The sequence below is a fragment of the Dromiciops gliroides genome, chromosome 1 (genome assembly GCF_019393635.1).
Source record: "Dromiciops gliroides isolate mDroGli1 chromosome 1, mDroGli1.pri, whole genome shotgun sequence".
In the NCBI taxonomy this organism is placed as follows: Eukaryota; Metazoa; Chordata; class Mammalia; order Microbiotheria; family Microbiotheriidae; genus Dromiciops; species Dromiciops gliroides.
In genome coordinates this window covers 315,673,164-316,704,023 of record NC_057861.1, presented here as the reverse complement: position 1 = coordinate 316,704,023, position 1,030,860 = coordinate 315,673,164, and the positions used below count along the sequence as shown (strand labels likewise).

Below are 1,030,860 nucleotides of genomic sequence, written 5' to 3'. Positions count from 1 at the left end.
AATTTCTTCCACTTCTCAATCCTCGGATCTGAGGATCCTATAATTCCTCTTGCAATGTGACTCTGCCCTTCAAGTATGTGAAAATAGTTTTCATGCCTCGTTGCTTGTCTGGCCCCTGCCTCAAGTCTTCTTTTTTGTAGACTAAATGTCCGTACTTCCTTTAGCCAAGCCTCTTATGATATGGTCATCCTGCCATCCTGGATCCACTCCAGTCAATCAATGTCCTTCCAAAAATATGGGACTCAGATGTGGTCTGATACGGGCCAAGGACAGCATGACTCTCTCCTCCTTCTTTGTGGTGGTTCTGTCTGGGATCACAAAGCTTGTTTAATGACAGAGACAGCACTAGGACCCAGGTCTTCTCTCTCCTAGGCCGAGGACCCTTTCCATCATCCCTAACTCGTCCCCTCTGGATGAGGCTCACGTCCAGCAACCACAGGCCCAGGGAAATGCCAGCTCTCTCACTTTCACAGTGGTTGAAGCCTGGCATCCTTCTGACCTGTGTCTGTCCCTCTGCTGCTCAGATCAAAGGAAGGCCTGAGAGAGGAGCAGGCTGTTTTGAAGAGGAAGGCAGAACAGCAAGTGTTTACAGGGATTTACCTCCAGACATGGAGACAATGACCAATAATAGCCAAGGAGTAAACTGCAGGGCAGTGTAGAGAGTGAGCACTAAGGTAACAGGGACATGGGCCACAGCTTCCTGGACGTCCCAGATGTGGTACCAGAGGGCCAAGGAGGGATTGCAGAATGTGACCGGGTAGTACAGGGGAAAGGACACTGGACTGGGAATTAGAGGGTAGTTTTAGTCTTTTTTTCAATTGTGTTGGACTCTTCATGACCCCACTTGGGGTTTTCTTGGGAAAAATCCTGAAGCAATTTGCCATCTCCATCTCCATCTTGTTTTACAGGTGAGGAAACTAAGGCAAACAGGGTGAAGTGACTTGCCCAGGGTCACACAGCTTATAAGTGTCTGAGGTCAGATTTGAACTCAAGTGTTCCTGATTCCCAGCTCATCTAACTGTCAATGGAAGACCTAGGTCCAAATCTCAGCTCAGCCACTTGAGATCTTGGGAAAATCATTTCCCTTTACTGAAGTTATTTCTTCTTATGCAACATGGAGATAGGACAGAGTGGGGTTAGACTGCATGATTTCTAAAATCCCTTCCAGATCTAAATCTTATTAAATGATTAAACGAAAAGTCTAAGCACTTCCAAATAAAATGCTCTTTTTACCATGTGGGGACAAGGAGAAGATACAATCCCAGCCTCTTTGTGGCTTACAGCCTCCTGGAGGAGACATAGCATAACATGTAGAACCTATCACCATCTCAGGGAGGGGAGAGAGAGGAAGGAAGGGAATTGGGAACTCAAATTTTTTTTTAAATGAATGTTAAAAATTGTTTTTACATGCAATTGGGGAAAAAGTAAAATATTCTTCAAGAAGAAGGAGGAGGAGGAGGAGGAAGAGGAGGAGGAGGAGGAGGAGGAGGAGGAGGAGGAGGAGAAGGAGGAGGAGGAGGAGAAGAAGAAGAAGAAGAAGAAGAAGAAGAAGAAGAAGAAGAAGAAGAAGAAGAAGAAGGAGGAGGAGGAGGAGGAGGAGGAGGAGGAAGAGGAGGAGGAGGAGAAGAAGAAGAAGAAGAAGAAGAAGAAGAAGAAGAAGAAGAAGAAGGAGGAGGAGGAGGAGGAGGAGGAGGAGGAGGAGGAGGAGGAGGAGGAGGAGGAGGAGGAGGAGGAGGAGGAGAAGAAGAAGAAGAAGAAGAAGAAGAAGAAGAAGAAGAAGAAGAAGAAGAAGAAGAAGAAGAAGGAGGAGGAGGAGGAGGAGGAGGAGGAGAAGAAGGAGGAGGAGAAGAAGAAGGAGAAGAAGAAGAAGAAGAAGAAGAAGAAGAAGAAGAAGAAGAAGAAGAAGAAGAAGAAGAAGAAGAAGAAGAAGAAGAAGAAGAAGAAGAAGAAGAAGAAGAAGAAGAAGAAGAAGAAGAAGAAGAAGGAGGAGGAGGAGGAGGAGGAGGAGGAGAAGAAGAAGAAGGAGAAGAAGAAGAAGAAGAAGAAGAAGAAGAAGAAAGAGAAGAAGAAGGAGAAGAAGAAAAGACACAATCTAGACATAATAGCAAGTAATACAGGGGTAATTCAGTGCTGTGGGGAAGACTCTCAAGACTTAAAGAGATCAGAGAAAGAGAGCAATAAAGGCTGGAACAGCCCAAGAAGGTTTCATGAAGGAAGTAGTGAAAATCTTCTTGGAGAACCCCCTTTTCATGGCCACTTGTGAATACAGAAGTATAATGTTTTGTTAAAGAAAATGCTTTTGGAAACACGAATAAGATTTAAAAGGGGGCAGGGGGAAGCAAGCAAAGCCATGGAGATGGGAATGTGCTTGGTATAGGTGGAGGAAAGTGGGGACATCAGCACAACTTCAGTAAATGTTTAAACGTTTAATAATAAAATATAAATGGATTTACATTTACAAGAGAGTGATGGGCAATACTATGGCTAGATAAAAGGCAGGGCAGTCAAGTAGATAAAGAGCCCATCTTAGAGTCAGGAAGACCTGGGTTCTGTCCTGCCTATGACTAGCTGTGTGGCCATGGACACGTCACTTAACCTCTGAGTGTTGCAAGCAGCTCCAGGATGAGTTATCTGTCCACATAGGCACCTTATCTCAGGCATGAGGCAGTTTCCATACAGAGAGTTCCTTACACTAATGAATCATAGGTGTGTCTGATCAAAAAAGATAAGGTGGAGACAGAGTTCAGAGACAAGTACAGGAGAGCTTAGGTTTGTTTGATGGGGAAAGCACTAGCCACGGAGACCTTTGAGCAAGAGAACAAGGATAAGTCGCCCTTCCTGGTCCTCCCTCCTACTTGTCTGGCCACTCCCTCAGGATTTCCTTCACTAGCTCCTCTTCCTCCTCCCATCCTCTAAGTAGGACTGTTTCCCAAGGCTCCTTCCTCTGCCCTCTTTTCTCTCTAGAATCTCTGGGATAGAAAGCTCACCCACCCCCATTTGTTCAATTATCATTTCGATTCAAATAACTCCAGATCTAGAGTTCAGAGAAAAGGGATTAGAATTTCTGCCCTGAGGCTTGACTGTGTGACTTTGACACAAGTCACCCCACTTCCCTGGACCTCAATTTCCTTATCTATAAAAATGGGGAGAGGGGGACAGGATAGCCTCGGATATCTCCCAGCTCAACATCTGTGATTCTATGATCATACTTGACTCTTCCCTCTCCTGCATCCCCTGCACATCCAAATGAGTTGTCAAGTCCTACCCCTTCGCTATCTCCCACATCCAACCACTCCTTTCCATTCACCTAGATACCACTCTGGCCAGCTGCTGTGATCTCCTAGCTGGTCTCTAGCTTCTCCACTTTCCCTTTAGTCCTTTATATAGCTGTCAAAATAATGATTATACAACCATGTCACCACCTGATCAAAAATGGTCAGTCCTCCCACCCCACTCCCATCACCTGTTGGGTAACAGTTTGGGAGGACAATGTCACAAAATGGGGCACTGACAGAGTTTAGCCATCTGTCCACAAGCCCCAAGCTGCTCTTCTCTTTCTACTTTAAGACAAAGGATCAGTGTGTCTGCAGCCCATTTGGGGGGAAAGTCAATGAACCAAAGGGTAGTAGAAAGATCACTGAACTGGGTTCTCAGTTTTGCCACTAACTTGTCACATGACTTCGAGCAAATCACTTTCTGTGAATCTCTACAATCCCTCCCAGCCTTAATATTCTATGGTTCTACAGTAAAGTCTTCAGGAAATGTTAAAAATGAAAGCAAAACCTGACTAGGTTCTCATCAGCTCTGTGCTACCCAAGAATCCACTACCCAGTCTGTTTCTCTCATCTATTCCATTTGAAATCCTTTGGATACACATACATCCCCATCTCCACATCCAGATGAAATGAAGACTTCTCACAATGGCTTTCAAATGCCAAGAAACTGTAGCATGCCCAGCAGCCACGCCACAGTAAACCATCTTAACAGATAATGTAAACCAGGTTGAGGATAATTAAAAGGCCTCAAACTCATACATGAGTTAGGGGAATGTCTACTTCAAACTTGTGAAGACTTCCCCCAGAGGAACGGATGGATGAGAAGACTTTGTTCCAATGGCCAACTGAAGTAGGTGCTGTGGAGTGCTTAGAGCCTGCTTAGGCAGTGAAGATGCCAATGTCATCTATTGCAGAGAAGTCCTGACTTTTGTCTTGCTCCTGGGCTTCAATGAAGAGAGAGTGAAGATGACAACTTTGTGCAGCTCTACCTCACTTCAATCCAGTTCAGACCCTGCAATGTCATTGGCCTTGTGATGATCGACTGTTATACACTTGGCTCTTCTCAGCAATGCAATGATCCAAGACAGTTTCAAAGAACTCATGATGGAAAGTGTTCTCCACATCCAGAAAAAAGAACTGTGGATTCTGAATGCAGACTAAACCATACTGTTTCTACTGGTTTTTTTTTCTTTTTTGAGGTTTTTCCCTTTTGTTTTGATTCTTCTTTCACAACATGACTAAGGCAGAAATATGTTTAATGTGATTGTACATATATAACCTATATCAGATTGCTTTCTGTCTTGGGGAGGGAGGGAGAAAAATTTGGAACTAAAAATCTTATGAGGGGCAGCTAGGTGGCGCAGTGGATAGAGCACTGGCCCTGTAGTCAGGAGTACCTGAGTTCAAATCTGGCCTCAGACACTTAACACTTACTAGCTGTGTGACCCTGGGCAAGTCACTTAACCCCAATTGCCTCACTAAAAACAAAAACAAACAAACAAACAAAATCTTATGAAAACAAATATTGAAAACTATCTTTACATGTAACTGGAAAATAATAAAGTACTTTTATAATTTAAAAAAAGAAAATGAATGATCAACAACAACTAAAGGAGTCGTGAAAATATACTTTGGTTACATATTTTAAAAGATACCAGGTAGGGGCAGCTAGGTGGCGCAGTGGATAGAGCACCGGCCCTGGATTCAGGAGGACCTGAGTTCAAATCCGACCTCAGACACTTAACACTTACCAGCTGTGTGACCCTGGGCAAGTCACTTAACCCCAATTGCCTCACCAAAAAAAAAAAAAAAAAGATACCAGGTAATAAGGAAAAAAGGAGTTAAAATGTTCATGCCCACTGACCCAGGTATCCCATAACCACAGAAAGAACAGCCCATAAAATATTCATCATTATAGCACGTTTTGAGGTAGGGAAATAAAGGAAAGGGAAACAAGGTAGATGTCTATCTATTGGAGAATGGTGAAACATATTGTGGCACTAGAATGTTATTACATTATGAGGGACAATGAGTCACTTAACCCCAATTGCCTCAAAAAAAAAAAAAGAGTAAAAAACAAAACAAAACAAACATTATAAGGGACAGTGAATAGGAAGAATTCAGAGAAGCATGGAAAGATGTTCATGAACTGAGTCTCAGAATGGCAGAACTCTAGAGCCGAAGGGACCTCAAGAGAATAACCAACCCAAACAGAAAATGAATCATCATCAGAGCATACCCTGAAGTGGTCAGCAAACCCCTCCTTGAAGACCTCCAAGGGAAGGGATTCCACTCCTCCCAAAGAAGCCCGTTCTACATTTGCACTTCTCTGATGATTAGGAAGTCTTTCCTAACATCTAGCCTAGATTTGTTTCTTTGCAACTTCCACCCAGTTATTCTTGTTCTACCCTCTGTGCACAAATAGAAAGAACCTAATCCCTCCTCGTGACAATCCTTCACATACTTTCCTTCTCTCCAAGATAACCAACCCCAATTCCTTCAACCTGTCCTCATATAGTCTCAAGACTTATCTCAAGGCTTATCAACATCCTGGGCGAGGCCTGGATTCAGGAAGACCTTAATTAAAACCTGACCTCAGCCATTTACTAGCTGTGTGACCCTGGCCAAGTCACCTAACCCTGTTGGCCTCAGTTTCCTCATCTGTAAAATGAGCTGGTGAAGAAAATGGCAAACCACTCTAGGATCTTTGCCAGGAAAACCCCAAATGAGGTCACAAAGAGTCAGACACAACTGAACAAAAACAACAAAGTTACCCTCCTCTAGGCACTTTCCAGTTTATTAATATCTTTCTCCAACTGTGGTGCCCAGAACTGAACACAGTAGTCTGCCCAGAGCAAAGAACAAAAGGACTATCACTTCTGTATTCCTGAGAACCATGCTTTCAATGGAGCCCAAGATATAATAGCTTTTTTTGGCTGGCTGGCACATCACACTGCTAATTTTTGTCAAACTTGTAATCCACTAAAACCCCAAGATCTTTTTCAGAACAACTGCTGTCTTACTATGCCTGTTTTGTAACCTAATCATAAGACTTTATGTATAAAATTACTGGGTTTTATCTTATTAGATTTAACCCAATGCTCTGACCTCTCAACATCTTTTTTGATACCAACTCTGACATTTAATCTTTCAGCTTTTTTTTCATTTGCACATGTAAAGAATTTGCCTTCTGGGGGGCAGCTAGGTGGCGCAATGGATAGAGCACCGGCCCTGGAGTCAGGAGGACCTGAGTTCAAATCCGACCTCAGACACTTAACACTTACTAGCTGTGGGACCCTGGGCAAGTCACTTAAACCCCAATTGCCTCACCAAAAACAAAACAAAACAAAACAAAAACCCTAAGAATTTGCCTTCTAAGCTTTTGTCCAAGTCATTAATAAAAATGTCAAACAGCACAGGGCCAGGCACAGATCCCTGGGCACTTCACTAGAGATACCAGGCTGAGCTAACATTGAACCATTAACAAATGACTCTCTGAATACAACCATTCAATCAGTTCTGACTGTATTTAATTGAATTATGGTCTCATCCACATTTCTCCACCATTTCCACAAGAATAGAATGAGATACGTTATCAGATTCTTTGCTAAAATCTAGATAAAAACTGACAAAATAGGAATCAGATTAATCTAACATGACATGTTGGCTTGCCGTACTCCATTGCTTTCTTTTGCTAGAGGTCCCCTAACCATTTAAAAAAAATTCATTCTGGAATGTTCCCCAACCACTGAGATCAAGTTTACTGGTCTAGAGTTTGCAGACTATTCTCTTTTCCCCCTTTTACCTTTTCTTTTCTTTTTTTTCATATCAGCACATTTGCCCTTCTCCCATCCTTCAGTACCTCATATGCTTTCCATAATCTTTGAAATCAAGACACTAGTTCAGCCATCACAGCTGCCAGTTCTTTAAGGACCCAAGGATGTAATTCGTTTGGCTCAGGTGACTTTAATTTATCAAAGGCAACAAGGTGCACTCTTACTATTTCCTTATTTATCTTAGTTGTCAACTCTGTTAGCCATTTTTGTTTTTCATTGCTAGGACAAAAACTCATTCTTTACAAAAACAACAATATAAAAAATACTGATGCATACTGGCAGATCCAGGAAAATTATAGAGATAAAGAGATATAAATACAAACGCACATACACACACATAATGTCTACAACAATGTAAATGGGAAAATGAAACTGAATGGTATATAATTATAATGACCAAGGTCCATATCAAGAAGAGATAAGAAAATTAACACCCTCCCCTTTTGTTGAAGAGTAGGGAACTATATATGTGGATTATTGCATATGCCCTAAGATAGAGCTGGTGACATCATTTGTGTTTTTTTTTAATTAGAAAAAAAAGACCCTTTATTGCAAATGAAGGCTTATTGAGTAGGGAAAAAGGCAAAGGTATCTTTGAACTTGGGGGGGGGGGGGGGGCAATGAGGGTTAAGTGATTTGTCCAGGGTCACACAGCTAGTAAGTGTCAAGGATCTGAGGCCGGATTTGAACTCAGGTCCTCCTGAATCCGGGGCCAGTACGTTATCCACTGTGCTACCTACCTGACCCCTGTATCACATTCATTTTCTTTTCCTTTTTTTTTTTTTAGTGAGGCAATTGGGGTTAAGTGACTTGCCCAGGGTCACACAGCTAGTAAGTGTCAAGTGTCTGAGGCCGGATTTGAACCCAGGTCCTCCTGACTCCAGAGCCGGTGCTTTATCCACTGCGCCACCTAGCTGCCCCCACAAAGCTATCTTTGAAAATGAATGTGGGCGGCTAGGTGGCGCAGTGGATAGAGCACCGGCCCTGGAGTCAGGAGGACCTGGGTTCAAATCCGGCCTCAGACACTTGACACTTACTAGCTGTGTGACCCTGGGCAAGTCATTTAACCCTCACTGCCCTGCAAAAATATAAATAAATAAAAAATAAAGGTCTCATTTTCAAGCTTTATAGGGAATTGACTGAAATGTATAAGAGCCATTACCCAATTAATAAATGATCAAAAGATATGAACAGGCAATTTTCAGAAGAAATCTAATCTATCAATAACATATTTTAAAATGCTCCATAATATTAATAATTAGAGAAGTAGAGATCAAAGCAACTCTGAGATTCCACCATATATTCATCAGATTAGCAAAGTTGACAAAGAAATGAAAATAACAAATATTGTCAGAAAACAAGTATATTAATGTAGCATTGGTAGAACTGTGAACTGGTCTAGCCATTCTGGAACTTGAAACTATGCCAATTTAGTAACCTGTGCATATATATACTCTTTGTCTCAACAGGACCATTATTAGGTCTACCCCAAAGTGATCAAAGAGGTAAAGGATTCATATGTACAAACATATTTATAGCAGTTGGTTTTTTTTTAGAAACTGAGTTCCCCATCAATTGTGGGATAACTGAACAAATTGTGGTATGTGAATATAAATGAATATTATTGTGCTGCAAAAAAAAAAAAAAGGAAATTATTTCAGAGAAACCTGAGAAGGTTTGTATGAACTGATGCAGAGCAAAATGAACTGGACCAGGGGAAAAGCTTACATAATAGCAATATTTTAAAGATAACTTTGAATGACTCAGGAACTCTGATCAAAGTAATGATCAACCATGTTTCCATCCAGTGAAGAGACTTAGCATTTATCTAGTATTAACTATGCACCAGGCATTGTGCTAAGCACTTTACAAATATTATTTCATTTGATCCTCACAACAACCCTGAGAGGGAGGTGCTGTTATTATTGCCATTTTACATTCAAGAGAACTGAAGCAAACAAAAGTTAAGTGATTTGTCCAGTCATACAGAAAGTCTTTGAGACTAGATTTGAACTCAGGTCTTTCTGACTCCAGGCCAAGCTCTCTGTGGATTGTGCCTTCACCTAACTGTCTCTAAAGCTGCCTTAAAGAACTCAAGATGAAACAGGAAGGAAGGAAGGAAAGAAGGAAGGAAGGAAGAAAGGAAGGAAGGAAGGAAGGAAGGAAGGAAGGAAGGAAGGAAGGAAGGAAGGAAGGAAGGAAGGAAGGAAGGAAGGAAGGAAGGAAGGAAGGAAGGAAGGAAGGAAGGAAGGAAGGAAGGAAGGAAGGAGGAAACAGAATTAGCCTTCGAGTCATAAGACCTAGGTGTGAGTTCCATATCACATCATATCACCCAAAAACTTCTTGTAACTTCCCATTGCCTATCAAATGTAATATAAACTCCTGGTCCTGGAGTTCAAAACCCTCTACAATCTGGCTCTAACTGGCCTTTCTTGCCTATGTATTCTACATCTAGATAAGCTGAATTGCTCTCTATCTCATGTTCTGACTCTTCTCAATTATGGACCTGGTGGGGCGGCTAGGTGGCACAGTGGATAGAGCACTGGCCCAGAAGTCAGGAGGACCTGAGTTCAAATCCAGCCTCAGACACTTGACACTTACTAGCTGTGTGACCCTGGGCAAGTCACTTAACCCCAATTGCCTCACACACACAAAAATTATGGACCTGGATCACATGATCTAAAATGTCCACTCTCCACCTGCTAAAGTTCCTCCCTTTCTTCAAAGCCAGGTGCTACTATGTTCTAGCTGAAGCCTATTTAGCTAGGTGGTGCAGTAGGCAAAGCATAAGACCTAGAGTCAAGAAGATCCATCTTCCTGAGTTCAAATCCAACCTCAGACACTTTGCTAGCTATGTGACCTGCAGAAGTCACTAGCCATGTTTGCCTCACTTTCCTCATCTGTAAAACCAGCTGGAGAAGGAAATGGCAAACTGCTCTAATAGCTTTGCTAAGAAAACCTCAAATGAGGTCATGATGAATCAGACATAACTGAAAGGATTGAACAACAAATTTGGTAACTCGGAGTTGCAGGAAATTTTAGAACCCATTGCTGAACAAGAATCCCCTTCACAAGCATAACCGACTTCTTGCTTTCTTCCTTACTCTCTTACTTCTTTATTTTCTGCTTTTCTTCCTTATTTCCTGCCTCCCTCTCTTCCTTCCTTCCTTCTTTGCTTTTTTAAGACAGGATCTAGGCAGCTAGGTGGTGCAGTGGATAGAGCACCGGTCCTGGAGTCAGGAGGACCCAAGTTCAAATCCAGCCTCAGACACTTAACACTTACTAGCTGTGTGACCCTGGGCAAGTCACTTAACCCCAACTGCCTCACCAAAAAAAAAACAAAAAAAAAGACAGGGTCCCTAGAGTGGTAGATAAGAAAAATTTGCATATGATACAAAACTAAGAGAAATAGCTTATATTAGTGGTTCCCATTAAGTGGTTCAAGAACCCTTGGAAGGTTTGGGACAATAGTCCAAAGAGTTTGTGCTAAAAATTATTTAATAATGCCTAAAGCAATAAATAATTGATCAATTATGTAACAAATACATATGTTTTCCCTCTATAACAACAAGCATGTGCACTGTGGAAGAATCATAGGTTTGTTTCTACAGCAATTCAAATCTGTCATGATCATGTGCACAACGATTTGGTGTTTGTTCAGTGATTACATCAGACTCTGACTGTTTCTAAGTGCAATGTTTTTATGCAATTTCTCAACCTGTAATCAAATTGTTTCCAAAATGCCACAGGGGTCTGACATTCAAGTGCAAACTGATTCTCTGTGGATGCTCAGATGCATATGTAGACTCTCAGTTTCATTCTGTACACTGCACTGGAATAGCTCCTTCATTCCCTTCTGCTGCTCTGTAATTGTACCTCATCAACTGTGTGATCACATGATCAATACATTCCAAACATTTACATTCTTATAGCACAAACGTCAGGCTATTTGAAGACCATAATCACTGTGCAGGTATATTTTATGCCATTTTGAAACCATCGGGACCATAACAAACAACCCTTTTGCAGAAACAAGCCTGAGATTGGCTCTCATTGCAGTTTTAAGGCTCTTTTTTTGATGTAAACTTATCCTTCACTTAAGTATTAAGTGAATTTTCAAATGAACTGGTTAGTTCTTCAGTATAGTTTCTGTGAAAATATAGCCAGAATATAGTGGTAGAAGAAGTGAAGGTCATATCTAGAAGATTCTTTCCTTACAAAGTTTAGTTAATATATAAATATCACTAAAAACAAAAACAAAACAATACATGCAATTGAATATTAAGAACATTTATTATTTAATACAGTACTTGTCATTACTCAGTAGATAAGTAAGTATTTTATGTTGTAACTAGGTATTCATTCTTTTCAATTAGTTAAGTCACTAAAAATTTTTAAAATTGAATTTCCAGGGGGCAGCTAGATGGCACAGTGGCTAGCGCATTGGCCCTGGATTCAGGAGGACCTGAGTTCAAATCCAGCCTCAGACACTTGACACTTGCTAGCTGTGAGACCCTGGGCAAGTCACTTAACTCTCATTGCCCTGAAAAAAAAAATTGAATTTCCATCTCTCAATAAGAGAGCCTATAAAATTCTCCTACCATTTTCTAGCACATATTTGTATGAGCAAGCATTTTCATTTTATCCTTGTTTTAAATCAAAATACAAAAATAAACTTAAAGCTGAACCAAACTGAAGCCAAACATTACAAATCTTTGTCCAATAAAAAGGCACAACACTCAATTTATTGTACTCTCCCTTGTGTGATACAATTATTTATATGTGTCTCCCTCAATTAGTTAGTAATCTTTCTGAGAGCTAAGTCGGTGCCATATAGATATTTGTATCCACACAACCCTTACATAGAGCACAAATTTGTACATTTGTGGAAGGAAGAAATATATAAATGACTAGTCATGTGATCCTGTTAAAGTCACTCAACCTCTCCCAGTCTCTAGTTCTTCTTTTATAAAGTAAGAATGACAATATGTAGACTGTTTACTTCACAAGGTTGCTATGAAAATATTACCATGCAAAATGCTATACAAATATGAGTTACTGTTACTATTTATCACCAAGATCAAAAACAGGAGCCAAGAAAGTAAACGAAGATGCATGACCTTGACTCAGGTTGCAGGGGGTTGATCCTTAGATAACAACAGGGGTCTAAGTTTCACAAAGGGTTCCGTCACTTTGCCACACTCAGCTTTTTAAAAAAATTTATGCCATACAAGATTAACCCAATTTTTTTCTTTCTTTTTCTTGTTTTGTGTGTGTGTGTGTGTGTGAGGCAATTGGGGTTAAGTGACTTGCCTAGGGTCACACAACTAGTAAGTGTTAAGTGTCTGAGGCCGAATTTGAACTCAGGTCCTCCTGACTCCAGGGCCAGTGCTCTATCCACTGCGCCACCTAGCTGCCCCTTAACCCAATTTCTAACTCTCTCTATACATTGCTACTGGTGATAGCTCCCACTGTAGAACCCTACATAATTCCACACGGAAATGGTCCTTTTTAAGTAGTGGGAAATAGTAGAGGGATCAGTAGAAAGGTCAATGAGGATGATATGGCTGAGTAGTATTTCTTTGGATAATTGGGGGTGAGATGCAGGTGGGAATGTCAATTTGGAATAATTCTCTCAGAGGTTGGCCTGGTGACAGAAACCTTTAGTTTTTTCCTGGCAGAGAGGATGCCTGCCAAGGAAGGATTATTGGTGCAAGATATGGAGGAAGAGCCAATTATTCATGGTAGCCTTCAACAAATAAGCACTCAGCACTGTTTTCTGAGCAAAGAGGATTTTTGATGAGTTCTTACATCCACAATCTGTAATTTTTGTCTTCTCTATCACTGTCAGGAGTCAATTCCCTCTATTGCTAGAGTGTCTGCCTCTAAGAACTCAATACCATCTTTGCATCTCCCATTTCTAATATGTTAAGTCTTTGTTAACTAGATAGCTGAGCTTGCTAGAAGTATGATTAATATAAAAAAGCAATAGGCTGGGAGCAGCTAGGTGGGTCAGTGGATAAAGCACCGGCCCTGGATTCAGGAGGACCTGAGTTCAAATCTGACCTCAGACACTTGACACTTACTAGCTGTGTGACCATGGGCAAGTCACTTAATCCTCATTGCTCTACTTAAAAAAAAAATTTTTTTTAAAGCAATAGGCTGCGAAAGAGGGCCTGAGGAGCTCACCCATGAGTGAGTGATTGGACACCCAGGACCAAATCAGGAAGGTGCTAATTTGTCTCTGAAGCCTCTTTGCCTTCTTCCTTTTTGAGCCTCTTCTCTCCAATCTAACTCCTCATGCTGCTTACTTCAAGTCAAACAAGCATTTTTAAACCACTTAACATGTGCCAGGCATAGGGAATTAAAAGAAAATCAAAAGCATCTCCTCCCCTCAAGGACCTTACATTCTATTTGAAGAGAAAATGTGTAGATAAGGACAAGATATATACAGAGATGATGGAAGGCATTCTGAGAGGAAAAGAATTCAAGAATGAAGGATAGTAGAGAGTTGAGTAGTTTCACTGAAGAAGAGGTTGAGATTGGGAAGGAAAGAGGAGGTTGCCAATGTAAGGTTGATGGTCTGGGAAAGAATTGAGGGAATGGAGATCACAGAGTTAGAGGTTGTAAGTCAAAGGGAAAGATGGAAGGATAAAAGATTGGGGTCAGATAAAGAAATTTCAGAATCTGTGAACGTGGAAGTCATGGATAATGGCAAAGTTGAGGGCATAATCATCTCTGTCTAGAAGATGTGGAATGGTGAAATAAGTTATGAGAACTGAGTAGATTAAGGAATTAAGAAGTTAGGAATGGGGCAGCTAGATGGCGCAGTGGATAGAGCACCGGCCCTGGAGTCAGGAGTACCTGAGTTCAAATCCGACCTCAGACACTTAACACTTACTGGCTGTGTGACCCTGGGCAAGTCACTTAACCCCAATTGGCTCACCAAAAAAAAAAAGAAGAAGTTAGGAACACATAGGTTGAAGAGTCCCACTATGAGGATAGATGAGAAGGAGAGAACGACGGTGATCCAAGGATTGAAATCACTAAAAAGGGAGGCTATCCTGAGGGTTAAAACATAACAGCCACCAGGATCTGGAGAAGGTGATAAATATAGAGTCCAAACCTCAAAGGTGGAGAGATGGCTTAGTGAAGGTGGTAGAGGGAGAATCTGGAAGTGGCAAAGGGGAGAAAGGAGAGACCAGTGAGTTGAGAGATGAGAGAAAAGAGGAGCCAGTACTAGGAGGGAAGTGGTGGGAGTCAAGTCTCAGTGAGACCTAGAAGATGGGAGAAGTAATGGCAGGAAGTTTGTTCAGTAACGGAACAGTCATTCTAAACAACACAGTAGAAAGATGGGCAGGTATTAAGAGGGATCTTGGGAGGTGGATAGGTCTGAGGGAGCAACTAATTGAAGAAGAGGAGCAAGGTTTATTTACAGGAAGGCAGGGATTCAGAATCCTGGGCATGGGAAATATAGCAACCATTAAGGAGGGGGTCTAAGCAGAGTATCAGCGGTTAGATGGAAAGAAGTCAGTTGAGGGAGGAAGGAAATGAAAGAGTATAACTCCTCCCTTGAGATTCAATATGGTGGCAGGTGGTGATACTTTGTCCTATGCAGGCTCAAAAGGCCTGAATCAGAGCAGGCAGGAGGAGACAAAGGTATGAAAACCCACTCAGGATGCCAGAATTTCCTGCTTATCCTGAAGAAGGCGTGGGGGTGGGAGGAGAAAAGAAAGAACCAGTTTTATCCCTGGATAATGTCTTGGTTCTGGACACTGGACAGGGCGCCAATAAAATGGCAGACAGGCGGCTAGCTGTGATGAAGAAGGAGCTGATAGGAAGCCTGTTCTGTTAGAAACAAAGCATCTGACCAATCACCGACTCTTTAGTATGTATTAGTTCAGTGTGATTCCCCTCTAGGGATATTTGCATTTTACAAGAGAAATCTAGAGAAGGAGGCAGATTCTGGCTCAACATATGGAAAAATTTCCTACCAATTATAGTGGCCCCCAAAATGGAATGGGCTGCCCCCTGAGATAATGATCCCCCTGTGATTGAAGGGCTGCTTTAAGAGAAGGCAACAGATGACCCCTCATTAGGGATGTTGCAGAGATGCTCCTATTCAGGTATGAATTGATTGGGCTAGATGCTCTCTGGGGTGCCTTCCAATGCTGAATTGCTCTAATGTTTAATCTGAAGGACTCATGCTATCATTGTGGGATTTTAGGCCCTTTGAAGAGATTTTTCCCCCTTTTCTTTTGAGTAAGGGGAATTTCTCATATCCCTTCAAATCACACGATATAGATGTGAACACTGTTTTTACCCCTGTAGGCCAGTCTTGCAGTCACCCCACCTCCCATGCATCCAGGTTTCCCAGGAGCAGAAACAGGTGTTCTGTGTGCATGGGGCGAGGGGGGGGGGGCAGAGGGGAGAGTTGGTTTGTTTTTTTAGTTCCTCTAAGAAAGCCCTGCTCTTGCTCAGCCAAAGCCCCTTCAGCAGTTTGCCCAGAACTTCAGCCATTGCGTTTCTGAAGTGATTCAGTGGGGCCAGGGGGATTGATCTTGGACGCTTTCCTTGGTTGCTGCAGTATCGATTCTTTCAGTCTCTTTTTTGCTAGGGATATCAGCCTAGTGTGTTCCTGGGATTACTGCATTTTAACCTCTCACCCTAGTCTAGACGCACTGCAGTTTCCGCTGTCCCTTTGAAAGGAGAAGATGGAGCCCCCTGTGGTCCCCTGGAGCCGGCCAGATTTCCAGGAACAGATGGTGGGATCGCCTGGCGGCTCCAGCACCGCCAACCTGCCTCCCACCAAACCCGGCTGAGTGAATTATTAAAGAGGCAATTTCCTTTCGGCTTTCCAGTAAAATCTCTCCATGCACTGAGATCCCCTGCATTCCTGTCATCGCCCAGGGCAGGGGCAACCACATGGCCCTCAATATAACCCTGCCCTGCCTGGCCCCTAGCACGGAGAAGAGCACTCTGCAGAAGGCTGGATGCTCCTGCACCTGTGGGAGGAGAGACAAGCACCACCTGAGAGGATCAGAGAGTCCCAGGAATCTCCAAGGGAGGGATGTGGGTGAAGGTGTTGGGAGAATGTTAGAAATGGAAAAAGTTTGAGGAGTCATCTGGTCTCGCCCTCCCACTTTGCAGACAGGGAAACTGAGGCCCAGAGAGTTAAGGTTGCACTAGAAGGTTTCTAAGTGTGGTACAGCAGAAAGAGGACTGGATTTGGAATTAAAATACCTGACTAGTTGTAGGACTTGGACAAGTTACAACCTCCCTGTGCCTCAGTTGCTTCATCTGTAAAATGATGAGATTGGACTAAATGATCTCTCAGGTTCCTTGCAGCTCTACCAGTCTGTGATTATCCAATGACACAGAGCCAGGAAGAGCAGGACTGTGCTCTGGACCCCAAAGCCAGCATTCTTTCCACTATGCCACATTTGCTGCAACTTGAGTGATTTCAGTCTTTATTTACAATCTACTATGAGCCATGCATTCTGCTAAAGATGAAATAATTCAGCTTTTGCCTTTGAGGGGTTTACAATGCAGGAGGAGGATGAGACATATACATACAGATATACTTTGTTATTGTTCTTCTGGTCATGTCCAATTCTTCATGACCCCATTTGGGTTTTTCTTGGCAAAGACACCAGACTGGTTTTCCAGCTCATTTTACAGATGAGGAAACTGAGGCAAACAGGGTTAAATGACTCAGCCAGGGTCATACAACTAGGAAGTGTCTGAGGCCAGATTTGAGCTCAGGAAGATGAGTCTTCTTGACTCCAGGCCCAGCGCTCTATCCACTGCGCCACCTAAGCTTCCCCAGAGATAGTCTAACTTGTATTATATTTGAGTGCACAATCAAGGCCCTGAAGTAGAATGGAATGCATGATGTACACAACTGGGAAAATAGGGAAGGCTTCATGGAGAAATTGGCAATGTTCCTTCTAGGGACAGTTAATGGGTCTGCCACTGCATCCGGGGCCATCTCAAGTCCTCCTGATGTATATCTTGCCACCAGGCTCAGATGGCTCTTGAGGAGAGAGTGAGGCTGGTGACCTTGCACAGCCCTTCCTCACTTCAATCCAATTCATTGCAAAGTCATAGCATCACCCCAATGTCATGGTCCTCTTCCAGAACAAAGGACAAACAACAAGCAGTGGTGAAAGCATCGGATCTGGGGTCAGGAGGCCTGGAGTTGCCTCTACTTCTTAGGAGTTACGTGACCTCAGACAAATCCTTTCTTGGAGCCCCAATAATAATGCCTGTTCCACCTACCTCACTTCATAGGCTCATAAGAGCAGTAGAAGTAGATTTGAAAGGAACTTCAAAGGCTCTCAAGACCAACCTCCGCATTTTACTAATGGGACAATCGAGGCTCAGAAAAGTCAAGTGATACCTCCGGGGATAATGAGAATCCAATGAGAGAACTACATCAAGCGCTTCATATAAAGCCTTATAGAGTTCCCAATGCTGGCTAGAACTCCTCATGCTGTCTCCAGTGTTTCAAATAAAATGCCATTTTCTTCAGGGCCCCTCATCTCCCCCCACCCTTCCCCACCCCTGCCCCCACCCCCACCCCCTCAGAATGCCTGCCCCTCAGAAGCCTCTTTGAGAAAAACATTATACCAATGGACAGTGACATGAGTCAAATTCCTCATCTAATTGATTAGGTTTTTGAATGCAATTTATAGTCATTGCATTTTATTTGCCATCCAGTACCTCCTCTTGCTTCACCCAATTTAGGTCATTGTAAAACCATTATAATTACTGCCCTCTGTTTGAGATTTGATGCTTCTTTTTAAAAAAAATAATCATTTAATATTTTATTTTTCCCCAATTACATATAAAAACAATTTTTAACATTCATTTTTTTCAAAATTTTGAATTCCAAATTCTCTCCCTCCTTCCCTGACCCACTCCCACATTGAGAAGGCAAGCAATTTGATAGAGGTAATGCATATGATGCCTCTTTTAAAAATATTTATTAATACTTTAATATTTTTGAAATTTACTGCTGGCTAATATTTACTGTGGCCCTGGGCTCCCAATTTACCCTCCCTGAGTCAGCTTGGCCCCTCATTCAAAACCTTCTTCCATGCTCGCTCCCTCCAGGGTACCTTTCTTGAATAAGCCCATGCAGCTCTAACATGCCTCAGTCCTCATGAAGTGGCAAAATGTTAATGAGTCCTAGATTCAGAGCTTAAAAGGGATCCTAGAGAATAAATGCTTGTTGACTGACTGGTCCAACCCTCACTTTACAAGGAAAGAAATTGAAACCTAGAGGTCTCACAACTGTTTGTTGTTGTTGTTCAGTCATTTCAGTCACGTTTGACTCTTCATGACAAAGATATTAGAATGGTTTGCCGTTTCCTTCTCCAGCTCATTTTAGAGATGAGGAAACTGAGGCCAACAGGGTTAAGTGACTTGCCCAGGGTCACACAGATAGGAAGTATCTGAGACTGGATTTGAACTCAGGTCTTCCTGACTCCAGGCCTGGTGCTCTATGCACTCTGGAGCCACCTAGCTCAAAGAAGCTCACACAATTTACACAAAGAAGCTAACACAACTCAAAGAAGCCTCTTTGATAAAAACATTGCACCAATGAACAGTGACATGGGTCAAATTCCTCATCCAATTGCTTAGGTGTTTGAATGCAATTTATAGTCATTACATTTTATTCATCATCTGGTATCTCCTCTTGCTTCACTGGGTTTAGGTGAAAGGTGAAATCATAATTATTACCGCCCTCTGTAAAACGACAGAATCAGGACCTGAATCCAGGTCCTATGACTCCAACTCTAAAGTTCTCATTGCCCGCAAGGGGATTGAACTAAACGATCTCTAAGATCCTTTCCAGTTCTAATAGTTTATGCTGCTAGCCATGACTTGGAGGCACAGAATCTGACTCCATAATCTAGCCCTGCCACTCACTGCCTACATGACATTGAGCAAGCTGCTTAACCTTTCTGGGCCTCGGTTTCTTCCTGTATATACAAAGTGTTTAGACTCCACAGTCTCTAAAGTCCTTCCTAGCTCAAATGGACAATCCCGATTGCAGAAAATGCAGAATTTTTTTTTTTTTTGCACAAACAAAACCAATAGAGTTAAAATTAAAAGAGATGGGGCAGCTAGGTGATGCGGTGGATAGAACACTGGCCCTGGATTCAGGAGGACCTGAGTTCAAATCTGACCTCAGACCCTTGACACTTACTAGCTGTGTGGCCCTGGGCAAGTCACTTAACCCTCATTGCCCCGCCCCCCCCCAAATAAAATTAAAGAGAAACAAGTATATGGGAGGGTAAAATCTTTGCAGAAAGTTTTCTTATAAACGTTCAATTTCTAAGATACATAGAGAACTAGTTAAAATGTATTAAGAATAAAAGCCATTCCTCAATTGATAAATGGTCAAAGGATAAGAACTAGTAGTTTTCAGAGGAAGAACTCTAAGCTATCAAAAGTCAGGACAACTAGACGGTGCAGTGGATAGAGCACCGGCCCTGGAGTCAAGAATACCTGAGTTCAAATCCAGCCTCAGACACTTATGACTTACTAGCTGTGTGACCCTGGGCAAGTCACTTAATCCCAATTGCCTCGCCCCCCAAAAAAAAAAATTTACAGGAAGCTATCAAAAGTCATATTTTTTAAATGCTCTAAATCATTAATCATTAGAAAAATACACATTAAAATAAGTCAGAGGTTCCACCTCACATCAATCAGATTGCCAAAGTTGATGAAAAGGAAAACGACAGATGCTGAAGGGGCTACATTTGGCCGGATTTGGACCTTGGTACACTCTCCTTGAGAGAGCAGTTAGTATTCTTTCCACTGGGTAATGCCACTGTTTTAAGTATTTTGAGGGTAGAAGACATAATGCAAACTCCTTGGAGGAGGAAAAAACATCATGGGGCATTTGGGGGTCACTCTGCTGTTTGTGGAGCTGTGAACTGGTCTATTTATTCTATCAAGCAATTTGGGAACCTAACCCAAAAGTTATTAAACTATATATTTCCTTTGGCCCAGTGATACTACTGTTTAGTTTATACACTTAAAGAAATCAAAGAAAGAGGGAAAGGCACTATAGGTACAAAAATATTTATAGCAGCTTTCTTTGTAATGGCAAAAAACCTGGAAATTGAAAAGGGTCTAGCAATTGGGGAAGGGCTGAATAAGTTATGGTATGTGAATGTGATGGAATACTATTATCCTTTAAGAAACAATGAGGGGCGGCTAGGTGGCGCAGTGGATAAAGCACCGGCCCTGGAGTCAGGAGGACCTGAGTTCAAATGCGGCCTCAGACACTTAAAACTTACTAGCTGTGTGACCCTGGGCAAGTCACTTAACCCCAATTGCCTCACTAAAAAAAAAAAAAAAAGGAAAGAAACAATGAAGAGGGAGCAGCTAGGTGGTACAGTGGATAGAGCATCGCCCCGGGAGTAAGGAAGACCTGAGTTCAAATTTGGCCTCAGACACTTGAGACTTACTAGCTGTGTGACCCTGGGCAAGTCACTTAACCCCAATTGCCTCACCCAAAATTAAAAAAAAAAACAGAAAAAGAAAGAAAGAAAGAAAGAGGCACATTTATAACCCATATCTGATTACTTACTGCCTCAGGGAGGGGAGAGGGGATGGAGTGAAGGAAGGATAGAATTTGGAACTCAAAACTTTAAGTTAAAAAAAAATTTTTTTTAAAGAAACAATAAAGGGGATGGTGTCAGAGAAAACTGGGACAACTTGTATGAAGTGAAGTTGGTAGAACCAGGAAAACAATTTCTACAATAACAACTTTGTAAAGACAAACAACTTTGAAAAATTGAAGACTCTTCACCAACACAATCACTAACCATAACTCTAGAAAACTCATGATGAAACATCCTAACCATTTCCTGACAGAGAGGTGATAGACTGAGGGTGTATGTGTGTATACATATATGTTTATACATATATATACATGTGTATGTATACGCACATACACATATATGTACAGGTATATATGTTGTACATGATTACTGAGTGTATTGCTTAATCATACATGTTTGTAATATGGGGTTTTCTTTCTCATGGACACAGGAGGGAGAGGAGAGGGAGAGAAGAGTTTGTTTAATTGAAAAAAAAATTAATTTGTAAACATCCTATTCTTTGAGCAGCTAGGTGAAGTTAGGGCTGGCTCAGCAGTCAGTAAGGAAGCAAGGCTTTCTTGAAATTGTATCTGGGGGGCAGCTAGGTGGCACAGTGGATAGAGCACCGGCCCTGGATTCAGGAGGACCTGAGTTCAAATCCAGCCTCAGACACTTGACACTTACAAGCTGTGTGACCCTGGGCAAGTCACTTAACCCCAATTGCCTCAACAACAAAATGAAAAAAAGAGAGGGGGGGGGGAATTGTATCTGGAACTTTCTGAAGACAAAAAAGATACCTAACAGAACAAATATAAGTTAGCCTGTGGAAGACATAAAAACTCATTACTGTCTTTCTTCTATTTGTTCTTTTCCCCCATTTCCTTTAACTATACCATTCACCTCTTAATCGATCAACAAACATTTATCAGGCACCTACTATGTGCCCAGCACTGGACTAGGCCCTGGGATACAATGAAATAGTCTCTGCTCTAGGGTAGTTTGCATTCTACTAGAAGACAAAGCATGGACACATATAAGTAAATATATGTTAACAGATAGTATAGATGTATATGTATATGTATACATATAAGGATATATAAATGCAAAGTATTGGGCAGGGTGGAAGGGCTCAGGAAATGTCTCATGGAGAAGGTGGCATTAACTCAAGTTAGCTTGCAAAATGCTTTAAATACATTATCTCATTTGATCCATCTCTGGGAGGCGAATGCTATCTTCATCTTCCTTTTATAAATGAGGGACCTGAGAAAACTCTGAGAAGTTAAATTACTTCAACCATGGTCACATAGTCAGTAAGCATCATGTGATAAAATAATGGGATTTAGCAGATATTCAAAGGCCCACCTAGAGATTACTCTAAACTGATTGAATTAAGTGAGAGTGATTGACTGCTGATTAGCCTACTTCAAGTTAACTAGATTGTAAGCACTGGACAGTCCTTAAGAAGGTATTGTTCGGGGCAGCTAGGTGGCGCAGTTGATAGAGCACCGGCCCTGGAGTCAGCAGTACCTGGGTTCAAATCCGGCCTCAGACACTTAACACTTACTAGCTGTGTGACCCTGGGCAAGTCACTTAATCCCAATTGCCTCACTAAAAACAAAAAAAAAAGAAGGTATTGTTCTCAGAAGCTAAGAACTTTGTACTCAACAAGAGACCACCTTCAAGTCCAGTGAACCAATGGATTTGGATGATGCTAAACAATCAGCTTGAAGCAGTGTGTAAGGACCATCCATGCTCCGGGCCTATAAAAAGCTTTCACACTCAGTTTGAGAGGAGTTCATGATTGAAGCAGGCTTGTGGCAGAGGACTTGAGGAAGAACCAAACCAGGCTGGAACTCTAGGCTAGATAGGCCTTTTCTTAACTTAATGAACTCCACTTGAATACCTGGTTTGCTTTAATAAATGCTTAATGCCCAAAGACTGGTGCTAAAGCTTCTAATTTAAGTCGACCATACATTTAGATTTTAAACATCACAATCAGAAGAAGGATTTGAACCCAGGTCTTCTTGACTCCAAGTTCAGCACTTCATTACTCCCCATGCATCCTCTCTTCCCTGGGAGTACCAGCTCCAGCTAAGCCTGGTGGCTAGGGGGCTCCTGCCTCTACCACCCTACCCCCATGCCATCCTCCCTCCAAACACCGGCTATGTCTTGTGGGGTTCCCCTAATTACCAGATAAGAATTTCCCCTAAATAGGAGGAAATTAGCAGAATAATCTCCTTGAAGGCAAACATGGTTTCATTTTTTGGCATTGTAGCCCCCTACTAAGTTCCAAACACTTCATAAATGTCTCTGAAATTGAAGTGAGTGTAGGGTTGGGTCTTTTCTGTGTCCTTCAGAGCCCTGGGACATCAGCTTCTCCATTCTGGTCACTGGAAGCCTTCCCGGCCCAGCCCAGTCTAGCATGCTCTGGCCTTCCTCCCAGGACTTAGCAAAGGGTTGGAAATATGGTAGGTATTCCATAAATACTTGTTGCTTGGTGTTTGATTGAGAGTCATGCAGGCTGTTGTTTGAGGATGAGGAGGAGGATTGATGATGATTGATGATGACAATGAAAAAACGTGTGGTACTTACTTTGCTGGGCTTTTGTGAAGAAAATCCTTTGTCAGATATAAGGTACTATATAAATGTTATCTATTACTGTTGTCGCAATAATCAACCTCATGAGTTTATTGTAAGGAAATCTCTCTTTAAAGTACTATATAAATGTAGTTTACTATTAAAAAAATGATGACCAGGATGCTATCAGAAAAACCTGGAAAGATCTACATGAGCTAATGCAAAGTGAAATGTACTGTATACAAAATAACAGCAATACTGTAAGATGATCTGCTGTGAATGACTCACTTGTTTTCAGCAATGCAATGATCCAAGACAACTCTGAAGGTCTTATGAAAAATGCAGTCCATCTACAGAGAGAACTGATGGTGTCTGAATACAGACTGAAGTATAATTTTTTTTTGTTAGTTCCTTTATCTGAAGTTTTGTTTTCATGTTTTCTTTCACAACCTGGCTAATGTGGAAATGTTTTGCATGACTGCTCATGTATAGCTTATATTGAATTGCTTGAGTTCTTGGTGGGGGAGGGAGGGAGGAAGAAACTTTGGAACACAAAGTTTTAAAAAATTGATGTCGCACAGTGAATAGAACACCAGCCCTGGATTCAGGAGGACCTGAGTTCAAATCCAGCCTCAGATACTTGACACTTACTAGCTGTGTGACCCTGGGCAAGTCACTTAACCCTCATTGCCCCACCCCCCAAAAAATTGATGTCAAAATTTGTATTTACATGTAATTTGGGAAAAATAAAATTCTAAATATAAAAATTTTTTTTAAAAAGAAAGTTATGCAGGCTGGAACACAGAAGACTCTAACCTAACACAATGGCATCTGACCCCTACATCATTGATCTCACTCTGAGAGCTGGCCACAAAGGTGCTTATAGGATGGAACTTGGCCTCTAGACAAAGACTAAAGAAACCCTGTGTATTTCTGCATCTGTAAAATGTGAATAGGAACAAAACAAGCAAACCCTGGGAGCAGCTTCATATAATACTTCTTGAGCATCGGGACTTCACAATGCGGGTTCTCTCTCGCTCACTCAGGGCAGATGGAAACCCCTGCCATGCTTTGGCAGGCCTCCATTAGTTCCTGACACCAAAAAAGAAATTCATATCATGGCATTCAGCTCTCCGGAGATGGGTTTCTCTACCCTTAACAGGACAGGGCCCCAGAAGAGGGGCCTATGGTTCCCTGGTGTCCCCTAAGCAGTCATTCCACCTGGGAAGGACCTGCTAGAGCTTGATTCCACTGATGCTCCCACACTTTGATGAGACATCAGAGAAGGGCTTTGGGGAAGGATGGTGCCCTATATAATATAATAACATTATATATTTATATATTATATTATTATATAACATTATATGATGTATTCATATTATATATATGTGTGTATATATATATATATATATATATATATATGGAGAGAGAGAGAGTGAGTGTATAAAGGGTGGGAGAGGCAGCCTAAGGTAGTGGTAGAGAAACATCTCTCAAAGGAATGAAGGAAAGTTCGAGTCTTACCTAGAACATAAACTAGTTAAGTGACCCTGGGCAAGTCACTTAATTCCTCAGTGCCTCAAGGCACTCTTGTAAGTTGCAGAGCAGGTCCTGTAGTTTCTATGCAGAATTCCCTATTCCAATAAAATCACAGGTCTTATAAAAATAAATAAATAAATAAATTATATACAAGCATGCCGTGGAGATACTGCAGGTTCAGTTCTAGACCTCTGCAATAAAGTGAATATTGCAATAAAGTGAGTCATGAATTTTTTGGTTTCCTAGTGCATATAAAAGTTATGTTTATGCTATACTATGGTCAATAAAACTATTGAGTGTGCAATAGTTTTGTGTCCAAAAACAATGCACTTACCTTAATTTAAAAATGCTTTATTGCTAAAAAAAAAAAAATGCTAACCATCATGAGCCTTCAGTGAGTCATAATCTTTTTGCTGGTGGAGGGTCTTGCCTCAGTGTTGATGGCTGCTGACTGATCAGGGAGGGGTGGTTGCTGAAGGTTGGGGTGGCTGTGGCAGTTTCTTAAAATAAGAACAACAATGAAGTTTGCCTTATGGGTTGGCTCTTCCTTTCATTTGAACACTTAGAGGCCATCATAAGGTTTTTAATTGGCCTAATTTCAGTATTGTTGTGTCTCAGGGAATAGGGAGGAGAGGGAGAGAAAGACCAAATGGCTGGTAAGTGGAACAGACAGAACACATACAACATTTACTGATCGTTTGTTGCCTTATATGAGTACAGCTTGTCGTGCCCCAAAACAATTACAATAGTAACATCAAAGGTCACTGATCACAGATCATCATAATAGACATAATGATAATGAAAAAGTTTGAAATATTGCAAGAATTACCAAAATGTGACACAGAGGCATGATATGAGCACACGACATGAGCACATTGGAAAAATGGTGCTGTTCAACTTGCTCAATGTAGGGTTGCCACAAATCTTCAATTTATTAAAAAACAAAAACAAAAATGCAGTGTCTGTGATGCACAATTAAGCAAAGCAACAATAAAACAAGGTATGCCAGTCTGTGTGTAGGTGGTATGCCCGAGAGAAGGTTAGGCAAGGGTAACAAGGTTAGAGATCTTTATTCTGGCACTGAACTCCACAAGATATAAACTTGGGGGGCAGCTAGGTGGTGCAGTGGATAAAGCACTGGCCCTGGATTCAGGAGGACCTGAGTTCAAATCCGGCCTCAGACACTTGACACTTGTTAGCTGTGTGACCCTGGGCAAGTCACTTAACCCCAATTGCCTCACCAAAAAAAAAAAAAATATATATATATATATATATATATATATATATATATATATATATATATATAAACTTCAGTTCAATTCAACATTAATACCTATTAGGTGCCACAGAGTATGCTAGGCCTGCAGAGGCAAAGATGAACACTAAAGAGGTCCTGTCCTTGAGAAGTTTACACTTAGACTTTACAGGGTGAAGACTTGAATTTAGATAAACAGATACAAAATAAATAGAAAGTAATCTGGGGAACAAATTGATGCCACATTTGAGACTTCTTTCTGTCATTGGTGATAAATCCTAGACAATAAGTGATGTCTTTCTGAATTGGCTATTCATAGGCCCATGGCTACCACATTAAAGACCACTGATTGAGATGCCTCCATGGAACCAAGTGTCACCCACACATATATACCCAGAAAGAGGAAGCACATGACCCCAGGAAAGGAGGAAACCAGGTGGCCCCACAAATAACAGCAGCTGGGACAGGGGCAGGGGGGCGTCCATGGGGAACTTAGAACCAAGTGTCCTTCATAAAGAAGGAGTTCCTGGACAATATTGAGTTCCTTAGACCAAACATGAGTTGGAACAATCAAGCAACAAGGAAAACGTTAGCCATGGTAGGAAGGAGTAAAGCAAACTTAACCTTGCTTCTCACCCCAACTCTGAATTATGCAGAATGTGAAGGAATCATGGAAATGGGATTGACTCTAGAAGCCCTTAGTTCTTTCCCCTGGTTGAGGGTGGAGAGAACTTCAATTCTATCATTGCACCCTTCCTGGGCACACCCTCTATAAGTGGATACAAATAACTTAAAATCCACATAGCATAAGAAATCATGAGCGGTAGCAATACAATGATCTAAGACAATGCCAAAAGACTCATGATGGAAAATGCTCTCCATAGCCAGAAAAAGAGTCCGAATGTAGATCGAAGCATACTATTTTTTCCTGGTTTTTTTACCCCTTTTTGTCCATTTCTCCTTTTATAACATGACTAACATAGAAATGTATTTTACATGATTGCACATAAATAACCTATACCAAATCCCTTACTGTCTTAGGGAGGGGAGAAAGGAAGGAGGGAGAAAAATGTGGAATGTTTATAGATAGTTATCACAGATGTAAGATTGAGAGAGAGAGAGAGAGAGAGAGAGAGAGAGAGAGAGAGAGAGAGAGAGAGAGAGAGAGAGAGAGAGAGTCTTGATCCAGGGGGCAAGATCTTAGAGAAGATGGGAGGGGAAGGGATCAAGAATACCTGGAGGAAAGAAAAAAACCACAACCATGGAGAAGGCTTGGCCCTAACAAGCAGGCTTCCTCAGAGACCAAAGCAAAAAAGAAAAGAATGGAGACTCATTCATACTCTTCCCTTGCCCCCAACCTCAATCAAGGAAAAACAAGGACATGTTACAAGTACTGACAGATTTACCATTTCCTTGAATTAACCCAACACACAGGTCACCTCCAAAGTTCATGAAAGAAAATCTCATTCCTCATGATATCTTCATGAAGTGGGCGAAGAGTCACTTTTATATGGGATGAATTTAAGAGAAATAATGCTGACATTAATTTCTGCCCAACACAGTTGAGTCTCATGAGGTCCTTGATTGATGAGAGTAAGGCTAATGTGTAGGGCTCCCTAATTAGGACATCAGAGCTGGAAAAGATGTTAGAGACCATCAGAAGTGCCCAATGTGTCCTCATTTTACACTGCAGTCTAGAGGTGAAGGGACTTGTCAGCCGGCCAACAGAGCAGACTCTCAGCTCCAGTCTCTGTAGGCTACCAATTCTAAAAGAAAAATTATTGTTATTCATGTTATTAATACCTTATAGTAGTATCCAATTGCCATTTTCAAAGAGCACCTATCCTGAAGAGCACCCTATGAGGATAGACAAGGCATATATATATATATATATGTGTGTGTGTTTTGTGCTTTTTTTTACAATTTACAGGTGGGGAAAATGGGGCTAAAAAAGTTAAGAGACTTGCAAAGGGTCACATGGTAAGTAAATAGGAAGAATTCATAGGATCATAAACTTAGAACTAAAAGATTTTAGAGGTCATTGAGTCCAACACCATCCTTTTACAAATTAGTTAACTGAATCTCAGAGAGGTTAAGTGACTTGTCCAAAGTCACACAGGCAATAAGTAGCAGAGCCCATTCCACTGTCCCAGCTTCCTTCAAGTCCTAGCTAAAATTTCACATTCTACAGAAAGCTTCTCCTGACCTCTTTTAATTCTAGTCCCTTCCCCCTGTTGATTATTTCCTATTTATCCTGTATGTAGCTTATTTGTATGTAGTTATTTACATAGTTTCTCTCCAATTACATTGTGAGTTTCTTGAGAACAGGCAATGTCCTTTGCCTTTCTTTGTATCCTCAATATTTAGCACAAAGCCTGGTGTGTAATAAGTGTTTAATAAATGCTTATTGACTGACTGCCAGGTAAACAACCAAAGATGGATGAGCAGCCCTGAAAAGGGCTCAGCAAACCCTCACACCATAGTTACTGGTCCTTCTTGAACACCCCATATACCTCAACTCCCACCTGTGGCCCTAAGAAACTATAGCATGTACAGCAGTCATGCCCCAGTAAAACTATCTTGGCAGATAGGCTAATCCAGGTTGAGGGTAGTTGACAAGTCAGAAACCCCTTGGTGAGTTAGGGAAATTCTGATGCCTACCCTAAGTATGTGAAGAATTCCCCCAGTGGAATGGGTGGATGAGAATAATTTGTTCCAACAGCCATGAAGGGGGCTGAAGCAGGCACTGTGGAGCACTTAAAAAGCTTGATCGGACATCAAAGGTCATCCACTACACCCTGGGCCATAACCAGTCACCTTGACTTTTGTCTTGCCACTGGACTTCAATGACTCTGGAAGAGAAAGTGAAGCTGATGACATCGTGCAACCCTGACTCATTTAAATTCAATTCATGCATGAATTAAGAAATCACCTTATGCTGTTATTGGTCCTTTTCAAAAAGGAAGGAGAAATAACTGACTGATGAACCAACTGTCTCCCAGAAGTTAGGGTGATTGTCAATATTGACTGTTTTCTCCAAAGAATTTCCATTTGGTCGCAGTTTAGTCTCAGAGTACTAAGCTACTTGGGAACAAGACCTCTCTGTTTTCATTTCTCCATCAGGAAAAAAAAAAAAAGACTGGTTCCTACTTCTTCCCAGCCTAAAGAGTCTAGGTTGAGCCACTGGATATGACACTGATGCTCTAAACTAACAACATGGAGTCAATGAGAGGACTTAATCAATGTCAAAGTCACACAATTGATTGTTTTTCCTTGCCGTTTGGTCCAAACCAATTTGTGGTTCCACAACAGTAACAAAACATTCCCCAGGTGTGGTGGCAAGTTATTGAGCATTTTAACCCTCTGTCCCCCAACAGACTCCCCCCTCCCCACCCCATCCCACAGCCTATGCTGTGTTTTGGGAAAAGAGGAGAAATTGTAGAGTAGGATATTTCATCTTCTTTCTCAATCTTTTCTCCCCCAGATAATCCAGATGCCAAGGGAGCAAAGCACCTCAGGGCATGGTGGGTTCAGGACAGCCCCAGGGTTTCCTCCATCCCAAAAGATACCTTAAGGGCCAAAAGAAAGATGTGTAGTAAGATGGTGAAGTCACAGGGAGAAAGAGGGGAATGTCTTAGGGACTGAGACACAGCATTTTCCCATAATTCTAATAATTCCAAGAAAGAAGCAAACCAATTCACCTTCTTTCCTTCCCCCAAACACACTCGCCAGAACACTATCTCCAATTCAGATAGCATTTTTTTTTTTTTTAGTGAGGCAATTGGGGTTAAGTGACTTGCCCAGGGTCACACAGCTAGTAAGTGTTAAGTGTCTGAGGCTGGATTTGAACTCAGGTACTCCTGACTCCAGGGCCGGTGCTCTATCCACTGCGCCACCTAGCTGCCCCCAGATAGCATTTTAATGTTAATAAAGTTGTTTCTAGTTCCCTTATATTTGTTGTTTCCTTGTCTTCCTTGCTTCTCTTTGTATCTCTTAGAGCTTAGCCCAGTGTCTGACAAATAGTAATTAATAAATCTTTTATCTTATCTAGATATCTGTCTATGTATGTCTATATCTACTTCCCTATTAATCTATCATCTAGCAGTCACCTAACATGTACCCCCTATTTATCTACCTGCCTATCATCTATCTGCCTATCTTCCTATTAATCTATCATCTATCTACCTATGTGTCATCTATCATCTATCATCTATCACCTATCTATCTATCTATCTATCTATCTATCTATCCATCTATCTATCTATCTATCTATCTATCTATCTTACAATAGCCCTGTAACACTGGTAATGCAAGCATCACTAGCCCATTTTTCAGAAAAGGAAACCAAAGCTCAGAGATATTAAGTATATTTCACTTCAATATTTACATCCCTATCTCTGCAAATTATTTGCTTTGTGACTTCGGGCAGGTGATTTCACTTTCCTGGACTTCTGGTTTCTAATATGTAAAATGATGGGGCTGGAATAGATTATCTCTTGGGTTCTTTATAGCTATAAACCTTCTGACATGCCTTGTCATCCAGTTTGTTAGAGGCAGGACCTGGAGATGACACCAGGTCTTTCTGACTCCAGGTCTAGTGTTCTTCTCATTGCACCACCCTGCCCCATGACTCACAAGGCCTCCCTTCTCATCATTCATGGGCATAACCCCTAACCTGCCTGGATAAATGTCATTTGGCAATAAGGGCATTGACCCATCATCTCCCAAGCTCTCCCTTAAAAGCCCTTTAGTGCTTCAATGTAAAATCATTAGACAAGTCTCCCATTTACAACACTCTGTAAAACAAACTTCCTGAAATGTTCTTTTTTCCTAACACTGTGTATTTATGAACAATTTTAGGCAAGGTTCCTGCCTGGTTATGTGTTGTTATCTGTTTCATGTGTTTTTGTCAAAAGCAGGGGGTCAAATTGCTGACTTCTGTTTTTGTGATGCGGACTACAGAGTAAAAACAAGAGACCCTTGAAGTTTCTGATCGATCACAATAATGCACCCCCCTTCCCACCCACCCCCAAGTGTCACCAACAGAAAAAACTTTGGGGCTAACAGATTCCTCTTATAAAATACAAATGTCCCTCTCAAAAGTCATTCACAGCTTAGTATGAATTACTCTAATCAGCTAATCATAGTTTTCTTTTCAATAGTCATTGAGTGGAAAGGTACTGTTTACCTAGAAAAGAGATGGAAAAAAAGGATTTTAACCTTTTTTTAGATAATAGATCCCTTTGGAAGTCTGATGAAACTTATAGAACTCTTCTTAGAATAATGTCTTTAAATGTATAACATACACTACATAGTATTAAGAAGGAAACCAATTATATTGTAATATAGTTATCAAAATATTTTTTAAGTTTACAGACACCAAGTAAAGAACCTCTAATCTAAAGTAAGATCCATAAGATGGTGAAAAGACTCAAAATTACACCATAAGAAGATTCTTTGAAGGAACTAAGGATCTTTAGCCCAGAAAAGAGAAAAGACCAAAACAGACTAAATCAGACTTAGGAAAGATGTGATCATTGTCTTTAAGTATTTGAAGAATTGCTTGGCCCCCAAGGGCAGAAGTAGGAGCAATGGTCAGTTACCAGAGGGTAGATTTTAGCTCGATGTAAGGACAAAATTCCTAATAGTTAGATCAATAGGGGGTTCAAACCTAAAATGTATACAGTGTTTGAAGGTTTATAAAGATTTTGCACGTATTGTTTTTTCTCCAATATAAACAAGGCTTCCTGGAGAGACCAATGTGTTCTATCCTCTGTGCCATAGCTACCTCCATGCGAATGAATGAAATGAAACACATAGGTTTGCAGTAGATAAAATAAACACAATGGGGCAGCTAGGTGGCACAGTGGATAAAGAACCGGCCCTGGATGCAGGAGGACCTAAGTTCAAATCCAGCCTCAGACGCTTACTAGCTGTGTGACCTTGGGCAAGTCACTTAACACTCGTTGCCCCACAAAAACAAAACAAAATAAAATAAATCCAGAATCCTGGAGGATAGTTTCCTAACTTGTGTTTTCCCAATATTGTTCCCCTTTCTCATCAACCCTGACAAACTCATTTTCTTTGTAAAGCACTGGTGACATTGCTAGAATCCATTAATCAACCAATATTTGCCAGGTTCACCCCTGAGCGCAGGATGCTGTGCAAGGAGACCCAGTGTGAATACTTTATACTAACGAAGGAGATACTTGGGTTAGGTTTTTATAAAGGGGAAGGGGATGTTAGATGAGGCTGAGAGTCAGGGTAAGGGGTGTTACCATACCATATCCTTTCCCTCCATATGTGTTGGAAGGCAGAAAGGGCCCAAGTGGTCAAAAGGGAAATGCTGATTTGGGGCATCAGGGTCCTGGGCTGAACCTAGAAGGAGTGTCAGATTGCCACCCACAGAGAGAGGGTGTGCGTGGGCAAGCTGAGCACAAAGTTAGAAGGGAGTGTTCCCCAGGAGAGTGGAGGGTGTGAAGGCGCCAGACAGATTCAATGTATGGCTCTGAGCTGAGATGGGGAGAGCTCTGACAAAAAAACACAAGTGAGGAGAGACAGACATTCCGGGAGATGAGGACAGCAGGAAGGAGGGGGGAGGTCTGGCAAGCAGAAGAAAAAGTGAGATGGACAGACAAGCTCATGATCTATTTATGGGGGAAGGGAGAAATCTTTGAAAAAGATAGGAGGAAGAGTAATTTCTGTCCCTTCTGGGCAAATGATCTCGCATTCTTCCACTCTTTTTGGATCTAAAGCCCTCTCCCTCGCCCTCCAGGGTTTGACCATGTGTTCCCCTTCCCTGCAAACTTTCCCTCATCCTCTCTTCTCCAGTCTAAATTTCCTCAGTTCCTTCAACAAATCCCATGCTTCCTAACTTCACACCCTCTTCCTCCTTGCTTTCAAAACTGGTCCTTCTATCTACCATTCTTTGAGAGCCATGCTATTTGCATGACAATAAGTGGTAAGATGTGAATCAGATAATAAATCCTAGAATCTCCGAGTAAGATGAGACCATCTACTCCAATCTGGTGCTATGTTGTTGTTTGTCCTTCATTTTTTTTTTTTTTTAGGTGAGGCAATTGGGGTTAAGTGACTTGCCCAGGGTCACACAGCTAGTAAGTGTTAAGTGTCTGAGGTCGGATTTGAACTCAGGTACTCCTGACTCCAAAGCCGGTGCTTTATCCACTGCGCCACCTAGCCGCCCCTAAAAATATGGAACGCTTCACGAATTTGCGTGTCATCCTTGCGCAGGGGCCATGCTAATCTTCTCTGTATCGTTCCAATTTTAGTATATGTGCTGCCGAAGCGAGCACTTGTCCTTCATTTTTAAAGAGGACCATGACATCGGGAGGTAAAGTCATGACTTGCAGTAAATTGGATTTAAGTGAGGAAGAGCTGTGCAAAGTCACCAACTTCACTCTCTCCCCCAGAGCCATCTGGGTCCTGGGTCAAGATATACCTCTGGACGACTGGAGATGGCTTGGAATATTTAAAGCATTTGGGGTTAAGTGACTTGCCCATGGTCACACAACTAGCAAGTGTCTGAGGTGAGATCTGAACTCAGGTCCTCCTGACTCCAGGGCCAGTGAGACAGGTGCTATAAGGAATGGCATAAGCCATTCCCAGTGAGGAAACTCCCTCTACCAAAGTCAATTCACAAAGAGTTGCCTAAGGCACTAAGAGGTTAAATATCTTGCCAGTAGTCACATAATGTCAGATTTTGTTCAGTTGTATCTGACTCTTTGTGATCCCATTTGAGGTTTTCCTGGTGTGCCATTTCCTTCTGCCGCTTATTTTACAGATGAGGAAACTGAGGCAAACAGGGTTAAGTGACTTGCCTAGGGTCACACAGCTATTAAGTGTCTGAGGCCAGATTTGAACTCAGGTAGATGAGTCTTCCCGACTCCAAGCCGGGTGCTCTATCCAGTGAACCCCTTATGTGTCAGAAGCAGGACTTAAACCCACTTCTTCCTGACTCTGAGGAGGTTCTCTACCTTCAATGTCGTGTTGCCTCCCACCATATGAGTCACCATAAACACAGGGAAAATGCATCTGGCCGGATCTTTAAGGAGTCCACCTGACAAGGGAAATTGTAAGTCCTTGGGGAAGTGTTTTAAAGCAAACAGTGGCTGCTCAAATCCCATAGGAACCAGTATTAGGCTCAGGGAGCCACCCCTAATGCTTATATATCTAAAAGGACAGAGCTGCAGCTGCCCTGGGGCTGATTCTTTAGTAAAGCTTCTCCCTCTTTCCATTCTCTCCACAGCCGTCACCCAGCCCTGCTGTGCACCCTCTGAGACTAGAGGAACCAGGGGAGGGCTAGTGGCAAGGGGTAACTGGCTTGTGCCTGACTTGGATGAGAAAGAGGAAATGCTTAAGAAACGAAGAAAACCAGAGAGAAAATAGTACCTGGGGTGGCCGCAGGGTGAGCCAAGGCCTTTCAGTTGGGGTAGGGGGTGGGGAATGCCATAGAAGCAGGTGCAAGACCCAAACCGTTGAGCTGAAGCACCAGAATGGGCTGACTGACAGATGAGTTGAGAGTTCACAGAATCAACTCCTAGAAATCCTTGAATTCCCCCTCCCCCTTTCATTTTACAGAGGCACAGAAAGTGCAGTAACTTCCCATCATCCCACAGGTGGTAGAACCGGACCAGAACCCTGGTCACTGGCTCCCAGTCTGGCAATCTTTCTACCTCGACCCATGTCCCACCTCAAAGGAGGGGGTGCAGAGCCTTATACTGCAGCATGGGGAGGAGGAACTAGGTAGGAGACTGGCTCCAGAGGGAGCCCTGGCACCTTCCCATGGAAGATGATTTGGCTTTTAGCCAACTGGCTGAGTTGGAGGTCCCACAAAGACTTTGTAAGACCAAAGGCTACAGAGAAATGTTTGCCATTTCATTATTCATAAGACAGGATTCAGGAATCATTCAAATCTATTCTATTCCATTCAATTCGCCATATGTGAGCCAATCACTTCCTTTCCTGTGGCCTTGAGGTCCCCCCCCCTTTTTTTTTGAGATAATCGGCTAAGTGACTTGCCCAGGGTCACATAGCTAGAGTCTAAGGCTAGATTTGAACTCGGGTCCTCCTGACTGCCAGGGCAGGTACTCTAGCCACCGTGCCACCTAGCTGCCCCTTTGGTTTCTTCTTCAATGCATGCTTCAAGGGAGTGGAAGGGAGTACCTACCATGTAAGATGGGGATAATGATATCTGCACAAGCTACCTCACTACCATGCTGTGAGACCAAGTATACTGTAAACTGTAAAGTGCTACATAAATGCTAGCTATTATTATTATTATTTAATAATAATTATCAAGGCACTATGCTCAGGGCTGCTGCTACAAAGATATGACACAGGCTTTGTTTACAAGACATTTATGATCTAGGGGGGCATAGGACAAGTACACAAATAACCACGATATATTTTTGTTCATTGATAATAAAGAAATATATCTATATAGGCAGCATATCATAGCACATAAAGGGCCAGCCTTGACTTTAAGAAGAAATGGGTCCGAGGCCTGCCTCAGACATTTATTTATTTACTGTGTGACCATGGACAAGCCTTCTTCTCTGAGTTTTAGGCAACTCTCTGAGACTGTAAGTTATAAATGAGTAGCAATCTGAGTCAGCGGTGGAAGTTTTGACACTGGGACTTTCCACATATATTAAAGTCACCGATTCTTGACATACTGAAGGGTGTGTGTGTGTGTGTGTGTGTGTGTGTGTGTGTGAGAGAGAGAGAGAGAGAGATTTCTAGCTACCCAATAACTATTCATCTTTCATTGACTAGTTAAAAATCCCCACCCCTCTATAAAGAATTCCCAGACTTTCACTTCTTTTTTCCTCAATCTACAAGTATCTCTCCTTTCCTGATATTATCTGTAATCTCCATTTGATATTTATTACATAATGAATGCTATTATTCAACTTTCTATATGTGTGAATGGTACATGAGACATCAAGAACATGTGTGAGTAGCAGAGGAGGTTGGACAAGAATGAAGTTAACAGACAGATAGCCCCAGTGTTGTTCTGGTACCCAGGGGATCCCAAAAGAAGGAAAGAAAGTTCTCTAGTGCACTGGATACATGGAAAGCCATTGACAAGAATCACACAGTATGAGAAGGTATAGCTGGATTGTGAGAACTAAACTCATGAAGGAAGGACCCATACAAGCATAAATAACTTAGTGGGTCACAACCTCCTTGGGGACATAGATGGAGGCTTCTACTTCTTTATTCACACACACACACACACACACACACACACTCACACACACACATACACACACACACACACACACACACACACACACACATACACACACACACTGGGCAGCAGTCTATTCCCACCCCCAATCAATCACCAAAAGCCTGTTATCTAGATTCAATCAATCAATCGATCAAAAATATACTATATATGAATAAGTTCTTAATCAGTTTGAAAGAATCATAGGAGCTTTGGGTCTTGAATAAAAAGAGATGGTACCACACAGAAAATAGCTTGTGATTATTTGAAGATCAAGCCACACTTCTTGGGAAAGCTAATTAACAACAAGCTAGTTTGGAACCAATTAGTCCATTGAAAAAGGACTCCAAATTTGGGGAGATGAAGAGTCCAAGGTGCCCCCCACACCCCCTAGAGCCCCTCCCCTTTCACCAAGGAATTTCCTTTGGGGGGGAGGATACTATGCTTCCTTCTCTCCTGTCTTCTCTTCCTCATTAACCATGGTACTAGGGGTGTATGGGGTGCTCAAGGAAGACTAACACCTCTTGTATGAAGGCTTGTTAATCCTTTTTCAAGGCCACTCATCTACCTTTGGTGTACACCTGGCACTCACCTCTCCCCTGTGACTCCAAAAAGCTCTAGTATGTGCAGGCCATACCCCAATAAACTATCTTGGCAGACGGGCTAAACCAGGTTGAGGGTAACTGACAGGCCTCAAACCCATTAGTGACTTAGAGGGATGCCTACCCCTAGCATGAGAAGACTTCCAATGGTCATGAAGGTGGCTGGAGCAGGCTCTGTGGAACACTCAGAGCTTACTCGGGCATCAAGGATGCCAAGGTCACCCACTGCGACCTGGGCCATTGCCAGTCATCTTGACTTTTGTCCTGCCACTGGACTTCCATGGCTCTGGAAGAGAGTGAGGCTAATGACTTTGTGCAACTGGCTCACTTAAATCCAATTCACTTGAGAGTCCAGATATGACCCTATGATGTCATTGGCCCTCTTCGAAAACAGATAAACAACAACCAGAGAGATTGGACTGGTAAGAAATAACACATCCATATGGGAAGAGAAAGAAACAAACTGAAGGCAAACAGGTCTGAGTATCTAGACACAGAATGATGGAGTGGCGACCTTGTGTACCTGGAAAGATCAGAACACCTGGAGGTCCCTTCAGTAGCAGTGTCCGCTAGAGCTACTAGCAGTGTTCCCAGAACAACAGGGAGCATCCAATAACAGCAGCTGCATCATCATCATTCATCAGTGGCTGAGAGTCATCCCAAGGACCAGCTAAACACACTAAGGAAAGGCAGTTTCAGAACTCTGCAAGGGCTTTAACCCACAAAGCCCAACAATCCAATTCAATACACATTTATTAAGTACCTACTATGTTCCAGGCACCGTGCTAAGCCCTGGAAATACATAGAAGAACAAGAAAAACAGTCCCTGCCCTTAAGGAGCTTACAATTTAATGAAAGAAGACAACGCATACAATAAAGCTAGAAAGTGGGGAGAGGGGACAGCAGAGGGCATCTTGTTCAGTTAAGTTCAAATCAAGCAGAGCTGCAGATGAAAAGTGAAGAAGGAGCTGGAAAGTCCAGGGGAACTTTGTAAGGATTCCATAAAAGGACTTCAGGAATGAGGAGTTGTACCGTATTCCTATGGCACATAGATTCCTTATACTTGTGCCTCACTATCATTTTGTTTGTGTGTTTGTTTGGTTTTGCAGGGCAAAGAGGGTTAAGTGACTTGCCCAGGGTCACACAGCTAGTGAGTGTCAAGTGTCTGAGGCCGCATTTGAACTCAGGTCCTCCTGAATCCAGGGCTGGTGCTTTATACACTGTGCCACCTAGCTGCCCCCTCACTTCTTTGTACTATAACTTTGAGTCCACTCTCCCTAGAGACTTTGTATGTACCTGACAAGTGAAAAGTTTGTCCCCATTGGGGGAAGGATATTTCAGTAACAACTGTCCTCATGATGCCTTCTTTAAAATATCCTTTTAACAGCTAATTAAATCCAATTAATAATCAAAGGGAAACACGCTAGTAGGGGCTCATGAATGACAACACTAGAAACTTCAGTGACCCTCAGAGTTATCTCCAGAATTCTGACATAGAGAATCAATACTTGCCCTTTGGGCACCAGACCCACCGATACAAGTAGGAGCTGAAGAAGTGGCTCTGGAGAGGTTGCTACATACAATATCTCTGGAAGGCTTCATGGATGAGATCAGGCTAGATGGGGAAAGCTGAAGGTCAAATAGGATGACCAAGGCAATGAAAATCAGAGAGATCACTGCAGGAAGGTGACAACGGTATGAACAAAGCTATAGAGGTGAGGTTAAGGATACCGCATTTGTGAAATGCAGAAGAAACTTGCCTGAGTAAAGTTGAATCTGTATTGAAGAATAGAGAAAGGTCCGTTTCCTTCCTTTCCTGAATTTATGGGTCAGGAGGACACTAATTCTTGGCAGCTGCAAACTCTGATGTCTGTCTGTCTGAAAACCACTGCAAACACTGAAGAAAATCCACATTTTATCCAGTTACTGAATACTCCTCAGCTAACTTATTCTGTTAGACTCTACACTCCCATCCCCCTATCAAAGAGCCAGAAAATAGCCCATTAGTCCCTAATGTTGAAGAAAAGCAACATGCTTGGATAATAAACTTTTAAGTAATCGAAATTGGGGGTCAATTTTTTTCTGAATCTGCTAATTAAGATAAGGAATGGAGAGGGAATCAAAAAAGATGAATAACTTCTACTTGGAAATCTTTCAGGTGTGACTCCAGAGCAGGCTTTCTCAATCTGTTTGACCCCTTTGGCAATCTGGTGAAACCTAGAGACCTCTTCTTAGGAAGTTTTAAATGAATAAAATAAAACACATAGGATGGGGGACAGCTAGGTGGAGCAGTGGATAAAGCTCTGGCCCTGGATGCAGGAGGACCTGAGTTCAAATCCAGCCTCAGACTATTGACACTTACTAGCTATGTGACCTTGGCCAAGTCACTTAACCCTCCCTGCCCCGCAAAACAAAACCTAGGATGACAAAGGAAACCAATTATATTGAAATACAATTATAAGAAATATTTTGCAAACAAGTTCATGCCCCCTTGCCCTAGAGGACTCTTGTTTACATATGACTCTTTATAGTCATCACTTGCATGCAGATTAAGTTGGCAAATCATATTAATTTATACCTGCTAAACTATTGCTCAATAAATATGTTTTTCCCAAATAGATAAATTTGTTTTTCATTTTCTCCCCCATATGCATGTCCCATCTTCTCAGCAAGACTAGAAGTACCTGGAAGTCAGTGACTCTCCTCTTTCCTATGTATCATTAACCCTACCTCTTTGAAACCCATCCCCTTCCTTCCTCCCAGTCTCACCACAAGCTTTTGTCTAGCACCACAGTGTTTCTCAGTTCTCTCAAGAGGCTATCAACCAATCAACCAAGGGGCTAATCAACCAAGATCAATCAACCAATAAATAAACATTTATGAACAGCCTACCATGTGCCAGGCATTGTGCAAAATGTAGGAGATACAAAACGAGGCAAAAAACCGTCCTAGTCCTCAAGGAATGTATAATCTAATGGGAGTATGGGCATGAAGCAACCAGAAAAACCCATCTTATGCAAACGACTTATATTGTGAAACCATATTTGTAAATTAATTACCAAATGTTCTCTACTTCAATGCTCTGTAAACCATTCTCCAGTAACTAATAACTGCAGTTTTAAATATCAACAATGTGAACAAGTCCAGCCACTCCTCACCCTGCTGGGTTTCTCTGTAGCCTCCAGCCACCTAGCTCATTTCTGTAGCTGGAAGGAGAGAGATTCTGCATCTCTAGGGAACCCTGAGCACCTTCTGGAGCTAAATCAGAACCAGGTCCCATCAGGGACTTTCTCCTCCAATAAGGGAAGCAGTCAAAACCTCCTCACTTGGTGGTACACAAGTACACTCAGGAACCAATCAAAAGTGAGGAGGTGGAGAAAGTGAGGAAACAGATACAGAAGGGACAAAGCAATCCTGCTTGTTAAAACAGCCTAGTTTGTCTTCCCTTAACTTGCCCAACTTGTATCAGTTACACAAAACAATGACATTATGTAAGCAATATTTCAGGGGGACAGCTAGTTCCACAAGAACAATGTTTAAAATAGGAGGTGCTTGACCCAGAGATCCAGATATGAAGTATATATTCCTAAGGAGACCATAAAGAAAAGTCCCCTTTACACCAAAATATCACAATAGTCTTTTTTATATTTAAAAAAAAGGAAACAAAGAAGATATCTACCCATCAGGCAGAGAATAGCTAATCATACTATGGAAAATAAATGTTAATAGAATATTACCATTCAGTAAGAAACAATAAATATAAGGAATTCAGAGAAACTTGGGAAGATTTATACTAATTGATACAACATGAAGTAAGCAGAACCAGGAAAAATGTCTGCCATGACATTTGGAAATGTCATAGGAAAGGAAAGAATGAAAAAAAATGGGAATTAAAAAAAAAGAAACCAAATATTGTAACACTATAATGACTAAGTTTGCCCCCCCCCAAATAAAGTGTACTCTGTCTTTTTTCTTTGCATAGGTAGGTATTATGAGTATGGAAAACTACATGTGTGCCAAACTGGGTTTTGCCAAATTGCCTTTTCTTCCCTTTTACTTTTTAATTCTTTGTTGCAAGGAATAATTTGGATAGGGGGAATTAGAAAATGAAAATTATATAGAAACAAGAGATTATCTATTTTTAAAAAAAATATTTCTTTAAAGATGAAATACATTTTTGGTGACCAAGATTTGGACTATAAAAGATGAAAATAATTCCCTACAGAGGCCTTAACAGAGATGCAGGATTGAACTGAGCTGATAGGGAGTCTCTTCTCTAGCAATTGGACAAAGGATGTTACAGTGTGGTTTCTCAATGTTTCAGTGGGGATTGGTTAGAATGTATGAAAGATGATGTTGTGAAACAACAGGGATTGGAGCAATAGGATGCAGGACACACCTGTATCAGAGATATGTGATCCTGGTTCATGTTCAATAACCTTGGCCTTGACCAGAGCAGCCTGGAAGTCAGACAGTGGCTTCTCCTAAGCATCTTCTATGAGGCCCTTCACATTTCACTTAGTGCCTGGGGAAACTCGGGCTGGACCAGTTCCAGAGGGAGACCTCAGAGTCATCTTCATTTCTTCCTTCTCCTTCATCCCCTTCATCCACCAATCACTTGCCAAATCCTGTTGGCCATACTCCATGATACCTCTCCACTTAGTTTCTCCTCACCCTAGCAATAGGAAGACATGAAAGTGAATTAAGTAAAACAACACACACACAATGACTGCAAACATGCAAATCAACACCAAGGGGAAGTAAAATAAAGATCAAGGGTAACAGACACTGTTAGTTCCAGAGGTAAGAAGATGAAACATACCTCTCTCCTCAGAGAGATAGAGCAGGACAGGTACCCGAAGTTATGTATCCTGACAAACACAGTCACTGTGTCACTTGCTTTTGCTTGATTGCTTTTCTTAGTGAGAAAGGAGGGTTCTACTGCCATTGGCCTGGTCCCCTCCCCCACCCTCAGCACCCCCCACAATGTTACAGTTCTATGGGGATGGAAGGAATATTGGCAAAGGTGTAGGAAAGGAATCAATACAACTTGAAAAAAGAAAAAGAAGTAGTTCAATGAGATTGTCTCCAAGGTCCCTTCAAGCTCTAACATCCTAAGCTTCTAAAGGAAAACTTTCATCAGGGTGGAGTTTTTAATTACTGGGTGACTGAAGGAAGTATTTTTAAAACCAATGGAGATTTTCCTCTGGTCTCAGGAGATGGTAGTAGCACAAGCTTGCCTGGAGACGCGGAGCTAGACAAAATGACCTCTGATTCATTTTCCCCCATCTCCCCCACCAGATATCATTCTGACCTCCACTCCTTCCTCCTCCCACACAACTGGGCCTGGGAATTACCTGAGGGGAACAGAGGAGCAGGACTGGCTACAAGACAAATATGTGGCTTGTCCAGTGGGGCCACTTTCCCAGAGGGAGTCAGTCATTATTTTAAAACTCCTCTTTAAGGGCTACCATTAAGATGGATTATAGGGGGGCAACTAGGTGGCACAGTGGATAGAGCACTGGCCCTGGATTCAGGAGGACCTGAGTTCAAATCCAGCCTTAGACACTTGACACTTACTAGCTGTGTGACCCTGGGCAAGTCACTTAACCCCAATTGCCTCACCAAAAAAAAAAAGATAAAGATTGGTTACAGGGCCAAGGAGCCCCTCTGTAGCTCTAGAAGGCCCTGTTCTGGAGCCCAGCCACTAGGCCCAGGAGGAGGTCAAGCTCCACCATGATATTCCAAGACATTCTTCCCCAACCAGCCTCCTTCCCTCTACCACCATCCATCTTTTTTTTTTTTGCTGTTTTATTTTTTATTTTTTTAATTAATAAACATTTTTATTTATAGTTTTGAGTTCCAATTTTTATCCCTCCTTCCCTTCCTCCCCTCCCCACTCCCTGAGGTGGCAAGCAATCAGATATGGGTTATACATGTGCAATTAAGTAAAACATTACCATGGGGCAGCTAGGTGGCACAGTAGATAAAGCACCAGCCCTGGATTCAGGAGGACCTGAGTTCAAATCTGGCCTCAGACACTTAACATTTACTAGCTGTGTGATCTTGTGCAAGTCACTTAACCCTCATTGCCCCACCCAAAAAAAACAAAACACTGTTACCATATTAGTCATTTTGTGCAAGAAAACTTGAATAAAAGGGAAAAAAATGAAAGAAAGTGAAAACCAGCATGCTTCAGTCTATGTTCCATCAATATCAATTCTTTCTTTGGAGGTGGATAGTATGTTTCATCACTAGTCCTTTGGAATTGGATCATTGTATTGTTGAGAATAGTCAAGTCATTCACAGTTCTTCGTCCAACAATATTGCTGTCTCTGCTCACGTCCGTCTTTTTAAAAATGATTAATCAATAGAAATTTGTAGCGTTTCGGAGCTTGTTCTATCTAGTAAAGGAATACAACTATTCGTATCTCTGATGGAAAAATGTCATTCCTTTATCTGGGCTCTTTGGGAGGGACTCACATGGATCGGTGAAAGAGGAAGCCTGATCGTCTGAATCAAGGTTAATGATCAGTGGGGTGCTAAGAGTCACAATCAGGGCGGCTAGGTGGCGCAGTGGATAAAGCACCGGCCCTGGATTCAGGAGGACCTGAGTTCGGGTCCGGCCTCAGACATTTGACACTTACTAGCAGTGTGACCCTGGGCAAGTCACTTAACCCCCATTGCCCCGCAAAAAAAAAAAAAAAAAAAAAAAGAGTCACAATCAAATTGGCTTCACATGATTATGAGGCATAGTGAATGGGGAGTCTCAATTCCCCCTGTGTAAAAAAGCAGGGGGGGGGACTAATTTAAATGATTTCCAAGTCTCTTCCAACTCTAAATTCAATGAGCTTATGAAAGATCATTGTAGGCTGGAGCAACCAGGGAGGGAGCCACAGAGGAGGTAGGTCCTAAAATGTTCTTTGAAGAATGGGTAGATGGGATGGAATAGGGAGATAGAGGGAGAGAGGAAGGGAAAGGCACAGCAGACAAGAAAAATGAGTCAATATGTTCAATGAATTTATCTCATGTCTATGGTACAGCAAATAGACCGGCCTGGTGGAGTTTTTGTGAGGACAGAGTGGGAGATAAATCCAGAAAGAAGCCCTTTTAGGGGCGAGGAGAAGGAGGGAAGAATGAGAGATTAGGAAGGGGAAGTGACAACCGGGGAATGGGCTAGCTCCATCCCAGTGAAGTCATGGGGAGTTCTCAAAAACCCAACCCCAGGCCCCTTGTCCCCCAGCCCAGCCCCACAGGCTTCTGAAGCTCCCCACCCTGGGTGGTACCCAGCCCCAACAGGACAGGGCCAGAGGTCTTCGTTCTACTTTGTGAGCTCTGCTCTCCTTGCTTTCATCAAAGGCTCTTGAAGCCCTCTGCAAACACTAATTAGGCTGCCAGTTCCCTCCTGGGATAATTACAGGCCCCGTGCAGAAGTGAGCTGCAGCACCAGCACAGGGGAGGAGTGGCTTAGATCCAAGATCTGGCCTCTCAGAAGGAGGTGGAGGGAAGGCCTTCCTACTCTGGAGAATTACCCTGAAGACAGAAGAGGCCCAAGCCACTTGGGAGCAATTGAGAGAGGCAGGGGCTCGTTTTGGTTTTGACTGAGAGAGAAGGGTGGTGTCAGGCAGGGTCCCAACACAGGAAGCAGCACCTTCTGGTTTGGGTGTTTGGTTTGGTTTAAATTTTTTTTTTTACACAAAAAATTATTTTCTCTTACTCCCACTTCCCCTCCATTAAAAAATAAAAACAAAACCCTTGTTAACAGATACACAGTTGAGTAAATCTGATTCCCACATTAGCCAAGTCCAAAAATGTATATCTTATCCTGTAGCCTGAGTCTGTCTTCTTTCTGTTGGGAGGTGAGTAGCATGCCTCATTTGCCTGAGGCAGTTAGGTAGTACATTCAACAGAGTGATGGGCCTGCAATTAAGAACACTAGAGTTAAAATTTTTCCTCACCCTTAACTAGCTGTGTGATCCTGAGCAAGTCATTTAACCTTTGCCTTAGTTTTCTCATTTGTAAAACAGAGATAATAATATGCCTTCCCTCCCAGGGTTGTTATAAGGATCAAAGGAGAGAATAATTGTAAAGCGCTTAGCACAGTGGCTGGCACATAGTAAGGGTTATATAAATATAGTTATTATAAAACATAAAATATATTATTATTATCCTCTGGAGTCATGTTTGGTCATTGCATTGATCAGAGGTCTTGAGGCTTTCAAAGTTGTTTGCCTTTACATTGTTGTTGTTATTGTACAAATTGTTCTGCTCGTTTCACATGCATCAGTTAATACAAATAAATCCTCCCAGGTTTCTCTGGAATTGTTCCTTTCATCATTTCTTATGGCCCAATAGTATTTCATTATATTCACATACCACGATGTGTTCAGTAATTTCCCAAAGGATGGGCATCCCCTTGGTTTTCAGTTCTTTGCCACAATGAAGAGAGACATTATCAATAGTTTTGTGTGTCTAACGTCCTTTGGAATACCTAGTACTTACCTCCTCTGACCCAGTGTTCTTTATTTCAGGCATGAGGCAGGCCAGCTGGGCCTCAGGGCCAAGGGTTCTTCTTCCCTTCATCCTTCACATTTCTACTACATAGCTGGCTTCAGGGTATATAGGTGTGAGACTAATGTGAGAAGAGTGAAGTACAGAGATTGCCCAGAGGCTGGACCGATGCCCCTATAGCAGCAGCATCCAGGGAGGGGAGTTTTGAGCCAGCTGCACACATCTGGAAGGGGATCCACAGCATAGCAGACAGGATACACCGCTTCAGAGTCAGAATACTTTATTGAGCACCATCTCTGCCACATGTGAGTTGTATGACCTCAGGCAACCCACTGATGCCCTTGATTCTCAGTTTCCTAACTTGCAAAATGGAGACCCTGTCAACTTCACACAGTAGGATGGTTGTGAAGATGAAATGAGATGAAAAGATGTGCTTGACGATACTTTGTAAACTACATGATACAAGTGTAAAATAAAATTATCATCATCATCATCATAATTCAGGGGCATCACAGCACTTCATCTTTTAAGTGGAAGTTCAGGCCCCTTTAAGGAAAATTCTGGAGCTTCCAAGGGCCTCCTGCCCACCACCTTCTTCCTGTTTCTATCTGCTTGAGAGGCATCTGGATCCAGAAACAATCAGAAATACTTTTGTTGTTGTTGAGTTGTTCCAGTTGTGTCCAACTCTCCAGGACCCCATTTGCGTTTTCTTGGCAAAGATACTGGAATGCTTTGCCATTTCCTTCTCCAGCTCATTTTACAGATGAGGAAACTGAGGCAAACAGAGGTTAAGTGATTTGTCCAGGGTCACACAGCTAGTAAGTGTCTGAGTCCAAATTTGAACTCAGGTCTTCCTGACTCCAGGGCCACCACTCTATCCACTGGGCAAGAGAGGTAGTTGTCTACAGACTAAATGGTGGAGGACAAAAAAAGGAGACATGAGGGGGGAAGTTTTTTAAATCCTGACAAGGACACACAAATGGTTCATCCAGTCTTCGCTTTAAGACTCTCTAAGGAGAGAAGTCTGGGAAACAATTCCAGATGCAGCTACCTTCTTGGGAGGTGGGGGAGTACTTATGTAATCTGGGAGTCTCCAAAAGAGACTCTTCCCTCTTCTGCACCTCAGTTTCCTCATCTGTAAAATAATGGTGTTGAGGGGGCATCTAGGTGGTGCAGTGGATAAAGCATAGACCCTGGATTCAGGAGTACCTGAGTTCGAATCCAGTCTCAGACACTTGACACTAGCTGTGTGACCCTGGGCAAGTCACTTAACCCCCATTGCCCAGCAACAAACAAACAAAAATAATGGTGTTGAACTAGATAATCCCAAAAGTTTTTCTAGTGTTAAATTGTATGTTGGTAAAGAGGACAGTGCATCCTGAAGCAGATGAAGCATTTATCTGGGACTACCATGGAACAGGAAACCCTCACACCTACCCCAACATGAAGTAGTGAGCCACTGGCTAAAGGTGCTGGGTAGGAGCAATATCTCCCACCTAGACTACCACATTAAGCTCTTAATTAATCATTTTACTTCGAGTTTCTCCCTTTCTAATCCATCCTCCAAATAGCCACCACTTAGAGGCTGAACGACCTGACCAAACACCTATTCCTAAGGCACAGGCCTGGCCCCATCACTCCTTAGCTCCTAAAGCTCTATTGGTGGGGGCAGCTAGGTGTCAAAGTGGATAAAGCACCGGCCCTGGATTCAGGAGGACCTGAGTTCAAATCCGACCTAAGACACTTGACACTTACTAGCTGTGTGACTCTGGGCAAGTCACTTAACCCCAATTATCTCACCAAAAAAAAAACCCCCAAAAAACAAAGTTCTATTGGCTACCTACCTATTGGCTCTATTGGCTATCCATTATCTTTATTTCCTCCAGGAAGCCTTCCATAACCTGGTCTCAGACTCAGACTTATTCCATGTTATTCCCTTTCAGAGAATACATGGTGGAGGCATACTAGCTTCCTATTATCCCACACATAACATTCCATCTCAGGCTCCCATGCCTGAAACGCATCCCCTCCTCACCTTTGCCCTTTAGAATCAGCTCAGGCCCTCTGAAGTATTCTTCAGTGTGTATGAGTTTATCAGATCCCTACTCTCAGAAGGTCCCCATGACTATGAAAGCACTATCCCCGAACCCAGAGAAGGAGAGGGCAAAGGAATAGGAAACAGAGGGTTGTCTTCTACTCTGTCAACATCATGATTCAGCAGAAGGCCCATATTTAGAAGGTATTTGTGTAATCTAGTTAGTTCTGTGTTGGGGAGGTCTCTGGTTGAGGGATGAGAGCAAAAGATAGGTCCTTCCAACAGCTACACTCCCTCAGTGAAAACTGTCTGGTATTGCTACAAGTCAACTATGTTCTACCCTCTACTGCTGTTCCTGTGTGGAGATTCTTTACCTTCACAGTTTCTGCAACACCCTGCACCTCAAACACCGACTTCCTGTCTGTCTGGCATAGACTCCCTGTAATTCAAGGACCAGCAACCAAAGTGATTTTCCTAAAACACAGGTCTGACCATGTTATTCCTCACTCCTCAGGAAACTCCAGGGGCTCCCAATGGCCTCCAGGCCCAAATGCAAAATTCTCTGTATGGTATTCAAAGCCCTTCATAACCTACCACCCTCCCCACTACTTTCCTAGTCTTCTTATAGCTTATTCCCCACCATATGCTCTTTGATCCAGTGACACTGGCCTCCTTGTGACAGCTAGGTAGCACTGGATAAAGCACTGGCTGTGGATTCAGGAGGACCTGAGTTCAAATATGGCCTCAGATGCTTGACACTTACTAGCTGTGTGACCCTGGGCAAGTCACTTAACCCTCATTGCCCCGCAAAAAAAAAAAAAAGACACTGGCTTCCTTGATCAAATTTAATCTATTAGCTCTGGGCATTTTCTTTGGTTGTCCCCCATGCCTGGAATGTTCTTCCTCCCTCCTCATCTCTACCTACTGGCTTCCCTGGCTTCCTCTAAATCCCATCTTCTACAGGCAGCCTTTCCTAATCCCTGTTAATTCTACTGCCTCTACTCTCTTAATTATTCCTTATTTTTTCTGTATATAGCTTGACTGGATATATTTATTTGCTTGTTGTCTCCCCCATTAGATTGCAAGGTCCTTGAGGGCAGGGACTATCTTTTTTTTTATGCTTCCTCTCCCCACAATGCTTAGCACAGTCCCTGGCACATAGTAGGTACTTAATAAATGTTAATTGATTGACTGATAGTTGTGAGGAGTAAGATCCCAGACACTAATCAAGAACCAGCTGCTTTCGGTGTCACTGTCCCTCACCCCATTGCTCCTTTCCTTCTCTCACCTGCCACCCATCCTAAGTAGGACCTGGAGGCCCTACTTTGATAATCCCTTTTCCTCTAAGAATCCCTCCTAGATGAATAAGAACTCATTTCTATAACGCTTAAAGCTTTAAAAGTAGAATAAAAGCATCTGGAAAGCAGAAGCTACTTACTCTTTGTATTCCCATTCCCAGAGCCTAGCATGAAATCTGACACATAGTAGGTATTTAATAGATATTACTAGATTCATGATTTGATTTATTGATTAAAAAGACTTTTCTTCTTATAGATCTCAGGAAGTAGGAGTGCTTATGTTATTATCTCCAGATCCCCTACAGATGAGGAAGTTAAGTGAATATTTTGAAGTTCACATAATGTCACAAAACAGACATCAAATCCCAGAACCCAAGCCCAACCACCCTTCCATTATATCATACTGCCTTTCCAAGTATGATGACTAACTTCCTTTCCCTTTCTCAACTTCCATAGACCAGCTGCTGGCCACCATTTTGCTTAGCACCACAAAAATTGTCAAGGAACTCACTACCTTGAAAGGAAATAGCTTAGGGAGCCCAACAGGTTTTTGCTTTTTTTGTTTGGTTTGGTTTGGTTTGGTGAGGCAATTGGGGTTAAGTGGCTTGCCTAGGGTTACACAGCTAGTAAGTGTTAAGTGTCTGAGGCCGGATTTGAACTCAGGTACTCCTGACTCCAGGGCTGGTGCTCTATCCACTGTGCCACCTAGCTGCCCCCAATAGTTATTTTGTACCCAATAACAACAGTAAAGATATCCAGGACATCTGAGGTCCCTCCTAGATTTAGGCCTATGAAACTAGGATGCTGTTTTATCTTATGCCATGTTCCCTTGCTTATACCCAACCTTGATATGTTTATAGAACAAAAGTTGCCTTTAAAATATCCACTGTATAACTACCTATCATAGTTAGTTGGCACTATACTTTTATTCTTCTTTTAAAAATAACATTTTATTTTCCCTGATTACATATAAACACAATTTTAAGACTGATTTAAAATTTTTTTCAAGTTGGGGGCTGCTAGATGGCACAGTGGATAAAGCACCGGGCCTGGATTCAGGAGGACCTGAGTTCAAATTCGATTTCAGCCACTTGACACTTACTAGCTGTGTGACCCTGGGTAAGTCACTTAACCCTCAATGCTCCACAAAAAAAGGAAAAAAATTTTTTTAAGTTTCAAATTTCCCCTCTCCCTCCCTCTTCTCCAACCCCCCCCACTAAGACAGTAAGCAATTTGATATAGATTAAACAGGTTCAATCATGTAAAATATATTACTGTATTAGTCATGTTGAGAAAGAAGACACAGATCCAAAGGAGAAAAAAATACATACACACACACACGTACACATATAGAAAGTGAAAAATAGTATGCTTCAGTCTGCATTCAGACTCTATAAGTTCTTTCTCTGGAGGCGTATTAGCATTTTTCTTCATGAATCCTTTGAAATTGTCATGAATCATTCATAGCTGATCATGGTACAATGTTGCTGTTGCTGTTGCTGTTCTCCTGGTTCTGCTCACTTCACTTTGCATCGGTTCATATAGGTCTTTCCAGGTTTTCCCAAAATCTGCCTGTTCATCATTTATTATAGCACAGTAATATTTTGGGACTATACTTCTTATACTAACCCACCATCCGTCTGGGAGCTGCTCTTCTGAAGAAGGAAATGGGAATTGTTTGGAGAACCTTCTCATGATCTTCAAATATTTGTCACAAAGGCCAATATTGAGGCAGCTAGGTGGTGCAGTGGATAAAGCAACAGCCCTGGATTCAGAAGGACCTGAGTTCAAATCCGGCCTCAGACACTTGACACTTACTAGCTGTGTGACCCTGGGCAAGTCACTTAACCCTCATTACCCCCACCAAAAAAAACCCAACACCCACAAACAAAGGCCAATATCATAGAATCTAAGAATGGTAGAAGTGAAGATGAAGGTGCCTTCATCTAGTCCAATGAAGAAACCGAAGCCCAGAGGATAAGAGCAGCCCACCTAGGATCCCACAGTGGTAGAGCCAGGACTCTGAACCCATGTCTCCTTATTCCCTGACCTGGGCTCTTTCACTTACTACCCAACCTTCTCTTTCCCTTTCCCATTCCAGAAGCTTCAAGGGGACCTTCTTTGTCCTCTCTCTGGGGGATGCTAGGGTCAGGTAAAGCTAAGAATGACTGCACTTTCTGACTCACCCACCTCCAAGATGACACCCCTCCTTCCCAAGAATACCAGCTCCCTTTAATGCATGACTGTCCTTGTTAAAGGAATAAAATTAGCATTTATAGGGAGAAGCCACCGATCAGCCAAGGAAGCTGACTTCAAGCCAGCAACACCATAGCAACCCTTGTCCATGCAGCGAATACCAGTAAATCCTTGGGGACCTTGATCCTGATAACTTTTTCAGCATGTCCTTTTCACCTAACTATTTTGCTCCAGTCTGCTTTGAAGCATTCCTTGCCTTCCCATGCCTTAGTTTCACAATGATACACTAAAGGGCAAAATGATAAACAAAAGCAAGGCACAGTCTTGGATTCTTGGATTCTTAGTCAAGAATGCTAAGACTCAAAACAAGCTAAGGCTTTAGCAGAATGCTGATAACAAAAAATGGCAGTTATATTACGGGTGGGGAGGCAAGAAGACCAAAGAAGGCATAGGACTGCTGGTTGGGCTATGAGGATGGAGAAGATCGAGTTTGAGCTAGAGAGGACTTGAGGGGCTATCTGGTCTCGCCTCCTCATTTTGTGAATGAGGAAACTAAGCCCAGAGAGGAAAAGTAACCACCCGAAGTCAAACCATTCAATCCAGCATTCTTTCCACTGTGCCATGCTGCCTCCACTCTTGGAAATGATAATAGCAGATTAAGGAGAAGAGACAGAATGACTCAACTCTTATTTTGCTTCTGGGTCTTTTAAAATTTTGTTTTCACTGCCTGGGACTGGAAAGGAGATAACAAAAACCGAAGAGATGATTGCTGAGCCAGTGCTGATGAGCCTCGAAAGACTGTGGATAGGGGGCAGCTAGGTAGCACAGTGGATAAAGCACTGGCCTTGGATTCAGGAGGACCTGAGTTCAAATCCGGCCTCAGACACTTAATACGTACTAGCTGTGTGACCCTGGGCAAGTCACTTAACCCTCATTGCCCTGCAAAAAAAAGAAGAAAAAGAGAAAGAAAGAAAGACAGACTATGGATGTTAGGAGAGGGGCTGTAGGAGGACAAATGTTGACTTGGTTTTCAAAAGAGGAATGAGAGAGAAATCTATAAACCACTGATTGTTGAGCTTGACTTTTTAGCTGACTTATCCGATACCACTTTTGATTCTTCCTACCTTCACAACCTTGGGGTAATTGCTCTACACCTCTGGGCTTCAATGACCTCATCTGCAAAATGCAGGGGTTGGACTAGATAGTCTCCCAGGTCCTTCCCAACTCTAGAGTCACCATCCTATAGAGCTCTGAGAAGTTAGTTGACTTCTCCTAGGCCACACAGCAAACAAATAAATAGCAAGGTCTGTACTAGAAATTTAGGTCTTCTACCCTTCACTAGCCCTTTCCACTTGTTAATTTTATAGTATGATTAGAAGGGCAGCAAGAATATTCTCGCCTCTACCCTCCAATGACTCCCCCCTCCCACCTAACCCTCCCCCTTAGCTTGTCATGGATGTCTGGAATTTATTCCTTTGGGCTAAGATTTTGCTCCCTGTTAAAGTATAAATATTCCCCACAGGAAACAACACACTTGGCTTCCACCAATCATTAACATCTTAGCATAAATTAATATATTAGAGCTTTTCCAATGTTTTGAGTGCAAGTTTTTTGTTTCTTTTTTTTTAAAGGGAGAACTAGGGGGCAGCTAGGTGGTGCAGTAGATAAAGCAGTGGCCCTGGATTCAGGAGGACCAGAGTTCACATCCAGCCTAAGACCCTTGACACTAGCTGTGTGACCTTGGGCAAGTCACTTAGCCCTCATTGCCCCAAACAAACAAATAAACAAAAGGGAGGACTAGAGAGATAGATACAAACCATGGGAGATTGCATGGAAGGGGCAGACAGGTGTGGGAGGCCCTAGACGGTCAAGGCACAGAAGCTAGGGAGCATTGCATTTGGGCTGGTGGGGAGACGAGGAAGAGGAAGCAGGGGGAGCCGAAAGGCTGGTGGGGGAAGAGGTGCTAAAGGCAAAATTTGCTCTTGTTTTGTTGAGAAATGTCAGCAAGCCCTGATGTCAGTATAAATGTTTCTATCCTAGAGTAGAAATGCAAAGAGGGGAAGGGCTGAGTCAACATTGAGTAAGAGAAAAAGGTAAGATTTGCCAGCACCCTAGATTCTCAGAAGGAAGGATAGCAACTCATCACAACTTTCCCCGAAATGTCTTGCTACTTCAGTCAGGAGGCAAACCCCTTCCGGGGTGCCAGAACCCATTGTGGGATTTACAAAGATCTGCCAAACATCAATCATCAATTGATTAATAGGGAATCCTCTTTATTGCTCAGCAACCCTTTGACTCCTGCCTCTCCATTATCTCCCACATCCAATCAAGTGTCGAGTCCTGTTAATTCGACTTTCTCTGTCCCTCTTTTCTACTTAGCCACCCTAGTTCAGGCCCCACAAGCCAACACTGCTGTCACAGGCAGACCCCTTGGCCCTAGTATCTCCTCTCTCCAGTCCATACTTCACACGGCTTTGAAAAGAAATCTTCTTGCCTTACAGTAGTCGGTCCCATCGTGCCATTTTCCTGCTGAGAAACCTTCCCATAATTCCCTACGGATCAAACATAAACACCTTAAATTGGCATTTAACACCCCCCACCCCCAAGTTGGCCAAGTTATCCCTTTTCTAGTCTTATTTCACTCTACTCCTTGCTACTGATCCCTGGCTTGGGGGGGGGGGGCAATGGGAGTTAAGTGACTTGCCCAGGGTCACACAGCTAGTGTCAAGTGTCTGAGGCCAGATTTGAACTCAGGTACTCCTGAATCCAGGGCCGGTGCTTTATCCACTGCGCCACCTAGCTGCCCCGATCCCTGGCTTTCTAACTCAACTATCCTCCTAGATTCTTTGCCCCACATTGAATTCTCCTTTTTCAAGCAGGAAGGAAGTCTCCCCTTCTTCATTTCTTCTTGTTAGAATCTTCTTCCTTCACACTCCAAACTACGTATCATCTCCTACATGAAGCCTTCCCTCATCCCCCCCCACCTGAAAGCGATCTCTCCTTTGTATTTTTTTTTTGTTTTTATTTTTGTTTTTGTTTTTGTGGGGCAATGAAGGTTAAGTGATTTGTCCAGGGTCACACAGCTAGTGTCAAGTGTCTAAAGCCGGGTTTGAACTCGGGTCCTCCTGAATCCAGAGCAACTAGGTGGCACAGTGGATAAAGCACTGGCCTTAGATTCAGGAGGACCTGAGTTCAAATCCGGTCTTAGACACTTGACACTAGCTGTGTGACCCTGGGCAAGTCATTTAACCCCAATTGCCCCCAAAACAAACAAACAAACAAACAAAAACAACAACAAACTTTGTTCAGATCTCTCCTCTGCTCTTACCCCATTCTACCTTGTAGCCTATTTCTATGCCTACAGCAGTGGTTTCAAAGGAAGTGAGTAGGGAATTGCTGACAATTACATGACACTCCCCCTTGTAATCACAGGCATGCTAGTCTTTCAGTGCTCCTGTATGGACTCTGATTCTTCACAGCAAAGAATAATGTTATTCCCTGAATCAAAAATGTTTGAGAACCACTGGTGGACACTGAACCCTTTTTAGTCAGTCAGTCAGTTAATAAACGTTTGTTAAACTTCTACGACGTGCTAAGCTCTGGGATACAAATATGAAAAAGAAATTCTGCCCTCAAGGGGCTTACAATCTAATGGGTAAAGGAAAACACCAAAGAAAAGCTGAAACACAGGGGAAGGAAGGAAATTGGTGGGAAACGAAGAGATGGAGGCTTTTAGAGAAGCTCTTGACTCTTTTCTAGTCCTCTAATGGGAAGAGCAGAGGAGACTGACAATACTGATGAGGTATGGGTACCAAAGCTGACCCAGGTCTCTAAGGATGACTTTTCTGGGATCTCCTCAAACTATAAGGTCTCTGAGAACAGGAACTATACTGGTTTTCATCCTATAGGCTCAAAGATTCGGAGCTGGAATGGACCCTACAGGTCATTGAGAACAACTTCCTCATTTTCCTGGAGCTGTCTAGGAAGGACTGTGAAGACCTGAACCTGAGTATGAGAAAGCCAAAGCTGGTCTAAGAAAGCTCGGGGTGGTTCCAAGGGCAGAGTCCAGTTTTCCATTGGGGAGGAAGTGGAGATGACGGCCCGGGGAACCACGGCATGGTTTGAGGGATCAGGAAAGTGACTTGTTTAGTATCACACTGCTAGGGAGCATCTGAAGCCATCCCCAAACCCTGGTCTTTCTAACTCTAAGGCCAGCATCCTGTCTGCTGCACCATGCTGACTGTCTTCTCATGTGTCTCTTGACCGACTGGCTGATTGATTATAACCAATATCCAGTCCTGGTTTTAGCAGATGCTTATGGCAAATAGGTTGAATTTTAAAAAAAAATAAGCCCACAGGGGGCAGCTGGGGGTGAAGTGGATAAAGCACCGGCCCCTGGATTCAGGAGGACCTGAGTTCAAATAAGACCTCAGACACTTGACACTTACTAGCTGTGTGACCCTGGGCAAGTCACTTAACCCTCATTGCCCTGCAAAAAGGAAAAAAAAAAATTAAAACACAAATAAGTCCACATTTGGAGTTTACAAAGTACTCTTCTCACAACAAATCTATGAGAATAAAAATGCAATTTTTATTACATTCATTGACAGATGGGGAAACAGACTCAAAGAGATTAAGTGAGTGATCACAAAGCTACAGAAGAAAGTCCCAGGGTGAGGATTCAGGCCTTTTGACTCCAGAATCATTGCTGTCTCCACTAAGAAAATTGTTTCTACCAAGCTGCCTAGTCTTGGGGAAAGGAAGGAATGTTTTTCCTAACACTAATAATTAAGGGGGTTTTTTTTGGTGGTGGTGGTTTTCTTCTGCCTGTAAGTCTGTGTAAGCATTATAGTCTGGTTGTTCTTCAGATAGCTAACTCAGAGCAGATGGGATTGTTTAGAAAGCCCCACCTCCAGCCAGGGCGCCATGCACCATAGGCAGCAGCCCCAAGAGCTCAGGACCCACCCAAAGCTGGAGAGAGAAAAGAGGACATGTATCTGCCAGAATGGCTGCCTTTAGAGAAAGGTCCTGGGACCCTGGGTGTGGGGTCTGGGGAACAGAAAGAGAGCTGACTGGGGGCAGGGGGAGATGGGAAAGCTGCTAGGGAAATTAGAGCATGAACTTTAATTCTAAGATCTGATGATCACTGAATTGAACTGAATTGGATTGCCATTCAAACCCTCTTTAGGGAGGTTCTACATAGGAATCCCAAGACCTAGAGCAAATGCAGCTGGGGGGGGGGGGAAGTGGTTAGCACAGTGCCTGGTACATAGTAGGTGTCTAATAAATGTTTATTGACTAACCAATGTTGGTGCTCAGAGCATCTGATTTAAGGCCATTCCTGTACATGGCTGAATTCATAGTCGGGAAAGAGGTTAAGGAAGTGGGAAGCCAGGAAGATCAAAAATGGGGGATGGAGATTTCAAAAAAAGAAAAAAAAATACTATTTGTACAAAAACATTTATAGCAGCTCTTTTTGTGGCAGCTAAGAATTGGGAATCAAAGGAATGCCCATCGATTGGGGAATGGCTAAACAAACTGTGGTATATGATAGTAATGGAATATTATCATGCTATAAGAAATGACAAGGGGGCAGCTAGGTGGCACAGTGGATAGAGCACCGGCCCTAGATTCAAGAGGACCTGAGTTCAAATCCAGCCTCAAACACTTAACACTTACTAGCTGTGTGACCCTGGGCAAGTCATTTAACCCCAATTGCCTCACCAAAAAAAAAAAAAAAAAAAAAAGAAATGACAAGAAGGATGATTTCAAAAAGGTCTGGAAAGACTTGTATGAACTGATGTATAGTGAAGTGAATAGAACCAAGAGAACATTGTGCACAGAGACAGCAATATTGTTTGATGAAGAACTATGAATGATTTAACTATTCTCAGCAATACGATGTTCTAAGACAATCTCAAAGGACTATGATGAAGCATACTATCCACCTCCAATAGAAAGAACTTATATCGACGGGACACAGACTGAAGCATGCATTTGTACTTTCTTTCATTTTTTTCTTTTATTCAAGTTTTCTTATATAAACTGACTAATATGGTAATGTTCTACATAGAACATAATCATGCATGTATAACCCATATCTGATTGCTTATTGCCTCAGGAAGCAGGGAGGGGAGGAAGGAAAGGAGGGATAAAAATTGTAACTCAAAACTATAAATAAAAATGTTTATTACTTTTTTTTTTTGGTGAGGCAATTGGGGTTAACTGACTTGCCCAGGGTTACACAGCTAGTAAGTGTGTAAAGTGTCTGAGGCCGGATTTGAACTCAAGTCCTCCTGAATCCAGGGCTGGTGCTCTATCCACTACACCACCTGGCTGCCCCTGTTTATTACTTTTTTAAAAGGGGGGAGGTGAGGGGACAACAACAGAGAAGAAGATCGTATGGCACAGTGGAAAGAACAATGTCTCTGAAGTCAGACAACTTGGATTCAAATCTCATCTCTTATGCATGTGATTTTGGGCAAGTCACTCCATCTACAGGCCTCAGATTCCTCAACTATAAAATTAAGATGTTGGACTAGATGGTCCCTTTCAGTACTAGATCTATGAGCCCAGTATTGAAGTTATTGAGGAGGAGGGACAGTGACTCAGAAGTCCATAAGACAGCAACAAAGGCTGGATAGATCAGAATGAACTTCAAGGGAAGAAAAGTAGTTGCTGACCCATGGCGGCCAAGAATGGGTCTGTCAGTGAGCCCACTGGGGTGCTTGGGTATTCAAGGAGGATCAGTACCACTGGTGTGAGGGCTTTCCAAGTCGTTTCCAGGGCCACTCATCTGTCTTTGGTGTCTACCTGGCTCTCAGTTCTCACCTGTGGCTCCAAGAAGTTGTAACATGCGCAGTGGCCACATCCCGGTAAACAATCTTGGCAGATGGGTTAAACCAGATTGAGGGTAACTGACAGGCCTCAAACTTCTTGGTGACTTAGCGGGGTGTCTTCTCCAAGCATGTGAAGACTTTCCTCTGCAGAAAGGGCAGGTGAGAACAATTTGTTCCAATAGCCATGAAGGTGGCTGAAGTAGGCGCTGCTAACATTGTCAGACATTGAAGAGGCCAAAATCACCCACTGCATCCTGGGCCACCACCAGTGGTCCTGACTTTTGTCTTGCGACTGGACTTCTATGACTCTGGAAGAGGGAGTGAGGCTTATGACTGTGCAACCCTGCCTGTTGAGACATCTGCCCATGATGTCATTAGTCCTCTTTGAAACAAAGGACAAACAACAATAATCGAACCCGGAGGGGGCCAACTCTTCCTCCTGTGGAAGAAGGAGCGGCTTGCTTGGATCCCAGAACCTGCCAAGAGATATAGTATCTTCAAGGGAAAGTGGGTTTTAATGAGCAGCAAAAGATGAAAGAAGTGTAAGAGGCAGAGATCTGGGAACACATACTCCTAGATAAAGAGTGGGAAGAGACCTTGTAGGTCATCTAATCCAACCTCCTCATATCCTAGATAGGGAACCTTGAGGTCAAGGCCATATAGCTAGTAAACAGAAGAGCCAATATTCACACTCAGGACCTCTCACAATTTTCACTGAAACACAACAGAGAAGGGTTCCAGAAGGTCCAATGGGAAGGGAGGGTTACAGGAGGAAGGGCTAGGACTGACTTACCATAAGGGTGGCAGTTCCAGATGGCTCAGATCTCTAGGCTGAGGGCTATATAAGGGGCCCGTGGTGCCCATTCTGTGTAAGTGTGGACCCTGAGAAGTAGCAGCTTCAAAGTCTTTCAAAGGAGGGGGGGCTGATCAAGTGGTCAGCAGTGGTTGGGGCGGGGGAGGTGAGTCTGGGAGAAGGAAAAGCAAAAAGTGGTCCCCAGAGAAGGAATTCCCCCTCCTCACCTTGGGATCGCTATTCATCTTTTTACTAATTAGGTCACCTCAACAACCTAGTGAGGCAAATAGAAAAGTTATTTCCATTTTATAGCTAGGGAAACTGATGCTCAGGGTGATGAAGCTACTTGTCCAAGTCCCCACAGGTCAGCAGAAACCGAGCTGGAATTGTAAATCATGTCTTCAAACTTGAAGACCTGTGATCTTTCCTACTACCTCAAGCTAAGAGATTCTATGCCCCCTCTCTCCATGGGTGGCCTCCTATTTCCCCTGACCATCTGCCTAGTCCCTTGTGGTTATGAGATTCTGATCTTTCCCTGACATAAAGGCATGTATACTTTCATTCACTGGACAAAAGTCATTAACTGCCCTTTTCATGGGTCATCATCAAAGACTGCCACCTGAGACAGGAGGACACTGCTTAGGGCTTTTGCCTAAATCCCTCTCACATATGGAAGGGGGAAGGAGGAAGGAGAAGATAAAGAGTTTCCTTGGGACATCTGTTCTAGCATCTGCCCCTATTTGATCAAGAAACTGATGCTTTCTTCTCCTTGATCAAACCACAAACACACCTTTTGGACTGGCAGGAATGACATTCAGACTTCTTTCCAGGGGCCTGGAGAGAGGGCAGGGAGGAGTGAGAATGGTGCCCTTTTTCCATCTATCTGAGGCAGAGGAAGAAGTAGAAGCTAAGTGGCCTGATACCTTGGAAATTCTGCCCAGAGGCATCCTGAGAACTGGCCTGGACCATTCTGGAAGGGACATCTATTCCTCCTAATTGGCTGTTTCCAATCCAGAAGTCTGGATTATTGGCTTCTCTAAGCAATGGTCAATTTAGAGAGAGGGCGGTTGAGAAGACTAACCTAGGAGGAAAGGAGACCTAAAAATATCTGGGGTTCCTCCCTTTGGAGGTCAATTGTCTACTTTGTTTAAGACCCAAGCCCATATTTTAGCTTGGGAAAGACTGATTCTATCTGTACAATGGGGGGGGGGTGTTAACCACTAATGTTACCATCAATACACTGAATGGGGGGGGGGGTGATGAGGGTTAAATGACTTGCCCAGGGTCATACAGCTAGTAAGTATCAAGTGTCTGGATTTGAACTCAGGTCCTCCTAAATCCAGGGCCAGTGCTTTATCCACTGTGCCACCTAGCTGGCCTTCAACACACTGAATTTTATGGCCAGCCACCAGTCTTTTTTTTTTCCCAGTCAGGGCCTCTCTGCCCCCTTAGAATACCCTCTCTGCCCTTTTTGTCTCTCCAAATCCTCCCCCAGCCTTCCCAGCCCCCCTGACTTCCTCCCTCCTCTATGACACCTTTCCAGGGTAATCTGACCCACATTGACCCCCCCCTTTTATTCATTCCTACTGTTTAATAAAGTATAAGAGAATACAATGAACAAAAATAATTAGCCCAGCATATAAACCCTCACCTTCCTCCCTTACACAGACATCATGTCCAGACACTTTCTTCCTTAGTCACCTCCCACTGATCCATAGAGACAGTAGCTGCCCATCAGTGTTCATTTGAACTAGATTTGGCCAGCATCAAATGTTTAAGGTGGGGCAGAGGGAGGGAGAAGACCTTCACATTGTGTGATTTCCTCTGAACTAGAGAGGGATGGCCTTGAAGAAGGATTTTGGCAGGGCCATCTGAAAGATGAGGGGGCTGGGCTAGATGATGGTTAAGGTCCCTTTCAGCTGTAAGTTTGTTATTCCAGAGCAGAAGTGTAAAACACACCTCGGTGGGCCTCATGGCACCTGGAACCAGATTAAAATGTAATTGGAAAAGATTTCACAAAATAAATTAAAATACAATTAAAATACCAAAAAATTAAAAATACAAACAACTAAAAATATGATAAAAATTAACATTACATTTTAAAACTAAGACAACATGTGGTCCACAGGGATTCTTATGTACTTGGCCCCCATTTCTATTTGAATTTGACATGACCATTCTAGAGACAAATGTAAGTGGGATTGATCAGAAGAGGTATGTCAGGAAAAAGCTTTGGTGGGGAGAGAAGCAGGGGAGAGGGGGTCAAGATTAGACCTAGGTTCTAGTTCCAGCTCCAAAGGTGATTTTGGCAAACTTGCTTTACCTTCCAACTGGGTCTCAGTTCATTTGTCAGCAAAAGTAATAATAATAATAAATTATTTTATCCCCTTGTGCACAATAAATATAAAAGATTATTAGTAAGATAAAGACTTGTGATCTTTTTATATTCAAAAAAGACTCTTTAAAGAGAGAAGTAGGGGGCAGCTAGGTGGCACAGTGAATAAAGCACTGGCCCTGGATTCAGGAGGACCTGAGTTCAAATCTGACCTCAGACACTTGTCACTTACTAGCTGTGTAATCCTGGGCAAGTCACTTAACCCTCATTGCCTCCCCAGAGAGAGAGAGAGAGAAGTATAAGGTAATAAAAAGGAGAGCATAGTAATTCCTATTCACATAGTGCTTTAAGGGTTTACAAGATATTTTATATAAATTATCCAATTTATTCTGATTCTCACGATAACCCTGAGAGGTAGGAGCTATTATTGTCCCCATTTTACAGATAAGGAAAGTAAGACCCAGACAGGTTAAGTGACTTTCCAAGAGTCACAAGGTACTAGTTGACTGAAGTAGGATTTGAACTCACATCTTCCTGACCAAAAATCCAATACTCTATCTACTAGGAACATGAATGGGTTGCAAAGAGATCATTGTTATATATAATTTTATTATATGATATATATATATATATATATTATACATATACCACATTATATATACATTATATAATTATATTTATTATAACATGTTAAATGTATTCTATCGTAATATGATATATTTAAATCATATTATATAGTATATTGTATTATTTTATTACAGAGTATATTTTATTGTATATTTGCATATAGAGCATATCTTTTATTTTATTATATAGTTATATATTATGTGTATTTGTTTAGAAAGACCCTGTATACACCAAAATATTGATAGCAACAATGTTTGTAGTAACAAAGTCCTGGAAACAAAGTAGATGCCCCCCATACACACACACACACACACCACCACCACCACCATCATCACTTAATTCCTCAATTGCTGCCTCTCAACTCCCTCAATTTCTTTGTCTGTAAGATACTTGTATTACCTATGTGACAGGGTAGTTGTACAATATATATACATATATGGTTGTGTGTGTGTTTTTTAACTGTATGCTGTATACAGTTTTTTGTGTTTATATTTCTTTCATTTTAGACAGGACTGTATCATATCCTAAGTTGTCCACACGCCAGGGACCATCTTGTTACCTTGCACTGCACTAGAGTCATAGGTGAATAGCTGCTTAATATTTGGTGATGTATGTATTAGAGCAAGTTCTTACTCTCTAACACAGAGGTTCTAAATGTGGGATCCGCAGGCCCCCATGGAGGTCCAGGCAGAGATAACAGGGGGTCTCTGAACTTGAATGGGGAAACATTACATCTTTATTTTCACTAACCTTTGGTTCACTTTATAATCCTATGTATTTTATTTTTTGCATCTAAAAGCATGATTTTGAGAAGAGGTCCATAGACTTCACCAGTGTCTATCAAAGAGGTTTATGACACAAGAAAAAATAAGAACCTCTGTTCCAACCATTATGCAAAGCTACCTTTACCTAATGCAATTTTTTATGGCTCAGTAAACCAAACCAATGCAACAAGCATTTATTACATGCCTATTGTGTACAAATCAATGTTCTAGGTGCTGGGGAGAAAATGGCAAAATGAATAACAGTTTCTGTCTTCAAAAAGCTTACATTCTACTGGGGTGGAGGATGGATATCAAATGGAAACAGATATAATGTAAATACAGCATGATTTGAAGACAGAATGTTAACAATTTGGGGAAGCAGGAAAGGCTTCCCAAACAAAGTTGCATAGGAACTGAGCCTTGACCGAAGTCAAAGATTCTAAGAGTCTGTGGTGAAAAGGAACTAAGTTCCAGAGATTGGCGGCAGCCTATGCAGAGGCAGAGAGAAAGGGAGACAGAATGCTGAGTGGTAGGAACAGCAAAGAGGCCAGTTTAGCTGTAATATAGAATTCATAAACAGAAGCAAGCCTCAAAAATAGGTCGGACATGGCTTTGTGAAGGGATTTAAAAGCCAAAGTGAGGAGTGTGTTATCTCAGAAGCAATGGAGAGCCACTGAAAGTTCTTGAGGAGTGTAGTGACATGCTCAGATGTGCTTAAGGAAGATTATTTTAATAGCTGTTTGAAGAATAGTTTGGAGAGGGGAATATCAAGAATGAGTCATTAGGAGAAAGGTGATAATCTTGAACCAGGGTGGTAGCTCTGTGATGACAGAGAAAAGGACAGACTGAGAGATAGATGTCTTGAAGGTTGAATTGACAAGACTTAGTAACTGAGTGTTTATGGAAGCCTCCCTCATCCCTCAGCCTAGCAGTGGGTGTTTAATAAACATTCTGGTATTGTTTGCATTGTATTGCATTATCTAGTACTGCCTTGGCCCTCCATACAGGGGTAATCTGCTCAAAATGTTTAAGGATAAGAAGCAAGGAAGAGCTGAGAGAACAGAAGCTAATAAGCCAATTTGCATTTCAGAGAGCAGTGATAACATACTGATTAATAACTACTCTGCAGTCGAGAGGAAAAGTGAACGATGACATAAGAAGTTACTCCCAATAATGTACATCTAAGAATCAACTGAGAAGTGGCTAGACAAATATGGGGGGGGGGGGGCGGGGGAGCAGTTCCTCAGAATTAGGGCAGTCTAAAAAGTCTAAAAAGCACTTCTGGTTTTCGAGAAGACTTTAAAAGACCACTTGTCAGGAATGTTGTGAAGGGTACTCCAAACCACACAGGGCTGACTAGGGCTCTGAGACTTTGCGCTATTAAAACCTGTGTGAACTTGGGTGAGCCCCTCTTCAGGTGTCAATTTCTTCATCTTCAAAATGAGGGGGTTGGATTAGATGATCTTTACAGTCTCTCTGTGCATAGATGGTGAGAAGCAGTATGACTAAGTGGATAGAGACTTGGCCACGTAGTCAGGAAGACCTGGGTTCAAGTCCTAGAATGACACGATACACACTGTCTGTGTGACCCCGGGCAAGTTGTTTATCACCTATCAGTGGCCGCGGCAACTCTTTAAGACTATTAAATTGCTAGAAAAGGTGCAGTCAGGAATCTCCTCAACTGGGAGATTTTATCCGTATGAAAAGATGACTTTGCAAAGCTGGGAGACCCTGAATAAATTATTCCCCCCCCCCAGCCATCCCTCAGGTCAGTGAAGGCTCTGCCCAGGGTGGGATGCATGTGGAGGTGGTCTAGGATTTGCTTGGATAGCGGGTAGTAGAGGAGTCCTGCCCATCCTTCCTTGGTTCTCAGCCCAGGACTCTGGGCACACTCTAAGTGCCTGGTCAGTGCTTTGAGAGCCGACCCACCTAGCGGCTGGGGATTGGCAGGGGCCTAGCTGAGGCCGCCAGCCATCTGACCTGCCACCTTCGGCTCCTGGTTGGCGCGTCCTGTCCGGGCGTCGGTTCCCAGACAAGCCTCCGGGCTCCTGGCAGGCTGCAGCCATCCATCCATCACCGCCAGACACTGGCTGCGCGCGCGGGGACGCGCGCCCCTCTCTCTACGGCACCCCCACCATTTCCCCTCCCTCCCCTCCCCCCTCCCCCTCCCCAGGAGCTCGAACACGATCCCGGGGCTTGGACTTGCTCAGCCCAGACGCACTATCTTTCCTCCCGCCGCAGGGAAGCCCGGCTCAGCCTGTCACATAGATCACCCCAGGAACGCGACGCCAGACCCGTCCAGAAAGAGGCCAGAGTGGAACAAAATGTACAATTTTTTTTCCTCTCCTATTCCCCTAGGGGGAGGGGGAGGGGAAGGATTAGGCCTGATGCCTAGTGGGGGGGGGGGGGAACACGCAGAGGAAAGGGATGCTAGCTACCGTATTTACCGGTATACGCGGCGCAGCTCCATTTATCCTCCCCACCCCCCTTTTCTGTCCTCCAATGAAATACTGAATTAGAACCGTGGCATTCATTTAATGACCCAGCCCCGTCCTAGAGTAAAAATGTCTGAAAAGATCGTTTTTTTCCCTCTGCAAAATAAACAGAAACCCAGGAGTTTGTCTTAGAAACGACCTCCAAGATCCCTTCTAGCTACGAATCCCGTGAATCTATGGGTATAGTAGATTAGGACACCGACTAGTTTTGAGACCTCGGGTAAGTCACTTGACCTCTGTAGTATTTAGAGCTGAATGAAAGAGACCTTGAAGATCATTAACCACCTCCACCACCTCTACTTAGAGGATGAGCAAATCAAAGGACAGAAAGAGGGATTAAACTCTTCGACCAAAATCACGTAGGTAGTAGCAGAGGATTTGGGTTAGAAGGCACCTGAGATCTGAAGCAGTGGCTTGAGCAAGACAAGGGGCAGCTAGGTGGTGAAGTGGATAAAGCATCGGCCCTGGATTCAGGAGGACCTGAGTTCAAATTCGGCCTCAGACATTTGATACTTACTAGCTGTGTGACCCTGGGCAGGTTACTTAACCTTCATTGCCCTGCAAAGAGAGAGAGAGACAGAGAGATAGACAGAGACAGAGACAAGGCTTGGAACCCAGATCTTATGTCTCCAATTTAAATGTTCTTTCCACCACACCGACTCCCTATCCTGGAGTGAAAAGAGAACTTGGAGGCCAGTCTGGGAGGCTCCAAGCCTGTGGGCTATTTTATCAATCAGATAAGAAGCCCCTCAACATAGTAGATTCCAATCTTTTCTTGAAGACTTCTAGTGAGGTGGGTTCTCCCTACCTCTTGGGGTGGATAATCCACTTTAAGATTGCTCTGGTAGGAACTTTTTACTTCTGTGGACCCTAAATAGTCAGTCTTCTTTACAATTTCCTCCCACTGGCTGTTCTGCCCTCTGGGACCAAGTAGCAAGTAATTTAATCCCTTTACCCCATGACAGCTTGGAGGTTTTAGTGGACTGAAAATGCAATCAATATCTGTCAATGAATCAATCCACAGGCATTTAGTAAGCTCTTACTATGTGCTAGGCACTCTGATAGGCAATGGGCACAAAAATGAACATGTTCTTGCAGAACCTCAAGAAGCTTACAGTCCATTGAAGGAAAGATATACATGTAAATACACACACACACACACACACACACACATATATAAAGTCTGGCAGCTAGGTGGTGAAGTGGATAGGGCACCCTGCCTGGTGTCAGGAAGACCTGGGTTCAAATTCAGCCTCAGACATTTACTGGCTGTGTGATCCTGGGCAAGTCACTTAAGCTGCCTTTCCCACATTATACTTTTGAAACTAACTTTTTTTAAAAATTCAAGTGTAAGAGTTTACATTCATTCTAGTCCCTATACTAAATTCTAGTCTCACCTCAGATACTTACTATCCATGTGACCCTTGGCAAGACTTGAAAATAGAAAAAAAAAATTAAACATTTGTGTAAATGTTTAAAAAAAGACTTGAAAATAGGTATCTTGTCCCCTAACCTCATCTCAGTCCTTTCCTCCAGGCTAAACATTCCCTTTTTCTTCAACTCTTCTTCATATGGCATGAACTCTAAGGTTCTCAATGACCTTGGATGCCCTCTAGCATATTAATGCCCTTCCTAAAATATGGCATCCAGAATTGACCACCAAAATATTCCAAATAATGCTGGAGAGGGTCCGGCATTATTATCACACATCCCAGCCTGGCCACCATGCCTCTCTTCCTGAATGCAGCCTAGTATTGCATTAGCTTTCTTGGCTCCCATATCACACTGTGGCTCCCTATTGCCTCTAGAAGGAAAACTCCTCTGGCATTGAAAGCTCTTCCCCACCTGGCTCTGGTCTATTTCTCTGGGCTGATTGCACATCCCTCCCCTCTATAGCCTAAGCAAAGGGGACTGCCTGCTCTTCCTGGTAAACAACATTCTGTCTTCTGTGTTTGTGCATTTTCACAGACTGTCCTCCAAGCCTGAAATATTCTCTTTCCTCATCTCGGATTCCTAGAATCCCTAGAATCCCTAGCTCCAGTAACCTTTAAGGCTCAGCTTCAGGGCCACTTCATAAAAGAGGCCTTTCCTACTTGTGCTCCTCCTCCCTAAGACTTTATATTTACTTTCTACTGTTGCTCAGTCATGTCTGATTCTTTGTGGCCCCTCTTTGGGGGGAGTTTTCTTGGCAAAGATATTGGAGTGATTTGTCATTTCCTTCTCTTCATTTTACAGATGAGGAAACAGAGGCCAAAAGGGTTAAGTGACTTGCCTAGGGTCACACAGCTAGTAAATGTCTGAGGCTGAATTTGAACCCAGGTCTTTCTGACACCAGGCAGGGTGCCCTATCCACTTCACCACCTAGCTTCCACACTTCATATATATATATATACATATATATATATATATATATATATATGTATATGTGTGTATGTATATGTATATAATTCATTTGCATGTATATGTCTTTCCTTCAATAGAATGTAAACTTCTTGAGATTCCACAAGAACATGTTCATTTTTGTCTTTTTGTGCCCACTGCCTTCCACAGTGTTTCACTTACTAAATGCTTTTGGATTGATTAATTGACAGTCCACTAAAACCCCTGGTCTTTATATTTATTTTTATTTATTTTTTGTTTGTTTTGTTTTGTTTTTTTCAGGGCAATGAAGGTTAAGTGATTTGCCCAGGGTCACACAGCTAGTTAAGTGTCAAGTGTCTGAGGCTGGATTTGAACTCAGGTCCTCCTGAATCCAAGGTCAGTGCTTTATCCACTGCACCACCTAGCTGCCCCCCTAATCTTTTTTAGACACATTACTTACTGCCTAGTTATGCCTTTCCCACATTATACTTTTAAACTGACTTGCTTTTAAACTCAAGTATAAGACTTTACATTTATCCTAGTCCCTATCCTAAACTTCATCAGTTTCAATTTAGTCCATTGTTCTGGCCTGTTTGCTGCTAAGTGGTGAAGTGGATAGAGCCCCCGGCCTGGAGTCAGGAAGACTCATGTCCTCTAGTTCAAATATCACCTCAGACACTTCCTAGCCGTGGGACCCTGGGCAAGTCACTTTAACCCTGTTTGTCTCAGTTTCCTCATCTGTAAAATGAGCTGAAGAAGGAAATGACAAACCACTGAGTATCTTTGCCAAGAAAACCCCAAATGGGGTTATGAAGAGTCAGACACAACTCTAAATCTTATGAAAATGAATGTTGAAAACTACCCTTACATGTAAATGGAAAATAAAAAAATAAATGTTTGTTGAAAGAGTCAGACACAACTTAACAACAACAATCTCGCTTGTGAAGGTCTTTTTGAAGGTGGACTGCAGAGAGGCAGTGAGATAACTTTGGAAAGAAAGATGAATTTAGAGTTAGAGGACTTGAATCCCAGCTCTGCTACTTGTTCCCTTTGTGATCTTGGGCAAATTACCACTCTGGGCCTCAGTTCTCATCTAAATAATGAGGGGGTTGGACCAGATGGTCTCTTCAAGCCCTTCTGGCTCTAAATCAATAATCCTATGATTTGTCATCCAATGTATTAGATATCCCTCTCAGCTTTGTGTTGTCTACAGATTGGATAAGCATATCATCTATTTTTTATCCAGTGAATTAATAAAAAGAAAAAGTTAACCCAGGGCCACAGATCCCTGTGGTCCTTCACTGAAGACTTCCTTCTCAGTGGATATCAAACCACTGTCATCTGTTCCAGCTCTAAAATTCTATCTTTCCAGGTTGGAGGTTGTTCTTTTAAATTGCAAATAGCCACTTGGAGATGTTGTCAGTTATTACTCTTTTTAATGATCATCTGAATTCATTTATCAGGTCCTTTCATCCAAAGAGGATGGGGCCATCTCAGCAAAAGGGCTTTTGTTGCCTTTTGGTATAAAGACCCTCACCCAAGACCAATGTGTGATTTCTACTATTAGAAATTAAAGTGGATAAAGCACTGGCCCTGGATTCAGGAGTACCTGAGTTCAAATCTGGCCTCAGACACTTAACACTTACTAGCTGTGTGACCCTAAGGCAAGTCACTTAACCCCAATTGCCTCACCAAAAAAATTAAATTTTTTTTTAAAAAGAAATTAAATTGGCTGTGAGACCCTGGGCAAGTCAGTTATCCCTCAAAAAAGAGGGAGGGAAGGAAGGAAGGAAGGAAGGAAGGAAGGAAGGAAGGAAGGAAGGAAGGAAGGAAGGAAGGAAGGAAGGAAGGAAGGAAGGAAGGAAGGAAGGAAATTGGAACTAAGAGAACAATTCATACAATACTGCAAAGGAAAACAACATTTAAAATGACTTCAGATTTCTGATCAATCCAGGGTCCAGTCAAGACTTAGAGGGCATCATCTCAGGAGAGGAGTAGAGAACTAGAACATCTATGGACTGAGGGAGGCTGAAGAAAACCTAAGAATGTGCTATGATTTCAGTTCAGGAGAGCCTGGACAGCAACAAATGACAGTGTGGTCCTTGAGTTTATTATCTATAATTGCAGCAAGATGACAGTTTTGCTGAGAAACCTTAGTGTTCAGGGAATGTAACCCATCGAGACCATTTGTTGCCCACCGGAATTACTGGGACTCCCTGATTAGCAGGAGAAAAGAAAGAATGGGCATTTATAAAGCTAAGCAGGCTTTGTGGATGAGAGAATGACCAACAACGGTAGAAAGCCAGAGCCACAGAAGGACTCAGATAGTGATCTTCCCCTGAAAAAAAAGACACTATGTTACTGAAACCCAATAAACTTGGCTAGGACTGAAGGGCATGCCAATTCAGGAAAAGAGGAAAAGCTGGACCCAGAAGCAATGCCTTTACTACCTAGAACTTAGCAGTAGAGACCCCAAGGCTACAGAACCAATCCATAGAGCTTAGAAATTCCAACAGAGGTACAAATTCTCAGACATGGCCATTGTGGTGATTTATTTTACTTCACTGCACATTTTTTATGAAAGGATTCAATTTGGGGTTTTCAGGGAAGTCATCTGTGACAAGTGTAAAAAAAAGCATCATTTTAAAAAAGCATTTATTAAAAATATAATCAACTTTCAAGCTGTGGGACTTTTATTAAAAAATTTATTTTTAAAATTCCGAGCTTAACAAGAATCAATTAAAATGAGCATTTCCAGATACAAAGTAGAACAGAAAAATACAATTGTACTTGAAACTGTGAATCTCTATTACGTACAACTCACTTTTCCTCTTAAGTTAATAATAAATTAATTTAAGTTTATAATAAATTCAACATGTAACTTTTGAAAGCTGTCCAATTCGAATTTCTATTCTAACCTTCCTTCTGTTCTCTGTTGTGCATTTTAAAAAAATCTTTCAATGGCCCTCCATTTCTTTTTTTTTCTTCTTATTTTAAGGAGTTAAAAATACCCCCTCTTCCTCTCACCTCATCTCCTCAATTAAAAAAGAAATAAGAACAAAACCCTCATAACAGATTTGCAAACATGCATTGTCTGTCAATAAAAATTCCCACATTCTCCATGTCCAAAAACATATGTGTAGTGCACTTTAAGCCCATCATGACCTTTCCATCAGGAAATGCTTCCTCCTGTCTGACAGATTCATGATGGGTCATTTCATTGATCAGAATTCTTAAGTCTTTCCAAGTCATTTTTCTTTAAAATGTTGTGATTATATGAATTGTTCTTATGATTCTGCTCATTTTGTTTTTTGCTCATCAGTCTTTGAAGGTTTTTTCAGAATCCATACCTTCTCTCATTTCGTACAGTGCAATAAAACATTCCATTATATTCATGCACGGTAATTTGTTTGACCATTCCTGAATTTATGGGCACCACCTTCATTTTCAGTTCTTTGTCAACAAGAAAAATAACTGCTCAAAATATGCTTGTCCATATGGCTCCTTTGCCTTTTTTATGATTTATTTGAAGTAAAGGCCTATGAATCAATCAATCAATAAGTATTTATTAAGCTCCTGCTGTGTACAAAGCACTGTGCTAGGTCTTGAGGATACAAGTCCAAAGAATGGCATAGTCTCTATCTGCAAGAAACTTACATTTTAAAGGAAGAAACAATATGTACATATAAAAGCATAAATAGAAGGTAGGGGGCAGCGGGGTGGTACAGTAGATAAAGCACCAGCCCTGGATTCAGGGACCTGAGTTCAAATCTGGCCTCAGACACTTACTAGTTGTGTGACCCTGGACAAATCACTTAACCCTCATTGCCCCACAAATAAACAAATAAATAAGTGAATGGATGGATGGATGAATAGATAGATAGATAGATAGATAGATAGATAGATGATAGATAGATAGATAGATAGATAGATAGATAGATAGATAGATAGATAGATAGATAGATAGATAGATGAATAAATAAATGAATGAATGAATAAATAGAAGGCAAATAAATACATATATACACTCATTTTCTGTCCCCCATACCTGGAACACCCTCCCTCCTCTTCTCTGACTCCTGACCTCTCTGGCTTCCTATAAGTCCTAACTAAAATCCCACCTTCTACAACAAATCCTCCTCCCCCCTTAATTCCAGTGCCTTCCCTCTGTTATTTCCTATTGATCCTATACATAGCTAGTTTTGTATGTATTTGTATTGTTTGCATGCTCCCCCATTAGATTGTAAACTCCTTGAGGGCAGAGACTATCTTTTGCCTCTTTTTGTATCCCTTGCACTTAGCACGTACCTGACACATAGCAGGTGGCTAATAAATATTTATGGAATTGGATTGAATTGAAATGAATTGGGGCAGCTAGGTGGCTCAATGTGTAGAGCAGTGGCCCTAGAATCAGGAGGACCTGAGTTCAAAATTCACATCAGACACTTACTTACTAGCTGTTTGACCCTGGGTAAGTCACAACCCCAATTGCCTTGAAAAAGAAGAAAGAATTGAATTGGATTAGAAATTATCTCCAAGGGGCGTCTAGGTGGCACAGTGGATAAAGCACCGGCCCTGGATTCAGGAGTACCTGAGTTCAAATGCAGCTTCAGACACTTGACACTTACTAGCTGTGTGACCCTGGGCAAGTCACTTAACCCCCATTGCCCTGCAAAAAAAAAAAGAAAAAGAAAAAAAAAGAAATGATCTCCAAGGGAGGCAGCTAGTTGGCACAGTGGATAAAGTACCAGCCCTGGATTCAGGAGGACCTGAGTTCAAATCTGGCCTCAGACACTTGACACTTAATAGCTGTGTGACCCTAGGCAAGTCACTTAACCCTTATTACCCCACAAAAAATTTAAAAAGCAATAAAAGAAAAGAAAGAAAGAAAGAAATTATCTCCAAGGTCCAGTTCCAAAATTCTATATATCTGTATGCACATGGATGACAGCCATTAAGCTCCTTGAGGGGAATGATTTCACCTTTCTTTAAAAAATAAAAGTATTTTATTATTTTCCAGTTACATGTAGAGATAGTTTTCAACATTTGTTTATATAAGATTTCAAATTTCAAATTTTTCTCCCTCCCCCCTCCCCAGACAGCAGGTAATCTGATATAGGTATGTGTATATATATATATATATGTGTGTGTGTGTGTGTATGTATATGTATATATATATATATAAAATAACATCAAACATTAATGCATTAGTCATGTTATAAGAGAAGAATCAGAGCAAAAAGGAAAAACCTCAAAAAAGAAAAACAACAGCACCAAAACCAAAAGAAATAGTATGGTCCAATCAGCATCCATATTCCACAGTTCCTTTTTATTTCTGGTTTGGAGAGCATTTTCCATCATGAGTCCTTTGGAACTTTCTTGTACCATTGGATTGGTGAGAAGAATCTAGTCTAGAGTGATTTCATCTTACACCTTATTATCTCTCCATCAGCACCTAGAATAATATCTTGTAGGAACAACTTCTACCTGGAGTTCAGACAGTGACTTATCAATTGATTCTCCTTACCTACCATACCTGTAGTTCAGGCACCTACTACCAGATGAATGGTAGCATTTTGGAGACTAGCTTGCCTGAAGTTTCTCCAGTCTCTAACTCCCTCATTTTTTTCACAATAACTTACATTTATTTTGATGTGTAAATGGCAGATATTAACATTTTTGTCCAGAATAGAGTTTGCTAGGATTGTGCAGACAAGAGACAAGAGGCCACTAGGGAGATGCTCTGGAGAGGAGAGAGGGTGTCATGTAAAGAAAAAATGCAGAAAGGGGAAGCTAGTTACCTCTCCCACTTCTTTCCCAAGACAAATTCTTCTGGTTTCCCAGTTTTGCTGTGGGCCTTTGAGGCATAAGCAGACCATGGATAAGGTATCTTCTGTAATCTCTCAGGGACAATTCTAGTGCTTTCTTCAGTGCCTTGCTAAAATCAAGATCATCTTTCTGCCCCTACAATAACCGTCCATATCACCTCCTCATTCCTGGGTGTCATTGTGTCTACCTCACACTCAAACAAGTAGTTACTTTATGTCCCACTGGGGCATAAAGGCTGATTAAGTGGAACTATGTGGCATGGTGGGAAGAGCACTGAATCTTGGATCACTAAGATCTGGGTTCAGATCCTGAATCTGCTCTTTGCTACCTGTGTGAATTTGAGAAATTATTTCACTTTTCTAGGCCTTAGTTTATTTCTATATCAAGTGAAGGTATTGGACTAGATAACCCCTAAGGACCTCTTCTAGGTCTAGATGTAGAACCCTATAATCTGAAAGGTCCTTTCCATGCCCTCAGTCCTGGTATGATAGAGTCAGAAGCACAGGTCTGAGGCCCTGGCAGGCTAGCTGGCTGTACTCTGTCACAAAGCTGCAGACTGTACCCTACCTCTAGCCAGTTATCTCACGTGCATATGCCCTTGCCAGTGTAGGAATTTATTTTGCCCAACTTTGTGTATTTGTTTCAAAGGCATTGTTTTTCCTTTCTTTTCTTCCCCCCCCCCCCGCAGTGATTGGGAGGGTGGAGGGAGAGAAAAACGATTTTTGTTAATGTGTGCCCTTGGAGATGGTAGAAGGTCTACTTGGCCTTCCTATTAGTTCAAGGATAAGAGGGTGGAGACAGATGGGGCCCTTGCAGACTGCCAATTGCTAGGTAGACAAGAAAAATACAGCCACCATGCAGAGTGAGCACTGATCATAGGCGAGGGAAACATTCCTGGGCCTTTTCTGCCCAGTGGAAACCCAGCTTCTGCCCCCTCCCAAACCTGGGCAAGAAGCCATCTTAGTGAAATGAGGGCTAGGATGGTGTAGACTAGCTCAGTGAAAACTCACCTTCACTTCTGGGGGCACAAATCCAAGCTCGTGCCTTACTGATGAGGCTCAGTACTGCCATTGTTTACATCCGCATGATGGGATTTTCAGTATTAATACAACAGTTAAATTATTATTATTAATTAAATTATTAATTATTAAATTATTAATACAACGGTATTAAAACAACAATTCATTATCGGCCCCCTTGGCAGTGGAAGGAGTTATGGGTAGGTATGAGTTTAGCTTTCATATTTAAAAAGAAAAGTCTTCTTGGCTTCCCCAGGGTGAAAGGTAGTATATGGTGCAGTTCAGGCTCAGCTGCAGGCAAGTGTAATTTGAGTCATCATTTCCATCCTGGAGCATAGACCTAGAGCTGGAAGTCATTTCAAAGACCATTTTACAGATGTAGAAACTGAGGCCTAGAGAGAAATTAGAGAATGTTAGAGTGAAGGGACCTCAGAGGTCATCTCATTCAACACCTTCAGTTTAGAGGTGAGAAAATTAAGGCCCAGAAAGGTTGTGACTTGCAAAAGGTCACACTGATAGTAAGCATAAAAAAACAAGATTTGAACCCAAATTCTCTGATTCAAATGCTCTTTGTCTCATACCATGGCATCCCCTCTTTGTCTTTTTATCCTCATTGCCTAGCACAGTCCATGGAAAATAGTGGGTGTTGAAGAATAATAATTGTTATAACTAACATTTGACATATGACCTCATTTGAGCCTTAGAGCCCTTTGAGATAGGTGCTGTTTGGCAGATGAGGAAACTAAAGCAAACAGAGGTTAAATGACTGGCCTAAGAGCAAGTAGTTTGCAAGTGTGTGAGGCAGGATTTGAACTCATGTCTTCCTGACTCCAGGGTAGATTGATGTTCTCTCTATATACCAAGCTGTCTCCACACAGCAGTGAGCCAGACTCTGTGCTAGGAACTAGGGAAATACCAGACAGGACAGTCTCTTTCCTTTCTTTCTTTCTTTTCTTTTCTTTTCTTTTTTTTTTGGGGGGGGGGGCAATGAGGGTTAAGTGACTTGCCCAGGGTCACACAGCTAGTAAGTGTCAAGTATCTGAGCCCGAATTTGAACTCAGGTCCTGAATCCAGGGACAGTGCTTTATCCACTGTGCCACCTAGCTGCCCCTCAGACAGGACAGTCTCAAGGATCCTCAAGTCTAACAAGGCACACTAGTACAGAAATCAGCATAATACAAAGTAGCCCTTTAGACAAAGTGCTCTAAGAAAATTTAAGGAGAGAGTGAGGAGGAGGAAAAGGAGGAGGAAGAGAATAACAGCAACATTTACAATCATGCTTTAAGTTTTACAAAGCTGTTTACATGCTCTCTCATGGGATCTTCATAACAAGACTAGGAGGTAGGTGTTATTATTCTCTCCATTTTGCAGATGAGAAAATTGAGGCTGAAGAAAGTTAAGTCACTTGCCCAAAGAGCTAAGGAAGTGTCTGAGGCAGAATTCACACTCAGGTCCTGCTGATTCCATCATTCTAACCTCTTCAACACCCAGTTAGTTGCCCCTTTCAGCAGGAGTTAATCCAAATTATTTTTATTAGTTTCAGGTGTTGAGGAGGAGGAAAAGGGAGACAGATTGATTTTTTTCTGCCCTTAATATAGTTTAATATTAGTTTAGATTTGCATTCTCTTTGTTTCTCCTGATGGGGAATAGTGGGGGGGGGGCCAGAGGTGGGGGGGGGCGGAGGAAGGAGCCAGCTCTGGGTTCAGAAGGCAGTAGGACTGAAGAAAATTTCTATTTTGCCAAGGTTAATACCCAAGAAAAAGAAACTAACAAAACCCAGAAACCTGTAACAGAGAATCAGAGGCAGAATGGTGTGCTGGAAAAGAGACCTAGGCAGTTCCCTGCTCTTAGCTTTATCCCTCCCTCCCTGTTCAAACTTGGGTGAATGACTACCCCTCTCTGGGCCTCAGCCTTTTCCTCTCTAAGAAGAGGGAATTGGACTTAGGTGAATGTCAAGGCCTCTTCCGAGGCTAATAAGCTTGGGTTCTGAGAAAGACCTTTAACTGTGCTTGCAGAGTCTCCCTGGGGCCTCCCACCCTAGATCCCAAGCTGTGCTTGGGTCTCCTCCCTGGGACCCAGGCTGACCTCCTTTGCCCTTCTGAAAGGAGAGGAGGTGGAGGTGGCCTTGTCAGCAGCAGCAGCAACAGAAACAACTTTCTGGGAAGTACCCCCCACCCCCGGAACTGAGCCCCAGCAGGCTGAGGAGGCCCCGTCTCCAGCCCATTTCCCTTGAACTGAAGCCAAACAGTCCTTGTGCATTACTCACTGGCGAGGCGGCCCTGGCTGGAAGCCAAGGCAAATATACCCTCCAGCCTGCCATTCAAGCTGGTCACTGACTGAATGCAGGTGAAGAAGACATCTCTGGGTCTCAATGACACACCTCCCCAGTCCATGCACCCTTATCCGGGCAACACTCCCCTCCTAGCCAAAGGCAACATCCAAGTTCAGGGAATAATTCCCCCCATCCAGACAACTGAGGCCTAACTCCAGGTCTAGGAGGAGCAGCTGGCATGAGCTGCTGAAGCCCCAAATGTCTTCATCCTGCCACTGCCCCTCCCATAAGAATACACTTACAGACCTGGAATGTGAGTTGCTAGGGCAAAGCCAACATTGGTAATTCCCCTCATGGGCTCCCTGCCAGGCAAAAAGCAATGTTTCCTGCCTGGGACCTTTGAAAGCTCATTTCAATCCACTTTGAGGAGTCTTTATTAAGAGCCTACTGGATGCGCAATCTTGGGTACTATGTAGAGATCACCTCTTGGGGTGGGAGGATCATCTCCATCTGGTTGGACCAGATACCACCATGCTCTTTGATGTAGGCATCTCCTCTATAGCATCTCTTCTGGAGAGAACATCATCCACCCTCCACCCAAATATTCCTAGCCATGAGGTTAGGAGAGAGTGAACTCTGGGTTACTGGAAATGCTCAAGCAGAGTCTGGGTAGATGATCATTGGGTGGAGAGGCTACAGCAAGGACCAATCAACTGATTTTCTAAAATATTAAGCACCTACTATCTGCCTGTCACTGTGCTAGGCATTAAAGACTCAAATACCCAAAAAGGACCCTTCCTACTTTTTCTGGGAGTTTCGTCCAGATAGCATACTGTACTCTAAGAATCTATGGTGGAGGGGTGGCTAGATAGCACAGTGGATAGAGCACCGGCCCTGGATTCAGGAGGACCTGAGTTCAAATGTGGCCTCGGACACTTGACACTTACTAGCTGTGTGACCTTGGGCAAGTCACTTAACCCCCATTGCCCCGCAAAAAAAAAGAATCTATGGTGGGGTGGATAGAGCACTGGCCCTGGATTCAAGGAGTACCTGAGTTCAGGTCCAGCCTCAGACACTTAACACTTACTAGCTGTGTGACCCTGGGCAAGTCACTTAACCCCAACTGCCTCACCAAAAAAAAAAAAGAATCTGGGGGGGGGCAGCTAGATGGTGCAGTAGATAGAGCACCGGCCCTGGATTCAGGAGGACCTGAGTTCAAATTTGGCCTCAGACACTTGACACTAGCTGTGTGACCCTGGGCAAGTCACTTAACCCCAATTGCCTCACACACACACACACACACACACACAAAATTTCTTCAAAGAATCTATGATAGGATACTCTTTGATCTTCCCTTCCCTATTTAACTGTGTTTATCCCCACCTCTGTTTAAGTGTAGGGGCTCTGGATTCAGTTGGTCATCCACCTTGCTCATGGGCTTCCTTGGGGGTTTTTCCATTTGCCATGGTCTTGGCCCAGTGCCTCCACCAAAGGTGCCCTGCTCTTGCTCCCAGAGGACTAGACTTTGAGGATGCACTAGGGGTGGAATATCTTCTATAGGGCCTACAAAGCCCAGGATCCTTCTAACCTGGATCTGAGGTCTGAAGCCTTTACTTTTATACTCAGAAGAGTCTCTGAGCAAAGAAGATGAAAGCCAAGCTCTGACTTCTGAGGGGCCCAAGCCAAGGAAGAAAAAGAAATGAAAGAAAGGAAGCTTATTGAAACATGTTTTTGAAATGCACAGAAGAGAACAGAAGAAGGGCCAGAGGGAATCAGGCAGGCAGGCCGGTTTTGAAAGCAGCACGTTGGGTTTATCCTATATGTACTTTAAAAGGAGAGTCAACCCTACACAATAGAGATTAGCAATCTCATACAATCCTCTCTGTCGTGCTGTTCAGAATTTTTTAATGGGAAATTTTAAAAATAATTCTTGAAAAGAAGAGTCTGGGAGCAGCTAGGTGGCACAGTGGATAAAGCACTGGCCCTAGATTTGGGAGGACCTGAGTTCAAATCTGGCCTCAGACACTTGACACTTACTAGCTGTGTGACCCTAGGAAAGTCATTTAACCCCAATTGCCTCACCAAAAAAAAAAAAAAGAAGAAGAAGAGTCTGAGGGGCAGCTAGGTGGCGCAGTGGATAAAGCACCAGCCCTGGATTCAGGAGGACCTGAGTTCAAATCCAGCCTCAGACACTTGACACTTACTAGCTGTGTGACCCTGGGCAAGTCACTTAACCCTCATTGCCCTGCCAAAAAAAAAAAAAGAAAAGAAAAGAAGAGTCTGAGTCTTAGAACAGGCCTGAAGAACTATCCTGGCAGGGATGGCCTTTCACAGGCCACAGGTTGGCCAGAGGCTCCATCAGCACAACTCATTACTCTGGAGGAGCTCTCCGTGGCTGCTCCTCAGCACAGGGTACCATTGGCATTCCTGCAGCTTTGGGGCTCTGATCCCCACCTCTCCTCAATGATCACTCTTCTGTCTGCTTCGATGGTCACTCACTTGCTCCACTGGCCTACACCATTAACGCTCATGCCCCTGACTTGCCTTGCCTTCCTACAGGTTCAAACTCCTATGACAACCACATCCAACATCACCAGGTGTCCTTGAATGACCGGCCTCAGACAAATTGCTCTCTGTCTTGGTTTGTCATTTGCGTACTGAATACTCCCACATAGCAATCTGATCCTTTGGTAGTCAAGTCTCAAGGTCTCTGCCTTGTTGGTCCTTGACCAAGGTGGCTCTTGATTCTTTTTTTAGGGATGGTTTTACAGGTACCTGACTCCTCCCCTTTTCACTCCCCCTTTCTTTCTAGTAGACTCATAACTATGTCGAGGTTCATGTAGGTCTTTGATTAGATCATACAACACCCACTTTCCCATCCAAACACAAACAAACAAACAAACCCAGCTGTGGAGGAGTAGATATGGAAAAGGTCAAGAAAGGCAATTGGGAGGCCTCCCTCATAAGACCTAACATTTATATATCACTTTGGGGTTTTCCAAGTGTTTTACATTACATATGTTATCTCAATGGATCATTTTAACCTTGTGAGATAAGTGCCATGAAAAGAGCTACTTAGTATCTGAGACAGGATTTGAATCCGGATCTTCCTGACTTCAATCCAGTACTCTCCCTACTATGCCATTTACTTCTTAGTGACTTACACCTTTTGTAGTCTGTCTGGAGGTTTCTTATTTCATTTGATTACTTCCTACCAAGACTGTCTCACATCCTACCCCAGACCCTCCTCATTACCACCTCCATCTCAGTCCTGTCCATTACCTGTCTAACATCTGCTCAGGATAAATTAAGCAGCTGGTGGCATAGTGAATAGAGCACTGGACCTGGAGTCAGGAAGTTCTGAGTTCAAATCTGTCCTCAGATACTTATTGTCTATGTGATCCTGGGCAAGTCATGTAATCTCTGCTTCAGTTTCCTCAACTGTCAAATGAGGATAGTAACAGCACCTAACTCCCAGGGCGGTTGTGAGGTTCAAATGAGATATTTGCACAAGCACTTAGCACAGTAACCGGCACATAGTAGGTACTAGATAAATGCACATTCCCTTCCCTTCCCCTATTTGTCTCATTTCCCCACTCTTGTCTGAATATTTTCCTAGAGAAGACAACCAATTCTGTTCTGGGGGTTGCAATAAGTACAACAGGAGATGTGAGCTACAGAAGAAATTGCATCAGCCTTGAAGTCAGAAGAATTGGGGTCCATATTCTATCACTTATGGTGACCGTGGATACTCAGGTTCATCTCTGAATCTTAGATTCCTCATCTGTAAATGAAATCAAACTCAGTAATGGACATGAAAGCTCTTTGTAACTCTGAAGCCTAGAGAAATACGATTTGTTCTAGTGCAAGGTCACACAGATAATTAATGGGAGAGCCATTAATGAACTTTTGGCCTGAGAATAAATGAGTGTTTGGCTCTGTTGCAATCTTGTGGGACAGCTTTACAAAGTGGAGCCCTCCCTCAAGAACTATTTGTCCTCTGTAGCTCACCCTGAAGGAGACAGTGTCTCCTGGGGTCTCAGGACCTGGGTTCAGATCCTGACGCTGATAATTGCTGCCAGTGTGGTCCAGTGAAGAAGGTCACTAACCCTCCCTTGGACCTGGATCCCTCCTCTATGAAGTAAGGGGATTGGAATAGATGAACTCCAAGATCCTTTCCATTTCTAACCCTATAATCTGCAGTGTATATATACTAATCTGTCTTTCCAAGGATATAGAAAGCCCATGGGAGTAGGGACTCTGTATTTTACTTCTTTGTATCCCACCAAATCATAGGGCTGGGTACAGAGAAGGCACTGAGTTGGACAGTTAGTGAATGAATGGATGAACAAATGAATGAATGACTATATGATTTAGCAGAATCCCACTCACAGCATTTCCTCTGATTCATCCTCTGGCCCTGGGCAAATTGCTCCACCTCAGTCTTCCCAGCTGGGAAATGGGGACAGTCCCCAGTCCCACCTGACCGCAGGAGGACCCTCCCCAGGTGTAATTAGATGTTGTATTCTCTTCACTTTGAACTTCAGGGAAGACAGGCCACTTAGTGGGTAGAAAGAACAACAACACAACACCCCATCTTATAATAAAGTTAACACCCAGTATGACAACCCCACAAACAATAACATTAGGCTGAGTCTCCAGTACCTCTCCTGGCCAAAAGTAAAAAAAAAAAAAAAGTCACCAAAAGGAAACATTAAACCAACATTAGACCTGAGTGATGTCAGCCTGGGAGACCTTGTAACATGCAAACGCCCCTTATTGATTCTCTACCCACCTCTTTCCCTGATCCTGGGTGTCCATAGTCTTTCCTTTGTGAGCTGGGGCTTGGCAGCTATACAAGAGCTTAGCAACCACACCCATGGTGTTGTCAAGCAGCAGAGTACCCAAAGGTGCCTGGAGGGTCCCCACAAAGGGGAAGCCAGAGGTTGGCATGCTGGGGAACAAGCACACCCGAGGAGCTCTCCCATGACAGGGTGGGTCCTAGAGCTTCTAGAACCCCACAGGAAGTTCTGTGTTGGCTCCTGAGTCCATATCATTTTACTAACTCCCTATTGATCTAACCGCCCCTAACAAGGGATAAGCAGTTACTTAAAGCTGGAGTCTGGGTGGCAGAGGATGGCTTGAAAATATAGTATCATAAAAAGCCAGAAAGGACCTTAGAGGTCATCAAATTCAATGGTTTATCTTATAAATAAGGCATAAAGAAATGCAATTGGTTGTACAAGGTCACAAAGCCGGTTGTCAGGCTGATAGTAAAACTTGTACCCAAACCCAGAAATTCTTACTCTAGGCCCAGTTCTTATTCTAGGTTTTTCTTTAAAAAAAAAAAAAATTAATAGGGCAGCTAGGTGTCGCAGTGGATAAAGCACCGGCCCTGGATTCAGAAGGACCTGAATTCAAATCCAGCCTCAGACACCTGACACTTACTAGCTGTGTGACCTTGGGCAAGTCACTTAACCCTCATTGCCTCACCCCCCCCCAAAAAAAAGATATCAATAAAAAAATTAATGTATTTCATTAAATATTTTCCAATTACATTAAAATTTTTAAAAAACATTTGTTTTTAGGGGGAGGCAGTTGGATTTAAGTGACTTGCCCAAGGTCACACAATTAGTGTCTGAGGCAGGTTTTGAACTCAGATCCTTCTGACTCAAGGGCTAGTGCTCTATCTCCTGCACCACCTAGTTGCCCCTTAACATTCATTTTTTTTTAATTTTGATTTTCAAATTCCTCCCCACCCCTTGAGAAGGCAAGAAATACGATAGCAATTATACATGTGAAATCATGCAAAACATACTTCCATATTAGCCACATTGCAAAAGAAAACACATACAAAAAAAAAATAAAATGAAAAAAATGTGCTTCAATCTGCACTCAGAAGTCATCAGTTCTCTTGGATCATTGTCTTGATCAGAGTAACTAAGTCTTTCGCAGTTGATCATCGTTATTGCTATTACTGTGTACAATATTCTCCTGGTTCTGCTCATTTCACTCTGCATCAGTTCATGTAAATCTTCTCAGGTTTTTCTGATAACATCCCCTCATCATATTCTAACACAAACATGTACCACAACTTGTTCAGCCATTCCCCAATTGAGAGCATCCTTTCAATGCCAATACTCTTCCCATTTGGAGAATGTAGCCCCTTTGTTTATGATGCTTTTTAAATGCCAAATGCAATTCAGAAAACCAGAAAGACCTGTTTCCCAGGAGCCAAACAATGGCAAATATTGAGTCTAGAATAGTATCTAGTTCTAATAGTATTTAGATACTAATAGTTCTAGACTACTATCTCCTGACCTTTTCCTTCTATCAGTTTTAGACGGCAGCTAGGTGGCACAATGGATAAAGCACTGGCCCTGGATTCAGGAAGACCTGAGTTCAAATGTGGCCTTAAACACTTGATACTTACTAGCTGTGTGACCCTGGGCAAGTCACTTAACCCTCATTGCCCCGCAAAAAAACAACAACAACAATACCAAAATAAAATAAAATCGTGCTCCCATCTTCAGATAAAGATACAATGAACTCAGGGTGCAAAATGAGACTTATATTTTTTAGATATGCCCAATGTGGAAATTAATTTTGTTTGACTATGCATATTTGTTACAATATTTTTCTTTTTGTTAATTCAAAAAAGAAATTTAATTTAAAAAAGAAAAGTCAATTCCAATTGATCGACGTAAAAGGGATAGAAAATAGATTTTTGTTCATTAAAAATTTTTTAAATTTTAAAAGAAAAAAATAATACTTTACTACCTATCTTATGAAGTTGTGGTGAAGAAAGTGCTTTGAAAACCTTCAAAGGCTATATATGTGAATTGTATTTCTATGATGTAAGTCATTTTTGTGTTAAGCAGAAAATGCTATGGTACCTCAGGAATGATGTAGTTCTCTCTAGTAAATCTTAAAACAAGACAGCATATAAACGGGAATTATGATTACTCTTGTATTAAGAGAAAAACACCCAGAGAGTCTATAATAAAATTAATATTCGTATTTCTATAGTGTTTTCAGTTTTACAAACTGCTTTCTTTATAACCAACCTATGAAGTAGTTAATGTATTATTATTGCACTTTTACAGATAAAGAAATAGTTCCAGAGAAGTCTGGTGACTTTTCTATAGCCACACAGCTAGTGAGGATTAATATATACACCTGCACACATTCACAAATACTCAAATATATACAGAGAGACGCACAGGGACACATATATAAATATACAGAAACCCACACATCAGAAAACACACAGACCCAGACACACTGTCCCATCCTCACATAAATGACCACAGACACACATAGATCCCTCACATATCCAAACCCAGCCACCTTCTCCAAATACAAGTCCCATTAATATTATCCCACAGGAGGGCCAATGTGTCAGAAAGGAATATATATTATTTATCATCATCATCATTATTAGAAAAGTTAGGACTTTGTACCAAATAACATCAAACATGGGGCAGCACCCTTTGATAGCAGGTGATGGGGCATTGTGGTGCCCTTCCAGTGCAAACCTGCCTTCCTTTTTGCTAAAACGACTTATTAATCTGCTATTGAAACTGTAATTATGCCATCACCTTGCAGAACCTTGTCAACAAGTTGGAACATGGAGAGGGCTTGCAGGGATGTTTGAAATGTACGCTAACCCTTCCCCATGACCACAAGGCATGTCCCCCATTCCATCATGGTGAGGGGAATGGGGGAAGACTTGTGGCTTCCCCTTCTCATATAGGTCCCAATCTTCTCTTTGTCTCTGTCTCACTGTCTCTCTTTCTCTCCCCTTTTTCTTACTCTTTCTCCCTTTCTCTTTCAAGCTATAGTCTCTATTTCCTCCTTTTGTAAGGGAGAGCCATCCTTGAAGCAAAATACAGAGCCCTCATCATGGAGGCCCTATGAATAAAGGGCCCAATTGCCAACAAAGAGTATTCGTCAGATAAACTACATCCATCATTAAGCAGTCACACGACACCCACCCCCCACCCCCAAGGCATCACCCCAGAGTCAAAGGCAGCAGGGTAGCCTTTATAGCTAAGGGAGCCGCTAACTTGGATGGGAAAAAGCTTTTCTGTGCTCCTTCTCCAGCCTTCCTTTTATGCTGCTTGTTCCCAGCTCTCAAGAGACACAAATAAAACCATCAGAAGCTCAACCATATTATGAAAAATGACAGATGTGAAGAATTCAAAGAACTTGGGAAGCCCAGGAAGAAGTAACAAGAGGTGAACAAAGCTGGCCCAAAGGATCACTGTACACAATGGCGGTGACTACAAAAACGAGACCGCTTTAGGCAGCAAGCAAACACAGAACAAAACATTGGACAATACTAGGACTAACTTATAGAGCCCACATCCGTCTCTTCTATTAACATATGGGTAACTACTAATATGCTTGTACCATCAGTCACAACTCGATCTTGAGTGACTGCTTTATTCTTTTCAGAGATTATATGAATGTACGCGGTTTAGCTGGGAATCCGTGTGATCTTGTATGATGTTGAAATAAAAAAATTACCAATAAAAACAAAGGTTTGCTTACTTTTGAAAGAAGCCTCACTTGAGTGGGGGTAGTGGGAAGAGTAGTGTCACCAGATCAGTTTGTGGAAAGTGGTTGTCTTCCCTGACCGGGCTTTATCTCTTTCTATTGTTCCATTAATATTCTCTCCAGTACAGCCAAACTGGACCCTAGACTGTTTCCTGAACACACCCTTCTTCCTGTTCTCATCTTTGAGGTTTTGTTCCCATTATTCATTCTTCTCTGGATGTCCCAAACCCTTCTCTCCATTTATCATAATCCTGCCCATTCAAGTCTCACCTCCACTTCCCCTAAACCCAAGCCCATAACTGTCTGGGGCTCTCCCATGTCTGTCAGCTTATACTGTGTAGTTAGATATTTGTGAGCATCCATTCCTCTTTCCCAACTAGAAATAAGTTCTTTGGGTGCAGAGACCCTGCCTTAACATTCTTGTATCTCCCACAGAGCTTACTTACTATGAATAGCTTCCATAGAATGTCAGTTTTACATACACAATAGCTATATTACATGTAAGCTACTTAGTATAAGCAATTTACATGCAATATCAATATATAGAATATCAATATTACATGTAAGTTACTTAATGTAAGTGGCTTATATATGATATCAATAGATATTGAATGAATGAAAAAATGAATGAATTCTATTCATGGGATCATAGAGAGCCTTAGAGGTCTTCTTGTTCAATTCTCTTATCTTGCAGATGAAGAAACTGAGGCTTGCCCAACCCAAATACTCAAACTTTCTTCAATAACTAGTTACAGAACCATGGACCATGAAGTTATTATTAGTGTTTCTGAGTTGACAGAGAAGGCAGAAGGAATAAAATGGTGGCCAGAGATGATACTAAGAAATCTTCCAGACTCAGGCATTCCCCTTTCCTAGTCAGGCTCTCTTCTCTCTCTTCTCTGAGATAGGAGAAAAAACACTGATGCTAGAGCCAGAGGACCTGGGTCAAATGTCAACTCTGCTACTACCTAAATGTGAACTTAAGCAAAGGTCCCCAGGTGAAATCATTTGCCTAAAGTCACACAGGTAGTAAACATCAGAGCTGGGATTTGAACTCAAGTCCTCTGACTCTAGAGTGTTTTTTACACTCTTAGAGTAAATGGCCTCTGAGATCCCATCTACATCTATGATTGTATGATTCCCTCTTCCCTCAGTCTCACCTGCTTGTTCAGAAGACATGTCTGGGACTGAAAGTGACCTCAAAGGCCATCTAAAATAATCCCCTCCTTCACAGATGAGCAAACAAAGCCCAGAGAGAGTTGAAGAAATTTACTCAAGAATATATAAGTTGTCACTGGAAAAGCTAGGATTTAAATTCAGTTTCTCTGATTCCTGATCCCTGCTTCATTCCACTGAATCACCATTTAGCTAGGTTTCAAATCAAGTAAATCTGATAAATAATTGAGGCTGCTAGTGACAGGGATAACTGATTCTAATCCTGTTCAGTATGGAGAAAGGAGAGGGAGGAGGAAGGAGAGGGAATGAGGGATGAAGAAAACATTGTTGACTTCCTAGAATTAAAAGGCAGGTGACAAACCCCAACTGCAGCCTTCCCTTTGTATCCTGAGCACAAGCAAATTGAGGATAACAAAAAGATGTTCCGTTGTACTAAAGGTTTTCTTTCAACACCCAGATTCCCTGTTTCATTTCAACTAGCATTCCACTAGGGAGACAAAGGAGAATAAAGGAATATAGTGGAAAGGAATTGGCCAAAAGAAATAATAATAAAAAGAAAAAAGAAAGGGGATTGGCCTCAGAGTCACAAAAGCCTGGGGTCATATCCTGATTTGGAAATTTACTAGCTATTTGACCTTGGGCAATCATGGTCTACAAGGGGCATTGAGGAGTATCTCTTTTAGGGCAACTAGGTGGCAGAGTGGATAGAGTTCCAGGCCTGTAGTCAGGAAAATTTATCTTCCTAAGTTCAAATATGACCTCAGACACTTTCTGGTGTGACCCTGGGCAAGTCACTTCACCCTCTTTGCCTCAGTTTCCTCATCTATAAAATGAGTTGGAGAAGGAAGTGACAAACCACTCCAGTATACCCAAAACAAAACTCATTATTCTTCTCTTTATATCCTCAGTGTTTCTAAATTTCCCTATTACTATAGAGGGCACTGCCATCCTCTTCATTACCCAGGAGCATAGCTCAGTGCCATCCTCACCCTCACTTACCCTACACATCCAGTCCATTGTCAAGTCTTCTCATTTATACCTCTCATATGTCTCCTCTCCATTCACAAAGCCATCACCCCTGGTTTCAGAAAAACCTAAAAAAAACTTATGTGAATTGATCCAAGTGAAATGAGCAGAACCAGAACATCATACACAGTAACAACAGTATTATACTGATGAGCAACTGTGAAAGACTGTGATCAATATAATGATCCAAGACAATTCCAGAGGACTTGTCATGAAAAATGCTTTCCACCACCCTCAGAAAGAGAACTGATGAACTCTGGGTGCAGATTGAAGCATATTCATTTTCACTTTCTTTATTTTTCTTGCTTTTTTTGCAATATGGCTAATGTAATGTGGAAATAGTTTGCATGACTTCACATGTATAAGTATCATATTGTTTGCCTTTTCAATGGAAGGAGAGGCTGGAGGGAGGGAGAGAATTCGGAACTCAAAACAAATTTTAATTAATGTCATAAATAAATAAATAGCCTGCAGAAAGAACAAAAGGCCATCTCCCTGTCACCCTAGATCAGGCCCTCTATCTATCTCTCTTGGGGACTATTGCAATAGCCTTCTAAAAAGTCTCCTTTCCTCAAGTCTCTCCCAACTCCAATCCATCCTCTGTTCAAGTGCCAAAGTCACTTACTAGCTGTGTGACCCTGGGCAAGTCACTTAACCCCAATTGCCTCACTTTAAAAAAAAAAAAAAAGAATATAAGACGCACTGGAGAAGGGGAAAGAGTAGGCATCCAGAAGATACCACATGCAAACTGTCCAACAATTTTGCCTGGGGCAGACTAGTAAGCAGCTAATCCAGTAAGTACAAATTCTCATTTGCAATAAAAACTAGTCTTCCCTTATAACCAGAAGGTCCCAGATAGATCATTAACATGGTACAATTTCAGGGGCAGCTAGGTAGTGCAGTGGATAGAGTACCAGCCCTGGATTCAGGAGGACCTGAGTTCAAATTTGACCTCAGACACTTGACACTTACTAGCTGTGTGACCCTGGGCAAGTCACTTAACCCCAATTGTCTCACCAAAAAAATAAAATTAAATTAAAATTAAAAAAAACATGGTACAACTTCACCACTGCAGATATTCTCACCACCAAGACCACCAAGTCTGATCTGGCTTTTGTCTTCTGCAGTCAGCCTTTGGGTGCAAGAAGGGCCTGTAAAATGCTGTTCCAATAACATCTTTAGGACTCCCCTAATAACAAATGGGCAGGTAATCTACTCCTTCATTTTTGCAGAACTGATGAATTAGTTCATACAATACTCCAGGGAAGTGTGGGGAAACCAAGAGAGAATGAAGGGAATTTCATGTATGGCCTCAGGTCACAGGAAAAATACAGTGTAAAGATGAAGCCTGTTCCTGAGTTGTTCCCAGGATTTCAGCAATGAAGTTAATCTTAATCCAACCAGCCTTGAAATGTCCATTGGAGTGACTCAGCCAACTCTCCCCACTACTTTTCCCACTCTACCACCAGCCCCAACCCACACACTTAATTATAACACTCATTCCTCTGTCCCAGGTTCAGGCTTTGGACAAATTTTTTAAGTAGGTGGATTTTTTTCTTTCAGTCCCAGTCTCCTAGCTCTGGGCCCATTTTCCATGCTCCCTACAAATCAATGTCCAGTGAGTTCTCTGTCTCTCTGTCTCTGTCTCTCTCTCTGTCTCTCTCTCTCTCATTCTTTCTCTCCTCTTTCTTCTCTCAGTTCTATTCACACTGAAAGGTACCACTGGGGCAGTGAGGTGGCACAGTGGATATAGCACTGGCCCTGGATTCGGGAGGACCTGAATTCAAATCCAGTCTCAGACACTTGACACTTACTACCTGTGTGACCTTGGGCAAGTCACTTAACCCTCATTACCTTGCAAAAAAGAGAGAGAGAGAGAGAAGAAGAAGAAGAAGAAGAAGAAGAAGAAGAAGAAGAAGAAGAAGAAGAAGAAGAAGGAGAAAGAAAGAAAGAAAGAAAGAAAGAAAGAAAGAAAGAAAGAAAGAAAGAAAGAAAGAAAGAAAGAAAGAAAGAAAGAAAGAAAGAAAGGAAGGTACTACTCTCAAGGGTCAAAGCAATGAAAGGGGAGCAGGACCATCCTTAGAGGGTCCAAAAGCCAAACTGTCCAACATTCTTATCCAGGTGAAATCAGATAAAAAAATAAATGTCAAGGGTAACATAGTGATTGGAAAAGGTAATTCCACTCTTTTACCTGAGTGATTTAATTGATATGGGGTGAGGAGGGAATTACTTTATAAATTTAGATGCTCTGTCATTTGGGAGATATATATATATTTCATGATAATATTGCTTCATCATCTAGTGTGTTTAAGCCTAATGCAGTTTCCCTGTTTAACTCTCTTTACATTATTTTGTTGTTGTTGTTGAAATTTTGTTGTCTGAAATCATGACTGGAAGTCCCAGAATTGTCTAATGTATGGCAAATTTTTGTTCCATTCCTTTATTTTAAATTTTTATACATCTTTATTGTTAAAATGTATTTCTTGTATGCAGCAAATGCTAGTGTTTGTTTTCTTATTGATTCTGCCTATTTTCTTTTACTTAGGAGTTTAGTCATATCTGATGTTATATTGTTAGGTTTGTGTTTTCCTCCATTTAATTTTTTTTAATTCATCCACCCTTCTTATTTCATCTGTCCTTTATCCTTGTGATCAATTATGCTTACATTAATTTGATCCCAGTTTTCTCTTCTCCCATGAATCCCCCTCCCTACCTCTATTTTCTCTATCTTATTCCAAATTCCTTATTTCAATTAAATTATTAATTTCCTTTCTTTTAATTTATTTTTCTTTTTAATCTTTCCCTCTCCCTGCCTAAAAAAAGAGCATAGTTGAGAGTCCCACATTCATCCATGTTCTTAACATAGGTAACATTTATTTATGGTCCCGTTGTTTAGAACTTCCAGGGTGGAGCCAAGATGGCGGAGGAAAGGCAGTGAGCTCTCAAACTCATGACATGATCGCTCCAAAAAACATCCAAAGAAAGCCATAGGACAATTCCTGGAGCCGTAAAATTCATAGAAGAACGTGCTGAAATCATCTTCCAACCAAGGACGGCTTGGAAGGTCAGAAGGAGGGAGCTGCTGTGCTAAGACAGGTGTGGAGCCCAACCCCACAGTCACCTTGACACAGATCCAGTCCCAGGAAGGCCTCACCAGAGAAGGAGACCCCCAGAGCCTCTGAATCAGCTGAAGCGCCAGTGTTGTCTGGAACTAAGCTCATAGTCTGGTGAGAGGGCTGAGCCCTCGGCAGGGGGGAAACTACAGGGGCCTATGCTGGTGCTGAGGCAGAACTTGGGTTTTTCACCCCTGCTGGGAACCTGGAGGTAGGCTTGAGTAGCAGTGGCTCAGGTGGGGGAGGGGCACAGGCTGGCAGAGCTAACAACCACAACACACAAAGCTGGTTGATTAGCAAGTTGGTCTGGGGTCATCTATGGACCAGGAAACAGGTCAGGTGAGTGAAGAACCTTTTCCTCCTCAAATCATACCACCTGGGACCTTCTGAAGCTTGGGATACTGCAGCCTGGAAACAGTGCCTCACTTTAGGGAGCTAAAAGTCCAGTAAAAGAAAGGCAAGATGAGCAGACAGAGAAAGGTGAGGACCATAGAAAGTTTCTTCAGTAACAAGGAAGACCAAGGGGCACCCTCAGAGGAAGATGTCAACATCAGGGCCCCTATATCTAAAGCTTCCAAGAAAAATATGAATTGGTCTCAGGCCATAAGGTGCTCAAAAAGGACTTTGAAGATAAAGTTAAAGAGGTAGAGGAAAAAATGGAAAGAGAAATGAGGGTGATGCAGGAAAGACATGAGAAAAAAGTCAACAGCTTGAAAAGCCAAATTGGTCAAATGGAAAAGGTGGTACAAAAGCTCTCTGACAAAAAATAATTGCCTAAGAATTAGGATTGAACAAACGGTCCTGTTGTTTAGAAATGTTTATTTACCTAATATCCTCCTTATTTGTTTTCCTATATAGACTATTCTGAACCCTGTCTTCCATTCATGGCATAAATCCTCACATATTCTTTCTCATTCTAAGTCCCTCATTAAAAAGTAGGGCTTCCAGAAGACAAAAGATTTGCTTCTTTTCTCTATTCCATATTAGCAATTGCAAGGTTTTCAGGGGCAGAGCTAAGATGGTAGAGGAAAGACATTAAACACACAGAGCTCCTGATACAATTACCCCTAAAACAGCAATAAAAGAACCCCTGGAGGGGCAGCTAGGTGGAGCAGTGGATAAAGCACTGGCCCTGGATTCAGGAGTACCTGAGTTCAAATCTGGCCTCAGACACTTTACACTTACTAGCTGTGTGACCCTGGGCAAGTCACTTAACCCTCATTGCCCCACAAAAAAAAAAAACAACAAACCCCTGGAACAGAAAAACCCACAAAAATACGGGCTTAGATTATTTGCCAGCCATAGTCAGATTAAAGGGGGTCGTGCTGGGCTGCAAGTAAAGTCCAACCTCTCGATTGCACTGAGAGAGACCCCAGGCATGCTATACCAGAGGAACTTAACCCTAAGCCTCTGAATCAACGTGCAAGATACTACAGCATCAGTATCTTCTGGAAATGAGCTTGTGGTTGGGAGAGAGGGCCAAACAGCTGGACAGGGAGAAAGCACAGGGGTGTCAGCAGGACCTAGGGAGGAATTGGGCTATCCCACCCCAGCAGGGAACCAGGAAGAAATCCTGATTGGCAAGAGGCCCAAGTGGGGGAGGGGCACAGGCTAAGAACCACAGCACAGAAAGCTTTGCTGGTTGGTTATTTAGTAAGTTGGCTTGAGGTTATCTTCTGACCAGAGAACAAGCCAGGTGAAAGAGAAACTTGCCCTCCCTCAAACCAAAACACCTGGGACCCTCTGAAGCTGGGGACAGTGGTGTAGCCTAGAAGCAGGGCCCCCCAGTAGGGAGTTAAAAGTCAAGTAAAAGACAGCAAAATGAGCAAGCAAAGAAAGTTGAGAATTATAGAAAGTTTCTTCAGCAACAAGGAAGATCAAGGTGCACCCTCAGAAGAGGGTAACAACTTCAGGGCCCCTACATCCATATTAGCAATTACAGGTCTCACCTACCCCTTTCTTCCCCATCTTTTGGTTTGTTTTGTTTTCTTTTGTTCTGAAGGGATCCTAGTCTGTAAGCCTTTATTTTAGAAATATCCATTCATGAAATAAGTGGTATAGTATGATAGAAATAAGTTGCTTTATATCCTAAGTCAAGGGACTGGGTCCTACTACCTGAGGGGGATGCTAACCTACCCAATAGGAGCAACCATTCCCTTCTTCCCAGCCCCTCTCCCACCTCCCAAGTCATAACCCTGTCACCAAAAACAAGAAAATGGGAAATTCCTCCTTATCCAAAGACTGAGCAGTCAGGAGCATGAGGCAGACAATCACTTAGGACTCTTCCAGGATATTTGCATTTAAAAAAACATTTCTGCTTGAAACTAAAAGGATAAAATGGTGACATTTCTAGTGTTAACCTGGGAATAGAATAGACAGGAGATGAATCTTAGAGCTAGAAGGGACCTGAGAAGCCATCTAGCTAAACCCCTTCACTTTATAGGTAAGAAAACTGAGGCCCAAAGAAGTTAGGCCACTTACCCAAGATCCTATGGTAGTAAGTGAAAGGGGCAGGATTCTCTGCCACTGAGCCCATGTTCTTTCTGCTGTATGGACTGGAGTTCAGGATCTTCTGAGTGCCCCAAAATCATACTCCAGAGGCACATAAGCTAGACAAGGTAAGTTTCTTCTGTCCTTCATTTAATTCTGTTCAAGTTAGTCATTTAGCACCAACCATGCCAGGTGTCAACAATGCAGATGACACAAGACAGCACCTGCCTTTTGGAGTCTATAACCTAGGAGAAAGGATGAGACAGGTGCACAGAGAACTGAGACACACATTTAGATATGATGAAAAGATGTGGGTTCACATACTATTTCTTTTGTTTTGGGTGCTGTTGTTTTTTTTCTATTTTGAGGTTTTGCATTACTGCTCTGATTTTTTCTCTTATAACAGGATTAATGCAGAAATAGGATTAATGTTATTATGGGTATATATATGTGTGTGTATATATATATATATATACATCTATATGTATATGTATATAGATATATAGATATAACCTATATCAGATTACCTGCTGTCTAGGGGAGGGAGGAGGGAGGGGAGGGAGGGAGAAAAATCTGAAATTGTAAAGCTTGTATAAACAAAAGTTGAGAACTATCTTTACATGTAACGGAAAAAATAAAATACCTTATATGTAAAAAAAAAAAAGATGTGGGTTCAAATCCTGCTTATACTACCTTTGGCAAGTGAATTTCCTCTTCTAGGCCTCAGTTCTTTTGAGTGTAAAATGAAGGGTTTGAGAACAATATTATAGGGGGCAGCTAGGTGGCACAGTGAATAAAGTTCTGGCCTTGGATTCAGGAGGACCTGAGTTCAAATCCAGCCTCAAACACTTGACACTTACTAGCTGTGTGACCCTGGACAAGTCACTTAACCCTCATTGCCCTGCAAAAAAACAAAAAACAATATTATAGACAGTCATTATAACCATGCACATGTAAAGATCATGAAAAAGCAATCTGAGTACCAGAAAAACCAATAATGATTCTGGAGAAGAGAAAATAAGACAAACATTTCCCCCTTCCTGGGAGAGGCCATTCTATCGGGATATTCCATTGGAGTTCTGCTAGGATAGAATGGTGCATGCCACGTGCTGTCAGACCACACATGACTGCCTGCGTTCTTTTCCTTTAACTGCTTTTCTTTGTTACCAGGGAGGGTTCAAGGGAGGGAAGGAGTGGGATATCTAGAAATGAGCGTGTTGTAAAAACAAAAAGCATCAATAAAAACTTTTTTAAAAATTTAAATGAACAAGTCGAAGCTTGTCTCCACAGAAGAGTTGAAAAAATGCACCTCCCTCCTTTCATAGGTGGGGGCTATGGGTGTGGAATGTTACATATACTGTGAGACACATTGATGATGCTTGGGTTGGTTTTGCTGAACTGGTTTCTTTATATTTTCTTAAATCTTCATTACAAGTTTCCATGGCAGGGAAAAAATATATTCAGAAATGAGGATGATACATGTATAACCTATATCAGATTTCTTTCCATCTTGGGAAGGGGGAAGGGGAAAGAGGGAGAGAGAAAAAACTGAAACTCAAAATCTTATTTAAAAAATGAATGTTGAAAATTGTCTTTACATTTAATTGGAAAAAGTACTATTTATATTTTTGAAAAATTTTTGAAAAAAGAAACAAGGGTGATAGAAAAATTAAAATCATCTATTAATTTTTTAAAAATTTAAGTGAGGGGGCAGCTAGATGGTGCAATGGATAGAGCACCGGCCCTGGAGTCAGCGGTACCTGAGTTCAAATCCGGGCTCAGACATTTAACACTTACTAGCTGTGTGACCCTGGGCAAGTCACTTAACCCCAATTGCCTCGCTAAAAAGAAAAGAAAAATTTAAGTGAGAGGGTTAGAATAGACAGTCTCTAAAGTCTATTCCTATTCTAAATCCTATGACCCTTGAATACAGAGAATCCAAGCAGAGTAGCCTGAAAGATTGGAGGAGGCAGGATTTATCCAGTCTCTTTCAGGGGCTAAGGAAGAAGTCCCTTTCCTTCTGAGCATCCACAGTTGTGAATAAAGACCACTGATTTTAATTCAGCCATCAGTTTGAGTTTTTCTTATTCGTGACTTTGAAGAAAAAAAAAAGGTTATTCGTTGGCCTCTATTTTATTACATCCTCCACAGCAGGGTGTCACTAGAAGGTTTAGAGAATATGGGAGTCCCCAACAAAACAAAGATTACAGGTCGCAACAGGAAAAGGTGATATGATGCTGCTTTCCGGGAGAGCCATGAGACAGTCCTTTGACTCAGGAATGTTGGGACTCCCAGGGGCTCTGACCTTACCTCCTCCGGTCCTCTGCTGGTCTATTCCCTTCATTTCCCAGAAGACCAGAGTGCAACAAATACCCATCTGCAGGACTATTGCTGTTTTAAATATTTGTAATGGGAGTTCCAGATTTCTCAGTTGATAGCTGATTAAATAGAGTGGAAGAAATAATCATGGAACCCTAGAGTTGGAAAAGACCCTTGAATTTCAATCTACTTATTGTACAGATAGGGAAACTGGGACTTAGACCAGAGAAGTAACTTGTCACTACTTTTATTTATTGTAGCTCTAGGGCTTAAACTAGATTTCCTGACTCCCAACCTTTCACTATAGATGGGAACAAAAGCAATGAGGTAATAAGAAGCAGTCACAATTATATGATATCAAAGGAGCTCACTAAGGACCAGGCAGAAAGATCGTATGTCTAGGTTTAAGAAGACTAGAGAAATAAGTCTGATAGGCTCCATGGAGTGTCTTTGAGGATGCTAGATATTAGAATAGTATAACTTCTCTTTTCCTACCTGTCTTAAAAAAAAAAGCATCAATATCCAAGAGAGAGAGGGGAAAAAAAGAAAGGAAGGAAGGAGGGAAAGAAGGAAGAGGGGAAAAGAAAAAGAAAGGATGAAAGGAAAGAGAAAGAGAGAAATAGGAAAAGAGAAAGGAGAGGAAAGGGAGAAGGAAAGACAAGAAAGAAAAAGAAAGAAAGCAGGTGCTAATCCCTGGAAACTACCCAGAACTACTTGTGAGAGATTTCCACAGAATTTGGGCTCCTTGAGTGAAAGGCTTTTTTTCATTTTGTCTTTGTAACCCCAATACCAGCACAGGGCCTATCTTATGGTAGGCATATAGTAAATGTTTGATGAATGAATACTGGTCTGCTTGTGGGTCACAGGCTCCTCCAGAGTGGGCATCCTTGAATAGTTTTGTTACAAAATCGATAATAATCATTCACACGTGCATAGCATTTCAAGTTTCGAAGCATTCCAGTAACACTTATGAAGCAAACTATACAACTGTTGCTACCCCTGCTTTGTGATGGTGACAATGATGATGATTTGTTTAGAGAGAGCATTTTAGGTCTTATCAAGCAGAGTGAAATGATGGAAAGAACGATGGATTTGGAGTCAGAAGACTTGTGTTTGAATTGTGGCTTTGTTGATCACTATCTGTGTGGCCTTGGGTAAATCACTTCCCTTCTCTGGGTTTCAGTTTGTATAATGGGAAGGTTGGCTGATATGATCTCTTGATCCTCTTCACTCTCTAAATTCTATATCTAAGGAGTTTTGGGGCATCTTGATAACCCCATTTTACAGAGGAGGAAACTAAGATTTGAGTGATCAAATAACTGAGCTGGGATTCACCAGTCCTCTTCTTCCAGCTCTCAGTAGGGAAACTTTCCTTTCCCAGAAGCACAAAAGAGTACGCATCGAGGGGACAGAACAGGCCGGGGAGTGGTGGGGAGCAAAGGTAACAAAAGAGCCTTGAGTTGTAAAGGGCTCAGAACTTCCCAGCCTTGCCCCACCCCCACCTCCATCCTACCCAGTGCCCAGTGGAGTCCTCTGTCCCCAGGCAGTCAGGCTCCAGCACATTCTGGAAGCTGTCTTCTCACCCCTGGGGCAGCCTCCTGGAGGAAGACACGCCTACGTCGGGGCTGGGGAAGGCCTGCTCAGCAGTACCGACTGGCAGGTCGAGACAGGAAGTGAACAATGCCACATTCAGTCAGCAGTCGCTGAAGGAATCTAGGCAGGGCCCACAGCAATTACCCGAGTAGGACTCTGGCCAAGCCCAGGGGGCTCCCGCCCTGTGTCCGGGGCCCCCCCCCCCCCCCCCCCCCCCCCCCCCCCCCCCCCGCTTGGGATGCCGATGGGGTTTTCCCAAGGGACCTCTCTGGTTCAGAGGATTCCCAAAGGAAGGCTGGAGCCCCAGCCAATTCCTCAAGGGTGACTTGCTCTTCAACTCTGACATCTAGAGACACCTAATGCAATTCAATCCCATTCCATTTAATTAATCTCAACCCACTTCCATCTAATTTAATCCAAGTATTTGGAAAGAGTACTCACTGGAGTGAGAATCCCACCATTGAACTTTAGGATCATAAATAAAGAGCTGGGATGGACTTTAAATTCATAGGATCATAGATCTAGGGTGGATCTTTGAGGTCATCTAGCATAACACCCCTCTTTTTATAGGTAGGGAAACTGAACCCCAAGGGAAGCTAGGTGGCACAGTGGATAGAGTGCCCTCTTCCCGAGTTCAAACCCAGCTCAGACACTAGCTGTGTGACCCTGGGCAAGTCACCTCACCTTGTTTGCCTCAGTTTCCTTGTCTATATAATGAGCTGGAGAAGGAGATGGCAAACCACTTCAGTATCTTTGCCAAGAAAACCTCAAATAGGGTCATGCAAAATCAGACACAACTGGAAAAAGGTGACTGAACAACAAACTGGAACCCCAGGAAGGTAAGTGAATTTTCCCAAGTCACAAGCAAGATTCGAACCCTGGTCCTCTAACTCCAAGCTTTCTATACTTAATACACAGCCATTCACTGCCTCAGAGTTTGATCTCCATCTTTCCTTTTGCCTCTCCTGGCTTCAGTTTCTTCTGTAAAAGGAGGGGATTAGATGAGATAGTTTCCAAAGGTCCTCCTGGGTCTAAATGTTATAAATGAAATGTCATCCCACTTCTGAAGTCCTTTCCAGTCCTCAGACTCAGTGATTCTGATTCTTGTGGGGCATCTCCTCGCTGTCTGCACAGTCCTCTGTTAAGGGCACTGCAGGCAACAAGAGAGGGGTTAACAAGACTTAAACTCATGGAACAAAGAACAATATAAGACAGGATGTAACCAAGTGACAAAATGTGCAGGACAGATAATAATGACTGTGGGAGGGTCAGGATGGGAACCATCAGTGTGGGCTGGAACTCTCTTCATGTGAAGGAGGACTTGAGCCAGTGGCAAGAGTTAGAAGAAATGGGTGGAGGTTATAAGAGGGCAGATATCTGGGATAAAGGAAGAATCTTCCTAATAATCAGAGCTATCCAGAAGTGAAAATAAATGGCCTCATTAAGGCACTGTGCTCTTGATTGCTGATGGTCATCAAGAAGACTAAATAACCACTTTCTGGGGTGTCATAGAATGGATTCCTGTTAAGGTAACGATTGGAATGGATGACCTGATATCCTTTCCAATTTTTAGCTTCTATTATTCTATCGAGGAAGAGACCTCATGGAGGAGTTGGGAATTGAGATGAGCCTGGATATAGGCAAATGGTGTTATGTGGGGAAAGTACTCTTCACATTAGAACACATTAGGTCACAGAGCACTTTGGATAAAAGATCTGGCAGGACAGTCAACACAATTACTTCATTGTTCACACACACACACACACACACACACAGAAAAAATAACTGGTCAATGTTTTTGACTCAAAAAAAGAAAAAGATACTAGTGAGGTACTCCTGTGAATAACATTGTACGAAGAATAGAAAACAAACAAACAAAAAATAAATAAACAACAACAACAACAAAACCTAGGTTCCTCAGTCCTCAGGTGCTGGGATAAAGACTCACTATTTAACAAATCCTTCAGGGAAAACTGGCAGAAATAGGTATAGATCAGCACTTCACACCATATATCAAAACTCCAAATGGATACATGACCTACATATAAAGAGTGACATCATAAGCAAATTAGAGGAACAAGGAAGATCTTTGCATAGGGGGAAAGATCATGACCAGACAAGAGATAGAGAAGATCAAGTAAATAATTGTGATTACACAAAATTAAAAAGGTTTTACACAAACAAATCCAATGTAGCTAGAATCAGAAAAGAAACAGATTAACCAGGGTGGGGTGGGGAATCTTTGTAGTAAATTCCTCTGACAAGATTTTCATTTCCAAGATGAGATTGGTAAAGTTAACCAAAGGAAAAAAAAGAAGTGGAGAGAGAGAGAGATGCTGGAAGGGTCAAGGCAAGAGGCCCTTTGATGCATTATTGGTGGCACTATGAATTGGTCACACCATTCTGGAAAACAATTTGTAACTATGTCCCCAAAGCCATTAAGCTATGGATTTCTTTTGACCCAGATAGAGCACCACTACACCTATATCCCAAAGGGATCAAAGAAAGAGTAAAAGACCCTATATTTACAAAAATATTTATAGCAGTCTTTTTTGTGGTGGCAAAGAACTAGAAGATAAGGGGATGTTACATCAATTGGAGAATGGCTAAACAAATTGTGAATATAAATATATTATATGCTATATAGTACAAATATATAATAAATATATAAAACAGAAATATAATCTTTTGTGCTGTGAGAAATTATGAGAGGTTCAGAGAAACCTAGGAAGGCCTGTATGAACCAATGAAGAACAGCTCAGTGATCAGAACCAGGAGAAAAATATATACTATGGCAACAATGGAAATAGAAACAATTTTGACAGACTTAAGAACTCTGATCAGCATAATGATTAACCAAGATTCTAGAGGACCATTGATGAAGAATGCTTCCCAACTCCTAACAAAGTACATATAGAAAATAAGACACACATTTTCAGATATGGCCAATATGGAAATTTGTTTTGCTTGACAATGCATATTTGGTTTCTTTTTCCCCATTGGAAAGGTTAAAAGAGAGAAAATAAAAGCTTGTTAATTGAAAAAAAAATTAATTAGCAAAAAAGACCAACTCAGGATTCTACTTCTGGTTTTTCTAATAATAATAATGATAATAGCTAGCATTTATATAGCACCTACTATATACTAAGCACCTTTAAAATATCTCATTTGATCCTGTTAGCTGTGTGACTATAATCAGTTGGCATCCTGTGAATCCATGACCTCTCTGTCAGGAAATAGGTAACATGTTTCATCACTAATCTTTTGGAAATTCCTTGCCATACTCCTCTGCTTGTATATTCCTCCTTCCTTCCATCTTGTTCCTCCCTCCTCCTCCCTTTCCAACTCTAGCTCTGAGAACAATAATCAAATTAGTCAATTGCCTTGTGATTCCACTGAGTATCCCAGATAACTTCCCTGTCCAAAATAGCACTTCCTGGCCACAACCCCCCTCTTTATGTTGTCTTCCCCTATGAAAATATAAACTATTTAAGGGACAGATCTGCCTGCTTTTTGTATATGTATTCCCCAGTGCTTAGCATTCTATCTGGCACACGGTAAGTACTTAATAAATGTTATTATTATTATTATTAATTAAGAAACTGAAGGAGAGGGCATTGCATGACTGAGGTCAAAGAGAGCTAGCAAGTGGCAGAGCTGGAATTCCAACTCAAATCTTCTGACTCTAAGTCCAAATGTACCGGACCAATAATGTAAACTGAATTTTTATCAATCAATCAACAAATACTTAACTGAATATTTATTATGAGCCAGTGACTTGTACTAGTTGCTGTGAAAGATACAAAGTTGGCAGTGGGATAAGCTCATGCCAGAAGGAATGAAGGAGGACCAATTACCAAAACAATCCACCACAATCTGCTGAGGTTCAAATCCAAATAGTAATATTAAGATTATTATTGTTATTATTATTACTATTATTATTTAATGAATCAGGGTCAGCTAGGTGGTACAGTAGATAGAGTGCTAGCCCTAGAGTCAAGAGGACCTGAGTTCAAGTTTCACCACAGACACTAGCTGTGTAACCCTGGGCAAGTCACTAAATCATAGCCTTAAAGTTGATGTATGTAGATAGACAGATAGATAGATAGATAGACAGATAGATAGATAGATAGATAGATAGATAGATAGATAGATAGATAGATAGATAGATAGATAGATAGATAGATAGATAGATAGATAGATAGATAGATAGATAGATAGATAGATAGATAGATAGATAGATAGATATGACATAGTAGAAGAAACATGTTTAAAGTGCTGATAGCATATAGAGCATTGCCATTGAGATAAGACATGATCCCTGCCCTAATGATGCTAACAATCCAGTTGGGGTGACAGATGGTCAGGGAATGAGCACTGGAATGGGAGTCAGGAAACCAAGAATTTAGTCCAGACTGTGCCACTTAATCTCATTATATAACCTTAGGTCAATCACTTCCCCTCTCCAAGCTTTATTTCACTCTTCTGTAAAAAAGAAGGGGTCAATCTCTATAACTTCTTTTTTTTTTAAATAGTATTTTATTTTATTCCAGTTACATGTGAAGATAATTTTCAACATTCAATTTTGTAAAATTTTGAGTTCCAAATTTTCCCCCTCCCTCCCTTCCCTCTCCTTCCTAAAGCCAGCAAGCAATCTGATATAGGTTATACGTTACGATCATGTTAAACATATTTCCACATTAGTCATGTTGTTAGAAGAATCAGAACAAAAGGGAAAAACCACAAGAAAGAAGGAAAAAAACCCAACAACAACAAAAGTGAAAATAGTATGCTTTGATCCATATTCAGACTCCACAGTTCTTTCTCTGAATGTGGAGAGTATTTTTCATCCATGAGTCCTTTGGAATTATCTTGGATCATTGTATTGCTGAGAAGAGCTAAGTCTATCACAGCTGATCATTATACAATGTTGCTGTTACTGTGTACAATGTTCTCTTGGTTCTGCTCACTTCACTCAGCATCAGTTCATGTAAGTCCAGGTTTTTCTGAAATCTGCCTATTCATCATTTCTTATAGCACAATGGTGTTCAATCACATTCATATACCACAATTTGTCCTGCTATTCCCTAATTAATGGGCATCCCCTCAGTTTCCAATTCTTTTCCACCACAAGAAGGGCAGCTATAAATATTTTTGTATATGTAGGTCCTTTCCCCCTTTTTAATGATCTCTTTGGGATATAGACCTAGTAGTGGCATAACTTCTAATATTTTCTGATTCTGTGAAAGTCATGAGAGGCAGTATGAGATAGTGGGATAGAGAACCAGCATTGGAGCCAAAAAGACCTGGGTTCAAGTCCAGCTTCTGGCACATGCTGGTTATGTGACCCCAGGGAAGTCATTTAACTTCTCAGGGGTCTTGGCCAGTGGTATCCAACTCAAATAGAAACTGAAGGTCACTAAGCCATACATAAGGATCAGTGTGGACTGCATATTGACTTAGTTTTAAGATGTGATATTATCTATGTTTTATTGTATTTTTATTTATTTTGTTAAGTGGTTCTCAATTACATTTTAATCTGGTTCAGGCAGCACTTACGAGTGTTATGGGCCACATGTGGCCAGCAGCTGGTGTGTCTGACACCTCTGCTTAGGCAACTCTCTAAGACTGGAGGTTGAAGAGAAGATACCCACCTGCATAGGTATATGGAAGTTTGTTTATCCAGGAATTCCCTATAATAATGAAATCACAGATGCAGTCCTTATCCCTATTGAAGGTCTCAAATAATATACTGCTATAACATACTCCTATTATAAATGCAATAGATAAACTGATTATTTAAGGGAACCTTGAAGTGAAACTTCTCTTAAAGAAATGTTTACAGAGTAAATCGGTACCTCTTAATTCAACTGTTTTGTAGGGGAAGGATCATCATATAGTGGAAAGTGCACCACATTCAAAGTCAGGAGACCTAAGTCAACCAACCCCCAGCTCAACTAATAATTTTCTTTGTGATAAGCCAGCAACAAGCCGGTTGCTTCTCTGGTCCTCAGTCTCCTCAGCTGTAAAATTCAAGAGCTGGATTCGATGATCTCTAAAGGTACTTCCAGATGTGAATGCTCGGAGTCTTGGTATGTCCAGATGTTCATATTTTGAATTTGCTTAAAGAGAGGCACACTTGGCTGTGCGAATGTATGGTCTATGAGTACTAGCCTTAGTCTGATCTGACTGCCTCTAATTAGACTGCAATTTTCTGCACAGTAGAGCCCTGTTTCCCCCTTGTTCTATAGTCCCACTCACCCAATTCAAGGGTCACCCCTAACCCCTGCTGATGGTTGTCAGCACATATTCACTGAATTAATCAGAGTGTCTACTCTAGTCCTAACTGGTGTGGGGCTTCCTCCAGTGACCAATTTGTTTTAGGTGAATTAATTACAGCATTGGGCAGGGGGGAAAAATCAATTTTTAGAAAATCATTACTTTCAAGAGGGGGCTCTTTGGCTTGGAGGTAAATTGCTGAGCTGGCATCTCCAGCTGTCTCTAACCCAGTGAGGAAGCTCTGCAGTAAATTAGTCTTCCTCATCTTGGACAACAGGTTCCCCTCCCTCTGTTAGGACTATAGGGCAGGGCTGTTAGGAGCATTATTTCACAGCTCTCTCTCTCTCTCTCTCTCTCTCTCTCTCTCTCTCTCTCTCTCTCTCTCTCTCGCTCGCTCGCTCTTTCTCTTTCTCTCTCACTCTCTCTCTCTCTTTCTCTCTCCCCCTCTCTTTCTCTCTCTTTCTCTCTCTCTTCTCTCTCTCTGTCTCTCTCTGTCTCTCTGTCTCTGTCTCTCTCTCCTCTCTTTTCTCTCTCTCTCTGTTTTATATACACACACACACCACCTCCTTGGCCCAGGTTCCTCCAGAGTAAAGTGTCTGATAAATTCATTCATACCACACTAAAGTGTTAGAAACTTAATATACTCCTCGTGGGAGATTTGTATTCTCAAAGGGAAAAAAACACCCTAAACTACACAGAAGGCAATGCTGGAACCCAAAGGAATGAATCATAAAGGCAGGAAGACTTTCCTATGTCTGTCAAATCATACCATGTAGGCAGCTGCCTACTCCATCTATGTGTAAAGCTGAGCATGCCCATGGTATATCTATATTTATGTGATGAGGGGAGCTGCCATATTCCAGAACTGTTGCTTGATCAGTCAATCATCAAATATTTTTGAGCACATACCATATGCTCTATTATTAACCCCTACAGATGGGAGGTGAATAAGAGGCAGGGGAGTGTCAGACAGCTTGCCTGTGTCAAGAAAGCTGGTTTGACACCTTCCTAAACATAGCTTGCCCTCTCTCTGCCCCACTGGGAACTCACTATATGCCAGCCAATGGCAGCCATCCTTTTGGGAAAAATATAATATGTACACACACATATATACACATACATATATGTGCATATATACATAGCCTTGTACACGTGTACATATACACATGTGTGTATATACATATATATGCGTGTTCTTTTTATTATGAACTTAACAATCATCAACAAGTACAAATATTTCAATATATTTCTTTCAAGCCCACAAACCCACAAACTTCTCTTAGGTATGGTTTGTACAAATAGGTCTTTTTCTCTTTTTGGGGATGCCTTTGGGGTATAAACCTAGCAGTGGTATAGCTGGATCAAAAGGTATATACAGTTCTATAGCCCTTTGGGTATAACAACTTTTCTTTTAATTATAACTTACTCAGAGGGAAAGATAAATTCCTGAGCTCAACTCAAGAACATGGGAAGGTAACTTTAGGAATAAAAATAGTATTAATTTAATTTTCTTCAACATAAAGTCAAATTTGCATAATGTAAAATTTACATAAAGCAAGAATTATCTGTATATAGATTTGGGGATAATGGACTGGATCATCCATCTGGAGCTGGAGGGAACCTTGGAGATCATCTAATCCAAATTGTATTAAACATGGGATCGACACTCCCCAATGTAGCAGAGCCAGATCAAAGTGTAACTGGGAAAAATATAATTGAACATAGATAAAGTTAAGATGTGGTTTTCTTGGTCATTAGCGACCTCAAGGATCCTTATTATGGTTTAGTGTCCCCATTTCTACTTGAGTTGGACACCACTGATCTACTCTGAAGCCCTTATTTTATAGATGTGACAACAGAAGCCTAAGGAGAGAATGGGAAAGAAAGGTTGCCCAAAGTTACATGAGTAATAAGGAGCAAAACAGCTTCAAACCCAGATCTGAATCCAATAATACTTAATTTTCATTTGACTGTATGCCCCCTTCCAAAGCCCCTCTTAGCTCAGTTGCTGACACATAATAATTACTTAATAAATACTTGTTGATGGACTGATCAGGTAGTTGTGAAAAGTGGTCATCTACCTTTTCCTAAAAGACTTCCAATAAAGAGGAATCTGATATACCCCATTTTCTACTTTGTGTTTGTGTATCTTTTTTATCACAGATACTTCCAACCCCCCTCCAGACCAAATCTTCCCTCATGACAAATTTTTTTTAATTAAGCAAAACAGTAAAATAGCAATAATAATAGTACCTAGGTTTATATCCCAGAGACATACCCCAAAAGAGAAAAAGACCTATTTGTACAAAAATATTTATCACAGCTCTTTTTGTAATAGCTAAGAATTGGAAATCAAAAGAATGCCCATCAATTGGGGAATGGCTAAACAAGCTGTGGTATATGATGGTGATGAAATATTGTGCTATAAGAAATGATAAGCAGGATTTCAGAAAGGTCTGGAAAGACTTGTATGAACTGATGTATAGTGAAGTCAGAAGAACCAAGAAAATATTGTGCACAGAGACAGCAATATTGTTTGATGAAGAACTGTGAATGACTTAACTATTTTCAGCAATACAGTGGTCCAAGACAATCCCAAAGGACTAATGGTGAAGCATACTATCCACTTCCAAAGAAAGAACTGATATTGATTGAACACAGACTGAAGCGTGCTATTTTCACGTTCTTTCATTTTTTTCTTTTATTCAAGTTTTCTTGTACAAAATGACTAATATGTAATGTTTTACATAATTGTACATGTATAAACCACATCTAATTGCTTAATACCTTGAGGGGGAGGGGAGGGAAGGAAGGAAGAATAAAATTTTGAACTCAAAATTATAAATAAAAATGTTTATTATTAGAAAAAATAATAATAGCACCTACCTCTCAGGGTTTTTGTGAAGATCAAAAGAGATAATGTTTGTAAAGTGCTTAGCATAGTACCTGGCATGTAATAGGCACTATATAAATATTGTTGTTGTTGTCTCCATAGTCCTGGATTCCATGCCTTCTCTTCGTGAAGCCTAAAATTACATTAAACATGTCTGACATGGGAGGCCGTTGATTCAAGTTAAACTTCTAGTCCAGAAAAATGCCCATATCTTTTCCCATACAAACTGTGAGGCAGGGTAGTGTTGATGCTATAATGCTAATTTAAAACAGATTTATTAAAAATTCAAGCTGCATGCAATATTCATGGTCTCATATCCAGTCTCCTTTGTAGAAATGTATGCATTTGTTAAGTTCATAATAAAAGGAAGGAAAATTGAAAAATAAAGTACTTTGAGAAAGTTTTTAAAAACCACCTTTTATCTAATGACATCTCCTATTATTTGTTGAAATTGATGTTTTAAAAATCAAAGTCTCTACTAAATGTCAACTTATTAGAACAATGTTCTAGGTTGTCAAGGTCTTCTTGAATTCTGACTACAAGCCATCCCTCCCGGCATGCTATCTGCAAATGTGACCAGCATGCTGTCTGCTCCTTCATCATCCATCACTAGTTTTTTAAAAAAATGTTGAACAGTCCAAGGCCAAGGACAAAATTCTAGGACATTCCATTTCCCTACATCAGCCCATTAATGATGATTTTTTTGTTGTTGATTCATGCAACCTAATCTTTATTCACCCAACTGTACTACCATCTAAGTCATATTTCTCCAACTTATCCACAAATGCATAAATATTAGTAACAAAGCAAAGTAAAATTAAGATTCTAATACATTTGAAGGGGGCAGCTAGGTAACTTAGTGGATAGAGCACTGGGCATGGAGTCAGGGAGACCTGAGTTCGAATCCAACCCCAGACACTTATTAGCTGTGTGGTGCTGGGCAAGTCAATTAACTTCTGTTTGCCTTAATCTGCTGGAGAAGGAAATGGCAAGCCACTACAGTATCTTAGACAAGAAAACCCCATATTGGGTCAGGAAGAGTCAGACACAACTGAATGACTAAACCACTCTGCTATGGTTCAAAAATTCAAATCCCATTCTCTCTTTTTTTTTTTTAAGTGAGGCAATTGAGGTTAAGTGACTTGCCCAGGGTCACACAGCTAGTAAGTGTTAAGTGTCTGAGGCGGGATTTAAACTCAGGTACTCCTGAATCCAGGGCCAGTGCTCTATCCACTGTGCCACCTAGCCGCCCTCAAATCCCATTCTCAAACAACTGCTTCTGAATTAGATACTCACTTCCTAAATCTGTCTTTTTTTTTTCTAAAGTCTCTCTATCCAATCAGCAGCAAAGATAAAAACATTATTCTCAATTTTTAACCCAATCCTTCCTAAGCCCTTCCAAAAGTATTCTTTATCTCCATAACAATCACTAGCAGTGGGTAGTGGTCAGCAGGTCTGACAATCTTTGGGAGGCTTTCCTTCACCCCCTCACCCCTTATATACATGCCCTGAGAAGACAGCCGACCTGTATTTATGTTAGGAAGACAAACATCAGCCTGAGTAACCTTTTGCAAATAGACATCAGCCATCACTACTCTCTTCTCCATATGATCTTCAACATCTCCAAGATAGTGTCTTTCTGAATGGCATCTCTGTCTGTATTCACATCATCACTCTTCAAAACATAATGGGCAAGGAACAACTAGGTAGTGCAGTGGATAGAGCACTGGCCCTGAAGTCAGGAGGACCTGAGTTCAAATTTGGCCTCAGACACTTGACACATACTAGGTGTGTGACCCTGGGCAAGTCACTTAACCCCAACTGTCTCACTCCAAAAAAGCAAATAAAAACATAATGGATTGTTCCCTCCTGAGGGAGCCCAGACCCCCCTTCTATGAGAAGACTCTCATATCCATGGCCTCCAAATGTTCAGTGATTATTTTTTTTCTCTTCCTTTAGATAACTATCTGTGTGACCCTGGACAAGTCATGTAACCTATCTGGGTCTCATTTTTCTCATCTGTAAAATGAGGGAATTGGACTCAATGGCTGTTAAGGTCTCTTCCAGCTCTAACACCATCTGTAATCATAGTCTCTATGTCTCTTTTTCCACCCTTCAACCTTCTAAAACAAGTTAGGATTGTTTGTCTTTTCAGATCCTTTTTCTTTTCTTTTCTTCTTAATTTAAAAAAAAAATTTTTTTTAAGCAGGACAATGGGGGTTAAGTGACTTGCCCAGGGTCACACAGCTAGTAAGTGTCAAGTGTCTGAGGCCGAATTTGAACTCAGGTACTCCTGAATCCAGGGCTGGTGCTTTATCCACTGCGCCCCCTAGCTGCCCCCTTTTCTTTTCTTCTTAAAGCATTTCCTTCATTCTTTCAAGGAACACTTCATTCTGTCTAATAACCTACAAAAGAAAAAGGCCTTTCAGCATCTTCTCTAGGAGGAAGAACAGTCTATTCCTTGTGCATACTACTTGGTACTTGGTACTGACAGAAACACAAATACATTGTACTTTTCTGCAGATCACTGCAAAATTCTCCTTGCCCTCCATACTTGTAGTAACCAAGAACCCCAGAGCTCTTCAATTTATATGGATAGTTCCCTTGGCTGAATTGCCTATTCCCTTATGAATGCTAGTTTGCTCAGCTGCCTTTGATTAACAATTAATAGATTCCTATAAAGCCCTACTGCAGACAAAATTGGCCTCTGCTTTGCCTCCTCTATGAGGTGGTCTTGAGCAGAAATACAATGGCCTAGGAGGATTTAGCCAGTTAGTCTAATTACTTGCCTCTTTTCTCCTCTTCCTGATGCTCAACATTAATTATCTATGACCCTAGTGACAGCAATTTTAACCCAGATCTCTCCCCTCCAAATCTAGCACTCTTTCCAATATACAAGGAGAGTAAAGAAATGAGTACAACTAAACAAGGAAAGATGCCTTTCTTTGAAGAATGTTTTCCTTCAGCTATCTTTAGCATCTGGGTAAAACTACAGGGCCCAATTTTTTTTTTTGCAGGGGCAATGAGGGTTAAGTGACTTGCCCAGGGTCACACAGCTAGTAAGTATCAAGCGTCTGAGGCAGGGTTTGAACTCAGGTCCTCCTGAATCCAAGGTCAGTGCTTTATCCACTGCACCACCTAGCTGCCCCCCAGGGCCCAATTAAAAAAAAAAATAAGTTTGATAAATTTTGTTCAAATGTGCAAAGCATCCAAATCCTCATGATTAAACTCCCCACAGTGTGAAATTCTCAAAACAGTTACTTTTACCAGCATAAAAGAGTGACTTGGAGCTATAATATATTCATGGCATGGTAGGAAGAGTACTATATTTTGGGTCAGGTGACCTGAATTTGGCAGCTGATTATCACTCACTACCATTGGTAGTGAGAACTTGCTTATCACAGTACCTGGCACATAGTAGGCACTTAATAAATGCTTGTTGATTTAATTTGCTTAACTTCCAGGAGTCTCAGATTGCTCAGACATCAAATTAAGGGGTTGGACATTTGAGGTCCCGTCCAAAGGGTGAGACCAGCTCTAAATCAAGGAAGGACAGGAAGAAGTCATTCAAATGGTCCATCACATTTGACCCAGCCACACCACTACTGAGTACTTATGGAAGTCAAAGATAGAAACAAAGGTCTAATCTATATCAAAATATTCATAGCAGTTCTCTAAGGGTAGAAAGAAATAGAAACAATGTAGGTGCTCACTGATTAAGAAACAGCTGGAAAAAATATGCAATATGAATGTTGTTGTTGTTTTTTTTTGCGGGGCAATGGGGGTTAAGTGACTTGCCCAGGGTCACACAGCTAGTAAGTGTTAAGTGTCTGAGGCTGGATTTGAACTCAGGTACTCCTGACTCCAGGGCCAACGCTTTAACCACTGCACCATCTAGCTGCCCCTGCAATATGAATGTAATGGAGTTTTATTGTATGGTAAGAAATGATGACAGGAATTCAGAGAAACATGGGGAGATTTATATGAACTGATACAAAGCAAAGTATGCAGAAACAAAAAAACAGTATACACAATGTCTATAAACATATAATCAGGAAAAAAAAATTCTCTGGAAATCCCAGAGAAGGAAAAATGAAACCTACTTCCTTTTTTATATTGAAGAAGTGGGGTTGGGAGGCTACTAGAACAGAATATTACATATATTGTAAGGCAAGGTTTCTGTTTGTGATGTTTTGGGCTGAATTGCTTTCCTTAGTTTAAAGGGAGGGTTCAATCAGGTTTGGGGAAATTGGACAAAGTTCATGATATAAAGATAGAAGACTTCAATAAGATGTGATTACGGGGGCAGCTAGGTGGTGCAGTGGATAAAGCACTGGCCCCTGATTCGGGAGGACCTGAGTTCAAATCCAGCCTCAGACACTTGATGCTTACTAGCTGTGTGACCCTGGGCAAGTCACTTAACCCTAATTGCCATACCCCCTCCCAAAAAAAAGATATGATTTGGGGCTTTTTAAATTTTAAAATCTTCTTAAAATTCTGAACTTAAATACAAAAAAGTACACAGCAGAACATAGGAGAGAATTCAGCATGAAACAAATTTCCATTTCAAGAAAACCTATATAATAAATACAATACATTGTTTTTAAATCTGCCCAGCTTTTCTTTTTTTTTTTTTTATGGCAGGGCAATGAGGGTTAAGTGACTTGCCCAGAGTCACACAGCTAGTAAGTGTTAAGTGTCTGAGGTCGAATTTGAACTCAGGTCCTCCTGAATCCAGGGCCCGTGTTCTATCCACTGCGCCACCTAGCAGCCCCGTGCCCAGCTTTTCTTTGCTTCCTTAATGGTTTTCTTTTGCTCTCTGCTGTGTACTTTTTACTTTATTATTTTTCTCCCTCCCCAGAAAACTAAAATTAAGTGTGGATAGATAGGTAGGTAGGTAGGTAGGTAGGTAGGTAGGTAGGTAGGTAGGTAGGTAGGTAGGTAGGTAGGTAGGTAGGTAGGTAGGTAGATAGATAGATAGATAGATAGATAGATAGATAGATAGATAGATAGATAGATAGATAGATAGATAGATAGATAGGCACATAGACACATACATAGATATCTATACATATACACATATATGTAAGACTGTACTATGTTTATTTCCAAGCATTGTCTGTTTCTCTGACGTGGATAGCATTTTCCTTGACAAGTGCAAGTCTTTCCATGCCTTTCCTAGTCAACCAGCTTATCATCTCTTACACCACAAAAATATTCCATCCTAACCACATCCTATCTGAGAGATTGTCCATGGAAGTTCCCCCCAATTTTCTGCATTCCCTCTATTCTTGGCTACATAGGTTTTATTAATACAAGAAAAATTCAATCTAAAATAATCAAAATTACCCATTTTGTACTTCAACAATGCCCTTACCTTATAATATAGTTTAAAGTCTGATACTGTTGAAACTATTTCCTTTGCATCTTTTTTCCTGGTTTCTTTGAAGCTCCTGACCTTTTGTTCCTCCAAATGAACTTTGTTATTATTTTTTTCTAACTCAGTAAATTAATTTTTAGTAATTTGATTGGGATGGCATTAAGTGCATAGATTAGTTAGGTAAAATTGTCATTTAAAAAATTATATTGGCTTTACCTACTACCCATCAACAATAAATATTACTTCAATTATTTGGATCTGAGTTTATTTGTATAAAAAGTATTTTATGTTTATCTTCAAATGCGTCTGTTTTGGCAGGTATATGCTCAGGTATTTTATACTATCTAGTTATTTTAAATGGTCTAAAACAATATTGAATACTATTGCTGACACATAATGTAGTTTATTTTTCTCTTTTGATTAAATCTATTTTAACTTTAACTTTGTCTGAGATCATGATTACTATCCCTGTATTTTTACATAATAAATTCTACTCCTGCCCTTTATTTTATCTTTGTGTATTTCTCTTTTTTATAACGTTTCCTGAAAGCAATATTTTTTAATTCAAATTTTTATTCTGCTATCCATTTCTGTTTTATGGGTAAATTCATCCCATTTCCCAGTCTAAGCTACAATTACCTGTGTATTTTCCTCCTTCCTATTTTTCCTCACTATCCTTCTTACCCTATTGACCCTATCCCTCCTTACTCCTCTGCTTTACTTCTACCTGTTATCTTGTCCTCCTCCTCCTTACCCTTCCCACACCTATAAGAGTCCCTCTCTTATCCTCTCCCCTTTCCCTATTCCCTTATAACCCATTCAAGATGAGAGTTAGGTTCGGCTCCATCACAACCTGCCCTCCCTGCTCCTAGCTTCTTCTATCGATTTTTCCTTTTGCGCCTCATTTGTATGAGATAATTACTCCTTTTTATCTCTCCCTACAGAGTTTTGTTTTTTTTTAGAATCACTCCCATCATCCTCAGGTCAGTCCAAGTCTTTCTTTGAAACTACCCAGATAATAATGACAGTCATAAAGGTACTGCTAATATTTTCACATATAAGAAGTAAACACTTTGTCCTTATTGAGTAAGAAGATGCGTTTTAAAAAAACATTTCCTGGAGGAAAAATAAAATAAAAGAAAGAGTGGGTATGTGCCTTTGAAGTTAATACTAATGTGGTTTTTTAAATCTATTTGGTTGCCATTTAAAGTTATTTTCATTTATATAGTTGCTGTAATTATGTAAATTGTTCTTTTGGTTCCACTTTGCTTACCCTACCTCTATTCAAATGCATATTCATTTGCATGTTCCCACATTTCTTTGAATTCTTTATATTCAGTGTTTGTCATGGCACAATAATATAGTATTTCTTTCATATACCACAATTTGGTCAGCCATTCTCTTTTATACATCTTTTCTTTCAAACTTCTAGCTGTTACAAATAGTGCTGCTATAAATGTTTTCATAAAATATGCTTCTTGTTGTCATTTATCTCCTTAATGAAGAAAGCCAATATTGGGATTACAAGGTAAAAAAGCACAAACAATTTTTGACACCCATGCAATCGTGTGTCTATTTTGCCATATTAAAAGTTTTTCCATCTTCAACAATTTGATGAGTGTAAAGTGATACTTCAGAATTATTTTCATTTGCATTTCTCTGATAATTAGCAATTTGGAGTACTCTTTAAGATGGCTGTTAAAAGTACATGTTTTTTTCTTTTGATAAATGTTAATTCATATCATTTGAATACTTATCTATTGGATAATGGGTCTTAATCTTATAAATGTATGTCATTTCCCTATAGATTTTGAATGTCAGATATCAATAGAGATAGCTCATGCAGTCATTTTTCCTCTTTCCTCTTTTCTTCATATTCTAACTGTATCTGTGCGAATGGTTTTTGTTTTTGTTTTTAATGATAGCAATCAGTTTTGTCTTTTATAATATTCTTCATGTCATGAATGGTAACAAATTCATCTTCTATTTATAGTTATGAGAATTATAGAATTTCATTCTCTTCTAAGTTTTTCATAGCAGAACTTTTCATATGTTTTATTTAAGTATTGTATTGTACATATTTGTATTGTATCCTAAGTATTTCCCATTGAACTTGTTTAAGTATTTGGCATTTATTATCATGGCACATGATAGAGATAAACTGCCGGTTTAAATTTATTTTCTGTCAAACTGCAATCCAGGTTCCTTAGCATTTTTTTTTTATGGTGAGGCAATTGGGGTTAGGTGACTTGCCCAGGGTCACACAACTAGTAAGTGTCAAGTGTCTGAGGCCAGATTTGAACTCAGGTCCTCCTGAATCCAGGGCCAGTGTTCTATCCACTGCGCCACCTAGCTGCCCCCAAATAACTGTATAATCCAAATGCAGATTTAACTATACTATTTCTACTTTTGGTTTTGTAAGGGGCTAAAATCCTAGCTATGATGTCTAAAATCTAATGAGTGGTTGCCCCAAACTAGAAGCTTTAGCAAGAGTTTAGACTTTTAAGCATTTATTAAAGTGCATTAGAACCTAGTGATCAGAAAGAAAGAGGCCAAGACACCTTTATCTATCTATCTAAGAGAACCAGTATCTCTCCTCCAGCCAAGCTGAGGTCCGGAACTGAAAAAAGACCTCAATCCTCCTTCCTCCTCCCAGAAGCCTCCTGTCCAACAAGAAACAGGGCCATACACACACACACACACACACACACACACACAGCTCCAAGCTAATTGGCTGGCTGGTAACTTTGATTGACCCAACTAACAGGCGATTCTATAGATATAAGTTCTGGACTCTGGGCAACTTCTGGATGCTAAAGTCACATGGTTTCTTTCTTTTTTTTTTTTTTTTTTTAGTAAGTCAATTGGGGTTAAGTGACTTGCCCAGGGTCACACAACTAGTAAGTGTTAAGTATCTGAGGCCGGATTTGAACTCAGGGACTCCTGAATCCAGGGCCAGTGCTCTATCCACTACGCCATCTAGCTGCCCCACATGGTTTCTTTTCATGGCAGAGCTTCCCTGCAATGTCTTTCCCAGCAAGGGGGGTCATTCCAATTCTCACAGTTTTTTGTTTGTTTGTTTTCTTTTTTTGTTTTTGTTTTTGTTTCACAGGGCAATGAGGGTTAAGTGACTTGCCCAGGATCACACAGCTAGTAAGTGTCAAGTGTCTGAAGCCAGATTTGAACTCAGGTCCTCCTGAATCCAGGGCTGATGTTTTATCCACTGCACCACCTAGCTGCCCCCCACAATTATTTCTAAACAAAGAATGTTCTCCACAGTTTTTTGGGTCCTTGAGCTTATTGAGGACTAGGCTGCTTATGGCCATTTGTTTTTAAGTCTTCCTTGCCTAACCTCTTTTATATCTTTTTTGTGTGTGTGTGAGGTAATTGGGGTAAAGTGACTTGCCCAGGGTCACACAGCTAGTAAGTGTTATGTGTCTGAGGTCCAATTTGAACTCAAGTCCTCCTGACTCCGGTGCTCTATGCACTGCACCACCTGGCTGCCCCATATCATTTTATAATTATAGATTTCTACTATAATTTGAGATTTGATGCTACCATACTTATTCCTATTTTTTCACTTCCCTAGATATCCTAGATTCTTGATATCCTTAACTTCCTACAAATGGATTCTGTTGTTATTTGTTCCACTGGTACTCTAATGATGTCAGGTGAAATGGAGGAAGCACTAGACGTCTCCTTAATACAAGGATCAGAGGATACAAGCAAGAGTTCCACAGAATTTTCATGCACGGATGGGTTTTAATCTATACCATTAGAGAAAAATTCCATATTAATGAAATTTCATGTCTGATTGAATATATAAAATCTTCTCTTGTAAAAATTGTTTAGTATAGTCTGAAATTGGTATAAATGACAAATCTAGATTGTATTATTATTACTATTATATTGGAATGGCCTCATCACAACCATTGAGTATCACTAGACTTTTAAAAAATCTTCCTTGATTTTTCTAATAAATCTGTATTATTATTTTTTCCATTCACTTATTTATGCTCTCAACGAGAATAGAAAGACAGAAACAAAACAGTTCTTGCTTTCAAAGAGTGTCCATTCCATTCCATTCTAGTAAGACCTGCTACATTAACTCCAATATATTTAATATATTTTCTTGGTTTTTAAAATGCTATTTTGCTTTCTATCCCTCCTGATTATTTTGGTATATTTGTTTTGTAGCCTAGTATTTTACCAAAGTCATTAATTGTATAATTTATTTTTGTTAATTATTTGGGGTTTTCTAAATAAACTATTATAGCTGCAAATAGACAGTTTTTGCTCTTCTTTAGCAATGCTTAATAATTTTTCTTGTTTTATTGACATAGCTTTGATTTCATAGGTGTGGGAATCTCCTGGTATGAAAACTCCTTTTACTGATACAGATCAGCAAATTTTTTGTGACATTGTGTTAGGGAATTGTCTAAGGTTCTGAGAAGTTAAGTAATTTGTCTATATAGCTACTTTGGGTCAGAAGGAAGACTGGAAGAGTCTTCCTGACTCCATGGCCTGCCCTTTGTCCCCTATATCATCTGTCTACTGGAATCATAGGTCTGTCTTTCTTCCCTCACACTAATAGATATATATGTGTGCATGCATACATATACATATATACATATACATATATACATATGGCTAGCATTTCTAGCATTATTGCAAATAATACTGGAAACAGTGGTCATCCTTGTCTCAATTCTAATTTTATTTGGAGGGCTTCTAGTGTTTCTCCATTGTAAGTAATGCTAGCTTTAGGTATTAGATAAATGCTTTGGATCACATTAAGTGAATGTCCATTAATTCTAATGCTTTTTCATTATTTTCATATAAGCAAAGGCTATATTTTATCAAGTCTTTTTGCATCTATTGATATAATCATATGGTATTTGTTATTAATATTGTTTATTACGCTGATTGTTTTCTCAATGTTGATCATCCCTGATATAAAGTTGAACATAATTAATAATTTGGGGTATACTGCTCTAATCTCTTTGCCAGTATGTTATTTAATAATTAAGTTAGTGACATTGTTCTACAGTTTTCTTTCTCTTCTTTTTTTGGGGGGCAGGTCAGTGAGGGATAAGTGATTTGCCATGGATCACACAGCCAGTAAGTGTCAAGTGTCTGAAGCTGCGTTTGAACTCAGGTCCTCCTGAATCCAGGGCCAGTGCTTTATCCACTGTGCCACCTAGCTGCCACTTAGCTGCCCCCTCTCTGTCTCTTCTTTATCCCTCCCTGGTTAGGGAACCAGAACCATCTCTGTTACATAGAAAGAGGTTGATAGGATACCTTCTTTATTTTTGAAAATAGTTTGACAGTTTATATATCATAGAGGTTGTTATTTAGATGTTTAAAAGAATTCATTTCTAAATATATCAAGATTTATAAACAGTTTTCTTTCATAGAAATCCATTCATGTCTTGCTTAATATCTCTTTCTGAGAATGTGTTGTTTGGGCTAGCTACTTCTTGTTTTGTTAATTCTGTTATTTTTGCTATTTTATATTTTGTAGCTAATCATCCCTCTCATTCACATTTTCTGTTCAATTGGCATATAATTCAGGAATACTAATTTCTAATTATTTTCTTTATTGTCTCTCCATTGGCTATGACTTCTCCCTTTTCATTTTTTATTTTACTAATTTAATTTTCTCTCCTCTCTTTTTAAAATCAAATTAACTAATACTTTTTTTGTGGGGGGGGGCAATGAGGGTTAAGTGACTTGCCCAGGGTCACATGGCCAGTAATTGTCAAGTGTCTGAGGCCGGATTTGAACTCAGGCCTTCCTGAATCCAGGGCCTGTGCTTTATCCACTGTACCACCTAGCTGCCCCTAACTAATACTTTATCACCTTTTTTTACCCTTAAAAAAATAGCCAGCTTTTTTCTTAGGTAATTCCAATTGTTTTTATTTTTCATTCTAAAGATTTTTTTATGCTTGTTTGGGAATGATTAGCTTGGTTTTCTAAGTTTTATAAAAATTTTAGGCTCAATTAATTAATGCTTTCTCTTGTTAGTTCTCAAAAATATTCCATTCCATACTTATTTAAAGTGAAATAAAGTTATTTTAAGAATTTTATAGAAGTACCTCACCTCAATCCATCCCTACGCTATGCAAGGAGATTATTAGGGATATTTTCCAAACCAGAGTTGGGGACACCTTCACTGAGACCTTACTACTTGAGGCAAATGGAAACAGAATTTTTACTGTGTGTGCAAAATGTCCACAGAGCCAAAATAGGATTCAAATTAAGGAGTAACCAAGGCCAATGGCAGGTAGATTTTGTTTGTGGGGTTTTTTTTGGGGGGGGGCAATGAGGGTTAAGTGACTTACCCAGGGTCACACAGCTAGTAAGTGTCAGGTGTCTGAGGCTGGATTTGAACTCAGGTCCTCCTGAATCCAGGGCCACTGCTTTATCCACTATGCCACCTAGCTGCCCCGACAGGTAGAATTTGGTTTGGTGAATTTGATAACAATTGGAGCTGCCCCAAAATGGTATCAGCTGCCTCATGAGGTTGGAGGCTCTCCACCCCTAGAAATGCTCAAATAGAGAACTTCTGTAGTGTTGTAGAAGGGATGCTTCCATTGGAAGAAGGGCTGAATGAGATGGCCTCTTGACCTTCCAACTCTTTAGAAGATTCTTTGCCATTACTGGAACATTTAGAAGAAAATACTCAGTTTAGCTTTGGTCTCATCATCCACCCCTATGTAAACTCCTTGGCTATCAGTCTAAGTTATATTATTTATGCCCAATTCTCCAAGCCTGAAGTTTTTCTTCCCTGATCAGTCAGTCAATAAACAATTAGTCAATAAACACTGACTAATGAATGGCATTCAGTCCTTTAGTCATTCCATTTAAATTCAAAGGAATCAAAAAGGGTTTATTAAGAACCTCTAGGCCAGTTCCTAGAACATCATAGGTGTTTAATAATAAACGTTTGTTGGGGCAGCTAGGCAGTGCAGTGGATAAAGTACCGGCCCTGGATTCAGGAGGATCTGAGTTCAAATCGGACCTCAGACACTTAACACTTACTAGCTGTGTGACCCTGGGCAAGTCACTTAACCCCAATTGCCTCACCAAAATAATAATAATAATAAATGTTTGTTGATATATTTTTTGAAAGAAAGTGATTGTTACTCTGATTATTATGTATTAGTTAAAATCATGATGTTGTTTTATAATTAAGGAATAAAATTTTGGAGAATAAAAAAAAGCCCATTTCCCTTGGATCCAGGAGAGATCCAAGGGTTGGGTTTAAAGCCCAGCAATGGCAATTATTAGCTTCATGATCTTCAGCAAATCATTTAGCCTTTTTAATTCTCAGGATCCTTAATTGCAAAATGGGAATAATGATACCTAAACTACCAACTTCACAAAGTTGCTGTGAATGTTTGTAAATGATAAGTGTTATAGAACTGTGAGTTATAACTATATGCAAGGCACCCTGCTAAGTGCTAAATGTACCCCCCAAAAGTTTTAAATGTCACTGTGGTGGCCCTGAAGAAGCTTACAATTTACTGGGGGTAGGGATGAGGTACCAGGAATATGACATATATACAAATCAAAGGTGATTAAAATTAGAGTGTGATCAAAAGAGAAGAAGAGCCTTTAAGGAGCCTCTAGGAGGACAGATCAGCAGCTTCAGGGATCAAGCCAGGTTTTATAAAGTCTTGACCACCTGGGCTGAGCCTTGAAGGGACAATTATTCACATGCACAAATCATTTTAATGTCTTTTAAACACTTTCTCCTCATCAATGAGGTAATTAGTAAAAATACAATTACTCCCATTTTACAGATGATAAAAATCAGACACAGAGAAGAAATGCCTCACATAGGGAGCCCTGGATTCAGATCCTGACTCAACCTCTCAATATCCCAAGGCAAATCTCTAAGACTTTAAAATAGAGGGGGCAGCGAGGAGGTGAAATGGATAGAGTTCCAGGCCTGAAGTCAGGAAGATGAGTCTTCCTGAGTTCAAATTTGGCCTCAGACACTTATTAGCTGTGTCACCATGGGCAAGTCACTTAAACTGCTTTCCTCAGTTTTTCTATGGATCAGTATCACACCCTAAAATGAGCCTGCTTCTAAGAGTCAGGAAACTCACACACACACATCTACAATACATATACACATACACATATACACACACAAATACAATCCTTTTATATTTATTTTTATAAAATTTCATTTGATCTTCACAGCATCCCTCTGAAGTATTTTCCCCATCTTGCCAGTGTCAGAATCATTGGCTTCTTTTAACCCTCAAGTTCCATGGACTACAGGAAGTCTCTTACTGTGCCTGGTTGTTAGTGTCCTCCCCATCAAGAATGCTTATGCCTCAGACATTTGACATTTACTAGCTGTGTGACCCTGGGCAAGTCACTTAACCCTCATTGTCCCAGCAAAAAAAAAAAAAAAAAAAAAGGATGACTATGTAACTACTCTGAATCTAGTGTGTGGTTACTTTTCTGTGTACATGTTCTTCCATCTCCATGGAAAGTAAGCTCCTTGAAAGTTGTTTCATTTTTAAATTTTGTATCTCCATCTACTGGGGCACAATGTAGCAACTAGCACATTGTAGATGTTTAACAAATGCTTACTCAATGTCGAATGAAAGTAGGTGATATCATTAGCCCCGCCCCCCCACCTTTTCTATGGCTGAAAAAAATGAGGTTCAGAGAGTTTAAGTGATTTACCCATGGTCACACAGCTAGTAGTGTCTCAGGATTTGAACGCTGGTCTTCCTGACTCCAAACCCAACACTCTACCTGCCACATCATGCTGCTTCTCTAAAGACAGCCCTTTCAGGATTCAGACACATTACATTTACTAGCTGTGTGACCCTGGGCAAGTCACTTAACCCTCATTGCCCCACAAAATTTTTTTAAAGAGTATGTTAAGTTTAAAGCTCTCCCTATGATGTAGGAGGCAAAAAAGGGGTTAACAGAAAAATCTAAGACCCAAGCTTTAATTTAGATCTGAGCTCTAAGAGGGGTTCAGACCCCAGTTAATGGATAACTTAAGACTTGAGTCTTATCTTCTCTCTCTGCTCTTTCCTATAGCACTATATAATTATAAGTATCAATTGAAACAACTAGTTTTCTTCGACCTAATCATCAGGGGTATCAAAGAAAACAACAGGTTTGGTCCAAATCATCTTCTTAACAATTGATAATCTGACTCTGTGTCTTAAAAATATATTTCTATTTTACCTCAATCAGCAAACTTTTCTCTTTTTCCTTCCTTTTTTTTGTTTCTCTTTCCCTCTACCTAATGACCTCTCCTCACTTTTTTAAACCCTTAGATAAAGGTACAAGGTGGCCTATTTATCAAATTTGCAACTGGGGAAAAAAGAATGAGCACTCAGGATGGCAGGATTCAGAAAGATCTCAACTCAGAGCTAGATCATGGGGTCAAGTCTAATAAGATGAAATGTGTAGGGATAAACACAGTGAGGCTCAAAAAGTAAATGTCAAGGGGGGCGGCTAGGTGGCACAATGGATAAAGCACCGGCCCTGAATTCAGGAGTACCTGAGTTCAAATCCGGTCTCAGATACTTGACACTTACTAGCTGTGTGACCCTGGGCAAGTCACTTTACCCCCATTGCCCCGCAAAAAAAAAAAAAAGTAAATGTCAAGTCTCATATGAGGAGGCATCGATACAATTTATCTTGACAAAAAAAAATCCTTGGGGTTTTAGTGGCTCATTTGGAGTCAGTGGTGGGATAGGTAGAAAGCTAATGCAATCTTCAACTCTACTATTGCTGTTTGTCCTTCATTCTCAAAGAGGACCAGTGGCATCAGGAAGGTGATGTCTTGACTTAGAAGTGAATTGGATTTAAGTGTGGGAGGGCTGTGCAGTCACCAGCCTCATTCTCCCCTACAGAGCCATCTGGGACCAGTGATAAGACATAGATCGGTATAACTGATGCAATAGGAGACGTTAGCCTACACTACTTAAGAGAGGCATGGTAACCAGGACTGGGAGGAGATGTTGCCCCTGCCCTGGTAATTCCACATCTAAAGTATGTTAAGAGGGCAGCTAAGTGGCACAGTGGATAGAGCACTGGCCCTTGATTCAGGAGGACCTGAGTTCAAATCCAGATTCAGACACATTATATTTACTAGCTGTGTGACAAGTCACTTAACCCTCATTGCCCCACAAAATGTTTTTTAAAGAGTATGTTATGGGGGCAGCTAGGTAGAGCAGTGGATAGAGCTCCGGCCCTGGAGTCAGGAGTACCTGAGTTCAAATCCGGCCTCAGACACTTAACACTTACTAGCTGTGTGACCCTGAGCAAGTCACTTAACCCCAATTGCCTCACTAAAATTAAAAAAAAAAAAAAGAGTATGTTAAGGGGCAGCTGGGTGATGCAGTAGATAGAGCACCAGCCCTGGAGTCGGGAGTACCTGAGTTCAAATCTGGCCTCAGACCCTTAACACTTACTAGTTGTGTGACCCTGGGCAAGTCACTTAACCCCAATTGCCTCACTAAAAAAAAAAAAAAGAAATAAAGAGTATGTTAAGTTTAAAGCTCTCCCTATGATGTAGGAGGCAAAAAGGGGTTAACAGAAAAACCTAAGACCCAAGCTCTCATTTAGATCTGAGCTCTAAGGGGGGTTCAGACCCCAGTTAATGGATAACTTAAGACTTGAGTCTTCACTAATACAAGTCAGGGCCTAGGTTCTCGCTACCCCCATATTAAGCAGTACTCATAACAAGAACATACAGAGGCAGGTCAAAGAGACCTTAACTATAACAATGATTCACTGATGAGGCATAGAAATTCTACTGGTAAATGAAAATATTTTGAAACTAGCCATGGGAATCAAAGAGGCATTTACAGAAAAGGCCAAATTTGTCCCCAGATTCACGTTATGACATGTAAACCCCCAAAACATACTTTCACAGAAAAAGGTACCCAACCTGACACCTATTAGATTGGCTAAAATGACAAAAAAGGAAAATAATAAATGTTGGAGAAGCTGTGGGAAAATTGGAACACTAATTCATTGTTGGTGGAGCTGTGAACTGATCCAACCATTCTGGAGAGCAATTTGGAATTATGCCCAAAGGGCGATAAAGCTGTGCATACCCTTTGACCCAGCAATACCACTTTTAGGTCTTTTTCCCAAAGAAATCATGGAAAGGGGAAAGGGACCCACATGTACAAAAATATTTGTAGCTGCTCTTTGCGTGGTAGCAAGGAATTGGAAGTTGAGGGGGTGCCCATCAATTGGGGAATGGCTGGACAAGTTGTGGTATATGAATACAATGGAATACTATTGTGCTGTAAGAAATGATGAGCAGGAGGAGTTCAGAGAAACCTGGAGGGTCTTACGTGAGCTGATGATGAGTGAGATGAGCAGAACCAGAAGAACATTGTACACAGTATCATCAACATTGAGTGTTGATCTACTGTGATGGACTATATTCTTCTCACCAATGCAATGGTACAGAAGAGTTCCAGGGAACTCATGATAGAAGAGGATCTCCAAATCCAAGGAAAAAAAAAAAAGAACTGTGGAGTATAGATGCTGAATGAACCATACTATTTCTTTTGTTTTTGGTGCTGTTGTTTTTTTTCTATTTTGAGGTTTTTCATCATTGCTGATTTTTTCTCTTATAACAGGACTAATGCAGAAATAGGATTAATGTTATTATGTGTATATATATGTATGTATAGATATCTATATATCTATGTATATAGATATATAGATATAACCTATATCAGATTACCTGCTGTCTAGGGATGGGGGGAGGGAGGAGAGGGAGGGAGAAAAATCTGAAATTGTAAAGTTTGTATAAACAAAAGTTGAGAACTATCTTTACATGTAACGGAAAAAATAAAATACCTTATATGTTAAAAAAAGAAGAAAAAAAAAAGAAAAAGAAAAAGGTACCCACCTCGGAGGTTGGCTTAAGCCTCCAGGAACTCCAAATTAGGATAAACCCTCCCCTGTACCTCCCTAAAGTGGAGATTATTATAATGAGACTGATAATCAATTTATCCATACTGTAAATATAACTGCATTTTCTTTTACTATTCAAGAGATACCTTTCCACTTTTCTGGTTCTCTTCACAGTATTGCAATAAAACTTGGGAAACTGAGTCACTGAGTCTTGTAATTCTTTTGGGATGATTTACAATCAATTTGACCCTAATTCCATCCCACATCACCTACATTGGAAGGACATTAACAAGGTAGCTGGGTTGGTAAAAGGCTTTGAGTTCATGGCAGTTGAAGGAACTGAGAATTTGTAACCTAGAAAAGACTTATTTTGGAGTGGGACTGGGAAATCATATCTTCTGGTATTTGAAGGTCTGTCAAGTGGAAGGATTAAACTTGTTCTGTTGGGTCCCAGAAGGTAAAATTAGGAGCAAAATGTGTAGATGGCTGGAGACATTTTCCAACAATTGGACCTATCCCATAATGGATAGGGCTGCCTGGACAGGTAGCAAACTCCCAGTTTCAGTTCATAGGATGATAGTTTTAGAGTGGAAAAGATGCTATGAGGTCATCTAGTCAATCTTCATTCTATAGATGGTAAAACTGAGATCCAGAGAACTCAAATGACCTGCCCAAGGTAGAAAACTAGCTAAGAGGAAGAGTGAAAGCAGGAATTCAGGATCTATGACTCCAAATATAGCATGCTTCCTACATCCTCATATCATGCCCCCAAGAAACCTGCCAGTCACCAAGATTAGGTAACTTGTCAAGTGTATCTTAGAAAATTCTTGGGGCGAGGGGCAGCTAGGTGGCACAGTGGATAGAGCACTGGCCCTGGAGTCAGGAGTACCTGAGTTCAAATCCGACCTCAGACACTTAACACTGTGTGACCTTGGGCAAGTCACTTAACCCCAATTGCCTCACTTTAAAAAAAAAAATTCTTATCCAGGTATGGGTCCCTTCCTAGTCTTCGGATAGCCTGTGATTGACATGAAGGTTATTGTCAGTACTCCAGGTTGGCTGGGGACTTAAGTGTGTAAATGGGAGTAATGGGGGAAAAAAGCTGAAAAGGCTGGGGAGAACCAGATGGTGAAGAACCTTGTGACAGTATTTTATCCTAAAGGCAATAGGAGGGGCAGCTAGGTGGCACAGTGGATAGAGCACCAGCCCTGGAGTCAGGAATACCTGAGTTCAAATCCGGCCTCAGACACTTAACACTTACTAGCTGTGTGACCCTGGGCAAGTCACTTAACCCCAACTGCCTCACTAAAAAAAAAATTTAAAAATAAAGGCAATAGGAGACCATCAAAAGTTTTAAACAAGAGATAATCAGACCTAAGCTGTAGGGAGATTTTATACCTATGGAAAGAACCAGGGTAGAAAGGGAAGAGTTAAGAAACTTTCAGTAAGGCTGTTTGAGTGAAAGAAGGGAAGAATTCCTCAGAGACACTGTAATAGAAACAAGAGGATTTGCAACTGATTAGACCTGGGAGGTTAAAGGAACCAACAGTGATTTTTAAGCCTGAGTGATTGAATAGGATGATAGCCATCAATAGCAATGCAGACCGGGCAGAGAACTACAGAAGGAGAAGGTAAGTCTCATTTTAGGCATGAGTTGGACCTGTCAGCAAGACAGACTGGCAGAGATGTCCACCAGGCAGCTAGGGATATCAGGTCTAAGGAAGAGTGCTAGGATTGGATATGATGGATCTTGGGAGTTATCTGAAGAGATCATCAAAGCCAATTAAATTATAAAGAGTGGACTGAGAAGAGGGCCAAGGACAGCCTCACGGGGACATCTAGTTAGGGGTCAGAAAAGCAACAGCAAAATCAGATTCATGTTGATCCAAATTAAATGAAATTAGTTTGAACTAGAGAAGATGAATCCTTTGATCAACCCAGAGGGTAGATTTAAATTACCTTTTCCCTCCAATTCATCAAATTAGCTATTCTACAAATCACCTGTTTGTCACATAACAGGGTATTCCCATAAATTTGGCCTAGATTAGAATTTTAAACTGCTCACTTCTAGGTGCTTGCAAGAGGTCTATTGTGGATAGCTTTCTACTTTACCTGAGAGAATCAAGAACTCTATCCCTCACCTTTGGAGGATGAGCCAACCACCACCACCCTGTCCCATGGGGGTTGATCCCAGTTTTTATGCCCCACCCCCCTCTAGTCCTCCATGCGGCCCAATCTGGAGCCTATGATCCACCTTAACCCCAATCAATGAAAGAGAAGCTGGTGCACAACATCAAGTCAAGTGTACATTTTAAAAATTGTTTAATGGAACATAAACTCCTTTAGAAAAACATTCAGCCAGGTGATAACACCCATAGAAAAAACACCAATCTCGTGTTTATCTTTTTTTAATTTGGCATTTGTTATTTGCATTTATATTAAAGCAAAGTGCATCTTTCTTTATTTTTCTTGTTTATACACATTGCACAATACATAAATAATGATGCTTATAAAACGTCTTTGTATTTACAAGTAATAATATATTTATATATAACATAAAATACATTTTTTCTTTAATAAATCTCAGTTTTTTTCAGGAGTCCTTTCTCTCTCACCAAGCACTACTACAATGCTAAAGTTCCAATGAGAATGCTTCTCTTGTTCATTTAAACCTTTGTAGTTAGAAAAATAGCTTATGTTAAGGTCTAAACATGCTCATTGAGCTAAGAACAGTGTAAAAGTATCATACAAGTGTATGAGTTGTAGAAGAAATGAAAACACAGTATTCTGGGACACAAGTGGTACCTTGATAACCGGCTTTGGGTTAAGATGGACCATTGAGGGAGTAGTGGAAAGGGAGGGGGGGTGGTATAGCAGGGAGATTTCCCTTCCATTCCTTCCCACTCAAGGAACTCCTCTTTCCCTCTCCTCCCAAACTCACAGTGGTGGTTTTAGGGAGGAGAGACGTTGAGTCCAATTTTTCCTGTGGTAGGAATTGTGGGCCTGGGAAGAAAGTGGGCACTTTATAAGCAATACTTCAGGGAAGTCGAAACTCACAGAAAAACCAAGATGTCCAAAAAGAGGGGGAAAAGGGGAAGCTAGGTGGCGCAGTGGATAGAGCACCGACCCTGGAATCAGGAGTACCTGAGTTCAAATCCGGCCTCAGACACTTAACACTTACTAGCTGTGTGACCCTGGGCAAGTCACTTAACCCCAATTGCCTCACTAAAAAAAAAAAAAAAAAAGAGGGGGGAAAAAAGAAAAAAAAAACAAGTATGGCAGCAGTGAGGGTGGCAAAAGGTTGGGACGACCGGGGTGAAAGTACTTTCCAAGAGACCTTTGTGTGCGTGGGCCCTTGGCCTTCTATTCCAAGCCAATTACCAAAGGGGAAGAAGTACCTGGGGAGGGGCCAGGTCAAGGGGACTCTCTCACAGAGGTTGCCTTACTATATGGGAATACCTAACCAATAGATAGAACCCAACAGGGCACTAACATTCTGACCCCTCAAGCATTTACAAAGGGCTAACAAGCTATGCACTGTTGTGGCTTCTTACTGAAGCTCCTCCTTAAGAGAAATACCCTCCCCATCTGTATCACAAAGTGTCTCCCCTTGCATAACCGTCCCCCTCTTGCCCATACAGATCGGACATGTGAAATGGTGATTTGGGACAGGGAAAGTGACCCCCCCTTCTCTTCTGACTCATTGGTCATTTATACCTTTTGTTTGGTGTTGTTGGTTTTTATTCCCCTTTTAAATTCTCAACTTAGCAGGTAGCCCTCCCTAGCCTATTTCCCTCCCCCCCCAAAAACAAATAATTCTTTCCATAAGCTATTTCTCGAGAACAAAACAAACAGAAAACCATAAACAACAATTAAAAACTAAAACAACCAAAGAGTTTACATGAAAAGCAAGCACTCAGAAGGAAAATATTAGCAGCAAAGTAGTTTTAAACGTCATCTAGTCCCCTCCGGTTCCTGTTGCGTTATCGGTTGTTGAATATGACCTCCAACCAGCACGGGCAGCTGCTGATGAACTGCCTTGTGTAACACTGGCCCCAGCCTTTCACGAAGCTGATCTGCACGGTGAAGCCCGTCCACGGCTGCTGCATGAACTCATGGTCGTTGGGCCGTTGCAAACTGTACGCTTTCTCATAGTCAAAAGCCTTGATGGAAAAACCCGGGAACACCTTGTGCACCAACAACGTCCTGGAGTCGGGGTTGTCCAGTGTGGCCGACTTGATAAAGATGGGGTAACTACTACGGTTATACACCCATACGCCGTCTACTTCTCTAGTCAACTGGATGCCGCAGCCAATTTTGCTACGGACTTTCTGTACCAGCTGACTCTTGTTGTCCGAATTGAGCTGTCCGAGGCAAAAGCCATTCCCCTGAGGTAGATCATAGAAGATATCCAAGGAGGGCTCCTGGACAGAGTAGAGCCGACCCACTCTTGTTTTCTCCTCCCAATATGCTACCACGCACCAGTGTGACTGATCCCCAGGCTCCTGATGAAGTTGGGAATCTAGAGAAGAGGGGAAAAAAATCAGAACTGTCAGAAGTGTTTAGCTTTGGTCCTTCTTAAATCAAAAGAACAAACATTTAACTTTGACTTTATATCCCTCAAAGGCCCCGCCCAGTATAATCTTGAAGCCAACAGTTTCTCCAAATCATCCTTGACTGAGCATTTTGCCTTGGCATCTTTTTCATGATTCAACTCAATTTACTTGGATTCAATAAGCAATTATTGAATTATGAACTGTCTGCTCCCACTGACTTTCTTGTATGTACTTTTTTTGGGAGGGAGGGACAGGGCATCTCCCCTATTAGAATGTGAGCTCCTTAAGGGGCTAGGAGCAATGTTTTTGCCTTTCTTTACATCTCCATCAGTAAGCACAGTGTTACCCAGAATGACAGACACTGTGGATACAAAAGAAACAATTCAAAAGTAGACTTCAGGGGGCAGCTAGGTGGCGAAGTGGGTAAAGCACCAGCTCTGGATTCAGGAGTACCTAAGTTCAAATCCAGCCTCAGACACTTAACACTTACTAACTGTGTGACCCTGGACAAGTCACTTAACCCCCATTGCCCTGCAAAACCAAAACAAAACAAAAAAAGTAGACTTCAGATCCCTGGGGAAGAGAGCTAGAGACAAACACATCCCCAGTAGAGACCTCCAGATATGTGGAAACCAAGTCCCCTCAGCTGATCTCCAGACTCTCAGTACTGATGAGCAAAATACAACCCAGCCTTTGAATGTCCTTGCCCTTAAACATAGGGGCATCCCTTCAGCCCACCCATCCACTTAGGCCCAGGACAGGCATGCAACCTTGAGTACATTCTCATTCCTTCAAGATAGGATAGAGAAATATCTGGCCTAAACCTAAATGTAAGCCAACAGATTTTCCAGCAGCCTAATCATATAACTACATGACCCATGAGACCAAAAGTATAGTTCACAGTCAGCCGCAAGTGACTTTTTGTTTTAATCTAACTGAATCTCAGAGGCATAGATAGGGCTGCAGAGGTCATCTCATCCATTTTGCAAATAAGGAAACTGAGATGAGGTATAGAGAAGCTAAGCAATTTGCCCAAGGTCACATGGGTAGGAAGTAGAAGAGCCAGGATATTATAGTTCATATCTAGTCCAATCTCCTCCTCACCTTACTAATAAGGGAACTAAAGCTCAGAGACAGGAAATGCCCTATTCCAAAAATCACACACAGTTGATGTCAGATGCGAGACTAGGACCCAGATCTCCTAAGTCAATTCAGTGGTCAGTGTACTGCAGGATCCCTGCCCTGGCTTCACAAAGGAGTGTGCATTAGGCAGAAGACTAATCAGGTGAGGGTATGAGGCTGCTCAGTACAAATCCAGCCCCCTTGGTAGAGAAACAAATTAAGAAATACATCCTATGCTAAGTGGAAACCAGTAGTTGTTCACAAAAGACAGCACTAGGGGCAGCTAGGTGGTGCAGTAGATAGAGCACTGGCCCTGGAGTCCAACCTGAGTTCAAATCCAGCCTCAGACATTTAACACTTACTAGCTGCGTGACCCTGGGCAAGTCACTTAACCCCAAATGCCTCACCAAAACAAAAAACAAAAAAAAACGGCACTAAAACGAGCCTGGAAAATGGTTTGTTTTTAATTTAAATCTGGACTAATTGAGACTGGGAGGCCTGGCCCCCATCTCAGGAAGAAAGAATCTGCGATGGAAACTGGCCTTCAAGTCCTACAAATTCTCCTATGTAGGGAGGATGATAGGGAAGGTATGGAGGAACAGCATTTCAACATTACAGTGTGATGGGTTTGCTCTCCCTCCATGCCTTGCTCCCTTCCTCCACCTCCTCGAAGTCCCGCCCCATGGCCTGACATGAACAAAGTTTCCTGGACCTCTTTAAGAAAGCTACCAGTCGGGAGTGTTTTTGGTGTTTGGGGTGCATGTTTCTTTAAATAGATGTTTGTGCACATTAAAAAGGGGGAATCGTCCGGGGTGGCTACAGCTGTAATTTACCTCTCCTCCTCATGCCTGGAGCTGGAGTAATAAATGTAAGGTTCAGACAGAGAACTATAAATCTGCCTGAGCTGCAGGAATAGCTGTGGTTTGTGGCGGCAGGGTGGGGACCGGAAGTTTTGTATTTGTTAACAAAAATTGGGAAAGGGAGGGAAGAGAAGGGTTGGGGGGGGGGTTAGGTTGTTCCTCTAACCCTCCCTCCTCCCTACAGCCTTTTCAAGCAAGTGGGGGGAGAGATTAACTGATCATCAGCCAGACCAGACAGGGGGAAAGGAAAGAAGGGAGTGGGTTCCGGTGCCCCCCCCCAAAAGGACTGTTGCCGGCAGGGTGAGGAGCAGAGTGTAGTTCAGCCCAGTCACCTCCTTCCAACTTTTACAGACATGTTAAGACCTGGGAACTATTCAGGTCTATAAACTTTAAGGAAAAAAAAAAAGGCAGCTGCATTTAGCCTTGGATTTCAGTCCCTCATGAATAAGTTGGTAAGCTAGCTTATACCCTACCCCACTAGGCCTCAAAAGTAAACTGTGGCGTGTCCATCTGTCTGTCTGTCTCTTTCATGTCAACCTCCCCACCCCCACAAAGGGACAAGCACAATATTCGAGTTCACAGGACAGTAACTCATTCCTGAAGAGCATCCATTGGCTGCCAGATAGGATAATGAACATCAACCATCACTGAATTCTCAGAAGTTCACTTGTGTGGTAGATAATAATATTAACAATGATAAATGAAAATATTGCTAGCTCGTGCATTCATATGCTAGTTTTCCCTTGGAAGCCCTGGTTGGGATGGGCTGGGATGCCTTCTGAAATGACAGAACTTAACCTTAGAAAGCCAACTCTGACTGGGACCTAGGACCTATCTACAGGAGTTCTGGGGAAGAAGCAGATGAAATGTGAGAGAGAATAAGACAGGGGTGAAAATGATGGAATCCTAAATCTTGGGCCTAGAAATTGAAAGAGTGTACAGGAGAGAATACACAGTCAGCAGAGAGGAAAAAATAGTTTTCCCCTTTTGGAGGGAGAATTCTGCCTCCTTTTAGGTTGTTCGCCTTGAAACCTCCCCTTTTCAGAGCCCCACAATACTTTGTTTCATACACTTCTGTCCCACTGAAACCTGGCACCAAATAAACAGCAGGGAAGTAAAAAGCCTAAGGAGGGAGAAGGGGGAAAGGCAAGGAAGGTGGAAGGGGCAGGCTGAGGGGAGAGCCGGGGATCAAATTACCTCCAACCTAGTCCTTCAAAACCACCTCAAGGGAAGTTTAGGGAGTTTGGGGGTGGGAAGGAAAGATGTGTCTGTGAAACGACAGCCCAGTGCACCAAAAGGGAAAACCAGCTTCCATTTTTAAAAGGGCAAGGGGGCCCACAACTACATTCCCCCAACAGCCTGTCGGGTACCTTTTAGCTAAAGTTCTTTGGGGCCTATTACACTCTCTGCCTCCCACTTGGAGTGTATGTATGTGAGTGAGTAAGAGACAGAGACAGAGAACTCTTGCAATCTTAGACTGAATTTTCTTTGTAGACGAGCCAGTCCACCCTGCAATTTTCAGCCAGACATACCCCAGGAAAGGGAAGTTTCCCGATTATGTTAATAGCCTAGCCCAAATAAACTGCAGAGTGCGGGTTATCTGTCTGTGTGTTTAAGTATAAAGGCCTTTAAAGCCAAGTCTCTCATGCAAAAAAATGGGGAGTGGGGTTATGTGTGCCATGTGCTTCCTTCTCACCTGTTCCCTATTAAAGCAGGATCTGAGTAAAGAAGAGTCTCTTCTCTGACCTCTCCCCACCCCCAGGACAATCCAAATTAAGCCAGTGTGACTTGCCTATCCTTCACTGCCCTACTATACCCCTACTTTCCAGAGTCAGGCCCAAATGTGCTTCTCTGTGAAGCACTTTAGCAATTCTGAAATTCATTCCTTATTTGTATCAGCATTGACATTTCTCCCACAATTTACAACTTTGGAGAAACCCAATCCAGATCCTATGAAGCCAGTTCCCTGTGGCATTTTCCACAATTTGCCTGATTCTCAGTCATGCTTGATAGTTGAATTAGCAAAGGAACAGTCCTGAAAAGCAGGATCCCAGACAAGGTGTAAGTAAAATGCTTGGCACTGTCTTTAGAGAGACCCAGTGCTCCTGCAGCAGCCCCCAAAATAAGGATTTGTTTGTCTATCATCACAAGATGTACCCTGGGCATCCAATAAGCCATCCCTGGAGAAGGCAGCACCAGGTTGGAAACCGGGAAGCCAACTACTTCACTCCTATTCAACAATCTACCTTATTACTGTTTTTAGGTACCTGATCAATCTGATTATTTCTTTCAACTCAGGCCTCCCTCCCAGAATAGAGGTGTTGTTGAACTGTAGTTGTTTTAAAACTAGGAAAGAAAAACCCTGTTGTAAAAAAAAGCAATCAGATGCCTGCTAACAATTTTTCATTTTACTATGGTTTAGGGAATTTTTTGGAACACCACCAGGAAAATGCTGAATCTGACTGAAATTCCTTTAAGGTGTTTTTCCTCCCCTCCCCCCTCCTCCTTAAAACATAAAATCCCCCTTTACAAGGAAAGGAAGAAGGGAGGAAGGGGGGAAGGCTATTTTACCTGTGTTTGCACTAGCATTAGTAACAACCACTTAACAAGTAGCAAGTCGCTTGCTACCACTTACAAAGAGTTATTTAATTGCCCTGGTCATGAATGAACAGATCTTTATAGAAGACCAAAAGTTCATGAATGAATCTCACTTGGGGGCTGTTCAATGACATGGGGTGACCAGACCTCAAGGCCACATTTTAGGCAAGGGAGGAATTTTTCCTTTTCATTTGATGGTGCAAGGAGGGGAAAAGGGGGAGTAAGCCAGCAAAGGAGCCCCTCCCATCACCACACTTCCACCAGAGATGGAAGCTGGCATGTTGGGCAGGGAGATACTCAAAGTGTCCAGGCAGGGTTCTCTCTCCTGCCAAAGCATGGGCTAAGGGAAGGGGTAGTGGGGGTTCACAGGACTGTATCAGTTCTCGAGCCCCACTCTCAAGGGCAGTAGATGCTGCCTGCCAACAGACATGAGGTTCTTAACCCTTTAAATATCACTGTCCCCATTGTCACTCTGGTGAAGCAGGTGGACTCTTTCTCAGAATGATTTTAAAATGCAGAAAAAATAAAATACATAAGATTAAAAAGGAAACCAATTATATTAACATATACATTTTGCATAATAACTTATATAATACAAGGGCTCTGTATATTTTTCTTTATGTGGTAGGAGGTGGGATGATAAATAAAAACAGATGCTTAAAATTTTAAATTTGTGTGTGTGTGTGTGTGTGTGTGTTTTAATGTCGCCTGCAATCTATCCGTGGAATCTTCAGGTGTCTGTCTGTGGACCCCAGGTTAAGAACTTCTGCTTTGAGAGGTAAACTGTGTGAAATCAGGGGAGGGGAAGAGGACAAGATTATACCAGAGACAGGTTGGAAGAGAAAGAATGATAAATGGGAAGAAAATGTGAGGATGAGGAGACTACCAAATTGCTTATGAGACAATATATGTAAAACTTCTGAAAAGTTCAAGTTAATTAAGTCAGCAATCCCTCCTTATTATAATATAATGATCACCACCATATTTCTTTATTGCCCCTAAAAGGTGCAGAAGGTTAAGGAGGAAACATTTGATAAACAAGAATAACTATAAGTGGGCAGCTAGGTGGCGCAGTGGATAAAGCACCAGCCCTGGATTCAGGAGGACCTTAGTTCAAATCCGGCCTCAGACACTTGACACTAGCCGTGTGACCCTGGGCAAGTCACTTAACCCCCATTGCCCCGCCAAAAAAAAAAAAAAAAAAGAATAACTATAAGAAGGGGCAGCTAGGTGGCCCTGGATTCAGGAGGACCTGAATTCAAATGCAGCCTCAGACACCTGACACTTACTAGCTGTGTGCCCCATGGCAAATCACTTAACCTTCACTGCCCCCCCCCACAAAAATGGAATAACTATAAGAATCAGACTAGACCCCTAAGCCTTCACCCCAATTTAGCAATTAATGTATAAAAGCATGGGGAAAAAAATTTGAAGGCAGTAGTTGATGGCCAAACATAGAAACTCTGGGATTTCCAAATCATACATACACAGGAATCAACTTAAGTCCACTGATTATTCTGTGTCCTTACTTTAATACCCACACCAAATGCAACAAATTAAACCTCAAAGATTAGTATTTCCAGGGGGCAGCTAGGTGGTGTAGTAGATAAAGCACCGGCCCTGGATTCAGGAGGACCTGAGTTCAAATATGACCTCAGACACCAGTCATTAGCTATGTGACCCTGGGGGCAAGTCACTTAACCCACATTGCCCCATTCCCATCCCCCCCAAAAAGATGAGTATTTCCTCTTCCTTCAAAAAAGTTATCTAATACAAGTCTAGGAATGAGCTGTTCTGTTTCATCCAAAAAAAAATTCTCTACATCCAACCAGCCAGCCAGCCATCCAATTAAAACCATTTAGAAAAAAAAAACATTTAGAATGTTTTACTTTAAAATATTACTCAAAAGCACTATGGGATTAAGTGTGGTGGGAAATAGAAAAATTAATGCAACAAGCCTCCTTCCAGTCAGGTAGGAGAATGGATACAGATTTCATTATACCAAGGAGTAAGGTGAGAGAGGGGCAGCTAGGTGTCAAAGTGGATAAAGCACTGACCCTGGATTTAAGAGGACCTGAGTTCAAATCTAACCTCAGATACTTGACACTGTGTGACCCTGGACAAGTCACTTAACCCTCATTGCCCCATCAAAAAAAAAAAAAAAAGAAGAAGAAGCATATTGGAATAGAATGAACACAGGATTTGGATTCGGAGGATCTGGGTTTAAATTCTAGTTCTGAGATGTGACTTCTCCTCTCAGTTTACACATCTATATAATGATCATTTGGACAAGGTGAAATGCAAGGACCTATTATCCTGTATTTAAATTGCCAACTTCCAAAGAGTAATAATGACAATTCCTGTTTTCATAGCACTTTAAAGGCTTGCAAAATGCATTTTTTTTCTCCTCATAATAATCCTTTAAGATAGATGTCGGGGGCAGCTAGGTGGCGCAGTGGATAGAGCCCCGGCCCTGGAGTCAGGAGTACCTGAGTTCAAATACGGCCTCAGACACTTAACACTTACTAGCTGTGTGACCCTGGGCAAGTCACTTAACTCCAATTGCCTCACTAAAAAAAAAAAAAAGATAGATGTCAATATTCCATGATGGAGAAATTGAATGAGGCCCTGAAATTAAATGACTTATCAAGTCATCCAATTAGTAACTATCAAAACTAGGATTTGAATACAGGTCCTGGGTTCTTTGCATTAAGCCCCATTACCATAAAATAAAAATGCCAAAATTAGCTCCAATGTAACATCAACAATTATCACTGTACTTCAGTATTATGTGAGGGGAAAACCCAGGCAGGGTTGAATTGTGTATGAGTCTAGGGAAAGCCCCTTGGGGGGAGCGGGAAGAGGAGGATTGTGAGATTTATTTTCTTATAGGGAATCCTAGAAGAGACAGGCAGAATCTGAGGGCCAAAGCAGGTTAAGTTTATAAGAATGTCAGTTCAACCCAAGTAAGCATAATTTTTGGAATCAAAGAAGGAAATGACCCTCCACTGTCTACTGCCAAAACATATCTCCCCTTTCCACACTGCAAAAAGCAACTATAACAAACAAAATAAAGCTACGTGGGGTCTGTCCTAGGGCTAGACTGAAATCAGATCAATCTTCACACACTCTGTAGTTGTCAATAATTACTGGTACTTGAAAATGATGACCCTCAGGTGTCTCCAGATTCTATGATGTTGTACTTATCAAGGCTGGAAAGTGGATTCCTGTTTTAGAAACTTCCAAGAAAATGAGTTGGAAAAATGTTTACTCCTGTGCCTCTCTGTATACCCCCAGAATATCTAGCACAGTTATAGACAGTACTTAATATTTGAGGCCTTTAAAGTTGACCGTCCAATGCAATAATCCAACCTTGGACTAGCCTTCATTTACTCATTTTCTTTGCCAAGAACAGGGTCAGTAGAAATGCTTCTGACCTTTCCTCCTAGGCCCTTGTTAACTTTGCAGGAAGGCACTAGCTCAGGACAGGTAATAGAGGTTAATTAATTTGGCCAAGGTGCAGCTAGGTGGCAGGGTGGATAGAGCACCGGCCTTGGAGTCAGGAGGACCTGAGTTCAAATCCGGCCTCAGACACTTAATACTAGCTGTGTGACCCTGGGCAAGTCACTTAACCCCAACTGCCTCACAAAACAAACAAACAAACAAAAACTACAAATTAATATAATTTGGCCAAGACCTGATACTATAATAATAGCTTGTGATGGAAGTCACTTTCCATCTCTGGAATTCAAGTTTTCTGGTCTATAAAATAAAGGAATTTGTCTAGATGATCTCTAAGACCTCCCCCCCCCTTCCTACATTAACATTATAGGATTCTAATTTGTGCTAGATTTGTAATAAAGAATGCTGATTTCATTTATTTTACTACCTTGGCAAAGGAGAGGGGAGGAAAGGAAGGTTAATTAACTAGCTATTTTTTTTTAATTGGTATTAGAGCTAATAGAGTCCTGGCCAATTATTTACCAAAGAAAAGTTATGGGGTGAGGGGTGAGGGTGGGGAGGAGGGAAGAGGGAGGAAGGGCTGGAAATGGATAACCAATCCAGAATAAGTCAGACATGTGGCTTTACTGTGCCTTAACTTAAAAAAAAAACCTGTTACAAACATGTTTCTCTTCCTTGTCATTCATCATTCCAAGATAGGGTGCTAAGAGGAATTCCTTTCTCCCAAGTCATTCCCCTATCCCCCTCAACACTGCTGTCCTTCAGATCATCCTTTCCATTTGCCAATCTTTCACCCCCAAACTTTCATAAGCAGAGCCCAAGTAGCTAGCGATGAAACCTATGATCCTGCCAGCAAGATTAATTCACAAATATGACATTACAGCCAAAAAGTGATGAGTAATCAATTACAAGGGCTAACAATTATGGCCATGTTCTCCTCCAGGGCTAATGTCCTGTAACCAACCAAACCTTTACCGCCCCCCCCCCAAAACCCAATACAAAACAGTACTTTATAGTCAAAGAATACAATTTGGAGGGGAAAGGGGGGGGGGGGCTGCAAATCAAAACCGCCTGTCTGTCTCCAGTGGTTGGGCTGACTCCTGCTTCCTCTGTCCCAGCATTCAGCCCTCATCAGCCATGCAAATTATAGAGTGTACTGGCTGCTGTCTGAAGGCCGAATTCTGACTTAGCTCAGAGAAAGCCTTAAAGGAAGGGTGGAGACTCCCAAGTCAGCCAAATCCATTCATAATATTTACAGTAAATGGGCCTCTTTGGCTGTTGTTTTGTATGCATCCAGTTTAATTATTTTTTGAAGTCTGAATTTCAAGAATCTTCTCAGTCCTACCAAGGCCTTGCCTACCCCCCTCTCCCTCAACCTTCCTACCTGCCTCGCCCCCGCCCCCACCCCCCAACTAGAGAAACATCTCAGACCTCTTCAGAGAGAAGGCTCCACCTTTACACACACCCTCCTCACTCCCTACTCTGGATGTGCACTGCATTTATTTATCTGGCTTTCTGAAGTGGATATAGTCTTGGCTCCCTAGCTCTTCCTCTCCTCCCAAGAAAATAACAACCCCACACAGTAGAGACAAGCTCATGGAAAGCCAATGTCTTCTTGATTCTCTCTTCCAAGCCAGACATTCTCCTTCTCCTCCCTCCCCCCCCCCACTCACCCAGTGTCTTTTTAGTTCCCATTTCACTGTAAGAACTACTTTTTACTTCCCACTTCACTGTCTCTGCTAAAGGGATTACTAAATTCTCTAACTCTTTTAAAAGTCTATTTTCAAATGCACTTCCAAACAAACAAACAAAAAACCAACCCTTTATACTAAGTATTTCTCTTCTTTTTTGAAAAAAACTGACAACTTACAGGTATGCTGGCTACATACTAAGCCTTGTAAAAATTCTCAATAAAAACTGATGCATAATAGGCCAGTATTCCAAGCAGACAGAAGTCCAAGTGCACAGGACAATTTTTTCCTACATACCTAAATGCTTTCCATGTAGCTGTTCTTTCGCTGTGGGCCTTTTTAATAAAGCCCTGCACTGCACTGCACTGCACTGCACTGCCCTACAGTTCTCTGAAAGTTATTACAAGTCCAAAAAATAGACAGTGCCCTTCCCCCACTCCCATCCCCTACACTCCGAAAAGAGTACAGCTCCAATTCAATACTATTTTTTCTAGAGGATAGGGAAACCATTCGAAGACGTGGAAAAATACAGTGAGAAACAAAAGTCCTTTTCATCTCTCCCCTCCCCCGACTCCCCTTGTTCCCTAACAATTATGAAAACTGTTTGGATGGGATGGCATTTTGAACATTTACTGCATTCCAGCCAATAAATTCCATTCCTGAATCTGATGGAAAAGGCCGCCCCCCCTCCTCCTTTCCTTCCCTGCCTCCCTCCTTTCTTCCCTCCCTCCCTCCCTCTCTGTGCTCCCTCCGCCCTCTGCTCACTCCCTGCTTTCATTCCTTCTGTCTTTCTTTACAACCTAATACCCTGTCGACTGGAGGCTAGGGCTATACTTACAGGGAAAAACAACAGCACGCCAGACTGGAGACAGTATGCAGACTGAGAAAGTTAATCATTACTTCTGTCTGCCTTCATAATCTAATCACTTCTATTCCTAAACCCAAGCTGTCCAGCCAGTCCGGCCCTCCCACCCCTCCACCCCCAAAAGCACCCATGACCTCCTAGAACCAAACCAGACTCCCTCTACCCACTCCCCCTCCCCCAGCCCAAAATGCTCATGACCCAAAATGAATGACAAATGAACTAACATCAGGGTTGGGGGCTAAGGTCACCCCCCCCACAGGCCACCAAAGTCCACCTGCCCTGGTCCCTACTCCCATGTCCCAATATCTGGGGGGGTGGGGGGTGGGGGGAAGAGAAGAATGGGGCAAATTGTATACACTTGGATTTTCTTACTTCAGCAGAAGCACCATTCCCCTTTCCCCTTTCTACCATGAAGCCACTATTTGCTCTGTGTCAGTTGTTTCTCTTCTATCATAGATAAGACACACTGTCACTTACCACTTACTTCAGTGTGCCCTCAAACCCATCTCAAATTCAGTTCAGTCCAAGATTAACTTTTGTCTGGGATTCCAAATCTATTCATGTACAATAACTTCGGAAATCAAGTCACGTATGCTAGTAGATGCTCTCTGATGTCGTGCAGGGCTTTCCCCAGAAGGCTCTATTGCTTCTGCTTAATAACCCCAACTCCTAATGAACTTTGGACAAAATTTAAGGTCAGTTCAAGACATACTCTGAAACTCACTAAATAGCTGAGCAGTCTTTTTCCCCACTGTATACAGATTCAGAGAGCTAGTCCTGGAACCAAGTTTTACAAATGAGTAAACTGAGGCCCACAAGGGAGAGAAATGACTGTTAAGGGTCACACACATGGTGTTCCACTGGTTTGTGCCCCCACCCCAAACCCCCCAAATCAGATGTAACTGAGCAGTTTCTGAACAAGAAAGTAGAACTCCCATTTCTTTCTTTTTTTTTCGGGGCAATGGAGGTTAAGTGACTTGCCCAGGGTCACACAGCCAGCAAGTGTCAAGTGTCTGAGGCCAGACTTGAACTCAGGTACTCCTGAATCCAGGGCCGGTGCTCTATCCACTGCGCCACCTAACCGCCCCCAGAACTCCCATTTCTACCATGGGTCAAAGCTCTCTGGGCTCTTTAGTTAACAGATCATGGCCTGCTTAGAGGCTCTAGCTGCAATGCTTTGCCCAAAACTGCCCCTTTCGGCAAAATCCAAGACTGGCAAGGCGGCCTTATACATCTGTCACAACTGCAACAAAAAGATTCCTCCAAAGTATGGCTCTCTGACTTCCCATGATTTTCCTTTGTAGAAAGAAGACCCCCCAAGTTACTCACAGAATATTATGGTGACTTTGACTTTCACCTCCCTGGTGATGCTGAATAAATAGCACATAAACCAAGCAGCATATGAGCAGTTATTGGTGGTATTTATGGGGGATGGAGGGGGGGCCTTTACTTTTAAAAATATTCTTGACCAACCCCCCATTTCAAAGAGTTCTTCTGGGTGATTTTACTAATCTAAGGATGCAAGGGGAAGGGAGCAGGGGAGAGCTAGGAGCTAGGTTCAATCACTGGAAGGTGTTAGGTTATTTTGTTTTTAGCTCTTATATGTACACAAAGTGCCCCTAACCTTTATCAGCAAAGTGTAAAAAGTCAGGATTAAACAATGCAAAACAATGATGTGATTTGAAGGTGGGGGCCTGGGTTCGAATATCTACTCCAAACCACCTGTATTATCTTCCTGAGTCTGTTTTCTCATTTGTAAAATGAGAGGGTTTGAGCAGACGACCTCTACGGTCCCTTCCAACTCTAAATCTATCTATGATCCTAACCACGAAGCCACCAGGAACCCACAGGCCCCGATGTCTGAGTTGCCCTGAGAAAGAAATTCTCAGCTAGGAAACCACACAGAAATGGGTTGGAATCCTCCCCCTAACTCCAATTTCCCTAGTGTCTTTGCCTCCTTCTCAAGCCTGCACTTATCAAGGCATTAAATAACATTGTTCCAGATGTTGATCAATATCTGACTGTGCCCCATGATCGTGACTGGGCTGTACATTTAGTAGGGTGGGGCTTAATTCATCAGAGTTCCTCAGATGTACACAAAAACTCACTAATCAGCATTGGGGACCAGTTCTTTTAAAAAATAATTGAACCAGGGCAGCTAGGTGGCGCAGTGGATAGAGCACCAGCCCTGGAGTCAGGAGTACCTGAGTTCAAATCCAGCCTCAGACACTTAACACTTACTGGCTGTGTGACCCTGGGCAAGTCACTTAACCCCAATTGCCTCACTAAAAAAAAAACTTAAAAAAAAAATTGTACCTATCTGCGGTCACCTGATAAACGACTGAGTGAGAAGAAATGAAAGAATCAAGAGGCAGAAACTACCAGTAGACCTTTACCTACTCATCCTTTACTTGGCCTTAGAAACTAAATATCAGTAAGCTCGGTTAAAGAACCCGGATCTTAGGGTTACCAGGAGCACCACCAATTGATTAAGACCTGTCTGCAGGGGGGCCCCAACATTTCCCTCCAGCATGTGCCCTTTCTTGCCCTAAAATCCTATGTGCCCTCCCAGATTTATTCCTTTCAGCTCAAGGTTAGGGAAGCTGAACTAGTATCATTCTTGTGACCCTCCTCCAAATGCTGCTCGAAAGCACACCCTGAGCCTTAATGGCAAAAAATGCCATTTGTCCAACTGTCCCTTTTTTTACTGCCAGCCTCCCTACTTCCTTGCTTGCGACCACCCAATACCAGCTTTCAGACCAAGCCATGTTACAGGCCAAAGCTGACCAAGAAGCTGGCCCTAGAGGTCTGTTTTTCCCCACATTCATTCTCACAGCCTCGAATGATGACCTCTAAGATCTCCTCAGAATCCAAGTGTCATGTTTCATTATGACTCTCAACTCCATCAGGGTACAAGAACAGTGAGGGGCACTATACTAACTTCTGCCATCCACTTAGGAACTAGAGCAGGAAGGGACCTCGGGACTGATCTAGTCCAACCCTCTTATTTAACAAAGAAAGAAATCGAGAGAAAGGAGACAGGAAGTAACAGGAGCCAGGATTTGAACCCACATTCCATGTTCTTTTCACCATACCATAGAATCTAGACAAACAGATCCCCCTAGCTCTAGTCCTCATGCTAGAGGCAGCTAGGTGGCAGAGCGGACTCACTAGCTATGTGACCCTGGACAAGTCACTCAATCTCTCCCAACCACTGTTTCCCCATATGTAAAATAAGGTTAATAAGAGCACTTTCAGGGCAGCTAAGTGGTGCAGTGGATAGAGCACCAGCCCTGGAGTCAGGAGGACCTGAGTTCAAATCCAGCCTCAGACACTTTACACACTTACTAGCTGTGTGACCGTGGGCAAGTCACTTGATCCCAATTGCCTTACAAAAAAATAAAAATAAAAATAAGAGCACCTCCATCACAGGATTGTTATGAGAATCATACAAGAGATGCAATGCAAACACTTTGCAAACTTTAAAGCCCTAATAGAAATATGAGCTATTATTATAGAAAGCAAAGGCTTGTATCTGATTAAGGCTACTTCCCAGCCAGCCAGCCAAGTACCAGTCTCACAACTACCCCAGTGCTGCTCTCGCCATGTGATAAAGAGTTTAACGGAAGTGGGAATGGCAGACGCAAAGGTGTTTCCAAGTTCTACTTTGTCATCTCTCTACAGTGCAACTTGCCCATCTTCTATTGATTGGCTCACCCTTAACAGATGTTCAACAATGCTTAAGGCTCTCCCCGGGCTGGATAAATGAAAAACCAAGGACAGGGGATCCCAAAGCTGACCATAACTTTAGTGCATGAAAATAAGAAGCAGAGATGCCACCAGCAAGAAGACTTACAGAAACTAAGCCTCTACATCTAAGTAGAAACAACTAGGTTCTCACACCCAGTAATGTGTAAATTCTTCCTCACTGCAGCACTCAGCCAATGGTGAGGATTCAGTTAATTGCAAATAGACAATTTCTACTGGACACCACCGCCATGCCACTCAGAATCGCTGCCCAAACCCTTGGAGGGCCTGGTCATTCACTCCCCCAAGAGACCAAGCTAGAACACAACATTGCCAAGGGAACTAATTCTGAAACCCTCAAGTTTCTTTTTCAGTTGTACTCCAAGCTCTCTCCTCGGTGCCCTGGAAAGAGTCTCAGGGAACATCAAGGAACTACTAGAAGAAACAGATGAAGTTAGCAGAAAAGCAATGGTTTAAAAAAATAATAACAAATGCAAAAATGCAAAAACAATGAGGACCCAAGAACTGAAGGCAACTTGGAGGTGAAAAGGGCAAGGGCAGGAGTGCAAACTCTTACCTTCCACCTCCCCCTCCCCCCAATCATTTCTGCAAGTTAAAACCAAGATAATGACACTGGGTGGGGGACCAATTTTGAGGGCTGAGCAGCCAAACCAAAATTAGCTCCCAGCCAAGAGCTGGCTTGGCCTCACCATCCGGGGAAGGAAGCTGGAAAAGTCATGAAAGATTCTTTAGTAAACTAAGAAATAAGGCTGCAGGAACGTTTCAACTGAAGGTGACCCTTCTAGGAAAATATTTTTTAAAATAATAAAAATAACATAAAGTCCTCAAACAGCCTCTTTCTTAAAGAAAATGACCTGAAAGTTCTCGTGGGAGTGAAGGGGAGGGGGAGAGGGAAACAGAAAGCCTTGCTTTCTCTCTGAGACTACCTTTCTCGAATAGCTGCCTTTTTTTTTTAAGGTCTTTTCTCATAAAAGGAATGATGCAATTTCCTGTCTTGTCCCAATGTTTCCTGTTAACTTACAAGGTGAAAGTTATCACCCTATATTAAACCACTGTCCTAAATGCAATAGAAAGTCCCTTTCCCCACCTATGTGCCCAGCACAGACCACCCCCCCCATAACTCCTCCCCGCACCCTACCCCCAATGAGGTCTGGGACCATTTGTCAGATTTCTAACAAGGGGGTGGTTAAAAACACCTATTCCTGTTTATACCAGACAACTATGCAGCAGGGGGAAAAAAAAAAACAAAAAACAAAATCCTTTACTACTTAACTACTAATCACTGTCCCAGGAATGTTCTGCTACTGGTTCACATACTCCCAATGGGAAAACAGAATAGGTTAGAAGTGGGAGAAAAATAACCCAAGATTTAGGTGGAAATGAAGTGGCCAAAAAGACTTTTTAAAAAACTTATTTGGTGTGTTAACAACTAAATCGAGAGCTGTGCCTCAGTTGTTAATAATATCTTCAAGCTGAAAATAAGGTAGAAAGGAAGCTGCTCTGTGACAGTAGGCAGGGAGCCAGACTACTGTGTTGGTCATTCGATCCAGAAAGAAAGGAGAAAGGGAGAGATGGTCAGTCCTGCCAGTGATGACCTTCTAGCAGCCTGTTACATTACTATTATTCACCCAGCTGACACAGGTCACAAAGTAAGCTCAGGACCTGAGCTTCCTTCATCTTCTGAAGCCCATTAGCCCCCAAGAGAAGTTAGCATTGACCCCTGGGTCCTTGCTCTGTCCAAAAAGAAAGAGGAGTTGATATCACCCAATTTGGGAGTCACCCTGACTCTGGAACTTTTGAAGATAACCCTTCTATTAACCTTAGTTAATGGTCAATGGAGGCCCATCGTCATTGAAGCATGGGCTGGGACAGCAATGACCTTAAAAACCAGACTGAACAGAGCTGGGGGGGGGGGGGGGGAGGATACATAGAGAACAGAATAAAATCTCTGGTGAACTTCCCCTGGCAAAAAAAGTTAGGTTAGAAAAATAAATCCAAGAGAACTTTCCTACTTCTAATGTCTGCTAAGCATATATCCGAAATCCCCTAAGAACACACAACCATCCTGCGCCTGCACTGAGAAGCCACTCTAAGGAAAATCCAACAAAGAAATCATTTTATGCCTTCCTCACCTCTCCCCTCCCCCCAAAAGGCAGGTTAATGAATCTCCTTAGAAAGACTATTGCTGTTCATGTTGTTTCCACCGAGGTTAAATGATCATACTTGGTGATTTTTAAAAGAATTATTCCAGCACAGAAACACTACCATTTAAAACCCCACCCATTTCAGCATTTCCATTTTCCTTCTTCCCCCCTTCCCCAACTGTGCTGGTGAATTCTGGGATTCTGGCTGTTTTCAGAGACTGCTCTTTAAGAAGCCCACCCTGACTCCCAAAGAACTCTGCCAAGAAAAAGGCCTGTGAGGAGGAGAAGGAGGAGTTAGAATGAAGTGTCAGAGGCCAAAAGCTACAGAGAAACCTGGCTCCGGCCCAGTATCTCCCCCACTTCACTGGCCTGGCTACATTCTGCCTCAGTCAGATGATGTGTGAGGAGAACTGGGATGCCTCTAGTCTGGCCTGACAGCTGGCTTTGCTCTAGACTCTTCAGATGCTGTCATATGCCTGTTAACCCCTGAAAGCCCTACTCTTCTGAAGGCACAACGAGGGGATAGTCTAACAAGCAAGCCCATGCTAGGAGAAAGGGCCAAATACAACCTGTGCTTCAGTAGGTTAACAAAGAGAAGACCAAACAGTGTCACTTCTTGCCTGAGTTTCTTTATCTGCTCAAAAGAGGCGCCTGGACTAGTGAATCTCTAAATTCATGATCAGAACCCCCAAATGCACTCAGCCCAGCTACTCTAAACCCAAAGGTCTGTCTGTATACAATTTATCCTCAGTGAAATCACAACCCACTGGTTGGTGTTGTCCTTAACCCTCCCCACAAAAAAGTACAATGATAGAGTATCTCAGTTGACTAGTACAACTCCATGCTAAATTATATTTTCACATACAGTTTAAAACTTTCCTGGGATTAGACTGGATAGGATGGAAGAAAGCAGAGACTTGAGATAAAAACATCATTTTCAAACAATTCTCCTCACTGAGCATTTCTGTTTAAGCCAAGTTCCTAGGGTTAATAATGGAGACATGAGGGGGCAGCTAGATGGCACAGTGGATAGAGCACCGGCCCTGGAGCCAGGAGTACCTGAGTTCAAATCCGGCCTCAGACACTTAACACTTACTAGCTGTGTGACCCTAGGCAAGTCACTTAACCCCAACTGCCTCACTAAAAAAAAAAATAATAATAATGGAGACATGAGAGAGCACTTTCCTTATAAACCATTTCTAGCTCTCTCCATGTGTATTTTCATATACATACATACATACATACATATGTAAACACATACACATGTGTACATATACATACACGTATACATAGAGAGACACATAAATACATGAAAATTTCTTTAAAGTGCTTCTTCTGAGTTGACAGAAACTCATAAGGCTCAAATGCATAGCGATACATTTTGGGCATGTATACTATTAATGAAATGCCAGTCAAATTTTGGAACTTTTGTTCCAAAAGATAAATTGAGGGGAAATGTGTTCCATTGAAGAAGTCAGAACATTGCCTAGAATGTGATGAAACCTGATTCCAGAAGAAATCAACACAACCCACTAATGATACCACCTGTCAATAATTAAAATTCGAGGAGACCTCTGTGTCTACCCCTTTTATATGCTCCTTAAAAATTCACCAGGAACTTTTCATTGAGGGAACATAGAGCTAGATAGGGTCTTTACAAATTTAACAGTAAGGGGGGAGCTAGGTGGCACAGCGGATAAAGCACCAGCTCTGGATTCAGGAGGACCTGAGTTCAAATCTGGCCTCAGACACTTGACACTCGCTGTATGACCCCGGACAAGTCACTTACCCTCATTGCCCCTGCCAACACAAATAAATAAATAAATGACTGGGTGAATGAATAAATAAATAAATTTGTCGGTGAAGTAATGCCCAAGTAAAAACAAAGATTGCTGATCATCGTCCAGCTTCACATCTTGGAGATTTGAATAGAGGCCGTACCAGCTCCCAAATATTCTCTAAGTTGAATTATGGAATATACCTAGAATTCTACAAGTAAGAGACTCCCACTTAACCATCCTCTTCCCCTCCCCTCATCAAAAGACAGTAAATAATTCATTGCTTGTATTTACATATCACTTTAAGGGGTCACAAAAATGCTTTCTTCCTAACATCCCTATGGAGACAGGCTACCCTAATGTTAGCCAGGGAATTTAAGTTCCTTCTGACACAGGTGAATGAAGACAAGTCTATTTTGAACACATTGTTCCTTAATTAAACACTGATACAAGTGAGGGCTCCCAGAGAAAAGTCTTTTCATTCCCTGACCACTGAATTTAATGAAGCAGCTTCCTGTGGACTGCAAGGCCCTGCCTCATAAGATGAGGCTTCTATAGCTGAGCCAAACTCCTACCTTTCCCAATGAATAAGGAGAATGTTCTCTGGAGTTTCCTGACTGAAAGATGACCCATCCTCACTGAGAGACTTGACACCAACCTACACAGGTTAGCTCACATTGCTATAGCAAATTTCAGGACTAAAATCCCACCCCTTCCAATAATAATAACAATCCTTTTAAAATTTAGGAATCTTGGAAGAGAAACTGACCCTTAGAACAATCTACTTGTCCCATTCTCAGAGGAAGGAGAACCCAGACTAGTCTAATGAATCTTTTTGGTGGGTGGCAAGTGTCATGTATTTGCATCCCTTTGTATAGCCCTGCATAAACTAAGCAATCTTTCCATCTAAGAGATCTTCCAAAAATGATGACCAACTTTCTAGAATGGATTAATGCATTTAAAAAAAAAAAAAGGTGCACTTTCCCCCACTACTAGTAAGTTGTGCTCTTCCCTTTTTAGAAAATAATGGGTTTGCTGATGACTGTAATTTGGGAAATGAAATTTAAAAAACAACTCAAGGTGAGAGAAAAGGAGGATTTTCTTTTGAGGAATCTCAAGCTAACTCATTTTTTTTTTTAATTTTTTGGGGCAGCTAGGTGGCGCAGTGGATAGAGCACCAGCCCTGGAGTCAGGAGTACCTGAGTTCAAATCCGGCCTCAGACACTTAACACTTACTAGCTCTGTGACCCTGGGCAAGTCACTTAACCCCAATTGCCTCACCAAGAAAAAAAAATTAATTTTTTTTTTTTTTAGTGAGGCAGTTGGGGTTAAGTGACTTGTCCAGCTAACTCATTTTCTAAGAGAACGGTGATGAGGGCTGAACTGAGTGAGGGTCCACGTGTAGGAAGGACCTCAGCAATAAATGCAATGGTTCTTTCAAGTTATCAGAATTATCTGAAATACAATGGCCCTTCCCCTTTGAGCATCACCTTTTTTTTGCTTGTTTTTCTGTGGGGCAATGAGGATTAAGTGACTTGCCCAGGGTCACACAGCTAGTATCAAGTGTCTGAGGCCAGATTTGAACTCAGGCCCTCCTGACTCCAGAACCAGTGCTCTAATCTACTGCGCCACCTAGCTGCCCCCGAGCATCACCTTTTTAAAAGGGTCCCATCCCCACGAATGAAATGGCAAGAACACTGACTGGCAGGTCAACATGGGCATGGGGCTGTTGCTTTGTGAAGACCTCCCAAAGGCATTTCGTTTTCACATTCAGCTCTCCGTGCACACACACACCCCCTACACCCCCCTTCTTCTCCTTCTTCCCTTGCCAAAAGAATCAAGGCCCTGGCTCCGGCCTCCCCGACCTTCTTCCCACCCTGAACTGAGCCCCATTCATTAAGCCTGCTCACGCCTAGGCCAGGAAGGAAAACAGAGCACAAGGCATGTGAAAGAGACAGTCAGATTGGTTATTTCAAGGGTTGAGGGAGGTGGAGAAGAACACTTACAGACAACTTTTTACTGCCCTCCCCTCCCTACAAAGCAGTCAACTTCTCCATTAAAACAACCCTTTCCACCCCCACCCTGCATCCTTAAGATCCTAGGAGACATTATAACCAGGCTACTTTCCTCATCATCTGCAGAGAAGACACACCCTGCCCGGTTGGAATGGAAAGACAAACTTCTTAAAAGGAGGAGAGGTTTGGGGTTTTTCTATTTGAAAGCACTCAAAACCCTGGAGATGGGCCATTCAAACAATCTTTTTGATGAGTTCTGACTACTACAGTTTGTGAAGCTGAGTGAGCTTTCCTCACCGCCCCCCCTCTTTTTAACCCAATAAGACCCATCTAGAAAGCATCTCTACTATCACCAAGGGTAATTTTCCTCCCCTCAAAGCTGAGAAGTTACACTTGCAGTAGTCCTGACAATGCACCTAATTAATGCTCTATCTCCCTAAGCAGAGAAGAAAAGGTGAGTCTGAGCTGGAACTTTGAAGCCTTGGGAATTAGTCAATCAAAACCTAAAATTCAAAACAAGTCCTCTTTCATGTGGAAGCCCTCAGCTTTTGCTTTAAAATTCCCCAAGCCCCTGGCCCATCCCCCTTCTGAAACCCACAACTCTTGGTATCAGCTCCTCATTAAACTAAATGGCTGCAATTACCTTCTCTGAGAAGGGAAAAAAGTGGTTAATGATTGTTTAAAAAAAAAAAGTATCTTTGGGGGTTGGAGAAACCCTTTGGGAACAAAAAGAGCACCAAACCCCCAGAGACCTGGGATTGCCATGGGGGGGGGGGAGAGATGGAAAATATTTGCTGCCATTTTAAAGATTAAGCAACCCTAGAGAGCCCCCTTATTAAGAAGGCACTCAACCAGCCAGTTGTGTCATTTCCTGTAGCCAGGGGCCCCCTCCTCCCCCTACCCCCACCCTTTCCTTCAGCAGACTAGACAGACAAGATGTTATCAATAACACAAACCTCTCCAAGAGCCCCCTTTCAAAAGCTACTACTTACTTCCTTTGCTTATTTCATGTGGTCCTAGGAAACAGGGCCTCCTCCCTGCATATCTCAAGATTTAAAAAACAAAATTATCTAACAACATCCTTACTATGCTTCCTTTCTTCTTCTTTTTTTTTTTTTGTCCTGGTTCTTTCTCCCTCGTTGGCTTTCTTTTTGTCTCTGGGTTCCCTCTCCAGCCTTAAAAAGCATTAAAGATCCACAAGTTGGATTTTTCTTCCTTCTCTCAATCCCTAGATGATATCCTCCGATCCCCTTCTCCCCCTTTCCCCGCTTTTTAAACTTCAGTTCTCATTAGGGCATTTGAGTAAACAATACACTCCCCTCTCAAATCAGGCAGGATATATATTACAGGGAAATAAAAACAAACAAAGATCTCCTGAAAGACAGCCACACCAACAGCAATTCCTGAAAAGGGGACTTTGGGAGAGAATGACCCACTGAGGGTAGGAAGTACTTGTTGGAAGGGAGCATAAGTAGACACCCTCATCCCCCCATCTTGCCCCAGGGCAATAAATGGAAGATACTGAGTAATAAATCCTGGTCAGAAAGGGGGGAGGGGGGGGCCGCCCTTCAGGTTTTTAACTTTCCACACTTGGATCTTGGGCAGCCAAGATTCCCTTAAGGAGGAGAAAGGGCTCTTAGAATAGAAAGGCCTGGCAATGTTGGTTCTTGCTGTTCAACAGCTTGGCATTTGCATTAGCTAGCTCTTAGGACAAGCAGCTAATGACCTATTATTGTCCTCTTCATTTAATCTTATTTTTTAAAAGAATCTCAGAGACACAGAGATATCCCTCAAAGTCACCTGTAAAAAAAGCTAATGTGCATACACATACTTATACAAATACACACGTGTATATGTGTAAATATACATATATGTATATACACTCACATATAGACTGGCCACTGGCACTCATTCACTTGGGGACAGGCAGCACACAGCAGCTATTTCCATTCCAGTAACTCTCAGGAGGGCACTAATCCAACATCCCCCCCCATTACTCTACTGGGTTAAACACTCAAAATTCCAGAGCATCCGACAAAATATTCAAAGGGACAGGCAGCCTCTCTAGCCCACTTTCCAAGAATACTGGGCAACTCCCTTGCCCAGCCATCTTTTCTGAACCTTTATTTCAGAATTTTCTCCCCTTAACTCCTTTCACTCAAGCACAGCAATGGGGGTGGCCTACAGAAAACCATTTTGCCCTTACCAGATCTCTAAAGTACCACAGCAACAATCACTGACCCTCAATATTAGTGGGGTAGGAAACACCTATGGCAGGAAGGGGGAGGGTGTACAAATCTAATAGCTGGCTTCCAAACAAACCAACACTTAAAGGGAATCTCTGGGAGAACCCCAACCTGGAACCTCAGGAGAGGTCAATGACCTTCATCATTGCTCTAGAGATGGCATAAAGTCCTACCAGGTATCCATCCATCCAATTAACACACTTAAACATAAAATAACCACAAGTCAAAGTAGGAACCAAAAGGCCATCCGTCCCATTTGTCTATTTTTTTCCAAGTCTGTCAGGAAATAGCTGAGTAAATACGGTAACAGGTCTTACCTGAAAGCCCCCCAGGGGCCAGATAATTAGTTCCCCCTGTTTCAGTGGAGGAAGGCACAGCATCTGGACACTCTGGTGCATCAAGAATGGTAGGAGGAGAGTTGTGAAAGGAAAAAAGAGAGAAATTATTGGGTTTTTTTTTTTAGAATACTCTCAAACAGTGTTAAAGAGAGACCATACATTCCAAACTGTTTACTCCAGGAAATGATGCTTATCACTAATTGTCTGCTCCAGGATTGTTGTACATCATGAGACGGACCACATTAGTTTGTCACCCTTGTCTGGGCTCCATGCTACCCAGTTAATCATTAGTCAAGTCATGCAAAATTACAGACTAGCTGGAATCTCTTTTATTACAACTTCTCCATTGAAGAAATCGGGGTTGGCCATCTTCCCTTTTGGGACCAAGGTCAAAGGCAGTTTATAGACTGCTTCCCCCTACTCAAACTCTGAGTAGGGTGTATACTGGTACTCCAACCATTTCCAAACTATGTCTAAATATTATCTCTTCCAAGGGAAAATGCTAGCCTAAATGTACAGAGTTGGTCACTACTCTTGTGCCCAAAATTATTCACAGAACTCAAAAGCTGCTAAGGTTGGAGGTTCTTGCTGTTTAATTCATCTTCCTACCTATCTGGAGCCTCAGTCTACAATATCTACTGAATGGGCTATAAGCCATTCAAGCTTTACATAACAAAGTAGCTTTGGCTAACCTGGGAGAACAATTCAGTAGGTTTGGACAAGTGGATGGACTCAACTTTTCTCAATGCCTTATCAACAAAAAGAAATAGAGGGGGGAAAAGCCAAGCCCATTTCCAAGAATCTCCATACTGGGCATACTGCACATCTAATCTTCCTGGTGAAGCCTTCCTTGGTCACCCCAGACCTCCCCACTTCCTTTTTAGTCTCATAACATTCTATCAGATTCTGTCTTAGTAGTTGCATTTAATAGCATAGCCTATCTTCCCAGCTAGATGGTAAACCTTTCATGCTTTTTTGATTCCCCAGTGCCCAACACTAACACATTCATTAAAAAAACCTTCTGGTGGCACAGTGGATAAAGCACTGGCCCTGGATTCAGGAGTACCTGAGTTCAAATTCGGCCTCAGACACTTGACACTTACTAGCTGTGTGACCCTGGGCAAGTCACTTAACCCCCACTGTCCCGCAGCAGCAACAACAACAACAACAACAACCCAACCTTCTGTTTTAATGATGATGCCCAAGCTACTTATAGTTCTATCTTGGGCAAAAATTCCCCTATCCCCAAAGAAACATTCATAAGTGCCTACTATAAAAGCACAAAACTAGGGAATGGAGATACAAATGCAAAAATTAGATAGTCACTGACCTCAAGGAACTGGTCCCCTCTCCCTCCCCTCCCCCTAAATAAAAAGGTACAAGTCAATAATGGGACCTAGCCATGGCCAACTCATAATTCATTTCTCGGTCCCTGACATGGGACCAATCCCAATAGCAACACTGACTCTGAAGATATGCTACATGTCCACAGGAATATTAGGTGCCTGCTGGACAGTATAGGTCTTTTTGTCTCCAAAAAATTCACCCACCCTAGTATAAGGCATGATGATATTCCCAACTTGTAGTGTAGACCTCTGGCTAACAAGTATGGTAAGAGCATGCAAAAGCCAACCTCGGAGCTCTGCCTGAGGGCTGGGAGTGCCTTGGTAAGTATGTGTTAACAGAAAATCCTCCATGTTAGGTTTTCCTAAGGCTGGTCCTTTTGTTAAGTATAGTGTCTTGAGTTTAAACCACCTCTAAACTAGGGAGGATACACCCTCCTTCCTCTCTGGCCTTTCTACTATCAAGAGCTATCACAGGACTATGGCAGTCTCTTCCTAGCCCACGACAAAGTTCCTTTTCAAGAATTCTCTCCTAAAAAGCAGGGTGGGGGTGGGGGGAGCGGGAGAAGAATGTGTGTGTAATCTCATTTTATCAGGGTAAAGTATAACTCGTAACAGGAATATACAGTTTAACAGGATATACTTAATCAAATGGAAAACAATAGGGGAGACAGGAAATGAAGTTACTTGTGAAATACTGTATACCCTACACTTTCTAAATGCCTTTGGTGGAGTTTACTGTGTTCCAAAAGAGACAGGCTCTTTAACCCTTTCCTCTACAGACCCCTCCCCTCCACCAAAGACTGAGCAAATTCCACATTTCACATAATCTTTTCTTACTCCATGGTACCATGTACACAACGAGCAAACCTGGACCCCCAAGCACTCACTCCAGGGGAGCAGTGGTACCCTCCAGGGTGTCAACCAAGTCTCAGATCAAAGGTAACCTGGCCCTACACTGGCAAACCACAAGGGTTTTTATGAAATGGTATTTTGCACTTAGGCAGCACCTTTGATCTCAGGAAGAGATTTACAAACGTTAATTAGTTCTCCCTACCACCCCGTGAAATAGCCAAGTATACCCAGTTTGACACACACCCTGAAGTAAACTGAGGCCGCAGTGACTAGCCCAAAGGGCCACCCAGTGAGTCAGGGTTTCCAGACTTCCCACCCCATGGCTCTCTTGCTCTGGTTAATCAAACCAAACATGTCACAATCTCTTTCCTTCTAAATAAGATCATAGACCGGGAGCCTGCAAGGTACCTTAGAGGCTAGGCTCATCTCCCCCTTGTTGGTGTTCAATTGTTCAGTCATGACCATCTCTTTGTGATCCCGTATGGGTTTTCCTGGTAAAGATACTGGGGTGGTTTGCCATTTCTTTCTCCAGTGGATTAAGGCAAACAAAGGTTAAGTGATTTGCTCAGAATCACACCAGCTCCAGAGTATCTAAGGCCACATCAGAACTCCAGTTTTCCTTGACTCCAGGTCCAGAGATCTATCCACTGATCCGTCTAACCACCTTACTTAGTGTTCCCAGTCTACCTCTCCCCATTTTGCAGATGTGTAAACTAAAACCCAAGGAAGTTAAGTGGAGGATTCTGACCCCGACCAGTCATTGTACACTACGCTTAACAAAAGGACCAGCCTTAGGAAAACCTAGCAGGGAGGGGATTTTTAGTTAGCACATACTTAGCAGTGATAAGAACGTTAGATGGTGCCTAGACGAGCTGCCTCTAAACCCCATGGAAGATGGAACTCATACCCCAAGTCCTCAAAGGCAAGTCTGCAAAGAAAAGCATTGATTTGACCTTGCCCATTCCTCAGCTCAGGATCATGGTCCCCCAAAGCACAATAAAAGTCTGTGTCACTCCTACCTTCAAAACAATCAATATTTATCAAGCAACTAATGTGTACAAGAGACTGTGAGGAAAACAGAAGGCATTTCCTTCCACGTGCCTCAACAGATCCTTGGAAATGCCCTGACCTCTCAGGTCAGAGGTCTTCCTCTGGAAGCCAACAGGTCACAAAGGAAAACAGATTTGAGTTGAAGGAGTCCGATAACTAGGTCCCCTCCCCTCAGGGGGTATCAAGGTAGACAATGATGTCTTTTCAATAGATTTTCAAAATCCTAATAAGAGAAGCAGAGGTCAGATTTTCTCTCACAAAATTTCTTGGGAGGCCTGAAGAAAAAATCTAAATAAAGCACTGCTAAGGACAGAAATCCTCCAACTGCCCAACAAAGGTCTATGCTACATGGACCCAGACTGGCTAACCAGCCAATCCAGAGAGGGATGCGATGTATCATGTGAGTGCCTCCTCTGTGATAGTGTTCTGTTCAAAGAGAGGATGCTCTACAGTATTAGAATGGAAGGTAGTCTTAGCAATCACAATCATCTGTTCCACTTGAGGAGGGGCAGTGCCTGGGGAGAAATTAGCAGGGCAAAACTAACTCTTGGAGAATTCCCTACTACTTACTCACACAGTCAGTCAAACAGCCACTGAGGATCCGAAGGAGGCCCTGAACCCAGCTAAGTCAGGCTCTCTATGCATGAGACTTAGCCTCTTCTAACTCTCTCATTTCACAGACAAGAAAACTGAGGCCAGGAAAGACCAAGGATACACAGCTAGTTAATGACAGAGCTGGGGACTAAGTGCCAAGGCCACCAGCTCAATACTCCTTATTTCCTCCTAGGTTTTAAGCTCATTTCCCTACAGTCAGGGATTAGCAGTGAGGACAAAGGAAAGGGCTCTAGTGTCCCCATTGAAACAAAAACCTCACCCATCAATACTTCACTTGCTTCTACCTCCACCCCCAATCCTGTACTTTCAGTCCTTCTGAATTGTTTGAGATGAAGTAAAAGGTAAGAGACGATCGACCTCTCTCAATACAGAATACACACCTGTGACCCTTAGTCCCATCTCATAAACCTGGTCATGCTTAGCATCTGAAGGAGCCTATTATACTCAGTTCTCTCTAAATGTACACGTCCAACATTCCTTACACCCTTCACAACAGACAGGCAGTCACATATCTGATGCTTAACTAGCTGTGTGACCTCAGGTAAATCACTTAACCTCTCTCTCAGCCTCAGTTTCTTCCTCTTAAAATGGGATACAGGGGCAGCTAGGTGGCACAATGGATAGAGCACCGGCCCTGGATTCAGGAGGACCTGAATTCAAATCCGGCTTCAGACACTTAACACTTACTAGCTGTGTGACCCTGGGCAAGTCACTTAACCCCAATTGCCTCACCAAAAAAAAAAAAAAGGGTACAAAAACACCTTGCCTCATAGGGTTGTGGTGAGGATCAAGTAAGATAACAAACATGCTACAAACCTGAAAGTGCTATATAAATGCTAACTGTGACTACAGGCCAGTGATGATGCCTTAACACAGGCCAGAAAACCAGGCACCAACAGAAGTGGCCCTGTGCTCTAGCATTTGTGAACTGCAGTTGATTATTTTTTAACTATAGCAATAAAATGGCTTTCCCCAGCCTTGATGCCTATGGCTCTTCCCAAGGATTGCTTGTCTGCCTGCCTTACCCAGGGCCCCAACCCTTCCCCCCAACCCCCAACATCCTCTTCCCAAGCCTGAGTCTCCAGGGTAGGGACTCTCTTAGTTGTTAAACTGGTTATGATTTTAACAGTTTTCCATTGTAAAACCGTGTTCCTCGTTCTCACCTAGTAACCTAAGACAAACAAATTCAACGTAGGGCTTAGAAACTTAAGAATGTGAGAGAATGAAATTCCCAGGTCAAAGAGACTCAGAAATATACAAGGTGTTGATGAAACCCGGGGACAGCACAGAGCCGGCCAATTCCCCTCCCCTTCTTCTGTCTCTGTGTCCCTTCACTCACTCCCCAAGAGCTGTCAGTAAAAGGTCAGCCCAGTCCCAGACCCATATGCCTCTTTAATGGTCATTCAGAACGACAGACACCTTCATCTGGGGCTTCCTCTCCCTCACTATCGATGGCCCCAAATTGTTAGGGAACAAGTGCCCTCTCCATTTCTTCTCCCTCTCCCTCTCTCAATCTCTCTCTCTCTCTCTCTCTCTCACACACACACACACACACACACACACACGTTTTCCCTTTTTCTGAACAAAACTTTTTGGGTGAGTAACCAGCTGTTTTTGAATTTCCGATTAGCAGAGTTAATTATTTCCTATTGGCTGATCGAGAGAACTCCCCCCCCTCTCGTAGTGGCCCATTCATGTTCTTGTGGCTTGTCTGTTTACACACATTTTGCTACCTAATGTCAACACTTGCTAATGAATAAATGTATCACTCCACTAACTGAAAATGAGGTACTGGCATAGCAAATTGGATGCTTAAATCCTGTTAATAGATTTATCCTAGTCTCTTTGCAGGATGCCTACAAACAGGCAATCACTCCCCTTCCCTAAAGGTTTATGCTGGCTGCTGACCTTCCTTCCTTAGAAACTTCAAGATGTTGGCTTGCCCTTTTACAAAATGGGAGGGAGACACACTAGGGTCAAGGGGTGAGGTTGAATTTTATTAATTAAAAAAGAGCAAGCCTCATAACCCCAAGAAAAAGCAAGAGTGGGATAAACTAGCAAAGTGTTCGAACATCTAATACTACGGAGGAAATAATCTAAGCCAGAAGGCACCTTAGAGATATCACCTGTCAAAGGGATTCTTTGTTTTTGTTTCAAGGACCCCTTTGGCAATCTTCAGAAACTTAGGGACCCCTCCCCAGAACAATGCTTTTAAAGGCATAAAATCCAACAATTCTACTTAAGTACGCATAGCAGAATTATTTTTGAAAACAAGTTCATGGACTCCAGATATCACTGATCTGATGATCTAGTCATCTTTTGACAGATGAGACCAAGGCTTAGAAGGTGAAGTCCCTAGCCCCAAGGTCACATATGGGACAAGTATGTGGGATTAGAATCCTAGTCTGTTAACAGAAGTCCAGAGCTCTTCCCATTAAACCATGCTACCCCTTTTTTTGAGCATTTATAAACCAGTCAAATAACCTTCTCTGGCAAGTTGGAGACTGGTGAATTTCAGTTAACACTTTAAGAATACAGTGCTCTAAGTTATCTCCTCATTAATGACCATTTATCTGGTATTTTGTAAATCGAAAGCAAAATATCACATGCTTTGTAGGCCATTTATTAGAGGGGAGGAACACCTCTCTAACTTGAGTGAGATGGGGGGGAGGCCCATACTGCGGCATCTGGGCTTCAGGAACAGTGTTCATTAAAGTATTTTCATTCATGACTACGCCTCAGCAAACTTTTAATTAGAAGTTCCATCATACAAAACGCATGATGTGGTGGAACTGTTTTAATTCCAGAAGGTTCAAAGATGCTCGGAGGACACTTTGAGAACTCTGAGGGGCTGGAGGGGGTGGTTACTTACCCATGGCCCCCTGCCCCTCTTCGAGTCTTACTTGACCCTTTTCTCACATACACAAATGTTCAGTCCAGTAAAAGCTTGAAAAATTCCAACACCGGGACACCGGCACCAAGACAATTGTGCTACAATCAATACTTTTAGCCAATTAATCTTCAGAGAGATATGAAGTGGCTCCACGAAACTGGGACTCCTCCCTGATGTTATCCACCACTCTTATTTCCCCTGCACTTCTCTCATTCTACAATGCCAGTCCCTACTTATCTACACAGGGCTGAGCCTGCTGCCAACCAGAAGTTTATGCAGACAACCGCAACAGAGCTGGTGCCAGCCTCAAATGGGCTTCTGCCCTGGCATCCTGCCATTCAATTATAAAGCAACAGGCATGCAGAGCAAGGCTGAGAAACTTTTATGGCCCCCACCAAGAATTCTTAAGGAAACATGGGAGACTTACAGGTGACATGGGATAGGAAGTAACACAGGGAAAAAGGGAAGGGAATTTTTTTTTTGGCTGTTTTCCTAAACAAAACTCCACTGTACTGCAAATCACCTTTTGCAACCTTAGAAGATAACATTCTCTCTGGCCACTTGGTTACCAACCTATATCCATCAAAATGAAAAGTGCTGGAGTTTGTGAAAGGTCCGCCCCCCCCCCCCTTTTACTCTTTGGGCACTGACATTTTGGAAATGTCTGAATTCTTCTAAAAACCTGTTACCTGTAGACTCCCTTGCCAGTTTCTGGTGCATATCACAGCCTATGCATTTTAAAACTTGTAGGTCACAGAGTACAAAAACACTTAAAAGGAATAAAGTATAAAACACTTCGAAGATAAGCCTAAAAAAACCCAAGTCCCTTGGCCCTAACAAAGTTGCAGGGAAGAACCCAAACTTCCAAAAAACGAGGAGTACATTCTACATTCAATAAGCAGAACGATTCCCTGCCGCCCTTACTGCCCACCCGGCTTAACCATTCTATTCCTAAAACAGGAAATGTACATTAAAATCAGCTACTCACCAGTTGGTTTGAGAAAATCCATTGGGTATCTGGAGTAGGGAGGAGGGGGAGACTCTGGAATTAAAAAAGTAAAGAGAAAATAAGGCAGAGCCATGAGAAAAAGAGATAGAAACTTATGATAACAGTGGCATTCTTTTAGCAAAACTGTTTGTCTTAGCTCTGGGGGTTGGAGGCAGGGCCGGGAGGCGGTGATTGCCTTGATATTTTGCTGTCAGATAAACAAAAGAGGCCGCCTGGCGCCAGACTCGCTGCTATCTGCTACTCTGACTGTCTGATCCGGCCTCCCTGGCTCAGCTGAAACACTCCAGCTCTGGAAATCACCACAGATTCAGACTGCTGGATAATCCTCCCGAGCAGCACGTAGAACATTTCACAGAAAAAAAGGGAAAGAAAGAAAATCCGCCTTCACTCCCAGCCCTCCCCATAGCCCCACACTCATCTCCCCTAACCACACACCCAAACATAAAGAAAAAAGGGGGAAAGTCCTATCGATCCGCCTGCCACCCGCAGATTTCCATTTCATAACCCAACCACCCAAGAACTCAAGAAAGTTTCTAAGTTTTTAGGAGCTGCGCGAAACTCTGGGACTGCTTCATTGGGAACGGAGTTTAAACTAGAAAACACTCCAAAATCTATAAGCCCCAGTTCACCTAAAACGAGAGAGAAAGAGAGGGGAGGGGGGTGAATGACAGCTTACGTTTATTATATAGCGCTTTAAAAAGAATCCTTTTGGACTACAATTCTGTAAAGGGGCAACAAATGTCATTGATAAAAACCAGAGCCTGAAATTGTACGGACTCTCCCTTTCTTCTGGAGAAAGGGGGGGGGGGGGGTTGGAATCCCAGTGTTCCAGTGGCTTGTTCTTTCTTCAACCCAGGAGGAAATCTATAGTAGGCTATATACGTAGATGTTTTTTTTTCCAAGTTGTCTTTGCAATCCCCGTAGCACAGTCACATAGATCAGACCTGACTTTCCTTATTTGCCAAGGGATGGGAGATTCACGTCACTCGGAACACTTCCACTTCTCTTGGAATCAATTAGCCTGCATCCAAAGACATCTATCTCATACTCCTTTCTCTGAGTGGGGGCAAAAGGGGGCAAGGACACTTTTTTTTTGCACCTTCCTCCTATTTTGGTCTCTAGTTTTGAACCACATGCAGTCGTACGGTTTGCATGAATAATACTCACGCCAAGGGCCTGAAAAGTGAAGAAGAGGAAGAAGGCACAGTACACCTCAATCCAAGACACCCCCTCCTTGATTCCCCCCCACACACACACAACGCATCCTCACTATAAGTATTTTCCCCCAACTAGCTATGCAGGATGAAAAGAATGCAGTCACACAGCTGTAAAAACTATATACCCCAATTTTGTTTGTTCCATCACGGGAGAGGGGGGAAAGCTGTACTTGAAGTGGAAACTCCTTACCTAGTTCGCAGAGTCTACTAAGGTGGTGAGGGTTGCAGCAGACCAGCTCTGGGTTGTTCTTCCCGTAAGATTCACAGCAACACAACCTCTTGACTTCCGAGGAATGCCTGAGATCTGGCCACCTGAACACTTTGCACAACAACAAGGGGAGCGAATAAGACGACGGCGGCGGCTGAGGCTGGGTAGGCTGAGTCTGGAGAGGGGACGCGGGCGGCCCCTGCCCCAGCGCCAGCCTGGAGTCCACTCTGCCAGGCAGGAGGAGGCAGGCGGTGCGGGTGCCCCCGCGGGACTCCACCGCCTGCAGCAACAACTCCAACTGCCGCTCCTTCAGTTTCTTCAACACCGAGTGCGTTAGCGCCTTCAATTCCGCCTCCGAGCCCCCGGCAGCGCCGGCGCCCAAGGAGGGGTGGTGGTGATGGTGGTGGTGGTGACCTTTGGCACCTTTGACCGACTTGCCCAGGCAACAGCCACCCCTACCAGCGCCTCCTCCTCCTCCTCCAGCCCCATGCGCCCGGCTGTCCGTCGCCCCTTCCCCCCTCGGCTCCCCTCCTCCTCCTCCGCCTCCGCCTCCTCCTGCGCCCTCCTCCTCGTCCTCCCCGCCGGGCGCACGGCTCCTCCAGAGACGCCGGACGAGCACCGATCGTTTGGTCCTGAACATGCGGGACGAGGAGGCGAGGAGAAAAGTCGTTTCCCGGCTAAGGAGCGAACATGACCTCCGCACACCATGAAGAATTTGGGCGCCGAGTTGGGGCAGCAGTCGCAGGCGGCAGCAGCAGCAGCAGCAGCAGCAGGAGCCCGGGCAGGAGCGGCAGCGGCAGGAGGGACGCTCCGTAACATGCGCCAGTCTCTCGGAACCCGGAGAGAGTGGGGGGGTTTGGGGGGGCCTGGCAGGGGAGGGACCGCTCCTCTCCGGCTTCCCCACCCCGTTCCACTGGAACCCGATTCAGGTCGTCTCTCCCAGCCCCGCAGAGGAAACCGAACGGGCTGACCAAGTGAAGATACAAAGGAAAAGGGAGAAAAAACGGAGATTCAGGAGGGGTAGTTCTCCCTTCTGTCCTCACTGTCCCCCAAACGCAGAACGAAGAGGAGTAGCTTTTGAATGTCAACACCTCCAGCCTCAGCTCCTTACTGAGGCTAAGAACCTCAGGAAAAGGAAAATAAAGGTTTTGTTTCGTTGATTGAATCAGGAAAAAATGCTCTTTTCTCCTTCTCTAAGCAACTTAATTTGAGGGTGAGAAGCTGGCAATTAAAAAAAGGCAGGCACGCGATTTAATTTTTTTTTTTTGCACTATATCCTTAGTAACCGGATCTCCACAAATTCCATCCACACGAAGGTTCGGGGGAGGGGAAGAAAGTGAATTTCACCCCGCATGAGGTGCCTGGCGAAAGAATTATTTTCCAATTAAAAGGAGGGGTTGAGCCCAAATATTCTAAATAAAAATTTGAAACAATCACCAGTGCAAGGCGCAGCCCTGGGGACGTCCGGTTGTATTGGAGTTTTCAAAAAAAAAAGGGGGGGGGAGACCTTTACAAAGTATCACAAAAAAATATTTGGTGGAAAAAAATGTATCCACGAGTTAACATCTTTTTTTTTTCTTTCAGGAGCTCCGTACGTCTTCCTCCCCTTTTCTTCTGCCAAAGATATATACATATGTGTATATGTATCTTTTTTTAATCCAAAGAAAGCTTTGAATCGGCAGCTTCCACCATGCTCGTCTGATTATTTTAAGTGAGTCTCTCGTCTTTCCTCCCACCTACACCACCCCAGCGAAAGAAAAAAAAAAAAACAAAGAGCCACCCACTCCCCCCCTCAAAAAAAAAATACTCCAGCCTTCACTGGCTCTTCTTGATTTTTCCGAGGTGGATCTCCGAGAGATTGCCTTGGTCCCCTCGCCCCGACCCCGTCCCCACTTCCTCCAGGCCCCACGGCTGGCAGGAGGGAGAAGAGAGAAAAAACAGGTCTGAGGGGGTGATGCCGAGGCTGACAGGAGGTGAGACTGGCGTCGGCTTCGCTCTCTAGCTCGCAAGGCTGGCAGGCTCTCTAGCAAACGCTACTGCAGCCGTGTGTGTCTTCTTCCTCTCGGGGTTGCTCCTCGCCCAGGCTCCTCGCCTCGGCTGCAGACACGCAAGCAAGCAGGAGGAGGAGGAGGAGGAGAGGAGGAGGAGGAAAGATCAAAAAAAGCACGGCAGGCAGTCGCTTGTCTGGGCTCGGGGCTCCCTCGAGGGTGGCTGCTTACTTTCCGCCTCCTTCTCTTCTCCTCTGGCCTCTCCGACTTTTATTTTCCTCCCAACACGCCGGGCAGCAAGCAACGAGCAAGAAAAAAAGCTTGGGCTCCCTTCTTCTCCCCTATTTTCTCCTCCCTTTTTTTTTCTTCCTCCTTCTTCTGGGGAGGGAGGGGACCAGCAGGCTTTGCCTTTCAAGAGGAGGCAGAGGGGAATTTTTTTTTTCAATGTGGGGTGTCCTTCTCAGTCTTTGCCTTTGGCTTCTGGAGTCGGGCTCCGGTGCTTTGCAATCCCGAGGGGAGGGTAAGACTCCGGGAGGGCGAGGGGGGCAGAGAGGGATCCGAGCAGCTCCGGCCTCCCGCCTGTATTGGCTCTCACCTCGCTCTACTCGCAGACCTAGCTCCTGTGTATGCGTGTGTGTGTGTGTGTGTGTGTGTGTGTGTGTGTATGTATGTGTATGTGTATGTGTGTGTATGTGTGTCTGAAGCTCGCCGCCTCCAGCACACACTCTCCCTCCCTCCCCCCCTTCTCTTCCTCCTCCTCCTCCTCCCCCGCCCCTCCTCCTCCTCCTTCCCCCACAACCCCCCCCCTCCCACTTCTCCCTGGCTCTCTCTGCTTCGCTGGTTCCACTGCGCAGTGGCGCGCCCGGCTCCGGCCTGGACACGTGACCGTCTAGACACCCTGTCGCTTTAAAAAAAAAAAGCGATTGTGTTTCGCAAACAACAGATCGGGTTTCTAAAAGCTATTTCTTTTTCTTCTCCTTACCACCCCCTCTCCTCCCTCCCCCCTTCCCCGCTTTCCCTTCCTACTCCCTCCTCCTGAATTCTGGGGAGAGACTGGGAGAGAGAAAGAGAAACTGAGGAGGAAGAGAAAGAAAGGAAGAAAAAAAGAGGTGGAGAGAAAAAAATAGACTCCCTTATATATGTGTGTGCGTGCGTATAGGTATCTATCTGTACTATATATAATATATAAAATGAGGTCGTCTGGAAGAGTTACAGCAAAGAGAAGATATTAAAAGCAAAACAGAAAAGGAGTCAAGAATGGGGCAGCAGTATAGTCTGAGTGTTGATTGCCCCTGTACGCTACAGAATTTGCGCCCCCCCGCCCCGGCTTTCCTGTCCACCCTACCCCCCCACCCCAGTTCATTCATTTAAAGAGACTTGAGAGCCCTGACCGTGAGATCTATTGGGTTTGTTGCGCAGCAGCCTCCCGGGGGAGGAGGTGGAGGGGGGAGCTGTGTCCTCTTTTAAGAAGACATTTAAAACTGGACTGGACTGGAGCCCCAGGAAGTCTATACTGGAGGGGAACGAGCAGAGCTGGCCAAGGGGTGGGGAGCCAGACGAGAATGTGACCTCACAGTCCTCTCTCGCTCTCCTCACGCTCTTGTTTCGGTGATTACATGGGAAGTGTGTATCGTGAACAGCTCTGGAATGTTTAGGGTTGTGATGTGTAGAGTGGTGCTTGTACTGGATCTTGGCAACTCCCAACAAGAAGAGGTGGGTGAATGGAGGGGAGGGAGGCAGTGCTGGAGGTAGTGACCTGCAAATTTGTTGTTTCGTAAGTAAATGTGTAGACACAACGTTCAACCCCCCACGAATACAACTTAACCAAAGGTTAAATCGGCTGCCTTGAAGTGTATGACTCTAGAAAAGAAATGTATATAGCAACACATGCCCTTAGTGACATGGATGATGTTGGCTTCTTTTAGATATAATGCTAAAGATCAGGAATTTTATCTTCTCCATACTTCCTCGGTAAGGCAACTAGCAGCATTTATTAAGCGCCCACGATATGCCAGGCACTATGCTAAGTGCTGCAGACACCCGAAAACATGAAGCGCTATTTACTCCTCAACTACCTAGGCAGCCAGCCCTATGTGTAAATTGGTGATAAGAGTTAGGAACTGAAACATTTAGATTTTTTTCCTTTTTGGACTGGACCTTTGATCGTATCTGGGTACTGAGCTTCCCCTGGAAGGAACTCCCACTTCCAAAGCAGATCAGCACCTTCTCAGCAATTTAGAAAGTTGCCTGGGGCACCGAAAGGTTAAGCGACTTGCCCTGGGTCATTCGGAATTCAGAGAATCTTAATAAAATGTTTACACAAGACAAATGTTCAATTCCACAAACGTTTGTCCCAAGTGCAGTTTCTTGGGGCCCTTTAGGATACAAAGACAAACATTAAAATATTTTCTGCCCTCAATGAGCTTATGTTCTAGAGGGGGGGAAACGACACAGATAAGTAAATATTAATTATATTAAATACAAAGGAATATCGGGGTGTGGAGGCATGTAAAATGCTGGGGAAAGGAGATCGGAAAAAGATGCTTTTGGGGAGGTGAAACAAGATATTTTCAAATCCATATACAAACATGCCTAGTATTTATGTATTTTTTAAAAATACCATGCTTGACATATTATGTTGTAGTTGAGTTGTGTCAGACTCTTGATGACCCCATTTGGGATTTTCTTGGCAAAGATGCTGGAATGGTTCGCCATTTCCTTCTCCAGCCCATTTTACAGATGAGGAACTGTGGCAAACAGAATTAAGTGACTTGCCCAGGATCTCCCAGTTACTAAATTCCAGATTTGAACTCATGAAGATGAGTTTTCCCAAGTCCATGCCCAGTGCTCTATCCACAGCGCCACCTAGCTGCCCACTTGACATGTACAGGGAATAAATAGCAATATGAGTTTTTTTAAAGTAAACATTCAAAATGGGGGGAATTTCATCTGACTAAAGAAAAAATGTGAATTTTAAACTGTTATTAGAAAGTGGGAATTTCATATCTTACTTACAAGACTGTTAACTCCTTGAGAGTAAGAGATTCTGATATTTTAGTAGCTTCAAATTGCCTTCAACATAGAAGGGTGGGTGACAGAATGAGATGGAAGTGGAAAAACTAAATAGCCAAAACACATTATTCTTTTAAATTGTGTGATCAACCTCTAGCAGAGGTCATATAAACATACATTTCTGAAAGATGGGTTCAAGAACTGGAAACCTATATCAGTATATGGAATGCCTAAATGCTAATAAAGAACATGTTTCTCTATGTACTTTTGATTAAACTTTTCACTGAAAATAGGAAAGCTACCCTCTTAATTGTAGAAAGAACCCTGGAGGGGCAGCTAGGTGGTGCAGTGGATAGAACACCGGCCCTGGACTCAGGAGGACTTGAGTTCAAATCCAGCCTCAGACACTTGACACTTACTAGCTGTGTGACCCTGGACAAGTCACTTAACCCCAGTTGCCTCACCAAAAGAAAAAAAGAAAGAAAGAACCCTGGATTTGGAGTCACAAAACCTAATTTGAATCTCAGGTCTGTGTCACTTTACACAAGTCATTTCTTTGGATCTTATTTTTCCTCATCTATAAATCCCTAAGGTTCCTTCCAACTCTTAACTTCTAATGAAATACCTTGGCATAGGGGCAGCTAGGTGGTGCAGTGGATAGAGCACCGGCCCTGGATTCAGAAGTACCTGAGTTCAAATCCAGCCTCAGATACTTGATACTTACTAGCTGTGTGACCCTGGGTAAGTCACTTAAGCCCCATTGCCCACAAAAAAATTTTAAAAAAAGAAATACCTTGGCATATATGGGGCAGCTAGGTGGTATAGTGGACCAGAGTGCCCCCCAACAGGAATCAGGAAGACTCATCTTAATGAGTTCAAATCTGGCCTCAGACACTTACTAGCTGTATGACCTGGGCAGGTCACTTAACCCTGTTTGCCTCAGTTTCCTCATCTGTAAAATGTGCTAAAGAAGGAAATGTTATTCCAGTATCTTTGCCAAGGAAACCCCAAAGAGTCATCTGTGACTGAACAACAACAACGTGTATATGAGTTTTAATCAGAAATCTAAGTTTACACACAAGAGAAATAGAGAATCTGGACCTTGACAGTTCAGATTAATTTATTAACATCCCCTGCTGGGTATTTACAAAGAGAATCCTATAAAATTATGAAAAGAAGATAGGAGTACTATTCTCTCTCTCTCTCTCTCTCTCTCTCTCTTTTTGGTGAAGCAATTGGGGTTAAGTGACTTGCCCAGGGTCACACAGCTAGTGCCAAGTGTCTGAGGCCAGATCCGAACTCAGGATCTCCTGACTCCAGGGCCGGTGCTCTGTCCACTGCACCACCTAGCTGCTCCTAGGAGTACTATTCTCAAGGGTTTAGGAAAAGAAAATAAGTCAGGTTCACCTTCCAAAGGCAGCCCACTATGGGAGAGAACACTACATGTGGAGTCTACATTAGTTACTAATTAGCTATGACTTGGACAAGTTAGTTCACCTAGTTGGGCCTTGATTTTCTCATCTATAAAATTAAGACATAGGACTAAATTATTTCTGAGGTTCTAACATTTTGTGAGGCTGGCCAAAAGATGTTAGGATGGAATTAAATAAATAGAAAACAAATGTCCTAGCTCTAACATATTTGCTAACTTGAGAATCAGTTCAAAAAAATCTGGAAAATTGTGTTAATTCTTCTCCTTGTAATAGAAATAGAAATATTATTATTATTATTATTATATATGGCAGGCAAGCTTCACAGATGTGACAAAAGTTTGGTGTCATTGAGGTGGCAGAGTGGAGAGAGTGCTAGAGTTGGATTCAGAAACACTTGGAATGAAATTCTACCCCAAATATTTACCAGCTATGTGACCCTGGGCTAGTCAGTTAATCTCTCTCAATCTCAATTTACTCATCCACAAAATGGGTATGACAATAGCACCCACCTCATAGGGTTGTATGCCAATTTCAGACATTATATTATTATGTCAAGGGCATGGCTGGATAACTCAAAGGCATATGTGCCATTTGTATATAAATGTATATGTGTCCTATTCTCAAAGGGTTTTGGGGTGGGGAGTGGAGGGAGAGAATTTTATTTCTTTGCCACAAGGAACTCCTTATGGAGAAATTTTCACAATAAAAGTAAATTGGCACCTGCCCTGAAATTTATTGTTTTAGAAAGTTGTCTGGAGGATTAAGAGGATAAGTAGCTTCCCTTGGGGTCACCCAGCCAGTATGGGACTTGAACACAGTTCTTCATAAGAAGTCATGTTGCTGGGGGCAGCTAGGTGGCCCAGTGGATAGAGCAGCATCCCTGGATTCAGGAGGACCTGAGTTCAAATCCGACCTCAGATACTTGACACTTACTAGCTGTGTGACCCTGGGCAAGTCACTTAACCTCAATTGCCTCACTAAAAACAAAAAAAAAGAAGAAGTCATGTTGCTGGCACCTGTGGAGCACTGCCTTTCTAGTTTATATTGTTTTAAATCCAGACTTCAGATAACTATTCATCCTGGCACTTTCCACTGAACTCACTGAACCAAAACTTTTTGTTTGTTTGTGAGGCAACTGGGGTTAAGTGACTTGCCCAGGGTCACACAACTAGTAAGTGTTAAGTGTCTGAGGCCGGATTTGAACTCAGGTACTCCTGACTCCAGGGCTGGTGCTCTATCCACTACACCACCTAGCTGCCCTGAACCAAAACTTTTTAAAGGAGTAGAATGAAGGGGGCAAGCACCCACCATTATTCATTCTCTCCTCTTCCTACATCAATGACCCTTCATCTTGATATTAATAGCAGACCTTTTCCAATTCTCCTCCCCAGTCTGTTCCTTCCTTCTCCTTTATGGTCCCTTTCAAAGAAACTTGCAAAATAAAGCCAGGATCTCAAGCCGCAACTTTGGGCTACTCAGCAGCTCCCCCTTCCCCCAGATTATGTAGCCCTTTGAATAAGAGACTAAATAACTGGATTAACAAATCTCAGTAAAGGCAAACAAAGATTTAGATAGTAGTGTGAATAGATTAGTGGTATTAAACTTAAAACAAACAAGCAATTTGAGTCTGAGACGACTGGGGTAGGGTGGGTCTCTGCTGCAGAGAAGGGTCCCTTGCTAGTCCATGGAAAGAAAGTGTCTTTTGCATTTTCCTTCATAAATATAAATATGAGGGATGTGTGTACCTTTCCTGCTTCCTCTGGGCCTAAAAAAAATAATAATAATTTAGAAGTCCCCCCCCAACTATTTTGAATGAATTTGATTCTAATCAGTTGCTGGCAGGGAATATGGAATAAAATATCTCATTTGCAGTTGTTTATTTCCTGTTGTGGCTTCTATTTTCATCTTTTAGTCACTTTGGTGATAGTAATCAAACACTAATCACGGTACAGCCACAAGTCACAGAGACCAAAATAACTAGGAGCAGAGTTATGACAAACAAGGATGGAGTCATCTAAAGAAACTGACTATTTAATCTCCTATAGTTGAAGAGCCTAACCTAGGAAGAATTCAGGCAAATGGCCCATCCCAGCATTCATGGGCTAGCAAGCTCCTGTTTTTTTTAGAGAGAAAGGGGAATAGCTGTGTCTGGGGGCCGAGTCTCCCCCAGATCCTCCCTTTAACAGCAGCAGGTTCCTGAACCTTCAAATCCTGCCCCCACCCCACCCCAAAGTTTCGACAGAGTGCTGAGGAAACAAAAAGGAGGAGCAAATGGGACCCTGAAAAGCAATGGAGCAAATAGTGGAATGACAGGTGACATGTACATAGCAAACCATTTTACAAAGATTATCTCATTTGATCTCTGTAGGGTAGAAAGTAGGCATGATCACCATTTTGCAGATGAAGAAACTGAGGATCAGAAAGGTTAAGTAATTTGACCAAGGTCACATAGCTAGTAAGTGTCAAAGAAAATTGGGAGCCAGGTCTTTCCTGACTCCAAGTTCCTTCTATTATACCACGGTCACACAACTATTAAATGTCAGAGGCAGATTTAGAATCCAAGTCTTTCCTAACCCTAACCCTTTGCACCCCACAAGGAAAGAGTAAGGAGGGTATAGAGATAGGACTAGTTTACGGAGGAGTTGGGACTTCAGGGTCAGCCTGGATGGAAAAGAACCTTTTACCCCCAAAATTTTAAATTTTAGATTTTTAAAAAATTTTTTAAAAATTGGAAAATCCTAAACAAAAGCTGAAAAGAAAATTTGAATAACAAAGACTAAGAAATAGAATTCTTGTTCTGCTTGCTTGGCAATAAACAACTTCCAGAGAGAGTAAAAGGCAAGGTTAGGGGTGGTATCAGCAACAAAGAAAAGGGGGAGAAAGAATTCTTTTAAAGGTTTAAAGAGGTTAAAGAATTTTTTTAAGTTTAAATGGGCCAAGAGAGTCTTATTGAATATCAACATTTTTTGCAGAATCATTCACTGAAAATGTGTGAGTGAGCACTATGCCATTTTAATCTGGCAATAATACAAATGAAAGAAATCATTTCAGAAAGGAAGACAGCATTACCGAGACCAATGTGACTATCAACACTCCTTGGCTATCGGCTGAATAAGAAGTGAAAGTGAATGAAGAATGTATCTAATTCACAAAGAAAAACTTTGGAAACCCAGAATCACCAAATACTTTTTGCCCTGAAGATAGAGAGTAAATCAATAACCACAGCTGAGCCCTGTTGACCAGAGCACTATCCTAGGCACTTGGGGATGTGCCAAGGATATGAGGAAAGTAAGGCGGTAACAAAAATTGCTTTGTGAGTCAGTTGAAAAAGAGACAATTCATGGCTGTGTGACCCTGGGCAAGTCACTTAACCCCAATTGCCTCACCAAAAAAAAAAAAGAGAGAGAGACAATTCAACACAATCCATCCATCCATTCACAAGCATTTACTGAGTTCTTAATATGTGGATAATGAATACGTGAATACTGAGAAGTAAAAAACAGTCCTTGCACCAAGAGCTTGTATCCTATTAGGCAAGATAGGTGTATACAAGATGCATTTAGAGTGTTGTTGTTGGGTCATTTTTAGGTCATGTCCTACACTTCTTGACCTCATTTGGGCTTTTCTAGGCAAAGATACTGAAATGATTTGCTATTTCCTTCTCCAACTCATTTTACAGATGAGGAAACTGAGGCAAACAGGATTAAGTGACTTGCCCATAGCTAGTAAGTGAGACCAGATTTGAATTTAGGAAGATGAGTCTTCCAGATTTCAGGCCCAGCACTCTATCCACCTTGTTGTTTGTCCTTCATTCTTGAAGATGACCGATGACATCAGGAAGGTGATGCCTTGATTTGCAAGTGAATTGTATTTAAGTGAGGCAGGGCTGTGCAAAGTCACTCTCTCCTCACTCTCTCCTCTAGAGCCATCTGAGTCCATTGGAGATAGCCAGAGAAGAAGGTGCTTAGCAGTTGGGAGAAAGAAAAGAAAACATTACAGGCCTTTTGAAGGAGGTAGGCTGGGGGCAGCTAGGTGGTACAGTGGATAAAGCACAGGCCCTGGATTCAGAAGGACCTGAGTTCAAATCCAGCCTCAGACACTTAGCACTTATTAGCTGTGTGACCCTGGGCAAGTCACTTAGCCCTCATTGTCCCACCAAAAAAAAATCATTCTCCATGAAGGAGGTGGGCTGAGTCTTGAAGGAAGCCAGAGATTCTAAGCAGCAGAGGTAAAAAAGGAAAACAGTCCGTATGGGGGAATAACTAGTACATAGTTCATTAAGAGGATGGATGAATGAATAAATGATGAAATGAAAGAGTGAAAAAAACACACCATTTATTAGGAACTATGCTAATCACTGGATACATAATAGAAAGTTGGAAACAGTCTGCTCTTAAATAGCTCAAACACTAATGGGGGCAACAATATGTATTACAAATCAAATGGAAAGGTCTGATAATTCTTTTTTTGTTAGTTTGTTTTGTTTTGTTTCACAGGGCAATGAGGGTTAAGTGACTTGCCCAGGGTCACACAGCTAGTGTCAAGTGTCTGAAGCCGAATTTGAACTCAGGTCCTCCTGAATCCAAGGCCAGTGTTCTATCCACTGCACCACCTAGCTGCCCCCTATAGATTTTTTGTTTTGTTTTGTTTGGTCTGATAATTCTTAAGATGCAATGGCAAAAGCAGATGATAATGTTTTTTAAAATGTTTCCATTGTGAATTTAAACATCAGAAAAGCACCTTTCTATATATGCAGAGGAACAAAAAAAAGAAAATTATTATATAGGAAACCATAAATCTACTTGTAATAACCACTTGGATTTGTTTTTAAAGTATGTAAAGCATTCCACTTCTTTTCAAAACTGTTCAGCTTGTCTGTGCTTCTTTCTGAAAATGCTTCTGTTCTCCCCTTTTTTTGGAGGGGCAGTGAGGGTTAAGTGACTTGCCCAGGGTCACACAGCTAGTAAATGTCAAATGTCTGAGGCCCGATTTGAACTCAGGTGCTCCTGAATCCAGGGCTGGTGCTTTATCCACTGTAACACCTAGCTGTCTCTCCGCTATCGGTTTAAAAAAATGTTTTAAACACCCTTTTTTCTTGATCATCATATTGTTAATGCCCATATTCCTCAAACACCTCCCCCCTTAAAAAAAAAAAAAACAGAAAGAAAAAAAACTCATTAAAAAAATAAGCAGAGCCAAGCAAAATAGATCCTTACAATGTCCATGTCCAAAAATGAATATCTCTGCACACTGAGTCCATCAATTCTCTGTCAGGAGGTGGGTAATGTAACAGGCTCTCTAGAGACACTGGTTAGTCTATTACATTGATCAGAGTTCTTAAGTCTTTTTTTTTTTGTAACTTAATTTAATTTTGTCAATTAACCAAAAAAAATCTATGTTCTATCCTTTCTAGCTCTCATTGAAAAAAAACACCAAACTAGTAACAAACAGGCAAAGTCAGGCAAAACAAATTTCCTCATTGGTCATCTCCAAAATTTTATATGTGTGCGTCTGTCTGTATGTGTGTGTTTGTATTTGTGTGTGTGTGTGTACATATATATATAATGTTTGTATGTGTATATGGGTTTGTGTATGTGTATATGCACATATATGTGCATATATGTATCACATACATACACACACACATACATACAGCCTATACCCTGAGTCCATCTCCTCCCTGTCTAGGGGATAACAGCATACTTCAACATCAGTCCTCTGGAATCCCATTTTGTCATTGTATTGATTAGAGTTTTTAAGTCTTTCAAACTTGTTTTACTTTACAAAGTTGTTGCCCCTATATAAATTGTTCTTGTTTGTTACTGTCCAAGATTCTCTGAAATTGTCTCTTGTAATTTCTTAGGTCACAATATTATTCCATTACATTCATTTTCCAGTTTGCTCAGCCATTCCCCTATTTGACAGTCATCTCCTTAGAACCAGAAAAGAAGGGGAATTAATCTTTTTCAATGTCATTTCCACTGATAATACCATGTCTGTTTATGATGTTGAACCATTTAAAAGTGTCATGGACTTTGGTAGTAAGAATTTCTTTTTTTCTGGGGAGAAAGTTGACCTTTTCAGCTTCCATGGGTTCAATTACCATCTCCAGACAGATGATTCCCAGATCTATATATCCAATCCTAATGTCTTTTTGGAACTCCAGTTCAACCTCAATGCATCATCTCAAACTGGATGTTCTGTAGTCACCTCAAACTCCTTATATCCAAAACAGAACTCATTATATTTTCCTCCAAACCTACTTTTCTTCCCAACTTCCCTATTACTGTCAAAGATATCACAATCTTTCTAGTGACCCAAGTTAGGAATGTCAGCATCATCTTCAACTCCTCCTTCTCACTCACCCCATATATCTAATCAGTTGTCAGAACTTGTTATTTCTATCTTCACATCATCTCTTCCATAAATCATCATAATAAAAAAAATAATAATAATTAGCATTTTATAACACCTACTATGTGTCAGGCTCTGTGCTAAGCACTTTACAAACATTATTTCATTTTATCCTTATCATATCTCATTTTTATGTCCCCTTCTGACCAGTCACAGAATCATGGGCTTCTTTTAGGTCTTATTACTCATACTTCACCATTGCAATAGCCTTCTAATTAACCCCCTGCCTTGAGTTTCTTCTCACTCAAGTCCATCCTAAAGATGGCAGAGGAAAGGCAGTAAGCTCTTGGAACTCACGACATGATCGCTTCACTCAAGTCCATCCTGCATATAACTGCCAATGTGGCTTTCCTTAGCCATAGTATTGACCATGTCATTTCCCCCATACTCAATACATTCCAATTTGGGCCTATCTCTAAGATCAACTATAAACTCCTCTGTTTGGCATTTATAGTTTTTGACAACCAGACCCCTTCCCATCTTTTCTGTCTACTTTACTTGTAACTTCCCTCCACTTAGTGTGTCTGTAGGACATACTACAGATATACTAGCCCACTTATCTTGACATCTAGCATCTCTTTCTTTTGTATTTGCTGCCCACCCTTACCCATAAAGGGTGCTTTCGCTTAAGTGCTTTCAATACTCAATTTAAATGCCATTCTTCCTGATTCCAGACCCAGTGCTCTATCAGGGGTAAGGAAGAATAAAGAATGGAACATTCTTCAAGTTGGCTAACTTGGGTGATTAGAAGAATGATGATGCCCTCAAATGAAGAAGAAAAGTGAGGGACAGTTCTGGGATGTGTTGGGGGGAGTGACCTGGGCAGATAATCTTATTTCACTTAAATTTGTTTATTTAACAAATAAGGCTGTTGGTGTAGTGACCCATCCCTAAGGCCCCTTTTAGTTCTCTGATAGATTCAATATCTCCTTGTGATTTTCAATTCTTTTAGCTGAAGTTTTGGTTTGGTTTGCTTTTTTAAAAATTCCATTCATTTATTTATTTATTTATTTATTTAGGTGAGGCAGTTTGGGTTAAGTGACTTGCCCAGGGTCACACAGCTAGTAAGTGTTAAGTATCTGAGGCCGGATTTGAACTCAGGTCCTCCTGACTCCAGGGCCAGTGCTCTATCCACTGTGCCACCTAGCTGACCCCTGGTTTGCTTTTTAATGCAAAGGTGGGAAAACCTGCTGTCCTAATTTTAAAAAAAAATCATCCTTGTTTTTCTCATTTGAGTCATCAGGTGTCCCTGCAGAAATACTGGCAAACTGGTGGTTGAAGGAAGTCTGGGCTGCAAGCTCCCATCTCACAGAGGCCTCTTCTGTTTTTCTGGGGCAGGGAATATAGGAAAACTAATTACATCATAGACTGTTGTCTCCAGAAGGTAAATGAGGATGTGAGGTAGCCTTGTCTTCATAGCCCCAAGACCCAATAATCTTGTTGAAGAATCAAAGTTCACCAAAGAAACTGTTGGAGTAGCCCTAGAAATACAGCTTAATACAGTGGCTCAATGAAGAGGGGGGCCGTCCCCTTGATCAAGCAGGTAGTTTGGCTTGGTTTTTGAAACAGAAAAGTGTTCAGTTATGTCAATGACTTAAAAAGAAAACAAACAAATAAAAACTTTGGTCTTCCTGCCAACCAGGAATAGAAAATATACTGGATTCTTTGAAGGTATATCCTGTGATCCCCTAACCAAAGCAGGAAGCAAGGAGCAATAGGTTTCTATCCATCAATGATTGTCAATTTAGTGAAAGCTAGCTTTTCTTAGTGGGGCTTAGGGGTGTGCCCCAATAATAGCCAACATCAGACTATTTTCTGTTCCTAAAAATGAGGCTAAATATATTTGTTTGGGATTTGGGGGGGTTGTTTGGTTTTTGGGGTGTTTTTTTGTGGGGCAGTGAGAGTTAAGTGACTTGCCCAGGGTCACACAGCTAGTGTCAAGTGTCTGAGTCCGGATTTGAATTCAGGTCCTCCTGAATCCAGGGCTGGTGCTTTATCTACTGTGCTACCTAACTGCCCTAAATATGTTTTTAATCAACCATTGTTTAAAAGCCCCTTGCTTCCCCCAAACTACATTCTGTTCCATGCAACAACCATTTGTTTCAGTGTCTTCTATGTGATAGGCACTATGCTAGGCCCTGGAGAATAAATATAAAAGCAAAACAACATGAGAGTTGGTGCTCTCATGGAATTTACATTTTTTAATTAAGAGAGCTACCACCATCACCACCAAAATAAACTTTGTGATTTTATTTATATTTTATATGTGTATGTATGATTATATGTGTATGTGTACATATACATATAATTAGTATTATTGTTATAAATTTTATCAATAATTATAATAATGTGAAATGTTTCCTCATTTCCCACCTGGATGCATGACTTTGGAACTTCTCTGACTTCACCATGCCTCCCCCATACTCACTTTTCAACTTCCTTTTGTGTATTGTCTTTCCCTATTAGATTGTAAGCTCTTTGAGGGCAGGGACTGACTTTTCATAGTTTTATTCCCAAGACTTAACACAGGGCCTGGCACATAGTACTAAACACTATGGCACTAAATAAATGTTTATCGAGTGTTTTATTGACTACTGAATCAACATTTATGAAATACAAGCTAGCCTAGCACTCTACTATATTCTGGGGATATAGAGACAAAAGCAAATTAATCACTATTCTCAAGGAACTTACATTCTATTCTCTTGAAGAAACAACATATACACATGAGGTCAAACTATATACAAAATAATTATGAGCTTATTTAGTTGTGGGAGCTATTAACAGCTAGAGGAGTCAGGAAGTGCTTCATCTGAGAAGTGGCATTCAGATCAAGCTTCAAAGAAGCTAAGAATTCTTTTTTTTTTTTTTTTAGTGAGGCAATGGGGGTTAAGTGACTTGCCCAGGGTCACACAGCTAGTAAGTGTTAAGTGTCTGAGGCCAGATTTGAGCTCAGGACTCCAGGGCTGGTGCTCTATCCACTGTGCCACCTAGCTGCCCCCACACAGCTATTATGAAAGTAATGAAAGTTTGAATCCTAGTAGAGAAAAATGAAACAAAAGTTTGAAGATTTGAGATAAGCTTTAACACTTTGGTGGTGAGGCTGTTTGGATTATTTGCCTGATGATAAAGGGGATGGTTTCAGAAAAACCTGGGAAGACTCATGTAAACTGATACAAAGCGAAGTGAGCAGAACCAGGAGAACAATCTACACAGTAACAGCAATATTACAAAGATAATCAATTATAAAAGACTGAGTAATTGATCAATACAATAATCCACACAATTCCAAAGGACTCATGATGAAAAATGCTCTCCACCTCTGGAGAGAGAACTGATGGGTTGAGAGTGCACAATGATTTTTTTCCTCTTTCTTTTTCTTTCCTTTTTTAAAAGAACATGGATAGGGGCGGCTAGGTGGCACAGTGGATAAAGCACCGGCCCTGGATTCAGGAGTACCTGAGTTCAAATCCGGCCTCAGACACTTGACACTTACTAGCTGTGTGACCCTGGGCAAGTCACTTAACCCCCATTGCCCTGCAAAAAAAAAACAAAAAAAAAAGAACATGGATAATGTGGATTTTTTTTTCACAACTTCATATTTGTAATGAGTTTTGTATTTCTTGCCTTCTCCATGGGTAAGAGAAGGGTGGAGGGAGGAAGAAAATTTGGAACTGATAATAAAATAAAATTGAATGAAAAAAATGCTGCCCTTCAAAAAATTTTTTTGAATTCAACTGAATATAAATTATAAGTAAATAAAAATAATGAAAATTCCTTTTTTGGGGGTGGCTGGGTGGTGCAGTGGATAGAGTTCAAATCTGGCCTCAAACACCTACTAGTTGTGTGACCCTGGGCAAGCCATTTAATCCCAATTGCCTCCAAAAAAGAAAAAGAAAGAAAATTCTTTTTTTATTTGTATAGGCAGAAACAGAATAATATATCTGCCTATACTATAATTGATATTATAATAATAACAATAGTAATAATGTTGTTGTTCAAGTCTGACCCTTTATGACCCCATTTGGGGTTATCTTGGCAAAGATACCATAATGGTTTGCCATTTCCTTCTCTAGTGGATCCATTTTGTCAGGCAATGGGGGTTAAGTGACTCCCCCAGGGTCACATAGATAGGAAATGTCTGAGGTTGGTCGGATCTGCACTCAGGTTTGCCTGACTCTGGGTCCAGTGCTCTATTCACTGAGCCACCTGCTTACTCATAATAAGTATAGGCAGATAGAATAATGTATCTGCCTTTCCTATATTAATAATAATCCCTCTGCATTAAAAAAAATGGCCTTAAATTTTTAGCATAACAAAGAAACCCGTGAATCTTTTCTCAGAGGCATTATGGTACAATGGAAAAAGTGCAGAATTTGAAGTCAGGGGAAGTGGGCTTGGATCCCAGGATCTGTCACTTTCACTTGCTACTCATTTAACTTTACTGCATCTCAGTTGCCTCAACTATACATGTATATAAAAAAAAAAGTTGGACTAGATGACTTTGAAAGTCACTTCTAGCTCCAAATCTATGATCTGAAGATGTCATGAATTGGGAAGTGAAATGATAAAGACTGGGTGATTTGCCCTGCAAAGCTGGGCAAACAGTTGGAGCCCTGGCCCTAGTAAAGTGTTTTGCTAAAAAAGAAGTCAAGACACAATAGAGATGAGACTCATAAATAAGAGAAGCTAACCTTTCACTTAGATTCCTGAGAGAGTGGAGGTGTAGGAGGGAAGGTGGTACACATGTGATAAATAATTATTCTATTTCAAGTTCTTTTCTAGGCAGTATCAATAATAAATACTTTGCTGTGTCTCATAAATACCATCAGTCATAGCTTTAAACACCAAGACCTGAGAAGCTAAAGCTTTATGCTGACTAGAAGGCTGACCTAGATCTAGCTTGGGACCATTTTCCTCTTAGAAATATTTATTTTCAGGGCTTCCAGCATCAAGGATCCAGAGCTGTCATGGACCTTAAAAATCATCTAATGTAATGATGTCATCTGACAGATGGGGAAACAATCTCAAAGAGCATAAAATCACAGACAACCAGAGGAAAGCTTAGAAATATTGTTTTCCAGTAGTTCTCGAAGTATGGTTCAGTGATCCCTGAGGATTGCTGAGATTTTTTTCAAGGAGTCAGTGAAATCAGAACTATTCTCATAATAATGCTGACACCTTAATTTCTAATAGTAAATAATCAATAAATACTTAAGTGTCTACCTAAGTGCCTAAGTTAAATACCTAAATAATCAATAAATATTTATTAAGTATCAGGCACTGTGCTAAGTGCTGGGGATACAAAAAGAAGCAAAAGACAAATCTTGTCTCAAAATTGCTCAAAGGATAAGCAATCCATAGTCATGCGGAAAAAAAAAATGTTCTAAATCACTATTGATTAGAGAAATGCGAATTAAAACAACTCTGAGGTACCACCTCACACCTATCAGATTGGTTAAAAACAAAAAGGAAAGTGAGAAATGCTGGAGGGGATGTGGGAAAAATTGGGACACTAATACACTGTTGGTAGAATTGTGAACTGATCCAGGAGAACAATTTGGAGCTATTCCCAAAAGGCAATCAAACTGTGCATACCCTTTGATCCAGCAATACTACTACTTGGTCTGTATTCTACAGAGATTGAGAGAGAGAGAGAGAGGACTTATTTGTACAAAAATATTTATAACAGCTCTTTTTGTGGTGGCAAAGAATTGGAAATTGAGGGATGCCAAGCAATTGGGGAATGGCTAAACAAGTTGTAGCATATGATAGTTATGGAGTACTATTGTGCTATAAGAAATGACAAGCAGGCTGATTTCAGAAAAACCCAGAAATATTTACATGAATACTGATGCAAAGTGAAGTGAGCAGAAACCAGAACATTGTACATAGCAACAGCAATATTGTGCATGAGTTAACAATACAATGATGCAAGATAATCCCAAAGAACCCGCAATGAAAAACACTATTCACATCTAGAGAAAGAATTGATGGAGTATAAATGCAGACTGAAGCATACTATTTTTCACTTTATTTCTTTCATTTTTTTTCTTTTCATATGTTTCTTCTTTCACAGCATGACTAATATGGAAATATGTTCTACATGATTGCATATATGTAACATATATCAAATTGCATACCATCTTAGGGAGGGAGGTAGGAAATTTGGAATTCAAAACTTTTTAAATTGAATATTAAAAATTGTCTTTACCTGTAATTGGAAAAAAGTATTTTTTAAAAGCTCACAATCTAATGGGAGAGATAAGCAAACAAACACGTAGAAGCAAACTATGTACAGGATAAATAAGAAATAATTAACAAAGGAAAGGCTGCAGAATTAAGAGGGATTGGGAAAAGCTTCCCATAAAAGAAGGAATTTTGGTTGGGACTTGAAGGAAGCCAGTGGGTACAGAAGAGGAAGGAGAGTATTACAGGCATGGGAAGCAATCAGAGAAAATGCCTAGAACAGAGAGAGCATCTTGTTTGTGGAACAGAAAGGAGGCAGTGTCACTGGATCATACAGTACATGGAAAAGAATAATTATAAGATTAGAGAAGTAGGGAGGTGTGGGGAAGTTGGTTGTGAAGGGCAAGGAATCTTTTTTTTTTTTTTTTGGTTTTTTTTTTTTTTTTTAGTGAGGCAATTGGGGTTAAGTGACTCGCCCAGGGTCACACAGCTAGTTAAGTGTCTGAGGCCGGATTTGAACTCAGGTACTCCTGACTCCAGGGCCGGTGCTCTATCCACTGTGCCATCTAGCTGCCCCTAAGGGCAAGGAATCTTAAACAGAAGATTTGGTATTTGAGATCTATCTTTCTATCCTTGCAGAGTTCACATTCTAATGGGAAGACAAATAACTATGCACTTACAGATAGGCCCAGTGTAAATGGAAATAATCTCAAAGGAAACAGACTGGGAGTAAAGAAGGACCAAGGGGCAGCTAGGTGGCAAAGTGAATAGAGCACTGGCCCTGGATTCAGGAGGACCTGAGTTCAAATCCAGCCTCAGACATTTGACACTTACTAGCTGTGTGACTCTGGGCAAGTCACTTAACCCCAATTGCCTCACTCACAAAAGTAAATAAATAAATGAATGAATGAACAAATAAATAAATAAAAGAAGAACCAAGAAAAACTTCTTTTAGAAGGTAGAATTTTAAGCTGGGTCTTGGGGGAAGCTAACACTGAGGTGAAGAGGGAGAGAATTTTAGGAATGAGAGACAGTTAGTGCAAAGACAAGGCATCAGGAGACGGTTGTTCATATGGGAGGAACAGCAAGAAAGCCAGTGTTGTTGGATAGCAAAGTACATTGAGGGTAGTAAAGTGGAAGGAAACAGAACCTAGGAAGGAACAAGGTTGTGAAAGGCTTTAAGAGTAGGGATTAAGGTAGTCAGGGTGGAGAGTGGAGGGGGACATGGAAGGACTGAATCATAGTATTACAGATTTAGAACCAGAAGAGACTTCAGAGGCTATCTAATCAACTTCCTTATTTTATACATAAGGAGACAAGTCAGAGTTTAAATGACTTCCCCAAGCTCAGAGAGGTAGTAAGGTGGCAAAGTTAGAATTTGAACACAGGTCCCTCTGATTCCAAGTCCAATTTTTTTGTTTGTTTTTTGTGGGGTTTTTGGGTTTTTTGGGTTTTTTTGGTGAGGCAATTGGGGTTAAGTGACTTGCCCAGGGTCACACAGCTAGTAAGTGTTAAGGGTCTGAGGCCGGATTTGAACTCAGGTCCTCCTGAATCCAGGGCTGGTGCTCTATTCACTGTGCCACCTAGTTGCCCCAAGTCCAATTTTTTTTGCCCCAAATGATGTGCCCTTTCCACTTTACCATGAGGAATTGAGGTGTACACTTAGTTGAGTCTAAGTAGGCACTCAATAATGATTGATTGAACTCAGATAAGGGTCTTAGAACAGCACTTTCTAATCAATCTGTCTGATACAGTTGGTTTCCTCAGCTTCAAGATCTTCTTGGTGCCTTTGAAGAGAGGAGTAATCAGCAGAGAAAACCTTCCAGAAGGAGGACTCTTATCCTTTCAGTTATGAATAAAGATCTCTTCAGCCCTTGATCTGAAAAACAAGTCAGCTTGCAGAGAGGAAAAGGAGCCTGTGGAGTTGTCTTTTTCTAAGATTTTCTTTTTACTGTCTTTAAAACATGGCAGCAAAGAGGCCCAACTTAAAGGCTCTAGAGAGATTGAGAAGGAGGAAGAGCCATGGAATAAGAGGGAAGCTATGAAAAACCTTGGGAGGAGAGAGTATCAGAAAAGGGTGGTCACCATGCCAAATGATGAGGAGAGGTCAAGTAGGGTGAGGGTTGGAAGGATGATTTTTATGGAGAGCCATTTCAATTGAATGATGAGATTAGAAGACAAATTACAAGGGGTTTATAAGAGAATGAGAAGAGATGAAGAGGAGGCAAGGTGTGTAGACAACTTATCAAAGGAGTTTTGCTGAAAAGAGAATGGACAATGGTTAGAGGTGAATAGTAGGATGATCTCATGAGGGTTTTTAAAATATGGGGGAGACAAAGGCATGTTTGTAGGCATCAGGGAAGATAGAGTGTGCACATTAGAGAGAGAATAGAAAAGATAAGAGGGGATAGGATTAAGATCATACATAGAGAGATTGGCCGTGGCAAAGAGAAGGGTCACCTTTCCATCAGAGATTGAACTAGATGACAAAGGACAAGTAGGTGATTAAAAAGAGTGCAGGAAGACTCATTGAATTCAAATCTGGCCTCAGATACTTACTTGATGTATGACCCTGGGCAAGTCATTTAACCCTGTTTGCCTCAGTTTCCTCATCTATAAAATGATCTAGAGAAGGAAATGAAAAACCACTACAGTAGTATTTGCCAAGAAAACCCCAAAAGGGGTCATGAAGAGTCAGACACAACTGAAAAACAACTAAACAGGATAGTAGGTGAGGATGTGGAAGGAGTGTGAGGGAAGGAAAAGGAGACTAGAGGACTTAATTTTTTTCAGGGAAGCTGAGAAGGTTAGAGAGGAAGTGCTATGGATGGCTTAAGAAGAAAAGAGAAAGTTTGAAAAAGCTAATGTGAATAAAGTAGAAAGTCAATTAGGAAGGTGTAGAAGGATTACTTTACTGCTGTGCTGGCACTGTTGAGATTAAATTGCATAAATTTGTATAGGAGCCATCAGCATGATTTTGTGGCTGCTTCCAACTCTGTTCAACAACACATGAGTATGAACAAAAGAAATAGACGTTAGGAGTAATCCAAGGTTGGAAGTTCCCAAAGTATGATCAGCAATAAAACCAGAGAACAAAGGGTTTGGGAGTTGTAGGATAGTATAGAGTTGAAATGGTTCACCAATCAGTTAACATTGGTGAGGAGAAGAATTGATGACCTGGGGGAAAAATTAAATTTAAATTTAGAGGGATTGGAAGTCAGGGTGGGAATGAGATCTACATTTATGGATAGTAAGGAATAGGGAGAAAGAAAATGTTAAAAGGTCATGATCAGATAAAGGAATTTTAAATATCTTGAACATGGAAATGAACATGTGGGTGATAGTGAGATATGACCATCTATATGTAGTTGAGGTAGAATGGAATAAGTAATGGGAGTTGAGTAGGTTAAGGAACTGGAAAGTTAGGGTATTTGAAAGAGGATAAATGATGTGAAGTAGAGGCTGTTATCTAGGCACTAAACTCATTGAAAATGAGAAAGAATGTCCTGGAGATCAGTAGATAATGGCCACCAGGCTCTGGATTAGGTGATAAATTTGGATAGAGAAAACCTCAAAGGAGAAATGATGATGGTAGAAGGAGAGTCTGGAAGTGCTCATGGGAGCAAGGAGTATTCTGACTCCTCTACTGGGACCAACCATTAAGTCATGAGGTATTAATAAGAGAAGATATAATCAGTATTATCAGTGAAAGGATGACCAGGAGTATAGTGTCATCATGGGGTTACAAAGCTCAGTGATTGAATTGAAGAACAACAATATGGAGTGGATCCCTTGTTCCTCTACTAGAAAGCAGGGGAGGAAAGTGAAGGGGATTTTTCTCTTCCCCACCCCTAGCCCAGAGGCTATGGAGTCTTGCTGCTCAGCAACTTGCTCAGTAGGAAATTGCAGGGAACAGAGAGAAGCACAAAGGCACACAGTCAAGGGCAGGAAACAGCTTCAAGGAGCATGATCCCTTGCAGCAAAGAGAGTCGATTATGAATTCGAGAAAATTAACTCTGGCAGTTAAGAGTAGAGCTGTGGAGAGGAATAGATAGAAGCAGGCATCCCAGCTGAGTAAAGAGATCCTGTGCCCATGGACAGCTACATGAAGATTACCTAAAGGGAGAATGTATACTTGGAGGCATGGCCTTTCTTGGCTACATGTGTGTGTTATATGTGTCTCTCACACCGTGGTACTCTGTGCTCACTCTTCCTATGGGGACTATGTGTACCTGGAGAAGTGCATGGGGGGGGGGCATTTTAGGGAGGCAATGTTTTGTTGCCTTTGCATTGAGCTTATCCTGACTATTAAAAGTAAACTTTACACATGGAACATTCAACAGTAACCCCTAGCCCTGGGGCCCCTCCTTCTGACTGGAGAAAGTGGAGATGGAGAGTTCTTCCAAGAACCTTTATTTAAGGAGGGCACTTGGGCCAACCACTGATGCATTTCCCATCTGCCTATATCCTCTGGACTGTGTCATCATCCTCTCCCTCCTTCCCCCCACCCCAGGGTAACGAGATAAATTACAAGTTACCCCCAGCTTTTTAACCTCTTTTTGTATGTTATGTTCCTGTGTCTGTCATCAGCCTTTCTTCTCTCTCTCTCTCTCTCTCTGTCTCTCTCCGTCTCTTTCTCCTCCTCCTCCTCCTCCTTCTCTTTCTTCTTTCTTTCACATCCACAGTGCTTGCCATTATATTAGGCACTTAACACAATGACTGGCTTACTATTGGGGGCTCATGAACTATAGTTATTTTCCCCTTTTAGGCAAGTCACAGACTCTCGGAATCTCAGAGTTTGAAGGTAACTCAGAAACTGTCTAATCCAACCTGTATTTGAACAAGAATTCCCTCTATTGCATAACTGATGAATGATCATCTGGTTTTTGCCTGAAGACCTTCAGGTGAGAGGGTAACCTATGATTTCCCAAGGCAACCCATTCCATTTTGGATTAGATCTGATTACTAGGAAGATTTCCTTGCATCAAGCCTCAATCTTCCCTTCTGCATCTTCTATCCTTTGAAATTATAGCTATCCAAATACCCGAAGACAATTATACTGGCCTGAAGTTTCTCTTTTCTGAGTTTAAAAAAAAAACAAACCAAAACCCTAGGGGCAACTAGGTGGCACAGTAGATAGAGCGCCAGCCCTGGAGTCAGGAGAACCTGAATTCAAATCTGGCCTCAGAAACTTGATACTTACTAGCTGTGTGACCCTGGTCAAGTCACTTAACCCCAATTGCCTCACCAAAAAACAAAACAAAAAAAAACAAAAACCCCATCTGGTTCTTTCAACTATTTCTTGAATGCTGTGGTCTTTAGCCCTCTCACCATCCTGTGGTCCTCCTTTAGATCTGTTGCAATTTGTCTCTCTTTTCTTTCTCTCTCTTCTAGGCCCTGCCAAATTATTCATGAAACATCTCCATTTCCATAGGAATGGGGTTTGGGACAGGAGGGAATCATAGAACACAGATCCCTATTCTCAAGGGCTTACAATCTAGTTTGGGAAACAGGACTTAAACTCAGGGGAGGGTTCAATAATAGTACAAGACAAAATATAATCAAATGCTAATATATAGCTCTTAAAGAGAAAGGTGTTAAGAGTGAGAATAATCGAAGTGGGTGAGAATAGTTAGGGAAATATTCAGGGAGGCCTTAGGAGTTGAATGGGCATGGTGGCTAAGTGGTACACTTACTCAGACAGAACCCTAGTTCAGGTCTTCATTACCTCTTGCCTAGACAGTTCCACTAACCCTCTAATTGCCACCCTGTCCCCAAAGCTTCTATAATTCATGTTCCACTCAAGGGCCAGAGTGATTTTCCCAAGACTCATGTCTGAATATTCCCATGACCCTCTTACCTTGGAATGTTCCCCAGGAAGACCTACCAGATTCTCCCATTGGTGAGTTTCCCCTTTGGCCTCCATTTTAAGGGACCTAGGCTAGTGAGCCTTCCTTCCCCTCAGGGCACTATTCCTCACTTTTAGGCTTTAAACCAGGTCCCCACACCTGGTCTTTTTTTCTTCCTACTCTTTTCTGCTTCCCTTTGTATTATGTTGTCTTCTCTCAAAAGATAATAGGCTTGAGGGGGCGGCTAGGTGGTGCAGTGGATAAAGCACTGGCCCTGGATTCAGGAGTACCTGAGTTCAAATCTGCCTCAGACCCTTGACACTTACTAGCTGTGTGACCCTGGGCAAGTCACTTAACCCCCATTGCCCCACGCCAAAAAAAAATAATAATAGGCTTCTTGTAAATCCTTCCAGGTTTCTCTGAAATCCGCTTACATGAACTGATGCTGAGTGAGATGAGCAGAATCAGAAGAACATTGTACACAGTATCAACAGCATTGTGTTGATCAACTGTGATAGACTTGACTCTTCTCAGTAATACAAGATAGTTCCAAAGGACTCATGATGGAAAATACTCTCCAAATCCAGAAAAAAAAAAAAGGAACTGTGGAATCTAGATGCAGATTGAACCATACTATTTATATATTTTTTGTTTTTCTTTTTTGAGGTTTTTCCTTTTTGCTCTGATTCTGCTTTCACAGCATGACTAATGGAGAAATATGTTTAATGTGATTGTACATATGTAACCTATATCAGATTGCTTGCTGTCTTGGGGAGGGGGGAGGGAGAAAAATTTGAAACTAGAAATCTTATAAAAACAAATGTTGAAAACTACCTCTACATGTAACTGGAAAATAATAAAATACTTTTATGGAAAAAAAATACACTTCTTAACACGAGATATTTTTTTTGTGTTGTTTTTTTGTTTTTTTAGTAAGGCAATTAGGGTTAAGTGACTTGCCCAGGGTCACACAACTAGTAAGTGTTAAGTGTCTGAGGCTGGATTTGAACTCAGGTACTCCTGACTCCAGGGCCAGTGCTCTATCCACTGTGCCACCTAGCTGCCCCGATAATACACTTCTTGAGGGCAGGAGCAGCTCTCTTTTTGCTTGTATTTGTATCCCCTAGCTCCATAAATTCTTGTTTTCTTCTTTCCTTAATGAACTCCATGGCTCACTACTACCTCTAGAACCAATTGTAAAGTCTTTTGTTTGGAATCTAGAAGCTTTTTATGACCTGGCCTTTCCTAACTTTTTTTTAAACTTTTTTTTTTTGGTGAGGCAATTGGGGTTAAGTGACTTGCCCAGGGTCACACAGCTAGTAAGTGTTAAGTGTCTGAGGCCGTAATTGAACTCAGGTCCTCCTGAATCCAGGGTCGGTGCTCTATCCACTGCGCCACCTCGCTGCCCCCCTTTCCTAACTTTTTTAAAATTTTGCTTCCCCCCATGAACTTTATGATCCAGTTACACTTGCCTACTTTCTGATTCTCTCACGTGATCTTTTATCTTCTTTCTCAGTGTTTTTGCGTTGACTGTCCCCCATACCTAGAATGTTCTCCTTGCTAACCTATGGCTTTTTGTTTCCCTGGCCTCTTTCCATACTAAGCACAAATCTCACCTTCTGTAAGAGGCCTTTCCTGATCCCCCCAGCTACCAGCACCTTCCCCTGTGAGACTGTCTTCCTTCTATTCAGTCTGTATCTTATATTTATCCAGTTATTTTTGTATCTACATATTATAGGTTGTTGTCCCCATTAGAATGTGACTTTCTTGGGGCAGCTAGATGGCACAGTGGATAAAGCACCAGCCCTGGATTCAGGAGGACCTGAGTTCAAATCTAACCTCAAACACTTGACACTTACTAGCTGTGTGACCTTGGGCAAGTCACTTGACCCTCATTGCCCTGCCAAAAAACAAACAAGCAAACAAAAGAATATGACCTTCTTGAGGGCAGGAATTATGTTTTTGCCTTTCTTTGTATCCTCTGTTCTTAGCTTAGTTCCTGGAACTGAATACTTATTGAAAGACTGGAAAGAGTCCTGTTACTAAGTCATTCTCTGGGAAGCAGATGATTATTGTGTCTAGAGAGCCACCTTTGAACAAATGATCAGCATTCGATGCTTTGCATCCAGGAAGGCCACCAAATTCCAGAGTCGCCTTGTCAACATTTTTAAGCTATAGATAGGCTCCATGGTGATTCCAGATAACTCACCAATTTTGAGTCATTTCCAAACCTCCTTAATAGTGTAATCGCTCTTATTTCCATCATATTTTAAGAGTTACAAAGTGCTCTCCTCATAACAACCCCGTGAGGATCAGTAATGAAAGTCTTGTTCTGCTCATGGTCACATATCTAAAGAAGGGCTGAAGCTAGGAGCCCAAGTGAAGAATAAAGAGTATTGACAGACAGTGAATACTCTTTAATTCTTCTATTCACATCCCCCAATCCTCAACCTTCCACTCCTTCCCCTCCCCACCTTATCCACAATCTCTAAACCTCTTTGAGCATCAATTTCCTTTGGGTCAAATGTGAATAGTAGTATCTGCATATTTAGTTCCCTAAACTGTTGGGAGACTCGAAAGAGAATGTTGGGGAAAGCACTTTGAAAAGAATGGGCCCCGGCTTTGCAAATCCAGAGGCCAGGGTTCTGGCCTAAACTGGGCCACTTACTAGCTGTTTAACCTTTAGTCACAGAATGTGAGACTTGGACCGTCTAGTCCAACCCTCTCATCTTACAAATGAGGAAACTGAGACCCAATGATGTTTGGGGATTTGTTCAAGGTCAAACCCCAAGTTTGTGGGAGAGTCAAGGACTAGAACCCACAGTTCCAGATTTCTAGACTTGGAAAATAAGTGAGGTGGACTCTGCTCTGGGATTTGGCTATTACAAGGTATAAATGGGAGGGTACTTCAGGATGCTCATATGGGTGTCAGGCTATCAGAAGGGTTAGGTTTAAATCTCGATTCTGCTCCTCCCTGGCTATTTGCCTTCAATCAAGTCTCTTCCCTTTCTGGGCTTCAGTTTTCCCATGCATCAAGTTAAAGTGCATGAGATATCCTCAAAGCTACCTTCTACCTTCAACATTTTATGATTTAACCTTCCATATTGTTTCCCTTTCTCTTTGCCTTTAAATGTTTAAAAGAGAGAAAAAAAATTTTTTTAATTAAAAAAAATGTTGAAAAGATTTGAAACCAGTCACATGGGTTCAAAATTCCACAAAAAAAACTCACAGCCTTATAAAAAAATGAAGAAAAACTACTTCATAGTAACTAGTCTGTGTAAAGCTATAGAACAAATTTAAATAACTTCCTTTGTTTAGGCCTCCCCTAGAAAACAGAGGAGGTAATAGAGGGAGTCATCATTTAGAATGCACATATTTTCTTTTGCATCTAAAAGGTCCTTATTCAAAAAAAGAGACTCGGAGCCTGGAGGCCGGGGTTGATACCAATCTCCTCTCCTCTCTTCCTCCCCTCAGCAGAGACTCCTACTTTCTTTAACCGTCAGTAGCCCTGCCAGGCTTGGCACTCCACTCCTCCTCCCTTATCTCCAGTTGTCTGCAAATTTGCCTATCTTTACCTTTGTGGCTTTGCCCCAGTCTGCCACTACCTCGGCTCCACCTGGCTGAAATCCTTCCCCACCCAAGCCTTTATCTTCCCCCACTTGGACTGTTATTCTTACAAAGCTCTCCTAGTACCGCCTTGCCTTTTCCTAATCCCATGCCTCTGGGCCCTCCCTGAAAAGAGCATCAGATATGGAGTTGGAAGACTCGGAGTCCCAGTTCCAAAATTGACTTCCTGTACAGCCCTGGGCCAGCCAAGTCACCTAACCTCTTTCAGCCTCAGTTGCTTCATCTGTAAAGGGGGGAAATAATAATATTTGCACTCTGCAGAGTTGTCATGAGATAATGTAAGCTCAGGACTTTAATGGAAGCTATTTTGTGCTCAGCAGCAGGAGGACAGACACCAATAATCACCATAGTCCATTTGGACAGTCTTCTTCTGGCTCACAAAACCTCTGATGATGCCAGTGTGTGGTGCCAGTAGAGGCCTGAAAAATAAAGAAGTAGGCATGTGGGATCCCATTTCAGGTCATTTCTGCAGGCACTTCAAGGCCCAGAAGGAAAAGTCAGGAGTTTGAGATCCACAAGTCCCACAGAATTAACAGCGGGAAAGGTCTAATGCTTTCATTTTACATATAAGTGAATGCAGGTGAGATGAAGTCATTGCCAGCGCAAGGTCACACGACTAGTCAATGGGCAGGGAGGGGGGCCCCCACTTGGAATTTGAATCCAGGTCATCTGTCTACAAGTACCATTCTATTTCTCCTAGCCACAGGACTTCCCAGTGAGACTTGTTCTATCCCACAGTCACAGATGGACCCTGGCCAGCCCTTGTCCTGCGGATAGATGGTGGGTTGGTGGGTCCAGGAATCTCACTTTCTCATCTTTAGAGTCAAAAGTCCTTCAACCGGGGTAGCTAGGTGGCGCAGGGGATGATAGAGCACCGGCCCTGGAGTCAGGAGTACCTGAGTTCAAATCTGGCCTCAGACACTTAACACTTACTAGCTGTGTGACCCTGGGCAAGTCACTTAACCCCAATTGCCTCACTAAAAAAAAAAAAAAGTCCTTCGTTCAGCAAGGATTCGATGAATATTTAGGCAGAAGATTCTCAGCTTTATTTATCCAACTCTAACTTCTCTCCAGGCTCCTAGTCTCATGTCTCCAAATGCCTTTATTCTGCAGACATTTTCAACTCAACATGCCCCAAACTGAACTTGTCATCTCTCCCAACCCCCAAACCAAACACTCCCCTCTTCCTAAATTTCCTGTTACTACTGAGGGCACCACCATCTTCCCTGTCAACCAGGATCACAATCTACTTATTATACTCAAATCTTTACTTTCTCATACCTTCCCCCACTTCCCCCATATCCAATCTGTTGCCACAGCTTGTTGACCCTACCTTCCCAACACATCTCTTGTTATATGCCTTCTTCCCTCCTCTGAAACTGTCACCACCCTCCTGCAGGCTCTCATCACCTCATTCCTAGACTACTGTAATAGCCTGTTGGTGAGTCTCCCTGTCTCAAATCTCTCCCCACTCCAATCCGTCTTCAATTCAGCTGTCAAAGTAATTTTCCTACAGTGCAAGTCTAACCACATCACCCCTCTATTCTATAAACTTCAGTGGCTCCCTGTTATATTAAGGATCAAATATAAAATCTTCAGTTGGGGGACAGCTAGGTGGCACAATGGATAGAGTACTGGCCCTGGATTCAGGAGGACCTGAGTTCAAATCCGGAACTTGACACTTACTGGCTGTGTGACTCTGGGCAAGTCACTTAACCCCAATTGCCTGACCAGAACAAACAAATAAACAAAAAAATCTTCAGTTAGCCTTGTTGATTGGTCCTCCACACCTTTAAACCTTTAAAATCTGGCTCCTTCCTACTTATCCAGTATTCTTATACATTAGTTCCCTCTACAAGATACAATGATGCTGGCATCCTGGCATTCTTCCTACGAGGCATTCTGTCTCCCAACTCTGAGTATTTTCCCTGAAATGTTCTCTCTCTAACTCCCAGCTTCCTTCAAGTCTCAACTAAAATCCCAACATCTACAAGATATTTTCCCCAGTGCCTCTTTTTTTTTTTTGGCAATGGGGGTTAAGTGACTTGCCCAAGGTCACACAGCTAGTAAGTATCAAGTGTCTGAGGCTGGATTTGAATTCAGGTCCTCCTGAATCCAGGGCCAGTGCTTTATCCACTGCACCACCTAGCTGCCCCCCCCCCCAGTGCTTCTTAATACTAGTGCCTTCCCACTGAGACTACTCCAATTCATCCTGTATATGTGTATGTGAGTTAAGGGGAAATTGATGGGGGTTTGGGATAGGGGTTCATAGGAATTCCTCTTTAAAGAATTATACCCTCTTGCACACAAATCCAATTAGAATAAAATAATATTTTATTTAGACGCTATGGAAAGGAAACCAAGAGAGAAGTCATTGAACTTCTTCTCATGGGGAAAAGGCATGGCACAGAGGTGTGGCTCTCTGAAATACCTTTCAGGAGACAGGCAGATACTTTGATAGAAGACCATGGTGGTCCAATGAGGTGATCATATGGCTGTGAAAAATTCCCTTATTGGGGGAGGATCATCCCCCACTGGTGGTGGCTGGGGGAAGTTGGGTGAGTGGCAGCTCTGGATCTCTCAAGCCATCTCTCTGCTCCTCGGGCCACAAAGGCAGCAGCCACACCTAATCTTATCTCCCCTATGGGTGGGGAAGACTGGAATGAAGGGTGGTGGTCCAGGAGCTAGCTCTGTCCAGATCCAGAGCCATTTATCTCTTTAGGTGTGTCCTTTGGTTTAGTTTCTCAAGGAGAAGGTTCTTTGATTTACCCCAGAAAACTTCTGAGGCATCCCAGGCCCATAACAATGTGTATGTCTTATTTGTATGTAGTTATTTGCATGTTTAACTGTGAAGGCCTCGGAGACCAAGGACTGTCTTTTGCCACTCTTTGCCTCCTCAGGACCTAAGCATAGCAGAGTAGGTCCTTAATAAATGTTTATTGATTAGACTCAACTTGTCAGTGATGTATCAGGACCTGTGTTTTAGTACTAGGGATGCAAATAAACCAACTAAACAGTCTGGGCTCCATTAGGGGGAAACACTAAGAGCATTCTCTGTCTCTCTCTTTTTTTTAAGGCAATTGGGGTTAAGTGACTTGCCCACGGTCACACAGCTAGTAAGTGTCAAGTGTCTGAGGCCAGATTTATGAACTTAATTTGTGACAGGCACTACAATAAGCACTGGGGATATACAAAGGAAGGCAACAAATAGTTCTTGATCTCAAGGAGCTCACATTCTAATGGGAGAGACAATCTGCCAAAATGTTTACCTGCACATAAGATAAGTACAGTGTAAATAGAAGGTAATTTTAGAAAAAAGACATAACGTGGGGTGAGGGAATAAAGGACCAGGAAAGGTCTCCTGCACAAGGTGGGATTTGAGCTGAATCTGAAAGGAGGCCAAGGGCAACCAGGATGCACAAGTGAGGAGGAAGAGCATTCCAGGCATGGTTCACAGTCTATAAAAAGTCAGAATCAAACTTCAGACTGTCTTATGCAAGGAACAAGGAGGCCAGTGTGACTGAAGAGAATAAAGAAGGATAAAGACTGGAAAGGCAAAGGGCTGGCTTGTGAAGGGTTTTAAATTCCAAAGAAAGCATTTTATATTTGATCTCGGAGGTAATTGTTGTTTGTCCTTCATTTTTGAACCATTGGAGTTTATCAAATAAAAGAATGATATGGAAAGATTTGTGCTTGAGGAAGATCACTCTAGCAGCTCAGTGGAGGATGACTTAGAGTGGGGAGAAACTGGAGACAGGGAGACCAAACAGTAGGGTATTGCAATAGTCCTGTCTCTGAGAACTACTGGCTTTGTGACCTTGGGCAGGTCATTTCACTTTTCAGTGGTACAGGTAACTCTATAAAACTATTAGATGCAAAAAGTTATGGGGGCAGCTAGGTGGCGAAGGGGATAGAGCACCGGCCCTGGAGTCAGGAGTACCTGGGTTCAAATCCGGCCTCAGACACTTAACACTTACTAGCTGTGTGACCCTGGGCAAGTCACTTAACCCCAATTGCCTCACTAAAAAAATAAAAAAACCAAAAAAAAGTTATGGATCTGCCCTAGTAGAAACATTTCCTTTGTTGGAGTTGTCTACACCAAGAAATGAGTTTTGGACCCAAAAGAAATTGAAAAGCAACCTGGCATAGTAGAAGGAACACTGAACTTAGAGGCAGGTAAACTGGACATTCAGTTTTAGCTTTTTCTTTAACTAGGTGATGTCGAGCCATTTATTTCTTATCTTTTTGTCTCTTTCTCCACCTGTAAGTGATGGGGTTGAGCTTGTTTTTTAAGGTCTCCTCTGGCTATAACATTTGCCATTTTTGTTTGTTTGTTTTTGCAGGGCAATGAGGGTTAAGTGAGTTGCCCTGGCTCACACAGCTAGTTAAGTGTCAAGTGTCTGAGGCTGGATTTGAACTCAGGTCCTCCTGAATCCAAGGCCAGTGCTTTATCCACTGCACCACCTAGCTGCCCCCCCACATTTGCCATTTAAAAAAAAAAAAGGTTTGGGTTTTTTTTTGGTTTATATATAAGCTCATCGGGGCAGCTAGGTGGCGCAGTGCATAAAGCACTGGCCCTGGATTCAGGAGGATCTGAGTTCAAATCCAGCCTCAGACACTTGACACTAGCTGTGTGACCCTGGGCAAGTCACTTAACCCTCATTGTCCCACCAAAAAAAGAGTATTATTATAAATATAAGATCATCTCAAATTATTTTTTTTTAATTTGTAGTGTTTCAGTTCACTTTGAGAAGGATAACAAAATGATATAAAACCACATAATTATAACCCGTAAGAGATTCCAATCGACTTGCTCTATCCTCTTGCTCCCCATTCCTTCTTTTCTATCCCTTAAGGGCTTTGCAGCTCTAAATTTCTAGTTTCATAAAGCTAAGACTGATGAAGGGATGGCCCAGAATTTTTCTTTTGTTTTCCCACCAATACACAATCTGGGGAACCACCCCAGGCCTCATCTGATGCTGAGGATACATTTGCAAAAGACTCATCATCAAATAATACAGTAGATGGCAAGCATTTATTTATCACCTACTACATTCCAGGCATTGGAGATATAAAGACAAAAACAAAACACTCCCTGCCCTCAAAGAGCTTACAGTCTCTTAGCAGTGATAACATGCACACACATAAGTACAATATGTAGAAAATATATATACAAAGTAAATAAAAAGCCATTTGGGGGTGAGGAACACTAATAGCTGAGATGAGGAAAAAAACAACCATGCAGGTGTTTGAGCTGAACTTTCTAAGGAAAGGAGGATTGTAAGAGTCAGAGTTGAGAAGGGTGCATAACAGCACAGTTTATGCAAAGACACGGGCTGGGGGTGGGGTGGGGAGATAATTTCATATGATTATCATATATGAGAAACAGCATACAGTCCAGGTTGGCTGATGCACAGAGTGGCTAGAAGGAAGCAGAGATTGTAAAGGTAAGTTGCAGCCTCTTTTTTGTTTTTTAGTTGAGAGGAGCTATGTCCTCACACCCTCTCCTCCCACAAAGGATTCTGAGTTGGTGCCTATTCCATTGGGTGCTTTGGTCTTACAGCAGACCCGCCCCAAGTGAGTCAGTGGATCAGTCAGTGGGGCTGGGAAAACCAGCCCGAGAGGCCTAAGGTCGGTCATCAGATCTTTCTGGTGGAGAATACAGATAAAGAGAGATAGAGTTAGATCAATAGGTAGATATACAAAACTGCACACTCACACAGAACTCACAGGTTAAGAGTGAGGAAAAGGCATATAGGGAGAGAGGACATAGACTCACTCTTACAGTGTTCAAAGAGAAGCTTAAAAAAAAAAAAAGGAAGGCAGGTTCAGGTAATCCTGTAATGCAGGTCTGAGCTAGCCTGGAAAGCACAAGGATTTTAGCAAAGGAGGAGTGAGTTTTCCAGAACAAGACCAATTAAAACCTTTTAAATAAATTGTTGCCTTGACTTCTTTCAAAGTTTAGCTCTAATAGCCTCTTTCCTTTGTTTCAGCCATCTCCCCCCCTTCCCTTCCCCCCACCTCCTTCAAGTTAAACTTATTCCCCCACCACCCATGACAGAAATGCTCATTTCCATTACCTCTGCTGAAAAACCCGGACAGGACAGGTTTAGGGCAATACATAGAGTTCTGTCCTATATCCCATGGCTGTTCTCTCAAGCCTCAAGGCGGTGGGGGTGGAAAGAAAGGAGGCAAGGGAGTGGGTGGTGTCAGTGTTGTGCTTAGGAAGAGGGAGAACAGGAGAAGAGCTCCTGAGGATGCAGTAAAAAGTTTTATTTCCTGGCACTAACTTGGGATGTCCACATTACTCACCCACAGTGGAGCCATGCAGGTGAGTTAGGCAGGCAGGCCCTCCCTGAGACAGGGCAATAAAACCTTTATGGCACTCCACACCATGACATACTTAGTTGACATCACCTGTTGGTCTTCATTCTTCTCTCCCTCTATTAAAAAAAAAGTCTTTCTCACAGCTCCTCTTTCATTTTGTCATTGTTCATTTCAATGAGACTTATTTAATAAGAAGATCCGAAATTGAACAGGATTTGGAAAACATCAGCAGGACGGCATTTCCCAGTGTGCATGGGTGCTACAGAAATAACTGATGGAACTGAACAGAATGTGAAGGTTATCATGACCTCATCCAAGTTATAAAAATACAGTGTCGATGCCTTCTTCACGAGTATACCATACAATTCAGAAAAGCAAACAGCTTTTAATTTTCTACGTCAGCTGTACTCTACCCTTTTGTATCCACCGGAACTTAAAGGGGAGTGGGGGGGGGAGGATAGAGACATAAACTTAACCTACGGGCTCTTAAAGTGTCCCTGTTTCCAGGCATAGCTTTGGAGTACCTGTTTACTTTCTGGACGTGTGTCTAGTTTCTCATGAATCATGCAGCTAGCTCAGTGAGGTTAAGCAGCTGGCTCAGGATCGAACAGAGAGGCTTGATGGACTAGAATCTAGTACTCAACTCCCAGACAAACTCAGATGCCTCCCCATAAGAGGAGGCTTGTTTTTATTAAGTGTTATTTTCAGGGTTTCCATTGGACCACTATTGCCACTCTTCAAGAAAAGGAACGGGAAATTTTCAGTAAATTAGTTCAAGAAAAGTAATAGTTTCTTAATAAGCAGGTTTGACATTACTTTGGACTCGGTCTAGACCAGCTCAGACTAAGCTCCCCTGGTGCTATGAAGATTGAAGTTAAAGGTCCCAGTGTTCTCCACACGGCAGGACTATTTTTAATTTTTAAGTACTAGGTCTACCATCCTCCAAAGACTGCTGACAACACCACTGCTCGCCACCCCCTGGCACCCTTGGCCACAGGGACCCAGCCTTCTGTCTACACCAGTGTGAAGTCTTGACAGCTCACTTCCCGTCCCGAGGGGCTGCTCAAAGAGCTTTCATTCCCTTTCTTCCACTCCAGTCTCCTCTGGGTGACCCTGGCTCCCAACACACCAGGCGGCACCAGCCAGTCTGATTACAGGGGGAGGCTTAAGCCCTAAGGATGGGATATCCTTTGCCATCTCCCAGTGGCTCTTTAGAACCACACTACCCTCCGCCCCTCCCCTCCCCTCATTACCCAAGGGGTATTGGAGGAGTCATTTGGGATGGAAGTGCATCGATGTCAGAATTCAGACACAAAACCAAAAGCACTAAAGTTAACGGGGCGGGGGGAGATGTTGGAGAAGCTGGGGACAGGGATGGCAGAACGGTGCTATGTAGTGGGCTCCGGCAGAGTTGGGGTGGGAAGAAAGGGTTGGTGTTGGAAGAAGGGAGGGTAACGGGCACGGGAGAAGAGGGATAGAGATGCATGAGTATCCGCAGGAGTTGACTTTCCTTCTCCACTCTCAACTCTATAAAGTATCCAGAAAAGCACACTCCGGGAGGCAGTGGGAGAAGGAAGAAAGCATAACCCTTAACCCTTTCCTTCGCGGCACATGTGCATGTTCCTGTGCGGGCAAGGGTTTCTCCTTCGCCTTGCACCGCGGATCACGTGCACGCGTGTGTGAATTGTGTGTGTGTGTGTGTGTGTGTGTGTGCGCGCGCGCGCGCAGCCCCAAATGCCACATCCCGGCGGCAGTCTCTGTCTGTGACTCAGCTCCGTGGCGGCAGCGGCTTCACGGGCCCCGGGTCTCGGCGGCGGCGGCTTGGCTGCAATTACTCAGCTGCCGCAGACCTTTCTCAATGCGCGCGCTCGCGCTCGCGGCGGCCCGGGAAGCGTAGCTGCAGGGCAGGGGAGGCTCAGGCAGATGGGGGAAAGGGGGTGGGTGGGGGGAGGGCCGGCAGCAGGGAGGGGGGCGGGGCTGGGCTCCCTGCTGAGCCGGTGTCCGCGCCCCTCACTAGACTCCAGGCGCTGCGCGCGCCGCTGTGAGTCTCCCGCGCCAGCTTCGGCCGAACCTGGCCAGGGGCCAAGCCTCCCCGGGCGCGAGGGAGGGGAGAAGGATGGAGGTGGAGCAAGCCGGGGAGAGAGAGAGAGAGAGAGAGAGAGAGCGAGAGCGAGGGTCCCTCGCCACCCCCCATTCTCGCAATCTGGGCGCTCGGTGAACTGCACCCAGTGACACCCTTCGCCTGGTGACCTAAGGACTTAGGAAGGAGAATGAGTAGGACTGGGACTCCAGGATTTCTGGGTTCGGAGTGTCAGTGCCTGGGCGGGGGCCCCGAGTCGCGGTGGCGGCGGCGGGCCAGTAAATGTTAATGACTGCAATCTAGCCCGGCTCCACCACTGACTCACCCGGTGACCCAGCCTCGAGTCACCTCCGCTCCCTCCCTACCGCCCTCAGGCCTCAGTTTCCCCAGCTAATGAACCAAGAGAACAGCTGTAACCTCATTCTTCACCCAGAACACATTCATCATTACTCTCCAGGTCCCGGTCTAGGGGTACTGGAGGGAATCTTTTCTATTAAACATAGGGAGAGAGGTACACCATGGATCCCTTATACAGGGAGATAATCCTCAAATCTTGGAATTTGTTTTTAAGGGAGTTTGTTTAAACATCTAATCTCACCTAAACAGATTTGAGTTTTGCCCCTTTCCCCTAAATCTGGCTGAACTTTTGGTTTTTGTTTTTTTGGGGGGGTGGGGCAATGAGGATTAAGTGACTTGCTAGTGAGTGTCAAGCGTCTGAGGTCGCATTTGAACTCAGATCCTTCTGAATCCAAGGCTGGTGCTTTATCCACTGCACCACCTAGCTGCCACCTGGCTGAACTTTTTTTTTTTTTGCAGGCAATGGGGGTTAAGTGACTTGCCCAGGGTCACACAGCTAGTAAGTGTCAAGTGTCTAAGGCCGGATTTGAACTCAGGTCCTCCTGAATCCAGGGCCGGTGCTTTAACCACTGCACCATCTAGCTGTCCCTGGCTGAACTTTTAAAAGAGCAATGGAGTGGCTCGTGGTATGTTATACTTTAATATAATATATATTATATGTATATATAATATATATATCACATAAATGTACACATATAATGTAAATTTCCAAAGATTCACATACATTATTTCATTTAATCCTTAGAACAAATCTGGGAAATAACCAGGACAGCTATCACTCTCCTCAATTGGTAGGGGAAGAAATAAGACTCAAGGAGATTTTTATTAAGTCACAGCTTCTCCCACTATATTTACCAGATGATCGCAAAGCCTTCTGTCACTGAGAAGAAGAAAGAAACCAGGCCAACCGAGGCATCCGCAGCCCCTAAGCCTGGAGAGTTGGTGTAGGATACTTTTCATTTTTTACAATAGAAGATTATGACCTTAGGAAAGGCAGTGTTGTAATAGAAAGGACACTGGAGTCGAGTTCAAATGTGACTTACCTTCTATGCTTATGTCAAGTCACCTTCACTCTGGTTCCCCGACCACCCCCCTTCCCCCCTCCTCCCCACCCCCATGCTCCAGCTTTCCAGGGAATCAATTACCTTCAGATATGGTCTGACCATAAGGTCCCCAGGGCTTGCTTATCATTTGCATGCAGACTACTTCCAAACCTAGATAACTAGTCCTAAATTTCTTTCCTGAATTCCAGCCCCGAGCTTGCTAGGTATCTCTTCCTGGATATCCCACAGGAATCTCAAACTCTGAACCTACAAAACCCTCTCTATATTTCCCCCCAAACCTATCTCTTCTCCTAACTTCCCTGTTTTGTGGAGAGCCCTACCATTCTTTCAATCTTCCAGGTTTCTGACCATTATAGTCATCCTCAACTCTTTACCCTCACAGGTTCCATCTCTAATCTCTCTGTTGATCACTTCCAATGTATTGTGTATATATTTTGTTTGTGATAAGTTTTTGCATATTGAATCTTCCCATTAGGCTGTGGACCCCTTGAAAAGAAGGATTATTTTTTGAGTCTTTCCCTAGAGCTTTGCACAGTGCCTGGCACATAGTAGGTTGTGCTGCTTAACTGGCTTACTAAACAGTTGCTAGGTCTTGTTGATTCTATCTCCACATTTCTCACATTTGTGCCCTCCTGTCCACTAACACAGTAATCACTGTGGTTCACACCTTTTTTCAGCTATTACAAGAATCCAGTTGATATCTATTCTGGTCCCCCCCTCTCACTGCAGTCAAATTGATATACCTAAAACAAATCTGGCTTTGTTACTCCTCTACTCAAAAATCCTTAGTGGCTTCTTATGACCTTTAGAGTAAAATATACAATCCTCATCTCAATATTTGTAGTCCTCCATAATCTAGCCACCTTGCCCACTTTATTTCTTATACCCCTTTATAGGGCTGGTAGGTGGTGCAGTGGATAGAGTACTTGGCCTACAGTAAGGAAGATCAGAGTTCAAATCCAGCCTCAAACACTTACTAGTTGTGTGTCCCTGGGCAAGTCACTTTACCCTGTTTGTGTAGTTTCCTCATCGGTAAAATGAGCTGGAGAAGGGAATGACAAAACACTCCAGGATCTTTGCCAAGAAAACCCCAAATGGGGTCATGAAGTCAGACGCAACTAATTGCCAACAATACCCCTTAATGTATTCCCTGTTAAAGTAAAAGTGGCCTGCTAGCCTTTCCCAGAAACCTCATAGTTATTAACTCCCCCCTCTTAAAATTTCTATTTCTTTATATTACTTCATATAGACTTTATATTCATTTATCTGTATCTATGTGATGCTCTACATGGCATATTCCTCAGTGGAAGGTAAGCTCTTTGAAGACAGGGGTTATTTTTATTTTGTTCTTGTATTCTGAGGACCTAGCACAATGCTTTCTAGGTAGTAGATGCTCAAGAAATGCTTTCTGAATTGAATTGAAAAGAGTTTCATGAAACCATAAACTTCTTGTTACAAAGACTAAATAATTTATTACTAATAACTTTGCTATTACTGGTGCTTTGTTGCTGTTGAGGTGTCTCGGTTGTGTCCAACTCTTTGTTGGGGTTTTCTTGGCAAAGATCCTGGAGTGGTTTGCCATTTCCTTCTTCAGCTCATTTTACAGATGAAGAAAAGAAGGCAAACAGAATTAAATGACTTGCCCAGGGTCACAAAGCTAGGAAGTGTCTGAAGCCAGAACTGAACTCATAAACATGAGTCTTCCTGACTCCAGGCCTGGTACTCTATCCACTGCACCACCTAAGCAACCACCTTACTTAAATGTGTAGTCTGAAATTAAATCAACACTTTTGGCTACTATCTTACATCTGTTCAGTCTTTCTTAGGCTTGGGACAGCTAGGTGGTACAATGGATAAAGCACCTCCTGGATTCAGGAGGACCTGAGTTCAAATCCAGCCTCAGACACTTGACACTTACTAGCTGTGTGACCCTGGGCAAGTCACTTAATCCTCATTGCTCCACCAAAAAAAACCCAAACCCATTTGATATCTAATCTTTCTTAGGCTTATAGCCAACTAATACCCACAGAAGTTTGATTTTGATTTTTCCCCACACACAAACTTTTCAAATCTGTCACTCTCAACCTGAAGATGATTTTCTAAACTTAAGTGCAGAAATTTGTATTTGTCTTTATGAATTTTTATCTCATTGATAAGTAAATCCTGTCCACCTTTTGAGATATTTTAAACTTTTGATATTATCCAATATATTAGATATCCATCCAGGTTTCATGTCTTATGTAGGAGGGTCGATGAGCATGCCCTTTATGTCTTCAAGTCATTGATAAAATTGTTGACCAGGTCAGGGCCAAGGACAAAGCCTTGTGGCAGCTATTAGAGATCTCCTTTCAAGTTGATATTGAAGGATTAAACAAAACTCCTTGGTTGCAGTTGTTCAATTAGCTGGGACTACACCTAATTGTACCAACAGCCAGTTAGCATTTCTTCATCTTGTCCAGAAAGCAATGATGAATGACTTGGTCAAATTACTTACAAATTACTGAAATCAAAGTACCTTAAATGAAAGGCATTCATTTGTCCTATCAATCTACTTGGTCTGGGGGGGTGGGTGCAGGAAGGAGGAAAGTAGGTTGCTTTGGGATGGTTTATTAAGGTTTTTTTTTATTATATTTTATTTTTACATTTATTTTTTTAATTTTTGTTTCAAATTCTCTCCCTGCCTTCCACCCTTCCACTCCTTTGAGAAGCAATATATCAATTATACTCATTTAAGTCCTGTAAAACATTTTTCCATACTAGCCATATAGCAAATAAATAAATAAAAGCAAGAAAAATAAAGAGGAAAAAAGTATGCTTCTATCTGCACTCAGAATTCTGAACATGAGAAAGGGATGTGGTTTTATCAGTGGAAGTAAAATTAAGGGAAATGTTTTATCTTTTCTTTTACTGCTGCACCCTAAGGATTATGGGACTTTTCCATGTCACTTGCCTGAAATCTCCTAAACATATTATCTCCCACATTAAAATATGAGCTCCCTGAGAGTAACAAATCATCTCCATTTTTCTGTTTGTATCCCCAGAGTTTTGAGCATAGTAAAAGCTTAATAATAAAGGCTTTTGACTCATTTATTCTTTCACTCAACTCACTTAGCAATCAATCCTTTCATTTCAAAAATCAAATCGGGGGCGGCTAGGTGGTGCAGTGGATAGAGCACCGGCCCTGGAGTCAGGAGTACCTGAGTTCAAATCTGGCCTCAGACACTTAACACTTACTAGCTGTGTGACCCTGGGCAAGTCACTTAACCCCAATTGCCTCACTAAAAAAAAAAAATCAAATCAGGAAATTTTTGTTGTTCAGTTGTTCAGTCATGTCTGACTCTTCATGACCCCATGGACCATAGCACACCATACCCTTCTATCCTCCACTATCTCCTAAAGTCTGTTCCAAGCTCATATTCATTGCCTCTATGACACGATCCATCTGATTCTCTTCTGTCCCCTTCTCCTCTCTTCCCAATATCAGGGTATTTTCCAATGAGTCCTGTATTCTCATTATATGGCTAAAGTGTTTAAGCTTAAACTTCAGTATTTGTTCTCCCAGTGAATGGTCTGAATTAATTTCTTCAAGTATTGACTAATTTGATTTCCCTCCCATCCAAGGGACTCTCTTTTTTTTTTTTTTTTCAGGGCAATGAGTGTTAAGTGATTTGACCAGGGTTAGGGACTCTCAAAAGTCGTCTCTAGCACCATATTCAAAAGCATCAATTCTGCATCACTCAGCTTTCCTTATAGTCCAGCTCTCACAGGCATACAAGACTACTGGGAAAACCATGGCTTTGACTATATGGACCTTTGTAGGCAAGGTGATGTCTATACTTTTTTAGTTTGCTGTTCAGATTTGCCATAGTTTTCCTTCCAAGGAACAAGAGTTTTAATTTCATGGCAGTAGTTGCTATCTACTGTGATCTTTGAGCCCAAGAATGGAAAATCTGACACTGCTCCCATTTCTTCATGGGACCCGTTGCCATGATTTTAGTTTAGGTTTTTTTTTTTTGATGTTAAGCTTCAAGCCAGCTTTTTCACTCTCCTCTTTCATCCTCATTGAGGCTTCTTAATTCTTCTTTACTTTCTGCCATGAGATATGCACTTTCTGCACTTCTGAAATTGTTGATATTCCTCCCAGCAATCTTAATTCTGGCTTTTGATTTATTCAGCCTGACATTTCACAAGATATACTCTGCATATAAGTTAAATGAGTAAAGTATGATTATAATTATCATTAATCATCATCAGTCAGTCCATAAGTACTATATGTCAGGTACTATGCTAAGAGCTAAGGATACAAATAAAGGCAAAAGACAGGAGCTCAGAATCTTATCAGGGAGCCAACTTGAAAACAATTATGTACAAATTAAGTACAGACTATGTAGAAAATAATCAACTTAGGAAAGGCACTGGGATGAAGAGGCCTTGGGAAAGGTTTCCTCTAACATGTAGAATTTATACAGGGACTTGAATGAAACCAGGGAAGCCAGGAGGCAGGCATGGGGGACAGCTAAAGAAAATCCCATCATCATCATTGTTTTGGTTTTTTTTTTGGTGAGGCAACTGGGGCCAAGTGACTTGCCCAGGGTCACAGAGCTAGTAAGTGTTAAGTGTCTGAGGCCGGATCTGAACTCAGGTCCTCCTGACTCCAGGGCCCGTGCTCCATCCACTTCGCCATCTAGCTGCCCCATCATCATTGTTAATGAAGAGATTCTACCTCATCTGGCCTCTGATACATACTAATTGCATGATCCCAAGCTGTGCTGCAGGAAAGTCCTTAAGATGATAAATTGTACTAGTTACCATCTGCATTGTGGGAGTTTCCTCAACTGGGAACTCCCTCTGCCCTTGAATACGCAGGTTGAGACCAAAAAGAGAAGTGAAAGACAAAGTAATCATGGGAATTCAGTGTGGGAGGAAAGATGAAAAAAAATTAGAGAATGAGGTAGACCAGGGAGGTCTCTAACTTTCCACCTAGTTCAGGATCTTTCCTCCATGACTCTGATTAAGGCATTAGAAAGATGATTCTGCTCTTAATTGTCCATTTGACATCCTCATATGGATACACCTTCTTCTGGATGCATGTGATGGTGGGCAAGTCACTTAACCCTCATTGCCCTGCAAAAAAAAAAAAAAGAAAAAAAGAAATCATCTAGAAGAGAGATAAGTTCAAACTTGTTGCCCACATAATTGGTGACCAGCTCATGGAGGAAGACAAATATAACATATATTCCCCATGGTGACTGAAACAAACCTCTTGATGTTCATGCTTCCATGGTATCAAAATGAATATTCTGCTGAAACTTGGAACTACACTAACATTTTTCAGGCACCCTGTAGCTTGCTTTTAAAGCTTTTAAAGGCTTTTAAAGCACTTTTTTGGGGGGGGCAATGAGGGTTAAGTGACTTGCCTAGGGTCACACAGCTAGTAAGTGTCAAGTGTCTGAGGCCAGATTTGAATTCAGATCCTCCTGAATCCAGGGCTGGTGCTTTATCCACTATGCCACCTAGCTGCCCCCTTATAAAGCACTTTTCTTTTTTTGGGGGGGGGCGAATATGCTTTAATTACATTTCTGTTTGATCTTCACAAACAGCCAGTGTAGGACTGCAGCCAAGTTTAGAGGTGATGGCCTCAGAAAGAACTGAGGGGATGGTGGTCAAAGTGAGGATGAAGAACTGGATTATGGATTGACAGCAGAGGGAAGTTAGAATGACAGACTACGATCAGATGAACAAATTTCAGAGTTCATGAACACAAATTGAACACTTGATAGCAAGATCAATTTTTTTTTTTTTTTTTTTGCGGGGCAATGGGGATTAAGTGACTTGCCAAGGGTCACACAGCTAGTGTCAAGTGTCTGAGGCTGGATTTGAACTCAGGTACTCCTGAATCCAGGGCCCGTGCTTTATCCACTGTGCCACCTAGCCTCCCCGATCAATTATTGAGTATGAGAGTATGACCTCTCTGTGTATAGGTGAGGTGGGATGATTACTCAAACTGAGGAACTCAGAGGTGTTTAAGGGACTATCAGTTGTGTTTGAAGTTCCTGCCCCCTGAGGAAGGAAAGGCTTTGGAGCCTGAAAATAAGAGGTCAGAAGAATCTTGATTGGGGGACACAGATTGAATGGAACCTCAATCGAGAGGTTACTGAGTGGCAGTGGTAAGGAGGAGAGCCTGGAAGCAGCAAAGGGGAGTGAATATTCCACTTCTTCTGGAAAGAGTGGCCAGGGTCTTGTCATCAGGACACAGCAGCTTCTTTCACTGATACCTATAACATGAAGCTAATACCTGCACCTCCTCGCACAGGGTTGTTGTGAGAACCAAATGAGAGCTATTATTAATATAGTTTGCATTTTTTGCGTGTGTGTGTGTGTGTGTGTGTGTGTGTGTGTGTGTGTGTGTGTGTGTGTTATTTTTTTCCTGTGTAGTCTGCTCAGCTTATCTTTTTGATCGCCCATGAATTTTACCGAGGACCTGGAGCGTTTGTTCTGGGACACTGTCTTAGCTGCCGAGGGCTGACAGTTTAAGCGACATGCTCTGGCTCACACATAAACATGTCCGGAGTGGGCCTTGCGCTCCACTCTTCTATAAAGCACTTTTCAAATATTATTTCACTTGATCCTCACAACAACGTTGTAAAATATGTGCTACCGGGATTATCATCCCCAGTTTATAGTTTATGGATGAGAAAACTACTTCAGAGTGGTTAAGTAAATCGCTTATTCTCCCAGGCTTCTTCCTGAAAGAGTTGTTCTTAAACTACCATGGCCCCTAGCTGTTTCTGTCTCTTAGTGCCTAGCACATAGTAGGCACTTTAGACATGTTTGTTGATTGATTGTATCTCTTATCATCTGGATCTCCAAGGTCATGAATAGTGCTGGGCAGTGATCTTTCTTTCTTCCTTCCTTCCTTCCTTCCTTCCTTCCTTCCTTTCTTTCTTTCTTTCTTTTTTTTTGGTGAGGCAATTGGGGTTAAGTGACTTGCCCAGGGTCACACAGCTAGTAAGTGACAAGTGTCTGAGGTAAAATTTGAACTCAGGTCCTCTTGAATCCAGGGCTGGTGCTCTATCCACTGCACCACCAGATGCCCCGGGCAGTGATCATTTTAAACTTCCTTAACCCTTTCCTACATTTAGATTTACCTCCTGTGAAGTGTCCCTAGTATACCTCAAATTCAGACACAAAACAACCAATGGAATCTTCCACCTCTCTGGAAAGTAATAATCTTTGTATCTGCTTCCTCTTTTTTCTGGCTGTCCCTCATTCTTGGAATTCTCTCCTTCCTCATCTCTGCCTCCTGGTTTCCTTCATTTTTTGCTATTGTTCAGTTGTTTTCAGTACTGTTTGACTCTTCATGACCCCATTTGGGGTTTTCTTGGTAAAGATACTAGAGTGGCTCACCATCTCTTTCTCCAGCCCATTTTACAGATGAGGAACTAAGGCAAACAGGGTGAAACGACTTGCTCAGGGTCACACGGCTAGTGTTTGTGGCTGGATATGAACTCAGGTCTTCCTGACTCCAACTCTGGTGCTCTGTCCATTGTGCCACCTAATTGACCGTGGCTTCCTTCAAGTCTCATCTAAAACCTTTCTTCTATAAGAAGCCTTTCCTGGTTTCTCCCTACCCACTCAGCTAGTGCCTTTCCTATGAGTATCTCCAATTTTCCATATATATATATATATATGTGTGTGTGTGTTGTGTATGTGTATTGTATATATGTATGTAATATGTATATGTGTATGTATATGTACATGTACATATCCACATATAGCTTGTTTTTACATAGTTGCTTATCTCTCCCATTAGACTGCAAGCTCCTTGAAAACAAAGACTCTTTTGTGTCTGTATCAGCAGTGTTTAGCACCATGCCTGGAACATGGTAGGAACTTGATAAATGTGACTTCATCCTTTCAGGAGCCTGTTTGGTATTGATATATTTTAGGATTATATTTTCAGATTTTAGTGGTTATTTAGTCTTATACATGAGGAAACTGAAAGGTTAAGTAGTTAACCTAAGGCTATATGTCTAGTCCTTTTTTTTTTCCTTTTTTGGGTGGGGCGATGAGGGTTAAGTGACTTGCCCAGGGTCACACAGCTAGTAAATGTCAAGTGTCTGAAGCCCCATTTGAACTCAGGTCCTCCTGAATCCAGGACCAGTGCTTTATCCACTGAGCCACCTAGCTGCCCCCTATATGTCTAGTCCAAGGTCCAGAAGCAAGATATAATGAGTGGGAAGAGTGTTAGGCGTACATGTAGGAGAGACCTAGATTCAAAACCTATTTACAGCATCTGTTAAGATTATATGACTTGGGGGGCAGCTAGGTGGCACAGTGGATAAAGCACTGGCCCTGGATTCAGGAGGACCTGAGTTCAAATCCAGCCTCAGACACTTGATATTAGCTGTGTGACCTTAGGCAAGTCACTTAACCTTTATTGCCCTGCAAAAAAAGAAAAAGAAAAAAAGATCATATGATTTTGGGAGGGGGGGTTGGCTAGGTGGTGCAGTGGATAAAGCACTGACCTTGAATTCAGGAGGACCTGAGTTCAAATCCAGCCTCAGACACTTGACACTTACTAGCTGTGTGAACCTGGGCAAGTCACTTAACCCTCATTGCCCCCTAAAAAAAAATTTTTTTTTAAGTTAAGATTATATGACTTTGGGCAAGTCACTTAACCACTCTCAAATAGTTTCCTCACCTTTAAATTGGGGATAATAATACCAGTAGCACATACTTTACAGCATTGTTGTGAGAATCAAGTGAAATAATGTTTGTAGAATGCTTTGTAAACCTCCTAGCAAGCTACAGTGTCCCAAAAATCTTAGTACACTTCTAGGTTTCAATATATTAAAACCGCACTAAGACTTTTGGGACATTCTGTATGTGCCTAAAAGTCAGTGCTTATTGCTACTATATCATCTCTACCTTTGTCATAAAACTTTTCCTGACAATTCCAGCCTTCTTCTGACCTCTTAAGTTCAAAGGGGCATCAAAGGAGTCAGTGAAGTATTCTCTCTATTCAATCTTATAATGATAAATATATATATATATAATATATATATATATTCATTCATTCACTTATTCACTTATCTATCTATCTATCTATCTATCTATCTATCTATCTATCTATCTATCTATCTATCTATCTATCTATCTATCTATTTTTTTTGTTTGTTTTGTGAGGCAATGAGGGTTAAGTGATTTGCCCAGGGTCACACAGCTAGTAAGTGCCAAATGTCTGAGGCTAGATTTGAACTCAGGTCTTCCTGAATCCAGGGCCAGTGCTTTATCTACTGGGCCACCTAGCTGCCCCCTGTCTGTTCAATCTTTTTTTTTTAAACATGGCCAGATTTACTTTATTAAGATGAAATACTCCCAACTATTTTTTTTAACATATAAGGTATTTTATTTTTTCTGTTACATGTAAAGATAGTTCTCAACTTTTGTTTATACAAGCTTTATAATTTCAGATTTTTCTCCCTCCCTCCCCTCCCTCCCCCCTCCCCTAGACAGCAGGTAATCTGATATAGGTTATATCTATATATCTCTATACATATACATATACATATAGATATATACACACACACACATATATATACACATAATAACATTAATCCTATTTCTGCATTAATCTTGTTACAAGAGAAAAAATCAGAGCAGTGATGCAAAACCTCAAAATAGAAAAAAAAACCAACAGCACCCAAAACAAAAGAAATAGTATGGTTCAATCAGCATCTATACTCCACAGTTCTTTTTTTTTTTTTCCCTTGGATTTGGAGATCCTCTTCTATCATGAGTTCCCTGGAACTCTTCTGTACCATTGCATTGGTGAGAAGAATATAGTCCATCACAGTAGGTCAACACTCAATGTTGATGATACTGTGTACAATGTTCTTCTAGTTCTGCTCATCTCACTCATCATCAGCTCACGTAAGACCCTCCAGGTTTCTCTGAACTCCTCCTGCTCATCATTTCTTACCTGTCTGTTCAATCTTAAGTCCTGTTCAACCCCTTCCCTTGGCTATGAGGTAGGCCCTGGGAGCTTCTATCTGAAGGAGCTGGGGCCCGATAGGGTGATGGGCACCCATCCCTGGGTGGTGGCTCAGTGCCTATCTCTGGTTGTCTGATACTGCCTCTTTGAGGATAAAAATGATAGTAATCACTCCCTAAGTGGTATGAGTGTGGATAGCACCACTAAAGCTTATAGAATCCAATTCCTTCAGAATGCCCACGTTCATAACATCAACAAATTTAGACAATTTATTGGTGTTTTCTTATATGGTTCTTGGTTACAGGAAAAAAAAACACCCAAATCCTCAGGATTTATTATAACAAGTTACAGCTGGCTGTCTTTCTGGGGTGAGAAATATATGAGAAGTCCTCTGCTGAGTCTCTGAGAACATAGGTCATCTCTGTTGGCCTTTCTCTTTCATCTCTGAAGGACACACCATTGACCTGGCTTTCCCTGATCCTTATTGCTTCCCCACCCAAATGCTTCATAGCAGCTGACTCCTGTCTCCCTATCTCTTCTCTCCCCCAAAGTTGGCTCCTTGTTTCAAGCTAAAGTACAAATTCTCCAAGAGCACACAGGGAGCATGTCTGAGCCAGGGACTTGAACTGAATTAGTGAACCAAAAACTTAAACCGGTCTCACTAATGTGCTGAAGCCCAAATCCAAATATTATTATTTTTTCTGATTCATGAACTGACTCAAAGAGTTTTCTCAAAAGCACCCAATGAAGCCATATGAGCCAGAAGTGAATCTATGCATTTTTGAACACAGGAAGTCCTGAGTTGTCTAGGTTCAAATTCGACCTGAGAAACTTGCTATGTGATCCTGGGCAAATCTTTTAACCCCTGTGAGCCTCAGTCTCTTCATCTGCAAAAGGGGGTGATAATAGCACCTACCTCACAAGGTTATTGTGATGATAAAATGAGATGATATGAAGCAGTTTGAAAATCTTAAAAAACTTAAATTTCTCTGTTATTGATACTATTTTTAGAGATAAAATAGTCTTTCTTGATTCTCTTTGTTTTTCATTACTTTTTTCTTGATATACACCTCCCTTTCTCCCACTTCGGAACTGAGTCTCCATATACAAATTAACTACAAAGGATTTATGAAGGAAGACACTATGTGCCTCCAGAGAAAGAACTGATAAATAGAAGTATATATAGTAAGCTTTGACATATACCTACATATTTGTGGGTTGTTTTTTGTTTGTTTGTTTGTTTGCTTGTTTTGGGTTTTTTTGAGGAACAATGAGGGTTAAGTGACTTGCCCAGGGTCACACAGCTAGTAAGCCTCAAGTGTCTGAGGCTGGATTTGAACTTAGGTCCTCCTGACTCCAGGGCCCATGCTTTATTCACTGCAACACCTAGCTGCCTCGATATAGTTTTTCAAAATAGGTAAACAGTGTGAAATGTAAAGACATGGTTTTATAGTGAATCTTCTTTTCAGGTTGTGCTGTGTACATGGAAATATTCCCCCTTTTTTGTGTTTACATATTTAAGTTCAAAATGAATAAAACATTTTTAAAAAGAAAAGGAAAAAGAACTGAGGCCTCCCTTCTAATAAAAAAAAAGTGATAAGTAAAAATAATTAAGATTATGACCTTGTCTGACAACAAATGCAGCAGCAACCTGCCCTTATTCTGTCGAAAAGAAGAGAGGTATATTTCATTATCTGTTTTCTGGGATTATCATTCCAAACCTATGTATTTTTCTTTTTAAAAAGGTGTGGGGGGGCAGCTAGGTGGCGCAGTGGATAGAGCCCCGGCCCTGGAGTCAGGAGTACCTGAGTTCAAATCTGGCCTTAGGCACTTAACACTTACTAGCTGTGTGACCCTGGGCAAGTCGCTTAACCCCAATTGCCTCACTAAAAAAAAAAAAAGGGGGTGGGGGGGAAGGGATGGTATCGATATAATTTTATTTATTATTTTCTTAGATTTTAAGATCTCCCATTAGACTGTAAGCTTCTTGAGGACAGGGCCTGTTTTGCTTCTTTTTATATCTCCAGTACTTAGCACTGTGCCTAGCACTTTGTATGTGATCAGTAAATGTGTATTGACTAGCATAAAGAATTTCTCACTAGAAAACTACTGATTTAGATTGGCACCTGCTCTATAATGTACAGTTTTGGAGAATTTTCTGAGTCATTGAGAGGTTAAGTTAGGCAACTTGAACTCAGGTCTTCTTGATGTGATTCATAGCCAATAAACAGAGCTGCTTTTCTTTTTTGTTTGTTTACTTGTTCTTTAGATTGTTTTCTCTATTCTGATTAGTTTATTCTTTTGTAATTACCTCTATCTTTTGTTTGGTTCTGAACTTTAAAACCCGAGCCCTTGATCTTGTTCTTCTAAATCTTTATGACTTGGCACTTACTAGCTGTGTGACCCTGGGCAAGTCATTTAATCTTCATTGCCCAGAAAAAAACAAAACAAAACAAAACAAAACTTCATGGTCCAGCTTTTCCTATTTAGGTTATATTCATTAACTTTGACCTTTTTGTGGTAGAAGGTATAAGACATTGCAAACAAATTGAACTTGCATAAATTCAGAACATCAAAATGTCTTCCTTTTCTCGTTTTAGTCCTTGCTGAAGACCAGTTCAGTTAAACCTAAATTTAAATGAAGTTATTCCACCACATTCAACAATATTTAACTGGATTCAATTCAATAAGCTTTTATGAAGTGGGATGTACAGAAACAAAATTGAAAAGATCCCTCCCCTCAAGGGGCTTACTTTTAACGTTATGGACCATGAAACTGTGAAATATATAAAAACACAATTTCAGAGCCCTTCTCTCTCTTCCAGGTTCCACTGCCTTTCCCTTGGCTCTCTAAGGTGCCCAGTCAGTTTGAGGGCCAAGTTTTCACTCTCACTTCTACTTGTCCAAGAATGGAAGTAATTGGATCAATTAAGGCCCTTAAGGTATTAAAAGATAAAGGCATTTTGGCCTTTGACTCTGTGTACTTAAGAGGAGATTCTAAAGCCTCCAAGGAAGGAAGGGAGGAAGAGAGGAAGGGGAAAAAGGGAACGAAGGGAGGAAGGAAGGAAGGAAGGAAGGAAGGAAGGAAGGAAGGAAGGAAGGAAGGAAGGAAGGAAGGAAGGAAGGGAAAAACAGTTACTGCCTTCAAGGTAATTACATTCTAATTTGGGGATACCAAACAGTGACTAGAGTGGTTTCTAGGGAGGGATATTTTGGTTTGGAAAGATGAGGCAGTTGGAGAGTGGAACTTATGGGGGAGTAGATTTGTCATATATTTTCTGGCCCAATGACTATTGATTTGATTTGATTTTGGCCCCATAACTGAAGATGGGGGAGGGGAAGGGAAATGGAAGAGAATGATAAGGGAGGTCAGTGAAGAGAGCACCTGGGAGTGGAAGTGAAATGTGGCTAAATGGAGTGGGGACCCCCAGGGCTGGAGCTCCAGGCATGAAAGGGTTAAATTCTCCCAGGTTTGGGTTCTGGACCTGGTGTGGAGGCTCAATGAATGGTGGAGAGATACTGGAGGTCTTATGAGGCCTTCCTGATTAGGTGCATAATCATCAACTGTTCCCTGTGCCTAGAATGTTCTCCCTCCTCACAGTTCTCTGTCTTCCTTCAAGTCCCAGCTAAAATCCCATCCCCTTCATGTTAGTTGCCTTGATTATCTCCAGTCTATCTTGCATTTATCTTGTTTGTACCTAGTTGTTGGCTTATTGTCTCCACCATTAAGTTGTTTGCCTTGCTTTGTATCCCCCTAGCTTAGAACAGTGTCTGGCACACAGTAGGCAATTTATTAAAATGCCTTTATTTGGGGGGGGGGGCAGCTAGGTGGCACAGTGGATAAAATACCGGCCCTGGATTCAGGAGGACCTGAATTCAAATCTGGCTTCAGACACTTGACACTTACTAGCTGTGTGACCCTGAGCAAGTCACTTAACCCTCATTGCCCTGTAAAAAAAAAAAAAAGCCTTTATTTTTACTTGACTTTTCCAGTATCTATTCAATCACTATATAGGTCACTGCCTGCTCTGATGAATTGGTCCTGAACACACTTACACTTGGCTCACTATTGCATCTTGGCCTCTACAACTCATTATTTAAAAAAAAACAAAACCCAACAACAAAACTCTTTTCAAATAACTTAAACATTTTTTTTAAATCATGACATTAACAAATATTAAAAACAAACATTTCCTTACAGAAAGCAATTACACCAAAATGCAAATACCTACTGCCAATATCTTGCTTTTTATTTCTAAGACTATAATAACTTCACAATATAACTTTTGGATCTGTTCTAATTGTCCATCTGTCTGTTGTTCTCTTCGTTTAAAAAATGTTCCATGACCTTCCTTCCTTATTTTTGTTTTTGGCATCAATATCATTAATCTCCCTCAGGTAATACTTTTTATAAGAGGAGGTTCAAGTGTTTTGTTTGGAAGCGCCCTTTGTACCCAAACTTAAAAATTTCTCTGAAGAGAGAAATCACACAGAAAGACAGAGAAACATGCCCTATCAGTGGCAGGGATATATAGCATTTATGTTGTGGGATGAGGGACCCCAACCCCCCAAGGAATCCTTGAACTTTCCGGGAAGGGGCAGTTCTGTCTCCCACCTCAAGAATGGGTGTTGCCTAGCACTACCCCGGTGAGCAGATAAGCAATACCAAGATCTGCAAGATGATATGCAGGACATAGGTGGATGCTGCATATCCTACTGATGCGCTATTATTCAAAGATTCCCCTCCCAGTTATCTTGCCCTTCCCGCCCTTTTGTTTTGTAAACATACGAAAAGACCCGGTCTTCTCTCATTCAAGCTGGACAGTTTTCCATAGTGATCCTCTCTGCTCCCCCTCCCCCATATATTCCTCTTTCCTAATAAATCTCTTTTTATTTATTTTACATGATTCATGATGAGTCTCCAATTCTTTGGGTGACCTAGGCTCCCCCATCCAGGTCATAAGTCCCCCCAACATTTAGACTCTCACATCTCAGTAGCTGATATACCATGTAAAGAAAAAGAAATGAAACCAAGCCTCACAATACTGAATTATCTAATGTTGTCATTTAGTTATTTTCAGTCACATCTGACTTTTTGTGACCCCATTTGAGGTTTCCTTGACAGAGATACTGGAGAGGTTTTCCATTTCCTTCTCCAATTTGTTTCACAGATGAGGAAACTAAGGCAAACAAGGTTAAGTGACTTGCCCAGGGTCACACAGCTATTAAGTGTCTGAGGCCAGATTTGAACTCATGAGGAAGAGTCTTTCTGATGCCAAGGCCAGCACTCTATATATACACTGTACCGCCTAGCTGCCCCATTGTTTAATAGAAATCAAAAGACATTAAAAGAGATGAGCACACCCACAGAAAATAGAACATATCAAGTGTTTGAAGAAGTCTACAATTCATTGTTGTCCCGAAAAGGAAGGTCTTTTCTTGGACCATGGATATGGTTGTGGTATTACAAATTCATTGTCCACATGATAAAGGACATTGTTAAGCATGGATTAGATGCCCAAAGAATATCTGTGGATATATTATTGTTGCTTAAACTAAGGGAGCCATCCTTTTACAGATAAGAAACTCAGGACCAGAGGGGAGAGGTGAATAGCTCCAGGTTATACAGATAGGGAGGAATAGCTAGAATTTTAACCCAATTCCTCAGATTACAAATTGAGCTTTCTTTTTATTACACTGTGCTGTTTCTTCTCCATGGCAAATAGTTGCTGAGAGTTTACACTGCTATTTACCATTTATTTTTAAATTTTTTTACTGAAACTCTTTAAAAATATATTATGTATTTTCTTGCCTTCTTAAACAGAATCATGAACATCTGTGCTATTCATATAACATAGTTAACATATAATATATGACATAATACAGTGATGACTTCCAGGTATTTTAAGATGTGTAGAGTCTCCTGAACTAAAGAGCCTCAGTTTACTTATCTGTAAAACTTAGAGATTTGTACTAGGTGATATCTCAAGTTCCTTTGTACCCCAACATTCTATATTTTAAAAATATTTATAATACATTTTATAAATTATTATATATTATACAATTTATCTATCATGTACTTTATACATTTCATATTATTTTATAAACACTTATGCTTAATATGATTAAAAAATATTTTGAAGGGAAATAAAAGAACTTTACACCAATAAGTAAAACCTAGGTATGCTCTTGGAATCAAGAGTTAGTCACTAAGGGTAATAGGATAGTCTACAAAAGGTCCCTGTGTTCTCACAAACTGTTCTGTTGCTGTCTATGAGATCTCCAGCTCTCTCATTACTTCCAGATGTTCCTTCCTGATTGGGTCTTTTGCCATCTTCTCCTTCTCCTGTTTGGTCCCCTGCTCTGGAGACCAGCTTATTAGAAGTACATATGGAAAGGCAGAGCAAAGATGGCAAAGTAGCAGAAAGCAGGACAGCAAGCCTCATCCCCAAGCCCCAACTCCTCCAAACAGATCTAGAAAATGAGTCTGAACAAATCCTGATGGGGAAAATCGACAACAAACCATCCCTGTCCGCCCCCACCTCAACCTGGGACCTTTAATAAAAAGGAGAACTTCTAAGCCTTCCTGTTGAAAAGATCAGAGATGTGCAGAAACTTTGAAGTTCAAACACAGGAGCTAAGAGAAACATAAAAAGGTAAACATGAACAATGATAAAGGACTAAACAAGGAAAAACTCTTACATGCTAATATGAGGAAATAATACATGTATTCCCTCTGAGCTCTATCATCATCGGGGGCATGGAGGGAGTCTAATTAGAAGAGACCTGAGAATGGTTCTGTTATGTCCTGATGATCTGAAGAGGAAAATGGAAAAAGGAGAAGAAGACCCTAAAGGTAAAAGAAAAAAGGGAAAATTATCACTCATAAACAGTGTGCATAGGTCACACATAAACAAATCAAATAGAAATCTATTACAAACAAGAGGAGAGGAAGTGGCAGACACTTGAATTTCATTTTCATTTGAATTGGTCAAAGAAGAATATATCAACACATACAGTTGGGTACAGAAATAAATTTCACTCAACAGAAAAATAGGAGGGAAAGGGGAGAAGGGGGAATTAGAGGGAGAGTAAATGAAAGGAAGGATTAGTTCTAAGTAAAACAAACCAGAAGGATGTACAAAAATACTCACAGGCTTTTTTTGAGGTAGCAAAGAACAAGAATCTGGGGGGGTGCCCACAAATTGGAGAATGAATGAACAAGTTATGGTATTTAAATACAATGCAATAGTATTGTGTTATAAGAAATGATGAAAGGGATGATTTCAGAGAAACCTGGAATTACTTATATGAAATGTTACAGAGTGAAGTGAATAGAACCAGAACAATTTAGACAAAGACAAACAACTTTGAAAGAATTAGGAACTCTGATCTAATGACTAACTGTGATTCCCAAGGACATATGCTGAAACATACAACATACCTCTTGATATGGAGGTGAAGGACTCAAAGTGCAGAATGAGACATAAATGTTTTTTGGATACAGACAATGCAAAAATTAGTTTTGCTTGACTATATATGCTTATGATGGGGATTTTGTTTTTCTTTCATTCTCAGTACAGGGTGGGAGTGGTACTTGGGGTAGGAGGGAAAGAATGAGAATTTTTGCTGATTAAAAAAAAATAAAATCTAATTTAAAAAAGAAATAGAATAAGAGTAGCATTGTACAGGGTCTGGTTGAAGGCCTTGAAGAGTTTCCTGTGAGTAAGATGCATGAGAATAAATGTCTCATTTTGGGCTATTCAGAGGCCTTTCCTGCTTTGTCTAGGTTCTTGGCTGTGTCACAAATAGGTGAGGTCCACAGTGGGTATCTACAAAAAACTGAACATTGAAGCAGTTTTCATTTCGGAGAATTTCAACATTTTTTTTTTGGTGGTTCAATGAGGGTTAAGTGACTTGCCCAGGGTCACACAGCTACTAAGTATCAAGTGTGTGTGGACATATTTGAACTCAGGTCCTCCTGAATCCAGGGCCAGTGCTTTATCCACAGCACCACCTAGCTGCCCCCAAATTTCAACAGCCGTTTCTTAGTTGCCTCTTGTGCAGAGAGAAGTATTCTAGGCACTAGTAAAGGTTATACAAAGGGTCCATGCCCTCACAGAGAGAGCAACTCATAACCATAAAACAAAATGACACATCTATGTAGGTCAAAGATAGGCAAGCCAGGGTCATTTCCCATGACCCTCTACTCCACAGCCATATGCAGAGGTGGCCATATCTTTGATCTACTCACACATATTCTAGATCCATGTTCATGAACTCTGAAATTCATTTATCTGACCACAGTCTGTTGTCATTCTGTCTCACTCTTTACCTTGCAACTCAAAACCTTGGCTTTTGTGCTCACTAAGACATAGAATCCCATCACCCCTTAGTTTTTTCCCAGGCCATCTTCTCTTCCCCAACTTGACACCTTGGTGAGCCAGTTCAATTGTACACTGTCCTTCTCTCTTAAGTTCCTTGCCTCTTTATCCTATCAAAGACCTTGCCCTGCCAAACCCCTGCTTAGAATCATTCCCACCATCAGATACCTTTGCTCTTATACATGTGCTGCCAAATGAAGCTGGAAAAAACCTCAAAACTTGTGCTGACTAGATCCACTCACCACAAGTTTATGTTACATGTTCTTCACTGGGCCCTCAATGTGGCAAGCCAATCTTTTATGCTTACCTAATCCCAATTCACTATTTTACTCACAGCATTAGCCTTTTCTTTTCATCCCTCTTCCAACCTCCCCAGCTCCCCTTCCCCAGTCCTCTCAACTGAGAATCTTGCCTCATATTGCACTGAAAAAATGGAGGTATTCCACATAGAGTTCCTTCTTTTTTCCTCTTGCTCACCTTATATCACTGAGACACATTGTACAACAATTTCTTCCTTCGCTTCTATTTCCTATGAAATATGTCTTTGCCAGCAGATTGTTCTATCATTCCCCTCTCTCTCACTAATCTTCCATCATGGCTGCTTCCTCATTGGCTACAAACATGTCCATGTTTCTTCCATCCTCAAAAAATCCTCACTTGATACATCTCTCCCTGATAGCCATCATTTGATATCTCTCCTCCCTTTTGTGGCTGAGCTCCTAGAGAAGGCTGTTCCTCTGCTTCCTTTCCTCTTATTCTCTTCTGGCTCTTTGTCTTCTAGCTTCCGACCTCATCACTCAATCTGCACTCTTTTCTTTAAAGTTACTAATGGTCTCTTTTTTTTGTTTGTTTGTTTGCTTGTTGGTTTTGTTTTTTTAGTGAGGCAATTGGGATTAAGTGACTTGCCCAGGGTCACACAGCTAGTAAGTGTTAAGTGTCTGAGGCCGGATTTGAACTCAGGTACTCCTGACTCCAGGGCCAGTGCTCTATCTACTGTGCCACCTAGCTGCCCCAATGATCTCTTAACTACCAAATCTAATGACCTTTTCTCAATCTTCATTCTTCTTGACCTCACTAGAGCCTTTGACACTGTTGACCAACCTCTTCTCCTTGATACTTTCTTCTCTCTAGGTTTTCAAGGTGTTGTGTTTTCCTGGTAATCCTCCAACGTATCTATCTACTCCTTCTCTGTCTGCTTTGCTGGAGCTTAAAAAAAAAAAGGTACATATCTATTTATTTATTTTTAACATTCATTTAAAAAAAAAACACCTTTGAATTCTAAATTCTTTCCCTCCCTCCAGCTCCTTTCACACCCATTGAGAAGAGAAGCAATATGATATCAATTATACATGTGAAGGGCAGCTAGGTGGCGCAGTGGATAGAGCACTGGCCTTGGAGTCAGGAGGACTTGAGTTCAAATCCGGTCTCAGACACTTAACACTTACTAGCTGTGTGACCCTGGGCAAGTCACTTAACCCCAATTGCCTCACCCCAAAAAAAAAATTTAAAAAAAATTATACATGTGAAGTAAAGCAAAACATGTTTCCATATTAATGATGTTGCCCAAAAAAGGCAAGAAAAATAAAATGAAAAAAATTGTATGTTTCAATCTGCACTCTAGAGGTAGATAGCATTTTTCATCATGAGTCTTGTGAAATTGTCTTGGATTGTTGTATTGTCTTAGATTATTGTATTGATCCAAATGGCTAGGTCTTTCACAGTTGGTTGTCATTATCATGTTGCTGTTACTGTGAACAATATTCTCCTGGTTCTGCTCATTTCACTTTGCATCAATTTATGTATCTTCCCAGGTTTTTCTGAAAGCATTCTGCTTCTCATTTCTTACAGCACAATAAGAGTCCATCACATTCATGTACCACAATTTGTTCAGCTACCCCCCGATTTATGGACATTCCCTCAATTTCCAATTCTTTGCCAAAAAGAGTTGCTATAAATATTTTTCTACATAGAGGTCTTTTTCTTTTTTCTCTGATCTCTTTGGGATACAGATCTAATAGTGGTATTGCTGGGTCAAAGTGTATGTGCAGTTTTGGTGGGGGGTTTTTTGGTGAGTCAATTGGGGTTAAGTGACTTGCCCAGGGTCACACAGCTAGTAAGTGTTAAGTGTCTGAGGCCCGATTTGAACTCAGGTCCTCCTGAATCCAGGGCCGGTGCTCTAGCCACTGCACCACCTAGTTGCCCTGTATGTGCAGTTTTATAGCCCTTTGAACATGGTTCCAAATTGTTCTCCAGAATGGTTGGATCAGTTCACTACTTCAGCAGTGCATTAATATACCTATTTTACCACATCCACTCCAGCAATCATCATTTTCCTTCTCTGTCCTATTAGCCAATCTGATGAGTATGAGGTGGTACTTCAGAGTTGTTTTAATTTTCATCTCTAATTATTAATGATTTAGAGAACTTTTTAATATGACAAAGGACAGGTACTTCCTTCTTCTGAAAACTTCATGTTCATGTCCTTTGACCAGTTACCAATTGAGGAATGGCTCTTGTTTTTTTACAAATTTGACTCAGTTCCATATATATGAGTAATGAAGCCTTTATCAGAGAAATTTGCTGTTAATTTTCCCCCCTGGTTTCCTTCTAATTTCCCTTGCACTGATTTTGTATGTACAAAACCTTTTTAATTTCATGTAATCAAAATAAGTATTTTATGTACAAGGTCCATATAGAGTAGCTATAGAGTAGAAAAGGTCACCTTAGTGGGAAAGACTTTAGCAAGTGTGTGGATTGGGAAAGGCCTCTTGCAGAAAGTAGAGTTAGAACCAGGTCTTGAAGAAAGTCAGGGGTGATAAGCAAAAATTTTCCATACTATTATCTTATTTGATCCAGCCTAGACTTGTGAATTAATGAGTAAATGGAGATCCCAGGTGAGAAAACTATATCAATCACAGTGTTAATTCTTTGTCTTAATTACTATCAATAGCAATACCAAAAAAAAATGCTTTTAATCATTAATAATTAGAGAATTGCAAATTAAAATAATGCTGAGGTTCTGTCTCACACCAATCTGATTTGACAAGATGACAAAAATTGACAAAAAAAGGGAAATGACAAATTCTGGAGGGGCTGTGGGAAAAGAGGTATTATTAATGCACTATTTGTGGAGCTGTGAATTGGTCCAGAAAGGAAAGGAATTTGGAATTAAAGCCCAGAAAATTACTAAACTATATGTAACCTTTGACCCAAAGAGATCAAAAAAGGAGGGAAAGAACCCATATATAAAAAAGTATTTATAGCAGCCCTTTTTATGGTAGCAAAGAACTGGGAATTAAAGAGGTGCCCATCAGCTGGGGAATGATTGAACAAAATATGGCATATGAATGTGATGGAATGCTATTGTGCTATAAGAATTGATGAAGGGGCAGCTAGGTGGTGCAGTGGATAAAGCACCAGCCCTGGAGTCAGGAGTACCTGAGTTCAAATCCAGCCTCAGACATTTAACACTTGCTAGCTGTGTGACCCTGGGCAAGTCACTTAACCCCAATTGCCTCACACACACACACACACACACACACACACACACAAAAGAATTGATGAAGAGGATAATTTTGGAGAAACCTGAGCAGATTTGTATCAACTGCTGTAGAGTAAAGTGAGCAGAACCAGGAGAGCAATCTATACAATGATGAAATGACCAGCCACTATTCTGAGGGACTCATGATGAAACATGCTACCTGCCTCCTGGCAGAGACAGGATGGATTCAAGAGTGAAAATTAACATCAAAACTATTTGGTACTTGCAAAAACAAAAACAAAACCCATTTGGTACTGTCTAAGAAATAGAGAGGTGGATCAGTGGAATAGGATAGACACACAAAACACAGCATTAATTGAATATGGCAATCTACTGTTATAAACCCAAAGATTCTAGCCTATTTGACAAAAACTGCTAGGAACTGTATGGCAGAAATTAAGCATAGACCAAGATCTTACACCATACACCAAAGTCAAATCAAAATGAGTATAAGATCTAGACATAAAGGGTGATGCCATAGGCAAATTAGAAAAGGGGGGAATAGTTTACTCATCAGATCTATGAATTTATTACCAAAGTTGAGATAGAGGACATTATAAAATGCAGAGTGAGTCATTTTGACTATATTAAATTAAAAATGTTTTGCATAAACAAAACCAATGCAAACAAGATTAGAAGAAAAGCAGAAAGCTGGGGAAACAATTTTTATGTTTTTGATAATGGCCTCATATTTAAAATATAGAGAGAACTGAATCAAATATATAAGAATACAAATCATTCCCCAGTTGAGAAATGGTCAAAGGATATAGACAGGTAATTTTCAGATGAAGAAATTAAAGCTATCTATAGCCATATGAAAAACTGTTCTCAATTGCTACTTATAAAAGAAATGCAAATTAAAACTACTCTGAGGTACCACTTCATACCTATCCAATTGGTTAATATGACAAAAAAGGAAAATGATAAATGTTGGAGAAGATATGGGTAAATTGGAACACTAATGCACTGTTGGTGGAGCTGTGAACTTATCCAACCATTCTGGAGAGCTATTTGGAACCATGCTCAAATGACTATAAAACTTTGCATACCCTTTGACCCAGTAATACCACTATTAGGTCTGTATCCCAAAGAGATCATAAAAAAGGGAAAAGGATCCACTTGTAGAAAAATATTTATAGCTGCTCTTTTTGTGGTGGTAAAGAATTGGAACTTGAAGGGATGCCCATCAATTGGGGAATGATTAAACAAGTTGTGGTATGTGAATGTAGTGGAATACTATTGTTCTGTAAGAAATGATAAGCAGATAGATTTCAGAAAAACCTGGAAAGACTTACATGAATTGATGCTGAGTGAAATGAGAAGAACCAAGAGAACATTGTACACAGTATCAACAACATTGTATGATGATCAACTGTGATAGACTTAACTCTTCTCAGCAATACAATGATCTAAGACAATGCCAAAAGACTTATGGTGGAAATGCTCTCTACATTCAGAAAAAGGAGTCGAAATGCAGATTGAATGTGGAAATATGTTTAACATGATTCTAAGTATAACCTATATTGGATTGCTTGCTGGTCTTGGGATGGGGGATGGAAGGGAGGGTGGGAGAAAAATTTGGAACTCAAAACATATCTTTATGTGTAATTGGAAAAAATGTAAATCAAATCAAATCAAATTTTTTTTAAGTGAAGATTGAGACTTTTTTGGTGGGGGGAACATGGCCTATGTGGGAATTTGTTTTGCTTGACTACATATAAGAGAGGTTTTGTTTTTCTTTCTTTCTCAAAGGTAGTGAGAATGAGGAGGGTAGTGGAGGAGAAGGTAAATTTTTATTTATTGAAAAAACAATTAATTTTTAAAAGTGCCTGGAGCATTGAGAGATTGAGTGATTTGCTGAGGGTAAACCTGTATCTTCCTGGCTTAACAACTGGCTCAATGACTGGCTCATTCTCTATTCCCAGGCTACCTTTCTTATTATAACAACATGGACACTATTACAAAACTCTTCTCATCTAGAAGCCCTCCACCTTTCTCTAGTGAGGAAAGAGATATTTCATCATTTATTCTCTAGGACCCTCACTGGTTTTCCAATTTCTCAGAGATAGATTTTCTTCAGTGATCTCTTCATTTACATTGTTATGGTTCCTATATAATAAGCAGCTAGGTGGCCGGGGAGATAGAGTCCTGGTCTTGCATTTATGAAGAGTTGTATTCATATCCTGTCTTAGATACTTAGCAGTTTGGGCAAGTCAGTTTCCTCATCTATATAAGGGGAATAATAATAGCACCTACCTTCCTAGGGTTGTTGTGAGGGTCAGGTAAGACAATGTTTATGAAGCAATTTGCAAACTTTAAAATGCTTTGTAAATGCTAACTACTATTAGACTTACTCTCGTTGTTATAGTGTTCTCTTGATTTTGCCTGTTTCCTCTCTGCATTGGTTCATATAAATCTTCCCAAGTTTCTGAGTTCCTTGTGTTTATCATTTCTTACTATATGATCATATTTCACCATATTATCCTAATTCCACAGTTTTTCAGCTATCCTCTCCCAATCTACCTCTACTTTTCATTATTAGTCTCTATATATCCCTCACTTCTCACTCTAGGTATTGTAAGAAATAATGGGCTTCAAAGAAATCATGGAAGGGGGAAAGGGACCCACATGTACAAAAATATTTATAGCTGCTCTTTACGTGGTAGCAAGGAATTGGAAGTTGAGGGGGTGCCCATCAATTGGGGAATGGCTGGACAAGTTGTGGTATATGAATACAATGGAATACTATTGTGCTGTAAGAAATGATGAGCAGGAAGAGTTCAGAGAAACCTGGAGGGTCTTGCGTGAGCCGATGATGAGATGAGCAGAACCAGAAGAACATTGTACACAGTATCATCAACATTGAGTGTTGACCTACTGTGATGGACTATATTCTTCTCACCAATGCAATGGTACAGAAGAGTTCCAGGGAACTCATGATAGAAGAGGATCTCCAAATCCAAGAAAAAAAAAAAGAAAGAAAGAACTGTGGAGTATAGATGCTGATTGAACCATATTATTTCTTTTGTTTTGGGTGCTGTTGTTTTTTTTTCTATTTTGAGGTTTTGCATCACTGCTCTGATTTTTTCTCTTGTAACAGGATTAATGCAGAAATAGGATTAATGTTATTATGTGTATATATATGTGTGTGTATATATCTATATCTATATCTATATGTATAGAGATATATAGATATAACCTATATCAGATTACCTGCTGTCTAGGGGAGGGGGAGGGAGGGGAGGGAGGGAGAAAAATCTGAAATTGTAAAGCTTGTATAAACAAAAGTTGAGAACTATCTTTACATGTAACGGAAAAAATAAAATACCTTATACATTAAAAAAAAAAAAAGAAATAATGGGCTTTTTGTCAATGCCCAAAAGTCCCAGATTGATTTGGACTGATTAGATTGACTGAGAGTGATTGACTTCACTGATTAACCCACTTAAAGTAAATTCAATTGAAGCCACACCTGCCTGACTCCCAAGAGGGAGTCTTCTCAGAGGCTGTGGACTATAACATCAACATGAGGCCACCCTCAAGTCCAGTAAACCAATGGATTTGGGTGGTGCTAGCCAATTAGCTTGAAGCAGGATGGAAGGATGGCCTCTCCTCCAGAAGCAGAGGAAGTTTGCACCAGCAGTTTGTGACTCGAACAGCCTTGTGGAGGAAGACTCAGGAGAAGAACTAAGCCAGGTTGAACTCTTATCTCTCCTCTGGGGTAGATAGGTTTCTTAACTTTCTGAACTCCACATGTTCTCTCTTTACTCTTTAATAAATGCTTAATGTCCCAAAACTGGTACTAAAGCTTCTAATTTATAAGTAAGCCCTCGCTAGTTTTCCCTACACTGGGGACAGGAATAAGGTGACCACACATTTAGTTTTACTCATCATGGTATGAAATTGAGTCTATGTGACTTTGGGTATTTTTCTAATGGGAAATTTCCCAATCTCTCATGCTTAAATCCCAATCTACATTTAAAAAATATTTTAAAAATTTATTTGTATATATGTGTGTATATATTATATATGCATATGTATGTATGTATATTTAATGATCTCAGCAGTTTTTAAGACTCTGACTAGGGCAATATGGTACCCTATATAAAAAGCCTAGGTTTGGAACCAGCAGATTTCGGCTCAAGGCTCAGCTCTATTATTTTTCCCTTAGGGAAAAGGGGTTGGGGATAAGCATTTATTTTTTTTTAATCTTAAAAGTATTTTATTAGTTTCCAGTTACATGTAAAGATAGTCTTCAACATTTATTTTCATAAGATTTTTAGTTCCAAATTTTTCTCCCTCCCTCCCTTTCCTCCCCCCTCCCCAAGACAGAAAGCAACCTGATATAGGTTATATATGTACGATCACATTAAACATATTTCTGCATTAGTCATCTTGTGAAAGAAGAATCAGAACATAAGGGAAAAACCTCAAAAAAGAAAAAAAAAGCAGCCAAAGAGTAGAAACAGTATGGTTCAATCTGCATTCAGAATCCACAGTTCTTTTTTCTAGATGTGGAGAAGATTTTCCATCATGAGTTGTTTGGAATTGTCTTGGATCATTGCACTGCTTAGAAGAGCTGTCTATCACCGTTGAACATCACACAATGTTACTGTTTACAATGTTCTCCTAGTTCTGCTCACTTCGCTTAGCATCAGTCCACTTAAGTCTTTCCAGGTTTTTCTGAAATCTCCCTGCTCATCATTTCTTTCAGCACAATCGTATTCCATTCCATTCATATACCACAACTTGGAACAAGCATTTATTAAACACCTACTATGTGCCAGGCACTGGGCTAAGTGCTTCAGAAATATCTCATTTGATCTTCAAAATAGCCCTATAAGGTAGATACTATTACTAGTTCATTTTACAGTTGAGGATACTAAGGCAGAGGTGAAGTGAATTGCCCAGGGTTACATAGCTATACCAAGCATTTGAATTTAGGCCTGTCCTAACCATAGGCCTGGAACTCTATCTACTAGCAGCTTCGTTAGGAAAGTCATTTGAACTATCAGATCTCAGTGTCTTCAGCTGAAAACATGAGGGAATAGGACTGTATGACTCTTGAAGTACCCTTTAGATCTAAAGGTGATCTATGCAAACTGATTTACCAGTCATGAAGTCCTATATAAATGCTCGCCTTTAGGATGGCTATTAAATCTGTGAAACTGTGATAAAACTGATATTTTTTTCACTGCCACGTTGAAGTATGAACCCATAGTCCTTCTTCCCCAGAAGGACTAAGAGCTACTGAAGACACAGATAACAGAGTTTCCCGAGCCAAGTTGTATTCTCCAATGACTACAATATTTCTGCTGAAATGACTGGCACTTTTTGGAGAAGCGATGAGGTACAAGTGTGAAAGCAAGGGTAAGGACCTAACCCCAAATGGTATTTTAAACAAACAAGATGGCCCAACAGCTTCTGGCCTTGACCTAAAATAAATTGGCCTTTCTGAGGTTCTCTTTTTCTTCTTCTCTCCCTCTGTTTTTTCCCCTCCAAACCGGAACCTCTACTTAACGATTTTAAATGGTTTTAACTGGTGGTAGGAAGTTGATTGGCCGGGCAGTGAATTCCAAACTGTGTCCATATCCCACTCAGGCCAAGAGTCAATAGAACCTCTCACTGGGCTTCATGTTGCAGAAGGCTGGACGAGTCATGAAATATTTATTTTCTGTGGCTTTGAGCAACCCTCTGCAGACAGAGTTTTTATTGAATCTGGCCCTAAAACTGCTGGGATTAGGACTTGCTACTCAGGGAGAAATAAGTTCTCAGAAAAAAAAGCTGCAATCTCCCAGCAATCCTGGCCTCACCCTCTTCCCCTCTCTCTGCCCCTCCCCATGGTGGTTTCTGTGTTTCAAAGTTTTCCAGCATTTTGCTGGTACTAAGAAAAAGAGTCATGTATTTTTTTTTCTGGGAAAAAAAAAAGCCCCACATGCCCACCTAGACCAGCTTGATCATAGAACCAGAGTTCAGAAGTTCCCTCTAGCAAATGTGAGGTAATGAATTATGGAGAGAGTAGCCTCTGGGCTCTCCCCACCAAATCCAGGCTGGGGCCTCAGGATGCCCTTTGCAGAAGATGTGGTCCCCAGCCTTCCAGGAAGATCACTTCGAGGTAATGAAGCACCCTTGCCTCTTTCCAGCTTTCATGTACTCCCAGAACCTCAGAGCCAGCAAGGATCGTAGAGAATTAAAGGGCTTGTCCAGATGGGGACCGCATGATAACACAGGGATCTTCTTTCTGCAAATATGACTCGATTGCTTCCTTCCTGCAAAGTTTATGGATTCAGGCTATGAATAAAAAAAGTCCTGGACCCTAGTTCTCCAGGAGCCCACAACTCATAGGAGGAAACTGAAGTTCAAAGAGGGAGGAGACAATATCTCATTTAATTCATGTCACTACAAAGGTAGGAAATGACTTATGTGCTTAACCCTCTGCTAGTCACCATGTTAACTATTAAACTATTAATCTGATGATTCCTGCCCTCGAGGAGCCTATAATCCAGTGGGGAAGATGGTATCCACAGACAACTCTAATGTAGCATACTTCTTGATAAGCAGATAAAGAAGGTGGAAGCCAAATGCTATGTGGAAGGGAAGGGAACAAGCATAATTAAGTGCTTACTATGTACTAGGCACTACTAGGTGCCAAGTATTTTACAAATATTACCTCATTCCATCTCCCAATAACCCTTGGAGGGATGTGCTATCATGATCCCTATTTTGCAGTTGAAGAAACTGAGGCAGACAGATTAAATGACTTGCCCAGAGTCACACAGCTAGTATGTGTCTGAAATTGAATTTGAACTCAAGTCATGCTGATTCCAGGCCCAGGGCTCTATCCATTGTACTACCTTGATGCCTGAAGGTAAGTAAAAGTGTGAACATTTGTGTGAAAATTAACAGGCCACAAGGAAATCTGCCTGGACCCTGAAGCCAGTGACACTTAAAGGGGGTGGAAGATGTACTTTTGTATCAAATAATCACATTCTTGATGAAGTCCTTAATTATTGGCCCTTCCCCATCACTGCCCAAAGCACAGAGCCCTGGCTGGCAGTACCCACTTGAGCCTTTCCTTTGGTCCTCCATTTGACAATACCAGTTACTCCTTGCTCTCTTTTTCTTTTTTCTTTTTTGTGTGTGTATGAGGCAATTGGGGTTAAGTGACTTGCCCAGGATCACACAGCTTGTAAGTGTTAAGTGTCTGAGGCCAAATTTGAACTCAGATCCTTCTGACTCCAGGACTGGTGCTCTATCCACTGCGCCACCTAGCTGCCCACCCCTTGTTCTCATAGTCCTTCCCCTTCCCCTTCCCCTTTGCTCCACCTTTTTTTTTTTAATTAATAAAGTATTTTATTTTTTTTCCGTTACATGTAAAGATAGTTCTCAACCTTTGTTTATACAAGCTTTACAATTTCAGATTTTTCTCCCTCCCTCCCCTCCCTCCCCCCTCCCCTAGACAGCAGGTAATCTGATATAGGTTATATATATATATATACACACACACATAATAACATTAATCCTATTTCTGCATTAGTCATGTTATAAGAGAAAAATAAGAGCAATGATGGAAAACCTCAAAATAGAAAAAAAAAACAACAGCATCAAAAACAAAAGAAATAGTATGGTTCATTTAGCATCTATACTCTGCAGTTCTTTTTTTTTTTTCCTGGATTTGGAGATCCTCTTCTATCATAAGTTCCCTGGAACTCTTCTGTACCATTGCATTGGTGAGAAGAATATAGTCCATCACAGTAGGTCAACACTCAATGTTGATGATACTGTGTACAAGGTTCTTCTGGTTCTGCTCATCTCACTCATCATCAGCTCACGTAAGACCCTCCAGGTTTCTCTGAACTCCTCTTGCTCATCATTTCTTACAGCACAATAGTATTCCATTGTATTCATATACCACAACTTGTCCAGCCATTCCCCAATTGATGGGCACCTCCTCAACTTCCAATTCTTTGCCACCACGTAAAGTTTGCTCCACTTTTTAAGGTGGCCTTTACTCAGGGGTGGAGTGGGTCTGGGCAAGTAAGTTGGTCTCTCAATCAATCAATTAAGTAGTCAATTAATGGAGGCAACAGAAGAAAGAGGGAAGACTGCTACATACACCAAAAGTCTAGAAACCTGGGTTCTGTTTCCAACACTGGAATTAACAAGGTGGATGACCTCACACCCAGTCAGGGCTCATTTCTGGGTTTCAGTTTCCTTCCTGAAAAATGAGGGGTCTGGACCAGAGAGATGATCTTCTAACTTTCAAGTTCAAAGAGCTTTTGATGGAAATATTTATTGAATGAGGCAAAGAAGATACATAAAAATATAAGACATAGTCCCTGCCTTCATGCGGTTTACTCTCTTCTAGAGGGAGATAAGACCTCATTTCTGTCCTGCTTTATGTTTCACAAGGTGATTTCTTTACAAAGTCTGTGTGAAGCAAGTAGTTCATCTAGCTTTGTTACCATTTTTCAAATGAGGAGACTGAGGCACAGAGTGGTTCAAAGGTTTGCCCAAGATTGAATAATTACTAAGCAGCATTGCCATGATTCAAATTTGTTTCCTGAGTCCAAGACCATACCACACTGGCATGGATTTGTAATAACTAATAATACAAATATGTGTTCACTAACAATACTAAGTGTTCTGGGAATCCTGAGGATGGAGAAATCAGTATGAACTTCAGTGAAAAGGAAGGTTTCATGGAGGACGTGTCAGACTGGTTCTTAAAAGATAGGTAGGAATGATTTATCTTTAAAATGTTATCTTTTGAAACATATATCCACCTCCAAAGAAAGAACTGATATTGATGGAACATGCTATTTTTCACTTTCTTTTATTTTTTTCTTTTAATCAAGTTTTTTGTACAAAATGACAAATATGTTAATGTTTTACATAATCATACATGTATAACCCATATCTGATTGCTGCCTCAGGGAGGGGAGAGGGGAGGGACGGGAAGAGGGATAAAAATTGGAACCCAAAACTATAAATAAAAATGTTTATTATTTTTTTAAAATAAAATGTTACCTTAGATTATTGATTTATAGCTAGAAGAAAGCTAAGAGGCCATCTGGTCCAATCTCCCATTTTTACAGCTGAGGCAGGTGGTACAGTGGACAGAGCTTTGGACCTGAAGTCAGGATGACCTGAGTTCAAATCTAACCTCACACGCTTAAAAGCCATGTGATACTGGACAGGTCACTAAACTTCTGTCTGCCTCCAGTTTCCTCATCTGTAAAATGGGCTTCAACACAGCACCTACCTTCTAGGCTTGTTGTGAGGATAAAGATGAGGGGGCAGCTAGGCGGCACAGTGGATAAAGCACCAGCCCTGGATTCAGGAGGACCTGAGTTCAAATCCAGCCTCAGACACTTGACACTTATTAGCTGTGTGACCCTGGGCAAGTCACTTAACCCTTATTGCCCTGCCAAAAAAAAAAAGAGAGAGAGAGAGAGGATTTAGACAAGATAATAACTTGTGAGGTGCTTTGCAAACCTTGAAGAGCTATATGAAAACCAGTTACTATTAATATCATGGGAAGCTTTGGGTTCAGAAAGTCTTAATAAGTTGCAGGAGGTGACACGTTTGTAGAAAATAACAGAACCAGGGTCTGAATCTAGGCTTGGCCTTTAAAAGCATTGTTCTTCCAAATGTACCACTACTCGCTACTTCTCACAGGTGGGTTGGTTTTTTTTTTAGGTTATACATGTACAGTCATGTTAAGCAAATTTCCATATTATTCATGTGGTGAGAACAAAATCAGAACAAAAGGGAAAAACAACAAAAAAGTGAAAATTGTATGTCTCGATCTGCATTCAGACTCCATAGTTCTTTCTCTGGATGTGGAGAGTATTTTCCATCATGAGTCCTCTGGAATTATCTTGGATCATTGTATTGCTGAGAAGAGCTGAATCTATCACAGCTGATCATGTACAATGTTGCTGTTACTGTATACAATATTCTCCTTCACTCAGCATTAGTCCACTTAAGTCTTTCCAGGTTTTTCTGAAATCCACCTGCTCATCATTTCTTACAGCACAATAGTATTCCATTACATTCATATACCATAATTTGTTCTGCCATTCCCTAATGGATGGGCATCCCCTAAACCTCCAATTCTTTGCCATCTCACTGGTGTTTTGTTTCTCTATTTTTGTATATACTACTCCCCCCTCCAGCTCCCACCCCATCCCAAATCAAATGCTGCGTCGTAACACAGAAAAACAGCAAAGCAATAAGCATCTAATTCAATGATCTACCGTGCCAATATATGCAGTGTTCTGCCCTTGGAGGCCTCTACCTCTTTGCCAAAAGGAGGCAGGGAAGTTTCCTTATCTTTTTTTCCAAGACCACAATTGGTTTTTCATTTACTCAAAGTTTAATTTCCTTTTAGTTCTTTTTGGTTAGAGTCACCTTGTACATTGTCCTGCTGTTTCTGCTCTTCCGTTCTCTTAATGGCTTCTTACAAATCTTCCTATTTGTCAGAATCTGGAGGAGAGAAGAGAGAAACTTAGGTGGGAGGAGCCCTTTAAGCAAAAGCATGGAGGTAGGAAATAAACCATCCATCTCTGGGGAGTCAGTGAGGAGACAGACCCCAGAGGAAGGTTTTGCTGGGAGACCCAAAGCAATATGAAAACGTGTATGTTCAGGGGTGCTGTCGAAATCAACTGACTTATTAACAGGGTGACAAATAGGTGGTCACTTGCCTGAATGTTGGGTTTTCAGATTCCTTGAAGAACTCTCCCCTTTCTAGGGGGCTCAGCTTATCAGGAGGCTTATGGTGTTGCTGTTTATATTGGAGGGGGACAGCCTCTTGGTCACAGGGTTTGAGACAGACTGCCTGTCCCTTTGTGTTGCTTATTTCCTCTTTTGCCCACAGGGACAAATTCCTCAGAGCAGAATGGATAAGATATGTCTCAAATTCCTTCCACAGACTCCAGGCCTGGGGAAGAGTTGGGAATCAGTAAGGCTTAGTTTCTCTCCAAAACCTTGACATCCCAACATTCAGTCTCCACTCCATGTTACCCTTTATTTCCCTATCAGAGACTTTCCTTCTGTGTGCCTTGTTTTTCTCTATCTTTAACAGCTCTAATTAAGACTTAGAGAGCAAAGAGAGAGCGGTAGCAACAGGAGTAAGAAGTAAACTTTACTTTTGTTGTTACTATTGTTGTTCAGTTGTGTACGACTCTTTGTTGACCCCACTTGGGGTTTTCTTGGCAAAGATACTGGAGTGATTTGTCATTTCTTTTTCCACCCCATTTGACAGATGAGAAAACTGAGGCCAACGGAGTTAAATGACTTGACCAGGGTCACATGGCTAGTAAATATCTAAGTCCAGATTTGAGCTCAGGAAGATGAGTCTTCCTGACTCCAGGCCTAGAGCTCTATCGGCTTCACCACCTAGCTGCCCAAGACTTTACTTAGAGATGATCAAAGAGACACTATCCCAACTCAAGAGAGTTTTTGCCAACTAAAGCACTCTACAAGCTCAACCTCAGTTGGGCAAGGGATAGACTCATTGCAGAGTCCCTAACCCTTGTTTAGTTAGGGAAAGGAGTCAAAAACCATGCTGTGAAACCAGTTCCCAAAGAGTCAGTATAGTTTCCTACCTCCGTTGCTTTGCTCAAGCTGTGCCCCCAACTGTAGAGTCCCCTTTGCCTATTCAAATCATTCTGTCATTTGAGACTTAGCTCTAGCCCTACCTTTCGACTATTACAGATCTCACTGATCTCTCCCTCTTCTAATTTCCTGTAGCACTCATTGCCTTATGTTTTTAGTTATCTTTTCATGTGTATGTTCCCTCTGAGACAAGTCTGTAAGGGTACAGTCCATCTGGTTCACTAGCCAGTACTGGAGGGCATTTGTTTTGTACATACTAGATGGTCAGTCTGTGTTTACTCATTAACTGATCTATTCACTAGATCACCCTAGGATAGGTCTGGTCTAGCTTTAGATGATCCTACTGCTAGTACCTTTCCTTAACTTTAAAAAAAATGAATATTTTCTCAATGTACAAAAATTCACTTTATCATCCTTCCATTATCCTCTTTCCCCTTCCCCTTTTTCCCTGTTAAAAAGAAAAAAATTAAATCCTTTGTAATAAATATGCCTAGTCAGGAAAAACAAATGTCCAGAGTGGCATTGTTCAATAAATATTTGCATATTCTTTTTTGTTTTTGTTTTTGCAGGGCAATGAGGGTTAAGTGACTTGCCCAAGGTCACACAGCTAGTTAAGTGTCAAGTGTCTGAGACTGGATTTGAACTCAGGTCCTCCTGAATCCAGGGCCAGTGCTTTATCTACTATGCCACCTAGCTGCCCCTTGCATATTCTTCATAACAAATCCAACATTTCTCTGTTAGGAGAATAGTTTACCATGAATCAATCCTCTAGGATTGTTTTTAGTCATTAGGTAATCAGAATTCTTAAGCCTTTCAAAGTTGTTTGTCATTGTAATGTTGTATTATATAGATTTATTATATTGTTAATTACATTATATATATATTATATATTAATTATATAGATTGTTCTCCTGGTTCTGTTCACATCACTCTGCATGCAAGTCTGCCCAGCTTTCTTAGAAACTGTCCCCTTCATCAATTCCCACAGCATAATATTATTCCACCACATAAGTTGGTCAGTCATTCTCAAATTGAAGGGCATCCCCTTAGTTTCCAGTTCTTTGCTACCACAAAGAGAACCACTATAATTACTTTTGTACATATAGGTTCTTTTCCTCTTTCTTTGACTTCTTTGGGATACAGGTTTAATTGTGGTATTTTTCTGGGTCAGAGGTTATATATTCTAGTAAGGTTAGGGGCATAGTTCCAAATTGTTTTCAGAATGGTTGAACCAATTCACATCTCCACCAACAGGCTGGCAACAGGTCTCCATGACCTAGCTGACTAGATACTTTGAACAATGACTTTCTGTTTTGTTTTGGGGTTTTTTTTTGGGGGGGGTGAGGCAATTGGGGTTAAGTGACTTGCCCAGGGTCACACAGCTAGTAAGTGTCAAGTGTCTGAGGCTGGATTTGAACTCAGGTCCTCCTGACTCCAGGGCCGGTGCTCTATCCACTGCACGACCTAGCTGCCCCAAACAATGACTTTCTAAGGAAGTCAGAATCTTTCAATCGATCCCATAGCCAAATTCATTCTGTGTTCTTCAGTGAACATGCATTGAGTATTCACTATGTGTGGAACACTGTGTTAGGCTCTGAGGGTAGGGGTGGAGAATACAAGTTTTTGGTGAGATTTAGCTGCCCTGGTCCCCACAAGTGCTTTTCACACCTTTTCATTCGTCATTGGCTTAAAATCAAAAAGCAATACAAGCAAATAGGGCACTTCTGAGAGGCATCTGGCTCACTGGTCCTGGTCTAAAAGTTCCCAGCTGGGCTATGAATTTCCTATGGGCAAATCCTTTTAAACTATCTAATCATCATGTCTGGGGAGATTTCGTTAGCTTGTAAAAGAGAGGGGGTAGCATAAGTCCCCCTACTCTGTTTTTTTTCTGTTTCTACTAGACTGCTAGGCTTGGTATTGGCTCAAGGTTGGGGTTAGGAACTTGGACTTCTGTTCACAATGATGGTCTGTGACATGAATCAAGTAGGTGGTCATAGGAAGATCGTAATAGTACTGGGGTTGTCCAAGAAGAACCAAGAGCCAAGGTGGGAATCTGGCTTGGGATAATCATAACAGGCAGGCAAGCAGTAAAGTTCAGGAGAATAGGCTGATGGAGCACAAGGAGGCAAGGATCCTAGACTACCATGACCATTGAAAGTTATAGCCAGAGGGAGGTCAGAGGATTATAAGTAAATCCTGCTCCTAAGGAAGACATTTGCTGGGGGTGGCTTCACAAATAGGGGATTTAAAATAATTACTGCTAGGGGGCAGCTAGGTGGCAGTGGATAAAGCACTGGCACTGGATTTATCAGGACCTGAGTTCAAATATGACCTCAGACACTTTACACATACTAGCTGTGTGACCCTGGGCAAGTCACTTAACCCTCATTGCCCCGAGCAAAAAAATAAATAATAAAATAAAATAATTACTGCTGCCTGGCAAAATCTTCTGGACTGGTAAGACAAACTGGACTTTGTGATGAATTCTTAGACTGAAAACTAGATTGACCTTCAAAACACTTGCTTTTCAGCATTATTCTCCACTAATCTCCAAATGAATAGAGTGCCAGGCCTAGAGTCAGGAAGACTAATCTTCCTGAGCTCAAATCTGTCCTCAGACACTTAAATATCTGTGTGACCCTGGTTAAGTCACTTAATTTTTTTTCCCCTCAGATTCCTCATCAGTAAAATGAGGTAGAGAAGGAAATGGCAGACCACTTCAGTTTCTTTAACTAGAAAATCCCAAATGGAGTTACAAAGAGTCAGATATGACTGAACAATCAGAAAAAGCATAAAGGAGTATAATCATCTTCTAACTCCAAACCTCAAGGAAGAAAGAGCTAAAGAATAAGGAAGACAGTATTCCCCCTCATTTTATAAATAAAGAAAATGAGGCCTAGAATTGAGAAGTACCTTAGCCCTGGTTACACAGAAGATATAGTAGTGGTTGGGGATTTCAACTCTCTGGGTTTCTGCCAGAAATTTCATTCTGTTAAAGGCGATGTTAAAGGTATCAGCTAAATGACACAGTATATTGAGCACTGGACTTAGAGTCAGAAAGACAAATTCACATCTGATATTGGACACTTACTACTATCTCTTGTGACTCTGGGCAAGTCATTTAACCTTGGTCTCCATCAGTTTCCTCATCCGTAAAATGGGGATAATAATAGTTGTCCCAGGGTTATTATGGATAGGTTAGGATAGGATAAAATGAAGTAATACTTGTAAAGTGCTTTTGCAAACCTTAAAGCACTTACATAAATGTTAGTTGTTGTCCTTTTCATTACATCATTATTATTTTCAGTTAGATTACAAATTTGACTATGAGTAGTTCTTTAGTTTACAAATCTTTCTGCTAGTTGCTCAGGTAGGCCAATTCAGCCAGATTAAAAATCTCTGGGTTGGAGGTACTGGAGATTGGATTTTGCTTATCGACAGAACAGACTTTATCTTGAAGGGATAGATACCCTATAGAGCCCCAGAGCCTATAGGCCTGGCCCACTAGGGATAAATATCTAAGAACATAAAGGAATGTAACCTCCCTCTAGCCCCAAGCCTCCAGGAAGAGCCATACTCCTTCCCTTCTTTGATTTGGAGACCAATGTCCACAAAAATTCAGTGACTTGAAGCTAGGTGGAAGGTCAGAGTTCAAATCTGACTTCAGATACACTAGTAGTTGTGTGACTCTGGGCAAGTCACTTAACCCTGTTTGTCTATTTCCTCATCTGTCCAATGAGCTGGAGAAGAAAATGGCAAACCACTCTAGTACCTTTGCCAAGGAAACTCCAAATGGGGTCAACAAAGAGTTGGACACAACTGAACAACAACAACAAACTTTGTTTGGGCAGAAGCTCTGTCTTACATTTTTTGGTAACCATCCACCTCCTCCCAATGCTTAACATGGTAAACATCTCGCACATACTTGAGCATCTTGCTCAATTAGTATTTGGCACTTGATTTAATAGTCAACCAAGGCATAGTGGGAAGAACTGGACTTGGAGTCAGAATCAATTTATTGATCAAAAAGTATTTATTAACACTTACTAGCTGTGTGACCATAGGCAAGTCACTTAACCCCAATTGCCTATCGCCCCCCAAAAAAAATTTTTTTAAGTCTTTATTAAGCACCTACTATGGATTTGAACCCTGATTCTGACATGTCCTAGCACTCTGTTTTTGTTTTGTTTTGTTTTGTTTTGGTGGGGCGATGGGGGTTAAGTGACTTGCCTAAGGTCACACAGCTAGTAAGTGTCAAGTGTCTGAGGCCACATTTGAACTCAGGTCCTCCTGAATCCAGGGCTGGTGCTTTATCCACATGTCCTAGCACTCTGATGCTGGATAAATCACTTTATTTCTCTGAGTCCCATTTTGCTCATCTGTAAACCAGGACTGTTGTGAGGGGAGCAGGTGGTAACCAGCTATATCATCTAAACTCTAAAACGTGAGCTATTGATTGCTTCTTCCTCTCAGATCTCTCTTTTCAAGCCTGCCATTCCGATTCTATGACTTGGACTCCAGGACTGAGCCTGGAATGGAAGTCTAAAGAAGTCACTTTTATGAATGAAGCTGCTGAAATTCAAAACGGCCAATAAGAAGATGACAGCCATGAGACAAGTTCCTGATTTATGTTCCCAGAAAGAAAAGTGGTCTTTTAAAGACCAAATCCCCCTGCCTGCCCACTGCTTTCTGAGGCTTGGCTTTACGTCCATACTTGCACGCAAGGGGTCCCCTTAATGGTCTTCACTGTCCTCCCCCTTTCCCCCACTCTACATACCCCTTCTTCCCGAGCCGCCCTCTGTAAAATGATATTTCTATATTTACTTAAACATCTATTTAAGGAGGAATTCCTCATAATTACTCAGCCACAGATAGATGACACTGTTTGGCTGTGTTTATTTAGTTTCTATTAGTGATTGGCAAAATGTCCATGGGGGCTTTAAAAAGCAGATCGAGATGAATGACTTGTTGATCATAAAATAAAATGTGATGAGCTTTTTAGTCCTCGTGGGAAATGGGCATGTCAAAGGGACACACATCACCATCGCCTTCTACCATTTCATGATAAAAATACCAAATCTACTAGTTTCTAACTGGGCTGCTTTAAGAAAGCAAATTCTTTCACATTTGGAAAGGACCTCACATGTTTGGATACATGTATATGTATATGTGCATGTACTTCTATACTATTTCACATGTGAACACACACACGTTCACAATATACCCTGTCACAGACAGCAAAGCGCAGATAGTTTGTTACCAATGGGCTGAGTATAGGGATTAAGAAATATAACAAATGTATTTTCTCTTCAGTGAAAAATTTTAATTGGCACTTAGCTTCCTACCCAACAATAAAACTAAAATAGTAACTTACTTGAATAAAAATACCATCCCAAGAGCTTCTCTCTTTCTCCACCCCACAAAACTGCAGCTCTTACAGGGCAAGTCCTGTTTTGACCAAACCCTGTGGGATTGACTGAATTCTTCTCTTGGACTGGGATTTAGTGGCCAGCAATAGATATCTCCGAAAGAAAAAGTGGGCCCTAAAGTCTTTTGTGATACAGAGATTTTCATGGTAATGGATGGTATCATGGTCATGTAGAAATATGGTTATCATTTTAACTCCTTTGAAGGTTCCCTAACAAGAGAGGCCATGTTGTCAAGGTAATCGACTGTAGAACATATAACTGGAAGGAGGAACCTAGAAGACCCTAGTCCAATCCTTTTATTTTACAAGTTTCTTTGTGATTAAATGACTTGCCCAAGGTCATTCAAGTCATAAATGGTAGACCTAGAATTCAAAGACAATTTCTCTGGCTCTGAGCCCATAGCTCTCTCTACTTTTATTGTTTTCCTCTTTGTCCACCCTCTATTTCCACCCTTTCTTCCCTGGGTTACAGAGGGGCTTAGAGTCACAGAGGAAAAGGACAAGGATCCTCTTTTCCAAATCCTATCCTCCATCCCCAGACCTTCAACTCTAATCCCATCCCATCCCCCCCTTTCAGCCACAACTTCTTCATTTGTGGAATATATCAAATGAGTTAACATATATCATTTGTTGTTGTTGTTGTTTAGTCATTTCAGTTGTGTCCAAGTCTCTGTGACCCTATTTGGGGTTTCCCTGGCAAAGATACCAAAGTGGCTTGCTTTTCCAGCTCATTTTCCAATGAAGAAACTGAGGCAAACAGGATTAAGTGACCTGCCCAGGGTCACACAGGTAGTAAGTGTTTGAGGTCAAACGAATTTGATCTCAAAGTCTTCCTGACTGGTCTACTTAGCTGTCCATCACATATGTAAAGTACTTTGCAAACCTCCACCTTCGCACTCAGCTCTTTTCCATTCATTTGTATTGCATCCTTAACCTCTTCCTTTCTCTGTTCTTTCTCTTTGGCTCCACCAACAGGTTCTGGTTTCCTTTATCTTAAAAGAACTTTCTCTTAGGCCATCATTTCTCTCTGTCTCTGTCTTTCTTCTCTCTCTCTCTCTCTCTCTTTCTCTCTCTCTCTCTCTCTCTCTCCCACCCTCCACATGCACACCCCCCTCCAGTAGCTCCCTGTTACCTCCAGGATCAAATATAAAATTCCCTGTTTGGGTTTTGAAGCCTTTCATAACCTGTTCCTTTCCTCCCTCTCTAGTCTTATTCTTTGTCACCTTCCACATACTCTGGACTCCAGTGGCACTGGCCTGCTTTGATGTTCCTCACAAAAGACATGCCAACTTCTGAATCCAACATTCTCCCTGTCAGTCCACCAGGCCTGGAACTCTGTCCTTCCTTTTCCCTGCTTCCTAGCTTCCTTGGTACCCTTCAATTCTTAGCTAAAGTCCCATCTTCTTCCAGAAGGCTTTCCCAGTCTTCTTTAGTCTTAATGCTTTCCCTCTATTACCCCTAATTTATCCTGTATTTATATCTTATTTACACACAATAATTTGCATGTTGCCTGATCCATTAGAGTGGAAGCTTCCTGAAAGTAGAGATTCTCTTGCTTTTCTTTGTATCCCAAGCAATTAGCACAGTGCCTCTCACCTAGTGTAGGGTGCTTGCTAAATGGGAGTCCACTATCAATGGAATAGGCTAGGCACAGGGGACACAGCAGTGAATGACTATAGTAATCTACTGTTTGATAAACCCAAAGACTCCAGCTCCTGGGATAGGAACATAGAATTTGACAAAAGCTGTTGGGAAAACTGGAAGAGAGTATGGAAGAAACTAGGCATAGACCAACTTCTTACACTGCATACCAAAATAAGGTCAAAATGGGTACATGATTTAGACATAAAGGGTGATACCATAGGCAAATTAGGAGAAGAAGGAATACTTTACCTCTCAGACCTATGGAGAGGAGAACAATTTATGACCAAACAAGAGATAGGGAATATTATGAAATGCAAAATAGATGATTTTGATTACATTAAATTAAAAGGGTTTTGTACAAATGGAAAGCAATGCAGCCAAAATTAGGAGGCAGGAAGCTGGGAAACAATTTTTACAGCCAGTATTTCTGATAAAGGTCTCATTTAAAAAATATATAAGGGGCGGCTAGGTGGTGCAGTGGATAAAGCACCGGCCCTGGATTCAGGAGTTCCTGAGTTCAAATCCGGCCTCAGACACTTGACACTTACTAGCTGTGTGACCCTGGGCAAGTCACTTAACCCCATTGCCCCGTAAAAAAAAAAAATATATATATATATATATATATACATATAGGGAATTGTTCCTTTTTGCTCTGATTCTTCTCTTATAACATGACTAATGCAGAAATATGTTTAATGTTATATATATAACCTATATCAGATTACCTGTTGTCCAGGGGAGGCAGGGAGGGAGGGGAGGGAGGGAGAAAAAGTGGAAATTGGAAATCTTATAAAAACAAATGTTGAAAACTATCTCTGTATGTAACTGGAAAATATTAAAATACTTTTATTAAAAAACAAACAAACAAACAATATATAGGGAACTAAATCAAATTTATAAAAATATAAGTCATTCCCCAATTGAGAAATGGTCAAAGAATATGAACAGGTAGTTTTCAAATGAAGAAATCAAAGGTATCTATTACCATATGAAAAAATGCTCTAAATCAGTATTGATTAGAGAGATGCAAATTAAAACAACTCTGAGGTACCACCTCACACCCATCAGATTAGCTAATATGACAAAAAAGGAAAATAATAAATGTTGGAGAAGCTGTGGAAAAACTGGAACACTAATGAATTGTTTGTGGAGCTGTGAACCAATCCAACCATTCTGGAGACCAATTTTAGCAATGCCGAAAGGGCAACCAAACTGTGCATACCCTTGGACTCAGTAATATCACTACTAGGTCTGTATCCCAAAGAGATCATAGAAAAGGGAAAAGGACCCACGTGTACAAAAATATTCATAGCAGCTCTCTTTGTGGTGGCAAAGAATTGGAAACTGAGGGAATGTCCATCAACTGGGGAATGGCCAAACAAGTTGTGGTATATGAATGTAATGGACTACTATTGTGTTGTAAGAAACGATGAGCAGGAGGATTTCAGAGAAACCTGGCAGGACTTACATGAACTGATGCTAAGTGAGATGAGCAGAACTAGGAGAACACTGTACACAGTAACAGCAACTTTGTGTGGTGGTCAACTGTGACAGACTTGACTCTTCTCAGCAGTGCAACGATCCAAGACAATTCCAAAGAACTCATGATAGAAAATGTTCTCCACATCCAGAAAAAAGAATTGTGGATTCTGAATGCAGATTAAACCATACTGTTTCTACTTTTTGGCTGTTTTTTCTTTCTTTTTTGAAATTTTCCCTTGTGTTCTGATTCTTCTTTCACAGCATGACTAACAAAGAAACATGTTTAATGTGATCGTACATGTATAACCTATATCAGATTGCTTTCTGTCTTGGGGAGGGGGGGAGGGAGGGAGAAAAATTTGAGACTAAAAATCTTATGAAAACAAATGTTGAAAACTATCTTTACATGTAACTGGAAAACAATAGAATGCTTTTATGATAAAAAAATAAATGGGGGGTCCACTGACTGACTCAAGTGATTTCCCCATCACCAAATAATAGCCTCTTTTCCAAACCTCCACCTCGCCTTGTCCTTTCTGCTCATTCTATGCCATGAAATGCCCTTTCTTTCTGCACACTCTCCTCCTTTAGCTTCTGAGACCTTGCTTTCTCACAGTTATACCTTTCTGTGCCTTCTCTGTTTTCCTCATTCCCTTCCCTTTCTTTAAATAAGATGGTCTTCTCCAGCAAATCCTATGACTGTGGATGCCTCATTGTAGTGTGGAGGTGGGTGACTGTGCCTCCTTAAAGAGTTACAAGCTCTGGCAGGTCCTTTCTGGAAAAGACTTTGTGTACCGGCCAGTGTGTCCTCTGGGGATGAGGTCAGCCAAGTGAAACTTGGAGAAGCATCTCACCAGGTTGGGCTGGGGATTGACGAATTGATGGATTTTTCGGCCCTAGAAACCCTCAAAGACCATCTGTTGAAATTACAGAGAGCTCTCGATTGGCTTTCATAAATGCAGTGCTCTCAGATCAAATCAATGGTTATTTAAATGTTGATCCTGTACAAGTTTCCCCAAGACTTTGTCTGTCCTTCCCTCTATTTTCCTCTCTCCCCAAATTCTCTTCTTTGGAAGTCTCATCCATTCCTGGGGTTTCCATGATCACTTCAACGCATGTGACCCTCAAACTTCTATCTTTACCTCCTAAACTCTGGGCTCTCTGTTCCACCTAGAACCCTCAGCAATACCTCCTGACTCCCTCCCTGGTTTCTCCATTTCTGTGGATGGTATCACTAACATCTCAGTCACCAAGGCTCAAAACTTCAGCTGCTTTTCACTCTTCCTTGTCCCTCAGTCCATCCCTAAGTCAATCACTTGGCAAGTACTACCTGTTTTACTTCCATGATAGTTCTTGCATCTAACCTCTCCTTTTCATTTTCATTTCTACCACCATTGCTTGGGCTCCCATCACTTCTCCTTTACATTATTAGAATAACTTCTTCTTCTTCTTCTTCTTCTTCTTCTTCTTCTTCTTCTTCTTCTTCTTCTTCTTCTTCTTCTTTCTTCTTTCTTCTTTCTTCTTTTTGGTGGGGCAATGAAGGTTGAGTGACATGCCCAGGGTCACACAGCTAATAAGTGTCAAGTGTCTGAGGCCATATTTGTCTTTTTTTTTTTCAGGGCAATGAGGGTTAAGTGACTTGCCCAGGGTCACACAGCTAGTTAAGTGTCAAGTGTCTGAGGTCAGATTTGAACTCAGGTCCTCCTGAATCCAGGGCTGGTGCTTTATCCACTGCACCACCTAACTGCCCTGGAATAACTTTTTTTATTTTTTGCAGGGCAATGAGTGTTAAGTGACTTGCCCAGGGTCACACAGCTAGTAAGTGTCAAGTGTCTGAGGCCGGATTTGAACTCAGGACCTCCTGAATCCAGGGCCGGTGCTTTATCCACTGTGCCACCCAGCTACCCCGGAATAACTTCTTAATTGGTCTTCTTGCCTCCGAGTTCTACTCTCACTAACCCATCCTTCATACCATGGCCTAAATAATCTTCTCAGTGACCCACTGTAAATGTGTCATGTTACTACTACTCAACAGTATACTCCTTAGTGACTCCCTATTACCAGCTGAATTAGGTATGAATTCCTGATTTTGACACTCAAGGGCTTTCCCAATCTGGCTTCAATGTATCTTTACAGTCTTTTTCATGCCACTTCACATTTTTGGCCTTTTAAACAAACTAGACCAGAGAACAGGAGACAAAGATTCAGAAGACCTGGAATCAAATCTTGATTCCACTACTTACTGTATGGCCTTGGTCAAATTATTTCTCATTTCTAGGCCTCAGTTTCCTTATCTGTAAAACGAAGATGTTGAACTAGATGACCATTCTTTTAGCTCTCACCTTCTGTGATGTTCTGATTCTCCAATTCTGTCTTCTGTTTTCACTCTTTCTCCTTCCATATCTGTATTTTTGCTCATATTGTTCCTCTGTGCTGGAATTAGTTTCCCCTATTGCATTCATTGGAATCTTATAATTCATTCAAGACACAAATGGAGTCTTCCTTCTCTGATCTGTATTACTCGATGTTATCTCTCCCTCTTCAAAAATTTAGTAGCATTTTTTCCCCTGGATCTCTCCTTTGCACTTATGAAACCTCTGCTCTGTATTATATCTATTTATATACTTGGCCTATCACCCAATTAATTAATTTAGTTGATTGATTGGTTAATAAAGTCTAATGACTGTAAACTTGTGGAGGGCAGGAACTATTATCTAATTTCATCTTTGTATCCCGAGTCCAATATTATGCCTTGTGAATGGTAGAGTTGCTTGAAGCATTTTTCGGGGGGGGGAGGGGGACAGGGAAATGAGGGTTAAGTAACTTGCCCAGGGTCACACAACTAGTGTCAAGTGTCTGAGGCTGGATTTGAACTCAGGTTCTCCTGAATCCAGGGCCAGTGTTTTATCCACTGCGCCACCTAGCTGCCCCAACTTGAAGCATTTTTGATGCTCCCACACACACACACACACATTTTTTTGTAACAACACATAGTTACTTCCCAATTATTCCTGACTCCTCCCCCCAAAAGAAACTTCCTTTGTGAAAAAGAAGCACAGTTAAGTCAAACAAACTAATATACTGATTGTGTCAGACAATATATGTCTCATTCCACACTTTTCTAATGAGAGGTAGGGGCTATCTGAAAACTATCACTGCCTCCTGCAGTGAACAGAGGCCTAAGTCTTTGCATGTTGTTTTAAATCATATGGAAAAAAAGGATACTGGCTTTGTTCTGCCTGAAAAGCAACATCTAAAAACAAACAAACAAACAAAAAGCAACATCTATTCTAAGTGGCATTTGAAACTCCATATAGAAGGGAAAGACTTTCATCCAGGGTGGATTTTACCATAGGAAGAATAGATAGCAGCTGTTGTGACAAGATAGCTAAACATCCCTCAGTAGATGGAATTTCCTCACTAGGAATTCCCTTCACAAACAAAATCACAGATCTAGCCCTACTTCCCACCCCCAACCTCACCATGCCTAAAGGACTGTGACATCAGGCAGATCATTTTTTTTAGTCATATTGAGGGTTTTATATGTGTGTGTATGTATATATGTCTATGCATATCTACACATGTATACAATATATATATGCACATATGTTTGTGTATATGTATGTCTGTATATAATTAACTAGAACATTAATGAATGTGAATTTTTCCATGTACAAAGACCAGAAATAGGAATTGTATATGAAAGTATGAATCTATTACATGCAGCTTAAAAATAGTCATTAATTATATATTTATGTCTATACAATCTATATTGTTTCTATATTTATACCTACATAATCTGTGTTTGTGTGTGCACATATGCACACACATATATGTACACAGCTGTATGTATAGTTATATGTGTGCGCACACACATATAAATATAGCAGCACCAAGCTTTCCTTACTTGCCTATTTCCCCTTCTGAACTTTCTCCTATTTTTAAAACGTTTTGTTGTTGTTGTTGAGTTTCAATGTTTAGATAAAGCTTCATTCTTTCTTAAGAGATAAGTTTTGATGGGAACCTAAAGGAGTCAGGAAGGTTCTGGAACATGGGCTGGGCTGGGGGAAGAGGGTGAGCTCAGGGAATGAAGCCTCAGCTGGGACCCAGCTCTGTGTATGGGGGAAGGCATTGCGATGGGAATCAGGAGGTCTTGGTTCCCACCATAGATTTGCCACTAACTGGCTGCGTGACCATGAGCAAGTTTTTGTATCGTCTTCATCTCTATTTCCTTTCCCACAAAACAAAGGGCTGGCCTAGTTCTCGAAAGCCTCTTTTAGCTCTGAGACCACAGGATTCTTTGCAGGGTGACAGGGAAGAGAACCCAGGAAGGAGAGAAAGACCCTGAAGGCACCCTTGACTAGGGTGCATTTGGTCCAGTTTGCTGGGTTTTACTGATACCATTTCTTAAGAGGATCTCTTGCAGGGGCAGCTACGTGGCACAGTGGATAAAGCACTGGCCCTTGATTCAAGGGGAGCTGAGTTCAAATCCAACCTCACACAGACACTTACTAGCTGTGTGACCCTGGGCAAGTCACTTAACCCTCATTGTCCCCCACACACAAAAAAACCCAAACCCAATAACAAACAAAAAAGAGGCTCTCTTGCCCTAGATCTTCAGATCACCTATAGATGGATTGTAGTCCCTGAAGATGCTCCCTGTCTTCTGAGGTGTTGGTCTTGCCTTCTTCTCATTCTCCTCTTAAGGAGAGAGAATGTGTATGGACATCATACTCCATGACACAAGTCAGTTTGGTTTCCTGAAGTATCAATGAATATTTGCTTGGTAGCTGGTAGGTAATATGGTTGCTTCTAGGAGACACAAATTCAATCCACACTGGGCTTTCCAATAGTAATTAACCAGGGCAGCTAGGTGGCACAGTGGATAGAGCACCAACCCTGGATTCAGGAGGACCTGAGTTCAAATCCAGCCTCAGACACTTTACACATACTAGCTGTGTGACTCTAGGCAAGTCACTTAACCCCAATTGCCTCACCAAAAAAAAAAAAAGTAATTAACCAAATTAAGGGAAGCTGGTGAGAAGGTGGTCCATCCCACATAGCTATATCTCTCTCCCCCACCTCCACCCAGCATTGACTGGATAAAGTGCTCCCTGTCTCATATAATTTCAGAACTGACCTACTGCTACTGCTATTCACACTCTTGCAGGTTCCATTTTGGCTGTGTAATTGATAGGGCACTGCACCTGGAGTCAGGAAGATCTGGGTTTAAATCCTGCCTCAGAAACTTATTGTGTGATCCCAAGCAAGTCACTTGATCCCTCCTTGTCTGTAAAAGGAGGGGGTTGGACTCGTTGGCCTTCTAAGGTCCCTTCTAGCTCTAAATCTATGATCGACTCCTCACTGCACAGCTGCCTCTATTCCTAGCCAGTTCTAGGGCCATGATGTTCTCTGTCCTCCTGGGGCCCCATGGCTCCCACCTGGATCTGTGTATATCCAACCTGCTTTTCTCTGGCTGTCTCCTTCTCTTGCCTTTTAAAGGCCTGGTCCAATTATAGCCTAGGGGGTTTGAAATGGTCATGAATAAATCCTTCATCCTATGGTATCATGGGCCAACCAACACCCAGGTCGAAGAGAGTTCAAAGACTCTCAAGGGGAACATCCCCAGAGCCCCTCAAAGTGGGGGATTCATGGGAATATTTACCTCCTAGGAAAGGGCTATATATTTCAGGCTGTAACCAAGGCCCCAAACCACAAAGCATTCTTTAATCTTTTTTACCTTGTTTTATAAATATGATGCCAACCTAACACAAGCTCCTCCTGGGTAGAGCTCCTTCACCCAGATTAGGAGATTACTTGTGCTCCCTTCTTTCTCCTGTCACATTTCTTTCTCAGCCTCATTCTTGCCAGTGCCCCTCAGGCACCCGACTTAGCACTGTTGGGGAACCTTTGGGACTAAAGAGGTGCCTGGTCTTCTGACCTAGGTAGTTTTTGAAGGTCTTTGCTGGCCAATAATTTTAGAATCTGGAGACCAGACCTTTCCTTGCTAAGCAACCATTGAAACAAACAGTTCATTCCAGGGCTTTCCTCTTTTAAGTTGCCTCTGTTGTTTTGGGTGGGGAGCTCTGTATACAGATAAGCATGGCAAAATTGTGACATCACAACAATTTAAAAAAAACCTTCCATATATGATATCCAAATTAAGTTGAGAACAAAGTCCATTCCCACCAACTCCAGGGCCCTATCTGAATGTTCCTCCCAACACCCAATGAGATACTGCTTTCAGAGGACATACTTACTGTTAGCAGGGGGTTGGAAATCTTTTTTGTTCTATAGAGTTTCCTTTATTAAGGTATTTCTCATCATGGAATTTGAGCAAAACATCTATCCCTATCAGGAAGAATTTTCTTCTGTAGTTAAAAGCCATACTTTTTTTGCCTGCCATGTTCCTTGACACATAAATATTTGGAGAGTGAGGGACCCTTGAAACCCTCACAAGATTCTAGAGTTGACACTTTTCAAACTTAACCAAACTGTGATTTATTCCCCTCTATATAGTGCCCTGTCTGATCCTGTGTTTGCCTTCAAACTCTGGTTGCTAGGCAACCATCTATCCTATAGGAATTCACAATCATTCTTCTAGTGCCAGACTCCTGATTGAATTTCAGACCCAGAGTGCTTAGTAATGTGTAGTGTTACCATCATCGGCATTCACCAAAATAGATGGAAGTACACAGTCAAAAGTAGCTAAGGGAATTGATAGCCACATTTGATCTGATTTCCCTAAAATAGCGCCCACCCCTGTTTACAGGGTTGCTCGGAGAGAGTAAGGATGGAAGCCAAGTGCTTACATCTATCTCCTTGCTTCCCAGAATGGTGTTTCTCTTCTCTACCCATCACCTGAGATATTCTTTGTGATGGTGACATCAGAATGATGTAATACCCATTGCCTGAGGGCGGGGTGAGGAGGAAGAATTTGTCATAGTCTTGGAATTTTAGGCAGGAGGGGTTCCTGGTGCCAGGAAGTGCAAGGCCAAGTTCAGGTGCCTCTGAGAGTTGGATTCAGAATCTCTGGGATCAGGGAGGTTGGCTGGGCCAGGAGACCTGGGAAATTAGTGACTCAGATATTCCAACCCACACACATTTTTACCAGATACCATTGCTAATGAAGGCCCTTTCCCTCCCTGCTCAATCAGCCATCATTCACAAGCATCTACTGTGTTCAAAGCACTGTCCAAGGGGCCATCACCCTTAGAAATACAAAGGAGAGAAAATGTTCCTCACACTCAGTCACTTTACAATCGAGGCATGCCTCTCCAACTGTAGCCTTCTCTGATTAATTCACCCAGTGATCTTTTCTTTCTGGGTATCAGTGTCCATTCAAACCTCTAGTACAACTTCTTAATTCCCTTCTTGGTTGTTCTTTTGGTTTATGGGGATTCTGGATTCTGATCAGAGGCAACCCCTCCCTGTTTTTTCTCCATACCTTCCGTTTGGGTCTTAAATCCTCTTCATAATTAGCCCTAGCTTTTTTTTTTTTTTTAATATCTGACATGTGCCCAACTCTTGTGGTACAAGAGTTAGAAAAAAAAATCCCTGCCCATAAGGAGCAGAAACTCTGCTTGAAGAGGTATGAAGACAATAGGAGACAGTGTCTGATGGAGGACAAGATTGTAGGGCACTCACCACAAGTGATACAGGAATTCCCAGAAAGAAAACCAACAGCAGCAGCATCTTCTGCTAGAAGCCCAATACATTGTTCAAGTCATGAAGAGGTGGGGCTGGACAACAACTAAGTGAGATCATTTCATCCAAGGTGATGCTTAACAGGGACTGTGCATGCCCTGAGATCACTATGGTAGCTGTAAAGGCTTGGCAGAAAACCTGGAGAGGCGATCAGGTGGGCTCTGGAAATTCTACTGATTGGGTTAGCACCCCCATCCAATAGGATGAAACTGCTTCCATGCATTTTGAGATACGGAGAAGATTGGTCGGCTTGTAAACTGATCCTAATTTGAAACCATTATGATGACTAACAACTTGGCCTTCAGGAGAATGGAGTGAATGGCACTTTTTTGTATTGTGGTTCCACAAGAAGTCAAAAGCCATTAGAACAAATCAGAAATGCTAATACCACATCTGCTGAAAATGTTTTCAGTGCAGTTAAGACCCATTGCTAAGGTAGCCAGACAACAAGTGTGTATGAAATGGACTGAAGGTATGAATACTTTCATTGTGAACCAATACTGTATCATAACAAAATAAAAAACATTTCTTGTCGCTAATAGGCAAGGGCTTCACACTGCTTTTTGTCAGTAGTACCCTTAGCTCCAAGTCATACAATAACATATTACCAACACTCATATTTAGGGCAATTACTTAAAAACAACAAAACAAAACAAAATCTTCATCCCTAAATAACTTTGAAAAGGAGATAAGTATTTTGAGTAGAATTCCAAAAGGCCTTTTTTGAGTTTAGTATGAATGATTTTAATTATAGGAAAATTTCTAGAATGGATCATTAAGAAGATGGTTAACAAACATTTAGAAAGGAAAGGGGTCAAAACTAAGAGCCAGCATGACTTCATCAAGAGGAGGTCATGCCAGAGTAACCTCGTTTCCTTTTTTGACAAGACTACTATACGAATAGATGAAGGGAATACTGTGGATATAGTTTACCTAGATTTTAGCAAAGCTTTTTTTTTTGGTGAGGCAATTCGGGTCAAGTGACTTGCCCAGGGTCACACAGATAGTAAGTGTTAAGTGTCTGAGGCCGAATTTGAACTCAGGTCCTCCTGAATCCAGGACCGGCACTCTATCCACTGTGCCACCTAGCTGCCCCTTAGCAAAGGTTTTCATAAAGTATCTCATACTATAATGAAAGAGGAAAGATAAGATTAGGTAATGCTGCAATCAGTTGGATTCAGAACTGGTCAGATGGCAGGACTCAAAGAGTAGCTAATTGAATTATACATGAAAAAAATACTAAGCACTGAATGCCTTTTGACCCAGCAATATCACTACTAGATCTGTACCCACAAAGAGATCTAAGAAATAGGAAAAGGTCTCATATGTAAAAAAATATTTATAGCAGCTCTTTTTGTGGTGGCAAAGAATTGGAAACTGAGGGAATGTCCATCAATTGGGAATGACTAAACAAGTTGTGGTATATGAATGTAGAGTACTATTGTTCTGTAAGATATTAAAAAATAGTTTCAGAGAAACTTGGGAAGAAACATGAAGTGATGCAGAGGGAAGTGAGTAGAAAACCAGGAGAACAACATATTCAATAACAAGACCAAAAAAAACCTGGAAAATTTAAGAACTCTGATGAGTATGGTGACCAATCACCTATTCCAGAGGACTGAGGTTGAAACATGAATTTTACCTCCTAAGAGAAAGAGGATGGATTCAGGGTATAGGAGACATACATTGTTGAAATATAACCAGTACTGGGAATCTGTTTTTGCACAGTTACTGGCACACAGTGGACACTTAATAAATGCTTGTTGACTTAATTGACTTGTTTATACATATTTGTTTAAAGGATTTTGTTTTTCTTTTCCCCATGGGTGGGAGGAAGAAGAAAGGAGGGAGAGAAAACAAATGCTTGTTAACTGAAATAAAATAAAAGCTTTTTTAAATGTGGTAAGAGAGTTAAAAACTATGCCTTAGAAGGATTGTTTGAAGGAATATGGGATGCTTAGCCTGGGAAAGAGAAGCTTTGAAGCACCCAAGTATCTAAAGGTCTATATAACATGGAAGAGGAATTAGACTTTTTCTTCACGGCCCTGGAGGGTTGAAGGAATGGGTAGGAGTCACAGGAAGTCAGATTTTAGCTCAATATAAAGAAAAAAACCTTTCCAATAACTAGAGCCATTCAAAAATGGCATGGATTGGGGGCGGCTGGGTGGCGCAGTGGATAAAGCACCGGCCCTGGATTCAGGAGTACCTGAGTTCAAATCCAGCCTTGGACACTTGACACTTACTAGCTGTGTGACCCTGGGCAAGTCACTTAACCCCCATTGCCCTGCAAAAAAAAAAAATGGCATGGATTACAGAAGGAGAGAGTGGGTTCCCCTTCCTCAAATCTCACTCAAAAGCTATATGACCTGGTTAGAGATGATGCTGAGGGGATTCTTACTCAGGTGCAGGTCAAAGTCAATTGCCTCTAATGCTGGGATCCATGGTTCCTCGGTTACTCTGCTCTGGACAGTGTGGCAGGTAAGGTATAATTTATTGAAGAAAGCCACCTGTGCAGACCTTCTTATGAAAAAAAAAATTAGAAACCTTCCCAGTTTCCATTTTCTAAATGAGCATGCTCATTACCATTCTAATCTTCCTCAGAAGAATTTGGCAAGGAAGGTCCCCCACATTTCTATCTGGTTTCCCACCTGCAAAGTGAGAGAAATAGGGCACCACCCTGCTAGTTGTGAGCTCTGCCCTTTGGGTCACTGTTCTGCCCTATGGCTTCCCTCTTAGTGGTGCTGGAGAATCTATGGCGTCTCCTTTGCTCTGCCCCCTCACCTCAGCCAAGTGGGCATCCTCATGCCTCCTGTCTGCTTGTACTCTTTGCCCCCTGCAGATCAGTCTTCTTGTTTGGGCATCTCCACACAGTTCCCTCTAGGTTTACTCCACTTCTTTTTCCTCTTTCCTAGGATTTCTCTCTCTTCCCTGTGATGAATTATTTCCTAAGCCTAGGAAGCAGTCCCCCTGGGAAATGAAGTCCTGGCCACTTGGGCTTTTGTATCTGTTGCAAAGCCCATTGCTAAGTATTAGCTTGCCATCATTTGACACTGTCTTTAAAAAGCCATTAGACTGGGGGCAGTTAGGTGGTGCAGTGGATAAAGCACCAGACCTGGATTTAGGAGGACCTGAGTTCAAATGTGGCCTCAGACACTTGACACTTACTAGCTGTGTGACCCTGGGCAAGTCACTTAACCCTCATTGCCCCACAAAAAAACAAAACAAAACAAAACAAAGCAAAAAGCCATTAGACCTCTTAAAAAAAAAAGATTTTTGATTTTCCCCCCTATAGTTTAATTCCACATAGAAAGGGGAATGTCTAACAACAACAGAATCCAGTAATATCACTGCAAGTACAACCCATAGAGAGGTTCATATTCAGGCCTCACTGGGACTTGATTTCTTTGCAAGGCTGCTAATTATCCAGTTTCCATTTCACTTCCCCTGACCACAGTGGGATCAGCAGCAAGTAGCCGCTTTTTTTTTTTTTGGGGTGGTCTCTCTCTCCCTCTCCCTCTTCCCCTCCTTATTTCCATCCCTCTTTTGGGGGGGGGAAGGGTTTGGGCAATGAGGGTTAAGTGACTTGTCCAGGGTCACACAGCTAGTAAGTGTCAAGTATCTAAGGCCAAATTTGAACTCAGGTCCTCCTGACTCCAGGGCTGGTGCTCTATCCACTGTACCACCTAGCTGCCCCCTCCCTCCCTCTTTTTTCTCTCTCTCTCTCTCTCTTTCCCTTTTTCCCCCATCTCTTTTTCTTTTTTCTCTCCATCTTTCTCTTTCCCTTTCTCCTTCCTCTCCTTTTCTTTCTCTCTCTTTCTCTTTCCCTCTCCCTATGTCTCTCTCATTTCTTTATCTCTTTCTCTTTCCCTCTCCTCTCCTTTTTCTCTTGTCTTCCCTCTCTCCCTTACCCTTTCTCCCTATTTCTCTCTCTCCTTTTTCTTTCTCTCTATCACTCCCTTCTTTTCATCTTCCTCCTTATTTCCCTCTTTTCTCTTTCTTTCTTTCTTTCTTTTTGTTTTGTTTTTTGTTGTTATTTTTTGTTTTGTTTTGTTTTGGTGGGACAATTGGGGTTAAGTGACTTGTCCAGGGTCACCCAGCTAGTAAGTGTTAAGTGTCTGAGGCTGGATTTGAACTCAGGTCCTCCTGAGTCCAGGGCTGGTGTCTTTCTTTTCTCTTTTCCTTTCTTCCTCCTCTATCTTTTCTCTTTTTCTTTCTTTTTCTATCTCTCCCTCCCTTCTTTTCCTCTCCCTTCTTATTTCCCTTTTTTCTCTTGCTACCTTTCTCTTTCATCCTTTCTTTTATTTTTCTCTTTTTCTCTATGTCTCTCTTTCCAAACTCTTTCTTTCTCTCTTCTTCCCCTCTTTTCCTCTGTTAGGAACTGCGACCTAGCTGTTTAGGTCCCCAGGATGGGGAAGATACCAGCTGCATTCCTTTTTGTTTGTTTTTTAACTCCATGGCCACCATCCTAGTGTAAAGGAACTCCATAGGACTGATCACTGTTTCAAAATTTTTTCCATTTCATGGCATGCCATGGTCAATGTATTTATCCCCCAGTGAATGACCTGTTGGTGAGAGGCTTCCTGTGGTAAGCTAGTTTTAGTCTTCAGTTCATGCTGGAAGCCTGTCTAGCTTGGTAGAATTTGGCAGAGATTGGGCTCCCCTGACATACCCTCTGAGACCCCAGGAGAGTTGCCTCTATGTCCCAATGAGACATCAGAGTTCAATTCTGGGCAGCAAAACACACTGTGTAAATGCTAAGGGTTGTCATTCAGGAAAAAAGAAATGGGGGAAGACCAGGATGGAAGGAGAGGGAGTTGCTTGGACTTCCTGGACTTGAACTCTCCAAATAATTCAGTTATTCCTGAGCCGTGAAGTGTTATCGTAAGTAATTAAATCTCCATTGTACAGACTCCACCCTAAGAGGTGCAGTGGGGTGGCTTTAGGGGCAGTCTGTGCAGCTGGAGTCTCAGTGGAACTTGTGGGTCAGTTCCTTCAGGGGCTCACTAATCAGCCAAATTGCACAAGGTCCATGGTGACCTCCGGCAGCCCTTGGGAGCTTCTGCTCCCAATAACCAGACCAAAGTTTATTTGACCCTTTACACAGATGCTGAGGCTCCTCTAGCTTAACCCAGAATAACCTCTCCCTTTCCTCTTCTCCCCAGGCGGACGATGGGGCCTTAATTCAGTCTCTTAAGCAGCTGCAGTCCATGATACACCTGGGAGCCTAGAGTCACAGAGCTGGAAAAAGGGAACAAATCTGTTCTTCCTGCCACAATTTGGCTGGCTGGCTGGCTGTCCACCACTCCCTAACCTGCTCCCATCCCAATATACATAAACACATGCAGCAGCTACACCCATACCCCACACATCCCCCCCACTGCACAGAATCCATATCCATACCTACAAAGCTCCCCCCCACACACACACATACTACACACACAGATGCACACAACTCCATACAGATACATGGAATCAGCCCTCTTCCCTCTCTCTTCTAGCTTGAACAGACTCTCTCCTCCTTCACCTAACAATGGCAAAGGAAGGCAAAGAGCCCCAGGACTTGGAGCTGTGCCAAAAAAAGATTTTGTCCAGTATCGCAGTGGCTGCAGGCCCTGGTGTAGAGAGGAGCTGAGCTCTGGCTGCTTCCCTCAGAGAGCTCCTCCAGCCCTCTCTGCCCCTGTACTAACACAGACTGAGACGTCTCAGGGGCGACTCAGAGGCAGCCGAGAATGCTGGTGCCCAGTGGAGAGCAAGAGATCAGTGAGGAGGCTCCTGTGCTGCTCTGATTGCCTCTAATTGATTACCAGATCATTTAAAATTGTCTAGAAGATACCTGAGCACAGTGGGAAAAACCTGGGACCAGGAGCCAGGAGACTTGGATTCAAATCCCGGTTTTGATTGCTATCTGCTGTGTGACTGTGGGTGTCAAACATGAGGCTGCACAGGGCCTGCAAAACTCCCAAGTTCAGCCTGAACCTGATTAAAATGTAATTGGGGGGGCAGCTAGATGGTGCAGTGGATAGAGCACTGGCCTTGGATTCAGGAGGACCCGAGTTCAAATCCGACCTCAGACACTTGACACTTACTAGCTGTGTGACCCTGGGCAAGTCACTTAATCCTCATTGCCCCGCCAAAAAAAAAAAAATGTAATTGGGGAGTCTTTCCCTCCACTCTCTGCTGGCTTCGCCTGAGTCCTGAGGACACCATGAACAACCAGATTGTTGGAGAAGAGTATAACCAGCTCTGTCTTCAGAGTCTGAGACCCAAGACCCAAGAAAAAGGCCCTCTACGGTTCCTGGTCGAGGCCCAGCTTGTGGGGGCCCTCATAGGGATGAAAGGATTGAGGATTAGAGCAATGGAGACCCTTTCAGGGGCTCAGATTAAAATAGATCTATTCAATCAAAAGGAAAATGGTGAAAAGCCCCAAAAAGCAGAGGTCCTAGTTTTGGGGATTAATCATTGTAGAATAAGCAAAAGAACTGGTTGAATGTATCATCAGATGGTATCCACCAGCCTCTCCTGATGCTGCAGATGAAGCACAGAAAGTGGTTGCTCAGATGTCCATTCAGGAAAAGAAGTAATATGCAGCCCAGCTGTTTTTTGATAATTTTATTCAAATAAATTATTTCTCTTTTTAAAAAATGTAATTGGGAAACATTTAGTAAAATGCAATGAAACATAGATAACATTACATTTTTTTTTTTTTGGTGAGGCAATTTTGGGTTAAGTGATTTGCCCAGGGTCACACAGCTAGTAAGTGTAAAGTGTCTGAGGCTGGATTTGAACTCAGGTCCTCCTTAATCCAGGGCCAGTGCTCTATCCACTGTACCACCTAGCTGCCCCCTCTTTTTTTTTTTAAGTATTTTATTATTTTCCAGTTACATGTAAAGATAGTTTTCTTTTTCTTTCTTTTTTTTTTTTTTGCGGGGCAATGGGGGTTAAGTGATTTGCCCAGGGTCACACAGCTAGTAAGTGTCAAGTATCTGAGGCTGGCTTTGAACTCAGGTCCTTCTGAATCCAGGGACAGAGCTTTATCCACTGCGCCACCTAGCTGCCCCCTAAAGATAGTTTTCAACATTTGTTTTCATACCTGAGAAATTTTTTTTTTTTGGGTGAGGTAATTGGGGTTAAATGACTTGCCCAGGGTCACACAGCTAGTAAGTGTCAAGTGTCTGAGGCTGGATTTGAACTCAAGTCTTCCTGAATCCAGGGCCGGTGCTCTATCCACTGTGCCACCTAGCTGCCCCACCTGAGAAAGTTTTACATGAGCTCGGGTATATCGGTATATAAAATAGATATGTAAATCAAACATTGACAAATTTTTTGCCACCCCCACATTCAGTTACACAACCCCATATGGGGTTGTGACCGACAGTTTAAGTAGCTTTGTTTTAAGGCATATTAATACTAGTTATTCATATTCATATTATTACTATTAGGAATGGACCAGTTCACAGTTGCACCCAACCACTAAGGGTTTTGAAGCAGAGGAGCGACAAGGTCAGGCCTGTGTCTTGGAGAGATTATTTTGCAGCTGTTCAGAGGATGGCTTGGAGAAAGGGAGACTGGTAGAAGGGAGACCCAATTAGGAGGCTATTACTGTAGCTCAGGCAAGGGCCTGAAATAGGTGGTGGCTATGTGAATGAGGAAAAGGAGACTGATGCAAGAGATGTCTTGGAGTAGAATAGACAAGATCTGGCAACTGAATGGATATGGTGGGAGGGAAAGGTCTGAGTGAAGCCACTGAGCAGCTGCATGGCCTTGATTAATCACATCACCACTTTTAGCACCAGTACCATCTTTGTTCAATGGAGTCTTTCTGTGAATCTCCCAGCTGAGGTCCCACTCCATCTTTTACCATTTGTGGATACTAGTGCCAGCATGAACACTGGATTATCTGTTACCCTTTGTACTTGTTCATTTAGAAGGATCATATATTTAGAAATGGGAGGGACCTTAGAGACAGTTAGGTGGGGGAGTAGATAAAGCCCAGAGCCTGGAGTCAGGAAGACCTGAGTTCAAATTTAACCTCTTGACACTTACTATCTATATGACCCTGGGCAAGTCACTAAAAAAACAAACAAACAAAAAACCCAACTCTACCTCAATTTACTCAAGTGTAAAATGGAGATCATAACAGCACCTTCCTCGAGAGATTGTTGTGAGAATCAAATAACATCATATTGTAAAGCACTTAGCACAGTGCCAGGCACATGGTAGGTACTTAATCTATGCTTCTTCTTCCTCCTTCCTTAGAGATTAACTAGTCTACTCTCTCTTTTATTGATGAAGCATCCAATGCTCAGTGAGGTTAAGGGGCCTGCCCAACCAGTCATGTTAGTAGTAAATAACTGAGACAGTGCTTGAAACTTGATCCTCGGAGACTCCAAATCTAACTTTCTTTCTTTTTTTTTTTTTTAGTGAGGCAATTGGGGTTAAGTGACTTGCCCAGGGTCACACAGCTAGTAAATGTTAAGTGTCTGAGGCCGGATTTGAACTCAGGTACTCCTGACTCCAGGGCCGGTGCTCTATCTACTGCGCCACCTAGCTGCCCCATAACTTTCTTTTTTTGAGGGAGGGGGATGGGGCAATGAGGGTTAAGTGACTTGCCCAAGGTCACACAGCTAGTAAGTGTTAAGTGTCTCAGGCAGGATTTGAACTCAGGTCCTCCTGAATCCAGGGCCAGTGCTTTATCCACTGTACCAGCTAGCTGCCCCCCCCCAATCCAACTTTCATGCCAGGGTACCATGTGGTCGGTCAGAACAGGGCACACCATCATTTCTAGCCACTAATGTCCTTGGTACTATATAATAATGCTGCTCTAGCAGAGGCAGGGTGGTATAGTGGATTGAATTCAATCACTTAATCCCTCTTAACTCTCAATTTGCTCATTTGTAGAAAGAAAGAAAGAATAAGAATAAAGGAGTGAGGGAGGGAGGAAGAAAAAGAAAAAAGGAAATCAAAAAAGAAAAAAGGTGGTGGTGAAAATAATGGCATCTAACTCACAGTCTTGTTTCATGGATTGAATGAGAGAATATATGTACAGCACTTTTCAAATCTTAAAGCAACATATAAATATGACATATTATTAACAGAACTCAATAGAATCACAGAATTTTAAATCCAGAAGGGAGCTAAGCAGTTAGCTAGTCTAGCCAGACTCCAAAGGAAACCTTACCCTATTTAATCCTTATGTTATGGGGAAAATGGAGTACGGGGTTTGGGGTTCTTAGGAATTCCTCTTTAAAGAATTATACCCGGGGCAGCTAGGCGGTGCAGTGGATAGAGCACTGGCCCTGGAGTCAGGAGTACCTGAGTTCAGGTCCAGCCTCAGACACTTAACACTTAACTAGCTGTGTGACCCTGGGCAAGTCACTTAACCCTAACTGCCTCACTAAAAAAAAAAAAAAAGAATTATACCCTCTTGCACACAAAAGCAGTTAGAATAAGATGGTAGTTTATTTAGGGGCAAGGGAAGGGAAGGAGGCAGGGAAGGGAAACCATGAAAGAAATCCTTGGACTTCTCATGGGGAGATAGGTATGGAACAAAGCACGTGGCTCTGAGGTACCAATCTCCTCGAGCAGGAGGCTGGTAGATACTTTTATAGGGGACTGATGGGGGTGGACCATCTGCCTGTGGAAAGTTTCTTTAGTGAGGGAGGACCATCCCCCACTGGTGGTGGCTGGAGGAATTGGGTGAGGGGTGACTACAGATCTCTCAAGCCATCTCTCTCTTCAGGACACAAAGGCTGAAGCCACACCCAAAGTTATCTCCCCAGGGGTAAGGGAGATCAGAATGAAGGGTGGAGGTCCCTAAACTAGCTCAGTCCCATCTGTTTCCGCTTATCTCTCTAGAGATATCTGTCCTCTGGTTTAGTTTCTCAAGGACAAGATTCCTTGATGTGCCCCAGAGAACTTCTGGGGTACTTTGGGCCCACAACACTTACCTAGGGAATGTACCTAACAATTGGTTATTATCCAGTCTCTGTTTGAAGAGCAGTGATGGGAAAGCCCCCACCTCAGCTGGCAATCCATTCCATTTTTTTGACAGCTGGAATTGTCAAGAAGCCTTTCTTGGGGCAGCTAGGGCACCAGCCCTGAAGTCAGGAGGACCTGAGTTCAAATCTGGCCTCAGACACTTAACACTTACTAGCTGTGACCCTGGGCAAGTAACTTAACCCCAATTGCCTCACTTAAAAAAAAAAAAAAAAGCCTTTCCTGACATCAAGCTTAAATTGACTTCTTGTATACAAATCCTCACTGATAATATGTTGTGGGGTATTCATTCAACATTAACTCAAGAAATTTTTCATGTGCCCTAGCACATAAGAAAGAAGGGAGAGGGGGGCAATAATGTGTAGTGAAAAGAGTCTGAAGTCCTCGATTTGAGTCCTGGTACCTATACTATGTGATCTTGGGTGAGTCGGTCCCTTCTTAGGATTAATGACATAGAACTGGAAAGCTCCTGAGAGATCATCTAGTCCAACATCTTCATTTTACAGATGAAGCAATCGAGGCCCAAGCTGGCAATTGTCTGATATCACATAGATACCCTGGCCTGAGCCTCAGTTGCCTCATCTGTAAAATAGGACTAACCAGTACATCACTATCTACTCCACAAAGTTGTTGTGAGGAAAGTCCTATATAAATCTTACAGGAGTAGAGAAATGTTTTTATTCCTGCACTTGGCCTCCTGGGGAAAGACAATAAGGGGCTTTTGGGTATGGACAATAGTGTACAGCTCAGTCTACTTGGTCCTTGAAACCATTATTTCTCTCCCAGTTAGTAGATTTTTTTTTTGAGGGGCAATGAGGGTTAAGTGACTTGCCCAGGGTCACATAGCGAGTAAGTGTCAAATGAGGCTGGATTTCAATTCAGGTACTCCTGATTCCAGAGCCAGTACTCTATCCACTGAGCCACCTAGCTGCCCTTCAGTTAGTAGATTTAAAAGAACTCCTGGGGACCCCTCCCGGCCCAGGGACCATAAAGTGCTGACATTTCCTCTTTCTTACTCATTCCTAACTTTCCTACCAAAGGCCGAGATCAACAAGAATGAGAAATCTCATGTTCCTAGTTCCTGCTGCTGCCCCCCAACGCCCAAGAAGCCCCTTTTTGGAATTTCTTTGCTTCTGGTCTGCCAAACAACCTTGGAAGTGCTGCCCACCCATCACTTAGTCTGAGTAGAGATGGATTCAGATTCAAATGGAAAAGCACAGATATCGGGTCCTTATCTCTACCCTGTAAGGAGAGACTAAAGAGAAATCTCAGGGAAAAGGTATTGAGACTATAGGCCTTAGGGCCATTGCTGGTAGAAATCCAACACAATTCAAGCATTTATCTGGGAAATGTATTGTCTGCACTCCAGCCTGAATACACAGAGGTAGCAGACATCCTCACAATACCCAGACTATCTCACCAGATCATTCTGAGTGTGAAGTGACATAATGTTGTTGAAAGTGCTTTGTAAAAACCTGCTGGGCTCCACAGAAGAGAAAAAAGAAACCATCCCCATGACATTCCTTTGTGGAGATGAGGGGGTGCACATATTTTTAGATATTTTGTGAGGTATCGATTAATTTCACTGTTGTTTTTTTTCCCTCCATTTTTTTTCTTTAAAAATGTTATTTGGGAACTGTGGAGTATAGATGCTGATTGAACCATACTATTTCTTTTGTTTTGGGTGCTATTGGTTTTTTTTTCTATTTTGAGGTTTTGCATTACTGCTCTGATTTTTTCTCTTATAACAGGATTAATGCAGAAATAGGATTAATGTTATTATGTGTATATATATGTGTGTGTATAGATATATGTATATCTATATGTATATGTATATAGATATGACCTATATCAGATTACCTGCTGTCTAGGGGAGGGGGGAGAGAGGGGAGGGAGAAAAATCTGAAATTGTAAAGCTTGTATAAACAAAAGTTGAGAACTATCTTTACATGTAACAGAAAAAATAAAATACCTTATATGTAAAAAAAAAAAAAAAGAAAAAAAAAGAAAAGTGATGGGAAGATACCCTAACCCTTAATGGAGGTGTGAGGTCCACAGGTATTACACAAGTGTCTGAGGCCAGATTTACATTCAGGTTTTCCAGTTTCCAAATCTAGCATTCTATCCACAGTGGCACCTAAGCAGATTTTTGCCAGCATTCTACTTTTGCATGGAAGCAAGTGATATTCAAAAAATGTTAATAACAAATATTTTTAATTCCAGAAAAGGTCCTGTTTCTCTCAACTTGCTATGTTTTATAACTATAACTATGACTATATATATATGTATACATATATAAATATATGTCTCTATAGAATATATATCCTTTATACACATTATATATATATATATACACACATTATGCTATCATGACCACATAATACTTAATCACCAAAGATTAAATTATATCCAGTATATTCAGACATGAGATTTAATAGGATGGGGAAATTTACAGCACTACCTCATTTAACACACTAGATGTCTTCATGAAGAGTTATTTATCAATATAATTTTTGTGACCTGAATTCTATTTAAATGTATTGGGAAAAACTCTCTCACAGAGGCTTTGTAAAGGATACTTGGGCAATGTGATTAACTTTCCTCCACCCCAATTTGTTTCACAAATTCATATTTTTAAATATTTGATTTGCTTTAAAAAAATGTTATTTGGGGGCAACTAGGTGATGCAGTAGATAAAGCACCGGCCCTAGATTCAGGAATACTTGAGTTCAAATCTGGCCTCAGACCCTTGACACTAGCTGTGTGACCCTGGGCAAGTCACTTAACCCCCATTGCCCTTCAAAAAAACCAACAACAACAAAAATGTTATTTGTGGGGCAGCTAGGTGGCGCAGTGGTAGAGCACTGGCCCTGGATTAAGGAGGACCTGAGTTCAAATTTGACCTCAGACCCTTAACACTTACTAGCTGTGTGACCCTGGGCAAGTCACTTAACCCCAATTGCTTCACACACACACAAAAAGACAAAAATGTTATTTGTCATATGGGATGGCTTTCTGAGAAGGGAGAGGGAGCTCTTGGGAGAAATTTTGATGTTGTAAAAAAAGACATCAGTAAAAACTGATTTTTCAAAAAAGAAAATCCTTTGTACAGTAGAAAAGTACCATCTAAATATCAGGAGTCATAAATAATGTGAGAGGAAAAATCACTGTGGATAAAGGGCCTGACTTCTTTATCACCACCCGCAAAAACTGCTGACCAACTGTTACCCACAGGCCAATGGACCCAAGAACCTTGAGAATGACAGGACTAGTGGTCCCACCTCCAGTCTAGGGCCTTCAGCCATCATTTTAGGAATAAGGGCGGTATACTGTGGAGATGAAGCCTGCCAACTGCCTCTCTGGCTGGTGATAGAGTCAAGTCTATTAAAGACCTAGAAAAGAAAGTTCTTGTCACCAAAGTCCTGGTCACTGTCACATAGTTAATCATCCCAAACTATGATGTTACCAGTAGAAATATCAGATATGCTGAAAAAGTAAACAGAAGAAAAAACTAGATGTGAAATTATCAGTAGAAATTACATTGAAGGGGGCAGCTAGGTGGCACAGTGGATAAAGCACCAGCCCTGGATTCAGGAAGACCTGAGTTCAAATCTGGCCTCAGACACGTGACACTTACTAGCTGTGTGACCCTGGGCAAGTCACTTAACCCCCGTTGCCCCACCAAAAAAACCACAAAAAACCCACAAAACAAAATTACATTGAAGAAGATGAATTACATCCGCTAGACTTGCAGCTGAAATCTTCCCTGTGTGTTCTCTTCTTGATTAAAATGTGAGTTCCTTGAGATGGAGACAATCCTTTCCATTTCTACCACCAGGGCTTGACCCATTAAGGGCCTGTTGTAAGTGATCAATAAATGCTTTATTCATTCATTTAATTTAATTCGATATTACTGTTATGGGGAAAATAGGTGGGGGTTTGAGATAGGGTTTGGGGATAGAGATTTGGGGTTCTTAGGAATTCCTCTTTAAAGAATTACATCCTCTTGCACACAAATCCAATTAGAATAAAATAATAGTTTATTTTGTTTTGTTTTGCAGGGCAATTGGGGTTAAGTGACTTGCCCAGGGTCACACAGCTAGTAAGTGTTAAGTGTTTGAGGTCGGATTTGAACTCAGGTCCTCCTGACTCCAGGGCTGGTGCTCTTTCTACTTTGCTACCTAGCTGCCCAAAATAATAGTTTATTTAGGGGCTGGGGAAACCAAGAGAGAAATCCTTAGACTTCTCTTGGGGAGAAGGCATGGCTCTGAGATACCTATCTCCTCAAGCAGGAGACAGGCAGATACTTTTTGTGTGTGTGTGTGAGGCAATTGGGGTTAAATGACTTGCTCAGAGTCACACAGATGGTAAGTGTCAAGGTTCTGAGATCAAATTTGAACTCAGGTCCTCCTAAATCCAGGGCCGGTGCTTTATCCACTGCATCACCCAGCTGCCCCTAGGCAGATACTTTTATAGAAGTCTGATGGTGGTCCGATGAGGTGATGATCGTCTGTGGAAAGTTCCCCTATTGAGGGAGGACCATCCCCCACTGGTGGTGGCTGAGGGAGTTGGGTGAGGGGTGACTGCGGATCTCTCAAGCCATCTCTCTGCTCCTCAGGCCATGAAGGCAGCAGCCACACCTAATCTTATCTCCCCAGGGGTGGGGAAGACTGGAATGAAGGGTGGTGGTCCTGGAGCTAGCTCAGTCCCAATCTGGTGCCACTTATATCTTTAGGTGTATCTGTCCTTTGATTTAGTTCATCAAGGAGAAGTTTCTTTGATGTACCCCAGAAAAATTCTGGGGTGCTAGGCCTCTAACATTATTAACAGTATTATTATTATTACCCGGTGTCTTCTAAGCATAGTAGGTCTTTAATAAATACTTGTTGAGGTAATACTATCATGGACAGAACACTGACTGGATTTGAAGTCAGGGACCTGGGTTCAATTTCTGATTTGGCTAAGATTATATATAGATTTAGACCCGGAGGGAACCGTAGAGATCATCAATTGTAATTTCTACATTTTCCTGAGAGGTTAAATGATGTGTTGGGCAGGTAGGGGGCTCAGTGCATAGAGTGTTGGGCCTGCAGTCAAGAAGACCTGAGTTCAATCCAGCTATTCTGGAGAGCAACTTGGAACTATGGCCAAAGGGCTGTGGGACTGTCCATACCCTTTGACCCAGCAATACCACTACTAGGTCTATATTCCAAAGAGATCATAGAAAAGGGAAAAGGACCCACATGTACAAAAATATTCATAGCAGCTCTCTTTGTGGTGGCAAAGAATTGGAAATCGAGGGGCTGCCCATCAATTGGGGAATGGCTGAACAAGTTGTGGTATATGAATGTGATGGAATACTATTGTGCTGTAAGAAACGACGAGCAGGCAGATTTCAGAAAAACCTGGAAAGATTTGAGTGGACTGATGCTGAGTGAAGTGAGCAGAACCAGGAGAACTTTGTACACAGTAACAGCAACTTTGTGTGATGATCAACTCTGATAGACTTAGCTCTTCTCAACAATGCAATGATCCAAGTCAACTCCAAAGGACTCATGATGGAAAATGTTCTCCACACCCAGAAAAAAGAACTGTGGATTCTGAATGCAGATTGAACCATACTGTTTCTACTTTGCTTTTTTGAGTTTTTTCCCTTTTGTTCTGATTCTTCTTTCATAGCATGACTAATGCAGAAATATGTTTAATGTGATTGTACTTATATAACCTATATCAGATTGCTTTCTGTCTTGGGGAGGGGGGAAGGAAGGGAGGGAGGGAGAAAAATTTAGAACTAGAAATCTTATGAAAACAAATGTTGAAAACTATCTTTACATGTAACTGGAAAATAATAAAATACTTCTGTGATTAAAAAAAAAAAGAAGAAGACCTGAGTTCAAATATGACCCCATACCCTTACTCTGGGCAAATCACTTAACCCTGTTGAACTCAGTTTCCTCATCTGTAAAATGAGCTGGAGAAGGAAAGGGCAAACCATTTCAGAGTCTTTACCAAGAAAACCCCAAAGGAATCATGAAGAGTCAGACAGAATAGAAATGACTGAACAATAAATGATTTGTCCGAAGTCACAGAGCTATTAAATGGTTCAGTCTGGATTGGAATATGGGTCCTCTGACTTTAAAAAAAAAATTTCTTTTTTTAGTGAGGCAATTGGGGTTAAGTGACTTGCCCAAGGTCACACAGCTAGTAAGTGTTAAGTGTCTGAGGCTGGATTTGAACTCAGGTCCTCCTGACTCCAGGGCCGGTGCTCTATCCACTGTGCCACTTAGCTGCCCCTGGTCCTCTGACTTTAAATCCACCTCAGATCCATGCCACATTATGACCTTAGATCTCATTAGGGTGTTCAGGAAGATTTGGACAAAACTGCTGACCTTTACCTCTGTGGGCCTCAGTTTGCTCACCCTGCAAGATGAGGAGTTAGAGTAGATGCTTCCTCCAATGATGAATATCAGGAGTCTACACATGAACAAATCTATCTGATGCAGAGTAAATAATTTATCTGAGGTCTAAGAGGGACCCTGCAGTGAGCTAACAGGCCAGTGGATTGTATTGAAGCTTGCTCTCTTAGAATGTAACTTCCCAGAGGGCAGGAGCTCCTGACAGTTTAGTAGAATTCAGACCAGTGTCTTTCTCAAGTGAACAGGTACTCTCTGATTTAATTTTCACTGGTGTGCTGTTCAAAAGGAGGCCCCATGCTGATCCCTAGTCATAGAGTGTCAGAGATGAAAGGGGCCTGGGAGACCATGGAGTCCCATGATTCTCAGCCTTTGGACAGTGATAACTGGCAGGCTGTACAGTCACTGGGAGAGATCAGATGTGAATCCATCATTGCCATGTTGGTCTTCATTTGGCTCCAGTGCAATATGCACTGTGATGAGTGAACATACTTTCTTTTTCTTTTCTTTTTTTTTGGCGAGGCAATTGGGGTTAAGTGACTTGCCCAGGGTCACACAGCTAGACCATGTCAAGTGTCTGAGGCTTGATTTGAACTCAGGTCCTCCTAAATCTAGGCTTGGTGCTTTATCCACTGTGCCACCTAGCTGCCACTGTGAACATACTTTCTATTGACTGATTAAATAACAGTTCACACATATTTATACTACTCTTTTTTTTCTGGATTTTTCCATTTTCGTTTTCTTGTTTGTTGTAAATGGGGCATTCAAGAATGATCACAAACATTTTAACATAAAAAGAAAAATAGAAAAAGAGGATTGTGTATGAAATGTGTACTACTATTTTTCAAATTTATGTAGAAGCTGCTGGGATGAATGTAGTTCTGATTCCATTAAAGGTATTATTGCATTCATAACATAAAAAGGCAGCTATTCCTACAGGCTCCTCTATGCGGCCTTTCCTGCTCTCTCTAGCAGCTAGTACCACCACCAAATGACCTGGTATTTACTTTGTGTATACTTTGCATTTATTTATATGTACAAGTGTTGCTAGAACGTAAGCTCTTGAGGGCAGGGATTGCAACATTTTTGTCTCTGTATTTTCAAAGATTGGCACAGTACTCAACTTTTAGTAATCCCAAAATAAATACTTGCTGAATGATTGATTCTGTTTTCTTTCTTTCTTTTTCTTTTTTTTTTGTGGGGCAATGAAGGTTAAGTGACTTGCCCAGGATCATACAGCTAGTAAATGTCAAGTGCTTGAAGTAGGATTTGAACTCAGGGTTGGTGATTTATCCACTGTGCCACCTGTCCCTGATTCTGTGTTTTCTTAATGTACACTAATAGCACAATTCCTATCATACAGAGGGTCCACAAAATGTTTTTGTTAAAAATGGATCCCCGAGGGGGCAGCTAGGTGGTGCAGTGGATAGAGCACCAGCCCTGGATTCAGGAGGACCTGAGTTCAAATCCGGCCTCAGACCCTTGACACCTTGACACCTTGACACTTACTAGCTGTGTGACCCTGGGCAAGTGACTTAACCCCAATTGCCTCACCAAAAAAAAAAAGGATCCCCAGTATTTGAAAAAGTTGGGAACATGTTGACTACAGAGAAAGATCAGAAGATTTCCATGAACTGATGCAATGAAGCCAGGAAAACAATATATACAATGACTACAAAATGGAAAAAGAAAAAAAAATAACAACTATAAAACAAATGAAAACAATGTTGCAGAATTATAAAGAACTGGTTTGGCCCCAAGAAAAAATATGAGAAGATACCTTTCCCTTCCTTACCTCCCCAACCCTCTGTAGAGGTTGGGTTGCCCATGTGTGGAACATTACATATGATGCCAGGTTTGTTTTTTCTCTTCCCCATATATTGATTGGTTTTATTGGGGCTTTTTTTCTTTTTTGGGCAGGGCAATAAGGGTTAAGTGACTTGCCCAGAGTCACACAGCTAGTGTCAAGTGTCTGAGGCCGGATTTGAACTCAGGTCCTCCTGAATCCAGGGCTGGGTGCTCTATCCACTGTGCCACCTAGCTGCCCCTATTGGGCTTTTTTTTCTTCCTTTTTTTCTTGTTTTTATAGATGATTCTTTGGAAGAGGGAGGCAAAGGCATACTCGGGAAATCTAGGTGGTGTAAAAACAAAAGATGCTAAGAAAAATCTATTTTTTAAAAAAGAAAAAGTTGGCAATCACTGACCTAGTCCAACTTACCTCTCCTTTCCAAATTTTACAGATAAGAAAACTGTAAAACAGAGAAGAAAAGTGATTTGCTCAAGAACATATATCTAGGGGCAGCTAAGTGTCCCCGGAGTCAGGAGTACCTGAATTCAAATCCAGCCTCAGACACTTGACACTAGCTGTGTGACCCTGACCAAGCCACTTCACCCCCATTGCCCTGCCCCCCCCAAAACAAAGGGTTTTCAGCAATTAAATACCTCTGATAGATTTTAAAACAGCAAAAAAGGAAACTTCTTTCTACTCTACCTACCAATAACCCTAAACTATCACAAATCCAATAATCCCTCCAAAATCACAAAACACACACACAAACCCTAGCAAAAATAAAAAAAAAACACCCCAACAAAATAAATTTTTTAAAACAGCAACAAAAGTCATAAAACCACTGAAAACTCACCAGCAGCTACTAGCACACTGGTGAGCTGTGTGAAGGGGAGATGACACAAATCTCTTTCAATTCTATGATCTTTTATTCCTGTGACATTCCCTATGACCTGACCCTCCCCCAGAAGAATGTATGTACCTTGAGGTCAAGGATTGTATCTATTTGTGTCTATATGTTGCCAGTGCCCAGCCCAGATTAGGCATTTAAGAAATGCTTCTTCTTATCAAGAAGACGGTGGAGCTGATAGTGGATGAAACCACTGGCCAGCACAAACAAGGGAGAACCTTGCAGACAAAGCTCAACAGTAACCAAGGCCTGTGAAGTGTGTATGTGTGTTTCTGTGGGTGGGTGGGTGAGTGTGGGTGCTGAGACCCAGACTTGAGCTCAGTATCATACAAAGGTGCTCCCAGTTCTTCGTGTGATGTTCCCCTCACCCAGTCTCTAAGCAACAGCATCAGCCATCAATGAGGGGAAAAGCAGGAGGGAGGGGGAGAAATGATAGAGTAATGATATGTTAAAGAAATCTTTACTGAAAATAATGACACTATGTTCTGAGTAAGAACTGTCATAACATTCAGACTGTTGATCAGCTCAGGCCAAGCAGACAACTCTCAACAGCTCACTGGAAAACTGGAACCAGAGTCTGGTATCTTCATCATTCACCTCTTTCTTTACTTCTCTGTATGCCACTCACCCCCGCCCTTCTTCTCCCCCTATTTCTTCTTCCTGGCCCCACAGCTGAAATCTACCTAGTCCACAATTTAGGTCAACCAAGTATTTGTTGAGGGCCTACCTAGCCCAGCCCATCTTAGTGATGTAGGAAGCAAAAAAAGGGTTAGCAGAAAAACCTAAGACCCAAGCTCTAATTTAGATCTGAGCTCCAAGAAGGGCTATAACTTACTAGCCGCAGTTCTGAAAGGGATTCAAACGTCAGTTAATGGATAACTTAAGACTTGAGTCTTCATTAATACAATTCAAGGCCTAGGTTCTCTCTACTCCCACATTAATCAGTACCCTTAACAAGAACAGACAGAGGCAGGCCATAGAGACCTTAACTATAACAATGATACACTGACAGGGTATAGAAATTCAAACTGATAAATGAAAATATTTTGAAACTAGACATGGGAATCAAAAGGGGACATGTGCAGAAAAGGCCAAATTTGTCCCCAGATTCACCTTATAACACATAAACCCCCAAAACACAACTCCAGAAAAAGGTATCCACCTTGGGGGGTTGGCTTAAGCCCCCAGGAACTCCAAATTAGGATAAGCTCTCCCCTGTACCTTCTCAAGGAGGAGATTATTATAATGAGACTGATAATCAATTTATCCATACTATAAATATAGGGGCAGCTAGGTGGTGCAGTGGATAAAGCACCAGCCTTGGAGTCAGGAGGACCTGAGTTCAAATCCAGTCTCAGACACTTCGACATTTACTAGCTGTGTGACCCTGGGCAAGTCACTTAACCCTCATTGCCCCCCCCCCAAAGAAAAAATATATTATAAATATAACTATCTTTTCTTTCCCTATTCAAGAGATACCTTTCCACTTTTCTGGTTTTCTCCCTGTGGTCACTCACAGTATTGCAATAAAACTTGGGAAACTGAGTCACTGAGTCTTGTAATTCTTTTGGGACAACTCACAATCAATTTGACCCTAAGTCCATCTCACATCATTAGGAACTCAGTGAATGATACCTGGAGGCATCAAGACCCAAACTCTGCCCTCAAGAAATTTACAGAACTTACAGGGACTGAGTATTAGACATGGACTGGTAAATCTAAGTTCAAATCTTATCTCAGACAATTATACCTGCATGATCCTGGCAAAATGCCTCATCTCACTGAGCCTTGATTTCCCCATCCATGAAATGGGGATAATAATGGCAAACTGCTTTACAAACATTGTTATCATTTTATTCTCACAACAAACCCGGGCAGTAGGAAGTGTTATAATCTCCATTTTATGGACAAGGAAACTGAGACAGAGAGTGGTGAAGTGACTTATTCAGTGTTCACAATGATGGAAATATCTGATGACAGATTTGTATTTAGGTCTTGATTTCGGGTCAGGTACTCTATGCATCATGTTACCTACCTAGCCAGATGAAAATATATGTAGTACATACTTCATAAGGTTGTTCCAAGGCTCAAAATGAGATCATATATGTAAAGTGCTTTATAAACTTTAAAGCACTATGGAGATGCCAGCCACTTAACAACACTGAAAAAACAAAGTTTGAAACCCTTAATACACTGATCAAATATCTCATTTGATCCTCACAACATCCCTGGAAGAAAAGTAGCTGTACTTGTCCCCATTTTATAGAAGAGGAAACTGAGGTAAACAGAGGCTAAGTAACTTGCCCAGGATCATATCACTAGTGTTTGAGGCCAATTTTTTAAATCATAAAAGTATTTTATTATTTTCCAGCTATATAAAGATGGTTTTCAACATTTTTTTCATAAGATTTTGTTTCAAATTTTTCTCCTTCTCTCCCTTCCCTCCCCCCTCCCCAAGACAGAAAGCAATTTGATATAGGTTATACAGGTACAATCACATTAAACATATTTCTGCATTAGTCATGCTATGAAAGAAGAATCAGAACAAAAGGGAAAAACAAACCCAAAAAAGTAGAACCTGTATGGTTCAATTTGCATCCAGATTCCACAGTTCTTTTTTTCTGGATGTGGAGAACATTTTCCATCATGAGTCCTTTGGAATTATCTTGGATCATTGCATTGCTGAGAAGAGCTAAGTCTATCAGAGTTGATCATCACACAAATGTTGCTGTTACTGTGTACAAAGTTCTCCTGGTTCTGCTCACTTCACTCAGCATCAGTCCACTTAAGTCTTTCCAGGTTTTTCTGAAATCTGCCTGTTGAGGCCAAATTTGAACTCAAATCTTCCTGACTTAAGGTCTAGCACAAGCCAGTAGTTGAGAGGCCTGGGAGCTTCTTGAGCAGGGGAATGACCTGGTTGGACCTACGTTTTAGGAAAATCACTTTCACAGCTGTGTGGAGGATAGTTTGGAGAGGGGAATCAACTATAGTCCTCCAGGCAAGAGGTAAGGAAGGTCTTAACTAGAGGGATGTCTGTGTGAGTAAAGAGAAGGGTACAGATGCAAGGGGGCAGCTAGGTGGCTCAGGGGACATAGTGCTAGTCCTGGATTGAGGAAGACCTGAGTTCAAATCTGACTTTAGACACTTAGTAGCTGTGTGACCCTGGTCAAGTCACTTAATCCTTTTGGGGGGAGCAGGGCAATGGGGGTTAAGTGATTTGCCCAGGGGCACACAGCTAGTGTCAAGTGTCTGAGGCCGGATTTGAACTCAGGTTCTCCTGAATCCAGGGCTGGTGCTTTATCCACTGTGCCACCTAGCTACCCCCACTTAATCCTTTTTGCCTTAATCCTCCAGAGAAGGACATGGCATTCTAGTATCTTTGCCAAGAAAATCCCATGGACAGTATGGTCTTTGTGGTCATGAAAAATCTGACACAACTGAGCAACAACAATAGTAAATTCAAGAGATATAAAGGTAGAATTCATAGGCCTTGGAAACTGATTGGATATGGAAGTGAGGTAAAAGTAGCGATGAGGATGACATTTAGGTTATAAACCTTGGTGACTGGAAGCATGGTGGTGCCCTTGAAAGAAATAGTGAGATTAGGGAGAAGGGGAGAGTTGGGTTGTTGCTTTTTAGGATAATGAGTTTGGTTCTGGACGTGTTTGAGATGTCTATGGGACACCAAGCTGGAGATGTTGCAGGCAGTTATAGATTAGAGGTCAGAGAAGAGGCCTGGGGGGCAGCTAGGTGGTCCAGTGGATAGAGCACCGGCCCTGGATTCAGGAGGACCTGAGTTCAAATCCGGCCTCAGACACTTGACACTAGCTGTGTGACCCTGGGCAAGTCACTTAACCCCAATTGCCCCCCCCCAATTTAAAAAATAAATAAATAAAATTAATTCCATAGGAGATGAGAAAATCATCAGGGTAGAGCACAGGGAGAAAAGCAGACCTAGGACAGAGCCTGGGTTTAACAGCTCCACAAACAAACTCCCAATTTTGAGATTGAGAATTGTTGTACCTTTAGGAGTTGGGAGGTAGACTGAGGCCAAGGGAGACTTAGACTTTTGTAGGGTGGAAGGGGCTGGGGATAAGGATCTTTCACTTGGAGTGGGAGTGAAGGGATCAATCATGAGTTAAGATGTTTAGGGTGACATTTCAGATTGTCTCTCCTCTATCTCTCTTCAGGCTGGGTCCTTAGATTATCAATGGAGAAGACATGCTAATAGACTTTCCTAGAACACTAGCCAGCCAGCCAGGGTGGGGTGGGGTCTCCTAGGAGTCCAGACTCCAGACAGTTTTGTAGAGGGTGTGGGGGTGGGGGTAATTTGCCCAATTCCACAAACTTTAGAATTACTTTAAAAAGCCAGGACTCTTTCACTTTTGTCTTTATCACCAAAAATAGAAAAGTATTTCCATACATTGTAATAAATGTTTGTTGATTGAATGATTAAAAACTTTAGGCTGGGGGGGGGAGGGAGGAGAAACTGATACAAAGTTTATTGAAAATGTTGCCTTCCAGTCTTATCCTGGAAGCAACTTCTTAGGGAAGAGTGAGACTGCTGGGTGGGTCCTCATGGCTGGCTGGCTGGTTGAGTGCCTTTAGTTCTCTCCGCAAGCTCCTTGGGATTTTAGACATCCAGGGTCATTTGGGACTCCTGTCTCGTAGTGGGGGCGGTGTCCGTGTCTCGAATCATAGAATCTCAGGCTTGGAAGGAATCTCTAAATCCACTTAAACAAGAGGAAGAGGGCTCTTTTCTACAGCATCCACAGCCAGCCATTGTCCACTTGAAGGCTCCCAGTGATGGGCCATTCACGACTCCATGAGGCAGCTCTTTGCAGCTCTCCCTCTCCTGCTTCCCCCAATGCATCTTCATGACTTGAGGAGGAGGGAGATTTGAGGATGAGAGATGAGGATGAGGAAGTGTTGGAGACATTAGAGGCAAAACTGGAAAACAGGCGATTGGGGGGGCCGGAAAGGGGGTGATGAGAGAGATAGTTGAGGGGAGAGAAGAAGGGAGCTATGGAGGTATAAGGGGCAGAGCCTTGAGAGACAAACAAACAAGGGGTGGTGGGCAAAGAAGGAGGAAAGTTTCCAAGTTTGTAAGAAGGAAGTGTGGATGGGGGGGGGGGGATGTGGATTGAGCAGAAAAGCAAAAGGGATTGAATGTCCAAAAGAGTGATTTAAAATCAGAGCTCCTGGGCCAAGGTGCAGCCAGGGGCGTGCTTGTAAATGTTTAACAACAACCAGTTCTCTGGGGAAAAATGTGTCCACGACACACTTTTAAATTTAATTTGCATTATTAACATTTTTCCCCAGCATTTTCTTATGTCTAGACTGTCAAGAAAACAATAAATCAAGCCCTAGTTTATAGCTTTTGCTGATTTCTGAGGTGTAAATGCTCACACTGAAAATGTAACTAGCTTTCCCCTCTGAGGTAGCCTCAGTTTCCTTATTTGTAAAGCAGGATAATCATACTTGCTCTCTCTGTTTCATCACAGGATGTGGTGAGGGAAGTGCTTTCAGAGCCTGTAGAAGGGAGTTATTATTACTTTTTTAGCAGCTCGAGAGTATAGCTATTATAATGAAGCTTCTCCTTGGGACAGGGCCCACCTTTTTTAACAGCAGGATTCTTACAGTGATGATGGATGCCTGAGTCATGGGATACTGAACTATTGAAGCTGAGGATCACCCACAGGTCAACAGAGAGGTCCACATTGGGTGTAGGAGGCTGAATAGGCTTAAACACATTCCAAGCAAGGAATTACAAGGGAGAAGTGGTGTAAGGATACCACCGATGAAAGTTATGAGAGAAGACTATGGGTGTGTGTGTGGGGACCCATGGAGAACCTGGGGGGCTAACCTGGCATCTTGGCAATGTAGAGAGAACTCACGGAAGACCTTCAGAAGCCCATTGATGAATCCTCTGAGGCAAATTTATGGGAGAAAAAGGGAAAGGGGAAAGGAAAAGAAAGGGAACAAGATTCTATCGAACACCTATGATGTGCCAGGTATTGTGCTATTTCATTGTTATTCAGCCATTTTTTCATTCTTGCCTCTTCATGACCCCATTTGGGGTTTTCTTGGAAGAGATACTGGAGTGATTTGCCATTTCCTTCTCCAGATCACTTTACAGATGTGGAAACTGAGGCAAACAAAGTTAAGTGATTTGCTCAGGCTCACACAGCTAGTAAGTGTCCGAGGCCAGATTTGAACTCAGGAAGATGAGTCTTCCTGACTCCAGACACAAAACTCCATCCCAGGCATTGTACAAAGTGCTTTACAAATATTATTTTATGATATTTGTAAAGAGAGGCACTGGATCGACTGTGACCTGCAAGGCTGGAGGGAATATATCTGAATAATGTGATCTCATATACTTTGGGTGATGAAGGGTACTCTTACTTCTAGGAGATGATGCTCAAAGCCAGGTCACACAGCTAGTAAGTGTTAAGTGTCTGAGGCCGGATTTGAACCCAGGTACTCCTGACTCTATGGCCAGTGCTCTATCTACTGTGCCACCTAGCTGCCCCAAAAGGAAATCTTTTAACCTAGCCTGCCCTTCTGGGCTGTGTAAGTAATGATTGTATTGGGATCAGGATCTATCAGCCAACCAAACAGTTTTTATTGAGCATCTAGTATATATGAGAGGTAAAGTGACCTAGCAGATAGAGAACTGGACTTGGAGTCATGAAGATGTGGGTTCAAATCCTGCCTCAGATACTTGTATAACACTAGACAAGACAAATAACTTCCCTGTGCCTCAGTTTCTCCATATGCAAAATAAGAGTGAATTCAATTACTTTTAAGGTCTTTTAGCTCTAAATCTACAATATTTTGACCTGAACAAGAGCTAGCCACACTGTGTACTGTGAGGGGCTGGTGGGTGGGGTAAAAGCAAGAGAGAATGGAAAAGAGAAGTCTAAGGAATCCATGTGACCATCCCAAGGTTGGGTCTAGGTAGAGAGGACCTGTAGAAGCATATCTGCTGCCACCAACAAAGTGGCCCTTGACAGATATGGGGACTTATGTCTATTGCCTTCCCTTTAACCCCCTATAGGGCAGCGATGTGCTACAGTGGAAAGAGCACTGAGCCCGGAGTCAGGAAGACCTGAGTTCAAAACCAGCCTCAGACACTTCCTAGCTGTGTGACCCTGGGCAAGTCACTTAATCCTATTTGCCTCCGTTTCCTTATCTGTAAAATGAACTGGAGAATGAAATGGCAAACCACCCCAATGTCTTTGCCAAGAAAACCCCAGGTGGGGTCATGAAGAGTCAGACACCAACTGAAAACAGCCAAACAAACAGAAACAAACCCTCCAATCCAGCCGAGGGGCATGATGAGGCCAGATTTGGGGGTTTGAACTGGAGGGAAGGGAACAACTATAAATGTTGCTGCTCCAGATTGTAAACATGCTTCAAAAGTCATAAAGTCAATTGAATGCATAGTCACCAGGCGCCTCCTCTTTGCTCAACTGCAGCATGAACCCCCAACCTGATAGAGCGGGATAAAGTTTTGTTAAGGAGTTTATACTTTAAACTTTTTGTTCTTGTTTGGTTTGAATGGCTCTGCCTAGTTTCCTTTGAGTTCCTAGAGAGCTGAGCCCTTTCCACCACCCCCCAAAGCCACCCCAGCCCTAAGGTGCCCAAAGACTCCCTAAGGTGGGGCTGGAGGAATGTTTAGAATAGAGGTGTCTTGGATCGGTGCTTCAGGAGGGAGGCCTCCGACCTGCCCTGCCCTGTCCTGCCTTCCTGCCCTCCACTCCCCGCCCCCCCCCCCTCAATTTTGTTCTTTTACAAGTGGGTAGGAGAAGGGAGGGGAAAGGCTAGACAAGTTACAATTAGCAGGCCTGGGAGGGGTAGGGGCCTGCACATTCCATACCTACTGCTAAGCTGGCCAGATCCTGGGAGGTAGGGGTTGGGGGAAGGGAGGGAGAGATAGATGGACAAAGGAAGACAAATCTATGGGGGAAGAAAAGGGCCTGCAAGTCTCAGAGAGAAAAAAGGAGGGACAGTTAAGTAAGCAGGGAGGGAGAAAGAGAGACAGAGAGATAGAGACAGAGACAGAGACAGAGAGAGATAGAGGGAGATAGAGAAAGATAATAGTGAAAGAGATTGAATGAATCCTGTAGCTGAAAAGGGCCTTAGACATTATCCAGTTCAGAGTGCTCATGTACAGGGGATGAAATTGAGGCCCTTAAAGGGGAAATGACTTGCCCAAGTCTGGTGGACAGTTGTAGGTCTTCTGATGCCCTGTTCAGTGCTCTTTCCATTGAACCAAAAGGCTGATTTAAGATTTTTTAAACATTTTTTGCTCTGGGTGAGTATGATGCCATAAGTCACACAGAGAGGCAGTGTGGTGTAATGATCAGCACAGGGGACTAGAAGCTAAGAGGCCTTCGACTGGTAAACCCCTTCACTCCCTTTGGGCCTCAGTGGTCTCATCTGTAAAATGGGAATGATAATTTCTACTCCTCTTGACTAAGTTAATTAGAGCCAAATCAAATGAAATGAGATGCACTCCTGCAATTCACAAGGGAAGGATAATTGTCATTCTAGCCTGGGAGCTTGTCTGGAATAGGAATCAGCATTTACTTTTGTGTAGCTTCCCAGTAGAGGAATGTAGTTTCCTCACCTCTACAAATTGGAGCTCATTTGCAATCCATTTCAATCACCTCCTTAGATGACCAGTTACCTAGTCAGGTGGAGGAAAGACTGAATCACTCGGAGATACTCTCCTTGTCCTCAGGGAGTTTATAATCTAGTTTGGGGACGGGAGTGTCTAGACCAAAATCCATTACACAATGAATAACTCCTGGGTGCTGTGGTTAGAATGCTGGGCCTGAAGTCAGGATTCAAAATCCAGCTGAATTCAAATCTAGCCTCAGACACTTACTAGCTGTGTGACCCTGAGGATGTCACTTAATCCTGTTGGCCTCAGTTGCCTCATCTGTAAAATGAGCTGGAGAAGGAAATGGCAAACCACTCTAGTGTCTTTGTCAAGAAAACCCCGAATAGGATCATAAAGAGTCAGACACGACTGAACAGCAACAAAAACATATTCTCAGAGCTCCCTAAGAGTTTCAGACTGAGATTCAGGTTTGCAGAGAAAGGAGAGACTAGAGTGTCTTCCACTAGAGTGGAAGACTTCACCAGGAGGTGGGGCCTTGAGGTAGACTTTGAGCAATGGATAGACAAATGGAAGTGTGTCCCAGGCAGGGGCAAAGGCGTGTAGATGGGAAAAAGCAGAGTATAAGGCCTGTTTGGAGAACATGAGTAGACCACGGTCAGAGGCTACGGAGCTCCTACAAGGGAGCAAGTAGGGCTTAGGCTCAAAAGGTAGGCTGGCTCCAGAATATGGGGGGCCTTGAATGTCTCTGGCTGAAACATTGAGTAACAATATAAAAGTGTGAAGGATCTGTGATTTTCTCAGCTGCCAGGAAATTCTACAGTAGATAAGTCTTCACGAGTTAACTGGGACTCATTGATTTGTTCAAGGTTACAAAGCTAGTGTCAGAGGTAGGTTTTGAACCCAGATCTTCCTGAGTCCAAGACTAGCTCTCCATCTATTATGCTGCCTCTGTTAGTAATACTATTAGGTTAAAAAAAAATAGTGTTTTATTTAATCTTTAAAAATATTCCCTCGGGGCAGCTAGGTGGTACAGTGGAAAAACACTGGCCCTGGATTCGGGAAGACCTGAGTTCAACTCTGGCCTCAGACATTTGACACTTACTAGCTGTGTGACCATGGGCAAGTCACTTAACCCTCATTGCTCCACAAAAACCCAACAAACAAACCAAAAGAAATTCCTTCAATGGCGAATTTCGAATTCTCCCACTGGGAAAGCTGGCTAGCCAGTTCTTACAGATTAAAGGGTTTTCACACAAGCATGATTAATATGTCAAGGAGTCCAGATCACAAAATATATTTTGTTCACTTACTTTGACAAAAGTGTTTTGGTTTTAATCGTTTGTGACAAGCGGCTCACAGTTTACTAGTAAATGTGCCATTGTGTATAAGCTTCTCGCGTCTGATCTATTTTGGCTTCTCCATTTTGGGGGTTGAATCAGAATTGAACAGGTGTATCTCACTTACTTTACACAAAAAAATCACATGTAAATCAAATTTCTGTAAATTGAGTCATATTTTAATTGTACATGGAACACTTTTAACAAATGAATTCTATGATGAATATTAAGTAGATAATTATCCTCTAATTTATCATTTCTGTAAGGCATTTTCTGTATCTTCCAATGCAGTATTGTGCTCACAGTAGTCATTCTATAAGTATTTGTTGAATTAATAAAATCCAATTTAAAAATATGTCCTCACTAATTATCCTTTTTGAGCCTCAAACAAGTTAATGAAAAAGGTAAGAGAATGCATCATTAGCATAGGAATGAATCACTGTTTTACATATGAGGAAACTGAGGTCCAGAGAGGTAAATCAATTTATCTAAGATCACACAGCCAGTCAGTGGCAGAATCAAAGCTAGACCAGGCTCTTGGGGCTGACTCCTAGTTCAGCATCATTTCTCCTATACAACACTGCCCCCTCTGGTCACTGATGCCCTCTGAGCCATTGGTGCTTTCCTCTTAGGCTTCATTCCCAAGGTAGTTTTAAAGATCAAATATGCTAATGTCTGTGAAAATGCTTTGTAAATTGTCCATCACTCTGCCTAAATGAGAAATGGGTATTAATAATTTGTTATCATTAGAGACTTCTCCCTATCAAATGCATTCATTCATTCACCTATCAGAATTGTACCAAGAGCCTACTATGTGTGAGACTTGAAGGGAAGAATAACCCTGGAGCGTGCCCTCAGGGAGCTTCAAGTCACACGCAAGGGAAACCTACACTGGTAGCTCTTGTTTTGTTTTGTTTTTTTGTTGAGGCAATTGGGGTTAAGTGTCTGAGGCTGGATTTGAACTCAGGTCCTCCTGACTCCAGGGCCGGTGCTCTATCCACTGCGCCACCTAGCTGCCGCTACACTGGTAGCTCTTACTGAGCTGGATAGTGACAATAACTTCTATGATGAAAACCCTCAAATAGCCTTCATCACCTTCAGTTTTATTTCTCGTATAATAATAAAAAAAGATAGATTTGATTCAATGTAGGTTCTGCAAGGAAATAGTAGAGACTGGGCAACATATGACTACAGACTGTAATAATTTAGCACCTCCCAAATACCTACAAAGATAAACCCCAGTCTTGTTATCTATCAAAAGCCTACAGACATCAGATTTTGTATAACAAATTTGTTGTTGCTCAGTTGTGTCTGACCCTTCATAACCCCATTTGGGGTTTTCTTAGCAAAGATACTGGGGTAGGGTCAGCTAGGTGGCACAGTGGATAGAACACTGGTCCTGGATTCAGGAGGAGCTGAGTTCAAATTCAGCCTCAGATGCTTAACACTTACTTTCTGTGTGACTCTGGGCAAATCACTTAACCCCAACTGCCTCACCAAAAAAAAAAATTAAAAAATAAAAGGTACTGGAATGGATTGACATTTCCTTATCCAGTTCATTTTACAGATGAGGAAACTGAGTCAAACAGGGTGAAGTGACTTGCCCAAGGTCACTGAGCTAGTGTTTGAGGTCAGATTTGACCTCAGGTCTTCCTGAATCCAGACCTGGTGCTTGATCCATTGTGCCAATTCACTGCCCTGTATTACAAATACAGACTCCAAAATATACTTCAGAATACAGACATAAAGTTTGACAGTGAGACTATATATGAATGACAGTTCAGTCTTGGAAAGGAGACAGCTAAGGATGTGATTGATGTGACAGGGTTAGCCTTGAAAATGAAAAGGGGCACCTATCTCATTTTCTGAGATTGGAGAACAGGAGAGAAAGTGGGTAGGGAAAAATCTTTGAGGATGGAAGTGTGGGGGATGAGGGAGCTTACAAGTAAAGGCCCTGATTTCTTCCATAAAACAGAAGGTGAGGTCATCTTCTGAGACTGGGGTAAGGGTGGGAATAGTTCTCAGGGCACTTGATAGAGGAGAAGGTTTGAAATAGCTATTGTGAGGGGGCAGCTAGGTGGCGCAGTGGATAAAGCACCGGCCCTGGATTCAGGAGGACCTGAGTTCAAATATGGCCTCAGACACTTGACACTTACTAGCTGTGTGACCCTGGGCAAGTCATTTAACCCCTATTGCCTTGCAAAAAAAAAAAAAGAAAGAAAGAAAGAAAAGAAATAGCTATTGTGGGGAAAGGGATAGAGAGGCAAAGATCAATAAAATGATTACTGTGTAGCTATGAGGGCCTAGTTGTGTTTAGGAGGTCAGGAGCAGGGAAGGGAAAGATGGATAAAGGAAGTGAGGCAGGACTGAAGACTGGCAAGGGTTATCAGACATGACAAGGGGGAAGGGAGCTGAGGGCGGGGACAGTATCTGATAGAATAAAGAATGTGAAAGATGAGGAAGTCATGCAAAAAAGTAAAACCCAAATCTTGTATTTTTATAAAACTTGATAAAATCGAATATTTTAAACTGGACTAGGGGGATTTTAGGTAGCAAAAATCCACCTCTGGCATCAGCTTCCTCTGCCTGATATATTTTGGCTTCTCCATTTTGTGGGTTGAACCAGAATCGAACAGGTCAACTTTGGGGCTGCAAATGAGAAGGGAAGAAAGTGATTCTAGGGGGCGGCTAGGTGGCGCAGTGGATAAAGCACCAGCCCTGGATTCAGGAGTACCTGAGTTCAAATCTGGCCTCAGACCCTTGACACTTACTAGCTGTGTGACCCTGGGCAAGTCACTTAACCCCCATTGCCCCGTAAACAAAACAAAACAAAAAAAGAAAAAGAAAAGAAAGTGATTCTAAGACCAAAGTTAAGGGCAGGGCCAACGGAGAAGTAGGGAGGACTTGAAAGTTGTGAAGACAAAGGGTTGGTTTAGGAGGAATGAGGCAGAAGAAGGAAAGAGGAGAGAGACCCCGATGAGGAAGGGGAATTTGGAATTCAAGGTTATGAAGGGGGCACAATTTGGGATGGTGGGGGTGTAGAGTGTGGTCATTCCCATGAGGGTTCGTGAGTGAGGATTATGAAAGCAGGAATGTGTGTGGGGGTGTAGACAGACTGTGGATAGCGGTCTTCTCTCTTTGAGAAAAGGAGAGTCATCAGGAATCTGGTAAAGAATAATAATAAGGATCTAAGCAGGCTGATGGAGATGGGTAGGGCAAACCCCAAAGAGACTTTTGTTGATTGACAGCAGCAGAGGGGAGGTCTGGAGGAGGCTTTGGGGAACAAGGAGTCATGATCGCTGGAGGAGGTGGCAAAGGATGAAGTGTCTTCCAGAGAAAACCAGGTTTCTTGTGAGTGTCAGAGGATGGAAAGAGTGTGAAGGGAGAAGATCCAGGGTGATTGGGATGGGGCTAATGATAAGCAGGCCTTCCAGAGGGCATGGTGGAAAGGAAGGGCAGAGGAGCAGAGTATTCGGGGAGGGGGAGGCAGGGGAAGGAGGATTGAGAATGTGGGGAGAGGCAGCAGGAGAGCAAAGCTTTTGTCTTCCTGGATGGTGACTGGTCCACAAGGATTCCTGGAGTAAGATCTAGGTGTCTGCCATCCACAGCATCCCCTTCGTTTCTCACCTGGCTGCCCTCTTCTAGATTCCTCCATCAGGGGGCAACTAGGTGGCGCAGTGGATAAAGCACTGGCCCAGTGGATAAAGCACTGGCCCTGGATTCAGGAGGACCTGAGTTCAAATCTAGCCTCAGACACTTGACACTTACTAGCTGTGTGACCCTGGGCAAGTCACTTAACCCTCATTGCCCTGCCCCCCCAAATGAAATAAAAAAGATTCACGCTCCAGGAACCCCTTCATCCTGCAAGAAGATCCTCAACCCTGGACCTTTAACCTCCTCAGTACCTTCTATCCCTGATACCCCCTTCTACTCTCTGATTATTGAGGGTGGAGGGCTTTCCTCCTGGAGCCTCCACATAAGGAAGAAGCCCAAGTTAGTCATCATCTCTTCATTCCTCACCCATTTCTACTCCTCTGGATTTCTCTATCATATCCATTGACCAGTTACCTTTTTTCACCCTCTTCTGTGCTTTCTCCTGTAATGTCATCTTTCTGTTACATTGTAAGTTCTTTGAGGGCAGGGAGGGACCATCTTTTGTCTTTCTTTGTGTCTCCAGTGTTGAGCACAGTGCATGATACATAGTAGGTACTTAATAAATGCTTACTGACCGATATGGGACAGGGAAAGTCTTAGGTTCTGATATATGGATTTGTAGTAGAAGCAGTAACTATTAGGTCCCTGACACATAGGCTGAGATAACTTTCCCTAAGACTCTACCCCATACAGGCCTGGTTAGTTTTTTCCTTAAAAGGCCTTGAAACTGACTCTGTGGACTAACACTTGAAACTTTGATGCAGCTTCCTATTGGCTTAAGTCCAAAGGACAGGACCTAAGGAGTCAGGAGTCCTCCCTCAGGCCTGCCATGTATTTCTTGAGTCACTGTGGAGGATGGTGGCAGAGTTTTCATCTGATGGAGTCAATGCCGTAGCCTTGCTGAATATCCATTGCATGCTATGGCCAAGTAAACTTCCTTTTTTTTTTTTTTTTTGGTGAGGCAATTGGGGTTAAGTGACTTGCCTAGGGTCACACAGCTAGTAAGTGTTAAGTGTCTGAGGCCAGATTTGAACTCAGGTACTCCTGACTCCAGGCTGGTGCTCTATCCACTGTGCCACCTAGCTGCCCCAAACTTCCTTTTGTTAACTATTAGACAGTGAGTAAGTATCTCATTTCATTTTGGACCTGCCTGGATCAGGCCTAGCACACAAAGGCTGCCTCTCATTCTTTTTTTTTTTTTTTTAGGGCAATGGGAGTTAAGTGACTTGCCCAGGGTCACACAGCTAATAAGTGTCAAGTGTCTGAGGCTGGATTTGAACTCAGGTACTCCTGAATCCAGGGCCAGTGCTCTATCCACTGTGCCACCTAGCTGCCTCTGCTGCCTCTCATTCTGAGCCTCTTACTACACAGGGAAGCCTCCATGGCAGTGCTTCCTCTCTCCTCTCTCCAGTGCATACCTTCCTGGTTTGTTTGGCCAAGGAAGGTGAAATAGGTAAAGATGGCAGTGGTGGAAGAAAAGGAAAGAACTCATTACCTTTCCCCTTAAGCCCTCCCACCCTCCTGTCTTGTAGAGGGGCAACCCTCTCCTCCCAGTACCTCAGCTCATAACCTAGGAGAATCCTGGATACCTCAGTATCTCTCACCCCTCATGTCAAAGTTGTTGCCAAGGCCTGGTGAGTTCACCTTTGCAACATCTCTTGAATATGCCCCCTTCTCTCCTCTGCCACTGCCACCTCTCTAGAGCAGGCCTGGACTATTGCAATAGCCCGTTGCTGGACCTGCTGCCTCAAGTCTCTCCCCACTCCAGTACAGCTTCTATTCAGTCACTGAAATGATTTTCCTAAAGCCCAGGTCCTATCATATCACCTCCCTACTCAGTGAACTCTGGTGGTTCCCTAGCACCTTCAGGAGCAAATACAGTGTTTTGTCTGAGCCCTTTCCTACCTTGCTACCTACCACGTATTCTTCCATCCACTGACACTGACCTTCTCTCTGTTACACAAACAAGATACTCCATCTCTGAGCTTAGGGCGTTTTTTCTGGCTCTCCCTTATGCCTGGAACCCCTTACCTCCTCTGCTCCAACTACTGACCTCCATGGCCATCTTTAAGTCCTAACTAAAATCTGACCTTCAGGAAGCCTCCTCTAACCTTTCAATCTCAGTGCTTTCCCCCTTTTAACTATTTCCTATTTATCTTGTAGATGGCTTGCTTTGTATATATTTGTTTGCCTTTTGGGTTCCCCATTGGACTGTAAGCCCCTTGAAAACAGAGACTGTCTTTTGCCTCTTTTAAAATAATAATAATTAACATTTTTATTTAAAATCTTGAGTTCCAAATTCTATCCCTCTTTCCCTCCCTCCTTTCCTCTTCCCTGAGGTGGTAAACGATCAGATATAGGTTATATATGTTCAATTATTTAAAACATTACCCTATTAGTCATTTTGTATAAGAACACTTGAATAAAAGAAAAAAATGAAAGTGAAAAATAGCATGTTTCAGTCTGTGTTCCATTTCTTTGGAGGTGGATAGTTTGTTTCATCATCAATCCTTTGGGATCGTCTTGGATCATTGTATTTCTGAGAATAGTTAAGTTATTCACAGTTCTTCACAGTGCTGTCTCTGTGCACACTGTTCTCCTGGTTCTGCTTACTTCACTGTATATGAGTTCATACATGTCTTTCCAGGTCTTTCTGAAATCATACTGCTTTTCTTTTTCTTATCTTTTTTTTTTTTTGGTGGGGCAGTGAGGGTTAAGTGACTTGCCCAAGGTCACATAGCTAGTAAGTATCAAGTGTCTGAGGCTGGATTTGAACTCAAGTCCTCCTGAATCCAGGGCCAATGCTTTATCCTCTGTGCCACCTAGCTGCCCCTGTCATTTCTTATAGCACAATAATATTCCAACACTGTCATATACCACAGCTTGTTTGGCCATTCCCCAATTGATGGGTATTTCTTTGATTTCAATTCTTGACTACTACAAATAGAACTGCTATAAATATTTTTGTACAAATGGGGCTTTTTCTCTTTTGGGGATGTCTTTGGAATGTAAACCTACTTTTTGCATCTACAGTGCTTAGCATACTAACTGGCACATAGTAGGCAATTAATAAATGTTAATTGATTGAATGGTTAAAAAAAAAAAGATTGAGGGGCAGCTAGGTGGCACAGTGGATAGAGCACCAGCCCTGGAGTCAGGAGGATCTGACTTCAAATCTGGCCTCAGACACTTAACACTTACTAGCTGTGTGACCCTGGGCAAGTCACTTAACCCCAATTGCCTCACCAAAAAAAAAAAAAGAAAAGATTGCAAGCCCCTTGAAGTCAGGGATTGTCGTTTGCCTCTTTTTTTTTTATCCTCAGTGCTTAGCACAGTGCCTGACACATAGTAGGCAATTAAGAAATGCTTATTGCTGTGTGACCCTGGGCAAGTCACTTAACCGTCATTGCCCCACCAAAAAAAGAAAGAAAGAAAGAAAGAAAGAAAGAAAGAAAGAAAGAAAAAAGAAAAAGAAATGCTTATTGAATTGAGTTTAATTGAAATGGCTGCTATTCTACAAGCTAGAACTCCCCAAGACCTCCTTTAAGGGCCAGTTCCAGGAACCTCCCAGCTCCCCTTGGGAGAGTCACAGGATCACAAAATGTGAGAGCTGGAAGGGGCCTCAGCTACCCTCTAAAAATTCTTATCCTAAAGGAATCACCACAGAAATATACCTGACCAATAGTCATCCTTCCTGTGGTAGGCCGGGTCTGGTTCTGGTTGGGCTGCTACCTTGGGTTACAGATTGGAACAAAATGAGGCTGATAGTAAATATCCTTATGTTAAGGAGACTAAATCACAAGATAGGGAGGACATTCAAAGCAGGGAAAGAATAGTCAGAAAGGATATAGCCTTGATTCGGGGGAGCAAAGCGTCTCTGCTTCTGCCCATGGTATTCTGCCAGTCAGGAATTTCTGCAGCAGCTGAAATTCCTTGTGACATTTTTTGGGGGCACTCAGCTAGGTCAGTGGCTTGAGCCTTGGAGCCTTGGGTCCCCAGCAATCTTTTTTTTTTTTTTAGTGAGGCAATTGGGGTTAAGTGACTTGCCCAGGGTCACACAGCTAGTAAGTGTTAAGTGTCTGAGGCTGGATTTGAACTCAGGTACTCCTGACTCCAGGGCCAGTGCTCTATCCACTGTGCCATCTAGCTGCCCCTCCCAGCAATCTATTAATCAAGGAGTTTTAATTAAGCTTTTTTTTTTTTAAAGAAATCAAGGTTTATTTTCCTTCAAGAATCTTTTCCTTCTCTATTAGAGCGCTTGGGGTAAAATTTATTCCCTACCCACTCAGTGGCCTGAGCAGTAGGAGTTGAATACCAGTCTTCGGTAGCAGGCTGAACACTGCAGTCTTCAGTAGGGAACTGCTGAATGGGCACAGATGGCACCTGCACTCCCTCAGACCAATCAGCCACCTCTGGTTGAGCAGCAGTGAATTCTGGGGCAGGGGCAATCCATTCATCCTCAAATTCCTCCTTTGTCACTGCCTTCTCAGCTGCAGCCTGATCTTCCTTCTTAATCTCCTCTGGATCCCTGTAGAAGTAAAGATCAGGCATCACTTCCCACGGGTGTTCACGGGAGATGGTACCACGCATACGTAGGACTTCACGGGCCAGCATCCACCACATCAGACCCACGGAGTGAGCACCCTTGTGGTTGCATGGAATGGTAATGTCCACATAGCAAAGTGGAGAATCTGTGTTGCACAATGCAATGGTTGGGAGGTTAACACATGATGCTTCAGTCAGAGGCTGGTGATCTGTCCGAGGATCAGTGACCACCAAGAGGCGAAGTTCCTTGAAAGCTGCCTGAATCTGGTTAGTGAAGGTGCCCAGGGTGAAACGTCCAGCAATAGGTGTAGCGCCAGTGGCAGCAGCAAATTTCAGAACAGCTCTGTAATGATTGGAATGACACCACCTGCTGGAGAGTTACTGTAGGAAAGCTCCCCCATGAGAAGGTGTCTGAGGGCAAGCCATGTGGTCAGTTCCTTGGTGTCAGGAAGTGACCTTTGCTCGTGGGTACTGTCTATCCAAGCTATCAGCCAATTAGCTTGGAGCTGTGTGTGCGCGCATGTGGATGGGATGTTCCCAGTTTCAGGAGAGGCTTCTGGGAGGAAGAAGGAAGCATTGGGTCCTTTTTGTTCCTGACCTCACCATGGTGGGTCAGATGATGGGGTCTCTTAGAAATAGTTAGATTTTTACCTTTCTCTCTGATCATTAGATCCTAATGCTCTTTAATAAATACTTAAATACTCTTGCTAAAGCTTCTAATTTATTGGCGACCACTCATTAGATATTTTAGACAGTATAGCTAGAATTTTAGCAATTTTACAGCTCACTGGCCAGTGTTCCTGGATGAGATGACACTAACATCAGCAGGATTTTCAATGGCGACAATGGCACGAGCAGCAAGCAGAAGCTTTTCCCAAGTTCTCTTCAAATTCATGATGTAGATGCCATCACGCCTCCTTTTGTAGATATACTGTTCCATCTGGAAGTCCACCCAAATGGGTTCCTGCAGTGAGAAATCTGAGGACATCCTCCTCCTTCATCTGCAAGACATCTAGGGTTCTGGACACTGTGAAGGTTTCCCTTTAAAGTAATGATGGAAACCAAGGACAATGCTGTTTGGATCCCTCTTCTGGGTAGAGAGGAAAGGGCTAATTAAACTCTTAGTGTGTGCTTAGCACTATGGTAAGGGCTGAAGATATAAAGAAAGGGAAATGCAGAGTCTGCCCTCAAGGACCACACCTCTTGATGGATTGGAGGGGTGGGGTGACGTGTAAAAGCCTGAGGATAGACCTACAAGGTGTAGATAGAGTAAATGGGAAGTACTCTCAGAGGGAGGGTAGTTAGGTGATGCAGTGAAGAGTGTACCTGGCCCAGGGTCAGGAAGACCTGAGTTCAAATTTGACCTCAGACACTTACTAGCTATAAGTTCAGGTCAGTCACTTAACCCTGTTTGCCTCAGTTTCCTCATCTGTAAAATGAGCTGGAGAAGGAAACGGGTCACGAAGAGTCAGACACAACTGAACAAAAGCAACAATCTCAGAGGGAAGGCACTAGAAGTAGGAAGTAGGAAGGGGAGGGGGGGGGCTAGAAAAGTCTTTTTGGAGGATAGGAAAGATAAGATTCAGGGTGGGAGGTGGGAAAGCCATTCTGGGCATGGGGAACAGACAGGAGATGGAGTGTCATGTGCAGGAAATAGGTAGCAGGTGAGCATAGCTGCAGTATAGAATTTATGTGGAGGTATAAACTGTAGGAAGACTAGAAAGGTAGGAAGGAGCCAGACTATTAAGAGCTGTAAATGAGAAATGTGAGTTTTTCCAGTCAAGTCTGATTCTTTGTGACCCCATTTGGGGTTGTGTTAGCAAAGCTACTAGAGCGGTTTGCCATTTCCTTCTCCAGTTCATTTTGCAGATGAAGAAACTGAGGCAAACAGGGTGAAGTGACTTGCTCAGGGTCACACAGCTAGGAAGTCCCTGAGGCTGAATCTGAACTCAGGAGGATGAGTCTCTCTGACTTCATGCCCAGCACTAACCACTGAGCAGCCTAGCTGCCCCATAAATGATAAAGAGAAGACCATAGAATTGATCCTGGTAGTAATAGGGAGCTATTGGAGTTTATGGTCATCCCTATCCTTCCTAGAGGAAAGTCACCATAGTACATTGAGTGGAGGATGGATCGGAATGGGAAAAGATTTGGCAGGAATTCTAGTTAGAAGGTTATTGCAGGTGTTTAGGCAAGAGGTGATGAGGACCTGTTCTAAGAGAGTCTGTGTGAGTGGAGAGAAGAAGATGTAAATGACAAATATTGTGAAGGTAGAAATGGCAAGATTTGGCAACAGATTGTGGGATGAGAAAGAAGATGGTGATGCGCTTTGAGACTTCTAGAAGTCAGTGACTTGGGTCTGTAGCTCAAGAGAGATTCTAGGAGCAGGTATATAGGTCTGTGAATGATTCGCATAGAGCTGATAACTGAACCAAGGGAAGCTGCTTAGATCACCAAGTGTGACCCTCTAGAATGAAAAGAATCCTGGACAAGGCCTGGACTGACACTCCCTGGGACATGGATGAAGAGCCTGCAGAAGAGACTGATAAGTAAGAGGAGACCAAGGAGAGAGTAGTGGACAAGGAATGGCAAAGTCGGCCAGTGTGGTTGGACTGTTTGCAAAAGGGAGAAAAGTGTAAGGAAGCAACAGCTTTCTCAAGGAATTTATCTGAAAACAGGAGGAGAGATATGGGATAATAATTATTGAGGATGGGATGGTAAAATGAGAGGTTGGGGTTTATTTTATTTTATTTTTTTAAGGATTGAGATTTAAGTGTGTGTGTAGGTAGCCAGGAGATAGAAGAGAGAATGGGGATGATAAAACAGGAAATCTGCTGGAGAAGACTAGAGGAAATAGGGTTAAGGATGGATGGAATTAACATTTATTATGTTCCTTATATGTACCAGGCACTATGTTAAGTGCTTTACAAACATCTCATTTGAACATCACAGCAAATTTATGAGGTAGTAATAATATATTACTCTAATTTTACAGTTAAAGAAACTGAGGCAGATAGAGAAAAGTTAAATGATTTGTGCAGGGTCACAGCTAATAAGTATAAGGTCAGATGTGAACTCGGGTCTTCCTGGCTCTAGGTGCAGTGCTTTATCTACTGTGTCACCTAGCTGCTTCTTAAAAGTATGTGTAGGGGGCAGCTAAGTGGCGCAGTGGATAAAGCACTGGCCCTGGACTCAGGAGTTCCTGAGTTCAAATCCAGCCTCAGACACTTGACACTTACTAGCTGTGTGACCTTGGGCAAGTCACTTAACCCCAATTGCCCTGCAAAAAACAAATAAACAAAACAAAACAAAAAAAGTATGTGTAGGGGCAGCTAGGTGGCACAGTGGACAAAGCACCAGCCCTGGATTCAGGAGGACCTGAGTTCAAATCCAGCCTCAGACACTTGACACTTACTAGCTGTGTGACCCTGGGCAAGTCACTTAACCCTCCTTACCCTTGTGGTAAAATATGAAAGTTTTTAACAGTCGGTTAGGATAACTGAAAGACGCCAGTTTTTCAAGGACCACCCTTTTGGGGAGGAGATGAACAGTCTGCCTGCTGCGCATGTCAGACTGCCTGCCTGGTACAGTCCGCCTGCTGCGCATGTCAGACTGCCTGCCAGGTACAGTGCACCTGCTGCGCATGTCAGACTGCCTGCGGGGTTTTTTTTTGGGACTTCCGGGGTGGAGAGGAGGAGAGGAGCCTTTTTGCCTGCTTGGCGGGACTCCTGACGGCGCAGCACAGACTCTCCAAAGGTGGCCTTGTCGGTTTGGTGAGTTGTTATAAGGAATATAGACTAAGCTTAGACTTAAGACGATTTGTATTGTGTTTCTACTTTCCTATCCTTCTAACCAACATCACCTTGTGACTATCATAACTATAAATAAAAAGGTCTATCTAGAAAACCAAAAGCTGCTTCCATTTACTAGTTTGGGAGATAAATTAAGGGAAAGGTTAAGTAGGGGAGATTTATGATCTAATATCCAATTTTAAATCTCACACCCTACAAAAAAAAAGATCATAATTCAATAAGGGTCTTTCAGAGTTCATAAACATACAAGGGGAACATTTGTTTGTGAAGGCAAAGTTAAGGTGGTGTGACCACCTCTCTGTGTAGCTGAGATAACTAAATAGATGAAGGAACTGGAAAGTTAGGGTATTTGAGGGACAATTAATTTGTATATTCAAATCTTTATTAATATGAAGCCAAGAGTTGATGTGAAGAGAAAGAATAGGAGTCAGGTATAGAATTCAGTGAGGGAAGAAGTTCTGGAGAGCAACAGATATCCACCAACATCTGAATTGGTTGTGGAGCCTTTTGATGGGTGAAGTCCCCATTAGGAGAACAGGCTAAGGTGCCAGAGATAGAGTTACCCAGGAGAGCCCCATGTGAGGCAACACTCTTCACTTCCTTCCTTGGCATCTTGACTTGCTAAAATATTGTATATATGGTATGTGTGTGTGTGGTCTAAAGGAATGAAGTTTCAGATAAAAATCTCTCTTTCTCTGCTTTTATTTCTCTTGCTTATCACTTTGTCCACTCAAGTAGCTTATCACTAAGCCACCTTGGTCTGGCTGGCTTAGAAGGCTGTTGCATACAGCTAAACGGGGTTGATCTCCTGGGAATCTCCATTGCTTGGCTGCCTCCCCATTTTCTAGCCTCACACTAGCTGTTGGATGGATGGGTCTTCTTCTTTCTCCAGACAGAGTGACTGTCCAATCTCTACAGAAGATCAAACCAAAGACTAAGGAAAAGGAAGAACTGCTCTGTGTTTAGACTGACTGGGTCCAGCCCACTGCCCCAGGAACCAGGATTTTCCTGCATTAAATTCTTCTCCCAAAGAAGTGAAGCAAAAACCCCAGAGCGGTGTTGTAATTAATAGCAGCTGCCTTTTCCCAAGCTCAGAGCCATTTGTCTTTAGGGGCACCCGGGGGTCATCTCATCCAACCTAGTCAGAAGGCTCAGCACTCACTGGTCACAGCCCTTTTTACCCAGCCTCAACTGCATTGTCAAGTGGGGTGGCTGAGGACACACACAACAGCCTCTTCTTTCAGTGTCTTTGCATTTTAAAAATGAATTCTTTTTTTTTTTTTTTTTTTTTACTGAGGCAATTGGGGTTAAGTGACTTGCCCAGGGTCACACAGCTAGTAAGTGTTAAGTGTCTGAGGCTAGATTTGAACTCAGGTACTCCTGACTCCAGAGCCAGTGCTTTATCCACTTCGCCACCTAACTGCCCCCAAAAATGAATTATTTTTCAATTAACAGGCACTTATTTTCTCTCTTTCCTAATGTCTCCCTCCCCATTGGGGAAAAAAAAAGAAAAAGAAAATTTATGCATAGTTGAGCAAAACAAATTCCCACATAAGCCATGTCCAAAAAAAAAAAAAGTGTCTCATTAGTCTATCACCTCTCTGTTAAGACATGAGTAGCTCATTTCTTCATCAGTCTTTTGGATTTGGAATTGATCATTGTATAATCATACAATGGTCATGATTTTGTGATTTCTTTTGGCTCGCTCTAGCCTATGTGAATATGGGGGAAGGAGCTGGATAGTGGGAGAAATCTACTCAGGGTTTCTTTCATAAAGCCTTGGAGAGTGGAGTTGAATTGGTTTACCAAGGGGCTGAAACAGGGAAGGGAGAAGAGTGTAGACTTTAGTCTTTCAATATATAAAAAATAAGTCATTCCCCAATTGATATGAATAGGCAGTTTTCAGACAATGAAATCAAAGCTATCTGTAGTCATATGAAAAAATGCTCTAGATCACTATTGATCAGAGAAATGCAAACTAAAACAACTCTGAGATCTCACCTCACACCTATCAGAGTGGCAAATATAATAAAAAACAAAAATATTGGGTGTTGGAGGGGATGTTGGAAAACTGGGACACTAATTCACTGTTGGTGGAGTTGTGAATGGATACAAGCATTTTGGAGAGCAACTTGTAACTATGCCCAAAGGGCTATAGAACTGTGCATACCATCTTTGATCCAGCAACACCACTGCTAGGTTTATATCCCAAAGACATCCTCCCCCAAAGAGAAAAAACCTATTTGTACAAAAATATTTATAGCAGCTCTTTTTGTGGTAGCTAAGAATGGGAAATCAAAGGAATGACCATCAATTGGGGAATGGCTAAACAAGCTGTGATATATGATAGTGATGGAATATTATTGTGCTATAAGAAATGACAAGCAGAATGATTTCAGAAAGGCTTGGAAAGATTTGTGTGAACTGATGTATAGTGAAGTGAGCAGAACCAAAAGAACATTGTGCACAGTGATAGCAATATTGTTAGATGAAGAACTGTGAAAGACTTGACTATTCTCAGCAATATGATGATCCAAGACAATCCCAAAGGACTAATGATGAAATATGCTATCCACCTCCAAAGAAAGAACTGATATTGATTGAACAGACTGAAGCATGCTATTTTTCACTTTCATTTTTTTCTTTTATTCAAGTCTTCTCAGACAAAATGACTAATATGGTAATGTTTTACATAATTGCATATGTATAACCTATATCTTATTGCTTACCACCTCAGGGAGGGAGAAGGGAAGGAGGAAAAGGGGGAGGAAAAGAGGGATAGAATTTGTATATCAGAACTTTAAATAAAAATGTTTATTATTTTTAAAAGAATGGAGGCAGCTAGATGGCACAGTGGATAAAGCACCAGCCCTGGATTCAGGAGTACCTGAGTTCAAATCCAGCCTCAGACACTTGAAACTTACTAGCTGTGTGACCTTGGGCAAGTCACTTAACCTCCATTGCCTGCAAAAAACAAAAACCAACCAAACAAACAAAAAAGAAGTTTTCAGAGTCTTTGAAGGGGATAGAAGAGAAATACAAATCTGATGCTAAGTGCTTGACTCTGTCAAGTCTACATGGCCTCAGGACGGAGGTGACCTCACCTTCCACTCCAATATCCTTCCTTTCCACTCCTTCTGCTTCTAGCGTTTCTTCCATGAACAATCTCAGAAATATTCACACAATTCACGATCTGAGCAGCCAACTGAATCTTGGGAAAGCACCTGAACCTCTATGACAAAGGGCCAAATTCTGATATGAGGTTTCATTCAATAAATTTGGATAATGTGAACCTCAAAGGAGCGGAGGATGGCAGTAAAGGTAGAGTCCAGAAGTGGCAATGGAAAGCCGGGAGTATTCTGACACGTCCCCCTTGCCGGTGAGGGGGGAAAGTGGTAAGTGAGGGGAAAGTATGAAAGAAACGATACTGAGGGAAGCCAGCTCTCCATAAGGAGAGAGCCAGGTCTCCATAAGTACCAGAGACAGGAGTGAGAAAGGAAGAGGTTTAAAATTTAAAAACAAAGATGAAGGGAAATTTATTATTTATGGAAAAAGCTTTCCAGAGAGCACACTGGAAGGGATGGGAAGATATGAAGTAGGATGCTGAGGGGCTAGGATTGAGAAGAATGGGAGCAAAAGAGTAGGTAGCTGACCTGGGGAATGGAGTTTGTACCTTGGCCTCTGGGGAGGTGGGGTTCAGAACTACTGAAATGGGGAGAGTATAAGGAGGTGGAAGTATGAATTTTTGAGGAATGAGTCTGGGCAGCTCTTCAAATGCCTGCTATGTACCCAGGCCAGTGCTGGGTCCCTGCTATCAAATAGTTCATATTCTCCTAGAGGTGGGATATAATCTCAGGGGGGAAGGAAGTATTGATCACTTTGGGAAAGGGGGAAATCAGTGGAGGCCTTTTATAGGAGATGCCTCTGAAATTGAGCCATCAAGAGAACTACAGGTTCCAAGTTGAGGGGAGGGCCCAGGATGAGAAGGCAGACTTTTCAGGCATGGGGAGCCAGTGAAGCTACTTGAGCAGGGCAGTGGTGTGATCAAATCTGTGCATAGAAATATCACTTTGGCAACTATGTGGAGGAGGGATTGAAGCAGGGCAGAAGTAGTCAGGGGGATCAATTAAGGAAGTTGTTTCCAAGTAGTCCAAGCCAGAGGTGAGGAGGTCTGAACGAGAATGGTGTCTGTGTAAACAAGTCTTTCTCGAGTACCTACCAAGCAGGATGCGAGGTTGTAAGATGGGAATACAAGGAAATATCTTCCCATGGCCTCTGGCCTTAGGGGATTATAGTCCAGCTGGGGAGAGAAGATAGACAGGCACGGAAAAGATAACAAAAAGATAGCAGTGCTTGGCATGTATGGCAAGTGGACCGGGGCAGTTCACTGGAGGGAGAGGTCACCGAGAGCTGGGGGAGGGGACTGGAAAAGCTTCCTGGAGGAAGCAGGGCTCCAGCTGGGTCTCAAAAGCTGGTAAAGCCTGGAAGCTAAGTAAAGTTTGGATAGGGAGAGGCCAAAAGAGAGGAAGGCATGCCAGGTGAGGGGCACAGAATGAGGAATGGTTTGGAGGCAGATTAAATGCTCCAGGCTTAAAAAAGAAAGAAAGAAAGAAAGAAAATCAGATAAGCATGGAGAGATTAGAATGCTGAATACTGTGGGGATAAATACTTAAACATTCAATTGGAAAGATAGGCTAGGGTGTCTAACTGTGGAAGGCAATGAATTCAGGCTGAGGAGGTTAGTTTTCTTTTTCTTTCTTTCTTTCTTTTTTTTTTTTTGGTGAGGCAATTGGGGTTAAGTGACTTGCCCAGGGTCACACAGCTAGTAAGTGTCAAGGGTCTGAGGTCAGATTTGAACTCAGGTCCTCCTGAATCCAAGGCTGGTGCTCTATCCACTGCACCACCTAGCTGCCTCCAGGAGTTTAGTTTTATATAGGCAATAGGGAGGCCAAAAAATGTGGTACCCAGAACTGATTGTGCTCCAGATGTGGTCTGTCCGGGGCCAAATGTAGCAAGTCCTTCTTAGTCTTGGCCACTATGCCTCTTGTGATGTTTAAAATCTAAATTGTGGTCGCCTTAAATCAGAAGCTTCAGCTCCAGTCTAGCCTAGAGTTCCAGACTGGTTGGGTTCTTCCTGAAGTCCTCCTCTAGGAGCCTGCTTTAATCAGGAACACCCTCACAAGCTGTTTGTGGAAGCTTTTTTATAGATCTGGAACAGAGGCGGTCCTTACACCCTGCTTCAAGGTGATTGGTTGGCATCATCCAAATCCATTGTCTTTGAAGGTGTTCTCAAGTTGAGTTCACAGTCTGGTTTCTGAGAACAATACCTTCTTAAGGGATAGCCAGGTGTGATTACAATCCAATTAACTTGAAGTAGGCTTAATCAGCAGTCAATCACTCTCACTTGATTCAATCAGTCTTGATTAATCTCCAGGTGGGTCTTTGAGTATCTGCTAAATCCCATTATTTCATCACACTCTCTTAATGTTGCTTAACATCACATTACATAGATAGATAAATAGGTGGATGGAGAGATGGTTATATAGAGATGGATACCTAGATGGATGATGGAGAGATGGATAGATAGGCAGAGATCAATGATGGATGATATATTAGATAGATAGATGATAGATGAGATAGATGTGAGAGAGAGAGAGAGAGAGAGAGAGAGAATGCATTTATTAAGTATTAAGTATCTGCCTCTGTGCTAAGAGCTTAAGATGCAAATTCAAGCTATTAATATAGTCCCTGTCCCAGAGGAGCTTACATTCTAACAGGAGAGATAATTCACAATAGGGAGGTGGAAAACAGAGGGAGGAGGAAGAAGAGGAGAAGAAGGCCAGAGAGCTGAATCCTGAGTGAAGTGGAGCCTGGGCCAGGCCACTCTGGACTCTGAGCATGAGGTCACCAATCAGCAGAGTGGTCATCAGGATGGAGGCTTCCCCAGTTTGGTGAGAAGAAAGAGGAAGGGAAAGAAAAGAAGTTGGGAAAGGCGAGTCCCAAGTAAAGGTTTAACTTTTGAAGCTTGAATTTAAGGAAGTTTTAAAAAGAGCAGATGAGAGGGCAGCTAGGTGTCGCATTGGATAAAGCACCAGCCCTGGATTCAGGAGGACCTGAGTTCAAATCTGACATCAGACACTTGACACTTATTAGCTGTGTGACCCTGGGCAAGTCACTTAACCCTCATTGCCCTGCAAAAAATTAATTAATTAAATTAGATAAATTAAAAAATAAAAAAGAGCAGACAAATCTTGAAAAACAATGACATTTTGGGAATGGAAAGAAGCAGAACTAGCTGATAGAGAAAGACTAATTGTTGAGGTAGGAGCAATAATAACAATGGAAATATGAAGTATGGCTCACATTTCTAAGGGACTCTATGATTTCCCATGCACTTAGATGTAAATTATCTCTTTTGATCCATTAGAATGAATGAGCTTTCCTCAGGTGGGATTCTCTTTCCATTTCTTGCCTCTCATCCCAGATAAAAGTGACCACACTCCTCTTTCAAATTTCTCACCTGGCCTATTTGCATACAGGAAGTATCTCTTTACTGGACTATAAATTCCTTGAGGGCAGGACCTCTGTCCTATCTGTCTTTGAATCCCCAGAAACTAGCACAGTGCCCTGTACATAATCTTCAAAGATCTGTAAATTCATTGGTGTGGGCACTCTCTTTGCAGATACAGATGGTAACTCTGCTAAGATGTGGTAGGATCCAATGAAGTGAGTATTTATTTATTTATTTGTTCATTCATTCATTCATTCGTTTATTTATCTATCTACTTATTTATTTATTTGTTTGTTTGTTTACTTATTTGTTTGTGGGCAATTAGGGTTAAGTGACTTGCTCAGGTTCACACAGGTAGTAGGTGTCCAGTGTCTGAGGTCGGATTTGAACTCAGGTCCTCCTGACTCCAGGGCCGGTGCTCTATCCACTGTGCCACCTAGCTGCCCTGAAGTGAGTATTTATTAAGCAATTGTTGGTGTCAGGCATTGTGCTAGTTGCAGGGGGTATAAAGACAAAGGGAAATATAGTCTTTGTCCTCAGGGAGCTTACATTCTGTAGGAAGGTCTTTAAGATCGGAATTCTTTGAGATTCACTGTGGTCCAAAATTTGTCACTCTGCAGCCAACCTGGTCATTTGCCTCTTGGACAGTAGCTAGGCTAGTAGTTGGACAACAGACAAAGTCTGCCTCTAGGTCCTCCTTATCATCCCCGTATACAAACATTTATTGAGCCCCTAGTACAATTGTGTGTGGTAAGTTTTGAGCTGGAATTAGAAAGAGGCAAGAGAAATGGATGGTATGCTTAGAGGGGTGGGGCGGAAGGGAAGAGGTAAGGCCTTTCAGATAGAGGCTTGGAGGTCAGAAATAGGCCAGAGAGCAGTGATGGTGGTGGGGGTAGAGGAGTGGGCATGCTTGTAGGGCTGGAGCAGACAGACTGTTGGGGGACTAACAGGAGTGGAGGCTGGGGAGATGGGGTGCCTGGTTCAACCAGTTCTTTCCAGTTCCCACGCTTCTCACACTTCGGGCTCCATCCCTAGGTTTTCTCTGGTCCCTGGAAGTCCAGCCTCCCATTCATTCTTTTAGAGCGACTCATGATGAAGCTTCAGAATCCCTCAGTCAAGCCTGGGCTCTCCCTGGGCCCTAATGATGATAATGAGGATGATGATGTATTTATAGAGCGTCTTCCTGGTGAGCAGCTCCCAGTCATTCCCAGACATGACCTCACTGCTCTTCACACTGGCCCCCGAGGCAAAAGGGGTGGAGCAGCTCAATTTTTCAGAGGTGGAAACTGAGGTCCATGGAGGGAAAAGGCATTTGCCCAATAGACGCTAATTTATCTGGGTCAAACTGGATCAAAGTCTCTGTGGACTGGAGCAGGGTTGGGAGCAGAGTAGATAGTTTGGGGCCCTCTTCTTCCCATCCCTTGTATTCAGGACAAATCAGATAGGGAGAAAAAGCCACATGAAGAATGTCCTTGTCTAATGAAAGTTCAAAGTTGCTGAGCCCCACCCTGGAGACCCCTTCCTCCCACCTACAAGCATAATCTCTCCTTCCCCTCTCACCTGCCTGTGTCCTCACCCCTTCGTTTGAAGACGAACTAGAGAAACTCGAATTAACACCAGCACTAAAGACCACCAGTGTGCCCAGAACTGTTCTAGGTATTGGGAGGGGTGGAGATAGAAAGGGGAGGGGGCAAAAGAAATAAAAGACCTGGTTCCAGCCAAGGAGGAGTTCAGGGAGAGCTCTGGATAGGGGGTAGGGTGGGGTGGGGCAGCATGGAGGGAAAAGAATTGAGTACTTGAAAGATCTCTCTGTCGGAGCCTCAACACTCCCCCTCCCCCAGTAGCACACCTGTTGGACAGGAACCTTAGGCCCACTCCTGATCATTATCTCTGCTGAGACTTTTTTTTTTTGTAGATTCTTTTTTTTTTTTTGGTGGGGCAATGAGAGTTAAGTGACTTGCCCAGGGTCACACAGCTAGTAAGTGTCAAGTGTCTGAGGTCGGATTTGAACTCAGGTCCTCCTGAATCCCGGGCCAGTGCTTTATCCACTGCACCACCTAGCTGCCCCCTCTGCTGAGACATTTTTGCCATGAGGCTGAGCCAGAGCCCACTCTGAGTCTGCTTTCTATCCTTGTCTCTGTGTTTGTGGGTACATATCTTACACATTCATCATTATTTGCCCTCTTCCCTATCAGAATGAGGGCTTTTGCCTTTCTTTGTCTTTCTTTCTCCAGTTCTTAGCACAGCGCCCAGCACATGTTGTTTATTGTTCAATCATTTCAGTCCCATCCAACTCTTTGTGAACCCATATTGGGTTTTCTTTGCAAAGATACTGGAGTGGTTTGTCATTTCCTTCTCCAGCTCATTTTACAGATGAGGAAACTGAGCAAAGAAGGCTAAGTGACTTGCCCAGGGTCACACAGCTAGTAAGTATCTGAGGCCAGATTTGAATTCACAAAGATGAGCCTTCCTGGCTCCAGACCCAACACTCTATCCACTGCACCACCTAGATGCCCTTAATAAATGCTTGTTAATGATCTGACCTTTTGTAGTTCTAGGGACCTGGGGCAGCTAGGTGGCACAGTGGATAACACACTGACCCTAAAATCGGGAGGACCTGAGTTCAAATCTTACCTAAATAGCTTACTAGCTGTGTGACCCTGAGCAAGTCACTTAATCCCAATTGCCTTAAACATCCAGGGTCATCTCCAGTCATCCCGAATATGTATGTGTGTATGTATGTATGTATATGTGTACACATATATACATATATAAACCCACACACATACATGCTGTGTATATGTATATGCACACACATATACATACTGTATATATATATATATATACACATACACACTCTCTCTATATATACTCACACACTGAGATTATCTATTATCTATCTATCTATCTATCTGTCTGTGTCTGTCTTCCATCTATCTATCTATCCACTGGACCCAGATGACTCTGGAGGAGAGAGTGAGGTTGGTGACTTTGTACATTCCTCCTTCACTTAAATCCAATTCAGTGCAAGTCACCTTGATGTCATGGTCCTCTTGGAGAATAAAGGCCAAACAACCACAGTTCTAGGGGCCCAAAGTCTCGTTGTGCCTGGGTGGGAGATGTGGAGTGAGGTCCAGAGGCCTCATCACATTTTGGTGTGGGTATAGGGTATTCTATTTTCCAGAGCATTATAAGCTGAGCTATCTGACAAAAGAAGATGGAACGGTCCCGTTACTGCTCCACACAGACCCTTGCAGGTTGTCAGGCCTTGCAGGCCTCTTTCCTGATTCCCCAGCATGGCCTGGCCTCATGCCAGAGTGGGCAGCTCTGGGCCTGGAAAGTGTCTTTAATGACAGCCAAGATTTCTTGATCAGGGCTCTCAATACCCCTAGCTGCTGGGGCGAGGGTGAAGAAAATGGCAATGAGAAGTCCGAGTAGCTTGAGATTGAGCGGGAAGGGTGCTAAGCACTTTACATCCCATTTGATCTTCACAGCAACCTTACAAGGTAAGTGCTGGTATTCCTTCCCATTTTACAGGAGAGGAAACTGAGGCAAAAAGAGATTGAGTGACATGCTCAGGGTCACACAGTTTGAGTCTGGATTTGAACTCAGATTTTCTTGACCCTAGGCCTAGTGCTCTGCCCACCGTGCCATCTAGCTGCCTCAAAAAACAAAAGAGCTTGCACAGGAACTTAAACCGTGGACCCTTAAATTAAAAAGAAAATCGGATGTTCTACCAACTGAGCTATTTAAGCCCTTGGGAATCCAGTCCTGCCAGTGGGATGGTGAAAGGCCTGGCTTGGCTGAGCCAGGGAACACGGGGCCTCTGCAGCCTGGGTCCTTTGGGAGCCCAGACCCTGGGCTAAGTCCTCTGGATGGCCTGTCTCTGGAACAAGGTGGACAAGCATCCTCCAAGCACACACCCCACAGCAGCTGAGCTGCTCCAGGACATTATAAGGGGGGCAAAAGTGTGGATCCTGACCTTCAGAAACCCAGTCTAGAAGGTGGTAGGACAAGACCTGCACAACTGAAATCATTAGGGGAATGAAGCCCTAAGAGCCTGTTAGTGTGGAAGGGCCCCTGGACCCAAAGGAGGGAGAGCTGGGCCCTAGAGCCTGCCCTGCCACCAGATCGCTGTGTCGCCATTCTGGGACTCCTGTCAAGGCAGGGGATTGGACCCTGAGCTCCGAGGTCCCTTCTTGCTGTCCCCTGCTGGGCTCTGGATCAGAGCCAAGATCGATGGCAAGGAGAATAAAGAGCCAGGATGAGTCAGGCAGGGGAGAGATCAGTGTGGGCTGGCCTTCACACAGGGGTGGGACTCTCCAGCTCCCTCCCCCAGCCCGTACCCACCCATTCCCCACGTGTGCTGTGTGCGCAGGCCTGCCCTGGACTTGCAGAGCAGAGGAGAGCCAGGCCTGCTCCCACATGGGATAGAGGCGGGCCTGGGGCCCTGGCTGCTGGGAGCCAGGCAGGCAGACAAGGGCAGTCGAGGTGCCCTCCTGGACCCTGAGGGCTGGGGGCAGGGGTGGAGGAACGACTCAGCAGAGCCCCTCCCCTGCCTGGCTCTGAGCTGGTCCAACTTGTCTGCATTCCCTAGCTATAAATACCAGCTTCCTAGGAGCTCACCGCCTTGGGCTGGACTGCTGGGGGAGAAAGGGAAAGGGAAAACACCCCCTCGCACTTTGATGGCTTTCTTTCCTGTAGCAAGAATGGGGTGCATGGACCTGGGCAGACCAGGCCCCTCCCTCCCAGTTCCCTAAACAGGGTAAGAGCCTTTCCCAGGTCCCTGGCCCAGGGCTTTTGGCTCCACTTTGCCACACCCTTGCCAAATCAGCCCTCCCAACCCCCGCCGGGCCTTCCCAGCCCAAGCCCCTGCGTTGGAGGCCCACCTCACCCAGAGCAGAGTCCTTTCTGCAGCCTCCAAACTCAACTCCTTACAGCTGGGCAGGGGCTAATATACAGCTTCAGTGACACTAGCTTTCTCTAGGTCAGTTTGGGGGCCTGGTGTGCCATCACTTCATTGAAGGGTTTCTTGACCACCCCAGGCCAGCAAAAATCTCTCTTCTCTGAATTAATAATAGTAAAGGACTTCAAGGTTTTTGAAGTACAGCACATATTTTATTTAATCCTAACAGCAATCCCATAAGGAAGATGCGCTTTTTTTGTTTTGTTTTTTGTAGAGGAGGAAATTATTGCTGAGAGACAAAGGATTTGCTCAGGGTCATACAGCTACTGTCTAGGGTAGGATCTGAACTCAGGTCTCTCTGACTCCAGGTTCAGCAGTCTCTCTATTGCACCACCTAGCTGTCTTTAGATTGTGGTGTTCTAACCACTAAACCAAAGCTGTCAAGCAGGCCTCTAGTTCAGGAGTGTTGCCTAAACTAGATTTTAATATAATTAGGAAATATTTAGCAAAATAAATTAAAATACAATAAAAACAGATAATGTTAACATGTGGTTTTCTAAGTCAATATGCACGAATTAGTGGCCCAGTTTCTATTTGACTTTGACCCCATTGCACTACATCTATCACTCAGCCTATACACTTAATGTCTCACTCTTGTGTCATTTATCCAATAATACAACGTTGTATATATTATTTTTTCATGTCATTTGCCAGATCTTATCTTTATGTCTTCACAACATATCTTACATCTGTGCCCCCATTTTTGCGGCTACAAAGCTAGTTTAGAGTCTCATCACTTCTTACTTCGAGAATGCAGTAACTTCCTTTCTGGCGTTTCTTCCTCAAGGCTCTCCCCACTCCAATTCATCTTCCTCACAGCTGTCAAAATGATTTTTTTTTTCATTAAACATTTTTACTTAAAGTTTAGAGTTTCAAATTCTAGCCTTCCCTCTCTCCCCTCCCCCCTCCCTAAGGCAGTAAGCAATCAAATATAGGTTGTACATGTGCACTTATGTAAGATTTTTGTTTTTTAAAATGCCTTCAGAATTTTTTTTAATTAACAAAATTTTATTTTCTCTCCTTTTCCAATTTTCTTATCCCATTAGGAAAAAAAACCCTCAAAACCTACACACTCCAATAGATGCTTATAATAGATATGCATAGTTAAGTAAAACAAATTTCTGAATGGTCATGTTAAAAAAAAAGTGTCTCCTTCCACATCTTGAGTCTATCACTTCTTTGTGATAGGAAAATAACTTTGACAGCTGAGTGGAAGATGAACTGGAGTGGAGAGAGACTCAACACAGGGAGACTGGTTAGAAAGTTATTGTAATAGTCCATTCAGTCAATCAACTGGTTCTTATTCAATGGCTACTATGTGTCAGGCACTATGCTAGGAGCTGAGCATAGAAAGAATAGGAAAAAAAATAGTCTTTCCTCTCAAGGAACTAACTGTCTAATGAAAGAGAGAGACAACATGGAAACAACCAGGTTTTGTTGTTCGGTGGTTTCAGTAGCATCCAACTCTTCCTGACCCCATTTGGGGTTTTCTTGACAGATATAATGGAGTGGTTTGCCACTTCCTTCTCTAGCTCATTTTACAGATGAGGAAACTGAGGCAAACAGGGTTAAGTGACATGCCCAAAGTCACACAGCTAGTAAGTGTCTGAGGTCAGATTTGAACTCAGGAAGAGGAATCTTCCTGCTCTATCTACTATGCCACCTAGCTGCCCTGAATAGGAGACATACACGTAAGAAATGTGAAGATGGAAGGGACAAGATCTGATATTGCATTGGATAGATGGAGTAAGTGAAAGGAAGGAAGTAGGGACAAAGCTGAAGTTTCAAATATGAGGTCGCAAACATTCTAAAATTCAGCTCTGAATTCCTATGATTCATAAGCCAGCCTCTTCATTTGACAGAGGTCCAGAGAAGCAGAGTCCCTTGTCCAAAGTCACATCAAGCCGGTCTTAGAGCCCAGTCATCTTTCCTCTACACCAAGTTTTTTTTTAAATCTATACTTTAGAAACACTAAATGAAATTATAATTTGCATATAGTTTGCATCATTAAGTGTGGTCTCCTCGGGGCAAGGACTGTCTTCTGCCTTTTACTCCCAGCATCTAGTACCTGGAACATCATGGATGTTCAATAAATACTTACTGACTGACTAGTAGGACAGAAAAAGAAGGTTATTCATAAACCTATAAATCTCTACTACACAGAGCCTGCTTTCATTTAAAAATATATAATAAATGGGGCAGCTAGGTGGCACAGTGGATAAAGCACCAGCCCTGGATTCAGGAGGACCTGAGTTCAAATCTGAATTCAGACACTCCAAATATATATATATATATATAACAAATTCCAACATGTCATTTTCAAAGTTGTCCTTTTCTATAATTCCATCTGGCTTTTTTATTGGTGTCTTCTGTTCTATTTATCTGTCTATCTGTCTGTCTATCTATCTATGCCCTTATTCTTTCATTCATTCAATTCATTTACTTTAAATTTTAATTGTTTAATGAAAAAATATTTTTCTCTCTTCTAGCTCTCCCTCTCCAATAAGAAAAGAAAAAGAAAAATCAAAATCCTTTCCAGAAATATACATAGTCAAACAAGACAGATTCCCCAATTGTCCATATCTGAAAAACATTTCCCAATAAGTATTCTGAGTCCATCACCTATGTCAGGAGATTGGTCTAGAATCATAATGACCACTGCATTCATTAGAGTTATTACGAAGTTTCTTAAAGTTGTTTAAAGATTAAACTGCTACTATTATGTAAAATGTTTTCCTACTTCTGTCCCCTTCACTCTGTACCAGTTTATCCAAATCTTCCCAGGATTCTCTAAAACTGTCCCTTCATTATTTATGGTCCAATTGGATTTCATTACATGAATATACTGTAATTTGTTCCAAATTAATGGGCACCCCCTTAATTTCCAGGTTAAGACTCTCAAGGTACTGAAAAAGAGTAGGAAAGAAGGGGCCTAGGAAGTCTAGAGCTCAAATTATATTACAAAGTGGTAATCATTAAAGTGATTTGGTGCTGATTAAAAAAAAATAGAGGGGGTAGCTAGGTGGCACAGTGGATAGAGCACCGGCCCTGGATTCAGGAGGACCTGAGTTCAAATCCAGCCTCAGATACTTGACACTCACTAGCTGTGTGACCCTGGGCAAGTCACTTAACCCCAATTGCCTCGCCAAAAAAAAAAAAATAGAGATCAATCAGTGGAACAGATTGTGTAGGCAAAATTGAGAAACAAATGAACACAGTAGCTTAGGGTTTGACAGACTTAAAGACTCAAGCTCCTGGGGAGAGAACTCACTATTTGATAAAAACTGCTAGGGAAACAGTAAAGCAGTTTAGCAGACATTAGGTTATAGGCCAAAATCTGATAATCTATGCTAAAATAAACTCCAAATAAATATGTGACTTAGATATAAAGGGTGACATTTACCTATTAGAGGAACAAAGAAGAAATTACCTTTAAGCTATATGGACAGGAGAATAATTCATGACCAAACAAGGGATAGAGAGGATCACAGAACATAAAATGGACAATTTGGATTACATAATATTTAAATGTTTTCACACAAACAAAACCAATGCTGCTAAAATTAGAAAGAAAATAGATAACTAGGAGAAAATCTTGGTAGCAAGTTTCTCTGAGAAAGATCTCATTTCCAACATATATATTTTTATTTATTTTTTTTTTAATTAATTTTTTTTTGTGGGGCAATGGGGGTTAAGTGACTTGCCCAGGGTCACACAGCTAGCAAGTGCCAAGTGTCTGAGGCTGGATTTGAACTCAGGAACTCCTGAATCCAGGGCCGGTGCTTTATCCACTGCGCCACCTAGCTGCCCCTTATTGTTATTTTTATTTTTTTAAATTTATTATTATTTTTTAAAATTTATTTTATTTTTTTAATTTCCAACATATATAAAGAATTGGTTTGATTCTTGTAACCAAGAGCTATTCCCAACTGACAAATGGACAAAGGATAGGCAGAGGCAATTCCCAAGGGAAGAAATTCAAGCTCTATAGTCATGTTACTGAACAACTGAACAATAGCAACATGTTAAGAAATGTTCCAAATGCAAATTAAGTGCAAATAAAGCCAACTTAAGCAAACACATTCATCAGAATGGCAAAATTTATGAAAAAAGGGAAATGACAAATGTTGGTGGAACTGCAGGAAAACAGATATATTAATGCATTATTATGTTGGTGGAACTGTAAATTTGTCCAGCCATTCTGGAAAGAATTTGGAACTATGCCCTCCAAATTACTAAATTATTTTGTACCCCTTTGACCCATTAATATCACATAACTGCACAAAATGTTAGCCAGGAGCCTGTGGTCAATAGGAAAGGGGGCCACCAATAAAGCCAGCACAGTCAAACAAACCGATAAACTGCTTATGTGACAGAGGCAGCCAGAATGGAGGAATCCCTTGAGAAAGTTCCGGGGTGGTCAGAAACCCACAGCAGGGATTTTGGAAGGCACCAGGAATGACATTAGTGTGTATGTTTTCCCATAGCTCCTCCAACACGCAAATAGTTTCATAAAGAAATACCTCAAACTCAGTAGGGTAACAAACTGGGATAGGAGGGGAGAGTGGTTAAGAGGGAAGCTAATTCATTAATGCCCTGTTTTTGGAGCTGTGAATTGGTGCATCCATTCTGGAAAGCTATTTGGAACCATGCCCCGAAAGTCACTAAATTGTGCACACCCAGTGATACCACAACCAGGCCTATACCCCCAAAGATATCAAGCAAAGAGGAAGAACAACTTGTGTGTATAAAAATATAGCAGCCCTTTTTGTGTGTGTGGTAGTGGCAAAGAACTAGAAACTAAGGGAGTGCCTACTGATTGAGGAGTGACTAAACAAATTATGGTATATTCATGTAATATAATATTATTGTGCTATAAGAAATGATGAAGGGGATGGTTTCAGAGAAGCGTGGGAAGACATAAGAACTGCTGAAGAGTGGAATGAACACAACCAGGAAGACAATTCACATGCTGACAACAATGTAGTAAAAAGAACAGCTTTGAGAGACTTCAGAAGTCTAATCAATGCAGTGACCTACCACAATTCCAGAGGAAACATGATTGAGAATCCTGACCTCCTCCTGCAAAAAGCTGATGGACTAAAAATGTGCAGAATGAGACCATTTGTGGACAATTTAGGAATTTGTTTGGCTTGACAATGCATATTTGTTAAACGGGCTTTATTTCTCTTGTTTTTTAATGGGAGAGGGGGAAGGTGGGAAAGAGAGAAAATAAATGCTTGTTAGTTAAAAAAAAGTAATTAAAAAAAGGGAGGCTGATAATGGGGAAGGAATAGTCACAAGGAAAATAAACTTCCTGATTTTGAAGAGGGATTGGGTGAGGGGAGATAAAATAGAAAAAAAAAAAAAGAACTAGAATCAAAGGGGGAGAGGGTGCCCATCTATTGGGGAATGAATGAACAAATTATGGTATATGAATGGAATGTAATATTTTTGTGTTGTAAGAAATTACAAAAGAGTGAAGTATGGTATTATACCCTTGTAGTTTCTGCTAGTGGGGAGGCTGAGGCTAGTGGATTGCTTTGGCTCAGGAGTTCTGAGCTGAAGTAGGGCTAACGCCTAAAAAAGTTTCTGGCATCAGTATGGTGGTTGTTGCTTGCCTTTTGTTATCGGAGAGGATCATGACATTGGGATGATGTCATGACTTGAAATGAACTGGATTGAAGTGAGAGAGGGCTGTGCAAGGTCACCAACCTCACTCTCTCCTCCAGAGCCATCTGGGTACAGTGGCAAGATATATATTAGGACAACTAGAGATGGCCCTGGATGTTTGAGGCAACTGAAGTTAAGTGACTTGCTCTGGGTCACATAGCTGAGGTAAGATTGGAACTCAGGTCCTCTTGACTCCAGGGCCAGTGCTTCATCCACTGTGCCACCTAGCTGCCTCCATCAACATGATAAACCCACGGGGGCCACCAGACTGTCTATGGAGGAGGAAACTGTCCCCCATGGGAAATGAAGCAAGAGCTCCTGTGCCAATCAGTGGTGGGATAGAACCAGCAATGTCCAGCTTGGACAAGGCATGGGGACCCAGTCTAAAAAACTGTGAAAGAGATGACTTTAGAAAATCATGGGTAGCACAACCTGATGCAGAGTAAAGTGAGCAGAATCAGAGAACAATTTATACAAGGACATCAATTTTGTAAAGAAAAATGACTGAGGGATTTATGTCATCTGATGAATAAAAGAACTGTGTTTCCAGAGGACCCGTGATGAAGCATGTTATCTACTCCCTGATAGTTGATGCATTCAAGGTGTAGGATGGGCCAAATATTTTTTGACTTGGCCACTGCATGGGTTTGTTTGCTTGACTATTGTTTATTTGTTACAAAGAGGTTTTTTAAAAATTGTCTTTGTTTTTTACTTCTGGTTTTTAATTAGGGGTGTTAGAAAAGCGTGGGGTTAGCATTAGTGATACCCAAAAAGAGGACAAGCAAAACATTTTAAACAATGCACAAAACAGAAGAAAGTTATGAAGTTAAGTATAGACGACTTAGAGAGTTTTGCAAGTAACATGTGGGATTTATGATGTTTTTAAAAGCAAGTGAATCACAGTTTCATGTAAGAGCCTCTTTTTTTGTATTCAGTGTATGTAGAAATCCTCTTTCTTTGGTGATTAAGTTCACAACAAAACAAATTATAAAATAAAATAAAATAAAAACCAAGAGTATATATAGTTCAGTGACTTTTAGAGTATAATTTGAAATTCTTTTACAGAAAAGGACTGATTCACAACTCCACCAATAACTCAGCATTTGCTATTTTGTCATGCCAACGTGATGGGGCAGATAAGTGGCTCACTGGGTAGGGCACTGGGCCTGGAGTCAGGAAGACCTGAATTCAAATCTGACTTCACTTAGTAGCTGTGTGACTCTGGGCAAGTTCCTTTACCATGTTTGCCTCAGTTCCTCATCTGTAAAATGAGTGGAGAAGGAAATGGAACACCACTCCAGTATCTTTGTCAAGAAAACCCCAAATGAGGTCATTCACAAGGAGCTGTACATAACTCAACAACATACCAATTTGATAGATTTCAGGCAGAACCTCAGCATTGCTTTCAATCACATTTCAAGAATTACTGGCAATTTGGAGCATTCACTCATATGATTTTCTATACCTATGATATGGGGTTGGGACATATCAAGGAATTTGGGATTATTAAAGTTTAAACTGGCCTACTACCTAAAGGACTGAACACACTTTGAAAAGTAAAAGAGATAAGCTATTAGGCATGGCTGCTGCCTGATTGGCGCCAGGGGACAGATAACTCCAGAAGTTAGGACCGCCACCTCAATCAAGCTTTCCCCCACCCCCAAAGGCAACTTTCTATTGTCAGGTGGTGATCACTTCATATTTTGCCTTTCTTCTGTTCCAGGAGATAGATATCTCAGAGAATCATTTCTCTGAACCATCTCCCCTCTAGAGAAGTTCTTGCTTCTCTCTTGGTTCTTTTCTCTAGCACCTAAGTAAAAGATTATTTTATTCTAACTGGATTTGTGTGCTAGAGGGTGTAATTTTTTTTGGGGGGGGTGCAGGGCAATGAGGGTTAAGTGACTTGCCTAGGGTCACACAGCTAGCAAGTGTCAAGTGTGTGAGGCCAAATTTGAACTCAGGTCCTCCTGAATCCAGGGTCGGTGCTTTATCCACGGCACCACCTAGCTGCCCCTGGGTATAATTTTTTTTTAAATCATAAAAGTATTTTATTTTCCAGTTACATGTAAAGATAGTTTTCGACATTTGTTTTCATAAGGTTTTTAGTTCCAAATTTTTCTCCCTCCCTCCCCAAGATAGCAAGCAATCGGATATAGGTCATATATAGACAATCACATCAAACATACTTCTGTATTAGTCATGTTGTGAAAGAAGAATCAGAACAAAAGGGAAAAACCTCAAAAAACAAAAAAACAGCCAAAAAGTAGAAACAGTATGGTTCAATCTGCATCCAGATTCCACAGTTCTTTTTTCTGGATGTGGAGAACATTTTCCATCATGAGTTCTTTGGAATTGTCTTGGATCATTGCATTGCTGAGAAGAGCTAAGTCTATTACAGCCGATCATCACACAATGTTGCTATTACTGTGTACAATGTTCTCCTGGTTCTGCTCACTTCACTCAGCATCAGTGAGGGTGTAATTCTTTAAAGAGGAATACTTAAGGACCCCCTGCAACCAATTTCCCCCGTGACACCTTGCTTTTCTGTTTTTGAGAAATGCTCAATCATATCTTTTGATTACTTATTTATTGTAGAGTGGCTCCCTTCTTAACTATTCATATCAATTCCTTCTATATTTTGGTAATCAGAACTTTATCAGAGTCACTTAACTTCTCTGAGCTGGTTTTCCCATCTCTACAATCCATATGGTAATCATCAGGGAAGAAAGGTGACCATGTATGGACCCCATGTTCCCCATATGCTTGGGACCAAGAAAGGCTTGCTCATTGGAGTCAATCTTCTTTGGGTTACAAAGCTAGGAAGCTTGGTATAGGTTCTGAAGTATGGTGGGATCCTCATTATGGACACTGGGCAGGTGTGTTTACAGGTGTGGTTTAAAGACCACAGAGTCTTAAGGGGTAGGCTGAGGAAAGAAATAAGAAGCAATGTCTAGGTTTCCTAATACCTGTAAGCACCTACCTCCTAAACCTGTGAGGAAATGGACTTAAGTGATAGTTACCATGATGAGAATTCTTCTCCTTCCTTCAGTATTCTAAGATAACTAAGGACAGGACCCCTAAGGATAGCTAGCTAGCTGGACTGAGCAAGTATTTATTGAGTGGATGTATCAGACACTGCCCAGAACTGGGGATACATACACCAGGAAATAAGACATTCTTACCCTCAAGGATCTTAAGATTCATAAACACCAAAAGAGGAGCTGCAAGGTGGGGGAAAGGTCACTGGTGAGAAGGGGAAGTGGGGAAGAGTGAGTGGCTGGAACTCCCCAGTTAGAAGAACAGAAGGTGCTGGGCTAGAGGCATCTGAAAGGGTTAAGGCTGCGGCTCTCCAGGAGGCAGAGAGCTCTGGAGGGAATGTTGGGCTGGGAATGACTTCACTTGTATTCCCCAATTTCAGCTTTTACCGATCCCTATTAAAGAGATCTACCCAGAATTTCTCCCTTAAGGAAGGAGCAAGGAAGTGAGTTAGTGGGAAATGATGAACTAATTCCTTGAGATGTGAGAGCAGGCCCAGAGGAGATGATAAGTTCAGCCTGCCATCCCTCTAGGGTCCTCTGTCACCTTCCTTCACCTTTGCTCTTCTAGCCTCTTGTGGCCTTAAGCCTGTCTATCCTGGTCTCCTTTTCTCCATTCCTCAGTCACCAGACATTCTTGGAGGTCCCCAGACTGCCCAGTGATGCTGTTCCAACTCAGGTTCTTTAGCATCCCGGGGTTTCAAACCTACAGTCTCGCCTGGGGAGTGTTTATGGTGAGATGAGAGGAAGGGAGAATTTCCTTTGCACGGGATGCTGGGAGAATGGCTGCCTTGGGACCAATAGACTGGCCAACAGCTTGGAGATGGGTTTGGGGGGCTGGGACATTCAGAGGGCTGGTTGAAGTCAGATTTCAAAACTTTAGGAAGAGCGGAATGGGTCCCTGGATCTGGGCGAGATGAAGGTTGTGTAGGAGTTAGGAGGGCAAAGGCTGGCTCAGGCAGTGCACCCCCACACCGTTAGTCCCACACTTTCATTCTCACAGCCAATGTAGGAGGCATCCTCAGGTCCCACCCCCAGACTGCTGCCTCCTGGCTGTTTGGGTGTGTCTTCCCTTAGCCCCTCCACCCTTTTAGCCATTTCTTTTCTGTTCCAGAAAAGAAAAAAAAAACTGACTTCAAAGTCTTAAATCACATTCCGACCCTTTTCTCCCCCTCTCCTCCCTCCCCGCCCCCTACCTCCAGCTGAGGCCACAGCAACCGAAACCCCACAGCAAACAAAAAATCTCCAGCCCAGCAACACACACACACACACACACACACACACACACTCTCCCAACATGTCACCCATTAAAATTCCAGTTTTACAAACTTGTTCTAAAATTGCCCAAAGCAACATGGAATATAATCTGCCTTTGAAGATATGTACACTTCGGGAATGACCACGGCCCACATCTGGTTTCCTAGTTTCCCTGCTGTGTGGTTAAGGTTGTGCATTGGGGTCCCTAATTGTTTTCTGTCAGTGATGGGGGAAGGGAGTAGAGCACTGTGACAGCCCCCAGACTTTCCTCCCGACTCATTTCTCCTCCCACGTATCCACTCGGGCCAGCCCAGGCTCTCTTTTTCTGGGGCCATATCTAGCCCCAGGGCCCGCAGATTGCTGCGGGGCAGAAAGAAGTCCCGGGTTCCAGTAAGAGCAGAAGCTGCGGGGTTGGACTTCCGGCTTGGGGGAAAAAATCTGAAGTGACTAGTCTGGGCCCGCCCCTTCGTAGAACATTCGTCTATTTTTCCTCCTCCAGCTGCCTCTGTGTCTAACATCACTAGAGCCTTTTTTTCCTGTGTAGATAGTTAGACTGAGCTCTTTCGATGGTGGATCTCATTAGGAAGCTGTTGTTGGTCCTTCGCTCTCAAAGAGGACCGTGACATCGACAGGGCTGTGTGCAGAGTCAGTCACCAGCCTCGCTCTCTCCTCCAGAGCCACCTGGGTCCAGGACCTGAGTTCAAATCCAACCTCAGACACTTAACACTTACTAGCTGTGTGACCCTGGGCAAGTCACTTAATCCCCATTCCCCCACCCCAAAAAACCAAACCAAAACAGCGAAGGGGAAAAAACTCCCAAGTTTACAAAAAGTTAAAACTTTTTGAGGCTTTGCAACATTCCAGGGTCTGGTACAATTGCTATGTCATCTGCAAACAGTAGCACCTGGAGAACCTCACTATCTATAGGATAGCCCTCTTTGAAGTTTGTGCTGGGCACCTCTGGGAGGCTAATGCCTTTGAAGGGCATAAGTATCCCTTGGTTCTTCTTTGCACTTACTGAAGTGATCTCTGTTTCATATCTAAGGAATCTCTTACTTGTTGCCCAGTAGAATGAGTTCCTTGAAGGCAAGGAACTATTTTTCTCTTTCTGTCCTCAGCACATAGAACTGTATCCTTTATGTTGTTCAGTCATGTCTGACTCTGTGACCCATGGACCATATCTCACCAATACTTTTCATGGGGTTTTCTTGCCAAAGATACTAGAGGGCTTTGGTATTTCCTTTTCTAGTGGATTAAGGCAAACAGAAGTTAAGTGACTTGTCCAGGTTCACATATCATTTATGTACTGGGTGCTTAATAAAGGTTTATTGAATTTAACTGAACACATCCATGGGGGGGTACCTTGCTGGAGAGACTTTAAAAGAGTATTTTGTTCTGTTGAATGAAATTTTTAAAAATAATCAAGGGGCAGCTAGGTGGCGCAGTGGATAAAGCACCAGCTATGGATTCAGGAGGACCTGAGTTCAAATCCGGCCTCAGACACTTGACATTTATTAGCTGTGTCACCATGGGCAAGTCATTTAACCCTCATTGCCCCGCAAAAAATAAATAAACAAAAGAACGAACAATGAATGAGTGAATGAATAAATAAATCAGTAAATATTTGTCAAATGCCTTCTATGTGCCAGGCACTGTGCTAAACTCTGGGGATACAAAAAGAGGCAAAAGACAGTCTCTGCTCTCAAGGAGTTTACCACCTAATGGAAGAGACAGCATGCAAACAAATATACAGAAAACTAGCTATGCGCAGGATAAATAAAAAATCATTAACAGAGGGAAGGCACTAGAATTAAGATGCATTGGGAAGGCTTCCTGTAGAAGGTGGGATTTTCGTTGAAACTTAAAGGAAGCCAGAAAGGTCAGTAGTCAGAGTAGAAATGGAGAGCATTCCGAGCATGGAGGACAGCCAAAGAGAAAACCCAGAGCCAAGAGGTGGAGTGTTTTGTTCATGGAACAGCCAAGGAGCACGGTGTCACTAGATGGAAGAGGATGTGTTGGGGAGTGAAGTGTAAGAAGACTGAGGGGCAGCTAGGTGGCACAGTGGATAGAGCACTGGCCCTGGACTCAGGAGGACCTGAGTTCAAATCCAGCCTCAGACACTTGACACTTACTAGCTGTGTGATCCTGGGCAAGTCATTTAACCCTCATTGCCTCACCAAAAGAAGAAGACTGAAAAGGTAGGAGGGGGCAAGGTTATCAGGGACTTTGATGCCAGACAGAGCATTTTGTATTTGTTCCTGGAGGTGACAGGGAGCCAGTGAGTGTTTATTAAATGTGTGTGTGTGTGTGTGATATGATGGGACTTAAGTTTTAGGATAATCATTGTGTTGTTTTTTTTTGTTTGTTTTTTTAGGATAATCATTGTGGTGGCTGAATGGAGAATAAATTGCAGTGGGGAGAGCCTTGAGGCAGGCCGACCCACCAGGAGACTGCTAGTTATAGTGGTCCAGGTGTGAGGTAAGGAGGACTGTGGTAATGTCAGAGGAGAGAACGGAGGTAATGGAGAGATGTTGCAAAGGTGAAATCAACAGGCCTTGGCAACATCGTGGATATGATGGGCGAGGGATGGTGATAGTTAACAAATAATAAGCAGAGTGAGATCTTTTATTCTCTGCCCTTTAAACAAATTATGTGACTGTAAAGATGTGCTCTACTATTAAATGGTAAAGGGACTAAGCAGATCCGTAATTTCACTGACTTAAGGAACTCCTAGGTGAGGTAACTTCCTTTACCAAAACAGGTTAGCACCTTCTCTGCCCCCTTCTAGTCTCCCAATCTTAGAGCAGATGTGGGAAAGCCGCAGGCTGCTTGTGGCCCACAAGACTCCTGACTGTGGCCTGAACCAGAATAAAATGTAGCTCCTCTCTGATTTTAATGTGTTGATGTATTAATGAAAAAAGAAATATATAAACATGTGTGGTTTTCTAAGTCAATATGTAGCCCACAGGGATCCTTATGTACAGTTTAGTGGCCCCCGTTTTGATTTGAGTTTGACACCCCTGGTGTAGAGCAGTCTTTCCCAATTGTGCTGTGAGGAATGCTGAAAGACCCCTGTTTAAAAAATTAAATGAACTATATGTTACTTCTTAATAGGCATTAAAATAATAATTTTGGAGGATTTTACCACAAAAGTTCTACCAAAATTTTGTTTAAACCGAAGGGTTCTACCACTGTGAAAAAGTTGGATTAGATCTTGAGCATTGAGTGGTTAAGTGACTGTGTAGGGTCACAAAACTAGTTGTCCCAGCAAAGACTTGAACTCAGGTCTTCCGGGTAAGTCTCTCCACTAGACTACATTGACTGTAGAACAAGTACTTTAAAAAAAATTTTTTAAATTTTTTAAATTTAATTTTTTTTAATTTTTAATTAAATTTTTAAAATTTTTAATTAAAAAAAATTTTTTTTAAATGCATTAAAAACCATTATTTTGAGGAGTCCATCAGCTTCATTAGCCTGTCAAAATGGAGGGTCCATGACACATAAAAGGTAAAGAACCTTTACTTTAGGATATAATTTGCTTACTATTTCTCTTCGTCAATAATTATTCTAATAAATAAATATATGTATAAGTATATATTTATTAGAATACATGTAAAATATACTTATACACATACATATACATATACATGTGAACACACGAAAATTGGTATATGGGTATTTGTTCAGTAGTTTTCAGTTGTGTCCAAATCTTCCTGACCCCTTTGGGGTTTTCTTGGCAAAAATACTGGAGAGCTTTGCTATTTCTTTCTCCAGCTCATTTTACATATGAAGAAACTGAGGCCAACAGGGTTAAGTGAGTTGCCCAGGATCCCACATGTAGTAAATGAGGGTGGATTTGAACTCAGGAAGATGAGTCTTCCTGACTCCAGGCCATGCTTTGTGCACTATGGTGCCACCTAGCTGCCAATATGAATATCTAGTTACTGATATTTTCTGACTGGATTTTTTTCAGTAAGAACATTGGTAAAACAACAAATAAATTTCAAAATTTCAAAAAAATTTTAAAAATGAAAAAAGGAAGAGCAATTTTTTTTTGTTGTTGTTCTCTCTTTCAGATGGCTTGTGGATCTCAGTGGTGCCCTCACCCCAAACTATGTCATCTACAGAATAGACTTCCTTTATTTATACTGTCTAGTCTCTTCCCACCTTCAATTTCTTTTTTTTTGTTTGTTTTTTGTATTTTTGTGGGGCAGTGAGGGTTAAGTGACTTGCCCAGGGTTACACAGCTAGTAAGTATCGAGTGTCTGAGGCCAGCTTTGAACTCAGGTCCTCCTGAATCCAGGGCTGGTACTTTATCCACTGTGTCACCTAGCTGCCTCCCACCTTTGGTTTCTTGAACAAGGCACTTAATGCCTCAACTTTCTCCTCTTTAAAATGGGAATAATAATAGCACCTACTATATAACGTGAGGATCAAATGAAATGATATGTGTAAAGTGCTCTGTGAACCTTAAAGCACTATATAGAAGCTAGTTGTTATTATTACTAATATTACTGTTCTGTCATATCCCAATTCTTTTCCCTTGGTTTGCATGGCTCCCATCTTTCCAGACAGGTGACTTGAATACAGAAACTTGAAGATGAAATGTATCCAGGAAAGCAACAGGACTGGAGACTCCAGGGGAGCAGTAAGATGATGGGAAAGGAGGGGCATCCAGGTGGCACAGTGGATAGAGTACCAGCCCTGGAGTCAAGAGGATTTGAGTTCAAATGTGACCTCAGACACTTACAAGCTGTATGACCCTGGACAAGTCACTTACCCCTGGGTATAAGCTACCCAATTAAAAAGAACTACCTTTTATGCTGCTGTGTAACCTCCACAGAAGCTAGCTCAGTGATAGACCCAGAGGAAGTGCTTAGTAAATGCTTGTGGTTCAATTCCCTGAGGTTTGTTCTGTCTTCCAAAATTTAATCCTCAGACCTCTGAATTAGAGGGGTTTTTTTCCTTTAAAAAAAAATAACTAGGAAAAGACAATGTAGCATAGTATAGATATAGAGCCAGTTCTGGAGTCAAGGAGACCTGGGTTCAAATCCTACCTCTTGACTCATAAGAGTTGTGTGAGCCTGGACAAATAACTTCATATTTCTGTTTCCTAGGCAACTCTTTAAGTTGCAAATTTTATGATCTGCAATGATAAATTCTTCACTGGGTCAATGAATTGTAGCAAAGAACTAAAGACCAAAAGGATCCCCTCCAATTATGGAATAACTGGACAAACTATAGTATATTAATATATTGGAATATAACTGTATCATAAGAAATCACCAGGCAACACAATGGATATTGTCAGACCTGAAATCCGGAAGAGTCATCTTCCTGAATTCAAATCCAGCCTCAGACATTTACTAGCTATGTGACCCTGGCTAAGTCACTTAACCCTGTTGGCCTCAATTTCCTCATCTGTAAAAGGAGCTGGAGAAGGAAATGGCAAACCACTCCAGTATCTCTGCCAAGGGAAACCACAAATGGGGTCACAAAGAGTTGGATGTGACTCAACAACAACAAGTAGACTAGTGTAGCTAGATCATAGGGAGAAGTAAAACCTAAAAAGAGAGGAAAAGTAGAATGGGACCAGGTTTTAAAGAGCTTTAAATGCCAAATGCCAAACAGAGAAGAAATAACGTTGAACCCACCCATACCCCAAGAGTAAGTAACTTGCTTAAGCACTTCCTAACTTGCTAGATACTGTGCACTGGGGATACAAAGAAAGGTAAAAATATGGTTCTTGCCCTCAAAGAGCTCACATTCTAATGGGGGGGCCAGTGTGCAATAAACAAGTATATTATCTATAAAGTATAATCTCAAAAGGAAGGCACGGGGGGGGGGGTGGCGATGAGAGGGAAGGAGGGACAGTCAGTAAGAACAATTGATGCCTACTTTTAAAAAGTTCAGTTCAATGAACACATATCATGCACCTATATGCAAGACACTCCGAATGTGAAGATCAAATGGGAAAAATTACTAATAATAAGAAAAGGAAAATTGAAAAAAAAAAACTGAGGGTTCACTTCACAACCAGACAATTGGTAAAAATGACAAAATATAGGAATGGTCAATGTTGAAGAGGCTCTGGGAAAATAGTAATACTAATAAGACAGTGTAATTGGAGGAACACTAATAAGACACTGTTAATGAATGGAGCTGTGAGTTGATAGAACCATTTTGTAAAGCAAGTTGGAATTATGCTAAAGGAAGTAACTAAAATGTTCAGAGAGTCAACTTCTTACCCCAAGGTGGTCAAAGATGGAAAGGTCTCTTATACATCAAAATAATTATAGCAACATTATTATTATTATTATTATTTTTTTAGTGAGACAATTGGGGTTAAGTGACTTGCCCAGGGTCACACAGCTAGTAAGTGTTAAGTGTCTGAGGCCGGATTTGAACTCAGGTACTCCTGACTCCAGGGCCGGTGCTCTATCCACTGCGCCACCTAGCTGCCCTTATAGCAACATTATTAGTGGTAGCAAAAAAAGGAAAACAAAGTAGATGCCCATCAATCAGGGAATGGTTAAACAAATTGTGGTACTCAAATGTAGTGGAATATTCTGCTCTGACAAACAATAAATCTGAAGAATTCAGAGAAACACTGGAAGACTTATATGAATGGATAGAGAGTAAATAGAACCAAGAGACTAAAATACCAATAACTACAACAATGCAAATGGAAAAACAGCAAAAAGAAAAGAAAACTGAATGTGGAAAATAAATTATAAAGACCAAGCTTAGGGGGCAACTAGGTGGCACAGTTGATAAAGCACTGGTCCTGGATTCAGGAGGACCTGAATTCAAATCTGAACTCAGACACTTAACACTTATTAGCTGTGTGACCCTGGGCAAGTCACTTAACCTTCATTGCCCTGCCCCCCCCCCAAAAAAAAGACCAACCTTGGCTCCTAGAATTATATATCTTTTAAAAAATTATTTATTTTACTCTGAACTTAAGAAATAAAACAAGCATTTCCATAACAAAGTGGGATAGAAAAACAGTGGATTGCACCTGAAACCTAAAATCCATTATGTGCAACTTGCTATTCCTTTCAAATATACCACCAAGTTATGATGCAATTTTCTTTTTTTTCCTCTCCCCACCCAGACTTTGAGATGTCTACCATTAGATATAAATCTGTATGTGTGTGTACCCACAATATACATATAAATGCACATATATGTGTGTGTGTACATATACACAGTTCTTTTTTCTATATTCCTTCAAAAGATCTTTGTGGTAAATTTGGATATTTATCATACTCAATGACTTATTTGCTCATAGAATTATATATCTAGAGGTATGAAGGGCCTCAGAGACTTTCTACCAATGCCTTCATTTTACAACTGAAGAAATCAAGGCCCATGAAAGATAAATGACTTGGCCAAGGTCATATAGATATGTAAGAGGCAGATTTTAACTCAGGACCTCTAGTTCCAGAGGCACTACTCTTTTCAATGTACTCTGACACCTCATCTTCATTAAAGATGTAGGGGTGCCATGGGTGTGGAATGATGAAGTCATTTATGAGGCTTTGCTAAACTACTTACTTTTTTTAAAGCTTTATTACTAGGGATAATTCCCTGGGTGGGGGAGGGGAAGAATATATTCAAAGATTAATGTGTTATAAAAACAAAAGACATCAATAAAATTATATACATATACATATACACATATATATGCATACATACATACATGCATACATATATACATATATATATATATATATATATATATATAAAGGGCAGCTAGGTGGCTCAGTAGATAAGGCACTGGACCTGGAGTCAGAAAGACCTGAGTTCAAATCTGGTCTCAGACACTTAGTAGCTATTTGACCCTGGACAAGTCACTTAACTCTGACTCAGCTTTCTCATCTGTAAAATGATCTGGAGAGGGAAATGGCAAACCATTCCAGTACCTTTGCCAAGAAAACCCCAAAAGGGTCCTGAAGAGTTGGACACAAATGAAAACACGACTGAACAAGAACAACAAAAAGAAGCAATGGATGGGGAAAAAACAAGTTTACAAAAAGCTTGATAAGAGATTAAAAACTCATCCTTAGGTCATTTAAAAATGAAAATGGAAGGACAATCTTGGGGAGAGGATGGGAGAAAAATCTGGAACTCAAAATCTTACAAAAATAAATGTTGAAAACTATCTTTACATGTAATTGGGAAAACATAAAATACTATTAAGTGGGAAAAAAGAAAATGGAAGGACAATAAAGAGAAAAGATTAATAGAATAATCCATAGAAAAGATTAATAAACGTTTTGATAGCAAACTTTTCCCATCAATGACAGTAAAGCTTCTATATTTAGCCTACATTTTTTTTTTTGGTGAGGCAATTGGGGTTAAGTGACTTGCCCAGGGTCACACAGCTAGTAAGTGTTAAGTGTCTGAGGCTGGATTTGAACTCAGGTACTCCTGAGTCCAGGGCTGGTGCTCTATCCACTGTGACACCTAGCTGCCCTTTTAGCCTACAATTAAGCAAGCATTTTTATGTGCCAGACACTGTGCTGAGTGTTGAGGAAGCAAAGACCAAAAAAAAAAAAAAGTAAAACAGTTCCTGCCCTCACGAGGCTTACATTCTAATAGGGAAAATAGCTTGCACATATATAGGAATATACAAAACAGATACAAAGTAACCCTTCAGGAGGGGCACTAGGGGACCAGGAAAGGACTCATGAAGAAGGAAGCACTTGAACTGAGTCTTGAACAATTCCCAAGAGGGAGAGGGGGAAGGGAGTACAATCCAGTAATGGGGCCCAGCCAGGGCACGGGCACAGATAGAGATAGAAGACAGAGTGAGAGGAACAGAAAGCCAGTTTGGCTGCATTATGACATGCACAGAAAGGAATAATGTGTAATGAGGCTGGGGGAGTAAAAAATATTCAGGTTGTGCAGAACTCTAAATGCCAAAAAGAGGAGTTTGTGTATGTCTAATTCTAGAGGTGCTATAATAGGGAGCCACTGGGATTTATTGAGTCTAAGGATGGCATAGACCTGTGCTTTAGGAAAAGCTACTTTGTCTGCTGTGTAGAGGATGGACTAGAGCCAGGGAAACTTGAGACCAGATTAAGAGGCTATTGTAAGAGTCAAGGTGAGAGGTGATGAGTTTCTACACCGAGAAAGTGGCTGAGTGACTGAAAATAAGGGGTTATATGCAAGAAATATTACAGAGGTAGAGACAAGATTTGTCAATTGATTGGATATGTGGAGTGAGAGGGACTAAGGAGTGAGAGATCATACAAAGGTTGGGAACCTGGGTGAGCGTAAGAATGGAGGTTCCCTCAATAGAAATGGTTGGTTGACTGTTGTCCTTTGTTCTCAAAAAGGACCAAAATGACATTACTACGTTTAGAGTCAAGGGACAGTGTGTCCGACTTTTGGTGATCGGACCAATACCACGGGTCAGGCACAAACAGTCCACATATACATTGGAGTGGAGATGTCTCCAAATTTGCACATCTCACCTTTTGTGTGTGTGTGTGTGTGTGTGCTACTGCAATTCTGCTTCTCTCATAGAGCAAAGCATGTTCTGGGCACACCATGCTGGGCAGTCCTTTGTAAATGTCTTCCATGCCATGCAGTAGATTCCAAATTTCTTCCCTCAATAGAAATACAGAAGTTTGGAAGTGGAGTGGATTGAGGGGAGGATGGGAGAGAGGAAGTTCAATCCTGTTTTTGACAAAACTTTAGAACAGAACATTCAGTTCAAAATGTCTGATTTTTGATCTCTCATCAAGCTCTGTAAACTTGTTTTTTTCCCCATCCATTGCTTCTTTTTCATTGTTGTTGTTATTCAATCGTGTTTTCAGTTGTGTATAACTGTTCAGGACTAGGTGATATCTAACTAGGTCTCAGGAAAGAGACTGGAATGGGATTTCTAGATCTCAGAGTCATCAGTATTGAGAGAATAATTAACATCATAATAATACCAAGGTAGCAACACGAGAAGGTAGAAATTGTGCTAAAGAAACCCTTGTTCAAGGATTTGAAGGCAGTGTTTGAAATCATGTCTTTCTTTCTCCAGATCTGGTGCTGTGGCCACTGTATCACCTACTTTCTAGGTAAAGAGAGCAGGGGAGAGACTGCATTGGTAAAGGAGAGGGGGGGGGGATTTGAGAGAGGAGGGGGTTAAGTTGTGAGAGAGGGGAATGAGAGACAGGTGTTAAGAGAAGAAAAGAAAGTTGGGAAAAGTATAAAAGGAGAAAATGAGGGGAGAGAGGATGAAAGAGGAAAACATTGACGAGAGGAGATGAAGGAAGAAAGAAGAAAGAGGGAAGAATGGAAAGAGATAGGAAGGAGAGGAAAATGGAGAATGAAAGAGGAGATAGAGAGGGAAAGGGATGTTGTAGAAGGAGAACTGTATGTATTTGGAAGAGGAAGACCTTCATTTTAACCCTAGTCCATCTTCCCTTCTTTGAGGGTTGTGGGGGTTGAATTAGGTGGTCTCTAAGGTGCTTCCCAGCTCTAAGCCCTAGGAGGTGAGAGGAAAGAACTTGGGGGGAGATGAGAGCAGAGAGAGAGGTGAAGGAGAGAGGAGCTGGAGGAAGGCAGAAAGAAGGAAAGATGGGGGAGGAGAGGGAAAGAGGGAGAGAAAGAAAACAAGGGGAAAGGATTAATGAAGGGGAAGCAATAATGGAGGTGAGGGAGATGATGGGGCATGATGAAGGGAATGAGAAGAGAACCAACTGGGAGAGAGGGAAAAGTGGAACGGAAGGGAAAGAAGAAAGGGGGTGGAGAGGCAAGGGAAGCAATCGGCTGAGAAAGGCTTTCTGGGACATGGATGGGCCTTCCTCAGCTGGCAGTGAGGCTGACCTGCCAGTGACCTGGACAGGGGGTGTCCACACAGCAAGGGGTGGGCCTGGTGGGGTGCTGGGTGTGTCCCCTTGGTGGAAACATGCTGAACTAAGCTTGGCATTTCTGAGCCAGGAGGAATTGTCAGAGCCACTCACAGACTTGGAATCTAAAGTTACTTGCCAAGGTAGGGTGTTGTGTGTGTGGTTTTTTTTAATTAATTAAAAAAAAATCCCATTTTGCTGACTTGAGGGGGAATGGATCAGTCAGTGAATTGGCCTGCTCTTCCTTGGACCACAGGCTTTGGCTGCCTCCCTGGCTCCAAGGAACTGCTCACAGTCTTCATTATGGGCTTGCATCCCAGAACAGTCTGAGGGCCTGACTCCTAGAGGGGGCGTCCCAGCACCCACAGAGGCCCCTTGCCCATGGCTCTGGAAGCAAAGGCTGCGGCCAGCCCCTAGGGAGAACTGGGGCTCTTCACCAAGGAGGCTGCAGCCTACAGACACTTACCTCAGCAGCCAGGGAAACTCGAAGCAATAATACTAGTAATTAATAACAATCCCTTGGCATGTGTACATAACTTTTCCCCCCTTCCTTTTGAAAACACTTTCCCATCTTTGCAAGGCCTCCATGAGGCAGGGCAGGGTGGGTGCTGCCTTCACTTTACTATTATTATTATTATTATTTATTTTTTTTTTTTGGTGAGGCAATTGGGGTTAAGTGACTTGCTTAGGGTCACACAGCTAGTAAGTGTCAAGTGTCTGAGGCCAGATTTGAACTCAGGTCCTCCTGACTCCAGCACTACCTAGCTGCCCCTATGCCTTCACTTTACAACGAGAGAACTGAATGACAATGACTTGTCCAAGGTCACATGCCTTATTAGTAGCCAAATGGGGGTTGGAAGCCAGGTTTCCTGGCTTTCTGTCCAGCAGAATCCCTGACCTTTCCCCAGCTCTTACATACTCTTTAATCTTTCCTTTCAATTATTTCTGTTCCTTATACATTTATCTGTCTTCTCTCCCTAGTAGAGAACAAATATGTCAAGTTTAGGATGTATACTGTCCTAATCAATTCCATATCAGCAACTCATGTCAATATTAACTGGAGCAGTGTCCCCTGGCCCACCCTGTGGGAATATTAATTTGTTTCTAAACACCACCAACTCTCAGTCATGACTCCTGAGCCTTGCACTTTTGGGCAAGTGATGGCACTTCTGTGGGCCTCAGTTTCCTCATCTGAGAGTTGTAGGTACTGGACTGGATGACCTCTAAGGTCCCTTTCCACTCTAAATCCTATGATCTGCAGTGCTATCAGGAAGCTTCCCTCAAATTCATCCATGTTGCATTACCAGGTCAAGTACATTAGAGCTGGGCTTTAAAAAAAATTTCTTTCAAGAAGAATTACATTTTGTTAGAGTCAATGTTAAACTGAGTTTATGTTCTTTTGTTTTCCCCTCTGTGGTGCAATGAGGGTTAAGTGACTTGCCCAGGGTCACACAGCTAGTAAGTGTCAAGTGTCTGAGGCCAGATTTGAACTCAGGTCCTCCCGTATCCAGGGCTAGTGCTTTATCCACTGCACCATCTACCTGCCCTGAGTTTGTGTTCTTTAAGTTTGCTCCTATTGAGGGAAGTAGCTTATAACCATGCTGGGTGGTGGTAACACTCTCTTGCTCTAGGTTTTTGTGACATTCCTCTCTCTTTGTTCTCTTCCTGCCTCTCTGACCCTTCTTTCTCACCTTCCTTTGCTGGATTTTTGTCCAGGTCACCCTGGCTCACCATGGGTATCCAGCTGGGCTTTAACCTGGGTCCTCTTCTCTTTTCTCTCTCAGCTTTTACTTGGTGATCTCATCTACTCCCTGAATTTATTATCTGATGATTATTCTGATTTCTTTGAAATTTACTTATCCGGCCCTAACTCAGTCAGTCTCTGCTGACCTCTAGTCTCAAATCTCCAGCTGGATGTACTCTAGATATCTTAAACTCAATTTGTCCAAAATTGACCTCACCTTCCCCATCCAAACCCTCACACCTTCTAAACTTCCCTTTTACTATTGACTGCCAATCACCTACTGAGAGCTGTCTTCTCTTCAGCTCATGCCTCCCAGATGCTTTTTGCCACTAACTCCACCTTCACTTGTCTCACACGATGAGGCAAGGTAGATGCTACCTTCCTCTCTTGCGGATCATGCAGTGGGTCTCTGACTCCACTCCAAAGTGGCTTAGGGTGGTTCATTGCTTCCCCTTCCAAATACTCTGCTGTATGCTTCATATTTGCATTAACACCTCCTAACAAGAGCCTAGGGCAGGGTGAACAGGGCTTTGCCCCAAGGTGCTGAATTTAGAGGGTACTGATGGAACTTGCTGTCTTACAGAAGAAATAACATAGCTTAACAGCTAGTTAGTGAGAACAGCTGAATTAGACATTAGGTGGCAGGCTGGGGTGAACTCCTCTCCTGCCCCATGAAAGCTATGACATCCCCATTCTAACTTCTCCAGTGTCAATGGCTGTGCCCTGAGGTCTCTGTCTTGCACTATTAGATGATGTCCTCTCCTACCCACCCACTATGAGTATTCAGCTGTCCTCTGGCTGTGGTTTGTAATCCCCCTGGGTACAAAATCCCTAGTGACGGCTCTGCCTGAGACTTGGCGTTTAGAGAGACATTCCAATTCTTCTTTCATCCTCTAGGATGACTGCTGGAGCATGCAAGCCATCCTCAGCTATTTCTTTTCTTTTCTTTTTTTTTTTTTGCGGGGCAATTAGGGTTAAGTGATTTGCCCAGGGTCACACAGCTAGTAAGTGTTAAATGTCTGAGGCCGGATTTGAACTCAGGTACTCCTGACTCCAGGGCTGGTGCTCTATCCACTCTGCCACCTAGCTGCCCAGATCCTCAGCTATTTCTTAAAGCTGTTGGGGTGGGGAAGGGTCAAAGACAATTCTTCTTGACAAAGACCTCAGTGCCATGGAAAATGGAGATTCTTGAATTTCTCCTATTTGTGGAAAGCTTGATACTTTGCTTATTTATTTTAGCTTTATACTTCTCTTTTTTTTTCTTTTTTTTTTTTGGTGAGGCAATTGGGGTTAAGTGACTTGCCCAGGGTCACACAGCTAGTAAGCATCAAGTGTCTGAGGTCAAATTTGAACTCAGGTCCTCCTGACTCCAGGGCCGGTGCTCTATCCACTGCACCACCTAGCTGCCCCTAGCTTTATACTTCTCAAAGTACACTTTTATTCATCATCCATTTGATCTACCCAACATTTTCTATAAGGGAGATGGAGCAGGTAACTGTCACCATTTTACAAATGACATCTTATCAGTCTGAATGAGACTACTTTGGTCCAGAGACTAATTTGGTTGTGACTTTCTTAAGGTCACATAGGTAATCAGTGTCAGAGACAAGCTATGAGATTCACTGTCCAAACCTGGCAGTGGTGGGGGTCTGTCTCCTCTCAGGCCGTGGCAAAGGACATCAGCAAAAGCAGAGTTCCTGGTTCAAACGTTCAATTGTTTGTTTGCCCACAGTCTTGACCTTTAGCTAGGGACCCAGGTCTATCCAGCAGGGTCAGGTATGGCTTGCAGGACTCAGGAGTGAATGTAAATCCCTTTTCATTTCCAGTCATAAACCAGGCCAGTGGCTGCCAGATGCTTTATAAAATTTTCTATTTGAGAATTTACAAGTTCGTTTCCATCCCAGGGAAACAGCTGGATTTCCAGAACAACTTTCTCATTAAGAAGACAGTGTTCAGAGCCTTGGAGGTACTCTGATAGTCCTGAGGGACTCTTACAAAGGAGGATCTGCCAATTCACAATGTTAGTTCCCAACCCAGGAGCCTTTGCCTCAGATTCAGCTTGTGGAGCCAGAGCCTGCACCCCATGACAAATGTCAGGGAACAGATGAAGGAAGAAATGATGCTCAAGGGAGATGTGGCTTCCTCTTATCTCATGTATGAGGGTTTATAGGTGGATGTGCTCATTTCTTCATCTTGAGGGATTTTAACTATTGTATAGAGATTTTAGTGTATTCTACATGATATTCATTTTTCTCCCCATTCAATCAACAAATGCTTACTGAGCATGTGCTATGTATAAGCAACTGTGCTAGACCCTGGTGGAAATTTCAAAAAGCACAAGATCTGGTCCCTTCCCCCAAATGCTATCAGAAGGGAAGAGCTAAAAGAAAAAAAGAAAAAAAAAGAAAGAAAGAAAGAAAGAAAGAAAGAAAAAGAAAAAGAAAAGTGAAGAGTTGGTTTCAGAGAAACCTTGGAGGAAGACTTATATGAATTGATGTAGAGAGAAATGATCCAGTGCAATCTATACTATAACAACATTGTAAAAACAATCTGGAAGACCTAAGAATTCTGATCAACCATGATTCCAGAGGGCATTGATGAGGAAGGCTACTTACCTCTTGACAGAGACTTGGACATGGAGAATGAGACAAACATTTTTGGGTGTTGCCAATGTGGAGATTTGTTTTGCTTCATTATGCCAATATGCTACAAGGGTTTTATATTTTCTTCCCTTTGGGGAGAGGAGAGGGGGAAAAACCTTCTTAATAATGGAAAAAAAGGAGTTTATTTTCTAGTTGGGGAGATATGTACCTATGAAAAGTTATATAAGAGCAGAAGAGTTAAATGGCAATAAAAACAATAATGTTACTGTCCATGTGTGATTTATGGGATTGGGTCAAAAGCGGGTAGAGAGAGTGGGTAGAGTGGGTGCTCTGAGTTCTGAGGAGGGAAAGGTGACCAGGCTGAAGTGGTCAGAGAAGGCTTTGCATATCATCACATGATTTTTATTGTTTTTTAAGATTGATATGGTCAATTATGCTTATAATTTCCTAATATTGAACCAGCCTTGAATTACGGGGATAAATCCCACCTAGTCATAGTGTCGGATCTTTGTTACATATTGATGGAATCTCTTTGCTAGTATATTATTTTTAGAATTTGAAACAATATTCATTAGGGAAATTGGCCTACAGTTTTTTTTTCTCTTTTTACTCTCCTTGGTTTAGGTATCAAAACCATATTGGTGTCATAAATGGAATTTGGTAGGACTTCTTTACCTATCTTTTCATATATTTTATATAATATTGGGACTAATTGTTCCTTAAATGTTTGGTAGAATTCACTTATATCCATCTGGTCCTGAGTATCTTTTTTTTTTTTTTTTTTTTTTTTTTTAGTGAGGCAATTGGGGTTAAGTGACTTGCTCAGGGTCACACAGCTAGTAAGTGTTAAGTGTCTGAGGCCGGATTTGAACTCAGGTACTCCTGACTCCAGGGCCAGTGCTCTATCCACTGTGCCACCTAGCTGTCCCACCTGAGTATCTTTTCTTAGGAAGCTCATTGATAGCTTGCTTAATTTCTTCTTCTCAGAAAGAATTATTATTATTATTTTTTGCGGGGCAATGGGGGTTGCCCAGGGTCACACTGCTAGTAAGTGTCAAGTGTCTGAGGCTGGATTTGAACTCAGGCCCTCCTGAATCCAGGGCTGGTGTTTTATCCACTGCACCACCTAGCTGCCCCCAGATAGAATTATTTAAGTATTCTATTTCCTCTTCTATTCATCTGTTTCTATGATTTGTTATTTGATCCACTCATTCTATAGGATTAGATTTAGATTCTAATGAGTTTCTAATCTTTTCTTCCATCATTTTTTATTGCATTATGGTTTGAAAAGGGTGCAATTATTTCTGCTTTTCTGTGTTTGTAAGGTTTTCATGCCATAATACATGGTCAATTTTTGTGAAGGTGCCATGCATAGCTAAGAAAAAGACATAATCCTTTCTACACCCATTCAATATTCTCCAGAGGTCTATCATCTATTTTAAAAAATTTGTTTTTTTTTCTAAAAATTTTTAAATCTCCTTAACTTCTTACTTTTTTATTTTATAGTTAGATTTTTCTAGTTCTGAGAGCTGAAAGTTGTGGGTCCGCCCCCCCTCCCCCGCCCCAGTATAGTTTTACTATTTCCTCCTATAACTCATTTAACTTTTCCTTTAAGAACTTAGATGTTAGGGGCAGCTAGGTGGCATAGTAGATAAAGCACTGGCTCTGGATTCAGGAGGACCTGAATTCAAATCCAGCCTCAGACACTTGATATCTACTAGCTTTGTGACCCTGGGCAAGTCACTTAACCCTCATTTTCCCACCAAAAAAAAAAAGAAAAAAAAGAATTTGGATATTGTGCAATTTGGTGTATCTATGTTTAATATTGATATTACTTCATTGTCTATGGTGCCTTTTAGGAAGATGTAGTTTTTCTATTTATCTCTTTTAATAAAGTCTACTTTTGCTTTTGTTTTGTCTAAGATCATGATTACTACTCCTGCCTTTTTTTTTTTTTACTTCAGTCAAGGCATAATAAATTTTGCTTCAGCACCTTATTTTAACTCTGTGTGTATCTCTCTGTTTCAAGTATCTTTCTTGAAAACAACATATTGTTGGATTCTGGTTTCTAAGTCATTCTGCTATCCATTTCTGTTTTATGGATGAATTCATCCCATTCACATTTATGATTACCAACTGTGCACCCCCTCCATCTTATAGTCTTCTGTTTATCCTTTTTACCTTGTTCTTCCTCAAAAGTCTGTTTTGCTTCCGACCATTGCTTCCCTTAATCTTCCCTTCCTTTTATCATTTTTACCTTTTTATTATCTCCTCCACCTCCTATTACCCTGTTGGGTAAGTTAAATTTCTATACTCTCTCTTCCCTCTTTGAACCATTTCAGATGAGAGTGAGGTTCAAGTGTTGCCTGTGCCCTCATCATATTTCTTTTATGTAAGATAATTTCTCCCACTTTTTTTCCTTTCCCTCCCCCCTTCTCTCAGGGCATCCTTCTTTCTCACCCATTTTTAAAAAAAGATCATCCTAACATAACTGACTCACTCTCCTGCATTCTATGTAGAGTCCTTCTAATTGCACTAATAATAATCAAGTTCTTAGGAATTACATGGATCTCTTCCCATATAGGAATGTAAACAGTTTAACCTTATTGAGTTCCTCATGATTTTTCTTTCATTTTTACCTTTTTATGCTTCTGTTGAGTTTTGAATTTGAAAGTCAAATTTTTTATTCAGTCCTAGTCTTTTCATCAAGAATGCTTGAAAATTCTCCATTTCATTAAATATCCATTTTTCTCCCTGAAGAAGATTATACCGAGTTTTGCTGGGTAGGTTATTTTTTATTATAATCCTAGTTCTTTACCTTTCAGAATATCATACTCCAAGCCCTCCACTCCTTTAATGTGGAAATTGCTAAATCTTATCTGATCCCGAATGTGGCTCCACAATATTTGAATTATTTCTTTCTGACTGCTTGCAATATTTTCTCCTTGACCTGGGAGCTATGATATTTGGCTATAATAATGTTCCTGAAAGTTTTCATTTTGGGATTCCTTTCAGAAAGTGATTGATGGATTTTTTCAATTTTTGCTTTAGGATACCAGGGAAGTTTTCTTTGATAATTTCTTGAAATATGGTGTTTATGCTCTTTCTTTGATTATGGATTTTAGGCAATCCAATAATTCTAAAATCATCTCTCTGATCTATAGTATTTCCCAGTCAATTATTTTTCTAAGGAGATATTTCACATTTTCTTCTATTTTTTCATGCTTTTGACTTTGTTTTTTTGTTTCTTAATAACTTATGGAGGCATTGTCTTCCAGTTTACCAATTCTCATTTTTAAGGAATTATTTTCTTCAGTGAGCTTTTGTACTTCTTTTTCTATTTGACCAATTCTATTTTCATCAGTGAAATTTTATATCTTTTTTTTACAATTTGGCCAGTTCTGCTTTTTATGGTGGTTTTTTTTCTTCAGTATTTCTTGTGCCTCTTTTACCAAGCTACTATTTGTATTTTCATAATTTTCTTGTACTCCTCTTATTTCTTTTCCCAGATTTTCGTTATTTGATTTTGAAATTTTTTTTTTTTACTTCTTCTAGGTATTCATGTTGGGCTTGTGTCCAATTCACATTTTTTTCCCTTTGAGGCTTTGCTTATAGCTCTTTTGACATCATTGTCTTCTTCTGAGTTTGTGTCTTGATCTTCCCTGTCACCATAGTAGCTTTTTATGGTCAGGTTCTTTTTTTATTTGCTCATTTTTCCAGTTGTCTATTTTTTGACTTTGAACTTTAGGTTAAAGTTGGGCTCTGTTCCTGGGGTTGGGGCCGGGGGGCGGGCACACTGTCCTTCCCATTTTAAAAACTGCTGTTTTTAGTACTAGTTCTGGAGGTTTGGATGTTTTCAGTGCTTCTAAGGTGGTGTGATCCAAGGAGAGGTGTGGTCACTGCTCTCTTGGTCTGTGCCCTGGTCCTTACCTAGGAAGGAACCCTGATCCCTTGCAGCCACAAGCAATACTACACCTCAGGGCTCTTGCTCCCTTAGGACCAAAAGCAATACTGTTCCTCAGGGTCCCTGTTCCCTTGGAGCCAAAAGTATTTTTCTATGTCCTAAAACTGTGGCCTGGAAGTGGGAATGGTCAATGGGAGTTGCCAAACAATGCCTTCTCCTGCATTTAGTGCTAGCATGGGCATCCCCTGTAAGCTCTTTCTGACTAGTTGCCAGGTCCCCTTATTGCCCAACTTGAGAGCTCTCAAGCCTGCTGTTGCTGTTTCCAAGGCTCACAGCTGGTATTGCTGCCAGGTGGGCTCTGTGCCAGACCCCAATTCACTGTCACAGACCTCTCCTTCTGACTTCCTAGATTCTCTTGGGTTGGAAAAATGTGTCACCCTGACCTTTTGTTGGCTCTGCTGTTCCATATTTGATTTGAGGCATTATTTTAAAGTTATTTGGAAGGGAATGTTGGGAGAATTTGGCTGCTTCTCTACTCTGCCATCTTGGCTCTGTTCTCTGAAGTCTCCAGAGAAGGCTTTGTAGAGGAGGCAAGACATGTGCTTAAAGCATGGGTAGGAGTTGGAATGGAATTGAAGAGGGCATTCCAGGGGCTCTCTATTGCCTGCAGGATGCAATACAAAATGCTGTTTAGCATTTGAAGCCCTTTACAACCTAGCTCACGCATATGTTTTCCTCTTACTCCCTGACACGTACACTTCAATCCAGTGACACTGGCCTTCTGGCTGTTTCACAAATAAAGACACTCCATTTCTCCACTTAGGGCATTTTTTTTTTCTGGCTGTCCTCTCCTTCACTCTGACTGTTGACCTCCTTGGCTTCCATGTCCCAAACCTAAATCCCACCTTCTACAGGAAGCTTTTCCCAACCCCTCTTGATTCTAGTGCCTTTTCTCTCTTCCTATTTACCCTGTATATAGTTTGCTTTGTATACTTTTATTTGCATGTTGTCTCTTTAAGAACAAAGACTATCTTTTGCCTCTTTTTGTATCCCCAGTTCTTAGTACAGTGCCTGGCACATAGCAGTCACTTAAATGTTTATTGATTGTTTGGTTAAGTAACAAGAATCAGAGTTTCGGGGATAATTCCCTTGGACTATTCAGGATGGAGTAGATGGCTCTCAGTGTAGTAATGAGGGATAAGATAGAGTAGGTTCAGATTGTGATGTCAGAGAATCAACTCTGTATGAGGGGAAGACAACTGGCAGGTCCTACATGTGGGGACACCACCATCATTTGCTCTTCCTGGAAGATTGGGAGTACCAGGTTTCCAGGGGCCTAAACAAGAGCTGACAAAATGATCCTTGTTTCTACCTCAAAGGGTTGTGGGTGCAATTAGGGTTAAGTGACTTACCCAGGGTCACACAGCTAGTAAGTGTCAAGTGTCTGAAGCTGAATTTGAATTCAGGTCATTCTGAATCCAGGGCTAGTGTTTTATCCACTGTGCCACCCAGCTGCCCTGTCAAATAAGATTTTGAATACAATAAACATCTCACTCTAAAGTATACCTGCTGTTTGTTATGATTTTGATTTTTAATAGATTTTTATGAGAAAGCATAGTTGAGCAGATTGCATTTTTTATCTATAGCTCTCAGTTATTTGTGTGTGTGGATACCTTGACTGTCATGAGTGTGAATCAGAATCTAGACTCCAACAGTTGGCAGCCTCCTAGGCTGCAGGTGAGCCTCTAAAGGGTGGCCATGGAGCCCCATTGGGGAATTGGGAGTGGAGTGTCTCAGGAGTTTGTCCTTAGACCTATTCTATTACCATGTTTATCAATGACTTGGATGAAGGTTTAGATGGCCTGCTTAATTTTGCAAATGATACCAAAACTAGTAGGGACAGGGAACACACTGGATGATGGTCAGGACCCCCCAAAAGTCCAGCAAGTGATAATCAAGGGCCAATTTTTTTTTTCAGGGCAATGGGGGGGGGTTAAGTGACTTGCCCAGGGTCACACAGCTACTACGTATCAAGTGTCTGAGGCTGGATTTGAACTCAGGTCCTCCTGAGTCCAGGGCCAGTGCTTTATCCACTATACCACCTAGCTGCTTCCAAGGGATGATTTTAAGATTACTTAAACATGGATAAAGCTAAAATCCTACCCTTGTGTTACATAAAGAAAAAAAAATCAACTTTACAAGTACAGAACAGGGGGAGAAATAGCTAGACAACATGAAAACAAAACAACAAACCTGGGGGAAATTTAGTTGATTGTAACTCAATGAGTTAGCAGGGTAACACGGCCATCAAAAAGGGGATCTCAGGCTGCATAGATTAGAGAAGCACAGAGGTAGAGCATCAAGTACCTGAGAGAGGTGACAGTCCCACTGTGCTCTACTCTGACGAGGCCACAAATAGAGGGTTGTGATTAGGTCACTGATATCTGGAAGCGCATTTGGAGGAAACATTGAGTTTGGGAAGAAGACAGAACCATGAAAGAATTAAGGATGTTTCATCTAAAAAAGACTCTGAGGCAACACAATAGGTCTTTTCAGTACTCGAAGGGCTCTCATGTGGAAGAGCCCAAGAAGTTAGAATGAGGAGCAATGGGAGGAAGTTACAGAGAGGCAGATTTCAGTTCAGTGTGAAGAAGAATTCAGAAAAAAAAAAATAGAGATATCAGGGAGGAAGTGAAACAAGCTGCCTAGGGAGGTAATGGGTTTCCCCTTCATTTGCTATCCTCAAGGCAACTCTTTTGTTGTCCAGTCGTGTCCAACTCTTCATGACCCCATTTGGGATTTTCTTGGCAAAGATACTGGAGTCATTTTCTATTTCCTTCTTCAGCTCATTGTGCAGATGAGAAAACCAAGGCAAACAGGTTTAAGTGACCCAGGGTCACACAGCTAGTAAATTTCTGAGGCTGGATTTGAACTCAGGTCTTCCTGACTGGAAGCCCAGTGTTCTATTGCAACCCAGCTGGCTTTCAAGGAAAGTCTAGATTCGGAACAATAATTAGGGCAGAGCAGCCCTAGGGTGCTGAAATCAGGAAAGGCTGACTTTAGAAGTCCTTTAGCAGGTTAGAAATAAGGTCATTTGACTCTTTTTGTATCCCCAACACTTAGCATAGTGCTTGGGGCATAGTAGATGCTTAATAAACGTTTACTGACTGACTTAACACCAACTTTGTAGGATAATTAAAGCAGGAACTGGCTGGATAGTGGACAGGTGGCCCAAGCCCAGGGGAGTCCTTGGGCCTCTAAGTGCTCTGGATGCCTTTTCAGCATTGGAAAGGTTAGGATAATAAAAACAGCTAACATTTATATTGTGCTTCCTATGTGGCCAGCACTGTGCTAAGCCCAAATATTATCTCATTTGATCCTCACACAACCCTGGGAGGTGGGTGCTATTATTATCTCCAGTTAAGTGACCTGTCCAGGGTCACACTGCTAGAAGTGTCTGAGGCAGGATTTGAACTCTGGTCCTGATTCCAGGCCCAGCACTCTACTGTTAGATGAGAGCAAATTTCACAGCTGGGTAATTAGGTATAGAAGAGTGACCCAGCCTCAAAGGGACATAATGACTCACAAACCTCTCCCACACTGCCTGGGTTATTGACATTAACCTTCAAGAATGGCAGATCTGGTTTAAATACTGCACTAAACAGACTCTAAAGCATGATCTCCTTCATGAGCATGCTTATGAAGGTCATTGAAAGTCCCCTCGCCCCCAAATGTGTTTTTTCTTCCCTTTGTTTTGTGTTCCTTCTCTCTCAATGCTTGGGGGGTGGGGTTGGGGTTGGTGCAATACCCTCTGCCCCAGCTGCCACCTCCTTTCATCTTTTGGGATCTTCTTCCTAGTTCTCCATCCTCACCCCCAAGTCCCCAGCCTCCTTCCTGCCTTTGACTCTCCTGCCAGTCCTGGGCTCCTCAGGAATCCTCACTGCTCGTTGGTTTCATCAATCCCCCTTAGCAACATGTACTATGGGCTCAGAGGAAGAAGTGACTACATACATCCCAACAAACTTTTGAACTGTGAAGTAAACTCTCTTTAATAAGCACACTATTACCGGTCACATCAGACTGGGGAGGTTAGTTGGTCAAAGTGAAATTTTGCTCTTCTCTTTTAAAAAAACAAAAATGCCTTGAACTCTTGATAGGGAATGAACTGCTGAAAAGGGGAAGAAAAGGCATAAAAAATATTGTGCCAGAGTGCTACAAGGAACAAAAATGGTGCTCCATCACAACTTCATTCTCTTGGCCAAAATACGAGGTAAATAATTTCCTCCTGAGCACAAGAGCCCCGCTCAGTGAAAATAGCACAATTTTATTATCTCCTACTACGTGTAAAATAACTAGAAAGATTCCCACTGCTCCTCCCCCCCCCCCCCCCCGTCTCCCCTCCCCATAATGCACGGCAAGCACATTGGCATGCAAAATGAATACAGGAGTAATCTGAATTATTTGCCCCCCTTTTTATTACGAGACAACAAGTCTCACACAAAGTAAGGAAGGAAGGGTGTCTAGGTGGCCAGCTTTTCAGAGCCGAGGGAGGGATGGTGGTGCAGGGGTGAGCACGGGTGAGGACGGGTGAGGAGCCAGGCCGACTCATGCATCTTGGCTCCCAGCCTCCACCACCCCACAGGCTGGCAATGTAGTTCTGGTAATTGTCCCTCTCTCCAGCTTTAGTTGGAGGCTTTGGCCCCAGCTGTGTTGCTGGCCCGCTGAATCCCTCCGCTGTGTGGTTAATTAAAAAAGAGAGACAGCAAGAAAATGATTTGTTGGGGCACCAACTTGCTCCTCTTAGGCTCAGGAGAACGTCAGCTCAGCAAGGCCAGATGGTAGGGGGAGGGGAAGAGCCTGGCAACCTGGCTATGTCTGCTGCCTCCCTTGTCTCCTTAGCTTTAATGACCAGCAAGGCTGCTGAGCTCCGGAGAGCCACAACTTATTCTCACCAAAGCCTTTATGTAATTCCTTTCTTAAACTTTAGTGAGGGCCTGACAGTGTCTTTCAGGCCCCAAGTCTTGGGGCCACGGGGGAAGGTAGGTTGGCCTTGCCAAACTTCTCTTCTTGGTGCCTCTAATGGGGGGAGGACAAGAATGAAACCATCACACAAAGCCATTCTGCTCACTGCTTTCAAAGCTGTGAACCATTTCCCAAGCCCAACCTAAATGGAACTTTTACTTAAGTAGCTGATAATCAAAGATTTCCTCTTTCTACAGTGAGAGGTCTGCTGTTTCGGTTTTCAGATGGCCTCTTTCCCAAAGCCAGAGATCTAAGGGGAAAGGAGCTAAGAATATTATTATGGGTGTGCTGCGTTGAGTGTTTTTGTCTCTTACATAACACTAGTGCTGTGCATGCTTACCTAAAAGTTTCCATAGAAGCAGGACAAGAGCCGTGAGCCCTGGGGGGAGGGATATTGGCTGACCTGGGACCACTGGGACCAAGTCCTGGTGCTGCCACTAACTAGGTCAGCATGGCAAGTGTCACCGCATCTGGACGATGGCACTCAAAAGGAGATGATGACACCTGCTCTGTGGCTGTTGGGAGGTTCAAATTAGGTAACAAAAAAGGGGGCTTTGATAGTGGAAAGCCCTATATGAATGTCAATTCGCACAGTGTATCTGACCTTATTTTTAGAGTGGGGAGGGACTGATGGAGAAAAGCTGGCCAGAGGCTCATCTGAAAGAGCCAGTAGGCCCAAGACAGCAAGGAGATGCTGCTTCCAGAAAGACACCAAATGCTATCAGGTTTGAAAAAGGAGCCTCATTTCTAACATTGCCTGCCTTTCGGGCGAAAAGAACATAGCAAGTTTAAACATCTTCAAAAGACCGGTACCAGTTTGAATTTTCCCCCGAAACCCCATTCATGTCTACAGCTTCTCCGATGAGGCTGAAGTCAGATGGCGGCCAAGATGCCCACCACTGTCCCCTTGTTTACTTCAGAGAAGCGCCTTCCTGAATGTCCTCTTTGCCTGAATCAGGGGCTTACTGCAGGGATGCAAACAGGAAGGCCTTCTCATCCAATGGGAAGAGAAATACAAGCTTTTTGTCCTCAGAGGGATTTAGCTGTTAGGGCCATCTCCAATTGTACCCTAGCTGCAAGCCTTCCTTAAACTTCTCACAGCCCTTTGTTTGGCTCTCCCTTTGACCTTTCCCCCCTGACTCAGTTATTTGTGTAGTGGCTGGTTCCCTGTTAGGTTTGATCCCCAGGAGGAGGGGGGTGGAAGGGATTGCAGTGGTTTTCATCTTTGTAACCCCAGCCTCAAGGAGTACCTAACCTAAAGAGAGCTTAATCAATGTTCACTGAATGGATTGAACTGATCTCTCCCTCTTCCTCCCGAGTCCCTGGAAGCAACAAAATTAGTTGCTTTCGAAATTAACCCCTTTCCCCAATGACCAATACACAGCTCATCAATTCAAAGGCATCCCCCTGGCCTCTATTTTACTTCTAGCTCAGAGAGCAGGGGCTACTTTAGGGTTTTTGTTTTTTTGGTTTTTGGCCAGGCAATGAGGGTTAAGTGACTTGCTCAGGGTCACACAGCTAGTAAGTGTCAAGTGTCTGAGGCCGGATTTGAACTCAGGTCCTCCTGAATCCAGGCCTGGTGCTTTATCCACTGGGCCACCTAGCTGCCTCCAGGGGCTACTTTAGAACAAGGAATCCTTCTCCTTCTTTGGGAAGGGTGATTTGTGAAGAAGCAAAAGAAAATAAATATACAAAGCTGGTTAAATAAAAGGAGGCCTCCTTGAAAGGTAACCAGATTTATATGCTTTTAAGTTTCATTTCCCTGAATACCTGTTCAGTCAACTTGTTACCTTGGCTTTTTCTCATTTACCCATTCTTAGCATTAAAAAAAAAAATCCCAAACAAAAATCCCCATACAACCTCTTCCCCCCACCCCTCCAAAAAGTCCCTCTGAACACTTGAACAAGGAGTATGCAGTATTATGCTGAGTTCATAAAGCAGCAAGTCTCTGGATAAGCTCTAGGCTCTCTGTTGAGAAATCAAATTAAAGGTCACTTATCAGACTTTTATTCTTATTGTGTGTGGGGGGTTTTTTTTTTTTTTGCTTTGTTTCTTCCTTTTCTTTTTTGTGCCACATTTTATGCTTGGTGCTCTCCTACTGTCTGGGCTGAAATTTCAAAGTTAAAAACTATACAAGGTTAGAAAGCTCCATTCTCTGTAAGCTTCAGGTCTAGAGTACGCATAGGTCTGTCTCCTCCAGGAATAGGGAACTAGAAGAGCTGTTCTGCATGGGGTGGGGCGGGGTAGGAATGGGGGAAGGAAGGGGCTGGGCCCTCAGCCTGAATCCATTGTAAATAACTGGATGTCCTGTGGGTTCCAGTACAGGGCGACGGCTGAGTTGTACACCAGAGACCAGACATAGGGGATGAAGAATTCCTCAGGCTGCTCTTCTTCCACGTACTTGAACTTCAGCTCCGGAAATTTCTGAAAATGGAATGAGATAAATGTGATTCCCTGTTACATCTGAACACTTTCTGTATTGCGCCCCCCCCCCCAACCCCAAAAAACCTCATGCCAAAGCTAATGTGCTCTTGCCATCAGCCAAGGCGCCCTTCTCAAGCTCTCCCACTGCACAAGGACAACAGAGAGGAGAGGCAGAATGAATGCCTTCCAGGAGCCAGGCTGTCCTATGTAGGCAGAGTAGGCTTTGCCGCTGTGGGAGGATGTGTGAGCAGGACTCTCCATCCACCATTAGATTAGAGAGTTATTCCTTAGGCACTTTGGTTTTCAAGCATTCCTGGTGAAAATGAAAATAACTCTGGAGGGGTTCAGTCACACTTTGCTAGTGTATACAAGGTAAAAGGGTCTGGAGTCAGGAAGACCTGAGTTCAAATCTAGTCTCAGATACTTACTAGCTGTGTGACCCTGGGCAAGTCCCTTAACCCTGTTTGCCTCAGTTTCCTCATCTGTAAAATGAGCTGGGGAAGGAAATGGCAAACCACTCCAGTATCTCTGCCAAGAAAACCCCAAACGGGGTCAGGAAGAGTTGGAGATGACTAAACAACAAATGGGATCAGCTAATAGCTAGCTGAGCAAAAACCTATGGGGATGAGGTACCTAAGAGGATGGGGGCATCAAGCAGAGGCAGAGAAATGCCAAGAAGGGGAAGTAGGTGAAAACTCAAGTAAACCTCATCATCTCTGCAATTTAGATCTGGTTCTACTTGGTAGACATGTTATACAGGCACAGTTGGCCAGGAGTCGGCGGGCTTTCTTAGACTTGAACAAGGCTGAGATGAAATAGGAACCAAAACGCTCAAGATAAAGTCAGTGTGAAGGCAGCAGGAGGCTGTAAGGCTGACCTAACCCCCATCTAGGTCAGAGGCACACCTGTTGCTACAGTTCTGAGTGACTGTGAGGGAGGGATCGGCAGTGGTCTCTGCTTTTCAGGTGGGCAGGTGGTGATTACACTGCCTGCTGGACTGCAACTAGTAGAAGAGCTCAAAGATAAGCGACGACCTCATTTTTCTGCCAAGCAACTTCCATGTGAAAAAAATCTGCCTTTTTTCAGTTCCAATTGTCTGATCAGTGAGAATGTCGGAGGTATGGCCGTCCCAAGGTGTCACTTAAGACTTTAGCACCTGATCATGATTTGGGGCTTTTGACTGCCTCTTTTTCCTGCTAACCTACTTTTGCTGAGTAGGAACTAGAGCAGCCGGCTTCCCGGGCCTGCAGAACGTGGGTCCTTTTTCAGATGTCATGTGTACATGCAGGCTGTGGTCCACCCAAGAGCTACTGACCGATGCCCGGATGTAAGCCTAAGTATCTGGAGGACTAGGGTGAGGGAGGAGGGCCGTGGAGGAGCTCTAATCAAGGTGAGGAATAGCCTACTGTGTGTCAGGCACTGTGCTTAGCGCCCTTCATTCTCTCATTTGATCCTCACGAAAATCCTAGGAGGTAGGTACTATTATTATACCCATTGTATAGATGAGGAAACGGAAACAAACAGAGGTGAAGTGATTTGCCCAGGGTCATACAGCTCTTAAGTGTTTGAGGCCAGATTTGACCTTAGATCCTCCTGGCGCTCTAACTGCTGGATTACCTTGATGGTTCATTACCCATTCTTAGCATTAAAAAAAATTCACACATTTTAAAAAAAATTGTCATTGAAAGATCAATGACAATTCAGAAAGCCTCTGATTTGGTCCTAGGTAACCCTCTAACTGTGCAATGCCCTCATGAAGTGGAGGCTCTCTTACTACGTCACAGGACACAAGCCTTTTCAGATCAAAGGCTGGCTAAGTATGAAATAACCCTGTTAGGTAATGAGAATATCACTTTAAAACGCTGCACAGTTCTTAATCCAGCAACACTACTCCCTAACTTACCATTCTCGGGGGAACCGTTGCATGACTGTGCTTCTTTAGTTGATATGGCTGAAAAACCCCGTGACGATCTTTTTGATACACCTTTAGAAAATCCTGATCTTGTCCTCTATACAGATGGTTCCTCATTTATGAGAGAGGGAACCCGTTTTACTGGAGCTGCTGTAGTTTCTGATTATGACACCCTCTGGGCAGCTTCTCTGCCTTGCCATTTTAGTGCACAGGCTGCTGAACTTGTGGCTCTTACACAGGCCTGTAATATAGCTAAAGATAAGAGTGCCACCATTTTTACTGACTCGAAATATGGCTTTGGCATATGCCACTTTATTGGTATGATTTGGCGTCAACGAGGCTTTCTAACATCCTCGGGCAAGGCTATTGCCAATGGGGACCTTATCAAGGACCTCTTAGATGCCCTGAAACTGCCTTCTTCCCTAGCCGTTGTACATTGCCCTGCCCACACAGGGAATAGTGATCCTGTTTCAAAGGGAAATGCACGAGCCGATTCTGCAGCCAAGCTTGCTGCATTAGAAGCTCCTGAACATGTATTTAACCTTTCACCTTCTGAGGATATTCCTTCCAACCTAACCTATGACGATTCTGAAGTAGAAAAGTGGAAAAAGAAATTTAAGGCGAAACAGATCAATGGCATCTGGGTGTCTCCGGAAGGTAAGCCATTTCTTCCCCGGAAATTCTACCACCAGGTATGCCTCTCTGTTCACAGAAAAGGCCATTTTGGTACACAAGGCATTGTAGACTCTATTAAGAGAACCTGGATAGCACCAGGTGTGACTAATACAGCATCTCGAATCTGCTCGGGCTGCTCCACATGTCAGTCTTATAATCAGTATGCTTTTAAGGCCAAAGCTTATGGAGGGCTTCCTCTAGCATATACACCTTTTGAGCACTTACAAATTGATTATATTACTATGCCAAAAGCAGGACATTATAAATTTTGCCTTGTTATAGTTGATCAGCTCACTCGGTGGGTGGAGGCCTTTCCCAGCCCCCGAGTCACAGCTGCCTTTGTTGCCTCCTGCAGAGGGAGTAGTTTCTGCTGATCTGATTCTAAACTTGGATCATCTCTAGTAGAAACAGCCATTTTGAGGTCTCTCTCCATATGTGAGAATTTCATTTTGAGGTCTCTCTCCATATGTGAGAATTTCATTTTGAGGACTCTCTCCATATGTGAGAATTTCCCCCATATTATAACAATGATAATAACAAAAAAAATAAAATCCTTAGTCCTTTCCCAGCTTTATCTCTCATTTATGAGAGAGGGAACCCGTTTTACTGGAGCTGCTGTAGTTTCTGATTATGACACCCTCTGGGCAGCTTCTCTGCCTTCCCATTTTAGTGCACAGGACTGGCAAGCAGGTGGTCAGGGAAGGCTTTTTTTTTTTTTTTAATGAGGCAATTGGGGTTAAATGACTTGCCCAGGGTCACACAGCTAGTAAGTGTTAAGTGTCTGAGGCCGCATTTGAACTCAGGTACTCCTGACTCCAGGGCCGGTGCTCTATCCACTGCGCCACCTAGCTGCCCCAAAATGAAATTTTCCTGATCATTCTTTGGTTTGTTTTTTGCAGGGCAATAAGGGTTAAGTGACTTGCCCAAGGTCACACAGCTAGTAAGTGTCAAGTGTCTGAGGCTGGATTTGAACTCAGGTCCTTCTGAATTCAGGACTGGTGCTTTATCCACTGCACCACCTAGCTGCCCCCAGGGAAGGCTTTTACAGGAAGCTGAGATGTGTATGTGTGTGTGTGTGTGTGTGTGTGTGTGTGTGTGTGGTGGGGGGGGGGAGGGTTTGAGGGGCAATGAGGGTTAAATGACTTGCCCAGGGTCACACAGCTAGTAAGTGTCAAGTGTCTGAGGCCAGATCTGAACTCAGGTCCTCCTGAATCCAGGGCCAGTGCTTCATCCACTGCACCACCTAGTTGCCCTCTAGGAAGCTGAGTTTTGAGTCAGATCTTAGGGGGATTGGCCACAGCTTGCCAGAGAAGGGGCCTTCTAAATGAGAGAAAAGAAGACTCTAAAGTTCCTTCTAGTTTTTGAGTTATGATCCTAGCAAGTAGCAAGACATGTGTCTAGTGACCTTTCAGATTGCTAAAAGCATCCTCTGTCAAGAGTCACCAGTAGAAGTGGGCTGTTCTACCCAGCCACGGGATGCTCTACTCAGTCCTTGTGGCCACTCTAGGCCAGTCCTCAAACCATCTATCAATAGTGTAAGTGATCAGCTGTGTAGTGGAAAGCAAGTGGTTACTAACCGAAGTTCTAGGAAAGCCAGGATTGGTCGGGGCCCTGGCTCAGAAAAACAAACTCAAAACAGTCAGGACTCTCTGCTATCCTGCCTACTGCACCTACCTTATAAAATTCGCTTCTATAGAGAAGTTCCAACCTGTTCCAACTGTTTGGCAGAGACACAACTCAAAGCCACAGGGATCACTGGGAGAAGATGAATTTGGAGCCATTTCATTATTTATAAGGCTATGGCCAAGACTAGGAATAAACTACCATTTGTGACGTGCAGTTAGACTGGGAAGAAAAGAGCTGAGGTCTGGCTTTGACTACGAATGACAAAGGGAGCTCTTCCTGGCTTCCCTCTAGCTCAGTGTTTGTGGAGCTTTTTGTTGGGCCAACAGCACACTCCCATGACTGGCTGGTTGGCCACTTGGTATTCAGGTTTATTTTTACATTGACTCCTAGTGCTTGTTTGTGCCTGAGGGAGCAACAAAAACATGGAAATAAGTATTCAGACACTTCCCTTGTGCAGTCATCCATGTTAATTTAACACATCAGCTTAATACAAATAGCACCTACCTATACAACTACAATTAAAACCAAACCCAGATGACTCTGGGTATGATCTTGGAGAGTATTCTGTTAAGATTTTAAGGGTGGGTGGCCCACACCCAAGCATTCTCTCTGCCCCCACCTCCATTCCCCCTTTCAACATCAATATTTGCAAGATCCGGCCTTTCTTTACCTCAATCAAACAAGATTACAACTTAGTTCTTTATTATGAAAGTTAAAAGTCAAAATTCAAGACTCTAAGGGAAATTTTAAGAATCACAGTCGATACTGTTCGTTTAACTGGGTCACCTGTCCAATAAAACTGGATTTGTTCAGGGATTCTGCGATTGTTTTCAGCTTGCTTACTGAGAGAGAGATCTGATGCCACCCTTCAACTGTGGTAGCAGCAAAGCCCCTCCATTGAAGTCCCCATTCACACCCTGAATTAAAGAATTATAGAGGAAAAAACCCTTGGATGTTCACTGGTTCCCTAAACTTTTCAAGTGAGGATAACTTTTTAGGGTCAAGAAAAGTTACTACCAAAATCTCAATTATTACCAGTTATTACCAAATTCTGAATAAAACAATAGCAGATATAATTATAGTAATGTGACCAATAAAGAAACCTTTGGGGATCCTGTACATCTAGAGAAAAAGTTATCTTCCTGTTATAAGAAGAAAGGTGCTTTACTTTTCCTCCTGTACCTCATTCTTCCTGGGAATAGCCAGTGATTTTGACAGGCAACATGTGTAAAAAAAAAAATTTCTAGTAAATAGTTTCCCTTTTTCACTTAGAATATCAGCATTCTATAAACTCATAAATAAATGACCCAAGAATTTTTCTTCATTTCACACTTTTGCTGTTCCTATGATTGTGACTATGGAAGCAAAGGTGTTTTTTTGAAATGAAATGACTCAAGAAAGAGAAAGATCTTTTCTATCCAGTGACATATTTGTGGGGGTTTCCTTTGAAGGTCTCATCCAAGGATATGGGAAGATACATCTAAGACTGCCTCACATAGTCTCCAAGAGGTATAAAATAGGGAACTCAAACAAACAAATTGAAACTGCTTACACAGAAATGATTTTTAATAAAGGTATGCTAGCTGGCAAGAAATATTCAAAGGTTTGACATGGAAAACTGTTTACATTCCTTTATGACATTGGGAGAAACCCTGATGACTAGCTAAGTAGAAAATGTTAAATAAAAGTGGGGATGAGTGAAAAACTTTTTGGATCACTAAAGATGGAACACCCCTGAAAATAACCTTGCTTTCCAAACAGGTGATCCCCCCCACAGTGATACGGTGAACAGGGAGGTGAGATTGCCTCACCCATTACTTTGATTTGTGTTTATTTCTGAAATAATAATCATTTTACCATCCAGAGGTAAAATGTGCCCCCAAAGGCACAGGACACTTCTTAGCAGCAGCAAGAATGACTTAATGAAAACTATCTTGGGGGCAGCTAGGTGGTGCAGTGGATAAAGTGCCAGTCCTGGATTCAGGAGTACCTGAGTTCAAATCTGGCCTCAGACACTTGACACTTACTAGCTGTGTGACCCTGGGCAAGTCACTTAACCCTCATTGCCCTGCAAAAAACCAAAAAACAAACACCCCCCCCCCCAACAAACAAACAAACAAACAGAAAAAAAACCCATTTCTACATGTAACTGGAAAATAATAAAATATTTATATGAAAAAAAAAAGAATGACTTAATGACTGTCACATGAATCTGAAATTAAATTGCACATTTAACACTGACCTGGTAAATAACTGCTATAGTTTTCTCAATAGGCAAAATCATATGGGTTGGGCTGTAGCAAAATGGTAGGGCTTGCTGATTTTCTTTCATTTTAGCAACTCTCTACATTAATTTTTTTTTTTGGCGGGGCAATGGGGGTTAAGTGACTTGCCCAGGGTCACACAGCTAGTAAGTGTCAAGTGTCTGAGGCCAGATTTGAACTCAGGTACTCCTGAATCCAGGGCCAGTGCTTTATCCACTGTGCCACCTAGCTGCCCTCTACATTCATTTTTAAAAAGTACATCCTAGTTTTCATTCAGTTTATCTGCCAATAACAGCCTTATGTTGATTTTATTATCAAGTCTTCACACTGATCAATGACAATGTCAGCTGCAGCTTTTCAGTGGTAATTGAATAATCAATTTAGTGATTGTGGAAAGAATAGTGAAGCAGGAATCAGAAAATCTGGGGTCAAGTCCCAACTCTTACTTTGCTACTTGGGTGAAGTCATTTTGAACCTTAAAAGAATCATACTTTTCCTCATCTGTAAAAATGAGGATAATATTTATCCTGTTTAATTGACAGGTTTTTTTGGTTTTTTTTGGGGGTGAGGCAATTGGGGTTAAGTGACTTGCTCAGGGTCACACAGCTAGTAAGTGTTAAGTGTCTGAGGCCGGATTTGAACTCAGGTACTCCTGACTCCAGGGCCGGTGCTCTATCCACTGCGCCACCTAGCCACCCCGAATTGACAGTTTTTGTGAGGATCAAGTGAGATCACAAACATGAACACACTTGGAAAACTGTAAAGTATTTTTCACATAGGAAGGGCTGATGCAGTGAAAAAAGTATGGGATTTGAAGTGGGAAGACCTGGGTTTGAATACAATCTTTGGTTAAATAACAAAGCTGAGTCTCAGTTTCCTTATATATAAAATGAAGCAGTTGGACCAGATCATTTTTTATAATAAACCTTTAATGTCCAAGGTTCCCTTTAGGTCTAACCTTATGATCCTATGATCTTGAAGAGCTGCCAGAAAAACTACACCAGTGTAGTCTAAAAAAATGAGGTATCAAATTTCCTAGCAGCCAAAGGTGTATTTCCCATTTGGCAGTATCATTTGTATACCCATGAATAAAAGAAAAAATGATGGGCATGAATCTGGAAAATTCCTGGCTGAAAACTCAGAAACAAGCACTGAAGAAATTTATTTATTTTATTCATTTTGCTTTCTTTCTTTCTTTTTTTTGCTTGCTTTCTTCTTAACATTCATTAAAAATTTTTCTGATTTCCAAATTCTCTACCTCCTACCCTCCCCCACCCATTGAGAAGTCAAGCAATATGATATTATAAATTATGCATGTGAAATCATACAAAACATATTTTCGTGTTAGCCATGCTGTGGAAAAAAAGCAAGAAACATAAAGAAAGTGGGGCAGCTAGGTGGTGCAGATAAAGCACCAGCCCTGGATTCAGGAGGACCTGAGTTCAAATTTGGCCTCAGACACTTGACACTTACTAGCTGTGTGACCCTGGGCAAGTCACTTAACCCTCATTGCCATGCAAAAAAGAAAGAAAGAAAGAAAGAAAGGAAGGAAGAAAGAAAAAAAGAAACATAAAGAAAATGAATAAGTATGCTTCAGTCTGTACTCAGAATTTACTGTCTCTCTGGAAGTGAAGAGTATTTTTCATCATTGGTCCTTTAGAATTGTCTTAGATCATTGTATTGATCAGAGTAGCGAAATCTTTCATATTTGATCATTGTTACAACACTGCAGTTACTGTGTATAATGTTCTCCTGGTTTTTACTTTACTCTGTATCAGTTCATGTAAGTCTTTCCAGCTTTTTCTGAAACCATTCTGCTTGTCATTTCTTATAGCAAAGTAGTATTCCATTACAATTATATACCACAACTTGTTCAGCCTTTCCCCCAATTAATGGGCATCCCCTCAATTTCCACCACAAAAAGAGCTACTATAAATATTTTCATACATGTGGGTCCTTTTCCCTTTTCTTTTATCTCTTTGGGGTATGGATCTAGTAGTGCTACTGCTGGGTCAAAGGGTATATACAGTTTTATAGCCCTTTCCAAATTGTACTGAGGGAGTTTAAAAGAACCTTGGAAAGGATAAGACTATTTCAGATATAGTAACATTGTCCCCAAAGTGATACTGCCCTTTCCTCTTTCGGGTATCATAGATTTCAATAGAAAAGATAAGTGAAATTTTGGTTTTGTTGTTGGGTAAAAAAGGGCCACATATAACAACAACAACAACAACAACTTACATTTATATAGTACTAATTGTTAAAAAGCATTCATTAACACTAGCTCATATTCATATTGCACTTAGGGGTTTGTTTACAAAGTGCTCTGTGGCAGGTAAAATAAGTAGGCTCACAGAACTTCAGTGACTTACTGTGGTAACTGTGGTAATACACCAAGTAAATGCCAGAGTTGGGATTTAAACTTACACCTCTTTCTACTTCATTAGTCATTTGGACTAATTATGGGGTATGAACTACATGTAAGTTACCTTTTGGTGAGACTGTGATACATCCACAGAAATAACTGAAGGAGCCAAAAATCAGTGCACATTCAGAACTAAATAGCTTAAGTAATTGAGAGTAAGGGTGCTGATTCTTCTACTTGTTATTGACTGAAATAAACCTAGGGCAGGAGCTCAGAACCCTTGCCATCTATCAGGTGGCTTAGTAGAATTCTTATTAAAAAGATTCACAGTATTATATATATATATGTATATGTATATATATATATATATATATATATATATATATATATATATATATATATATATATATATATGGTGGTATTTCTTAATTTTTCTTCTCCCAATGAACAAATATTTATTTTCTCTCCCTACCATTTCTATTCCCTGTCCCCCAGTGAATAACAACAATAAAAAAGAAAAAAAACACCCCCCCCCACAATAAACATGCATAGTCAAGTGAAACAAATTCCTTCAATGGTCATGTCTAAGAATATATCTTATTCTGTACCCAGTGTCCAACACTGCTCTGTCAGGTGAGTAGCATATATCATTAAAATGGAACCATGGTTAGCACTGTATTGAACAGAGTTCTAAAATCTTTCAAAGTTATCTTCTTTATAAAGTTGACATTGGATACATTTTCTTTTGATTTTGCTCACTTTAGTCTGCATTACTTTATAGAGATTTTTTACAGGTTCCACAGAAACAATCCATTTAGTCATTTCTTACGATGCAATAATATTTTATTGTATTTATATAATTTGTTTAGTTATTCCTTAGTAGATGGACACCCCCTTCTTTTCCAGTTTTTTGCAACTACAAAAAGAACTACTATAATTATTTTTTTACATTTGGGTCTTGTCCCTCTTTCTTTGATCTCTCTGGGGGCTAAGCTTAATAGTGGCATTGCTGGGTCAAAGTATATACATAATATAGTGGCTTTGGGGGGCACAGTTCCAAATTATTTTTCAGAATGGTTGGACTAATTTATAGCTTCACCAACAGTGTATTAATGTGCCTGTTTTCTGAAGCCTTTTAAACACCTGTCATTTTCCTCTTGTGCCATATTTGCTAATCTAATGGGTATGAGATGGACCCAGAGTTGCTTCAGTTTGCATTTTTCTAATTATTAGTGAATTGGAGCATTTTCCCCATATAATTGTTGATTGCTTGGATTTTTTCCTTTGAAAACTGCCTCTTTATATCCCGGTTCTTATTCTTATAGATTTGAATGCCCTTACATAGCTTGGCTATAAGACTTTTGAGAAATTTGTTATAAAAGATTTTTCCCCCCAGTTAAATATTTTTCCTTCCAATTTTAACTGCATTCGTTTTGTTTGTGCAAAGCTTTTAAATTTTATATAATCGGGCAGCTAGGTGGCGCAGTGGATAGAGTACCAGCCCTGGATTCAGGAGGACCTGAGTTCAAATCCAGCCTCAGACACTTGACACTTACTAGCTGTGTGACCCTGGGCAAGTCACTTAACCCCAATTGCCTCGCCAAAAAAAAAAATTTTTTTTTAATTATATAATCAATCTTTTTCATTTTATCTTTTATGATCCTCTGTAGAAGGTATTGTTTAAAAAAAAAAACAAAGACATAATATGTTTGTTTAGGATTTCAATATGATTTGCCTACTTCCCATTTACTGTTGACATTCCCTGAGGTTTTCTTCAAGTCCCTGGGTCAAGTAAGTTGACCATCCTGGGTATCAGGCTCTTTATGGTCAAACTGAAGCTTCAAGTCAGAAACAGTAGAACAATTACTGTGGTATCAAAACTAAAACAGAACAGAAAGTGAATGGCCATCTGTTGATAAACGGTTGAACAAACTGATATAGGAACGTGATGAAATATTGCTGTGCCCTAAGAAAAATTAATATGAAGAATTCAGAGAAACTTGGAAAGACATGTATGAATGCATGTACAGTGAAATAAACAATGTCAGAATCATTTACTTGATGACCACTATAATGTGAAGGAAAACAACAGTGAAAGACTTCATAACTTTGATCAACACAGTAACTAACTGACTCTAGAAGATAGACTGAAAAACAATGGAGTGTCCTTCTGGTCTCTTGACAGAGAGGTGATGAACTATATGTATGGAATGAAATATATATATATATATATACACACACACACACACACACACACACACATACACACATACATATATACACATACACATTTTCAGATATGGCTAGTGCAATGATTTGTTTTGCTTGATTATACTTTTTTTCTCTTAATTACAAGGGAGGTTTCTATTGTGAAGGAAAGTGAGTACTGGAAAATGGCACTGAAGTAAAAAAAAAGGAAAGAGCATGAATAAAATATTAAAAAAAGAAAAAACCACTAGTTAACTAGTTTTCATCTAGGTAAACCTACTCTCCTCTGCAGCTTTGGAATCAGGCTAATTTATAGTGCCCTTCATCTGTATTTGTTTAATCTTTCCCATTCTTTGTGTGTGTGTGTGGGGCAACTGGGGTTAAGTGACTTGCCTAGGGTCACACAGCCAGTAAGCGTTAACTGTCTGAGGCCGGATTTGAACTCAGGTACTCCTGACTCCAGGGCTGGTGCTCTATCCACTGCGCCACCTAGCTGCCCCTATTTGTTCAATCTTAATGTGGCAATCTCAATCAAGAGGGTAAATTGTTGTCTGGATTACATAGTGGTTACAATTACATAGTTGTTCTATGCATATGTACCTGTATAACTTAATTGGCCACAAACTTCTTTACAAGCAAAGAAAATATTTTTTTCCCCAAAACTTGAGGAAAAAAAAAGATAAAAGCTTCCTCATCTATAAAACGAAGGGGTGGAGATAGGTGACCTTCAAAGTTTCTTCCAGGTTGAAATCCTATGATTCAATAGCTTTTGTTTAAATGGTCTGTGGCTTGTTAACTTAGCTGTTTAGAGAACTAACAAGGCCAAAATTACAAGTTTAATTCTTGTGTACCCTTACTAGTTTTGGGCTCTTCTCTGCTATTTTTTTTTTTTTTGGTGAGGCAATTGGGGTTAAGTGACTTGCCTAGGGTCACACAGCCAGTAAGCGTTAACCGTCTGAGGCCGGATTTGAACTCAGGTACTCCTGACTCCAGGGCTGGTGCTCTATCCACTGCGCCACCTAGCTGCCCCTCTTCTCTGCTATTTTTAAGTATGCCCTAACTGTCATAACTGACAGTTATGAGACTGGAGTAGTACAAATTCATCCTTACTCCAGAAAAATAACTCAAGCTCTGTGCCCTAGACACAAGGCTATTCTCTTGAACCTGTATTACTGTTATTCTGTCCCCTGGAAGTATCCTAGTGGGCTAGAAAAAGCTGTTCTTTCCTGGGCTTTTTGTCAGGCACTTTTTATAAGCACTTAGAACCATTGGGAAAAAGCTGAAATAGCAAAAAAAGAAAAAAAAAAGACCCCAACATGCCTTCTGGGGTTGTTCACCCAAGACTTGAAGGCACTAGGTAATGAGCTTGCCTATTTTTTCCCTCTTGCAACAAAGCATTTCTCATAGCAGTGTGCTGTACGCTTTTTAGACTTATATGTAAATTATTTGTGATTGAAAAAAATACTTGTTAGCCAATCTGATTAAGAGAGAATGCAGCTTTTTTTTTTTTTTAAATTAGTTCAATTTAATTCAATTCAACCAGTATTTACTAAGTGTTTGGTATGTGCTCAGCATTGGGGATAGAAAGACAAAATGAAACAAACTCTGCCTCCCAGGACTTTACATTCCACTGGAGAATAGCACCTCCCTCCCCCCAAATGTGAATTATATATAAATAAATACAAAGAAATTTCAGGGTGTTGGTGTGGCTGTGGTAAAAGCACTAACAACTTAGGGGAACCAGAAAAAGCCTCTTATGGGAGGTGACACGAGCTGAGCCTTGAAGGGAGGTGGGGAGATGACATTTAAACTGATAAGTAAAAGCATCCTTCATAAAATTATAGGATTAACAAAAATTATAGGATTAAGTAAGAATTTGGGGAAATATGTCAAAGCTTTTCCTTCGTCCCAGGGAGTTGAAATGCTCAGGAAAAAAAAAAAGACAAAAAGCACTTAGACATGTCTTATCATGGTGTTTCCTATGAAATCTCTTTATCTGATCATAGAATCAGGGCTTTAGAGATCATCTAGTTCAATATTCCACTTCCTCTCATTTTAGGGATGAAGAAACTGAAGTTCAAAGAGGTCACCTGCTTACAGTCACACAGGTAAGTAGCAGAGCCAGCATTTGAAACTAGGTCTTCTGATTCTAAGTCCAGCACTTTCTACTGTACTATATTGAGCCAGTCCACACTTGAGAAAAGCTATTCTTTCCTTATTCTGCTCTTCAGCTCAGTTAAGAATAACAAAGCAGGGGGCAGCTAGGTAGCTAAGTGGACAGAGTACTGGTCCAGGAGTCAGGAGGACCTGAGTTCAAATCCAAACTCAGACACTTGACACTTACTAGCTGTGTGACCCTGGGCAAGTCACTTAACCCCAATTGCTTCACACACACACACACACACACACACACACACACACACACACACACACACACAAGGTTATATAAAAATAATGACGCACATTTAGGGGAAGTTATCATTTAACCCTCTTAGCTCATGACTACTGGTTTTATATGAGTGTTGGAGGGTTGGGGTTTTGGGAGATGGGAGGGAAGGAAGGAGGCCTGGGGTGGCGGTGGGTGGGGGGCTGGGGAGTTTTGAGTTGACAGTTCTAAAGTAAGAATCCTTTCTGTAACCAATGGGGAAAACCCAGCATGTGTGTTCCCTTCTACACTGAGGAGGCTTACTCCAGCCCTCCCCAGCCAGCCTCTGCCTCTCTTCACTGGGGGCAGTTGTTCTGTCACTCATGTCAATGAGGAGAGATAACCCATCTCCTGTATTTGTTCTCAAACCAAAGCTATTTACAGCAAATCTTGCTGTTTTGATTTTTGGAGCCAGAGGTAATGCTAGAATCTCAAGCTTAGGCCAGAACGTTTTATTAGCCTCAGTGAATCAACCTACCACAGTGGGACATCCTGACTCCTTTCTCATAGACAAAGCAAAGGTCTGATTTAGTGGTTGGGACTGGGGTATAACGAGACAGACCAAAGACTTTAAAGACTGTCTGTGCTGTCAATCATGTGATCTGATGAAAACCCACAGGAAGTTCAATGAACAGATGGAGAGCTAAACTGCAATAACTTTATTACCACAAAAGTTCAATGGAGTTTTTTCTCCTTCCACCTAAAGATTATATAGATAGCACTGGAAATTCTAGTAAGCACCTGGCATAGCTCCAGAAAGTTTAATGCAATTTAAAATCAAATAGCTATGTCGCACATTTAAAAAAAAGAAAGACCAGATTAAGACCTCTTATTGACATGTTGATGGGTGATCCTCTGTGGTTAGCCGATCCCCGTAACTAACGGCAGACGTACTGGTTAGGATTGACTAAGTAAATTATTGTAACTAGCATGAGGGCAGTCTTAGATGACAAGGTGGGGATTAAGATACAGCTAATTTTTGGTTATCCAGAGACCTGTTCTGTCAAACACTCCCCTTGGGGTCCTCAGCTGATTACTAGGATACCTGTGGAGAAGTTAGGAAGGAGGTCACTATAGTTGAAACTAACTGTTGAATAGGAAGGTTTTTGGACTATCAGAATTTCAATTCCCTGTAGTACTGCCCAAATGCCAAGCCTTAGTTATAAATGAAGAACTTCTGTTTACAAAATAGGAGAATTTCTCCAACCTCAGGGCAAATTCAATAATCAATGATAAATGGAAATTTAGCATCTTTTGGGGGACATAAAGTATTAGTCACAAAGGCAGGGGCAAAAGGGATTTCAGTGGTGGTGGCAAGGAGTGGTTATGTGAGTGGCACCTCTCAATTTTTTCCATTTCCAATACATTAAAAAAATTCTTAGCTATTTATTTTTATTTTTTGCAGGGATATGGGGGTTAAGTGATTTGCCCAGGGTCACATAGCTAGTAAGTGTCAAGTGTCTGAGGCCAGATTTGAACTCAGGTACTCCTGACTCCAGGGCCAGTGCTCTATCCACTGTGCCACCTAGCTTCCCCTTAGCTATTTATTTTAAACATTTTTTCAATTAACAAAATTTATTCTCTCTCCTCCTAATTCTTCTTCCATTGGGAAAAGGAAAGAAAAATAAAACCCTTGTAACAACATGCACAGTCAAGAAAAACAAATTCTTCCATTGGTCATGTCCAAAAAATATGTCTTACTTTGCACGCCAGGTTCACTGTTTTTCCCTCAGGAGGTAAATAATGGGTAGCATGTTTGATCATATAGGCAAATATATTCCTAAATTTACGCTGGCCTGCCTGAATAGAGGTTGATAGTTTTGGGGTTTTTTTTGCGGGGCAATGAGGGTTAAGTGACTTTCCCAAGGTCACACAGCTAGTAAATATCAAGTGTCTGAGGCTGGATTTGAACTCAGGTTGTCCTGAATCCAGGGCCTGTGCTTTATCCACTGTGCCACCTAGCTGCCCTGGTTGATAGGTTTTTTTTGTTTGTTTGTTTTTGTTTTTTTGTTTTTGTTTTTAGTGAGGCAATTGGGGTCAAGCGACTTGCCCAGGGTCACACAGCTAGTAAGTGTTAAGTGTCTGAGGTCGGATTTGAACTCAGGTATTTCTGAATCCAGGGCCGGTGCTCTATCCACTGCACCATCTAGCTACCCCCCGGTTGATAGGTTTTTTAAAAAGATTTGGCTAAGAAAATGAAAATGGGAATGAGGAAAGGAATCCTCAATAACTATGTGAGTTTTAAGTAGTACAGGAGAAGGCTTGAGCTTATCAGGGAAGATGAAGTGTTCCCAGGGTGGATAGAAGGTAAGACTCAAGGGGAAAATAAAGAAAAAAGAGATTCTAAGGTGACAGAAGAATTCAAATTAGCATCGGGAGGATCAAGAGGTTACGGGTTAGATTAATGTGCCTCAGAGGAGGAAGTACAGAATATAGGCCTTGGCACACAGGTATAAGTTTCTTCCCAGAGAAGATGATTTGGGTACTTACTTCTGAGTAAGACACAGCTTTTCCCATTCCATAGGCATAGGTGCCACCTGGAAAGTAAAGTTGTCTTTTGCCAACTTCAGGAAGAAAAGATGGATTGTGGTAGTAAATAACTCTGTTTAGAGGTTACTTCATATGAACAATGGAAAAGCGTGCTTGTTTTTTAAGCACACGCATTTCAGATGTGGCAGAGAGTCTTTGAGACATTAAATCTCAGTACCATGATCCACTTCTGGGATTCATGTCATAACAAATGACATTGTCAGAAAGAACTTGGAAAGACTCTGTTGGGATTATGAAGACCTGGGCAGGCAACTGAAGAAGTAAAAGGTACTGTTTTTATCACTGATGCCAATGAAAGGTAAAGATTTTTTTTTTTTTGGGGGGACAATGAGGGTTAAGTGATTTGCCCAGGGTCACACAGTTAAAAAGGTAAAAATCTTAAAGGAAATATAGGCTATGGTCTGTGAATGGTTGGCTAGGAAGACAGTATTAGAGAATGGTAACTGAGATTCTGGGCCACACTGTTGAATAAAGGATGGAGTACATTTAAATAGAGCCAAGAAGACTGGCAGATTTTGTTAAAAAGCTATATTAAAAAAAAGGAAAGGAGAAAAGTACTCAGATACAGAACCAAAACTAGTAGGTATGACAGAAAGAATAGCAAAGATGAGACAGTGATAGAAAAGAGGGGAAAGGAATCATATTTATGGCTGTGTGTGTATATGTACATGTACATACCCTCCCCGATTCCTAGAGCAAGGATAATAATGAAAGCTAGACATCTTAATTCAAGGAGATAAATTTAACTTCGCAAGTATCACTGAGACTTAATGGGATATGACTAGAATACACCAGTGGAAAGTTACACATTGTTCAAAAGGAAGAGATTATATCAAAGTTATTTTCTTGTGTAGAAATCCATGGACCTAGTGTAGGGAAACAGAGAGGTAAGGATTCAGGCACTGGGGGTGAGTATCAAAGGAGGAAGATACAGAGGTTATACTGCTGTGGTGTATACTGTAGGCCTTCAGGTCAGCTGGAGGAAATGGATGATGAAATCCTGAAATAAACCACAAAATAGGCAGGATATCATGATGGAAGATTTTGATTATTTGGACATCCGCTGGAGAACTTTAGAGTTGTTAGAAAGTAGAATGGACCAGCTATAAAGGTGTTGGGCTCCTCTCCCTTGGATGCCTTGAGGCAAAGGCTGTATATCTACTCTTGGGTAGGTTATGATGGGGATTTCTTTTGGGTATCAGTTGGGCTAGATCACCACTGAAGTTCCTTCTAACTCTCAGATTCTGAGAGACCTCAGCAACCATCTAGTTCTTACTGTCCCTGAAACAGAATCGCTCCTAGGATCACTGGGTCATAAATTCAGAGCTGGAAGGGAAATCAGAGATCATGTAGTCCAACTCCCTCATTTTACAGAGGAGAAAAGAGAGGCCAAGAGAAGTTAAGTGGCTTGCTCTATGCCCTCCCTACAAGTAGTAAGCAATAGACTCAGGATTCCAATTCCAGCTCTGATTGCAAAGCTAGCATTCTTTCCGGAAAATTCCTGGCCAATGATATTTCAACTTCTGCTTGAAGACCTTTAGTGAGAAAGAACCTGGCAGTTTTCTAGGCAACCCATTTTACCACTAGACTCAAATTATTAGAAAATTTTTCCTGATATCAAGTCTTTTGCCTTTTTGCCACTTCCATTCACTGTCTTCTGGGGCATGATGGCCTTTCAGATACCTGAAGAATTATCTGTGCCCTGCTAAACTTCTGTTCTCGAGGCTCAAAGTTCTTTCAACTGATCCTCACATGACACAGATTCAAGGTCCATCAGCATCTTCCTTTCCTTCTTCCGAATACCCAGCATATCCCTCTCTTTCTTAAGTCCTGGTAGCTGTAATAGGACACAGCACTCAAGAGCTGTTATAACCAGGCAAGAGTACAGAGGGGCTATCCTCCTCCTCCTCCTCATTCTTGTAACCTTTACCTCTCTGGGTGTTGCCCAAGAACACAGGAGCTTTTTTGGTTGCTACATCATGGTGCTGACTCATAGTGTGCTTGCAGACCACTAAAACCACAGATCTTCTCTCCTCCCCCCAGATCAACTGCTCTCTAACTGTAACTCCCTCATTTTGTATGTGATAAGTAGACTTTTTGAGCCAGGTGTAAGACCTGACATTCATCCCTATCAAATTTTATCTTATTACATTCAGCCCAATACTCTATTGTCTCAAGAGTGTTCTCTTTTTTGGATTCTAACTATGACATCTAGTGAATTAATATTAATCTTTTTTAAAATTTAAAAAAAATTAAAAATTTTTTTTTTGCAGAGCAATGAGGGTTAAGTGACTTGCCCAAGGTCACACAGCTAGTGTCCAGTGTCTGAGCCCAGATTTGAACTCAAGTTCCTCCTGAATCCCGGGCTAGTGCTTTATCCACTGTGCCACCTAGCTGCCCCAGTATTATTCTTTATGGCACCTGTAAATTTGATATGTATGTTATTTATGAAATTATCTACAGATCCCAAAGAGACTTGATTCCATTCACCGTAGACCTCCTGCCAAACTGATGCTGAATTAAAGATTTCTTTGAATCTACTTATCCAAATAGCAGTGCGAGGTGGCTCTGTGGATAGAGTGCTAGGTTTAAAGTCAGGAAGACCTGAGTTCAAATCTAGCCTCAGATATTTACTAGGTGTGTGACCCTAGGCAAGTTATTTAAAGTCTGCTTGCTTCAGTTTCTTCATCTGTATAATGAGCTAGAGAAGGATATGACAAACCACTCCAGTATCTTTGCCAAAAAAATCCCAAATGGGATCACAAAGAGTTGGACATGACTGAAATGACTGAACAACAACAACAACAATCCAAATAGTTCTGAATTCATCTAATTGCATTAGTGTCTGTTCCACATTTCTCTAACTTTTTTTACAAGGATAGTATGAAATACTTTGTTAAATGCTTTGCTAAAATCGAGGTAAACTTCATCAACAGTATTTCCCTGATCTACTAGTTTAGCAAACTGATCAAAAAAAGGAAAAAGGGATAGTGTGACATGACCTGTTCTTGATGAAGCTATGCTGGCACTTCACCATTAAAGTTTCCTTCTTGATATCTTTACTATTTTTTAATGAGTCAATTGAAAATTCCCCTAGGAACTGAATTCAAGCTTGCTGATTATAGTCTGTAGACTCTATTTTCTTTTCTTCTCCCCCCTGCCACTTCTTTTTTGACAATTGGTTCATCTGACCTTTTCCAATGCTGTGGTAGCTATCCTGCGCTCTGTAATCTTTCATCTATCACTGTCAGTGGCTTGGTCAGTCAGTTAATAAACATTCATCAATGGTCAGGCACTATGCTAAGTGCTGGAGATACAAAGAATGGCAAAAACATAATTCATGACCTCCAGACACTTATAGTCTAGTGGAGAAGACAACATTTAAAAAGTTGCATGCAGGAGACATGGATACTGCCCATGGAAGGTAACTTCAGAAGGGAAGGCACTAGCAGAAGAGAGGGAGGATGAGGAGGGGGAGGAGAGGGAGGGACTGGGAGAGGACTCTGGCAGGGGCTCAGCCATTCCCTGACTGAAACAAGAAGTGCTGCTCTCTTATAATCTCCCTGCTTATCTTGGTTATCAACTGCCTGTTAGTCACTTTTATTTCATCATTTTCCTTGGCAGGGATAACATAAGCAAAATAAAAATTGTAAAGGAACTGGAGTCAGAGGACCTTGGTTCAAGGCCTGGCTGTGCCCCATAAAGTCTGGATGACTGTGGGCGAATCACTTAACTGCTCTGGGCTTCAGTCCTTCACCTGTACGATGAGGGTAGGAGGACTAGGGGATGTCTTAAGTTCTTTGTGTCAGTGATTCTATGACTCTGAACTGAACAGTTCTACCCCCTCTCAGCTGTCAGTTATCTACTCCCATCTACTCCAACCAATGGTCTTTTCCTTTCTTTGATCCTTCTTGTTCCCTCCAGATAATCAAAAGCTCATTTTTTGTTGTCTTAGCATTCCTCTCCCAGATGAGCTCATTCTGGGCATTTGTATTCCTGACACTATTTTTACAGGGCCACACTCTTATGTTCACCCTCTAACACCTGTCTTTGCTTCCATCTTCTGAATAAACATTAAAAAAAATCCAAGTTAGTTGGTGAGTAGTGCTTCCACATTAGTGTCTTTAGCTTACTCTTTTTTATTCATCTTTGCTGAAATTATTTCCTTTTTGTGTCTTCAGAATTTCATCCTTGAGAATTTGACATCCTTTCGCTATTTTGCCTGACTATACATGTTTATAACAGGGTTTTCCCCCCTTTCTTTCTCAATTTGGGGGGGGGGGTTTGTAGTTTTTTTATTTAGTAAAATAAACTTAAATTTAAAAAAACAAGAAAAAACCAATTATGGGACAATAGTGTTTATGTACTTTATCACAAGGCATTCATAAGAAATATAAACCTTTTTGGCAAGTTATCCACTGTCACTTTTTGTTCCATAAAGAGCAAAAGCTTACTTTTGTTTATCCTGTACCATCAAAGTAGGCACTTTAAAAAAATAGAATGATTTATTTCCTTATCATATAATTTTTTAAAGAACTAGGTATCTGACTTATTCCATCAAGATTTTTTTTCATGCTCATTCATGTTTTACGCATCATAATGGAAGTTGACTGTAAATCTGAGTAACATTAAATTGTGTCGTTGTCAATTAAAAAAATAAACTTTTAAAATAAAATAATATGATTAGCTGAGAAGCAAAAAAGGGTATGCTAAAAACTACTATGGGTATAAAAAGGAACTAGTTTGGGAATTATTGAACAAGAAGGTGCTATAACATTTGTACTGCCCTAATCAAAGCCTTTGACTCAGTTCTACACTCATAGCTTGTTCAAGCACTGCCAACATGCAAAACAGATCCTAAGATATTGAAAATATTGTGATACTTAATATCCACATAGAAAACCATTCTCTAATTCCCTTATGGTTGTTTATTGCTGTTTAGTTGTTTTAGTCATGTCTGACTTCCTGACCCCACTGGGGTTTTCTTAGCAAAGATACTTGCCATTTCCTGCTCCAGCTCATTTTAAAGATAAGGAAACCGACAAAGAGGATAAAGTGACCTGCCCAGGGTCACACAGCCAGGAAGTGTCTGAGGCCACATTTGAACTCAGAAAGATGAGTCTTCCTGACTCCAGGCCTGGTGTTCTATGCACTATGGCGCCACCTAGCTGCCCCATTATGGTTACGCCAAGCCTTAAATCTATTACAACCTCTCAAATAGAACTTAATATGGTCTCCAAGTTAAAGAGGTAGCTGAACCAAAACATCTTATAAATCATGATATACATGGATGCCATCAAGCTAAAAATGAGTCCACTGAAAAATCCATTAAATAGCTTCTTCATCTTATGGACTATTTCTCCAACAATTTCAAAATGTCATTTAAACTAAATAAGTGTTAAAATTCTTAATATATGCCAAGGAATGATAGAGACTAAAATCTTTGAGCCTGAATCTAGAGGTCAAATCGAAGCAGTGGATAAAGGTGACATGACACATACATAATAATAGCTAGCATTTACATAGTACTTTAAAACTTGCAAAGTGTTTTACAAATATTATTTTGTTTGATCCTCACAACAACCTTGCAAAGTAGGTGCTAGTATTATCTCCATTCTACAGATAAGGAAACTGAGGCAGGCAGAGGTCACATAGCTAGTAGCTAGATGAGGCTGGATTTGAACTTGGGTTTTCCTGACTCCAGGTTCAGCAATCTATCTGCTGCACCATTTAGCTGTCTAAATACCTTGGTCTCTTCCAAACAAAACACATCAAACAAAAGCTAGCAAGTAGAAAAGCTCTGGTTCAATATATAAAGAGACTAATTGGCATCCTGAAATCAAAGTTTAATGGGGAAAACACATATGATTTCTGTTATTCTCTCTGCTACCAGTGTTGTGTTGGGGATCCTTTTAGTGAACTGTCAGAAGATGAGATTGACTCATAATACTTTTATTCATCTACAAAGCAGCTCTTATTTACCTGTTCAATAGGATGTATAATATTAAATATAAAAGTATAATAGGACATCAATGTGTCCCAGGACTATTTCTATCTGAACTCTACTGAACAAAGTGAGAGGAGGAGGAGGAGGAGGAGGAGGATGATGAGCCCACAAAACAGCTAAGATTCAAGAGTAGAATCAAAAGATGCTCCTCTGGCAACATTCACATGAATTTAGCCAACAATATGCTGACAAAGAAGCTCTCAACAAACACCTGAGTCATACACATTTGCTTATAGAAATGGAGTCTATGGTCATGTTTTAGGATCAGGACATTGCCACCCAAAATTATAGACAGGCTATACTTGAGGAACCCAGACCTATTGATTGATGAGAGTATGCAATGTAGTAGAAAAGCTGTGAAAAAAATCACTTCAGGTGTCTCCTTAAGGTAGAAAGAGTATCTAGGTATCTATGAGTTGCCTAGAAAGGCACAATTAGGTGGTTAGAAATGAGACAGCGGCTGGATGCTATCTTTTTTATCAACTAACAGATGACAGATGTCCTCACTCTTGTATAAACTTCCAAATACTCCTCCGAGTTCAATATGAACGATACTGCAATTGTATTGCTGAGATAACTGTTGCCCACAACCTCCTGGACACAATTGTGATCCATGAAAACAAGAATAACGTTTTAATTTGATGCTGCCATTCTGAATACTCACAATCTTCAAACTGCATGGAATGAAAAGCTTTCACCTAGTGAAAGAAAATAAAACCATGTGGGAAAAAGTAGAGGTACATGTTATCAGTGTCATCCTGTTGCTATTGGAGTTGTCTCCAGAGATGCTTTCAGTGAGTTTACTGAAGATGACTTTACACCCCCATTGTGGTTGTTCAGTCATTTAGTTGTGTGCCGTTCTTTGTGATCCCATGGACCACACTGTCTATGGGGTTTTCTCTTTTTTTTTTTTATTATTATTATTATTATTATTTTTTGGTGAGGCAATTGGGGCCAAGTGACCTGCCCAGGGTCACACAGCTAGTGTTAAGTGTCTGAGGCCGGATCTGAACTCAGGTCCTCCTGAATCCAGGGCGGGTGCTCTATCCACTGCATCACCTAGCTGCCAAATTTTATTAATTTTATTTTTTTTTAGTGAGGCAATTTGGGTTAAGTGACTTGCTCAGGGTCACACAGCTAGTAAGTATTAAGTGTCTGAGGTCGGATTTGAACTCAGGTACTCCTGACTCCAGGGCCGGTGCTCTATCCACTGCGCCACCTAGCTGCCCCATCTATGGGGTTTTCTTGGCAAGGATCCTGGAGTGGTTTGCCATTTCCTTCTCCAGTGTATTAAGGTAAACAGAGCTTAAGTGACTTGCCCAGTGTCTGAGGCCAGATTTCTACTTAGGTCTTCCTGACTCCAGGTCCAGATCTCTCCAGTGAACAATTCAGCTCCACAATTAATCAATTATGTAAAGTAGTCATTGTGTTCACCTGGAAATAGTATGTAATATTAAATATAACGTTAGTAACAAAAGAGCGACTTGTCCTTGACCTGTTTCTCTCTGATCTTATAAAATGAATACGACAGCAGTGATAATGATGATGATGGTTTTTTTTGTTTTTTTTTTTAGTGAGGCAATTGGGATTAAGTGACTTGCCCAAGGTCACACAGCTAGTACGTGTTAAGTGTCTGAGGCCAGATTTGAACTCAGGTACTCCTGACTCCAGGGCCGGTGCTCTAACCACTGTGCCACCTAGCTGCCCCGATGATGTTATTCTTATAGTACTCTAAGGTTTGCAGAGTGCTTTACATATATTAGGGAGACAGGATAGCTGTCTTCAGTTATTTGAAGGACTGTTAAGTGGAAGCAGCATTAGACAATCTGCAGAACTCTGGAGGGCAGAGCTTCCACCAATATGTGGAAGGCTCAGGAAGGCAGATTTTTGTTTAACATAAGGAAAAATATTTAAAAAAATAAACCCATCAAAGAATGGAATAGGTTGTCTTGAGGAGACAGTGAATTCTCTGACACTACAGTTAATAAAGAAGAAAGATGATGGAATTTTTTTTTTTAAGTTTTGTTTTTGTTTTGTTTTGTTTTTGCAGGGCAATGAGGGTTAAGTGACTTACCCAGAGTCACACAGCTAGTTAAGTGTCAAGTGTCTGAGACTGGATTTGAACTCAGGTCCTCCTGAATCCAAGGCTAGTGCTTTATCCACTGCGCCATCTAGCCGCCCCAAGATGATGGAAATTTTAGAGTGAAATTCATGCTTTGGGTTGGAGGTTCAATTAGATCAGGGGCTCTTAACTTTGTCTCATAGAAGCCTTTGGCAAGTCTGGTGAAGTCTATGCACTGCTCAGAATACCGTTTTTATATTATATTTTACTTTAGTTTTAGACTGGGTCTTCCTATCTTACCTAGGCTGGAAGTGCAGTGGTCACTCACAGGCCTAGTCCTATGACTGACTGGCAGAGGGGCTCTGCCCCACTCTGTTTCTGATCTAGACCAGCCTGCCTATACATGGGCATTCTAGTGGCCCCCTCCTCCTGGGGCTTACCATGTTGGGGCCGGACTTAGTACTTTGGTCCTACTGTAGCACAGAACTCCCAAGCTCAGCCAATCCACCAGCCTTGGCCTCCCCAGTGGTCAGAAGTTCAGACGTCTACCGCCATGTTCAGATTAGAATAACGTTTTTTAAAATGCATGAACAATACATAGGATGACAAAGGAAGCTAATCATATTGAAATACTGTTATAAAAATATTTTAAAAAGCAAGTTTATGGACCCTAGGTTAGGAACCCCCAGGCTAGATAATCTCTGAGGTTTCATATAATTCTGAAATCCTACTATTCTAAAAAGGGCAATGGCTTCTAGACTGTTCCTAGGTCAGATGGGGAGAGGAGAGTTTAAGATCAAAAGATCCAGGTTATCCGCATGTGAGGCAAGCCTAGCCCAATCTAGGATCCTGGTGGGAGGGACATTTTCATTCCCAGAAATGGGAAAGTGAGAAAGGTGTAGAGAGAGTATAACGGTGAGGCCTTTCTCTATTAGCAGGAGAAGAGCCACGGCTAGAAGAGTATGGAAAAACTAGGATTTTCATGACACAGATTCTGGATGGGAAAACAATGATCTAAGTAAAGGATCAGGAGGGAGGGTGGGAACATCCCAGTAGTCCAGGTAGAGGTAAAGAGAGAAATCTGTAGCCTGTGGCTAAATCCAGAAATAGGGAATCAAAGAGGTCAGAATGGGTGAATGCCTGGGGTTCTGAGCTATGGTAGAATGACTTTGTACTAAAACAAGGCTCTGTCATTATTAGTGAGTGACAAAGATGTTTAAAAAACAAATTCCAATAAGATCATATACTAGGAGGTGAACAAACTTACTCTTTTTTTTTTTTAGTGAGGCAATTGGGGTTAAGTGACTTGCCCAGGGCCACATAGCTAGTAAGTGTTAAGTGTCTGAGGCCGGATTTGAACTCAGGTACTCCTGACTCCAGGGCCGGTGCTCTATCCACTGTGCCACCTAACTGCCCCCAAACTTACTCTTTTAGAACACTACAGCAAGATTTGCATTAATATACAATCATAAAAGTTAAGGAGATAGGGGCAGCTAGGTGCCACAGTGGACAAAGCACTGGCCCTGGATTCAGGAGGACCTGAGTTCAAATCCAACCTCAGACACTTGACACTTACTAGCTGTGTGACCCTGGGCAAGTCACTTTCCCCCCACTGCCCCGCCAAAAAAATAAAGTAAGGGAGTGGAGCCAAGATAGCAGAAGAACGAAAGTAGGCCAGTGAGCTCTTCCCTCTGTTATGTTGGCACTAGTATGCAGATGATGCCAATGATATTTTGCATTTCAGTAATTTTGATCAATGAACCAAAATGATGCTGGGAGAAATTTATATAATAAATATGAAAAATAGACAGTTTTAGGCCATCATTTATGGAGCGGACTGATGCAGAGATTGTAAAATAAGGCAAGTTACCTTTTAGTATGGTCTTTACCTTTCAGCTTTGCTGTGGCTGCTGTAGAGAAGAGAACATGGCTTGCAGCCAGAACATTGCACAATAAAACAGTGAAGCCTGAACTAGCGCTAGCATCTAGGATATTCTTTTCTTTGGTTACTTTTTACAAAGTTCAAGAGTGGGAGGCATTGTGGTGGCAAACATTCTGGTTTGCATTCAGACAAATTACAGAAACTATGTATTTTAACCATATCAGACATGTTATGCTGGGAGTTATGTATGGAATGAAATCTACAAGTCCATATGGACCAAAGTCTCCACTGAGATTCAAAGGCTTTTTCTAAGGGCTGGCATTCCAACGAATGCAAGGAGAAACTTGGATGACTTTTATCAGGTGGGAACCTCTGTCTTGACTAATAGAACGTCAAGGAGTGTATAGGGAAAGAGCTCCAGGTGGCATAGTTCTTGTGATAAGGCAGAGCCTTTGCTTTCTTGAGAGCCCTCCTAACGTTTTTTTGGTAATTACGCTTGATAGTGTTTCAAGTATGCAGGGGGCACGAACCAATCTTGGCAAAAGCTAGCATTTGATTATCCCTCGTTGGGTAACAATACCTAACCTCTTACATGAACATTCCAGTAGAGCCATTAGGATCTGTCCTCTTTTCTGATTAGAGAAGGCAGAGGGGAAAGTAGGGTGATGTAACGAAACAAGCAATGAAGGTAGTGTCAGAAATCCTGGGCTTCAACTCTGACTTTGCTACTTAGTAGTTGTGAGAACTTGTGTTAATCTCTTAACCTCTAGGGGCTACTGCACCTCATAAAACAAATGAAAATACATAAGGCTGCCCGTCTGTGTAGTCTCCATCTACTGTGTAGTGATGAGGACATGGGGGGAGGGAAAAGAGGGTTTATTAAGCATCTATTATGTGCCAGTTACTGTGCTAAGTGCATTATACAAGTTATCTTATTTGACCCCCACAACAACCTAGTGAGGCAAACAGAGGTTAACTGACTTATCCATACAGATAGAAGTTTGAGGCCAGATTTGACCTCAAATCTTCCTGATTCTAAAGTCCAACACCCTATCCACTGAACAACCTAGTTGCCACTAATGGTGGTAGATGCAGAAAACAGGGCAGAGAGTGATAAAAATGTCAGTTTTTAGACTATATACATTTACTTGGCTGTCTCACTCTAAATGAGAGGTTCTTGTTCAATGAACAATAATAGGATATGCTAGAGGAGAAGCTTAATTATATTGATCTTGAAATCAGAAGAAAGAAGAAAGTTACAGCTAACAGGTTCATAGGTACTCTTTAGAGAAGCAAATAAAGGATTTTGCTGGGTTGATTTTTATCACATGCCCATAGGCAACAAGAAACACTGCTTTGTGAGAAATTCTGTCATCTTGTACCTCAGTGCTGGTATTTGCAAAATAAGTACATCATACGCAATACTGGTTACAGGGGGTGAGGAGGTAGAGAAATTCTATGAAGAACTGTGTAGAATCCTATTCAAATCTTCCAAATTAAATCAACATATGCTTTGAAAAGGCTGAACAATTAAGAATGGGAAGAAATATATCGGAAGATATATGCCACGAATAAGAAACATATTTGTGACAAGTGGGTACTTCTACTTAGGGAGATGGGGTGGCAGGTTAATGGTGGTCATACATACACAAAAAAATAGAGTATCTAATTATTTGAAATGCACAGAAGAAAACAAAAAATATAGAAGGGGACAAAAATAAAGCAATTTTGTTACTACCCTTTAAATTTAATTTAAATATATATGTATATGCATATATATGCATATATGTCCTTAAAAACAAACTACATATAACAGAAACTCACAGTTTTTAAAACAAGCTTCTTTATTGCTCTTCTTTATATATTAGAATGTTTGTGTTTGTAGATGGTTATTAAGTATGCAGTATGATTTATGTGAATAATGAATTCCCCTGAAGTGGTCCCATTATTTGAATTCCCTCTGTATATTTCCATTGTAATGGAATCAATTATCATATTTTATATAATTACAATCTGAATAGTACAAATTCAAATACATGTGACCACTTCAGGGGCTTCGTTATTCACATGAATAAGAATAGAGCAGTAAAAAATAATTGATTTAAAAAAAATAAGGAATGAGATAGGCCAGAGAATTTTAGACTGTACAGAAGCCTCTCACCTTTACCTCATGAATACTTTTCTTCAGGAAAGAATTGAGGGAGTGGAGCTGAGATAGCAGAAGAACAGAAAGTAGGACAGTGAGCTCTTCCCTCTGTCTTGGCACTGTCTCTGCCCCCCTCACCCCAGCCCCCCCCGCCTGCCCCTAGCTCCAATTCTTCTAAACAGATCTAGAAAATGCACCAGACCAAATCCTGATGGGGACATTCAAGAAAAAGTCAGTGAATCATTTTTCAAGCCCAAGTCAGCATAGGGAGACACATTGAGAGGTCTGTAGACATTGGAGATGGGATTTGGGTGCCTGAATACTCCAGAGCCCTTGGAGATGTTGTGTACCAGGGTAAGGGGTGGTCTCACACTCCTCCCTGGACACCATGATGGGATGTGTGTCATCTGGCAGATTTGTTACCTACTCCCCAGTTCCAGGTTACAGATCCGGGGGCCTGAAAAGGGGAGTGGTACCTAGGGGGTGGTGCTCTGCAATAAGGATCAGGTCCTGGGTGTTGGTGTTTGTACCAGTGAAGATGTTCAGAAGCAACTAGCAGTCATGCTGCTCAGACACCAGAAGGATTTAGATCCAGCTTCTAGCCCTGTCTGCAGGCTGTCAAGGAATAATCAGGGCAGGAATCTCAGACCAAAGGGGATCCTGTTGTTCTGTCACTCAGAATCAGCAGGGCTTTCCATGAGACTGACAGTGGTTGAGTCCAACAGCACGCACAACCCAGATTCAAACCCAGGGCAGGAACTTGCAGGTCTCAGACCAGAGCAGCAATCAGATTCTGTTATGGATCAGACTACTTTGGGAGCACTGAAAGCTTTTAGGTCCCCTTCTCGGTCTTTGCTGCATCAGAGATCCTGGAATAACTCAACACTCAATATTGTCAAGAAAGCAGCAACAGGAGCAGTACAGATGCCCCTCCAGAACTGGGCAGAACCTGGCCCTAACATCAAGCTTAAAGTCAGATAGTAGTCTGGAAGAAGGAGCAAACAAAAATAGGATCTCACTATAAAAAGCTATTATGGTGAAAGGGATGCTTGAGCATGAAGTCAGAAAGAAGAGAATGATTCCAAAACATCTACAAGCCAAGTCTCAAAGAAAAAACACAACTATATTCTACTAAAATTCAACTATAATTACTGGAAGAGATGAAGTAAGAGATTTTAAAAAGAGCTTAAAATGTCAATGAAATTATAACACTAAAGGAAAACATTGTAAAAGAAATGAGAGTTAAGGAGGAAAGGATGAGATAGGCAATTAACAGCTTGGCACAAGAGGTATAAATCCTGGCTCAAGCAACAAATTCCCTGAAAATATGAATGGACCAAATAGAAACCAATGACTCCACAAGACAACAAAACATTGTAATACAAAGTAAAAAGATTGAAAAAATAGGAAAAAAAGTAAGGTATCTCATAGCAAAAACAACTGGAAAACAGATAGAGGAGAAAAAAATTTAAGAGTCATTGAACTAATTGAACATCATGACAAAAAAAAAAGGATCTAGATATACTTCAAAAAATTAAAAAAAAAAAACTACACAGATTATTTTTAAAACCAGAGGGCAAAGTGGAAATAGGAAGAATCCACAGTCACCTCATGAAAGAAACCCCTAAAAGAAAACTCCTATTAACATTATAGCAAAAATCCAGAAGTTCTGAGTCAAAGAGAAGTGAATTGAGAGGTGCTAGATATGGTTAGCTCTAAATAAAAAAGCCATTAAATTTTAACAGTCAGGAAGCAAATTGTTATTAATTTGGTAATCAAATTATTTACATGTTAAAGATAAATATGAGCACAAAGAAGAATAAAAAAGAGAAATAGATGTTATGAAATTGAAACAACTTAATCCTGACCTATTCAAATAAGTTACTGGAGATGAAAAACAAGTAATAGATAGCAGAAAGGATATTGACATTGATTATAATATTTTCTTTTTTTTTTTTTTTTGCAGGCAATGGGGGTTACAGGATCACACAGCTAGTAAGTGTCAAGTGTCTGAGGCCAGATTTGAACTCAGATCCTCCTGAATCCAGGGCTGGTGCTTTAACCACTGCGCCATCTAGCTGCCCCAATCATAATACTTTCACATTGAAGTTTAATCAATTTAAGTCAATAGCTATGATATAGAAATCAAAAGAAACTAAAAGGGTGTTAGCCAGAAAATACTTGTTTATTTGTCAAGTGGAGAGACTCTGGCAGCCAAGAGTGGAACCACTTTAGAACATTAGCTCATTTGTAAGACCGCATGGAGGGGAGCAGCTAGGTGGCACAGTGGAGAAAGCACCGGTCCTGGATTCAGGAGGACCTGAGTTCAAATCCGGCCTCAGACACTTTTCATTTGCTAGCTGTATGACCTTGGGCAAGTCACTCATTGCCCCGCAAAAACCAAAAACCAAACCTCATGGAGAAGGATGCTGGAAGGTTTTAAGCAGTATTGTCTCACAAAGCACAGAGAAAAGCAGTGGAGGGTAAAACCAGTTGAAAGAAAGCTTAGCCAGAGGTCTAAGGACATCTAAAGGAGAAAAAGAGAAATGATCTGTAAGAATTTTTTTTGGGGGGCAATGAGGGTTAAGTGACTTGCCCAGGGTCACAGAGCTGGTAAGTGTCAAGTGTCTGAGGCTTCACTTGAACTCAGGTCCTCCTGAATCTGGGGCCAGTGCTTTATCCACTGTGCCACCTAGCTGCCCCCTGCAAGAATTTTAATAATGAAATGTTTTCCTTGAACCATCAAGAACAGTAGAGCAACATCTAACATCACAGTCCCAGGTGTGCTTATGGAGAAGGTAGAAATGACACTAAAGAGAACAAAGATGGGAAAAATGGGTGGATTAGGTCAAGCATACAAAGAGCAACTTTATGTTAAAGGTGATATGATTATGAGGACACTCAAGGATTGATTTGCAAGGTATCTGGAGAAGAAGATACTAAAAGTGTGGGGGAAAATATCATATTATTATTATTATTAAAAAATTTTAATTTAAATTAATTAAATTAATTTAAAAATTAAATTTTTTTTTTTTTTTTTAGTGAGGCAATTGCCCAGGGTCACCCAGCTAGTAAGTGTGTGTTAAGTGTCTGAGGCCGAATTTGAACTCAGGTACTCCTGACTCCAAGGGCCGGTGCTCTATCGACTGCGCCACCTAGCTGCCCCTCATATTATTAATACTGCAAACAAATGTTGTTACAAGAACAACAACGACCAGAATATATGCCTACTTTCCCCATCTACATAAATTTTTTAATGAACTATTTCCACACACACTGAAGACATCCTCAGTGAGGATATTAGCAGGGAACAGGTCGCTTTTTGCAAGAAAACTTCTGTAGATCCCATTTTATAATCCTGCAACTGACAGAAAGTAGAGAATACCAGATCTCCTGGGCTGGTTGACTCAGTAGAATAAAATGCCACCTTGAGGGCTCACTTCCACCACAGTAACTCTCATTTTTCATTAAAATCACTTGACTCCTTGAGAGACAGAATATAGATAACCTTGTTTAATGATTCTCTGATCAAAAACATCAGGTGAGGCATAAAAGAGAGACATTATGATCACCAAGGGCTTTTGCCATTGTGGTAGAAGGGATTAGTCAATCAACATACATTCATTAAGTGCTTACTCTGTACTGTGCTAAGTGCTAGGGATAAAGAGACAGATCTAATGCAGAGACTAAGTTGAAAGGTGATTCCCTTTGGATGGTAAGATGCTCTAGATCAGAGGTTCTAAACATGCATGCAGTGTGTGTGTGTGTGTGTGTGTGTGTGAGAGAGAGAGAGAGAGAGAGAGAGAGAGAGAGAGAGAGAGAGAGAGAATTGGAAGGAGAAGAGGAAGAGAGAGGGGGAGGTATACCCCTCTGACAGCCTGATGAAATCTATGAATCATGTCTCAGAATAATGTTTTTAAATAATTGAAAGAGATAATAAATTTCAGTTAGGGGTTAATGAAAAAAATACTTTCTGCTTCCATCCAAGTTCAGGGACCTTAGGTTAAGAACCTCTGCTCTAGATGCTCCTGTTTATTGATGACATTGTTCTTGTTTCTCAAGCTCTGAACCACTGCAAAACCTTCTTGGGATAGATGTATAAGCATCTAAATAGAAAAAAACAAATGGATGAAGACTATTGCTGAGACTATGGCTTTTGCAGTCAGATGGATGGCTTATAAAGCTTGTCATAAAGATCTGGCACAGACAGTACAATTGTATAGTGAGATGGAAATAGAATTACATAGGAGGAGCAGAGCAAGTTGGATTGCTTTTAAGAAACTGCAAAGTCCCTTTAATGGTCAGAAATTTCTCTTAAAAACAAAGGTACAACTTTTTAATACCAAGATTTTATAGTGCTAAAGGGCTGTGAGACATGGGACACAGCAGTGTGTGAAGAATTGAAATCAGTATCATATTAATGAGTAATGGAAAGGCACAGGATGAATGTGAGTGGGCTGCAAAATATGACACATAAGGAACTGAGAAGAAAAGGAATCAGGATTGCCAGGAACATGTGTGACAAAATGTAAGATGGGATGGTCACCTGGCAAGAGAAAAATGGTAGACAGCCCTGGTGCTTCTCTGATATCCTTGTAGCATCAGTACAAAGTAAAAAGTCTTTAGCACCCTGGGTATGCTTTCTATAGTTAACTTGTGAGCAGATGTGGCCCAGAAGCATGAAGGATGGGTAGGCATGGATGTCATATCAGCTGCATCATCATGGGGAATATTCAAATCTGTGCAGTCTAGGAACCATTTTGAGCATTTGAAAGTCCTTTTCTATGGGTTCAGAAATCTGGAGAGAAGGAATCTGAACTATACCCCAAATAGCTAATCATATTCACATAGAACTTTAAGGTTTACAAGGCAGTTTCCTTTTTTGCTTTAATGCTATTTGTTACAGACTGGAATTTGACATGGAGTAAGGTCCAGCTTGAATCCTTATCAAGAGCATTCATTCCTGAAGTACCAAAATAACTATTGCTAGACAACTTATACCTATGAGGTGTTATTACAGCAGATCTCAAAGAAAGACAGTGATACTCCAGTATGGAACGAGATAACCCATCCCTTTGGTATTAGTCAGGATTCATTTCATTTAAAAAGAAAAACAAAAACAAAAGCTGACAGGTCTACCAAGTTGTTGGAATACATAAAAGATTACTGAGCTTTTACAGCTTTCTTTTCAAACCTTCCTGGTAGAGAAACTGTATTAGTAAATGGAACTTAAACTACCTCTGCCAAATATTCCGTTAAATCACAGATCAGTCAGCTCTCTTTGGGAAGGGCAGATAATACTCTTTCCAAGAAGGTTTTGTCGGCAATAAATAAGCTGTTCCATTGTTTTCTTTTTGATTCCAGCAAGTCTATTTTGTTAAACTGATCCTGGAGGGTGGTTTTATGGTATGTATAACATCTGTTTGCTATTATTGTGATGGGTTCTCCAAGCTTACAAAATAGATATCAATTGTGAAAGGCTCAACTGCTTGAAGGGCTCGATATGGGGCAACATACAGTATGGTTCAGTTAGGAATGAGCAAAATGCAATTAGTCCATCTCAGAGGATAGCAGAGAAAAAAATGGAAAAGCAAAGAAGAAAAATGGTAGAGTGTATCAGAGAAAAGAGGGAGGAATAAAGGAAAAAAATGGCTAGAATGCAGCTATATGTAGACTTGGTTTGGGGAAATGCTTCATTCATTCATTCATTCATTCATTCATTCATTCATTCATTCATTCATAGTACAAACACTTGCTTATTGATTCAAGGAACACTCATCCTGTTCAATTTATAGTGTCTAATGCTATAAGATAATGTAAATAGTAAAAGTACAGTTCTGGCTTTCAAGGAGCATTTGATCTACTGTAGTCTCTTTTAGTCTCCTTTAAGTGGACTATTAGCAATCATTCTTTTTTGTTTTCTTAATTTTGGGGAGGGGCAGGGCAATGAGGGTTAAGTGATTTGCCCATGGTCACACAGCTATTAAGTGTCAAGTGTCTGAGGCTGCATTTGAACTCAGGTCCTCCTGAATCCAGGGCTGTTGCTTTATCCACTGCACCACCTAGCTGCCCCCTATTAGCAATCATTCTTATAATTTTATGTAGACTTTAGATCACAGATTCTTCTATCATTACAGCTGAGTAAGGCTGGATACTAGCAAAAAAGTATCAGTGTAAGTAACACCTATGTTATGGTCTCAAAGAGATTAAATAAACCACATGATTAAGAATAAAACTTCTTAAACTGTGGGTCATGACCCCATGTGGGTCTGAGTAACTAACTGAACGTGGGGGGTCACAAAAAATTTGGCAGTAAATGTTTGATGTGTATACCTGTTTTATATATCTATATACCTAGGCTTGTGTAAAAATTTCTTGGGTGAAAAGGGTTCACAAGTGGAAAAAGTTAAAGAAACCCTGATTTAGAACAGGAGTTCATGAACTTGGATGGGAAAAAATATTACATATTTATTTTCAGTAGCCTCTAAGTGAAATTTAGTGTTCCCTTCAATGATTAGAAAATATTCAGGGGCAGCTAGATGGCACAGTGGATAAAGCACTGGCCCTGGATTCAAGAGGAACTGAGTTCAAATCCAGCCTGGGACACCTGACACTTACTAGCTATGTGATGCTGGGCAAGTCACTTAACCCTCATTATCCCACAAAACAAAACAACAGCAAAAACAAAAAGAACTCACTATTGAGTAGGGATTTGTTTTAAAGCTAAACAGGCAATGCAGCAGTCACACAATGGGGTATACATATTTGTGTCCTAAACAATACTTCTTCCACCAATTAAGAAATATTCAAGGCATAATTTGTTAAATCCTCCCTAAATCATCACCTGTTTTAGACTAAGACATATGCCTGAAGAAGCCTTGGTTTTTATATTTAGGAATGAAGCATGAAATTAATATGCTGGGGACCATAATCTGAAGTGTTGTATCAGATGGTCATTAAAAAACTCCCATCAGTCACACAGATGACAAGATGATTCTGAAGTTCAATTTTCCTTTTAGCTCTGGTCACATATGTCCAATTGCCTCCAGGATATTTTCAATTGGAATGTTCCACTAGTACCTCAAAACTTAAGTTTAATTCATCACCCCGCACCCCCCCCCCCAATGGCCATCCTCACAATTTTTTTTTTAAATTTCTGGTACAGGTGCCATACCTTGGAGTCATCTTTAACTTTTTGCTTCTCTATGCTCTCAAATGAGTCCGGGCTTTTATCACTTGATACTTGGCTGACTAAAATGATCTTTTAACTGGTCTTCTTGCCTCTCATTTCTCCCCCATACAAGTGGAGAGAGGAGCAACAAGGAGGTGGGTTTCTTGCTCACTATCACCTTGGATAGTGGTGGTGGTGTAGCAGAGTCTGGGGAGTAACTATAGAAGCTCCAAGTACTTCTAGCTTAATCTTAAGTACAGACCAGCTTGAGAAGTTTCAAAATGAAATGGCTAAGAGAAATAGGATTGTGGGGAAGCATAAGAGACAAAAGATTTTTTCAAGGAAGGTAGATATGGGTGTGTTTGGAAGGTCTCTTCCTTGCTACTCTCTTCTTTCTAGGTTTTCAGAATCCTACTCTCTCCTGGTTTTCCTCCTGTCTGACTGCTCCTTCTCTATCTCCTTTGCTGAATGCTTCCCCAACCACGCTTTAATATTGTGGTAAAATATGAAAGTTTTTAACAGTCGGTTAGGATACTGAAAGACGCCAGTTTTTCAAGGACCACCCTTTTGGGGAGGAGATGAACAGTCCGCCTGCTGCGCATGTCAGACTGCCTGCCGGGTACAGTCCGCCTGCTGCGCATGTCAGACTGCCTGCCGGGTACAGTCCGCCTGCTGCGCATGTCAGACTGCCTGCCGGGTTTTTTGACTTCCGGGGTGGAGAGAACGAGAGTAGGCCTTTTTGCCTGCTTGGCGGGACTCCTGGCGGCGCGGCACAGACGGTCTCCCTCACTCCAAAGGTGGCCTTTTTGGTTTGGTGAGTTTTTATAAGGAATATAGACTAAGCCTAGATTTAAGACGATTTGTACTGTATTTCTATTTTCCTATCCTTCTAATCAACAACACCTTATATACAATAAAGGCTCTATCTAGAAAACCAGAAGCTTCTTCCATTTACTAGTCTGGGAGATAAATTAAGGGAAAAGTTAAGTAGGGGAGATTTATGATCTAATATCCAATTTTAAATCTCACAATATATATATGTATATATATATATATATAATATTTTATTTCCCCCCAATTATGTATTAAGACAATTTAAAAAACATTTTTAAAAAGTTTTGAGTTCTAAGTTCTATCTCTTCCTCACTCTCTCCCTGGGGCAGTAAGCAATCAGATAATAGGTTATACATGTACAATCAGGTGAAACATTTCCATATTGGTCATTTTGTACAAGAAGACTTGAATAAAAGAAAGTGAAAAATAGCATACTTCAGTCTGTATTCAAACAATATTAATTCTTTCTCTGGAGGCAGATAGTATATTTCATCATTAGTCCTTTAGGATTCTCTTGGATCATTGTATTGCTGAGAATAGCTAACTCATTCACAGTTAATCATATAATATTGCTGTTAATGTGTACAATGTTCTCTTGGTTCTGCTCACTTTACTTTGCATCACTTCATGTAAGTCTTTCCAGGTTTTTCTGAAATCATCCTGCTTGTCATTTCTTATAGCATGACAATATTCCATTACCATCATATGCCACAGCTTGTTTAGCCATTCCCCAATTGATAGGTATCCCTTTGATTTCCAATTCTTAGCCACCACAAAAAAAAGCTGTTATAAATATTTTTTGTACAAATAGATCCTTTTCCCAACCACTCAATTCCAGTGCCTTCCCTCTGTTAATGATTTCCTTTTATTCTGTATATAGCTTGTTCTGTATAAATTTGTTTGCACACTGTCTCTCCCATTATTGTAAGCTCCTTGAGAGTAGATACTGTCTTTTGCCTTTTTGTATTCTCAGCACTTAGCACATTGCCTGATATATAGTAGGCACTTAATATTTATTGACCCACTGACTGAAGATATTTGAAGAGTCTTGTATCCTCAAGAATACAGAGGAAATGGAATCTTGGAATTTTATAGGAAACATACTTTCTTTTTTTAAAGAACTAGAAAGTACTCGACCTCTAGTCCCTCTTTTTTTTTTTTTTTAACCTGAGGAGACTGAAGGCCAGAAAAATAAAATGACTTGCCCAAGGTCACTCAAGTAGTTTGAAGTAATCATAGGACTTGAATCCTACTTTTTTTTTTTTACTCTAACACAAAGAACTTAGGGCAGAAGCGGCAAAGCCCCAGCCATTTGAGTAGTGGGGCATCTTTTTCTTTTGGATTGTGAGGAAGGAAAGGATAGGTATAGAGATTGAACTATATACCCTGCACATAGTAGGTACTTAAATATTTGCAGAACTGAATTTAATTGTATCTGTTGAGGCTAAGAGACAGATAGATAAAAGAGCTCATTCTGAATGTTTCTCCCCCTCCCCCCCAATGAATAAGGAAAGGTCCTTTGTTGAGAATAAGTATATGAGAGATAAGATGAAGGGGTGGGATTTGAGGAGAGAGGAAAATGTGTACAACAGCTGCTGGGAAATACACTAGGAAATCAAAGAGTAAAGAATAGCTGGATTTGTGATCAGTGGTAAGAGCATAAAATTGGACAGTGTGAATATATATCCTATACCACAAAATACTAGACCAATCTTTGTAAAATACAATTTTCATCATATCACATCCCCTACTCAAAAAGCTTACTATTGGAGCAGCTAGGTGGCTCAGTGGATAGAGCACTGGCTCTGGATTCAGGAGGACCTGAGTTCAAATCCAGTCTCAGACACTTGACACTTACTAGCTGTGTGACCCTAGGCAAGTCACTTAACCCCAATTGCCTCACACAAAAAAGCTTCCTATTGCTAATCAGATCCATTCCAAGCTCCTCGTCCTGGTATTCTGGGCTCTTTGTAATGTCTTTACTATATCTTGCAAACTTTATCTCCCATTACATACAGCATAAAATGTCTGCTTGTGAGACTGTTTCTTCTACACACCCAGCTCATTCTTCTTCTACAATTTTTGGTCCATTTTATTCTCTTCTATTGAAATATCCTCTCTGCCCACCTAAAAAAAAAGGCCCAGATCAAATTCCCCTTTCTTCACTAGGGCTGCCTGCACTACTTTAACACACACTGATCTCTTTTTACTACTAATGAACTTGGCAAAAGTTACTGAACATTTCAGACATGATTTTTTCTTTTTTTTTGTGCTTCCAAGTATACCTAGTAGAATGTTGGCAAATAAGAGTGCACCATAAACACCTGTTGAACTGAATTGTTTATAACCTTATAAGCGATAACTAGAAACAGGGAAATAATGTTTAGTAGAGATGACTGTAACATGTACTGTGGTGCACCATAGAGAAGAAACAATCTAAACTCAGTTCTGATGGGGGCAAGGGGGTGATGAGAACTTTTCCAGATTCACTATAATGAAAATTACTATACATTTTCAAAGATGATGTTGGCGACCACAACCCTAATGTATGGATTAAGAGGAGCCCTTTCTATGCTGTGCCTGCATTCAGAATGCTCTTTGGTTTGGGGCTCCAACTGGTTTTAGGAAAGCCTTCAATTGCTTTTTACTTACTTTGCTCAAAGAGAGCTTTCCCCCCCATCCTGACATTTATTACAACTGAATGTCAGGCTGGTTGATCTGCTGCCATTGTTTTCCAACAGTTCACATCTGTGCCACAATGCCTCCCCTGCCCCCCCAAAAAAGCAAATTATTTTACATTAATGCAGTCAATCCATTGAAGTAGTACATTTGAAGATCTCATGGGAAATAAATTTGATTCTCTCCCTTGGATAAAAAACATCCATCTAATAATGACAATGGGAAGGTAATACAATGGTGATGCCTCTGATACAACTGATACAAGCTTTACTCCCTTTGGAGTACTGAGAAATAGCTCCTGGGAGGACTTTATACATAATGAATATCCAAGCAGCTGACTAAATGATTAAAAATGGCTCAGTTGGTACTCATCACTAACCTTGCTGGTCCTACACCCTCCCGAAGCTGAAACTGACTCAATGCTTAGACATCAATGTGAGTTGGAGTTAGGAAGATTATGGGGTGTTTGTGTAGGGGTTTGGAGGTTGGAAGGAAGAACAGAGAATCACAAAATCCTTCTGTTGGCATTAAAAAAACCAAAACACTTAACTGATGATTTACTGCTCCTACTTTCCAGAAGGAGGTGGGGCTATAAAACTAACCAAGAGAAAACCTAAGCTCCCATGAAATAGGGTGAGTGCTGACTCCAAGGATGACTGTGAAGAGATTGAATATAGACAAAACTATACACTCCAAAAGCAGTAGCTGGCTCCAACCTCATTTATCCATCTCCTTTCTCTAGGATTATTCATAATGCCGAGTCAGTGGAATAGGCAGCTAGGTGGCACCGCAGATAGAAGTGGGCCCAGAGTCAGGAAGACCTGAATGCAAATCCAGCCTCAAACACTTAATAGCTGTGTGGCCTTCGACAAGTTATTAAACCTGTTTGCCTTAGTTTCCTCAACTGTAAAATGGGGATTAATAACAGCATCCTTCCAGGGATATTGTGAAGATCAAATGAGATAATATTTGGAAGGCACTTAGCACACAGCCTGGAACATAAATGCTTGCTATTAATAGGAGGCAGCTAGGTGGTACAGTGGATAGAGTGCTGGGCCAAGTCACGAAGACCTGACTTCAAGTCCCACCTCACACACTAGCTTTGTGACCCTGAGCAAATCATTTAACTTCTGTTTGCCTCAGTTTCTTTAAGTGTAAAATGGGGGTAAATAACAGCACATACCTTGCAGGCATGTGGTAGGCCCTATATAAATGCTGATCCCCCCCCCCCCCCGCCCCATAACAGACACATACTCAAACAATGGCTGGAAGAGCAATACTCATTTAGGGACAGAAGGTCTGAAAGGGCAAGGTGAGAAGGCTGGGAGATGTATAGTGAAGCTAATGAAGGTGTCAGTGTCTATGACAAAGGAATATATAACCTAAACTCATCGAGGGGAAGGACTGTTTCGTTTTGGTTTTGGCATTTCCAGAATCTAGCCTGGTGCCACCTGTGGAATAGAAGCTAGACATGTGTTGAAACAGTCTGAATTGGGCCGCTAGGTGGCGCAGTGGGTAGAGCACCGGCACTGGAGTCAGGAGTACCTGAGTTCAAATCCAACCTCAGACACTTGACACTTAAGAGCTGTGTGACCCTGGGCAGGTCACTTAATCCCAATTGCCTCACAAAAAAAAAAAAAAGAAAGAAAGAAAGAAAGAAAGAAACAGACTGAATGGTGACAGAGCAGTGTGGCATAGTGGAGATGGGACTGGACTAGGTTAAAGTGCGGGCACTTCTGTGACACTGGGCAAATCGCCTCAGTTTCCTCTTCTGTAAAATGAGAAGGTTTCGCTAGATAACCTTAACATTCTCTTCTAGCTCTAAGATGCTAGGTTTATGAAGAGGGGATAAGGAACAGACTTGGGATTTCATTGACACGGGGCTCTCCCAAATGAGCAAACTACCTTTACCAATGTAGGTGGGCAAATTCTCTGTACCTTTCTGTCTTAGAGAATCGCCAAGAGCACTGAGAGGTTGGGCAATTTGCTCAGATTCCCACAGTTAGGAGGTGTCCCAGGAAGGACTTGAACAACCCAGGTTTTCCTGAGTCTGAGGCCAGCCCTCTATCCACAACATCATACTGCTTCTCAAGTTTGTGAATATACATTTCAGTATTCCTCATGTCCATAGGCAATAAGGGAAAAGGGTAATTGACATTGAAGGATCACAAATTAACCATGTTCTAAATGATGAGTCTATAATATGTGCTATAGTACCTGTAGCAAGAACAGTCATTGCATCCTTTATTTTCATTTTTTTTTTTTTTGCAGGGCAATGGGGGTTAAGTGACTTGCCCAGGGTCACACAGCTAGTAAGTGTCAAGTGTCTGAGGCTGGATTTGAACTCAGGTACTCCTGAATCCAGGGCCAGTGCTTTATCCACTGTGCCACCTAGCCGCCCCCGTATCCTTTATTTTCAAAAAGCATTCATTATTTCTGTTCTCAATGCTTCCATGTACTGAAAGGTAGAAATTCTGCCATTCGTTACTTATTATATTTGACAGTTTAAAAATCAGTCTCTTCTAAAACTCAATTTAGAAGTCTAAGTCTTAGGTAAATCTTTAATAAAGACTCTACAGAAAAGATTCATTCCCTCTCACTGGAGATTATGTAGGGCTGGAAGACCTACCTATAAATATATGTTTATTTTCATTTATATTGGCTCTTCTTAACAAGTACCTCAAACTAACTTTGTTATCTGTAACATTACATTGACTTTTTGCCCACTTGATGTGTTCATTACTGTTGCTGATTTAAATAGTCCATCTTCCATGCCTGGAATGTCCTCCCTCCTAACTTCTACGTCTTGCAATCCCCAGTTCCCTTCAAGACTCAGCTCAAGTGCAAAATCCTTTAGGAGTTTGTTTCCTTATCTCCTTAGTTGTTGGCACACTTCCTCCTGAAATTATCTCGTATATATTCATACTTATGTGTCTCTGGATATGCTGTTTCCACCTAGTAAAATGGAAGCTTCCTGCTGAGGTCAGGAACTATTTTGTTTTGATTTTTGTATTCTTAGCATAGTAGGTGCCTAATAAATATTTCCTGAATTAAGCAAAAACATGAGAAATTTAACTACACTGATTTAGATTCAGTTAATTTCATTTTTTCTTTTTGGTAAACGAAACTTTAAAAAGTCTTACAATTGTATAAATAAATTAGAACACTGGAGCCAGAGCAAAATAAAGTCAGCTGTACTGTAGTGATTCTAAGACCAGGAAAAGGAACAAGATTCAATTCTGTGAATTGATCTTATATCCAATTTTAAATCTCACACTCCTAATTATCGTATTCCCACCCACTCATCCATCTATCACTTCCCTCTGGCATTCTCTGTATAATGGGTCAGGCAAAACACTAGATATAAATCTGAACACAGTCTGGGAAACCAAAGAACACAGCCGTATGGGGTTCAGAAGAGGCAAGGCAAGACGACCTAGGTCACACTTGCTGTTCCCTCAGATAAGCAGGGGCTCTGCTTGCTAAGGCAGCGAGGGGCAGAACATGTAACACAATCACTGCTTTGGGAACTTGGATGAAATCTTTCCCTTCGGATTCAGAACTAGAGAAGACAGGCGTATGAGCTCACAGAACTCACTGAACGTACTGCTCATTTAGCACTGATGTGGCACAATTTGTATTGTTACTTAACTTTTTAAACATATAGTTTGTCTCTCCCAACTAATTTTAGGTCCTTGAGGAAAGGGTCTATGTCTTATACCATTTAGTATTTCCAAGAACACATACAGTAGAGACACTAAACAAACAACCAAACATTTGTTGGGGATGATGAGGTGAATTCTGTGGGTATAAAACCATCATGCTAGGGGCAGCTAGGTGGTGCAGTGGATAGAGCACGGGCCCTGGAGTCAGGAGTACCTGAGTTCAAATCCGGCCTCAGACACAACACTTAACCCCAATTGCCTCACTAAAAAAACCCCAAAAAACCCCCAAAATAAAACCATCATGCTGGAAACCTGACAGTATTTAACTGACTCACACAAAGGATAGGATGGGTAGGTGTGAAAGAGAGACTGGTAGGCTATTACACAGTCAGGATGTTTTCTGTGCCTTGTCCAAGCTGTATTATTGGTAGGTCATAAAGAAGAGCCCATTTTGGGCCTCACAACTCATGGAAGACTACCATTAACAAGAAATAATAAGTGGGATAAATCCTATCCCTTCCTCTTCCCCCCAAAGGTATATTGCTGGTTTTTTTCAATTCCAAGCATTAGATCTGGAACAAAACATCTGCTAGTTGACATCATTTGAAGACCTGGGGTCACCTGAAAAAAACTTGAGTGTTCCAGAAGTAGATGCCTCAAATTCTATACTGTATAGTTCCTTTATATGGATTTAAAATGAAAAATAACAAAAGGCATACACATTTTATATTTAATAATCTGTTCAATTTTTCAGAACTCATCTAGTTATAACTCAATTTATTACACATCATAAGCATGAAAATGAAACAAAATCTAAATTTACCTTGAAAATTCTACAAAGCATGTTAAAAAGGCTTTTCAAATGGAAATGTAAATACCCCACTATAGTCTAGGATTTGGGTACAGGAAATATTTGAATAATGAATATGCATTTCCATACATCTGTATATCCACAATTGGAGGATGTGGTATACATGCCTTTTCTTAAAAAACAAAAACAAAAACAAAAACAACCCACAAGTTGGTGTAAAGAAGAAAACAACTAGAATATTATAAGCCTCATCTACAGAAAAGTATTTTATATGGTCAACATGAAAGGAATAATAATGTCTTAGCTCTAAGTCATTTTAAATACAGCTTTTAGAGTTAAGATTATTTTTGGACAGATAACACTTTTAGAAGAAGAAAGTTAGAGAAAGTAGGGAAGGTTGCTTGCTGCACAAATATTTTACATTATTTTACCTAACTATTTTCCATGGTTATTCCATACTGGTGAACCGAAACATTCACAGATGAAAAAAGTGAAGTTACAAGGTCCAAACTACTTGGTTTTTCATTGGAAGTCCTCCATTGTCTGGTTTCAACCTTCCTTTCTTTAGTCTTGTTTTAAACTACTCACCATTATGTAGTTTATGATGAAAACTGAGTCTGCTTAACAAACAGATATCCTCGTATGCCTTTACCCACTCTTTTTCCTGTTTTGATGTTGAAGTAAATAAAATGAGTCACTGTTCCTTCCTTTCATTCCCCTTTTTTCAGATGCCTGTTCTATGAAGCTTTTTTTCTGATTCTTACTCCCTAAGTCAGTAGGAATTGTTCCCTCCTCTGAATTCTGATAGCTCTCTGTCTCTTCTCTAGTTATAATTTTTTGGGGGGGGGCGGGGCAATAAGGGTTAAGTGACTTGCCCAAGGTCACACAGCTAGTACATGTAAAGTGTCTGAGGTCAGATTTGAATTCAGGTCCTCCTGAATTCAGGGCCAGTGCTTTATCCACTGTACCATCTAGATGCCCCCTCTATATACATTCTATTTGTATTTCTATATCTTAGGGCAGGGGCTTTACATTGTGTTTACTTTTTGTACATTTTGTACATATTGTGTTTATATCTGTACATCTCCTTCAGAAATTCAGCTGGTGTCATATATATCATACACACACACATATAAAACAGGTGTTTAAATGTATTTCATTGACAAAATGGAGGAATAAAAGACAAAACTCTCAAATATCTCCATTGCAAGCTGAACTGCTCATCTACCATTCACTCCTTCTTCCCTATTTATACTGTAACTATCTTCACAGATAATTTAACACGGTATTTTAATAGTTTCTTTTAAAAGATTACTTTGCCATGTATAATCACTGAAATGGGACTGAGTTGAAAGGAATAGGTATGATTCATCCAAGAATGTTCAAAGACCAAACTGAACAGCTTAATCTCACATCCTTGCCCAAATATCCTGGTACCTGCTGGGGTCCAAAGGTACACTAGGTATTCAGGGGAGAGGAATATGGATTTGATATATTATAGTGCTACAGGGTCAAGGAACTAAACTTCTGATAATTGCAGATATAGACTTTTCTGGTACCAGTACATGTGTGCCCCATGTTGAAGGTGACCTATTTGAAAAGCAATGAAATCAGGGGTAAGCCTTTGAACTACAAAGGATTCATGGGCAAAATCTCTTTAAATATCAAATTGCCATTTGGCATTTAAAATATAATTCAATTTAGAAAAACTCTAGTTTATAGACAACTTCCCCAGAATAGATTCCTCAGAATAGTGATATAAAGTGAGTTTCACTTATAAAAGAGAAACATTTGGTATAGCAGTGCTTTCCATATATTAACTAATTTATCCTCATAATACTCCTTTTAAGTTGGCCAAACCTCCTCTTCCCAAAACATTCTTTTCTTTTGTTTGGGGAAAAAAAAGATAAATGACTTCTTCATCATACAGCACTGAAAAGAACCTACTAAATGTCAACAAATATTTATTGAGCATTTATGATGCACAAGGTACTATGGTAGACAACTCATGGAGTTTACAAAGAAGCATAAAACATGGTCCCTGACCTCAAGGGGCTTCAAATCTCACTGGAGAGAAAAGAAATGATAATATACAGAAAAAGGTCTTTTTTACTCAAACCTAATAAGATGAGACAACCTAATTGCATGTACACACATAAATACATCCCTACACATACCTAATAATGGCAAGAATGTGGACCAGGTGAGGAGGTGAGGAGAGAACAATGAACTGACCTCCCTTGACTAGGTTTTGCTCTGCTGCAAATTCATTTGCATCTTGGAGAGGAACTTGGGAATTTCTAAGCCTATGTCAGATGGCTGTATGGGATAGTGTCCCCTGGACACAGGGGATTAAAAAGTCTATTCTTAGCCTGGGAGCCTTCAGTAAAGTTTTTTGGGTTTTTTTGGGTAGCAATCTCATGGCCTCTAGCTACAATTAAAGCACTGTCAGTCTTACCTTATCAGAAACTGACTTTCTAGTCATTGTACCCTAGGGGAATAGAGCCAGGCTAGCTAGCATGTGTCCTTGTGGAGATAAGCCCAGAAGCTAACAGCAGGGAGCAATGACCAACATGGGAAGCAACAGTGGCATCAACAGGAATTAGCAAAGTTATTGTGATGCCCAAGTGCAAGACTGGTGAGTATAGTGTGATGAAATTACCAGAAGACACATTGGTGGCCCTGATGTGCTAGAGCCATATTTTTCCCATACCAGTATCCCTTTGCATGTGCTCGTCACAATCATGCTCTTGTGCATGCTTTGTATGTGTCCAATCCTCCCACTGAATTGTGTGTATATTTGTTGAATGTGCTCCAGATTGGGGGTGGTGATGTGGGTGGGTGGGAGGGGAAGGAATGTTTGATTACTGCTTTTCTGACTATATTATTTCATTAAATGCTTTTACTTTGAAGTAACTGTATCCTCATATTGACCAGTGAGAATCAACAGACTGGTAGAGGCCAGTGAACTAGGACTGAGTGAATGTGGTAGACCTACAGAGTCCTTGAACCAATGGCAGCTCTTCTTGGGGTACTGTGTGTGAGAGCAGACTATCATATGCACTCTATTTTTCGGTTCATCTGAGACATCCATTTTTGGATCTTCTAATACTGACTGCGAGAATTATTTGGGGAATGGTTTTTTTTTTTCCTTTAGACTGTGTATGGATAACAGGGTTTTCTGACATGTATGCATGGGTATGTGCACATGTATTTATAGATCAGACTTCCTACTGTAAAATCAGCATTGTGCTGTTTTGTATAAAATGCACTGAAGTGCTTTGTTTATCAACATTATTGAATCGTTGGGAACATTGACTGAGCATCAGGTTTAGTTTTGCCATGGATATTCAGACATGGCAAGCGTCATGTTCTTTCATTGGAACTGACCTGCTCCAAGGACTAGCGTTTGTGGGAGTAACTGTTAACTGTGCTGGTGATGACATTGTGTGGGCTCCAACTCTGTACTGAAAACAAACTGGGGAAAGAGAAAGTGAGGGCCAGGGAATACAAGGACAGAAAACCAGCAAGCAATCAACAAACATTCATTAAATATCTCCCATGCACCAAGCACTTTGCCAGATAATTAGGATATAGAGGTAAAAGTGAAAGAGTTCCTGTCCTCCAGGGGAGAGAATGTGTATATATTTTCAAAATAGACACAAGGTGATTTAGGGATCTAGAGTAGCAGCAGCTTGGGGAGAGAGATACAGACTTCATTCAGAAGGGGGACCTTACTGAATCTTGAAATAAACTAGGGAATTTAAGAGGCAGAGATGTAGAGGGAGAGAATTCCAAATGTGGGCACAGCAAGTGCAAAGATAAGAAGATGGGGAATGGGGGTCTTGTGTCTGAGAAACAAGAAGAAGGCTGGTTTGACTGTATTGTAGGGCATGTGAAGGGGAGTAATGTAATGATACTATGAATACTGCTTGAAATAATCCTTTCCTGCATTCCCAAAGAGACAACTGCTAATGCAACCATTTAGGAAAAAACCCTTATAATGATGATGATGGCCACGACTTTAAAAGTCCGAAGCCTTCTGGATCAGCAACTGAGAGAGGAAAGAGTGAAGACTAAATGAGTGTATGACTAGACAGAGCATCACCTGGGGCATTTCAGGTATAATTTCATCAAACCATGGTGCAATAATTCCAGATGTAACAGTTATGGTTAAGGATGGAGTATAGACTATTAATGATAGGACAGGCAATACAGAAAGTACATAGTGGTCCTTTTTCATTCAACAGATGTGGAATCCTTTTAGTCCTATCTGGCCATGTTGCAGATGTGGCACTGGAGTGGTATGATACTGAGACAGAGAAACACGTGAGATTATTGGAGAAGTTCAGTGAATCTGCTTATGATGTACACATGTTGAAAAAGAAACATTCCGAGGATATAATAGTTGAATGTTTGTCCAGGTGCCGGACAGCCAATTTCAGTTCTACAAAAAGTGCAACCAACCGATATCATCAATATGAAGTTCCTGAATGCCTCACAGGAGACAGAGAAGGTCTACAATTTTGTGTCAAGGCTGAAGAAGTTGCTGTAGAGTAACCAAAATGAGAAAGATGGTTACTATAAATCTATCACATTTCCCATTTGAGGACTTAATGATGGTGAAATACATTATCCCATACATAGATTGGAGTTCTTGGCTTAGAAGTTGGTTATTACTGATAAGTTCTGTGCATAGAACTCAATTTGAAGTTTTAGTAGACAATAGTACACTGACATATTTTTACTAGGACCAAGTTGCATGCTGTCTGCCAGACAGAGGTAGCAGACAGAGGTAAACTGACAAGTCCAATGTGCAAAATCATCCAGGGAAGACAGAAACAGAAACAGAGGTTTTGTCCCATAGGCTATGTGGATCCAAAGTTGGGTGATATCCATGGAAAGAGTGACCTTTCTCACAAGGATGTGCAATCTGAAAGTCTGAAATTTCCACCAGAGAGTGAGCCATTAGGTCTATGAACTTTATTGCCCTGAATCGATCTATTGGTCTCAATTGTCATTGGAATATTGGCCAAGAGCGCATGTCATGAAGCGATGTGAGAAACGACGGAAGCCAAGAAAACTTCTGGCCTTTGGGAACTTGAGCTTTGTTCCATAAAGGGTGCCTTACTGTTGAAACAATGGTGGAAGTTGAAGCTAGGCAATGGAGTGCTGTGCTGGACTGTAATTCATCTCGTACATAGTTTCAGGAAGCTACTGGTGCTATTCAAAGCATTTTGTTCTATGTCTATGAAAGCACTACATGGCCATTTTGGACATTTGGGTCAGAAGACATTAGAACTAGGAAGGAAAAGATTTTACTGGTTCCAGATGACAGCAGATGTCTATAAGAAGTACAAGATTTATGCAAGATACGTTTGATGGAAAGGTCTACATCTCACGCTGCATACCTGAATATAAGCACTAGTAAGCTATTGATGCTTGTGGGTATGGGCTTTTTGTGTCTAAAAGGACATAGGAAAAATGTAAGCAGCATATTTGTGGTGACTCATTATTTCATCTAGTATGTATGAACATACCCACCCAGGATGCTTCTATAATTGCTAAGGTGTAATAAGACATATTTCTCTGTACATGATTTCCTTGCCAGGATCAATTTGGTCCAAGGGTAGAGACTTTGGAAGCAAACTATTCAAGGAGGTGTTGGTTTTGGCAGGAACCAAAGGATCTAGAACAGCATCTTAGTACCCTCAGAAAGACCCTCTGAGTGTTTCAATTGTATACTGTTCAAGAAGCGATCAAGAAAATGGAAGTCTGAACAAGAGGCTGAATTCTCAACATGTCATTTCTAGTGCTGACTTACAATGCTACCAATAATGCTACAGACTTTACTCCACAGCTGCTCTTGTTAGAGCGAGAGCCACATTTGCCCACTGACTTGTACTTTAGAGTCTCAAAAGATTGAGGACACAGACTCACAGTCAATATGTCTTTCAGCTGAAAGAGGCTTACGGGTTAGTTAGGAGCTCAGCTCAGAAAAGCTCTGACAGAAACAAACAGTGTTATGATGTTCAAGTTCATTGTCCCGATTTTCAACACAAGATAGGAGACAAAATGTGAATACATTGCGTATCAGGTAGTATCACGTAGCTGAAAGATTTGGCAACTCGTCAGTCTTATTGAGAGCCCTGGAAAACAGCTGGGGTCCTGAAAAGTACACAAATTATAACTTATTGGTGAGTTATTTGGACCCCGTGGAGAGAGGGGAAGAATAATGGATAGTCAGCCATGTAAGATTCTAAAAAGAAGAGCTCATTTACCAGAGCTCTTGTAGAAAGACTATCAGATCTGGAGAATGTTTGTGCATGGGAGGTCTGTATTTGGTTAATATACACAACTCTGTTATGTGATGCTATGTATTTTGTTAATGCACTGAGATTTGTGTCCTTTAACATATTTCATATTATTTCATAACTATATCGTGCTATAAATTGTCATATACACTAAAGCTACTTTCATGTAGTTCTTGTATATTAAGGATATGCATTGTACTATGTAGTAGGATATAATTTATTAATCTATGTTGTGTAAGTTCTGTGTTCACAAATGTTCAAGTGTACCCCTCATTTTGTTCCAGGCTGCAATCTGGACTTTCTCGACCTTGCCCCAAGAAACCTCTTCATTCTGGAAGCTTCCTTCAACCCTGGATTTCACACATTGGAAGTGCCTTCTGCCCCTGCAGTCTTTCTCTCTATTCTTTCCATTTTGGTAGGGTACCTGGGCCAGCTTTCTCTTATTTCTTGCAAGGCTGTACTACATATTTTCTTTTTTTTTTTTAAATTGATTTTTTAAAACATTGTGTTCCAAATTCTCTTCTTCCCTCCCTCCCCACTCCCCTTCAGAACTCAAGCAATTCAATATAAGTTATACATGTGTCGTCATGCAAAACATTTCCACATATCTATTTTCTCTACCATGTAACCATGCTTTAGTCCTTATTCCCCTCAATATCTTCACTTCCCTCTCCTTCACCCATTTCAGGTTCTGTTTGTGTGTTGTCTTTCTCCACAAGAATGTAAGACCAAATATACACAGAACAAATTCATGCTAGAGGTGAATGAATTTTGATGATAATGAGGGATTAGTTTTCAAGATATCTCAAAGACAGGAAGATACCAAAAGAGCAAAAAAAAAAAAATCATTGATCATGGTAACTCAAACTATGGTGCTTGAAAAACATCATGACTGACTGGCCTGCCTATTTTTTCATCTTTACAAAACCTTACAACACTGGTTTACATACAGGGTGGGCTAAAACTCACAGTGATCTAATGTTTTAATAACTTTTTGAAAATTATTTTATTTCATGTATATCTTTTCTACATATACTATATGATGCTATGGTATTATAAATAAAAAAATAAAAGAATTATAAAATATTGAACCCCCTTCATGACTTTTGGCCCATCCTATACATATTTAGTGTAATTCTTTTTTTTTTTTTGGCGGGGCAATGGGGGTTAAGTGACTTGCCCAGGGTCACACAGCTAGCAAGTGTCAAGTGTCTGAGGCTGGATCTGAACTCAGGCACTCCTGAATCCAGGGCCAGTGCTTTATCCACTGCGCCACCTAGCTGCCCCTTTAGTGTAATTCTTGTTTTGTTTTTTGTTTTTTTTGGTGAGGCAATTGGGGTTAAGTGACTTGCCCAGGGTCACACAGCTAGTAAGTGTTAAGTGTCTGAGGCTGGATCTGAACTCAGGTACTCCTGACTCCAGGGCCGGTGCTCTATCCACTGCACCACCTAGCTGCCCCTCCCTTCAGTGTAATTCTTAATGAAAATACCTCTCTTTTGGATTGCCCTTTATTCTAGAATAGGGGCTTAGCTCCCTGATCTCTTGAAATATTTCCTACTTTCACTATTTCTAGGGAAGGGCCAATTTCAAATGCCACCTTCTAAATGAAGACATTCCTTATCCCCCTAGCTGCTAGTGCCTTCCTCTCAAAATGATCCCCTATCTACTTTGCATATATGTTATCTGCCTCAGGTAAGACTGTAAGCTCCCTAAACACAAGAGATTGTTTTGCTTCTGTCTTTGTATTTCTACACAGCCCACCACATGTAATAGGTGCTTAATACATATCTTTAAGTTATCAAAAGGAAACTAGTCCAGGGTAGAGGATATTGGCCTATTTCTTCTTTTGCCAATGGACAAAGTGACCAAGGCTGTGAAATTTCTATTCAACAGTAGTTTCATTATGGCAGAGATTGAAGGCAGAGATCAAGGAAGTATGTATGCATATTCATAGGGCATACTTAACAGAAAGAAGGCTGTATAGGGAAATTATAGCATTGACTTGACATGTTAATTTTTGAAGTATATCAAGGTGGAGATCTCAGCTACTGACATGCTTAGTTAGATGAGTGTCCGATTGTCCACTTGCCATTTATTTAATTTTTCCTTTTCCACCAATAACTGAGTACTAAAGGTCTTGTTCTATTCTCTTTTCCTCCTACTGGGTCTCCATCTTCCTGATATGGATTCCTCCAGATGGTTGGTCTCTGGGAAAGGGACTCTTTTTAGCTGACTTCATATTACCTTGACGTTCATTTCAGTAGTAGTTGCTGCTGAGAGCAGCTGCCGGTTCTGATACCTTCCTAAATCCAGATTAAGTATGTTGCCTGCACAGCTTGCAAATTTACAGTTCTTTTGCCCCTACCTCCTAAAATACAAAAGAATTAGAAAAAGAGCCTAGGAGAAAGTTTGCATAATTACAGAGGAAGATGCGAACTTAAATGCGAACATTTCAATCTTAGATTGCCAACCTGCTAAATATTAGAAGATAACAATGATCTAAAAAAAGAGACAGACATTGTCACAAATGATTAGGTGGTTGTTGTTTTTTTTTATCAGAAAATCTAGGAACTGAACTCTTATCTACATTCAGTTTAGGACATGCCAAATAACGCCCCTATTCAGTCCCTGGACCTTTGGCTCTGTAATCTTTGATAGCTGGGAAATGACTGATGTACTTTCTTTCACTCCTCCTTAAATCATAATAAAATCTCAATAAATGATGAATCTTGTGGTTGGGGATGCCTAGCTGCTCATTAAAATGCAAGATGCAAAAATTAATTGATATTGTACTGTAGGTGGTTGGTGTTAAAGACAAAGTCTCAATTGCCCATGTATTCTGTACATAAAAACATACGCCAAAGGTTGTACACTTTGTTGGCATTTGTACCAGTTGTTGTTCCAAGCCTTAAGTATAGCTTAGTAAACAATAAATATTTATAAACTTGCATGCTATGCTAGGTAGATCCTGGGTCCACAAAACCAAAATCAAAACAGTCTTTGCCTACAGTCCGATCTGTAATGGACAATCCTTCAGTTCTTATTGCTCCACTGAGAAGAGGAAAAATAGATTACTGGGGTACAGACTTAGAACTGGAAGGGAGATCAGAGGTTATACACTCTAGTCCTCCCATTTTGCAGATGAGGAAGTTGAGGTTCAGAATAGTGACGTGAATTTCTCAGAGTCTCAAGGTAAAAAGAGACAGAGTTGGGATTTTAACTCAGGTCCTGTGACTAGAAGCCTATCACTCCTTACCTTGCACCAAGTTACCTTGCTTAACTGGAACCCTACACAAGGCATTTTTATTTTGAAGAATGAAATGCAAATTAGAGAAAAACTAGCCTTGCATAAGTTATTTATTGCATGAAAACAAATGCTTATGAAAAGAAATGTGGAGATCAGATAATTTTTAAAGCCAATTTTCTACTTGTTAAACTACAGATTGTGATTTTATATTTCTAAAGGTAAGTATAACACAGAGGAGGAAAAACCAGCATATTTTTTGGTAATCTTCATTCCAAAGATAAATGCAGAAATTAGGGCCAGCTTGCTTTCCAGTACTTCAAATCCTACCTACAATTTAAAAATAATAAGGAAAAATCCGACAAACAGGCACAAAGGGATTTTTAGCCTTTGTTATGTCATTATATTATAAAGGGCCAAACAAATATTTAAAATCTTAAGTAAAAAGCAAAGTTAAAGTTCATTAAAATTTTTGGATACTGGGCCGAAATTTGGATGAAATTTTCGGATGCATAAAGTTCACTTTTGAAATAAAATTACTTTAAATATTTTAGGTAGTTTTTCTGAAATGATCAAAACTGAAATAATTTCTGCTTTAGTTTCTCTGGTCTCTTTATTTGTATAAACAGTTTTACTACTCATATTCTCTACGTAGTTCTCTTCTGGTAGCTATTAATTTTTCCTCAAGTAAACTTGTGACTAAAGACTGAAACATAACAAAACAGGTACCACATCATTAGGGGTTGTGATGCATGTCTGTTTACCTGTGCAAAATGAGACTTTTCTTAATCTTGCTGTGTTTTTATTGCACCTGTAAAGCACAACACTGGCTATGGTCCTGTTTAAAAGTACTGAACAGTTTAAAGGATACTGAAAATGGTGTGCAAGTGAGATAAATCAATGCCAGAGTAGGTAGAAGTTAAAAAAACCATACAGCAATGCAAACAATTTTTCTTCTGTCTTGGTCATTTAAAAATGATTCTTTTTCATATGTTTTACATGATTGCATATGTATAACCTATATCAGATTGCTTAATGTCTCAAGAAGGAGGGATGGAAGAAAGGAAGGGATAGAAATTGGAACTCAAAACTTAAAAAATAAAACAAATGCCAAAAATGGTTTTTACATGTAATTGGGAGGGGGAAATAAAATATTATTTTTAAAAAAGATAATTCTTTTTTCAGTACATCACTGAAATACAATCAGAAGACTAGCCTACAATATTTGTACAGTTTACTAAAAACAGAAGGCTTACTTTATCTTTTCTTTTCCACATACTCCCTTCCAAAGCATTAATTGCTAACTTTTCATTCATCTTGATGTTCTCTGCCTCAGTCTTATGGGTAATGTGTAATGACATTAAAAATTTTTAAAGAGACAAAATAAAGTGATTTTTATGTGGGATGTGGAGAGGGAGGAGGCCAGGAGAATCTCAGATGATTAAAAATTCATGTTTCTGCTTTATTGAAGAGTGATTCTTCTTCTCAAAGAAATTCCATTCATTCAAATCTCCATCACTTCTAATACTAGACATTTTAGTCGCTTTTTAAAAAAGCACAATTCCAAACTGCTTCCCAGAGCAGTTGGACCAAATCATAACTTCAATAGTGCATTAGTGCCTGTCTTCACAAAGCTCCCCCAACACTATTTCTATTTCTTGTCATCTTGCCAATTTGCTGGTGTAAGGTGAAACTTCAGGGTTGGTTTGGTTTGTATTTTTCTTATCATTGGTGATTTAGAGCATTCTTTCATATGGCAAGCCGCTAATAGAAAATTCTTTCGAGAAGTATTTATTCATCTCCTTTGCCCACTTAATTATGGCTTTTGGTCTTGTCTATTTATTTCCTATATATCCTGGATATTGAACTCTTACTGCAGATTTTTGATGTGAGGATTTTTACACAACCGAGTTTCCCCTTTTTGATCTAGTTGCATTAATTTTGTTCTTGCAAAGGCTTTTCAATTTCATGAAATTTAAAAGATCCATTTCGTCTTAAGTGTTTTCCTCTGTCTGTGGTTTTGGTTTAAGAATTCTTTCCCTAGCAATAGCTGTAAAAGATGCTTCCAACCATTTCCCTCCCATTTTAAAAAAGAATGTGGTTTTTTATGTTTAAGTTGAGTGCCCATTTGGTACTTATTGTGGTAGAAGATGATGGTCTAGACCTAAGTTTTGCTCTAACTTTCAATTTTCTCTAGGAATGCTTTCTTATGCACTTTTATTTTGATAGCAATCACCTGTTTTCCTCTTGATCTTTCAATGTTTATTCATGCAAAGGGGGCACAGAGAAAGGAGACAACACTTAGGGATGGAAGAATGAGGAAAGGCTTCATGGAAGAGGAGGGGATAATGTTAAATAGGTCATAGGTAGACTTCCAGAGGCCCTGGGATCACACACAGCTCAAGTATGTCATGTGTAGTGCTTGAAGCAACCATAAAGCGAAACAAAGTCAGAGGATCTCCATTCATGTTTTGGCTCTGCTCTTAATAACTTGTGTGTGTGTACTTGAATAATGTATTTTGCCTCTATAAGCTGTAGTTTCCTCAACTGTAAAATGAGAGGATTGGACATGATATCCTCTGAAGTCCCTTTAATTTCTACATATATAAAACAACTAAAGTTACTAGTCAAAGTATCCTGTGGCTTAAGCCCCTTAAATTCTGGTCAGTCTTTACTATGATCAAGGATTCATTGAATACCTAATATACAGAGATTACATTATGGTAGACATTGGGGATATAAGGAAAAGGCACACAGCTGCTGGATGCCTTTAAGGGATTTACAATCTAGCTGGGAAGACAGGGTAGGTGCATGCTCACACGCACATGTACAAACATATGCTAGATTAGTAATATGAGTATCAGATGTTAAATACCTAATCAGTGGTAGAGATAGCTATTACTATAGAAGTTTAGATGAAAAAGTGATCACTAACATCATTAAGAGGTGGGGGTGATTGAGGAAGGCCACAAAACTCAAAATGAGTCTTGAAAGCTAGATGAAAAAAAAAAAAAAAAGGAGGTAGCAAGGACATTCCAGGCAGGGCACAAGCACATAGTGTGTGTGTGTGTGTGTGTGTGTGTGTGAGAGAGAGAGATTTTGGAGTACTGATAATGAATAATGTTACACACTTCCTGACAGAGAGCTGGTGGACTCAATATATAGAATGAGACAGGGGCAGCTAGGTAGTATAGTGGACAGAGCACCAGCCCTGGAGTTAGTAGGACCTGAGTTCAAATCCGGCCTCAGACACTTGACACTTACTAGCTGTGTGACCCTGGGCAAGTCACTTAACCCCCATTGCCCCACCAAAAAACAATGAGACACACATTTTTGGACATGAACAATGAGGGAATTTGTTTTGCTAGACTATGCATATCTGTCATAAGGGTTTTGTTTTTCTTTTTTCCTTTTTCCCCAGTGGTGGTGATGGTGGTAAGGGGAGGTGGCTGAGGGGATAAGAGAAAAAATAAATGCTTGTTCATTAAAAAAAATTTTTTTTAAAAAGAAACAAAAAAACCAGACTGATTTATGGAAGGTTTGTGAAAGGGAACAGTAGGAGATAGAGCTAGAGAGGAAGGTATGATTTAGATGATGAAGGGCCTCAAATGTCACATATGAATTTGAATTTGATCCTGGGGAAATAAGGAAGGATTTCCAGCAAGGAGATAGGGGGCACATAGAACAGGGTCTTCTGAATGTTTCGATGTGTGTGAATTTTTGTGGATGTCAACCCTACAATCCCTGTTTTCTTTTCTGTCAAAAAGCTCAAGCTTCTACTCCTTTGAAAGAACTATTTTTTTTTTTCAGGGCAATGAGGGTTAAGTGACTTGCCCAGGGCGACACATCTAGTAAGTGTTAAGTGTCTGAGGCTGAATTTGAACTCAGATCCTCCTGAATCCAGGGCCAGTGCTTTTTCCACTGAGCCACCTAGCTCAGGTAGAGGAAAAAATGGAAAGAGAAATGAAGGTGATGCAGGAAAGACATGAGAAAAAAGTCAACAGCTTGAAAAGCCAAATGGAAAAGCTCTCTGATGAAAATAATTGCCTAAGAATTAGGATTGAACAAATGGAAACCAGTGACTTTATGAGAAACCAAGACACAATAAAGCAAATCCAAATGAATAAAAGAATAGAGGGCAATGTGAAATATCTTCTGGGAAAAACTGCTGACCTGGAAAATAGGTCCAGGAGAGATAATTTGAAAATTATTGGTCTACCTGAAAACCATGATCAAGGAAAGAGCTTAGACATCATCTTCTAAGATATTCTCTGGGAAAATTGCCCTGAAATTCTAGAAGAAGAAGCTAAAATAGAAATAGAAAGAATCCACCGATCACCTCCAGAAAGAGATCCCAAAAGGAAAACTCCCAGGAATATTATAGCCAAATTCCAGAGCTCTCAGGTCAAGGAGAAAATATTGCAAGCTGCCAAAAAGAAAGAATTCAAGTACTGTGGAGCCCCAGTCAGGATAGCACAAGATCTAGCAGCTTTTACATTAAAGGACTGGAGGGCATGGAATATGATATTCCAAAGGGCAAAGGAAATGGGATTACAACCAAGAATCACCTACCCAGCAAAACTCATCATTATCTTTCAGAGGCAAAAATGGGACTTTAATGAAAAAGAGGACTTTCAAGTATTCGTGATGAAAAAACCTGAACTGAATGGCAAATTTGACTTTCAAATACAAAACATCTTAATAACAATACTGTAATGATTGCTAGCTTATGTCAACCTGCTTAGCTTCAAATGCCCCCCCCCCTCCAACCAATTCTTCAGGAAATAGAATCTGATTCTACAAATAAATGCATAATCGACATGATAACTCCTGATCTTGTGGTAAGAACATTGGATGTGGAGGCCGAGCACTCGAGTTGGAATTCTAGCTCTATCACCTACTCTGTACCCATGTGACCCTGGGCAAGTGACTTCACCTCTCAGATCCCCATTTTCTCATTTGTAATTTGGATTAGATGACCGATGAGATACCTTTCAGCTCTAAAGTTATAATCTTGGGATTAAAAAGTTATCGTACCACTGTGAGTGCAGAGAAATGTGGTCCAGCAAAAAAGCAAAGCCATGATAGCCCATGTCATTCACACTTTGTCTCTCTGGCCTTCTATTTCTCATCTAGAAAAATGAGGATGATAATTGCTCAATCTCATTAGGGTTGTTAAGAAAACACTATGTAACTATAAATTGCTATTATTATTGTCTTAACCCTAATGGAAACATGGAAAGCACATCAGAGATTTGTGGGAGGAAGGACTTAATTTTCACCCCACTTAATTTTGTCACTTAAGTCTGATGAAACTCTCTTACAAAAAAAAAGAAAAGGAAAAAATGTCATTGACTTAAATAGTAATTTAACTAAATATGCATGGGATTGTCAAGACTTCTCAGAACTATAAATACTACAGAATGTCAATTATCACACTGGATACTGGATAACAACATGAAATATCCATGGTATCAATTGTCTTTAGTATGACGAGAAGCATGGCACATAGGGGACTTGAGGGAAGAAGGATATAATTTAACCGACAGTACAATCAGACATAGGAATCAGAATGGACATTTACTGCACCCAATTTTCTCTTTAAATGCAAGAGGTGAAATTCCAAAATACTCGTGAGAATTCAAATGCTATCAGTTACTAACAGACACCAATTATTTTGTGTTTTAGATAGAGGACTTTAATTCAAATAATTAAAGTTGGTAATAAATGTATAAATTAATTGGTCTTTCCTGAACTGGGGATAGCACTGTTATAAGAACAATGAATTTGGAGTCGGAAGCCACTTATTCCTTATTGCCTGTGTTATCTTGAGCAAATGATTTAACCTCTCTAAGCTTTGACCGCTTTAGCAATGAAATGAACAGGCTGGCTTGGATGATCTTTAAGGTCCCTTCTCTCTAAACCCTGTCTCAAATACATCAGGCCTCAAACTGAACTTATAATCTTTCTCTCTGTCTGCTTCTCTTCCTAATTTTCTTGACTCTGTTGATGAGTTCAATTACTGCTTAAGTAACCTTGACTCAAAATCTTGGAGTCATCTTCAACTTCTCCCTCTTTTTTACCTCCCCAGGAGCTAATCAGTTCCTAGATGTTGTCTCCTTAATATCTTTTATCTTTCTTCTTCCTCCTTTCTACTATGAGTCCTTCCAAGGACTCCCCTTTCCCTGGCCTGCTTTTTTTTATTCCTAATATTTATTTAAAAATCTCTTCATTCCAAATTCTTTTCCTCTAGCTCCTTCCCCATCCATTGAGAAGGCAAGGAGGAAATCAGTTATACATGTAAAGTCATGCAAAACATATTTCCATACTAGCCAATTTATAAAACAAACAAGAAAAAGAAAATAAAAAGGCTTCAGAATAGATATGAATTATAATATAGTAAGTGATTATAGTAATCTAGTATATCATAAACCCAAAGGTTTTAGAACAAAAACTCATTACTTGACAAAAACTGCTGGGAAAACTGGAAATCAGTATGGCAGAAACTGGGTATAGACCAATATCTCACACTATTTACCAAAATTAGGTCAAAATGAGTATATGATTTACTCATAAAGAGTGACACCATAAGCAAATTAAGAGAGCATGTACAGGGGAAGAATTTAGGACAGAAAAGGATATAGAGATCTGGCCTGCCTTTAATTCAAGTCCCTCATTATTTCTAATCTAGACAATCATAGTTATCCATTTTAGTATCTGAGTATTTAGTATTTAGTATCCAACCTACGTGGTTGGAAGCTTAGCTAGAAGATGAATCTTCTGCCTGTATATGAAAATGAGCTTCTACTTAGTGTTTGTTTCAAGATGATTACACATTCACTTTGGAAAATTAACTGTTCGAAACACGTAATCCGGAGGGAAAAAAGAGAAAATCTCTATAAACAGTGCTAGATGGTTTGGGAGGGGAAACTAATCAAATTAGTATTAATTAGCATATATGATAAATATCAAACTGGAATGACATATCTATGACAGTGGGGTTTGCCAGTAACTCCAAATATGCCTGCTAACTTCCCTGCTGAGAATGTGTGTTTGTGTATTTATTTGTTTTGGTTCTTTTTTCTCCTTTGAACTATAAGCTTCACAAAGGCTGGGAGATCAGGGGTCCCAACAGGCATGTATACATAGCGCCTATTTACTATTCCAATTAAACCTCAACTACCCAGAACCACAGAGAAATAAATGGCTCTGGATAGTTGATTTTTTTTTTTTGGCTAGTTGAGTCAGAAACTTTTTGTTTTAAATACAAAATTTTAATTTCTTCTTAATAATTTTAGGTGGGATCTTTTTCAAATGTATCATATACTTTCTTCAACAGAACATATATAATATTTTCTTTATGGCATATAGTCAACATCTATAAGCATCTATTGTTTTCCTCCATTCTAAATGGCCCCAGACTGTTGAGATTTTTTTTGGGGGGGAGTTACCTTTTACAGATTTATTTTAGTCTCTTCCCACACTATCAGACAATCGCTTATCATTTTCTTTAGGACGTTAGTGTGCTTTGCTCTGAGTAGTCACTTCTCTACTTCTTTTAATCTGCTTAAAGAAATTAGAAGATCAAGCTTATTAGCACTTATTAGACTGTGCTTAAAACAAGAGTAAATATGAACCGAGGGACAGAGTAAGGGATGTTCTACAATAAAGTACATGAGCTTTACTGAACTGATTTTGTGATATCTACTTTGGATGTTGAGAGGTTTTTGGTTTTTGGTGGTTTTTCTTGGCTTCCTTTCTCACTCTTGGTTGTATTCTGGAATAGCTGAATTCCAAACAGGTGATATATTAGTAGTACACTTGCTATTTACTAAGGAAATACATCCCTTAGTCTAATATGGAACTATCCACAGTGCTCTAAACCTTTAGGAAATCATTTAATATGCTAAAATTAGACTACTGTCATCAGTTCCTCCAGAGGATATCTTAAAGACTGCTATAAAATTGTAATTTGTGGGCTTTAGGATGCTGGTTGTGTGAAGCATATTTTCTATGTAATGATTTGCTATTTCCTCATGAGTACAAGTTAAGGTGCTTTAAAGCCCTCTCTATCATTGGACCAATCCCAATTTGTACCATGTATTATGATGCCACAGCTCTCTTAAAGTTACCCATGAGCAAAATTTGAAGGGAAATGGAGGAAGGATGTTTGGGGGAAGGTATTTTATAAGTTGTCCCCTACAAAACAGAAAGGATCTTTAAAGCTCACCATTTAGCACCTAGCAAACATTCCTAAATACTTGGGGAATGAATGGCAAAGAAATCCAGCTTGCAAATATCTGGTTTTTAAAATGAGGATTTTTAGCTGCTGGATATGGTTAAAATGCTGAAATAATTTATTCACAATGTTCAGATGTCCAAGGGCAATGGGAACACTGTATATAAATAAAGTGGATCAAGAGTCTATATTCTTTCCTAACATAACCCATTGTGTCCTGATATGCAACACCCAAAGTATTGTGTTTGTTAGATTTTTTTCAATGGGGCTGTTAATCATGCAACAGTATATGGTGGAATATGGGGAAATATATGCAGAGGGCTGACATTGAAGTCTGCAGACTTCATTTTCATGTGTCATGTAGGTCAGGGTTGGGAAGCAGGCCACTGGAGATGAAGATCTTTTAGAGCACCTACGTACTATTATTTCTCATGTCTGATAACAGGAAGAATGTTGAATGCACGGTGTTGATAAGACCCATATTTACTTAATGGAAATATTTTTTGAGAGGATGAAGCAGTCTGTTTGAATACTTTCATTAGTGAACTATCTCTTATGGCCATTTTTTAAAAGACCCTGATTTCATTTCCAGGAATGTGTTCTTTTGCTACAAATACAATGAAAGTGAATGAAAGAAAATGAGAGCACCCCAACAGAAAACAGCTACCCACTTCAATCCGGGTAACATTCTGGGATACAATGGAAATCATAGACCCCATTCTTCAAATGCAATTGAAAATCATAAAAGCTTATCTCCCAGCGATGAATGGTGGGAATGATTCATTTGTCTACCCTTTATGAGACTAGTTTGTCTCTTCAGGGTCCAGACTGTGAGCAAGGCTGTCACAGACTAAAGGTTGGTTTTGTGATTATAAAGACCATTTTTAGCAAATAGGAAACATGACATTCAAATGAAATTAGTCCTTAAGAACTAAGGAGCCCAAATGCAGGATCTAAAAAGTTACAGAAAATGGAGAATTTCTTGCCAACAAGAGTCCAAGCAATCCACTCCTAAGTATTTTTAATCCTGCTCATCAGAGATCTCATAATTAATGAAAAGGAGAGAAAGAACAATAACTGCAAGATTACAAAGGCTCCTGCTTATAGCATCTTGTCATGAGAACTAATGAAAATTAAATAAGGCTGTTTCTAGTTGCTACTGCTATCAATTAACGCGGCCACCACTTCCACACTCCTAATAGCTGCCACATGCAGCCTGGGTTACCTCTGGGCCTGTTAATTCCAAACATAGGAGCTTGCAGCTACAGATTGTACTCAACATAGAGATCTATAACAGAAATGCTCTCCTGTCATATTTTGTTTTACAAAATGAAATGATTCAGTATGTCAGAATATTTTAGATAATTTAGCCCAGTTCCGTTCCTTAAACATATGAACTAGATTATATACTTTGTAATAATTTAACCTTCCCATACCCAAACATTTTCTGTGTTATTCAACTACATGCTTCTGCTCTTCATTTTTGTTCCTTTTACTTTCAGCATAATTTAAACAATGATCAATGGTATAAATTACAAGGTTATTCTGGCAATAGGTTGACTCACTTTGTAGCAAAGGTTTTAGTTTTTATACAAGTAAAATCAGTTGAAACTTTACTCTAAGAGATAAAGTTATAACAGACTGAGATGGAAAAAAAAACAACCCAAAGTTGTTCTTTGGAATTAACCCTCTTTCTATTCTTCCACTGCTCAGAACCCTATAAAACATGGGGGTCCATTGTCAAAGACATGATGAAATGAGCAGCAGTAAAGGGTTAATGTGTCCTTGCTACTCCTGAATTTAGGAACAAACCATATTTCGTCAGTGAGGTTTGGCAACGTGAGAAATCCTGTAACCAATTTCATTTCCTGATAAATGAATGGTCCACAGGGGAAAGTCAGCCAGCGGGTTTCGGAACTGTCGAGTGCTTAGACATTACTGAAAGACTCCTTGAAGGAGCCAGCCTGTCTCTTGCTTATCACTGCTGAGCCAAATAGCACCATGCAAACAGTGGAACTGCCAGATTCCATTTACAGCTTTTCCTGAAGTACAACGTGACAGTACTTCACAAACATGTGGTATCCCTTTAAAAAATGAAACTTCTCTAGTACACCCCTTCTATTATATGCTTCAACCAGTAAAGCCAGAAACACATGGCTGTTAAAGCTATATTTAGAAAAAAATATAACAGTCTTCATCATTTAAACTTAAAAACTATAAAAACTCTTTGCCTTGATTAAGGCATTTTTTTTCAGGTAGGAGAATGTGTTGAACAAAACTAAACAAGATACCTAGATGAATGAGAACCAAAGGTAGAATGCCAACCAGAGTGGCCAATACTGTCCATAGAAAGCCAAGACATTACCAAGAGGATTTTTATTCAGTGATTTCAAACTGAAAAGTAGTGAAAAAGACTACTTGAAACTTTTTTTCTTTTCTTTTCTTTTTTTTTTTAAGTGAGGCAATTGGGGTTAAGTGACTTGCCCAGGGTCACACAGCTAGTAAGTGTTAAGTGTCTGAGGCTGGATTTGAACTCAGGTACTCCTGACTCCAGGGCCGGTGCTCTATCTACTGCGCCATCTAGCTGCCCCTACTTGAAACTTTAATAGACTAATTAATTGGTAAGATAATTTTACCACTGTAAGATATCTACTGGCTAAAGAAAATGATTAGGAACTTCACCTTTATGTGAGATTAACACATCAGGTCCTCACAACAGTCCTCATTTGTTTTTCTATAAAGAACCCTATGTATAGTGTTTCTGTAGTTTTCTTTTAAAATTAAATATCTTTTATAGGCTCTCTCTCCCACTTGGTTCAAATTTCAAAATTTTTTTGAGACAAAATCAACAAAAGTTTATGATTTAAAATTCGAGATTTGTTTGTTGAAAAAGAAAACAGGTCAAAACACACAAAAAAGTCACATGACCCCTCAAGGGAAGGAAAAAAGGAAAAAATAATCTTGAATAATAGCTCCAGGCTCTTCATTATTTAAAAAAAAAAAACAACTCTAAACCAGTGAGCTTTTCAAGTGGCTTGCAGGCTTAGATTAGCAGGGAAGGAATCTGCAGTTGATTAGCTACACTCTTACAAACAGATGTCGAAGCAACAGTGAGAAAAATGCTGCAGGTTCTAGGATTTACAGGGAAGGAAAACATGAATTTCATCCTCCAAAAATAATGTTTAAAAGAAAGAAAGGGAGGCAAACCAGTGAATCATTATGTTTCATATTTAAGCAAGAATCTGAAGCCATTTTCTATTCTTCTATGGTTTGGGACTATAAGATAAATTTTTTCTTTGGCTTCAATTTTTGAATTCTTTGTTGATGGTAAATGAATGTTTTGTTCCCAGGCCTAGACAGGGGAGATGACTCTGAGAGTGTGTGTATTAGAAGTAGGGAAGGAGGTAATTTAGAATAAAGTTTGCTTCATTAAAGTAAATAATTTGACAAACACAAGAAAACATATAGAAGGGAGGAGTTTCCTAGATTATTTAAAAATCATCTTAATTATGATTATTGCTAGACACATAAACAAAAAAAGAGAGGTAACTGTTTTGGCACAAGGGCTTATTGGCTGTCCTTATCTCATAAGAAAAGAGTGAAAAATAGGTTTATGGATATCATGATTATGAACTATAATGTACTTTAATCATACATGATATATAACATGCATGTAGTTTTTTTAAATTCAGAAAAATTTCAAGTGATGGAAAAATTGTAAGGTTTAATCGAAAAACCAAGGATCATTACCCATGACAGAAGAATAATATGCTACGAATGTAAATCAACCTTGTTCATTCAGTAAAAACTGGCTTATTTAAAGGATCATCTTCATTGCTTTGTAGCACACATGGCTACAAACGACAAGCAAGACAAATAGCCAAAAAGAAAATCTGAGGCCTTTTACTAATCTCAAGAGTTATGTAAATATCCTGCAAAGCACAAGAATTTCATATTTAATCACCTTCAACACAAGTAAAAAACTTCCCCTGGTTTCTCTTGAGCACTGTCTTTTTAGCAACTCTTTAGGGACTTTGTACCAGAGTGAGGCTAGGGGAAGAGGCAAAGAGGCTTGCTTTAAAGAGTGATTATTTAAGGTGCTCGAGGAAAAGGACTGACGTGACTGGACTCATATAGCTCTGATAAGAGATGCCATTCTGTCTGTAAGGGGAGGAGGCCAAGGTAAATGAAACAGGATTTCCCTTTGATGCACACCAACTAAAATTCCAGGCAACTGCAAGCCAGGCTTGAACATTACTCTCCCTTCTAGAGGTGGTAGGAGAACAGAGGGTTGAAAAAAATTATAAATGGACAATGGATTAGGATCCACGATCCTGAGGGGCTGGACCATTATATATTGGAGATATTTATAGAGAGGACGAACCAGGGAAATTCCCTCTTCAAGTATGCTTTTCCTTGGCTCCATAGAGGCTCTTTAATAATTCAGCCAAATTCTTGTTGATCAATGTGAGTCACAACAGTTCCCCTGGCAAGGGTGAATCACATGGCTTTCACAGGACAGGAGTATTGCTGGCTTGGTATAAGGCATATGAAGTCCAAGTACTGCTTTTCCCCTCACCCTCTCACCTCAGTCTCAATTTCATACCTTTGTAGAAACTTTCAGCAGAAAAGGCAAACACACTTTACTCAAAAAAAGTGTATTATCTCAACTTTATTTATGAAAAAATGGAAGCACAGAAAAATTAAGTGATTTTCTTAAGGTTAAACAGTGAGCCAAAAAAGAAAAGATGTCCTGAGCCTAACCACTGGAAACTGGCTTTCACAGCAATGGTTATGATGAGCTGAATAATTTGCATGCAATTTCATCCTCATTCTGAGGGAAACAGTGCTATGAAATGCAGGAATTTCTACAATGTAATAAATGCAAACTTTTTACTACTGTGAATCTGGGAAACAAGAAAGAGCAATCTAAGTTCTGAGGTGGGGGTGGCGGAAAGGGTTGAGAGACTGTTTACTTTCTTCTGTAAAGAAAAACTTTGATGAAGTGCTCTTTCCAGTTGAAGACATAATTATTATTTTCTTCTGGAAAACATTCTGGCTAGTTTACAGTAAGAATATGATATTACATGGGAAGAGTTTAAACTTCAGACACTCCAGAGCTTGCTAACGCATATTTTCCTCTGTTAGTGCTGTAGTAATGTTTAGACTCTGTTTTGATAGGGAGGTGTCAGAAAAGCATTAGTCTGGTTTTAACTCCATGCCAGGAAGACACATAAAATAAAAAGTGCTTTTTCCTTTCACTGTTAGTTATCACTGTAAATTCCTCCCTGATTCTCTTTATGTCTCCCTCCCCCTTCCCCTGCTATGAAAAATATGCCAGAAGGAAGCTCTTAAAACACATTTCACTGAAAATCCTATTTTAATTCCACAAGCAAATGGTGGTTCTAGTACAAAAGCAAACCCCACGCTGTTTAGATTGTTGAGACTACAGGTTAGCTTTGGAGTCTGGGGAAGCCATTTTGGTTTTTCATGTAGTAAAGATCTGCCTTCTGAAAATGGAATGTAATAACAATATGAGCTGGTAGGATACTTGGATCCTGAAAATACTTGACAAAAAGTCCATCCCACTTTAAAAAACTCCTTGAAGGCAATTCTTAAATGTGGTATCAGTTACAACACTAATCCTCTTTGGGAGCTGTAAGGAGAGGGTGTTGGATGCCACAGGATAGACCACTTCTCTTAGACTGGGCTGGCTTTTGAGAAGAGATAATATGCTAGAATGAAAAAGACATGTTTTGGTACCATCACCTCAAGAATCTCAGTTATTGGGGAAGAGAGAAGGAAGTGAGTTGATTGGCTATGAATGATGTGGCTCTCAATTTTTGGTTCATGAAATATTATTAGAGTTTCTGAGGAGACACAAAGAAGAATGTTCTTAAATCCCGTCCACAAATTTGACTTGTATAATTCCCTTTTCCAAAAAAAATCTCAGCTCTTTAAATAATGTAAGTGCAAACTGGCTTTTCAGGTAGTGAAAATAACCTCAGCACAGTTGGGAAGCCCCAGAAATGTAAGCTTCCTCCTCCGTAGTCCTTCTCATTACCACTTCAATTTCTAAATCAAACTTGAGGACACTTGTTAGGTGCAAATAGTCAAAGTGATTTAAAAAACAAATATTATTTCCTCCTCCTCTCTTCATTCTACAAATAACTATAGAACAGCAAAAGGTCATGGGATTCAGAGTCATTGGATTTGGGTTCCCAGTACTACTGTGATATTTGTGTGACCTAAGGCAAGTCACATAACCTTTCTGGACCTTATTTTTTCTCTGGTAAAATGAAAAGATTGGACTAGATAATTTCTGAGGTCCTTTCTAGGTGTGCAAGCTCTCTCGAGAAGTTTAAAATTAAGTAGGGGGGGCAGCTAGGTGGCACAGTGGATAGAGCACCGGCCCTGGATTCAGGAGGACCTGAGTTCAAATCTGGCCTCAGACACTTAACACTTACTAGCTGTGTGTCCCTGGGCAAGTCACTTAACCCCAATTGCCTCACCAAAAAAAAAAAAAAAATTTAAGTAGGGAAGCATATGACAAGAGTCATAAGAGATATGAGCAAAGGGCTTTGGGAGTTAAGTTGGGCTTACTTTTGCCTGGGGGGGTGGGTGGGGGTGATGAGAGGAGGCTTCAAAGAAGTGACACTGGACATGTGAGAGAGGTCTCTAAGGAAAGGTAGATTTTCTCCCTGCCTCCCCGCTCCAATCCCCTATCATTTATTTATGTACAATTTTCCCCAAGTTACATGTAAAAACCAAATTTTTTCACATTGATTTTTGTTGTTAATTATCTTTTGTTTTGTTTTTTTGTTTTGCAGGGCAATGAGGGTTAAGTGACTTGCCCAGGGTCACACGGCTAGTAAGTGCCAAGTGTCTGAGGCCAGATTTGAACTCAGGTACTCCTGAATCCAGGGCTGGTGCTTTATCCACTGTGCTATCTAGCCGCCCCCTCACATTGATTTTTTAAAACTGTGTTCCAAATCTTCTTCCTCTCTCACTCCTCACCCCTCCCTAAGAAATCAAGCAATTCAATATAAGTTATACATGTGCAATCATGCAAAATATCTCCACATTAGTCAGGTTGTGAAAGAAAACAGACAAAATAACTTTAGAAAGAGGAACTAACAAAAATATACTTCAATCTGTATTCAGACACCATCAGTTCTTTCTCTGTAGATGGACTGCATTTTTCATAAGTCCTTCTGATAGCATCCTGCTCATCATTTCTTTCATAGTTACTATTGCTAACTGTTTTACCCTCCATCTTATTCCCTCCCCTTGATATTTACTCTATTTTCTATCTTCTTTTACCCTATCCCTCCTCAAAAGTGTTTTTTTTTACTGCCCCCTCCCCCAATCTGTCCTCCCTTCACCTCTCCCCCCTTATCCCCTTCCCCTCCCACTTTCTTACAGGGCAAGATATATTACTATACCCACTTGAATGTGTATATTTTTCCCTCTTTGAGTCAATTTTGATGAAAGTAAGGCTTACTTACTCCCCCTGCTCCTTCTCCATCTTCCCCTCTACTCCATAAACTTTTTCTTGTTTCTTTACTGTGAGCTACTTTACCCCATTCCAGCTTTCCCTTTCTTCCAGTGCATTCCTCTTACTCCCTAACTTTATTTGTTTTTATTTATTTATTTTTTGCAGGGCAATAAGGGTTAAGTGACTTGCCCAGGGTCACATAGCTAGTAAGTGTCAAGTATCTGAGGCTGGATTTGAACTCAGGTCCTCCTGAATCCAGGGTCAGTGCTTTATCCACTGCACCACCTAGCTGACCCCACCCTTAACTTTATTTTAAAGATGTCATTATGGGTCAGCTAGGTGACACATTGGACAAAGCACCAGCCCTAGACCCAGGAGGCCCCGAGCCCAAATCAGGCCCCAGACACAAGCCACCCCACCCTGCCTGTCCCACCAAAAAAAAAAAAAAGGGATAAACAAAAAATAAATTCTTTATTGATATCATCAGGAAGGGTAGATTTTCAAAAAAGTTTAGGGCCAGGCAGGGATGAGGCCAATATTCTAGGAGAAGGCAACGGCCTCCGCAAAGGCATGGGAGTGAGGCAGCCTAGAGAATGGTGAGCAATGTCTGAGGGGCCCAGTTTGGCTGGAGTGCAGGGCATGAATAAGCGAAGAGTAGATGAGAAGGCAGAGGTCAGGATTACTCAACAAAGTTGAGGAAAATATAATATGCTCTGAGTTAAAAATCTGGAGACAAATTTCAAGTCATTACTGTGCCCTGGCCTTAGATCACCAGTAACTTGATTTACCTCTCTAGAAAAAAGAGCTAAACTCTGTCTTTTACCTTTTCTAGAAGAAGAGAACCCTAGAATTTCTGGGTGAGAGGTACTTGCAGCATGAGGCAATTAGAACCATGATATAAAAGTTACTGGCTCAGAAATGATGAGTGTCATAATGCTTTATGTTTGTTTGTTTTTTTTTTTTAATATAGATGGTACGTTTACTATTTAATGGAATCTGTGACAAGTACTTTTTTTTTTCGGGGCAATGAGGGTTAAGTGACTTGCCCAGGGTCACACAGCTAGTGTTAAGTGTCTGAGGCCACATTTGAATTCAGGACCTCCTGAATCCAGGGCCAGTGCTTTATCCACTGCACCACCTAGCTATCCCCTGTGCCAAGTACTTTTGACAAGACAATTTGTGATATGCATAATTACTTCCTAATTTGCTTTATAAGTTCTAGTCTTTGTATATATTTAAAGTCAATACATTCACAATGATTTAAAAAAAAACATAATTGATATTATGTTATCCAAGAATTAGGAAATCCCCTGAAACATATGTTCCAATTACAACTTTAAGTTAGATTTAGGCTAAAGTTCTTGTCACTATTTCTGAGTTTTCCAAATAGACTAGGTTTCTGTGAATTTTAGCATATTAGATTGTATAGTGGCCATAGATGCCTTTCATTTTCCTCAAAAGTGTTCAGTCTTTAGAAATACCATATAGTACCTGTATAGTCCTCATTGCCAGGAAAAAGGAAATTATGTTAATTAATTATCTAAAACTCACTTCCAGGCATCAACAGTATTTATACTGTCTGCCTATAGAGTCAAACTATGCTTTCAGGGCTTCAGATCCTACAAAACTAACAAATTTGGTGCCAAGAAACTTGTAACTGACAGAGCCGGATGCTCAAGGGCATCTTTGGTATGATTATTCATTCCACATTTTCCCAGCTGCCCCAGAAATGAAACCTGGTACAAAGAAAGCAGTCATGTACACATTTTCCCTCTGTGAGCTCATTTTTATATAGTCCCCCCAAAGACCAGTTTTGCTGCGTGTAAAGAGCACATCTGTATTTTAGGTACCAGACTTGAGTCTCCTTCAAAGTTTGACATGCTCTGGTAAGTTTCTGGAAGCTTTGGGGGAAGTGTGCTTGGTTAAGAACACCCCCATCAAAACCTGCAGGAGGTGGGAACTTTGTGGGGTTAGGGGGCCTCGAAGGTCCTGTCCAGTTCTAAATCTTTTACCCTATGGATGTTAAGAACATTCCTTACCCTGAACAACAAACAAACAAAAATTCCAAAATACCCAGCCTCTCTAATTCACAGTAGATATCAACAGAAAAAAAATTACAGATTAGTGTCATACTTCTAGATGTGAAGGAACCATCACCTTCTAGACCTGAAGGAACCACCACCTTTTAGATCTGAAGAAACTGGCACCATCTCTGGAAAAGGAAAATTCTGACTTCTGCTTCTTTAGGGAGCTGAGGTTAAGGAGGTAGATTTCTTTCAAAATATATATTTATAAAGGACTTTCTTCTCTAATTTATGCCCATGGGTTAAAGATTTGGGAAGAGTATTACTTTGTTATTTAGATAAATACACAAATCATCATATCAAAACTTATAAAACATAACGATGAGGATTTTCTCTTTTTACAAATATGTTAAAATAAAAAATAAGATTTTTATTTTAACCTGTCATAAATAAAAAGAGGCTGGATCAGTTTTTCCTTTATTTTCTTCAGATGAAAGAAAATCTGTATATAGATTGCTTTAAAAATGACATACTGAAAAGCACAATGACTATAAGACATTAAATTGAATGTACTAGGGTGGATATTACAAATGCATTTTTGTAAATCAATGCTTCTTAAAGTGAATACAACATAATGCTATTGTATATTTAGCACAACTTCAAAGGGTATGCACAAAGAAAGGTTCCAAATATTCTCTCAAAAGAAACAAACCATGCACAAAGTATAGAGTTAGATTTGGTTGTTTAATACTTCAAATATCAATTTAAGGCATCTTGTAGCAGACGTAGTTGATCTAAATTTCAGAAACTTTAGTCACCTTCATTTGAATTCTTCCACAAAGTCATATTCTAATGCCTCATTGTAGCACAGAGGTAAGACTGAATTCTTAAAAGGTATGCCAATGGAGGATATGCATTATACCCTGGCAGGCTCTATCACACTGAAAAGGTTTGGAGTATTGTTCTAGTAACATACTGGGTCTTCTTTCCAAGGACCAGCCTACTGAGGTACTAAGTAGAGACTCAACACTAGTAGAGAACACTTGGTTCTTTGATCACTGCAACACATGAAACAAAGGAAAACACAAAACTGATCTTTGTTTCTATGCAATCTCCTAATTTTACAGTGATGGTAGCAGAGTTATGGAAAAGAGTGTAGAGAGTGCTAAAAATCACTACTTTCATACAGTTTGCAAACAATGTAGTTCTTGGTGTTCTAAGTATGAGGTCAGTTATTTGATGATCAGTTAGGGGACGGAGTATTAAATGAATTGAATCTTAGTAATATCGATTGTTGCTTTAAAGTAAGTTGAAACAAAAATGGCAGTTGTAAGGTAGCTTATCAGCTTTTTTGGTGAGGAAAATAAAAGAGTTGGTGGAGTGTTTTTTTAAATTGCAAGAAGAAACATAATAGAATATTTGATAATCTCAAAAAAGCATCTTGATTAGACCAAATCTACACATAGAAAATTCCTGCTGGTGATATACTGTAAGGTGTTTGAGGGCCCCATTCTCAAAATATCTAATGGAGACAGAAATATCAAAAGTATGGAAAAATTTAGGACCTTGTTATTATGAAAATAAGGCATCCAAGAAAATATCATTAAGTATAGATCCAAATATTTATTTTCTATTGTACACAAAATTGTTGTGAGAATAATCTACAATTCATCAAGGATATTCTTCCTGAGGGCATCAGAAGGGATAGGTAGGCTTTTGCAGGCAATATTCCATAACAGAACACAACTTTCCCCTCAAAGAATTGACTGTACTTATTGTTTTTTGACTATAAAAAAGCATTTACTTAGTAGTGCAAAAGATAGCTTCAAGGGCTCTCTTCCAACAAGATTTCTCTTATGCATATGCAAAAATTATAGAAGATTCCTTGAAAGAGGTAAAAGATAACTTTGTTAAATGATCCTCTGATTATTAATACCCAATGGGGCATAAAACATATTTGCCAAAGGTGTTTGTCACTGTCATGAAGGAAGTCTAGTACAGAGTATAAGCCCCAAAGTGTTCTGTATAGATGGTGAGTTCTTCCAGGTCTTCTTTTACATAGGATATTGTATTGACCATCAATTGCTAGAATGTTACAGAATTTGAACAAACTATGCCCATAGGAAAAACTAAGGAGATGAAGAATGTCTGTGGTCTAGATTATGGCAGGCAGTTGGATGATTGGTGAGTTAGGTTCAGAATTAAACAGGAGGTGGGCTGGATTATTTTTTGGAAAAATAATAGTTCTTTGATGATAAAATTCTCCATGAAACAAAGGCCCATCAATTTTTTTTTTGGTAAATATCAATAATCTTCCGGTGATGTATGGTTGCAAGTCTCATAGGGTCTGAAGAGAACTGGAATTAAGGAATACCCAAAGGGGAATAAAGAGACATATGGTGGGGATAAGCAGGCCAAAGCACGTAAGAAATAACGAATTATGCGGAAGTGGTATAAGGAATTTCATTGAATAACTGTATAACTAAAAAAAAGAGGAGCCCATTCCTTTGTAAAAGTGAGATAACAAATAAGATGTCTAGTTATTTGTCCAATGTCAAGAGGCTCTATGGAAGGCTCTAAATATGACTGGTGAACCCTTCAAGTTAAACTTAGGGACAGAATAAAATAGATGAAAATCATACACAATGGTTAGAAATGAAAGGCTTGCTAACTGTATCATTGGAGGAAATATCAGTATAGATGAGATTAGAAATAGTAAAAATTCTTTAGCTTCAAAAAACATTGACCTAATTAATGGAGTTTTTTGTTTTGTTTTGTTTTTTAGGACAGACAAAATAGAAGAACCAAAATTAAATTTAAGATATGAAAGAAAAGTTGAGAACTCTTCTCACAAATGGGTTATACTGAATTAATCTGTACGAAAGGACTCCATTCCTTTTACTCCTTCTCTTTCTCCCTTTTCCTCACCTTCTCTGTTTTTGCAAATACTGAGGGTGAATGATGTATATATACACTATAGGCGATAACAATCAGTAACAATTTGTTTTTGTAGAGAAAAGTAGGTCTATGATACAGACTCCAAGGCAAACTTAGAAAGTACATCAAATGCATGAGTAACATCTTAAGCTATTATAGAATTTATTTATATAAATGCTATACATCTGCCTAGTTTATAAAAACAAACTTTGACATTCTCTTGTATGTCTTATACTTGGGTAACATGTGATAGACTTTTTCCACTCAAAAGTTGTTGGTCTAGGAACAGAAATATCATTAGGAGAGACTCTGTGAGGTGGAGATAGCGGGGATGGGGGGGATGGTGTACAGGTATGTGGCACAGGGATAGGATATGGAGTGTTGTATGTGAGGAACAGAGAGAAGCCCATTTGGTTGGAATGCCAAGTATAGGAGGGGGTGTAATGGCAAATGAAATAGGAAACAGGTTGGGCCAAGTTATTGTATAGGATCTTAAAAGCTGAACAGGAGAGTTTGTTTTATCCTAGGGGAAATAAAAAGCCACTAGATTTGGTTTAGTAGTAGAGTCATATGATCTGAGCTCTATTTAGGGAAAATTACTTTGGCTGCAGTGCGCAGGGTAGACTGGTGTGGTGAGAGACTCAAGGGAGAGAGATCAATTAGGAGGCTGTTGCAATAATCTAGGAAAGAAGGGATGAGTGCCTGAACTAAGGTGACAGCTATGGAAGTAGAAAGAAGGGGTCTATATGGGAGAGATGTTGTAAAGGTAGAAATGGCAAAATTTGGCAAATGACTGGCTCTATATGGGGTGAGGGAGAATGAAGAGTCAAGTTTAATGCTGAGGTTACGAAACTGAAAAAATGGGAGGATGATGGTTCCTCAATAGAAAACTGGGAAGTTTGGAAGAGGAGAAGGTTCAGAAGGAAAGACAGTGCAGTTGGATATGTTGACTTCAAGATGCCTCCTGGATATGAAGTTTGAAATGTCCAATAGATAACTGGTGATGGGAGACTCAAGTTTCAGGGCTGGATATATTGATCTTGTAGTCATTTGTATAGATATGATAGTTAAACCTTTGAAAGCTAAAAAAGGCTTAATTTTGGACAAAGGGTGAGGAAAGTTGTGTGTGAGTGCAGATTTAACAGAAAATTGAAAATATTTTGCTCATCTCCATCCCTATACTCTTTTTTTTTTTTTTGGGTGGGGCAATGAGGGTTAAGTGACTTGCCCAGGGTCACACAGCTAATAAGTGTCAAGTGTCTGAGGCTGGATTTGAACTCAGGTACTCCTGAATCCAGGGCCAGTGCTCTATCTACTACGCCACCTAGCTGCCCCCCTATACTCTTGCACATGATGTTTCCTTCATAGATTCCTCTTGCCCTGTTTTGTTGTCATGCCTTTTGTTTTTATATAACATTCAATTCTAAATATATCAATCTCCCTCTCATATCCAATAAGCCTCTCCTAGTAAGAAATATTTGAAAAGAAAGGCGGGGGGGGAAGTCACTTTCATAAAACTAACCAATATATGATGGCATTGGATAGTGTATGCAACATCACACACCCACAGTCCTGCTTCTCTGAAAAGGGAAGAAGGAGGTAGATTCTCTTAACTCTTTTCCTAGCCACATGGTTCAGTTTTATTTTACTATTCTTTCCCCTTACAATGCCAGAGTCACTGTGTATATTGTTGTCTAGGTTCTGCTTCCTTTCCTCTGCATTAGTTTACATGTCTTTCTTTGTTTCTCTGAATTTTTTTTTAACTTTCTTTAAAAAAATCAATTATACTACTGTGGACTTAATCATCAACACAAACACAAACATTTTGACAGAAAAAGAAGAAAAGGAGGCTTATATGTGAAATCCTGTTTGTAGTTTTTTTTTAAAGCATATATTAAATTGAACAAAGTAGGATCAAAAATCCCCCTTTGAACTTTTTGGTTTTCTTATGTGTATTTTTATTAGTATTTTGGGTTTTTTTTTTTTTTTTGTAGGGCAATGAGGGTTAAGTGACTTGCCCAGGGTCACACAGCTATTTAGTGTCAAGTGTCTGAGGTCATATTTGAACTCAGGTCCTCCTGAATCCAGGGCCAGTGCTTTATCCACTGCACCACCTAGCTGCCTCAATTGTTATTATTATTGTTATTATTCTTTTGTTTGTTTGTTTTTGTAGTGCAATGCGGGTTAAGTGACTTGCCCAGGGTCACACAGCTAGTAAGTGTCAAGTGTCTGAGGCCGGATTTGAACTCAAGTACTCCTGAATCCAGGGCCAGTGCTTTATCCACTGTGCCACCTAACTGCCCTCCTTATGTGTATTTTTAATGTTTCATTGATCTTTTTTTCTTCTGCATCTTCATCACTACTAAATCCCCACCATTCTTGTTCTTTTTCACTTATCCAAATTCTAGTCATTCTTCCGAACCCCTGGGGACCCTTTTCCCCCTCTAAACTCTTATGCTACTATACATATATCTCACCTGTATCACTCATTTGGCACTCATCTCAAGTTACCTTGTATTGTTGGTTCATTTTTTTATGAGTATGTGATTTGTCTCCCCAACTAGACTAGAAGTTTTTTGGTGGTAGTGACTATGTCTTATGCTTGTCATTTCTGGCATATGCCTGACACAATGCTATGAAAAGAACAGACAGTAATATTTGTTCATTTTTTTCCGTTAGGAAAATAGCATTTAACAACATTTAACAGATAACTGACATAATTTCATAGAATTTAGGACTAGAAGCTAGTCCAGTCGTTTTAAATGTTTTGATCTTCAGATCCCTTTATCCTCTAAAATGATTAGGGATTCCACCCCCCCCCCCCAAGAACTTTTGTTTATGTGGGTTTTGTCTTTCAGTATTTACCATATTAGAAATGAAAACATCTTAATATTATTATGAAAACAGTTCTGACTTTGAGGACTCTCTGAAAGGGTCTCCAGAACCCCCTGGGCCACACTTTGAGAACCACTGATCTAGTCTTACTTTTTCATTTTGTAGATAAGGAAACTAATATAAAAAGATGTGAAGTTTTGCCCCAGGTCACAAAGGTATAAAGCAGTAGAGCTGGGATTCAAACCTAGGTCTTCTAGGACCAGATCCAGTGCTTTTTCCATTATGCCATGTTTTATCACATATGAGAAAGAAATTAATCCAGAGTGAAGGATGAGTGGAAAGTCTGATGTGATGGTTTTGGGGAAGCAAGGAATGATGGAACTGGTTGAGACTAAAGGAAAATGAACTGTGGCATACAGAGAAAAGGGAAGAAGTGGTACATCCTTATCCTATCAGGTACCTGGGCTACAAGTAACTGATGCTAAAAGAAATGTCAATTTTATATACAGATAAGCTCTGCTTAAAGAACTGGAGTTATGAAGTAGGTTAAAAAAAGTTCCCCTTCCATTCCTGATGCAGTACAACTTTGAGTGGCAGATACTGAAGGCTGAAGACTGGAAAGAGAAATTAATGTTCTCAAATGAGAGGGAATAAGAGACACTTATATAAATAGTTGAGAATGATATTGGGAACCAAGATTAGATGGACAATGACATGAAGGGTAAGAAGAAAAGCTTCTCATTCTCCCCTCCAAAAAAAAAAAAAAAGAGCAATAAAGAAATTTTGAGAGCCAATAAAAATATGGAATTAAAAGAAATGCTTGAGATTTCAGCTTAGTTAACTTTTGTGTTTGCTTAGCAGAATTAAACCTCAAAGTTCTCAGGTGTAAAAATGATTTCATATGAATTGGCTACTAAATTTTTCTGCAAATGATGAGTGCAGGACTGAAATAATTCATTTCAGGTTATCTGTTATGTTCCTAATGTAAAAGGGATTATTCTCCTAGCTACTTGTCCTTGAATATCAGGAGTTAATTCCCAGACACCAGAGTATATCACCTTTCTCACATTCCTGATGCTCAAACTAAATACATAATTCACTAAAAGGAAGAAAGTGGGAAACTGTGGACTTCACTGAAAAGGGAAGTGAGGAAGGTGGTGAAGAAGAATCAATGAATACTGGGGGCCAATTTTCTCATATCATTGTGATCTTTAAATTGCTGTTAATAAGCGTAACAGGAGCCTGGATTATGCACTGCTTGTCTATAATGAAAACAATGATATCTTTGAGCTACAGCTTCTACGTCAGTACCAGGAAGGCCCATTAGCTTCATCTGTTTCCTTCCACAGACTAAAGGAGAAATAAGCAACTTATGATTTCAGTGCCTGTTCTTTATGTCTCTGTTTATGTAGGAGAGTCTGAAAAAAAAAACTACCTAGATCTGCCTGTCCTGGCCTTTACAATATAGCAGTAAGAGGAAAATATTTAAAATGATATTAATTCTATTTATTCTGAACAGCCAAGTTGTTTAACTGTATAGATGAACTTATCCAAAGAGTATATATTACTACACAGGAAATTATATAAATATTTTACAGGCCTATGTCAAATAACATTTGATTGAAAAATATTTTATTTGGTTGAAAGTCAATTACTATGACAGGATCCTCCAAATCTTTTTGTTTATCTGCCCCAAGTTGGAAGAATGATTCTTCCGTGAATGTGGCTTCCAATTCTCCAATCCAAATGGCATTTTAAAAGTTTTGGCAAATCTACTTTCAGCTCCCATCAGCATACCGATTTCTCATGTGTAAGGGGCAAGAATAATCCTCCCAGAAACCCAAATTGTGGTTGGAAATAACTTCGAAATTTTCCATGTTTAATTTATATCCTAAGAAAGAATAAATCAACAAGACATGCTGTATTCCAAGCTTTCAAATGTAGCTTATTAAACAAGTATTTCTATTTTGAAGTTACTTCTCTTTTATGTCAATCTTACAAAGTTGCTACAATATACTCTATAATATTTTTTGCTGATATGTTTTAGTTATCAAAAAGATTAAGGTGTTGATATGTTGGAATACTATTAACAACAGCACGGAATAGTGGGAAGAGTGCTGGGCTTGGGCACAACAGAGACTTGGATTCAAATCTCCCTGCCAATATTTTAACTATTAAGAACCTTAGAGGTCCCATTCTCTCCAATTTTATAGGCCAGAAAAATGAAAGCTCTTGCTCCAAACGATGCACATAGTGCAGTTAGTAGCTGATATAGCCAGTAGCAGAGCTCAGGTTTTCGGAATTATAAGCAGGGAGGGGCTCTTTCAGTTACTGCACATTTTCATTCATGTACTCTGTGCTAGATGCTGTGTTACATACAGGGGAGACTGAGGAAGGACTAGACAGGCAGGAGAGCTCAGAGAAGGTAGTGTTATAAGAACTCAGGAAGGGGAGTTTCTCTCCCAGTTCCATGTCTGACTCTCCGGAATTTTCAACATCCTCACCAACAACTCTGTTCTCAGCCTGGAGATGCTTTCTCTGTTCCTTGACCCTTTCTGATTTGTGAGTGCCGGGCTAGGACCAGCATCTCATGAGATGCCCGGACCATATGAACTTACTTCTGTCCCCCATCTGCTTCTACTTCTAGATTCTCGAGGTTTCCATGTCCTCTCTAGCAGCCTTGCACCATGTGGGTGTACCCTTTCCCTCCCTGCTTCCTGATCCCCTTTTTGGGTTATTTTCTTCCAATAGAACGTGAGTTCATTAAGGGTAGAGATCACAATTTTTGCTTGTATTTGTATTCTCATCTCTTAACATAATGTCTGTCACAGAGTAAATGCTTAATAAATGTGCTTCTCTCTCTCTCTCTCAGAGGGGATGGCCAATAGTGTCAAATGTTAAAGTGAGGTCAATAAGGATGAGGAATGAGAAAGGTCACTGGATTTGGCAATTGAAAGATCATAGGTAATCTTGGGGAGAATATATATATATATATATATATATGTATATATATATTTCTCACCATTTAACTATATATATTGCCATTTAACTATATATGTGTGTGTATATATAGTTAGATTATATATGTATGTGTATATACATACACACACACATATATATATATATATATTCTTTTTTTTAAATGGTGAGATCAGAAACTAGATTGGAAGTGACTAAGAAGTGAGAGAAAGGAGAGGAAATGGAGGCAAAGAACACTGTTTTTCTAGTAATAGTCTGAAGAGAGGAAAGGGTATAGGATATCTTGAGGGAATCTTAGGGTAAAGTGAGTGTTTTTAAAGGATCAGGAAGATGTAGCCATGAGTGTACACAGCAGGAAAAAAGCCAGTACATAGCAAGAGAAAAGGATGAATGTGATAAGCTGAAGGAGAAGACAAGTGAGGAATGGGATCAAATGGCATAAATAAGAGAAATAAAGTAGAAAAGAATAGGGATTCTGAGACAAAAACTATGAGAAAAGAATGAGTTTGTAGAAATTTGTCCTGTTTTCTCAGTAAAGTATAGGGCAAGAGAGAAAAGGGGTGGCATGGGAGCCTGGGACAGAGAAGAGAAAGTTTGAAATAGTAGCTGGGAGTGTGAGAAGTATAAGAGTATTACCCTGTGGCAGTGAGAGCCCAGTTGGGATTAGGTGAGATATATCTGTAATGCACCCAGTCAGCATAGCTGGCTACCTCCTTCCAGTGGCATGCAGCAGCTTGTAAGAACGCAAATGGTAAAAAAAATAAAAATAAAAATAAAAAAAAAGAACTGTGGAGTATAGATGCTGAATGAACCATACTATTTCTTTTGTTTTCGGTGCTGTTGTTTTTCTATTTCGAGGTTTTTCGTCATTGCTCTGATTTTTCTCTTATAACATGACTAATGCAGAAATATGTTTAATGTTATTATGTGTATGTAGCTTGTATAAACAAAAGTTGAGAACTATCTTTACAAGTAATGGGAAAAAATAAAATACTTTATTAATTAAAAAAAAAGAATGCTAATGGTAGCAGTTTGGCAAGATATGAGTGGTGACAGGACACGGAAGAAGGCAAGTGAATGCAGAGGTCAGCCTAAACATTGAATTGGTTCAAGAATGGAGAAAGAGTAAAGTGAAGGCAGAATGTAGGTGATGATCTGAAAGAGCACCAAGGGATGGAAGAATTGGAGGCCATGGTGATGTCAAAGAATAGGTCTGAGAAGAGTAAAGCCTGGGAAGAGATGGTTATATGGGAGAATTGCAGAGTTATTGAACATGGAAGTAAAACATTTATGGGTGATGGTGAGATTAAAGATATGATCATCCTTGCTGAGGTGGAAGGAAGGTATAGGACATGGAAGTGGAGGAGTTTGATAAACTTGGAGGAGAGGATGACTGAGGGGACATCGGTGTGTCCTATGTTGATGTTTCCAGTCTTTTTGCTGGCTCACCATCACCATCTTGTCACCTAACGGTGGGTGTTTCCCAAGGCTCTGTCCTGGGTCCTCTTCTCTCTCTATATGCTGTCTCTTGATGACTATATCAACTCTATGTAGGTAACTCTCAGAACTATATAATTAGCCTCAGTCTCTCCTCTGAGCTTCAGTCTGGCATCACTGAACACCTAACAGACATCTCAGATTGTATGCAGGAGATAACTCAAACTCAAAATGTCCAAAACCGAACTCATCTTTCCTTCAAAATCTACCACTGGTCTCCAAACTTCCCTATTTCTATCAAAGATGCCACCCTTTCTTTCAGTCTCTCAGGTTCATAACTATGATGTTATTTCCCCTTTTCTCACTCCATCACCATAAGAATCCAATCAGTTGCCAAATGCAGTCATTTCTACCTTCACATATTTCTCACATCTTACCCTTGCTCTCTACTAACACGGCTGTCATCTTAGGTCAGCCCTTACCACCTCTGGCCTACAATATTGCAATGGTCTCTCCCAATTATCTTGTTACCTTCAAGTCTCTCCTCACTCCAATCTACCTTCTGCACAGCTGCCCAAATGATTTTCCTTCAGCAAAGATCTGACCATGTCTCTCCCCTGCCTCCAAAAGCCTGTGGTGATCTATTTCTTCTAGGATAAAATAGAAACTCCTCTGGCCTTCAGAACTCTTCATAACCTGGCCCCAACCTAGTTTTCCAGTTGACCCCCTGCCTCCTGTTTTTATATTTGTATTCATTTATCTATCTGCTTGCTTTTCTCTCTCTCTCTCTCTCTCTCTCTCTCTCTCTCTCTCTCTCTCTCTCTCTCTCTCTCTCTCTCTGTCTCTCTCTCTCTCTCTGGCTAAAGAGGCCTTTCTTTCCCTCATTTCTTACCTAGCCTTAATCACTGAATGGGTATTACCTCAGGCAAACTGAGACCCCAGAAAGACTTTAGCTTAAAAAGGCCAATGTCTCCTACTGCATTGAGAGTATTTTCAGTTGTCCTAATGTATGCCTTGTCACTGGACCCAGATGGCTCTGGAGGAGAGAGTGAGGCTGGTGACTTTGCACAGCCCTCCATCACTTAAATCCAATTCAGTGCAAGCCAAGACATCACCCCAATGTCATGGTCCTCTTCGAGAATGAAGGACAAACAACAACACTCGTTCCCTCACCTCCATGTCTTCATATTTGTATATTGGCTTTCTTGCTGTTCCTTGCAGTCTTGTAATGTTCCAACTCTGGACTATGCATTTCCATTGATTGTCTCCTATCCCTGGAATTCTCTCTCTTCTCAGCTCTAACCCCTGACTTCTTGCAAGACTTAGACCAAATCCCACCCTCTCTCTCTTCCCTCTCCCAGTGCCTTCCCTCCAAGATGACCTCCTATTTCCACTTTCTTGTATGTATATAGTTGTGTGCACACTGTCTCCCCCTGTTAGACAGGGAGCTCCCTGAGGGCAGGGATACTTTTTTGCTTTTCTTTGTATCCCCAGAGCTGAGCACAGGGCCTGGCCCATGGTAAGACCCCAATAAATGCCTGTTGACTGACAGACTAACTGCTTGAACACAAATATTTGCATAAATGGATATGAACCATGTTTTAATTGACTTTTTTTCTTTGAAAGCCCTTACCCTCAGCCTGTCTTTGGGCAACGCAACAGCTCCTTGCTTGATGATTTCCAGGACTCTTTCCACTGACAGTTCGGCTCCAGCCTGTTGCAGTCGTGAGCTAAAGAAGGTGATCACCTGGAACGGAAAGAAATAGTGTTTAAACAAGTTGATGCAGGAAACATCACTTCAGCAAACACAGCTCCATATTTAAAGGAAAGTGAACTTTGTCTCATAACCCTAAAAGTACAACTCTTTGACTACAGGGCTATTGGCTTCACCCTAGGCCTCCAACAATCAATCAATCAATCAATCAATCAATCAATCAACATTTATAAGTGCCCACACCTCTGGTTTCTGCTCTTTTTTCTGTCCTCACTTGCTTGGTTTTCTCCATTTCATTTCTCCCTGAAGGTAGAAAGAGAAGCTAACCAATGTCTCAATTCAGTGGCTTAAAGGTAATGCCACCCAAAACAAACAAACAAAAAAACAAAAAGAAACATGGGAAGCTAATAGCTACAATTATGTTTTCAGAACTGGCTCTGAATTTTATTTTATTTATCTCTATCATCCATTTCCATGACTACTAGGGTTAATTCAGAATCCTGGCAGTCCACTTCCAGTGTGAAGCGAAACTATTCCAGAAGATGCTAACACACAGTAGCATCCTCTAGGCAACAGTAGCTCTCTCTGACCTTTTCTTCCCAATATGTAGCCTAACACCGTGAAATCATTTTTAAACAAAAGTCTTTGAAAACAACAACTTCAATGTCATAATTACATCCTGGACGCCAAGTTTTGTTCAGGGGGAAATCAGAGACTTAGAAGTACTGCTGTATTAGGAAACACTGGACTCTAATGTGTGTGTTTACGTGTAAACAAGATTTATTTGTGCTGAGTTGAAAGTTTATTTCAAAAAAGTAGCAGCAATAGCTTAATTTTTCATATAAGCCCATACCCAGGCCAAAGGATATACATGATTTCATGCATGTGTTTTCTTTTTAAGGCTTAAAAAGTTCTTCTATTTTGAATATTAATTGTTCACTAGTAATTTTTCCCCAACACCATTCTAATGGAACAAGTGAACTGCGTCCCATAAACTGCTGAACTGCTTTTGTTCTGGAAAGGCAAGAGACCCAGCTGGAGCCAGGGACCATTAACATAATTATGCCTCCAAAACTCCAACTGCAGTTACTGAAAACAAAGGCAGCTGATGGCTCGTTTACTTTTGATTCCACTAAGTCATTCTTTTATCTTAAGCAATTTGCTAGCACCAGCTCCTCTGCAATGAGGGACAGTTGTTTGTTTTGTCCACACGGCACACTGGTCTTTCCATGTGTGCCAGTCACTACTGTTTTCTCTCATTTACAATATGCTTCTTTGGGCCTGATCTATGTCTAGGGTCATGTCCATGGTGTCCAGGGCTATGTCTTGCCTTATGAGGTGTTTGACAAATTGTTTATGATTATAACTGAAGATGGAAGCATAATATAGATAGATGATAATGTAATAATAAAAACACTATCAAAATGGTGTCTTTTAAATGTCTAGGATTTCTTAAGGCCTCATAAAAGCAAGATTTTAATTATTAGTGTTACACGTTTATTTCGCATTTAATTTTTGTATGTTTTAAAGGAGAATGAATACACATGACTTGGAACTAACCATTTCTTTAAATGAGGATGAGTTTCTCCCTGGGGGTAGTGGGGAGCACTTCTGCTCAAAACTATTCTATCTGAATACAGAGATTGAAAAGTGGGCAATATACCTGTCAAACACACATCTTCAAAGTATTTTTTTTTAGACTTTGTAGGTAAATGGAACTTTTTTTTAACATTTAAATTTATTTATTTATTTAGAATTTCCCCCAAGTTACATGTAAAAAACCAAATTTTTTTCATATTGATTTTTTCCTTTTTGAGGGGTTTGGAGAAGGGGGAGGGGCAATGAGGGTTAAGTGACTTGCCCAGGGTCACACAGCTAGTACGAGTCAAGTGTCTGAGGCCGGATTTGAACTCAGGTCCTCCTGAATCCAGGGATGGTGCTTTATCCACTGCACCACCTAGCTGCCCCACATTAATTTTTTTTTTTTTGGTGAGGCAATTGGGGTTAAGTGACTTGCCCAGGGTCACACAGCTAGTAAGTGTCAAGTGTCTGAGGCTGGATTTGAACTCAGGTCCTCCTGAATCCAGGGCCAGTGCTCTATCCACTGTGCCACCTAGCTGCCCCCCAACACTGATTTTTAAAAAAACTTTGTGTTCCAAATTTTCTTCTTCCCTCCCTCCTCACCCCTAAGAAATCAAGCAATTCAATATGTTATAGATGTGCAGTCATGCAAAACATCTCCACATTAGTCAGGTTGTGAAAGAAAACAGACAAAATAACTTTAGAAAGAGGAACTAACAAAAAATATACTTCAATCTGTATTCAGATACCATCAGTTCTTTCTCTGTAGATGGACTGCATTTTTCATAAGTACTTCTGATAGCATCCTGCTCATCATTTCTTTCACAGTTACTATTGCTAACTGTATTACCCTCCATCTTATTCCCTCCCCTTGATATTTACTCTATTTTCTATCTTCTTTTACCCTATCCCTCCTCAAAAGTGTTTTGCTTTTTACTGCCCCCTCTCCCAATCTATCCTCCCTTCCTTCACCTCTCCCCCCTTATCCCCTTCCCCTCCCACTTTCCCTCAGGGCAAGATATATTACTATACCCACTAGAGTGTGTATGTTATTCCCTCTTTGAGTCAATTCTGATGAGAGTAAGGCTTACTCACTCCCTTGCTCCTTCTCCATCTTCCCCTCTACTCCATAAACTTTTTCTTGTTTCTTTTATGTGAACTACTTTACCCCATTCTACTTTTCCCTTTCCCTTTCTTCCAGTGCATTCCTCTCACCTATTAACTTTATTATTTTTTTCTTTTTTTATTAGTAAGGCAATTGGGGTTAAGTGACTTGCCCAGGGTCACACAGCTAGTAAGTGTTAAGGCCGGATTTGAACTCAGGAACTCCTGAATCCAGGGCCGGTGCTCTATCCACTGCGCCATCTATCTGCCCCCTATTAACTTTACTTTAAAGATGTCATCATGGGTCAGCTAGGTGACACAGTGGACAAATCACCAGCCTTGGACCCAGGAGGCCCCAAGCCCAAATCAGGCCCCAGACATAAGCCACCCTACCCTGACTGTCCCTCAAAAAAAAAGGATAAGCAAAAAATAAATGTTTTACAGATATCATCTCTTCATATTCAATTCACACCTGTGCCCTCTGTCTAAGTATATTCCTTTCTGTGCATCTTGGAAGCAGTGCCCCACTTTAAGAAGGAGCAAGAAGTAGGCGGGCAAGATGAGGAGGCAGAAAAAGCAGTGGACCATTAAAAGTTAAATTTTAAAGGTTTCTCTACATTTGAGGCTCATACATGTAATCTCTACCTTTTTAGTATTTGCTTGTAAGAATTCTACATTTTCATTTCAATTTTAGCAATTAATTATGACTAATTTTATTTTTAATCACTTTAACTTTTTACAGATTATACTTGGGGTCTTTTGAATATTTAGGCAATAAAATTTTAATAACCCAAGATAGGTTTATGGTGGAATTCATATGTAGACAGAAATGACTAAAATCAAATGGAAGAACATTAAATTATACTTTTGATCATTTTGATTTTATTGGGCCAAAAGATTATTGTCTTTACCCCATAGGGAATTATCATTCCTATCAGAACTATTGCATGGTATATCAATTTACTGAAATGTAGCAATAGTCTTAAAAATAAGATGCTATAAGCATTCCTCTTTTTTTTTAAATAAAGTATTTTATTTTTTTCCTGTTACATGTAAAGGTAGTTCTCAACTTTTGTTTATACAGGCTTTCCAATTTCAGATTTTTCTCCCTCCCTCCCCTCCCTCCCCCCTCCCCTAGACAGCAGGTAATCTGATATAGGTTAAGCATTCCTCTTTTTAAACATCTCAGGTATAGTTTTAAAAGTTCAAATTCTGATTCATTTAACTGTGCAGCAAAATGGATTATAATCAACATTTTCTTACTGAATAAGGTTTAGGGTATAGTGCTTTAGTTTTTTTAGCTTCACTGAAACATTTCAGAAGGAGTAAAATTATGAGATCAGGCTATACGTAGCTTACAATTCCATTCATTCAAGGACTCCAGCCTATTTTTCCCCAACCAAGCCAGATATTGTAGACAAGCGTAATTTTAGCGATGATAAGAACAGTGCTCTAGCTATTATCATTTGCCATAGCAACCATCAAAACTGTTAAAGGAGATCAACACCCCTTCCACCTAAACCCCCACCCCAATATTTGCATAAGCTTTAGCTGAGAATAGAAAAATTTTAATGCAAAATCTATGGCTAAAATAAAAATGAAGGCTTTGTTAGTCTAACTCAAAGCCAATATTTCAAAGGAGCATACTTTTCCACAGTGGGTGTTTTACAATCTTCCTCTGCCTACCATATTTCAGAGCAGACCTTGGCTGCAACTCATGAAACCTAAGTACAGTACATTACCTTCAATTATCCTATTGGCTTTGAACAGTAATTGTCCAATGTCATGTTCTGATTAGTCAGTTGGACCTTTCGAGTAATGTCAAAGTCACGTTTAACCCCCTGTCATGAAACCTGTGGATGACGTTCACCAGATCACAGATTTACAGAAATGTGAAGTTTTGTGCTTTTCTGGGGAATGAGTATATAAGGGAGTTAGTACATGCCAGGCAAGCCCTCCCTCCTGGCTGGTAAAAGGTTATTCTCCCAAGAGAGGGTTGGGTATTTTTTTTTTAAACAATGGCAGTGGATTTTTTTTAAAAAAAGAAATACTTGGGAGTTGTATCACAATTTTTTTTTTCTTCTAAAGTTCTCAAGTTTCACTCAACAGAAGTATTGGGCAGCAACTCAGTTGTAGCCACTGGACTGGTATGTGAAACTACTACCAACTATCTAATGGGGGAGGGGGTGGTGTGGGGAGATGGGCTTGGGACACAGAACTTTGCATAAAAATGAAAATGATGAAACAAAGAGTAACATGATTAACAAATAACAGCTGAGCACATTGATATACTTTTTACATACTGAGGCATGTAAGAGCTAGAGATGAAAGAAATAAGTCTGATGATAAGGGTGATTTGATTCTGCACATGTTACAACTGGAATTCTAGTCAGAGGAAACTCATGAAAAGATGGCAGATAAAAATTGAATAGCATTGGTGGTTGTTGTTTGTCCCTCTATTTCGAAAAGAACATGACATTGGGATGATGCCATGACTTGCTGTGAATTGGATTTAAGTGAGGGAGGACTGTGCATGGTCACCAACCTCATTCTCTCCTCCAGAGCCATTTGGGTCCAGTGGCAAGATATACATCAGGATGACTGGAGATGGCCGAAGATGTTTAAGGAAATTGGGGTTAAGTGACTTGCCCAGAAGTCATATAGCTAGTAAGTGTCTGAGGTGAGACTTGAATTCAGGTCTTCTTGACTCCGGGGCCAGCGCTCTATCCACTGTGCCACCTAGCTGCCCTGAATAACAGTGGTACTTATTAGTTCAATATTCTAATAAATGCCAGGCACAAATTCCTTATTTTCAAAAAAAAGCTAAAGTTTGTGCAAAATTTCTGTTGTTTATATTGCTCAAAATGGCAATGAATTTTAAAGTCACCATGCTGAACATGCGCCTTTTAATCTCATCCCTAAATTTTTGTCCACTAGCTTAAATTAAGCTAATAGATTATTTTATATTCTATTTATTATCTTTACCTGAGGCCAGAACTTATGGAATATCTATTTTCATCATGGCACAAATGGGAATTTCCTAGATTGGAGAAGAAATAGTCCCTGTCCCTTACAGGTTTGTAATCTAAGAGCACTTTACATAAATTATTCTACATAAAGTTCCTTTAAGAACCAAGTTGGGGGGGGGGGCAGCTAGGTGGCCCAGTGGATAGAGCACTGGCCCTGAATTCAGGAGGACCTGAGTTCAAATTTGGCCTCAGACACTTAACACTTACTAGCTGTGTGATGCTGGACATGTCACTTAACCCCAACTACCTCACCAAAAAAAAAAAAAAAAAGAACCAATTTGGGAGAAGACAAGATTTCAATTGGGTTAAAATGGATTAAGACCACTTTAGGGGGAGTGTTGCAGGAATGGAAAATGACTCCATGTTTCATGGATTAAATACAAAATTCAGAATTAGTGCAATGGATTGAGTGTTGGATTTGGAGTCAAGAGCACTCCAGGTTAAAAACCTATGTGAAGGGGGCAGCTAGGTGACACAGTGGATAAAGCACCAGCCTTGCATTCAGGAGGACTCGAGTTCAAATCTGCCCTCAGACACTTGACACACTTACTAGCTGTGTGACCCTGGGCAAGTCACTTAACCCTCACTGCCCTGCAAAAAACAACCAACCAAACAAAAAAAAAAAAACTATGTGAAAAAACCAAAAAATACCTGTGGACTTATGGAGCTAATACCCTACCCTACTTGCCCAATAACAAATGGCATAAAAAAGATTATAATGGTGGGGAAAATAAGGCTTAGAAGGAAAGAGCATCGTGAGTTGATAGGAAATCAGGAGATGATTGTGTAATATGGAATGTGTATGTATAAGTGTGTATATGCATCTCTATGTGAACCTATCTTTAATAAGCATTTTAAACAACAGCCTCTATATGCACATGCCATTTTCCTTTAACTGTATAGATGTCTTTTATTTTTCATTTTAGATGATAAACTACTAGAAAGATGCAGACATTGTCTTCTCATTTTGAATGGTACAGCATGCCCATATATGATTATTTGATGGTGACCAAGACACAGTGAATTACAGTACCACATCTTCTGGTGTCAAAAATCTCAGCTTCCTCCAAAAACTCATCACATCACACTGGTACATTTCTTAATAAATTCTACTTTTGATAAAAACAAACAAACAAACCTAGGTAAGCTTGGGCTAAATCGCCTCACTTCTCTGGGCCCCGGAAAGAGAGTAGATGACTTCTAAGATCCCTTCTATCTCTAGAGCGATAATCCTGTAATTTGAATTTTACCTGGAACTAAGTAACCAGTGCAAGTACCAAGGACAGCATGCAATGTGATTACTACTATTACTACCACCACTCATCCATCCAAAATCATTTCTCACTCAAGCAATGGAAAAATATTTATTAAATGACTATTGTTGCTAGGTGCTGAGCTAGGTACTGGGAGGGCAAAAAACAAAAAGAAACAGTCTTTGTTTCTTACATTCTATTTGGCAAGAGACAAAAGTACACCTATCAATATATACAAAGTAAATACATACACACAAGATAATTTTGTAGGGGAAAGCACTAACAGCTGGAAGAATCAGAAAAGGTCTTGTATGGATGGTGACACTCAAGGTGAACTTTGAAGCAAACTTAAGGTTTCTAAGATGCAGAAGTGAAAAGGAAGTCCATTCCAGGTATAGTGGAAAAAAGCAGAGAAAAGAGGGGGAGTGAGAAACAGTTAAGAGGCCAGTTTGACTAGATTATAGTGTTTGTGGAAGGAAGTAAAAATAACAAAATAAGGTTAGAAAGGTAGATTGGAGCCAGGTTGTGAAGAGCCAAACAGAGGCAAACCTTAGAAGCAATAGAGCCCCCTTGGAGTTTATCAAGTGGTAGACTGATATTATCAGACCTGTGCTTTAGGAATATCAATCTGGCATCTGAGAAGAGAGTGAAGAAGAGAGGGGAGATAGAATAGGAATTAGGAATTAGGAGGCTATTACAATGGTCCAAGGAGAGGTGACACGTACCTGAACTAGACATGGCAGTGTGAGTAGAGGGAAGGGAATGAATGCAAGGCCTATTGTGAAAGGAAAGAAACAATACTGACAAGTGAGGAATTGAGGCAGACTCTGAGCTTGTGAGACTGGTTGAATGGAAGGATGATGGTGTTCTTGACAGGTTGATATAAGTAAAGTCTTTTGTAAATTAGAAAGTGCTACATAAATAAGGTACATGAAGAACCATGTGAAATATCATTGTTGAGGGCAGGTGGTATTGTCTCCATCTTTGAAAAGAAGACTGAGACATCATATTAAGAGCCTTTTTGGTCTCAAAGTCGGTGGTATGGTAAGATTACTGGAATTTGGCTGACTGATTGGGATGAGCCACACCTGGTTTGCCCTGAGTGACGTGTGCTGCTGATGTCAGCAGGAGAAACCACTCTCCACAGGCAGTTTTAAAGGACCTCCCCTTTTGGCAGAGGAAGAGTAAATGCTCACTGAGGGGAGCTCAGTCTCTTCCAGAGTGACTGTCTTTCCAGTGGTGCGAGCAGCAGGAGCAGATGAGTCCTGCGGGCCCTGGCTGAAAAGTTGTTTTTCCATTGAAGCTACGGACCCCAGGTGGTGAGTTAACATACAAGCCCTGCTCTTTTGAATGAGCTGAACTGGAAGTGAGTCTGGAGATTGTATAGACTTAGGTTAGAGTTAAGAGGATTATCCGTATTTTTTTTTCCTTATTCCCTTGTCTTTGATTTTATTAATTTCACTGTTGCTGTTTATTTCATTTCCATTAATAAAACCTGATTCGTTTGTGGAAAAGAGGCGGTTAGGCTCCTTTCTTATTGGCCTGGGAGAAATATCTAAAAAGGCAGTTCAGAGGGGAGGGAGCTTTGGATCTAGAGGTCCCTCATTTCTGGGACCCCAAAATTACAGTGAGTCACTCAATTAACTCTCCATATATTAAATTTGGCCCTCACAGGGGACATGGCAGCTAGGTGGCACAGTGGATAAAGCACCAGCCCTAGATTCAGGAGGACCTGAGTTCAAATCTGGCCTCAGACACTTACTAGCTGTGCGACCCTGAGCAAGTCACTTAACCCACATTGTCCTTCCAAAAAGCCATAAAAATAAACAAAGTTGGTGGACAGTAGGGTTAGGACGAGACCCCAGGTCTTTGGCTTTCTTTCTACTTCAGTGCTCTTTCTATTACCTCATGCCACCTCAGCAAGCCCCCTAAACTATGTGGTAGGTAACTAGAGCATATGAATAAATATATTGGGTAAAATGACAATGTAATATGGTGGAAAGAGCACTGGACTTGAAATCATGAAGACCTGAGTCATACTTCTGACACATACTAGCTCTGTGAATCTGGGCAAAACATTAACCTTTCTAAACCTCAGTTTCGTGATCTATAAAATGGGAAAAATAATACAGTACTTTCCTCAAAGGATTGTTGTAAGGATCAAATGAGATGATGTATTAGTAATACTCTTTGAAAACTTTAAAGCACTATACAACTATCAGTTGCTATTATTATTATTATTTTAATTTCATTTTTAATCATTAGGAAATGGTAGTCCTCAAGGAATACCTATCAAAGTTATCCTATTTGCAAATGGCAAGGACATCAAAAATATAATAAATTTGCACCATATGAAAGCAGCTCCTGGGGGGGAAAATGTAGGTTAAAAATAGTACCTCAGCCTTATCTTTCATGTTAAATTTAGAGGTAGGATGCAAATTTAGTTTGAAAGCCTGGCTTTTCTTCTCTGACCTGACATACTCTGTAGCCTTCTTGTAGGTAGCCAAACTAAACACTTCAAATTCTATCTTATATGGTATATATGCTTCTTAGACTAGGGACTGGATTTCACTGACATAGGAAACTCCCATGTTAAAAAACTCACTCTACAATTATACAATTCTTAAAAAGAAAAACATTCAAAAAGTGTTTTCCTTGAAGAATGTAATAGTTTGAAATCACAACATTCTTCAAATGAAGGGGCTGACAAAGATTCCTTCACTGTCTCTAACTTGCAGGCTGAACAATTAGCATACTATCTGTTGTAGGACTTTTGTATTTATTAAATATTATTTTGTAAGGTAGATTTTAATAAAACAATTTTGAAAAATTAACTTTCTTAATTTTACTTCTTAGTACCTATTTATCTGATAGTTTATAATATATGCCATACTTTAAAGCAGTAAACCTCTCAACCTTTAAAAATGCGGGCTTTCATGAAATTCATACTGTACCATCTAACCATTATCTTCAGTTAATAAGATTTCGTTGTAGTATGTTTTGCTTCCATTTCTCTTCAACTCTGCTGCAGAATTCAGTTAGGTATCGAGATAATCTACCAAATTTCCCATCCTGAGATAGAGAGGCATTAAAATTGTCTATTATCAACATATTGGCCACTCTCTAATATTTATTGACCAGCAATTGTGTACAATGTACTGTACAGGGTAAGACTTGGTTCTTATCCCACAGGCTTTATTGGTGATAACTTACAAACTCTAATCATTTTGTGGAATGGCATTGCTATAGTCTGGACACCAAGAATGACAGAAGAGAAAGCTAGAGTCCAGGTCAGTTAGAAAATAAATGCAGATTTTTCATGTCTGACTCCTTCCAGATGAGTTACATGTACTCCAGGGTTTGTCTCAGCATTACTGAATGTCTTAACTAGCAGTATCAATTCTCAACTCCCAGTTAGCTAAAAATAATGGAAGACTTATGGCCTCCTCCTCTACCCACACTTTTCAAGGTTAGGTCTGTGAAAAAAGAAAAGAGTCAGGGAGAATGTAAGCAAAACATTTCAGGGACATTTTGAGGTAGAAGGAAATAAGGAAGATGAAGGATGAGAAAAGAAAATGATGATTGGAAAATATGTTAAAAAAAGAGAAATATTACCAGGAATTTTAGCGTACTGGATGTCATGCATGCTTGCTTATCTATCTTAGGCATCCAGAAGTGATTGCTGAATTTTAAAAGAACCTAAGGTAGTTGGTTTATTGACTTGCTCCAAATTATCACTTTTTGATAGCGACATCTAATACAATATTCAAGAACTTATTGACAAGGGTTATAACAACTTAGCCAAAAATTAGGCTGAATGGATGAAGACGAGGAAGAACTCTTCTTAACTGTCTTAAGCAAGAAAAAGTTGGATATGTGGTGTTAGAATATAAGTGGGATATACAGGTAGAGCTGACAGAAACGAAGAAAAGAATGTAACCTGAAGTATAAGGAAATAAGGTGATAAATGAAGAAAAATGGAGCTTCAAAAAGTCTTGGCTGTCCAGGAGGAAGCATAGTGAATAATTATTGGTTTTTGATTTCTAGGAGCACAGGAAAAAACCCATATATATATGTATATATACATATCTATATATTTTATTTTTTTTCCAAAACAGTAATCCTTAGGGCAGACCAAGTAAAGAAGCTTTTTATATGATTACTTAAGACATGTGGAGCTATCAACAACATGAAAGCTTCAGACACCTGGAGAACTACAGGATTTTCTTTCTTATGTCATGAAACTGGCATTATGGTCTAACATGAAATAATATATGTAAAAGACTTTGCAAACTTTAAAACACAATGTTATCTGTGGTTATTATGAACCTATTTCATAAGAGATGTGAAAAATTAATTATTATATCTAATCTAACCTGGAAAAATTATATATAATTGGATTTATGAAAAAATTATAAGTATATGAAAAATAGAAAAATTATAATTGGGCCATAAGTCCTGCTGCGGTCGCCATTCAACGTAAGAATATTTTTACTAACTAGGGCTAATTTGGGGACTTTTGACTATTTGGCTATCTGACTGCTGTTAATTTAATGTGGTTATCAAGTTCCACCACACTGCTCCACTCCCAAATTGATAAGCAAAATATTAAGAAACCTCTTAACTAAATAATCAAAGCAGAGTTTATTTATGAGATACTATTTAAAATTAAGAATACAGGGAAATAAAATGTACAACCTGACTGCATTGCAGTGCGGTGCCTCTTCCCCACCTGCTGCGCTTGGAACTTCTTTAATACAATAAGGGCCTTAGCCACCTCTCGCCTCAAGGTATGGACACTTTCTCTGCTCAGCTACTTTCTTCTAACTCCTCTTAACCTTCACTTTGTCCAACCTGTACCCTGTGCTGACCGCTTCTGTGCTCTCTGCTGCCTCCTGGTCACTCTGCTCTCTGCCGCCTTTGCTGCCCCTCTCAATCTTGTCTGCCGGCCTTTCCTCCTTACTCCTAGTCCTGCATTACTGTTCGTCTCGTCCCCCTGTCTGTCTTCTCCAACCTCTGCCATCTCGTCAGCCGCCCCTTGACCTCTTCTCCGTCCGTCTCCTTGACCCCTCCCTCAGTCTAACCCCCAGGTGTATATATATATATATATCTTTCTTTTCTCTACTCAAATCTCGGGGCCTCCTGTGCCCCCACAGACCAAGCTAATCCTCCAGCCAGGGCTGCGGCTGGTGGTGGGGGGTGCGCTTGAGCCTAACGTGCTACACCAGAGCCCAGCCTGGACAAGCCCAGGATCTCTCGGATACCTCCGCTCAGGTTGGAGGGAGCTGGGGGCTTTTATCTCCCATCTGTCTGACCTGGCGTCTTGTACAGCCCACGGGGCTTTTTGGCTCAGTTGAAGCAGAGGGGGAGGGGCACCAGCACCTCCCTCACAGAAGAGGCCCTGAGGGCCTAAGGCTTTCTAATCTCAGCCTAAAAGTAGGGTCCCCAAATCAAAACAAATTTCCACAGAGAGTTGGAAAAACTAATCATCACATGTAATAAGTGTAGAGATATATGGATGAAAGTGATAAGAGAGAAAAATAGAAGAGTATGTTTATGATCAGAAGAAATACACCAACTGTGTACATCTCAAGGAGATGGGGTATTGGATCTGGAGTCAGGAAGACATCAGTTAAAATTCTGACTCGAGGGGCAGTTAGGTAGTGCAGTGGATAGAGCACCGGCCCTGGAGTCAGGAGTACCTGAGTTCAAATCCGGTCTCAGACACTTAACACTTACTAGCTGTGTGACCCTGGGCAAGTCACTTAACCCCAATTGCCTCACAAAAAAACAAAACAAAAAAAATAATAAAATTCTGACTCAGACACTTATTAGTTGTGCAATCTTGGGCAAGTTACTTAGCTTCCGTCTGCCTCAATTTCCACAACTGTAAATGGAGATCTTAATAGTACTTACCTCCCAGGGTTATTGTTAGGATCAAATGAGATATTTGTAAAGTGCTTAACACAATGCCTGCTGCTTTCTTTTCTTTTCTCAACCCTGACCTCAACTCACTATCTTCATCTAAAAAGCACAGAATTTTTATAAGTTCTTTTAAATGTCTTGTTTTCCAACTAATAAGCATAACAACAGCAACAAATCTTGCACATTCTTCAGCGGTTTTAAATTCCCTCCACAAAGTCTTACTCTGATACTTCACTGTCCTGTGGATGTGATTCTGGTGTCTTGAAGGTTATGACAACGGAGAAGCTCTGGGAGCTTCTGCCATGCTGGAAAGACCTCTACTATGTCCCACCACAGACTCCATCTGCTTTCTGAAGACCAGTCTAGCTCAGTGTGGAGAGAGGCACATGAGGAGGAGGTGGGTCATCTGGTGATGAAGTATTTGGCTTCCTCGATCCATGAAACGAGGGAAAGCACAGAATGGCCTTCATTTGTCTTTATCCCTCTCTCCTTATGCAGAGTTGTGACAGAGGCTGCTAAGCACCATAGTTTTCAGATTTGCCCTTAGTAGTAACTTAGCTGTTGGCATCATAAATGTGAGATTCTTGTCCAATGACCACTGAATGGACATGACAGTAATAATAATAATAATTTATATGGTGCTTTAAGGTTTGAAAGGTGCTTTATAAATACGATTTCATTTGATCTTCACAATTACCCTATGAAATAGGTGCTATTATGCCCATTATACAGATGAGGAAACCAAGGAAGACAGAAGTTAAGTGATTTGCTCAGGATCACACAGCTAGTAAGTATCTGAGGCTGGATTTGAATTCAGGTCTTGACCTTATGTCTAACCCTCTATCCACCATACCACTTAGAATATAACTGAAGTAATTAAATTGCATCTATTTTAACATTCTCAATTGAAATTAAACCAGAAAACTAAAGGAAGTCACAGCCAAAGCAGCTCACAAGTTCTTTTTGGAGAAGCAAATAAAGGCATTGGCAAAATTGATTTGATTGAGTGACCAAAGCCAATAGGAAACATTTTGTGGAACATGGTCATTGCATACTGCAGACCTCATTCTAAGCATCTACAAAAAGACCAACATGAGTATAATTTCAGCTCTCAAGAGAATGGAAGTTGAAGAGCACCCAAAGGGCAATGAAGAGGTGCCTGGTGGGCATGAGCAGGCTGTAGTGTATGAGAAATGAGGAATTGTGTAGGAGAAGTGGCCTAAAGGACATCATCAAAGAAATGTATCTATAAAAAAGAAGATGGGCTGTTCGCATGTGAGAACAAGTGATAAAGGAAAGGCATACGCCACCAGCTACTCTGTTGGGTTTCAACTCTACCACTATCGTCAACTCAGGATAAACTCAACATTAGGAAATTCATCATGGAGATTGTTTCGGCCTTGGTACTCCCACCTCATCAATGCCCTCAGGCCCTCCCCTCTTATGGGAGGGTGGGTCAGAAAACTCTTCCCAGAGGGCTCAGGCTCCCAGGCGTTTCCTCCTTTGCCGCCAGCTGCTCTGCTCAGTTTTGACGTCACCATCGTCATCTTCATCATCACCGGAGCTGTGATATAATTGGCTTATATATGTTATATATATAATATAACATCAGCCTCCTCCTCATCAAGTAACAGCCTCATTAACGAGTGAGGTTTCAAGTGTCCTTTCTCCATAACATCACTACACTCATGTGAACATATTTTAAAGGCCAGAGTTTTTATTTGTTCCTACTAAACTGATGAAAAAATGGAGTCCCTAGATTACTTTTTTAAATTAAAAATTTTTGATACCTTTTGTTTTTATTTCACCTTCATTTTTGAATATAGCTAGCTGTCTTCCTCCCCTCCCCCGTAAATTATCCCTTGTAACAAAGAATTTTTAAAAAGAGAGGGGGGGGGGCGGCTAGGTGGCGCAGTGGATAGAGCACCGGCCCTGGATTCAGGAGGACCTGAGTTCAAATCCGGCCTCAGACACTTGACACTTACTGGCTGTGTGACCCTGGGCAAGTCATTTAACTCCCATTGCCCCGCAAAACAAACAAAAAAAAAAAAAGAGAGGGGAAAAAGCAGTTCAGAAAAACTAACCAAACTATCAACCAATTTGACACTATGTGCTATGCTACACACCTGTAATCTTCTATCTTTGCAAAGAAGGCAGGAAACAGAATTTTTCATATCTTTTTTCAGGGACAAATTGATCAAGTCTGCTTTTAAACACTATCAGAGACAACCTCCCTCTGCAGGCCAGTTCAAGTTAAGATAACTTTCATTATGGACTGCCAAGTGCAAGAATCATTGAAAATTTTTAGCCCCAGGGACTTCAGAGATGATCAATTCACTCATATTTCAAATGAGGAGCTTGAGGTCCTAAGGTGAAGCGACTTGTCCGAAGTCACTCTGTAACTGGTTAGGTGAAAAAGTTGGAATTAGAACCCAGTTTTCCTGATTCCTCATTTAGGCATAGCAAGGGTAACTGACTTCTCAGGATTACACAACTAGTAAGTGGCAGAGCTGGGATTCCAACCCAGGCCATCTGAGTCCAAGATCATTGCTCTTTCCAACATAACAATAATAAACAGTGTGCCTACTATTGTCTAACACTTCAAAGGGCCAAATGGAAAAGGACCAGACTCATTACTGGGATGACTCTTTGTGACTTAGCCTATTAATTTAAAATATACTGACTTTCCTTGAGGTTGACATGTTTTAAGTAATGCTTAAGTCCTATTATAAAAAAAGAGTTCTTAATTCTAAAACCAGCTGCAATTTTTTCACCCATTTGTCCTACTTCATTTTTAAAAGGACAAAAATTGTTCTGGAATCCTTAGAGACAAGGCATAATATACATACTGAGAATAATTATTAGTTCATTGGAAGTGAGTTTTAAAACAGCAAAAATTACACAAATAAATCTGCTTTGCTTGTTAGCTTTGTTATTAGTATGACAGCCCAATGTGAAATCATTTTAAATTTAACAAAATTCATTTAATTCAATGAACAAATAGTTAATAAAGTACCTTAATTTTTGAAAAGGATGAACACTGTTAAAATGATCATTAAATAAAAAAAATTTTGTTTGTGAAAATGGAACAATCTCTAACATTCATAAGAACAGTCAAATATTTATAGCCAAAAGAAAATGTGGAAAATGTAAGCCAACCAAACTATGGAAATTCACAAGTAAGACTTGAACTTTTTGCAGCGTAAAAAAATTTGAAGGGGCATATTAGAGGTGCTGCCTAGACCACCCAGCATACAGTTTCATGGCTTATCGTTTTGCCTTGACCCTTCTTGGTTATAAGCTATGAGAAAATTTGGCAAGGTAGTATGGAAGTGAGAGAATGGTTTTTGATTGGTAAAGCAAGAAAATTGTTTCTGAGAGACTTTTGGCAAATTACAAAACTGGTGCTTTTCATTTGGAGGGAGACAAAGAAGGTAGAAGTTGCTTGTTTTGGGGGCAGCTAGGTGGCACAGTGGATAGAGCACCGGCCCTGGATTCAGGAGGACCTGAGTTCAAATCTGGCCTTAGACACTTGACACTTACTAGCTGTGTGACCCTGGGAAAGTCACTTAACCCCCACTGCCCCACAAAAAACAAACAAAAACAAAACAAAACAAAAAGAAGTTGCTTGTTTTTACTATAAACCACAACTGTATTGGCTGAGAACACAACCTTAATGTTGCAGTAAGGAAATTTTCTGATCATCTCAAACAAACAACAAAGGAAGCTGATCATGTTAGTAAATTATTAAGAGGATATCTGCTAGAGAATTATCCATAGTAAAAAGTTGGAGCTGAAAATAAAAGTTAATTTTTATATCACCAGCTTGCTACAGAGCACACCAAAAAGAATGAGAGGGAATGTGGCTAATGGGAATAAAAATATGGAACCATAGATGCTCTGCCCTTGGAGAGCCTTTGCCTGACTAAGCCCATACTGCATACTTGGCATCCTCCTAACAGTTATTTGTAAACTGCAATGTTTTTCTATCGTGCAATCATTCTCTAGTCATTTAATGTCTGTATTGCTGCATAGAGTTCTCTGATGAGTCTTCAGACTCTTTTTTTTTTTAGGATATATATATATATATATATATGTACAATCATGGTAAACATATTTCCTGATTATTCATATTGTAAAAGAATAATAAGAACAAAAGGAAGAAACCACAAGGAAAAAAAAACAAAAAGGAAAATAGTATGCTTCAATCTGCATTTAGACTCCATAGTTCTTTTTCCTGGATATGTAAAACATTTTCCATCATGAGTCTTTTGGAATTGTCTTAGATCATTGTATTGCTGAGAAGAGCTAAGTCTATCATAGCTGATCATCTCACAATGTTGCTATTACTATGTACCATGTTCTCTTGGTTCTGCTCACTTCACTCAGCATCAGTTCATGTAAGTCTTTCCAGATTTTTCTGAAATCTTCCTGCTTATCATTTCTTTGTTTGTTTTGTTTTCTTTTGTTTTGATGGGGCAATGAGGGTTAAGTGACTTGCCCAGGATCACACAGCTAGTAAGTGTCAAGTGTCTGAGGCTGGATTTGAGCTCAGGTCCTTCTGAATCCAGGGCTGGTGCTTTATCCACTGTGCCACTTAGCCGCCCCCAAACTTTACTTTTTTTTTTTTTTTTTTTTGGCAGGGCAATGAGGGTTAAGTGATTTGCCCAGGGTCACATAGCTAGGAAGTGTCAAATGGCTGAAGCCGGATTTGAACTCAATTTAGGTCCTCCTGAATCCAGGGCCAGTGCTTTATCCACTGCGCCATCTAGCTTCCCCCAAGCTTTCATTTTAACAAGGAAACTATAATGTACACAAACTGTAATAATTATACTCTTAGAATAAAATACACACGTAAGACAGATATCTGCTAGAGGGAGAAATGATTTCTGGCCAGCACAGTGTTAGGGAGGCATCAGGGAAGGTTTGATGGGGAAGCAGCAGCTGAGCTGACCATTGACAGAGGAGAAGCATCCAAAAGAGACAGGTGGTAGAGAATGGTGAAGAGTCTCACTGGGGCTGGATTATAGAGTATAACATGAAATCTGGAAAAGAAGGATATTGACTGATGAAGGTAGGAGCCTTACTTTCTATGAGTAAAACTGGACCATTCTATGATGAATTCCTATATGTTTCTTTTTTGCTCAGGCCATTACTTATTCCTAGTGAAGTTCTGTCCATCTTTAAAGACCCATTTCAAAGTTCTTACAACTTCACAAAGAGACCAAAATCGAGTTAGTCAAAGATCCATGACCTCTTTGGCTTGCAAAGAATGGAGGTTAGCTAGTCCAGCTTCCCACACAATGATGGATTTCTCTGAGAAGTGGTCATCTTCTCTACTATAAGTGATGAGGTTACCACAAGGCAGTCCATTACATTTTTTGGATAGCTCTAAGAATCAGAAAGTTCTTGTTCATATTGAGAAAAAAGTCTCTATCCAGGCATTGGTCCTAGTTCTGCTCCTGGAAGCTACATACAATTCTTCTACATGACACTTCTTCATTCTCATTCTGGGCAAACTTATCCATTCCTATGGCTTCAATGATCACTTGTGTGTGATGGAATAACAAATTAATATCTCTATCTTCATTTTTTCCTCCTGTCTAAACCTGTCCCTCCCCCTAACTCTACTGGTTCTATTGATGGAACACCATTTTCTTGGCAGCTTTGTGGTGCAATGGATAGAGCACTGGTCCTGAAGTCAGGAAGACTCAAATTCAAATTCTAGCTTAGACACTAGCCATAGGACTGTGGGGTGGGCACATCACTTAACTCGTCTGCCTCAATTTCCTCAATAGGAAAATGGGGTTCATCCTAGCTCCTACCTCACTGAGTTCCTCTGAGCATCAAATGATATCATATTTATAAAGTGCCTAGCAGTGCTTGGCATATAATAGGTGCTTAATAAATGCTTGTTCCCTTCTCCTCCTTGTCAATCATTCAAATAGTTCCAAATGCCTGTTAGATATCTCCACTTTTACATATTTATAATATCCTGAACCCAACATGTTCAAAACTGAATTCATCAAAATTTCCCCCAAACCTGTCCCTCTCTACCATTTCTATTATCATTTCCTAGTGAACCAGCCTTGAAACCTTAGTGTCCTCTTTGATTTTTTCCCCCTTTCCCCTGACCTCTATTACCAATTAGTTGTCGAGTTTTATAAATCCTACTTCCACAACCTCTTAATTCAACCATGATATATATATATATATATATATATATATATATATTTTTTTTTTTTTTAAGTGAGGCAACTGGGGTTAAGTGATTTGCCCAGGGTCACACAGCTAGTAAGTGTTAAGTGCCTGAGGTCGGATTTGAACTCAGGTACTCCTGACTCCAGGGCCAGTGCTCTATCCACTGCGCCACCTAGCTGCCCCACAACCATGATATATTAAGTGTTTATTTTATATAAAGTACTGTTAGGATTTGGTGCTACAAAAGACAGAAAAGATGATTGGAATCCATAAGGAGTTTTTAATTCTACTGAGGGCATACATGCCAATCAGTCAATAAGCATTCGTGCTCGTTATAATGTAATGTGAAGAAGTGTTATATATACAAGTATACAGGTAAGGAAAACTGAGGAGGGAGAGAGCAAGAGTTCTGGTATTAGAATAGGTTTTATGTAAGAAGTGACATGCTTTGAGCCTTGACCCTTTAACTGGTGGACCCAGTGGCACCTCAGCAATAATGTCCAGGATTCCTTTCCTCTGTAACAATTGGAATGAAGCCACCTGCTGGAGAGCTACTGTAGGGAAGCTCCGCCATGAGGAGAAGGCATCTGAGGGCAAGCCATGTGGCTTTTCTTTGGCGTCAGGAAGTGACTTTTGCTTGTGGGAGGAAGAAAGGGTGAGGCTGGCTCTTTCGCTCTCTTTCACCAGGACTCTCATGGAGAGTGGAGGAGAACTGTAGCTCCCCGAGATAACTGAATCTAGGCCTCTTTCTCTCTCTCTTCACTAAATTCTTATTTTTCTTAATAAATGCTTAAAAGTCTAAACTCTTGCTAAAGCTTATAATTTATTGGCGACTACTCATTAGATATTTTAGACAGTATAGCTAGAATTTTACCCCCTTACACCTCCAAACTGCAACTGGAGAATTCAATTTATTTTGGTAGGTCTTAGGGGAGTAGCTGGAGGACAGCCTTCTCCCCCATCCCCATTCCCTCTCTAGACTGATAGGGACATGCATACAATCATGATTTTGCTCTGTGAGAGGGACCTTGTGGAGGGAAGTGGGAAGTGGGGAGGTGGTGGTTCTGTTCATATCATCTTTAGCACCAGTGACTCCTTGGCAGATTTCTCTTCCCTCAAAGCCAAGATGGGGCACAGATCACTTCCTCCCCAGGGCCCTGTAGTTTGGGCTCTGATAAAAGTAAGGCAATAGGCACAAGTAGCCTTTGCTAGGTTCCTCAGAATCTCTTCTTTTGCCCTGGGGCTTCCATTCTACTGCAGGGATATAAGGCTTAGTCAGTCTGTTACTCAGTGAGTATTTATGGACTGAGGAGGGAGAAAACAAGGGTTGAGGGATCAGGGAAGGCTTCCTGTAGGAATTGGCATCTGAGTTGAGCCCTGAAAGAAGGTAAGCATTCTGAGAAGTAGAGATGTGGCAAGAACTCATTTCAGGAGCATAAAGAATGGTGTGGAGCTAGGAAATGGAGGATCAAGTTTGGGAAACAGTAGGCCAATTTGTGATGTGAAGTAGTATGAAATGACTGGAAAGTTAGAGAGGAGTCAGACAGCCTTTGCATTTTATCTTCTAGGCAATGGGGAATCGAGCAGTAAGGGTTTTTGAAAAGGACTGTGACATGGTTAAACCTGTATCTTAGGGATACTGTTTTGGCAGGATGGAGAGGGTAGGTCCTGGAAGCATAAAGTCCAGCTAGAGGCTATTACAAATTATGGAGGGCATGAATTAGGACTTCACATAGTACCGTGTTTTGTCAACAGTCTGGTGAGCTGGCCATATCATGTATTTTACAGTGAACAGTGTTTATTTCTCAGCCCTTTCTAGCCTATGGATCTGATTCTTCCTATAATGCAGCTATTGTAGAGGTAGACCTGACAAATCTTGACAACAGATTAGATGAGAAAAAGGGAAGGAAAGGAAAGGGTAAAATACGACTCCGGGTTTACAAGCTTGAGTAAATGGGAAGACATTGCTACCCTCGACAGAAATAGGAATCTGGAGAAGGGAGAGGTTTTGGGGTGGAGGGGGGGAGAAAAATTAGTTCTGCTTTGGATTTTTTGTGTTTAAGGTACTTGTGGGGTATCCAGGAAGAGAAATCCAGCAGGGAGTTAACAATATGGAACTTGAATTTAGGAGTGATTATACCTAGATATAGAAATTTTGGAAATACTTGGATAGAGATGATACCTAACCCTACAGAAGCAGATGAGACCTCCAAAAAAGCAGATATAAAGAGGAAGGAGAAGAGAGTCCCAGGAAGGTGACTGAGGAGCGGTGAGAAATGCTACAGAAGACAAGAGAGGAGGATGTCTCGGAGGAAGGGATGCTCGACACAGTAAAGGTTTCAGAGATCAAGGAAAATGAGGTCTAAGAAAAGGCCTTTACAGTCTCAGGCTGGAGACTGCTGTTACTTTTTTGTTTGTTTGTTTTTTGTTTTTGTTTTTGTTTTTGTTTTTGTTTTTGTTTTTGTTGGGCAATGAGGGTTAAGTGACTTGCCCAGGGTCACACAGCTAGTAAGTGTCAAGTGTCTGAGGCCGGATTTGAACTCAGGTACTCCTGAATCCAGGGCCGGTGCTTTATCCACTGCGCCATCTAGCTGCCCCCTGTTTTTTGTTTTTTTGGCGGGACATTGGGGGTCACACTGCTAGTAAGTGTCAAGTGTTTGAGGCTGGATTTGAACTCAGGTCCTCCTGAATCCAGGTGGCACAGTGGATAAAGCACCAGCCCTGGATTCAATAGGGTTTGAGTGAGCAGTTTCATCTGAATGACAGTATAAGAATTCATATTGCCAGGGCCTGAGTATTGAGAAGAGAATCTGGAAGATCCGAAGAGGATAGGATTGAGGACCAAAGAAGTGCTGATGCTGATCTTGTAAGAAGGGTGACCTCTGCCTCAGAGACAGAAGATAGGATCTGAAGGCATTAAGTGGGAGGGCTCCTAGTGGATGGCTTCTTAGAATCACAAAATCTCAGTAGTCAGAAGGGACCTTATCAGTCACCCAGGATAACTTGTACATAAACAAGAATCCACCACTAGAACAATACGCAGCCCAGCGGCAGTCCAGCTTTTGACTGAAGACCTCCACTGTGGGGGACCCCACCACCTCCTGAGGTATATAGCCTGTTCTACTTTTGATCGCTAATTGTTACAAGATTTTCCTGAAGTCAAGCCTAGATTTGTCTCTGCAACTTTCATTCACTGGGTCTAGTTTTGTCCTCTGGAGTCGAGCTCAACAAGTCTCATTCCTTTTCCATATTACAGCCATTTGCATACTCAGACAGTCATCATGTGGTCCTTAACTCTTCTCTCCAGGATATATATATATATATATATATATATATATATATATATATATATATATATATATATATATATATATATATATATATATATATATATATATATATATATATATATATATATATATATATATATATATATATATATAAATAATCAGGTCCTTCAATAGCAGCTAAAGACATCTACTGAGAAGCAATGTGGGGGCTTGAGGAGTGAGCAGTCATTAAAGACAGGGGGGTGGTATTTAATAAATGTTTGTTGAAATGTGTTCTGTACAGTGCAGAGCACATTGGGACTAGTATCTCAGTAGTTTGGAACAGTATATCACTATGAACAGCCCGAGACTGCATTAGTTATGGGCAGCCATACTGACTGTTGGCTCATGCTGAAGTTGAGATAAACAAAACAAAACAATCCCTTGCCACACTAGATTGCACACTCTTAACTTAAGCCAGGTTTCTTCCACCTAGCATTAAAAATTTAATTAAGCATCTAGTTAGATATGGGGCTCAACAAAAAGTGAATTATAGTCTTAGTCCGCTATACATTATTCTGAATTAAGCCTTCTTTTTTCAATTTTTAGCATTCACTTTTTTTTTTTTTTGGTGAGGCAATTGGGGGTTGAGTGACTTGCCCAGGGTCACACAGCTAGTAATTGTTAAGTGTCTGAGGCCGGATTTGAACTCAGGTCCTCCTGACTCCAGCGCCGGTGCTCTATCCACTGTGCCACCTAGCTGCCCCCAGAATTCATTTTATTTACTTTTAGTTCCATACTCTTTGTTCCTCTTTTTTCTATTATATTTCCCCCCAATTACATGTAAAAACAATTTTAACATTTTTTTTTTCCCAAATTTTGTGTTCCAAATTCTCTTCTTCCCTCTCTAAGATTTCTTAAATAGATATCCTAAGAACTCCAGGTCCACATCACCAACTACCTATTGTATATTTTCAACTGGTTGTCCTTTAGGAATCTCAAACTTGGCATTTCCAAAAAAGAATTCAGATTTCTCCCTAACTCACACCTCTTTCTAACTTCCCAATTTCTGTCAAAGTCAGCACTACCTCAAGCACCACCTTCTATGTAAGACCTTTCTTGATTTCTTCAGCTGCTTGAGCCCTCCCTCTCAAACTACTTCAGCTTAATACTTTCTATTTGTTTTCTATATATCACTTTGGTGCCTTTATAGAAATCACTGATAAGAATGCAAACCAGAGGGGGCAGCTAGGTGGTGCAGTGGATAAAGCACTGGCCCTGGAGTCAGGAGTACCTGAGTTCAAATCTGGCCTCAGACACTTACAGACACTTGACACTTACTAGCTGAGTGACCCTGGGCAAGTCACTTAACCCTCGTTGCCCTGCCCCCCCCCCCAAAAAAAAGAATGCAAGCCAGCACAGATCCTTCATGTTTAAGACCCTCCACAAACTTCTCTCCTACCACCACCTTCCTTTCCCCCCTTCCAGGTTAATAACTTTTCTTTTTGGACTTCACACAGTACCTTGTTTTGTTAACAGTCTGGTGAGCTTGCCATATCATGTATTTTACAGTGAACAGTGTTTATTTCTCAGTCCTTTCTAGCTTATGGATCTGATTCTTTCTTCCAATGCTCCAATAGAGTTTGTCTCAAATAGCCTCTGACAACCGAAGCCCAACTCCTGGCCTTCTCATGGCGTAACTGTTTCCACTAACAGGGGAAGGGTCGAAGGCGAGTCACTGGCGCCTTAAAACCAGTCACTTCGGGCAGGTGGGGCTCGTTAGCCTTGGCAGGCAACCCGCTTAGGGGAAGGAAACCCTGATTTTAACTCCCTGCTGCCTTGCGGCGATACCCATATATGGGAAAGGCTTTGGGAGTTAACCCCGAGGAAAAATCCGGAGTCGGAGTCCCTTAGGGAGTTGGATGTTGGACATCACATCCCTCTGGCAACTCCTGCGGCGGCACTGGTGCCAAACTGTATTGGCTCTGCCTCTCCTTTGGATCCACCAATGTCGCAGAGAGGGAAAACCTGCTGCATGGGCAACAGCTTGTTTTCCATATTGATCTGCCCAGGCCAGCGCCCTGGAGAGGACACTCCAGCTACTCCTCATGGGATAGATACAACACAGGATGTGGCAGTTACTGGTTAGAAGTCACTCAGGAGATGCGGCTCCTGTATTGGACTGCATAGCCACACTGTGCCTGTGGCTCTTCAAGGTGATGATCCATGGTGATGGAGGCCTACACAATGCAGGTCATGTCTGCCCAATTTGCTCCTGCCATGTTCCACTTAAACATGCTAGAGGCCTTCCTTGTTTTCTCTGGACACTTAAAGGAATCACTCAGGCTGCCTACCTATTATTTCTTTCTTTCTTTTTTTTTGGTGAGGCAATTGGGGTTAAGTGACTTGTCCAGGGTCACACAGCTAGTAAGTGTTAAGTGTCTGAGGCCGGATTTGAACTCAGGTCCTCCTCACTCCAGGGCTGGTGCTCTATCCACTGCACCACCTAGCTGCCCCCTACCTATTATTTCTTGCACTTATCATCTAAGCAGTTATGGTTTAAAAATTTTTTCTAATGTACATTTCTTTGATGACATTTTTTATTCCTCTTTTTCTTTAAAATTTTCATTTATTTTATATTTCTCCCAGTTCATACCAACCATGTGCCTCTCCACTGCCTTCCTATGTTGTACCTATTTTCAATTCTTTGAATACTGTTGTGTTCTTTATTTCACAGACATAGAATAGTACACATTGAATACTGATATTGGGAAGATAAGGCTTTCTTTTGGGGAAACATTTGGGGTTAATTTCTGAAAGGCAATCTGGCCTGCTTTCGTCCTCCTGTTTAATTCTGGACTTTGCCCATTTATACTCTCTCAGCTATGTAATACATATCTGATGGGCAAGTTCTGGAGACTGTTCATCTAAATGCATTTCATGATCTTGGCCCTAGACATTCTTCATCCACTTGTTTTTATCTATGTCAATGGCCAGACCAAACTAGTTTGGGATCTCTTCTTTATTACTGTATAATTTGATGCAACAATCATGATGTCATTCACAAACAACAACATCTAGACATCTCCATATGGACAGGAATCCCATCTTATCTCAAATTTGTGCCTCTCTTGTACCTAAAAGACCACTTTCAATACTGAGTAAAGTGTTTGTTGAATAACAGGATTGAATGAATGAGGAGCTCAGGCCACAGGGAAAGGATGTGGGAGGCATTATTAATTTGTTGGCCTAATATGCTACTATGGCTAAAACAGGCAACAAAATATTGAATACAAACAAGAAAAGTATCAGAAAACATTATCTAAAAAGATGATACATCTGTACTTGTAACATTGTGGGCAGTTCTGGTCACTACAGTAGTGGATTACATTTAACTTTTGAAGCTGATATCAGAGAGAGCAACTACTTCCTCCTACTTTATGGTTATGGATGGCCAAAGCAAATGAATCGAATCAACCTTGAATTTAGCCCAATTACAGCAATGCCAAGGCTACTGATGGTTCGTCAACAATGATTCTTCACTACCATGAGGAAATATTTGGGACTTCTCTGCCTAGAAGGGAGTAAGGATTCCTTATATTTTTGTCTTGAGGTATTCCTTCTTTCCACAGAAGCATGAAATTAATACTGGATTCTCATGAAACAACAAAGGCTATTATCTACTTAAAGATTTATGACCATTCATTTACATTTTGTGATCCTTGGATGTGATTTCTTGATGTCACTTTAAAAAATAACAAATTTGGGCAGCTAGGTGGCACAACGGATAAAGCACCAGCCCTGGATTCAGGAGGACCTGAGTTCAAATCCAGCCTCAGACACTCGACACTAGCTGTGTGACCCTGGGCAAGTCACTTAACCCACATTGCCCCCCCCCCCAAATAGCAGCAGAGGGATAGAGGTGATTATATATTTGAAAAGAAGCCTCAATGGTGTTACATACCCAGCCTTAGAGAACTGGAAAGGACCTCAGTGACCATCTAGCCCAAATCATACCCTAACGGTATCCTCATTATAACAGAGCTGACAAGTACTCATGTAGCTTCTGTACCATGACCTCCAGTGAGGAGGAATCTACTACTTCCTGAGGTAGCTCATTTTGCTTCTGAAAAGCTCTAATTGTTAGGAAGGTTTCTTGACTACAAGACTAAATCTGTCTATTTGCAACTTCCATTCACTGATTTTATCCTCTGGGGACAAATATTTCCCTTGCATGTGCTAGCCATATGTGGAGATAGCTACCATGTGTCTTGTCTTTCCCATCCTCCACTCAAAACATTCTCAGTTCCTCCACCTGATCCTCCTACGACACAGACTTAAGGCCCTTCACCATCTAGGATGCCTTCTCCTAAAGATTCTTCAGCTTATCAATGTTCTTCCTAAAACTGTGGCTCCTAGAACTGAACAAAATATTCTAGATGTGGTCAACCAGGGCAAAGTTCAGAGGGACTATCATCTTGTTCTTCAAAGCTCTGTCTCTAAATGCAGCCCAAGAGTGCATTTAGTATTTTTGGCTCCCACATCATACTGCTAACTCCTATTATGCGTGAAGTCCACTAAAACCCACTGATCTTTTTTTTAGACAAGCTGTTAGCTAACCATGCCTTCCCATTTTATACTTGTAAAGCTGATATTTTGCAACTTAACTATAGGATCTTATATTTAACTCTGTTGAATTTGATCTTATCCAACCCTTTGTTTTAGCCTGTGAAGTCTTTGGATCCTGACTGCATCATCCAGTGTGTTGGTTATCCTTCTTAGCTTTGTGTAATCTATACTTTAGATAAGCACAGTAAGCACTTAATAAGTTCTTTCTTTCTTTCTTTCTTTCTTTCTTTCTTTCTTTCTTTCTTTCTTTCTTTCTTTCTTTCTTTCTTTCTTTCTTTCTTTCTTTCTTTCTTTCTTTCTTTCTTTCTTTCTTTCTTTCTTCCTTCCTTCCTTCCTTCCTTCCTTCCTTCCTTTCTATGTGTGTACATCATAAAAATGGGGTCAAGAACAGATCTCTGAAGAACTCCAGTGGAGACCTCCTGCTGTGGTGATGCTGAACTATTTAGGACTTTTCTTTTAGTCAGGCCATTCAAGGCTAGCTCTAACTCTATTATTTTCTAGCCAAACTATCTCTATCTTTTATCCAAGAATGGAATGGACTTTCTTTACCAACTGCTTTACTAAATTCTAGGTAGACTCCATCTATAGCATTCTTATAATATACTTATTTAATAGAACTTAAAAAATGAGATCAGGTTAGTTTCCCATGATCTGTTCTTCACGAAGCCATTCTGACTCTTTGTGATCAATTCTTCCTTTTCTAGGCTTTCAATAACCATCTCTTTAATGATCATTCTATGATATTCCCAGTAACTGCAGTCAAGTTCAGTTCACTAGTAGATTCTGTTCTCTTTTGCTTTTTGGAAATCAGAACATTTGCCCTTCTCCAGTCCTATACTGCCCAAATACCATTCATCAACTGCATGACATTTTTTGGTTTATAAAGGTCAAGATAGAATTATACACATGACTCAAAATTCTAAGTCCAGTCTTATCCTCTTATGAAACATTTAAATATTTTTGTATACCAAGTTCTGCTTTATTTTTGCCGAATAAGGCAGGTGGCCTTAAGAAGTTTATCCCAAATAAATTAACAACATATACACAGGACAGATCTGATTAAGAGGACAAAGAGGGGGGTATATAACAACATTTTTTTGGTTCAGTTAGTTACTTAGGCATAAAAGTGAAGCAACAATAACAACAACAAGCATTTATATAGCACTTTGAGGTTTACAAAGTGCCTTATAATATGATCACATTTTATTCTTACAACAACTCTGGGAAGTAGCTTTTAAAGATGAGGAAACTAAGGCAGTTATATAGCTAGTAAGTTCAATTTGAACTCAGGTCTTCTAAACTCTAGGCTCAGCTCTCCATCCACCGCACCACCAGTTGCCTCAGAAAAAAATAAGTTTAGTTGATAGCAAAGATTTGGAATTTTAATTTTAGTTTGCTTTTCCAAAGAAAGAAAACATTAATTATGAAACAGTTTTTATTCAGGAAAATTGCATATAACATTGTAAAAACCATAGCTAGTTTTATGCACTACGCAGGAAATAATTTTCTGTGGCAAATACATCATTAATGTTAAAGTCTAGAATAAGATGTCAATTTATAACCCAAGACTTATTTGAACAAGTACAAGAGCATAAAAAAAGTATATAGTATCTGCTCTATTACATTGGATTTCACTTTCTTGAGCAAAATATTAATTTGTTATGTATATGTTCATCTTGACTGATTATAGCCAATATACATGTATATAATTTGGTTTGGACTCATCAACATATATATTTTTCTTTTTTTGTTGTTTTTGTTGTTGTGTTTTTTTTTTAGTGAGGAAATTGGGGTTAAGTGACTTGCCCAGGGTCACACAGCTAGTAAGCGTTAAGTGTCTGAGGCCGGATTTGAACTCAGGTACTCCTGACTCCAGGGCCGGTGCTCTATCCACTGCGCCATCTAGCTGCCCCAACATATATATTTTTCAAAGCAGCTGAAACAGAATGAATGTTTAATGACTAATTTAGAAATCAAGAAAAGAAGCCTGGCACAGTGGACAGAGAACTGATCCCAGAGCCAGGAGACCTGGGGTTCATGTATGGCCTCTGACACATATTGGCTTTGTAAACCTGGGCAAGTCATTTAATCCTTTAGATAATTATAGATAAAGTCTCTAAGTTGCAAAGAGCATGCCGATCTTCAGTGATAGACAAGCGTCTCACCAGAAGGCCAATAAAATCACAAGGTTTGTCCTTATGAGGCAGTAGCTAGGTGGCACAGTGGATAGAGAGCCTGGCCTAAAGTTGGGAAGACCTGAGTTAACATCTAGCCTCAGACACTTACTAGCTTCTGTGATCCTGGAAAAGTCATTTAATCTCTGTCTGCCTCAGTTACCTTGACTGTAAAATGGGGAGAATGATAGCATCTATGTCACAGAGTTGTTGTGAGGTTCCAATGAGATAATATGGATAAAGCATTTAGCACAGTGCTTGACACATAGTAGCTGTGCTTAGCAAATGCATGTTCCCTTACCCTACCCTTACAAATAAAGAGGGCAACGTGAGCTGTATGATTCACTTGCTACTTTAATAAAGAGCAAAATGCTGGTGAAATTAAGAGATCATTCAATTGATAAAAGTATTCAAGATGATGTACTTATCTACTTAGATTTATCCAAGCATTAGAAATAGAATGAATAGTTAAAGACTAATTTTAAACTAAGAGACTTCATTAATGTGAGCAGTAGGAATTACTTTTTACTTCAATAAGTGGAAAAGTGTGGGTGGAATTAAGAGATCATTCATCTGATAAATATATTCATGATAGAGTTAAATTTATGATCTAAGATCAGAATGCTTCACTTAAAAGGTAATTATTTTTTTTTAAAGATAATTCTTTTGTTATATCAAATGTTATAAACTACATAAGACGGGTTAGCATTTTGCCAGTAGTTAATCCTATACAACTAAGTGGGAAAAATTATATACATTCAGTGTATCTAGGATCTTAAACTTTAGTATAGATTAAAGAATTCACTATTGACAGAGGGATTATTTTCTTTTCTTTTCTCTTCTTTCTTTCTTTTTTTTTGCAGGGAAATGAGGGTTAAGTGACTTGACCAGGGCCACACAGCTAGTGTCAAATGTCTGAGGCCGCATTTGAACTCAGGTCCTTCTGAATCTAGGGCTAGTGCTTTATCCATTGTGCCACCTAGCTGCCCCTGACAGAGGAATTATAATGTATTTTGGAAACATAAGATAAAGTCCAAGGAGTTGGCACAAGTAAGTGTTTGGATATGAATTCTGGAAAGAAAGTAAACAAATATAATCTAGTTTTTGGTTTTTAAGAAATACTGATGGGAAATCTGAATAAAGTATTTGTGGAAGGGAAAATAACTCCCTTTTTTCTTTCTCTTTGGCTGGTTGAGAGAGAAAAAAATCTATTCTTGAGCTGTCCCAACCATGCCATTTCTTAAAATGATAGATACAACTTTTCTTATGTTGATGCAGTTTGGAGAGAAAAGCTTCTCATGGAAAGAGCCAATAAAAGTCTGACCTTTCTTTTGGGCTTCCTTACTGGGTTTCATATCAGGATCTTGACATCCTTTAATATGGAAATGTGAAAATGGGACACATGAAAGTGAAGGATCAGCAGCATGGTTCCTGCACTGACTCTTAGCAGCACAGGACATCGTCCAAAAGATAAGAGTATTTAAGATTCTTGACAAGTCAAGGTAAATAACAGTACTTTATGGTGCAGAGGAAGAACAGGCTACCTTGGCCAAAATATATATACAGCTTAGCACTTATCCCACTTCACAGTTCTGCACATTATGTTAACTTCTTCAATCCATAAGGTACCAAGTCCCTTAAAAAGTCCTAGGATCATTTCCATGAGGAAAAGCAGCAAAATAAATCAGACACCCACCTAAACATGAGGTGGGAGAAATACTATTAAAAACAGACCTCGGGGGCAGCTAGGTGACACAGTGGATAGAGCACTGGCCCTGGAGTCAGGAGGACCTGAGTTCAAATCTGACCTCAGACACTTGACATTTACTATCTGTGTGACCCTGGGCAAGTCACTAAACCCTCAATGTCCTGCCAAAAAATAAAACAAAACAAAAACAAACAAAAAACACCAAAAAAACAACAACAACCAGGTCTCTAAAAGCTGGGAAAATGTTCCCTGGGCATCAAATGCCTTTTAAACCCAAAGAATACTCTTAGCATAGCAATGCCTTTAGGTAAAATATCAATTTATATTTCAGGGATTTTGGTAGACAATGAATGTCTTTGTTGTAAAGCTGTTACATGTTTAATCCATTTCTTTCTTTATGGTTCATTTCATTTGTTATTTACTTTTATTAAATCTGCTGTTTGGTAACCACACACTTTTCTTACTATTACAGGTCAAGGGCCTGGTTTAATGCCTAATGAACTAATAGTAAAAAGATTCACCTACTACTATCAAGTATAAAACAAATTTAGTTCACAAGTCCCTAGGTACAGTGGTGATAAATCTAATAGAAGCCTTTGGGGGAAAATATATGCTATCTATAGCCTTTATTACAGTTCTGTATTATCTAACTCAATGCTTTCCAAGCATGAATTAGAGACTCTTCTGCAGTTTATATGGAGATAAGCAACATCAGAAGACGCTGCAAGGAAGAGGAGCAATGGAGCACAGTAAGGTAAACAGTAATTTGCATGCTGGAGAAAAGTTGGATGGGGTAGAAGAATAAGAAATTTATATATAGGAAAAAGAAAAAAGATGAAAAAAAACCCAATAGGGGCTAATTTGTAAGAGACAGATGGGACAGATGCCAAGACTCCTAGGCAGAAAAAAAAGGTCTGGAAACCATGATTCTACCTGATTGGGCTACAGTGGTATAAGAAAAGACTTTCAGAAATAAAGGGTAAAATACTACTGTGGTGAAAATGAAAGCATTCTTGTTTTCCTAGTATTGAAAAGAGGGGATGGAATGTCATTGCTATAGTTCTGATCAAGGTTTGCTAACCCAAACCTTCTCTGTAGTCTGAACATGTCTCCACTTTAAAAAATAACTTCTTGTAAATGACTGCAAGCTCTGTTCATACTCACCAGGTCTATGTTTTGCATTATATCCTGAAATGAAGGGTGAGTTCGAAATTGTTCAAAGAGGTCCCGTTTGTAAAGCAATGCATACACCAGGTTTGGGTTGTGGTGAAGAGAATTTGTCAGGCAGGAATTGATGATCTCTAACATCATTCGAATCACTTCCTCAATCACATTCAGGTCCTGTGCCTTTGAAAACAAAAGGAAAATAGTATAGGTTAAGTTAAGTGGTCTTTAAAATAAAAAGAAGTCAGAAAGAATGAGAACAATCTTTTTATATGTAGCAGCACTAGGAAGATCATTTAAGAGAAGAGTTTAGTGATCACAAGTCCTTTTTTTTCAATAAATTTCATTAATAGGTTGTCAGTTTGGGTTAAAAAATAAGATTTGTTTCACTGCTAAACTTAGAGTGCAAATGATTAAGGATACCACTAAAACTTTTTTAAAAAATCACAGAGTTGTAAGGAAACATACAAATCATCTAGTTTTCCCTTGTTTTGTGCACTGGGAAACTGAATCCCAGAGAGGTTAAGTGACTTGTTGAAAGTTATAGGGGCAGCTAGATGGCGCAGTGGTTAAAGCACCAGCCCTGGATTCAGGAGTACCTGAGTTCAAATCCGACCTCAGACACTTGACACTTACTAGCTGTGTGACCCTGGGCAAGTCATTTAACCCCCATTGCCTGCAAAAAAACCCTAAAAAACAAACAAAGAGAAAGCTATACAACTAGGTAGTGGCAGAGTCCTCAGACTAAGACCCAAGTCTTATGCCTCCTAGAGGAATGCTTTGTTTTATTCTGAAGGAGTTAAGTGTCTTACATGCAGAAGAAATGAATACTCTTTGATGAGTAATATAAAGAAAGGCATTTTCACATGAAACAATTATAAATTCACTCCCTCCCCATCCTCCATTAAGTTAATCAAATCTACCTCATGTAAGGACAAATACAACATTATTATAATAGAAAGTACATCAAGCAGGCAAACAATATTTATTAAGCACCTAATATATGCCAGGCACTGCGCTAAGCACTGGGGATATAGAAAGAGGAGTTCACAATCTAATCAGGGGACAAGAAGAAAACAAATATATACAAGCAGGCTATATAGAGGGTAAATAAGAAATATTTAAAAGAGAGAAGGCACTAGAATTAAGAGGGCTTGAGAAGGACTTCCTGTGGAAGGTGGGATTTTATTTGGGACTTAAAGGAAGCCAGAAGGTAGAGATGTAGAGGGAGAGCACTGTAGTAGGCATGTAGACAACCAGAGAAAATGGCCCGAGATGAGAGACGGAGGGTCTTGTTTGTGCAACAGCCTGAAGGCTAATGTCACTGGATCAAGAACATGCGGTAAGGAACAGAATGTAAGAAGACCAGAAAGATAGGAGGGGGCTAGGTTATGAAGGGCTTTGAATGCCAAGCAGAGTATTTTGTATTTGATCCTGAAGGTAATAGGGAACCGCTGGATTTTAATGAGTAGGGAGTGACGATTGGTCTAGAGCTTTAGGAAAGTCACTTTAGTGGCTGAATGAAGGATGGACTGGAGTGGGGGGGAGACTTGAGGCAGGCAGACCCACTAGTAGGCTACTGCAATAATCTAGGCATGCAGTGATGAGGTCTATACCAGAATGGCAGCAGTGTCAGAAGAGAAAAGGGGGCATATTTGAGAGATGTTGCAAAGGTGAAATCGACAGACCTTAGCAACAGCTTGGATGTGTATGTGTGTGGGGGGGATGTGGAGAGGATAGTGGTGAGAGATAGTGAGGAGCTGAGGATGACTTCTAGGCTGTGAGCCTGAGGGACTGGAAGGATGGGATTGGTCTCTATAGTAATACAGAAGGGGCAGGGGTTTTATGAAAAGATAATAAGTTCCATCCTGGAAAAGTTGAGTTTAAGATGTTCACTAGATATCTAGTTCCAGATATCTGAAAGGTAGTTGGAGGTATAAGATTAGAGGTCAGTAGAAAGAGTGGAGCAGAGTATGCAAATCTGAGAACCATCATCATACATAGAAATAGTAATTAAATTCATGATAGTTGATGAGAGCACCAAGTAAAGCAGTATAGAGGGAGAAGGGAAGAGGGCCAGGACAGAATCCTGAGGGATTAGTATGATTGGAGGACATGATCCGAAGGAAGAGCCATCAAAGGAGATCAGATAGGTAGGAGGAGAACCAGAAGAGAGTGTTGTCTGGAAAACCTAGAGAGAAGAGAGTATTAAGGTTAAGAGGATGATCAAGAATGTTAAAGGCTGTAGAGATGTTAAGGATAATGGAGACTGAGAAAGGACCATTGGATTTGGTAAATAAGAGATCATTGGTAACTTTGAAGAGAGCAGTTATTGGCGGCATGATAACATTGGAAGCTGGATTGTAAAGGGTTAAAAAGAGAGTGAGCATTATTTGACAAAAACTGCTGGGAAAACTAGAAAACAGTATGGCAGAAAATAGGTATAGACCAACATCTCACACTGTAAACTAAAATAAGATCAAAATGGGTACATGGTTTACACATAAAGGATGATACCATAAGCAAATTAAGAGAGTATGGAATTGTTTATCTGTCAGATTTATGGGCAGAGGAAGAATTTAGGACCAAAGACAATACAGAGAATAAAACAAAATGTAAAATAGATCATTTTGATTACATAAAATTAAAAAGCTTTTGCACAAAAAAAACTAATGTTACCAAGATTATAAGGGAAGCAGAAAACTGGGAAAGAATTTTTGAAACAAATATCTCTGATAAAGAGATATAGAGAACTGAGTCAAATTTATAAAAATACAAGTCATTGTCCAACTGAGAAATGGTCAAAGGATATAAACAGGCAGTTTTCAGACAAAGAAATCGAAGCTATTTATAATCATATGAAAAAATGCTCTAGATCACTATTGATCAAAGAAATGCAAATTTAAAAGAAGACAGTGAGAGAGAAACTGGAGGTTCCTATTGCACTGTGGCTATAGCTTAGCCACAAATGGCATAAAAGATATAGATAATGGATAGTTGTGATGGAAGGATCAAGTGAGGGTTTTTTCAGGATTGGGGAGATATGGGCACATTTGTAGGGAATAAGAAAGTAGACAGGGACAGACTGAAAATAAGTGATAAAGTGGGAATGACAGAAGGGGCAATCTGTTGAAGGAGAGGGGAAGGAATGGGATCACCTGACTAGGTAGAAGGGTTAGCTTTGGTAAAGAATAAAGTTAGTAGGGCTACCTCATTGAGAGAGATATGAAGAGATCAAGGCAGAAGGTATACGATAGGAGATGAAGAAGAGGGGAGAAGAGGAAGTTCATGTTGAATGGCTTCAGTTTTTTCTGTAATTATGAAACAAGGTATTCAGCTGAGAAGGTGGGAGGGGGGGCAGTTATGAGAGGAGGGATGACAAGGCTTGAGAAGGGGTGAAAAAGTGGCTACTGTGGAGAGTAGGATAGTGAGTTGATAACACAGATAGAGAAGGACTGTCCAGGAGCAGTGAGGGCTCAGTTGAGGCTGTGTAACATAAATTTGTAGTGGATCTCCAGTCAGAATGGTTGTGTGATTTGCTCCATTTTCATTCAGCAGCATTTGTGTTGAAGCAAAGATGGCTAATGGTTGGAGTGGTCCAAGGCTGATCAGACAAATGATAAGGGCTAGGGATTCAAGAGAGGAAGACAGTGTAGTTGAATTGGTTTACTGATAGGTTAAGAGGAGAGTGGCTAGTGCAGGGAAGATGGCTTGGGAGAGAACTGAGGGAATCCAGGGATTAGAGATCATGGTATGGACAGAGTAGAGTTTTGTTAGGGAAAGTAGAGGGAGAGGTAAAAAATAGCTAGATTATGGTCAGATAAAGGGATTTTAGAATTCTTGAACATGGACGTGGTACATTTGTGGAGGTGATGGCAAGATTAAGAGTAGGACCATTTCTGTGTGTGGCTGAAGTGGGTAGAGGAGTATATATCATAGGAAGTAAGCAGGTTAAAGAACTGAGTAGTTAGGGTGTTTGAAGGAGAGTCTATATGTGTGTGTGTGTGTGTGTGTGTGTGTGTGTGTGTGTGTGTGTGTGTGTGTTGAAGTCCCTTAGTGTGAAGGCACGAGTTAGGGAGGAGAGAAAAATTGTAAGTCATATATCAGACATATTAAGGAAGGAGAGACCAGGGGCAGCTAGGTGGCCCAGGATTCAGGAAGAGCTGAGTTCAAATTCGGCCTGAGACACTTGACACTTACTAGCTGTGTGACCCTGGGCAAGTCACTTAACCTTCATTGCCCTGCCCCCCCCTCCAAAAAAAAAGAGGACTAGAGACCAATTAGAAGAATATTACAAAAGTCCTGGTAAGAGGTGAGAAGGCATGAACAAGGGTAGTGGCTTGTAAATTGAGAGAGAGATATGTAAGAGATGCTATGGAGACAAATCAACTACTGCTATATGGACATGGGATATAAAGGAGTCTGAAGAGTCAAGGACATGAACTTGGGTATCTTCGAGGACACCGGTGGTTTCGATAGATATGGAACAATTAGGAAGCAGGGAGGAGTGGATTTTTGGGCAAAGATAGTTTTATTTTAGATGCATTGAATTGAGAAGACTAGAATAATTTATAATGTTAAAAAGAACAAGTAATTATCATATTGAACAAGTCACAACAATTAGCCTTTTTAAAACAACAATAACAACAACAACAACTACTACTACTACTACTATTACTACTACTATAATGGGATCTGGCTGCTGGCTCAACAGGCATATTTATCAAACATCTTTCTTTCTTTCTTTCTTATTTCTTTATTTCTTTATTTTTTAGGCAATGGGGGTTAAGTGACTTGCCCACAGTCACACAGCTAGTAAGTGTCAAGTGTCTGAGGCCGGATTTGAACTCAGGTACTCCTGAATCCAGGGCTGGTGCTTTAACCACTGTGCCATCTAGCTGCCCCAAACATCTTTATTTTTAATTTGACTTTGGCTCTGATTTTGTTTTGTTGTCTCTTACACACACTAGACAGTTACTGTAGAAGAATTTCTTACCAAATTTCATTTTTAAAAAGCACTGCTGATCTATTGAGGAAAAACCTTCCAAATATGTTTAAAACTATTTTAATGGGTTTTTTTTAAAACTTCTTCTTCTTCTTCTTTTTTTTTTTGCGGGGCAATGGGGATTAAATGACTTGCCCAGAGTCACACTGCTAGTAAGTGTCAAGTGGCTGAGGCTGAATTTGAACTCAGGTACTCCTGAATCCAGGGCCAGTGCTTTATCCACGGCACCACCTAACTGCCCCTATTTTAATGTTTTAATAGCCAATAAATTTGTTGGTTAAAAGAACACCTGGGAGGTGGGGAAGAAAGGGAAAGAGGAAGTGAGGAATTAAAAAAAATATGAATTATAAATTTTAGAAAAGTACATAAGCAATGACCTTTTTTAGTTTTTTTTTTCTTTTTTAGTGAGGCAATTGGGGTTAAGTGACTTGCCCAGGGTCACACAGCTAGTAAGTGTGTGTTAAGTGTCTGAGGCCGGATTTGAACTCAGGTACTCCTGACTCCAGGGCCGCTGCTCTATCCACTGTGCCACCTAGCTGCCCCCATAAGCAATGACCTTTTAAAAATTATAATTTGGGTATATTTTTCTTAAAGTTGGTAAAAACAGAATCAGAAATAGCATTTAAAATTTGACCTGTTCCTTCTAAACCCAGATGATATTTATTTACATTGTTTTTAGAGCTATAATCTTATTTCCCTGCAAACAGCAGCCAAGATATAAATAAAACAAGGCCTAAAAAAAGAGCAAGGATATAGACATTGTTGGAACTGCTACTTTATTAGTTTTATGTCTTTGATTCATTTCAATCCAGTCTAGGCAATTTTGTATCTTAATATGGCATTAAAGATGCGCATTTATGGTTGTAGGAGCATAATTTACAACACAAATTTATATTTCTGTAGAACTGTCAGGGTTTCTGGACACATTTAAAAAAACAAAATGCTTTTGGTGAAATCAAGGACTAAAAGTATCAATTTTGTTTCCTCTTTCTAAGACATACCAATCTGTAAAACTGGTATTCTGGACTTCAATTTTTCCCCCCTAAGAACTATGAACCAGAATGTTTTGTAGTAATAGTGAAGATAATGTCAGGTTTCTCAATTTTAAATGAGAACATATAAATATCACACAATGCTAAATACCCCTCCCCAATAAACACTTCCTTAAATAGTTATAAAAGATTACAAGTATGGGGAAAACAACATAAATATTGGCAGGTTGTTGATATATAGCATATCTAGCCAATTGACAGCTATCAATAAAAAGTATATCAAAGAATTGTCATATTATGTTAAGAACTCCATGATTTTGCATAGCACCCGTATCACACATGAACTCATACTACAAAATGAGCTTAAATGAGTTTGGGGGAAGAATTGTTCATCAACGCCACTCAGTCTGGGCAAGTATATCTAAATTGTAAGCTACATCACTGGGAAGAACTCTTGAATCGGTGAGAGCACAGATCCATTTGAGTAGTTAAGCTTGTTTAAATCTTTATGCAAATGTCAATGAAATTGTATTGGGAAAGAATCACATTATTTAACCCATCTCCAAAAGGAATATCCACTATACTATATAGGACCTCTTGTCATCTAGTCTCTCCCTGAAAACTTCTGAGGTGGGGTGGGGCAGGAAAATCCATCATCTACTAAGGCCCCTATTCTATTTTCATAGAACTACAACTATTAGAAATAATTTCTTGATATCAAACCTAAATTTCCCTCTTCCCACCTTTTACCCACTGCTCCTTATTTTGCCTTCCAGAGTCAAACAGAACAAATCCATCTAATCCCTTTTCACATGACAGCTTCTCAAATATATTCAAGTTACTATGTCTACACATGACAAAGCTCCTGAATTCCAGTCCATTTCTCTTTCTACAATGTCCCAATCCCGTTCAACATTCAAGAAGCTGTTTATGTCTTACTGTCTGTCCTATTGTTTATCACCTGCAATTACGCAGATGTAATCTGTATAATTTGTAGTGTCACCATATGACATATGGTCATGTGAGCTGGGGAAGGGAATCAATAGGCTTCAGCTTAAAGCATAATGAACAGATTAACACCCTTTTTTATATTTGCTACTCTTTTTTAAAGTTAATTTTCATTAACTCTAAACTAAACATAAGAACCTTAAAAGAAAACTACTCAAGAAATGTTTATTAACTACTTACTATAGTAGTATTAACAACCTACTATTAATACTATTAAATACCTACACACACACACACACCCCCATTTCTTTCCTTCAGGAAGCTTACATTTCATGAGACATTTGAAGGGATGGTGGTGGTGGTAGTAGACATGGTCGATATTAGTAAGTATGCTGTATTTAAAGATGATATATAAATAGAATAAGAATTAAATATATACTGCATTAGTAAGTGGAAATTTGCGGGAAAAGTGTGACCTATATTCAGACTGATGAAGAACATGTTAATAGCTTCCTTGATAATCCTTAACTGTTATTAATTTGTGCTTGATTTATTTCTGGTTTATGCCCAAGTGTGGATGGAACACTTCCTTTAACTCATTATGAATCCTTAAATTAGAGCTGGACTCTTCCCAGGACAGCTCTGGGACTTTAGTCCAGCTTGGCATTAAAATGCCTTTCAGGTTGTTTTCCCACCTCAGAGCTACAATCACTTTATTCCCCCTGCTTAGTCTATTAAAGCTAATTAAGAAGGATAGCCATAGTCTTTAGATCAACTGGAAGACCTATATAATTTCTATCTACATCTACATCTACATCTACATCTACATCTACATCTATCTATCTATCTATCTATCTATCTATCTATCTATCTATCTATCTATCTATCTATCTATCTATCTATCTATCTATCTATCTATCTATCTCTTCTTTTTTGCATTCCCTCTCATTCACGGAAGAGGGATATTAAAGTCATTCTTTTTTGTCATTCCATTGTGTACTTCGGCAAAGAACACTACAATTAATCATGGAAAAGATAAGTATGCCACCTTAGTTAAGTTCATTCTAAAATCTACAGAAATACATGATGAGCTTCTGTATGTCTTAGAAAATGGCAGGTTAACTGTCATATGCCTACTGTATCAGGTTCACTGATGAACTGGCAGAACAGAAGCCACAAATGGGCTCCCTTAAGCCATCATGGTAGATTAGGAGATCTGATGAGAGTATGGTCTAAGAAAATACAAACTGTCAGAACCTATGTGGCTGAAGTTGGGAGGAATTTGATAAATGAGGAGAAAAATGGGTAAAATTTAAGAAATAAAAAGGGTAAGAAGGAAAAATGGTGGATGGGAACATTTTGAATTAGAACAGGGAAGAGACTGATGAAGGCTACAAAAGAAGATGAAATATTAATAATCTAGGGGAAAATAAAACACATGCTATCTAGCTAGATAAACTCTCAAAGAAAAATATGTTACTGTATGTGGTAGCATATATGTGTATAGATATTAATGCATATGTAAATATACACATATATACACACACATATGACATTCTGTTGACATTAACAGGACCATATATGTGTGTGTGCATGTCTATGGGTGTATGTGTGTATATACACATACTATACACATACATGGATGGGAAATAAGACCTTTTTACTTAAAATACTGCAGCTATCTTTTTTTATTTGTGTTGCTCCAGTAATAAAATGACATGTAGATATAATTTTTCCCTCTTTTTTTTTTTTTTTTTTTTTAGCGAGGCAATTGGGGTTAAGTGACTTGCCCAGGATCACACAGCTAGTAAGTATTAAGTGTCTGAAGCCGGATTTGAACTCAGGTACTCCTGAATCCAGGGCCAGTGCTCTATCCACTGCGCCATCTAGCTGCCCCTTTCCCTCACTTTTGATACATCTAATGAAATGTACTGTTATTGCCATAAATGTACTGGTTTCCACGTCTTATTTCTAAAAAATAGCCAAACACTGCTTGCTAGAATACTTATTGACTGATTTTATGGAACAGATAGGGATGACAGGAATTGAGAAATGTCACTGTTTTTCAGTTCCCATCTTACCAAGTTAATTTAATTTTATACTAGATCAATTTCAGTCACCAGAGATGAAAGCTGTTTTTAGTCATACATGAGAGTAAAATTACTATTAAAAGCTACTGGCCAATGGATGGAATAAATTATTTGGTTAAAATAGAGCTGAAAAAAAAAAAAGTCCAACCTGTGTGTGAGGATTTTGTCTGTTAAAAAAATGATACCTCAGGGCGGCTAGGTGGCACAGTGGATAAAGCACCGGCCCTGGATTCAGGAGTACCTGAGTTCAAATCCGGCCTCAGACACTTGACACTTTACTAGCTGTGTGACCCTGGGCAAGTCACTTAACCCCAACTGCCTCACTTAAAAAATAAAAATAAAAAAATGATACCTCAAGCTAATAAATTTCAGCAAAAACTAATGTTCAACTACATTTTTGCCCCATGTTGTCATCTGAAGTACTTGTTAGTAAAGGAAATTGTGTATTCAGTTATGGCCAAGAAGATGGGCTACAGAATTCTACCCAGTGGGCATTTAAGAAAGTTTGGTGATGTATCTTAAAACTGATATACCATCAATTAAGGAATACACACATACTTATTCCTCTTAATAAATTTGTTGACATCAACAGGATCTTTCCTTTTTGAGGACCTGAAAGATAAATCCTCTTAAATGAAAATATTGATTCCTGATTTCTCTAGCATAAATATGAAATCTCATAGATATAATTCTACTCTGTCTTAGCACTTATTATTCTAATTGATGTGTCTTTAAGAATTATGCCATCGGGGCAGCTAGATGGCACAGTGTATGGAGCACCGGCCCTGGAGTCAGGAGTACCTGAGCTCAAATCCGGCCTCAGACACTTGACACTTACTAGCTGTGTGACCCTGGGCAAGTCACTTGACCCCAAATGCCTCACTAAAAAAAAAAAAAAAAGAATTAAGCCATCTAGCCTATATTTTTAGAGATTTCAGGAGTTTTATCTAAATACTCTTAAACCCATAAATAGTTCTGGTGACAATTAAACTCTAGTTTTAGAGGTTTAGTCTAGATGTTTTTCCTAGTCATTTTTCATATGTAGGGTGTTTTTTTTTTTTTAAACTGGATAGAAGCAATACGAGGTTTGTGGTGTTACTCATCATTGAAAACAATGTGGTTAAAATCTAAACTAAAGACATTTTATAAGATAACAGCATTTTACTGAATGTTGAGTAGCAACTTCCTTATGTTATTCTTGAAAGGCTAACTGAAAAAAAAGACAATTAGAACTTAACTTAAAATTAGAAAGTAGCAAAATTGTAATACTATCTATGACACCTTTAATTGGTGAGTACTTGATTTGTAAATTTAGATCACTAGGTATATACCTTAAAAGTTACAACAACATTCCTTTTTCTACAAGATTTTATTGTTTTTTGGTTATTACCCAGATCTATCTACTATGAAAGATATGGATTTCACAGAATGAAATATACAATTTTCTCAAAACTTAGAAAAATCAGCCTATGCTTACAAGCTTAATAACTATGTAAATTCTGACTACCAAAGGATTCAGTCCCCATCTATTTAGTTGGAATTGAACATCTTTATCCAGAAGTCAATCTCAAACATTATTTCAAGTAAAAATTTCCGAACATTTTTAAGATCCTTGGAAGTGAGAAACATGTATCCTTCTTAGCACCTCAAAGTAGGTAATCAGCACATAGCAGGTGGTTAATAACTAAATATTGAATAAAATCCATCTCTTTTATTATTGATTTGCTGTTTCTACCTTCACAACATCTTCTGCATACAATCTTTTCTCTCCGTTCACACTCATTCCACCTTAGTTCAGCCTTCATCATTTCTTGCCTAGATGATTACGACAGCCTCCTAGTTGGTCTTCCTGACACCGGTCCATCTTACACACTGTTGCCAAAGTAATTTTCCTTATGGGCAGATCTGATCATGTGACTCCCCTATTCAATCATTTCCAATGATATTTTTATTGCCTTTAGGATCAAATATAAACTCTTCTGTTTAACTCTGAAAGCTTTAGACAATTCCCCCCAATTTCTCCCTTTTTGGACTCTATGTTCCAGCCAAAACTGCCTTCTTCCTTCTGCATGCATGACTCCTCAACTCTCATCTTCCATCGCCATGTCTTTGAATTGACTATTCCTCATTCATGGAATGCATTCCCTCCATACCTCCACCTTCTAGAGTCCCTCTCTTCCTCTAATAAAGCTCTCTCTCCCTACCAAACTACCTTATGCTTAACTATTTTGTACTTAACTTTATATTTATGCTATCTGTGTTTTTTATATGTGCTTTTTTCTAATTAGAACATAAGCTCATTCTAAGTAGGGATTACTTCATTCTTTGTACTTGTATCCTCAGTGCCTAGTACAGTAACTAGCATATAGTAGACCTGTTGATTGGTTGGCTAAGATGAAGGTGCATTTCTATATTTAAAAATCACCACAACTAATTCAATGATATTATTCAATGAGCCCGCAGTTATTAACTAAATGTGAAATGCTACTTTATCATTCACTTAATGGGTAGTCAGAATTCTTGCTGTATAATTTACTTCTTATAAGTTGGGTTCTTGTGTAGCTATATTAATAAGACTTGGTGACCATGGTCAATTGTCACTGCAATTGAAAATGTATACAAAAGAGTTAATTTCCTGAGAAGTAATTTATGTGCTAGAAGATTTTGGTTCAGTAGGAAAACCCATGTAAAAGTTGTTTTTTTGCTAGACATATTTAGACAAATAAAATACAGCAAGTCATTAATATTTAGATTTGCCAAACTGCATAAGATATTGTGCCTTTATCCTTCAGAGTATTTCCTCTTCAGTACTTAGAATTTCCACAGTGTGAATGAATCCCAGATCAGTCTTCTCAATGAATTTACTTCCCTTTTCCTTTCATCTTATTTTAGTAGCCAAAAAAAGGCCAAAGACAAAATGATCACATTTTCAGATCTTCCTTATGGTCCTTCTCTATGTGTTGGCAATGCAAACTCCACACATTCTATACCAACCTGTCATTTAATATCAAATAGACAAGTTGGCACTTGTAGGAATATTTTACCTTGTTAACAGCATTCACAATTGCTGTTCTCATTATCTAAACTTCCTTTTCCTCTTTAGAGGGAATTTATATAGTTAAATGGTTTCAAATCATTTATTTTTAGGTACTTTAAGAGAAGCATATGTATCTTGTTTGTATTAGTTTTGGGAGGATTCCAAGAGAGTTGTCTAAATTTCCTGCATTTTCAGCAGAAAATAAAACCTTCAACAAAATTAATGGGACTTTGCCAAGAAGGGGGAAAAAAAGGAGGAGGAAACGCACAAGAAAGCCCCTTTTAAAGTGAATGTACCAAGGGCCTCCAAAGTCAAGCTCTGTTATCTGTGAGTTACGAATTTGCTGTCACGTAAGCTGCACTGCTCTGCGGCAGTCTTACTTCAAAACAGGCCTATATGTCAGTCATGAGACTGAGCCTCTATTAAGAAGAGGTTGCTTTATATTTCATGCAACATCACATTTGAAGAATGAACTCCAGCACCTAATTGAGATAATGAAGGTTTCCTGAATAATGTGTATAGGAAAAGGAACTATGGCAGATAGATCGTCTTCTGATTTTATGAATCTCTCCCTCTCCTACCATATTTCTTATGGCATAAAATACCCATTTGTGGAAAGGTTCAAAAATCTGTTGTTTCTCCCTTCCTTTGTATCATTCTGGTTGTGGCTCACCAGACTAAATGAGAATCATGAAAAAGAAAGCCTGTCATCTAGATGATAGGAGATGCTATTTCATTACAAGGAGGCAAACTACTCATGGCATAGCCAACTTCCTTTAAGTTTTATTAAATATCTCACATTCCTCTCAAGAAGGTTGGTGAGGAGATTTGTTGTTTTTCAGTCATTTCAGTCATGTTGGACTCCTCAGGACCCCTATTTGGTGTTTCCTTGGCAAAGATATTGGAGTGGTTTGCCATTTCCTTCTCCAGCTCATTTTATAGATGAGGAAACTGAGGCAAACAGGGTGAAGTAATTTGCCCAGGTTCACAAAGCTAATTAAGTGTCTGAGGCCAAATTTGAATTCAGGAAGATGAGTCTAAGACTCTTTCCACTTCCAAAACTTGATTCTATAAAGAATATGCAAACTTTTTTTTTTTAATTCAAGGAGTTAAGTTAGATAATCCATGTGTGAGAAAAGGCCTTGCAAATATAAAGACCATGGGAAAGCCTTTCTAATAGTTCAGATATTGACAATGAAGAAGTTATAGTATTTGCAGCTAAATGTGCAATCTCCTCTTTTTCTGTTCTGCTTTGTATATAGAAATGCTCATCTTATTTGGTGTTGCTTAAGGATAAAAAATTAAATTAACAAAACAAGAAAGAATTTATAAGAGACAGATCCCATAAATAGAAAACATATGATAAAGTATTCTCTTAGCACTCAGAGGTTATAAAGTATCAAAGAATTTGCAACAGAAAGTATGATTGCAATTAATGTGGGAAAACTGCAGTTTCTTCTCAATCTTCAGAAAACTCAGAGAATTCACACAGTAGAAAGCACCTCCTGAATAGGACAGACATGCATTTTAAAAATGAAATTTTATTTTACAATCGATGAAAAATCTACCATTTCTTCCTCCTATCTACCACTCCCTATCAAGAAAGAGAAACCAAACCCTATTTACAGACATGTATAATCAAGCAAAACAAATCCCTTTATTGCTCATGTTCACAAAAGATGAAGAAATGTATTTTGAAAGGATGACTCTTAAAGAAGACAAAAAGAATCATTCAACTCAAGTTGGATGCCACACACTAACATTATATAGGAAAAGTCTGCCCAGGAGGGACGGGAAGTTCACAAGAATGAAATTCAGAAGACACAAGAGAAAAAAATTTTGATTCAGAGAATAAAAAACTAAGTTGTTTTAAGAGACCCATACAGATGCACAGGGAACTGGTTAATCAAGTAACCTGTAGAATTTATTAATTAAAAAAAAGTGCAATCAGTGCAAAATAGAGATTCATGGTTTCCTATAGAAAGCTCCTTTGTGTTTGGTTCTGCTGTGTATATGGACATGCTCCTTTTTTTGGGGGGGGGTGTTTTAGTTCAGAAGAAAAAAAATTAATAAAGAAATGTACAGAAGATTGAAAAACGGGTGAGTAATGAAAGATAAAATTAAAAGTGTGATAGAGTCCTCCTGTAAGAGAAATGGTGGGGGGCAGCTAGGTAGCTAGGTGGTGCAGTGGATAAAGCACTGGCCCTAGATTCAGGAGGACCTGAGTTCAAATCTGGACTCAGATACTTGACACTTACTAGCTGTGTGACCCTGGGCAAGTAAAAAAAAAAAAATAGAAATGGTGAAAATATCCCTCACAGTCTAGGAGAAGCTTCATACATAAATTGCAAATCTAACACACCCACATTAAATTAATGGAACATTAGCAAGGAACTCCAAAGCCAATAATAAAAGTTTTTTTTTTTAATTCAGGCAAAGTAAGAAACAAGCTTGAAACTTAGAAAATATCTGAGTGTCATGGATGCAAGAGGTCAGGAATTTATAGGACATAGCAAGGTCTTACATTGTATAGGTAGAAAACAAAATCCACACAGGGAGGTATATACAAGAAATACATACATATATATGTATATATATATATATATATACACACACATATACGTATATATACACACACACATACATATACATTTGTTTATGTATATATGTGTATATAAATATACAGAGAGAGAGAGTGAAAGCATATCTTTTTTTTGGGTGGTACTTTTTTGGTCATATACTTGCTATTCATCACACACGATACTCCATCCTTCTCCTACCTCCATGCTCAGTACTGCCTGTCTATCATTCCTGAAATGCTTTTCCTCCCACTTCAACCTTTTAGAATCCTTGGCTTCCTTGTTGCCTTCCTCAGGAGGCATTTTCTGTCTCTCCCCATCCAAGGTGGTAGTTGTGGAAGTGGAGAGGAAACAGATATGATAGACAGTGGGGTGGTAAAATGGACAAGACATGGAAACTGTTTGGATATGCGGGGTGAGGAGTCAGGATGAATAGAGTTTTGAATGTGGGAGATTGGAAGAATGGTGATTCCCTTGATAGAAATAGAGAAGTTAGAAAGAGGGGTGAATTTTTGGGGCAAGATAATGAATTCTCTTTTGGACATGTTATGATTGAGATGAGCAGCAGACACTGAACTTCAGAATGTTCGGTAGTACTTGATGATGCAGAACTAGAGCTCAGGGCAGATACGAAACCTTGAAATATTGATATGAGAGTCATCTCTGCAGAGATACTGAACCCAAGATAGCACATACAGGCAGCAATGGAGAAAGAGAAGAGGGTCTGATGGTAGGTACACCAAAAGTGAAGGGGTGAGATATAGTTTTGTTCTGGCAAAGGAGACTAAGAATGATTGGAGGGAGGGAAGAGAACCAAGAGACCATTCATGAAAATCCAGTGAAGAGAAATTATCCATGAGGACAGTGTAGTGGTGAGCAATATTAAAGGCTATCAGGTAGGAAGAGACCAACCAGGGGAGAGGGAGTTTTCTCAACAGGAGAACTCTATGTCCATGAAATCCCAAATCTAGACCCAAACAAATGATCCCAGGGCAGCTAGATGGCGCAGTGGATAAAGCACCGGCCCTGGATTCAGGAGTACCTGAGTTCAAATCCTGCCTCAGACACTTGACACTTACTAGCTGTGTGACCCTGGGCAAGTCATTTAACCCCAGTTGCCTCACCAAAAAAAAAAAAATTGATGTTACAAATGATCCCTCCCCCAAATCCCCCCAAAATGCTAATTTCTAATTAAAAGACACATTCATCCTTAATAAAGGCAGAATATTACAGTAAGTCAAAAATATAGTCAATGTAAATGTTGAAATAAAAGATGAAACACTCAAAGCAAACAGACACCAAGAAGTTCTATAGCGCCAAAGCATCACCAACACTTCCATTATGCCTGCTATGGGATAAAATACAGAAAGGTCTGAAGATCTCAAATCTTCTGAGCATATAATTAATTTTCTTGCAATTACCCCACATGGTTCATTGAACTAGCTTTAAAGATATACATACAACTGAATTTTTCTGTCTCTCTAATATATCTATTTGTTGAAATATGCCATTCGGGGCAGCTAGGTAGCGCAGTGGATAGAGCACTGGCCCTGGATTCAGGAGTACCTGAGTTCAAGTCCGGCCTCAGACACTTAACGCTTACTAGCTGTGTGACCCTGGGCAAGTCACTTAACCCCAAGTGCCTCACTAAAAAAATTTTAAAATAATAAAAAAAAGAAATATGCCATTCGATAAACTAATATGCTGAGCAAAATCAATTAAAAATATGTTGAACTTGATGGCCATTTCAGGTGTACCACATTTCAAGGTAAATGCTGAACTTATGAGGTGTGAGGCTTTACATATAACCCAATTATAGGAAACAAGTTTAAAAGTTAACAACTTTTAAGGAATCTTGAACTTTTTCCATTTGTATATAAGCACACCTCATTTTAGTGTGCTTTGCAGATATTGTATGTGTGTGTGTGTGTGTGTGTGTGTGTGTGTTTTTGCAGGGCAATGAGAGTTAAGTGACTTGCTCAGGATCACACAGCTAGTAAGTGTCAAGTGTCTCAGGCCAGATTTGAACTCAGGTCCTCCTGAATCCAGGCCTGGTGCTTTATCCACTGCTTTACCTAGCTGCCCCACCCTACTGTTTTCTTATTATAAGAAATTGCCATAGTCACCCCAGCCTTCAGCAACCACCACCCTGCTCAGTCAGCAGCCATCAACATCAAGGCAAGAACCTCCACCAGCAAAAAGATTAAAACTCACTCGTGATAGTTAGCATTTTTTTTTAGCAATAAAGTATTTTTTAATGAAGGTATGTACATTGCTTTTCTTAGACATAATACTATTGCACACTTAATGGACTATAGTACAGTGTAAACATAACTTTTATATGTACTGGCAAACCAAAAATTTGTGTGACTCTCTTTATCGCAATATTCACTTTATTGTAGTTGTCGTCTGGAATTGAACTGGTGATATCTCCAAGGTAGGCCTATACATTAAAAAAGTGGTTGATAGTCATCTGGATTGATATGAGGGAAAACTAAGCTAGTATTGAAAACTCTAACAAGGTCTAGGGTAGTGATTCTTTTTTTAAATTTTATAGTAATAATTGTATTCTTATAAATAAGTAGAAAATATCAAGTATTCAAGTAAGGATAAATGACTACCTGCTGTCTCCTTTGTATTTGTTCCCTCATCTCCACAGTACATACAAAAAAGATTCAATTATATTTCAGTTTCTCTTCCCACCTAGTCACCCACCCAAGTCATCATACCAACTGCCTACTACTGCTACTGACCTGCTCTTCTCCATCAGAACCAGCACTCACCTACTGTAAAAGAGCCTTGGACCTCCCTCCCATGCCCCTGTGTCTAGGGAAGTAAATCTAGAATTCATTATCTGGTATTCAAGGACAGTGGTTCTAACTACTTTTTGTGTATGTGTCCTGAAATAACCATTCCCCTCCACCCTCACCCCTGCATTATGAACCCTCTTCTTCACCATCAACTTGGCCACTTTTTTGAATGAAACAAACTCAATACACACAGTTATGCTAGCAGTCTCCTACTAGCACTTCGTAGGTTAAGAATTAAAAGGGACATTAGAAGCCATTTAATCCAACTGACTGATTATCCAGAGGAAGAAAATGAGGCCCAGATAAATTAAGCGACTTGCCCAATAAAGTGGCAGAGCTATGATTTGAACCCAGAATCTCTGATTCTAAATCTAACATTTTCTTCTACTAAATTATGCTACCTATCATGTTCCTTTCTACTGTTTCCCTTCTTTCCCAAAACTCTGGATGAAGGAAATAATAACAAGTTCTGCAATGTCTTTCTGTATTTGCCATCTCTTCTCCCCCATAAGAGAAATATCTACCGAGATATTTTTAATAGTTTCTGAACCTCCATGCTTTCTTGGAAGCTGGTCACGGCTCTGTGAAAATAATGGAAAGTTTAAAAAGATTAAGCCACCATACCCTTCAAATTTTATTTCATATGACAAAATTATGAGACATGCAGATACTTAGAATCATTTATTTCTATGTAATTGGCTTAATATTGGTTAAGATTTAGTTTTTCAACTATGCTTTTTTGTTAATGAATATTAGCATGCTAATCATCTTCCTGCCATGCTGGGCACTCTCCCCTCTGCCACCTAGCTCTGACCCTGGTGCTCTACACACTCCTCATTGGAGACAGTTTATCTCTAGATCCACCACAATGCACTCTGACCACCTTTATGCCATGCATGCACAGGCTTCCTACTCTAGGATAAAATGCAAACTTTTCCAGCTGGCATTTGAAGTATTCCATAATTAGGCATTACTTTTCCAGTCTCATTCTCTGTTATTCCTTTTCACATACTCTATGTTCCAGCTCACTTGGTCTACTCATGGTTGGAAAGCCAAGGCCCACTTTTGGGTCTTTGCCTCATTCCTGTAATATAATCCTTTCTTACCTCTGCTTTCTGGAGATGAACTTATGTGGTGTGAGGCTTATCTTCCTTCCTCAGCCATGTTGTTAACTTGAAGCAAATTCTTTCCTGTAAGTGCTCTCTTTCACTTGAAATTACTTTGATTAATCTCTGTACTTGTTGTACCCCTAGTAGAATGTAAGCCCTTGGAAGGCAGGGAACATTTCACTTGTGTCTTTTTAGTTGCATTTCACTGTAGTGATAATGACAAGCATGTGAATAAATAGAGAAAAAAGAAAAACAAGGAGAACACTACCAGCTCAGAGCAGCAGAACTTACAGAGGTGTGGCAGGGGAGTTCAGCCCTGAGGAAAGATAAGGATGCTAAGAGGCAGAAATAAGGTAGAAGAGTTCCAGGCATGAGGAGTGACTTGTGCAAATTTATGGAAGCATAGATTACTTTAATGACAACAACAACAACAATAACGAATACTTATATAGTGTTTACTATGTGCCAGACTCTGGGCTAAGTGCTTTACAACTGTTATCTCATTTGTCCTCACAAGAAACTTGCTAGGTGGGTACTATTATTATCTCAATTTTACAGAAGTGGGAACAGAGGTTAAGTGACTTACTCATGGTCACACAACTAGTAAGTGCTTAAGGCTGGATTTGTATTCAGATCTTCTTGATTCAAGGCAATGAATTAGTAGTCCAGTTTGGAATATAGAGTTCCAGACAACGAACTTTGCCTCACATTTATTTTTATCTTATTATCTATAAAATAGTTAGTTTTACTTACCATTTGTCAAAGTTGATATGGGGGCATAATAGAAAACACATGGTAGTTGTTCTCTTTTATCTCCTTGCTCCCCCTAATAATCAATCCCTGACTTATTCCTCTTCATATCCTTCATTTGCTATATATTTTGCTGCTAATTCCTTGGCTAACAGCAGAGGCCCAATTTATAATTTTCTTGACACTTTTCCTGCAGAAAAGTGCCAAGGAACAATCTTGATGTGAAGATAATCTATTGTAGTTGAATATGGATATGATATAAAGATCATGTTGATCATCCTCAGAAACCCAAGAATTGTTCAAAGCCCTATCAAATTTACAATTCATTTTCATCTAAATGGCTATTTTACTTGACAAACCACAATCATTAGTAAGGAAACCAGTGAGAAGAAACTACTTCCATGGTTTTAGTCTATGAACACACATAAATGTTAACAACAGTGGCTATATCAAATAACTTGATAATGCTTGGGTTTTTTCCAAGGGTTTTCTAGTTTTCTTTCCCATCTCTCACACTTCAACAAAATTGTCAAATAGGAAAAAAATCTCCAGCACAGACCTGAGAAGTACATAGATAGACTTCCCTCAACTCCCACTGATGATTATTTCCCAAGATTCAATTAGCAGTTCTCATCAATTTTTGTGACACTAAAGATTTCAACTTCCATTTTTGGTCTCATAACCTTCACATTTATTTCTCTAGTTTGGTCCTTTCATCTAAGTCCCTGATCTTAATTTAATTCATTAAGAACTTATTAAGTACCTATTATATGACATTCACTGTTCTAAGGTTTAGGGGTACAAAGACAAAAAAGAAATAGTTTCTGCCCTCAAGGAGATTATACTTCATTGAAGTAAAACAACTTATATAAAGTGAATACAAAATAATTTCTAGAAGGAGTGTACTAGCAACTGGGATAGCAAAGGAAATGCCTCTTGTAGGGGATGGAGCCTGAACTCAGACCAGAAGAAACAAGACAGAGGTGATGAGGGAGTGCATTCCAGGCACAGGAGACAGGGGAGAGAGAGGGTGCTTGTTTGTAAAACAGCAAGAAAGTCAGTTTGCTTAGAGCCCAGAGTATATGGAGAGAAACAGAGTATAAGAAGTCTAGGCTGAGGTCACATTGTGACAGGATTTTGTTTGTTTGTTTTTGGCAGGGCAATGATGGTTAAGTGACTTGCCCAACGTCACATAGCTAGTACTTGTCAAGTATCTGAAGTCAAATTTGAACTCAGGTCCTCCTGAATCCAGGGCCGGTGCTTTACCCACTGTGCCACCTAGCTGCCCCCATGACAGGATTTTAAAAGTCAAACAGTTTATTTTTTAAAGAGGGATCCACTGAAGCTTCTCAAGCAGGGCAGAGATGTGGTCAGACCTCTTAAAGGCATATCAACCTGGCAGCTGGAAGAGAGGAGGGAAGAACTCAGGGGCAGGGAGACCAATTAGGGTGATATTGCAATAATCTAGGCAAAGGGCAAAGAAGACTCAAGCCAGGGATGAGAGGAATGAAGGAGGCAGATAAGAGATGTAGTAGAGGCAGAATCTATGAAACTTGGCATCTGACTGGCTATGAAAAAAAGGGAGGGGCAAGAGTTGACTCAAAGGTCATAAACCAGGGCAAATAGAAGAATTGTGGCACCCTCAAAAGAAATAGGAAAGCTAGGGGCAGCTAGGTGGTAAAGTGGATAAAGCCCTGGATTCAGGAGGACCTGAGTTAAAATCTGGACTCAGACACTTGACACTTACTAGCTATGTGACCCTGGGCAAGTCACTTAACTCTCACTGCCCCCCCCCCCAAAAAAGAAAGAAAGAAAGAAAGAAGAAAGCTAGGAACAAGACATTTTTTTTAAAGATGTGTTCTCTTTTAGATATGCTGAGATTGAGATACTTGTGCAACATGTAGTTCAATATGTCTAATAAGACTTTGATGATGTAAGATTAGAGCTTGGGGGAGGATGGGGCTAGATATACAGATCTGGGAGTAGTTTGCATAGAGATGATAGCCAAAACCCTAGAATGCAGAGAGAGAAGAGAGCTGAAGGTAGAGCTGGGGCGTACAGCCATAGACAAGGGGTGTAGCACGGAGAGTGGCCCAACAAAGTCTATTGAGGGGTAGCCAAATAGGGAGGAGCAGAGTCAGGGGGGAGTGATGTTATGAACAAGGGATGAGACACTATTTAGGCAGGAGGAGTAGCTGATCGTCTCAGAGACTGCAGAGAGGTCAAGAAATATAGATTGACTTGTCAATTTGAAGATCACTGCTAACCTCAGAGAGGATTTTCAGTTGAATGATGAGGTCTGAGGTCAAGTTGAGAGGGGTTGACAAATCAGTGGGAGGTGAGAAAGTAGAGACAATGCATGCGAACAACTTTTTTTTTTTCCTGGGAGTTTAGCTGTGAGAGGGAGGAGGATGATAACTAGATAGGATGGTAAGACTGGGTGAAGTTTTTTGGTAAGTGGGGGAGACATGGAGATGCTTCCAGGCAGCATAGAAGAAGTCACAGAATGAGGAGAAATGGAAAATCAGAGACAGTGAAGTAGTGATTGAAGGGCATTCTTATAGTGGCGACTGGAGGGGATAGGATCGAGGGTTCGAGTAGAGGGGATGTGGTTTGCAAGAAGGGTCACCACTTCCCCTGAGACTGGAGCAAAAAAAGCTAAGAACGAAGGCTGATATAGAGGGCATTTGAAGGGCAAAGCTGGAGAGGTGAGGGAATCCACAGAGAATGGACTCAGACTCCAAATGCTTATTCTACCCTTCCACATGGCATCTTCTTTCATAATCACTCCAAAATCAAATGTTTAAAAACAAACTTGACTTCCCTCCCATATTTGCTTCCTTGTCTAAACTTTCCAGTTGTCATTGCTGTCACTATTCTCCAAGTCACCCAGGCTTGAAACTTTGGAGACATGTTTGACTTATTCCTTTTCTTTATGCCCAAATACCAGACATTCAATGCCAGTTCTGCTTCTCCCATGACATTTCGGGCTTTGTCACCCTATACCTGTATAGGTATAATATTTTCCTGACTGGAAAGCTTCCTGGCTTCCTTCAAGTCCCACCTACTACAGTAAATTTGTCTTGATCCTTCTCGATGTTAGTGCTTCACTACTGATTTTCTTCAGTTTATCCTGTATATAGCTTGTCTGTATACAACTGTTTGTATGTTGTTTCCTCCGTTAGACTGTGAGCTCCTTGAGAGTAGGGATTGTCTTTTGTCCCTTCATGTATTCCCAGTGCCCAGCACTGTGCCTGGCACACAGTGGGTACTTAATAAATGTTTATTGACTGACCAGCTGCCTCCTCTTATTCTAGGCTTTCCCTCTCTCAATGCAACTTGAATATTGTTGCCAGAAGTTCCCTAACTATTCCCTATTAGGCTGCAACATTCTTGTAGGGGATAGAATGCTGGATATGGAGTTGGAAAGACTTATGTTCAAGTCCTGTCCCAAACACTTATTAGCTATGTGATCCTGGGCAAGTCATTAAACCATTTTACAGAGGAGGAAACCTGTTTCTGTAAAATGAGGGGGTTGGGACTTGATGATGTCTAAAATCTTTTCCTCCATTAAATCTATTATCTTAAGAGGGAATTCACCAAGTTACTACTTCCATGATGAGATCTGCTGCATGTTGTAAGATGAGAGTTAAATTGCCCTGCTCCTTAAGAAGTTCATAGTCTTAGGTCTCAGAAAATAACCAGAGTACAGACTGTTTCATTCTTTGTACTTGAATCTTCAGTTTCCAGCACAGTGCCTGGCACAAAGTAAGTGCTTAATAAATTATTCTTGGTTGACTGATTGATTAAAGTAGATCCAAATGCTGATGCTGGTATAAAATAATGCTTCCTTGGGGGGCCTAAAAATTGGATGGGGACACAGGGCAGAAGACAAAAACTGGGTATAAGATGCAGAAGAAGGGAGATCGAAAGCTAGGAGGGCATGAAAATACAGCTTTTCTTTCTTTAGAAACCACCCTTGACAAATGTGGAAAGAGGATGAATGCAGGCTATCCCAAGGGAATAACTATAGCCACAAAGTGACAGTAGAGCATAGTGTGTTAATGCTAGGCTTCAAGTCAATAAGACACTTAGTCCGCACATGTCATTTGGCCTCTCTGGCTCAGGGAGGTGTCTAGGGCTTTTCCACTGACACATAGCTACAAACTACATTTGCTGAATCAAAAACCAGTTGTTTTCCAGTTACTTTACATTGCAAGTGGTTCTTATTCTAGTGTTGCCAACAAAACGAGTGTTCCAAAGTGTGTTCAGAATTGTACATTTCAGAGAGAAGTTGGCCCACGCATTCTACCCAAACTAACCCTTCTTCTCAAGTGTTATTAGCAATTTAGAAAATTGTTGGACTAGACTTGGACATTAGCAATGTACCTTATTAAGAAGCCAAACTGAAATCTTTTGAAGTGGCTACAAATGCAAAATGCCTACAGGTATATCCTTGTAAAGGGCTGCTGATGTGGTTTTATTTCTTTACCAAAACCTTTTCACCTCTTCAAGCACAGCCTTGGCTTAATTACTCTTGTTCTCTTTTTAAAAAAATCATCCCAGCCAGGGACTGGTTTGAAAAACAACAACAAAAGATGGACAAATTCCAATCTCTCACTGTAGACCACAAAGCAGAAACAGGAAAGATACCAGAGGCAGATTTCTGAGACTTAACTGCTGGTAAAGTGAACGAAGGGGGCACATTTTTTATTAAATATTATTGCAAATCTGACATTCTACTACCCTGTCTTAAGCACAAGATAACCATATTCCAAATAGGAGTGAATGCTAGTTACTTTTGAATGGATTAATAACACATATCAGTCAAAAGTCAAAGAGCAAAGGTAGACGACTTTTCCCCAAATTCAACTAACAATTACTAATATCGATAAATCAATAAGTCTTAGGAAACACTTACTTTGTGCCAGGAAGTGTAGCAAGTACTAGGGATAAAAAAAGGGGGGGGGAAGCCACAAAAACAATCTTTGCCCTGAAGGATTTATAAGTTAACAGAGGATACAACATGGGAAAAAAAAAACCAGGCACATACAAGATACATACAGATTAGAAAGGAGGGAGCCTTAAGGGAGAATGCAGAAGGTGGGGGTATCAGGAAAGGCCTCCTGCAGAAGGTGGCATCTTAGCTGAGTCTTGAAAGAAGCCAGGGATGTCAAGAGACAGAGGTGAGGAGGGAGAACATTCCAGGCACGGCAGACAGACAATGTAAAGGCAAAGAGATAAGAGGAGTGCTGTGTCAGGAATGGTAAGGAGGCCAGTGTCAATCAACAGACCATAAAGTACATGAAGGAGAGTAAAATGTGAGAAGACTGGAAAGGCAGGAATGGGTCTGGTTGTGAAGAGCTTTAAATGCCAAACAGAGGACTTTATATTTAATCCTAGAGATAATAGGGAGCCACTGGAGTATACCTGGGGAGGGGTGAGTGGGAGAAGGGTGATATGGTCAGACCTCCGCCTTAGGAAAATAACTTTGGCAACTGGGTGAAGGATGGATTAGAGTAGAAAGAGACTGGAGGCGGGGAGACCAATTAAAACTCTCCCTTCTCCTATTGCAACAGTCTGGGTAAGAGGTGGTAAGGGCCTGAGTCAAGGTGTTGCCTGTGAGTTGAAAGAAAGATGTACATGAGAGATGTGAAGGAGGAAGCGACAAATCTGGCAACAGACTGGATATGTGGGATGAGAGTAAAGTGTGAAAGAGGACATAGGTTGTGAACTAGGAGCCAGGGAGGATAGTGGGATCAAAAGTCATGGGGAAATTTGGAAGAATGGGAAGTTTGGTGGGAAAAGATAGAGTTTTATCTTTTGGACTTGCTGAATTTAAGATGCTTATGGAACATGTAGTTTGAAATGTCCAATAGGTAGTTGGGGATACGGGACATGGTTTTTTTCTTTAAAAATTTATTTGTCTTTACATTTATTTATAACCTGTTTCTCCCACAGCTCTCCTCTATTGGGAAAAAAAAAGGAAATTAAACCCTCAGCATAAACATGCAGAGTCCAGCAAAACAAATACCCACATTGGCCACACTCAAAAATTTCTTTCTATGTTTTATGTTCATCACTTCTATGGTAGGAAGCAAGTGGAAGGCTTTATCCTCAGTCTTCTGGACTCATGGTTTACCATTGCATTGATCAGAGTTCTAGATTCCTTTAAATTTGTTTGTCTCTATATTGGCATAATATATTCTCTTAGTTTTACTCACTTCACTTTGCATTACTTTATAAAAGTCTATTTCCTCTGAAACTATAACTCTCATCATTTCTTATGGCACTATTAATAGCCATTTCATTATATTCATATATTGTAATTTATTTAGTCATTCCCAAATAGAGAGCTCCTTAGTTTCCAATTTTTGGTTACTCTGAAAAGAGTATGTATGTATGTATGTATATGCATATATATGTGTTTATATTTATGTTCATGTTTGTGTTTATATTTACTTGGAAGTATGTGTCCTTTTTCGCTATCTACTAGTGGCATTGCTGGGTCAAAGGGTATGCATATTTTTGTGACTTTTTAGGAATAGTTCCAATTTGATTTCCAGAATGCCTGGAGCAATTCACAACTCTGCCAGTGTACTAGTGTGGCTGGCTTCCCAGAGACCTTTCAACATTTGGCATTTTCCTCTTTTGCTCTCTTTGCTAGTTTAGTATCTCAAAGCTGCTTTAATTTACATTCTAATTATTAGTGATTTAGATAATTTTGGATATAGTTGTTGATAATTTAGATTTCTTTCTTTGAAAACTGCCTCTTTATAGCCTTTGGCCATTTATCTAGTGGATATCTATTTGATATCCAATATCTACTGGATATCTGTCTATTATTGGAGAATGGCTATTATTTACATAAATTTGAATCAGTCCCTTATACAGCTTACACATTATGAGACCTTTATCAGAGAAATTTGCTGCAAATATTTTCCCCATTTCCCTATTTTCCTTCTAATTTTAACTATACTAAATTTGTTTGTAAAAAACCCAAACCCTTAAATTTATGTAATCAATATTGTCCTTTTCACCTTGTGTGATCTTTTCTATTGCTTGTTTAGTCATGAACTCTTACCTATTTGTGAATCTGAAAGTTAATTTCTTTCTTGTTCCTCTAATATGTTTATGATGTAACCTTTTATATCTAGGACACTGGCACTTATCTTGGTATGTGGCATGAGATATTAGTCAAAAGCCAATTTTTGTCAGACTGCTATCCCATTTTGTAGGATATATTTCAAATTTAATCTTAATTACAAATAATTTATTTTTAGCATTTTCCTATCACAACCTAGTAAAGACCATAGTTATCAAGTTGTTTGGATTTTTAAAAACAAAGTCTTGGCAGTAGAGCCAAGAGGGCAGAATAGAAGAAAGAAGTCTAACTGACATCTTCCCCTCAATTCCTTGATAAAGACAAATAAAATATACCAGATCAAGTCCTCACTGGGAAATCCAAGAAAAAAATTGCAGTGACCCATTTTCTGAGCCTGGTTCTGAACGGGGAAACAGATAGAAGGGTCTGTGGACACTGGGGATGGGGAAATGCCATATGGAGCATTCCAAAGCCAGCTCAGGGAGTTGCTGTGCACAAGGGCAAGAAGATCCCTTGCAGAGGGAGGTACATGATCTTGTGTAGGGTACAGTAAGAGGGGCCAACTGGCAGCCCTGTTGCTTGTTACCCAGTTCTAGGTCACAGATCCAGAATAGGCTGAGGACTACTAGAGATAGTAGTCCAAGGTCAGGAGTAGTCACAGGCCCTAGGCTGTGTACTGAAAAGGAAAGAGTTCACAAACAAGGAGTAGCTGTATGGCTTGGATACTTCAAGCAGAGCAGGGTCTAAGTTCTAGCTTTAAGACTAGTTTGAAGCCTGTAGAGGAATAACTAGGGCAAGAATTCTGTTTGTTTTTTTGCGGGGCAATGGGGGTTAAGTGACTTTCCCAGGGTCACACAGCTAGTAAGTGTCAAGTGTCTGAGGCTGGATTTGAACTCAGGTACTCCTGAATCCAGGGCCAGTGCTTTATCCACTATGCCACCTAGCCGTTCCCTAGGGCAAGAATTCTAAACAAAAGGAGAACAAACATGTAGTTCAGTTTATTTTGAACCGGCAGAGCTTTTTGGCTGGCTGAGTGACTAAGACCAGCAGTAGTCCACTGGAATTCCAACCAGAGGCAAGCCCACAGGTATGCTGTTCAGACCCAAACCCAAGAACATACAGCGCTCAAACTAGGAGGGAAGTAATCAGACACTGCCTCATATAAGACCATTTTGTAAGCACTCAAAGCTTCTAGGTCCCCCTCCTGAACTGAACCCAAGAGACTGGAATAACACAACACTCAGGGACATGAGAAAGTAGTAGCAGGACCTTAGATACAAATTCAGCCCAGAAGTGCACAGATCTTAGACTTAACATAAAATTCCCAAATCAGGAAGGAGGCTGGAAGAATGAGCAAACAAACAAACAAAAAGAATATTACCAGAAAAAGCTATTATGATGATAGGGACATTCAGGACACAAATCCAGAAGAAAAGAATGATTCCAAAAAATTTGTAAGCAAAACTTCAAAGAAAAGAAAAACACAGCTTGGGAACAAGTTTAACTAGAATTTTGGGGGAAAAAATGAAGAATTTTTAAAAAAATGAGTAAAAATGTTTTGAGAGGTGAAAGTGCTAGAGGAAATAAACAGAAAATATAAATGAGAGCTATAGAAGAAAGAACTGAAAAGAGAATTAACACAAGAGATACAAAACCTTAGCTAAGCAACAACCTCCTGAAAATTAGAATAGACCAAATAGAAGATGACTCCCTGTGTCAAAAAGAAATATGAAAACAAGATCAAAAGACTGAAAAAAAATAGAAGAAAATGTAAAGTATCTCATAGCAAAAACCGATTTAGAAAACAGAAAAAATCAGTCAGTCAATAAATACTTATTAAGGCTCTACTTTGTGCCAGGTACTATGCTAAGTGCTGGAGATACAAAGAAAGGCAGTCTCTGCTCTCAAGTAGCTTACAGTGTAATTGGGGAGACAAGAACAAAACAACTGTGTACAAAGAAGTGACATATAGCACAAACTGGAAATGATCAACAAAGAGAAGGCACCAGAACGAAGGGAGATTGGAAAAGGCTTCCTGTAGAAGTTGAGATTTTAGTTGGAATTTGAAGGAAGCCCAGAAAATCAGGAGGCAGAGATGAGGAAGGAGAGCATTTCAGGCATGGGGGGGGGCAATGGGGGACAACTAGAGAAAATACTCAGAGCCAAGAGATGGAGCATCTTGTTCAAGCAATGGCAATGAGGCCGATGTCATAGGTTTGGGGAGTAAGGTACAAGATAATTGGAAAGGTGGTGCAGGTATGTGGAAGGTTAGCAAGGGCTCTGAATACTCAATGTAGTCAGACCCGTCCTTTAAGCAGCTCACTTTGAACAGCTGAGTGGAAGATGGAGCGTGAGGAAGAGAGGATGACATATTGTGTTATGATCACACTTTGGATTTTAAATGTTACAAATCCCAATGAGGCTTTTTCTCTGGGCAATGTTATATGAGTTTATCTGTCATTCAAGCATATAGAAAGATGAGAGCACTATAGGACTTTGGGAAAGTCAAGGCCTTGGGATTTAGTCAACAGGTTATGTTTACAGTATTTCTAAGCTGAGCGAGTGGTGATAGCAGTCAGTGCAATTATGGTTTCTCTTCACCAGTGGTATGTATCTGTGCTTGTGTGGAACTGCATGTAGGAAATTCATTCAAGTGCTTTGAAGTTTTAAAAATTGTAAATGGAAGGTAAACTGAGATGCTTTTCAAAAGATCACATTGTCATACCAGGGTAAATAGGAGGGTAGGAATTTTCCAAGGAGATATTTCATATTGCCCTCTATTTTTTTATTCAATTGGATTTGCTTTACTGTGTCTTGGTTTCTCATAAAGTCACTAGCTTCCATTTGTTCAATCCTAATTCTTAGGCAATTATTTTCTTCAGAGAGCTTTTGTAACTCCTTTCCCATTTGGCTTTTCAAGCGGTTGACTTTTTTCTCATGACTCTCCTGCATTGCTCTCATTTCTCTTTCCATTCTTTCCTCCACCTCTCTAAATCTTACTTCTATCTCTCCTTTCTTTTCAAAGTCCCTTTTGAGTGCTTCCATGGCCTGAGATCAACTCATATTTTTCTTGGAAGCTTTGGATGTTGGAGCTTTGACTTTGTTATTATCTTCTTCTGAGGGTGTATTCTGGTCTACTTCGCCACCCAGAAAGCTTTGTATAGTCTGCTGTTTTCTTTGCCTACTCATCTCAGCGCAGAAGCAGATGTCTGATTGAAATCTGATTCTCTGTGGTTGTAAGCTTGGCACACCTGTGCCCCTCCCCCTTCCCACACTACTCGTTTCGGCCCACTGGTTCAGAACCAGGGCGTTTTGCCCCAACTCCAGCACAGACTGTAGCCACTTCAACCTGGCCAACCGCCAAACCACTTCATCAGTGCTCGAGCTAAGCCTCAGAAGAAGCCACTGGTGCTGAAGTGCTAAAGACTCCAAGGTGTTGGAGGTTTGGCCTGTTCCTGGCTGGGTCTGGGCTGTGTGCTGAGCTCCTCTCTCTCAGCCCAATCAGCAGGTGATCCCAGTTGCCATCTTCAGCTGGAAAATAGTCTCATTCTATTCTTATGTGAGTTAGGCTACTCTGGGTTTTTATGGCATTATTTGGGAGTGAGTGGATGGGTTTATTGTGAACTGGGGGGAGTCACAGCCTCTCCTCTGCCATTTTGGTTCCACCCCTCCTGCAGTCCAGGGTAGGGATTTTTTTTTAAATTATTATTATTTTTGTGTGTGTGTGTGAGGCATTTGGGGTTAAGTGATTTGCCCAGGGTCACACAGCTAGTAAGTGTCAAGTGTCTGAGGCTGTATTTGAACTCAGGTCCTCCTGAATCCAGGACCAGTGCCCTATCCACTGCGCCACCTAGCTGCCCCCAGGGATTTTAAAAAGCTGGGAGTCAGGACCAGGAGAGCCTATCAGGAGCCAAAACATGAAGGCAAAAGCTGAGGGATAAGTAGTTCACAGTTACTAGAACTGAGGAAAAGATAAGATTAGGAGCTTATTTATTCAGTCAGGTTTGGGAGGATCTCTTTTCTGGGTCCCAGTTCCTCTGTCTATAAAGTGAGGGGACCAGACTAGTTGATCCCCAAGTTCCCCTAGTTCTGACATTTTGTGATTATTATTCCTACTTAAGGATTTGTTCTAGAGCTACTACAATTTCATGAACCTAAAGAAAGGATACTGACATGAAGATGAAATGTTAGTGGTATAACTTTTTGTTTTGTTGTCCTCTAATTTATTTATTTATTTTTTGTGGGGCAATGAGGGTTAAGTGACTTGCCCAGGGTCTCACAGCTAGTAAGTGTTAGGTGTCTAAGGCTGGATTTGAACTCAGGTCCTCCTGAATCCAGGGCCAGTGCTCTATCCACTGTGCCACCTAGCTGCCCCTGTCCTCTAATTTTTAAAAGAAGCAGGGAACTTTAGTTTTTCTTGTTGTTGGTTTTTTTTGTTGTTGTTGTTTGGGCAATGAGAGTTAAGTGACTTGCACAAGGTCACACAGCTAGTAAGTGTCAAGTGTCTGAGGCTGGATTTGAACTCAGGTACTCCTGAATCCAGGGCCGGTTCTCTATCCACTGTGCCACCTAGCTGCCCCCTAGTTTTTCTTAATAGCAAAAACAACCTCCCCCTAAAGTTGGATGTTTGACACTATAAATATAAACGGACAGGCTTAAGTGGAATAGACTATGCACTACATTACAGAAGAGCAAGGGGCCTTTTGATAGTGGGTGTCATTGGTTTTGTAAACAGCCCATATAGCTCATTTATCTTTAGGACTGACTTTTATGGCAAAATCATTTCTGGAAAGAACTACACTAAACCTTAAATATTAGTGAAAGCCCTCCTAGTTTTGATTCAGTTCTACTCACACAGCCACAACCCTAATGCAAGCCCTTCTCACCTCTTGCTTGAACTATTGCAACAGCCTCTTAATTGGTTTCCTCCCTCTGATCCATCTTCCACAGAGCCACTGACGTGAGTTTCCTAAGGCACAAGTCCAGCAGTATCACACTTTCCCCAATCCTCATTGTATGCACCCTACCTTATACATTTTGGTGGCTTGCTTGCAATTACCTCTGGGATCAAATACAAATCCCTGTTTGTCATTTAAAACCCTTCTTAACTTGGCTTCTTCCAACTTCTCCCATGGCTGGAGTGCTTTCCTTCATCTTCACCTTTCCTGGGTCCCTCAGTTGATAGAACCTCTCATCTAAGGCACTTCTGTCTGCTTTGTATATGTCACATATAGCAATGTATTTACCTGCTGTTTCCTCTGATAGAATGCAGGGTGTCCTTCATTTTTGTTTCTGCATCCCTAGAGCCCAGCATACAATAGGTCTTTAATAAATCATTGTTGATTACTTGATTTTTGGAAAGAATCAACTATTCTCCAAAGAAAATGGCAGTATGAAAAAGAAACTTTTTTTAAAAAAAGCAACTTTTCCCTTTCTATATATTTAGTTTAGTTAATTACCCAATATTTTGGTTTAACTATATTTCTAGAGATATGTCAATAAATCAAACAAAGGAAATATTATAATGATAGAAACACAAAAAGTCTGAGCTAGAAAGGACTTTAGAAAACAAGGTACTTCATTCTCTACATAAATCATGAATCCCATCTACTATACTCTCAAGAGATGGTCATCCAGCTTTTGCTTAAACACTTCCAAGGACAAGGAACTCCTTGTCACCTGAGGCAGTGCTGATTGTTAAGAAGTTTTCCTTATACTGGGCTAAAATCTGTCTTCCCATAATGTCTATCCATTGCTTTTAATCTTGTCCACTGGAGCCAACCACAGGAAACATAATGCACTTTTCATATAACAATGCTCCAAATACGCGAATTTTTTAATTTATGTCACCTCTCCTTTTTAGGCTAAATATACCAGTTCTCTCTACGGTTCCTTGTATAGTGGAGTTTCAAGTCTTTTCAACATACTGGTTGTCTCCTCTTCTGGAAAGGCTTCAGCTTGTCAATGTCCATTCTTAAATGTGGTATCCAGAAATGGACACTCTAAGTGTTGTCTGATCACTTCTGAGCCTCCCTGATGACTCAGAAGAGGCTATATTGAGTTGGTCAGTTTGAAAAAAAAGTTGTATAGGCAAGAGGAAAGAGCTTTCAGAGGCATACCTTCTATTTAAACTGTGACCACACACATCTAACTAAAGTCTCTCAGCAGGGTTATTCTAGCATATTTTAAGACCTACAAGTTAATGTCATGTAGTGGTCAGAATAACAGTGTACTCTGATGTCTTTTATGTCAAGGTCTCAGAATAAACAGTACCTGATTAATTCATGTTAAATATCAAGAGTATTGATTACTAACCACAATATCATTTATATAATATTACCCTTTTAAACATCTTGCAAATATTGGGTCAGGTCTTGTTGGGAGTAATCTAAGCAACAAACTAGGTATCTGGGGGACAATGATATTAAGAAGGATCTGGCTGGAGAATTGGAAGTGACCCTGGGCAAAAGTAACCATATCATTTTAGAGTTCATGACATCCAAAGAACACTATGCTGCACATCATCAGACATGTACCTGTACCTGTACCAAAGCCTTTAGGAGGTGAAAAGATCATTTTAAAGTATAAAGAAAAATAGAAGTATGATTCTTTGGCCTGAAATGCTAAAAAGGAAGATGGCTTATGAGAAAGATACCTAAAGAGGTAGGTACATGGAGAGCTCTTTGAGGTACAGAGGCAATAAGAATAAGGAAGACATAGATTTACTCCTGGGAAGATAGTACTTTGATACTCAAATGGATCTATGATCTCACTAATGTGCATACTCCCTTCACTGCACAGTAGATAGAAAACTGGCCCTGAAATCAAGAGGACCTGAGTTCAAATCTCACCTCAGACACTTAGTAGCTGTGCAACCCCAGGCAAGTCACTCAACCCCAATTGCCTCAAACATCCAGGGCCATCTCCAGTCATCCTGATGTATATTTTGCCACTGGACCCAGATGGCTCTGGAGGACAGAGTGAGGTTGGTGACTCTGTATAGCCCTCCCTCACTTAAATCCAATTCAGTGCAAGTCATGACATCACCCTGATGTCACAGTCCTCTTCGAGAATGAAGGGCAAAAGCAACTTCCTCCACTGACACAGATTGCAACTCATTCATATCGTCCTGTACTGTGTGATTCTTGTGCAAAGCTTTTCATAAATCCTCCATGGAGGATCTCCACAGAAGATCTTATCTAGCTCTACTCCCTCGGATTTCTCCATCATGCCCCAGGAAACTCTTCATCCTGCTAGATCACTCACTTCAGCTCTGGAATTACACCTTCTCAGTATTCTCTGCCCTAGGGGTTCTTCTATCCTTTTGATTAGAGGTGGAGAACTCCTTCAAAAACCTCCAGGACCAGAAACTCTTCATTTTCCACTCCACTGTACTCCTCATGTCTTCTCTACCATCCCCCTGAGTTGAATACCTCCCCCCTCCTCAACTCCTCCTCCCCATTAGATTGTAAGCTTCTTGGGGGCAGCCAGGTGGCCCAGTGGATAAAGCACCAGCCCTGGATTCAGCAGGACCTGAGTTCAAGTCTGGCCTCAGACACTTGACACTTACTATCTGTGTGACCCTGGGCAAGTCATTTAACCCTCATTGCCCCCCCCCAATAGATTATAAGCTTCTTGATGGTAGCAGCTATCTTTTGCCTTTCTTTGTATCTTCAGTGCTTCTGGCACATAGTGGATGCTTAATAAATGTTTACTGACCGACTGTCCAATGCTGGCCTTCCCTTAGGGTTTTTTTTTTGTTTGTTTTCTTTTGTTTTAGTATTTTATGGATACCATTTGGGATATTCATGTGTTGTCCTTCATTATTGTTAGGTTACCCCTCTCCTTTCCCAGTTATAACTATTTTCAATTGTATGATATTAATTAATGAATTATAAGGAAATCAGAGCTATTCAACTTCTATTCTGCTTCTATTTTCTCAGAGAGAATCTCTCAAACACATTCTATTTTGTGCTAGCCAGACAACATCTGGAATATTGTGTTAGGTTTGTACACATGAGATCATTCAGAGGAAGGTAACTGTAATGGTGATCAATCTGGAAAGTATAGCATAATAATAGCTAAGGGAGAACTGAAGCCCAAGACAAGTGAGGAGATAACAGAAAAGTAATTCAGCTGCTCTAAACGAGGGCAAGGCTACTGGGCTTGCTGATTTAATGCAGTAGTGCCAAACTTCAATACAAACAGGGCCACTAAATCACAATAAGAACACCTGCTGGCTGCATATTGACTTGAAAACTACATATTAACATTATATATGTTCTATTGCATTTTTTTATTAAACATTTTCCAATTGCATTTTCATCTCCTTTGGGTTTCACTGGACAGTGTTGTGATGTGGGAGCTGTGTGTGACACCCTGGACCTCAGGATTCCAAAAGAATTTGTAGATACAACTGACTTTTAAGAACTGTGGAAGGGCTGCTAGGTGGTGTGGTGGAAAAAACACCTGCCCTGAATTCAGGAGGACCTGAGTTCAAATCCGGACGGAGATACTAGACACTTACTAGCTGTGTGACCCTGGGTAAGTCACTTAATCCTCATTGCCCTACCAAAAAAAAAAAAAAAAGAATTGTGGAAAATAGGAGACTATAGAACCTTTGAAAAGGGGTTACTGTTTTAGTTAGCCAAAGTTCTACTGTGGTTGCCAAAAATGATGATATGCTCTTGGCCTGAAGTGAACAGAAATATAGTATACAACATGAGATAATATTCTTACCATTTTCACTCTACCTCAGGAAAACCATGTCCAGATCTAGGGAAGTACACACTCTAAGAATGCAGTGATAAATGCCATTGCTTGGAAGAGCATTCTGGGCCAAGCCCTGGGCTGAGCATGGGGATACAAAAGCAGGGGTGAGAAGTTCCTGCCCTCAAGAAGCTTAAATTCTAATCAGGTGAGACAACATAGAGAGTCCAAAGGACTGCGATGAAAGGACCATGATGAGGCCAGTGAGGAGTCTGAAAACTATGTGAGTAAAAAAAAAAGTAGTTGAGACAACTGGGGGAGTTCTCTTCAAATCACTGAAGGGTTGCGGCCATGTGATAGAGAGATTTGATTTATTATGTGGTTTCAGAGGGTTAGAAGTATGAACAAAGGGTGTAAGTCAGAGGGAGGCAGATTTTAGTTTAGTACAGCGTAAGGAAAAGTTTGCTAAGAATCGAAGCTGTCTCAAAAATCAAATAAGCTACCTTATGAGGTGCAGTTTTCCATTATCATAGGTATTGAAACCGAGACTGACTGGATAATCCCTGGAACGTTGCAGAGGAGATTCCTACATCAAGTTAGGAGGAGGTAGTGCTAAACTAGATTACTTCTAAAGCCTCTTCAACCATAATACTCCATTTTTTCCCCAGACTAATAGGGTTCATTTGGTATTTTTTATTTATCTACCCAATGTATATTAATTGTCTAACACAATGTCCTTAGGGATACCCTTTATTCAGAGCGAATCCTAGCCATGGGAACAAGTGGCTTATTCATATTGACAGGTTATAATACTTTTAGGAGTTTAATTATTGATTAATGCAGACTGGCGGATTTCAAATGTAAAGAGAAATAGGCTTTCCATTTTCTACTTTTCTAAGTACATTACGTGTGTTCAAATAAACACATCATACAAATAACTAGTCAAATTTCACACCATCACCAACATAACTATTCAAGGCATGAGTTTCTAAAGAAATTTCCCAAAAGCCTTTTTCCTTTTCCTGTCATCTCAAATTCTTTAAGACATGTGTTAGTTTTGTTATAGTGATTTCTTAATGCTGAGAATTTGTATTCTACTTTCTTTCTTGATTGGCAAAGTATTGCTTAAAGAAGACAACTGAAAAACAAGAGATGGGTGATATATCTTATGACATTATTGCAGCAAGATGATACAATTACTTCAATTAAAATACTGGATAGGGAGATAGGGAATAAAGATTATATTCTTAATTTCACCAAGGTATTTAATAACCTTAGCAAGTCAATGAACCTCTTTGTATTGATTCCCATTTGCAAAATGGGAATAATATCACTTTGTATAAGCTAAACTTTGAGTCCATTATCACTACACTCTCTTTTCCAAAGTTTCTAGATTAGAATCTTGAATGAACCAGAAGCAGAAAATTCCCTAGAGAATGTTTTTATCTTTAAATTTAAACATCCCTCCTTTGCCTTTACCCAATTACTTTTTCCTTTGACTAGAGTCCTCATTTTTTCTCCTTCAGGGTATGGTGCAAGGCCCAATTTTTTTCTAGTCTGGCATTCCCCAATAGACACAGCCATCCTGCTGGCTTTCTCTCTTGCTCCTGTGCTATTACTTTTAATTTGTGCGCTTTTATAACATTGTACTTACGCCCTGAGGCTTTTGGACAATGGGCATACAGTCAATAAATCTAAGAAAGAAATAACTTGATGTTTGTAAGAGCTTTGAACTCAAGAGACAGAAAGCTCTACATAAGTAATAATAACACTAACGATACTGGGATAAAAGATTAAAAAGGAAAAAAAACACATTTAAAGCTTTTTCTAAAGCCTAAACACACACACATAGTAGCAGTCATCCTTTGTTGCACAGTACTCATTTCCCTCATTTGTGTTCAGTTCTCAAAACCTCCTCCTCAATGTATTTTGAGGGGGAAAAATAACAAACATTTGTAAAGTGAAAACATATTTATGAATGCTTTCAAGGAGAATTTCCTTTGAACCATGCATGGCATTATGGTTGCTTAGCTCCAGTTTATTACATAATGTGACAGAGATTCTAAAATATACAATGCAATCTCCATGTCTCAGGACACATGGAAACTGGACAAACTGTCATGTGCTGTTATGTGCCCCCCCTCTCCCCCCACCCCACCCAGTGCTACAAATACTATGAAGGATGAGACAGATTGAGGCTTCCTACAACGTGAGTAGTTGCAGCATACTTTTATCTTGGTCTTTTTCACTTGGCTTTGTCAGCATACTCTCATTTAAAATCTCAATTGCTTATATAGGCTTAAATGATTTGAAGGATTCAGTTAAGAGGTCTATTACGATTAGCAATAACAAGTGTTTGCATTTTCAAAGAATTTACCCATCATCATTTCTCACCAGGATTCTGTGAAGTTGGTTATGAGGAAACAGAACCAAAGAGATGTGATGTGGTAAAGAAAGGTATCATGGAAAGTGAAAAAAAAATCTACTCCATGTTTCTCCCAGCCAAGAAACCAATTCAAATTCAACATCTGGTTTAATCTACTGCCACCAATTGCCTCACACCTTCCAAAATATTCCCACTTCAGGCCCATAACCTCAGTGTCATCTTTGACTCCTCCTTACTTGGCTCTCCCTCAACGTATTCAAATCGGTTGCAAATTCTTGTAGTTTCTACCTTTCCTATCCCATACCCTGACTTCTCTTCATTCACTTAGGTGCCACCTGGCACCAGCCTTCATCACTACATGCCTGGAATACTGCATCAGCCTTCTGGCTGTTCTCTCCCCAACCCAATCCATCTTCCACTCAGCTGTCAAAATGCTTTTCCCAAAGCATATGCCTGATCATGTCACTCTTGTTCTCAGTAAATGATAGTGGAGCCTAATTACCTATAGGAGATGCCCACCATTTAAAGTCCTTCATGACCTAGCTGTTTCCTACCTTTCCTGTCTTAACATTTTACTCTGATCCAGACATTGACCAACTTGCTGTTCCTCACACATGACACTCCATCTCTTGACTCTGCCTTTTCAATGGCTGAACCATTCCATGCCTGGAGTGCTCTCCCTTTCACCCATGGCTTCCTTCAGTACTCAACTCAAATACTGCCTTCTTCAGGAGGCCTTCACTGGTCTTTCCACATTCCCTCTGCTGGTGCCTTCTCCCTGAGATTACCTTCCATACACTGCACATATCTTGCAGGTACTGAGTAATTAACATGTTGTCTCCCCCCATGAGAAGATTAGCTCTTTGAGGGCAGGAACCATGTCTTTTTGGTTTTGGTTTCCCTAGTACTTAGCAAAGTGTCCAGTACAGAGTAAGCACTTAGTAAATGCATGCTGATTGACTACCTGAATGTACAGGGTGGGCCAAAAATCACGATGTTTTAATAACTTTTTGAAAAAAATTTTTCTTTGTTTTTGGCATTTATGAGATTTGATTTTCTACACATAATGTAAATTCATTTCCTATATATACTGTATATGATATTATTGTAAGTTAAAAACAAAAAATAAAGGTATTATTAAATATTTGTGACTTTTGGCCCATCCTGTATATACAAGAGTGTGGGCATGCCATGCTGGGTGGTCCTGTGCCAGTGTCTCCCATGTGTCACAATTGATTCCAAAGTTCTTCAGAGAGACCTTGAGAGTGTCCTTGTTTTGCTTCTTCTGACCTCTGTGTAAGCACTTCTTTTGTGTGAGTTCTCTGCAAAATACTGTTTCAGGCAAATGTATGTTTGGCATTCAAACAATATGGGCAGCAGAGTTTGAATCCTTGGCAGTTCAGCCCGAGAAAAGACCTCAGTGCCCGTTACTTTATCTTGCCAGATGATCTTCAAGATCTTCTAAAAACAATTCAAATGGAAGTGGTTCAGTTTTCAGGCATGATGATGGTAGATGGTCCAGGTTTCACAGGCATACAACAATGAGATCAGCACAAAGGCTCTGCAGACCTTTAGTTTTGTAGGCAGCCTAATACTTTTTTGCCACACATTCTTTTAGAGTCTCCCAAATGCTGAGCTAGCTCTGGCAATGTGTGTGCCAACCCCATCATCTGTGTGTACATCCCTGGAAAGTAATTCTTCCAAAGTAAGTGAACTTCTCCAGAGCATTTTTGGTAACCAGTGGTTCCATGTATGGATCAAAGAAGGTCCTGTGCACTATGAGCAAAGCAGAGTTGTGGCAGCTCAAAAGAAACGTGAGATATGCAAATCTAGAGACATGCACTATTTGTGACCAACTTGTGGTAGAGCCTTTCAAGCTCATATTGGTATGATCAGCCATAGATGAATACACTGTATATTGACCCTGACATCGTGACGTCACTTTGGTCCTCTTTGAGCACAAAGGACAAAATGTATATAAATGATTTTACTTCCAAAATGTTTTTACATCTACTATCTCATCCTTTTCTTACAGTTGCCAAGGTGATGTGAATAAAATACCTACATATTACAGATGGGGGAACTGAAAGAAAGAGATTAACTGAATTGATTAAAGCTCCTAGAATCCAAACTGGAACCAAGGCTCTAATAAAGTGCTCATCCCATGGGAGCAAGGTTTCCTTCTCTAACTTTTGTGGGTCATGGTCAACTCCTCTGACAGCAGGTCATCTGGGAAGCCCTTCTCAAAAGAAACTTGTTAAATAAGACATGGAATTGCAAAGGAAACTATATTTAGATATAGTTGTTGAAATAAAAAAGTCCACAGAGCCCAAGTAAAGAAATGCTATACTAGTCAATGTCTATATTATTAATTTCATCTGTACAGGACTTTTCTTAATCTATACTTTTGATTAAATCTATGTTGTCGTATTTTACCACCATTGGACTGTAGGTTTCTTTGAGGGGAAGGACTATGACTACCAAAATTACATAAACTTTATAACACCTCATCAAGTACCAGGAACCTTGCATATACTCAATAAATAATGATGATGAAAATTTTGTTGTCAACTACAGTTGAGATGCTGACTCCTATTATTCAGAACAAAGTGATGATATGGGAGGGGGGTTACTTAATTTCTTTACACCTAGTATATAGGCTCCCCTTTTCTGTTGCCTCATTTATGTATGCTATTTGAAAAAGCATAGGGATAGGAAGGATGAGACACTAATAACACAAGGCATTATTATTTTTATCTTTTAAACAGGGAATTAAAATTATCTTTTAAAGTCAAAACCAAATGAAACTGAAAAGCAAAAACCTAAGTCACTACATACTAACTACATGCCAACTTTATACACCAACAGAAAAATCTTCACTATTTAGGAGTATAGTATATTCACTAAAGCCAGTTAATAAATCAAAATGTATTTAGACTTATCATTTAAATAGATTTGTTATAATAAGAATACAGAAAGAGCAAAGTGTCATAATTGAGATTCATGATTAAGGAGTAGGAAAATGTCTTAAAAGTTCAACTGCACTGAAAAGCTAAGGATTTTCATCTATTTTGACCTTTAAGGCTTTTATTATTACTCTTTCCTACCCTTTCTGAATATAGTTGGTGCAGACCATTAATTGATGTGCTTTTAATAATTTTCAATAAATCATAGTTTAAATTCATGGGAGAAAAAAAGGACTTCTCTCCTTGTCTCTTAGGTGGGCTTTCTTTTACTTTGAAAGACTGTTGAAAACCATCATCTCCACAAATGTCTTCAGAAATGGACATGTGTGTGTGTGTGTATGTATGTATGTATATATATATTTATAATACTATCTAATATTCATGATTCTGACATATATTAGCTGTGTTATCACAGAAAAGTCAATTAACCTCTCAGTGTGACAGGCAACAATTAAACATTATAAGTTTCAGAGTCACCAATCTGTACCAATGAAAGGCATTTTCACATAAGAAGTTCTCCATGTCAATGAAATCACAGGTCCATTTGACCCACCAAAATAAAAGTTACTCACCACAGTTTCAGAAAGCATTAATAATTAATTGCATGAAATTTTGATGACTAGGGAGCAACGCAGAACTAGTTTACAAATTTTCCCATACTTTTTTGTTTGTTTGTTTTTGATGGGAAATGGGGGTTAAGTGACTTTCCCAGGGTCACACAGCTAGTAAGTCTCAAGTGTCTGAAGCCGGATTTGAACTCAGGTCCTCTGGAGTCCAGAGCCAGTGCTTTATCCACTGCGCCACCTAGCTGCCCCCCCATAGGTTTTTAAACTTGCAGGTAGCAAAACAAACTTTCATTTTCAATATGTGTTTATAGACTGATATAAAACAAACTGATTGGAAAAAAACACTGGACTCCTAAAATTCCAAATAGCAGAGTTAGCAAAACGAAGTTTCTCTTCCTTTGTAAAAGCCAAATTCCCACAAGAAGCTGTTTATACTTGTTGCTTTTATTTCTTTACTTTTCAACTTCCTGCTGTCCAGCTTTTGACCCAACTCCTGGACTGGAAAAAGGGGCAGTGTGGTGTGGTGGAAAGCATGCTGAGTTTGGAGTCCAATGACCTGTTCTGTCACTTAATACTTGTGGGACTTTAAGCTCAGCTGCCTCTTTCTTCTAACTCAATGTCTATGATTCTATGAAATCACTCACCATAAGGTTACTATCTCTTAATTGGTCCTCATTCTTTTTTTTTTTTTTTTTTTAGTGAGGCAATTGGGGTTAAGTGACTTGCCCAGGGTCACACAGCTAGTTAAGTATTAAGTGTCTGAGGCTGGATTTGAACTCAGGTACTCCTGACTCCAGGGCCGGTTGCTCTATCCATTGCGCCATCTAGCTGCCCCGGTCCTCATTCTTTTTTTTTTTTTTTTTTTTTGCGGGGCAATGGGGGTTAAGTGACTTGCCTAGGGTCACACAGCTGGTAAGTGTCAAGTGTCTGAGGCTGGATTTGAACTCAGGTACTCCTGAATCCAGGGCCGGTGCTTTATCCACTGCGCCACCTAGCCGCCCCCTATCCTCATTCTTTTTTGACCTCTCTTTGGCCTTTACCTTGGTTGATCACTTCTGTCATCTACAGATGACAGCATCTCCTCCCCTGCCTTTGTTGTCTCCTTTATATTCTCTTACCATCGATCACTTGTCCTCAGTCACCTTTCCTCTGCATCATCATCCATATCCCACTCACCTAACGATGGGCGTCTCCATCTACCCTTTCCTGGATATCCCCAATCTGTCCCAGGCCCTCTTCTGCTGCATTCTCTATCTTGATTATGTCATCAAAGCCCCTGTTTCAAAATCTAGTTCCATGATGATGAGTACTGCAGTTACCTCTTAGGCCCTCATCTTGATCTTGAGCTCCAGTTCTCTGCCACCAATTACTCGCCTACCATACATCTCCATCTGGATGCTACGCTGGCATCTCAAATGCAATACATTAAAAAATAATACTCTTTTACCCAATCCCAGTTTTGAACTGAGAGCACCAATATTTTTCTAGTCACCCAGCTTTATAACCTCAGAGTCATTATCAAATATTTCCTGTCTTTCCTCACATCCAAGAAGTTGCAAGGTGTGGACAATTTTGCCTGACTGATATTTCTCAAACCACTTTTTGCTTTTGCATAGATGCAGCCACCACTCTAGCTGAAGCCTTCATCATCTTTTTCCCAGACCATGTTGTTAGCTACCTGTATGGCCTCCCAACTTCCAATCTCTCCCATCTCCATACAATTCTTCACCCAGCTGCAAAGGCAATCTTCCTAAAGCAAAGGTCATATCGTGAGATCATAGGTTTAGAGCTGGAAGGGACCTCAGAGGTCATCTAGTTCAACCTATTTATTGAAAGCCAAGGTCTAGAGGGGTTAGGTAATTTGTCCAATGTCACACAAGTAGTAAGTGGCAGAGCAGGTCCTTTCACTTCAAATGCAAAATTCTATCCACTACATGATGCTACCCATCTCTTCTGCTCAAGTATATTCACCGGCTCCCTACTATCTCTAGAATAAACAACAAACTCCTCAGCTTGGCTTTTAAAGTTCTGTATAATCTGGCCAAAGCCTACCTTTCTAGATTTATTTCACACTATTTCCCTTCAAAGATACTCACGATTCCATTGTGATGGAACACTATTGTGCTTTAAGAAATGATGAGCAGGTGCATACCCTTTGACCCAGCAATACCACTTTTGGGTTTTTTTCCCAAAGAGATCATGGAAAGGGGAGAGGGACCCACATGTACAAAAATATTTATAGCTGCTCTTTACATGGTGGCAAGAAATTGGAAGTTGAGGAGATGCTCATCAATTGGGGAATGGCTGGACAAGTTGTGGTATATGAATACAATGGAATACTATTGTGCTGTAAGAAACGATGAGGAGTTCAGAGAAACCTGGAGGGTCTTGCGTGGGCTGATGATGAGTGAGATGAGCAGAACCAGAAGAACACTGTACACAGTATCATCAACATTGAGTGTTGATCTACTGTGATGGACTATATTCTTCTCAGCAATGCAATGGCACAGAAGAGTTCCAGGGAACTCATGATAGAAGAGGATCTCCAAATCCAAGAAAAAAAAAAAAGAACTGTGGAGTATAGATGCTGAATGAACCATACTATTTCTTTTGTCTTTGGTGCTGTTTTTTCTATTTTGAGGTTTTTTGTCATTGCTCTGATTTTTCTCTTATAACATGACTACTGCAGAAATGTTTAATGTTATTATGTGTATGTGTATGTATATATAACCTATATCAGATTACCTGCTGTCTAGGGAAGGGGGAAGGGAGAGGAGAGAGAAAAATATGAAATTGGAAAGCTTGTATAAACAAAAGTTGAGAACTATCTTTACATGTAATGGGAAAAAAATAAAATACTTTATTACAAATTAAAAAAAAAAAAGAAATGATGAGCAGAATGCTATCAGAAAAACCTGGAAAGACATACATAAGCTGACGCAAAGTGAAATGTACTGTATACAAAATAACAGCAATATTGTAAGATGATCTGCTGTAAATGACTTAGTTATTTTCAGCAATGCAATGATCCAAGACAACTCTGAAGGACTTATGAAAAATGCAGTCCATCTACAGAGAAAGAATTGATGGTATCTGAATGCAGTTTGAAGCATAATTTTTTAAGTTCCTTTTTCTAAAGTTTTTTGGTCTGTTTTCTTTTACAACCTGACTAATAAAGAAATGCTTTGTATGATTATACAAACATAACATATTGAATTGCTTGAGTTCTTAAGGAGGGGGTGGGGAAGGAGGGAGGAAAAGAATGTGCAACACAATGTTTTAAAAATTAATGTTAAAATGTGTTTTTACATATAATTTGGGAAAATAAAATTCTAAATTCTTGCTTGTTTGTTTTTTGTGGGGCAATGAGGGCTAAGTGACTTGCCCAGGGTCACACAGATAGTAAGTGTCAAGTGTCTGAGGCTAGATTTGAACTCAGGTCCTCCTGAATCCAGGGCCGGTTGCTCTATCCAGTGCACCACCTAGCTGCCCCCAAAATTCTAAATTCTAAAAACAAAGATACTTTAGATTCTAGTCAAACTAGTGCACTTACTATTTCTTTAAATCCCGCCTCTGGGTTACTGCATAGGTTCAGGAAAGCCCAGGTTTGAATCCCATCTCAAAGACATTCTAGCTGTGTGACCCTAGGCAATTCACTTAAACTATCTGGGCCTCGGTTTCCTTCTCTATAAAACAAGGAGCTTTTACTTAGCCTATCAGGTCCCTTCAAGTTCTAAATCGAGGATACTTCTTCACCTTTGCTTTCTAGAATCATTAACATCCTTCAAAGCTCACTGAGGTGTCACCTCTGACAAGCCTTTCCTGTTCTCACATGTTATTAGTCGGCAAACATGGATTTGACTTATTAAGTGTTCTTTTCCATCCTCAAATCAGGTCTGATTTTATGAGTTGTATCCTCCAGATAGATGTAAGGTCCCTGAGGACAGGGGCTTAAACTCAGACAGTCAATATGTATTTATGAAGTCCTTACTATGTTCCAGGTGGGTGATAAGTGCTAGGGATACAAAGAAAAGCAAAAACATAGTCCCTGCCCTCAAGCAACTGACATTTTAATGGGAGAATCAACATGTAAATGACTAGTTATACATAAGATATATAGTATATATGGGAGCTACTGTCACAAGGGAGGCATGTGGCAGAGGGTGATAAGGCCTCCTGCAGAAGATAGGATTTGAGGTAAGTCTTGAAAGAACCCAGAGAAATCTAAAAGTGAAGGTGAGGAGGTAGAATATTCGAGGCATGGTGGACAGTCTGTAAAAGGACATAGAGATGGGAGATGGAATACTGTAGGTGAGGAATAGTAAGAACAATAATGTCTCTGCATCACAGAGTATGTGGAGGGATATAAAGCATAAGAAAAATGGAAAATTAGGAAAGGGTCAGGTTGTGAAAGGCTTTAAAAGAGAAAAAAAAGCATTTTATGTTTGGTCCCAGAGGTGACAGGGAGCCGCTGGCACTTAGGGAGAAGGTGGGGTGACAAGATCAGATCCACACTTTAGAAAAATCACTTCGACATCTGACTAGAGAATGGAGAACTGCATCAGGTCAGCAGCCACATGAAGGGGTGGATATTTGGGGGTGGGGAATGATGTATATGGGAGATATGAAATTAGAAATGACATGACTTGACAATGGATTGGCTATGGGGTCTAAGCATGAATGAGAAGTTGAGTATTAGACCAAGATTGTAAGACTTGATGACTGGATGATTATTTCCTTAAAAGGAAAAGGAAAAGTGTTGGGCCTAAAGTCAGGAAGACTGATTTTCCTGAGTTCAATTCTGCCCTCAGACAGCTGTGTGACACTGGGCCAGTCACTTAACCCTGTTCACCTCAGTTCCTCATCTGTAAAATGAGCTGGAGAAGAAAATGATAAACTATTCCAGTGGCTTTGCCAAGAAAACCCCAAATGGGGTAACAAAGAGTCAGACACACCTGAAATGACTAAACAAAAATAACAAAAAGCAAAGTTGGGAAAAGGAGAAGGTTTGGGGAGATATAATGAATTCAGTTTGAGATGTCTATGGGATATTCCATTTAATATGTCCAGAAGGCAAGCTGATGGTGCAAGACTGCTGATCAAGAGAGAGATGGAGTCTACATGTATAAATTTGGGAGTCATCTATGTAGAAATGATAAGTGGAGTCACAGGAGAAGATGAGATCACCAAAGTAGACAGTAGATAGAAGAGTGCTCAGGACAGAATTTGGAGAGAGAGAGAGAGAGAGAGAGAGAGAGAGAAGGCACCAGAAAGAAGTCAATCTGCTAGAGAAGAAAGGAGGGGTGATAAGGTGCATGTTGGCAAGAAAGGCTACCTCTTCATATTTGACAGTGATGAAGGAGAAGATATTAGAAGATATGGGTGATGTGAGATGAAGAGAAGAGGAGATGGAGCTTTCAGGGAATGATCTAACTTTTAAGGTGATTATGAGGTCCTCAGCTGAGAGGGTGGGGAAAGAGAATAGCAGGGGAAATTTTAGGAAGGATGAAAAGATTTGGAATAGCTGCTATAATCAGTGGAGTTAAAAAAAAATTGAGCCAGGAAAGGATTGTCTCGTTGCAGTGCGGGCATAGTTGCATACCATGAACTGTATACTTAGTTCTTTTTTTTTTTTTTTAAAGTGAGGCAATTGGGGTTAAATGACTTGCCCAGGGTCACACAGGTAGTAAGTGTTAAACGTCTGAGGCCGGATTTGAACTCAGGTACTCCTGACTTCAGGGCCAGTGCTCTATCCACTACACCACCTAGTGGCCCCCTGTATACTTAGTTCTTAAAGGCCAAATGTCCAAAACATAACGCCTAGACAAAGAGGTTGGAAAACCAGCAGAATAACTCAGTCTCTGGGGTATTCCCTGAGTACTGTCAAAGCAGGATAGTTTTTACAATCCTTTTCTAAACTGTACTTCTGTAAAAAGAGAATTCAGTTGACAGTTAATAAGTACTTACTATATGCGAGGTATAGTGCCAAGCTCTGTAGGAAATAAAAAAATTTAGATAAGATACCATTCCTGATCTCAAGGGGGGTGTGTAGGTGTGATACATATTCAAATAACCACCAAATAAAATAATTCCAGCCTTGCAGGGGAATTTGTTTTGCATGATTACGTGGGTTTTTTTTGTTTGTATGTTTTTGTCTGTTTATATCTAAAAAAGCTATTATTATGCAATATGCCATTGTCTGGTACACTCACTTATTTTACATAATTTGATATTAAATTCACATGATTTTGACACATTCTTTAATTCTTCATGAGAGCATATAAGTGAATCTTTTGGTGAATCGTTTTTTTTCTTTCTTTTAAAAATTATTATGTTTATTTACTTTTTAACATTCATTTGTTAATCATGAGTTCCAAATTCTGTTCCTTTCTCCAATCCACCCCCACTCCTACACACACACATTGAGAAGGCAAGCAATATGATTCCCATTACACATATGAAGCATGACTATACATATCTGTAATGGGCTTTGTTTTTCTTGACTTCTCAGTAGATAGGAGAGGATAAAGGAGAAAATTTGAAACTGAAAGTAAAATAAAATTGAATAAAAATAAAATAATGTCAGTTTATTATAAATATGAGAGAAGGATGCCAATACGTTGTTTTGTGAGGCTAGAAGAGGGAAAGGGTCATAAGCAACTGGTGGGAACAGGACCCTGGATGAGATGGAATTTGAGCAGGATTTTAAAGGATGGGTGGAAAATTAAGAGGTGAAGTGGGGAGGAGAAGGTATAAGACTTGAAAAACACTATGGATAAATCGATGGGAGTGAGAAAACACAGGCAACATCTGGGGGACAATGAGTTGTCTAGTGTGGCTTGAGTAATCAAAGATTTTAATAAATGCCCACTGTGAACTAGGCAGTGGGGATACATATAAAGAAAAAAAATAGTTTTTGTTCTCAAGGAGTTTAAATTCTATTAGAGGAAAATAAAATGCAAAAATAAATAAATAAAATAAAATGTGCAAAAATGTATAAAATAAATACAAGGTAATTTTGGGGGGTAAGAAATTTGCATCTGGGAGAATGAGAAAAGGGCTCCTGTAGATGGTGGAACTTTAGTTGAGCATTAAAGAAAACCAGGGTTTCTGAGAGGCCAAAGTGAAGAGGGCATGTGTGCCAGACTTGCGGAAACAGCCTGTGCAAAGGCATGGCAGGAGGAGATGGAATGTTGCATGAGGTACAGAACATTAGAACTTTGTTAGACCACAGGATGTTGAGGGGAGTAATGTTTACTAAAGCAGGACAGATAGGTTGGAGCCAAGTTGCAGAGAGCTTTGAATACTTAACAAAGAAGCTTATATTTTGTTTTAGAGTTAAGGGAGTATCTGGAATTCTTTGAGCAGGGGAGTGACATGCTTAGGCCTAGGCTTTAGGAATGTTACTCTGGCAGCCTTATGAAGGATGGACTTAGAAAAGGGAGGCACTTGAGGTAAGGAGCGGCATTAGAAGGCTGCTGCAATGGTCCAGTGAGAGGAGATGAAGGTCAGCACTAGGATGGTTGTGTGAGGAGAGAGAGAAAGAGTCTGATGGAGAGATGTTTTGAGGGTAGAATTGGCAATATTTGGCAAGTGACTGAATACATGTTCTGTGTGTGTATGAGTATAAGGCTGGAAAGAAAGGTAGGGTACTGTGAGACTGATGAGGGTCTTGAATGTGAGAAAAAGGAGTCTGAATTTCAGTTGGTAGGGAATAGGGAGACACTTAACACTTTTGAAGAGAAGAATGACCTAAGCATGATTAGTCTGGTAATGGTTTAGAATAGGGAGGGAGAGGAGAATGGACTACCCAGTAGGAAGTTTGCAATAAATAGTTCAGGAAAGTAGGCTTATACTAATGTGGTAGTAATGGAAAAAGAGAGGAAGTGACTCTATAGAATACAACTATAGAATGACTTTAAAAAAAATGGGGGGGGGGCAATGAGTAAGTGTCAGGTGTTTGAGGCCAGGTTTGAACTCAGGTCCTCCTGAATCCAGGGCCGGTGCTTTATCCACTGTACCACCTAGCTGCCCCAAGGAAGTGACTCTAAAGGAGGGATACTATCTAAGTTGAATCAATTCTACTTGTTGGTCAGTTGGGTTGTGAGAGGTAAGGGAGAAAGTAGACTCAAAGATAATGCCAAAATTTTAAGTTTAGCATTTTATATTATATACAATTCCCTATATGCAAATTTCATTTCTTGCCATAAATGCCCCTTCATTTAACTTTAATGAATCACCAGCTACTGTCAATAATTATATGCAAATAGCATATATACATGTATGTAAATATATGCATATATAAATGTGTATGTGTGTGTGTATATATATATGTATATATTAGAGATCTTGAAATAGTTGAAGTTATTTCTTTGTGTTCATAAGTTGACCCACAAGTATTCTTGTTCTCTATTGAACAATAGAGAATTTCAGGCATTATTCAGAGCTCCATGGAATTTTCATTTCAAAAATACTGAACTGAATTCTCAAATACAATTTGTTTGGAGAAATTAATTAAATAAAGTAAAATTTCTAATCATATATAAAAGGATAAGATTACTAGTCCTTTGTATCTCAGTTGGGGGAACGAAAATGAAGGGCCATTTATAAAGTATTTGCAGCATTGACTATAATCAACTATAATAATAAGATACCAGCTACAAAAAAATTCTTTTCGTTTAAACCACTTTTGTAATACTGCTTTTTAATAACCCTCATAATGGCCGAATTAAAGGACCCCAACTGAAATCATTCATCCCACATAAAACAAACATTGCTTTTTCTTCTTAGCTTTGTTTTACAAGTTACATTATTTCCAGATGATGCTCGAGGGGCCTATGGTTTCAAGAATTAGATGCTTAAATAGACAGCTGCTTTCTATTTACCATATAAATCAAGGATAAATCAAAGAAAACTCTAAATAGTGGACCTGATTTGCTCCTATGACGGAATACAAACTGAGGCAGAAAGGGAAGAAAAGGAGAGAAAAACTTCATCAACGAACTAGCAAAAATGGTATTTCATTAAAGGGAAGGCAATTTGGTGACACTGTAGGACAAGGGGTTTTGAAACGACATTAGCTCTGCACAGCAGGTAAGAAATTTTTCACTTTAAGGGTAAGAAGCCAAGAAAAATAAGCTTCTGATCAGTGTTTCTCACAAATCCATCACACATTGCTACTGAATTTAATATGCATGGCTTATTTTGTCTGTATTCTTTAAACTCGACTTGGAAAGTTAATTAATCATTGCCAGACTTCAATGCAGAAACATCCTATTTCCTTTTATAAGCTGGAGGAAAGAACATAAAAGTTCTTTCAGCATTTTTAAAGATAATTAAAAAGAAAAATCTTGAAGAGAGGGGTCTAAGTCATTTCTGTAGTTGGTAGGACTGGCCAACTTCCAGCACAGGTAGGAAAGAGAAGAAAATTATTTTTCCTGACGTTACATTGTAGAAAATGTTTAAGTAATAAGACAAATGTTTTAAACAAATGTACTAACATGTGTGTGTCTCCAAATGAGTATTTCATATACTTAGTCTTCAGTGCCAGTTTACAAGTAAAACCAAGAAAATGAGTCTTACAGACACATCTTATTTTTGGTGCCTTCCCCAACTTGTCCATCTTGGATTTGGATCCATGTTATTTCTGGCCATTTAAAAAACCAAATTCACTAAAAGGACAAAAATTTGCCACTCTTGAAGATATTCAATTTTAAAATTTTGTAGCTGGGCCCTGGATCTGTAGTTTTGTCTCTCATTACTTCTCTTTCATGTTGCGTCTTGTGTTTCAGCTGAATTAGGCTAACCACTGTTCCCCTAGTGTGCCTTGTAGAGGCAGCATGGTATGTTGAATAGATTGGTATCTGTGGGGTCATGAAGACCTGTGTTCAAGATTCACTTCTTTTTGTGCTTTTTTTGTTTTGTTTTGTTTTTGTGGGGATATGGGGGTTAAGTGACTTGCCCAGGGTCACACAGCTAGTAAGTGTCAAGTGTCTGAGGCTGGATTTGAACTCAGTCAAGATTTACTTCTTAACATATACTGCCTCTGTGACTTCACATTCTAGCCTGTATTATTTTTTATTTTTATTTTTTACATTATTTTTTTCTATCCTGTATTATATCTATCCATTTAATTGTCTTATCTCCCCTATTAGACTATATGCTCCTAGAGGGAAGGGATTATGTCTCATTCAATTCTCTTCCTTAAGTGTTCAATATGCTTGCTGACTTAGCTGAGGGGATCTTAAAAATTTTTTAAAAGGAACAAGTTCTGTAAATAATTCCAAAAGATAAATGATGTAAAATGTTTTTGTAAAGTCAAGATAGCATCTTTGGAATAAATATAGATTTTGTTGGTAACTATTAGGTATACTATATAGTTAAGTAAATATGTCTAATAACATGCATAAGTGATTATATTTTTGCTTTGCATATTTTAAAAGATTAATTAGACTTCAAAAATGTTTAGACCAACCTTCAAATGGTAGTCCCATTAAAGAATTAAAACTGAGAAATAGAAGGCAGCTAGGTGGCATGGTGGATAAAGCACCGGCCCTGGATTCAGGAGGACCTGAGTTCAAATCCGGCTTCACACACTTGATACTTGCTAGCTGTGTGACCCTGGGCAAGTCACTTAACCCTCATTGCCCTGCACCAAAAAATAACAACCACCACAACAACAAAAAACCAACCCCAAAACCTGAGAAATATAAAAAAGTAATGATGTGTGTGTAAGTGCTATTTATTTTAAAACTAAAAATGAAGCAATTATAAGAAAAATTTTCTGAAGATTTCTATCCATCCTGAGAAAAAACTAGCCTATCCAATACTTTTTTTGTTTTTTTTTTGGTAAGGCAATTGGGGTTAAGTGACTTGCCTAGGGTCACACAGCTAGTAAGTGTTAAGTGTCTGAGGCCAGATTTGAACTCAGGACCTCCTGACTCCAGGGCCGGTGCTCTATCCACTGTGCCATCTAGCTGCCCCTCTGAGAAAAAACTAAAAAAAAAATGTAAATGATAGGGTATTCATGAAAAACTTTCATGGATAAGCCTCAAGGATTATGAGGGGAAAAAGTGGAAGAATCAATGATAAAAGGTGAAATTAAACACCTCTTTTGGGATTAGGCTGAAGAAGACAAAAGCATAATAATCTAGGGAGACTAATGGATTATTAATAGGAAAAACCTTATAGGATAAAAACCTATCAGCTTCTGTCCCCAAAGTCTTCCTGCAATGCCTCGTTATGGTGTGGTTATAACCTTGAGTTCTAGATAGTGAGTGACAACAGTGAAAAACCAGATCTGGCAATGGCCCTGGTGAAAGGAGTCTGTTTTCTGAGAACTAACCAGCTAATTATAAGAGACACATTATTAGGGGGCTGGCTTACTTCATGGTAACCCATGAAACAAAGAAAAATCCTAAAATGGATGTCAGTCCTGTATGGCCCTCTTCAGCTTTAACAGGGATGGTGACAGAATGATGGGAAAGGGGCCAAAGGACATTAAGCATCAATACCACTTTTAAATGAACAACAAATTTCTATTTGACTCCAGGTACTCTAAAACTGAGATGCTAGCCCAATGATCAACTACTGCCTAGCTCCTCCTCCTCCTCCTCCTTTTTTTTTTTTTTTTTTTTTGCAGGGCAATGAGGGTTAAGTGACTTGCCCAGGGTCACATAGCTAGTAAGTGTCAAGTGTCTGAGGCTGGATTTGAACTCAGGTCCTCCTGAATCCAGGGCTAGTGCTTTATTTACTGTGCCACCTAACTGCCCCCAGTGCCTAGCTTCTTAAACTGTGGGTTGTGACCCTATATGGGGTCATGAAAAATTTGACAACAATAAAAGGTTACATATACCTATTTTATATAGTATTTCTCTATATAAACTATACCTGCATATTTATTCATATATTTATCATTATTTATTATATATTATAAATAATATATTTATTATTTATGTTATAACATATATTATATATTTATTTACCTAGATACCCAGAGTTATATACAAATTCTCAGGCAAAAAGGGGTGCTAGTTCAGGGTTTCTTAAACTTTTTCTAATTGTAACCCCTTTTTGCCTGAGAAATTTTAATGTGACCCTGGGTGTAAACATATATAAAATAGATATACAAATCAAACATTTACTGTTGCCAGATTTTTTGAGGACCCCCCCCCATTCAGTAATGTGACTCCATATGAGGTTGCAACACGCAGTTTAAAAAGCTTTGAACTAGTAGACATATTGCAGGAAAAGCTGGAGCACTGTACTTGCAAAAAGACTCATGAAAAGACTTGCAGCTTATACATCAACAGTGGTTGGCATGGATGAAGTGATAGAGGAATTCCATGAAGAACTTGCTAAGACCCTCCAGACCAAGTCAACATATTCTTTGATACCTAATGACTTCAATGCAAAGGTAGGAAAAAATGAACATGGTAAAAAATATGAAAAAGTACTGTTCAGAAGGAAGACACCCAAACTAGTAGATTAAACAGGAGTTTCCTACTTCGATATCATGAACACTTTCTTCAAAAAAGGAATAGGCACTAGATACAGAAAACAGCAAAAAGAACAAAACTGACTTCATTTTGACAGGAAAAAGACTTTCGGGGGGGGGGGGGGACAATGAGGGTTAAGTGAAATGCCCAGGGTCACACAGCTAGTAAGTGTCAAGTGTGTCTGAGGCCAGATTTGAACTCAGGTCCTCCTTAATCCAGGGCCAGTGCTTTATCCACTGTGCCACCTAGCTTCCCGCCAATGATTTTTTTTTTTTGTGTGTGTGTGTGTGTGTGTGAGGCAATTGGGGTTTAAGTGACTTGCCCAGAGTCACACAGCTAGTAAGTGTTAAGTGTCTGAGGCTGGATTTGAACTCAGGTCCTCCTGAATCCAGGGCCAGTTCTCTATCCACTGTGCCACCCAGCTGCCCCTCCCCAATGATTTTAATGCTCCTGTCCTCTCTATGTAATTACCTCGTTTATCCAGTTATAGCCTGTACATATCTTGTTTGTATTAGTTGTTTACATGCTGTTTTCCCCATTAAACTGTGAGCTCCTTAAGAGAACAACTGATTTTTGCCCTTTCTTTGTCTCCCCAGTCCTTAGCCCAGTGCCTGGCACATAGCAAATGCTTAATAAATGCTTGCTGATAGCTGTGTGACCCTGAGCAAGTCACTTAACCCTCATTGCCCCACAAAAAAGAATATATAATAAATTCTTGCTGACTCATAACCACATGTGGATTGATTTGAGAAGTACCTTACTACGTTGGCTTAGTTATTACCTTCTCTGATTACCAGTTGGAAATTGATCTTTGGTCAATAAGGAAGAATTGCTTAAGCAAAATCAACCTGGGCACCTAATACATACACTCCTCATAAGATCCTTTCCCAGACGTGGGCCACATGGACACATCTTCTATCCCCACTCTGTTGTTCCTCCACTGAAGGCCCTATTGACATTTTGTCAGGGTATGGAGATGGCTATACCAGCCAGTGAAGCACAGGCTCTGTGGTGTCATGCCCACACTGGTCGTGTGCTTTAAAATATGGGAGTAGTGGCCAACTATGGGTCAAGAACCTGGTCAAGAGTAAGCTCATTAAGTGGGAGACAGGAAGGTAAAGTGTTTCACTAGGATCAGGATCATTAACTGTGGGAATTTCTTATTATAACTGGGGAAGTAATCATTGCAACTTACAAAATCATCTAGTATAAATTTTTTTTGGCAGGACAATGAGGGGGTTAAGTGACTCCCCCAGGGTCACACAGCTAGTAAGTGTCAAGTGTCTGAGGCGGGATTTGAACTCAGGTACTCCTGAATCCAGGGCCGGTGCTTTATCCACTGTGCCACTTAGCTGCCCCTCTAGTATAAGTTTTTAAAAAGTTAGAAGCAGAGCATGGTTCAAATGAAGCTCACTATAGTTGAGTTTTACTTCAGGAAAAAAAGTTTCCTCTAAGATCACAGATTGTATTCTTTTTTTTTTTTTTTTTTTAGTGAGGCAGTTGGGGTTAAGTGACCTTGCCCAGGGCCACACAGCTAGTAAGTGTTAAGTGTCTGAGGCCAGATTTGAACTCAGGTACTCTGACTCCAGGGCCGGTGCTCTATCCACTGCGCCACCTAGCTGCCCCACAGAATGTATTCTTAATCTTAGTCAGCCTCTGACAAATTCTTGGCATTAATGACAAAGGGAACCCTACAAAGAACCTGAAAGTTTTAAGAGAAATCCATAATCATTAGTAAGAAAATAACTCAAAATCTCAGAACTACTGGTGGGTTAGTAACATCATGTTTACTTTAAAAGGCCAGGAGCCAGTATTTAAGTCAGTAGTAGATAGGGATTCTACATAGTATCTTCATTTCTTCCACTAATGCTGGTGGACTCAGATCTAAGTTATTGAAACTCTTTGGGCAGGACTCAGTATTTCTTTTCCTCATTGGAAGAGAAAGCATCAAGGGTCTTTGGAGTAATCCAAAATGGTAGTATTTATTTGGCCCTTTATGTTTCCTTATGATATACGGTGTTATGCTCATCTTCCTTACTCATATATTTGTTATGAAGTCTGTTGGAACTGATTGAGGACAGGGTACATCACTGACATAATAAAGTAACAAAAACAGAGGTCCTGAAGTAAGAGGTATATGTGGCATAATGACATAATTTTCAAACTTAAGATTCTATTTATTCTGTGACCAAAGTAGTTCACATTTCTATTGTGGCAAGTAATACTTCATATTATACAGGGCAATTAAACTCATATTATAAATGAACTAAGGCTTCTGGTTTACCCTTATACAACCACTTCAAAGGTATTAGCTAGTACTTACAACAAACTTAGGAGGGAGAGTAGAGCAAGTACATTGTACCTGTCTTTAAAGTAGAGAAAACTTAAGTGTCAGAGAAAGACAGAAGACACACACACACACACACACACAGATAGAGACAGAGATATAGTGCTAGCTTGGTGGCATATGATAGATGAGTGCTGGCATTTGAAGTCAGAAGCTCTAGCTTTGAATGCTAGCTCTATTGCTCACTACCACTTGGGCAAGTCGTTAACCTCTTTGGGTATCAGTTTATTCACTCCAAAATGAATGGGTCCAGACTTGCTGGTCTCTAAGGTCCCTTGCAGCTCTAAATCTATGGTCTTATGACTTGCTCCTGTCCCAAAGCTAATGAATGTCACAGCTGGGATTCTAACCCCAGTCTTTTGACTCATGTCCAGTGCTACTCCCTCTCCTCCCAAAGTTTCTCTTCAAGGCTTACAATGCATTTTCCCTCACAGCAGCCCTGTGAGGTAAAAAGAATAAGATAATGCATATGAAAATGATTTTGTAACTCAAGTAATTCTAAATGTCAGGTGATCTGACTATCTGAGTAATGTGTGGACACTCTTTGCCTGATATATATGGCTCTCTAAACTTGGGAGAAGATCTTGGGTTGGTGCTGTGGTCCCCAAATACATCACTCTATGGCCAACCTACTAATAAGACTTATGACTTTAGCTAGGCCTGGTCTTTGGAAGACTGACAAATGAGACTGTCCTTGGGTCTTTCCTGAGAGCTTTCCTAGGTGGGTCAAGCTCCCAGAGAGCCTATACTTTGCTGGCATGAGTGTGAGACTTCAGAATTGCTCACATTCTAGGATGAGGCCTCTGGTGGTATCACTATCACTACTACAGAAAACACCATCTTTTCTTTTTTTTTTTTTTTTAAACCATTCCTGAATTGAAAGCAATCTTATAAGCAACCAAGTATAATTTCAACTGAGGGGATATAGTAAAAGAATTTGCTTTCCTAACCTGCCTCTTCCTTAACCCATGTTGGGGACGGGGGGGATAGAGTAGAATTGTAATTCTTGCCCCTCAATAAGCTAGTTTTCCTCATTATCCAAGGCCCAGTTGAAATGACAGTTCTGGTGTTCCCTGAGATATTCAGACAAATGTAGCCTGTGCTAAAGTGCTTATACTAATGTTCTTGCAAGTTACTACCTGCTTTCTGACTTGTTATTCAACTAACTTGTGAATTACACAGTGTAATGGGAATAAACATTTCTTAAAAAACTAAAAAAGTAGGGGCAGCTAGGTGGCGCAGTGAATTAAAGCACTGGCCCTGGATTCAGGAGGACCTGAGTTCAAATCTGACCTCAGACACTTGACCACTTACTAGCTGCGTGACACTGGGCAAGCCACTTAACCCTCATTGCCCCACAAAACAAAAAAAAAAAAGGAGGAGGCCTGGATTCAAGACCTGACTCTGCCCCTTTACCAAACAAACAAACAAACAAAAAAAAACCCCACAACCCCCAAAACCCCACTAAAAAAAAACTTTGGGTCGGTACAGTAAAAAGTACTCTATGTACTACAGTAAGAATGAAAAATATCCTTATTTTTAAGCACTTATTTAAATGCTTTCCTAATATACTTCTTCACTCCTGGTGCAGAAAGTATGTCCTCAGGACTCAAACCTTGCTTTGAGACCCTTTTACTTTCTTTTTCATATAAAGAAAAACAAGACAAGATTAGAAAAAAATGAGCTAAAGGATTAATACAAGAAAAGAATGTATTGGATACTTTCTGGTAAGAACCCTGGGAAAAAATAGCTTCTTTCAGCTAATTTTTTAAAAGAGAATGATGAGGATGTGGGCTCAAAGATGAAATCCTCTTACACAGTCTTTGAGTCCGGGGATCTATCAATACGACACTTCATTATCACCGGAAGAAGCTGAGACTCCAGTGCTTTGTCAGTGCCTGGAGTTTCCTCTTTCAGATCAGAGAGACATGGAGCGCTTCCTAGGGATTGTCATAGTCCTAAGCTAATGTTGTTGATTTTCCTCTTTAAGGAGATGATGCAAAAATTACAAGTTTACAGACTGAAGCATCTCCCATTTCCAAGTGTAACTTCTGTCCACAAACTATCAAAAGGCAGGAATTTTTAATGGTTGATTCAGAGTGGAATTTTAAATATTCTCTCCAGAAAGCAGATGTTCTAAAAATTCCATTTACACTCACAAAAATGTTGTTCTTTTGTTTTTGACCCAGAGAAAGTGGTCAGTTTTAAGTAACTCAAAATATGGTAAAATAAGTTATTTAATTCAAGCATATCCCAGAAATTCAAACCGAACATGCTGTCCCTTTTATTATTTTCAGAGTTCTCAATTGTTATAAGTAGCCTATTTCTTGGTTGACTAGAAAAACATGGCTCCCTGAAGGATAATATATGCTGATGATGCACCTTCAGGATTTTAGTTTACTCAAGAACTAAACGAAAGGCAGAACTAGATAAAGTCTAGTATTTATCTGTGAAACACAGTGGATGCTATGATGCTCCAAATAACTATAAGTAAAAAAGAGAGCAAAACACAACATTATCAGGCAAACAAAAAGAGGAATTCCAACTAAGATACTTTCCTGTTCTCCAGTCCCCATTTGCCCTTATTTCCGTCAGGAGTCTGTACCTTGCCAGAATAGAGTTATGAAGATCTTCCTTATAACTGTCCATGCAGTACAGACATGAACCAAAAGATTACACTGGTCTGAAAGAACAGCTTAGTGTATGTGATGCAACTGCTGAATTCCTACAGAAAACCTCAAAAAAAAAGTTTCCATGATTCATAGGAGAAAGGAGACACATTGGAACCATAACACAACATCTCAATGGGGTGAACCACACTATACCAAAATAAAAACACAGGAAAAACTGGATCGACTCAGGTCATAGATGCACATAGCAAACTTTGTTTTCCAGCAGCTGGTATCCGGACTGAGTGTTGTTCCCACAGTCTTATATCAATACTGCCCTAAGACCCAGAAATATAATATTAAACCACAGGAAATAGGCAAAATAACTTTCACGTTGCCTAGTATGCATGAACATTTAAATGAAGACTTCACACATCTTTTTTTACAAAGTTACTAAAGAGCAGCCAGTTTTGAACAATCTTTTTAGCATTCTCAGATCACTAGTTCCTAACAGAATATGATCGGGCTTTGTCCTGCAGGACATTCTCTACACTGGATTTTTAAACCCTCTCTTATCAATATTAGAACCAAGACAGAAGATTCCCCTCCCCCCTCCCCGCCTTTTGGGGGAGTCTTTCATGAATTCCGGCATGAGTTGTCATATGAAACAAGGCCGCTGAGGAGGCAACTAGAATCTCAGGGATAGGACCTTAACTGCTTTTTCTCTCAGAAACTCTAAAACCAAGACCTAGTATGGGTCTCCTACCATAATCTCTAAAGTCCTGCTTATGCTGATCATGCTTTAATCGTCATCTCAGTATTTTGTTTTAAGCTCCTTTAATCCCCTCTAAACAATTTTTGTCCTTTGCAATGAATAAGTTGTTGGTGTTCAGTCATTTCAGTTGTATCTGACTCTTCATGACCCCATTTGGAGTTTTCTTAGCAAAGATACTGGATTGGTTTGCTTTCTTCCTTCTCCAACCAATAAGACCCTTTGACTATTACAGGTCTTATCTTTCTTATCATTAAGTGAATCTTTGATACATTGGGTTGTCTTGCCTTCATCCATCCCTTTAATCCAGCATCCTTTGGACAATCAATCTCCCTTTCTTTTCACCATGGGGCCCTGCCCTGCCAACATTTGGTCAACAAAAATAGTCAGAATGTCTTTGCTTTGATAGCTATGAAAACTAATAAAAGGAGCATTTACACATGTAGTTTGCTCAAGAGAAAAAGTTTGATGATTATATTTTCTATTATCCACTAAAGATAAATTATTTTAAATGGAAATATTCACCTTTCATAAAATAAAATCACATTTGGAGTTTCAAAATGAATTTCCAGATAAATAGAGCTTTGTGTCAACCACAGATATAGCTCACCTACTTGTGGTCTTATTCTTGAGACTTTCAAGAGATCCCTGTATCAGCCCGGTATTCAAGCATCAGGCCTCTAGCCTCTGTCTTTGTTCCAGGGCTTTCTCCAGAGTATGTTCCTGGATAAGACCCATCTTCAATTGCCCACGCCTGCCTCGTCTGGACTTTCCCGAGGTGTTCCTCTGCCTGATCCTGACTGTTGTCTCTGGCGTCCTGTACCTCACAGGAATGTCACTAGGCTGGACATTGAGGGAAGGCCCTAACTAGTTTAATCATCTGTCTCGCTCAATGGACCACTGATGATTTGCCTGAACCCATAGCATACTCCCACTCTGTCATACTCTACATACCTCCCTACTTAATAAACTCCAGTGGTTCCTTGTGACCTCGAGGATTAAATATAAAATCCTGTTTGTCATTTAAGGCCTTTTCTAGCCTGCGTATTCCTTACCCTAAGCTCTACACACGTACCCTCGGATCAGTGACACTGGTCTCCGTTGCTGTTCTTTGTACAAGACACTTGCCATCTCTTGACTTGCCTTTTCAATGGTGGTTTCCCATGCCCAGAAGGTTCTCTCCTCTTCTCCTTAGATACCTAGCTTCCTTCAAGGTTCAGGCCAATCCCACCCTCTGTAAGGGCCCTCTGTAACTACTTTCCCCTTTTCCTTCCCTTCCCTCTTACATGTACATGGTTCCTCAGAGTCTTGCTGTCCCCAGTGCTTAGCACAGTGCTGGGAGGCACTTAAGTGCTTGTTGATTGACTGTTTACACCAAGCTTCAGGCAGTTGACAGATATGATTAACATTTTCAACTTGCAAATGAATATACATTCCACATCCCCCCTCCCCCAATTAGGCTTGACCTAAAATAAATAAGACAGCAGACAAGTGGCAATTTTAATATCACACAAAATATGATCAACTTAAACTAGGGGGTTCTTGTTCCAAGGATTCCTCTGGCAGGCTGGAGAAGCCTATGAATCAGAATGTTTTTAAATACATTAAGTGAAACACATAGTATTATCAAGGAAATAAGTTATATTGAAACAGGGTTGTAAATATATAGATATATAATTATACATCTATAATTATGTATAATTATAGATGTAGATTATTATAATATGTAAATATAATCTTACATATATTTTACAACCCCATTTCAATAACTGATTTTCTTGGTAATCTAGTGTGTTTCGCTTAATATATGTTTCTATATCATATCTATTTAATTTATGGCCCCAAGTTATGGAATCTTTGACTTAGATCATCAGCATGGATTAATCCATCTGTGGATGGATGGATTCTGACTCCTGCTTTGCTCTTCTTGCTTCATAGCTTATTGTCATTTTTCATTAAAAAGCAGAGGGGGGGAGAAAAAAGCAATGAATAAAATTCATCCATTTCAGATGCTGATTTCATGTCCAAAAGCTGTCAAGATGACACAATGAACTCCTAAGACACCGCTGGCACTGCTTTGAGTGAACACTGCCTAGTGCCAGTTCAAGGTAGCTCTAGGAATACCTTTATTTCCAAAAATGGGGAAAATAAAGTGTTAGTGTTGCTTTCACCTTCTCAAAAGCACAAGGCCGTATGCCTCCCTTTTTGGATGGAGGCCAGAAGAGTATTTATATTATGCAGTAGGTTAAAAAAAGGGAGATCCATACACATAGGAGCAGTAAAGCAAATCCTTTCTCCTCAACATAGTATTTCTGCTTTATGGTGAGTAATTCTTTCTACTGATCTGCATATGGTTTGGGTTTGTTTGGTTTTTTTTTGTGGGGCAATGAGGGTTAAGTGACTTGCCCAGGGGTCACACACTAGTAAGTGTCAAGTGTCTGAGGCCCAGATTTGAATTCAGGTCCTCCTGAATCCAGGGCCTGTGCTTTATCCATTGCGCCGACCTAGCTGCCCTGCATATGGTTGTTTGAAATAATTTAAAAGGTACAGGTTTTAAATTTATAGTAAGTGGCTTAACTTTTTGGGTTTAAATGGAAAACTATTAACATGCCAAGAATATGGTCTAAATTGGAGTATTATGTTAGTGAGCTATGATGTCACCACTATGGCATCCTTTAATGAACTGAAAAAAAAATTGGGTGAATAAGCTAGTAGATTGATACTATTCTATTTCAGGTCACCAATACTTCCTGTTATCAGATAAATCATTTGAACAATGATTTGTGCATGGATAAGATCAATTCTGATGCTTGTACACTAAAAAAAAGATAGGGAAGAAAGGTGAGACACCTAGCAGAATGCTCAGTGAATCAGAAGACTTGGATTCTATGCCATGACTCTGCCTTTATAACATGGACAAGCACTTGTTATTTTGATTTTTCTCATCTAAAAAATATAAAACCCAATAATAGGGGCAGCTAGGTGGCACAGTGGATAGAGCACCAGCCCTGGAGTCAGGAGTACCCTGGTTCAAATCGGCCTCAGACACTTAATACTTACTAGCTGTGTGACCCTGGGCAAGTCACTTAACCCCAATTGACTCACTAAAAAACAAAACAAAACAAAACAACAAAAAAAACCCCACCCAATAATAAAAACAAAAAAGGTATACTGAAAACATGAATTTTGGCCTGCTAGATGTTTTAATTTCTGTGGAATGATATAAAAAAAGACAGTTTAATGGATATGTTGGAATAATTGCAGGTGGCACAGAGCTGTCAATGAATGATCTTTTTTAGGCCTTTATATGTTACATTAATAGGAAAAAAGAAAAACAGACACATTGCTCCAGAAACTGATAACTTAAAAGCAAGAAATATGAGCCAGAGATATTAAGGTCATATAGTAATTCTAATAAACAAATACATTACTATGTGTTAACTAGTAGCATACTGAGGCCTCAGTAGTCTTAACTTTTAAATGAAGGGGTTGGAAGGGGTTGGACAAGAGACATTCTCTAAGCTTGTAACCCTGTGAAACATATGAAAGTCATGTATTTTTTCTAACAATGTCATTTGAAAACTATGAACCCTACTGAATGAAGCCCCATGAAGGTCCCTAGTTATGAAGTGTTGTTGGTTTAGGGTTGTTGGGTGGTGTTGGTTCCCCCGCCCCCCCCCCACCCCCCCGGCCATTTGTACATGCAATTTTCATTTTTTCCTTCAATTTCAGACATGATATCATTCCTTAGAAGTTCTTTTTTTGGCTATTGGTGGTTGCCGGGTCATCACAATTTCAAACATATTTTAGAGGAAAGGAGATGCTACCATTGCAAGTTTGATGTTTAAATGAAAATACTTTAACACAGTAAGGGTAAATACTTACATAATCTGGCAGCGGAACATCATCAGAACTCAAGGAACCTCTCAAGGACTGTGTGGGCTTGTTCCAGAACTTTGTTGTGCTTTTTAGACAGCAAAGAAAACAAACTAAAAAAAAAGCAAAAGAAAGAATATCATATTAAAAACACCAAAGTTCACATTATCTAGTTCCTAGATAAACTGAATTATTTCTCCATATGATGATCTTTTAAAATAGTACCTGTATTTTTCAGGTTTCTGTTAGTATATGTTAATACCTTCTATGTAACTAGAAACTAGACATGTTTAAATTATAATGGTACAATGACAAGGGGGGGTAAGTTTGACAAGTTGCAAGTTTTGTTGCACATTTGGGAAAAATACTTGTGCTTCTAAATCTGCCTACTTAAAAATATGCATCAAAACCATAATGATACTTTAAAGCTACAATAATTTTAGTTAATAAAAACTCTTTTCGTTTTGGCTAAAGAAGATGGTAACTTAATAACCAAGGGCCTGCACATTGACTTAAAACCACAAATTAACATCACCTATGTTGTATTGTATTGTTATTTATTTTGTTAAGCATTTCCAGTTATGTTTTAATCTGGTCAGGGTGCACTCCAAGTTTGACACCTCTGATCTAGTCCTACCCTCTCATTTTTCAGATTAAACAAAGTGAGAGCAGAAAAGTGCACTGGATACTAACCAAACCCAGGTCCTCTGATTCTACATTTAGTACTCTTTTCCTACTGGTAGAGATCAGTGTGGATTGGAATTGGCAGGAAAAGTTTGTTAAGTTTAGACTCTGAGAAGGACCTTTGAAGCAGAAGATGAAGCTAGGTGGCGCCGTTAGTGCATGGAGCACTGTTTATCACACACACTTGAGTTTCAACCTGTCCTTGGGCGAGTCATTAACTTCTGGTTCAGCTTCAGTTTTCCCATTTATACCCCCAACTGGCCGGGAATTATAATAGCACCTACCAGCCAGGCTGGTTGTGAAGAGGTGAGACAAATATATGTAAAGCACTTTGAAAAACAATGCTAGATAAATGCCTAGCTTTGTGATTAATCAGGCTTCAGATAAGTGGCACCAAGAAAGGCATTATGTGAAAAAGCAGCTGGAAAACAAGTTAAGAATAGGTTGCTTTCTCTTTCAAAAGATGATGAGCAGGCTGAGGAGGAGTCATCAGATAGGAGGTAAGGGGGAAATAAGGATGGATATGAGGTTCATATATTTTTATATACAGAAATGGAGCAACATATTTGATTTACATGAAATAAAAGCAAAAGGGCAATTTAGTGAATGTGTTGAATGAAGAGGTGCAACCAAGAACTGCTTAACAAGACTCTCACTTTTCCCACTTATCAGTGCAATAATGTGAAGGCCACTGTGCTAAATTGGGACTGCATCCTGGAATGGATAGAATTTCAGGACGATCTTGACTAATGGGAATGAGTTTCTGAGGACCTCACAGGTATAGAACATAGCTTGGGTGAAGGTTCAGAGTCAGTAATGGAATACACAAGCTAAAAGGGGGTTGAATAAATTGGGTGTGGGGAGACATAGATGTGGCTGATGGTAAATTAGGAAAAAATGAAGTGAAGTAGTAAGTCAAGCATATTTTGATGATTTAGTGGAAAGCAAAACCATATAATTTTATTTGTTCAAATGTCCCTCTTCCTGTTAGTGCACTAATAAATCAAGTCAGCAATCACCTACTATCTGCCAGCTACTGTGTTAAGCACTAGGGAAACAAAGAAAATATACACCGTGTACCAACGATGCTGTTATTGGAAATGGCATAATTTCAACTCCTAAGCTTCCAGTTGGGTACCTAAGCCTTAGTTTCCTCACCTGTAAAACGAGGATAATAATTCCTGCATTACTAACTGCCCAACAGTATGGTGTATGTAAAGTGTTTTGCAAACTTTAAAGCACCAAATAAATGTCAGCTATTATTGAAATTTTATTTAAAAATTTTAAGTAGCATTTTATTGTGCATGATTATGCAGTTAATAAGTTTTGGAGGTGGGATTTGAACTTGGGTTCCTCCTCAGCCTTAATAGGCTCCCTCTATGACTCCTGATGATGATACAGTTCTGAGGGGACACGTATCATCTCCCCATATAAACAATAAAAAGTTTAACTTTGGTTAATCCCTCATGACTGCTTGCTCATGTTTACTATTTTATGCTTCTCTCAACTCCTATGTTTGAATCCTACTCGTTTCTGGTCTTTTTCAACAGAGTGCTTGGAAACCCTCTATTTCGTTCAAATCCAATTTTACTCTTGTAGGATTATGCTCAGTTTGCTGGTGTAAATTACTCTTGGTGTAAGCTTATATCCTTTGATTTCAGAATATCCATATTCCAAGATATCCACCCCTTTGTAGTGCTGCTGCTAGATTATGTGAGGTCTTGACCATGTCTCCTCCTTTCTTGAATTCTTTCTGGCTGCTTAGCTTTTTTCCTTTGATCTGGAGAAGCCCTGATTTTGGCTCTAATGTTCCTTAGAGTTTTCATTTGGTGGTTTCTTTCAGGAGGTGACAAATGTATTCCTTCTATTTCCACTTCACCCCCTAGTTCGAAAGATCAGGGTGGTTTTCTTTAAAGATTTCTTAAAATATGTTGTCTAGGATATTTATTTTTATGTTCATGTTTTCAGGTGTGTCTAATAATTCTTAAATTCTTTTCTTTTCTTTTTTTGTTTTTTTAAGTGAGGCAATTGGGGGTTAAGTGACTTGCCCAGGGTCACACAGCTAGTAAGGGTTAAGTGTCTGAGGCCGGATTTGAAACCCAGGTACTCCTGACTCCAGGGCCGGTGCTCTATCCACTGCGCCACCTAGCTGCCCCATATTTGTTTCTTTTCCATTTTTCCAGGTCAGTTTGTTTTTGACATGAGATAAATATATTTTGTTCTAAGTTTTTTGACTTTGATTTTTTCTCAAGGAATCATTGCCTTCTATTTGGTCAATTCTAATTTCCATGGAGTTTCTTGCTTGGGCGAAGTTTATGTATGTCTTATCCCAAGTTACTAATTAATTTCCTTCGCAAGTCTTTTACAAACTTTCATTTCTTATCCATTTTTTTCTCCTGAAGTACTCTTATTTTATTTATTAAAACATTTTAAAGTCTTTTTAAAAAATCCCTCTTTGTTTATTTGCTGTCAGGAATTCTAGTTGAACTTAAACACACAAGCTCAAGCTGTGTTTTACTTTCAGGCTTTGCTTGTAGATGTTTTAGAGTCATTCTCTTCTGGATTTTGTGTCTTGAGTGTCATTCAAGTGATCATACTAACTCTTTATGATGTGATTCATTTGTTTGTTTGCTCATTCTTTCAGCCAACTTCTTGACATTGGACTTGATGTTAAGCCTGGCCAACAGAAATTTCTGGAGGGAAGGTTTGGGCTGGTTCTGTTGCTGTTTTTTCAGGGTACCAAAACTTGTGTTATTCCAGGATCTTAGGGCCAACTCAAGCTGGGAATCTGTAATATTTTAGTGCTCAAAAAGTGGTCTGGTTCAGTGTGAAGTCTGATTTCTGACTCCCTGGCCTGAGCACCACAAGTTCCAGACCTGGGTTTGGGTCTCAGCAACAGAAGATGTCACTAGACTTAGCTCCTGCTAACCAGCTAGAAAGCTCTGCTGGTTTAGAGTGAAAGAACTGTAGGATTCCTATCCCTGAAGACTTCCCATTGAGTCAGAAGCTGAACTGACACCCTGCTCTGTTCCTAGGGTCTGAGACCACAACTATTTAACTTGCCTAGGGACTGCAATGTTCCCTATCCCAGAAGGCCACTCCAGAGGATAGGACCCCACTTCTGTCCACCCTGGATCTGTGATCTGGAACTGAGTAGTGGGTGGCAAAGCTTCCATATAGCACCCATTCCCATTATCCCACGGATCTGGGACCCTTTTTGACTTGCCCTGAGTGTTGGAGTGCTCTGTGGCTCCATGTTCCTGGACAGACCCCATCTTCATAGACTTCTCTGTCTATCACTCTTCGCTGACCTGGCCCATAAAAAATGATTCACTGTTATTCTTGGATTTCCCCATCAAGATTTGGTCTGGTGTGTTTTCTGGATCTTTTTGGAGGAGGTACAGATGTGTATGTGAATAGAAGGGGAGTTTGTTGCACTATCTTAGCTCCTATTCTGAGACTGAACAGTTCCAATTATGTCCAATTATATAGAATCACAGAATCTGAGCAAGAATTTTGGAGATCATGTAGGCGATTTCATACCTGAGCAGAAATTCCTTCTACCATATCTCTGCCAAGTGGCCATCCAATATTTTCTAAAAAGGCCTTCAAAGAGAAGGACATTTTACCACCTCACCAAGCAGACTATTGTACTTTTGTATCACTCTACTTTGGATATTTCCACTACATCATGCCAAATATTGCCTTACTGCAATGCCCATCCATTTATCTCAATTCTGCCATCTGGAGCCAGGTAAAATAAATTTGAATTCTTCTACATGACAGCCCTTCAAATACTTAAAGACCATGCCCCTAAGTCTTCCATTATCCAGACTAAACATTCCTAGTTTTTTCAGTGGTTCCTTGTAGAGCACGTTTCTAATCCTTTCATCAAACTAGTCAGCTTTTCATAATGTGTTCCAGCTTTGATGTCCTTTGTAAAATGTGTATTTCAATGCCCAAAGGGTGATAAAGCTGTGCATACCCTTTGACCCAGCAATACCACTTTTGGGTCTTTTTCCCAAAGAAATCATGGAAAGGGGAAAGGGACCCACATGTACAAAAATATTTATAGCTGCTCTTTACGTGGTGGCAAGGAATTGGAAGTTGAGGGGGTGCCCATCAATTGGGGAATGGCTGGACAAGTTGTGGTATATGAATACAGTGGAATACTATTGTGCTGTAAGAAATGATGAGCAGGAGGAGTTCAGAGAAACCTGGAGGGTCTTGCGTGAGCTGATGATGAGTGAGATGAGCAGAACCAGAAGAACATTGTATACAGTATCATCAACATTGAGTGTTGATCTACTGTGATGGACTATATTTTTCTCACCAATGCAATGGCACAGAAGAGTTCCAGGGAACTTGTGATGGAAGTGGATCTCCAAATTCAAGAAAAAAAAAAAAGAACTGTGGAGTATAGATGCTGAATGAACCATACTATTTCTTTTGTTTTTGATGCTGTTGTTTTTTTCTATTTTGAGGTTTTTCATCATTGCTCTGATTTTTTCTCTTATAACATGACTAATGCAGAAATATGTTTAATGTTATTATGTGTATATATATATATAACCTATATCAGATTACCTGCTGTCTAGGGGAGGGGGGAGGGAGGGAGAAAAGTCTGAAATTGTAAAGCTTGTATAAACAAAAGTTGAGAACTATCTTTACATGTAACGGAAAAAAAATAAAATACTTTATTAATTTAAAAAAAATGTGAATTTCAGAAGTGAACAGAAAACCATGGTGAGGTACAGTGGGATTATAGCCTCTCCTCTTTTGGACACCATGATTTTGTTAATACATTTTAGTGCTTTTGCCTGTTGGTTTTGCTACTGACTCATTGAACTGGTGTTTTACTAAGTTATGGTTTTTCCAATTGACTGCTGTCTAGTCACTCCATTTCCACTATTTATTTAGGCAGCTATTTGAAACAAACTCTGTGACTTTGGCTTTATTAATATGAAATTTCATTTTATTCAGTGCAGCTCATCATTCTAGGCATGAGGGTGTTTTTTATTTAAAAAAAATTTTTTTTGTGGGGCAGTGAGGGTTAAGTGACTTGCCCAGGGTCACACAGCTAGTAAGTGTCAAGTGTCTGAGGCTGGATTTGAACTCAGGTCCTCCTGAATCTAGGGCTGATGCTTTATCTACTGTGCCACTTAGCTTTCTTTGTGTGTGTGTGTGTGTTTATTTTTTTAATCCTGATTCTATCATTTACATTACATGAATCTACTTTCTTATAATCTGTAACTTTGATAAGCACACTATCATTTATATCTTTATGCAAGCCAACAATAAAATATTAAACAAAACAGCATCAAGAACAGAGCCCTGTAGCAATTTAATAAAGACTTTGCTCCAGACTGACAAACGACCCATCAATCAATATTCTTATTTTGTTTTTCCTTCCATACTAAAGTTATTGGTTTTCCGAAGACAGCATGTTATGGAGGAAAAAAACTCTGGTAGATTCAGTGAAAATATTCAAATCCCATCTCCAACACTTATTAGCTGTGTAACCATGTACAAATCTGCCTAATCTCTCTGAACTTCAGCTTCCTCCTATGTTTTGTTCTGGTTATGCAACCATTTCTTAATATACATGAATATACTATTGTACAGTTTTTATTTATCTATTTTGTTCACACGTATACAATGAAAGACTTTGCATAACCTGAATTCTAGGTATAGTATTTCTAACTAATTATTCTTATATAACTACCAGTTTAGTCATACTTGAAAGAAATAAATGAGGTTAGTCTGCCATGACTTATTCTTGATAAACCCATGCTGGCTCAGCATTTCTAAAGGCACATAAATCATCCCTTTAATAATACATTGTAGAATTTTGTCAAGAATCAGTGTAAAGGCCATTGGATTCTAATTGGAGGACTCTACCATTCTCCTTTTTGAAACCTGGAACCACATTTTGTCATCACTATTCCTGTACCTCTCTAGCTCTCTTCTAGCCAGATAATTCAGCAAATATATGCTGGTTTTTAGTATGCTGGGATAAGGTTCTGTGATTCTGGAGACCTAAATTCCCTGAGGAGTCACAGGAACTCTTTTACCATTGCTTCACTTATCTTTAATTTTCAATTCTCTATTAATAATATTTTTCCATCTCTCCCAGTTTGAAGATCATTATCCTTGGTAGAGAAAATGAACAAGGATGGATTAAGCAGTTCTTTGTATTCTCTATCATCTTTTATAATTGGCCTTCTATCCCAAGTAGCAGTCTTTTTTTTGGATCGACTTTTTCTAACATTGCTAAAACAGCCCTATGTTGGGGGGGTGGGGTGAGGAGGGACAAATGGGATTATGTTAATGAATGACAGAAAGAAGGCAGAACTACTCTACTCCTATTTTGCTTTTGTTTTCTCTACCAAGGAGAATGATCTGGAAAAGTTCTAACAAACTAATTCAGTTATAGAACCAAAGTCAACAAGTCAAATCAACAAAAGAATTTAAGATCTAGAACAGACCTTGGACATCATATAGTCACATACAGAGTCACTAACTCATCAATTGCAATTGACCAATTAATGGTGAAGCAAGCCAGACCTGTTCAATCACAGGCTGGCAGGTGCCTTGCATGACCAGTGTGGAGAGGGTATCTTGGAGCTGTTGCTAGTCACTGCTCTCCGAAATTTAGAAACAAGAATTCAATGCTGCTGCTCCTGACTCTGTTCATACTAAAGAGCTGGACATGTGATTTCACTGGTGTAGGGGACCCCTGGGTGAGGAAACTCCCTCTATCAATGTAGGTTGGTGCTTTATCTGCAACTTATAGTCTCAGAGAGTTGGTTAGAACACTGAAATCAAATGAGTTAATACATGTAAAGGACTCCACAAACCTTAAAGCAATATATAAACAGCAGCTATTATTAGTACTATTATTATTACTGAAATGTTAATTGATTTGCCCAGAGTCATACAGCCAGTATGTGTCAGAGGTGGGATTTGAATTAAGGTATTCCTGGCTTTGAGGCCAATTCTCTATTCACTTGTGCTAGACTGCCTCTGAATCATTAAAAAGTAATTCAGGGGCAGCTAGGTGGTGTAGTGGATAAAGCACCGGCCCTGGATTCAAGTTCAAATCCAGCCTCAGACACTTGACACTTACTAGCTGTGTGACCCTGGGCAAGTCACTTAACCCTCGTTGCCCCTCAAAAAGCCAAAAAAAGGTAATTCAATCCCACAAAGGAATTTCTGACTCCTGATCTAGTCCAATTCATTCACTTTGCATCTTAGAAATCTGAAGCTTAACAGACGTAAAGGCACATGCCGAAGGTGATCAATTTAATGGCACTGTTAGAGCCAAGGCTGGATTTCATGTCTTCTGACTCACCACTGGTATTCTCTTTACTGTAGCATTCCACCTTCCTCTCCCTCCCCAAAGTGCCTTCTTCCTTTCCTCTGCCCATCTCAGCCTTACACAGACTTCACTGTCTGGCTTTCATCTCATATATTATGGCTTCTTTTAGAGTCAGTGTAATATAATGGAAAGAACAGGTTTTTCTCTGGACTTGAGTTAGAAAAGATTTCAGTTTGAATTTTAATTCCAATATTAGCTACCTCTGTGAACTGGGCAAACCTTTTTGAACCTTATTTTTTCCATTTGTAAAATGGGGATAAATTTTCCCTGTAGTACATGTGAGAACCTCTATATGTTGTTTTGAGGATACAATGTGAGATAACTTCCCTGAGCCTAGACTATGCCTCAGCTAAACTAGTATTCCATGTCTTTTGCACTGGTTGTTCCACCAAGCCTGTAACATACTCTTTCTTCAACTCTTATCTCTCAGAATCCCAATTTCCTTCAATCCCAACTTCTATGTAAGACCTTTCCTTATTCCTCCAGCTGCTAGTGCCTCATCCACAAAATCACCTTATATTTATTGTTTAATTTACATATAGGCACAAATACTCTCACCTTGCTAGAATTCAACTGCTTGAGGGCAGAGACTATTTTCATTTTTTACTTTATTCCCCAGTGCTTAGCATAGTAATCAGAATATAGGTGCTTAATAAATGCTTTTTCATTTATTGATTGATAAGTAAAGCACTGTGCGATTCTTTAAATGCTATATAAATGTCAGCTGTGGTTAGTATTATCCATAACAATAGTTAAAAAATAATATAGACAGGGTTACATTCTGATCTTGGCTCCTTAAAAATTTGTTCATTGGGCATTTATTTACTGATTTGGGCTGCTGTTTATTTTTTCTTTTAAATGTTATATATCACTTTGTCCTCCTGGAGGGACAGGAACAGTATCTAATACTGATTTAGATTCTCCACCCATCCCCAAGCCCTCATTAGCAAGCAGTGATTTCAAATGATACTGGTAGTTGTCTTCTGACCACATCAAAGTGAGGTCTCACAAGACCCTGTCTTGGGACCCATAAAGACCCCTGTCCTATTTTTCCTACTTTTAATGCCTTTGCTGAAATAAATGACCTTTAAACTCATGGTTTTCTATGCTTTTCCCCAGAAATTCCGTAGGTGATTGCTCATTTCTCATTCTTACTTTTTTCAACATTTTTCCAAAACACATTTTGTCTATTGGGCATTCATTAAGTGCTTAAAATCAATCTGTTGAAGGAATGAATGTGTGTGTCTGTTAAAGATAATACTTCAGGGGCAGCTAGATGGCACAGTGGATGGAGCACTGGCCCTGGATTCAGGAGGACCTGAGTTCAAATCTGGCCCCAGACACTTAACACTTACTAGCTGTGTGACCCTGGGCAAGTCACTTAACCCCAATTGCCTCACTAAAAAAAAAAAAAAAAAGATAATACTTCAGATTCATAAACACTTTACCATAAATACTTTCCTTATAACAACCCTGAGGTAAGTAGTGCAAGTATTTTCAGAAACTCCATTTCTGAATGTTGATGAGTAAATTGAGAATGATTTGTCTAGTGTCATACAGCAAGTAAGAGTCAGAGGTATTTATTTAGGTATTTTTGTTCTATGTCTAGTATTTTAAAATTTTACTATATTATTAGTATCTTTCCCTAGGCTGCTTCAATTTGGGAATAGAATGTTCTCAAATTGAATAGTAGACAAAACAAGTTAAGCTGTGCTACTATCTCACTGTGTGATCTTGTATACCAATTACTTTTCCTCTCATATGTAAAACAAAAGAGTAGATTTAGAAAATCTTTAAATTCCTTTCTAGTTCCAACATACTTTGGTTTTATCGTGCTATGATTCTAGGACAACTATAGAAAGGGGCATAAAATCTATGGTCATAAACATAGCTTCCTTATCCCACTAGTAACAAGAAAGAAATTTTGGGGAAACCATTTTTACAGCAAGTGTCTTAATAAAGGCTTCATTTCTCAAATATATAGAGAATTGAGCCAAATTTATAAGAATTCAAGTCATTCCCCAATTGATAAATGGTCAAAGGATCTGAAAAGGCAATTTTCAGATGAAGAACTCAAAGCTATCTATCTATAGTCATATGAAAAGATGGTCTAGATTACTATTGATTAGAGAAATGCAAGTTAAAACAACTCTGAGGTACCACCTCATACCTATCAGATTGGCTAATATGACAGAAAAAGAAAATGATAAATGGTAGAGGGGATGTGAAAAAATTGGGACACTAATGCATTGTTATTGGAGTTGCAAACTGCTGCAACCATTCTAGAGAGCAATTTGGAAGTATGCCCAAAGGGCAATCAAATTGTGCATACCTTTTGATTCAGTGGTACCAATACTAGGCCTGTCTGTATTCCAAAGAGATCATAAAAAAGGGGAAAGGATCTACATGTACAAAAATATTTATAGCAGCTCTTTTTGTGGTGGCAAAGAACTGGAAATTGAGGGAATGCCCATCAATTGTGGAATGACTGAATAAGTTGTGGCATGACTGTGATGTGTTATAAGAAATTACAAGCAGGATGCTCTTAGAAAAATCTGGAAAGACTTACATGAACTGATGCAAAGTGAAATGAGCAGAACCAGAACATTGTATACAGTAACAGCAACACTGTATGATGATAAACTATGAATGACTTAGCTCTTCTCAGCAATACAATGATCCAAGACAATTCCAAAGTACTCTTAGAGTATGAATGCAGACTAATATGCAGACTAATATGGAAATGTTTTACATGATTGCACATATATAACCTACATCAAATTGCTTACTATTTTAGGGAGGGGGGAAGGGAGGAAGGGAGAAAATTTCTGAACTAAATTTTTTAAAAATTAATTTTAAAATGGTCATTACATATAATTGGAAAAAATAAAATACTATTAAAAGAAAGAAAGAAATTTGGAGTCAGAAGAGCTAGTTTTGACTTCTGACTCTGTTACCTAAAGATGCAAAAACTAAGGCTTTAAAGGGCTAAGTGACTTGCCCAAGGTCACATAGCTGGTAAAGTCCTGACTCCAAATTCACCATTACACCACAACTGCCATCTGTCACTGTAGGTAAATTATTTTCCATCTCTTCTGAGATGTCAAATAAAGGTCAACTTCCCCTATAGAAGAGGAAGGGCTCTAGATTTGAACTATTCCATTCGATTTATCTTTCATATATCAGTATATTCCTATTTAGTAGGACTCTATGACAATTTTCCTATGGCAAATATTATAACATCTCTAACCAAATTTCTAGCATAAAGAATAAACTTTGACAGAGACCAGATATAAGAGCTCAAAATAAGAAAAAAACCCTGTTATACTAAAAGATGTTTTTATTTTCTGTGCATATGTACTTTGATATCAGAAAAGTACATAACTATGGATAGGAGAAACAAATTTTTGCCATGCAAGATAGTTCAACATATTTTTTATGGTTTCTGTGGCACCTTGAGAATCACCCTCTTTCACTAAAAAGAGAATAGGTTTCAAAGACTCAACAAAGCTAAACTCCTGTATTCATAGTTTTACTTATAGAATTTCAACAAACTGCAAAACAAAGAAGCAATGATCTTTTTAATGAGAACATTAGTAACTTTACTGACACTCAAGAATTGTAGAATCAGAAGAACAGAGCTATTTCCTTTTCAGATCTGGGCAACGACAGCAAACTAATGAAATTCCACACATCCACCAATGACTATCTATCTACTATGCATGCCCTGGGCTACATGCTGGCATACAAAGATGAAAAAATGAAACAATTCTTGTCCTCAAGGAGTTGACATTTTATGAGAGAAACAATAGCTATGTTTAAAGTTGATACAAAATATATGCAAAGTAAATACAACATAATTTGCAGAGGAGGCACCAGCCACCAGGAAGGGCCTCTTGTAGAAAATGGCTCTTGCACTGAGCTCTGAAGGAAGCCAGAGCACCTAAGAGGGAGAGGTGAAGGGGGCGGTTTATTGAAGGCATTGGGGACAGCCCAAAGGCAGGGAATACTGGCTGTTTGCTATCTTCCTCTCACATTTAGACAATGAATCTAATTGTGTGAAACATGATTTAAACAGATTATTTATTTGTGTTACGACTGGATAAGCAATCTAAAATGGTGTTAAATATGGTCAAACTATTATAATCCAACTTTCACAGGGGTAATTGAAATCCATTAAAAAAAAAAAAAAGATTTTAGAAACAGTTTCAATTTCTTTCCCTAAAACCTCTGCAACTAGAGTTGCTAGAATATGGTAAAATTGCCTTGATTTGAGCTTCATCTCTTATTCTTGTTTCTACTTATGTTATGGGGCAATAAAATAAATAAACAAATAAAAAAATAAAATAAACAAAATGGCTTAGATAACCTACAAAGTGAATTATAGCAAAATAACTGCTGAGATTGCTTGAGCAATATGCCAACTTTTTGGGTGCTAGGCAAGGATCTCACATCCATATAGTGCAAAGAATAAAACTAACGTTTACTGTATCCCTTTTCCATTACTTCACCAGTCACTGCAGAAGCGGAAGCAGATCATATATGACCTAGTCCACTTAGTATTTTCCTTTTTTTCATGAGTTGCTATGTCCCAAGAATTTATTCCCTAGGGAGCAGTCTACTGGTGATGAGCCATTAGAAAATGTAATCCAGACCATATGCAGGGCTTGGTAAAATCTGCTCAAGTTTGTGTTCTGCTGGCAAAGACCTGGAATACCTAGGGTCATTTCCACATGATGGTGAAACATCACAGTGTGAATGGATTGACATAGCATTGACATTCTTGTTATATGTGAAACTATTAGATATAAGGAAATTACAGAAAACAACAAGAACAATTGTAGAGAATTATATAATGCTTTAAGATCTTCCAGAGCACTTTACGTACATTATCTTATTTGCCTCAGAACAACCCTATGAGACAGGCATTAAAGATATCATTATCTCCATTTTAAAGACGAGGAAAATAAAACACAGAGAAATTAAATGACTTGTTCATGGTCATGCAGAAAGTTAACTATATTTGGGTACAATTAGCATTGGCAGCAAATCTAGGTCTTCCTAATTCTAAACCCACAACTCTATCCACTCTGTCCCACTATGTTTTCTTATAGGACCGGATGACTCCAAGATCCTCACTGTTAAGGTTTAGCACAGGGCCTTGGCAGTTAACAAATGTTTACTGATTGATTGAAAGAAAGGAATTTATATAGTTGGTTTCATTATGTGCACAAAGGCTATACAAAACATCACTCCACGGGGCACTGTGTCTCCTAATTTCGTGGTACATATGAAGAGCATATAGGAAAAAGACATCATGAAGATAATGGCAGTTTATGCAGTAATACTTATTGCAGGCAAATGAATTTCTCTACCTCTTCAGGGCTTTGGTAAGATTCTCCAAATGTATACAATTATGCTTAGTGATATCAATGAAAAGGTAGACATAGATGAAGATGGTGAAAAATGTTGGAAAACACAGTTCTGGATTAAAAAGTGAAAGGGTTTGATAAAGCCTGAACTCTTAAGTCTCTATACCATTTCTTTCCCGATCCTCTAAATCATGCTTTCCTGATATTAGAAAGGTGCTGGATATGGTAAGCACCAACTGACATTATAAAAAATGGAACTTACTAACATAACTATCATAACAAGCAGGAGATACTTGGATACCAATGTGGGAATCATTTCTGAAACAATGGTATACATCTAGTCAGATCAATGCCTAGTTATGAATAAAGGTCAAAATCAATATCAACCTTGAAGTAAGGATTAAATGATAGGCTATCACATGCAATTATAATAGCTCTAACCTGACCTATTCAAATAAGTTCCTGATGGCAAATGGATAAAGAAGAATACATTGACTCTGATTATCACTATTTCCTCCAGAAGTTTAATTGATGAAAAGCAATTGCCAAAAGGGGGAAGTCAAAAGAGCCAAGAAACTGCTTCAAGCAGCAAATACTTAACCTCTTTGCCAAGTAGCAACACTGGCTTAGAATAGAAACTCATTTGGAAAATATTATGGAGAATGATGCCTCATAAAATAGTAAAGAGCTGTAGAAGGAAAAATGAACCTGTAAGAAGTTTTGGTGTGAGGCACAACTAAAGCTCATACCAATAACATTTATAGGTGAAAATGAAAGGAGAACAACAAATGAATGAAAAATGGAATAAAATTGCCAACATGTTTGCAGACATCTAATTTTACCACTGATGATATGGAATGTTCACATCTGGCCCTCAATCCCTGATGTGCTATATGAAGAAGTGGAAATGGCATGTAAGAAAATGAAGTCTGGAAAAGCAGCTAAGTAAACCAAGTACATAGAGAAGAAGAGCTATAGAGGAGAGGCAACAATTTTGAAAGTACTGAGGGATAATCTTTCAAGATATCTAGCAGGGAAGGGGAAATAAATACCAAAAGACTAAAAAAAACCAAAACACAGCCATTTTAGTTACTAAAAAAGACAAATTAGGACATCAGTTACAAAAGACTTACACTTTTTAATAACTATAAAACCTTTAGGAGAACAATCTAGACTGGTATCAAAGGCATTCTTAGATGAAAATATGAAAAGAGAACAGGTAGGTTTTCACAAATGATTTTCTACAACAGGCATCTTCACAGCCACACAATTAATGAAAAGGTGTAAAGACTACAGGATTCTATTGTGATTATATAGTTGAAAAGCATTTTCCAACCCAATCCAATAAGCATATATTAAATGCCTATGTGCAAGGCACTTGAGATAGAAAATGAAAAACAGTCCCTGACCTTAAGGAGCTTATGTCTGACTGTTTATAGTATGCAAACTGATAAGTATATGCATAACAATTTGAGGAGAGAGGACTAACAACTAGGGGGAATCAAGAAAGCCCTCCCATGAGAGGTGATACATAAACAAAACCTTAAATGAAATGAACGATTATAAAAGGCAGAGGTTGTGGATGGGGAGTTACACTCCTGGGGTCAGTATGTAAAGAGAGAAGAAGGCAGGAGATGAAAGACAAAATTTAGGGAAGTACATGTAAGCCATTTTGTTTGAATGCAGAGTATGAGAAAGGAAATAAAGCCTGGAAAGATAAGCCAGAGTCAGACTGTGTAGGGTTTTAAATGGCAAACTGATGAGCTTGTAATATATTCTAGAGGCAACTCCACAATAGGAATTCTATGCAAGAGATAAAGCAATTTCAGCTGTCTTACAGTCTAGAATATCAAAAACCCTAATTAAGTAACAATTCAGTGAACTGATAGTAAGAAGGTTAATCCATCATTTTTAAGATGCTCACTTGGCATTTACTCCTCCCCATATACCATGATCTGACAGAAAATTTATACAACTGAATCTACAGGCTTATAGCAGAACTCCATCTCCTCTTTTCAGTATCTCAGAAACTAAGAAATCAAGGGACAAGTGTGCAGAACTTCACTACATCTAAGGGAAAGTGCCCAACAGTCAACTGGGACCAGTTTTATCCTTCTAAAAGTCACTTTGAGCAAAGACTAAGGTCTATGAAACTTGAATTGCCCAGTGTGGAGGAGGCTGAAATGGCTTTGAGATCCAACCTCCAGAGATATCATCATTTAAAGGGGAAGAAGTCAGAAAGTGAACAATAATTCCAAAGTAGGTTTTCATCAACTGGAAAATTTTTTTTTTAATTATTTTAAGAAAAGGTATAAATTGAAAGTAGCTAAGACTAGAAGGGAAACAGTTAAGCATAAAAATAGCCTTGCAGCATGTTTATCTGATAAAAGTCTCATTTCCAACACATTTAAGGAGCAGATTAAAATCTATAAGAATGAGCCATTCCTCAATTGATAAATGATCAAAGAATACGAATACGCAATTTTCAAAGAAATCCCACCTATCACTAGCCATATAAAAATGCCCCAAATCACTAATAATTAGAGAAATGCAATAAAGCAACATTGAGATTTCACCTTAAATCTCATAGATCGACAAAGTTAACAAAGAAAAAAATGTTGGGAGAGCCTGTAGTAAAATAGGCACAATAATGCATTATTGATGAAGGTGTGAACTGGTCCAGCTATTCTGGAAAGCAATTTGGAATTATCCCCCTTGGTGGCAATAAACTATGCATACCCTTAGACCAAAGGATAAAACTGTTAAGCCTATATTAGAAACAAATCAGAGAAAAGGAAAAGAACTGATATGTATAAAAATATTTATACTAGTTCTCTTTGTAGGGGCAAAGCATTTAAAATAAAGGAGGTGCCCATCAATTGGGGAATGGCAGAACTATGGTACACAGGGTGTCCCAAAAGTCTCGGTGCAGTTTTAAGCTTTAATAACTTCAGATGTATAAACGTGACAAACATAAAATATTTGAAAGATTATTTGAAAATTTTTTTAAATGGATATATTTTTTACTTAAATTTAACATAACCTCCATCTTGTGCTTTCATTGCTCTAGTCAATTTTCAAACTTTATAAAAACTTCCATCTATCCAGTGACTAAAAGGAATGCATTTGTAATCCCAGCTTTAAGATCATCCAGTTTTGACATGGCCTCATAAGGAAAAGTCTAATGGAGATCAAGTGGCCAAGCAAGAAAAACTTGTCTACTGATCTACCTGAGATCTGAGAAAGTATTATTCAGAAACTGCTGCACATTTGATGAATAAGGACATGGTCTTATTTTGTTAAAATTAAAAGTTTATAATGAAAAATTAATACAATGACACATTTAAATACATCTTTAAATGTTTATAAGTTTGTAACATTTATACTTCTAAAGTTGTTAAAGCCTAAAACTGCACAGAGACTTTTCAGACATCCTGAATGTAATGGATTAACACCGTACCATAAGAAATGAGGAGAGAGGTGGTTTCTGGAAAGACTCATATGAACAAATGGAAAGTGAAATGAGCAGAACGAGGAGAAAAATGTATAAAATAAAAATACTCCAAAGACAAATAAATTTAGATCAATTTAATGACCACTCTCAATTCCAGAATTTTACAAAATATCTACATAAAAATCTATTCTTTTTGGTTTGTGATCATCATCATCAAAAATGAAGAACATTACCCCCCCCAGGGAGGTGATGGTCTCAAGATGCAGAATGAAATTAGCCACTCATAAGTGGGACAGGGCCATAATACATTGCTCCCAACATAGTGGAGAACTTGGAAAAAGCAGTGTCATTAGAACCAAGGGAGGAAACAATATCCAAGCCAGAGAGTGGGGAGGTGTCATCAATCAACAGTATCAAAAACTGGATTTATATAAAAGGAAGAGAAGAGGAGAAAACGTCATCAGATTCAGCACTTAAGATATCATTGATAACGTTGGTGAATGGAGTCTCAGTCAAGTGGTGAGGTTACATAAGAGCTTGAATTTTGGCTTGTCAGTACATAGAAGATGAAAAAAGTGCATTATACAGGGAGTAAGGGAAAGAGGAACAGCGGATGGAGTTGCAAGACTTTTACGGGTAGGTTCTATGAGTGTGAGGCAAGAGATAAAACTAAGAGATGTTTCAATTGTCTTGAAAATTGTTAACTCATGTGAAATATCTCTTTCCATACTCATTTTTGATAAAGAAAGCATCTTAATCTATTAGAAAAGTTATAGACGTCTAAGTTCAATAGTAGTTGAGTAAACATAGGGGAATCCAATCATAGTTTTAAATACTCTGTTTCTTGCCCAAGGAGACAGTTTGGTGTTTTTAAAAGAGTGTACCCTCAATCTAGTTATATTTTTTCCCCAAATGTCGAAAATTGCAAGTGATGATCCAGAAGACCTACCTTTCATAGACCATGTAGATACTGTGCAAATATTGAACTTCATTTAACCTACAGCACATGGATGAGTTTGAGTGACATGGGGTTTCTCTTCCAATTTAAACCTTTGGAATGGTAGGGAAGAATATATTTGTTTCAGGTTGTATCCAGTCTTGAAGTATAAGACCCAAACTGCAGGACTTGAGTAAATCACTTAAATGTGTTTGTGCCTCAACTTTTTCATGTATAAAAGGGGAAAAGTTGGATGAGTTTGGTCTTGAAGGTCTCTCCTAGCTCTAGGAATCTTAGACTCTACCAGAATGATTCTACAAAGCTACTAAACACTTTTTATTGTTTTTAACAAATTCTAAATACTGGAATTACTCTAAAATTAGACCTAGTAGTTTTGGAAGTATTTTGAAATTAAATGGTTTTTAAAAATTAAATATTTTAATGAACAAAATATAAACATGTTAGAGTATAAATTATGATGTTCCTCATTAATGAGGATTAAATGGCCATCAAGGCATCATAACTACCAAATAATATGTTTAGCACTTTGACTTTAGCTGCACAATATCAATTATTTCAAGTCTAAATTATAAGTCAATTTAAGATTAGTATAATGTGTGGGGAATATCCTCTGTGTAAATATTTAATGACTGGTTATTTTTCAAATATGCCTACATAAAATGTCCAATTTTATAAAATACCTTCACAAAAATCTATTCTTTGTGTTCCCTCTACTGTCTCTGTAGATTAACTAAATCTCATATTCATCATAGAAATCTGTCGTACCTGCAAAACTCCATTACTACAAACTGTTAGGGACTAATGGAAGATCAAAGAAATTAAATAACTTGCCAAAGTGGTTTCAAGAGGAATAGGAGTACAACCCAGGACTCTTGATTTCAAGCTCTATGTTCTTTCCATGATACAATATCACACTGTTTCCTATTCTAAATCTCTTCTTTTATTAGGATATTATAGTGATGGGGGCAGAGCCAAGATCTTGGAAAAAAGGCAGGGACTAGCCCAAGACCTCCCAAATTCCTCTCCAAACAACTTTCAAACACTATATCAAAATGAGTTCTAAGCAGCAGACTCCCTAAAAGGACAGGGTGATAAAATTTTCCATTTCAAGACAACTTAGAGCATCAGCAGGAAAGATCTGTTGTACCAGGATGAGAGTTGAGTGTTGTGCATTTTAGGCACCTGCACAGGTAAAAGACTTATGATGAAAAATGCTATCTACCTCCAGAGAAAGAATTGATGGAGCCTGAATGCAAATCAAAGAATAATTTTAAAAGCTGTGTTTTTCTTGTTTGGTTGGTGTTTTTTTTGGTTTGTGTTTTCATTCACAACATGACTAATTAAAAATAAAAAATTTTAAAAATTTTAAAATGAACAAAGTTATTTCTACATGTAATTGGGAAAAAAACAAAATAGTAAATTAAAAAAAAAGAATATTGTAGTGATGTACTTGGCTTGAACCAACTGAGTCAAGAACCATCTCTTGACATCTCTAAGTGGCAGTGTCATATAGTGGCTAAGGCTGTGGCTTGAAGTTACAAATGTGAATTTCAGCTCTAAAACTTGCTAATTATGTTCATGAGCAAGTCATTATTCTCTCTGAGCCTCAGCTTCCTTAAGTGTAAAATGCAGGTAATAATACTTATAGTACTTAGATTTTTGAGGAAAAGGATTTCTAAAGTATATTAAAATATACTATGGAAATGTGAGCTATGTAATTATATTAGACATTATATATGATTCATGTTATATATAATGTAAGATATTATACAGAGATATATAATTATTATTATTATTATGCAGAGCTAAATACATTTAAGGTTTTTCCCCCTACTTTAAGTTTAATGATACTGGAATACAGATCTAATGAGACAAGCTACCAACTCATCCAGTCAATCAATAATTTTAATTTTTTCCCATTCTTCTGAAAAAATTTTGCACTAAATGCCTTTGTGTTTGATTTTTGTGGTCATCCTCACCTCCCATATTTAAGCTCACTGTGGGTAGGATGCTTTTCTTTCATCTGTTTAGTGTTTAACACTAGCTGCTTCATAAATATTAATAAACATATGATCACAATAATTGTTCTACAACATGACAGCAACAATGAAGATAGACTGATTCTATTATAATTATTTCCATTTAAAATATGCCTTTAATGAGTACGATGAGAAAGAAACTGAAAACACTATAGCTATGGAGTGACAAAAGTATTATTTAAATGGAAACCATCCATCTGGATAGAATGTGGAATCCAAGAATTTGATCTGATTAAATAACAAGTAAATATTTATTAAGTTAGAATATACAGCCCCCATTTTCAAGGGAAGAGGATTTCTTTTTCAGTAAAGGATGTAGACAGTTTTCTAGATCACAGGCAATTTCCAAACAAAGTATGGTTGTTTAGACTCTCTTATCCTTCTGAAAACACAGACTCAGAAGACTCAAAAGGCATCTACTGTCATTTCAGTGAGACTCATCCACTAATAGTATCTCACCTACAGTTTAATAACAGTAACAGTTACTACTGTACATATAGCGCTTTAACATTTGTAAACTGCTTCACATAAGCACATCTGATCCTCCCAGTGACCATAGGAAATAGATAAAGCAAGTATTATTTATTCCTCCTTCAACTCCAGATGAAGTCAGTGAGGTTAAGTGACTTGTTGAAGGTCATACTGATAGTTAATGATGGATCCAGGACTTGAACCAAACCTGGTCTTCCTCCTCCAAGGGCAGTTCTCTTTTTGCATTAAGCTATTTCTTTAAGAAGCTACATCATAAATAAGAAGGATGTTACAAAAAAAAAAAAAGATGTTCAATAGGAAAAATATCAGTGTTTAAAATGTTTCCCCCCTATTAATTGTGAATGAAAACTTGTTTTAGCTCCATAGACAACATGACCAAACAAATGACTTCAGTGGCTCAGAAATAAAATTACATCCTAGTGTTTTATGTAAGCTTAAGGAATCTGATTTGAATCGCTGACAATTACAAACCAATGCTATTCAGTTTCCATATTTTCTTTAGCTCTTCTGTTAGAGCTTTAGTATAATGGAATGGAAAGACTGGAAGGCAGGAAATCCAGAGACCTTGGGTCTAGTTTGGGCTATTTTAACTACATACGTAAAACCAAGACAGTCACTTAATCTCTAGATTGCAGTTTTGTTGTTGTTTTTTCCATAAAATGAAGGGTCTGGACTGGGCGATGACTTTTAGCTCTAAACTGTGATTTTACTATTTTTTCCCCCTGCATACTTTTAGGCAATTTTCTATATTACAAATAACCTACATTATGGGTTATTCTATAAATGACCTATAATAGCACATTACTGGTATCAAGGAATTCCAACCTAACAATACTTTAACACTGAGATTCTGATAAGAAGGAACTGCTAATCTTTACTGACACTTAAATGATCAAACTTTTAATAAAAGAGCACTAAAATAAAATATAACTTGGAACTCCAATTCCAAACTGAAGATCTTTATCTAACACCCTTGCTCTGTAAGAGACAACATAACCAAGGCCCCTAAGGCTGTTCACTGAGGTCCAACAGCATTAAAATGCTATATAAATGCTAGCTATTATCATTATAACATAGAAGGTTCAAACTCCAAACCATTTTACTTAAAGTCAGCAAACAGCTATTAAGTGCCAGTTATGTGCAAGGTACTGGCCTTAGAAAATTGAAATAGAACACAAATCCTCCTTTAAAAGAAATTTGCAACAGAATGGGGCAGGGGGGAGAAAGACTATCCATGGAAATAGCTGATATAACATAGAATTTCATGAGTGTAAAGTAGAGATCCAAACAAGGTACTCTTAGAATTTTGAGGCAGAAGGGATTATTTTCAGAAGAGAGAGGGATTCAGGGTTTTGGTTTTTTTCATTTTTTTTTTTTAAAGGGAGAGGGATTCTTAACATGGGGTCCAAGGATAGGAGTCTGCATTTAAAAAATTTTTTTGATTACTATATCAATGTAACTGATTCCCTTTGCAATCCTGTGCATTTCATTTATTTGCTTAAAAAAAATTATTTGGAGTTGAGGTCCATAGGCTTTACCAGACTGCCCAAGGGTCTAAGATACACCCAAAAGGATACAGAAGTCCTGAGGGCATCATGGAAGACCTCATTAAGGTAGTGATGAATTGGAGTTTGGATTTTCAGGGAGAGACTTCAATAAGTAGAGGTTTGTTTGCTCTCTAGACCAGTGGTGTCAAACACAGCCCAATGTCAAACCTGAACCAGTTTAAAATGCAATTGGGAAATATTTAACAAAATAAATAAAAATATAATAGAACATAGATAATGTTAATTTGTTGTCTTCTAAGTAAATATGTGGCTGCAGAGATCCTTATGTAGGGTTTAGTGGTCTTCACATGACCCCTTTTCACCGATTTTCACAAGACCCCAGGTATTTGGGTATACATAACCTTCCACTGTTGCCAAATTTTTCATGACCCCCACATTCAGCTATGCAACCCCATATGGTGTCATGACCCACAGTTTAAGAAGCCAGGCAAAAGACAAAAAGACAGGAGAGGATAGGATGAGAATGGCGGATGATGAAAAATCCAGTTTTGTTGGAATACAGAGAATATGAAAGGGAAAAAAGTGTGAGAAAAGTTTGGACAAAAAGAATACAGCCAAATTTTAAGTTTTGTTGCTTAGACTGAAGGTTTTGGGGTGGGGACTGATATGATTAGATTTGCCCCTAGTCTATAAGTTAACAGTATCTTTCAATTTCCCACAAATTATTTAATGTTGTCTCAGACTTTTCCTTTCTCCTCTGATTTCTGTAAAACTAGACCTAATAAAAGGGCTCTGAGAGTCAGAACAAACAAGATAAAGAAGCTTTAACAACAATATATTCACTTGAAATATTATTCTCAAAGGAAGACTCCAGTATTTACCAGAAATTATATATCTGACTACATAGAAGTTATATTTAAATCATTTCATTTTCCTTGGAAAGAATGCATAGCACACTTGGATCAGCCCACTTTTAGACAATTACATGTTATTTAACATAGAATGAATACTTTACTGAAATTGTAGCTAGACATCTATTATCCTTTCATCATCATATGTCTCTGTTGCCACCTTCCAAACTAATAAAAAATGGAATACAATTCTAGTTTACTCTGAGGGAGGTACCAAACCCAACAATGATTAGTTAGCCTTTAAAAAAGGGAGAACATAGTTCAGCAATGAGACTGAAATCTACTGTGGTCAAAAACCTCAACCTATTTGTCTTCTACCTTACAGCCGTAGCTCATACATTTAATAACATTTATCACTATAGCTTGTTTAAGTGAATTCAATTGAACACATATGTATTAAGCATCCATAACGTTCAAGACTGTCTGTTAGATGCTAGAAGTACAAAGTTGAAATAAAGCATTGATGCTGTCCTCAAGGAAGTTATACTCTAATGGTGTGTGCGCATGTGCATGTGTGTGTGTGTGTGTGTGTGTGTGTGTGTGTGTGTGTATGTAACATAAAATCTGCGTGCAAATTACTATGTCACAATAGAGAATTTTCAGAGGGAGGTAAGACTGGGTCTCTCTCACATAACCACTCATAAATCTCATACCAATATGGATTGGTAAGAAAGTTTAAATGCTTTTTTTTTTTTTTTTGGACCTAGCAAGTTCACTTCCTTTACTATCATGGGCTCACTATATTGATGCCAGACTTAATGCAGGCACCAACCAGCTTTAACCCCACTCAGAACTCTCAAATTTAATCCATCCACCAGTCTCAACCTTTTCAGTAGCAAGGCAGGCCACCATATCCAGAATTGTTGTTCAGTCCTTTTTCAGTAACGTCCAACTCTTTGTGACCCTACTTGGTATTTTGGGGGGGGGGGGAAGATATTGGGGTGGTCTGCCATTTCCTTTTCCAGATCATTTTATAGATGAGGAAACTGCAGTCAACAGGGTTAGGTGACTCGCCCAAGGTCCCACAGCTACTAAGTGTCTGAGGCCAAGTTTGAACTTGGAAGATAAGTCTTCCTTACTCCAGGCCTAGCACTCTATCACTGTACCACCTAGCTGCCTGATATTTCCACAATACAAGAGAGTATTTGATAAAATGCTTTAGAGGTCAAGACAAAGGAAAATGAGAAAGATGAAGAGGGAAAGATCTGAGGCATGGAGACCAGTTAAGAAGGCAATTGCTATAGTCCAAGCAAGAGGAAATGGAGGACAGCAGCAGAATGCCAGCTGGGTCAGCAAAGAGAAGGCAGTGCATGTGAGAGATATTGTCAAAGTAGAAATGACAAGAGGGCATTAGTTTGAATAAGTGCTGTTAGAGCTGTTGAGGAATGGAAGATGACAGCAAGATCATAAATCTAGTGAGTGGAAGAATGGCACTGTCCTTGACAATAAAAGAATTTTGAAAAAGGGAAAGATTTAGAGGCAAAGAAAATGAGTTCTATATTGGAAGGAAGGAGGAAAACAAACATTTACTAAGTGCCTACTATAGCCAGCCTCTGTGCTAAGTGCTTTACAAATAGTATCTCAGCTGATCTTCACAACAACACTTGGAGATATATACTATTGTTATACCCATTTTACATTTGAGGAAACTGAGGTAAGCAGAGACTTGCTAAGGTCACACATCTAGTGTCTGAGGCCAGATCTGAACTTAGGTCTCCCTGACTGTCCACCACCCCACCAAATTGCTGCTCACCTGCCATTCCCAATCACTTTATTTAAGGACTAAATACTTTGGACTTTACAATTTCAAATTAATTCGCACCTGATGATGATGATAACAGTAACAAAACTTTTAGGTTTGTTGAAAAAAAGCATGCCGACTTAAAGCAAGGTTGAAATTAGGCATGATCTCCCAAAGAAACTTAGATATGGTATATTTACAAGGATGTGGAAAAATAGGTTACTTACTGTTATAGAAGAAATAAGATTTATTGGTAGGTGGAGGGGAAAAGTGAGAAAGTAATGAAGTCTGCAAGAAACCACAGGATTAGGTGCCTCATTTAATCCAATCTTTAACAAATTAATTCCATGACCATTTAAATGATGCTTGTTTTGGCCATCATCAACATCTTGGGTAGCATTTATGCAGGGATTTAAGGTCTGCAAAGTGCTTTTACATATGTTAATCCTCACAACAACCCTGTGATATAGGTGCTATTATTATCTCCATCTTAAAGATGAGAAAGTGACTTGCAGGGTCACACAACTACTAAGTATTTGAGGCCAGATGTGAACTCAGGTCTTTCTGTCTGACTCCAATGGTGAAGTTACTAAATGTATAGAGCTGTGTCCTGTTTGCCTTCTCCACTCTCAAGTGATAAGGTCTCATGAATGAGGCCTTCTTAGATTGGATAAGGCTTCTGTGTTCTGGAGAGACCTGTTCCTGAGTCATGGCCATTGCTCTTTCCTCCTTAGCTACTGACCCGGTCTAAATGTAGGCTGACTTTATTAAAAGATGTGTGTTTTTTTTCCATTTGCAAAGAATTTGATACATAGGGTATTTAGTGTAGAAAATGTAATCTCAGAACTATAGGAAAAAAAGATGATGCCATTGCAACTATACTTTAATAATCAATAATGAAAATATTCCATAGTGGGAGCATTTATAATTATATTAAGGTACTCCTGTTTTATTAAAATTATTTCATAAATTTCTGCATGGCTTTGAAAGTAAATTAGAACAAACCTTAGGAGAGATACTATAAAATGAATTACCAATGATAATTTTATAATTCTTTTCGACTGATCATTTAATACTTAATTGTAATACTCCTATATTTGCTACATTACTTGAAAATCTTCTACAAAAACTTCACTCAGATCTATCTTCGTTTTCTCTATATCAAATAGAAAGGAAATGACTATTGTTCAGGTTGAACATATTCTTTTGGGGGGGGGGCAGGGCAATGAGAGTTAAGTGACTTGCCTAGGGTCACACAGCTAGTAAGTGTCAAATGTCTGAGGCCACATTTGAATTCAGGTCCTCCTGAGTCCAGGGGCAGCGCTTTATCCACTGTGCCACCCAGCTGCCACCAGGTTGAGCATATTCTAACATTCTGCCTGTGGTGATATTAACATGTAGAAGGGAGACTCTGACATGGGGGGGGTGGGTTTGATTGATCAAACTGATTGTGAGGCGTCCCAAAGAATTACAAGACTCAGTGACTCAGTTTCCCAAGTTTTATTGGAAAACTGTGACCACAGGGAGAACACCCAAAGGAGGAAGGTGTCTCAAATAGGGGGAATTAGAATAGTTATATTTCTAAGTAAGAAAAATTGGTTTTCTCCTCATTATCTTAATCTCCTCCTTGTGGGAGATGCATAGGAGATCTTATCCTAATTTGGACTTCCTGGGGCCCTAAGACAACCTCCAAGGCAGGCACCTTTTTCCCTGGAGGTGTGTTTTTGGGTTTACCTGTCATAAGGTGAACCTAAGGACACATTTGGCCTTTTCTGCGCATGTTCATACAGACATGCTTAAACTTCTTAGAACCAGAGGGTCTCTGGGTCTATGGTATCTCTTTACTTAAGATCTGGTTTCTAGGTGTCCTGTCATCTAGGAATATTAATGGCTGTTAACGGTTAATGGTCCCTGGTTACTGTCTCTATTCATGGTAAGGGTTGATAGGGACAAACCCTCTTGGTTACTGTAAGAACACAAACCTTACTTTCTCTGTTCACCCTTTTAGGTACTATTGATAGTTTATCTGTTAACCCTTTTAGCCTCCTCCATCAGCTCCACTGGAAGGAGGACAGGGATGGGATTCAAGAAATATCAAATGGAAACTCCAGCTCAAATACTTCTCTTCAGTCTGTGAAGTAAGGATGATAAATGGTTCCCAAAAGTAGAAGGGAAAGTATTGACCTCTGGAATATGAGAACAAGTCTAGAGGAAGAGGACCTATACTGGGAGAAATGAAATATCAAAACGGGGTGAGAAAAAAGTTTTCATACTATGGGAGTATTTTCTTATTTTCAGAATTTCCTCTTCAAATTTAGGGCAGATGGTTAGTTACCCTCAGCATCTGCAAGAGGCTTAAATGGCATTCATTCTCAAAGACACAAAATGACATGTGTTAATGCAGTGAGAATGCCAACATCTTTACACTGGCTTTATGAAATGTATGATCCAGTATGGTCCAGAAACATATTTTATTATTTAAAGTTTTTTTAAGTGATTTTTTTTTCTCCTAGAAGAACCATCTATTATTCTTTCATCTTGCCTTACCAATATGTCAATAGTGGGTAATATTCTGTAATGGATTATTGGCATTTTTGTGCCACCCCTCTGGATCATCATTTCTGTCCTTTACCTTTTCTATAGCAGTCTTTTTTTGTTTTCATGTGCTTGCCATATTTTCTCTCTAATCAGAGTACTGGCTCTCTCATCGTAGAAAGTTCAAACTTCTTTCTCCTCTTTAAATGGCTCCACATTTGTACTCTAATTTATGTGTCTGATCTCAGTTCCTCCTACACCCTGTCCCGCTTCTCCATTCTTTTCTTCTAAATGCAGTCTTTGTATCTCGCCCACTCTTGCCTAAGTCTTCTTTCAAGCCACCCCCAGGCTAGGAACAGCCTGCAGAATCCACTGAATTGTCCTCAAATCACTTTTAAAAGTCACTTTTTTTTTCCCCTGGGCAACCTACCTAGACTTACCTTCCACCTGACACCCCACCCCTTTTATTTATTTATGGACTGAATTCTTCAGACAGTAATTTTAAAAATTGGGAACCCAAGAAGATTGCTAAGAAGTTCAACATATTTTAATTCACAACAGAGATATTAATACAGATAACTTTAAAATAACAAAACTTCTAGGTCTATTGACAAAAAGTATGTTGACAAAGCAAGGCTGAAATGAGGCATGATCTCCCAAAGAATGTTAGAAATGGCATGTTTAAAAGGATGTAGAGAAAAGGATTCAAGAAAGGTGTTCCCCATTATCATATAAAGGATGAGATTTGTTGTCAGGGCACAGTCTATCACTGTACTAGGATGGAAAAGGCTAGAAAAGTGGAGTTGAAAAGTGAGAGAGTAATGCTAGAAACCACTGGATTAGGTATCTCATCTAGTTCAGTTTTTCATAAACTAATTCCATGATCCTTTCAAAATGTCTTATTTCTAGGTTGTCTCAGTTTCTTTTTTTTTTTCAGTTTCTTTATGTAAAATAAGGATTAGAAGGTTTAGAATTGGGATTTTTTAAAAAATAAAAGTATTTTATTATTTTCCAGTTACATGCAGAGATAGTTTTCAACATTTGTTTTTATAAGATTTCCAATTTCAAATTTTTCCTCCCTCCCTCCCCCCCTCCCCTAAACACAGTAATCTGATATGGGATATATATATATATAATATAATATATATATATATATATATGATAGTATATATATATATATGTGTGTGTGTGTGTGTGTTGTGTGTGTTTATGTATGTGTATATGTAGAAATAACAAACATATTTCTGTATTAGGTCATAAGAGAAGAATCAGAGCAAAAAGGAAAAACTTCAAAAAGAAAAACAACAGCACCAAAAACAAAAGAAATAGCATCCATACTCCACAATTCCTTTTTTTTTTTTTCCTGATTTGGAGATCCTTTTCCATCACGAGATTGGGATTTTTAATAAATCATATTTTTTAAGGTCATGTAGTCTAATTCTTTCATTCTACACATAGGCAACAAGAATATAAGAGGTTAATGACTTGTTCTAGGGGTAACACTGATAATAAATTATATAGCTACAACCTAGGTTCTTTGAGTCCAAATGGATTTCTAGTATTACTCATTCCGGATAACACTATCCTGCCAGATATCTGTTATATAATGATATGGAGTTGGGACCTATCAAGGAATTTGGGACTATTAAAGTTCTGCGAAACTAGAGGCCTAGTACTACTAGCTAAAGGTGGAACACATCTTGAAAAGTAAAGGAGTAAGACCATTAGGTGTGGTTGCGGCTGCTTTGGGCACACAAGGGGACTAGAGATAAACTTCAGAAATCAGACCCACTAACCCCCCACTCAAGCTTTCCCCATGCCCCAAAGGGAACTTTCCTTAGTCAGATGGTCACCCTTCAGTTTAGCCACCACCCATCCTCTTTAAATGCTTTGATCTCCCTTCAGATGGAGACTAAAAGTGTTTCAGAGAATCAAGTCTCTGAATTATTCTCTCCCCTTGGAGTCATCTCTCTTGGTTACTTTCTCTAGTGCCTGAAACAAAAGACTATTTTATTCTAATTGGATTTGTGTACTAGGGGGTGTAATTCTTTAAAGAGGAATACCTATCGTAGACTCATTCCTTGCAAGGGTGTGTGGGGTCTGACCAAGATGAGAGAATTAATTCAACCTCATTCAGTAATGCCCCTCCAGAAAAAAGGGACGTTTTAAAAGGATGGGAATTTAGAAAAGGCCTCTGAACCATCCTCCTGATATTGGTTATGTAATAGTAATTTCTCAAAAATGTATACTCACACACACACACATAATACATTATACTTCTATATCTACTTCTTTTCTCCTCATTAAATAGGTAGAAGAAAAATCCCGACTACTTGAGAATAGGAATGGTTTTACTCTTTGTAGTCTGAATGCCTAGTCTCCTTGCACAATGCCTGAAACTTAGGAAGTGCTTTATAAATGCTATTTAAAATTTAGATTCAAGCCAAACCTTGAATAGGCATCAAAATAAGATACTAATAAGAAATAAATAAAATATTATATAGGTATAGAAATATACATAGGCATAATATAGAATACGACAATGTATAGGTAGCATGCCATAAAAGTATAAGATACATATGTATATATATATATATATATTACATGTAACAATAGCATAATATAGTATAGTATAATATAGTATACAGTATAATAGTGTACTTAAGTATGAATAATAGAACACAATAAAAGAACAATTACAAATCTACATACTGTGCATATGTGTGTGCATATGTATGCATGTGTGTATGTATTTATATCAGGACTATAAGAAGAAAAATTATTTTAATCAAATACAAGGGAGAAATTTTTTCTCTTAAAGTGCTAAGATATAAAGAGACACATGCAAAGTCAGGTTTATGTATGATCTGAGAGAGAAGAAGGTGTCTCTCATTTTACAATGGAACCTGGCCTTAGGGATGCTAAGAGACTTGGCCAAAGCCATACTGGTAAGAAGCCCATGAAAGCAGGATTTGAAGCCCAATCCTCTGACTCAAACATTGATTTCTCTTTCCATTGTATTATGCTGTCACACCTTAATACATGAGAATATAATATGCATATAGTTTATTAGTCTTAACTGGAAAATGCAACAGTGGTTTTTGATTATGGGTAGACAGACATCTCACAGTGAAATAAGGCCATTTCACCTTCTGCAAAAACTCATTTCTTATCGCTCCTTTTGATCTTTTAATTCAAAAAGTTTTTATTTCATTAACTGTAGAAAATTCAAAGAACTGTAAGGCCTTAATAAAGTATCAGATACACTGAAGCACAGAAGGTCAGCTGGTTAGTAAAGCACTAGGTTTTAAGCTTCCCATGGCTAGTTGAAGGTGATTACTATTTTGGCAGTCCCACAGCCTTGAAAAATAGAAATTTAACTGATCTGGGAACTTTGAATGGCAGATGAAAGGTAGAAAGAAGTACAGGAGTTGGAATTCTGGTTCTTGCCAAACATGGCTTCCCAAAACTATTCATTGGCAGTCAGAAGAAAGGATTTATTAGGCTAGATAGATGTGTGGGCATGAGAGCAGTGAGCAAAGGCACTAGATACTGAAAGAGCCTAAAGTGTACTCCAAGAATGTGATCCTTTTTTGGGTGGGGTTGGGGAACATGGTGGGAAGGCTGTTTTACTGGAATGAGGAAACTTCTAAATGACAAATCTGAAGTATAGGGCAATTTGACTGATATTTATTAAGTACCTACACTCTGATAGACTCAAGGGACACAAACATGAAACATGCCACAATTCTTGTCCTCAAGGAGTTTATGGTAAAGAATGGAAAATGGAACATGCACAAAATAACTATGATATAAGGCAGAATTAATAAAAGAGTCAATGACTAACAGAGTGAGATTTGAGATTTGAAATGGAAGAAAAAGAATTTGAACAGACCAGGATAGGAAGGGAGACCTTACTACTCACATGGGACAGTATTCATGGAGTAACAGGGAAAGGGGAAGACAAGACTGGAGCATGATAGGTAATCAAGTTTTGTTAAGAACATATAACAGGGGGCAGCTAGGTGGTGCAGTGGATAGAGCACCAGCCCTGGATTCAGGAGGACCTGAGTTCAAATTCGACCTCAGACACTTAACAGTTACTAGCTGTGTGACCCTAGCGCAAGTCACTTAACCCCAATTACCTTGTCCAAAAAAAAAAAAAAAAAAAAGAAGAACATATAATAGGGGAGGAATGTGAAATGAAGCTGGAAATGTAAGCTTGGAGCACCCTAAAGACCAGGGTAATGAGTCAATAATTTATCTGGTAAGCAAAGGGAATTCATTAAAGGCTTTTATATAAGGAAGTAACATAATTGGACAAAAATTAGAAAGATATTTTCATATGTAGGATGGATTAGAGAAGGGAGAATCTGAAGATCCCTGAGAGAATAGTTCTTTTTTAGAAAGTCCTGGCAATACATCAATGAATCAATCAACAATACCCACGATGTGTCAGTCACTGTTTGGGAACAGTAATGGGAATAAGCATACAAAAAATAGAGATGGTCCTTGAGAGAATATATCATATTCAAAGGTAAGTAAATGCAAACTAGATGGCTCACTGGATAGAGTGCTGGGCCTGGAGTCAAGAAGATCTCAGTTCAAATCCAGCCTCAGATACTTACTACCTGTGTGACTCTGGCAAGTCATTTTAACCTCTGTTTGCCTTAATCTGTTGGAGAAGGAAATGGCAAACCACTCAGTATCTTTGCCAAGAAAAAACTCCCATGGACAGTATTGTCCATGGGGTCACAAAGAGTTGGAGTCTATACATTTTATCCCAAATTACTGAAGCTTCTTGAACAGATATGATCAGACCTGTATTTTAGAAACACTAGTTTGGCAGCTGTGTGGAAGATGGATATAAGGAGGTGAATTAGTAGCTATAATTGATATGAGAAATGATGAGAGCATAGGCTAGTGTGTATGTGCTATGACAGAAGGAAAGATGGAAATATATTGTGGAGGTGAAAACATGACAAACCTGTAAGTGATTGGTATAATGTTGAGAATGAAGAGTGTGAGAATGATTCTTATGTGAAGTACTTGGGTTACTAGAATAACAGAAGTACCTATGCCTGGGAATGGGACAAGGATAATACTTCTGCAAAGAAGAATAAGCAAGACTTGACATTTAAGAAGAGAAGAATGACAAAAACTCAAGGAAATGGCAGGTGGTCTAGAAAAAGGGATGGTCAATAATGTTGGATGCTACAGAGAAGTCAAGAATGAAGACTGAAAAAAAGGACACTGATTTAGTAATTAAGAGATAATCGTCTGGTGTTCTTTGAGAGAGTTGTTTCATCAAGCCAACCTAAGGAAAAAATGAAGTTTTGCGTGCAAGAAAATATTTCCATTCAGGGCATCAATGTAATTTCAGTCACCCTGGCGTTGAAACCTTGGTGTCCATCCTCGACTACTTGGTTTCAGTCACATCATATAAACCGTTCTGGTGACAGATCATGTCATTTGATCTTCACAACGGAAATTGGCAAGAGGATGTGGAGGATGAGGGTGAGGGAGAGAGGAATGAAAAAGGATCTGAAGTTTCAAAACAAATTGATCGAGAAAACAGGAGATGCATTAGAAAGTATTTACCATATTTCTTTCTTCCTTTGTCTCCCAGCAGGAGGTGCATATTCCTCCATTAGAACTCCATTAGCGGGGCGGCTAGGTGTGCAGTGGATAAAGCCCTGGCCCTGGATTCAGGAGTACCTGAGTTCAAATCTGGCCTCAGACACTTGACACTTACTAGCTGTGTGACCTTGGGCAATCATTTAACCCCCATTGCCCCACCAAAAAAAAAAAAGAACTCCATTAGCTCCTTTAGGTCAGGAACTGGGTTTTTTTTTTTTTTTACTATTGTTTATGTATATTCAATTCACACACAGGAGAAAGAGATGCAAAAGAACAACTGTATACCTCGTACTAAAAATAAATTGGAGGCTTTCGCATGAGGAGGTAGGAACTGGATCTCTGAGGAGAAGAAGCTACTCGTAATTGTGAGGGTGATAAAGTACAACATAAAAACTGATTGGTAAGTAAATACCTATCAAGTGTCAGAGAAAGAAGAGAACAGGGAAAGGGAGGGGAACAAGCATTTATATAACACCTACTATGTGCTCTGGCACTATTCTAAGCTCTTTTAGTTGTTATAAATATTATCTAATTTGATCCTCACGACAACCTTGTGAAGGCAAATGGAGGTCAAGTGGCTTGCACAGGGTCACTGTAAATGACCTAGGTTGAATTTGAACTCAGGCTTCCTGACTCAGGCCCAGTGCTCTAACAACTCTGCAATCTATTTGCCTTAATAGTGAGTAACTGGTATCTCCCTGTCAAGGGTACCATGGCAACTATTTGCAGACCTGCTAACAGTAATTAAAAGGTCCAGTGCTTCCCAGGGCATGTATCCAAGACACAACTGAAAGAATCCCAAGACTTGTCAAAATGGATGGACTACTACCTATCAACTGAATGTGGAAACTCTGGTTGGGATTGAGGTCCCTTCCATCTGGAAACCTATAAACCCCAAAGAGATATTTCACATTTTCTTCATTTTTTTCATTCTTTTGACTTTGTTTTATTGTTTCTTGATGTCTCATGGAGTTATTAGATTCCAACTGCCCAAGTCTAATTTTTTAAGGAATTATTTTCTTTGGTGAGCTTTTGTATATCTTTTTTTCCATTTGGCCAATTTTGCTTTTTAGTAAGTTTTTTTTCAGTATTTTTGGTTACTTTTACAAACCTGTTAATTGTCTTTTCATAATTTTCTTCCCTTGCTCTCACTTCTTTACCCAATTTTTCCTCTACTCCTCTTACCTGATTTTGAAAATTTATTTTGGGCTTGTGTCCAATTCGTATTTTTCCTTGGTGTTTAAGTTCAGAATTTCTCATATATATATATATATATATATATATATATATGGAGAGAGAAGGAAGGAGGGCGAGAAGGGGGGAGGGAGGGAGGGAAGGGGGGGAGAGGGAGGGAGGGAGGGAGAGAGAGAGAGAGAGAGAGAGAGAGAGAGAGAGAGAGAGAGAGAGAGAGAGAGAGAAGCATTTTGAGAGAATTTGGATGAAGATCAATAGGAGGAGAAACAACTGATTTTATTATAACCATACTAGTAACTATTAGGACAGAAGGTGGTGCAATGGATAGAGTGTCAAAATCAGGAAGACTCATCTTCCTATGTTCAAATCTGGCCTCAGACACTTACTAGCTGTATGTCCTTGGGCAAGTTACTTAATTCTCTTTGCCTTTGTTCCTCACCTGTAAAATGAGCTGGAGTAGAAAATGGCAAACCACTGCAGCATCTTTGCCAAGAAAACTCCAAATGGGTTTATGAAGAGTCAGACACTACTGAAAAACAACATCTGGACAGAAAGAAGAAAGAATCCTGTTTTGGAATCAGATTCCAAGTTTGGAAGAGAGAGATGATATTGTAGTGATGGGGGACTTCAATTATCCAACAATAGAATAGTCAATAATCAGTAAATATTTATTAAGGCACCTGTTATGTCAGACACTGTGCTAAGAGATTAAAAATTAAGAGAAAGAGGAAAAAAGATATAAGAAAAATACCAAAAAATTATGCAAATAGAAAAAGATTGACGTTGCTGCCTCAAGAAGCTTGCAATTTAATAAAAGAAGACTGGAAGAAGACATAAAAGGAAACTGTTAGTGGGGGAGGTTGCCAGAAAGTACCCACTTCAGGGCCATAATGTTCCTGGGGTTGAAATTAAGTGAGCAGCTGGTAGGAAATGAAGAGTTGGAATTCTGAGTCCTCTATAAATGCAGGTTTGAGAGGAGGTTTTTTTGCCCTGCCATTATCATAGGATAATAAGGAAGCATTAAGTACTAAAGCTCAAGTAGATTTTAAAAGGGTTCAGAGGAAGGTTAAGTAGGATAGTAAATGCCACTCACTGACTAAAACTCTCTAGAAAATTTCAGCCCAGAAGGAAGAAAATTATTCTCTAGGCACATTTGCATTTTTAGTGATTTTTGTTTTTAAGGGAAGCAATTGGAGTTAAGTGACTTGCCCAGGGTCACACAGCTAGTATAGTGATTTATTTTTTAAGTTATAATTTTTAAAATTCTGAATTTAAGGAATACCAAAAAATAATATCCATATAAAAGTGAACTAGAAAAGAGCATGTGCTGAACCTTGAATTTAGATATAGCTTTTTTTTTTAACATTTTTTTTTTTGGCAGGGCAATGGGGGTTAAGTGACTTGCCCAGGGGTCACACAGCTAGTAAGTGTTAAGTGTCTGAAGCCGGATTTGAACTCAGGTCCTCCCGACTCCAAGGCCGGTGCTCTATCCACTGCTCCACCTAGCTGCCCCTAGATAAAGCTTTTTTTAAAAGTTCATAATAGTGGGGTTTTTTTGTTTTTTGTTTTTTTGGTGAGCAATTGGGGTTAAGTGACTTGCCCAGGGTCACACAGCTAGTAAGTGTTAAGTGTCTGAAGCCGGATTTGAACTCAGGTCCTCCTGACTCCAGGGCCAGTGCTCTATCCACTGTGCCACCTAGCTGCCCCATAATAGTTTTAAACACACTACTTTTTTTTTTTTTTAAGTGAGACAATTGAGGTTAAGTGACTTGCCCAGGAGTCACACAGCTAGTAAGTGTCAAGTGTCTAAGGCCGGATGTGAACTCCAGGTTACTTCTGACTCCAGGTCTGGTGCTCTATCTACTGTGCCACCTAGCTGCCCCTTAACACACTACTTTCAAAGCTCTTCTGCTTGACACTACTTCTGAACTTCCTTCCGTTCTCTTCTGTGAATGCTTTGAGGACCTTCTTATCTTAGTGTGTGTGAAGTATCTTCCAACTGTCAATATTCTACGTTCATTACAGCCCTCTACTCATATGGCCACCACCCTACTTTGGCTTTCATTACCTCACATATCTGGAGTATGTAAGTCTTGTAATTGGCCTCTGTTATAGAAACATCATCTATCACCAAGTGGGATAATTTTTTCCGCCTAACGGCACCAAAACTTTTCTTGGGACCTGATTGGACCCTACCTCCCTTGACACAGTTTTCCTAGTAACCTAAGGGCACAAAATTCCCACCCACAATGAAGTTAGGCTACCCCCAACTTAGTGGCTGTCTGGAGACACTGCAGTCATTCCGTCATACCCTGCTGTGCTGCCCAGATATGTTTTCATACTGAGACAGGGGTGGGAGGGTTGGACAGGTGAGTTGGGTTGGGAGGGAAGTGCCACTTATATCCTTGTTTACATTAGGGGTTAAGGAAACCTCCTTTGTATAACCATTTAATGACTTACATGTGCCTCCTTTTTTTTTTCCAACAGTGAACCTGCAGTTAACACAGTACTTGTAATCAGATGCATCCCTAAAAGCTTCACTGTTTCTCTCTCCATCTCTGTACTGGTCCATCAGTAAATAAGCATTTATTAAGTATTAACTATGTGCCAGGTCCTGTGCCAAGCACTGGAGATGCAAAAAAAAAAGTCTTTGCCTTCAAAGAGCTCACAATCTAGTAGAGATGATAAACAAAAAGAAAAAATATGCCTACAAATAAGTGATACACAGGATACAGAGGACATAATTAGCAAGGAAGGCACAAGGATAAAGAGGGATTGGGAAGAAGGTGGGCTTTTAGTTGGGACTTGAAGCTAGAGAAGGCAGTAGGTAGAGATGAGGAGGGAGAACATTCTGCGGGGTGGGGCAGTCAGTGAAAATGCCTAGGGCTGAGAAATGGAAGTGTCTTGTTTGTGGAATAGCCAGGAAGCCAGTGTCACTGGAGTACATCACTTACAAAACTGGTATTCTTTTTTTTTTAAATTTTTTTAAATTAATAAAGTATTTTATTTTTTTTTCCATTACATGTAAAGACAGTTCTCAACCTTTGTTTATACAAGCTTACAATTTCAGATTTTTCTCCCTCCCTCCCCCCTCCCTAGACAGCAGGCAATCTGATATAGGTTATATACTATATATATATACACATCACACACAACACACACACACACACACACACATAATAACATTAATCCTATTTCTGCATTAGTCATGTTATAAGAGAAAAAAATCAGAGCAATGATGGGAAAACCTCAAAATAGAAAAAAAAACAACAGCATCAAAAACAAAAAAAAATAGTATGGTTCATTTAGCATCTATACTCCGAAGTTATTTTTTTTTCCCCCTGGATTGGAGATCCTCTTCCATCACGAGTTCCCTGGAACTCTCTGTGCCATTGCATTGCTGAGAAGAATATAGTCCATCACAGTAGATCAACACTCAATGTTGATGTTACTGTGTACAATGTTTTCTAGTTCTGCTCATCTCACTCATCATCGGCCCATGCAAGACCCTCCTGGTTTCTCTGAACTCCTCCTGCTCATCGTTTCTTATAGCACAATAGTATTCCATTGTATTCATATACACAACTTGTCCAGCCATTCCCCAATTGATGGGCACCCCCTCAACTTCCAATTCTTTGCCACCATGTAAAGAGCAGCTATAAATATTTTTGTACATGTGGGTCCCTTTCCCCCTTCCATGATCTCTTTGGGAAAAAGACCCAAAAGTGGTATTGCTGGGTCAAAGGGTATGCACAGCTTTATTGCCCTTTGGCATATTCCAATTGCTCTCCAGAATGGTTGGATCAGTTTACAGCTCCACCAACAATGCATTAGTGTTCCAATTTTCCCACAGCTTCTCCAACATTTATTATTTTCCTTTTTTTGTCATTTTAGCCAATCTGATAGGTTGTCAGGTGGTACCTCAGAGTGTTTTTATTTGCATCTCTCTAATCATTAGAGATTTAGAGCATTTTTTCATATGGGAATAGATAGCTTTGGTTCTTCATCAGAAAACTGCCTGTTCATATCCTTTGACCATTTCTCAATTGGGGAATGACTTGGGTTTCTATAAATTTGATTTAGTTCCCTATATATTTTAGAGATGAGGCCTTTATCAGAAGTACTGGCCTCAAAATTGTTTCCCAGCTTTCTGCCTCCCTTCTAATTTTGGATGCATTGCTTCTGTTTGTACAAAAATTGTTTAATTTAATGTAATCAAAATCATCCACTTTGCATTTTATAATATACTCTATCTCTTGTTTGGTCAAAAACTGTTTCTCCTTTCCAAAGATCTGATAGGTAGACTATTCCTTTCTCTCCTAATTTACCTATGGTATCACCTCTTATGTCTAAATCGTGTATCCATTTTGACAAAACTGGTATTCTAAAGCACCATGTTACCTCCTGTTCTGAAATTCTTCACTGGTCTCCTTTTGCCTTTAGAATAAAAGATAAACTCTTCCACTTGATATACAAAGCCTTCTGAAATCTGGTTCCAAAACTAGGCTATATTGGTCTCCTCGCTGTTCCAACAGACTGGATGTTTCATAGCCTATCTATGATTTTGTTTTTGCCCAAACTCTCTCCCATATCTGAAATACATTCTTTCCAGACCTCCATCCTTTGGAATCCTAGTTCTTAAGGTTCAGCTCAAGTAATTTTTTTAATTTCACTCCTCCCGCTCTGAGTTGTTAGGGCTCTTCCACATGTCCAGGAAATGACTTTCTATATATTTTATATTTACTTATCTGCTGACTACAACTTTAACGCAAGAGATGATGCCTCTTCATTTATCTATGTCAATCTGAGATAGGTCCAGTATAAGCTGGTCATCTTTAGTGGAACCACAAAATGTAGTAGAGAAAGTCACAATGTACTTTCAAGGAATTGTTTGACTAATATACTGGCAAAAGGAAGGATGGAGAAAGACAGACAGGAAACATCCCTGATAAGGGCAAACACAAAAAACTTGGGTAATTGTCAGGTCATTTATTATGCAAAGTCTAGTAGCCTGGACATGAGTTGTAGTTGACTCAAAATGCCAAGGTGGTATTCTGTGGTCTTGGAAAGGGTTGCTTACGAAATAATGGGAAGTGACATGATTTCTTGCCTTTTAAAATAAGAACCATCAAATCCGTTAAATCAAGTTTGTTGATTCTAGTAATGTCTATGAAAGACTAGATTATGAGGGAAGAACAGATAATCCTGCTTCAGAGAGTGTTTACAGTATTATTAAGATACATTTTTACTAATATTGACTATGTTTGCAGACAGTCACTTAATAAACATTTTATTAAGTGCCTACTATGTACAAGGAACTGTTCATAAGAGTTGCGGATACAATGAAAAGTGATAGAAAGTTCCTGCCCTTCAGGAGATCACAATCTAGTGATCTGAGGCTTCATGAGCTCTACTGCTATTGATACAACTGACCACATTTTAAAAATTACAAAATTATATTTTGTTCATGTGAGGTAGCAAAATTTATTAAATAGCATATATAAGCTGGTGTAGGTTTTTTGCTCATTGCTTTATGGTTTAGTCAATTTTCTTTTGTAGTTTGTATATGACCAGAAAGATTTTCAACTGGCCGTATTTATGTGGTTGTCATGACCCATTTAAAAGATAATCCTGGAATTTCAGAACCTAGGGAAGTCCTGAGACTCCTGCAACCTCTTTTCTTAACTAAAAAGTGATCCTGCCTCCACCAGACACAAACTAATCCTATCCCAAGTACCAGGATGTGCATAATAACTTAGGAGGGAAGTAAATTAAGAATTAAATAGAAAAATCTCCGTTCAGGTAAAAATAAGACACCTTACTACAAACTGTCTGTTGGCTTATACTATACGTCACTTGAAAAAGAATTTGAACAGGAAAGGGATGACCAATTCATCATGCGTGGGACATGACCGGCAAGACATTGCAAGTGATGGAAACATCTTCTAAAAATTCAAATCCAATCCTTTTCTTTACATATATAATATAATTTACATATTTACATATAATATTGGAAAAGAACAATATTTCTAGATAAAATGATACCTCAGATGGATTTTTTTTAAACTGCAGAAGGGAAGCATAATTGTTAATCACTAGAGATTGAGGAAAGACAAGGAATCTATGAGATTATTAGTCACCATTACATATTATGGGGTAGTTACTCTTATTTGTCCTCTCCCACGTCTTTCTACACATGATAAGTAAAATAGTAGCCCTTTGGTTTCCTTAGGACTTCATGAAAAATCTGGATACAAGCAGGCATAGTTGGAAACAGGCTATAGTCACCAAATTATTCCAAGAAGAGAAATAATGGGTTGCAACATAACTTGGCCAGAACCTCCACCCCAAAATTCAAATGTATTCAAAGATTTCAGCTGTAGCATCAATAAACAGTAAGGATCAGCAACTTCCATAGCGAAGTTGCAAAAATTATAGGCATTTATAGTGGAAGATACACTGAATGGAGAAGTATCAAATTAGATCAGAGGAATTCTTGTGCAGGGGAGAGATATATGTTAGGTCTCTTCCAACTGTTTATCTTTTAAGTTTCTACTAATGTTCACAAATACTGAAGTGTTCATTTAAATGGACTAGGAACAAAATTACTTCAATAAAACCCACAAATTTAGGTATTAATACAGATGAAAAATTAATGGACTAGCAGTCATAATATTTAGATTTCTACAGGGCTCAAAGATGTGACATCATTGTAAAGATAATGAAATCTTACCATCAAAAATTTTGCCAAGAAAACTCTTTCATATTTTGGTCCTCTCTAATAAGTAGCCTTTAAAAATAACTTCCATAAAATATCTTTGAAGTTCATAGTGCATTTTTAAAATTAATTTTTAATGAACTGACTTTTATAGATATCTAATTTGGTTAGTTCAGCCACGTAAACTGGCATGGGACCTTTTGGTATGCAGTTGATAGTTTAAGATCAATATTAAGATTGAAAGTCAGTAACTCTTAAATGGTGATCTCAGCTCAGACTTGCAATAGAGGGGTTTTAAAATTGCATGACTGAGGATTTGTGACTGGATTTAAACAAAAATTAAAAAAAAAAAAAACAAACCCACAACCGAACCAACCCTTGGGCAAACCTACCTTTACCCATCCAGAAAAAATGGAAGCATTAAAGGGGAACATTTTTTTTTAATTTAAAAACAACACCAGCTGGGATTTTCACGGCACCTTTAAGTTTAGAAAGAACTTTACATACATTATTTAATTTAAAACTTACAACACCTATGACTACTACAGGTATGATTTATATCCACCTTATGGTCAGAAGTTCAGAAAGTATAGAATTGTTCAAGATCACACAGGTAGTATCAGAGGCAGATTTGAACCCAGAATTCTGACTCCAAGTCCAGTTGCAACTACACCCACAGTCTATAAATTTATCAGTTAGTTTCGACTTTCAGGAATATAGCCTGTTCATCATGAAGTTTATTTATTTATGTTTTTTGGGTGGAGCAGTGAGGGTTAAGGTGACTGTGCCCAGGGTCCCACAGTTCAGTAAGTATCAAGTGTCTGAGGCCACATTTGAATTCAGGTCCTCCTGAATCCAGGGCTGGGGCTTATTATCTACTGTACCACCTAGCTGCCCTCTTGTATGGCCTATTTAAAGAGATTTTATTTCATATATCTGAAACCCTGATCAAAGTCTGGACTCCGCAAGACAAGGGCTCTACTTCTGCTTTGATATGTGACCCTAGTCAACCATTTATTTTCTCTCTAGTCCAACATCCCATTTTTTGATTAGGTGAACATAAATGATATTGCAATCACTTTGGCTTACAGCACAAGAACAACTTTTGATTCTGTAGTCCAAGGTGAAGGGCATTATACATTAGATTTAGCTGAATGGTGATTTAACTACTCGGCACTAGAAAATGGAATACTGCTTCTTATTTCATTTGAAGCATCAGTTTTTAAGCATAGAAATCAAATTATTGTGCAAGGGCCTGCATACTTACATGGCAAGGCATGGAGAGTGGGTGGGAAGAACATTCTCCCATATACAGAAAATTCCTTGCATGTGCACAGTCTGCGTAGACATTTTGAAACAAGAATATTTCTATAATAAGGTAGTTATGCAAGTCTGCATGTCTGATATATGTGTACAGAATTCCTTGCAAAAATGGCAGCCTCAGGGGAATGGCTAAATCCAACTTGAAGAATTCTTTTCTGCCCACCAAAAACCCTCATGATGGCAGTCTGAATTTCATGGAAATTTTAACTTTTGTTATTTTACATTGCTCACCATCTGGGAACCCTGATGTGCAGACAAAATAAATCTGGGGCCTTTTCCCACTAACACAACCTACGGCCAACTTGGAATATAGGCTTATTACCATTTGGCTCAGATGCAGATTTCATGTTCTTCTTTCATTAGATTGTATCAGTTCTTTGGTCTTTACATCTATGTGCCAACAATCTGGTGAAATGCTGCTCACAGATTAGAATAACAATTTGTTTGGTAATATATTTTTTGTTTTGTTTATAGATTTTATTTTTATTCTGTTTCCTTTTCAAAGATAAATAGTATAACATGATCTTGTGCGCTCTCTGTGTGGATTTCTACAGCAGGCTAAAAGCATGATACTGTTTACTTTTTGGTGTTTTTTGTGGTTTTTTTTTTTTTTTTGGTTTCTTTCTAGTTATCTACAGAAACTGCAGAGTTTCTGGATTTTCCGATAAATAAATGAGCTACTTTACACAAATACTTCTGAAACGTTCAAATAAATGCATGATACAACAAACCAGAATGTTCTGTTATTAGGTAATATTATGTCTTTTGGAAAAGGGTTAGTATAAAGTCTGAATTTTCAGTAACAGGGTGGTTCATATATGTTTTGCAACTTTTTATTTTTTTACTGTTGGGGTTGAGCGACTTGCCCAGGGTCACACAGCTAGTAAGTGTTAAATGTCTGAGGCCGGATTTGAACTCAGGTACTCCTGACTCCAGGGCCGGTGCTCTATCCACTGCACCATCTAGCTGCCCCTACTATACTCTTCATACTGAATTCTACTGGAGCACTTGGGGGCTCTTAAGGTGGACATTTCACTGTTATATTCTGAATTGGGAATTGGGAAATATAGCCATGTTTCAGAGGACCTGCATTCAAAAAGTACCTGTTAGAAACCTTCCAATTAAAGAGAAAGGCTTTAGAAGGTTCATCAAGACCACAAAGCCAAGATAGGAAAATTTTCAACCCTGGCCATGGCAAGTAGGGTAATAGATCATTTAGTCAGATTTCTTCAGAATTTATTAAGCTTTGGCTCTTTAGTTATTACTAGAAAGGGGAATGGGGGTGAGGAAATGTAGAACAGTTGAAATTTTGGTTTACCTATTAGCTAAAAGATAGACCAGTAGTTTGAAGTTATTTTTTTACTGCAGTTTCTTTTCAAAACTACTATCTTCTTATATTTCCAACCAAACTTCATTTCGGAAAGAAATACTTGCCATTTCCCATAGACTGCCTAAGTTTTCTACATGAAGGCATGCTGAATCTGTCTGAGGTCACTAGATAAAGTACTACATTTCTTAAAATAACTATTTAAAATTGAAATCAATAGGACTGTGGGTGGTAGGTCCTCTATAAGGGTACCCTTACCTTGGCTTGAGACAGCAATTGTGGAAGTGAGCAAACTGTAGGTTAATTATCCTAGTTAACTAAAGTGTCACTGGCAAAGAACTTAGATCTGCAAGTTACTCTGTATTTGATCATTATTTTAAAAGTCTCAGAAGAAAAAAGAGGATATGACAGGATTAAATTATCTTTCTACTGCTGGTCTTCCAGCATGGAGGAAGGATTTGCCAAATAAAGTTCAATTTATAGCTTAGTTTGGGGCAGCGAGATGGTATAGTGGATAGAGCACTGGGCCTGGAATCAGGAAGACCTGAGTTCAAATACAGTCTCAGACATTCAACTAGTTGTATGACCTTGGGTAAATTATTTAACCTCTGTATACCTCAGTTTCCTCAACTGTAATACAAGGATAACAGCACCTATCTCCCTAGGTTATTGTGAGGATAAAATGAGGTAATAAGTGATGATGATAATGAGATAATAATAATAAAACTTAAAAATGAGATAATAATGCTCAACAGTGCCTGGTAGATAGTAAGCACTATATAAATGTTAGCTATTATTACTTCTATTAATCCTTACTCAATTAAAAATATCTAAAACAACCAAAGGAACTATCAAATAAGCTTTTATTTCTCCTCTAGAAGAACATAACACCAATTTATGCCTATAATTTTTATAAACTAGTGAATTTATAAGATCTATGAAAAATGTTTTCATATCAATTTAGAATGACTTTCTACTCTTTACTTTGTTTCTATATCAATCTACCTTTTATCTAACTCTGCCTATCCTGTTTTAGCTTATAGTATGCTCAACAAGAAGCAAATTATTAAAGCTGAGCAAAGCAGGGAGAATTTTTTTTTGGGGAAAAAAAGAAACTTGATGACTAGATTACCCAAGGAATATGTAATTCAAAGGGAAACCATAATGGTTTAAGTGGTATGATACATTTCATTTTATACCTTAGGAGTGGCCCTAAAATCAATAAGTCTCACAGCCACAACAGAATTATTAAGACAGTATCAAATGAGTGGAAAATTATTACTATGGTTTCAAATATGTATCCATTACTGATATTTAGGAATGTAGTATGAAGGACTTATCACCAATTTTAAAGAGAATTGTTCAAGAAAATTTATCAGAACATTATTTTTTTAGATTTAGGTAGAAACAGCATTCTCTTGAAAGCCTTAAACATGTTGTCACATGTGTGTATCCACATGTTGTATAAAGTGAGAAAAACTATTATAATAAAGGAGTAAGAACACTCTTGTATCCTAAAGTTAAATTTATATTTATCTAAAATGTTAAACCAGGATGTACAGAGAGGAAGATCAAACAGATATGTATTAGACTTCTAAATGATCTGAGAAAAATTTGCTAAGAAGATGTACAAACATATCTGACTCATTTTCCAAGCAGCTTTCTTTTCACTGTGCCTGATTTTTTAATTTGTTGGAATTTGTTTACAACCTCCACAGCCCCTCTTCCTTAAGATATGTTTACTGTAATATCTAAAGCAAGAATTATATTTATTTTCACAGTGATTATGTGGAGTGCAGTGAAAAAGCTGAGGATCTGGCTTCAAACCCTGATTCTCCTTGTACTATCCATGTAATCTTAGCTAAGTCACGGAATCTTTCTTTGTCTTCCCTTTATCATCTGTCAAATGAAGGAGCTGAATAAAAGGATCTCTAAGATTCTTTACTGTTCTAAATCCTATAGTTCTATTATTTCTTCTCTGCCCAACCTCCCTCTTCATCCCAATGATTTTGCTTTAACTAGGATGGAGTGGGGTTGGTGAAGAAGAGATGTATGAAGCCAAGACCTGAGTACTGATCGGTCCCTTGCTACTCTGGAAAGCCTTCATTAAACCCAGAAATTCTCCCTTCTGTTTACTCAAGAAAACTTACTCTCCAACAAATAGGTAGCAAAGTTAACTGAAAATCTAAAGCTCCTAATATTTCTCCCTTCCTTCAGTAATTTGGCTTTAGACAGGTTTCCAATGTATGAAAGAAAGATAATCGGTAAGTAACTGAAAGGTAGAATAATCTTCAAGATGATTTTCTCCTTTCAAGTTTCTAGTTTTGATTCAGTTTCCTTTGTTTCAGGGACAAGGTAAACTAGGACATTCCTAGCAACTAAATAATTAGTACAAGCATATGAAAGGCCCAAATTCCTACAACCCCAGTACAGTGGAGGTTAAGAAGGAAGCACAAATAAAGAGAGAAAAGAGAACAGACAAGTTTGCTGTGAATGAGTTCTGATTGCTGCTACATTGCCCAACGTTCAGGCAAGTGAGTACTATCTCTGCCAGAAACAGCCCAAGATTATGCTTCCAGTTTGAAAGGCTACCTATACCTTAAGTCAATTGTATCTGCCAATATGCAAACAGACCTCTCAAGTCTCAGCCCTTTACAAACTGGAAATGGGCTACTCAAAGTCTCTTCATTATAAACAGTAAGTAAAGTTTTGCTTCACTTATATAGCTAACTATGGAATAATAAGCCAGTTTGTGGACTGCCCGTGGTTGCTATTTCTCTTCCTATTTTTTATAAATATGCATTAATACTTTTGTAAGGAGCCTAACAAAGAAAGGCCCTGGGTGCACAAGATTCTAGTTTCTACCCTCAGCAATAACTATTAGCATCTACATGTGTGTAAAAGTTTCCAAAGCACTTTCCTTTATAACAATCCTGTGAGATAAGTAACAAAAGTATTATTTCCCCAATATTCTAGGTAAGGAAAACAGGTTTCTCATATTAGTCAGAAACCAGATTGTAGAGAGTTAAGAAGAGAGTGAGAAAAGAGAAAGATAATGTATCTACTGGAAGGGCAGAAGACAGCAGGGATGGAAGGGTCAAGTGAGGAATTTTTTGAAGATGGTGGAGACATGGGCACATGTGTGAGTAGGGAAGGAACCAGGAGACAGAGAAATATTGAAGATAAGTGAGAGAATGGGATGACAAAGGAGGCAATCTGTTGGAAGAGACGGGATATGATTGGATTACCTGTGCAGGTTATTAGGGTTTGCCATGGCAAGGGGAAGGGCCACTTCATCATGTGAGATGGGATAAAGGAGGAGAAAGTGGTAAAAGGCATCTGGTGGATGTGAGATGAGGAGGAAGGGAGAAGAGAGAACTCTTGGTGAATGGCCTAATTTTTTTCAGTAAACATGGGACAAAGTTACTAGTTGAGGGGTGTGGGGAAGAGGGAGCCAAGTCAGGTGTGAGGAGGGATGAAAAGGTTCTAAAGAGCCACTATGATGAGTGGTATAGTGAGGTAAGGAGGTAGGTGTAAAAGGATTTCCTTGTAGCAGTGAGGGCCCAGTTGAGGTTCCATAACATAAATTTGTGGTGGACCCTATCAGGGGGGTTTTGTGATTTTCTCTATCTTCATTCAGCAGCATTGGGATTGGTGTGAATGAAGAACAGTGTTTGATTTTGGAAAGCAGAGGATTTGGTTATAATAATGAGAATACGGTAAAATATTATTTTTTGTTTGTTTTTTTTTAGTGAGGCAATTGGGGTTAAGTGACTTGCCCAGGGTCACACAGCTAGTAAGTATTAAGTGTCTGAGGCCGGATTTGAACTCAGGTACTCCTGACTCCAGGGCTGGTGTTCTATCCACTGTGCCACCTAGCTGCCCCATGGTAAAATATTATTGACAGGAGAACATTACACTAGGTGTACACTAGGATATTTGGATAGGAGATTTTTGTACTAGTTTACTATCAGCATACTAATTATTATTCAGTTTTCCAGTTCTTTTTCTTAATAATGCACCACTGTGTTTCTTAATTAAAAGAGGATATTGGGGGCAGCTAGGTGGCACAGCAGATAAAGCACAGGCCCTGAATTCAGGATGACCTGAGTTCAAATCCGGCCTCAGACACCTGACACTTACTAGCTGTGTGACCCTGGGCAGGTCACTTAACCTTCATTGCCCCACAAAAAACAAAAACAAAAAAGAGGATGTCATATGATTGAAACAAAATGTAAAGTCAAGGACTTACTATGCTATTTCAATAGCACTGTAGCAGAAAAATAAAAGACAAATATTACACTGTATTGGGCACACATAGTGCAGCCCCTTATAAGGGTCAAATAATTTTTGAGAACAGTAATTGGTGGAAGAAGGGGAAGAATAATGGTAATGTGACAATGCAATTATAGGAATGTATGTTACAAGTGAATACTTCTATACATTTTTACAATATTCACATTATATAATTTGGTACTTATTGCATAACAGCTCAGCAGTGGCTACATTAAAAGAACCCATTAATACAATTAAATGAAAATGCAAGCTACTTTCTTTTGAGATATTAGGTTGTGAATAGCACAAGTGGTATGCACATTCTTTCTACTCCTAGTCTCTAACTTTAAAATCCCTGGCTTGGATTCCCTCAAATTCAACACAGGAAAAATTGAAGTACTTATCTTCCTCCCTAAATGTATTCGTTCTCCCAACTTCCTAACTGGTTTGAAACCTTAGAATTCGAGTGAGCTCCCGAACTCATGACACAATTGCTCCAAAAAACATCCAAATAATGCCATAGGAAAATGCCCGGAGCAGCAAAACTCATAGAAGAATGTGCTGAAATCATCTTTTTTTTTTTTAATATTTAATAAAGTATTTTTTCCCCTTTACATGTAAAGATAGTTCTCAACTTTTGTTTATACAAGATTTCCAATTTCAGATTTTTCTCCCTCCCTTCCCTCCCTCCCCCCCTCCCCTAGACAGCAGGTAATCTGATATAGGTTTTATATATATATATATACACACACACACACACACACACACACACACACACACACACACACAATAACATTAATCATACTGAAATCATCTTCTAACCAAGAACAGCTTGGAAGGTCAGAAGGAAGGAGCTGCTGTGCTAATACAGGAGTCCGGCCCAACCCCACAGTCACCCTGACACAGATCCAGTCCCAGGAAGGCCTCACCAGAGAAGCAGACCCCCAGAGCCTCTGAATCAGCTGAAGCGCCAGTGTTGTCTGGAACTAAGCTCACAGTCTGGTGAGTGGGCTGAGCCCTAGGCAGGGGGGAGTCTACAGGAGTTTACGCTGGTGCTGAGGCAGAACTTGGATTTTATACCCCTGCTGAGAACCAGGAGGTAGGCTCAAGTAGTAGTGGCCCAGGTGGGGGAGGGGCACAGGTTCATCGGAGCTAACAACCACAACACACAAAGCTGGTTGATTAGCCAGTTGGTTTGGGGTCATCTAAGGACCAGGGAACAGGCCCAGTGGGAGAGTGAAAAACCTGATTCTCCTTATATCATACCACCTGGGAATTCTTAAGCTTGGGATACTGCAGCCTGGAAACAGTGCCCACTTTAAGGAGCTAAAAGTCAAGTCAAAGAAAGGCAGATGAGCAGACAGAGAAAGGTGAGGACCACAGAAAGTTTCTTTAGTAACAAGGAAGACCAAGGGCACCCTCACAGGAAGATGTCAACATCAGGGCCCCTATATCTAAAGCTTCCAAGAAAAATATGAATTGGTCCTCAGGCCACAGAGGTGCTCAAAAAGGACTTTGGAAGATAAAGTCAGAGAGGTAGAGGAAAAAAATGAAAGAGAAATGAGGGTTGATGCAGGAAAGGCTGAGGAAAAAAGTCAACAGCTTGAAAAGTCAAATCGGCGCAAATGGAAAAGGAGGTACAAAAGCTCTCTGATGAAAATAATGCCTAAGAATTAGGATTGAACAATGGAAGCCAGTGACTTTATGAGAAACCAAGACACAATAAAGCAAATCCAAATGAATAAAAAAATAGAGGACAATGTGAAATATCTTCTGGAAAAAACTGCTGACCTGGAAAATAGGTCCAGGAGAGATAACTTGAAATTATTGGTCTACCTGAAAACCATGATCAAGAAAGAGCTTCAGACACCATCTTTCTAAGATATTCCTCTGGGAAAATTGCCCTGAAATTCTAGAAGAAAGAAGCTAAATAGAAATTGAAAGAATCCACTGATCACCTCCAGAAAGAGATCCCAAAAAGAAAACTCCTAGAACATTATAGCCAAATTCCAGAGCTCTCAGGTCAAGGAGAAAAATATTGCAAGCTGCCAAAAAGAAAGAATTCAAGTACTGTGAGGACAGTCAGGATAGCACAAGATCTAGCAGCTTCTACATTAAAGGACCGGAGGGCATGGAATATGATATTCCAAAGGGCAAAGGAAATGGGATTACAACCAAGAATCACCTACCCAGCAAAACTCGCATTATCTTTCAGGCGGAAAAAATGGGACTTACTGAAAAGAAGACTTTCAGATATTTGTGATGAAAAGACCTGAACTGAATTGCAAATTTGATTTTCAAATACAAGACACTAGAGAACCATAAAAAAAAATGGAGCTGGGAGACATACCTTGGGTCGTACAGTGGGTGACTGTCTTGTGTCTGAGCCCAGTTTTGGCTGGGATCCCCCTGGGTCCAGGGGTGATGCTTTGTCCACTGTGTCACTTAGCTAGGTGATGACATCTTAGGGTTAAATTGAGGGGTGAAGGGAATGCACTGGGGGAGGGGGAAGGGCAGAAGTGGAATCCTACATAAAAGTAACAGGAAAAGGCTTATGGAGTTGGGGAAGAGATGGGAGAGGAGCAGGCAGTAAATGAATTTTACACTCATCGAAAAGGTTCAAAGACCTTAACCTCATCAGAGCTGCTCAAGGAGGGACTAACAGACACACCCAAACTGGGTGGAGTAATCTATTTAATCTGGCAGTAAATGATCCTAACACTCATCAAAATTGGCTCAAAGACCTCAGTCTCATTAGAATTGGCTCAAGGAGGGAATAATTTACACACTCAATTGGGTGGAGTAATCTCTTCTAACCCTGCAGAAAAATAGGAGGGAAGGGGGATAAAGAGAGAGGGGCAAAAGAAGGAAGGGCAGAGTGGGGGAGGGGACAGACAGAAGCAAAACCCCTTTTGAAGAGTGATAGGATGAAAGAAGATGGATAATAGAATAAATATCAGGGGAAGGGAATAGGATGGAAGGAAACAGTAATGATAGTAATCATGAAAAAGAGAAAGGGGGAAAATTGTATACAAAAATTATTTATAGCAACTCTTGTGGAGGCTAAGAATTGAGAATCAAGGGAATGTCCATCAATTGAGGAACGATGGAAAACGCTGTGCTATATGATTGTAGTGGAATGGTCTTGTGTCTACAGGAAATGACAAACAGGATGATCCCGAAAAACCTGGAAAGACTAATGAACATCCATGTATAGTGAATGTGAGCAGAGCTGGGAGGACATTGTGCGTAGTGACAGCAGTATTGTTCAATGAGCAACTGTGAATGACTTAACTACTCTCAGCAGTGCAATGATCCAAGACAATTCCAAGGAACTAATGAGGAAGCTTACTATGAACCCCTATAGAAAGAATTGATAAAAAGAATATTGTGGAATGTACATATATAACCTGATTGAGATCTTGGTGGAGGGGGAGGGAAGGAGGGGAGGGAAAAAAATTTGGAACTCGAAATCTTATGAAAATGAATTTAAAAAAAAGAACCCTTAGAATTCTCTTTGACTCTTCCTATGACTTTCTTCTAATATTTTGTTAAATCTTCATGGGTTTATAGGTTTCCAGATGGAAAGGACCTCAATCCCAACTTCCTCATTTCACCTCTACGATGCGTCTCATCAACATCTCCTCTCTCTCTATTAGACTGCCACCACCCTAGGCCTTCACCACTTTCCCTGAACTACTTACTGTTAACAGCCCTCTATTAGGCAAGGCTTTCTCTTAGTCCTTTCCCTTGTCAGTCCATCATTTACATACCTGACAGAATAATAATGTTTGTGGAAGAGACTTTTACTCCTCTGTTCATCAAACACTCTCTATCATTGGTTCTCTGTTTTTTCTAAGATATTACAATCTACTCAAATGACAGGGCTCTTAACCTGAGGCCTATTAACATTTTTTTTTGGTATAATTTGTATTATAACTTCTGTTGTGTATGCTATGAGGTTCAGACATGGAGTCACTTAATAATACGTGCTTATTGATGGATAAGAATATAACACAAGCTTTAATGATAATACACATGCACATTTCTATAAGCAATTATTCTTATTTTTATAAGCAAATATTCTAAACAGTATGTCGCATGTTGGTCTTGTTTCTTCAATGCAGAATAAACTATTTAAAATCAGACACCAAGTCACTTGATCATTGATTTCAAGGACTAGAAGGGACTATGGAGGTCACAGATAAGGAAAATAAAGCTCAGAGAGATGACATGATTAGACTGAAGATGACCTGAAACCAAAGAACAGTGAGGTTCAACTAGATAGGGCATAGCCCTCTGGATTTGGTTTTTGTTTTCTGCAAAATAAGGGGACAGGACTCCAGATCGAGTGACCCCACCAAGTAGACTGCCCTCTTGAATTCCCGTTCTGCATTTCAAATGTTTGAAGCAAAGCTTTCCAACCTGGAACATAGTTATCTCCAAGGCTTGCCAAAAGGGTCACAGTGAATATTTGGTCAGTTGCTACAACAGAATATATTAAAAAACAACTTATCTCCCACAGACACTTAGAACTAGAAGGGTTTCTAATGGTCTAGTTCAATTAATTTCATATTTCCCTATTTCTGTTCATGGTACCATGATACTTCATCAATTGAGTGTGAAGCTCCAGCCATCTTTGCTCACCCCTCCTTTTTGTCTTCACAATCTATTCCCCAATTACTGTCTATTCTCTCAATATGTTATGTCTACCATTTCTCTTCTTTTTCTAAACAGCATTCTGATCATGTCACTACCCTGTTCAAAAATATTAAATGATTCAAAATTGCCAAAGAATGAAGTTGAACTCCCTAGTCTGGCATCCAGACAGTCCACAATCTGACCTTATCAGACTTTTCAACAGCCTCACCCATGAACTCCCTCCTACATTAACTCACCTGCATGTGTAAGACCTTCACCTGGAAGGCCCTCCTGCCTTAGATTTCCTACAAAAGTCTTTAAGATCAAGCTCAAATCTCACCTGTAGGAGGCCTTAACTGACATCCTAAACTGAAGTGATTTTCTCCAGCTCCTATAACACCCACTGTCTGTACAACATATTAATTATTTTTTTCATGTTTATTTGTCTTATCTCCATGCCCACATTATTAATTTTTTAAGGGGACACTTCACTAGTTGTGCTTTTTTAGTACTGCCATTAGCATCTTGAATTGTACTACTCATCCATTTAATGACAAATATTTATTAAGCATGTAGCAGGCACATGCAAGGAACTGGATATATGAAGCTTTTTTAAAAATGAGAATAGTCTAAAAACCAGTTACATAGCACTATAAGGTTTATGATGTACTTTCCTTATTACAGCCCTGTGAAGGAGGTAATGGAATTATCACAAACTGAGGTTAAAAGTGGTAATGTTAATTGCCCAGAGGCACAGGGCAAGTAAGTGGTAGGGCCAGGACTCAAGTCATATGTATCTAAATATAAAAACTCTTTCAACTCTGCCACACTTCCTCTTTGAACATAACAGGCACTCAATAAATATCAGATGATTGGATCATTTAGGCCAGGGCCTCCCAAACTGGAGTAGAGTACCTCCAAGGCTTGCCAAAGCACTCTGTGGTGAATATTTGGTCAGTAAACTATATATTCCTATTGAAATACTCCAAAAGTAGTGGCTTCAGTGGACAAATTTGTGGATTGGATGGAGAATGGTGATAAGGCTGGGTAGAATAGAAAGGGGAAGGAAACTTTAACAAATTAAGCTGAAGGAATAATTATTACTGACCAAACCAAATGAATAAGGTTTGGATAGAAAACCCTTTTCATACAGAAATAGAAAAAAAATCAACAACAATGAACAAATGAAAGATAAGCTAATTGATCTCTGTAATAACCAGAAACTCCAAAATGATTTCTAATGAATGAAGTTACAAACTTTTGCTTTACTCTTGTTTTGTTTTTGTTTGTTTTTGGTGAGGCAATTGGGGTTAAGTGACTTGCTTAGGGTCACACAGCTAGTAAGTGTTAAGTGTCTGAGGCTGGATTTGAACTCAGGTCCTCCTGACTCCAGGGCCAGTGCTCTATCCACTGTGCCACCGTAGCTGCCCCTGCTTTATTCTTAAAGCATATCTCATTCTTACTAAAAATGTGCCCAAGGTTTTAATTTTATTTATAACAAATTATCTCTATGAATTCAGATTCTCAGTCCCCAATGGCGTGCCAGTAAATATTTAACCACCAGCTCTTTAAAACTCACAACTTTTGGAAGAGCTGTTTGGAGAACATGGCATATACTTTTAAGTTTAACTTGAATTACTAAAATTTTCTCCACCACTTTATTAAGTTTAGAAATCAACAAATCAATAAACCAAACTCTGATTTGTAACATGTCAATTTCCGATGTGCAAATGCTCACAATGAAGATTTAACAATTAGCTCTTTTAGCTGGTAGGAGTGGCTCCAACAAGTGTCTGCTCAGTCCTGTTTTCAACCAAATCTAAAGCAAGAAACAAATTCAAGGCTGGACATGGTAATGTGGGTCTGAAAGTGTAGAATTTTTAGTGCATAAGAATTCAAATAGAGAAATGCTGGGCCCAAACAAACATTCAGAAAGCTTAACAGAAATGAACAGGGGCAGCTAGGGTGGCGCAGTGGATAGAGCACCAGCCCTGGAGTCAGGAGTACCTGAGTTCAAATCCGGCCTCAGACACTTACTAGCTGTGTGACCCTGGGAAAGTCACTTAACCCAATTGCCTCACTAAATTAAAAAAAAAAAAAGAAATGAATGTAAAGTACTGCATTTAAGTTTTTAAAAGTCTAAGCACAAGCACATTTTTACTAGGGGCTTCCTGGCCTGGGACCAGTCCATGGCAAAGGGATGGGAGATGGGAATGTTTGGTTGACATATCTGGAATACGAACAAAGAACACTTATTTAATTGTTTAAAAACCTAATATAATCTGAGGCCATTTAAAAAGAAGCACTGTATGTTCATCACACACAATAATTTTACTGTTCTCAGGTCTCTAGAACACATTCAGGAGATAATGCTTAATTCTGGATATCACATTTTAAAAGGGACAGTGCCAAACTAGACAATGTCCAGAGAGGATAGTAGTTCATTTGGAAGCCATCTCATATGAACAAGCTGGCAACATTTAGTCTAGAAAAGAAAGATTAAGGGGAGATATGACAGTTATCTTCAAATATGTGAAGGGTCGTCACATATAAGAAATATATTTGTTTTGCATTGCTCTAGGAAACAAAATTATGACTGATGGGCAAACTGCACTTAACAATATCACACAAGGACAGCAATTGTGCAATGGAGTAGGCTGGGATAGTGACTTCCTGTGCCATTGGAGATGTTTAAAAAGTTGCTGGATAAGCACCTTTCAGGGATGCTGTAGAAATGACTGCACCAGTTGGAAGACAGGACAAGATGACAGTGCTAAGTTCTAACCCTTTTGAATTTAAAAATCTATGACTCCTACTTTTAGAATAGTGACTGTTGGTCTAGGCATTGTACTGTGAAGAATAAATGTGCATTTTCTCTCTCTCTCTTTTTTTTTTTGGTGAGGCATTTGGGGTTAAGTGACTTGCCCAATGTTACACAGCTAGTAAAATGTCAAGTGTCTGATACTGGATTTGAACTTAGGTCCTCCTCAATCCAGGGCTGGTGCTTTACCCACTGTGCCACCTAGCTGCCCCTGCATCTTCTCTTAACAACTAGTTTTATTTCATAATACCCTTTAAAAAATAAATTATATTGATATCTTACGTTTTTTTTTCTTTTCAGAACACTCTTGATAATAACCAAAAGGCTTTTACATTTTGCTTTTAGAGTCAATAAAGTGAGCATGTGATTGCTCCATTCAGATATTTGACTGGGTTTGTTCTTTTTTATAGCTATTATTAGGATATTTCTCAATTTCAGAGGCCATATTACACCTATGTATCACTGTGCACACAGGATGTTAGTCACTTGCAAATGAATACTAATGTCTTGTTTTAGTCAGCTCACACCCACATTCCAGCTGGGTGTCCAATACATTTTCTTTAATACAGGAATGTCATTCTTATAGAATAATTCTTTCTTAGATGGAAACTGACAAAAATTCGTTTACCCCTTTATTTATAGATAAGAAAACCAAGCTTCCTCAGAATGATTTGTGACTTGCCTTAACTCACACATCTAGTTACTGTCAGGGCTGAGATGAAAATACAGGTTTCCTGATTTGTGGTCCAGTTTTATCCTGATCATATTATCCTGATTTTTACTCCTCTATAGCCCCATTCCCAAACCTCCTCCATATCCAACGGGGCATGAAGACCAGCAAGAGACAAAGTAGACCCAAGAGCAAGAACTAAAACAGTCCAAGTGCAGAGGAGAGGGAAGCTCAAAGAATGTAAGGTCACATCCCCCTCAATCCTGAGTTCTATGAGGAGCCGTGGTCAAGAAGACAAGTGAGTAGGGAGAAGTAGAAAGGTAGGGAAGAAAATGGGGGACTGGGAAATAAATGACAAAGGACGGGCTTGACTAGGGGCAGAATACGGCTCAGCATGATCAAAAGACAAAGAAATTGTGAAAGAAGCTTAGCAGGGTTGCTGGGAAGAGGCTTGGACCTGGAACGCTGATGTGGAGTTGTTAGAAGTGAGAGAGGAATGGGAAGGTTGCAGGACTATTCTTAGGGGCTGATCAACAAGGAATGTTTCCCACATATATGTCAGGGTCTGATTTATACTCCTTAAAGAGTTACCTACTGAATTGCAAATACGATTGAGGGAAGTAATTATTTAAAAAAAATTTTTTTTGGTGGGGCAATGAGGGTTAAGTGACTTGTCCAGGGTCACACAGCTAGTAAGTGTCAAGTATCTGAGGCTGAATTTGAACTCAGGTCCTCTGGAATCCAGGGCCAGTGCTTTATCCACTGCACCACCTAGTTGCCTAGAAGTAATTCTTAAAAGCATTTTCAGGGAATTATTTAACAGTTAGTTGACAATTAAAGGTAATATAGGTCTATATTTGGGGAAGGGACAAAGGAGAATGAAGGGATACTGAGAGTGGGGAAAACAGTGCTAAAAGGGGGAAGTGATAGGATGGGAAATACAAACTACATTCACTTTATAATCTGAGGATCAAATTAAATAATATATGCAAAGTGATTTGCAATTTTTTTTTTTTGGCAAATCTTAGAGAGCTATAAAAATGCTATGTATTTTCCCTGCTAGGGTTAGCCCTGGCTGCCAAGACTCAAGTGAACTGGGGTCAGTGAAGAAGGAAAAAAAGTCAAGGTTGAGGCAGGACCAAGAGGACACTTACTGCCTAGCACTTTAGTCCAGAAATAGAGGTCTCTTTCCTTCTTTCCTCTACTATTGTTTCTGCCTTCTTTCCTCTTCTCACTTTCCTTGGGATTCTTTCAAATTTTATGGACCTCTGTTCCCTCCTCTGCCACAGTAATGCCTGGCTAGCAAAGAAATCTGAAATTGCTAGTGCAATCTGGAACAAGTTGCACACTCAGGTCAGTTATTGTACCCAGTTTAGTGCTTTGAAAGCAGTGTCTTTTCTCTTCATTCCTCCTCTCATATAGCCATCCACCAGTTCTAACTCAACTCCGCAGTCCTTTACTGGCTTCTCTGAAAATTTGGTCACTCCATAAATGGTCAACTAGAAGAAAATGTGTTTGCTTAAGTGAATGTGTTTGTTTTTTTAATACATATTTCAGAGTTTGGTATCTTTCTAGTTTTCCTATTAGCCAATTTTTTTCTCTCTAATTAGTTTTTTCAACTGCTTATAATCATTTGTCTCCTTAGAAAACTGATCAACATTACAGTGGAGAACCATAAATTTTCTTTCTTACAAACTGAAAATTCTGTCCATCTATATGTCACTTGGTCATCTTTTCCTGACCATTAAGTTGTTTTAACTTAGATTTATTCTATGGTCTGTTGCTATTATAGGATTGCTTTTTTCTTTTCTTTTTTAATGGAAAGCTATATTTTTATTTTGGAGGATTTCCATGTTCTAGTTAAGTGTATCATGCAATTTTTTTCCTCCAGTCACTAAAACATTTGGCAAGGCAGATATTGTATTAAATCATCTAGCTAGCTAATGGTATAGGGTGGGTATAATTTCTCTTTTGATTTATAACAAATGCTTATTAAAATGTTATCTACAAAGGACAATGCATTAATGCCATAGTGCTGCTCTCTTCTGGCACATGCAACACTACACTGGAGGTGCTGATTTTCTCTGGTGTTTGAGTTTGATGGCTTGTCTCATATTTGTTCATGTTTCCCACCATCAATACTCCTGATTTAAATCCTTCCAAGCCATCGCTCTTTATAAGTGATCTGTATGAAAATTAAATGAATAGGAAATGCAAGAAACCAAACGACCATTTCTTCATTCCTATACATCAAATCTGCTCAACCTTATTAGTTCCATCAGGGAATGGAGTCTTGCTATTAGCTAATAGGCATGCTCTCTGGGCCAGGTACATAGTTCAAAATAAGACTGCAATTACTATTAGTTGTAGAGTCCATTTTAAAATGCAGATAGATAGGGGTAATTCTGTTCTTTATGAGCATTATCAAAGAACTTCGAAATGGTGCCAATGCATGAAAATTCTGGAAAATACATCTGTGCACACATATATACACATACACATATATATGTATATGTATGTATGATATGCTGAGACTAAATGTTTTTCTCTGTACTGTGAAGCATGGCAATGAAGTACTCAGTGCTACATTCTAAGGAAGCAAAATCTGGTCATTATTCATATCAGCTAGAATTAACTTAAAAATCTCCCCCTTTAATCATTAATTATCATCTGTTCCCTTAAAAGCATGCAAAGATCCATCCCACAGAGCATGCAGCATGCAGTCAATGGACAGCAGAGGTTAATAACCTGGAAGCATAGGATCTGAGTATGTGAGAGCAACGTTAAAAGACAGGAGTTCCTCTCCATTGTCACTGAGGGTCGAGAAGCAATGCTGCAGCGTGGAGCAGTGAGAGTGGGGGAAATACAGTTTGTCCAGGACAGAGACATATCTCCGCAAGTGGCGGCAGGTATAACTGAAAGACAAGGGTGAAGGGAGAAAAACAGAAAGAGAGGATATTTCCTTTCAGAAACTAATTAATGTTTTACATCTAGAAAGTTCTTGTGCCACCAGTGCATGATGCTAAAAGAAAGCAAATAAGTGATTTTAGAAAAAGAAATAAAGTTAAAAGGGATATGTTGGTGCCATTGTTAAAGACAAGAGCATCTGGGCAAAATTAATGAAGCCACTATCTCTTGTGTATATTCTGAATATCAGTATTCCACATGGGGAAACTGGCCCATTGGGGCAGGAAAGAACACTGGGTGAAAAAGATCTGGGTTCTGATTCAGGCTCTGGAAGCAAGATACTTCTACGTTCAGCCTCAGTTTCATAGTCTATGAAAGGATCAGATGAAATGTTTGTGAAAGTTCTTAGAAAGCACTGTCTCTGTGTTTTTCTCTCTGTATACATACATAATACATAAATGCACATGAGATATTAGAAATATTATTTTATTCAGATCTACTCCTGGTACAAGAACCATTTCAGGACATTCAAAACCAACTGCATTTTGAAATAGGTCTATGTTAGCAATGCAAATGTGCTGTCTGGCTGATAAGCAGAATAAATAAACAACGAAGATATTAAATGATCCTCTTGAGACATTCAATCTTGGAGAACCTTGCTTTGATAATTATGAAAGACAGAAGAACTCATTTATACATGGGCATAATTTTAAAAATCTGCTTATCTCAAAAGAGATAATAGTCCAAACAGTTGATATCTGCAAATTTCCATATATAGACAATATTTAGACATTTAAATTAATTTGACTATATCAATCACATAAACAAGTATAAAGAGGAAACACTAGATAAAGAAATTTTAAAATGCTGACTGGCTGGTTAAAAATCCTTTAAACCAAGATGAAATTATGCAGCATTAATTACCTCTTTAACATTGAGCTGCAGTTCAACTCTTTGGTCTTGCCTCCTTCCTGGTTTAATATTCTTAGGACTATGTAAATAAAGTGCTTCCTGCATTGTTCCTGTGGACTGGGGATTAAGACTCCAAAAGGCCCAGGCAGTTAACAGGCAGAGGAGAGACAGAGTGGCTTCTCCTGCTTCATTAAAAATCAGTTTGGTTCCAAGTTGCATTATAAAACTTGAAGGAATATTATAACTTGCTTTTTTAGAACTACTTTTGAATCTCATATAATTATTTGTACATATTTCTCTATGCTTAACCCTGTACAGTTCTGATATGAGAAACAAATTTTAACAAATCTCTCTCATTACTGAGATATCATACTCATCCCATGTAAAGTACTGAACAGCATTTTTATTTGAAGTGTGTCTATAGTTCAGCTTGATGAGCTTTTTAATCATATGAACTGTCTACCCTAGGATACTTTTAACCCTTACTGCCTCATAATCCTTTCTCTTACGAAAATTAAAATCTGGAGAAACAGAATCATAAGAATGATGGAGATCTTCAGAAAATGTATTACGTGTTTTCTACCTTTCTTAAGATCCGGTAAAAAGAACTTTACATCAGGAAAGCATTTTATACTTTTAAATAGGATAAACCAATTTCATATGTCATAGGATCAAGCTAAGGAAAAAACCTGAGATTTTATTGGACTTCATTTTGTAGAAGAGGAAAGTGAGGCTTAGAGATTAAGTGACCTGGCCAAGGTCAAATTCACTAAGGTAAACGGCAGTCCTGAGTTCTGAACCAGGTCATCCAATCTCAAACCCAGTGTTCTTTTTCCTACAATACCTATTTCCTCATATAGAAAAAATTGCCCTGAACTCTTGGTCCAATACTTTTTTCATCTCTAGACCAAATTATTGTTGTTGGGTCATTTCAATCATATGCAACTCTTCCTGATCCTGTTTTGGGTTTGCTTAGCAAAGATACTAGAGTGTTTTGCCATTTCTTTCTCTAGCTCATTTTCCTAAAAAGGACACTGAGGTCAACAGGATTAAGTGACTTGTCCAGAGTCATATAGCTAGGAAGTGTCTGAGACAGATTTGAACTCAGGTCTTCCTGATTCCAGGCCCAGCACTCTAGCCACTGTACCACTTAGATGATGACTAGCCCAACTTACCTAGTAAATAATTATTTCTCAAATAAGAAGATTTAAGATATATTGAGTTGTTTTTTTAAAGACTCAATCTGCTGTATTTCAACTTTTTTAAAGCAAATATCTATTAAACTTTCAAACACTCCCAAGTGTTTTTCTTAGAAAAATACAAATGAATGTTTAAATGCTGATTCATTTTAATTTAATATTAATTGCATTTTTTATTATATCAAGAAATGAGGATATTGGATAAGATGACCTCTGAGGTTCCTTTCAGCTCCAAATCTATGTTTTTATGATAATATGGAACTAATATTGTTGATGAAAATGGTATGTAATTCATTATGGGTGTTTCTTTTCACAGTTATGTATTCACTGCAATACTGGTAAAGTTGGCTCAATTACTAATTCAGGCAAATATGTAAATTGAAATTGTCATTCTGAATTCATATCACAAATCGATTGGAATGTCTTAATATAATAGTCCATGGCATTAAAAATTAGCTTTTAATACAATGTTTTCATTACCAAATGATATTTATAAGGGTCTATTAGGCTCATAGAACATTATAAGTTAATACATGTTTTCAGCAAGGTTTTAATTAAGTTTTTTTTTAAAGGATCCACTTTAAATCAATACAATATTTTCTTTTTTCCTTTAAAGTTTTAAAATTAATCTTTTGTTTATATATTATCTTCATTTTCTGTGTCTATTGATTTAATCATATATTTGTTTTGTTTTGTTGGTTTGTTTGTTTGTTTTTGGTGAGACAATTGGGGTTAGTGACTTGCCCAGGGTCACACAGCTAGAAAATTGTCAAGTGTCTGAGGCTGGATTTAAACTCAGGTCCTCCTGATGCCAGGGCCAGTGCTCTATCCACTGTGCCACCTAGCTGCCCCTATTATCTTCATTTTCAAAAATATTCCTCTACATCTCTCCCTTCCCTAGAGAGGTATTCCTCATGAAAATGAATAAAAATGAAAAAAAAAGTAGCTTAGCAAATTATTCATAACATATTTTCAAATATTTTTAAGGTACAACTACAAAAATAAGGACAACAGTGCCATACTGTCTTTATTCTCACAAAACTCACAGTTGAATTACAGAATTTTAAGAATGGAAGGAATTGCTAAAGTTTTGTCTAACTTCAACAATAAAAAATTCAGCATGAATCGAAAAACTACACTATAGAGACTTGTGAAGCACAGTTATTAGAGGATAGAGAGAATTTATGAATGGTGAGCATTTGGAATATTTTTGGTTGCCTGTGAGGTCAAAAGAAACCAACCAACAACAACAAAAAAAGGAAACTGGATAAATATGCAACAAAAAGTTGAGTTACCATTAACATAATGAGCAAAAGAATATCTACGTCCAGGGCAGTGCCTGAGACTCTAGCATGTCTACAAAGCTGTAAAGTCATGGTGCCAGATAATGTCCAAAAATATCCAATACAAAAACCCTTTCTTATAATATCCCTAAAAGATAGTCATCCAGAATCAACCTGAATATCTCCATTGAAAGGAAGGTAGCACACTGAAGCTCATATATTCCTTCCATCACCTGTGGTTTTTATTTTTATCAGGAACTTCAGGTGCCCAAACTCCCTCTACCAATGCAGATTGTCAATTTATCTGAAATTTAGGATCTTAGCGAGCTGTCTGGAGTCTCAGAAGTTATCTGCTGATCTTCTCTACTATGTTTCTTGCCTGCCAAACTCCCCAGTATCTGTTCTCTCTCCTCCCTACCTTTTCAGCTTCTTTTTAAATACTTTCTTCCCTGATCAAAATATAAGCTCCTTGAGGGTAAGGACTGTTGTTTTGCTTGGTATTTGTATTCCCAGAACTCATCATAGTGCCTGCCACATAATAAGTACTTAATAAATGCTTGCTGACTTGACTTCACAATTCTTTGGCCAATCTTCTACCCACTAGGTTGAAATGACTCTTTTTGCTTCCTTGTAACACTGGTCTCAATTCCACTCTCCAGAGCAACACCAAACAAGCCTGCTTCTTTCTCTACTTCATGATTCATTAGATATCTGAAGACATCTGCCATGCTTTCCTTGAATCTTCTCTTCACTACCTTAAAGAAATATACTTGGGTTTATTCAATCATTCCTCTTATAAGATAGTTTCTGGACTTCTCATCATCCTTGTTAAGAATTTTTGCTAGTTTGTTAATATTTTCCTTAAAATGTGGCCCTCAGAAATGTACACAATATCTCAGATGTGGTCTAATGGGTGTACTAAGCCAACGGCAATATTACCTCTCATTATTTGGACAATATGCTTCTCTTGAAGGAGCCTAAGGCTACATTAGTCTGTTTAGCAACTGCTTCCCACTTTTTGATTATATTGTGCTGTGGTCAACCAAAACCCTAAGATTTTTTTTTATTATGAAATCCTGTCAAATTAGATGTACCGTCATGCTATACTTGTTTGGTTTCCTTCAACTCAAATCCAGGACCTTGTAACATACTGTATAAAGCACATCAAATTAGTTGTCAGAAGCCCTAAGTTCTAATATTTAGGCTGTTCTACTATTAGTCATATGACTAGTTTGTCATATGAATAAATTGAGAGTGAAGATTGTTAATTTCTTTGATCCTCTATTTCTACTTCTACAAAAAAGGAATAACGCTGCCTACCTGGTTGACTTTTGGGAAGTTTTGTGAATATTGAGGGTAATACAGTATGAGAAAGTAATAAGAAAATTGTTTAATTCTATTCCAATATATGCCATTAAGTATTACAATTCATCTTGTTGGGTTGGCTCCAGAATTCTATCCTGTTCAATTCTTTTCTAAGACTTAGTCTGTGAATTCCCTATGGAGAGTTTATGAGAGCACATGACAAGAGATGAATAGGATGAGATGATACAGATGGGTTGTGATTTACACCCTTAGAGGGAGTCGCTTCATCAGTGAGACCTCAGATTCACTTAAGTATTCTGTCCTTTCCATAATAAATTATCCCTTCTAGCTTTATGTCATCTTCAAATATTTTAAGCCTGTCTTTAAAAAAGTTTGGATAAATGTATCTAAGTCTTTAATGCAAGTGTTAAACTAGATAGGGCCAAAGACTGAATAATATTAGAACATACTGGAAATCTCCCTTCAGATTCAATTTAACAAACATTAATTGAAACCTCCTATGTGAATTGTTTGCTTGTTGTTTGTTCAGTTGTGTCCAACTCTGTGTGACCCCATTCGAGGTTTTCTTAACAAGGATACTGACTGTAGTGTTTTGTCACTTCCTTCTCCAGCTCATTTTACAGATGAAGAAACTGAGGCAAACAGGGTTAAGTGACTTGCCTGGGGTCACACAGCTAGTGAGTGTCTGAAGCCAGATTTGAATTCAGGAAGATGAGTCTTTCTGATTCCAATCCCAGTGCTATACCTGCTTTCCCATCCAGTTGCCAGAGGGATACCATCTAGAAACTGATTTTCCTGACTTTCAGTCCAGTTTCCTTCCCACTACACTACAGAAAAGGCTGAAAACATTGTGGTATATTAATGTGGTACAGTATTATTGTGGCATAAAGACACATATGAAGCATATAATAAGGAAATATGGGAAGACCCATACAAAGCCATGGTGAGGAAAAAAGCACATCAGTGTAGCATATGTACCAATGATAGCTATTTTTTATTTGACCTTAGGCAAGTCTTTTAACCCTGTTTGCCTCAGTTTTCTTTATCTGTAAAATGAGTTGGAAAAGGAAATGGCAAACCATTCCTGTATCTTTGCCAAGAAAACCCCAAATGGGGTCACAAAGAGTTGGACATGACCAAAATGACCGAACAACAACAATCAAAATAGTTTTGAATTCATCTAATTCCATTATTGTCACATAGCTAGTAAGTGTCTGGGTCAGATTTGAACTCAGGAAAATAAATCTTTCTGACTCCAGGACCCCCACTCTATCCACTGTGCCACCTAGGTGCCCAGTAGATTGTCAAAGCTGTCAATGAACATTTTTTGAATATTTATTTAGCCAGTTACAAATCCATATAACAGCACTATAACTCAGTTCACAGTTCACCCCTTTATCCTTAAGAAAATCATGGAAGACTTTGTTGAATGTACAAGTACATATTTTATCTTATTTTGTCCTCACAATATCTCCATGAATTAAATATTGGGAATAATCATTCCCATTTTATAGATGGAGGACTGTGAAGAGAAATTCTGTTTTTTGATCAATGAAATCTGTAATTAGAGATAAAAAACTTTCAGATTAATGCTGTTATATTTTAAAAATTTTTTTATGCTGTTATATTTATTAAAAATAACTTGCCATGCTTAGGAAAAGGATAAATTAAATTCATAGGTAAAAACTAAACACAGGTTCAATTTTCTGTAGCAAATCTTTTTTTTTATTCAAGGGAAACTTCAGGTCCAATTTCATCAGGAAAATGCCTAGGAAGCAGAAAAGGCTGGTGAAAATAAACTTAACCTGCCCTTCCCCCACATCTCCTCTGCTCCCTTTTAAAGCAGCTCCTTCTTTTTGGCATTAATAACGGGTTGGGCACTAAGCCTACCAAAGGAATGCAAGGATACTTAAACAATAGAAACTATACTTGAAAAACTGAATCAGTGTTTTGAAGAAAAAAAAAAGGGTTATGACATGCATTTCATTTTTTATCCAAAATAGAGAAAGTAGATACAAGTCAAAGTTTCCTTCTGATAAACAAAACAACATGAATCTTAATATAGTGAGATTCAATACTAAAGCTCTAAGATGTCAATTTGACCTTTATAGTTAATGTCTGGAAAATCAGGAAAATCAGAGCCTGGGAAATCAGTAAATGTGGTCTGGAGTCATCCCATTAAAAACATTTGCTATTTCTTAAGAATGAGACTGTCTTTAAAAGAGAAAAACAAAATCTCCTTCATGTCTTTTTCCTGAACAAAATTTCCAGGATTATGCAATGTATAGATCTGAAATGTTTTTAAATCTTGTCATTTCCAACTAAATCAATTTATGAAAACATATCCTATTAAAACAGTGCTCAAGTCCACTGGAAAAAAAAATCTAAAAATGTTGCCTAGGAATGATCTTTGTATAAGGTTATTTAAATAAAACATCTTGTAATTTTTATTTTATACTAAAATACAGTGAGTGTGTGGCATAGTGGATACAGTCAGGAAGACCTAATTTCTATTGGTTCTAACACATACCAGCTGTGCGAACACCAGCAAGTAAGTTACTTAACCACCCAGTACCCCAGGCCAGAGGTGTCAACACAAGTGGCCTGTGGTCCAAACCAGATTAAAATGTAACTGGGAGATATTTAACAAAAAAAAATAAAATACAGTAAAACAGAGAAGACATTACATTTGAAAACTAAATCGATATTTAGCCCATAGGAATTTTCATGTACAGTTTAGTGTTCTCCAGTTCTACTTGTTTGACATCACTGCTTAAGGTAAAGTTCTAAAATAATAATAATAATAACAGCAACAATTAGTATTTATAAAGCATTTCAAGGTTTGAAAAACATTTTACATATGCTGGCTCATTTGATTCTCATACCAACCTTGTGAGGTGAGAACTATGATTATCTCCATTTTTTTTGGGGGGGGGCAGGGCAATGAGGGTTAAGTAACTTGCCCAGGGTCACACAGCCAGTAAGTGTCAAGTGTCTGAGGCTGGATTTGAACTCAGGTTCTCCTGAATCCAGGGCCAGTGCTTTATCCACTGCGCCACCTAGCTGCCCCGATTATCTCCATTTTAGAGATGAGCAAACAAAGGATAGGAGAGTTCAAGTTTCTTGCCCAGGCTCACACAACTGAGAAGTCTCTGTGGCAGGACTTGAACTACAAGCTTCCTCAATCTAGTCATTACACTATTATACTCTAATAGTATCAGTTACAGAGTTAACAAAGGTGGAAGGAGATCCTCACATTGAAGAAATCACATGTTATTGTAGCAATAAAAGTAATAACAGACATCTAAATAATTTTTTCTCTCTCTAAAAAGCTCAAAACCACAATTAAAGATCAATTAGAGGGTGTTAATTTATATGTAACATGTATGTACAATAGTATACAACTGTATGAGGTGTATGGGGTGTTCAGGGAGAACTAGCACCTCTGATTGTGAGGGCTTGCTGTGCCCTTTTCAGGGCTGCTCATCCACCCTGGTAACTCACCTGTGTCTCCAAGAAGCTATAGCATGCATAGTGGCCACAACCTGGTAAAACTGTCTTGGCAGAGAGGCTAAACCAGGTTGAGGGTAACCAACAGGCCTCAACCTTGTTGGTGAGTTACGGAAATATCTACATGTAAATGAAGACTTTCCCCAGTAGAATGGGCAGATTTGTTCCAATGGCCGTGAAGGAGGCTGAAGCAGGCTCTGTGGGGCACTTAGAGCTTTTTGAGTCATTGAAGACACCAAGGTCACCCACTGCATCCAGGCCACCATCAGTTGTCTTGACTTTTGTCCTGCCACTGGACTTTGATGACTTAGAAAAAGAGAGTGAGGAGGCAACTAGGTGGCACAGTGGATAGAGCACTGGCCCTGGATTGAGGAGGATCTGAGTCCAAATCCGGCCTCAAATACTTGACACTTACTAGCTGTGTGACTCTGGGCAAGACACTTAACCCTCACTGCCGCACCCAAAAAAAAAGAAAAAAAGAAAAAAAGAAAAAAAGAAAAAAAAGAGTTAGGCTGATGACTTCGTGCAACTTTGCCTCACTTTAATCCAATTCATAAAAAAGTCAAGATATCACCTCTGATACCATTGGTTCTCTTTGAAAAGGAATGACAAACAACAGTATAGTACTATTATATTATGTAGTAGAAAGGGAACAGGACTTGAGGTCTGCCCAGTTTAGGTTTCAACCTTGGGCCTGCTACTTATTCATGTCAGATCTTTGACAAGCCACTTCATTTATGCTGGCTTCACTTCCCTCATTTGCAAAATGAAGGGTTTGGATTAGAGAGCATCCTCTCTTAAGATCTTGTTCAGGTTAAGAATTATCCAAAGACCTTTTACTTTCTTCTTATATTTCCCTTCAGCTGGCTTTTTTTTTTTTTTTTGTGGGGCAATGAGGGTTAAGTGACTTGCCCAGGGTCACACGGCTAGTAAGTGCCAAGTGTCTGAGGTCACATTTGAACTCAGGTCCTCCTGAATCCAGAGCTGGTGTTTTATCAACTTGGCTTTCTTTTTTCATTTCATTGTTGGATAGCAGACATAAAGAGTTGCCACATACATTCTGTGCATCTGAGACAGATAGATAGTAGTTCCATGAATTGGTAGTTCTGATCCCTTCCAGATGGGCACATTTTGTAGTTGAAAACAATTTCTTATTATCTGGTGAATAGTTTTCCCCTGACTTCATTACTTTCTTCTTCAATCTCTTTTCTGAAGTCTATATTCTGACATATCTCTCTCTCACACTCTCTTACTCTCTCTCTCTCTCTCTCTCTCACACACACACACACACACAGACACACACACACAATGTTCTTCCCCTAATCTACCACTCAAGTAATACCGTCCAAAAGAAAAGTCCATTTTTGTGGGATTTGTTGCTAGTAAACTCATGTGTACTTAGGCTTATTCTCTTTTTTAAAAAGTATACACGTGTGGGGGTGGCTAGGTGGCGCAGTGGATAAAGCACTGGCCCTGGATTCAGGAGTTCCTGAGTTCAAATCTGGCCTCAGACACTTGCCACTTACTGGCTGTGTGACCCTGGGCAAGTCACTTAACCCCCATTGCCCTGAGGGGGAAAAAAAAGTAAAAAGTATACACATGTATCAGTTTAATAATTTTTGAATTGGTGTAGAGCTTATGATAGGCAGCTTCTAAGACCTACACTGTTTCCCTTTTTGGAAACTGGAATCTCTAAACTTCTAACATCATTTCCTTTCTTTGTGATTACATAGAGACTATTTACAGTAGTTCTGCAATCACATCTTCAAGTTCTTTCAATATTCTAAGATGTCATTCAACTGGACTCGGAGACTTGAATTGCTTTAACGCACCTAGGTGCTCTTTTTCTATAACCTCACTCAATTCTCTTAACAACATTCAAAAATCCCTTTCAATTTGAAGATTGTCCTCCTTTTAGAGAAGAAAGCAAAATAGGAGTTGAGTGATTTTGCCTTCCTTCTGTCAGCTGTTACCATTACATTATCTACTACACAGGAATAGCAATAAGTATTTCACAAAGATATTTTATAGACTCTTACAATTGGAAGGCAACTTAGAAACCCTGAGAATTCAGCCACCCCCTCATTATTAAAATAAGCAAATTAAAATCAGAAAGGTTAAATTACACCCCTACCTCATAGTGCTATCCTGTATATAGATGAGGACACAGGACTCAGAAGTGCAGAATCTTGGAGTTGGAAGAGATCTCCAAGGGTATCTATCTCATCTAATTAATTTCTTTTTGGGGCAGCTAGATGGCACAGTGGATAGAGCACCGGCCCTGGAGTTAGGAGTACCTGAGTTCAAATCCGGCCTCAGACACTTAATACTTAACTAGCTGTGTGACCCTGGGCAAGTCACTTAACCCCAATTGCCTCACTAAAAAAAAAAAAAAAGAATGTAATTTCTTTTTAATAAATGTCTTTTTGGGGGTTTTTTTGTGGGGCAATGAGGGTTAAGTGACTTGCCCAGGGTCACACAGCTAGTAGGTGTCAAGTGTCTGACGCCGGATTTGAACTCAGGTACTCCTGAATACAGGGCCGGTGCTTTATTCACTGTGCCACCTAGCTGCTCCCTCATCTAATTCATTTCTGAACAAGAATCTCTTTTTAACAAGAGTCAACAAGTGTCATCCAACATTTCCTTGAAATCCTATAGTAAGGAAGAATTTTTTGCCTCTTGAGTTAGAACATTCTACTTTTGGATTAACTCTAATACATTTCTCCTTATATCAAACCATAATCTGCCTTTCTGTAACTTCTACCTATTGTTTCCTATTCTGCCCATTCAGATTAAGAAGTACAAGTCTGGTCCCTCTTCCAGAAGATATCTCTTTATCTACTTGAAGACAATCATCTTGTTTCCCTAAGTCTTCTCTTTTCTAGGCTAAACATCATTAGTTCCTTCAACCAGTCCTTATATGGAATCTGTCTCATCAAGACTGATTGAGAGGATACAACCCTCCCGTTTGTCTTTGGATGTATTCCAACTAGACAATGATCTTTCTAAAATGTTACACACAGGACTGAATATGCTGCTTCCAATGTGGTCTGAATATGTTAGAGTATAGCAGGATGATCACCTCCAGTGTTCTGGACAAGATGCTCCTTTTGATACACTCTGAGATCATATTAGTTTTTTTCATTGCCACATCATGCTGTTGACTCATGTTGAGCTTGTCATCTATAAAACCCCCATAAGTGTTCTGGCTCTAGTTTGGAGATTTTTCCACTACATACTTTCTTTGCTCTTACTTCAAACACTTAAAAAAAAACAAACTTTTTTTTGTTATTCTTTGTATTAATTAAAATCCTCAGTTCACTCTTAGCCCCAAACATTTTCCTCCTTCTGACTTCCATATTTCTGTTTAATGGTGTCACTACTTACCTAGACATCTCAGGGGCATTTTTATCTATTTTCTCTCTTACCTCTCATATAATTCTGCCTTTATGATATCTCATTTACCTGTCTTTGCCATTTTCCCCCATCGCTTCCACCAATCATTAATATAGTCCCTCACTGCAATCTGCCTCATATATTCTTTTTTTTTTATTGTGACGCTTTTATTGACAAAAATAATCCAACAAACAATATTCACAGACAGCGACCACAGCAACCACCCTTTCTGTGAGTGCTGTCAGAGGGGATTGGAGTGACATCCTCAATTCGCCCGATCTTCATTCCAGAACGTGCCAGGGCTCTCAGGGCTGACTGTGCACCAGGGCCAGGTGTCTTAGTCCTATATCCCCCTGTGGCCCAAAGTTTGATGTGAAGGGCAGTGATGCCTAGTTCTTTACATCTCTGGGCAACGTCCTGAGTGGCCAACATAGCAGCGTAGGGAGAAGATTCATCTCTGTCAGCCTTGACCTTCATCCCACCAGTCACTTGGCAAATGGTTTCTTTGCCAGACAGATCAGTCACGTGGACAAAGGTGTCATTGAAGGAAGCAAAAATATAACAGACACCAAACACATTCTCTCCCTCTGCAACCTGAGGTCCAAGGCTGATGACCTGCTCTTCCTTCTTTTCCTTCCCCTTGCGAGGTGCTATTTCTGCTCCAACACCAGAAAGTGCCTCATATATTCTAATAGCTTCCTGGCCATTCTTTCTGCTTATACTAACCCCTTGCCTCCCATCTCTCATGATACAACTGCACTCAAAACTCTTCAATGGCTCTCAAAATGTCTACAAAATAACATTCAAAGCTCTTAGCCTAGCAATTAAGGCCATCCATGAAATGGTGTCTTGCCAACATTTCCATAATCATCTAACTCAGGAGACAAAAAAAATTCCTCCTTACTATAGACTTCAAGGAAATGCTGGATGACACTTGTTGACTCTTGTTTCTTAACTTCTTTCTTGTTTATTTTGTGGTGAGATTTATCTAGTTCTGAGAGGGGAAAGTTGAAGGTCCTAACGGTGTAGTTTTACTATCTATTTCCTCCTGTAACTCAATTAACTTTTCCTTTAAGAATTTGGATGCTATACCATTTGGTGCTTATATGTATGTATAGTAATGACATTACTTCACTATTTATGGTATCTTTTAGCAAAATGTAGTTTCTCTGCTTATCTTTTTAAATTAGATCTATTTTTGCTTTTGCTTAGTCTGAGATCATGATTACTACTCCTGCTTTTTTTTTTCTTTAAACTTCAGCTCAGACATAATAGATTCTGCTCTAGCCTCTTCTAGTCTATATGTGTTTTTCTGTTTCAAGTGTTTCTTGTAAACAACATACTATCAGATTCTGGTTTTTAATCTACTGCACCATTTACTTCTGTTTTATGTGTCAGTTCAACACATTCACATTCACAGTTATGATTACTGTTTATTTCCTTCCATTCTACTTCCCCTTGTAACAATTGGAATGACGCCACCTGCTGGAGAGCTAGCGTAGGAAAGCTCCGCCATGAGGAGAAGGTGTCTGAGGGCAAGCCATGTGGTCAAGGTCCTTGGTGTCAGGAAGTGACATTTGCTCATGGGTACTGTCTATCAAGGCTACCAGCCAATCAACTTGAGGAGTTTCCCATTTCTGGGAGGAAGACATGAAGTAGGAAGCGGATGCTGGCAGAGGGCTTTTTCCTCTTTTGGTTCCTGACCTTGCCATGGCAGGTTGGATGATGGGGTCTCTTAGAAATAGTTAGATTTTTACCTTTCTCTCTGATCCTAATGCTCTTTAATAAAAACTTAAACACTTAAATACTCTTGTTAAAGCTTTTAATTAGATTTTAGATAGTATAGCTAGAATTTTAGCCCCTTGCACCCTCCTTTATCCTTCTCTTGCTCTCCTTTCATCCTCTCTCTCCTCAAAAATGCCTCCTCAACTTGTCCTCCCTTCTATCAGCTAACCACTTCTTTTATCCCCTTCCCCTCCTATTTCCCTGTAGGGCAAAATAGATTTCTACATCCAACTGGGTATATATGTTATTCCCTCTTTGGGCCAATTCAAATGAGAGTAAGGTTCAAGTGTTGCCCCCTCATGCCCCTCCCACCTTTCTCTCCACTGTAAAACTCTTCATTCTTCTTTTATGTGGAATAATTTACTCCATTCTACCTCTCCCTTCCCTCTTCCAGTGCATCCCTCTTTCTTACCCCTTAATTTTTTTGAAATTATCTCATAAAAGTCAACTCACACCCATGTCTTCTGTTTATGTATACCTCTTCTAACTACCCTAGTCATGATAAAGTTATTAAGAGTTACAAGTATCATCTTCCCATGTAAGAATATAAAAAGTTTAACCTTATTGAAACCCTTATGAGTTCCCTTTCCTGTTTACCTTTTTATGCTTCTCTTGAATCTTGTATTTGAAAGTCAAATTTTCCATTTAGCTCTGGTCTTTTCATCAGGAATGCTTAGAAATTTTCTATTTCATTAAATATCCATTCCTCCCCTCCCCCCCCAAGGATTATACTCATTTTGCTGGGTAGGTTATTCTTGGCTATAATCCTAACTTCTTTGCCCTCCAGAATATCACATTTGAAGCCCTCTAATCTTTTAATGGAGAAGCTGCTAAATCTTGTGTGATCCTGACTGTGGCTCCATGATATATGAACTGTTTCTTTCTGGCTGCTTCCAATATTTTCTCCTGGAGCTGGGAGCTCTAGAATTTGGCTAGAATATTCTTGGGAGTTATCATTTGGAGATGTCTTTCAGGAGGTGATCAGTGGATTCTTTCAATTTATATTTTATAATGGTTCTAGAATATCATAACAGTTTTCCTTGGTAATTTCTTGAAAGATGATGTTTAGGCTCTTTTTTGGATCATGATTTTCAGGCAGTGTAATACTTCTTAGATTATCTCTCCTTGATCTATTTTTCATGTCAGTTATTTTTTCCAATGGAATATTTCACATTTTCTTCAATTTTTTCATTCTTTTGATTTTGTTTTGTTTCTTGATGTCTCCTGGAGTCACTGGCTTCCACTTGGCCAATTCTAATTTTTAAGGAATTATTTTCTTCAGTTAGGTTTTGTACCTCCTTTCCTCTTTGGCCTACTCTGCTTTTTAATGAGTTCTTTTCTCCAATGAATTTTTGTGCCTCTTTTAGCAAGATGTTGACTCTTTTTTCCATGACTTTCTTACATTACTCTCATTTCTTTACCCAATTTCCCCTCTCTACCTCTCTAATTTGATTTTTTTTTAAGTGAAGCAATTGGGGTTAAGTGACTTGCCCAGGGTCACACAGCTAGTAAGTGTTAAGTGTCTGAGGCCAGATTTGAACTCAGGTACTCCTGACTCCAGGGCTGGTGCTCTATCCACTGTACCATCTAGCTGCCCCTCTAATTTGATTTTTTAAATCCTTTTTGAGTTCTTCTAGGAATTATTTTCAACCTGTGACCAGGTTACTCTTTAAAGCTTTGCATGTAGCTGCTTTGATTTTGTTGCCTTATTCTGGGTTTGTGGTTTGATCTTCCCTGTCACCACAGTAACTCTTAATGGTCAAATTCTTTTTTGTTATTGTTGTTGTTTGCTCATTTTCCCAGTTTATTTTTTGACTTTTAATTTTATGTTAAAGTTGGACCCTGCTCCTGGGGTGGAGGCACTGTCTCGAGTTTTAGGCTTTTTGTGCTGCTGTTTTCAGAGCTAGTAAGTTTCCAAATTTTCCAAGGTGGTATGATCTAAGGAAAGGTGTAGTCACTGTTCTCCTTGACTGTGCTCTGATTAGTGAGTTATGACAAACATTCTTTTTCACCATGGAACTGTGACCAATGTCTCTGATCTCCTGGGACCGTAAGCACTAGTGCTCCTTTTTATCCTGGGACTACGATCTGGAACCATATATGGACATGACAAGAGTCCTGCACCCAGTGACAGCAAAGGGTTTCCTGTAATCTTCTTCTGATCAATCTGACCCTCTTACCATCTGTGGGCTGACATTACTACTAGCTGCTGCCTCTGTTACTTCAGACGCACATACTCCCAAGGCTTACTGCCAGCCTGCCAAGGCATGGCTTGTCTATAATGAGCTCCATTCTCACCTTAGTGAAACAGATCTTTCCTGCTGACTTTCTAAGTTGTCTTGGCCTGAGAAATTGTTTCACCCTGTCCTTTTGTGGGTTCTGCTGCCCCAGAATTTGTTTTCAGGTATTATTTTAAAATTATCTGAAGGGGAATTTGGGAGAGCTCAGGCAAAGACCTACCTTTACTCTGCCTTCTTGGCACTGCCCCTCAAGACTAGATGATTTGTTGAGGAAAGGTAACTGGTTCAATTTTGGATACATTTATTTTGAGGTGTCTACAGAACATCCAGTTTGAGGTATACTATTGGCAGTTGCAGATAAGAGTCTGGAGGTCAGCAGAAAGATTATAACTGCAAAAATAGATCTAATACTCATTTGCAGAGAGATGGCTGGATAAAATAAGCTGTGAATCATCTACAAAGAGATGATAGTTGAATTCATTGGTGAGGGTGATATTATCAAGAGGGAGAACAGAAGAGGGCATAGACCAAACCTTGGGGGAAACCCAACCTCTCTCATTTTTTTTTGTTGGTTTTGTTTTTGTTTTTTTTAGTGAGGCAATTGGGGTTAAGTGACTTGCCCAGGGTCACACAGCTAGTAAGTGTTAAGTGTCTGAGGCCAGATCTGAACTCAGGTACTCCTGACTCCAGGGCCAGTGCTCTATCCACTGCACCACCTAGCTACCCCTCATTTTTTTTTTTTAATTGAAGAATTTGTGGCGGAGAGAGAGGGCAAGTGACTTACCCAGGGTCACAGAACTATTGTTTGGGACAGGATTTTAATTTATGTCTTTTTGGTTCTAAGCTCTACACTCTAATATAATGTGTCATCTACTTCTTATCTCCCCCATTAGAAAAAGTTCCTTGAGAGTAGTGATTGTTGGGGGCAGCTAGGTGGAGTAGTGGATAAAACATCGACCCTGGATTCAGGAGGAGACCTGAGTTCAAATCCGGCCTCAGACACTTGATGCTTACTAGCTGTGTGACCCTGGGCAAGTCACTTAAACCTCATTGCCGGAAGGAAGGAAGGAAGGAAGGAAGGAAAGGAAGAAAGGAGAGTAGTCATTGTTGAATGCTTTATACTTGTATCCAGAGTATATAGCATTATGTCTAGCACACAGTAGCAAGCACAAGAAATGCTTGCTGTTTGACTGCTATTTACTCTCAGTGTTTCCACATATCTAACCATTTTTTTCCCCTCACTGGTCATAATTATATTCAGACTGATGGTTTCTATTAGAAAGAATACAAGATTGTCATTTTTACAGGTGACAAAAACAAAATTTGTCCCTACAGTAACCCTCTTAAGCCTAGTCCACTAACCTTATAGCACATGGCTTTCTAACCCAACTCAATGTCCTCAAAGCATGACAGCGCCTAGTTACTTATATATCTGTATTTCAGGTTTTAAAGTATGGTTTACCAGTTTAAAGTCCTTCTAACATAATAATGACTAATAGAGCTCCTGTCATTAGTGTCACTATCATAAAGTAAAACATTAAAAGTAATGAGATACTAAAATATCTAAATACTTAAATACTAAATATCTAAACACTAAAAAGTAACAAGATACTAAAATACCCATGATCATTATAAATGCAAATAAAGAAGTTCTTGTGTTTTTTTTCTATAATTTCTCTACATATTCCATTCTAATTAAGCTCAAGGTTACAAGGGAAGATTCTTGGAAGACTGAAAATTTGTGAGAAGTCTTTTCAGATGTAAAATTTCTTATCATATGGGCTTTCAATAGCATGTCAGTAAAACTAGAATGCTCTGATAAAAGTAAGCAAAGCAAATCTGGGATGAATATCAGGAAAGTTGTCCTAATAGTGGTGGAACCTTCATCATTTGAGTCATTTAACTACTTGGCAGTAGAAGTCATTTTCCTGGAGTGAAATTCATTGCCAGCAATGAACACTCTGGGAATCACCAGTGTACAAGGATTACCATCGGACTGGCCTGGGTACTGGAAAATTTGTCCATCATTGGCCCAATGGGGATGAGATGACTTAATACACCACTGCCAGGTCTTAAAGAAAAATCTAGCCAAAAAACAAAAGCAATCCAGGCAAGAAAGCAAACAAAACAAAACCTCAATAACAACTCATCATGAATAATGTAACATCTGTGATCATATATTCTCATGTTCTTAATCATCTCAATTTAAAAGTAGTTCAATATAAAGTAATTTTGACCATAACTATAAAAAAAACCCAAACAACAAGCTAAAATGCATGTTATCACATCAATTTGAACCTCAGTCAAACCTATGGCATAAGATTACATGGCAATATCATCCAGAATCAGACATTACATTCTGGAATATTCTTTATCAAGTCACAAAAGATAAAAATGTCACTGTTTTATACCATTTTAAAAGGAGGCAAATATTTTAGCTAAGCCATGAAGCTAATGGCATTTTATCAAATTATTTCTTCCTTAAACAAAACCCAATTCTATAATATTCAATGGAATCCAGATAAATTTGGCTAGAAATTGGAATATTTTATACTATTTTAGATTATATTCTTATAGTTCTTGTCTTTTAGATTGTTTTATAAACTCCTGAAGCAGAATGTCTCCATTTGCTAGGCTCAAGTACTTATATGTCTATGTAACAGTTGTCTTTGTGAGACATCACTACATATCAAAGTAAGTTGTGCAAGTCTTATGTGTTCAACATTTCCAGAATAACTAGGACAAAATACTCAGAAATATACTAGAAGTTAATTTTGTAAGTTGTCAAGAGTCTAGATGAAAAAATTGATAAATATATTTAACTAGATTGATAAATAATTGGTGGTGGGCAGATAAGAACTGTATTTCCTTTCTCTAACACTGTCTTTTAGTTTAAATATAATGATACCAGTAGTCTTGTCATCTATGGATGTAATTTTGGCTGAGAAGTTCAACTGCTAGAAAGGAGTCCTTTTTTTTGCTGAACGCATTTAAAGAATATCCTTTGGAGAGTGACGGAGTATGTGACAAACCTTGCATTAAATCACCCCTCATACAAAATTATTTCTAGGGTATGGAGTACAGTTATCTTTTAAGTAATTCAATAAAAAGAACTAAGTACATTCTCTTTTCTAAAATAACCAGCTTTGGCGGACAGAAAAACTCACTCTGACTTTTAACTTTATGTATCCCGAAACATGATTTAAAGAAAAAAGGAGACTTTCCTTAAATATAATCTTCTGAAGAAAAGTTGCAATGATTTTAATACTATATGATTTCAAGTGATGTGATTTAGTTTATACAGAATAAACTGAAATATAAATAGCAAAATGTCAGGGATTCTGAAACAAACTAAATTGTAAAGTTCTATTTTATAAATGCCCTTTTAACAAAAATGCACACAGATTTAGAGCCATAATAAAATTATTCAGGAAAAGTTAAGTTCTAATTTTCAGTTCTTGAGGATATAATTCATCCATTTGAAGTTAGAGAAGGTAAATCACATAGAGCCATAAAAACCCGCTAATGCTGCTAAGTGTGACTGGATGTTTATTTCCTATTATATCTGTAACAGAGTTGAAAAAATATATACCAGATAAAATGGCTTGCATTGTTAGTAAAGATGGGTTGATGCTACCAACATATCCTCAGTAGAGCATCTGTTTTGGGCTGGGTTTTTGTTTGTTTGTTTGTTTGTTTGTTTTGCAGTGATCGTGAATTTAAGCAAAGTAATCCACATTAGTAAGAGCTGGCTGAGTCTAGGAAAATAGCTCATTGCAGCATGTAGTCCTGGTTGAAGATTTTTTTAGCTGTAAACTAGCATGTACAGGGACAGGATTTGTGATTTTGGCCTCATTACCATCAGAATGCTCCACCCAACCTAGTTGGAATGCCATCCAACCACCATGGAAACTGTCATATAAGCTGACATTTCCCAGGAAAGGGTATGACAATAGTGTTCTATGTGCAATGGTCTGCGTGCTATCCTCTTTATAGGATTCTATGTTAACACCTATTACCTTATTATCAGATGCAGACAATCAAATTTTGGGGAGGCTTGGGATTCATAGTTCACCACCTAAAGATGAAATGACTTCACTCCTGGGTACAAACAGAGAAGTCACTTAAACAGGTCTGTGTTAGGAAGTATCAATAAGGACTTTCTCATTTTTATTAACCATTTTTTGCCCTTTATTATTTTGTCTTGTTATTTAAAGTCTCATTCTCTTCAAACTCTTTCCTTAAACAATGATCTTGACTTCCCTACAATGCCCATAAAGATACAATAGCTTTAATTTTTTTTTTGTGTGTGTGTGTGTGTGAGGCAATTGGGGTTAAGTGACTTGCCCAGGGTCACACAGCTAGTAAGTGTTAAGTGTCTGAGACCAGATTTGAACTCAGGTACTCCTGACTCCAGGGCCGGTGCTCTATCCACTTCGCCACCTAGCTGCCCCTTTAATTTTCTAATAAAGAATTACTTAAACTCTCTTATCCTCTCATTGTTGTACAGAGAACCCTGCACCTGATAAGTAGTTATGTTGTGGCTTCTTTATTAGCTACTGCTGTTATATACTCCTAATAATTTGCATCAAATTGAATAAAATTTAGCAATATTTGATTTTTTAAGAATATTTTTAGTTTCAGTTCCAAATTCTCTCAAAATATAAAGAGAAAAGAATTGGTTAAGTTAAGGAAATGCTATGATGATCAGAGAATTTCCTTAACTAACCAATTCTTTGCTTCTGCTAGTTATGAAAGATTCAATCACAATTACTGGGTGTCTCTTACAGGTAAGTCACAAGGCTAGCAGTTTTGGGGAATAAATTGCTACTTCCAAGGACCCTGTTATTGGGTTATTTTTCCGTTGTGTACGACTCTTCATGACCCCACTTGGGATTGTCTTTTTTTTTTTCTTTTGGGTGAGGCAATTGGGGTCAAGTGACTTGCCCAGGGTCACACAGCTAGTAAGAGTTAAGTGTCTGAGGCTGGATTTGAACTCAGGTCCTCCTGACTCCAGGGCCGGTGCTCTATCTACTACACCACCTGGCTGCCCTGGGATTTTCTTGGCGAAGATACTGGAATGGTTTGTTATTTTCCTCTCCAAAACATTTTACAAATGAGGAAACTGAGGCAAACAGAGATAAGTGCCCATGGTCACACAGCCAGTAAGTGTATAAGGCTAGATTTGAACACAGGAAGATGAATCTTCCTGTTTCCACTCTGCCACCTAGCTTCCTTCCAAGGGCCTTATAAATCTAAAACTGGAGAGAAATGAAAAACACATGAAAACATAATAACAATACTAGAGATGTCACAGGGCAACACATGACTGCTTTACCAATAAGTGTTTCGTCTTTATCTCCCCCGTTCCTAGCACAGTGTCGGCCTGTCAGATAGTAAATGCTTAATAAATGCTAGTTGAATTAATGAATAAGCAGCTGGTATAGGTAACAAGTGTTATGAATTCAGAGGAGAGGGGGATTATTATGGGCTAGAGTGATTTAGAAAGGGAAGAAAAGGAACGGGAAGAGATATTTATATTTATACTTATGCTTACTATATGGAAGGCACTATGTTAAGGGCTTAATAAATATTATCTCATTCGATTCTCACAACAACCTTGGGAGGTAGGTACTGTTATTATCTCCATTTTGCAGTTGTGGAAACAGAGGTAAAGAGAAGTCGAGTGACTTGCCCAGGGTCACACAGCTAGTAACTGTCTGAGGCTGGATTTGAACTCAGGTCTTTCTGACTCCAGGCTTAGCACTCTATGCATTGTACCACCTAGCTGTCTAAAAGAAAGAACTAAAAGAAATGTGGGGGGGTGAGTGGGGGGAGAGAAGGGCAAAAGAGAGAAGAAATAAACTGCCAGACTTCATGTGTAGGAGAAAAAGTCATGGTGGAGGTGGAGAAAGTCATTAATTATAGTATCTTCTAAACCAGGATGCTTCTGCCTCAGAACTGATTAGAGTAAAAGAGACAGTAGAGGGTGGGGGAGTGGAAAAGGGGTTGACTGGCAACTCGAGTGAAACAACAGTAGGGAGATGCCGAAATGAACATTCTGGGCTTTTTTCTCCTGCTCATTTCAATTTCTGCTACCATTTTGAATCAAGGAACCTAGCCTAACCTCTTGTTTTATACATGAGGCAACTGAACTGAGGGGCAGAGAGATTGAAGGACTTGTCTAAAGTTCCAGGGTGGGTCAGTAGCAGACGCAGTTAACTCTAGGCTGCTTGTTCAGCAGACAGACTTCTGAGTATAAGCTGCAGGTGTAGGAACGAGTGATAAATATGAACCTCACTATCTCAGCAGAAATCAAGAAATCAAAGCAGATTCTTCTTCTGCATCCCCGAAGGTATGTTCATACGTACTTGGAGAGCTCTGATATGCAAAATATGGATCCCATTAAACAGACCATGCTATTTATGGTCCCCATCTTCATAGACTGTCCAGTGCAATACAAAACACAACAGGGAATTGGAAATATCTGCCCCAAATTTGTATCTTTATAAGTATTTTCAGGATTAAACTACAAAATTTCAATGGTTTAGTATTTATCATAGCATGTATCAATATTGCGCAGAATAACATAAAATATGGCCCCTGTTCTTTAGAAGTAAAATTTCTAAAGTGATATTACATCTACTGCACATGCTTTGACTTCTCGGAGAGTGCAGGATTGTTCCTTTCACTATCTGTTTCTCTAGGAATCATGCTGTTTCCAACACACACACACACACACACACACACACACAAACACACACTTTCCAGGGGATTCTAAGTGTTTTCCGTGATTTTTGTTCCAGACTTGTAATTTCATTGGCATGGGGAATAATGAAGATGGTCTCTACTATTTCTAATTTAATTTCATTTGGTTTCATGATTCAATCTCACACTATGAGGATAAGGGTTTTTTTTTAGGGCGATTAAAAAAAAATCAATCCACATCATCCTACCACAACTTAAAAAAAAAAAGGAAAAAGGAAACCCCTTATCAAAGAGAATTCTTTTCTAATTTGCCATTTTTTCCCCTCCTGTATACATTTACCGCATCCTTAAAGGTAACAGATATAGGTGGTGTGGATGATAAGTTCATATCCTTACACATTCTAAACCTTGACTTCAGTGTCATAACAGATGGATTTAGTTCTGTAAATTTTGCTCAAGCAAGGAAATTTTGCCTAAGAATCACAGTATCAAACCTTTTAATTTTCATAAAAAATCCTCTTATTTTTCATCTGAGTGTTCAGAAAAGTCTTATAATTCACTACTTCAAAACAGAACTTATGTCAGAGATCTGGGAACAAAATCAAATATTTCCACAGTGTTTCCTGCAATGACAGAAACTGTTAACGTCTCAAAAAGAAATTACTTGTACTGAAGTCAGACAAGTTACTGAGAAAAGATTACCACACCCTAAATACTATACTAGTGGCTCATTCTACACTGGTCTGTGAAGTGGCCCAAAACAAACAAAAGACTTATCAGAGAAGAATTACTTCTAGAGGTTCTTAATGGAAGTCACAGGAAATGGTCAATGAGGCACTAAATATTTAATCAAAACACTTAAGGCATTCTCTTTGGGAGCTTGCAACATATGCCTGATAATTAATAAAATCATTTTCTATAAGAAACCATGTTATATCTGCTAATATATAAAATTCTATAGAAGGGAGAGAACAAAATGTTTTCAATATTATAAGGAGAAAAAACTGATATATCAGAAGTAGAAAAATAAAAAGGCCCAAAGAAAATCTTTATATAACATAAATATACTAGCAAAAGCACATGAGGAATTTAATGATTTTGGGGGACTCCTTATTTGGAAAGCATGCTTCTAGATTTGTTTAACAATTTAGAAAGTGTTACTTTTTTATTTTATTGAATCCATCCACATTTTGGCTAGGAAATAACAGCAACAATATTTCAGACTTAAAGAGTCTTATGAACAGGTCCAAATATGTTTACAAAATATCTCTGTCTCTGTGTGTCTGTCTGTCTCCTCAGTACACTCCTTCTAGCCTGAACCCCCTGGAATATGATATATTTCTTCACTATTTTACCGAAATTCTCCAGTCACCACTGATCTCCTAAATGCCCCAACTATGTTTTTCTCAGACATCACTCTCCTTAATCTTTCTTCAACAACTCAATCTGTTAATTACCCTCCCCACTCTTTGAAACTCTCTTTGCCCTTGGCTTTCATGACTTTTTCTCTCCTTATTGCCTATCTGACCCCTTCCCCTTGTTGATAATCTGTTCTCTGGTTTTTCTTCAGTTTCCCATATCCTAAGCATGGGTGCTCCCAAACCTTTGTCCTCATTCACATTTTCTTCTTCTTCTAAATGCTGGGTAAGTCGAGCCACAACGTCCATGTTAACCACCATGTCCCCTCAGACTGATGGAGAAAGCCCAAGACCCTGATCCTGAGAGCTTCTGGAATGGCAATGTTTCCAAGCCCAAAGACCACAGCCATTGTCCAAGGATGTTAACCCCTGTGGAGCTGCAGCCTGGTGACTCTTCCTGAAGGTATTATGGCCACATCTACCCAACACCCAGAAAATAAAGTTCTTGTTATCAAAGTCCTTGGCACTGCCCAGTGGTTCAACATCAGAAAGTGATAAGACTTTATCAGTGGAAATGACATTAAAAAGAAGAGGCATTACCATCCGCTTTGCTGCTATACCTTAAGGTCCATAGATTATTTCCATCTGACTTGCAGCTGGAACCTTCTCTCTGTGTTGTCTCCCCTTTAGAACATGAGTCCCTTGAGAGCCAGGGCTGTCTGACTTTTCTATTTGTATCTCCATCCCTTACTTTGTACATTTTTTATTGCCGTTCAGTTGTTTTCAGTTGTGTCCAACTCTTCAGGACCCCATTTTGGTTTTTCTTGGCAAAAATGCTAGAGCAATTTGCCATTTCCTTCTCCAGCTCACTTCACAGATGAGGAAACTGAGGCACATAGGGTTAAGTGACTTGTCTAGCGTTACCTAACTAGTAAGTGTCTGAAGCTGGATATGAACTCAGGAAGAGGAGTTTTTCTAATTCTAAGCCCAGTGCTTTATCCACTGTGCCACCTAGCTGCCCTATTCTGTACATAGTAAGTGCTTAAAAAATGCTTTATTCATTATTTCATTAAGGCTAAAGTCAATCAGGTGTCCACACTAAGTCTACCTAAGGAGGGACAAACCAGCCTAGGTTGGAAATGAAAAATAAAGCTACTGTGTTGAACAGTAGGGGGGGCGTTCCCATGAGTGGCCCCTGCCTTTTCAGTCTGGGCAAAATAGGGAGACTCAGTCTCTTCTCTCCATTTTCTTAAAAAAAAAAAAAAAGACTAAAGACTAAAAAAAAAAGATTAAGACACAAATGAAGCCAAAGGCTCACATATACAGATAACATATATACTGCATCTAACTCTATGGAATCACAGAGTTAGAGCAATTCCAAACTGACCTATTGAAATGAGCTGTTTCTGGTCAAATATTTAAAAGACAGACATTGACATGGACTACTACGATATCCTAAGGAAGTTTAAACTATATAAATCAATCACCATAATTACAGCAAAAGAGTCTAACACTATCTCCGCCAGTAAATATGTATCTCTTTGCTAAGTAGAGAAAAATGTCGATCTAGGGCAATATTGATTTAGAATATAGACTTGTAAAATCTTATGAAAGAGATTGGTGGATTATTGGCTCAGTAAAATTAACAGAAGAAAAATAAATTTACAGAAAACTTACTAATTAAAGAACCCAATTAAACCAAATAATCCTGAAAGCACTTAAAGATGAAAATGAAAGGCCAACAAACAGATGACAAATGTAAATCACTGGCAGTTACTATAAGAAACTATTCTCTTTATCTATGATAGTGGTGCTATCATGTTTAGAGTTTAATAGTCCCCAATGTGATCCTTAAGGAAGTAGAAGTAGCACTAAGAAAACAAAGAGTACTTGGACCAGATATGTGGACCACAAACACAGGAAGCCCAGGTGCTAGGTGACACAATCCGGAGGGAACTGAGATGTCAATACTTGAAAGAAAAGAAAGATACTAAGTATCTGGAAAACATCATGATTGTGATCTTTTGGACGGACTGGTGATTCCACTGCTATGATTTCATTGGCTTCTTCTGAGGAAGAGCTTCCTCTCCTAAAACAAATCAATACTGTCTCTGCAAATTACAGTTTTAGAGTTGCCTGGGGCACTGAGAAGGGAGAAAACTTTTACAGGATCACATAGTCCAGCTAGCAGATGTCAGAGGAGAGACCTGAACCCAGAACGTCCTGAGTCTGAGACCTCTATATCATGCCCTGTATCATAAGCAATATTACTACTGAAAAAAATCAAGAAACCAGTATTAACTACTGACCCATATGCCTGCTTTTCCATCTCCAAAAAATATTTATGAGAAATATTTATTTATATGTTGAGAGTATTCTTGAGGAAAGTGCACAAAGGGAATAGGCAGGTTTTTTAAAAGCAGTATTCTACTGAAGTCATATTTATTATGGTTATACAATTGACTGAAAGATGCAGAGATATCAAGAACCAACTGTACTTAGCTGTTGACGAAAAAAGCATTTTATCTGTTAGAATAAATCCTTAAAGATACTCCTCGAAAAGCTATTAAGATGATAGTGTATTCCTTGAAACATATGAAATATTTAACTTTGTTTGATGATTCACTAATTACAAATAGCAAGTGAAGCATAAAAAGGGAGACATATACTTGTCAAAGCTGTTTGTCATCACCATGAAAGACACGTCTAATTCAAGCTCCAAATGAAAGCGATATTACCTATGGATGAGGACATTTGCAGGTGCTCCTCTAAACAATTTTTTGTTGAGGCTTTTTAGTCATATTTAACTATGTGACCCGATTTAAGGTTTTCTTGGCAAAGACACTGGAATGCTTTGCCATTTCCTTCTTCAGTTCATTTTACAGATGAGGAACTGAAGCCAACAGGGTTAAGTTACTTGTCCAGGGTCACCCAGCTGGTAAATATCTGAGGCTGGATTTGGACTCAGGAAGATGAGTCTTCCTGATTCCAGGTACAGCACTCTATGCACTGCGCCACCTACCTGTCCACTGGACAAATTACATTGAGCTAACTGCACCAAGTATCAGAACAATAAAGACTCTTAAAATGAGATTCATAAAGACTCAAAAGAATGCAGTCTGACTACACAAGATACGCCAAATTATAAAGAATACCTTTTTAAGGTAATGATATACATCTCATATATCTGTATGTTACTGTATACGTGTATTTATTATTTCCCTACACGTATTGGCAAGCACTGAAGCTGGACAATGGCCAGGGCCCCAAAGTGAAAAGGAAAAGTAAAGTAGAATGAATTACATGGGAAATTATATGATACTTTTAACGACTCCAGGCTTCTCCCTGAAATGAAGGCCTATATGTTGAATACCAATCTGTAGTAGTAGTAGTAGTAGTAGTAGTAGTAGTAGTAGTAGTAGTAGTAGTAGTAGTAGTAGTAGTAGTAGTAGTAGTAGTAGTAGTAGTAGTAGTAGTAGTAGTAGTATTTGGCTGGCAAAGCAATTTACAAAGAATTTAGATGACAGGTCACACAAAGAGCAATGGAGAGATAACATAATTGGCCTCATGAGGTAGGTTGCAACATATTAACAAAAGTAATTGCACAGAAGAAGTGGTGTGTTTTATCACAGAAGTGTATGATTAGAAGAGGAAGTAGGCCAGTCATTCACTGAGAGTATGGGACAACCAACGGGAAACCTGTGTACTCCATGGGCACATATACAATGTAAAGTGACTTAGGGAAGGCCCCAATATAGGCTGTGGAACCTCTAAGGAGTATTTATGGGAGTTCATGGACAAGAGTCACACAGAATGAGTAGAACAGTTATGACTGGTATACTTGAATATACAAGGATGAGGTGACAGGTCCATTAATGTACCAAAGAGTCTGTGTCTCATCTTTGCTACTTCTTCCTCTCATCTAAACTACAGTCTTCTTCAGGGTAAGGTTTTGTGCTTTTTAAGAATCTTATTAGCCCTAGTATCCTGTATGATTCCTTACTTTTATTTTTTTTTGATACCTTACTTTTTATTATTATTATTATTTTTTTTTTTGGGCAGGCAATAGGGGTTAAGTGACTTGCCCAGGGTCACACAGCTAGTGTTAAGTGTCTGAGGCCGGATTTGAACTCAGGTACTCCTGAATCCAGGGCCGGTGCTTTAACCACTGCGCCATCTAGCTTCCCCCTTGATACCTTATTTTTAGTAGTTACTTAACAAATGTCTGTTGTTGAATAATTGCAGCAAAGAGGCACAAGTATTAGAATCAGACTGTCAAAATTTAAGAAAAATTACATTTAGTTTAATGCTCTCATCCAGTATAAGGATCTCATATGCACCATTCCAGATGGATGATTGATCACCTGTTCTCTGCTGACAGGGAGTCTACTCTCCAGCAAAGAAGCCCATTTCTGTTTCGGAGAGCTGGTTATTCTAGTGCTATTTTGTAATAAATGGAAATTTCTACCTCCCTCTAATTTTCACCTCTTGGTTCTAGTTTTGTCCTATGGAAGAACTTCCGTTGTTCCATATAGGGCAGACCTTTGAATACCTAAAAGTAATGCTCATGATCTTTGTTTAGTCTTATATAATTGTTCCCATTTCACAAGCTGAGAATTGGAGACACAACAAGGCTAAGTACCTTGTACAAGCATCCCCTAGTAATTCAGCAACAGACAAGCTGCCCAGATTTTATTAACCAAACTATACTCCCAGATTCTATACATTTTTCAGCATGTGCTTGAACAATAAAAGCGAGCATAAATCCCTATTGCAGGTAGGCAACGTGTCCCCCAAATCTGAAATCATCTTTGCAGTTTCCAGGGAGGGACATGATAGTTATCTTCAAGTAGTCAAAAGGCTATTATGTGGAAGAGGGATCACAGTTGTTTTGCTTGGTGCAAGAGGGCAAAACTTGCAACAATGGGGAGAAGCTGAAGAGGCTGATAAAGGTTTCCATAATCAGGGGAACAAATTTCCTGATGACTAGCCCTCCCAAAGTGGAAATAGGCTGCCTGAGGAACTGGGGAGACTGGAGGATTTTGTTAAAGGAGGGATGAACCCCTGCCTTAGATTTAATATAGGGGATTTCTGTTCAGGTGTTGTTTGGACTATATGACCTCAGAGTTCTTTTTTACCTCTGAAAATCTACATGTGATAAAGCACCTTCTATGCAGTATTACTGTTTTTGTTTTTTTTGAGACAAGTGTCACTAGTGCATTGGAGTCAGAAAGCATCAGAGGTGGAGTAAAGCCCTCTCAAAAGAAGCTAGTATTCCTAGGGTCCAGGGCACAGTGCTTATTCAGGGATTTCTCTTAATTTTGTTCCTTACTACCTATGCATTATTTCCCCCATTTGGATAATTACTTTCTTCCCTCTTTCATCCATCATCTGTGCTACTGATTCCCCCATGTCTCTCTCTTGATGAAAATCAGAAGGGTTAACACACCTGTGTTAACAGGTGAAGAATAACAGACAACAGATAAATATAATATATAAATATAAATAAATATTGCTTCAAGCAGCTAAGAACACATTTTTACATATATATTTAACTATACATAGGCAGTCCTTAATGAAGTTCATAAAGAAGTTAAATTACATCTTTGTCTATACCCTATTTGTCACAGATATGATTTAGATGTCACACTTTAACTCAAATCTTCCAAGATGCCTTCTGCCAATCTCTGCTTTCACCCGTTGCATTGAATGAAATAGCTTTTCTCTCTTTGCCAAAGCAAATCCCTTTACATGCCAAAGGGATCTCATTTCATCCCATCTTCTTTAGGAGACTGGACTCTCTATCACCCCCAATCTCTCACTTATCTTTAGTCTCTGCTCACTGGTTCCTTCCCTACTGCCTGCAGACTGGTCCAAGTCTCTATAGTCTTTATCATTCAACTAATATTGCCTTTTTCAAAGTCACTAACCATCTCTAAACTGTCGATTCTAGTGGCCTTTTCTTAGTCCTCAGCCCGCTTGATTTCTCTGCAGCCTGTTGATCATCCTTTTTTCCTTGATGGTCTCTTCTCTCTAGGTTTTTGGGACACCCATTTCTCCTAATTCTCTTCTTAATTATCTGATTGCTCCTCAGTCTCCTTTGGTGGACCTTGATTCACAAGACTCTCATTAAACTGGGTGTCCCACAGGACTGTGTCATGGACCTTCTTTTTTCTTCTCCATCTATACTATTTCACTTACTGATCTCAACAGTTCCCATGGATTTAATTATCATATCTACAGTAATGATTCTTAAATCTATTTATCCAGTCCTATCCTTTTCTGCTAACATCGAGGCTCACATGAACTTGTGAAGACCTCAAAATGTATGTCTTCTAGACATGTCAAACTCAATGTCTGAAAACTAAACTCATATTTCTCTCCAAACCCTCTTTTATTTCTAGTATCCCTTTTACTGTCAAGAGTACCATAATTCTCCTAGTCACCTAGGCTTGCAACCTAGGTGTCATTCTCAATTCTTCAGTCTTTCTCATCTTTCACATCCAATTTGTTATCAAGATCTGTTTATTGTACATATATTATAATTACAACTCCCTTCTATCCTCTGACACTGCCACGTCTTGATACAGTCCTTCAGTACTTCACACTTGGATTATTACAATATTGCCTGCTGTTTGGTCTTTCCCCACTCCATTCCAACTTCCACTCAGCTGCCAAAGTGATCATCCTAAAATGTAGGTCTGACCATGACACTACCTTTACTCCCACGCCCCCAATAAATGCCTATCACTTATCACTTCCAGGATAAAATATAAAATCTTCTCCCTGGCATGCAAAGCCCTTCATATCTTGCCCCTTATATGCCTTTCTGGTCTTGTAAACAACAACAACAACAACTAGCATTTATATAAGCTTTAAGATCTGTAAAATACTTTAACAAATATTATTGGGAACAGCTAGGTGGCACAGTGGGTAAAGCACCAGTCTTGGATTCAGGAGGACCTGAGTTCAAATCCATGCCCAGACACTTGACACTTATTATCTGTGTCACCCTGGGCAAGTCACTTAACCCACATTGCCCCGCAAAAAAGAAAAAACAATAACAACAAAAAACCCCACAAATATTATCACATTTTATCCCCACAATGATCCTGGGAGGTAGTTGCTAGTATGATCCCCATTTTACAGATTAGGATACTGAGGCAGATAGAGGCTAAGTACTCAAGGTCACACAAGTAGTAAGGCAAGATTTGAACTGAAGACAAAGTTTAATATTATTGATGAAATAATTTAAGATTGTGCATTGGACTTCAATATTCAAATGGTTCTTTGAGGTCGATATGGATATTTCCTCCAAAGAATGTAGCATAAACCCCATGAATGCCTCCCTATCTTATGTGAATCTTGTCTGTCATCTCATCAGTTTGTCACAAGGGTCAAAATACTAGGGGCCTCCTTCCGATTCTGATATAATTAGGATACTGATAGAGCATACAGACTATTTATGGGTTATCTATGGGTCACCCCTTCCTACTGCAAGCACAACTTCTCTTTAGATCCCCTTCATTTTACAAATAAGGAACTTGACACTGACAGATGTTAAAGGATTTGTTGAGGATGACACAATTAACCGTATGTGTCAAGGTAGGATGAGCTCAGATCTTCTTGACTTTAATCACAGTGGTCTATCTATTTAACTCCCTAAATGCCTTAATAAGTTATAGCCTGCTTCATCCCCCCACACTTTTCCCCACTGTCCTTTAGATAATCCTCAGCTTAGTTCTTTAGAAATTGTAGTGTTCAATGACTCATGGTCATATGGCAACAGTGAAAAAAAAATAGCAGTATTAAAAAAAGATAATCAATTTGTTTCAGGGAGAAGCTTGGGGTTATTTAACAGCTCCCCCCCCCCCTCCCCATTTTTAACCTAAATTGCTTTTTTTCCTCTGGTACAAATCTGGGCTCGTTTTACATTTCTGTCCAAAATGTGCATACTGATGGGTTGTTTTTGTAGATTGTCCATTCAAATGACAACTTAGAGGCTTTAGAATGTTTTAGGGCTTGATGCAGTTTGCAAACCGTCAAATCAAGTGAAGTCAAACAAACAAGCACCTATCACGTGCCAGCCACTGTGGTAAACTGATGATACAAAGAGAGGCCAAAGTAATCCCTGTCCTCAAGAAGTTCACAATCTAATTGTGATGTGATCTAGAAACAGGAGCACCCTGAGGAGCTTAATATCCATTGTAGAGGTTCTTAACCTCTGGTCTATAAACTTATTTGTTTAAAAATTATTTAATAACTATATTTCAATACAATTGGTTTCCTTTGTAATCCTATGTATTTTATATTGCACATTTAAAATCATTATTCTGATAGTTTCATCAGACTGATAATGGGGTCTATAAACAAACAAAACAATTAAGAACACCCGATCGAGAGGAATTTCTCTATAATTTTTTTAAAAGGATGAGGACAAATACAAATCTGATTTTGATATTCTAAAAGAAAAAGTTCTTTCAATCTTTTCTTGGTAATCTAGAGAAGAAGAATACAGGCCTAAATTATATAAACATTATTTGCTCAAGGTGAGCTTATTTCTTCTCTTAGGCAAATAATAAAGACATAGGGATATTAATTGTGTACTATTTATTTTTCTATAGAAAATTCTTTCTGAAGATGTATTTTCTTTATTAAAAATGATTTGGGGGCAGCTAGGTGGTGCAGTGCACTGGCCCTGGATTCAGGAGGACCTGAGTTCAAATTTGGCCTCAGATACTTGACACTTACTACCTGTGTGACCCTGGGCAAGTCACTTAACCCTCATTGCCCTGCCCCCCCCCCCCAAAAAAAAGATTTGGAACACCCTGAGTGCTAATGTTTTTCTTTTCAACAATTCCTCTGACTTTTCATTGGAAGAAATGATCATTTATGTGCAATAGTTAATAATTATCCTGAAGATCAGACTTTTACAGATATACAGTTTAAAAATTTTTTTACTAATTACCTTTGTTGCTGTTTTACATCATAGTTATTTCCCAAGATACTCCTACTGTATACCTGTATACACAAGAGCTCTCCCTTAGAAGACAGTTAAGTGAAACCACATGATACTGTGGCAGCAATATTCAGAATCTGCATCTTACTATACTTCTTATAAAAGAAGAGAAGTATGTTTTCTCATTTGTCCTTTAAAACCAGTAATGCTCACTGCAGCTAAATTTAGTTTAGCTATCACTTAGTGACGTTCCAATTTATATTACTGGCATCCTTCTATAGTTGCTTTGCTTCTGTTTTCTTCACAATTTCCACAGTGTTTCTATGTTCCTCTGAATTCCTCATATTCCTTATTTCTTAAGAGTACATTAATAGGGGCAACTAGGTTGCCCAGTGGTTAGAGCACCGGCCCTGGAGTCAGGAGGACCTGAGTTCAAATCCGGCCTCAGACACTTGACACTAGGTGTGTGACTCTGGGCAAGTCACTTAACCCCAATTGTCTCAACAACAACAACAACAACAACAACAAAACAGTACATTAATAGTCCATTATATTCATATACCATGTTTGCTCCCCATGGATAGCAAATTTATTCCCTTTTGCTGTCCAACCTCGATGTGGTACAACATAGAAAAATATTCATTAAAACTAATCTGACAGAAGTCTGTTTATAAATGGAACTTATACACATAAGGAAATCTAATTTCTATTTGTGCAAGTTACATTACTTTGTAACTTTTATCCAATATTTTGTGCAAATATTTGTGCAATATACTAATTGCAATTTTGGTACAATATTTTTGTGAACCATGTGGAAGGGCTTTTTCAAATATATGTCTCAATTTGTCAATCTCCTAAATATGGGGGGGGGTGATGAGAAAGGTTATAGTTTACTAGAACTTACTCCAAAAAGTTCTAGGTCTCCTTTTGTCTGGAGAGGTCAAGTCTCTGTGGATTATCTCTGAATATTTATACTTACATAAGTGAATATAAACCTAGTCTCACTTTTATAAATTTATTTCTTAGAACAGTATTAAGGGTAGTTCAGTAAGGGTATGTCCCACTTAATGTAAATCAAAATGTGAATAACCCAAACTTTCAAAAACATAACAGAAAGAACAAAAAGGGGGAAGAAGAGAATGAGGAGAGACAGAGAGGGAGAAAGGAAGGAGATAAAATGTAAAGAGAGGCTAAATTGTTAAAATGCTTACCTCTTAGAGAATGATAAAAAGTGAAGATGATCATTTATTTTAGGCATATTTTAGTTCTAAGTGAGGAAATGGAAAAAATCTGACTTGATTAATCTTCCTTTTTTTCCACCCTGCACATCCATTGGGTCAAACAAGGTTGGAGACTGATTGCTCAGTAGGAAGCCCCAAGAGTATTTTCAGAATAGAACCAATGACCGTAATTATAACTTCAAATAGTGAGAATTTAAAAACATGTGACCACTTCAGAGGATTCATTATTTGGACTAATTGGGACCTGGCTGGTAGTGTTCTTCTTTAGTTATCTCTTAATTTATGTTAAACCCAACTTATAAAACAGTAATTCTTTCCTTATAAAACTATTAACAATAGGATTTTTTAAAAAACAAATTCTTCTAGCACATTTCAAATATTATGTTTTTCTAAAATTCAATGTACAAAATATGTTATGAACTCAACGATTGTATAATTTATATCACTATTGTACACAGTAAACATGCTGCCGTTGTTCTTATTATTACAATGAGGAAAGTGGGACAGAGTTAACAACAAAGTGGATGGAAGAATCCACCTTTTCTGGAAAATGTAAGATGTCATGTCATAAAAATTCACTACTAATTTTCTATGGTACCATGGGATTTTAGGAGTAGGAAGGACCTTAAAGACCATCTAATCTAAATCTCCTCATTTTATGGATGTAGAAAGTGAGGTGACTTTACAAATATTCTGCCAAATTTCAAGTGCTATACAAATGCTAGTTTTTATACTATTATTATCTAAGGTCACACACAATGAGCTAGGGCCAGAACCCAGGTATCCTGAAACTTGGTTCATTGCTCTTTCCACACAGTGACCTATCTAGATTAAAACTGATTGTACCTGGAAATCACAGCCTAGTTATCTGAAGTCATGCTAAATGAGTTCTGAGTTGCAATTCTAGCTTAGTCCCTGGATGGGTGCCAGATCTGGCGCAATCTAGACTTCAGCTTTCATTTGAACAATGGGGATAACATTTCAAACAGAGGCAGTTTGTGAATTAACAAATAATTGAAAACTAGTTTGAGCTTGATCACTCAGAGGAAAGTTTCAAGAATACTTCTAGCAGCATCTTCCTTCACTTTCATATCTAAGTCTTCTCAGGAAAAGGGGAAAAAAAATTCCCAGCTCATTATTATACTGACTGAGCCTCTACAATGTGTTAAATGCACATGACAGCCTCTTCTTCACAAGAACTTATATTTTAAGCAAAAAAAAAAATCATCATTGACCACACAAAAACGATTTGATGAGTAGTTTTAAACTTAAAAAAGGAAAAAGAAAAGGGGCTGCTAGGTATGATAAATTCATTTGATTTAAAGATGTTTCCTTTCATTTGAACTGGCCACCTGCACTGATCCAGAAGATGGCCATCACACCAACTCTTCCCTAATTAAGAATAAATAAAGGAATGATGAGATAATTAGGATGCATCTGTGGGCAGGCAGGAACCTTGAACTTGCACAGGTTTTCCCCTCTCTCCTCTCCAGAAGAACAAATTAAATTCGAGTTTTTAGTTGCAAAGAAAGGTTAACTGACATCTGCAAACTAATTAATGCAATTGCCTAATATGAAACACAACACACAAGTGTGTTTTGTTCTCCACAGAAAAATGCCCCCAAAGATCAGGTATTTAACCATATGCCTCTCACAAATATAAGGAAGGCAAAAGCTTTTCCCCCCCTTTCTTTATGCAAAATCTTCTCCTCAGACCTATTTTTGCAATAGCTACTGGTTCCAGTAACCAAGACTTGGGGATATTCTGGTAGAAATACTGATAGAAAAACTAGGATTTTTTTTTTAATGTGGGAAGGATGTAAAAATAATAATAATTCACATTTACATGGTGCTTTATAATTTTTACAAAGTAATTTCCTCACAAGGGGAGGCAGTGTGACAACAGAGTGGAGAGTTGTCCTTGGAGTAAATTCAAGCTCAGCCTTTAACAAATACTAGCTTGAGGCAAATCCTTTTAACTCCTCTGAGCTCAAGACAATTCTCTAAGGCCATCAAAAGTAGAGAAAAGGTCATCCCCTGTCTTTCTCAGGGGATGTTTCTTCATCCATCAGAGAGCTCCTTGAACCAAAGAAATCACAGTTATCTCAGTCTTGATTCCTATCCCCTTAGGTCACATAAATCCAGTGAGTTAAAGAATACAAGCATTGGGGCAGCTAGGTGGTGCAGTAGATAGAGCACCGGCCCTGGATTTGGGAGGACCTGAGTTCAAATTTGACCTCAGACACTTGACACTAGCTGTGTGACCCTAGGCAAGTCATTTAACCCTCAATGCCCCACCAAAAAAAAAATAATAATACAGGCACTAATCTTACAATTTTAGCTATGAGGACATCTGGGTGTAAGGAGACTTGGTGATTAACCCAGGGTCCTGAGGCATATGGTGAAGGTAAGACTCATACACCAGCCTTCATACTCCAAATCCAGGGCACCAAGACATAGTCACTATGACATTGATATCCCCAGGGAAAGTGACTCTTAAATCTATTAATCCCAACTTAACCTCTCTCCTGAACTAAAGACTTGTATCCCTATAACGTCACATCCCTGACCAAAAATTTTCTGCGATCCGCTATTGCCTCTACAATTAAATACAAACTCCTCAGTCTGGCATTTAAGACCTTCCACATTCAGCTATGGCCAATATTTCCAGGATTATTTCATATTATCTTCCCTTTATGTAACCTACATTTGAGCCAAACTGGACCACACTAACTGTCCTCAGAACTGGACTGGCCATTTTTGTCTCTGTTATTTTGCATAAACTGTCCCCTCTGCCTCTGATACACTTATTTCTCATCTGTCGGATTCCTTTACCTTCAAAGGCTCACCTGAGGTGCCATTTCCTTACTGATCAGGAAAATGTCTTCTGTTCCTCCCTCTTGAAAGTACTTTTCCTTAAGTAAATCTAGAGTACACTGTCTATTTCTGTTTTGTGCTCTTCACTTTTTTTTTTTTAAACTTACTTAAGGATATCTTAGTTGTTTTGTGTACCCCTACCTTCCACCTCACCAACAATAAAGCTCTTAAAGGGCCAGGACTATTTCATTTTTGACTCTGCATTGCCAGAGGCTAGCCCTGAATCTATATAGGTTCATATATATTGCAGGCATTTAATAAATGCATATTTAATTGAATTAAAGACAATCACAAATGCGGCCAGTCACAATGGCAACAAAACATAGCCCCATCTCAAAGGCTAGGTGTTATTTCACTGTGGCCACTTGATCAACTATTCTTATGATGATGGTCAATAGGGTACAGCAGAAAAATTTGGAGTCCAAAGGACCTAAGTTTGATTCCCAGCTCTACTATTAATTAACTGTGTTACTTTGGACCAATTATGTTTATATCTCTGGGCCTTGGTTTAACTATCTATAAAATGAAGGGACTGGACTAGATGACTTACAAAATTCCTTCTGGCCCCAGATCTATAATCCTGTGAGACAGAATCCTCTGGAATTTCTGGAATAACATAGTGTAAGAATATTATTAATATTATAGGGGTTGGGGGCAGCTAGGTGGCACAGTGGATAAAGCACCTGCCCTGGATTCAGGAGGACCTGAGTTCAAATCTGCCCTCAGACTCTTGACACTTACCAGCTGTGTGACCCTGGGCAAGTCACTTAACCTCAACTGCCTCACCAAAAATAAAAAATATTACAGGGGTCATCTGCTGTGTGAACATGAGACAGTGTGTGAGAGAATAGGCCCCCTGCTGTGTGAGCATGTGACCACCCTCAACCAATCAGCTTGAAGCAGTGTGTAAGGCACTTGGTTTGGTAAGTTGGTTGGAACCCCGTGGGGTTGGCAGCTCTGATTTTTCCTTGAGGGTAGGTTAGGTTTTCCTATTGTAACGATTGGAATGACGACACCTGCTGGAGACTTGCTGTGGAGGAGTTCCGCCCATGAAGCGAAGGTCTTTGAGGGCAAGACCAGGAGTCTTTTCTTTGGCGTCAGGAAGTGACGTGGACTAGTGGGAGGAGGAAGGAAGAGACTGGCGCTCAGTCTCGCTCTCTTTTCTCTGGACTCTGGTGGAGAGCGGAGCTAGAAATGTGCTCTCCCTTTAATAGATAGGAATCTAGGCCTTTTCTTCTCTCTTTACCAAACTCTTATTCTCCTTAATAAATGCTTAAAAGCCTAACTCTTGCTAAAGCGTATAATTTATTGGCGACCACTCATTAGATATTTTAGACAGTTTAGCTAGAATTTTAGCCCTTAACACTATTCTTTCAGAGATACTTGTTCTCTCTTTGTTAAACTCTAATATATTTTAATAAATGTTTAATACCTAACTGTTAAACTGTTGTCCTAGTTAGCTTTCCCCACAAGGGGCAGACAGGGTGACCACATACATTGAGTTTTACCCATCACAGTAGAAAAGAAGCAATACGAAGGACACAGAAACCAAAGAATTGATAAGAGCCTGATTTGGGGTGTTCAGGCATCGGTGACTCATAGTCAAAATTTCTGTATTTCAGTTTCTATATTTCTGCTCTATTTGATTTTAAGGAAAGGCCTTTTCTGAATAATAGATATTAACTCACTGGATCATAGAACCAGAATGAATTTTAGAGATTATCAGGTCCAACTTCCTCATTTTATAGATGAGAAAAGAGAATAAGAATCCCATCATGTCATCACATAATTACAAAAAAGCTTACTGGAGTTCAGAGACGGTCATTTAAAAGTATGACCATTCTTTCCCAAATGAACCAAATTTTCAAAGTTTACTCTTTCAAAGAAAGATCTATACCTAAGTTATGACAAATAAGTGACCTTTTCATACCTACAAATCTAAAGCTTTAAGCAAACCCAGTGTTTAAAAATGTTTTGTTTCAGGAAGCAACAGGAATAATAATAAAAATTTGTAGCAATTTTGAGTTTACAAAGTGCCTTCCTTAAGACAACCATTAGTATAAGTGTTATCACTTCCATTTTCCAGGTAATAAAAAGTATGGCTCAGAACACATCTATGATTTGCCAAGCATGGAAGAGCTAATAATGGATAGGCCTGAAACTTGTACCCAGGTCTTCTAAATCCAGGGCTCACTCCATCAAATCATATTCATATGAAAAAAATTTAAATGTTGTTTCCCCCATCAGAATGCTAAAACTTTGAGGGCAGGGACCATGTTTTTGCCCTTTTGGTATCCTTAGGGCTTAGCACAGTACATATAGCATAGTATAGCATTTAAAATATGCTTGTTGACTAGCTGATTACACAGTGCTGCCTTCCTAATTGGAGTATGATGATAATTCTGGCATGAAAATTTTCTAGGGAAAAGATACATTTTTAGAAAAGAATTATTAGCTAGCTTCTTCAGTATTAGAGTGGATAGCCAAAAAGCAGAGGTAGGAGGTGGGAGAAGAGATCATTAAAACTACACCTGCACTGAATATCTGTCTTAATTTCATTGAACATCTCTCACTGGAACAACATGGAGGATTTCAAACTAAATCAACTGTCTTCAATTAATAAGTGCCAAATGGATTGACTGAGTTTGGTAAATTTGAGATAGAGGTGATCTCAAACTTTTAATTTGTCTTTGGACAGCTCAACTACATCATGATAATAGAAAATAAGATGAAGACGCTAAGGAAGAAGACAAGACTTTGAAAGGACAAATGTTTACAAGGATAGTCTTGTGAAAAAGGGTGTAGACTTTTCTTTTTCTCTACAGCAGATGGAGAAAAGACTAATTGGTAAAAGTTTCAGGGAGACTTCAGTTGCACATTTGGAAGAATTTCCTGCCAGTTAGAGCAATACAACAATAAATTGGGCTGCCTCAAGAGGGAGTAAGTTCCTCATCATCTAGAGGTAAGGAAGCAGAGAAGGCTAGATCCTTTTCAGGAGATGCTTTGATGGAATTCAACCCCCAGGTAAAGGTGTGACTGAATGAATATAACTCTGAGGTTCTATGATTCAATCTTCTTCCTTGTGTTTGCTCAGGCCTTGCAACTGAATAAAATATATGAATAAAAACCATATTAAGTGCCTCTGTAATCAGTGAATCCTTGAAGGAACAATCCATAGAGGCCAATGATTTATAGATGATACACAGTAAAAAGGCAGGAGATTCCGTCCTGAGTTCCTTCCTTCTTTCAAATCTCTCATTCATTCCTTCAACAATTATTTACTTAGTACTCAAGATAAGACATTCTTTTTGTTCAAGCTCTTTAAAATACTGATGTTAAGAAAATTTATGATTTCCCCTTTTTTAAGTATTGAGATGTCTCCCTCATCCATAGACATATTGATAAAATAAATGTCTGTAAATAATACTGAATCTTCTATGTGTTTTATTAAGATACTAGTATTTCTCAGCATTATAGCCCTTCTGTTAGTCTTAATCAGGTCTCTCAGTGTGACAGGGAGATGACTTAGTACTCTCAAGGCAATGACATTAGAGTCCCAACTTCAGCCAATGAAGTTCTATGATGGACTATATGCCTATTATCAGAGCACTAGCCTGCATTAGCTTCCTTCATTCCCATGTTGGTGGTGGTGGGGCGAATTTTTCAGTCAGAATGACTCTTAAAGCCTTTCTTCAAATTTCTACAGAGTTGTGATCTGTGTTGTTCATATTTATACTGATAAAATAACAGTTCCTTGAAGTACTGAAAAAAAATGTTAAAGATATGAATCAGATACTTGGCCATATAACTATCAAGATATGTGTCAAGTACATAAGGAGGCAGTGTGGTATAATAGAAAGAACACTACAGCAGAAGTCAAAAGAGGCTATAGTCCTAGCTTTGCTATCAAATGGCTATATTTTATATTTGGTAAATTATTTCATCTCTTTGGGCCTCAATTTCTTCATCCATGAAATAAAGGAGTTAGAAACAATAATCTCTATGGTTCCTTCTAAGCACAGGATTCTGTTACCTGTTTTTGAAATTTCAAATTTACTGAGTATGTTGCAAAAACATTTATAAAGTTTCGGTGTTCTTGTCATTGATTCTTGTGCATTATGATATATAATATAGACACTGATGAAACAGTCTACTACTTTATATTATAAAAATTTAGTGAATTACCAACTAGCTACCTTAAGAAGTATAAGTTTGACAAGTTTACAGTTAGAGTTACCATATGCATAGCTGAGGTAGAGGAATAATAATTCATGGTTAAAAGCACAAAGTGTGTATTATCACTCCCCAACTTGAACCACATTACAAGTCATTGATATTCTAAAAAGCTCTATACAAATATTTTAACCACAACTATTAAAACAACCATGTAAAATATTTTTATTACTCTAAAATATGAAATAAAAACCCAGTTAAAGTACCATACCTGTAAAATATGCTATCTTAAAAGGTTTTTTAATAAAAAGTTGGCAGTGAAAAACGCCTGAAATAAAACTGATTTTTCTAGTTGTCAAGTTTCCTATCAACTTAGCTAAACAACAGGTCTGTTCTGCAGTACTATGCATTTCTGAAAGTTTAGAAAGTTTTAAATTGATCATAATTTAACAACTGTCTAAATGCAGCTAATCTGGAGAGCAAGTTAGACACATATGTGTCTGAGCTGAAACTTCAACATTTAGCTGCCTTCAAAGTACCACTGGCTTCAGGAAACACAGGAAGCCAAATTTTTGAAGGCAAAACACTACTACTTCCCTGGCTGGCCTGCCCACTGCTATGCCAACATCAAACAGGGATCATCAAAGATCAAAAAAGCAGAGAAACTGGAACTTCTTTATTGGCTGGGCATTGAGCAACATAAGTTAATTCCAACTTTAAAAAAATGAGTCATAAGTTCAAAAGAAGTAGTTACATTGCAAAGCCATTGCTCAGAATGCCTCCTTGCCAACCTAAGATAAAACACACTATTATTAAATCTTGCCTTCTACATTGCATGAAGTCTTCCTCAGGTGTCCTTACTGAAATCATTGTAAATAGAGGTAGTCAGATAACCCCAGAGCAAGGAATGAAGAATAATGGGTACTAGCCCACCTAAACTTTCATCTCACCATCAGCTTTCTGTCATCTATCTGAGCACTGATGTCTTTTGCAGGTATGTTATGCCGACAATTTAAAAATTACAAAATACAATGGTACATGAATTTAATGGGATATTTCCCTGCTGTAAGAAATGATAAACATAATGATTACAGAGAAGCATGGAAAGACTTGTATGAATTAATGCAAAGTGAAGTAAACAGAACCAGGAAAATAACATATACCATGCCTATAAAAATATAAATATTTCAATTTGCAAAAAAACAACAAAATAATTAAAACTCAATGTGAGGTAAAGACTAAGTTTTGCCCCAAAGAAAAGATGAGAAAATCCTTTCCCCTGATGCTTTGAAGAAATGGGGGTCTGTAAGATATTGGAAATAATGTTAGACATTTTTAAGAGAGTTTAATTTTACGGAACTTTTTTCCTTTCTTCCTTCTGTTATATTTAATTCAAAAGTATAGTTTCGGGGCAGTTAGGTGGTGTAGTGGATAAAGCACCGGCCTTGGATTCAGGAGTACCCGGGTTCAAATCCGGCCTCAGACACTTGACACTTACTAGCTGTGTGACCCTGGGCAGGTCACTTAACCCCCATTGCCCCACAAAAAAACAAACAAACAAAAAAAACCCACCAAACAAAAGTATAACTTCTAGGATAAGGGAAGTAATGGAGTAGGAAATACTGAGGATATAAAAAATTAAATATGTCAATAAAAATTTATTTTAAAAAATCATAAAACACTAGACAAATATTAGAGTAATTCATTCCATGAATATAAACATTTTTTACAACACTCATTAATTCTTATGAAACTCATGAGGCAAGTATTATCTTTCATTGTAGTAAAAGAGAACAGAATTCAAATGTTCTGACCAATAGAGAAGATATATTCGTGAATTGATTTCTTAGACCTTATAAATCAGAATCTTATTTTCTCTAAATTAAAAACCACTTCACTCCTTGGCTCTTAAGGTTAATTCTGAGGACAATTCAAATTTGCAATTTAAGAAAATAGTAACACCTATAATAATTCAACTCTGGATATGACTAGTGACACAGCTGTAATATTAAAATATGACAGGTATCAACTTAAAGACAGACTGCAAAAATGATAGGCATATAACCTGGCATATTGGATTGCCCTAAAAATTTGTTATCGTGGAGATCACAGAAAAGGAGGTATAAGATTGTTAAGCTAAAAGAAACAAAGAATAAAGGAATTCCCTGCACCATAATGCCCCCAATCAACAATAAACATTTAACTTTGTCATTTATATATCAATGGCCAGATCTCACTATAATTTAACAAAACTTAATTGATCACCAAGACACAAATTAGAAGATGGGCAATGATCTGATAGCCCCCGGCAGTACGGCTGTACCTAATGCTATACTTTCACAAATACAATTAACAACAAAAACTGTATACTGTATAACTGCTTTCTGTCATCCAAAAGTAAGAATCTAGATTTCATTTCTTTCATTTTGTTATTTTAATATATTTAAATACGAAGTACATTTATATTTCATCTTTTCCTTTCTTGCTCCCTCCATCTTCTTGTACTCACTGAGGCCCGGTTCCCTCCTGATTACACAGTTTCCCTGGATTCCTTCAAGTTCTTTCTGCAGGAAGCCTTTCCTTGGCCTCCTTAATCTTGGAGCCTTCCTTTTGAGATCACTACCCCTAATTTATCATGTATATATCATGTTTGTACATAGTTGTCTGCATGTTGTCTTTCCCATTTGACTGTGAGCTCCTGGGGAACAAGACATTTTCCCCCTTTTCTTTGTATCCCCAGCACCAGCACTTACGCTGGCACAAAATAGGCACTTAATAAATGCTAGATGAACAACTGGTTGACAAGTGGGATCTGAGAGCTCCATTTTGTTTCAATTCTGGGAAATGTCAATAAAATAAAGCTTACTCTTTCTGCCACCACAGTTTAGGTGATGTACTCATATTAGGTGGCAAATGGGGATCAGTGAGAAGAAGGGAGGAAATGAGTTAATAGAACTTGGTGACAATGGCCAGGATCCCAGAGATATGGCCTACCTCAGAGCGAACCTCTATAATAGAGATTTACAGCAATATACTTGGTGAATCACTTCCAGAAGTCATTTTTACCACTCATACTGCAGTTGTGCTGTATTCTATTGGTTGCTGTTGCATCTGTGTCACTAGACACCATAAATGTTTCCTTTCCCTAGTAAGAGGGAGAAGGTAAGACAAGGCAATAATAGCGCAGTTCCAAAAGCTCATGATGCCAATTGTCTAGTTATTTAGTTGTGCTCACTCACGAAACTGATCAAAAGAATTACCAAGAATGTATTAAAGAGACCCCACGTCATCCCAGATGTTTCTTACAAAATCATCACAAATTTAGTTTTAAAAAAATGCCAGGGGCAGCTAGGTGGCGCAGTGGATAGAGCACCGGCCCTGGAATCAGGAGTACCTGAGTTCAAATCCGGCCTCAGACACTTAACACTTACTAGCTGTGTGACCCTGGGCAAGTCACTTAACCCCAATTGCCTCACTAAAAACAAAAACAAAAACAAAGCCAAAACTGGGGGCAGCTAGGTGGCACAGTGGATAGAGCACTGACCCTGGATTCAGGAGGGCCCGAGTTCAAATCTGGCCTCAGACACTGAACACTTACTAGCTGTGTGACCCTGGGCAAGTCACTTAACCCTAAATGCCTCACCAAAAAACCAAAAAATAAAAATGCCCAAACTGTCAGAATACTAAAAGTAGGTAAAAAGAACCTGATAATTATAGTTAAGAATCTTATGTATATTTGGTATAGTATACATTTGGCTGCCCAAAGATGGAAAAAAGCCAACTCCAGTTTTTCCAGCTTCAAACTGTACTAATTTGGGTGGTGGGGAAGGGATTGGGAAAGGAAATCCTGAAAAATTAATATGAGAAGGAAAAGAAGTTCTAGAAGGCATGATATAATAGGCACTTTTATTTTCTATAGGTCATTCTGAACTGGGGTTGGGTCGAGGCTGTCCAGCAGCACGGTACAGTAGCAAAATAAGGGGACTGTATTCAGAGTCAGAATGCATGGGTTTGACTTTGGCTATGCTATTTGGTACATCTGTCACTGGACAAATCACTTAACCATTCTGAGTCTTAGCTTCCTTAGCCATAAAATGATGGCTTCTAATATTTCACTGAGTTCTGAATCTAAAACAGATTGGATTCCACTAATAGAGGGAACTCATGATGTGGGAAATCCCTTAGCAATGCAGTATAGCAACTTCTCTGTAATGTGTAGGCTTAGGTGTTTGGGGAACTTTGAGGTTAAGTGCAAAGTCTTGATTCCAAAAGTGAAAGGTCACCTTGAGTCTAGAGTTGATCTACTACACCACACTGCTTTTCCATTCTCAGATGACTTTTATATAATCAAAATTGAAAAATTCATCACTCTGAATTATTTCTTGACATGTTTCCCTTTTCTACAAAAAAATATCCTGAGTGAATGACATGTTACAAATGAATATAATGATAAAAATCAATATTTACATACCATAAGCTTGAGAATGTATATAGAGAAAATAATACCGAATCTTGATAAAGTCTGAAGATTACAAGTTTACTACTGATTGTCATTAAGTATTGGGAACATGAATCATGGCCTCAAAAATTCAAAGTTAAATTCTTTTTTTTTTTTTTTTTTTAGTGAGGCAGTTGGGGTTAAGTGACTTGCCCAGGGTCACACAGCTAGTAAGTGTTAAGTGTCTGAGGCCGGATTTGAACTCAGGTATTCCTGAATCCAGGGCCGGTGCTTTATCCACTGCACCACCTAGCCGCCCCTAAAGTTAAATTCTTACTGAACTAATTTTACAGAGGACTGGGTTATTCCTTTTTTAAAAAAAAAATTTGTTTAAAAATATACCCCAAATTATATGTATTCTATATAAAGAGATTTGATGATCAGCCTGAGAAAGAGAGACAGTACAGTGCAGTGGTACAGTCAGAGGACTTAGGCCCAAATTCCAGCTTTGCCATTTACTACTATGACCACAAACAAATTATAAGTTCTCTGAGCCTTAGTCTCTTCATCTATAAAATGAGTCCTTAGACTAGATGTCTTCTAAGGTCCCCTTTACTTCTAGATATGTAAAACTAATATCTCACATTACAGAGTAGCTTATTTCAAGATGTTCAAAGCAGCTTAAAGGTGTGAGATTATGAACTTTTATGACATTTCTTAATTGGGGAGCAAGTGGAGCAAAGAGTTTAAGCTACTTGTTCTAATCAAACTGAAAGTATAGTGGTATATTCCAGATGAAAAATCCAAGATGCCACTTCCATCACCTTTTCCTTAATTGACTGATGCTTGCTATGATTATGAGAAATAGTGTAGCTTAATGGCAAGAGTATTGGACTTAAGTCAGGAAGACCTAGATTTGAATCTTGCCAAGAACCCCCAAGTTATTCTTAACTTTTTTTGGGGGGGGGAGGCAGGGCAATAAGGGTTAAGTGACTTGCCCAGGGTCACACAGCTAGTGTGTCAAGTATGTGAGGCCAGATTTGAACTCAAGTCCTCCTGAATCCAGGGCCAGTGCTTTATCCATGCCACCACCTAGCTGCCCCTCCCCAAGTTATTCTTGACTCATAATGCTAACTCACTTCATAAACTGTGTTGTTCCTATATTCACAATATTTCTCACATGTACCACTTTTTCTCTATTCCCAGGACCACCAGGCTAGTTCACACCCTTATCACCTCTCAACCGGATTGGTCTCCCTGCCTTAAATCTCTCCCTTCTCCAAACCATCCTGCACATAGCTGCCACAGTGATTTTCCTATAGTGTAGGTCTAATCATATCATTTCTATACTCAGTAAATTTCATTAGCTCTTTATTGTCTTTAGGATAAAACACAAACTTCTTTGCCATTTAAAGCACTCTACAACTTGGACCCAGCCTTATTATATTATTCATTTTCCCACAATCTATAGTCCAGGGCAAACTGGCCTTCATGTTGCTTCCCACAAGTGATACATCATGTCTTTCTTTCTACCTTTGTACTGATGATTATATCCTCCTTCCCACCCCTGTTCCTCATGTCTGGATGTACTCCATCCTCTTCCTTCCTCTTAAAAGCAACCCTTGTTTCCTTCAAAAGTCAGTCTGCACGCCCCTTTCTACACAGAACCACTCTCCAACTGCTAGTGCCCTTCCTGCCAAATTGTTTTTGCATTTATTTTATATATTCTTATTTAGGTACGTATCTGTCTTCCCTAATACAATGTAAGCTTCCTGAGGGCAAGAAACTATTCATTTTTACCTTTGTATTGCCCTTAGTCTGGCACATGGTAAAAGAGCTGAATAGATTCTTACACTGATTCATGAAATCACTTAAACTCTCAGTCTCAGTTTCCTTAGGTATAAGATGGGGATAATTCCCATTTGTGAAGATCCGGCGAGATAAAACACGTAAAATGATTCTAGGCAAAGTACTGTAGGAGGTATTTTGCCATGGCTCATGCAGATCACAATTCAACCTGTGGCCCAAGGGATTAGTGGAATCTACCATGGGGTAGCAGGACCTAAAGAAGAAGGCTGGAGAAGGGCAATTTCAAGTTAGTTAATTAGCCAGGGTGATGTTCAAAAGGGAAGTTTCCTGGAAGGAAGAGAAAACTAGTGTCCTCCCCTATTACCAAAGGGGGGAAAATTCCCTTGCCTTAATTTTATTTACACATACACCCACACATACTCTTTGCTTCCCTGAGGGAACACAAGCTCTATGGGGGCTGGTAATGTTTCATTTCTGTCTTGGTGTCTGCTGCACAGTACATGGCACATAGCAAGTGCTTAACAAATGTTTGTTGATTGCTTAGAGTTCTCATGTGGTTTAAAAAATCTCTTTCTAGGACTTAAACACCCCTGCTCCCCACCCCCCACTACATTCATAATCATAATGAGAGGGGAGAAGAACAAGAGGGTGGAGTGGGATAAATAAGGCTAAATGCAATAAATAAGTAGTCAAGCAGAGTGCAGTTGAAACTGCTACCCAGGATTTACCCATCTTCCTTTTTAAATGAAGAAACCAGAAAATTATGAAGGACTCATGACATTTTTTTTAGTGGCAATTAGGGTTAAGTGACTTGCCCAGGATCACATAGCAAGTAAATATTTGAGTCTGGATTTGAACTCGGGTCCTCTTTGATGTAGGAGACAAAAAAAGGGGTTGACAGACGAGCTTAAGACCCAGGCTCTGATTTAGATCTGAGCTCTCAGAAGGATTTAGACCCCGGCTCCAAAAGGGATTAATGGATAACTTAAGACTTGGGCTTTTATTAATACAAGTCAGGACCTAGGTTCTTGTTACCCACATTAATCACTACTCTTTACAAGAACATAAAGAGGCAGGTCATAGAGAGCTTAACTATAACAAAGACATAGAGACAGGCTACAGAAATCCTAACTGATTAATGTTAATATCCAGAAACTAGGCCTGAGAATGGAAAACATAGGGACAATCTGACCTTGGCAAATTGAGGTAACATGTGCAGAAAAAGCCAAATTTGTCCCTAGCTCACCTTATGATGTGTAAACCCCCAAAACACACCTCCACGGAAAAACCTTGGGGATTGGCTTAAGCTCCCAGGAATTCCAAATTAGGATAGGCCAAGGTGGAGATTATTATAATGAGACTGATAATCAATTTATCCATACTATAAATATAACTGTCTTTTCTTTCCCTATTTGTGAAACAACTCCATAGTGCTCTCCTTGTGGTTATTCACAGTATTGCAATAAAACTTGGGAAACTGAGTCACTGAGTCTTGTAACTCTTTGGGACGGGGGCAGCTAGGTGGTACAGTGGATAGAGCACCGGCCCTGGATTCAGGAGGACCTGAGTTCAAATCCGGCCTCAGACACTTAACACTTACTAGCTGTGTGACCCTGGGCAAGTCACTTAACCCAATTGCCTCACTAAAAAGAAAAAAAAAAAGAATAAGTAATTCTTTGGGACGCCTCATGATTAAATTTGCCATCCCACATCATCTTGATTCCAGGGCTGGCGCTCCATATATTGTACCACAAACTGCACCCAACTCATAGCATTTTAAAGTTTAAAAGGACTTAGAAATTATTTAGTCCAACCCTCTCATTTCATACAAGAGGAAGCTGAGGCCCTGGACGGAGAACTGACTTGTCCATAGATTTAAGCAGCCCATTAGTTCCAATAAAAGATCAGGAAGGAAGAACTGAATATGGAAAATGACAATGATGACTTATATATATGGAGTGCTTTGCAGTTTTCAAAGTTCTTTTCTCATAACAACTTGGTATGGTAGGTAGTGCCAGGATTATTGTCCTCATTTTTGTGAGTGGGGAAACTAAGACAAACTGACTGCCCAAGGTCACACAGTAAACGATGAAGCCAATATATCACTGGGTCTCAAGTCCAGTGTTTTTTCTCCTATGATATAAGGAAGAGTTTCCCATTTATAGTTTTTTGGCAAATATGGTAAAGGTTTATTTACATTTTACAGATAAGGAAACTGAGGCAAACAGAGGTTAAGTGACTTGCCTAGGGTCACACAGCTAGTAAGCATGTGAGACAGGATTTGTCCTCTGGTTTCCCTGACTCCAGGACTAGTGCTCTATCCACTGTGACACCTAGCTGACTATGAACTATGCGAAGTAAATCAATGACAACTGCTACTTTAATATTTTCTATTTTGTTCAGGATATCCCTTTAAGTCTTAAGTGCCCCACAAAAAAAAAAAAAGTCATGATTAATTTAGGATCCATTTTAATTTTTAATTCTTCAGTCACTAAGCAATGGTTTTAAACCTGGGCAAGGAGTAAGGAAGAAAGGAGTAAAGAAGACCTCAGTCGAATTGGGCCTTAGACACTCACTAGCTATGTGACCTTGGGCAAGTCACTTAACCTGTTTGCCTTAATTCACTAGAGATGTTGCTGTTGTTCATCTCATCCAACTCTTTGTGAACCTATTTGGGGTTTTCTTGGCAAAGATACAGGAGTGGTTTGTCATTTCCTTCTTCAGCTCATTTTACAGATGAAGAAACTGAGACAAATAGGGTTAAATAATTTGCCCAGGGTTATAAAGCTAGTTTAGTGTCTAAGGCCAGATTTGAATTCAGGAAGATGAGTCTTCCTGATTCCAGGTCTGGCACTCCATTCACAGTACTAACTATCTGTCCCAAACAACTGGAGAAGGAAATGGCAAACTACTACAGTATCCTTTCTAAGAAAATCTCAACTGGGTTCACAAAGAGTCAGATACAACTGAACTACTGAACAACAACAAGATAAATGGGATTCTCTAGTTCCCCCAAATAACTAACTGTTGTAAGTGACTTTTCTTTCACTATCTAAGACAAGAGTCCTAGGGTCCAAGAATTTCAAGGAGCCCGTGAACTTGGATGAGGAAAAAGTTACATCTTTATTTTCGCCAAACTCGAACTGAAATTTTGTATTTCCTTTTGTTATCAATGTAGGCAATAAACCACAATGATTTTGTCGCCAAGAGAAATCACATATCTTTTCAGAATATCACAGTTGCTAGATATATCTAAAGATATAAGTTATGCTCATCACTACTTAAAAATCACTGTAGCTATTACACCTGCTGCTAGATCATGCATGGTTGCAGTATTTCCATCTACTGACTGCATTTCAACATAACTGGCTTTCTGTGCAATCCTATACATTTTATTTTATGCATTTAAAACCTTTACTCTGAGAAGGAATTAATAGGCTCCACTAGATCAAAAAAGTTCCATGACCCAGAAATGCCTAGGAAAAAGGAGGGAAGTGAATGAACATTTAAATAGCACCTACTATGTGAAAAGTAATGTACTAAGCCCTGTTTTACAAATATTATCTCATTTGATACTCACAACAGCCCTGGGAGATAGGTACTATTATTACCCCCATTTTGCAGTTTAGAAAACTGAGGCACAGGAAGGTTAAGTGACTTCCCCAGGATCACATACCTAGAAAGCATGTGAGGCCAGATTTGAACTCAGGTCTTCTTGCTTCCACACCCAGAGCTCTATCCACCAAACCACCTAGCTGCCAGGTTACCTGCATGTCTTTAAATACGTGAATGGACTGCTAGGTATTTTTAATATCTCTAAATGTGTGTTAGAATAAAATCATTCAACTTTACTATACCTCAAATTAGTTTGAAATTCATGAGAATTTCCAAACTTAAGGCTAGGTAGTAATAGGGTATAAAGAAAGTCAGGAAGTAAATATGCCTTCTAAAGAGGGTTGTAGATGGTTGATATATTATGAAAATTCATTGTTGATTTTTTAGGGGGAAAGGAGGAGATGAGAACAGTATGGAATAGAAAGAAATTAGATAAAGAAAGATGCTCTCAAGTCACAAAAACAAGAAAGGGTATATCTAGATTATAATGAATAAACTAGCATGTAATTTTAAATTAGAGTGTGTTATAGACTAAAGACATGAAGATAGGTAAGAGAACTACAGTAAAGAAATATGTATCACATTTTATATTTTTCACATGTCTAAATTTAACCAGAAGGTATGGAAGATAGATTCACAGGTGTTTAAGATATAAAATGAGCAATTTTCAAAAGAAATCCAAGTTAATGTAAGTTCCTAATCAAAGGGCTAAAGGTGAGATTTGTATTGGGCAAGAGTAAAGAAAGGAGTTTTGCTGTTCACCTACAATGGCTAGAAACATAGAGGTGAGGGGTCAGGGATAATGGCATTGTGAGTCCTCCATTAGACTGTAAGTTTCTTGAGGGCAGGGATAGTATTTTGCCTCTTTTTGTATCCTGAGCATTTAGCACAATGCTTGGACATAATAGAGGCTTAACACATGTTTACTTAATGATTGATTATTGGGAGAAAATCCACAATTCTTTTAAAGAAATTCTCTCATATATCCTATGCACACACATATCTATCCAATATCACTTAACTGAGTTGTAAAACATTTAATTTGAAAAATAATTTAAATTATTATTATTATTATTAGGGGGGGCAGGGCAATGGGGGTTAAGTGACTTGCCCGGGGTCACACAGCTAGTAAGTGTCAAGTGTTTGAGGCTGGATTTGAACTCAGGTCCTTCTGAATCCAAGGCCAGTGCTTTACCCACTGTGCTACCTAGCTGCCCCTAATAATTAAAATTATAATGAGCATTTCCCGGGAGAAAAGGAAAAGCAGTAGCCACGAATTATCTCAATACAATATTTGAAAATCCCTGAAACTGGGAGTTATAATTTACTTGATAACCTGTTAACTTGTTAATGAAGGTTTGAAGAGAGAGAGAAAAAACCTTTAGATATCTTCTTTGAAGTAAATACAGGTAAACATTTCAAGTGCTGTATAAGGTTAAGCTACAACACAGGTAATGACAAGTTTGCCATTGACAGACTGCCATTTAGGAATACAGAATTAATAAAAGCTATCACATAAAGAAAAAGGGAAAATTATAAAAAATTTATACAGGGGCTGAAAATTAATGCTCTTATATTTTTTTGGGGGGGAAACTAGAGATGAAGATAAAGATGAAGTTTCAATCTAAACCAAAAATCCAAGTAACCTAGATTGAGAAAATGTAAAGTTTCAGGTAATGTTAGTTTAAAAGAAGTTTCAGTTTTAAGATGAAATTCTACACTTTTACAAAAGTTTATTTACCTGATAATTCTCTGGGCAGCATATTGATGAAGTGAACGAAACTGTGCTGACATATTTGCTAAAGCTGCCAAACAATTTGTGTGAAGGTATTTGTCCTGTCAGAAAACAGAAATGAAAGATGTACTTAGTTATATTTTACAAAAAGTGAATTATGGGAGAGGTGAGTCCAACCGTGACCACATTCTACACCTGTCTACATTAGGGGGATAACTCTGAATTCATCAACTGTGAATCTCATTGCTAGGCATCTTGTTCACAAGAGCATTTTGGCTGAGCACTTAAAGCTAACTTCAGGACTACTGTAAACATAGCTAGCTCAAGGTACAAATTTTCCTTTTCTTCTTGAAATTCCCCTCCTCCTCCCACCTTTTCCCCCCAATTAGTACTCTTTTCTTTGAGCTACTCTTTTCATTGCCTACACTTGGTAAAGGCAAATTACCTTTCTTAGTACACTAAAAGATATTATACACCAAGTAGAAAGGGGAACAGTCTCCCACCGTTCTTCACAAATATATATAAATTATATACCACGCTACACTTTTTTCTCTAAGTTTAAAAATTAATGCTTCACCCCAACCTTTAGGTTAATTCTTTTGGATCAAGTACCATTGGTTGTTGAATAAAGGCACTATATGCAGCCTTTACCCCCAGGAAATCAAAGAATCATGTCATACAATGGTCATAAGACAATCTTTTTCATATTCTATTTCATTCAAATATTAGCATTTTTAAAAAATCTAGCTTTACTTGGAGATGCAAAAAGACAAATTATGTCAAAGGAAATTATTGTAAAATGCATACCCTTGTTCTTGTCATGTTGTACTGAATGGTTCTTATTACCACCAATATCAGAAGACTACCCAGTGAAATCTCTGTTAAAACTCGCTCTGAATACCAGGTAATATTTTTGAGTATCTGAAAAGGAAGGGAAAAAAAGTAAATAAAATGAGATCAAGAAAGGGAGGATTTTAGGGGGTAGCTAGGTGGTACAGTGGATAAAGCACCAGCCCTGGATTCAGGAGGACCTGAGTTCAAATCCGGCCTCAGACACTTGACACTTACTAGCTGTGTGACCCCGGGCAAGTCACTTAACCCCCATTGCCCCGCAAAAAAAAAAAAAAAAAGAAGAAGAAGAAGAAGAAAAGAAAGGGAGGATTTTTAATGCCCAATTTTCCATTGGCTGTTGCTTTACTCAAGAGACCGATAAATTTGTGAACAACATTGGTGTTTAAAAGTAGCTTTGTGTTCTAGCATTAAAGAGAACTAGGGTGGTACTGTACAACTTAAGAGTTCTGACAGTTTTGTTCCTACTCAAATAAGTGAAATAAAAAGTTGAATTAAGAAGATATTGCAAATAAGCATATTAAGATAGCCTAGTTTGAAGTGAATTTAAATTTAAAATTAAATATGCTGTCTTTCCCATACACTGGAACTATAGCTTAACCTGACCCTTCAAGGTGCTTTGTTCTTTTTTCTGTTCCATAATCATATACAGGCACATCCCACGTAACATTGTCCCAATCTATGCTATAATTGATGCATTAAAACCAAACCCCATTATAAAGTAAAGCAGTCAATCACTCATTTATGACATTTCTACAGCACTGACAATCTCATGCAACATCATTTCACCTAAAGGTATTGTGCTTTCATGGAACCAATTAACAATGTCAGGCAGAGCATGCCTGGACACTTTTTTCTTAATTATGAAGAATCCTTTAACAGAAAAATTCTGGAAGAACAAGGGGGAGAGAATGATAGTAAGTCACATTAAAACAGGTTCTCAGTTGTAGGAACAGGTTTGTTGTATTAACAAAGTGTTTTTCTTAAAATAGTGCTTCAAAATATTTTCTTTAGACAAAATTACTTTAAAATAAGCAAGAACATACAGAGGAAAAAATAGACTAGCAAAATCCTTTGATTATCATTATACATGCATTCCTCCATCTCAAATAGAAACAATTAACCTGTATTCATGAGTTTTATTTCAATGAAAATGAAATGAGGTGGTCGCTGTCCATTATGCTCACAATGATGCTAGCAAAAAGTACTGACGTAAGCCCCCCAGAGCCCATCCATCCCCCAAGGGAAGGAGGAGATCCATTCTCCTTGGTAACACTCCTTGAAGAACGTGAGCTTCTCTACTCATTGGCCACTAATACTCCTTTGGCTTCTCCCATATGCTGGACCCATTCTTCGGAGAAAACTCTCCTTCAGGTTTTAATCTGCATACTCTTCAGCCCTACTTCAAACACATCTCAGTCCACCACCTCCCATCTCTTCCACCATCCTCCCTGAACTTCTATTTCTCTTTATCTTGGACCTTTTTCTCTCATCTTCCTTCAATCTATTAGTCTTTGCTAAGATCTGGCTCCCATTTAATGACAAAGCATCACTGGCTTTCACCTGAAACACTGGTTATAGCTTCTCTCATAGCCCTGGACAAAATGGTCTTTCAGAGACAGTAGCAATATTCCTTACTCTCCATTGTCAGTTCTAAACTCTCCCTTTGCCTCCTTAACTCAGCAACTCTTCTACCTGTGAAGGCCACTCAATTCAAATTATGGTAGCTATAGCATACTGTAGTATGGCCCCCATGTCATCTTCTTTCCTTTCTTAAGGAGTTTAGTACTTGGCTTGACATTTTACCATTCTCCCCAATGCCTCCTCTCATACTAGAGGCCTTTCTCCCTCTAACTCCTTAAGATCCTGATTCCTAGGCCTCCTTAAATCCCATGACTTTCACTCTACCTCAATCACATAGAGGGATGTTCACACATTGGATCCTGCCAATACCTAATTGCCCATATGTGGCTCACTTTCTTAATTAGAACCTCTTAGCATTCCACCTCTCCTTATGCTTTGCCCCTCCCCAAACCTGTTCTTTGTCCCCAATGAAACCTCTACTTCCTCCATCCTTGTACTTTCTTAGGCTAGTACTCATAACTGCAATGTCACTTTCCTCCCTTTCCAACCTCAACCTAACAGAAATCCATTTCAGATCTACTCTGTCATTTGGTTTTATATCTTTCTCCTTGCCCTACCTATTCTCATGCCAAACCTCAGTCCCAGTTTATTCCTAACATCCACCACCTCAAATTGAACTCACAAGCTGCTGAATACAGCTGAAGTCTCACAACTGTGCGGACAGGGTACATTACAAATTCATGTTATCCAACTTCAATTGGAGCAAGGCAGTCCGGTCTTTTTTTTTTTTTTTTAAACTTCCTCATTAATCCCCTATCTCACTTTCCTCAGAAGATACTCCAAATTTTCTCTTCCTTCATCAAGCTTCCCATACTTCCACTTCAGCTGAGAACGTTAGGTCATACTTTACTGAGAAATCTGAAGCCATCTGACTTGGGCTCCCTTCCAGGCTCTTTTATTTCAAAACCCCCTTGACATAATTTCCCCCTTTTTCATCCTTTCTCTCGTGCTCTGACAAAGAAGTGGCTCTTTTTGCTAAGGCCAGTTCCTCTAGATATACATGTATTGCGATTCCCTCCCATCTTCTCCAGCACATTTTATCCTCAATTATCCCCTTTTCTATAAAATCTTAACCATTATTTTTTCCCTGAACTCTCCCCCTTTCCAAATTTCCTTTTTATTGTCTTTCCTGGTTCCCCAGGCACAAAACCTAAGTATCATTCTCAACTTATCACTCTCATCTTCATATTCAATCTCACACATGCCAAGGCATATTGATTTCACCTTTATAATACCTCTTCTGCCACTACCCTCATGAGGCACAGGCCCTTATCACCTCATGCTTGAATGATTGCAATAGCTCGCTAGTGGGTCTGCTTGCCACAAGTCTTTCCCAACTCCAATTTATCCTCCATTCAGTTGCCAAAGTGATTTTCTTAAAGCACAGGTCCAATCATGTCACCCCCATACTCCATAAACTCCAAGGGCTCCTTATCACTTCTGGGATCAAATACAAAATCTTCTTCCTTTTGTCTCTAATATTCTTGGGAATTTTCCATTTGAAGTTTTTTTCAGGAGGTAACAAGCAAATTTTTCAATTTCCACTTTGCCCTGTTGATTCTAAGATATCTGGGTCATTTTATGATTTCTTGAAATATGATTATTTAGGCTCTATTTTGGCTCATGGTTTTCATGCAGTACAGTGATTCTTAAATTATCACTCTTTGATCTGTTTTCCAGGTTATTTTTCCTATGAGATATTTCACATTTTCTTCTATTTATTTTTAGTCTGTTATTTTATCTCTGGATGTTTCATGGAGTTATTAGCTTCCATTGAGCCAATACTAATTTTCAAGGAGTTATTTTTGTCAGTAATGTTTTGCACCTCTTTTTTGTTGTTTAGCTATGACCCCTGGGTTTTCTTAGCAAAGATAGTGGAGTGGTTTACCATTTCCTTCTCTGTACACATTTAAAAAAAAAATCAAGCTATTAATTCTCTTTTCACATCTTTTTTCCGTAGTTCTTTTTTGGTTTAAAAAAATCTTTTTGCTCTTTTAAAAAAAAATCCTTTAACGACATGCCCCCAAAGAGAAAAAGACCTATTTATACAAAAATATTTATAGCAGCTCTTTTTGTGGTGGCTAAGAATTGGAAATCAAAGAAATGCCCATTGATTGGGAATGACTAAACAGGCTGTGGTATATGATGGTGATGGAATATTATTGTGCTATAAGAAATGACAAGCAGGATGATTTCAGAAAGGCCTGGAAAGACTTGTATGAACTGATATATAGTGAAGTCAGCAGAACCAAAAGAACATTGTGCAAAGAGACAGCAATATTGTTAGGTAAGGAAATCTGAATGACTTAACTATTCTCAACAATACAAAAATCCAAGATAATCCCAAAGGCCTATTGATGAAACATACTATTCACCTCCAAAGAAAGAACTGATATCAATTGAACCGACTGAAGCATGCTATTTTTCACTCATTTTTTCTTTTATTCAAGGGTTTTTTTTGTACAAAATGACTAATATGGTAATGTTTTACATAATTGCACATGTATAACCCATACCTGATTGCTTACCACCTCAGGGAGGGGGGAAGGGAGGGATAAAAATTGAAACTCAAAACTATAAATAAAAATGCTTATTATTATTTTTTTAAACCCTATAACTCTTCTAGGAATTTTTGTTGGGACTGTGGCCAATCTACATTTTTTCTCTGAGGCTTTCCTTGTAGATGTTTTCAAGCCATTCCCTCTTTTTATATTTGTGTCTTAAGCTTCCCTGTCTCCACAGTAGCTGTTTATGTCTGGGTCATTTTGTTGTTTGTTCATTCTTCCTGCCTACTTCTTGTCTTTGCAGTTTATGTTAGTGTTAGGCTCTGCACCCTTCTGGAGGGCATGTCTGGCTTGAGTTTCTGTTCTTTTAGGTCCTTCTGCTGCTTTCACAGATCAGTCTGAGGGACAGAAAGTTTTCAGTGTTCCCAAAGTGGTGTGATATGGGTAGAGGTCTGTTCACTGCCCTTTTTGACTCAGCCCTGCAAGTTCCTGACCCAGGTTTGGGTCTCTTTGCTTGTATGTGGTTGAATTTCACCAGACCACTGCTTGACTCGTCACTGTTAGCTGCCACAGTGCAGTTGGAACTGCTGGCTCACCTTTAGTCTGGTCTTCTAGACCTGGTTGTTTCACTACAGGCTTCTATGCTGGGTTAGAGGCTAGAACTGAATCACTGCTCTCTGCTCCTGGACTCAGAAGCGCACAGCTGGGTTTTTGGAATTTGTTCCTTGCTTAGTATACAGGGTTAGGTCCCATGTTTGGATGGATCCTGACCCCTCCTTTATGCCCTGCATCTGTGATCTGGAAATGGGTAGCAGGCAAGAGAGATGCTAGGTGGCACTTGGTCCTGTCCTCAGTGCTACTTCAGGGATTCCCCGCAGTTTTCTTCTGCCTTAGTGCTTCCTGTCCTGGTGCTCAGTCTTAGCTTGCTTTCCATCTCCAGTGTGGGAATGCTCCCTGCTGCTGCTGCTCTACATCTGCCTCCAGATGTGGCTCAGAGGGTTCTGCCTGAGCATTGCCTGGGTGTAGCCTACACTCCAGGAGCTAAGTGTGCTTCATTGTTTAAACAAAACTATGAATGGCATCTACTAGTTTCTGTGCTGATCTGAGTTGGGTTTTTTTTTTGAGGGGCAATGAGGGTTAAGTGACTTGCCCAGGGTCACACAGCTAGTAAGTGCCAAGTGTCTGAGGCCAGATTTGAACTCAGGTCCTCCTCAATCCAGGGCTGGTGCTCTATCCACTGAACCACTTAGCTGCCCCCTGATCTGAGGGTTTTTTTTTTTTAAAGTAAACCCATCATGTAATATGCAAAAAGGTATAACTTCATCTCCCATTAATAATGTGTATCATGCCTTTAATTTATTTCTTGTATTATTGCTATCACTAACATTTCCAGACCTATGTTAAATAACAGTCAGGAACGTACTTGCTTTAACCTTATATTTATTGAGAATGAGATTAATTTTCCCAAAGCAATGATGTCATGCATTCAGTTACCAATTCAATCTTCAATGACTGCCTGCTAGCCAGAAGTGGTCCCTAAAATCTTAGGCCCAACAATCCAGGTCCTCTATGATCTTCATTCTAATTTACCTTCTTCCAGCCTTTTCAAACTTTGGGAGGTATCCCTGCTCAAGGAAGGAAAGAACACTGTAGACAGGAAATCTGGATTTAGTCTTGTCTCTTCCACTAACTAATTTTGTGATGTTAAGGAAACCACATAAATTCTATGAACCTCTATTTCATTATCTATAAAAATAAGAAGATTTGAATCTCTGAGGTTCTTTCCAATTCTAAAATGCTATGTGATTCTGCATATATGAATTTGTATAGTCCTTAGGAAATGTAAAAATAAAAAAAATAACAAATTATCATTTTGTAGAATATTTTGCCTAAAGAAATAAGAAAACACAATTTAGTGAAAGGATAATTGAAATTTATGAATCTATTATTCATTGATTCAAGACTAGATGATATTTTAGAATTTAGATATTAATGAATTTAGAACTCAAAAGTATCTTAAATAGCATGGATTCCAGCCTACTAATTTTATATATGAGGAACCCGAAATGAGGCACCGAGAAATTAAGTAACCTGCCCAATGCTTTAGAACTGGGGCTAGAACCCAGGGGTCCTGATTCCTCATCTAATTTTTTTCCATTTTGATGCTCTTAGGAAAGGACAGTCAATTACAAGCAGGAAAAAGCAGTGGTTTTTAGCATTTCCCCACAACAGCTTACTTCATTCCTGCTGATGAAATCAAGCTCCAACAATTCAAGTTGGGATTCAGAGTCAATTTATCAATTTGGTCAGTTTCACTCTTATATATTTCCTTTATCTCACAACCTAACCAAACCATCCTGGATTAATTTATTTTGTATTAATACTTTTGAAGTATTCTACAAGAAATAGAAATAAGCAAACTATGCTCAGTAATGTGAGTAAAGGGGGACATTATTAAATGTGTTGTGAATAACAAAATAATAGAATTGATCTTCAGTTATAGTTCAGCACATTCATCACTGCTTTCTATTTCTGTGCACTCTGAATATGTAATGTGATGTGAGCAAATGTTTTAAATCAACTTATTCTTATGGTCTTTCTATGGAAATTATAAATCACAGGATAATTTGAATTTGGGAAAAACCTCTTATTCTATTGCAAATACAAAATTACTTTTCAGAATATTTTGATTTACTTTATTCAGTTCAATTTTACCTAGTTCAAGTAACAGGACCACATTATTTCCAATAGGGTATTATTCCATAGTAAATCAACCAACCAATAAATGTTTATTAAATACCTACTATACGTCAGGGAATACAAAAGAAAAGTGCTCTCCCAAGGAGTTTACATTCAAGCAGCTGAAACCATATACATGAGCTGGCTCCCTCTGGAGAATATGAAATCCTTAGGAGCAGGGACTATCTCTGCTTTTCTATTTGTATCCCTAGTACATAGGTCAGTGCTTTGCTCATATACATAATAAATGACTCTGCATTCATCCATGCTAGTAGGGAGATGTGTATAGATTCACGTATGTCCAAAGTAGATACAAAGTAGATACAAAGAAACCTGAGGAGAGAAGGTATGGACAGAGGAGAGAACACAGAAAGAAGGTGGAGCCTGAACTAAGTCTTAAGGGACCCAGAGATACCAAGAGGTTGAGGTGGAGAGAGAGGGCACTAAAGACACAGAGCCGAGAGGAGAGTTATGTCTGAGGAAGGCTAGCTTGGAAGGAAAATAATGTGTATGAATACTGAAAAGGTAGGAAAGGGACACAGTGTAAAAGCTTTTAAATGTCAGAAAAGGAATTTGTATTTGATTCTGAAGGTAACAGGAAGCCCTTGGAGTTTACTGAGTAAACAATGACGTGACTGGATAGATGCTTTAGGAAATTCATTCTGGCATCTGTGTAGAAGGTCAATAGGAGTAAGGAGACTGCTAAAGCAAGGAAAACAATTAGGAGACTATGATCATAGCCAGGAGAGAGGTGATGAGGACCTGAACATAGGTTATAGATGTGTAACTGGAAACATGGTACATAAATGCCAAAGATGTGGAGGTACAAACAAGAGTGGGCAACTTTCTGGCTATGTGGGGTGAAAAGGGAGAGGATTTGAATATGACACCAAGGTTGCAAACCTATTGCCTGGAAGCATCTTAGAGCCCTTAACAGTATAAGGGAATATCTTTTTTTTTTTTTAATAGAATTTTATTTTCCAAAATATATGTAAAAACAAATTTTAACATCAATTAAAAAAAAATTGTGTTCCAACTTCTCTTCTTCCTCTATTCCCACCCCCCACCCACTAGAACTCAAGCATTTCAAAATAAGTTATACATGAGTAGTCATGGAAAACATTCCCACATTAGCTAGGGTGTGAGAGAAAACAGTAAAAAAAAAAACTCCCAAAACTTCAGACTGAGGAATTGTCAAAGAGAAAAAAAAAGATTTTTTTAAAAAATATTTATTTATTTTGTTTTTAGTGAGGCAATTGGGGTTAAGTGACTTGCCCAGGGTCACACAGCTAGTAAGTGTTAAGTGTCTGAGGCCGGATTTGAACTCAGGTACTCCTGACTCCAGGGCCGGTGCTCTATCCACTGCGCCACCTAGCTGTCCCCAAAAAAGATTTTTAAAAATGTGTTTCCAGGGGCAGCTAGGTGGTGCAGTGGACAGAGCACCGGCCCTGGAACCAGGAGCACCCGAGCCCAAATCCAGCCCTAGACACCCAATACCCACCAGTCGCGTGACCCTGGCAAGCCACCCAACCCCAATCGCCTCACCAAAAAAAGAAAAAAAAAATGTGTTTCCATTTATTTTCAGATATTATCACTTCTTTCTCTATAGATGGGTTGCCATTTTCATAAGTCCTTCAGGGTTATATTGGATCATTGATAAGGGAATATCTTAAGAGGTATGGGTTTGGGGTGAGAAAGAGAATGAATACTGTTTTAGACATGTGGAATCTGAGATAACTCCGGGATATCCAGTTCAAAATATACGGTAGGTAGTTGGAACACAGGAGAGAAACTAAAGTTAGATGTATAGATAAGGGAAATCATGTGCAGAACGATATTTGAACCCATGGGAACTGATGTGATCACTATGTAAGAAAGTATAGAGAAAAAAGGAAATAAGAGGGTCCAAAACAGAGACTATGGGGTATTTCAACAGTTAGGGGACAAAATAGGGATGAAGATTCTACAAAGGAGACAGAGAAGAATGGTTGAAGAGGTATTAAAGTAACCAAGAGAGCAGTATTACAAAAACCCAGAAAGGATAGAGCATCTAAAGTGAGAGAGGTTAACAATGTCAAATGCTTGGAGAAGTAAAGCAATATGATGCCTGAGAAAAGGCACTTAGATTCAGAAATTAAGAGATCATTGGTGGGGCAGCTAGGTGGCCCTGGATTCAGGAGGACCTGAATTCAAATCCAGCCTCAGACGTTTGACACTTACTAGCTGTGTGACCCCTGGGCAAGTCACTTAACCCTCATTGCCCTGCCCCTCCCCCCCAAAAAAAAAGAAAAAAAAGAATAAGGTCACAGAGGCATCTTGGTTCAAGAGATCATTGGTAATTTGGAATGAATAGTTTCAGTTGGGTAATGAGGTCAGAAATCAGATTGTAGAGGGCTTAGGTAAGAATGAAAATGAAGAGAATGGAAACACCAAGCTTAGACCACTTTTTGAAGGAATTTATCTGAGAAGGGGCGGGGGGGGGGGTGGAGAGAAAGAAGGAAGAGAGAAGAGAGAGAAGGGGTGAGGGAGGGAAGAAGGAAGGGGTAGAGGAAAAGGGAGGAAGGAAGCACACAATATATTTTGGAGAAGATGGGGAGGGATGGCGTCAGGGGCATATGTAGAGGGGCAAAGGGGAAGATAATGTGGGATATTGTTGGGGGATCTGAGACAAAAAAAGGGAGAAGAGGGAGTTCTCAACAAAGGGCCTGGATTTTCTTAGTAAAGAATGAAACAAAGCACTCAAATGAGAGGGTGGGGAGAAAGATGTTGTGTGAGGCTTGAGAAAGAAAGTTTGAAACAGCTGCTACAGTATAATAGAAAATCAGGGAGGGATCAATGGCCTGCCTTGTGTCAGTGCGGGTCCAGTTGTGATCAGACAATATAAAATTGGTAGTGGACTAAGCCAGCAAAGTTGGGTGACTACTTCCAGCTCTGCTCAGTATCATGTGTGTAGGACTGCAGGATGGGCTGATACACAAAATCCAGGTTGGGATTTGACATGGTGTATGGAGAAACATGGGGACTTGGAACTTGACAGAAGATAAGGTAGAGCTGAAATGTTTCTTTAGGGGGTTAAGATTATGTATCCAGAGCAGGAGTAATGGACTGAAAAATAATGAGGGTTGGAAGACTTGGAGGTTACTTTGAGGACAAAGAATAGGTTTAGGAGAAGACAGAAGAGAAGATGAAAATTAGAGAATGTTATGATCTGATACAGGGACTTCAGAGTGTAACACTTGTGGGTGATAGTCATATTATGAGTATGGCTATCCTTGTGTGGTAAGGAACAGAAGAGTATGTAAGGAGAGTTGATTTCATTGAAGAATTTGAAAGTCAGGGTAGATTAAAAAAAAATCAATAGAAAAAGCATGTTCCCTTACTTTCTTTCTTTCTTTTTTTTTAAGTGAGGCAGTTGGGGTTTAAGTGACTTGCCCAGGGTCACACAGCTAGTAAGTGTTAAGTGTCTGAGGCCGGATTTGAACTCAGGTACTCCTGATTCCAGGGCTGGTGCTCTATCCACTGCGTCACCTAGCCACCCTGTTCCCTTACTTTCTGATGAGTGTTAGGCTCATTTACTGCCCAGTTTAAACAGATTACTCCACCCAATTGGGTGTGTGTGTGAATCCCTCCTTAGGTAACTCTGATGACATTAATGTCTTTGAGCCTATTCTGATGAGTGTAAAATTCATTTACTGCCCTGCTCCTCCCCCATTTCTTCCCCCACTCCATAAGCCCTTTCCTGCTTCTTTCATGTGGGGTTTCACCCTATGCTACCTCTGCCCTTCCCCCTCCCCCAGTGCATTCCCTTCACCCCTCAATTTAACCCTAAAGATGTCATCATGGGGCAACTAGGTGACACAGTGGACAAATCATCCACCCTGGACCCAGGGGGATCCCAGCCAAAACCCAACCTCAGACACAAGACAGTCACCCACTGCACGACCCCAGGTATGCCCCCCAACTCCAATTTTTTATGGTTCCTTAGGGTCTTGTATTTGAATGTCAAATTTGCCATTCAGTTCAGGTCTTTTCATCACAAGTACCTGAAAGTCCTCTTTTTCATTGAAGTCCCATTTTTCCTCTGAAAGATTAGGATCAGTTTTGCTGGATATGTGATTCTTGATTGTAATCCCAATTCCTTTGCCCTCTGGAATATCATATTCCATGCCCTCCAGTCCTTTAATGTAGAAGCTGCTAGATCTTGTGCTATCCTGACTGGGGCTCCACAGTACTTGAATTCTTTCTTTTTGGCAGCTTGCAATATTTTCTCCTTGACCTGAGAGCTCTGGAATTTGGCTATAATATTCCTAGGAGTTTTCCTTTTGGGGTCTCTTTCAGGAGGTGATCGGTGGCTTCTTTCAATTTATATTTTACCTTCTGCTTCTAGAATATCAGGGCAATTTTCCCTGACAATTTCTTGGAAGATGATGTCTAAGTTCTTTCCTTGATCGTGGTTTTCAGGTAGATCAATAATTTTCAAATTATCTCTCCTGGACCTATTTTCCAGGTCAGCAGTTTTTCCAAGAAGATATTTCACATTGCCCTCTATTTTTTTATTTATTTGGATTTGCTTTATTGTGTCTTGGTTTCTCATAAAGTCACTAGCTTCCATTTGTTCAATCCTGATTCTTAGGCAATTATTTTCATCAGAGAGCTTTTGTACCTCCTTTTCCATTTGGCCAATTTGGCTTTTCAAGCTGTTGACTTTTTTCTCACATCTTTCCTGTATCACCCTCATTTCTCTTTCCATTTTTTCCTCTACCTCTCTAACTTTATCTTCAAAGTCCTTTTTGAGCACCTCTATGGCCTGAGACTAATTCACAATGAGTTCATAAACCACACCAAATTTTAGACTGTGGAGAGAATAAACAGTGTGAAAACCAGGATGGGAATAAGCAAACCTTGTCCTAGGCCTTCAATGGTTCTATGATGTATAGAGACTAAAAAATCAAGGGCATGTGAGAGAGTTAATTATCAATCTGGTTTTTCCCCCTTTGGGGGGGGAGGGGATGATGGGGGAGGGGGGTATAGAGTTCAGTATACAATGTATTTCTATGAACCTGAAAATCAAATACATCCCTAGGAAGTGAGGCTTTACCAGATGGGAAGGCTGCTTGATCCTAGAAATCCTACGTGCTTTCCTCTTAGGAGGAAGGGACACTTAACAAGGGTTCTACTATAAGGTTGAAAAATTCTATAAGTGCCTGGGTTCAGAAGAGAGGAGAGGATATTGTTTTGACTATTTATGGTCTTAAGTGTGAGCTATTTGCATTTTGAAGAGTTAAATAAAGCCTATTCTATGTTCAATGTTTTGTTAGCTTAAGTGCCTGCCTGGGATTTGGGATACCTAACTTTTTTTTTTTTCTTGGTGGAGACCTAGACATGAACTGAGTTGATACATTCCCAGGAAAGACCCTAGATAGGGAAGCAGAAGAGATATATCTAATGAGATGCCTCTAAGATTTAAACTAGTTTATGAACACTCGATGGCATTTCTGAGCTATAGATTAAATACATGTTATTTTCATTCATATTAATTAGTACTTCAGAGGTATTCATGGTCTTAAATGAATTAGTTCTGAAAACTATTACTTTACTTAATTTCTTATAACAATTACCTTAGTATATATTACTTCTTATCTAAAAAGGCAGTTGATAGAAAAGGAATTTAAATTTAACTTTGGAATGTACTGCATGATATATTTTATAATAAATTTACTTTCCAAATTATAATTTGAAATTATGATTTGGGTAGTAGATTGTTACATGTTAGTGGAAAAAAGAAAAACAGCATTAGAGCTTGGTTCTCCCATCTTCAAGTCTAAAATCCTTGTTTCTCAGATTTGTAAAGAAACCCAGAGAAGGGAAGTGGCTAAATTGACAGTTAATGGAAGGGAAAGAAAGAGCTGGAATTCAGGTCATCCGACTCTAAGACAAGTATTCAGAAGTCAAAAGAAATCAGAAATTAATTGCAGATTGTCCCCAAAGTGAAAGTTAATTGCATTCTTTATTTCCAGTGGTTTTTGTTTTTTTAATTTTACCAATAGGTGTGTGGACTTCTCTTTTCTTGGCCTCCCAACTGTGCCTACTGCGGCTCTTTTTGTTGTAGTAGTAGTAGTAGTAGTAGTAGTAGTAGTAGTAGTAGTAGTAGTAGTAGTAGTAGTAGTAGTAGTAGTATCATCAAGGCTCTTTAAGAGAAAAATGAACATTTTAATAGAAAATGTTCATTCTTCTTCAGTTGGTCATTTAGTATTTATTAAGTGCTGACTATGTAGCACTTTCTTTTGTATATTTTTGTTCTTTTAAAGTTTGAAAGAGTGGCAACATTTTCAAATTCTTTCTTGAGAAATTCCAATCACATAACACCTAAACATCCCCTTGTAATGATATAGATATTCATAGTGACAGGTGTGCTGAGAGTTGAATGTTAATGAAATGATTGACCTAAAGAAGTTATTCCTGAATTACTTAAGGTCATTTGCATGCATATTCATTAGTTGTTTGTCCTTCTCTAAGAGGACCATGACATAGGGAGGTGATGTCATGACTTGCAGTGAATTGGATTTAAGTGAGGTAGTCACCAGCCTCACTCTTTCCTCCAGAGCCATGATATGTTATCATGATAACTGGAGATGGCCCTGGATGTTTTAAGGCAATTGGAGTTAAATGACTTGCCCAAGGTCACACAGCTAGTAAGTGTCTGAGGTGAGATTTGAACTCAGGTTCTCCCAACTTCAAGGTCAGTGCTTGATCCATTGTGCCACCTAGCTGCCGTGTATTCTTAGTAAGTATGGCCCAAATGCCAAGAAAAGTCTATTAAATTTAATAAGAGCTAAGGGTTTGTTAAGTCATCTTATGCTGTTATGATTTTTTCCCTAAAATGGATTTGGACTTTGTTTTTGTCTTTTTATATTAGGGCAGAATATTGCCTCTTAGATATCTTACAGTTATATTAAGTTTAGATACCCTTAATCTCTTAGCTTATTTTTATTCTCTTCTGGGCTAACAACATCACAATAGGTTTGTTCTTAGATTTTTGAAATTTTATATCAGGATTTTACTTCTAAGCTTCCCAGAACTCTTTATATCTCTATCTCTTATTTCCTGGGATTAAGAACTAGGGCCGAGGACCATAAAAGATATGTTTTTCAACTAAGATACAAAAGGCTCAAAAGAAATGCTTGTGCTCTGGAAGAGCCATGAAGGCGGAGTCATGTCTTCTCTTTAGTTCATTGTTCTGGACCAGAGCATTGAGTGGGGACCCACAGTGCTTGTTATAACACAGATCCCAGAGAAGATAGGACCTACAACAAAAGCCTCGTTCTCATATGGGTTTTATTTGTTTTGGTGGTGGTGAATATTTTTCCCCAAGAGTGGTACCCTTCATCCTGGCTGTCATGAATTCCCTTTAAACTTTTCCCTTGAACTCACTGGAGGGATTGAAATGATCAATGTAGTTACAATTTACAATGTTGTAAGGAAAAAAGGGACCATGTCTTAGAGCAGTGATCCTTTTAAATCACAACTACCACAGACTGAAGGCAAGTGAAAAGAAGTTCTAGGACTTAGAATTTTGATATCCCTAGAAGAAACCTACAGCACTTTGGGGATCCTGTGTGACTCCCAAATCTCTACATTTAAAAAAAATAAAATTACATACTGAAACTACCTTCCTATCTCACCCCTTTGTTCCCATTAACTTCTTGCTAATTCACTAAGGAAAAGTAAAACTTCATTCCAAACTCAGGCTCAAACTGGTGCCAGGCAATATAAAGTGAGAGCAAGAGATAGCAAGTTCCTTAAAGTTATGAGACCAAAACCTTTTTTTATAAAGTTTAATTGAGAGATAGCAACAGTGACTCTATCTAGACTTCAGGGATAAATAGGCTTCAAATAGAATGATATGTATAGAGGGTTTTGAAATATTAAAAGTACTACATGAAGGGAAGGTAGGTGGCACAGTGGATAGAGCACCGGCCCTGGAGTCAGGAGGACCTCAGACACCTGACACTTACTAGCTCTGTGAACCTGAGCAAGTCACTTAACCCCAATTGCCTCCCACCACCAAAAAAGGTACTACATGGGTATTAGCTTTGATCATTACTATTATTATTATTGTCAAATTTTTCAGTGGAGAAAGGGAATGTTATTATCCTGTTGTTAATTCCTTAATATTCCTCAGTATTCTGTGGAGTATTGCATACAGGAGGATAAAATAACTACTATTTTGAGACAAATAGGAATGGTGCACACTTCATTCTTTTCTCACATGATATTAATTCCATTGGCCATTTCTCTATAATTTGATAGCTTCTCTTTCTCAGATTATTGTTTGTCCTTCATTCTCAAGGAAGATCATGACATCGGGTAAGGTCATGACTTGCAGTGAACTGGATTTAAGTGAAGGAGAGCTGTTCAAAGTCACCAACCTTACTCTCTCCTCCAGAGCCATCTGGGTCCAGTAGCAAGATAGACATCAGAACAACTGGAGATGGTCCTGGACGTTTAAGTCAACTGGGGTTAAGTGACTTGGTCAGGGTCACATAGCTAGTAAGTGTCTGAGGTGAGATTTGAACTCAGGTGCTCTCAACTTCAGGGTCAGTGCTCTATCCACTGCACTACCTAGCTGCCCCAAGACTTAATATTATGTCATAAAAAATAATCATAGAAAATATTTGGTACTGGTTAAAAAATAGAAAAGTTAGTTGGTATAATAATTTAGAATAGCAAAGTTAAGAAACAGAATCCTCTGTCAAGAACTAATGAGAAAATAGCAAGCAGTTTGGCAAAAATTGGGTATAAGGCAATACCATAATCATGTAAAATAGATACACAAACTGGATATTAAAGACCATACCATAAAGGATATTAGAAGAGATCCTGATTTGTACCTTTCACAGCTGTGGTTAGGGGGAAAAAATTCTTAATCACATGACTGAGATCACAAAAAATAAATGACAATTTTCTTTCCATGAATTTGAAGAGCTTTTGTAGAAGCAAAATCAGCATGAGTTTAAGAGAAACTTTCAAGTGGGGGAAAATAACTTTATATCACATATCTCTAATAATCTCTGCTATCTCATATCTGAGAAACTAACACAAATATGCAATACTGTCAAAGCATATGAATGCTCTCAAAGAGATTCAAACTATTTAAAGCCTTATAAAAATTACTTTAAATCATTAATTAAAGAAATAACTAGTTTTACTTCACACACCAAAAAGTTGCAAAGGTGTTGGAGCAGGTAGATTTCAAAAAAACCTGGAAAGACTTAAGTGTACTGATGCTGAGTGAAGTCAGCAGAACCAAGAGAACATTGTACACAGTAACAGCAACATTGTGTGATGATCAGCTGTGACAGACTTAGCTCTTCTCAGCAATACAATGATCCAAGACAATTCCAAAGGACTCATGATGGAAAATGATCTCCACATCCAGAAAAAAAAATGTGGAATCTGAATGCTGATTGAACCATACTATTTTGACTTGACGTTTTTCCCTTTTTTTCTGATTCTTCTTTCACAACATGACTAATGCTGAAATATGTTTAAAGTGATGTTTATAACCTATATCAGACTGCTTGCTATCTTCAAGGGGGGGTAGAGGAAAGGAAGAGAGAAAAATGTGGAATTCAAAATCTTATAAAAACAAATGTTGAAAACTATCTTTGCATGTAACTGGAAAAAAATATAATACTATTAAGATTAACAAAACAAAAATGACCCACCTATCCACATAGTATTTTAAGTATAAATGATTACTATATTTTATCAAAGGCTTTCCCCTCCTCTATTAACACAATCATGTGGTTTGGAGTGTTTTCATTTTTTATATAATAAACTACACTCCTAATGACGAACCATCCTTGAACCAGTGGTTTAAATCTAACTTGGTCATATTGAATACAATTTTGAATCTATGGTTATACTCATTTTTATTAGAGTTTGTATTTAAAACTTTTTAATAAGCTCATTCGTGAAACTGGTCTATAGGTCTCCATCTTTGCTTTTCTATCCTTGGATTCAGTAATATCTATAGTCAATATTAACGAAGAAAATTAATTTTCTTAAAAACCTATTTTTTTAATAACCAGAGACTACAGGATACTTCACGTGTATAAAGCAATTTAAAGTTTACAAACTGTTATTTATGAAATGCACTGCAAATATTATTATTCCCATTTTTGAGGCTACGGGATTAAAGATTAAGAGTTGGGATCATAAAGACCATCTGGTCATTTTATAAATGAAGAAACTGAGTTCCATGGTTAAGTAGCTTACTTTCCACAGGTTATGCGGCTAAGTCATAGGACAGTGCCAGGGGTCTAGAGGGATTTGAGGCATGGTACATGGTTGAGGTCTGGAGGACCTTAGAAAACATTAGGATGAATGGTGAGACTTTGTGGTCCTCCATCTCACTGGGAAGAGGAGAGTCAGTGGCTATCTTCTCATCCAAGAGATGTGATCATTCTGAATTCTGAAAGTCAGCGAGGGTGGGAGAAGGAAGGGCAGTGGGAAGAAGAGCATCTCGTGTTAGTAAATCTTCCTGATTCCTGGCTTTCTTAAATGTATTCTCGAACAGTTGAGGGTTAGAAGTGAAGGTGAGGAGAGGAAAGGCATAATGTGGCAAGATGGGTTTATATCTGGAACCTATACCTTAAAAGTCAAATAACCCAGTCTCTTAAGAGTAGATAAATCATAAGAAATTGCTTAAAATACACTGAATTCAAATAATTTGGTCAGTTTCAAATACCCTGAAGTATCAGAGGTAAGATATGATTCCAGTTCTTTGGATTCTAAAAGGTACTAATTTTGCCATGCGACACCTATTTCTTACTTTTACAAATCCTTTGTTTCCTTAAGCTGTTCTCTGATTCTAAATCATTACTGTAAGCCCCAAATCTGTATGGTTGTAGAATACCATTTACCATCCCAACAAATTAAAATTGCTCTTTTAGGCTAGATTGAGCAGTCCAATGTCCTGAGTACAAATATGGCCTCTGACACTTCTTAGCTGTGTGACTCCAGGCAAGTCACTTAATCCTGTTGGCCTCAGTTTCCTCATCTGTAAAATAAACTGGAGAAGGAAACAGCAAACCGTACCATCTTTGCCAAGAAAACCCCAAATGGGGTCACAAAGAGTTGGACATGACTAATCAATTAAATGACAAAAACCCCTTTAAGTACTGTAAGACTAAAAGTCTTGTCTTTGAATTTACAGTGTGCAGTGTAACATCTCACACATAGAAAATGCTTAATAATGTTTACTGAATTGTTCAATAATGGTGAGATTTGGCTTTTTCAAGGAAATTTGGCGCTTTTTTCCTTTTCTTTTTTTAAAAAGTGGGGGCATGGCAGGGGAGCTAAGATTATTATGGAAGAGCTGGATGCTGGATGACCATGACTGTAAATAGCAGCATGATTTAAGTACCATAATCTGGACTCTAGCTTCCTTCTTTTGTAAAATAGAGATAGATAATGCCTACCCGCAAAGATTGTTGGGAGGCTCAAATGCGATAATGCATATAAAATGCTTTGCCAATTTTAAAACTTGATGCAATTATCAGTTATTGAGATGATTATTATTATCATTTAAAAGGATCTAAGAATCAAATCTAAGGTTTTATCTAACAGCTGACACTGGAGTTGCTGAACATTGTTAAGTTTCTTTCATAATTAACACATTTCCCTTAAAATAATGTATCATCCACAAATATGAAGGTAAGTCATGTTCTGTACCTGTTTTTTTATGCATTTTCATTCTGTGGGCACTGTTTATCTTATGTAATAAAAAAACCTTTTTTTAATCATCTTGGCAATGGAAAGGTAAATGTAATAGCTTTTGGGGATGTGGGGGACTGAATAAAGACTTGGATATTGAATCATCTTTTTTCAAGCAGTTTTAAGAGGGTCATGAGTTAGCCCAGAGCTGGACAAAGAAAGGGGCCTAAAGGGGCTTGAATCATAGCTCAAAGCCAAGGAACGACGTATTTGACAGCAGGCCTAGCCAGGAAGTCTGTGCCCTGCTGTTGTAGCCTTGGATATCCATAAAGTTTAAGATTTAATCACAGAGTAGAGAACAGAAATGACATAATTTGTGGGGTCCATAATACCAGACTCCCTGCTAGCTAATACTAAACTAATCTGAAGCAAATAACTTGTATTAAAAAATGAACTTTAGGTAACAGAGAATATAAAAAATGCATTTAGTATGGCAGGTCTTGTTTACTATCAGTATATTAGTTGAGTATCTGATTTTTACAAGTGAAGATTGTTAGATGGTTAATAAGGTACAGCCCTAATCTTTATTAAAATTTTTAAGATTTTAAATGTCTTATAATATTCAGCAAGTTGACAAATGTTTTAAAATATACAAAAATCAAAGTTTATAAGCCATGCTTTTGATAAATAGAAACATCAGTCAAAAACAGAACTCCACCTTCAAGAAAAAGTAGGACATAAAAACTTGGTGTGTTATATTTTCAAAACCAATTGCATGAAAAAGTCAATATAATGTCTATTTACTTTCAAATAGTGGATCTGGGAAAACTTGAAAAGGGTGAGAAAATGATATAGTAAGTTATTAACAGTATATGAAGCATAACTAAATAACAAGATTGGCTCCATATATAAAAATTTAATCTTGATATTTATAGTAATACCTTGTATATCAAAACTATCCTACCCCTTCCATCTTCCTCCTCCTCCCCGCCCCCAATGTAAAAGTCTGAATCTTTGTGAACATGGTACAAATATTTTAAAGTTTGAAGCTTTATGGATATCTTCTGTCCCTACCCCAAATATTTTAGATATAGGTCTCGCAATACCTAAACTGTTAGAGACATAATTAAACTTATAGAAAAGATTTTTTTTTTTGGTGAGGCAATTGGGGTTAAATGACTTGCCCAGGGTCACACAGCTAGTAAGGGTTAAGTGTCTGAGGCCGGATTTAAACTTAGGTCCTCCCAACTCCAGGGCCAGTGCTCTATCCACTGATACACCTAGCTACCCCTTATAGAAAAGATTTTAAAAACTAAATTGCAAAGTACAATGGGGCAAGCTGTCTTCACTTTCCCAACTAGAAACTGATTCTGAAAAATAAAAGTTTTTAAAATAGGAAAATGAAAGAAATTCTTAAAGTTTGAATAACAGCATGATACAGGCAATAATAAATTAGGGTGGGAGTTGAATTCAGAGAAAAACACTTAAGATCAGTACATTAGAATAAGAAAAACAAGGAGAATAAAACAACATTCTAGAGTAGTCAGTTTTCTGTCAACACCCTTTGAGGCTCAGATCTTTGCTGACTACATTGTGGACAACCACTTTACATCACAATATGTTCCACAGAGGTGCAGCCCTGGCAAAAGGGTGTTGTCACTCGGGAGGCAGTGAAGTATGAACTTTTCTGGCAATATTTCATGCTAAAAGTGCTGGAAAAGAAAAAGGCAAGAGACCAAAGGAAATTAGAATTTTGTTAGAAGTCTAGCCAAGGCTAAGAAAGTGGTAGGAAGGAACCATCAAAAAGCTATATAGCCTAGAAGACCAATACTTGGGCTGAACAAAATAAAACCAGAGGAAAGATACAAATTTAACATCTTCAAATCACTACCATTTGGAGACTAGCATAGACAGTAAAGTAGAAGGAATCCCACTATAAGCAAAAAGAAATAAATGAATACAAGTGTTTGTATACACACATATGGCATGTGTGTGGCTAAAAAACAAAAAAACCCAAAACAACAATGAAACCAGAAGGCTTATTACATAGAACTTGCCAGCCTAAATGTGACCCTCAAGTCTTGACTGTCCAGAAGGGCTTATTTATTTCCCTGGTGAGGAAAAGGGAAGAAAGGAGAACACTAATAAGATAAACAATGATAGGATTTGATGATACAGTACCCCTATTTTGACCTGGGGTGGGGGTGAGGGCTGGGGGGGTGGTAAATGGACGGACATTGATGGGAGAAGGAACTTACTAAGATGTTAGATTTTCATAAATATGGAAATGGAGGAGATGCTGATCCTTTATCTACCTTAAAATATCATAAGTAATTGTATTTGACTCAGCATTTGTTGCCAATTCCCTGTCACAAGTAACCACAGCAATTCTAAGGAAGTTGATGTGCCTTTAACAGAAGGGTCTATATACAGGCTCTGAGGTCCTGAAATTAGTGGAATTCCTTTATTTGGAACAGTGTAAGAAAAGTGAAACTAATCCAAAAGCAGAGAAAAATTATAAGAAAAGCAAAATTGATAAGCAGTATCTGAAATATGACCCAGGCAAATAAAGCAAAAATGAAAACAGATGAATTTGTCAGGATGTGCTAACTACTTATGTTTATTGGTTCCTCAGAAATGTTGAATAATTGGTGCATTCTATTCAATTGTATTCTTTTTTTCTGTTGTATCTTTTCACTAAATTACAAGTATCTTCAGGGCAGAGACCAAAAACAGTATCAATATTTGTTCCAGAATCTCTTGTACACGGTCCCCTTCTCTCCAGTTAAAAAGCTGCCACTAGGGTGTAAGCCTTTATTATCTCTCACCTGGACTATTACAATAGTTTGCTTGTTATTCTCCTTTTTTAAAGTCTCTCCCCATTTCTATCTATCCTTCACTTAGCTTCCAAAGTGGTTTTTCTAAAGTGCAGGTCTAACCATATTGCTCCTCACGTATTAAACTCTAATGGCTCCCTATTACCTACAGGATCAAATAGAAAATCCTCTGCCTGGCTTTTAAAGCCCTTCTCAATTTGGTTCTTTCCTACCTTCACTTGCCTCCATGAATTCTATGATCCAGCAACACCAGTATTCTTTCCGTGCCCCAAACATGCCACTGCACCTCCTGACTCTGTGCCCTTTCACTGGCCGTCTCCTACACCCAGAATGTATTCCCTCCTCTTCACCTCTGGCTCCTGGATTCCTTGGCTTCCTTCGAGACTTACCTCTAATCCCACCTTCTGCAAAAAGCCTTTCCCAGTCTTCTTCTCCCCAAATAGCACTTTCCCTTTGACAGGGCTTCCATCTCCATAGTATAGAAATATTTGCATGTTGTATCCCCATTAGAATGTAAGCTTGAGAGCAGGGACTTTTTTCGCCTTTGTTTTTCTATCTTTAGCACCTTAGCATACTGTCTGGTACGTAGGAAGTGCTTAATAAATTCTTGCTGACAGATCTGGGGGTTTCATCTCTGTGGAGAACTCTAGGTGTGGAAATTCCCTTCACCAATGCAGACTACACAATCATCAGTAGTTTATAGTCTCAAAGTGTTGCCTGGAGCACAAAAAGGGGAAATTACTTGCTTGTTTTCACATACTTGAGTGTCTGACATAGGATTTAAAACCAGATGCTCCTGATATCCCTCCTGACCAGCTCTATCTACTCTGCCACAATGTTTCACCCAGAACACTGTACTTAACAAAGGCCCAGTAAATGTTTCAGGATGACACACTGAAATTGTATTACCCACTAAAGTGACAAGTTTTATAAATGAGAAATTACAGGAAATTTTAAAGTAAGAGAAAGGAAGGGAAAAGAGAAGTTTTCCTTTTTGGAAAAGTATAGTTGCCTATATCCAAAGAGGTTCTTTATTTTAAAGTTATGAGACCTTAACTCAATAAAGTAATCTTATAAGTAATATGCAGGGTATTTCAGTCTCTCACACACAAACACACACACACACACACACAAATCAATCTATCTATATAGATAGACATATAAACACATACTTATATCTGTATGGTTTTTTTTCCCAAAAACAAATCCCACTATATCTGGCCACCATTAACTAATGAAAGTAACTAGCAATGAGAGAAAAGAAAAACCAGAAAAATCTTCATTCTAGTGCACCTGTCCTGCACAAACTGAGAATATATTTGCAAGGTTAAAAAGCATGGTTTTCTTCGGAAAAACAAATACTTTCAAGAACAATGAAACATATGGCTGAATACTATTTTCTTGGAAGAATATAAAAGAGGAAACAGGTGGTAGTAGAAAGAATTGCTGTAGTTAGAACTAAGATAGTTGAACTCCTGTCCTGCATTTGTTAATGGCATGGCCTTAGGAAAGAAATTTATCTTCACCATACCTCAGTTTCCTCATTTGTAAGATGTGAGAGTCAGACAAGATTACTTCTAAGGCTCTGTAAGTTCCTAAGATGTTAGGATTCTTAGTTTTCATTTGCACATCATATATCTTTTTTTGGGGGGGGGGGCGGGGCAATAAGGGTTAAGTGACTTGCCCAGGGTTACACAACTAGTAAGTGTCAAGTGTTTGAGGCCACATTTGAGCTCTTGAATCCAGGGCTGGTGCTTTATCCACTGCACCACCTGGCTGCCCCCCTGCACATCACATATCAAGTGTCTGGTAGATAAACCTTCTGACTTTCCTCTTATTACTTAGAAACATCTATTAAAAGACCCTGGCTAGGAACATCCACTGAAGCCCCATGCTACATCTGCTTCCTGGGGACCAGCTTAGCCAATTTAAAAAATGTTCACCTCCAATTTGGTTATAAGGCAGTGAATTTCTTGGCTGCAGCAGACTTCAAAGACTATCAACAAAGTATTTGGAGGGCTACAAATAGTATCATGGAGGGGGTAAACACTGATTAAATGACAAATCTTTGAAATACTGAAGAAGTATTTAAGTAATGGAAGAATCATTAAATAGAGAATCAGGAAGCTTGAAAAACAATCCAATTGTGATGCTACATGACTGGTTAAGAATGTAGTCTATGCTGATAGTCCCAAGTCTATAAAATAGTTCAAGTCTTCCTCTGCCCACCAAACAGAGATGCTGGGTAGATGAGTATGACAGGACATGTAAAAGTATTTTCAAATCTTCTGGGAAGAGTCATTACATAAACCTATAGAGTATTGTTGTTGTTGTTATCCATATTAACATATGCAAAATGGGGGCAGCTAGGTGGCTCAGTGGATAAAGCACCTGCCCTGGATTCAGGAGGACCTGAGTTCAAATCCAGCCTCAAACACTTGAGATTTACTAGCTGTGTGACCCTGAGCAAGTCATTTAACTCCAATTGCCTCACCAAAAAAACCCCAAACACAAAAAACCCCATATGAAAAATATTTTTATCAAACATAGAAGGTCTAGTAATAAGAATTAGATACTTAGAATCATTTTCAAAATATAAAGATGGTGACCCATTATTACTTTAAAATCCCACTGTAGAAAACAATACTGATGAACTCAGGCATATATGCATATTTATTTACATGCACAGGGGAAACAAAAACATCTTGAAAATAGTTCAAGAAAGAAGATATAACAAATTTCAAGTATTTTTAATAAGGACCAGATCTTTAAACAACATGGGAGCCTGAAGAAGACCATAATATACAATGCAGGTAGAACATGCTTTTCATAAGTGTGGCCTGCCCTCTGGTGTTTGTGGGGTCACCAAGAAGGGAAGTGTGACTATGCTGTTTCCATGTAATTTCTCTTTTTGAGTAAGAAATCAATCTTAATTCACCTATGGACTCCAAAGAAAAATATGTATTTGTGGGTCAGGAAATATTTTGAAACTATAGATATGAAGGAGATTTTGGTCTACATCTTAACTTCTCAGAAGTGAAACTTAAAGCCAACAGCATAATTGGAATGTTGTCAAATATTCTTATAAGGCAGGAGCCAACAGACTACAGGAGCTTGGAATTAGTTGGGAAAATAAGAAAAGAAACAAAACTACTCATCCCATATTGAATCTTCCTTTGTAACAAAGAAAAATGCCAAATACACTGACTGTATCTGACAAAGTGCACAATGTCTTGCCCTACAATATCTCTGCCTCTTAGTCATGAAAGAGGGAGGCATATCTTTGGGATATTGTAATTTTCCTGTTTTTGCTGTTTGGGGACTATCTGTTTCACTCTGCACTGGTTCATACAAATCTTCCTATGTTTCTCTGAATTTCTCATAGCTATCACCTGTTACTGCACAATAATATTGCCACATTCACATAGCAAAAATTTTTAGGCCATTCCTCAATCAATAGGCATCCCTTTTGTTTTCAAATTTTTGCTGCCAGAAAAGGTGAAATTATGAAAATGTTGGTATATTTGACTTCTGTTTTTTACCTTCTTTAGGTAGATGCCCAGGAATGGGATCACTGGGCTAAGGGATTTGGACAGTTTAATAAATTTTTCTGGCATAATTTCAAACTGATTTCAAATTGGTTGGCTGAATTCAGAACATCACCAACAGTGTATCTGTGAGCCAGTCTTTTGACTATTTTAAGGGAGTAGAAGAATCATCTTTGCCAATTTGCAGGCTGTGATAAGAAACCTGAGTTGTTTTATTTTGAATTTCTCTTACTATTAGTGACCTGGACCATTCATGTTTAACAATTTTTAAAAATTGGTTTTGTATATTTTATTTTCCTAATAGATAATTTAATACTTGGGTGATGGTTTTTATCATTATATATTTATGTAAATTACCTATGTGTGTGGGACTTCAGGCTTTTATCACTGACACATGAAGAAAATATTTTTTCCCACTTAACAGTTTTTCTTCTGAAGTCAACCATCACTGATTTTATTTGGGCATTTTCTTTTAATTATATGCCAGTAAATTTATTTATTTTTAAACTTATGATTTCCTCTCTCTCTCTCTCTCAGGGGGAGGGGGAGGCGGCACAGGTTGGTTAAAAATTGTCTCTTGGGGGCAGCTAGATGGCACAGTGGATAAAGCACTGGCCCTGGATTCAGGAGTACCTGAGTTCAAATCCAGCCTTAGACACTCGACACTTACTAGCTGTGTGACCCTGGGCAAGTCACTTAACCCCCATTGCCCGCCAAAAAAAAAAAAACAAACCCAAAAAAACCAACAACAAAAATTGTCTCTCAGGGCAGCTAGGTGGTGCAGTAGTTAAAGCACTGGCCCTGGATTCAGGAGTATCTGAGTTCAAATCCAGCCTCAGACACTTGACACTAGCTGTATGACCCTGGGCAAGTCACTTAACCCTCATTGCCCTGGGGGGGAAAAATTGTCTCTCAAAGCCACAGTTGTGAGAGTTCCTCCCATTTTCCTCTAATTTTTTTAAAATGATGAGACCTTTTATATTTACCTCATTTTGACTTTATTGTAGAATATAGTCTACAATGTTGGTCTAAAATCCAATTTTCCAAAGGCTGGTGTACTCATAGCCATACAAGACCACTGGTTTAAAAGAAAATACTGGTGTGGCAAAAAAAAAAAATAATAATAATAATAATCCTTGTCTCAAGCAAAAGAAAATCATTATAAGAACTATTTTTTTTAAAAGCAGTAGAGTGTATAGCTAGTGGGCACTGGGGCCAGGAAGACCTAGGTTCTTTCTGGTCCTGCCTCATCCTGGCTATGGGACAAGTCATCTTAGCTCTTGCACTTCAGGCAGCTCTCTAAGGGCCTTAGTGGCTGAGAAATTTTTAATCGGTATTAGTTGATAAAGTTACTTACTAGGAGTTCCCTGGACTAATGAAATCATAGATCCAGTAGGAAACCCATGCAATTTTAAAAGAATATAAAAACCTTTTAAATAATTAAGGCAGCTAGGAGAGGCAGAGGATAGAGTGCTGGTAAAAGAAAAGTCAGGAAGACTTTATCTTCCTGAGTTCAAATCTGATCTCAGAACTTTCTGGCTGTGTGACCTTGCGCAAGTCACTTAACTTGCATCTGTTTTCTCATCATTTATAAAATTAACTGGAAGGAAATGGCAAACTACTCTAACATCTTTTTTTTTTTTTTGCAGGAGAATGAGGGTTAAGTGACTTGTTCAGGGTCACACAGCTAGTAAGTGTCAAGTGTCTGAGGCTGGATTTGAACCCAGGTCTTCCTGAATCCAGGGCTGGTGCTTTATCCACTGTGCCACCTAGCTGCCCCCTACTCTAACATCTTTACCAAGAAAACCCTAAATGGGGTCACAGAGCCAGACAACTGGAAAAAATGACTAAACATTTAATAATTGGAAAAAATACTTGATATACTTTAGGTCCATAATATGACTAGATAAATGGTAAAAGTGTGGGGATATGAGTAGAAGAACAGGATTAAGGGGTAGAGGAAACAGAGATAGAGTTATAGCAAAGGGAAAAAAAAGGCAATGGAGACAGGTATAGACACATTACTTATGCAGAGTCAGATGAAGATTGACTAGTGCAGATACTTATATCAAGAGGGCTGTAATATGACTGCCAAAACATTTAAAGCCATGTTATGATTTCTAAATCAGAGGAATAAAATGGAAGCATCAGATATTGGCATTCCCATTTCCCTGGACAATTATTAACTAGGCTTCATGAAATTGATATCTACTAAGTTCTATTGTTTTTCCTCTATCCCTCTGAAACCTCCTTATTCACAGATAACTTATATGAATGCTCAAAATGCTATGCAGCCACTAGCTCTCTCATTTAACTTCAGCTTCCTTCTTTGTAAATTGAGCGGGATAAACTAGATTTTCTCTAAGGTTCTTCCAGATTCTGTTTTCCATCCCTGATAGAAAATACAAAATATACAATACCTACACTTTAGTGTGAAGCAAGAAATAAAATCTAAATATTTATAACTGAATGGGTTATTAATCACATACCATGCTATGAACAAAAAGTTTAATTAATTAAATGTTTTTGATATCTTGTAAAACACACCTACATTATTGTGATAGTGGGGCGAGACAGGGAGACAGAGGAAGGGAGGAGAAAGAAAAAGAGAGGAGAGAGTATAAAGGTACTATGTATAAATTTTCTAATGGCTGGAATGAATAAAGAACTTAGGTTGAGCCCCTGCCAAGAGTTCCTTACTAAGGAATTACAATGAAGAAAAAACAGTATCAATATAATGTTCTCAACAGATCAAAAATTTAAACTTTTATGCCTCTCTATGAAGAACTCTCATAAATAAAAGTAGCTATAAATCTAAGTTAGTGCCTTTTCCAAAAAAAAAAAAAAAAGGCATGCTAGAAAGCATTTATATTAGTGGCTGCAAATAACTGTGAACACTCAGATATATCATCTGTAAACACTGAGTAACCATGAGCAAGAGAAATAAGGTGTGATGTTAGCTGGGAATTGAAGAAAGCCAAGAAATCCAAGAGGCAAAGAGGAGGAGGGAGAGAATTCCAGTCAAGACAACCAATGAAAATGCCCAGACTTGGGACATGGACTGTCTCATTAGAGGGATTGAGAAGAAACCATTGTCTCAGTATTGCAGAGTAAGTTCAGAGGAGTAAACTGTAAAGAAAACTAGAAATGCAGGAGGGAGTCAGGTTATGAAGGGTTCTAAAAGAAAAAGATACGGTTTCATATTTGATTTTGGAGGTAATGAAGAGCCAGTGGAGTTGATTGAAAAGGTGGGGGTGACATCATCTTATTTATAAGTAAGAATCTGACAGCTGAGTGGAGGATGGACAGGAGTGGAAAGGAAGATTTGAGGCAGAGAGACCAACCAAAAAGTTACAGCAATAATCCCAGCAAGAGGTAACGAGAGCCTACACTAGAATTGTGGCAGTGTCAGAGGAAAGAAAGGGGCATATATATACAAGAGATGTTACTAAGGTAGAAACAACAGGATTTAGGGGCTTGAAGGGGGTGAGGTGAGCGAAAGTGGATGACACTCGTGACTGGAAAAATAGTGGTTACCTTGAAAGTAATAGGGAGAAAAATTTGAAACTAGAAATCTTATAAAAACAAATGTTGAAAACTATCTCTACATGTAACTAAAAATAATAAAATATTTTTATGATAAAAAAGATGAACTTCCATGGTTTAGTAATGTAAGGCAACCAGAAAAGGTTTTAAGTGGAGAATATCTCCAAGAAATCACCTGATATATACAATTTGGTTTATTACTAACATGCTATAGTTTGAAGAAAAATGCTTCCAACTTTTAAAAATTCATTTTAACCTCTTAATACAATTAAATATGAAAACTGGGTCCCCAAAGACTGTGTATAAACAGAATTTTGATACCTCAAACTATATTTTTGTTATTACATAATAATTGATCTAATGGAATTTACTCTTTAAAGAATTTACTAAAATCTTTAATCTTTGTAAACACTAAAAATCTTGGCAAACAATCCTTAATCTTTCATTCATTTGGAGATGCCCTGGAGTACACAATGAATAATGTACACTCCAATTCCAAGATCATAGGATTCTATTTTGTAATTTGAATTTGTATGCCTCAAATTTTCTTTAGCTCAAGCCAACATACATATTGTGATAGAGTGGAGATTTTTTTCCTTCAAAGCCATCTTGGTAAGATTCATCTTGTCTTTGAAATGTGTATATATCTATATTTAGGAATATAGGTAATTAGCTGTACATTTATAAAAAGGACATAGGAAAACAAATGTCGTACTAGATTTCAAAATATTTTTCCCATCCTTCATATTTCCTTCATTACAGACAGTTCAGATGTCTAAGCCAACATACTTCAATCTGTTCTAGTTTACTATTCACTTTATGATCATTTGTCACTGATGGCCAACTGAGACATGAAGCTTAGGGTAGTTAGCATGTTAAGTCAACATTTGATGGGTCGAACTCATTTCCAAATGCCAAACAGTTCTAATTACATAGAATCAAAGAGATTTCTCATTAAGATATCATCTCATCACATTGATATTATATGTTTTTACTCACTGCTTCAGAAGGCTATCTATTTAAGTCTTTACATCAATCTCAAAGAAGTAAAAGTATTACTAATCCTAAATAAACCTTCTGATTCACAAATTAACCTGGGGCATGCCAACTCCCCTCTTCCCCCCCACACACTAGAACTATCATGTGGATGTGTGTCAAGTACAGACTTTTCTTCCTTTTTCTACTTTCTCTGCAAGCTTTAAGAAGGAATCAGGAAGGTAGACAAGATATTCAATAAGAAAGTCTGGCTCTTTAGGGGGAAATTATTGTAGGATCGTAGAAAGTAAGAGTTGGAAAGAAGATGGAAGATCACCTGCTCCAACTCCATCAATTCACAGATAAGGGAAGTAAAGTTAGTTAGGCAACTTTATACCAGGCACTGTGAATAGGAATATAAAGAAAGACAAAAATATGGTCCCTGCTCTCCACATTCTATTGGAAGAGACAGCATGCAAATAACCAGGTACATAAAAGATATATACTATGCAAATAGAAAGCAATATCAAAGGGAAGGTACTAGCAGTGCTGAGGAAAGTAAACCCATTCTATAGAATGTTGGGTTTTGAGTTTTCTTAAAGGAAACCAAGGAAGCCAGAAGGCAGAGGTAAGAAGAGACAGGATTCTAAGTCCAGTGAACAGTTAATGCAAAGTCTTCGAGATAGGAGATGGAACATTGTGTTTGAGGAACAGCAAGGAGGCCAGTGGAGTTTAGTCACAGAATATGTGGAGGGGAATAAAGTCTAATAAGGCTAGAAAGTACTTCTAATTTTAAAAAAATATATACTTTTTTTATTTAAAGTTTTGGGTTCCAAATTCCCTCCCTCCCCTTCCCTGCCCATGGTGGCAAGCAATCAGATAGATATAGGCTGTTCATGTGCAACCATGCAAAACATTACCATATTAGCCATTCTTGAATAAAAGAAAAAAATGAAAGAAAGTGAAAAATAGCATGCTTCAGTCTGTGTTCAAACAATATCAGTTCTTTCTTTGTAGGTGGATAGTACGCTTTATCATTAGTCCTTTGGGATTGTCTTGGATTATCATATTGCTGAGAACAGTTAAGTCATTCACAGTTCTTCATCAAACAATATTGCTGTCACAGTGCATGATGTTCTATTGGTTCTGCTCAATTCACTATACATCATTTCATACAAGTCTTTCCAGGTCTTTCTGAAATCATCTGGCTTGTCACTTCTTATAGCACAATAATATTCCATCACAATCATATGCCCCAGCTTGTTTAGCCATTCCCCAATTGATAGGCATTCCTTTGATTTCCAATTCTTAGCCACTACAAAAAGAGCTACTATCAACATTTTTGTACAAATAGGTCTTCCTCTACATACTCAAGTGGGTATAGTAATATATTTTTGCCCTGAGGGAGGGGAGGGAGATAAGGGGGCAGGGAGAGGGGAAGGAGGGAAGGCAGATTGGGAGAGAGAGCAGTAAAAAGCAAAATACTTTCGAGGAAGGTAAAGATGTTCTGCATAACTACACAAGTATGACATACTTAATTGCTTGATTTCATAGGGAGGGTTGAGGAGAGAGGGAGGAAGAAAATTTCGAACACAGAATTAGCTCAAAGACCTTAAACTCATCAGAGTTGGCTCATGGAGGGAATAACATTCACACCCAGTTGGGAGGAGTAATCTATTTAACTCTACAGGAAAGTATGAGGGGAAGAGGATAAGGAAGGAAGGACGAAAAAAAAAGGGACTGCAGAGTAGGGGAGGGGACAGTCAGAAGTAAAACACTTTTGAGGAGGAATAGTTTAAAAGAAGATAGAAAATAGAGTAAATATCATGGAAAGGGAATAGGAGGGAGGGAAATAGTTATGATGATTGAATATAATGGCAAAATATATGGTACCTACTTTGCTGGGCTAATGTGAAGAAAATTCTTTGTTAAGTTTAAGGTACTTTATTTAGGTTATGATGAACAGGATACTATCAGAAAAACCTGGAAAGACCTACATGAACTGAAGCAGAGTGAAATGTACTGTATACAAAATAACAGCAATAGTGTAAGATGATCTGCTGGGAAGCATGTGGTTATTTTCAGCAAGGCAACAATGTAATATAACCCTGAAGGACTTATGAAAATGGCAACCCATCTACCGAGAAAGAAGTGATAGTATCTGAAAGTAGATGGAAACACATTTTTTTTTCTTTTTTTTTTTTTTTTGGTGAGGCAGTTGCGATCGAGTGACTTGCCCAAGGTCACACAGCTGGTAGGTGTTGGGTGTCTGGGGCCGCATTTGAACTCAGGTGCTCCTGGTTCCAGGGCCGGTGCTCTGTCCACAGTGCCACCTAGCTGCCTCTGGAAACACATTTTTAAAAAAATTTTTTTCCCTCTTTGACAATTCCTCAATCTGATGTTTTGGGGTTTTTTTGACTATTTTCTCTCACAACCTAGCTAATGTGGGAATGTTTTCCATGACTAATCATGTATAACTTATTTTGAAATGCTTGAGTTCTAGTGGGGGGGGGGGAATGGAGGAGGAAGAGAAGTTGGAACACAAAGTTTTTTAAAAAATTGATGTCAAAATTTGTTTTTACATATATTTTGGAAAATAAAATTCTATTCAATAAAAAAAAAAACCAACCAAAAAAACCCAAATAGGTCTTCCTCTTTTTTTGGCATATCTTTGGGATATAAACCTAGTAGTAGAATTGCTGGATCAAAGGGTATGCACAGTTCTATAGCCCTTTGGGTATGGTTCTAAGTTGCTCTCCAGAATGGTTAGATCTGTTCACAACTCCACCAACAAGGATTTAGCATCCCAATTTTTCTACATCCCTTCCAACATCCAATATTTTCCTTTGTTGTTATATTTGCCACTCTGATAGGTGTGAGGTGATACCTCAGGGTTGTTTTAATTTGCATTTCTCTGATCAATAGTGATATAGAGTATTTTTTCATATGAATATAGATAGCTTTGATTTCTTTGTCTGAAAACTGCCTGTTAAGATCCTTTGACCATTTATCAATTGGGGAATGACTTGTATTTTTATAAATTTGATTCAGTTCTCTATACATTTGAGAAATGAGAAATATCTCTTTATCAGAGATACTTGTTTCCAAAATTCTTTCCCAGTTTTTTGCTTCCCTTACAGTCTTGGTTACATTAGTTTTGTTTGCACAAAACCTTTTAAATTTTATGTAATCAAAATTATCTACTTTAAATTTTGTGTTGCTCTCTATATCTTCTTTGGTCCTAAAGTCTTCCTTTGTCCATAACTATTCCAAGTGCTCTTAATTTGCCTATGGTATCACCCTTTATATGTAAATCTTGTACCCATTTTGACCTTATTTTAAAATACATTGTGAAATGTTGGTCTATAGCTAGTTTCTGCCATACTGTTTTTCAGTTTTCCCAGAAGTTTTTGTCAAATAATGAGTTTTTGTTCCAAAAGCTTGGATTTTTGGGTTTATCATATAACAGATTACTATAGTCATTTGCTATAGTATAATCTGTATATATTCTATTCCACTGATCCACCACTCTATTTCTTGATCAGTACCAGATTGTTTTGATAATTACTGCTTTATAATACAGTTTGAGATCTGGGACTGCTACATCACCTTCTATCACATGTTTTTTCCACTGATTCACTTGATATCCTTGAGCTTTTGTTCTTCCAGATGAACTTTGTTATTATTTTTTCTGGATCTATAAAATTTTTCTGATAGTTTGGTATGGCACTAAATAAGGAGATTAGCTTAGGTAAGATTGTCATTTTTATTATATTGGCTCACCCTACCCATAAGCAATTAATATTTTTCCAATTATTTAGATCTGCCTTTATTTGTGTGAAAAGTACTTTATAGTTCTGGTCATATAGTTCCTGGGTTTGTCTTGGCAGGTAGACCAAGTATTTTATACTGTCCACAGTTACTTTAAATGAAATTTTTCTTTCTAACTGTTGTTGCTGGACTTTATTGGTAATATATAGAAATGCTGATGATTTATGTGGATTTATTTTGTATCCTGCAACTTTGCTAAAGTTGTTCCTAATTTTAAGTAGTTTTTTAGTTGATTCTCTAGGTTTTTCTAAGTATAATATTATATCATCTGCAAAGAGTGAAAGTTTTGTTTCCTCATTACTTATTCTAGTACTTCTAAATTAAAGGGATCACGTTGTGAAATTCTTTAAATGCTGAACAGATGACTTTATATTAAAGGGGGGGGGGGGGGCGCGGAGCCAAGATGGTGGAAGAGAGGCTGTGACTCCCCCTAGCTCCTGACAAATCTGCCCACTCACTACCAAATAATGCCATTAAAAAAAAAAAAGCACACTAACTCACATAAGAACAGGGTGAGACTGTTTTCCAGCCAGAAACAACAACTGAAATCATCTGTTGATCGGACTGAAAGAGGAGCTCACAGTGTGGCCTGGACCCACCCAGGAAAAGACATCTCTGACTCTTCAGCACCAGTGGCCTCTTCTTAGGCTCAACTCATGGACTGGTGAGGGGGTTCAGTGGTTGGCTGGGGTGAAGTGGCTGTAGTCTCTGCTGCAGTTGGGGTGAAGTGCCCTGGTTCTGAACCAGTGGGCTGAATCCAGTAGTGGCAGCCCAGTGGGGAGGGGCATAGGCTCACCAAGCTTCTGACCATAGAGAATCAGACTTCAATCAGACATCTGCTTCCAGGTTGAGATAGGTCAGCAAAGAAAACAGTGGACAATAGACAGCTTCTTTCAGGGAGGGGTAGACCAGACTACACCCTCAGAAGAAGATAATAACAAAGTCAAAGCTCCAACATCCAAAGCTTCCAAGAAAAATATGAATTGGTCTCAAGCCATAGAAGCTCTCAAAAAAAAGTAGGAGAGGTAGAAGGAAGATTTAGAGAAAGGGAGTAAAGAATGGAAAGAGAAATGAGAGCAATGCAGGAGAGTCATGAGAAAAAAGTCAACAGCTTGAAAAGTCAAATGGGAAGGGAGATAGAAAAACTCTTTGAAGAAAATAATTGCCTAAGAATTAGGACTGAACAAATGGAAGCTAGTGACTTTATGAGAAACCAAGACACAGTAAAGCAAACCCAACTGAATGAAAAAAAAGAGGGCAATATGAAATATCTCCTTGGAAAAACAGCTGACCTGGAAAATAGACCCAGGAAAGATAATTTGAAAATCATTGGTCTACCTGAAAACCATGACCCAAAATAAGAGCCTAGACATCATCTTCCAAGAAATTGTAAGGCAAAATTCCCCTGATATTCTAGATGCAGAGGGTAACATAGAAATTGAAAGAATCCACCAATCACCTCCTAAAATAGATCCCAAAAGGAAAACCTCCAGGAATATTATAGCCAAATTCCAGAGCTCCCAAGTCAAGGAGAAAATATTGCAAGCAGCCAGAAAAAAAGGAGTTCAAATACTGTGGAGCTATAGTAAGGATAGAACAAGATCTAGCAGCATCTACATTAAAAGACTGGAGGGCATGGAATATGATATTACATAGGGCAAAGGAACTGGGACTACAGCAAAGAATCACATACCCAGCAAAACTGTGTATAATATTTCAGGGGAAAAAATGGGACTTCAATGAAAAAGAGGACTTTCAGGCATTCGTGATGTAAAGACCTGAACTGAATAGAAAATTTGACTTTCAAATACAAGACCCTAGAGAAGCATATGTGATGTTTAAAATCTAAAATGTGCGATCACCTATGCCAGGCCCTGTTGTACATATATTCTCTCCAGGGCCTGCAGTAGATGGCAATTGGCACTGGGGGGCAATCAGCAGTTAATCACTCTCATTTGATTCAATCAGTCTAGATTAATCTCCAGGTGGGTCTTTGAGTATCTGTTAAATCTCATTATTTCATCACACATAAAAAGGTAAATAGGAAAAAGAAATTATGAGGGATATTAAAAGATTAAACTGTTTACATTCCTACATGGGAAGATAATACTCCTAAGTCATAAGATCTTTCTCAGTATTAAGGCAGCTGAAAGGAATATATTTCAAGGGAACAAGGTGAATTGAATATGAAGGGATGATATCTGTAAAGAATTTTTTTTTGTTTATCCTTGTTTTTTGTGGAGCAGGCAGGGTGGGGTGGCTTATGTCTGGGGATGGATGTGGGCTCAGGGCCTCCTGGGTCCAGGGCTGATGCTTTATCCTCTGTGTCCCTAGCTGACCCATGATGACATCTTCAAAATAAAATTAAGGGGTAAGAGGAATGCACTGGAAGAAAGGGAACAGGAGAGGCGGATTAGGGAAAAGTAGTTTACATAAAAGATATAAGAAAAAGCTTATGGAGTAGAGGGGAAGATAGGGCAGGAGCAGGTGTGTGAGTGAGCCTAACTCTCATCAGAATTAGCTCAAAGAGGGAATAATTTACACACTCAAGAGGGGATAATATTATATCTTGCCCTGTGGGGAAGTGGGAGGGGAAGGGGATAAGGGGGGGAAGAGGCAATGGAAGAAAGAGCAGATTGGGGGAGGGGGCAATAAGAAGCAAAACACTTTCAAGGAGGGATAGGGTGAAGGAAGATAGATAATAGAGTAAATATCAAGGAGAGGGATTAAGATGGAGGGTAATACAGTTAACAATAGTAACTGTGAAAGATATGATGAGCAGGATGCTATCAGAAGCACATATGAAAAATGCAAACCATCAATAGAGATAGAACTGATGGTATCTGAATGCAGAATGAAGTATAATTTTATTTGTTAGCTCCTCTTTCCAAAGGTATTTTGGCTATTTTCTTTCACAACCTGACTAATGAGAACTGCACATGTATGACATATTCAATTTTTGCATTTCATAGGGAGGGATTAGGAGGAAGGGAAAAAGAAAATTTAGAATACAAAATTAAAAAATCAATGTGAGGGGCAGCTAGATGGCGCAGTGGATAAAGCACCGGCCCTGGATTCAGGAGTACCTGAGTTCAAATCCAGCCTCAGACACTTTAATACTAGCTGTGTGACCCTGGGCAAGTCACTTAACCCCAATTGCCTCACTTAAAAAAAAAAATCAATGTGAAAAGTAATAAGCAGGGGCAGTTCGGAAATTCCTGGAAGGACTTACATGAACTGATGCTGACTGAGAGGAGTAGAACCAGGAGAACACTGTATACAGTATCAGCAGCATTGTGTGATGAACAATGGTGACAGACTTGGCTCTTTTTAGCAATGCAATGATCCAAAACAATTTCTTTTTTTTTTTTTTTTTTTAGTGAGGCAACTGGGGCTAAGTGACCTGCTCAGGATCACACAGCTAGTAAGTGTTAAGTGTCTGAGGCCGGATTCGAACTCAGGTCCTCCCGACTCCAGGGCCGGTGCTCTGTCCACTGCGCCATCCAGCTGCCCCTATCCAAAACAATTTCAAAGAACTTCATAATAGAAAATGTTCTCAACATCCAGAAAAAAAAAGAACTGTGGTTTAGGCATGCAGATTGAACCGTATTGTTTCTACTTTGGGGCTTTTTTAAAAAATTCTTTTTGTGAGGTATTTCCCTTGTACTCTCACTCTTCTGTCACAATATGACTAATGCAGAAATATGTTTAACATGATTGCACATATATAACCTATATGCTTTCTGTCCTGGGGAGGAGGGAGGGAAGGGAGGGTGGGAGAAAAATTTGGAACTGAAAATCCTATGAAAACAAATGTTGGAAACTATCCTTATATGTAACTGGAAAATAATAAAATACCGAACAACAAAAAAACAATAATTCAATTGGAGACATGCAAAAAGTCAATTTTATCGCAATACTGCATTAATTATGGTCAAACTGATGCTTGACCATCTCCTTTTCTACCATGTTGTATATGAATTTGTTAAAGAAATGATTCTCATCCTCTGTTTAACATGATGTTCCTGATTCTTCTCTACTATAGTTCTTCCCCCCTTATATTATCATCAAACTTTAATCCACATGCAATGGGATTGCAATGTAAAGGTGGGCTTCAGACAATTCTCTCCTGACTGGAAGTCAGTGCTCTTTCTACTATGTTATGTTGCTTTTCAACAACACTGGCATTGATACTCTGCTTACCTAGACTAAATCAATATACCCAGAAGGGATCTTAGATATCTAATCCAAACCCAACTCCAACCTGAAACTGATAAGGAAATTGTGGCCCAGAGTGGGAAAGTGACTTTATCAAGGTCACACATTTAGTGACAGCCAGGAGTTGATCTCAAGTTTCCAAGATTCCAAGTTAGTCCAGTGCTCACTGCATTTCACTACACATTAAATTCTAGACTTGACAGCCCTAGAAAAATCTAATATGTCTTAAAAGGAGAGTTTTTTCAAACTTCATAAACAAAAACCCACTATTAGGTGGGACTAATATATGTTTTCAGACATCAATAACCTGACAAATGCAGGTGAGGTCTATGAAAAAGCTATATGAAAAAGTCCTAAACTACTGTTGCTTTTTATTTGCTGAGCTATGGGGACAATTTGTGATAGATGAGACACAAGAAGTAAAGCAAAATAAATCAAATTAGGTTCATCTGAGAAAATGCTGATGACTAGTTTGAATATCCTAAAATATGTCAAAAATCTTTTACTGAATTGAAAGAGATAAAGAAGAGAGGTGTTCTCTGAAGCCATATAATTTAGTACAGGACACAACCAAGAAGATGGAAGACCAGACATTTTCTCAGATTCAAGTGACCTCTCCAAAAAAGGAAGTATGCTCAAGAAATAAAGCAATTTCAGCATGTTCTAAGACACCAAGTAGCCAAATGAGGTAAGAATTCAATGAACTAATAGCAGAGAAGGCTAATCTCTAACTCTTAAGATGCTTATTCAGCGACCTTCCCCCTACTCAGCTCCAGGGCTACATCAGATCCATCAGCTTTCAACAGAACCCATCTCTATTCCCTTCCTCCTCTCAGTGCATTGGATTGCAGTACTCTGTGCCACAGCAGTAGTCAGCCAGAGAACTGAAAAGCAGAGGAAGGGTTACAGAATGTATATGTGACCACTAGGCTGCATGACACAAAAGGCCTAGCATTCAGCAGGGGCCAGTTCTGCTGCCCCAGAATTCACCAGGGGCAGAAGATAAGGCCTGTGAAGCATGAAATATCCAATATAAGAGGGGGCTGAGATGGCTTTGACATCTTGTCTCCAAGGAACTTTATGGAAGGAGAAAAAGTCAGAAAGTAAACAATAAGAGAATATAAAGAAAAGGAAAAAAAGGACTGAAATTACCACAGATCTCAGGAGGAAAATTCAGTTAAAGATCTCAAACATAAGTTAAAAGGGAAATGTTAATGATAGAAAAAATAATAAGGCTTCTAGATAAGATAAACAAGTCCATATATCTAGGAACAGAGGAAGACATAGGGAAAATGAATCAACATCTGATGAAGCAAAGGACCCTGTGGATGACCGTGGAACCACAGCAGGATATTCCTGAATCGTTTAAAAGAGAAATAAAAATTGAGAAAGCAGAATTGATGGCTTACACAGCAGAAATAAATGGAAGAATTGAAAAATGTGAATCCACGGTGGCATGTCTCACCAGTCAGTCAGTTAATGAGCATTTTTATTAAGCATCAACTATGTGCCAGTCACTGTACTAAGTGCTAAGGATACCAAAAGAGTCAAATGACAGACTCTGCCTTCAAGGAGCTCACTATCTAATTAAACAATAACTACTTATTAAGCTCCTACTATGTTCTAGGCACTGTGCTAAATGCCAGGGAGCCAAAAAGAAACAAAACATAGCCCCTGACTCAAGGAGCTCACAATCTAATGGGGGGGTATAATATGCAAGCAAATATGTACAAATTTGCTATATGGAGAATAAACAGGAAATAATTGAGACAGACAGGGCACTAGAGTTAACTGGGGTTGGGAAAGGCTTCCTGTAGGAGACGAAATTTTAACTAGAGCTTGTAGGAAGCCAGTGAAGCCAGTAGGTAGAGAGATATGAGGAAGGAGAGCAATCTAGGTATGGGGGACAGCAAGAGAAACTGCCTGGAGCTGAGAGATGAGATGTCTTATTTGTGAAACAACAAGGAGGCCAGTGTCACTGGATCAGAGTATATCGTGAAGATTAAGGTAGAAGAAAACTGGAAAGGTGGTGAGGGAATGGGGACTGTGGATGGGAGGGTAGTTTATATGGGTTTTGAATGCCAAACAGAGGATTTTGTATTTGATCCTGGGGTTGATACTTTCACCAAATAAATAAAAGAGAGAATAACTGATTAAGAATGTATATATATAGAGGGGCAGCTAGGTGGCGCAGTGGATAGAGCACCGGTCCTGGAGTCAGGAGTACCTGAGTTCAAATCCGGCCTCAGACACTTAACACTTCCTAGCTGTGTGACCCTGGGCAAGTCACTTAACCCCAATTGCCTCACTTAAAAAAAAAAAAAAAGAATGTATATATAGGGGCGGCTAGGTGGCGCGGTGGATAAAGCACTGGCCTTGGATTCAGGAGGACCTGAGTTCAAATACAGCCTCAGACACTTGACACTAGCTGTGTGACCTTGGGCAAGTCACTTAACCCTCATTGCCCTACCAAAAAAAAAAAAAAAAAAGAATGTATATATACAGAGGTAAAGGATAATCTTGACTAGAGAAGCAAAAAGTAATACCATTAAAAGAAAACATATTTATACAAGCAAAATATATTAGTCTTGAAGACAGGATGCATAAAGACAACTGAATCATAAGGACACAATAAGTTAAAAAACACAAACACCAAAATGTATAAACAATAACAAACAACTAGCACAAAAAAACCCCAAAACCCATCACCTCAAATCTGGGATGTGCCCTCAAATACACAAAGCATCAGTGGAAAGAACAAACAGTATAGTAATAGAGAAGCACACAGAAGAGAAGAAAGATTGCCCAAGCAACTCACACCTTTTTCTTCTCATAGTGTCCTCATGATGCTCCCCCAGGGCACAAGATTATTTTGGGGCAGGCCATTCCATGGACTTCCTCTCCACCACTCCACTCTTGGCCTGCTTGTAGTTACACAAACAAGATGCTCCCTCTCTGGCTCTGGGTATTTTCCCCCATGTCTGGAATGTTCTCCTTCCTCATCTTGGCCTACTTGATTCCTTGGCTTCAAGTCCTACTTAATAGCTGGTGTGTGTGTACATGTTTGGAAATTAATCTCCTCTATTAGTCTGTAATCTCTTTCCTTTTTTTTTTTTTTTTTTTTAGTGAGGCAGTTGGGGTTAAGTGACTTGCTCAGGGTCACACAGCTACTAAGTGTCAAGTGTCTGAGGCCGGATTTGAACTCAGATACTCCTGACTCCAGGGCCAGTGCTCTATCCACTGCACCATCTAGCTGCCCCTGTAAGCTCTTTCTTTCAAGGCAGGGAGATATCTTTTCCCTCTTTGCCCTTAATAAATATTTGTTCATTGACGGATTGATTTTCAACTACCATTGATGAATGACTCAATTAACTGAGCTCCTCCTAACTCAAATGATTCCTTGGAGTAAGGGTTCTTAAACTATCATCTGTGAACTTAAAAAATATTTCAATATAATTTCCTTTTCTTTGTAATCATTTGCATTTTATTTTATGGATTTAACCTTACTTTAAGAAGTCTGCAGGCTTTACTAGAGTAAGAGCCCCTACCTTAGATAGTACTCACTGTATCTCTGGCCAAATGGTTTTTTAAGGGTAACCAGGCAGGTGGCAGATTCTTTAACTAGTCAATGCTTACATGCCCTAAAATTTCATCAAAGTGATGGAGGAACTTTTTCATACCTCCTAAAAAGTATAAACACTTCTTTATAGTACCTTTATAAGCTGTGATTTGGTTACTCCAGTTTCTCACCCTTTACAATCTACAACCAGGTCACTCAGTGTTTGAAGATTTAAGTTCTCATACTTTACAAGGTACAAAATGATCCACACAAAATCTGAAAGAGCTTTGCCCTTTTTAAAAAAATTTATTTTAGTTTTCAACATTTGTTTAGATAAGATTTCCAATTTCAAATTTTTCTCCCTCCCTCCCCTCCCTACCCCCTCTCCTAGACAAGAGCTTTGCCCTTTTGATGTACTTAAACATATTATTGTTTCTATTGCCTGCCCCTTACATTGTGACATTTTATCACGTGGACTGTGGATGTTTTATGTAATTAGGGGTTGGAAATATAATATTTTTAATAATTAATAAAATTTTTTCAATTAGTTAAAAATAAAATCCATTTTAACCAATATGCAGAGTTAAGCAAAACAAATTCCTGCTTTGGTCCAATCCAAAAGATGTATGTCACATTCTGTACCCTTCAGCTCTCTGTCCAGAGGTGGGTAAGCACACTTCATTATTGGTCCTCAGGAACCAGAGCTGGTCATTGTGTTGATCAAAATTCTTAAGTCTTTCAAAGTTATTTGTCCTACCAGTACCGTTGTTCTTATATACAGTACTTCTAATTCTGCTCACATCACTCCACACCAGATGAAACAAGTCTTCCCAGGTTTCTCTGAAAGTATTCAAACATTTCTTATGGCACCATAGTGTCCCATTACATTAGTATACCATAATTTGTTCAGCCATTTCCAAATTGATGGGCATCTTCCCTTAATATATAGTTCCTCTGACGCTACAAAAAGAGCTGTCAAAATATTTTTGTGCATATCAGCACTTTTCCTCTTTATTTGATCTTCATAGTGTATAAGGCTGGTAGTGGTTTCATCAAGTCAAAGGTTATTCAGGGTTTCATCCAAATTGTAATTATTCCTTATGTAAAATGAGGTGTTACTAGAGCATAGCGGTTCAAGAAGTTTAGGCAGTCAGTTACTTTTGCATGACAATTATTTCTTAGAAGGATTGTTTCTGCCTCCTCAACATCTCTCCCATCTGTCTCTTTCACCTCATTAACATAGTCCACTATGCTAGTTTAGGCCCTCTGCCTCTTTCTTGGTCTTATGCAAAAACCTCCTAATAAAGCTTCCTGATTCGTCTCTTCCCACTCCATCCAATTCATCTTTAATAAAGTAACACTGCCCTCTTGCCCCAATAAGTTCCAGTAACTTCCTGTTTCTTATAGGATTGAACACAAGCTCCCTCATTTGGCACAGATATCCCCCTTGCATCCCTTTCCACTCTCCTTATACTTTTCTCCATTCCACCCATTTCACTGACAAGCCATTCTGTCCCACTTGTTGCTCCTTGCACAGATGACACCATCTATAGTCTCTGCTTTCAGAATGGCTGTTCTCTATACCTGGAATGATGTCCCTCCTCACCTCTCTGGCTTCCTTCACACCTTAGCTCAAATTCTGCCTTCCACAGGTCTTACCTCTCTAATGTCATCTTCCATCTACTTTGTATCTATCTTGTATAGCCCTTTTTACATTGTTGCTCCTTGAGTACAGAGATTGCTTTTTTAATTTTTTATTTGTATCCCCAAAACTAATCATAGTATGGATTCTGATCCTGCTTCTATCACTAAATAATATGAGACCTTTGGCAAGTCACAATGGCCTCAATTTCCTAATGTATAAAACGAAATGACTGGAACAGATGAACTCTAAGATCCATTCCAAATCTAATATTCAAGAAATTGATTTCTTTGTACAAAATGAATTTCTCTTAGAGATTTTAGAAATTAGACACAGATAATCCAAATTTCTAAGTTAAATAGTTATACTTTCTACATTGTTACTCATTGATAAGTGAAATTTATAGAGATTAAACATATATAGTATTAAATATTAATTTACAAAGTTTAAATTTTCAGTCCTAAAACTAGTTTTCATTCCCATAAATCTAGGGTTAAATTCTTCTTATATATCTTAACTAGATCATAGTATGTTATGACCTGAGATTCTGAATAGTAAAAGGCAGTTAGGAGCTAATATATATGCAATAGTTTAGATCTTGGGAATTCACCAGTAAGGAAAAAACTACATTTGCTAATCCCCAAACAACTTTACATCTTTTTCAAAATGACATGTTTTCTCCTTTTCATATAAAACAAGATAAACGCTAAGCAAAGATGAACAAATTAATGGAAATAATTTCTACCTTGTAATAACTTTACCAAAAATGAGAACCACAGGTATTTGTGCTTGTTGGCCTCTAAAGCAGATGGTCAAGATCCATTATACCTAGCTGAACTTTGGTTCTCGTTGTATATCTGGCATAAGAAAGGTTTAAATTAATCTAGCAGAGAAGAATAAAAGTTACGCAAAAGAAGGAACAGCATCTAGTTCACAAACAGGAATTCTCAGAAAACAACCTTAAGCTGAAATGTGAATGATGTGAGCAAAGTCATTTAAGGATATTACAATGTATAAAACAGGTAACGGTTCATCTTCCTCTCTCTTCTCCATTGCCTTTCCCTGGCTTACCTAGCATACGTGAGTCAACCTGCCTGACCATTTCCAACTTTAGCTGGAAAGAGGAAATGAACTTCAAAAGAAAAGGGAACCTAGTGGTAGGGAAAACATTTGCACATATCACTAAAGAAACAGTTTTGAAAGGAAACTTATGCCAGTGGTTAAAAACTATGCCTAAGGAGAATAGCACCTCATAAATCTAGAGAAACATACTGCACTTCCAAGCCAGGATCCCTAAAAAATATCTACCAGGAAGGAGGGAAAACAGAACAAAAGCTACTGTAGCAGTTAATTTTATAGTGAGACATTTCTACATTCAGTAATTCAATAAATATTTACCAAGTGCCTAATATGTGCAAAATACCAAGCTATTAAGGAGAAAAGATGAATAAAATAGAGATTCTGCCTTTAGGAACTTCCAGTCTGGTCAGAGAAATGAATATAAATAGGAAGATAACTGTCAATGAAAGGGAATATGAATAAAAGGCTATGCGACTGGTATAGAAAATAAAAACTGTCTGATTCTGTAAATGCACCCAAAGCAACCATGCCTCACCACTTCATGAATGGATCGATTGAAGCCATCATCTTCTGTCAGGATCAACAAAATAATAAGAGCCATGTACACATGGTGCGAATTCCTTTCTTCAACATGATAGAGAATCTCAAGAATTGGTACAACCTGTGAAAGAGAAAAATGATTGCATTATTATTTCAATGACATCAGCCTACAAGTAGAAGGCTTTTTTCTTTAGTTTTTCCTTTAATATCACAACATTGTTTTTCCTTGGAGAAAAGCCACAAAAACCAACCAAAATACTTAAGAATATGGGACCATTTTCCATCTATCTATAAATTGGTTATTGTTTGCTTTTGTACTGAGATATAATTTACAGACCATCTCCATTAAAGCATGTCTTAAGACTGTCCCATATATACGACATACATACTCCCTCCAGAGCCTTTGCTTGAAGTCACTACATACAAGCTGGTGTTTGCAACTGTGCCACTTAAGATTATACATTTGGTTCAAGTTTTGCTTAAGGGTTGTTATCCTATTCTTTCTGGCAGCAAGTCAGGGCTGGTTTGCCTGCCAACATAGTGTCCTAGAAGTCTGTGGCTGTGTCAACAAGCAGTATCACAGCATGTACTTTAAGTGTTTCATTTTCCCCCTTCCTATAGCTGAAGCAGCTAGGTGGCCCAGTGGTTAGAGTGATGATCCTGAAGTCAGGAAGACTCATCTCCTTGAGTTCAAATCTGGCATCAGACACTAGCTGCTAGCTAGACCCTGGACAAGTTACTTAACCCTGTTTGCCTCAGTTTCCTCATCTGGAAAATAAGCTAGAGAAGAAAAGGGCAAACCACTCCAGTATTGCCAATAAAACCCCAAATGGGGTCACAAAGAGTGGCACACAACTGAACAGCACCTTCCTATACCTATCCCACCTCAGTTTAGTTCACAATTGTGTTTAGATTGCTCTTTACACATTCTATCTAGGTAGACTGGTGGCTAAAGTTTAGAATCTCAGTAATGGTATAAAAATTTGGGGTATAACTAATTAAAACAGTCTATATCAACTGTGATAATAGGTACAGATTAGATTACTTAGTTATAGTAATGACTGGATGGGCACCATTCAGTAGACCTTCTGGTATGTCTAGGTTTTGACAGAAATGACATCCATCTCAAGCTGTCTGCCACCCTTCCTAAGGGCAGACTGACCTATTTAATTCTATTTGCTTTCTCAGTCAATTACAGTATTGCTGGATAACCTTAGAGTACTGAAGAGCTATCAAAGTCTAAGAAATTGCCTTCAGAAAAGAAGCAAATTTCATATAAAGTTTTCAATAATACTAAAAATCTCAGCTTCTATTTTTTTGACAACATAACTGAATATGGAGGATGAAAGCCAGGACAGTCTTCTGAAACAATGCCAAGAGCTCAAAAGGATCACATGTTTGACTTTTTTTTTTTAATTACCAGAAATGTTCCACTGAACTCACTCAGTTCTAAGAGGGCTTGTTTTGGCTGAATGTATAGAAGACCATTTTCACAAGTTTTCAAATAAAACTTATGGTTTTATTAACATCATAGAAGTGACAGGACCACAACATCCACATTTTGGGAAGCATTTTATAACAAAATATCATCTAACAATGCTGATATTCAGGGATGCAAAAGAACAGAAGACTCTTTGGTGCTGCTATTAGAAATGCAAATTGTTTCCCACATCTGGTCACTGTGGTTTTGAAAATACTTAAAATGTCTTTACCCTGAGGACTGGGGCCCTGGAAAAAGAACATTAGCCCTAACCAATGAAAAATGCCACAAAGTACACCTCCATTTTGCACTAACCACAAGTCCAAGGCCCTGTTTTTCTGGCTCAGAATCAATGAGAACTCCCTAAGTCAGGGTTTCTACTTCTACAGAGAGAAGGTGTACTATGAATTTCTTAAGAGAGGTAGTATGATTAAGTAACAGTCACAGGTCACTGAGGTTTTCAAGTCTCACTCTTACTGTTCTACTCACTTTCTGTACCCTTTTGAGCAAAACATTAAGCTTCTTTTGGTTTAATTTCTGCATCTCTACAATGGCAATGATATCCTGGTCTCAAGCACAAAGATTACTAGTTAGTGGAAGAGTTATGCATTTCAACTCTGCCCCACTGCTGAGTTTCTATTTGTTCATTTAAAAAATATCTTAAGTTAATTGATTTAAACAAAATTTGCTATAAGATATGCATAAAATATAATCTGAAATTTACCTTACTACTCTTACAAGATAGTAAGTTTTCTAATGTGATTATCTTCTGAAAGAAATGAATAGTGATGAAATTTGACACACTGTTTAAGGAATATATTTATCTTTAAATTTAAAAAGTTTCAGAAGTATTTTATTCCTAGATGTTCATTTAAGGAACTAAACTTTTTTCATAAAAATGTGAGTCTAGTAAACACCTTTGCCAAAAATGAAAAATGTAACTGACATGAATCAGTTAGTCTATACAGCCACCTCTACTTATAAACAACTAAATGAACATATTAAATTACAAAATGCAGAAAAGCATAGTCATACTCTAAATGAAAGAACTTTAGAAGTTAAACCTCTCCTTCAATTCTGAATGAACTTCAGAGTGCACAATCTCCTGACACAGGCCAAAACCCATGTTTAGCCATATAAACAGGCTGCTGCCTGCACAACGGGTGCATGTGAGTTTTTTGTGGCACGCCTATTGCGTGAGCTTTTAAAAATGTCGCCCTAGGGTTTTTTTCTTTTACAAGTTCTAGCTGAAGCTCCCTATAAAGTGTGAACCTTACTGCACCAGCCCAGAACTGTTCCACTTACATCCAACTAAAACAATCTTATTTGAAACTGCTTTATGCTGAACATCCTCAGAGCCCAAGTCATTTCTAATCCCCAAACTGCCATGAACTACAAGAGATGGCAACTCTATACAATTTAAAGCAGTTTAAAAATGTTTCATTTGCTCCTTGGTTTCAGAATGAAGCCAGGCAGTGAGAAATGTCCATAAACCCACTGAGTATAGGGAATTATTAAAGTACGAAGTGTTAGAAGTTGTCTTTTTTTTCACTTTTACAAAATTTTTAATAAATAAGCAACAAACTTACGATTAGTTTCATGAAGGGATCAAATTTCCAGTAACATGGTATTATAATCAATACTCTTGGCAAGTCTTACTATAGTTATTGTACCACTTCACCTAAGAGGCCTGTATTATATCAGTACATCCTGAGAGAGAAAACATCAAAACTCTGATGTGTGGGGTAGCATCTAGGTGGTGCAGTGGGTAGGGCACTGGCCCTGGATTCAGGAGGACTTGAGTTCAAATCTGACCTCAGACACTTGACACTTACTAGCTGTGTGACCCTGGGCAAGTTACTTAACCCTTATTGTCCCTCCAAAAAACAAACAACAACAACAACAAAACTTTGATGGGACACTCACAGCCTGGATACTATACTCTCAATGTTGTCAATGGCCCTATTTGTAATGTAGACAAAGAGGTCCTGTTGCCTCAACAGCTTGATCTAAAAAAGTAAATATTTTAAATTAATTTATAGCTATAAAGTGTTGAGAGCTCACAGGTTAAAAATATAACTCACAGCACATTCCTTCAGAATGCCAATGTAGAGCAGCAGGTCTGAGTTTCTGAACCATGGTTTAACAGAGGTGGGACAAACTACCTTGTAGGAAAGGAGGGCAACTGTCAAGAGCTGTTCAAGCCACGTAGAGGAGGATGAGGGAGCTCAGACAACATCTGGAACACTGGATTCTGTTCTGGGCACTATTGTTTAAAAAGGACAATAATAAGCTCAAAAGCTTCCAGAGGAATGTGGCTGGATGAGTTGAGTGATTGTGTCATATGAGAATCACTTGAATGAATTATCAGTGCTCATGTTGGAGGAGAGAATAAGGGAGGACATGACTGCTGTCTGAAAATACGTGGAAGGTTGTCATGTGGATGAGGAATGAGAATTATTTTGCTTGACCCCTGAGTGAAAAACTAGAAATGAGGGGCAAAAGAGCTGGCCTTAATGTAAGGAAAATCTTCCTAACAACTAGGGCTGTACAAGAGAAGCAATGGGCTTTGCCCTCAGTGGACAGATGGTGGATGGCCACTTGCTGGGTATGCTGGAGACAGGATTATTGGTCAGGTACAAATTGGCTAGATGACCTCTGAGGTCTCTTCCAAGTAGGAAATACAATGATCTTGTTGATCTCCATGCCAGAATAATGTTCTTAAAAGTTGAGTGTAAGTTGATTTTTAAACATTTTAAGGACACTATTAATGCATTAAATGTGAGAGAAAGTGTGGGATAGTGGATGAGTTGGTTCAAATATTGCTTCTTCCAAAAACCATCAGTGGGATCCTGAACAAGTCACTTAAATTCCTCAGTACCACAGACCATTCTTTGGGCAATGAGGGTTAAGTGACTTGCCCAGGGTCACACAGCTGGTACGTGTCAAGTGTTTGAGGCTGGATTTGAACTCAGGTCCTTCTGAATCCAGGGCTGGTGTTTTATCCACCTGTGCCACCTAGACGCCTCCTCCCAGACCATTCTTTAAGACTGTGAGGTAGAGAAAAAGTTGCCAGTCGCTTTAGTAGCAAGAGTTTCTTGAGAGATTCCCAATGCCAATGAAATAGAAGCTCAGGACACATTAAATGGACTATAATTTAAAGGAAATCTACTATAAATTCTTTTAAAGGCAAACATGCCTAATTTATCTTTTTGAAGAAATCCACATTTTCACATAACAGATCTGATTAGAGCAGGGTGACAGGAAAGCTTATGTAAGCTAAAGTGTATTCTGCTATCAAAGATCACAGAAACTTCTTCAGTGAGGACTGAATGAAAAAAATATCAAATAGAATAAGTGATACAACACAGGTTAGCATAAGAGCCATGTAAAAAGAAATCCAATCTTTTTTAACAGCACAATTTTTATTTTAAATACACCTTGTCAGAAATATAAATCAAATATGTAACCTTTCCTATTTTAACCAAATGCCTTTTTGCAAAGCTTAAAACATGAATCAGCTTTGCAACAAGGGATTCTCTTATGTATCCAAGGCAGTTCCATGATACTAAAAGGCCACCCTTTTGCTTCCTGTAACCATCCAAGGGCTGATACCCTTAGGTGGGGAGAAGTAGCAGACCAGCACCAGCTCCAAAATATGCCTCTATCACCCATACATATGAATACTATTCTGCTATATTGATTTTTTTGTTTTTGTTTTTGTTTTTGCTGGGCAATGGGGGTTAAGTGACTTGCCCAGGGTCACACAGCTGGTAAGTGTCAAGTGTCTGAGGCTGGATTTGAACTCAAGTCCCCCTGAATCCAGGGCCGGTGCTTTATCCACTGCGCCACCTAGCTGCCCCCTATTCTGCTTTATTGAAATAAGATGAAAAATAGTTCACTCATGAGCCAATAAATAATAGTACTTTGCATGTTCCATCATAATTCATTGATTCCACAAAACGAGTTTCCTGGTGGTAACTCTTAAGTATCATAAATATATTTGCATGTATTTATGATGTATATGTGCATAATTTTAATTCACTTAGACATTGGAAACATGCAGTTTTGTTAGGTTAAACACATGGTTTAATTTGATATCTAGATTCTATGTACAATTGGTTTCTGGCAAGTTTATATACTTTTGATTAAACAAAAAGAAACTATATTCACTGAGATAACAAGACTACAAATGAAGGAATGATTATCTCTAATTTAAAGTACACAAAGATATTACAGATATTACAGAAAATATTCTTGTAAATATATCTTCCCCACTAAATTGCAAATTCTATGATGATAAAAACTATGCCTTTATATCTTCGTGCTGAGCTCTACACAAAACAGAAGGTTCAACAGTATTTGTAAAGGTAAATTGATTTTAGGTTGATTCTAAGATGACCAGAAAGTTTAGGGTCAAGTTAAGGGTTACAGTGATCCCAAGGTAATCAGGACCTACAAAGATGGAGCCAAACCCCTAGACTGGATGGAGCATTCAATCAGCTTTTCACGGATTTCAAAGCATTGCATCCAGGATATATGTGATATAGAGTGACCTCAAAGGTCACTGTAAATGACAGTAAACACTCTGGCCCAATTCAGATCCAGATATCCCAGGACTTAGATCCAAGTTTCCTGAAGTAGGCAACTGTATGAGTGTGTTCCAGGTTAGGCAGTGTCACTTGGCAGGAGCTCATGCCCAAACCGAAGAATACAGTATTCAATTCAGATGGCAGAGGGAAATCTAAATAGGAATATTGTGATTAGCCAATTTGAATTCGAGAGACATGGTGTCAATAAAAGGTCTTTGTCCAGTATTTTCCCAAAAGAAGAAAAATTCTATTTCCCAGACATTAGCTAATTTAGGCTCATGGGGTTATGGGAGAAATCCCCATTTTACAAATGCTCATCTAAGAGTATTTGTGGGGACTGGGGAGGTGCATACCTGAGATTTCATAACAGTGAGAGACTTCTGGTGAGGAAAATTCCCTCCCTGAAACCAATTCAGGTCAAAACTTGTTTTGCATTTTATTACCAATGTACTAGAGAGTTGCCTACAACACTGAGAAGTTATGTGACACTCACAAGGATACATGGTCAATGTCATAGACAAGACCTGAAACCCAGGTCAGCTCTGTGCACTCTTCCTCACTGCTTCTCATTGTATTTGGATAAATCAAAGGAATCAGTATATTTGGAGTGTGTTGATAAAGCTTTTCTTGGGAAAACCACCTTTCTGAACAAGGTATCTCCCCTGACAAATTTTTTTTTTTTAAGTGAGGCAATTGGGGTTAAGTGACTTGCCCAGGGTCACACAGCTAGTAAGTAAGTGTCTGAGGCCGGATTTGAACCCAGGTACTCCTGACTCCAGGGCCGGTGCTCCATCCACTGTGCCACCTAGCTGCCCCCTGACAAATATTTTTTAGGTATCTTAAGTACTTTAGGATACAGAGATTAAAAAACAGGTGTGCAGGTGTTAAATTATTTCAAGATAGCCTGTCTTTACCCTGGTACACTAACCTGCCACTGGATCAACTGGGATTACTGAATTAATGTGACTGTTTTCTTCAGAAACTTGTAGACCTATCCAATGTTACTGCCATCCAACTCCGAAAGACCATATCAAGAGAGGCTTGTAAATCTATACAAACAAATTCTGGATACTGTGATGATCATTTCTGACTGATCAGTTCCACTTGGTAATCAACTGCAAAAACTGATACACTGTGGTTTTAATCTAAAGTACTATGTAAAAAAAAAAAACAGTAAGAGCAGAAGACTTTAATGTAAAACAAGAATAATTTACTTATTTTTAATAGAGAAAGACTGTGATTTGAGACAGGCTACATTGTAGAATACATACTTACGTAGATTTGCATTTGAAAGTTAGGCTACACCAGTTTAAAACATACTGAAATAATTTAAAATTTTCAACTAAAAAAAAGTACAAGTACTTGAAGACTCAGGCCAAAAAAATCATTCTAAAAATCAAGGAAATCAAATATAAAGGCTGCCTATTATGCTTCCCAGGCAAAGAAGAGGTAAGAAAAAAGGGTGGAAATATGCATTTTGTGATGTGGTAAATAAACTAAGTGAGACTTTTGAGGTTGGGGGAAAGCATTCACACAAATAACAGAAAACAAGTACCCCTAAAACACAAGTAAAGAAGCACCCAATTCTCTGCACTAGGAATTATGGTTTTCATAATGAATACATAGACCTAAAACTCCATGTTATGGCTTTTCCTTTTCTGTAGTTTACTAGTTGGTTTTATTCCTCAAGGATTTCACGTGGAACATTTCTTGATGAAGTTGCTGACAAAAATAAAGTATAATTTAGTATGAGAATCAGTAATTTAAAATACAGTATTGGATCTCCCATAGCAAGTTTCAGATAACAACTGGTTTTTAGACAGTGACAATTCCTCACAAGAATCCTAAAATGGAGTCAAATAGTTTTCCCTTTTCTCAGGGTCTGCAGTGTGACTGTAACTCCAAGTCACAAACTAGGTCTCTTGGGAATTAGATATCCCAGAGGCACTTCAAATTCAACATGTCCAAAACAGAATTCAGTATCTTTCTCCCAAAATTCATTCTTATTTCAAACTTCCCAATTTCTGTCAAGAGAACCAAGATTCTTGCATATTTAGCATCATTTTCAACTCCACACTCATCCACACCCTATGTATCCAAAGTCAGTCACCAGATCTTAATATTTCTACCTTATCTCAGATGTCCCTTCCCCTTACTCTCTCATTCCCTTACTCTTACTACTTTCATCATCTTTTACTAGGACTACTACAATTGCCTCCTAATTGGTATTCCTACTTCATTTCTTCCCAATTAAATGCATCAGCCACACAGATTCCAAAGAGATTTTCCCAAAGTATAGACTTGCCCATATCACTTTTTGACCCAGTAAAATCCAGTGGCTCACAATTGCCTTTAGGATCAAATAAAAACATTTTTGTTTGACTTTTAAAGCCCTTCACAAACTGGCCTAAACAAATCTTGACCATTACTGATAAACATGAGTTCTACTCCTGCACTAAGGTCTAGCCTGATCTTTTTGTTCTACCTCACAAAATACACTCCATCCTTCATCTCTGTCTCTCCATTAGTTGTTCCTCAAGCCTGAGAGGCACCTCCTTCCTTATCCCCACCACAAAGAATCCCCATTTTCCTTTATGACATAACTCAAATAACACATTTTAGATGAAACCTTTTCCCATCTACTAATTTACTAGTACTTTCCTCTCTATTACCTTGTGTGGAACTACATTATAGTTATCTACATTTATTCTCAGGATCTCTTGGTTTTTGTGTTTTCCCCCCAAAAAATTTGAAGAGCTGAAGAATGATTTTTTATATGAAGTTTTTCCTGGTATCCTTCAGCTGCTAGTGTCCTCTCTATCATCACTGCCACCCCACTCCCCATACATACATTGTCTCACTTTTATTTTTACTTAGTATGAGGCAGTGTTGCATGATGGATAGGGCACTGTCCTGAAAGTCAGGACGACCTGCATTTAAGTCACCCTTCTGACACATACTGATTGTATGACACTTGTCAAATTGTTCAACAGAAAGAATGTCAGGCAACTCACTAAGATAGACCTTGCAGAACATGTGCAAATTGGAACTAGTAAAAAGAGTTCCTTTCCAAGAACTTTTAACACCAATGAAATCAATCACAGGACCAATTTAAAAAAAAATATGTATATCTGTATGTGTATATGTGTATATGCATTACACAATAGATATAGAAATAGAGATAGAGACAGATATAGACAGATGTAGATGTAGATACAGAAATAGATATAGATATAGACAGACATATAGGCACAGAGAGGAACAGAGAGAGACAGACAAACAGAGGTAGGAGATGGAGAAGGAGGGAGGGAAAGAGAGAAGAAAAGGCGGAACATGCTATCTTTCCTAAGAGAATGTAAACTTCATGAGGGAAAATACTGGTGAGCTTCCTTTTAGACTCAGCTCATACAGTGTCTTCTCTAAGAGGCCTTTTCCAGTCTCCAAAGTTGCCCCTCTATGGTTACTTTCCATCTCCTCTGTATTTATCTTGCATGTAATGATGTATATATGTTTGGCTCCAACATTAGAATATAAGCTTCTCAAAGTCAAGAGCTGTTCTTGCTTTTTCTTTTTATTGCTAGTGCCTGATACATGGTAGGTGCTTAATAAGTATCTGTCAATATACTAAACTGACTTTGATTGACTTGCCCACATTTTTCCTAAAATGTAAAACTAGCAGATAGAGCTCAGTGAAGGCCACTAACTTCCCACTAGCGTGGACCAGAAAATTTGACTTTTCCATTAGCATGATAAATTACTTATCTTCCTAATCTAGAAAAAAGGGGTAAACCGACTATTGTGTCCCTCAGAATCTGAACTGAAATGTCAAAGAAGGACGTTGGGTCTGCACCCCCAAAGATAAGGTCATTGTGATCCACTTACTTTTTTTAGTCCCCATGGCAAAATGCACCATGTTCTGTTATTATAGCTTACAAATCAGAATGATGAGATACTCCAGTCATTTTAATGACTAAAAGGTCCAAATATATTTTTTCCTTGTTAATTCAAAACTATAACCAGACAATCAAGGAATGTAGGTCTCTAATGCAATTAAAGAAGATTTAAAACTCATTATCCAATTCAATTGATACGATTGGAACCACAGAGGATACATGGCATTATATAAGAAAATTATTTTTTTTCATGGTCATTAAATACAATTTGAGTTTTAAGCATTAATAACTCAAGAATCTGAAGGTAACTACATAGGCTAAATATGAAACAAAAAGATACGTGCCAGAATGAGAGAAAACTGTCCAAGACTCCTGTTTAAATTTGTTGTTGTTGTTTGTCCTTCATTCAGAAGACTGTGACATCAGGGTGATGTCATGACTTGCAGTGAATTGGATTTTTTATTTTTTATTTATATTTTTATTTATTTATTTGGTGAGGCAATTGGAGTTAAGTGACTTGCCTAGGGTCACGCAGCTAGTAAGTATCAAGTGTCTGAGGCCAAATTTGAACTCAGGTCCTCCTGACTCCAGGGCTGGTGCTCTATCCACTACGCCACCTAGCTGTCTTGGTGAATTGGATTTTTTAAGTGAGGGAGGGCTGTGCAAAGTCACCAATCTCACTCTCTCCTCCAGAACCATCTGACAAATTATATATCAGGACAACTGGAGATGGCCCCAGATGTTTAAGCAATTGTGGTTAACTGACTTGCCTAGGGTCGCATAACTAGTGTTTAAATCAGGAAGACCTGAGTTCAAATCTGACCTCAAAAACTTGCTGCCTATGTGACCCTGGATAATTCACTTAACTCCTGTTTGCTTCAACTCCTTCATCTTGTGAGGATCAAATGAGATAATCACTGTGAAGTGTTTAGCACAATGTCTGGCACTTAAGAAGTACTATATAAACGTTAGTCATTATTATAACAAACAGTGAAAGAATTAAAAAGAAATTTAACTGAGGGAGGAAACCTGGTCCAGTGGAAACAACACTACTTGGACACACAAAATCTGAATACGAATCCCAGTTCTACTTATCATCTTGGTGATTTGGGGAAACTACTCAAACTCTCTAATCCTCAGTTTCTTCATTTGTAAAATGAGAGGTTGGACTAGATGACTACTAAGGTCCTTTCCATGTCTAAATCTATGATCCTATGATATTAATTAGTATCTCATAAAATATAACAGAGCATTCTTAAATATCAGTACAACGTAGTTGGCTTGTATTGTTCCAGTTCTTTCTGAAAAAGGCCAATGGATAGTTTATCTTATTTTGCAAATAACAGGTGTTAAGTAAAGGTTTGATGAATGAACACTGATATAGTAACTTGGAGCAATGGCATATCCAGAGTAGTTAAACATATAAGTGGACTGAGTCAGAATAATAGAGTGCCAAATAACTATATGGTATTTGTGTACACACATACATACTTGTAATAGTGTACAACAATGGGAGCCAAGATTACAGAGTAGAAAGAAATACACTGAGCTCACTCCCAACTCCTTCCTCCACCAAAAAACAAAACAAAACAAACAAATAAACAAAAACACAAAGCAAAACAAAAAAATCCTGTAAAAATAGCTTTAAAATGCACCAGAGAAAATCTTGATCTATGGAATCCAAGCCATGATAAGGATCACACATAATTTAGCAACAATGACAACCAAGGAGCAGAGATCTTGGAATACTATATTCCAGAAAGCAAAAGATATAAAGGCTTATAGCCAAGAATTACTCAGAAAAACTGAGTAGATGTTATCCTAGCAAGGAAACATGGATCTTTGATGAAATAAGAAGACTTCCAAGCTTCCCTAAGGATGTACAAAAATATTCATAGAGCCTTTTAAAGTGGCAAAGGATTGAAAACTGAGGGAGTACCCATCAACTAGGGAATATACATACAGAGGTTTATTATTGATAATATACAAAAATACTGATGATTTATGTGAATTTCTTTTATGCTCTGAAATGGTGCTTAAGTTATTGTTTCAATTAAGTTTTAGTTATCCCTTTGGGGTTCTCTACATCAGTGGTATCAAACTCAAGAAACTCACAAATTAAACATATTGTTTTTTAAAACTCCAGCAATATATGCTATGTTCCATTTCTACCAAGAAGAGAAGCACATACATTTTTATGTCTCTACTTTAGGACCAAGCTTGGTCATTATAACAAAATATCATATTTAGATTTGACTTGTTCAATTTACCTTGATGCAAACATGGTGTATATTGTTTTCCTAGTTGTGCCATTTGTTCTAACATTGTAGTCATATTCCATTATATTCATATAAAGCATTGTTTATCTAACTATTCCTTAATCAGTGGGCATCAATATGCTTATGGTTTTCTCTACTACAAAAAGTGATGATACACTGTGGCAGAAAAAAACTAGAAACAAAGTAAATGTGGGGGATATTTAAACAAATTGTGGTACATGAATAAAATGGAATATTACTATGCTATAAGAAATGATTATGATGAATACAGAGAAACATGAAAAAGATTAACATTAACCAATGCCAAGTTAAGTAAGTAATCAGGAAAACAACATATTCAATAACTACAACAATATATATGAAAGGACTAAGGACTAACCATCACAAAACAGTTTTAAATGAATGTGGCAAAATTATAAAGAACAAGCTTGGCCCCAAAGAAGACATAGTAATGAGAAGACACTTACCTCTATACTCTGGTTAGGATGGAGGGATTGAGAAAGGTTCCATCCATGTGTAAATAGTACATATAAAATCAGATTATTTTTTAATATGTTTTGATTTTACTTTTCTCTTTTTTTTCTTTTCTTTTAAAAGAAATCTTTGTTATAAGGAATGGTTCTTTGGGATAGGAAAGAGGAAAAGATACAAAGGGAAATCCAAGTGATAGAAAAATAAAATATGTCAATAAAGATCTATTTCTAAAAAAAAAACTAAAAGAGCATGAGATAAAGAGGATTCAAAAACTATTTTAAATAGAAAGTAACGCTACAAGTATTCTTATATATATTAAAACTTTTTTCCTATCCTTTCCTTCCTTGGGACATACAGGTAGCAGCAGACACTCTAGTCAAAGGAAAAGGGCATTTTACTCATTTTTCCTTTTAAGCATAATTCCAAATTAATTAATTAATTAATTAATTTCCAGAGTGCCTGGACCAACCACAGCTACATCAAGGGTATGAAGATTCCTGTTTTTCCAAAACTCCTCCAATACTGAATATTTCAATCTTTTGTCATTATTACCAATTTTCTGCGTGTAAAATGATAACTCATAGTTGTTTTGAATTGAGTTTTTCTTATTATTAAAAATTTGGAATAATCATTCATGTGGTTGATAGCAGTTTTCAGTTCTTTTGAGAACTGTTAGTTCATATCCTTTGACAACTCATCCATTAGAGAATGGCTCTTGATCTTCCACACTGGTATTAGTTCCTTATTAATTTTCACCTCACCAAAGATATAGGATACAAAGATTTTCCCCAATATTATTTTTTCTTATCTTAGTTATGTTTATTAATATAAAAGTTGAAATATGTCAATAAATATAGACAAATTATTTTTATCTTATATATTTTATCTATATCAGGTCATAGAACTTACTTGATCCCAAATATAATACTTTTGTAGCCATATCTCTCACCATACCCGAGTCAAAAATGGTAAGAAAAACACCTGCTTACCAACATGAAATGTCTTTGATTTATTTAAACTATGTTCAATAATGATACTTTAAAATAATAATCCTCTTTTATTAAAAATTATAACTCAAAAATAGTTTTAATAAATACAAAGTATGAAGCATGCAACATGACACTTACGAGATTTTCCATATCTGTGCGAGCCAACATGTATGTCCTCACATTACTATTTTGATGCAGTAACATATACAAAAGAAGAGTTGCTTGATCAGACTTTTGCTGCTCACACAGGGCTGTATACAAACTATTAAAGTTAATTTGGAAAGCATGTGGATTTGAAGACGGAAAAGCAGTGCTGTCTGAAATAGAGAAAACAAACACAAATTATATAAAGTAACAATGCAACACCTTTCTCTGGAATGTTTATAATAATGTTTAAGTATATTTTTGCCTGAGGAAAAAATTAATTATATTGGCATATAGTGACTTTGTTCATTCTATACATCAGCTCAAATGCATACACTATGAAAAAATATTTTGGCAATCTTCTCAGAAGAACCACAGAGAATTCTGAATTTGGAAATCAGAAGACCTGGGCTGTGATCTAGGTTATATTATTAGCTAGATATGTGATTCTGGGCACATTTCCTTTTTTTAAAAAAATTAATAAAGTATTTTATTTTTTTTCCATTACATGTAAAGATAGTTCTCAACTTTTGTTTATACAAGCTTTACAATTTCAGATTTTTCTCCCTCCCTCCCCTCCCTCCCCCCTCCCCTAGACAGCAGGTAATCTGATATAGGATATACACACACACACACACATATATATACACATACACATACACATACATATACACACATAATAACATTAAACATATTTCTGCATTAGTCATGTTATAAGAGAAAAGATCAGAGCAATGATGAAAAACCTCAAAATAGAAAAAAACAACAGCACCCAAAACAAAAGAAATAGTATGGTTCATTCAGCATCTATACTCCACAGTTCTTTCTTTCTTTTTTTTTCTTGGATTTGGAGATCCTCTTCTATCATGAGTTCCCTGGAACTCTTCTGTACCATTGCATTGGTGAGAAGAATATAGTCCATCACAGTAGATCAACACTCAATGTTGATGATACTTTGTACAATGTTCTTCTGGTTCTGCTCATCTCACCCATCATCAGCTCATGCAAGACCCTCCAGGTTTCTCTGAACTCCTCCTGCTCATCATTTCTTATAGCACAATAGTATTCCATTGTATTCATATACCACAACTTCTCCAGCCATTCCACAATTGATGGGCACCCCCTCAACTTCCAATTCCTTGCCACCATGTAAAGAGCAGCTATAAATATTTTTGTACACGTGGGTCCCTTTCCCCTTTCCATGATTTCTTTGGGAAAAAGACCCAAAAGTGGTATTGCTGGGTCAAAGGGTATGCACAGCTTTATTGCCCTTTGGGCATAATTCCAAATTGCTCTCCAGAATGGTTGGATCAGTCTGGGCACATTTCTTGAGATTACCCTTTTTAACATTCAGTTTTCTTATCTATGCAGTGATAGGAAACACTCCAGTACTGCCTACCTCAAATAGGCATTTCCTTTTTGTAAGCAAAGTGCTTTGTAAATGACAAAGCTCTTTTAAAATGTGAGCTAATTATCCTAACTCAACTGTCAAATTAGATTTTAAAGTTATCCTAAAAAGTCACCATCAGAACCAAACATAAACATAAACAAGTAAAGAATATAAAAGGTTTCCATGTAGAAATGACTTGGATGGTTAGTTAATCCAAAATGTATTTATCCTTGAAATATATGGGAAGGAAAACTTGATTTTTAAATTGCTTAAAATTACCTTTCTGGTTTTCATCATTCTCTTTAAAGCCATTTGTGAAGATAATGGCTAGAAAATTAAGCTTTTTAAAAAATAATATAGCTAGCATTAAAAATTAGATTGAAATGGATATGTCTATCTTTGGGTTCTGTGACAGTAACAATCTGTCATATGTCAAGAAGAAGCTAAGAAAATGCTTCACTTGTTTGTGAAAGAAAACTTCATTAACTTCAAAGAGCTATTCCTCACATTTTCTGAGAAAACTGTCTAAGTATTCTATAAAGATGCTTAGACATATATCACAGCCCATTTGGAATGATTCCTACAATTTCAACAGTGATAAATGGCTTTCTACTTAATCATTAATTGGTTTATCTTAGAAATTAAAGTTGGTTAATTAAGGATTCAAAATGGATGGTTGGATGAAATTGTCTTTCTTAAAAAGTCATGATCTTGTCTGACAATAACATTACTTTATTAGCAAGGAACTTAAATTTTAACTATAATTTCTTTTATTTTTTAAAACACCAAGAGAAAATATTAGAGGACATAAGATATGGGATCACCACAAAGAATAGAAAGAGTGCTTTAACATTTTCACCATATTTTTTTTTTTTTTTTTGGTGAGGCAATTGGGGTCAAGTGAGTTGCCCAGGGTCGCACAGCTAGTAAGTGTCAAGTGTCTGTGGCCAGATTTGAACTCAGGTACTCCTGACTCCAGGGCTGGTGCTCTATCCACTGTGTCACCTAGCTGCCCCTTCAACATATCTTTTGATGTAAAGAGATATGAGCCAAAACAAATTTAATCTTCCATAGATCAGTCCTACATTTTTCAAGTTCTCCTTTCTAACTTTTAGATATATGTGGAAAGCATATCTAAAACTCCCCTTATTCCACTGTTTATTCATTTTCCCTACTTCTTACTTCACCACTTAATGCAAGGGACATCTTCCCTAATGTTCACATAGCATTTTGCCACTTTAGTACAACCACCACTTTGTGTGACTCTCTAGCCTTAAACCTTAAGAGATGAAGAGGCACGTGGACTATATTTTGTGAGTAGTCCAGGGATGCTGCTACAGGCAGTTCATAATTCCTTGAAAAAAAAAGTATGGGGTCACATGCAGGTTCTTATCCACACAGGCCAACTACCATGATCCTGTCTGTTGGCATACCTCATTATATTATGATAGGCACAGGCACAGGTAATAAAGACAAGAATCTGAACATTGTTTTCCTCTCCTTACCATACTTCCTCCACTCCTTCAATTCTCCCACCCTGATATATACATACCTGCTTACAAATGGAAGGTACTTGATCCCTCTGGGCCTCAGTCTTCTTATGTATAAAATAGGAGAAGGGGAGTACTTGGCATCTAAGGTCCCCATCAGGTTTACTATTATGCTTATAAATTAAGATTATTGGTTGAAAAAAGAATTCAATTTGCTTGGATGGAATTGGAAGCTCATAGGGTAAGAAAAGCATTCATCATGTGAAGACTGATTTCTAAGGGCAAAATTGAACATTCAAGCTAGTATTTTTCTAAAAACCATTTATAATGGCTATGGAACTATAGAAAAATCATTCTAGTAGAAACAGAACTTGAAGTTTACTGTAAATATGTATTGATCATTCCTTAAATCTTACTTAGACAACATTTTCTAATGCTACAAAGTTCCTTGTTGGTTCATAATTGCTTCAGTATTAACTGTCATAATAAAAAATAGCTGTCATCAAAAATCATGAAAAACTGAGAAAAGTCCTGTTTAAAATCTAAAATCCTAGCTAGAACCAGACCACAATCCATCCTGGAAGTTTAGATTAATTAGTTGTAACTTTATAAGCCAACTACACAAAAATGAGTCAAAGTGAAAAAATATTCAGTAGTAATGTTGACCTTTTTCCAAGAAAACTAGAAAACTATGCTTATCTTTTCAGATGCCATATGAAGGCTACTTTTACAATGTTTTGAGGGGAAAGCTAATATCTATTAGCATATTAGGTGTTTCTTTTACTCTAGGAATTTTAGGCACTTCACTACACAATGGAAAAACCAAATTTTCATACAAGACAAATAGGAAAGCCCAAATCATACTGCCTATATTAGGACTGGAAGAGAAGGACCCTGGTTCATTTATTTGTGAATAAGGAAACCAAGAGGCTGTAGGAAAGGAAGTAAGTTGCCAAAAGTCACACTAGTTTGTGCAAAGCCAGAGTCAGAACCTCAGTATCCTGACAGGTCATCTGATGCTCCCTCCACTAAACCACTATGTTACCTGATTTCCCTCAGAAGAAGAGAAATTGTGTGGTGAAAAACCACACAGAGCAAAAATTAAGCAGGAAACACAAGGCAACCATACATTAGAATTCGTTTTGAAAGCCACATGTCAACAAATATTTCCTGTAGGTTTTAGAATATGTATTTTTAATGCACTGCAATAATAATGGCAATGGAAGCTAGTCTTTCTTATACCAAAAATATTTTTTAAAGGGTTCATCCTAACCAACCAGAGGTTACTATTTCAGTATGGAACCCCTTGACTTAGGTTCTCAATCATTCTTATGAAACCCTAGATGAAGTCAATATGGGTATATGTGCTTTTCCCACAAGATAAAAAGGCAGTATGGGAGAAAAACAGCTTAGTCAGAAAATTCTAATACATTTGAAGTGCTACTGTTTGAGCTATGTTTAGAAGGAAAATTGTCAAGACCTTAAATTTCATACTCAAATGAGAAACTTAGAGAGTTCAGGTCACATACTAGTCAAATATTAAATAACAATAAAATAATGACAGAACCTAAAGTTGGAGTTTTAGACCATCAGCTATTTTGTATCATTCACATGACCACTTCATTTTATTATTATATCCAAAGTTGACTTAATTTTACTATTACACAGAATGTTGTCTTCAATTTTACTATTACAAGAGTAAATCAAAGGTTTAGAATGAATTCAAAGAACTACAGTCCTCAAATCAGGTGCATGTTATTATTTCAATCAAGGAGATTTTATTTAGTTGCTTTTAAGATTTTTCATTATTATGACTGACTTGCAGAGTTAACTCTCCAATATCAAAAATAAAAATGATGGAGAACAGAACAACAATAATAAGAGTTAGAGAAAAGTATCACAGACCTTGAGTGTTCTTAAAGGACATAATGGCTTGTCTGTAGGGGTTTGGTGTATCAGGTGCATCTGTTAGATTGGCCAACACAAGCAGCAGCAGAAGGCTCTGACTGGCAAGAGGTGAAGCCTGTTCCTGCTGAGGTGCTGGTTTACTTCCGACTCCACCCAGTGTGAAGACTGTCCAAAGCCCGGCTAAAAATAAAAAGGAAGAGACAGTGTTTTGAGGCAGAGCTTACTGAAGAATACAACATTTCATAATCAGAAATATTTTTGATAAAAATTTTGGAAAGTTTAACTGACTTTATGTTATTTTTGCATGATTCCACTCTGAATTTTTTGACCAATGAAAACATGATCAATAAACAATTCAATTTAATTATGTGGTAAGATTATTGGAATTTGGCAGACTGATTGGGATGGGCCACACGTGGTCTGTCCTGAGTGACTTATGCTGCTGATGTCAGCAGGAGAAACCACTCTCCACAGACAGTTTGAAGGACCTCCCCCCCTTTTGGGGGAGGGAGAGTAAACGCTTGCTGAGGGGAGCTCAGTCTTTTCCAGAGTCACTTTTTTTTCCAGTGGTGCAAGCTGCAGGAGAGGGCAGAAAGACTTTCTTTCTTAGAAGTTTTGTTATGTAGGCCCTGGCTGCAAAGCTGTTTTTCTTTGAAGCTACGGACCCCCAGGTGGTAAGTTAACATATGAGCACTGCTCTTTTGAATTAGCTGAACTGGAAGTGAGTTTGGGGATTGTATAGACTTAGGTTAGAGTTAGGGGGATTATCCTTATTTCTTTTTCCCTATTCCCTTGTCTTTGATTTTATTTAATTTCACCTTTGCTGTTCATTTCATTCCCATTAATAAAACCTGATTCAATTGTGGAAAAGAGGCTGTTAGGCTCCTTTCTTATCGGCCTAGGAGAAATATCTAAAAAGGCAGATTGGAGGGGAGAGGGAGAGGGAGAGGGAGAGGGAGAGGGAGAGGGAGAGGGAGAGGGAGAGGGAGAGGGAGAGGGAGAGGGAGAGGGAGAGGGAGAGGGAGAGGGAGAGGGATCCAGTGTCTGAGGAATACAATTAGTCAAATTTCAAACCAATGTGCTACAAGCACAGGTGTTGAACTCAATAGAAAGAAAAGGTACTAAACTGTATATAAGGATCCCTATGGGGCACATATTGACTTGGAAACCCACATATTAACATTACCTATGTTCTACTGTATTTTTGTTTATTTTGTTAAATATTTCCCAATTATATCTTCATCTCGCTCAGTCCCACTTGGAAATGTTGTAAGCAATGCGGTCCACCAAGTACATGTTTAACACCTCAGGACCAAATAAGCTCTTGGAGATGAGAATCCAATTCCTCTCTCTATCTCTCACTTAAATTTCTCAAAAGAAATTGGTTCCTTCTGGGGCAGCTAGGTGGCACAGTGGATAGAGAACTGGCCCTGGATTCAGGAGGACCTGAGTTCAAATAGGACCTCAGACACTTGACACTTACTAGCTGTGTGACCCTGGGTAAGTCACTTAATTGCCTCATTGCCCTGCACACAACACACACACACACACACACACACACACACACACACAAAAACAAAGAAATTGGTTCCTTCCAAATGAAGTCAATTTTTAAAAGGCAGTTGTTAGATATACTAACTCTAATAATGATCACTAAGATCAAAAACATTGATTTTTTTAAAAGCTGGATCAATTTTTTTGGAGGATCAAATTTTGATAGGAAAAACTTTTATATGAAAGCATACTTTAATCCAAAGAAATTTGGAAATAACAATCTTCTTGATGCGCATTTTCCAGGAGTTAATGTAGAATTAAATCAAATTAAATAGGTGAGACAAAGCAATGGATATTTCTAATGGCATTAGAAAATTTTTATTTTGATCTGTATTGTCTCTTTTTTCTATTCACTAAATTTTCTAATCTATTTTCTAATCACTAAAACTAAACAAGCTATAAGGTACCCATACCAATCAACACTAAAATGCTAACTGTATAAACTATGTCTTCTGTAATCTTAGAACATGTATTGTTGTTTTTTTGAGGTTGTTACTTGCATTAAGTCTGATAACTATAAGAAAATTTCAAAAGGTCTGAAACTTCTGCTATATAAACGATCATACAACTATGTTCTTTCCTCAGTAATTTCTTATTATGATCATGAAAATCCTTTTATGGTCATCCAAGTAAAAAAAATGCCCCAAACTGAATAATTAAATGGCACAGTTCAATGTCTTCTTTCTCATTATTCCTAATAAGAATAGATTGCTTGGCATTTTATTCACCATCCTTCTCTAGAATTTATTGTGAATTCTATTAAAAGGGTATATAGGTTATGACATTTTTATCCTAACTTTTCATCAGTCTCTCTTTTTATACCAAGCAAGCTAATAATGAAATTTCCTCTTAAAAGGCAGAGATAATTGTGAGACACTATGAGCATCCTGTTTCAAATTACCTTCAAGTTCTAGTTTTAGAAATTAGATGTGGACTATTTTAAAGTATTCTGACATACTCATCTTCCTACCTTCTTCACTGCATTAAGATTTATATCTTCCCTCTTCGGTTTACTATTTGGACCTTAAAAACAACAATAATACATCCAATAGCTTCTAGTAAAATCCATTACTTTATTCAAATATTTAGAAGCATAATAAATATAAATAACTATCATAGCACGTTATTGTATTTAAAAAGGAGTCATACTGCCATCTACCCCAACACTCCAAATATAGCCTTCGTCATTTCTCAAAGTGCCAGTAGAGACTTATTTTACTTTATGTGGTTTCCAAAAATTCTAAGACAAAAGTGCTGCTGCTGCTGCTGCTGCTGCTGCTGCTAACTAACATTTCTGTTAGTGTTTACTATATGTCAGGCACTAAGTACTGAGCACTATTACAATTATTATCTCATTTAATCCTCACAACAAGCCTGGGAAGTAGGTGCTATTATAATCACCACTTTACAGACGAGGAAACTGAGGCAGAGATCAAGTGATTTGCCCTGCATCACACAGTTATTAAGTGTCTGAGGCCAGATCTGAACCAGGTGTACCTGACTCCAGACCCAGTGCTCTATCCACTGTGCCACCCCATCACTCACAGCTGCTCAGAATGGCTATTCCTCTTACCACCACCATAAATGATAGATTGTAAATAATAATTTTGATTGGGATAGTACCTGGAATAAACTCGGCAACCCTACACTAAAAGTAGACATTTGATTCAGCAGAATAAAAACACTAAGAGGCTCTTTTATGACAAAGTGTTTCCTAGCTTTACCTTAAGGTCATTCAAAATTCCCTAGGATGAACCTAAACCCCCCCCCCCAAAAAAAGCCACATTTATTTATTACTTCTTAACTATTGATAATCACTGGAAGATATAAATTAGTAAAAATTCTACAGTACCAATGCTCAGGGACAACCTTCTCTAATTGAAGGAGAAAACAGATATAAGGGAGTTTAGCTACAGGGTAAGTGAAAAGGTCCAGAAATACAATGAACACAGGAAAAGGTATGGATGGCAAGGTTCAGGGGCCCTCCCGATGTACAGATGACAATGCTCAGGATTCTAGAGGCCACAGCAGCAGGGCAGATGGTAAGACCTACTGATGTTCCATCTAACTGGAAAACTTGTAGTTGATGACTCCAAACTACATTAATTTAGCTCATCCAAGTGACAGGATGAACAACCATGCTACTCTTCCCAAACAGATGCTGTAGGCAAAAGGAAAGTATATAGGATTAGAACTAACCCTGTCAAACAACCTGATTAATGTAAACATTTTTTCAGTTGTTTCAATTGTGTCTGACTCTTCATGACCCCATTTGGGGGTTTCCTGGCACAGATTTGGCCATTTTCTTCTCCTGCTCATTTTACAGATGAAGAAACTAAGGCAAAAAGGGTTAAGTGGGCTGTCCACTTACAGCTAGGAAGTGTCTGAGGCCAGATATGAATTCAGGAAGAATAGAGTGGTCAGCACTCTATTCACTATGTCACCCAGCTGGAATCAGAAGACATGAGTTCAAATCGTTCCTCAGACACTTATGAGTTATATAGCCCCTATTGTTGTTCTTCCTTCATTTTTTTTTTTTTTTTGGTGAGGCAATTGGGGTTAAGTGACTTGCCCAGGGTCACACAGCTAGTAAGTGTCAAGTGTCTGAGGCCGGATTTGAACTCAGGTACTCCTGACTCCAGGGCCGGTGCTCTATCCACTGCCCCACCTAGCTGGCCCTCTTCCTTCATTTTCAAAGAAGATCAATGGCATCGTGGGGTGATGTTCTTGACTTGTTCATGAATTGTATTTAAGTGAGGCAGAGCTGCAGAAAGTTGTCAGCTTCACTCTCTTCCAGAGTCACTTAAGCCCAGTGGCAAGACAAAGGTCAAGATAACTGGGGATGGTCTGGAATGCAATGGATGACCTTTGTTTTTTTTGATACCTGACTACGGTTTAAGGGCTCCACAGTGTTTCAGCTGCCTTTGTGGCCATTGAAACACATTGTTTTCATCTGCCCATTCCACTAGGGGTAATGTTCACATGCTTAGGGTAGATATCTCCTTAAATCACCGATGGGTTTGAGGCCCATCAGTTACCCTCAACCTGGTTTAGTTCATCTGCTCAGACAGTTTTACCCAGGTGGGGTCACTGAGCATGCTACAGCTTCTTAGAGGCACTGGTGAGAGCTGGGTGACACCAAAAGTGGATGAGAAGTTATGAAATGGAGTTCAGCAAGCCTTCATACCAGAGTACACAGAAGCTGAACCCCAGGAAATTTACTCGGTCCAAGCAACTATGGTTAGTAAAAAAAAAAAAAAAAAAGATACATTATCAATGGGAAAGGAAGGGAATAACAATAATGTAAAATACACAAAAGGCCAAAAATAAGACCCAAATGGATGACTTGATCCACATGATTGAGCAAGGGTCTTGAAGGACAAGCTAAGGAATTTGAATTTTTGTCAGGAGGCAATAGTGATAGATACAGTGAAGTTTTTTGAGCAAAAGAGTGATATGATCAGTTCTGTACATTAGGAAGATGCCCTCTGGAGCAGTGTTAAGAGTGGAATAGTCCAATAAAAGGATGGAAGGAGGATAAGGATTTACAATAAGGAGGAAGATGATGACAATGAAAAATAGGAAGAGGAGGAGAAAAACAGAAGGAAAAGGAGGATGAATTAAAGTAAACCTCATTGATAGATTATTGATAGATCGCCATTTTTTTCTCCACATAAAAGGTGTAACCAGATTGTCATAATCAAAAAAGGAGACATTTTATTCCTGAAACTTTCTCATAAAAATTAGTCATTCATCTACCCGCCATCCCCATACCTACCAACCAGTTATACTCTGGCAGCCTTTTCCTGTATATGAAGGGTTCATAGCCACTTTTCAATGTAAGAAGAACATGAAGGTTATACCCTCAAAGATTTTTGAAGGAGTTGCAATAACTGTTTAAAAAAAACATTGGGGAGTTTTGGCATGCAGTCATACAGACCAACGTGAATGGGGCTTGGAAGAACAAAACATTGCCTTTAGTTTTTAATGACTTGTGGGGTCTGGGGAGACAAGAATTTTACTAGAAATATTACTGGCAAAAGAAAGCAATTTGGTCTCAAAATTGAGATAGATGAAGCATAAGAATCATAATTACATACAGATAAGTTTTCTAATTTTAAAAAATCTATTTGAGATATAATAGGTTGCATAAGTAAAAACTGCAAAGGCATTGGTAAAGCTGTTCCTGCCCAAAAGATTCAAATTTTTTAGAAGTCTGAAACTTTCATGATGATTAAGATACTCCCTTTTGAGGATTTATTCTTCAAGATTTACCATTGTATTTAAAAGTATTGTAAATTCCCTCACATATTAACAGAAGTTTTATCTTCAGAATTAGAAGGCAACAATCCAGATTTTCCTGGAAATATTAAAGAAAAGTATTCCTAAGGGGCAAGAGCCAACAATTTTTAAAGGAATCAAAGTTTCCCCTCAAAATCACTCCCCTCATGCTTTTCTAGTCAAAATTGTTTATCCTCAAGCAACAGTGTTGATGAGAAATTAAATATTTTATGCAATTTTTCTTGCCTTAACTACTGTTACTCCATTACTGGTGGACCAAACCAACACTATTATGATCACCATTCTCCTTAGGGAAGTAATTCCAGTGACAACTATCATTGCCACTACCAATGGGTAGACAAGCCAGTTGACAATAAAAGACTTCTTTGTGGGAAAGATAGAAGAGAGAAATGAGCCAGAGAGGCCAAACCAGACCAAACCACCACTACCACAACCACCACCTCAGACTACAATGAATATAGCCCACACCCACCATCTATGAACCCTGGAATAACAGCCACTACATATTTTTGATATACCCTCCCCACGTGCCCACCTTTATCATTCAGATGATCAAGTCCTGTAGAAATTCAGCCAAGGGGCAGCTAGGTAGTGCAGTGGATAGAGCACCAGCCCTGTAGTCAGAAGGACCTGAGTTCAAAGCCAGCCTCAGACACTTGACACTTACTAGCTGTGTGACCCTGAGCAAGTCACTTAACCCCAATTGCCTCACCAAAAACAAAAAACAGAAATTGAGCCAGGCACCTAGTCTGTTGGTACTTTAGCTGCTGCCTTTTCAAGAGACATACTATTAAAGAGCTAGAAAAGAAAGTTCTTACCACAAAAGTCCTTAATACTATTAAACATGTCAACATCAGAAATAGATATGGTTTATCATTGGAAATAATACTAAAGAAGATGAGGAGTAAGTTGTGTTCAGGGAAGAATAGTATCTCTGGTGTTAGGGCTGCCAAACCCTTTTCAAGGCTTCTTATAAACCATTGGTGCCCACCTGTTTCACCCAACTTTCACGTGTGGCTCCAAGAAGCTGTAGCATGCACAGCAACCACATGCTATTAAACTATTTCAACAGGTGGGCTATACTAGTCTGAAGGTAACTGAGGGATCTCAAACCATTCAGTGAGTTAGGGGGATGTCTAGCCCAAGCAAGTGAAGACTTCTCCTGGTAGAGAGGGCAGATGAGAATAATTTGTTCCAATGGTCCTAAAGATGGCTAAAGCAGATGCAGTGGAGCCTTAGAGCTTGGTCAGACATCAAAGACACCAAGTTCATCTACTGCATTCCAAGCCCACACCAGTCATTTTGACTTTGTCTTACCACTGGACTTTGATGACTCTGTAAGAGAGTGAAGCTTACAACTTCACACAGCTCTGCCTCACTTAAATCCAATTTATGTGCAAATTGAAAGACATCACACATACCATTTTACCATTTTTACTTATCTCAAAGTTCTAGGATGGGATGAAGCCACAGGTGTGGATACACTGGGAGTTGTAGTCATAAACCTGCACACAGGCAGCCCAGGTCACAGGGTTATCCACTCACTGGAAGCAGCAGTGGGATCTGGCAGCCCCCTGAGAATCTAAGCAGTCTTTTTAAGCGACCATACTCCTCACCTCCTGTTGTGAGAAAGGGGCTAGAAAAGGTACCTAAAAATTGACTTTACCCAACCCTGCCCTACTTATTGCTGCAGAGACCCCAACTGCTCATTAAAACCAAAAAAAGGTACCAAAACTTTTGCAAAAATAATTCCAGTCATCACTGGTACATGGAATGTGTGCACAATTATGGATAACACAAAATCTAGAAGACCTGAAAGATGAACAGCTTTTGTTGCGAGAGAACTCAGCAGGTATCACATCCAAAAAGGAGCCCTCAGTGAAACAAAGCTGGCAAATGAAGGACACCTTACTGAAGTTGGAGCTGGATACATGTTTTTCTGGAGTGGCCACAATGAAGCAGAGCACTGTGAAAGCTGCTATAGGTTTTCTTTACTTTTCTTTTTTTTTTTTTAGTGAAGCAATTGGGGTTAAGTGACTTGCCCAGGGTCACACAGATAGTAAGTGTCATGTATCTGAAGCTGGATTTGAACTCAGGTCCTCCTGAATCCAGGGCTAGTGCTCCATTCACTGTGCCACCTAGCTGCCCCTAGGTTTTCCAATAAAAACTAATCTAGTCCACAAGTTACAATGCCTACTAAAAGGTGTGAGCAAGAGGCTCATAACAATGTGATTGCTACTTGCAGGAAAATGCCATGCTACCATCATCATGCTCCCCCCCACCCCCTATGGCAAACCCTGATGAGGTAAAAAAAACAATTATGAATACCTGAAGACCCTTATCATCAATATAATGAAAGAGGACAAGTTTATAATCCTACTAGACTACTAGACGTGGCTGGGAGGCCTTGGGAGGAATGGAGTCAGAAACAGAAATGGCAATGGTCAATAACTACCAAAGACTTCTGCATCTCATGACCTCATCACCAAGACTGTCTTTCATTTACCTAAATTCAATAAAACTTCTCAGATGCACCCTTGCAGCAAACATTGGCATTTAGTATACCACGTCATTGTAAGGAGAAGAGACAGAATGTGAGAGTGACAAAGGTGAGATGTGGTACGGAGTGATGGATTGATCACAGACTTATCCTCCAAGCCAAATATTCTCATTCAACAAAAGCATTGGCCCCAAGGCAAAATGACTACCATTAACTATGTGTTAATGTCAAAAGATTAGAGGGGGCTACTCTGAAGGGGAACAGTTTGTTGCTAACTTTCAGGGAAAGGGAAGCCAACACCTAGTTAGTTGGCAATAGTGGAGCAGAAAAGGAGTAAGAGATTTGGTATATAGCACTGCATTTAACTCCATTAAAAGAAAAGTGCAAGCAAAGTTTAGAGAGATGCAAGATTCTTGGTTCAGTATGAAGGAAGATGAAATTCAGTTTTACATTGATAGTAACAATCCAAAGCATGTTTATGATGCCCAGAAGGCTATTTATGAGCCAAAGATACATGCTGCATCTCAACTACTCAGTCCTGATGGAGCCACATTGATTAGTGATAAGGACATAAATCTGTAGAGATGGGCTGAACACTTTCATAGTATTCTCAACATACCATCATCAATTAATGCTGAAGCCATTGACCATAAACCTCAGGTTGAAGTCAATCCCTCTCTAGTTGAATTTCCAACTGAAGAAGATGTTTTCAAAGCCATTAGACTCCTCTCACTGTTACAGCTGAAATTTACAGTGCAGGAGGTCCATTGCTCATACAAAAGCGGACTGAAATTTTCTGTGTTATCCCCTAGGAGTTTAAAGATGCCTCTATTGTTCATCACTATAAAGGTAAAGAAAATAAGACTATTTTGTGACAATCAGGGGAGGGGGTGCCTCCCTCTCAGTCACTGTTGGCAAGATTCTTCCCAGAGTCCTCCAAAATAGGCTGATCCTTCACCTGGAAGATGGTCATCTACCTGAGAGCCTGCGTGGCTTCAGAAAGAACTGAAGGAATGGTATATATGGTGTTAGCTGCTCAAGAACTCCAGCAGAAATAGCAGAAGCAGAACAATAGTCTGTACACAACATTTGTCAATCTGACAGAGGCCTGTAATGATTGGAATGACACCACCTGCTGGAGATTTACTGTAGGAAAGCTCCACCATGAGGAGAAGGTGTCTGAGGGCAAGCCATGCAGCTTTTCTTTGGTGTCAGGAAGTGACGTTTGCTTGTGGGAGAAGAGGGGGCGAGGCTGGCTCTCTCACTCTCTTTTGTGAGGACTCACATGGAGAGCAGAGCAAAAATGAGCGCTCCCTCAGATAGATAGATGTAGGCATCTAGGCCTCTTTCTCTCTCTTCACCAAATTCTTATTCTCTTTAATAAATGCTTAAAAGTCTAAACTCTTGTTAAAGCTTATAATTTATTTGCTATCACTCATTAGATATTTTAGACAGACTAGCTAGAATTTTAGCCCTTACAGGCCTTTGATACTGTCAGTTGTGAGGGCTTGTGGAAAGTTATGTCAAAATTTGGCTGCCAGAAGAAGTTCATCAGTATTGTATATCGATTTCGTGAGGGCATGCTTGCCCAGGTTCTTGATAATGGACCATGCTGTTGTGCTGTCCCAATCACCAATGGAATGAAAGAAAGCTGTGGGCTTGCTCCTGTGCTTTTTTAGCATGATGCTTTCAGCAATGTTGTCAGATGCCTTCAATGAGGACAAAAATGGCATCAAGGTCTGCTACAACACTGATGGTAAATTATTTACCTTGAAAAAGCTATAGGTCAAGACTAAAGTGTAAGAAGAATTGGTACATGATGTTTTGTTTGCAGATGATCGTGCACTCAATGCAGTCACTGAAACTGATATGCAACAAACTAGGCATTGATTCTCTGCTGCTTGTGCTAATTTTGGCCCAATAACAAAAACTAAGAAAACACAGGTTCTTCACTACCCAAAACCACATGTTCCATAAGTGGAACCATTAGTTATAGGAAATGGAGAAATCTTGAATACTGTGGATAAATTCACTTCCATTAGCTGTATACTTTCCAGGGATGTACACATAGATGATGAGGTTGATGCACACACTGCCAGAGGTAGATCAGTATGTGAGAGGATCCAAAGGAAAGTGTGGGAAAGAAGAAGTATTAGACTGCCTACCAAACTGAAGGTCTATAGAGCTGCTGTGCCAACCTCATTGTTGTATGCCTGTGAAACCTGGACAGGATACGTTTAATGGCAGGAAACTGAATCACTTCCATTTGACTTATCTTGTGAAAATTCTGAAGATCATCTGGCAAGATAAGGTACTGGACACTGGGATCTTTTCTCAAGCTAAACTGCCAAGCATTCAATGTCTACTGCAGAGAGCACAACTCCAATGAACTGGCCATGCTGTTAGAATGCCAAATGTATGTTTGCCTAAAAGACTCTTTCACCCAGAACTCACACAAATCAAGAGCTCACATGGTGGTTAGAAGATGCAAAACAAGGTCACTCTCAAGGTCACTCTGAAGCACTTTGGAATTGATGGTGTGACAAGGGAAAACACTGGCAAAGGACTGCCTGGAATGGTGTGCCTGCATCAAAGAAGGCACTTTTCTCTGCTAGAGAAGAATTGCAGTAGTTCAAAAGAAATGTGAAATGTGCAAATTTAGAGACATCTTGACTCCAAATGTTTATATGGACTATTTGAATCTGAACTGTGGTGGAAGCCTTCAGAGCTCATATTGGTCTGATCAGCCATAGTTGCACACAGCATACCTTGACTACAACATACTGATGTGATTTTGGTTCTCTTCAAGAACAAAGAAAAACAGTCAACCAACCAGTGAAGATCCCTGTATGTCAGACTTTTCTCATTTCTACATTCCTGCTAACTGGAATGTATATTAGCAGGCCTTATCATCCTCTCTACAGATGACTCAAAGAACTACTATCAGTCCTGCAAATGAACCTTCCTCTTATATGTTTGATTCCTATTTGAATGTGAGCTATTTGAGAGCAGAAATAAATTTGCTTTCCCATTTGTGCTTTATACACAGTAAGTGCATAGTAAGTGTTTTTTATATATTCACTCCTTTACTGATTTTCTTTACAAATTAATAATGTTTCACTTACATAATAAGTGGAATTAATACAACATTAATTGTTGTATTAGGCACTTAACTGCCATTTATTTATTTATTTAATATGTTACCTCCTATGGAGAAATGTTACAAGTTCGATATGACAAATTAGCATATAAATTTTTATTCACAATTTGTGTGGCTATGGGTAAGTTAGGGACTTCTTAAAAATATGGAATATTTGCAAATAATACAAAGTAACATTAGCAAAGAGGACTCTCATGTCTACACTATAATCCTTTAATTCATTTCTTGTTGACTACTAATTATGTTCTTTATACTTTTATAATAACTACTAATTATACTCTTTAATGCCTGTTAAAAGCTTTTCCCTCTTTCCTCAAGATGCTTGACTAGAATTCTTCCTTCTCTTTTAAAAGACATGCTCTTCACTAATAATAAGAGGAATAAAAATCAAAATGTCTCTGAGGTATCACCTTACACCCATCAGATTGGCTACTATGACAGAAAAGGAAAATGATAAATGCTGGAAGAGATGTGGGAATATAGGGACATTACTGATCCAACCATCCTGGAGAACAATTTGGAACTATGCCCAAAGGGCTATAAAACTGTGCATACTCTTTGATCCAAAAATACCACTACTAGGTCTGTATGCCAAAGAGATCATAAAAAGGGGGAAAGGACCCATATGTACAAAATATTTATAGCAGCTCTTTTGTGGTGGCAAAGAATTAGAAATTGAGGGGATGTCCATCAACTGGGGAATAGTTAAACAAGTTGTGGTAAATGAATGTAATGGAAGAGTACTGTGCTATAAGAAATGACAAGTAGGATGACTTCAGAAAGGCCTGGAAAGACATGTATGAAATGATGCATTGTGAAGTGAGCAAAACCAAGAGAACATTGTACACAGAGACAGAAATATTGTTCAATGAAGAACGGTGAATGACTTGACTATTCATAACAATACAACAATCTAAGACAATCTCAAAGGATTATTGATGAAACATACTATCCACCTCCAAAGAAAGAATTGATGTTGATCGAATAGACTTCCTTTCATTTTTTTCTTTTAATCAAATTTTCTTGTACAAAATGACAAATATGGTAATGTTTTGCACAATAATACATGTATAACCCAAATCTGATTGTTTGCTGCCTCAAGGAGAGAGGAGGGGAGGAAGGGAAAGGATAAAAATTTAAACTCAAAACTAAAACTAAAAATGTTCATTATTTAAAAATAAAATAAAAAGAAATGATGAGCAAGCAGATTTCAGAAAAACCTGGACTTACATGAACTGATGTTAAGTAAAGTAGGCAGAACCAGGAGAACACTGTAGACAGTAACAGCAACACTATGTGATAATCAACTGTGAAAGACTTAGCTCTTCTCAGCAATACAGTGATCCAAGGCAATTCCAAAAGACTTATGATGGAAAATGCTTTCCACATCCAAAAAAGAATTATGGAATTTGAATGTAGACCAAAGTATACTATTTTCACTATGTTGTTGTTATTTTTTCTTTCTTGTTTCTTTTTTCTTTTGTTCTGATTCTCCTTTTACAACATGACTAATATGGAAATATGCAAGACATGATTGTGTGTGTATCTGATTGCTTGCTGTCTTGGGGAGAGGGGAAGGAAGGGATGGAAGGAGAAAAAATTGGAACTCAAAATCCCACATAAATGAATGTTAAAAACTATCTTTACATATACTTGGAATAAAATAAAATAAATAAAATAAAATACTACCAAGGGAAAAAAGGAATATGATGACACTGAGACATTGTTGGTAAAGCTGTGAATTAGTCCAACCAACCTAGAGAACAATTTGAAACTATGCCCAAAGGGCCATAAAACTGTGACTCTGATCCAGCAATACCACTACTAGGCCTGTACCCCAAAGAGATCAAAGAAAAGGGAAAAAGACTTATATGTTCAAAAATATTTATAGCAGTTCTTTTTTTGTGGTGGCAAAGAATTGGAAATTGAAGGAATGTCCATCCATTGGGGAATGGTTGAACAAGTTGTAGTATATGACTGTGATGGAATACTATTGTGATGTAAAGAAATGACAAAGGGAATGGTTTGAGAAAAAACCTGGGAAAACTTTTATGAACTGATGCAAACTGAAGTAAGCAGAACTAAAAGAACATTGTACACAGTAACAGCAATATTGTACAACGATCAACTGTGAAAGATTTAGCTGTAATACAATAATCTATGAAAATTCCAAAGGATTCATGATGAAAAAATGCTAACTACCTCCAAAAATAGAATTCTGAGTTCATATTGAAACATATTTTTTTTACTTTCTTTATTTTTCTTGCCTTCCCTCCCCAAACATGGCTAACATGGAAATGTTTTGCATGACTTCACATATGTAAGGGATATCATATTTTTTGCTTCTCCATGGGGTTTGGGGGAAAAGAAGAGAATTTGAAGCTGAAAACAAAATTTATAAATTAAAGGATAACCTCATCGCCTATGCTATTATTATAATAATAGCTCACGGGGCGGCTAGGTGGCGCAGTGGATAAAGCACCAGCCCTGGATTCAGGAGTACCTGAGTTCAAATCCGGCCTCAGACACTTGACACTTACTAGCTGTGTGACCCTGGGCAAGTTACTTAACCCCCATTGCCCCTCAAAAAACAAAACAAAACAAAAAATAGCTCACAATTTAGCTCTTTAAGATTTATGAAAATTTCTTCAAAACCCTATGAAGTATGCAATATTGTAATGATAACTCTTTTTTACACTTGAGAAAAATGAAACTCAGGGAAGTTAAATGATTCTCTCATGGTAAATCATCTAGAAATATCAGAACCAATACTATGACTCCAAATCTTGTGATCACTATAGCTGGGAAAACTAAAACCAATTAGATTTAAGCTGCCTTATTTTCTTAACATCTCAAAACTTTTTTATTGTATTCAACTATGCTCTCCTCTATTCTAAATTTAGATTGCTGCCTCCCTGCCAAGGCTAAATTTTTCTATCTGCCTCCCCCCACTCCCATAATCCACCATCTCCTCTAGCAACTTGTTGATTCAGTCACTGATATTCAGTCTTATCATCTCTACTGGTTCCTTCCTCTCTGACTACAGATATATTCAATCAACAAACATTTCTTAAATATTTAGCATGAGCCAGGCATAGGTATTTTTCTTTTTCAAATCCTGCCACTCTCCCAAATCTTCTTTCGACACTACTACTCACTCTAATATCATCTGATTTCTCTTCCCAATCACTATTAAACTTCAAGAAAGCACAATCTTTTTTTGGAAATATAACTTTCTTTTGTTAGTTTTTTTATTGTTTAGAATTTTATTTTCCCAAATTACATGTGAAAACAAATTTTAACATCGATTTTTAAAACTTTGTGTTCCAAACTCTCTTCCTCCCTCCATCCACAACCCCCTTAAGAACTCAAGCAATTCAATATAAGTTATACATGTGTAGTCATGCAAAACATTTCCACATTAGTCAGGTTGTGAAAGAAAACACACAAAAAAACCTTTAGAAAAAGGAACTAACAAAAAAAATATGTTTCTATCTGTATTCAGATACCATCAGTCCTTTCTCTGTAGATGGACTGCATTTTTTATAAGTCCTTCAGAATTGTCTTGGATCACTGTATTGCTGAAAATAACTAAGTCATTTACAGCAGATCATCTATTATTTTATTGCTGTTATTTTGTATACAGTACATTTCACTTTGCATCAACTCATATAAGTCTTTCCAGGTTTTTCTGACAGCATCCTGCTCATCATTTTTTTAAAATAGTAAACTACATTTATATTGTACTTTAAAGAGAAATTTCCTTACAATAAACCCATGATAAATAGATAAAAGTAAAAGTATTTATATAGTACCTTATATATATTTATATAGTACCTTATACCTGACAAAGAATTTTCTTCACAATAGCCCCATAAAGTACCATACATTTTATCATCATCCCCATCCTCATCATCTTACATTGCTCTTGCTTCTGTTTCAAATTTTTTTCAGTTACTATTGCTAACTGTGTTCCTCTACATCCTATTCCCTCCTCATATTTACTCTATTTTCTATCATTTTTTGCCCCATCCCTCCTCAAGTATTTTGCTTTTTACTGGACCCTCCCCCAATCTTCCCCCCCCCATCCCCTTCCCCTCCTACTTTCCTGCAGGGTAAGATAGATTACTATACCCACTTCTGTGTGTATGTTGTTTGCTATTTTAAGTCAATTCTGATGAGAGTAAGGCTTATTCACTCCCCTGTACCTCCCCCATGTTTCCCTCTACGCCATAAGCTTTTTCTTGCTTCTTTTATGAGACACTTTACCCCCATTCCACCTCTCCCTTTTCCTTTTTCCCAGTGCATTCCTCTCACCCCTTAATTTTATTTTTTTAAAGATATCATCCCTTCATATTCAACTCACATCCATATTCTCTGTCTAAATATACTCCATTCAGCTGTCCTAATAATAAAAAAGTTCTTATGAGTTACAAGTATCATCTTCTCATGTAGGAATGTAAACAGTTTAACCTTTTAATATCCCTTATGCTTTCTTTCCCCTGTTTACCTTTTTTTTGTTTCTCTAGGGTCTTATTTTTGAAAGTCAAATTTTCTATTCAGCTCAGGTCTTTTCATCAAGAATGCCTGAAAATCCTGTCTTTCATTGAATTTCCATTTTTTTTTCCCCTGAAAGATTATATTAAGTTTTGCTGGGTACATGATTCTTGGCTATAATCCCAGTTCCTTTGCCCTCTGGAATATCATATACCAAGCCCTCTGATTCTTTAATGTAGAAGCTGCTAGATCTTGGGTTATCCTGACTGTGGCTCCACCATACTTGAATTGTTTCTTTCTGGCTACTTGCAATATTTTCTCCTTGATGTGGAAGTTCTGGAATTTGGCTGTAATATTCCTGGAGGTTTTCATTTTGGGATCTCTTTCAGGAGGTGATCAGCGGATTCTTTTAATTTCTATTTTACCTTCTGTTTCTAGAATATCAGGACAATTTTCCCTGACAATTTCTTAGAAGATGATGTCTAACCTCTTTTTTTGATCATGGCTTTTGGGTAGTCCAATAATTTTCAAATTATCTCTCCTGGATCTATTTTCTAGATCAGCTGTTTTTCCAAGGAGATATTTCATATTGCCCTCTATTTTTTCATTCTTTTGGTTTTGCTTTATTGTGTCTAAATTTCTCATAAAGTCATTAGCTTCCATTTTCTCAATCCTAATTTTTAAGCAATTATTTTCTTCAGAGAGTTTTCATATCTCCTTTTCCATTTGGCTTTTCAAGCTATTGACTTTTATTATGATTTTCCTGCATCACTCTCATTTCTCTTTCCATTTTTTTCTACCTATCTTACCTTATCTTCAAAGTCCTTTTTGAGTGTTTTCATGGCCTGAGACCAATTAATATTTTTCTTGGAAGCTTTGGATGTAGGATCTTTTACTTTGTTATCTTCCTCTGAAGATGTATTTTGATCTTCCTTGTCACCAAAGAAAATTTCTAGGGTCAGCATCTTTTTCTGTCTGCTCATTTTGGCAGCCTATTTCTTGACTTCTAACTCCTTCTTCTTTTTTTTTTTTTTTTTTTTTTTTTTTTTTTTTTTTTTTTTAGTGAGGCAATTGGGGTTAAGTGACTTGCCCACGGTCACACAGCTAGTAAGTGTTAGAGGCCGGATTTGAACTCAGGTACTCCTGACTCCAGGGCCAGTGCTCTATCCACTGCGCCACCTAGCTGCCCCCTAACTCCTTCTTAAAGTAGGGAACTGCTTCCAGGACACACTGTCCCAAGCTTCAGGAGGTCCTGATTTAGGGTGGTATGATTTAAGAAGGGGCACATTCAAAAGCAATTTTTTTAATAAAGTAAAATTTAAAAAAGGAGAGGCACATTCACCACTCCCCTAGCCTGTGCTCTGGTCTGCAAGCAACTACAGGCCTGCAGAAGTATAACTCTTGAAAGTTATTCTTCCTCATGACTTAATTCCACAAATACCTTGCAATTTGGTCTCTGTTTTCTGTCACTCTACCAAAACTGCCCTCTTCCAGGTTACTGATGACCAACTGTTAAATCCATTCATTTTACTCTTTATACCCTTTGAATCTGAGACAGCATTAGGCACATCTGATTATATCCAACTTCGTGATGGTCTCTCTTCTCTTGGAACCTGACACTGCTTTTTCCAGGATGACCCCCTACTTCTCTGAGCAGTCCTTCTTGAGCCCTTTCAGAGATAACTCTTCTTGTTTTTTGGCATCACTCAAAGTTCTGTCCTTAGTCCTCTTCTCTCTATATGCTTTTTTGGTTGTCAATATCATCTACTCCTCTTACTTTAATTATTATCTCTAGTGAAATGATTCTTGTGTTTGTATTATCAATCTAAAATTTCTCACAGATGGTAACTTAATGGTGGCCTTGAAGGGTGAGAAAGATAATAATGTCAATAGTTACAAATAGGGAGAAGGATGGAGTCATTTCCAGTCATGGGAGTAAGCAGTATACAAAAAAACTTGGACATAAGAGATGGCAAGGTGAGATGGTGAAAGGTAGAATAGTTTGGTTTGGCTAGAGTATAAATTGAACAAAGAGGTTTAACATGAAAGTAAAGGTAGACAGAATTAGAATCATATCCTTCAAGGTCACTATTTAATTAATAACTAAAAATTTGTGACACCCCCTCCCCCATATAGAATAGGATATTACCCTATACAGAAATGATTCCAGCAAACTTAAAATTCTCAATCCTTCATATACTTAATCATTTTCTAATTTGAATTATACGTATTTTATAATATATAAGCATTAGACACATTCTCCTAGTTCTAGATCCTAGTTTATAATTCCCTTGCAAGCATAGGCTAACTATATTTTTGATGTTTGCATTTTAAGTGAATAGCACAGCAGCTTGTACACAATAGGCAGCTAATAAATAGGAGAGGGGAGAAGAAGAGGTGAGGAAAAAAAAGGAGAGCAGAAGAGGGGAGGGAAGGGGAAAAGAGGAAAAGAATTAAAGATGGAAGGAAGGAAGCTTTATCCAACAAGTTCCTTGGCTATATGCTCTTCTTCCCTCCTACTAAATAATCAGGAAATTAAATTTTGCTTTCCAAAGCAAAATAAAAAATAATAATTTGTGACACTGCTCGCCTTCATTAGTATGACTAAGTAAGAACTAACTATATATTGCTGGACAAATTTGGCTGAAAGAATCTATTTTTTTTGTTAGCCTATTAGTGTTTTTTCTTTTTTAAAAATTCATTTGAATCTTGGTACATTTATGAGTTTTTCTACAGTGCACCGAATCATTCTGTTTTCTGTGCATTTCATTTGAAATCCCCTTTCTTGCTTTTTCTGGCAAATGCAACTGAGGCATCTCCTTTCACTGTAGGGGAAAACTTGGCAACCTTCCACTTACTGTCCACGTCATAGTACAAGCCAGCCTATAGCTGCAGCTAGAATTCTTTAAAAAAAGTTTATGTCTTCAATGATCCAAGTCTCTGATCTCTTACCCAAGAATTCTACTAGAACTACATTTTCCTGTTGGCAAGATTATTTTTTTTAAAAAGTGAGGGAAAATTATAGTACTTCCTTCTGTTCCAAGGATTTTTAGTTTTGAGCCAAGAAAATTTAAAGTAATATCTCCTATGTTCTTGGAATAAAAATAACCCTTCAAAGTAAAATAAATTTGGAATTTCAGAAGTGAAAGAATGAAACAGGTTGATCCAATATTGACTAAAGGCTAAAGAATAAAATAATTTAGGGACATTTGACCTTGGGAAAGAAAATGGAAGGATGATTTGCAAGAATGACAAAATATAAATCTAATGAGACAATGATTGTTAAGAATAAAAGAGCACCAGCCCTGGATTCAGGAGTACCTGAGTTCAATTCCGGCCTCAGACACTTAACACTTACTAGCTGTGTGACCCTGGGCAAGTCACTTAACCCCAACTGCCCCGCAAAAAAAAAAAAAAAAAAAAAAAAAAAAGAATAAATGGGGGGGGGGCAGCTAGGTGGCGCAGTGGACAAAGCACTGGCCCTGGATTCAGGAGTACCTGAGTTCAAATCCAGCCTTAGACACTTGACACTTACTAGCTGTGTGACCCTGGGCAAGTCACTTAACCCCCACTGCCCCACCCAAAAATGAATGAATGAATGAATAAATATAAATATTAGCATATACAGAAAGTTGCCCCCCCCAAAAAAGAATGAATGGGGGGCAGCTAGGTGGCACAGTGGATAGAGCACCAGCCTTGGATTCAGGAAGACCTGAGTTCAAATCTGGCCTCAGACACTTAATACTTACTAGCTGTGTGACCCTGAGCAAGTCACTTAACCCCAACTGTCTCACACACACAAAAGAATAAATGGAACTCTATCATCAAAAACATTCTTTTTTAAATTTTTTTTATTTTTTAGTGAGGCAATGGGGGGTTAAGTGACTTGCCCAGGGTCACACAGCTATTAAGTGTCAAGTGTCTGATGCCATATTTAAACTCAGGTACTCATGAATTCAGGGCCAGTGCTTTATCCACTGTGCCACCTAGCTGCCCCAAAAACATTCTTAATACATAAAAACAAAGTTAACAATAGCACTATAGCAAGACTTATGAGAATATTTAAACTCAATACACATAACTAATCAAATGATTACTCTATTAAAGCACTATTATGGATGCCACCAGCCAAACCAAGACAGATTTTATTTATTTATTCATATAATATTTAGCAACTTTTACTTTCTAGGAAATCATGCTATACATTCTGAAAGATATAAAGATGGACAAGACATTCCCATCCACATGGAAGCTTATCATGTATCAGGGAAGATAAAGCATATATAATTAGTATAATATAAAATGGAATGTTAAATTTCAGTAATTAGGATACGAAATGCTATTGGAATTAGGGTACAGAAAAATCTATTCAAATTGAGGGAAATCACAACAATGTTTATAGAAGGAATGGCATTTGAGCAAGGCTCCACATGAAAGGCATTCTTAGAAGGAATAGGAAGCAAGCAAAAAAGTAACTAGCATGCAGTTAGGCATGTTTGGGATACTTTCCTTTTTTGGAGGAGCTGACTGATAGTAACTGTGGCAAAACTGCTTCCCTTAGGACACCACATCCCAAGCTTCTAAAACCATAGTACTTTTCTTGTGGATTTGTTCCTATAAAATCTCCCCCGGTGGGGGGATGGGAACGGGACAAATTCTCTCTCCCAAATCTACTCCTGTACCAGCAGTCTATCTTTGCTCTCTGTTCTCTTACTAACAGCTCCGTCACCCAGGTGGAGCTTGTGCTACTAAGCTCACTTCTCTTTTCCCCTTCTGAAAGTCCCTGTCATGTTCCTCCACTAAAGACCCATGATATTGTGGTAGTTACCATAGAATCACAAAAACATAAGGGACTTCACAGGTCATCTAGTCCAATCAGTACCTCAGTAAGAATCCTCTCTAGAACATCCCCAACATCTGACCTTTGAAGGTCTTCAATGAGCATAAATCTACTGCCTCTACTAACATTCTCTTCCATTCTGGGATAATGCTGTTAGGAAGGTTTTTTCTTCTCCAACCTAAGTATGCCTCTCTGAAACTTCCACCCATTGCACTAGTTCTGCCATGTGGAGCCAAGCAGAACAACTGTAATCTCTCTTCCAGGGCAGCCCTTCATATGCTTGAAGGTAGCTGGTAGCTCTCATCCTGGGCCTGTGATTTATTAGCAGTGTGTACGTCACTTCCCCGGCAGGAAAGAGATCAAGGGGAATGAAGAATGAGAAAATGGTCTGATGATTCAGCAAGCCAATGGTGACCTTTGAAAGGATATGTTTTGATTGTGGCAGAGGTGGAAGTAAGAGTTCTTGTCCTGTCATGTCCAACCCTTCATGACCCTATTTGGGGTTTTCTTGACAAAGATAATGGAATGGTTTGACATTCCCTTCCCCAGTAAATCCAGGGGATCCATTTTGTCAGGCAATCAGAGGTTCAATGACTTGCCCACGGTCACACAGCTTGGAAGTACCTGAGGCTGGATTTAGATTCAGGTCTTCCTGACTCCAGGTTTAGGCCTGGTGCTCTGTCCATTGAGCCATCAGCTGCCTCCAGCAAGTAAGACTCAAAGGAACTAAAAGAATGAGCAGGGTTAAGGAATTCAAATAAAAAAATATAGGTTACTTTCTTAAATTTGGCAGAAAAAAGAAGTAATAGTTTAAGTGGGTGGCAGGGTTTAGGAAAGGTTTCATATTTATAGGTAGAAAGGAAGAAACCAAGAAATAAAATGATAATAAAAATGAAAGAGGAAATAATTTATGAAGTAAGGACTTGGAGAATGGAGGAGGTGATGGAATTAAAGAGATGCCATACAGGGTATTCCAAAAGTCTGAGCATTATGCAATTTTTGAAGTTCTTCAAGAGCAAAAACTCAGCAGTTCTGTTTTATCACTTCCTGACTGAAATGCTGTTTTTGTGTCTAGTTTTGTTTGGTAGATCAATCATCTAGTAAATATCATAAATGAAAATAAACTAAAAGTATGCTTGCTCAGACTTCCAACAACCCTAAAAGAAAGCTATGCAATAAAAAAAGGAAACTTCCTAGATTGGTTAAAGTTGTTTTTAACATAAAATATTTACAAATGACTACAGTCTATTTGGAAAACTGCATATATCAGCAATCCCAAATTATTCATGCATAGTCAAATTCATCTTTCCTTTTGTTCTTTCTCTGTTTTTTAACACAAATAGTCTTCCAGAGATGTCATATAGCTGTAAATAATGTAATGTGACAATACACAAAAAATAATCCACTTACTTTTTCCCATAGATAAAGATAGCTTGAATATTTTGGCTAATCATTCCTCACCTTGCTGTACTATTCATTATTGGGAAAACATCATCCCGAGAGATCCCCATCAGCCTTGGTATTCTACTCTTCACTACCCTTTATCCTTTTGATTGGCTTGTACAGCCATGAGCTCCAAAATCTCCATTTAAGGAGGAAGAGCATCTCATTTCTTACCTGGATGCCCAACTTTGGGATTCCTCTGACTTTTCCACTAGGCCCCTGTGTCAGGCACTTTCCCCAGTCCTCAGCCCCCAGCCCTACCCCGAAGTTTTCAGTATGTTGTTTTTAGCTTCCTTTTGTGTTTTGTATTCCCCCACTAGATTGTAAGTTCCTGGAGGACAGAGACTGTCTTTTTTCATATTTGTATCCTCAGGGCTTAGCACAACATCTGGCACAACACAGGTACTTAATAAATACTTATACATTTACTGACTTACTATGATTCTCACTCAATTGATGGTATAGGTGTCCAGGATTTGAGGCAATCAGGCCAATGTAATCTACATACAAATGGGAACATTTGGAAGACTAAAGTACATATACATGGAGAATCATTTTCCTTTTGAATTCTACACTGGATATCCTCCATGAAAGCTATAAAGACTTCAAGCCCTTAGCAAAGTGTTTGGCACACAGAATGTGTTTAATAAATGTTTATTGACTGACTGACTTTTGGCATTCATCATCCAGGATCAATCCTTCTCTTGACAGTAATCAATCAAAAGGTTGAAAAACAAAGTGACTTTTGATGTTACATGGATCAGGATTCAAAGTTCAAGGATGTACTCAATGCACATGTTGATTAATTTCATAAGTGGCTTGAATTATGACCCCTGATAATGCCAGATGACATCAGAATCTATATATAAAGAACCTAATTTTACCCTGAACTCCAGTCTTCTATCACTAACTGGCTGCTGGATAGCTCCATCTCGATGTCTCTGGAATATCTCACATTCAACATGTACAAAATAGAATTCATGTTTCCCTCCCAGACCTCTCTCTCCCTGGTACTTCCTTATTCCTCTTGATTGCAACAACATGCTTTTTTCTCCTTTAACTACCATAGCAAACAAGATGTCAAGTCCTCTGACTCCTACCTCTCCAACGCTCCCCAAGGAGAGTCTGTATCTTGAGACCCTCATAATTTCTTATCTTGGGTTTCACAATCACTTCCTAAGTGATTTACCTGTTTCTAGCCTTTTCTCTTGGCAATTCATTTGCTACATAGCTTCCAATTTGATATTTCTATAATGCAGATCTAACCATATCAGTTTCTCCCTTCTCATCTTACTTTAAAAAAAAAATAACAAAAACCTTCAAATATTCCCTACTGCCTCCAGGATAAACTATCAACTCCTCTACCTGTCATTTAAAGCCTACCACAATTTGGCTCCCATCTACCCTTGCAGTTTTATTTCATACTATGAAATGAGCCCTTTGCATTCTAGTCAAACTATTCTCTGGGCAGAACATTCTGTATCCCATGGGACTTTCCAGAAGTGTTTCCTTGGGTCAAGAAAACTCTCTCCCCTCATCTCAAGTACAGCTCAGGTGCCAGCTACAAAACGCTTTTCCTGCATTCCTTCCCAATCCCTGCCACGTTAACAGTCCTACCCACTGGACATTTACTTTGTATTACTTTAGCTAAGCTTTATGTTTATTTACTTGTGTACATGTTCCTTGCTCCCAGTAAAATATAAGCTCATTGAGGGCTGAGGGGCATTTCCTTATTTGTCTTTGTATATATAGCAGGCTGTAGAATTAGAATTTAAACATCACTGAACTGTTTGCAAAGAGATAATAAAGGAGGTTTACATGTTTGTAGTTATTGGTATTTTCTTGGTCACCTTCTTTTGGTGATAACATAAACAATCCCCTCCCCCCCAGGGCTATGATATCTTTCCCTCTTTCAGATAGCTTAAAAATTAATCTATTCGGGGGCAGCTATATGGCGCAATGGATAAGCACCGGCCCTGGATTCAGGAGTACCTGAGCTCAAATCCAGATACTTACTAGCTGTGTGACCCTGGGCAAGTCACTTAACCCCAATTGCCTCACCAAAAAAAAAATAATAATAATAAAATAAAATAAAACCCACCAAAAAATTAATCTATTCATCATCACCAGCCTCAAAAATTGCACTGCTTCCAGTATGACCCTTGTCTGTGTATCCTTATGTATGGGGTTAAACTACAAAAATGATGGTTCTGCTATCATTAAGAAACAGTGAGGAGGGGCAGCTAGGTGGCGCAGTGGATAGAGCACTGGCTCAGGAGTACCTGAGTTCAAATCTGGCCTCAGACACTTAACACTTACTAGCTGTGTGACCCTGGGCAAGTCACTTAACCCCAATTGCCTCACTTAAAAAAAAAAAAAAAAAAAGAAACAGTGAGGAAGTGAAAAAAGGCCAAGGATTTAAGGTCAGAGGACCTGGGTTCTTGGTCCCTTCCTGTCAGTGTGGCCTAGGATAAATCACATAATTAAGTTCCCCAGGCCTTGGTTTCCTCATCTACAAAATGAGGGGAATCCTTGTAACTCTGTAACTGTGAGTTTACAAAAGGGGATTCTATTATAGAACTTCCTGATGGCTTTTAAGTTTCAGCTTTAAGCACATTCAGGATGAGCTGGCTTAAATCTCTTGCCAAACTTTCTGTAAACTTGTATTTTTCCTCCACTGCTTTCTTCCTGTTTTATGACATGATACTGCTCATAATATTCCACTATTCTCCTCAATAATATATTATAAACAAGTTTATAGGCTCAAGTACTGTTGCCTTTGGAAGCCATATTACCTTCGTTAGCAAGAATATCAAGTTTTTCCTGGCTAAGATGGTTCTTTTAGTCTTCTCATTGTGGCAACTGATTTATATTTGTTAAATTTAGAAAATGGTCACAATCTGCATTAATGCCTATTCACTTATCCATTTCTGAATTTCTCGGCTTTTTTAAGTACATCAGGTTGGAATTGTCTCAATACCTTGTCTTCTTTTATTCTTTCTTCTAATGTTGATCATAGTTCTAATAAGTTGTTGGGATGACAGCTATTTTGGAAATGACTTCTACAATGGCAAGAAGTGATTTCCACTCTGTCAAAATAGAATCAATTTCATTTTAAATGTTATTTGATGCTCACCAGGACCAGGGCCTCCCCAGTTCTTCTTGTGGAAAATATTAATGATATGAAGGCGTAAGTTTTTTGTAACCTATCTGTTGCCAATGCCTGTCAATCTTGCCTTCATAACATCTTTAGCATGTACCCTCTTCTCTCTTTTGATACTGCTACATCCTGGTACAGGCTCTCAACACCTCACACCCAGGCTACTGCAATCATTTGTTGGTTGGTCTCCCTGCCACAAACCTCTCTTCACAGAAGTCCATCCTCCACTCCACTGTCAGAATGATCATCCTAATGAATACATCTGACCATGACACTCCCTCCCCCCCCACCTACTGAATAAATTCCAGTGGCTCCAGGGGCAAATATAAAATCCTCTCTTGTTCAAAGCCCTTCATAAGATGCCCTGCCCTGCTCTTTTTGTGATGGCAAAGAACTGGAAATTGAGGGGATGCCCATCATTTGGGGAATAGATGAACAAGCTGTGGTATATGAATGTAACAGAATATTATTATGCTGTAAGAAATGATGAGCACGCAGATTTCAGAGAAACCTGGAAACATGAACTGATGCAAAGTGAAGAAGAATCAGAAGAACATTATACATAGTAACAGCAATACTGGGCAACAATCAACTATGATGGACTTAGCTCTTCTCAGCAATACAATGATTTAAGACAATTCCAAAAGACTTATGATGGAAAATTCTCTCCACATCTAAAAAAAGAACTATGGTGTCTGAATGCAGACCAAAGAATACTATTTTCACTTTGTCTTTTTTTCTTTCTTGTGGTTTTTCCTTTTGTTCTGATTCTTTTTTCACAACATGACTAATGTGGAAATATATTTATCATGATTGTCCATATATAATCTAAATCAGATTGCTTGCCATCTCAGGGAGGGGGAAGGGAAGGGAGAGAGGGAAAAAAAATTTGGAACTCAAAATTTGTAAAAAAAAAAAAAAGTGAATGTTGAAAACTATCTTTACATGAAATTGGAAAAAAATACAAGAAAGAAAGAAAGAAAGAAAGAAAGAAAGAAAGAAAGAAAGAAAGAAAGAAAGAAAGAAAGAAAGAAAGAAAGAAAGAAAGAAAGAAAGAAAGAAAGAAAGAAAGAAAGAAAGAAAGAAAGAAAGAAAGAAAGAAGAAAGAAAGAAAGAAAGAAAGAAAGAAAGAAAGAAAGAAAGAAAGAAAGAAAGAAAGAAAGAAAGAAAAGACGCCCTACCCTGCACCTTTCTAGTTTTCTTAGACTTTACTCTTTACCCTTTCCTCCCACATACTCTGTGATCCAATGTTGTTGCTGTTGTTGTTGTTGTTGTTGTTGTTGTTGTTTGTCCTTTGTTCTCGAAGAGGACCATTACAAATGTCATGACTTGCAATTAATTGGATTTAAGTGAGGGAGGACTGTGCAAGGTCACCAACCTTACTCTCTCCTCCAAAGTCATCTGGGTCCAGTGGCAAGTTATATATCAGGACGACTGGAGATGGCCCGGATTGTTGAAGACAATTGGGCTTAAGTGGCTTGCCCAGGGTCACACAGTTGGTAAGTGACTGAGGTAAGATGTGAACACAAGTCCTCTCAACTTCAGGACCAGTGCTCTAACCAGTGCACCAACCAATGATACTGGCCTTTTTCCTTGAACAAGAAACTCCATCACCCAACTCTGGACATTTTCTCTGGCTGGCATCCCTGATTTCCTTTAAGTCAAAGTTTAAATCCCTAATTCTACAGGAAGCTATTCTCAATCCTCTTCCATTTTAGTACTTTCCTTCTTCTGTGGCTTAACTCCAATTTATCCTGTATATAATTTATTTGTACATAGTTGTTTGCATGTTGTCTCCTCCATCAGACTGGGAGTTTCTTGAGGGTAAAGACTGGTTTTTACCTTTCTTTGTATTTACAGCACTTAGCATAATTCTTGGCATCTAGTAGATATGCCATTAATAAAAAAAAAGTCTAATAAGTCACTAACTTTGTTTGGTCAAGAAGTCTTTGGTCTCTTGGATTTTTCACTCCTGAATCTTATTTTCCAACATATTTTTTACTACTGTTCCCTATTTCTTAGCTCTACACTAAGGCAACCAAATGATAAAGGATATAGAGTTAATTAAATATATTGATTTGATTAAGTGAATTAAAATGCATCCTTACATTTTAATAAATTTTTATTCATCTAAAAAGTGTTCACAATACTGACAGGCATTTCAAAATGGAGAATTTCCCCCTCCTTAATACTTACTGATAAAAGCAAACCACAGGTCACTCTGAGCTTCTAGATTTCATGTATGCAACATGAATTTACTTAATGTACTCAATGAGTATATTCATATGAGAAAACCAAAACAGTTTAAAATAAACACATTAAAAAAAAAAAGCAAAACTATACAGAGAATGAGTGTTCTCAGCAGGTGGGCATCTTTTACTTCTTTATACCCTTAATCTCCTGAGGCTATTGTGATCTATAAGGGAAAGGCAGTCAAAGAATACAGTTTGCCACCCTTCATGTCTGTCTACACATACCTATATCCCAACTGGCTCCAACTCCTACATTCTTTTTCCACTTGGAATGTGATATGAACTGAATATGCAAACGGGTAGTTTCAGTAAATCATGTGGTTTTTATTATGTCTTTTATCATGTAAGTTATTATATGGATGAAAGGAAATTGAAAGCTTCACAATTCACTTTTTTCTACTAGTAGAATAAAGATAGTATGAAAGACCTCAGCTGAGGGCTTTTTCCTGGGCTCCTATGATAGCTTCCTAATTATTCTCCTTCCCTCCAATCTACTCAGTTTCTCTACTATGTGGAGAAAGTCTGCATGCAGTTTCCTATATCTCATGCTATAAGAAAACTGTATTTGGGGACAGCTAGGTGGCGCAGTAGATAAAGCACCGGCCCCGAGTTCAAATCCAGCCTCAGACACTTGACACTGTGGAAATTTATTTTGATTTGGGGACCCTACCTTTGGGCTGAGATTAGAAAGATTTAGGTCCTCAGGGTCTCTTCTGTGTGCTGGTGCCCCTCCACCTCCACTTCTTTCAGGTGGAAAGGCCGGAACACAGTCAGGTTGTACATTTTATTTCTCTGTAATCTTAATTTAAAATTGTATCTCATAAATAAACTCTGCTTTGATTATTTAGTTAAAAGGCTTCTTAATCCTTTGCTTATCAATTTTGGGAATGGAGCAGTGTGGTGGAACTTTATAAACGGCCCACATTAAATTAATAGCAGTCAGATAGCCAGTCAGTCAAAAGTCCAAAGATCAGTCACTCAGATAGATTAGGCCTCCCCCAAATTAGCCTTAGTCAGTCAAAAATATTTCCACAACACTTACTAGCTATGTGACCCTGGGTAAGTCACTTAACCCTCATTGCCCCACCCCACCCCCAAATTTAGACTCATCAACCTGGCATTTGAAGCCCTTTACAATGTGGCTCCAACCTGCCTCCAGGCTACTGTCAATTCCTCTCCTCTGTACCTGCAAACTTGCATCTCTCTATATGACATGTTTTATCCCCCATGTCTGTGCCTTCACAGTCTATGACCTGTGCCTAGAATATACTTCCCCACCTTTACCTATGAGGGAATTGATGGGATTTGAACACTAAATGGCAGTGGGAATTGAGAGAACACATTGACTCCATCTTGTGATGTAATTTTGGATCTAGCTCAGTTTCTTTTCTATTCAATTATGGGTCTAGACCAATTTCTGTCTTAGGAAATGGCAAAACAGATAATTACACAGGACCCTGGCTATGTGAATTAAAGCAAAGAGAAGTTAGGAGAACCAGAAAAACAAGTTATGATGTGATGACACTGAACAAAGACCCAAAGTCCTCTAGGAATATTTGAAAAGGAAGAGAACACTATCACTGCAAGGAACTGGGGGAAGGCTGCCAGAAGAGGTGACACCTGATTTGAACCTTAAAGCAAGATAAGGAATTTGAAAGTCCACACAGTAAGGTAGTTAATTCCAGGCAGAAGGCATCTTGGCAAATGTAAGAAGGAAGGAAATGGCCTGCTGACTTCAGAGAAGAACAGATACTCCAGTGCAGCTGAAAATAGCAAGTGTGTCAAGGAAAGTTATGTGAAATAAGGCTGGAAAAGTAGATCAGAGCCAGACTACTGAAGGCCATAAATTTCAGACAAATAAAAATAACTATAAGAATGTATAAGGAGAAAAGATATGTTAAAGGAGGTACAAAGTTTAGAAAGGAAGCAAAGCCTCCTGGCCAGGGAGAAGCTTCTGGGGTTTTGGCAGCTACAGGATACTCAAGACAAATAAGGGTTCCTCTAACCACAAACAGGATAGGAACTGGGGAGGTGATGGCTACTGTGAAGTGCTCAGAGAATTGCCTAGAGGAGGGAACAAAATCTCTTCAAGCTGTCAAGTGACAAGGAGCTCCTGACACCTTAGAAGATGTTTGCCTATACTCACTCTTGTGTTGGCCTGTCACTCGTGGTGGGTGGAGGATGAAGAGAGAAGGGAAAAGAGAGAACTAATACTAATACTAGTTCTGTACGGGGAAGGAAAAGGAAGGCTATGAGAGAACAAGTAGCACATTAAGTGGTAATTCTGGTCATAAGGGGTCAGAGGGGGACGTGCTTTTTTAGAGATGTCATTAAATATAGCCCCATGTGCTCTCCAACCATCTTTGTAGGCCCTGTGCTACTCCCCAATATGGCTAAGAGTGGTACAGGAGGAGGACTGGATTCACTGGCTTGGTTTCCTAGGTTAACTCTACCACTTACTATCTGCATAGTTTGGGGAAAGTTTTGTGTTGTTTTTTCTCCTCAGTTTCTTCATTTGTAAATGAAGGAGTTCCTTCCAGCTCTAAATCCCGTGATCATGTTAGGTAGCACTTTTGAACTGAGTCTTGAAAGATAAGTAAAATTTTAAATGGTAGAAAAAGTGACTGGACACATTCCCCAAGGAGAGAATGAGTAGTCAGTAAACTCATGGTCTGGAGAAGAGTGAATTAGTAGTTGGCTGAAGCTAGCACAAGATGTATGAAGGGACAAAGTGCTGGGCTTGGAGTCAGGAAGACCTGAGGTCGAGGCCGCCCTCAAACAGTCACTAGCTATATGACCCTAGACAAGTTACTTAACCTCTGTCTGCCTCAATTTTCTCATCTTATAAAATAGGGATGATAATAGCATCTACTTCCCAAGGTTGCTGTAAGCTTCAAATGACATAGTATTTGTAAAGTGCTTGGCACATAGTAGGCTCTGTATCCATGTTAGATATTATTGTTGTTATTAGTATTACTATTATTAGATAAGATTAGAAAGGTGGGTTGGAGTCAGATCAGGCTCTAATTCTAGGCTAAGTAGTTGAAAATGTATTAGGGAGAGGGCAGCAAGGTGGCGCAGTGGATAAAGCACCGGCCTTGGATTCAGGAGGACTCAAGTTCAAATCCAGCCTCAGACACTTGACACACTTACTAGCTGTGTGACCCTGGGCAAGTCACTTAACCCTCATTGTCCTGCAAAACAAAACAAAAATGTATTAGGGAGGTAGCAGAAAGTTCTTTAAGGTTCCAGAGCAGAGGAATGAAGGGAAAGCTGTATTTTGAAATAATGGTGATGACAAGAATAGCAACAATAATGATGATTTGATGACAAGTAAAGTTATATATCAAAGAGCATTTTAAATTTTGCAGAGAGAGAAAGGGAGATGGAGATGGGGGAAAGAGAGAGGGATGGACAGAGAGACAGAAAAAGACAGGAGATAAATAATGATTTGTTAAGTGCTTACTATGTGCTAGGCACTATTCTAAGTGCTTTACACATATTATTTCACTTGATCTCACAACAAATCTCTAAGGTAGGTGCTATTATTATCCCCATTTCACAGTTGAGGAGATTGAGGGAAACAAAGGGTAAGCAACTTGCCCAGGGTCACACAACTAGTGTCTGTCTGGGACCACATATGAGCTCAGGTCTTCCTGACTCTAGGCCACAGTAACTATCCATTGATCCACCTGGCTGCTTCAATACTAAGTGACAAGGATACACACATAAAGGAAAAAGTACGGTAATCTCCCACAAAGGAGTTTATATTCTAATGGGAAAAAGCACATAAAAGGACGCTAGAGGGCAGGAAAGAGGCAAGACTCCTGGGGAAGAGATGGGAAAGTCTGCAAAGTAGGGAATAGAGCCAAGATTGAAATGAGCATGGCTTGGGTAATTCATGGAATGGTGGTTGGTCTATGCTAAAAACTCACCGATCAGAAGACAGGGCTGGAGAGCAGCAGCATCTCCAGGTAATAGGTGAGAAGGTACAAAAGTCCAAAGAGTAGGAAGCAGAGCTCAGCATGACTTTATATAATTATTTCACTTGATCTTAAAAATTCCCATTTTAGTGATTGTACATATATAACCTATTGCTTTATGTCTTGGGGAGGGGGAAGGAAGGGAGGGAGGGAGAAAAATTTGGAACTAAAAATCTTATGAAAACAAATGCTGAAAACTATCTTTACATGTAATTGGAAAATAATAAAATGCTTCTTTGATAAAAAACCAAAACCAAACAAAAACCAATTCCCATTTTACAGATGAGGAACAGGCTCAGAGACTGAAAGACAAGCTCAAGGCCACAACAGCTTGTAAATGGTAAAGGCAAAATTTGAACCCACGTCTGTGTGACTCCAAATCAATCACATGATCCATTACACCATGATTTCTTCTAAGATTAATCTGGCAGCAGGATACAGAAAAGATTTCAAGGCAGGAACATGAGTTACAAGGCTATATGACAAAAGTCTACATGTGAAAGATAAGAGACTCCTATATTGTCAAAAAAAAAAATAATGTCTACAAGTAGGTACTCTACTGTTTCTCTTAAAGACATTTCCAAATATCATGCTCAGTGAATAATACAGAAAAAAAAATAATGTAGGTACAGTGTGCATACAGACTAATTATACTTCACTGAAAGGTCAATTTTTAAAAAGGCAGCCAAATCAGCAAATCTAAACAGTTTGCCTGGTTAGTTAATATATGGGGTTTGAAAAGGATGTATAAAACTAAAAATCACTATTATCTAAAAATTCAATATAAATGTTCCATGTGCCTTTTTTTTTTAAATTGTCCAAAGACATAATAATAGTAAAGACCTTATGACAGGGCACTGTGAAGGAAACTGTAGATTCAGAAACTTAAAACCTCAATCCTTAAACTAAGTGATATGACTAAACTAAAAGGCCTTGGTACAAAGGAAGTTTTTTTTTTTTTTTGGTGGGACAATGGGGGTTAAGTGACTTGCCCAGGGTCACACAGCTAGTAAGTGTCAAGTGTCTGAGGCCGGATTTGAACTCAGGTACTCCTGAATCCAGGGCCGGTGCTTAATCCACTGTGCCACCTGGCCGCTCCTGGAAGATCTTTTTTTTTTTTTTTTAATTTTAGCAGGGCAATGGGGGTTAAGCGACTTGCCCAGGGTCACACAGCTAGTAAGTGTCTGAGGCCGGATCCGAACCCAGGTACTCCTGAATCCAGAGCCGGTGCTTCATCCACTGCACGACCTAGCTGCCCCATTTTTAACATCAATTTTCTATCTGTGAGTAATTCTGCTGAGGGTAAAAATGCCTCTTCAGAGATCAGTTTGTCTTTGAAAGAATTAGACATCAAAATGGAAACTTTTCCCTGGTTTCTTCAAGCCTTTGATAATGGCCAAAAGAACCTTCCACTACCAGCCTGAAGGACTGTCCTTTTTACGATGGGAAAAAGACCAAGACTTTCTTAATCAAAATGCCTTGATGAATTCTGCCAGGGAGAAATGAAGAGAGGATGGCTTCCTGGGCAAAGGCCTCTGGCTGCAGGCTCGGGCTGCTCATCAGCAGTCGCTCTTTCTGAACCCAACCACAGCCTCTCTCCTGGGGTGGTCAGCCAACCTGGAAACTGGTTTAATGCTCTGGAAATTCTGCCATGGAGCAAACACAAGTTCCTGTTTGTCCAAACTAGGAGAACAAGAATATACTCACTTTATGGCCCCAATGGAAATCATCAGCAGGGCTAAAAGAAAAGCATCTATTCACCTTGAAGTGACCAGCACTGCCTGTATCAGGTTCCAGCCAGCACTAAACTTGGAAAGAGTCAAGGTGTTTTTTTCTGTTTTGGACCAGCTCTGTGAGTTCAATGGGGTAGTACACTCCCAGTATGGAAACACCCTCCACCAGGCAAGATAAATAAATGCTAATGTTGACAGAGTTACAGAAAAGACCCAGAGAATGAAAGATGGAGAAATAGTAAAGTTGGTTGTGGTTTTTTAGGGGTTTTTTTGGTCAATGCAGAAGGAAGAGTCATGGGGAGTTATTTTTCACCTTAGTTTAACAATCCATGGCAAAGCCAACAGATAGATAGGTGTAGAATTTGAAGAATACAGGGCAGAAGCTGGATAATTAAGAGAGTAAAAAATTAATTAGGAGGTTGTAGGAATGAGAGGTAAACATAAGAAGAGGAGAGAAAGAGAGCAGGGGAAGGGAGGGAAGGAGGGAGGGAGGGAGGAAAGAACCAATAACAGAGACTGGGTGATTTCTACAGTTTTTGAGCAGTTATAAAATTACAAAGTACTACAAGGAAATTTAGTGTGAAGTAAAAATTTGTCACAGTAGTTAGAAGGGCCTACCTGAGATCATAGTTAAACCTATAAAAGGAAAAGGAGTAACTCTAAGACTGCCAACAAATGGTCATGCAGCTTTGATTGCCACTGACAGATATAGTAAAGTCAAAAGGACAAACAAAATCGTATAATTTCAGAAGGGAAAGAACCATCTAGTCCAACCCATAACCCCCAAATAACCGCACATAGCTAGTGGTTCTTTGGCCTTTGCTTGAGGAATCCCAATGAGATGCAGCCCATTCTATTTTACATTACTCTCGCTGTTAAGCTTTCCCCATACACAAAGTCAATATTTGCTCCCTTTCAGCATCTATCCATTGTTTTTAGTTTTACCCATGAGGCAAAACAGAACACATCTAATCCCTCATCCAAAAGACAGCCTTTAAAATAAACAGTGATCATGTCTCCCATGAAATCTTTTCTTCTCCAGACTAAGCATCTCTATTCCCTTCCACTAATCCCCATGCCATAAACTCAAAGCCCTTCACCATGTCAGTGCCCTCCTCTGATGTTCTCCAGTTTATAACTGTTCTTCATCAAATGTGGTATCCAGAACAAAATAGTCTACATCTACTCTTTTTGTTTGTTTGTTTTTTGTTTTGTTTTTGCAGGGCAATGAGGGTTAAGTGACTTGCCCAGGGTCACACAGCTAGTAAGTGTCAAGTGTCTGAGGCCAGATTTGAACTCAGGTCCTCCTGAATCCAGGGCTGGTGCTTTATCTACTGTGCCACCTAGCTGCCCCCTACATGTACTCTTACCAGGAAAGCCTACAATATTATAGGAAACACATCCAAGGAGGACACTCCAAAGAGCTTCTTCCATTAACCATTGTACAGGGGTAGGTCAGAATGGAAAAGTGACCTAAGCCTCCACAGAAAAATGTAAACTACCTTGAATAAATATAAACAGCAAAAGAAACTCTAACTATTCCATGGGAAAACTTGCATGTGACCTTAGGACACCCTGACACTATGCAATGAGCATCTATATTTACCCCCCAAAAGGTAGCATTAATACTTTGCATAAAACTGGTATTGAACAAATGTTTACTAAATTACATTAGTATTAAAATAAATTACTATAATAAATCATTTTCAACATTATTTTCCACTAATACTCTACACAGGTCCCCAACAAACTATATTACTTGACACATCCTAAATACCCATTCTCCCTCTTTGCCAAGTCCTGCCTTCCCCCAGTGCTGTCTTATCTGTAATCTCCCAATCAGAACTATCCAAATTCAACTTATTTTTCAAAGACCTGAGAGATGAATTGATTTGGTTAAGAACACATCAAGTATTTAATAAATAGCAAATCCAGAATCTTCAATGAAGCTCTACTTTAAAAAACCATTCTACCCCTACCCATTGCCCAGTGAATTTCCACAGCACTTTGTAACTTTTCCATAACACTGTCCTTCAGAATAGGTAATCTGCCTCAATTTCTGAATCCCTTACAATGAGAAAGGCAACTAGATGGTTCAGTGGTTAGAGCGCTAGTCCTAGAGTCAGAAAACCTGGGCTCAAATCTAGCCTCAGACATTTACTAGTTGTGTGACCCTGGGCAAATCACTTAAACCTGTTTGTCTTAATCCACTGGAGGGAAAAAAATGACAAACCACTAAAGTATCTTTGCCAAGAAAACCCCATGGATAATATCATCCATGAGGTTTTGAAGAGTTCTGCTCCAGATCTCTGAGAAGAGAATTGTGGTACGAAATCAGCTTTATTACAATGAAGATAATCTAGTTAACATTTATGTTTTAGTCATTTTATTTTTATATATATACACACATATATACATACATGTATATATGCATATGTATATATACATACATACACACACATATATACATATGTACACACACATATATTGTTTGTTTTTTTGGTTTGGGTTTTTTTTGCGGAGTGATGAGGGTTAAGTGACTTGCCCAGGGTCACACAGCTAGTAAGTGTCAAGTGTCTGAGGCTGGATTTGATATCAGGTCCTCCTAAATCCAGGCCGGTGCTTTATCCACTGCATCACCTAGCTGCCCCTTTAGTCATTATATTTTATAAGTTTTAATTAACAACAATAAAATATATAGATAGAAACTAATAAAAATGTCTACAAATTGGAAAAGTGAGGTGATTATGAGATAAAACTATAAGAAACTGGGAAAGTATATGATTTATTCACATTTAGATTCATTTAAATAATAACTGTCTAATTCAATCAGGTACGAAGCAGAAAAATCTTCAGCCAAATGGAAAACCACCAAGTAAGCTAAGAGAAAGCTGTCTTGAGTTGGAAAAAATCCATGAAAGGATTGGTTCTGAGAAGATGTTTGTGTAAGCTCCCAAAAATGACATGAAGAAACAAAATCATTTTTCATTTTCTGCTTGTATTTTAGAATTGCTTGGGGGCAGCTAGATGGCGCAGTGGATAGAGCACCGGCCCTGGATTCAAAAGTACCTGAGTTCAAATCCGGCCTCAGACACTTAACACTTACTAGCTGTGTGACCCTGGGCAAGTCACTTAACCCCAATTGCCCCTCAAAAAAAAAAATTGCTTGGTAGACGTGTGATATCAATAAAAGTTCTAGTAAGCAAATTCAAGAATGGTCTACTGTATGTCCTTACTTCAGTTAAATCCCAAACAAATTTGTTCAGGGGCACCTTTCTGACCAATCCCACCAAGATAGTCAGCCAGGTAGATACAGTAGAGCTGAGCAGCCTGGATCCAAATCCTGGCTCTATCACTTACTACCTGTGTTACTTTCTGTCTTAAAGCCTCATTTTGTCAGACAATCGACTGGCATTTCCTAAGTATCTCCTATGTGCCAGGCACTGCACTAAACGCTGGGGATATAAAGAAGGGTCAAACAAACAAAACTCAGTCCTTGCCCTGGAAGAACTTAAAATCTCATGGCAGATGCGCAAGGTGAATGACTAACTACAAACAAGACAGATACACATACACACACACACACACACACACACACACACACACACACACACACATTTGGATACAATGGAAGGGGGTGCATTCACAGGGGGAATTTACTAAGATTAAAAAGGACTAGAAAAAGCTTCTTTTCCCCCTTTTTTTTCTATTTTTTTTTCTTCTTTTTTAGTGAGGCAATTGAGGTTAAGTGACTTTCCCAGGGTCACACAGGTAGTAAGTGTTAAGTGTCTGAGGCCGGAATTGAACTCAGGTACTCTTGACTCCAGGGCTGGTGCTCTATCCACTGCGCCACGAGCTGCCCCCCACCTTTTTTTTCTATTAATAAACATTTTTATTTAAAGTTTTGAGTTCCAAATTCTATCCCTCCTCTCCTCCCTTAGGCAGTAAACTATCAGATATAGGTTATACATGCACAATTTATTTAAAAATTACCATATTGGTCAATGTGTATAAGAAAACTTGAGTAAAAAATGGAAGAAAGTAAAAAATAGCATGCTTTAGTCTGTAATCAAACATTATCAGTTCCTTGGAAGTGGCAAGTATGCTGCATCATTAGTCCTTTGGGTATCATGATACTGCTAAGAATAGTTGTCATTCACAATTCTTTATCAAACAATATTGCTGTCACTGTGCACTACATTCTCCTGGTTCTGCTGACTTCACTATATATCAGTTCATGTAAGTCTTTCCAGGTCTTTCTGAAATCATCCTACATGTCACTTCTTACAGTACAATAATATTCAATTACAGTCATATAGCAAAACTTGTTTAGCCATTCCCCAATTGATGGGCATTCTTTTGGTTTCCAATTCTTAGCCACCACAAAAAAAAAAAAAAGCTGATAAAAATATTTTTGTACAAATAGGTCTTTCTTTTTGGGGATGTCTTTGGGATATAAACCTAAGTGGTACTGCTGGATCAAAGGGTATGCACAGTTTTATAGCCCTTTTGGCATGGTTCCAAATTGCTCTCTAGAATGTTTGAATCAGTTCACAACTCTGCTAACAATGGATTAGCATCACAGTTTCAGGAAAAGCTTCTTACAGCACGTGGGACTTGAACTAATATTTGAAGGAAGCCAGGAAAGCTCAGAGGCTAAGATGAGATAGGGAAGCACTCCAAGCATGGAGGTAATAAGGCAGCGAAAATGTATCGAGCAAAAAAAAGAGTACCATGTCCAACGAAAAGCAAGGAGGGGGAGGGGCACAGTGTCACTGGATCTAGGAGTTCATGGAGGAAAGAAAGGTAGAAGGCTGATAGAAGGGTGGGAAGGAGCCAAGTTATAAGGAGCTTTAAAAGCCAAACAGAGGATTTTATATTTTCTCATGGAGGGTAATCACTATGAGTATATCAAATAAGGGAGCTATAAGAAAGGAACTGTGTTTTGGTTTATCCTCTGTAAAATGCGGGAGTTGGGTTTTCAGATGAAGAAATTAAAGTTATCTATAGCCATATGAAAAATATTATAAATCACTACTGATTAAAGAAATGCAAATTATAACAACTCAGGTAACATCTCACACCTATCAGATTGGCTAATATGACAAAAAATGAAAATGATTACTGTTGGAAAAGAGGTAGAAAAATTGGAACACTGATGCATTGTTGGTGGAGTTGTGAACTGATCCAACCATTACAGAGAGCAATTTGGAACTATGCCCAAAGGGCTATGGGGCTGTGTATACTCTTTGACCAGCAATACCACTACTAGGTCTGTATTCCAAAGAGATCACAAAAAAAGGAAAGGATCTATATGTACAAAAATATTTATAGCAGCTCTTTTTGTGGTGGCAAAGAATTGGAAACTGAGGGAATGCCATCCATTGGGGAATGGCTGAACAAGTTGTGGTATATGAATGAAATGGAATGCTATTGTGCTATAAGAAATGATAAGCAGGCATATTTCAGAAAAACCTAGAAAGACTTAAGTGGACTGATGCTGAGTGAAGTGAGCAGAACCAAGAGAACATTGTACATAGTTACAGCAACATTGTGTGAAGATCCAGTGTGATAGACTTAGTTCTTCTCAGCAATACAATAATCCAAGACAATTCTAAAGAACTCATGATGGAAAATGCTCTCCAAATCCAGAAAAAGAACTGTAGAATCTGAATGCAGACTGAAGCATACTATTTTCAATTTTATTGTTGCTTTTTTGTTATTGTTCTTGTTTATTCTTTCTTGCATTTTTTTCCTTTTGTTCTGATTCATCTCTTACAACATGACTAATGTGGAAATATGTTTAATATGATTGCAATGTATAATCTATATCAAATTGCTTTTTGGCCATAGGAGGGGAGAGGGAAAGGAGGATGGGAGAAAAACTTGGAACTCCAAAAAATATCTTTACATGTAATTGAGAAAAAATTAAAAATAAAAATAATAGGGGGCAGCTAGGTGGCACAGTGGATAAAGCACTGGCCCTGGATTCAGGAGGACCTAAGTACAAATCTGGCCTCAGACACTTGACACTTAGTAGCTGTATGATCTTCAGCAAGTCACTTAACCCTCATTGTCTGCAAAAAATTTAATTTAATTTAAAAATAGGGGCAGCTAGGTTGTGCAGTGGGTAAAGCACCAGCCCTGGATTCAGGAGAACCTGAGTTCAAACCCATCCTCAGACACTTGACACTTACTAGCTATGTGACCCTGGGCAAGTCACTTAACCCTCATTGCCCCACAAAAATAAATAATAATATTAAAAAATTTCAAAGTACAGACCACATTAAATGATGTCTTTGAAAAAAAACAATTATTTTGCACTGTCATCCTTTGCTTGGAACAGAGTAATCATAAAAGGCTTCCTGTGGTAGTAGAGGAGCTTTTGCTGATTCCTAAATGATTCAGGAATTCTAAGAGCCAAAAGTGAGGAGGAAGTATACTCAGTTATAGGAAAAAGAGAGGAAGAAAAAGACTGTGGGGACAACTGGCTAGCAAAGACAGAAAGGTGTGAGATATCAAGCATATATGTGGGCTTGGCCTTAGTTAAAAGAAACATGTCTTCTTCAGAAACTGAAGTAAAATGTAAAGAGAATGAGAGACTGGCTCAAGGGATTTTGAGCTGTAGAGAAGGAGAAAAGATCAATTTTATTCAGAATTTAGTAGCACAAATAGCATAGTAAGAAAAATGTTATTTTTATCTATGATTTGTATTTGGAAACTAATGGATCTAAGTTCATTTTGTAAGATAATTTATTAAAATTTTCCTTTTGTTTATGTAAGTAAATATTTGTGGAAATTATTTCAGGTCATGATAGTGTTGCTTAAAAATATGAGTATTTTTTTTAACTTATCAACTTTTGATTGTAAATACTGTTTAAATCTGCCTAGATCACAAACACAGGTGGGGATAGAAATCTATCTTATCTAATAGGGAAATAGGAGGGGAATGGGATAGAAGATATAAGTGGTTAGGGATTACGCTGAGGGAACAAATAATAAAAGGGAGGGCAAATGAAGGGAGGCAATAGTCAGAAGCAAAACTGCTGAGGAGGGACAGGATAAAAAGAGAGAGGACAAACAGAAGAAAATAGGATAGAAGGAAATACACAATAATCCTAACTGTGAATGTGAATGGGATGAGATCACCTATAAAATGGAAGTAGATAGTGGAATGGATTAGAAATCAGAATCCAACATAATCTACTATGCATCAACTGAAGTAAAAAAAAGGCAGGGGTAACAATCTTGGATAAAGCAAAAGCGAAAACAGATCTAAATGAAAGAGGTAATCAGGGAAATTACATTTTGCTAAAAAGCACCATAGAAAATGAAATAACATCTGTGATGTTTAAAATCTAACTGTGATGACTATAATCTAATGTGTGGTCACCTTAAATTAGAAACTTATAGCACCAGTCTTTGGGCATTATGCATTTATTAAAATACATGAGAAGTTAGCAAAAGAGAGAGGAAGAACACATGGAGTTTAGAAAGAAAAAGCATAGCTACCCTGGTCCTGCTGGTGCCAACGAAAAAAAAGGATCTCCCATTCTCCTAGAGCAGAAGCTCCCTGAGGCAGAAAGAGGGGCAGTAGCTACATACAGCTCCAAGCTAATTGGCTGGTAACACTGATTGACATGACTTACAGGTGGTTCTAAGAATAGATGTAACTTCCGGAAGCCAGGTAGCTTCCTGATGCTAGTTACATGCTTTCTCCTCAGAGGGATGTTGCCCTGGTTCTTACAATGTCTTTCTCAGCAGGGGGGTGGCACCCTGATTCTCACACATCAAAAACCTTTACAACAGGTTTCTCTGACAAAAATCTCATTTCTCAAATATATAGGGGACTGAGTCTTATTCCCAATTGATAAATGATCTGAGAATACGAACAGGCAGTTTTTAGAAAAAAATTAAAACTAGCTATAGTCATATGAAAAAATGCTCTAAATAACTATTGATTAGAGAAATACAAATTAAAACAACTGAGGGACCACCTCACACCTATCAGAAATGACAAATGCTAGAAGGGTGATAGAAAATAGGTACACTAATAAACTGTTGGTGGAGTTGTGAATTGGTAGAATCATTATGCAGAACAATTTGCAACTATGCCCAAAGGGTTATAAAACTGCATACCCTTTGACCCAACAATAGTATTGCCAGGTCTGCACCCCAAAGTGACCAAAGAAAAAGTTAAAAGAGCCTATATGTTCAAAAAATATTTATAGCAGCTCTTTCTGTGGTAACAAAAAATTAAACATTGAAAGGATGCTCATCAACTGAAGAATGGCTAAAGAAGTTGTGGTACATGATTTTGATAAAGTACTACTGAGCTATATAAGAAATAATGAAGGGGGGGCAGCTAGGTGGCACAGTGGATAGAGCACTGGCCCTGGAGTCAGGAGGACCTGAGTTCAAATCTGGCCTCAGACACTTGACACTTACTAGCTGTGTGACCCTGGGCAAGTCACTTAACCCCAATTGCCTCACGGAAGGAAGGAAGGAAGGAAGGAAGGAAGGAAGGAAGGAAGGAAGGAAGGAAGGAAGGAAGGAAGGAAGGAAGGAAGGAAGGAAGGAAGGAAGGAAGGAAGGAAGGAAGGAAGGAAGGAAGGAAGGAAGGAAGATGGGAGTGGTTTCAGAAAAAAGAAACGCAGAACACATATAAATTGATGCAAAGTGAAGTGAGAAGAAGCTTGAGATTATTGTGCACAGTCACAGTGATGATGATCACCTGTGAAAGACTTGGCTACTCTGACACACTGATTTAGTGTATCAGATTCAGTGTAAAGGACTGAGGATGAAAAAAGGGCAGCTAGGTGGAGCAGTGGGTGGAGTGCAGGGCCTGGAATCAGGAAGACCTCAGTTCAAATGTGGCCTCAGACACTTGCTAAATAACTGTGTGGGAAAGTCACTTAACCCTGTTTGTCTCAGTTCCTCATCTGTAAAATAGGCTGGAGAAGGAAATGGCAAACCACTCTAGTATCTTTGCCAAGAAAACCCCAAATGGAGTCAGGAAGAACTGGACACAAATGAAATTGAACAAAATGAAAAAATCCTATCCACCTCCAGAGAGAGAGAAGTGATGAACTCTGAATGCAAACTGAACTATAATTTTCTTGCTTTTTTTTTTTTTTGGTTTTGCAATATGGCTAATATGTATGATGTTTAAAACTAAATGTGTAGTCACCTTAAATTAGAAGCTTTAGCACCAGTCTTTGGGTATTAAGTATTTATTAAAGTATACCAGGTATTAGTAAAAAGAGAACATGTGGAGTTCAGAAAGTTAAGAAAAGGCCTATCTAGCCTAGAGTTTCAGCCTGGTCTGGTTCTTCTTCAAGTCCACCATGAGCCTGCTTCAGCCACAAACTCCTAAAGCAAACTGCATGCGGAAGCTATAAATATTTTTTGAACATACAGGTTCTTTTAACTTTTTCTTTGGTCACTTTGGGGTGCAGACCTGGTAATACTATTGTTGGGTCAAAGGGTATGCAGTTTTATAACCCTTTGGACATAGTTGCAAATTGTTCTGCATAATGATTCTACCAACACAATTTTGAAGTCCAGAGGAGAGGCAGTTCTTATGCACTGCTTCAAGCTGAATGGTTAGCATCATCCAAATCCATTGGTTCACTGGACTGGGGAGTGGTCTTGTGTTGATGTCATAGTCCACAGTCTCTGAGAACAACACCCCACTCAGAGCCAGCCAGGTGTGGTCTCCATTTAATCAACCTTAAGTAAATTCACAGTCAGTCTCATCCAATTCAATCAATCTTCAGGTGGGGCCTCTGGGCCTCTGCCAAATCACATTATTTTCTCACATATGGAAATGTTTTCCATGATTTCATTTGCATAATTTATATCATTTTGTTTGCTTACCCCAGTGGGCAGGGGAAGTGTAAGAGGGAAGGAGAAAATTTGGAGCTCAAAATTTAAAAAGACTGTTAAAAGTAATAAATTTACTTTTTTTTAATTTGCTAGTTCAACTGAAGTATTTTTAAAAATCTGGTAAAATTTCACTCACTCTGAATCAGAAATATAGAAACAAACTAAAATTGTGGATAGTAATATTGATATTTCTTCTGTAATCGAGAATTAATAGTTTACTTATGACTCTTGTTTTACTGTCAATTGTAGCTCTTAACATCTGTACTTTCTTGTCTCTTCAAACTTCTTAATTTTACTTTATACATGATAAATACTGATAAACATAAAAAACAATCATATGAATGTTTGACTGATTATTTTATTTTAACTCTTCCAAGATTATGTTTCAAAACTGAATTAAGCAGAGTAATCATATTCATTTATTTTATCATTTTTAACTACAATCTAATGATTGTGACAATGATTAAAAGCTCAGATAGAGCATCTAAATGGACAGATTATCTGTATGTACTTACTTCAATCATTCTTTTCAAAACCCTGTGAAATACTTTTAAGAACCCTCAAAAAACAGTGAGAAGCAGTATAGGGAAAAACAAATTTATAGAAAACTTGGCAGGAGACCAAAAGAAGCTAAATTGTCTCAAGAGTATGTAAGGATGAAACTGGAAGGAGAACAACAAACAAGATAAAAATGGAAAAGAATTGTAAAGATTTTTATTACAAATTGTTTTCTCCATTAATAAGACTGGAGCAACCATATTTGGACTTAACGTCAGAGTCCTGGATACACTGAATGAAGAAGCAGAAATAGCTCTAAAGGAAACAAAGATGGCAAGTACAGCTGGACTGGGCCAAGTATAAAGAGAGGATGTAGGTGCTAGAGGCAACACAATTTTGAAGGCACTGAGGGAGATTCAAATAGTAATCCAAAGTGGAAAGAATACCAAACACTTAGAAAAAAGTCAGAGACCATTCTCATTCCCCAAAAATGGTGATCAAGAAAATATCAATAATATTTCATTCAAGTGTTTATAACATCACTAAGAATTGTTACAAGAATAATCTGCAGATTTATCAGAGGCATCCTGGGGGATGCTTAGGAAGTAGGCAGGCTCTTTCAACACAGATATTTTAAGCTGCATTAAAAGAGCCAGAATGCCTAGAACATTAGAGGTAATAATTATGCTGCACTCTTAACTGTGTAGATTGAATCTGGAATATTAATTCCAGTTCTGGGTGCCATATTTTAGTGAGGACATTGACAAGCTAGAGTGTCCAGAAATGGGTGACCAAATAAGAAGTGTTAAGGCCATGTCAAATATTATTTCTAAATCTTCATCAGTCTTGGCCTCTCTGTAGCATTTTCTTCCTGGATACTCTCTCTTCTGTGGGTTTTTGTGACACTGCTTCCTTTTCCTACATTTATGATTGCTCCCTTTTGGTCTTCATTGCTAGATCCTCATCTATGTATGTCATGTTTCCCAACTGTGAGTGTACATCAGAAATCCCTCTTGGTAATTTAAAAATATAGTGGTTTCAAGGCAGCTAGGTGGCACAGTGGATAGAGCACCAGCCCTGGATTCAGGAGGACCTGAGTTCAAATGCAGCCTCAGATACTTAACACTTACTAGCTATGTGACCCTGGGCAAGTCACTTAACCCCAACTGCTTCACCAAAAAAAAAACAAATAAAAATATAGTGGTTTCAATACAGTGATGAGTATGGAAATCAGATTGCAAGGGGCTAAGGAATGACAGGAGAGACAGCAAAAGTAGCAAATATAGACAGCTTTTTCAAGGATTTTCACTAAGAAAGGGAACGATGAGAAAGATGCAAGATGATGCCTACTAGGGATGGTAGGATTGAGTGAGGAATTTTTTTAATAAGAGGAGATACTTGGGATGCAGCAGGGAAAGAATCAGTAGTTAAAGAGAGATTGGATATTAAGGAAAAGTAATTGGTTAGCCAAGATGGAGAGGGTTAGTATCTAGGGGCAATACAACTAAGGTACATTTTGAGATGGCCATAGTGAAAGGATGGTTCAATTCTTCAAAGGTGACTAGAATAAAGAAAGAGAAGGAGGTGGGAGCAGCTAGGTGGTACAGTGGATAAAGTACCAGCCTTGAATGAAGAAGCAGAAATAGCTGAATAGCCTCAGGCACTTGACACTTACTAACTGTGTGAACCTGGGCAAGTCACTTAACCCTCATTGCCCTGGGGGGGGGGGGGGAGTGAGATGAGGAAAAAAGAAGGCAAAGAGAGAGCTAGCAGAAAGTGCTCTTAATTTGTGTGTGTGTGTGTGTGTGTGTGTGTGTGTGTGTGTGTGTGTGTGTGAAGTATGAACCAACATCCTTAGCTAAGCAGGGGGAAGGAAAGGTGTGATAATTCTGAGGTGTGAGGAGAGAAAAAAGGTTTGGAAAAACTGCTATAGTAAGTGGGGCAGAGAATCAACTAGGGAGAAGAAAAGGTTGCTTGCTATGATGTGGACCCAAATGAGATTAGATTTAAAAAAATGTTAATGGAAACAATCTGCAGTTTCTTCTGTGCATTTCTCTCTCTCTCTCTCTCTCTCTCTCTCTCTCTCTCTCTCTCTCTCTCTCTCTCTCTCTTTCTCTCCCTCCCTCCCTCCCTCCCTCCCCAGGGAAATGAGGGTTAAGTGACTTGCCCAGGGTCACACAGCTAGTAAGTGTCAAGTGTCTGAAGCCAGATTTGAATTCAGGGCCTCCTGAATCCAGGGCAGGTGCTCTATCCACTACACTACCCAGCTGCCCCCCCAAAATTATATATTTTTTTTGTGGGGCAATGAGGGTTAAGTGACTTGCCCAGGGCCACACAGCTAGTAAGTATCAAGTATCTGAGGTCACATTTGAACTCATGAACTCCTGAATCCAAGGCAGGTGCTCTATCCTCTGTACCACCTAGCTGCCTCTTCTTCTGTACATTTGAAAAAAACCAAAAGCAAAACAAAAAAACAAAAAAAACAAAAAACCCCTTTACTGTCAATCACTTTGATCATATGTATACGCTAAGCTACAATCTTTCCTCCCTTCCTATAAAAGAGACCTTCCTCTGTAACAAATATAGATGGTCAAGAAAAATGAACCAATTAAATGGCCATGTTGGACAATGCACATCTCATTCTGCATTGAGAGTTTACTGTGCCTTAGTCAAAGGGTGGTAACAATGTTTCATCAGTAGTCTTTTGAAGTCACCATTGTTTGCTGTTTTGATGAGACTTCTGAAGTCTTTTAAAGTTGATTTCCTTTATATGTAATTATTGTTTCAGGCAAATGGTTCTTTTGTCCCTGTTCACTTCACTCTGAATGAGTTTATACAAGACTACACATGAGTCTTTGAAACCATCATGTTCATCACTTCTTAAGATGGAATAATATTCTACTATGTTCAATCAATAGTGCATTAATGTGTCAGTTATCCCACAACCTCGCCAACAACTATGAATTTCCTTTTTTATCAGCTTTGTAAATGTAATGGATGGGGGCAGCTAGGTGGTGCAGTGGATAGAGCACCAGCCCTGGATTCAGGAGGACCTGAGTTCAAATCTAGACTCAGACACTTAACACTTACTAGCTGTGTGACCCTGGGCAAGTCACTTAAACCTAATTGCCTCCACCCACCCACCCAAAAAAACAAACAAAAAATGTGATGGATGTGTGATAGGATTCTAGAATTTTTATAATATCAATTTCTTATTATTATACAAGATTCCTTATAATGGTTTAACATAGATACCCACTGCTTATTAATATTAAGGAATGAATAAAACATTCAAAGACATATGCCGCCATATTGGAAGATGTATAGCACAAAGTCTGAATCAAGACCTGCAAAATCTTCCAAATCCTACTGTTTGCAGATAATACTGTGTAGATTTCATCAAATTTTATAACATTATGGAACCTGCAAAATGAGATCTGTAATTTCCCAAGAGTTTTACTAAACTATCAACATAGATGAAGAAGAAGCAGAAGAATATCTATTGCCTTCACATTCATTATGATGGAGAGTTGGAAGGACAGTCGATAAAACTTGTCCATCATTAATTTATCATTGAATTGAACAGGTAGCAAAGAAAAAATACAAATTTGTAGGGGGGGTACAAAGACCCAGATTTTTAACATCAGTATTTGTCCAGTAATATGACTGAAGTTACAGATCACACAAAGGGCAATGCAAACATACATGGTAGGCATAAAAAAGTTGCAAGATTCTGCCTAAAAAGAACTGGACAGAAGTGGCATAAAAGATGTCACCAGAGAGGTGCAGGATAAGAGAAGAAAGGGGATCAGTCGTGTAATAATGTTTGCATTCCAAATTGGCATGACCACTGGATCTCTTGTAGATGAATTTTCTCTATGCTTTCAGAGGACTTTCCATCATTGCCTCTGCTGCAACTTCAAATTGTTACCATCACTACCCACTACTGCTCTGTATTCCTTGTCTTTTGTAATCTCCACTTGCCTTCTTTCATATCCACTGACCAAACAGAAGGCATCTTTTGAACTTATCAATCATGGAACCAACACAGTACTTTCCACAGGACAGGTATTTAATTAATGGTTACTGAACTGATAGATTACAAGTATAGAAAACAAATTTTTTTATCTTAAGGTCCACTTCAGAAATATTTTCTAAAGTTCTCCCACAAAAGTTTGAGACAATGTTTTGACAAAATCCTTTAAAATATAATCTGTGACCAGGTGAGAAAAAAAACCTACCCTCCCTCAAACCAAAACACCTGAGACCCTCTGAAGCTTGGGACAGTAGTGTAGCCTAGAAGCAGCCTCCCCCCTCCCCCAGTGGGGAGTTAAAACTAAAATAAAAGATGGCAAGATGAGCAAGTAAAGAAAGTTTAGAACTATAGAAAGTTTCTTCAGCGATAAGGAAGATGAAAGTGCACCCTCAGAAGAAGATAACAACCTCAGGGTCCCTACATCCAAAGCCTCCAAGAAAAATATGAACTGGTCTCAGGTCATGTAAGCTCTCAAAAGGGACTTTGAAGAGAAAGTAGGAGAGATAGAACGAAGATGTAGAGAGAGGAAGGAAAGAATGGAAAGAGAAATGAGAGTGATCCAGGAGAGTCATGAGAAAAAAGTCAACAGTTTGAAAAGTCAAATGGAAAAGGAGATAAAAAAGCTGTCTGATGAAAATAATTGCCTAAGAATTAGGATTGAGCCAATGGAAGCTAGTGACTTTACGAGAAACCAAGACACAGTAAAGCAAATCCAATTGAATGAAAAAATAGAGGGCAATGTGAAATGTCTCCTTGGAAAAACAGCTGACCTGGAAAATAAATCCAGGAGAGATAATTTGAAAATCATTGGACTACCTGAAAACCATGACCAAAATAAGAGCTTAGACACCATCTTCCAAGAGATTGTCAGGGAAAATTGCCCTGATATTCTAGAAGTAGAAGCTAAAATAGAAATTGAAAGAATCCACCAATCACCTCCTGAAAGAGATCCCAAAAGGAAAACCTCCAGGAACATTATAGCCAAATTCCAGAACTCAAGCAGAACACACTCAAGCAGGTACAGTAATATATTTTTGCCAAAGGAGATGGACGGGGGGGGGGGGGGGGGGGGGGGAGAAGAAGAGGGGAAGGAGGGAAGGGAAGTTTGGGGGCGGGAGGTGTAAAAAGCAAAAAATTTTCGAGGAAGGTGAAGATGTTCTGCATAACAACTCATGTATGACATATATTGAATTGCTTGATTTTGTAAGAAGAGTTGAGGAGGGAGGAAGGGAAAAAAATTTAGAAAACAGAATTAGCTCAAAGACCTTAACCTCATCAGAGTGGGCTCAAGGAGGAAATAACATTCACACCCAATTGGGAGGAGTAATCTATTAAAAACTAAAAACAAAAAATCATCTGTGAAACTGGGAAACAATTTTTACAGCCAGTGTTTCTGATAAAGGCCTCATTTATCAAATTTATAAAAATACAACTCATTAATATGAACAGGCAGTTTTCAGATGAAGAAATCAAAGTTATCTATAGTCATATGAAAAAATACTCTAAATCACTACTGATTAGAGAAATGCAAATCAAAACAACTCTAAGGTAACACCTCACACCTATCAGATTGGCTAATATGACAAAAAAGGAAAATGACAAATGTTGGAGAAGATGTGGAAAAATTGGAACATTGTTGGTGGAGTTGTAAACTGATCCAACCATTCTGGAGAACAATTTGGAACTGTGCCGAAAAAGCTATAAAACTGGGCACACCCTTTGATCCAGCAATAGCATTACTAGGTCTGTATTCCAAAGAGATCATAAAAAAGGGAGAAGGGTCCACATGTACAAAAATATTTATAGCAGCTCTTTTTTGTGGTGGCAAAGAACTGGATATTGAAGGAATGCCCATCCATTGGGGAATGGCTGAACAAGTTGTGGTATATGAATGGAATGGAATACTATTATGCTGTAAGAAATAATGAGCAGACAGATTTCAGAAAAACCTGGAAAGACTTACATGAACTGATGCTGAGTGAAGTGAGCAGAACATTGCACACAGCAACAGCAACACTATGTGAAGATCAACTGTGATAGACTTAGCTCTTCTTAGCAATACAATGATCCAAGACAATTATAAAAGACTTATGATGGAAAATGCTTTCCACATCCAAAGAGAGAACTATGGAGTCTGAATGCAGATTGAACCATACTATTTTCACTTTTTTGTGGGTTTTTGGTATTTTTTTTTTCTTTTTTTATGTGTTTTCCCTTTTGTTCTGATTCTTCTTTCACAACATAACAAATGTGGAAATGTGTTTATCATGGTTACACATGTATAATCTATATGAGATTGTTTGGGGAGGGGGGAGGGAAGGGAAAGGGAGAAAAATTTGGAACTCAAAATCTTATAAAAATGAACGTTTAAAACCATCTTTCCTGTAATTGGAAAAAAAATACTATTAAGTAAAAATAAATAAAGTAAAAATACAATAAAATATCACCTGTGGTTATGGCACAAATATTTACAGATATCAGAATTGTGATTGGCAATGTTGTCAGTTAAGTTAAAAAAAAAAAGGCACTGGGGATAATGTTTCAGTCACTGTACTTAACTATACTTTGTTCTTATATGTTCAGTTTCCCTTGCCTGACACACCAAAACTGCTAAAGGATAATATATCTGCAGGAGACTTTTTATGCTTTCAGATTTCTTGCTGCTTAGTACATAAAGCTACTCATTCTCTTGGTGCCAGATATAGGTTAGTTCTAAAATCCTGCTACTTTCTGGGAAATATAAATTATTTCTCTTTCTTTCACTAAAATTCCCAGCCAGACTAAATAAGCACAGTAACTAGAGAGTAATCTTCAAGAGATATAGATAGGAACGTAAAGTTCCAAGCACTCATTTCTTTTCCCAAAGTTTTCAAAGTTAAGTTAGACAAATATTTCCTTATTGTAAAATTGACCTCAAATGTTTGCATGTAAAATTATTTTATTTTATTAATACACTCAAGATCATGGGAAAATAAAAATAGTCTCGAAAAGAATTTAGATTAAATTCATAAAGATTACTGAGAAAAGCTCAAGATATTTTAAGATAGACTCTTTCAACCTAGTGTCATAAAAAACAACTGTGATTCTGATAAGGTGTTCCTAAGAGCCACTATCAGACTCAGGTTATATGACCTGCCATCAGGAATCTGACTCAACTTCCAAGTCTCCAATTTTTACCCTATTATTATACTAGTATGTTTTAAAGATACACATTCTATGGATTTCAACTGAACTACAGGAAGATCTATTATATTTTTAATTTCATCCCTAACTCAGTAAGCAAAATAAAGCAAACTACATAATTTTAAAGACTGTAGAATCACATTGACACTGTTAATGCAATTCACAGAATTAGAGAGGAGGGCATTGAACCCCATCCTTATGTGACAAGGAATTCCCTCTATAACACACCTGTCTTACTTAAAGACTTCAAATGAAAAAAACCCAACACTTCCCTAGGCAGTCCTATTCTATCTTTCTGTCACTGTCATAGTTAGGAAGGTTTTCCTCATATCAAACACATTCTGCTACTTCTGCCACTACTCCCAGCCATGACCTCTGGGGTCAAGCAAAACAAGCCTAATCACCCCTCTACATGACAGACCTTCATTCAAGTACTTGAATACAGTGATAATGTATTATGTAAATCTTTATTTAAGCAAAATATCAAATTCCTTCAAGTTGTCACTATATAGCATGAACGCCAGGCCTATCATCATCCTGGCCTCCTTTCTGTGGGCACGATCAAGTTCATCAGTGTTCTTCCTTAAATATGCCTACCTAGAACTTACCACAAATGAATACAGAGGAGGCATCAACTCCTTATTTCCTAGAAGTTCTGCCTCTCTTAACATAGCCTGAGTTCACAATAATCTTCTCTTGTACCACATTACGATTGACTCATGTTTAGATTATAGGTCATTAAAACCCCTAGATCTTTTTCAGAGAAACTATCTAACCACTCCTTCCCCACCTTGTACTTAGGTTAAAAAAATAAACTTCAGAAGTGTAAGACTTTATAATTATTCCTATTTAATTTCATCTCATTTATGCCAGTGCTTAAGCCTGTCAAGATGTTTTTGGATTGTCACTTGGTAACTGGTGTGCTAGTGACTGTTCTCAGCTCTATGGTCATCTGTAAATCAGATAAGCAAGCCCCCACTGCCTCAATCCATGTCACTGATAAAAATGTTAAGCAGCACAGGGCAAAGCACAGGTCCCTGAGGAACTTCACTGGAGGCAACATTGTCAGTCAATAAGTCAGTCAATAAACATTATGCACCTTCTACCTGCCAGGCACTGTGTTAAGCACTTCAGATAGAAAGAAAGGCAAAAGAAAAGTCTTGTTCTCAAGAAGCTCACAGACTAATCGTGGAGAGAACAAAAACTACTATGTACAAATGAGCTACAGACAGGATAACCTAGAGATATTCCATAGAGGGAGGCACTATTGTTAAGAGGTATCTTTGGTCTGCCACTTGACCAGTCCTAAGTAATCCATATGCCTCTATTTTTTGACAAGAAGAACATGAGAGACTTTATCAAAAGCTTTACTAGAATCTAGGTAAAGTATATCTCCAGCATTTCCTGACATTCCAGGATATTAACTCTATCAAAAATAGAAAAATAATGCTAATCTGGCATAACCTATTATTGATGAAGCTGTGATGGCTTTTTGTGATTACTTTCATTTTAAATATTTCACTAATCTTTTAATAATATAATAACATGTAAAAGAAAAAATAAATACAAAAGTTAACAAAAGAAAAAAGAGCAAAAAAGGAATAAATATTATAAAAATAATATAATATATTATAGAATGTTGTCAGGAACTGATGTCATACTCTGGTCTACAAATTTCAAGTATCATGCCCTTGTCTTTTTTGAAAAATTAATAAATTTTCATCCTTCAGGCCTATTCTTCACAACCTTTATAACTATCAATGACAACGGCTCAGCAATCACACCTGTCAGATCTTCAAGCACCTGAGGAAATAAGTACCTGGGTCAGACAACTTGAACCCATTAAGATAGCTAGTGCTCCCTACTAGGCATAAGCTCCCTATTATCCATTTTTGCTCTGTCGTTTCCAATCCAAAAGTCATTCTACTTCTCAAAGAAAACAATAGTGAAATAAAAACCAAACAACTCTACCTTCTCTGTCATCAGTCTCTACTGATCCAACCATTCAAAGCAACAGTCTAGCCCCTCTTTGATGCTCCTCTTTTCATTTTTATTTTAGACAGTAATTGAACAATCTTTTTTTTCCAGTGTGTTTTCTTTAAAGTCATAAGTTACTTTGGGATAATTTATGTATGGTTAAATATTTAAATAGCAATATCTATCCTGTTACTGTATGTTATCTTATGATTTCTACTAGGAAACTTGTCAGAGATCCTTATGGACCACAAATCTATAGGACACAATTTGTTGGCTTAAAAAGCCCAAACAATGAACCCCAAATGCAGAATTTCTTTTTGGAAGTCCCACAGCTCTCTTGGATTTTGATGAGTTTTATTTTATATAAATTGGCCTGCTAATCCTTGTAAGGAGGAATGGGGAAAGAAGGGGGTGAGGTGTGACCTCTATTTGAAATATCCTGTGTATTGCAAGGGTCAACTAGGGAAACTTTGGATGCCCTTTATGTGTTGAACAAAATCACTATCTTTTTAACCTTAGATATTGCATATTTTAATCTTTTTATCAGTAATTTTGACTGCATTTAATAGTCCACAACTATCTTGTTGTTTTCTAGTCCTGAGCCTAAATCACTAAATGGGAAGGGGTGACGAAAAGAAGGGAAAGAGGATACTACTTTCTTTTTTCTCTCCTCCCCCCATTAGCCATACCATTTAGTAGCACGTCTATTCACCCAGTAGGAGACAGGAGTTCAAGAGTTAAGTCAGTTTGAGAGAGTTCAAGGCACAGCTGAAGGAGCAGACACACTCTCCAAAAAGACATGAATACAAAGATGCTCACAAGCAGCATCAAGACACCGTCCCCAGAAAGATATGGATGCAAAACTGGTGTGACTGAAATACAAAAACAGCTTCAAAGAGCATGACCCCTGGCATCAGAGAAAAGAACCGATTATGAAGGAGGAACTAGCCCTCACAACTGAGAGTTAAGCTGTGGAAAGCATCTCCTCCATAGGGAGAGGAAAGGAGGCAGGAATTGTCTTGGTCATAAATATCTCCCCAAAATGCTTGCCAGACCATCCCTCCACTCAACCTATATACAAGATCATCCCAGGAATGATATCTGTATTTGTGCGAGGGTGATTCTGCACATTTTGAAAGGAATGTTTTGAAACTACTGGTATTGCTATGCCATTTTAGTAAATGTCTTTGCTTTGACCTTCCTGTGTCTCCAGAAAAAAATGCCACGAGAAGTCAACTGATGGAATTAATGAACTGGTTTTCAGAGTACAGAGGCACAGGGCACCTTAGAAACACTGTTGTTATCTTTAGCTATCTTCACAAGGCCAAGGTCATTCAGAGCTTTAGCAAACCTGACATTACTTTGAATCATCATAGCAGATTTTTGCATTCACCGTGTTATCTTCTTTTCATCTTCTCTATATCGCTTTTTTGAATAGCAATTAGTTGGGGCAGCTAGGTGGCGCAGTGGATAGAGCACCAGCCCTGGATTCAAGAGGGCCTGAGTTCAAATCTGACCTCAGACACTTGATACTTACTAGCTGTGTGACCCTGGGCAAGTCATTTAACCCTCATTGCCCTGGAAAAAAAAAAGTAACCTGAGAGATTAAATAGCAATTAGTTGGTAAGTTCCCTGTGAACTGACATTGATCTTAAATCATGTTTTGATAAAATACCATTTAATGATACATCAATATGCTAAAATTAAAAAGTGTAGCAAATAATATTTGAATAAGCCCTGTGAAAGTTTTGGGGAGTAATTTTAACCACATTATATATGTATAATATAATATATGTATCCCCTAATTTCTTTCTTTTTTGGTGAGGCAATGAGGGTTAAGTGACTTGCCCAGGGTCACACAGCTAGTAAGTGTCAAGTGTCAGAGGCCAGATTTGAACTCAGGTCCTCCTGACTCCAGGGCCTGTGCTTTATCCACTGTGCCACCTAGCTGCCCCTATTCTGTAATTTCTTAAGAAAGCAACAAAAGCAAGTAAAAGAAATGCGTGGTCATGCTTTATTTCCTACCATTATTCAAACAACAGATTATTTTGGCAATATTCTCAAGGTGAACTAACAAATGTCTGTTTTTATATGATAGCTGTGAGTCAATAACTATAGATATGGGGGGAGAAGAAGAGAGAATGAGAAGTAGAAACGGCATCTAGGTTGTGAGCCTGAGTAACTGGGAGGATGGTCATCCACTTGGGTAATTGAGAACTTAGTAAGAGAGGTGAGTTTGAAAAAAAAAAAAGATAATGAGTTTAGTTTTAAACATCTATAAGACATCCAATCCTAGATATTCCAAAGGCAGTTAGAAAAGCCAGAGATGAAACAATTTCAGTGCTCACTATTACAAAAATCAAGAGACTGTCAACAAATAAGGGATTCTCAGCAGTACAAAGCTGCAGAGAGATAAAAACAAAACAAACAAAAAAAGATGAAGGCCCCCCCTCCCCCACAAAACACTTAAGATTTTGGAAATAAAATTATTAGTAATCTTAGTGAATATTGTTTCATCAGAGCAGTGGGGACAAAAGCAAAACTACAGGGGGCTAAGAAACAGAAGCCAAGTCCATCTTCCTGACACTGCTTGCTCCATCTTCTGTTTTCAGGGCTATCACCTTATAGCCACATTTCCTCCATGTAGACCATCAATGGGCTTCAGAAAGTTCACCTTCGCTCAAAGATATTTAATAAATGTTGACTCTTGTAGATGTCATATAATAATAATAATAATAATAATAATAATAATAATATTTTGAACAGCTAGCATTTATATAGTGCTCTAAGGTTTGCAAAGCACTTTATAAATATCTCATTTGACCCTGGGAGGCGAGTGCTATCATTATTTCTCTTTTACAGATGAAGAAGGGCAAACAGGCTAAGTGACTTGTTCAGGGCCACCCTGATATTAAGTGTCTTCGGCTGGATTTGAACTCAGGTTCCTGACTCCAGGTTTAGTGTGTGAGAATCAGAGTGCCACCCCCTGCTGAGAAAGACATTGTGAGAACCAGGATGACCACCCCGCCCCACCACGAGAAAGCATGTGACTAGGGTCCAGAAGCTGACTGGCATAAGGAAGTTACCTCTATTTATAGACCTTCTGCAAGTTATGTCAATCAATGGACCAGGCCAATTAGCTTGGAGCTGTGTATGGGGACTGCCCTGCTTCCTGTTCCACAGGGGGTCCTGGGACTGGATCTCTTTGGAAGCATGAGCTGCTAGGTGAAGGCAGGTTTTCTCTCTGTCTATCCCGCATAGATCTGAGCTAGGTTTTTCCATTCTTTCAGAGTCCTGTGTTCACTCTCTCTTTACTAACTTCTAATACACTTTAATAAATACTTAAAAGCCTAAACTGTTGCTGAATTTATCAGTACACTTAGCTAGTTCTCCCCCACACATACTGGGGGGCAGGTAAGGTGATCACACATTAGATTTATCACAAGTGCTTTTATCTACTGCCTCATCTAAACCAGAATTTCAACCTTTTTTCCAGTCTTACTTTCTCAGTGTAAAATCAGTGTTTGTTGTTTTAAAATACACGCCCTCAAAATATGCTGGTTGACTTGACTTCAAAATGAAGAGTCATTATGCACATTTTTGATACTATTATAATGGGGGGGGGAGGAAATCCTCTGGAGTGAAGGAATGGGGGTGGGGGAGGGAATGGATATGGTAATGTTTTCCCTTTAAAATCACTATAACTTAATGTGTTTCCAGGAGTTAATCCATTAGGTCAGCAGATTTCTAACCAACTGAGAGTCAGGACTTGACAGAAAAAAAAGAACAACTCAATGTATTAAGTTTTAAGAAAACAAGAGGGAAAACAGTATTCAATCCACTGCACAGATGTAAATGAGAATGACTGCAACTTCTGAGGTACTAAAAGTATTCTCCACATGTTGGGACCAGACAATTTTAGCATATGAACTATCACTTTATGGGGTTGGGGTTTTTTGCCACTTATACTTCTGAAACAGAAATGACAATTTGTGAATGAAGATTTCTCCACATACACCCATGATTATAATTTGTGAATGATGGCCCAGTTCAATTCTAGAAACATTTGGGATTTCAAACATATGAGATTATTTCCTTCTCAATTGAAGACATTTATTGCAACTCCTACTCATATGTACGATAAACATACTATAGAAAACATACAATTCAAGTAATTTTTAACTGTTCCCACCCACCATTTTGTTAACAAGGGTTTTTTTCCCCCCAGAAATCTTCCTATAAAAATATACTCATAAGTACTAGAATAATGGGATCCAATTGTATAATTTATCTAATTCATCATTCTGTCTATTTGGTTCCGTGTGTAAGGTATTAATTTCACATCTTCCTTAAAATGGTACATTTTGTTAATTGTAAAATCAAATGAGGGGCAACTAGGTGGTGCAATGGATAGAGCACCAGTTCTGGATTCAGGAGGACCTGAGTTCAAATCCAGGCTCAGACACTTGACACTTACTAGCTGTGTGACTCTGGGCAAGTCACTTAACCTTCATTGCCCCGCAAACCCTGCCCCGCCCCCAAATCAAATGAGTATCCATTAACTTCACAAAAGAGACCAGGCTATGGAGTATGAACAACTCACTACAAAAACTTCAAAACAATTGGGCAAATACTTGAAAGGAAAAAGCATACTCTCTCTCTCTCTCTCTCTCTCTCTCTCTCTCTCTCTCTCTCTCTCTCTCGGTGGGAAGTGATACCTTAGCATACCTTTAGACACATATCATATTTCATGTGTAATGCCTCCTATCTGACCCTGTGAAAAAATTAAAAGAAAATAGTAGAGGTATTTTATCAAATAAACTTAACTCTTATTGAGGGTGACAGGACAAACACCCACAAAATATACAACAAAAACATATCAATAGGGCATTAAATATATATTTTATGAATGACAAGCATATGCAAAGCACTGCACCTTAATATAACTATATTATTTTCATATACTGATTAGTAATGCTAGTCAGTGGATTGAGAAGAGAAAACCTCAGCTATCAGTGCTGCTTTGGTCAGCCAAATGGATTCACTTTTGTGCATACCCAATCCCATTACGAAGAGCAACTATTCCAACCTATTTCTTTTCTCATTCCCTACCATGGGCCCCTTTATTCTCTGCAGATGATCTCAATTTCTGCTTTCCAAAGAACACAGAGGCTATTAGATGCCAGGTCCTTCAAGTTCCATCCTCTCCACTTTAGAACTTTTCTCTATTTTCCACCCTGCCAACGCTTTTGTGTAATCATATCATTAAAAAAATATGTGCACTTCTTTCTCTTTATAATATTTTATAGTTGCTTTTTCCCATCACTATCATTTCCCAATAAATAACTCCTCAACCTCTCAGAAGAACCCGCCTTTATAACAAAGTACAGTTAAGCAAAATGAACAGCCATCCAATCATGTGTGACAACACATGCCTCATGGCAGACTCACAGTCCACATCTCTCCCACCAAGAAATTATTCATCTTATATAAGCTGATGCAAAGTGAAGTGAGTAGAACTAGGAGAATATTATACATAGTAACAACAATTTTGTAATGATAATCGACTGTGAAAGACTCAGCTACTCTGATCAATACAGTGATCCACAACAATTCCAAAAGACTCAAGATCAAAAATACCATCCACCTCCAGAGAGAAAACTGATAGACTCTGAGTGCAGACTAAAGCATATTTTTTTCACTTTATTTTTCTTGCTTTTTTTCCCCCTCTGCAATGTGGCTAATGTAGAAATATGCTTCGCATGACTTCATATGTATAATGGGTATCATATTTCTTCCCTTCTCAATGGGTGGGGAATGGGTGGAGGAAGAGAATTTGGAACTGAAAATAAAATAAAATAAAATAAAATAAAATAAAATAAAATAAAATAAAATAAAATAAAATAAAATAAAATAAAAAGATTATTCAGCTACATTTTAATGTTGTTTTCACTTACGCTGTTGAAGTCAGTGTATACTAAGTTCTTAGTTCTGTTTACTGTGCCCTATAATATTGTTCAAATAAGTCTTCCCTAAGTTTCTCTGAATGCCTCATCTTTTTCATTTGTTTGTTTCTCAACATGCAATAATATTCCATCAGAATTTTTTTCATACTTGAAGATACCTCAGCAATAATCTGGTCCAGGGCTTCTTAAACTTTTTCCACTCACAACCCCTTTTCACTTGAGAAATTATTATGTGACCCTGGGCATATAGGTATATAAAATAGGTATTCATAACCTTTTACTGTTGCCATATTTTTTGCAACCCCCACATGCAGTTATACAACCCAGTATGGGGTTGTGACCCATAGTTTAAGGAGCTTTGACCTGGTCCAACCCATACTAGAAATGAATCCCTACATATATTTAAAGATTATTTTGATATGTGGTAAAAGAAAGCATTTCTCGAATTCTTCTTGGGGATAAAGGCTGGTCATGATACTTAGACAGCCTTGGCTTCATTGTATCGTTCTCTTCATTTTGACATAGTCAGATCTGTACTTTAGAAAATCACTTTAACAGTTGAGTGAAGGATGAACAGGAATGGCGAGAGACTTAAGGCAGACAGAACCACCAACAGGCTATTGTTGTTTTCTTGTTGTTGTTGTTGTTTTTGTTTTTTATTAGTGAGGCAATTGGGATTAAGTGACTTGCCAGGGTCACACAGCAAGTAAGTGGTAAGTGTCTGAGGCCAGATTTGAACTCAGGTACTCCTGACTCCAGGGCAGGTGCTCTATCCACTGCACCACCTAGCTGCCCCACCAACAGGCTATTGTAATAGTCCAGGTGTGAGCTGATGGGCATCTGCAGCAAGGTGGTAGCAGTGTCCAAGGAGAGAAGGCATATACCAAAGATGTTACAAAGGTAAAACCAACGTGCCTTGGCAACAGATTAAATAAGGGGAATAGGAAAAAGTGATTACTCAAAGATGATACCTAGGCTGTGAGCCTGGGAAAACTATGGTACTGTTGACACTGTTAACAGGAAAGTTAGGGAAAGGAGAGGGATTGAGGGAAAAAGAGTTCCGTTTTGAAAATGCTGAGTTTAAGATGTCTGCATGACATCCAGATGAAGATGTGCAAAAGGCAGCTGGAGATGTGAGTCTGCAGGTTAAGATAGAGGTTAGACCTGAGTAAGTAGGAAAGGGCCAAGAAGGGAAAGGGAGCAAAGTATAGGGTGATTGCCTAGAAAAAAACTAAGGAGTTGAGGGATTTGAGGTCACAACAAAGACAAAAACAGGGTTGTGGGTAGTAAGGCAGATGGAAAGATGGAAAGATAAAGGATTATGATCAGATAAAGGAATTTTAGAGTTCAGAGCAGTGGAACCCTTCTGAGTGATGATAAGATCAAGGGCATAACCATAATACTGTGTGAAACTGAGATGGAATGGAAGCATAGTTCATGAGAATTAAATAGACAGGAATTGTAGAGGAAGAGTACCCAGGGATCATCAACATGTGTGTTTAAATTCCCTAGAATAAGGGCAGAATTTGTGGTGGAAAGACTGTGAGTCAGGCACTGAAGTCACTGAGGAATAAAGCAAAATGTCCTTGAGGTCAATAGATAATGGCCATCAGGATCTAGGTTGGTGATAAATGAGAATAAGGGGCATTAAAGGAGGAAAGATCACTGAATAATAGTAAAAAAGAAATTCTAAAGTGGTAATGAGGACCAAATTGAGAGTGTGGAGGGGTGGAGGGAAAGGCAAAGGGGTAATGAGTGAAAGTACAAGCAACACTGAAAAGGGAAGCCTAGGATGCAGCGTCATCAGGAAGGAGTCAGGTCCAATGGAAGCAGTGAGAAAGAAAAAGGTTTAAGATGAAAGTAAGCCGGTGAAGGGAAGGGTTAGATCTGGGGTGAAACACTGGGGGTTTACATATGAGAGGAATGGGATAAAGGGAGTAGACAGATGGGGAGAGGAAATGGGTTATCACAGTATTTCATGTATTATGGACTCAATAAATGGTTTCTGGATGATGAACAGAGGGGGTAGAATGGAATGTGTAAACCTTTTAGGTTGGGAAAAGTGATTGTCTGTGGCTGCAAAGTAAAGAAAAGTTAGGCATTTCATTAACTAGATACACAGGATAAATATACCAAAGGGAAACTGTGACACATAAAAGATGAGGCATCTGGAGGCTTTTGGCCCTAGCTTGGCCTGAACAAAGCCTATCCTGATTTGCCTTTTCCCAGACAGCATTTTGACTTTATCTTTCCTCAAGTTATTTTGTTTTTATCAATCTCTGCACAAATTGCATCTCTTTCTTCCACTCCAATGAACCCAAGCTCCTTAGTAGGAGAGACTATTTTATTCTTATTTCTTAGCATAGCACGCACCTTGCATACTGTTGTTCAGTCATTTTTCAGTCATGTCCAACTTTTTATAACCGCATTTAAGGTTTTAATGGCAAAGATAGTAGAGTTTCCTTCCATTTCCTTCTCCAGTTCATTTTATAGATGAAGAAACTGAGGCCAACAAATTGAAGTGGTATGCCCAGCGACACACAGCTAAGTGTCTGAGGCCAGATTTGAACTCAGGAAAATGACTCTTTCTGACTCCAGGGCCACCATTCTATTCACTGTACCACCTAGCTGCCAACCTTGAATACAGCAGGCACTTAATAAATGTTCAACAAAGTTGAATCTCAGAGTTATTCTAGATTATATCCAATTAAAAAATCAAATAAATATGATATATTCAAGCTAGAGGGAAAGAAACTAGGGTTCTATTAGAAGTCACTAATAACAGCTAAGGGTTATAAGGAATATGCCAAATTACACGGGGATATTTGTTTCTTTAAAATTTATTCTGGAGCAGCTAGATGGCACAGTGGCCCTGGATTCAGGAGTACCTGAGTTCAAATCCGGCCTCAGACACTTGACACTTACTAGCTGTGTGACCCTGGGCAAGTCACTTAACCTCTATTGCCTAAAAAAACCCAAAAACCAAAAACCAAAAAACTTATTCTAAGTGTATATGATTTCTATACATTTATTAACCATACAATTTAATCTCTACATTTGGTTTCTTTGTTAGAAAAACTATGGGGAAAAGCACATATCATTTCCCAATGGGAAATCTTTGTGTTCTTATTCATTCTACAGCAGTAAATGAGCCATTATCCCAATCCCGTTTAACCAAAAGTTCCTTTTGTCATCGGCTTTCATCTATAGCAGGGCTATCTTAAACTGTGTCATAGACACCTGTATCAGTCTGGTGAAGTCTAAGGACTTCTTTCTCAGAACACTGTTTTTAAATATATAAAATAAAAATTTTAAGATTACAAAGGAAACCAATTATACTGACATTAAGTTATCAAAATATTTAAAACATCTACAAGTTCAAAGACTCCAGGCTAAGAAGCCTTGATCTAGTGAGGATTTCAAAATTCATGTAAGCCAGTTTCTCTAATACTATGTCTACTCCTTGATCATAAGAAAAGACTCACGTTTAGAGTACCAAGAGCTAAATTATTATTTATGTACTGTACCATTATCCTTGAAAAAGTAGAGGGACAAGGGGTAATTATGTATTTTTGTTCCGTGAGGTGCCACGATAGCCAAGAATTCATAAGCAAGTGGCTAGTGTACTGGTGATAAGAATCATATTTAGTTAGACTGATCCTCACAGAAGAGATCTTTAATCATGGTGCATGCTCCCTTGACATACCCTTCAAGAACATAAGGAAATCTCTACATCACAATGAAGCATCATGGTAGTCCTTTGTTAGATTTGTGTATGTGCATGCGTGCGCGCATGCACACACACACACACACACACACAAATTAACTGTATCTATTTGTAACGGCAATAAATGAAAACTAATATATATGCCCAGTAATTGGGGAATGGCTGAAGAAATTGTGGTATATGAATTTACTGGAACACTATTGAATCACAAGGAGAAATGAATAGGAAGAATTCAGAAGAAGATGAGAAGACTTGCATAAAAAGATATAATGAAGATAAAGTGTAAAAAATATATACAATGACTATAACAATATAAAGGAAGACAGCACTAAAAGAAAACACAATTCAGTCATGTTCAAATGAATAATGTTGGAAAGTCAGTCATTTAGAGCATTTTTCCAAAGTACATTAGTAATAATATACAAAATTCAATTTTATATAATAAAGCATTTCTTGAATTCTAAAGTACATTAGAAGCATCTGAAACCACTTATTTTGCTGTCCCACTATGTAAACAAAACTAAATAGATTTTTTTTTTCTAAATTACTTTAAGAAAGAAAAGCTCAGCTTCTGAGATAAGGTCTTGGAAGCCAAAGCAAATTTTCTTTAACTCAATTTACAATGGAAATTCTGAAAAGTTTAATGACAGGGGAACAAATCCTCAAGCATGAAGACAACATTTTTCAACAAAAACGTAAATTAAATAATTATTAGGCACCGTGCCATTTGTTAAAAAAAAACTATTCTGTTGAAATCATTGTTTCATATTTTCAACATTGATTTTTTAACATTAATCTTTTTAAAGCTATGTTCATTGAATGATCTGCTTCATTTCTATTAAAAAATTATTAAAATGTTGGAACTTATTCTTTCTTCTATGGTTCAGTATTATTTGAAACATTTTATGTTACATTTTTCTTTTAGCTCTATAAAAGTAAAATCTTACAAGAATCTAGAACATATCACTCTTTTAAAGCAACAATTATCTCTCTCATGTTACTATACAATTTTTGAGAGTTGGCATACAATTAAAGCATTAGTGGATTCAAGTAAGCAGAAATTTAAATAATCAGGCTATGAAAGGCTATTAATTTGTATGAACTATAAATATGTCAATTTCATAGAAGCAATAAAATAAAAGCAATCTTTTTAGAAACTATCATATCAATTACAAGTACTTCACTAAAATCCAACATCAATAATTCCGAAAGGCACAACTCAAACTCTATCAAGTCCTTAACAAACTACCAAAAGATTCCAAATGTGAATCCAGGAATAAAGTATTTAAGTTATAAGAATCTACTCAGCACTGATTTGGGAGACAGGGGTGGGACATAACTCATGAACATCCATCTACTAAGCATGGGGGGGAGTGGGTGGGTATGATCTTTATCACAGAGAACCCACACTGCTGAAACCAGAGATCACTTCAAGGATAAGTAATTACTACAGATAGCTTTCCCCTGTACAGATACTGAATGGGAATGGTTGAACAAGTTGTGGTATATGAATGCAGTGGAATACCATTGTGCTATAAGAAATGATGAGCAGGCAGATTTCAGAAAAACCTGACAAGACTTACATGAACTGATGCTGAATAAAGTGAGTAAGCAGATCTGGGAGAACATCATACACAATAACAACATCATTGTGCGATGATCAGCTTGGGATACACTTAGCTCTTTTCAGCAATACAATCAATGATCCAAGACAATTCCAAAGGACTCATGATGGAAAATGCTCTCCACATCCAAAAAAATAACTATGGAGTCTGAATGCAGATGAAAGCATACTATATTCACTTTATTTGTTGGGTTTTTTGTTTTTTCTTTCTTGTGGTTTTTCCCTTTTGTTCTGTTTCTTCTTTCTCAACATGACTATTGTGGAAATACGTTTTACATGATTGCACATGTATAACCTATTTGAAACTGCTTGCTGTCTTAGGGAGGGGGAAGGGAAAGGAGGGGGAGAAAAATTTGGAAGTCAAAATCTTATAAAAATTGAATGCTGAAGATTGTCTTTATATGTAATTAGAAAAAATACAATATTATTTACATTAAAAAAGAATACATGTGTTTCACAAAGTTGGAAGTATCATGATTTAGGTGTAAGTCTAATTTCCCATTTTTTCTATTAAAAATTTAACACGTGGGGCACAGTGGATAAGGCACCAGCCCTGGATTCAGGAGGACCTGAATTCAAATTTGGCCTCAGACACTTGATACTTACTAGCTGTGGGACCCTGGGCAAGTCACTTAACCCTAATTGCCCCCCCCCACCCAATTCATTCTCATTCATATTCTCTCTCTCTCTCGTGTATGCGCATGTGAATATAGATACTGGACCTGTGATTTTATTATAACAGAAAATTTGCAAGTGAGAACATTGTCTCTACTGATGTAAGTTGATATCTTCCCTGCCATCTTAAAGAGCTGCCTAGTGCCCTCAAAGGTTAGATCACTTGCAAAGGGACACAAAACTAATACGTGTCAGAGCCAGAACTTGAACCCAAATCTTAAACACTGGGAAAGTACACCCAACAGAAGCAGCATGGTACAACAGAAAGAACATTGGCTATGGCAGATAAATTTACAGCTAGGTGCAGCAGCTAGTGAGCTGGACTTGGAGTCAGGAAGAGCTAGCTGAGATCAAATCCTGCTTGAGACACTACTTAGTAGCTGTGTGATTCTGGGGAAATCACTTAACTTTTCTGTGTCTTCAAGTTCACTTTCAACTCTAAATCTATGATCTTTCAAGCCTCTAGGTCAGAAAACCCAAGTTAAAATCACATCTCTGGCACTACTTGTGAAATCAAGAAATCATCAAACACCTATTACGTACCTATTATGCAACAAGCACTGGGCTAGATGCTGAGGGCACAAACAGGAAGGATCTTAGAAGCTATCACTTAACCTCCTATGTAAGGCAAAGGGCATGGACTAAGTAGCCTGGGAGATCTCTTCCAGCTCTACTGTTATGATGCTGTGATCCTATAATGTTTATAAGGAACTTACAAACCCCATTACATTTATTTTATTTTATTTTTCACCCCATTACATTTAAATGAAATTGATAAAACAACCTATTAGGTAAAGGCACTAGGGATACAAAATTGCAAGAGTCTCTGTCATCAAGGAGCTGACAGTCATCAATAGCAGAGATGATGAGAAAGTAGAATAGATTAAGTAATGTGAGAGTTAGAAAGGAAATGTATAAGAAATTTAAGGAAAGAAAAACTACTTCCATTTGGAGGAAAGGGATAACCGGGAAAAGCATCTGGAAAATGTTGAGGAAGAAAAGATCAGGAAAAGCACTTTCCAGCAGTGGGAATCAGTGTGAATAAAGGCAAAATGAAGAGTGAGAGATCAGAAAAAGAATTAAAGGAAGTGAGACTAAGGGAGCACAAATAATCTAATTTCAGTGAAATCTAGAGTGAATGACAGAGAGGAGGAGTGTGAGAGAGTGTGCAAAAATGGATTTGAGATGTTTAAGGAACATCCGATTAGAGATGTCCAACTGGCAGTTGGTGATATGGGACAGTAATACAGGAGAAGAATCAGGGCTAGATAAATGGATCTGGTCATTGCTGGCATATAACAGATAGCTGAAAACTTGGGAGCTGAGGAGAAAGCAAAGAGAGAAGAGGGCCCAACACAGAACTTTGAGGTACACATACACAGACAAGGTTGATGATACAGCAAAAAAGGAGCAGTCTGATAGGTAGCAATAGCAGAAGAGAGTAACATCATGAAAACTTAGGAAGGAATGTCTAAAAGAAGGTGGTCAACAGTATCAAATGCTGTTTGTTGAAAGAAGGATAAAGGCTGAGAAAGGATCACTAAATAATACAATTAATAGATAATTGGTAAGCTTAGAAAGTAGTGTCACTTTAGTGATAAAGCCAAAAACCAGACTTATAAAGGCTTGGGAAGTAAGAGGTAAGAAAGCAGAGGCCACAAGTAGAGACTGTTTTTTCTAGGAGTTTGTCTGTGAATGGGAAAAGACCCATAACATAGCAGCTCTAAAGTGGCCAGTGTCCTATTGGGCAACTAGAATGAATCTGGTTACCCTTGGGAATAAAAATAACTGATGGAGGGGGCAGCTAGGTGGCGCAGTGGATAGAGCACCAGTCCTGGATTCAGGAGGACCCAAGTTCAAATCTGGCCTCAAACATGTGACACTTACTAGCTGTGTGACCTTGGGCAAGTCACTTAACCCTCACTGCCCTGCCCAAAAAATAATAATTAAAAAAAATAAAAATAACTGATGACTGATCCAATAGTGGTGATGATGACAGTATTTACATAGTGCTTTAAGTCTGCAAAGCACTTTACACATGTTAATTCATTTAATCCTTACAAACCACCCTATGAGGTAGCTGGTATTATTATAGCCATCTTAAAAGCAAGGAAACTGAGGCTGAGGAATGCTCAATGATTTGCCCAAGTGCACACAGCTAAGTAATTTTCTGAGGCAGAAGTGGAACTCAACACTGTCCACTGTAATATCGACCTGGAAAATGGGGGGACTAAGATTTCCAAAACAAAAGTGCTAGCTCTCATGACTTAGAGCAAAGAGAAACTTTTCAGTCCTTGGTGAACCCCGGTTGCACCATCCCCAAATCTTTACTAAAATAAGGAATGTTGAAGCTCATTGGGGAAGATCAAACTTTCTAGGAAAGAAACGTCCCTGGGATGGAAGAAGTACAGGCAGAAGTACTCCTTGGGAAGGCATGATCCTTTAGCTGGGTCTGAGGAGCTGGCTCCTTCCTCTATCTTGCCCTGGCTTGTGTCCCCACCTCACAACTGCCTCTCTCTGGACATATCCTGCTTAAAGGTGGCAAAGAACTCTTAGCCCTGGGGAAGAATTTTCACCTACCTGGGGAAACCTAGCTCCTATAAGGTTGAGAGATACCAGAAAGAATTCTTCACCTTTCTCAGTGCAACCTACCAACACCTTCAACTTGGTCTTCCTTCACAGACCTTACACTCCAGGCCTCGGACTATATGAAGGTTTTTTTTAAAAAAGCAGACAAAATATGATGAGGAAGAAAAGCTCCCCAGTATAGGAGAGACAGAGGTACGGCCAGAAAGGAACAGACTACCAATAAAGGCTATCTCCCTTCCTCCAGCCCCCAATCTTCCCTGAGGGCCCCCCCCCAATACAATCCAATCAAAGATACAGATGGAAGGGCCCTTCACAGGCTACTTCTGGTCCCCAAGCATACCCCTTTCACATTTGCTGACCATGAGGAGGACGTACTCCCTGGGTGATGTGTCTAGCTCTTCCATTCCAAGAATCCCAGCAGCAGCTTTATTTCACCTGCACTCTACTTCCAGTCTCAGACTTGCATCAAACATTCACTTAGAACCCAAATGCTACTTGAGCTTCCAATTCTCCACACTAGGGAAAACTTGCCCAACCTTAATTCCCTAACCTGATAAAGTCTAGTTGGCCCAACCTAGTTGTGGATCTGCCTGACCCCAGCTAGGGAATCTGGCAACACGGGGCAATAAAAATCAGACACTTATGGTGACACTGTAGAGTGGTACAGCTATAATTTCGTAATATTATGTATCTTAAGTAAAATAGCAAAGGGATTGGAGTCAGAAGACAAAGGTTTAATTAAATCCCTGGTCTGCTATTAGTTAGCTGTGCAGCTTAGGCAAGCTACTTGATTTCTCTGACGTCTCAGCTTTCTATGGGTAAAATTAGGAGGTTGGACTAAAGGACTTCTTAAATTCGTTCCAAATCTAACTTCATGGTCCTATGAGCATGTGGTTAAGTTCATTTTTAAACGCAAAAAGATGGAGGAGAAGTTTCCACTGCAAAAATTAATTGCCATCTTGTTAAACTTTGGGGAGAGGATGTTTTCAGATGAAGCAATGTACAGAGTTTCAGGAAGGAAGAGAACACTAATGATGCTATGTTATGAGAAAGAACAGCAAATATACACAAGAAAGGGGACAAGGTATTTCACTCAACTAGCATAAAGCTAGCAGACAAGTCCATTAGGAAATGTGGTGCAAAGTTGTTGAAATATGAGTAATCATGACATGCTTATACAAAATTAGTTTTTTAAAACAACTTACAAGTTAAGTTTTTGAACAATTCTTAGACAACATAAGCAGTGAAAGCTCATCTAGTTAGATCTCACTCATCTAGTTTTCCAATTTAACTATATAATTTATTTTTCTGAAAACAAGAGCAAAGGGGAAAAGATGGGCCCTGCCCAGAAGAAAAGCAGCTCAGTGTGGAAAAGTAGCTTGTTCTACATTCTCACTTTAACGTGTTCCTATCCTGATTCCCATTCTCCATTCCTTCCCCACTCATTGCTCCCAAGCACCATGTGCCACCACAGATACTGACCTAGCTCTAGACAGGGAAAAGCTCAGGGCCACAAGCACTGGCAACCAGGTATGTAAACCATGGCTGCTCATAAACAAGAATGATAAGTGAGGTAGGAAGAAGTGTGGAGAGGGAAAGGGAACAGGAACAAGGAGTTTTGAGCAAAATGCATGTTCAGAAAAAGTGGTGAGGTCAGTTAGGTGGCACAGTGGATAAAGCACTGGCCCTGGATTCAGGAGGATCTGAGTTCTATTCCGGCCTCAGACACTTGACATTACTAGCTGTGTGACCCTGGGCAAGTCATTTAACCCTCATTGCCCCACAAAACAAACAAACAAAAACAATGAGGAGGAGAAGTAATTATAGAATTTTCCAAACTATATGAATTTTGAAATACCTAGGTAACATTTTCTTCTGAATGGCTTTAGTATATAAGGTCTTCAAACACACTATATAATATTCAAATGCTTAGAATAAAGTTAGTAATAAACAAAAAACCAAAAAAGAATAAAGTTAGTAACATAAATATTAAAAATACAAGATATTTAAAATAAGCTCTGTCATGAAAGCTAACAGCTGTGCATTTAGTAAGGATAACTAAACAGGCAACCAATGTTTAAAGAAAAAAAGTCTGACACCTAAAGGACATAGGAAGCGTTATGAGCATGTTAAAAATCAAGCACATTAAAATAATGGAGTATAGAAAATGGAGTCCATGTTCAAATGTAAGAAAACATGTGATTCAGCTTCTTATGAAATTTTTAACTGCAAAATTAGCTCAATTTGGCATGGAGAAGAAAACAGTCAAATGAACTGAAAACAGCAATGAGAGCTGGCAAGACATGCAACTGGCTGAAGTTATGCTGAAGGGTTCTACAGAGGCCAGTGTTGGAGCTGAACTTATTTTAACATCTTTTTTAATGATCTGGAAAAGGGAATAAATATCACTTTAATTTTATAGATTATGCTGAAACCAGAAAGAGTGGAGAAATTGAATATATTGGCCTGAAAGCTTCAGAAGGAGAAAGTAGAGGACAACTAAAAAACAGGATTGTTGGGAAATTATCCAAAATACAAACTATAAAAAGAAAAGAATGAAAAAAAGTCAATAACAGGAACGACCAACATAAATGAGTGGGCACCAATGCAAATTAGGAACAGGAGTTTGGACTCTATCCTTCCCTGACCACCCCAACCTAAAATGCCCGCTCTTTCCTTTGACCTCCCACAGCAGTGCTTGACAGCATTCATTTCACAAAATGAAAAAATTCTACTGCTTTGCATACACATAGTAGGTACTTAAATGTTTATTGAATTGAATACCTGTTGAACTGAAATGACACACAAGAAAATAGAGCTAGGAAGAACAACTAGACCAGGTCAAGCACTCAAAGAAGACTTCTGTGCTAGAAGCAATGCAATTTTGAAAATTTTACTTATTTTTAAATATTTCTTTTTGTGTTAGGTTTTTTAAAATTTTTGAGGTCCAAATTGTCATCCTTCCTTCAGTCTCCCCACCCATCCATTCAGAAAGCATGCAAAGGATATCAACTATGTGAAGTCATGCAAAACATATTTCCATATTAGTTGTATTGCAAAAAAACAAACAATAAAAATCGAGAAACATAAAGAAAGTGAAAAGGTATGCTTCAATCTGTACTGAGAGTTCATCAATTCTCCCTTTGAAGATAGATAACATTTTTTATCATCAGTCCTTTGGAGTTATCTAGGATCATTCTATTGATCATAATTGACCATCATTACAATATTTCTGTTATAGTGTACTATGTTCTCCTGATTCTATTCACTTTGCTTTGTATTACTTCATATAAGTCTTCCCAGGTTTTTCTGAAACCATACCCCTTGTCATTTCTTATAGCACAATAGTATTCCATCACAATCATATAGCACAACTTGTTCACCCATTCCCTAATTAATGGGCATCCCCTCGATTTCCAATTCTTTGCCGCCACCACCACAAAAAAAAAAAAAACTGCTATGAATATTTTTGTGTAAATAGGTCTCTTTCCCATTTCTTTGATATCTTTGGGATACAGACCTAGTAGTGATATTGCTGACTCAAAGGGTCACAGTTTTATAGGCTTTTGGGCATAGTTTCAAATTGTTCTACAGAGGGCAGCTAGGTGGCGCAGTGGATAGAGCACCGGCCCTGGAGTCAGGTGTACCTGAGTTCAAATCTGACCTCAGACACTTGACACTTACTAGTTGTGTGACCCTGGGCAAGTCACTTAACCCCAATTGCCTCACTAAAAAAAATTTTTTTTAAATAATAAAAAAAAATATTCTAAAAAAATTGTTCTACAGAATGGTTGGACTGGTTCACAACTCGACCAAGAGTACATTGGCTAGTGTCCCTATTTTTCTACTTCCCCTCAAGCATTTATCATTTTCCTTTTTGGTCATGTTAGCCAAACTGAGAAATATGAGTTGGTTCCTTACAGTTGTTTTAATTAAGCAACAGAATTTTGAAAGCATTGCATTACTGAACCTAAAAACATAATGAAGAACTGGAGCGGGGGGGAGTGGGGATACCAAAAAGAAGATTGAGAAGAGAACAATAATTTCCCGTTTTTGTGCCTATTGTTTTATTTTTCATATCTTTATAATGATAACTTAATGAAAATATAAATAAGGAATAAGTATACTTCTGTAAACAATGTTTTACAGCCCAGAATATGACATGCAGTTGGATAGGCAGCCCATTGAACTGGTCCAAGTACATCTATACCAGACAAGTAATGAAAATAAACAATAAACTGGGCCTAGAAGCACATAGGAAGAAGAGAACAGAGTGAATTACACTCGCAAAACCATGCAGTATCTTCAAAAACTTGAAGTTGCTCCCTGATCCAAAAACCAATCCTTTTAACAACAGTTATGAATCATGGAATACCACATTCTGCTATACTTGTGCATAATGCTGTACATATACTCCAAAGACATAGAGAAGAACAAGGCCATATGTATGAAAATATTCATAGCAATATCTTAGCTTGTAGCAAAGAACTAGAAATCAACTGGAGAATGGCTGGACAAATTACAGCATATGAATATAGAAGAATATTATTGCATCATAAAAAATGAAGAAAGCCATAGATTCAAAGAAACCTATAAAGATTTGTATGTAGAATGAAGTGAGCAGAACCAGGAGAACGATTTATATGAAAAACTTCTATAAAGAAAACTTCCAAAGACTAAAGAATTATTATCAATGAAATGACAAGCCATGGCTCCAGAGGACTGAGGATGATGCATGTTCCCCATCTTATGAGAGAAAGGTAGTCCAGAAGTACAGAATGAATCTTATATTTTCAGAAATGTCCAGTATAGGGATCTGTTTTGCATAACCATGTTATCTTGAAATAAGATGGCCTAGCTTTTGTGAAGAGGATAGCAATTAATGCCTTGATACCAAAAAAAAAAAAAAAAAGAACATCAATGAAGGATTTTAAAATGCAGTAAAGAGGGTGTAAGGACAACTTATAGAACTAAAATGCTGTATTTAGTATATACAGAAGAAACTATGTGATGAGATCAACAATTTCATAAGTAGGAGTCATTATTTGTTCTTGGTATATGTGTATGTTCTTGTTGAATGGCTAAGCCCAAGAAGTTGGTATTAATGGCTTAATGTAAATTTAGAGGGTGGTCTCTAGTAGAGACCTTTCTTTGATCCTTTGCTTTTCAACACTTTTATTAAAAATATAGAAGGCAAAGACTATGTAATTAAAAAATTCAAATGATACAAGGCATGGAGGGATAGGTAACATTAGACGACAGGATCCAAAAAGATCTTAATAATCTAGAATTTAATAAATTTAAGTTTATGGAAATAAATGTAAAGTTTTATATTGGGTTTAAAAAATCAACTACATAAGCATAAAATGGGAGAGGCATGACTACAAGATAACTATGGAAAAAAGAATACAAGGCTTTTGCTGAACTGTAAGCAAAATGAGTCAATAATAATAAAAGCATTTATGTAGTACCTGAAAGTTTACAAAGTGCTTTGCTTATACCATTTGATCTTCTTTGATCCTCATGACAACTCTGTGAAGTACTATTATCATCCCCACTTTATAGGTTAGGAAAATAATGTTTACATGAGGTTAAGTGACTTGCCCACACAGCTAAGTGTCCAAGTCCTGTATGTCAAGTCAAGAGTATTGTGTGGTTGTCAAAAAAGCTAATATAATCAGGCTATAATCACTAAAAGAAGGACAGTGTTCAGAATGCAGGCAATGATCATTTCACTGAACTCACTTCTGGTCTGACCATGTCTATAAAGGAGCACTGAATTCAATCTGGATGCCACATTTTAAGAGGGGCATGCAGCAGGGACAGCTCGGTGGCACAGTGGATAAAGCACTGGCCCTGGATTCAGGAGGACCTGAATTCAACCTCAGACACTTGACACTTACTAGCTGTGTGACCCTGGGCAAGTCACTTAACCCCCACAGCCCCACTCCCCTCAAAAAAGGCATGAGACCGGAACCAAGATTATGAGGGATCTCAAGACAATGCCATAAGAGAATCTTCTAAAGGACAGAAAATGTTTAACTTGGAGAAGAGAAGATTTAAAGAAAGACAAAAGCAGTCCTGAAGCATGTAAAGCAGGGGCTGACAAACTATAGATCACAGGCTGTAAGCCATGGCCTTTTGGTTTTTTTATAACCAATGAGCTAAGAATGGTTTTCACATTTTAAAATAAAATGTTACTGCATTTAAAAATCTAAAATCCATTCTTAGCTCACGGATTGTACAAAAACATGTGGTCTGGCTGGCTTTGGCTCTTAGACCCTTGTTTTGCTGATGCCTGATCTAAAAGTCTGTCACAAGAGAATCAAAACCACACACTCCAAAATCATCAGTGTCTTGAAGGTGCCAAGTCCAGCGGCCTTTCCTCAAGCTTCTTCATCTCTCCTCAGCTTCTGACACCCCTGACAACACTCTCTTCCTGGGTTTCCAGGATATGCTCTCTCCCAGTTCTCCTCCTACCAACCCAGCTTTACAGGCAGTGTGGGTCTATCTGCTAACCACACTGCTCCTCACCTGGACTATGGTGGCAGTTTCCTAATTACTCTGCTCGCTTCCACCAGGTTCTCCCCAACTCCAGTTCATCCTATAACCGGCTTCCAAAGTGACTTTCCTAAAGCACAGATTTGACTATGTCACCCCCCCTCCCCAGTAAATGACAGCGGTTCCCTATCATCTCCAGGATAAAATATAAAACCTTCAGTTTGGCATCTGAAACACTTCAAAATGTGGCGCCTTCCTTTATTCCCAGTCTACCTACAATTTAACCTCCCCCAGCCATTATACAAGCCAATCATCTTATCTGCGATTTCTCTCACAGGATCCTCCATCTGCAGACTCCCTGTTGCCTCTCCCTCCATACCTCCACCTCCTGGCTTCCTTCCAAACTCATCTCAAAGTGTACCTTCTGCAGCAAGCTTTCCCCAGTCCCCTGTTCTGCTAATGCTTGTCCCTCTACCTTCCATCTCCACTGTATATATCTTGTATGGACGTACAATGGGAGCTCCTAGAGGGGAGGGACTCTTTGGGCCTTTCTCTGCATCCTCCTTCTTTGCACAGTCCCTAGCACATAATAAGCAATTAATAAAGGCTTGATGACTGACTTTTCCTAGGTCTCAGAGTAGAAGAAGAAGAAATGGTTAGAAGTTACAGAGAGGCACAGTGAGACTTACCACAAGGAAAGATTTCCTAATGCAGCTACCCCAGAGTGTGGCCGACTCCCTTAAGAGGGAACAGATTCCTGCGCACTTGAGATCTCCAGGCATAAACTAAATGACCAGTTTTTGAAACATAAGAAGAAGAAATTCCTCTTTGGGTACATGTTGAACTTAGATGGCAGGTTAATTTCCTCCTAGCACTAAGATCCTGTGATTCCAGACAGTTTTTATTTTAAAAAATAATAAAGGTCTTTAGACAAAACTCTTAGAAACATAAGCTGATACTGATATTGAAGGAATAGCACTTTATTCAAAAGACTAAACAGATACTTCCGACAATCATTTGAGACTTTGAGAATGAACTGATTAGCTCATCATTTATTTTAGTAGTCAATGTTGATAGATTTCTGTCACTTATTTAAGAAAAAACATGTTGATCATAATACAAAATAATATGCCCTATATAATTATTTTGCCTGAAAGTTAGGTATAACAAATAATTTGACTGTGATGAAATGGAAGGAGAGTATCAGTTTTCCATGATATTCCTGAAAATCTCTTTGGGGTAAAGAACACTCCTAGACCATCTTCTATTAATAAAGTACTTTAAATCAAGGGTTGGCAAACTTGGGTCAAATCCAACTCATTGCCTGTTTTTGTGGTTTTTATGTAAATATAATAACACTTTATTAGATTAGTTTGCCAACCCCTAATTTAAATGACTAGGCATTTAATAACCACCATTTTAAAATTATCAAAATATTTAATATTTCAGTTAATGGATTAATGGGGAACTAAAAACAACAAACTCATTCTCTTACTACTACCATTACTACTAAACAACTAGCATTTATATCATACTTTATGGTTTGTGAATTACTACATATGTGTGTATGTATATGTATTTATATGTTTGCGTGTGTATGTATAATACAGCTTGATCCTCACAATAACCCTTAAAGTAAATATTATCATCCCCATTATACAGATGAGGAAACTAAGGCTGACAAAGGTGATCATATAGCTAGTAAATGTCTGAGGCAGGACCTGAACTTTAATCTTCTTGTCTCCAACTTCAGTACTTTATCTATTGTGCCATCTAGCTGCATCAAATAAAATACAACAGTTTTGGAAATTCATTCTGATTCTTATAATAAAATAACTTCAAACAATCACTTTGTCCCTTTATTCTAAGAAAAGCAACTGCTTTGAACTTCAGCTAAAGAAATCCCAGAATATCCCTATGAGCTAAATATGGGGGACTTTTGAATTTTTTTCATTTTTGTCATTTTACCTATTCAGGAAATCCTGTCTAAATCCATACAAAATGAAAAATATCAAGGAATGAAAAGTCATTCTTTGCTAAAGAATAGCTAATATTAAGAGAACTATTAAATGGTGAGACTGTAATGAATGGTAATAAAGTACTCCTTTGAAAATTCAGCATTTAAAATACAAACCTATTCTTTTCATCACATTCTTACTCTCTTATTGTAGTTTTTCTTTCCCCAAATAGTCGCCCTTGAATATACCAAAACTGACAAGCAAAACTGTCATATAAAATAAATGACTATTACTATATATTATAATCACAGTGATGATCTAATAATTTCCTCAACTTATGTCAATGAGAAGTTTAATCTTTAACCGCTAAGAACTCCTACACTGTTATTTGTCTAAAACAAAGAACTACTATTTTAGACTTATAATTCAGCTGAGATACTCATAGCAGCAAAGGAATAATGTATTTGATGACCTGTTTAAGTGGGGGGAAAATCATATTTCAGGGACTATTATATAAAACCTTAGCATTGGTGACGGAAATTAGTTTGGTAGAACACATTTCATTAAGTTTAGCTCTGTTAAAAAATTAAATACTGTGGGTTTAAATTGTCTTAAATTAAGAAAACCAAGTAGTTAAACCCTTTATTTTTTCCTTATTTCACCCTTAAAACTTCTTAAGTATTAGAGGCCCTTAAAGATCTTGCGAATACACAAAGAAAGCCCAAGCCCAAAACAGTGAGGCTGGGACTTAACAAGAATTCTAGCAAATGTCATTCATCCTTCCCTTCTCTACCAAAATCCAACAATCTCTTGGTCTAACAATTTTCATTAGAGCAAGACTTATAATACTTAGCTTTATCAGTTCATCCATAAGTATCTGAGTACACCATGTTTAAGTATTTGTTCACATAAAAACACTCAAGAGAATACTGGAGCATCAATCAATCAAACATTTACTAAGCAGCTACTATGTGTGAAGTACTACGCTAAGGATTGATGATACAAAAAGGCAAAAGATAGCCCCTGTCCTCAAGGAAGTTAAAAATCTAATGGAGAAGAGCACATGCAAACAAATATATGCAAAGCAAGGCATATACAGAATCAATAAATAATTAACAGAGGAAAAGGAACTAAAATTATAATTGAAGATCATACTATTAAAAAATTAAAAGAGAACTGGATCACATACCTCTCAAAGCAATGGTAGGAGACATATTCCTAACCCAACAAGGAATGGAAATAATTACAAAAGATAAAATAGATAAATATGATTACATGGAATAGAAGAACTGCATAAATAAAATTAATGCACTTAGGGTACTAAGCAAGGTGGTCAAATAGAAAAAAATTTGAATCAAATTTCTCTAATAAGGGTTTGTATCTAATATAAATAAATAATTAACAGAGAGATAGATATTAGTAGTTCAAGAAGAATTACAAGCTATTAACAATCACATAAAAGAATGATCCAAATCACTAAGAGAAATGCAACTGAAAATAACATTGACATTTTACCTCACACGCTACGAACTGGCAAAGATGACAAAAAATAGCAATAGTTAATGTTGGAGGTTTGTGGAAAGATAGAGCTACTAGTGCATTGTTGGTGGAGCTGTGAATCAGTATAACCATTTTGGAAAGCAATTTACAATTCTACAAATGAAGTGACTAAAATTTCTATAGCCTCTGACCCAGAGACTCCATTACCCCGAGGAGGCCATTGATAATGAGAAAGTCTCCATATATAGCAACACTTTTAGTGGTAGCAAAGAATTAGGAACAAAGTAGATTTTCATCAACTGAGAAATGGATAAACAAATTCCAGTACAGGGCTCTAAGAGAATATTACTATGCTGTAAGAAAAGGCAAATATGAAAGATACAAAGAATAGAAGGGTAACATGAACTGATGCAGACTGAAACAAGCAAAACCAAGAAAACAATACAATGACAACAAAATGTAAACAGAAACACTAGAAAAAATGTAAAGTAAATGTTGCAAAATTATAATGAAGTAGCATGGCTAGAAAGGAGATAAGATTCATCTCTTTGTAGAAGTGGGAGGTTCATAAGTATTGTGCACTGCATATATTTCTCAGATATTTTCAATGTGTTGATCAGTTAGTTATACTGATTTTTCCCCCTCTTTTTCTCTTAATAAAACACTATTTTTTAATATGAGATGGCTCTCTGTGAGGGGAGGGGAGGGATACTGGGGAAAATAGTAATATAAAAAAAAGACAAAAGTTTACTAAAAAAGAAAATAATGCACTCAGTCTACTTTTCCTCTTATATTCAATTCTAGTTCCCGTTTATTGTCCATCTGCAAGGCCAATATTTTGCATACTGATAAACTGATTCAATGGGCTACTGCCCCCTCTCCCATCTGGACAATAGCCAGAATCTAGACACTGGGTTTTTTCAATCATTTTGATTTTCCAGCATGGACAAGTAGTAGGACCTGCTTTGAGTAATTGTGGCTATCATGGGAAGCTTGTTGAAATCAGCAGCATGTCATCTTCAAACAAGAGGATCTGAAGAAACCCATGATTTATAAGGAATTCTATTTTCATTTGACTCCAAATATGACATCCTTTGAAGGACAATGGCTAACATGTCTTATAAATATATATACACATATGCATATACATATGCATACATATGTATTCTTGTTTTATCAAAGAGACAAATCACCTGGTTTTTGCTGGGTTTTCGATGAATATGAAGTGCCTTATCATTAAATTAATGAGCCCGGAAAGAGCCTTACATTATCTAGTTTATTTATTCCCATCCTTGCTCCTACTCAAACCCTAAGTACTAAGCAGAGCTACATTTAATATTATGGAATACTATAGCTAGAAAAAATTTAAGTTCATCACTCTAAAGATATTAATGCCTACTCAATTTTAGAATTTAAGAGAGATACCACTGTAATACATTACAATGCTTTGTAATATATTATAATGCTTTATAAGAGAAACATACAAGCCCCACCACACTCTTCTTCACCAAAAATATACTGACAAAAGTAGGTACTTCTTAGAGGCAACTTCCTTTCTCAATCACCAAAATTATATCCTAGTTTCTAGTTCCAAAAGATTTAGAACACAAAATTAATTAAACAATGATTCATACAAAGAACATTTATTAAACACCTTCTGTGCACTCAAAGTACTATAACTAACTCTAAGGAAGATTTAAAAGTAATTAATACATAGTTTAAAATAGTTTAATACTTTGATTCAACAATTCCATGCTTAATATTAATCATTTCAAATATTGTTAAGGATAATTTTGAATATCATTAGGCATTTCTGTGGCACATTATATTTGCAAATAGTAACTATTAATTATTAAGATATGATCAATATTTAATACATTATCATTAACATGTAAGTTTCAAACATGCTTTGCGTTTGAAAACTGAACATCTTAATATCTCATTTTTCACTTGGTTGTTCTACTTTGAGACTTCTCTGACTTTTCTACCATACCCCAGGAAACTCATTATTTGGAAAGGTCCCATTAGCCACCACCCACTGTGTCTCTGATTGGAGAATGAAGCCATGAACTCCAAAACTTCAACTTAAGGAGGGAGCTAAGCTTAGAACATCTCATTTCTCACCCTGCTATACTACTTTGGGACATCTCTAACTTTTGTACCATGCCCCAACATTGGGAACTTTCTTCAGCCTTGCCTCCCATTCCTGCCCCCACATTTTGTGCATCCTTTTGAGTGTTTTCTTCCCCTATCAGACTGTGAACTCCTTGAGGGCAGGGACTGTCATTTTTTTTTTATCCCCAGCACTCAGCATAGTGCCTGGAAAATAGTAGGTACTCAATAAATGTTTAGTGATTAACATTTATTGGCTATGACACTATTCTAAATACAGTAGCATTTCATGTATCTCATTTATTCATAATCTTAAGAATTAGGTATTCTATGCCCATCAAATGGGAAATAACTAAACAAGCTGTGGTATATGATGGTGATGGAATATCACTGTGCTATAAGAAATGACAAGCAGAATGATTTCAGAAAGGCCTGGAAATGCTTGTATGAACTGATACATAGTGAAGGGAGCAGAACCAAGGAAACGTTGTGCACAGGGACAGCAATATTGGTCAATGAAGAACTGTGAATGACTTGAGTATTCTCAGCAGTATAATGATCCAAGACAATCCCAAGATACTAATGATGAAACATATTATCCACCTCCAAATAAAGAACTGATATTGACTGAACACAAACTGAAGCATGTTATTTTCCACTTTCACTTTTTTCTTTTATTCAAGTTTTCATTTCCTTTTTTTTTTTTTAAGTGAGGCAATTGGGGTTAAGTGACTTGCCCAGGGTCACAGAGCTAGTAAGTGTTAAGTGTCTGAGCCAGGATTTGAACTCAGGTACTCTTGACTCCAGGGCCGGTGCTCTATCCACTGCGCCAGCTAGCTGCCCCTGTTCAAGTTTTCTTGTACAAAATGACTAATATGGTAATGTTTTATATAACTGCATATGTATAACCCATATTTGATTGATTACCACCTCAGCGAGGGGGGAGAGGAGGGAGGGGAGGAGGAACAGAATTTGGAACTCAAAACTTTAAATTAAAATGTTTATTATAAAAAATAATTAGGTATTCCATAAGCATATTAAGAATTCTATGCAGGGACAGCTAGGTGGCGCAGTGGATAGAGCACCGGCCCTGGAGTCAGGAGTACCTGAGTTTGGGTCCAGCCTCAGACACTTAATACTTACTAGCCGTGTGATCCTGGGCAAGTCACTTAACCCCAATTGCCTCACTTTAAAAAAAAAAAAAAAAGAATTCTATGCAAATTTGCCACATAATTGGAGTTTGTCCCTTTTAAAGCTTACAATCTTTTTATAATTATTATAACCTTTATAACTATATAGCTTATATAGGACAAACAGAAGTTATAGAGCACATTATTAATATAATATAATAAGTTGCTATAGTTTTCTTCTCTCCGTTCTGAACATTAGGTTATCAGCTCTTACTTCACCCACTAACCTACCTGTTTCTAACAATCTCCCTTCTTCTATACCCTAGTCACTAATCTTCCAAGGATTGAGAACTCAGACAACTAAATTGGTTATAAATTGATAAAAGTCAGAATGATACCCTAAGTAAAGTGCATTGCTTCAGTGCAGGCTTTTTTCAGACACTTTTTGCTTACTTCTAACATAAAACTGGCAAGGTGTTTCGAAAGGATTGAGGCTTCTGGAAGACTAACTACTACATAACTCACATGTTCCTATATTTGTCTCTCTTTTTTTTTTATATATTACTATTGGAAGTTACAATTTAATCTTTTAAATAACTTTGCTGATCTCACTACTGACTGAATCCATCTTACATACAGAGAATAACCTTTCCTATTCCAAAATAACTCTGAGAGAAAATAAGTCTTACATATATATATATATATATGTCTGCCAGGTGGCGCAGTGGATAAAGCACCAGCTCTAGATTCAGGAGGACCTGAGTTCAAATCCGACCTCAGACACTTGACACTTAGTAGCTGCGTGACCCTGGGCAAGTCACTTAACCCTCACTGCCCTGCCCCCCCCCCAAAAAAGAATATCTGTTGTTGTCCACTAGGGGAAAACCTACAAGTAGGATACCATAAAGGTGAAAGGGAAAAAGAGGATAGATTCAAAGTTCTTCTTGATTAAGGTTGGGTCCATATTTGACCTAAAGGTCCAAAAAAAATCAGACTTATACATGATCTCAGACAAATACAAGACCAAAACATATTCCAAAACCAATACAGAAAACTAATATAGAGGTTATGTTGATACCTTCTCCCCTCCATACTAATGTATGTTTAAGTACTGACTATACTAAACATATATGCACCAAGTGGTAGAGCAAGAGCCATATTAAAAAGATAAGAGGTACTCCTCCTAATAAAAAGCTTGTTAGAGACAAATGTTTCGAAACTAGAAACAAAGACACAGCCTGAGAAGGCTCTGGTTGTGAAATTCACTCTTAATGTGCCCACTTACTTTAGGAGTCCGATGGAGCTATGTGCTAGGTACTCTTCTCCCTCTATAGTTCTTCAGCTGGTGATCATAGCAGCTCCCACAGATTCAATTATCATATCTACGTTGATAATTCTCAAAACTCATTTCTAACCTCTCTGCTGACTTCCAGTTTCATACCTCCATTAGACATCTCAAAGAGGATATTTTTTAGATATCATAAATTCAGCAAGTCCAAAACCGAAACAAACTCACTCTCTTTTCCCCAAAACTCACCATTCTTCTGTGGTAAAAAGTTTTAACAGTCGGTTAGATAATGGAGAGACGCCAGTTTTTTTTAGGACCACCCTTTTGGGGAGGAGACCAACAGCATGAGCTACACACACCAGTCCGCCTGCGACGCACGCCAGATTGCCTGCTGAGCACTCGACTTCCGGGGTGCGAGCTTAAAAGGCAAGGAGAGAACGGAAGTGGGGCCTTTTTTTCCTGCTCCGCTGGTCTCCTGGCTGCGCTGCACAGACAGACGCGGACTGGAGTTTGACTCGGCCCGGCTCTCAGTTAACAGCACGCGCTTGACTCGGTCTCTCTCCCCAAAGGTGGCCTTCTGCTTTTGGTGAGTTTTATACGGAATATAGACTAAGCCTAGACTTAAGACGATTTGTATTGTATTTCTACTTTCCTATCCTTCTAATCAACATCACTTTGTGACTACCATACAATAAAAGCTCTCTCTAGAAAACCAGAAGCTTCTTCCATTTACTAGTCCGGGAGATAAATTAAGGGAAAGGTTAAGTAGGGTAGATTTATGATCTAATATCCAATTTTAATCTCACACTTCCAAACTTCCTTATTACTCTCAAGGGCACCACCATCATCCCAGTCTTCTAGCTCAGGTTTTTATCCCAGACTGCTCACTCTCTCACAATCCATAGCCAATCTGTTGCTAAGGCAGGTCAGTTTTACCTTTGTAATATCTCTTGAATATGCCCACTTCTCTCCTAACCACCTGATGCAGGCCCTCATCACCTCACACCTAGACTAAGGCAGTTGCTTTAGTTGCTCCTCTGCCACAAGTCCCCCTTGACTCCAGCCCACTTGACTGTCAAAGTGATATTCCTAAAGTACATTTCTGATCCTGTCACTCACCTATTCCATAAACTCCAGTGGCTTCCCATTATCTCCAAAATTAAAGGTAAAACCTTCTGTTTGCTGTTCAGAGCCCTTCATAACTTAGCCCCTCCTCTGCCATTCCAGTTATCTTACACCTCACATCTTCCCCCTTCCAACATATTAATTCATCCCTTGACACTCGCATCCTTGCCATTCCCCAATCAAGATGCTCTAGCTCCCAAATCCAGGCATTTTCACTGACCATCCTCCCCATACCCCATCTTTATCTCTACCTTTTGGCTTCCCAGCTAAAATCTCATCTTCTCTAAGGAAGTCTTTACAGCCCCCCCCTCCTTAATTCTAGTACTTTCCTCTATTAAGTATCTGTAATTTATACTCTGCATATCTTGTCTATACAGCTGTTTGCAAGCTGTCTCCCCCATTAGACTCTGACACCCTGAGAGAAGGAGCTGTCTTTGGCTTTTTTCTTTTTTTTTTTTACATTCCCAGCACTTAGCACAGTGTCTGGCATACAACAGGTGCTTAATAAGTATGTACTGACTGAGTGACTAGAAAAGCCCAAATTTGCTGATATTCAGAGTTCAATAAAAATATTTTCCAGGGGCAGCTAGGTGGTACAGTGGATAGAATACCGGCCCTGGAGTAAGGAGGACCTGAGTTCAAATATGACCTCAGATACTTGACACTTACTAGCTGTGTGACCCTGGGCAAGTCACTTAATCCCAACTACCTCAACAACAACAACAAAATTAAAATTAAAAAAAAAAAAGTTTTCCATTTAACTCGTATCTATCTAAGGAAATAAATACTCAGTAATAAGCATATACTTTTTGCTTGGAAGACACATATGACCCCCTGACAAACAATTCAGGCTTCAGAAATGAGTGGCAGCTATCCTAACATAAACGGCACAGTATAGCACTTTAAAGTTTGCAAAGTGCTTTATAATCATGATCCCATTTGATTTTCACAACACTGGGAAGAAGGTGCTACTATTATCTCTCTTTTACAAATGAATCAACTGAGACTGGGAGAGGATAAGTGAGTTACCCAGGATCACACAGCTAGAAAGTGTCTGAGGCTTAACTCTTCTCAGGAATACAATGATCCGAGACAATGCCAAAAGACTCATGGTGGAAAATGCTTTTCACATTCAGAAAAAGAACTATGGAGTCTGAATACAGATTGAAGCATACTATTTTCATTTTTATTGTTGCTTTTTGTTGTGGTTGTTTATTTCTTGTGTTTTTTTTTTCCTTTGTGTTGTGATTTTTCTCTTACAACATGACTAATGTGGAAATATGTTAAAAAAAGTGTCTGAGGCAGGTTTTGAATTCAAGCCTGACTCCAGTATTGGTGTTCTATCCACTCCACCACTTACTCGACCCATTAAGTAACTAAATTCATGAAAGAGGCAAATTTATTTGTAAATAATCTTCTTGAAACATCATATTAACTATAGGCAAAAAAACCTATTCATTATTTTGACATATTTAGCAAAAATGATAACTAAAGGAAATAATTTAGAACACAAAGAATTATACTTATTTTGGGTACATTATATTCAGTCAGCTTCAGACATAACATCACTATGAAGAAGGCTTTCCAAATGAACAAATATTTTAATATCCAAAGAAAACACCATACTTAAGTATTCAATAAGTCTTAGCAAGGACTTACTTGCTACTCCTGATGCAAGGCCATAAAGCAAACCTCCACCATCTGATTGCTGCTCAAAGATGTGGGTCCCAGGGGGAGGTCTCTTTTCTTGCCTGATGAAGTTATACAATAAGGTCTTCACAAGTCTGCTGGTATAGGGAAGACTGTAAAAAAAGCACATTTCAATCATGAGAGATGAATAACTTAATGTCATTAACAATCACATAATATAAAGGTTTGATGCATATTGTGGAGATTTTTTTGTTTTTTTTGTTTTTGTTTTTGGTGAGGCGATTGGGGTTAATTGACTTGTCCAGGGTCACACAATTAGTAAGTGCCAAGTGTCTAAAGCTGCATTTGAACTCAGGTCCTCCTGACTCCAGGGCCAATGCTCTATCCACTGCACCACCTAGCTGCCCCCAGGTGCATATTGTTTTAAAGCACAGTTGAGTGACCCACGTTGCAGAAATGCTGAGCCCAAGAACAAAAACTGTGAGGCCTCCACAAGAAGAGAATGGAATACCAGAGACAAGTGTTGTCTTGGCCATATTATTTCTTATATATGTATGCCTCACTACGATTGTACTCTTAAGTTTGCCAAATTAGCCCACTAAACGTGTGTGTATATTTGTGAGAAAGTGTACCCTAGGCTTTATGGGGAGGGACAGTGGTAGGGAAGGGAAGGAAGGATATTTTGTAGCTATTCATTTTACTATGCCATATCAGTAAATTAGCTGAGCTGTGTCTACTATCCACTTCAAAGTAAGCTCACCACTGGGAGCTTATGTGAAATAGTTTAAGTGATACCCAGAGTACCCTAAAATCTAGAGGTAGTAGTTGTCCTCTGTAACTTTTGGAGGGGTGTCACATTCACTTCTAGGGAATAGAAATAAGAAAGCAAAATAAACATATAACCCCAAACTACTGTTGAACTAAGTCCTGTAAGCCAAATATAATTTCTTGAATTCTAGGGATCCAAAGGAATTTTTTCAAATATATGATCAATATATAGACCCCCAAAACTATTCATCATAAAAAAGGCATGATACTGTACATGGCTCATATATTCTGAAGTAAGGATATTGTAAAATGAATTAATAAAAGACAAAAACTTACTATATTCAACAAAAAGATAATAAACTGCATCTCAACATTTCAGAAACAATGATATTTGAAATTTAAACACCCTAAACCCAAATATAACAAAAATGGAAAATGCTGCATGTTGGAGGGGATATGGGAAAGCTGGGACACTAATCTACTGTTGGTGGAGTTGCGAACAGATCCAACCATTCTGGAAAGCAATTTGGAACTATGCCCAAAGAACTATAGCACTGTGCATACCCTTTGATCCAACAATACCACTGCCAGGTTTATATCCCAAAGACATCCCCCAAAAGAAAAAAAGACCTATTTGTACATATTTATAGCAGCTCTTTTTGTGGTGGCTAAGTATTAGAAATCAAAGGAATGCCCATCAATGGGGTAATGACTAAACAAGCTGTGGTATATGATGGTGATGGAATATTATTGTGCTATAAGAAATGACAAGCAGGATGATTTCAAAAAGGTCTGGAAAGACTTGTATGAACTGACGTATAGTGAAGAACCAAGAGAACACTGTGAACAGAGACAGCAATATTGTTTGATGAAGAACTGTGAAAGAACTATTCTCAACAATTACAATGATTCAAGACAATCCCAAAGGACTACTGATGAAACATACCATCCACCTCTAAAGAAAGAACTGGTATTGATTTAACACATACTGAAGCATACTATTTTTCACTTTCTTTCATTTTTTCTTATACAAAATGACTAATATGGTAATGTTTTACATAATTGTACATGCATAACCTATATCTGAAGGAGGGGAAAAAATTGGAACCCAAAACAATGAATAAAAATGTTTATTACTTTTTAAAAAACCCCAAACCTCCCTAAACTCAGGTTCAAGATCAATTTTGAAAGATCATGAAGTCCATCTCACTGTCTTCTACCAAACTTGAAACCACATCTTCTCATCCTCCCATCCTCCTATCCTCTCATCCTCTATTTGTGAAAAGTATACAAGGAATGAAATACTACTACTTCTTTTTATAACACATTGGAGTTTACAACTATTATATGATGGAAATTCTTATTAATATCTAAACTAAATCCCCCAAATTACAATTTAAATTAATTTGTCTTATATTTGGTGAAAATGAAGAATTAGCTACAAATATCAATCAATTAATTAATTTGCATCTATTAAATGTCTGCTATATCCCAGATGAAGCAATTAGATGGCTCAGTGGAAAGAGAGCTGAACCTGGAGTCAAGAAGACCTTAGTTTAAATTCAACCTCAGGGCAGCTAGGTGGCGCAGTGGATAGAGCACCGGCCCTGGAGTCAGGAGTACCTGAGTTCAAATCCAGCCTCAGACACTTAACACTTTACTAACTGTGTGACCCTGGGCAAGTCACTTAACCCCAATTGCCTCACTAAAAAAAAAAAAATTCAACCTCAAACACTTACTAGCTATATGACCATGGGCAAGTCACTTTACCTGTGTTTGCCTAGAAGGCAGCTGGGTGGCTCACTGGATAAAGCACTAAGCCTAGAGTCATGAAGAACTGGGTTCAAATCTGGCTTCAGACTCTTAATAACTGTATGACCCAGGACAAGTCATTTAACCTCTACAAACCACTCCAGTATCTTTGCCAAGAAAACCCCATGAACAGTAGAATTCCTGGAGTCACAAAGTCAGTCATGACTGAATGACCAACCAACAACAATGTGCCAAATAATGTACAAGGCGATGGGGAAAAAATTTAGAATCCCTATCATCCAGGAGTTAGCCTTTACTAAGCCAGATGGACACAAATACAGTACTGTATAAATAAAATGTATAAAAAAATGAATTCCAAGTATAAGGGGAGGAAACATGTACCTGGAAGAATCAGGAAAGGCTTCAAGTAAAAGGCATTACCTGAGAGGAATTTTGAGGGGAATAGGAATTTTTTTTATTATTTTAGTGAGGCAATTGGGGTTAAGTGACTTTCCCAGGGTCACACAGCTAGTAAGTGTTAAGTGTCTGAGGCCGAATTTGAACTCAGGTACTCCTGCCTCCAGGACTGGTGCTCTATCTACTGCAAGGAATAGGAATTTTAAGAGGGGGAAATGAGGCAGGAGTACAGCTCAGATGTGGGGTGTAGCCTTAACCAAGGTGTAGAGACAAGAGATGGAGTGTTGTAAGGAATGGATGAGGCAATTAGGTAGAGGAGGGGAAAGAGTTCTGGATCTGGAGTCAGAAAGACCAAAGTTCAAATCCAGTATGAGACACTTTAAAGAAAATCACTTAACCACAGTTACCCACAGTTTCTTCATCTGTAAAAAAAAAAAAAAAAAAAAAAAAAAAAAAAGAGGTATTAATAGCACCTCCCTCACAGAGTTATTGTGAGGATAAAATGAGTGAATATTTGTTTGTGGGTTTTTTTTTTGGGGGGGGGGGCAGTGAGGGTTAAGTGACTTGCCCAGGGTCACACAGCTAGTAAGTGTCAAGTGTCTGAGACCAGATTTGAACTCAGGTCCTCCTGACTCCAGGGCCAGTACTTTATCCACCTAGTTGACCCAAATGAGTGAATATTTGTAAAGCATTTTGCAAACCTTAAAGTGCTATAAAAAGCTAATTATAGTAATTATTATAAGAGATAAGGAACTCTTGTCATTGTTTGTTTTTTTGTTTTGTTTTTTTTTTAAAGTGAGGCAATTGGGGTTAAGTGACTTGCCCAGGGTCACACAGCTAGTAAGTGTTATGTGTCTGAGGCCGGATTTGAACTCAAGTACTCCTGACTCCAGGGCTGGTGCTCTATCCACTGCGCCACCTAGCCGCCCCACTCTTGTCATTGTTGTTGTTGTTATCATTATTACTTACAAGGAACACTAAGAAGGCCAGTTTGGCTGAACCATAGAGCGCATTGGTAAACAATATTTTTTTCCCTACACTGGACTTGGATTTCCTTGGAATCCCTGTGAGGAATTTCCTCTGCTAGTGTGGACTGACACCTTCTCTGCACTTTGTAGTCTTAAAGAAGTTTAAATGCAATATCCTTGTATTTATAAAACATCATCCATACAATATCCTTTTACTTCTCTGAGACACAAGAATGGCAATCCCTTTCTACTTAAGTTCTTCCAAATGTACCACTTTTATAAATCTAACCCAACTTTATGGAGAGCCTTTCTACACTAAAGATGCCTCCTATCTTGTAGTCCCCTGTTCTGACTGATGAATTCCTGTCCAGGACCACCATTTCATAAACCATCCAAGCCACCCATAATCACTTCTCTTCCAACAGAAATGCAGGAAGAGTGAATAAAGACATCAGCCAACAACAGCAAAAGCAACAGAGTGGCAGCAAAGAGACCAATAAGAGATTTCTTTCTAAATGTACACAAGGAGACTGAGGGGTGAAGGCTGACATCTGGTGGAGGTAACAGTGAAGAAGTAAACAGAGGGCAATGTAAACAGAAGCTGATGACACCCTGCAAACAGCTGAATCCATGTTGTTTTGTGGGACTGCATTGAAACATGGAGGATACATGAAAGGGGAGTGAGGGAAGAAGGGAGATAGAGAAGAATTTGTGATGTGCCCGAGTCAAATCAAGAGCTAGCAATGAGGGGAAGGTGACCTCTGTGGTCACAGAAAGAGCCTACAGAAGAGCAGGTAAGGAGGAGAAAATTGAAAAATGGGGATGGAGAGGAAGGAGGCCTTACTTTGGTAGTGGGAGGAGGGTTCTACTAATGAATGCTCATATGGGTGAACAGAGATGGTCTGTGAAAGGAGATGGAGACTTTACACTGTATGTGGCCCGAGGAATTTGGTGCTTGTAGAATCTCCTTGTCCTATGTTAGGGAGGGGGAAATGGAATCGCTGGGGGCAACTGGCAGCTGAAGGAGGGAGAGAACGTGAACCCAGGGAGGAGATTTTGAGGCAAATATGTAGTGGCGGGGCAGGGGGGAGTAACCAGAAGAGGGAATCCTACCAGATCAGTGGTAGGATGCATAACCAAAGACATGGTAGGGGAAGGACCCTATCATAGTGCAGTGTTCTCTCTGATACCTGAAATAATTGGCACTGTTCTAAAAGTGAAGCACAACGAAAAAGGGGAATCCACAGGACAAGCTCTACAAGGCAGTGGCAGAAATCACCTTCAAAGGAGGGCCTAGAATGGACACTTTGGAAGCTTTGATTCCATGAGAAATCTTTTTCTCCAGAGAAAAGAGAGACTAGATAATTACAGAAGTTATGAATCAGAGAATGACAGTCTAGAGTAAAACAGAGAAGATGGATAACGAAGAGAGTGAGAGAAATTATTTTTGGAAAAGCATGGAAAAAATGAAATTTAAAAAACTAATGATAAGAACTAGTTGAAGGGGAGAGGAGGAAAGGAGAGTCTACTCAACTGAGAAGGGAAAGGGGGCAAAGAATTTTATAACCAAATAAAAACAATACAGGAAAAAAGGAACTAAAAAGCAAGACCCCAAGGGAAAGGGATAATAAATAAGAGATGAGGATCAGGGGTGAGGGGAAGAGAGACAGTGGGAACATGGTAACCTTAAAAAAATTAAAGTAATTGGAGGAATATAGTACTTTAACACTATAGTGTTTATAGCAGAAAGGGTGGAAATCTTAACTTAAAAAAAACCACACAAAATAGCATTAAAAGCAGATGGAGGAAAATATAAACCTAACTCTTATAACATTAAATATGAAGGGATTAAATGATCCAATAAAACTAAAAAGAGTGACTGGAGAAGAAAAAAAAACCCTACAATCTGTTACTTACAAGAGTCACATTTTGAAAAACAGAGACATACAGAAAATAAAACCAAGGAGATAGAAAAAAATTTACTATTCATCAAGTGAATTTTTTTTAAAATGGGAATTGAAGTCATGCTATCTGACAAAGCAAAAGCAAAACAAAAAAAAAATGTTGAAGTGTTTACTATAAGGCAGGTACCATGCTAAGTGTTGAAGATACAAAGAAAGGCAGGAAATTAATGGGGACAAGGAAAAAGTTCTTAAAGAAAGTAGGATTTTAGCTGGGACCTGAAGGAATTTAAGGAATGCCAAGAGGTAGAAATGAGGAAAGGAAAGAATTAAAGGCATGGTAGATAGTCTGTGATAATGCAGTCAAGAGACAGAGTCATGCTCAACAAATAACAAGGAGAGCAGTATTACTGTATCAGGAGTACATGGGGGGGGGGGGGGAGAAACGGAGCCAAGATGGCGGAGAGGAAGCAGCAAGCTGCCTGAGCTCTCCTTCTGTTCCCTCAAAACAAACATTAAATCAAGCCTCTGGACGGATTCTGAAACTACAGAACCTGCAAAGAGACAGAGAGACACAGTCCTCCAACCAGAGATAATTTAGAAGACTTCAGGAAAAGGTCGGTCTGACTCGGGCAAAAGGGAGGCCCAGCGCAGGGCAGCAACCCAGCGCCGAGGGGGTCGGGGCAAGTCAGCAGGAGCTGCGGGCCACAGCCGAACAACTGAGCCCCTGGAACCTGGTTCAAAAATCTGGTGGCCAAGAAGGACAGTGGAAAAACCTACCTGCACCGGCCGAGAGGGCCACGAACAGGTCGGGCAGGATCAGACGCCGGGGTCTGGCGCCTGGCTGGCCGAGCACAATCAGACAGGAAGTGCAGGGCGGGGGATCTCCACACACCATAAAGGCCTCAGAGTAAAAACCCGGTCACACAGCACCCATACCCCTGCACAAGAAGCCCAAAACAGGGACCCTGGTGCCCCCTGAGCAGACCTCAACTTAAAAAGTAAATAAATAAGCTGCAATAATGAGTAAGAAGCAAAAAAGAGCCCTCTCCATTGAGAGCTTCTGTATCAATAGGGAAGAAGCCAACACAAACTCAGATGAGGACAAAAGCCTCAAATTGCCTACATCTGAAGCCTCACGAGGGAAGGTGAATTGGTCTCAAGAACAAAAAGCCTTCCTGGAAGAGCTCAAAAAGGATTTTAAAAATCAATTGTGAGAGGTAGAAGAAAAAATGGGGAGAGAAATGAAAGCAAAACAAGAAAACTATGAAAAAAGAATCAGCAGCTTGGAAAAGGAAGCACATAATTTCACTGAAGAAAACAAAACCTTAAAAAATTCACTTGGTCAAATGGAAAAAAAGGTGCATAATCTCACTGAAGAAAACAATGCCTTAAAAATTAAAGTGGGACAGTTGGAAGATAAGGAATCCATGAGACACCAGGAATCAGTCAAGCAGGAGTACATGGAGGGAAATAAAGTGTAAAAAGACTAGAAAGATAAAAAGGCATCAGGTTATGAAGGGCTTTTAAAAGTCCCAAAAGAGGATTATATATTTTGATCTTGAAGGTAATGGGGAGCCGCTGCACTTGATGAATGGGCAAGTGACACGGCTAGATCTATATACTCGGAAGATCACTTTGATAAGTGAGTAGATTTGTGATTGGAGTGAGGAGAGACTTGAGGCAGGGAGACCATCCAATAGGCTTTCACCTTGCAAATTGATCTGATAATGCTTTCGAGATTATGCCATCTCTAGAATGGATTCTTCAATGTGCATTTTGTCTGCTCTAGCTCCCCAAAACATCATTAATACCCTTGTGACAAAAAATTATTGGAGTTTTAGCTGACTCATTTGGGAGGGGTCATACCTGGCCCACCCTGAAGTTACGTATGCTACTGAGGTCAGAAGGAGAACTCTCTATAGGCAGTTTTTGAAGTTCCTTTCTCCCTTTTCTATATTGTTATTAACATATTGTTTGCTAGCATAGGGTATTATATTGTTATTTTGGGCTGTTTCATGGAGAAAACCATACGTATTTTCTGAAGAAACAAAGGGGGAACTCGGTGGGTGGAGGCATTTCCCAGCCCCCAAGCCATGGCTGCCTTTGTTGCCAAGACTCTCCTTAAAGAGATAGGTCCTTTCTTTGGCCCACCAGCCCGAATTCATTCTGGGCAGTTCAGAGGGGAGGGAGCTTTGAACCTAAAGGTCCCTCATTATTTCCAGGACCCCAATATTTTAGCAAGTCACCCAATTAATGCTCCATATATTAAATTTTGGCCCTCACACCCTGCTGATGTCACATGGCTGCAAATCAGAGAAAATCAATCTAAATTATAGATTACCAATAAGGCAATATAGATATACACTGTGAGTGTCAGGAGGCTGTAGCAGCACATTACAAATGATAACTTGCAAATAAGAAGTGATATAAAAAATATCAACCAGGAAACTTATGCTCAGAAAAGGAGGTGGGCCACTAATGGTAGCATAGCACTAGACTCCAAAGAATGTTAAAAGACCTAAAGGAAAACCTCCAGTGGGTTCAGAAGGCTCTCCATAAAATAGTTATAGGAGAACATAAAAGAGAGTCAACATAGGCTGAGAAAGTACATATAGGTTGCAATCTGGACCAGTAGAGAAAGTATCCATATTGATGAGATCACAGATGCATGAAGTATAGTGGAAAGAGTGATCGATTTGGAGTTGAAACAGCTATGTTCAAATGCCAACTATGCCACTCACTGCAAGGAAAGTTATTTAACCTCTTTGGGCCTCAGTTTGCTCCTAAGTAAATGAGAGGTTTGTGCAAGATCAGTGACTCTCAAACTTTTTGGTCTCAGGACTTATTTACACTACTGAAAATTAATGAGGGTCACTTAACCCTAATTGCCTCACCAAAAAAAAAAAGAAAAAAAAGAAAAAAGAAAAAAGAAAGAAAGAAAATTAATGAGGAACCCAAAGAACTTCTGTTTACCTGGAATAGATATATACACTTGTGTGTGTGTGTGTGTGTGTGTGTGTGTGTGTGTGTACACAAACGTGGGGGTTGACAGAGGAAGAGGGATAAGAAAGGAAAGAAGAGAAGGGAGGAGGGAGTAGAGAAAGATATGCCATATTAGAAATTAAAACTAAAAAAATTATAAAATATTCATTATTTCATTTTAAAATAATTCATTATATACTATTAGTTTATGAAAAATGCTATATTTTCAAAAACAAAAAAATAGTGGAGTGGCATTTTTCACATATATTCAATGTCTGCCTTAAAAGAAGCCAGCTTATATCTGCTTCTGCATTCAATCTGTTGCACTGTTGTTAGAGTTGAAATTATGAAGTTAGGTCTCACACAGATAAGTAGTTGGAAAAGGGAAGACTATTTTAATAGGCAAATAAAGAGTTATTATTATGATGAAAATAGTTTTGACTTTGCAGACTCCCTTAAAGAGACATAGAGATGGGGCAGCTAGACAATGAGTAGTTCAGTTTGGCTGGAGTCCAGTGCACATGCAGAGTAGTACTTTGAGGTTCAAAGATTAAGACATTATTTTGGCCCATTAAAGACTTAAAAGCCAGCAAGTTGTCTGGTTCTTCAAAATTAATTTTTTTTTCATAAAAATATCCCTCTTATACAAACACAAAACTAATCAAAGAACATATCTGTCAAAGAACATAATTTTTTTTTAAAAAGTAATAACCAAACAAGATGGCAAGAGTGGCAGAACACAGTATGACAAGCCTCTCTTTGTCGTCCCCCCCCAACCAAAACTGAACTGGCTCTTCTCTTCAATACAGATTCTCTGGGAGCTGGAGAGGGGGTCTGTCCTGGAGCTCTTCAGCTCCCAGAGAGGGGCTATGCACAAGGGCAATAGAAGGCTATAGATCAACAGGTGGCACTCTGACAAGAATGGCTATCATCTAGCAGTTTTATCACCTATGACCCAGGCTCAAGGTCGCAGATCTAGGGCAAACAGACCCTGAACTGAAGGATGGCATTCCGGGATAAGAACAATCCATAGGCCCCAGAATCTATACTTAGAAAGGAGCCAGTTCAGAAACAACCGGCAGCCACATGTCTCAGACCTGGGGGAACAGAGAAGGTTCTCAGATTCAGTTTTTAGTCCAGGCTGCACCCTAAAAAGAAAGAACCATGGCAAGAATCCCAGACCAAGGAAAAGCCTACAGTTTTGTCACTTTGAACCTTCAGAGCTTCTCAGAAGACTAACAGTGACTGAGTCTAGCAGCATCTACTGTAGTTCACACCCAAGTCCAGGTTAGGAATCTGCAGGGCAGCAATCAGACTTTGTGTTGGATTACACTACTTTGGGAGCACCAAAACCTTGTAGATATCCAGTTTGAGCTGTGCCTGTAATCCAGGAGAAATACAACAATCAATGGCCCAAGAAAGAAGCAAGATAAAACAAAAAACCTAACACAGATATTCTCCAGTGGTCACATAACAGGCCTTAAACAAATACCACCATAAAAAGCTATTAAAGTGGGGGTGGCTAGGTGGCACAGTGGATAAAGCACCGGCCCTGGATTCAGGAGTACCTGAGTTCAAATCCGGCCTCAGACACTTGAAACTTATTAGCTGTGTGACCCTGGGCAAGTCACTTAACCCCCACTGCCCTGCAAAAAAACCAAAACAAAACAAAACAAACAAAAAAAGCTATTAAAGTGATAGTGAAACCCAGAATAAGAGAATGACTCCAAAATATCTATAAGCAAAACCTCAACAGAAAACACAGCTTAGGCATAAATTCAAATGGAATTCCTGAAAAAAGAAAAAAAGAAAACCAAGAGTTTAAAAATTGTTTTAATTTTTATAAATGAATGAAAAGGGGACAGCTAGGTGGCACAGTGTATAGAGCACCAGCCCTGGAGTCAGGAGTACCTGAGTTCAAATCCGGCCTCAGACACTTAACACTTACTAGCTGTGTGACCCTGGGCAAGTCACTTAACCCAGAGAGAGAGAGAGAGAGAGAGAGAGAGAGAGAGAGAGAGAGAGAGAGAGAGAGAGAGAGAGAGAGAAAGAAAGAGAGAGAGAAAGAAAGAAAGAAAGAAAGAAAGAAAGAAAGAAAGAAAGAAAGAAAGAAAGAAAGAAAGAAAGAAAGAAAGAAAGAAAGACAAATAAATAAATGGATAAATAAATAAACAAACAAATAAATAAATAAAAAGTACCAAGACCAAAAAATGGAAAAGAAATGAGAGATGTGGAAGAAAGAATTTTAAAAGGCACAAATGATAAAAATCCTGAAAATTAGAATGAACTCAAGAAAAGTCAATGACTTCATAAAGCAACAAAAAATATGAAAACACAGTCAAATGGTTGAAAGAAATAGAAGAAAATGTAAGAAATCTTTTAGAAAAAACAAATGACCTACAAAACAGATTGGAAAGAAAAAAATTTAAGTATTATTGAACTAGCTGAACACTATTACAAACATCATATTTCAAGAAATATTGAAAGGAAATTGCCTAGACGTCTTATAACCAGAGGGCAAAGTACATACCAGTCACCTCCTGAAGGAAACCCCAAGATGAAAAGTCCAAGGAATATTATAGCCAAAATCAAGAAATTCCAGGTCAAAGAAAAAATACTGCAAGTAGTCAGTGAGAAAGAATTGAAGTACCAAGGAGTCACAGTCAGAATCACACATGACTTAACAGCCACCACTAAAAAGGAACAGAGAACTTGGAATACTATCTTCCAGAAGGTAAAATATGTAGGTTTGCCGGGGAAAGGGAATGGTAGGAATAAATATTTATATAGTGTCTACTATGTTCCAGGCATGGTGCTAAGCATTTTATAAATATTATCTCATTTGATCCTCACAACAATCTTGGGAGGTAAGTACTATTATTATCCCCATTTTACAGTATAAGAAAATAGAGGCAAAGTGAGGTTAAGTGAGTTACCCAGAGTCACAAAGCTAGTAAGTGGCCATGGCTAGGTTTGAACTTAGGTCTGTTTGATAACAGGTCCAGTGCTTTGTGAACTATGGTGCTGCCTAGCTTCATCTTCTTCTTTAAGGTCCAGTTCAAGTCAAAATTTCTCCACAAAACTCCTGCCTATTCCAACCAACACTTATATCTACCTCAGTGAAAAGAATACTGGATGCAAAATCAGATGACCCAAATTTAGTAGTGGGTCACGTAAAGACTAAATTTGAACTTTCTAACTACAGGCCAAGTGATCTATTCCCTGTGCCATCTAGCAGGTGATTATATCCAAGAATAAGTACCCACTAATAATCCTACAGGAGGGAAAATGGATTTTTAATGAAATAGAGGAGTTTTAAGCATTCCTGATGAAAAGAAAGGAGGTGCACAAAAATATGAATCTAAGGGGGTGACCATCACCTGAGGAATGTCTGAAAAAGTTATGGTATAGAAATGGCAATGGAATACTTTTGTGCTGTAAGAAAAGATGAAGGGGATAGTTTCAGAGAAACTTTGGAAAACTGATGAACTGATGCAGAGTAAAGTGAACGTAATGAGGACAACAATTTATAAATGACAACAATATGACAGAGATGAACAACTCTGAAAGCATCAAGGACTCTGATGAGTGTAATGCCCAACTACATTTCCAAAGGATTAATGATAAAACATTCTCCCCACTTCCTGATAGAAAGGTATAGATTTTTTTGATTAAAAAAAAATTTTAAAGAAAATAATAACAAAATTCTAATTTTAATGTAATGTTCTCAATCAAATTAAATAATATTTGTAAAGTACTTAGCAGTGCCTAGAACATAGTAGGTACTATATAAATGCTTATTCCCTTCCCTACCTCCCCACAACACACACACACACCTTCTTACCCCTCTCCAAGGAAGCGACTGTTTTTGCCTTTCTTGATAACAGTGCCTTGCCCATGGTAAAGAATTAATAAATACCTGTTGATTGACTAAAAATCTCCATATTCCTTATCTCACATAACATAGCAAACTTTCACATAACAGGTGATCTAATTTACAGGTGAAAAATTGAGTCACAAAAAGCTTGTGGCTTACCCAAAGTCCCTGATAATAAGTAGCATGGGAAGGATTTGATGCTGAGGTCCTCTGACTTCAAATACAGTTCTATGTTCCACTGTACCATGCTGCCTTCTCCTCCTTCAATGAATTTTCCTTGTTTTTCTACCCTCCTCTTTCCTATTTAATTTTAGATATAAGCTTCTTACAAAGGAACAGAAAGTTACATATTTCTATAATCTCTATAATAAAATTTAAATATATAAACTATTTCTCACTTTTCCCTATGAATCTGTATAAATTGATTCCATTCCTCCTCTTCCTCCCCATCCACCCTTTTGAGCCTCTTGCTAGGCTGGTATCCATAGGGATAAATTCCCTATTTCCCTACTGTGCATTGCTACTTCCCTGTCCCCAATTCTTAATTCCTTATTAGATTACTTAGAAACCATCCCACTGTAGCATGAAGGCTACAGACTAAGACTCTTTGCTAGCAACTCTTCTCTTCCCCTTGTGAGCAGCAATAAGATTTGCAAAAACTATTTCTCTATGCCAGTTATCTTCATCTGATTCCACCTGCACTTCACTAACATTTTTGTTACCTTCTCCAAATCTCCAATTAGTAAGTCAATTTTGGCTTCTAGTCTAACAGTTGTAGTCCAGAAATCCAAAGGTAATGGAATCAGAACACAAAATTTAGAATCAGGCCTAAACTCTAGAAGACAGACATGGCCAACAGTATAATAAGTAGCCAACTGAGTAAAATCAGAGGACCACCAGAAAAGGTAGAAGACCCCAAGCAACAATCTCTCTCAACTATTTAAATAATGAGTATTTATTAAGCAGCTATAATCTCTTCCCCTTGTGAGCAGCAATAAGATTTGCAAAAACTATTTCTCTATGCCAGTTATCTTCATCTGATTCCACCTGCACTTCACTAACATTTTTGTTTTGTAAAATAGTGCTGAGATTATAGTAACATGATGCTAACGAATTTCCTCAAACATTCTCTGTTAAGTATAAGAAGTGAAATAAGGTGCTTTTCTGATAACTCTGTTAACTGCAAAGTTATTCTGATGGACCAAAAAATTGGAAAAGAAGAAAAACCACCACAGCTCATTAAAATTAACTTGGACTCAAACTTTATCAATTCACCAACCCAAAGTTTAGCGAACCTACTTGGTGTTCTCAGAGACAAGTTAAATCAATCAACCAATATAGAGACTTTACTGAGAAATTCAAAACATGTACTATCTATGAACGAAGAAAGAAGAAAAACAATATTCTTTTCTACTGATCCATTATAAAGTAGAAATGACTTTAGACTCTTGGCTATCTGCAAAAATGAACAAAAATCTTCCTTCACATGAAGTTCATTAAACAGTGAAGATTATTTTGGGGTTAAAAATGTATATGGCGGGGCAGCTAGGTGGCGCAGTGGATAGAGCACCAGCCCTGGATTCAGGAGTACTTGTGTGTGTGTGTGTGTGTGTGTGTGTGTGTGTGTGTGTAAATACAAGGAGTATGAAGAATGGTGGGATCAAGAAAAGCTTCACGTAGAAGGTGATACTTAAGCTGAAGCTTAATCAAGACATTTTATGTGGGGAGATGAAGAGGCCATGTCTTCAAGCAGGGGAAATGATAACCTCTCTCTTTCTGGGGGGTTGGTCGCTTGCTCGCGCTCGCTCTCTCTCTCTCTCTCTCTCTCTCTCATCATATATACATGTTTGTGTATATTAAATATGTATATTATATGTGTATGTTTGTGTGAATATGTATATAAAAACTTGCAAGAGTCAAAGGATATTCAGAGATTTGAAATATGGATAATTAGAGAATACAATGGTACCACTGAAAAAGATGGTGAAGAAGATCTAGTTTAATGAGGAAGATCAATTTGGCTTTGAGTTTGACAAGTTTGAGGCGAGAGTGGGAGACCCAAGGGAAAATGTATACCATGGATCTACAGATACAAAACAAAAGGACGTACACAAGAGAAAGCTAAAAAACACCCAAGACAAACTCTACAAGACTAAAACATACCATTGTCCATGCATCAGGTATTTGTGGCTTATGCTCTGTCTCAAAATTTCCTTATGGAAGAGCTGACAGGAAAGGAAAATGACCAGTGTTGACACAGCCTCTAGTGATATTCCATATGTTATATCTCTGTGGAGAGAAGAGATAACAGAATATTCATCATTTTTAAGGATTAAGCTCTATTTCTGATTTCTAAAACGAATTGTATATAACAAAAACTGAAAGTCATATCAATGTCAAATTTAAAATTTTTTCTAGGACATAAACATTTGATATTTATATGAAAAACCTAAAAATAAACAAAGAAAAAAGATGAACATCTTTTTCCAGATTTTAACTTTTACATGGGTATAAATTATATCATTTCACTACTTTACAGGTTCCAAATTCCTTTATCTATAGCTATTAGTAATGTTTTACTTTGAGAATCCATTCTAGTATTTCTAGAAAGTCTGTCCTCTATTCCTCAGGTTAATTCCACTTTCACTAGTTTAAATACCAAAATAAATAGAACTCAAAAGTTGAACATTTTTTTAAGAAAACTATGCTTGTTAAAGCTGATTATTACTGGGGGCAGCTAGGTAATGCACTGGATAAAGCATCTACCCTGGATTCAGGAAGACCTGAGTTCAAATCCAGCCTCAGGCACTTGGCACTTACTAGCTGTGTGTGACCCTGGGCAAGTCATTTAACCCTCATTGCCCCAGCCCACCCCCCTCCAAAAAAAGATGATAATTACTTAATAAACCCATTTCTTCACACCTCTAATAGACTTTGAGGCGAGGGGGGGAATGAGGGTTAAATGACTTGCCCAGGGTCACACAGCTAGTAAGTGTCAAGTGTCTGAAGCTGGATTTGTACTCAGGTCCTTCTGAATCCAGGGCCGGTGTTTTATCCACTGTGCCACCTAGCTGCCCCTAACAGACTCTTTATCTAGGCCAACTCTGCATGACAAATAAAATACCTCAATATTCCTCATTCCCTAGGTATGTTTCAAAAGATTACCCTGGATTGGAAGCCATGTTACTGTGCCTCCCAATCATTAAAGCTTGTATGAAACTGCTCAAGAAATTAGTTATAGTATCTTCTGTCCAGCTTTCAACTCCAGGATCAAATAAAAAAATCTTCTATTTTGGCATTCAAAAATCCTTCATGTGGGTTAGCGGTACCAAACCTGGAGCTCTACTATAAAGCAGCAGTCATCAAAACTATCTGGTACTGGCTAAGAAATAGAGTGGAGGATCAATGGAATAGGCTAGGCTCAGGAAATGCAGTAGTAAATGACACTAGTAATGTAGTGTTTGATAAACCCAAAGACTCCAGCTTCTGGGATAGGAACTCAGTATTTGACAAAAACTGCTGGGAAAACTGGAAGATAATATGGCAGAAATTAGGCATAGACCAACATCTGACACCTTATACTAAAATAAGGTCAAAATGGATACACGATTTAGACATAAGAGGTGATACCATAGGTAAATTGGAGAGAAAGGAATAGTCTACCTATCAGATCTTTGACCAAACAAGAGATAGAGTATATTATAAAATGCAAAATGGATGATTTTTATTACATTAAATTAAAAAATTTTTGTACAAACAGAAGCAATGCATCCAAAATTAGAAGGGAAGCAGAAAGCTGGGAAACAATTATTGAGGCCAGTACTTCTGATAAAGGCCTCATCTCTAAAATATATAGGGAACTAAATCAAATTTATAAGAACCCAAGTCATTCCCCAATTGAGAAATGGTCAAAGGATATGAACAGGCAGTTTTCTGATGAAGAAACCAAAGCTATCTATTCCCATATGAAAAAATGCTCTAAATCTCTAATGATTAGAGAGATGCAAATTAAAACAACTCTGAGGTACCACCTGACACCTATCAGATTGGCTAAAATGACAAAAAAGGAAAATAATAAATGTTGGAGAAGCTGTGGGAAAATTGGAACACTAATGCATTGTTGGTGGAGCTGTGAGCTGATCCAACCATTCTGGAGAGCAATTTGGAATTATGCCCAAAGGGCAATAAAGCTGTGCATACCCTTTGACCCAGCAATACCACTTTTGGGTCTTTTTCCCAAAGAAATCATGGAAAGGGGAAAGGGGAAAGGGACCCACATGTACAAAAATATTTATAGCTGCTCTTTATGTGGTGGCAAGGAATTGGAAGTTGAGGGGGTGCCCATCAATTGGGTAATGGCTGGACAAGTTGTGGTATATGAATACAATGGAATACTATTGTGCTGTAAGAAATGATGAGCAGGAAGAGTTCAGAGAAACCTGGAGGGTCTTATGTGAGCTGATGATGAGTGAGATGAGCAGAACCAGAAGAACATTGTACACAGTATCATCAACAACATTGAGTGTTGATCTACTGTGATGGACTATATTCTTCTCACCAACGCAATGGCACAGAAGCGTTCCAGGGAACTCGTGATGGAAGAGGATCTCCAAATCCAAAAAAAAAAAAAAAAAAAAGAACTGCGGAGTATAGATGCTGAATGAACCATACTATTTCTTTTGTTTTTGATGCTGTTGTTTTTTTCTATTTTGAGGTTTTTCATCATTGCTCTGATCTTTTCTCTTATAACATGACTAATGCAGAAATATGTTTAATGTTATTATGTGTGTGTGTGTATATATATATATATATATATAAAAACCTATATCAGATTACCTGCTGTCTAGGGGAGGGGGGAGGGAGGGAAAAAAATCCGAAATTGTAAAGCTTGTATAAACAAAAGTTGAGAACTATCTTTATATGTAATGGAAAAAAAATAAAATACTTTATTAATTAAAAAAAATCCTTCATAACCTGCCCCTGCCCCTCCCCAACCTTTCTAGTAGAAACTTCTTTTTAATCAATTAATAAACATTAATAAGGCACCTAGTACGTGCCAGCAAAAGACAATCCCTGCCCTCTGAGTTTATAGTCTAATGGGAGAGACAACAAGCAAACAAATATATACAAAGCAAATTATATAGAGAGGAAATAACTAATAGAGGGGGGAAGCTGGAAATAAGAGGAATTCAGGAGGTCTTCCTGTAGAAGGTAGGCTTTTTTTTTTTTTAAAGTGAGGCAATTGGGGTTAAGTGACTTGCCCAGGATCACACAGCTAGTAAATGTTAGGTGTCTGAGGCCGGATTTGAACTCAGGTACTCCTGACTCCAGGGCCGGTGCTCTATCCACTGCGCCACCTAGCTGCCCAGAAGGTAGGCTTTTAATAGAAACTTAAAGGAATCCAAGGAGGTCAGTGGTTGAAGTGGAAGAGGGAAACAATTCCAAACAAGGGGGACACCCAGAGAAAATTCCAGGAGCCAAGAGATGAAGTGTCTTGTTCACGGAACAGTCAGGAAGCCAGTGCTACATTAGGAAGTAAGGTATAAGGCATAAGAAAACTGGAATAAGAGGAGGGGGCTAGGTTATGAAGGACTATTAATGAATGCCAAACAGCACTTTGTATTTGCTCCTGGCGGCAGTAGGGAGCCAATGGAGTTTACGGAGTAGAGGAGGGAAGGGTGACATCATGGGATTTGTACTTTAGAAAAATCACTTCAGTGGTTGAATGAAGATGTATTGGAGCTGGGAGAGCCTTGAGGAAGTAGGGCCCACCAACAGGACATTGCAGTAATCTAGGGGTGATGTAATGAGGGCCTGTGTAGTAGCAGTGTCAGAGGAAAGACAGAGGCATTTTGGAACTTGGGCAGACTTCAAGAGATAGTGGCTAAAAGGGCCTGGTATGCCATAGAGTCAGGAAGAGTCAGACACAACGAACAACTAATCAACAATATCAACAGCTTGGATATGAGGAGTAAGAGATAATGAAGAGGGGCAGCTAGGTGGCGCAGTGGATAGTCCTGGATTCAGGAGGACCCAAGTTCAAATCTGGCCTCAGACATGTGACACTTACTAGCTGTGTGACCCTGGACAAGTCACTTAACTCCAATTGCCAGAAGAAGAAGAAGAAAGAAGAAGAAGAAGAAGATGATGATAATGAGGAATCCAGGACGACTCTCAGGTTATGAGTCTGAGGAACTGGAGAGATGTTGCTGCCCTCTATCACAAAAGGAAATGTAAGAGGGGAAATTAGTTCATTTTGGGACACACCGAATTGAAGAAGTCTACGGGACATCCAGTTTGAAAAATCTGAAAAAACAGTTGGAGATATGAGATTGGAGGTCAGCAGGGGGACTGGGACAGGAGGGGTATATCTGAAATTCATTGGCACAAGCATAGAGATGGTAATTAAATCCATAGGAGCTGATGAGATCACCAAATAAAGTAGTATAGAGGGGGGAAAGGGACCAGAAAAAAACCCTGTGGGAGACATGTTAAAGGGCATGATCTGGAGGAGAATCCAGCAAAGGAGACAGAGAAGTAGTCATAGATTAGGAGGAGTACCTAGGACAGTACTGCCCTAGGAATCCTAGGGAGAAGATGATATCACAGAGGAGAAAGAGGTCAACAATGTCAAAGGATGCAGGAGAATGAGAAAAGGCCATTAGACCTGGAAACTAAGGGATCATTAGTAATTTTGGAGAGAGCAGTTTCAGTGTGATATGGTCAAAAGCCAGATTTTAAAGAGTTAAGAAGAAAGTGAGAAGAGAGAAAGTGGAGGTATCTATTGTAGCCAGCCTTTTAAAAGAGTTTAGCTACAAGGGGCAGAAGAGAAATAAGGTAAGATTTAGTGGGTATGGAAAGATCACATGAAGGTTTTTCAGGATGGGAGGGGCACGGGCACGTCTGTAGACAGTAGGGAATGACAGCACAAGGTTGAAAACAAGTGACAGAGACAGAATGGAACGGGATCACTTGAACATAGAGAGGGGGTGGACCTTGGGAAGGAGAAAGGTCATTTCATCATGTGAAATAGGGATGAAGGAGGAGAGAGTGGCAGAAAGCATGAGTTATAAGAGATAAGGAAGTGGGGAGAAGAATGGTTTTGGTTTTTTCTGTAAAATATGAAATGTACTTCTCAGCTGAACAGGTGGAGGAGGAGGAGGAACTATTTACGGTTAGAGAAGAGATGAAAGGATCTGGAAAAACCACTGTGGAGAGTGCGAGGTATAGTAGGATTCCCTAGCAGCAGTCAAGACCCAATTGAGGTTGTGTAACATATATATGTAGTGGATTCAGAATGTTTATGTGATTTTTTTCCATCTTCATTTACATGTGTAAGTGATAAATAACAGGAATGATGCAAGGCTGAGGCTTAGCATAGCATAATCAGCATCATGAGAAGAGGGATAGGGATTTGAGAAGAGGAGGGAGGACAGTATAGGCTTGAAGTGATTTACGAAGGAGTCAAGATGGGGAGAAATTTAAAGAATGGTTAGCTTGGGGAATATACCCCAGGAGAAAGTGGAGGGTTCTGAAGGTCACAATGTGGTGAAGAGTAGTGTTATTATATAAGGAGAGGTAGAGGAAGAAGTGAAAAGCCAATAGATTATGATTGTGATAAGGGAATTTCAGAATTCTAGAAGGCAAAAGTGGTACATTTGTGGGTAATGGCAAGATCAAGGTTATAACCATCTCTGTGTGGGGCTGGGTTGAGGTGAAAGAGTAGGTCACAGGAGAAGAGTAAGTTGAGGAACTGAGTGGTTAGGATGTTTGAGGGAGAATCAAAATTGTAAGCTAGGTATCAAGACTCATGAGGAAAGAAGGAAGAGTGACCCAAGGGTCTGTAGAAAACAGCTACCAGGATTTTGACTGGGTGGTAGATATGAATAGCATGAACATGAAAGAAGAAAGACTACTGAATGATAGAGGAAGGGGTCACAGCTAACACAGCAAAGGGTGGCCGAGGAAACTGTGTCGTTTGGGGAAGTCTTGTTTCAGTAATAGCGAGTAGATGGAAGTAGTGAGAGAAGAAAAAACTTCAAGACCGAGAGAAGTTTGTTGCCCACAGAATGGGCGTTCAGAGGGCACAGTGGAAGGGCTGAGTGGAATTTGGTTGAAACTTTCGGGTAAGAAAACTGAGGCATATGAGAATGTGGAATCAAGGGGCAGGGGGTAGAAAAGAGGTTTTAGATGATGATCTACAGGAATTCTGAGTCACTGGGTCATGCAGAGTATGACCAGGTGTGAGAATGTCCATCTTTCAGTGGAGGGCACCATTCCTCTACCCTCAAAGGAAAAGTGCAGCAAGAGACGAGGAAGACAGAGGTCAAAGGTGGTGTGGCTCTTCTTTGCACTAGAGGTTCTCCACGTCCCAGTTGGGAGGTTGGGCTGGCAGTAGGAAAAGGAAGATGCCCTGTACTGGAAATGGAAGTGCTTGCTTTGGGGCAGATGAAAAATGCCCAGTCCTGTCCTTAGCAGCCTTCTTTCACAGGACATGAAAGACTCAAGGCACATGGTTGGAGATGTTCTCATCTTCTGCCTTACACTTCCCTCCACCCCAATCCCTCATCCCCAAGTACTCTTCAATCCAGTGACACTGGCCTCCTAGCTGTTCCTTGAACAAGACATTCCATCTCCCAATTCCAGGCATTTTCATTGGATAGAACATATGGAAAGCTCTTCCTTTTCATTCCTGCCTCCTGGTTTCTCTGGCATTGTTCAAGTCCCAGTTAACATCTCTGCTGCTACAGGAAGCCTTCTGTTAGCTCTCTTATTTCTAGTGTCTTTCCTCCATTGATTATTTCCAATTTCTCCTGTACTTTGCTTTTTTTTTTACGCAGCTATTTGCATGTTGTCTCCCCATTACATTGTGAACTTAAGAGCAAGAACTATCTTTTGCTTTCCCTTTTATCTTTCGCACTCAGCACAGTGCCTGTACTAACTCCAAATTTGTCCTGGTACTAAGTATCTACTAACTGACTGATCTATGTAAGAAATAGCCAGGGCTAATTTGCTGAAGACCTTCAACTTAATCTGGAGCATGAAGCTACATAAATGTCACTATATATCCTCTACCTCAGTGGTGTCAAACTCAAATGGAATCAGAACTCTGCTGACTTATAAAACCACAAATAAACATCATCTCTGTTGCACTGTATGTTTAATTTATTTTGTTAAATATTTCCTAATTACATTTTAATCAGGACACCTTTGTTATAACCATATATCCTATTATCAACATTCATGTTACCTAAAAAGCTCTTTCAATTAGTCCTCCCAATGGACATAAATCTTATCTTTATCCATTATTGCAATCTTAATGAAAGTTGTAAGTTTTCTACTCTGAGAAATTAAATGTTCTCCCAAAATGTGAATTAATGTGAAACATTAATTTATAGCTATTCATATTGTTATTTAACCTCTAATAGTATTCTGGCATCTAGACAAAGTTTTCAGGAAGTTTCTTAAAACAGATAAATGAACGGAGAAAATGTGATTTAAAGTCACTGATGAGGGCCTGCCTATTGCCCATTCTTAGTTTTTCAGCATTCAAATGCAGAGCTAATGAGAAATTCCTATTTAATTGTTATTACACTCAAAGTGAATTGCTGACTAGATTTAAACTACAGGATTTCTGGGTTAGTGGGCATTTCTTGCACCTATTATTTCCTGTGGCCCCATTTTGAAGTTCTATTATAAAAAAAAGTGGAAAAATGTTAGTGTGCTTCTGGATGCTAAATATTCATAGGTATTACTACTTTTGAAAAGAAATCCATAATTCATACTTTATATTACTATAAAACATAATGTCAATTTGATACAAATGTTCTACAAAGAGTAGTAGATCTTTAGATTAAGAAACTGCTTTCACTTTAATTTAAACTACTTCTCTCTTTGTGGAATCCTCAAGAAGTCCAGCTTAAATTTAACAGCTTAAAACTACACTAAAAACACAACACCCGGGGCAACTAGGTGGCGCAGTGGGGGCAGCTAGGTGGCGCAGTGGATAGAGCACCAGTCCTGGAGTCAGGAGTACCTGAGTTCAAATCCGGCCTCAGACCCTTAACACTTACTAGCTGAGTGACCCTGGGCAAGTCACTTAACCCCAATTGCCTCACTAAAAAAAATTAAATAAATAAATGAATGAATGAATGAATAAATAAATAAATAAATAAATAAATAAATAAATAAATAAATAAATGAATAAATAAATAAATAAATAAATAAATAAATAAATAAATAAATAAATAAATAAATAAATAAAAAAACACAACACCCTCACTAGACCCTGAAACTATCACATTCTATCTTTCCTCCCTTTTACCACTAAATTCCTAGGTGGGGAAAGCTGCCTAATCACCTCACTTCCACTTCCTCTCCTCTTACTTGCTCCTTAACTCTCTATAATCTAGCTTCCAATTTCATCACTCAACTGAAACCAGTGACCTCCCAACTGCCGAATCTAATGACCTTTTCTCAGTTCTCATTCTTTTTGACTTGTCTGCAGCTTCTGACGCTCCTGATTACCCACTCCCCTTGGATGCTTGTTCCTCTCTGGACTTTTGGGACACCACTCTATTGGTCATCTTTCCTATGTCTCTTCACAATGCTTCTTGGCCTCCTGCCCTGAAACATTATATACAGGGTATCCCAAAAGTCTTAGTGTGGAGGGTTGGGGACAGGGAGAATAGAGAGGTAGTCTTCAAGTATGTCAGGACCAGGTTCAAGCCCCACCTGTGACACATACTGACTAGGGACCCCACAGCATTTAACCTCCACATGTTTTCTCACCAAAAGAAAATAAGCTTCTTAAGGACAGGGACTACTTTATTTTTTTAATAAAAGTATTATTTTCCAGTTACATGTAAGGATAGTTTTCAACATTTGTTTTCATAGGATTTTTAGTTCCAAATTTTTCTCCCACCCTTTCTTCCCTCCCTCCTCCCCCCTACAGAAAGCAATCCAAGATAGGTTATATATGTATAATCACATTAAACATATTTCTGCATTGGGACTTCTTTTTGTCTTTGTATCCCCACAACATAGCACAGTGCCTTATACACAATAGGTTCTTAAAATATATGTGTTGATTGATTGACTCAAAGGAAAAAATCTTTTGGTCCTTATCTAGTTTAAGTTTTAGGTATTAAAATAAAACAAGCACCATCAGATAGGCCACCAGATATACCTGGGTAGACACCATATCACCCCTGATCTTTACAGTTTGTCCAATAGTAAAGCTAGAGTTTGGTTAACATTTTGATTTGTGTAAATCCACCCCTTCACCAAACATTCCTATCTCTGTCGATGACATCAGGATTCAACCAGTCACTCAAGTTCACAAATTTAGTATTAACTTTGACTCATCTCTTCCACCACCCCAAATATCTATCCACCACCCCAAATATCCAATCAGCTACTAAAACTTTTTATTTCTACCTTTACATCTTTTGCATCCTTCTCTCTACTCATTATTAAAAGTACCACTACAATAGTCTCGCTCTCTCTCTTTTTTTTGGGGGGGGGGGGGGGGCGGGGGCAGGGCAATGAGGGTTAAGTGACTTGCCCAGGGTCACACAGCTACTAAGTGTTAAGTGTCTGAGTCCAGATTTGAAATCAGGTCCTCCTGATTTCAGGGCCAGTGCTCTACCCACTGTGCCACCTAGCTGTCCCCCTATAATAGTCTCTTAATTTGGTTTCTCTGTCTTGCCTATCCCCTCTTCATCTTCCACAAAGCTGACAAAATAATGTTCTTTAAGTGCTAATATGACTGCCTCCCACTGCTTAATCAACTCCAGTGGTTCCCTACTTATTACCTCTAGGATCAAGTATAATTGGCACAACTTGGCTCCAACTTACTTTTATAGTTTTATTATACACCACTCTCCTTAATGCTCTCAATGATCCTGTCAAATTGCCCTCTTGGTTGTTCATCACATGACACTGCATCTTCCATCTCCACGCCTTTGCCCAGACTGGCCCTGATTCACTCCCCTCCAACTCTTAGTATTTTAGAATCCCATTTTTCTTTCAAAGCTCAGATCAACTGTTTTCTTTCTACAGGCCTTAACTGAAGCCCACAACTACTGGTACTTTCTACTCCTCAACTGTTGTTGTTCAGTCATTTTTCAGTCTTATCTGACTCTTCATGACTTTATTTGGAATTTTCTTACAAAGAAAGATACTGGAGTGGTTTGCCATTTCCCTCTCCAACTCATTTTACAGATAAGGAAACTGAGACAAACAGGGTTAAGTGACTTGCCCAGGGTCACACAGCTATTCAAGTGTCTGAGGACAAATTTGACCTCAGGAAGATGAGTCTTCCTGACTCCAAGCCAGTATTCTATCCACTAAGACACCTAGCTGCCCTTCAACTATTCAGTATTTTTGTACCTATTTTGTAAGTAGTTAGATAGGTACACATTGTCTCTCCCCCATGAAGCTGTAAAATTTTTGAGGGAAGGGACTGCTTTTATTTGTGTCTTTGTATGCCATACCCCTCCATTTAACAGAAGGCCTGTTATATATCAGGTACATAAAAGGCATTGTTGATTGATTAATGGTGATATAAGGCTTCCTAATATGAGAACCATATCATTTCTTTCCACTATTAACCTGTCTATGATCTAGGACAAGTAATATAATGTAACAAGAATATGAAATTTTCCTAAATTTTCACTTAATTCATAGGCAAAAAAGGGAAACATCTTTAGCTCCTCCTTGATGCCCCTCCCTGCCTGGTAATGTTAGAAAACATCTGGGGAAGTTCTGAGTTTCTCAGAGAGCTACTCAGCCACTGTAGGTACTGTTTCAAAACAGCAAATAGTGAACATTTTTATTCAATATTGACACTGGTTGAATTCCAAAATGTATTTCAAATTCTATCAATTACAGGATGGTTGCTCTGGTGGGAATATTATAGTTCCTGAATACCAATTCTTTTCATGCAAAGTTTTACGAAATGAAAATTCAAAGAATATTTCCTAATTAATGTTGGCAGCCAAAAAAAATATTCATAAATTTTGAATTGTACTGAACTTAGGTTCTGCTTATGTCATGTCAAGACCACCTATCAATAATGTGAAAAAGAGATTTAGTGCTCAGAATATAAAATTTTCAACTTTCATAAGCATCTGGTTATCAGTATCAGGACATAAAGTACAAAACTAGAAGAAAATATAATTGTTTCTCTTGGATTCAGTCCCAAACACACCTATTGATGGCAAAAGTATACTGGCAACTATATAATACACTAGGTATAGCTGCCTAGCAAGATTTGGAAAATGCCCAACACATGTACTCAAGAATTACTGATTGAAATCAAGGAACACTATTGTTGACCCTCTCTGGCCATTGTTTCTTAATGCAAACAATATACATACATACACAAATGTATATGCATATATATATATATATATATACACACACACACACACATACATACATATATATATACACATATATATATTTATATATTAATCCTAATTCTGTAAAATAGTACAAAATGAGCATGTTATTGAGAAAATATTACATTTGAATCAGACCACTTTGAGTTTCAGTTTCCAGAGCTGCAAAATAGGGAAAATAGTACTTGTGTTTCCCTCGTAGAGCTGCTATGAGGCCCAAATGAAATAATGTATGTTCCATTTTATTTTCAAATTTAAAGGTGCTATCTAAATATTACTGACATGACAATCAACATCAATATTATAAAAAAGAATTATATAAAGCAAATGACATCTTAGTTATTTTATACATCCAAGATAAAAGTATCTGAACATGTCAGACAATTTAGTCTTTTTAAATTATGATGTGATTATGAGTTGTTGTTTATTTAATCATCCTTGAAACACTTTATGATTTTAAAAAGGATCAATGAGTTTTTTGGTAGTGAAAATGGGAGAATTTTTAAGACAACTGAAAAGAACCAGAAATTTATTAATATAAATTGAGAAGATCTATAGGATAAGACTATACAACCTAAAATTATATAGAAAAGGCAATCTCATCAATACCAATTTGTCAGCTCTCATGGGTTCAATTATTTTCAGGCATATGACTCCCAAATCTACCTATCCGAGCCTTTATTTCACTTTTGAGCTCCGTTTCTTCATCACCTACCAGACATCTCTGATTGGATATGCCATCAGGATCTCAAACTCAAGATATCCAAAAGAGAACTATTATAATAGCCCATCTTCAAACTTCCCTATTTCTGTTGAGCATAGTACTATTTTCTTAGACAACTAGTCTTGCAATCACAGTGTCATCCCTGACCCCACAATTTCTTATATCCCCCCATATCCAGTTGCCAAATCTTGACATTTCCACATCCACAACATATCTCAATCCTAATTCTTTCACAATACTCATGTGCTACCACCTCAGTTTAAGTGTTCATCACCTGTCACCTGGACTATTGCCACAGAACCCTCACTAGACTATAGGCTTCCAACCTCTCCTCTCCAAACCATTCTTTGCACAGTGACCAAAATAACTGTAATAAAGCACAACTATATCCATATTACCCCAATGCTCAAGAATTTCCGTTATCTAAAGCCCTTTAGCAACTGAGTTGAGCTAATCTTTCTAGGCTTATTATATGTTATTCTTTCTCCCTTCTAAACAAATTGGCCTACTCAACTGAAGTCAACATTCCGTCTCCCATCTCTGCCTCTGTGCCTTAGGCTGACCTGAAGGGCCTGAAAAGTATGTCCTTTTATTATCCATCTCATAGAATCCCTAGCTTCCTTCAAAGTACAGTTCATGCACTAACAAATATATGAAGCCTTTCCTAGCCACCTTAATTAGCAATGCACTCTTCCTCTTCAAATTACACATGTGTATAGGATAACAGGATTATATTTCATGCTCTAAGAATCATACCCAGAGTATAATGACATATAAATAATAAATGAATGTAAATAGCTGATTGTATTAAACATCACACAGATGAGGAAACTGAGGTCCAAAGAAGTAAAAAGACTTGATCATAGTCAATCAGATAGTTGATGAGATAGGATTTAAATCCCAAGTCTAAAATGGTGCTTTCCATAGAGTAGATACTTAATAAATGCTTGTTGAAGTATTGAGATGAAGTAGCCCAAAAGGCACTAGAAAGATGTAAAGAGTGTATAAGTAGACTGTAGCCTGTATTCAGCAATGACTTATGGATCAGAAATGTGAAAAAAGCCAACATCAAAGAAATGTATGACTGGAAAAGGAGGTGTGCCAATGATGTAATAAGCATGAAACTCAACAAAAAAACAGTAGTACCAACAAGAAGTCTCTGAAACTAGTAAAATATCAAAAGAACCAGATGAAAGCCTCCAGTGTTTACTGGATGGATTCTTTATGAAGAATTAGAAGACACATAAGAATCCCACAGGAAAAAGAAGCTATGAGAGGATTTAGATTGGCATCAATGGAAGAAGCACACAGTAATGAAATCAAAGTTAAAAGATCAAGGCATCATATAATTATATCAACACAATCAAAAAAAGCTATTCAAAAATATGCCTATTGACACTAGGAAAAAACCGATAAAGCACAGGAATAAATGGTGCATTCCCTAACACGTGACACAGTATCTAAAACCAAGAGCTAGCATTATTTGTAATGGAGAAATGCCAAAAGCCTTTCCAGTAAGATCAAGAATGAAGAAAGGCTGTCCACTATCATGACAATTATTTGATATTGTTCTAGAAATGATGGCTGTAACTATAAGAAAAGAAAAATAAGAGAAATGTGCATTAGCAAATAAGAAACAAGATTGTTACTTTTTAAAGATGACATATAACATCTTTCTTAGAGAGCTTAAGAAAGTAAATTAAAATTCACTGAAACATTACTTCAGTAAAATAGCAGGATATACAATACATACAATTATTATCTTTATTATTATACCAACAAGATAATCAACCTTTTGGTATATTACCAGAAAGACCCAGCAAGTAGAGAGTTTTAAAAATTCCTTTCAAAATGAATATAGAAAACATAAAATAATGGGGAGTCTAGCCAGCAAGATGCAAAATTATATAAATAAAACTGAAAAGCACTCTTTACAGAAAAAATATTTAAGTAATTAGAGATATTAATTGCTCAAGTTTAGGCCATGCCAATATAATAAAAATGACAATACTGCTGAAATTAATTTACAGATCAGTGCCAGACCAACCAAAGGTCACAAATCTCAAGGAAAATGATGGAAAAAAGGAGCAAGGAAAGGGACCAGGGAATACTAGATATCAAATTATGCCACAAAACATTATTCATTAAAACTAGTTGGTACTAGTTAAAAAGTAGAACCATGAATCAGTGGAACAGATATGGTACACAAGACCTAGAAGCAAGAAAATATGGTATCCTTGTATTTGAAAAAATATACAATTTTGATAACACAAAACTGAAAAGTTCCTAGACAAACCAAATCAATGCAATTAGGATAAAAAGGGAAGCTCTTCTAAGCAAGATGTACACTTGAATGAGAGGCTAAACTGCATTAAAGTGCCTGGAACCCACTAAGTACTTAATAAATGTTCATTCATTCATTCATTCATTCATTCTCTCTCTCTCTCTCTCTCTCTCTCTCTCTCTCTCTCTCTCTCTCTCTCTCCACCCCCCCCTCCGCCCCCGCTATCTTCCTCTCCTTTCTTTTTCTCTAACTACTCCAGAAAAAACCTGAAAATCTCATAAGACCTAATAATGATCAAGAAATAACAAGAGAAAAGAAAGAAATAACAAGAGAAGGGGCAGCTAGGTGGCTCAGTGGATACAGCACTGACCCTGGAGTCAAAAGGACCTGAATTTAAAAAATAAAATTAGGGGCAGCTAGGTGGAGAGCACCGGCCCTGGAGTCAGGAGTACCTGAGTTCAAATCCAGCCTCAGACACTTAACACTTACTAGCTGTGTGACCCTGGGCAAGTCACTTAACCCCAATTGCCTCACTAAAAAAAATTAAATTAAATTAAATTAAGGTGTTAGAGAGGAACACACTGAGAGAAAAGGGGAGAGGTGGAATGCGGTAAAGTATCTCATATAAAAGAAGCAAGAAAAAAGCTTATACAGTGGAGGAGAAGATGGGGGAGGTATAAGGGAGAGTGAATGAACTTTATTTTCATCAGAATTAGCTCAAAGAGGAAATAACATACACACTCAATTGGGTATAGAAATCTATCTTACCCTGCAGGAAAGTAGGAGGGGAAGGAGATTGGGGGGGAAGGGGTGGGGGGAGGGAAGGGGCAGGTTGAAAGAAGGCAGGGCATATTGGGGGAGGGGGCAGTTAGAAGCAAAACACTTTTGAGGAAGGACAGGGTGAAAGGTGATAGAGAATAAAGTAAATGATATAGGGAGAGAATAGGAGGAGGGAAAAACAGCAATATTAACTGTGAAAAAATTTTGAAGCAAGTTTGTCTGATAAAGGCCTCGTTTCTCAAACATATAGAAAACCAGGTCATTTATTAAAATAAGAGCCATTCCCCAGTTGATAAATGATCAAAAGATATGAACAGTTTTCAGATGAAATAATCAAAGCTATCTATGGTCATATGAAAAGAAAGTGTTCTAACTCATTAGTGAGTAGAAAGATGCAAGTCATAACAATTCTGGGCTATTACCTACACCTATTGGATTGGATAATAGGACAGCAGAGGAAAATAACAAATGTTGTAGAGGACATGGGGAAAATGAGACATTAATGCACTGCTGGTGGAGCTGTAACCTGATTCAAACATTCTGTAGAGCAATTTAGAAATATGGCCAAAGGGTTATAAAACCATACATACTCTTTGACCTAAAAATATCACTACTAGGTCAGTATCCAAAAAAAGATAAAAAAACAAAAAGTTAAAGGACTTTACATACAAAAAATATTTATGGCAACTATTTTTTGGTGGGAAAGAATTCTAAATTAAGGGGATGCCCATCAATTGGAGAATGGCTGGACAAATTGTAGTATATGATTATGATAGAACACAATGTTATAAGAAATGATGAGCAGGATGCTTTCAGAAAAACCTGGAAAGTCTTACGTGAGCTGATGCAAAGTGAAATATACTGTGTACAAAGTAACAGCAGTGGGGGCAGCTAGGTGGCATAGTGGATAAAGCACTGGCCCTGGATTCAGGAGTACCTGAGTTCAAATCCAGCCTCAGACACTTGACACTTACTAGCAAATCCAATTGAATGAAAAAAATAGAGGGCAATGTGAAATATCTCCTTGGAAAAACAGCTGACCTAGAAAATAAATCTAGGAGAGATCATTTGAAAATCATTGGACTACCTGAAAACCATGACTAAAACAAGAGCTTAGACACCATCCTCTAAGAGATTGTGAGGGAAAATTGCCCTGATATTCTACAAGCAGAAGCTAAAATAGAAATTGAAAGAATCCACCGATCACCTCCTGAAAGAGATCCCAAAAGGAAAAGCTCCAAGAATATTATAGCCAAATTCCAGAACTCCCAGGTCAAGGAGAAAATATTGCAAGCAGCTAGAAAAAAGGAATTTAAATTCTGTGGAGCTCCAATAAGGATAAAGCAAGATCTAGCAGCTTCTACATTAAAGGACCGAAGGGCATGGAATATGATATTCCGGAGGGCAAAGGAACTGGGACTACAGCCAAAAATCACGTGCCCAGCAAAACTAAGCATCATCTTTCAGAGGCAAACATGGAATTTCAAGGAGAAAGAAGACTTTCAGGCATTTGTTATGAAAAGACCTGAACTGAATAGAAAATTTGACTTTCAAATACAAGACCCTGGAGAAGCATAAAAAGATAAACAGGAAAAAGACTTCATGAAGGATATTAAAGATCAAACTATTTATATTCCTACATGGGAAGATAATACTTCAAACTCATAAGAACTATCTCAGTAAAGATTTAACAGAGAACACAGGTCTGAACTGAATACGAAGGGATGTTATGTTTTGTTCTTTGTGGGGTGTCTTGTGTCTGGGGCCAGATTTGGGCTTGGGGCTTCCTGGGTCCAGGGCTGGTGCATTGTCCACTGTGCCACCTAACTAACCCATAATGACATCCTTAAAATAGGGTTGAGGTGTAGGAGAAATAGACTGGGGGAGGGGGAAGGGGAGAGATGGTCTGGGGAGAGGTCATTCACATGAAGGAAACAAGAAGAAAGCTTATGGAGGGGAGGGGAAGAGGGGGAAGGAATTGGGGAGTGAGTGAATCTTAATATCATCAGAATTGACTCAAAGAAGGACTAACATACATACTCAAGTGGGTATAGTAATATATTTTTGCCCTGAGGGAGGGGAGGGAGATAAGGGGCGGGGAGAGAGTAGTAAAAAGCAAAGGTAAAGATGGAAAGTAAAGATATTCTGCATAACAGCACAAGTATGACATATTAAATTGCTTGATTTCATAGGGAGGGTTGAGGAGAGAGGGAGGAAGAAAATTAGGAACATAGAATTAGCTCAAAGACCTTAAACTCATCAGAGTGGGCTCATGGAGGGAATAACATTCACACCCAGTTGGGAGGAGTAATCTATTTAACCCTACAGGAAAATATGAGGGGAAGAGGATAAGGAAGGAAGGGTGAAAAAAAAGGGAGTGCAGAGTAGGGGAGGGGACAGTCAGAAGTAAAAGAAGATAGAAAATAGAGTAAATATCATGGGAAGGGAATAGGATGGAGGGAAATAGTTATGATGATTGGATATAATGGCAAAACATATGGTACCTACTTTGCTGGGCTAATATGAAGAAAATTCTTTGTTAAGTTTAAGGTACTATCAGAAAAACCTGGAAAGACCTACATGAACTGAAGCAGAGTGAAATGCACTGTATACAAAATAACAGCAATAGTGTAAGATGATCTGCTGGGAAGCATGTGGTTATTTTCAGCAAGGCAATGGTCCAATATAACCCTGAAGGATTTATGAAAATGGCAACCCATCTACAGAGAAAGAAGTGATAGTATCTGAAAAGAGATGGAAACACATTTTTTTCTTTCTTTTTTTTTTTTCCTTTGGTGAGGCAATTGGGGTTGGGTGGCTTGCCCGGGTCATGCAGCTGGTGGATGTTGGGTGTCTGGGGCCGGATTTGGGCTCGGGTGCTCCTGGTTCCAGGGCCAGTGCTCTGTCCACTGCACCACCTAGCTGCCCCTGGAAACACATTAAAAAAAAAATTTTTTTTTCTCTTTGACAATTCCTCAGTCTGAAGTTTTGGGAGTTTTTTGACTGTTTTCTCTCACAACCTAGCTAATGTGGGAATGTTTTCCATGACTAATCATGTATAACTTATTTTGAAATGCCTGAGTTCTAGTGGGTGGGGGTTGGGAATGGAGGAGGAAGAGGAGTTGGAACAATTTTTTTAAAAAATTGATGTTAAAATTTGTTTTTACATATATTTTGGAAAATAAAATTCTATTCAAAAAAAAAGAAAAAACTGAATAAAAAATTGATGTTAAAATTTGTTTTTACATATATTTTGGAAAATAAAATTCTATTCAATAAAAAAAAAAACAAACACCTGATGATCTTGGGCTACATTATAAGAGATATAGCTTCTAGGAATAAGGAGGTGATAATCCTGCCATTCTCTGCCCAGGTCAGATCACATGTAGAATACTGTATTCCATGCTGATTAGCACAAATGGAGAATACAAGCAGAGAATGTTGCAAATGTCAGGGTTCGTTATGTTGATAGGTTTTCTTTAACTGTTTTTCTTTGTTGCTCTTAGTTGGGGGAGGGGGGGTAGGAATTATATCTAGAAATAACTATGATGTAAAAATAAAAGGCAGCAAGAAAACCTATTTTAAAGAAACAAAGAATTTTCAGGACTTAAGGGAAGAGGGAAAGAAAAGGGCACAGTGTGTGTTAAACGGAACAGAGGATAGTCCCACACAGGTTAGAGTTTTTCTAGGGATATGATAGGAACTGTGGCTAGAAATGTTGGTTGTAGATATACTATACTGAGCCCTTAAATGCCAGACCACAGAGTAAAATTTACTCTGAAGAAGTCATTGAAGGTTTCTGATCAATTAAAGTTGTTCTACGCTTCTTCCTGTTCCTTTAAAAAAAAAAAAAGCCATTTACATACAGCCAATAAAGAAGGATAAACAGGCATGAAATGGTCATATCTCCAAAGATCAAATCTGGTACACTGACATATTAATACTGATAGCCTGCATTACAATATCCAGACAGCCAAGATTTTTCTGTCAAATCATTATTATCACTGGAGCAGAGTACAAGAGTAAGCTGTGTCCATGACATATAAGGAAGAACTCAGTAGGGACATAAGTCTAAGCCTGGATTTATATTGGTTTCAAGTAAATTATCTGAACAAAAATTAACTATCATATATGAATGTTAGCAACGGTTTATGCCATTTTCTCTACAAAGCATTTCATCAAAATAACTGCTTCAAAAAGCTCTTTAGAGAAACTTATGGACAAAAACCTCATGATTAAATATCTTTAAAACCTTTTCCCTGGATATCTTTGTTGACCAAATTACTGATTTCTTAATAGCACTATAATCAAAGTTAAAATTAACACTCTGCCAATTAAGGCACAATGAGAAATTGACCTAAAAGTAAATAAAGACAATTTTCAACCACATGAATTTAGTGTGCTGCACAATAATATAGCCAAGGATGGTAGTCAAGACCACTGGGTTCTCATTCACTAAATTAGGCATATGACCGTGGCCATTTTACCTATCTAGACCTTAGTGTTTTTATTTAGAAAATAGGAGTGGTGGTAGAAGGGCTGAATTGAAGTTACTTTAGGTACCTGATAAATCTAAAATTCTATTTTTGGTAAAAGTCATGTCAGTAAAGGTTAGACCCCTGTTGATTCCGGATGATCAAATTCAATGTATGATAACTGGACTTGCATATGTGCCACCTAATAAACGAACTAAGCCAGGTCAGATAATACTTGAAAAAAAAGCCAACTTTCAATCATTGTAAGTATAATGGATTTAAAATATAAAATTTAAGTCAATAATTTCTTTTTTATGTCATGTAAAATCTTCAGATTTTCATTTCACCATGCCCCAAAATAAAATGAACTTTTAAAAGGCCTATTTTGCCTTGGCTGCCATATTATCCAAGGAACTTTCCACCATCTGGTCTGGAAATATTCTAGGATATGCTTACTACCTCTGGAGCAAAGTTATTAATCTCATGTGAAGAAAAAAAAGACAGTCATTGTGACCTTGTACTGCTGCCTGCTAAGGGAGAATGGAACATTTGGATAAGGACAAAAGCTTTCATGAAACTGGTGTTAGTGTTGGCTTAAAAAGTATTCAACTTCTTTGGAGGAGAAAACATCCTTCTTTGACATGCCACTGGATTAGAGACCCAACTCCAAATGGAATGTAAATTAAATAAAAATACTGTTTAATTTCAAAGATTATGGCCAAGTTTTAGAGACAACAATGCCATGCCAAAACAAAGATATTAAGTAAATACAAAATAAAATTAGCTCTACTTAAAAAGTTTCAAAAGATCAATGATTTTTTTGGTATGAACACTTCCTCCAACAGAGGTGAATCACAACCTCTTTGCAACCTAGCAGACAGTCTTTATGAATGGCTATGGCAAAAAAAAAAAAAAAGAAAAAAAGAAAAATCATAATCCAGGGGGCAGCCTGCTAAGGATATCTTACATAAGCAGATAACAATCCACCCATTGGGTATATACTCAAAGCCTTTCCAGCTTAGCAAGAACTGCATGTTTGCATAGCTTTGGAGAAATTAATGTCAAACTTCCTCATCAAAATAAGAAAACAAAAAAGTCAGTCAGCCACCAAGACTTAATTAAGCAAGTATTATCTGCCAGGTCTATACTAAGGGTTAAGAATACAAAGAAAGGAAAGAGGGGCAGGGCAGGGTAGGACAAGGAAGAAATAAGGATTAACACAGTACCTGCTATGTGCCAGGAACTGTACCAAGCACTTTACAAATATCATCTCCTTTGATGCTATTTAGCAGCTCGCATTCTAATGTTGGAGGCAAAAATAAAAATACATAGGTATTGATACATGCAATGTAAACAGAAGGTAATCTCAGGAAGGTACTAATAGCTGGATGGACTGGTGAGAGGCCTCCTTAAGGAAGTGGTATTTGAGCTCAGTCTTGAAGAAAGTCAGGGAAAATAAGAAGCACAAGTGAGGGGGGGAAAGCATTCCTGGCACAGGCCAGTGCAAGGGGACAATGTAGACTAGAGAGAGAGTGTTATATTAAGGCCAATATATGTGGGTCATAGAAGGTATAGAAGGGAACAAAATGTAGAAAGATTGGAAAGGTAGGAAGGGATCAGGTTACGAATATCTTTATATGCCAAACAGGATTTTCTATTTGGAAGTAACAAAGAACCTACTAGAATTTGAGATAGGGAGGTGATATAATCAGGACTTTGTTCAGTCATTTCATTGCTGTCTGACCCTCAGTGACCCCATTTTGGGGTTTCCTTGGTAAAGATACTGGAATGGTTTGCCATTACCTTCTCCAGCTCACTTTACAGAAGAGGAAACTAAGGCAAGCAGAGTTAAGTGACTTGCCCAGGGTCACACAGCTTAGTTAAGTATCTGAGGTCACATTTGAACTCAGGAAGATGTCTTCCTGATTCCAAGTCCACTGCTTTAACCACTGTGCCACCTAGCTGCCCCTATAGTCACTTTAGGAAAATCCCCTGTACAGTTACATGGAGGTTGAATGGGAATATGGAGCCATAAGAGACAGGAAGACCAATTAAAAAGGCATTTCAATAGTCCACTGAGGAGCTGAACTAGGGTAACAGATGTGTGAGCAGAGAGGAGTCATATATGACACATATCATGAAGGCAGAAACAACACAAAATTGAGGTTGTACCTGGGTAGATAGGTGGTGCTTTCAAGGACAATGGAAAAAAATAAGAAGCAGAAAGGGTTCTGAGGAAAAGGGACTAAGTTGTTTCATACACGTTAAGTTGGAGATGCCTATGGAATATCTAATCCAAGATGTCTAAAAGGTGATATGAGACTGAAGTGACTAGGGTTGGATAAGCAGATATGGAAAAACTATCCTCGTAGAAATGATAACTGAAATCATAAGGGGTGATAAGGTCAGTGAATGAGATAGTGTTAAGGAAAAAAAGAAGAGGATCCAAAGCAGAGACTTGAGAGACACCCAAGGTTAGTGTTGGATCAATATCCAGCAAAAGAAACAGATGGGTAGGAGTGACAGCAGAGAACAGTGTCATGAACACATAGAAAGTAAAAGGTGTCCAGGAGGATAAGATGGTCAACAGCGTCAGATGTTGCAGATATAAAGAAAGATAAGGACTGAGAAAAGGGCATTAGACTTGGCAACTGAGAGATTAGCAACTTCCTAAAGAGTAGATTTAGTTGAATGATGTGGTCAAAAGACAGCTTACAGAAAGTTTAGAAGCAAGTGAGACTAAAAGAAGTAGAGGCAGCTAGTGTAGAAAGCTTTTTCAAGGTGATTAGACAAGAAGGGAAAGGAAGATAAAGACAAGAATTAGCAGGAGTGTCAGCTCAAGTGAAGATTTTTTTAAGGATTAGGGAGGCATAGGCATGTTTGAAGGCAGCAGGGAAGAAGGTAATGAAGGCAGAGTATGAACACCAGAAAGAGTGAGATGGAAGTTGGGAAAAATGCTGGAAAAGGCAAAATGAAATGCGATCAAAGGTAAAATACTGGGATTGTCTTTAGCAAGAAGAAGGGATACCTCTTCCACTTAAGAAAGGAGAAAGAAAGTTGTGTGGTACTAGAAAAGACTTGGACTGGAAGTCAGAAGACCTCACTTTATAACCAGCAATATAAAAGACCTCAAGTATAAGACTTTAGTTTTCTGGGCTTCAGTTTTCTCATGTGTAAAATGCAAAGGGAGTATTAGATGATTTCCAAATTTCCTTTCTAACCACAACATTCTAAGAGCCTATAAAATAATCGTTAAGGTATCTTTCCAGCCTGACATGTCAGGGTCCCATGATTACAACTCTATGATCTGTACAAATACAAATAACAAATCACAAAATACAAAGTTTCTTGAATGAAACTGAAGACAAAGGGGCAGCTAGATGGCGCAGTGGATAGAGCACTGGCCCTGGATTCAGGAGGGCCTGAGTTCAAATCCAGCCTCAGACACTTGACACTTACTAGCTGTGTGACCCTGGGCAAGTCACTTAACCCCAATTGCCTTACTAAAAAAAAAAAAAAAGAAAGAAACTGAAGACAAAACATTTTAAAAGTCATGACTAATTCACATTTTAGTAGACAGTGACAATTAGCATCTGTAAACATAAATAAGTTAAGAAAAATATGAAGTTTAAATCTTTCTTATTTTTTTACATGGAAAGATATGCTATCATTGTCTTTATAAATGACCATGTACACATGCTGGGCTGTATTTGCCCATATTAAAACCTAAGAATCTAATTTTATTAGATTTCAAGTAGAAACAATATAGCTGTTTAAAACTAGAACAAAATTGCATTTAATTGCTGAGAACTCTCCATTTGGATGAAATAATTTGACAGTTATAATTATTAAAAATTAAAGCTGTAATTAGCTACAATCCTGAGATTAAGTACTTGAAAAGTGTATGGTTCAAAAGCATTTCTTTTTACCACAAAGATTTAAATGTTTAAATAATTTTTCAGTGTGGAGGAGAATAATATACATGGGCTGATTAGCTATACCTCAGAGTTTCATTTCACTCCTTTAGTACCATTGGCCATAAAAATTACTAAATGGGATAAACATCTATCCTCTGAACATGGAATTAAATTAAACTTCCTAAAAATAAAGCAAAGGCATTACTCTAGAGAGGCAGCATTGTGGTAAGGGGATCAGGTGGAGGACTTGGGGTCCAGAAGACTTTGCTTCAAATCCTAGTTCAGAAGAACTTTGACTAGTCCTATTCTACTACAGCAGGTCACTGAAACTCACTGGGTCTCAGTTTTGTCCGTGGGAAGTGCAGTAGGGGTAGTTTAGGTTGAATGAATTCTAGGATCCCTTCTAGCTCTAAATCTATGATCCTACTCATATACCTTGGTAAAAACTTGGTGACAGACTTACACTGCATGTCATACAGTTAATTTTTTTAAACTTTAATCTAAATTTTAAAGTAAAAAGTAAAAGAAAATAAATCTACTAACATAAAAGACATCTCATGGAGATTTTGTTAACATTTTACTACTTAGGAATAGCACAAACTGTATTGGGCAAATGCAACAATGTTTACTCATCCATTTTTAATATGGGGGGGGGCAATTGGGGTTAAGTGACTTGCCCAGGGTCACACAGCTAGTAAGTGTCTAGTGTCTGAGATCGTATTTGAATTCAGGTCCTCCTGACTCCACCATCAGTGCTTATCCACTGCGCCCCCTAGCTGCCCCTACTCATCCATTTTTAAAGTTTTATAAAATTTAATTATAAAAATACCATATTTGTACACCTTAGAAAGTACAGCTGAATTGTATAAAATCCTACAGTCACAACCATTTAAACTGCTGCCAGTGAGAAGTTTCTAATATCCAAATGTAACACTTTTGGTTGTATCCAGGGGAAAAAAGCAATCACTCTGAAAACCATATGATGTACTATTTTCAATTAATACTTAAAATATTAAGTTGATCCTTTATCTGACTGTTGATCTGGTTAACATTTTATATTACAAATGTTGAGCTAGCTCTTTCTATATAAAAATGCTAATAATGAGGGCAGCTAGGTGGCGCAGTGGATAGAGCACCGCCCTGGAGTCAGGAGGACCTAAGTTCAAATCTGGCCTCCGACACTTAACACTTACTAGCTGCGTGACCCTGGGCAAGTCATTCAACCCCAATTGCCTCACCAAAAAACAAACAAAAATGCTAATAATAACAATAATTATCAGTAGCAATTATCAGTGAATCTTGCTTGTCTTTTATAGAATAGAAATTCTGTGAAGATGGACCCTAACTAAACTGTATCACATCCAGGAGGCATTTGGTCACCTTTTTTATGGCCTATCATGTAACTTTGGGTCAGTTACTTTACCTCTCTTGGCCTCAGTGTCCTCATCTGTGAAGTTAAAATGCTGGATAAAATGGTCTCTCAGATCCTTTCTAGCTCTCATACTTTATCATTTTAAATAGCCTACAATGTTTTGGTAGTTTTAGATAAATGGACAAAGTGATAACTTTTGTCAAGTTCTACTGCTGCAACATACTTATGAATCCCCAGCCCCAAAAATATCATAAAAGGTATTACCTCTCCCAGGAAAGAGTAAAAAAAGTAACATTCAGCAGACTGACACAACAGACATTTTTTTGCCCTGCCTCCTGGCAAAGAGATACTTGATTTTGTTTTCTTCGATGCAGAGGAAAGAGGTGTAATTTTGAGTTGGGTATGGTTCTGCCAATTATTACCTATATGAACTTAGGAAAATCTTCTAATTCTTTGAGCCTCACTTTCCCCATATGAAAAATGTGAGGGTTGAATTAGATTATAATAAAAGTTCCTTCCAGCACCTTAAATCTACAACCCTATGATCTGTGATCTGTATTTAGCTAGGTAACTTATCTATAGACCTCCAGGACACTCCCCTTCTTTATTTAGAATTACATATATGGTTCACAATCTTTTCTCCTCAACTTCAATAGGAGGACTGACAATCCCTCAAATACCCTAACTTCCCAGTTCCCCAACTTACTCATTTCCCATGACCTATTCCCCCACTCTACCTCACACACACACACACACACACACACACACACACACACACACACACAGATGGTCATACTCTTGGCCTTGCCATCACCCACAAAGGAACTACTTACATGTTCATGAATTCTGAAATTCCCCTATCAGATCACAGTTTATTGGGTACCTATCTCTTCCTCTGCCTTCCAATATCCAACCCTACTCTTTGTCTACACCATGACCTCTAATCCCTTTCCCAGGCCATCAGTCCTATAGTTTCCTCTCCTCCTTTCTCCATCTTGACCCTTTGGTGAACCAATTCAAATCTACATTGTCTTCTCCTCTGGTCTTATGGCCCCTTATCATATTGCTGATTGTATTCTGTCAAGCCTCAGCCTTGGATCATTCCCAACTTCCACTGCCTTAGTTCTTATGCACAAGCAGATGAACAAAGGCATAAAAAATCTTTATAAAACTCTACTGGGGCAGCTAGGTGGCGCACGGGCCCTGGAGTCAGGAGTACCTGAGTTCAAATCCGGCCTCAGACACTTGACACTCACTAGCTGTGTGACCCTGAGCAAGTCACTTAACCCCAATTGCCTCACCAAAAAAAAAGAAAAGAAAAAAAAAACTCTACCATCTGCATCTACTACAAATTTATGTCACATGAACTCAACTAGCTCCTTACTACTTCAAGAAAACCTTTTTACATCTCCCCCAATTAACTATCCTACTCACCACAGCATCTCTCTCAAACCTTCTATGGCTCCCCTTTCCCCCACCCTATCAACTGAGAACTTTGACTCATATTGTACTGAAAAAATCAAAGCCATTCATCAAGAGCTCTCTTTTCTCCTTTCTATCAGTACTTCTACCTTTGCTAGATATTCATCCAGGTCATTTCCATTACCTATGGGTATCCCACAGGGCTCTGTCCTGAGCTTTTCTGCATCTATACTATTTCACTTGAATTTATCAAGTCCCATGAATTCAATTATTATCTCTATCCTGATGATTCTCAAATTTACTGCTGCTGCTGCTAGCTAACATTTGCAGCTTACTATGTGCCACACACTGTGCTAAGTACTTTGCAATTATTAACTCATTTGATCCTCACAACAACTCTAGAAGGTTGGTGATATTATTATCCTCATTTTACAGATGAGTAAACTGAGGCAAACAGTTTAAAGTCATACAGCAAGTGTCTGAAGCTAGATTTTCACTCTAGTCTTCCTGACTCCAGGCCCAGCATTCTAACTTCTGTGCCACTTATCTTTCCCTAACCATCCCTAACCTCTTTGCTGATCTCCAGTTTCACATCTCCAACTACCTATTTGACATCTCAAAGTGGATATCCTGTAGACATGTCTAAAACTGAACTCATTATTTCTCCCCCTCAATACCCTCCAAACTGTCACTCCAAACTTTGCCTCCCTGCCTCCTATTAGTATCAAAGGCACCATCATCCTCCCAGTCCATCAGGCTCAAAACCTGTCACCATCAACTCCTATCTCTCACCCACCCTGCTGTCAAGGCCTGTCTTGATTACTTTTCTTGAACATACCCTTTCTTTCCTCTGACTGTCACCACCCTGGTGAAGGTCATCATCACCTCTTGCTCGACCTACTGCAATATCTTCCTGGTTGGTCTCCCTGCCTCAAGTCTCTCTCCACTCTCATCAATTCAGCCACCAGTGATTTTCCTAAAGCACAGATCTGACCATGTCATGCCCCTATTAAATTAACTCCAGTGCCTCCCCATCACCTCTAGAATCAAATATGAAATCCTCTGTTTGGTGTACAAAGTCCTTGAAACTGATATGGTGGGAAAATGGGGTACGGGTTGGGGTTGGGGTTCTTGGGAATTCCTCTTTAAAGAATTACACCCTCTTGCACACAAAACTTAGTTAGAATAAGGTGATAGTTTATTTAGGGCCAAGGGAAGGGAAGGGGGGGGAGGGAAACCATGAAAGAAATCCTTGGACTTTTCATGGGGAGATTTGGCATAAAGCACATGGCTCAGAGGTACCAACTCTCCTCGAACAGGAGACCGGAAGGTACTTTTATAGAGGACTGATGGGGGTGGACCATCTTCCTGTGGAAAGTTCCTTTAGTGAGGGAGGAACATCCCCCACTGGTGGTAGCTGGGGGAATTGGGTGAGCAGTGGAGGACCATCCCCCACTGGTAGTAACTAAAGGAATTGGGTGTGGGGTGGCTACAGATCCCACTTCAGAACACAAAGGCTGCAGCCACACCCAAACTTATCTCCCCAGGGTAAGGGAGACCAGAATGAAGAGTAGGAAGCCCAAACTAGCTCAGTCCGATTTGGTTCAGCTTATCTCTCTAGGTGTTATCTGTCCTCTGGTTTAGTTTCTCAAGGAGAAGATTCCTCGGTGTGCCCCAGAGAAATTCTGGGGTGCTCTGCGCCCCATGACAAAACCTAGCCCTCTCTTACCATTCCAGTGTTCCACTACTTTACACTCTCCCTAACCCACCCCCCACAACACACACACACTCACAAATGGTTTCAGTGACATTTGTCTACTGGCTGTTCCTCACACAAGAAACTCCATCTCCAAACGCTGAGCATTTTTACTGGTTGTACCCCATGCCTAAAATTCTCTCCCTCCTCATCTCTGCTTCCTGGATTCCTTCAAGTCCCACCTAAAATCCCACATTCCCCAGGGATCCTTTCTTACTCCCTCTTAATTCTAGCATCTTCCTTCTGTCAATTATTTCCTATGTATCCCATGTATGTCTAAAGGTAGTTTATACATAGTTGTTCACATGTCTCCCCCAATTTGAGCTTATAGAGGGCAGGGACCTTCTTTTGCCTTTCTTTTATTCTCAGCACTTAGGACAATGACTAGCACAAAGTAGGTGCTTAATAAATGTTTTCTGACTATGATCTATATGCTAATGTTGTGCCTCAAACATTCTCCAAGGAATTAAGAAAAATCCAGATGAATCACATACTACTGCTTTATCAATACTTATTAGTGGGCCAAGAGCAACACAAATAGTTTTCTAAGAAGTACTTCATTGCATGAAAGATCACTTAGAAACAAACCATGAGCTTTAAATGAAAACCAGTTCAAGTCTTCTGTTTATGTCATACAGTCAAAATGATCCTTTTGCTCAGCTGGACAGTTCCCAAATTCAGCTTGTGTGTGTGCTAAAAAGGAGACTTTTCATTTGAAGTCACAGTGGGAAGAATAGCAGAAGGCCACTTGACCTAGGGGGAATGAGGATGGTCAGTGTGGGCAGGGGAAACATTAGCCTAAGAAAGCTTAAAGAAGCTTAGGGTCAGGCTAGTTTATCTTAAGGGAGATTAGAAGCTCTAAAGCTCAACATAGGAGTTTAGATTTTATTCAAGAGATAATAAAGAGGAAGTCATTGGAGTTGACTGAGAGAGGAGGTGACATATTCAGACCTATAGATGAGGAGAAGTACTTTGGCATCATTGTGTAGCATGGGTTTGAAATGGTGAGGGATTCAAGTAAAGAAGACCAGTTAGAAAGCTGTTGCAAATATCCAGGTGAGAGGTGATGAGGGCCTGACCTATATGATAACTGTCTAGGTAGAGAGAAGGTGTTGGATGGGTATTTTCGAGGTAGAATTGATGTGGGATGGATTATGGGTCAAATTGATCATGAGTCATTCCAAAAGAATTACAAGGCTCAGTTTCTCAATTTGTATTGAAATACTATGAGTGAGGGGGTGGCTAGGTGGCACAGTGGATATAGCACCAGCCCTGGATTCAGGAGGACCTGAGTTCAAATCTGGCCTCAGACCCATGACACTTACTAGCTGTGTGACCCTGTGCAAATCACTTAACCCTCATTGAAGAAAGAGGAAGGAAGGAGGGAGGGAGGGAGGGAGGGAGGGAGGAAGGGAGGAAGGGAGGGAGGGAGGGAGGGAGGGAGGGAGGGAGGGAGGGAGGGAGGGAGGGAGGGAGGGAGGGAGGGAGGGAGGGAGGGAGGGAGGGAGGGAGGGAGGGAGGGAGGGAGGGAGGGAGGGAGGGAGGGAGGGAGGGAGGGAGGGAGGGAGGAAGGGAGGAAGGAAGGAAGGAAGGAAGGAAGGAAGGAAGGAAGGAAGGAAGGAAGGAAGGAAGGAAGGAAGGAAGGAAGGAAGGAAGGAAGGAAGGAAGGAAGGAAGGAAGGAAGGAAGGAAGGAAGGAAGGAAGGAAGGAAGGAAGGAAGGAAGGAAGGAAGGAAGGAAGGAAGGAAGGAAGGAAGGAAGGAAGGAAGGAAGGAAGGAAGGAAGGAAGGAAGGAAGGAAGGAAGGAAGGAAGGAAGGAAGGAAGGAAGGAAGGAAGGAAGGAAGGAAGGAAGGAAGGAAGGAAGGAAGGAAGGAAGGAAGGAAGGAAGGAAGGAAGGAAGGAAGGAAGGAAGGAAGGAAGGAAGGAAGGAAGGAAGGAAGGAAGGAAGGAAGGAAGGAAGGAAGGAAGGAAGGAAGGAAGGAAGGAAGGAAGGAAGGAAGGAAGGAAGGAAGGAAGGAAGGAAGGAAGGAAGGAAGGAAGGAAGGAAGGAAGGAAGGAAGGAAGGAAGGAAGGAAGGAAGGAAGGAAGGAAGGAAGGAAGGAAGGAAGGAAGGAAGGAAGGAAGGAAGGAAGGAAGGAAGGAAGGAAGGAAGGAAGGAAGGAAGGAAGGAAGGAAGGAAGGAAGGAAGGAAGGAAGGAAGGAAGGAAGGAAGGAAGGAAGGAAGGAAGGAAGGAAGGAAGGAAGGAAGGAAGGAAGGAAGGAAGGAAGGAAGGAAGGAAGGAAGGAAGGAAGGAAGGAAGGAAGGAAGGAAGGAAGGAAGGAAGGAAGGAAGGAAGGAAGGAAGGAAGGAAGGAAGGAAGGAAGGAAGGAAGGAAGGAAGGAAGGAAGGAAGGAAGGAAGGAAGGAAGGAAGGAAGGAAGGAAGGAAGGAAGGAAGGAAGGAAGGAAGGAAGGAAGGAAGGAAGGAAGGAAGGAAGGAAGGAAGGAAGGAAGGAAGGAAGGAAGGAAGGAAGGAAGGAAGGAAGGAAGGAAGGAAGGAAGGAAGGAAGGAAGGAAGGAAGGAAGGAAGGAAGGAAGGAAGGAAGGAAGGAAGGAAGGAAGGAAGGAAGGAAGGAAGGAAGGAAGGAAGGAAGGAAGGAAGGAAGGAAGGAAGGAAGGAAGGAAGGAAGGAAGGAAGGAAGGAAGGAAGGAAGGAAGGAAGGAAGGAAGGAAGGAAGGAAGGAAGGAAGGAAGGAAGGAAGGAAGGAAGGAAGGAAGGAAGGAAGGAAGGAAGGAAGGAAGGAAGGAAGGAAGGAAGGAAGGAAGGAAGGAAGGAAGGAAGGAAGGAAGGAAGGAAGGAAGGAAGGAAGGAAGGAAGGAAGGAAGGAAGGAAGGAAGGAAGGAAGGAAGGAAGGAAGGAAGGAAGGAAGGAAGGAAGGAAGGAAGGAAGGAAGGAAGGAAGGAAGGAAGGAAGGAAGGAAGGAAGGAAGGAAGGAAGGAAGGAAGGAAGGAAGGAAGGAAGGAAGGAAGGAAGGAAGGAAGGAAGGAAGGAAGGAAGGAAGGAAGGAAGGAAGGAAGGAAGGAAGGAAGGAAGGACTACTGTGAGTGACCACAGGGAGGGCACCATGGAGGTGTCTCTTGAATAGGGAAAGAAAAGACAGTTATATTGATAGTATAGATAAACTGATTATCAGTCTCATAATAATCTCTACCTTAGGGAGGTACAGGGGAGGGCTTATCCTAATTTGGATTTCCTGGGGTCCTAAGCCAACCACCGAGCCAGATACCTTTTTCCTTGAAGGTGTGGTTTGGGGTTTTACCATCATAAGGTGAATCTGGGGACAAACTTGGCCTTTTCTGCGCATGTTACCTCAATTTGCCACGGTCATAATGTTTCATGCCCAGGCCTAGCTTCAAAATATTTTCATTTATCAGTTATAATTTCTATAGGCTGTCTCTTAAGTCTTTGTTATAGTTAAGGTCTCTATGACCTGCCTTTTTATGTTCTTGTTATGAGTGGTGATTAATGTGGGTAACAAGAACCTAGGCCCTGACTTGTTTCCCAAGTTTTAAGTTATCCATTAATCCCTTTTGGAGCTGGGGTCTATAAGTTATAGACCCTCTTGGAGCTCAGATCTAAATTAGAGCTCAGGTCTTAGTTTATTCTGTTAACCCCTTTTTTGCCTCCTACATCAGAATCAGAAAGATATGCAAGTGACTGGATATGTGAGTGGGAATGAGTAGCTGGGGACAATGCCAAGGATATAAATCTTGACATGGGGCTTAGAATAAATCAGAAGTTTCTCCTGTGAGAAGCAAAACCAAAGATGAGCAGATAACAGGACAGACATATGAAGGAATCAAGGGACTATTAAAGTTTAGACTGACCAACTAGATATCAGGACGAACACACCTAAGAAATAAGGGGAGATAAATTCTGTAGCAGAAAGGTAGATTAGGCACGGCTACTACCTGCCAGGAGTTAGGAGACAGAGATAACCCCAAAGGTCAGGACTTATCATTTCAAAAAAATCCCCCTCCACTCTCAGGAATATGACAAGCATCCAGGCTCGCCCCACCCCATCCCAAAAAGGAACTTTCCATTTTCAAGTGGACACCCCATCTATCTTCTGTAAAAGGATTTTCCTTCCTTTTATTATGGGAGGAGAATGTTTCTAAGCTATCTCCTCCCCAGGGGTGAAGTATTTGACTTCCCACTCAGTCTCTCTCTTTTTTTTTTGCTGGGGCAATGGCAGTTAAGTGACTTGCCCAGGGTCACACGGCTAGTAAGTGTCAAGTGTCTGAGGCTGGATTTGAACTCAGGTACTCCTGAATCCAGGGCCGGTGCTTTATCTACTGCACCATCTAGCTGCCCCCTCAGTCTCTTTCTCTAGCACCAAATAAAAGATCACTTTAATTCTACTATGTGTGAGAGTAGAATTCTTTTTGGGGGGGGGAGGGGGGTGAGGCAATTGGGGTTAAGTGACTTGCCTAAGGTCACACAGCTAGTAAGTGTTAAGTGTCTGAGGTCGGATTTGAACTCAGGTCCTCCTGACTCCAGGGCCAGTGTTCTATCCACTGCGCCACCTAGCTGCCCCAAGAGTAGAATTCTTTCTTGAGGAATACATAAGAACTACCATGCCATCTTTCCCTTGACACTACATAATTTCTAATTACTATGCCAATAATTTTTTTTTTACATATTAGGTATTTTATTTTTTCTGTTACATGTAAAGATAGTTCTCAACTTTTGTTTATACAAGCTTTACAATTTCAGATTTTTCTCCCTCCCTCCCCTCCCTCCCCCCTCCCCTAGACAGCAGGTAATCTGATATAGGTTATATCTATATATCTATATACATATACATATAGATATATATATACACACACATATATATACACATAATAACATTAATCCTATTTCTGCATTAATCCTGTTACAAGAGAAAAAAATCAGAGCAGTGATGAAAAACCTCAAAATAGAAAAAAAAAAAAACAACAGCACCCAAAACAAAAGAAATAGTATGGTTCATTCAGCATCTATACTCCACAGTCCTTTTTTTTTTTCCTTGGATTTGGAGATCCTCTTCTATCATGAGTTCCCTGGAACTCTTCTGTACCATTGCATTGGTAAGAAGAATACAGTCCATCACAGTAGGTCAACACTCAATGTTGATGATACTGTGTACAATGTTCTTCTGGTTCTGCTCATCTCACTCATCATCAGCTCACGCAAGACCCTCCAGGTTTCTCTGAACTCCTCCTGCTCATCATTTCTTACAGCACAATAGTATTCCATTGTATTCATATACCACAACTTGTCCAGCCATTCCCCAATTGATGGGCACCCCCTCAACTTCCAATTCCTTGCTACTACGGAAAGAGCAGCTATAAATATTTTTGTACATGTGGGCCCCTTTCCCCCTTCCATGATTTCTTTGGGAAAAAGACCTAAAAGTGGAATTGCTGGGTCAAAGGGTATGCACAGCTTTATCACCCTTTGGGCATAATTCCAAATTGCTCTCCAGAATGGTTGGATCAGTTCACAGCTCCACCAACAATGCATTAGTGTTCCAATTTTCCCACAGCTTCAACATTATGCCAATAATTTTTAAATTTATGTTTTCTCTTTGCCCTTGTAAACAAACTCTATACAATGAACTCTAGTGAAATGGGATGTACAGCAGAAGGGGAAGGGGGAAAAGATGCAAATTTGTATTAGGAAAAAGGAAACTGGAAGTGGAGACAGGAGATAAGCAAGGGAGATTTAAGTAAAGGGCCCAGGAAAGTGCAAATAGCCTAATACTTCAAGCTAAAGTTTAGGAAGGAATAAAAGGTGAAAGAGCCCCTGAGGCAAAGGCAAAACTAGCCTCACTCTCCCGTAGTGTTACCGCCACCATTATCCAACTTACAGAAACCCTCAGTTCAGCCAAACTTGTAACTATTTGGAATTTACAACATTAGTAATATGGGAGATTTTAAGGTGAATTCCAGAGGGGGGTAGGGAGGCCTATGAATTGCAACAAAGTCAATACATTATAAAATGTTTAGAGAAAAAGAGATGAAAAAGGAGACTTACACCTAAAGTGACTACTCAGGGCTCAGCAAAATAGTCAAATTCCTCCAAATGTTTTGATGAAGTGGTGCTAACTACATTGATCTTAACATAATAAAGCCTCCTAAGAAATTTCCATAGAAATACTAGGTCTAACCCTACACACTTGGAAAATGAGATGACAAAATAAAATGTTTAGACTAGTACATGGAGTACAGCCAAACAATGAGATGGTCACAAAACTGAGGAGCGGGATGAAATGGTCCTGGATTCCCCCTGGGAATCTGCAGGTTGCTTTCAATGATCTGAAACCACTTTAATGTCAAATTCATCCTAGTAATGCTATCTTGTTAAGAATCATGGACTGTGGGGGCAGCTAGGTGGCGCAATGGATAGAGCACCGGCCCTGGAATCAGGAGTACCTGAGTTCAAATCCAACCTCAGACACTTAACACTGACTAGCTGTGTGACCCTGGGCAAGTCACTTAACCCCAATTGCCTCACTTAAAAAAAAAAAGAATCATGGAATGTTATACAAGGAAGTAAAATTACAAGTGATTAGGACATGACACTATTAAGTATCTGAGCTCAGATATGAATTCAGGCCTTCCTGACTCCAGGTCCAGTGAGCCACTGGATACCTCTGGAGAAAGAGGAAAGCTGAAGGTGAAGATTTAGAACTCAACTACTGTGAGGGAAAAATTCATCCCCTTTTCGATAATTCTCAGGAACTCAGCAGCGAGGTGACAAAGGCTTTATTTTCTTCTCATGAGGAGGCACCCTAGTGTGCAGCTAGTGGGTGCCCAGAAAGGGGGCTCGCAGGCCCTGTTTTATACCCTAGTCCCTAAGGGGAATGGACCCTCCCCTTTTTCATCACTGGTGGGGTTACAATCTACGTGCAAAAACCAGCTAATGGGAACGAAGTATTTCCAACCCTCTTCCTTGTATGGGCATGACTCAGGAGTGGACCTTATACTTCCTTATATGGACACAACTCTGGAGTGGACCTTATTGAGACCAGGGCTCCCTGAACCATGTGACCTTGCTAACCTGAGGGGGAGGAGGGGATCTGAGACCTTTTGTCCTATAAATAGGTCAGGGGGAGTATGACTGACTGTTATATCCACATTGAGAGGAGACAACTACCCATTTCTCACAACTACATAAAGATGACAGTTGAAATATGGTAATGTTTTGAATGATTGTACATGTATAACCTATATCAAATTACTTACTTTCTCAGGGAAGGGGGAAGGGAGAGAGGGAGGAAGAAAATTTGAAACTCAAAATTTTAAAAAATTAATGCTAAGAATTGCTTTTATATGTAATTAGGAAAAAACAAACTATTATTTTTTAAAAAGATGAAAGTTGAATACATGGGAGATGATAAAATCACCAAGAAATCCAGAGAAAAAAAGAAAGGAAAGCCAGGGCATAGGAAGACCCTGGATAATAGATGGTGGTGGCATCACCACCACCACCACCACCACCACCACCACCGCAATTATATAGCACTTACCATGCACCAGGTGCTATGCTAAGTACTTTACAAATACCCCATTTTGATGGAGGAGGCCAAAAGGGTTAAGAGACAACCCACCAAAAGTAGCCATCAATAGTAACCAAAAGGGGTTAACAGAAAAACCTAAGACTCGAGTTCTAATTTAGATCTGAGCTCCAAGAGGGGCTATAACTTACAGACCCCAGCTCCAAAAGGGATTAATGGATAACTTAAAACTCAGGAAACAAGTCAGGGCCTAGGTTTTTGTTACCCACATTAATCACCTCTCATAACAAGAACATAAAGAGGCAGGTCATAGAGGCCTTAACTATAACAATGATATACAAACAGGGTATAGAAATTCTAATTGATAAATGTCAAACTAGGCCTGAGAATGAAAAATACAGGGACAATCTGGCCTTGGCAAGGTGAGGTAACATGCGCAGAAAAGGCCAAATTTGTCCCCAGCTCACCTTATGACATGTAAACCCCCAAAACACACCTCCACAGAAAATGGTACCCACCTCAGGGGTTGGCTTAGGACCCCAGGAAGTCCAGCCCTCCTCTGTACCTCCCAAAGGTGCAGATTATTATAATGAAACTGATAATCAACTTATCCATACTATTAACTGTCTTTTCTTTCCCTATTCAAGAGACACTTTCATGATGCTCTCCCTGTGGTTGTTCACAGTATTGCAATAAAACTTGGGAAACTGAGTCACTGAGTCTTCTAATTCTTTTGGGACCACTCAAGATCAATTTAACCCTAAATTCATCCCACATCATTTTGATCCTCATAACAACCTGGGGAAGTAAGTGCTATTACCTTTCCCATTTTACAGTTAAGAAAATTGAGGAAATTGAATTTAAAGGTCTTGCCCAGGTTCACACAGCTAATTAGTGTTTGAGGTTGAATTTGAACTCAGATTTCCTGATTCCAGGCCTGATTGCTCTACCACTCTGGCACCTTCACAAATCTGACCAACAAACAGGAAAAGAACAATGACAAAGCAGTGCTATAAAAATCCCGAGAGAAGAGAGGACACAGGAAGTGGGATCAACAATATTAAACAGCACCGAGGTCGAGAAGTACAAGTTCTGAGAAAAGGTCTTTAGATTCAGCAATAAAGAGATCAACGATGACCCTGGAGAAGGCAGTCACTGTTCAGTAGTAGAGAAGGAAGGCAGTTTTTGTTGTTGTTGTTTGTTTTTTTGAGGCAATTGGGGTTAAGTGACTTGCCCAGGGTCACACAGCTAGTAATTGTTAAGTGTCTGAGGTCGGAGTTGAACTCAGGTACTCCTGATTCCAGGGCAGGTGCTCTATCCACTGCGCCACCTAGCTGCCCCAGGAAGGCAGTTTTAAAAGAGGTGAGAAGTATATGTGAGGAGAAAAATGGAAGGCAACAAGCCTGGACAGTTTTCATTTTATGTAAATGAAAAGATCCTAAAAGGACCCCTAACTCTAAGTAATTGAAAATGCAATAATATACCCAGAAAACATATAATAAAACCTATCTCCCTCTCCTCTTGGCAGAGAGACAGGAAATTAATGAGAAGAGCAGAAAACTGCTTCCATTTTCAGATGTGATCCCTGTGTCAGTTATTTTTGCTTCACTGCTTTTCTTTTTTTAAAAAAAGTAACATCCAATTCAGAGGGAAGAGAATACATACATGATTTGTGAGAAAATCATTATTAATAAAGGATTTCTTGGGGCGGCTAGGTGGCACAGTGGATAGAGTACCGGTCCTGGAGTCAGGAGGACCCAAGTTCAAATCTGGCCTCAGATACTTTACACTTACTAGCTATGTGACCCTGGGCAAGTCACTTAATCCCAGTTGCCTCACCAAAAAAAAAAAAAAAAAAAGGATTTCTTGGGGGACCCAGGGATCAGTTTCTTAGTGCTCCCCCACCCCCAACAGACACTCCCTCACCCCAACTCCAGAAAATTCAGTTCTTGAGAAACTTCAACAAGTCTTATTTGGAACAAATCCAAAGGAACAAAAGAAATGGAGATAGACTCTTGTTTAGCTCTGTGAAGAAGGACAAATAGGATCAAACCACACCCAGCCTTAAACAACTCAAAGGTCTTTTGCATACTTTTCCCTGATGTCATCAGTAGAGTTCATTTTAATGTGGATTCCCTTCAAATCATGTCAACCAGTGGAACTGAATGATGCTAACCAATGAGCTTTGATCAATGTATAATGACCTGCCTCTATAAATAGAGGATATAAACCCTTGGGAGAAGCCATTAGAGCCTTTTGGGTTTTAGAGATAGATGCTCTTGGCTTGGCTCTCTGGCTTCTAGGTATTCTGTGGCTGCTCTTGGGTTTCTTTGAGACCACATGCTATCTCTCTGGGAGACAACATAGATCTTTGGGAGCTTTTCTCCTGCTGGTGCTAAATGCCATACTGAAGCTCTCTCCCTGCTGTCTCTACCATGTGACCTGAGACATGAGAAGTTAGGGAGACTTGTGGTTAATCCTTTACTGGTTATAATATTAATAAATTAAAGATGCTTACCCAAAATTGTTATCTACAGCAATAGCAATTATTTTTTTTTTTTTTTTAGTGAGGCAATTGGGGTTAAGTGACTTGCCCAGGGTCACACAGCTAGTAAGTGTTAAATGTCTGAGGCCGGATTTGAACTCAGGTACTCCTGACTCCAGAGCCGGTGTTCTATCCACTGTGCCACCTAGCTGCCCCAGCAATTAATTTTTAAAAACACAGATCGAAACTGTAAAAACAAAAGGAAATCAACACAACTGTTTTTAGTCAATGCAGTTAGAAAAAAAAAGAAATTATCAATTGGGGAAAATATTTTCATCAAGCATCTCTGAAATGAAGCCTGTCATCTAAAATATACAATGATTAGTAATCCTACTCATGTACTACTCTATATCCCTTAGCATAAACCCGAATTTTAATTCTTCAGAATCAGTGGTAGTACATGACAGAGTCATACAACATCACTTAAAGAATCCTGGTAGTAAAAAGATGGGCCATGTTTCATAGAGAAGGTTGGAGTCATTAAAAGAACTGTGTGATTTTCCAGCCAATACAATCCAGTGATAGTTCATACAAGTCTTTCTTCTCAATTCATCCCTTTCATCATTTCTAGGGTATAATACATTCATACACCATAATTTTTTCATCCATTATTAACTGATGGGAGTCCAGTTTTTAAAATTTCTTTGCTCTAATAAAAAGTATTACTATAAATATTATCCTTTGCTTCTCTCTTTAATCTCTTTGGGACTAATGCCACCTAATAGTGGCATCACTAAGTCAAAGGTAATTTATACAGTTCAGTGACTCAAAATTGCCTTTCCAGATGGTTAGATATTTCATAGCTTGATAACAGAGTTCCTCTAACAATTAAAATTCTACTTTTTTGTCATCTCTGCCAATCTAATGAGTGTGAAGTAGAATTCCAGAGTTCTTTTAATTAGCATTTTTATTGTTATTTGCTATTTGAACTATTTTTTTTTCTTATGGTTGTTGATAGCTTGGCCTTCTTTTGAAAACCTTGTATTTATATCCTTTAACCATTTATCTGTTGAGGAATGGCTCTTATTTTTAAATATTTGGATCAATTCCATATACATCCTAGAAATCAGGTGTTTATCAGAATTTACTGCAAAGATTTTTTTTCCTAGTTAAGGGTTTCCCTTCTAATTTTAACTGCATAAATTTTGTTTATAGAGAAATGTTTCAATTTGCTGTAATCAAAATTATACATTTTAATTGCTGTGATCCTCTATATCTCCTGATTAGTCAAGTTAGTCAGTCAGCATTTATTAAGTGGCTACTATGTGCCAGACATTGTGCAAAGCACTAGAGGTACAAAGAAAAGCAATAGTCTTTGCTCACAAGGAGCCTAATGGAGGAAGACACTATGCAAACAACTCTGTAAAAACATGGTATTAGATAAACTGGGTATAGTCTCACTAAGATTAAGAAGGATGAGTAATGGCTTCTTGCAGAAGGTGGGATATTAGCTGATACTTAAAATGAGTCAGGGAAGTCAGAAGCCTCCTTTGAGAAAAGGAGTCTTCCTTTATACAAAGTTATGTTCTTCTTATTTGTGATATTAATCTGTATACCAATCCATTTGGCATTTATTGTGGCATATGATATGAGATGCTGGTCTAATCAATCCTTACCATACTTGTTGGAGTACTTAGGTTAATGAAAGACCATGCTACCACATTTGACCAATTCTGGGTACTGTGTATGTAATATGTTCCATTGATTCCCATTTTTTAACCAGTCAGAATAATTTTTATGATTATTGCTTTGTATTTCTGATTATTTCTTTCATATCTAGTACTGCTAGGCCCCTTTACTTCTTGCCCACTGGTGAAGATCGTCTCACTACTTTTAATTAAGTAGTTTTAGTTAAGCTGGTTTTTGGACTGCAGACTATCTGTTATCAGGACCATACAATGGATGTATTTTCAGCGTAGTAAAGTCTGCAAGAGTTTGTTCTCTTTACTGATAAAGCCTTCAAGATCCCTCATCACTCCACAACACAATTAGACAACAGAGTAGAATTTTGTAAAAATCTCAGGAACACAGCATACATATAATTTTGTCTTCATTCTTTTCGATCCAAAATGACCTCCTAAAAGTCCTACTGACATTGAGTGGGGATGGAGAGAGCAAACCAGCATATCAATTAGAGGCCCGACAGTGATGAAATATTAGTCAACTTAGATACTAACAAGGAATTAGTTGATGTTTCTATAAATTAAATAAGTCAGTATTTTAATTTGTTTACACTTTTAAAATGAACTAAAAGTTCTCAGACAGCCAGATGTCTTCTATTACATATACTCAGCTTCGACCAGCTGTTGAAAAAAAAAGTTCTTGGGATTTAGCATTCTTGGAAATCCTTCATGTAATAGATTTGTCTTGGTAACTGTTGCTACATGAAACAGCTAGCTCCTCTTTATGTGGCTCATCCACTACAACACTGTATGGAGTAATGCTGATCAATACATACCTTAAATGGAAATGTAATAGCAACCCAAAGGCAAACCTCCTCATCCCCATCTCCCACTCTCAACTTTCCCAAACAGATTTATGCTATTTAACAAATGTGTGCCCAAAATGTATTTCTGAAACATAATATAGATATCTCACTTAATGGGAAGTGAGAACAAATTGTAAGAGAAAGAATTTCTTGCGATTTTGTGTTGTCATTCTATTTATATGAAAGCAAAATGGTTACCTGTAACATACATTTAATTTAGTAATTTACAAAGCAGATCTAAATGATACTCTATAAGAAGATAATATCAAGTTCAAGATCTGAAAATGACATTAAATTACCAACATTGCAAATATAAAATAACTTTTAAATAATAATGACGGCAACTGTCTTTGAGGTCTATCATGATGATAAAACAGCAAACATCCAAACAATATACATAATTTCCTTCAAAGACTAATTTAAGGAGGAGCCAAGATGGTAGAGTAGTAGAAAGAAGTACAGTGAATTTCTCCTCCCACCTCACCCCCCCCCAAAAAAACTCTTCCAAATAATCTCAAAAACACATGAAACTGATTCCTGATCAGGAAATCCAAAGGCGAAATAATCATTGTAACTCTTCCAATTGAGAGTGGCATAGAGAGACAGACAAGAGGTCGATGGATACCAATGATTGGGGGGGGGGGGAAGGAGTCCAGTTAAGAGGACACAGATTATTCCAGCAACGCAAATGGCTGTGCACCAGATCAAACAGGGAGGGAACTAAATGTACACAGGGTGCAAGAACAAGTACTAACTCGACTGTCCACTACCCAGTTTAGGATCATAGATCCCAAAAACTGAAGAGGTGAGCTCTACATAGGGGTAGAATTCCAGGGTGATGAGGGGGGTAAAGGATGACACAAATCTCATTTTTATCCAACACTCAAAGAAAACAAAAAATACAGACACAAACAGCTAGGTAAAAAAATATATTTCATTCAACATGGAAATAGGAGGAAAAGGGAATAAGTAGGAGAAGAAACTAAGAGGAAGGGGATATTGAAGGAGGGATTCGTCCTATACAAAAGAAATACTAAATGAACATGTTCAAAAATATTTATAGCTCTTTTGGAAATGGAAATTAATTAGAATACGAGAGGTTATCTATTGAAGAACTGCTCAACAAGCTATGGTACAGAAATATGATGGAAAACTATTGTGCTGTAAGATGAAGAGGAAATAGTTTCAGAGAAACCTGGGAAGATTTTTATAAATTTATGCAGAGTGAAATAAGTAGAACCAAGAAAATAACTTATATAATGACAATAATATGGTAAAGATAAACAATTCTGAAAGATTTAGGAACTTTGATCAGCATAATGATCAACCATAACCCCAGAGGAATAATGATAAAAGAGGCTTCCTACATCCTGATAAAAATGTGTAGGACTGAGTGCAGAATGAGGGGTATGTGCATGTGTGCGTACATGCATGAATGCATACATACATATTATATATATTTAAAATTTCCAATGTGAAAATTTTATTTTGTTTAACTGTACATGTAATAGGGCCTTTGTTTTTCTTTTGTTTTCAACTAGGGAGTGGGGCAGAAAAATAAGGCAGGTTTTTGCTAATTGAAAAAAAATTAAATTTAAAAATAGTTTAAACTTTCATTCTTTCAGGAAGTCTTCCTGGTAACTTTCTTATTCCTTATGCCACTTAGGACTCTTTTCATGTTGTTGTTTTTATTATCTCACATTACTATGCAATACCAACTTCTCACCAGCAGCTAGGTGGCAAAATAAGTAGAATGCCAGGCTTGAAGACTCCTCTTCCTGAGTTCAAATCTGGCCTCAGACACTTACTAGTTGAGCTGGAGAAGGAAATGACAAGCCACTCCAGTATATTTGCCAAGAAAATCCCAAATGGGGTCACAAATAGTCAGACTTGGGGAAAGGGAAGGGAAGGGAAAGGTAGGGAAAAGGAGGGACGAGGGACAAGGGACGGGAAAAAAAAAAAACAAAAAAACCGAACTTCTCCTAACCAGCTAAACAAGAAGATCTACTTTAGAGGTTTTTGGTGGGTAGCTTTGCTTTAAAAAATATATATATATATTGATGCCCTTTTTTAAAACAATCATTTCCTGGTATTGTCACTACCTCAATGAACCCTCCCTCATAATAAAGAAAAACAACCAGCCAAAATAAAAAAAGCAACTGGGTCTGTCAAAGAGAACTTTTCCCTCCTCCCCAACCTCTCTAATGCTAGGAGGGAAGTAAACTCTTACTTTGCCCATGGTGCTGTGTTAGGTACTATAGTGAATAACAAAGATGAATAAAACCCCATGCCTGCCTAATAGAATTTACAATCTAAGGAGGAAGAGAAAATTTAAACAAATAATGTATATGGTTCCCAAGAGGCAAGTGCCATAAAAGGACGTTGGTGCTGTTGTCCTTCACTCTTGAAGAGGACCATGACATCAGGTGATGTCGTGACCTGCAGTAAATTGCATTTACGTGAGAGAAGGCTGTACAAGGTCACCAACCTCACTCTCTCCTCCCGAGCCACCTGGGTCCAGTGACATTATATAGATCAGGATAACTGGAGATGGCACCGGGTGTTTAAGGCAATTGGGGTTGGGACTTGCCCAGGATTTTGAAAAGATGTACAAAGTACTATGGAAGTAAAGAACAGAGAAAGATTACTTCTGGTAAGAAGTGCAGGAGTCAGGGAAAGCTCCATGAAAAAGGAAGCATTTGAGCTAAGCCTTGAAGGTAAGACTTCATTTGGAAAAGACAGGAGGAAGGAAGGGCCTTCTATGTGGGAGGGAACAAAATAAGCAAAATGCATGCATAGAGGTGGGAAACATGGGTTTGGCATTTGGATTATGTGGCCAGCCCATCAGAGTTGCACTTTGAAATCTTTGTAAGATAATTCAAGTGGAAGCAGGTCAGTTTTTTGGCATGGCACTGATAGACTGTTCAGGTTTCAAAGATATATGTCAGGGGCAGCTAGGTGGTGCAGGAGATAAAGTACCAGCTCTGGATTTAGGAGGACCCAAGTTCAAATCCAGCCTCAGACACTTGACACTTACTAGCTATGAGACCCTGGGCAAGTCACTTAACCCTCACTGCCCTACAAAAAAAATTAAAATAAAAAAGGCATACATCAGCAAATGGCTCTGCAGTCCTTCAGAATACGATTCTGTCACTTATATGTAGGATAAATTGGAAGAGAGGCTAAAAGTGAGCATATTAGTGAGGAGGCTATTCTAATAGTCAACAATAATCAAAAAGCAATGATGGAAAACCCTCAGACAATAGCTGAAGAATGGAGCTGACCACCACTCAACTTGATCAGAAGCTTCTGGGAGTCTAAGAACCTTTTTTGGGGAAGGAGTGGGTAACCCTACCATATTCATTTCTTTATCATTTATTCAGTATCTACCAGTCAAATCTAGTATTGTCCATTAAGACATATTATTCTAGGAGTTAATGGGGATGCAAAAGAAATAGAGGGCAGCTAGGTAGCACAGTGGATAGAATACCAGAACTAGACACAGGAAGACTCATCTTCATAGGTTCAAATTTCTCAGACACTGGGGGGCAGCTAGGTGGCACAGTGGATAGAGCACCGGCCCTGGAGTCAGGAGTACCTGAGTTCAAATCCGGCCTCAGACACAACACTTACTAGCTGTGTGACCCTGGGCAAGTCACTTAACCCCCATTGCCTAACTAAAAAAAAAAATTTCTCAGACACTTACTAGCTGTGTGAACCTGGGCAAGTCACTTAACCCTGTTTCCCTCAGTTCCTCATCTGTAAAATGGGATGGAGAAGAAAATGGCAAATCACTCTAGAACCTTTACCAAGAAAATCCCAAATGGGGTCATGAAGAGTCACACAAGTGAAAAATTACTCAAAAACAACAAAGTAGAAGCCAGACTATATTCTCTGTCCTTAAGTTTAAAATATTCTTGAGAAGACAAAAGGCAAAGGTGATACAATATTTTGTACAATGTTCTACACATAGTAAGAGCTTAAATGCTTAGCTGTGTAGCAAATGTTGTCTTTTTCACAGGACTGCATGTCCTTCTAGATAGATCAATTTCACAAAAATTACAACTAGCTTTCATATTTTTCCTATGTATCCCAAAACACCATTTTCCCACCAAATATTCTTATAGCTATAAAAATCCAGACTATGAAATCATCTGATCTGCAACTAATGAAAGGGAAAAAACATTCATGAGGTGGATCAGCTAAATAAATCCTTAAAAAGGTCATCTTCAAAAAAAAAAAAAAGAGAGAGAGAGAGAGAAAGATCATCTTCAAATGTGAGCATTCCCTTTCACTATCAGATATTTTCACCTCGGTTCTCTTACAGGTTTTTCCCCTCTTTGGGGCAGTAAAGAGTAGGAAAAGGACAATGCCAAAGACTTCTCAGAGAGAAGGGTGCCACAGCATGGATCCTTTCTCTCTTGACCAATCTCTGGCCCACAAACTAAACCCAGTTAATGTTTTGATGTTTAAGAAGTATTTATAAATACATAGATGCTAAAGCAAGAGAGAGAGAGAGAGAGAGAGAGAGAGAGAGAGAGAGAAAGAAAGAGGTTTTTTATGAGTCAAATATTTTGGAAACTATGTAAGTTTCTACCACTTCATCTAAAAACCAAACTTTTTATTGCTGTTTATGTAGATGAGACTTTGAACAGCTGTTCACATTCAAAACCAGAGCACTCTTGAAAAAAGAAAAATACAAATGGGTTCCAAAAGTCCAAAAAAATAGTTAAGACAATCACTTACTTTTACAGAATGTACAGGGACAGATTTTGTGAACTAATTACTTAAACACATGGTACTGACCACCACAGTGCTATGATGACTTCCAAGAAAATAATGAATATATCTAAATATTTCAGCCTTTTACCTTAGTTTCTCTCATCTGGTTTTTAATCACTATTTGACCTAAGCATCTTTACTTGTAGACTGCAACAATGCTAAATCATATCAATAATTAGTTATATAATAACTATAAAATATTTCACAAATGCTTTTAGTTTTAATCTGATAATCATTTCAAAAACAGTGGTGCCTCTTAGTGATATAACATATTAGACAACTTTCTAACTTATGGGGCAATCTGTACTGCTAGAAAAACCCCAGTAAGATAGAAAATGAAAATATGAGCAGCAATAATGTAAGACATACAAAAACACAATTCTACTGTAATGGTCTTTCTGAAATAATCATATTTCAGTAACCAAGGCATATAAATATAAATTCTAGGTCAAGAGCAAAAATTTCCAGAAAGTGGTTCTATCTCCTGGGTTGATTATCAAAACAACTGGTCACCAGTAGAAAGGGACCCTCACTCAGCATGAACTAGAACATAAGAGAGATATTAGTGTCACTGACATAGTTTTCCAAATCTGACCCCTTCTTCATCTAACCACTTATCCCTTCCACAAATAACCTATCTGGAAAAGAAATTCATGCCTCCATCAATTTTGCCTCCCCCATCATCCCACAATCCTACTTACCTCACTCAACATAATGTGGGAATATGAGCAATGCAGAAAACTGGAAGCAGAAGTGGGCTTTCCAAACTTCTCTTTCTTCTATCCCCTAACCCCCACTAAAAAACTATCTACACAGTACTATACTTCCCGTCTTTAAATTTTTTAATTATAATTTTAATGTGAACAATTTTACATATAAAGAACAGAGAAAGAGAGCAGCATATGTAACTGTGAATCTCTATTACATATAGCCTCATTTTTCAAGTTTTATTAAATTTAACTCGTGGGGGCAGCTAGGTGGCACAGTGGATAGAGCACTGGCCCTGGAGTCAAGAGTACCTGAGTTCAAATCCAGCCTCAGACACTTAACATGTACTAGCTGTGTGACCCTGGGCTAGTCACTTAACCCCAATTGCCTCACTAAAAAAAAAAATTAATTCGTGTTACTTTTCATGGATTCTACTTCCTTTCACAATGCAATTACATACACCAACGTAAGACTATGGTCAATACACATTTTAAGCAAATAGAATCATTGGCTGACGACATATAAGAAAAAATTTCTAAAATTGATTGTCTTTTTCTTTAGTTTCCCTCATAAAGAAAGAATAAACATAAACCTAGAAGCAAAGGATTTTCAAACATTCAGATAAATATTCCAAAAGGCCAAAATGAATTATAGCTTGCTATAAATCCTCCAATTTCATCACTTAGAAACCCCTAATAGGTAAAGCCACATAATGAAGATGTGGTAGAAAGAATACCAGATTGAAATTAAGAATATCTGTGTTCAAATCCTGCCTTTGTGACTTACTACCTGTGTGTCACCTCTCAAAGCCTCTCTTTGTAAGTGAGGAGGTTAAGCAAGCTGTTCTCTAACCTCCCTTCCCCCAAATCTTATGAGCTTTCTGGAACCCCCATCTTAGACTGAATGTCTAAGAACAGATTTCTTCCTTGAATTTGGTCTAGTTATCTAACTCTAAGTTGGATCCCTGACAACTTAGATAATGCTGGCATTTATTTCCTGAGTTATTACAAAATACATTCATCCTAAAAAAATGTAAAGTTAATGTCATTTTTTACATAGAATGTAATACCACCCTTAGATTTTCCTCCATTCGCTAATCAAAAGAAAAGCAATTCAAACTCAAATACTCAATTTTACACACAGGATAACTATAAGATTAACCCAAAAAACCTTATTATGTATAACTATATTCTATTATTATTTTTAAATGCCTTTAACCATAAGCCAAAGAAAAGTATCCTTTCAAAAAAAGCCTTATGGGCGGCTAGGTGGCACAGTGAATAAAGCACCAGCCCTGGATTCAGGAGTACCTGAGTTCAAATCCGGTCTCAGACACTTGACACTTATTAGCTGTGTGACCCTGGGCAAGTCACTTAACCCCCATTGCCCCGTCCAAAAAAAAAAAAAAAAAGCCTTAAACAACCATATAAACATGCTAATAATGATCAATGGATTAGTCTCTGAGTATTAAAATACTATAAAATGTTAAGTATAAATACAACTTAATTAATAGTAGTGGTAAACATCTGAAGGAAATCAAATGAAGAAAAGGGAGAATCTCTTCAGAGTTAACCATATTATTTACATTAAAGGACTGGTTTTAAAACTAGAAAAAAACAAGCTTGTATCTACCCAATCTAAAACATTTCCTTTTGATAAGGGACACAGACAAAGGAGCAGCTGCAAAGAAAGAATAAAAAACAATTTGGTAACACACTCAAGATAACAGAAAAGCATAAGATAAGAAAGGATTAAGCAAAATAGGATCCCAGCTCCAGGAAGACAGAAGTGAGAAGCCTTCTCTCCTTCAAAAACATACACTTTACTTACATAACACCATAGAATCCCTAGTAACATCTGCTGAGCAACAGAGATTGAACTTGACCTTTAAGATAGACCCTTATTATTTTTTCAAAACCACTGTTAAGCTTGGAGGAAAACTTCAAAGAAGATGATATAAGCTTCTAAAACAAAACAAAAATTTTTTTTCTTACTCAAGGTAAATTTTTAGCTTTTAATTTTAGTGGATACAGTTATGAACAATGCAATGTCTCTTCAAATGTTTAAAAACAATGCAAGTGGTCTCAAAATTAGTTACATCCCCTAAGATGAGAATAAAAGGGCATCAAACAATATCTTTATCAACATAATAAGTATGTTATGTTTCTTGCACCTACCCAGGGGAAGAAAGGGAGGGAAAATTAAACTTCAACATCTTCTTTGGTATATGTCCCAGACTCCTGCCTTATTTTTTTTTGCTGGGCAATGGGGGTTAAGTGACTTGCCCAGGGTCACACAGCTAGTAAGTCAAGTGTCTGAGACCGGATTTGAACTCAGGTACTCCTGAATCCAGGGCTGGTGCTTTATCCACTGCGCCACCTAGCTGCCCCCCAGCCTCCTGCCTTATTAAAGGTAGGAGAGGGAAGGGCAGAATTACAACTTAACTGGAGACCAAGAATGCTAACATAACCCAAGCCTCAGTTTTTACTTCAAAAACATGGTGGGAAGAATCCGTCCAACCTCTTTATTTTCCAGATTAGGAAATTGAGACCAGGTTAACTGACCTATATAAGGTCACACCACTAATAGGTGGCAGAGTCATGATTTTACCCCAGCATTAGTAACACTGCCCCATTCTGCTTGCCATGAAAGCTCCAGACACAGTATTGTGGGGAAAAGAAATTAAACCTTTAATTAATTTGAGACATTGTCCACAGAAACAAACTACAAGATGTCAAACCAATGCCACTCAACAGTGGAATTTTTATTGGAAATTTATTTTTAAAGAATTTAAGTTTCTGTGGTGGAGATGAAGGAATACCACAGAAATATGAGCACATAGATATTAGATGAAAAAGAAAAACAAGAGAACCACTATTTTATTCTTCAGCTCCACAAAAAAAACCTAACACCATATAGCTCACAAGTTGCTTAATTGAATTCCAAAACTTTTCCAGCCAGCCAGCAAAGCCTTAGACATCATGCTGGCATATTACAAAATTATAAAAGAGTAGTTACAAACAGCACTTCAGGCTTGTAAATTATTTAATGTGTTCAATATGTCAGGCTAATATTCCATGTTCTTTAAAAGAACTTGTACTCATCAACTCCCTCGATACAGCTGTAGTCTATGATTTCTTCAACATTTCCTTCTGTGTGTCCCCATTACCACCTAATGCTAAATCTTTGCATTTTTTCCTGATTAAACATTATTCTTCTAATGATGGGGTTTCTTTATTGAGTTGTACAAGTCTGATCCCACAGAAGACTTAATAAGTAAAGGCAGAATCCACAAAAGTGGCTTATCAAAAATGCAGATGACATGAAACTGGGGAGAAAACTAATATACCACAAGACAATTTCAATATAAAAAAAAATGTTGATCAGTTAGAATTATACACCAAATCAAATAGAATTAAATTTTTTTTAATTGTTTTCTTTTTTCTTTTTTTTTCTTTTTTTCTTTTTTTTTTTAGTGAGGCAATTGGGGTTAAGTGACTTGCCCAGGGTCACACAGCTAGCAAGTGTCAAGTGCCCGAGACCAGATTTGAACTCAGGTACTCCTGACTCCAGGGCCATTGCTCTATCCACTGCGCCATCTAGCTGCCCCTAGAATTAAATTTTAAAGATAAATGTGAAATTCTATACTTAGGTTCAAAAAGCAATCTCCTAAGTACAAGAATGGAAGAGACAAAAAAAAAAAAAGAATGGAAGAGGCACAACTAAATGATAGTTTATGTGAAGAAAAAGATCTGTAGGTTTTAGTAGACTGCAAGCTAAATGAGTTTGAAATATTCTTTTTTTTTTTTTTAACCATTGCTCCATCTTTTCAAATGGCATACTGGCATTCTTTGTCATTTTTAGCTTGTGATACACAGAGAACAAGTTAGACACTGGCTTTCACTAATAAGCTTAGGAAAATTGAACAAATTTTATTTATACTTATACACACACACACAGAGGCAAGAAAACATGCTAAGCGATACTACCACTTTCTACAATTTGAAGATATAAAATTTATTTTCTTTCCTATATATGTAGAGAAAAAAGCTTGACATAATTTCTGAAACATACTATTTTCACTGAATTTAGAACCAGAAAGGACCTTAGAGAGCACCTAATCCAACCTCCTCTTTTTATAGAGAACAGCCCAGACATATTAAGTGGTCTCCCTAGAGGCACACAGATCCTAGGTAAAAGGTGAACTCAGATCTGACCAAATCCAAATCGGAGGCAGTTTCTAAAACACCATTCTGAGTTTCTATTAACTAAACTTAAAGGACTTATCATTGAATTAGGAAGTAAAATAGGTGGGTAATGAATGGAACTTCCTATGGCAGGTCTATTATAGGCAATGATGTAGTCACTACAATCAAATGACCAGACAAAATGGCTGTGTAGCAGAGTCCAACATTCTCCCACAACTACTCCACAAAAACCTAGCAAGGGCACTAGGACAAATTCTGCTCAGGAAATAAAAAGGAAAATGATTTATTGCCATTTCCAGCCCAAACAGGCCTAAAGGAAAGAGGCCTGAGGACAAGGAAAACAGGGCCAGCTCAGCTCCTCATGCAGTGCCTGAAGCACAAAGACTGAAATGGAATAGTCAGATGCACACTCGGTACAGAATCCAGCACTGATGGGCCTAACGTTGCACAGGGAGCAGGGAAAAGTGGCACCAAGCAGCTCCATCAGTGCAATAACGCTATCAGGGTTGCAGGGAGGGGAGGTAGTCCAGGGCAGGTAGTAGTCACAGGACCTGAGGCAAAGATCAAGAACAGAAGTGAGAAACAACTGTGTAGCTAAGCTCCTGGAAAGGTCAAGTCTCAGATATCGCCCCTAGCACAGTCTGACACCTGCAGTGGAAAAATCAGGGAAGGAGTCCATCCCTCTGAACTTCCCAGCTAGTTGAGTGTGACTGGGGCCAGCAACAGTTTACTAGAGCTCCAACCAGAAGCAGTCACAAAGTTGTTTTCTCAAGATCAAAACTGGAGTTGGGAGCTTGCAAAGTTCAAACCAGAAAAGCAGCAATCATACTTGGCTCAGATAGCTCTGAGTGTACTAAAAGTTTGCAGGTCCATATCTTAAGCCCCTACTGAAATCCTTGAAGAATATAATACTCAATATCCCCCCAAAAGCAGCAGCAAGGCTCAAGAGAATACAAAAGAGATGCAAGCAAGGCTCAGATGCTCCTTCTCTGAAAGTTCACAGAGATTGGCCCTAAAACAAATTCTCAATTAGGAAAATAACTGTGGAGGAATGAATAAACAACAACAACAACAACAAAAAAAGAATCCCATCATAAAAAGCTACTATGGTGACATAGATAGGTGCCCAAGACACAAATCCAAAAGAATAAAATTATTCCAAAACATGTATAAGGAAGATCTAAAAGAAAAGCACAACTTGGACACAATTCCCCCCAGAATTCCTGGAAGAAATGAAGCAAGAATTTAAAAAGAGAGAGAGCTGAAAAATTATTTAATAAGTAAAATAAAAGTGGTAGAAAGAACTGGAAAAAAAATGAGAGCAATGCACTAAAGACTTAGAAAGAGAATTATAACAGTACAAGAGTAGACAAACAATAAGACTATGAAAATTAAAATGGATCAAATAGAAGTTAAATAATTATGAGACAATAACTATGAGAAAAATATTAAAACCAAGTGAAAAAGACGGAAAAGGCTAAAGAAAACATGTTATCTCATGACAGAAACAAATGAACTGGGAAACGGGTCAAGAAGGGAAAATTTAAAATCACTGAACTACCTGAAAGACATGACCAAAAAAACCAAAATCACATTTCAAGAAATAATAAAAGAAAATTGCCTGTATCTCTTAAAAATAAAGGACAAGGGGGCAGCTAGGTGGCGCAGTGGATAAAGCACCAGCCCTGAATTCAGGAGGATCTGGGTTCAAATCCGGCCTCAGACACTTGATACTTACTAGCTGTGTGACCATGGGCAAGTCACTTAAACCTCATTGCCCCACCAAAAAACAAACAAACAAACAAACAAACAAACAAAGGACAAGGTGAAAATAGAAAGAATACACCAGTCACCTCCTGAAACCCCTAAAGGAAAATTCCCAAGAATGTCATAGTAAAAAAATCAAGATCTTCCTAGTCAAAGAAAAAATACTGAAAGCTGCAAGGAGAAAAAAGAATCACAACAAAGGAAGCACAGTCAGAAAAATGCAAAAGGAATAAGTTTAAAACCAATAACAACTTCCTCAAAAAATTAAATATAATATCTACAAGGGGGGAAATAAACCTTATATGAAATAGAGAATTTCCAAGCATTCCTGATGAAAACAACAGAGCTGAGTACAAACTTTGAGATTGAAACATAGGAGTCAAGAAACATAAAAAGGTAAATATTAGTGAGCAATCAGAACAGATTAAACAAGAGTGAAGAGTCAACTGGATCATTCAATGGATGAATTGAATGGAATCCTGGAGTGAGGAAGACCTGAGTTTAAATCCAGCCTCAGACACTTACTAGCTCTGTGACCCTGGGCAAGTCATTAAACCTCTGTTTGCCTTAACCCACCAGAAAAGGAAATGGCAAACCACTCCAGTATCTTTGCCAAGAAAACCCCATGGATGGTATGGTCCACAGGGTCACAGAGTAAGACATGACAATGACTGAACAACAAACAAGGGTGGGAATGATTGAACAACAAACAAGGGTGAAGTAATTACATTCAAATAAGAAAGGTGACACAAATGTCTGCTCAGAACCCTATCATCAAGAGTCATGGAGACAGTTAAATCAGACAGAGGGCCTAGAAGTGGTTTGATTACATTTTGATGAACTTAAAAGAATAATGGAAAGGGAAAGGAAAAAGTTATAAACCAGGGAGGAAAGTGGGGGAGAAAGTAAATGAAAAATTATCTCACATAATTGAAGTGTTCAAGCTGAAGATTATTCAAATAAAGAGGGAGAGATAGAGGAGTAGGCAACACCAGAACTTCATTTTCATCTGAATTGGTCAAAAGAGAGTAGAACATACACACACATGCACAAATTCATGCAAGTGTGCATGCACATACACACATGTGAATGTATATGCTCAAACACCCACAAAACTGTATGCAGAAATAAATTCATTTAACAGGAAATCAGGAGAGGGAGGAGGAAGGAATACTGAGCACACTCTTGATCACCACCCTTTCCTTCTTTGTAAAGAAGGGTGAGAAGCAAAGAGAGGGAAAATATAGGAGAATAAGATGGAGGTTAAATACACAATTAATGATCGAAATTATGAATGTGAAAGATGGGGTGGGGTGGGGGTGGATCTTTGTAACAAGTTTCTGTGATAAACATCTAATTTCCAAGATATATAGGAGCTGATTCAAATCTATAAGAGCCATTCTCTAGTTGATAAATGGCCAAAGAATATGAACAAGCTGTTTTCAAAGGAAGAAATCCAAGCCTTCAATATCCACACAAAAATTGTTCCAAATCACTAATAATTTAGGAAATGCACATTAAAGCAACTCGGGTTACACCTTGCACCAATCAGATTAACAAAGCTGACAAAAACATTACATCTTATGTTGAGTAACCTATGAGAAAGCAGGCAGATTAATGTGCTGCTGGTGGAGCTGGAAAAGTTAATAAACTACCTATATCCTTTGACCTAGTGATACACCAAAAAGATCAAAGAAAGGGGGAAAGGACTCATGTATAGAAGTTTTTATAAAAGCCCATCAATTGGGGAATGGCTAAACAAATTAAAGCATATGCATATAAAGGAATACATTGTGCTATAAGAAATGATAAAAAAAGATAAATTCAGAGACCTGGGGAAGCTCATATGAACTGATTCAGAAATATGCAGAACCAGGAGAAAAATGTCTATAATAACAAGAACATTATAAAGACAAATAACTTTGAAAGAAAATCAAGCAATATGATAAATGCAATGACCACCCACAATTCTATGATGAAGCAAGCCAACCACCTTTTGACATAAGTCAAATGAGACATATATTTTTTGGAAATGAATTAAAATCCCAATAAGTTTATCAATATTAATTGGGTATTCATAGTATAAAAAGAAAATTATTAGACACTATGGGAGATAAAAAAGAAAAGGAATATTTCATGTACTAAGAAAGTTTTAAAATCTAATGATGGTATTATTTGAAAATGTTTTATGAATGAACAATTTTTGGCAATAAAGATAAATATGTGACAATCTATACTTGTTCACTGATAAATTTAAGACCTAGCTAAGGCTAGCAACTCCATGGCTAGAAATGATTCATTCACAAATGTTCTTACCTCTGCTATCCTCTGAAATGATCAAAAGGGCATCCAGTGAAGCCTAAACAATATACTAACCTAGATACTTCAATGTGTTCAAAGAGGACAGGGACGGATATACAATAGCACAAATATTTCTGGACTATCATCCAACAGTGATATTCGGCCATGGGTTAATAAGTATTTTGATGACAGATTCTAAGACAAATAACCTCACCCAAAGAGAAATTGCTTAAAAAAAAAAGTACATCGGATTAGCAATGATTGAGATCAGAATTATTATGGCAAAGTATCTGATTTTTAATCTTCAAATAATCTATTCTCTCCACAGTTCTTTTCTTTACAAATGACAAAAGATACTGGATCAACAGCACAAATGATGACTTGACTAAATAAATACTGAGTGGAAATCATATGCCAAATTTAGTCAAAATATTAGTTTAACTTTTTTTTTACTCCACTGAACCATCTAATCTGTTGGCTGGATTGACTATTTGTACATTGTACAGACACAATTAGAATGTTATCGGGCTAACACAAAAAAGAATATTGTGGATATATTGCTTTGAAAGGGACAAAATAAAAGCACTATATCCGGTTCTATAAACTATAAGATGCTACCAATTCATCGTTTTGAGAATACAAAGAAAACATAAACAAATCCTGATGATCAGAACTTACAAGAGCGGGATGTCAATGATTAACTTGATTAAGCAGCAAAGCAGTTCTTCTATGAGATCTTCGGAGTCAGCTTCTGGTAAGATACATCAAAGGTTCATCAGAAAACAGAATACAGGCATTTCTCATCTCAAAGTCAGATTACTCTTCATTCAAATACAAAATAAGAGCTATCATTACCAGATATGTGTTCACCCTTTAATGAAACCCAAATTATGAACCTAATTTAAAGACCTGTGATGATCAACCTCTGGTTCAGTGTCATAAATTAAACCACTTGGATTCTCCAAAACTTTTAGTGACTTTTTTTCTGAATGGACATATCTAAATATATGTAGATTTTGTTTTAAAAGCACTCTGCCTCGCCCTGAATAGCACTTGGAAAGTAGTTTTTTGAGGAGAAAATGACTAGAATTTTGCTGTACAGGAATGATGCAGTAAAAAAGTTGGGTCAAAGAAAGAATTATAAGAAGTATGCAGTACAAAAGATGGGTCAAACACAGAAGAGGACCTAGCTTAATTTAGCAGATAAGAAAGAGGAAAAGCAACATATACTCCTAAGATGACAGGGAAAACAGTCAATAAACACATTTTTGACAGAAAAGTCTCTACCAAACTGCCCAATTTAAACCACATGAGTTAACAACCTACTCCTAAGTTGATTTGTTATAAATGTCACCCTCTGGCTCACCCTCCCAAATGCAGTGACCCAGATCTGAGTAGTAACATTTAAAAATCACTCACTGACTCCCTCAAGAGGATTTCAAACCAAATAACTCAGCCAGTTTAATAACATCCCACTAGTCAGCAAAGCAGCCAGAATGGCTTGTTTATCACCAAAGGTGAAAGAACAGACTCTGGAAACCCAAAGACTTTGCCTGACTGAGTCTTTTCTCCCAAGAGGGAAAAAAATCCTGATTTTAAACATAAAAATGGTGGCAAGGATTCCCTACTCTGTATTCCAAGCTCCACTCTAAAGCATGACCTCACCTCCTCATGAACAAAGTTTACAGCTGAGTCAATTAAGCATTGCAACCACAGCTTTATTGCCACTTTCCAAAAAAATGATGATGATGAAAAATAGATTTAGTGCAAATGAAATGTGGCATTTCAAGGCCAAAAATATAACAGCAGTTCATGTCAGGAATGAGCACTTTCCAAATGAAATTATTAAGGGTTTGCATTTGCTAAAAGAACATTCCTTCAAAAGGCCACATCCAAGTTTTTCCTCTTATTTGGGGGCAGATAAGAGGTAGAGTCCGATTTCTATGTAAAGAGTTTCAATGCTGAATGTTTCTTGGATTTACAGGGAAGCACAAGTAACTTGGGTCACTCAAGACATACAAAATACCATTATTTTCAAAGGAACTTTCAGAGCTTTCATGCAAGGCTAAATAAATATGTCTTCCTTGGTTCTAAGAAAGGAAACATGGTACAGTGGATAGAGCACTAGACTTGGAGTAAGAAAGACCAGGACTTAAGTCTTACCTCAGACATTTACTAGCTGAATGACCCCTGGGAAAATCACTCAACCTCTCCAAGCCTACAATAGAGTTCAGGTCCAAAATCCTCTTGGACTTTTTCAATTTTCATACGCTTAACTCAATACATTTGAATTTACAGGGGAAGTAAGTAAGTAGGTAAGAATATACAGGGTAAGGAAGATTCAGCTCCCTGGGTCAGTACACAGCTCTAAAGGGGCCAAAGTTGAGCTCTGATAAGACAACAGAACAGGGACAGTTAGGTAACGCAGTGGAAAGAGCACCGGCCCTGGAGTCAGGAGGATCTGAGTTCAAATTCGGCCTCAGACACAACTTACTAGCTGTGTGACCCTGGGCAAGTCACTTAACCCTAATTGCCTCACCAAAAGGAAAAAAAAAGGCAACAGAACAATTAGCTTTACAAGAGATAATTATTCTAAAGACAAAATGCTCCCAATCTAAGCCCAGCTGTCTCAGAAAGTATGTTGGTTAAAAGTATATGAATGGGGGCAGCTAGGTGGTGCAGTGGATAGAGCACCGGCCCTGGAGTCAGGAGTACCTGAGTTCAAATCTGGCCTCAGACACTTAACATTTACTAGCTGTGTGACCCTGGGCAAGTCACTTAACCCCAACTGCCTCACTTAAAAAAAACAACAACATATGGATGAGGGGCAGGTAGGTGGCACAGTGGATAGAGCACCGGCCCTGGATTCAGGAGGACCTGAGTTCAAATCCAGCCTCAGACACTTAACAATTACTAGCTGCATGACCCTGGGCAAGTCACTTAACCCCAACTGCCACACACACACACACACACACACACACACAGCATATGGATGGGGGAGGCAGCTAGGTGGCACAGTGGATAAAGCACTGGCCCTGGATTCAAGAGGACCTGAGTTCAAATCCAGCCTCAGACACTTGATACTTACTAGCTGTGTGACCCCAGGCAAATCACTTAACCCTCATTGCCCCACAAAAAAGAAAGAAAGAAAGAAAGAAAGAAAGAAAGAAAGAAAGAAAGAAAGAAAGGAAGGAAGGAAGGAAGGAAGGAAGGAAGGAAGGAAGGAAGGAAGGAAGGAAGGAAGGAAGGAAGGAAGGAAGGAAGGAAGGAAGGAAGGAAGGAAGGAAGGAAGGAAGGAAGGAAGGAAGGAAGGAAGGAAGGAAGAAAGAAAGAAAGAAAGAAAGAAAGAAAGAAAGAAAGAAAGAAAGAAAGAAAGAAAGAAAGAAAGAAAGAAAGAAAGAAAGAAAAGAAAAGAAAAGAAAAGAAAAGAAAAGAAAAAAGTACATAGATGACTCAGGACAAGCCCATGGCCACTATCAGAAAAAGGAAATCAAAGGGCACAACATTATCATTATATCTGAAGGATAGTTGATTTTATTTTCATGAAGGAAAATTGAACCAGTATCAAGAGCTGAACCTATGATCTAATTCCTCAAAGAACAGATGGTTGTGGTTTCACAATACTCAAGATTAAATTACTGAAACTATTCAATCCACATTCACTAGATATGCTTATTTGCAAGTTCAGTAGGCACCTCAAAATCAATGTGTCCAAAAAATAGTTTATAATCTTTCCCCACTTTCCTCCAAACTTCCCTATTTTCATCAAGGGCACAACACTCCTTCCAGTTATCAAGGTTCATAGCCTCATAGTCATCCTCAACTTTTTACTCTTTCTCACCCAATATATTCAATTGGTTGCTAAGTATTGTCATTTCTGCCTCCACAACACACATCTCTCCCCTTCTCTTCCCTCACAAGTCCATGACCACAAGAAATTTCATAGTCACTACTCTGTGTGCAGGTAGCCAAACAACAATGAAATATCAGTGTGATGCAATGGTGAGAGTTTCTTTTCTTGAACCAAAAGGCATGGATGGGTTCAAATCCTAGTTCTGCTCTAAGAAGCAGCACAGTGTAGTAGATAGAGTGTTAAACTTCAAGTCAGGGGGCAGCTAGGTGGTGCAGTGGATAAAGCACTGGCCCTGGATTCAGGAGGACCTGAGTTCAAATCCCGCCTCAGACACTTGACACTTACTAACTGTGTGACCCTGGGTTAAAACCCCTTCAAGTCAGGAAAACCAGTTCAAAATCCTGAGCAAATTACTTCACCTCTCTAGGCATCAGTTTTCTCATCTGTAAAATGAGCAAGCGGGGGTGAGAAGGTGTATGATTGCAGTGGTTCTGTGAACTTGGATGTGAAAAAATTTACATGCTTATTTTCATTAACCTCTAACTGAAACTTAATTTATTTATTTATTTATTAATTTATTTATTCCTTTAATTATTCAAAGATATTCTTCTAAAAAAGGGTCCTTAGACTTCACTGAACTGCCAAAGGGGTCCATGACATGGAAAGGGTGAAGAATTCTCAGGCTAGACTGTCTCTAAGGCCCCTTTTAGCTCCAAACCTATGATTCTATAATCCTGTGGCACCCCTTCCTTTGGGCAGAGAAGCAGAAATTACCAAAAAGGTGAGAAGAAAAAGAAAATGAGAAAGGCAGCCAGAGGAAATAAGCATGTGATGATTTAAGTCAGGCTACACGAAGTAATTAAAAAGAGCATTAAAAGAGAATGAGCTAATTGTTATTTTCTTTAAATTTGCATTCTGAAAGTCAAACTGCCAGTTACTCACTATTGCCCATTACTACATAGTGCCAAGTGTAAGCACTGAAAAACACACCAAGAAATGACAGAACTACATTCCAAAAAATGTTAATAGAGTGCCTGACAAGCTCAGAGCACAACTTAATTTTCTTGAAATTAAAACCAAACAGATAGCTGGCTGATTTTCACTATAAACCTGTATTCAGAAAATCATGGTACTGTGTACTATGTTATTGCCAATTTTAATAATAAAGTTAAGACTAAGTTATTTTAAAACATTTAATTTTAAGTTAATTTTTGTCCAAATATGTATACAAATTATTCTTTGAAAAAGTTATAGCATATTTAAAAATACCTCTGGAAATAAAATTGATTTGATGTAGACCTGGGTTCTATGACAACAACAAAAAAATACACCAACTACAAAACCAAGTTTAACTACTTTTGTTGTTATTTTGGAAAAAGTGATCCATGATTTAAATATTACAGTTCATTACACTTTAACTAAAATCCCATTAGTCGTATATAAGGGAATTGATTTCATAAGACAGATTAATTATACTATCGAGTTATTTTCTTTTTTAAATTAATATCTATTTTTGAAATTTTGTTTTAATTCAATTTAATTTTATTCAGTTATGAATTTTCTCCCTCCTTTCTCCCCTTCCCCATACATTTTAAAGGTAAGAAATATGATTAAAGTGTATATTCTTGCAAAAAAAAAAAATTCCAGCAAAAGAAAACAATAGGAGGGAGAAAGAAAATAAGAAAGGAAGGAAATAAAGGAGGGAAGTATAACAATTGGAATGACACCCCCTGCTGGAGACTTACTGTAGAAAAGCTCCAGCATCAGGAGAAGGCCTCTGAGGGCAAGCCATGTGGTCAAGGTCCTTGGCATCAGGAAGTGATGTTTACTCGTGGGTATTGTCTATCAAGGCTACCAGCCAATCAACTTGAGGAGCCTCCCATTTCTGGGAGGAGGACACAAAGTAGGAAGCAGATACTGGCAGGGGGCTTTTTCCTCTTTTGGTTCCTGACCTCACCATGGCAGGTCGGATGATGGGGTCTCTTAGAAATAGCTAGATTTTTACCTTTCTCTCTGATCCTAATGCTCTTTAATAAATACTTAAATACTCTTGCTAAAGCTTATAATTTATTGCTGACCACTCATTAGATTTTAGATAGTATAGCTAGAGTTTTAGCCCCTTACAGAAGGGACAGGAGGGAGGGAGGGAGGGAGGAAGGGAAGAAGGGAGGAAGGGACGGAGGAAGGAAGGAAGGAAGGAAGGGACGGAGGAAGGAAGGAAGGAAGGAAGGGACGGAGGAAGGAAGGAAGGGACGGAGGAAAGAAGGAAGGGACGGAGGAAGGAAGGAAACATGCATTGATCTATGCCCTAAGTCCATCAGCCCTTCATCTAAAGATAGAAAGCATGCTTCATCATGAGTACATTGAATTGTGGTTGGTCATTGTGTTGAACCTAAGTCTTTCAAAGTTTATCATTTTTACAATATTGTTGTTATTGTGGAAACTGTTCTCCTGATTTTGCTCATATCACTTTGCATCAGTTCAAACAAGTCCTCCCAGGTTTTTCTGAAAACATCCCCTTCATCATTTCTTATTGTACAATAGTATTCCAGCATATTCATATGCCTTACATAAAATGTTCAGCCATTCCTGAATTTGATAGGCAATGCTTTGGTTTCCAAGTCTTTGCTACCACAAAACAAGCTGCTAGAAACATTTTCTATACATATGGGACATTTTCCTTTCTTTGATCTCTGGTGTAGCTGAACCAGTTCACAGCTTATAAAGTTATATTTCAAGTGTTACTTTTGTATCTTCCCTTTTCTAACACTGTGCAATAATACTCCTTCAGGTATATTGCACCTAAGTTTCCTTCCAACCCCAAATCTATAATTCTACCATCCTATGAAGCTTTTTCATTGGGCAAGGAAGCAAACATTACCCAAAAAAAAGTGAGAGAGAAAAAGGAAAAAATAGAAAGGAAATGGGAGAAACAGTCAGGGGAAATAATTATGTGCCGATTATATGAATAATTAATAAATTATTGTGGAAATGAATTAAATTACATTTCTCACAATAAAACTCTAAATTTATGTCTTCTGTAATTCTTTTTGTAAACTTTTTCAGTATGAACATTTTTTAAAAGTAGCCAAACAAAGGCAAAGTCCTGCCATGAAGGCCATTAAGAACTTTGAAGCTATCATCTCATTTCTCACTTTCTCTTTAATGTCAAACTCTTGAAAACAGAGTCCACATCCAATGTTTCCACTTCCTCACATCTAGGAAGGGTTTACCCTCAACCATTTGCAATCTGGTTTCTATCATTACCACTTAACTTTGGAGGCTCCTCTACCCAAAGTCAACAAATGACCCTTTGTGGCAAATGTCAAGTGCCTTTTTCTCCGTTTTTATTATCTTCCTTGACCTCTCTTCAGTATTTGACATTCATTCCTTCTGGATACCTTCTCTCTTGACTTCCAAGAGGCCACACATTCCCCTGGTTCTCCTCCTACCCCTTGAATTGCACCTTCCCTGATTCCTCATTTACTTCCCAACCTCTTAATATGGATTGTCCTCAAGAATCCATCCTTGGGAGCAGCTAGGTGGTGCAGTGGATAAAGCACTGGCCCTGGATTCAGGAGGACCTGAATTCAAATCCGGCCTCAGACACTTAACACTTACTAGCTGTGTGACCCTGGGCAAGTCACTTAACCTTCATTGCCCTGCCAAAAAAAAATCTATCCTTAGTCCACTTTCCACTGTTTATCATGTCTACCTTCATAATCTCATTCACTACCACAATATCAACTATCACTTTCATGCAAATAACTCCCCAAAATATACCTTCAAACCTAACCTGAGTTCCAGAACTAAATCTATTATCTCCACCTGAATGTCACAAATGCCTCAAACATGCCCAAAGGGCTATACTGTGCACACCCTTTGATCCAGCAATACCACTGCTAGGTTTATATCCCAAAGACAGCCCCAAAAATGAAGAAAAGACCTATTTGTACAAAAATATTTATAGCAGCTCTTTTTGTGGTGGCTAAGAATTGGAAATCAAAGGAATGTCCATCAATTGAGGAATGACTAAACAAGCTGTGGTATATGATGGTGATGGAATATTATTGTGCTATAAGAAATGACAAAAAGGATGATTTCAGAAAGACCTGGAAAGACTTGTATGAACTGATGTATAGTGAAGAGAGCAGAACCAAGAGAACGTTATGCAGTGACAGCAATATTGTTTGATGAAGAAATGTGAATGACTTAACTATTCTCAGCAATACAATGATCCAAGACAATCCCAAAGGACTAATGATGAAACGTACTATCTACCTCCAAAGAAAGAAGTGATATTGATGGAACACAGACTGAAGCACGCTATCTTTCACTTTCTTTAATTTTTTTTCTTTTACTCAAGTTTTCTTATACAAAATGACTAATATGGTAATTTTTTCCATAATTGTACATGTATATCCTATATCTGATTGCTTACCACCTCAAGGGCTTCCAAAGGTTTGTCATGCTGAGGTAGGAGTGGGAATAAGCTCCCACTCTCTATAAAATGCTCCAATAGCATGCATCTCAGACTCTGACAACCGAAGCCCAACTCCTTGCCTTCTCGTGGTGGAACTGTTTCCACTAACAGGAAAAGGGGTGAAGGCGAGTCACTGGTGCCTTAAAACCAGTCACTTCGGGCAGGTGGGACTCATTAGCTTTGGCAGGCAACCCGCCTAGGGGAAGGAAACCCTGATTTTAAGCCTCTGCTGCCTTGAGGCTATACCCATATATGGGAAGGCTTCAGGAGTTTACCCCAGGAAAAATCAGGAGCTGGAGTCCCTTAAGCAGTTGGATGTTGGACATCACATCCCTCTGGCAACTCCTGCAGCGGCACTGGTGCCAAACTGTATTGGCTCTGCCACTCCTTTGGATCCACCAGTGTCGCGGAGAGGGAAAACCTGCTGCATAGGCAACAACTTATTTTCCATATTGATCCACCCAAGCCAGCGCCCTGGAGAGGACACTCCAGCTACTCCTCATGGGGTAGATACAACACAGGATGCAGCAGTTACCGGTTATAAGTCACTCAGGAGCTGAGGCTCCCTTATCGGACTGCACAGCCGCACTGTGGCCTGTGGCTCTTCAAGGTGCTGATCCGTGGTCGTCCACGACTGGTGGAGGCCTACTACTACTACCACCTCAAGGAAAGGGGAGAGGAGGGAGGGAAGGAGGGATAAAAATTGGAACCCCAAACTATAAATAAAAATACTCAAAAAATAAATGAATGAATGAATAAACAGATGAATGGATGGAGAGCCAAATAAATATATAAATAAATGGATGGACAAGTGGATAAATAAAGAGGGGGGGAAGTAAATAAATAAATAAATATCTCAAACTTGACATGTTCAAACGAAGAATATTATATTTCTCCCTTAAATGGGCTCCTCCTTTTGACTTCATTATTTCTGTCAATGGCATCTGCTGTCCCATGCTCTCTCCCTAATCTCCTGTATTCAAATAGTTACTGAGCCCTGCTGATTCTATCTACATAATATCTCTCTGTTCAGTTCCCTCCCACTAAGGGCCTTAATCTTATCTATCTCTGCTAACACAATACCCTCTAAAAAGGTTTTCTCTCCCTTCCCAAATCATTTTTCACACAGCTTCCAAACTAATCTTACAGGTGTGGGATTCATTCCTTCCCTTCGCACTGAATACAACTGTTGTATCAGTATTCCTATATATAAGCATGTTCATGTTACTTTTATCCTCCAAACCCTCCAAAGGCTACTTATTATCTATAAATTAAATTTCAAACTCCTTCACCTGACCTTCCAGGATTCATAATTGTGCTACCCTAACTGTCCAGCCTTATCTCTTATTTTCTATGCCCTATAATCCACATTCCAGCCAAACTGAATGACTAACCATCCCTTCTACTACCCTCATACCTTCTTACCTCCATGTCCAACTTGCTGAATTACTGCTGATCCTTTAATGCCCAACTGAAATGCCACTTCCATGAAGCCTTCCTTGATCCTTAACCTTAGCTGATAATCATCTTAGGCAAACAGACTATACACAGCACTTAGTTTGTGCCTCTTGTGCAATTATTTTATTAATATTTCTATGTCATGTTTTCCTATTGGGCTATAAGTTTCATAAAGTAAGGGATCTTGTTCCATTTAATCTTTGTATTTTTTCCAGCACTTTAAAAACTCAAGTATAGTAACATATCCATCAAACTTTCTATTTATCATTGCTGCTTCCTGACCAACCATTCTCATAGTCCTCATCTTATGCTCAGCAGTGCAGAAATTGACTAGTAAAATGCAGCACTGCCCTGGCCAGCATCAGACTTCTGGAAATCACTGGGGATCAGAACTAGAGTAGATAGAAAGTAACAGCAGAAAGTGACCTTGGGAAGCAGGTACCATAACTCCTCTCTAATGTTTCATTCATAGTATCACTACAGGTCAACTGATTTTCTCAGATTCTGTCATTATTCCTAAATTACTAACTATATTGTTTCATACATACTTTCCCAGCTTAGATTCAAAACAGAAGTAGTATCCATGGAACTTGACTAGTCACAAGGGGGATGCTCAGTACGAGGGATGAGTGGATGTTAGACTTCAAAATCATGTCTTCTTGGTCACAGACTATTTACTGTCTTCTCTACCTCCAACAACCCCGACTCTGCTCCTATTCCCTTATCCCATAGGGCCCTGAGTCCCTCATCTCTGGCTGCTTCCATTACCAAATAGAGATATTGCTGACACAACAACTGAAAATCTAGGCTCATCTTAATATATGTTGTTGTTGTTTTTCAGTCCAACTCTTCATGACTCCATTGGGAGAGGGGGGGGGGCGGGGTGGCAATGATACTGGAATGGTTTGGCATTTTCTTCTCCAGCTCATTTTACAGATGAGGGAGGAGACTGAGGCAAACAGGGTTAAGTGACTTACTTGCTCAGGATCACACAGCTAGTGAGTGTCTGAGTCCAGATATAAACTCACAAAGATGAATATTCTTGACTCCTGGCCCAGCACTGTATCCACTGTGCCACCTAGCCCCCATTTAAATATATAGAACCATCTTAAAATTCCTATTTAAAAACATAAGGACTCAAGAATATATAAGATGGTGGTAGGGGTGTTGTTTTTTGGTTTTGGTTAAGATCTACGTCACAACACTATTGACCCAAGAACAATTAATATTTCAATACACATAATAATTTTAAACTGAAAAAAAATCAGTGTTAGTAAGGAAGGTTATACTAGAACATGATTTAAATATTATCATTAGATTTATGTCAAAGGATAGTTATATGGGTGAGATTATACCAATGCCTTTTTACAATATTAACTTTTCTTTGATATGGTTTCCAAAGGCATACCTTACGTGGAATTCCATGGTACACAAAATGTTTAAACAAAGACGAGACTGTAACACAACAGGAAAAGCCCTAGCTGGAGTCAGAGCCTACTTTTGATTCTCATTACCTGTGTGACCTTGGGCAAGTCAATTAACTTCCCTTGGCCTCAGTTTCCCCATCTGTAAATTTCAGGAGCAGAACTACATAATGAAGTAAGGGAAGGGAATAAGCACTAATATAAGTCCCTAGTACGTGCCAGGAACTGTGCAAAGTGCTTTTTACAAATATTATCTCATTTTTTACCTATCTTCTAAACTTTCCTTTAGTTCTAAATCTATGGCCCTATATGTCATGAGACTGATGTTTTTTAAACAAACTCCCTAAAAAGTGTCAACGTATCCCTTAGGATTTAACAGCCTATTCTTTGAGCTAAGTCAAAATAAATGGACCAGTTGTTTTTAAAGTTTTGTATGAACAGTATAAATTCACTAAAATACATTTAACCAGGATCACAGATCCTCAGCAAAAGCATAACAATATAGTAACCACTACCATAAACACCTGGGTGTGAGTCCATTTTCACCAAGTTCTCGCTTCTCACACATCACTAAAGCTTGGTATTTTCTAAGGCGTGAAAAGTCTGAACTGAGTACTACGCTGGCAAGAGAAGGTAGGGAAGAGAAGGCAAAAGCACCTCCAGAAGAACTTATTTGCCCTAGAGGATCAGGTTCACAGAACTTCTTTAAAATCATGAGGCAGAAGGTTCTTGAAGAAATGTCTGGTGACCCTCTAGAGTACTCTTCCTAAACTATCTCACTGCACTCAGGAGATATGACTTAGTCTCCCATGAGTGCTCTGCACGAGCTATCCAATGCACCGTCAGCTCTGAAATTATTCTATCTTCATATTCCTGCAATTCTGAACTCAGAAAACTCATTCCATGTTCAACTTTCCTGAATTTTCTATGATACAGTAGAATAATGGCCAAGCAAGTTGCAGGCCCATATTAATTGAGACTGTTTCCCAAAGTCTTCTCAAACATTACTGTCAGAGCCCAGCCTGGGAAAGGTGTTTGAGGTAAGGAAGGTCCCTACCAGGAATTGTTTTTTCTAATTGTACCAGATGACAGTCCTTCATATTGAATAGCCACTTAACCACAAGAGCCTTGATCCTTTTCACTGGTCAGACTACTGGTGCTAAATTGAACTGTGTAGAGTACTTGCAGCCAACATTAAGTGTCAAAATACAACTACTAGGAGAGAAACTCTGCCTTCTTCTACATAATTTCCAAGTGATTAAAATAAAACCTAGCATTAATACACAGATAATAATGATAATGGATAGGAATAAGAGACGGTGATAGCAGTGTTGGTGCTGGTATTAGATATGGAAAAACAAGAAGAGAAAGAAACCAGGGCTATTTTCTTCTTAACCTACCTCCAGATTAGATCCAAGCTCCCACTACTCAAAGTGATTCTAAATTGGATCTTCAGAAGATTGAAAGAAATATTTAATCCCAAATTATCTATTAGAAGTACTCACTACAGGGGCAGCTAGGTGGCGCAGTGGATAAAGCACTGGCCTTGGATTCAGGAGGACCTCAGTTCAAATCCAGCCTCAGACACTTGACACTTACTAGCTGTGTGACCCTGGGCAAGTCACTTAACCCTCATTGCCTTGCCAAAAAAAAAAAAAGAAAAAGAAAAAGAAAAAAAAAAGTAGTCACTACAAAGGTCAAATAGCTTCCAATAAATACCAAGAACAATGGCACACTAATTTTCCTTTAGTCTACCCTCACAGTTCCCCATAAAATTTACATGGTGAATGTTAAAGAAAAATCCTCAGGTAAAGATCCTCAAGAGCTAAAATCTGCTAATAGAGCAAGAATTTATCAGAGGGGGTGGGAGAGGCAGCTAGTTGGCACAGTGGATAAAGCACTGACCCTGGATTCAGGAGGAACTGAGTTCAAATCCTGCCTCTGACACTTGACACTTACTAGCTGTGTGACCCTGGGCAAGTCACTTAAACCTCACTGCCCCACGCACATGCGCGCGCGCACACACACACACACACACACACACAAGAATTTATCAGAGTAGAAGAAACAGTCTTAAAGAAAACAATAAAGGTAGTAAGTTGTTGGTCTGTTTACAGTCTTGTTGCCCTGCAGGTCCAGGGAGACAGAGTCACCTAGAACACAACACAGAAGGGACCAAGTTGAAAGAAACTTGTTTAACAATGCTTATCTTTATAATACCAAAAAAATAAATTTTCGTTTTCTATTGCATTTGAGTATTTTTTTTGTGACCATTCTTCCCATCTCTCAGTTTTATAACCTCACTGTTATAACCTGACTTCTCACTCTCCCTTATCCCACATATTCAGTCAGTTGTCAAATTCTGTGATTTTTTTTCTCTACAATGTCTCACATTTGACCCCTTCTCTCTACTCATACAGCTACCATTTTAGCTCAGGCCCTTAACAACAAATACTAATATCGAAGGCGATTAAAACGTAATTATGGATAATGGATTTTGAATTGATTAGAGATAAAGTACATCATATGCATCTATTATGCATATTATATTACCAAGCTATCTGATACCTGGAGGAGATCAATTTGGTCAATTGTACAAATGGACTGGATAACACTGATGGGCAACTCTCATAGATGACTCTAGCAATCTAACAAAAATGTAAATTCTGGACCCACAAAGCATTGAGTTATCACAGTCACCTGCTTTGTGCTGTTCCTTATAATAATGTTATTTTGGAAAAAAGGAGAGCTATTATTTCTTTGGCATTCACAATTAGGACCAAAGCAAAGGGTAGCTTTAATAAATCAATATAAATTGTAATGCAGCATGTTGATTATGAGTTAAACATATGAAACTGACATTTGGAATATCTTAGTCATTTAAAGTCAACTACAGGGGCAGCTAGGTGGCGCAGTGGATAGAGCACCGGCCCTGGAGTCAGGAGTACCTGAGTTCAAATCCGGCCTCAGACACTTAACACTTACTAGCTGTGTGACCCTGGGCAAGTCACTTAACCCCAATTGCCTCACTAAAAAAAAAAAAAAAAAAAAAAAAAAGTAAAGTCAACTACAGTGCCACATGAATGGGGGGTAGTATTTGAGGGGGTAAATAAGAAACATTTTCTAATATTAGTTTTTATATAAAAATCACACATTTTGAATGCCAAAAAATTCCAATCTGTGTGACAGGAGAAGAGTTATTTGGAGATGAGTCACGTGTTTTGCAGAGAAGATTTTGGTGGATATAATTTTTCAAACACGGGGGTTCAATTTTCAAACCTTATCCAGCACACAAAAATCTTATTTGCAAACATACTACACTCTCCTTTTGTAATCAAAGCATCAAAAATTATATATAGTCTCCCAACTTAAATTCAAAGTTAGTACCTCTATCACAATCATTGGAAAATATTGCTTTTAAAAACGCTAATACTGTGGTATATGATGGTAATGGAATACTATTGTGTTATAAGAAATGACAAACAGGATGATTTCAGAAAGGCCTGGAAAGACTTGTATGAACTGGTGTATAGTGAAAGGAGCAGAACCAAGAGAACGTTATGCACAGTGACAGCAATATTGTTTGATGAAGAAATGTGAATGACTTAACTATTCTCAGCAATACAATGGTCCAAGAAAATCCCAAAGGACTAATGATAAAACATACTATCCACCTCCAAAGAAAGAAGTGATAGTGATGGAACACAGACTGAAGCATGTTATTTTTCACTTTCTTTAATTTTTTTATTCAAGTTTTTTATACAAAATTACTAATATGGTAATGTTTTATATAATTTTAAATGTATAAACCTATATCTAATTGCTTACCACCTAAGGGAGGGGGGAGAAGAGGGAAGGAAGGAGGAATAAAATTTGGAACCCAAAACTTTAAATAAAAATGTTTATTATTTGGGGAAAAAAAGCTAATAAATAATGATGGTGCAAGAATGCAGTCTAGTTTGATGACAACACAATTGATATATCTCTTCCATCTAATAACTGGTAATATTATTTAGTTAAGATTTATAAAGTATTTTCCCCACAATAAGGCAGGCAATGTGGTTTACCATCATTTTACAGATGAAAAAACTGAGTCTTGCCTATAGTCCCATAACCTCTAAGCATCATAATTAGGACTCAAACCCACATCTCCTGACTTCAATTTCAGTGCACATTGCATAACTCTCTTCATAATTCCCACTGGCAATGAAATAAGGCTTATAAAACTCTTTGAATAGCTGAACTTTTTGAAGAATTTCTTGGCTAACTTGGTCACTGGACCCAAATGCCTTGGATAAGTATATAAATAAAACATACAAATCAAAATGGTATTCTCTGAATTGCTACTGTAGCTACCTAAGGAAATATATTATTAACAGCAGAAAACTGAGCTATATTCAGAGATATCTTACAGTATCTCAACTGCCCTACCTCAGGTTTTTCGGATTTACAAGAGAGGAGAAAAAGAGGAAAAGGCTGTGGGTAGAAGAAAAAGAGAGATAAGAAAAAAGTACCCTTTTTTCTTACGAGCAGAATGGATAAATCTAGTACATTTTTGGTTCCAATTGAAACAATGAATGTATCTGGGACCAAGACGAGACTTTTGAATTAAGTATTAGAGAAATAATATTTACTATTGTACTGTAACTATGGACAAACTAATGTTCTCACCCTCTGAGGAGCACAGCTCAGTTTTGCTTCCTATGACCTCGTCATTTCCAGGGTGGCTTTAAGTTGACTTTGATTGAATTTGGCTGGGTGCCTTCTCAATGCCAGATGCAAAAGGAGTTGATCAAAAGTAGACAGGATGGAATAATAGGAAGGAATTCTTGGCTCACAATGGAAAAGCAAAGTCACTTCCCTTGGGAAGCAAAAGTCCCCTGTAAACATTTTCATCACAGGAAATACACATAGAACACCCTCCAGATACCTGGGGATCTCACCATTGTAAATGGGAAGGGGAAAAATAGTATATACAACCAATCAAAGGTAAAGTTGCTTTTCAATCTTTTAAGTAACACCTACCTGTGTTAATTTTTTTTATTATTTATAGAGCTATAAAATATATTGATGATAAATTCTCAGATGATATGCTTTGAAAACTAAAAGTCATCTCACATTGCCACAACTTATTAGGCAAATAATTTTTAGAAACCACATAACATCCTTTTCTCCACTAAAACTCTTGGCCCTGCACTACAAATCTTGTATTATGCCACTCAAAATTCTGCAAGACAAAAGGCTTTTCTAAAGAATAACACAGGCAAATCCAAAAAAAGGTTTTCTGAATCCATATATGGCTTAATATTTTAACAGTGATAATCAAAGAATCTGAGGTTAAAAAGGACCTCAAGGGCCATATACTCCAACCATGATCTGAAGAAGGATTTCCTTTACAACAAACCCAACAAGGCGAGTTATTTGTAGGTGCTCCCTGTATGTCAGTCTTTTTTGTCCCCATCCTATTTATCACATTCTTACAAACTAACTGCCCTCTCTGATGTTGTTCCATCTAATATCACATTTTTGCAGAACCAGTTAACAGCATCAGGGAGGGTAACATGCACAGCTTCAATTGCCCTGACAAAGAGAGAAGTAGCTTCACAATTGTCCATAAATCCTAGCAATACTTTTCTACATTTATGAACTAAGTTCAATTTTTTATGAACTACTAAGCAGTTGAGCAAATATGGGCAAATCACTTGACCTCCCTGGGCCTCAGTTTCCTCCTCAGTAAAATAAGGGCATCTGGTTAGCTGATCTATCTCTACAACACCTTTCAGTTCTAACATTCCTCTTTACTAATACTAATGAGGTTATGATTATAATTGCCACTACTCAGACATAATATGGATAAAAGGCAAGTGAACAGTGTTTTTTTTTCTGTTTTCATAACACTGTAGTCTCTTGGCTCTCCTCTTGAAGTCATCTCATCGTTCCTTCTCAGCCTTGTCAGCTGGATTCCTATCACACCTCTTAACTAAGGTATGCCTTGTCTCTTCCTTCTCTGTACTCTTTTACTTAGTGACCTAATATCTCATGGGTTTAAGTATTATCTTATTCTGAATAAACCCCAAATCTATATATCCATCCTTGGATGAATACATGAACACAATATACAAATCAGGATGCTATTTTCTGAACTGCTACTATAGCTACCTAAGGAAATATATCATTAAATAGTAGAAAACCAAGCTGTATTCAGGGAAATGTCTTTCTGAGTTCCACTACTGCACCACCAATGTCTTATTGAACATTTGGAACTGGATGTCCCAGACATCTCAAATTTAACATCTGTAAAACAGAGCTCATTATCTTTCCCAATCCCACCCCCCAACCCCCACCCCATTTCACCTTTGCCCTGTGGACTTTCCTATTTCTACTAGGAGAGAGACATACTTCTAGTGACCTAAATTGACAACTTCAATGTCATCCTCAACTCCTTACCTCACATATTAAATCAGTTGTTAGTCCTACTTCTACAACATCTATCTATTCCCTTTCTCTCCACTCATACAAGCCACCACCCTAATGCAGGACCTCATCTTGGCAATATTGCAATAGTCTACTAATTGGTCCCCTTGCTCTAAGTCTCTCCCTATTTCAATCCATACTCCACACAGACGTCAAAGTGATTTCCTACAATGGAGGTTGGACCATTACCCTTACCCAACAGATTCCAGGGCCTCTCTATCATCCCTAAGACAAAATAGAAACTTCTCAGTTTGACAATAAAATCTCTTCATAGATGCTGCTCCATTTTCTTCCTCTGCACCTTTGGCCTAGTAATCCACCATTCCAAGAATGCATTTCTTCCTCATCTTCATCTCTTAGAATATCTAGTTCTCTTTCAAGTACCATCATTTACACAAACCTTTCCTAATACCTCCAAATATTAGAGGCTTCCCCCTTTATCTTATCTCTATTATGCAGATATTTTGTGTGTGTCTATACATGTGTGTCTCATCCAAAAAATCTAAGAGCCCTGAGGCAAGAGACCGTTTTGCTTCTGTCTTTGCTTCTGCCTATCACAGTTCTTGGCAAAGAGTGGGCCTTTAATAAATGTCTGTTGAAAGATTGTTTTAAAACTATGATATATTACCTATGTGAATAGCCATCTTACATCACAGAAATTTGGAAACTGAACAAGACATAGCTCACAATTATAATGAGAGCAGAATTTTAAAGAGAAATTGAAATCCAATAACCTTCATGAAAATAATTATATGGTGAACTATGTATATTAAATGCCCCAAAATGAGGGGTTTAGCATAAGTGAATTTCCCAAATCACAAAAGCTTTAAACATATCCATTTTTTTAATTAGCTTTAACATTTGAGGGAGATGGTGATGGTGAGTTGATGAAGTGGCTAATCATGCTGCCTGTAAAAGCAGTTAGAAATAGGAGAACATACCCCTACCTCTTTATAGAGTTTAGGAACCACAGGTGTAAAATACTACATATAATGTCAGACTTTTGAGTTCTTAATTTTGTGTAACGTTTTTTGCTCTTATTTGTTCTTTGTTATAAGAGATGGTTCTCTGGGAAGGTATGAGGAAGGAATACACTAGGAAATGTAGGTGATGTAAAACAAAAGAGAGCAATAAAATTTCACTTTAAAAATTTTCCTTGGCTTCTTAAGAGTACAATGAGTTCAATTTAACCTTTGTCCGATGATATAGGGTCATCATTATGATTTTTCTTTTATCTTACTGACTATAAAGAGATGTCCTGAAGGGCCACTGCAATATGTTGGACAGTTGAAATCTATACTAAATAGCCAGAACTATTGTGCTTTTCCTGTTACTGTATACTTTTAATTATTTACATTCTTCCTCCACTAAAATCCTATTCTGATACTTCTTCTTGGTGTGAAGATGACTATTTCTTAAAGCTATGTCAGAAAATTATGAGTACTAATATATCCTACTAAACTGAAAAGACCTAGAGTTGCAGATGCATCCTGGAGGACCAACTTAGCTCAGTGTAAAAATTTCATAACCAGAAGGTTTTTGGTTTGCTTTTTGGTTTGGGGGGGTTGGGGTTTTTTTGGTGGCTACTGCAATTCATAAAGATCATTTATTTACTCAGGCAATAAAGAGCCATGATCTGCATTGGTGGAGAATGTCAGTGTCCAGTGCTTAGCATGGTTCCTGGCACATAGTAGGCACTAAATAAATGCTTATTGTGTATGTTTTCTTCTGGTAGTCTTCCAACCTACTTCTAATTTGCTACTTCAAATCTGCTATAGACAAGGAAACCAAAAACCAGGATTGTCTGAATCATGGCCAAAGTAAGACTAAATAAACAATAAATGAAGATCTCTCCTATGATTAAAGTATATAGACTTTGTGACACCTATTTTTGTTGTACTGTAGTATAATGGAAAAAACAATGGACCTGCCGAACTCTACCATATCAAACTACATATAAAATACGTGCTCATTCCTGGGTGCCATATATGAAGATAAATTTTGATCAATTTGAAAGTAGAAGAAGATGGCCAGATTATGACAGGGCTGGAGACCATGCCACATGAGAGCTGGTTGAAGGGACTGGGTATGTTAGCCTGAAAATGAAAAGACTTAAGAAACGTCACAGCCGCTTTTAAATATGTGAAGGACAAAACATCATGTGAAAAGAGATTAAGTTTGTTTTGCCTGAGAGCTTAACACAGTGTCTCCACATAGTACTTTCTGACCTCACACAGCAGAAGTAGGAGCAATGCGTAAAAGTCGAAGAGTGGCAGATTTCAACTTGATGGGGGAAAAAAAGTTCCTAACAATCAAAGCATTCCATATTTTGTAATCACAGAATTCTAGAGCAGGAAGAATTTATCTTTTTCTTTAGGGTCAGTACGACAGAAGAATCTGAATTTTACTATCCCTAAAATAATTAGAAAGTATTTCCTAATGTCAATAATAGTTTATATCTATAGCAATTTAAGGTTTGCAAAGCATTTTATTTACATTACCTCCCTAACAACAATCCTTCTGAGAAAGGTGCAATCACTATCATTTAATTCATTCACCCATTTAATAAGCATTTATTAAGTACTTACTATATGCCTACAATGGGGATATAAAGACAAAAAAACAAAACAGTCTCTGCCATCAAGGCTCTCACATTAGATAACATGTAAAAAGTGTAAATGCAAAATAGATAGAAAGTAATAGATACAAAGTTAATTTTCATCAATGGACACTAGTGACTGGTATTAGATGTACCTGAGCTACACTTTGAAGGAAGTTAAGGATTCAAAGAGGCAGAGGTGAGGAAAAGTTTCATTCAGTGCATGGATGACAGCTTACAAAAAAGCAAAGAGACAAGAGATGAAAGTTGTGTATGGAGAGCAGCGAGCTGAGCTGGAATTTTTGATGCAGGAAGGAGGGGACAACAAGGTGAGCTGGAGGCCGACTGTAAAGTGCTTTGTGGTCAAACTGAGGAGTCTGCATTTTATACTAGAGGCAAGATGGAGTCAATGGAGCTTGGGGGGCAAAGAGTGACACAGTGAGAGACTAGAGGGAAGGAGACAAATTAGGAGACTCTGAGGACCAGAAGTAGAGTGGTGGCCACATGCTTAGGGATTTTGTTTTTTCTTTAGATGACAAAATGGAGGCATCTAACTATAGGGTCACATAGCTATTGTCTCAACAGTGTTTGATCCCAAGTACTCTAGCCACTTATTCTCAAGTCAAATAAATTCACTAAGTATTTACTGAGTGTCTAAAATTTCCCATGACTTATAGTTACTTCAATGCTTCAGACACCTCTGACTTCACCATTGTAGACACTCCCTCCAACAACACAGACTGAAACATTCTCTGTGCCTTAGTATATGTTCTTCATTCCCAGTTTGATAGTGATGACACGCAGAACTTAGCTAAGATCATCTGAAGGCAAAAGACCTGGCTCATACTCGTTCTTCATTGAAGCCTTTCTCTCCTAGTAAGAACTGCCAACATTTGGATTCCTTTGGCACAAGACTTTAATAAAGTTAAATAAATGTTTTGGAGAAGCTACAGATACAAAATTCTGTATTTTAGACTCATAAAATCTCTACCATGTTTTAAAATCTAATACCTTTAAAAATCTAATATCACTTTAAAGTGATGTAACTACTCAAAAGTAGTAGTCTATTATTAATAATCTAATAAATTAAACTGACATTTGGCAGATTCCTAAAGTTATTTTTTTATTCTGAATAGAATTTTATTTTCCACAATATATGTAAAAACAAAATTTTAACATCAATTTTTTAAAACTTTGTGTTCCAACTTCTCTTCCCCCCTCCATTCCCACCCCCCACCCACAAGAGCTCAATCAATTCAAAATAAGTTATACATGAGTAGTCATGGAAAAATACCCATATTAGCTAGTTGTGAGAGAAAACAGTCAAAAAAACCAAAACTTCAGATTAAGGAATTGTCAAAGAGGAAATGAAAAAAAAAATTTTTTTTTTTCAAATGTGTTTCCATATGTTTTCAGATACTATCAGTTCTTTCTCTGCAGATGGGCTGCAATCTTCATGAGTCCCTCAGGATTACATTGGATCATTGCCTTGCTGAAAACAACCACATGCTTCCCAGCAGATCATCCCCCACTATTGCTGTTATTTTGTATACAGTACATTTCACTCTGCTTCAGCTCATGTAGGTCTCTCCAGGTTTTCCCGATAGCATCCTGTTCATCACAATCTCTATATAGTACCTTAAGCTTGACAGAGAATCTTCTTCAGAAAAGCCCAGCAAAGTAGGTACTGTACATTTTGCCATTATAAACAATCATCATAACTATTTCCCTCCATCCCACTCCCTTCCCATGACATTTATTCTATCTTCTTTTTACCTATTCCTCCTCAGAGGTGCCTTAACTTCTGACTATCCTCTCCCTCGCTCTGCACTCCCTTTTTTTCACCCTTCCTTCCTTCTTCTCTTCCCTTCCTATTTTCCTGCAGGGTTAAATAGATTGCTCCTCCCAATTGGGTATGAAAGCTATTCCCTCCATGAGCCTACTCCAATGAGATCAGGGTCCCTGATCTAATTCTGTGTTCTAAATTTTTCTTCCTCCCTCCCTCCTCAACCCTCCCTATGAGATCAAGCAATTCAATATGTCATACTGGTGCAGTAATGCAGAACATTTTCATCTTCCTTGAAAGTGTTTTGCTTTTTACTGCTCTCTCCCCCAATCTGCCCTTTCCTCTTTCCCTTCTCCCCCCACCCCGCCCGCCTTTTCTCCCTCCCCCCACCCAAGAAGCAAAAGTATATTACTATACCTACTTGAGTATGTATGTTAGTCCTTCTTTGAGCAAATTCTAATGATATTAAGGTTCACTCATTCCCCGACTCCTTCCCCCTCTTCTACTCTTCTCCATAAGCTTTCTTCTTGTTTTCTTCATGTGAAATACCTCTCCCCAGACCATCTCTCCCCTTCTCCCTCCCCCAGTTTATTCCTCCTACACCTCAACCCTATTTTAATGATGTCATCATAGATTAGCTAGGTGGCACAATGGACAAAGCATCAACCCTGGACCCAGGAGGCCCCCCAAGACCAAATCCATCTCCAGACATAAGACACCCCTCTCCATCTGCCCTACAAAGAACAAAACATAAATGCTTTACAGATATCATCCTTTCATATTCAGTTCAGCCCTATCTTCTGTGAATTTCTTGTGAAGAATTTTTGTTTTGTTTTGTTTTGTTTTTTGGTGAGGCAACTGGGGCCAAGCGACTTGCCCAGGGTCACATGGCCATCAATTGTCAAGTGTCCAAGGTCACACCTGAACCCAGGTTCTCCTGAGTCCAAGGCCGGCGCTCCATTCACTGCACCACCCAGCTGCCCCTAAATTTCTTACTGAGATAGTTCTTATGATTTCAAAGTATTATCTTCCCATGTAGGAATGTAAACAGTTTGATCTTTTAATATCCCTCATGAAGTCTTTTTCCTGTTTACCGTTTTATGCTTCTCCAGGATCTTGTATTTGAAAGTCAAATTTTCTATTCAGTGCAGGTCTTTTCATCACAAATGCTTGAAAAACCTCTTTCTCATTGAAATCCCATTTTTGCCTCTGAAAAATTATACTCAGTTTTGCTGGGTACGTGATTTTTGGCTGAAGTCCCAGTTCCTTTGCCCTCTGGAATATCATATTCCATGCCCTTCGGTCCTTTAATGTAGAAGCTGCTAGATCTTGTTTTATCCTTATTGGAGCTCCACAGTATTTGAATTCCTTTTTACTAGCTGCTTGCAGTATTTTCTCCTTGACCTGGGAGTTCTGGAATTTGGCTATAATATTCCTGGAGGTTTTCCTTTTGGGATCTTTTTCAGGAGGTGATCGGTGGATTCTTTCAATTTCTATTTTAGCTTCTGCTTGTAGAATATCAGGGCAATTTTCCCTCACAATCTCTTGGAGGATGGTGTCTAAGCTTTTGTTTTGGTCATGGTTTTCAGGTAGTCCAATGATTTTCAAATTATCTCTCCTAGATTTATTTTCTAGGTCAGCTGTTTTTCCAAGGAGATATTTCACACTGCCCTCTATTTTTTCATTCAATTGGATTTGCTTTCCTGTCTCTTGGTTTCTCATAAGGTCACTAGTTTCCATTTGTTCAATCCTAATTCTTAGGCAATTATTTTCAGCAGACAGTTTTTTAATCTCCTTTTCCATTTGGCTTTTCAAACTGTTGACTTTTTTCTCATGACTCTCCTGCATCACTCTCATTTCCCTTTCCATTCTTTCCTCTTCTCTACATCTTCTTTCTATTTCTCCTACTTTCTCTTCAAAGTCCCTTTTGAGAGCTTCCATGGCCTGAGACCAGTTCATATTTTTCTTGGAAGCTTTGGATGTTGGAGCTTTGACCCCGTTATTATCTTCTTCTGAGGTTGTATTGTGGTCTACCTTACCCCCAAAGAAGTTTTCGATGGTCTTCTGCTTTCTCTGCCTGCTCATCCTGGCTTACTATTTCTTATCTTTTAGCTCCTTCTTTAAGTGTGGCTCTGCTTCCAGGACACACTGTTCAAGCTACAGTGTGGCCTGGGGGATGGTTGGGCTTCTTCTCAGCCTGCCTGGCCTCACTTTCATTTGATTTTAAACTCTCCACTGGGGGGGCTGCTTCTTGGCTCCACTCCTGTTCTCAGCTTCAGAGGGTCCCAGGTGTTTTGGGTTGAGGGGGGCAGGCTTTAATCTCACCTGGCCTGTTCTCAGGTCCGGAGATAACATGAGGCCTAGCTTTCTGTGGTGTGGTTCTCAGCTTCTGATGAGACTGCTCCCCTGCTCCCCTCCCCCATCTGGGTCTCCCACCACTCAGGATTTCTTCCTGGTTGCCCCCTGGGGTGGGACAGTCGAATCCTTCACCCCAGTCCACTAGTACCCCTGCACTTACCCCTCCCCACCAGGCCAGCCGTTCAGTCCGACCATGCACTCAGTTCCAGAAGAGGCCAGTGCTGCCCCTAAAGTTATTTTTAATCATAGCTTTTTCTGTCCAATATTAAGTTCTATATTTCAGAATATGGAAAAATTATTTCCTAGCAAAACCTACTTGTGATATAGCAGCATCCTTTACTCCTTGGGAGGAAGATGGGAAGTGGAAGGAAAAGTAAAAGAAGACTGAAAAGGAAGAAAAGCAAGTCCCTAATCTTATCTCAGGCAACTAACTGGCTTTCATTTCAACAAACAGGGAAAAAGCATTCCCCTTTTTTTCTCTTGTTGCTGGGGCTTTGTGCACAGGCATGAAAGCTTCTATTTGAATATTATATCTAGGCAGACGCGTGCGCTCGAACACACACACACACACACAAATGACATTATGAAGCAGACTCACAGGAGAAGAAAAGAAAAATGAAGGCAGCCTTATAGCTGAACAGCAATTCACTTAGATCTAGTGGTCATTAGAGAAGAAGATACTGCCATGCCCAACCCCCTTTCTATGATTTGCAATGAAGAGGACACTGTTTGATACTAATGAAAAACCCCAAGATTCACAATTGACCAGAAATTCAAGCTCCCCTTGGCATGATGGCAATCAATCACCCTCCCCACTCAAGGATTTCATTATACAAACACACACCCAGCTACAATCTCTCCCTCTTCTCCCTACCAAATATATTAAAGTTTCAAGAAGGAAAAAGAAAAGTATCCTACCCACAAAAAGACAAGGACTTACTGTGATAGGGTGCTCCTTAATAAGTGAAATAAATATGATCAATATTAGTTAAATCCTAAAGGAAGTTTAGCAATGCTGATGTTATAAAAGGAGGAAAAGGTATAGAATGCAGAGGTTGGGGGTGGCGGGGGAGAGAAGGAATCTAGAATGTATACAGGACTGAATAGATATGAGAGAGGAAAAAACTTTAACTAGCCTCCCCCCTCTAATTTTATGCTTTCCTTTTTTACAGATGCCTTGTTTAGCCACAGGCTTTCTGTCCCTTACAAGGGAATACTTACGATAAGTGACTGGAGATTTTTCTTCATAAGTAAAATGAAGCTGCATTTCCTCCTCAGGCATCTGACAGATGAACACTTTCAGCAAACAAGAAATAAGAAACAAAGCGTTGTGGGCCTGCCAAATAAAGAGGTGGCTACAAAGAAAAAGAGAAAAAAACCCACAAGAATCAATGCTTAATTTATGAGCAAAAACATCTTATGTCTATGCCCTGAATCCTTCTCATCCTATCAAGATTTGCACCTACTCTACTGATGTTTTGAGATATACACACTCCCGTTAATTACATTTATTAATTATAATAAGGCCAAAGATATCTATTGTGTAAACTCATAACTTAGTAACTGACATGAAGTGATATGAGTTTTCAAAAATGATCAAAGTCAAATCAGTCTTTAATGACCCCTGAGAGAAAGCTTGCTCTTTTGTTTTTGATTCTTTAAATGTTCTATAATGTGCAACTTTTCATCAAAGGCAATGAAGAGGTGAATACATAACATAAAAACCTAAGAGAGCATCCAAAAATCATCACATTATAAAGACAGTTCAAGCACCAAAACAAAGTCCTAGACTGAGAATAGTAATACAGTTACTGAAGTCAGATTTCTATAATCCAAAGCAATAAATTCAGACGTTCGGTTGTTTGGGTATTTTGGATTTTTTTTAATGTGTTAGTGAAATAGTCCCTAAACAGTCAGTAACAACAAAAACAGCGGATTAGAGTCCAAGGCCTAAACATTACAACTGAGATGCTGTGATCAGACAATTAATTGATCAGAAAAAGGAAGGTTCTTGGCACAAAAGCCAAGAAACAACAACAACAAAAAAGGATGTAGAGGAGAGAACAATAGGGAAAAGTGAAGAGAAGAATATAGTCAACAGTGTCGAGACAGCACAAGAAGCAATGATACACAGAAGCAGCAGCAATTGTGGTGATAGAGATTAGAAACTAAGAGAAGGGTGGCAAGCAGCAGAACTCTGTCAGTAGAGAAAAAGACATGATGATTAAAAAAACTAAAAGAATAGTTCTTCAGCCAGGTTAGAAGGTGAGAGGTGTGCACATATACAAGATACACAAGCACACCCACCACAAATAGCCATCTAGGTCTCAACAGCCATAAAGAATATAAAATGGTAAAACTGTAAATGGGACACCTCCTCGGGATATTTAGATTTCTCTTCCCAGCTCTTCACTCTCCACTTATTGAAGTTCTACTTTTAGATCCTGCTCACATCATCTCCTCTATAAAATCTTCTCTCTTCACCCCTAGTTGCAGACTCTCTCTTCCTCCTTTGAATTCCTTGGCTCCTTGTTTTTTCTTCTCTTATAGAATGTATCATATTCTGCCTAGTATTGGAATCATTTGCATATGCTTATAAATGTCAGCAATTTCAGGAGGCATCACTATGCTATAAATGGTCATCAGCCAACCAATCCTTCGCCGTCTTGTGGGGTAAGGGAGATGGTTTTTTAAAGACAATGTTTTCACTTCTGTAATCTCATAGATCATCAATACAGTTAAGCAGCCGCACACTTACAGAAACCAGTACAGTGCAGCTTTCAAAGGGGTTCAGTATAAGGATAAATGAAGCTACAATACAGTAGAAGATTCTTACATGTACAACATTGAATATGTGAACAAAAGGGAACTAGGTAGCAGCCATTCCATGACAAATTCCAAAAGTACTCAAATGAAATGCAATAGGAAATAATAGGAAGGAAAATAACTGCCTATTCTTGAGAGAAAAAAAATTCTGTCCATAACTGGAAAAGCTAAATGTAGGAAAATTACCAAGTTTTAGGATGCTCAAATTCTTTGCAGATTATGCACTAACTAAAGACATTGAGCACCACCACATTGCAGGCCCCCAGTTCAATGAGGACCCCTAGACAGTGCTTTATAAGAGTGAACCTCTGTGAAGAGATTAGAGAAGACTTGTATAAACTGAAGCTAAGCAAAATTAGCAGAACCAGGAAAACAATTTACAAAATGATCATAATAACACAAAGGAAAACAATGCTGAAAGACTACTGAATGATGATTAATAAAATCATGACTTCAGAAGACTGATAGTGAAATATGCCTCTCACTCGTCAGCAAAGAGATGGTATACTACAGGTGCAGGATAATGCAGGTGCTGATTTGTTTTGCTTGTCTGTATTTATTTGTTAAAAAGGAAGATGGGGGTGGGAGGAATGAGTTGGGGGTAGGGGGGAAGGAAGCAGTCCCTGTAAATTGACAACATATAAAAAAAGAAGAAAAAATCAATAGAACATTTAAAAAGAAAAAAGAAAAAATGCATCTGAGTAAGCAGTCTATATTTTCAGTTGGGTGGCTTTTATTTTTGAAAATGAGGCAGATCATTAGAATTCTAACTATAGCTGGTGCAAATAATCAGCAAATTGCAGTGTCGTGCTAATGAACACTGTCTTTTTCAAAGGACTCATTTCTGGACATGGTCTATCAATGCAAGACTTTTATAATGCTGACAAAACTGGTATACACTGACAACATCTGCTAATTTCTACAGGTATAAGTATATCAAGTCCTCTTAGGTTTAAAGAGAATAACAGATTATTCCTACATGAACTATTGCGGCTTATTTCTATGAAATGGAAGTAATAAAAATTTTTTGTAATCCTAGAATTCTAATGTTTAATTATAGCTCTAATCCTGATGAAAGGTTAGTGTCTGATAATATTTTTATCCATTTTCTTTCCTGCCAATGTTACCTTACTCATTTAACATATGGGCACTCAAAACATGAAAAGTTAGCACAGAAGAGACTGCATAAGAAAACTGATCCATTAGGGAGGTAACACACAAGACTTTCATGGTTGCTATAACATTTAAAGGTGTAATTTTTAATGTTGACTTTACCTGGAATTCTGCAAAACTTAAATATTCAGGAAAGATTAGAAAAAACTACACCTACATGTCAAATTGGCAGAAATATTTTCTTCTCTGTGATTCTGTGAATTTATAAGCTTTGGAGTTAAATGTTCCCAAACCACTCAAGCACAAATTCTTGAAATGGTAAATAATACTCCCCACCTTCTCATTCTAGCAACAAATAGTGTGAGACAGAGGATGGATACAAATTGAAAAGGAGGTGCCAGTGTCCAATCTGTTAGTGAGTCAGAAATAATAGGTCATCTTTTGAGTGGCAATGATAAGTCAAAAATACTGATAGAAACAGGAAAGAAAAGGTTTTCTGGGAAGGCAAGATGGACCATCTGGGAGAAGCTGGATTGGCCCTTAGTTCAACAATGAATTTTGCAGGAAAGTAATCAGAAAGCATGCAGCTGGGTATGCTTCATTTCAGCTTTTTGGGAAAAAGGCAAATAACCAAAAACATGTGATGACATTTGGGACTTTTTTTAAAAAGCTGGTTATCCAGTACCTTCCTGGTATCGGAACCTAAAAATGTAGGTCCCATTTCACTTCAATTAGTACAACTATAGCTACAGAATAGTTCAGTAACTGGCTTTTACTATGATAAGCTTCTGTCATTATGACAACTATTTAAAAAACAGGGAAACATTTTTTAAAAAATATTTCCTTCAAAAATAGTTAAAGTAGGGGGCAGCTAGGTGGCACAGTGGATAAAGCACCGGTCCTGGAATCAGGAGGACCTGAGTTCAAATCCCACCTCAGCCTCTTGACACTTACTAGCTGTGTGACCTTGGGCAAGTCACTTAACCCTCACTGCCCCACCCAAAAATTAAAATAAAGTATCAGTTTCTTTAAAAAGGGTTAAATTTCAATTATATTAAATATTGACTTGTCTAGACTATTGCATTTCTTCTCAGTAGTAGATAACTGGGGGATTACTTTATTTTGAATAAAATCTCATTATTTAGTATGAAAAGTATATTACTACTTTAAATTTTCCTTCTATGTCCTTTAAGAAGTTGTTAGACTTTTTATTTTATGCATCAAATTAAGCAGAAGAAATATCCCCAGACAATTTTAAAAATAAGCATGTTAAATACAAATCAATAAATTAAGCCGTTGGCAAAAATGTTTATTTTATAAAAACAAGTATAGTTATACCTGAGGCCAACACTTTCCAAAAAAATAGCCTAATTTTTATGAGTTCCTTAATTAACAAGATCATCGAACAATCAACATCGATGCACTAGAACCGCTCAGTTTCTGAACCTTCCAGGGCACAGTTCTCTTTATATGGCGTCTGACAGAGTACAGGTGGATTTAGCTATTAGTATTTTAAAATGATGTTATTGCAAAAGTAAAACTACCACCTTGCTGTTTGGTTTGTCTTCTTAAATAGAGAAAGCAACTTCCTTAACCTTCTAAATTCAACAGAAAATATAAATAAAGAAAATATAAATGACCTCATATGAAAGAAAACATGGAAGCAGATTTATGAGTTACTATCCAATTTTGGATCTTATTTTAAAAAAACAACACAGGGGCAGCTAGGTGGTGCAGTGGATAGAGCACCAGCCCTGGATTCAGGAGGACCTGAGTTCAAATCCTGCCTCAGACACTTGACACTTACTAGCTGTGTGACCCTGGGCAAGTCACGTAACCCCAGTTGCCTCACCAAAAAACAAAACAAAACAAAAAACCCAGAACAAAAAAACAACACAAATTCAGTTATGGCAATGGCAAATTACAAACTCCAAATGTCATAAATGTTGCTATTAAATCTACTACCTAAAAAGTATGAATGTGTGCCCAAAGGGCTGTGAAGCTGTGCATACCCTTTGACCAAGCAATACCACTTTTGGGTCTTTTTCCCAAAGAGATCATGGAAAGGGGAGAAGGACCCACATGTACAAAGATATTTATAGCTGCTCTTTATGTTGTGGCAAGGAATTGGAAGTTGAAGGGATGCCCATCAATTGGGGAATGGCTGGACAAGTTGTGGTATATGAATGTAATGGAATACTACTGTGCTGTAAGAAACTATGAACAGGAGGAGTTCAGAGAAACCTGGAGGGTCTTGCGTGGACTGATGATGAGTGAGATGAGCAGAACCAGAAGAACATTGTACACAGTATCATCAACATTGTGTGTTGACCTACTGTGATGGACTATATCCTTCTCTCTCTCTTTTTTTTTTTTAAGTGAGGCAATTGAGGTTAAGTGACTTGCCCAGGGTCACACAGCTAGTAAGTATTAAGTGTCTGAGGCCGGATTTGAACTCAGGTACTCCTGACTCCAGGGCCAGTGCTCTATCCACTGTGCCCCGACTATATCCTTCTCACCAATGCAATGATACAGAAGGGTTCCAGGGAACTCATGATGGAGAAGGATCTCCAAATCCAGAGGAAAAAAAAAAAAAAGAACTGTGGAGTATAAATGCTGAATGAACCATACTTTTTCTTTTGTTTTTGGTGCTGTTTTTCTATTTTGAGGTTTTTCCTCATTGCTCTGATTTTTCTCTTATAACATGACTAATGCAGAAATATGTTTAATGTTATTATATATATATGTAAATATACATACACACACACACATATATAAAACCTATATCAAATTACCTGCTGTCTAGGGAGGGGGGAGGTAGGGAGAAAAATCTGAAATTGGAAAGCTTGTATAAACAAAAGTTGAGAACTATCTTTACATGTAACAGAAAAAATAAATAAATAAAATACTACCCCCCCCCAAAAGTATGAATATGTACATCTATAAACACTAAAAGATTAATATGGTGGAAAGCTTAACTATTCCACAAACTACAATCACTACATTTATTTTCTTGCTTATATCAATTGATTATATCTTTCTACTTGTGTCTTATTATCCTCTTAAAATAACGACATAATCCTACCAGATGGGCTAACAAAGAAACAACTGAAGTTGTTTCATCTAATAAATGAATACTTGAAATCTTCATGGCATTACATTAAGTATTAAGGCATTATAATTTCATTGTGCCACTTACTTTTGACATTCTGCTGAGATTTTTAGTTCTTTGGTTCTAGAAAGGAAGACCTTTATGAGTGCTCCAAGGTTGCCTGTTCGTGGATTATTTTCAACTGCAAGAAAAAAAAATGACCTTTTAAGAGTCAAAAAACATTCATTACAATCACAATAGCATAGAATTCAGGACTGGATATGGATATGTGAGCTCCCTCAGCTGTGGCAAACTCCCTCTGCTAATGCAGGTTGGCTTCTCTGAAACGTATATAGTCTTAAGGCCCCAAAGCACTCTGAAAGGTTTAAGTGACTTGCCCAGGGACTATGTGACAGAGGAAGGACTTGAACCCACATCTTTCCAAGGCCATTTCTCTGTCCACTATGCCATGCCACAGAATTACCAAACTAACACAGAGTCAAGATGTTGTAAAAGAAAGGGACTTCAACTGTCTAGTCATCTGTTAATAGTCTCATTCACCTCAAATCTAAGAATCTCTATGTTCTTGATGTGCCTTACCAATAAATAATTTCAACATTCATAACTTATAGGAAACAACAAAGGAAACTGTTACTCTAGACATTCTAACCAACAAGGAATAACTGATTGGAACTATGAAAAAATATGGAAAGATGGTTGATGGTTCTAGGGAGAAAGAAGGGTAGGAAACACCATGTGATCTTACAGTTTAAATTAGTCAATGAAAGGAATGCTGAGAAGTCAAATATGTACCCTAGCTTCCTTATGAAGCCATATTAGTCTCTTTTAAATGTTTCCCCTCCTTGTTTAGAAAATAGCTCTTGAAAGATTTAGAAAATAATAGACGTAACTCTATGATAAGAAATTCCAAAAATGAAAAAAGGATAAAGAGAGATAAAAATTCTAAAAAATGGAATTCTAACAACACAATAATAAATGGTATCAAATCGGGGAGGGGGGAAGGTAAGAGAGAACCTTTAAAGAGACCAGAATGGCTGGATTATTTTTCCAATGAATCCACAGATTAAAATGGTAAAGTAGATAAACAAAGACCCCCCCCCAAAAGACACTAATCTAGATTAATCTCAGAATGACTAAAGTCAAGGGGAAGCTCTAAAAAATGTTATGACAATAAACGGGGCTTTGTTTGTTGGTTCATTTGCTGGAAGTGGAGAATGGCTGAAAAGGCAGAGAGTAAAGAAAGGTATGCAAGGAGCAAGAACAACAAAGAGGCAGAAGTTAAGGACAAATGGAGTATTATCAACATATGAGAAAAAGAAATCATCTTGAAGCTAGAAAGAATAGAATCAACATGGATAAGAGTGATCAGATCTTAAGATGGGAAAGGAAAGTGTTTGAGAAATGAGTTCTACTTTCTTGGCTTAGATGAACATCTAGGACAATGAAAGAACCTACAGATATGATAACTGACTGAACAACTGTCTATTATCTTTGACAAATCCTAAAGAATGAGAGAGGTACCAGAAGACGGAAAAGAGGCAAATGTCCCAATTTTCAAAACAGAGAAAAGCATGGATTTGGCAAAATTTAGAACAGATTATTAGACATGGGATTTGTTAGTCCTTAATCATAGTAAAGGTTTACAGGTATACGCTGCTTTGGAGTCAAAGTACTTTGATATAATGTATGTTAAGAAACAGAAATTGTGATGATTAGTTATCATGACAACATAAATGATGAATTACAATAAACAAATTTCCTTTCTAAATGATTTTATCATGCAAGAAAATTATAGAAACAATTTGACAAATCCCTCATACTATCCTTGTGGACAATATGGAAGAGCCTTGTGTTTTCATCAGATCATAATCTTTAGAACTAGAAGGGAAAAAAACAAAAACAAAAAAAAGAACTAGAAGAGACCTTAGAGACCCATCTAGTCAAACCCTACCATTTTACAGATGAGGGAACTAAGACTCAAGGAAGTTAAGTAATGTACCCAAGATCACAAAAGTATTAAGTAACAAAGTTAGAATTCAAAATCCATCTTGACTCCAAATTCAGCACTCTTTCCAATGAACCAGACTGCTTTCTTTATACATAACTACTGGGGGCAGGTAGGTGGTGCAGTGGATAAAGTGCCTGCCCTGGATTCAGAAGGACCTGAGTTCAAATCCAACCTCAGACACTTGACACCTACTAGCTGTGTGACCCTGGACAAGTCATTTAACCCTCATTGCCCTGCAAAAAAAAAAAAAAAGAATTTATACATAACTACTTAAACAACTGTCCCTAAAACATACTGATTAATGGATAAATACAAATTCCTGCATATAGCTTCATAAAGCCAAATGAACAAATATAAGATGCAAGAGATGTGCTTTAATAACCATTCATGTGATTAAGGTTTCTAGTTGACTTCAAGTTCACCAAGTCAACTCTGTGATACAGCAAACAAAAACCATAATGGAATCTTGCCCTTCATGAACAGAAGTACAGTATCTATAACAAAAAAGGGCATGATGGTACCTTTGACCTCTAGGCTGGTCCACGCCTGAAATATTATGTTCAATTCTTGGCACAACAATTTGGAAGGAAGCTGACAAAGTAGTTTCAACACAGGAATGAAAATGAAATGTTAAGAAAGGGGTGTAGAACTGGCAATGTTGATCATAGAGAGAAGCAAGGGGAAAAGGGGAATATAACTGTTCTAAAATATTTGGAAAGCTGTCAGGCTGCTCAAGGATTAACTTGTTTTGTGTAGAAAGTAAAACTAGGACTGATGGCTGGAAATTTCAAGGAGGGAGAATTCAACTCAACCTAACAAAAAAAACCACTTTCAAGTGATTTGTGCTATCTAAAAATTGTTGGACAGATCTGAGCACAGGCTGAATGGCAACCATAGTGTAGAAATGATTCTTGCTCTAGGTTAGACTAAAAGATCTCAAAGGCCCTTTACAATTGTACTACCCACACAGTATTATTGTGAAGAATTTACTTTATAAAACAATGTAAAATATATCATCAGAATTTGAGTAATTAAATCTTTTAAAGAATAGTGCTTTGCCCACAGTGAAGACCTAAATTCTTTTTTATTCATTAAGCACCTATTATATGCCAGGCACTGGTGCTACAAAAACAGAAGTAAAACAATTCCTGCCCTCAAGAAGCATGTATTTTATCAATGAAGACAATATGTACACATATATACTAAATGGTGTTGGAGGAATCACACAATCATGCAGAGTAGGTCCACTACAAATTTCTCTGTTGTTGTTGCTCAGTCAAGTCTGACTCTTCATGACCCCATGGACCATAGCAAACCAATGCTGTCCCTGGGGTTTTCTTTGTAAAGATACTGAAGTGGTTTGCTATTTCCTTCTTCAGTGGATTATGGCAAACAGAGATTGAGTGAGTTGCCCAGGGGTCATACAGCTAGTAAATATCTGAAACCCAATTTAAATTCAGGTCTTCCTGATTCTAGGCCCAGCACTCTATCCACTGAACCACCTAGCTGCCTTTCTTATCTAATCTCAATTAGGCCAACACTGAAACAAGGAAATCCTTTTACCCCTTCCATAAAAGATTCTACACCATACTTCCCACAGTGACTATTCCAAACCCACTTCCCTCCTCAAGTCTCACATACACCTTTTATCCCTACTGGCTCAGCAGAATACCCGGCCTCATAATCTATTGTGAAAATAATTCCTCTTCTCCTCTCCTCTCCATCTCACAGCTCCATACCATCATCGTTCATTCTCTCCTCTTTTATCCCCATCTCTGATGAAGAGATGGCCCTTCTCCTCACCAAGGCCAACCCCTCTCCCTCTGTAACCTTAATCACAACCTCCCATGTCTTCTCCAGTGGATTTCCCCTATAATCAACTACCACCCCAATCTGTAATCTACTTTTCTACTAACTCCTTCCCCACTCCCTACAAATATGCCACAATCCCCCCAATCCTGAACATTTCAGTTACTAGAACCCTCTCCTCCCAAATCATCTTATGTGTATACACACACACACAGACATATACATACATGTATACATATATGTATATGTACCTATCATCTCCCCCTCATAGAATGTAAGCTCCTTAAAGGCAAGAACATGATACGTTTCACTTTGTATCCCCAAAATCTAACAAGTGCCCCCTCCCACCCTTCCTTTCCAGTTACACCCTGCTCCTAACTCCCTAAAGATGCCCCATTTCCGACTTCCAGGCTTCAAAACCACTGCCCCTGGCCAGGTACCTTCATTTTCTTCCTCTACCCCATTCCCTCTTTTTTAACTGCCTTCCCCCATGAGTATATAAGGTCCTTAAGAGGAAGTGCTCTCTTTTTGCTTGTATTTGTATCTCCAGCCCTTAGTACAGTGTCTGCCATATAATATTTGCTTATTAATAAGTGCTTATTTCTTATCTTTTAGTCTAAGGCCAAATCCTCCCAGGGGGTGTTGCTAACCTACCTGAACTCATTAGACTGTGAGTTCCTAGAGGGCAAGAACTGCCTTTTGCCTCTTATTATATCTCCAGTCCTTACCACAGTGCCTGACACACAATAGGCACTTAATAAATGCTTAATGACTATTTGACCAATTTAACAAACTCTCACCATCCTACCCTCCTCATTCCAGTGATACCATAACCCTAGTACTCATTATTCAATTCCTACTCTGTTCCTTTCCCTGCCTATTCCCCTATTCCCTTCTCCCTCAACCCAATCCCATTAATGTCCCACTCCAAAGTTATGCATCCCTTCCTCTGTGTTCTAATATTTTTTTTGCATCTCCAGTGTTTTAGCACAGTACCTGGCATATAGCAGGCACATAATAAATGCTTGTTGTTGACTGAGTAGGCACTTAATAAATGCTTATTGATGGATTAACTCATTTCTTCACCTAAGGCATGCTGAAATCCAAATCTAGCCGGCTATATACAGCTATTGTTTTCCCATTCTAGTCACAAAATACAGCATGACAGAAAGAACATGGTGCTACTTTCTACACACTTTTCCGGCTCCCCTGCCTTTCCTCATGCCACGTGCTCTATTCCAATCCTCTTTTTCCACCAACCCACGCCCATCCTCTCCATTCAAATCTAGCCCGATGTTCACCTCTTTCCAAGAAGCTCTGATCTGCCCCCATCATGCTCATTACTCCATGAATTCTCCACTGCAAAATGGCATTCACTGTAGCCCTTGTTAAGTACATTCCACTATGAATACAATTCTCACAGTCAATACCATCACTACAATTCAAGGAAGCTGCTGAACCACATCAATATAGTTATTCTATAATTTGCTTTCCTCCAAAAGCAGCAAAGAATTTTAGAACAGAGAAAGTACTTTTTTTAAAAAAAAGAATATTCATTAAACACTTTGTTAAAGAACTCAGCTTTAACCCTTGACTGCACTAAAAGATCAGGAGCAGCTAGGTGGCACAGTGGATAGAGGACCTGAGTTCAAATCTGGCCTCAGACATGACACTTACTAGCTGTGTGACCCTGGGCAAGTCACTTAACCCCAAATGCCTTAGCCAAAATAAATAAATAAATAAAAGGACCAGATCAAGACTGTAAAGTTGTTTACAGAAATAATGGCTAGTGAGCTACTTGAGAGACAAAATTATCTGATGAATGGATGCTTAATTCATATCTAAGGAATACTGTATGCTAAAAGTATAGATTATCATGAAATAAGACCTGTTAACTAACTGATATTAATTCTCTTACTTAAAGACTTGCAGACTGAGATGGTTGCTTCCTCCAAGAGCTTCAGTTCAGCACTAGGAAAGAAAGAAGAGGAAAGCAATTAGTTGGAGAACAATAAGTATACAAAGTATTTGATGGACTTTTTAAAAATACTCAGTTTTTTTTAAAAAGCTTATCATTTTACCGGAACATAAATATTTCAAAATTATTTCACGGTATGGAATTAGCACTGCAAGGGCAAGCATAATGCCTGGAGCAAAAGCATGCTTAATATTTTACTTAAACCTTTCATCGATAACAAATATTGATTAAATAATCACTGTGTACAAGGCACTATTAACTAACACTTTCCAATAAATAACTACGGTCTTAAAATAGAAAGGTCTCTACTATCAGAAAGACCATAATACAAATTATTACTTTGTTAACTGGTCTATGTATCTCTCATCAGATACAAGGTAGCAGCTGTTTTTTATTAGGAAAAGGAGGAAAGGAAAGGGGAAGGTGGGAGATGAAAGGAGAAGGAAGGGAGGAGAGAAAAAAGGTTCACATTTGGGAGTAGGGGAGGCATCGAGAGATGACATGCAAATAACTAGATATACACACACAGCGTCTAGAAAGCAATCTTTGAGGAGAAATAGCACAAACAGTAGGAGAGAAGAGGAAAGGCTTCATGCAAAAGGTAGGATTTGATCTGAATCTTGAAGCAAGGCAAGAAAATGAAAAAGTGAAGGTAGGAAGAAATCAGTACAAAGTTGCAGGGGCAGGAAATGGAGTGTGCCTGAATATATGGTATTCCTGAAAAGTTAACTCAAATGAAACCATATTTTTCCAGAGATTTACATTATAGTTTCAGGAGTGGGGGCAGCTAGGTGGCGCAGTGGATAGAGTACTGGCCCTGGATTTAGGAAGACCTGAGTTCAAATCTGGCCTCAGACACTTGACATTTACTAGCTGTGTGACCCTGGGCAAGTCACTTAACCCCAATTGCCTCACCAATAATAATAATTTCAGGGATGATTTCATTTTATAATCTGACTAACACTGAGTGGAGTGCCTATCCTTTATTTTTTTATATAATAAATTTTATCGATGATTTCTGTTCCTATATCACAATCATTTCTGTATATCTACAACCCACCCCTTCCCAATAAGCTCTACTCTGTAAGGAGAAAAACAACAACAAACAAAAAGAAACATCCGATACTGTCCTGAACATTCTATCCCCAAAGACTACAATCTCTACTAAAAGGAGAAAGGTACATTTCCTTATCTCTCCTCCCAGGTCCAAATTGGACATTAAAATCACTCAACAATCAGCTTCATTTTATAGTTCTTTCATTTACATTATTATAGTAATAGTAAATAATGTTGTTCCAATTCCACTCACTCCATTCTTTATCAGTTCATCATATACTATACCCCAACAATATTCCAAGACATTCACATACCATAACTTGTTCAGCTATCCTTTAAATCAATGGGTACCCAATTTGTTTCCTGTTTTTTGCTGCCACAAAATGTTTTACTCTGAGTATCTGAATATATATGGCACTGCTCTTTCTCTCTTTGAGCTCTTTAGGACATACACACAATAGCTGGATCTCTGGATCAACAGTTTAGTGATATTGCTTAGATAATTCTAAATTTATTTCCAGAATGACTGGATCTCCTTGTGGGTAGGGGCTGTCTTTTCCCTGTTTTTTATCTTCATAGCTTATACTGTGCCTGGCACACAGTAGGTGCTTAATATATGTTCACTGACTCAGTGACTGACCAATTCATAGCTCCACTACTCTGTTTTCCCACAATCCTTTGAACACTATTTTCCATTTTTTTTATCAATTTTTCCCAACTTCTTGTATATAAGGTGAAATCTCAGAGTTTATTTTAGGTGCTATTTCTCTCATCATGAGGGATTTAGCACAATTTTTCATATAGTTGCTGATTGTGATTCTTTTGAAAACTTTTCACATCTTATCTATGTGAATAGGCCTTTGGGGAAAGGCTCTTGGTCTTATATATCTGTATTAAATCCCTAAAAATCTTAGATACTGGGGCAGCTAGGTGGCGTAGTGGATAAAGCACTGGCCCTGGATTCAGGAGGACCTGAGTTCAAATCAGACCTCAGACACTTGGCACTTACTAGCTATGTGACCCTGGGCAAGTCACTTAACCCTCATTACCTCGCCCCCCCCAAAAAAAAATCTTAGATACCAACTTGATCAGAGAAGTAGAAGACAAATCTAAACCCGAGTCTTCTATCTCCAAATCCTGCACTTATTCTATTTCTCCACACTATCACTTCTCCATGTTTCACTAAAAATTCTCCCACTAACCATAACCATGAAAGGCTCTTCCTTTTATTCCCTGATCATTTTTTTTTTATAGTTAGGGCATGTATCCATATGGAATTTATTATGCTATATAAAGCAACATAGTGGTCTAAACTTTTTTTCTGCCAAACCACTTCCTAGTTAACCTAAAAGATCCTGAGAAATAATAAGTCCTTCACTCAATTATTTATGCTATTGGGCTGACCAAACACTGGGATATTGAGTTGCAGCATTTTTGTTTCTGACTCCATTGATCTATTTCATTCATCTACTTTTTTTGTTTTGTGTTGTTTCGGGGCAGTGAGGGTTAAGTGACTTGTCCAGGGTCACACAGCTAGTAAGTGTCAAGTGTCTGAGGCCGGATTTGAACTCAGGTCCTCCTGAATCCAGAGTGGGTGCTTTTTCCACTGTGCCACCTGGCTGTTCCACATTCATGTACTTAAAAAAAAAAATTAATCCACAAATAAAAGGTACAGAGAAACATAGTGGAAAGAATGCTGGATCTGGAGTCAGAGAACTCAGTTCAAATCTCAGCCGCACCTACTCATGTGATCCTGGTGAAAGTAACTTTATCTGGGGGCAGCTAGGTGGCACAGTGGATAAAGCACTGGCCCTGGATTCAGGAGTACCTGAGTTCAAATCCGGCCTCAGACACTTAACACTTACTAGCTGTGTGACTGTGGGCAAGTCACTTAACCCCCATTGCCTCACTAAAAAAAAAGAAAGTAGCTTTATCTCATGGGCTTTAGCTCCTTCATCTGCGAAATGGAAAGGTTGGACTTGATAACCAAACACCCCTCCAGCTCTAAATCTATGAACCTACCAACAGTTATATGTGCCTGAAAAATCTATAAATTAAATTTTGTTGCATGGTCATTTTTATTTTATCAGTGACATATTGTGAATACATAGAGAGCTATTTTCAAAGACCAGGCTGCACCACTGACATATGCTGGTTACGTGACTTAAGACAAGTCATCTGTCCTTTTAGTACTTTTGGCAATTTCTTAAAATTAAAAGTTGCAGAGCGTACAGGCTAAAATTATAGTTAGTCTGTCTAAAATATCTAATGAGTGGTCGCCAATAAATTATAAGCTTTAGCAAGAGTTAGACTTTTTAAGCATTTATTAAGGAGAATAAGAATTTGGTAAAGAGAGAGAGAAAGGCCTACATTCATCTATCTATTAAAGGGAGAGCACATTCCTAGCTTCCTTCTCCGCCAGAGTCCCCAGGAAAAAACCTGAGAGTCAGAGCCCCACTTCTTCCTCCCACCAGCAAACATCACTTCCTGACGCCAAAGAAAAGACTCATGGTCTTGTCCTCAGAGACCTTCACTTCATGGCGAAGCTTTTCTACAGTAAGTCTCCAGCAGGTGGCGTCATTCTAATCATTACAAGAGAAAGTGCCAACTTGCACTGACAGAAGGAATTTCCTTATCTGGAAATTTCCTCAATCAATAATGGTCCAGCCCCTTGGGGGCAGCTAGGTGGCACAGTGGATATAGCACCGGCCTTGGAGTCAGGAGTACCTGAGTTCAAATCCAGCCTCAGACACTTAAGACTTCCTAGCTGTGTGACCCTGGGCAAGTCACTTAACCTCAATTGCCTCACCAAAAAAAAAATAAATAAATAATGGTCCAGCCCCAATGACTTCTATACTGGTATGGCTCAATCATAAACAGTCTATTCCTCTAATTTTTTGCCTTCCTTTACTTCCAAGAAAAAAAAATTTTAAATAATATTTATATAAGTCTTTGAATGTGAATTGCTATGTACCTAAACCCCAAAGCTAACAATATTTATAATGGAAATATGCTCCATGCTTTCCTAACAAATCTGAGGTAAAACAAGGTTGTCACCTCTCCCCACTACTATTTGACAAGATTGTTTTACCCAGGGGCAGCTAGGTGGCGCAGTGGATAAAGCACCGGCCATGGATTCAGGAGTTCCTGAGTTCAAATCCGGCCTCAGACACTTGACACTTACTAGCTGTGTGACCCTGGGCAAGTCACTTAACCCCCATTGCCCCGCAAAAAAAAAAAGATTGTTTTACCCAAAATTAATCAGAAGAAAGCAAGTGGTATTGTTCTATTATAACTATTGCTAGCTTTGAGGTTTAGATACATTCTATTTTATCATATTTTACAAGGTGCCTTCCATGCCTGAGCTTTTTAAAGTTTTCCAAATAAATATAATTTCCCCCCAAATTTTGTGTACCTACTGATATGGTCATGAGGATTTAACTATCATCTCCATGCAAATGACTCACAAATACATTTATGCAGCCCCAGGCTCTTCCCAGAGCTCCAGTCCCAAGTTGTCAATGGCCTATTCAACATTTCAAAATAGATGTCCCAGAGACATCTACAACTCAAAATGTCCAAAACTAAACTCATTGTTTTTACCTCCAAACCTTCCCCTTTTGCAAACTTCCTTATTTCTGTTAAAGGCTTTGTCACAGGGTAAAGATGGTAGGGGTCCTTAGGTATTCCTCAAAAAAGAAATACACTCTCACACACAGACCAATTAAAATGAAAGTGGTCTTTTATTTGGCAGAACAGAAAATGACTCAGTGGAAAGTCAAAGACTTCATCCCTGGGGAGGAGATGGCTTAGAAACATCCTCCTCCCAGAAAAGAATGAAGGCAAAAACTTTTATAGAGGACAGATGGGGTGTTCACTTGAAAATGGAAAGTTCTTTTTTGGGGTGGGGTGGAGAAAACCTGGAAGCTTGTCATATTCCTGAGAGTCAAGGGGAGGGGTTTTGAAATGATGGTCCTGACCTTTGGGGTTATCTCTGTCTCCTAGCTCTGGTCAGGTAGTAGCCATGCCTAATTGATTTTCCTGCTATAGAATTTTATCTTCCTTTACTTCTTAGATATGTCCATCCTGTTATCTAGTTGGTCAATCTAAACTTTAATAGTTCCTTGATTCCTAATATGTCTGTCCTATTATCTGGTCGTCTTTGGTTTTGCTTCTCACAGGAGGAATTTCTTCTTATTTATCCTAAGCCCCATATCAAGATTCATATCCCTGACATTGTCCCCAACTCCTCATTCCCACTCACATATTCAATCACTTGTATATCTTCCTGATTCTACCTCCAAAATGCCCATCCAACACTTTCTCTCTACCCAGACAGTTATCATATAGGTCAGGCCCTCATCACCTCTCACCTGGGTATTTGCAACAGCTTTCTAACTGGTCTTCCTTACTTGAATTCCTCACCATTTCAAACCCATACTACACAATGATGCCAAAGTACTTCTCCTTGACGGCAGGTCTGAATATGTGACTTCCTCAAGCTTCCCATGAAAGCAAAAACTGATCTTTTCAAAATTAATATTTTACTGGTGCTGCTATACAGCAATGAGTCACTGAACACTGCTCTGTCCAAAAATCTAAAGATGAGTATCACATGGATGGGCACATGGCGGATATGAATAGGCTGTAAAGCCAGTGAGTAGCTCCATAGAACAAAAGGAAAAAAGACTGAACGACAAAAAGAGAAGATGGGTATGTCGAATGCTAAAAACAAAGGATTCTATAAATGTAGGGAGAGAGGAAGAAAAGCTTCCAGCATGCTGAGTGAACGCCCTGAAGCAAACATTTTTGAGCATATGGACAAGAGTCCCAGAAAATGGACAGGGACAGACAGGGTTGAGATCTTTATCACTGAAGGAACTTCTAAACTGATGAGATCACAGACCCATTTGAGAATTCTGAATATGGTCTACAAAAGAACGTTTATTGTTTCTGCCCTTGAATTGATTATGTTTCTATAGTCTAGCCCCTGAGCTCTTTTTGTAAAAGGACTGTGATGCTGAGGAGAAATACGTGCATTCTTTTATGTGCCCATTCAAAACATACACTGCCTTTCAAATCTAAGTTTGTTCATTTCTATGTTTCCCTTTTTATCTTTCTTTGAGATTTATGCTCTGAGAGAGTAACGTTAAAGTCAATTATTGTGTTGCTGTCATTGTGCATTTCTGTTAGCTTTGCCTTTATGAATTTAGATGCTATGCCATTTAGTGAAAAGACATCTAATTAATGATACTATTTCCTAGACTTTGTCTTTAAGTCTAATATAGTTGCCTTGTTTGTCTCCTTTAACAATGTGAATCTTAAATGTCCCTTCTCTGATGGTAAGTTTGTAGCTCTACTATCTTGGAATTTACGTATAAAAAACCCATTATTCCAATCTCTCATTTTCTCACTGCACATATCTTAATTTTTTTTAGTGTTTCTTTATGCACCAAATTGTTTGATTTGTCTTCTTATCCATTCTGACATCTGGTTTGTTTCACTGGGGAGTTTAGATTAATCGCATGTAAGATTATAACTGTTAATTTTACATTTGTCTGTACATTTCTTTTGTATTGATTTATTCCTATTATTCCTTTAAGAAAAGTCAACAAGTATTTTTTTTAAGCATCTACTGTGTGTTCCAGGCACTGTGATAACTAATCCTTGTGATCAGTTTTGCTAACACTAATTTAATCCCACTTTTTTTCTATAGCTTTTGTGAAGTGCATATAGGACCATCTTTTACTTGTCCTATCCCAGGCTGCTTGATTTAAAGATTTAAAGTATTTAAACTGTTAGTTTGTCTTTATTTTTTGCTTATTCATTTGACCCACCCTTCTTTATCCAATCCACATCCCCCTCACCATGCTTCACCAATACAACCATTTAATTTGAAGTTGGAAATCTAACTCAAGTAGTTGGAAATCTAAAGCTTTAGATACTAAAAAGGTAGTTGGAAAAGAGGCCAAAATGGAATCTAGGTTTTCCTGACTCCAAGGCTAGCTTTCTGCTCACCTAGGATACTTCTCAATGAAATAACAACAATAAAATATAAATGTATATAAAATGTAAATTTAAGTGTATCAAATGGGGAAAAGCCTAAATACTTTTTTTTTAAACATAACTGGAATAAAAGTGGTTTTTTGGGGTTTTTTTGTAATACAAATGTTTTAAAGAAAAATATACAAGGTGAAAATTACAGCTCTGAAAAGACTACTAGACAAATTAGATTTGGCAGTAAATACTGAATGGAGATATTAAGAATATGTGAAGGCCAAATTTAATATCTGAAGAGTTAATTGGTCCAAAGATCCCTCCCCTCCGAACTGCCTTTTTAGATATTTCTCCCAGGCCAATAAGAAAGGAGCCTTACAGCCTCTTTTCCACAAATGTATAAGATTTTATTAATTAGGAATAAAATAAACAGCAAAGGTGAAATTAATAAAAATCAAAGATAAGGGAATAGGGGAAAAGAAACACGAATAATCCTCCCAGCTCTAACCAAAGTCTATAAAATCCCCAACTTGCTCAGTTAAACTAATTCAAAAGAAAGCAGGGTTTTTATGTTAACACACCACCTGGAGCCCTGGGAAAGAAGGAAACTCCAGAAGAGACTCAAACTCCCCTCAGGGAGCATTTAATCTCCCTCCCCCAAAAGGGGAGATCCTTCAAAAACTGCCTATGGAGAGGGGTTTTCTCCATCTGACATCAGTAGCCTATGTCACTTCAGGGCAGGCCAAGTATGGCCCCTTCCAATGAGTCAGCCAAATTCCAATAATCTTACCACAAATATATTTTTCAATTTTGCATTTTCCTTTACAAAAAGTGATTTGTACTGACTACAAAGAATTCGCAAATACATGTAGAAAGACAAAAATATCAAGCATCCTTTTACAGGCCATAACACAATTTTTAGAAAGCATTAAAGGGGGTAGCTAGGTGGCACAGTGGATAAAGTATGGGCCCTGGATTCAGGAGAATCTGAGTTCAAATCCTGCCTCAGACAACTGACACTAGCTGTGTGACCCTGGGCAAGTCTCTTAACCCTCATTGCCCCACCAAAAAAAAAAAAAAGGCATCGAATAAAGGAAATATCAACATTAAATATAGACAAAAAGAAACTTAGTAATGATATTCTGAATAAGTACAGTGAGAAATAATTATGCTAAACACAAAGTTTACAGTAAGACAACATATCAAAATTTTAGAGATGCAGCAAAAAGAGTTCACAAAAGAAAATATATCTCTGAAGACGTGTTTTTTTCATAAATCCAAAAAGCATAGAAGAAAGCTTAAAAATAAAAGGAAAACTAAAGAAAACTGAAAGTGAAGACTATTAAAGTGATTAAAATAAAGATCTCTTTTCGAAGATCAACACAATTGATAAGCCATTAGTTAAAGCAAAAACACACTAATATTATTCCCACTTCTCTTTTCCTATTTTAGGAATTTTAAGTAAGCATTTTTCTGAAGCCTTTGGACTAATCATAAAGAGAAATACAGTCTTTTTTTTTTTTAACTAAACAATGTACTGGACTAAATCTTTTCCCCCTTATAAAAGAAAGACCTGGGGCAGCTAGGTGATTCAGTGGATAAAGCACCAGTCCTGGATTCAGGAGGACCTGAGTTTAAATCCGACCTCAGACACTTGACACTGATTAGCTGTGTGACCCTTAGCAAGTCACTTAACCGTCATTGCCCCACCCAAAAGAAAAAAAAGGCCTAACCACTTTCCTTAAGAAAACAGTAAAAAAGTTCAGGAAGAATTCTGGCCTCCCTTTTCACAGAATTAAGAAGGTGACAAGACAAGAGGAAGGTGACAAGACAAGAGGAAGACGCCTTTTCCTGATATAGATCAAACTAGTACCCTCTTTCCACATGCTTGGACCAGACTATGATCATGAGCAGAGAGAGAAAAGAAGGAAGTCTGATTAATTCAATTAATGGACTTCAGCCCGGTTGGACTAGATATAAAAGAGAATCTTTAAATGGAATGGGCAAAAAGTTACTGAAGCAAACTGTTCACTAATCTATTACCTAAATTCTAAATAAACCCTTCTTCAATCACAATTGTGAAATTCTGTATATTGTTTGGTGACTATCAACTTAATTACAAAACAATTTGTGAAAGAAAGATCTCTCAGAAGAAATGTTTAGAATTGCACAGTGGATAAAGCACCTGCCTTGGATTCAGGAGGACCTGAGTTCAAGTCCAGCCTCAGACACTTGACACTTACTAGCTGTGTGACCCTGAGCAAGTCACTTAACCCTCAATGCCCTGGAGGGAGGTGGGGAATGTTTAGAATTAACCTAATCAAAATTACTAAAGTTGTTCTTGGCAGGTCTCAAAACTTAGCAAAGTGCCTGTCACAGAGTAAGTATATAACAAATGCTTGTTGACTTGTTGCAAAAATTTTAAATACAATTTCTGCTGAGAGACTAAAACAATGTGTTTTTAAATTATTAATTATAACCAATCTGGATTTATGCCAGGAATTTGAGGATATGTCAAACATTAGGAAAACAATTAGCATAATTAACATTTAAATAATAAAACACATGATGTTTCTTTTTTCTATTCTTTCATTTTTTAGTTTTTAGTTTTATCTAAAGCACCCAGCACAATGTCTGTCACATAGTAGATGCTTCAAAAATAAATGCTTGCTGTTTGATGTATTATATTAAGGAGGTAAGGGGGGTGGGGTCAGAAGAGTTTTTTTCCTGAATAGGATACAAATTATTTATCTAAAACCAAGAGTTAGATTGTGACATAAAAACAAAAAGTATCAATAAAGCTTTCTTAAATAGGAAAAAAAAACAAGAACTAACTAGCATTACTTGTTTTGGAGATCCACTGAAAGCTTTCCCAATAAAATCAGGGTAGGGGGTACAGCAAGTGTCAAAGAAAAAAATTAAGATACTATGCTCTGAATGTCATGTTTAATTCTTCCAAAAACAATTTTTATTAATTTATCATTATTCCAATCCAAGAAGTGTTCTGGGGGAGGATGGTGGAGCCTAAATGGGAGAAATATTCAAACTGATATAGTCCACTCAAGTCCTAGAACATCTCTCTAATGCAAGGCATTTTGAAGTAACATTTTTTTGGAGGGTGGGGCAGGGCAATGAGGGATGTGTATCTCTTTCTTATTCTTGTTTTATCCACTCTATCCTTCTTTATCCTCCCTCTTTTCCCCCAGTTTTGCTTGCTATACAATATTTTTCAAAGTGATACACAGAGTGGCATCCTTACAAATTGCTTGGTCCCACTGTTGACCCTTATAGCCAGAGACTGTTGATTTGAATTACAACTCTGAGACTGAGGGACTCTAGTCATGCTATAATTGGTTACAGCTTAGCAAATGGTTATGAAGCAGTTCTGAAGACTAGGAAAAAATGTCTGTTTTCTCTGAATTTAGAAGGATTTAAGATGCCAAAATAACTTGCTTTCTTTCTTTTTTTGCTAAACCACTAAGTTGAATGACTCACAGAAAAATGAAAAATAACCACGCGACCTTAAAAATATATATATGTAGCAAAGCATCACTGAGCATTTGTGGCAATGTGTCTAGGTTGAGTCTGAAATTTCCAATTACTTTTAATAAAAAGATTTTTACGGGGGCAGCTAGGTGGCGCAGTGGATTCAGGAGTTCCTGAATTCAGGAGTTCCTGAGTTCAAATCCAGCCTCAGACACTTGACACTTACTAGCTGTGTGACCCTGGGCAAGTCACTTAACCCCCATTGCCCCGCAAAAATAAAATAAAATAAAATAAAAAATAGAAAAGAAGATCTTTGATAAAGGTCTGATGTCCAAGATATAGATAATGAAGAGAAATAAATTTTTTTTAAAGATTTTACTATAAAAATTAGAATAAACAATATTTTGGAGTTTTGTTTAACTAGCTGTATTATTTTATTTAAGATAGCAAAAAGCTTAAGCAGTCAGGATAGCAAATTTATGCATGCAAATAAAGTCCTTCTCATTTTTCAAGGGTCATTCATCTCCATTATTTCATTTGATGTTGACAAGAATCATGTGCACTGATAGAACAGGTGTTATTACCCACTTTTTACAAATGACAAAACTATGGCAGAGAAGCCAAATAATCCATCTATATATTATTATGAAACTAAAAACAGTCATAAACAAAACCAAGGTCTCCTGATTCATTGGCAAGGAGTACTCTTTCCACTATTCAAAAAACAATGAAATTTGGATCAACAAAAAAAAATACAAAACCTCTCCTTAAAAACAGTCAGTAATATAATTGCAGTGACTGCATATATTTAAATGTATTAAATCTTTCTAAATTTCTTGTCAATAAAATATGTGAGCAGAAGCAAAAGATTGACTTACATCAAGTACTGAGTGAGAGATAACAGATGGAATGTCTGAGTGCTACACTAGTATCCATGAAACATAAAAACCAAAACCCTAGAGCAAGGCTTCTAAGTGGGGTAGAGCCTCTGTATAGGATTTGTAGGAAAGTATGGACAAGTGGGGCAGCTAGGTGATGCAATGGATAAAGCACTGGCCCTGGATTCAGAAGGACCTGAAGTCAAATCCAGCCTCAGACACTTGATACTTACTAGCTGTGTGATCCTGAGCAAGTCACTTAACCTGAATTGCTCCACAAAACAAAACAAAAGGGAGGAGGGGGAGGAGGAGGAGGTGGAAGAGGAGGAGGAGGAGGAGGAGGAGGAGAAGGAGAAGGGACAAGAACTGCAAGGATTAGATTGTGATGTCCTTGAGGGAAGGGACTGTCTTTTGGCTTTCTTTGTAAACCCATTGCTTAGTATAGCACCTGGCACGTAGAAGACACTATGTTTGTGTCTACATTAAAGCTGAAATGATTGAATGCCTAAATAAAATGAGAAAGTATGGATAGGTTAAGACCTGAATGAATAGAAAAAGGAACCAAATAAATGAGACTAAAGTTTCACTGAAATATTGAAGTAGCCATAATGGAAAATGCTCTCCATATCCAGAAAAAAGAAATGTGGAATCTGAATATAGATTGAACCATACTATTTTTACTTGGGGTCTTTTTTTCTTTTTTGAGGTTTTTCCCTTTTGTTCTGATTATTCTTTCACAATATGCCTAATGTGAAAATACATTTAATGTGATTGTACATATATAACACATATCAGATTGTTTGCCGTCTTGGGGAGGGAGGGTGTGAAGGGAGAAAAATTTGGAAATCAAAACGTTATAAAAACAAATGTTGAAAACTATCTTTACACATAACTGGAAAAAATAAAATACTATTAAGATTGAAAAAAAGAAATATTGAAGCAGCCCAATAAAATTTTAATCATTTTAAATACTTTAGTAATTCAAACTTTTCTGTAACTTAGGCTGACCATAATGCCAAAGCCTTTTTCCAAGACATAAAAGACTTTAATCTGTACTGCTGCCTGTCCCCCCCTCCCAAATAACTAAATATGAACAGGGCATTTGGCAAAATCTCTCATAATATCAAAGAAGCATAGACATAAGTCTGAAAAAGAGATAAAGAGTTATCTGTTCCCATACTATCATTATACAAATAAGAAAATGAGGACCAGAAAAGTGATATGACTTGCCCAATGTCAAAAGGTGGTAAATGGAAAATGTAGGAATTAAATCCAGATCCTCTGACTCCAAAAACAATATTCTTTCAATAGCAGAAAAGATGGAAGCAAAGTGACAAAAATGATAGAAATTAGATACCGGTTGAACTTTCCATGAGTAGTGATTAATGAAACAGTGTCAATCCATTGTCAATGTTCTCTAATGTCACTATTCAGGACACTGTCCTCACCTTTTTTTTTTTTTAGTCGATACCTTTTTTGGCACAGCAGGTCCACTCCAAACACACAAATAACACTCACAAAGTACATTCCCTAAAAACAGTTAAGTATAACAACCTAAAAGTAATTATACCTGATGGTACATGTCAGTTTCCACTTTTATGGTTTATCATCTGTTAAAAGAAATGAAGGGCTGCCCACTATATTTGGTTCCTTAGTATAGTTTCAATATTCGTTATGATTAATGGATGAAGACATAAAAGGCTTGCTTATCAAATATGTGGATGACATCAAACCAGGAAGGATGACTAATATAATGGATCTGAAAAGATCAGAACAGGATAGAATGAGGGGCCCAGTTTGACAATTGAAAGTAATATGAAATATTTCTGCACTTGGATTCTAAAATTAAAGACAGTATAATAGACATCAATATCAAAGAAGCTTCTATGAAAAAAGTTACCGTTTTTTGTTGACAAGCTCAGTCAATAACATGATGTGACAACCAAAAATGGTCTTGTAAATGTGGACTGTACTATAGAAGAATGGCATCCTAAACAAAGGAAGGTATACTGTCTCACATAGTGCACAATATTGTACATGAGTAAGATCACACTTGGAATATATATTTAGGTACCAATCAATTTACAATTATTTAAATGTTTACTATGTTCCAGGCACTGAGGTAAGTTGTGGGTATATAAAGAAATGCACAAACAATCCCTGTCTGAAGAACTAACATTCTAATGGAAGAAACAAAATATATTAATAAGTCTATATGGGAGGCAGAGTCAAGATGGTGGAGTGAGAGGTCACAACTGCCAAAACACCCCTAAAACCTTTTCTACGAATGACCATAGAAAATAAGCCAAAATGAATTGGGAGCAGAAAAATCAATAAAAAGTCAGAGAGAGTCATTTTTCCAGCTCAGGGCAGCTCAGGAAGAAAGAGAGTTCTGAGGACACTGGGGTTGGCACTGAGCTGTGACTGCAGCAAAAGCAGCAGTAACAGCAGTAGAGAAGAGTCTAGTGCCCAGGAATAGAAAATGGATTGAAAACCTGGACAGAAAGAGATCACATGGTTTGCCTGTATTAGTACTGGGTAAGGGATCAGTTGCCGTTTGACCTCTCTGTTGCCTATTACCCAGTTCTGGGTCACAGTTCTAGGGAAGAGAGGAGTGGGTTGCAGTAGCAAAGAAGCAAGGACTCTATCTGTATAAGCACCATGCAGATCAGAAGGTCAGTGAGCAGACCTCTCCCTAGATCACACCATGTTGGAAGCACCAAAAATTTACTAGATCCTACAACAAGCTACAAAAGCATAAGGAGGAGGCTGATTCTGAGCCAGAAGCTCAGGCCTGCCACCCCCCCCAATAAGTGAGCAGACCCCAACTCTAACATAAAGTGCAAATTCAAGAAATAGCTTTGAAAAGTTATCAAATGCTACCAAAAAAAAAACCAAAAACAACCCAACCTCACCATGAAGAGCTACTATGGGGACAGGGAAGCTGAAGATACAAACTCAGAAGACAATGAATTAAAAATATCTATAAGCAAAGCTTAAAGTAAAAATGAAGACTGGATATAAGCCCAATGAGAATTCCTAGAAGAGCAAAAAAAAAATTGGGGTTTTTTAAAGAGGAAATAACTTAAGAATGATGGAAGAAAAACTGGAAAAGAAAAGAGCTATACAAGAAAATTAGGAAAGGAAAATGAATAGCTTGGTAAAAGACACTCAAAAACTACTGTAGAAAATAACTCCTTAAAAAATCAGAATTAGCCAAATGGTAAAAGAGGTACAAAAATCTTAAAGAAAAAAATAATTCCTTAAAAATTAGAAACAGTCAAGTGAAAGCTCATGAATGCACGAAACATTAAGAAACAATAAGACAAAGCCAAAAGACTGAAAAACATAGGGGAAAAAAAAGTAAACTATCTCATAAGAAAGACAACTGACCTAGAAAATAGATCAAAGAGAGAAAGTTTAAGAATTATTTGACTACTTGAAAGCCATAAACATAAAATCATAAAAAGCCATAAACATAAAGCCATAAACTAAAAACTGAAAAAATACACTAGCTGCCTAACAAAAAAACCCAAAATGAAAACTCCCAGGAATATTATAGCCAAAATTCAGAGTTCCCAGGTCAAGGAGAAAATAATGCAAATAGCAAGAAAGAAATAATTCAAATACTATGGAACCACAGTGGGGAACACATAAGATTTAGCAGCTATCACTGGGGAACAGAGGGTTTAGGAATATGATATTTCAGAAGGCAAAGGAGCTAGGATTACAACCAACAATAACCTACCCAGCAAAACTGAGTATACTTCTACAATGGGGGAAAAAATGGGTATTTAATGAAATAGAGGCTTTTCAAGTATTCCCCCCCAAAAAATGATCAAAGCTATACAGAAAATATGACATTGAAACACAAAAATCAAGAGAAGTATAAAAAGGTAAACATGAGTGAGACATCATTAGGAACAAAACAAAGTTAAACTACTTACATTACCATATGGAAAGATACATATAACCACTAAAAACATTATCATCATTAGGGGAGTTAGAAGGAGTCTACTTAGACAAAAGGTAAGGGTATGAGTCTATTATGTTGGGATGATCTCAAAAGAAGAATGGAAGTGTGAAAAAGAGGGATAAACTGCGAGAAAAAAGCAAGAGGAAGAATGGGGTAAATTATTTCACATAAAATAGACACAAAGAAGAGTTCATACAATGGAGGGGAAATGGGGACAGTGGGTGAAGCAGGGAACACTTGAACTTCACTCACACCTGAACTCATTCAAAGAAGAAAGAATACAACCACATGCATGCAGGCACGCAAACACCACTGGGTATAGAAATTCATCCCTCACCAGGGAAGTAGAAGGGGATAAGAGAAAAGGGAAAGGGGGGAATAAGAAGGAGGATAAATTAAGGCAGGCAGTGGTCAGAAGCAAAACAGACTCTTGACAAAAGAATAGTGTAAAAAACATAGGATAAATATAAGAGATTAGGATGGAAGGAAATACACAGTTAACAATCATATCTATGAATGAGAATGTGATGAACTTACTCAAAATGGAAGAGGAAAGCAGAATGGATAACAATATGCTGTTTAAAAGAGACACACTTGAAACAGAAAGATACACAAAGAGTTAAAATAAGTGGCTGAAACAGGAACTATTATGCTTCAGCTGAAGTGAAAAAAAGCAAGGTAACAATCATGATCTCAGACAAGAAAAAAGCAAATACAGAGATAATTAAAAGAGATAATCAGGGAAACTACATTTTGATAAAAGATAGACAATGAACTAATAACAATACTGAACATTTATTTATTGAATGGCATAGCATCCAAATTCCTGAAGGAAATGTTAAATGAGTTACTGGAGGAAATAGTAAAACTAGAAAATTTCAATTTATCCCTCTCAGACTTCAATAACTCTAATCATTGAAAAAGAAAAAAGTTAAGGAAATTAGTAATTTTTAAAAGTTGAATGGAAATAGAGCCTACATCTCAGCTGTGCATGACACCTTTACTAAAAATTACCATGAATTAGGATATTAAAAACCTCACAAACAAATGCAGAAAAGAAGAAATATTAAATGCAACCTTTTGGAACCATAATGAAATAAAAATTACATTTAATAAAGGACCTTAGAAGCATATAATAAAAATTAATTGGAAAATAAATAATCAGAGCAGCTAGGTGGAACAATGGCCCTGGAGTCTAGAGGACCTGCATTCAAATCCAGCCTCAAACACTTACTAGCTGTGTGACCCTGGGCAAATCACTTGACCCCAATTGCCCCCCAAAAAACATAAATAAATGGGTAAATAAATCATTAAATGAATAATCTAATCCTAAAGAACCAATGGGTCAAAGAACAAATCATAGAAACAATCAATATTTTCATTAAAGACAATGACAATGGAGGGGGGCAGGTAGGTGGCACAGTAGATAAAGCACCGGCCCTGGATTCAGGAGGACCTGATTTCAAATCCGGTCTCAGACACTTGACACTTACTAGCTGTGTGACCCTGGGCAAGTCACTTAACCCTCATTGCCCCACCAAAAAGAAAAAAAAAAAGACAATGACAATGGGACAGCATATTCAAATTTGTGTAATACATCAAAAGCAGTACATAGGAGAAAATTTATATCTCCAAATGCTTACTTACATCAGTAAAAGAGAGAAAGAGAAGATCAACAAATTGGGCATAAAACTAAAAAAAGCACAGAAAAAAATTTAAATTCCCAATTAAACATCAAAACAGAAATCGTGAAAATCAAACAAAAGATTAATAAAATTGAAAGTTTAAAAAACCATTAAACTAATACAATTAGGAGCTAGTTTTATGGGGGGAAAAACAATAAAATAGATGCGGTATTAGCTAATCTGATTTTTTAAAAAAGCAAATTACCAATATCAAAAATAAAGCATGAATGCAAAAGAAATGAAGATCAAATTAAAACAATTATTAGGAGCTCTTTTGCCTAAACATATGCCAATAAAACTGACAGTCTAAGTGAAATGGATGAATATTTACAAATACACAGATTGCACAGATTAACTAAAAAGAAAATAGAATACTTAAATAACCCCTATCTTAGAAAAAGAAATTGCACAAGCCATAAAGAAACTCCCTAGGAGAAAAATCCTAGGACCAAATGAATTTACAAAATAACTGTAACAAACATTTAAAGAACAATTCATTCCAATACTATATTAACCATTTAAAAAATAAGGGGGCAGGTAGGTGGCTCAATGGATAATGCACTGGCTTTGGATTCAGGAGGACCCGAGTTCAAATTCAGCCTCAGACACTTGACACTTACTAGCTGTGTGACCCTGGGCAAGTCACTTAACCCTCATTGCCTTGCCAAAAAAAAAAAAAAAAAGAAAAAGAAAAGAAAAGACAAAAGAAAAAGAAATGAAGGGAAAGTAAAGGAGTGGTTCAGTCATGAAGCAGTGAGGTAGTGAGGGAGAGGGAAAAGGAATATATATAGTTTCAAGTAGACAGAAGCTCAGAAATGTGATAGTAGTGCCTGGATCTATACAATCATATGAAGGAGGAGCAATTATGAGGGAAATCTTTCTAAATGAATTGAGCTGTCCATATTAGAATCTGATGTCTTTGGCAAGAGTGGTTTGCCTTTCAGATAGCTAGTCAATCAGCAAATAAGCAGTTATTAGGGGCAGCTAGGTGGCACAGTGAATACAACACTGGCCCTGGATTCAGGAGGATCTGAGTTCAAATCCAGCCTCAGACACTTGACACCTACTAGTTGTATGACCATGGACAAGTCACTTAACCCTCACTGCCCTGCCCCCCCCCCAAAAATCATCTAGAAGATAATGCTTGCTCTTGGTTTTAGATAGATACTACTTACAGTTTTAAGAAAAGTTCCACTTATTCCTGTTTTCTAGCATTTTTGATAAGAATGAGTGTTGTATTTTGTCAAAAGCTTTTGCCACATCTATTAATATAATCATATGATTTTTGTTGTTTTGTTAATGATGTGGTCAATTATACTTATAGTTTTCCTAATATTGAAGCAGCCCTACATTCCTAGTCATTCCTAAATCCCATCTGGTTATAGTGTATGATTTTTTGATATATTGCTGTAATCTTCTTTTGTCCCTGCTAATATTTTATTTAAATTTTTTCCTTTTCAATGGGGGTGGGTGAAAGGAAGAGAAAACAAATGCCTGTTAATTGAAAAAAATATATTTGGGGGGGTGAGGCAATTGGGGTTAAGTGACTTGCCCAGGGTCACACAACTAATAAGTGCCAAGTGTCTGAGGCTGGATTTGAACTCAGGTCCTCCTGAATCCAAGGCCAGTGCTCTATCCACTGCGCCACCTAGCTGCCCCCCAAAATAAAATTTTACAAGATAGTAATAGAAGTTCTATAAAGGGATGGGTTTGGGGAAAAGTTAATGACATATTTTCAATATAATATTAAGGACCTAGTATCCATCCTGAAAAAAAGCAATCAAAATGGTATGTATGGGGACTCAAAGCCCAATCACATGAAAAATGGCTGAAAAAACTAAAAATGCTTATGCTGGAAAAGAGAAGCCTTAATGGAAATGTGACAACTATTCTCAAATATTTTAAAAGTTGCTATGTGAAAGAACAATTAGATTGATTCTGTGCAGTTAGAGAAGAAATAGAATTAATGCACAGAAGCTACAGAGAAGTAGATTTCAGCTTAAATTTGGTGTTGAAAAACGGAATGAGTTGCCTAATGAGAATAAAAGTCCTTATCATCAGGAGTGTTCAATTCAATTCACTGTACAGACAGAATGGACAAGTCACTGAAATTGTACTTTGATACCCAAGAGTGAGTTGGAGGTGACTCATGGGTCTTCAAATGCTTTGTGAGCAGAAAGTAAGCTATAGTAGGCCTTAGAAAGTTGAAAAGGCTGAGTTGCATGTCTACTCTCTGAGGATCAGCCCAGCTAAGCTAGAAATATCTTATCACTAAAAGTTGGAGTACAAGGTGAAAAAAAGTTTTTCACCCATAGTACTTCATGAGAATAAGTCTTTAGTGGGTGTCAGGGACTTCAGTGGAAGGAGTAAGTACCACTCACACCAATGAAACCAGAGACTTTAAGAACAAAGTAGACTTCAAATATACACATAATTTCCTAAACAGTGGAAATAACTACTATCATTGCAAACTATGAGGAAATACAGCACACCTTAAATAGTTCATATTAAATCATAATGAATGCATTATCTCTTTTAGAAAATTTTCAGACATATGAAGATTTCAAATTGATGCAAACAATTGGGTATATACTATGAACACTTTGCATTCATGACGTGATTACTCACAGAGCAGCTAACATAACATATTCATATCATATATACTCTTGCAATTCAACTGATAAATATTATAAATAATATAATTATTTATAATTATATTATAGAAAAATATTATAAAAATATATAAATTATAAATATTATAAACCTAACTATTCAGAAAAACATAGCTTTCCTAGCAACTTTTATTCTTAATTAAGTAATGAAAGAATTATAGCAGTCATTCACAAAACTGAGAAGAATCAGTCCATTCAGTACTTACTTTGGAAATGTTGCCTTTTTTTAAAGAGGACTATTCATAAGAAAAAAATCCAAACGTTAAAAGTCACATAAAATTAATCGTGGCAATGTTAATGTGCCATAGCAGAATCTAAAAAGTATCCATATATATATATATATCTTTAAGTTAGACAACTGCATGTGTTCTCATTCAAATGCTAAAATAGGAATATAGATAGTAAAAGCTTAAAACTTCAGGAAATTATGTGATACTTCCCACATCAACACAGTAAAGAAGATGAAATGGGCACCTACAACTATAAAATTCACTTAGTAAACAATTTTCCCATCCATTCTACCTAATGCTAATGATTTTTAAAAATTTTTTAAAAAAACTACAACAATAGTTCTCCAGATTTTTATATGTAGTAACATGAGGAAATAATCAACCCTTCATCAGAAATCTTCAAAAATGAAATTAAGCATAAGAGAGAAAGACTTTACTCAACCAGGGGAAAGCAAGTACTGAAAGGCCTAAAGATTGTGTCTTATGAAGATCGGCAGAAGGTGCTTAGTAGCATGTTTGCCCTGGAGAAGAAGAAATCACCCAGAACAGCTGATAGCTGTTTTCAAATGAGAGGTTGGTCTAGACAGTTAAATAATAACAACAAGAACAACAGAAATAACAGCATTCGTATAGCACTTTCAGTTTTCCAAAACACTTTACATATGTTCTCCTTTAAATTAGGTACTATTATTCATATTTTATAGATGAAGAAACTGAGGCTAAAAGAAATTAAGTGACAAGGAGGATTCAAACTCAGGTCTTCCTAGCTTCCAATCTAACACCCTATCCACTATACCACTTAGCTGGCTCCTCGTGTCCCCTCCACCCGAAATCTAGGATCCTAAGATCCTTAGTCTCTGCAGGACTATCACAAGGAAGAGCCAGTGTGATATGTGTGATACACAGAAAGAAAGTTGGACTCCAAACCAGGACGCCCTGTCACCCTCCTACACATGCGGGCTGTGCAATCTTCATCAAGGCTCTAACCCACTCAGTGCCCCAGACAACTCACCATGCTTCTTAAATGGCAACAAAGGTGCCCACCTGTGTTCAAGGAAGGAGTTCCCTATAACAGTGACAGCACAGATCTTGTGCCTATCCCTAGCACAGGAAAGAGAGAATGGAATTATTCTGTTTGGTCCAGGGAAGACAAAGTATGAGCACTCAATGCAACTTGCAAAGAAGCAAATTTAGATTTGATGCAAAGAAAAAAACTTCTTAATAATAAAAACCACCCAGGGGCAGCTAGGTGGTGCAGTAGATAAAGCACCGATCCTGGATTCAGGAGGACCTGAGTTCAAATCCGGTCTCAGACACTTGACACTTACTAGATTTGCAACCCTGGGAAAGTCACTTAACCCTCATTGCCCTGCCAAAAAAAAAAGAAAGAAAGAAAGAAAAAAATTAAATAAATAATTTTAAAAGTTAATTAATTAAAACTACCCAAAAGCACAGTGATCTGCCTCAAAGGGAAGTGGATTCCCCTACTGTGAAGCAGCGTATGAATAACTTCCTAAAGCCACAGAGTACAGGAGCAAGAGAACATGACTGAAACAAAGTCCTACATTCAAGTTTTGCCAACTACTTTCTAGCTGTGTGACTGCAGGCAAATACCAATCCCTCTGAGACTCAGTTTCCTTATCTATAAAATGAGGATTATGGTACTGAAACTACCTACCTCACAGAATCGTTGTAAGAATTAAATAAGAAAATGTATGGGCAGTACTTTGTAACAGCAAATAAAGCATTTATATAAATGTAAGGAACTATCAATATTTTCCTATGCAAATAAAAGGGAATAATAATCTTACATTTGTAAAATAGTATTTCAAAAAGCAAAATAATTCAACAAAAGTCTTAATCATAGTTCTACATTGAACAAAGCCATGAAATGGATTTTTAATAACAGGCTATCTAGGTTAAAAAAAAATTAAGCTATACAAGATTTTCAGGAAACGGAGGTTAAAATACTAGACAAATTTTTTTCCAGTCTGTATGTATTTTTTACCAGCCTACTCAAAGATGAGGCTACCAAAAGTGCTGTCATCACTTGTGGCTTGTTAGGAGGATGAAAATAATAAATGTATAATCTGCAATTCTTTTCCAAATACCTAATAAGGTATAACTTGCAGCTTGAGGCTCTGTCTCTGATTAAGCCTGATATATCAGCCTCCCCTGTTTGTGATACATAAGAACATCTTGAAAACATTGGCATTATTTTTAAAATACAAGGTAAAAGATTTAACTATAACAACTAGAAACTACTAATGAGAGATACAAATAGAAGACATTTTAAAGAACCTAAAAGTCTAAAATTATTGGTAATAGTGGATGGTAATTTGGAGGAAACAGTGAATATTTTCATTATAGTATATAATTTACTTGATAAATTATATATTGTTATTCATTTCCATCCAACTCTGGCTTTTTTTTTTTTTAATGACTCAAGACTTGCCTTCTTGCCTTACAAGAGCACCACCTAGTGTTCAATAATTAAATCAGATTACAACCCTGTATAACAGATATTTTCTCATTATTGTCTCAATCCTGTCATAGACCATGCACTTACATTTCAACCACTGTAAAGGTGATAAAATGTTAGCGCTAAAAGGAACTTCAGATACTCTGACCAACTCTTCATTTTGTAGCTATGGAAACCGGTCAAGAGACTTGCCAAAGTCACTCAACCAGTTTAGTTGTGGGAGGACTAGAACCTTCATCTTGTGACTCCTTGCCAAATGGCTTTTTCCACACTATACTATCCTCCACGTGGAAGAATGCTCTTCTCCATTTAGGTTTTTTTTCTTTTTCATTGTAAATAAAAGTTTTTTAAAAGGTCATTTCCACACACATAGTAGAATACAAAAAAGGTGAAATCACATCTCCATTTCACACTTCTCTTTTTTAAATATGTAATAAATCCTACACATTACTTTCAAAATTGTCCTTCCTAATTGTCTATGCTTCTTTCTGAACATCTCTTTTTCTCTTCCATACATATTAAAATATAAAATATGAACATATGAAATTTTCAAATTAAATTAAAATTTTAAATCAATGAAAATTTAAAATATTTCAATAGCCATCTTTTGGGGGGGAAGAAAGGAGCATCACTATTCCTAACTTCTTCCCTCCCACCCTCAATTAACTGAAGGAAAAAAAACACATATAAACAAGCATAGTCAATCAAAATGAATTCACATGATGGTCATGTCAAAAAATGTTGATTCTGATCATTGCACTGATGAGAGTGCTTAAGGCTTTCAAAGCTGGGTTTTTTGTTGTTGTTATTGTTTACTATGTTGCTGTTCTTGTACAAACCATTCCCTGGGTTCTGCTCAATTCACTCTGCATCGGTTCATACTACCCAGGTTTATTAGAAACCACCTCTTTTTTCAATTCTCAGGATGCAATAATTTTCCATTACATTAATTTACTACAATTTATTCCCCAACTGTCCAAAAAGCAATCAAAGACATCATCTTAGGCTATAGTTAGTTTCTTTTCTTTCCCCCTTTTACTCCCCTCCTTCAGGATTAGAAAGTTTGTTCCACGTGCAGCTACTATTCCCTTTCTGGTATATTCCTCTTTTACAATTTCACATGCATACATGCATACACAGATATCTAAAATAGTATACTCAGTCTATCAGTCAACAAGTCAGCCCAGGCCTACAAAATGCCAAGCAGCATGCTAAGTACCGGGGATACCAATAAATAAAGGCAAAAGACAGTCCTTGTCCTCAAGGAACTCACAAATAAATGAAGGAGACAGCAAGAAAACAAATATGAACAAGCTCTATACAGGAAATAAAGGAAATAATTAATAGAGGAAAGGCAATGGAATTTGAGGTTTTAGGGAAGACTTCCAGTAGAAGATCAGACTTAAAGCCAGGGAAACTAGGAGACAAAGATGAGAAGAGGATTCCAGTAATGGAGGACAACCAGAGAAAATGCCCATAGCCAAGTGATGGAATGTCTTGTTTGTAGAATAGCCAGGAGGTCAATGTCACTGGATCAAAAAAATGTGGCTGGGAATGAGGAATAAGAAGACTAGAGAGTTCTGAACCATGTAATAAACAAGATGCTGAACTAGAGAGTTTCTCTAATTCCTCCCACCTTTCAAACTTCTCCAAAACAGAAATTATGCATCAAAAATGAATCTTCAGCTGTCTCCATGATTTAGGACACCCAGAATCCAAAAGGTAAAAAAAAAAAGGACGAAATGACATCTATACTGAGTTCACTCAGCACCACTCCCCAACACCCTATGCTGCTGGTAGCCAGGCTATACCAACCAAATCACACAAGCTCACAATCAAACCCAATCCCACACTTCCACGCCTTCTCCCTCTTTCCAGTGCCTTGGAGATCCTGGCTCCCAGCTGTAGAAGTCTGAAGGCCAGAAGGACAGACAGACAGCCCACCTCTGCAGTACTCCAGGCTACAGAAGCCACTAGGACTACAAAGCCAGTGCCACCACAGCACGCAATGGCCTGTGCTACAAAAGATCTCTGTAAGAGAGCCAAGAACAAAGAGAAAGAGGCAGGAAACATGTCTAGGCTGGAAATAGAGCTCAACACCATATCCCACCCCCACCATTTCCAGAACCGCAGAGACCCAAGCTAAACAAATCGACCCTGCACCATCAGCACAGCAAAGCTCTGAAATACAAACCAGAGAACTGAGGAACAGAGGAAGCAGGGAAGGACACTGGAACAGGTCACAGCAGTGGTGGGGGTGGGGGTGTAGGGGGAAGGAACAACCATCTGACACACTACTAAGCCTGTGAGAAAGGGTTCAGCATCCAGCTGAAGCCACTTCCTTTCCCCCAGAAGTCACATGGAGGAGAGCCCTAGGCTGGTGAACCATGAATTGCAAAGCTGAGAAGCTTTGAAATTCAGCACCCAAGGAAACCACCATCAGAGGGGACAGAGTCAGAAAGTGAGCAATAGGGAAAAATGAGGAAAAAAATAAGACAAATTACCATTGATCTCAGGAAGAAGACAAGTCAAAGACCTTGAACATAAACAGACAAATCAACAGGGAAAACAGTAACAGCAGAAAGAAATATGACCTTCAAGTCTAATAAACGAGTTCAGGCATCTGTTTAGAAATACTGCAAAACAAAGGAAAATGATCCAAAACCTGATGAAACAGAGGACCTTGTGGAATTTAAGGAGAACATGGAACCGAGACATGTTGTTCCTGAGCAGTTCAAAAGAGAAATGAGAATTATAAGAGCAGAATTTATGGCCTATATGACCAAAATTATGGGCAGAAGAGAAAAAACTGGAATCTGTGATCGCAAGTCTCACCAAAGAAACAAAAGAAAAAATGGGCTCTGTACTGGGATTTTTGTTTGTTTGTTTTTCTTCATCACAAAGGAGGGTTCCATCTAGAGGATGGATAGAAGATGACTATGATATAAAGCAAACATCAACAATAAAATATTATTTTTTAAATTCTAACAAGAGATTTCCCTTAGTGTTATACTACCAATCAGTTGGCATTTATAATAGGAATGATTAATCAAATATGAGAAAATTTTAAGAACGAATAAAAATGAGGGTAGGAAATATTTTTAAATTAAAGGACTTCATTTAAAGGTTAATATACATAGATCAAAATTAATTTGAGGGGCAGCTAGGTGGCGCAGTGGATAAGGCACCAGCCTTAGATTCAGGAGGACCTGAGTTCAAACCCAGCCTCAGACACTAGCTGTGTGACCCTGGGCAAGTCACTTAACCCTCACTGCCCCGCCAAAAAAAAAAAAAAAAAAAGAACAAAATTAATTTGAGGGGCAGCTAGGTGGTGCAGTGGATGGAGCACCGGCCCTGGAGTCAGGAGGACCTGAGTTCAGGCCTCAGACACTTGACACTAGCTGTGTGACCCTGGGCAAGTCACTTAACCCCAATTGCCTCACCAAAAAAAAAAAAATTAATTTGGGCCAACTATTAGTAAATCTAGAGATGCTTAAAACACAGTCTTATTTGATCATATAAAAGGATTCTAATTGGTCAAATAAAGTAAACGTCATTAACAAACAAGTCAATTTTTTATAGTTCTTAACAGTTGCTGAGTTGTTTCAATTGTGTCCAACTCTCTGTGACCCCATTTGTGGTTTTCTTGGCAAAGATATTAAAATGGCTGGCTATTTCTTTTTCCAGTTCATTTTACAAATGAGAAATGGAGGCAAACAGGGTTAAATGATTTGCCCAGGGTCATACAGCTAAGTGTCTGAGACTGAATTTGACCTCAGGTTCTCCTGACTCTAAGGCCAATGCTCTATCCATGGTGCCATCTAGCTGCCTTTATTTTATTGGACAATAAGAATCCTAATTTTATTTGTTGGTGTTTTTTTTTTTACTTAGTAGTATTTTCCCCCAATTACATGTAAAGATAATTTTCAATTTCATTTTTGTAAGATTTTGAGTTCCAAATTTTTCTCTCTCTTCCACTTCACTCCCCCGTCCCCAAGACAGCAAGCAATCTGATATAGATTATACATGTACAATCATGTTAAACATATTTCCACATTCATCTAGCTGCCTTTAAAAGAATATTACTAAGAGGTAATTAATTTCTTTTTTAATTATTTATTTATATTTTATGGTCTTTTCTTTTTAAATTTTGAGTTCCAAATTCTCTCCCTCCTTTCCATCCCTCCCCCACCCAATGAGAAGGCAAGCAACATAATAATTATACATGTGAAATCATGAAAAATACATTTCTGTTAGCCATATTTCCAAAAAAATTAAGAAAAATAAAGGGGTAAGAAAATTATACTTCAATTCCACTCAGAGTTCATCAGTTTTCTCCCTCTAGAGGTGGACAGCGTTTTTTTTCAAGAGCACTTTGGAATTGTCTTATATCACTGTATTGATCAGAGTAGCCAAGTCTCATAGTCAGTCATCATTGCAACATGTTACTGGACACAATGATATCCTGGTTCTTCTCACTTCACTTTGTATCAGTTCCTAGAGGTCTTGCCATGTTTTTCCAAAACCACCCCATCATCACTTCTTTTTTTGTTTTGTTTTCCTGATAAAAGTATTTTATTATTTTCCAGTTACATGTAAAGATAGTTTTCAACATTGGTTTATATAAGATTTCCAATTTCAAATTTTTTTCCCTCCCTCCCCTCCCTCTCCTAGACAGCAGGTAATCTCATATAGGTTTTATATATATATATATATATATAAAATATATATATAAAACATTAAACATATTTCTGCATTAGTCATGTTATAAGAGACGAATCAGAGCAAAAAAGGAAAAACCTCAAAAAATAAAAACAACAGCACCAAAAACAAAAGAAATAGTATGGTTCAATCAGCATCCATATTCTACAGTTTTTCTTTTTTTTTCCCCTGGATTTAGAGGACCTTTTCCATCATGAGTCCTTTGGAACTTTCTTGTGCCGTTGTATTGGTGAGAAGAATCTAATCTATCACAGTTGATCAACACATAATGTTGATGATACTGTGTATAATGTTCTTCTGGTTCTGCTCATCTCACTCATCATTAATTCATGCAAGTCCTTCTAGGTTTCTCTGAACTCCTCCTGCTCATCGTTTCTTATAGCACAATAGAATTCCATTACATTCATATAGCACAACTTGTTCAGTCATTCCCCAATTGATGGGCAACTCCTCAATTTCCAATTCCTTGCCACCACAAAAAGAGCAGCTATAAATATTTTTGTACATGTGGGTCCTTTTCCCTTTTTTATGATCTCTTTGGAAAAAAGACCCAAAAGTGGTATTGCTGGGTCAAAGGGTATGCACAACTTTATAGCTCTTTGGGCATAATTCCAAATTGCTCTCCAGAATGGCTGGATCAGTTCACAGCTCCATTAACAACCCATCATCACTTCTTATAGCACAATGATACTCCATCACAATCATGTGCCACAGCTTGTTCAGCCACTCCTCAGTTGATGAGCATCCCCTCAATTTCCAATTCTTTGCCACCACAAAAAGAGCTGCTATAAATATTTTTGTACATATTGGTCCTTTTCCTTTTTTTTTCTTTGATCTCTTTGGGAGACATGGTAGTGATATGTATTGCTGGGTCAAAGGACCTGCACAGTTTGATAGCCCTTTGGCCATAGTTCTAAATTGGTCTCCAGACTAGTTGTACCAGTTCACTACTCCACCAGCAGTTCATTGGTGTACCTATTTTTCCCCCATCCCTTCTAGGATCTGTCATTTCTGATAGGTGTGAGGTGGTAACTAAGAGTTGTTTTAATTTGCATTTCTCTAACCAACAGTGATTTAGAGTACTTTTTCATATGAGTACAGATAGCTTTGATTTCTTCTTCTGAAAACTACCTATTTATAGCCTTTGACCATTTATCAATTGAGAATAGCACTTTAAAATTTTTTTTATAAATCTGACTCAGTTCTACACTCCATATATATTTGAAAAATGAGGCCTTTATCAGAGAAATTTGCTATAAAATGTTTTGATATTACTTCATTGTCTATGGTACCTCTTAGCATAATGTAGTTTCCCTGATTATCCCTTATAATTAGGTTTGTCTTTGCTTTTCCCTCGTCTGAGATCATGAATGCTACCCCTACCTTTTTTACTTCAGCTGAAGCATATTAGATTTTGCTCCAGCCCTTTATTTTAACTGTGTGTGTGTGTGTGTGTGTCTGTTTCAAATGTGTCCTTGTAAACAGCATATGGTTGGATTCTGGTTTCAAATTCATTCTGCTATCTGCTTATATTTTATTTGTGAACTCATTACATTCACATTCACAGTTATGAGTACTAACTGTGTATTTCCCTCTATCCCATTTTCTTCTGTTTATCCTCTCTTCTTATCTTGTCCCTCCTCAAAAGTCTATTTTGCTTCTAACCACTGCCTCCCTTAATCTGTCCTCCCCTTTATCATTCTCCCCTTTTCTCTTATCCCCTTGCTCTATTTCTTTATTTTTTTTTCTTTATTTTTTTTTTTAGTGAGGCAACTGGGGTTAAGTGACTTGCCCAGGGTCACACAGCTAGTTAAGTGTTAAGTGTCTGAGGCCAGATTTGAACTCAGGTACTCCAGACTCCAGGGTCGGTACTCTATCCACTGCACCACCTAGCTGCCCCCGCTCTATTTCTTTATTGGGTAAGTTACATTTCTATACACAATTGAGTGTAATTAAATATTCTTCACTCTTTCAACCAATTCTGATGAAAGTGAGGTTCACGCATTGCCTACTATGCACCCCCCTATTTTCCTCTCCACTGTAAAAGTTCTTTCTTGTGTATCTCTTTTATGAGAAAATTTTCCCCCTTCTACATCTGGATCCCTCTTTCTCATCCTTTTTTTTTGAGAGCATTCCAACATAATTAACTCACACCTGTGCCCTCTTGTCTATGTAGACTCTTTTTAATTGTCCTAATAATGACAGAGTTCTTAGGAGTTACATGTATTATCTTCCCATATAAGATTATAAGCAGTTAAACTCTAGAGTTATTTATGATTACTCTTTCATGTTCACTTTTTTATATTTTTCTTGAATCTTGTCTTCGAAAGTCAAATTTTCTATTTGACTCTGGTCTTTTCATCAGGAATGTTTTGCTAAATAGGTAATTCTTGGTTGTAATTCTAGTTCCTTTGCCTTCCAGAATATCATATTCCAAGCCCTTCACTTTATTAACATGGAAGACACTAAATCTTGTGTGATCCTGACTGTGGTGCCACAATATTATAATTGTTTCTTTCTGGCTTCTCTTAGACCTAGGAGCTCTGGAATTGGGCTATGATATTCCTGGGAGTTTTCATTTAGTTTTCTTTTAGTGGGAGGTTTCACCTCTTTCAGGAGGTGATGGGTAGATTCTTTCAATTTCTATTATACCCTCTGGATCTAAGATATCATAGATGTTTTCTTTTATAATTTCTCAAAATATGACATATAACCTCTTTCTTTGATCATAACTTTCAGGTAGTCCAATAATTCTTAAATTATTTCTCCTTAATCTATTTTTTCAGGTCAGTTGTTTTTCTATGAGATATTTCACATTTTCTTCTATTTTCCATTCTTTTGACTTGACTTTATTGCTTCTTGATGTCTCATGGAGTCTTTAGCTTCCATTTACCCCCATTCTAATTTTTAAGGAATTCTTTTCTTCAGTGACCTTTTGTACCTTTTTTTCCATTTGGCCAATTCTGCTCTTTTACTTTTTTGGGGGGGGGGGCAATTGGGGTTAAGTGACTTGCCCAGGGTCATACAGCTAGTAAGTGTTAAGTGTCTGAGGCCAGATTTGAATTCCCAAATCCAGGGCCAATGCTCTATCTACTGTGCCACCTAGCTGCCCCCAATTCTGCTTTTTAAGGAGTTCTTCTCTTCAGTGGATTTTTGTGCCTCTTTTACCCTTTGGCCAATTCTGGTTTTTTTAATGTTATTTTCTTCAGTATTTGATGACTCCTTTTGCCAAGCTGTTAATTCTCTTTTCATAATTTTCTTGCATTACTCTCATTTATTTTTCCAATTTTTCCTCTACCACTCATCTTTTTCTTTAACTCTTCCAGGAATTTTTGTTGGGTTTGGGATTAATTAGCATTTTTCTTTGAATTTTTTTGGTAGCTGTTTTCATATTGCTGTCTTCTGAATTTATGTCCTGGTCTTCTCTGTTCCCTACTAGCTTTTTATGGTCAACTTTTTTGTTCTTGTTTGCTCATTTTTCCAGCTTATTTCTTAAATTTGAATTTTATGTTAAAGTTGGGCTCTGCTCACCTTGAGATGGGGAGGCACTGACACAAGCTTCAGAGTTGTTGTTTGTTTTTTTCTTGCTGATGTTTTCAGAGCTACTTCCAGGAGTCTGCAAGTTTTTGGTGCTTCCAAGGTGATGTGATCCACAGAGAGGTGTCACTAATCTTCTGGTCCATGCTCTGGTCTTTACCCAGGGAGGGTCCCTGATCTCCTGCACCTGCACACACAAGAGCTCCTCTTTGTCTTGAAATTGTAGCCAGGCACCCTGCTTCCCTTATGAATGACCACCAGCACCACTCTCCAACCTAGAACTGTGACCCAAAATTGAGTATAGGCAGTAGTTTCCAATCAGCACCAGTTGTACCCAGTGCCCACAAAGGATCCCCTGTAATCTCTTTCCGAGCAGTTGTCTGACCTCCTTTCCATCTCTAAGCTGAGAGCTCCTGACACTGCTGCTGTGGATGCTGTTGCTGCCATTATATGTGGGGACTCCAGACAGGCTCCACTTTGGTACCAAAGACATTTCCTGCCAACATCTTGTTTCCTTAAGCTGCAAAAATGTCTCATCCTGACCTTTTGTTGGCTCTGCTGCTCCAAAATTTAATTTGTGATATTTTAGAGTTGTTTGGAGGGGAATGTTGGAAGAATTCAGTTGAGTGACTACCCCTAATTTACCATCTTGGCTCTTCCCTGGTATTTAATTTCTAGATAAACTCTTCCTGTGCCTCCATTCCACCCTCCACTGAACTACCAAGGTGATTTTTTTAAAGCACAGGTCTGCATGTTACCCCTCCTAGGAATTCCCTCTAGAATCAAATATAAATTCCTCTGTTTGGCACTTAAAACTCTTTATCACCTGACCACTTTCTAGTCTTCTCACACACAGCTCTCTCCCACACACACTCTGCCTACACTGGCCCCACTTGCAATTAATCAAACATGACACTCTTTTCTCCATCTCTAAGCCATCGCATTAACTGTTTTCTACACCTGGAATGTTCTGTCCCCACATGTCTACCTCTTAAGTTCTCCTGGCTTCTTTCTAGACTTAGCCTAAATCTACTAGAGCCCTCTACATGTACTCCCAGTCGTTAATGCCTTTCAGATTATCTTCATCAACTCTATAAATATAGTACATACAACCAATTATTTACATGTTATTTCCACCATTAGAATATGATGAGTTCCTCGAGAATTTTGCCTCTTTTTGTACACCCAGGACTTAGCACAGAGGCTGGCACATAGTAATTCCTTAATAAATGCTTGTTGACTAAACTCAACCAAGACATGAATTATATAACTGTGATGGAAATCAATGAAGAACAAATGCAATAAGAGAAAATAAATCTGCTTTCTAGCCAACATGCTATTAGAATAATACATTCAAAATACAGCTTAAGAATTCCCACCCAAAAGCAATAGGCACAACAATATAAGAACCAATCTACATTATATTTTTATTACCTTATCCATGATATCTACATGTCTAGGAACTCTAAAACAATTTTACCACAGATAGAATAAACAAACTGTCAATATGGAAGGATAATTAAAATTGTAGGCAGGTAGAATAATCCAATGATAGAACTTCTAAAAAGCATCCTCTAGCACCGGCCATAGATTCAGGAGGACCTGAGTTCAAATCAAATCTGGCCTTAGACACTTGACACTTACTAGATGTGTGACAATGGGCAAGTCACTTAACCCTCACTGCCCTAAAAAAAAAAAAAAAAAAGCATCCTCTACAAGTAGAAATATTATATATATATATATATATATATATATATATATATATATAAAATAGAGTAATCTACATGTACTGAAGATAACTTCCTTAGGATGTCTGGAGCCTTTCAGGTTATGGTAGTCTACTAACAAAATGAAGAAATCCAGAACAATTATAAAACAAATATTAGTGTTAAATATTTGTTCTTATGGAAAACTGTTGTTAGATTTTGAATCTGAGAACCTAGGTTTGAATCCTTTCTTTATGACCTCTGAAAACACTGGACAAGCCTTTCACCTCACTTACCTCAGTTTCCTCATCATAATTAAGGGTGTTTGGCTAGATGATCTTTTGGCAGTCCCTTCCAGATCTATATAATCCTATGATCACACAGTTTCATGGGGGTAAAGAAAAGTTACCCAATCCCAAGAACTTAAAATTATATTCTAAGAACTAGAAGGGTCTCCAAAGTAATTTAATGCAAGCCATACTCAAAGGCCAACCTATACTTGAAATATTAATAACTTCTAAAATGTCCAGAAAAGTCGATTGTACAGCTAGCTTCTATTTAAAGATTTCCAGTAGCTGGAACCTCATTACATACCCAAGGAGAATTCAAACTCATTATATCCTGAAAAGAACTTATCTTTCCCCAGAAACCTACTCCACCAGTGAACCCAGGTTCTTGGGTTCACAAAGTCAACATTCTCCTCAATTCTTCCTGTAACATTATCTTTCATATGTATCCCTCTCACTACTCATTCAGCCACCACATTAGTTCAAGCCCTCATCTTCTCTTGCCCAGACTAATGTAATTAATGGCCCCCTAATTGGTCTCCCTGACTTGCCTCCCTCCACTCCAATCCATCCTCCACACTGCTGTCAAAGTGACTTTCCTTAAGCACAAGTCTAACTATGTTAGGAAGAAAAATTTTATTTATATTTTCTCTACAAAGGAGAATGATATGATCTTCACAAAATAAATGAAGATATGATAAAAGAACATCTACTTAATAAACTCCAGTGCTTCTAGGATAAAATATAAATTTCTTTACTGGTCTATTAAGGCCCTTCAGAACACGGTTCCAGTCAATCTTTACAAAATCATTACATGTTACTTCTCTTCTCACATTTTTACACTGGATCATAGTCTAGCCAAACTGGCCATCTCTCTGTTCCTAACAGAGAGCACTCTCTTTCTTCTCTGTGCCTTTCCACCAGCTCTCTCCCATGCCAGAGCTACATACCCTCCTCACCTCTCAGCCTCAGAGAATCCCATATTTCTTCAAGCCTAAGGTCAGACACCACCTTCTCAGAAAGCCTCTTCAGATTCCCCAACTGCTAATATCCCCTCTCTCCCCAGCTACTTTGTATTTAACCACCTTATAATGTGTTTGTATCTCTACTGTCTACACACATTTATTCTGTACATCCTCATATGTAGATATTTTCTCCTCAAATTAAGAGCAGGGACATTTTCTTTTTTTGGCCTATCAGTTCCTTGCTTAGTGCCTGATACATAGTAGGTACTTAATAAACACTTGTTGATTTGCTGATTGATGATGAAGGCAACCCATTCCACTTTTAGTCAGCAATAAATATTATGAAGTTTTTCCTTATCCTGAGTCAAAACCTGCTTCTCTTTAACTTCTAGCTATTGGGACTAATTTTGACTCCTGGGGCCAAGTAAAATAAATCTAATAAATCTTTCAAAATCTGAAGCCAAACTATCTTATTCCTTCTAAATTTTCTCTTTTACCAATTAAACATCTGTAGTTCTTCCAAATAACCTTTATATGGTTTGGTTCCAAGTTAATTCACCATCAAGGTCATCTTTTAGAAGATAAATTCTATTTCTATCCTGAAATGCTTAGTTCAGGTTCCTAGAACTGATAGGACAAAATTCCAGATAGTCCAACTAAAGCATAATACATGGATAGAGTTATCATTCTCCTCATTTGGGGACTATATTCCTAATCATTTGATCTAAGATCGCATTAAGTGTTGCAGTAGCCATGTAGCTCTGTTCATTAGTATTGGGCTTACAATACACTAAAACCTTATCCTGATTCCTTTCACATGCACTGAAATATAGCCACATATTCTCCCATACTTCTCTTATGAAGACTTAAAATCCACATGCAGAACTTTACCCTTATCCCTTTTCAACTCCCCCCCACTTGCCCCACTTGCCCCACTTGTTCTATAATCCAAAATCTCTCCGGACTCTGATTCTGTTCACCCAACACATTAACTATCTGTCCTAGATTCCTGTCATCTTCCAATTAAAAATTCAATACATTTTATGACTTCTTCCAAGTTGCTGATAAAAATGCTGACCAGAATATAGCTAATGACATCATCTTGAATTTCTCTGCTAGTGATCTTCCTTTAGATTGACTAATTCATTAACATTAGGCAACCCATTTGGTACAGTCATTCAACCAGCTCAGTACCCATACAACTGCTTTTGCCGCTTACTACCAGTGTGACTATTACCAAAGGAGATAATATTTGTAAAGCATTTTGCAAATATTAAAGCCTTACATAAATGTTAGCTATTATTAGCTATTATTACTACCATCTACTTCATATTTCTCTGCTTTGTCCATAAGGATATCTGAAGCCACTTTGTCAAATACATAACTAAAATCCAGGCATGTTAGGCCTATAGAATTCCTCAATCTCCAATCTAATAATCCTGTCAAAAAAAAGGAAATAGGGGACAGCTAGGTGGCACAGTGGATAAAGCACTGGCCCTGGATTCAGGAGTACCTGAGTTCAAATCCAGCCTCAGACATTTGACACTTACTAGCTGTGTAACCCTGGGCAAGTCACTTAACCCCCACTGCCCCACAAAAAAATTAAAAAAAAAAAAAGGAAATAAACTTGGCTTGTTTTTCATGAATTGTAGCAGGCTTACAGTGATTCCCACTTCCCTTTTCAAATGCTGACAAATCTTTCTTTGAATAATGTATTCTAGGGGGCAGCTAGGTGGCGCAGTGGATGGAGTACCGGTCCTGGAGTCAGGAGTACCTGAGTTCAAATCTGGCCTCAGATACTTAATACTTACTAGCCGTGTGACCCTGGGCAAGTCACTTAACCCCAACTGCCTCACTTTAAAAAAAAATCTTTTTTTAAATAATGTATTCTAGGATCTTACAATGAATCAATGTCAAGCTCAATATCATACTGTTTGAGAAATTGACCTTCTTCCTCTTCGCAGAGGCCTACCTCGATTAACAGGCTTGAAGACTTGCAATGTGACCCGACTTTGGCCCTCCTAAGGCCTCAGGAGCCTATAAAGAATATCTTTCAATAAATTTCATTTGGATAGGTAAGTTTTATAGGGGAGCTCTTTTTCCCATTCCCATGTTTGAACACTAGTTTATCACACAAGAAAAAAAAATATATTCTTTTAGCACAGTGTTGTATAGTCCGGCAGAACATGACCAACATGATTTGTCACCTAGTGCTTGGTTTATGGTCCTTATGATACTTACGATACGTACATGGATATATTTGCTTCTTAGAATTCTGTTAACTGAAAGTACTGTCCTTCCCTTCAGGGAACCTGAATTGATTTATAATATTTACACAAGAAAAATTTACTGCTATAATTGAGGTCACTTTCCCTAAGGTGGCCCCTTTCTGTATTGGAATTTTATTCTCTGCTCCCTATAGAATATGAATGAGCATTGTAAAATTCCAAGAGAAAATTCTATAAGCAACTGCATCCTAACTTGAGAAAACAAACTAACATCCCCCTGGCAATGGGCAAGCAATTTCAAGGTTCTCTCTCCAATATAGGAAGGCTCAAGCCCATATAATTGGTTACAAATCTGTAGAACTGTGTGGTTGTGTTTCCTGCTTTCTTTTGTTAGGATAGCTACAACCAACCAAGAAGGTCTCCCTTGTCTTCCCATTATAGCTATTATAGATAAGTGTGCAACCACCCCCAAATAGCCCCATAGTACCTGGGATCACTGATAAGATAAACCACATCCCTCTTATTGCCCTGCCTTAAGTGGGAGAAAAGGGAGATAGAAGTATTCTTTTTTTTTTTTTTTTTTAGTGAGGCAATTGGGGTTAAGTGACTTGCCCAGATTCACACAGCTAGTAAGTGTTAAGTGTCTGAGGCCGGATTTGAACTCAGGTACTCCTGATTCCAGAGCCGGTGTTCTATCCACTGCGCCACCTAGCTGCCCCTAGAAGAAGTATTCTAACCCTATGAGTCTTATCACTTCAAACAATTTTTATACTCAAAAATCCCAAAGTATAGATGTGAAATAGAAGATAGGGGCAGCTAGGTGGCACAGTGGATAAAGCACTGGCCTTGGATTCAGGAGGACCTGAGTTTAAATGCAGCCTCAGACACTTGACACTTAACTAGCTGTGTGACCCTGGGCAAGTCACTTAACCCTCACTGCCCTGCCAAAAAAAAAAAAAAGAAGAAGAAGAAGAAAGAAAGAAATGGAAGGTAACTGGTAACACTTTGCTCCCTTCCAATTGCCATGCTGGAACCTTGGGAAAGAAGGGAGCATCCCACCTAACAGATATCAGAAATAACACCTTTTCTGTATAAAAAAAGGCTGGAAAGTCCTCTCCAAAGCTGCCACAATCAAGTTGGACACTAATTTGCAAGACCATGGTCAATCTCTACTTCCCCTCATCAGTTCTCCTAAAGTCTTGGTTGATCATAGAAAATATGCTTTAATAAAATTCTTTTGGACACCTAAAACTTATACATGAGTTTTTCCCTTCTTTTCCTAATACATACATTGAATTGGAGAAGCCATTGCTGCCAAATGTAGGAAGTAAAATGGGAAGATCACTTCTTTTCTTTCAACTTAAATTCTTTTTCTTATCAATTTAAAGTAATACTAAAGCAACTTTCCTTTTTCCCCACCATAATGAAATCTCTTCTCACTGAAGCAGATCCCACACAGAAAAATACAAATGACAATATGAAATGTGAGAAATTCAAGAAGTAGCATTTTTACCTATTTTGTTTACTTTTACATACAAAACAAATAGCAAAAATACAGTTTTAAGTTAAAATTCTACATGAATAATGTACTTTAATGTTCACTAAACCTTTACAAGCCCAAATGAAATTATTTCAAATTGTACTACTCAAAATCTATTGTCACTATTCCAAAGTTAAATAAAGAAAATGTGGCCCATCGATCTAAATCTTCAGAACTTTAGGAAGTATCTTACCTGTTGGTTGGTGTGGTAAAGGAAAAAGAAAGAAGTTGATTCCAGAATGGGTCATTCTCAGAGATAGATTCAGTTCCAGATAATCTTTTTAAATACTCATTTTCTGAAAGATCATTAATGCTGCTGCTGTTTGCTCCCATCTTTTGATCTGGTAGATAAATCTCTCTTAAACCTTCATTTCTTCAAGAAAACCTACAAATTAAGGAAATAAATTTTAAACATATTTTAGAAAAACTAGCATAATTAACTTACTCAGAAAATACATTAAAATTTCCCAGGTTGGGGCAGTTAGGTGGCAAAGCGGATAGAGCACCGGCCCTGGATTCAGGAAGACATGAGTTCAAATCTGCCCTGAGATGCTTGATACTTACTAGCTGTGTGACCCTGGGCAGGTCACTTAACCCTCATTGCCCCGCAAAAAAAATAAATAAATAAAATAAAAATTTCCCAGGTAAAATTAAAGTGTATCTCCTCTTTGATAAGATAGATAAAATAAGAGATCAGATATCAAAATTTTAAAATCTTTCCTAACAAACAGCAATGAGGAATCAGGAACAGAGATGAGAGCTGCAAGAAAATAATGGGCTTTGCTAACTGCCAAAGGCCCGAGCTGGGATTCATTTGGACTGATTGGATCGACTGAGAATTGACTGACTTTGATGATGAATGTACTTGAAGTTGACTTGATTGAAACCACACCTGCCTGACTCTGAAGAGGGTGTGTTCTCAGAGACTGTGGACTTTGACCTCAACATGGACCATCCTCAAGTCCAGTGAATCAATGGACTCGAATGCTACCAGCCAATTAGCTTGGGGAGATGTGTAGTGAAGGTGGCTCTTTCTCTTCTCTCTCCCCTACATCCTAACTAGGCTTTCCTATCTTTCTGACCCAGGTGTACTCTTTTTACTAATACCTGGTATGCTTTAATAAATGCTTAATGCCCCAAACGGGTGCTAAAGCTTCTAGTTTATAAGTAACCCTTAGCTAATTTTCCCTACACTTGGGACTTGAGTAAGGCAACCACACATTTAACTTTACTCATCACAGAGTGATGCTGCACGCACTACAGGTGGAATTTCATTGTTCAAAGAATGGTTTCTATGAAGCAGCCTCTTGAAGACAAATTTGTGTATGCCAATTAATGACTCCTTTATGAAAAAAAGATTTTTTGTATTAAAGTCAACCATGTTTTCACACAAACAAACAAAACTTCATAACAGAGAATCAAGGAAACCTAAGTGCAAAGAGAGTAAAGGAAAAAAACAGTACCTGTTGTGAGGAACCATTCACCAGCTGGCTGGTGAGTGGAGTAAGATTACTCCCTACAGCCTCAACTCCCTTCATCTTTCAGTAAGGAAGGTAGATGGTACTTCCCTCTCATTCTCCTACCTATCCTTTCCATTCTTCTTCTTCTTTTTTTTTTTTTGCACAGGGCAATGAGGGTTAAGTGATTTGCTTAGGGTCACACAGCTACTAAGTGTCAAGTAGTGTCTGAGGCCGAATTTGAACACAGGTCCTCCTGAATCCAAGGCCAGTGTTTTATCCACTATACCACCTAGCTGCCCCCCCATTTTCCCTTTTCCCTCTCTTCTTCTCCCTCATATATAACTTCTTTTTCCTTCCCTTTCTCAAGAAGGTTGAACTTGCCTCACTTAGATGCACATAAAAATGCTAACTAAATTGTATCGAATTTTTCCTTTTGAAGGGGAACCAAAGGACACTGATGGGACACATAGTTACTGGAAAAACAAATAATAGGGTTTGTACAACTGGCCATTGGTAACTGATCAAGAATTTAACCCTATTCTAAAGTGTTAGGAACCTAGAAGTAAGACTGAGTTTGAAGATAAATTATATGCTTCAGCTGTGCCATTCAATCAGAAATTATTACCACATCCTACATAAAAGGAAGCAAATGTGGAGGAGATATACCAGTGTTGAGGTCTTGGTCTTTTTAATAGTCACATCTACATTTTAGTTTCCATTTAATTACATCTTCATACCATAAGTCCCCTTCTCTGACATCTTAGAATGTTGAATAGTGTCACTATAAGGCATCCACTTATTAATATTCATCATAAATAAGTAATAATGTACAATAATTATCTATATTTCAGATATAGCATGACCAACAAAGAATAGCAGTAATACTAATTTTTTTCACATATCATTGAACTATTTGGATGATTCCATGTCTAGCCCTCTAATCGTATCCCAAAGGTATAGCTGAAACTATACCATGACCCCCATCTATTTTCAGATATAACCAAAAACAAAAAGCCAATTCCATTATGCCACTGATGAGACCCTACATAGGATAGAAATAAAGGAAGCACACCTGATCAAAAGTGCCATGAACCAACTCCTTTCTGTTCCCAAGGAGAGGAGATATTTTAACAATGAAATACCCCTTCTTCTAGCTTAATAGACACAGAGCTTCCCAAAGATGGTCCAAGATTTAAGGATCTAGTTTTGTGTATGTCAAAGACTGAGCTTTGGCTGTTTTGTGAAACCTATGGACCCCTTCTCAGAATAAATTTTTAATTTCATAAAACAAAATATATAAGATTACAAAGGAAATCAATTAACATAGGAATGGTTATAAAATTTGTTTAAGTTCACAGACCTCAGATTAAGATCTCCTCTTGGTCCATGTCAAAGACACCCAAAACACTCTAGTTATTTGCCATATAAGAGGAACTTAGCAATCACCAACATTACTTTGATTGTGACTTTCAAGACAAAAGTGGCAAAGGGGCAGCTAGGTGGCACAGTGGATAGAGCGCCAGACCTGGAGTCAGGAGTACCTGAGTTCAAATCCGGCCTCAGACACATAACACTTACTAGCTGTGTGACCCTGGGCAAGTCACTTAACCCCAACTGCCTCACTTAAAAAAAAAAAAGTGGCAAGCTACTATTGGATACCAATTGTCAGATCACATTAAGTTGGCATATGAGACAAGATAAAAGAGAATCAATGTGAACTTCCCAAAGGGATAGGAGTCATTTTCCTTCAAACAAATTTGCTAGGGAATTTTTATCAACTGCAGATAAATGTATAATTCCTCATAATGTAGAGGTGACTCTGGGGTTCTTGAAGGCTATGTCAACAAAGCACAAACATTGGGGCAGGTCCCACACCAAGCTGAAAAGGCTTCCAATATATTCCAGGTGATGGAATAAATGTCAATTGTCTAAGGAGCAACCTATCTAAATTTGGGATAGCTCATCACTAAGTTACACAATGATAAATGTTATGGCCACAGCAACTCTCCAAAGCTATCTATTAAGTTACAAATGTATTGTGGCACCTCCACCATTGTAGTTTACATCAACTGAATTAAAAATCAGGGATTGGAATTAATCACATTACCATAAAATCCTAGACTTAGACCTAGAAAAGACTTTAGAGTTCATCTATTCTAACCCTCTCATTTTACAGTTGAGATAAATGAGCCCAACAAAGGTTACATAGTTGTCTAAGTGTCACTAGAGACAAAGTGTTTTTTTATATTCTGGAATTATAAAAGAGCGGCTTCATACTTTTTGAGAACATAGAATCCTTTTGTTATTTTTTTCATGCTTACATGCTTTCATGTTTACATGAAGGTGTTGGAAATAAGAGAGCAGACAAATTACTAGCCTCTTTGATTATCTTATTACAGCTTTCTCATCTGAAAATGATTATCAGGTTAACCCATATCATATAGTTACTCTAAAAATGACCATCTTGAAGAACTGTGAATGACTTAACTATTCTCAGCAATACAATAATCCAAGAGAATCCAAAAGGACTGTTGATGAAACATACCATCCACCTCCAAAGGAAGAACTGAGATTGACTGAACACAGACTGAAGCATGCTTTTTTCCCCACTCATTTTCATTTTTTTCATTTTATTTGAGTCTTCTTGCACAAAATGACTAGTTTAACAAAATAAAAATTTAAATGATCATCTTCAAATCCCTACAGACATAGGAATTAGCTCCTTCGTGGGCTATATTACAGTTTATTAATTTGTATTTTCAGACACTATAACGTTAAAATGTGTTCATCATGTTTTCCAACTTGGCTTTTTAAAATATATATACCACAAATGTAAATCCATGATTCTATTCCTTGGAAGCCAAATTCACAGCTCATGGAGAAGCAAACAGAAGACATTTCCCAAAAGTGGCATTTAAATAATACTTATTTTAATGCAGTGGAATTAGCTGGGCTCCTCAGTGTTTACTATTCTTGGCCAGCAGAGGGCAAACTAGTAACCTTAGTGACCACTAAATTATTCTAATCAACAATCCTTTTTAAAGTAGTTACAAATCATGTTTCATATGAATTTGATAAGAAAGTTGTTCATATTAATAATAACAATATATTTATTAGATAATGACATATAAAATTATTCAAATATCATTATCATCAATCAACTTCATTGTACATTATTCCCCTTCCAGATCCCTATGGTCCAGCCAAACTGGCTACACAGCATTAAATCCTTTCATTTCTATACCTTATCACTGACCATTCATTTGCCCATTCTTGGTATATACTCCCTCATCACCTCTACTCCATAAATTTTACTCTATTCCTTTAAGTTACAACTCAAACACTACCTATGTTTATTGTGATATTTTCAAGATCCTCCCAACTGTTAGTGTTCTCCCTCCCAAACTACCTTATATTTATTCTCTTTGTATTTATTCTCTATGCACTCACATAAATACTTCGTTTTCTCCTATAGAATGCAAGCTCTCTTAGACAGGGGATTGTTTCATTCTTTTGAACCAAGGACAATGCTTGGTACATACTTGGTGTCTAATAAATGCTTTTGAATTGCTTGGTTTAAGCTATGTTCTCAGTTGATAACACCAGGTCCTGTATAAATTTCAAAGCAAACCTTCCACAAATATATCGATCATGAGTTAGAACTGAAAGGAACCATAGTGTCACACAACCGATCTACCACACTTGATTCATTTTTCATTCCTTTTCTTTGTAGTCTCAATGCCCACCACCCTAGTTCACAGAGTCATTACCACTTACCTAACTCTACTGTAATAGACTCCTAACTGGTCTTCCTACTTTCAAGCTCTGCACTCCCTCAATCTATTGTACTGAATACTGACAGACTGATCTTAATACAAAGCTCTGATCATGTCACTTCACTGCTCAAAAATAATCATTGGGTCTCTCTATTCCTTCATGTCTATATGAAACTTCTTGCAGGCTATATTGTAAATGGCATTATAAATCTGATAAGTCAAACTAATATGTTTTACTCTTAAAATAATCAGATGTCTCCATTCACCAAACATCTGCTAAAAAAGGATAATATGGAATCCAAACTAAGGTCTTCTGACTCCAAATTCAGGTAACATATACCATGAATAAGTTAATCTCTCAGTAAGTTTGTGGACAAACTTGTTAAGGTAAACGTCAGTTCTAGTAATTAATTCATCACCATTTTTTGTTTTTTGTTTGTTTGTTTGTTTTGCAATGCAATGAGGGTTAAGTGACTTGCCCAGGGTCACACAGTTAGTAAGTATCAAGTGTCCGAGGTCACATTTGAACTCAGGTCCTCCTAAATCCAGGGTGGGTGTTTTATCCACTGTGCCACCCAGCTGCCCCCAATTTCTTTTTCCAATTTTATTCTAGGACACATTGAACTTCATTGTTTTCAAACATTTTTCAAGAGCCTCTCAACTTCTAATATAATATTTTAACCTTTTTATGATTCCAGAAATTGTTTCACCCACCTGGCAGTTTTCTTTATTCAATTTTATTTTATTTTAATTTTCAAATTCTCCCTATCTCTCCATATCCTGCCTCAATCATTCAAAAGGCAAGAAACACAATACCCATTATACATATGAAGTCAGGCAAAACATGTTTCCATATTACTCATGTTCAGAAAAAGAAAAAAAGAGAGAAAAAATATGCTTTAATCTGTAGTCTGAGTTCATCAGTTCTCTATTGGGAGATGGACAGCATTTCCCATTATGAGTCCTTTGGAACTGTGATAGGCCACTGTGTTAATCATAGTTAGAGTCTTTCACAGTTGATTATCATTATAATAATATTTCCATTAAATGTGTAAATTATTCTGGTTCTGCTCATTTCACTTTGCATCAGTTCATATGAGTCTTCCCAGGTTTTTCTGAAACTTTCCCTTTCATCATTTCTTGTAGCACAATACTATTCTATCACTTTCATATCCCATAACATGTTCAATCATTCCCCAACTGAAGGACATCCCCTCAGTTTCCAATTCTTTGCCACCACAAAAAGAGCTGCTATAAATATTTTGATACATATGGGTCCTTTTCCTTTTTCTTTGACCTCTTTGGGAAATAGACCTAGTTAGTGGCATTGCTGGGTCAACGGGTATGTAGTTTTTTAACTTTGGGGACACAATTCCAAACTGTTCTCCAGAATGCTTGGACTAGTTCACAACTCTACCAAAAGTGCATTAGTGTATTTATTTTCCCATATTCCCTCCAGCATGTCATTTTCCTTTTCTGTCATCTTGGTCAATCTGATGGCATGATGTGGTACCTCAGAGTTGTTTTAATTTTCATTTCACTAATTATTAATGACTTCAAGCACTTTTTCATATAACTATTGATAGATTTTATTTCATCCTCTAAAACTACCTGTTCATATCCCTTGGCCATTAATTAATTGGGGTATGGTTCTTATTTTTTATAAAATTGTATCAGATCCCCCTAAATATTTGAAAATGAGATATTTATCTCATTCACGTGCTGCAATTTTTTCCCCCAGTTTCCTGCTTTTCTTATTTTGGCTGCATTTTTTTTGTTTGTGCAAAACAAATTGCGGGACAATTATGTAATAAATATTGTCCATTTTCCCTCCCGTGAACCTTTTGATCCATCTGGTCATGAACACTTCCTCTTTCAATAGATTTGACAGGTAATCTCTTCTATGTGCCCCAGTATACTCACAATATCACCCTTAATGTCTAAATCATGTGCCCTTTTTTGAGCATGCACCTTTAGTAAGTATATATTTATTTATAAATTATATACATATACTACTATACAAATAATTACATAGATTTAGAATACAAAAAATAGACATTTTAAAAGAATGAGACAAAGATGAAATAATATTTGATCTTAGAGTCAATAGGTAGCCATCATAATTTACTGAGTAGGAAGAAATAACATATCATACTTGTGCTTTAAGAAAATCACTAGCAGGGGCAGCTAGGTGGCACAGTGGATAGAGCACCGGCCCTGGAGTCAGGAGTACCTGAGCTCAGATCTGGCCTCAGACACTTAACACTTACTAGCTGTGTGACCCTGGGCAAGTCACTTAACCCCAACTGCCTCACTAAAAAAAAAAAAGAAAAGAAAAGAAAATCACTAGCAGCTATCTGAAAAATGGATTAGAGTGGGGAGACATTTGAGGAATGGAAACTGATTAGAAGGTTATAGAGATACAATCAGATGAAAGAATGCTCTAATTCAGTAATAAGAGGAATACAAATCAAAGCAACACTAAAGTTTCACCACACACTCTGTAAATTTGCCAAAATGACAAAAAATGGCAACAATCAATGTTGGAGAGGTTGTGGAATGACAGATACATGAATACATTGTTAGCAAAGCTGTGAAATGGTATAATAATTTTGGAAAGCAATTTGGAATTATGGAAATAAAGTGACTAAAATGTCTATACCCTTTGAACCAGAGTCTCCATTATGGGCTTATGCTAAGCCATGTATAAGAATATTTATAGCAAATATTTATAATAGCACTTTTTGTTAAAGCAAAGAATTGGAAATTTGTAGACAAACTGTGGGACATTGAAGTAACAATATTACTGTGTTGTAAGCAAAATGATGAATATGATATATAAAGAAGCATGGAAAGATCTATATAAACTGATATAGAGTGAAATAAGCAGAGCAAAGAAAATAACATACACAGTAACTACAACAATGTAAATCAAAAGAACCATCACAACTAAAAAATCAAAAGTGAATACAAAAATTATAAAGATGAATCAGGACTCAAATGAAAAAATAAGAGGATATCCTCAACCCACTCCTTCATCAAGGTTCAGAGGTGTTAGCCATTGCTCATGTTTTCAGACTTTTTCAATGTATCAATCAGTTGTAATATTTTTTTCTTCTCTAAAAAAATACTACTGGTTTTATGGAATGGTTTACTGGGATACTTAGAATAGCTGTATTGATATAAGAAAGAGAAGACATCGATAAAAACTTTTTTAAAAGCTATGATGAAAGTCCAGGAAAAAAGAGATAAGGAACTGCACTACTTGAGAGTGGAAAGAAGGGCAAATAAATAAGAAAATTCCAGAGAAAGAAATGAAAAAAATCAAGTAACTAATTGGATATGTGGGGTGAGAGAGGAGTTATGGATGACATCAAGCAAGAAGGCCAGTAAGGGGTGAACCATGAAGTGTATGAAGGGAAGTAATGTTTAAGACTAAAAAATTAGGAAGGGGCAGATTGTGAAAAGCTTAAAATGTCAGAGGATCCTGGATATAACAAGGAGGCCCTGGAGTTTACTGAAGGAAGTAAGAGAAGAAATCACAGGGCCAAATCTGTACTTTAGGAAAGGCACTTGCTGGCAATATGGAAGATGGACTAAAAAGAGGAGAGACCAATTAGTAAGATATTGCAATAGGAAAGAATTCCGAAATAAGATCCTGAACTAAGGTGGTTCCTTGTGAGTAGAAAGAAGGCAGTGTATGTGAGAGACATTATAAAGGTATAATTAATAAGACTTGGCAAATGATTAGACATGCTGGGTGAGTGACAGAGAGCCTAAGATGACACTGAAGTTGCATACCTGAGTGACAAAGGGAGGATGGTGGTGGCCTGAACAGTCTTAAGTAATTTCAGAAGAGAGACAGAGTTAGGGAGAAAGCTACAGAATCACTTTCTCCCACCAAAAACTATAAAGGGGAAGGGAGTAATTTTGCCAGCACAGCTGTTGAGAGTGCCTGAATCATGGTTAGACTGTTACTTCCCTGAAGGGCTGACTGCAGGGCACATGCGAGGTCAGTAATGGTATGGAACAGTATTGAGCAATGATTAATGAAGGGGATGGTAACTCTATTGGAGACAAGCCCATGCTTGGCTATTGAAGGATGGGTCCTGAACACACACACCTCTTAGGATCAAGCCACAGCTCCCACTCTGGAGATCACTGACCTAAGGCACTGAAAAAGTAAATGACATAGGGCAGCTAGGTGGTGCAGTGGATAGAGCACCAGCCCTGGAGTCAGGAGTACCTGAGTTCAAATCCGGCCTCAGACACTTAACACTTACTAGCTGTGTGACCCTGGGCAAGTCACTTAACTCCAATTGCCTCACTAAAAAAAAAAAAAAAAAGTAAATGACATGTCCATGATCACAAAGCTTATGTGTCAGAGGCAGGACCTGAACCTGAGTTGCTCTAACTCTAAGGCCAAGCCCTCTGTACACTAGCTAGCATATCAAGTATATAATACAACAACAGAGGTGTTTCATGGGCTATATGGACATTGCATAGCGCCTCAAAGCCTCTTATAATGAACAAGGCAGTACATTTTCATTCCTTCTCCAGGAAGATAATTTTACTACTTAAATTATTTATAGCTTGTATACCTTAGCATTTATGACATATTACTAGTCTCATTTATGTCACTGGTCAAGAACACAATCCTCAATTATAATATTGTCTCTTTACAATGCAGTTTCAGGAACACAAGGTAGTCAGGGCCCGAAGTCATAAAGATCTGAATTCAAATCCAGCCTCAGACACCCTGCATACTTCTGTTTCTTCATTGTAAAATGAAGATAATCATAGCTTCTATCTCCTGGAGCTGTTGTGAAGATCAAATGAGATAATAACTGTAAAGTGCTTAGCACAAGGCCTGGCACATAATAAGCAGTATATAGATGTCGCTGTTGTTTAGTCATTTCAGTCATGTCCAGCTCTTCGTGACTCCATTTGGGGTTTTCTTGGCAAAGATACTGAAGTGGTTTGCCATTTCCTTCTCCAGCTCATTTTATAGATAAGAAAACTGAAGCAGAATGAACTGACTTGCCCAGGGTCACATAGCTATTAAGAGTCTGAGGCCAGGGGGCAGCTAGGTGGTACAGTGACTAAAGCACTGGCCCTGGATTCAGGAGTTCCTGAGTTCAAATTCTGGCCTCAGACACTTGACACTTACTAGCTGTGTGACTCTGGGCAAGTCACTTAACCCCCATTGCCCCACCAAAAGAAAAAAAAGAGTCTGAGGCCAAATTTGAACTCAGGAAGAGGAGTCTTCCTGACTCCAGGCCCAACATTCTATGCACTCTGGCGCCACCTAGCTGTCCCTTATAAGTGTTAGCTGTCATTATAATCATCATCTCATTAGAGACTACCTATATATAAAATTGATGACATGCAAACAGAAAGGTTAAAGTTCAGCATAGCATCCTTAGCAAGGCTGGGGCAAAATGAATAATTTTGATACCCCAAAATAATCAAATATAGAAACAAATGGCAAAGAAATGAGATTCATTTCTGTTCTACAAGTCAATGAATATGACAGCAGGGTGCACTGAAATCCCCCTCATTTGATACATGAGAAAACTTTCCATGATCATCTTTATTGTGGTATCTCTGACCTGAAGGTTTAAACCTAAAAAACATACTACATTATACTATACCCTGATTCAAGGTGCGGAAAGGAGGGGAAAGTTAAAAGAGAAAGTAAGAAAATACCATCAAGTCATTAAAGCCACTTACCAAATACAAAGTGACTTATAATTAACCTTGCCTGACTTGTGACCATCAGAGAAACACTTAAGGAACATTAGTGACCAACAGAAAAACAACACCATGAATAGAATGAGCATTAGACTTAAAAAGACAGACCTGAGCCCCAGCTCTGCCACTTACTACAATGAAGGGGTATGTGTGACTGTAGACAAATCATAAGTTATCTGGGCTTCATTTGATTGATTGTAAGTAAGGGATGCTTACCATGAAAGACTTAAGAACTTTGCTCAAAGCAATGGCCAAAACATGATTCCAAAGGACTGATGATGAAGCATGCTACCCAGTTGACTTCCTGACAGAGGTGATAAACTCAGAGTGCAGTCTGAGAAATATATTTTTGGACATGGACAATGGGAGAATGTTTTGCTTGATTGTTCATATTTGTTATAAAAGCTTTGTGTTTTTTTTCCTTCAGGGGAATAGAGTGGAAGAGAGACTTTTTGTTACATTAAAAAACTAAGTTTTATAAAGGAGCTTATAAGGATCAAATGAGAAATGTAAAAACTATACGGCACTATACAATTGCAAGGCTTTATTATGATCATTTTTTCAAAAAAACTGAAAACTGGAAGCACTGAATTCGATCTCCTATCTTAAGCTACAATATGTAACTAGTGTATTTCTCCATTTCTCCCCTTCCTGTCTATAAAAGCTATTGACTTACTTCACTTGGAGGATCTCCACATCACTGAGATAATTAAATGTATTTTACTACCCTAACCTTACCTACCTTGGAAATTTCTAATATCAAATATTTACACTGAAGCAGTTTCCAGATAAATACTTTAATGGATTCATGATCTTTCCTCAAACTGCACCAAGAGGTACCTATTCATGCCTTTTCAAACTACATAATTCATGTCCACCTCCTCCAATTAACCTGAACCTCCAACAAGGAAGTAGTACCTAAAGTACTAGACGCCATGTTACAAGCCTTTTAAAATTCTCTGGGCACCAGTCTAGCACACTGACTGCCCACTGGTTATTCATAGCTCTTGCTACATGACCAGTCCACCTCCTTTTCCAACTGGGCAATACTAAATATATCACACATGCTGTTCCCTCCTCCTCAGGCCCCTGGCAGAATTGGAAAATCTTTGAGGTTAAAAAATGTTTCATTTTTGTCTTTCTACCCCCAATCTAGCATAGTCCCTGGCACACAGTAGGTTAAATAGTTAAATTTATTATTTCTGTTAATGGAATGACTTTTCTCCAAGTCATCCAGATTCAAAATCCCATTCCAATCTTGTATTTTTCTCTCTGCTTCACATTCATTCAGTAAACCTGTTGATTTTTCCATGTCTAGAGTTGTCAATTGACCTAACCATTCTGAAAAGCATTTTGGAATTATGCTTAGAACTAAAATGTTCAGGTCCTCTGACACAGAGATCCCATTACATCCCACTATACCTAAGGAGGTCAGTGACAAAAAAAGAAAGGAATTGTATATACCAAAATATTTATAGTAGTACCTTTTTGTAGTATCAAACACCTAGAAACAATGGAGATACCCATCAACTGTGGAATGGCTAAACAAATTTTGGTATAAGAAGGTAATGGGGGGCAGTTAGGTGGTGCAGTGAATACAGCACTGGCCTTGGATTCAGTAGGACCTGAGTTCAAATCTGACCTCAGACACTTGACACTAAGTCACTTAACCCCAACTGCCTCACCCAAAAAAAAAAAGAGAGAGAGAGTATGTAATGGAATACTAATTCACTATAAGAAATAAATGAATATGATGAAGACAAAAAAGCTATAGAGGATTTATATTAACTGATACAAAGTTAAGTGAGCAAAAAGAGGAAGGGTTAACCCTACAACATTGTAAACTTAGTGCTATAATGTGAGAATATACCTTTATCCATTCTTTCCAAAAGTGGGTGACCTTCAAGAGCTAAGTGTAGAATCTTGAATAGAATGGTATACTTAGTTGAACAATTTATACAACAATGGTAGAGACACATAGCTTTGAAAAACTCAGGAACTCTGGTAAGCACCAACCATAATTCCTAAGAACTAATTATGAAACATGCTACCCATCTTCTGATAGTGAGGTGAGAGACTCAGAATCCAAAATGAAAGAAATATATATAAACATACACATATAAATATGTGGATAGGTATATGTGTGTTGTGGTAAAAATTATTTGTGATAAAATTATTATTGCAGTTTTTAGCTGACTCATTTGGGAGGGGCCACACCTGGCCCACCCTGAAGTTATGCATACTACTGAGGTCAGGAGAGCTCTCCATAGGCAGTTTTTTTTGTTTTGTTTTGTTTTGTTTTTTTAGTGAGGCAATTGGGGTTAAGTGACTTGCCCAAGGTCACACAGCTGGTAAGTGTTAAGTGTCTGAGGCAGAATTTGAACTCAGGTCCTCCTGACTCCAGGGCCGGTGCTCTATCTATCCACTGTGCCACTGAGCTGCCCCCATAGGCAGTTTTTGAAGGACCTCCCCTTTTGGGGGAAAGATTAAATGCTCCCTGAAGGGAAGGGGAGACACTTCTGGAACACTAGCTCTTGCGTGCTCGCTCGCTCTCTCTCTCTCTCTCTGGCGACTGCTGTTCCAGTGTCACGAGCAACTGTAGACTGTCTGGGTTTTGGTGAGTTAATTATGGAAAACCCTAAATTCCTTTGAATTAGCTTAATTGGAAACAATCTGGGGATTGCACAAGCTAAGTTTAGAGTTGAGTATTTATCTGTATTTCTTTTTTTTCCTATTTCCTTATCTTTGATTTTATTAGTTTCACCTTTGTTGTTTAATTAATTCCCAAGTAATAAAATCTGACCCTTCTGTGAATTAAATCTGTAAGGCTCCTTTCTTATTGGCCTGGGAGAAATAACTAAAAAGGGCAGTTCAGAGGAGAGGGTGAACCTAAAAGGTCCCTCTTATTTCTGGGACCCTAATATTCTGGTGAGTCACCCAATTAATGTGCCGTATATCAAATTTTGGCCCTCACAGTGTATACATACATACATACATACATATATATATATGTGTGTGTGTGTGTATATATATATATACATATATATATATATACACACACATATGTAAGAACCTATCTATAGTTGAGAATAAAAATATATACATATGTGTACAAATAAATATGTATATACATATATTTCACTCTGGACTCTAACTCTCTCACTTTACTATTATGAGGTGGGTAACATGTTTCCTCAGTCTATATACATGTGTGTACCTATATGTGTATGTGTATATATTTATATATACACATATACATTTATATTTTTCTTTTAGACATGGCTGATATGGAAAATCTGTTTTACTTGACTATATAAATTTGTAACAGGAGTTCTGTTTTTCTTTCATTCTCAACTGGACATAAGGGAAAGAGGACAGATTTTTGCTAATTGAAAAAATAAAATGTAATTTTTTAAAAAAAGAAGGAAGATTTCCCTAATTTGAAGGGCAACATGTTAAACTGCTTGAGGCAAGCTCTTCTTTATATACAAATACCCAGCCTCTACTGGTCTGAGGATTGCCCTCTACAACACCAGCAAATAATAATGGCTAGCATTTATATGATACTTTTAGGTAATTCTGCAAGACAAAGAACTGAGTCCCTCCTGAGTCTGTCCTAGCCTATCTGTCTAGTTTCTTCAGCTAAGTCCTCATGCAAAAAAATTTCCATATCACTCACCTTTCTGATCACCTTTACCTGGATAGACTACAATTTGTCAATGTCCCTCATAAATTACAGAGACCAGTTAGACAAAACTCCATAGATGTGGTTGATACAATGCAAAGCAGCAGACTATCACTTCCCTTCATCTAAATAGTTATAATTCTATTAATGAAATTTAAGATTGAATTGTTTGCTTTTATCATCTTTAAAATACATTTTGAAAATGAACCATGCATTTGACACTTACTAACTGTGTGACCCTGGGCAAGTCACTTAACCCTCACTGCCCTGCAAAAAAACAAAGCAAAACCCCCCCAAAAAGTGAACCATGGTAAATTAAATAGGCAGTCTGACAACTCTCAATCTTTAACAAGAGTATTAGCAAGAAAAAAAAAAAAAACCAAAAAGGGGTAGTTAGGTGGCACAGTGGATAAAGCACCGGCCTTGGATTCAGGAGGACCTGAGTTCAAATCCAGCCTCAGACACTTGACACTTACTAGCTGTGTGACCCTGGGCAAGTCACTTAACCCCAATTGCCTCACCAAAAAAAAAGAAAAAAACAAACAAACAAACAAACAAAAAAAAAGAGTACTAGCATATTTTTAAAATGCAAGTTACAAAGTATTTTCTGTTCTACAAAGTTACTAAAGAAGCAATAATTAAGTCTTGTCAGAAAAGAGAAGCAAAATTCATATAAACTACTAGAGGTGCCAAAGGGTTTGGTTCAACTATTGTTTACTTTCATAAATGTTATAATCATTCATGTTATCATACACTCATAACAAAGTATTTTTTATAAAAGTGAAATAGCAGTGTTCTCAAATATGTAAGGGACAGAAGTTGCTATGTTCCTCAGATTTGGGGAAGGATGTAAAAAGGGACCTTTTTTGGGGGGAAGGGGATAGTAAATGTTGATGAAAAAGATTGTTTCTAAAACAAAAAAATATAAGAATCATATTCCATTTCTGAAAGGTAAAGAAGTGTGGACCCTTATTTACAATAATCATCTGAATAAAATTATGTATAATTAATTATACTTTACAATTAAATTAATTTTAAATTAAATTTATTTATAATTTATTTAGTGAAACTTACGTAATTAAAGAGCAAAGGTAATAGACACACAGCTTTGAAAAACTCAGAAACTCTGGAAAGAACCAACCATAATTGCAGAGAATGAATGAGAAATGTGCTACCTATCTCCTGATAGTGAGGTGAGAGACTCAGAGTTCATAATGAAACATATATGTGTGTGTGTGTGTGTGTGTGTGTTTATGTATACACACACATATACATAAATATCTAACTCTAGAGTTGAACATAAAATCTATACATACATATATGCATAAATATGTATATGTATATATTTCATTTTGGACTCTAAGTCTCTCATCTCACCATCAGGGGGTAACATGTTCCATTATTTACAAAAAAAAAAGTCCCTTTTTACATTCTTCCCCAAATTGGAGGAACATAGCAACTTCTGCCCTTTATATATTTGAATACAATATTTCATTTTTACAAAATCTTATAAATGGATAGTTTATTGATCCCCAAATTTTAATACCATTGAAAAAGCTTTAGCCAAACATTAAAAAAAAAAAACACCTGATTAACAGGTTTGTTTGTTTGTTTGTTTTTGTGAGGCAATTGGGGTTAAGTGACTTACCCAGGGTCACACAGCTAGTAAGTGTTAAGTGTCTGAGGTCATATTTGAACTCAGGTCCTCCTGACTCCAGGGCTGGTGCTCTATCCACTGCGCCACCTAGCTGGCCCCGATTAACAGGTTTTTAACACTCTTGTCAATCTCATGAAGAAATCAGTAGCCCTGCTAAACAAACACTTAAAAAGCCAGAATTACTATAGTTCATCTGCTAAACATATAGATGAAAAAAATGTTCATTAAATTTTATTAGTTGAAAGTATTATTTTGTTAGAAGATTAGCAGGACTCTGTCAAGAGATCCAAGTTTAATTCCTGGCTCTGCCATGGACCAACCTATTATTCACCCTCTCTGTGCCTCAAAAATACAACTAAGACCAGGTTAGCAAAATGTGAGAATCTGGGTAATTTGTTCTCTAAGAGTTAAGTAGGTCACTCTTTTACCTTTTCCATGAGTTCAGTGAACATAAAAAGCCATCAGTTTGAATGCAGCATATCCTCAAGAGTGTAGGCAAGTGCATACAGACTTCCAGTTCATTGATTTTTTTCCTCTAGAACAACCCTGATGCTTCAATGAACAGCAGCACTAAGAATCAACTTTAACAGATCCTGCTGGTCAAACATTTAAGTTTCACTTTCCTAACTACAAGAGTATACCACAGAGGAAATATGGAATGGAAATAACGTTCAGTTCAGCACCACTCTGAAACATCAACTGAACAGCAACATAAAATAGATCAAGAAAAGAATATAAAATGGATTAAAGAATGAAGTCACCAATGATGTATTTATTTATTTTTACAGGATATATTATAAAATTATTATTCCATAGTTTAAAGTCAAAAGTACAGCAATGTTAGAGTGATTTTTACTGATCCATTCCTTTTTCTGTAAGGTTCAACTTAAACTGCATTAAAATTAGTCCAATAAAATATGTAAGAAGTTTGACTTCATCATGTGCCTATATCAGGTTGATAGGATCTCTCAACTTTCAAGAGAATCCTTCAAGAAAATTTGGGGACTTTGTTATGCTGAAATGGAAATGTTAATTCCACTTTTGTAGTCTACCTTCCATAAAGCACTGAACTTGAACATCTCCCACACAAAGCCAGAAATTGATTTGTATGCACATGAAGGACATTTCAGTCTTGTCTTTATTTGTAAATTTTGGCTTATCTACTTGCATTTTACTTCATATAGTGGCATCTAAAAAGCATTTTCAACCACTGTTAGAGACTACAAATGAAGAATTCACCCTGAAAGCCTACATTTGAAACCCATTTTAATTTCCATTTTCCTGAACTTTTTTATAGCTCATAAATGAATTATACAGAAGCCTCCCTATAAGATGATCCTGCTAAGGAGTCAAAATTCAATAAAAGGTAGGATAAATTCAATAAAAGGTTGGTCTTCCAAGGAGCTCTACTCTCATCATGGCCTCTACAATCACATCTATATTAAAGAACTTTATCTCCAGCCCGTGTCTCTCTCCCCAGGTCTTGTCAGAAATGTCTTCAACTTGCTACTGAATTGTTACCTCACTTCAAAATCAACACCTCTAAAACCTTACCCAAAATCTTCTTCCCCAAACAACAAACAAAACACTGTCAAGGCATCTCTGTTTGTAGCAATAGTACCATCATTTTCTCAGTCATCTTGGCTTGAAATGCTAGAATTATCCTTAACCATTCCTTCCATCTTTATTGCTCCCAAAGACAATCACCAAGCCCAGTGATCTGATTCATCCTGCAAACTCTCTTGAAGTTACTTGTTCTATTAATTCCCACTACTACTATCCTATTCCAATCCCTTGTCTCATACCTGGATTACCGCAATGGTCTTCTAATAGCATTTCTGGCCTATAATCTTTCATATCTGGGCACTACTATATGGTTGATCTTCCTTAAACAGCCCCTCCAACACTTCCCCCTCCTCTTCAAAAACCTTCAATGGCTCTTTGCCTTATAAAATAAAACCCAAATTCTTTATTCAAGGCCCACAACAACCTGACCTTTCCAACCTACCTCCCACTATCATCCTCCAACCACTTCAAACTAAACAACTGGTCTACTTACTATCAGGGCAGCTAAGTGTTGCAGTGGATAGAGCACCAGTCCTGGATTCAGGAGGAACTGAGTTCAAATGTGACCTCAGACATTTACTAGCTGTGTGATCCTAGGCAAATCACTTAACCCTGTTTGCCTCAGTTCCGTATCTGTAAAATGAACTGGAGAAGTTAATAGTAAACCACTCCAGTATCTCTGCCAAGAAAACCCCAAATGGAGTCACAGAGAATTGGACACAAATGAAACAAATCAACAACTACTACTACTTCCTATCACACAAATATACCAGATTCATTTCCCCTCTTACCTCTGCTCACATAATGCCTCTTATTTTTTGTATTCTCTGAACTTCTGCCCTAAACTTTCCCATTCTAAGGAAGCAATTCAATGCAATTTTCCAAACATCTATCCTATGCCTACTATTCGTAAGGGCTTATGCTAGATATTGGAGATACAAGCACAAATACAAAAACTAAGTGTCCTGCCCTCAAGGACATGCTATTGGTTGCAATCTCACAGGTAACTAGATACTGAAGAGGTGGGGTGGGGGGGTTTGAGGGAAAATGAAGAGCTGAGAATGACTTAATCAGCAGCATTTATTAAGCACCTACCGTATACCAGAATTATGCTAGGCACTGGTGAACTGATGCACCCAGGACACTAACACAAATGATATAATCAGACCTGTAATATAATCAGTATTTGCACTGCATGAATTATGTGTAGAATGGATTGAAGAGGGGAAAGACTTAAGGCAGGGAGACCAATTAGAAGACCATTACAATAGTCCCAGATGAGAGGAGATGAGGAACTGTATAAGTATACTGGCAAAGACTGGAGAGAAGATGATGGCTATGAGAAATGTTGTGGAGGTAGAACAATAAGACTTGAACAATGACTATATATGGGAGATGAGAAAGACTAGATGAAGATCATAAGTAAAACAACAGCAACAATAATAAATCTGTTTAATGTGTTAATCTTTAAAAAGTACTTTATATAAAATTATTGGATCTTTTTTCCATTTTATTTATTTTTAAGGTATTTTAAAATTTTATTTAGCATTTCATTTTTCCCCAATTACACATGAAAACAAATTTTAATCATTCATTTTTTTAAAGTTGAGTTCCAAATTCTCTCCCTTCCTCCCTCCCCATTAAGAAGGCAATCAATTTGATATAGATTATACATGTGTAATCATGCAAAACATTTCCGTATTAGTTATGTGAAAGAAAACACAGGACACCCCCCCCAAAAAAAAAACCTCAAGAAAAGTAAAGAAACTGGCGGGGGGGGGGGGGGGGAGCATGCTTCAGTTTATATTCAGACACCATCGGTTCTTTCTCTGGGGATGGATTACATTCTTCATCATAAGTCCTTCTGGGTTCTCTTGGATCTTTATTTTGCTGAGAATACCTAAGTCATTCACAGCTGATCATCTTACAATATTGCTGTTACTTCGTATACAGTACATTTCACTTCGCATCAGCTCATACAAGTCTTTCCAAGTTTTTCTGAGAGCATCCTTGCTCATCATTTCTTTTTTTTTTCTTTTTTTTTTTTTTAGTGAGGCAATTGGGGTTAAGTGACTTGCCCAGGGTCACACAGCTAGTAAGTGTTAAGTGTCTGAGGCCGGATTTGAACTCAGGTACTCCTGACTCCAGGGCCGGTGCTCTATCCACTGTGCCATCTAGCTGCCCCGCTCATCATTTCTTAAAGCACAATAGTATTCCATCATAATCACATACCACAATTTGTTCAGCCATTCCCCAACTGATGGGCATCCCCTCAAATTTCCAATTCTTTGCTACCAGAAAAGAGCTGCTATAAATATTTTTGTACATATAGGTCCTTTTTCTTTTTGTTTTTTATCTCCCTTGGATACAGACCTAGTAGTGGGATTGCTAGGTCAAAGGGTATGGGTATAGTTCCAAATTGCTAGGTCAAAGGGTATGGGCATAGTTCCAAATTGCTCTACAGAATGGCTGAATTAGTTCACAACTCCACCAACAATGCATTAGTGTCTTATTTTTCCCACATCCCCCACAATATTTGTCATTTTCCTCTTCTGTTCTATTAGCCAATCCAAAAGGTATGAGGTAGTACCCCAGAATTGTTTTGATTTGCATCTCTCCAATCAATAGTGAGTTAGAGCATTTTTTCATATAGCTATAGCTGGCTTTGATTGCCTCATCTGAAAACTGTTCATATCTTTTGATTATTTATCAATTGGGGAATGGCTCTTATTTTTATAAATTCAATTCAGTTCTCTATGTTTGAGAAATGAGGTCTTTATCAGAGAAATTTGCTTCTAATTTTTTTCACAGTTACTATTGCTAACGGTATTTCTCTCTATCCTATCCCTCCTCCCCCCCACCATTTATTCTATTCTCTCTCCTTTCACCCTGTCCCTCCTCAAAAGTGTTTTGCTTCTAACTACCCCCTCTCCCAATCTACCCTTTCCTTCTATCACTCCCTCCCTTTCTCTTTTCCTCTTTTCCCTCCTACTTTCCTGCAGGGTAAGATAGATTTCTATACCCAATTGAGTGTGTATGTTATTCCCTCTCTGAGCCAATTCTGATGAGTAAGGTTCACTCACTCCCCCTTACCTCCCCCATCTTTCCCTTCCACTGTAAAAACTTTTTCTTGCCTCTTTTATGTGAGATATAAATTACTGGATCTTAAACCTGTGTGGCATGCTATCACAGGCATTATTACTCCTATTTTAGAGACGAGGAAACGGGATCAGAAAAGTTAAGTGATTTGCCTAGAGGCACACAGCTAATAAATTGACAAACAACCCAGGTCCCTCTCCTGACATCAAGTACAGTGATAACAGGGAGGTTTCAAATTTAAATGACTACAAAGAGGATGGTACCAGTAACAGAATTAGGTAAGTTTTCAGGAAGGGTTGATTTGGAAGGAAAGATAATCAGTCCTGTATTAGACATTTTGAGGGTGAAATGCCACTAGGATATCCATAAAGAAACATATAACAGACAGCAGATGATGTAGAGCTGATTTGGGGGATAGAAGCTAAAAGTGGACACAGAGAAACTCAGAATTCCCATGCATAGAGTTGCTCTAATCTCTCTTCTGAGCTCCAGACTGGAATTACCCATCAACTGCCTTTTGCACATCTTGAACTAATGACCCAAAGGCAGCTCAAACTCAACAAACCTAAAACAGAATTCTGCCTCTTTCCCCTAAACCCTCCCCCCTTCCCAATCTTCCTAGTACTGTCAAGGTCACCACCATCCTCTCAGTCACAAAGATACATAACTTCACTAAAATCCTTTACTCCTTAGTCACACTCACCCTACATATGCCATCTGTTGTCAAATCTTATTGTTTCAGCTTTCACAAAATTTATTTTATAAATGCCCTCCTCTCCATTCATATAGCTGCCATTCTGCTGCAGGCCTTCATGCCTAAGACTACTGCAATAGCCTCTGCTTGATTCTCCCTGCCTCAAGTCTCTCCCCACTCCAGTCCATTCTCCACTCAGCTGACAAAAATGAATTTTCTTTTCTTTTCTCCTTTTTTTTTGGTGAGGCAGTTGGGGTTAAGTGCCTTGCCCAGGGTCACACAGCTAGTAAGTGTCAAGTGTCTGAGGTTGGATTTGAACTCAGGTCCTCCTGAATCCAGGGCTGGTACTCTATCCACTGCACCACCTAGCTGCCCCAAAAATGAATTTTCTAAAGCTAAGGTCATCCTCCCCCTCACACACTCACACTCTGGAGACTCCTTATTACTTCCAGGATCAAATATAAAATCTTCTGTTTGGCATTTAAAGCCCTTCACAATTTGGTTCTTTCCTACCTTTCTTCTTATACTTTAAGTTTCTCCACATACTGAAACATGCAGTGACAGTGACTTCATTGTCAGACTGTGCCTTTTCACTGGTTATTTTTAGCTGAGGCTTAAGAGGACATCCATAGTAAAGGGGCAGGAGACTGAAGATGCTACAGTAAAAGTCTAAAAAGATGTAATCAGGGGGCAGCTAGGTAGCACAGTAGATAAAGCACCTGCCCTGGATTCAGGAGTACCTGAGTTCAAATCTAGCCTCAGACACTTGACACATACTAGCTGTGTGACTTTGGGCAAGTCACTTAACCCTCATTGCCCCACCAAAAAAAAAAAAAAATTATGTAATCAGTACAATACCCCCCCCCAAAAAAAGAAAGCACTAAAATGAAATCAAACTGTGCAATTGGGAAAAGCAGGGGGCTATTAGGATCCTTGTTTCTGTTGTTGTTTGCCCTTCACTCTCCAAGGAGACCATGACACTGGGTTGTGATTTGCAGTGAATTGTATTTAAGTGAGGGAGGGCTGTGCAAATTCACCAGCCTCCCTCTCTCCTCCAGAACCATCTGGGTCCAGTGGCAAGATATATATATAGCAGGACTAGTGGAGATGGCCCTGGATGTTTAAGGCAATTGGAGTTAAGTGACATGCCCAGGGTCACACAGCTAGTAAGTGTGTGAGATGAGATTTGAACTCAAGTCCTTTCAACTTCAGGGACAGTGCTCTATCTACTATGCCACCTAGCTGCCCCCTATTAGAATCAAATAATATATCAATATCTATATCTATATCTCATCTAGATATGATCTCTAATAAATGGTTTTACTTAGTCAAATAAGAAAAACCAATCAGTAGAGGGGGCAGGAAATGAAATGATACAAGGAAAAAAGACATCAAAAAACATTTTAAGGAAAAAGTAAAAGGGGCAGTCAGCTGGACAAATGAAGAACTAGGAAAGAGAAGTATAGAAGCTAAGGGAAAAAAGAGTACTCAGGAAAGGGAGGTGGTCAAAAGTCAAAATCAAACAGACCATTTTTGTTAATAATTTGTTAATACATATTTTTTTTAAAACATTGGATTATATATTTTGTTATAGATCTATGATAGAGATATAATGTAGATGTATGGATATAGATTTAGTTATAGATTTCTGTTTCTAGGTATGATTTGGGGGGGGGGGGAACAGGACAATGAGGGTTAAATGACTTGTCCAAAGTCACACAGCTAGTAAGTGTCAAGTGTCTGGGGTCGAATTTGAACTCAGACCCTCCTCAATCCAGGGCTGGTACTTTATTCACTGCGCCACCTAGCTGCTCCTATATGATATTTTTAAAGTTAAAACAAACATTTCCATGACATAGTATAATAAAAAGATGACTGCATGTGAAAATGCAAATCTATTATTTACAACTTGCTATTCATTTAAAATATATAATAAAGTTATTCTGTCAATTTCTTTTTTCTTTTTTTTTCTTCCCTTCCCCCCATTCTAAAGATGGCTACCATTAGACACAAATAGTCATGTATGTAAAATTATTCTATACATACTCCTAGTAATCAGTTCTTTCTCTAGATGCAGAAAGCATCTTCCTTCATAGGTCATTTATGTTTAATTTGGGTATTTTTAATAGTCAAAATGACATTACTCAAATGTATTCTTAAAACAAAATTGCTGTTACTGTATACAGCATTTTCTTGGTTCTGTTCATTTTGCTCTTCATTATTTTGTACAAGTCTTTCCATGTTTTTCTAAAATTACTGAGCTCATCATTTCTTATAGCATAGTAATATTCCATCGCAATCATATACCACAACTTGTTCAGCCATTTCCCAATTAATGGGTATCCCTGCAATGTACAGTTCTTTGCCACCACAAAGAAACATTTTAGAACTTATAGGTTCTTTTCCTTTTTCCCTAATCATCTTTGGTAATAGACCTAGTAGTGGTATTACTGGGTCAAAGGGTATAGGCAATTTAATAACTCCTTTGGTATAATTCCAGATTGCTCTCCAAAATGGTTGGATCAATTCGCAATTCTACCAACAATGAATTAGTGTCCCAATTTTTCTACCATCCTCTTCAATCATTTTAGCCAATCAGGTAAAGATTTGAAGGGCACACAATTATTCAATTCCATTCAATCAAAGACATATAAGAAAAAGATATAAAAGATATGTTGTTGAACTGGGATGTCACTGCAGCAAGCTTATTTCCTACACAAATGACACTGTGGGCTGTTCTCCCCTCTATACTTCTTACTAACAATTTTTCTCCAAGTGAAAATTAAAATGATAAAGGGCATCAATAAAATAAAAAGAAGTCCTAAAAGTACAGCCTCTGACATTTACATGGAAGTTGGGAAGAACAGTCCCATCTGCAGTTGCCTGTGTGATGATACTGGGTTCATAGACTGATCATATGTAAGAATATGATTTCTTATTTTCCTCACCCATTACCTCTTGATTCATAGACCAACTATCAACAGCTGGGGAAAATTTCACTGTTCAGCATCTAAGGTAATTAGCCCAATTCACTATATTCTAGAGATGACTCTGATGACAATTCAAGAATCAAGGGTGGCTGGAGACTAGAAGAAGGTCAATTTTTTAATCATTTTAAAGGGGAATGATGGTAATTCCTGGAGTTATAAATCAATTTAAAGTCAACAATTATAAAGGTACTAAAATAATCCAATTTGCGAACATATCATACAAAAGTATAGTAAGATTTGTTCTTTTGACTGACATGATACTTGTAATCCACAAATGAGTGACACATAAACTGGATCTCACAATCCAGACAATAAGTAAAAAATCATATCCAAATAGTGATGACTAATGCTTCAGTGTCAAGTAGGGGTACACATATTGAGAGGTGTCCCCCCCCATTCATTCTTCTTTCACCTAGAGGATGGAATTGAGCATACTTTCAAGTATGTAAGAAGCACCAAATTGGGACAGGTTATTAACATCTTAGGAGACAGGAATAGAATTCAAGATGACCCTGGCAAATTAAATAAGTTGTCTATCAAAAGGTGAATGAAGCACCCGCCCTGGAGTCAGGAGGACCTGAGTTCAAATCTGGCCTCAGACACTTAACACTTACTAGCTGTGTCACCCTGAGCAAGTCACTTAACCCCAATTGCCTCACTAAAAAAAAACCAAAACAAACAAACAAAAGGTGAATGATATCCTACAGCAATTCATGGAAGGGTGGGTTTTGGGGGGGGGGGTTTAGGATTGGAGATAAATATGATTCAACAGAAAAAGTCTTTGGGGCAGGGAAGATGAGTAGGAAGGATTTAGGGAAACAACCATGATATTGGGATTCATTTATTCACTCAACAAGACATCATTCAGTGGCTCCTATTTGCACAGCACTAAGTGGGGGGTAGGGGTGAAATTTTAAGTTTTATTTATTAAAGCTTAAATAAGCTTATAAATAATATGTATTATTTCTAAATAAGCTAAATAAAGCTTAATAAGTAATGCTAAAAATTTCATTGAGAGTTTTGGAACATCCCATATAAATAAAAGTCAAAAAAGGAATTCCAACAAGTTCAGAGAGTGGGTTGTTCACTATGGCCTGGAACAGTCTAATGATATTATGGGGGAAAATAGGAAATAAGTTGCCTTTTGAAATAATGGCTAGTTAAAAAAAATGGAAATAATGGCTAATTTTGGAAGGGGGAAGAACAATATTAAGAGACAAGGAAGGAGGGAAGGTAATAAGCAGTTATTAAGTGCCTACTATTTGCCAAAACAACTAGAGCATTATCCCAGAGTGCCAAAATTTAGAAGAACACAGCTCCTCTCCAGGCAATCTTCATGTGGTCCCCATGCCTGATGGCCTTCTCCCAGTCTTATGCCATGGTTCCTGGAATCCACATCCTCTCAGCCACTACCACCAACAATGGCTCAACTCTCTCAGGTCATGACACCTCATTGCCCCAGTGGTCTCACATTCTCTATTCATCCTAGCATCAAGGATGACAATCACCTCTGCACTTTTACTCACAACTTTATCTCCTACCTGCAGCCACTCCCATTTCAATGTCCTTCTTTGGGGGGGGGGGGGGGGAAGGTAAGAGTGGAACAGGATGGGTTTTGTACTGGTGGGTACAAAATTGATTTGACAAGTCACCATTTCCCTGACGTGACTATACCCTAACATAAGTGGCTACAAAAATTAAGGTGAATGGTTCACCAAAAAATCCAACCATATTACAATGTAAGTAAAGGCTATGGTGTACTAGAGTTGGGATGCCAAGGCCTTCCAGAACTCTTCAGGAGCTCTTCCCCAGTCCAGGTCCTTCCTGCTCCTTCTTCCAGCAGTGCCCATGTGACATCTCTCCAAAGTCACTTCCTAAAGCCTCCTCCCCTAACCAACCTATGCCTACCCAAGGTGCCAGAATTCATACTTACAGCTTTCCTAAAAGAAAAGAAGACCATGAGAAAAATCTTAAGATTATCAAATGAGGATGATGGGTTAGAAGGGCTATGAAAAGCATCTGGCTCATACAGAAAACTTACATTGAAAAGCAGCTAAGGAGGAGATAAGGTAGGAAAGGAGAGGCCAAATCATAAAGATCCTTGAAAGCCACATTGGAATTTTGACACTTCTCTTGACTCCACTGGCCTCAAGATAGCAATGTAATGAAACCACTGTTTTAGGAAGATTAGCCTCTACTTAAGATTAGTTCTACTTAAGATGGTGTGGTAGAGGAAGAAACTGTGGTAATGATACCTCCCCTGCACTATACAGAGAGAATAAAGAGGAAAGAACAGAGGTGAAAGACATTTTAAAGGAAGAATTAGAAGCAGCAAACATTCAGACAAAACTCAAGGAAAAAACTTTGTGATCAAAAGAGGAGCATTTCCCTGAAAAAAAAAAAAGAAACACTGAAATAGACTACTGAAACTATGGAACTAAGTGCCTGGAGATTTTTAAGAGTGACACTAGTAGAAAGTCTGGTCCTATCAGGCAGCAGAGCACTGAACTGGATGATCTTTTCACCTTTAGGAGTCAGTGAAACCTCTCCCTGCCAAATAAGCAAAGAGAAGCTGGTGGCCATCTTTCTACTTGGCTTCTCAGGACCAAAGTAATCCCCAGCTGTGCTAACTCAGGTCAGGTAAGGAGACGTGAAGAAGTTAAGAATAACTTGGGGCTGATGTCTCTTATCTCATCCATCTTGAAAGTGTATTCCTACTTTAACTGTACAAGTTATCTTATCATTCCTATCTCATCTCTAGTATAGGGGCTATCATATTTCCCAAGTGGTCATCTATCTTGCAATGTCATGTTCCAGACAGGAGACAGGCCACATGTGTCAAACATTCTGTCACGAGGAATCAGTTATATAATTTCAAGAATATATCATATGCAGCAATGCTGTATACATTCAAAATTTGTAAATTCAAGAGTTTTCCTCATTCTTTTCCTATAAAATGTATGGCAAAATGAAATTGTCTTTACTAGCATAGGCAATTCCCATTATCTGTTATTCAAATTAAACAATGATACTTTCATTACAAAACAACAGAGAAAGAAATCATCCACAATATTTATCTTTAGACACAACTGTGGAGAAATGAACATTAAACAACATATGCAATTAGCCTGCTAACCATTATCTCTAAGATAGGAAAAGTGCCCAACTATTTAAGGTACTATATTACATCACTATCTGTGGCAGTTTTCTTTCATTCCAGTGCTTTTCCTTAAAACTTAAGACTACTAAAAAGTGATCCAAAGTTCTTGCCCTTATATTACAGAAGTATAAGTCTATGTAAACAAAGTAAATCAAACAATGAGGACCAACCAGAAGGACCAGGAAATAATTCAATGAAATCTTTTTTTCTTTTTGTTGAACAAGAGAATTTATACTACTTGTCTAACACTCAGTGGATTGCACATTCTAAGATGTCTTTTACCCAACTTAAATACATCTATTTTTAATACAGCTCGTAATTTCTTTTCTGTTCTCTAAGGTTGCCCCAGTCCAACTAGATGAACTCTCTGCATCTCAATCAGCTGCCACATAGTCTCGCCAATTCTCACAATCTCTTGTACTTGTATTACTGTTTTAGTTTCCGTCAATTCCATTTGACACATATATCTTTCCCATACCTCTAGTAACTACCTCATTTTTTTCCTTAATACGATCCATACCAATTATTTTCTCCATCTACATCTTCAGTCAACTTCAATTCCAAAAGGCTGTCCCTTCTTTTCTCTCATGAGCCCCACTCTTCTCAACGATCGAATTCTCTTGCGCTTCACAACCTTCTTTCATCACCCTTCAATCAGCCCTCAATGCTCCACTCCTCACTCTCGTGTTGTCACCAATGCCTTATAAACGCCGGTCACCACCTTCCTACTCACGTCAGTAACAGCAACCACCCTTCTCCCATAACTTTCCTCCTTCAGTCTCCCACTCCCCTATTTGATGCCCCATCCGGGGTATCCTCCAAACCATTCCTATGCACCCACTTATCACTGTGCCTAAACCACTAAATCAGCTCCCTACCCTACTTCCCCCTTACAGCTCTCCCCACCCGTGACCCCTGAAGCCAAATTCCTGTCCTTTCCGTCCATCCAGTCCCATCTCTATCACTCCATCTTCAATCCCCTCCCTCCCTCCCTCCACAATGAGGACCTCCCTCCCTCTACATCTCCCCTACTCAGGGACCCTCCCCCTCCACATCTGCCTCCTCGGGACCCTCCCTCCACATCTGCCTCCTCGAGACCCTGCCCTCTACATCTGTCTTACTCAGGGACCCTGCCCTCCACATCTGCCTCCTCGGGACACCCCCCCCCAACACACACACACACACACACACACACACACACACACACACACACACACACACACACACACACACCTCTGCCTCCTCGGGACCCTGGGTCGGTTTTCCTTCACCCCACCCCCGTCCGCCACAGCTCCGCGGAGGTTCCCCGGGCTCACACACACACACACCCGGGGGTCTGACAAGTCCCCGGGTCCCGGCAGGGGGTCCGCGGGCAGGGACAGCTCCGCCGCCGCCCTCCCTCCTCACCTGACTCGGGTGAATCCCGGCTCCCGCGCCGCGGGCTCCGGAAGGTAGTTGGGGCAGAGAGGCCGCCGCCGCCGCTGCCGCCGCCGGCCCGAAGAAGCGCGCGCCTGCTCAGTCCTCCATCTTTCCACGTCGCCCGGCACCTTCTCACAGCCCGCCCGCTCGCCTGCGTCCGCCCGTCCTGTCTCTCTGTCTCTCTGTCTCTCTCTCTCTCTGTCTCTCTCTCTCTCTCTCTGTGTCTTGGGTTCTCCGAGGGGAAGGGGGCGGGACAAGCGGAGGGAGGTGGCGACGCGGACAAACTGCCGGGGAGGCGCGGGGAGGCGGTCCTAGTGGAGTCACGGCTTGTAGAGTCACGTGGGAGGCGCCGGGCTCCCCTTTCTGTGTCCTGGAGGATGCTGGGAAATGGAGTCCGCTTGGGGAGACTTCCACGTGTGCGCGGCACCTGTCATGGGATCCCAGGATCACAGATGGCGGCTGCGTGCTGGTAAATGTTTATCGTCCGGTTCTGGGCGGGGAAGCGTACCCACCACACACTTTTCAATTTCATCTGCATTACTGACATTTTTTCTATCCCTTTTTTAAGCCTGGACAGTCAACAAAGCAGTCAATTAACCCCTGATTTGTAGCGTTTGCCGACTTCCATAGGATGAATGCACCCTGGAAACTTTACGGTGTGTTGGGGCCGGTCGGAGCTGGCTTCCCTGCACCCCTGGGTGTAAAGCCCCTTAGAAGACGGCTGGCACCAGTTCCTCGATTGACAGTTGAAGAAAACGAAACCCAGAGAGGCTAAGTAATTTTCTTAGCCAAGAGACATCGGTATAGTGGAGACAGTGCTGGATCTGGGGGGACAGGAAGGTTTGGATTTAACACAATGATGAGGAATGCTAGCCACTTTGTGATAGGCAGGTGATGGATATAATGTGCAGATGAATCACACATATTATGGGAATTTGTTGTGCTTTACCGGAGACAGTTTTCTCTTTGGAATAGACAGAAGAAAAATAAATGCTAGATATTTTTTTTTTCGTGAGGCAATTGGGGTTAAGTGACCTGCTCAAGGTCACACAGCTAATAAGTGTTAAGTGTCTGAGGCTGGCTTTGAACTCAGGTCCTCCTGACTCCAGGGCCAGTGCTCTATCCACTGCGCCACCTAGCTGCTAGAAAATTTTTAAAAAATTTAATTCCACTCAGACTACTAATTGTTGTTTGGCATGGGTCACACTTTCCTAGCCTGTTTCCTCATCTATGGAATGAAGGTAGTAGTACTTCATAGGTACTTCATAAAATTATTGTGAGAATCAAATAAGATCATCTATGTAAAGTGCTTGCAAATCTTAAAGTACTATATAAAGTTAAAGCATCATTATTATCATTTTCCAAACTCTCCAAAGAGCAAATCAGAGTTTTGAACTCATGGCTGACTCCAAATTCAGCACTCTTTCCAACTACTTCTTGACTATAATTCCTCCTTGTTTGCTTGCTGCTTTCTTTGGAGGTTCTGCACTGACATCGAATCAGGAAATTTGAGATATAATTGGAAAATCCATCCTACCACCCTATGTAGGAATTATGTGTATGTGATTTCTAAGATGGTCATACATTCTCTACCTGAATACTTTCATTGACCTGGCGAGCAAGTCCATTCCAATGTTGATAAGTGTAATTTGTCTTAGTTCTTGCTTATATTGAATTGGAATCTGCCTCCTCCTTTTAAATTCCATATATTGTTTCTAGTTGTGTCTTCTGGAACCAAACAAAGTCTACTGGATTGGTAGAACATGATTTGGGATCTCAACTCTGCTAGTGAGAATTGTTATTGGGGTTCACTTAGTTTCATCTGTACAATGAGGGGATTGGACTAGATCAAAACGTCTTAAAATGTGGGTCACAACCCCATATGGAATCAAGTCACTGAATGTGGGAGTCACAAAAAATTTGTCAACAGTAAAAGGTTATGTATATCTATTTTATATACCTATATATCCAGGGTCACATAAAAATTTCTCAGGCAAATGGGCTGAGAGTGGAAAAGGTTGAAGAATCCCTGGACTAGATGATCCCTAAAGTCTGTAACAACTCTCTACCCTATGATCCTATTCTTTCCAATGGACTCAAAGACTCATAGCACACTGGAAGGAAGTTTAAAGATCATCTAGTCCAAATGAGGACCAGAGTACCCAAGGTCACACAGGAAGCTCCTGCCAAAGCTGGAACTAAAATAAAGAATTACCTGCTGAGTACAATTTGAAGATAACCTAAGAATCTCATGCATTCCCCAAGCTTTCACTTCCCATATGCTATGGCTGAAATTCCTATTAGCCATTCCTTTGGCTTAAAGCATTTAAAGCCCTAGTCAATATGCAACTGTATTCCCTAAAAGTAACATGTCAATCCATCCATCAGTAAACATTTATTAGGCTCCTACTATGTGACAGGCATTGTGCTAAATGCTGGGGATACAAAGAAAGGCAAAGGATGGTCCCTGCCCTCAAGGAACTCACAATCTAGCAGAGGGGAAGTTAACACATAAAAAAGTGAAAAGCTGGGGTGAGGAGGGAGAGGGAAGGTATTTGACATGGGAGCCTGATAAAATCTTGCTGCCAGATAGGAAATGATGAGGTGGCTCATCTTAAATAGAGGATCTAGGAGAAATTCTTGGATGGGAACTACCCACCCTTTCTAATCAGAGGGAAAGAGAGATGGAATGAGCAGGGAGGGGGTACTGAGGAGGTGTAATACATGAAGCTATGATCAACCATAACAGCTCTAATTACTTAATAAAATAATCTAGTTAGTTATCCAGTAGGGCCCTGAATAATTGGGACAGAAGACCCTGGAGTTGGGATGGGGTAGGATCCCTAAAATGAAGACCTTGAAGTATGGTTATAGCAGTATGCAGAATTAGGAAGCAGACTGCCTTCCTGAGAAGTTGTCTAAAAAGATGTGTCAGGGGCAGCTAGGTGGCACAATGGTTAGAGCACCAGCCCTGGATTCAGGAGGACCTGAGTTCAAATCGGGCCTCAGACATTTGGCACTTACTAGCTGTGTGACCCTGGGCAAGTCACTTAACCCCAATTGTCTCACCAAAAATTAATGAAGAAATAAAGAAAAAGAAAAAGATGTATATCTTCAAAACAAGCTTGGCATACTTCAGGATTTTGCCCCATCCTGAGTTGGTTAAGCATCTCTTATGAATTAGCTTAATGAGACCAAGAGGCAATTGCTTTCTTTAGAAAGATCCTTTCAATAGGATTTAGTACATGCATACACACACACACACACACACATACACACACACACACACACACACACACACCCTACCTACCTTTGTACCAACTATGAGCAAAGCACTGCTGGATGTTAGAGTCTCCCTACATTTACTTTCAACTTCAACAAATATTCAAGGTGTAGGCTGAGTCTCATGATCAAGTCAAGTTCATAACAGGAGGAGTTGAAGATTATTGGCCCACCTTCTCATTAATATGTCAACCCCCTCATCGATTGTTCACCAATCAGGGTTGATCTCCACCTGTCAGGGGCACTCATTATTTTGTGGGGGTTTTTTTTTGATGAAGCAATTGGGGTTAAGTGACTTGCCTAGGGTCACACAGCAAGTAAGTGTTAAGTGTCTGAGGCCAGATTTGAACTCAGGTCCTCCTGAATCCAGAGTGAGTGCTCTATCCACTGTTCCACCTAGCTGCCCTAGGGGCACTCACTTTTCCAAAGGTATTTAAGCATTTGATGATCTCCATGGCCCCCCCCTTTTTTTTGTCTTTAGTTACTGAAACTACAGACCATCAATTTATTGATTATTTGCTAGCCTAATTAATCAATTGATTATCAATTACACATCTCTCCTGGAATTTTCATTCATCATACAACTAAGAGATCATTGACAACTTTAGAGATTCCCTAGTAACTTTCCATTTCAGTGTAACAATAAGGTCAGAAGCCCGATTGTAAGGAGTAAGAAGAGTGAGAGGGAAAAGTGGAGCTACCTATTGTGATGATGATGTTTAGTCATTTTTCAGTCATGTCCGACTCTTTGTAAGCCCATTTTCCTTGGCAGAGATACTGGAGTGGTTTGCCATTTCCTTCTCCAGTTCATTTTAGAGATGAGGAAACTGAGGCAATGAGGGTTGCTGCCCCTGTGGATATCTTTTTCTTTTTTTTTTCAGGGCCATGAGGGTTAAATGACTTGCTCAGGGTCACACAGCCCATAAGTGTCAAGTGTCTGAGGCTGGATTTGAACTCAGGTCCTCCTGAATCCAAGGCCAGTGCTTTATCCACTGCACCACCTAGCTGCCCCTCTGGATATCTTTTTAAAGAAATTTAGCTACAAAGGGTAGGAGAGATATAAGATGGAATTTAGTGTGGAGAAAAAGATCCAATGAGGGTTTTTTAGGGTCAGGGAGACATGAGCATGTTTGGAGGCAGTAGGGAATGAGCCAGCAGACAGAGATTTAAAATAAGTAATAGAGGGGCAGCTAGGTGACACAGTGGATAAAGCACCAGCCTTGGATTCAGGAGGACTTGAGTTCAAATCCAGCCTCAGACACCTGACACTTACCGACTGTGTGACCCTGGGCAAGTCACTTAACCCTCATTGCCCCACAAAAAAAAAAGAAAGAAAGGAAACTTGTTGCCTATAGAACAGGTAATCCAGAAGGCACAGTGGACAGGCTAGGTGATGTTTAGTGGAAACTCTAGTTTGGGAAGGTTAAGAGGGAGGGGAATAAGTAATTGGGTTATGGGGGCTGGGGAATGGGGTTTAGAAGATGATCTACAGGGGTTCAGAATCACTGGGCTAAAGGGTATGTCTAAGAGTGAGGATGTTCATCAGTGAATAAAAGACACCACTCTTCAGTGGATAAAGCACCAGCCCTGGATTCAGGAGGACCTGAATTCAAATTCGGCCTCAGACACCTGACACTTACTGACTTCGTGACCCTGGGCAAGTCACTTAACCCTCATTACCCTGCAAGAAAGGAAGGAAGGAAGGAAAAGAAAGAAGAAAGAAAGAAAGAAAAATTAAAAAAGACACCACTCTTCCCAACAGAGATTGGAGATCAGGCTGGAGGCTAGTGCAGCATGAGATATGGTCAGATGATTGGATGAAAGGCCCTGCTTCACTACTCCTCATCCCCCCAAAGGGTGAAGATTAGCTAGGTAAAAGGCACAGCAGAATATGGAGGGCGAACCTGTACAGCAGGAGAAAGAAGTCCCATTTCCCACCCACTTTCCTCTTCCTCTTCCCTCAGACAGGCACAGCAAGAGATGGAAGGCCTGAAGTCAAAGGGAAGGTTGTTCCTGATTATACCAGAAGATCTCCACACCCCAGATGGGAGATCTGGCTGGCAGCAGGAGGTACCAGAAATTGCCTTGTGCTAGCATAGATGGAAGTCATAGCTATGAGACAGGAGAAAGCCCTTTGGAGAAGATGGAAGACATTTAGTGTAGCCCCTTGCTGAGTCCAGCAGGAGATGAAGGCAGAAGGCATGCAGTCACTCTTAGTCACTCTTCTCACCTGAGGAAACCAGCCAGGAGGCAGTAGCAAGAAGTGGTCAATTCTCTATTGCCTTGTCCATTCCAGGTGAGGGAGCAACGTGTCATTAGCTGCCCAACTCATTCAAGTTCTATCTCCTCCATTCCCAGGAGGAAAGGGAGTTAAATGAGAAGCTGATTCTGCTCCTGCAAAGCCAGTGGTTTCTTCCTGTACAAAGTATTGTCTACTCCATGTTCCATTCCCCCTCCCCCAACTGTTCACTGTCCTTTCAAACTTTTTGTTTTATTCCCCTTTATATAAAAGACTCTAAATCCTTGTTTGGTGTGATTAATGCTGTTATGGGTAAATATGAGGAGATCTCTATAAAAGGAGAGCAGAAACAACCCCACTGTAGCATAGCTAAAGCACAAAGGGAGGAAGAGATTTCATTTGAAAACCCCAAATATGGGGGAATCACACACCTAGGCAAGAACAAGTTTCCATAAATGGGATAGCCTATAAATAGATAACATATACACATACACATATGTATGTATGCACGTATGTGTGTACGTGCATGCATGTGTGCATACATGCATGTCTTTGATTCCTGACCGAACTCTAAGCTGCATTCATGACTGTTGGAATAAATTGTTCTCATCCACTCATTCTGTAGGGGAAAGTCTTCACATGCTTGGGGTAGTAGGTTTTAGGCTCTGCTACTTATTGTCTGTGGGGTCACAGCAGCAGGATTCAGTTTGGAGTCAGATGATACAGGCTGCAGTCCTGACTCAGAGTCCGATCTCTGCCATTTAATACCTGTGTGACCTTGAGAAGTCATCTAACTTCTCTGGGTCTCAGGTTTCCTTATCTTTAATACAAGCGGTCCCTTCCAGCTCTATGTCTATGACTATTATGATAAGTTGCTTCAGCTCTAGAGAAGGGCCCTCCATTTTCTCATTGGCAAAATGAGGGGATTGGACAATCTGACTTGTAAAGTTCCTTCAAACTCTAAAGCTTTTTTTATCCCACAGCTCTCCAGTACAGACTACTGAGGGTTTATTGTGCCTAATCTTTAGTTCAAGCAGCTAAGACTGCTGAACTTCACTCTTCTCTTTACCTTGGGCTATTGACCCAATAATAGCTCAAATGAGAGATAGTCAGATTGCAAAATTAGATTTTGGCTCTCCTTTGAATCCATCCATTTGGCTCACCCTGAACCCTTCCTTAAGCAGAGGAGCCTGGCATCAAGCCTCAAAGAGAGGAGATTTCCAGCGACAAATGGTGAGAATTAACCCACTGGAGACTATCCTGATGGGAATTTGTATCCGCATCTATATATAACATGACTGTGTTTCATAAAACTGAAATTTCCTCTAGTATGCAAGAATCAGCAGAGCTGCCACCTATACTTCCCATGTACTGGGTTGTGTCCACTTATACTTCATATCCCTTGGAAGGAGGGTTTCAAGCATCCAACAACTAGCCAATAAATTGCAACCTATCTGCCAGACATGTGAGAGATAAAAAGCACAGCAAGTTACAGAATGGGGCTATTCGAGTACTTGTCATTTTAATAGAGTCTGCGTAGTAATAATTCACATTTATACAACACTTTTAAAAATGTTAATGGGAAGACCAGCCAGTGGAAGCCCCATGCCCATAATATGCAAGCTCTTCATGCTTCATGAAAGAAACAGAGAAGCCGGCTTCCAGAAAGATATAATGATATGTAATAGAAGGTCCAAGTTCCCCAATCCAAAACAAAAGTAGAAATTCTGACTGGTTTTTATCCACTCACCTTGTGCTAAAGAGGGGCCTTTTTTTTTAGGGCAGCGAGGGTTAAGTGACTTGCCCAGGGTCACACAGCTAGTAAGTGTCAAGTGTCTGAGGCTGGATTTGAACTCAGGTCCTCCTGAATCCAGGTCTGGTGCTTTATCCACCATGCCACCTAGCTGCCCCCAAGAGGGGCCTTTTTGATTGGTTGCTGAACCAGAACTGAGGAGCAAACAAAAGCCTCTCCCAAGGGCAGTTTACACATTCTTTCCTGCATTATAATTCCAAGAGTAGAGCCTAAACTCTGCTAAGAACTCATTACCTTCCTAGGCAGCCCATGCCACTTTTGCAGAACTCTAATTGTTAGGAGGTTTGTCCTTATAACCAGCTGAAAGCTGCTTTCAGAGAAGTGACTTCTTGGTAAATCATGCCTCCAATCTATCAACAAAACCGTAGTAGAAGCAAGTGTGGAATAAGGTGTATATTTAAAGTCGTGGACAATGTGTTGATTTGTTTTGCTCGACTATACTTATGTGTTAGTTAGACCATGTAGTAGATAGAATGCTAGGCCTGAAGTCAGAAAGGTTCATCTTCCTGATTTCAAATCTGACCTCAAACACTTACTAGCTGTGTGAACCTGGGCAAGTCACTTAAACCCTTTTTGCTTTAACTCTTTTGATACTAATAGGGCTCAAAATCTAAGAGGGCTCTAAGAAGGGAAGAATGAAAAGGTCCAATGCACAAACATGAGCAACATGTGAAACAGATAATTTGTTCCAAGATATAAAAAGAAATACTAGGCACAAAAGAATCATAATGTGCATCCTAGAATGATTAGAATAGAATTTGGTTACTTATAACTACTATTACAATTGTTAATATGAATGTATGGATCACCTGGATTTGATGGAAGTGCCTTATAATCCAAAAGTATTTTTTATGAAACCCAGGGTTAATAGGAACAAAATGTCTTTCAGCTAAACTCCAAACTGAACCCAGGTAGCTAGCAAAGAAAAGTCCCTACCTGGTGACTTCTTTCCTCAGGATAGTAAATCCCTATCTTGGGGGACATCTGGGCATCCTCATCCTTGCCAAACTCCTTTTTCGAATCCTGTAATCTTATCCTGGTGTTTCTATGTTTCCTCTATACTTCTTATAACTAAAATGGTTAAAACTGCTTTGCATTACATCCATTCTTGTTATAGTATTCGCTTTTAGGTTGATTTGTATCATGCTAATAAAACTGGTAACACCCTGAAACCAGAGAACAAAAAAACCCTTATATACCCTCAGAAAGAGGGAGTACCCAAACTCCCTTCTTAGGAGGGGGGTCTCCACATGATAATGTTCCTTTCTTCTTGGGACAAATAAACAGGTATCATGTTTTTTCGGGTCTGTCTCTGATCTGGTTTTTGGACATGTTCTCTTTTTTTTTTTGGTAGGAGGACAGGTATGGAAGCAAATTGTAGGAGATATTATAAGATTGATTTCTCTGATCTGTTTATTAATTTTATGTAGGAGACAGGCAAAATAAAAACTACATTTAATTTTCAACACAATCTACTGGAAGGCTATTTAGATATGCCTCATCAAAGTATAGTTTGACAATTCTGCTAGTCATTTTACCTCTGTGAAGAATGCCTTTTTAAACCTGTAAAACACCTTATAAATGTAAGGTATTATAATGTTACCCATAAAATATTAAAAACCAATCCAACAAAAAACTTTCATCAAGGAGTTATTATGTAGGTATACAGGGTGTTCGGGGAAGACTAGCACCTTGGGTGTGAGAACTTACTAAGTGCTTTTCTGAGCTGCTCATTCACCTTTGGTGTTCCACCTGTCACCCAATTCTCAATGTGGTTTCAAGAAGCTATATCATGCATAGCAGCCACACCCTGGTAAAACTGTCTTGGCTGAGGGCTAAACCAGGTTGTGGGTAATTGACAGGCCTCAAACCCAGTACTGAATTAGGGGGCAGTCCACCCCAAGCATGTAAAGACTTTCCCCTTAGAATGGACAGATGATGCCTAAAAAAAAAAATGTAATTGGGAAATTTTGGGGGGGCAGCTAGACAGCGCAGTGGTTAAAGCACCAGCCCTGGATTCAGGAGTACCTGAGTTCAAATCTGACCTCAGACACTTGATACTTACTAGCTGTGTGACCCTGGGCAAGTCACTTAACCCCAATTGCCTAAAAAAAAAAAATGTAATTAGAATGGACAGATGAGAACAATTTGTTCCAATGGCCATGAAGGCTGCTGAAGCAGAGCTTGGTCAGGCATTCCAGGCAATTATCAGTTGTCTCGACTTTTGTCCTGCCACTAGGTGACTCTAGAAGAGAGAGTGCGGCTAATGGTCTCACTTAAATCCATTTCATGAGGAAATCAAGACATTGCCTTGTAATGTCATTAGTCCTCTTCAGAAATGAAGGATAGGGGCAGCTAGGTGGAGCAATGGATAAAGCACCAACCCTGGATTCAGGAGGATCCAAGTTCAAATCCAGCCTCAGACACTTGATACTTACTAGCTGTGTGACCCTGGGTAAGTCGCTTAACCCCCATTGCCCCGCAGAAAGAAAAAAAGAGAAATTAAGGAAGAGACGAGGCAGGGAGACCAGACAGTAGGATCCTGCCCTCCTCCTCTGATTTGTCCCTCCTGCTCTGTTGTTCTTGTTTGTCTTTTGTTTTTGAAGAGAACCAATGACATCATTGGGTGATGTCTTGACTCATGTGTGAATTAGATTTAAGTGAGGCAGAGTAGCCCAAAATTGCCCATCTCTCTCTTCCAGAGCCATTGAAATCCAGTAGCAAAGCAAAAGTAAAGACAACTGGTGATGGCCTGGGTGAGGTGACCTTGGCATCTTGGAATTCTGACCAAACTCTAAATTTCCACAGTGCCTGCTTCAGCCACTTTCATGGCCATTGGAACAAGTTGTTCTCATTTGCCCATTCCTCCAGAGAAAGTCTTCACATGCAGAGTGTAGACATCCCCCTAATTTGCTGGCAGGTGTGAGGCCTGTTGGTTACCTTCAACCTGGTGTAGCCCATCTACCCAGATGGTTTGCTGGGGTGTGGCTGCTGCTCTTGTTACAGCTTCTTGGAGCCAAGGTGAGAGTTGAATGAAGGTAGACATCAAACCCAGCCAATATGTAGGAGAGAGAGAATATAAAGAGATGAATATATGAGCCTAAAAGGGAACTGTTGGGGAGATAGAAATAGCTAGATGATGCCCTTAAGGTACAATTTCAGCTCTAAAACCATAATCTGTGACCATAATCTCTAAGAAGCTATCATGAAGAGCCAGTACTACTTAGGCAAGGTGTGAAGATTACAAACATTTTTTATTTAGTATTTTTCCCCAATTACATATAAAAATAATTTTTAACTATTTAAAAAAATTTAGTTCTAGATTCTCTCCCCATCCTCAATGAGAAGGCAAGCAATTTGATATGTTATACATATGGAAGTCATGCAAAATATATTTCCATCTTAGTCATGTGAAAAAAAAACACAGACAAAAAAGAAACCAAGAAAAATAAAGAAAAGTATGCTTTCATCTGCATTCAGACTCCATCAGTTCTTTCTTTGGAAATGAACAGTACATTTCATCATAAGTCTTTCAGAATTGTCTTGGATCATTCCATTGCTGAGAATAACCAAGTCATTCACAATTGATCATCATATTGCCATTATTATATACATATATTATATTATATCTCCTGGTTCTGCTCATTTCATTTTTTTTTTTAGTGAGGCAATTGGAGTTAAGTGACTTGCCCAGGGTCACACAGCTAGTAAGTGTTAAATGTCTGAGGCTGGATTTGAACTCAGGTACTCCTGACTCCAGGGCTGGTGCTCTATCCACCGCACCACCTAGCTGCCCCTGCTCATTTCATTTTGCATCAGTTCATGTAAGTCTTTCCAGGTGGAAATTACAAACATTTTTCTCCTTCCCAGAAACTTTGAGTCTTTATTATTATAGTGATATCCTAACATTACAAAATGAATTCTGGCATTAAAAATAATGTTCATTTTCAAAGCATAAGGCAGCTTATCACACACATACAGTATATAATAAAGACAGGAATACAATTCTGCTGGAGGAAAACAATAACCTCCTGGGCCTAATTTTGTTCCTGTGTCTTTTCTTCCTCCCATTTATTTGTAAGACAGTCTTGGGAGGGGCAGCTAGGTAGAGCAGTGGATCGAGCATTGGCCCTGGAGTCAGGAGGACCTGAGTTCAAATTTGACCTCAAACACTTGATACTTACTAGCTGTGTGACCCCGGGCAAGTCACTTAAGCCTCATTACCCCACCCCACCCCCCAAAAAAGGAGAGTCTTGAAGTTGAGAAACTGAGAGCCCCTGAAAACCAGAGCATCCTTGACAATTTGCTGGAAGGACAGCATCTAAAGTGATGCTGATTTGTACAGTTATTGTTTTGTTGTTTTCTGGACTGAAACCCTTTCTACTAATAAAGATCAATAATTGTCCCATATGGAACTGGGAGGGTTAAATGATTTACCTGGGATTACACAGCCAGTATATATCTGTTATGGGAGCTCGCCTTTGGATCATGCTCAGATTGCCTAACGTAGAAGCATCCTAAGGGACTTATACTGAGCATGCCTGAATCTCCTAAGATGAAGGCACTCTTTGTCTCCTGTCATGTGGGTGGGTGTAACCTCTCTTATTTGACTGCCTAACAGAACAAGCCGCATCTTTAAAACTGGAGAAATTGAGACCGTAGCCCTCTTCTCATGTCTCTTTCTGGCTCACTCCCACCTACAATGTGGGTACTATAAAGTGTATTCCTTCCTCTGCTCCCTCTCCTTTACCCCTGCTCAGAGAAATGGGTCTGGGGGGTATTTGTTTCTATTTTGTTTCATTTATTCTTCAAAGTTTCAAGTGCCAGAGGTGGCCTCTACCAGACTAGGAGTTCAAACCATGTTGACTTTGGAGCCAGGACTTCAGGAAGGATGGTGTAGCCAGCCAGCCTGACGTGGAAGCACTGAGACTTCAGGGGAACTAGCATTCAGTCTTGGGGGAGGGAAGAGGGGGGGGCTGTTGGACTGGACTATGTTCTATAGAAACTAAGTTAAGTTATGAACCTGATCCCCTTCTCATTCCCAGAGTATGAGGTAATAGAAAGGAGAGCAGCTTCCCTCCCCTCTCCTATGTGTTAGAGGAGTAAATTTGTATATTTATGATTATAACTTTGAAGTAAATATTCTTTTTCAAAATTAATCCACCTTTTTAGTGCCTAAATGGAACTAAAATACAGGAAACTCACCCCCTATAATTGAGGGAATGCCATCTCCCAGGGCAAGAGTCATTGGTAGAGAATCTAGATGCCCCCTCACCCCATTAAAGTCACTGGAAAACCCTGGAGGGAGAAAAAAATATAGTCTACCTGGTCTTCCAGGCTTGTGGTAGTTTACAAATGTTCCACAGCAAAACCAAAACTTAAACTGAGGTCAACTTGACTCTCAAGCTAGAAACTTAGCAAAGAAAAATTAAACAGGAAGCCACAAGGAATTTCTAACCTTGTCAGCTTAGAAGCTGAAACTCAGCTCCCCCAGTTATTGAGTCACTCAGCTGTTAAATGGGGACCTTGGATTTCATCTGTTCCCAGCTATGCCATCTTGGAGAAGGATTTATTCAAACCAGTAGCCAGTGTAAGCAAAGTTCAGTGCCTCCATTTCCCTTTCATTGCTTCTCTTAACCTTCAACAGCTCCTCTGCTTCTGCATCACAACTCTTCCACTCTACCCCCTCCCAGCTCCAAAGGTCCCAGTGCTCCTCAAAGCAAGGGAAGAGGTGGCTATAGATCAAGGGGCCTTATACTACTACAAAAAGTGCTGCCACAGGGGCAGCTAGATGGTGCAGTGGATAAAGCATCCGCCCTGGATTCAGGAGGACCTGAGTTCAAATCCAGCTTCAGACACTTAACGCTTACTAGCTGTGTGATCCTGGGCGAGTCACTTAACCCTCATTGCCCCACCAAAAAACAAACAAACAAACAAAAAGTGCTGCTATGAATATTTTTAAATATATAAGGCCTTTTCCCTCCCTCTCTTTGACTTCTTTGGTCATCAATGGGATCTAGAGGATCAAAAATTATGAACCGTTTTAGTGATTTTTCTCACATAATTTTCTCACATAATGCTTTCCAAGTGGCTGAATCAATCCATAGATCCACTAGCAGTATACTAAAGTATTTTCTTCCTACAACCCAGCCAACCTTCACAATGTCTGTATTTTGTCATCTTGGCCAATTTGTTGCAACTTTCTCATTTTACAGATAAGCTAATATACTTCAAGAATGAGAATCCCTACCTCTTTCCTGATCCTTTGAACCTTGATCATCTCTACTATTTCTCATCTTCAACATCTCTTCATCTCCTATCTGGTGCCCCTCTACCCACAAACATTGGCAGGTCTCACCTACCAATCAATTAAGAAGCATTTATTAAGCTCCTCCAGTGACTGGGACACAAAGATAATAGTAAAACAATCTCTACCCTCAAAGAACCTACTTTTGATGGGAGAGACAAAATGTACATATATAAATGTAACATTTTATAGGCTCTGAATTCACTCTTGCAACTTCCAGTCCAACTGGCTGATCTGATCCCCAAAGCAAGACTACTTCTTCCTTTCTGGTGTCTATGGGTATCCCTGAGTACAAGGCATGTCTTATCCTCCTATCAGTCGTGAGCCCATACCTTGTGTTTTTCCCCAATATCAATTAACCAGTTACTATCTCCTCAATCTCATCTAACCAATAACTTAGGACCCCAAGATAAGTTTGACCAATTGATGTCTCCTTGAAATCATTGATTGCCATTTAGCATCGATTAACTTTTGCAAAAGGATATTTATTGAAAGATTATAGCAAGAACAAAAATATGAAAACACCCCCCTGAATCGGTACGCAACCTCTCTTCTATACATCAGTTCTTAGGGAAAGTTGGCTCAAATTTATAGTGGTCATTCCTACTACAAAGCTCCTCTCTGGGTTCAGCATAGCCTGTGGAAGACTCATTCACTTGCTTTTGAAGGATGGTATCTTGGCAGGTCATTCCATTGATGGACCAGGTCAAAAAGGTCACTCCTGAGGGCTGGCTCCTCACCTCCCTTCTCAATTTCTTCACCAGCTACTCTTCAGTCTCTTGCGACCTGGTACTAATTATTGTGTACTGTAACTATCTGGATCAGTATCCTAATCTTTTACTCAGTTGTAATCTCCATGAGGTCTCCATAAATTGTTCATAAATTCAGGATTAATCCCCTTCTTCTAAAAAACAAGAAAAAGGGGCAGCTAGGTGGCACAGTGGATAGAGCACTGGCCCTGGAGTCAGGAGGACCTGAGCTCAAATCTGGTCTCAGACACTTAACACTTACTAGCTGTGTGACCCTGGGCAAGTCACTTAACCCCAATTGCCTCACTAAAAAAACAAAAAACAAAAAACAAAAACAAGAAAAAAAAAACAAACACTATGGCAAAGGACTGGAGGCCACATATTGTTCTTGGATGGAGAAAATGCCTGAAGTTTCTCCCCTTACAGCAGCGTCTCTTGCTGGATTGCTGTCAGAAAAGAGTCAAACCAAGAAAAGAAGTTCAACTAAATGAGAAGTGAAGGCTGACTGAGGCCTTTTGAAATCTCCTCCAAGTCCTAGTATTGCATCTGATGCCAATCAGAGGCTACTATTCATTAGAGAATATCTATGCATGCTCCAAAGTCTCCCCAAGGCCTCCCCTACCAATCAGTTGACAAACTTTTATTAAGCTCCTCCTATGACAAGCATTTATTAAGCTCCTGTGACTCTCAGAAGCAGGCTCCCCAGCTTCTTCTATAAGGGAAATTGTATCAGCAGTATCCTATATCCTGTACTTTTAGGGATTGAACTTGTTGGAAGTCTCCCATTTAATTTGTATAGTCCTTTGAGGTTTAGAAACCATTTTCTTCCAAACAGTCAGTACGTGTTAAAAGCAGGGCTTAGGGCAGCTAGGTGGCACAGTAGATAAAGCACCGGCCCTGGATTCAGGAGGACCCGAGTTCAAATCCAGCCTCAGACACTTGACACTTACTAGCTGTGTGACCCAGGGCAAGTCACTTAACCCTCATTGCCCTGCAAAAAAAAAAAAAAATTAATTAAAAAATCAGGGCTTAAAGCCTTGTCTACTTGACTTAGACCCATTCTTTTTCTACTACATCTATTACATCAGCCTACCGCTCACGTTTAATATATTATATAGATGGTTAGAAAGCACCTTTCATATATAATGTTACTTGATCCCCAAAATAACCACATGTGGAAGTAAACTAAGGCATATTCCCCTCATTCCCAGCCCCTTTTCCTCTTTAAAACATATTTTTAAAATATTTTTATTAAGGTGTCTTTGTCTAAAATTTTGGTCCCAAATATTATCTGTACTTAGCCAAATTACAAGGAAAATAATGTGCTAGTCTAAAGCCCTGACTACAACTCTAATCAAAGACCTGACCAGTTCTTTTAATAGAACACTCAAGTTCAGAAAGAAATTTGCTAGGTGGCACAGTGGATAAAGCTCTGGCCCTGGATTCAGGAGCACCTGAGTTCAAATCCAGCCTTAGACACTTGACATTTACTAGCTGTGTGACTCTGGGCAAGTCACTTAACCCTCATTGCCTTGCCAAAAAAAAAAAAAACCAAAAAACAACAAGAAATTTGCTGGGGCAGCAAAGGTGGCACTGGCCCTGGATTCAGGAGGACCTGAGTTCAAATCCAACCTCAGACACTTGACACTTACTAGCTGTGTGACTCTGGGCAAGTCACTTAACCCTTATTGCCCCAGAAAAAAAAAATCTGTCTAAAAACTGAGGAAAGGTTGGTCTTGTTTGTGGAAGCCAGACTAGAAATAGAAATCTCAACCTAGAGTGAAAGGGAACCCCTAAGAGAACAGGGTCCTTTTTTAACCAAAAGAAGTTGTATTTTGTTTTGTCCTAGACTAACTTGAGGGAGGTGACCCTCTTGTTAGAGTCTGCACCTGGTTTTCCCAGACTTCGTTTTCAAGGGTACACCTCCCAACAGCAATATAGTTCTATTTGGTAAGTCAACCTCTAAAATGGAACTTTGTACCCTTGTTTTGATCATTCTATGGAATTTGGCTTCATGAGGGAGCCAAAATGGCAGAGGAAAGACATTAAAGGTACAGTGCTCCTGATACATTCTATGGAATTTGCCTTTTATTTCCTGAACACTATAAATTATAAAGAGAAATGGGTTGGGTCACTTAGAATTCCAACAAGGAAAAGGAAACTCTACCTTGCTTCTCTCTAAGAGCAAACCTACCTAGAATTTAATTAATAAATTTGTCTCTGACAAGCTTGAGCCGATATGGCAGAAAACTGAGTTTTTCCTCAATTTGTCTGAGGTAGGCATTACAGATAGTAATTTTTGCATTTTGCCAACAAGGGAAGGGAATAAACATTTATATAGTGCCCACTATGTGCCAGACCTAGCACAATAGTAGACATTTTACAGTTAAGAAAACTGAGACAAAGATTAAGTAACTTTATTTTGATGTAGTGGGGAAAGTACACACCTAATCAATTGATTTCCCACCCATCCCCAGCCCAGTGGATAAAATCACAGAAAATGAAAGATGGTTGCTGAGACAAAGATTCATATAGCAATTATGTCACCTTTGACATGAATGTGATAGGAACAATGCTATCAAGCAATTATGCTAAGTCTGAACCTATTCTCCCCAGAGAATGAGGTGGTATAGGGGTGAGTATGCCACTGAGTGTGTTTAACAGTGGAGGAAACATACCTAGGATGGGAGGTTGAACTATAGCATTAGAGAAAAGAAACCACAACTCCTCAGGGGGTACTCTCCAAAACCTGGAGGGGGAAATGTAGTGCCCTGACTCTGGGATAGTGTATGAAGAACAGTAGTAACGTATGTCATGTGCATTTCATTTAGACACCTAGCTACTGAAGCAAGCTGTCAAGTGATGTTTTATAATGTGTTGTGTCTATTGCATGTATAATTGGTATATATTTGCTATGAATGACACCCTGAGATGATTACCTATGTGACAAGTAAAACTAAATGTGTGTGTCTACCTTACCTGTCCCCATTGTGGGGAAAGCTAGCTAGGATTTACTTATAAATGAGAAGCTTTAGTAACAGTTTAGGCATTGAGCATTTATTAAAGTATATTAGAGGTTAGCAAAGAGAGAACATGTGTCTCTGAAAGAGTAGGAAAACCTATCGACCCTAGAGGAGAGATCAGAGTTCAACCTGACCTGGTTCTTCTGCCACCACCACAAGGTTCCAGGCACCAAATGAAAAAGAGAACAGTACTTCCTGCACTTCCTGCATTCCCCTGGAAGAGGTGGTACTTTACACACTGCTTCAAGTTGATTGGTTGAGGGTGGTCTCATGTTTTGTGAGGTGCCTTCCAGATGCTGAATTGACCTTAGAAAGGTCAACCCATGCTCTCTCAACAGGGGGCCCCTGGCAATAATATTTTCACACTCCCCCCTGTGCTTCATTAAGAAACAGGGTTTCCTTAAATGAAACAACAACTTTACAGATTCTTTTAGCTAACAATGTAAAGGGAATGAAAAGAAAGAAAAGAAATTGAGCGACACATTGACAAAAATTAAAGGGGGCACTCCCCTTTAGTAGGTGGACATTACAAACAAAGAAAAACTAAAGGAGCAATCCCCTTTAGTAGGTAGACATTACAAATAGTATATGCAATGGGAAAAGGAAAACAGGAAAATGTCCATTTAAGTCTTTGGAAGTCTTTTCTCAGATGATTTTTGGGATGTCCTCTGGGTATCGTTGTAGAGTGAGAGTCTTTCAGGTTTGGATGCTGATAATCAGCTGGAAAGTTTCCTACAAAATTGATCTTAACACAACTTTAAATACCTTTGCCAATAACCAAATCAAACAATGAGAGTTTTCAAAAACATATCTGAGGAAATTCAGAATCTTTTAGAGATATAATAAAAACAAAAATTGAATTCTCCTTTTTAAAAACTTAATATTACTGTAAACCCCCCTGTGGAGAATAAATTGAGAAGATAATTGTGATATTAATTAAGAAAAGATTTTTTTTATCTTTGTTTCATCATTTTTTGCATCATTTGCCTAATTATCCTCATGCCATTATAGAAAGCTAGTTTAATCGTCTTTGTTCTGTTAAGTGCATTATTTTTATTATATGATGAACAATTCCATGTGTCAAATGTAAACAGAATATTGTTCAAGGGGTTGAAAAAATCTTGATGCCAGGAAGGAATGTAAAGAATTCAAATATAGCTAAAATGGCTGCCTAAAGGATGGCACTGAAGTCAGTAATGTAATCTGCTCCAAGGATCATCATGTCTGGGACTGCATCTGAAATGACAGAGCCTTCCCTTGCCCTGAAGGGAAGAGTGAAAATTTCACAAGAAGCAAAAAATGGAATGGTTGATCATAAGGTCTTCCATGATACCACTGAGGGAGAAACTCCAGAAGTTCAAGCAGTGAGAATGAATGGACAAAACAGGAAAATTATTGTTGCCATTGATGTTGATACCCTGACCAGGGATGAAGTGATGCAAAGAGACTATCCCTGTTTCATGAGAATATCAGTTAAGACATATCTACCTCTCCACTGTATACCTTGCTCAGGATCAGGACATCAGGAAGAGTCACCACTGCCAAGGGAACCCTTCCCTACTTGCCTTCCTCATCTCCCAGTTCTCATTTAATCTAACCTAAGGCCCTTTCCTATCTGCCCCATAATTTTACCCTTATGATTTTCACCTTTTGATCTGCACCACAGATGAATTTTTTAAGTGACTCCTCCAATTACAATATAAACTCCTTGAGAGCCAGACTGCTTTCTCTTTTTGTATCTCCAAGATGTCTTCTAAGGACCTAAATAACTCTGGCCCTCCTTGATTGGTCAATAATAGGTCCCAGGCCTCATTTTGCCAGTTTGGCCTCTTGATGACTCAGGGTGCCCTCCCTCCCTTTTACTTATCTACTTTTTATTTTTATTTTTTTGAGTAGGTAAAAGAGGACTTTCTTTGACTCTTTTCTTACATAGCCTTAATCACTGAGAGGGTGTTGCCTCAGACAAACTAAGACCCGTGAAAGGTCTTAGCTTAAAAGATGTGGGTGTCCCACTGCATCTAGGGCCTTCTCCATTTGTCCTGATATATAACTTGCCACTGAACCCAGATGGTTCCCAAGGAGAGGGCGAGGCTGGTGACTTTGCACAGCCCTTCCTCACTTAAATCCAATTCATTGTGAGTCATGACATCTGTTATGGTCCTCTTTGAGAATGAAGGACAAACAACAATAACCAATGTTTGTACAGTGCCTGACACATAGCTCTTGATAAATGATTTTTCATTCATTTCATTAAGAATCTGTTTTCTGTCTGTATTTACCATGTGTTTTCTTTTTAAATCAAATCAAATCTAACTAACAAAAATCTACCTTTTCTCTTTCCTACCTCTGACGTTCTCTCCCTCCACATTGAAAAAGAAAGAAAGAAAAACAAAACCCTTATAACAAATATGTATAGTCAAACAAAACAAATTCCTGCATTGGCTGTATCCAAAAATTATATGCCTCATTCTACTCTGAGTCCTTCATCTGTTTGTCAGGAGATAGCATGCTTCATCATTATTCCTCTGCACTTATGATTGTATAATATCACTGTATTGATCAGAGTTTTTAAGTCTTTCAAAGTTGTTTGTTTTTGCATTGTTGTTATTGTATATTCTCTAGGTTCTGCTCACTTTACTTTGTTTTTGTTTTTGTTTTTGTGAGGCAATTGGGGTTAAGTGACTTGCCCAGGGTCACACAGCTAGTAATTGTTAAGTGTCTGAGGCCAGATTTGAACTCAGGTCCTTCTGAATCCAGGGCCGGTGCTCTATCCACTGCGCCACCTAGCTGCCCCTGCTCACTTTACTTTGTATCAGTTCATATAATTCTTCTCAGGTTTATCTGAAACAGTCTTTATCATTTCTTATGGCACAATAGTATTCCATTATATTTATATACCATAATTTGTTGAGCCATTCCCCAATTGATGGGCACCCCTCCGTTTCCAGCTCCTTGTCAACATAAAAGGCACTGCTATAATATTTTTGTACATATGGATCCCTTTTATCTTTACTTTCTTTGGTGTAACAACCTAGTTGTGCTATCACTGGGTAAAGGGGCAAGAACAGTTTAATGAATTTGAAGGTATAGTTCCTTTTTTTTCCAAAATGGCTGCCATGTATTTTCTTTTTTAAAAAAATTAATTTTTACTGATATTTTTTGGCGCAGTGGATAGAGCTAGGTGGCACTGTGGATCGAGTATTAGGCCTGAAGTCAGGAAGACCCATCTTCCTGAGTTCAAGTCTAGCCTCAGACATTTACTAGCTGTATGATCCTAGGCAAGTCACTTAACCCTGTTTGCCTCAGTTTTCTCATCTGTAAGATGAGCTGGAGAAGGAAATGGCCAACCACTCCAGTAATTTGCCAAGAAAACCTCAAATGGGGTCATAAAGCATTGTCACATGACTAAAAATGACTCAACAAAAACAAATTTGGGTTTTATCACCAGAATTTCCTCTAATATTTCTCACTACCCTCATCTCAGAGATCCATTCCATATAATAAATTATTTTTTAAAGGAAAAAAGGAAGAGAAAATTCAGCAAAACTGATAGACATATCAGAAAAGTCTGAAAATTGATGCAGTGTACCATTGCTGTGAAACTTCCACCACTGCAAAGGACTAAGGTTGTAACTTCTCATCTCATTCCTTTTTAGCTATAGTTGTTCTTCATAATTTTGCAACATGCACCTTTGATTGTTTTGGGTTGTTCTTTCCATTTATATTGTTGTAGCCACTGTAATCTTGTTTTCTTGCCTCTGCTCACTTTATTTGGCATCAATTCCTATAAAATTTTCCATGCTTCTCTGTATTTATCATATTCCCAGTCTATGGGCATTCACTTTATTTCCAATTCTTTGCTATCACAGAAAGTCCTGCTATAAATATTTTGGTGGCTATGGAGACTTGTAAAAATTGGAGTGATGCCCCCTTCTGGAGAGATACTGTGGGAAACCTCCACCATGAGGAGAAGACATCTGAGGGCAAGCCATGTGGCTTGGAAGGTCAGTTCCTTGGCATCAGGAAGTGAGGTTTGCTCGTGGGTACTGTCGATCAAAGCTACCAGCCAATTAGCTTGGAGCTGCATGTGGTTGGATGTTTTCGGTTTAATTTTTTTTGGGGGGGGGGAGGCAATTGGGGTTAAGTGACTTGCCCAGGGTCACACAGCTAGTAAGTGTTAAGTGTCTGAGGTTGAATTTGAACTCAGGTACTCCTGAATCCAAGGCCAGTGCTCTATCCACTGCGCCACCTAGCTGCCCCTGTTTTCAGTTTAGACAGGAGGCTTGTGGACAAAGAAGGGGAGGCTCTCAAGCTTTCACCAGGACCTCGTGAGGAGTGGAGCTAGAAATGTTGGCTCCCTGAGATAGATAGATGAAGGCATCTAGGCCTCTTTCTCTCTCCTCACCAAATTCTAATGCTCATTAATAAATGCTTAAAAGTCTAAACTCTTGCTAAAACTTCTAATTTATTGGCAACCATTCATTAGATTTTTAGACAGCGTAGCTAGAATTTTAGCCACATTACAGATGGAAACTATTCAGACTTTTTATCAATGGCCTCCTTAGGGTATAAGCATACTGTTTTCTCTAAGATCTTAATTTCTGTTTAATGTGTCCTTCATAGTGTTATGGGCCTAGAGCACCCCAGAAGTTCTCTGGGGCACATCAAGGAACCTTCTCCTTCAGAAACTAAACCAAAGGACAGACACACCTAAAGAGATAAGTGGACTGAGGGAGCTCTGGGACCCCCACCCTTCATTCAAGTCTCCTCCACCCCTGGGGAGATAAGTTTGGGTGTGGCTGCTGCCTGGGTATAGATGTCTTGAGAGATCTGCAGCCACCCCTCACCCAACTCCTCCAGCCACCACCAGTGAAGGATGGTCCTCCCTTACTAAGGAAACTTTCCACAGTCAGATGGTCACCCCCCATCAGTCCTCTATAAAAGTATCTGCCTGTCTCTTGCTCGAGGAGATTGGTATCTCAGAGCCATGTTCTGTGCCATTCCTTTCTCCCCATGAGACGAAGTCCAATGATTTCTCTCTTGGTTTCCCTTCCCTTCCCTTCCCTTGCCCCTAAATAAACTACTATCTTATTCTAATTGCTTTTGTGTGCAAGAGGGTATAATTCTTGTTTACATTCTTTTTTTTTGAGGGGCAATGAGGGTTAAGTAACTTGCCCAGGGTCACACAGCCAGTAAGTGTCAAATGTCTGAGGTCACATTTGAACTCAGGTCCTCCTGAATCCAGGGCTGGTGCTCTATCCACTGCGCAACCTAGCTGCCCCAAGTATAATTCTTTAAAGAGGAATTCCTAAGGACCCCAAACCCCTATCCCCTTTCCCTAACCCCCTACCCCATTTTCCCCATGACAATAGGATTAACCCCAGCTGAGTGAGGTTGTGTTTGCTCAGTCTCTCTCTCTCTCTCTCTCTCTCTCTCTCACACACACACACACACACACACAGAGAAAAATTTTCCAATTTCTGAGATACCCGCATCAGAGATTGAGACAAACCAAAGAAATTTTATTGATACATATTATCATAACTGATCAAAAGCAAGATATGTTAAAATTGTATCTTGTTCTGGTCCACCTGACCACCACTCCTTCCTGACTACCACCGGCTTCTACCCCTTTATAGTAAATTTATATGTAGCCAGGATAAAGTAATAATAGCAGGAAATAAGATTGCAAGGGGAACCTAGAAGTCACAGAGTGTCTCATAGATAGAGGGAGCATGACAGTTACTTGCAAACTGTAACCAAAAGCCACATCCTGTGCTAAATCATGTGCTAAATCATGGGAAGCCAGGTAGACCTTATTGTAAGGCCCCTTTAGTCCTACTAACTACCTGTGGTCTGTAAGCCTCAGATAAGTTCTAGACATACCCAGTAAAACCAACAAAACACCGGATGTTGCTGATAAGTTTGAGATGATGTGGCTGTGTTAATGAACTAACCCCAAGGTGATATGGACAAGAATTGGTCTGTCCCTCACTAAAACCTTACAAAATGAGACCTCAAACTCCTGCTCATCCCAGCACTCTCCTGTCTCTATCTTGGTCCATGGGGCCCAAGTGATGTAGGAGGCAAAAAGGGATTACTAGAAAAACCTAAGACCCAAGCTCTAATTCAGATATTAGCTCCAAAAGAGAGTTAGACCCCAGTTAATGAATAACTTATGCTAGGTTATCGTACCCACAGTAATCAGTATCCATAACGAACCAGAATGCATCAGGTCAAAATAACAATAAAGGAAATGACAAGGTTATAGAAATTCTTTTTTTTTAAATTTATTATTTTTTTTTTTTTTGCAGGGCAATGGGGGTTGTGACTTGCCCAGGGTCACACAGCTAGTAAGTGTCAAGTGTCTGAGGCCAGATTTGAACTCAGGAACTCCTGAATCCAGGGTCGGTTCTTTATCCACTGCGCCACCTAGCTGCCCGGTTATAGAAATTCTAATGAAAAAATGGAGATATTTTGAAACTAGCCATGGGAATCAGAAAGAGACATGTGGGGGCAGCTAGGTGGCGCAGTGGATAGAGCACCAGCCCTGGAGTCAGGAGTACCTGAGTTCAAATCCGGCCTCAGACACTTAACACTTACTAGCTGTGTGACCCTGGGCAAGTCACTTAACCCCAATTGCCTCACTAAAAAAAAAAAAAAAGAAAAAAAAAAAAAGAAAGAGACATGTGCAGAAAAGGCCAAATTTGTCCCCAGATTCACCTTATGAGGAGTAAACCCCCAAAACACACCTCCGCTGAAAAAGGTACCCGCCTAGGGGGTTGGCTTAGGACCACAGGAACTCCAAATTAGGATAAGCCCTCCCCGGTAACACCCCTAGGTGGAGAATATTATAATGAGAAGGACAATCAATTTGACCCCAAATTCAATCCCACATCATTAGTGGTCCCAACTCCAGCCCATGGTTACATAAATGACTCTGATGTGGGCTGGAATTTGGGGTCCAATTGATTGTGAGTTGTCCCAAAAGAATTACAAGACTCAGTGACTCAGTTTCCTAAGTTTTGTTGCAATACTGTGGGTGACCACAGGGAGAAAACCAGAATATTGGAAAGGTATCTCTCAAATAAGAAAAGGAAAGACAGTTATATTTATAGTATGGATAAATAGATCATCAGTCTCATTATAATAATCTCCACCTTGGGGAGGTACAGGGGAGGGCCTGTCCTTCTCATTATAATATTCTCCACCTAGGGGTGTTACCGGGGAGGGCTTATCCTAATTTGGAGTTCCTGGGGGTCCTAAGACAACCCCCTAGGCAGGTACCTTTTTCAGTGGAGGTGTGTTTTGGGGGTTTATACGTCATAAGGTAAATCTGGGGACAAAGTTGGCCTTTTCTGCGCATGTCTCTTTCTGATTCCCATGGCTGGTTTCAAAATATAATCATTTTTCATTAGAATTTCTATAGGTTGTCTTTTTCCTTTATTGTTATTTTGACCTGACCCGTTCTGGTCTGTTATGGATGTTGATCACTATGGGTATGAGACCCTAACATAAGTTATCCATTAACTGGGATCTGACTCCCTTTTAGAGCTAATATCTGTACTAGAGCTTGGGTCTTATATTTTTCTATTAACCCTTTTTTGCCTCCTGCATCAACTCTGCTTCTCCCACTCTGTTTCTCTTCCCCACACTGCCTGCCTCCCACCACCACTTCATGCCTGTTCCCATGACTTCTGCCTCTGTATCCCGCCTGCCCCTCCCCCCCCATGTTTGTTTTTATCTTATTAAAGTGTGATTGAAGCATTAATCTAAACTTGTTGCTATCATGGTCTTTTCCTTTTTCCTTGTAAGTGTCCAAAGAACCTGGTATACCTGCCCCCACTCAACCCATTCCCTTATTCAATTAATAATTCCATAAATTAATTTGTAATTCACAAGGAAAATATTGAACCAATTCAGACAGTCCTGAATTCCCTGGACACAAAATGAGTCAGCAGCTTTCTGGTGAGTGAGGTTAATGGAAGCAGGAAAAACCAGTTCTAGGGCTGTGGCCTCAGGCAAATTTCCCTTTATTGTCTTCTGCCCCACAGCAGGTTTCAACCTCGCCCTTCAGAGCGGTTGAGAGAGGTATTCACTAAGAGAAAAATCATTCCCTTGGGGAAGCTTGTAAAGAAAGCTAGGGAAGGAAGAGGGGTTGCTTCCACTCTGGGATATAAATTGTCTACCCCTTTAGGATGCAAGCTTCTTAGGGGCAGACACTAGTGGCCTTGTCTTTGTATCTCTGTGCCTGGCACATGATAGGCATTTAATAAATGTTTAATGATTGGGCCTATGAGCCTTAGCAAGTCACTTAACCTCTGAGAGAGAGCCTCAACAACTTTCTAAGATTTTAATTCAAGAGTAGGTACTAACCTAAATTAGTAGAGGGAGTTTCATGATTGGAAATCCCCTTCTATTGAGACAGTATCTAGAGCCGGAGGAGGAACATGGGCTGGGCTAGCCACTCGTGGGGGCGTGGCCTGAACCCAAAGGAAGAACACTTGGCGGAGCTGAGACTTGGGACAGCCAGGAGATGGGAAGAGTGTGGCAAAAGTCGACTTCCTCAGGTATCCTGCTTTTACTCAAAGAGGTTTTTTTGGGGGGGGGAGGGGGAAGAAAGGGAAGGGAGGGAGGGAGAGGGGAAGGTGGGAGGCCATGGAGTGCCTAGACAAGGGTAGGAGCAAAGAGAGAGAAAGAAAACACTGTACTTATAAAGTTGACTTGGGTATTTTGGGGTAATGCAGATTTCTTTTAAAATTCTTTATGTAAAGTTGAATTTGCGTAATACAAATTTACATAAAACCAGAACTGTCTTACTCAAAAGGATGTGTGATTTCATGAATTGTTGAGTTTCATCCAATGATGCTGATTGCACCCCATCCATGCCTGCCCAGCCTGTGGGCAACTCTCACAAAAGTTCACCACGGTGAGAGCGGGTTTCTATCCAATATTATTATGGATGTAGCGCCCAGGCCTCTTTGGACATGTTTTGAGCATGCCCAGTTTGCCTAGCATGGAGCCTGTGGTCCTCTTCCTGAAGGTGGGAGTAGCCTCTTTGGCCGTTAGATCTTTAAAGCTGGAGAGACTGAGTGTATCTGTCCTTTCCTCCCATCTTTCAGTGGTACTTTTTTGGGTGACTACTATCTGCTAGCTTAGTGTGGATGCCCTGAATTGAATGGATTACCCTGGTTCTGAGAAATGGTCCTGGGGATTTTTGTTTCTGTTGTGTTTGTCTTCAGTTCCAAATTCTGGAGGTGATCCTCATGGTATCTGGGAGTTCAGTCTTGGCAAACTTAGAACTGGGATTTCGGGTGGGGTGGTGCAGTCAGATAGCCTGGCATCAAGAACCCTTTGATGGAGGAGGCAAAAAGGGGTTAACAGATAAATTGAGGCTTGACATTGAGAACTACAAAATTTACTTGAGAACTGATTACCCACCCAGTCCCCTCTTTTCCAGACAAATGAATTGCCTGGGGCTAACCAATTTTTGTCATTTCCAGAATCCTTCCCCCAAGCAATTTATCCCCTCTCAATGTTTCCCCACCTTACTCCCTGGACTTTATGTTATTATGTAAAAAGGGTCCACCTACATTAAGAGTTAGTAGTGGTCTATACTTAACTTAGGAGCAGTTCTATTGTTTCTTTTGTTAAAGGTTCATTTACATGAAGTAGTTGTACATCACTCTGGAGCAATCTTTTGGTTCCCTTTTTGTTCTGTTACCCCATAAAAACCCTGTCCTCTGTTCCCATCTTTGGGTATTCCTAGCTTCCCAGCTTTGTGATACCACGAGCTATAGTTCCTCTGCCTCAATTAAAGACCTTATTTCTCCTATATTATTTCCTTAATTTCCAGGTTAACAACATTATTGCAATAAAACTTGGGAAACCGAGTCACTGAGTCTTGTAATTCCTTTGGGACGCCTCACAATCAGTTTGATCACCTTAATTCCATCCCACATCACCTTGAGAAGTCAAGGTGCCTGAGACTTGAGTCCCGGTGCAGTTAACACTTGGAAGTGGGACTGTGCTGTGTCAGAACTGAGCTAAACCACGAACTTAATTCTGTTCCCCTTCTCAGAGACTAAGGCACAGTGGGGGATCATGCCTCCTACATGTTGGTGTTGTTGGGAGTAAATGTATATATTTCTGACTATTGCTACAGAAGTAAATATTCCTTTGTAAGAAGCTACATATGAAGCTTTTATTGTCACTAATCTTTACCCTTTCCACAAGGGATTGGAGATTAGTCTATGAGATTTGATTTGAGTATTGAAGATCTATTGAAATCAATAACAAAGAGACTTTAGATCAAAATGTCCTAAATGGAGGCAGATCACCTGACTTCTTTCCACTTACTCACTCACTCTACATTTATTAAGTTCCTACTATGTGCCAGGCTCAGTGCTAAGTGCTGAGAATACAAAAAAAAAGGTCAAAAGGCAATCCTTGCCCTCAAAGATATTACCAACTTGCACATAAATATTTGCATATTAAGATATATACAGGATGAATAGGAAATTAAAAGAGAGGAGGCACTGGAATTAAGAGGAATTAGGGAAGGCTTCCTGTAGAAAGTGGGATTGTAGTTGAGACTCAAGATCAGCTGTCAGAGTTGAAGAGGGAGGGCATTCCAGGCATGAGGGACAGTCAGATGCATTGTCCTGTTTGTAGAAAAGCTGGAAGGCCAGTAATTATCACAGGATCAAAGAGTATGTATTGGGGAGTGAGGTGTAAGAAGACCAGGACAATTGGAGGGGGGCTAGATTATGAAGGGTTTTGAATGCCAAACAGAGCATTTTTGTATTTCTCCTGGAGGAGTTTATTGAGTTGGAGACCGACGAGACTGGCACTTTAGGAAATCACTTTAGTAGCTGAACGGAGGATAGATTTGAGTGATAGAGAGAGATTTAAGGCAGGCAGACCCATGGCAAGCTATTGCAATAATCCAGGCATGAGGTCCTAATGATGTAGGAGGCAAAAACGGGTTAATAGAAAAACCTAAGACCCAAGCTCTAATACAGATATTAGCTCTAAAAGGGAGTCAGATCCCAGTTAATGGATAACTTATGTTAGGATATCATACCCACAGTGATCAGTATCCATAACGGACCAGAACGGGTCAGGTCAAAATAACAATAAAGGAAAAAGACAACCTATAGAAATTCTAATGAAAAATTATATTTTGAAACCAGCCATGGGAATCAGAAAGGGACATTCACAAAAAAGGCCAAATTTGTCCCCAAATTCACCTTATGAGTGTAAACCTCCAAAACATATCTCTACTGAAAAAGGTAGGTACCCCCCTGGGGGTTGACCTAGGACCCCCAGGAACTCCAAATTAGGATAAGCCCTCCCTTGTAACACCCCAAGGTGGAGAATATTATAATGACTAGGACAGGCCCTCTCTTGTACCTCCCCAAGGTGGAGATTATTATAATGAGATTGATAATCAATTTATCTATACTATAAATATAACTGTCTTTCCTTTCCTTATTGGAGAGATACCTTTCCACTTTTCTGGTTCTCTCCCTGTGATCACTCACAGCATTGCAATAAAACTTGGTAAATTGAGTCGCTGAGTCTTGTAATTCTTTTGGGACAACTCACGATCAATTAGACCCCAAATTTCCTGCCCACATCGTTAAGGGCCTTCACTAGAGTGGTGGCAGTGTCAAAGAAGAGAAAGGGGCAGATTTGAGAAATGCTGCCAAGGTGAAATAAATGGGCCTTGGTAATACTTGGATAGAGAGTGAGATATAATGAGAAATCCAGTATGACACCTAGGTTGAGAGCCTGGGAAACTAGAAGAATGATGTTGCCCTCTACAGTAATAGGAAAGATAGGAGGATGAAGGGCTTTGGGGGAAAAGATAAGGAATTCTGTTTTGGACATATTTGTTTTAATTTGTCTACTACACATCCATTTCAGAAAAGCAATTGCAGATACAACATTGGACATCAGCAGAGAGATTGGGGCAGAATAAGGATTGGGGGTCATGGTGTGGATAAAGGGTAAAGATATGTAAGGGAAGGCAGAGGGAGAGGAGAAAAGCCAATAGATTATGGTTGGATAAGGGATTTCAAAATTATTGAATATAAAGGTGGTAAATTTGTGTGTGATTGATGTATGATATGATTATGGATTTGAGTCAGATTAAACTCTGAGGATGGGGTCTGGAAGGTACCCAGCCCTGCCCCAGTATAGTTCGTTTAGAAGTTTATTGCTTGTCAAATTCTCACTGTCTCCTTTAAGTTTTATTGCCAATTAGCAGTATTTTTACTTCTGCTCAGTCTCCCCACTTGTCAGCTACATATTAGTTTTGTCTGCCATCCATCATGTGTCAGAACCCCAGTCCCTGTTGAGTGGGTCAGGGAGTTTGCCCACCAATTCAATACTTGGGACTCAAGAAGAAAGGACAGGGGTTGGCACAGGATGCAGCAATTAAGTTGAGACCAGATGTTAAGTGACATGTCTCTTTTTCTCAGAGCAGAATCCCCTTGACCCTAGGGTCCCAACAATGTGTTATTCTTTTATTCTTTATTCTATTTCTTTGATTTCCCAACATAGCCGAAGATAAATTTTAACCCTGTCATCCTTCTAGAATTAACACGACTACAGAACAATGCTGAAGCACCTGAGTGACTCTTCCTGTTATTCAGGTTGAATATCTTTAGAGACAGGGGCCTGGAGAGGGGAGTCAGTGGGAACTGTGATATCTGAAACATCTGACTGTCACTCCCCTGTTTCCTCTTCCTTTGGTTTGACCTTGTTCCCCCTCCCCTTTTCCCTCTTGTTCCTGGAACACGTATGCATGTCTCCATACATTGATCACGAGCTAAACACACCCTGGGTGAGACAGGATTGGATGTTAGATTGTGAGCTTGCCCTAGTGTGCATGGGGACTTCCCCTCTGACCAACATTCCTATAAAAGGTCAAGGCATGTATTAGCTAGCTCGGCTCAGGTATTGAGTTTGCCCATTCCCATGGGAATGTAATAAATCTGTCTCTGCTTGACTTGGTGGACTCCTCGAGTTATTTGGGTAAACTGAGGCAGTTTGCTCCATACATTGAGGTGAGTCGCTCATGGGAGGAAAACGGGTTGAAGAACTGAGTGGTTAGGGTATTTGAGGGAGAATCAATATATATGTTGATGGGGCAGCTAGGTGGCACAGTGGATAAAGCACCAACCCTGGATTCAGGAAGACCTGAGTTCAAATCTGGCCTCGGACACTTGACACTTGCTAGCTGTGTGACCCTGGGCAAGTCACTTAACCCTCATTTGTGGAGAATCCAGGGGGCTCTCTGTCACCCCTCTGACTGAGTTCCCCCTCCCCAGGCTTGGGCTGTGGTCACTGAAGCAGCAAATATCCTAGGAGACTTTGTGGTCAAAGCCTGAATTCCAAAGACAATACTTGGCTGGTCTCCCAGGGTCTGAGAGACTCAGCTGTACTAATTTTGCTCTGTTAAGGCCTGGAACAAGTTTTGCCATGTCAAGGCTGAAAGGTTGAAAAATTACTCTTATTCTCTTAGAATTATTCTTTCAGAGACTTTGATTTCTTTGTGGTTTTTTTGCTTTAAATACTGAGCTGTGCCAATAATAAAACACAGTTATTCACCCTAAGGTGGTTCTGATGTGTCAATTATTAATCGTCTTTGATCCTCAAACCCCGTCAAGGGCTTGAACCCTCGACCCCAACACTCAAAACAAACAATAAAATAAAATTTATTTAAAAAAAAAGAACGAACAGATGGAAGGAGTAGGAAAGGAATAGATTTAAGATGTAAGGAAATTTGTTGCCTATGGAACAGTCATTTCAGAGGGCACAGTGGAAGGGTTGGATGGGGTTAGGATGAGAGGTTGAAATGGATGGGAGTAAGGAATTGGGTAGTAGGAGTGTGGAATAGGATTTGAATGATGAGCTCTAGAAGTTCGGAGTTGCTGGGATATAAAAGGTTTGACCAGGTTTGAGAATCTTCATTGAGTGTAGGGAGGCCCAAGGGCAGATTGTTTTTCTTTGCACTGGAGGTTTTCCACATCCCAGTTGAGACATTGAGCTGGCAGAAGAAGTTGGAAAATGCCTTCTGCTGGTACAAATGGAAGTGGTTTCTTTGGAGCAGATGGAAGATGCCCAGACTGGCCCCAGGGGACAAGCTGAACTGAGCAGTAGATGGAAGACTCAGAGTGCTGGCACACCTATAGTCTGAGGTTTTCCCATCTGGGAGGGCAGCAGGTACTTCTATAAAACTTAGACCAGAGAAAACAATGATCAAGAAATCCAAAGAGAGAAAGTTGGAGCCACTTGTGAGTGGTTCCTTTTCCACCAGGAGTTTCTTTCCTGAGGGAGGGGCATCTCTGCAGTGGCAGTGCCCTGAGGCCCCGCCTCGGTGACTATGACTGCTGCCGATGCAGCACCTGTGCTAGAGGTTCAGCAGCCCTGTCTCCACGAGACCTACTTCTTCATCCTCTTCGGTACCATGCACAGTGACCAGCTCAGCCTCTCCCCCTTGACTGGGCTATGCAGGGCCATGTTCTCCATAGTAGCTGCTTTCTCTTCAAGTACCGCTGCTCCAAAATCCCCTGGTACAATCTGGGTCAGCAGAACCAATTCTTCATAGCTCTCAAGGTAATTGACCTTGGGATTCCAACTTTATTACATAGATTGGGCTCTTGGTTACTTGCCAGAATGACAGAAACTACTTGTACCAGTTATGGGTCAATAATCATTTAATTTCTAAATAATACAAAAGTGTCATGTGCTAAAATCATACATTGAAGAACACAATTGCTGGTGGATTTTCTCATATGAATAAGTGTAATAATAATTTTTGATCCTTTAAAACAAACTGTTTTGGAGGGAAAAGAAAGAAATCTAATGAGAAACTATATAATAAGAAATTTCTTCCATTCCCAGAACTGTATAAGCTCTTCACTGGAATCTCTAGGACTGCAGGAAAAGGGCCCTAGGGCAAAGTCAAAGCCTCCAGAACACCTGTAGCCTGAAAGACCCTGTCTGAACGCAGCAAAAGCAGATTTCTGAGAAAGCCTCAGAGTAGTCAGAAAGTCCTAGGGTGGGGACCTTAGAAATTTCCCAAAGTTGTGACAGTGGTCAGCAACCATTTTGCTTGGCACAAAAGCACTCTGACTGAGGTTCTAAGGCTGCTAACACTGTCATAGGGTGGCAGAAAGGGCCCTGAAGACTTGTAAGACCCAGGAAGGCTTAATTCTGGGGTATTGAGGTCAGCACAGGAACCCATGACAAGGCCGGGCCAACTCCCACACCCAAAAGAAGTCACTCTGAGGGGATTTGTAGTCTTTCTTCTCTTCCATTGGCTTAAGCTCTCATCAGTTGTTTCTATTTTTGTTGTTCAGTCATTTTTCAGTCATGTCTGACTCCTCCTGACCCCATTGGGGTTTTCTTACAAATATACTGGAGTAGTTTGCCTTTTCCTTCTCCAGCTCATTTTACAGATGAGGAAACTGAGATAAACAAGGTTAAGAGACTTGCCAAGAGTCACACAAGTAGTAAATGTTGCAAGCCAGATTTGAACCCAGGAAGATGAGTTCCTGACTCCTGACCCAGCACTCTCTACCTACTGTGCCTCCTTTCCTCTTTTTAGGAGCTCACTGACTAGCACTCTAGTCCCCTTTAACCACTTAACATCAAACTAACTTTTTTTGTTTGTTTGGGTTTTTTGTGAGGCAATTGGGGTTGTGACTTGCCAGGGTCACACAGCTAGTAATTGTTAAGTGTCTGAGGCCGGATTTGAACTCAGGTCCTCCTGAATCCAGGGCGGGTGCTCTATATACTGCGCCACCTAGCTGCCCCTAGACTGAATTCTAAAAAGAAATTATTTATTTCAAAAGTATAGTAAGAACAAACATACAAACTTGTCCCCAACTTGGGGCATAATCAGCTCCCTACACATCAACTTGGTCTCTATGGATGGGAGGATGAGGCTGAGCTCAGTTCCTACATAGCATTAGTCTCACCAAGAGTTCAGGAACTTGGACCTTAGGTTTGGTTTCCTTCCCCACCCCCTTTACTGAATGTTTTCATTTGCTGTGAGTGAAGGATCCCTTTGCCCTTGTTAGCTGTTAGAACAAATCCCACAATCTGAAATAGTTTTAGAAAAAAATTTATTAGGTCATTTGGCAAAGGAGTTAGAAAAAGCTATGGGCTCCCTCCTCAGACAAGGGCATAAAGATAATTTCCCTGATTGGCTGCATGTAGGCAGTAGGTAGTTTCTAGAGAAGAGCAGTTTGAGATGTAGATCAACACATAAGCACAAACACCCAAATTTGGGGAACCCTAAAACACAAGCTTTGGTGTACCCAAAACAAGATGTAGGTGAAATCTAAGCATTCCCAGCAACCTTCCAACTTCACCAGAGCTCTGAGGTGGGTAAACCTGAACTCTTGTAAGCTTTAGGTTAGATAATGTCCAGCTACATAAATTTAGGATCGAATCTAGTTTCAAAATATTAATAAAGGGGGCAGCTAGGTGGTGTAGTGGATTAAGCACTGGCCCTGGATTCAGGAGGACCTGAGTTCAAATCTGGCCCCAGATACTTGACACTTACTGGCTGCGTGACCCTGGGCAAGTCACTTAACCCTCACTGCCCTGCAAAAAACCTGAAAAACAACAAAAAATATATTAATAAAGGATAAGTAATAAAGTATTCTTCCTTTCTTTTGGAGCTTTTTAAAGCCGAACACTCTCAGAAGCAGAGAGCTGGGTTAAATCTCAAAGGAAGTTCATTAAAATAACAACTCAATGGAGATATCCTTCTTACTACCTATCTATCTTGTCTAGAGCTTGACAGAATTCCTTTAAGGAAGGGTAGGGGCCAGATTGGTGACAAATTTGTACACATTACAGGGAAATTTCTCAGGCATTAAAAGCAACAGTGGAGAAAAATGCATACGACTACAAGTATCCATAAAAGTTGAACAAATTTAGTTAAACAGAATCATAATCTCATATATCCCTTAAAGAGACAAATCTTGTTAAACAGACGCTATAGGTAAACTAAATCAGGTTACAGATTAAACTAGATTTAGAGGATTCACAATGGACTGACTGAGATGGGAGATTTATAGATCACCAAGGTAACCATGTCAAAGAAACCCTTACACAGTTAGCAAGGGGAATAACTAAATCACTTTGGGAAGATCAAACTTCCCTTTGGCTTTTACCTGAGAAATATCAGTTAACATTATTGTTCTATAAGTCAGGTTTTTGTCAGGTAAGATGAATATAAACAGAAGACAGATAAACTTTAAGTTAAGAACAATAAATAAGAGGAATTTGGGCATACCCCTCTAGCAGACAAATGCAAACACCATGAAACATTAAAGCCAAAGTAATACAATAATTGTCTTCAATATTAAATAACAGTCTCCTTATTCCTGGTACCCTGCTCTCAGTGTCCACTTAATTAGCATATTTCTTTTTAAGTCCCAGCTGTCACATGTAATTGCCTGGTCCCTGGAAGCCCCTTGGAAATTCTGGAATAGACCTCATTCTCAGAGCAGCTCTGGAGAGGGTGCTTTCTAATGCATCTACTTCTCTGGTTCCAAGTCTTTTCATGGAGATTCCCTAAGGAATTCTGCTAAAACCTAAGAGCCAGCTCAAGCTTCATGGAACTAACCCTTTTGACAACAGAACTATAAGAAGAACATCAGTTTAGGAAAGCATCATTCACCTGGAAGTTCAGAAGGTTTCAGTTTTTACAGACCTCTTACTCTATCTTTATTTGAACCCTCTCCCTGATACAGACAATGCCTTCTACAGGCTGAAGAAAGAATCTTTAAAAGGATCTGTGAGGACATAAAAAATGAGCCCTTCTGTCTCTTAATATTACCAGACAGACACTTCAAAACAGGAAAAACACACAATTTAAAATTTTCTTTATGCAATTGTTAATATGATTTTAAATGTAAAATCTTTAATCCAATTTGAAAACTTATTACTGAAACATATTCAAGGTCTATAATATATGTCCCATTAGAAACATGTGGAAGGGGGCAGCTAGGTGGCACAGTGGATAAAGCACTGGCCTTGGATTCAGGAGTACCCGGGTTCAAATCCGGCCTCAGACACTTGACACTTACTAGCTGTGTGACCCTGGGCAAATCACTTAAACCCCATTGCCCCACAAAACAAAGAAAAAAGAAAAAAAACAAAAAAGAAACATGTGGAAGCCAAATATCTACATATATACGTACATACACACAAACACACATATATGTATACTAGATCATAAAGAAAATAGTTTAATCTTAATGCTTTCCCAAGGTGAAGTTTAGTACTCGGTTAAAACTCTAAACTTTCACATTTTTTTCCTATCCCTCTCTCTCTCTTTTTTTTTTTTTTGCGGGGCAATGGGGGTTAAGTGACTTGCCCAGGGTCACATAGCTAGTAAGTGTCAAGTGTCTGAGGCCAGATTTGAATTCGGGTACTCCTGAATCCAGGGCCGGTTCTTTATCTACTGTGCTACCTAGCTGCCTCTCCCTCTCTTGAGAATATAGTTATCCCTTCCACATTGTGATTTTCCCCATCAGAGTTTTTATATACTGCAAGTCAACATAACAAATTAAATGGGAATTTTGGGGGAATTTTGTGGAAGGCATAGAAGACATATGAAGGCCAGCAGATAATACAGGAAAAGTTTAGAAACTCAAAAATGCATAAAATATATGTGTAGTATTATATAATATAACCTATGACCAAATACTTAACCCAAATTTTAAAATAAAGTAGTGTACATACCCCATAAAAGAAAAAGAAAAAAAAATTCAGACCTTCTCTGGTACAAAGGGAAGGTCAAAAAATGTTATGCATATTTTCCAGATTGCCAGGGCACCATATCCCTTACTCCTGAGATGTGGAAGAGATAACTATATATTATCCTCATATCATCCTGAAAGAATGAGACACTTTAAGGAGCCAATCTTATGCATGAATATATAATTATTAACAAGGAGATGACAAGCCTAAGAACTCATTTACCTGGTTGCTTAGGATCTGGAGTTGACCACAAATTCAGATTAAAAAAGAGTCACATATATTTCATACTTGCAACCTATGACAATAACTCAGTAATGTTTTAGTATTCCAAAGACAAAAATTCCTACATAGCATTATAGAAATCTGCTATGAAAGGAAAAAGGAAGGACATGGTTATGACAATATCAAGACTGTCCTTTTAAGGGTATAGACTGACCTGACATGAGTATAACAGGATAAAGCTTCCTCAACTCTGTTTCCAGGTAAGAGTTAAATAAATAAAGGTTAACTACCTTTAGTTTGGAACAACCAATCATATAGAGAAGTTCCACATTATTTACAGAGCATCATACAGGCTCAGAATTAAACAGGTGGGAGAATCGCCAGTTCAGAAACAAAATAGCACAATGGAGAAATTGAGTCAAGAGGCTTCTACCTTTGCCAATGTAAGGTCATCTCCTCAACTTTCCCAGACAAAAATCCATTTGTACAGTACTCAGCCCCCCCACGCCATTTGTGCAACACATGTCATTTCCGTTGAATAGTGGACTTTTGGCTAAATGCTAATTCAGACAATCATACCTGGGGCAGCTTGGTGGTGCAGTGGATAAAGCACCGGCCCTGGATTCAGGAGTACCTGAGTTCAAATCCGGCCTCAGACACTTAACACTTACTAGCTGTGTGACCCAGGGCAAGTCAGTTAACCCCCACTGCCCCGAAAAAAACCCCCCAAAACCAAAACAAAACAGACAATCATACCTAAAATCAAAGCTCAGAACAATATCAAGTTACAGTCCTATGAGATTTTACATCAAATAGTAAATTTTACTAATCACAACTTAGGGATAGGTAATTATTCTTTTTCTCATGTTGTAGTAACAGTTAACAATAAGTACATATAAAGACATATAAATACTTTAAAGGCCTTATCTTATTTATCCTTTCTAGTTTAAATCCATCCTTGAACAGAAACTGATCATTTGGAATTTAAGAATAATCACATTCTGGAGTTTCACACATACAGTAAATACATGATCATTAAAAAAACCCACAAACATCAGAAAAATTGCTGGCTACTGTAAGCTTTCAGACTAACAGATATCTATAATGCCTATTAACCCCTGATGGAAAAATAACATCTTTAAAACGATAGTCTGTTGATTCTTTTTTTTTTCTTTTGGCAGGGCAATGAGGGTTAAGTGACTTACCCAGGCTCACACAGCTAGTAAGTGTCAAGTGTCTGAGGCAGGATTTGAACTGAGGTCCTCCTGAATCCAGGGCCCGTGCTTTATCCACTGTACCACCTAGCTGCCCCAAGGTCTGTTGATTCTAAGTTGACTCAAAGATATAACTTCAAGACATATTATTCCATTAGAATGAAGTAATTTGCCCAGCTTGTAAATGTCTGAGGGCAGATTTGTACACAGGTCCTATATGACCCAAGGACCAGTGCTCTGGCTACTGTACCATTTAGCTGCTCCAAACTGATTCTTTTTTTTTTTTTTAGTGGGGCAATTGGGGTTAAGCGACTTGCCCAGGGTCACACAGCTAGTAAGTGTTAAGTGTCTAAGGCTGGATTTGAACTCAGGTACTCCTGACTCCAGGGCCAGTGCTCTATCCACTGTGCCACCTAGCTGCCCCTCTGATTCTTTACTCTAAGCAAACTTCTAAGTCCCCCCACTTTGGCTGGGTGTGGTCCTAGTTTCTCAAACCACTTCATTACTTTAGGACTTTACAACATGCTGTCAGCAGTTTCTCTCCCAGACCCTTATGATCCTGCCCAAGTAAAAGGTCCATAAAACTTTATCCATTTTAAAGCAAAATATGCCTAATTAAATACTTAATGATTTTCAAACATTGTGGCCATGTTCTTTTTTGTTTTGTTTTGGTTTTTTTGGTTTTTTGTTTTTTGTAAGGCAACTGGGGTTAAGTTACTTGCCCCCGGTCACACAGCTAGTAAGTGTTAAGTGTCTGAGGCCACATTTGAACTCAGGTACTCTGGAATCCAGGGCCGTGCTTTATCCACTGCGCCACCTAGCTGCCCTGTGACCATGTTCTTTAACAGCTCAATTCATAATCTAATTGCATCCAGATTAAAAATAAAGTTGATTTTCTAATGATATAATTGTATTACTCTTTGGATATCATATTTCAAATTAATGACATTTATTGTACAGTAGTTTCCCAAAATTCACAATACAAGAAAAATTAGAAGCCTAACAATAACACCAACAACATTATGGATTTTAAAAACATAATACAAAATTTTTTTGCTAGTCAAGTAATATCAATTCAGTTAAAGTGATATCAAAACCCTTTTCAAACCTCTCTTTCCAAAGCTCCAAACTTCATGTTGCTCTCCATTCACAACATTAATGCACAGGGACTCCCCCTTTCTTTAAGGTTGGCCTGTTCTCTTCTCTATTTGCTTACACCTTCCCTGCATCTTTTTTCTCTTCCAGTGGACTTTAAAATCCTACTAACTTCAATATTGCATATTTTTTAAAACATTCTGAATCTACACTTCACTTTATCTTTGCTACTTTTCTTAAATTCATTTCATTTTTCCACAGCAATATTCTAGTCTGATACTCCACTGAATCTCTCCTAGACAGATTGCCTTATACAATACCAATTAATTGTTAAACTCTTCTTGAATTACATAGTGTATTTCAAGTTAGGTGACTTCACTTACTAATTTACCTAAACGATTAAATCGCATTGAATTATTTCATTCTGGCTTCAGTTTTGTTTATTTTCTAGTCAGTGAAATTATCTTCTACTAAAACAATACATGTGGAGAGTAATAAAAACCTGTGTCATTTGCATGTAATCTCTCTTAAAATGAACCACAAACCCCAAGATCCACTAAGATATTTTAACAGTTACAAAAACCTTTAAACTATAATGTAGAAATTTATGGTAAAGACATTACATTTCACTTACAATTTTAGTCTCTGGTTTCTAATGCCATAAATTTCTGCAAATCGGGAAAAAGGATTTCCTTTCTTTTCTTGTTTGTCTTTTATCTCTGCAATCTCCAACCTGGCTAGGGTTGTGAAGGCAGAGAAAAAGAAGGTATCTTGTAGTTTTTCCTCCTTATCTTCCACTGAAACTCTAATCTAAAGGGTGTTTGGAAGTAAGTCCCTGCTTAATATTATAGATAGCTTGGGAGAGCTGTTTTAGGTCTGAGACTTCACACTTTTCTAACTAATCTCCCTTACTATACTTTTTACAGAAGTCTTTATGGGTGACTGGGTGTTCCCCTTCAAAATTCTCCAAGGTCAATATGACTTGATGCACACTAGAGAACTTCAGATGTGGAAGACCTGGTCCAATCCCACCTTTACTGCCTACCAAATTCGAGTTTCCCTCACTTACCTAGGATCATCCTGTGTGGGACAATTATGGATTTGAGTCAGATTAAATTCTGAGGATGGAGTATGAAAGATACCTAGACCCCCCAGAATAGCTAGCCTCTCGCTTTGCCTAAAAGTTAATTGCTTGTCAAATTCTCACTGTCTCCTTTAAGTTTTATTGTTGAGATAATGGACTTGGGACAGTTTGGTAAACTTTGGGGATGGGGTCTGGGAGATATCCAGTCCCCCAGTAAGTTTTATTACTTGTCACAGTTCTACCAATTAGCACTATTTACTTTACTTTTGCTTAGTTCCCACATGCCAGCTACACCTTAGTTTATGGCCTGTAATAAAAAACTCCCCTCTCACATGTCAGAATCCCAGTCCCTGTCATGGCAGATAAGGGAGTGATTTCTGCCTCTCTCTTTCTTTGACATTCCTCAGATTTGTACCCCTTCCCCTTCTCCCCTTTGTTCTTGGACATGTCTCCATACATGGATCATGAGCTGGGTACGCACCTTGAGTGAGACAAGATTGGATGTTAGATTGTGAGCTCATCCACCCTAGGTGTACGTGGGGACAGTCCTTTCCAAGATTCCTATAAAAACCTAGAGGATTGGGCCTATCTTTGCAAGACTTCAATGTGTAATTGGGTTTTGCCCGTCCTCATGAGGATGTAATAAATCTGTCTCTGCTTGACTCGGTGGTCTCCTCGAGGCAGTTTGTCCCAAACAATCCTAAGTGAATGAGGGTAGAACAGAGTTCCTCAGTCAGCTCACCAGGACAGACAAGACACAGATATCTGATGAAGTGGTTCTGGTCCCTTCCTGGAAGGTCACAAAGTTTAACTGTCCGACCTTGCTTTTGAGCTGGATCATAATACCATGTTCACCAGGATACTGGGACAGCTAACAGCCAATGCGCTCTGTCAAAGGACTAATTTAATTTTAGCTAGTAGCTGCCGCTTATCAAAGTCCATATTTGATCAAACCAAGCAGATTATTTGTTTGTGGATTAGAGCAACCCCACCCAAGTCTTTCCCTGGGTTAAAACCAAACACAACCTTTAGTTTTCTGGTTACCTGGAGTCTTCAGTCCTAACCCTTCTAATTTGGGCCTTGATGCTAGCTAACTTGAACCTTAGGGGGACTCATCAAATTTTCACCATGTCCAGTTTGATCCTGTGTTGGTCAGGTCTTGCCCATGCTCAATCCTAAAATCACAGAGACTTACTTAGCCTTCATGGTCTTGGAGAGCCTTTGGGTTTACGCAAGGTAACCACCAGGGAATCCCATTGCTGCCATCATACTTGTTAGTCATGAGAACAAACCCCAGGATCTGAAATAATTTTAGAAAGAATTTGATTAGGGGCAGTTAGGTGGCACAGTGGATAAAGCACCAGCCCTGGATCCAGGAGGACCTGAGTTCAAATTCGGCCTCAGACACTTGACACTTACTAGCTCTGTGAACCTGGGCAAGTCACTTAGCCCCAATTGCCTCACCAAAAGAAAAAACAAACAAACAAAAAAGAATTTGATTAGGTTATTTGGCAAAGGAGAGAGTTGGCTAAAGGTGTTGCTCCCTTCCCAGTCTTTGTGAAATTACATTAAATAGAGTTCAGACAAAGACATAAGGACATTGACCATACATAGGCAGCGTGTATTTCCAGAGAAGAGGGTTTGGGATGTAAATCAGCAAATAAACATAAAAAAATCAAATTTGAGAAATTCAAAACACAGGCTTTGGGTGGACCCAAAAGGAGATCTGGGTGAGAACTATGCATTCCCTGCAGACATCCAGCTTTCTAGGAGCTCTGAGGTTGGTAAGTGTGAGAAAATGGGTAGTTGTCTCCTCTCAATGTGGATATAACAGTCAATCATACTCCTCCTGGGGGCAGCTAGATGGCGCAGTGGATAGAGCAACGGCCCTGTAGTCAGGAGTACCTGAGTTCAAATCCGGCCTCAGACACTTAACACTTACTAGCTGTGTGACCCTGGGCAAGTCACTTAACCCCAATTGCCTCACAAAACAAAAAACAAAAAACACCTCATACCTATCAGAGGGGCTAACATAACAAAAAAGGAAAATGTTGGATTTTGGAAAGGATGTAGGAAAACTTGGGACACTAATCCACTGTTGGTAGAGTTGTGAATTGATCCAAACATTCTGAAGAGCAATTTGGAACTATGCCCAAAGAGCTATAAAACTGTGCATGTCCTTTGATCCAGCAATAACACTGCTAGGCTTATATCCCAAAAAAGAGAAAAGGACCCGTTTATACAAAACTATTTATAATAGCTCTTTTTGTTGTGACTAAGAACTGGAAAGCAAAGGAATGTCCATCATTTGAGGAATGGCTAAACAAGTTGTGGATTATAATGGAATATTATTGTGCTATAAGAAATGACAAGCAGGATGATTTCAGAAAGGCTTAGAAAAACTTAGGTGAACTGATGTATTGTGAAATGAGTAGAACCAGGAGAATGGTGTGCACAGACAGCAATATTATTGGATGAAGAACTGTGAATGACTTAATTATTCTCAATAATACAATCCAAAATAATCCCAAAGGACTAATGATGAAGCATACTATCCACCTCCAAAGAAAGAACTGATACTGATTGAACGCAGACTGAAGCATGCTATTTTTCACTTTCTTTCATTTTGTTTCTATTTGATTTTTCTTATACAAAATGACTATATGGTAATGTTTTAAATAATTGTACATGTATAACCTAGATCTGAAAGCTTACCACCTGGGGGGGAAGGGGGAGTTGGAAAGGAGGGATGGAATTTGTAACTCAAAACTTTAAATAAAAATGTTTATTAAAATAAAAAAAATACACGAAGAACAGAAATAATTTCAGAAGGAAGCACAGACAAGGACATGTTTGAAAATAATATGTAGAATTTATATATTTTTTTGTTTTTTTTGTTTGTTTTTTTTGCGGGGCAATGGGGGTTAAGTGACTTGCCCAGGGTCACACAGCTAGTAAGTGTCAAGTGTCTGAGGCCAGATTTCAACTCAGGTACTCCTGAGTCCAGGGCCGGTACTTTACCACTGCGCCACCTAGCTGCCCCTATATATATATATATATATATATATATATATATATATATATATTTGTGTGTGTGTGTGTGTGTGTGTGTGTGTGTGTGTGTGTGAGGCAATTGGGGTTAAGTGACTTGCCCAGGGTCACACAGCTAGTGTTAAGTGTCTGAGGCTGGATTTGAACTCAGGTACTCCTGACTCCAGGGCCAGTGCTCTATCCACTGCGCCACCTAGCTGCCCCTGCCCCTATATATTTTTAAAAGACAAATAGTATTAAATGGACATTCATAGTTTCAGAAAGAATCCTCTTTTTTCTACTATGTGCTTGGAAATATGCTCTTTTGTGTGTGTTTAAGTTCTGAATAAAAGAATAGTCATAATAGTAGTAATCATTAGTATTTATGTAGCACTGTACAAATAAACCGGTTTCCCCTCAGGAAAACCCTAGGAGGTGGGTTCTATTATTATTCTGATTTTACAGATGTAGAAACTCGAAGCTGAAAGAGGTTGTAACTTGCCCAGAAAAACACACAGAGTAAGTGTCTGATGCCAAACTTGAACTCATCTTCCTTACTCTGGGTCCAGTGCTCTATCTACTGTGCAAGATGCCCCTAAATAAATAAAATAAACAATATAAAACCAAATAAAAATAACAATATAGTTATAAATAAAGAAGAAATTAGTAGGTTATAGAATCTTTCAATGACCTACATACACAGCAGCTTGTATAGGTTGGCATGGTCTGTATCTGAGAACCCAGGAATTTTAGCTCCAGGGAATCAGAAAGGCTTAATATTAGTGGAGTCAGTTCTTTTCAATCTAGCCTCTGAGCAACTTCCCCTCTAGGGGACTAAAAATTTTCCAAAAGTGCTGACTCATCTAGGTTTGGGGAAAGGAAGAAGAGGAAGGCCAAGGACTTCTTAATGAGCTAGGAGACTTAACAAAGCACTGAGAATATATCAAGTAAACATCAACTAATTACTTGGAAAAATGAATCTCTCTCATCAGGGCTTAATCAGCAAAAAGGACCCAAAATGTCCTTATAATTCACCAAGACAGAACTCAATTATAGAAAATATGAGCAAAGCAAAATAAGAGTTTATCATTGGTTGTTTTCTGAGGTCAGCAAAATTAAGATGCAAAAATAGGTGAATAGGCATTTTCATTAGAAACCTCAGATAAATCCCGTAAACAATTTCCTCAAGAAAGAAAAATAAGCATACAATTCTACAAAAACCAGGGACCCAACATGATGGGAAGGTCCCACATGGAACTCCTGGCAGCTCCCTAATCTTTATTCAATCAATTCCTCCTTGAAAGCTGCTTTTTCCATTACATATCTTCAGTCGGGCATTAATTGCTCTGGGAACAAGTTCACTCCATTCTCATAAAAACATTTTGCCAAACCAGCTATGAATTTTTCAAGCTGCAAGATCCATGGATATGTAGCACTAAGCAAACTCTTACTTGAGCAACAGAAAATAATTTTAAACTGATTTGGGAAGAGCTTTAAGATCACCTTACTCAAAGATGTTTCAAATAATTTACAATCTACTCATTATACTTGAGCAATATTCAGTTTGCTAGTCAAAAATGCATCTGTAGCACCAGTGAAATTGAGATGCAGTGTTAGAGAGGGAAGAAATCTCAGGTCATTAAGCATAGGCCACGTGACCACTTGTCAAGTATAAGGTAGAGTAAAGCTTCTTAAACTGTGGGTCAGCTTCTTAAACTGAGATTTTTACTTGGCCCCAGGTATTTAGGTATATAAAATATGTATACATAACCTTTTACTGTTGCCAAATTTTTCACGACTCCCACATTGTTACTGGACCCACAGTTTAAGAAGCTCTGTATGACACTGTGAACCTCTGTCCACAGTTCTTCAGGCACTCTACCAGTTCTAATCCCTTAAATCTATTCATAGCCTCTACTACATAGTCATAAGGGAGTAATCTGTAGAAGATGGGAGGGCACAGGATCAAAGGCATATGGAGAAGGGTTGTTGGCATTAGCAAGAAGAACCACTTTGGTTTTTTTTTGTTTGTTTGTTTGGGTTTTTTTGTTGTTGTTTGTTTTTTAGTGAGGCAATTGGGGTTAAGCGACTTGCCCAGGGTCACACAGCTAGTAAGTATTAAGTGTCTGAGGCCGGATTTGAACTCAGGTCCTCCTGAATCCAGGGCTGGTGCTTTATCCACTACGCCATCTAGCTGCTCCCGGTGTGTGTATTTAAAAGAGAAGATTGCTGAAGAGTAGAACGACTGGCCAGAGAGCTACTTGGGGATCCTTTGCTGTAAGGCATGTTATGAGAAGGCTTAGGACTGGGGATGTAGAAGGCCAGGTGAACTTGTCTTCCTGTTTCCTTCCTCCAGTTCTTGCTAGATGTCCCTCATGTTGTTTCTGCGAATGAGCTTGGGGCCAGGTAGGCTGCCTCATACTGCATCAGCTTTTGTGGGGAGAAGGTGAACTATTGCTCCCGTCTAAACACAGTGAATGATTTTGCACCCTGAAAAATGTCATCTGGACACTAAACACATTTGATGTCAAGCTATTTTTTTTTTTTTTTTTTTTGTGGGGCAATGGGGGTTAAGTGACTTGCCCAGGGTCACACAGCTAGTAAGTGTCAAGTGTCTGAGGCCAGATTTGAACTCAGGAACTCCTGAATTCAGGGCTGGTGCTTTATCCACTGCGCCACCTAGCTGCCCCGATGTCAAGCTATTCTTAAGTTGGACAGGCAGAGCGATATAATGGTAGCCTTTGGAAGATATAATGAATGAAGTGATTTATTCTGGATCAAAGGTATAATATAAAATTAGTGACAATTTGACATCTGGAAATAATGGAAGAGCACGTATCACAGAACTGAAAGTTGGAAGGGAATTCAGAGGGCATCTAGTCTAACCCATACCTGACCCACAATCTTCTCTAAATCATACCTGACAAATAGTCATCTAGCCCTTGGCTGAAAACTGATATTGAGGAAAAACCCACTCTGTTAGGGTAACCCATTCCACTTTGTGATCACTTTAGTTACTGGGAAATTTATCCGTATACCAAACCTGATTTTACTGCTTTACAACTTCTGATCATTGCTAGTAGTTCTTCCACCTGAAGTCAAGCAGAACAAATCTATTTCTTTGTTCACATGAATACCTGGAGACATTCAAACACTTCAAGACTGCTATTAAGTACCCACTAGGTCTCTCCAGTTTAAATGCCTTCAGTTCTTTATATGGTTATTGTAGGGGAAGCTAGGTGGCCCAGTGGATAGAACACTCACCCTGAAGTTGGGAGGATATATTCAAATCTCACCTCAGACACTTACTAGTTGTGTGACCCTGGATAAGTCATCTAACCCCCAGCTGCCCTGATTATATCTTGCCACTGGACCCAAATAGCTCCAGAAGAGAGAGTGAGGTTGGTAACCTTGCACAGCCCTGTCTCACTTAGATGCAATTCACTGTGAGTCATAACTGATGTCATGGTCCTCTTTTGAGAATGAAGAACCAACAACAATTGTTGAGGACCAGGCCACTACTGTACCCCTACTGTATCCTTTTGTGATGTAGGAATTCCAAGAACAGACTCACAAAAAACCAGGGTGATCAGCCCGGGCTTTACTAGGGGATTTACTTACAGGAGACCTGGTGCAGTGGCACCTTACCATGGACAGCAGGGCACAAGTCCATTCAGGGGCTTTGTTCTCGCTATTTATGTGTTTTTACATAAACTGCTTAAGGAGGGAGTTGGGTGAAACATGTAGGACTGTATATAGAGTATATCAGTGATCAAAGTAACAGGATACATAAATGTTCAACCAAAATGGAGTTGGCTGCTAGACAGACATCATTCTTGACTGAGCAAGAATATTTATGAATGTTTTGCTCCTAATTACAACTGTTATCCATTTAACCCACAATGCTCTAAACTGTACCCATGAGCTGTTTAACCTACAAAGGTATAAATGTGAAGCTCTCTACCATTCTGGTTGCGCATCTTTAGAAACTCTCTAGCTTTTTATTGCTCTTCCTAAAATGTGGTACTCAGAACAAGACATCAGTGTCTGGATATGATCTGCAAGAACCTAGTGGAGCTATCATGTTTTTAATGCAGCCTAGGATCATACTGATTCATATCTAATTTGCGATCCACTAAAACTCAATTTTTTTCCAGACAAACTGTTGCCTTAGCCACATCTCTCCAATGTAAGTTGGTTTTAAAAACCCAAGTATAGGGGTGTGCATTTAAACTGATCCATTTTCAGCTTGTAAAGTGTAAGGAATTGGTTGTGATTTGGGGTTTCTGTGACCCCATCTTTGGCTGGGATTGGAAGCCCTGGCGTGCGCACCTGTGCATGCTGGCTCTCGCCAGACACCCGTGTGCCTACATGGGCCTGGCCAAATTATGAGAGGAAGCCCAGTGAGGGCAGTCAGGTGATCTTCAGCATCTGGAAGCTGGGGAGCTGGCTTTTGTAGAGCCATCTGTCAATTCTGTCAATCAGGACTGCCATCCAATTATCTTGGGGCTGTGTGTGTGGAAGGCCAGGTTTCCTGTGGGAGGGGGGATTCTGGGAGAGAGAAGGGAGGAGAGAACACACTCTGGCGTGAGCAGGAGAAAGAGCGAGATGCTGGAATGGTGTGCAACTGGTCCTCTTTGAAAATTGCTTAATCTCGGTGGTGGTGAGTTTGCTGTTTGTACTTTTTTCCTTCCCCTATTCCTTTTTTTAAATTGTCCCCAATCCTATTAACCTTACTGGCATTTTAAATTTGTTCCCATTAATAAACCCTGTTTTGTTTTTTGAAAGAGGCTATTAATCTCCTTTCTTATCTCAAAACTAAGTCGAGCCAAGCAATTAATTCCCCCATACCAATTTTGGCCCTTACAAAAGGACATGACTCAGCCAGCAGAGACAATGGACTTGTCTCTGGGTAGTGGATAGTCTCAGTGAGAGTTTAGAATAAGAGCATGGAAGAGAGAAGGGTGCCTGGTAAGTCACAGAGAGAAAGGAACTGGGGGTTTCTTCCTATTTCTATAGTATGGGTTCTTTTTCTCCCTGATAGAGTGCAGAAGTACCTTTGCCAAGGATTCCAACTCAGAAGATGGAAGGAGTGGAGACTATGACTAAGCAACTAAGTGCAGAAATGCTATGTAGAAACCAAGTCTTCTTTTGTACACTCTTTAAGAAATCTTAATTGGTAAGTTTCCTTTTGCATCCACATCGTTTTGTTGACAATTCCCATTTCCCTATGGATAGAATTATTTCTCTTTGTATTTTCAGAATTTCATTCTGGAGAACTTCCTATTCTTCCCAGGCTAACTCCCCTCCTAAGAATATTAGTCCAAAGGGTCCTACCTATTCTTTTTTTTTTTTAGTGAGGCTTAAGTGACTTGCCCAGGGTCACACAGCTAGTAAGTGTCAAGGGTCTGAGGCCAGTTTTTGAACTCAGGTCCTCCTGAATCCAGGGCCGGCGCTCTATCCACTGGACCACCTAGCTGCCCTCAACTTGTTCTTTGCTTGTTGCTATTCTATTACTTCCCCTTTCCTTCCTGAGGAATATTGAATAAAGATTCTCATAAGGATTATTTCCTTCTCTGTAATTAGCCAAGGCAAATCGACAGGTTGCTGCTTTGCAGGTGATCTAGAAGGTTGCAAAGTGAATTTAGTGAGTGTCACTAGAAACTTAATAAAGAAGAAAAATATTCAGTTGAAATAACTGTGCTATGTCATGTTAGAAAAAATGTTCATTTTACAAGTATCTAAACAAACTCCACTGGAAGAGAGAAGTGTAAAGTATATGGTTCAATGAGAATGTTTATTAAATTTTTGGGAAATGTAATCATGAGACAGAAGCAGAATTTTACAATTCATACTGGATGTTTATACAAAGATGTTTCTGCATTTTAGCATTTCCTGTAAGAGATTTATAATCATTCAAAAGTGTTTGGCCATAATCTTCCACATGGGAAAACCCAAGTAGATGAAGAATGTCTACTGTCCAGATTATGACATTTAGTCAAATGGAAAATTTGTGGTGCTTGTCTATTTTTGAGTGTGTTACACACACACACACACACACACACACACACACACACACACACACACACACACACACACACGGACAAGTGCTACAGATAAGTAAAGCCCAGAATTGAGAGATGTCTTGATTGCCTCTGGGAAATTGCAGTTTCCTTAATGTCCTCAAACTTCTCCCAGAATCAAAAGCCCTTCATTATTCTATTGGTTTTGTACTGAGTCATGGAACACTAGAGTCTCTGAAAAATTAAAAATGTTTATAACTCAGACAGCAATGGAAAAGTACATGGTGGATGTGAGGAGGTTGAAACACAATGACAAATAACTCTGAAGAATTGGTATAAAGCATGTCATCAGGAAGTGCTATGATCAAAGAAGATGGGCTAGCTGTATGGTGACAGTGGTAAGCAAACTGACTGTGTGCTCTGCTAATTCTTCATGATGTCAAGTTGAAAGTGAGAAAGGCCCCTAACACACTAGATGGACTGCCCTCAGGGCACTTACTTGAAAAAGAATCATAGGATAGGGAGGCATGAATGAATTGCAATCTGTATCACTGCAAGTATGTCCATATCAATGAGATCACAGATCCATTTGAATATAAGAAACGTCTCCCTTCAGTATCACATTCATCTACATTTTCTCTTTCCTTTCAGAGTAGGAAAAAGATAAATCAAATATTATATTTTTCACTACTCTCTTCACAAGTAAGCTGGGCAAAAATTCCTTTTTTATTCTTCATTAGCAAATTTTTTCATGTCGTTATTGTAGATCACAGAAAAAAAACTAGCATGCACCTCAGATGCACTTTCATAATAAAACCTTTTATGACCTGAAATTACTTCAAACTATATTTCAAGAGAATCCTATTGAAGCTAAATTAAGTGGCAGAATAGGATTGTGGTTAAATTCACATGAATGCTAGGGGTATGAGGATTTATAAATACTGAAAGAGAAATGCAAAGTATTATTAAAGTGAATTTCTATTTATTTGTATTGTTAAAACATGTTAACCTAAAATAGAAACTTTAGGTTATTTGCAATAATAGAGATGAAAACTATTTCAGTACAGAAAAAGAACAGGAATGAGGTAATTAAATATAATTTAAACATTTAAATAGAAATACTATGTATAGTAGGGAGATCTCTAAAATATCTACCCCATATCTGGTCTCAGAGAAAAGTGTGAAAGACAATATCAGAGTAGTTGCTCCATATCATCAGTTCCATTTTTAAAGCAAAGACATCCTTTGTACAAATAGTTTTAATCTATCTTTTTGTTGCAGCTTTCTGTTGGTTCTGGTGTAGAGATTCCATTTATTTCTGCAATCTGTAAGAAGAAACAGTAGCATGAATTTATTACGTCATCAACCCTTGTTACAAGAAGTTCCCTTAAAAATAAGTTAGAGCAGTAAATCTGAACAAACTTTTACTTCCAAAGACTTATGTTGAAAAGCTAAAAATGATTCAGGACCACACAACCAACTTAAAATCATACATGCTAATGTATGATTAGTATTAATTATAAGCATACATGCATTTGTGTAACAGAGAATATAAAAGCCAGAAATAAATAAATCAATTCAGAAAATTTTTTTTTATCCTTTATCTTTCTATACTTCAACTGACTCAGTAGGTTACCACATGGAAAAACTGACTAATTTTAGTATCACTTTTTACTTTCCACTAACCAAATAATTCTACAACTGTGTATAGCTTTTCTATGGAAAGCAGCAGAAAACTGATGAAAAAACCTAAATATATGCATGCTGTTTATTCAAAAGCTATCCATCTTTCAAATAACAACTCTTGAATAAAGAAATGTTAGGTATTTTTTAAAGCCCAATTTCTACTTTCTGATAGATATTTTACAAAGAAAAGGGGCTGCATATAAAACATTATAGAAGCTTTGGGTTGTTAGAAAAAAATTTCTAAACCTTGCCCCAAAGCAAGGGTCAAAAATAATTTGTTTTTTAGCTATTTGCCCTACTTGTCATTTGTATATTATCATATTTTTACCTTATAGTCTCCTTTGTCTTTTTTCTCAATAGAGCTTTCTTTTAGACCCTTTTTAGGCCACAGACGACTAACAAAAGGTGAGATTAGATGATATATATATGGCTCCAGGAATTTTTTGTAGACCCAAAGGAGGACAGGAATGACGATACAAGGAATGCACACCATTGCCTCAGGCTTGACTGATCTGAATTGTAGATATAAAAAAAGTACAAATGATGTAGTTTGTAATGAAGAAATAATACTAAATTTTTTTTAAGCATAACATTACCTTTGTAGGAAAGAGACTAGATAAATCTCAATTTGTTTTTTTGCAGGGCAATGAGGGTTAAGTGACTTGCCGAGGGTCACACAGCTAGTACCTGTCAAGTGTCTGGGGCTAGATTTGAATTCAGATTCTCCTGAATCCAGGGCTGGTGCTTTATCCACTGATAATTTACTCCTGATAAATCTCAATTTTGCTAAAACCAAGAACCGGATGTGCCAAATAGATATGGTGCACTGTTATTTGGAATAGTTATGAAGTGTCCTATTAAGTTCTAGTTAATCAAGAATTACCATAAATGCACCATATGTAGAAGCAGATAATAATAATAATACTATAAGGGACCTTATTATGAGATTACCTAAAGCAATCTCTATTTTTTTTTTTTCCGGTAAGGCAACTGGGGTTAAGTGACTTGCCCAGGGTCACACAGCTAGTAAGTGTTAAGTGTCTGAGGCCGGATTTGAACTCAGGTACTCCTGAATCCAGGGCCGGTGCTTTATCCACTGCGCCACCTAGCTGCCCCAAGCAATCTCTATTTTACAGATGAAGAAATTGAGATTCAGAGAAGTTAAATGACCTGACCATGGTCACATGGGCAGCAAGTCTAACATACTACCTACTATACCAAGCTCAGGAAACTGAAGTCCAAAGACATTAATGAGTTACTCATTTTTTGTAAATGTGAATAAAGTCAAACTCCATTAACAGAATTTTATGTTTTGCTGATTCAGAAGATAAAATACTCTGAAAGCATTTATTAAGTGGATACAATATTCCTGGTACTGTGAATACAAAGACAAAAATGACAACTATCTCCTCTTTTTTAGAAGTTACATTCTGTTGGGGAAAATGTATACAAAGAAAATGAAATGCAAAATATGTATAGACTAATTTCCAGGGGAAGGGTATTAGCCAACATGGCTGGGGGAGAATGGATTAAGCTAGGCTTCCTGGAGGAGGTGGCACTTGTCTTGAGCTTTGCAAAAAGCTAGAGATTCTATAAAGTGGAGGTGAGGAGGGAGGACATTCCAGGAATGGGAGACAGGATGTCTTGAGAGTGGTACAGTAAGAAGAAAAATTTGACTGGAATGAATAGTGCACGAAGAAAATTAGTGTGCAATATGCCTGGACAGGCAGGCTGGAGTCATATTATAAAAGCTAGAGGAATTTGTATTAATCTTTGAGTCAAGAGGGAGTTTCTTGAAAATGGGAGCAATATAATCAGACTTCTGCTTTAGGAAAATCAATTGGGCAGCCATAAGGAAGATGGAGTGGTAAGGAGAGACCTCAGACTGAGGAATGAACTGGGAAACTACTGTATCATCTTAGAATGCCTAGGGATCATCAATGTATTTGAAATGATTTCTTTTCCTTTATGGCAATGCAATTACTGACTTTTTAATAAACTAATATGTAATACGAATTCAGTTACATACCATAAAATAAATTTGTAAATTTCTACAAGGGAATTTTTAGTTTTCTGGGGATTTTTCAATCCCTTAGATTAAGATTTAGAGAAGTCCTGTCAAGATTTTTTTTTTTTAAGTTTTTTAGTGAGGCAATTGGGGTTAAGTGACTTGTCCAGGGTCACACAGCTAGTAAGTGTTAAGTGTTTGAAGCTGGATTTGAAATCAGGTACTCCTGAATCCAGGGCCGGTGCTCTATCCACTGCGCCACCTAGCTGCCCCTTGCCAAGATTTTTAAAATTTCAAAACAAAGTGACCCCCCAAAATTATATATATAAGCCAAAAATTAAACATTTATTTCATTCTTAATATTTCATAACACATGTAGCAAATGCAATAATTCTATAACTATATAATCAATGATTGATTGCACATACTAGCAGACCTGAGGCTCCGGAAAAAATATTGCAAGTAAATCTAAACCAAACCTGATATATGAATATTTGGGTTTCTAGGGGAAAAAAATGAGGGCATGATTAGTCACTTTATATAAAGTATTGGTCTCAGGGACAGCTAGGTGGCACAGTGGATAGAGCACCGGCCCTGGAGTCAGGAGGACCTGAGTTCAAATTCGGCCTCAGACACTTAACACTTACTAGCTGTGTGACCCTGGGCAAGTCACTTAACCCCAATTGCCTCACTTAAAAAAAAAGAAAAAAAAAGTATTGGTTTCTTTACAAAATAATTCAAAAGAGAATTATTTTTAAGCAGCAAATTCCCTTAGCCATTTATGACAGTTTATTTTACACACAATTTTAAAGAAATACACCTGTGCATGATTTCTTTTCTTCAGCACACTCATCTTCCTCATTAAACACTCCCCAATTGCTACTTATTAACTGTGTAAACCTTCAGAAAGTCACTGAAACTAATTCTTAGTTTCTTCATCTGTAAAATTAGGGAATTAGGCTAGATGATCTTTAAGGTTCCTTGATTTGCCTGAAATACCCTAGTCAGGCAATGCCTCTAATTATTTCTGCCTCTTTTAACAAAGATTTTTTTTTTTTTGCGGGGAAATGAAGGTTAAGTGACTTGCCCAGGGTCACAGAGCTACTAAGTGTCAAGTGTCTGAGGCTCAGGTCCTCCTGATTCCAGGGCTGGTGCTTTATCCACTGAACAAAGATTCTTAAAACAAAATGTGGAGTTGGAAAATTAGTGTTAATAGACAGCACTGCAGTGTGGCTCTTCCCTAAGCATTATGTAAATGTATGATTATATTTCAACTTCTGGTTTACTTGAAACATCAGAAAGATCTTTTAGAACCTAAAAACCGTATCTTTCTCTAAGTAAGGGTTTTGCAACGTTTTTATTAATGAGTTCCAAGAACCCACATTAAAAAAATAAAATTTACATGGAAGTAGAAGGAAAATTTAAAAACGTAACTTAGTTTTTTTGTGGATATGAAATATTAAAATTACTTGATTTGTAAATTAAGAACCAGGAATATAATACTTTAATAATGATAATAAATTATTTTCTTCCCTCTAAAAATTAATTTATTAAGATAATGAAGGGATATATCCTTTAACTATAGAGGTAACTCAAAAAGTAGCAAAGGGTAGTGAAAAGGGTCCTGGGTATGGAGTTAGAGGCTCAACTCTAACACTTATTACGTGTAAGATCATGGGAAAGTAGTCTTAACCTCTGTGCCTCAGTTTCCTCATCTGTAAAATAGGGAAAATGGACTCTGACTTTCAGGTCTAAATCCATGACCCAATTAACAATCCTATGCTGAACTTAATTTAGGTTCCCATAGCATGCCAGAGAAATATGGTGGAAGGAAGCCTAAAGCAAGGGGCAGGGGTGGGGAGTGGGGAGGAGATGAGGTGAGAATGGGGAGAGGGGGAGAATGAAAAACTAAAATCTATGTCTTTTTTTTTTTTGCAGGGCAATGAGGGTTAAGTGACTTGCCCAGGGTCACACAGCCAGTAAGTATCAAGTGTCTTAGGCAGGATTTGAACTCAGGTCCTTCCTGAATCCAGGGCTGGTGCTTTATCCACTGTGCCACCTGGCTGCCCCAACTAAAATCTATATGAAAATGTAGAGTTGATCACAACAGGGGAGTTTTGGTGTGGTAAATGGAACTTTTCCACCTTTAAGTGAAGAGTTACTTCAGAAAGATAAATAACAAGTTCATGGTTATTTGGAAGGGTCTGTAGAGTCCTTTGCCAAAGACAGAATCTAAAGCTGAAAGGAATCTTCGAGGCCATTTAGTCCAGCCCTTTCATTTTACAGTTGAGGAAACTGAGGTCCAGAAAAATTAAGGTTTTCACTATGGGTGCAGAATACTTCATGTACTGTCAAGACAGCGGATGTTTTTGATAGGTTAGGGAAGACAGAATGAAAGATGAGGAGTTGGTGAGAGACAATGAGAACAGGCTGGGGAGAGTTGATGAGGATGAAGGAGATTGTGTTTGGAATGGATGGTTGAAGCAGTAGGGTTCAGGAAAACAAGTAGGGGTACCTTTCGTTTAACTGTTTTTTTCTTTTTTATGGATGCCTCTGTGGGTAGACAGAGGAATGTATCTGAAAAAGGTGATAAGCACGATAGCTACACTTTTGCTTCTTGCTCTGTCTGGGAGCAGCAGGGCAGGAAAGGAAGGATACGAAACCTCAAACCTTTAGTTAATGGTTGTACTGAGGACAGGGGGTAGAGAGAAGTGACTAAGGATTTTAAACATAAAGTATGTTATGATCTGCATAATCAATGATAAAAACTATATGATTGTTTTCTACCACTATCTTCAGAATTTGAATTCATGTTTCCAGAAAATACACAAATGATACTTTCTAGAAAGTCACAGTTGGGGAAAGGAAATAAATTTACAAATGCTTTTGGTAAAAATCACAGTTATTAACTCTTCTCTTATGTGACAGGAGAGGCAGAATCCTAAATAGGTGATACCTTTAAATTTTGGGGGAAAAGTGCTTTGTTCAGCACCCCAACTTTATACTCCAATGTCTCCACTAAGGACAAAGAAGAGAAAAGTGATGTTCTGGTCAAAAGCTTAAGGAAAGGTCCTGCTTACCCACTTGGCATAGGGCCAAAGATCACTCTCAGCAACAGAGATGAAGGGAAGAGAAAAAAGGACTCAGGGGTTAAGTGAAATCTTTCTGATCTATACCTGCCCAGGGTCACACAGTCAAGTGTCTGAGGTTGGATTTGAACTCAGGTCTTCCTGAATCCAGGATGGGTGCTTTATCCACTGCACCACCTAGCTGCGCCCCCGCCCCCCATAAATTTTTTTTTAGTGAGGCAAATGGGGTTAAGTGACTTGCCCAGGGTCACACAGCTAGTAAGTGTTAAGTGTCTGAGGCCAGATTTGAACCCAGGTACTCCTGACTCCAGGGCCGGTGCTCTATCCACTGCGCCACCTAGCTGCCCTTCCCCCCATATAATCTTAAGTTTTAAACATAATAACAGCATGGTATAATGGAAAGAGTGCTGAACTTGTCAGAAAACCTGGATTCAAATTCTGTCTCATACTTGATTTGTCAAGCAAATCAAGAAAAAGAATCTCTCTGGTCTTAGCTTCCAAGCCTGTAAAAAAGAAGTGGTTATCCTAGATGAAAAACTACGTGTAAGTTCAACTGTATAGGCAGGTGTGGTCTAATGGAAAGAATGCTGATTTGGAATTAGAAGAGGTAGATTTGAGTACTACTTCTGACATTTGCTAGCTGTACTACACCTTGAACAAGTCATTTAATCTCACTGTATTTCAGTCTTATTTGTAAAATGGGGCTAAGAACTGTATACCATCTACCCTTTCGAGGCTGTTCATAAGATTAAATATAAAGCACTATACAAAGATCAGCTATTTTATTATTTTAAAATCCCTTTGGCATCTCGAGCCTTTAAATCTTTGTATCTTACAGGTTATATATTGGGATAAAAATGCACAGCTATATGAAAATGACATGGAAACTTAATTTTGCTGTTTAAAAAAGTTCAAATTATTAGTTAAATTGTATTCAAAATTAATAGAGACTTTATATGCTGGATACATTTGTTAAATAATATATGTTAAAGGTGCTGCTAATTTTGGAAAATAAAAATAAAAGTCTTTGATTTTTACATTGGGCTTGCATATATTATTATTTTAAATGAACATTCTTTTAAATGGCATTATTTTAAAACTGACATTAAATCTCTTGATAGACACTGTCCTTGTAGAGAAAAAACATGACTAGCTGTTCATATGATCTTTCTTTGAGTTCAGACTTTGACAAGTGATTATAGGCTATTCTCTGATCCTCAGTAGTATCCTTAGCTACAAACTGGAACCCCAAAGGGCTGTTGTGAGGAAAACACTTTAAAAACTATCAAGTATATTACAATGTAAGCTGTTATTACTATCAGAGACAGAATGAAAGATGAGGAGCTGGTGAAAGACAATGAGAACTGGCTGGGGAGAGTTGATGAGGACGAAGGAGATTGTGAATGGGAGAGTCACAGGAAGTGTTGGAATGGATGGCTGTAGCAGTAGGGTTCAGGAAAACAAGCAGGGGTACCTTGAGAGGTGAAGAGGGAAGATGAAATGGAAATGATAAAGGATCAGAGCAAGGCAACGGAGGGCAAAGGTGACAATGGTAGATAGTGGAGGAAGATGAGACAAAAGCCCAAGGAGAGGAAGACAAGTGACTGGCTTTGGCAGGGAAGAGGGATGATCGGGGTGGCCTGGAGGTTGGCGTGAGGTCACTGGAAAGGGTGGGGTGAAAAGGCCCAGATGACAGCCAGGCTCAAGGAGACTATCGGGCAAGCACAGATGGCTGTTCCCCAGCCCCGGAGTCCTTCGAACCCACCGAGGAAGATGCCTGGGCCCTGACAATGGCTGAAACCGAGGCCCGCCCGCTCCCCGCCGCTGCCGTTTGTCTCCAGGACTGGCGCCACTTCTCCCACCCTGCGGGACCCACATCCCCCAACCCCAACCCCTCACGCACCAGCCCACGGACCCACCGACAGATCGACTGAATCGCTGCCCCAGCCCCGTTCACGCAGGAGACAGAAAAGCCAGAACGGAAGCACCCTCACTTCCGGGACCACAAAAAGGTCGGGACCAATGGGGAGCCGGTAGAAGCCTGTCAGAACGCGGCGCCCCAGGCACGCTATCACGTGATCTAGGAATGTCAAGCTTCTCTGCGTAGTCCTGGTGACGTTGCGGGAACCCAAACGCCCAGAATGCTCCGGTCCCTCTGGATTTCCAATACCTGGCTGCGCGTGACGTAGCAGGGCGACAGAGGCGGGGCAAACCGGGCCACGTGGGGGGGCGGCCCGAGAAGGGTTAAACAGGGTCCTCTCCGCGATTGCGCGAGGCTCGACTTACATCTCCCAAGCCTCTCTCACGCCCTCTTTGGGCACGTAAATTGCCCCGAACTTTTACCTGACCCCCAGACCTTTTTCTTGGAATCTGGCATTTTCCTTTGCCTTCCTGCTCACAGAATTACGAGAATTGTGGACTTCAGGGCTGGACGGAACCGTGCCTTCCCTCTTAGGCTTTAGTTTGGCGCGTCTTCGAGACGCGCCCGTGCGGGGCCTGCCTCCCTTCCCCTACTTTGGAGACTGACCCTGTCCGACTTCCTAAGGAGAAGCCCAGCCTCCTGACACCCGAAACCCGCGGATGCAGCTCCTTCCCACCCATTTCTAGAAGCCGGAACCCCGAAGAAATCGATACTGACAGTTCCCGGAATGGTCTGAGACTTCACTCACCCCTCTGGACCTCCAACCAGACCCCCTCCTCCTCTTGTTCTCCCTTACATTAAGCACGTTTGCTCAGTGCTTTTTCAGTCCTGCATTTGTTCTGTTGGCAAACATGATAGAACTACAAATGGATGGTGGTCTTTAAGCAACACGTTTTAAAAAGGGGGTGCCTTCAGGATAGGAGGCCTGGAAATTGGAACTAGGCTCTGAAGGATGGAGCAGGCTACATGATTAGAAACTTTCTAAGATAACTAATTTCTTAGCGAAGACCTGTTTAATGGTCACCTTTAACATTTGGGGAAAAAAAATAACATTTGAGCTTTTGGTGATCTGCAACACCTGAAGTTTTTGGCTTAAGATATTAATTTCTCATGTAATATTTCTGTAATGTAGCCCCATCATTTAAGTCTGTATCATAGAATCAGACGTGGGATAGCAAGGTAGTAAAAGTTCAAGTAAATCTTACAGTCAAACATACAGCCCACCATGTCTTCCCTACAACAGGGCAGGAGATGGGGAATTCTTTGAACCAACGAAATGGGAGGTGTGGGGGGATGTCTTGAACTGTTCATGGATCAGAGTTAAGTGAGGTAGAACTGATTAAAGATGTCAACCTGGTTCTTCTAGTTATCAGTCCAGTGGCAAGATAAAAGGGTGACAGATTTGGTGTATGATCTTGGCATCTTTGATCTAAGCAGTGCCCACCTACTCTGCCCTCATGCTTGGGGTAGACACCCCTCCCCCCAACTCACCAATCAGTTTTGAAGCCTGTAGGTTAAACCTCTACCTGCTTTAGCACTTGAGGTTCACTGGGGTGTGGTCCATGTTCTTGCTACAGCTTCTTGGAACCACGAGTGAGATTTGAGTGCCAGGTGGACACCAAAGGTGGATGAGAAGCCCCGAAAAGGGCTTTGCAATTGTCACCTCACAGCAGAGGTGCTAGTCTTCCTGAATACCCTATACATCCTGATAGGGGGTTAGGATCTAGCCAAAAGGTATAAAATACCACAGGAAGATTTATGGGGAAAAAGCTCCCCACTACTCTGAACCCCTTGTAAGGACAAAGTGAAAGACACCAGAATGCATCAACCACAGCAAAATAAAGTTTTAAAGGTAGACAACTTAAGACTAAAATCCAACAAAATCCATTCCCAGGCTGTGAACATTAAGGGAAGATGACAAAATCACACTTCAGATTTACAGTGTTACAGAAGAAATGAGACTGGAGATGGAAAGAACAGTTAAGCTTATTACAGGACCTAAGAGCTGGACAAGACCTTCAGCTACAATGAAGGAATGTATTTTACAATATATAGTGCCTTGTGGTAAATAATAATTTGCATAGTCTACCTACTCTTATGTTGCCAGGTAAACATAACCCCAATTTAGTACTAAGATCAACCCCCCATTACCATATTACACAGCTGGTGAAAGGGAAGGGTATAATAGCAAGAGAATACTACATATGGTATTGAGTACCTTTCATAACTCTGGTACCAACTACATTAATGTTGCTGCTCATTTAGATTTTCAGAAACTATACCCAGAATAGGACTATGCCTGTCAATCCCTAATGTCATGTTCTTCCCACTGTACCAGTTGCCAATGAGCATACTCAAAGACATAAATTATTTGCCAATGCTATACTAAAAAACTGCAGGGTCATGGCTCAATCTCAGGCTTACCTATCAAATACAATGCTCTTTCTACCATAGGACACCTAGCCATTAAAATCGATTAACATTCATCGTGTTTTTTTTTAAAAAGGCAAAAGAATACACCCACATTTTATGGTAAGGATAAAGGGGGTTTTCCACTTTTATTTGCATATTAATGCCATATTTACTCCCGTGCCATAAGCTTTTGTTTCTTCAGTTTCTTTTGGGATATCTGGAAGAAAAAAAAAATAGATTTTAAGAAAAGCCACCATCACTTGTTTTTCACTGTTCATTCTATTCTGCTCCAAGGCAAAGCAAAATTTTACTCTTCACAAATAAATCTAAATATTTCAATGCACTGGAAAGCTCAAGAACGCAATCAGGGTTGCTCAGAATATAAGTTTTTTTCATGGTTATTCCAAAGGTGTCCTAAGATTGTCATCATGGCAACCAGAAATCTAAAACTGATATATAAAAATTTCTTTTCTATTTTTACCTTTTTCTTTTGAGCAACCTCCTCTTCTGGTTTAGGAACAATTTGTTCCTTTTCAGTCAGTATCATCTCAATATGGCAAGGGGAACTCATGTATGGGTTGATTCGGCCATGAGCCCTGTAAGTACGCCGTCGCATTTTGGGAGCCTTGTTAACCTGGATATGCTCAATGACAAGAGAATCCACATCCAAACCCTGTGTGGGGGGAAAAAAAAATGAGATTTAGGGTTAATGCCTCGAATTAAACATGAAATTAGCCCTTAGGCCCAAAAGAGATGCTCAAAATATGAAAGGTCATAGGAAAACCAGGATTCAAAATTCAGGTAACGTGACACAAAGTTGCTTTTACTTGTGTTACAGAAGACATTATTTAACCTTAGGGACTGGCTTTCCCCATTCGTAAAATGAGGAATATTTGAGCAGACCAGGGCTTCTCAAACTTTTCCCACCCACAACCCCGTTTTGCCTGAGAAATTTTTATGCAACCCCAGGTATACAGGTATATATAATCATTTGCTGTTGCCAAATTTTTTGACCCCCCCCCCCCCAGTTTTAAGACTGGACAGATTCTGGGCAGCTAGGTGACGCAGTGGATAGAGCACTGGCCCTGAATTCAGGAGTTCAAATCCGGACATTTACTAGCTGTGTGACCCCCGGGGAAGTCACTTAACCTCCATTGCCCGGCAAAAACAAAACACTAGAAGGATTCCTTCCAGAAACTTTTACTACCAATGTCACTTGATGGCTCAGATAGTGATTATTTTCATTGTTTAATCCAAAGGTGTCCTAAGAGAGTCATCACTGCCACCAAACTCATTTCTGCCTTAATATCAGTTATACCAGTGTTTGTCTCCCCCCCACCTTTTTAAAGTGAGGCAATTGGGGTTAAGTGACTTGCCCAGGGTCACACAGCTAGTAAGTGTTAAGTGCCTGAGGCCGGATATGAACTCAGGTCCTCCTGACTCCAGGGCTGGTGCTCTACCCACTGCACCACCTAGCTGCCCCCAGTGTTTGTCTTAATAGTTTCCATTATTTCAAAACAGCATTCATTTGGTATGGGCATGTTATTGTCTTAGCCTACCTTCAGTTCAGCATTACTTTCTGCATTTTTAAGCATATGCAGCAAGAACTCAGCACTCTTTTTGGGCCAACGACCCTGTGTCCAACCCCACTGCTTAGCCTGAAAAATCAAAAACAAAAAAAAACCCAAATTCATTTGTTGCCATTCTACTTAGCACATTTCCACGAAAATTACAAATCTGCCCACATTTCAGAAAATTAGGTTTGTTAAGTTGCTCAGAACATATTTCTTTTCATGATTAATCCAAAGGTGTCCTAAGATTGTCATCACAGCAACCAAAGAATGTCTAAAGGAAGCACTTTACCAGATTATTTAAGGAATCAATTTGGTAGAATAAATTTAAAGTTTTTTTTTAAGAAAGACATTTAACATTTCCACAAATAAATCAAGAATTCTGACCTGGGCACACCTGCCAACTCCACCATTGTATCGACGGAAGGGAACACATTGTTTCTTCAATGTGACATCTTTCAAATACTTGGTAGCTTTTCGGATGTGCATGCCCTTGATAGCTTGGGCTGTTTCACGGGTATTCTGTAAAAAGCCATTATTATAAAACCGGTGAGTCAAAAGAAGCAGTCTTAGACTATTACTCCTCAACAAATACTCTGATATCTCAGCTCTGGACATTTTCTTTGGCTGTTCACCATACCTGAAATTGATCTCTGTCCCAACTTCATTCCTTGCTGCCTTCAAGTCCCAACTAAAATCCTACCTTTTACAGGAAGTAACCCCAACCCCTTGTTTCCAGTGTCCTATTTATTAACCCCGTTAACCACGTCCTACTTATCCTGTATATATCGTGCTTCACACACGTTTCCATGTAAAAGCTCCTTGAAGGCAAGGACTCTTTTGCCTCTTTTTTTCCATCTCATAGGTTTTCAACATTTTGTTTAAGATTAATATAGCACCTAGTATAGAACCCTGGAGAAGTCACTACACACAAAAATGTGGCTGCTCAGTGTTGTTTTTATTTTCACAGTTAATCCAAAGGTGTCCTAAGAAAAGTCATCATTGCAGCTTCAAATACATAGCCCCAACTCCAATATATTAAGGCAAAAATCCCTTTGGGAATCAAATCATAATTACCACATACCTTGAAGTGGACCCGGAGATTTGAACCCCTTGACTTGCATGCTGAAGATTTAAGAATCGTTTAGATTAGTAGAGGGACTTATAAATTGTGAAAATATCTTAGATACTTTCACTATACTTAGTCTCACAGAATTTTATCATCTGTAGGACAAATTCATTTTTTAATGTTTGAATGTGATGTAAAAACAAAAGCAAACCACTTACATTTTGTGGGGTTCTCTGGATCAAGAGAGTACCTCACCATTTTAACTGATTACCTAGGGAAAAAAAGCAACAATTACTCCAGTATTCTTTCTTAGAAATAAATTTCACAAGGCTCACAAATAGGTACCTAGTAAATAAATATATTTGGGGGAGAATTACACGACATTTTGTGATTATTTAAGTAGTCAAAATGAATGTGAAACACAAACTGAAAACCCCAACATCAAGCTAAATGAAGCAGCTGCTCAGAATGTCATTGTTTTCATGGTTAATCCAAAGGTGTCCTAAGAATAGTCATCACTGCAGCAGATTCTTGTAGAAAAATACAATACAAGTCTTAATTTCCCTTTATTCACCTATGCATTTCTTCAAGCTCTAAAATTCCTCAATACCCCAAAGTGTTGGGGACACTCCACACAAATACTACCTGTGTTACAAATTCAGACATGCTTTCAGATTTAGAGTGTTGGAATAATTTTGGGCAACTAGGTGGCATAGTGGATAGAGCGCAGGCCAGGGAAAAGACTCATCTCGAGTTCAAACCTGGCCTTAGACATTAGCTTTCTGATCCCGGCCAAGTCACTTGACCCAGTTTGCCTCAATTTCCCTGGAGAAGTAAATGACAAACCATTCCAGTATCTTTGCCAAAAACCAAAACCCAAACGTGGCCACGGAAAGTTGGACACAACTGAAACGACTAACAACTTTTGTCAAACCACCTTAGAGCTTACAATCCTCCTGGTTTGTAGGCAGGAGAGCAGAGCGCAAATCGAAACACGGCACATCCAGGGGACCTTTACTCCTGGTTTAAGGCGGCTACTTCACAAGAGATTTAACCTGCAAAGTGTTACGGTCCAAAGGAGCCGTGCACGAGCACTTATTAAGCTCCTTGTGTGTGCCAGGCACGGTTGTAAGGGCTGGAATCCATTCCAACCCCCTCCTTTTACGAGGAAACCTAGGGCCCGGAGAAACATGAATTTCACCGTCTCCAGACTCCCGCTTTAAAAGTCCTTCTCACCACACGTCGGTGAAGTACCGTAACCCGGCCGAAGGCCGCCTCTTCCTCAACCTCCCTCCGCGACCCACACGAGGCCCGAGAATGAAGCCTTGCCTTCCTTCACGCGGCAGAGACGTGAGCCCTGCGGGGTCCCGGTGCCGGGCCGGGGGCATCGGCTGCTCCCGGGAGGCTCCAGCGCTCGCGGGGCCACCGAGGGCAGCGCAGAAGGCCTGGACATGACTGGGGGTGGGTGACCGAGCGCGCGTTCCGCTCCTCTGCCCTCCCCCCACCTCCGCCCATCCGCCAGCGGCGGGCGCAGGCTACAAAAGGGAGGCCAAAGCTCCCCATGACTACTCGCACCGGGACCAAAGCCATCCGGAGACAAATGGACAGCCCAGAGGAAAGCCTCGGGTTTACCCTTCTCGGAGGCCCTCAGTTCGGCCACACCGAGGGCTCGATGGGGGCGATGCCCGGTGGATTGGAGACGTGGTGCAAAAGCCGGCGCTCCACTCACCTAGGACGGCTCAAGGGAAGAGGAAGAGCAAAGCCTTTCGGGAGACTTGATGAAAACTCGGCTATCTCGCGAGAGCTCAGGCTCCCGGGACGAGACTATTGAAGGCGGGGCCGGGGGTGGGGGGAGAGAAGAGGGGAGGAGCTGAGGGAAGAGGGGGAGGGTGGGGTGGAGCGGGGTGGGGGAGGAGAAAGGGAGGTGGAGAATGTTTTTAAAGGTCCTGAGACCTAAAAGGGATTATCTCAAAATTACCCTTAAAAAACCAAAAAACAGCACCACAAATCCAACAGAAAAACTAGAAACGGAAAAGGGCGAGGGGAGGGAGAGGTGTTGGTACTGGTGGTGTTTTTTAAAAGATTCTTCAGAAGCATTTTTTGTTTTGTTTTGTTTTGTTTTTGCGGGGCAATGAGGGTTAAGTGACTTGCCCAGGGTCACATAGCTAGTAAGTGTCAAGTGTCTGAGGACAGATTTGAATTCAGGTCCTCCTGAATCCAGGGCCGGTGCTTTATCCACTGCGGCACCTAGCTGCCCCTAAAAGATTCTTGTTGGAAAGACCACCATTCCTCAAAAATTAAAAAAAAAAAAGGAGGTATTAGAAAAGGGGCAGGACAGATGTTCCCAGGGATTGAGAAAACCCTTGAGCACTTTCTTTTAGGGCAAAGATTGTTACCTTTGGGTTCATGAGGTGAAATATTTGGAGGAGGGAAGGGAGAGGGGAGAGGGTAACGAATTTAGGAAAAAACAACACCCTTTTACTTTCTTTTTTTCCCCCTCAGAAATGAAGAACGTTTTAGTTGTAAAACTAACCGGGTGTTCAGGCGTGCAGCATGGCTGCCCAAATTCTGGGCCATAGCTCCTGAGGACCCCCCTATGGGGGCCCAGGGCCTAGGGTGTTATGAAATGACAATATAAATAACCTTTTTTTTTTTTTTGGCAGGGCAACGAGGATTAAGTGACTTGCCTAGGGCCACACAGCTAGTAAATGTCAAGTGTCTGAGGCGTAATTTGAACACAGGTACTCCTGAATCCAGGGCCAGTGCTTTATCCACTGCGCCACCTAGCTGCCCCCTATAAATAACTTTTTTAAAAAAGGGTCCCAAGGGAGCACAGTAGTAGTCTCAACAGAGGCTAAAGGAGGGAGGCTCCCGACCCCCCAGGCATCAGAAATCAGCACAGGCAGTCGAATTCACCAGGCATCCCCAAGCATCTCCCCTGCTGGCTGGGGAAAAAGAGTCAGCTTTCCACATACTTTGTATGTCAAAATACCTTCTCCACGCCAGCCAGGCATGCACATGAGCACGTGCGCGCGCGCACACACACACACACCCCACACACACAAGGACACATGCACACATACTCCAGAGACACAAAGTCCAAACATCCACCGCAGGTATACACAGACAACAGGGTGACCCGACAGACGGGCTGCACGAGGACACTGCCGTGAGAAGGGGATGCGTGGCGCCTCGGTCCACACGCTGTCCATCCCAAGCAGCTGTCTCCGTAGTGTTGGCTCCCAGGAGCCTCAGGGCCCTCCCGGGCCAGGGGGAGCACTCCCCTGGGCTGCACATTTCCAGTGTCAAGGCAGAGGTTGGGAGGTAGAAAGGGGGGGGGGGTTCTCTGCTCCAGAACAAGACCCTCACTGCCCTTGCTCTGAAGTCATTCATTAAAAGCATCAAAAAATAAAAACTGAAACTCAGTAGTTGAGTTCCCCAGAAGGGTCCGAAAGGGGCCATGGAGTGACCCAGGCCGATCCATCCAGTCAGAGACCCAGCTGGCAGGAGGCAGCGAGCGACCACGAGAGGGGAGGCTGGGGTCAGCCCACCATCCTCGCCCCTGCCTGGGGGGAGAGGAGTCCATCTCTCAGGCTGGGGGCACCTGCCTTTGAGGTGCTTCTTTGGTTAGGGGAAGAGCCAGGGCGGTCCAGTCTCATCTCACGCAGTTCTGGCGCATGAGCTGGACGATGCTGGCGGGGGGTGGGGGTGGGGGTGGGGGTGGGGCTGCCTTGCCCAGGAAAGGGTGCTTCAGCAGTTCACTGGCTGTGGCTCTCTGCGCCGGGTCCCGCACCAGCAGACGGTCCAGGAAGCCCTTCAGGGAGGGGGAAACCTTGTGGAGGTTCTTCAGCTTAGGGGGCAGGTTGTCCCGGATCATCTTCATGGCCTTCAAGGGAGGTTCATTGAAATATGGAGGCTCACCATCTACCATCTCAATGACCGACACTCCTAGGGACCATATGTCCACCTCAGGCCCATAGGGCAGGCAGGAGATGAGCTCGGGAGCCATCCAGTAGGGGGTGCCCACTAAGGACTTCCTCCTGGGCACCTTCTTGTTCACCTGGGCGCAGAAGCCAAAGTCAGAGAGCTTCACTCGCCCATCGTGGGTCAGCAAGATGGAGTTGCTTTTGATATCCGGCGGCAATCTGCTCCTAGTTCATCCTGGTGTTTGTGAAGATGTCCGTGAGGGCTCCCCCTTCCAGGAACTCCATGACCACCCAGAGCTCATCCCCAACCAGGTAGCTGCTGTACATCTCCACCACGTTCTCGTGCTGGTAATCGCGCATGATGACCACCTCATTGAAGAGGAGCTCTCGACGCTGCTGCTTTCGGAGGTCCATCTTCTTCACAGCAACCAGTTTGCCGCTGCTTCGGACCGTGGCAATGTACACGATGCCCGTGGAGCCCTCGCCAATCTTTTTTTTTGTTTGTTTGTTTTTTTGGTGAGGCAATTGGGGTTAAGTGACTTGCCCAGGGTCACACAGCTAGTAAGTGTTAAGTGTCTAAGGCCGGATTTGAACTCAGGTACTCCTGACTCCAGGGACGGTGCTCTATCCACTGCGCCACCTAGCTGCCCCCCTCGCCAATCTTGATGAAGTTCTCCAGGGACCCCTGCCTCCAGACTCCGGGTGTCCCTTCTCCTGGGCCCGAGCACGGCCCCCAGTACCCTCAGCTTCGGTCAGCCAGTTCTCTTGATGGGGCGGGGCATGGGATGGGCCCCGAGGACCAGGCAGGGGCGGGGGAGGGCTATCCCGGCGAAGGGAATTGGAGCGGGTCACAGACGTGTTCTCAAACTCATCCAACAGCAGCGTGAGCGCGCCATCCTTTGAGCCCTTGCTTCCCCGAACAATGGTCTTATGGCCTCCATGCTGGATGGCGGTGATGCTGGCGGGGTCGATGAGGGCCTTGGACCGCCGGGCCGACTTCTCGGTGAGCCCCTGCCACTGACGGGGGAGTCCCGTGAACTTCTGCTCCTCCTGGTCAAATCCCGTGTGCACACGGTGCTCGAAGTAGGACGGGGCCGAGATCTCCAGCCTCCTCTTCTTCTTCCCAAACATAGTGTATGGGCTGTCGTCACCTCGTTCTAGCTACTGGGCCTTGCTCCCCGATCCTCTTCGGACTCAGTCCCCTCTTCGCCGCTGCTCAGCTAGCCCAGGCCAGAGTCACCACCGCGGCGGCCGCCGCCATGTTTCCACCCTTTTACTTTGAATACTCTTTGGTTTCCGTTGTGATCCTATTTGTTTTATTTTATGCATTTAAAAACATTATTATCCGGTGCTTAGCACAGTGCCAGGCACGTAGTAGGCGCTTAATATATAATATTTACTGAACTGAATTAATTCTGAGAAAGGGTCTATAGGCTTCACCATACTGGAAAGGGTATCCGTGACAAAAAGGTTTAGAACTTTTCTAGGGTACTTTCTTTTGAAGAGGCAGCTTGGCATTGAAAGCAGATATTGAAGTCCGGAAGATCTGGGTTCAAGTTCTACAATTGGAACATAGTTGCAGCTTGATCCTATGCAAGTACCCCAGGCCATTCTAAAGCTTTTAGATTCAGATTTTGGCTGACTGGATAGAAGGAGTTTCCACACCCAAGTATTCATCACAGATTAAAAGAGAGGACTGGAGTTAATTAAATAAGAGCTTTCCAACTAAATAGTGGGTTTTGTTGTTGTTGTTTAAAAATGATGAGTGGATAAAGCACCAGACCTGAGTTCAAATGTAGCCTCAGACACTTGACACTTAGTGACACTGTGTGACCTCTGGGTAAGTCACTTAACTCTCATTGCCCCCCCCCCAAATAATAAAATGGATAATGTATTTGGATGACTGAATGGCTAAATAAACTCGTGCATGAAGGTAATTGAATATTGCTGCTCCACAAGAAATTAGGAATGTGCAGACTTCAGAGAAGCATATGAATACACAGATGATCTGATGGAAGAGTGAAGTAAACAGAACCAGGAAAACAATGTGCATTGCGACTATATGAAAAGAAATAACAATGAAAGATAAACCGAGGGGCAGCTAGGTGTCGAAGTGGATAGAGCACCAGCCCTGGATTCAGGAGGACCTGAGTTCAAATTTGGCCACAGACACTTAACACTCACTAGCTGTGTGACCCTGGGCAAGTCACTTAATCCCAATTGCCTCAAGCCCCCCCCCCCCCCCCCCCCAGATTAAGTGGCTTGTCCTGAGTCAGAGGAAGGACACAAATCTAGGTCTTCCCGACTCCAGCTCTCTATCCACTATTCCAGGATCCTTTGCTAGCTATTATTAGTGTTGTTGCTAACAATAGTTATCCTTTTATAGTCAGGGCCAACCTATAACACAACTGTGAAGTTGGCATAGATGACTCTTCACACCTCCCTTTTCTATACCCTTTGCCTGATTTTCATTGCCTGCATTCTATAGATATTAGATCTGTGATCTCATCGATGTGGGTGCTATCTTCAATGGTACAAATCTAACAAAGGCATCTTAATGACTTGTTTTCCAAACTGTGGGGTCTCAGTGGGACGTGAAGAAATGACCCAAATTATTGGATTTTTTTTTTAGTACTAAGGCATAAATATAGTCAGTATTTTTTCTTTCCTTTCTTTCTTTCTTTCTTTCTTTCTTTCTTTCTTTCTTTCTTTCTTTCTTTCTTTCTTTCTTTCCTTCTTTCCTTCTTTCCTTCTTTCCTTTTTTCTTTCTTTCTTTCTTTCTTTCTTTCTTTCTTTCTTTCTTTCTTTCTTTCTTTCTTTCTTTCTTTCTTTCTTTCTTTCTTTCTTTCTTTCTTTCTTTCTTTCTTTTGCAGGGCAATGAGGGTTAAGTGACTTGCCCAGGGTCACACAGCTAGTAAGTGTCAAGTGTCTGAGGCTGGATTTGAACTTAGGTCCTCCTGAATCCACTGTGCCACCTAGCTATTCCTATAGTCAATATTTTCAATGACAAGGACAACAAAAGTAGACTAATATGAGTAGACCACTGACATTCAGTCAGCATTGGTTTATGGCTCAGATGAAAAACCTGGAAAAATTTACATGAACTGATGTATAGTGAAGTGAACAGAAACAGGAGAATGTTGCAAACAGTAACAGCAATATTGCTCAATGAAGAATTGTGAATGACTTAGCTATTCTCAGCAATACAATGATCTAAGGACAATACCAAAGGACTAATGAAGCATACTATCCACATCCAGAGGAAGAACTGATATTGATTTAACACAGACAAGCATGTTATTTTTCACTCATTTTTTTCTTTTATTCGAGTCTTCTTATATAAAATGACTGATATGGAAATGTTTTACATAATTGCACATATATAATGTATATCTGATTGTTTACCACCTCCAGGAGAAGGGAGGGGAGAAAGAGAGGGTGGCATAGAAATTGGAACTCAAAATTTTAAATAAAAGTGTTTATTAAAAAAAATGAAGGGCAGCTAGGTGGTGCAGTAGATAAAACACCTGCCCTGGATTCAGGAGGACCTGAGTTCAAATTCGACCTCAGACACCTGACACTTATTAGCTGTGTGACCCTGGGCAAGTCACTTAACCCCCATTGCCCTGCAAAAAAAACCAAACAAAGAAAAAAACAAGAAAAAAAAATGAAGTGATGGTATGGGCAATCTCAGACTATTACTTCCAGTAAATAAATACATACATACATACATACTTAAATAAATTACTCAGATAGGTTGTATTATTTTATACTACTTGCTGCATTTAAAAGTGAAATGTATTGCTGTGAGTTAAACAATATTTGTGTGCAAATTAAAATATGATAATATCTGTCATATTTTTCAACACTACTTTTTAAGTGAAATATAATAGGCTGGTTCCAAAAAACCTGCAACTTTTAAAAAATGGAATAACTTGAGAATTCTGTGGAATTTTTAAAAATTAAATTTTCTTAAGTTTTAAAATATCAATTCCATTTTTTACAAAATGAGATAATATTCCTTTATGATACAAGAGAAAATCCACTGGAGCAGCTGAAACTAGTACAAGCAAAGATAATAGCATCACTTTAAATATTGGAAATATAGAAACACAAAGTAGAAAGCCCAAATCCAGAAAATCTGATCCACTATATTTTTCAGTGAGTAGTTTTCATTCCTAATTTCTTGAAATATGGTATACAGACTATTTTACTTCTGATCATCATTTTTAAATAATCCAATAATTCTTAAATTGTCTCACCTTGAATTTTTTCCAGGTTAGTTGTTTTTGATACTGTGTTTCTTAGATTTTCTTCTGTTTTTTTTTTTAACCCTGACTTTTGTTTTTGTTTTTAATGTTTCTTGTTATCTTACTGTTTTCTGCCTGGCCCATTCTAATTTTCTGTTCTTGATTAAAATTTTCGACTCTCTATTCTAAGGTGTTAGTTTTCATTATTATTCTTTCCTCCCTAATTTTTCCATTCTAAATCTTTTGTTTAAACTTTTTTAGGTACTCCTGCAGTTCCATGTGGCCAGGGTTATTGTTATTATTGTTGTTGTTGTTGTTACTATCACTACTATTATTATTATGAGGCTTTATCTGGAATTATTGTGGAGTTGTTATCTTCTTTGGGGTTTATCCCTCAAACTAAAGTATTTCCTTATGGTAAAAGTTTTCCTTGGTTTGCTCATCTCATTTGCCTCTGTATATAGGTTGGGGTGGGGCCAGTGCTCTCATGTTGGCCTCTGCCTTGTGGACTCCATCTTATTATGGGCTCTAGGATGTCTTCCTGCTAGCGGCTCTGCTTAAGGTCCTTCTTCCCAGTTGCTGGACTCAGTGGCTACTCTCATGCTGGGTTATCACCACAGGTTTTAGGGACTGAATTTTGCCAAGCTCTTTCTCCCATAACTGGGTTCTTCCACTGGTGCCTCTGGACTGTGCTTGGAGTTCTAAGAGGCTACTCTCTCTGCTTTCTTGGGCTGAACTTGGGCTGTATTGTACACAGGCCAGGAATGCCATGCTGTATCTGTCCCACAGATTGAGAAACTGCTCTCTCTTAAGCTCAGTTTTGATCATTTTAACCTAGCAAGATATCTTGGGGTTTGGAGGCTAGATTTTTTTTTGTTTCTCTTCCCTACTTATTTATTCTATCATCAAAACAAAACAAAACATGGGCAGCTAGGTGGTACAGTGGATAGAGCACCGGCCCTGGAGTCAGGAGTGCCTGAGTTCAAATCTAGCCTCAGACACTTAACACTTACTAGCTGTGTGACCCTGGGCAAGTCACTTAACCCCAATTGCCTCACTTAAAACAAACAAACAAACAAACAAAAACCTGGGACAATTAGCTCCTCTGTCCCACATAGTTTCATTTATGATTTCTTGAAACAGAGCTCTGGAAAACCAGTCTCTGACAAAAGCCCATTGGGATTCAAATGGAGTTACCTGACCATGCCTTAAACCCACTTAAAATCACTCTGGTTTGCTGTGATTTGGCCAATAATAGGTCCTAGCCCAAGCCTTACTTGGTCATTGTTTGGATTTTGAAGGCTCTGAGTGAATGTAAATAGCAATTTTTTCTGTTCTGGCCAGAAACACTGAGGGCCTCCCACCACTGATACCTTTTTTTTTTTTTGCAGGGCAATGAGGGTTAAGTGACTTGCCTAGGGTCACAATGCTAATAAGTGTCAAGTGACTGAGGCTGGATTTGAACTCAGGTCCTCCTGAATCCAGAGCCGGTGCTTTATCCCTTGCGCCACCTAGCTGCTCCACCCCCATTGATTCTTTTTAAAAAATTATTTATTTATTTTTTTTGGTGAGGCAATTGGGGTTAAGTGACTTGCCCAGGGTTGCACAGCTAGTAAGTGTCAAGTGTTTGAGGCCCGATTTAAACTCAGGTACTCCTGAATCCAGGGCCAGTGCTTTATCTACTTTGCCACCTAGCTGCTCCCCCCCCCATCCCCCTCCCCATTGATTCTTATGAGAAGGCAAGCTAGGTCATCTTTTGACTTATTTCTTACTCAGCCTTAAATCATTGAATGGGTGTTGCTTTAGACGATCTGAAAACTGGTCAAGATTTTATCTTAAAAACTCCAAGGTCTCCCACTGCATCTGGGGCCATCTCTAGTCCTCCTGACCTATGTCTTTCCATTGAACTCAGATGACTGAAGGAGAGAGTGAGGCTGGTGACTTTGCACAGCCCTGCCTTAAATCCAGTTCACTTGTGAGTCAAGACATCTCCCTCCTGCTGTTATTGGTTTTCTTTGAGAGCAAGGAGAAACAACCACAGGGAATGTTTTCACTCTGCCCTCAGGGCTAAGCCCTCAACCTACTCTGGTTTGTCTATCCCAGGATCTCAGAAGGACTCTGTGGATCTCTTTGTGGATTCTTGGGTGGGATGAGGGAATCTAGATATGATTCTATTTCTAACTAGAGGGTTGCATCTCTCAGCCCCAGTGGAGTTTTTGCAGGTGATCTTTGATCCTCTGTATGCTGCCATTTTCCCATAACTACCCTTTATGGTTTTGCTGACTATTTCTTTCTGTAGCCCTTGGCTGCCACCTCATTGCTACATTCCTTTCTCTTTGAACCTGCTCATCCTCAGGATGGCTAATTTTTTATTTGGGAAAACTACATTTTGGTGTCTTGCCCACACACAGTGGGAAACACCTTGCTGGTGGAATAGAATCATTCAATACTGTCTTCGGTAGCTCTCTGCTGCCCTCTGCTGACTCTGGTAATAACCTCTGGCTCCTTGGATTGTTTAGGATTTGGGATAAAACCATTACTGTTCTAGTTTGGGTTGCAACAGGCTCTATTGAAGAGGTAGTACTCAATTTGGGTCCTGAAGAATTGATAGGATTCATATTCATAGAAGCACTCTTTGTGGTAGCTGATAACAAAGAACTGGAACAAAAGTGGGTACTCCTTGACTGGAAGAAAGGATGAAAAAACAGTGCTCTATGAATGTCATTGTAACCAGAATTTCAGAGTCCATTGGTATGGGATTCTTTCCTCTTTGGTGGAGATTAATGCCTTGTGTGAGGGGTAGGAAGGAGTTGTTGAGAGCTAAAGAGAAGAGGCATCTAGTCTCTTTGGTCTCATTAGGCTCTTCAGTCCTTTGGGGTGTTTTAGATTCCATATTTGAGAGGGAAGATGGACAATTGAAAATGGCATATCTAACCTTTTTCTGTGTAAATACACTAATGGTGGAATCAAATTTTATTTTTCAGATAATAGCAAGTAATGACATGCCCACTTCATGTTGCTGAAGGGAAAAAAAGACTGAGAAAAAGTGGACATGAGGCCATCTAGCAATCTCCATCATGTCACTATCCCCAGCTTCTTACACTAGACCCTTTGGGGAATTTCCCTTTGGTGAGATCTGGGACTCTTCTTGGTTGAATCAAGTAACCTTGCTCCTAGTAGGAGAGCTCCTTCAATCTGTGTTGTCAGGTATATATTCTCATATGTATACTTTCTCTTATTTCTGTTTTGCTACTGACTTTGATAAATACATTTATTTGCTATTTGTTATGTGTGGAACTAGTATTTTGTGGGAAGGAAATGAAGCCTTGGATATAGAGTTTTCTCATTAATAAACAATGATAAAGACTAGCTTGAACCTCCAAATTACATCCCCTTGACTTATTTTTTGTTTTGTTTTGTTTTTTTTCAGGGCCAGGCAATTGGGGTTAAGTGATTTGCCCAGGGTCAAGTGTCTGAGGCTGGATTTGAGCTCAGGTCTTCCTAACTACAGCCCTGGTGCTCTATCCACTGTGCCACCTAGCTGTCCCCCCTTTGATTTATAATAAAGGAGCAGATAGATATAATTCTAATCCAATACCCCCTTTCTCTGAGGAGAGCAGAGTGGCCACCTGCTCTCTTGAAGTATCTTAGAGCCATTGCAAAAGGGTGAGGGGAGGAGACACTAGAGATATATCTTTTCAATCACTCATTCAAATCATCAATAAACATTTATTAAGTGTCTGCTATGTGCTAGGCAAAAAAGGCAAAAGACAGACCCTACCCTCAAAGAGCTTACAATCTAATGGGAGAGACAACATAGAAACTAATATATTCAAAACAATCTATAGAGGAAATAATATAAATAGGATAAATAGGAATTAATTAAAAGAGGGGAAGCACTAGAATTAAACAAGGTGGTGCAGTGGATACAGTACTGGGCCTAGAGTCAGGAAGACCTAAGTTCAAATCTAGCTGTGTGACCCAGGGCAAGTCACTTAATCCTATTTGAGTTTATTCATCTGTAAAATGAGCTAGAGAAGGAAATAATGAACCACTCCGGTATCTCTGCCAAGAAAACTTCCAAATGGGGTCAAGAAGAATTGGACATGACTGAAACAACTGGAATTAAGAAGCGTTAGGGAAAGTTTCCCTTGGAAGGTAGGTAGGATTTTAAATGGGACTTAAAAGAAGCCAGGGAGATCAGTAGTTAGAGCAGAGGAGGGAGAACCCTCCAGGTATGGAGGACAGCTAGAGAGTTCCCAGACATGGAGTGTCTTGTTCATGGAACAGCCAAGAGGCCAGTGTCACCAAATCAAAGAGGATCTGGTGGGAAGTAAGGTGCAAGAAAACTGGAAAAATAGGGCGGGGCTAGGTTATAAAGGGATCTGAATGCTAAACAGAGCATTTTGAATTTTCTCCTTGAGCTAATAGAAACTCAGTGGAATTACTGAGTAGAGGGGGCAGCATGATTGGACCTGTGCTTTAGAAAAATCACTTTAGTGGCTGAATGCAGAAGGGTTAGAGCCACACACTGAGATGCCCTCCCCCCATAATAGGATGGCATGAAGTAATAAATGATGAATATGTGGAATTCAGAGAAATGTGGGAAGATTTATAAACTGTTTCAGAGTGAAATAAACAGAACCAAGAGGACAGAATACAGAATGACTGCAATAATGTAAATGTAATTGTCTAAGGCCAGATTTGAATTCAGGAAGTCTTCCAGACTCCAGGCTTGGCACTCTATGTACTATGTAGCACCACCTAGCTGTCTCCTGCTTCTACAAGATTCATTTTTCTCTGGGAAATCTAAATGAGGCTCAGTTTTAAGTTTTAGGATTATTCACAAAACTAAACCACAGCTGATAACTGATAAGGAGGTCTTTTAGCTATAAGAATTGCAGAGTTCTAGTGTAGTCTCCCTCAGGGCCATCCTCCCTAACTTCCACTTTGGTCTCAAGTAATGACATGCCCACAATGAGATAAAATTCATTTGTAAAAAATGGGGTCACTTTCACAAACTACCACCAACAATAGGGGGGGGGGAATCAGCAGGGGTATGCTGGTAAATTAACCACTAGTTTCCAAAAATGTCTGGCAGGACAGTCTTTTAAGTTAAATCTGTGTTATTCAGATTCCCCCCATCACTTTTTTTTTTGTTTTGTTTTGTTTTTTGGGTTTTTTTTGGCGAAGCAATTGGGGTTAAGTGACTTGCCCAGGGTCACACATCTAGTAAGTGTTAAGTGTCTGAGGCCGGATTTGAACTCAGGTCCTCCTGAATCCCGGGCCAGTGCTCTATCCACTGTGCCACCTAGCTGCCCCCCCATCACTTTCTATAATCTATAATGTCTATAATCAACAACAACAACAAAATAAAGTGAGCCTTGATTTTGCAGGTTTGTTGGTTTCCAGGATGTAGATGCTCATACTGAAAATTTAGCAAAGTTTCTTACTAAGCAAGTCAAGCTAGCTTCAGCAGAACTGTAGATAAGACAGGTTGGTTTTTGTTTGTTTGTGGTTATCCACAACCCAGAAAAACATCTTATTCTTGCAAAGTGTTTCTGTTCTCCTGACTGCTTGCTTAGCTCTGACTCCCTCCCCTGTCTTGACTTCTAGTTTCTACATGATTTCTGACTCCTTTTTGACATGCATTTCTGCTTTCCCAATTTGACCTTACAGCTCTATCTTGTCCCCTGATTTCTAAATACTCTCTGAGCACTAACCTTGATTTGCTTTGCCCCTGTACCTTATTCCCTAGAATTTCCTTGACTTCCCTTTCTGAGTTTCTAACCCTATCTCTTGGATCACTGCCTAGGGCCCAGTGTAATAGACATGACAAAATTGAAATTTTAGGAACATTTTCTGGCAAGCATGCAGAAGGACAAGAGACAGGAGGGAGGGAGAAATAAGCTAGGAGACTGTTGCAATAACCCAGGCTTGGATAATAAGGGTCTGGACTGTGGTGATAGCAACAGAAATGAAATAGCAAAGCTCCCTTGTGCATTTAAAGTAAGATTTGATTTATAAAAACATGATTTGTACACAACTATTTTGTACTTTTTAATGGTGACCGATCAGGCTTCACTCACTTTGTGTATCTCCAGGGATCAATTAAAAAAATTGTAAGATCCTACCTTTCTCAAAGCTGTAGTGTGTCTCCCAGACAACCACAGAGGTCAAGGAGGATCCCTGCAGGAATGAAATACTCTGTCCAAACAACGGTTCTCAGTTGAGGTTATAAATCCCTTTTAGAAAAGTACTTGTCTGACTGAACTGCCACAGTGGTATTATGCTGTGTAAATCAGTTAACATATATGTCTGATTGCCCTAGACAAAGCATTTCTGTTGAGATTTTTTGATGAATATTCATTATAGTTTTTCCTCTTAGCTCTGTCCCTTTCCCCTCTCTTTCTCTGATCCATTTTTTTTTCTGCCTCCAGACTTCATGCAATAAGCAGCTTCTTCAGTGAGTGAAGCTACCTTTTGATAATCCAAAGATTAAGGACAGGAAGGCATAATCTTTTGATGGGGAATTTGGATCTTCAGGGGGCATTGTACAATCTGTGTCCCATCCATGCACCTTTTTTTTTTTTAAGTGAGGCAATTGGGGTTAAGTGACTTGCCCAGGGTCACACAGCTAGGAAGTGTTAAGTGTCTGAGGCTGGATTTGAACTCAGGTACTCCTGACTCCAGGGCTGGTGCTCTATCCACTGCGCCACCTAGCCGCCCCTCATGCACCCTTTTAAATTTACCACAGGATTCCCTTCATTAGTTTTTTTCCCTCTTAGGAAAAAATAAAGCATGAGTTTTCATGATGACATGGATAATATAATCTCTTCTTTCTGGGATTGATTGATGTTTGGGGGTGAGGGGAGAGGCTGAGCTGCTTTTTTGTCTGTGACTAAAGAAAATGTGCTAATTCCATAAAATTGTTCTTTTCCCTCTTCCCCAGTTTCCTGTCCCTATAATTCCCCTAGCCAAACAGAGCAGATGAAAAAAGAAATGTGGGATCTTGGGTTGGAAGGAGCCTTCAAGGTCACCCATCCAACTTTCCATCTAGTGCAAAAATCCTGTCTACAACACTACTGACTGGTCACCTGTTGCTCTTTTGGCCTCAGTAGCTGAGAGTTTACAGCTTAACTAAGAAGCTCCTTCTACCTTTGGACAGTGCCAGGAATCATGTAGAAACTAGAGGTCAGGACGGAGCAGGGGGTCAGAGCCAAGGAAGCGGTTAGGAAGTTAGCTAACATACTGAAACAAATGCACCTTCATGTTATTTCTTCCTAATGGTTCTAGTTCTTTCCTCTGCAGTTAAGCAGAACAAGTCTATTCCCTCTGCTATATGACAGACTCTCACATGTTTGAGGGCAACATTAAATCAATTAAAATTATCTCCAGGCAAGACATCCCAGCTTCCTTCACTATTCCCCATGGCAATAGCCATTCTCCTTTTAGATTCACGATGCCCTTTCCTCCCAATAGCCATATGTGGTTGATAGAACAAGAACTTACTGTCACCTACATTTTGCAGAAGAGAAAATTGAGTCTCAAAGAAATGAAGGACCTTGCATACTACTTCAGGTGCATTAGGCTTAGTCCCTCTCTCTTTGAAGGGGGTATAGAGGGGAGACACATTTCTATAGAAACAGATGGAGTGACTGAGGAATACACAAAATGCAATCACTAGGCACCAAATAAGCATTACTAAGCCAGGTATACATTTTTTTTTTAGTGAGGCAATTGGGGTTAAGTGACTTGCCCAGGGTCACACAGCTAGTAAGTGTCAAGTGTCTGAGGCCAGATTTGAACTCAGGTACTCCTGACTCCAGGGCCGGTGCCCTATCCACTGCGCCATCTAGCTGCCCCCAGGTATACATTTTTATGTGGCTCACTTATGGAATGAGAGGAATGGCCCATGAAGGTGAAGTCTTGGGAGCATATGCTCCCAGATGAGCCTTGTTTCTATGACTGTTTTCCTATTTGCTTACTGCATGGTGAAGAAATCTTTGTTGGCTGCTGAGCCAGAACTAGGGCAGCTAGGTGGTGCAGTGGATAGCATACCAGGCTTGGAGTCAGGAAGACTCATCTTCCTGAGTTCAAATCTGGCCTTAGACACTTACTAGTTATATGACCCTGGGCAAGTCACATAATCCTGTGTAATGATTGGAATGAGGCCACCTGCTGGAGACTTACTGTAGAAGAGCTCCGCCCATGAGGTGAAGGTCTTTGAAGGCAAGACCATGTGTCCTTTCTTTGGCGTCAGAAGTGACGTTTGCTTGTGGGAGGAAGAAGGGGGAGCCTGGTGCTCTGACTCGGGCGCTTTCCTGTGGACTCTGGCGGAGACCAGAGCTAGGAATGCGCTCTCCCTTTAATAGATGGATGAAGCTAGGCCTTTCTCTTTCTCTTTACCAAATTCTTATTCTCCTAAATAAATGCTTAAAAGCCTAACTCTTGCTAAAGCTTATAATTTATTGGCAACCACTCATTAGATATTTTAGACAGACTAGCTAGAATTTTAGCCTTAACACCTGTTTACCTCAGTTTCCTCATCTTTAAAATGAGTTGGAGGAGGAAATAACAAACCACTCCAGTATCTCTGCCAAGAAAACCCCAAATGGGGCCACTAAAAGTTGGACACAACTGAACAGCAGAACTGTTTGGAGGATATATTGGAATGGGGACATACTTGTGGCAGGGAGATAAATTAGGAGACTATTGCAGTAGTCCAATTGAGAGGTGATGAGGGCCCGAACTAGGCTGATGGCTACACAAATAAAGAGAAGGGAATACATGTGGAGGTAGAACCAACAAAATTTGTCAACTGATTCGAAATGCAGATGTGGGTTTGGGGAACAGGACTTGAAGGTGATTCTGAGGCTATGTATGGGACCCTTGGTGAATGGAAAGATCATGGTGCCCTTGACAGTAACGGAAAAGTTATAGAGAGAAGTAGATTTAGGGAGAATATAACAATTTCTAATATCCAACACCTTGACCACTGCACCCAAAGGTAGTGTGGCCTACCTTAGAGGGGCTCAGCAACAGTCAAGAGATCTTATATGCAGGGGACAGGTGTAGAATTTTCCCCAAAATGAGCCAGAGCAGCTGCTGTGGGTATTAGTTAGTTTAGGTTGTAACTGCCTCATGGGGCCAACACCTGGCTAAGAAGGGCAGAAGTTGGGAGCTTGTACAGCAGAGGAAAAAAAAAGAGTGGGGGGGTGGTGGTGGTGGTAGTGTTCAGGGTAGTTGGGTTGATGTTGAGCCCTACAACTGACTATTGTAGTGAAGTCTTCCTACCCTCCTATATTGCTTGATCACATGCCATTTGAAGCCTTGGCTCTGCTTGCTTCCAGTTTGGAGACTGCTGGACAAGATGACCTCTGAAGTTTCTTCCAACTCTGAAATTCTGTGAAAAATTTGTGTATGGTGGGGAAGATGGGAGAATTAGTAAGATGAGGTCATCATGTAATTTTCCCTGGCCTTGAAAAACTCCTGGGATAACAATCTCTCCAACTTTCTCTGTTCTCCCAGCCCTAGAGTTCATATATTGGTAAATTTCTATACATTAGTGAACTTCAAAGGTAATCAACAAGCATTTATTAAGCTTTTACTATGTGCTATAATGGGGACAATTCCGAATAATGTCCTACATATACCCTCATCAGAAGGTGCCAAGGCCTGTGTAGAAGCCAACTTCAGGCACAATGTCTTTTAAAATTCCTGGTTCTTCTAAGTAAGGACTGGAAGGTTTAATTATGCTGTGTCCTGGTTAAGGACTTGAAATGTGGAAAAACCTACCCAGGCTTACTCAGGACCAAACCAAATAACCAAATTTTAAAAGGGATTACATTTTTTCTTTTCTTTTTCTCATTTCACTTTTTCCCTCCCCCCCCCCCCCCGGCCTTGCTTTGTGGGAGTCAGTGATTTGCCAGACCACAATATTTATTTTTCATTTTTCTGAGTATCTCACAGCTAACTCTGTCCATCCACCCGCATTTAGTATAGTCCTCTCTGTCCAAGTCTATGGTGAACTAGCTTTGCCCACCTTTCCTAGACTTTTTACCCCCACCCTCATGTGCTGTTTGTTCTGTGGGTATCCATAAAGGGAACAGGAGCATTAGGCCTTCATCATAATTGAATATGATTGCTTCAGGAATTATATGAAAAGTATATGAAAATGACTGCAATAGCTCTATGGTTACTCAAAAAGTATAGCATTAGCCAGAATACAAATACAAGCAAAAAAGAAAGACAATTCCTGTCCTCAAGGAGCTTACATTTTAAAGGGGGAAGACAACACATAAAAAGAAAATGAAAAAGGGTGTGAGGAGAGAGGAATCTCACTAGGAGGCCTGAAGGAGGAGTCCAGAGACAGCCTAGACTTAAATGACTTGTTCAGAGTCTTTCCAAGTTGTTTTTCTTTACAGTATTATTATAGAAATTGTACTTCTGGTTCTGGTTCAGAGAACTGAACTCTGCATCAGTTCATATATGTTTTCCCAAGTTTCTCTGAAACCATCCCTTTCATCACCTCTTCTGATACAGTAATGTTCCATTACACTCATGTACCACAATTTGTTTAATAATTTTCCAATTTGTGGGCATTCCCTTAGTTTTCAGTTCTTTCTATAATAAAAAAGAGTTGCTACAAGTATTTTTGTTTATATCGGCCCTTTCTCTCTTTCTTTGTAGAGAAAGGATGATGAACTTGGAGTCATTGAAACTTGAGTTCAAATCCTGCTTCTGGCAATTACTTGACAAATCACTTAACTTCTCTGAGCCTCAGTTTCCTCACCTATAAAAACGGGAGACTAATATAACCCAGGCACAAATAATCTTTCAGTAAATGCAGTCATTTCCCATTCCCTTTCTCCTTGCCTCCTCATCTATATACACCAAATTAAACAAACATCTTTATGGGATAGATGTTTAAAACATTTATACTAATAAAACTAAATCACACCATTCACACCTTAAGGCCAACATGTTCTCCACACAGAGTCTAGATTTCAGAAAAATAAATTGCAGACTCCACTCTCATCCCAGATCCTGGATCACAGTGCAGGGAAGGTTTGTTGAACACCAACCTTTTCTTCTGGTCACCAAGTTGGACAGCCCACAGCTACAATTTAGTTTTAGTGCTGATCACATTCCCAGACATAGATCAGTCTTCTATTTAATATTTCTATATTTCAGATATCCCAATTCTTATCTGGGTCACTTTCCAGAGACTCTTATTCTTATCTCAGAATCCTTGAGCATTGTACACTTATTTCACTATGTACTGTTCACTCTTACAGACAAAATTATTACCAGATGGGAATGATTTTGGAGTCATTCACAAACCTTTAAGTTATCAAAAACATATTCAGAGCATTAAACACATGTATACATTGAGAAATAATAGACATCTTCTGTTTACTGCAGATTTATGTCAGTCTGTCTCAACATATATTACTATAAACTTAGATTTGGAGAAAATCTCTGGATTAATATTATAAGATATTTCACATCCGGGAAAGTTGGTCCACTATCTCAATAAAGCTTCTTCTTTTTAGGAAAATGACAGCTAAAATATTCTTGTCACTTGTGCAAAGTGAAGTGAGCAGAACCAGAACTTTGTACACAGTAATAGCAATATTGTAAGGATGATCAGCTGTGACTTAGCCACTGATCAAGACAGTGATCCAAAACAATTCCAAAGGATTCAGGATGGAAAATACTATCTACCTCCAGAGAGAGAACTGATGAACTCTGAATGCAGATTGAAGCATGCATTCAAAAACCCCAACTTTATTTTTCTTGTTTTATGTTTTTGTCTGTGTTTTCTTTTGTAACATGGATAATATGGAAATGTTTTGCAAATATACTTTACATATATACTTTATTTTACATATATAATTAATACCAAATTGCCGTCCCTTTCAAGGATGAGGGTAGAGCAGGAGGGAGGGAAGGAAAGAATTTTGAACTAAAAAATTTAAAATAAATTTTCATGTAATTGGGAAATATTTAGTGAAATGAATACAATATATATTTTTAAAATTCTTGTCTACTTGCAAAATTTAGAACCTTTTAATCAAGGTATATAGGGCAGCCAAGTGGCACAATGGATAGAGTACAGGGCCTGGAGTTAGGAATACTCATCTTCCTGAGTTGAAATCTGGCCTCAGACACTGACTAGCTGTGTGACTCTGGACAAGTGACTTAACCATATTTGCCTCAGTGTCCTCATTTGTAAAATGAGCAAACTACTCCAGTGTCTTGCCAAGAAAACCTTAAAAGGGATCAGGAAGAATTAGATATGTCCAAAAAAACAACCGAACAACAAAGACAAAAATCAAGGCATATTAAATCCCGAGGTCATCAGTGAGGATGATCTCTTTGACCTGTCCTGAACATCT

At 39.5% G+C, this 1,030,860-nt stretch overlaps 6 protein-coding genes, 6 non-coding genes and 1 pseudogene across 15 annotated transcripts; all 13 read right to left on the bottom strand.

Annotated features, from left to right (window-relative positions):
• Window positions 1–33,307: 33,307 nt before the first annotated feature.
• On the bottom strand, window positions 33,308–33,414 carry LOC122737425. Its single transcript, XR_006354261.1, has one exon. It is a non-coding gene; the product is annotated as a U6 spliceosomal RNA (small nuclear RNA).
• Window positions 33,415–125,390: 91,976 nt separating this feature from the next.
• Window positions 125,391–162,347, bottom strand: SMAD7 (SMAD family member 7). 2 transcript variants are annotated; one of them, XM_043976977.1, is made up of 4 exons: window positions 159,701–162,347; window positions 158,273–158,326; window positions 150,508–150,579; window positions 125,391–127,607 (listed from the first exon to the last, which is right to left on the bottom strand). In XM_043976977.1, the coding sequence occupies exons 1-4, from the start codon at window positions 160,356–160,358 to the stop codon at window positions 127,069–127,071; spliced, it is 1,323 nt and encodes a 440-aa protein (XP_043832912.1). In that variant the 5' UTR covers window positions 160,359–162,347; the 3' UTR covers window positions 125,391–127,068. The 2 variants fall into 2 exon arrangements, with proteins under 2 accessions (XP_043832912.1, XP_043832913.1); XM_043976978.1 differs by lacking the exon at window positions 150,508–150,579.
• A 34,001-nt stretch (window positions 162,348–196,348) lies between these two features.
• On the bottom strand, window positions 196,349–292,110 carry LOC122748705 (annotated as a pseudogene).
• A 41,847-nt stretch (window positions 292,111–333,957) lies between these two features.
• On the bottom strand, window positions 333,958–947,951 carry DYM (dymeclin). Its single transcript, XM_043964852.1, is given in 18 exon segments — window positions 333,958–336,946; window positions 419,369–419,482; window positions 451,487–451,669; window positions 514,649–514,702; window positions 514,704–514,752; window positions 625,801–625,895; window positions 626,602–626,715; window positions 671,023–671,148; window positions 684,873–685,051; window positions 689,664–689,846; window positions 774,527–774,669; window positions 789,349–789,474; window positions 844,339–844,411; window positions 869,317–869,450; window positions 875,234–875,327; window positions 880,882–880,934; window positions 918,582–918,773; window positions 947,637–947,951. Coding segments are annotated over 17 exon segments (2,010 nt in total). The 5' UTR covers window positions 918,722–918,773; window positions 947,637–947,951; the 3' UTR covers window positions 333,958–336,796.
• On the bottom strand, window positions 585,055–585,603 carry LOC122737039 (40S ribosomal protein S14-like). Its single transcript, XM_043979457.1, has one exon. It carries the CDS (start codon window positions 585,601–585,603, stop codon window positions 585,055–585,057), a length of 549 nt encoding a protein of 182 aa, XP_043835392.1.
• A 48,337-nt stretch (window positions 947,952–996,288) lies between the features above and the next one.
• C1H18orf32 (chromosome 1 C18orf32 homolog) lies at window positions 996,289–1,005,383 on the bottom strand. Of its 2 annotated transcripts, none has more exons than XM_043975286.1 (3): window positions 1,005,227–1,005,383; window positions 998,539–998,722; window positions 996,289–997,849 (listed from the first exon to the last, which is right to left on the bottom strand). In XM_043975286.1, the coding sequence occupies exons 2-3, from the start codon at window positions 998,701–998,703 to the stop codon at window positions 997,784–997,786; spliced, it is 231 nt and encodes a 76-aa protein (XP_043831221.1). In that variant the 5' UTR covers window positions 998,704–998,722; window positions 1,005,227–1,005,383; the 3' UTR covers window positions 996,289–997,783. The 2 variants fall into 2 exon arrangements, with proteins under 2 accessions (XP_043831221.1, XP_043831222.1); XM_043975287.1 differs by having other exon boundaries at window positions 1,005,211–1,005,341.
• Window positions 1,005,384–1,007,753: 2,370 nt separating this feature from the next.
• Window positions 1,007,754–1,012,075, bottom strand: RPL17 (ribosomal protein L17). Of its 2 annotated transcripts, none has more exons than XM_043975284.1 (7): window positions 1,012,010–1,012,075; window positions 1,010,499–1,010,551; window positions 1,010,296–1,010,336; window positions 1,009,599–1,009,733; window positions 1,009,200–1,009,298; window positions 1,008,122–1,008,313; window positions 1,007,754–1,007,857 (listed from the first exon to the last, which is right to left on the bottom strand). In XM_043975284.1, exons 2-7 carry the CDS (start codon window positions 1,010,536–1,010,538, stop codon window positions 1,007,810–1,007,812), a joined length of 555 nt encoding a protein of 184 aa, XP_043831219.1. In that variant the 5' UTR covers window positions 1,010,539–1,010,551; window positions 1,012,010–1,012,075; the 3' UTR covers window positions 1,007,754–1,007,809. The 2 variants fall into 2 exon arrangements, with proteins under 2 accessions (XP_043831219.1, XP_043831220.1); XM_043975285.1 differs by lacking the exon at window positions 1,012,010–1,012,075 and adding an exon at window positions 1,011,913–1,012,006.
• On the bottom strand, window positions 1,008,010–1,008,075 carry LOC122737759. The gene has a single exon (XR_006354538.1). It is a non-coding gene; the product is annotated as a small nucleolar RNA SNORD58 (small nucleolar RNA).
• Window positions 1,008,860–1,008,925, bottom strand: LOC122737763. Its single transcript, XR_006354540.1, has one exon. It is a non-coding gene; the product is annotated as a small nucleolar RNA SNORD58 (small nucleolar RNA).
• LOC122737757 lies at window positions 1,009,410–1,009,474 on the bottom strand. The gene has a single exon (XR_006354536.1). It is a non-coding gene; the product is annotated as a small nucleolar RNA SNORD58 (small nucleolar RNA).
• LOC122737761 lies at window positions 1,010,153–1,010,219 on the bottom strand. Its single transcript, XR_006354539.1, has one exon. It is a non-coding gene; the product is annotated as a small nucleolar RNA SNORD58 (small nucleolar RNA).
• LOC122737758 lies at window positions 1,010,739–1,010,804 on the bottom strand. The gene has a single exon (XR_006354537.1). It is a non-coding gene; the product is annotated as a small nucleolar RNA SNORD58 (small nucleolar RNA).
• A 1,860-nt stretch (window positions 1,012,076–1,013,935) lies between the features above and the next one.
• LOC122748701 (serine/threonine-protein kinase PAK 4-like) lies at window positions 1,013,936–1,015,337 on the bottom strand. Its single transcript, XM_043994591.1, is given in 3 exon segments — window positions 1,013,936–1,014,416; window positions 1,014,418–1,014,695; window positions 1,014,864–1,015,337. Coding segments are annotated over 3 exon segments (1,233 nt in total).
• Window positions 1,015,338–1,030,860: the final 15,523 nt, after the last annotated feature.

Bases quoted from the DNA above. Each gene is read 5' to 3' on its own strand.
- SMAD7 (XM_043976977.1), bottom strand. From the start codon at position 160,358: ATGTTCAGGACCAAACGATCGGTGCTCGTCCGGCGTCTCTGGAGGAGC. The intron at 158,327-159,700 runs GTAAGGAGTTTC...TTTTAATTCCAG, and splicing joins TAGTAGACTCTGCGAACTAG to AGTCTCCCCCTCCTCCCTAC. The intron at 150,580-158,272 runs GTGAGTAGCTGA...TTGATGCACCAG, and splicing joins GGATTTTCTCAAACCAACTG to AGTGTCCAGATGCTGTGCCT.
- LOC122737039 (XM_043979457.1), bottom strand. From the start codon at position 585,603: ATGAGAGATGGGAGGCAAGGGGTTAGTATAAGCAGAAAGAATGGCCAG.
- C1H18orf32 (XM_043975286.1), bottom strand. From the start codon at position 998,703: ATGGTGTGCATTCCTTGTATCGTCATTCCTGTCCTCCTTTGGGTCTAC. The intron at 997,850-998,538 runs GTAAAAATATGA...TTCTTCTTACAG, and splicing joins AAGACAAAGGAGACTATAAG to ATTGCAGAAATAAATGGAAT.
- RPL17 (XM_043975284.1), bottom strand. From the start codon at position 1,010,538: ATGGTGAGGTACTCTCTTGATCCAGAGAACCCCACAAAAT. The intron at 1,010,337-1,010,498 runs GTAAGTGGTTTG...TTAAATCTTCAG, and splicing joins TCCAGAGAACCCCACAAAAT to CATGCAAGTCAAGGGGTTCA. The intron at 1,009,734-1,010,295 runs GTATGTGGTAAT...GGCTTTTTACAG, and splicing joins ATCTCCGGGTCCACTTCAAG to AATACCCGTGAAACAGCCCA.